This window comes from Pleurodeles waltl, chromosome 7, assembly GCF_031143425.1.
Source record: "Pleurodeles waltl isolate 20211129_DDA chromosome 7, aPleWal1.hap1.20221129, whole genome shotgun sequence".
Lineage (NCBI taxonomy): Eukaryota > Metazoa > Chordata > Amphibia > Caudata > Salamandridae > Pleurodeles > Pleurodeles waltl.
In genome coordinates this window covers 851,151,086-852,304,518 of record NC_090446.1, presented here as the reverse complement: position 1 = coordinate 852,304,518, position 1,153,433 = coordinate 851,151,086, and the positions used below count along the sequence as shown (strand labels likewise).

The 1,153,433-nt window shown below is 44.7% G+C and overlaps 1 protein-coding gene across 5 annotated transcripts; it reads left to right on the top strand.

Moving 5' to 3' along the window:
* Positions 1-262,606: 262,606 nt before the first annotated feature.
* Positions 262,607-934,397, top strand: GABRG2 (gamma-aminobutyric acid type A receptor subunit gamma2). 5 transcript variants are annotated; one of them, XM_069199364.1, is made up of 10 exons: positions 262,607-263,207; positions 533,203-533,351; positions 584,751-584,818; positions 606,073-606,293; positions 767,470-767,552; positions 773,224-773,361; positions 914,760-914,912; positions 917,115-917,320; positions 929,770-929,793; positions 933,682-934,397. In XM_069199364.1, the coding sequence occupies exons 1-10, from the start codon at positions 263,110-263,112 to the stop codon at positions 933,955-933,957; spliced, it is 1,416 nt and encodes a 471-aa protein (XP_069055465.1). In that variant the 5' UTR covers positions 262,607-263,109; the 3' UTR covers positions 933,958-934,397. The 5 variants fall into 5 exon arrangements, with proteins under 5 accessions (XP_069055465.1, XP_069055466.1, XP_069055464.1 ...); XM_069199365.1 differs by lacking the exon at positions 929,770-929,793 and adding an exon at positions 930,471-930,567 and having other exon boundaries at positions 262,679-263,207; positions 933,682-933,715; XM_069199366.1 differs by having other exon boundaries at positions 262,887-263,207; positions 606,117-606,293.
* The last annotated feature ends 219,036 nt before the right edge of the window (positions 934,398-1,153,433 follow it).

Here is a 1,153,433-nt window from a genome sequence, read left to right as displayed (position 1 = left end):
GCTTCCTCGTCTTCACTGTCCACAGGCTCCACAGCTGCCACATCACCTCCATCTGGACCATCCTCCTGCAGAAAAGACACCTGTCGTCACAAAGCCAAGTTGTGATGCATACAGCAGGCCACGATGATCTGGCACACCTTCTTTGGTGAGTAGAATAGGGAACCACCTGTCATATGGAGGCACCGGAACCTGGCCTTCAGGAGGCCGAAGGTCCTCTCTATAATCCTCCTAGTCCGCCCATGAGCCTCATTGTAGCGTTCCTTTGCCCTTGTCTTGGGATTCCTCACTGGGGTCAGTAGCCATGACAGGTTGGGGTAACCAGAGTCACCTGCAAATGACGAGTGACAACTGTTAAACACACACTAACTCTTAGGGGCATCCCCAGACCCAGACACCTAGTCACACTGTATTGGGTCCATGTCCTCACCTAATAGACACAGACGGTGCCCCAGGAGTTGCCCCATCACATAAGGGATGCTGCTATTCCGCAGAATGTAAGCGTAATGCACTGAGCCAGGAAATTTGGCATTTACATGGGAGATGTATTGGTCGGCCAAACACACCGTCAGCACATTCATAGAATGGTAACTCTTCCGGTTTCTGTACACCTGTTCACTCCTGCGTGGGGGGACCAAGGCCACATGTGTCCCATCAATGGCACCTATGACGTTGGGGATATGTGCAGGGCATAGAAGTCACCTTTCACTGTGGGCAAATTCTCCACCTGAGCGAAAACGATGTTGCTGTGCATGTGTTTCAGCAGGGCAGACAACACTCTGGACAACACGTTGGAGAACATAGGCTGGGACATCCCTGATGCTATGGCCACTGTTGTTTGAAAAGACCCACTTGCTAGGAAATGGAGTACTGACAGCACCTGCACTAGAGGGGGGATTCCTGTGAGATGGTGGATAGCTGACATCAGGTCTGGCTCCAACTGGGCACACAGTTCCAGGATTGTGGTACGATCAAGTCTGTAGGTGATAATTACATGTCGCTCCTCCATTGTAGACAGGTCCACCAGCGGTCCGTACACCGGAGGATGCCGCCATCTCCTCACCTGCCCCAGTGGACGTGCTCTATGGAGGAGAACAGCGAGCAGAGAGTCAACCAAAACTGAGGTAGGTAAACACAACTTTATCTGAAAATGTTTGAACATCGACATATGGCTGCATTAGTGTTAAACTAAGGCCTAGATATGTGTGACGCAGTCAAAATTAATGCCATGTGGCCCCCTGAAATGGCGGCTGCCTGACCTGTAATAGGGGACAAGGGGATATGAGGTAACTGCGCTGGCGTTGTACACCATTGCGGTAGACGGTTGAAGACCGCAGCGCAATCCTGCATTGGTTAACATTGGACCCTATGGGTCCCAGGAGCCAATGACGATGTACGCCGGCGTTGACGGTATGCACTGCCGCGGATGTCACCGCAATTTTCTCTCTGTTCAATCACTTGATACCTGATCTTCAACAGGAGAGGACCTACACTGCAAGTGCTGCTGTGACCTCAGTCTGGAAGAGGCAATGGCTTGTGTGTCTGGGAGTTGGAGAAACTAGTGGATGGGGTCCTCCCCCAGTATACGCTACTCTACGGTCCTCCAGACAAACAGGTGAGTACACTGTGAGCATGCTGTATTGTCAATGCCTGTTTGGAGTGGTGTTGATGAAAGATGGGTGTGGGGAGAATATGGCGTGCATGATACGATGGTGAGTGCATGTGCGTCATGGCAAGGGTAGGGATGCGGGCCAATGACTGTGGCGGTGCGGACGGTTATATCTTCTCCATTTCCCCTGTACTATTCCTGTAGGTCAGCGCCCACCAGAAGAAGGATATTTGGCGTGCCATCGCCAAGGAAGCCCAGACCCTGGGGTTCCACCACAGACGGAGCACCCACCACCGTAAAAGATGGGAGGACACTCGCCGCTGGGGCAAGAAAACGGCGTAGGTCCAGCTGTGGATGGCCTCCCAGCGTGGGATGGGTACCCTTCACACCATGACCCTCCGAATGTTCCGGATCCTGGCGGTGGCGTATCCGGAGGTGGATGGGCGCTTGAGGGCATCACAGCAGCCACAAGGGGGTGAGTACACTCTCATTCTGCTGATTCAGCGCCCATTGTAGGTGTCTGGGTGGGGGAGGTGGGCAGTGGGTTCCCCTAGGCCAGGGCGATTTTAGTAGGCTAGGTCCCTTCTTAAGGCAGGCCCTGTGGCACCCCACCCCACCTGTGTTCAGAGCCAACTACACCTAGTCAGGATCCTGTGACTTCCAGGTGTGCAGCAATCGGGCATAGGCCTTGTAACCCATGTCCCTGTGATTAATTAGGGAATTCTAAGTGCACTGCGTAGTGCAGGGGGCTTCGTTGTCTGTAGTATCCGCCAACGGTAGCGGTATTGGATGCACTCAACATGTCTTTCTTCTGTCTTTCCCCCCCTTTTTATGGTCTCCCTATTCTTGTGTGCATTAGCATCATCAGGCGGAGGAGAAGTACCACCGGAGCAGGAGGGAGCTGCATCCCACATGGCCCTGGAGGGTGACATAACGGAGTCAGAAACCACCAGTGGGATGGAGGGCGAGGGGAGCTCCACGGTGGGGACAGGAGCTGAGAGCAGTGACACCAACTCCTCCTTTGATGGGAGCTCCCTCGCGGTGGTGGGCCCCTCTGTGCCCCCCGCAGGTACAGCCGCCACCCCCCCTACCAGCACTGCCCTCCCAGCAGCCCCTCAGCATGTGCCCCGTGGCCGCACACCCAGGAGGGTGGGCATCTCCTTCGCCCCAGGCACCTCAGCCCCTGCCCCAGTCTGCCCTGATGCCCTCCGGAGGAGGCCATTGACCTCCTCAGGTCCCTCACTGTTGGGCAGTCTACCATTTTGAATGCCATCCAGGGTGTAGAGAGGCAGTTGCAACAGACCAATGCATACCTGGAGGGCATTCATTCTGGTCAGACAGCCCAACAGCGAGCTTTTCAGACTCTGGCCTCAGCACTGATGGCATCCATTGTCCCTGTCTCTAGCCTCCCCCCTCCAACTTCTTCCACCCAGACCCAAACCCCTGTACCTCATCCTATCCCAAGCACACCATCAGACCAGCATGCACACACCTCAACACACAAGGGAAGCTCAGGCAAACATAAGCACCACACATCGCACAGGCACTCACGCAAGCATCATACCCATGCAGACATACCAACAGCCACTGCCTCCACTGTGTCGCCCTCCTCCTCATCTCCCTCCTCCCTCCCAGTCTCGTCTCCACTCACACCTGCATGCACTACATCGTCAGCCACTAACTCCATCACCAGCACACCCACCACCACACCCCGCTCACGTGCACTAACCACCCCCACTACCATTCACACATCCCCTGTGTCCTCTCCCAGTGTGTTTGTGAGCCCACCTCCCAAGGTACACAAACGCAGCCACACACCCACCCAACAGCCATCCACCTCACGACAGCCTCCAGCCCATGCACCTTCACCCAAAGTCACCAAACGTACACCTCCGACAACCACTACCTCTTTCTCCACTCCCAAACTCCCTCCATCTACCCGTCCCAGTGTGTCCCAAAAACTTTTCCTGTCCAACCTTGACCTCTTCCCCTCACGTCCCCCACCCCTTCAATCTGCTAGGGCCCGCCTTTCCAGGTCCCAACCCAGCGCCTCAGCCACAACATCTGCGGGAACAGTGGTGCCAGTAGCAACCGGCTTCTGGAGTGCACCAGGCAGCAGGGCAGCCAGTGTGCCAAGGAGCCAGACCACGGACAGTTCCCCACCTCAAAAGCACAAAAAGTTGGCCAGTGCCCAGCAGAAGAGAGGCAAAACATCTTCCACCAAAGCCTCTCCCAGGGATACAGTTGGGAGTGTGAAGACAGCTGCGCCACCATCCAAGGTGGGGAAAGGGCACAGTAAAACAGGCAAGTCTGTGAAAACCTGCACAGCGGACAAGACCACCACAAGCACCGCTGAACAGGACACCGCCGCAACAAGCACAACTGCCAAGGACACCGCCGCCACCAGCACCGCTGAACAGGACACCGCCGCAACAAGCACCGCTGCCAAGGACACTGCGCCACAAGCACCGCTGCCACGGACACTGCTGCCACCAGCACCGCTGAACAGGACACCGCCCCAACAAGCACTGCTGTCAAGGACACCGCCGCCACCAGCAGCGCTGAACAGGACAACGCCGCCACCAGCACCGCTGAACAGGACACCGCCACAACAGCACCACAGGCCAGTGAGCATCAAAGCTTCCGGCGCTACTGAGGCCGACACGAGCAGGATGAAGCACTCTGGGCACAAAGCCCCCTCCAGAACCAGTGAGATTTACATCCACTACCTCTGTCCTTGGCATGATGAAGCACTCTGGGCCCAAAGCCCCCTCCTGAATCAGTGCAGTATCACATCATCTACCTCTGTCCTTGGCAGGATGAAGCACTCTGGGCACAAAGCCCCCTCCAGAACCAGTGGAGATTTACATCCACTACCTTTGTCCTTGGCAGGATAAAGCACTCTGGGCACAAAGCTCCCTCCAGAACCAGTGGAGTATCACATTCACTACCTCTGTCCTTGGCAGGATAAAGCACTCTGGGCACAAAGCCCCCTCCAGAACCAGTGGAGTATCACAGTGGAGATTTACATCCACTACCTCTGTCCTTGGCAGGATGAAGCACTCTGGGCACAAAGCCCCCTCCAGAACCAGTGGAGTATCACATCCACTACCTCTGTCCTTGGCAGGATGAAGCACTCTGGGCACAAGGCCCCCTCCAGAACCAGAGGAGATTTACATCCACTTGAGAGACTGTGGCTTTGTTCTCCCCAGGATGCAGCAGTTGGCAAACCACCCACTGGAGAGACTTGAGAGACTGTAGCTTTGCACTCACCAGGATAAAGCAGTGGGCAAACCACCCACTGGAGAGACTTGATAGACTGTGGCTTTGCACTCCCCAGGATGCAGCAGTGGGCAAACCACCCACTGGAGAGACTTGAGAGACTGTGGCTTTGCACTCCCCAGGATAAAGCAGTGGGCAAACCACCCACTGGAGAGACTTGAGAGACTATGGCTTTGCACTCCCCAGGATAAAGCAGTGGGCATGGAGCCCCTTCATGGATCTGGTGTCATGTACTCATCCGGCTGAGGTGCCCCCCCTTCCCTTCCCCGTGAGGTGCCTGTTGTATTTCTATCTGATGCCCCAGCAGTGTTCTCTCCGTTGTGATCGAGTATTGAGTGTGGGCCTCGTCCATGCATTTTGGGCCCAGTGGTCCACGGACTATGATGGTGGAATGCCCTGGACTTCTATTCTTGGTGTATATATTTGTTTATAGTGTAAACATATATATATGTATATATTTTTGAATACTGTATTTGAATAGATTACAAAGGCTCGACTCATTTCCTTTTGTCCTTGCATTCTTCCAGGAGGGGTTGGGGGTTGTTAATGTAATGTACTTGTGTGTGTGTTGTAGTGGGTGAGGGTGGGGGTGGGAGTGTTGCGTGTGTGTGTCACTCTTTTTTCCCTCCCCCCTCCCATGTGTCGTAGGTGCAGTACTCACTGTGGTCTTCGCCGCCGTCTTTGTTGTTCCTGGTAGAGAAGCAGGAAGATAAAGGCTGGGAGTATCTGGAGCTCGGATTCCATAGCGTCCTGATTCCTCGTGGGGTGTGTAGAGGTGAGCGTTTTCCCTTCCAAGTCCTGTTCCCGCCCTGTTTTTGTTCGTGGTGAATCCGCCCCGGAAAAGGTGGCGGATTGGACTGTTGTAATACAGTGGGCGGAACCTTGTCTTCCGCCTGTCTGTTGGCGGTTACTGCCGCGGTGTTTGCTTGTACCGCCTTGGCAGTCAGAGTGTTAAAGTGTCTGTCTATGTTGGCGGTTTCTGCCACGGTCGTGATTCCAATTTTTTTACCGCTGGCCTGTTGGCGGTTTTACCGCCACTTTAACACTGACCACCAGGGTTGTAATGACCCCCTATATGTCCTACCTTAACCATACACTGCACCCTGCCCTTGGGGCTACCTAGGACCTACCTTAGGGGTGTATTACATGTAAGAAAAGGGAAGGTTTAGGACTGGCAAGTGGGTACACTTGTCAAGTTGAATTTACAGTTCAAACTGCACCCACAGACAGCACAGTGGCAGGTCTGAGACATGATTACAGAGCTACTTATGTGGGTGGCACAACCAGTGCTGCAGGCCCACTAGTAGCATTTGATTTACAGGCCCTGGGCACCTCTAGTGCACTTTACTGGGGACCTACTAGTACATCAAATATGCCAATCATGGATAAGCCAATTACATACACATTTTGTATAGGAGCACTTGCACTTTAGCATTGGTTAGCAATGGTAAAGTGCCCAGAGTATCAAAAACAACAAAAACAGAGTCCAGCAGACATCAACAACCTGGGAAAGAGAGGCAAAAAGTTAAGGGAGACCACGCCAAGAATGAAAAGTCTTACATTTACCTTGGTACCTTCCTGACATAGCACGGTACCTGATGATGATGAGACCCAATATCATTGGTTAATTAAAGCCCTTGCAAATTGCAAAGGCAGCAATTTGTTTACACCACACCACACTTTGCCTTTGTTCTGTGTTTTAATGTGAAAAATAGGTTGTTACTCTTGTTTTAACATAGAGAAAAAAATTGGCAGTTTAGTAGAAGTATGGAAAAGAAATGTTATTGATTTATGCATTTTTTAAAATGTTTACCCTGTACTATTGTGAGAGTATCTTGAAATTACTGCAGTACTTCTGAAAATGTAAAAAAAGATTTTGTATATGACATAATAGAATTAGACGTGATATAGGGTGACCTTTAAAAGAGTCTTTGTTGTTGTTTTAACTAAACATATTTAAGTATGTTTTTCAAGTCAAGTTTTTATGTTTGAAATGAAAAAATTGTTTTTCATAGTTTGTAAAATGGACCCCCAATAGGATGATACTACGCTGCGTTTAAATACTTTCTATTATAATAAAAATGACATTTTGTGATCTCCAAGGAATTTTGAAACAGCTTTGTTGACATGTCTTTAAGTCTTTTCAAACTTAGCAGCATTTAGATTAGACTCCTTCCACGTTTGTTTTACAAAATGGGTGTTTACCAACATAGACATTAAGATGACAAATGTCTCCGTCATCTCAATTTCAGGTAAGTGTTCTATATTATTGCCACTACAGTGAATAACCATAAAATGCAGATGCTCACATTAACTAACAGGTGAATGTAATGGGAGAAACTGATTCCATTTCAAACCTCTTACCAATCAATGTTATTTCAACTCCTTTCAAACCTACATCATTTCTAACATCTGCTTTCTTGGCATGTTGACTGGCCCCAAAAAATTTAACTGTACCCAACAATCCAAACCGTAACCGTCTTGCACATACACTGACGAATAAGAATGCGGGACACAAACGAATATGTAAAGGCCTTCAGTGATTGGCCATTTGGAAAGTAAATAATATCAATAACTTAATTTTGATAGGATTACAATTATTGGCTTACATACAATTGGGGCTACTACTTAATACTGCCAGAAAACTAAATTAGACAAAACAAAATACTTGTCTGCTGCAATAAAGTTTAACAAGAATTAGACAGGCATTTGAAGCACACATTTCTGATCAAATGACAATGAAAACCAATAGTAAACTAGATACAAAATAAAATTAGTAAGTAAGGCATTATGCGATTGGTTATTAACACAATGTGAGCTACAAACACAGCCCAGCTCTTCTACATAGCACCAATAACCACAGAGACTGCTCACTGTTGGAAAGCACTACAGCTATATTTCTTCCTCACATCATTACCAAGAAATTCAATTATATATAATCTCCCCATCTCTGCTCACATCACTTCATTGTATGAGACACCAATTCATTCTAAGACACTGCACTCCACATTACTACACTCCACTCCATGCCATTCCACTGTACTGCATACCACTTCACTCTAGGAGATGCCACTCCACTCTAGGACAGGCCACTCCAGTTAACGACATGCCACTCAAGTCTATGCCTCTCCACTCTACTTTATGACTCACCACTCCATTCTATGCTACTTCACTCTACAATACTTTACCCACTCTATGCCTCTCCAGTCTATGCTACTTTACTCCATTCTACATGATGCCACTCTACTCCACTCGATGACACGCCACTCCACTCCACTTCATGAAATTCCATTCCACTATATGCCAATCCATTTTATGACATGCCACATCCACTCCACGACACACCAATCTAGTTTACCACATGCCACTTCACTCAAAAAATGGTACTCCATTCTACACCACTTCAGTTTGCACACCTCCACTTTAAGGCACTCTACTACATACCACTCTATGACATGCCACTCCACTTTACTGTACAACATGCCACTCCATCCCACACCACTCTACAAAACTCTACTCCACTCTAAGCTCCTCCTCCCTTTGCCACTCTATGACACTCTGACACACCACTGCACTCTATGCCACTCCACTCTATGAGCTTTATAACGACCTTGACAGAGGGGTTTCCTCCATGACAAATGTGACGGATATCTCATCCGCCATATTACGATCTCCATTGAATATAATGGGATCGTAATACGGTGGATGGAATATCCGTAACATTTGTGATGGAGGAAAACCCCTCCTTCAAGATCATAATAAGGTCCTATTACACTACACTCTACAACATGCCACCCTACTCTACAACATGGCACTCTAAAACTCTCAACTTTACACTCAACTCTGCTCTCAACACGCTCTACATTCACCTATTAACTCTACACCCCTCCATTAAGACACTCTGGCCCTCATTATGACATTGGTGGTAAATGCGCTTACCGTCGCTGTGATGGCTGCCAACATTCCGTCGCAGAGGCAAACATCTGTTTGACATATAATGACACACACTAAACAGACAGAATACTGCCACAAACACATATCCGCCAGACCAAAGGTTAGTATTAAAGTGTCAGTACGAACACCTATACCGTTATGCCAACAAAACAACACCCACCACATTATGACCCACAAATCATCACGGTGGACATTCAACGGCAGTAAACCATTGGCGGTACACACCGGCACGGTCAGAATGGCCACCCAACTACAAAACAACACAACTGATACACACACCACACCCACCCACCTACAGCACAATACAACAGACACCAACACTACACACAACCCTTTAAAAAAAACTAAAAATAGCCAAGAGATAGTCACGCAAATCACAGCAACAACTACACACACCACAAACACCCATCCATCCATCACTCACTCAACACCCCACCACATTATTCAACACCCACTGCACAACACACACCACACAACACCCATGTCCCCACAAAGGCACCCCCGTTTCACAGTCAGGGTAGAGCCACAGCTGTTTGGATCACAGGTACAGCAAATCTCCATTGCCACAAAGATGGAGCTATGGCAGAGAATCGTGGACAGAATGAATGCCGTGGGATAGCATCCAAGAACAAGGGACGACATCAGGAAGAGATGGAACAACCTATGGCGGAAGGTACATTCCATTGCATCAAGTCACCAGTTTGCAATCCAGAAGACTGGCGGTGGACCCCTACCTCCTCCCCCACAGCTGACAGCATGGGAGGATCAAGTATTGGCAATACTGCATCCTGAGGGACTCACTAGAGTAGCCGGAGGACTGGACACTGGTGAGTCAATATTTACTACCTATCACCCCCCATACCTGCATGCCATCTCACCCCATCACACTGACTCCCATCTCTCCACTCCATCCCACACAGTGCACCTACACATTTGACTAACCCAAATGCCAAGCCCTGCATGCTATACCAATGCATGACCAGCCCTTCCATCCCTGCATATACACCCACCGCCAATGCATGCACAGCATGGAGAACAAACAATCCCACAATACATCACCATACACAAACAAAGGTGGCAGGGCAACAGCAAAGATATAGGGGAAGCTATGGATGTAGAATATTTCAGAGACAAAAGCATAATACATCACTTACATCCCCACAGGTGCTCCGGCCAATCCCAGCAGCGAGGAGGTGCCACGACTATCCAGGCCCCCAACAGAAGATGTCCCCAGTGATGACAGCAACTCTGTACCTCTGGATCTGGATGAACTACCTGGTCGATCAGGGACCACTGGTCAGTCGGTCACCCCAGCCCACTCCCACTCCACCACAGAGCCTCCCCCATCAGTATCCAACACCACAGCACTCACGCAACTTCCCCACACCACTTTCCCCAGGACACGTCAGTGTGCTCACCTGTACAGGGACACCAGTCCACACCTCACTGCCAAGACAATCAGGGTTCTGAGGTCAGTGGCAGTGGGCACACCGTTCAGGGGACAAAGGCAAAGGGGGGCAGGGACACTCAGAGGACAGCTGTGCACCCGGGGAAGAGCAGGCCCAGGGAACTAACTGCCCAGGAGGCACTCACCAATGTCCTGGGGGCTTACCAACAATCCCAGGACAAGATGGGCCAGATTCTTAACAACATGCAGGAGAACCAGCGTCTGCAGGAAGTACACCATCAGAAGATCACCCCATCTGCTGCAGCTAGTCGACAGGAGGCCCTACCACAGGACCCACAGGTCAGTAGCACCCCTCCCCCTGCAGAAGGTGAACCACCCGGCAAACATTTCCTGTGACCTAGACAGATGCCAAAGACACTTGCCAAGACCAAAACCACTGCCAGGTAATGAGCCCCTCCTGAATGTCCCCCTCGTGTTCCACTGTCTCACCTTGTCCACTTTGGACTGCCATTGCTCCCCTTCCTATGGCCCCTTGGACCATCGACCTGTGCTACAAACAGACTGGACCAATACCCTTTACTTACCTCTACCATCACCCCATTCCATTGCACTATTTCTTCTATAAATGTCACTACAATAAACGCCCTTGAACACAACTTGAGTGATAGTGCTCTATGTGATGAAAATGTGCAATTATGTTAACAGTTACATCTTGTGCAATTGGCCTGAACTTTATTATAGCATACAAATAATGACCTGTTGCTGTCTGTAGTCATCACATCAGTACACAGTTGTAATAACACCAACATCTGCAAATTGAAAAGGCATAGGTGACAGTCAGTTGAGATGCAAAGGAAGTGACTGCCATCCTGCTACAGCAATACTGAAAACATAAATAATTAGAGGAATGGTCAGCTCCACTGTCTTACCTGTGTGTCATTGGAAGTACTGCCTTATTACTGATTTTTTGTTGTCCACATCCCCATCCTCTGCCTCCTCATCCTCACTGTCCTCAGTGTCCACTGCTGCCACAGGGGCATTTCCAATCTCCTCCTCCTGCACATGTCGTCTGAGGAGCAGGTTGTGCAACATGCAGCATACTACAACTATCTGGCAAACCTTCTTATGGGAGTGGCACAGGGTTCCACCTGTCAGATAGAAGCATCTGAACCTGGCCTTCAGGAGGCTGAAGGTACATTCTAGAATCTACCTGGTTCGCCTATGTGCATCATTCTACTGATTCTCAGCCCCTATGCTGGCATTCCTCACAGAGGTCAGGAGCCACGACAGGTTTGAGTATCCAGAGTTACCTGCAAGAATTGAGGGACAAACATTAGCCTTTCACAATGGTATAGGGATGACTCCAGAAGGCATACACTGACATATATTGGGTGGGGACTCAGGCTCACCTGTGCCTCTGTAATTGTGCCATCATATTTGGGATGCTACTATTCCTCAGGACAAAGGTGTTATGCACCAACCCTGGATACTTGGCAGTGATGTGGGAGATGTACTGGTCCACCAGGCACACCATTTACAAATTGAGTGAGTGGAAACTTTTCCCAATCTGAATGCCTGTACATTGTGGTGGGGCGGGTGACAAAAGCAATATGTGTTCCATCAATCACCCCAATGATATTAGGAATATGTCCCATTACATAGAATCCAGCCTTCACAGTGGCCAAATCTTCCACTTGGGGGAAAGCAATTTAGCTGCACATGTGTTTGAGCAAGGCAGACAAAACCCTTACCAGTACTATTGAGAACATTGGCTGTGACTTTCCTTCTGCCAAGCCCACTGTCACTTGGAAAGAACCAGTTGCCAGGAAATGAAGCACAGATAGAACTTGCACAAGAGGGGGGATCCCAGTGGGATGATGGATAGCTGACATCAGATCAGATATGAGATCAGGCTCCAATTGAGTACACAGCTCTGTGATTGTGGCCCTGTCCAGTCTATAGGTCAGTATTATATGCCTGTCCTCCAGTGTAGCCAAGTTCACAAAGGGTCTGTACACGGGGTCTTGCCTCCTCCTCCTATTCCTCCGGAGTGGTAGGTATCTAAGGTGTTGTAAATCAGTAGTGATTAGATTAAGCATTAGCAGAAGACATCTTGTATTTAGCAACTATTGTGAACATTTTGCGGAATCCATTTTGTATTCATGGCAGCCATTTTCTCTGCCCCATGCCTCCATGTGCTCGCCATGTGCTCTGTCCTACCTTTCTGTTAACTACTCTTGAAAATCTGTCTAGTGACAAGTTATATTTAGCATCTACCACTTTCGCACATGCCTAGTAAGATCTGCAGCTGTTAGTAATCAGTAACAGACAGTAATGTGTCAACTAGTCCTTGAAAACTGTTAGCCCCTCCTACCTGTCGACTGTGCATTTCCTAATGACCTTATATGTATATAAGTCTTGCTTCTATAATTGTACCACCTTCTTTTAGCCCCTGCGTGGGTATAAAAGGACCATGCTCTCTTAGTTCAGTGTGCTACTTCAAACATTACCGAGGGGTGCTGTTTGAACTCTAGTACCACCTCATGAGGTTTATTAAACTTTGTCTTTTATTTCTGTTTCTGTGCCAACGTCTTCCTATATGGCCTGAGGACTTTGTGCAGAGAAAGGCGAGCCCCTTGCACTAGTAGGCCTTGCTGAGGCTTACTTCGACAAAGGGACAAAAGAGTTAGAAGGGTGTCACAAACTGAACAATGGAACCACTATCCTAGTGTAACTGAGAATTTATGTAATCAGATAATGTGAATGGCAATTTATAACAATTTACAGCATTGACGCAGTTTTAAATTTCTGATTGTTGTGCACCACCATAAAATGGTGACCGCCTGTCCTGTAAGTATGGACAGGTGTAAGTGATGTAATTCCTCTGGCGCTGGACATCATGGCGGAAGCCAGTCTTGCACCCCTGTGCTATTCCTCATTGGCTAAAATGGGGCTCTGTGGAATACAGTGGCCAATGGGGATCACCGGCGGCGGTGACAGTGTACACCGCTGTGGACGTGACCGCTATCTATAGCCTCACTTGATTCCTGACTTTGCACAGGACAACACCTACACTGCGTGTGCTGCTGTGACCTGTGTCTGGATCCTGCCATGGACCATGTGACAGGGGAAAGGGCCCCTGCCTTCACTTAGGAGGAGTTAGAGCACCTGGTGAATGCGGTCCTACCCATGTATGGACAGCTGTATGGCCCTCTAGACCAACAGGTGAGTACACCATGTGGACGATGCATGCAACAAGTTTACATGGAGATGTGTGCACTGGCAGTGTGTCATTTGGGTGGGGGCTATGTCTGGTGGTAGTGTACATGCAGGGCTCCGGGTGATGTGTTTGCCAATGGAGATGGAAATTTAATTTGTGGGCCATATGTGTGACAGGCTGGATTGTATGGTTAATGGTGTCCTCCTGTCTGTTTTATCTCTGCAGGTCAGTGCCCATCAGCAGGAAGGGATTGTGGCGTGCCATCGCCAAGGAGGTGCTGACCCTGGGCGTCTATTGCAGGCAGAGCACCCACTGCAGGAAAGGTGGGAGGACCTGAGACGCTGGGTCCGGAAAACTGAGGAGGCCCAGCTCGGGATTGCCTCCCAAAGAGGGCAGGGTGCCCATTCGAGCCTGACCCCCTGATGATCCCCATACCGGCAGTGGCCTACCCTGAGCTGGATGGGCGCTTGAGGGAAGGACAGCAGCCACAAGGGGGTGAGTACAGCGAGCGCGACAACCATTTGTGTTGGCTTGCATGGGATCCTGGTGGTGGGTTTCAGTTAATGGGTGCCCCTTAATGCCAGGTCAGACATTGCTATGTGGTCCAGCTCAAGGTAAATGGGTGTATAGCTAAATCTTGTAACCTAGCTATGTGGTATTTAATGTCAGACAGGGCTTAGTGGGTTCCAGGAGTGGTTCAGTTGGCAGTGGTTGGCTCTCATCTTGCTGTGGTACCTAGCCAATGGAATGCCACTGCGATGCTTAGTGCTCAATCCTGATCCCTGTGTGTGATGGTAATATGTATCCCAACTGTGGTGTTGGTGCTGTAATTGTCCCAGTGCTCACTTTCTCCTCCCCCCCTATTTTCTTCTGTCATCCTGTCCATGTGTGCATTAACACCATCTGGCAGAGGATCAGGGGCACTGGCGACTGAGGGAGCTGCATCTCACAGGACCCAGGAGGCAGAATCCACCGATGCCGAGGGGACCAGTGGGACAGAGGGCGAGGGGAGCACCACGGCGGAGACAGGGGGTAAAAACACTAACTCTGATTCCTCCTCCGATGGAAACTCCCTGGTGGTGGTGGACACCTCTGGAACCACCCCAGCTACAGGTACAGCCGCCACCTCCATAGCAGCACTGCCCTCCCAGTAGCCCCCCACTGAGTTGCCCGTGCCCACTCACCCAGGAGAGGGGCATCTCCTTTACCCATGCACCTCAGGCTCTGCTCCAGTAAGCACTGCTGCCCTCAGTGAGGAGGCTCTTGACCTCTTGAGATCCATCTATGTAGGGCAGTCAACATAGTGAATGTCCTCCAATTGCTGTCATCGCAGATTCAGCAATGCAATGCATTCCTGGAGTGCATCTACAATGGGTTGGCGGCCCTACAGAGTTTGTTTCAGGCTCTGGCCTTCTAGCTGCTGGCAGCCAGTGTCCCTGCTCCTAAAGCCCCCCTCCAAGTTCCACTTCCCAGTCCCAGTCTCCTCAACCCCCAACCCATCCCATGCACACATACAGACAAGCATGCACTCAAAACATCACACAAGAGTAGCACAAACAAAGGCAGCACACTTCAGGCCATAAGCACTCACACAAACACCAGACAGTTGCACACACAACAACACCCACTGCCTCCACTGTCTCCCCCTCCTCCTCCTCGTCCCTCACAGTCACACCGAACTCACACCTGCATGCACTGCATCAACAGCCACCACCACCATCACCACATCAGGCAGCACACACACTGCACTTGCAGACACCTCCACAACATCCATGCATGAGTTCCCTTTGTCCTCTCCCACCCTGTTTGCCCCCCTCCTAAGAGACACAAACACACTGCCCATGAACATGCGCCCAAGTTCAGCAGACATACACCTCCGACAACCACTCCCTCAACCTCCACTCCCATCCCTAATCCCACATCCCACCCCAATGTCCCTAAGAAGCTTTTCCTTGCACATCTTGACCTCTTCCCTCCACCCCTCTGTCCTGCCCATAAGAGTAGGGTCCCAATGACCCAGCACAGCACCTCAGCCAAACAGTCTGCCACTGCTCCCATCAAATCATCAGCTGCTGGCACTAAGGGGCACCAGAGTGTGACTGCTGCCACTCCTACTGTGAGCTCACCTCTGCCTCGAAAGGGAGGACTAGGGTGGTGAAAACCAAGGGGCATGAGACAGGGACAGTGGAGGCACCTCCTAGACCTGGAGGCAAGGACACAAGTAACATGTCAAAGGCCAAGTGGACCCGTCACAAGAGGGGACACATGGATCACCCTCCACCGCCAAAGAAAGGGAAGGTTCCCCCTCCACCACCAAAGAAAGGAAAGGTTTCCACTCCACCACCAAAGAAAGGGAAGGTTTCCACTCCACCACCAAAGAAAGTGAAGGTTCCCACGCAAGAGACCACCTCCACCAGCAGAGGTCAAGGAGCCCCCATCTTCAGCAGAGGCAGCCAGGGATGCACTTCCACCAGCAGTGGGCAAGGGCTACACCTCCACCAACAGTAGGCAAGGACCCCTCAGCTGCAGCAGAGGCACAACAGTCTTCACCTCCAGCAGAGGCACTGTAGCCCTCACCTCCAGCAGAGGCACAGCAGCCCTCACCTCTAGCAGAGGCACAGCAGCCCTCACCTGCCGCAGAGGCACGGCAGCCCTCACCTCCAGCAGAGGCACAGCAGCCCTCACCTCCAGCAGAGGGCATGTAGGCCACCCTACAGGGACTGTTATGCAAGGAGCCCCCTTCAGAACCAATGGGCATGTTCCCCACTTCAGAGACTGTGGCCTTACACTCCACACCAGAGACAATTGGGCAAGGAGCCCCCTCCAGAACCAGTGGCCATGTTCCCCACTTCAGAGTCTGTGGCCTTACACTCTCCACCAGAGACAATAGGGCAAGGAGACCCCTCCAGAACCAGTGGGCATGTGCCCCACTTCAGCTGAGGTGCCCCCACCTCCACACCTTCCCCCTGAGGTGCTTGCCCATTTCCAACATGAATTCCGGATTGTGTCTGGAGTCAAGTTGGGCCTTGGTCTGTGTCTTGTGGCCATGTGGCCCTTTTGTACTTTGGACAGGTTGTTGACCCATTCTAGACATTGACACCTGCATTCGCTTTCAAATAGACAGTATGGTGGCTGTTGGCATCAAATTACAGTGTTTGTTAATTCCCAATGTGGTCCTTGTTTTAATTAGACGTGGGTCCTGGGACATTGGTTTTACTCTGCAGCTGGTTCTGTGTATGGTGTGTGTTGTGCGTTTGTGTGTCACTCTCCTTTTCCTCCCTCCCTCCCTTGTGTGCTAGGCAGCTGTACTCACCATCATCGTCTTTGTCGGCATTTGTGTTCCAAGAGGGCCATGGCATAGAAGAGCATCGGAAAGACTTGAAGTTCCGGTTCCATGGGGGCGGCTGCCTCCTCTCTGTCCCTGAAGGTCAGTCTTTCGTCTTCTGTGCAGTGTTTCCACCAGGCTTTTGATGGCATTGGTGCCACCCCGGAAATCCTGGTGGTTTCTAATGTCATAATATGGTGGGCGGTACCTTGGCTTCTGTCTGGCTTTTAATGGCTACCGCCGTGGTCAGTGGTATTAACACCCTGGCGGTTGGTGTCGTACATTGGCTGTCTATGGGAGGTATCACTGCCATGGTCATAATTTGGCGGTATTTACCGCCAGCCTGGTGGCGGTATTTCCACCACTTTAACACTCACTGCCAATGTCATAATGACCACCTCTGTGACATACCACTCTATGACATGCCACGCCACTAAACTCTACAGCATGCCACTCAACTGTATGCAAATCCACTGTACTCTGTGACATGCCATTCCACTCTATGACACTTCACTTCATACCACACTACACCACTCTACTCCACTGTATAGTACTCACTCTAGGCACCCCCACTCTAAAACACTCTACTCCACTCAGTGCCAGAGTACAACACTTTATTCCACTCTATACTCCACTCTATGACACTCTTTGCATCTCACTCTAAGCCACTCAATGTCATTTTACTTCACTCCACTCTACTGCACACTACTCCACTCTACCACACTTTTTGACACTACCACATTTTACACACTCCACTCTGCGAAACTCTACTCCACTCCATGGCAACCTGCAACACTACACTCAGTGGCAATCCACTCTATGACAATCCACTCAGCGATACTCCACTCTACAACATGCCACTCCACTCTATGGCATGTCACTGCACTCTACATCTCTCCACTGTAAGACACTCTGCAACATGCCACTTTATGGTACTCCACTCTTCTCTATGACATGCCACTCTACTCAAGCGGTCCTGACAGAGAGGTCGGTATAGGCGCACAGCGAGCGCCCACCTTTGATGCAAGTCTGACTATAAGGGGACGCTCCCTCTCCAGGATACCAGAGGCAAGTAGCCTTTTTTGTTAGGGTTCTCCCCAGGTATTCCCTTGGCTAAGGTAGGCCCTTCCTTCCCTTCCCACGTTTTTTCCTATTACGAATTAAACTGCAGCGCGCTATTAGCATCCGCAACAGGGATCCAACGCCCTGATGAATGCCCAGAGACCCTCCATAGCTCAATCACAAGGGCAGAAACATGTCGGCTAGATAGGTGACCTTGTGAGTCATTGTTCTCACACTGGTCTCCCATTCCTTTTAAACACACCACACAGAACCTTCTATTAAAACTCACCCTGGTATCTGAGTAGGTGTTTTTATTCCCATAGCATAGCTGGATCCCTATTTTTCCAGAAATCTAACAAAATTTACGCACTCCCTCCTGTTCCTTTAACAGCGAGGTTGAGTCCGCCCAGGTGGTATTGCCCTACCTGGGTGGGGCTAGGTGGTCATATGATGAAGCATGACACTATATAGTGTGTGAGACCACCTAGTCCGTAAAGGAAATCCCCCTCTACAGACCGTGAACCACCCCGCGTTGTATCTCTAGTTGAGATTTAGGACTGGCATGGTGACGCAATTAGCACACTTCCAGTCCATTTATATTTTCAAAAACCCCGTACTCTCTTTTGTGACTTATGCCACTCTACTCTACACCACTCCACTCTATGCCACTCTAAAACACTCTACAGTCCTCCACTATATGACACTTGACTCTACTCCACTCCATGCCACTCTACAACACTGTAATCCACTCTATGACATTCTATTCAACTCACACTATGCCATTCAATGCCATTTTACTCCACTCTACTCTATGACACACTACCCCATTCCACTTGACTGTAGTTCACTACTCCATTCTAAATCACTCCACCCTACATTTGTCACAGTTCTGTCAGTGCCTCCATGATTCCCCGCTGCTTGACCCATATTAGAGACATTCTGGTATTGCCACTGCTTGGTGCATGGTAAAGACATTCTGCTATCACATGGCGCATGATAAAGACATTCTTCTATTGTGGTACAAAATGCACACCAATGTAGTAATATGGTGAGTGATAGAGACACTGTGCTGTTTAATGTGACAGAGACACTTATGCTATTACACAATATGTCATTGGTGAAGTAATAAAGACACTTGCTCCTTAATGCTTAAACATTATGCTGTTAACATAACATCCCCTGTCAAAGTGATTGAAAGGCTTCTGAAGCCCATGATAAAGACACCAAAGGCATACCTTAGGTACAGGAAATGCCATACTATTTTGATTAAAGTCTATCTCAATCTACGATACATGCCTACGAGTGTACTTGCATAACTGTACATTTTTGTTATTTCCCACAGAGTGAAACCATGCATGTCTGGTGGGAATATTACAATACAGCATAATACTGTGAGAACAATCTAGATCTCGGCCACCATCTTGGATGTGGATCTAGCATATAAGTAGTGTCTCCACCCCGTGCCAACCAATTGCTATTTCGGTTCTTCAACAAGGCAGTTGCGATCCCGCAAGCAGCAGAGCTCCTGTGTATTCCAAGACATGCCTAGTCGTAGTGCAGGATCACGGTAAAAGGCGGATGCCTTTTTGTTGTGCACTGTTATTCTACATTTGGCAAACAGTGTGTGACTTTGTTCTAAGTCACAAGAGTGTTTTTGCTTTTGAAAAACTTAAAGACGCTAGTGGGTTACTAAGGATCAGTGCTCATTTGAAAGTACTCTTGAACTGTAAAAATATAGAAGGTATTCCATGTATTGATTTCATTAATATCACTCCTAAGTGTGAATCAAGGTATATTATGACAAGGTCCTGAGTACCACAAATCCGATTTCAAAGTTAAGCAAGGCATTGATCTCTAACCCAAAGGTAAAAAAGAGATTCATTAATATTGTGATTAACATCAAGGTTGATTCATTGCAGTTTTCTCCAGAGATAAGATCAGTGCTACATGTGTTAGGTACTATGTAGAATCAGTAAGACAAAAGCAACCTGTGTCCAGTACAACATCGATACACAGTTACCTGGGCCCTCATCTTGTTCCTGGCCTCCCTTCCCACAGTACCCTTCCTAAACCCTTCCCCTCGTCTGGCCACTCCAAACCACTGTTGCAATACCCAGAATTGGTGCTGCCAGGAGATGGGAATATTGGAGGTATTGCTTCCATGGAACCAACCTTCCTGACAATACCACTCTATGCCAATCCACTCCACAACTCTCTAAGCCACTCCACTCTACCACACTCTACTCCACTGTACATCACTCTACTCTACAACCCTTCACGCCACTCTGCATCACACCATTCTTCAACACACCCCTCTACAACACTCAACTGTACCACACTCCAATTTACTATGCATTCCTCCACCCAGCTCCATGCCACTCCACTTTATTCCGCTCCACTCTGAGTCATGGCACTCTAAGCCACTCTACTCCACTCTTTGCCACGCCACTCTTCAAGACTGTACTCCACTCTATGCCATACTAAAACACCACACTCAATGACACTCCACTTGACAACACTATGCTATATGCCATTCCACTCTATAATACTTCACTCTATAACACTCCACTCCACTCCGTGCCCCTCCACTCTATGACAGTGTACGCGATTGTAAGTACATTTACATCTCTTTAATAGTCTATTATAAACTTACCATCTAGTATGAAACCACCATAAGGCACATGTTTAACTTACCTTACACTTACTTTTTTCCATATAATAGGCATAACAGTCTATTTCTTATACCTGAAAAGCTAAGGGTAATATTGGTGCAAGTTTTTTATCTTTTTAAACATTTCATCAGTTCTGACAAGTCATTTTTCCTTTCTTTTTTTACTTTTTTGAAGTCTTTTTTCAGAAGGTTAACATGACCAAACAAAGTAATAGTCTGAACAGGAGACAGGAGTAGAATACATTTAAAAAAAAACTATTGGTGGAAAAAAATTCTGTTCGACCAGTGGAGTTTGAATGGTTTTGCCCACCACTCATTCCACTTGGACCATGGAATTCCAGCAAAACTCCACCAACCTCCGAATGGGGGAGTCTTTTCTTGCACACAGCTTGCAGACATTAAGTTGTTGAGCAAAAATGTGCATCCCCTAGCACTATATTTCAGGTTCTAGAATGCCTCCCGGCACGATTTCTCATTGCAGGGGGTCACGGCACGTTGCTACCGCTCACGTTGAGAAAGCTGGTGCTCGTGCTGAGAACGCTGCCACTCAAGTGGAAATTCTGTGGTGTACTGCATGGTGCCCTTCGCGCTGATTTTACAGTGCAGAACAAGCTACTGGCACTAGAAATTAGCACAAGCAGCACAACATACTGAAATTCGGCCTCTTGCAGAACTCTGCAGGATCTTGCTGAATTTTTAGGTAACTCCATGAATTCCATGGAGTGAAACTCCCCAAGTTCTGCCCAGGCCTAAGAAACACAGTAAGGCTGTTGGGAGGGCACTGGTGAGCTATGAAAAGCTTCTTCTGGTGTATGGTCTCATGGTATAGGAGAAAGCATATGGCAGAACTGCCATACTACTCTATAATTGTCCTATTCTGCCTCAAACAGATTTATTGGCGCCACGGTATCAGGAGCAGATAATAATGCAAGGTCAGATGCACTGGGTGGTGGTGGCCGTGGGGCTGTAGCAAAAGAAGTAGAAGGTCCTACTGGAGGGACAGATGCACTGGGTGACAATGGAGGTCCTGATGAAACAGAAGAAGTAGAAGGTATGCAATAGCCAATGAAGTGGCTTCTGCTGATGTTACTGCTTCGGCCTCATCTAATTCCTTTTGATGCCTTCTTTTAACACACACCAGCCTGATCAAATGAATTGCCTGCAGGTGTTTTTTTTCTGTGGTACCACATTAGTACTGTTTATTGGTCTCATTGGAAATACCTTGTTGCATATGTTGTCAGTTACCAGTTTGGAATTTACCTTTTCACTCCAGGTGGCAATGAGAAAGATTTGCACACAATTGAATCCTTCATTTTTCCCACTTCACCTCCTATTCCTCCGCTCCACCTCTTCTTCCTCCTCTTCCAGAAAGACATGATCTTCTTGTTGAGCCATTGCAGTTCTACAAACCGTCTAAGATGGCTTCTAAACCCAAGTTTTCCTTCTTGAAAAGAGCGCAATCTTCACCTTTGAAGATCTCAATTGAAATGTGGAAAAGGGGTGTACACTTCCTGTTTTTTAAAATAGACAGCGTTCTAAGCAAATAAAATACTGTTTAACAGAAGAGAAAGTACTGCAGTAGGATCTCAAAACCAGACACAAACAAAACCTATATTTTTAATACTAAAACATATACGATTAAATACATGACTAGACATGGAACCGTAAAATCATAGTATAATTATTTAGTGTAAATAGCATTTAAAACGATTCTGAAGGTACCATGAAAGCACTGAGGTAGCAAAAGAAAAAAAAAATGTAATACCATAATAAAGACCACTATATGGCTAAAAACAGCTTCTTAAAAAATGCAAAGTCAATGGAAAAATAGATTTAGGATTAGTTATAGGTAGGAAAACTTCATGTAATGTTTCTATAGAAAAACAATTTAAACTACATAAACCTTCAAAATTAATAGAAAGAGAGAGATCACATCACTAATGGTATAAATTATGCATGAGGCATAGGTATTAGGTATTATCCATAAAAGAGAAAGAGAATATTGCTGGTTACCCTACAGACCCATCATCAAAAGGCGGTCATTTCTCCATATAGAAAACAGACTCACTCTTGATGCTGGGGTTTGCCCCACTTCGATTATATTTTAATAGAGAGCACTCAGGTACCCCTACTCTCCTTCCCAACAGGCATTTCCCCACCTACAACTGCAGCGTCCATCAACAGGAACAACCCAAACAATGTATACCTTCAACATCTTCTCTCCACCAACAACCATATGAAGCATTGTGGGGAAACGGTTGCGCACATGTATACCAAAAATGAAGCAATGAGACTCTAAGCATTCCTCCAGGCAAACACTTGTAAAAGTTGCAGAAAAAGTACATACTTTAACCATCACATGCACCCACAGTTTGGTGGACAAGCACATGAAAATAAGGTACCTGAAAACAAAGAAGAATTTCTGATGACATGGCCAGGACTCCTACAGCCTCCACCCATTTTACCTGAGACAAAGCATCATTTTTCCAAAGCATATTGAACCTCAAGCAGTCAGTTATCAGAGTATAAACACAAATGCCATTAAGAAAACAAGAGAAAATATACATCCCCAAGCAACCACTGTGTTGAAATACCCATTGCCCCACACTCTCATCCCTTAACCCCACAACCCTTAATCCGAACTCCAGGACATATAGCAACGAAAATATGCAATGGTAAAACTCAAAAGGGGGACATTGGTGGTGTCTGCCCTCCCTTAGACACCAAGGTGGCCATTCTGACTTTGGCAGTCTTTACCGAAGACCGCTGTGTAAAAGGGTGCGAAAAAGCCTATTACGAGTCACCAACACAACACTGCCCAAAAAATACCAAAAAACCAACACTGTTGGCCTGAACGATGGCGTGAAAGAGGCGTCTGCACCACCAGTACCGCCACGCTGATAACATCCCGCCCTCCAAATTACAAATCACAAATCAACACCGCAGTCTTAGCACGGTGGCAATCCATTTGCGATCCGAACTGCCATGGGTAAAAAAAGCACATCCACCAGATCACTGAACCACATTGGACAATACCAATACCCCACCCCTGCTACACATACACACACCACACACACAGGATGACAGCACTACAAAACACCCTCTGCACATACCTAGAACCCTTTGCACCCAGAAAGTTTGACATAGCGAGGAAAGAGCACACTGACAGAAGGCACTGCACCTAAATATCACATGCACCATCACACTGAGCACACATCACACAACACACAAAATCAAGAGAAATACAACACACACATCAGCACTGCACACAAACACCACAAACCACAAACCACATGCACATCCTATCACCCAAACTCATATAAAAAAACAGTACACCCAGCATCCCTGCACAGCACACACCCCACCACCCACAACACAACCACCATGGCACCATCAAAAAAACACACTATTCACAGACGAGGAGCTGAGGGTCTTGGTCGATGAAATTGTCAGAGTGGAGTTTCAACTGTTTGGAGCACAGGAGAGCAGACATCCATAGCCCAGAAAACAGACTTAGGGCAGAGGATCGTTCTCTGATAGACACATAGGGGGTCATTCAGACCCCGGCGGGCGGCGGGAGCCGCCCGCTTGGAGGGAGCCGCCAAATGGCCGCTCCGCGGTCGAAAGACCGCGGAGGCCATTCTGGCTTTCCCGCTGGGCTGGCGGGCGAGCGCCAGAAGGCCGCCCGCCAGCCCAGCGGGAAAACCCTCCCCACGAGGAAGCCGGCTCCGAATGGAGCCGGCGGAGTGGGTATGTGCGATGGGTGCAGTGGCACCCGTCGCGTATTTCACTGTCTGCAACGCAGACACTGAAATACAAGGTGGGGCCCTCTTACGGGGGCTCCTGCAGTGCCCATGCCGTTGGCATGGGCACTGCAGGGTCCCCCAGGGGCCCCACGACACCCCTCACCGCCATCCTGTTCCTGGCGGTCGGAGCCGCCAGGAACAGGATGGCGGTGAGGGGGTCGGAATCCCCCATGGCAGCGCAGCAAGCTGCGCCACCATGGGGGATTCCCAGGGCAGCGGAAAACCGGCGGGAGACCGCCGGTTTTCCTTGTCTGACCGCGGCCAAACCGCCGCGGTCTGAATGCCCTGCGGGGCACCGCCAGCCTGTTGCCGGTGCTCCCGCATCCCCGGCCCCGGCGGTCAAGGACCGCCGGGGTCGGAATGACCCCCATAGTTCAGTGGATAGGTCATGATGATGAGGCGCTCTTCCATGGTTTCAAGATTTACTAGGGGCCAGTAAACTGGTGCATTCCTCCATCATGGTGGTATCTAGACAGGGAGACAAACAACAATCTGGGCACATCTCACAATGTTGTGAACCAAGTATGACATACGACAATCATGAATTATTGGTTATGTAAGTTAGCTGTCATGTTGTGGAAAGACACATTACTCCACACTCCATTCCTACCCATACAATGCCACATAATGCCATACCTGTGACAAGGGACGTGTCCAGGACATGTACACAAAGACTTTTCATGTGTTCCACCATATGGATTGTCAATACAAACATATGTAGTGACAAGTGTGGTGATGCCACCGGACACCCACTACATATGTGATTGTTCACAAAATGCAACTTACATGAATCATTTTGTAATGATATGCAGGTAATGATGCAGTGTGAACCCAGGACAGTCATGTAACATACTAAAATGGCATCCGCCTGTCCTGCATGCATAGGACGGATGGAAGTGACCTAATTCCGACGGCGGCAGAAGCGGTCGTAACCACCGTGCAGCTCCTCATTGGTTAACATTGACGTCTGGACCAATGATAATCACTGCTGGCGTTGACGGTCATGACCACTGCGGTTGTGACTGCCATTTTATATGGACAAGCTCACTTGACTCCTAGCATTCGGGCAAGGAAGACCTCCACTTCGTGTGCTGCTGTGTCCTGAATCTTGGAACCATGATGGCACGCACTGCAGGGGATAGGGCCCCAGCCTTCACAGCCGAGGAGCTGGATAAACTGGTGGAAGGGATCCTACCCCTGAATGGGCAGTTGTGTGGGCTCCAGGGCAACAGGTCAGTACAATGTCCTTTGTCCCACATTTCAGGTGGTGTTTTATGGCAAATGTGTGTGCACATTGACATGTGATGACTGATTTGGAGTTTTGCATGCATATTATGTGTGTGGTGTGTAGTAAATTGGCATGGGCTGCGTATGTTGTATGTCGTCAAAGATTGCACCTGTATTGGTATCATTTACATCATGTCCTCCATTTTTTTATGTTTCCCATGCAGGTCAGCACCCAGCAAAAAAAGGGTTGTAGAGAGCCATAGTCAAGGAAGTGCGGACCCTGGGGGTCCATAGCTGGCAGAGCTTCCACTGCAGGAAGCGGTGGGAGGACCTGAGACGCTAGGCCCAGAAGACCACAGACGCCCAGTTTGGGACAGCCTTCCAATGTGGAAGGAGTGCCCGTCGGACCTTGACCTCCCTAATTTACGTGGTCAGATAAAATGTGGGGAGTGTACAGTCCTGGTTGTAACACAAATCATGTTGTAGTGTGATAAATTAGCTATGTAAAGCCATGTTGAACTGAAGTGGTGGTACTGTAACACACATTCTACTGTACATATGAGTTACTTAAATGTTTAGGCATTTTACTGGCTTCATACTCCATCTCTATGTATACTGTGGCAGTCCAAAGTGATCTTGATGACACTGTATGTGGGTAGTTACATGTATGTTGAGTTAACATTGCAATTGATTTAATTCCAATATCAATTGAGATCTGTACCGAATGCAATCCGCACATACCTGTCATTTAGTTTGTGTGCACAGTTCCTCTGAGGTCAGATTTATTTCATCCTGTTATGAATAACATGTAGTTTGGTATGTTAATGAATTAAATTTAGCCAGTTAGCCCGTTGACAGGGATGTAGGACTTATCAATCAGGTGTCTAGGCTGCAGGAATGAGGTAATCAGTAACAAGTTTGGATATGACTTGTAGCACTCTATTGTTCATGACTGCAAAATGGGCTCCTGTTTTCCTGACAGGGGCAAATGAGTGTATTGTTTGTATGTGAAGTGGAAGTGTGGCTTTTTCATATTTCCTCCCTTTCTTTTTCTCCCACACTCCTTCTCTGTCCATCTCTGTCTATGTGTGCATTAACATCATCTGGGAAAGGAGGAAGGGCACCAGTGACTGGGGATGCAGCAGCCCACAGGACCCAGGAGGCTGGCACCAGCAAAGCCGAGGGGACCAGTGGGATAGAAGGCGAGTAGAGCACCACGGGGGAGATTGGAGCTACCATGACATCTGATTCAGATTCCTCCTCCAATGGCAGCTCCCTGGTGGTGGCAGACCCATCTAGGACCACCCCAGAACCATCCTTGTATTTCAACCCCCTTACCAGCACCACCCTCCCTGTAGCTCCCCCCCCCAGTCGCCCGTTCCTGCTCAACAAGGAGGGTGGGCATCTCTTTGCCGCAGTCACCTCTGCCCCTGCCCCAGTCAGCCCTGCTGCCCACAATGAGGAGACTATTGACCTCCTGAGGTCTCATGAGGTCTATCTCTGAGGGACAGACAACCATCGTAATGCCATCCAGGGACTGGCATCCCAGATGTAGCAGTCCAATGCCTACCTGGAAGGCATTCACAGTCACTTGTCTAGTCAACCAAGATCCGTTCAGGCTCTAGCCTCCTCATTGACGGCAGCCAGTGTCCCTTCACCTGCCAGCCCCCCTCCAGCTACCTGTTCCCAATCCACAGCCCCTCTCCCTTCACCAATCCAGGGCACACCGACAGACCAGCATACTCCCACTACAACAGACAAGGTGCGCAAAGACAAATATAAGCATCACAAATGAACCCACATGCACACAACACACATCTGCATACACAACAGACACTTTCCACACTCCCTCCCTTACAGTCACATCACCACTCACACCTGCCAGCACCGCATCATCATACAGTGGTCCTGCTAGCATTTGTGTTATATTTTCAATCACCGCAACAGCAGACTCACAGACACTCACCCCACATACCACATCCGCACTCACCACGACCACCTTCTCTGCCACCTGCAGCACATCCAACTCACTTGCACACACCACCCTAACATTCACTCACACATCTTCCATTCCCTCTCCCTGCATCTTTACCATCTCCTCCCACAATATACACACCCACCCACTCACCAACCCAACATACACCCACCACACACCAGTACACATTGCACACACCAGCATCCACGTACAGCACACCAGCATGTCACATGAGCACTCCCTTTACCTCCACTCCCATCCATCTTTCATGTGACCACCCCTGTGTATCTAAAAAAGACTTCCTTACCGCCCTTGACCTCTTCCCTACTCCTGTACCACCCTGTGTTGCTCCTAATTGTCATGTCCCCCTGCCCCTCCCAAGCCCTTTCACCCTTTCACCTCCCATTCTTCTAGTGCCTCCTCTGGTGTTTCCCCTGCTCCTCCATCCAGCAAAAAGTCCACCCCTCCCAGAGCCAAAGTCCCCCCTCCCAAGCCCAAACAGAGACATCCCCTTCCAAATCCAAGCCACCCTCACCATCACCACCCACAAACCCCTGAGGTTCATACATGTCAAATTGATGCCCCTATGATGTGGAGGCATGTTTGCTGTCAGGAGTCACGCGGGGGCCATGATAAGTGGGCTATGTGTTGTGCAGTTCTGCATGCTGGACTTGCCATTTGGCACCCTCTTTATATAGTTCATAATGATTGTTATTTGTATATTACATCTGCCCACATTGCTGTGATGAGATGCTTGTTCTGGTTTCCTTATACACAGTGGTGTGACATCTGTGTGCAGTGGTGTGTGAGGTGTGTATATGGTGTGTGTCTGTGTTGTTGCATGTGCTGGGTAGGTGGGTTGTGCAATGTGCATGTTGCTATGTGTCTGCCTGCTTGCTTGTGGGATTGTATGGGGAGTTGTTTGTGTCTGTGTATATGGTGCTTCATCTGTGGATTTCTTCATATGTTGGTTCTATGTGATGTGTCACCTGTGTCATCATTTGGATGGGTTCACTGCTATTGATTGAGTATAATTGCTACATACACTTTTGTGTGTGTGGATGTGTGGTGTTTCACAACATGCCTGTCTATGACTGCGTTGAAGTGTTTGTGGTCTAGTTGTGTTTGTGTGATTGTTGTGTGATGTGTATGGATGTGTATGACTGTGTTGGTGTGTTTGTGTGCATTGTGCTGTGTGTTTGGCACATATCTGCTTGGCTTTGTGTGTGTATTGGGTACGTGTCTTTTACGTATTTTGTGTGTGCGTGTGGGTTTGTATATGTGCGTGCTGGTACTGTACGTTTGTAAGCGTGTGTGTGTGGACTTCACTGTCCATGCCTTGAGTGTGTGTTATGTGTGGGTGTGTATCACTGCCATTTCTTTCACTATGTGCTAGGAGTACTTACGGTTGTTGTCATTGTCGTTGTCGCTGGCCCTAAAGGTGTATGGCGAGATACAATGCTGGGAGGACTTGCAGTTCGTTTGCCATGGTGGCTACGGACGTGGCTGTGTACCTGGAGGTGAGTGTCTTCTTTTTTGTCGTAGTCGCCCTCCCAGTATATCCTGGCGGTATGGTGACTCGTAATATGGTGGGCGGGACACTGGTTCCTGCCAGCCTGAAGTTGGCTACCGCTGCCGGCTGCTGCTCATCAGCGGTGGAGGTACTGGCGGTAAGTTGTCTGTGTTGCGTTGGGTTCACCGCCTTACTCGTTATATGGTGGTCTGCACCGCCACCCTGGCAGCAGTCTCATCGCCACTGCTGTTTTGTTGGTACGGTTACAGCCAAAGTCAGAATGACCACTCAAGTATTTCACAAAGTACTGAACTTACATACTTACATAATTCAAACAATCCAAGAGTTGACAATATAGCAGAAATTTCAGACAAATGAGGAGTAAGGCTTTCTCTTCAGAATCCAAGTCCATTATGACCCAAGAATAAACAGAGACCAGGTGGGTATTTTGAAGACAAATAGGGGAAGTTCCCATTGAGTGCACCATAATCTCATTCACTGTAGAGTTTACCCACTTAAAAATATCAATAAAAAAATAATGTGGTATTTAAAAATGCTGCCCAATTGCTCCACTATGTAAATAAAGTACCTCAGACTGCATTAAGGGAGAGATTTACCAATTTGTCATGCATCGCAGTGCAGCAGCCACAAATGCTGTGCTGTGCAGCAGCCACAAATGCTATGCTGTGTGAGAAGGAGAGTGCAGGAAAGCGCCATATTTTCAGAAATTTGGCACTCTTCTCCCCTCTCCCTAACGCCGGCACAGAAATGTGTGGCCATGCACCACGGACACACCTTTGAACCTTCCAGAACAAAATGCTGAACTTACACTAACTTTAAACATGTTCCCACTTTGTATGTGTGCTATACAGTGCAGCACACATGAAAGTCAGAAAATAAAGGAGAAAAAAAGCATTTCTACTTCAAAGCGCTTATCGAAATGGGCGCTAAATCTTGTCTACTTTTTTATGTAACTAGGGCTTAGCTTCAGAAACCTTTGGTGGTTGCATGGGAATGCCCATGCACCATTCATGGTACGCCCCCTTGGCACTAAGTAATGGAAAGCAGCGCTATCCACTGCTTTGCGCTACATTTGAGTGAATTTTCAGCGCTAAACAAGTTTTGCTCTGGAAAGTAAATTAATTTTAAAAAGATTTAGCGTTTGTTTACTTCACTTTTGTGATGCAAACATGCCGCTAAAGTCTAGTAAATAGACCCCTTAGTGTTGGCTGGTGCCTTTTGATAAAAACAGCTTGATTTAATAAAGCTTTTTATAGTTTTCTCCCATTCCCACACTTGGGGGGGGGCAAATGTACTTAATTTTCACGCAACGCAGTGCAGCAAGCAAAGTTGGTGCTCTGCATTGCTTGAAAGGGACAGGGCAGAAATGCTCCATATTTACAAAGATATGGAGCATTTCTTCTCTTACTCTGGAACACCTCAGCAGCCTAGCACCAATGCGTGCAATGGTGCAATGGTGCAAGGGTACCTGCATTGTTGAGAGAATTGTTTTTGTGCAGGAAAGGATACCTTCCTGCACAAAAACAATCTCTTGAGACATTTTCCTCTATCTATGTGTGCTGCATTTTGCAGCACACAGAAAGAGGAAATAACGAGGAGAAAAAAAAGATTTTTCTCCTCATCACACCATCCTTTAGGAGGCATAGAGATTTCATGCAATCCCAGGTATACAAACCTTTGTAAATCGGGGGTTGTAAATGGGGGATCAAGTGAAATTTATGGGTGGATGCATGAGAATGCCCAAAGTCCACCCATGGAACTACTCCCTGAATGAAATGTAAAGCAATGCAGCGCAAGACGATGCATTGCGTTACATTTTCTTTACAATGCCAGGCAAGGAGGTTCAAATAGCCCTATGAGTGTGGCATTTATGCCATTTGTAGCTGTTTAATGGTTTACCTATGTGGTTTGAGGTTTTGTTTTCCTATTTTGACAGAGAGTAAAGTCACATTTGTACAAGTGTATTCCTTTCAAGCTACCGTTAATGGTTTTGCACCAGCCTTTAGTTTATCGTACCAGTCACAGCACACAAATGTCAAGTGGAGACATTTAAATCAGGGTTGAACTGCTTGCTTTTGAGACTGGCTCATCTGCAACATTGTACAGGAAACCATGTCACCTTACTTTATGTCAATTAATTAAACGTAGGTAGTTCTGAAAACTGATGAAAGAAAAGGCCAATTAACCGGACCTTAACATGAAATGTGCATCAGTACAGTGTTCACCCATAATTGGTATGGAAGATTAATGCTAAATGTGTAAGTATATTGTATCAAAAATATGGAGGACGATAATATTGACAATTTAAGCATAAAGGTAAGCAAAGTTGTGCTATACTAAACTTCATACAAAGGTACCTTGATGAAATGTATGAATTCAAAGTATGTGCATGTGTAATTAAAAGTAGTAACTATACAATTACAAATATATTCTTTCCTCTGTAATAATTTGTTGACATTTTTGCCACAATTATTAACATAAGACTTTTACTCAACAGTCACCATTTATTGTCAGTTTTAAAGACTCACTTTGTAACAGAAGAATCTTTTTAATCAATCCATTCACATAATGAATTACACTTCAAGTGTAAGTGGTAGAGAGGCAACTTGAAGTCTCTCTCAATAAACATTTTTCAGTTATGACCCATAAATCTTGTAGTCACAGTCTCCTGGTTCACTCTTCTTTGCAGTTCCTAAGTCAAAATAAGTAAAGGCTTATGTTTCTTTCTGCCTATCATCTATGTTTTCTATATTATTAGGGCTATGGGTTCAAATTTGTAATCCCTCTATTAAATAGATATCTTTGTTGATCACCCAAATTCACATACGTCCTGTCTTTATAAATTAATTTAGGCGGTCATTATGAACATGGCGGGAAAGACCGCCAACCGCCGTATCGGCGGTGAACAGAATCCCACCGGTGTCGGAAACCTGCCATACAATGATTGAAAAACCCAACCCCGCCAAAAAATCCCAGACCACCTCTGCCCGCCAGGACCCTGTCTGCGGGAATCCTGGCCCACCCCACCCCGCCACCACCAAGCACACCTACATCCCGCCCTCCAAATAATGATGCACAAATCACCTCGGCGGAAAGTGGAGGGAGGCCGACCATTGGCGGCTGCGACCGCCACAGGCCGCAAGTGGACTCAACAGCAACAAGTGCACACATTGGCTAGGCCTATCACCCACACACCTGGCACACATCCAGAACCCCATAAAACACCCCCAGGCACACCCCACAATCCCTTGCAATGAAACCAGGACCAGAAGACGGCGAGTACCAGAGCCAGACAGCGAACGCCAGCATACAGGACGCGCATATGGACCCACACAGGAGCACCCATACCCCGTCCCCAGTCCCGATGCCATCCACAACCCTCACCATGTCCCCCCCTAAAAATCCACGCTTCACCGAAAGGGAGCAAAGGACCATGGTGGACGAGATCCTGAAGGTGGAGCCACAAATATTCGGGTCTGAGGTGCAGCACACACCCATTGTGCGGAAATTGTAGCTGTGGCAGACCATTGTCAACAGGGTGAATGCAGTGGGACACCATCCAGGCACCAGGGACGACATCTGCAAGAGATGGAACGACCTGCAGGGGAAGGTCCGTGGCATGGCATCCAGGCACCACATCGCAGTGCAGAAGACTGGGGGAGGACCGCCACCAACACCACCGACTACACCGACTGGGAGGAGAAGGTACTCGCCATCCGGCACCCAGAGGGACTCACTGGACTCACTGGAGGAATGGACTTGGGCAAGTCATCTACAATTACCCCATGTACAACAAATCTGCAACGCATGCACCACCCCACCCCACCGACACCCACCTCGACCCTCACCCCACCCAGCCATTACCCACCACATCCACCACCCTGCATTACCCATGACTCACTACCAGGCCCATATCACTCCCGCTGTGCACAGCCACCCACCCCAGCACGTACCCACAATGGAATAATAAACCCCACCACAATGTAACCCCACCACTGCCACTAAATGCAATGTCCACCTCACAAAGGCACCCTGGAAGGCCACTGAAAGTCACACCAGCACATAATTGAACAGTTCTATTCACCTCAAACCCTCAGGCATATGTAACAGACATGTCTATGTCCCCCAACAGGCACCACCACCCATGCAACCCTAATGGAGGGGACAAGGAGTGGCACAGTACTCCAGGGACACAGAGGCACATCATAAGTCCTTGGCGAAGGACCCCTGGACACTGATGAGCAGACAGGCCCCTCACACAGCCCTGGATGCTCACCATGCAGCAGCTCCACCTAGGAAACCACTGTCACCCCTAACAACCAGTCAAGACCAGCAGGCCAGGGGAGGCATACCCACACCAGTGTACCCAGGGCACAGACAGGTGGAACACAGCTACAGAGGCCACAGTCTCCCACTCCCAACATGCAGGAAGGCGAGGGCCCCAGTACAGGTGGCACGTCAAGACCTGCGCAGGGGACACAGGCACAGGGGGCTAGGGCAAGTTCAAGTGCCCCAGTGGGTCAGGGGGTAGGGCACCGGATGGTTGCAGCAGCCCAGAACATCATTGCAGAGGTATTTGGAGCCTACCAAGATACCCAAGACAGGTTGGCACAGATTGTTTCCACCCTGGAGCAAAGTCAGAGGATGCAGCAGCAACAACACCAACAGGCCATGGAGCAGTGGAAAGAGCACAATGCAACAATGGCCACCATTGCTGGAGCACTGCTGTAGTTGGTCAACAAACAGTCAGACACCCACACAGGGCAAGAGGCCCCCACAACAGCCCTTGACAACCAGCAACAGATGACCCAAGCAGCAGAAACAGCACAGGAAATACCCTCCCAGGAATCACAAGGGCCAACCATGCCACCCCAAGAAGCTCCACAGCAGGCGCCCAAACGTTGTCTCAGGCCAAGATATAGCACCAGAAACCCAGCTAAGAACAAGCCCCACTCCAACAATTGACACTGCTACTACTGCAAAGCACCCATCCCACCCATTCACCAACAACACTTAGCTGAGGGCAAATTGAAGTACTATGCTACAAATAGGACCCACCTATGACATCCAACAGGGCTGCCCCCAAGTCGGTTTTGAGGACACCCAACCCTTACGACTTCCATCACTGTATATAGCACAATTCACTATATTCGACCAATAAAACACATTTCTCACCTGTATCACTGTCCCCTGTCTTCAATGTTGAACAAAGTGGAGTATGGATGCAACTGGCAGAGAACAACTTTATTGTCAATTTGTGCTTGGTGGTGGCAATGTGTGTTTCAAGTTAGGCAAGGAGGGAATGCATATATTGTCTGTCAGTACCATGAAGAAGAGGTCCACGTCTCACCTATCATGACCAATCCCCCCTATCTGACATGGCACACTGACAGTATCAGTCACTAACCACAATTACAGGCTTAAGTCCCAGACAGTTATTGGAAGTAGAGTTGTATCAGTTGGTTCCTGGAATTGACATTTTACCCTTCCTCATCCTCACCATCACTCTCCTCACCTCTCTGAGGTTGCTGGTCAGGACCTATAGCACCCTCCACCTCCAAAAGGGAGATAGCATGTCTCACAGCCACGTTGTGCAGCATACAGCAGGCCACCACTATTCTACACACCTTATCAGGCCCATAGGCCAGGGAACCCCCAGAGATGTGTAGACACCGGAATCTAGCCTTCAGGAGACATATGGTACGCTCTGTCACCCTCCTAGTACGTCCATGGGCCTCATTGTATTTCCTCTCTGCTTTCGTCCTGGGATTCCTCACTGGTGTCAGGAGCCAACGCAAGTTTGGATAGCCAGAATCACCTAGAAAAAGGGTCAATACAGAGTCGTCATTGTAATGTCCCTTAGTCAGACAGGCAGGTTTTCTGCAATGTGTCAGTTAGTGACAGGCAAACTTACCTATGATCCACCCTCTGTCCTCTTGTAGTTGTTCCATCTTCTATGGCACACTACTATTCCTCAAAACAAATGAATCATGGACTGTACCCGGAAACATGGCATTCACATGGGAAATGTACTGGTCTGCAGTACATACCAATTGGATGTTCATGGAGTGAAAGTTCTTCCTGTTTCTGTACACCTGTTCACTCACTCTTGGGGGGATGATAGCTATGTGGGGGCCATTGATGGCACCTATGACATGGGGAATGTTTGCAAAGGCATAGAAGTCAGACTTGATGGCAGGGAGGTCAGCACTTTGGGGGAATCGCACATAGGATTGCAGATGTTGTACAAATGCATTCAGAAGTCTTGCCAGTACCTGGCTGAACATTGGCTGTGAGAAACCAGCAACCATGCCACTGTCACTTGAAATTAGCCTGTGGCCAGGAAATGGAGTGCAGAGAGCACCTGCACCTTAGTTGCAATGGCATGCTGATTACGATTTCCGTGAGTCAGTGCAGGATCCAGTAATGCACATAGGTCCTGAATAGTTACACGTGTGTCTGTAATTGATAATGATCTGATGCTCCACCATGGTCCCCATATCCACAAGAGGTCTGTACATCGATGGTGCCCTTCCTTGCCACAAGGGTCAGTACCTATGAGGGTTTACAAAAAGGAGTGATGTGCACACATACATTGGCATATTTGCTAAATACATGCAGTGCATTGTTCATAGTAGTGTCTGTACAATAACTGCAACCTGACAGATGTACATGTACATCACTAGGAGGGAACAGAGTAAATCATGTGTGCTACAATATGCAATGGATAGAGGCCTAGGTGCTTCATGTGGCTAGTAGGCCCTGCATTGTGAGTAGTATGAATTTCAAGATGCGTAAGGGATGGCAAAATGTCTGCCCACTGTAGTTCTGCCCCTTCGTTGTGGAAGTGACCTAATACCGCTGCAGGTTGACGTCACAGCGTATGGCTGTGTTGACCGATGTTCGCACCCTTATTGGCTAACATGGATGCCAATGGGGAATCCTGGTGTATCATGATCGCCGCCGGCGGTAACGGTGCATACCGCCGCAGAACGAATGCGCGTTCATCATCGTTTGATCACTTGACTCCCTGATCTCGTGCGGACAGGTACTCCACTCTGTGTACTGCTGTCGCCTGCCTCTGGCTATGGATGTTCCACGTGGTGCAGGGAAAAGGGCCCCGGCCTTCACCCAGGAAGAACTGGAGAAGCTAGTGGAAGGGGTCCTGCCCCTGTACGACAGACTCTACGGACGGCCAGAGGTACAGGTAAGTCCGGGTTTGGGGGGGCACTGTGTGAGTAATGGATGGAGTGGATTGCGTGTATGTGTGCTCCTGTGAGCCAGGATGGGCCATGGTGCATGGAATGCTGCGTGGCACTGTTCTGCATGTCTGAGAGTACTGTCAGTCCTATGTTTGACAATCTGCCAGCTGTTCCCATCGTGCAAGTGTCTGACCTCTGTGTTCCATTTCTGTGTCACCCTACTAGGTCATCGCCCACCAGAAGAGGGCACATTGGCATGCCATCGCCAAGGAGGTACGGACCCAGGGAGTCTACAACCGGCAGAGCACCCACTGTCGAAAGAGGTGGGAGGACCTGGGGCGCTGGGCAAGAAAGATCACTGAGGCCGAGCTGGGTAAGTCCTCCCAACGTGGAAGGGGTGCCCGTCGGGCACTGACCCCCCTCATGCATCGGATTCTGGCGGTGGCGTACCCAGATCTGGATGTGTGCTTGAAGGCTGCACAGCAGTCACAAGGGGGTGAGTACTCACATACCATACTTCAGTCTGGGAGGATGAGTGTGTGTGCGATAGGGCTCATGCTGCTTAGAGCAGGGAATTTGACTGGTATCCATCTACTGTATGTTCCCCAAAGGGTGTAGGGGTGTCCCTGTCAGGTTTCACCTACCACAGCTCCAATACTATTTAAGGGGATGGGCGTAGGTCAGTATTCTGCTCAGTAGTCAGGGGCATGGCCATGGGCATAGTACACGGTGCTGCCTGTTGGGTGTGTCTGCTGGGTGGGTGTATGTCTGGCCATTGTGCATCAGCATTCAGCTATTTACAAGTGTCTCTCCTGTTTTGTCTCCCCATCCCTGTTCTCTTGTGTTGGTTACAGCATCAACATCAGGCGAGGGAACTGAGGCCTCGGCAAATGGGGAGGCAGCGGCCCACGGATCCTCTGAGGCAGAGACAACAGACGCCCAGGGGACCAGTGGGTGGGAGGGCGAGGGGACTTCCACGGGGGAAGCTCCTACCACAGGAGGTAGTGACTCTGGGACCTCCCCCGACTGGGGTCCTCCGGCGGTGGCAGACCCTAGTGGACACTCCACTACCGTGAGATCTTCCGCCACCCCCATACCATCACCGCCCTCCCTTCTGCTCCCCACCGAGTTGCCCGTGCCTGCCCACCCAGAAAGGTGGGTGTCTCCTTCACCCCATGCACCTCCTCCCCTGCCCCAGTCAGCCCTGCTGCCCTCACAGAGGAGGCTATTGATCTCCTGAGAACCATCTCTGTAGGGTAGACAACCATTGTCAATGCCATCCAGGGTCTGGCATCAGAGGTGCAGCAGCCCAAAGCCTATCTGGGTGGCATTCACTGTGCCGTGTCTGCCCTACAGAGATCTTTTAAGGCTCTGGCCTCCTCTTGGATGGCAGCCAGTTTCCCTGGCCATTCTGTCCCCCCTCCAACCTCCTCTACCCCTTCCAGCACCCCACTCCCTTCAACCGTCCAAAGCACACATCAGACCCACTTACAGGCACATCAACACACAAGAAGCACACTTCAAAACACAAGCACCACACCTCCCACCACAAGCATTCACACAGCCAACAGACACCTGCACACACAACAATGTCCACTTCCCCCAGTGTGCCAACCTCTTCTGCCTCCCTGTCTGTCCCCTCTACATCCACACCCTCATGCGCTGCACCTTCACTCACTATTATTGCTCCTCTTCCTGCACTCACCACGATAGCAGACAGCCATACACCACACTCGCTGTCTGTCTTCTCCCACTGTGTCCACCCCACCTCCCAAAACACACAAACGCACCAAGACACCCACCCATCAGACATCCACCACACCACAGCATACTGAGCAGTCACCTGCACCCACTACACGCACACCTACACCCAATACATCAACTCCCTCTGCCTCCACTCCCACGCCCTCATCCACGCCCACCCCAATTGCTCCCAAGAAACTTTTCCTCTCCCGTGCAGACCTGTTCCAACCCATTGGCCCACCCCGTCTTGTCCCCAAACGTGCCCACCTCCTTGCCCTTTCCGCTCCTTCCATATCACAGCCCACCCCGGTCTAGCCTTCCCATTCCTGTGCCCCTTCCCTGGTGAAGAAGAAGGCCCGCTCAGACCCTTGGCCATCCAGCTCTATCCGAGCCACACAGCCCCCACCCCTTCAAAGGAGAAGCCCAACCCCCTCCAACCTCCTCACGCAAGTCAAAGTCCCACCCCCATTGAAAATCCCCACCTCCCACTGCCCCCCTTCCGTGAGGTGCCTGGATCCCCATATGGTGCCCCGTTCTGTGGAGTACCCAGTACTTGTGGGAGTCAGGTGTGGCCAGTTGTGGCCAAAGACAATGTGAATTTTTTGGACTGGCCATTGGCCCTGTTGGCACTGTTTAGCTCAGTGCGCTACTAATTAAAGTTTCTGTGTGGCCTGTGTTTGGGCTGCACACAGTTCCACCCTGGTGTTTGTTTTAATTCTTTATGGGTGTGGGGCTATTGTATGTACTATGGTCAAGTTGCAGTGGCCTTCGCTCGGGTACGTACCTCTTGGTGTGGGGTGTATGACTTGTGTTGCTGGGAAGGGTTGGGGGGGCGTTGCAGAGTGCGTGGAGTGGGCGGGCATGTAACTGTGCCCTTTCCTCCCTTGTGTCGTAGATTGTGGTACTTACCGTCGTCGTCTTCGTCGGCGGTCTTGGTCATATAGGTATATGGCAAGGAGCAAGGCTGGCATGATCAGCAGCTCTCTGTCCATGGCTGCCGCTATACGTTAAGTGGAACTCCAGTGAGTCTTTCTGTAGGGTTAAGCTCACGAGAATGAAATGGAATGTTATGAGGGATAATATTCTAGGAGGGGGGCTTTGGAATGGAGCAGTGAGAAGAGAGGAAGCTGTGGCCTGGAAGGAAGCTCGGAGTTAAGTATGTTGTTCATGTCGATTTATTGGAAATAAAGGATCCACTGCTTACTATCACCTGCGTGATTGCTACGTGAATTGGCGACGAGGAAAACTCTGCGCAGGGAGCAGAGAGATATATCATATAACTCCCAATCCCTGGTTAAAAGAAGCTGGATACCGGAACAAAAATAAGGAAACTACAATCCATGTAAGTGATTGAACCTACGTGTTTTCTTTGTGTCAACTCGACAGTGTAAACTCGACAAATGATATCAGTGTGAAAATCTGAAATTAAGTGCAAAAAACAAGACTTTGAATTTAAAAAGAAGCAATACGCGTGCTGTTGCTTAGCAAGCGCCTTTTGTTCCGGAGTGTGTGCCGTGCTGACAGCAGTCAATGTGCCTTCTTACTCCAACGCTGTGCGAGAACAAACACGGAACGAATCGATAGATCGAAGGACTTAGAGGTGTGGCAGGGAGATCCTGACTTTTGGTTTCCCGAAGCCTACGGTCGCTGTATACTGGATTCAGACGGACGACTTGGAGGCGTGGCAGGGAGGTTCTGACTTCCTGATTGCCGGAGATTACGTATGGCTGCAGGCTTTAGGCTTCTCTAAGCACTGGAAGAGAAGAAGGACTGTGTTACATGGATAGAAAAAGAAAAAGGACTGCTGCATCTGCAAAAGAAGTAGATTCTAATTAGGATAACTGATAAGATACATTATTAGAATTATTATTTTAAATTGTTATTTTAGATTGTTACTTTATTTTCTTAATTTAGATTGTTATTTTTGTAATTTTGGTAGTTTGTTATTTTGCATTTTCCTTGCAGGATGGCTGAGCAGAACATGTCCTCACCACCATGCTTTCTACCTGTACCAGGTGAACCAACAATAATGTGGAAGAGATGGAAGAATATTTTTACAACTTATTTGTTAGTCATAGCTGGTGATAGCTGCAGTCCAATTAGGAAACAAGCAATATTACTACATCATCTGGGAGTGGAAGGGAGAAGAATATACGATAACTTACCCGAAATATCTTTGAGTACAGGAGAGGGACAGCCCTTGAATGTTTATGAGATGTCTCTGCAAATGTTGGAAAAACATTTTGCTCCCAAATTGAGTATAGTATTTGAACGTCATAAGTTATTTTCCCGTGTTCAAGGTCAGGATGAGGATATAATGTCATATCTGGCTGCTTTGAGAGGTTTGGCTGTCACATGTGATTTTGGTGACTTATGTGACTCCTTAATACGAGATCAAATAGTATGTTGAACAAGCAACAGAAAAGCGAAGGAGAAATTATTATTGGTGGATCCAATGTTGGAAGCATGCATACAAATAGCCAGGAGCATGGAACATACTGCTACGTGGATGAAAGAAATTGAGGTAACTAAAACTTACACGAAAGAGTCCGGTAACAAAACCACTGTAGAGGTAAAGGAAGTTAAATCCAAAAGGCAGGAATGGGTGCCAGAGAATGCTGGGGCAACGGCTGGAGAGAGGAGAAATACGAGTATTTTGTGCTTCAGATGTGGATGTCTAGGGCACATAGCTTCTAGTCCAATCTGTGCAGCACGAACTTTGATATGTAGATTGTGCGGTAGAAGAGGTCATGTAGCTAAAGTATGCAGATCAAAAGGAAAAGTAATAAGTAGTAGTATTAAATCTGTGGATGACATGAAGGATGAACATCATGAAATTGTGTTGTCCATTGATGAAGTTGTGGAGTCTGATCAACTGGTTGCGGAATCTATGAGTAAGGGAAATTGGAAAAGAGAAAGTTCAAGTAAGTTGGAGAAACCACACTGCAGCGTGACTATAGATTTTATGATTATAAAGGTATTAGTGGACTCTGGAAGCTTGTTTACACTTATATCGAGAGAAACGTTTGAAAGGACCTTGGGAAAGAAATTTGAAGACTTGATGAAGACTAATGTGAAGGCAGTCGGATATGGGGGAAGAGAATAGAAATATTGGGAATGCAGTGGATGGACGTTTCATTTAAAGGTAATGGAGTTCATGGAAAAGTGTATTTCACTGATGAACGATCGAACCTCCTAGGATGGCGGCATCAAAAGGACCTGAACATAATATTTGACCCTAATGCAACTGAACCAGTTATGGTTGTGGAGCGGATGGCTAATGTGGAAAATTTAAAATCTGATGAGCAATGGTGTGAAGAGTTGATGGGCAAATTCTCAAAGGTCTATACTGTCAAATTAGGTAAATCAAAAGGATTCACGCACCGTATAATTTTGAAAAGTAATGCAGTGCCAGTGGTACACAAGTTGAGGCCTGTGCCGTTTTTAATGAGAGAACCATTGCAACGAGAACTGGACAAGTTGCTTGAACAAAAGATAATTGAGCCCATGGAATCATCTGAATGGTTGGCACCGATAGTTGTGGCACCTTAGGAAGGGAATAAGATCCGCTTGTCCATTGACCGGAGAGATCTTAATTGGAGTATTTGGGTGGATAGACAACCTTTACCGAACATTACAGAAATGTTAAGTGTGATGGGTGGTGGTAAAGTATTTAGGGGGTCATTACGACCCTGGTGGCCGGCGGTATGTTGGCGGTAACACAGCCAACAGGCTGGCGGTGTTCTGCCAGCAATTATGACCGTGGCTGAATTGCCACGGCCATACCGCCGGCCCCTCCATTATACCGCCAGGATTCCGCCTGGCGGTCATAATCCCCAGGGCAGCGGTGCAAGCACCGCTGCCCTGGGGATTATGAGTCCCCGACCGCCGGCCTGTTCGTGGCGGTACACACCGCCATTTAAAGGCTGGCGGTAAGGGGACTTGGGGTGCCCCTGGGGGCCCCTGCACTGCCCATGCACTTGGCATGGGCAGTGCAGGGGCCCCCAGGCATAGCCACGTCGCGCATTTCACTACCTGAATTTCGGGCAGTGAAATGCGCGATGGGTGCTACTGCACCCGCTGCACATCAGCATTGCCGCCGGCTCTATTACGAGCCGGCTGCAATGTTGATGTGACATTTCCGCTGGGCCAGCGGACTGTAACACTGTTACCATCTGCTGGCCCAGCGGAAATGTCATAATAGGGAGACATGAATACCGCCGGCAATGGCGGTATTCTGTCTCCCTCGGCCTCGGCGGTCTTTTGAAAAGACCACCGAGGTCGTACTGACCCCCTTAGTGTTTTGGACATGTCTGTGGCATATCATCAGGTCAATTTGCATCTGGAATCTCGACCCCTAACTTCCTTTGTGACGCCACTGGAAGCATATCGATATTGCAGGATGCATTTCGGTCTGGCGTCAGCGTCAGCCTTATTCCAGAGGATAATGCAGAACATTTCTAAGGATCTGAACAATGCCCTGTGTTTCCAGGATGACATAATAATTGTAGGCAACTCTTTTGAGGAGCATGACGAGTTATTACAGAGAGTGTTGAGAAAGATTGAAAACCATGGGTTGACTGTGTAGAGAGAAAAATGCCAGTTAAGAATGAGTTGTGTAAGCTATCTGGGGCATGAAATATCCGCAGAAGGTATCAAACCAAAGAAAAGTATTATAAAGGCGATTAGTGAAGCTCTGAGACCGGGCAACAAAGATCAATTAAGGTCATTCCTAGGATTAGCAGAGTATTGCTCGAAGTTTGTATACTGTAAAATTTTGCTGATCTTGTGGAGCCTATGAGAGTGTTGTTAAAAAAAGGAGCGGTATTTGAATGGAAAACAGAGAGTGAGTGGGCATTTGAACAAATTAAGAAATCAGTTGCCGGTGCCCCAACGTTAGGACATTTTGATGTTACTAAAAAAAACAGTTGTAATGACCAATGCCAGCAGTGTGGGTTTGGGTGCAGTACTGATCCAGGTGGTGGATGGGGAGGAAAGAATCATTGGATTTCCATCACGCCGGTTGCAAGGACCTGAACGATCTTATTCTGCTATAGAGAAGGAGGCATTGGCTTGTTGTTGGGGCATAAACCACTTTAGGTGTTATTTGTGGGGCTTACCTTTTATTCTTCGCACAGACCATAAGCCTCTATTGCACATTTTTAAAAGTGGACGAGGACTGGAAGGGAGTGTGACACCTCGCATCTCTAGATGGTTAATAACCGTAATTGATTTCAATTTTCTGGTAGAATTTGTGAGGGGAAGGAAGAATGTAATTGCCGATTGTTTGTCTCGGATGCCTATTGAGGGAAGTGTTGATGAAATGTGTAATATGGAATTAGTGGCATTTTCTATAGATGGAGAACTGGCACTTGGAGAAGATGAGTGGGAAGAGGCTGTGAGAAATGGTGTAGAATATGATGAATTGAAGAGATTCATCATGGGACAAAGTTCTGATGTGGGGCAGAGTAGTTTGAAACAATATTGGGTGGTGAGAAATGAATTGAGTGTGCAAGGTGAGAGAGTATTGAGAAGGGACAGAATTGTGCCTCCCACAAAGTTGGATAGGATGACTGGTAAAGATTGTTCATGAGGGACATTTGGGAAGGAGCTTGACTAAGAGGAGGTTGCGGCAATTTTACTGGTTGCCTGGAATGGATAGGGATGTGGAAAAGATGGTAGAGGAATGTCAAGCTTGTAAGAATAGTGACAAGACGAAAGTGGTTAGGGAACTGCCTTTAAGTTGTATGCAGTTTCCTAAGGCACCATGGGAAAAATTTGCTTTTGATTTGTTGGGGCCTGTGGACAAATTGGGAAGAAGTAATCGTTTTCTCATGGTCTTGGTAGACTATTATAGTAAGTGGTTTGTAATTAAGACTGTTGAACAGATTACTACCAACAAGGTTATAGAATTTCTTAGAGAAACATTTTTGGAGGAATGTATTCCAAAGGTTTTAGTTACGGATAATGGTGTGCAATTAGTCTCTGCAGCCATGACAGAGTTTTTTAATGAGTTAAGGGTGAAACATGAGAGGGTGGCACTGTTCCAGCCACAGGCGAATGGGTTGGTGGAAAGGGTAAACAGGATTGTAATGGAGAACATACAACTGTCATTGGCAAATGGATTGAATTGGAAGGAGGAATTGAGCAAAATGCTATGGGCGCACAGAGTGACACCCCATTTGGTGACAGGAGTGTCACCCTTCATTGCCCTTAAAGAGAGAGAACCGGGAACTAAAGAATCTCCTTGGTGGTTGAACGAGAAGAAACTGGTAGGGGTTGATCAAAAAAACTTGAAGGCGAGGGCTATGTATTTCCAGAGGAAGAATAAAGTGAGTTATGACAAGAGGAAGAGTGTGAAGTGTGCCAATGTGAAGAGTGGAGATTTGGTTGCGGTGAAGAAAGTTGGGATTATAAAGAAAGGTGAGAGTAAGTTTTTACGAGCCACAGAGGGTAGTAACAGTGAAAAATTCTGTAGTTAGGTTAGAGGATGGTAGAGAATGGAGTGTAGGAAATCTATGTATGCATGAAACATGAGTAAAGGTTTTACTAGGTGAATGAAGGAGTTATGGGACGTTATGTGTGCATAGTTATCTGTTTGTGTAACCGGGTTAAGGGATATAATATGTATATAGTTCATTGTAGTTGTTATGTGATTAGTAATGTGAATGACCTTATTGTAAACTCCTGTGTGAATGAAACTTTTGTGATTTTATAAGGGGGAAGATGTGTAGGGTTAGGCTCATGAGAATGAAATGGAATGTTATGAGGGATAATATTCAAGGAGGGGGGCTTTGAAATGGAGCATTGAGGAGAGAGGAAGCTGTGGCCTGGAAGGAAGCTGGGAGTTAAGTATGTTGTTCATGTCGATTATTTGGAAATAAAGGATCCACTGCTTTCATCACCTGCGTGATTGCTACACTTTCCTTCTATTTGTTTCATTACCGCCTGGCTTTGTGTGGCGGGTGTTCCCGCCCCGGAACTGGCGGCAGAATGCTGGTTCATAATTTGATGGGCGGGTTGGGCATTTCCGACGGCCTGTGGGTGGACTCTGCCGTCGTCAACGGGACTCCTTTCCTGGCGGTAGGTGGTACGCGGGATGCGTGTATTTCATTTGGATCATTATTTGGTGGTCCAACCCGCTCCTCTGTTGGCGGTTTCTAACGCCACCTCTGCCGGAGCAGAACAGACCGCCATGTTCATAATGAGGGCCTGAGTCTGTAAATAAAAGCAGACAGGTACAGTGTGTACAGCGTCTCCGCCCTATTTTTCCTCAACTGTCACTCCTCGCTATGACCTCTTTCTCCTGCATTCCAACTCACACACACACCACTCAAACTCTAAATACTACAGTAAGATGTATAATAACTAAACAGTAAGGGCCGTATTTATACTTTTTGGCGCACAACTGCGCCAACGCAGTTGTGCGTCAAAATATTTAACGCCGGCTAAAGCCATTCCAAAGCGCCATGCGGGCGCCTTATTTATGGAATGACGTTAGCCGGCGGAGCTGCCTGGTGTGCGCCAAAAAAAATGACTTACACCAGGCAGCGCCGGCGTAGAGGAAAATGGAGCTTGGGCGCCAAAAAATGGGGCAAGTCAGGCTGAGGCAAAATTTTCGCCTCAACCCGATTAGCGCCATTTTTTTGGACTCCCAACCCCCATTGACATGACTCCTGTCTTAGCAAAGACAGGAGTCATGCCCCCTTGCCCAATGGCCATGCCCAGGGGACTTATGTCTCCTGGGCATGGTCATTGGGCATAGTGGCATGTAGGGGGGCACAAATCAGGCCCCCCTATGCCACAAAAAAAACAAAAAAAAATACTTACCTGAACTTACCTTAAGTTCCCTGGGATGGGTCCCTCCATCCTTGGGCGTCCTCCTGGGGTGGGCAAGGGTGGCAGGGGGTGTCCCTGGGGGCATGGGAGGGCACCTCTGGGCTCCTTCCGAGCCCACAGGTCCCTTAACGCCTGCCCTGACCAGGCATTATAAAATGACGCTAAAGCGGCTGGACGTCATTTTTTTTGACCCGCCCACTCCCGGGCGTCATTTTTGCCCGGGAGTGTAAATATGGCGCACATGCCTCGGAGTAATTTTTTAGACGGGAACGCCTACCTTGCATATCATTAACGCAAGGAAGGTGTCCACGCTAAAAAATGACGCAAACTCCAAGATCTTTGGCGCTAGACGGGTCTAACGCCAAAGTATAAATATGGAGTTAGTTTTGCGATGGATTTGCGTAAAAAAAAACGATGCAAATCCGGCGCAAATGGAGTATAAATATGCCCCTAAGTGTTCTACACAACACATCCCCTTTCCTTATTATTATTATTTTTTTAAACAATAAATACGGTTACAATCATATAAAACGTAGAAATTCCATTTTACATATTGTAAAGGAAATTTTCCGATATATAATCTTTGAACCATTCAGGAGGTTTTTTTCTTCTTCTGGATTCTTTTACTTCATTCATATCCTTAGATTCTGTTTCATTTATGTCCTTAGAAAAGTCACATTCTTTAAAATCCATGTTATTAGCTTCTACAGTATCTCTCATCCCCTCACAAACTGTTTGAGAATGACTTTGTGCATTAACCATATCCACTTTGTTGGATGTAGTATTATCCAGAATACCATCCATTACAAATTCCTTGTTAAGCATATGATTGCTCGCAAAATAAGGAGCAAGATACTTAGCAATTCTTTTTCAATTCCACACCCTTCCATCACTCCACTTTACTGTATTATTCATTATCTCAACAACCTCCAAAGGTTCATAAAAATCTGCTTTCTTCATTGGGTTCCTTGCCAGGTTTACTTACTCTCACTCACTGTCCAACAGTAATATCACATTTCCTGGTAGCATGCTTATTATCATACCAATTATTTCCTTTATGTTGCACATATTCAAGTTTCTCTTTTACAGAACTCTCTGACCATTCTACAATGCTGGATTTGAACAACCAATCTGGTGTGTATTTCTTTCTAGGATTTCTACTTCTCATTGAAACAAAAGAAGAATACCCAGCTGCCTAACAGGTTGTAACTCTATATGCCCACACAATTTTTTCTAATTGCATTTTCCCAATTCTCTTGGTTACAAACTGCCCACTGTATAGTATTCTTTATGACATGGTTAAAGCGTTCAACCATGCCATTGCTGTTTGGATTATACAAAGAAGTAGTTCTATGTGTAACTCCTAACCTTTCAAAATATTCTTTTGCTTTTTGGGACATAAATTGTACTTCATTGTCACTTAACAAGCATGCGGGTATATCTTCCCACTGAAACATCTGGTCTAAGAATAACACAATCTCATTGGTGTCCACCTTCTCTTAAGAATGGGCCATCTTGAGAATATATCCATTAGCACTAAAATATACTTATTTTCTCTCCCAACTGGTCCCATGATATCAATTGCTACTTTTTCCCATGGTGCTTCAGGTAACCTATACACAGCCAGGGGTGCCTTTAAAGATGCCAGTGTTTTGTCAGCTGTTTTGCATATCTCACAATCACAAACATAATTCTCAATTCCCATGTTCATGCCCAGCCACCAAAATAATGCTTTAACAGCTTGCTTAGTTCTGACTATTCCAAAATGTGACTCATGGCACAATTCCACTACAGAGTTTCTCATTTCTTTAGGAGGAATTACTCTGTCGCCTCCCCGCTCAAAATCTTCATGCACACTCAATTCATTTCTGACCTCCCAAAAAGGTCTGGCTACATTTCCCACTTTCACCTTTTTTTCCAGTCTTTATCAAAATTATTTTTTACTGCAGTTATTTGCTTATCCTTAGAATACTCTAATTTCCAGGAATCCTTTGTAATACAATTTTTTCATTGATCATGTAAATATGCCACTTTTTCTGAATTCCTCAATTCGTTCTCACACTTTTCCAATTGTTGTGGCATTATCAACAGAAAATCCGCAATCACATTATTTTTCCTGGAATATACTCTACACTCTGGTTATCTTGAAGTTTAACTGTTAATCCAGCTACTCTGTCTGAAGAATGTATTGTTCCTTCTGCTGTTAACACTTTCAGTAAAGGTTTGTGATCACACCTCAAAGTAAAGTTTTTCCCCAACACAAATGCTTTAAAGTGATTTGTCGCCCAAACACAACTTTCTTTTTCTATTACAGAATATTTTTTACAGAATATTTTTCTTCCACAGGTGATAGGGACTATGAAGCATATGCAACAGCATTGCTTTTTCCATCACTGTACTTGTGTTAGAACTGCTCCCAAACCCTTATTGCTGGCATCTGTTGTAATAATGTTGTGTGTCTCAGGGTCAAACCTTTTCAAAGAAGTTACCTTATTAATACATTCTTTAACATCCCAAAAATTCATTTCACATTCACCTGACCATTCAAATTTGATTTTACTTTTGAGTAATTGTCTTATATTGTATGTTCTGGTTGCAAAATTTTGAATATATTTGGAACAAAACTCTGCTAAAACAATAAATGACAACTTCATCCTTACACGCTGGTGCAGGTGCCATCTTAATAGCATCAGTGTCATCAATAAGTGTTTTCTTAGGTACGATCCCATCACTGTTGATTAAGTGACCCAAATATGTAACCAAGCTCTTTGAAAACATGCATTTAGTGCGTTTTATAGTCAACCCATGTGTATCCAAAATTCTTAACACTTCCTCTAAAGTTTTATCATGATGTTGTCTATTATCTCTGAAAATAAGTATGTCATCTTGCAAGAATGTTGTGCCATTGACTTTCCCAAATAACTGATGCATAAGTCACTGAAAAACTGCAGCTACTGATGCAAAACCAAAAGACATCCTTCTGAATTGATAGCAGCCATGTGGTGTCATAAATGCAGGGTACTTCTTACTGTCATTTGACAAAGGTATCCAATGATTTGCATGTCATTCACATGGCGTAAATCAATGCACAATCTAATTTTTTCATTACTCTTATGCACAACTCCCAAGGGAGAAACCTATCCGGAGGCCTCTATCTGCTCAATGATCCCTGTAGCTATCAGTCTTTCCAATTCTGCTGTGACGTCATTTTTCAACAAAATATGTACACTTCTAGCTTTATGGAGTGTTGAAATAGCCCCTACTTTGAGTCTAATTTTGTTTTCAAAACCTTTCAACTTTCCAATTCCATTTTTGAATACATTAAGATATTACTGAAATATCTCATCACCTAACTTTACGCCTTCATCCATAACTAATACTTGTTCCTTACTACGACACCCTACATTATCAATTTTCTCATCTCCATATCCTTCACTATCAACATCAGGAATAAACAATTTGGATCCCACTTTACTCACAAAACATGTGTTCCATACATCCTCATTGATAATGGTGTATGGTGATCCAGATTCGGAAACATTTTAATTCTAACACCTCCAACTTTCAGCCAACATTCAGGCTTGTTCTGCACAACCAAACACTTATCATTAACATTTAATACCATTTTCATCCTTAAATCTGAAGAAAAGTCTGAGCAACTATTCTCTCTCCTACTTCTGCCTTTATCAGTGCCATTACCCTCATTGTCTCTCACACACTTAATAGACTTCAACCTATTCCTACATACCTTTGCACAGTGTCCCACCACTGCACAATGCTACAGTGTGCATTCTTGGCAGGACAAGATTTCGCAAACGCCATGTGTTCACTACTTTCACATCTATAGCACTTGTTAGATTTATCATATGTTTCCTTTCTCCTAATTTCCAGCATACTTACATTTTTTGTTAGCTTGCATTTTTGGCATAGTCTCCTTTGGTTCTCTTCAATCAGTTCTTAATGCACGCACAATTGCAAGCACATGATTCAAACAAGCAACTCCATTCATTCATAGTCTCTCTTGTATTGCTTGATTAAAAGCTTGAATCACTACTTGATCCCGTATCAGATCCTCTAACAAAACACCAAATGCACAATCTGAACCCAGTTCTCGTAGTTCACTGACATACTCATCAATTGACTCCACCTTCTGTTGTTTCCTTTGAAAAAAATTGAACCTGGTTTTGCCCATGCACACTTTCTAAATGTATTAATGCCATAGTAAAGGCATTATTATCACCTCCTTCTAGATTTGTTCTTTCTATGTGATTAAATATTTTTAGCCCATGAGGGCCTAATGAGTGCAAAAGAAGGCAAGTTTTATGTTCCAGTGTCATTTTTCCATCTTAATCCACAGTTTCTATGTAATTCAAAAAGTACTCCTTCCACTCGTTCTACTTCATGAGTGGTTTCTGATCCTGCAGCCCAGAAAGCTTGTGGAGGGCATAAAGCAAAAGTTTGTTGACTCATGTTGATATGTATTCAATATTTCCAAACTAGGGCCCTCATTACGAGTTTTGCTGTCATTGGACCTCTGAGGTGGAGATGGCGGTTGCACCACCGTGGGCCCGGAGCATAGACCCGCCATATTATGAGTACTGTGTAGGCACCTGCAGAACACAGTCAAGTTACCGTCTGGGCCGCCATTGTGGATGGACTGCTGTTGCCGGCGGAAGGCCTCTTCAGGCCGGCGGTCAGACAGTTTCCACCCACTGTATTAGGAGCTTGCACACCACCAGGACTTCCGCGGTGGTGCAACTGCTGTGAAAACCATGGCTGGAATGAACAACATAAAAGGAAGCACCCACCTTCTGGAACACAGGCACGTCCATAGGCACCATGGCACGCGAATTGCAAGTATTTCCATTGCTCCTGCTGGCCATTGCCAGGACCACCGACACTGACATAGACACCAGCTGTAAGTACCCTAGCCTAGTACACACTGGAGGGAAGGACATTAGTACACACACACACATGCACAAACGCACAGTCATCATACATACATGTGCAAGGGAAGCCAGGCCAAGCAATGTAGCACCGACACCAACGGTGCTGTTGTCGAAAAATATGAATGGAAATAACAAATATGTTATGACAATAACTGTATACAAAATGCCACAAGGGCCAGTGCATCTGTGTTCAAATGTCCCGGGCACACTGGGCATGTGAGGACTGCCCAACTTGACTACTGACTGCAATGTGCAGACCTCAACAGGGCAGGGGCATCAATGGGGCATGCAGGTACCTCAGGGATGGAGGGGTTGGGGGTGAACAGGGTTGTATGGGGGGTCCTTGCTCTTCTTATTAGGCTTCCCCTTACTGTCCTACATTTGGGGGGACGCCTAAGCCTTGTCCCTCTTTCCTGCCTTCTTAGGTGGCAAGGCAGTGGAGGCCACCACAACAAGGGACCCAGATGGAGTGCTATAAGGGCTGGGCGTGTAAGGGGCAGGTGTGCCTGTTGTGGCAGTAGTGCAGACTGCTGACTGCAGGGCATGGCCAAGCCCAGAGGAGGACAGGGAGGTGGAAGGCAGGGCACTGGGAGGGCTATCAGTGCGTTTGGGGGGAACAAGGACTGGACCAGGAGATGGGAACAGGGAAAACTCATGCAGGAATCTTTTCTTAGGTGCAACATGTCGGTCATGGGTAAGGCTTTTGGGAGTGGAGGGAGAGGGGATGGTTGACAGGTTTGTACGTGGATGTGGTTTGGGTGCTGGTACATGGGTGTATGATATGTGTGTACTGGGTGTGTGTTGGGTGGATGAGTGTGGGTGTAAAGGTGTATTGGGAGGAGGTGTGGAGGAGACACAGGGAGATGGCATGGTGGATGTGTAAGTGAATATTGGGGTGGTGTGTGCATGTAGGGTAGATGTGCTGCATGTTGTTGTGTTGACTGTTGTGGTGCATGCAGATGTGGTGTATGGGGTGGCTTGTATAGGGGTCTGCTGTTGTGGTGACGGTGGCAGTGACGGCACATGTGCCAGGACTTGGGACTGATGATGTGGTGTTGTTGTGCTGCGGGCCTCTGCGGCCCATGCTGGGGAACCTGTCCGTGCCACGGCTGGAGCCGCGGTCTGTTTTCCCAGCCGCAGGGCTTGCCGCAGCCCCTTTTTCCGACTGCTGCTCGTGTCGTTACCCGCAGTGAGGTCTGGGCCCAGGATTGGGCATTGGGCCTGGCCGTGTTCAGAGCATGGCACAGACCTTGGCATATCGTGTGTGAGCCCCCCCACCCTTCACTTACCTGGTGCCTTGTTCTTGGGCTATTTTCTTCTCCTTTCTTCTTCCTTCTTCTTCCTTTTTCTTTCTTTTCCTTTTCTTCTTTTTTCTAGTGGGGCCATGTTCTCTTTCTCCCAGCATGCCATCCTTCTTTTCTTTTTCACTGCATGCATCTGGTTCCCTTTCTGGCATCCTCTTGTATTTTGTTCTATAGTCTTTTCCCAATCTAAAATCGCGTTCTTGCTTTTTCCTGCATGCCACTTCCTGCTCAGGGGTATTTTAGGGGTTAGATCCTTGTTCTCCTTGCACCACAACACTTCCTCTGGTGGTGATAATGCTCCGGCAGTTTTTTTCCGATTCCATTCTTTAGTCCTGCTTGTTCCAGTTTTCTTCCAGATTATTTTTCTTAACTTTGGAAGTCTGATATTTTTTCACCTCTTTTCTTCTGTACCATGGAGTTCCTGTCATTGAGGTTTTTTCCCTATGGGGTTTTCCCTCTGGGACTCTTTCTGGAGTGCACGGACTGTTTTTGATGAACCATTTGTCAGCAGCACCGTGGCTACCACAAAGGGCCGCCCTTACTTTGGCCAGAGCAAGACCTACAAGAATCGAGGACGCCATCCAGTTCCAGCTGACAAAGGCTGTAAGCGAAGGTTAGATTTTGACAGGTGTCTGTAAGTGTGAGTGCCGATGTGACTGTGAGGGGGACTAGAGGGGAGTCAGGGTAAGTAGTGGATGTTGTTGTGTGTACGTCTGAATGGTGGGTGTGTGCATGGCGGTGGTGGTGTTTGTCGTACATGTGAATGTCCTTGCACTCTGGGTCTGTTGGAGAGGATGCATGACGGCATGAAAGTGTGCTTTGGATGGGAAATGGGAGAGAGATGTGGGAGTGGGAACAGGTAGTTGGAGGGAGGATGGAAGAAAAAGGAACACTGGCTGCTGAAAATGAGGAGGCGAGAGCCTGAAACGATCTCTGAAGGGCAGAAAGGGCACCGCAGGCACACATTGGACTGTTGCATCTGGGATGCCAGTCCCTGGATGGCATTCACAATGGTTGTCTGCCCAACAGAGATGGACCTCAGGATGTCAATAGCCTCCTCATTGAGGGCAGCAGGGCTGGCTGGAGCAGGGGCAGAGGTACCTAGGGCAAAGGAGATGCCCACCCTCTTGGATGAGCGGGCACGGGCAACTGGGTGGGGAGCTACAGGGAGGTCGGTGCTGGTAAGGGGGATGGGGGATGGCGGACAAGAATAGTGCAGGCATAGGGCCTGATTGTTCCACCACCACCAGGGAGTCACATTCGGAGGAAGAACCAGTTGATGGTGTAGATGTTCCTGTCTCCCCCGTGGTGCTCCACTCGCCCTCCTTTCCACTGGTCCCCTCAGCTCCACTAGTCTCAGCCTCCTAGGTCCTGTGGCATGCAGGATCCTTACTCGCCAATGCCCCTTCTCCTTCGCCAGGCGATGCTGTTGCATACAAAGGCAGAGGAGAAGAGGGAGGGAGGGCGAGACAGTGAGAGACAGGGTGGTAGAAAGAGAAACAGGGAGCAAGTGGTCAACACCAGCACAACAGCCACACACAAGTCACTACAACATACTCTAGTGCCATGTCATTATATACCATGCCTTCACGCACACATGCCACTGCAATGACAGCCCATGCGTGCCACCTCAGTCATGCACATGAGTTTCACTCATGCTGACACACAATGTATCCAGTATAGGATGAAAGCCATACCCTCAACATATGCCTGCCCCAACCCTTTGGCTCATGGCTCTATAAGATCACTAGACCCAAATTTAATACTCTATGGGCGTTTGGAGGCATACTTGCACAGCCACATAACCCAAGCACATATAGCTGTATGATGAGAAACTTCAGACTTTGCAGACTACACATACACCACATGCCAGCAAACAGCAGATAGGGATATGGCCCCAGCAACACTGATTGGATAGTTGGAAGTACAATGTGTGTGAACTCCAGAAGTAGGTACCCTATCCACATCTTAGACCATGCTCATGTACTACACAGTTGCCCTGTCATCCATGCCATTTAGCAGTAAAGTCAACCTCAACTCACATCCTGCATGGCATATGAACATTTGTATGTAGCACATACGGCCTCTATGTGTCCCAAGCCTAGTCTCACAGTAGCTACCTAGCAAACATTTCACAGCCTTCACACACTGCATAGACTGCACCTATCACTCACCACATAACCTAAGTACAAATGTGAACTCACCCCCTTGTGGCTGCTGTGCTGCCCTCAAGTGCCCATCCACCTCAGGGTATGCATTGCCAAAATGCGGGACATAAGGGGGGGTCAGGTTCTGATGGGCACCCCTCCCTCGTTAGGAGGATGGCCCCAGCTGGGCCTCACCAGTCTTCCTCGCCCAGCGTCTCAGTTCCTCCCACCAATTCCTGCAGTGGGTACTCTGCCGGGCATGGACCCCAGGGTCCGTACTTCCTTGCCGATGGCACGTCAGATCCCCTTCTTCTGATGGGCGCCCACCTGCACGGATTACATGGAGAAAAGGAGACAGCCATGTAGCGTGGCATCTTAGGGACTGCATTGGACACAACACATCCCCTGAACAGACGCACATTTCAACCTTCTAGTTGTCCTCACAGCCCTCAGCCAGGTCCTTCCACAAGTCACTCATCCTCGTCCCAAGGCCCCAATTCACATTCGTACCACTCACAGACAGTACAATCATAGTGCCCCATACAACTTGGCATACAGGGGTAGGACACCCGCCCAAGCTTCTCCTGTGAGAAGGCTGGGGCCCTATCCCCTGCAGTACGTGGCATCTTGGCTACCAGTGGCAGAACATAGCAGCACACGCAGAGGAGGTCTTATCAGCACGACTGCCAGGAGTCAAGTGAACATGAGCACATTAAATGGTGGTCACAGCCGTCGCTCACATCACCATCACCACCCCCGGTGATCGCCATTGGCTCATGTTTCCCATAGGCAACCATGTTAACCATTGAGGAGTTGTACGGCGGTAGCGACCGCCTACCACCATGATGTCATACACCGGTGGGATTCGATCACATTCATCTGTCCTGCGATTAATGAGTTGCGTCATGGATGTCATTTTAATGATACAAGTGCAAGGGGTGATGAGTGTGGTCATGGTGAGTGGGATCATCAGAGGACTTAGCCCACCTGTTGGGAGTCAAAGTCCAGTATGATGGCCAGGGGCCTGCTGGTGGGAGGTGGACTGACTTAGGATGGAGGTAAGTTCCATCAGCACCCCTGCTATGGAGGCCATGGTGGCATTGTGGGTCTGCCAGGTGGCATTGTGGGTCTGCCACTGCTGCATGGCATCCTGACGGTTCTCCCTGTGTAGCCTCTGGGTCTCCTGCAGGGCAGTGAGGATCAGGGCCATGATGTCCTGGGTTTGGTGGTATGCACCCAGGACGTGGGTGAGGGCCTCCTGGCCAGTCTGATGTTGTTGCTGCCCCCTCCTTTGGACCAAAGATCTCCTCCCACTAACCCTGGCCCCCTGTGCCTGTGCCCCTGGCACAGTGTGCCCACTCCCAGTAGCACCAAGGCCTTCATTGTCTGTTGTGGGGGCCCTTGACTCAGGCCCCTGTACTGTGGGGCACACCTCTAATTGAGTGGTCCCTGAAGCACAGGTATGGGGAAGACGGGCTAGCTGTGGTGTTGTAGCCACACAGGAGGGTGAGTCCGGGGTGTCTAGGTTGTGGCTCCTGTGGGTGGACTGGCCAGTCACCCCAGATGGCCCAGGCAATTCATCATCCTCCAGAAATCCACTGGGGCCTTCATCCTGGGGAGGGCTGTCTGACCCTGGCATCCCCTTCCGGATGGCAGTAGCAGGGTTAGCTGTGGATGGAAAGGGTGAGAGTTAGTACGTGGAAATGTCGTTGTAGTGTCATGGTGTGCCACTTGCAGTAGGTAGAATCGTTATCCATGGATGGCAATGACATTTCCAGCAATGGTGACACTGCATGGTGAATGGCCTTTGGGCCATGCTTGTCATATCAATTGTAGTTGTGGGTTTGCTGTTTGACATTGCTGCAATTGGCATAGTTAGTGAGGTGATGATGGCTAGCAGTCTGGGTGGGCTGTGGGATGAATGTCCATGCAGGTGCACCATTGTGAGGTGTGATTCTGACTCGGATCCATCATGCCTACCACTGGAATGTGGGAGTGGTAGTTGAGGAGATAGTGAAGGTTTAGCATGCACTGTGTGGGGTGAGTGTGTGGATGGTGGGAGAGGGGTGGTGTGGAATGCTGAGTTGGAAGTGGGGGGTGCATTCTTGTGATTTGTGATATGATGGGGAGTGGTAGGTGCTTGGAAGGCATGCAGAACTGGAGTGGTTAGTGCTCAGGAGTGGTGTATGTTCCTTACAAGTATCAATCCCTCCAACGATTCCAGTCAGGCCCTCAGGATGCATAATGTCCAAGACCTTCTCCTCCTAGGTTGTCAAGTCAAGGGGAGGAGGTGGGGGTCAACCGCCAGTCTTGTTGAGGGAGATGTTCTGCCTGGATGCAATGGGACGTACCTTCTCCCTAAGGTCGTTCCACTTCTTTTGGATATCCTCCCTTGTGTGTCGGTAGCTGTCGACTGCGTTCACCCTGTCGAAGATCCTCTGCCATAGCTCAGCTTTCCTGCCCATTGTTGTTTGCTGGACTTGTGCTCCCATCAGTTGTGGCTCAACTCTGACGATCTCGTCCACCATGACCCGCAACTCATTGTCGGTGAAGCGTGGGTGCTTGTGGCATGACATGTTGTGGGGGTGCGTGCACCGTGTGTATTCAGTGGTCAATGTACAGTGGTTCATAGGTCATGTATCTCTGGGTCGTGGTTGGTTTGAGGGAGTAAGATGGGGTGTGGTTTATGGTGCAGTGAACAGGTGTGTGTAGTGTGTGTATGTGTTTCAGGTGTGGGATAGTCAAACTGTCCAATCTGGTGTTGCCTTCTATTGGCGTTGATTTTCTAGCCCACCATTGGTTTCAATATAAATATTCCCAAACTTCCAAAATGGCCATCACAACCAAAAAATATTTTTTGGGAAGAAAATTAGCCTTGTATTCCAAACGCGATCCGCAGCACAGGACGTCCACTGTACATTGAAACTGGTACTCGGAATCACACATGCAGATGCTCCCACTCACAACTGAATGTGCATCTAGCTAAGCTGTAGAGCTCGCTCTCGTCACAGCAACTTTGTTTGATTACTCCAACTGTCACTACATTAAGCGGTAAGTACACCAGACTTTCATCCAGCGCTGATCCAATGTCAATTGTCAATAAAAATCGCTTCAGCCCCCTCCACCTTTTTTTTTTTACTTGTGGTAACGTTCCTGGAATAGGATATGCCACATGCCAGTCTGCATTTATTTCAATGCCACATGCCAGTCTGCATTTATTTCAATGTCCTCCACTCATTGCCAATTTTGTTAAGTCACGAAATTCACACGGGTCCGGTGTTTATACATTTATTTTGTCTGTAAATAAAAGCAGACAGGTACAGTAGGTACAACGTCTTCGCCCTACTACTCCTCAACTGTCACTCCTCACTATGACCTCTTTCTCCTGTATTCCAACTCACTCACACACCTCTCACATACCCTAATTACCCTCATTACTTGTGTAAAGTTTTACACATTGTCTGTGTCCATGGGTAGTAGGGCACTCTGATCACCTGCACCATATTCTGTTCCACAAATACTCTACATTACTGTACACTCCCCTAGGAGTGCGTCTAATTTCACCCTTACTACCCCTACATGCCCTAATACGTATAAAAACTAAACATTAAGGCCCTCATTTTAACCTTGGCGGTCGTTTTGAAAGACCACTGAGGTACCGCCTTGTTGAAGACCACCAGTGCAGGTGGTTTTCCGCACAGCGTATTATGACTGCTGGCAACCCTCCGTGCTTTTTTGGACGGAGAGCTGCCAGCAGCCATACTGGCGGTCGACGCGGAAGTGGAGGCTACTCCACCGCCATGTCATCAGAACACCGCCCACCGAATCACATCCCATGATTTGGTGTGGCGGTGTTCTGGTGACGGGGAGCTGGCGGCGGAGCAGCCCCCATAGATCCTGTTCCCTCCCGGAGGATCACCGGACCAGGTAAGATGATCGTCCATTAGGGGAGGGGGTCAGGGGGTGAGGGGGTGTTGTGTGCTGTGTGCGTGCATGGGGGTGTGCGTGTGTAGAGGGGGTGTGTGATTATGTGTATGCATGCAGGGGGTGTGTTGTGTGTTTTGAAAATGTGTGCGTGTCTGTCTGTTTGTATCTCTGTGAGTATATGTGCGTGTATGTCTGTGAGTATGTATGCATGTATGTCTGTTTGTCTGTTGGAATGTCTGTTTGTATGGGTATGTGTAGTTGTAGTGTATGTGTGTGTGCAGGGGTGTGTGTGTTGATGTTGGGGGGTGGGGGAGGGGGGTCCTGCCACCTTTGGGGAGTGGCGTGGGGGAAGGACTCAGGGGTGGTGGAGGGGGGTGGCGGAGACCCCTATCAGTGCCAGGGAAGGAATTCACTGGCACTGATAGTGCCTGCCGCCATGGATTTCGTGGCGGTACAGAACCCCACCAAATCCATGGCAGTATGCGAGGTCGTGATACCGCCGGCGGTGTAGTGACATCCGCTGGTCTGAAGACCGAAGTCTCCAGCCCAGCGGCCGTTACCACCCTGGCGGTCGGAGTGGAGAAGTGGTGGTTTAGCATAGCAGTCACCGCCATGCTTGTAATGCCATTTTTTTCCGCCGGCCTTTTGGCGGTATTACTGCCATTTCTCCAACTACCACCAGGATTGTAATGAATGCCTAAGTGTTCTACTTGACAGTAAAGGCTTATGTTTCTTTCTGCCTATCATGTATGTATTCTATATTATTTGTGCTATGGGTTAAAATTTGTATTCCTTCTATTAAATAGATATCTCAGTTGATCACCCAGATATTTATACTTAGTAAAGGAAATATATCTTTCATCTCAAATCACATACTCAGTGGAAAGAAAATACAATGCCGATTTCCACTCCCCCACCCCTGTGGTTTCACACTGTGTCAATTTTTTTGGTTTATTATGCTTATTTGTAATTAACATATCAGGAGCTATTATAAACACCCAATATAAGGAATGTACTAATCCCACAAAGCTATGGGACATGGAATAATATATCCAAAATGAAAACAAGCAATTAATCCACCTCTAAAAGAAGAGAACATTCTTTGTTTTTTCTTGTTCACTGGAAGCATATGAAAAAGGGTAAGAAAAAGAAAATGAAGAGAAAGGAAGATAATACCTTACATAAAATGTTATAGAAGAGAGAATATAAAAATATTTTTTTTGTTTGAAGAATCATGGGAATCCATTAAAATCATAAAATGAAGAGTTGTAATGCTAGTTAGTACAATAAAATAGAGTAAAAAGGTTACTAGAAGGTTTGTGCACTTAGTGAGGAATATTTTGATGATCAGAACTCCTAGACCATTAGGTAACATACTTCATCACCAAGATATGCTCCTCGCCAGGCCAGCACTACAATGCAGGATGGGCCCTTTAAGAGGGCTCTTTGCCAGAGATCTTCTAGAAGTAATTGCTGGTGATGGATGGGTGAGTGGGGAACTGGAAAAAGTGTGATAAACTTTACTATAGGTGTCAGACAGACAATCTTCACAATAACCAGACACCAATGTCAAAATTAAAAACAGGAAAAAGGGAAAACAACAGATTATAATGATCTGGTTCCCTAAAAAGTGAAAGCATATATGCCTATCAATTTGACTGTAGGTGTATAAATGGGAAAGACTGTGTGTGGGTATTACCTATACTACAGAGCCAGTGGTCAACATGTTCCTCATCTGTCTAGTCACCAAGGATCTACTGGCAATTCATCAGGACCTACCATACAATATCTAGTCGTCACTAAGAGAGTAAGAGTGCTCCTTATCAACTGGAAAGATTAAACCTATCAATCTCCTAATAGTATGTCACTCCTTAGAATATGGGGACCTGCATTAAAAAGAAAGAAGAAAACAGTAAATAATAATATGCACAAAGTCATGGATGTTTTCTCCACCGTTCAGACAAGTGCATCATGTGATGGCGAACACTACAAGCATTACTCATGCCCTTGGTTGGGTGCGTGGTTTGTACACAAACATGCATAGCAACACTATTGAAGACACTCCATAGAGCCACTTCTTACCCTCTTAGATTCAGGCACAGGTTCCTTTGGTATATCATGGTTGCAAGCTGCTCCTCTAACTACGTAATCTACAAGAGTCAAAATAGTAACTTAGGGGGAGCGAAACACTATGCCCTTCAGGTTAATCATGGTTCATTCACTGACTAGCAACACCTCTCCAACGCATTCAGTTGTGTAATGAGACGTGGAAGGTGTGTGAGTAAAATGCATAACATCGAAGTAACCAATCTTTGTGTCGAATAGTAACTGTTAACAGGATGAGTTATATACATCTGGTCGGTCATGTATTATCAGGTAATTTAAGGGGATATTATACACACATTATACTGAAGGTAATGGAAGCAGGGAGCTGCCCATAAACTCTAGGGGGAAGATAGGGACCCCAGTGTGACAGCTCTAGCCAGCATGAAACTTCTGCTGGGATAATAGAACTCCAATATAGTCTATTAGGTTAAAACATTTTGCACCAACTAATCTACTAGAAACAACATCACTGAGCACATGCTTATTCCAACATCTTATCAAAGGATATGACTTAAGACAGTGGTTCCCAACCTTTTGACTCCTGAGGACCCCCAATAAATCACTACTGGAAGCCATGGACCCCAGAAGCCATTGGTACAATTTAAATTTAAACATTAAAACGGTAATCCCTAAAAAAAGTACATACCAAACAAATACTCAAATTACTAAAGATATTAATTATTTTATATTGAAAAAATATGTAAAAAAATAAACATTTTAATGGGAAGGTTGGCACTGCATCTCAGCGACTAACATTTCAATGTTTAGTTTTATTTAGGAAAGCTCAAGTTAGATTCTACATTTCCCAAGAGATTTCTGTTTTTATATTTTAGGTACATAAGATCTGAGAAAGCTTTTTCACATAAATATTTAGTGGGAAAACAAGTATAACCATATGGGCCTCTCATATCTCCATAGCCTTTATGTTAATTATAATTCATTTGTTTTAGAGCACCTCTCATACCAGTGTAGGATGTCAGAACACTTCACAGTAGAATTCACATGTCATCCACAGTGAGACGCATTTTCTAAGAGTGCTTGGTCTAGAGATGCACAAACTGAGGACATAACACAGTGGTTAGCATTGACTTTGATAACATTAATTTATTTCTACGCAAGCAAACCTTTTTTAGCAGCATATGGAAAATTTAAAACTTTGAAAAAAACATAACATTCTAAGTTGTGGCATGTAGTTTGCATGCAGCTCTTTGATGGCAGTTCATAGCTCACTATGCTAGATTATGATTGTAACTTAGAAACTGCACAGTAACAAAAGAATCTCTGTGACAAAAGCAGTAACCCATTGTGCTATGCACATAAAATACTGTTCTTTGCATGATACACGTTTTTTGCAGCAGGCATATTAACATCTGTACTACCTTAGATGAGTCAAAACTGCCACTAGACAAAACTCTCATCTATCTCCAGCAGGTACATTAATCACCAGAGTTATCTTGACTCTATAATTTTTGTCCAAAAGCTGTTGGATATACAAGGAACTTTGCAGGGCTTTTAAAACTGCTGCATAAAGGAAGTGCTAGAAATGGTGTCTTTGGATGGCAGTCAGGTTACCCCCGTCCAAGCAAGGACCCTCACTCTAGTCAGGGCAAAGGAGAAACACACATGGTTAACCCCTCACTAACCCCCTTGGTAACTTGGCACAAGCAGAAAGGCTTAACTCAGAGACAATGTGCAAAGTACTTGTACCAACACACACAGTAATGCAGTGAAATACCACAAAATGGACACCACACAGATTTAGAAAAATAGCCAATATTTATCTAAACAAAACATGACCAAAATGACAAAAATCCACTATACATAAACACAGTTATGATTTTTTAAAGATTAAACACAAAAATAGCACTTAGAAACACAAATGCTTCAATGAGGTGACATCTCAGCGTTGTAACGGAGTCTTTCCCAACAATCCAACTCCAATGGCACCAGTCATGGAGTCACACAAACCCCCAGGTACAGTATCTTGTGAAAATATGAAACAAGTTGGTGCATGGAGTCGGGGATCGCGGCATTGCTGGATCCGAGACTGCTTTGGTTCTGGTGCTGCAAAGCGAAGGAGCAGAAGCATCACGAAGGGGCGTCGGGCCCATGCTGCGAATCGGTGGAGGTGAGGCAGCATCGGTGCCTAATCTTCAATACGCGCACTTTAGGCATAGTCGATGTCTGGTTTTCATGACATTGTGCAGCCACTTCCAAGGAGTCGCAGACGTCAGCGAGTGTGCAGCAGCGACCGACTTGTGGGGTCATCTCACTCAAGCGAAGACCAAAGTTTCGGTTGCAGGTGGCATTACGGGATTAGTCAGCGGCATCTGTCCGGAATCGTCCGAAGTCCGTTTTTCTTGGTTTTTTGTAGTTTTTCCACCAGCTTCTCCTTTTAAGGGCCAAGGGACTGGATTAGGCATCACCTGGCAGGGCAGGAGTATTAGCAGAGAGTCCGGGTACTGGCAGAGGAAGTCTTTGATGGCCCTGAGACTTCAGAACAGGGGGAAAACTCTGTCCAAGTCCTTGGAGATTCTTCTCAAGGAGGAATATACCACAAAGTCCGGTCTTTGTCCCCTTTCAGAGGCAGAAGTAGCAATTGCAGGATAGGCCAACAAAGCACAGTCACAGGCAGGGGCAGCACTTCTCCTCGCCTCTTCTCCTTGGCAGAGGTTCCTCCTGGTTCCAGAAGCAAATCTTGAAGAAATATAAAGGCTGGGGTTTTGAGTCCACTACATATACCCCTTTCTGCCTTTGAAATTGCCCAGCTTCAAAGAAAAGTCTCTGTTGTTTACGGGGTCCTGCTTAGCCCAGACCAGGCCCCAGGCACACAGCAGGGGGTTGGAGACTCCATTGTGTGAGGGCAGGCACAGCCCATTCCACTGTAAGTGACCACTCTTCCCTCCACCCTAGCCCAGATGACTCTTCAGGATATGCAGGCTACACCCCAGTTTCCTTTGTGTCACTGTCTAGCGGAGATTCAAAAACAGCCGAACAGTCAGTCTTGCCCAGACAGGAATTCCACAAACAGACAGAGTCACAGAATGGTTTAAGCAAAAAAATGCTTACTTTCTAAAACTGGCATTTTCAAACTAACAATTTAAAAACCACCTTCACTAAAAGATGTATTTTTAGTTTGTGAGTTCAAAGACCCAAAACTCCATATCTCTATCTGCTCTCAAAGGGAAACTTCATTTAAGGATATTTAAAGGGAGCCCCTATGTAAAGATAGCCCTTACAACAGTGAAAATTGAATTTTCAGTCTTTCACTGTTAGGACACGTAAAACACATTAGTACATGTCTCTCCTTTAACATACACTGCACCATGCCCATTGAGCTACCTAGGGCCTACCTTAGGGGTGCCTTACATGTATACAAAGGGAAGGTTTGGGCCTGGCAAGTGGGTACACATGTCAGGTCAAATTGGTAGTTTAAAACTGCATGCACAGCCACTGCAGTGGCAGGTCTGAACCCTGTTAACAGGGATACTCATGTGGGTGGCACAATCAGAGCTGCAGGCCCACTAGCAGCTTTGATTTACAGGCACCAGGCACCTCTAGTGCACTTTACTAGGGACTTACTAGTAAATCAAATATGCCCATCATGGAAAAGCCACTTAGACATACAATTTAACATAGGGAGCACTTGCACTTTAGCACTGGTCAGCAGTGGAAAAATGCCCAGAGAAAAAAAGAGCAAAAACAGAGTCCAGCACACAACAACAACTTGGGAAGCAGAGGCAAAAAGTTAGGGGTGACCATGCCAAGGAAGCCAGGTCTAACAGGAAGTAATGAATGTAAAAACCTGCATGTGTGTCTGTCAGAGGCCCCAGCTGGAGAAGTGCCTTCCTCCTGGCCCAGGCCTGTGGCCCTCCAGAGAATGTGTCACAGACCCCTGGGGGGCTGCGGACCACAGGGTGGGAACCTCTGCCTTAAGGTAAATATATAAACATTTAAAAGATCAGTTTTGAGGAATGATATGTATATGAGATAGAAGAATCATGCTGTGTATCTGGGAATTGCAGAGAACACAAACAGATACTCGTCTGGCCTTCCTTATGAGTACCGTAAATTAAATGTAGTGTGACCTCATGATCATGATGTCCAAAGAATAACTGCCCATAAAAGCATTGTAATGGGTGGAAGAGCTACTTAAATTGTGGTCCCCCACATTATGACAGCTCCAACAATGCAGCACACAAGTTAGAATACTGAAACACAAGTATCCAAAATAATAAAGAATAAACAATGGAGTGCTCCCTCTAGGATGTCAATCAGATATTAATCCCTCCCCCAGTGCATCCACTGAGCTAGAATACTAAAACCGAACTGCAAAATAATGGAGAATAAACAATGGATTCCCATTCCTCTAGAGAATCATTCGAATATGAGCATGCACAATGAAAACTGCAAGAGGTATTCACTTTACTTGTGGGCACAGTGGTTGTGCTTGTGGGGGTCCCCGGACTCCCACCCTTATTGGTCATGAGGAACCCTAGATTTCAGAACAGTGCAATTTGGTGCAAAAATGTTGGCATCTCCTCAGCTGCAGAGGTGTAACAAAAAAAACATCATATGAACCCTCTCCGAAGCAATTGGAATACTTAACATAAGTGACAATATGCTGGTATTCTCAAAGAGCCTCAAAGAGCACCATGTAAGGCTCAGTGCTGCTTTTTTACAACTGTCGGACCGGGGCCTGACCCTTCATTGAAGGAAGTGGTCATTCTACCTGAACTCTATTGAGTTCTTCAGATATATATTTTACTGTGGGGGCCTGAAAGTGGACACCAAAAAGGCACACGCTATCAGGAGTGCACAGTACCTCAGAACCTGGCAGATGTGAGGAGTTTCCTGGGGATGGAAATGTATTGTGGAAGGTTCATCCACAATCTGACCACAGTATCTGAATTGCTCCAAGCATTAACCAAGGCAAACACTCCATGGGAGTCGGGCCCTGAGGCCAAGAGAGCATTCTGAGTCATCAAAGAAGACTCATCAAAGAAGCCCTCCTTAGGGAAGCCACCATGGCATATTTTGACCTGCAGCGAAAAAATTGAGTTGGTAGTCAATGCCAGCCCAGTAGGACTAGGAACAGTGCTTTTGCAAGAAAAGGATGGGCAGAGTGTTGGTTCCAGTTGTGTATGTCAGACAAGTTCTGTCAGACACTAAGACCTGATTTGCTCAAATTGAGCAGGAAGCCTTCTTGGCCATCAGACAGGCATGCCGCTACTTTCATCTGTATCTATGCAGACAGCCTTTCTGGATGGTTACAGATTACAAGCCATTCATACCACTTTTTACTGGGCCTGCCCAGCTAGCACCTTGAGAATCTAGAGGTGGGTTGTGTAGATGCAACCATCCTCTTTTGAGGTCCTCTATTGAATGGAGGTCAATAACCCTGCTGATTACCCATCAAGGCACTGCCTCTGCATCAAGAGGATCATCCAGTGCACAGAGGAGGATGATGGAGCTGAGAACTTTGTACAAATGATTGTGCACGAATTGTGCTCAAAAACACTCACCCTCCAGGAGATCCAAGAGGCAACAGAGAGAGTTAAAAGTATTGCCAGGTGAAGGAGGGTCTTGTTTAGCGGCAGTGGGAAAGATTCCTCAATGGATCCAAATTGCTCACACAAGTCGAGCAAACTGAAAGGCAAAAATTATAGAGGGTGTGAAGTGAGCTAAGTGAGAGCAGAGAGGATCTGCTGCTACAAGGACCACTGATAGCTATGCCCCATAGTCTCTTGGTAAGAGTAATCAATCTAGCCCAGTAATACTCAAAGTAAAGCCCTTGGGCTGCATGCAGCCCTCCTGACCTTTAAATGTGGTCCCCTAGTAAACAGCAACACTGGGCTGCTGGTTCTTTGAGGGAGCACTAATATTCGAAAAGATTTTAACTGAAAGGGAAAGCCGTTATTTCCAACTAAACTAACTTATTAACTAGAGTCAGAAAAAAGAAGTAAAGGTGTCCTGCACCACTTAAATTTAGAACACATTCTTTTTTAAAGAATCTTGCAAAATTCTGAACAATGTGAAAGTCTCTCCAAAAACCAAAATAGAGCATTTGTTTAACATGCAGAAAGTTTCACCTTGGTGACAGTTTGCAAACATGAATTTAGAGACATTTATGCTTTCCCCAACCCTGGCAACAATGCAACTAGTGAATTACGAGACAAGTCACTTGTTATGTTCACTGTCTGAGTGGCCTGATTTGCTTTTATCCATGGACAAACACCTGGCACCTTGTTGGCATCTATGCAGTCCTCGATCACATGACGTGCCAAACTTCTTGGCCCCCTGAAAATGTTTGAAAGTACCCATGATCTAGCCCATCGGGGACACTAGGGCATGGTGAAAACAAAGGACAGGCTACACAGTAATGTGTGGTTTCCAGGCATGGACGCCCAAGTGGAAGAGAGATTGCAGAGTTGCCATTCATGCACCATCACCAGCAGATACCCTCCTCCAGCTACTGTGCTTACCAAAGAACCCAGCTTAAAGCCCTGGTTCAAAATAAGTATGGATTTTGGCAGTGTCCCTGATAGGTGGCTAACTGTCATCCTCATGGACTCTCATACTAAATTCCTCATTGTGAAGATAGTGTAGTCAACAGCCTTTTCAAAGGTAAAAACTTGTCTTGGAGAAAACAGTTACACTGATAGGCCTCCCAGAATGTATAAAGTCGGGCAATTGTCCGTCATTCAAGCACAAAAGTTCCAAGACTACCTACACTCTCTGGCTATGCACCACCAAAGATAAAACCCTCACTGGCAAGCTGATGAGACACTAAAAAGGTTTAGAAAGACCCTAAATCAAGCCCTTAGTATTGGTATAAATCAAGGAGAGAATGCAGAGTGCTGCCTACATAGATTTCAGATGGCCTATCGCATACACTACCAGCAACTGTACCCCGGCAGATCTGATGTTCTAAAGAGCTACAAGAGACAGCATTCTTGTGGGTTCAGAATGGCCACTGACAGTTCTAGACATGCAGGTGAGTCAGGAGAAAAGGAGGTTCACCAACTATAAGGCCTGCCAGGGATGTGGGTTGAAAGCCCAGTCTCACCAAGTGGGAGACAAGGTCATTATGCGAGACAGAAACCAGGGATGGAAGTACCGGACTCCTTATGAACCGAAAGTCTGGCAAGTGGTTAAGGTCCTTGGCACCAGGGTCACTGTTCAGCTGGGGGACCACACAGAGGTGCAAAACATGTCTTTGTTCAAGAGAGGTTACAATTCCGTCAATGGAGAAGATGACACAGGCCAAGATGATAACCCCATGTCTGCATCACCCAGAGAAGATGGTCCCTCCAGACATCCTGGCACCCCAAGATGAGCTTCTAGTGACTTGGCGCTCACCTAAAGAGAGGAAGAACCATCTATACCCCGGGACTTGGGATCTTGAGATGCAAACAGCATTGAAGGCAGGAGTGAAGGCGGAGTCAGAAGTCAGAGGTATGACCTCCACCCAAACACTGCCCCCAGCCAGAGATTGAGGGACCACTTTGATAATGAAGTACATTGAAATAAGTACAACAGTTAAATAAATGTTGGGAGGGATGTAGAGTGCCATCTGACCTCTACCATACAATGTTGCAGTTTCTCACTCCAAGAGCCAGGTGCAGCAAGAGGAAATAAATGAAGGGCCTTATTGTTACTCGCTGCCAAGGTCGAATGATAATTTAAGTGTGTTGCATTGTGTATATCTGTTATGCTGCAGGCCCCGCTCGAGGAAGGGATAAGGGCGGGACGATGCAGCGTGTGGCAGTGAGGGTGTGGGGGGACCCAAAAAAAAGAATAAAAATAAAACTTACATTTTTCCTGCGCTGTGTCGCTCCTAGCCTGCCCTGCGGCCAATCCTGACGCTGCTCAGAGCAGTGTCAGAATTGGTTGGGAGCAACCAACCAGGGCTAGCCCCAGACAGACTGGGAGCCTGTGTATGCTCTCTCCAGCCAAGTAGTTGTGTTGCTTGGCTGGGGAGAGCCTACTGCACATGTGTGTTTGGCCGTCCAAGACGGCCGGCCAAACATACATGCACAGTGAGGGGGAGTACTGTGCTCTCCCCTTCTGTCAACGTCACGCCTGTGGTTCTACCCACTTTTATAGTAAAAACATAGTAAACTGAGTTTATATGTTTTTACTATAGATGTTTTGCAGCTCCTGTTGCTGGCGGGGGCGACGATCCTCTGCCCTAGTGTATGAGCCACCCCTGTTATGCTAGGGTCCCAATTGCAAAGCCTCATGTCCCCTAGGCACCAAACTTGACAACCAGAAGCAAACAATGAAGATGCACTCTGATTACAACTAGATAGTAGAATATCTCACATGGGCATTTGTTAAAAGAAAGAACATGGTTAAGAAGAGAATAACTGAATCTCTTCAGTGGTTTTCTGTGAGTAACTTAGCACATCAGCAATTTGAAGAATGTTTTGCTAATAGCTCAGAATAACTCATAGCATTAAAAAACTTCTCAAGCCATCTCTGACAGACAAGCATGCATCTGTAGAAACAGAGGGAGGTTTGAAAGCTGACATATGATAGACGAGGAAAGCACAGTCATGCTGAACGCACCAGAATTCTGACCTTCACTCATATGCAGAAAATATTGACATAGACATGGATGGACGATCTGCACTGCTTTGAACTAAGTCATGTAAATATTTGTATCAAGGAAAGCGACAGGGCCAGAGGATGGCATGAGTGTGAGTGCTTCCCCCACAGGCATATTTGGAGACTTCAGCCAGGGATAACTTGTAGCGGGGAAGCAGTAAGAGAATATAAATCACTGAATATGTATTGCTTGGAGATTTCATTTATTACTGGTCTTATTTGTGAAGACTGGGCAATGCTGAATGAATATCTTTTTTGAGTTATTGTCCTTCCTGTCTGACATTACTGCCTGACCAAAAGCTATGCTGATTGACAGAATAAAAGTTTTAAAAGGGTGGCATTTTCTTGAACAACTGTAGATGTGGAGGTGTGTTATAATAATAATGTTTCCATAGGAGTGTATTGAGCCTTTATATATGGGACTGCTCATAGTGCTAAAGCCGTAGAGGCATCAAAGTGTAATGTCATATTTATTAGTTAAATAATTGAGCATACACGCTAGTTGCAACTTCACTCTTTTACAGAACATATATAGGTAAATATTGATAAGGCAAGCAAAGAATACTTTTGAATTAATGTAAATAATGTAAATAATAGTAAATAGAAATGGTCTGGAAAATAAATAACATTATAAATAACATTACACAGGAATGCCTTCCTGGGGTAGAGTAACACACAAGGCAGCGACTTGAGCTTACTTGCATTGCTCCAGGTTTACCAATAATAACTCTCCTTCTAGATTTTGCGTCACCCTGTGTCCCCTTACTTGGCACAAGGCCAACCCAAAACCTTTGATAAGTCTGGTCCTACATTTAGGACATTACATCTTTTCATATGGCTAAGAAGATATACCAAAAAAGGAGATTGATATAGGTCTAACAACTTTAGGAAGGCTTACATATCAGCTAGAGTGCATTTAAGGCCTATCTCCTCATCCAGGTTGATAATTGTACAAATAGGAGGATTTATGCAACAAAAAAAATAACTTTTCACTTGTAAAGGAATGAATTTACACTTTGAATCTACACCAGAACTGTATGATTTTATGATAAAACTACTTACTGTAACAGAGAGGACACCAACAAAATTTCATGAACACCCACGAATTCACAGATTTGTTGGTATACACAAAACATTTTCAGGAAGATTGCCACTCTTAAAACACTCAGTGGCTGTTTTTGTAGTACATACAGCAGTGCAAAAGTAATACTATGTACTTACTAAGAAACTGAATTCATAAATCTACAGGTAGAAATCTCCACCTCTCCTATATTTTCAATGGAGAAATCTCTGCATATGTAATCTTACTACTTAGTACTAGATATGTAGGTGTCTGGCACAATAGGGAAAATGGGAAGCATCTACTACTAAATGGGAGTGGTTTAGTGGGAATAAGGAAGGGTTTGGGAAGAGGTAAGGAGTGGTTTACTGAGGTGTATGATAACACAAACAACAAGCCATAAAAGCGGAAGACCATTGCTGCACTTCTAATATTAGTCCTGTACTAAAGATGACAAAACAGCAGTAAATGTAGTCCAGGCATCATTGGAGTATGTCTAGCACAATACAACACAGGAGGTCAGCCAACTGACCCTTGGTGTAATCTCTGGGGAGCCTTAGTTTAAGACAAACCGGTCCAGACTTCCATCTTCAGGCAGCTGAGCAGCTATTCTTCTGAAGCAATCACAGGTCTGGAGTATTCTAATGAGGGGGTCTGAATGTGTTATGTTATGTTATGTTATGTTATGTTATGTTATGTTATGTTATGTTATGTTATGGAATAATAGTGGAGCACTCAACATATATGTATAAAAAACTCCAAAACAGTACCTAATAGGACCATTTGGGGAAACACATTTCCAAGCACAGTAGTAAATAATGAAAGATATACACAGACAAATAAGAATCATATGGGTATCCAAATTCTATTCAATCAAACAATAATGACTTTAATATTGGTTAATTTCTATGTACAAAAAGAAAATCAAACACGTTATATATGGAGTCCAGGATTCAAATCACAGGTCTGGAGTATTCTATTGAGAGGGTCTGAATGTGTTATGTTATGTTAGGTTATGTTATGTTATGTTATAGAATAATAGTGGAGCACTAAACATATATGTATAAAAAACTCCAAAACAGTACCTAATAGGACCACTTGGGGAAACACATTTCCAAGCACAGTAGTAAATAAGGAAAGGTATACACAGACAAATAAGAATCATATGGGTATCCAAATTCTATTCAATCAAACAATAATGACATTAATATTTGTTCATTTCTATGTGCAAAAAGAAAATCAAACACGTTATATATAGAGTCCAGGATTCATATATTAATATGGGAAACAAAACTGCTTTTCGCTCAATCCAAGAACATAAAAAAAGAATAATGTCCATTCATATATACAGAGTACTTTTAGCTCAATCCAAGAGCAAGATAAGAGGTTAATGTCCATTCATGTAAAGTACCATTCAATAGTGAAACTCAAACAGTCTACTCTCTGTAAAGTATCAGCCAATTGATACGACTATATCCAAATCATCCAATCTCTACACATCTGTCAATGGATGGTAATATACTTCAGCACATGTAAGAACTTATAGCCGCCGACACGTGTTTTGTCCCAAAATGGGACTTTATCAAGGCTGGCAATATAGCAACAAAGAATCTTGATTATCATATATAATTTTTCATATTAATCTCATACATCTGACACTTCCAAAAGTGCATATCAAATGATAAGTATCAAAAATACCACTGTAATCCAAAATACCAAGTAAACGGTAAGAAGAGCATGAAGCCCAACATTATGAAACCATGTCACTGTGAGAGAGAAAAGTTAGATATAGAACAAAATGTTCACCGAAAGCATAAGTGACTACAGTACAACTGCATTATACATAGCACATGCTTTATTTAGTGAGTATTGAGAATGATAGATAGATAATTCTCACAAAAGTAACATACCAAAGGAGGATGCTAGTTGTACCTTAAATTTTATGCTAACTCTACTCCAAGGTTCAATTTCTTAAAATAGCATTCTACAAAGTGACACTTAAGGGTTAAAGTGATTCTCATAACCAAATACATAGTTGTTCAAATGTATTAATTAATACTCTAATATTAAGTATCCTCATCATCACTTAGGGGGTCATTCTAACCCTGGCGGTAAAAACCGCCAGGGCTAATGACCGCGGTAGCACCGCCAACAGGCTGGCGGTGCACCGCTGGGCATTCTGACCGCGGCGGTTCAGCCGCGGCCAGAAACGGAAAGTCGGCGGTGTACCGCCGACTTTCCGCTGCCCTGCAGAATCCTCCATGGCGGAGGAGCGCGCTCCGCCGCCATGGGGATTCTGACACCCCCTACCGCCATCCTGTTCCTGGCGGGTCTCCCGCCAGGAACAGGATGGCGGTAGGGGGTGCCGCGGGGCCCCTGGGGGCCCCTGCAGTGCCCATGCCAATGGCATGGTCACTGCAGGGGCCCCCGTAAGAGGGCCCCAAAAAGAATTTCAGTGTCTGCCTAGCAGACACTGAAATTCGCGACGGGTGCTACTGCACCCGTCGCACTCCAGCAACTCCGCCGGCTCCATTCGGAGCCGGCTTCATCGTTGCTGGGGCTTTCCCGCTGTGCTGGCGGGCGGCCTTTTGGCGGTCGCCCGCCAGCACAGCGGGAAAGCCAGAATGGACGCCGCGGTCTTGTGACCGCAGTGCGGTCATTTGGCGGTAACCGCATGGCGGGCGGCGACCGCCTCCCGCCGCGGTTAGAATCACCGCCTTAGTCTCCCTTACGTGTATTTTAAATAATAAAAATATATTGTAATAATTGATCCAATTATCTTCAAAAGCATGCATTTGTTACATAAGAGTATAGGGAGTATTTTTTATACATCTACAAAGATAAGAAGTTTGGGTCAAAATGCAAAATAAGAATAAAAAAATGTAAAGATAGCTCATTCGCAATCCAAAAGAAATGTAAAGTACGTTCTAGTCATATGTATTGTAAATTGCTCACAAGCATGGACACAGCGTTTGTTTATGAATATGAGTATGTGTATGTGACAGATAATACCATAAACTAAGTTTGTCTAAGCCATTTTACCTTTGAGTTTCAAATTGTCGAGAACTACTGTTAGCAGATCTCTCATTTGTATATGAAAGCCGATCCAGTTCTGCAAACAGAGTTTCTCGTATGTATGAAAAAACCCTATCGTATTGGGATCCCGAAACACCCAGATGTAATCATCCAAACATGTAAAATGAGAGTTAGAACGGTATGTTACAAAGCTCATTACACAAATATCAATCAATACCAATTGATAATCAATTATGTGAACCTATTGGACATATTAGATATGTTTTACCTCACACAATCATAGTTTCAGATATACATAACACAGGGAATTCACATTATTAAGTCAATTAACCGTCATTTAATAAATAAGGTGTCAATTATCCTCTTGTCATAAGTGTTATCTAGAAACACTGTGGGTTTGTTCGACCTGGTATCCAAACAGAATGTAACATTCATAAAAAGTGGGACATGTCATCATCTATGTTGATGTCTGTTTGAATAGACTGCAATCTAATGATCCATCTAGCCCCGTTTCTCCTAAGATCTCTGTCACCTCCTCTAGGATGTGTTGGAGTGTGGCTAATACCCATGTATTTGAATGCCGGGATTTCCAATGCACCATGCTTTTGACTCACATGGCGTAACAGGGGTGAAGTAGGATCATTATTTTGTAACAACCGCATATGTTCCTGTATCCTTTCCTTAAGTGGCCTGATGGTACTCCCCACATATATCTCGACACATTCGCATACTAGTAGGTAAACAACATATTTAGTATTACAATTTATGAAAGACTTTATTTTATCATTATTGCTTCCATTGAAACTGAATTCCGTTGTTTTACTTAATGCTATATTACACATATTGCAGTGTCCACATTTGTAAAATCCACAGATCTTATTTGGAAGCCAGGTTTCAATCTTATACTTTATCGCAGGTAGATAACTCTAACATACCAACTCTCTGATTGTTTTTCCCCTCTTATGAACCATTTTAGGTTTAGAGGACAAGATCTTAGATAAAGTTTGGTCTGTATGCAAAACCTTCCAATGTTTTCAAAGAATTTTGTATATGTCATAGCTATTTTGGCTATATGCTGTAAAGAAGGATATCGATTTGTGTAATGAGTGACATCTCGATCTACTTTTTGTTCTCATTAATGAGGTCCTCGATATTGTATTGATCTTTTTTCTGAACATCAGTAATAAACTACTCGGATAACCCCTTTGGAGAAATTTATTTTCCAAGATATTGAGCTCAGTCTCCACTGATTCTGGTTGACTACAGGTTATTTTTATTCTAATAATTTCGCCAAATGGGATGGCTGATATTTGGGACTTGGGATGACTACCAGATGCATGCAATAGAGCGTTGCATGGAGTTGGTTTCCGATATATTTTACTTTGAACATTATTATCAATAGTATAGATCTCTAGATCCAAAAAATGAATGTGGTCTTTGTTATATTCATGTGCCACCTTTATATAAAAATCATTTGTGTTAATATAATCAACAAATTTCAACAACAAAGATGTTGTTCCAGTCCAAATAAGTAATATATCGTCTATGTAGCGTCCCTAAAAAAAGATGTGTTCAGTCAGATTGGGTGGACCCCTTTGCCAAATATGTATTTTCTCAAATAGGCCCAAGTATAAGTTGGCAAATGATGGTGAAAACCGAGAACCCATAGATTCTCCTTGAGCTTGGCGAAACCATTCACCTTCATGGACAAAAACATTATTGTCCAATGTAAATTCAATCATCTGTATCAACATCTCAGTGTGCTATTACAAAATGGCTGCCACGAAATTCAGGGCAGTCTTGGATCTGATAGCCACACTTGTTAATTAACAGATCATGTATCTGATATTTCCTCATGTTTTCATCTGCACTGACATGCAACTATGTGGGGAATAATTACAAACCTTTCTGGGTTGCCGCGTTATAAGTATTGAATATTTGTTGGAGCAGGAACTGTGAATTTTAGCCATTACAAAATGGCCGCTGCGTTTATCAATGGGCACTGTAGGTTCTGTTATATACACCTGACAATAAACTGATCGCCCACTGGTCAATGTCCCCTTAAATGTGCTTGCTTTTAACGATCGGGTTTTTTCGTACACACGAGAAACTTTGTTTGCAGAACTGGATCGACTTTCATATACAAATGGGAGACCTGCTAACAGTAGTTCTCGACAGTTTGAAACTCAAAGGTAAAATGGCTTAGACAAACTTAGTTTATGCTATTATCTGTCACATACATACACATACTCATATTCATAAACAAACGCTGTGTCTATGCTTGTGAGCAATTTATCTATACATATGACTAGAACGTACTTTACATTTCTTTTGGATTGTGTATTAGCTGTCTTTAAATTTTTTGATTCTTATTTTGCATTTTGACCCAAACTTCTTTTCTTTGTAGATATATAAAAAAAAATACAAAGGGTTCCCTATACTCTTATGTATCAAATGCATGCTTTTGTAGATAATTGGATCAATATTATTTAAAATACATGTAAGGGAGACTAAGTAATGATGAGGAGAATTAATATTAGAGTATTAATTAATACGTTTTAACAACTATGTATTTGGTTATGAGAATCACTTTAACTCTTAAGTGTCACTTTACAGAATGCTATTTTAAGAAATTGGACTTTGGAGTAGAGTTAGCATAAAATTGAAGGTACAACTAACATCCTCCTTTAGGATGTTACTTTTGTGAGAATTATCTATCTATCATTCTCAAAACTCACTAAATAAAGCATGTGCTATGTATAATGCAGTTGCACTCTAGTCACTTATGCTTCCGGTGAACATATGGGTGTTGTTTAATATCTAACGGTTCTCTTACACAGTGATATAGTTTAATTTTAGCAGATGAAGTTGGGGAAATCTCCCCTGACAAGGATGCAGTGATTTTTGCAGTTGCAGATGTTGAAAGGGCTATAGACCTAACCACAAAAAACAAAGCCCCGGGCCCAGAGGGTGTACCTGGGGACGTTTTTAAAAGTTTTCCAAAATTTTGGTCTAAGGTATTATGCAAGGTTTTTAATAATCTTGCATTTGATAAAATTCCGTCTTCCTGGAAGAAATCTATAATTATACCAGTGTTTAAAAAGGGTAATAGGCAAGACCCATCTTGTTACAGGCCGATTTCATTGATTGATTCCTCAGTGAAAATTTTAGGTCGAGTTATCTTAAATAAATTGAACGATTGGTTAACAGAGAAAGGGGTCCTAGCAGATGTGCAGTATGGTTTTAGACCTAAAAGGAGTACTATAGATCAAGGCTTGAATTTGTATTTATTAATAGAGAAATACACGAAGGCAAAGGAGGGTTCCATGTATCTGGGGTTCATGGACCTCTCGTCAGCCTTTGATCTTGTAAATTGATCTAAATTATGGAAAATCTTACTTGACATGGGACTGGACAAGGCTCTTGTTAACCTCTTAGTAGATTTACATACTGACCTAACAGCTTCTGTTAGAGTTACTACTGCAGGGCGATGCACCAGCCACTTTAACTCAGAAAGGGGAGTCAGGCAGGGGTGCATTCTGGCTCCCCTTCTTTTTACTATTTATATAAATGCCTTGGAATCTACACTAGAAGATGCTACCCAGGACACCCCACGGATAGGAGAACTCGGTATTCCGGTTCTGCTATACGCGGACGATGCTGTCCTGCTTTCTCGTACTGGTGTTGGTCTTCAACGATTATTGGACGCCTTTGAGGTTTTTATGACTTCCTTGGATTTAAAGATCAACGTTAAAAAGTCCCAGATTATGATCATGGGTAAGGGTAATAAAAATAAACTCCCCAAAACTTTTACTTGTGGGAGGCAAGAATTGTGTAGAGTAGCAATATTTCCATACTTAGGGATCACTTTCGATGAGAAAGGCTCCTGGGGCCCCCAGATAAAAAATAGAAATGTTGCCCTTGCAAAGTCGTCCTCTGCTCTTCGGGGTTTTATGAACAAACTCGGGGCGAGGCCAATTGTTAGTTTGCTAAAAATTTATGAAGCAAAATGCCTTGCAATAGCAACGTATGGAAGTGCGATATGGGGCTATTGCTCTATGGAAAGTATACAGATCACGGAAAATAAATTTCTAAGATCGGTTCTCTCTCTCCCACAGTCTACTTCCACACACATTGTCCATACTGAATTGGGTGTGGGCTACATTTCAGACTTGATCAAACTGGCCCCTGTTCTAGCCTGGCTAAAGATCTGGCTGAATCAAGAAATTCCGCTCAACCACTCCATATTAAAAGATTGCCTGCAGCTGGATAAAATAAATAAAATAGCGTGGCTAGTTTATATCAAAAATTGTTTTGTTAGATTAGGGAGAGCGGATCTTTTTTATTCCCCGGAATCAATAACTGTTAAAGATATTGGACTAATTAAAAGCATGATGAAAGATCTGTTATGTCTAGAAAGGGAACAAGTTGAATATGAGAAACCATCGGTGCGGGCCAGTATCATTCTGAGTACTTATGTGGGCCCTGAATTATATTTGTCTATTGTAAATCAACCCTTTCACCGGTTTCTACTCACACGCTTTCGGTTTAACCTGATCCATCTACCTCTTGGCCATTTTCAAACCTGGTCTCCTCCGGAAAAAGGAACGCCGTGTAATTGTGATAATTTTTCGATCCAGAATACAATGCATTTTCTGTTATTCTGTGACCATTACGCGGCCTTAAGAAAGAAATATTTGTTCCCAATTTTAAAGGAGGAGGGGTTTATACAGGTCAAACCTGCCCTCTTGTTCTTACAGTTATTACAGACCCCTAGGATTATGTTCCATGTTGCTAGTTTTTTTGTGGGAGCTGTTAGGGTTAAGAAAAAGAAGTTCGCCATCAATCCGATTATTTTTGTAATGAATTGAGTGATTAATTAACTTTTTATAGGAAATGTAATTTCTGCGAATCTGGGAGAATATTAATGTTTTACGTTAAATGATGTTTTTAGGATGTTTTACTTTACTGACCCCCCTTTTTTTAACATTGTAGATAATATAAATTGTTGATTGCCTGTAATATTTTGAACTTTTTTTTCTTTTTTCTGCCTTTTTATGATATTTATTTATCGAAATAAAGTACTTTGACTGACTGACTGATATGGTTTAATAATTTTGGGATTCATGCTCTTCTTACTGTTTGCTTGGTATTTTGGATTATAGTGGTATTTTTGATACTTATCATTTGATACACACTTTTGGAAGTGTCAGATATGTATGAGATTAATATGAAAAATTATATATGATAATCAAGATTCTTTGTTGCTTTATTGCCAGCCTTGATAAAGTCCCATTTTGGGACGAAACACGTGTCGGCAGCTATAAGTTCTTACATGTGCTTAAGTATATTACCATCAATGGACAGATGTATAGAGATTGGATGATTTGGATATACATCATATGATCTGGAGTCATAACAATTGGCTGATACTTTACAGAGAGTGGACTGTTTGAGTTTCACTATTGAATGGAAATTTACATGAATGGTCATTAACCACTTATTTTGCTCTTGGATTGAGCTAAAAGTACTCTGGATATATGAATGGACATTAATCTTTTATTATGTTCTTGGATTGAGCGAAACACACTTTTGTTTCCCATATTAATATATGAATCCTGGACTCTATATATAACGTGTTTTATTTTCTTTTTGTACATAGAAATTAACCAATATTAAAGTCATTATTGTTTGATTGAATAGAATTTGGATACCCATATGATTCTTATTTGTCTGTGTATACTTTTCCTTATTTACTACTGTGCTTGGAAATGTGTTTCCCCAAATGGTCCTATTAGGTACTGTTTTGGATTTTTTTATACATATATGTTTAGTGCTCCACTGTAATTCTATGCTTATCTTATCTGGTTTTTACAGCTTACACATGGTGGCAACAGATGTGTTATAGTGTTATTGAGCACCTTTAATGATGACATTCTAGCCCTCATTACAACATTGGCGGTAAAAGCCGCTTACCGCCGTGCAGAAGACCGCCAACACACCGCCGCAGCCGCGGAAATCCGCCACAGCTATTATGACCCACATCTCGAGATCCGCCAAAATTCAGACACCCACACAAGTCCGCCACACCAAAGGTCAGTGATAAACTGGCAAAAACAAAACCTCCACCATCACGCCAACAGAAATACGCCCACACTATCACGACACACGAATCCACGCGGTGGTCTTTCAACCGCGGTCTCCATTGGCGGTGCACACCGCCGCGCTCAAAATACACACACTTTTACAAAACACAGCCACATTGGACAATTCAAAATACACACACCTGATAGACATAAACACACCACTCCCACACACCCATTACAATATAAAACACCCACCCACATCACCCACAAACCCCTACGACCACAATTACCGAGAGAAGACCAGAGAGAGACACCACAAACAACTACCAAGCATCCACAGGCACACAATACCATCACCCACATAACTTCCACGCACCTCACACAACACACCACTAAATATCACCCCACTTAACACTACACACACCACCCCACACATCACCCACACCACTCCATGGCACGGCAAAGACACACCAGGTTCTCTGAGGAGGAGCGCAGGATCATGGTGGAGGAAATCGTCCGGGTAGAGCCACAGCTATTGGGATCACAGGTGCAGCACACCTCCCTAGCTAGGAAGATGGAGCTATGACGCAGAATAGTGGACAGGGTTAACGCAGTGGGACAGCACCCAAGAAATGGGGATGACATCAGGAAGAGGTGTAACGACCTACGGGGGAAGGTGCGTTCCGTGGTCTCAAGACACCACCTTGCGGGTCAGCGGACTGGTGGCGGACCCCCACCTCCTCCCTCACAACTAACAACATGGAGGGAGCAGGTCTTGGCAATTCTGCATCCTGAGGGCCTCGCAGGAGTAGATGGAGGCATGGACTCTGGTAAGTCAAATCTTAACTATGACATCCCCCACCCTACCTGCATGCCATCACATACCCCCACCCTCACCCCCATCACTCCAACTCCTCACAAATGTCCCAACATCACAAACCACACATCCTAACACCAAGCCCTGCTTGCAACAACAAAGCATGGACACCCATCACCAAAGCATGGCCACTGCACATACCCATACACCCCCCTAAACCACCATCACACAAGGTCCCACACAGGAATGCAAGCACTGGGTACACGGTCACCCACCTATTGCACACCATGGAACACACATATGTAATCAAATTCATTTTATAACCCTGCAGGACCCCTACCCAACGTCACTGGACAGGAGGGTCCACACATGTCTACACCACCAACAGAAGAGGCCCACAGTGATGACAGCAGCTCTGTCCAACTGGATCTAGATGACCAGCCCGGCCCATTGGAGACCTCGGGACAGTCAGTTCCCCTGACACAGTCACAGGCCACTACAGAGCTTCCCCCCTCTGGAAACACCAGCACAGCACCCACCCAGCGGGCCCATACCTCTGTCCCCAGGACACGTCAATCAGCAGTGTGTCCACCACTATAGGGAACCCAGGCTAACCCACCACCCCAACAACAACATGGACCTGGGGGCAGTGGTAGTGGGCACACCATCCAGGGGACGGAGTCCCAGGAACACAGGGGAAATGGGAGGGCTGCTGTGCGACAGGGGGAGGACAGGCCTAGGGAACCCACTCTCCACGAGGCCCTCTCTAACATCATGGGAGCCTGCCACCACTCCCAGGAGACGCTGGCAACGGTTCTGCCCAAGTTTCAGGAAACCCAGCGCCTGCTGGAGGAACAGTATTTGGGCTTCAGGGAGTAACTCAGATCCATCAATTCCACCCTGGGCACCATCGTAGGGGTGATGAAGGAAGTACTCAACACCAGGAGGGACACTGTGGCACAACAAGGGGCCCCTGAAACTAGCCTGGACGATGAACTGCCCACCACCTCCGCCGGTGCTAGTGGACAGGAGGCACCGCCCCAGGACCACCTCACCAGCATCCCACCCCCTGCAGATGGAGAACCTCCCCGCAAACGGTCCCTGTGATCCAGGACAAAGACAGAGAACGATGCCAAGACCCCCACCAAGAAATGAGACCACGCTGAATGTCATATTTCTGTCCCACTTTGTCACTCTGTCCATCCTCAAACTGCCCCAGCTCCACTTCCTATGCCCATTTGGGCAATGCACCTGTGAGACTAATAGACTGGACTCTGCCATGGACATTCCTCCACCATCACACCTCACCATTTTACAACCCCCTCCAATATTGAGCACTTAAATAAACACCCTTGAAGCACAAAACAATCTGGAGTCAGTCTGTGATTTCGAAATAGTGTATTAGCAATTACAGTGGCAAAATGCTATATCAAATGTAATGTCAACATACCTATGTCACACAGCTCTAGTCCATGAGGAAACAAAGCAGATGTCACACTGTGGGACCCACATCTGTGAAATCGTAAGGGAAAGTGACAACTCAGTGACCATACACTGGGTGAAAACGACAGACAGTAGAGAGGTAGTAGTGTTAAAGTACATGTAGTAGGCAGGTTTGTATTCTTACCTGTGTCTCACTGGAAATATTGCAGGATCACTGAGTTCCTGTTTTCGATGTCCTCTTCTTCTGCTTCCTCATCTTCACTGTCCACAGGCTCCACAGCTGCAACAACACCACCATCTGGACCATCCTCCTGCAGAAAAGGCACCTGTTGTCGCAAAGCTAAGTTGTGAAGCATACAGTAGGCCACGATGATCTGGCACACCTTCTTTGGTGAGTAGAATAGGGATCCACCAGTCATATGGAGGCACCTGAACCTGGCCTTCAGAAGGCCGAAGGTCCGCTCTATTATCCGCCGAGTTCGCCCATGGTCCTCATTGTAGCGTTCCTCTGCCCTTGTCCTGGGATTCCTCACTGGGGTCAGTAGCCATGACAGGTTGGGGTAACCAGAGTCACCCACCAAATGGCGAGGGACACACACTAACCTGTAGTGATATCCCCAGACCCAGACAACCGTTCCCACTGACTTTCTTCCAGGTGCTCACCTAATAGCCACACACGGTGCCTCTGGAGTTGCCGCATCACATAAGGGATGCTGCTATTCCGCAGTATGTAAGCGTCATGCACTGAGCCAGGGAATTTGGCATTAACATGGGAGATGTACCGGTCTGCCAAACACACCATCTGCACATTCATGGAATGATAACTCTTCTGGTTTCTGTACATCTGTTCACTTCTGCGGGGGTACCAAAGCAACATGTGTCCCATCAATGGCACCTATGATGTTGGGGATATGTCCCAGGGCATAGAAGTCTCCTTTCACTGTAGGCAAATCCTCCACCTGAGGGAAAACGATGTAGCTCTGCATGTGTTTCAGCAGGGCAGACAACACTCTGGACAACACGTTGGAAAACATAGGCTGGGACATCCCTGATGCTATGGCCATTGTTGTTTGAAATGACCCACTTGCAAGGAAATGGAGTACTGACAGCACCTGCACTTGAGGGGGATTCCTGTGGGATGGCGGATAGCTGATCACATGTCTTTCCTCCACTGTCGACAGGTCCACCAGCGGTCTGTACACCAGAGGATGCCGCCATCTCCTCACATGTCCCAGCGGACGGTGCCTATGAAGGACAACATTGAGCACAGAGTCAACCAACTCAGAGGTATGTAACCACAGCTTACACAGAACACGAATCATAATCCAAAATTTGGCCTGCATGAGTGTTGAGGCAAGGCCTAGGTATGTGTGACGCAGTGAAAAATTAAGCCATGTGGGCCCCTGAAATGGCGGCTGCCTGACCTGTAAAGTGGGACAATGGGATGTGAGGTAACTGCGCTGGTGTTGTACACCGTCGCGGTAGGCGGTCGAAGACCGCTGCACAATTCTGCATTGGTTAACATTGGACCCTATGGGTCCCAGGAGACAATGACGATGTACTCCGGCGGTGACGGTACGCACCGCTGCGGATGTGACCGCCATTTTCTATCTGTTCAATCACTCGATACCTGATCTTCGACAGGAGAGGACCTACACTGCAAGTGCTGCTGTGACCTCGGTCTGGAAGAGACAATGGCTCGTGCGTCTGGGGAAAGGGCCCCTGCCTTCACATCGGAGGAGTTGGAGAAACTCGTGGATGGGGTCCTCCCCCAGTACACTCTACTCTACGGTCCTCCAGACAAACAGGTAAGTACACTGGGAGCATGCTGTATGGGATATGCCTGTGTGGAGTGGGGTGGATGAAAGATGGGGGGGAGATTGAGGCGTGCATTAAACGACGGTGAGTGCATGTTCATCATGGCAAGGGTAGGGATGGGGGCCAATGAATGTGACGGTGCATTTGGTAATAACTTTTCTTTTCCCCCTGTACAATTCATGTAGATCAGCGACCACCAGAAAAAAGATATTTGGCGTGCCATCACCAAGGACGTCCGGACCCTGAGGGTCTACCACAGACGAGCAACCCCTGCCGTAAGAGATGGGAGGGCATTCGCCACTGGAGCAAGAAGACGGCGGCGGCCCAGCTGGGGATGGCCTCTCAACGTGGGAGGGGTGTCCGTCGCACCATGACCCCCCTGATGTTCAGGATCCTGGGGGTGGTGTACCCGGAGTTGGATGGGCACTTGAGGGCATCACAGCAGCCACAAGGGGGTGAGTACACTCTCATTCTGCTGATTTTACGCGCAGTGGAGGTGTCTGGGTGGGGGAGGTGGGCTGTGGGTTTCCCTAGGCCAGGGCGAGTGTGCTAATTAGGTCCCCTTGTTCTGTCAGACCCTGTGCACCCCACCCCACCTGTGTACAGTGCCAAGTACACCTAGTTAGGCTCCTGTGTCATCCATGTGTGCAGATGTAGTCCATAGCCTTGTAGGCCATGTCCCAGGGATTGAACAGTGGAGCCCAAGTCCGCGGCATAGTTCAGGGGGCTTCTGTGTCTGTCGTGTCCGGCAACGGTAGCGGTAATGCATGCACTCAACATGTCTTTCTTCTGTCCCCCCCTTTTTGTGGTCTCCTTGTTCTTGTGTGCATTAGCATCATCAGGCAGAGGAGCAGTGGCACCGGAGCAGGAGGGAGCTGAATCCCACATGGCCCTGGAGGGCGACACTACGGACTCAGAGTTCACCAGTGGGACGGAGGGCGAGGGGAGCTCCACGGCGGGGACAGAAGCTGACACCAGTGACATGGACTTGTTCTCTGATGGGAGCTCCCTTGTGGTGGTGGCAACATCTGTGCCCCCTGCATCTACAGGTACAGCCGCCATCCCCCTAACCAGCACCGCCCTCCCAGCAACCCCTCAGCCTTTGCCCCGTGCCCGCTCACCCAGGAGGGTGGGCATCACCTTTGCCCCAGGCACCTCAGCCCCTGCCCCAGTCACCCCTACTGCCCTTAGTGAGGAGGCCATTGACCTCCTCATGTCCCTCACTTTTGGGCAGTCTACCATTTTGAATGCCGTCCAGGGTGTAGAAAGGCAGTTGCAACAAACAAATGCACTCCTGGAGGGCATTCATTGTGGTCAGGCGGCCCTTCAGCGAGCTTTTCAGACTCTGGCCTCAGCACTGATGGCAGCCATTGTCCCTGTCTCTAGCCTCCCACTTCCAACTTCCACCACCCAGACCCAATCCCCTGTACCTCAGCCTATCCCAAGCACACCTTCAGACCAGCATGCACACACGTCAACACACAAGGGAAGCTCTGGCAAACATAAGCACCACACATCCCACAGGCACTCACGCAAGCATCACACACATGCAGACACACCAACATCCACTGCCTCCACTGTGTCCCCCTCCTCCTCGTCTCCCTCCTCCCTCCCAGTCTCGTCTACACTCACACCTGCATGCACTACATCTACAGCCACTACTTCCATCACCAGCACACCCACCACCACACCCCGCTCACGTGCAGTCACCACCCCCACTGCCATTCACACGTCCCCTGTGTCCTCTCCCAGTGTGTCCATGACACCACCTCCCAAGATACACAGACACAGGCACACACCCACCCAACAGCCATCCACCTCACAACAGCCTCCAGCGCATGCACCTTCACCCAAAGTCACCAAACGAACACCTCCTACAACCACAACCTAGTCCTTCACTCCCAAACCCCCTCCAGCTACCCTACCCAGTGTTCCCCAAAAACTTTTCCTGTCCAACCTTGACCTCTTTCCCTCACCTCCCCCCCCCCATCCGTCTCCTAGGGCCGACTCTCCAGGTCCAACCTAGCACCTCAGCCACAACATCTCCGGGACCAGTGGTGCCTGTAGTCACCGGAATCTGGAGTGCACCGGCCACCAGGGCAGCCAGTGTGGCATGGAGCCACAGCACGGTCAGTCCCCCACCTGTCAAGCAAAAGTTGGCCAGTGCCCAGCGGGAGAGGGGGAAGACTCCAGCCACCAAAGCCGCTCCCAGGGGTACAGGTGGGAGTGTCGAGTCAGCTGCAACACCTTCCAAGGTGGGGAAGCGCCACAAGAAAGTCAACAAGTCTGGGAAGAGCAGCACAGCGGAGAAGACCGCCATCATCCCCGCTGCCCAGGAGGCGACCGCCATCATCCCTGCTGCCCAGGATGCGACCGCCATCATCCCTGCTGCCCAGGAGGCCACAGCCACCAGCCCTGCTGCCCAGGAGGCCAACGGCAGCACCAGCCCATCTGCCCAGGAGGCGACTGCCATCATCCCCGCTGCCCAGGAGGCCACCGCCACCAGCCCTGCTGCCCAGGAGGCCACCGCCAGCACCAGCCCAGCTGCCCAGGAGGTGAATGCCATCATCCCTGCTGCCCAGGAGGCCACCGCCACCAGCCCTGCTGGCCAGGAGGCCAACACCACCAGCCCAGCTGCCCAGGAGGCCTCCGCCAGCACCAGCCCAGCTGGGCCAGATAGGACCGCCAGCACCAGCCCCGCTGGGCCATGAAGGACTGCCAGCACCAGCCCCACTGGGCCAGACAGGACCGCCATCAGCTGAGTCACTGCAAAGGACCCCGCCGCCACAAGCACAGCTGAACAGGGCACTGCCGCCAGAAGCACCGCTGAACAGGGCACCGCCGCCACAAGCACCGCTGAACAGGGCACTGCCCCCACAAGCACCGCTGAACAGGGCACCGCTGCAACAAGCACTGCTGGCCCATAAGCGCCAAGATCCCTGACGCTACTGAGTCCGTCACGAGGAGGATGAAGCACTCTGGGCACAAAGCCCCCCTCCAGAACCAGTGGAGTATCACATCCACTACCTCTGTCCTTGGCAGGATGAAGCACTCTGGGCAAAAAAAAACGCCAGAACCAGTGGAGAAAGGCATCCACTTGAGAGACTGTGGCTTTGCACTCCCCAGGATGGAACAGTGGGCAACCCACCCACTGTAGAGACTTGAGAGGCTGTGGCTTTGCACTCCCCAGGATTGAACAGTGGGCAACCCACCCAGTGTAGAGACTTGTGATATGGTGGCTTTGCACTCCCCAGGATGGAACAGTGGGCAAACCACCCACTGTAGAGACTTGAGAGACTGTGGCTTTGCACTCCCCAGGATTGAACAGTGGGCAACCACCCACTGTAGAGACTTGAGAGACTGTGGCTTTGCACTCCCCAGGATGGAACAGTGGGCATGTGGCCCCCTCGTGGATTTGGCGTTGTGCACTCAATCGGCTGAGGTGCCCCCCCCTTTCCCCTCCCCCTGAGGTGCCTGTTTTATTGCTATCTGATGCCCCTGCAGTGTTCTCTCCGTCATGTTCGGGGATTGAGTGTGGGCCTCGCCCATACCGTGTGGGCCCAGTGTTCCACGGACTTCAATGGAGCATTACCTGGACTACTATTCTTGGTGTATATTTTGTTTATAGTGTATATATATATATTTTTGCGTACTGGATTTTAATATATTACAATGGTTACACTCATTTTCTTTGGTCTTTGCATTCTTCCGGGGGGTTTGCGTGGTGTAACTGTAATGTATCATGCTGTATTAGTGTGTGTGTTGTCGTGGGTGAGGGTGGGGGTGTTGCGTGTTGCGTGTGTGTGTCCCTGTTTTTTCCCTCCCCCCTCCCCTGTGTCGTAGGTGCAGTACTCACCGTGGTCTTCGCCGCCGGCGTTCGTGCTCCTTGTAGAGGAGCAAGAAGAAAAGGACTGGGAGTATCTGGAGCTCGGGTTCCATGGCGTCCTGATTCCTTGTGGGGTGTGTAGAGGTGAGCGTTTTCCTTTCAAAGTACTGTTTCCACAGTATTTTTGTTCTCAGTGAATCTGCCCCGGAAAAGGTGGCGGATTGGTAGGTTGTGATACTGTGGGCAGTACATTGTCCTCCGCCTGTCTGTTGGAGGTGACTGCCAAGCTGTTTGTTTGTACCGGTCGTGATTCCATTTTTATTTCCGCCAGCCTGTTTTTTCGGTTTTACCGCCGCTTTAACACCCACTGCCAGGGTTGTAATGACCACCTCTGTCATTGGATAGGCGGCGATTTTAGAGTCATTGTTGCCTTGCTGTTCTCAAATTATGTTATGTTATGTTATGTTATGTTATGTTATGTTATACGGAACTTCTAGAGCATGCATACACCAAAAGGTCTCTTGGCGCTTAGATAGTAGAGGTGCAATTAGCAATAAAAGTTAGCCATAAGCTTGTCTAAACAGCCAAGTTTTAATTTTTTTCCTGAAACCTATATAGTTGGCTGTTGATCTAATAATAGAGGGAAGAGTTCTCCAAATGTGGGGTGCGATCAGTGAGAACCTTGACATACCCATCCTCTTCCTTTTGCTTCTTGGAACAGTTAATAGGTTCAAGTAGACTGATCTAAGATGATGATTGGGTGTATAGCGCTGAATTAATAAATTCTGGACTTTTATTATGAAGAGATTTAAAAAGGATATAGCCTGTTTTAAAAATAGTCCTATGGGATACAGGGAGTCAATGTAGCTTTTCTATCAAGGGCTTAGTGTGGCAAGGTCTAGGCTGATGAAAAACCAGCTGGGCTGCCTGATTTTGTATTATTTCCAGCCTGTGGTTTAGGCCTGTTGGGAGTCCCAGATTGAGAGCAATAGCATAATCTATCCATGGCATCACTATGGTAATGATAATTTGGACAAAGCCTCAAAGTTAAAGTATCTCCTGATTTTCCTAATTCTCCAAATTTGGAGAAAGCAAGAGGAAGTCACTGCTGTTATCTGGGGTTTCATGGAGAGATCCTCATCAGTGAGTGTCCCAAAGCTTTTCACCACTTTCTTGGGTGCAGGGAGAGACCCCATCTAAGAAGACCACAAGGAAGTTTATCCTTGCTAACAACAATCTCTGTTTTGTGGGAGTTTGACTTCAACTGATACACTGTTCATCCAGTCCTAAATATATAGCATGGTGTTTTGGAAAAATTCTTTTGATTCTGTGCTATTCTGAATTGTGAAAATCAGCCGCATATCATCAGTGTAGTTTTATATTTTCACCTTCCGCTGCTGGAAGGAGTGCATCGGTGGACAAATATAAATGTTGAAAAGATGAGGGGATAGGGTGGATCCCTGAGGCACTCCACAATTTAATTGGAGCTTAGATGAACAGAAGGGGAAAAGACAGACCGATGGAAAATGTTTTTAAGAAAGGCTCCCATTCAATCAAGGGCAGTACCCCGCTGGTCTGAGGTCCTGACACAGCCGATCAGAATAGCATGATCGACCATGCCAAAGGACGCGGATAGATCCAATCTGACCAGTGCCTCTGTGATGCTGCTATCAGCTTCTTTCCTCATGTCATCCTTTATATAAAGAATGGCCATTTCTTTTGACTTAGCTGGACAAAGGCCAGCCTGACTGGGGTCAAGGAAGTTAGACTCCTCCAAAAAGGAGCATAGATGCTGAACAACATGAGTCTCTAATTATTTTGCCAAATAGGGACTTAGTGACATCCGCCCATAATTTTTCCGAATAGCAGTGTCCTCCATGTTTTTAGAAGGGGAAGTTCAAAAGCCTCCTTGAAGGAGTAAGGGACTTTACCCTGCCTAAGGGATTGATTGAGAAGAGAGATGACTATATTGTGAAAGCAAGAAAATATAGTTTTTTTAACCCATGGGTGACAGATATCAAGCAGAGAACCCAATTTAACTTTGACCATCAGATCAATAAGATGGAGCCAGATGTAGCAAAAAACCAAATAGCGAGTTGCAATTTGCGAGTCCTTCGGACTCGCAAATTGCAACTCGCTATTTGGTATGCAGAACGGTGTCTCAGACAGCGTCTGCGAGTCGGTATGGGGTCGCAAAGACCCACCTCATTAATATTAATGAGGTGGGTCGCAAATTGCAGCCCCATAGTGACTATGGGCACTCGCAAACATGGAGGCCTGCTGTAGTCAGCAGACCTCCATGTTCGTGACTGCTTATAAATAAAGCAGTTTTTTTTTTTTAAGTGTAGCCTGTTTTCCTTAAAGGAAAACGAGCTGCACTTAAAAAAAAATCCGAAACCTTTAGTTTCGGTATTTTTTTATTGCAGGAAGTGGTCCCTTGGACCACTACCTGCCCTGAAAAAATAATTTGTGGTCCATCCACAAAGGGGAAGGAGTCCCATGGGGACCCCTTCCAATTTGCGAGTGGGTTGCCATCCACTTCAAGTGGATGGTAACTGCGACACCATTTGCGACCGCATATGCGGTCGCAAAAGGTATTGCAAACCACTGCGAATCGCAAATAGGAAGGGAACACCCCTTCCTATTTGCGATTCAGAAATGCATTTTGCGAGTCGGTCCCGACTCGCAAAATGCATTTCTGCAATGGAAACTCACATTTGCGACTCGCAAACTGCATTTTTTGCCGTTTGCGAGTCGCAAAGAGTTTCCTACATCTGGCCCATGATCTTTACTAATGTCAGGGAAAGCCAAGAGTGTTATTGAGTTTCTGTCTTCTAGTGAAGCTGCAGTGGTCACTGATCAGGGCGAATACTGTCTTTATTACCTTTATTTTATTATTAAAAAATTAGGTCAAGGCAATACATACATTTCCAGTGGGAACCACAGGTAAGAGTACTCTGGCTAGATTGGCTAGTTTTCTAACAGTCTCAAATGTGACCTTAGTTTTGTTTTCTGCATTTAGAATTTTATTTGAAAAAAAGTTCGATTTTGCCTTTAAAATTAAGTTTAAATGCGTTTTTAAACATTGGACAATTTGTGTTCTTATTGCCGAAGTTGATGTTTTGCAGACTTTAACTCATCCGAGAACCAACTAGGTGCCTTTTGGTGTTGAATTTGCTTTGTTTTCTGAAGAGGGACATGGATGTCCCTGGCTACTGTTAGCCAGTCAGATATTGCCTATTGGAGATTGTGAAGGTTCTCAGTAGGAGTGGATAGAAAGTGCGCCAGTGTATCACAAAGTAAATTGAGGTTTTCACAGTTCCAGTTTCTAAGGCGGATACCTGGACATGTAGGGGGTTTCAGGGAGAAAGAGTCTTTTAAAATAAACTTAATGAGGTGATGGCCTGACCATATACAAGGGAAAACAGTAAAGTTGGATGTTTTAAAACTGGAAGACCAAACCTGGTGTAAAGTATGGCCTTTAATTAAAGTACGGCCTTTAATTTGTGTGTGTTCAAATATGTTAGTCAAAGTAAAGACTCATTAATGTGTCAGTTGAATCTATAGACATTTGTCTGCCAATGTCCTCAATCGCCCAGTTATTTAAATCTCCAAGAAAAAGTGATTTTTTGCATGATTAATGACCAGAGAGGCTAATAAATCTGTCAATCTTTGGGGGAATTGCTGCATATGACCTGGGATTCTCTACATGAGGAGAAATAACAAGGTGGAGGAATATAATTTAATCAAAATGTTATTCCCAATAGGGATTGGTATCAGAGTAAGTTTGTCGAACATGAGGTGTTTTTTGACAACTGCAGCAACTCCTATGCCTTTTTTACCCTGCGGCCTGTTAGTTAAGAGTAGGCAAAAATTTTATGGGAAGGCTGGTTGGATATCTGGCACAGATTTGTCTGTTAACCAGGTTTCTGTCATTAGGAAGATGTCTGGAGATTCTGAAATGAGTAACTTAAATATCTCAAGTTGATGCTTGACCAGCGAATGTGTGTTAAGGTAAATAATTTTAAGATGCTCACTGTTCTGATTAATGGGGGCAGAGGTGGATTTATTAATAGGTGCTGAGGTAAATCTGTTAGCAACAGAAGTGTTGACAATAAAAATCTGATTTGGCAATGAAATCACCAGTAAGTTCTAATTAATTATACCTATTTTTCTGTGTTTCGACAGTAAATGTGGATGAGGTTGATAGCTTCCTAAAAACTAATTTTTAAGATCATAAGATGAGTTGACCAGTTTACAGGCATAGTGGCTGGCCGCTGGTCCTGGTTGGCCACGGACAGGCACAGATGAGCTTACCTCTAGTGCACCTTCGGCTCATCAGCGGCATTCCAACTGCACGCATCCTCTGAGCATCCGCACGGCAGCTGGTGTTATGTAAAGCAGAAGCTCTAACTGACTCTGCCCACCTGGTTTGTAAAAGGTCCACCCTAAACAATGAGGGGCACAGTCAGCACATCCTGACCAGCAAAACGAGCAGGAGCATAAGGGCAATTTAAAAAGCAATTTTATGTACTTTAAAGTGCAAATAATTTTTTTTTCAAAAGGCGCCACATGTATACCTCATGCAAGATTTTGTGTGGGTGGTAAATCCCTTACCTACTACCAAACTGGGTCTGGTTATTTCTTCCACCCTCTGTTGGGTTTGGCTCAAAACTGTCTTGGATGAAAAAGGCAAGGGCAGGCTGGGGGTCAGGTTTGTGTGCGCTGCAAGCAAGGTCCTTTGAAGAGTATTCAGGGCAAGGCACAACTCCTTTCTAGCAGTTCTATCAGGAGGACACACTGCCTGTATACCAAGGCCCCCTTTCTCCCTTTTCTGGAAGGAATACACAGCACATGACAGAAAAACATTTAGTCATGTGACCCTGGACATTGGCAAAAAGGCACATTTGGTTGAGGCAGAAAAATGCCAAATTCGTGAAAGTGGCAGTTTCGGAATAGTAACTTGAATCCAATTTTATCATTAAAAATAATTTTACCAAACTGAAGCTATCTCTTATTAAGTGCAATAAAGTAACCCACTATCAGTCTGTGAAAGAGATGGTCGTGTTAGACTGGAAAATTACCTTAGGGGTTTTTCACTGACAGAACATGTAAACCTAAACACACAAGTCCTACATCTTAAATAGGGGCACCCTGTGCTATGAACCTGTATGGGTACCTTAAGAGTGACATATAAGTATTAAAAAGGAAGGCATAGGCCTGGCAAAATGTTTAGTTTGGCAGCTTGAAATGGACTACAGGCTGCAGTAGCAGGCCTGAGACATGTTTTACAAGGCCACTTTAGTGGGCCAAACAAGGAGTGCTGCAACCCACTAATAGCATTTAATTTATAAGCCCAGGGCACCATACCGTACCATAACATACTGTACCGTACTGACCATACCATACCATACCATACCATACTATACCATACCATACCATACCATACATACCATACCATACCACATACTAGCAATTTACAATTAAATTAAGTTTCAAGTTTCAAGTTTCACATCAATTATGTGTTAGCCAGTTTTACCAGATTTTCAAGGCAAAGCACCAGCACTTTACCACTCATTTGCATGAGTAAATGGCACAGAGTCGTAAAAGCCAATGAAAACAGATTCATCAAAGAAAGGCAAAAATCTGCGGTGCCCCTGTAGAAAAGGCCAAGTACAACATGACCTCCTCGTAAAGTCAAAACTAGTGTAGACTAATAAATACCTTGATGGGCTTCCCTACTCGGGTGATAGGATGTGGGCAATGGGCCTCTTCTGCAGTGGCATTTGTCAGTTCTACGCCCCTCTGAGCCTAGTTGTATCCCTTTGTGTACACCCTCCTGAGTCAGTGGGCTGACTCCTGGGGAACTCTTTCCTGATCTGCAGACCCCATGTGTGAGAATTCTAACCTTAGTATGCTTGCAGATGCATCCCATTAGGCAGAGAGTGCCACCTTGGTCCACAAGGTGAAGTGACCCATTCTGCCCTTTGGTTCAGAATTCTGTCCCCCACAATTCAGGTAACACTCTGCCCAAACTGACAGTAACTAACAGAGGCCACTGACGGCTGTCAGTGTCAAGTGACCACCACCAGGTCACCCACAGACAAGGCATGCCTCAAATACAACAGGGGGCTGGTGAAGAGTTCCCTACTTGCTCCTGAGGTTTTTTAAATCTGGATTTCGAGGTGGGAACCACCAACCCCACCCGCCCCATCAAGTGTGACACACACTGCCTCATACAAGGGTCCACTTGGGGCAGTTCTCCTGTCTTCTGTTTCTGGGACAGCACAAGCAGCACCTCCAGGTCAGAAATCGCCTTCCCAGGGAAAGTTTTGATGTGATTTTCTGGCACTGACCCTCTGACTGTGGATTAACTCTACTACTTGCTTTCCATCTTGGCCTCCATACTGCCTGCTTGGGAACAATCCTCACAGAAATGTAAGCTTTTGGGGTGCCCTGTGGGACTGCCCCACCCAGCTCTTCGATGACTGGCAGTAAGTGATTTCCCAGGATGCATTCAATAGGCTTCTGGGGACTGCCTATGAACCTCTTCTGGGAAACTTCTCAACCTCATCCCTGGGACACATGGGCCAAACAGCAAAAGAAACCCTGCCTATGGGTCTGGGTTATGCTACATACCTGTCCTGCCAGGCACTGATCTGGAGATACCAACCTTTCCATATCATGCTCTGAAGGGGGCTTCCAATATTTAGAATGGGCCGCTATGTACTCTGCAGGAGTAGCACCAAAATGTCGGTTGCAGAGTACATCAATAGCATTATGAAAAAATGACGCTATTTCCCCCTACCCTGCGCCATGGAGCACCGTATTTTAAATATGGCAGACACGTGGTGAAGGTAGGGGTGCGCTAATGGGCACAAGGAAACTGGTGCTGCACTCTGTGAAGCACCACTTTCCATAACTCTTCCACCAAGAATTTTAACTGCCATCTTGGAGAAATGGTCTGAACCTAATTCAGAAGGCCTCCAGTCATCTGACCGGTAGGCCTGTGCCTTACCAAACAGAAAAATCTTGAATCTGAGACAGTTCAGAGTCATCAACGTTGCAGTTTTCCTCATGCACGCAATATACACGTTTTCAACATTTTCTGGATTGTGCACAAAAGAGATAATTAATTGGTTGTTATCTGCATATGATGTTATTTTAAAGCCACATGGGGAAGAGGTGTAACATAAATGTTTAAAAGAGCAAGGCTAAAAGAAGAGCCTTGGGGGACCTGCTTGTCCAGGAGCATGGTTTAGATTTAAAAGTGTTGAGTGAGACCATCTGGGGCCTATTTCCCAGAAAGTTTTTAAGCTGTACTAGGGCCTTCCCTTTGATGCCTTTCTTACAGAGTCTATGAACCAACATGGAATGAGAGGCTGTGTCAAACACGGCTAATAGGTTGATTAAGACCAGCACAGCTGGCATCTAGTGGTAGTCTTATGGTATCGACGACAACCACCAATGCAGTTTCCATGTGAAAAGCTGTCAAGCACGACTGCGTGGGGTCCAGTTTATGAACACAATCTACTGGACTTCACGCAGTGGGACTTTAGATGTTTTCACACCACATGAGAGGCGTTGGGATTTGAACAGGCACAGCACAACACTGAGCTATCAGACAGCTTACCTTTACATAAACTCATAAAGACTTTAATTAACAGGAGTGAAGGAATGTGGATAAGTCAGTGATACCCTGTTTTATAAAGAAAAGGTACTTAATTGAAAACTTTGATCATGATTTTCCTTAAGGTAACACTATCCTGTACTCCATGGTATCTTTATCCTCGTTTTCCTAATAAGATGCCTGCTGCCTCAGATAGTGGACAAAAAAGTTGAGAGCACTTTAAGAAAGGCTTATGCAGCAACCAATTTTTGTTTTTGATGAAGGATTTTTAAGTGCTTAATGACTGTCTTCAGGAGGATACGGACAATGGGTTAATTTTGATTTTGTCTGACAGGGTTTTACTCCATCAATCACATTTGGCAGCTGGGGACTCCATCAGTAGCAACACAAAAGGATGATGGATGGAGTGCTGACAATGCAAACACTCACCCCCAGTTACAGATCTGGGTTTAATCCTTCGTTCTTTTGCCCACCATGCCTCCCCAGTTTGGACCCAGCCATATGCAAATCAGTCTTGACCCTGTTCCTCATGGGAACAGTCCAGTCCGAACTGCCAGGCCAGGTCCTCCCTGGACCGGAAACAAGCATCCTGGGACCGGTTTCAGGGTATCACCCTTCTTCAGCCAGGCTAGCTTGACTACTTTACTCTGTATCCCTGATGGAGTCACACTCTGTCAAATTTTGAGATGTCTGCTAGCCAGGTGGACATCTCTAGCTGTCACAGGGGTTCTTGCCAATTCATTTTAAGTTGAAGGAACTTGCCGTCAGAAAGACAGAGCCACACAGCAAACTTACAACTTTTTATTCTCCACAACAAAAACAAAGATGGAATTTCATCTTTGAAAGTAAAAAAAAAGCAATGCTTCACTGGCCATAGGAGCTTTCTTGCATGGAAAGTTTTCACTGCCCTTAGTGTTCATGGAAATTTAAAACTGGCCATGTGTTCGCCCACTCTAAATTCCATCACGTTCTTTCCTGTAATTCTGAGGAAAGAACATGATGCAAAGTATTTCATGCATACCACTGATAATGACACTTTTGCAGAACGGCAGTAGATAATGGAATTAAAGCAATGCCACTAAAGAAGCAATGATAAAATGAATAAAATTGAATACAGAAATACAGAGCATGAATACCGGATAATAGGGCACAGGCCACAAGCCTAAGCTAAACTATCACTGAGCACAAGCGACTAACTAAAATGGACTCACGAAAGGTCATTGCGTTCAATTCAGCCAGCACCCTCCAGTTCCCCAATACAGATATACTCAATTACATCTGGATTCACAAAGAAGAAAATCAGTGCTGCAGGGCACAGAGAATTTAATTATCAAAGAAGCAATTGTTCAAGTTACAAGAAACTAGAGAGGACAGGTCTTCTATTCAAGACTTTTTTTGCCACAAAATGGTATGGTTTATTTGGTCTAATTATGGACCTCAATGCCCTGAACACGTTTCTCAGAGTAGAGACTTTCAGGATGTAGACTCTTCAAACAGCCTTGGATTTGAAAGAAAACTATTTTAATTTACCAATACATATCGGAAGTCAAAAATACTTGAGATTTGCTGTTGGTGAGGAAAACCATTGGCTCCAGTCACTCCTCTTTGGACTTGTGACATCTCTGTGGGTGTTGCCAAAGGTCTTGGCACCAGTAGTAGTGGCATTAGAAGTAATAGGAGTGTCTGTTTTTGGATATATTGATGATAGTCTCTAGTGTTCTTCCTCCCTCTCAAAGGCATGGCAAGATATGAGGACTGTGTGCACTCTGCTGGTAGTCAGTCAAGAGAAGTCCGAACTATCACCAACCCAACAATTGACCTTCATAGGGGCCATTTTTAACACTCAAGTGGGCTGAGTATTTCTCCCACAGAAGAGAATTTTCACTCCACAGACAAATATGTCCAGACTTTTGACTTGTTAAACTGCTCCTGCAAGAATGTAGCTGAAAGTCCAGGGGGTCATGGTTACAACAGCAGATGTTTTTTGTGCTTGCTTTCACCCGAACCCTCTTCTAAATAACCAGCTTCAATTCTGGGATCAGATGTCTCAGAACTTTGAGGATCTGGTCCCAATTATGCCCCAGATTGTTATAGTCCTCCAGTGATGGCTAGTAGATCACAACTTGAAGAAGGGCATTAAATTCAATCTCCCTACTCGTGTAGCATTGATGACTAATGTGCGTCTTTAGGGTTGGGAGGCAGTTCTCCACCATCAGGTTAAAGGGATTAGCAGAGAGGGCAGTCCTCCAATTATGTTGTGTGGGAAGCAATTCAATCTTTCCACTGCAAGTTGGAGGGTGTGACTCTAGTAGTAAGTACAGACAACATAGTAAGCAGATGTTATCTTAACAGGAAAGAGAGTATGAGGAATTGGAAACTAAATGAATTGGCAAAAAACATATTTGCTTGGGCCCAATTTTATTTCCTTGCAGTAAAATTGATTTACATTCAGGAGGCTCTTGTCAGTGTTGTACCGCGTATCTCTAACATACTTCAGTCACACCAAACCTTGACCTGTTGCATCCCCTTGCAATACATGATATCAGTCTTCTGTTTGGAGGTTCTGTGACATCAGGTTATGTGGTGAATGCCCTAATAATCCTTTGGCTCATGAGAATTCAGTACGCATTCCTGCAATAACCTGCAAGAAGGTTGCTTCTGAAGATTCAGAAGGACAGGCAAACTAATTTTGGGGGGGGTCATTTTGGGCTGAGAAGGCCGTGGTTCTCTAAATTATCGCAGATGTAAAACCTTGAACAACAGCCTTTTGCATCAAGCATTCCAAGTGTATGGGTAAGTCCTCAGATCCTAGAAACATAGGGCCAGATGTATCATAATATTTTGCACTCGCAAACTGCGAAATCGGCCGTTTGCGAGTGCAAAATCGTGGTCTGCAATGCATCAAAGGCATTCGCAGACCACAAAATGAAAATCGCAAAAATTGCGATTTTCTGCGTTGCAACCTGGATTTTGCGAATCGCAATTTGCGATTCGCAAAATCCAGGTCGCCAGGCAATTCTGCAAAAAATCGCAAATTGCGATTTTTCGCAGAATGGTATTTTGCACATGCAAAATACCATTGTCTGCAACCAGGTGGTAACCTGGTGCAAAATAAAAAAATGCAGTAAAACTGCATTTTTAAATTTAATCTGTAAAGCACACATGCCCTTTTGACATGTGTGTACTTTACATGGAAAAAAATAAAAATTGGGGTGCAGGAGAGGGGGCCTTAGGCCCCCAGCACCCTGGCCTTTTGCATTTCCCAAATTGCGATTTCTGTTTCAGAAATCGCAATTTAGGAAATGCAAAAAATTCACAGCTATGGGCCAACAGGCCCATAGCTGCGAATGGGGCCAGTATCGCAATTTGCGATTCGGTAATTGCATTTGCAATTTTTAAGAAATCGCAATTACTGAATCGCAAATGTGATACATGGCCCTTTGCGAGTCGGTAATTGCGATTTCTTAAAAATCGCAATTACCGAATCGCAATCGGCCAGATTCATACATCTGGCCCATAGATCCTTCCAGGATTCTCTATTTTTTGAGGAGTGGGTATTTGAAAGGTTTGCCTTCAACTACACAGTCAGCTCAGTGGGTAGCAACTAGGGCATTCTGAAGATCTGCAGAAGAAATATCGGCTGTTGTGCCTCTGACTGGTAGATTGCAAAAAGCTTTAGACTTAGAATTCTAATAGTTCCCAACTCTATAGCAACCTCAGATTTGTCTGACACATTGAACAGGCTTTAAAACCTTCCTTTGAGCCCTTGGAATCTACTTAGCTTTTGTGGTTGTCTTCAAAAGTGTCCTTTCATGCCCATTACATTGGCTAGAAGTCTGAGGCCCACATTACGAGTTTGGTGGTTTACGGGCAAGACCGCCACCAAAATCCCACCGCCATCTGACAGTGTCTGCCGTATTACAAGTCACAAACACCAAGCGAATGAAACACAGCCAGAAATCCAACACCGCCAGTGCCACTGACGGCGAAAGAGTGAATGACCGTCCACCGGGCCCACCATGCCGACACCATTCCATCTGCCATTTTATGAGTTACAAGTCAGCATAGCAGAACATGCACAGCGGCAAACAGTTTGGCGGCGCGCACCACAGCGGACCACGGTGCACCAGGGCCAGGAAATCACCACCAATAGAAGGAAACACCAGATTGGATAGCCTGAATACCCCACACCTGAAACACATACACTACACACACCTGTTCACTGCACTATAATACACACATCCTCACACCCCTACAAACCCTTGTGAATATCACCAGAAGCTAGAGATACCCGACCCACGAACCACAAACCACTGTACATTGAGGATTAATTTCACACGTTGCATGCACCCCCACAACAATCAACTGCACGCACTGAACCTCACACACATAGCACGCCCCCCCACAACATGTCACACCCCATGCACCCACACTTCACCGACAATGAGTTGCAGGTCATGGTGGACGAGATAGTCAGAGGAGAGCCACAACTATTGAGAGCATAAGTCAAGAGAATAACGATGGCAGGAAAACAGAGCTACGACAGAGGATCGTCGACAGGGTGAATGCAGTCGGCAGCTACCCATGACAAGGGAGGATATCATGAAGAGGTAGAATGACCTCAGGGGGAAGGTCCGTTCCATAACGTCAAGGCACAACATCGCCCTCAACAAGACCGGCGGTGGACCCTCACTCCTCCCCTTGACTTGACATCCTTGGAGGAGAAGGCCTTGGACATCACACATCCGGAGGCCCTGACCGGAATCATTGGAGGGCTTGACTCTTGTAAGGAACCAACACCACCCTGGAGCAATAACCACTCCAGTCCTGCATGCCACCCAAGCACCCATCACTCCCCTTCCCATCACAAGCTACAAGAATGCACCCCCCACTATCACCCCACCTTCCTACTCTTCACACCACCCTTCTTCCACCATCCACACACCCACCCCTCACAATGCACGCTAAACCTTCAATACCTCCCCAACTACCACTCCCAGAATCTATCACTACGCACGCAGGATCCGAGTCACACTCACACCTCATAATGGAGCACCTGCATGGACAACCATCCCACAGCCCACCCCGACTGCTAGCCACACCACCTCACTATTGATGGCAATTACAGCAATGTCAAACAGCAAGCCTACGATCACACATGAAATGACAAGCATGGCCCAAAGCCCCTACACCATGCAGTGTCTGCATTGCTGCAAAGGTCACTGCCATCCCTGGGTAACAAATCCACCCACTGCAAGCAGAACACCATGACACACAATGACATATCCATTTACTAACTCTCACCCTTTCAATTCACAGCTCACCCTGCTGCTGCCACCCAGCAGAGAATGCCAAAGTCATACAGCCCTCCCCAGAATGACGGGCCCAGTGGATGTCTGGAGGATGACAAATTGCTTAGGCCATCTGGGACAACTGGCCAGTCCACCCTCAGCAGCCCCAACCTGGACATCCCGGAGTCACCCTCCTGTGTGGCTACAGTACCTCAGTTAGCCCCTCCTACCGAAACCTGTGCGTCAGGGACCACTCAATTAGAGGTGTGCCCCACAGTACAGGGGCCTGAGTCAAGGGCACCCACCTCAGACAATGAAGGCCCTGGTGCTACTGGGAATGGGCACACTGTGACAGGGGCACAGGCACAGGGGGCCAGGGCTAGAGGGAGTGAAACTGTGGTACAAGGGAGGGGGCAGCAACAATAGAAGACTGGCCAGGAGCCCCTCACCCAAGTACTGGTTGCATTCCATCAAACCCAGGACACCACAACCCAGATCCTCGCTACCCTCCTGGAGACCCAGAGGCTATAGAGGGAGAACCAACAGGAGGCCATGCAGCAGTGGCAGACCCACAATGCCACCATGGCCTCTATAGCAGGGGTGCTGGAGGACCTAACCACCATCCTGCGTCAGTCCACCTTCCACCAGCAGGCCCCTACCATCAGCCTGAGAACATCTGGGCCCTCCACGTCAGCCACAGCCAGTGGAATGGAGGCACAGCCACAGGACAAGCAGGACACCAGCACCCCTTCCCTTGTAGCTGAGGACCCCCCGCGCAAGCAAGGACGTCCAACCAGACAACCAGCCTTCACTGATGCCAATACCAAGGCCACTGCCAGGAAGTGAGCCACTTTGGGAAATAGCCCCTGGTGCATCCCAGCAACACCCTGTTGACCATATTCTAATGGCCATCATCCCAGATTTAAACTCCCCAAAGGTGGGCTAACTACTCTGATGTTCCCACTCGCCATAACCCCACTAATCAGCTCTTGAACTTGTAAAATTATAATAAACATGTTTGAGCACAGTGCCACCTACGTCTTTATTTACCATGAGTACAAAATGTACAGCGAAGACATGTTTAACAGCCAGACCATTGTCCTACCAATGTATGTGATAGTACCAGAAGGAGGAGCAATCATTGATAAGTTCAGTAATACAGTTAACAGCACCACAACCAAAGTAATGTGTACACCCAATGCCCACATTGAACACACAGCCCTGGTAGCAGCCGTGCACATGGCAGAGATTGCAACTGGTTATATAGCATGGCTGTTACACATACCTGCATGTCAGTGAAAGTATTGTTGTATCAGCTCTGCTCTTGCATCAGCTGCATCCTCATCATCCTCCTCCTCATCACTCCCATGTCCTCATCATCAGCCATGCATCAATGATCTGGCACACTTTTGTTGGTTTGTACAGTAGATCCCCTCCAGTGAGGTGCAGTCCCCGGAATCTGGCTTTCAGCACTCCAAAAGTGCGTTCAATTACCCGTCAGGTCCTACCCTGGGCCTCATTGAAACATTTTTTTATGCTCCTGTAGTCGGATGCCTGAGAAGTGTCAGTAGCCATGGCTGGTTGGAATATCCAGAGTCACCTGTGTGCACAGAGGTAATAGGGATATTGGAAACTGTAGGTAAAACTGGAAGGTGGTGTAGAGTGTGCAGAATATATAGGCACTCATATGACACGTTACATACCAATGAGCCAGGCATGATCCCTTTGCAGTGGTGCCCTCAGATGTGGGATGCTGCTGTTCAACAGAATGTAGGCATCATGCACTGAACCTGGGAACCGGGCTGTCACTTGTGTGATGTCGAGGTCTGCGAGACATACCACCTGAATATTATTTGAGTAGTAGTTCTTACGGGTTCATAAAGACCTGTTCACTCCTCCTGGGTGGCACCAGGGCAATGTGGGTCCCATCAATAGCCCGATCACATAGGGCACATGTGCAATAGCGTAGAAGGCTGCTTTCACAGTGGGCAAATTGTTACGTTGTGGGAACCTGATATAGCTGCCCATATGTTTGACTATGGCACATAGGACGTTCTTCAAGACGTGGCTGAACATGGGCTGGGACATTCCGGCAGCCCAGCCCACTGTAATTTGGAAGGACCCTGAGGCAAGGAAGTGGAGGACTGCCAGCACCTGTACTGTGGGTGTGATGGCATTGGGATGACGAATAGAAGGCTGCAGATCCGGCTCCAACAACCTCACAAGCTCCATGATGGTCTGACGGTTCAGCCGATAACACTGAATGACGTGCCGCTCCTCAAGGGTGGAAAGATGGACCAGGTGCCTGTAGATGGGTGCATTTCTCACCATCATTCTTCCACCGTAACTGGGAATAGGAGGGAGTAGCAATCATTATGTGCATTGAGGACTGTGTTGACGCAGTGCAGCTGTGCACAGGTCACTGTAAAACATCCATGCCCCACACCATGAACGCCCTTGATACACATTGTAGCTGTAAAATGGCACCCACCTGTCCTGCATGCACAAGACAGATGGAAGTGAGCGAATCCCGCTGGCGTAAGACATCATGGTGGTAGGTGGGCACAACCGTCGTGCAACTCCTCATTGGTTAACATGGTTGCCTATGGGAGACATGAGCCAATGGTGATTACCACCGGTGCTGACGGTGCTGTGTGCGGCAGCCGTGACCGCCATTTCATGTGCTCATGTTCACTTGACTCCTGTCACTTGAGCGAAGAAGACCTCCACTACGTGTGCTGCTGTGTTCTGCCACTGGTACCCAAGATGCTGCATGCTGCAGAGGTTAGGGCCCTAGCCTTCTATCAGGAAAAACTCGAGAAGCTAGTGGAGGGTGTTCTACCTCTGTATGCCCAGTTGCATGGGGCACCAGGGCAGCAGGTGAGTCCACTATGATTGTACCGTCTGTGAATGGATATGGATGTGGACGGGGGCCATGGGATGAGGATGAGTGACTTGTAGAAGGACCTGGCTGAGGGCTATGAGCCCAAATGAAATGTTGATATGTGCGCATGTCCATGAGATGTGTTGTGTCCAATGCAGTCCTTTAGATGCCATGCTACAGGACTGTCTCCTATTCTCCGTGTTATCCCTGCAAGTGGACATCCTTCAGAAGAAAGGGATTTGGCGTGCCATGGCAAAGCAAGTGCGGACCCTGGGGGTCCATGCCCGGCTGAGCACCCACTGCAGGAAGCGGTGGGAGGACCTGAGATGCTGGGCGAGGTAGACTGGTGAGGCCCAGCTGGGGATGTCCTCCCAACGGGGGATGGGTGCATGTCAGACCCTGACCCCCCCCATGTCCCGCATTGAGGTGGATGGGCGCTTGAGGGCAGCACAGCAGCCACAAAGGGGTGAGTCCACATTAGTACTCAGGTCATGTGGTGTGTGATAGATGCAGCCTGTGCAGGGTGTCAAGGCAGTCAAATGTGTGCTAGATGGCTACTGTCGAACTAGGCTTGGGACACATTGAAGCCGGATGTGCTAAATCCATGTGTGAATGTGCCATGCAGGATGTGAGTTGAGGTAAACTTAACTGCTAAGGAGTATCGATGACATGGCAACTGTGTAGTAGATAAGCAGGATATTTGATGTGGACAGGGATCCTGCTTCTGGAGTTCACACACATTGTACTCTCAACTATTGAAACAGTGTTGCTGGGGCCATATTCCTGTCTGCTGGCATGTGGCGTATGTGTAGTTTGCGTAGTCTGAGGTTTCACATCACGCAGCTAGATGTGCATGAGTTATGTGGCTGTGCAAATATACCTCCAAACGCCAGTAGAGTATTTACTTTGGGTCTTGTGAACGTGAAGAGCCATGACCAAATGGGCTGGTTCCGCCATGTAGTGAGGGTAATATGGCTTTCATCCTGTACAGGATTAGATGTGTGTCAGCATGAGTGAAATTCATGTGCATGACAGAAGTGGCACACATGGGCTGCTGTTGGAGTGGCATGTGTGAGTGAAGGCATGGCAGGTCATGACATGGCATTGGAGTATGTTGTAGTGAGTTGTGTGGGGCTGTTGTGCTGGCATTGACCATTTGCTCCATGTCTCTCATTCTCCCACCCTGTCTCCCACTCTACCACCCTTCCTCCCTGGCCTCCTCTGTCTTTATGTGCATCAGCATCATCTGGCAGAGGAGAAGGGGCACTGGAGAGTGGGGAAGCTGCATCCCATGGGATCCAGGAGGCTGATACCAGCAGAGCCGAGGGGACTAGTGGGACAGAGGGCGAGGAGAGCACCACAGCGGAGACAGGAACATCTACACCATCATCCGATTCTTCCTCCAATGGCGACTCCCTGGTGGTGGCGGAACCTTCAGGCCCTATGCCTGCATCATGTCCGCCACCTCCCTTACCATCACCGCCCTCCCTGTAGCTCCCCACCCAGTTGCCTGGGCCCGCTCACCCAGGAGGATGGGCATCTCCTTCGCCGCAGGCACCTCGGCCCCTGCCCCAGTCAATCCTGATGCCCTCAATGTGGGGGCTATTGACCTCCTGAGGTCCATCTCTGTTGGGCAGACGACCATCGTGAATGCCATCCAGGGACTGGCATCCCAGATGCAACAGTCCAATGCATTCCTGGAAGGCATTCACGGTGCCCTGTCTGCCCTTCTTGGATCGTTTCAGGCTCTGGCCTCCTCATTGATGGCAGCCAGTGTTCCTTCTTCTTCCGTCCCCCCCCCAACTACCTGTTCCCACTCCCACATCCCTCTCCCATTTCCCATCCAAGGCACTTTCATTGCAGCAGGCATCCCCTCCAACAGAACCAGAGTGCAAGAACCATCACATGCACCACAAATGCCACCACCGCCATGCACACAGACACAATTCAGACACACACACAACAACAGCCACTCCCTACACTGACTCCCCCACCTCCTCCCCCCTCAAAGTCACCTCACCACTCACACATGCATACACCTCATCATCAGTCCCAGGTCCAGACACATGTTCTGTCACTGCCACCATCACCACAACAACAGACCCCCATGCATGTCCCCCATACACCACATCCGCACACACTACAACAGTCACAGCAACCACATGCAGCACATACACCCTATCTGCATACACCACCCCAACATTCACTCACACTTCCCCCTGCCATCTCCCTGTGTCTCCTACCCTCCTCCTCCCAGTACACCTATATGCCCACACTCAACCACACACTACACACCCAGCACACACATTTCATACACCCAGGCACCAGCACCCAAACCACATCTACATACCCACCTGTCAACCATCCCCTATCTCTCCACTCCTAAACGCCTTACCCATGACCTACCCGCTGCCCTTATAAAAAGATTTCTACATGAGTTTTCCCTGTTCCTGTCCCTTGGTCCAGCCCCTGACCCTCCCAAATGCACTGCTACCCTTGCCAGACCCATGCCTTCCACCTCTCTGTCCTCCTCTGGGCTGAGCCATCCCCTGCAGACAGCAGTCTACAGTGCTCTGTCTGGCTCCCCTGCTGTCGTGGCCTCCACTGTCGTCCCAGCCAAGAAAACAGGTAAGCGGTGCAATGCTAAGGTGTCCCCCAGTAAGCAGGACAGGAAGGAGGCGAAGCCTAGAGACAAGAGGAGTGACCCCCATTCAAAGCCTGGTCACCCCCCCAATCCCTGAGGTTCCTGCATGCCACATTGATGCCCTTGCCAGGTGGAAGTCTGCAGTCAGGAGTCAAATTGGGCAGTCCTTATATGCCCAGTGTGCCTGGGACATTTGGACAGTAATGCACTGACCCTTGTGGCATTTTTATTTACGCTTTTGGTATTACAAATAATATTTATCTGAAACTGCACTGTAGGTGTCGATGCTACATAGGTTGTCCTGGTTTTCCTTGCGCATGTATGTGTGGTGACTTTGCGTTTGTGCGTGTGTGTGTGTATTAATGTCCTTTCCTCCAGTGTGTGCTAGGCTGGGGTACTTACGGCTGGTGTCTGTGTCTGCGTTGCTGGTCCTGGATGTCAATGGCCAGCAGAAGCAATGGGAAGACTTGCAATTTGTGCGCCATGGTGCCTACAGATGTGCGTGTGTTCCAGGTGAGTGCTTCCTTAAATGTTGTTCATTCCGGCCAGGTTTTTCATGGCCGGTTCGACTGCACCGGAAGTTCTGACGGTGTGCAACCTTGTAATACGCTGGGTGGAAACTGTCTCACCGCCGGCCTGAAGAGACCTTCCACCGGCAACAGCGGTCTGTCAACACTGGCGGTCTGGACGGAAAGTTGACTATGTTCTGCAGGTGCCTTCCCAGTACTCTAAATATGGCGGTCTATACCGCAAGTCCCTCGGCGGTGCAACTGTCATCTCCACTGCGGCGGTCCACTGACCGCCAAACTCGTAATGAGGGCATGAGTGAGTCACTTTCTATAGTGGTATCATACCTGTAGATGAGATTTTAACATTTAGTGTAGTATTTATACCAGACCCTATGTCTGAGCCCAAGGTTAACTTCAAATTTCACCTCTCGCAGAAGATAGTTCTCTCATTTTTGGAACCAGACTCTCTAACTCACAATCTGCTCCCTACAGATCTTAATAGATCCAGCTTGATTTATTTAGACACATTTAGAAAATCAAATGCATTGTTAGAGATTTGTGGAGCAGTTACCTGGACATACATCCCACCTCTTACTTGGAAATAATGTGCATTGGCAATATTCAGTCTTGTGAAACCTAACGTTTCATGCTTTAAGAGTACACATAAGACTCAAGCTCAAATTCCATGACCAAAGCCATCAGAGCTGAGATGTCTGCGTCGTAACTCTCTTTCTCCTTGGAAATCCAAGACGTCCTCTTCACCAGAAGGCTTCTGTATCATTCTAAAGAGTCAAACCTTATGATTTACAATGTAAATGCACAGAATGACATCTGAGTTCTGTTGTACACTTACTGAAACATAATGTATGTGCAAATCAAACCACTAATTATAATGCATGAACTATTTAATGTACTACCAAGATAGTACATGGTAGACCTATAAATAATAAATCAAAAGCATGCATTTATAATGGAAAAATATATTAATGAATAATCACAAATATGCAATGGGAAACACACAAAAGGGAAAAATGCAAAGCATATGACATAGGAAAAGGAAGAGATTAGCACGAAATATTAATGCAGATCTATGGGAAGGTGTTTCTCCACAGTTGGAAAAGGAAATACATGTTTTTTTTTAACATACTTCACATGCACAGAAAGAATTCCCAAAGATTTTTCAAGATCAGCGGCCAATTCTACAGTTTCGTAGACTTTTTTCCATCTGTCAGGCCGGCAGAGGGCATTATGTTCATCACCCTGATGGACTAGTGTCCACCATATTTAGAGATCACCTTGGGCTCAATGTTGATTTCTGTACCTGGATAAGAAATGCCATCATAGTAGCTTGAGTCAAGGTGCAAAAAGTTAGTAGATGGATGTGGTCTGTTTAAATGGTTGCCCATCAATCTTTAACAAGCTTTTTGTTTTTCAAAAACAAATTTCCCAAAACTATTAAACCCCACATCCAGGGAGTTTTTCCCTGGGTGTGGAGTTCATAATTTATTTATTTCTGTCACTCACCATCTGGTTTTTACCTAGCAGTGATGGATAGAAAAAAGCACTGCCCACTGTAGCATCCACCCCAGCCTGGGTACCCAACAATTAATACACCACAAACTGAGCTATGTATTACACGTCTTTATTCATTTGCATGTAACCGCAAACTCAACATTCTAAAACTGCATTCACTTCACCATGTCCTAACACTCATGTCATCTCTCTACGGTGTCTTTCAGGAGCCAAAAAGGTTCTGTCATTCACACTCACACATTACATCCACTATTATCAGGGTAGGTTGTGCAGTACCCTTCCTTTAAAGGTACCTAAGCCAACAGGCATTGGAGGTAGTTTGCTGTAAATTTAGTCAGGGCTTTGTTGATGGAAAGCTAACGGTCCTACCGAACCTAAATATTAAGGGAAGCCCATCATTTTGGCAGTCAAGGCACTCCATTGCGTTTCAAATGGAATACTCTGGCCCGTATTTATACTTTTTGACGCTAAACTGCGCTAACGCAGTTTAGCGTCAAAAATCTTTGCGCCGGCTAACGCCATTCTGAAGCGCCATGCGGGCGCCGTATTTATTGAATGGCGTTAGCCGGCGCAAGCAGACCGGCGCTGCCTGGTGTGCGTGGAAAAAAACCACGTACACCAGGCAGCGCCGGCGTAGGGAAAAATGGCGTTAGGGCGTCTTAAAAATGGTGCAAGTCAGGTTGACGCTAAAAAATCGCCTCCACCCGATTTGCGCCATTTTTAACGACGCCCAGACGCCATTTACATGACTCCTGTCTTAGTAAAGACAGGAGTCATGCCCCCTTGCCCAATGGCCATGCCCAGGGGACTTCTGTCCCCTGGGCATGGTCATTGGGCATTGAGGCATGTAGGGGGGCACAAATCAGGCCCCCCTAAGCCACAAAAAAAATATAAAAATAAAAATATTTATACTTACCTGAACTTACCTGAATGTCCCTGGGGTGGGTCCCTCCATCCTTGGGTGTCCTCCTGGGGTGGGCAAGGGTGGCAGGGGGGGTCCCTGGGGGCATGGGAGGGCAGCTGTGGGCTCATTTTGAGCCCACAGGTCCCTTAACGCCTGCCCTGACCCAGGCGTTAAAAAGCGGTGCAAATGCGTTTTTTTTTGACCCGCCCACTCCCGGGCGTGATTTTTGCCCGGGAGTATAAATACGACGCATTTGCGTCGCAGTCATTTTTTTGGACGGGAACGCCTACCTTGCATCTCATTAACGCAAGGAAGGCGTTCACGCAAAAAAATGACGCTCTTTACTCCTACTTTGGTGCTAGACGCGTCTAACGCCAAAGTATAAATATGGTGTTAATTTTGCGCCGAATTTGCGTCGAAAAAAACGACGCAAATTTGGCGCAAACGGAATATAAATATGCCCCTCTGTCTGCCAAACTATAAATGACCCCCTATCCATGGAAAGCTGTAACTTACACAAATCGCCAAAAGCAACCTTGGAAAGGCTTGTGAATTTAAATCTGTTGTAAGTCTACACCCATGAGAGGTCAGAACCCAGAATATGCAGTATTAAAACTCCTTTCAAGGATGGGGAGCAGGTAGTTTTTCCATTTCGCCACAAAGCTAAGCATGTGTTTCGCGCTTAGCTGCTCAATCTAAGGTTGCATGAGAACACAATGTCACAGTTTGGATAGATGGATGTTGCACTAATGCATGGGCGATCAACAGATATGATTGGTCACTCCATTTGGCTATTGGCCATGCCTATCAGCACCCCATCTCTCTTTCGCCCTTATTCTCTATGTATTGTCTCTCCAAAAAGAGCAAACTCGATAATGAACTATTAAAAATTGAACAGCTATAGACAAACGTGAAGGATTCGTCGTTGTACCGCCTGGAGTATCTCACAGGTATCGAATTCCCTAAATGAATTCCAAAAGGCTTCCTAATGCATTGAAATCTCTCTGCTGCTCCTTGGTACACTGTTCCTACACCGACTCAGGAAACTGGTATGTAAACGTGGTATTATGATAGTAGTCAGGGGGCTTCAGTCTGTTACAGGTCATACCAGTTTTACTAAACAATTACAACCATAACCAAATTACAGGAGAATTGTACATCTTTGGAGTCAATAGTACGTTCAGTACATACATCCTCAATTCAACATTTGCTCGCTTTTTTCCTGTATTGCCATCAATTCCAATGAACCCCTTCAAACACATTTCCACCCCATAAGTCATTATCGTGCTCACATCTCACACATGCGTGCCTGAAACGAATCTATTCATTACCATTAAACTGCGTATTTACTTGTAATCCAATCCTTTTGACATAAAGTATGCAGCCTAATGACAACATCTCATTATTAATGTGGCAGTCACATTTCCAGAGCTATTAGTTGACAGGTCCGACTGTGCACTGCCACAACTAGAATTAAACGAAAAGAAATCCCAGTGTGGTTACAATTGAATACTGTGCTTAACACGACCGTCTTCTCTGTGGGTAAATCTCATGCAAGGTGGAACTGCTGTAGCGAAGCTAGCATGATATTTTCTGTTATGTAATAAACACTCAGACCCATATTTGTACTTTCTTAGCGCCGCATTTGTGCAGCTTTCGGACGCAAAAGCGGCGCAAACTTACAAAAATACAATTGTTTTTTTTGTAAGTTTGCGCCGCTTTTGCGTAAAAAAATTATGCAAATGAGGCGCTAATATGGGCCTCATTTTGGCTGAGCTGTCACTTTAAATTGCAGCCTCCAAAATGTGCATTGTATTTATTACATTTAAAAAAAGAAATGTGTAAATCCAAGAAATGATAATTGTTATTTAATTATTTAATTTATTTTAAATATATAATTCATGATATACTTATTTCCTTTACGTATATTTTAGTTGTGAGCTGTTAGGTTTGTAAGGGCCTGGGGTAGAAAGATAATCAAGAAATAATTAATTATCATTCTATTATTAATTTTAAAATCATTATTTTATTGTTTTAATAATTATGTCACCTATGGAATACTGATCCATTTCACTTATATTTTAGTTATGGGATGCTAGATTTGTAGGGTTCCAGGGTGGGAAGTTAATTAAGGAATAATGAATTCAAATAATTGTTAAATAATTATTTAATTGATTTTAAATATTTACATTTTGGACTGTTTATTTTTTAGTTATATTTTAGATATGGGCTGATAGGTTAAGAGGCCTATTGTGGGAAAATAATCTCTTCACAGTTGAATAGAAATTATGTCTGTATTGATAATAAAATATTATATTGAATGGTAATTGTGTAAACTGAATAATTGTTTCTACTTTTTTTATTACACATATGTATTTTTTCATGCCAATTCATAGTTTTTATATAGAATTTGATATGTTTTCTACATTCAAGGGGTTACTCATATGTAATCTGTTTGAAGAGAAATACTTTCCTTACTCTTGCTTATACTGCAGTAGGAATAGTAAATTAACCTTTTCGCAGTTCAATGCTTTCCCTACTGTTGCGCTGGTTAGAGAGGGAATGGTAAAATTAACTCCTCTGAAATCCAAAGCTTTTCCCACTGTTGTACTGTTTGTGTAAGTGTGTACGTGGCTGTGTGGGTCTGTGAGTGGGTGTGTGAGCATGTAAGCAAGTGTGTGAGTAGCTGTGTGGGTCTGTGAATGGGTGTATGTGTTTTTTAATTGAGGTCTGGATCTGTGGATCCACCACAGAACACACAGGATTCATCTGAGCACCACAATGGATCCATGGATCCTTGTGTGCTAAAAAACAAAAATTGGTATAGGCTCAATATTGCACATAACAGAAGCTTGCTTCACCTAACGAGGTTGTATGTGTGATGACATTAAAGATGCTTTATATTATTCTGAGGCTATTGGGACTTACTTTCATACTGATGTCATTTGATGTTGTCACAGAATATATCTTGAGTGTTGTAAGTGATGTGAGGTCATAAACAGTGTATGGAGGGATCACAGGCTAATTTTGCATACTATAACTGGTGAATTTCTGTGTTCTTTTTATTTCAAAGCTTTCTGTTGACACTGAACTTTTCACCTAACTATAATGTCACTTTAATCTTTGTTTTTTTTTCAATTAATTTCTAAGGTTTTTTTATATGTAAATTAAGATATGATTACTATTCCTAGCTATAATGTAACTTTAACCATTTTTACAGTGAGTATCTACAATTTGTTTGACATAAAGTAATATTTTATAAGCATACATAAAGCCAACCACCGCTGTGCAAGGCCGTTCGCAGTGTGCCGCGGAGGTTGTTTGAAAGACATGGCCTTCAGTCAGGCCCTGTGGCAAGCCCATTGCAGTCAAGCAGCCCATACTACACATGTAGGTTTGTCACGGGACCTGACCCCCATCCCATGGGGCCGAATTATGTTATTAAGTTAAGGCCTTCTCCAGGACAGCCAGGGAAGCCAGGGACCCTATTCCCTGTGGCACAAGTTGGGTATCCTGGTGCCCAAGTTGCAGGCTGTGGGGCAAGCTCCAGGGCTCCCCCAGCCCCAGCAGGCTGCCTGCATCATTAAGAAGCCAGCAGTGCTCCTGTCCAGACGGAGAGCTTCTTTTTGAATGCTACTTCTGGTGGGAGCGATATATGTTTCTCTGCCTGCAGGAGTGTGGGTAGTGGACATTTTTTTTGCCCCCGCCCAGTGGGATCATGTTTAAATCTCCCTCAGGGTGGGAGCAGACTTGCCTTACCTGCCCACAATCCTGCAAGCAAGGAAGGCATGTTTGAATCTAGCTATCTAACTAGAGATTTAAAAACGCTCCACCAGGCAGTAACAAACACATTTCTCTGCCTACATCAGTGCAGGCAGCAAAATTACTCTGTTCCAGGGGTGGGCTCCCAGGGGCAGAGTAATAGAGCCAGACTTGAGGGATGGAGTCCCATGGTCCTCTTAAAGCTGGTTGAGGGAGCCACACCACTCTCTCTTGTTCTCTATGGTCTATTGTATTACCACCACGACTCCTGCCTGCCCTACATGGTCAGTTTGCTGCCTTTGCTCTCCTTCCATGCCCATGCCCCTGCTCCCTCTCTCCTGCTCTCCATTGTCCCTGGTGCTGCCACTGTTCTTCCCACCTACCCCTATGTTGTCTGTTCATCTGAAACTGCCACTCTAACCTGCCCTGTGTGGACAGCTTGCTGCCCTTGTCCCTTCTCATCAGCTCTCCATTGTTCGAGTCCATGCCTTTAGTCCCACCTTCCTGCCATGCATAGTTCATTGTGTTGCCCCTGCCCCTCCCTTCTGCCTTCAATGGTCCACTGTACTGCACTGCCACATTCCCCTCCACTTGCCCTGCTTGGTGCATTGTGCTGCACACTGCACATCCTGTATGCCATGCATAGTTACCTTTTTGCCCCTGTCTTTGCCAGTGACCCTGCTCCCCTCACCCCTGCCCTCTGTTGTCTGAGTCTGTGCCCCTAGACCCCTCCTGCATTCCATGGTGTTTTGCCATGGGACCTGGCTCTGTTGCTTCCTGCTCTCCCTGGGATGTTGTGCTACCACAGCCCCTCTGACCTGCCCTGCGTGGTCATCTTACTGTACTTGCCTCCCTCCTCCACCCTCCAGCAACCTGCATGCCCTTGTACCCTACCTCCTGCTCACTCCTACCTGCCACTGCTTTCCTTTCTTCCCTATGTAGTCTATTGTGCTGCCCCTACCCTTGCTGCCTTCCCTGTGGGGTCAATGAATGCCCCTACTCTCCATTGTTCAAGTCCATGCCTATAGTCCATCCTTGCTGGACTCCATGGTCCTTTGTGCTATTATTTCCCTCCTCCCTGCCATCCATTTTTTTAAGGCTGCCACACCCTCTCTCGCCTACCTTACATGGCTGACTTGCTGCCCCTGCCCCACCTCCATCCTGCCCTCCATGGTCCATCATACTGCCACTTCCCCTGCCTTCCGCTCTATGTGCCTATTGTGCTGCCACTGGCCCTCCAGCCTCCCCAGCACGATCAGTTTTCTGCCTCTGCCTCTACTCCTTCCACTCCACCGTATGTTGTTTGAGTCCTTGATTCTGCTCCCTCCCCACCTATAGTGTTCTAAGGAAGAACTAGAGCACTAACGTTCTGTACTTATAGAAACGTGTGGCCCTCCAGACCTGATCTTGATGGAATCAAAACCAAAAACTTAAAGCATTTTCTGTAGAAATGAAGTAAATAGAGAGTTATTTTTCTCACAGAAATTATGGTTAGTGATATAGCAAGCTAAAATGAGAACGCATTTTATATGTCCTCAATTAGCTACACAGGGTTTTCTAACTAGCTGCTATTTTTATAGTTTTTATCCTGTTGCACATATTAAATAAGTTTACACACTACAACTAGGCTATATTTGGGCTGCATGCAGACATATTTCAGCTATACTTTGGCTCTTTTTCCTTGAGTGTCTATCTTGGCGGGCAATTTTGTTATCAAGCGCCCTCATTTTTCATTTCCTGCAGTACCTGATGTAGAAAATGAGTTCAGACGTTCCACATTTTTGTCATACATACAGAATGTTGGCACTTTAATGGCTCATTAGAACACTTTGGTAAAACTGCAGTTGATCACCAGGTAGTGAACTGACAGACTGCTGCTGGTGTTGAAAGTACACGTTTCAGTCTGCATCTCAGAATATTTTGCTAAAACGGATGAGGAAGATATTTGAGAATTCATTGAAAATGCATCCTCATTTAGCTTTCTACAGCACTAACCATAATCTCTATGACAAAAAGTGCCCCTTAATTTATGTTAATGTCTGACAGAAATGTTTTACATTTTACAGCTTTTATTCAATCAAAATGCCTTCAGGTGTGCTGCAGTTTTGAATAAATATAAGTGTTAGACTTCAAGTTACTTATTAAAACTCTATGGGAGTCTACAGGAGAAATTAACTAACAACATTGTTGCTTGATTAGGCTATTTCCAGCACAAATGAGCATTTTGCCTAGTCAAAAGTCTTCCTCAGGGCAGAAGAGATAGACCAAATCAGCTTGTCTTAAGTTCACAGCAATGCAGACAACAATCAATCTCCATGGAAGAGCTCATTAACTAAAACTGCTTAGGATGTGACATATGAGCAAAAATATGATTGGGCAGTTGATCAACCTTTTTCTATCGCCTTCAACTTAGACTTTTTTGTATCTGAAGGTTGTCGGATGTGACTCACTTGCCGAACACAGCACAAATGGTCTACTCAGAGACCTAGAACCCAGATTGTAACTACATCTTTGTTCGATCAACTGCTAACGCATTGGCTTCGCTGTTCTTGTATTCTGTGAAGAAATAAACAAGAAAGACAAGAAAAATGAACAAACAACTGACAATTTTTGTCGTTTGTATTTGTACATCCGCATCGTGTAATGCTTCTTACATTTTTTGGGTCATGTTGCCTCTCTCGATCTGAGAAACATTCCTGCCCCCGCCCTGATGACAATGCTGCATTCTTATTTTAGATGGAGTAACACCACAGACTATTACAACAAATAAAAAGAAGGTTTTTTGCTGTGTATATCTGGAAAGCATGTATTTGAAAGCTACATGTGATAATGAACAAAAAGAAAACTTGGTAAAATAAAGTATTTGCCTAGGGTCACACAGGAAAGCCAGGATTGATCTCATTTTTTCCAACTTCATTCTGCACAATTCCTCCAGTACAGGGTATCTCTGTCTGATATTTAAAGTCAGCGCTTTGCCCTTAGTATGAGATGAGAGTGCGGGTGACAGGCAGACATTTTATTTTTAGCAATATTACATAGTGCAAACATAAGAGTGCTTCACAACAGATTACATTACATGTTTTTGTCTGGTACAGGGAGATTTTCCATGAGTCACACAATGCTGAGCCAAGGCCTTGGTTCAAAACTGGGTCCTTATGGAATATGGAGGACAATTGTAGCCACTGGGCCAGATTATCTCCCATGAAAGCTTGGCTTCTTTTTGGGCCTAAGGTTTCAAGAGCACCTTGAGAGAGACCAAGTTTCATTAATTAGTGGCATGTATTTTAGCATCCGGTGACAAATCAACCTACATTAAATAGGCCTAACAAAGAAAATAACATGAGTTGTAAAATGTGCACGTTTAAAAAATGGTGAACCATGTTGCCACCATTGGTACTGGGCACCACGTTTTAATGTTCAAATGAAATAAAAGTACTAAAAATGACCTAACTTTAAGAACGTTTTATTAAAAAATAGATTAGTAATTGAAGTTTCAAAATGAATATGAATTAATTGTACTTATATTTGAATAAATGGGTTTTATCATGGCAAATTACATGTGTGCAGAAAAATAAATTCACATTTAAATTAGCTTTAACATGTTTTGAATAATGTCTGCAATAAATAATTTGATTTGCATATATGAATTGTAAGCTGTGCAATAGATGTATTAATGTATTAATGTGTATTAAGGCTTTTAACTTGACTAGGCCTGAAAGGATCAGTTTTACAGCATAATTTGGAAAATCACTTGTTTAATCTGTCCCCTCTGACCTGAATTCTTTCCCTAGGCTATTAATGTGAATGTTGAATGTCCTATTGTACTGTAGGCAAGAGACATGTTTTAGAAGCAACATTGTTACACTATTTGTTCTAGCTGACAAACGGGACAGGACATCTGTAGTTCCCATGTAAAAGGTATTGGTTTAGTTTATTGTATGCTGAGAAAGGATCTCAAGTAGCAAGTTATTAGAAAATGCAGTAATTCGGTGGAATTACATGAAGTTGGGAAGATGACTAAGCACTTTAGCTAAGAATATTCTTAAAAGTATCAGAATTTAGTGGTGCCATCTGCAGTGATTGTGTGTAGAATCTGACGTATGAAATTAGACCACCTGGAGGACCAATGAATGGACTGTGCATATTTTTAATTAGTGAAGACCTTTGGAATTGAAATCAGTTTGTCCTGAAAAAGTCTTAGAGTAAGCTGGTTAAATCTGCTGTCCTATTCTCTGAGTCTCCTGATGAGTTTCATAGTCTTAACTGCCTTATTCTGTTATGTGGTTCAGAACTAATAAGGCCAACTAATTGTGAACTGCTGATTGTCCAATGTGCAGCTCGTGTTCTGCACTGTCCTGATGCTGCTGTCAACTGATGCCAGAAGATGGTGACCGTCCTGTCTTGATGAGCTACTATTGTCTGCTGTCCCATGAGGAGTTGTATTGCTAAATGTGGTTTCTTGCTTGCTTTAGTTAGTTACTCACACCAGCATACTTTTTTTAGCAAGTTGCCCTAGTTAGATGTTTTCCAAATTATTTTGTCTTTCTTTTATTTTAGCTCTTGCCTGCAGGTGTCAGCACATTCCCACACATGCAAGTCTCAATTTGTGTTAGTTGTAGGAATGGCCCAGCTCTGAAATCTGAAATTGAATGTTAAAATTGTATTTTTATGATTTATTGATGTCGTCATCATCTGCTTTTAATTCTAATAATACTGTGCATATCATATTGTTGCTAATCTATATTATTCTTTTGGAGTGTCTAACAGTATTGATGTTTAGTAGGATGGATCTTTTCAGACGTTTCAGACAGCCTATGGTTTTTATGTATGTTTATAACTTAGTCTTGTGCACCATAGATGTGACATTGATTTTGGGATAGAAATAAAGCTTTGAAACTTTATCTGGTTTTGAGTTTGATTTAGTGGTAAATTGCTGATGCTATTCAATATTGTTTATGGTATAATGTCATTGATTTGTTATTGAATGATTCTGGTTACTGCATTCTTTGTCAAGTCAAAAGATTCAGTTGACCTCAGAAGGTAGATTGGTGATGGTGTTTTACCCGAGCTCTGGTGGTTATTGGGCTCGGAACTTAAGCCTGGGTTCCTGGTCTAACAGTTTTGATAGTAGTGCTATGGTTTTGTCTGGTGAGGAGGAGAGTCAGAATTTGCCCACATTGTGAGTTGTTTTTGGTGTAGTGTAAAGGTTGATGAAATTCCAGCGTTGTGTTACAAGTGTATGGTATGTGTTTTCAGTGTGGTTTGCGCTTGCAATGCTTTGGCTAACTCGAGGTGAAGTGTGATGTGTGAAATGAAGTACAGTGTTTGTGTACTCCAAGGTAACTGAGTAGGGAATTTTCATACTCAAAAAAGAGAGCGGTGAGTTGGCATACTCCAAGTGTATGTTGCGCTTTGTGCTCAAAAATTGCCCAAGTGGATGTTGATGTAACGGGTCCTCTGAGGCCTAAGACTCCCGAGTATTGTAGAAGTGTATGGAGACACTTGGTTAATTTATGGTCTGCGGGTGAGGTGTTGGTCGATTGTGCACTGTCGACAATACCAGCAGTACTTCCCTTGAGTGTGTGTGTTGTTAGTTGGTATGACGTGAATCCTGAGTGCACATGGATGATCCGTACCAATTGGAGTGAGGTTTGTGGGTCAAATCTTACTTGCATTTGTGAGAAAACCATAGCTGAAGGAGTAGCTGTTTGTGCAAAATGCCACAGTCTCAATTTCTGTACAGCTTCTGAAGTGTTTGAGTCCTACCTGTAGTGAACCGACAGATTTTGGTTTTTGTGCTCTCAATAATTGCATTTAGGTTTTGAATGAGAGGTGTATGAGACGGCTCTGAAGTGAGTCGCAGCTGCTGAACAAAGTGAGTGTGACATCATTTTGCCTGCACTGGGATAGGTCAGTTGGTGTGAAAGGCTGCACACGGATTGGTGGACAAGACTGAGATGCTATAGGTTGGGAACAGCTTGTGAATAGGATTGTTGGATTGTAAATTACTTCCTGGTTTCGTAGTATTTGCGTTTGTGAATTAGAATTGTGTAAAAATTTGGTTTTTCAAAGCTTTAAGGAGTGCATTGAGAGGAAAAGTTTTTATTCCACTTAGGGAAGGTGTGCCGACTCCACCGGAAGGTACACAGCATTCAAGGTAATGGAAGAGAGAGGAGCTTCAGCATGTCTTTGGGTAAATTAATGGTGCAAAGTAACCAAGAAAGAAGGCACCTTAGCTTTTCTTAGTCAAACATTTAATTTAAGAATTTTGGAGAATCTGAGGAGAGTGATGTGTGAATCAAAGCCCCTTCCAAGACCTGCAAAATTTGAAACACTTGCTGTTTGGAAATTAGTAGCAAGACAAAAAGAGGCTCAGAAATTTGAAAGGAAAATTAGGAAAGCAGAAAAGACACCAGTGGAAGCTAGGTGGGATGCAGAGCAGAGAATGTGGAGTGCAGATACATTACATGCAGTGAAGCTATTTCCAGCAATTACACAGGAAGGTGATTGAAGTGTTAAGCCCAAAGCCAAAAAGAAATCTGAGCAAGATATAGAAATTGGGTGAAAATAAAAGGGTAGGATATGTCGAGTGTGATATAGAGGATAAATTTATAACTCAGTTGTTGCAGAATCATCCCCCACTGTATGATGGAGTTAGATCAGTAAATCAGAACATAATCCTGAATGTTGCGACAGCTCCAGTTGCACAAATCCAGGTTAAGACGTGCCTACTGCAAATGTTGCACAGGTGCCAGCGATTTATCCACCTGTTCCAAATGTTATCACAGTTCAGAATGTTTCAGCTAAAGTTATGCCACAGCAAATTCAGAATGTAGGAATGACTCAGTTTGAATCCACACCTAATGTACAGACACCTGCACAAGTCGTACCAGAGACAGACAATGCCTATGTATTCCCTAGTAATGACACCACAGAATATTACCTTAAATCAGTCAAATCAGACTTTTGGTACAGTATCAATGGCCAAAGTAGAGGATTAATGTTCCCCCAAATTCAGTTGAATTTGTCAGATGCAGAAGCATTATCAATTCCCGTAACCATAGGGCCAGTAGTTCAGTTGTATGCCCAGGGTAACAACGAGAGTAGTCTCCATATTCTAAATCCAGTATCAGCAATGAATTCACCTTTTAGAACTAATACAGAAATGGAGAGACTGAGCACTACTGTGCCAGCTGCGACCCCTATGAATTCCTATGGTTTGAGACAGACGTAATGGCTTTCGTCCACTAATTGATGTGACATGTCCCCCATGCTCCATGAGATCATCTGCGATGACTCAAGGACAGGTTCTGAGAGCACCATGCAATGTACCACAGTTTGTGCCCCAAACAAATGATAATAACATTAGTTTACAAGGATTGACAGCCCAATAATTGACTGAATGGTTAGATAATTTGAGTGGAGCATCAGTTTCAGGAAACATGCCAGAGAAGATGTTGAACATGTCTAGACTAAAATTGGAACTAAATAAAATGATTGCGGGAACATTTGAATTGAATCAATTAGATGCTTACAATGAAAATGAATTGTGCTTAATGTGCAAGGACGTTACTCTTAGAACAGAACATGTTTATGAGAAATTAACTAATTTGGCTGAGAAATATGAAACCAAGATGAATAAGGCCAAACAGTTGAGGAAGAGCTACAGAATAGAATTTGATGTGAGAGACATTGCAAATATGAGATCACCTGGAATGAAAATTCACATTAAGGATTTGATTCAGAGCATTCAAACATGCAGTGCATTAGACAAATGGGAAGGCAGATGGGCAAAGAAAAGAGGTAAAAAAAAAAATCAGACTGCATCTTCAAGTGATGTACAGCAGGTTTAGGGAGCTGTAAAATGATGCCATGAGACACGTTCCTGGAGGAATTTGTGTTCATGTTCCTTGTAGCAGAAGTGACATACTGTCATTTACAAATAAATACCCAAAGTTGAGGGAAAAACTAGTGGAATGGTACCAGCAAACAGAGAGGTTTGTCAAACTCGAGAAGTGTTTGTGGGATGATCTGAATACTTTATTTGAGATTGTGGTTACAGCAGATTGTGGGTTGAGTGTGAGCAGAGTATTGATTGGCCAATGTGTGAACCGCTAGCGATGCAGTAACAGGTGCGCCATCTGAAGAGCTGATGAAAAACTATTACAAGCTGATTGCATTTTTGAAAATCTAGAGTTTCCCCTAAATATATTAATAGGCAAAGGATTGGCAGGACATCTCAGGTCCTGAAGTAGTCTGTTCATGTTTATTATGAGAGACTGATGAAAACATTCAGACAATACAGTGGCACAGAAATTATTGAGCCAAGAGAAATGATTAATTTTGTGTTTAGATTTGTTCAAGCACTGAAGTGTGAAATTAGTAATATGATAAAGATTATTTTGATTGTTTGGCAAGTAAAACCTATTGATGAATTGATGCAGTACGCAAAATATTGTAGTGATGAGATTGACTTGAAGCAGAAAAGGTTGAAGGAAAAGGCAATGGTGATGCACATCAAGTCTGCTCAAGCAGCAGGTTTGCAGGGCCCGCAAGGAGTGATGAGTGAACACATCAGGGAACACAGCTGCAAATAGGGTGACTCAGTAGAGAGGTAGAGGTTGTGGAATTCAAGTAGATCCAAATGCGAAAGTGACTGATGTTCAGAACATGAAGAAAATGCTTCCTTGTCATGCATGTGGCAACATCGGACATTGGAAACTGGAGTGTCCCTTTCATAATGTAAATAATTTGGTGCAAGGTGGTGGTGTTGTGCAGGTGGTTGACAACAGTCAATTTCAAAATCAGAGAGTTCAAAGGACCCAAAATCAAAACATGAATGTCCCTACTGGATCAGTCCAAATGCAAAATCCACCGCAACAAGTTCAATTTCCCCAACAGTACATCCATGTCCCACATAAAATGCAGATTTCATATGCTCCGTTGGTGGAACATGAACCAGAGAAAAAAATAAAATGTAAATCAGTTAATCACACAATACCCATTGGTTGGTTTCAGTAATGATGTCCTGAGTGAAGAATGCATGAGTGAGAGTTCAGAAGAGGAAGAATGTGTGCTGGCTGCCTCATAGGAGGTAGATCAGCATGGTCCTTATGTGAATGCAAGTGTTATGGGTCATGCTATTTCATTCTTGGTTGACACTGGAGCAACTCTCTCCACTGTCAGATCTGTAAAAGTACCTAATATGCCCCTTTCAGGAAGGACAGTTCAGGTTGTAGGAATAGCAAACCAGCACTTGGTAAACCCCATTACAGTTAAAATAGGTGTATTTGAAGATTAACACCAATTTGTGGTTTGTGCAATTCAAGTCCTCTGAGTCTGTTAGGAAGAGACTTAGGCCCAGATTTAAGAGGGCCTAGTGCCATCTAACAACACATTAGCGTCATTCTTTTACACTAACGTGGCGTCAGATGGCCAAAAATGCTGCAACGTACAGTATTTACAAAGTGGCACAATGCATGCTTTGCACCACTTTGTAATACCTTGCGCCACATTATACCTACACCAGGTATATTGTATGCAAGGGGGGCATTCCCCCGTTGGGGGGGCAAAAACAATTGCAAGATTTCTTTGTGTCATTTTTCCCAGCATTTTAAACACCTGCTCAGAGCAGGCATTAAAAGGGGGCAGACTGTTGTTTTCAATGGGCCCCTATGAACTGTTCAGGGTTAGCACCAACATTTTGGAGCTAACCCTGAACAGTACATCAATAGTGTAAAAAATTCTGACGCTATTGCCCCACTCTGTGCCATGGTGCATCATATTTTAAATACGGCACACACATGGTGGCGGTAAGGGGGCCCTAAGGGGTGCAAGGAAAGTGGTGCTGCATTGGGTGCAGTGCCACGTTTCTTAAATCTGCCCCTTATTGTGCAAAGTAAAATGTTCCAGCACTTGTACAAATGAAGGGATAGCAATTCAAACAAATAGCGATTGTGAAACTTCCAGTCAAAGTGATGAGAATTATCCTCTCATTACATTTTGTGAGGTCAGTTTTTCCCTGCTCCTCAATATAGCCCTGTTATCAAAAAATCCTAGGGGAGAGGTATGATCCCCATACTTTCTGGGAAATCTTCTTATTTGTTAAAAGGTGTTTGTACTGTTACCTGTGCCTTTTTACTGTTGGTTCCCTGTGTTTCAGCCAGTTTGGCCTTTTTAAACTGCTGTTTTTTACCCATGACTGTTTTGTGGTAGAAGACTGGATAAAACCAAGCCACCACACTTTTTTTTTTTTTTTTTAAAAGGGCTACATATACTTCGGTGGCTAACCAGAATGTGTTTAGGAGACTGTTTAACCTGTTTCTGTGATATCCCCCTGCAGTAGGCCCTTTGGTTTGTGGAGGGACCCCCAAGACAGCCACCTCCATTTTGTAAGGCCGGCTTTTCCCTGTGGCCTAATACAACCCAGTGATCAGGAAATACTAGGAGACTGGTAAGAACCCTAGACTTTCTGGAAAATCTTTTTATTTATTGAAAAGTGTTTGTACTGTTACCCTTGCCTGTTTACTGTAGGCTCCCTGTGTTTCAGCCAGCTTGGCCTTTTTAAACTGTTGCTTTTTACCCATGAATGTTTGCAATTTCCCTCCTAGTTCGTGGCAAGAGTCTGCATAAAACTAACTGCCAACCCCGACCCTTAAAAAAAAAAAAAAAAAAAAATACTTCATACATCTCAGTGGCTAACCAGAGTGTGTTTTGGAGACTGTTTAACATGTTTCTGTGATTTAAATTGTGTTTAGAAAGTGTCTGTAGCACTTGTTTTTGCCTTGAAATAGCTTAATATCTGACTGTGCAACAAGCAGTATTTCAATGCTTTTCAATTTCTCCTTTTCCTGGAAAGTAGATACTGCTATCTTGGAAGTGTGGATTTTGCCTGTCTGTATCCAAGGAGACTCTGAATAGAGCAGCAGCTCCCTCCTCCCTTCCACATGGGCTTGGACTTCAGTTAACTTGGCCCTTATATAAGTTTGTATTGGTTGTTGCATATGTTGTTGTGATTGGTTGCTAGGATTAGTATTTCTATTGGCTTAACAATTAGGGTCTGGGTTCTGATTGGAACTAGGTTTGAGATTCATATTGGTTCATGGTTTTAGGGTTGGTGTTGTGATTGGTTGTCAAGACTAGGGGTGTGATTGATTAATAGGACTAGGTGTCCCATTGGTTGTAGGATTAAGGGTTGGAAATCTGATTGGTTAGGGTTAGGGTTAGGATTAGGTTTCTATTGGCCAGTAGGGCTTTCTAAGCCTAGGGCTCAGAGCGTCTCAGCTTGGGCATCATGCTAAGGCTGTAGAGGACAAGGGCAGTTGCCTGTTTGGGCTAGTTCGGGACTGGTCGGGCCTAGGGCCAGAAAGGCTTCCCAATTTTCCATTTACCAGAAAAGACCTTATTCCCTACATATCCTCCAACATCCAAACACAATATCAACAAAGACATCCAACTTATGCACCACAAACTGACCTCATACATATTGCAATGTCTCATCAATCAGCACAAAAACCCACATACCACACCTATACATATATCCACCACAACTACAACAATAAGACACCTTCATTGTCACACCAAACACAGCTCTGTCCATTCCCACTGACACATCCTGCCGTCGCCCACACAACACAAAACCAAACTATACATCACTTTTAGCCATCCAGATAGTTACTCCCTGTTCATACAAACCAAGAGCACTATCCTCTATTTGCTCCTGCCAGCCACCTTTTATTATGACAATACCTAAACCCAGCCTTCCAACACACCATCCACAAACACCCTTCCCCTCTCTTCACCAACCATGCAATCCATACACTACACTCCACCACACATATTATATCTTCTAGTGAACAAAACTAGCTCAAACACCACTAACCGTCTTCCATCCCCTTTTGCACACCTCATACACTCGTCTCCAAAACACATCAACATCCCTGTAATATCCTAATACCACTCACCAGCACTCACATACAAATCCTTCACAGAATACCACTACATCAATATCCCCCTCACTATTTCATAAAAACAAAACAGACCACACACATCAGCACATCAAAATAACACAAGCGTTCATAATTTCCGTCACATCCACTCCCGCCCTTATAACTACAGAAATAATATAAATCCTGCCCAATCTTTACTTCTAAAATCTCACTCTTCATAAACATCTACCGAAAGCACCCCAACAAAGTAAAATTCATTCACCTGCCTCTCATCCATTGCACAATTTAGAGCTTTAGTTTCTGATCCACATGCTCCTCCACCACCCCTAACCCATACTCCTTCCACACTAAACAGATGCAAACAAAATAAACAACACGCCACTCTTAACAACTTCACATCCCCTTGTGTATTTCACAATAAGGCTACTCTACAAACAAAACTACACTCATCATGTCACTCTCAGCCACCAAGTCCACCACCAACACACACAGACCCAACAAAATGCCTCCTAAGCTTGCTGGAAGAGGAACACTATATGGAAAAACAGGACTATTGTGACCTTTATACAGTTATCACAACTAACAACACACCTGCTACAAGCTCAAAATATACTGCTCACCCTTCTTCAAAACAGAACAACACTGCCACAAACACACATTTTCTAAACTACCTGGTCATAAATCCTCAATCATGCTAAAAAAACAAGCACCACATCTACGACCTGCTTACGGACACACAACCTGACTTATTATTCATAACAAATCATGGTTCCTCTAGGCTACCATCACACAAAACTGTATAGGCAAGAGAGGAGGTGGGCTAGCTATTAAATTCAAACACACACTAAATCTCTGTAAAACAGACAATATTTCCATAAAAGGTTGCGAGGCCCCCCTCAGCAGATACAACCCTACACAAACTTTCTTCTGAGACTTTCTCCTCCCTTACAGACCTCCACCTAACAATTCAATGTTCCCAGAAACTTTCCTAGACACAGTCTCAAACCTTATAACATTGTACTCAAAACTATGCATTCTTGGGGATCCAAACAATTGGTTTGGCAAACCCAATTTGCCCCATCCAGAAACTATCACCTTTGGCCTAGTCACATTGAACCTACATTAGATTGTACACAATCCTACACACATCGCTGGACACATCCTAGAAGTCATTTTTGCAAGGCCTGAACTAGTTACCATTCAAAGCATCATGCCAATTACATGGTCAGACCACCAACTGGTAACTTTCTGACATAAAATTCCACAAATCAACACACCCATAGCACCTTACATACATGCATCTATCGACCATGGAGCACACTCAGTTTTGAAGAGTTAGAAACACAACTAACAGCCAACACAGATCTAGACACAACAAATTCAGTTCCAAAACTTTGTGAGTGGCTACAGGAAGCTTTTGATATCCTAATACCACTCAGAAAAACTAAACAAGACAAAAGAAAACCAAAACCTTGGAGAAACACAGAACTTAAATAGATAAAGCAACAAATCAGAAGGTTAACAAAGGACCTGGCTCAACACAAACAACATTTAACACAAACGTCAGCTACAGAAACTTAACCGAATATACAAATCATCAAACAAAAAAGTTTAAAAAGGCACTTCTCAGACAGAATTCTAAATGCTAAATCTGCAAATAAAGAATTTTCTAAAAATACATATGTCTATTATTAAAGAAAACAAATCTAGACCCGTGGGACCCCTACAACTACAGACATATTACAAATGGATCTTTTCTGGGCATATTGATAGGAAGAGAAGCATTTGCCCCAATGTCAAAATTCATCGAAGACAACTCCATACTTTCTGACTACCAAACTGGATTCCGCCCGGGAAGAAGCACTGAATCAACACTCGTAGCAATCTGGGATGATCTTAAAAACACAGTCGACTGCAATGGGGTTGCTGTGCCACTTCCCCTGGACCTCTCAGCTGCCTTTGATACTGTTGACCATGACACCTGAATTCAAAGACTTCACAAGGCCGGCATAGAAGGGACTGCTCTTGACTGGATTACATCCTGCCTACAAAACAGAACTAATATTATCTATTCTCCCCCCTTCTCATCCAAACACTATCTCACAAAAGCAGGGATCCCCCTAGAATCAATCATCTAACCTATGCTTTTCAACATCTACATGATGTCATTACCGGAACTGATTAACGATTTTCAACTCACATGCTACAACTATGCAGATGACACACAAATACTATTTAAATTGGAATGCCCCAAAGATATTGAAAACTCACAAATATTCAGTTGCCTCATAGCCGTTGATCAGTGGATGACATGGAGCCAACTCAAACTGAATGCTTCCAAAACAGAAACACCCACATGTGGCAACTGGAAAAAGTATTACCTACTGTGTGCCTGGCCTGTCAATCTCAGACCACCTCCTCAAGTATCCAAGGAAGTTAAAAACCTTGGAATTACCATGGACTGCAAGTTAACAATGAATGTCTAAGTGGACAAATTAACATGATCAAGCTTCATCGCCTTGAAAACTCTGTGATGCATCTTCCCCCACCTCGGATTTCCACACAAGATGTGGGCTATTATCTCTCTTGTGCTAACCAAACAGGATTCCGCCAATGGCCTCTACCATGGATCATCTCTATCTATTATGAAAAAACTACAACGTATTCAGAACTCAGCTGCCAGACTATTATTACATGTAAAGCCACAAGCCCACATCTCCCCTGACTTGAGAGCGCTACACTGGTTACCCCTTGCCAGAAGATCCACCTTCCAGCTGCTTTGCAGCACCCGCAAAGCTATACATGGAACAGGACAGCTTTTCATCAGAAACAAAATAACCAAATACATTCAACAAAGAAACCTACATTCAAGATTGGCACACTGCCTTAAAACAACACAATACAAGAAAAAGGCAATAGGTGGTACATCCTTCTCTGTTCAAGCAACCAAACTATGGAATTCATTACCTCCAAATATAAGATCCACATTTAACTATGTTGTCTTCAGAAGACCACTCAAGAGTTGGCTTTTTCCTTCATAACCATCATATTAAAACAGCAATAGACTGCACATGCCTGTGTTGATAAATATTTATAATCTGATTATGTGTATATTCTAGATATGTATAGTTATTAAAAGAGATATGTGTAGTTACAATTTCATTTTACTAAATTATACACATTCTCTTTGAGCCTGTTTAACAAATGTATATTTACTTATGGCTAAATATATATATATATATATATATATATATATATATATATATATATATATATATATATATATATATATATAATATTAGTGTATGTGTGTGTGTGTGCATGTGTGCTTTATATATATATATATATACGTATATATATATATATATATATATATATATATATGTGTGTGTGTGTGTGTGTATACATATATATGTGTCAATAACGAAAATATTCACCGCACTCAAGGAGGTTTGAAAAATCCCAACTTTATTATTATTGCAGCAACCACCAACGCTTTTCGACTTCTCACAAGTCTTGTTCACGGTTATGTGTATATGCTAGATACGTATAGTTCTTTAAGAGATATGTATAGTTACAATTTCATTATAAATATATATATTAGTGTATGTGTTTGTGCATGTGTGTGTATATAAATGTGTGTATATACATATATATGTGTATATTATTCTATGCTTAACATGTTCATAGGTCATTGCATAGCTCCCAGATAGGTTGTTATATTATATACTTAGGAATCCCTGAGCAACTGTTATCTTAACTGTTTAACAGCAAGCATTTCGCTACTGAAAAATTGAGTAAAGATAAATGAATGTTAGAAAAGTACACTTATTAATTAACATCAACTATTACAAATCTTGAAAGTCTGTGTTTATATAAAACTAATTTACTTCTCATATTATTATACTCATTATTATATTCCGTGCACATATATTCCCTTAGAATGCATTTCCATATCTACGTATTTATTACTCTAGCCCCATTGTACTAGAGTAAAAATAAATACAATTAAATCTATAAATAAAAGTCAAAATATAAATAATTAAATTTAAAAAATATATGTAAATAAAATAAAAAATACAAAAATATATACTCTCTCGTAAGCTTTACTATGTTTCCCCATCAGCCTATATCTCTATTAATCTATCGTACATCCCCACTCTGACTCATCCCAAACCCATTCTACTACTAACATCTCCAAATAAAAACCCTGACAAAGCTCTTACCTCCTCTATCGCATCTAGCTCACCCCAAACCTGTTTACTAATATGATCTCCCAAACAACCCTACTAAATTCTGCCTCATTTATCTCACCTTTGACTGATCTAAAACCCTTCCTGCTACAATAATCTCCCTAACCCCTTTCCACAGACTCTTCCTCCACCTCTCCCTTACTCATCCCAAGCCTCATCCTATTACTATAAACTCCCAATTAACACTTCTGGATTCGTCTCTCCTCTATCCCTCCATTACTCTAGTCAATCCAACCAACAAACTCAAATATACTCTGCTCAAATTGACTCATACTAATACTAATACTGTACTCATATTTCCCTATACTAATCCACCACTAATTCCTCTTGGGTTCTAGAGTAGTGTGCTACTCACTGAAAAGCGCTTTGATGGCTCCTCAGGGGTAGTAAGCGCTATCTATAAATACAATTACAATTACAATTGTTTCCTGTCATGACATTTAAAGACTTACCTGATGAATGATAGGAGACAGCAATGCTAAGAGTTTGGTATCTCTGTGAGAAAAGATATTGGACTTATTTGAGGTGTTGAACTAGTCCGAGTAACTGTTAAACCAAACACAGTTTCCCCAGAACACAACTGTATCACATGACCCCAGAAGAGATTGAAGGTGTTACCCCAGTAATTGCAGATTGTCAAGCAGGGAGTGTTAAAAGAAGTGATGGACAGCCCATGTAATTCACCAATTATGGATTACAAAAGCGAAGTGGGAAATATCGCATAGTACAGGATTTGAGAAAAGTGAATGAAATTGTAGTATCCTGTTGTACCGTAGTGTCAAACCCAGCAGTGGTTTTATTTCAGATTCCATGTGAAGCAGAATGGTTTTCAGTTATCGATTTGTCACAAGCTTTTTTCTAAGTGCCATTGCTCGAGGGTAGTCAGTTCCTCTTTTACTTCCGATTCAGCAACGGTGTGTATTTATGGTGTCATACTCCACAGGGGTTTTCGGAATCAAAGTCCATTTTTAATCAGATCCTGAAGAAACATTCAGAATCTTCGAACATGCCATCAGTCTGCTTTAGTGCAGTACATTGATGACCTGATGGTTGCATCCAACACAAACGAAACTTGCAGACAAGATACCATAGTGTTGTTGAATCATTTGGGAGAGAACGGACACAAGGTTTCCCCTGCTACGTTACAGTATTGTCAGACATAAGTGAGGTATTTGGGTCACCAAATTGAGAAAGGTGTGAGGAAAGTGTCCAGAGAGAGAGTTGCAACAATCATCCAAATGGATCCCTGTTAGACAGTGGGTTATTGGTAAGGGCAGGCAAGTACCTACACTTAGCAATAGGTCAATGACCTCCACTTAGGTCCAGTTAAGTCTCAATAAATTAAAGTGACAATACTTAACTTAAGAGACATGTGTAAAGCATTTAAAAATCACAAAACAGTAAAGAAGTAAAACAAAAAATACAATAAAAAAACAACTTCAATTTATAAAAATAGACTATACTTGTTTCTTTACAATGACAGCAAAACTATTAAAATTGGATGAGGGGAACCAGAGATTAGAATTTTTAAATAATAAATGTTTTCTAGTGCATAGAAACTAAAAGCGCTCAAAGGGTTATAAAAGGTCACACTGAACAGGGACAAAGTCTAGAGTTCAGGCCACCCACAATTTAATACTGTCATACTTACTTTCCGAAAGTGTTTCTTGATACAGAAAAGTGGTCCACAGCACCAGCCAAGGGTTCAGAGGCTCTGATTTGGGGTCTGGGAGTACAACTATACAATGCACCTCTTCAATTTATGGAGCTGTTTACAACAGTTGCTCCAAATGTCTCCAAAACTTCTGGATCTTTTTCTAGAGGTCCTGTTTGGGTCATTGAAGTGTCCACAACTTGATTCAAGGTTACAGAAGCTCTGAGGTGCTCCTTGGGAGTTGGGACTACAATTCCCAGAATGCACCTGGTCAGAATCCTCAAACGGCCACTGGACCCTGGCCAGCTGGGCTCTTATTGCAGGACTTGATGCAGGGAACTCCAGGCAGCTCCTTTGTACCTCTAGCAAACAGGGAGTCCCTTTTTGAAGCAGTATGAGACAGGCAAACTCCTTCTGGTGTTGATGCCCAAGTGTGCAGCTGGTGCAGTCCTTCAGAGTGCAGTGTCCAGGGGCAGGTCAGAGGTCCAGCAGGGCAGTCCTTCTTCTTCTTTGTTTTGTTCCTTGTAGGTATCTGAGGTGTGGGTTCACCGCTTCCATATTTATCCTTGATCCTGGGTGGAAAGCAGGGAGGTCCTGGGTAACCAATCACAGGCAGGCTCCTTCCCCGTTTGATGACCACTTCCTGGGAAAGTGTGGCAAAAATCAGTCCCAGGGAGCAACATTCTTCAAAAATCAAACATGGCTGAAACTGATTTTTGGAGATTAGATCCGGCTGAGTCCACCCACTGGTGTGGCTAAAAATACTAAACACACCCATCTCCTGCTCTCTCCTAAACTAATCAAGAGGGCACCTAATTGTCTGGCTCTGTAGGACATTGGGGATGCCCTGAGGTGCTCCAAATGTCCTTCCTGCCTTTGAAGTCCAGTTTGGCTTCTCTCCCCCATCCTGTTTCACCATCTTCTGAGGCAGATCTCCTGCCCCAGGCACATCCTTTGTGTTCAGCCCATGCTGCCTGAGGCTGGCCAATCAAAGAAGGACACTACGGAGCTGAAGTTGACAACTGTCAGGGAGAGTTTTAAAACTATTTACCTGAACTAGTTATATTAAATCCAATAATGGCAAGTTGTGGGATTTATTATAACAATTAGTTTGATACCAAACTCAAGATATCTGGCTCATATGGGGAATTTGGTAATTAAAATGAAGTCTCCCCATTTTAGCCTCCAGAGGCCATTCACTACAGTGAGGGAAAACAAATTTGGCTATTTTACCTCACCAGGGCTTTTAAAACAATTGTATAAGGTCCCTGCTTATAGTTACATGGCACACATCGATAGGGGCACTTAGGGGTGACTAATATGTAAAAATGAGGTAGTTAAAGGCTTTGGAAGTACCTTTAATTCCAAAGTTGAATTTGCATATAACCTTAATTTAAAATCATCCAGCAAGGCAGGTCTGCCTTTAAAATGACACTGGGCACCTGAGCAGTGCACCTATGGGTTCACTACCTATGTTGCGGTCCATAAACCTACATGCCCTAACATATAGTGGGGACTTATATGTAGGTTGATACTGCTAATTATAATTAGCCTAATTGGCATATCCACTTTACACAGAGCGCTGGCCCTGGGACCGTTAAGCAGTACCCAGGGCATAGCCAAGAGTCACTAACCACCAGTATCTGTCCAAAAGGTTTGGGGGTGACCAGGGCAAAAGGGAGTATTTTCCTACAATCCCGCAGTTTTACAGAGAGATGTCAGAATGTTGTTAGGCATGGTGAACTATTGCCACCAATGAAGCCCGAATGTTTCAGTAATTTCCAAACCGTTTCATAAATTGACACACAAGGAAATCACAGATACTCCTACAATGTAGATTACATGAAAGCCTTCACTAAGTTGAGAGAGAGTTTCTGTAGAGCTCAAGCTTTGGAAATGCCTGGTTATATAAAAGGTTTTGCATTGTTTAATCATGAATGTGATGGTTGTGTTCTTTCTGTTTTGATGCAGTCGCATGAAGGAACAAACAGGCCAGTGGCATATTTTTCCACCACATTGGATCTGGTCGCTGCTGCTTTGCCTGGTTGTTTGAAAGCCATTGCCAGTGCTGGTGTGAGCATCAGTCAATACAAAGGCATTGTGATAGGACATGCTTTAACTGTTTATGTCCCACACTCATTAGAAGTTCTTCTGACCAGATTAAAGACATAGGGGGTTATTCTAACTTTGGAGGAGTGTTAATCCGTCCCAAAAGTGACGGTAAAGTGACGGATATACCACCAGCCGTATTACGAGTTCCATAGGATATAATGGACTCGTAATACGGCTGGTGGTAGATCCGTCACTTTTCCGTCACTTTTGGGACGGATTAACACCTCCTCCAAAGTTAGAATAACCCCCATAATATTTGACCAATGTTCATCCTACCCATTATGAGCTATGGATGCCTGGATCTGTAAATGTAACAGTCAAGAGGTGTACAATCTTAAACCCTACCACCTTAATGCCCATAAATATTAATGACTCAATTGATGTCAATTAAATGGAACATGACTGCCTCAATGTTACTGAACTGTGCACCAAACCCAGAGCTGATATTCAGGATACTCCTTTAGAGGAGAATGACCAAGATGTCTTGTTGATAGCTTCTGTTTAAGAGACAGTGAAGGTACTCTAAGAGAAGTTTATGTAGTTTTCACCCTCTCTGGAGTGATTGAAGTATCAAGGATTCAAGGAGTTGTTTCTGCCCAAGTAGCCAAATTAGTTGCTCTTAAAAGAGCATGCTACATATCAGAGAACTCAAAGTGACAATATTCATAGATAGTCAATAGGGATTTGGTGTTGTCTATGATTTCAGACAGTTATGGCACCAGAGAGGTTTCATGACCTCGTCTGGATAGCACATTCGAAATGGTGAATAAATTCAAAGCCTGTTAAATGCCTTACAGTTACCTGTGAAGATTGCTGCTGTGAGTGGCGCACCAGAGGTCAAATTACTATGTAACATTGGGCAATGCTAGGCTGACCAAATTGCCAGATATTGTACATGCCACTGCATCACCTTCTATGAAGAGTGTAGTAATGAATGTGACACCAGTGAGACAAATCAAAATTTCTTGATGTTAGTGAAGGTACCTGGGATGAGATTAGGAGATCGTAGGAAGAAACAGAGGAAGAATACAGGAAGAACACAGAGGGAGGATAAAAGCAGGTTGTGCTCAAAGTGAAGGAGATGATGTATGGATTTCAAATGAAGGGAGAGTTCTGTTGCCAGATTGTTTGCTGAACTCAATGGCTAGGTATTATCATGGCCAGGTTCATCTCTGCGGCGATGCAATGATTTGCACTTTCAAAAAGAGATGGTACAGCCCCAGATTTAGATTGGTTGCAGAAGCGGTTTGTCACAGTTGTGTTACAATCCAACAAATAAACGTAGGGAAATGCACAGTGGTTAATTTAAGCCACATAGGCAGATCGGGAGGTCCATTTAACAGAATACAACTTGATTTCATTGAATTGCCTGCCTGTAATGGACTGAAGAATAGTATGTGTGTTCTCCAGATGGGTGGAGGCTTATCCAACATGTAGGAATGACTGTCTCCCATTAGCTAAGCTGCTGCTCAGAGAATCTATTCTAAGGTATGGATTCCCGACTTCTTTGGAATCAGATCGAGGAACTCATTTTAGTAAGGAGATCATAAAGTCATTGTGTGCAGCACTGAACATTGAGTAAAAATTGCACTGCAGTTATAGACCTGAGGTATCTGCATTGGTGGAGCAAATGAATGGAACACCGAAAGCTCGATTGGCAAAGGATTGTGCCTCTACAGCACTGAAATGGCCTGATGCATTACCAGTTCTCCTGATGAGCACCTCTGACAGGAAGACAGGTCTCCCCATAAAATTCTGATGAGTCGTGCAATGAGACTACAAGCAGAACCCACAAATGTACTTTTGAACTTAACTGGTGACTTAGCGCTGGATTATTGCAAAGGTCTGGCTGATGTGGTTTGCTTTTTGTCTCATCAGGTTGAAGCAGCAGCAGTTCAAATGGCCCAGGAACAGTGTCACAACTTGAAAGCTGGTGATTAGGTCATGGTAAAGAAGCATGTGAGGAAGCCTTGGTTGGAGCCAAGGTGGAAAGAACAGTTTCAAGTTATCTTGATGACAACAATAGCACATATACAAAGAGCAAAAAGCCATTCATGATCGTTTATCCGCAGGGAGGTGTCGCCATCTGCGCATAACCAATCGTTCAGTAATGATGATTTGCTACTTCTATGTGTGCAGCACACATAGGAGTTCCAAATCACCACTGTAGATTGATTCCTGTGCATAAACAATCATTCCCTTCATCGCAGACACCCTTGCACTATGGTCCAAGGACCCCTGAGTTGGCACTGGCAGCTAAATTTAGCACCAGTGCTAGGAGAAACACAGGGGTGCACCGTACTTATTTAAATACACAAAAGACGCAACCCTGTGTGGCAGAACTGACACAGCGCAGCACTGCCAATTATGGCAGTGCTGCTCCAGTTCCATGTAAATATGGTCCTTTGTGTCTTACATCTCACTGTACTCCTTGCCAGCACCCCGGAGTTCCTGCTGTCCTCCTGGATATTTCATATCCTGCTTCATGTAGTCTGTACTACTTCTGTTGGTAGGTAAAGTATTGGTCATTGTTGGTGATGATGAATGCCTTCATTTCAGCCATGGAAGAATAGGAGTTGTTACACCCAGTCACTTGGCCACCGCTGCCACATGGCACCAAGCAGAGAAAACAGCTTTGGAATCACCCTTGCCAACTTAGCATGTACAATGGCTATGTTCTGTTGAAGCCTAGGAGATGCTGCATGACTGATGCTGCAGTAAAGAGGACCTTAGAGATGAGTAGACAAACACCATGCTCAGCGTTCTTGACATCAGCCAACTTTGCCAGGATCTCCACTGTCCCATTGGTGATCTTGTGGCCGCTTCACCTTCCTTTTCCAATATCTGACGTCTTTTTTATGTTGTCTTTAGGATCCCTTCACTGTGGCCCCTACTTCATCTCCTCATGTGCCTTGGGTCCTCCATCATTGTGGTGTCCATGGCAACATGAGAAGAGCAGCGGCAAAGGTTGAAAAGCCATGAGAGAAGCACGTTGGTCAGGAGGTGTCACCCCGACTTGAGGTGCCGCTGCCACTCTACAGTCACAGGAGCCAGAAGGTCCTGTCCATCTCCGAGGCTATTAACAACTGGCCAGTGTCTTTCTCCTCACTAACACCCCAGAACTCATTATGTTCTCTTCAGTGATCCTGCTCCTTACACCACCTTGGAAACATGCTTTTTATTTCTCTGCGCCATCCACTAAGCCCCACTGCATGCACTCACCAACCCTTATGGCAATACACATATGGTGCCTGTAGACCTGACATTGCAGTTTTACCTGCACTGTCTTGCCTTGCATGCATGCACTTTGAGGGGCTGCATGCTTCAGCCCCATTCAGCTAGAAAAAGTGACCCTCCACATGAGAGGGAGGCAGAGTTTGTGTAAGAGGGGCCATCTCTGGTGAATTAGGGTGAAGCTTGGAGTAAGTGCTGCTACCTTTTTTATCACATCAACAAAATTGAAGCAGTCTACATATGTGCCACAGATGGCCTGGGCAGAGACACTTCTGCATACCATTCTGGGTGTGTGAGGTAAGAGCTGTGTGTAGCTCATGTGCAAACGGCTGGGCGATAGTGGGGTGCAGGCAGTAGGGAAATACATTTAAGAAAAAGTGAGCCAGAGTTTATTGGTGCTGGTGTCCGGCCTTGGCCAATAAGAACAAAATATTCTCTATTTTGCTGTCTTTAACAGCACATATTTAAAATATGAAGCAAAAACATCAGATAAAAAATAAAATGAAAGTTATACTAGCTGGGTAAAAATGCATTGTTCTGGTAAGGAAGCTCAGTTCGCTAAGGCGATTCCTTAGGAGGTCTTTTGTGTGTAAATGCAGGATCACTGATTCTGATTCCTGGTTGGTGCACTGGGGAACAATGATGTGTATGTGAAGTGCTATGATGTCATAGCTTGTGACAGAAAACACTATTAATATGTAAGGCATTAGATTAAAAACATAATGCACCCAATATAAGATATGCTGTCACAATTTAAAGAACTCATTATACACCATATAAAGAGACTGCAGCAAAATTTGCAAAGTGATTCAGTGTTTAATGCTTACAGTCGTTAAGATCTTTTTAATGTTCTGTTTTTGGATCTACACTGCTGAAAGAGCTTCAGAGTTACCGCCGTTTCACCTCATTAAGGTGGATTTTAGTTAGATCTTGTAGAGTTTATTCATCAGTGATAGATTCCGATTTGTGTTGACATAAATGAGAAGGTGAGGCAGAAGTCAGATCTTCAAAATGAGTAGTTACTAATAGACTTGGACCACGATTACAGAAGTGCAGAGGTAGCTAGTGAACCTTCACCCACTATATTCATATTGAATAGAAATTAGAATTACGCTTAAAATGTTTACTGAAAGTTATGTTTCATTTATTTAAGAGGTGCAAACTTTGGGCTGCATTTTGGTTGATAGCGCTCTCAATCAGGCTCAGTTGGGGTTTATTTTTTAACAGCCTCTGGCTTGGGACAGGTCTCAAAATCTCGCAAAACTGACTGATCCGCTGGTGCCTCTGTCAGATTTCATTCTCACCTGGGTGAGGATTATAGTGTAAATTTACAGAACCACACTTACTAAAATTAGTATGGTACCAACAACAAATGAATTATATTGTGAATCACCCTCTATATGTGCTCCTCTGACTGAGACTCAAAACAGTCTTTCATTACAATCAATTGCAATGGGGCCATGCCCCAGAGTTCTGAAATGGCTGTTGTGACGTAATGACATGTTTTCCATGTTGTGGCCAGCGAAACATGGGGGGTGCCTTTGGGACCCCCCCTCTCAAAATGCCCTTTGGTGTCAAGATGTGTGTGATATCCCAAAGTGACTGTCACCACAGTGTAATTATAATTAGATCACACTTTCCATCAAAAGAGTGATATTTGCTTTCCTTATAACTGTTGCATCGATTGCTAAATCTTCATGAAACTTTCCCAAAAAAGTTTATTCACCTTAGCTCCTTCCTGGAAAGTTTTGGGGTGAATTTTCAAGAGGGGCCAAGAAAAATGGGGGGGAAACAAAACATTTTTCCATGCAATTTCCATAGGGACTTTCAGTCCACGTTATACAGGACAAATAGCTGAATTACACCAAACTTTGCAGAAAGATGGATAAATATCTCTCTCTCTCTCATATATATATATATATATATATATATATATATATATATATATATATATATATATGTATTTCACTAAGAAGTCACTCCATTAACGACAAAAGCCCGGTTTCCCCAGCCTATCACCACATGTATGATGCCAGCACCTCCAATCCAGGTTCCAATTTTCTTTCATTTCATCTCATAAAGTATAAAAGTGCTGAGTGCAAAAATCCAGAACACAAACGGCAACGCGTTTCGGCCTGACCCTTCGACTGGCCATACATATAAATATATATATATATATATATATATATATATATATATATATATATATATATTGCAAAGGAAATGCCACTCTTCACAGTCATTTGAAAAGACCGCACTCCACAGATTCAGTTGAAAATCAGAGTTTAATGGCGATGTATTTCGATCAAAAGATCTTCCTCATGGCCAATACTGCCCATAGTGCTCCCACCCATTTAAAGAAACATAATGCACCCTCACATGAACATAGAAAAAATACTATACTTGTCTGAAACGAATTGTGTGTTCTCCATTGATATCCTGGAAAAAACTATATACATCATAATTCCAACACATAAAAGTTAATTAATTAAATTCAACTTTCATTAACCTTAATTTTGAAAATGTAAATCATTTATGCCTTGTTCAACCAAAAATCATAAGAAAGACAAAACATAATATTGTAGCTCAATTGTCAATGCATTGTTTCTATTTTATATCTAGACTATTTTTATCTTATATTCAAGAAAAATTGTATAATGAAAAATAAAACCTTTTACTCGTACCCTCTTTTTGAATTTTCATTGGACAAGTGGCCATAGTATTTTTCATGGAGAAAATCAAACCAATTATGAAGGTGTTAACACATCTATTTTTGAAATTATTTATAGAATATTTATGATCTCATGAAATATTCTTGTCCTAAATCTAGGAAAACCAAAACAAAAATGTATTTTTGAAAAGAGAACATTAATTAATTACTTGAATTTTAGGACTCAACCTACATGTACAAAAAGCTCTTCATCCACATTAAACCCATTCAGAGTCTTACTATTGAGGCGGACGATGTATTCTGATTCCATAATACATAGCCTCTTCTCCCTGTCACCAACTCTGGCAGTGAGCAATATCCTATCACTGCCAAAAAATGAGAGCATGACAGGATTTTGAGAATGTTTTTCTTTCCAATGCCTCACTACAGAGTAATTCTGATCAAAATGTTTTTTATTGCCCTCAGTTGTTCCAGAACCTGCTTTTTTACAGGAAAAATGGTGCTTCCCACATATATTAAACCACATGGGCAACTAAGAACATAAACATAAAAATCACTGTTACATGTGATGAATTTATCAATTATCTTACTCTGTCCATTTGGTAATACAAAAGTTTTCACATTTTTGCTACTTCTACATGCGTTACAATTTCCACATTTGTGGAACCTTTTCTGTTCTGATAACCAACCTCCCTGTTCGATTTTCATGCTTAAATTACTGTGCACCAGCATGTCTCTTAAAGACTTAGATTTACGATAAGTGATCAATGGATATTGCAAGATCTTTTTCCCAATAACAGGATCAGACGTGACCAGATACCAGTATTTCGTGAGCATTCTCTTAATCTTATCCGACTCCGAGTTATAGGTAGTGATTAATCTAACTGTCTGTTCATCCTCTTTGGTGTGAACTCTCTGGGTGAAAAGTTTTAGCCTACTACGAGTTTTAACCTGCTCTTTTGCAGCCTTTAATACATGCCCTGGATATCCTCTAGCCTTGAACCTGTCTAACATAGTTTCCTCTTCTTTCAAAAATGCCTCCACAGTGCTGCAGTTACTTTTGGCTCTAAGGAGTTCCTCATAAGGGATACTCCATTTAGGATTGATGGGATGATGAGTGTTAGCATGTAATAAGGTATTACCTGCTGTCTCCTTTCGAAAAAGAGAAGTACATACTTTATCACCTTTTATCTCAACATGTTTATCCAAAAAGTAAATCTCTGTACTATGTATCTGATTTGTAAATGCCAGATTTAACTCATTATGTGAAAATGTTCCAGAAATTCTTTCAACAGACTCTTTGGACCATCCCATATTGCAAACAGATCATTGATATACCTCGTCCAAAGTAGTATATGTTTAGTCCACCTGATGTTCTCTTCTGTCCACCCATGTTGCTCCTCTCACCACCCCATAAAGATACCTGCAAAACTTGGAGCAAAGCAACTGCCCATAGCAGTCCCGGTGACCTCTCTGTGCCACTGTTCATTTAATAGGGAAAAAAATAAAAAATGTTCTCCAAACAAAACTTTAGCATATCCAAAAGCATCACTGTATGGTCATATAAAAAAATGGCCTTGTCCCGAAAGAAAAACCGGGAGGCCCCAATCCGTAATGTATGGTCAATACATGTATTTAGTGAGACCACGTCTATGGTCACCATCAGGTATGTGGGCTGCCAGGTATATCCTCAATTTTTGCAATGAAATCAGGACTGTCTTGACAGTAAGAAGATAAATCCAGAACATAAGGTAACAGATAAAAGTCTAAGGCCCGTATTTATACTTTTCGACGCTAAACTGCGCTAACGCAGTTTAGCGTCAAAAAGTTTTGCGCCGGCTAACGCCATTCTGAAGCGCCATGCGGGCGCCGTATTTATTGAATGGCGTTAGCCGGCGCTAGCAGACCGGCGCTGCCTGGTGTGCGTGGAAAAAAACCACGTACACCAGGCAGCGCCGGCGTAGGGAAAAATGGCGTTAGGGCGTCTTAAAAATGGTGCAAGTCAGGTTGACGCAAAAAAATCGCCTCCACCCGATTTGCGCCATTTTTAACGACGCCCAGACGCCATTTACATGACTCCTGTCTTAGTAAAGACAGGAGTCATGCCCCCTTGCCCAATGGCCATGCCCAGGGGACTTCTGTCCCCTGGGCATGGTCATTGGGCATTGTGGCATGTAGGGGGGCACAAATCAGGCCCCCCTAAGCCAAAAAAATATATATATATATTTTTTTTTATACTTACCTGAACTTACCTGAATGTCCCTGGGATGGGTCCCTCCATCCTTGGGTGTCCTCCTGGGGTGGGCAAGGGTGGCAGGGGGGGTCCCTGGGGGCATGGGAGGGCAGCTGTGGGCTCATTTTGAGCCCACAGGGCCCTTAACGCCTGCCCTGACCCAGGCGTTAAAAAGAGGCGCAAATGCGGGGTTTTTTGCCCCGCCCACTCCCGGGCGTGAGTTTTGCCCGGGAGTATAAATACGACGCATTTGCGTCGCAGTCATTTTTTTAGACGGGAACGCCTACCTTGCATCTCATTAACGCAAGGAAGGCGTTCACGCAAAAAAATGACGCTCTTTCCTCATAGTTTGGCGCTAGACGCGTCTAACGCCAAAGTATAAATATGGCGTTAGTTTTGCGCCGAATTTGCGTCGAAAAAAACGATGCAAATTTGGCGCAAACGGAGTATAAATATGCCCCTAAATACATAGAAGTAGATTCTAAGAGACTCCCATTTGCTAAAATAATAGGTCTGCCTGGAGGATCAACCTTATTCTTATAAATATTAGGAAGCATATATATATATATACATATATATATATATATATATATATATATATATATATATATATATATATATATATACGTATATATATATATATATATACATATATATATATATATAGATAGATAGATAGATATACAGGGATGTTATAGTTAGGTTCTGAACTCACTCGTACAAAACCACAAAACCATAGTTAGAGTTCTTTCAAGTAACCATTACTCGCACCCTAAGGTAGCCATAACTTGTACCCTTGCCATGCACAGTTTTCTTATTAAAAATGTTACTGCAAACGTTGTAGTGATATCAAAGACGTCATACAAGAGCTCATCAATGACATAATATGTGGAGTAATTAGCCGTGCATGGAAAAGGCGCAATTTATAGTTACCATAGGGCACGAGGTATAGTTGCTTGAAAGAGCTCTAACTATAGCTGCTGAATTTCTATGGTTTTGTGTAAATGAGTAAATTCAGAACCTAACTATAACATCCCTGTAATCTTTGTTTTTTTTCAGTGAATTTCTTTTTTTTTTTAACGTCGAGTAATCTTAATCACTATGGGGCTCATTCTGAGCCCGGCGGGCGGCGGGAGCCGCCCGCCTGGAGGGAGCCGCCAAATGACCGCACCGCGGTCAAAAGACCGCGGCGGCCATTCAGACATTTCCTCTGGGCCGGCGGGCGCTCTCCAAAAGAGCGCCCGCCGGCCCAGAGGAAATGCCCCTGCAACGAGGACGCCGGCTCAGAATTGAGCCGGCGTAGTTGCAGGGGTGCGACGGGTGCAGTTTGCACCCGTCGCGTATTTCAGTGTCTGCATTGCAGACACTGAAATACACAGTGGGGCCCTCTTACGGGGGCCCCTGCAGTGCCCATGCCATTGGCATGGGCACTGCAGGGGCCCCCAGGGGCCCCGCGGCACCCCCTTCCGCCATCCTGTTCCTGGCGGGAGACCCGCCAGGAACAGGATGGCGGTAGGGGGTGTCAGAATCCCCATGGCGGCGGAGCGCGCTCCGCCGCCATGGAGGATTCCCCCGAGCAGCAGGAAGTCGGCGGGAGACCGTCGACTTTCAGCTTCTGACCACGGCTGAACCGCCGCGGTCAGAATGCTCGTGGGAGCACCGCCAGCCTGTTGGCGGTGCTCCCGTGGTCGGTGGCCCTGGCGGCCACCGGCCGCCAGGGTCAGAATGACCCCCTATATGTTATTCCAACCCCCAACGTGCATGGCCTTCCACCGTGAACGGCAGGCGTTGGTCGCAAGGCCTGGCTTTGCAGCCAGGGCTTGCAGCTAAGTCCTGGTAATCACCAAACCCTGCATCATGCATGGTTTTTTGCCAGGCACAGTGCAGGTTGCCACACAGGGCCTGTCTCTGTCAGTGAATGTGAGAGTGGGGGGCGTGAGTGTCTGAGTGGATCTGAAAGTAGGTGTGTGAGTCTATGAGTGGGTCTGAGTGGGTGCATGAGTGTTTGAGTGGCTATGTGAGTGGGTGACTGGGCCTCAGAGTGCATGTATGACTGAATGAATTAGTGTATGAATGAGGCTGTGATTTTATTTATTTTTTTCCCAATAATCGCAAATATTTTGCAAATAATTTGTGGAAATTTGTGAAATTATATTAAATTACATGATGATATTAAACCTATATTTTTCCCCTAAAACACACCTATATCACACCCCTGGGGTCAGAGCACCTTCACCTTGGCCCCTTATGCCACTTTCAATTTGAATTTCCCCCCTGTTTCCCCCACCCGGGGTCCTGTGTCCGGTGAAATAAAATGTTAGTCTCAAATTTCTAGTCAGGTTGCGGTCAGTCAATTGCAACGCTTCTTTTCTCATGCGTATTCGCAAAAATTCACTAATTTCTCGAAATATTTGCAGCCAGATATGTACAAATTTATTTGCCCTTAAATATCTCCTACACTACTGAATGGATTTACAACCAAATAACAAAAAGCACAATCTGCGGATCAGCAGCTCGTTTTTTGCCAAATTTGGAGTAATTCCATCCAGTGGTTTGGGCTGTAGATGTGTTGACAGGTCCTACAGGAATTAACATGAAAAACTTAGCATTTTTCATACCCCCTTTTTCTCTACCCGTGCTTGATGAATCACCCTGGATCTTTCCATGCACAACATGAATCACCGGGTCACTTTTTTGGGAAAATTTCGTGAAGATGTGCCAAATGGTGCCAAAGATATAGGCAAGTCAAAAAACTTTTTCTATGGAAATATGCTCATAACTATAACTATCTACTGGCGACCTGCAGTAGGTAATATATATATGTGTGTGTGTGTGTGTGTGTGTGTGTGTATATACATTTTTTTTGCCTAATGGCAGTCGCCCCCGTAGGTAGTTATAGTTAGGACCTAAGGGCTTATTTATAATGCCCTAGCTCCACCTTGTGTCACATTAACATCACATGCATTGCTCCACTCTGTTATCTTTTGTGATACATTATGCCTGCACCAGGCATAATGTATGCAAAGGGGGCATTCCCCTATTAGGGGAGCCGGAAACATGGCGTAAGGAAATCTGTGAGATTTCCTTGTGCCTTTTTTAACATTTTACAGCACTTTTAACGCCTGCTCAAGAGCATGCGTTAAAAAGGGGCTTCCATTCTCTAGAATGGGGTCCTATATACTCTGCAGGAATAGCGCCTATATTTTGTCTCTACTCCTGCAGAGTACATCAATAGCGTCATGAAAAATTAAGCTATTGCCCTATCCTGCGCCATGGTGCGCTGTACTTGAAATACATGGTGGCGGTAGGGGCTTGCTCAGGGGTGCAGGGAAAGTGGTGCTGCATTTGGTGCAGTGCCACTTTCCATAAATCTGCCCCTTATTTTCCATTGGAAAAGTGTTTTTTGCCAATAACTTTGATGAATACTCACAAAATTTTCAAAACTAGGGCACAACTCACTTCAGCTGCTGTCCTGAACGTTTTGGGGTGATTCGTCAAGCAGGGAATGAGAAAAAGGAGGGGTGTCCCAAAATGTGTTTTCTCTATGCAATTTCCCATAGATATTTTAGACACAACTACAGCTCTATCTGCTGGATGTAATAACACCCAATTTGGCAGAAAGTTAGCTATTGGCCCAGAAAGTGTACTTTTGAGAATTGGTGTAAATCAGTTCAGTAGTTTTTGTAATATTAAATTAAAAAACAAATTTGTATATCTAAGGACGTAGATTCTCCATGGATCAGACAGTCCCCTTGCGGAAATCTGATTGGCTGCCAACACTTCCAACAGGAAGTGTTTTCAGCCATTTTGGAACTTGGCCTCAGTGAAGTACCAAAAAAAACAAAAATAAAGAAAAGGGGCAGGGTAGGAATACCCTGACCCTCTAGCCCGGGTGCTGGGTATTGTGTTATGAGCATTTATAAGCATGGTAAGCATGGTAACTTAGAATGTGATGTAAGACTTCAGAATGTTATGAAGTCATAGAATGTAGTGAGCTCAGGTGAGAATGTAAGTGGGCCATTGCTGGAAAAGACAGTTGTGGGGAGGAGTGTGTTTTCAGCTCTAATTTTGCCTGGAGTTTAAGTCTCAAGGGAAAAAACCTACAAAACAGAATATCCTGTCTTGTGTCATTTGAACATAATAGGTTGGCGACGACTGGCTCAAACCTGTTACCAGACCCAGGAAGATGGCGGGTCATTAACACTGCAGTAAGAGCGTTTTTTATGCTTATTAGCATGCCTTACAACTTTAGGACTAAGGAAAGTTCTACTCAATTTTCAATCTTGTTTCCAGTGTGTTTTATGCACCAAAAAACTACCAGCAATAGCTGTACAGAACTTACGATGGCCATGTGTCAGGAATAAGGCCATGTGCGGTCCAGGTCCGCGGCTGTGCAGTGCTTTATGCACACCACTTGTCATCCCCTCTTGTTCCAAAGGTGGCCACCAGCATCATCTGCCCTGAGGCAAAGCTCATAGAGTTTCAGGTTCAGGACATTGGTGGACAAGATGCACTTATCAGTGCTATTTCATGAAGGGACTACAATTCCAATTTTTTTAGAGGCAGCAGCCATCTTGGGGTGTGGCAGGCCTATAAAGCCCAGCCACACCCAAGCACGTCGCTCACTATTATGAAGACTTCGATGCAGTCAGACCTCGTGGGGGGATCTCTGAAGAAGAGCAGAGTTCCTGCATGGCAGAGTGACATCCAATCGAAGTATCCTTGTTTCCTTGGTGAATTAAAAAATGAGTAGGTCGTACTTGTAGGGGTAAGGCCTTGATGAATCCAATTTTGGAGGAAGTCATTACTTCCCAGAAGTATAGCACCCCTTAGCACAATGAGCAAAGAGTTTTCAGTTTCCAGAGTACAGCTGCCTTGGCGCGACGATCAAAGGCGTTTCAGAGCACAGATGTAAAGCGCTCTTTGCACGACAATTTAAGTGCTTCAGTTCACAGATGTAAAGCGCTCTAGGCACACCAATTCAAGTGCTTCAGTCCACACGTGTCTAGTGCTCTTGGCATGGCAATTCAAGCGCTTCAGTCCACAGATGTAAAGCGCTCTTGGCACGGCAATTCAAGCTCTTCAGTCCACAGATGTAAAGTGCTCTTGGTACGGCGAATCAAGCGCTTCAGTCCACAGGTGTAAAGCGCTCTTGGAACGGCAATTCAAGCGCTTCATTCCACAGATATAAAGCACTCTTGGCACGGCAATTCAAGCGCTTCAGTCCACAGGTGTAAAGCGCTCTTGGAACGGCAATTCAAGCACTTCAGTCCACAGATGAAAAGCGCTCTTGGTACGGCAATCAAAGCACTTCAATCCAAAGGAGTAAAAGCCTCTTGGCACAACAATCAAAGTGATTCAGGCCACATGAGTAAAGCTCCCCCTTAGCATAACGAGCGTAGCACTTCAGGCAAGACAAGTAAAAGCACTTCCTGGTATTATAAGTAAAGCGCTTCAAGTTCAATGAGTAAAAACTTTTCGGCCTTTATGGCTGTGAATGTGAAAGTATTTTTGGAGATAAGCAAATCATAGTTTTCTTTGTTTTTTGGAAAGCATAATATGTGAAAAGCATATTTAATTCTTTGAGATTTTCTAGGTCATGATCAAAGTTTTATGTTATGAATGCATAGATGTTACAGGATTGATATTCTGAGTATGATCATAGTCCAAAGCTCTTGCCATCTCTTGGTTCTGAGGTCGTAGTTTATTCTTGTTCCATGATGATCATAGTCCAAAGCTCTTGCCATCTCTTGGTTCTGAGGTCGTAGTTTATTCTTGTTCCATGATTCAAAAAAGGGCTTTGCCCTCATTTCAAAAGGGGTCTCCATCTGATATCGGAGACGCATTTAGTCAAGAGTCTATTGATGAGTTATATTTCTATGAATGAGTAAGTGCATATTTGTTCTAACCTTTTCTTTTCAGATCTCTCTCTCTGCTGTTCCCTAACCTATTTCCCTCCCCCCCGACTGGCTTCATCATAACTCTGTGCTAAAATAGATTTCTGAGTTGGTGACGCCAGAAGGTTGGCCTTTTGTTCAACAATGTGCAGATCCAGAGGAAAGGACACTGTGACACCATGTGGTGCTGGGTGCACAATCGGTTGATACTTTGTGGGCTTGTAATTGAAGGACCGTAGAGTTGCTTGGTGCGCAAGTCATTCTTTGTGAACTGCTTCAGTGAGAACCACACTGTTTCCCTGGATACCAATGTCCTCAGGGCTGCTCCCCAACCATCACCTTGTAAGCTGAGAAATGTATTTACTGCTGCGCCGTTTCCAAAGATACATGCATACTCTGGGCAGAATGACTTCTGGACACACACGCTGGCTAGAGGAAGCCTCGTATATCAGACATGGCAAGTCATCCACATACAATATGCCTCATTACCAGTTTGGCAGTGCTAGGACCGCCATGTTGGTGGTCGCACCATGTCTTTATTCAGAATAGAATACAGCTAACGCACCGCTGACACCACCAGTGAGCTCTAGCGAGGTCTAGCTCCGCCCGATAGATTATGAGGTTGTACACCGCCAAGGTTTCCACCGCGGTTGCACTACCATGGAAACCCAGGTGGAAACCAACTGCATAAAAGGAGACACTCGCCTTCAGGAAGCCATACTCATCTGGAGCCGCCATGGAACCATAACTACACGTCTTCCCGCTGCTTGCCTAGCGATGACAGAATCTGCAACAGCGACAATGACAGCAACCATAAGTACACAAACTTAGCTGTTATTGTATATCGACAATTTTCATACACACACACATACACAACATACATTCTGGAAGAGGATGTGAGGGTGACACTCCCACATAACTGAATACCAACACGCACAAACACAGACAGACGCACACACACACACACACAACCATCACAAACACACACAGGTACGCACAGAAACACCGCACAGGCCAACACTCACACAGTACCACACAGTACCACAGCATGACACAAAAACAACACATCCTCACCAACTACACTCACTTGGCAGGGACACACAGGGGACACTACCCAGGGACACATCACACAGACTTCACAACATCACACCAACACACAAAACACACATAGAAATACACAATCAAACTACTTACCAGTAGGCCTGCAAAAACCAGTGTGTCCAACATCTCATGCACATACCACTCATTCACTCAATGCACACAAAGCCACACAACACACCAAGAAGCACATCAGCACACCAATAACACACAATACCAACACAACTAATCCCTTCAACACATAAATGTCCATGACACAACACGTACCCGACCATATTCGGACAAAAACACTGGACAGAAGTACACATACTGCACAAACAAAACATGTAGCCCAAGCAGAGCACACACACACATACGTACACACACACCTAGTGTCAGCCAGGAATAACTCCATACTAGGGAAAGAAATGCATGACAAACTTGTAACCAGGAAACCAACCACTGGTTGGTTCAAGTAATTATTTAAAAAGAAATTATATATCAATAACAAAGGCCATATGTCAGTCCACAATGCAGACATGCTGCATGCACATAGAGCAAATATGTGCCCCAAACTTGACTCCTGACTGTCATATAACCTCCACAGGAAGAGGCATCAATGGGGCAGGCAGGCACCTCAGGGGTTATCTGGGGGGGCTGTGGGAGTGTTTTAGTTTTGGATGGGGGCCTTTGGAATCAGACTTGGGAGGGGGGTTTGGGCCTAGACATAGGTTTAGGGGAGGGCTGGCTTTTAGGTGGAAGGGTAGACATCTTGGCAGGGGGAGAGGCATGGGAACTAGAAGGGGGCAGGGGAGAGCTTGGAGATGGGAGGACCTAACTTGGGGAGGGAACTAGCACATTTGGGGGCACCAGGGGGTGGAAGAGGAATAGGGAAAAGGGCAACTCCTAAAGGGAAAGCTTTCTTAGACACACGGGGATGGTCATAGCAAAAGGGTTTGGGTGTGGAGGGAGAGGGAGTGGTTGTAAGAGGTTTTGGTGTGGCTGTCTTAGGTGCATGTTTGTGCAAGGTATGCTTGTAAGTGTCTGTTGGGTGGGTAAGTGTGGGCGTTTATGTATCTTGGGAGGATGGGGTGGAGGTGCTGGTAGATGCTGTGGTGGATGGGTGACTGTTTGTTGGGGTGGTGAGTGCAGGTATGGTGATGTTCCGCCTGTAGGCGTGTCTGTGGTCGTGGTGTCTGCAGATGTGGTGACTGAGCTGGATGTCTGAGGGTCTGCTGTTGTGCTGTCTGTGGGTAAGATAGGTGTAATGGCTGCATCTGTGAATGTTTGTGTGGTGTCTGCAGGTGTGTCAGGTGTTGAGCCTGGATACTGGGGGCGGTGGGAGTGTCAGGGCAGGTTGTGACTGTTGATGGTGTGCAGGTGTATGTTGCTTGTGTATGTGGAGGTGGATACATGCTTGTCTGTCTGTGTGCTTTGGCTAGGTTAGGGGTGAGGGGTCTGTGATTGGGAAGGTATAGAAGGGACGGAAGACAAAGGGTGACTGTCTGCCATCAGTGTGGAGGCCATAGCCTGAAAAGATCTCTGTAGGCCAGCCAGTGCACCGTGATTGCCCTCCAGGAATGCATTGCTCTGTTGTATCTGAGTTGCCAGTCCCTGGATGGCATTCATAATAGTCGACTGACCCACAGTGATCGACCTCAGGAGGTCAATAGCCTCCTCACCGAGGGCAGCAGGGTTGACAGGGGCAGAGGTGCCTGAGGCAAAATAGATACCCACCCTCTTGGGTGAGTGGGCACGGCCAACTGGGTGGGGAGCTGCAGGGAGGGCGGTGGTAGTAACGGGGTGGCGGACAGAGATGGTGCTGGGGTGATCCCAGATGGGTCCGCCACCACCAGGGAGTGTCCACTGGAGGAGAATTCTGATGATTAAGATGTGGATCCTGTGTCCCCCGTGGCACTCTCCTTGCCCTCCAGGCCACTGGGTCCCTCTGTGTCCGTGGTCTCAGCACTCTGGGTCTCGTGGCCAGCAGCTTCCCCCACTCAGCTGTGCCCCGTCTCTTTCACCTGCTGATGCACAGAAAGGGAGAGACAGAGAGAGGGTAATCACATTCTTAGCATACACATACATTACAACATGCACAACAGTAACAACACATCTATGTCAAATAAAGCCCCAGTTAGAAACCATTCAGAGCCTACATCATGTCACAACAAGATACTTTCAACATTCCCATATTACAACCATCTGACCACTACATCACCAACCTATCCATTCAGCTGTAACTCAAAAGCATCATGCACAAGATGGATTGGCTACATCTAAAATCTGTCCCCATAATGATCATCACTGTCCATCATCAAATAAGTATAAGGAAATGAAGTTGACTGACAACACAATATCATGCCTCCCCCTACGCCACAACTGCCCAGTCCATCACCAGTAGTCATGTTCCATGAAAGTAAACTCACTACTCTCTATGGCACAGCATGGTGCTTTCCCATCACATGATTAACTTCTCATTCTGTACACAACTTACACAATGGCAAACACCTCAGATGAAGACACTATGCTACCCATACAGTATGCAACACAAAATGACATTGCATCATTGAAACATCTATCTAAATACTAGGAAAAGATTAATTAGGAGTAACTGGAACCACTCATCTAATTCATTGTCACATAGACAACAGTTCTATGTACTGCAATGGGGGCCTACTTAGCTCATTTGATAGATTCACAGACATCCACAGGGAGCATAGTAACACCAACTATACAAAGGACACCAAACAATGTGCATGAAGGGCTCATAGCATTCCACCTTAGATGCTGAATAGAATCCTCTACATGACAACATCTGAACACCTACATCACTAACAACTGTCCAGACATGTGATTCCTACTACCTTACTCCAGAACTAACACTTACACACCTGATTACTTATGTACCCATGAATGACACATACACCTAGAGTCAAGAAAATTGAACGACAATATATCCCACAACATCAACATGTGTATGTGAAATGGAACACCTACAACACCATAAAGTCAGGCAGAAATTAGCAAAGCTGTCCAAACAACTTCAGATTTGCTAAGGTAAGTTAGGCAAAAACGAGATATCAACATCAAATTATGCACAAAGTATCAATTGACACATGATATAGGCAGCAAATAGCATATGCTGTATTCATATAGATACGGTATTGCCATATGTAGCATGCACAATATACTAGGGGTGGGCGAACAATTCTGCTCTGCCAGCGGAGTATGTGGAGTATTTCCCAATCTGCACTCTGCTTGAAGTGCGGAGTTGAGAAAAACTCAGGGAAGTGACGCAGAGCTGAGTTTTTTGCTCTCGCTTGCGCTCACCAACTTAACGTTGATGGGTGCGAGGGAGAGAAATCGCTAAGTTAGTGAGCAAGATTTCTGAACACCAGCAGTAGGCCGCGACCACTTGCGATAAGAAAGCTGACACTTGAGTTGAGGAAGCTACGGTTTAAGTAGAAAATCTACTTGAGCGCAAAAAGAAGTTAGCACCCTCTAGCACTCCGGGTGATGCAGTTTGCACTGATTTTACAGCACAGGAGAAACTCCCACGCTAAATATCACTGCAAAGAGCGTATATTACCCAAACTCTGCCACTCACAGAACTCCCTGTGCACGGCTGAGTTTTTTTCAGCACTTCACGGAGTTCCCCATAGCAGAGCTCCACAAACTCACACCAGGCCTACAATATGCATGGGCTAAAGGATCAACAGCCTAGCCACTTACCTTCTCAACACCAAATATAGTAGGACAAAGGGTATTTGTACACATGTCAATGTAATGCCATGAAATGTCAATGGATTAATGTCACCATGAATATCACATTGTAGGATGTCCCCCTTGATCAAACCTCAGATTTCCCAATGTATGAATCTAACATGACAGTGGGGACACCTCCTCAAAAATCATAGAAAGTGTAGTAAGTTGCCCACACCAAAAGCCAGATTGGGAAGACAGCCACACATGAAGTGTTCAACTATTTCAGGACACAGAATTACTTAGCCCTGTTACTCATCTGTCAGACCCAATGTTGGAAAAGGAGTAGATCCAGTGGAATAGGAGTGGCAGAGACCAAAAAGCTATACAACGTTCTATTTAGGTAAATTAACTTGGGAACAATAGGTGGGAAGGATGACATAGCAGTTAACATATAGGTTTGGCTGAGTTGAGTCACACATATGACACAGTCACATGTGCATCTCCACATGCAGTCATACTACTTGGTAGACAAAGGTGATTAATATGTTCCCTCCCATGCACAATACAATGGCCACATCTGTGTTTGCATGTTGGCAACTGTAGTATCATGTCTTCCTAGTAGTCACCATACCAGTTGCACTTACCACAACATCACAGCTGCAATACCTAGACATCATACACTAAAATTTCAGAGGCAAGTACATGGGTTGTGTCAGTACTTACCCCCTTGTGACTGCTGTGCTGCCCTTAAATGCCCATCCACCTCAGAGTAGGGCACTGCCAAAATGCGGGCCATTAGGGGGATCAAGGTCCAATGGGCACCCCTCCCTCGTTGGTAGGACATCCCCAGCTGGGCACCTGGGGTCTTCTCAGCCAAGCATCGAAGTTCTTCCCACCGCTTCCTACAATGGGTGCTCTGCCGGCTGTAGACCCCCAGGGTCCGCTTTGCTTGGTGATGGCACACCAAAGTCCCTTCTTCTGATGGGCATTGACTTGCATGGATAACACAGACAAAAGGAAAAAGTCATGTCCACATGCACCATACCAATAGTAGTGGACAGTACACCTTAATGACAACAAGTGGGTAAACATTCCCATCCTCTCAATTCACACTCATTTACAAACTATCATCTTGCTGCATCAACACCTTCACTAATTTACATTTCAGGTACACCATCATAGACCACACCTGTCACACATTGGTATTGCATTGGACTCACCTGTTCCTCTGGTACACCATATAGCTGTTCATACAGGGGTAGGACCTCCTTCACGAGCTTATCCAGCTCTTCAAGGGTTAAGGTAGGGGCCCTAACACTGGCAGGACGTGGCAAGATAGTTCCCAGAGGCAGTACACAGCAGCTCAGGTAGTAAAGGTCTTGCTGGTAGCACTGTCAGGAGTCAAGTGAGCAATACTGCAGAAGATGGTGGTCATGTCTGCCACATACAAAACCGTCACTGCCGGTGGACATCACCATTGGCCTAAATCCGCCAAAGGCAGCAATGTCTTCCAATGGCAATTCCCACCATAGTTGTGACCGCCTACCGCTATGATGACTTCCGCTGGCGGACTTAGGTCACTACCATATGTCCAGTACAGTAGGTCAAGCAGCTGCCATTTTAAGCACATTTCATGTATGGAAAAGTTTCATAATCTGCGTCACTAACTATACACTATATTGTGCAGTACAACTGTAAGTACTACCTTCATGTTTAGTTATCAATTTGTGCATCCGTGCAGTAAATGATGTGTTACTGGAGGGCATGTGCTGATAGCAATGTACACCTACTCTGATGTTCCTATGTGCTCTGAAAATGTAGATAATGTGCAACAATATGTGTAAGCCAAATCAAATCGTCTGGATTCCAACCATGTAGAGTAACAGATGAATCTGTATGTATGAATTCAATAGTTATTTTGGGGAATGTGCACCCAGGAGGGTGTCATCGGGTTCATGCCCATGTGCTGTACTGTAGATATCAGAGTTTGTAAATGACCTCGACAGCAGATATGTGTGAGTTGTTTATCTGACTTTACAAGATGTCTGCATGCTGCATATCACATACAGTGTTGACATTTTTTCACATAGTTATCCTGCCATGAGGAGAAGTTGACAAAAACCAGTGTACCATCCAATAGTAGACCTGCACACCATGGAAGAGAGAAATTGTATCCTGACATATCAGATTAATCTTCACACTCTCATGGATATTTGTGATCAATTTGAGCCAGATCTGATGCCTGCCATTCGCAATCCCTATAGCATACCTCCCATCATGCACGTTTTGTCAGCGCTACACTTCCTGGCCACTAGGTCCTTTCAGAATACAGTGGCCCTAACTGCAGGAATGTCTGAGCCCATGTTTAGTCTGGTTTTGAGGAATGTATTTTGTGCATTGTTGAAACACCCAGACAGCTACATCAGGTTTCCCAATGTGCAGATTTGGCCTATGTGAAGGCAGAGTTTTTATGCTATAAGACACATTCCCCATGTGGTTGGAGCCATAGATGCACCCATGTTGGTCCCCCCAATGCTAATGAACAGGTATATAGAAACAGAAACAATTACAACTCCATTAACGTTCGGGTGGTGTGTCTGGCAGACCAGTACATTTTACAAGTCAAGATCAGTCCATGATTTCTTCATCATGCGGAACAGCAATGTCCCACTGCTGATGACACAACTCCACACAGAAAGGGCCTGGGTGGTTGGTAAGTTGCAACTTAAATGTGTGTTTGCAACGTATGTCTCCTGCCATCACAATGTTGCATGTCCCACAAATATGTGTGTGTTTTTCTGCCAATTCTAGCTATTGAAACCGTCGTTGGTTGTTGACGCCAGTAGGGTACCCAACCACGCCAGGGGAAGTGTGCTACAATGAGGCCCACAGGAGGACAAGGCGTGCCACTGAGCAGACTTTTGGGCTCCTGAAGGATTTTTAGGTGCTTGTACAGATCAGGAGGAGCCCTCCTCTATTCACCCAACAAGGTATGTCAAATAATAGTTGCCTGCTGCATGCTCCACAATCTTGTCCTGAGATGACAGACACCATTTATACCAGATGAGGGGAGCCTGCAGAACCTGTGGGTGGAAATACAGATTTGGCAAGTAATGAAGAGTCAGAAGAAGACAGATCAGGAGACTGTAAGGCAGATCTCATCAATCAGTACTTCAACTGACTAAAAGGTATCTGAAGTGGATGTAATGTTCTGGTTCCAATGTGCAACTTGAAGTAGATGGGTAGCATGTCACTCCTTCCTTGCATCATCAGTGGAGTAGTAGATAGCTCCATTATCTATGAGTGAGTAATGCAGGCAAAGTAAAAATATGTTTTGTGTACAGAACAAAGTGGTCTCCAATACCATATATTGTTATAGCAGATGCAAAGTTACAATTGTGGACATGACTTTTCTGATTTGAGGAGTGTATTCTGCTATGTCCCATCTGTCTTCTCAAATAAACACAGATTTGCCTAGATCCTGTTTGGCTTGTCAACCTTCGCATACGACTGACAGTGTCAGAAGCAGATGGGAATTGCAGATAGACATGAGAAGTGGACATGGCTGATAGCAGGTACTATCAGTCTTGATTATGTGGAGTGTGACTAACATTGTTAGACTGTCAAGACACTGGGGTGGAAAAGTGTTTTTCCGTCAGGGTCACCTGTAAGGTACAGGAGGTTGTCAAATGCTGTCATTTGTATCTGGATATGTGTCTATCTCATGTGTAAATGTAGGACTATTGCCTCTCCCATCACAGTGGTAACAGTTGTATATACAGTAGTCTACCTTGAATGTAGCTGTCAGTGTGTTCCTACTTTGCAGACCAAAGTGCATATCACTGAGGACTGACATAGGTGAATAACGAGCCTCCAGGTATGTGACCAATGTAAATGAAGGTTTCCAGGAATGGGTAAATCAGTACTGATCTCTGTCTGTACCAACAAATATGTAAGTTTGGAAGCTATGGTATGGGTATGTGATAAGGCTTTACTGGGTAATACAAAGAACCAATCTGTGTGCCTCCTGCCTTGTTTGTAGAGTTACATGACCCTAACTTTTACATTGTGTAGTTTAGCATTGCGTTACACCTTAGCAGACATCCCATACTAATCTCAGTCATGCTCTTTGTGCTGTTAGCATGTCTATCACTGATTGTGTGTAGTTGTAATGTATTACTTATTTGGAATCTGTCCTGTTACAATCCTATTGTAAGGATTCTTGTGCTGATGGAGTCCACGTATGAGGTCCATAACAATGTGTGTACAATACAGAGTGGCATGATCAGACCAGAGTTGGTATGCATAACTCTTGTACATGGATGATAAATGAGACATACACAGGACCTGTGTTAAAGTGTGATTTACTGTGGAAATACTAAAAACATATGTGACTATGAACGTAAGATACACCGAAAAATATAGTGATAGGTTTAGTCATGGTGGATGACATCATCAGGGTAGCTGCTATAACAATTGAGAACACAAGGCTAGTGTCCTTGCACAATAGGAAAATGGAGATTGATTACAGAACAGTCAACAGGGTGAGAGTGTATCTGTGGCACACAAGGGGAACAGTTGAGAAGAGGTTTACTTCCTGGCAGTGGGCTTGGTCTTGGCATCTGGTCTTTCTGGATGACTGGGTGGACATCTGCATTAGCATCGGGTTCTTCAGCTATTGAGGGTGGATTGTCTAGGGCATGTCCTTACCCTGGCAGGGCCTTCATTCCACTAGCAGCTGCAGATGTGGAAGGGCCTGATGTTTCATTGCTAGTGGAAGGGGGCAGATGTTGGGTTAAAAACCTATTCAGTGTGTTATTCATGTCTCTCAGCACCCCCGCAACGGAACATGTTAGAAATTGGGTTTTTGGTTGGCAGTCAGGGTACCCCCTGTCCAAGCAAGGACCCTCACTCTAGTCGGGGTAAAGGAGAATCACCCACGGTTAATCCCCGCTCATCCCCTCGGTAGCTTGGCACAACCATGCAGGCTTAACTTTAGAAGCAATGTGTAAAGTGTTTGTACCAACACACACAGTAACTCAGTGAAAACACTACAAAATCACACAACACAGGTTTACAAAAATAGGTAATATTTATCTAAACAAAACAAGACCAAAAGACAAAAATCCAACATACACAGTCAAGTTATGAATATTCAAAAGAATAAGAGTCATAGGCCCTCATTACAACCCTGGCGGACGGTGGTAAAGCAGCGGTAATACCGCCAACAGGCTGACGGAAAAAAAATGGAATCATGACCATGGCGGAAACCGCCAACATAGACAGCCACTTTAACACTCCGACCGCCACAGCGGTAGAAAAAAACACTGCGGCGGTAACTGCCAACAGACAGGCGGAGGACAAAGTACCGCCACTGTATTACAACAGGCCTATCCACCACCTTTTCCGGGACGGAACCAACGCTATCAAAAGCATGGCGGAAAAAGTACACAGAAGGGAAACCACTCACCTCTCGACACCCAACGAGGAACCAGGACGCAATGGAGCCCGAGTTACATGTACTGCCCATGCTGGTCTTCCTCCTGCTGTATCAGGAGCAGGACAGATGCCGTCGATGACCACGGTGAGTACTGCACCTACAACACAGGGAAAGGCGGAGGGAAAAGAGAGTGACACACACATGCAACACGCAATACCCCCACCCTCACCCACAACACCATACACACAAATACATGCAGCAACATTAAATATACACCCCCCCACCCCTTGGAAGAACGCAAGGACAAAATCAAATGATTGTAACAATTGTAATCGTGAAAAATCAGATAGTGAAAGTTCAAAAATCAGTATATACAAATATGTACACCAACTACACAAGTCCGGATAGTGTACCAACCATTGTCCGTGGACCACTGGGCCCAAAATGCATGGGCGAAGCCCACACAAGATACCTGACTCGAAACGGAGAGAACACTGCAGGGGCATCAGATCAAAATTAAACAGGCACCTCAGGGGGAAGGGGATGGAGGGGCACATCATCCGGATGAACGCACAACGCCACTGCTCCTCGAGGGGGCTCCATGCCCATTGCTGTATCCTGGGGAGTGCAAAGCCACAGTCTCTCAAGTCTTTCCAGTGGGTGGTTTGCCCACTGCTTTATCCTGGGGACTGCAAAGCCACAGTCTCTCAAGTCTTTCCAGTGGGTGGTTTGCCCACTGCTTTATCCTGGGGAGTGCATAGCCACAGTCTCTCAAGTCTCTCCAGTGGGTGGTTTGTCCACTGCTTTATCCTGGGGAGTGCAAAGCCACAGTCTCTCAAGTGGATAACAGTCTCCACTGGTTCTGGAGGGGGGTTGGTGCCCAGAGTGCTTCATCCTGCCAAGGACTGAGGTAGTGGATGTCATTCTCCACTGGTTCTGGAGGGGACTTTGTGCCCAGAGTGCTTCATCCTGCCAAAGACTGAGGTAGTGGATGTCATTCTCCACTGGTTCTGGAGGGGGCCTTGTGCCCAGAGTGCTCCACATGCAGTGCGGCCGGTCTCATTCCCTCACCTGGGTGTGTGTGCCACGAGATTGCCTAGGAACAGGTAGCATGATATGCCATGGAGGCAGACATACCCCACCCTGCTGCGGCTTCGCCTTCCACCTGAAGGTGCAAACAGTGATGAAAGTCATGCCTCATGGAAGCTGGGCAGGGTCCAGGAAGTCTCCTCCAGCCTCAGACGGCTGCCCACTGGGGATGGTAGCCATGTCATCTGTGGTGCCACTGTCTGAGCACGTCGCGGGGCTGGTGGAGGTGCTTGCGGCGGTGTCTGTGGGGGCGGTGCTGGCGGTGGTGCATGTGTCAGCACCTGTTGAGGGATACAGTAGGACGTCTTCTGCAGCCTCGGACTGCTGCCCACTGCGGAAGATGCTGGGGACTGTTGCTGAGGCTGCAGACGTGCAGGTGCCGGTGCAGGTGGCTGTGCAGGTGGCGGGGCAGGTTGCAGTGTTTGCCGCCGTACAGGTTGGTGTAGTCATTGACACTAGTCCCTCAGTCGGTGCCACCATGCCCTGACCTGCTCTTCTGCTTTTGTCCCTTCCCCACCTTTGATGGTGCCGCAGGTGTCTTGCCACTGCCCCCTTTTGTTTTGGCGGAGCACTGGGTGGCTGGTAGGTGCGGCTTCTCCCTCCGGGATGTGGGCACCTTCTTCACCTTGGCAGGTGACAGAATGTCCTTGGCCTCGCAAGGTGGCACACTGGCAGCCCTGATGAGTGGCGCACTCGATGACTCCGCAGTTGCTGGCACCACTTTGCCTGGGGATTTGGTGGCTGAGGTGCTGGGCTGGGACCTGGAAAGCCTGGCCCTAGGGGAAGGACAGGGGGGAGGTGTAGGGAAGAGGTCAATGTTAGCCAGGAAAAGTTTCTTAGACACACTGGGATGGGAAGATGGAGGGGGTTTGGGAGTGGAGGAAGAGGTAGTGGTTGTAGGAGGTGTACGTTTGCTGAATTTGGGTGTAGGTGCATGGGCCGGAGGCTGTTGTGAGGTGGATGGCTGTTGGGTAGGTGTGTGCCTGCGTTTGTCTACTTTGGGAGGAGGGCTCACAGACACACTGGGAGGGGACTCTGGGGATGTGTGCATGGCAGTGGGGGTGGTGATTGCACGTGAGCGGTGTGTGGTGATGGGGTTGCTGGTGATGGAGGTAGTGGCTGAGGATGTAGTGCATGCAGGTGTGAGTGGAGACAAGACAGGGAGGAAGGAGGAGGACGTGGAGGAGGAGGACACAGTGGAGGCAGTGGATGTTGCAGTGTCTGCGTGGGGATGGTGCTTGTGTGAGTACTTGTGGGATGTGTGGTGCTTATGTTTGCCATGTCCACTCTTGTGTGTTGATGAGTGTGCATGCTGGTCTTATGGTGTGCTTGGGATAGGCTATGGTACAGGGGATTGGGTCTGGGTGGAGGAAGTTGGAGGGGAGAGGCTGGGCACAGGGACAATGGCTGCCATCAGTGCTGAGGCCAAAGCCTGAAATGCTCTCTGTTGGGCCGCCTGCCCAAAATGAATGCCCTCCAGATATGCATTTGTTTGTTGCAAATGCCTCTCAACACCCTGAATGGCATTAAAAATTGTAGATTTCCCAACAGCGAGGGATCTCAGGAGGTCAATAGCCTCCTCACTGAGGGCAGCAGGGCTACTGGGGCAGGGCCTGAGGTGGCTGGGGCGAAGGAGATGCCCACCCTCTTGGGTGAGCGGGCACGGGACACACGCTGAGGGGCTACTGGGAGGGTGGTGCTGGTAAGGGGGGTGGCGCCTGTACCTGTTGATGCTGTGGGCACAGAGGTACCTGCCACCCCAAGGGAGCTCCCATCAGAGGAGGAGTTGCTGTCACTGTAGTATGCTCCTGTCCCCGTCGTGGAGCTCCCCTCGCCCTCTGTCCCACTGGTGGCTTCAGACTCCATTGCTTCACCCTCCAGGGCCAAGTTGGTTGCAGTTCCCTCCTGCTCTGGTGCCACTGCTCCTCCGCCAGTTGATGCTATTGCACGCAAGAACAGGGAGATAAAACAAAAAGGGGGGGAAAGACAGAAGAAAAACATGTTCAGTGCATGCAGCACCACTACCGTTGGTGGACACAAAACACAGGGAGCAGCCCTATGCACTAAGCCTTGCACTAACAATTCCTAGAAAATTCACATGCCCATGGGGGACGACACCTAAGCCCAATTGCTGCACACCTGGAAGTCACAGGAGCCTGACTAGGTTTAGATGGCTATTACCAGTAGGGGGTTGGGGTGCCACAGAGCCTGCCTAACAAGGCACCTAGCCTACCAAGTTCGCCCTGGCCTAGTGGAACCCATAGCCCACTTTGATCACCCAGACACCTCGTAAAGCGCACAGAGTCAGCTGAACTAGAGTGTACTCACCCCCTTGTGGCTGATGTGATGCCCTCAAATGCCCATTCAACTCCGGATAGGCCGCCACCAGGATCCGGTACATCAGGGGGGTCATGGTGTGACGGGCACCCCTTCCACGTTGGGAGGCCATCCCCAGCTGGGCCTCCGCCGTCTTCTTGCTCCAGCGGCGCAGGTCCTCTCATCTTTTACGGCAGTGGGTGCTCCGTCTATGGTAGACCCCCAGGGTCTGGACGTCCGTGGCGATGGCACGCCAAATACCCTTCTTCTGGTGGGCGCTAACCTAGAGGAAAAGTGAAGTAAAAATGGATGTTTCTAGCCCGTACATTTCATCTCACACAATCCTGACATGCTGGCCTGTCGCCCTCCCCACCCTCTTCCATCCACGACACTCCATACACTCAGATGCCATCCACCATGCTCACAGTGTACTCACCTGTTTGTCTGGAGGACTGTACAGTTCCGTGTACTGGGGAGGACCCCATCCACCAGTTTCTCCAACTCTTCCGAAGTGAAGGCAGGGGCCCTTTCCCCAGACACTGTAGCCAGCGTCGCTTCCAGACACAGGTCACAGCAGCACTTGCAGTGTAGGTCCTCTCCTGTTGAAGGTCAGGTATCAAGTGAGTGAACAGTAAGAAAATGACAGCCACGTCCACGGCGGTGCGTACCGTCACCGCCGGTGTACATCGTCATTGGCTTCTGGGACCCTAGGGCCCAATGTTGACCAATGCTGAATTGTGCAGTGGTCTTCGACTGCCCACCGCGACGGTGTACAATGCCAGGGCAGTTACCTCATTTCCTCTTGTCCCACCTTACAGGTCAGGCACCAGCCATTTCAGGGGGCCAGATGGGATGAAAAAAAACTGTGTCACACCTATCTAGGCCTGGAATACAGACAGATACCGGCACATTGCGATTTTCCAAAGTTTTAGCAAATACCACATTGTGATACCTAAGTGTTGGATGACCCTCTGCTCGCTGTTCTCCGCCATAGGGCACGTCTGCTGGGGCAGGGGATGAGATGGCGGCATCCTCCGGTGTACAGACCCCTGGTGGACCTGTCGATAATGGAAGAGAGACACATCATTATCACATACAGATTAGATCGTGCAACAATCGTGGAACTGTGTGCCCAGTTGGAGTCAGAACTGATTTCAGCTATCTGCATCCCACAGGATCCCCCCGCATCCCCCCTCTAGTGCAGGTTCTGTCTGTACTCCATTTCCTGGTAGGTGAGGCCAAGGTCCCAACACAGTTGACATAGGTGTCTGGGTATGGGGTTGTCCCTAAGGGTTAGTGTCTGTCTAACAGTTGTCCCTCAACATTTGCAGGTGACTCTGGTTACCCCAACCTGTCATGGCTACTGACCCCAGTGAGGAATCCCAGGACAAGGGCAGAGGAACGCAACAATGAGGCACATGGGTGAACTAGGAGGATTATAGAACACATCTTCGGCCTCCTGAAGGCCAGATTCTGGTGCCTCCATCTTACAGGTGGCTCCCTATACTACTCACTGAAGAAGGTGTGCCAGATAATCGTGGCATGCTGCACAACCTGGCTTTGCGACGGCAGGTGCCTTTTCTGCAGAAGGATGGGCCAGATGGTGGTCTTGTGGCAGCTGTGGAGCCTGTGGACAGTGAAGAAGAGGAGGCAGAAGGAAAAGATGTTGACAACCGAAACATCATCATGCAATACTTCCAGTGAGACACAGGTCAGAAAATGTAACTGCTTCCCACATCTCATACGATTGTTGGAGCTAGCATAAGTCTGCCATTTTCACTCAGTGTATGGACCCTGACTTGTTACTTTGCCTTTCCATTTCACAGATCTGGGTCCCACTTTGTGTCCTCTGCTATGTTTACTGCTGGCCTACGGCTGTGTTACATTGGTATGTGAACAAGTACATTGACATTGCTATATTCCAGAGGTTTTGCAATTACACATTGGTTAAAGCACAGACAAACTCCAGATTGTTTTGCGATTCAAGTGTGTTTATTACTGTGCAAATAAGTGGAGGGGGTGTGAAATGGGCTGGGGTGATGGTGGAGGAATGTCCATGGCAGAGTCCAGTCTATTTGTTTCACAGGTGCATTGTCCAATGGGGCATAGGAAGTGGAGCAATAGCAGTTTAAGGTGGACAGGGTGACAAAGTGGGACAGAAGGGTGACATTCAGGGGGGTCTTATTTCCTGGTGGGGGTCTTGGCAATGTTCTCTGTCTTGTTCTTGGATCTCAGGGACTGTTTGCGGGGTGGTTCTCCTTCTGTAGGGGGTGGGGTGCTGGTGGCCTGTTGTTCCTGTGGCGGTGCTTCCTGTCCACTAGCGCCAGCGGATGTGGAGGGCTGTTCATCGTCCAGGCTAGTGTCAGGGGCCGGTTGGTGTGCCACTGTGTCCCTCCTAGTGTTGAGAAGGTCTGCCAGCACCCCTGCAATGGTGACCAGGGTGGTGTTGATGCACTTCAAGTCCTCCCTGATCCCCAGGTAGTGTTCCTCCTGCAGCCGCTGGGTCTCCTGAATCTTGGCCAGTACCGTGCCCATGGTCTCCTGGGAATGGTGGTAAGCTCCCATGATGTTGGAGAGTGCCTAGTGGAGAGTGGGCTCCCTGGGCCTGTCCTCCCCCTGTCGCACAGCAGTCCTCCCAGCTTCCCTGTTATCCTGTGCCTCTGTCCCCTGAACCGTGTGCCCACTGCCACTGCCCCAGGTCCCTGATCGTCCTGTGTTAGTGGGGTTGCCTGGGTTCCCTGTAGTGGTGGACACACTGCTGATTGACGTGTCCTGGGGACAGAGAGATGGGCCCGCTGGGTGGGTGCTGTGGTGGTGTTTCCTGAGGGGGGAGGTTCAATGGTGGTTTTTGACTGTGTCAGGGGAACCGACTGTCCTGAGGTCCCTGATGGGCCGGGCTGGTCATCTTGATCCAGGTGTGCAGAGCTGCTGTCATCACGGTGGGCCTCTTCTGTGGGGGGACTGGATATGTCTGGCACCTCCTGAGCAGTGACATTGGGTATGGGTCCTGTTGGGGTGTAAATGCATAGTTATTGTATCTGTGTGTGCCATCTTGTGCAATGGGTAAGTTACCCTCTACTCCTGTGCTTGCATTATTGCCATGGCCCTTGTGTGATTGGTGATTTTGGGGCATGAGTGAGTCTCTCTACTGGACATGATTTGGTGATGGGTGTCCATGCATTGGTGTTACATGCAGGGCTTGATTTTGGGATGTGTGGGTTGTTTTAGTGGGGTATCTGTGGGTTGTTGGGGTGATGGGTGTGAGGTTGAGGGTGGGAGTATGTGATGGCCTGCAGGTAGGTTGGGGGGGATAAAGTAGTAAAGATTTGCCTTATAAGAGTCCAGTCCTCAAGCTACTCCTGCGAGGACCTCAGGATGCATTATTGCCAAGATTTGCTCCTCCCATGTTGTTAGTTGTGGGGTAGGAGGGGGGTCCACCGCCAGTCCTCTGTACAGCAATCTGGTGTGTGGATACCACGGAACGTACCTTCCCCCGTAGGTCGTTCCACCTCTTCCTGATGTCATCCCATGTTCTTGGATGCTGTCCCACTCCGTTGACCCTGTCGACAGTTCTCCGCCATAGCTATATCTTCATTGCAATGGAAGTCGGCTGTACCTGTGATCCGAATAGCTGTGGCTCAACCCGGATGATTTCCTCCACCATGACCCTGAGCTCCTCCTCAGAAAACCTGGGGAGTCTTTGAGGTGCCATGATGTGGTGTGGGTGAATTGTGAGGTGCTGTCTGTTGTGATGTGTGAGGGGATGTGTTATTGTGTGTTGTTTGAGGTGTGTGGATGTTGTTTAAGTGATGGTGTTGTGTGTCTGTGGATGGTGGTGTTGTGTTAGGTAGTCTCTCTCTCTGGCCTTCTTTCAGAATTTTGGTTGTAAGTGTTTTTGGGTGATGTGGGTGTGTGCTTTATATTGGATTGGGTGTGTGGGTGTGGTGTGTGTATGTGTGTCAGGTGTGTGTATTTTGAATTGTCCAATGTGGTTGTGTTTTGTAAATGTGTGTGTATTTTGAGCGCGGCGGTGTGTACCACCAATGGATTACCGCGGTTGAAAGACCACTGCGTTGATTCGTGGGTCATGATACTGTGGGCGTATTCCTGTTGGCGTGACGTGTAGGTTTTGGGATCACCAGTTTATCACTGACCTTTGGTGTGGCGGACTTGTGTGGGTGTCTGTATTGTGGCGGATTCCGAGCTGTGAGTCGTAATGCCTGTAGCAGAATTCCGCTGCTGCAATGGTATGTTGGCGGTCTTATGCACGGTGGAAAGCGGGATTTACTGCCAGGGTTGTAATGAGGGCCTGAATCTTTAGAAAACAGTGAGAATGCTGTTATTTCACAAAAGTACCTGGGTAGCTTTAAAATAAAGCCATACGGGCAAGTGTGCGTCGAAAAAGGCCAGCGATGTGTCGATTTCTCACTCACAAGCAAAACCGTGCATCGTTCCTCCTCTGGTCGGGTCGGTGTGCGTTGTTTCTTCTTTCCCACAGGAGAGCGATGCATCGATCCGGGCAGACCCCAAGGCCCAGGCAGGCTTTGCATTCATTTTCCATGCCCAGCGATGTTGTGTTGAAAATCCGGTCACACGGTATCACAAAACCACGCTGCGTGGGGTTTGCATCATTATCAGCCTCCATTACCGGGTGTCGCGCATCATCTCTCCGGCTGCATTGTGTCGATCTTCCAGCTGCGATGCAGGTGGAGTATTGATTTCAACCACAAAGCAGGCGGCGCGTTGTTCTTCAGCCGTGTCACAGAAGGTGCATCGAACATTTCCCTGCATGGTGTTTGTGCATGGATTTTCAGTTCTTGTCTGCCAACTTGACCTTCCAAGGGCCCAGAAACTAGATAGGGCACCACTTAGCAGGGCAGGAGTCTCAGTAAAGAGTCCAGGTGCTGGCAGAGGAAGTCTTTGATTGCCCTGACATTTCAACAACAGGAGGCAAGCTCAATTCAAGCCTTTGGAGATTCTTCTCAAGCAGGAATGTTATGTTATGTTATGCAATTTGTAAAGCGCATGGCTACCCTGAGGCTTCCCAGCGCTAGCGGGCCAGGTCAAAGATCAAAACTAACATAAATAACAGTCAGTTCTAAAACAGCCCAGTTTTAAGTTCCTTACGGAAGCTGTATTCCTGGCTTATGAGCTGGAATCTATTAGGAAGGGAATTCCACAGCTTGGCGAACAGATAGGCCATCGTGGCACCACCCCATCTAACTTTTTAAAATCTAGGTAGGGAGTCCAAAGCTGAGGAGGAATGGATAACAAAGTCCACTCTTTGTCCTCTTTCACAGGCAGAAGCAGCAACTGCAGGATAGCCCAACAAAGCACAGTCACGGGCAGGGGCAGCACTTCCCCTCAGCTCTTCAACTTTTCTCCTTGGCAGAGATTCCTCTTGATTCCAGAAGTGATCTAATTTTCAGGGGTTTTGGGTGCTCTTCTTATACCCCTTTCTGCTTTTGAAGTAGGCCTACTTCAAAGAGAAGTCTCTGTTGTTTTCAAGATCTTGCCTTGCCCAGGCCAGGCCCCAGACACACACCAGGGGGTTGGAGACTGCATTGTGTCAGGGCAGACACAGCCCTTTCAGGTGTAAGTGACCACTCCTACCCTCCCTCCCAGAACAGATGGCTCATCAGGATATGCAGGCTACACCCCAGCTCCATTTGTGTCACTGTCTAAAGAGAGGTGCAAACATCCCAACTGTCAAACTGACCCAGACAGGGAATCCTCACACAGGCAGAGTCAAAGAATGGTTTAAGCAAGAAAATGCCTACTTTCTAAAAGTGGCATTTCAAAACACAACCTAAAAACCAACTTCGCTAAAAGATGTATTTTTAAATTGTGAGCTCAGAGACCCTAAACTCCATATTTCTATCTGCTCCCAAAGGGAATCTGCACTTGAATAATATTTAAAGACAGCCCCCATGTTAACCTATGAGAGAGATAGGCCTTGCAACAGTGAAAAACGAATTTGGCAGTATTTCACTGTTAGGACATGTAAAACACAGACGTGCATGTCCCACCTTTAACTTATACTGCACCCTGCCCATAGGGATACCTAGGGCCTACCTTAGGGTGTCTTTCATGTATAGAAAGGAAGGTTTAGGCCTGGCAAGTGGGTACACTTGCCAAGAAGCATTGGCAGTTTAAAACTGTACACACAGACACTGCAGTGGCAGGTCTGAGCCATGTTTACAGGACTACTTATGTGGGTGGCACAACCAGTGCTGCAGGCACACTAGTAGCATTTGATTTACAGACCATGGGCACCTCTAGTGCACATCACTAGAGACTTACTAGCAAATAAAATATGCCCATCATGGAAAGCCAATCAATAATACAATTTACACGGAGAGCATATGCACTTTAGCACTGGTTTGTAGTAGTAAAGTGCCTAGACTCCTAAAGCCAAGAAAAAAGGGTCAGAAAAATTAGGAGGAAGGAGGCAAAAAGATTGGGGATGTCTCTGCAAAAAGGGACAAGTCCAACAGTACCCAAGTAGGAATTCTGTGCCTGCCACTGCTGCATGACTTCCTTGTGGGTGTCCCTTTGCAGCTTTGGATTTCCCCCAACATGGTGATAACTTTGCCTATCATGCTTGGGAACTTTGGTAGGCTTCGAAGACTTGGGAGATGGTTTCTTGGTCAGTAGTGTCCCTTTGAGGCTCCATCCTCTGGACTACAGCATACCTCCCACACACCCTGCCCCACATGCCTGTGCTCCTGGCACAGTGTGCCCACTCCCAGTAGTGGCAGGTCCATGATTGTCATGCAGTGGTGAGGTGAGACTTAGGCACATGTACTGTGGGGCACACAATGGATGTAACAGTCCTTGGAACACAGGTTGGGGGGGCAATGGTTGCCTGTGATGTAGATGCAGCAGGCCTGGGAGGAGTTGATGTGGGCAGTTTAAGGCTGACAGTTGTTGACTGACCAGGTATCCAAGATGGGCCAGGTTCTTTGTCAGTCTCCAGAAATCCAGGTGTGTTGTCCTCACTGGGGCCTTCCTCCAGAAGGGTAGTGACAGTCTCTGGTATCCTCTCCATGGTGAGAATGGCAAGGTTACCTGTGGAGGGAGTGAAACACAGAGTTCAGGTTAAAATGGGTGTATTGTAGCAGTTGTTTGAGATGCATACAGTGCCTTAACATGATCCCCAGCAATGACATTGACAACTGCTGCACTATGTAACTTGGTACAACATGAAACTCTGTAACTTCAATACCATACACCATGTTTTATGCTGGTAAACTATGTTGGTAGTGATTTTACTACTGATGGCATCTGATATTGTCTGAAAATTGTCGTGACTGTTCACCTCTGTTACCTAGGGAACTGTCTGGCATGATAGCTTGCACAAATAAGAGTTGTACAATGCACATTGGTGTCCTTCTAGGATCACAGAATATGAGTTTACAATGGACATTGACCTGTATCTGGATGTACTGCATATGCATCCACTCAGCCATTTGACTTTCCAAACCAGGTGACCATATTTCTATCTTGGGATATTTGATCTTTGGCCATCACATATGGGCACTCAGCTATAGCTGTGTTTTGCTTGTGATGTTAGTGTGAGTGAGCCATTGTATTGCTGTCATTGCCATGTACTGTTCCACATTAGTACAATCCGGATGGGTTAGATTGGATGTTGGTTTAGTATTCATGACAAGTGATATTTGATGCAGTTTACTGGTGTTGCAAATGTTGGGATATTAGATTCTGGGAGTTGTAGTCCTATAATTAGCCAATACTTCATGAGCCATTTCCAAGGGCTGTGGGGCTAGATGAGTTTAGTGGACATGTGTCATGCCGGGGAAGTGTATTAGGTGATTAGGAGAGAGTTGTAGTGAGTGACGTGCAAATTGTGGTGGGTACAGGTGGCGAGGAAGCATGCAGGCCAAGACAATTGTGTGACATGAATGTTGTTGGTACTTACCTGACTCCACTTCCCCAGGTATTCCTGTCAGGCCCTCAGGATGCAGGATGTTCAAGACCTTCTCCTCCCAGGATGTGAACAGAGGGGGAAGAGGTAGGGGCCCACCCCCAGTCTTCAGCACGGCTAGCTGGTGCCTGGGTGCCATGGATCGTACCTTCCCCCGAAGGTCATTCCACCTCTTCCTGAGGTCCTTCCTTGTGTGTAGGTAACAGCCTACAGAATTGACCCTGTCGACTATCCTTTGCCACAACTCCATTTTACCGGCAATAGATGTTTGTTGGACTTGTGCTCTGAACAGGTGTGGCTCTACCCTTACAATTTCACCCACCATGATCCTCAGTTGAGACTACCCTGGTTCGCACCGCCAATGGTTTTCAGCTATGGAAGAACCGCTGTCATGATTTGTGAACTGAAATCTGATGGGAGGATTTTTGTCAGGCTAGCAGTGCTGGTGTTGGGAACGCCTCTTTTCTGTCCTCCATTGTCCTGGCGGTTTCATAAATTTGGCTTTGTTTTGGCGGACTTCATAGTGTGACTCATAGTACGGTGGTCAGATTGCTGCCAACATGGCGCTCTTTAGGTGGCCGCCACTGTGGCGGTCTTGCCACAAGACCACAAAACTCGTAATGAGGCCCAATGTGTGCATGCTGGTAACAGTACTGGGAATGGCCATCTTGGTTTGGGCTCATTTTCAGCACTCAAGCACATCACTGCAGTGATGTGCACACCATGTTACAGAGCCTATATTCAGTAGAACATCGACATGTGGTATCTCAGGAGTTTATTGATGGTGACACGCACACCTATTGTTTGAAATCAAGCATATGCATATTACCTCAGGGAGATGGTTGACAGGGACACACACACCTACTATTCACAGATGACTAGTTCCCTTATTGTGTCCTCTGTTTTTTTTGGTGAAATCATGCCCTAAGGTAACTAGAACTCAGGCCCCCACAATGCACAGTTTTTTAATCAAAAGTTTTACTGCAATTATTACATGAATGTTATCAAAGATGTCATGAGTGCCGTAATTTGTGGGGTAATTAGCAGTGCATGGCGAGGGCGTGAGTTTAGTTACCTTAGGGCACGAGTTATAGGGCCAGATGTAGCAAAGGTTTTTACCCATTCTGTGTCTATGGGAAAAAAGTGTTTGTACATATGGCCCAGGGGACCGTAACCACCACAGATCACTCAACAATATGTATGCAGGCAGGTATGCTGGGCCTGCTCATGCTCATGCCCTGGGGAGGTGGGACCTGCTAAAAATAATATGTATGGGCCTGCCCATGACCTGGGGACCGCCACCTACCCAGTGCAAAAGATCTTGAAGGAATGCAGAAGGACCCGCCCCACCCTCCTGCAGCCCCAGTGAATGCCACCTCTCTGGGGCAGTTCAAACCATGTATGGGGGTCCTTGCACCCCCCCTGCACCCAGGGGTCTGCCACCTCCCCAGGGCTGAAATAAAATAATGAAGGGAGTCTGTCTCAGATCACCAGCCCCAGGGACCACCACCTCCCTGGGGGAAAATTACATGGTGGAGGGGGCTGTTTGCTTTTGCTAGGTGGGTGTTGACAGGTCGTACCAAGCAAAAGCAAACATAACTACGCTTTCTGCAGGCGGAAGCTGTCAAGCAGCTCCTGTTTGCAGAGTTTTCATCTGTTTCCCTACATGCTAATATGTGTGAATGTAAGCAGATGAAAAGATTGCTCCAGCAAGCAGGGAGCTCCTATTTAAAGCAGCTCCCTGTTTGAGGGAACAATGCAAGCTCCTGCAAGACGTGGAGAGCCAGCTAGGACTGCGGGGTCCTTGAGGCTCCCCATGTGGTCCTGAGAAAGAGAGAGAGAGTGATTTCAATGTTATAGTTATGTATTGATACTGCAGGGGAAAGAGTCACCTGTGGCTTATTAATTAAGGTCTCAGACCCCTACAACAATGGTTCACTGTTCAAGTCTACACGTGTCAGTGATCATCTCCCTCCTTTAATTCCTTTTCAACTAGAAATATTTTGGGTGCATATTGAAAGGTGCTCTCACTCTTTTTACTTGGCAAATACATTTTATTTTTCAATTTGTCCGGAAATAGTTCATTCAAGTATATCATTCATCAAAGCCTAAAAAACCTCTTGCTCCCTCTCTCTCTCTTGCTTTCTCTTTTTCTTGTTCTTTCTCCCTATTAATTTCATTCAATCTATTTCTTGAATTCTCTCTCTGTCTCTCATTCTCTACCTTTCTCTCTCTCTCTCTCTCTCTCTCTCTCTCTCTCTCTATCATCCCATAATGGGAAGTCATAGGGGGGTTGGGTGCAGGCCCAGGCTGTGGCACAGGGTACAAGGTTGGGTGGTTATCCGGGCCTGGCCACGGATCATGAATGCAGGCCAGGCCCTGGGGAAAACCCTCCGTGTGCATGGCCAAAGGCCATCTGTTTCTTGAATTCTCTCTTTGTCTCTCATTCTCTCTCTCTCTCTCTCTTGCTCTCTCTTTTCCATTCCATAATGGGAAGTTATAGGAGTTTGGCTGCAGGTAACGGCTGTGGCACACAGTACAGATCAGGGTGTTTATAGGAGCCTGGCAACGGGGCATGAATACAGGCCAGGCCATGCGGAAAAACCTCGGCACGCACGACCAAAGCAATGCGTGGCCCAGGGTTGGGTGGTTATAGGGGCTTGGTCACATTGTTTGGCCATGGAAAGTCACTGAAAAAGACAAAGGCTACAGGGAAGTTATAGTTAGGCTCTGAATTTACTCACACTAAACCATAAAATGTCAGCAGTTATGGCTAGAGTTACTTCAAGTAACTTTACCTCGTGCGCTAAGGTAACTATAACTCGCGCCCTAACCATGCACTCCTAATTAGCCCAGTATTACAGCACTCATGAAAAATTATATAACGTCATTAAAATATAAACTAAGCATTAGCAGTCAAAATATTGAAGAAAAACTCTGCATGGTGTGGGTTATAGTTTCCTTAGGGCACTATTTGTAGTTACTTCAAATAACTCTAACTGTAACTGCTGAAGTTTTTATGTGAGTAAATTCAGAACTTAGCTATAACGTCCCTGTAACCGTTTTTTTTTTTTTTTTAAGTGAATATATTTATATAATATATAAATATATGTATATATATATATATATATAAATATATATATATATATATATATATATATATAAATATATATATATATATATATATATATATTTTTTTTTTTTTTTTTTTTTTTTTGGGAAGTGCTCCTCTACGCCTCCACACGGTCAAAAGAAAAAGGCAGCGTAGCAAATCAGTTCCTACAAACTGTTTATTTCAGTTCCTCCAAAAGTGTAAATAGTGTAAACCCGGCACTGCATTTCAGCAGGAGCCTTCCACTGGCCATAGACTAACTGGGGTGCAGTGTCTTTCAAAGGGACACTTTCCAATCCCCACCAACTCCATTAAAAAACTAGACTGCTAACGGCTTTTTCCAAAAATACTCCCTCACCCTCCACCATCATGTTAAGGTACTTAAGCAAGGGAGTGACTCATATGCAAGTCACTTCGTATTATGTTTCTATGGCTTCATGGTAAAGTACACAACTTGTGAACATAAGCCTCTTCCATCAATCATATAGACCCTTGATCAGTCATATATGACAATAAGTTTATCCTGCTGTCCATTCACTGCATCAGAATTTTTACTTACTGACAGGCTCATCTGTAGTGACCAAACATAGCCTCTCTTCATAATACCATGATACAATTCATTAATCAGGCTTTCAGGATCTTGGTCATACCACAGTATCTTATACAGTCCCCACTCAATCATACACATAACATGATCATATATTTTTACTGTTAGTAGAAGTTTAAGATGAGTGTCATAATGTTGATATTACACCTACTACATTCACCTGGGTAATGTGCTATATGCATAGTCTTACCACATTTTATTCCCTGTAGGAAAAAGAATATTGCAATTGTTTTTGTCCATCTCAATAAAGTGCTAAAAACTATGCCATATACAAATATAATATTGCACTGTCATATCCCTAATACATAATATTGCAAAATGCCCATCTGTTTTTTTACTGCAAATAGAACGTTAACACAATTGTTGGAAAATTGATGTTATTCCTGGTACAAATCACTAATCAGGCTCTCTACATCTGGGTCATATCACAGTATCTTATACAGTGCCCACTCGATCATACACATAATATGCCCTTATGTTTTCATTGTGATTAGAACTTTAAGACAATTGCCGTAATGTTGATATTACACCTATTACATTTACCTGGGTAAAGTGCTATATGCATAGTCTTCTGCTGTTTAAATCACTGTAAGGTACATGATATTGCAACTGTTTTTATCTCAATAAAGTGCTAAATGAAGTGCCACATGTGTATATAATATTGCAATGGTCTGTCTTTTATACATAATATTGCAACTGTTATTATCATCTTAGTCAGGTGTTGAATAAAGTATCACATGCATGCATAAAATTGTACTGTTAAATTGTTTTTTATAAAGGGCTGTGTGCCAGAAACACATCCTTTGTACAATGAACCCCTAAGGACCCCAAGAATAACATGAATTCTACTTCTGCCCGAGAGCCAGATATCATAGAAATGGATTAAGTTGTCCATTCCTCTGATATAACCATGGTTACTTTTCATGCAATGGTGCCATAGGAACACCACTCTCAGCAGAGAGTCGCAGTAAAATGAAGTAAACAAATCCATTTGTTGGAAAGTGGATTAATGGTAAGGGCAGGTAAGTACCTACACTTAGCAATAGGCCACTAACCCCCATTAAGGTCCAGTTAGGTCTCAATAAATTAAACCCAGCTCAACCCTTGGTAGCTTGGCAGTGAGGGGGTAATTTAGGAGACAAGTGTGCAAAGCATTTAAAAATTGCAAACCAGTAAATAAGTGAAACAGTAAATGCAATAAAAATCCAATACCAATTTATGAAAAATAGAATATATTTTTATCTTTAATATGACACCAAAATGATTAAAATCGGTTAAGAGGAAATGGAGATATGAATTTTTAAAGAATTAATGTGTTTCCATCGCACAGAAGCAACTAGCTCTGAAAGGGTTAAAAAAAAGGTCACACTGGAAAGGGACAAAGTCAAGAGTTGAGGCACCCATGAGGTAACACTGTCACACTTACTTTCAGAAGTGTTTTTTTTTTTGATTCAGGAAAGTGGTTCACAGCAGCAGCCACGGGTTTAGAGGCTCTGGTTTGCATTTTGGGATCTGCGACTACAACTCCCACAATGCACCTCTTCAACCTATGGAGTTCCTCCAAACACCTCCAAACGTCTGGATCTTCCTCCAGAGGTCTTTTTTGGGTACTTGAAGTGTCCATATCTAGATCCAAGGTTTCAGAAGCTCTGAGTTGCTCCTTGGGAGTTGGGACTACAATTCCCAGAATGCACCTGGTCAGAATCCTCAAATGGCCAGGGGACTCTGGGCAGCTCCTTTGCACCTGTAGCAAACAGGGAGTCCCTTCTTGAAGCAGTAAAAGACATGCAAAGCCCTTTAAGTGATGAAGCCCAAGTGTGTAGCAGGTGCAGTCTTTCAGAGTGTAGTGTCCAGATGCAGGTCAGGGGTCCAGCAGGGCAGTCCTTCTTCTTCTTTGTCTTGTTCCTTGTAGGGAACTGAGGTTTGGATGCAGCTCTGCCATATTTATCCTTGGTCCTGGGTGGAATGTAGGGGGGTCCTGGGTATGCAATCACAGGCAGACTCATTCCCCCTTTGAAGACCACTTCCTGGGAAGTGTGGCAAAAATCATTCCCAGGGAGCAACATTATTCAAAAATCCAACATGGCTGAAAGTGATTTTGGAGGTTAGATCTGGCTGAGCCCACCCACTGGTGTGGCTAAAAATCCTAAACCCACCCCTCTCCTGCCCTCTTATCAAGAGGGCACCTAATTGTCTGGGATTGCAGGATGTGAGAGAGGTGCTGAGATGCTCCAAATGTCCTTCCCTGCCTTTGAAGACCAGTTTGGCCACTCTGCCCCCATCCTTCTTCACCATCTGCTGAGGCAGATCTCCTCCCCCAGACACATCCTTTGTGTTCAGCCCAGGCCACTTCACACCTGATCAGAGGCTGGCCAATCAGAGATGGGCACTACAGAGCTGACGTTGGCAACTTTCAGGTAGAGTTTTAAAACTTGTTAAATGAACTAGTTATATTAAATCCAACAATTGTAATTTGTTGATTTATTGTAACAATTAATTTGATACAAAACTCAAGGTATCTGGCACCTAAGGGGACTTTGGGCCAGATGTATGAAGCTCCCGGTTTGCATTTCTTAACTAGCGAATTTTAAGAAATCGCTATTTAACAAATGCAAAATGGGATGTAAAAAATTGCAGTAATAGAGATTTCTTAAAATTCGCAATCGCAATTTGTGAGTTGCAAATACCGAATCACAAAAAATAGCGAATCAGTATTTGCAAATCGCAAATTGTGAAAACGGCAGCCTGGAACAGCCTGATGACATCACAACCAGGAAGTGAGTCAGTCCATGCTGTTTCCAAAAGCCCCACCCACAGGAGCAGGCAGAGAGACCCAGCCAAGCACCAGGGAGGCAGTCTTGAGAGCCAGCCAGGACCAAACACAATAATGGCTACTGATGGGAATGTGAAGGAGAAAGGAGATAGGAAGCGCAAACTCGAATTCAGTGAGCAGGAATTGGAGTTGCTCACGAGGAGGTGGTCAGGAACCACAACAAACTATTTGGAAAACACTCACTACAGGTACTTGAAAGTGAAAAGGGAAAACTGTGGTCAGACATCCAGACCAAAATATGTGCAGTGGGTGTTGCGCAGTGCTCCGTCGAGGAGATACCCAAGCGATGGTACGACTTGCGTTCACATGCCAAAGAGAGGGTAGCAAGCAGGCTAAAGGAGGCAAGGAGCACCAGAGGAGGACCATCCACCCAGATACCGTCTACACCAATGGAAGACATGGTGGAGTCCACACTGCTTCCTGAAGCTGTCAGTGGTGTCACTGACATTGATACCTCAGGCACAGCTAGCACCAGCAAAGGTAAGGGCAGTAATGATGTGTTTCCCCATATGTGCACGTACAAATGGCCCTTAGAAAACAGCTATGGCACTATGCAGTGTGATAAGTAGTCCATGCCACATCTTACATACAACACAGCAATGCATTATGGGAGTGGTAGTCCACACCCCTAAAGTGCAACAACCACATAAATAGCAAGATAGTCTAAAACCAAACACATACACGACACAAAAGACTCTCAGAGATACTATGCCAGGGTAAATTGAATCTTATTATGCAACTGTGTTATTATATGTCCAAGAATGACATGCTGCACATTGTTGTTGCAGATGTCCCTGACACAGCAGAAGGTGAAAATGTGGGGTATAGTGAAAGTCAGCCACAGTCCGACTCAAACACCAGTGAGTCCTTCATACAGCACCAACTAGACGCAGGGCAAGAGTGCTACCCCTCCGTGAGTATAATCTGGACTCTGATGAAATGCTGGAGCGTCAGTCCACTCCCTTCAGAAGGTGTCCCGAATAAGGCAGACAGTGCACAGAGGAAGGTGATGGCTCATCACTGTTTGGTGGCCTTGAGGCTTCCATGCTGAAAGTGCAGTGCCTGCAATGGAAACACATGAGGTCAATGCACAGGCAGTTGGTATCAATTGATCATAACATGGGAGCAATGCACAGGCAGTTTGAGTCTCACAATAACAACATGGGATCAATGCACAAGCAGTTGGAGTCTCTCAATGAAAACATGGGATCAATGCACAAGCAGTTGGAGTCTCTCAATGAAAACATGTGCAAGCTGCATGAGGGATAGCAAACAGCAGCTGAACATGCAAAGGAGATGACAAATGCCATTAGGGAACTCTGCACTGTGATGCAGCAGGAGCATGTCAGCCACCGTAGGCGCCATCACCAATTGATGGGCAGGTTGGATGGGTTCTGCAGATCTGTCAACCGGCTCACTACCACAACTGCTTTGCTATCACGACATGCTGTGGGCATGCAAGTGGAGATGGCACATTGCAGTCGGGACGCTGCACAAGGATTGGTGCCAATCCCCAATGTTTGCAGACAACACAGAGTGCTACAAACAGCGAACTGGGTGGTGGGGATAGTGAGGAGCTCTCTAGCCTCAGCAGTCTCACAGCCCCTTTGATGGATCCTAGGTGTTGCAGTACCAGACACAGTACTGTCTTTGAACCCGCAACAAGAGGTGCCACAGAGACCACTGAGCACTCAAGTGGAGTGCGTGGACGTAAGAAGTAATGTTGAGAGGTACAGGGGACTTGCATATCATGTAGCAATGCAGAGATACTGTGATGCTAATAGTGTGACACTGTAACGCGCACCTGTTTGTATATAGTGCTTACCTATGTCCTAGTCACACATATATTACCTGAAGTCAAGGCAATAAAGATGCTACCTACAGAAATACATAAATGTTGGCATGGTGTTGTCATTACTTACATCAAAAATAGTTGCGCGTGATCGCAGCACGTCTTTGTCTGCCCTCTGCTGCACTGCTTCTGTCTGCAGGCTGAAGGGGAGGCAAGGTATCATCATCCTCATCTGAATCAGGCTCTGTGGGTTCTACTGGCCCTCATTGTTGCGATGTTGTGCAACATAGCACATATAGCCACGATTTTGCAGGTGTTTTCGGGGCTGCATGGCAGTGCACCACCACTCTTGTGCAGGCATCTGAAACAGCTCTTCAGCAGGCCGAAGGTCCTCTCTTCAACGCTGCGTGTCATCCTGTGTGCTGCATTATACCTCCTTTCGCTTGGCGTGGCAGGGTTCATATAGGATATAAGTATGAACTACTGCACTGCATATGCACTGTCTCCTAGAATGACAGGAGAGTAAAATGAGTATTTGTTATCTGTGACATCACATATACATAAAGGCGACATTGTCAACTATTACATTACCAAGTAGGTATCCATCGCCAAACTCCCCAGCAAGTAGTCTTGTGTGTATTCCACTGTGCCTGAACATGTAGTGTTACCTGGGTATCTGGCCACAAGATCCGTAATAACTTTGGAGGCATTGCTTATGACTTGTATGTTCATGGAATGTGTACTCTTTCTGTTCCAATAAACATACTCTGTGGCCGATGGTGGACAGATAGCTACATGTGTCCCATCGATGCAGCCAATGGCGTGGGAAATGGGCAGTCTGGTAAAAGTTGTATTTGGTTTGTAGCAACCCAACTGATCCTCTCCCTCACCAAGGACCCCCTCACCACCAATTCCAACCTCCACGAAGGAATGAAGGCCATCGCCGAATCAATGAGGAACAGCAAACTGAAGTTGAAATCAGATAAGATGGAGGTCCTCATCCTTGGCACCAACCCCTCAGCCTGGGATCACTCCTGGTGGTCGAACTCTCTGGGAGCAGCCCCGACACCCACGACCACGCACGCAACCTGGGCGTCATCCTCCACTCAACACTCTCCATGACCAAGCAAGTCAGCGCCGTCTCCTCATCCTTCTTCAACACCCTCCGCATGCTCCGCAAGATCTACAGATGGATCCCCACAGATACAAGAAGAACAGTCACCCAAGCCCTTGTCAGCAGCAAACTTGACTATGGAAATGCCCTCTACACAGGAGCCCCGGCCAAACTTCTCAAATGACTGCAACGTATACAAAACGCCTCCGCACGCCTGATCCTCGATGCCCCCTGCTACAGCCACATCACTCCCCATCTGAGAGACCTACACTGGCTCCCTGTCAACAAAAAGATAACCTTCAAGCTCCTCACCCATGCACACAAGACGCTCCACAACACCGGTCCAGCCTACCTCAACAGACGACTCACCTTCTACACCCCGTCCTGCCAACTCCGCTCAGTCGACCTCGCTCTCACCACCGTCCCCTGCATCCGAAGAGTGACTACCGGAGGCAGATCCTTCTCCCACCTCGCTGCCAAGACCTGGAACACCCTTCCTTTCCCCCTACAACAGACCGAAGACCTGCTGACTTTCAGGAAGCGCCTCAAAACCTGGCTATTTGAGCAGTAGCAGAACCCCCCTTCCACTAAGCGCCTTGAGACACTTACGGGTGGGTAGTGCGCTCTACAAATACTCTGATTGATTGATTGAGAGCAATTCCTGTGGGGTGTTGGGGAATCTTATGTGCTGATGGATTTTGCTAAGCATGGCATTGACGAATGCATTGAAGAAGCGTGAAAGCGTGAAAGCGCACTCTGTGAGATACCTCCAGCTGCTGCTATGATCCCTTGATAGCTCCCGGAGGCTAAGAGGTGCAGGGGGCATAATACCTGTACATGGGTGGGTATGCTATTGGTCCTGTGTGTGTTTCACTACAGTAGGAGTTGTAGATCAGCTATCAGGTCAAGTATCATGGCGGAGTTTAACCTTTACTTAACATATATCTCCTCCTCTGTCTGGTCAAAAGGGTAATGTGTACTCTGAAAATGTGCTCCTGTCTCCTCCTCTCCCTCTCGTCAAGCCTGCCAGGATACTCATCCTCCTCGCCATGACGTAGAATGCAGTCATTGTGGAAAACAGGCATTTTGGGCCTCTTTATATAGGTTGCACCTGTTTACCACCTGATTTCAATTTGTGGTAAATTGCACCTGCAAATAGGCATTCTGCGAATATTTGCAACTTGCGATTTGTTGATGCATTGTATTGCGATACGGAATTTGCAATTCACATTCTGAGATTCACAAATTCACGTCGCTATTTGCGAATCGCAGAATGCAAATCTAAAATGAATGTCGCTATTTGCGAATCACAGAATGCGAACAGCAAATTCACGTCACAGATGCAAGGAATTGCAATTTTTGTGATTCCTTAAATTTTACCTGCGAATGCCTTTCATACATTGTGAAAGGCAATTTTGCATTCGCAAATGGTGGAATTTACCGATTCGCACCGTTTACGAATGCAAAATCCTTTGATACATCTGGCCCTTTGTTAGTTAAAATAAAGTCTCCCCATTTTAGTCACTAGAGTGAGGGAAAAATAAATTTGGCTATTTTACCACACCAGGGCTTATGAAACAATTTGTATAAGGTCCCTGCTTATAGTTACATGGCACCCAAACCTAGCGGCACATAGGGCACACCTTAGGGGGGACTTATATGTAGAAATAAGGTCGTTTAAGACTACGGAAGTACTTTTGATTCCAAAGTCGAATTTGCATATATCTTGAGCTTAAAACCTGCCAGCACGGCAGAACTGCCTCTACAATTGCAACGGACACCTCACATGCCCCACCATATACTAGGGACTTATGGGTAGCTTGACATAGCCAATTATAATTCGTCTAATTTGTATACTCTTTTAACACAGAGCACAGGCCCTGGGACTGGTTAGCAGTATGCAGGGCACCATCAGGGTCAGGAAAACACCAGCAAAAAGTGAAAAATAGGGGCATAAAGTTAGGGGGCCACTGCATTTAGCTCTGTTTTCTCACACCATTAATTACTATAAAGTACATAGTACAGTCACTCTGTGAATCACTATATGTGTGAGTGTACAGGATACATATTCGTTCCTTGATACAGAAAGATAAACACTACGGAACTGGAATGGGTTTTCTATGTAAAGGTGCACATAATGGGATGTCTCTGATGTGCAAAGAACAAGAGTGAACATACAGAGCATAATTTTGTTACACATGATAATACATTTCTAAAATTGATGTATATCTAGAAGTACTTTCTGAAGAGAGTGTTATCCAGCACTCTATTCCTCCGTACATTTCTAACCAATGTCCATACCTATGTTTCTGGCTAAAAGCCATTTAACTTAATTTTCACCAAGATGAACCTAAAAGGCTATCTGTATGAATATGCAATCTGTGTATTCAATCCTAAAGGGACTGGCGTTTTAAAGAGCACAATATCAATTATCTCTGAAAGTGCAAAGTGCAAAAATAAACAAAGGCAACATGATTCCTTTCCCAGATGATTGTGCAACATAAAACCTGATCTGTATCTTAAGGTGCTAAAACGAAGGTCTTTTCCCATGCCGACTTCTCCCTAACATGTCTTGTCGAAGTTTCTACACATTTCTTTAAAAAAACATCCTACTGAATTTTCTCAATGGGGACCCTACTTACTATTAATTTCAGACACCTGACAAGATGTACATCTTATCCTAAGCATTGGAATTTCACCTACATGTTTGTCCATAAACTGGTAAATACTAGAAAGGAAATGACACCCAACCCAATGTCCAGACCATGATAACAGCTATAGATGGACATGTGAGTCAGCATCTGTATTCATTCCCCATGGCATCTATGTACACATTAGGATAATCCACTTTGATTCCAATCTTCTGAGGGTCACTTCTTGATTACTCCCTCTTGGTCCCTTCATAACATGTTTTATACCATAATACCAAAACTCTGACTTGATGCCATTGTGATTTTTCCAAATATGTTTGGACATTGACTATGTGAAGTCCTTGTTTGAAACAGCATGAAGATGTTGCAGGATGCGTAGTTTCAAACTGTTGACAGTACTCTCCACATACCTGCTCCCACACCCAAACTCAAGCACATTAACTATGTGTTGTTTCACAATTTATGTATTCCTTGATCTCCATTGCCTTTCCCTGGCAAAGTTCAAAAGTTGGTTTATTCAGGCCAAACTAGCAATCTTTGCATTTCAGGCATCGCCAAACTCCCTTCTGTTTTTCGTTGTCAGCTAGTTTGAACTATCAATCATACTGTTCATCATAATGCTCTTGGTCAAACAATCACCCAATGAGGCTGTGTTCTTATACATTGTCTTCGAATAGTCAGGCAATGTTTTCCTTAAGGTGTTGTTTATTCTAAGCAGTTTCGATTCTCGTTTAAAACTTCTTTAATTCCATACCTTGAAGCATTAAAATCCATAATGTACCTGATTTCATTCCATTCTTCCTTGATTCTCAAAGTTGCCTTTTTTGGCATCAACAAATCCTCTCTTTTTCTTTTCTTGGTTTTTATTAATGCATTATTCAATACTGATTTTGGTAGCCTCTGTGAGTAAATCAGTTATGCATGTCCTTGGCTTGTAGTTCAAATTCACTATCCTCAGAGCAGTTACACCTTGCTTTGAGGGAGTCTCCATAGAGTACACTCCACTTGCATATCCGAAGATGCCCACTGTTTGTATGTAATATGCTGTTGGGGCTTGTCGGCTTTCTGTGACTCCTAGGGCAAATTTTCCCATACTGTATATAAATTTGTTTATCCAGATAATTTATTTCAGTTGTATTAATTTCATGGGTAATCTTTTATTTCTGTGGATTATCATTCATTGTTTTAATAACATTCTCAAAATCACTCTTATTTCTTTCCAACATTAAAAGCAAATCATGTATGGACCACACCCATGAACTCTCTTGCGTCAAGATTTTTTAATTTTGTTAATTTCACATTGTGTCTTCCTCCCGCCACCCCTTTGTTAGGTTTGCGTATGTTGGGGCGAAGAATGTGGCCATTGCAGTTCTTTCTTTTGTACATATTAGCTGCTGTCAAAATGGAATATGTTGTGAGTCAAGCAGAAATGCAACATTTCCATTAGCATCTCATTATGGTCCATCAAACTAATGGATCTTGATCTCAGGAAGTACCCAAATGCATTCAGTCCATCTGTGTGTTCTATCGTTCCCATGAGGTAATTCTCTTTCTATGAAATGCCACTAATAATGTCCAAAAAATCCATAGAGTCGGAGATATGACAGAAGGTTTGGTACATAGGGATACAGAAAGATACTCAGAAACCTAGAAGTGTTTTCTAAAAGTGCACCTTTCAGCATATATATATATATATATATATATATATATATATATATATATATATATATATTTATATACCAACACACTCTTAGGATTCCAAGAGAACCAGGACACCGCCGTATAAAAATTCTCTAATTTATTTGACAAGAAAGCAAAACAACTCCAACGCGTTTCAACATTACGCCTTGTTCACGGATAGAGCACCCATTTCCTTTCTCATTTAAATAAACTCATAAATTAATATAGAAAGAGGACTGATAAAGAAAGTTAATTAGAGACTTCAAGGATTATCAGTCAGGTCGTATTTTAACCTTTCATCGTAAATATGACCACATCTACAAAGATGAGGTGTCTGAAGTGAACTTGAAGAATGTGGATTTGACAACTTCCTCCACAGAGGAACATGTGGAGAGTGACATCTCGGATGGCAATTTGTCGGATGTATTGGATACCGGATACGGTACTAACCAAAGGTTTGGTGCTTGAAAAAGGAATTGAGAGATCCAATTTTTTTAAACAATTTCGACTTTTAAATCAGGGTCGGACAGATCAATACAAGGACTCTCAATCCCAGAGGGGCAGGGGTGGTGGACCCAGAGGAAGAAGAAGAGGAACAGACAGGCAATGATTAGGAGATGGAGAAGGAAACACAAGACTAGTAGGAGTGGTGACTTGTGCTCGAAAGTAAACACCATGAATGTTATTAATCTATCCAGTAGAATGTTATTAGATGTAGAGAAGAGTATCCTGGCCTTAGGCTTATCATTCTGTCCTACAGGCTGTTTTCATTATGTGCAAACCAGGATAGATACATTTAAATTTGTTCACATATTGAAATTTAAAAAATGGTACAAAAGTAAATATAAGACTAATAGACAGGTGGAAGTAGAAGCATGCAAATATAGTAATCTCTGCATTTCGGATATTGAAACTCTACACACACTTACAGATTTGCATGATGGGACAACTGCACATGAAGACCCGATACTGAATTTGGAAGGGTGTGGTATTGCTTTGGATGACGCATGTCACAGTAAATTTAAACCTAAGTCCACTTTTTTAACCAATGATTCATTACGATGCTATTGATGTTTTTGAACGTGAGGTTATCAAACATTTGAAAAAGATGAGATACGAGGGGAAAGACAGTACAAAGAATCTAACAGGAACCCAATGGAAAGCTCTTCAGGATCTGAAAAAAGATTGTACTATTGTTATTCGACAGTCAGACAAGGGGGGCAATGTAGTGGTGCAGGATGTTAGCAAATATGTGGCTGAAGGATTAAGGCAATTGAGTTCAAGTGAATGTTATAAACAGGTCCATTAAGAGGATGTTAAATCAATGAATGACAAGTACTATGGTATGTTGATTGACTGGAGGGAAAAGGACCTACTAGAATGTGAGGAATTTTTGTTTCTCAAATGTGACTATCCTAGGATTTCGATACTATACCTTCTACCCAAGATCCATAAAGATAGCAGCAATCCGCCAGGCAGGCCTATACTATCTGCCATGGGCTCCCTTCTAGACAACACGTCCAAGTACATTGATTATTTTCTACGTCCATTTGTAGAGACACTACCATCTTATTTGAAGGACACTACACACTTTTTCAAAATCATTGAGGGAATCCAGTGGGAGAATGATTACCTCCTCTTAACACTGGACGTTATGAGTCGGTATACCTCTATAAATCACGATCTAGGGATCAATGCTAGGAAACACTTCCTAAGGGCTAGGTCCTTATCACTACTCTTTCATTCAGAGATGTGTGTGACATGATGAATTTTTGCCTTAGAAATAATCTATTTATCTTTGACAACAAGCTGTACAGACAGCTACAGGGTACAGCTATGGGTACCTGTTTCGCCCCAAGCTATGCAAATTTGTCCATGGGCTGGTGGGAGGAACAGGTATCAGAGTCCATGATTGAATTTGACAGACATGTGATTTTGTGGTGCTGTTTCATTGACGACATCTTTGTAATCTGGAAAGGGAATGAGATGTCAGCAATGCAGTTTATACAGAAATTAAATATGAATGAGTACAATTTGAGATTCACAGAGCACATACATTCTAGTCATGTGGAATTTCTGGATGTAGAGGTTACAGCAAGTAAGGAGGGCCTAATCCCAAAGCTACATAGAAAAGTGACAACGGGTAACAGCCTATTGGATGCTCGTAGTGCACATCCTATGAGTTTGATTCGAAGCATCCCCTATGGTGAGCTATTGAGAGCTCGGAGAAATTGTGACAATGAGATTGATTTTCAACAAGAATGTGATAGGATGTGTGAGAGATTCAAGGAGAGGGGCAATGGAGTAAGGATTATTGAACAAGCTAGAAGGAAAGCGGAGAAGTTGAGTAGGGATGACTTATTATATTGTGTTGACAAGGATGAGAGAAATAAAGATGACAAAGTCAGATTTGTGACAACTTTCAGCAATCAAGCATATAAAGTACGGAATATTCTAAGCAGGAGTTGGCATATTTTGCAGACTGACGCAGTGCTCAGTCAATGTATCTATGATAGACCTCAGATAACATTCAAGAAAAGTAAATCATTAAGGGATGATTTGGGTCATAATGATACATCACGTGAGGGAGTGATCAGGGACAATCGAGGCAGCGGCTTTTCGTGCTGTATGAAGTGTAAAACATGCAGAACTAGTAGGAGCTGCAAAAAGCTGAAGATACCGGGGAGAGATCAGGACTTTGTCATTAAAGGTAGTTACGACTGTGGGACAACATATTGTGTTTATTGTCTAATATGTATATGCGAGAAACTATATGTAGGGAGCACAATCCACAGTGCAAAAAAACGAGTGTTAGAACACAGACGTGCAATCAAGAACAATGACAAAAGCTATCCAGTAGTGAGACACTTTGCCAAAGAACATGATGGTAATGAGAATGTCCTAAGGTTTGTAGTGATTGACCAGGTTGTAAACCATAAACGGGGTGGTATCAGAGAAAAAACATTGAGAACTATGGAGTCATGTTATATTGTAAATTTTGAGACACTAGACCCGATAGGGCTGAACTCCAGTGTGGAGTTGAGTACACATTTGGGATAAAAATGTAGAAGTATACGAATAATTATGAGTTTCTCTTCACAAGCAGAGGTGTAATTTTGGTTGAATTGTACTTTTTATGTATATTTTCTTTTTCAGTTTTTTGTTTATTTGTGATGAGGACTGGATCAGGGTTTACAAAGATACGAAAGGTCGTAAATACCTTGAGAAAACTTTAGGAGGCAGAGCAGCAAAGCTAAGCAATTTAGCCCACTTGGGCGATACAATGTTTTCTTAACACTTCTTATTACTATGTGATTATAATGGATTATATTGCAGATGATGAATTAGAGATCAATAGAATTATTGTTTACACATGATATTTTGGGGAAAAGAAGTGAGAAGGAAAGATAGCTACACAACAATGCTGCATTTATTACTTGTATTGTTTACATTGAATGGATGTTAAAAGATGGCTGCCAATGGTACGATTTCTCCTGTATCAGTCCTCTTTCTATATTAATTGATGAGTTTATTTAAATGAGAAAGGAAATGGGTACTCTTTCCGTGAACAAGGCGTAATGCCGAAACGCGTTGGAGTTGTTTTGCTTTGTTGTCAAAAAAATTAGAGAATTTTTGTACGGAGGCGTCCTGGTTCTCTTGGAATCCTAACAGTGTGTTGGTTTATATTGGGCAACTCGGAGCCCGACCAGGACCGCTGTGTTGTAGTGGCCGCACTCCGAGGTAAAACTTGTGGAGTATAAATATATATTTATATATATATATATATATATATATATATATATATATATATACATACCACTGGCGTTTGACAGAAGAAATTTTCAAAACTAGTATGCCACTCACTTCAGGTGCCGTCTTTAAAGTTTTGATTTGATTCATCAAACTGGGGCTGAGAAAAAGGGGTGGGTCCCTAAACGCATTTTCCAGATCACGACCCGAACCGCCGGACGGAATAACACCAAATTTGGCAGAAAGAGCCCTTTTTGTTATATGATGCAAATCTGTTCAGTAGTTTTCCAGTTGTTAGAAATGGGGTTGGCAGTCAGGTTACCCCCTGTCCAAGTAAATACCCTCACTCTAGTCAGACTAAAAGAGAATCACCCTCAGCTAACCCCTGCTTACCCCCTTAGTTGCTTGGCACGAGCAGTAGGCTTAACCTCAGAGTGCTAGGTGTAAAGTATTTGTAGCAACACCAAAATAGAGAATATTTATCTAAACAAAACAAGAACAAAATGACAAAAATCCACAACACACAAGTCAAGTTATCAATTAAAAAGCAAAAAGAGGCTTCATGTAGTTTTAAACGCACACTAACATTGTTAGCGTGAAAATATACCTTGGGTGTGTCAAAAATAACCCGGCTCAGGGAAGTGTGCGTCAAAAAGGGCTTGTGATGCATCGATTTCACTCACAAGTGAGACCTTGTGTCGTTTCTCCTTTCGTCGGGTCGGGGTGCGTTGTTTCTTCCCTCTGCAGGAAAGCGATGCGTCGATCTGTTCATCACTCTTGGGTCCAGGCAAGCCTTGCGTTGTTTTTACATGCCCAGCGGTGATTGTGTCGGAAATCCAGCCGCACGATGATCCGAAAACCACGCAGTGTGGGTTGCGATCTCACCAGCCACCGTCTCCGATGCTGTGCATCGTTTCTCCAGCCCCGGGCATCGATCTTTGTGTTGCGCTGCAGACGAATGTCGATTTTCAGCCACAAAGCTGGCGGCGCATCGATTTTCCAGTCGCAGATCGGAGTCACGTTGATCTTTTCCCCGCACACCTTTCTGTGCGTGGATTTCTTCCTCTTAGGCTGCTAGCTTCTTCTTTCAGGGTCCCAGGAACTGGATGGGCACCACTTGGCAGAGTAGGAGTCTCTCCAGAGACTCCAGGTGCTGACAGGGGGAAGTCTTTGCTGTCCCTGAGACTTCAAACAACAGGAGGCAAGCTTTGAATCAAGCCCTTGGAGATCTTCACAAGATGGAAGGCACACAAAGTCCTCTTGCTCTGACAGAATCAGCAACTGCAGGATAGCTCCACAAAGCACAGTCACACTCAGGGCAGCTCTTCTTAATCAGCTCTTCAGCTCTTCTCCAGGCAGAGGTTCCTCTTGGTTTCCAGAAGTGTTCTAAAGTCTGTGGTTTTGGGTGCCCTTCTTATACCCATTTTCTCCTTTGAAGGAGGCCTACTTCAAAGTAAACTCTCTCTTGATTGTGAAATCCTGCTTTGCCCAGGCCATGCCCCAGACACTCACCAGGGGGTTGGAGACCGCAATGTGTGAGGGCAGGCACAGCCCTTTCAGGTATGAGTGATCACTCCTCCCCTCCCCCCAGCACAGATGGCTCATCAGGAAATGCAGACTACACCCCAGCTCCCTTTGTGTCACTGTCTAGTGAGAGGTGTAACCAGCACAACTGTCAAACTGACCCAGACAGGGAATCCACAAACAGGCAGAGTCACAGAAATGGTATAAGCAAGAAATTGCTCACTTTTTAAAAGTGGCATTTTCAAACACACAATCTTAAAATCAACTTTACTAAAAGATGTATTTTTAAATTGTGAGCTCAGAGACCCCAAACTCCACATGTCTATCCGCTCCCAAAGGGAATCTACACGTTAATCAGATTTAAAGTTAGCCCCCATGTTAACCTATAAGAGGGACAGGCCTTGCAACAGTTAAAAAAACAAATTTAGCAATATTTCACTGTCAGGAAATATAAGACACATTACTATATGTCCTACCTTAACCATACACTGCACCCTGCCCTTGGGGCTATCTAGGGCTTACCTTAGAGGTGCCTTGCATGTAAGAAAAGGGAAGGTTTAGGCCTGGCAAGTGGGTACACTTGCCAAGTCGAATTTACAGTTAAAACTGCACACACAGACACTGCAATGGCAGGTCTGAGACATGATAACAGAGCTACTTATGTGGGTGGCACAACCAGTGCTGCAGGCCCACTAGTAGCATTTGATTTACAGGCCCTGGGCACCTCTAGTGCACTGTACTAGGGACTTACTTATAAATCAAATATGCCAATTATGTACAAGCCAATGACATACACATTTTGTAAAGGATCACTTGCACTTTAGCACTAGTTAGCAGTGGTAAAGTGCCCAGAGTAACAAAAACAGCAAAATCAGAGTCCAGCACACATCAACAACCTGGGAAACAGAGGCAAAAAGTTAAGGGAGACCGGCCCAAGGATGAAAAATCTAACACCAGTTAGTAAAGGAAAAGGAATTGTGTATATCTAGGAATGCAGATCCACACACCAAAGCATGGCCTTGTTTGGCTGGCCGCAACCTGAGAGAAAAGTTACAGTCACCATTTTATTTAGCAGTTTTGAATGGAGTTAAAAACTAAAACTGTAAAAGTGACGTAAGGCGTCAGGTTTGAGGTATCTGCATGGCCGTGCCATGCATAGTGAATCAACAAACTTATTGATGAGAAACTGTGAATGGCTGGGCTAAGTTATAGCTACCTTAGCACACAAGTTACTTGAAATAACTGTAACAGCTTAATTTCTATGGTTTTGTGTGTGTAAATTCTAAACCTAACTATAAAGTCCCTGTGACCTTTGTTTTTTAATGACTATATACATATATATATATATATATACATAGATATATTTTCTCACCAAAAATAATTCATCGCACTCCGGGAAGTTCCTTTTCCAGCTTTTAATTGTTTCATGAACAGTGCTTCCACCACCTAACACGTTTCGATATAATATTTTGTGGTGAAACTAGTATGGCAATGAATATAGAGGGAGTGAATCAAAAAGAGAAGACTTCTACTTTGAAACAAACCTCTTGGCAACTGGAGAAATAACTTAAAAAAGAGATTACAAAGAGTTGGGAAATTATAACATTGGAAAAATCTATTGAAATAGGATGGATACCAACAGGATTGAGAATTTTTACTCTACCAAACCAAGCAGATACCAAACTTGCAATGTTACAAGAATGGGGAGAAAATAGTATGCAATGTTCCAAAAACATGATTTTAATCATCATAAAATATGCCAAATTAAGTTTTGAAGAAATTTTAAAACAGATCATGGAAATGGAAGAACAAATAAAAAAATTGGGAGAAGTAGAAGAAGGAAAGAAATTAAGACAACAAATTGAAATTAGCCTTGAGAAATATAAGAGAGAGGTAGAAGAAAGAAAGCAGAGGAAGTTTGTAAGGGATGAACAAGATTACTCAAATGGTACATTTCTGACATTTGCAAGACGATTTGACAATCTAAAAAAACAGTATGCTTCAGGAAAACTGTCAACAATTACGGCATCTTTTGAATCAGCAAGTTAGTCAGATGTGGAAACCTCCAAAAAAGATCAACCGAGTACATTGAATATGGAAAAATCTTCTTTTTTAGAGGATTTGCAACTACTATATATCAACCAATGGACCCCAAGATACAGAGACCGGAGAAAAAACTCTATCAGAAAACAAGACATAGAAAGGGGAGAAGAGGAAACAGGAGGAAAAATATACCAGTTAAGAGAGCGTCAAAAGAAGTAGTCACCACAACAGAAGAGCAACATTTGATAGTGAATTTATCTAATTATAAATTGACAGCAGGTGAAAATAAACTACTCAACAAGGGGTTATCCTTTTGTCCTGAAAAACAGTTTGACTACACTGAACTACGGATTGATATTTAAAAGTTTGTCGGAAAACTTAAATTAAAAGTTTTTTGCTAACAAAGAGAAGACGCGTGGTCATGAAGGGTATAATGAAATTAAAGAAACAAATTTGAATATTGACCAAATACAGGATTTAAAAACTTGTTATGATCTCATACACAATCTAGATGAACAGGTATTTTCAGAAAAAGAAATTTTAGAAATATTGGACATAAATACGAATCAACATCAATACACTTCTTTAAAAGCACAATCAAAATGTTGTCCAATTGTGAATCCTGGAAATAAAATTGACATCTTTCATGAGCTTGTGGTTAAAGATTTGGCTAAATTGAAGAAAATAAAACATCAGGAGGATAGAAAAGAAAACCTGACATTGGGTGAAAGACAAGCACTAGACAATTTGGAGATGAACAAGACAATAGTGATCAAATCCGCGGATAAGGGAGGAAACATAGTAATTATGAATGCAGAAGATTACAAATGTGAAGCATACAGACAATTGAATGATAAGAACAATTATCGTAGACTGAAGGAGAATCCCATGGATGGTTTGATCAAACAACTTGAGTGCATTTTGAAACAATGACATGATGAAAAATTGATTAATGAGAATGAATATCAATTTCTAAACAACAAATTTCCGGTTATACCTACAATTTATTTCCTACCAAAGATACACAAAACCCTACACAATCCACCTGGTAGACCAATTATTTCAAGTTGTGGGCCTTATATGAGAGCATGTCTTCTTACATTGATTACTATCTGGCACCTTTGGTTCCAACTTTGAGTTCATACATTAAGGATACGGGTGACTTTCTCAGAATACTTACAGATATCAATTGGCAGGAGGAATACCTATTGGTAACAGTGGATGTGGTCTCTCTGTACACCTCTATCAGACACGAGGTTGGTCTCAAGGCTGTTGAATATTTTTGAGGCAACGGAATATTCAAGAACTACAACATTCTAAGATGTTGGTAACTATGATTGAAATGTGTCTAACTAACAATATCTTTATGTTTAATCATGAGATTTTCCTTCAAAAACAAGGGACGGCAATGGAAGTGTCCTCTCCAAGCTACGCAAACCTAATGATGGGCTGGTGGGAAAGAGGGGTGGCCTGGAGAGAGGAAAATAACCAATACATGGAAAAGGTACCATTGTGGTTGAGATTCATTGATGATTTGTTCATCATTTGGAGGGGAACAGACAAGGAATTTCAAGAATTCTTTGAAATACTAAACAATAATGAACTGGGTCTCAAATTTACATACAAAACCAATAAAAAGGAAATATAATTTTTGGACATCAAAGTTTATGTACAAAATCAAACATTACAGACAACCATGTACTGGAAACCAACATCTACAAACAGCCTTTTACATGGTACTAGTTTTCATCCCCAAAGTTTAATGAAGAGCTTATCTTATGGCGAGTTTTTGAGAGTTAGACGCAATTGCTCAGAGAACAGCACAATGATTTGAGGAGGTTGAAAATCGCTTCCTAAAAAGAGGCTATGTGAGAGAACAGGGCTGATTGCAGAGGCCCCCTAACTGTTTGCCCCCATTTTCCACTTTTTGCTGGTCTTTTCCTGACTCTGATGGTGCCCTGGGTACTGCTAACCAGTCTCAGGGCCTGTGCTCTGTGTAAAATCAGTATGCAAATTATGCTAATTATAATTGGCTAAGTCAACCTACCTATAAGTCCCTAGTATATGGTAGGGCATTGAGGTTTAGGGACCCCAGCATAGGTAGTGCCCCCATAGGTGCACTGCTGAGGTGCCCAGTGTCATTTTAAGGGTAGGCCTGCCTTGCTGGCTGCTTTTAAATTAAAGTTATATGCAAATTCGACTTTGGAATTTAAAGTAGTTCCAAAGTCTTAAACTACCTTATTTTTACATATAAGTCACCGCTAAGGTGTGCCCTATGTGCCCCTAGGGGTAGGCTCCATGTAACTATGAGCAGGGACTTTATAAAAATAGTTTTATATGCCCTGGTGAGGTAAAACGCCAAATTTGTTTTTCCCTCATTATTGTGAATGGCCTCCATAGGCTAGAATGGGTAGACTTTATTTTAATTTTAAAAGTCCCCTTAAGTAACAAATACCAGAAGTGTGGTATCAAATTAATTGTTATAATAAATCCCACAACTTCCAGTTGTTGGATTTAATATAACTTGTTCAGGTAAAGAGTTTTACACTTTACCTGAAAAGTTGCCAACTTCAGCCCTGCAGTGTTTTTGAGGTGTGAAGTGGCCTGGCTCCACACAAAGAGATGTGCGTGGGGGAGGAGATCTCCCCTCAGCAGATGGTGAAGCAGGAGAGGGGGAGGGCTGCCAAACTGGTCTTCAAAGGCAGAGAAGGACATTTGGAGCAACCCAGCAACACCCTCACATTCTGCAAACCCAGACAATTAGGTGCCCCCTTGATTAGATTAGGAGAGGGAAGGAGAGGGGTGTGTTTAGGATTTTTAGCCACACCAGTGGGTGGGCTCAGCCAGATGTAACCTCCAAAAATAACTTTCAGCCATGATGGATTTTTGAGGAATGTTTCTCCCTGGGATTGATTTTTGCCACACTTCCCAGGAAGTGGTCATCACAGGGGGAAGGACCCTGCCTCTGATTGGAGAACTAGGACCCCCCTGTTTTTCACCCAGGAGCAAGGATACAACTGGCAGACCTACACCCACACCTCAGATCCCTATCAGATTCCAACAAGGAAGAACTACAGGAGAAGAAGGACTGCCCTGCTGGACCCCTGACCTGCACTTGGACACTGCACTCTGGAGGACTGCACCAGATGCACACTTGGGCTTTACCACTAAAAGGACGTTACCTGTCTTCTACTGCTTCAAGAAGGGACTCCATGTTTGCTACAGGTACAAAGGAGCTGCCCAGAGTCCCCTGCATCAAGTCCTGCAAGCAGAGCCCAGCTGACCTGCGTCCAGTGGCCATTTGAGGATTCTGACCAGGTGCATTCTGGGAATTGTAGTCCCAACTCCCAAGAAGCAACCCAGAGCTTCTGGAACCTTGGATCAAGTTGTTGACACTTCAAGGACACAAAAAGGACCTCTGGAAGAAGATCCAGAAGTTTGTGGACGTTTGGAGCAACTCCATAAGTTGAAGAGGTGCATTGTGGGAGTTGTAGTCCCAGACCCCAAGAGGCAAGCCAGAGCCTCTGAACCCTGCTGGTGCTGTGGACCACTTTCCTGAATCAAACACTTCTGAAAGTAAGTGTGACAGTGTTACCTCATGGGTGGCCTGAACTTTGGACTTTGTTCCTTTCCAGTGTGACCTTTTTAACCCTTTGAACTCTAGTTGTTTCTATGCGCTAGAAAGCATTAATTCTTTAACAAATTCATATCTCCGGTTCCCCTTATCCGATTTTATTCGTTTTGGTGTCATTTTAAAGATAAAAATATAATCTATTTTTATAAATTGATTTTAGATTGTTAAACTGTTTCCTGTATTTTATTTAATTACTGTTTTGTGATATTTGAATGCTTTACGCTTTGTCTCCTAAGTTAAGCCTTGTCGCTCGTTGCCAAGCTACCAAGGGTTGAGCTGGGTTTAATTTACTGAGACCTAACTGGACCTAAGTGGAGGTTAGTGGCCTATTGCTAAGTGTAGGTACTTACCTGCCCTTACCAATGACCCATTTTCCAACAGACTATAATTATAAGGACATCCGCACAGGTATGGCAAAGTCATGGAATACATGTAGAGAACACACCTTATCAGAAAAGATGCCAAAGAATCCACAGAATAATGAGGATTAACAGATACGAATGATAATGTCATACAATAAAAAACACAATGATATTGCAAGGATTTTGCAAAGACATTGGAATCTAATATACAATGATTCTGACATTGGACATCGAGTGGGAAAAGGACCAAAGATCACGTATAAGAGAGCACCCACCATTAAGGACTGATTGGTGAAAAGTAATTTAGCTGAACAGACACAACAAACTTGGTTAAAGAAGGATGTGATATGGTTTTACAAATGATTAAAATGTAAAGCTTGTCAAATTGCTGAGAACAGAAAAACAGTTAAAGATACAATGGGCCAAACTTTTACGATTGATCAAAAAATAACCTGTGAAATGACCCATGTGGTATATGTACTAAAATGTGGTTGTGGTCTTAAGTATGTAGGCAGTAGAACCTGCAAATTAAAGAAACGCATATTGGAACATATCAGGGCAGTGAATAATGGTGACTTGAGTTATGCAATAGTAAAACATCAAAAACATTGCCAGGAAAAATATTGGAAACAGATTAGGTATTTTGGAATGGCACATGTCCCTGTAAATGAGAGAGGGGATAATAGAACATTAAAATGACGTCGGTTGGAATCAAAATACATTATTAAACTCAAGACTAAAATTCCATTTGGGTTGAATACAAAAAAATAACTTTTTGTACATTTATAGACAATAATTGGAATCATTGTCAAGAAACAAAAAGAGACAGTCTTATGATTGAGTATTGATCAATAATGTAAATAATGTAATCAGATACGATATAAACCAATTAGGAACCTCATGCTTAGTAGTATAGTAATGATTGATTTTAATTTCACAAGTTCACTTAGTTCATTTATTATTTGGAAACAACAACGTCATCCGTCCACATATTTCTATAGTAATTGTGTTGAAAACTGGATATCATGTAACTGACAATGGTGACTATGTAGGCTAATTGTAAAGGTAGTGAGAGATACATGAGATGGTAAGAAAAAGACATGGTTTGTCCACAGACTGTTAGAAAAATGTTTAATTGATGATATGTTATCGCTCTTTTGAGATCACTTTAAAAACTAGAATTAATTAATTTGTTCATAGATTAAATATATAATTTAAAGAACATCCATATCTTGTACCTAAATGTTAAATTGTTAGTACATAGCACATAATTAGGAAGACTGTATGAATATTGCAAATGACATAATGATAACAAAAAATGAATATAGTGTGTAAAGAATGGTTTGAAAAATAAAAAAAAGCCAAAACAAATTTTAAGGATAACCATTTACAAACTACATGGTCCGGAATTCATTGGTATAGATATTTGATAGGAACTATACAAATGAGGTGGAGGGAGGCGTTTGTTACCTGTGATCAAGACCTGGTGAGGTCGAAACGCATTAGGTGGTGGAAGCACTGTTCACAAAACAATTAAAAGTTGGAAAATTAACTTCCCGGAGTGCGATGGTTTATTTTTGGTGAGAAATTATTAGGAGTTGTGGTCGCCAACTCTGTCATCAGCACCGGCAGCAAGAGCGCGTGTCTATGTGTGGCCTTTTGGTGATTTATGTATCGATATATATATACACACACACACACACACACACACACACAGGTTTGTCTGCTTGCAGCATAAGCAGCAATGGTGCCGAACCTTCGGCGTGTCCTCCACACCTCAAATTTCAGAAGCTTCCTTCACTCCCATCATGAAAGGATCAGCACTCAAATGGTGGTGTTAAATTAATATATTTTGGACAGCTGAGAGGAAAACATCAATTTGTTTCAGCCTGAACAGTCTTGGTCATGATGTGTGACACCATACGGTTGCATTATTAATTACCACATGAGTTCCATTCTAAAAAATGTTTTGAAAAAATAGTAACCACTTTTTCAACAATTTGAAATCATCAAAATACAAAGCAATACAGGCAAATTTTCAATTCCGAGTGAATGTACAGAGAATTCATTTACATGTTCATGTGAAAACCATATAATTACTTTGTGCCTGAACATAGTTAAAGACTGAGTCCCTAGTCTTCAATGAAAAGGGAAAGAAAAACATATAGGGGGCAGAGTAGACAGAGCAAGTATACTCTGCCCCCCTAGGCATGGGAATTCCTCCTCCCCCAGAGCCAAAATTATCATTTGTTTTATCACCACAGAGGGTCCACTAATGATACATGGATCTATGGCTCATTTTCATGTGGTGTGGCAAAGCTGCGATGCAAGGTCCTGCCTCATTGACGAGGATCTTGTCAATGAGGGCTTTCGATTTTAAGTCAGGTGTTAAGAATACATTGCGCAGACGCGGTGATGTGTCGGTTCTGGTGAGCTTCAAAGCTGTGATTCTGAGTTTGTGATTGTCGTAGAGGCCTGCATTGATGAGGGATGCGACAGCCTGCACCAAGGATGCGTTGTCCATTGGCAGTTCCACAGAGCCTGTGGAGGCGATGCAGGTTTTTGCAATAGTTCCATCCATGCAGCAGTGGCAATGCTTTGGTTCTGCTCAGGTTTGTGCCATGCAACAGAGGAGTTACTTCAGTTTTGCTATATGCACAGAGACTGGCTTAGCACTTTAAGTTCACTTCCAATGGTCCAGGACTGGGTAGGCTCACAGATGGCAGATTCCAGATGTACATGCAGGGTTGTTGGAATAGTGTGATGCACCTGAGACTTCAAATCAGGAGGCCATCCAACTAGACCCTGGAGTCAGTCTGGGGTTCTGGGTTCAAGAGATGCAGGTTCAGTCCCTCCCTCCCAGGCACGAGGGAAGCAGGCAGCAGTTCAGCAGAGAAGGACAACAGTCCTTCAGAACAGCAATCCAGCAGAGGGGCAGTCCTTTCAGCAGCACAGCAGTTTCCACAAGTCCAGAAGCGTATTGGAGAGGTGGTCTCTAAGGTCCAATATTTATACCCAGTTCTGCCTCTGAGGTGGGGCAAAAGCTTCTTGAGGGTTCCCTTTGAAGTACACAGGTTCCCTGCCTCCCATTCCCTTGCTCCAGACTAACTACGGGGGGTAGGCAGCCCTTTGTGTGGAGGCAGGACGCTGCCTATTCAAGTGTAAGTAAGGCTGTGTCCAGCTCCTTGCTGCCATCCTGCCAGTGATGGCCAATCCAAATACCCCTAAGCTTTCTATTGTGTGTGGCTGTCTGGGAGGAATGCATCATTTGGAAATTACAGCTTATTAAAGTGAGGTAATTTGAATTTTATTCCATGGTAGAGGTAGGCCTTGCAGTAGTGAAAAGCAAATTTAACAGTTTTTCACTACCAGAACATGTAAAACATAAAAGTGTGTGTCTTACCTTTTAAATACACTGTATCCTGTCTTCAGGGCTATCCAGGGCCTTCCCAATGGGTGACATACATTTATTGAAAAGGAAGGTTGAGCCTGGCAAAATAGGTGTGCTGCCAGGTCGAAATGGCAGTTTGAAACTGCACACGCAGGCTGCACTGGCAGGCCTGAGCCATATTTAAAGGGTTACTTAAATGGGTGGAACTATTATTGTTGCAGGGCCCCTAGTAGTATTTAATTTACAGGCCCTGATACATGTAGCACCACTTCACTAGGGATCTACAAGTAAATTAAAAAGGCCAATTGGATGTAAGCTAATTCTATCATGCTTAAAGGAGAGAGCACAAGCATTGGTTAGCAGTGGTAATGTGCACAGAGTCCTAAGGCCAAGAAAAACTAATTCAGCAAAAAATAGGACTAAAGGCAAAAGGTTTGGGATCACCCTTTAGAAAGTGCCAAGTCTAAACACCTTTCACAGTGATTGTACTGCATTTATGCTTTTTCAACCCAAGCATTTGGGAACTGTTGTTGCAAATGAAAATGTTTCGAAAGTATAGAGAACATAAATAAAGTGCAGTAGTAAAAAGAGCTGTGCTTGAGAGATAATTATCGAAGTGCAGTGCATAACACAAAATTACTAAGCTCAATGTTTTATGTGTTTCATTGTCAATTTCCCAAAACTTTGTTTTGTGGGTTTGAACAGACCTTGTAGATGATGTTAAATGCATGCTGGAGTATGTTTTTTTTTTTTTCACCAAACTGTGCTCATACGTCCAATTCCATACTCTTGTTGCCGTCAAATTGCCATTAATCCTTTACATCCTCATAATATTTTAGTTCATTGTTTTTTTTTTCATTCTAGTGTCTCTCTGTGAACAACATTTTTTTGATGGAAAGTCCCTAAGGTCTGACTCCATTCCGGTCAGGTCCCCAACACCACCTTGGACCAAACTCCTCTCAAATTCTGTCAACCCGCTGTCATATCTGTTAGAAACAATAATAAAATTAATATTGTCCACTATTATCATTCGTAGAACTGAGAGAGTGTCAAGTCATTTCAATAATGAGCCAGATGTAACCCTTGATGAAACACGCAGCAAGGAACAAGTGTTTCCTTAACAATATGTCAGGGTCATCAAGAAACATGCTTAAATAATTTCTCAAAGAGGTGTTGTTCAAAATGACATCACTGCATCTCCCATCTTCTTAAAGCTATATCAAGGACTCCACTGTATTCTATGCACCACATTCCTGAAATGTTGTCAGAGGTTGCCAACCCTGATATTGTTTTGCATTTAAGGAGCAGCACTCGATCCAATAAGTAGAGAGGTAATTTGCCCCAGATTATCCTGTACTATACCATCCAAAGAAGATCTTGGTTTTTGCCGGCACTCAGAGATGATGATGCATCTTGCCTAACACTGATAAGAGCGAGTACCCGAAAGAGGCTGGTACCACACACATGTTTGCATTTCACAGTGAATGCTTTCTCCATGGCTTTTCCTACAGCGACAGCCTGAACTGTCAAGAAGGTATGCAGAGTGCTGCTGTCCTTTAAGAAACTCTAGACTGCAAGTTACTCTACTATATGTGTAATTAGGGTAGCGCATAGAAGTAGTTTTAAGGGTGTTAGGCTTTTAACCATGTTAGAAATGTTCATTTTATTATTGTGTGCAATCTACTGTCTTGAAGTTTTTATGATATTCTGTGTATCAATTTAGATGTACTTAGAAACAGGTTTGCCCTATTGTAATAAACCCTTTTTGTTAAAAGTGTCTTCTCCTTAGTGCTGTGTGTGTGATACTGTGAGGAGGAATATCGGGTTACTGTGAACACGGTGCCCCTGATTCCTTTTCAGGGATTGTTAGTAACCCTAAAGCACAGACTTCAAATCAGCTATGCATTGAGTGAGGTTCTGTGGGTCTGTAATAACCTGTCTTTCATATTCAGCTGTGGTGCACTAAGCTAAGTTTACCTGTGTCACCAGTAAGTGGGTAAGGAAACCTTCTGGAAATATGCCAGGGTCCTAGTACACAAAATTCTCTTCCTTAAATGATGTGTTTAATATGCATCCCCTCTAGTGGGCTTTACACCATCAAGATTTAGAACCTGATAAACAATTAACTGCATGATTAGGTTATTTGCCGTTTACCCAGTGGACCAGATAATTGTTTCCACTTTTGTGTATTATACCATTTGATTAATTTTGTTTGTATTCTGTTATTAACCTCTGCCACATTATTTATCTTAAATTCTATTGCCAATAGAGTTGTTGCACTCCTCTGGATATCCCTTTCTTTTCAAATTTCCATGAGTGAGTCTCATATTCTACTGTAAGTGATGTAAGTAAAGTAGAGCAGGTAGGTTTAACATAAATACACTTCATTTTAGGAATTAAGGGGGTCATTCCGACTTTGGCGGGCGGCAGAGGCCGCCCGCCAAAGTAACCCATCGGAAGACCGCTCCGCGGTCAAAAGACCGCGAGGGCCATTCCGACTTTCCCGCTGGGCCGGCGGGTGACCGCCAAAAGGGCGCCCGCCGGCCCAGCGGGAAAGACCCTGCAACAAGGAAGCCGGCTCCGAATGGAGCCGGCGGAGTTGCAGGGGTGCGACGGGTGCAGTGGCACCCGTCGCGATTTTCACTGTCTGCAAAGCAGACAGTGAAAATCTTTATGGGGCCCCCAGGGGCCCCACGACACCCGTTCCCGCCATCCTGTTTGGGTGGCGGGAAGGGGGTCGGAATCCCCATGGCAGCGCTGCAAGCAGCGCCGCCATGGAGGATTCCCTGGCCAGGGGAAAACCGTCGGGAAACCGCCGGTTCCCCTTTTCTGACCGCGGCTTTACCGCCGCGGTCAGAATGGCCCTGGAAGCACCGCCAGCCTGTTGGCGGTGCTTCCGTGGTCCATGACCGCCAGGGTCGGAATGACCCCCTAAGTGTATAGGATAATGGGAAACAACGAGGGAAAGTCCTATTGTCAGCCCTCTCTAACTGATGCTGGGCTGCTGTCCGGTACACTGGAATCCTGCTCTGGAACATTTCCTTTAGGAACCCTAGGAGCATGGCACCAGAACACAACACAACTCCCCCTTTACGACTGAACAAAATATATTTTATAATGCAACAGAATAATACATTTAATGTTTTTAAAATTTGAATAAAAAGGCTTCTGTATTCAAACGCAATACCATTATACAAGATATTGCCATATTCAAAAATAAATATGTATACTATGGAAAAAGCTAGCTACACTAAAAAACAGGACTAATACATTTCATAGTTCTTTAATTCAGTGGCCATGAACTTAACTCAATGTGGTCTGTTTTGAACCGTGGGCTCAGCTGATATTTTGCTTGTACTTGGCAAAGAAAAGCCATCCACACCTTTTGGTGCATTTCTATATTCACCCTTCTGAAGCTGTCTCTTTCTACTGGAATCCTAATAACAAACGCTCCTTTCAGTAATCTCAAGAGCATGGAACCATGAGATAACAACTTTTTATCATGTTCATTCTTTTTTACATAACAAGTGGCAAAATGATTTCCAATGCACCATAAGACTGACAGATTTTTGCATTTGTTCCCCCATATTATTATACATGTTTTTTCATTGGTCATGTTGCTTCATTGCTGTTCATTGCTGTTTGCATTTAATTATACTTTGTTATCATGTCATTTACAGTTGGTCATTGTAATTCGATCATCATGTTACAAGTGCAAATATAGTTCTTCGTCCTGATTCCAACCATTTGAGAAAAGGGTGCAAAGTGATATAATGTATCATGATTCCTTTTGATACAATTTCTTTTTTGTGTCACCGTCTCTATCACATGCCCCATTACATACAAATTGTATTCTTCCCAATCACATTTTTGATATTTCTCTGTGTTTGTGGCTACAGTGTAGCTACTGTCATTGTTGGTTATTGCTCTAATATGTTCAAGAAATAGGTTTTTTTTTACTTAGCAGAAAGTACTTCCAATATTTTTCAGTTTGCATGGACATTGTAAGGCACACATAACAAATCTGCTTTTGCGTGTGCTATGCTGATTGAGGAGTTGCTGTTGTCACATGACTGTTAAGAAGTCTTGTTTGTTTGGGAGAATTTTATAGGTTTTACACTGTGGGTTTTTCCAAATCCCTGCCAGTGTATATTTCTGAATACCTGGAGGGGTTATCCAGTTTTTATCAGTGATTGTTGTGAAATGGCTGTGTGTATTAGGCTGACTTTCAAATGTTTCACCCTTCTGAATATGACACAAGGATGGTTTCCTATTTTCACAGATTCTGTTGAGTCCATCAGTAATATATTCTAGTGCCTTTGCATTATCCATTTCTCCTTAGTTGCTTCCACAGAGAAATGTGTAATCATTCTGATTTTGCCTGTTTCCAATTGTCTGTTTTTAACAAGCAGTATTTGCATTCTAACTATTTTGCTTTTTTGAGACCAGATTGCATGATTTTTCATGTGTAGTTCCTCGTTTCAAATCTTAGACTCATTGCAGTACTGTGTTTTTTAAATACCTCTTTCTGCGAACAATTCTTTCTAATATGCAAGAATTTCCCACAGTGGATAGTCCACTTTAAATTGGTTGGGTAGAAATTAACTGCATGTAGAAGTGAGTTAGTCGCTGCTGGTTTTTGCTGTAATTTTGGATATCATATATTCTTGTGTTTCAGTTTCAAGGAATGTCGCCCTAGATTCACTGGTTTCATATGTATAAAAAGAAACTTACGGAATTGTTGTGTGATTCTGTGATATCCTTTAAACTTTCCTGTTGTGTCATCTAAGATGATGAAGTGATCATCAATGAGGCATAGCCACAGCATTGTCTGGTTCAGATACTTATCTTTTTTCAGTGTCTATACAGTTTGTTGTTCCCACCAACCCATTGTGCGATTTGCATAACTTGGTGAGAAGAAAAATCTCATGTCAGCCCAAATGTCAGTTTTAAAAATCCTTTACTGAAAAGGCAAATGCTGTTGTTAATGTACATTTCAATCCTTCCCATAAGCATCCGATTGTCTTGTACAGATACTCCTTTTCTTGTGGAAATGTTCTCAGGTCTTCGAACAAATATGGCGATGTATACAATTGTATTATTGACACCACATCCAAGAAAGAAGACACTCAAACAGATGGACTCACCAAAGTACAAAAACTACAATGTTTTGGCTTACATCTTCCCCAGTTCTACTCTGTAGATATAGTGAGGACAGAGTTTATAAAGAAAAAACATTCATTGTTCTCCTAATAACTGTGATGCCATTTGATGAATCTTAAGAAAACTTTCCCAAAAATATATCCATTCACCTCAGCCCCTTCCTGGAAACTTTTGGGCCAATCCAAAAAGTTATTTCAATTAAAAGATGGGGCCGGGCAAAACATTGGCTTCCAAGGTTAATTCCCACTGAAAATTTTGGCTAGTGATACTGAAAACAATTGGGGAATTAAACATAATTTGGAAGTAAGTTAGAACTACTGGTGTAAGTTTGTTCAACAATTTTAGCAAAAATTGCATTTTAATGCCTTACAGCCACCCACAGTGTAATAATGAAGAACTAGAGCACTAGCATTCTTTATTTGAGAAAAGGTGTGGCACCCCTGAAGCCATCTTTATGGAATCAATGCTATAAAACCTAATGCATTTACTTTCGATATGAACAAAACGAGGGGGCTCTTTTTGTCATAGAAATTATGGTAATGTTCTAGAATTAACTATTTATGATTTACTATTGTTGGAAAGTGAATTGTTGGTAAGGGCAGGTAAATACTTACACTTAGCAATAGGCCACTAACCTCCACTGAGGTCCAGTTAGGTCTCAATAAATTAAACTCAGCTCAACCCTTGGTAGCTTGGCAATGAGCGACAAGGCCTAACTTAGGAGACAAGTGTGTAAAGCATTAAAAATTCAGAAAACAGTAAACAAGTAAAACACGAAACACAATAAAAATGTAACACCAATTTATAAAAATACATTATATTTTCATCTTTAAAATGACACCAAAACGAATAAAATTGGATAAGATACAAACTTTTAAAAAATTATTGTTTTTGAGTGCACAACAGCAACTAGCGCTCAAAGGGTTAAAAAAGATCACACTGGAAATGGACAAAGTCCAGAATTCAGGCCACCCAGGAGGTAACACTGTCACACTTACTTTCAGATGTGTTTCTTGATTCAGGAAAGTGGTCCACAGCAGCAGCCAAGAGTTCAGAGGCTCTGGTTTGCCTCTTGGGGTCTGGGACTACAACTCCCACAATGCACCTCTTCAACTTGTGAAGTCGCTCCAAACATCTCCAAACTTCTGGATCTTCTTCCGGAGGTCCTCTTTGGATCCTTGAAGTGTCCACAACTTGATCCAAGGTTCCAGAAGCTCTGAGTTACTCCTAGGGATTTGGGACTACAAGTCCCAGAATGCACCTGGTCAGAACTCTCAAATGGCCACTGGACGCTGGTCAGCTGGGCTATGCTTGCAGGACTCTTGAAGGGGACTCTGGGCAGCTCCTTTGTACCTGTAGCAAACAGGGAGTCCTGTCTTGAAGCAGTAGAAGACAGGCAAAGTCATTTGTGTGGGGAAGCTCAAGTGTGCAGCTGGTGCAGTCCTTCGGAGTGCAATGCCCAGGTGCAGATCACAGGTCCATCAGGGCCGTCTTTCTTCTTCTGATGTTCTACCTTGTAGGGATATGAGGAGTGGGTGTAACTCTGCCATATTTATCCTTGCTCCTGGGTGGAAAGCATGGGGGTAATGAGTATCCAATCACAGGCAGGCTCATTCCCCCTTTGATGACCTCTTCCTGGGAAGTGTGGAAAAAATCAATCCCAGGGAGCAACATTATTCAAAAATCCAACATGGCTGAAAGTGATTTTTGGAGGTTAGATCTGGCTCAGCCCACCCACTGGTGTGGCTAAAAATCCTAAACACACACCTCTCCTGCCCTCTCCTAATCTAATCAAGAGGGCACCTAATTGTCTGGGGTTGCAGGATATGAGAGAGGTGGTGAACTGCTCTAAATGTCCTTCCCTGCCTTTGAAGACCAGTTTGGCTGCTCTCCCCCTTTCCTGCTTCACCATCTGCTGAGGCAGATCTCCTCCCCCAGACACATCCTTTGTGTTCAGCCCAGGCCACTTCCCACCTCATCAAGGCAGCCTGGCCAAGCTCCCAGAGGCTGGCCAATCGGAGAAGGCCACTACAGAGCTGAAGTTGGCAACTTCCAGGTAGAGTTTTGAAACTCTTTACCTGAACTACTTATATTAGATCCAACAGTTGTAAGTTGTGGTATTTATTATGACAATTAATTTGATACCAAGCTCACTCTATCTGGCACTTAAGGGGACTTTGTTAATTAAAATAAAGTCTCCCCATTTTAGCCATTGGAGACCATTCACTACAGTGAGTAAAAAATGAATTTGGCTGTTTTACCTCACCAGGGCTTATAAAACTATTTTCAGAAGGTCACCCTTTATAGTTACATGGCACCCAACCCTAAGGGCACATAGGGCATGCCTTAGGGGTGAAGTATATTTAATAATAAAGTAGTTTAAGACTTTGGAAGTACCTTTAACTCCAAAGTCAAATTTGCATATAACTTTAATGTAAAAGCAGCAAGCAAGACAGGCCTGCCTTTAAAACGACCCTGGGCACCTCAGCAGTGCTCCTATGGTGCACTACCTATGCTGGGGTCCCTACATGCCCTATGATATACTAGGAACTTCTAGGTAGGTTGACATAGCCAATTATAATTAGCCTAATTGGCATACTCATTTTACACAGAGCACAGACCCTGTGACTGGTCAACAGTACCCAGGGCACCATCAGAGTAAAGAAAACACCATCAAAAAGTAAAGAATGGGGGCAAAAGTAGGTGGCCTCTGAAACCAGTCCTGTTTCCTCACAACTATTCACACTCAAACATGAGCAACAGTAGGGAAAGTGTGGAACTTTGCGGCTCAGACTTATTTTTCCCACTGCAACCTGAGAAACGGTAGGGAAAGTGTTGGATTTGGGAATGGTCACACTTACTATTCCCACTCCAATCTAAGCATCAGTAGTGAAGAATTGGAATTTGGGAGTGAGGTTTGATTTATTTTTCCCACTATAACCTGAGCAACAGTAGGGGAAAGTTCTGGACTTTTGAGGGTCAGATTTATAATTCCCATTACAACCTACGAAACAGTAGCAAAATGAGTAAAGAAATATATAATAATTATAAAATACATTGAAATGCATTTCAAAAACAGCATTAACATTCATATAAAAAATAAAAAAACATTCAAAAACCTAACATGTTAATAGAACATATTTCTAGAAGTAACCAAACAATCCCCTAAATTAATATATCAGTCTATTAAAAAGTATTAATTTAAATTAATTTCCCATAAAAAACTCTTTGCAAAACTACAATAAAACACTTCCCAACTACTATCCCCCAACAACCCACACAAATGTGAAATGATAAAAAATATAAAAAAATAAGAAATTATGAATTAAAAAAAATAATCAATCTTTTTACAAAATAATACATTAAAAGGAAATAAATTAGTGGAATTGATTAAATAGTGTACACAAATAATGCCATATGTTTTCTTTAAAATAAAAAATAATTTGTGATTAAAATGTTAAATGATTATTTAATTAAAGAATATATATAACTGATAACATAATTAAGGCAATAAAAATGACAGTAAAATTTCAGTAATATAAATATATGTATTTTCGCATTTCGATAATTATAATTGACCAACATTTTGTAAGTAAAAATATAAATACATCAAAATGTTAAAAATAAACACTTATATATCTTTCCACTCCACTCCCTTCCTAACTGAACAACTGCCAATATTTAAAACAAAAGAAAATGAATGTTAAATCAAACACTTTATGAATAGTACCAGAATAAAACTACTGCAAAATTACAAACATCTGAAATTAACATATTAACGACTTAAACACACAAAATAATAATACAATATAATATCAATAATTATATTAAAAATGCTATTAAACATTTAACCGACATTCTTACCTGCAATTTTCCATACAACTGTTATCTTGTAACCACAATGTTTTTGGATGTCATTTCTGTCTCAAGATATCATTGAGACCATATTAATGGTAAGTACCTCATATACACCAATTGAGTGAAACCAAGTTTACCAACTATTTTAAGGTCAGAGCACATGCACTCTGGAATTGATTAGCAATGTCTCAGGGTACAGGTTTTTTTCTAAGTGTATAAGTGGTTTATTGGGAAGAAAAAGGGAAATAGAAAAAAAAACAGTTCGCAAAATATGGTGATTACTACATCTGGCAATAAAGGTGTAGAAAAAAGTGAAAATTCTGTGCTGCCCATGCAGATAAAGTGAACTTGGTTCAACACCATCTTACCATATAGATTTTGAGTGTGCATTCCACTTTTCAAAACGCATAAAAATACAAGTAGGTTTTTAGGAGAAGCTTGACTATAGGTCTGTAAATCCTGCATCACTATGAAAGGTGTGGCAGATGGAGAAATCATATTCAATTTCCACAAGCTTCATACATTTTCAAACAGGAGTAACCATCTTTTGGGTGACTGAATGTACAATGCATGGATTTGCACATATGTGGAACCACCATTCACCCAGCAGCATCCTCCTGCCATCATGCAGATCCTCAAGGGCAAAGATGATTCTGTCACTTCATATTCAAAGCTACAGCATCTTACAAGCACGTTTATGCCCAAGCATGTCTCATGAATAAGTTACAAGCATATCTGATGAGCAGAAAAAACTTTAGCTTACAATTAACAACATATTTTCAGTGAAGTTTTGTGTACCTTGGGACTTGGGTCTTGATTGAATTCTTGCCGGGTGGACCACTTCTCCTCTGAGAAGATGTAGTAAATTACTCTAAGTCCTGATGGCACTGCTCACCAAACTTAGAAATGTCCACTGGCCCAGCATATCTCATGAATAAGTTACAAGCACATGTTATGAGCAGAAGAAACTTTAGCTTACAATTAATAAAATGTTTTCAGTGATTTTTTTGTTTCCTTGAGACTTAAAGCCCGATTGAATTCCTGCTGGGTGGCCAGTTTCTCCTCTAGGAAGATGTCCACAAGGACAAACTAGCCAGTAAAGGTAATTGAAAATTGCTCAAGGTCCTCATCACTAAAGGAGAAACCTCCCATGATGAAGGGGGCATCGTTGTTTTTACATTCAAAAAGAAAATCCTGCTTTGGGATTTTAATTTTGAAAATCAAAAAAATAAAATTGTATGTTTGCCGTATGGCTCTGTCATGTTGACAGAGATGTCTGTCATTTTCACAATGCATTGATATTGCTGAGTCAGTGGACATTTCTAACTTTGGTGGTGATACTGTCAGGCATTAGAGTAATTTACTCCATCTTCCCAGATTGTAAATAAAAATAATGTCAATAAAGCATTAAGCACAACCCGCAACCACATGGTCACTGTAGAATGGGACCTAGACTCAATTTGAGGCAGACCGCGATGGAGCATGAGTCAGTTTCAGGAGCTATCTGCAACCCAGTTGGAAGTTTTAGTTTGGGACTTAGGGCCTAATTTAAATATTGCCAGGTGGCCCATTTTTACTCTGAACTTTATTAAGTTCCTGTGTAATATTAGGTGAAAAGGAAGTATTCCCTAAATCATATTTGAAATGTTGGGTTAATAGTTATTTCAGAGAGGCTGATCAATCTGAGGTACTTTGATGGTGGATATGGCTAGGAGTCCTCAGTTTGGTAGGCTGGGTTATGCTCAAGGAAGATATTTTAGATTGAAAAAATCTCTTAAATGTCAATTTATGATTACCTTAGAAAACCTTGTGAGATTCACAAAATATGAAGCTTGTAATATTCTTTGAAAGGGGAACCTTAGTGGATCCAAAATGATCTGTTTAAAAGTTGTGTAATCTATTTTTGTCATTTTTTATTAGGTACTTCTTTGTCCTATAATACTGAAGAGGCCCACAATCAATAAGGGCCGAAATGCGCCGACCTTTCAATTTAGGAAGGAGTTATGATAAATTTTGACTTTATGCCTACCAGGATGGTTTATGAGTTACATCTCTTTTCAAATACAAATAACAGCAACCGTTATGTTGAGATGTAGATATGATACAACCATCTCCTATGTGGATTATTATGTACAATATCGTTAATAACCACATTCTGAAAAAGTATAAGGATTATTGAAGTACATTCTTTGTTGATATGAGTGAATGTGTGTATATATATTGTTTTTTGTCACATATGTTGTGAATTAATGTGAAATGTTTATTTAGGTTTTGCTCATCGTCTGATCTATAATTTATGCAAAGGATTAAATAAATGTGTTGCGTTTCAGTGATTGATTTATGGTTTCACTGGTGGACTAATGATTGTATATTATGCCCCTCTTTTGTACCATTTTTCTTTTATTATGGCTTTATTTACCCAGGTCTAGTAGGGTTATTAGGGTAAACCCCCTTTTTTCTTATATTAGCGGGCCTGTGCAGCAGGAATAAACTGCCACTGCAGCTGCAACCCTCCATGGAAAGCAGATGATTGACTATTGTTGCTTGTAAGATGATTACTGTGACCTGTACTGAGCCGCCACTCTCTACCCCCAGATTTAAATGTTCACTCCTTTCTGCACTGATCCCACTACCACAAGGATGACCTGGCCATATGATTATGGTTGCTTTTAGCATCGCTAGCCTTTGTGGCAAGAGCACACATATGTATCTGAACCTTATACCCCCTCACATATGTCACTCTCACCATCTCTTAGCTGGTAACTGTTTTACGTCTGCCAGTATTCTTGCTTGAAGCCTGCCAATGAAATTGCCAGTCATCTGAATTTAATATACCGTAGGTCAGGTAAGTTAGACATGTCAGTCAGAATGCACAAGGGTGCTGCTTGGAGACGCTCACTTACAGATATTGTGGTTCATACATCTGAACAGTCAATAACCAGTGAGACTGGAGCTTTGCTACAAAACATGCATATGGTCACACCTTGGTCAGTTGAATCACCAACAGTTCAAATGAGGCAACAGTCCCATCTAGTGAAATTTGGTGGGCATCCAATACCAGTTATCTTCCACCTTGAAAATGTTGTTTTACACCTTGAAGAAATGTATTACATGAGACCAGAAAAGTAGACCAGTCTTCCTCTGTAGAGACTGTGTCCCCAGAATGGTTTCCTGTGATGTAGCAGAAATGTTAGTACTGCCCCTAAAGTCACATTTAACATCTGTATGTGACAATCTATACATTTTGTTTATTAAAATACTAGTAGTTTAGTTGTAAAGTGATAAACCGAAATGCCATATCCATGTGCCTTCACTGTAGAATAGCTGTAGAATAGCCTACTGAACAGCCTTTAAAGTTTATGTTTAAAGAATTCAATTGCTCTTACGTTATGTCATGATGTAAATTAGTAGTCTGCACTAAAACAATACCAGTTTTCATGAGAGAAGTTTTTAAAATGTAACATGCAAAATGTAGGAAATGTAGTTCTGTACTACAGTTACATGAATGAGTTAACAGAGTCATTTTATTTTTATTTTATTGTGACATGAACATTGACAAAGTTGATGAATATTGAATTTATAGTCAAACATGTTAAATGTGTATTAGATGCATAAATAAATGTGCTGTTTTAATTTACTGTGCGTAGCCTAAGTGAGGCCTGCAAGGCCCTGTTTCGTGACTGTGCAGAAAATGTTCACTCATTCTTGCTAACATGAACTTTCTTTTCAGATATCGTTCTCGGGAGAATGCTATCTTTGAAATAGATATCCTATTGTTTATGCATAATGGGCTTGGGAAATCAACCTTAAGTGTAGTACATTTAGGAACTGTGAAATAAATATGTTTACTTGTTTTTCAAAATGCATGAATGAGTTAAGATGGAAGCTGTTTCTCTTGAAGAACCTGGGAACTTTTACTGATGTTGCATACTCTGTCATGTGACAGCTTGTCATTGGACATTTTCACCTCTGGAGTCATATGGAGTGATGGATGAATAAATCATCTTCCACTATGAACTTTAATACAGAGTTCCCCTTGATGGATTTGCAGCACTCTCCATGTTTTTCCCTTGAGCAGAGACCTTTCCGTTCTTCACTGCTAGCTGAACCCTTCGGACTCTGAGAGGTATCGCCATCCCCATCCTTCCCCCTTTGAAATGCCTTGCTGAGATTTGGAGATTTTTTCCCAGAGAAAAAGTCTATTGATTGAGTGTCTGAAATGCTTAAGCCTTCCATTTTTTTTTTTACTTTTTGTCAACCATAGTTACCTTTTTCCCTAGATTTCCTTCTTCCAAATTCTTTTTGTCTTTTTCGTGCTTTTTACCCTTTTGCCCACATGTATTTTTCCCAACACATGTTAGTACGGACATGCAGATTTGTTGGGTTTCTCCTTGCCCAGGTTGTTAGAACTGCAGAATTAGCATTGCTTACTGATTATCAGGGCTAGACAGTATTTGTTTACTCCCTTTTCTCATTGCTTTTGTGTGTAGCGGTTCTGAAATGTCTAGTTTTTCTAATGTTAATTTGTTTGAACTTCGTTAGGAGGTTTGGACAACCTATCATGATTCTGTAACTTTATTTACTTTGAGATTTAAGTTATTCTGAGCCTTAATCTGCGATCAACACCCTTGAACTTTATTTCAGCTTGGAGGTATTTACATATTGCCTCTGAGATAAGCCTGACTGCTTGTGCCAAACTACCAAGGGGGTGAGCAGGAGTTTTCTTAGATATGTCACTCCCTTACCCTGACTAGAGTGAGGGTTCCTGCTCTGACTGGGTGTAAACTGACTGCCAGCTAGAGACCCCATTTCTAACATAGATCAATGGGAAATAATGAAAGTCTATTAGATATGAAAAGAGATTTCGAAAAATGTGAAAGTGTTTTTTGGCTCGCACACATGGATACTTGGATTTAGCTTGGTATTCAGGTTTTAACCAAAATTTTAATCTTAGCATTTTTTTGGTCCTCCAAATGCAAACGTAGAGAATATCTCAAGGGTGTATCCAGCATTGCAGCTTGAAGGCAGAGGCTGAGTAACAGGCATGTAGAAAAGAGATGCTTAATAGAAAAGGCTCCAATTAGATGTACGGCATATTCATAGCACATACAAAATGCAAGTTCATCTGATTTGCAAGGTGACTTTCCTGGGTCACTTCTCTTGAAGTAGATTTTATGGAGTTTGGATATTTTCAGCAGTTAATGGCCACAGACTGAAGTTGAGCAACAGGATTTTGCCAGCATCTGTTACGCATGGCAGACAGACGCTGCTCCAATGCTGTGTAGTCACAGAAAGCCATCCTTTAGAGTGGAGCACGGAGCCAACAGAATTCTGTAAGGTACAGTTCACTTTTGCTTGAAGCTTCATAACTGTGGGTTTTAGTGCAACTAGAATCCTACCAGAAAATATGCAGTAGCCAAAACAAACCAGTCAGATAGCAAATGGCAGAGAACATTAATATGTCCTTGTGAATCCACATCGTTTGTCACAAGAGGAATGTATAACTCAAAGTTTAATCACCACCTGTCCTTAATTAAGAAGAAGCCTAGCAAGATCTCAGAAGATTGCAGCATCTTGAAAAATATTGGCCTCAGTCAAACAGACAGCTATAGATCCAAAGACCAGGGCTGGCAGGGATGTATCATTCATCACAGTGATATGAAGAGTTCTCACATGAAAACAATTCTGCCTGCAGTTATGATATCCTGACCTTACAGATAAAGATCCTGTTAGAAGCGAGGGAGCAATAGTTATAGACCAGTCATGATCTGGCAATAAACGTATGGGCCTTGTAGAGGCACATGCACCGCTAAGATGATATGTTGGCTCTTGCACACACAACCAATCAAATCCTGTGCATGCGATTCTCTACATGATAAAGCCTATGTGATATCAGGTATCAACAAGCGCTTCTTGAACTGTAGTTGTGATGATGAACACAACCCTTTAAAGCCGGGGTGGCAGCACACATTGCAGCACCCTACATAAGATGACACACCACCACAGAAGGAACCCATCAGACTTGTGTCATGACCACACAAACTTGCCAAGTCAAATCAAAGAAGTGCATGAGAAAAGCAAAGAGATATCCTCAGTGGAGACAGCAAAGCCCAAACTGGAAGAAGGTTTGCAGAGTAATCTTGCGCTTATTTCAAAGGAAGAATCAAGAAGAGAAGATCCAAGATGGCCGCTGTGAGTCCTAAAGGTTAGTTACAGTTCTAGTCTTGCAATCGGTTGGTTGCTAGGTTACGAGCTCTCCAGCTGGAAGCCTTGCACTTCAACTGAGGTCTGACAGGAATCAGCTGTGTGGAGAGAGAGCGCGCTTCAGAAGAGAAACTCCTGTGAGGTAAAATTACATTTGAAGATTATATTACAGAAAACAGATAAATATTGTCAAGGTTTATTCGAAGAGTTTGATAGTAGACCGTTTGCGTGGAAGTCGGCAAGGCTACAGAGTTAATGTATGAATTAACCTTATGTTTACAAGGTTCTTGTTTAAGATATTAAAGTCAAAGAAAAAACGAACTTTAAAATAGCAAGCATCTACAAATGTCAAGGTTATAAACAAAGGCCAAGTTTAAAGGAGAAACGAACTGTTAACAAATAAGCACTTACAAATTCAATGGAAATAAACCAAAATAGAGTTTAAAAGAGAAACGAACTTAAATAAACAAGCATTTACAACTACAAGTTATCGACAGATGTCGAAGTAAGGAAGGAGAAACTAACTGTAATAAACAGGCATTTACAAATACAAGTTATCAACAAATGTCGAAGTAAGAAAGGAGAAACAAACTTTAATAAACAAGCATTTACAAATACAAGTATTGACAGAAGTCACAATAAGACAGGAGAAATTAAATAACATCAGCTGATTTGAAGAACGCATTATCACCAACTATATATATATATACATAGCAACATAAAACCAATCTCTAACAAAGGTTGAGAAGTTCTTCCAGAATCAGTAATAAGCATTTTTTTAAGAAGAGCTATCATTTATAGAGAGAAGCAAGGCTACAGAGAACTCAGGGTGAGTGAAGAAATAATAGAATTAAAGAGAATTAAATGTTGAGAGTAGAAAGTGAAAAACTGATGTTGTATGTCCCTAGTAATTGCGACTGTGACTCTTGCAGGTGCTGTATCCAATCTTAGATGTGAAGAGGCAGACTGAGTACTGGCGTTCATCATCTCTGTGGCAGTCTCTCTACCATCCCATTCCCCTTTCCCCCTCCGGGGTACTCAGCAAGAAGGATTAATATTCGTTGTGAGTAGCTCGGGTCGGGACTGAGGAGTTATCTTCTGCTTCTGAGGAAATCGGATTGAAGTATCCTGACAGATTGAAGTGCCAACACCCTAATTTTAGGGAAAAAACAGATTTCCTCCTAAGCAGAATGGCAGAAGGAATTGATATAAAAGCATTAGCCACCATTTTGGAAGGGTTACAGAAACAATTAAATAACACCATAGAAGAAACAGTCCAAATAAAACAGCGAATAAATGAGTTAGGGAACACCGCCAAATCAAATGAATCTGTGTTTTCACAAATCCCTAGCCCTTCACAGTCTGCAGGTATATCCACTCAAGTAATTCATGCGGTTTCCCCTATTATTCCTTTGGCTCAACCCGAGCGCTTTGGTGGGGATCCAAATAAGGCGCAGATTTTTCTGACCCAATGCTCATTGCATTTTTTACGTAGACCAGTCATTTTTTCCGAAGACCAGTCCAAAGTGGCATTTATATTGTCTTATCTGACAGGAGATGCGGCCGCATGGTCCATGCCAATAATTTCCAGAAATGATCCTGTTTTATATAATTTCCCAAATTTCAAGGAAGAGTTCTTAAGAATATTTGATCGGCGAACTGCAGCTCAAGCCACTGACAATGAACTACTGGAAATCAGGCAAGGTAATAAAGATCTAGTAGCCTATCTGGCTCATTTCAATAAACTCATTGTAGAGACTGCCTGGCCGGAGTCAAAAAGAGACGCCATATTTTATCGTGGACTGAGAGATGAATTGAAAGATGCCTTAGCACAAGTTCCAAATAGACCCACCGAAATTTCGGAGTTAATTGATCTTGTGTTACAGATTGACCACCGGTTAACTGAACGAAGAGCAGAAAAGAGAAGAGAGTATCGACCTTTTCCCCTGAGAATTGATTGTGTAAGAAATGATCATACGAGAGCCGGAGAAGGGATAACAATAGAAGAACCAATGGAAATTGGTTCCATCCGAGATCCTTTATCTAAGGAAGAAAAAGAGAAAAGAAGAGTGAATCAACTATGTTTATATTGCGGTGCATCTGGGCATTTTGTTCAAAACTGTCCCAAGAAACCCAAAGCTCTTCAGTCGGGAAAAGGCCAGCTTCATCAGTAGAGGGAGTTGCCCTGATGAAAGCAGAACCCAAGACAACTCCTTTAGATCAACGAGTGGCGAATACCTTACAAACCGCAGCGCCACATTTGGTACAAACAGTATCAGTTAAAACCCTTGAGAAGGAAATTCAAGGGATCTCAGTTATGATAGACTCTGGAGCTACGGGCAACTTCTGTGATATCAAATACGCTCGTAAAATGGGTATTCGATTTATCAAGAAATCTACTTTGGAAGTAGTAAGAGCTGTGGATGGAACCAATCTTTCTTCAGTACCCATTTCCCATGAGGCCGAACCAATTCAGATGCAAGGTTTTGGTGGACATCAGGAGCAGATAATCTTTAATTTGATAGATGCTCCACAATTTCAACTCATTTTGGGTCTGCCCTGGCTTACAGAACATAATCCACAAATTGATTGGAGCAAAAGAACGATCAAGATGAATTCCTCTTACTGCAAAGAGAATTGCTTTAATGATGGAGTGGAAGTGTCCACCAAGTCCCAAGCGGCCTGTTTATCATCACACTCTTCAATGATCTGTGCACTAAAGACAGCAGAAATCCCAAAAGAATATGAGGATTTAGTCGCCTTTTTTGATGAAAAGGAGGCTGAGAAATTGCCACCACATCGACCCTACGACTGCAAAATTGAACTGGAGCCAGGTGCGATATTGCCATGTAGCAGAATATACGCATTGACCGAAGCAGAGAATCTACATTTAAAGGAGTATTTGGATCAATATCTTGCTAATGGTTTTATTCGTCCTTCTGAATCTCCAGTGTCATCCCCACTATTTTTCATACCAAAGAAGGATGGGAGTCTTCGAACTTGCATTGATTATCGAGCCCTCAATCAGGTTACCATCAAGAATCGATACCCACTGCCTTTAGTGTCAGTTTTATTAGATCAAGTAAAGAATGCTAGAATCTACACCAAATTGGACCTGCGAGGAGCATATCATTTGATTCGAATGGCTTCAGGGGATGAATGGAAAACCGCTTTTCGGACTCAATACGGATTATTTGAATATCAAGTGATGCCTTATGGGTTATGCAATGCTCCCGCTGCCTTCCAGCATTTCGTTAATGATATATTACGAGAATTCCTCGACCGGATTGCCGTGGTTTATATAGATGACATTTTAATCTTTTCCGACAATCTATAGGAGCACATTTCCCATGTTCGATCCATCCTCACAAGGTTGCAAGAAAACCATCTCTATGTAAAATTGGAGAAGTGTGCATTTCATGTGGAACGAGTTGAGTTCTTAGGATTCATTTTGTCACCAGAAGGAGTTAGTATGGATCCTGCCAAAATAAAGACAGTGCAACACTGGCCTTCTCCTTGCAATGTCAAGGAGATCCAGAGTTTCTTGGGGTTCGCTAATTTTTATCGAAGATTCATATCCAATTTTTCTCAAACAGTTACACCCATTACTCGATTGTTGAAGAAAGGAGTGAAGTTTGAGTGGACAAAAGAAGCTGAAAATGCTTTTAATTTTTTGAAGAATTCCTTCTTCTCAGCTCCAATCTTGCTCCACCCCAATCCAGATGAGCCATATTATGTGGAGGCAGATGCTTCAGATGTTGCCATAGGAGGTATCCTTTCCCAGCGTCATAAAGATACAGGTCAATTACATCCAGTGGCCTATTTCTCTCGAAAATTAACACCACCATAGATAAATTATTCAATTGCGGCTAAGGAGCTATTGGCAGTCAAAGAAACTTTTCGTGAGTGGAGGCATTACATTTTGGGAGCTAAGCATAAAGTGACCGTTTACACGGACCACCGAAATTTACAGTTTTTAAAATCAGCTCGAACTCTAACAGCTAGACAACTGCGTTGGTCCCTATATTTTGCAGACTTTGATTTTGTTATCACTTTCAGACCAGGAAAAGTAAATGGGAAGGCAGATGCTCTATCTCGAATTGATACCGGTGCAGTTAAAGAGCCTCCAGAAAAATAATTGATTATTCCACAAGAGAAGTTCATATCTGCCATATTGTATGAAAATTTAACCAAAGAAATTCAAGAAAACTTAACATTCGAAGGAATGCTGAAGTGGTCCAAAGAAGGCCAAGGAAGAGAAATCAAAAAAGGTTTGCCATACTTTAAAGGTGCACTGTATGTTCCGACTGTGGAGCTGCAAGAAAAAATTCTTCAGGCTTATCATGACGATCAATTGGCTGGACACAAAGGAATTCAAAAGACTCAAAATCTAATACAACGAGAATTTTGGTGGCCAAAAATGAAAACTCACATAATACAATATGTGTCAACTTGGAACAAATGTCAAAGAGGGAAATCAAATAGAACAGCTTGACAAGGTCTGTTAAGACCTTTGCCCACTGCACCCCATGCCTGGCATACTGTTACTATGGATCTTATAGTGGACCTCCCTAGTAGCCAAGGTTTTAACACTATCCTAGTTTTTGTAGACACTTTCACTAAAATGGCGCATTTCATTCCTTTTAAAGAAATCCCTCGAGCCCCACAGGTAGCACAGTTGTTTACACAACACATAGTACGCGCCCATGGTATCCCAAAAATTCTAGTTTCAGACAGGGGGTCCCAATTTGTTTCTCGCTTTTGGAAGGCCTTTAGTAAAAGATTAGGAATTGATTCTCGTTACTCTACCAGTTACCATCCTGAAACCGATGGGCAAACAGAGAGAGTGAATCAAGAGTTAGAACAGTATTTAAGACTCAATTTATTCGATAAAGAGAAGGAATGGCCCGAGTTGATGTGGGCAGCTGAATTTGCTTACAATAATGCTGTTCATTCCACCACTGGGTTCACCCCCTTTTATCTGAACCATGGTAGACATCCTAATTTAATGTTAGGTAAAGAAGATGATTCAGTGCCTGCAGTAGAAGAGATGGTGAGGGATTTGCAGACCACGTTAGTTAGGGCTTGAAAAAACATCATTCAAGCAAAAGACTCATATAAGACTCAGGCTGATAGAAAAAGAAGAGAGAGCACCATTTATTCGAAAGGAGACAAAGTTTGGTTATCCACTCGTCATTTACGTCTCAAAGGAAATCGCAAATTTCAGCCACGATTTATAGGCCCATTCAAAGTTGACAAGATGATCAATCCAGTGGCAGTTAAATTGCAGTTGCCAGCTCATCTAAAGATTCATCCTGTTTTCCATGTCTCTTTGTTAAAGAACAGTCCTCCAAATTTACGTCAAAACTCCCCTCCAATTCCTATCCAGATTAGCTCTGCAGAAGAGTATGAGGTCAATCAAATCTTAGATTCCAAAATCCGTAATGGCCAGCTTTATTATCTAATTGATTGGAAAGGTTATGGTCCAGAGGAACGATCCTGGGAGCCGCACGAATATGTACATGCTTCAAGATTATTGAGAAACTTTCATAGAACCTACCCAAGCAAACCTAAATTGGAGAACTGTTCCTTGAGGGGGAGTACTGTCATGACCACACAAACTTGCCAAGTCAAATCAAAGAAGTACATGAGAAAAGCAAAGAGATATCTTCAGTGGAGACAGCAAAGCCCAAACTGGAAGAAGGTTTGCAGAGTAATCTTGCGCTTATTTCAAAGGAAGAATCAAGAAGAGAAGATCCAAGAAGGCCGCTGTGAGTCCTGAAGGTTAGTTACAGTTCTAGTCTTGCAATCGGTTGGTTGCTAGGTTACGAGCTCTCCAGCTGGAAGCCTTGCACTTCAACTGAGGTCTGACAGGAATCAGCTGTGTGGAGAGAGAGCGCGCTTCAGAACAGAAACTCCTGTGAGGTAAAATTACATTTGAAGATTATATTACAGAAAACAGATAAATATTGTCAAGGTTTATTCGAAGAGTTTGATAGTAGACCATTCCCGTGGAAGTCGGCAAGGCTACAGAGTTAATGTATGAATTAACCTTATGTTTACAAGGTTCTTGTTTAAGATATTAAAGTTAAAGAAAAAACGAACTTTAAAAGAGCAAGCATCTACAAATGTCAAGGTTATAAACAAAGGCCAAGTTTAAAGGAGAAACGAACTGTTAACAAATAAGCATTTACAAATTCAATGGTAATAAACCAAAATAGAGTTTAAAAGAGAAACAAACTTAAATAAACAAGCATTTACAACTACAAGTTATCGACAGATGTCGAAGTAAGGAAGGAGAAACTAACTGTAATGAACAAGCATTTACAAATACAAGTTATCAACAAATGTCGAAGTAAGAAAGGAGAAACGAACTTTAATAAACAAGCATTTACAAATACAAGTATTGACAGAAGTCACAATAAGACAGGAGAAATTAAATAACATCAGCTGATTTGAAGAACGCATTATCACCAACTATATATATATATATAGCAACATAAAACCAATCTCTAACAAAGGTTGAGAAGTTCTTCCAGAATCAGTAATAAGCATTTTTTTAAGAAGAGCTATCATTTATAGAGAGAAGCAAGGCTACAGAGAACTCAGGGTGAGTGAAGAAATAATAGAATTAAATGGAATTAAGTGTTGAGAGTAGAAAGTGAAAAACTGATGTTGTATGTCCCTAGTAATTGCGACTGTGACTCTTGCAGGTGCTGTATCCAATCTTAGATGTGAAGAGGCAGACTGAGTACTGGCGTTCATCATCTCTGTGGCAGTCTCTCTACCATCCCATTCCACTTTCCCCCTCCGGGGTACTCAGCACGAAGGATTAATATTCGTTGTGAGTAGCTCGGGTCGGGACTGAGGAGTTATCTTCTGCTTCTGAGGAAATCGAATTGAAGTATCCTGACAACTTGCTCATACTTAGTCACACTGACAGGGCAGAGAGGAGGAGAAACAATTCACATGAAGTACAGTCAAGCAGGTTGACAAGCACTCTAGTAGTAGGAAGGGATACCTTTAATCACCATATTAAAAGTGACAGTTATCCCGCCACGGAAGTGACGCCATATCCGGTGGCTGGGACTTCCGGTGTCCCTGAGAGCCCTCCCCAGAAGTGCCATGTGTGTAGGGTGTGTCACGTGGTCTGTGACCTCATGGTGTTGTAGAGTAGCGCCCACCCTTTTTGAACTGTGGCATATAAGGAGGGGTTAGAGCCGTCTGCCAAACCTTGAACCATTGCTGAAACAGCTTGTCAAGGCGCCATGAAGAGATACAATCCGATTGCCAGAAAAGCTGCCTCCTCAGGGGCCCTGAACACTATTGGTAGATATTACCAGACCCTAACACCTCTTACGATGGATGAGAATGCACAACAGGCTGTCCCTGACGACGGGGCTACCGATGTTACCGGTTTTCAAGAGAAACTTTGCCAGTGGCTTGAAAAGCTCAACCTCAAGGATGTGCCGAACCTGATATCCCCTATTAAGGGGGGCAGCAGCGACAGCGATGCCTCGAAAGATGAATTAAGTGTTGCAGCTAAATTCATCGACATTGAAGATGTTGAAGAGTGTGTAGCACCGCCGAATTTGCCCGTCTATGCAGACATGGGATTCCAGGAGGACCCCGGGTCAGAGGCCGTTGTTGTACAGCCGTCAGTTGTAAGCTCCGACGATGTTCCTATCCCGATGGACCTCTGCGACTCGCAAGATTTCAGAGGAGCCTCTGAGTGTGGCGAGGATGTTGTGGTTAGTAAAACTCTTTAGACTTTTTTTTTTTTCATGTATACTATGGTGTCATACTTTTAACTAATAATTTGTCTTGTCCTTTCTGTTTGCACCATAGAAAACATCTGCAGAAAGAGAGCCTCTAGAAGGGTCCGCGCCAAAGGTTAACGACGTAAATTTTTACTGCTTATGCTGTTCCAGACAGTCTGAAAGTATTACAAGCCAGAACAAAGAGCCTCGTAAGAAATGTGTTTGCACCTACACTAGCCACGATTTTAAAAAGGAAACTCCGGGCGTGCCCTATGACGCCATATGGCCTGTTAAAGGTTTTGCAGCGGCCGTTGTGAACACGTGTGTTATACGGGACTATTATGACCTGTGTTACGGGCATAAAATTAATGAACCTCAGCAGGCGGCTCACGAGTGTCTATACGAGTGGTACACTGCAAGAACAATTCGTCACATTTGTAGTCGGCTAGACCCTCACCGGGTCTATAATTTGCTAAGGGTGGTGTACGGGCTGTCAGCTGTGAAGAAAGGTGTCCACGCTGATATGATTAAGGTCATGGCTGCAGCTGTCAATGAGATCCACTACGCTGCTGAGCCCTGCTCAAAACTCGACCGTATGCAGGGGCTGTGTCCCCACTTTGACAAAAGTATGATAGAAATGGTTATAGAAAGACGAATGAGTGACATTTATTATGAAAACAGAAGAATGAAGTCTTTAGCACCATGAAAGTTGTTTAAAAAAAAAAAAGCAGACCATAAATGTGTTACTTAACGCTCCATACTTACTCACTTCTAGGCGGTGAATCCGAGTATCGTGGTGCAAGATGTCTATGAGTTACACCCGGGATACATCTGTATCGGAAGATTGATATTTCTGCTGGTTAAAGAAAGAATAGCTGAAATACACCCTTTGACTCTGCGGTATCTGAACATTTCGGAACCTTCGGCCTTGTTGCAGTGCAGCAGTCATGTGTGTATCGCCAAGTGGTGTATCAACGTCCGGCTAACCGCATCTGTTAAATGTCAGAACTCGGACAAAGATCACGCTCGAGAGTTAAGACTTTCACCACTGACTGGGATACACGTGGCTTTGGAGCACTTGACTGAAGATTATCTCACAAATAAAGGTTCTGTATTGTCCTACCTAGAACTGTATGAACTGTTGAATTCTGTCAGTATCCTGAGCGTTCAGAGTTATAGGCGTGGGGAGCGGGAAGTCATGTCTAGAGCTATTGAGAGTATAGATATAAAAATATCAAAGTTCGTGACGCTTAGGGTTTGTAAAAGGACCTGCTCTGCGTAACAGGTGTAACGGGTGTTGTACTATGTATACGTTTGTAAAAAAGGCCCTGGTGGGCCACCGTTTTGACAGTTATAAGCTATGTACCACAAAATGTCAAATACACGCTGGTTGTGTAGTCCCGCCACACTTTTATGTTTTTTTTTTATTTAATTTTTTATTTTTTATGTTTAATAAAATGTCCTTACACAAAACAAGCGTCTTTAATTTCGTGGTGATGGGGGGTGACAGCATGACGGGTGCCATTTTAAGGAAGCTTTATTATGATTCACAGGGGGTAGGAAGCTTCAGAGGCTCCGAAGCTCTATTTAGAAGGGCTCGAGCTGAAAATGAATCTGTAAACCGTGCCGTTGTGAAGACGTGGTTAGCTGGGGAAGAGTCTTATTCGCTCCATAAACCGGCCAGGAGAAGCTTTAAGAGGAGGGCCACAGTTGTTAGCGCTCAGCTCGATTATCAGTGGCAAGCTGACATAATCAGTCTTCAAGATCTAGCAAAACATAACAATGGCTCCATGTATATATTAACCGTCATAGACGTCTTGTCCAAGTATGCCTGTGCAGAGTCGTTAAACGATAAAAGTGGTACCAATATCACAGCCGCTTTTAAAGACATCTTCGCGAGAGGCCGCGTACCTCAGAAACTACAAACAGACTCCGGAAAGGAATTTTTAAACAAACCTTTCCAAAAAATATTAAACCAGCACGCTGTTCAACATTTTGTAACGCACACAGAGGTAAAGGCTGCAGTTGTAGAGCATTTTAACCGAACTTTAAAGTCAAAGATGTGGCGATATTTCACCGCCAACAACACCTACAGATACGTGGATGTTCTACAGGCTTTTATAGATGTTTATAACGCCACCTACCACAGGACAATCAAAATGGCCCCCATTGAGGTAACGCAGGATAATTCGTTAATGGTGTGGAGAACTGTGTACGGTAGTCGTCTTACGTCGAAGGTCAAGAAACCGTCTTTAAAAGAAGGGGATGATGTCAGGGTTTCAAAGTTGAAAGGTGTCTTCACCAAAGGCTACCAACAGACATTCAGCGATGAGATATTCATAGTGGAAAGTGTTGAGCTTAAAGAGGGGGTATATTTTTATAGGTTAAAGGATTACGATGGTGAAAAGGTAGCAGGTGTCTTTTACAGCGAAGAGTTACAGAAGGTTCCCTACGATCCGAACAGGGTGTACAGGGTTGAAAAGGTTCTGAAAAGGAAAGGGAGCGGTGCCAGGAGACAGGCGCTGGTCAAATGGCAGGGGTGGCCCGAGAAATTTAACAGTTGGGTTCTGGCCAGCACGCTGCGCGGTGTGTGAGATCAAGCTGTAAGCGCCGGGATGGAGAACTCGCCTTTTTATATCACGCTACTGCCCAACGCTTCGAAGGACATGTTCCCAGACAATCAGATTTCTAGTTATACGGTGAAACTGGCAAAGGCTGTGGATTTGAAAGGTCCCTGGGAGGTGGCGCTAACAGAGATACAGTACCCTAGAACTTGGAATACATTTACAAAGTCCGAGGCTAAATTTCATATAAAGCGCACTCAAGATGCCCTGACCTTTCCCCAGACTTTCCCACAAGGCTATTACCCAACCGTTGCGTCGGTGGTCGAGGCCATCAACAAATCTATAAGCATCGTTGAAGAGTATGCGAATATATATCTGATGTCGGATTACGTTAGAAGAAAAGTCTTTCTTAGAGCCCCTGAGTTTGATACCAGTTTACATGTACTGGTAAATTACAGTGGATTTTAGGGACCGTACAGCACGTGCAAAGACAGGTGGATCCAGATCCTACATGCCCCGATATTAACGGTGGATTTTATACACTCTACATGTATAGCGATATCGTAGAACCTCAGAGGGTCGGGGACAGTTATTCACCTTTGTTGAGATGGGTCCCTGTGCAGGGCGAAAATAACACAATGGTTAATATGCAACATCACAAACTCGACTATGTGGCAATTTCTAAAAAACATTTTGACACTATAACCATCATGGTGTACAACGACCAGTCAGAACGGTGGCCTTTAAATACGGGAAAGTTATTGTTAAGCTTCATTTAAGACCCCGTCGTGACGGTGACTATTAGGCTGCTGCAATGGTCATCATGAAAACCTACGGGGATCCCTCTATGTACAGGGACTATTATAGAGTTCAGGCTGGGTATAGAGGTCGCCCGCCCTACTTTCAAGGGGCTCCTGTTATGTACGGGTCGGGACTGGGGGGTTTCTTCAGGAGCCTGTTTAGGCGAGCCATGCCCTTTTTGAGAAGAGGGTTCGAAATTGCAAAACCTCATGTTAAAGCGGCTGCTACGAACATCGCCCAGGATGTTGTGGGTAGAGTAACGTCTGCGGTCGCCGAGCGTATGAACAGAAATCCCCAAGGAGGCGCTGGGATGAAGTACAATGGGCATGCTGGTCTTAAAAGGAAGCGAAGGGCTTCGAGGCGTCGGGGGCCACCAAGGCCCTATAAGAAGCGTAGGACTAATTCAAACGGCCCACACAAAAGAAGAGATGGAAGAGATCTTCCAAGAAGAAGAAGAGAACCCGTTCTAGTGCGAATATTTTTTAAAGCATCGGTCATGGCCTTCGTACACTGTGCATCGGGTGAATGCGCCAAATCTGAGTTAGATCTGTTTTCTCTCAAACCCACACAGACCAGCTTTGAAAACAGTTTTTTCATGGAAGTGTCGCCTATGGCCGCTCTGACACCGCTTGCACCGATAGAGTTTTATGTGTCGGGGTCCACGGATATGTACCCGGATCTCAACAACACTCTTCTGCACCTCGTCTGTAAAATAACCAAAGCGAATGGTGCCAACATCGAGGCTGATGCTAGAGTGGCCACGATCGCCTACCCCATCACAACAATGTTTAATCAAGTGGACATTAACCTAGGCGATCGACTCGTCACGCAGAGTGATAACATGTATGCCTACAGGGCCAACATAGAGAGTATTCTAAATTATAGTCGGGACTCGCTGGACACACAGCTTTCAGCGGGGCTCTTCTACAGAGATACCGAAGCGCATTTGGAGAACACGGCTTTGGACGGGGACAACGAGGGTTTTAAAAAAAGAGCCAGCTTCGTCGCCGGCAGTAGGCAGTTTGACCTCCTGGGGCGTGTACATTCAGACCTTTTCTTCCAAGACAAACTGCTAGTCAATGGTATAGATCTTAAGATCAAACTCAATCGTAACAAGGACGCTTTCAGTCTCATCAGTGGTGATGCGGAGCAGTATAAACTGGTTATATTGTCCGCGAGCCTGTTTGTAAAGAGAGTGAAAGTGTCCCCGAGCGTCAGACTGGCCCATGCAGAAGCTTTACAATTATCGAACGCCAAGTATGCCATTGAAAGAGTTGCTCTGAAGATATTCAGCATCCCCGCCGGGACCCGATTAACGCAGCAGCAGAATCTAATTCTGAGACAATTACCGAAACTCATCATCATAGGGTTTGTGGACAATACAGCTTTTAGCGGCCTCTACAACTCAAACCCTTTCAACTTTAAGCACTACGATATGAACTATGCCGCTTTGGTTCACGAGGGCACCGTGATACCCGCAAAACCCTTCACGCCGAATTTTGGAACATCAAATTTTGTCAGGGAATATCTCGGTCTGGTCTCGATAATGGGGAAAAAGCTGCGGGACTCGGGAGTAGTTGTTTCAAGAGAGGGGTATGCGGCCGGCTACACGCTGTTTGCGTTCGACCTGACGCCTGACATGGAAGACGGTGACCACTACAACCTGGTCAAAAACAGAAATCTAAAAGCGGAAATACGCTTTACACAGGCGCTGGCGGCCAATGTGAACATGGTTGTGTTCTCGGTATTCAACAGCGTTATCCAGGTCAACCACGCCCGTCAGCTTATGTTTGACTACCATTAAAAGAGTGTAAAATAATTTTAAATAAATAAATAAAAAATGGACACTGCAGAGATACGAGACTTCTTAAGTAGACATAAATATGCTAAGAAATACTTTCTAGGTGTATTCCCTAGCGATGGACTACCTGAAAAGATAGGCCCAGAAAGACCCCGCACCCTCGTCTTTAACACCGATCCCCATTACAAGGCAGGTAAACATAGGGCGGCTCTGTTTCTGGATGTGGACACGGTTATAGTGTTTGATAGTTTAGCCGAGTTCCCTGAGCATAGCATTTATACAAAGCCGATATTCAAATATGTAAAAAAAAGCATCACCCACGGTTGAGTATAACAAACTATGGGCCTGATTCTAACTTTGGAGGACGGTGTTAAACCGTCCCAAAAGTGGCGGATATACCACCTACCGTATTACGAGTTCCATAGGATATAATGGACTCGTAATACGGTAGGTGGTATATCCGCCACTTTTGGGACGGTTTAACACCGTCCTCCAAAGTTAGAATCAGGCCCTATGTGTGCAGGATCCTTTGGCCATCAGATGTGGGGAACATTGTATATACTTTATTAGTAAAATGTCTGAAGGTATGACGTTTAGATTTTGTTTTTATCTGTACTCAGCTGATCTAGTAAACAACGACGGTGTTGTTATGAAATATGTGAATGAAAACTCCAGGACAATGTCGAACGCTGTTAAAACAGAATATGGTCTTTGTCAAAAGTGTAAGGTATTGTAAATCCGAGTTTTGAACTTATGAGTGTCTAAAATAAAAAAATAAAAACATCTTAAACATGATTTCAGCCTCTGCATTTTTTTTTTATTCACACAGCGCACATTTTCAAACCATTAAAAAAAAAAAATTAAAAAAAAGATGTTAGACTACTGTTGAAAATTTAAAAGTGTTTATTACAAACCTGTTTCAGCACAAACATTTACAAGGGTAAACATATAAAATGAAGCAAAATTTTTCGAACCGCAAAACTTTTAACAAAAACTGTACATGGGTGCAAATTTAGAGAGGTAGCCAGGTGTTCATTTTGAATAGTCTCTTTTTAGGCCCCAGAGGAAGAGCAACGCTGCTCCTAGCTGGTGTTAGTTGTGGAAACAAAGGCGATGTGGATATAGCGGGGCTCCTTGTAAAAACAGCGGGGTCGGATCTTTTAAACTTTCAAGCTTACGGCGATTCTCTGCATTACCGATAATCGTTGAGGGAATGTTGAGTCCAGCAGCTGCACTTAGGAATTGCTCCCAACCTCTAGGAGCGTCTTGAGTCGATAGGGTATTACCGTGTGTGAGACCCCTGACCAGATCATACATGTGGGAACCGGCAACCGGCTGACCCTTGTAAACGAATTCACCCCGGTCGTTCCACGTGGTCAAATCTTTAGTAGCAGTCATTTTACTGAGCAACATTTGAGCAGCCCCTCTATATTTCCGACTTATATTTTTCAAAAGGTCTAAGACAAAGGCATCCATTGCGGTGTGGGTCCTAGGTTTTGAGGCGCCATAGAGGGTACTGTCTGCTGTTCAGCATCTGGGGTATACAGAGTCAGTTTGTTTTTTTCAGAGGTTAGTTGCTTGTAGTACTGTAGAAGGTTTTGAAGGGCTCCCGAGTAAAGCCCCGCTTTGTCGTGTGGTTTTAAATCAGTTCGATTCAAAATAGCTTTGATTTCAGCGTCGAGACGCTGCATCTCGTTTTTGCGTATGTCCCAGACATCAGTGGTAGAAGGGCCCATATGTTCCAGCTGTTGCCGGGGTACGAGGTACATTTTGTGGTCATGCTCCATCAGTGTCTCAACAGTAGCTCTGTGATTAGGGGTATAGCTATCCCTAGCAGCAACCCTATAAAACCACCAGACTGTTTGACCAGTTTTCTTTTAGAAAGGATCGACGACCTCTTATTGCTGAGCTTCTTGATAATGTGGCGCTTCTTCTTCAGAACGCGGAAGTGGCTCATTGATATCGGGACATTACCTTTTAGGGTGTTTAGGGCTATTTCTGAAATGGCTGCCACTAAATCGTCTGAGGCAGCGCAAAGAATGGCCTTTCTTTTCGAGGGGTTGGCGGTGATCAGCATTTTTAGGAGGCCTAAATTACACCGCAGCCTCGCAGACATAGTGGGGACCTTATATTACAAGGTTTAGAGTGTAAATGTTATAAAAGTCTTTTTACGTGTTCTTATTATAGGTTTTGGGCCCTTTTTTAGGCGTGTAGGCGACTGGGAAGTCAGGTGGTAGTATACCTGTGCGCAGTCTGTAGTCTTAAAGAGTGTTGGGTTTTAAATCCACCAGTAAGTAGCCGTGGGGTTTTGCTGTAGCATCGTTAAAGGTCTCCATGAAAAATGGCGTGTTTCCGGGGTACATTTGTTTAGCTATAATTGAGATCTGAAGCTTGTCTCGGTTTTTTTTAAATAAGACCAGGTATGAGGCATTGAGAGTTATGGACCAGCTGCTCTTACCCTTGTAAAACAAGTTCTGAACTATACAGTATAGCATATGCTCAGATTACGGTGGTGTGAATATTGCGTAAAAGCCCGCTCAATCTCGGGGTGGTCCCCGCCTTCACGCATGAGATCGTCCACCACGACCGTGTTTACAAGTTGTTTAGGTAACAAGTCATCATCGTTGAGATTACCGGGGATGCCGTCTATAAACCGGATGTGTGGGAACTTTAGGGTGAGCTCCGTGTAAAGATCCTGCCAGCAGGAATAAAGCCACACGATGTTGTTAGGGGTCTGGGATAAAACACCAGGAGCGTTTTCTAGCAGTTTCTTTATAAAAAAACTTTGACCGCTATTGGAGGGACCAGCTAAAACGCAGGAGAATGGGTGTTGTAGTCTGGTGTCCATATCTGGGTGGAGTTCGAGCCTCTAATGTCTTTTAATAACCGTAAGGCAGTGTTTTGTAGTCCGCTGTGAGGACCCATTTGTCAAACACTACTCTTAAGGTTTTATACAACGGTTGGGTTGTAATTTCCCACTTTTTATTGGACCTGACTATGCTCGGGTGGTTTACGACTATGGTTTTGTTATTTTTGTGATCGCTCGAGGCGGAGTACTCGTGCATCAGACCCTTCAGACTGTCAAAGTTTATTTTAATCGTATTGTTGACGTTTAAAGTGATACCTTTGAATTTCATGCAAACCTTGTTGTTTGAGGTCTTATAACTGTACGTCTTAGGGCCTGATGAGGTAAATTCTTGTGTATACTCTCCCTTTTCAAGCCCGCTGGTCAAATCCCCTAGATAATCACCCAGCGGAGGATCTTCATCACCCTCTTTACTCACAAAGATAACAGAGTCAGTGTTGTGGTACAAACAACGATCCTGAAGCTTGTCCAGCAACCTGTAAAGCTCTAGCCGGGCCTGAGCGGTTGTGAAGCAGGCTATAAAGATGTTTATATTGTTAAGCCGTTGTGGGGTACTCTTTGGCGTATTTCCAACATAGAACGGCCGTCTCGTCGTCAATAAATTCACAACTGGAAATGTCATAAACCGGTGTGAATATATACTTAAAAAGCTCATCTGTGACAATGGATGTGTTTGGCAAATTGGTACTCTGTGCGAATTTTCCCCACAAGGAATTGAGAGAGAGCTTAGCTAGCTGACGGCGGGCGGGGTTAACCTTAATGAACGCAGGTCTCAGTTTAATACCCTCGCGAGCTTTGTAATCAGCGATATACTTTTTCTTTGAGGGCTCATCGACACACCAGTCTGGATACCCTGAGGCCTCCTGTTTGCCTCTGAGAAACAAGTTGATGTACTCAGAAAAGAGCTGGGTGGTTGTGTTTGGAAAGTGCCAAATTTCCAGGATTTTACCTAGACGATACCCTTTCTCCAGGATTTTACCTAGACGATTCCCTTTCTCGAGCCATTTCTGTTATCTTTGTGAGTAAAGAGGGTGATGAAGACCCTCCGCTGGGTGATTATCTAGGGGATTTGACCAGCGAGCTCGAAAAGGGGGAGTATATACAAGAATTTACCTCATCAGGCCCTAAGACGTACAGTTATAAGACCTCAAACAACAAGGTTTGCATGAAAGTCAAAGGTATCACTTTAAACGTCAACAATACGATTAAAATAAACTTTGACAGTCTGAAGGGTCTGGTGCACGAGTACTCCACCTCGAGCGATCACAAAAATAACAAAACCATAGTCGTAAACCACCCGAGCATAGTCAGGTCCAAGAAAAAGTGGGAAATTACAACCCAACCGTTGTACAAAACCTTAAGATTAGTGTTTGACAAACGGGTCCTCACAGCGGACTGCAAAACACTGCCTTACGGTTATTAAAAGACATTAGAGGCTCGAACTCCACCCAGATATGGACCAGACTACAACACCCATTCTCCTGCGTTTTGGCTGGTCCCTCCAATAGTGGTAAAAGTTTTTTTATAAAGAAACTGCTAGAAAACGCTCCCGGTGTTTTATCTCAGACCCCTAACATCATCGTGTGGCTTTATTCCTGCTGGCAGGATCTTTACACGGAGCTCACCCTAAAGTTCCCACACATCCGGTTTATAGAAGGCATCCCCGGTAATCTCAACGACGATGACTTGTTACCTAAACAACTTGTAAACATGGTCGTGGTGGACGATCTCATGCGTGAAGGCGGGGACCACCCCCAGATTGAGTGGGCTTTTACGCAATATTCACACCACCGTAATCTGAGCATATGCTATATAGTTCAGAACTTGTTTTACAAGGGTAAGAGCAGCCGGTCCACAACTCTCAACGCCTCATACCTGGTCTTATTTAAAAACCCCTGAGACAAGCTTCAGATCTCAATTATAGCTAAACAAATGTACCCCGGAAACACGCCGTTTTTCATGGAGGCCTTTAACGATGCTACAGCAAAACCCCACGGCTACTTACTGGTGGATTTAAAACCCAACACTATTGAAGACTACAGACTGTGCACAGGTATACTACCACCTGACTTCCCAGTCGCCTACATGCCTAAAAAAGGGCCCAAAACCTATAAAAAGAACACGTAAAAAGACTTTTATAACATTTACACTCTAAACCTTGTAATATAAGGTCCCCACTATGTCTGCGGCGTAATTTAGGCCTCCTAAAAATGCTGATCACCGCCAACCCCTCGAAAAGAAAGGCCATCCTTTGCGCTGCCTCGGACGATTTAGTGGCAGCCATTTCAGAAATAGCCCTAAACACCCAAAAGGTAATGTCCCGATATCAACGAGCCAGTTCCGCGTTCTGAAGAAGAAGCACCACATTATCAAGAAGCTCAGCAATAAGAACTCGTCGCTCCTTTCTAAAAGAAAACTGGTCAAACAGTCTGGCGGTTTTATAGGGTCACTGATAGGTATAGCTATACCCCTAATCACAGGGCTACTGTCGAGACACTGATGGAGCACGCCCACAAAATGTACCTCGTACCCCGGCAACAGCTGGAACATCTGGGCCCTTCTAGCACTGATGTCTGGGACATACACAAAAACGAGACGCAGCGTCTTGACGCTGAAATCAAAGCTATTTTGAACCGAACTGATTTAAAACCACACAACAAAGCGGGGCTTTACTCAGGAGCCCTTCAAAACTTTCCACAGTACTACAAGCAACTAACCTCTGAAAAAAACAAACTGACTCTGTATGCCCCAGATGCTGAACAGCAGTCAGTACCCTCTATGGCGCCTCAAGACCTAGGACCCACACCCGCAACGGATGCCTTTGTCTTAGACCTTTTGAAAAATATAAGTCAGAAATATAGAGGGGATGCTCAAATGTTGCTCAGTAAAATGACTGCTACTAAAGATTTGAACACGTGGAACGACCGGGGTGAATTTGTTTACAAGGGTCAGCCGGTTGCTGGTTCCCACATGTATGATCTGGTCAGGGGTCTCACACACGGTAAAACCCTATCGACACAAGACGCTCCTTGAGGTTGGGAGCAGTTCCTAAGTGCAGCTGCGGAACTCAACATTCCCTCAACGATTATCAGTAATGCAGAGAATCGCCATAAGCTTGAAAGTTTAAAAGATCCGACCCCCGCTGTTTTTACAAGGAGCCCGCTATATCGACATCGCCTTTCTTTCCACAACTAACACCAGCTAGGAGCAGCGTTGCTCTTCCTCTGGGGCCTAAAAAGAGACTATTCAAAATGAACACCTGGCTACCGCTCTAAATTTGTACCCATGTACAGTTTTTGTTAAAAGTTTTGCAGTTCGAAAGAATTTTGCTTCATTTTATATGTTTACCCTTGTAAATGTTTGTGGTGAAATAGGTTTGTAATAAACACTTTTAAATTTTCAACAGTAGTCTAACATCTTTTTTAAAAAAAAACATTTTTAAATGGTTTGAAAATGTGCGCCGTATGAAAAAAAAAAAAGGCTGAGGCTGAAATCATGTTTAAGATGTTTTTTTTATTTTATTTTAGACACTCATAAGTACAAAACGCCGATTTACAATACCTTACACTTTTGATAAAGACCATCTTCTGTTTTAACAGCATTCGACATTGTCCTGGAGCTTTCATTCACATATTTCATAACAACACCGTCGTTGTTTACTAGATCAGCTGAGTACAGATTAAAAAAAAATCTAAACGTCATACCTTCAGACATTTTACTAATAAAGTATATACAATGTTCCCCACATGTGATGGCCGAAGGATCCTGCACACATATTTTGTTATACTCAACCGTGGGTGATGCTTTTTTTACATATTTGAATATCGGCTTTGTATGAATGCTATGCTAAGGGAACTCTGCTAAACTATCAAACACTATAACCGTGTTCACATCCAGAAACAGAGCCGCCCAATGTGTACCTGCCTTGTAATGGGGATCGGTGTTAAAGACGAGGGTGCGGGGTCTTTCTGGGCCTATCTTTTCAGGTAGTCCATCGCTAGGGAATACACCTAGAAAGTATTTCTTAGCATATTTATGTCTACTTAAGAAGTCTCGTATCTCTGCAGTGTCCATTTAAAAAAAATGATTTTACACTCTTTTAATGGTAGTCAAACATAAGCTGACGGGCGTGGTTGACCTGGATAACGCTGTCGATTACCGAGAACACAACCATGTTCACATTGGCCGCCAGCGCCTGTGTAAAGCATATTTCTGCTTTTAGATTTCCGTTTTTGACCAGGTTGTAGTGGTCACCGTCTTCCATGTCAGGCGTCAGGTCAAACGCAAACAGCGTGTAGCCGGCCGCATACCCCTCTCTTGAAACAACTACTCCCAAGTCCCGCAGCTGTTTCCTGTTATCGAGACCAGACCGAGATATTCCCTGACAAAATTTGATGTTCCAAAATTCGGCGTGAAGGGTTTTGCGGGTATCACGGTGCCCTCGTGAACCAAAGCGGCATAGTTGATATCGTAGTGCTTAAAGGTGAAAGGGTTTGAGTTGTAGAGGCCACTAAAAGCTGTATTGTCCACAAACCCTATGATGATGAGTTTCGGTAATTGTCCCAGAAATAGATTCTGCTGCTGCGTTAATCGGGTCCCGGCGGGGATGCTGAATATCTTCAGAGCAACTCTTTCAATGGCATACTTGGTGTTCGATAATTGTAAAGTTTCTGCATGGGCCAGTCTGACACTCGGGGACACTTTCACTCTCTTTACAAACAGGCTCGCGGACAATATAACCAGTTTATACTGCTCCGCATCACCGCTGATGAGACAGAAAGCGTCCTTGTTACGATTGAGTTTGATCTTAAGATCTATACCATTGACTAGCAGTTTTTGGAAGAAAAGGTCTGAATGTACGCGCCCCAGGAGGTCAAACTGCCTACTGCCGGCGACGAAGCTGGCTCTGTTTTTTAAACCCTCGCTGTCCCTGTCCAAAGCCGTGCTCTCCAAATGCACATTGGTATCTCTGTAGAAGAGCCCCGCTGAAAGCTGTGTGTCCAGCGCGTCCCGACTATAATTTAGAATACTCTCTATGTACCAGGACAGGCCACGCAACTTGGCACATGTCCTGCCTTTCTACATACATGGCACCCTGCCCATAGGGCTAGCTAGGGCATACCTTAGGGATGACTTACATGTAGTAAAAGGGGAGTTCTGGGCCTGGCAAGTAAGTTTAGATGCCAGGGCCCTGTGGCAGAAAACTGCGCACACAGGCCCTGCGCTAGCAGGCCTGAGACAGGTTTGAAATTCTACTTCAGTGGGTGGCGCAAGCAGCGCTGCAGGCCCACTAGTAGTATTTAATTTACAGGCCCTGGGTATAGAGATACCACTGTACAAGGGACTTATAGGTAAATTAAATATGCCAATTAGGTATAAGCCAATCATACCAACTTTAGATGGGAGAGCACCTGCACTTTAGCACTGGTCAGCAGTGATAAAGTGCTCAGAGTCCTAGAGCCAACAGTGAGAGGTCAGAAAAACCAGGAGGAAGGAGGCAAAAAGACTGGGGATGACCCTGCGTAAGGCAAAAAGTTCCACAGCGCTTTATATGAAATTTAGCCTAGGACTTTGTAAATGTATTCCAAGTTCTAGGGTACTGTATCTCCGTTAGCGCCACCTCCCAGGGACCTTTCAAATCCACCGGCTTTGCCAGTTTCACCGTATAACTAGAAGTCTGATTGTCTGGGAACATGTCCTTCGAAGCGTTGGACGGTAGCGTGATATAAAAAGGGGAGTTCTCCATCACGGCGCTTACAGCTTGACCTCACACACCGCGCAGCGTGCTGGCCAGAACCCAACTGTTAAATTTCTCGGGTCACCCCTGCCATTTGACCAGCGCCTGTCTCCTGGCACCGCTCCCTTTCCTTTTCAGAACCTTTTCAACCCTGTACACCCTGTTCGGATCGTAGGGAACCTTCTGTAACTCTTCGCTGTAAAAGACACCTGCTACCTTTTCACCATCGTAGTCCTTTAACCTGTAAAAATATACTCCCTCTTTAAGCTCAACACTTTCCACTATGAATATCTCATCGATGAATGTCTGTTGGTAGCCTTTGGTGAAGACACCTTTCAACTTTGAAACCCTGACATGATCCCCTTCTTTTAAAGACGGTTTCTTGACCTTCGACGTAAGACAACTACCGTACACAGTTCTCCACACCATTAACGAATTGTCCTGCGTTACCTCAATGGAGGCCATTTTGATTGTCCTGTGGTAGGTGGCGTTATAAACATCTATAAAAGCCTGTAGAACATCCACGTATCTGTAGGTGTTGTTGGCAGTGAAATATCGCCACATCTTTGACTTTAAAGTTCAGTTAAAACGCTCTACAACCGCAGCCTTTATCTCTGTGTGCATTACAAAATGTTGAACAGCGTGCTGGTTTAATAATTTTTGGAAAGGTTTGTTTAAAAATTCCTTTCCGGCGTCTGTTTGTAGTTTCTGAGGTACGCGGCCTCTCGCGAAGATGTCTTTAAAAGCGGCTGTGACGCTGGTACCACTTTTATCGTTTAACGACTCTGCACAGGCATACTTGGACAAGACGTCTATGACGGTTAATATATACATGGAGCCATTGTTAGGTTTTGCTAGATCTTGAAGACTTATTATGTCAGCTTGCCACTGATAATCGAGCTGAGCGCTAACAACTGTGGCCCTCCTCTTAAAGCGTCTCCTGGCCGGTTTGTGGAGCGAATAAGCCTCTTCCCCAGCTAACCACGTCTTCACACCGGCACGGTTTACAGATTCATTTTCAGCTCGAGCCCTTCTAAATAGAGCTTCGGAGCCTCCGAAGCTTCCAACCCCCTGTGTATCGTAATAAAGGTTCCTTAAAACGGCACCCGTCATGCTGTCACCCCCCATCACCACGAAATGAAAGACGCTTGTTTTGTGTAAGGACATTTTAATAAACATAAAAAATAAAAAATAAAATAAAAATAAAAACATAAAAGTGTGGCGGGACTACACAACCAGCGTGTATTTGACATTTTGTGGTACATAGCTTATAACTGTCAAAACGGTGGCCCACCAGGGCCTTTTTTACAAACGTATACATAGTACAACACCCGTTACACCTGTTACGCAGAGCAGGTCCTTTTACAAACCCTAAGCGTCACGAACTCTGATATTTTTATAGCTATACTCTCAATAGCTCTAGACATAACTTCCCGCTCCCCACGCCTATAACTCTGAACGCTCAGGATACTGACAGAATTCAACATTTCATACAGTTCTAGGTAGGACAATACAGAACCTTTATTTGTGAGATAATCTTCAGTCATGTGCTCCAAAGCCACGTGTATCCCAGTCAGTGGTGAAAGTCTTAACTCTCGAGCGTGATCTTTGTCCGAGTTCCGACATTTAACAGATGCGGTTAGCCGGACGTTGATACACCACTTGGCGATACACACATGACTGCTGCACTGCAACAAGGCCGAAGGTTCCGAAATGTTCAGATACCGCAGAGTCAAAGGGTGTATTTCAGCTATTCTTTCTTTAACCAGCACAAATATCAATCTCCCGATACAGATGTATCCCGGGTGTAACTCATAGACATCTTGCACCATGATACTCGGATTCACTGCCTAGAAGTGAGTAAGTATGGAGTGTTAAGTAACACATTTATGGTCTGCTTTTTTTTTTTTTTTTAAACAACTTTCGTGGTGCTAAAGACTTCATTCTTCTGTTTTTATAATAAATGTCACACATTCGTCTTTCTATCACCATTTCTATCATACTTTTGTCAAAGTGGGGACACAGCCCCTGCATGCGGTCGAGTTTTGAGCAGGGCTCAGCAGCGTAGCTGATCTCATTGACAGCCGCAGCCATGACCTTAATCATATCATCGTGGACACCTTTCTTCACAGCTGACAGCCCGTACACCACCCTTAACAAATTATAGACCCGGTGAGGGTCTAGCCGACTACAAATGTGACAAATTGTTCTTGCAGTGTACGACTCGTATAGACACTCGTGAGCCGCCTGCTGAGGTTCATTAATTTTATGCCCGTAACACAGGTCATAATAGTCCCGTATACCACACGTGTTCACAACGGCCGCTGCAAAACCTTTAACAGGCCATATGGCGTCATAGGGCACGCCCGGAGTTTACTTTTCAAAATCGTGGCTAGTGTAAGTGCAAACACATTTCTTACGAGCCTCTTTGTTCTGGCTTGTAATACTTTCAGACTGTCTGGAACAGCATAAGCAGTAAAAATTTACGTCGTTAACCTTAGGCGCGGACCCTTATAGAGGCTCTCTTTCTTCAGATGTTTTCTATGGTGCAAACAGAAAGGACAAGACAAATTATTAGTTAAAAGTATGACACCATAGTATACATGAAAAAAAAATAGTCTATAGAGTTTTACTAACCACAACATTCTCGCCACACTCAGAGGCTCCTCTGAAATCTTGCGAGTCGCAGAGGTCCATCGGGCTAGAAACATCGTCGGAGCTTACAACTGACGGCTGTACAACAACGGCCTCTGACCCGGGGTCCTCCTGGAATCCCATGTCTTCATAGACGGGCGAATTCGGCGGTGCTACACACTCTTCAATATCTTCAATGTCCATGAATTTAGCTGCAACACTTAATTCATCTTTCGAGGCATTGCTGTCGCTGCTGTCCCCCTTAATAGGATATATCAGGTTCGGCACATCCTTGAGGTTGAGCTTTTCAAGCCGCTGGCAAAGTTCCTCTTGAAAACCGGTAACATCGGTAGCCCCGTCGTCAGGGACAGCCTGTTGTGCATTCTCATCCATCGTAAGAGGTGTTAGGGTCCGGTAATATCTATCAATAGTGTTCAGGGCCCCTGAGAAGGCGGCTTTTCTGGCGATCGGATTGTATCTCTTCATGGCGCCTTGACAAGCTGTTTCAGCAATGGTTCAAGTTTTGGCAGACGCCTCTAACCCCTCCTCATATGCCACAGTTCAAAAAGGGTGGGCGCTACTCTACAACACCATGAGGTCACAGACCACGTGACACACCCTACACACATGGCAATTCCGGGGGAGGGCTCTCAGGGACACCGAAAGTCCCAGCCACCGGATATGGCGTCACTTCCGGGGCGGGATAACTGTCACTTTTAATATGGTGATTAAAGGTATCCCTTCCTACTACTCACTCTCAGCCCCTAGACATAGGGGAGGTTTGCATTAAAAGAGACAAACCCAAATCTATAAAAGAACACAACAGGCTAGTGAATTTGATCTTATGTTATGTTGTGTTATGTTATGTTATGTTATGTCATGTTATGTTATGCTATGCTGTGCTATGTTATGTTATGGTATGTTATTTTATATTATGGTACTGTTTTTTTATAGTACTCAAACTCCTATGAGGGCATCGATGTGCTTTATAGGAGGTGTGTAAAAACAGCCTTCGGTGCATACTTGAAAAGCCAGGTCTTCTGCTTTTTGTGAAAATCAACAAAAGAGGTGGAGGCCTTTATGTCTTGTGAAGGTCGCTACAGAATTTAGGAGCCAGGTACGAGAAGGCACAACACCCTGCTCTGCTTTTGTGTATACTGGGATGTGTGCTACTGAGACACCAGCAGAGCGGAGTTGTCTGGAAGGCTGATGAAGTGAATTAAAATGTTCAGGTATGAGAAGTCAATACCCCTTGCTCTGCTTTTGTGTATGTGGGAGTGAGTGCTAGTGAGACACCAACAGAGCTGAGTTGTTTGGAACATTGATGAAGTGAATTAAAATGTTCAGGTTGGCAGGGCCAGTGTAGTGGAGAGTTTTCTATGTAGGAGTGGGTGAGAAGCTTCAAAATGTGTGCCCTTTTGTACCAGGAGTCAATAGGCTCGATGTGTGAGTGGGGAGTGGGTTTAATGTCTGTGGGCGACCAAGTGGAGTCCCATGACCAGGCGTTCTTCCCAAAGCCTGTCACCCAGTACACAATTTACCACTGATATCTTCACAACTTTGTCAGTTGGGATACAATACTGCAGATGAAAGTGTTTGATTACCTAAAATAATTTCAACATAATACCTTGTCAGTGACGATTCTATTCGTTTATTGATGTCGAGGGAATGCCCGCATTTTTTGCAGGCAAATCTATCTCTATTTGGATGGGCATTCAAAAGCTGCATGTTTCACTGATGAGTCCACAAAGTTCACTTTACCTTCGCCTTGTTATGTGTGGCGCCTAACCATCTCTTCTCATTCAAGTAAAAAAAAAACTGTTGCCAGGACAAGAAATGGTTTTCATACACCTCACGGAAAGAAGGTCTCCAGCTCATCAAGTAGTTTTCTTTTTTTCACAAGTTACAGGTTATAGGGCAGTCATAGAATGAGTGTAGGTTTAGGAAATATTTTCCTAACCAGGAACGTCTTTGTCAACACCTCAGCTTCAATGCAATTGTCACCAAGTTTCAAAAGACAGCAATTAAACATTTAAACAATTAAACAATTCCACAGGCACTGAATTACATGACATCATACAGTTCGAATGCAGGATTACTGACATAGACAATATATATTATGCTGAGGAACAATATAGAAGGACAAAGATGTTACAATAAATGTGTGTGTGTTGTACTATCTATGGTTGAATACTGCTAGGTGCTGGGAATTGTATTCTCTATTTGGCCATCCAACCATAAGGACTTAACACCAGCATTCATTTCAACGGGTGTCCATACATTGTTCCTTCCTCAAAAATATTTTAGATTAAAAAATGACCTTGAAAGTCTATGTGTTGCATACATGTTAGAAAATGAGGACGTTGCTCACTGTATGTTAAGAAACAGCACAACAGCAAAGATGCAACCATGCCGGCTCTTTCCAGATGATGGCATGAGCAAGTATTACATTTATACGTTCTCTCCTTCCACTTCAGACCTCGCTCCTTCCTCTGGTGAACACCACCACCGTTTGCTTTTCTTAGAAAAACGTGCTGAAATTCAATTTTTTCTGCAAGTTTATTAGAGCTGAAAAGCCCGCATTCTGTCTGTTTAAAATCGTTATTGCCAGCTAGAACAGGTTGTCACCCTGACTAATTACAGCATTGATTGCAGAAATATGCTATTTATAGGTTGTGCAAGGGTGCCAAAAACAATGTTTTTAGATTTCTCACAGTGCCACTATTTTGGATTGGATTTTTTGGGATTGAGAAGCTGTTAATCAGTGTTTACGCTATAAATCAATACTTATGTGTTTTAAGTCCTGGCAAGCCAGGGTAATTGTAAGGCTATATGTGTTTTACCCATAAGTGTTTGGCAAGTTTCGTATCCATCTACTTTGCCAATAGCCTCAGCATGTTTGTGAAATGGATGTTTATGTCCTGCAGCAGTGCATGACCATAAACACACATGCTGGATAGTGAAAAGAAACTGGTTAGTAGATGCACCAAGACTCTGGATTGCCTTTGCTGTTACCTCAAAATGTATACCAGATGTGATTGCCATTGGCATGGTCATATTAGAAGAACCATACTATTTGGTTATGGAGGAAGTTTCCAGCTCGGTGACGCGGTGTTACAACTTTGTTTTTTTCATTTCCTGCTGCTGTTCTGTCAAGCTTATGCACCTTACCAGAAGGTGAATGCTGGGCCATTTAATGCAATTGTATTCAAAATACCATCCCAGCGTCTAAGGCAACGTTCTCTGTGATGCGTCACTGAACTGCGAGGTCTTTGGTTGGATGATTGACCCGTAATTTGTTCCACAGCATGCTTAGCTATGCCAGGCTGGAGGCATTGGTGAGACACCTTGGGCCTGATTCACAAATACAAACTTAGGCCAAAAGTCTGAGTTTAGACCCAAAGTCTAACTTTACACGTACTATGAGTGAAGTTAGTCTTGAGGTCTAAACTTAAACTTTTGGTGTAAACTTAGACTTTTTGTCTAAGTTTACCTTTGTGAATCGGACCCCTGGAGTTTAATGTGGGATTGTAATGAAGTAATCAAATCAAATAATTTCTTAAGGGCACTACTAACCCGGTAGGGTCTCAAGGCTCTGGGGGGGGGAGGATGCCAGTTACTGCTCAAAAAGCCATGTTTGAAGGTGCTTTCTGAAGGTTAGGAGGTCCTGGGTCTTGCGTAGGTTGGTGGGGAGGGATTTCCAGGTCTTGGCGGCAAGTTGGGAGAAGGATCTGCCGCTGGAGGTGGTGCGTTGGATGTGTGGGTCTGTAGTGAGGTCGGCGGGGCAGAGCTGTCGATTTGGTATGTGGAAATTTACTCGTTCGTTGAGGTAGGCCGGTCCAGTGTCATCAACGGCTTTCTGAGCGTGGATGAGAACTTTGAAAATGATCCTTTTGTTGATGGGCAGTCAGTGTAGGGATCTGAGGTGGGTGGATATGTGTTCATGGCGAGGGAGGTTGAGGATGAGACGTGTGGCTGTGTTCTGGATTCGCTGGAGTTTTCTTTGAAGCTTGGCTGTGGTCCCTGCATAGAGGGCTGTGCTGTAGTCCAGTCTGCTGCTAATGAGGGTGTGGGTGACTGTTCTTCTTGTTTCTAAAGGAATCCATTTGAAAGTCTTGTGTAGCATGCGAAGGGTGTTGAAGCAGGAGGATGATATGGCGTTGATTTGCTGGGTTATTGAGAGAGATGAGTCTAGAATGATGCCAAGGTTGCGTGCGTGGGTGGTGGGTGTTGGGGGTGGTCCGAGGGTGGTGGGCCACCAGGAGTTGTTCCATGCTGTCTTGTTGGGGCCGAAGATGATGATCTCAGTTATGTTTGAGTTTAATTTGGCTTGCGATGTCGAGGAGTCCGGCATGTAGGTTAATCTTGGTGGTGGCTGGGTTCCTGGTGAGGGAGATGATGAGCTGGGTGTCATCTGCGTATGAGATGATGGTGATGCTGTGGGGGCGGAGGATGTTGGCTAGAGGAGCCATGTAGATGTTGAAGAGGGTGGGGCTGAGGGAGAATCCATGGGGGATCCCACAAATTATCTTGGTAGCTGTAAACCGGAAAGGAGGGAGGCAAATTCTTTGGGTTCTTTCAGCGAGGAAGGAGGTGAGCCAGTCCAGGGCCTTGTGGCGAATTCTGGCGTCAAAAAGGCGTGCACGGAGGGTTTGGTGGCATACAGTGTTGAAAGCTGCAGAGAGGTCTAGGAGGATGAGGGCGACGGTCTCGCCCTTGTCCACTCTGGTCCTGATGTCGTCTGTGCAGGCCATGAGGGCAGTCTCAGTGCTGTGGTTCTTGCGGAATCCAGACTGGGAGGCATTGAGTATGTTGTTTTCTTCTAAGAAGCGAGACAGTTGAGCGTTTGCTATCTTCTCAGCGGCCTTTGCGGGGAAGGGGAGAAGAGAAATGGGACGGTAGTTTGTGAGGTCTTCCGGGTCTGCTTTGGGTTTTTGGAGAAAAGCATTGACTTTGGCATGCTTCCGAACGTCTGGGAAGGTTGCAGTGTCGAAGGAACTGCTGATGATGGCACGGAGCTGGGGAGCGATGATTTGGCTGGCCTTGTTTAAAATGTGTTGGGGGCAAGGGTCTGTTGGGGAGCCTGAGTGGATGGAGTTCATGGTTTTGCCGATTTCTTCGTCATTGGTGGGGGTCGAGGTGTTTAGTTGGTTGGTGTGGGAGGGTGTTGTGGTGTTGGTTGTGTCGGTGATGGTGATGGTGGGTGCTGATGCTGTGAAGCTGTTGTGTATGCCTGCGATTTTGAGGTGAAAGTAGTTGGAAAGGGATTTGCAGAGGTCTTGGGAGTGTGGAGGGTCGATGATGCTGGATTTGGATTTGGATTTGGTGAGTTCTTTGGCAATGGCAAAGAGTTCCTTGCTGTTGTGTGTGTTGTTGTCTATGCGTTCTTTGTGGAAGTCCTGATGAATTGGTGGTGTTTGCGCATGGCTGTTTTGAGGGCGGAGGAGTTGCTCATTGAGGGTTCTTGGCGCCAGGCTTTCTCAATTTTTCGGCATTCTCGTTTGGAAGCCTGGAGTTCTGTGGAGAACCAGGGGGCGGTCTTGATGGTGCGGGTGTTGTTGTTTGTTTTCAAAGGGGCAAGGGAGTCTGTGCAGGTTGCTAGCCATTGTGTGAGGTTGTGGGCAGCGGTGTTGGGGTCGTTGGTGATGGGAGGTGGAACTTGTGTGAGGTTGCCGATCAGGTGTTCTTTGGAGATCTTGCTCCACTTGCGATAGGGTGTAGTGTGTTGTTGGTGGTGGGTGGGGGGTTTCATGAAGGAGAAGTGGACGCAGTGGTGGTCAGTCCAGTGGAGTTCGGTGGTGTGAGTGAAGGTGTTATGGCTGCTGGAGGTTAAGATGGCACCTAGCGTGTGTCCCGCTGAGTGAGTGGGTGAGAGGATGTGGGAGCTGATGGTATCTGCGATGGAGTCACAGAATGGGGGCGGGGTCCTGGTGGTCTGTAGATGAGGGTTCCTCTAATGGTGGTGTTGGTGTTGATGTGTATTTGAAAGTATAGGTGTTCTGCATTGTCTAGGGTATCGTTGGTGTTGGTGGAAATTTTGATGGTGTATTTGTGTATTATGCAATACCTCCTCCTGGTTTGTTTATGCGGTCTCTACGGGTGATTTTGTAACCTTCTGGGATGGCTATGGCGATGTTGGCGTCTGATGAGGGGTTCATCCATGTTTCAGTGAGGAAGGCGATGTCAGGAGAGTTTGTTGTGAGCAGATCCCAAAGCACGATGGTGTGCTTGTGGACGGAGAGGGTGTTAAGGAGGATGCAGTTAAGGTGATTGCGGGGTTTGGTGTTATTGCGGTGCTTGTTGGTGTTGCTGGTATTAGTGTGAGTGCAGGAAAAATGGCATGAGTGGCATGTGAATGGTCCATGTGTGTGTTTGGGGTTGGCCTGGGCGCAGGCGGGGTGCTGGCCTGGGTTGAGGGCATGGAGTTCTGTGGAGGAGTAGTGGTGCTTCGGGGGGTCGGAGAAACGTTGACCAGGGGGACGGGCGCTGGGTGTGGTCCAGGTAGCGGCCTCCGTTAAGAAGAGGAGGTGGGAGGGAGGAGCAGCTGGGAGGTGGGAGGGAAGAGTCCAATGGGGGTGCGAGTGGGGCGGGGCCGCAGGATACGCAGCGGCAGGGGTGGGAGAACTAGATAGAGCGGATATGAAAACGGGCAAAAACACAGTGGGTAAAACGAAGCGGCACAGAAAAGGGGCACAGGTAAAGTCAAAAACAGTGCATGAAATGAAATACAAATTACAAAAAACGAAATACAAAGTATAAAACACACTACCACTAGGAACCAGGGATGAGGTGCAGGCGGGTGCCTGCGGATGGTGAAGGGCCTCAAACTTCCTTTCAGTGGCAAACGGCGGGGTCAGGGGCACGGGGGCAGGCTGGTGGAGCCAAAGTGTACTTCTGGCCTAAAGCAGGTCAGGGGTGTCACACTGGGCTCTGCGTAGCGGCTGCCATTAAGAAGGGGAGGTGGTAGGGAGTAGCAGCTGGGAGGGGAGAGTCCAATCGGGGTCCGAGGGGGGCGGGGCTGAAGGGGTTCGCAGCGGCAGGGTCAGGAGAACCGGCACGAGCCGGATATGAAAACAGGCAGAATCACAGTGGGTAAAATGAAGCGGAGCAGAAAAAGGGCACTGGCAAAGTCAAAAACAGTGCATGAAACGAAATATAAATTATAAAAAACGAAATACAAAGTATAAAGCACACTAGATACACCTACCACTAGGCACCAGGGATGAGGTGCAGGCGGGTGCCTGCGGGTGTTGGAGGGCCTCGAACTTCCTTTCAGTGGCAAACGGCAGGGTCAGGGGCACGGGGGCAGGCTGGTGGAGCCAAAGTGTACTCCTGGCCTAAAGCAGGTCAGGGTAGATTATTGATTGGGGTGGTGACAGTCCACCTCAAGTAAAAATGTCTTGAATGTTGTTAGGTCTAATAAAGCTTTCAGTAATTAAATGCTGCGTTCAACCAATAGTGGCTACGGCACAGAGCAGACGGGCATAATTCAAGTAAACCTGTAAGGCCTTTCAAAGAATCAAGACAGTTAAAACATGAAAAGCACAACACAACAAATTCCCATTTCAATTTACATAATTTGAGACTAACGTTATGGAAAAATAACACCAAAAAAACAGAAGTTCAATAAGGGGAACAAAATATATGAATTTTGCATATTTAAATAACAATTGCACCAAAGCACACTAAACTTCAACTCTTATCATCTGGTTTCACTTGAACAGTACCTAAGTGCACTTTAAGGAATACTGTGATGGAGGATGCATTGCATACAGAAACCAGGTTTGACCTAGTCTGATGTTTTGCATTGCGACTTAGTTTCTGAAAGGCAAGTCAACAATCTCTGTGGGCAAGGCAGCAAGCTGTAGCCGAGAAGGGCTCCACGAGGCAGGATAGCCACAAGACGAAGTCTTAGTAAAGCCATTGACTTTTGGCATGAAACCTCAAAATGGGAGGAATTCAAAATTTGCACCCAAGAAAGGTCCCTCAACAATCAGGTGCATTTAGCTCTTTTGCCCAGTGAAAGTTTCTATATTCATACTTAGTCATTTTTTTGGAACTCAGATTCCTCCTGTGGGCAAGTACCTTATTGACAGTAAGCTCACTTACCACAGGGAGGTCTTAAAGGAGGTGGAATGCTGGACCAGCTCAGGTTCCATAAGAAGCATTCTGGGGGTATCACCACAAGGGTGGGCAGGGGCCCCATCAGAAGGAGGAGTGGGAGACAAACATAACAATCAGGAGTTCTCTAAAGGCCTCAAACTAGCTTTAAGAGACAGGGCTCCTGATCCTTGCCTGAATAGAAGTAGAAGTAGAAGTAGAAGTAGAAGTAGAAGTAGAAGTAGAAATGCAATGAGAGGCAACAGGTTAGGCACTACCAGGGGCATGGCAAGTGTCCTCAGTGGCCCAGACCACCACTGTTGGGCAGACACCAGGGTTAGTTAGTGTAAGGCTTGGAGAGAAGATTTGTCCAGATAGTGTGGGGGATAGTGTAGAGGTTTCCCTAGTGTCCCTGGGTAACAGAGAAATGGTGCCGAGAACACAAGTGCCCAGTAACACTAGAAAATACAGGCAGTGTCAGTGGGTCACTATCAAGGGACAGAGGGTAGAGGCTCTGAGAGATACTACAGCTAGCATGACAATTGTCAGATGTTATCTGGTGACTTCAGAGCAGGTAGTCCTTAATGCATTCCACCAAGTTGTTGAAGCTGACAACCATGAAAGTCACTACCCAGTGGCTCAGGTTCCCTTTGAAGGGAGTTTTCAAGTTTCTTAAGGGTAGCTGTGATTCCATCTGTGCCTGTGGATTGTCTGGTTAGCAATGACCTGGAGCAAACTATCTGGAAGGAGGTGGAGCTCAGATGGCACTTGTAGATGTAAGTGTTGTCTGAGTGGGTGTGCCTAACAACACAGTTCATGGCCACCCGAAGGGGTAGTCAGATAGACCTGGAGCCTGGAAGGTCAAGGGGCATGGAAAACCTACTTCTAAAACTACCACAATCTGGGAGGAAGCTGAGCCTGAGGCCACCAACTTAGAACTCACATGGGAGGACATTGCCGTCCTGGGAAACCTGCCTGATTTGGTCAACTGGCAGAAGGAAGGAAGTCCCACCAGGCAGGATTTCTGCAAGGCACATATGGAATGCTCCACTTTGAGGGGCTACTATGGTAGTACAAGGCCCAGGAAGCTGGTGACACCTCTGAATGAGGTAAGGGCCTCCCTGGGCCTCGCAACATACTATAGAAGGTTTGTTAAGTGATATAGCTCCATTGTTACCACCTTAACAGAGCTAACTTCAAAGAAGCAGCCCAGAAAGTTGTCCTGGACAGAGGCCTGCCTCAAAGCCTTTGATACCCTCAAAGGGGCCATGCATAGAGCACCAATACTCAAGGCTTCTGACTTCTCTAAGGAGCTCATAGTGTGGACAATCAATTCAGAGCATGGCATAGGGGCTTTCTTATCACAGTTAAAGGTGACGTGCCAAGACCAGCCAGTAGTCTTCAATAGCAGGAGGTGACTTCCACAGGGACAAAGGTAGAATACAATTGAAAGAGAGGCCTTTGCTGTGGTATGGGTACTGAAGAAGCTGAAACCATACCTGTTTGGGAATCACTTTTTGAGAATCACTTCTGGTTTCAGACAGTCCGCAGGCCCCTCAGATGGCTCATGGAAATGAGGGGTGAAAATCCCAAACAGCTGAGTGGTCTATCTATCTACAAGGAATTAACTTTATTGTGGAACACCATCCTGGGTCAGACCACTCCAGTGCTGATGGTCTATCCAGGTTCTTCTGCATTAATGATGTGATGTCCCAAAGGGGTGGGTAGTTCTCCTCACTTTCACCTGGGAGGAAACATGTTATACCTGGCAGCCTTATCTTCCCCCAAACTTTCTGCCTTCCTTCTTCATTTTTGAAGCTCTAATGTTTGCTGGCCTCTGGGCTCTGCACACTTTACCACTGCTAACCAGCACTGGAGTCCTTGTGTTCTCTCCTCCAAATGTGGTGGAATTGGCTAATACCCAATTGGCATATTTATTTACTTGCAAGTCCCTAAATCCCTAGTAAAGTGGCACTATATCTGCCCAGAGCTTTTAAATGATATGCTACTAGTGGGACTGTAACACTAATTGTGAATCCACTTAAGTAGCACTTTGCACATGTCTTAGGCCTGCCATTGCAGCCTGTGTGTGCAGTTCTAAACTGCCATTTCTCTCTGGCAAAATAAACCTTTTGCCAGGCCCGCACTTTCCTTCTTAAAATAAATGAGTCCCCCTAGGGTAGGACCTAAACAACTCTCAGGCAGGGTACAATATATTACACAATTGGGACATGTGGTTTTACGTTTTACATGTCCTGGTAGTGAAAAACCATTATATTCATTTCACTACTGCAAGGGATACATCTCCCATAGACTGACATTGGACTTGCTTTGTTACATGTGCCTGCCCTGGGTCACATGACTGTGTGCAGCTGACAGTTGTGCTTTGTGTATTGCTCCTATGCAGTTACACACAATGGAAAGCTTAGGTCTACCTGGGTGGGCCATCACAGGCAGGGTGGGAGGGAGGATCTAGACCCAGCCCTACTTACACCTAAATAGGCTATGTCCTGCCTCCACACAACTGATTTCATGCCCTTTTTAGTTAGTCTTGTGCCAGGACAGGGAAAGCAGGATGCCTGGGAACTTCAAAGGGAAACCTCTAGAAGTTTCTCCCCCACTTCAAAGGCCCAACTGTATATAAATACTGGACCACAGACACCAACAGTTCAGTACACTTCTGGACCTGTGGATACTCTTCCAAGAAGAATGAGTGGTGAAAGGACTACCACTCCGTTTGATTGCTGTGCTGTTTGCTGCCTTCTTGCCTGGGTGAGAAGGACTGGACCTGCATCTCCTGAACCCAGAACCCGAGAGTGACTCTAAGCAGTAGTTGGCTGGCCTTGTGATATGAAGCCTCATGGACACAGCATGCATTCAACAATCTTGCAGCTGCACCTGGATTCTGCCATCTTTGAGCCTACCCTGCCAGCGGTACCACCCCAGTCCTGGACCCTAGGAAGTTGGCATAAGGTGCTCTGTCAGCTTCCGTGGATCCATCAGAACCAATCCATTGCAGCTGCTGCGTGGATCAGAATCATACAAAGACCCACATCGCAGCCCATCACGCATCAGACCCTACTTGTTGCGATATATCCATGGGGCAGGCACTTACACCTTTCTTCGACGGCAGCCTTGATGACTACACTGGACTCCACATCGCAGCAATGCAACTCCTTGAACCAATGCATCACCTGCGCAGCACATCCCTGACGCTGGACTTCGCATTGCAAGTCCTCATGAATGGGGTCCTCAACAACACCACATGACCACACACTGCTGCCTTGCTGCATCTTGGAACCAACACATCAATTTTGCTGCACCACGCATCTTGGATGCAGATCCTTGCAACCCTATGCAAAACAGGATCTCCAAAGATATCCACAGTTGGTGCTTTCTTTGCTAAAACCAGTAAAGTTCAATATCTCCAGTTTTACTGATTGTATTTTTGTTGTTTTGGGTTTCTTTTATTCATTGAAAGTTACTCTACTGGTGTGGGGTCCTTTTTGAGGTGTGTTTTCACTGTGATACTGTTTGAAGTGTTTCACAAATACTTTACACATTACTTTTGGGTTAAGCATGACTGTTTTGTGATAAGCTACAGAGGGTTGAGCATAGGTTAAGTTAGGGTATGCTTGCGACTTTATCCTGAGAAGAATTGTGGTTGCTGCTTGAGAAGGGTTTCACCCCTGTCAACCAGTGTCTCAATTTTTTACACCCATGATATTGCCAGTTCACTATCCCACAGAAAATAAAATTGGTGTTCATTTTTAGCATTTCAATGTATGGGTCATCTGAAAATAATCTTCTTGAGCTGTAACCATCAGCTCTTATTTCAACTGGTCCTTTACCATATCATTCTCCCACCCTTATTGATAAAATCAGTGGGAAACAATGTGCTTCTAACCTACCTTTTGTCTGACACATCTGATATATTTGAAGAGCCTTTCCTATTATATGGTAAGAATAAAACGGTTAAGTAATGCATTGTTCATAAATGGACTTCTGTTTTCTTTGATCTAGTGTATAATCTGACCAATTGGTTCTTCACAGCTTTCTTCTGTACCAACTAGAGAACTACCTATGTGTAGAACTTGCTACACTCTGATGGAGTAAATCACGTACTTCAAACTCTAAATCAGGCCCTAATTCATTGAGCAAAGATGCTAAAATTAGAGGACTTACCTGAGCGCAAGATTTAAATTTCCCCAGCTTGGAGCTTCTCCCACCAAAACCAGTGGCTTAAACAGTGCCTCATTTATCTGAGTTTGTGAAAACTTCCTCAGAGACAGCCTGCTGCCGTACCACACAAAAGGCTTCCGACATCGAGAAAAAAGAATAAATAAAACCTCTGACCAGGACAAACCTCATAGGTGTTTTCAAACATAGCTCCTTCACGGTGGGTCTCAAATCACACCTAGACCCCGCTCTACCACATCCATTGACTAGCCTCTTTGCCCTTTTTGGTGCTATTTATACTTATAATTTTTAAAATTCATATATCTATTTCTCCATATCATGTTTTTGTGTAATTTTGCTCAGTGCACTCTACTCTATTTTTCTAACTTATTTGGTTTGAGATTTTTACTTTTGGGTTTTTTAATTTCATTACTGTTTTGGTACTGCATACATACTTTATACTTTGCCCTAAGTTAGACTTATCTGCTCTGTGTCATAGCTACAAGGGGGCTGAACTCAAGTTAATTTAGTGACTTTGAGAGTCCACCCTATCAAGAGCTGTGATTATTCCTTGAGGTGGGCAGTCTCCTGCCCCAAATAATAACCCAGTTTCTTACAGAATACCTTTAACAAAAGCTAGAAGGGTTCTTCAACCTGCCATCCTATCACTAATATTTTAATATTCTCCTTTTAATCCTAGATACTGTACTGGATACAGTACGGTTTGAATGATAATGCTCTTGTCTAAGTTCATCTCCTGGAGTACTGTAAGAATTGGCAAGATTCCTAATTTATTATCACCTTATCATTCAGTTCAGTTATTCAGTTTAGATATTCAGTTGAGGTAAAGACTTTTCAGCCCAGGCCTCTCATCTATGGAATAGTCTGCCATTATCCCTTCACTGTTTTACCAATTAACTAGGGTTTCATAAAGCTTTAAAAACTTGGCTTTACACTCTATAGGTTTTCCCTGAGCAAGTTTTCTTAGCACTTCAAGTCAGTAGCACCAGGATGTCATTTGGGTAACGGTTGTGCTCTATAAAATGTTTTCTTTTTATATAGTTTAATATAGATGATGATAATACTACCTCTACTACTACTACTACTACTACTACTACTAATAATAATAATAATAATAATAATATTAATAATAATAATAATAATAATAATAACAATAATATTAAGCATAATGATAATAATGATGATGATAATAATATCTGTATTCTGTGCTTCAAATAGTTTGCTTTAAAACAGAGAGTATTCAGGGAAATTGAATTGCCAAGCTAGTGAATTACAATTTTATTCATCAATTTGTTTGCAGTTTTATATAATGCAAACTAGATCCAGCAGGTGGCAGAGCGCTTTACTACATAGAAATAAGCAATAGAATGTAATCAGAGTATAACAGCAACTAGACAAAAATATATAGGGTCTCCTAAGTAAAGTACCTAAGGAACAAGCAACATTGGTCTTAGGTTAGAAGTTACTCTCTGTTTCACTGGATCTAGACAGAGAGAAAGAATGACATAGACATTCAGAGTGAGTGATATAATCTAAATAAAGATAGGTGGAGTAAACAGCAAAGAAATGTATTATGTGTGAGGTACAAGCAAAGAACTGGGATGATCAAAGAATGGCAATGTATGATGAGAAGAAGACAGATAAAGATGTGAGACCAAGATTGGGGGAAATGGGAAAAAAGTGATGATCTGTTTGAAAAGATGAGATGTAAAATAGTGTGAGAGAGTGAGAAAAAGTGACAGAGGCAAAATGCAATGGTTTAAAACAACTTCAGTAAGAGATACATAGAAAGTGGCAGAGTGACCATGGAAAAACAACATGTACTTTTAGGTTGTACTTTATCTAACAGTCTGTTCCTGAGATTTAACTAGTTTTTTACCTAGTTCAGCATTTACCTTTTATTTAATATTGAACCCATATTTCAAACAATGGCAAACAACTATGCATTGCAGATCTATGTAACACTCTTGCCATACAAAGTCATTAGGTGGGTTATTAATTGTGTGACCTACACAAGCAATAAGTCCATTGTTCTTCTTACTAGGAACCAAGCTCCTCATTGTAGCTCTTGACTATTGCAGGGTAGCGAAGCAGAGCAGTCCAAGGCCTACTGAGTGGAGATGGTGTGGGCTAGTAATCACCATTCCCATACACACTATAATAATGCTCAATAAATAATTGTCCAGTCAGTGCTTTTTCTTTAGAAATAGGAAGATAAGAACATTTACTAGACACACACTGTTAGAAATGGGGTTTTTGGTTGGCTAGGGTATGCACCTAAGCCAGGCAGAAGCCACCCACTCTAGTCACGAGACTTACACATCCAAGATAATCCCTGCTCACCCCCTTGGTAGCTTGGCATGGGCAGTCAGGCCTAACCCGGAGGCAATGTGTAAAGCATTTGCACAACACACACAACACACATGATGTATTATGCACACCACAAAGTAAACTCAGCACTGAGCTATGTAAAAATAAACTGTATTGCACAAAACATCATTAGACCAAACATTACATGTCAGTAATACCCTGCTACCTTAGCAGTTGTCAGAACGTTACACAGGTTAATAATATTCTGCAACAATAAGCAGTAGTCACATTAGGAAAGGTAAGTACTCAGGATTCTACAACATAAGCAGTAGTCAGGAATCACAGTAAAAGAAATGTACTTGTCTTGGAATTATAATAAACGACTATACTAAGAGCATCACAAAAGCATATGGCAAGTAATAAAAACATATCATCCTATCATGCCCATACAAGGAACAGTAGAACATATATGTAGCACACCATCAAGTAAGCAGGTTAACATATCCCCCCAATGTCCATCTAAGAATCATAGGAACGAATATGCCCACAAATGTACCTGAATTATGGTGAAAGGCACTCCTTGTGCCCTAAAAGATCGATATGTGGGACCCCGGTGCTCCTATGCGCAAAACGGGGGCTGTTTATATCCAGGAGAGGGGGGTGGCATGCACCCCCTCTGGGTTGCAGGTCAGGGCCCCTCCTGCGACCCACGATTTCTTAGGTTCCCCCAATGGACCACTTTGGGCCCTTCCACGGGGGGAACAAAATGAACGAAAACCCCTCACCATAGGGCATGAAAGGTCATCCTTTCTGCAGGCCCCAGTGGCACGAGGGACGGCACGTCTCTGACATGCTCTGATCTCTAGAGAACCCGGGTCGTGGTGGTGAGTTTTCCCCAGCAATGTGTTTGCCAAGGTGCAAAGTACAATTACGACCCTGGGCCACAGAGATGATTCCCAGCTTCAGCAACACGCTATTTCAAGCATGAGTGACACTCTAATAAGCCCCGGGTTGTGGCAGTGAATTCCCTGCACGGACATGCGCTTTGAGCACTGGGAGGCACAGCAAAGCGCTCTCTGGGCACTGAATATGACGAAAAGCAGCAGGGGTCAGGGGCCACGGCACCCTGCCCCTGGAGACAGAAGAGGAGAGGGAAGCACAGGGCTAGCAGGCCCAACAACAGCTCAGTACAAGGGATGCAGATGGTGGCAGTTCCTCCTAGTGACCAGACAGGTCACAGTTCAGCACAGCAGCAGCAATCCACAGTGGGTCCTGGTGAGTCCATTCAGCAGCGTCCTGTGTCCAGTTCCAAGTAAGTCTCTTCAAGTCCTCATGTCTCAATTGTGGGGAAAAATCCCCTGTACTTATACTCAGTTTACAGTGTGTTTCACAAAGAGAGGGGAGAGGAGGTTCCAACCAGTTACAGCTGGTGCTGGGAGTGCACCCTCTCACCTCCAGCACAGGCTCCAAACATCAGTTGGGGTAAACGACCCTATTATGTGAGGTCAGGGCACAGCCTTTACAAATGCAAGTGTGCCCCGCCTCTCTATTCTCTCAACCCAGGAAGACTATTCAGTATGTAGATGCACCTCTTTGACACCTCCACCCTCCCTGTGTACAGGCTGTCTGAAGAGTATGCACAGAGACCAACTGTCACTCTGCCCAGACGTGGATTGGAGTCAAGCTGCAAAACACCAGAGTTATAAGCACAGAGAAATGCTCACTTTCTAGAAGTGGCATTTATGTAATGATAATAAAAAATCCACCTACACCAGTAAGCAGCATTTCTCACTACCATTACATCCATACCATACATGCCTACGCTACCCCTCATAAATTAGACAATACCCCTTACACCTAAAGCAGGGCATTTCCAATGCAATCCTATGAGAAGGCAGCACTCACAGCAGTGAGAAACCAAATAGGCTGTTTGTCACTACCAGGACAGGCCACATTACTAAGCACATGTCCTGCCTTCTACATACATGTTACCCTGCCCATAGGGCTAGCTAGGGCCTACCTTAGGGGTGACTTACATGAAATAAAAGGGGAGTTCTGGGCCTGGCAAGTAAATTTAGATGCCAGGTCCCTGTAGCACAAAACTGCGCACACAGACCGTGCGCTAGCAGTCCTGAGACAGGTTTGAAAGGCTACTTCAGTGGGTGGCACAAGCAGAGCTGCAGGCCCACTAGTAGCATTTAATTTACAGGCCCTGGGCATACAGATACCACTTTACAAGGGACTTATAGGTAAATTAAATATGCCAAGTAAGTAGCATCCATTCATACCAAGTTACAAGGGAGAGCTCATGCACTTTAGCACTGATTAGCAGTGGTAAAGTGCTCAGAGTCATAACGTCAGCCAACAAGGTCCAGAAAAATAAGGAGGAAAAAGGCAAAACGTTTGGGGAATGACCCTGTAAAAGGGCCAGGTCCAACACACACAGTACTAAATAGGATGCAGTAATTTATAACTATGTAGCAAATGGAAAATACCCTAGATGACATTGCATAATCACCTTTGACCTCTTCAAGAGGTCATACAAATATAAAATGTAAGTACATTTGCTTGGTCAGAGGTTAAAGATCAGCAAAACACAAGTTGAAATCATGATTTTATACTTAAATGCAATCATTAAAAATAATAATCACATGTAAATGCATTTATTACAGTTAATAAAGCATATTCACTGTGCTCAATAATACTTGTCAACATTATTATTCAATAAAACATTTAAAATTAGCAAAACATTGTCTGTGTACTTTTTGGGAACTTTTAAGACATGAAAGTGCAATAATATAAACAGCTGCTAGAGGGCATCATATTATGATTGAACAGTCCTGCAACCATAGACTTAGCCCCTATAGGGTGCTTCCAGGCCAATACCATCTTTTAAACATACTCAGGCCACAATAATTGCAACAAAATAATCAACCCCCAGAGGGCTCAGCTCTTCTAGCTACAGAGCCAAAGATCCAGCCTGGTGAGCGTTTTGAAACGTTCGGAAAATTCAATAGTGTGGTCCTGGTTTAGAGTACCCTCCAAACAAAGCACGAGTAACTTTAAAAGTCTTTTTGGGGGGGTAGCTGCTTAGCTTCTGCAGCAGCCCTCAACACCATGCTCCCATGATGTTGTGGTGACCCTGTAGTTCTGGGGCAACCACGAGTAAAGCAAATGAGGTAAACAGAAAGGCCTGACAGTGTATTATGGGGTACCCCTCCGGAAGCAGTGTCTATTATAACAGCAGCTCTCCCACTGTGCTGGGAAACTAGCAAAGCTTGCATTTTTTACAGTTTAATTTTTATCCTGGGGGTACCCGGTCCCACCTAAGTACCCCTGCATACTTCCTCACTGGCCAATTGAGAGGCCCACTGGTCTTGGAGTCAACTGGACAGAGACCTTAGTCAATTCTAGCCATCAGGGAGTTCTGCCTTCAAGTTCTCCAAGACAGCCCCAGTGTCCATCAACAAAGTGCAGAGAAACCACTAAGCAAGAGAGTCTCCCTTTTTGAAAGAGCTTTTAAAGGGGAGTGGAAGGCCAGAAGCAATGTATCACTGGCAAATCCTAAGGTGCCACATTAACTCTCTACCTCTGTCTTAATTCCTGCACAGCATTCTGGGATAGTTCAAAAAAGCACCTTCTAGGTGTCCATAGACACATCTCTTCTGGGGGACTCAGCTCCGCCCTTCACTGACATCACTGCCAGGGCCTTTCTTACTAGATTTTCAAAGGGGAACTCCCTCATGTGTTGACTCTAGAGGTCAGGGCTCCCTCCTTTGTTCAGTGGGCATGGCAGGCCCATCCCTGGTACAGTGTAACAGCTCATTGACTCATCCATATCATTCAGACCCACCCTTTTCCTCCTCAGAAGCAGGGTGAAGCATTGTTGATTCTGCTATTTGTGTGGGGCCGCCTTTGTTGCTTCTGCTGAAGAGATATATAATTAAGCTGGCACAGCAGGGTGACAAAAGGTCTGGACTCTGATCTTGAGCTGAGGCACATACATATGACAAGTCTGGATGACCCATAAATTGCACAAATATTATTGTGGGACATGCAGACTTGATTTTCCAACCCAGGTAACACTCCAAATCAATATGTCACTGGTCTCTGTAGGTCAAAGGCAAGCAAAACTGCTTTCTAAGGTACTTTTCTCCCTATGTGTATAATAAAATGTTACTAAAGACAAAACAGCAAATCACACTGACTTTACACTATTAGCATACACTAACATTATAAGGCCTATCCCCGGTCGATATGTAATCCTGCTGAGTGCCATCTGTCCCAGGCTACCTACGCACAGTTACAGGGCTGCATACAATAGTAGTCTTCCATGTGCAGCCCCCACACATGTGCACACGCATGTGTAGACATCTTCATTTGCAGCCAGCCAAAGGGCCCTTATACTTGCTGTGTCGCAGTGGCCTTACCTTAAAAGGTACACACTGGCAGTAAACATCCGCAGTCCATTTGCTATCCGATTATCATGGGTGAGATACATGTAGGGCGAAGAATAGCAATAGAATAAAGACAGTCATTCTTAACTTGAGGGCAATGTGTGAATTCTTTATGCAACACACAAACAGTAGTAAATTAAAAACACAATACAAGAAATATCCCAAAGCAACTTCACAAAATAGAGTAAATGTTGATAAATAAAATGATACCAAAATAATAATGATCCAATCATTTGAACTGGATATATATTCAGTTTTAAAGGTTTTAGTGAAAATAGAGCCTAAAAGCACAAACACCACTTGCAGTCATCTGGTCACTCTAGACCAGGTGAAATTCACAAGTTCAGCCTATCACGATGGAGTGCAGGATGGATAGAGGGAGTAGGTGAGTCCCACTGAATGCTTACCTTTTCAAGTCCACCGCAAATAATTCCATTCACTTTGGAGAAGGCTGCGGGTAGGAGTCTTTCAGCATGAAGAGCAGGACAGGTGTCATGGATGATCACTGCTGAAGCGTGAAAGTCTGGTCGTCGTTGGAGCTTCATATTAGCAGTGCTTGTGGGCGGTCTTATCTGTAGTGGGTATGTGCACGTCTCACCTTGTATATCATCATGGACGGTGGCTGTCGACATGAGGGGCAGTTGTCACTGAAGCTTCACATTGGAGATCGTCGCATGCAGCAGAGTCAGAGCACAAACAGGCCTGTCTCAGTCCAAACAGTCCAAACTTCAGGATTTTCGCTCTTTTCTTTAGAGGTGCTTCCGCTGATGGCAGCCAAGGGTCCAGGATCTGGAGACACCTCCAGGGGATCAAGACTCCAGCAGAAACCAGCAGCAGGATTTAGAAGCGTCTTAGCAGGGTCAGCTGCAGCTGGTCAGCTGGGCAGATAGAAGGAGACCTCTGAAGCTTGTTATGTCCCTTTAGCTCATACAGGATGTCAGTCAACTGACCCTTGGAGTTACTCTCTATAGCCTGGGAGAAAGGCAAGCTGGTTCAGTCTTCTTCCATCATACAGCAAGTCAGTCCTTCAAGCAGCATGGCAGTCCTCTGGCAGCAGGGTAGTCCTTCTTCCACAGGTCTAGGAGTTTTCTGGTGAGTGGCTCTGGTGGTCCAACATTTAGGCCCATATTTATACTTTTTGACGCAAAACTGCGCCAACGCAGTTTTGCGTCAAAACAATTAGCGCCGGCTAACGCCATTCTGAAGCGCCATGCGGGCGCCGTATTTATTGAATGACGTTAGCCGGCGTTAGCCGCCGGCGCCGTCTGGTGTGCGTTAAAAAAAACAACGTACACCAGGCAGCGCCGGCGTAGGGGGATATGGGGCTTGGGCGTCAAGAAATGGGGCAAGTCAGGTTGAGGCAATTTTTTCGCCTCAACCCGATTTGCACCATTTTTTTTCACTCCCAACCCCCATAGAAATGACTCCTGTCTTAGCAAAGACAGGAGTCATGCCCCCTTGCCCAATGGCCATGCCCAGGGGACTTCTGTCCCCTGGGCATGGTCATTGGGCATAGTGGCATGTAGGGGGGCACAAATCAGGCCCCCCTATGCCACAACAAAAAAAAAAAAATAATAACTTACCTGAACTTACCTTAATGTCCCTGGGATGGGTCCCTCCAGCCTTGGGTTTCCTCCTGGGGTGGGCATGGGTGACAGGGGGTGTCCCTGGGGGCATGGGAGGGCACCTCTGGGCTCCTTCAGAGCCCACAGGTCCCTTAACGCCTGTCTTTTGCAGGCGCTAAAAAACGGCACAAAAGCGGCCGTACGTCATTTTTTTTTACCCGCCCACTCCCGGGTGTGATTTTTGCCCGGGAGTATAAATCCGACGCACATGCCTCGGAGTCGATTTTTTAGACGGGAACGCCTACCTTGCATATAATTAACGCAAAGTAGGTGTCCACGCTAAAAAATTACGCTAACTCCATGGACTTTGGCGCTAGACGCGTCTAACGCCAAAGTATAAATATGGAGTTAGTTTTGCGTCGAAATTGCGTCAAAAAAAACAACGCAATTCCGGCGCAAACAGAGTATAAATATGCCCCTTAATCCTTGTGTCTGCCTTTGTGTGGAGGAACTCCCTGTTCTCACACCATGACTGGTTCTGGAAAGTTCTTCTCCTTCTCTGGGCCAAGGCTCCAAACTATCCAGAGTGACATAAAGCAGGACATTCCTGGTGTCAGGGTGCTTTGTGTGTGCAGGAGTTAAAACACAATGAATTATAAGTGGGGCTGGGCACGGCCTCTCTCCCGTCATCCTGCCAGAATGGTCCATACTGTTCACACCTAAGCCCCTTTTGTCTTATTGTCTGGAAGGAATACACAAACCCCAACAGCAAAGCCATTCAGAGTCAAATGTCCAGGACACTTGACGAAGGCACAAATCGTTGGGACAAGAAAATGACAACTTTCTGAATATGGGATTTTCAGAATTGTGACTTAAAAATCATCTTCACAATTAAAGAGGATTTAAAGTTACAATTCATTTGAATGTAAACAGTATATTTCTACCAGCTGCCAATTTAAAGTTATCACTTATTAGGTGCACTAAAGTAACCTAGTGGGATAGGTAGACCTTACAACAGTGAAAAGCAATGTTACGATTTTTTCACTGCCAGGACATATAAAACCTAAGTACAGATGTCCTAACTTTCATATACAACAAACTCTGCCCTCTGGATGGTTAGGACCTACCCTAGGGGGCACTTATAAATGTTAGATAGCAAGGTTTAGGCCTTGCAGAAGGTTATTTGTCCTGGTCAAATTGGCAGGTTTAAACAACACTAAATGCTACATTTGTAAAGGACTAATTTAATGGGTGGCACAATGAATGCTGCTGCCCACCAGTAGAATTTAATTTACAGGACCTGGGTATATTTTCTACCATCTACTAGGCACTTATGAGAAAATTAAGTATACTATTTAGGTGTAAGCTAATTGTACTATGTTTGAAGGAGAGAGTGCAGGCACTTTAGCAATAGTTAGCAGTTGTAAAGTACAGAGTCCTAAAGCCAACAAAAACAAATTAAGCAAAACAGGAGGGGTGAAGGCAAAATGTTTAGGGGAATACCATACAAAGAATGTCAGGTCTAACAGCCTCAATGTATGTTTTTTGTGCAGGAAAGTACACCTACCTGCATAGAAACTACACTGAATTTAACCCAGACACCCTTGCAGTATGGTCAAGACAGCCTGCATTGGCACTACCGAGCCACAAGTGTGGCAGCACAAGGAGAGAGGAGGACTACACCATTTCTTTTGGAAGTTCTGCTCTCTATAGTTAACACAATGCATTAGAGAAACTTCACTTGCTCTGCTGTGCTTCGTGAACTCTGAAAAATGCCCCTACGTTCTTTGCAGGAAAGCTGTTTGTACCCCCCATTCAAGTGGCACTCTTCAGCTACAAATTATTTTGGTCACTTTTGAACCATTCCATCTGTTCACATGAATTTTATTTGCTGACAAAATTATTTTAATATTAAGGTGCAAAAGCTTACATATAAATGAGATTTATATTAAATGCAAAGATTGTAAGAAGTAATCGTACATTAGTGTTACAGATCTGCAAATGAATAAATGTGTTGATTTTAGTTAGCCTAACTGCATACCGAAGAATTGCATGGACCATAAAACATCAATATTATAACCTCTCAAGGTTCAATATCTGAAAACATATTGTACTCCTCTGAGAAAATGGGCTGTTAGCTTATTCCCATGAGTTTGCTGATATTCTATTGGAGGATCAAAAAGAAAGAAAATAAGGTTGTAACATAGAATATGTTTGTTTATATTATTTATATGTGTTCCTATAGCAGCCAGTAAGAGGATGAGAGATTCCAGATCCCTTCCCTGACTCTCTGACTGGATACTCGCCTTTGAGTTTCTGATGCCTTTTCCACATGAGAGACTCTTAAAAGCCTGACTTACTCACGTTTTACAGAAACGTTGCCTGATATTATTAAGCTGAGAATACTTTCCAGCTTATGATGTTTCATGCTTGAGCAAAGATCGCTCTCTTTCATCAGAACTCTTTATTGGGTTTTTGAGCTGACAGCTTTTTCCTCTCATTATTCCAGCACAATAAGATTAAAAAATGTCTTTTATGAAGCACGATTGTTGTTTTGTTGCTATATTGACTGTGATTCCAACTAAAATGTGTTCTATTTTATAATCAAATTTTGATTGATGGACTCAATTAAGTTTTAATGCTGAAATCTAAAGATTAACACTGAATGAATAAAAAATAAAAGACTAAAGGATTTGAAAATAAACTCTTTTAACTCACACTAAATTATCTTTATTGACTGAATTGAAAGTCTTTATTGAATTATTTTCATGTGAATGATTGCTCCTCATTTCTATTTGTTTACAAACACAGGTCCATACCAGTGGCAGCAGTTATTTCATGATTATACTTAAAGATTGAGATGAAGAAAACCCCGCCCCCTCACGTCGTTCTTCATTATGGAATGTAAACTCAATGGACATCTTGTCATAGGTTTCCAGTGTGATTTGAAGCACTAAGACTTAGTGGTTTTTCATTGGCTGCAATGTCAGCATGCATAGTTTTCATTAGGTGGAAAACTGTAAGATGTCTGTTTCCTCTGGAACAAAATAAATAAATATTAATTTCTACGTTATTGAGAATTCCACCTTAATAGCCTGCTCAACGCCATGCCTGAACTGTGGTGATAATATTGCAGGTTGATTGCTATAATCTTCCTTATCGCAAAAAGGTGAAGTAAATGTATAGTTGTTTAGGCTGAATGCACTCCCCACCCTTCGACGCACATACAACATACACATGCAACATACACACATGCACAACAAAACATATAGGAGAAGGCGATACACACTATTGTCTTGGTAGCAACATCGCTCAACGAGTTAAGGTGGGTAAACAGGAGCCTCCAACCATGAAGTTGCAATGGTAGGGACCTTATAATTTCCTCTTCCTAATGAATATGTAAAGCATATTCCTTACACTGGGGTATGGTTATCATTAGTACACAGTTTAACATCCCCACACGCACCTACTATGCCAGTAAATGTGTATAATACATAATAATTCATTTCACCATTTTTCGTTCAAAACTCAGATTCGGTGCTTTGAAGCAACGCCTCAATCACTTTCCATCTATCATAAAATAGCAACGGGAATAGCATACGGTATACAGAAATGAAATCTGAAGCGGTTAACACGTTTACAATAGCACTCTCTGGAATGTGTAACAAGGTTTGTTTGCTTCCCTTAAAGCTGTGCATTGTTTATTTCCATATGCTGGGCATTTTGCCATCTACGCATTAGGGGAACACTTTCTAATGGCTTCATAAATACTTCATATCGAAGCTGAAAATTATGTACATCATATAAGTGGCTCCTTGCAGTAACATACTGGAAGTACCGAGAGACCTCAATTGGCTACCACTGTATCAATAGACATGTATAATTAATGCATACTTATACAAATCCACCCTTTACAATTTAGAATATAGAGTGCCACGTGTCTCTTATATGCAGATCTATGTTATAGTTCTTTTTATAAGTAATGTAACATGAACAGAGCCGAAGGGTGGTATTTTATGTGTGATTCAAATGTCCCTATCTATCCTGCGAACCAGTGGTACAATTAATACCCATGCTGCACTGCCAATCTGTAATCATACTTACAATCTTAATGCCTAACATTAGCACTACAAGAGTTTTTGTTTCTACCTGTGCAAATCAGCTTTCTCCTCCCCCTCTTCGTCTCACTGCTTTTGAGGTGGTCCTCGCTGATGCATCTTTGCATCACAGAGTGTCTTCCTTCTCAGTCTCTGTAACCATGACAACGCATCTTCTGCAGGCAGAGAACTCACTGAGGCTTGCAAGTGGTACAGCACCAAAAGAGTATCGCACAGAAGGCGCGTTGGAGTCTGGGAGCAGTGTAGCCCAGAGTACCCCTCCCACTCCTAACAAGTAGGGGACGACTGACTGGTTCCTTGGGAACATCCATCCTTCCTTTCCTTACTCTCCTATATGCAAAGAAGTTTAACAATGCCTTGTTTCAGCTTCTCCATCAGGCTAGAACTGGCTGATTTCGAAGACCATCGTTGCTGCAGCAAGCATATATATCTAAACGGGATGGTTTGTTACTCTTTACAGGTTGACAGGAGGGATATAGCAGATAAAATCACTCCTTGACATTCCTTTTATGGTATTTTCGTCTCGATTCACACTGTACTTTCCTTCATCACAATGACATAGTTGCATTCCTTACATGTAGCATAGATGGGGGCATACATGCATGTAGAGCAATACAAAGTAAACATAAGCAAATGTGTGTGCACGTGTGTACTCGAAGTTCCAAAGAATGTGGCTAGATAGAGAGATAGATAGAGAGATAGATAGATCTCGGTGGGTGGATGGTTGGATGGATGGATGAGAAAAATTGACTACAGTAGTATTTATTCAAGGTCACAAACCAATAATGTATGTCATCACCTACACTCTTACTAAAAATGCAGTTTATGAGCAATGCTAAGTATGGTTTAATTGAAGAACAAAAGCAAGCGAGCAGTATCTTGCGTGAGATTTGAACTTCAGACATCCTTTCCAGTATGTGGAAACCATAGCCAAGTTTTAATCTTGGTATATTTTCAATCCCATGGATATAAGAAATAGGCTAATTATGTGGTTTTCCTTTGGCTCATTATTTACCCCCAATTTCATTTAGGGATAGGGTTTTGTGCAATGTCATGTCACTCTACTTTAAGAGACTTTACTTGATCTGGCATTTTATACAACCCTAGGCATAGTTCCTGCTTTGTTATGTCCCCTTGTCATGAATTATCTGGGGTTTGGTGCTTTGTGTGACCAAAACTACTTAACCATACGCTAGCATCAAATTGCAGCAAAACAATACTTTTGCTCAAGAAAATTGAAAATACTCGTTTGTTCTGCTTTGTAACACATAGCACATCTTAGTGGTGCATGATGCTCACACTAAAACTTAATATTTTCGGCCATATTTTGATTACTTAACCAGAACCCTAAGATGTCGTTATTGAAATAAACTGAATATTGTCCATTGTGCTTTTGTTTCCATTACATGCACAAAACCTCTTATGTTTAAGCTTACAAATAGTTCAAATCCAAAAGTCACAGGAATTTCAATATTTCTCTGAACTATGGGGCATTTTCAGGCCTGCACTGGAAACCAAACGCAACCCTGGTGAAAATATTCAGCCCAGCTGTACACTTCAGGAGGCCATGGCTAATTTGGGACATGGTGGATTTCATGCTTAAGTGTCATGGATGTTTAGGCATCATGGAAGAACGCCCACCTCTGTGTATTTTCTGTTTTTGAGTATATATGTATAATGTCTTCAAATACATGTCTGTGTGTAAATATTTATATTAATATAGATAGATAGATAGATAGATAGATAGATAGATAGATAGATAGATAGATAGATAGATAGATAGATAGATAGATAGATTTCATGGTTGGCTTATTGAATGGATGTCCTTCCAGTTCTGAAAGCCACCTCCTAAGTTACATCTCTCTGGCAGAATGAGAGAGTGGCAGAATAGCGAGTCCAGCCCTGAAAATATTTAACTGTTTGTCTGTGGATGTGCGAGTAAATACATATCTGTAGGTGCATATTTAAATAGATTTAGACAGGTCTTTCAAAACACATCCGTGTATATACTTATAGACATATATATGCATATATAGATACACCTCTATACATACATTTTAATGTGTATACTGCACCTAAATATGTACACATCCACACACATTAATGTACATCCACATACATATTTGCATTAATTAAATATGCTATTTTTTCCAACAATCAAACTGACGACGAGATTCCTCAGTAAAACGAAAGCTCCCTAAACAAGCTATTTTCAAGGCAGTCACCTATTTTTCAAAAGCCAGCCTCTCGTCACTAATCATGCTGCCAGTCCCCTTTTGGAGCTGGGCCAGTGCTACACCAATATGCAGCCTGATCTATGTTTTAATCAAAGGGTGAGCTGACACACCACTCATGTCTTAATCTGAGCCTCAGCAACGTGCATCCCCTCCACTTTGACCTCGCAGTTAATCTGCATTCATGCAGAAGCTCCTGTTTCTCTCCCTGGCAGATTTTTCCTGCGTGTGTTTTCCTCGTGTCTGCATTTTATTCCTCCCCTTTATTCCTCCCTCCTCTTGCTCGTGGATGCTCCTCGAGTGGTCCGGTAGCGGTGCCTCGTCTGAGCTGAGTCTGAGCATCTCGACGTTTGATCTAGAGAGAGGGGCGCCTGCGAGGAACGGATGCCTGCCCCTTGAATATTAATCCAGGCACCATGCAGCAGCATCACAGCCGCTGTACCTAGTGAGGGAGGGAGGGGGACTGCTTCACCGGCAACAAAGGAGGAAGAGGAAGGGGTGTGTGTGGGGCCGAAAGAAAGATGAGGAGTCCTCCAAAACGGAGCACTCTTTTGACGGATCTGGCGTTTTTCAGCACGATGATCCTGCGGGCTCTGCTGCTCCTCTCCCTCGTCCATTGGTAAGAGCATCTCTGCATCCTAATGTCGCTTTCGTGGGGGGAAGGGCGGAGGGGGTCTGCAGCCTTGCAGAAGGGGAAAAGGGGTGATGAGCAGCTGTGTTGACATGCAGGGGTTTAAATCTGGGTAGTGGCGATCTGTTATGTGGCAAATTGCTTCCATGTATATAGCAGGGCAGTGGGGAAACGATGCACTGTGTACAATTGACTGACCCTGGCAGATGTGCTGCTGTGTTGGCTGTACAGATATGTGGTCCATGACTGCCGATAGCGCCGGATACGGGGAGGAAGAGGTCACATCAGCAATGATAAGGCTTCATTTTGTGATGTGGTTCGCCCTGTACCACTCCGTTATGGTAATATTGTGACTGCACTCCTCCATCCCAAAACCCTCTCTCTGTAGGTACTCCTGTAGGATATCCAGCGCACTGGTATTATTGCAATCTTAAGCATTGATATGAGGAAAACTCGGGATTTCAGCACCAAGAAAAGCGATTTCATTTCAGTCAAAGCTGTGAACAATACTGTCGCTAAATGGAATTTGTTTAAGTATGACCACTGAGAGCACGGCCCGTATGCAGTGTCAATTAAATCGTGTACGTGTGTATATGTTTGCAACTGTGTGTCTGGGTCGTGTATAGTCCCTGTATGTATTCATATATGAGGGGAGGGGGATTTGTGGACATACGCCTTACTCGTCTCATTGCAAATTTCGGTCTACACATACAAACAGTGTTTACAGGAACAGTAAACAAGCACATTCATAATGTTCAAAGATGGAAGGTGTCTTACTGTGTCTATAGCCTGTGTGCACGATGTGGTGTGTATATGTGAAGGGATATGAATACTTTCACTGCAGTGATAATATTTATGCTGAAACATTCATTTTGGCACAGTATGTGAGACGTGCTGTAAACAGAGTTTTATGTATGGACGTGCCGCAATACCAACTTTGGAGTTAGGCCACTTTTTTGCGTAGGCCAAATGTGTCCCAAATGTACACTACCTCTGTGGTCACTAATGCATCTAGCTAAAAAGCTCGATTTCCTTCTGCATTCTTTATGTTTTTGGCCAGCCAATAAAATAGATCAGTTGTTGACTCACCCAGCCTCTACCACACTGTCATGGTCTGTCCTAGTGAAGGAAAGGCCAACGCTCAGGTTTCACAATACTGTCTCACAAGCTCTTTACAACCGTTTCTGGAATTCCTTGAGTGGGAACACGTGCTTATACAGGCAGCGACTTTAGCCAGAATTCCAGTACTCCCCCAGGCCCAACCCATCATAATGTTATATTTAGAGACAGCCTCTGGAAATATCTGTGTTAGACATGCAGAGAGGGGATAGGGCACTTAAGAATGGCGAATTTGTCACAATGTCTTTCTCCCCCCACCCCAATGATAAAAATGTTGATCAGTGGACCTGCGGGGTCTAATGAGAATGACGCCATTCACGTATCAGCACCCTGAACAATGTGTACCTTATAAGGCACCATCTTGTCAATAAAGGAGTAGCACACGTGATGGATTGGATATGTTTCCAAATTCATATTGGCTTTGCGAGATGGCACCCACAGATGTTTCAGTTGCCTTTCTGTATTCGTGAAAATGCAATGCATCTATATGGTCATTTTTGCACCTTACTTATGTGGTTCAGTAAAATTATCAACCCACAGCTTCTCTGAAAATCACGTTCGCCTGATTTCACTTTGAAAACGCAGATCTTTTACTCAACAATTTTGAATACACCCTGGAACAAGACCCAGCCATGTGCGATGAAAGAGCCATTCAAGATGGCAGCCCCCGTCTACTTCAGTTTGTAGTGCTGGAAGCTGCCGGGTCAATAAGTATCTTTTGTTTAAAAAAACCTGAAAGGAATTTGCATTTGAAATGCAGTAAACACTGCCAGCGCTGATTCAGGATGAAGTGCCCACTGAGTGTTAATCACCCTGACACACGGACTTCTCTGTAAACAGCACTGTAATGTGTGTGACAGCATCCTTGTTTTTTTTTTTTTTTTTTTTTCCCGGAGTCCGGAACCTACAACAAATAGCTCGAGTTCTCTGTGTTTGTAAAGGCAAAAAGGATGTACACTAATTTTCGTTTATCTGAGCTTATGTTTTTTTAAGAGTAAATCACTCAGTTCTAAGCAGCAGAGAAGTCAATGCAGAAAACTTTCTGGCAAGTTCAGATGTTTCCAGTGAAACAATGAGATATGTTGTGTGTCTAATCAGGTCGAAATGTTTGGTTACAGTGACCCTCTCCAGAGTCTATAAAGAGACAAGGTCAGCGCTATACTGAAATCCTGAAATTAACAAATAAAACCACAAACAAATACACGCTAAAATAAATACATTAATGAAAATGTTTCTTCGTGGTGAACGGCTGCTCATGAAAATGTAAGACAATTAACTATTGAAGGACTAAATTTAAACTGTATTTTTGATTTATTTAGGTTCATCTGTATATAGGTGCTAAACGTTGAACTCAGACACAGAGCGAATCGGGGTGGTGTTAAGAACCCTTACGAACTTTAACAGGTCTATTTCCTGTGTGGTAACAAGAACATCTGTTCCATAACGTAACAGTTGTACTTAGGCTAGTGGATTGCCTGCGTGTTTTGGAAGGCAGACCTCAGATGTCTGTTTGTCTGGCAGGATTGAAAGATCTTCACCGTGTGTCACGCCGTGGTGCCATAAGTGCAGAAATCAGTGCAAGATAGGCATTTTATCCAAATGTGAAATGGGTGTTTGACATTTAGGAGCGGTGTTCTCAGTACAATGTAGAAAATACTAAAAAGCAGTTCTCAAAGCAAGATGTTTAGTTTAACCAAAACCAGTGGTCAGTGTAGGTTGCACAACATGCTGAAATACAGTAAGACATTTTGTTTAGTCAGGCGGAGGGACAGGGTCATGGTACGCATCTCACAGTTTGGGGTGTGTGAGCTTTTGGAGTAGTTTGGTGGTGAGGTTTGCGTTAAGGGACTAGCGCGCACGTCTTAGCGTGTGGGGTGCTTCTGGGAAGGCCTCAGATGCTGATGGGAGGTTGGGCAATAGGGAAATTAATCAGTTGCCAGACTAGGCCCAAACAAGGTTAAGCAGGAGTTTTTTTTAACAGGAAATGTAAATTAATCTAGGTCTGACACAAGAGCTTGCTGGTTTGGTAAGAACAGCTATCTTTCATTTTACTATGTTTATAGTATTTTGGATATCTAAAAATTCAGTGACTGACCGTTCTCAGAGAGTACTGTTAAACCAGTTCTAGTCAGATGTTTTCTCCCTACCTTGTGCTGTGCCACAAGGTTCCTCTCTGAGCTTGACACTTTTTAACTTGTATGTGTCTTCTTTTGCAGCCTCTGTCTAGGCTTTTGGGCTGAACATATTTTCATATGAAGACAATACCTAAATCATTGTGTCGATCCTTAGGAATTTAAGTGACATTGCATACAACTACTTTCAATGTATGTCAGCAGTGGCTGCTTGGATGGAATATAATTTCGTTAAGCTCAACGGGGAGAAAATTGAGGTGTTACTTTTTGGCATGCAAACCTCAATCTGGAACAATAGCTGGTGGTCAGATTCCCTAGATGCTCCCCCAATGCCCAGTGAGAAGGCAAAACCTTTGGGGTTATTTTGGATACTGAGCTATCCTTGAGAAGCCAGGCCAATCGCATGGTGGCAACATGCTTCTGGATCATTAGGAAGCTTAAGAAAATCTTACAATTTCTCTCTAAAGCAGCACAGGAACAGGTTGTGGTAGCCTTAGTCATGTCCAGATTAGACTACTGTAACTCTCTGTAGCTGGAGTTCACCTCTGGTACTTTAGCAAAATTGCACATAGTACAGAATGGCCTGCCCAGAGCAGTGCTGGATATTCCTAAGTGCCAGTATGCCACTGCGGGGTTGGGCGAGTTGCACTGGCTTCCTGTCAGAAAACACATCATGTTTAAGGCCTTTTTCTTTGTGCATAAGGCACGCTACCATCGTAGTCCTACTGGAATTAAGGATATGTTTCATAATTATATTCCAGGCAGAAATCTCAGCTCAGGCCATCACAATTTGGGCTCTATACTTAGAGTTCATAAGAAGAGATGGGGAGACAAAGCCTTCTCAGTTGTACCGGGCAGACGTTTGAATGCATGCCCCAGGTCCCTGACTGCAATTGCTGAAAACTTTTCTTTTAGAAAGGCACTCAAGACTTGGCTTTACACCCTAAAGGTTTTCCTGATCTAGTTTTGGTATGGTTTGGTATGGTTTGCGACCATCTGACACCGACGGTCAACCTTAAACTGTAGCAGCCAGAATTTTCAATGCACTCCCCAAGTCCCTGACTGCGATTGCCGAACACTTTTCTTTTAGAAATGCACTTAAGACTTGGCTTTACATCCAGTAGATTTTCCTGATCTAGTTTTGGTATGGTTTGGTATGGTTTGGGACCGTCTGTCACCGGCGGTTGGTCTTAACTATAGTGCCTTGATGCCCTTGGGTAATTGTGGCACTTTACAACTTTTAAATCAAATTAAATCAAATCAGTTTGACTTAAATGAACCATCAGAAGAATTTAATAGTTCCCTTATAACCGCACTGTTGAATCTGTATGTTAAAGTGGCTGAACAAGTACAATGTCCACGTTGCTGTCATTCCATTGCTTTTACATAGTGCTCCGACAAAATTAATGGTTTATAAGGGAGATGGTTAGTCTGGAAAAAGCTGTCATTTCCCCCACACTAAGTATGTTTCTACTTAACTAAACTGCTGCACTTTCAATTAATTTCAAATTATGAACTGACTTTCAGATTGGTGGTCTAGTAGAACAATCCACCACAAAGGGCACTGGGTGGAAATACTTGGAGGGTCAAACCTAATTTTGGGAAGCAATAAGCATATATCAGATTTTGGTATTTTTAGTGTGGGGCAGAAATGTGAAATCTGCAAAAAAAAATGGTGTCTGTCTCATTTGTCCAGCTTGTAGTTTCCCCACCTTGTTTAGAGGTAGGACAAACGTTGCATATCTGATGATGTAGTCAGATCCCTTCTCTAGCACTGGGCCATGGCTCACAGGACATTGGAAGGCCCATCTTAACTATCGCGAATACTCAGGCACCCAAAATTGTTTCTACTGTTCCGGTGAAGAAAGACAATCAATGCCCCACCATATGCTGGCAGAAATTAGTAGTTGTCTTTGCACATTATGAAAAATAGCAGCTGATATTGGAGTGTGGGGCATGCTGCAAAGATTGTTTTCACCGAAAATGTTTGTTTCATGTAGGAGGTAGCCCTTTTGTGAAAACACTTTTGTGATGGTGGGTTTTACATAAATGTGAAGGTGTGTGGTGTATGATGGAGTCTGTGCCTCTGAAAATCCAGTGGGTTGATGGCTGCTGGACTGACACACTGTAAATACGTCCTTGTTGTGCTTTGGGTGAATAGGCCTGCATTTTATAGATGTGATCTTCCAAGTAAATGGTGCCTTTGCCCAAGAAATGTTTTGGTTTTTCAGTGTGTATCGTAACCCGTTTCTGTATAGAGTGTGAATATATTGAGCAGCCTGACCGCAATATATATACGCTCTGGACTTTTACCAAAATGGTCTTTAGCCACGTTATGTTTCAGCAAATACAACTCTTTGATGTTCTCTTTCTGTATCTCAATCCATCTCCTATTGCCAATAACTTGTATTTTCGTTGCAATGGTTACCACTCTTGCCTTCAAATGTAAATTATAGTTATGTTGAAATAGGGTGAACGCATTTTATTCTGGGTACCGCCTATACACAATTGAAAGCCCTATTTTTCCTGGTGTTTATGAAACACACAAACCTTTTAAAAAAAGAAAAAAATATCCTGCGCAATGGGGTAGGTGTTCTTTGCAGTATAGGATGTGGGAATATTATTGTGGGGAAAGGTATATTGTAATACTTTTTAGGGGATAGGAAAGCATTGTACGGAAAACTATAGAAGATATTTTCCAAGGCCTCGGACCTCCTTTATACTTAAGTGAGTGGCTGGCCGTCAGCCAAAGTGTCATAGGTGATTCCCTCCACCCTTCTGTCTGGACTAACATCTCCCATATTAAGAGATCTCAATGGCCCTGCAGAGTTCTCTGTACCTTCTGAGTAGTTGTAATCACGGCAACTCCGCTGGAGGCAGATTTGATTCTTTGGTGACCGTCCATCATGTATCAGGTGGCCCCTCATCAAATGTTTTTGTTTTTCAAAAACAAACTTACGAAGTGGGAGTTTGTTTTTGAAAAGAAAAAAAATGACCATAGCACCCTTGGGATTTCTCCAAGTATGAGGGGTCATATTTCTCTTTTTCAGTTTGGGACTGCCAAGATACATCAGACCGTCTGCTTTGACAGGACAAGCAAAAAAATGCATCTATTTCATCTGTCCCAACTTAGGTAGGCCACCAGGATAGGGATCTCGACAGCAGAGCCAGCTTGGTCAATACTGTTGGAAACAAGATGATCTAGCTGATTCACTTAGAGCCAGGGACTGTCATTTTGATAGACTTGGTACCTGTCACGTTGTGGTGGGTTATCTGTCTGCCAAACTCTAAACCGGGTCCTCTATTTTTGAGAAGATGTTTAGATCTCAAAGACACTTCATATCACAGAGCTATTTCTATACTGACTTAGGAGCTTAGCTCAATTGCTATTGTGGAAATCAGGTTATAGCATAGGTAGAAATCATACAATTTTTGGTGTGCTATGTAATTTCTATGCCATTTGGATACTCAAAAATTTACTTTTATTGCATATGTTGTGTACACACATGGACAAGTTCACAATTAACAATTCAACAAGCTGTGTCTTGAACATCTGAATCACTCAGCAAGAGTCAGATCTAGCTGGAAAAATACTAACTGTAAGAGGTTTCTGCAAGCCATTTCCTAGGTCACCATTTGATGGCCAAGCTCCAATATTCAAGATAGATCACTGATATTTTACTACAGAATCAGGGACATTCTGGTTAGTACACATCAGTAGAAAAAAAGGCAGCTTTCAAGGTCCAATTGACCTTTGAGGTAAAGTGCACTTGGGCAGTGTAGTTTTCCATAGGTGTCAGTAAAACTTGCAGTGACACTTTCGGTAACAACCAGTGTACAAATAAGAATTGCTCTGCACAACTATTTCAAAATGAAATTTTGCACCAGTTCTTTGTTGCACATTTTGGTTCAAAACTGACATACGAGTGCCTGGCACCGGTGCAAAATTCCATAGCACCGATGCAAAGTTGTGCAACACTAATACAATGTACATAATGTGACCCTGATTTGTTTTATTTATGCAGTTTTTGTTTCAATCGGTGTCTTCTTGGTGAAGCGCACCAGGGACAAGGAAAACGTAGTGTAGAAAGGTATCCCTCCATAGTCCACAAAAATACAAATGTACACTGTACTTTGGAATGTCACCTTTTAGCAAGGTACAGCAGATGCCTCCAAGTGACCAACCCCACTTTTTGTGAGCAAATCACTCAGGAATTGGTACAAATCCATTTAAACTGAACATAAATAAAGACTATACTTGAGAATACATATGATACTTGATTACAGTTATAATAATAACACAGTACTGAAGGCTGGTTAACTGTTTCCACAACTGGTTGACAAGCCGTGGGCTAATGACTTCCTGTTTTCAGGCACTTTAATCAGAGACGGTCTGTTTTTTCGGCTCTCTAACCCTTCACCAAGTCAAAAATAAAGACAAACCCTCTGATCCTTCCAGAAAACCACAAGAGGGACCTGCTGATAGTGACAACTATGGCTCACACTTGGTTGCAGAAAGAAGGAAAAGCCCTGAAAAGTACCCCCCTCCCCCCACCACACAGTGTTGAACCTGAACTCAAGGCTTTCATTTTGCTTGATGCCTGAAATGCAACAATCACTATGAATTAATAGTTTGCCACCATAGTGGCAATGTCAGCATGTCACACTAAAGGCTGCTATGACGAGCCTGTGCAGCGTGAGCTGAACCCCCATACATACTAATAAGTTCATTGTATGATTACTTAAAATCTTTACAATACCATCAAAATACCAACACAATTTTTATGATAAGAACTGATTAAAATGTTGCAGTAGTTCACTCTAGATGTGAGACCTAAGGTCGCCAAGATGGGATAGCCTGTCCATTTTCAAAGTGCCACGTGCCACAAGTCAAAGAAAAAAACAAAGTACTTTCTACGAAGATTAAAACATGGAGGACTGGAGTCCAGAAAACCTAGAGTACCTCGTGGCATAAACCAAAAGTCAATGCAGGTACGGGATGCGGTGTTTAAGAGACAGTACAAGATTTGTACTTGTACGTTCAAGGAGTAGCAAAAAAGCCATGAAGATGCAACAATAGCCAACATGAAATATTGGGTCTCCAAGCAAAAACGCAGCATAAAAACAATGCATCACTGGAGGTTTAAAACACATCAGAATGAGCCGTTCAGATGAAGTTAGAAAACAGGCATGATTTTCAAATGCAAGTGCAAAAACCCACCTGCATGCAATAATTGCAAGCATGCCGTGTGGGGTCTCCATGCAAAAGAAGCAGCATGAAAAACAATGGACCACTGGTGGCTTGAAACACGTTGGACGTGAACCGTTTAAGTGAACTTAATAAAAAGGCATGATTTTCAAAGCGTAAGCCCACAAGGCCGCCTGGATGCAATAATTGCAAGTAGTAAGGGGTCTCCAGGCAAAAGAAGCAGCAAGAAAAACAATGGAACAATGGTGGTTTGAAACATCACAAAAGTGAACTCTTCAAGTGAAGTTAATAAACAAGCATGATCTTCAAAGTGTAAGGTGCTAAGTTGTCAAGCCATGGCCAGTGACTCAAGAGAGTAAGGTCTACAGAGAGAAACAGACAGCATTACACACAAAGATGCAAGAAATCTAAAGTGACATGTAGAAACAAGAGTGTTTGCAGATAAGCATATCTTACAGCATACAAGATCCCAAATTGTCAAACCGTATACAGTAGCTCAAAACAATGGACCCTTGCACAATATGCTGTACCAAAAAACCAACATAGTTTGTAGACAGGCATGCTTTTCAAAGTGCAAAGCGCAAAATTGTCCAGTTGTATCAAACCTATGTTCTAGCAACTCCCTACTTAAGTTCAAGTAATGTCCTTGACGTAAACCTTTCCAATCTGTGTTAGTTCCATTGGGATCTCAGATGAAAAGATGTGTGTCACTGCCTCTTTTGCTGTTTTTAACTAGTGATACAGGAAAATTGACCTTAGGTAAACTCTCATCTGAAGACGCAATGGTAGGCAGCAACATATTTTGGGCCATATTTATACTCCGTTTGCGCCGAAATTGCGTCGTTTTTTTTGACGCAATTTCGACGCAAAACTAACGCCAACTAACGCCATATTTATACTATGGCGTTAGAGGCGAATAGCGCCAAAGTTCCCGGAATGTGCGTCATTTTTTAGCGTGAACCCCTTCCTTGCGTTAATGATATGCAAGGGAGGCGTTCCCGTCTAAAAAATGACTCCCAGGCCTTTACGTGGTATTTATACTCCCGGGCAAAAGAGACGCCCGGGAGTTGGCGTGGCTAAAAACGGCGCATTTGCGCCGCTTTTTAACGCCTGGGTCAGGCATGGCGTTAAGGGACAAGTGGGCTCAAAATGAGCCCAGAGTGCCCTCCCCTGCCCCCAGGGACCCCCCCTGCCACCCTTGCCCACCCCAGGAGGACACCCAAGGCTGGAGGGACCCACCCCAGGGACATTCAGGTAAGTTCAGGTAAGTATTTTTTTTTTTTTTTTTAATAATATTTTGTGGCATAGGGGGGCCTGATTTGTGCCCCCCTACATGCCACTATGCCCAATGACCATGCCCAGGGGACAGAAGTCCCCTGGGCATGGCCATTGGGCAAGGGGGCATGACTCCTATCTTTACAATGATAGGAGTCATGTTGATGGGGGATGGGCGTCGTTAAAAAATGGCGCAAGTCGGGTTAAGACGATTTTTTCGACGTAACCTGACTTGCCCCATTTTAAGACGCCCATGCGCCATTTTCCCCCTACGCCGGCGCTGTCTGGTCTACGTGGTTTTTTCCCACGCAAACCAGGCAGCGCCGGTCTGATTGCGCCGTCTAACGCCATTCCATAAATACGGCGCCCGCATGGCGCTTCAGAATGGCGTTAGACGGCGCAAAACTTTTTGACGCTAAACTGCGTTAGCGCAGTTTAGCGTCAAAAAGTATAAATATGGGCCTTTGTGCGCAACGACTTCTGAGAAATATGAGACCAGCCTGCACTGCCTTTGAACTGGTGAATGATTTTTCCAGTGGGTCCTGTATTCCCATACAGGCAGCGTCAGGAGCCTGGTCAGCAGAATATTCCTTAGAGCTTGTCTTCCCATGGCTGCTCTCAGATATTCCTGGCAAGTAGTAGCTTCATGTGATTTATCGAGCCCATTTGTTCCTGAGATGTTTTTAGTTTTGTTGATATCCTGTTCCCTTGATTTGAGTTTACTCCGTTCTTTTAAGGTTCTTTTTAAATGCTGTGGAATTACGACTAGGTCAGTTAGGCACTCTTTGGTCAAATTCAGTGTGTCTATCGCGCTGCCAAGATGCCTTGACCAGTTGCTCTTTTTTTCCTGGAATATCACACGTAAGGCATATTTCATGGAATCAGAGTGCACTCTGACCACTTAATGTAAATATTTAATTAGATTCTTTTTACACTCAGTATCCATTTTGACTAATCCAAACTTTAATCGAATCAGAGCGCACCTGGCTGATTTTGGGAAGACCACATTTTCCTGAATGCATTTGTATCGCAGAGCTCTAGTGTCTCTGTGAGCATGCTAGGAAATGCCCGATCTCTGTAGCTTATGGTGGGTAGCAATTTGGCCCGTGTTACTATTGGGATCCCCTCGGCTGTAGAACTCTGTAGATCATAATAGAGTTGTCTTTTTCTTCTAGGGCCTTTACGTGCAAAATGGATTTTCCAGTGTGTGACTCCCGGACACTGAGATAATTGTATGTGCACATCATGCTTATGCTTCAGGGGCCCAATTGCCATTTCAGCTGATGCTTCTTAGTTCTTTGGCCCCAATTTTCTTTTTTTGTTTTGTTTTGCACCATATTTAAGCAGGAGGTTGTTAGTGTTATACTAATGAAGTACGCCCAGGGCCCTCTTCATGCCAATTCGAGTCTGGTCCAATACCACCAACTTATCCACATACTGAATGATATGTAATTTGGCGTGACCTAGTTTCAGTGAGAAATTATTTCATTTTCAAATTTTTGCACCTAAGTCAGATGTGTATAGATTGAAAAAGTTGGTTGCAATGATGCATCCCTGCTTAAGACCTTTATTTATGTATATTTTTACAGTAGCGTGGGTTTGAGTTATCTTGATTCGGACCCAGGAGTCTGTCTACAGAGCTGCAATAGCAGCCAGGAGTTGCCTCTATATTCCTCAATCTGAGAATTTGGCCCAAAGTATGTTCCTGTCAATTCCATCAAATGCAGCTCTGTAATCAATAAAAAAAGGCACAGAGCAGGGTCGTAGATTTTTCAGTGGCCTTGGCCCAAAGGTAGAAGGGAGCTATCACATTGTCTGTTGTTGAGGCATTCGGTCTGAACCCCAACTGATAGCATGTGATGATGCTATTGTCATGAATCCATTTCTCCAGCTCATGGAAAAACACATTTGCAAAGGTTTTTCCATCTACATCTTATAGAGCTTTTAGCCTGTAATTTTCAGGTGAGTTGTTGACCCCTGTTTTATGAAGTAGGTGCAGAATGGAGCCTTTCCTTGATTTCAGAATGGCAGAAAGCAGAAACACCAAGATGGAGAAAGATCCTGCCTCTTAGGGCTGCATGTAGCTTTGTTATTGATGCTCTACACGGCATGGCTTATGCCGTAGAGCTGGCGGAGTGAAAGTTGATTTCCAACTTAAGTATTGGACTTTAGACACCTGGCCCCATTTAACTCTTTTTTAATAATGGTCCAACATTGGAGGGTAGCAATAGGCCAATCGGCTTATGGCTCCGGTTGCTAGACTTGGCATCCTTGGCGTGGTCTCCCCTAACTTTTTACCTCTGTTTCCCAGGTTGTTGATGTGTGCTGGACTTTGTTTTTACTGTTTGTGTTACTCTGGGCACTTTACCACTGCTATCCAGTGTTAAAGTGCAAGTGCTCCTATGAAAAATGTATGTGTAATAGGCTTTCTATGATTGGCATATTTGATTTACTAGTAGGTCCCTAGAACAGTGCAATAGAGGTGCCCAGGCCTGTATATCAAATGCTACTAGTGGGCCTGCTGCACTAGTTGTGCCACCCACATAAGTAGCCCTGTAAACATGCCTCAGACCTGCCACTGCAGTGTCTGTTTGTGCAGTTTTAAACTGTCAATTCAACTTCACAAGTGTACCCACTTGTCAGGCCTAAACCTTCCTTTTTATACATGTATGGCACGCCTTAATAAGGCCCTAGGTAGCCCCATGGGCAGAGTGCAGTGTATGTAAAAGGTGGGACATGTACTTATGTGTTTTACATGTCCTAACTGTGAAATACTGTCAAATTCGGTTTTCAATGTTGCAAGGCCTGTCTCTCTTATAGGTTAACATGGGAGCTGCCTTTAAATATTATTTAATCACAGATTCCCTTTGGGAGCAGATGGAAATGTGGAGTTTGGTGTCTCCGAACTCACAATTTAAAAATACATATTTTAGTGAGGTTGGTGTTTGAAAATGCCACTTTTAGAAAGTAGGCATTTTCTTGCTTAAAACATTCTGTGACTCTGCCTGTTTGTGGAGTCCCTAACTGGGTCAGTTTGACAGTTGGGCTGTTTGCAACTCACTCTAGACAGTGGCACAAAGGGAGCTAGGGTGTAGCCTCCATATCCTGATGAGCCATACGGTGGTACATACAGATTTACCACCATAATAGTAATTTTTCAATCCATTACCAGGTTCAAGAGCCTGGACCTTCAATCAATCAATCAATCATATTTATACAGCGCGCTACTCACCCGTGAGGGTCTCAAGGCGCTAGGGTGGGTGTCACTGCTGCTCGAAGAGCCAGGTCTTGAGCTGCCTCCGGAAGGTGAGGTGGTCCTGGGTGGTCCTGAGGTGGGCGGGGAGGGAATTCCACGTCTTGGCTGCCAGGTAGGAGAAGGATTTTCCACCTGCAGTGGTTCGGCGGATGTGAGGGACGGCGGCAAGAGCGAGGCTGGTGGATCGAAGTTGACGGGTGGGCGTGTAGAAGGTGAGGCGACGGTTGAGGTATTCGGGGCCCTTGTTGTGGAGGGCTTTGTGTGCGTGGGTGAGGAGCCTGAAGGTGATCCTTTTGTTGACGGGTAGCCAGTGCAGGTGTCTCCGGTGGGCGGAGATGTGGCTGTGGCGGGGTACGTCGAGGATGAGGCGTGCAGAGGCGTTTTGTATTCGCTGAAGACGTTTCTGAAGTTTTACGGTGATTCCTGCATATAGGGTGTTTCCGTAGTCCAGGTGGCTTGTGACGAGGGCGTGGGTCACAGTTTTTCTGTTGTCTGCGGGGATCCAGCAGAAGATCTTTCGGAGCATGCGGAGTGTGAGGAAGCAAGAGGACGAGACGGCGTTGACTTGCTTGGTCATGGTGAGAAGGGGGTCCAGGGTGAATCCGAGGTTGCGTGCGTGGTCTGAGGGGGTAGGTGCGGTGCCCAGGGCCGTGGGCAACCAGGAGTCATCCCAGGCGGACGGGGAGTTTCTGAGGATGAGGACTTCCGTCTTGTCTGAGTTCAGCTTCAGGCGGCTGAGTTTCATCCATTCTGCGACGTCTTTCATTCCATCCTGCAGGTTGGTTTTGGCGGTGGCTGGGTCTTTGGTGAGGGAGAGTATCAGCTGGGTGTCGTCGGCGTAGGAGATGATGTTGATGTTGTGTTTGCGTTCGATGTCGGCGAGGGGGCTCATGTAGACATTGAAGAGAGCAGGGCTGAGCGAGGAGCCTTGAGGGACGCCGCAGATGATCTCGGTGGGATCCGAGCGGAAAGGCGGGAGGTAGACTCCTTGGGAGCAGTCAGAGAGAAAAGAGGCGATCCAGTCCAGGGCCTGTCCTTGGATACCGATGGAGCGGAGCCGGGTTATTAGGGTGCGGTGGCAGGCGGTGTCGAAGGCAGCCGAGAGGTCGAGGACGATGAGGGCGGCTGTTTCTCCGTTGTCCAGCAGGGTTCGGATGTCGTTGGTGATTGCGATGAGGGCGCTTTCCGTGCTGTGGTTGGACCGAAATCCGGATTGGGAGGGGTCGAGCAGGTTGTTGTCTTCGAGGAAGTTAGTCAGTTGTTTGTTGACGGCCTTCTCGATGACCTTGGCCGGGAAGGGGAGGAGCGAGATGGGGCGGAAGTTCTTCAGGTCGCTGGGGTCTGCCGTGGGTTTCTTCAGGAGACCTTGCAGGTAGAGTTCCTCAGCTCCTTCACTTTTCCCTGCAGGTCCAGTTTCACATAGGTGCAGAGACCACCCATAGGTCTCCCAAACAGACTTTTTTTCGGGGCTACTGTGTGAGTTATGTGGTTCCAATGGTATGGAGGTAGGTGCAGTGGTCCACGTTTTTTTGCAGGCATAGTATGCTACCTGATTGCAGGTATTCCAGAGTACTTTTGTTGCCAAGCAAGGAGTTTAACCCTTGCACATTCAAGCTTATTATTTTAATAGTAGTTCTAAGTGCATTTCCGATGTTCCCACTACTTCTAGAAGTTTGGCAGCCCCTTGGTTGTGAGAGCAGCCAGCAGCCAGACCTAATCGGACTGTTCAATGTAGAAGATTTTAGCATGTACTGTTGGTGCGCCAGTGGTAAAGCTGCCCCCTGTGTCACTTAGTGGAGGAACTGTGACTTTTTTCTTCCCCTAATTGTGGTATAGGTTGCTTCATTACTCTCAATATACTACTTGCAACCTTGCATTGCACTGGGATAATTTGCCTCTTTGCCAAAGTATGGGGGTATTGTTCCATCACTAGTTCATTAATGAGTATTCCCTACTCCTTGACTTGCTTACTTTTTGCAATTAGCTTTTTTGGCATCTACAGTATCGGTCAACTCTGTTAGTGTGGATTCTCTATGACTAATCCAAGAATAGTTTTAACTTTTTATTGATTTGAGGTGTGCTGATGTAAGGTAAGAGAGTGGAGGTATTTTATTCAGGAGTTGTAAGATGTAGGCCCTGTTTTGAGAAACCCAGGGCCCCCTTGACTTAAATTGCAGAGCAAAGATCAGTGCTGCTGGTGTTGATGCCTGTGGATGTTCCTCTTTATATTTGTCAACATTAAGGTGTGGGAAAAGAATGTAGTCATCTTTTATTCTATTAACATTGGACCACAAGTGGTGTAGACTGGTTTCCCGTTACATCTCTGCCGTCCTTGTTGGATTGCTTTGTTGCATGTCGATTTGATGTTCTGCTACCTTCCTAACTGTTTGTCAGTCATTTGCCTGGTATTTCTTGTACTGCTCATTGGGGGCTTCCTTATAGGGGGCTCTAGATCCCTGATGCAGCTCCACCATCCAAGTTGTATTGCCCCATTGTTTATCAGTTTGATTTTCCAGTTCCGAAAGCCTAGTCATTTTCTATTGTGCCTTATTCGCCTAGGGTTTCCCCTGTTGTTCATTGAGTGTTTCAATATGGGAAAGGCTTGGCTGCGCCAGAACACAGCCTCTGTTGTTAGAGTCCACAGTCTGTGAGCAAGTACTTGGCTGAACATTAGGCCCCCTGTAGTATATGGTCTGGGTGCAGTTCTCCTTTTTTTGTTGTGCCTCTGGGGGTGGGGGTCAGTCCAGTCCTTATTGGTGGGAGGTGTCTTTCTGTAGCGTGTACATTTTTTTTATCGTGAAGAAGCTGTTTGGATGGTTTGTTTGTCACTGACTTTGGATGGAAGATCGGGTAGACCTTCAGTCCCTCCGACCTGCTGTTGTTGCCCTGCCCCCTGAGCCGCCATTAGATTCCTGATCAAGACAAAATGGAAAACACCTGAACACATTGAGTCTATAGTATGAAGGTGATGCCCCATGAAATCAAGGTCACAGACAACATTCATCTTTGTTATTATCTCAGTCAAAAACAAATATACTTTAACAGCATTCATTGACATCAATAGAACAGTTAATCATTTTACAAACAGAAATGCCTGATGTGGACTAGCCATTTAGGCACTGAAATAGATGCGCACAGTAATATTGTAAGCACCACTTTTGCAGGCCATGATGAATGTGTCCATTCATTCTGAGGTGGCCAATGCTTTAGATATATTCTATACAAATTAAAAAGGAGCTGGTGTCTGCCTTCTATAATGTTACCATCTTATCTCAAGGCCTACGGGGGTTGGATAAATGGGTAAATTAGTGAGTTCTTGGCGCTTGATCCTCTTGGTCTATCTATAGTGTGTAGCCCCATTGAAGCAGCTTGGTTTTCTATCAGCCTTAGGGAAAGTCGAAAGGTAGATAATTACTACTAATAATTCCAGGATATTGACATTTGGGTTTAGGAAGCCATTAAGCAAACTATTTGTGATCAACAGTCTGTCCCTAGAGAGTAAGCTGATTAGGATCATCTGGGGACGTGTTTCACAGCCTCAGGCCCTGGCCTGGAAAATGTCATCACCAGAAAAAGAGTAAAAAACAATTGACCCATGTCTTTGTCGACATTGCCTACTGTGATATCAAATGTGTAGTTTGGAGAGAAGGCAGGTTAAAGTCTGACACATTAATTTACTATGTAAACACCTTCATAATCACTACATGTGGCTCAGAAGCATGGGAACTCCAGCACTGACTGAGGCATTATAGTAGTTAAAACTATGGGCCAGATCTATGAAGAAAGCCGTCTGCAAATCGCAAATAGCGCTTTTTAAGAAATCGCTATTTCCAAGTCACAATATGCTATGTAACATATTTGCGATTCGGAATTAGCGATTGCTTAAAAATCGCTATTTGTGTTTTGCGAGGCCCAAATACAGAATCGGAATTTGCGAGAACTCAATTTGCGATTCAGTAATTGAAAATCGCAAATTGTGAGAACGCACACCTGGCAGAGCCTGATGACATCACAAGCAGGAAGTGAGTCATCCCAGGCAGTTTGCAGGTGCCACACCCAAAGGAGCACTGAGAGAGACACGGCCCAGCCACAGTGAGCAAGTCTGTGAACAAGGCAGGACTGCACATCACCATGGACACCTCTGCACAGGGAAAGGAGAAGGGAGAGAGGAAAAGGAAACTCAAGTTTAGTGAGCAGGAACTGGAGGTGCTCACTGAGGAGATGGTGAGGAGCCATGACCGTCTGTTTGGAAAGAGCTCACTCCAGGTCCCTGAGAGTGAAAAGCGCAGACTCTGGGCAGGCATTCAAACAAAAATCTGCGCTGTGGGAGTTGTGCAGCGCTCTGTGGAGGAGATCAAGAAGAGGTGGTACGACCTGCGTTCCCATGCCAAGGAGAGGGTGGCAAGAAGACTTCAGGAGGCAAGGAGCACAGGAGGCGGACCATCCAACGAGACACCCTCCACCCCGATGGAAGACCTGTTGGAGTCGACACTCCTCCCAGAAGCTGTCAGTGGGGTCACTGACATCGATACATCCGACACACCAAGCATCAGTAAAGGTAAGTGCAATATTGAAATGTAACCCTATATGTGTGTGTACAAATGCTCCGTAGAAATTAGCAAGTAGTGCAAAGCATTGTGATAAGTAGTCCATTCCACATCTTAGAAGCGGCACAACAATGCCTTATGGGAGTGGTAGTCCACAACCCAGAGCTGAAAGTACCACATAGAATGTAATTAAGTAGAGCGACACCCAGAAGAACACAACACCCACAACATAGTGATATGGTGTAACAGTACATTTATTACCATTGTGTAACCTTTGGTGATACATACATAACTGACATGCTGCACATTGTCGTTGCAGGGGGCCCAGGCCCAGCAGCATCTGCAGGTGCCGCTGTGGGGGGATACTGAAACTCACCCTGCACCTGACTCAAACACAAGTGAGTCACAGAATACAGCGCCTATCAGACGCAGGGCTAGGGCTGTACCGCTACCCGAATTGAGCCAGGACTCTGACGACATGCAAGATGACGGCGACACACCTTCCCCAGATGGCAGATGCACTGTTATGCAGGAGTCCCAGCCCCAGCGTAGTACAACACCCCGCAGGAGGCCTTCGTATGCAGGCGCACAGCATATGGAAGCAGGAGAGGAGCCATCAGTCTTCGGTGGCCTGGAATCTGCTATGTTGAAACAGCAGTGCCTGCAAAACAGGAAAATATCAGCTTTACAAAGGCAGATGCAGGCACACAATGCCAACATGGGGGGGGCTGCATCGGCAGTTGGAGTGCCTAAATTCCAACCTCACTAAACTGCATGAGGGACAGATCCAAGCTTCTGAGAACACCAGGGAGCTGACAATTGCAGTGAGGGAACTGTGCACAGAGCTGCGGCACGACAGAATCAGCCACCGCAAGCAGGAGAGGTGTTTTATGGACATGTTTGGTGGTTTCTGTTGCTCGGTCAATCGCCTCGCTACTTCAACAGCCCTCATATCGTGGTGTGCTGTGGCCGCACAGGTGGAGGCAGCGCACAGCAGTAGGGATGTGGCACAGGGACTGGTGCAGATCACTACTGTGCTGGACAATATGCTGGGTAACCGCTCCGCTACACCCAGTGAACTGGGACTAGGGGACATCTAGCCTCAGCAGCTTAGCAGTGCCCACCACTGATGCTAGGCATCGCAGTGCCAGGCACAGCACTGCCACTGAGGCCGACAACAGAGGTGCCAGTAAGGCCACTGTGCACTCCAGTAGCTTGAGTGGCCATAGAAAGTGACAGCAATGGCCACAGGGGACTGTTTTCTTATTGTGTGATACAGTAAACTGTGATTCAATAGTGAGATACTGTTATCTGCTTTTTTAAGACACAAATTATTTCATTTTTTCTGCTAGTGAAACATACGTTACCTGATGTTAAGGTAATAAATATTCTAACTACCAGTACACATGTCAGTGAAGTTGTGTTGTCATTACTTACATCTGAAATGGTTGTGCATGATGTCAGCACGCCTTTGCCTGCCCTCTGCTGCACTGGTCCTGTCTGCTGACTGTAGTGGGGGTATGGGATCATCATCCTCATCAGAGTCTGAATCAGATATTTCCACAGGTATGCCCCTGGTGGTAGCTATATTGTGCAAGATCGCACATGTTGCCACTATTCTACATGTTGTCTCTGGGCTGTACTGTAGTGCACCTCCACTTTTGTGGATGCACCTGAAGCGACTCTTCAGCAGGCCAAAGGTGCGCTCCACCACATTGCGGGTTGCCCTGTGTGCTGCATTGTATCTCCGTTCTGCTGGTGTTGTAGGATTGAGGTAGGGCGTCATCATCTAGGTGCGCACTACGTAGGCACTGTCTCCTGGAAGTCACAACGGCATCAATGCACCAGTGTACAGAGGGACAATACCTAGTAGATATCCTTCACCAAACTCCTCAGCTAGCAGTCTTATGTGAATGTCGCTGTGAAGAAAGACGTATGAATCATGTGTGCTCCCTGGGTACCTTTCCACGAGATCAGTTATGATGTTGGTGGAATTGCATATCACCTGTATATTCTTTGAATGTTGGTATTTACGGTTGCGGTACACATACTATGTGGCCGATGGTGGACAGATTGCAACATCTGTCCCATCTATGGCACCTAAGACATGGGGGAACTGTGCTATCTGGTTGAAATCTATTTTTGTCTGCTGTATTTCCTGTGGGGTGTGGGGGAATCTGATGTACTGGTGTATCTTACTCAGCATGGCGTTGATAAATGCATTGAAAAATCTAGAGAGGGCACTCTGTGATACTCCTCCAGCTGCTGCTCTGACCCCTTGATAGCTCCCTGAGGCGAGTAGGTGCAGGGAGCATAATACCTGCACATGGGTGGGTATGCTGTGAGTCCTATGTGTTGTGGGCTGTAGTAAGGGCTGCAGCTCAGCTATCAGGTCAAGTATCATGGCTGAGTTCAACCTGTACTTCTCATATATTTCCTCCTCAGTCTGGTTAAAAAGGGTAATGCGCACTCTGAAAATGCGCTCCTGTCTCCTCCTCCGTCTCCTCAAACCTGCCAGGATCCTCATTCTCCTCGCTATGACATAGAGTACAGCCATTGTGGAAAATAATCTGAGGCATTCTGGGCCTCTTTATGTAGGTTGCACCTGGTTACCACCTGGTTTCACTTAGTGGTATTTTGCATGTGCAAAAGGCCATTCTGTGAAAAATTTCAATTTGCGATTTTTTGATGCATCGCATTGTAACTTGGTTTTGCCAGTCGCATTTTGTGTCTCGCAATTTCCTACTTGAAATACCGAATTGCTAATTGCGATTCGGTATTTCATGTCGCAATTTGCTAGACGCAAAATGCGACACGCAAAACCAGGTAACAATGCAAAAAATCGCTATTTTTGCGATTTCTTATTTTTGGTCTGCGAATGCCTTTCATGCATCGCAGACCACGTTTTTGCATTCGCAAATGGCAAAATTTAGCGATTCACACCGTTTGTGGATGCAATTTTGTTTGATACATCTGGCCCTAGGTCTTTAAGTCGATACTGGTAGTTTCAAAGTACATCCCAAAAGAGATTGGTGCTACTGGCATTTCAAAGCGAACATCCATAAAATCCATGCTTCCACTGTAAAACTGGAGTGAAATTAATCATATCTGCAGTCAAGAGCAATGCAGCTCATCTAACTTCAAACCAAATTTAAAAGCGATGAAGACACAGTCTCCATATTGTAGTAAATTATTTTAACTTGATATTCCCTCAGAAGGTGTGTTCCTTTGTGCATCTAAGAAAGCTGAAGGTTTTCTCCAATGGCAACTGAGCCATCAGTGATTTCCTCTGTTCCACACTAGGAAACAAGTTATGTAGTCTTTTTGAGCTTAGGCCCACAAACCAGCTGTGTAGCTATTAGTGGTGCAGCAGGTGCATTGCACCAGGGCCCAGAGGTCAAGGGGGCCCATCCTGCTCTGCACAGGCTGCAATTATTTTAGAAACAGTCTGAGTCCTGGAACTCAGTTCACTTTTGGAAAGTGTGGGGTGAATATGTCACAGATATTACGGTGATGAACAGAGCTCCTAGCAGGGTACAGGGAAGACCTGCAATGACTCTTTCAGAATGATATAGGCTGTATTCATTAATACCGCATTGGGACATACTTCTGCTCCCACAAACTAAGGCCCATATTTATACATTTTAGCGCCGCATTTGCATCACTTTTTGATGCAAAAGCGGCACAAACTTGCAAAATATAATTGTATTTTGTAAGTTTGAGCCGCTTTTGTGTCAAAAAGTAACGCAAATGTGGTGCAAAAAAGTATACATATGGGCCTAAGACTGCAGTAGCATCATCCAATTAATGAGCATCTCAGATTAACCAAGATAGCAGTAGAAACGTAGCAGGAACTGAGACAAAGAAAAAAAGTGGCTGAAAAGCTCAGAAATAACAATGTGGGCTCAAGTTTACAAACATTGTTGCACCTGAAAATGTTTATTTTCGATGTATTTTCCAGCGATGCAAAGTTTCCCTAAAGTAATGCAACCCAATGCAATTATGTAACCCAACCAGCAGTAGGAGGGACATTTTCTGTGCTTGCTCTGGGACCATAGAAACTTGCCTATGCCACTAATACCGACTTTCGCATGGACATCAATTACCCCAAAGGTCTTCAGTTCAGGCCAATTGTTGAGGGCACTCCAGTGGCACAACACATGCCGCTATAGCCCACATGGTGCGGGGGGCCGAGCTACAGGAAGCCCCTTCAGAACAGTACCCTGGCCTGAGAACATCTAACTCAGTCTGGAAGGGGGGGCCTCCATGTACTTTGCAGGCCCCCCCTGACGTTTTGTTACTCCACTGGGGTGCTCATGTCAACAAGTAATATTTCAATCGATTTGCCATCATGTATAGCACACTTCCACCAGAACTACAGATGCTTTTGGGGCCCCTTTACAACAACATAGCACAACTTAATTTCGAACTTTTAGGTAGAATTGCCTCCAGCACATTAAAATGTCTGCTCCCTTAATGTACCAAGCTATGTAGTCAGACATACATTCCGTAGTCCAGCACTGCATGCTTCATGATAATAGGGCATGCACCCAACAGGGTATGCACCTCATAGATTGCAATGAGAGGGAAGTCAGGCTTCCAGGAGTCATTGCTGTATGTTTTTTATCCAAATATGTTGGAAATGTCCCTTTCTTCAAGGTATCCCTAAGCTTTTTGCATTCCTCCTATTTTCTGATCCTCTTTTTGTTGGCTTTAGGACTCTGGGCACTTTTCCAGTGACAATCAGTATTAAATTGCATGTGTTCACTCCCCTAAAACATGGATTGATTGACTTACACCTTTTTGGCATATTTAATTTACCTGTACGTCCCTTACAAAGTGGTATACCATATACACAGGGCCTGTAAATTGAATGCTACTAGTCGGCATGCAGCACTGATTGCACAACCCACAGAAGTAGCCTTTCTCAGGCCTGTCACTGCAGGGCCTGCATGCACAGTTTTCTACCACATTGACTTGGCATTTCAAACTACTGCCAAGGCCTAAACTCCCCTTTTACTACATCTAAGTCACCCCTAAGGTAGGCCCCTGGTATCCATATTGTTGCGCTGCTGCTAGCCGCTCCCTGACTCTGTTCTGTCAAGACATTGTGGTGCTAGCACAAGAGATCGCCATTGTGATTGCTGATTTTGTTATGCTGGACAGCGGTGCTTGCCCACCGCTGTCTGCCAACCACCCTCCAAGTGTTCTCCCAGATGCCAGCACTTGGTAAGCATTTGTTGTTGCCCCTGGGCCCTGCAATCATAGCGCATATTGAGCGCTTTATATGTTCCCCCTTCAGGTGTGCTCCTCTAGGGCACAGTGAGTGTTTTTTTTTCTCCCAGTGCATGGCTGGCCCACTGTTTTCAGCAATAAAAGATTCGGCACTCCTTGTTGTGGGTGAGTGAATGCTTCCCGGGGATTCTACAGTTGTCCTCTTCCAAAACTTTGTTTCCCAGGGTGTGCAGAGCGAGTCCTGAGCTGCATTCCTGCTGGGGCATTGCCCAGACAACATGGGTTTCTCAGGCTGTGCGTGCCAAGCTCTAAGCTGCATTCCAATGAGACATGTGGCCGAGACCACAAAGGTTTCTCCAGTATCAACACCCACTTCCAGTGAGAGAGCCTTGATGACATGGGCTCCCTCTGCAACAAAAAGGTACCGTGCATCCCAAGACCCAGAGGGAGGGTCCTCGGCCAGTCATGTACATTATAGCGGGCGGCTGAAGTAACTCTCCCCAATGGCAGCCCCAACCAGGGATCCAGGCCGCTTGTCTGACGCACCACCTGTGACAGGGAAGCTGCACTGCATCCCCGCAGTAGGGGCTAATTTCAGCCACGCACAGCCGAGGGAGATCGGAGGAGGCCTCTCTTGCTCGTGCTGAGCATTGTTCATTGTAGGACAAACCAGAACTCACCAAGAGCTTCCCCAGGTACTGTGTCCAGCCCAGGCTTTCCACAGCTGCACCGCATGGTCACGGCCAGTGAAGACTCCATAAGTTGGACACAGGGCACAAGCTAGGCCTCCCTACCTTCAGTGGGGGTGTTTATGCCAATTGGGGTGTGTCTTGGGGATACGAGGACCACTGTAGTCTCGTATCAGGGGGGCCCTGCTTTGCTGCAGTCAGGATTACGAGATTTCAGGAACCACCATAACTTGTGTAGTATGCACACAGGTGCTCCTGTGGCCTACGTGTTTATGATATTACTGTGGTGATTTATGTAACTTGTTTCTTTTATAACCGGATGCATTTCAGGACCCAAGTATTTACTATTCCTATGATGCATTTTTGGTCTTGCATTTTCAGAATACTGAGTTCTACTACAGTAAATACATTACATACACAATGTCTATGATTTATGCTATTTTGGTGTATGATATATATATATAATATAGAAAAATATATTTGATATATTCCTATGTGGAGTCTTCTTTACTGTGTATTTATTGTGTCACAGTTGTGAATGTGTTGCGCAAATGCTTTACACATTGCATTTGGGAATAAGCCTGACTACTCACCCCCTGCTGGTTTGGTACCCTTGGAGGGCACTGGTGGGGGAAGGCAGAGTCCTTCCAGCAAATTCAGGGGCCAGCAGGCACTAGAGCAACAAGCAGGAGAGCAGTCCTTCCAGCAAAGCAGTCCAGATGAGTCCTTTGGGCAACATGGCAGTCCCTCTGGCAGAGTCCACTTGTAGGTCCAGAAGTGTCTGATTTGATAGGGTCACAGACCCAGTTATGTACCCAAATGTGCCATTGAAGCGCAGGGAACTTCAAAGAGTTTTTTTTAAATGCACAAGTTCCCCTTTTAACCCAGTTCTGTCTGCCAGAAAATCTGTGGGGTGTGATCAGTCCTTTGTGTTAGGTTAGGCCACTAGCCTTTGAAGTGTAAGTGAGAGCCCCCCCAACCTTCCTGCCCAGGAAGTCCCATCAGTAGTATGCACATTAGTGCAGATGCAGCTGAGTGTCCTGGCAGTAAGTGCAAAGAAATGCCTACTTTCTAAAAGTGGCATTTCAAAAATAGCAATGTTACATCCAACTTCACCAGTAAGCAGCATTTCTCACTAATATTCCAACCATACCAAACATGACAAGGTTACTCTTCTCAGTTCAGAAATTAACACTTAAAAGTATTTACACCAATTTCCAATGCTGGCTTATGAGAGGAGCAGGCTTCACAATAGTGAAAAATTACTTTTGGGAGTTTTCCACTACCAGGACTTCTCAAGCGTATGAGCATATGTCCTGCTTTTCATTTATAGCACCCTGCCCTATGGGTTACCTATGGTCTACCTTAGGGGTGACATATATGTACAAAAGGTGTATTTAAGGCTTGGCAAGTAGTTTTAAATGCCAAGTCGATGTGACAGTGAAACAGCATATACAGGCCTTTCAATGGCAGACCTGGGACATGGTTAAGGGGCTACGTATGTGGGTGGCACAATCAGTGCTGCAAGCCCACTAGTAGCATTTAATTTACAGGCCCTGGGCACATCTAGTGCACTATACTAAGGACTTATAGGTACATTAAATATGCCAATTGGGTATGAGCCAATGTTACCATGTTTAGTGGAGAGGGCACAAGCACTTTAGCTCCAGTTAGCAGTAGTTAAGTGCACAAAGTCCTAAAACCAGTAAAATGAGATCAGAAAAATGGAGGTAGGCAGGGGAAGACCACCCTAAGGCTGTCAGGTCTAACTGGGGTGCCGTGGGCTGCTCAGTCCCCTGATCTTTAGTTCCACTGTCCATGCTTGCACTAATGATAGCCTCTGTTTTTATTTGTCACTGTCGCTCTGACAGCCATGGCAGGACGGGGCCAGGCCACAGGGAGGAGAAGTGGTGGACACTCTAAAGTGTGCTTGTCGATTTGGCCGGCTGTCTTAGGACAGCGAAACGGACATGTGCACTTACATTTCTCCAACCCAGCTGTGTGGTGCCTGAGCGAGCGTCAGTCCAGCCCACTCAGACTAATCCAGGTGCTGCCCTCATGCTTGGTATAGCATGAGAGCAGTGTCTGGATTGGGATCCTGTGCTTTTGTGCCCAAGTGACTGCTGGGAGGACGAAGAGCACCAAGGTGGCCGGCGCCGGGACCAGTGCAGCAGGTACGTTTTTAATTTATTTCAAATTATTTTGGTCCCCGAGCTCCCCCTCCCTTCCACTTTTGATTACTGGCAGCTGCCACTGATTCAAAATCTCACTAACATCATAGTTTTTATTTTCTGTTATCTTTTCTTACGAAACTAATTAGAAGAGTCAATAAAATACAAGTTTCACTTGGACTCAGTTTTGGCAAAGTGCATTTGTACCTCTGTGCAAGGTTTCGAAACGCTTCCTGCATAAAATCAGAAAGGCCAGTCACTGAATTAGTTGGCGGCCCACCCATTCTCCACATGAGCTGAGCTGCGTATACTGGCACGACTTTCGGTTACGCTGAGTCACACCATAATCCCTGGAGAAAAGAAATGTACAAGGCAAGATAAAACACACCTAGTGCCCGATAATGAGTGTACTAGTAAATTGCGATCCCTATACAGTGAAATACCGGAACATGCGAAGTGTTGTGCAGTAGACGCCATTATTCACATATTTTATCTCATTTTCGCAGGCTAAACTAGGAATAGGTGATAATTATCACACCCCAATTAATTCACACACCTCAACATCGGTTTTTAACTGATGAGATATATATCCCATCTGACACGTGGCATTCCTAACCAGGCACCTTAGTTCCTGTTCTGCTGCTGTGAAGCCCTCCGACGTTTTTTTTTTTTGGTAAAAGAACAAGGCCTGAGTCATGGGTTCACACGACTTCATTGATTGGTTTTAATGGACGTTCAAGACTCTTGAGCACAATAAACTGAACACATTAGTGCTGAATTCATCTTAATGGCCATTCATTTCTTTCATTCTGCAGTCACAAAGTTACTCTTAATTCTGCATCGTTTTGCATATAGTTGTAGGTATCTATTTCCATACATTATATCATAAATAATAAAGGTGTTAATGCAAATGTGTCAGTTATGCCTAACTTCATTCTTGACATTTTTAATGTAGAACATTATTTCTCAATTACAATTCATTTTAAATGATGGATATAATCTCATGTGGCAGGGTTTTATTTTATGTTCATTGTACAACTGTGACAACCAAATCACACCTGCATCACTATAATGTTCCATACACACTAGGGACACAATCCTTTGAGAGGTAATAATAATGGGGCTGCCCGTTCATGGTAACACTCTGGACACCTTTGCAAAGTATGGTAATCACTAACCCTGCCTTCTCCCAGCTCTCCTACTAACTCATTGCATTATTCTGATAGGCTCTGTGCTGCTCCAGCTCTACATCCGCTTCTCTGTCGATCGCCATCCCACATGACTCTGTCCCTGGGCTCTCCCACTCCTCGACTCTTTATCGGGAGAGGTCATGTGAACTAATATTTCCTCTTTCAGCGTCTTCTGTCATTTGCTTATTGACAAACCCGAGATTAGTTTTCTTTCCGATCCCTGACAGATTCACTGCATGCTAGATTATCTGACTGCCTCTGTCGTCCGGGAAAACGTGGCCAACTAGTAACTGGAGCTAAACTAATTTTCTATCACCGTCATCCAAGATGGCCCACAACAATCTATACTGTCAACCGTGTTTTCATCAACATGCTGCTCAGCTCCATATCGTTCCAGATTGTTTCATATGATGGGGTGCAGTTTTTCATTTACGCTGACGGCATCCATCTGATCCTCAGGCTTTCCCAGACTGCGGGCCATTTCCCTTCAATTTAACTCTGCAAACACATTGTGCTGGATCACCAGAGGTGCCCTATCCAGTAAAGCCCTGATATATGGCCAATCATGATGGGCCTTCTTCCGCAACCCACCCGTTCAAGCTGCTTATTTCCTATCTTTATAATGGATACTGTCTCAATAAATAGTTTTTTTTCTCCAAATAAAAAACATCAAATAGAAATTGCAATTTTCCAGCCCAGCCTACATGTCCTAGTAGTCAATGCACTCAATCAGTCTAGACAGGATTATGGTAATTTTGTCTACTCGAGGTCTCCAATGTAACATCTAAATAGGCTTCAAGTAATGCAAAATGTTACAGAATCTTTACATACCAGACTGCAACTTACATACCAGACCGCAACATCCCTGCATAACAGACTGCAACGTCGAGACCTCGTCAGCCCAATTGTAAAATCCGGTACAAAACGGGAAACTTTTTAAAGCATTGATCATTACCCACGAAGCAGTACTAAATTCAATCCCATCTTTCACGGCAGCAGAATTCAGCTACAAATCACACAGTGCAGAGTATGTTCTATCTCCTTTGGTATTTTGGATGTCCCTAAAACTAGAACATAACTTTCAGCAACAGCCTGGCTACAGCAATACGCCCCTTTTACCTTAACACTCCGAGCCTAGTCTACTGGGTTTTCCTAAGGGTTTGAAAACATGACTCTTTAACCAGTACTATTGTTTTGTTGGCCCTTCTGTCTGCCGAAAACCTGTGTTTTTATGCCTTTGTTTTTATACCTTATTCTTTTTTGCTCTTTTCTGTGTTAAAGTGTCAAAGGGTCAGTTGGTTAATTTTATCATCCGCTCCGAAAAATCTTACTCTTGTGCACACTCTGTAAATACATTTAAATTAACATAAGGAGCAATTTCAAATGTTAATTTCTGAACAGAACCAGAGAATACGCTTCTTTTTTCTCTCCAGTCTTATAATTTCTATCACTATCCTCTCATGCCATTAATTCTTCCTCCTCCTCACATCTTCGCAATTAATTTTACCAGAGAAATGGTTCGCTAGACATTCATTAGTTGAACCATCACTTGAGTGTGCTACCACCAATAGCACATGAAGAGATCCATCCCCCCATCTTGTCGATCAAGGAACCTTAGGGATTCCTCGCTGGCCTACCATGCATACATGCTAGGCTGGGTGCAAATTCTAAAGCATTCGAGTCCTGGGTATGGGAAATGGAGAATAGCACCATGCCTGTGCTGGCAGGCCCACCACTATCCTACCACACTGTCAGGCCATGCCGGAATTGGGAGGTGAATGCTGCCACCCTGTCCTGACTAGCAGGGTTTTCCATTCATCAGGTTGGCATTATCCCTCCTCCAATTAGCAGCTCAGTCGTGGGTGGCAGTGTAATGGCTGAGAGAGGCAGGTTACGACCTCTGGCCAGGTCTAAGTAGATATCTGCCTCAATGCCAAACTGGTCGTCCCAGACATGGGGCATTTCCCTGGCAGGCTGGAAGGGCGAGGGGTGCTTTTTTTATTGGGGGGTGGCTGTTTTATAGCAGTGCAACCATTTCAAATCACTGCGGAGTTCTTTGTATATCCAACAGTTTTCAGGCAACAATAAAAAAATGCCAAGATAATTCTGGTGATTAGTGTACCTGCTGGAGAGAACGTCTTGTCTATTGGCAGTTTTGACTCCTCTAAGGTAGTGCACTCCTCTAAGGTAGTGCAGAGGGTTAATACGCCTGATGCAAAGAACGTACTATGCAGATCAATGAACAGTATTTTATGTTCAATACTCAGTGAGTGTTAGACTTTCTTCCCTGGCGTGGTCTCCTTTAACTTTTTGCCTCTGTTCCCCAGGTTGTTGATGTGTGCTGGACTCTGATTTTACTGTTTTTGTTACTCTGGGCACTTTACCACTGCTAACCATTGCTAAAGTGCAAGTGCTCCTTTACAAAATGTGTATGTAATTGGTTTATCCATGATTGGCATATTTGGTTTACTAGTAAGTCCCTAGTAAAGTGCACTATAGGTGCCGTGGCCTGTAAATCAAATACTACTAGTGGGCCTGCAGCACTGGTTGTGCCACCCACATAAGTAGCTCTGTAATCATGTCTCAGACCTACCACTGCAGTGTCTGTGTGTGCAGTTTTAACTGTAAATTCGACTTGGCAAGTGTACCCACTTTCCAGGCCTAAACCTTCCCTTTTCTGACATGTCAGACACCCATAAGGCAGGCCCTAGGTAGCCTCAGGGGCAGGGTGCAGTGTATGGTTAAGGTAGGACATATAGTAATGTGTTTTATATGTCCTGACAGTGAAATATTGCTAAATTCGTTTTTCACTGTTGCAAGGCCTGTCCCTCTCATAGGTTAACATGGGGGCTACCTTTAAATCTGATTAAAGTGTAGATTCCCTTTGGGAGTGGATGGACATGTGGAGTTTGGGGTCTCTGAGCTTACAATTTAAAAATACATCTTTTAGTAAAGTTGATTTTAAGATTGTGTGTTTGCAAATGCCACTTTTAGAAAGTGGGCATTTTCTTGCTTATACCATTCCTGTGACTCTGCCTGTTTGTGGATTTCCTGTCTGGGTCAGTTTGACAGTTGGGCTGGTTGCACCTCACACTAGACAGTGACACAAAGGGAGCTGGGGTGTAGCCTGCATATCCTGATGAGCCACCTGTGCTAGGAGGGAGGGGAGGAGTGGGCACTCACACCTGAAAGGGCTGTGCCTGCCCTCACACAATGCAGTCTCCAACCCCCTGGTGAGTGTCTGGGGCCTAGCCTGGGCAAGTCAGGATTTCAAATTTGAAAGAGAATTTACTTTGAAGTAGGCCTACTTCAAAGGAGAAAAAGAAAAAAGGGAGCACACTGCCTCACACTCAAGCAAAAAGTTAGCCCCAATGCATCATGGTAAATGCAGTCACTTCGTTTTGTGCTGAAAAAGTAATCAAAAGTCTTTCACCTAAGTAGGTGCAGCAAGTGCTGTGTATCTCTGGACACGTGTTTCTAGGTTTAGCCCGTCATCAGCAGAGAGCAGCCAAGTCTGTGGGGTTGCTTGAAATGCCGCCAAAAGTCTTCTCGGGTTTATGTACCACTCACTGGCGCACAGGTGCCTCTCCAGAGCTCGTCAGCTCGTTAGCTCAAGGGAGCAGTCATTGGACAAAAAGAAAAAAGGGAGCACACTGCCTCACACTCAAGCAAAAAGTTAGCCCCAATGCATCATGGTAAATGCAGTCACTTCGTTTTGTGCTGAAAAAGTAATCAAAAGTCTTTCACCTAAGTAGGTGCAGCAAGTGCTGTGTATCTCTGGACACGTGTTTCTAGGTTTAGCCCGTCATCAGCAGAGAGCAGCCAAGTCTGTGGGGTTGCTTGAAATGCCGCCAAAAGTCTTCTCGGGTTTATGTACCACTCACTGGCGCACAGGTGCCTCTCCAGAGCTCGTCAGCTCGTTAGCTCAAGGGAGCAGTCATTGGACAAAAAGAAAAAAGGGAGCACACTGCCTCACACTCAAGCAAAAAGTTAGCCCCAATGCATCATGGTAAATGCAGTCACTTCGTTTTGTGCTGAAAAAGTAATCAAAAGTCTTTCACCTAAGTAGGTGCAGCAAGTGCTGTGTATCTCTGGACACGTGTTTCTAGGTTTAGCCCGTCATCAGCAGAGAACAGCCAAGTCTGTGGGGTTGCTTGAAATGCCGCCAAAAGTCTTCTCGGGTTTATGTACCACTCACTGGCGCACAGGTGCCTCTCCAGAGCTCGTCAGCTCGTTAGCTCAAGGGAGCAGTCATTGGACAAAAAGAAAAAAGGGAGCACACTGCCTCACACTCAAGCAAAAAGTTAGCCCCAATGCATCATGGTAAATGCAGTCACTTCGTTATGTGCTGAAAAAGTAATCAAAAGTCTTTCACCTAAGTAGGTGCAGCAAGTGCTGTGTATCTCTGGACACGTGTTTCTAGGTTTAGCCCGTCATCAGCAGAGAGCAGCCAAGTCTGTGGGGTTGCTTGAAATGCCGCCAAAAGTCTTCTCGGGTTTATGTACCACTCACTGGCGCACAGGTGCCTCTCCAGAGCTCGTCAGCTCGTTAGCTCAAGGGAGCAGTCATTGGACAAAAAGAAAAAAGGGAGCACACTGCCTCACACTCAAGCAAAAAGTTAGCCCCAATGCATCATGGTAAATGCAGTCACTTCGTTTTGTGCTGAAAAAGTAATCAAAAGTCTTTCACCTAAGTAGGTGCAGCAAGTGCTGTGTATCTCTGGACACGTGTTTCTAGGTTTAGCCCGTCATCAGCAGAGAGCAGCCAAGTCTGTGGGGTTGCTTGAAATGCCGCCAAAAGTCTTCTCGGGTTTATGTACCACTCACTGGCGCACAGGTGCCTCTCCAGAGCTCGTCAGCTCGTTAGCTCAAGGGAGCAGTCATTGGACAAAAAGAAAAAAGGGAGCACACTGCCTCACACTCAAGCAAAAAGTTAGCCCCAATGCATCATGGTAAATGCAGTCACTTCGTTTTGTGCTGAAAAAGTAATCAAAAGTCTTTCACCTAAGTAGGTGCAGCAAGTGCTGTGTATCTCTGGACACGTGTTTCTAGGTTTAGCCCGTCATCAGCAGAGAGCAGCCAAGTCTGTGGGGTTGCTTGAAATGCCGCCAAAAGTCTTCTCGGGTTTATGTACCACTCACTGGCGCACAGGTGCCTCTCCAGAGCTCGTCAGCTCGTTAGCTCAAGGGAGCAGTCATTGGACAAAAAGAAAAAAGGGAGCACACTGCCTCACACTCAAGCAAAAAGTTAGCCCCAATGCATCATGGTAAATGCAGTCACTTCGTTTTGTGCTGAAAAAGTAATCAAAAGTCTTTCACCTAAGTAGGTGCAGCAAGTGCTGTGTATCTCTGGACACGTGTTTCTAGGTTTAGCCCGTCATCAGCAGAGAGCAGCCAAGTCTGTGGGGTTGCTTGAAATGCCGCCAAAAGTCTTCTCGGGTTTATGTACCACTCACTGGCGCACAGGTGCCTCTCCAGAGCTCGTCAGCTCGTTAGCTCAAGGGAGCAGTCATTGGACAAAAAGAAAAAAGGGAGCACACTGCCTCACACTCAAGCAAAAAGTTAGCCCCAATGCATCATGGTAAATGCAGTCACTTCGTTTTGTGCTGAAAAAGTAATCAAAAGTCTTTCACCTAAGTAGGTGCAGCAAGTGCTGTGTATCTCTGGACACGTGTTTCTAGGTTTAGCCCGTCATCAGCAGAGAGCAGCCAAGTCTGTGGGGTTGCTTGAAATGCCGCCAAAAGTCTTCTCGGGTTTATGTACCACTCACTGGCGCACAGGTGCCTCTCCAGAGCTCGTCAGCTCGTTAGCTCAAGGGAGCAGTCATTGGACAAAAAGAAAAAAGGGAGCACACTGCCTCACACTCAAGCAAAAAGTTAGCCCCAATGCATCATGGTAAATGCAGTCACTTCGTTTTGTGCTGAAAAAGTAATCAAAAGTCTTTCACCTAAGTAGGTGCAGCAAGTGCTGTGTATCTCTGGACACGTGTTTCTAGGTTTAGCCCGTCATCAGCAGAGAGCAGCCAAGTCTGTGGGGTTGCTTGAAATGCCGCCAAAAGTCTTCTCGGGTTTATGTACCACTCACTGGCGCACAGGTGCCTCTCCAGAGCTCGTCAGCTCGTTAGCTCAAGGGAGCAGTCATTGGACAAAAAGAAAAAAGGGAGCACACTGCCTCACACTCAAGCAAAACGTTACAGCACTTGCTGCACCCATTTATGGTGAAAGACTCTTTGAAATATTATTCAAATTCATTCTAATGACTGCATTTATCATGATGCTTTGGGGCAATTCAAGCTGAAATGTAAGACAGGGTGCTCCCTTTTTGGATTGTGTATTTAACGGCTCCCGTGAGCCTTTGAGCTGACGAGCTCTGGTGAAGCACCTGTACGTCTACTGAGTGGTACAAAAACCTGAGAATACGTTTAGGCGGCATTTCAAGCAACCCCGTCTGCCACACTTTGCTCTCCGCTGACGACGGCCGAAAGCCAGAAACACGTGTCCGGAGATACGGTATTCGCCGCACCAACTTATGGTGAAAAACTTTCTACAACGTTACAGCACTTGCTGCACCCATTTATGGTGAAAGACTCTTTGAAATATTATTCAAATTCATTCTAATGACTGCATTTATCATGATGCTTTGGGGCAATTCAAGCTGAAATGTAAGACAGGGTGCTCCCTTTTTGGATTGTGTATTTAACGGCTCCCGTGAGCCTTTGAGCTGACGAGCTCTGGTGAAGCACCTGTACGTCTACTGAGTGGTACAAAAACCTGAGAATACGTTTAGGCGGCATTTCAAGCAACCCCGTCTGCCACACTTTGCTCTCCGCTGACGACGGCCGAAAGCCAGAAACACGTGTCCGGAGATACGGTATTCGCCGCACCAACTTATGGTGAAAAACTTTCTACAACGTTACAGCACTTGCTGCACCCATTTATGGTGAAAGACTCTTTGAAATATTATTCAAATTCATTCTAATGACTGCATTTATCATGATCCTTTGGGGCAATTCAAGCTGAAATGTAAGACAGGGTGCTCCCTTTTTGGATTGTGTATTTAACGGCTCCCGTGAGCCTTTGAGCTGACGAGCTCTGGTGAAGCACCTGTACGTCTACTGAGTGGTACAAAAACCTGAGAATACGTTTAGGCGGCATTTCAAGCAACCCCGTCTGCCACACTTTGCTCTCCGCTGACGACGGCCGAAAGCCAGAAACACGTGTCCGGAGATACGGTATTCGCCGCACCAACTTATGGTGAAAAACTTTCTACAACGTTACAGCACTTGCTGCACCCATTTATGGTGAAATACTCTTTGAAATATTATTCAAATTCATTCTAATGACTGCATTTATCATGATGCTTTGGGGCAATTCAAGCTGAAATGTAAGACAGGGTGCTCCCTTTTTGGATTGTGTATTTAACGGCTCCCGTGAGCCTTTGAGCTGACGAGCTCTGGTGAAGCACCTGTACGTCTACTGAGTGGTACAAAAACATGAGAATACGTTTAGGCGGCATTTCAAGCAACCCCGTCTGCCACACTTTGCTCTCCGCTGACGACGGCCGAAAGCCAGAAACACGTGTCCGGAGATACGGTATTCGCCGCACCAACTTATGGTGAAAAACTTTCTACAACGTTACAGCACTTGCTGCACCCATTTATGGTGAAAGACTCTTTGAAATATTATTCAAATTCATTCTAATGACTGCATTTATCATGATGCTTTGGGGCAATTCAAGCTGAAATGTAAGACAGGGTGCTCCCTTTTTGGATTGTGTATTTAACGGCTCCCGTGAGCCTTTGAGCTGACGAGCTCTGGTGAAGCACCTGTACGTCTACTGAGTGGTACAAAAACCTGAGAATACGTTTAGGCGGCATTTCAAGCAACCCCGTCTGCCACACTTTGCTCTCCGCTGACGACGGCCGAAAGCCAGAAACACGTGTCCGGAGATACGGTATTCGCCGCACCAACTTATGGTGAAAAACTTTCTACAACGTTACAGCACTTGCTGCACCCATTTATGGTGAAAGACTCTTTGAAATATTATTCAAATTCATTCTAATGACTGCATTTATCATGATGCTTTGGGGCAATTCAAGCTGAAATGTAAGACAGGGTGCTCCCTTTTTGGATTGTGTATTTAACGGCTCCCGTGAGCCTTTGAGCTGACGAGCTCTGGTGAAGCACCTGTACGTCTACTGAGTGGTACAAAAACCTGAGAATACGTTTAGGCGGCATTTCAAGCAACCCCGTCTGCCACACTTTGCTCTCCGCTGACGACGGCCGAAAGCCAGAAACACGTGTCCGGAGATACGGTATTCGCCGCACCAACTTATGGTGAAAAACTTTCTACAACGTTACAGCACTTGCTGCACCCATTTATGGTGAAAGACTCTTTGAAATATTATTCAAATTCATTCTAATGACTGCATTTATCATGATGCTTTGGGGCAATTCAAGCTGAAATGTAAGACAGGGTGCTCCCTTTTTGGATTGTGTATTTAACGGCTCCCGTGAGCCTTTGAGCTGACGAGCTCTGGTGAAGCACCTGTACGTCTACTGAGTGGTACAAAAACCTGAGAATACGTTTAGGCGGCATTTCAAGCAACCCCGTCTGCCACACTTTGCTCTCCGCTGACGACGGCCGAAAGCCAGAAACACGTGTCCGGAGATACGGTATTCGCCGCACCAACTTATGGTGAAAAACTTTCTACAACGTTACAGCACTTGCTGCACCCATTTATGGTGAAAGACTCTTTGAAATATTATTCAAATTCATTCTAATGACTGCATTTATCATGATGCTTTGGGGCAATTCAAGCTGAAATGTAAGACAGGGTGCTCCCTTTTTGGATTGTGTATTTAACGGCTCCCGTGAGCCTTTGAGCTGACGAGCTCTGGTGAAGCACCTGTACGTCTACTGAGTGGTACAAAAACCTGAGAATACGTTTAGGCGGCATTTCAAGCAACCCCGTCTGCCACACTTTGCTCTCCGCTGACGACGGCCGAAAGCCAGAAACACGTGTCCGGAGATACGGTATTCGCCGCACCAACTTATGGTGAAAAACTTTCTACAACGTTACAGCACTTGCTGCACCCATTTATGGTGAAAGACTCTTTGAAATATTATTCAAATTCATTCTAATGACTGCATTTATCATGATGCTTTGGGGCAATTCAAGCTGAAATGTAAGACAGGGTGCTCCCTTTTTGGATTGTGTATTTAACGGCTCCCGTGAGCCTTTGAGCTGACGAGCTCTGGTGAAGCACCTGTACGTCTACTGAGTGGTACAAAAACCTGAGAATACGTTTAGGCGGCATTTCAAGCAACCCCGTCTGCCACACTTTGCTCTCCGCTGACGACGGCCGAAAGCCAGAAACACGTGTCCGGAGATACGGTATTCGCCGCACCAACTTATGGTGAAAAACTTTCTACAACGTTACAGCACTTGCTGCACCCATTTATGGTGAAAGACTCTTTGAAATATTATTCAAATTCATTCTAATGACTGCATTTATCATGATGCTTTGGGGCAATTCAAGCTGAAATGTAAGACAGGGTGCTCCCTTTTTGGATTGTCTACTTCAAAGGAGAAATGGGGTATAAGAAGGGCACCCAAAACCACAGATTTTAGAATCCCTTCTGGAAACAAGAGGAACCTCTGCTGGAGAAGAGCCTAAGAGCTGAGGAAGAAGAGCTGCCCAGCCTGTGGCTGTGCTTTGTGGAGCTATCCTTCAGTTGCTGCTTCTGCCAGAGTAAGAGGGCAAAGACTGGACTTTGTGTGCCTTCCATCTTGAGTAGAAATCTCCAAGGGCTTGATTTAGAGCTTGCTTCCTGTTGTTTGAAGTCTCAGGGACAGCAAAGACTTTTCTCTGCCAGCACCTGGATCCTCTGGAGAGACTCCTACTCTGCCCTGTGGTGCCCATCCAGTTCCTTGGACCCTGAAAGGAGAAGCTGGCAGCCTAAAGACAAGGAAATCCACACACAGAGCGCAGTGCGGGGAAAAGATGGATATGACTCCGATCTTCGGCTGAAGAAATGACGCGCGGCCGGCTCCGCAGCTGAGAAACGATGCTCGCAGGAAACGAGACCGAAGAATCGACGCACGGAGCAGGAGAAATGTCGCGCAGCATCGCTGACGGAGGCTGGGAGATCACAACCTGCGCTGCAGGGTTTTTGGATTATCGGGTGGCTGGATGTCTGACTCAAGTACCGCTGTGCATGGGAAAACAACGCAATGCCTTCCCGGACCCAAGAGTGCTGACCGGATCGACGCATCGCTCTCCTGCGGAGAGAAGAAACGAAGCGCCCGACCTGGTGAAAGGAGAAACGACGCACGGCCCCGCTCGTGAGTGGAATCAACGCATCGCAAGCCCTTTTTGACGTGCACTCACCTGTGCAGAGTTATTTTTGACGCGCCCAATGTACTTTTTCACGCTGACAGCGTTAGTGTGTGTTTAAAACTACTTAAAGACTCTTTTTGCATTTTTATTGATAACTTGACTTGTGTATTGTGGAATTTTGTCATTTTGGTCTTGTTTTGTTTAGATAAATATTTCCTATTTTTCTAAACTGGTGTTCTGTTATTTTGTAGTGTTTTCATTAAGTTACTATGTGTGTTGGTACAAATACTTTACACCTAGCACTCTGAAGTTAAGCCTACTGCTCTGCCAAGCTACCAAGTGGGTAAGCAGGGTTTAGCTGAGGGTGATTCTCTTTTACCCTGACTAGAGAGAGGGTCCTTGATTGAACAGGGGGTAACCTGACTGTTTACCAAAGACCCCATTTCTAACTGTGAGATACTGCTTTTGCCACAGAGATCCTCCTGTTAATGTTAAGGTCATAACTTACAGTCATAATCTAGCACAGATAGCTATAAACTGCCATCAAAGAGCTGCATGAAAACTGCATGGTACAGGTTAGAAAGCTATGTTTTTTCCCCAGTGATTGATTATTCTAATTTTGTTTCTGTAGAAATAAACTATTGGTAAAGTGAACCCTAACCACTTTGCTAGTTTCTGAATGCTGTTGATGCTTCCCTAGACCAAGCAAATGCTTTCCAGTATGGATGACAGGTGAATCCTACACCTTATAGTCCCCTTTGTCTTATGCAACATTTTCTATATGCTGATTTATAAACAAATGATCATTGTCTTTGTATGTGTGTGTGATGTAAAGTGCTCCAATGACCTACGCTGGTAATAAAGGAGCTATAAAACAAATGAAGTACATGTCAGAGAGGGACAATGGAGAGATGAAAGGTACTGTCAGAGGGCTATGGTGAGGGAAACATTGAAGAGCCCCAATGAAGATTGCTGTTTCGTGGTTCACTGTAAGCTCATCATTTACTATACTTTAAAAACTGATACAATTGGATATATAATAGAAAATGTGAGTAGAATGCAACGTTTTTGTCATTTTTTCACAATTGTTTTTGGGGGGGTTAGAGGTGAAACCTCTTAAGCCCCATTTTAGTGGTTAGGCTCACTGCCTAGTCACCATATGGGGGATGGTCTGACAAAATTTGCCATGGCTGCTTTGAGGTGCCAGTCTGGCCCTGGTCTGCCTACGTAAAAGAATGTTCTTATTTTATTCACTCTATGTAACTTATTGTTTGTGAATAGCCCAAATGTTGGGTACGGCTCAGACCTTCATGATCCGCTTTTGCTAAGCCTGAAGTAAAGCTTGATGTACAATACAGTCTTACAACTTTCTCTTATTACATTAGGAACAAAGTAAACTGCCCTAACGTTGTTCAATCACTAATTAGAAATACATGATATTAAGATACTTAATAAATATGTATCTGGAAAATGTCCCAAAGTTCACCAATATATCATAGTGAAACAGCTTTCAAAGAACCCATTGCTGTTATTTAAGATCATTTCATTAAGATTTTGATGGCTTCCTTATGATATAATACATAAATAATAAATAAAAAAGGAACATATGCTTGCGATCTTTTTAACAAAAGGACAGCCTGAGTAGAATATTTTCCATGTTGGGGTATGAGCATGTGAGTTTCATAATCAGTGATACATGGAAGCTGCCATTTTCTCATAATGGATATTCATAAAAATTGAACACTCCTAAAACTATTAAATCAGAGTTAGGGAAATTGATCAGAAATGTAGAAATATTACAGACAAGAAAGAGAGACAGAAAGAAAGAAAGAGATAGAGGGAGAGAAAGTATGTGTGGGAGCAAGAGATAATGTAGGGGAAAAGTAGAGAGACTAGGCTGAAGGAAATCCACAGTGGTGTATGGAGGCAGCCAATAGTGAGTTTGGATGAAATATTGACAATCCTTGTTAGTCCCCAAAATGTATAAATACAAAAAAGTAGCCATTTAGGTTTATAATGAGGTACAACAATATGTCCATTGCAACATTTTAGTTTGTAGAAAGATAGTGCAATATGCAATACTTGAGAAGGGGATAGTTTTAAAGGTGCCCAGAGAAGAGGTGCAAACGCATTAAGGGCCAGATGTATCAAAGTGTTTTGCGATTCCAAAAGGCCCAAAGAGCCCTTTATGATTGCAAAACTGCATGTTGGTATGTAACAAATCCAATTTGCGATTTGGTAACTTATCACTGAATCGTAAATTGGAATTTCGACTACATACTGATCCGGTATTAGGAAGGGGCGTGTCAAGGGTGTCCGTTCCTAATACCGAATCGCAGAGCTATCTATGATTGGTATGTGACCGGGAATGCAGTCGCAAAACAACTGCAGTTACCACCAATTTCAAATTAGTGGTACCCTATGAATGTTGATAGCTACATTGAAGTCAATGGAGTAGCTCAGGGTTAAAGATGGCAGGAGTCGGTCTGCTCCAAAATGCCAATGTTTCGTGTTCGTGCTTCCCCCTTTTCATCTAGAACATTCTAACTTCTGTAGGTGGAATGCTCTATCAGCCGTGTAACCATTCTGCCTTATGCTATACCAGTTGTTGAAAGCTCTGTTACTTTTTATAGCTCAGATTCAGGGACGCTGGCTATAATGCAATAAGAATATCTATGTAGTATGTTATGGAAATGTCCATGTGCCCTAAACATCAATCCAAAGAAAAATATCCACTGGCAAAAGTCATCTAAGAAAATATACACCACCAAAGAATCCTAAAACAAGTACATGTACTCAGTTTCTTAGTAAAAGCACACCACCACTACCTCGCAAAGCTTGTATATGCACTAACGTCTTGTGGATTTTTGTGATTTTTTGCAGTTATGCTTACTGCAAACTTAGTCCAAGGGTATTACAGCATACTATATAAACATAAAATTACATTACACAAGGTCAGATCATCTTTTAGGCACGGGGAGAATAAGGGCAAAATTTTGAGTTTAGTGGATGCGGTTACTTCAACACAAATATGACGTACAGTATATCCCGTCTGCCGTGTTACAATTCCATTATATCCTATGGGAATGGTAATACGGTGCACTGGATATCCGTCACTTTTGTGACAGAGTAAGACATCTGCCAAACTCCAAATCAAGCCCTAAGTTATTTGCCTTGGATTACAGGATGTTGATCCAATGCCAGATCTCGAACTTTGCTCTCCAGTCCAAAGTTGGCAACTCTGGTCATCACAGAATCTGTCCTAGCCCTGAAATATTTTCAGTTTTCTTTTATTCACTAAAATAAATTCATTTTTGATTTGTGCCACCTACAATCCTCCTATCTGCAAAACATTGGAAAAAATAAACCTTCAACTCTTTTGACAAAGTTGGGAGTTGAAGGTCAGCAACGTATGCTAATTTTATTTAACCCAGTAATCAAATTATAAAATTCTTTTTTCCTACCTAAACTAGAGTAGATGACACTTAAGTTATTAATTTCAGAAGTGTCTTAGTGTTAAGTTTGAAAAGTAGTTGTACTTTAAAAGTGTTACATTTTTAGAAAGGGTAACCTATTTACATAGAAATTGTGTTGGTCAAAGCTAATACTGAAAATGCATTCGTAGGAGAATGCTATAGAGAACGGTCAACACAATGAAAAAGCATTTCAGGTTGCTACAACGAAAATGGAAGATCGTTCAAAATGATGGGCATATTTATACTCCATTGGCACCAAATTTGCGTAACTTTTTAATGCAAATTCGATGCAAAACTAACTCCATATTTATATTTTTACATTAGACCTGTCTAACATCAAAATATTGGAGTTTGCACCATTTTTTAGATGCATGAACCTACCTTGCATCAATGAGATGCAAGTTAGGCCTTCCCATCTAAAAAATGGTGCTAACCCTATAGCCCCATATTTATCCCCCTGTGCTAAAATGATGCACGGGTGGGAGGAGGAGAAGCTTGATTTGCACCATTATTTAATGCCTGGGTCAGACCAGGCATTAGGTGATCCGCGGGCCCACGTCCATGGGTAAACACCATGGAATGGGTCCATAGGTGACCTCCTCAAGCCCCAGGGACACACCCACCCACACCAGAAGGACAACAGAGGATAGGGGACCCTATCCCATGTAAGTAGGGTAAGTATAGGTAAGTAATTATTTTTTTTAATTTTTTATTAAAGTGCCATCAGGGGCCCAACTTAGGGACCCCTGCATGGCACAGGGTGCAATGGCCATTCCCAGGGGACACTGGTCCCCTGTGCTGGCAATTGGGGTGGTGGGCATGACTCCTGTGTTTTCTAAGACAGGAGTCATGTGGTATCAATGGTTTTGCATTAGAAAATGAAGATAGGCTCGTTAGAGGCATTTGTTTTTGCCTCTAACGTTTGGTGCAAAACCCCTTCTCCCATATCTCCAACCCCACCTGGCTTACCTAATTTTTTTTTTTTACGCTAGCCCACCCTTTGCACCGGCTTGCGCCATTCCTTAAGTATGGTGCCTGGCTGGTGTTCAGGAATGACGCAAGCCAGTGCTAAACATTTTGGTGCAAAACTGAGTTAGTGCAGCTTTTGCATCAAAAAGTATAAATATGCCCCTTTGTTCATAAACGTTTGATTAAAGGAGCTAGCTGAGCTGAAGATGGTGAATAAGGTTCTGGTTAGAGGTACTGGTCATCTTCAGACTAAAAATTAGGTTCAGGGATGTCTTTGGGTTAAGGTAAGGATAACACTGCCAATGTCGAGTATAGAGTCAGGCCCAGACTGACACTACCAGGCACTGTGTGTTTTTCCAGTGGTCTGGCAGCATTTTAGTGCTGGTGTGGGCTGTTTTCTTTACTGGGAACCCTGGTTAGCCTTACTTCCTGCCTGCAGAGCTTTGGTTCCTTAAAATCTTAAAATTAATTAAAAATTATAGGAAATTAAATTATCGTTTAAGGAAGGCAACTGCCCATCACAAGGAATAATCACAGCTTTTGTGGGGAGAACCTTTAAAGTCACTAAATTAACCTGAGCCCAACCTCCTTGACCTAGGGCAATGTGTAAAGTACTCATGCACTACCACAACAGTAATAAAGTCAATACACCAAACAATAAAAATCCCAAATCAAATTAGAAAAATAGATTACAATTTAATTAACAGAACAACACTGGGATGACAAAAATTCCAATAAGAGAAACTGAAAGTATGAATTTCTAATTTTGTTTTTTGCAAAAATAGTCTATGAAAGTGGTAGACTGGGACCTAGGCTTTATTTGAGGCTGACCACAAAGGCAGAAAAATATTGTCAACATTTCCAAACCTTCTCTTGGTGCCGAAAGTACCACAGGACCTTGGAGGAGGGTACTGTACACAAAGTACGGTATGTCAAGTTGCAAGTAGTTAGATTGGTACTTTAGAAAACAGATTTTTGAAGCTTGTTGTGTACCTAGAACAACCCAGGAAGTCACCTAGCTGACCTTTGGAGTCTACAACCTTGCCCTGGGTGCAAGAGGAAGTACGTCCAATCCTTCAGGGCTCCTCTCTGGTCACAGACAGAAGGTCCAGTGCACTCCTCTCCTTTCAAAGACCCAGAAAGTGTTCTGTTAAGGTGCTTTGCTGCTCTGGCACGAGCTAGTGGGTGGGACTCCTGGGCTCTCCCTAACTAATGTGATAAAAGTTCCGGGGCCAAACCTGCCCACTTTTTCCATAGATCCTATTTGTCTTATTGTAAACTGGCCAAATATGCCATGTGCAAGCATATTTTCAGGATAGCAAAAGAATTCAGCCACACTAAATTTGGACTCTGAGGGTATGTAGGGAAGTGCACTATGGTAATCAGTAATGTCCTCTCACATCTAACACTAAAATCAATTTTGAACGGACACTGTACCCACAACAAACTCAGAGGCAGAGGTCTAGTAGGACAAAAGCAAGGTCCTTCAGTAGACAGATATGAGACACACAAAAATTGTTCTGCCATCCTGTTTTCTCCCTTCCAGCTACGCCATAGTATTATATGGGGCTCAAGAGACTTCCCAGGCAGAATTTGACACTGTGGTATCAACAGAACACCCACAGAACCCATCCTGTATATTCTATTGAGCTCAGAGGAGTCACCTCTGCCCACACAAGTCAACCCATTGTGTGCTCTTGGGAAGACATTTTCACCTCTTTCACACCTCATCCCGGCTGAGCACAATATGGAAGTTGCTGGAGAGTTAATGCAAATTATTCTCCAGGAACGTCAGGCAAGAAAAGGTAACTTTTTAAACAGTGATTTTTCATAATTTGTATTACAAATTCAGCTCCACCATTAATAGTTATTTAATAATTTTCCTAGCTGGTATCATTCTTGAGATACAGTATTAGTATTTTAATAAGTACTATGGAGTTCTACATAAGACAGCACGGTCTGCCATAGTGAAAGTAGCTTTTAGGGCTTAGTCAATGTAATATTACCTTTCTACCTGTCCTATTTGTAAATACTACGTACCCTACCAATTTGGCTACAAGGGGTAGGTTAGAAATTGGGTCTCTAGCTGGCAGAGGTTTGCACCCTGTCCGAGTAGGGACTACAATCCTAGTCAGGAAAAGTCAGTTACACTCCCTAAATGAACCTGTTCTCACCCTCTGTCAGCTTGGCACATAGCAGTCAGGCTTATCTCAACAGGGAGTGTGAAAATATTTGCGCAACACTTAATTACAATAAAGACACCACAAAAATACCCTACACCAGTTTAGAAAAATAGAGAATGTACATGCATAAAAATACCAAAACATTAAAATCCAATAAGTAGAAGTTGAGATATGAATTTTTAAAGATTAAGGGCCTCATTATGACCCTCGCAGCCAGTTGTAAGCTGGCTGTAACACGGCCAACAGACTGGCGGTGTTCCACCAGCTATTATGACCGTGGCGCAATAGCCATGGCCATACCACTGGCCCCTCCACTATACCACAAGGCTTTTGCCTGGTGGTCATAATCCCCGACCGCCAGCCTGGCTACGGCGGTAAACACCGCCATGGAAAGGCTGGCAGTAAGGGGGACTTGGGGTGCCCCTGGGGGCCCCTGCACTGCCCATGCACTTGGTATGGGCAGTGCAGGGACCCCAGGCATAGCCTCGTCGCGCATTTCACTGCACCAATTTCAGGCAGTGCAATGTGCGACGGGTGCTACTGCACCCGCTGCACATCAGCATTGCCACTGGCTCTATTACGAGCCGGCAGCAATGTTGATGTGACTTTTCCGCTGTGCCAGCGGAAAAGTCATAATAGGGAGCCAGAAATACCGCCTGCACTGGCAGTATTCTGGCTCCTGCAGCCTCGGCGGTCTTTTCAAGGTTGTAATGAGGGCCATAGTGTTGAAAAAGCTCAACTTGGGACACAGCCTAAATATACTTGCCAATGTGACACATAAAATGCACATAATACTTGACCACCAAGGTACATAAATAATAGGTCCAACTGGGAAAGTCAGTTTCACCACAGTACACACACATATAAAAACATTTTTATAGTAATTTACCCAGTTCTGCAGGAGAATATTTGATTGCCATGTTGAGTAACAGAATTTTCCAAAAGTGGCATTTTCCAAATTGTAATCAAAAACATGACTTTACTATTAAGTAGGGTTTTTCATTACATTTCCAAAGACACCAAACATGAAATAGCTACCTGCTCCCAATTGGAAATTACAGCTGATTAAATGTAATAAGGAATCTCCAATGTCATACTACGGGAGCTGCAGGCCTCCAGTAGTACAGAATAAATTTAGGGTTTTTTCACTACTAAGACATGTAAAACTAAAAGGTACATGTCCATCTTTTTAATCATAAGGCATCGAGGCCTGCCTAGGACCTACATTATGGGTGACTTACATGTAATAAAAGCGGGGCTTAGGATCTGGAATGAGGATGTTAGTCCTAAGTCATCATGAAAGTTTAAAACTTCATTCAGGCTACAGTGGCAGGCCTGAAACATGTTTTAGATTACTACGTAAGTGGGTGGCACAATATTTGCTGCAGGCCCACTGGTAGCATTTAATTTACAGGCCCTGTGTTTATGGTATACCACTCTAAACAGTACATATAAGTAATTTAAATATGGAGTATAAGCAATGTAACCATGTTTTTATAGGGTGAGTGCAAGCACTTTGGCACTGGTTAGCAGTGTTAAAGTGCACAGAGTCCTAAATCCAACAAATATATGCTCAGCAGCATGATGGAAGAGAGGCAAAAAGTTTGGGGAAGACTACCTCAAGGCTGACAGGTCTGACACGGTCCAGTAGGTTTTTCCCCATGCACATCTGCAGCACCTAAATCTATGCATGATTATAATTCTAAATTTTGTATGGAGAACTATAAAGTTCTATAGCTTTATAGATGTGTACAACAAGTATTCACTTGGTGTGTGTTGGATGGAATCATAGTTATACATGCTGAAGTTTACAAATTTACATACGTCCATGGCGAATAGCCAATTGATGGAAACATAACAGACACTTTTCATGAAAAATTTAGAAAAATCTCCTCCAGTAGAAGCATGCCTACCAACTGGTGCAGATTTACTACTCTAGGGAATTTACAAAAATTCTCTGTGCTATACCTGAAATCTGCACAGGATGTGGGTTTCCCTCCATTTTCCTGAGAATTTCATGTGACATCACCAATAGGTTCCCATTCCCATATGTCAAAATTTACATGGTGTAGATTTAAGAACCGGGGAAATTGAGCATCTGTGGAAATCCACATTTTTCACTCCAGGAGAAACATTTCCTCATCAGAAGCCTTTACCGTAAACTCCCAGGAAATCTGGGATGATCCATTCCTCTTCTGATCTTGGAGGGGGTTTTACACATTAATGCTTTATGTAGTTTCTAACTAATTCTTCACAGAATTTGGAAAAGGTCAGATTTCATTTGTTTAATGCCCTCAAACACACATGTCTGTGTGCCTTCACAAACATACCTAGCTAACTATGCTGTGTATTACCCATTTACCCAACCCCAAGCATGGGATTTACTTCCGAAACTTTCCCTGCACTCATGGCAGAGAGTTCCACAGACATAAACTCCATTAACATCTGCAGAGATTCATTCTGTGAACCCCCACCAAGCATAAATAATGGAATAAAAGTTAGTTGCAGACATAATTCATAAAGAAAATATCTTGGAGTTGTTTGTAAAGTTTTAGTAGCCAATGAGTTAATATGGACAGTTATGCCAAGTGAATTAGTCTATAAAAAAGTTGTTATGACCAGTTGCAGTGTTGATCATGTTGAAACAGATTGTCTTTTGTTATAGTTTGATTTAAAAGGGTGGGATATAAAATATGGAACATGAGGTACAATCTATGAATGAGAAGAGCCCGGATTTCACATATTATAGGGCTAGGTGTTTATGTATGGGATGATGATACCCTCAATCATAATCAAAAATATCATACTCTTATGTGAGTATGCACTGTCATGGATATGTTCAAACAATGTTGTGCTCCTTAAGGCATTTCAGAGAATGTGGAGTGATACCATCTTCTGGCAAAAGTCTTTAATGTAGATGATATGTGATTTGGCTGTGTTGGATTTGTGATTGGACAGATTTTAGTCTGGGTGTAATTGGGCATCAGCACCTACAAATGCCTGAAGCTGAACATTAGTGGTAAAATCAGTCTCATGGAGAAATGATTCTGATGTTAACTTTGATTTCCAGTGTGAGGCAATCTGTGTGTCTGAAATCTAGCTCTTGGAATTAAAACATGACTGGGGAACACATGGAAGGTATAGGCCTCTGCAGACCCATTAGTTAGCCACCAAAAGCTCAGATCCACAGAAGAAACAAAAATAATTCTTCTTTAAAGCTCTCGATAGGCTCATCCTCATAAAAAGTATGAGGAAGACCTTTTTTCCTACATTCCTGTGCCAAAGTGGTGAAGCCTGTTTTTCTTATTTCAGTAGCACTAGTCAAAAATAGACTGAGGGGTTTCATAATCTTCGATGATCTGTCAAAAATGCCTATGCAAGTGATATAAGATTGGTGTGAGTTCTTTTAACAGAAGAACAGCGGGGTAGCACATGAGGTTGTACATAGCCAATGAGTGTCGTGCCTCCATCACTTGTTCTGGCAGAGAAGTTGTTCATTTATTAAATGCTAGACATGTCAGAGTCCAAATGTATCCCAAATCAACACATTCCTTTTCCTAGGATTCAGGAGTGTGTCACAACCATCACAATGCCCTATTAATCAGCTAACTAATTCTTAGGTCCTTTCATCAGATCATGAGATTAATGGATTTTATTTCTTACTCACATCTCTATAACTTATGTCTGATCATTTATCAAATGTTGGACAAGTAGTTTATAGAGGTATCCCAAATTAAAATATAAATATGTTATTTAGGTGGGTTCCCCAAGTATCATAATGCATCACCTACTTCTGTCTCAGTCCTTGGCATCAGATCATGCGAATAATGGATTTAGAATTTTTTTAAATAATGTTTTATTGTATTATAAGCACTGCAGTACATTACAAAAATCAAGGGGGATCAAAGTCCCGACATTTATAAACAATTGTATATCAAAGAATAGGAAAGAACGGACGCAATAATAGGATAGTGACCTTTGTACTACGATAACATGATATATTGTTTAAGTCAGGCATGCAATGGGAGAAGGGGGTTAAAAGAAATATAGATAGGGGTGAGAGAGAGGGAGTAAGCAAATAGGCGGGCAGACAAGGTTTCATGTCGACGGTCACTCAGGATGTAAACAAAAAAGGATAAGGGAAGGAGACAAATGGACAAGCTAATCGTGCAGCAGGGGTTTGAGGGCAAAAGCGCCTGGCTTCCCAGGGGCACAAAATAGGTTTATTGCTGTGCTGATGACTGGAATCGGAACAGGTCGCAACACGTATGTATTAGAATGCTCTAGAGTTGTGGATTGTCAGGGTAACTGCATGGTGGAAATAAGAGGATGTGGGTCTCCTGTCTCCGCTTGGCTAGTTCAGGCTGATGCAATGTATTCTACTCATGGCACGTGTTGAGGGATTTTACGAAAAAGGTCAACTGAGGATGATGGAAGGGATCAGTCAATATATAGCCTCTGGTGAGGTTAAGAAAGAGAAGGAAACGAGGGAATCAGAGTAGAGAAGAAAAGAGAGGGATAAGAATAATAAGGGAAAGAGAGAGAAAGAATACTAGATGGAGGAGGAGGAGGGGGATAGAAAGGAGATGGGGAGGGGAGGGAGGAGGGAGGTGGGGAAGAGTGGGAGGGGGTGGGTGTAATTTCTGGGTGGTTCGCTATCTATCTACTGTGAGTAAGTGGGTCCACACCTGAGTAAATACTTGGGCTCGGTCTTGTATGTTGTAGATAATTCTCTCATGCGTGGCCGTGCGGGTCATGGCTACGATCCATTCCTCCGGGGCTGGTGGGGCCTCTGACCCCCAATGTCGGAGTATGCATATTTTTGCAGTGGCTAGTGCAGTGTGCAGCAACCTTTTGTGTGGTCTAGAGAGGTCTGGCAGGGAGGTTGTATCATGCAAGAGTGTGAGGGAAGGGGGGAGTGGTGACTGGACCAGCATAGATTCGGCTAGAGTGGAGCTCACAACGTCCCAGAGTGGTCGAACTGTGGGACAGTCGGTCAAAATGTATTTTAGATCAAAGGATGTCTCTGGGCATCTCCAGCACTTCACGTGTGGAAGGCGTACTGTCCTGTGTAGTTTCGCTGGGGACCAGTGCCAGTCGTGTAAGACCTTAAAGAGACAGAACTTTAAGTGTGCCTCCCGTGTACCTCTGTCCAAGGCTTCCAGAACGTCTTCCCAGTCGGCTGGGTCTAGGACTACCTGCTGTCAGGTTTGCCATTGCAAACGTAGCCTATCCGCCAAGGGCTGGGAATAGAGTTGTCGGGTGATTAAGTCATAGAGGCCTGCCATTACTCCCTTATGTTGCCCCCATTGTTGCAAATAAGCCACTATGGGGGAGGACTGGGACCCCCGTCGGACAGCGTCACCTCCCAAGGAGATACAGTGTTTAAGTTGTAGATATCTCCATTCCTGGCTTGGCTGGAGACCAAACTCTTCCTGCAGCCTGGGGAAGGGTTTGAGCAAGTTGTTTTCTAGGACCTGTGAGAGGGTAAGGATGCCGGCCCTCCACCATTGTAGCCAGTTGAGTACCTCACCGCTGTTGCGCCATAAGGGTGCCTGGGCCTGAATGAGGGGATGGCCCCCAAGTAATCTGTGGACCCTTCGCCAGGCTGCCCTGGATGCTTTCAGAATAGGATTCACCAAGGTGATAGATGGAAGATCGTCACGGTAAGGTCCCCCAAGGCCCTCATTCGCAGACAACAACTGTCTTTCCACTATGGTCCATAGGGAGGGGTCTGGCGCTTTTGACAGTGTTTAGGACAGTTGGGACAGTTGCAAAGCTAGGGAGTAATGCTCCACCGACGGTAGCCCCATTCCCCTGTGTGAACGGCGGGCTAGGAGCTTAGCAGGTGATAGTCGCGGTCCCATTTGGTCCCATACGAATGATCTAATGAGTGCATCTATGCCTTGTTGTGTGGAGAGGGGTACCTGCAAGGGGAGGAGTCCCAGGATGTAAGTGAAGTGGGGTACTGTAACCATCCTGACCGCCTGCACTCGGCGCCACATTGAAAGGCCCAGTTGGGTCCATTTTGCAAAGTCGAGTTTCGTCCGCGCAATGAGGGGTTCGCTATTTTCCACCACCATGTGTGCCAAGCCTGTGTTGACTAGTACTCCCAAATATTTGAGTCATTTTGGCGTCCAGCGGAATGGATAACCTAGAAGTGCTGCCTCTGTGGTTACACGCGAAAGGGGGAGTGCCTCACTCTTATCCCAGTTAATGCGGTAGCCAGTGAGGGTTGTGAATTCCTCGATGACCTCTAGCAAGGCTGGTATGGATCGTTCTAGGTCTGTGAGGGTTAGTAGGACGTCATCGGCGTACAGATAGATTTTGGAAATACCTTCAGCTAACGGTAGGCCGGATATAAGGGGGGAGGATCGGATAGCCATGGCCAAGGGCTCCATCGCTAGTAGAAACAGGAGGGGTGAGAGGGGACAGCCCTGTCGTGTGCCTCTACGAATAGGAAAAGGGTCCGAGAGGAAGCCTCCACAGTTGACTGTGGCAGCAGGCTGGTCACAAAGCAGCCGTACCATAGAGATAAATTTGTCTCCCAGACCGAATCTCTCCATTGCCGCGAACAGGTAGGGCCATTCTATGCGGTCAAATGCCTTTTCAGCGCCTAGAGACAGGGCTAACGCTGTCTCCGGTGAGTCCCTTGCAGTCCATAGGGTATGACATAGGGTGCGCAGATGGTTCCTAGAGGTGCGGCTTGGTACAAATCCCACCTGCGTGTGGTGAATTAAGGACGGTATTCCTTTACGCAGTCTGTTTGCCAAAACGCTTGCTAAAATTTTGATGTCTCCGTTTAGGGGGGAGATGGGTCGGTAGCTGCCACATAGTAGAGGGTCTCTCCCGGGTTTTGGTATAATGGCTATCGTAGCGTTATTGGATATGGCTCCCAGCATCTGGGTTTCACAGGCTTCATTCAGGACCTGGTTCAGGATATCAATTGCCTCTTTCCCTACCCACTTATAGAATTCCGCCAGGTATCCGTCCTCACCCGGTGACTTGTGATAAGGGGGGTCGGAGATGACTCTATCTAATTCCTACCTGCTTATTTCCCCTTCCAAGAGACTGCGTCCCTCCTCTGATAAGGAGGGGAGAGCAAGGCCCTCTAGGAAGGTGGCAGTCTGTGTCGGGCTAGCTGTTGTTTCCGGTGTGTAAAGGCATCTGTAAAACAGCGCAAATTCATTTGCAATAGCTTGCGGGTGTGTCAATATTTCCCCAGAGGAGGATCGGATAGCCGGGATAGCCAAAGCGGCTGTTCTTTGATGAAGTTGGGCTGCCAGCAGTCGTCCGGCCTTCTCGCCTTGTTCGTAATGTCTCCCTTGTAGCCTCTGTAGCGCATACTCAGCCTGGGTGGTATATCGCTCGTTGAGAGCCATTTGGGCACGTTCTAGTTTTCGTCGCCCTGGAAGGGAGGGATGCGCTGTATATTATCTAGTAAGTCGACAAATGTCGAGTTCCAGTGCCGCCTTTTGCTCTTTCCTCTCATTATTCGCCAGTGCGGCATCTCGCATGAGCTGACCTCGCATCGAAGGCCTTAGCTGCGGCCCACATGATTTGACTTGAGTTTACAGTGCCTAGGTTGTCCTTGGCGAAAGTGGTTGTGTGGTCCTGCAATTGTAGCTTAACCTGGGGGGATCAGTAGCAATGGATAGGTAGTCTCCAGGGTTTGCGACCCGGGGATATTAGACCCAACTGGATAGCTACAAGAACGGGAGCATGGTCCGAAAGGCCTCCCTCCACTTTGCTATCGTCAACAGTATGGGCTACTAGATTATGAGATAGCAGAAAGTAGTCAAGCCGGGATTGGGTACCATGTACCGGTGAGAGAAAAGTAAATTCTCTCTCTGCCAGATGAGTCAGCCTCCAGTGGTCTACCAGGCCATTGTCCGAAAGTATATCAGTCTGTAGGGCCCTATCTGTGCTGTTACATGTGTCCAGGGGTCCCGTTCTGTCCAGTATCCCATCTCTAGCTATGTTCCAATCACCTCCTATTACATAGTTTGATGCCCCTAGCTTGGTCAGGAGTCGATTGAGCTGGAGAAAGAAAAGGCGTTTGGGACCCGTTGGTGCGTAGACGGAGCCCACACATAGGGGGTGATTCTAACATTGGCGGGCGGCCAAGTTCCCCCAACAGAATACCGCTACGCGGTCAGAAGACCGCCGCGGTTATTCTGTGTTTCCCGCTGGGCTGGCGGGCGACCGCCAGAAGGCCGCCCGCCAGCCCAGCGGGAAACCCCTTCCCACGAGGAAGCCGGCTCCGAATGGAGCCGGCGGAGTGGGAAGGGTGCGACGGGTGCAGTAGCACCCGTCGCGATTTTCAGTGTCTGCATGGCAGACACTGAAAATCTTTTAGGGGCCCTCTTACTGGGGCCCCTGCAGTGCCCATGCCATTGGCATGGGCACTGCAGGGGCCTCCAGGGGCCCCACGACACCCCTCACCGCCATCCTGCTCCTGGCGGTCGGAACCGCCAGGAACAGGATGGTGGTGAGGGGGTCGGAATCCCCATGGTGGCGCAGCGGGTCTCCCGCCGGTTTTCCATTTCTGACTGCGGCCATACCGCCGCGGTCAGAATGACCTTGGGAGCACCACCAGCCTGTTGGCGGTGCTCCCGCGGTCCCCGGCCCTGGCGGTCCATGACCGCCAGGGTCAGAATGACCGCCATAGTGTAGAGTCTCCAATCTTCAGTTTGACGAATACATAGCAGCCTTCAGGGTCGGTTCATGATTTGGTGATCGTGAAAGGGAGGGTTTTGCACAATAAGATCGCCACCCCACATTTTTTGGGGTGTTCTCCGTATTGGATAGAGGTGCGTTACAGCTAAAGAAGATGGTACCAACCCAGTCCCATTGTAGTTTATCCGATTCAGGTCTGTCCAGGTGTGTCTCCTGCAATAGGGCAATGTCAGCCTGTTTGGAGTTAAGATAGGATAAGACTTTTTTCCATTTAATGTAATGAGTGAGGCCGTTTACATTCCAAGAAACTATTCGTAGGGGTACTTTGGTGCTTTATTCGTGTTGGGCATCCCCCCTTTTTTTGTCGACCCACCCGGGTGTATGAGCGTGCGGGGTGGGGTAGTGGAATAAGGGTAGGGGTCGGGGGTGGAGGTAAGTGGGGGCAGGGGTAGGGGTCCTTAGACAAAAAGAGAGGGTAGAGAGGACAAGAAGAAGCAGGGGGAGGAAAGCAATAGACGTGCAGGATAGTAGGAAGAGAAAAAAGAAAGAGGCGTATCAGTGGAAAAGGGGAAACTATTGGAGATCTAAGAAGATAAAGGAAGAGATCAGGACTGGGGTCCCGATATCCGCAAACTTTAACCGGCAGGTCTAAAACCTAGGCCAAGTGAGCATTGACGCTCGGCCAGCGGGCCCCGCCCCAAGAGAGGCGGCGCATGTGGGGCGCCCAGGTCCCCCCTTTGCAGGTATCATCGCCCACCTACGGATCTGGATCGTGCCCGGCAGGGGCAGGTGGTCCAGGAAAAGGAAAGAGAAGGAAAGGAGAGGAGAAGGGGAGAAGGGGAGGGGGGTGGACTGTGTATAGGGCGCACACTACTCCTTTAGCAACCCAGAACCGGGGGTGGGGTAATGCTGTGTCATTTAAAGGAAAAAGGGCTAGTGTGTCGTAGGTTTTTCTCTTTTCCTTTTTCCTATCCCGTACTCCCCCTCCCCCACCCCTAAGTGTGATGATGTTCCTTTGCGCTAGGTAGGTATGTCCGTGGTCTGTTCTATGTTCTCCTCCCCCCCAACACCCACGGTAGGCCTTCCAAAGCACTCACTTGAAGACCAGGGTATTGAGACCCCTTTCAAAACCTAGTGCCCCATCTCTAACCAGGATAAACTAGCCATAAGTGGGAGTAGTATACTGATAAAATGTTAAAAATGATCATAAGACTAGTACTCCAAAGAGGATAAGTGAGATGGGGTAGAATTACCTTTTCTGAGTGAGACTGGAGGAGGAGGAGGGTGGGAGGGGGGGAAGAGAGGCTTCTGGGCCTCCGAGGGAGGAGAGGGCGGGGAGGGGCATCCAGGGGCTAATAGGAATAAGCAATGGCAAAAGTAGTAATCAAGAACAATCAAAACAGTCAAAAGCATTCGAGGTCTGTTAAAGGCACTAGCACTCAGCGTTAGAGTGTCTTAGGGATGCACATATAACCGGTACTCATCTCTCCATCTGGCCATCTCCGCTGTAGGGCCTCTGTGGCGCTTCCACGATAGCCCATGATTCACGATTCACAATGGCGGAGACCCATAGGGGAGGATTGAGTCAGTTTTGCCTCAGGCGGGGGTCCCTGTGGGTTTTAAAGGGGAGCAGGACTTATCTCTATCGGACAGCTGCGTGTACATCGCCACCGCCTGTAGTACTTGCCCCCTGTCATCATAGTTTTTTGTTAGTCTCTCCAGGTCTCTCCCCCTGATTGGAGAATCTGTAGCTGTTCTTCTGTCAGGGTCTAGTACAGCTTCTGGCTGGCCAGCTCCCAGGGCTTGGCCCTGTACGTCCTGGGAAGGGGGGAGGACTGTGGCGTTGTTTCCATGGTTTGTGACGTGTCCTGCAGTACCTCTAAAAACATTGTTAGGTCCTCTGGGTCATAGAAGGTCCGTGACTCTCCGTTCTTGATGATCCACATCCTGGCTGGTTCGAATAAGCCGAATTTCACGTCTAGGTGACGGAGGCGGGGCGAAGGGAGAGAAAAGCTCTCCTTCGTTCTGCTGTCTCTCTGGAGAAGTCGGCAGAAAGCCGTATTTCCAGGGTACCTAACCGGAGTGGGCCTTGTGTTCAGGCTGTCTGTAGCAATTGGCGAGCCTGTCCATGGCGCAGCATGCATGCTATGATTGGGCGAGGGTAGCCCTTCCCATCCTGTCTCTTGGGGCCGAGTCTATGCGCTCGTTGGAATTCTAGAGGTGGGTCAAATGTTATGTCGGTTAGTTTGGGGAGCATATCTTGCAGGTAGGAGGGGATGTCCGAGCCCTCCGTCCCCTCCAGAACTCCGAGAAGGCGGATGTTGTTTTTACGGCTTCTGTGCTCTAGATCGGTTAGCCTGCTACGGAGGTGCAGGAGTTCCTGGTCTCTGTTGGCCAAAGAAGTAGCTTGGGTTTCCACTGTCGTCACTCGTTGGTCCAGCCTGGAGATTTGCGACTGGAAACCTGCTATTTCTAGGCGCATAGATCTTGTCTCTGCCGTCAGTGCCACCATGGCATTGTCCATTCCTTCCAGTTTGCGGCCCACCGCTGATATCTCCTGCAGTATTCAATCCATTGACGTGCCTTGTGTGTCCTCTGTCACGTTGGTGTGCGGGGAGTCAGGGGGTCCACTGCGGGGGAGTGTTTCTGTTGGCGCAGGGCTTCAGAGAAAAGCAGTTGCTTGCTGGTTTACCCTGTGCTTTGCCCGTCGTCTTGCCCCTAGGCATTGCAGATTTCCCAGTGCTAGTAGGGATCTGGAGGGTACTTGTCTTAGCACTAGCTTGGAGCGCAGAAAATGATGCCATGTGAGGGGGGAGGGAGGTTGAGGAGAGAGGAAGCCGTGGTTAAGCAGCAGGTTCGAATAAGCAGTCGCTGGTCCCTGTAGATGACCTCAGAGAGTCGACATCCAGTTGCTCGGACAGAATATTAGTCTGGGTACGAGTTCGAGTGTAGACAGTGCCTCGTCATTCCGGGGGGGTGGAGAGAGGCATCTTGCCGTCTTCCGCACCCTGCGTTGGCTTGGGGGGGTCGCAGTGAAGAAGAAGGAGTAGGAGTGAGGATGAGGTGCGCCTCTTAGGTTGGTCCTCCTGGCTGCCTGGAGGTACTTTCACTTTGGATGTTCCTGGCTTACCCCCCTCCCCCTTCCTCACCGTCCATCTCCCTTCCTCCTTTGCTGTGCTGTACTTGTACTTGTGTAGTCTCTTGTTTTGTCATTCTTGTTGTGTATTGTTTCCCCTCTCCTCCTGCGTGTTGTTTTCCTTGGACTGTTTTGTGCGCTATTCGTGGTTAGTTGGGTCTTAGTTTTTTGTTTTTATTTATTATTGTCCTTTTGTCCTTTTATTTTGCTTGTCTTATGCTACTCTGTGTTGCTCCCCCCCCCTTGTTGTTTAGTTCTCTCCTCGCTTTTTTTTTTCCTTCTGTATCCCTTTATTTGCTCCCCAGTTAGTATCGTGCTGTCCTTCCCGTTGGTGGGCTATGGGTGTCCCCATTGCCCCATCTCTTTGTCCCTTTTCCTTTGTTTCTTCCTTTTTCCTTCTCCCCCCTACCCCGCTCTATAACCTGATCTCCTGGTTGCTTCCTGTTTTAATTTGTTTTCCTTCGTCTGGTTGAGTTTCGTTTTTTTTGTTTTCTGTTTTTTGTTTCCCCCCTCCCACGTAAGTCTCTGCCATGGCCAAGCCCTTCGATCTCCAGCCAGGTTAAGGGGGGGGAGGGTGTCATAGGGGGAGCCCGGTGACGCCCACCGCCCTCGGGGTCCAAGAGGGAAGGAGGTGCGGCTCCCCTTTGTTCGAGTCACTGATCTGTGCCCCATTCTTCTCTGCTCTCCCCAAGCCTGCAGGGGTAGGCGGGCGGGGCGTGGCCCTCCGGTGTCTTTTCCGATGGTCGTGGTAGCGAGGGTAAAGGGAGAGGGTGCACCTCTTACTGCGAGTTTCCAGGAGGCGCGTCCCTCCGTCGCAGGCCGGTCCACCACTCGAGGCCGCGGCTCGTGCTCCTGCCGCAGGCCTCAAGTCCGTACTCCGCTCTCCCCACGGTGTAGCATGGGAGAGCGCTTCTGCTTCGTCCCGGGCATCGGCCCCCCACCGCCTTTGGTCCTTCACGAATGCTCTGGTGCTGCACAGGAGGGCTCCGATGCGCCCCCGACGACGCCACCCTCGTCCCGCGGCCCGTCGGCTCACGGAGCTCGGCTCCTAGGCGACCATCCTGAATCTTGGCCAGACCACGCCCCCGCGGATAATGGATTTTATTTCTTAGTCTCCTTTTATGAGATAGATGCTGTAGTGTCCTCCGCAACCTGGATACCCCCAGTGAATAGGCCACACACAGAGCTATGTATTACATACCTTCACATGCCTTCATTCTTCTGTGTCTAACCGCAAGATCAACATTCTAAACCTTCTTGGTTCTTTGATGACTCATCGGGATAGTGTTTTCTGAAAATAGGAATGAGTAATCAAAGTGACTAAGATCTGCTTCGGTGATGTAGGAGCAACATCCATCTGGGATTCTCCATTTGGTCTCTCTGAGCCAGTGCCTACATTGACATTAGTGTCAGACAAGCATTGAGCCACATGTTTGAAGTGCAAATAATCTCACGTAATAGACTTTTCCTGTACATTGGACAGTCCCCATGTGCCCTTTGCTGATTAAAACATGAAAGAAGAATCAAAAGGAGCATCAGATTTATGTCTTTGTGGCTGATGAACTAGCACTCGATCTCCTTGCCTGAAGATAATGTTCTTTGCATGTCGCTGTTTGTCAGCATAGTCCTTCATTTTATGTTTATGACTCAAGTCTATGGTACATGTCTCTGTATCAGCTCTAGATCTGGTGTTGATCTACTGAGGTAACATGGCTGTCATGGTCCTCCGGAACATCTGCATAGCAGGGCTTTCACCTGTGGTCAAGAGAGGAGTTGAACTGTAAGTTCTTAAAGTAGAATTCACAAGGTTGAGCTTCTCTAATGCAGCATGCTGAATAGTTTTCTTTAACTTACTCATGAAATGTTCAACCAGACTGCTAGCCCGTGGCCAAAAAGGTATGCTCTTCTGAGGCTTCACATTAGGAAGTTTAAGGAAGTCTCTGATTTCTCTGTTATTAAAAGGTGGGCCATTGTCAGTTTTCAGAATCGTTGGAATGCCCCATGTCGCAAAGATGCCATTTAATTTCTCAATGACTCTGTCCTGAGAGAGAGACTAGAGATTTCCAATTAATCGGAAGCAAGAGTATTTGTCCACAATCACCATCAGGTGATGTCCATTGTCAGTTGTACTGAGAAAGTCAACAGCAATCCTTTCCCAGGCATGCGTTTACACTTGACACATTCAAGGGATGCTGAATAGTTTCCAATGACAGGAGTTACATAGATGACAGGTCTTCAACTCTTTTTCAACCCATTTATCGAGATGAGGAAACCAGACTCTTTTAGTGGAAATGGTTCCATGATGTCCTTCATGGATCACTTTAATCACCTGTTGTTGCAGACTCTCCAGAATGACAATCCTTTAACCCATCAAGATAATTCCTTCTTGTGTTTCAGGCAGTTCATCTTTGACATTTTTGTATTTCTGTTATTAGCTGTTAGTGGTGAGAGGTCCAGCATGTCAATTCCATGACTGATGTGTAATAGGGTCTTTTAATTTTAACATGTCACTCTTGACTCATGGCGGTGACAATTTGTTCCAATGAAATGGCAGCTGGTGTGTTTGACTTCATAATGAAGTTTATGTAGGCTTCAGCATTCTTAGATAGGGTACCTTGACATTGTATAGGTGACCTTCAGAAGTAGTCGACAGGGTTTTGATATTTCCCTCGATGATGTACAATTGTGTAGTTGTACTGTTGCAATTGTAAACCCCAACGTTCAATGTGTGGAGGCATCTTGGCTTTTGGATTGCCATAGATAGATAGTCAGCAATGCTTGATTAACTGTCACAAGGGTGAAAGGTTTTCCGTACAGGAACACTTGGAAATGTTCACAACCCCACACCACTTCTAAACTTTCTTTTTCAGGTTGTGAATAAGCACGTTCAGTTTGGGCCAAGCTTTTACTTGCATAAGCCACAATATGCCTTCAAGCATTTGGCTGTCCACTGTGTTGCAGGATAGCGCCTAAGCCAACTGGGCAATAAATTCCTTGTGTAGCTTTCTACCAAAATATGCCATTCAGTAGTGTTTTCAATGGGTTGTTTAATTCTATTAAAACTTTGCTCATATTCATGTGACCAGTGGAATCAAACATTCTTTTTCGTTAACTCTCTCAATGGAGCACTCATAGTCTGAATGTTTTATATATATCTGGAACAGTAAGTGGCCAGGCATAGGAAAGAATGTAACATGGAAACATCCTTTTGGGGATTGGCAGTTGACAACGCTTGTACCTTAGCTGAATCTGGTGTCATACCCCCATTAGCGGAAATATGGCCAAAGAATTTTAGCTTTGTCTTATTGAGTTCGCACTTTCAGCATGTAGCATGAAACCTGCATCAACAAGCAAATGACACACTTGCCTTAAAGCTTTGTTGTGTTTCTTCTGTGCAGCTCCGAAAACAAATCTGTCATTGCTATAGGTGAAAGCATTTACAACAGGTTGTTTGTTATGTCTAATGCCATCTTGAAAAATCTATGAAGCTGATGATACATCGAAACTTAGGGGGTCATTACGAACCTGGCGGTCGGCATTAATATGGCGGTAAGTACTGCCAACAGGCTGGCGGTACGTTCCGCCATATTATGACATTGGCTGAAGCCAACCCGCCAATGTATCACTCCGACCACCACGGAGGTTACGGCCGCCGGGCTGGAGATATCCATCTCCAGCCCAGCTGCCGTCAATGTTCCGCCTGCAGGATTATGACCCCGCCTACTGCCACGGTTTCCATGCCGTCCGTAACACCACAAAAGCCATTATGGTAGGCCATATCAGTGACATGGAATTTCTTCCCGGTCACTGATAGGGGTCCCCCCCTTCCTCTCCAGATACCATTCCCCACCCCCTTTACCTCCCCAAAGCCCTCCACCACCCCTCATACATTCACGCACCCCTGCAGATGCATACACATGCATACACACACCCTTTCCCACATGCTTCCACGCATGCATACATCCATTCATACACACATCCGCACACACTTTCAAACATACACACAGATACGCATTCACATCACACAACATAAACGCACTCAGAACTCCATACATGTCACACTCATCCAACACACCACACACACCTGCATCTACGCACACACAAACATTCACACACCCCCACACATACACATCACCCCTTCCCGCCTCCCCTGTCGGAGATCCGACTTACCTGTGTTCAGGGGGTCCTCCGGCAGGAGACGGGAAAGGGCGCTGCTGCCACCAGCAGAGCCCGCCAGCAGAACACCACCAGGCCGTATTATTGGTCATAATAAGGCTGGAGGTGGTCTACTGGCGTGGCGCTGCTGGTGGCAGCAGCACCACCTTACTGTCATCCGCCGCCATGGCCACAGTCGGATTTATGCCCTTCTTGTGGTGGAAATCTGGCTGTAGTCATAATACGGCGGACGACTGGTAGCTGCGGCGACGGTCTTTTGGCAGCCGTCGCTGTGGCAGTAGGCGTTTTTTACTGCCAATGTCAAAATGAGGGCTTTGGTCTTTTGTATTGAAACAGACCAGTATGTGTAGAAAAGTTTGTAATGTACCTGCAACTCTCCTTGAGTTGTAACTGACGATATCCTTCATTTAAATCAAGGCAAGAGAAAACTTGAGGGCCTGGATGTAATTCTCTTTCAATTGCCTTGTTTCCTTCATGCATACCCACGCAGATGCATACAGCTTCTTCACTGTCCTTTTTGGGCACTACCACTATGGGAGAAACCCATGGCGTTGGACCAGTAGAATGCTCAATTAAATCATGCTTAAGGAATGATTAAAGTTCCTTTTCAACAGCTTCTTGCAAATTAAATGCAATTCAACCTGTCTTTGAGCAACAGGATGACCATCTTCATTGATATGCAATTGTAGTTTCAAAGTCTTATGTTTTCCTAACCCATGAAATAATGAAGGGGATTGACTTTCATGATGAACATTCATATTGTAATTCACTGATTTGCGCCCGATAACATCAGCTGTGCTGAAGCTGAGTATACAGGCATTTGATGCAATGCCTTGAAGTACGTGAATGGGGACTTGGACTTTTGTTTTCTTGTGATACATAGTTGCTACAAATTAACCTTTACTTTTCAAAGGTGTCAATGCAGTCCATGTGTATACTTTTGTTTTCGATGGCACCAGTGGGGTAATGGAGATAACTCATCATATTTCTTCTCAGGCATAATATTTATCGACGCACCACTGTTGATGATGAAAGGTATTGCATGGCTATTCAGTTTCAGTGTAATCATTGGACAATGTTTGAATGACTTTGGTGCTTTCTCATGTCAACTGTTTTTTACTGGAATTTTTCTTCACATGCGGTCAGTCCAGCATGTGCACATTTCCCTGAGGTAACATTGGCACTGCACAGTCATCTTCACTTTCAGTCGATGCTGATACTGACCAACTCTTGGAAGATGATTTAGATGAGGATCAACTTTGTTTGGTGTCGATTTATCTCCACTGATGTTGTTGCTTGGTCTTGTGGACATGTGTTGAACGTTGCCTCTGGAACGTTTGATCAGCCATTTTGTCTTCTCGCCTTGACGCACTTACTTTTTCCTTCACCTGGCAAACTGTTAAAAATGGTTCTCTTTACCACATAATTTGCATATCTGTCCAATGCAGGACATTTACCTTCGTGTGCAAATGACAATCCACATTTTTCCATGGAGACATCACCTTGTGTCCTTCATCTTTGTGTTTCTGCTTACTTCATGTTCATGACTTACTTACTTTGGGCACCTCTGGCCTCCATGTCAGCAGCTTGATGATCAGCAACTGGCAGCCATGAGATCTCGCTCCAGTCTAAGGGCCTAATTAGGGGTCCGACCACCGCAATCCTGGCGATCTGACTGCCAGATTACAGTCCAGGCAGTCGGACCACTAGGAGACAGCCACCTCTGCCAGGATGAGGGATCCTAATTGGTTGCCAGATTCAAAGTCATGGTCAGCCACAGTAGTGCTGAGTTCGGCACTGCCATGCTGACCATGACTTTGCTTTCTGCCAGCCTTTTCATGGCTGGGTCCCTGCCATGAAAAGACTGGCAGAAATGCAGTGTTGGGGGCCCCTAGTGGCCCCTGCACTTCCCACTACCATGGCAGGGGGCCCCCCTTCAGCACCCTCCGAATGCACACTGTCTGCTAGGGCGGACAGTGTGCCTTCGGAGGGTGCTGTGTGTGACAGCATTGGCCTGGGCTCCCTAAGGGAGCCCAGGCCAATGCAGCCACACTGTTTCCATCGGGCTGACTGGCAGAAACGTTGTAATACAATGGTTTCCAACAGTCAGCTCAGTGGAAACATCGTAACTTGACGGGTGAGGCCGACCTCTTGATGGCTGTCTCTCTACCGCCATACTGGAGTTGTGAAGGTTCAAACGCCCAACTCGTAATTGGGCCCTAGGAATTTCTCTCAGCATTTGTTTTCTGATTGAGTCTGACAGGCATACATCAATAACTCTGAGACATATTGCTTCTTCGTGATTACATTTCTTGAATCTGCAGTGTCTTTAAAGCAAATCCAGACTCTCAACAAATTCATCTATTCACCAACCCTTCGTCATGACTGCCTGACTGAAAATGTACCTCTCATAATCTACATGTGGTACTAGATTGAACATGAGAGTCAAGGTTTCTTTAATTTGACAATACGTAACTTCATCAACTTGCTGCATTTTCTTTATGACTTCTTTTACACAATCACCAACAAGATTCTTGAGGTATTTGATAATCTATTTGTTATCAGCCTATTCCAGGGCATCTATGATATAATGGGAAGGTCTCTGTGAATACCGCCAGCAGTTAGAAAAATGGGTTCTGCTTTACCTTGGCATGTCAGCAAGCATTCTCTCTTTGCACAACACATGGAAACTACATTTAATATCAAGATTTCACTGTGCACCAGAGGTTGTCTGAAGGCTATCATAAGATTTAGGAACCTGTTTTTGTGAATTATATTGTAATTTTCACTTCAAGTTAATGTTTAAGTTTTTCATTTTAATCTTAATGCTTAATCAGTGCTGATGCTTATGGGCCCCAAGAATTACTTTTCATCATCAAACATTAAGCCAGGTCAAGAGACAGAAAGTCATTATATAGAGAAGGAGAAAGAATAGAGAGATAGGAAAACAGAGACAAAAGAAGAAAGCATGGATGAGAAAGAGCATGCAAAACTGAGCTAAGTAGACAGAAAGTGTAGGGAAACGGAGAAAGTTACAAAAAATAGAATCAAAACTAGGCAACCTTGACAAACAGCACTGAAACAGGCTTCTAACTTTGGGTCTAAGCACTAGTTTATTATTTTTGTTTTCAAGTGAATCACTGAATAAATCTGTCTCTTTTTAGAACATTTCTAAGGCTGGTAAAAGTAATTGGTTTTGCTAAGGAGGGAGGTATGTCTACCATGCATTCCTAACAAACAAATCCGCTTGCTAACTTTGAACCTGCTTTGCACTTAATTTGTTTCCTGTAGAAGATACAAACAAGAAGAAGGCTTTTCCAGTATTGATTCCCCCCTTTTAACGTTTACCTTCAGCTACTGTCAGCAGTTTTTGAATGTTAGACCCCCCCCACTGAGAATTTTTGAAATTTATTTCTAATGGTATAGTATATTTAGAGTATTTATTGCGTGTTCACATTTATCAATATGTAATCATGTTGATCAGTGTGGACGAGATGGCTTTCTCTACATAACAAGTCTAGTTCAGAGTGGTTCTTATTGTACCTCTTACTCAACTGTATAGATTTTTATCAATTCAATTAAACTTAACACAGCTTTATTCCTTCGAAAACCATAACATTTTTTAAAACTTTCTAAACCATGAATATAAGGAAAATGTATTAAAAATAAAAATACTACAGCATTTACAAAGTTATTCTATTCCATTTCTTAAATGAGTACACAGATACCGATTTACAGCAAGGCATACTAAGGGACAATTGAGCATCTGTAAATAAAGAAAATCTGGCCTACATTGGACAAATATTGCATGCTTATAAATAGAGACCAAATACCACCATGTAGCAGCCAAATAAAATCTACAAAAAAGAGAAACGTTGTCACAAATATAAAACATTGAAGTCTCTGAAACCACCCAACCCTTAGGAAATGACAGAAAATGATGGGCAATCCCCATCCTAAAAAGGAGTAACAAATAACGATCCAAGGTTGCATGGACATTAAAAAGATATGATTTGATGGAAAGATTTTGACATAACACAAGGTTAATCAGAACTTTACAATATTTCTAACAATTGTATTTTTTGTATTCTAAACTGAAGAAAATGTTCTTTGCCCAAATTTTGTCCTTTAATTGTTATAGTTTTATGATGTAGTAAGATATCAAGCCTACCAAATTTGAGATATGATAATTAGTCCTCAGTGAAATTTTAATTACGCCAAGATAATTTGCTTAAAAACGTTTGTTATATAAAAATCCAGAAATTGTGGCCTAATAGTGTAACTATGTGCCATTAAGAGTAAACATTTACAGCAAACATGCCGGAGAGGACAAGCTGTCCACAGTGATTTTGTGTTTTACACTATTTGTTGGAAAGAAATGACCCAAGGGTGCATTTTGCATTAAAATGTAGTGCTAAATGATTGATTTGCATTTTGCATAATTACGTGTGATTTCAAGTAATATTGCCAGAATTTTGCATAATTACAGGAAAGCAAATTAAGCAAATTTTGGACACCACTTAGAAAGATACTATATAACTCAACAAATTCGAGTTGTAGCTGTAATCCAATGATAAGCAGTCACTTATGACCTGACTGGTTTCTGCTGGCAGGAGTATTACACCATGTGGAAATCCATAGTAACAGTGGAGAAAGGTGAATTCTATACTCTAGATGGGAAATGCCAAGCACTTCATGGCATGAAAAATGTGGACATCATGGCAGCAAAGACAAAATACGATGAAGAAATCTTTTTCAACCTGGATGAGAAAAGGCAAACCCCAAACTCCAGCATCATACACACATTCTTTATTGATTTTCAGTGTACAGGACCTCCTGCATCAACAGGAAATGTGACCTTTGCACTATATATTGTTATGACTCAGAAGAGAATATTTGGCCATATTTTACCAATTTAAACTGGAGGTCGGTGTGGGCTAAATGAAGTGAAACTACATGCTATCTTATATTGTAAAATACTTAGGCCCATATTTATACTTTTTGACGCTAAACTGCGCTAACGCAGTTTAGCGTCAAAAAGTTTTGCGCCGGCTAACGCCATTCTGAAGCGCCATGCGGGCGCCGTATTTATGGAATGGCGTTAGCCGGCGCAAGCAGACCGGCGCTGCCTGGTGTGCGCGAGAAAAACCACGTACACCAGGCAGCGCCGGCGTAGGGGGAAAATGGCGCATGGGCGTCTTAAAATGGGGCAAGTCAGGTTACGTCGAAAAAATCGTCGTAACCCGACTTGCGCCATTTATTTTCGACGCCCATCCCCCATCAACATGACTCCTATCATTGTAAAGATAGGAGTCATGCCCCCTTGCCCAATGGCCATGCCCAGGGGACTTCTGTCCCCTGGGCATGGCCATTGGGCATAGTGGCATGTAGGGGGGCACAAATCAGGCCCCCCTATGGCAAAAAAAATTATTAAAAAAAAATAAAAAAATACTTACCTGAATGTCCCTGGGGTGGGTCCCTCCAGCCTTGGGTGTCCTCCTGGGGTGGGCAAGGGTGGCAGGGGGGGTCCCTGGGGGCAGGGGAGGGCACTCTGGGCTCATTTTGAGCCCACTTGTCCCTTAACGCCATGCCTGACCCAGGCGTTAAAAAGCGGCGCAAATGCGCCGTTTTTAGCCACGCCCACTCCCGGGCGTCTCTTTTGCCCGGGAGTATAAATACCACGTAAAGGCCTGGGAGTCATTTTTTAGACGGGAACGCCTCCCTTGCATATCATTAACGCAAGGAAGGGGTTCACGCTAAAAAATGACGCACATTCCGGGAACTTTGGCGCTATTCGCCTCTAACGCCATAGTATAAATATGGCGTTAGTTGGCGTTAGTTTAGCGTCGAATTTGCGTCGAAAAAAACGACGCAAATTCGGCGCAAACGGAGTATAAATACGGCCCTTAACGACTAGACCAGTTTTTAGGGGTACTACCACCTTAATTGATGTCACTCGCAGAAATAAAGAAGAGCAGAAGTGCAACCACTCAAACATGATTAGATAATTGTTTATTTGTATTTCTCAAGCGGCTCCTATCACCTATTCTGGCTGTTCATCAATTATCCATAAGCAGCAGCAAGAAGGCAACTACTAAAATAGCAGACGCTTCCTTAAAAGACAAATGTATCCATTTAAAATGGGAAATGAGGGATTATATCAAAGAACTAATGAAGGTTGCCGCAGCTATCATATAAAACTCAGTTTCTCAATGTGCAAACATGAATAGCTGCTCAAGAATTCGGACGTACTTCTGTTGCGCACTGAATCAAAGTCTTCACATTTTTATTTACCACATATGGTCCAAAACACATTGTAAAGCTCAATTGGCATATATTACATGTGCTTCGTAATTAGGCATCCCGGATAAGAATATTTCCTTTTAATTTTATATGTACGACCTCAAGATATGGTGAAAAATAAATTCGTAATTTGTTTGTCGAGACTTGATAATTCAGAAACCCTAAACTTGTATTTTATTGTAATATTGACAAAGAACACTGCTTGAATTATTGCTAATGAACATAGAAAGAGTAACAAGTGTGTTATTAGCAATAAGAGGGTAAAAATAGGTGTATACTGCACATTGCACTTGAAAATGTATAATCCTGCAAAATAATAAGCACACATTTTTCTAATTCGGTGAGTCGTGATAATGGGCTTCTAATTCCATAAGGGCCACTCCTAGCTTTCTGTTTTCAAAATATTAAATGCAATAATTTTGTTAGAAATGGGGTCTTTGGTTGACAGTCAGGTTACCCCCTGTTCAAGCAAAGACCCTCACTCTAGTCAGGGTAAAAGAGAATCACCCTCAGCTAACCCCTGCTTACCCCCTTGGTAGCTTGGCAGAGCAGTAGGCTTAACTTCAGAGTGCTAGGTGCAAAGCATTTGTACCAACACACACAGTAACTTAATGAAAACACTACAAAATGACACAACACCAGTTTAGAAAAATAGGAAATATTTATCTAAACAAAACAAGACCAAAACAACAAAAATCTACCATACACAAGTCAAGTTATCAATTAAAAATCAAAAAGAGTCTTTGAGTAGTTTTAAAAACACACTAGCGCTACTAGAGTGAAAATGTACCTGGTGTGCGTCAAAAATAACCCTGCACGGGCGGGTGTGCGTCAAAAATAACTCCGCACGGCAGTACTTGAGTCAAAAATCCAGCCGCACGATGATTTGAAAATCCCGCAGCGCAGGTTGCGATCTCCCAGCCTCCGTCAGCGATGCTGCGCGTCATTTCTCCTGCTCCGTGCATCGATTTTTTGGTCGCGTTTCCTGCGAGCGTCGTTTCTCAGCTGCGGAGCCGGCGGCGCGTCGTTTTTTCAGCCGCAGATCGGATTTGCGTCAATCTTTTCCCCGCACGGCGCTCTGTGCGTGGATTTTCTTGTCTTTAGGCTGCCAGCTTCTCCTTTCAGGGTCCCAGGAACTGGATGGGCACCACAGGGCAGAGTAGGAGTCTCTCCAGAGAGTCCAGGTGCTGGCAGAGAGAAGTCTTTGCTGTCCCTGAGACTTCAAACAACAGGAGGCAAGCTTTAGATCAAGCCCTTGGAGATTTCTTCTCAAGATGGAAGGCACACAAAGTCCAGTCTTTGCCCTCTTACTCTGGCAGAAGCAGCAACTGCAGGATAGCTCCACAAAGCACAGTCACAGGCAGGGCAGCTCTTCTTCCTCAGCTATTCAGCTCTTCTCCAGGCAGAGGTTCCTCTTGGTTCCAGAAGTGTTTCTAAAGTCTGTAGATTTGGGTGCCGTTCTTATACCCATTTTAGTCTTTGAAGTCACCTTTCTTCAAAGGGGACTCACACCTACTTGTGAAATCCTGCCTTGCCCAGGCAAGGCCTCAGACACACACCAGGGGGTTGGAGCCGGCATTGTTAGAGGCAGGCACAGTCCTTTCAGATGAGAGTGACCACTCCACCCCTCCCTCCTAGCAGAGATGGCTAATCAGGAAATGCAGGTTACACCCCAGCTCCCTTTGTGTCACTGTCTGGTGTGAGGTGAAAAACAACCAACTGTCAAACTGACCCAGACAGGGAATCCACAAACAAGGCAGAGTCACAGAATGGTTTAAGCAAGAAAATGCTCACTTTCTAAAAGTGGCATTTTCAAACGCACAATCTTAAAATCAACTTACTAAAAGATGTATTTTTAAATTGTGAGTTCAGGGACCCCAAACTCCACATGTCCATCTACTCTCTAGGGGAATCTACACTTTAATCATATTTAAAGGTAGCCCCCATATTATCCTATGAGAGAGACAGGCTTTGCAACGGTGAAAAACGAAATTGGCAGTATTTCACTGTCAGGACATATAAACCACATTACTATATGTCCTACCTTATCCATACACTGCACCCTGCCCTTGGGGCTACCTAGGGCCTACCTTAGGGGTGCCTTACATGTAAGAAAAGGGAAGGTTTAGGCCTGGCAAGTGGGTACACTTGCCAAGTCGAATTTACAGTGTAAAAATACACACACAGACACTGCAGTGGCAGGTCTGAGACATGATTACAGAGCTACTTATGTGGGTGGCACAACCAGTGCTGCAGGCCCACTAGTAGCATTTGATTTACAGGCCCTGGGCACCTCTAGTGCACTTTACTAGGGACTTAACAGTAAAACAAATATGCCAATCATGGAGAACCAATTACGTACACATTTTAAACAGGAGCACTTGCACTTTAGCACTGGTTAGCAGTGGTAAAGTGCCCAGAGTAACAAAAACAATAAAATCAGAGTCCAGCACACATCAACAACCTGGGGAACAGAGGCAAAAAGTTAAGGGAGACCACGCCAAGGATGAAAAGTCTAACACGTGTCCCCCCCAGCTAAAAGTGGGGAGCAACTACCCAACCTCATGGGAGTTCTCATCACTAAGGCGGAAGAACCTGGACAGACCATCAGCATTGGCGTGCTCTGTACCAGGACGATGTTCCACCGTGAAGTCCATCCCCTGTAGGGAAATGGACCACCTCAACAGTTTTGGATTCTCACCCCTCATCTGTATTAACCATCTGAGGGGCCTGTGGTCGGTCTGAACTCGGAAGTGAGTCCCAAACAAGTAGGGTCTTAGCTTCTTCAGTGCCCAGACCACAGCAAACGCTTCGCGTTCTATGGCACTCCACCTACGTTCCCTGGGTAGTAACCTCCTGCTAATGAAGGCTACGGGTTGATCTAGGCCCTCTTCATTAAGCTGTGAGAGTACTGCTCCAATACCATGCTCTGAGGCGTCTGTTTGCACAACAAACTCCTTGGAGTAGTCAGGTGCCTGCAGCACAGGTGCTGTGCACATGGCAGCCTTCAGGGCATCAAAAGCGTTCTGGCAAGCCTCTGTCCAGATCACTTTCTTGGGTTGCTTCTTAGAAGTCAACTCAGTTAAGGGGGTAACAATGGTACCATATCCCTTAACAAATCTCCGGTAATATCCTGTGAGACCTAAAAAGGCTCTCACTTCAGTCTGGGTCTTGGGAGGCTCCCAAGCCAGAATCGTATCAATCTTAGGCTGTAGGGGTGCCACCTGGCCACTTCCCACCTGGTGTCCTAAGTACACCACAGAACCCTGCCCTATTTGGCACTTGCTCGCCTTAATAGTGAGGCCTGCCTTCTGCAGGGCCTCTAACACTCTCCAGAGGTGTTGCAGGTGTTACTCCCATGTGGAACTAAACACAGCAATGTCATCCAGGTAGGCGGCACTGAACTCATCCAGTCCTGCCAACACCTGGTTGACCAACCTCTGAAAGGTGGCAGGGGCGTTCTTCATCCCAAAGGGCATCACATTGAAGTGGAAGTGCCCATCTGGGGTAGAGAATGCTGACCTCTCCTTTGCCCCCTCAGTTAAGGCAATCTGCCAGTACCCAGATGTTAAATCAAACGTACTGAGGTACTTGGCAGCTCCTAACCGATCAATGAGCTCATCAGCTCGGGGGATGGGGTGTGCGTCAGTCTTGCTGACCGCATTGAGACCCCGGTAGTCCACACAGAACCTAAGTTCTGGAGTGGCACCAGGAGCAGCAGCCTTTGGGACCAAGACCACTGGGCTGGCCCAAGGACTGCTGGAGTGCTCAATAACCCCTAGGGTTAACATTTTGGAGACTTCCTCCTTAATGCAAGCCCTGACCCTGTCAGTCACCCTGTAAACCTTATGTTTAACAGGTGTACTGTCCCCAGTGTCCACATCATGTGTGCACAGGTGTGTGACTCCTGGGATCAGGGAAAACAGCGAGGCGAACTGTCCCAGCACGTGGTGACAGTCCCTCTGCTGTTCCTCAGTCAGGGAGGGGGAGAGGATCACTCCCTCCACAGACCAATCTTTCTCTCCTGCAGACAGGAGGTCAGGAAGAGGCTCACTCTCTTCCTCCACCCCGTCATCTGTCGCTAGGAGCATGGATAGCTCAGTTCGCTCAAAGTGGGGTTTGAGGCGGTTGACATGTAGGACCCTCCAAGGGGTCCTGGGGGATTGCAAGTCTACCAGATAGGTGACCTCGCTCTTTCTTTCCACCACCTCAAAAGGCCCAGTCCACTTATCTTGGAGAGCCCTAGGCTCCACTGGTGCCATGACCCACACTTTTTGTCCAGGCTGAAACTCAACCAGAGTGGCATTCTGGTCGTACCACCGTTTCATATCCTCCTGGCTTGCTTCCAGGTTCTCCTGAGCGAGACTCCTGAAGCGGGCAGTCTGGTTTCTTAGTGCCAGCATGTAGCTAAATACATCCTGGGGTGGTTTACTAGGAGCTTTCTCCAAAGCCTCCTTCACCAGACTGAGCGGTCCCCTCACAGGGTGGCCATAGATGAGCTCAAAGGGGCTAAAGCCAAGTCCCTTTTGAGGCACCTCCCTGTAAGCGAACAGAAGGCATGGCAAGAGGACGTCCCACTTACGCCTCAAGGGCTCTGACAGGCCCTGAATCATGCCTTTCAAGGTGCGGTTGAATCTCTCAACCAGACCATTACTTTGGGGGTGGTGAACTTGTAGGTTACCCCACACACCTTCCACAGAGACTTCATATAAGTGGATATGAAGTTTGTACCTCTATCAGATACCACCTCCTTGGGGAACCCCATGCGGGTAAAAACCCCCATCAAGGCACGTCCCACCACGGGGGCAGTGACCGTCCTTAGAGGAATGGCTTCTGGGTACCGCGTGGTATGGTCCACCAAGACCAGGATGAACCTGTTGCCCATGGCTGTCTTGGGATCCAGAGGCCCCACAATGTCAATTCCTACCCTTTCAGAGGGAGTACTGACTACAGGTAAAGGTTGGAGGGGAGCTTTGCATTTCCCCCCACTCTTGCCACTTGCCTGACAAGTCTGACAAGACCTACAATAAGCAGCTGACTGCTTGTGCATCAAGGGCCAGTAAAAGTGGGAGACAAGCCTCTTATAGGTCTTGTCCTGCCCTAGATGTCCTGCCAAAGGCACATCATGAGCCAAACCCAGTAGGAAGGCCCTGAAGCACTGGGGTACCACCAGCATACGAGCTGACCCAGGCTCAGGAACCTTAGGCTCACTGTACAGGAGGCCATCCTCCCAATAAATCAGGTGAGTACCTGGCGCCTCGCCAGCCGCCTGGGCTGCAGCCTGCTGCCGCAGCCCCTCAAGAGTAGGGCACTCCTTCTGCGCTGTGCAGAATGCTTCCCTGGTGGGTCCCCCTTCCTGCTGCCACTGCGACAGCTCAGGGACCTCCCCCAGTTCAGCCACCTGCTCCCCTGTAGGTTCCGGGGTGTCACCCCCAGGCTCCGCCTCCTCCCAGACCGTGGGAACCTCGGGGGCCGGTTTCACGCGCCCCCTGCCCTCCCTCTTCTTGGCGGTCCCCTGGTCCACTGTTTCAGGCTCCAGGGGCTCTTGACTACCCTGATTGGCTGCCATAGACCGGGTGGATACACATACCCACCCAGGCAGACCCAACATCTCCAAGTGAGACCTGTGTTCCACCTCCTTCCAAGGGGAATCCTCCAGGTCGTTACCTAGCAAACAATCAACAGGCATGGTAGGACTCACAGCTACTTTCCAGGAACCTGAGACCCCCCTCCCATTCAAAGGGAACGTGCGCCACTCTGCAGAGGAGCTCAGAGTTGTCTACCGCAACTACTTGGTGAAGTACCCGGGGATCAATCTGCTCTTCAGACACCAGGTGACTCCTCACTGTAGTCACACTGGCTCCTGTGTCTCTCAGAGCCTCCACCCTCTGTCCATTGATGGTCACCCATTGCCTGTACTTCTTAGTGTTATCAGGCACTAGGTTTCTCTGGACCATCTCACTGTCCCCTAGTGAGACAAGGGTCATTTCTGCTGGTTCCCACCCACCTGAAACCAACTCCTCCCCAAGCGCTACACTGGCCAAACCCTGGGACGGTGCACCAGTGGGTGCCAGTGTACTTTTGGGGCATTTGGGGTCCCCCCTCACATGACCCACCTGGTCACATGCATAGCACTTACGTGGGGGACCACCTGCCACTGGCTTCCCTTTGGACAACCATGGCTTCTTTTCACTGGGGGGTTGGGAATCCTTACCCTGGGAATCAGTTTGGGGCCCTTTAGAGAACTCCCCCTGTTTGCCCTTACCCCCCCTTTCTTCTGAGAGGGACCCTGCCCACCCTTGCCGTGGTCTCCCCCATACCTCTTTTGGACCCTGGTGCTCTCCCAGCGGTCCGCTTCCTGCGCAAGCTTCCTGGGGTCAGTCAGCTTGCTGTCAATGAGGTGCTGGCGCAGCTCTGGAAAACATAAACTGTACAAGTGCTCCCAAGCAATTAAATTGTAAAGCCCCTCATACGTGTTTACCTTACTGCCCTTCACCCAACCATCCAGTGACCTGCAAAAAGAATCAACACATTCCAACCATGTTTGGGATTCCTTTCTCTTGTAGGATCTAAACTTCTCCTTGTACTGCTCAGGGGTAAGACCATACCTGGTGAGTAAGGCCTCCTTCATGACAGGGTAGGTGAGACTCTGAGCATCCCCTAAGGCTGTCAGTGTGTCCCTCCCCTCTGCCTCAAAATGCTTCCACAGGGCTGCCCCCCAATGAGCTTCAGGGACCAGGTTCATGTGGAGAGCTGACTCATAACCCTTGAACCACAAGTAGATATCATCCTCCCTCTTATAATCCCTCACAAGGTCTTTTGGGATGTGTACCCTTCTCTCAGGCTGCACTGTAGGATTGCTGCCACCATCTCTACTGGACTGGCTTCTATGATCCATCTCTTTCAAGCTAAGCTCATGAGCCATTGCTAACTTCCTCTCCTCAAGGGATAGCCTCCTCTGCTCCAATTGGTACTCCCTTTCTGCCTGTCTGTCCTGTAACTCTTCAGGTGTCAGACCCTTGGAGGATACACTGCTACTTGCACTAGAGACTCTTTCCCTGGGAATAACAGGCCCCCCACTATACCATTATGTACTGATTGCTCTCCCTCCTCATCCTCATCCTCCTCCTCATCCTCAGTGTGCCCTCCAGTGCTTCTGGTTGTCACCCAGGCCCTCAGAGCCTTTTTCAGCTCATCCTTCTTGGAAGAGCTCTTAATGGGACAACCAAAATTTTTACAAAACTGCTTTAGCTGAGCCTTGTTATAACTATCCAATTGCTTCAGGTCAAAAACAGCTTCAACTGGTGCATCTCCAAGTAGAGACATGATAAAAGGTTAAAAGAGTGCAAAGTTCCAAATGCAGAAAAGCAAGTTCTCAAATGAAGTTCCAGAAAAGTCAATTACCAGATCAGCGAAAAAGGAAACTGAATGCAGAGCAAAAACAGTCCAAATAGAGAAAAACAAAAATCACAAGACTAGTAGTATGTGGTCACGTAGTGGTCTGTACTCAAAACAGTAGTGTACACTTAATCACTGTATGTCAAGTACAAATACAAGTCCAAATCCCAACGGCTGATCACCAATGTTAGAAATGGGGTCTTTGGTTGACAGTCAGGTTACCCCCTGTTCAAGCAAAGACCCTCACTCTGGTCAGGGTAAAAGAGAATCACCCTCAGCTAACCCCTGCTTACCCCCTTGGTAGCTTGGCAGAGCAGTAGGCTTAACTTCAGAGTGCTAGGTGTAAAGCATTTGTACCAACACACACAGTAACTTAATGAAAACACTACAAAATGACACAACACCAGTTTAGAAAAATAGGAAATATTTATCTAAACAAAACAAGACCAAAACAACAAAAATCCACCATACACAAGTCAAGTTATCAATTAAAAATCAAAAAGAGTCTTTGAGTAGTTTTAAAAACACACTAGCGCTACTAGAGTGAAAATGTACCTGGTGTGTGTCAAAAATAACCCCGCACGGGCGGGTGTGCATCAAAAATAACTCTGCACGGCGGTACTTGAGTAAAAAATCCAGCCGCACGATGATTTGAAAATCCCGCAGCGCAGGTTGCGATCTCCCAGCCTTCGTCAGCGATGCTGCGCGTCGTTTCTCCTGCTCCGTGCGTCGATTTTTCGGTCGCGTTTCCTGCGAGCGTCGTTTCTCAGCTGCGGAGCCGGTGGCGCGTCGTTTTTTCAGCCGCAGATCGGATTTGCGTCAATCTTTTCCCCGCACGGCGCTCTGTGCGTGGATTTTCTTGTCTTTAGGCTGCCAGCTTCTCCTTTCAGGGTCCCAGGAACGGGATGGGCACCACAGGGCAGAGTAGGAGTCTCTCCAGAGACTCCAGGTGCTGGCAGAGAGAAGTCTTTGCTGTCCCTGAGACTTCAAACAACAGGAGGCAAGCTCTAGATCAAGCCCTTGGAGATTTCTTCTCAAGATGGAAGGCACACAAAGTCCAGTCTTTGCCCTCTTACTCTGGCAGAAGCAGCAACTGCAGGATAGCTCCACAAAGCACAGTCACAGGCAGGGCAGCTCTTCTTCCTCAGCTATTCAGCTCTTCTCCAGGCAGAGGTTCCTCTTGGTTCCAGAAGTGTTTCTAAAGTCTGTAGATTTGGGTGCCCTTCTTATCCCCATTTTAGTCTTAGAAGTCACCTTTCTTCAAAGGGGACTCACACCTACTTGTGAAATCCTGCCTTGCCCAGGCAAGGCCTCAGACACACACCAGGGGGTTGGAGCCGGCATTGTTAGAGGCAGGCACAGTCCTTTCAGATGAGAGTGACCACTCCACCCCTCCCTCCTAGCAGAGATGGCTAATCAGGAAATGCAGGTTACACCCCAGCTCCGTTTGTGTCACTGTCTGGTGTGAGGTGAAAAACAACCAACTGTCAAACTGACCCAGACAGGGAATCCACAAACAAGGCAGAGTCACAGAATGGTTTAAGCAAGAAAATGCTCACTTTCTAAAAGTGGCATTTTCAAACGCACAATCTTAAAATCAACTTTACTAAAAGATGTATTTTTAAATTGTGAGTTCAGGGACCCCAAACTCCACATGTCCATCTACTCTCTAGGGGAATCTACACTTTAATCATATTTAAAGGTAGCCCCCATATTATCCTATGAGAGAGACAGGCTTTGCAACGGTGAAAAACAAAATTGGCAGTATTTCACTGTCAGGACATATAAACCACACTAGTAGCATTTGATTTACAGGCCCTGGGCACCTCTAGTGCACTTTACTAGGGACTTAACAGTAAAACAAATATGCCAATCATGGAGAACCAATTACGTACACATTTTAAACAGGAGCACTTGCACTTTAGCACTGGTTAGCAGTGGTAAAGTGCCCAGAGTAACAAAAACAATAAAATCAGAGTCCAGCACACATCAACAACCTGGGGAACAGAGGCAAAAAGTTAAGGGAGACCCCGCCAAGGATGAAAAGTCTAACAAATTTATTATAAGTTGTTTGTTACTACAATCTGAAAGGGAACCAGGTTTTTGACCTTCCCATGCATTTTAACTAATTATCTGATACCTTCTGGAAACCATGTGTTAACATTTTAGTTTTCTTGGCTAGAATAATTCCACTATTTCTCGATTTTAAAATGAATGTTTGTGAACTGAGAACACAAACCATTACCAGTGCATTCATATACAGTTTTTTTATCCACCAGTAAATATTGCTTTTACTCTTTTCCAGCATAATTCTCTCACTGAGAATTTCTGTGCCGGCATATGAGCTGCAAAACGAATGACACACTTATGGGCATATTTATACTCTGTTTGCGCCGGAATTGCGTCGTTTTTTTTACGCAAATCTAACTCCATATTTATACTTTGGCGTTAGACCTGTCTAGCGCCAAAGATCTTGGAGTTTGCGTCATTTTTTAGCGTGGACACCTACCTTGCGTTAATGATATGCAAGGTAGGCGTTCCTGTCTAAAAAATGACTCCAAGGCATGTGCGCCTTATTTAAACTCCTGTGCAAAAATGACGCACAGGAGTGGTCGGGTCAAAAAAAATGACGTCCAGCCGCTTTTGCGTCATTTTTTAACGCCTGGTCAGGGCAGGTGTTAAGGGACCTGTGGGCTCGGAAGGAGCCCAGAGGTGCCCTCCCATGCCCCCAGGGACACCCCCTGCCACCCTTGCCCACCCTAGGAGGACGCCCAAGGATGGAGGGACCCATCCCAGGGAACTTAAGGTAAGTTCAGGTAAGTATTTTTTTTGTGGCATAGGGGGGCCTGATTTGTGCCCCCCTACATGCCACTATGCCCAATGACCATGCCCAGGGGACATAAGTACTCTGGGCATGGCCATTGGGCAAGGGGGCATGACTCCTGTCTGTGCTAAGACAGGAGTCATTTCAATGGGGGTTGGGAGTCAAAAAAAATTTCTCAAATCGGATTGAGGCCAATATTTTGCCTCAGACCTGACTTGCCCCATTTTTTGACGCCCAAGCTCCATTTTCCCCTACGCCGGCGCTGCCTGGTGTGGGTCATTTGTTTTTAAGCACACTAGTCAGCTGCGCTGGCTAACGTCATTCCATAAATAAGGGCCCGCATGGCGCTTTGGAATGGCGTTAGCCGGCGTTAAAACTTTTGACGCACAACTGCGTATGGAGTTAGTTTTGCGGCGGATTTGCGTAAAAAAAAACAACGCAAATCCAGCACAAACAGAGTATAAATATGCCCCTCAATGTATGTGACTAACAATTGAGAAATACCCCTATTGTTAAAATTTAGGGTTGGTTCCACATGTTGTATGCTGTGTTTTGCACGTGGGCCATTACGGGACTTTGGCAGAGATGAAATCTGCTTGTTACAAAGTTTCTTCCCAACCTGTGTGCGTTTTATGATATTTAGCACACTGTCTACATTTTTTAGAATTCGCTATTACCTCGTTTCAAAACCCACAATTTTAAAAGCGTAGTGTTTGTTGCCCTCAGATTTTATCAATTGCTACCAAACATTGGTGTATGCTTTAGAGCGAGCAGTTTTCTCAGGGCATCGGTATCATATCATAAAAGTCTCAATTTTTAAACTGTACATTTTAAAAATTATTTTACTGATTGTTATCTATGATTTTATATTGTCATAGAATTCACAGGACCTAATGGGGACACAGAAATGCTGATGAAAATGCATATATTTCTACCCCTTTTTCTTTCCTTCTATTCCTCCACCCACTTTTATAACTTGACTAATATAATGATGATGGTGTTATCTATGCAAAGTGGCTGAGAGTTGCTAACTTTGTAACCTGTAGGAATTGACCCTCTGTACTGATCTCTTTAAATACAAATAAAGAAACGTTCAAAGAAAAAAACAATGTGCTATTTTTCAAAGAACTAAACACAAATACTTTGTTTAATATTTAATTTAAAATGTACCCAACCTCAGGGTCAGATCTATTAAGAAAGCAGATCACTTTCTGACAACTGGGTGATTTGTGGACAAAACCTTGAAACTACCCATTGAGACATGTTAAACACTGTCCACTTTGTAGTAATGACAAAGCGTGTTGTGATCTGTCCAAATGTGCAGTACACTGTTTCTCATAGGTACTCTGAACTCACGTGTGTCTGTAAAAATGCTTCCAAAACCTTTTAGAACCACAATCCATTTTTTTAGAAATGCACACTTTTGTGACCTACTTAGTTTCAACGGACATGAGGCAGGCAGTGTTTTAATGAAACTAAAGCACTGTGTGGTAGCACACTGTCAATTACAGACAGCACATTTTCCATTGAAAAGACCACTAAAGTTGAACAGACATACTGTTTTACTGATAAAACTATATTCCATTCAATTGATAATGTGTGGCAATTGAGCTTCAGTGATTATTTATTATTTGTGCATCACCAAGTAAAGTGCCTTGGTTTGTTTTGTTCCTATTAAATTCTTGGCTTCCATCACACATTAAAATTACAAAAAAAAGTGCTTCATTTTTGCATTCCTAAGTGATGAGTGTGTAAAGTTCATACAGGTATTTACATTTTGTTGTCTGTTACAAAAACATGCAGCTTTTCCTTTCACACTCCCTGTACCCCAGTAAGACTGTCACATAATTCACTTACTTTTCCTTCTCTGACTGCAAAGTGGGAGGAGTTTGTAACCACTAATCCTTGTACTATAAAAATAATTCGAAATTTGTTATAAGACATAGCCTGCCATTGACCTCTGTCTGTTAAAAGCAGCAAATTTGACAAGATAAATACAGAATTTAAAAGCATTTTTATTTCTTGCTTGTACTTTCGTGACCCACAAAAAATCAGCTTGCAACCAACCCACAGTTTGGGAAACCCTGATCTATGGAGTATATTTTCCCACAGCGCATCATGCCCATCAACTTGTACCATACACAGGCACCCAAGTAAACACTTAAACTCCAGGATTAGACTTTCTCTTACTGTGGTAAAATCAATGCTCACATTCTATCCAAACCAGTGCCAATCAGAATCTCTGTCGGAGCTGGCTCATAATATATAATATTGCCTGCTGTTATACTGAACTTAAAGACTTACAATTGAATGTTCTGATAGCAACTCATATGTTCTCTTACCTTCCTTGTGTTGTTCAATAAATGTGGTATTTCGCATAATATCTGAAAAAGTATGAAATATTTTCATAGGCTCTGGTGTGGGGGTGAAGAAAACTGAGATGTGAATTGGAAGAGTACTTTGCTGCCCTACTAATGTATAAATCACATGTCCTTGGTACTTGTCATAATCTTACTTTTGTTTCAAAATATCAGGAACATACTCAATTTAAAAGAAGTTAAAAGCACATTAGTTTACAAAGACAACCAGCTGACACCATTTCTAAAGCTTTTGAATTTCGGAAGCATGATAGGATACATGTCACTGGAGCTGAAATAGTTCTCCATGCAGTAAGAGGCAAAGGTTCACAATTCAACGGTGTAATGATAAAACCTGCTGATATCCAGCTGGGTTTGCAGAACAGTTTCCCATGGGTACTCTGAATGCGTGTTTGATGCCTTGAGCAGCAGCTGTCGGTTTATTTTTTCTTATAAACAACTTTTATTGATTTTAGACATAAATACAACAGCGCAATGAGTTCAGTAATGCCAAACAACAGTGTTCCACATTGCTTTTCTACACCTGGATGTACAAAAAAATCTAGGAAAATCACTAGTTTTGGTGGTCATGCCCAAGGCCCAATTGACAGTCCCAAAGTAATGGCCCCATTTGCCCCATATCTTATCAAATTTGTGGGGGCATCCCCTGGTAATATAGATTGACTCCCCCTGCTTGGCGCACTAGTCCATGCCGGTCCTCCACTTGGTCAATGTTGAGGGTTATTGGTGGTTCCATTTGCAACCTTTGTTGACTACCATGGAAGATATGCCCAAGAGTGTATGATCCCATGCGCCCCCCACCTCATGTAGGAGGCCCAATAGGACAATTTTAGAAGTTAATTTAATTGACCAGTGAAGTACTCAAGAGACAGATCAGGCAATCAGCTAGCAGGCCACAGATGAGCACTGCCATACAGTATGGAAGAAATCAGCATTTGGTAGAGAATAGCAGAGGCAGCAAGGTTCAGGGAGTAGTCCAGTATGCTGAAGCCTCTGGGACTTAAAGTATGTCAAATGCAGGTAGTGTAGTTGTATCATGCGCAGGCATGTAGGGATGGTAATTTCACGAGGTGCCATACATTCTTCCTAACATTCAATGTAGTCTGGCTTGCCCACCCACTGCTCCCACATGTGTTGCAGCATTTTGACCACATCTGGGGAGTTGCAGATCAGTGAGTGATAAGTCTGAAAGATGCCCCCACGGCCCAGACATCCCATCATTAGTTTTGCCTACACTGGACTGAATTTGGGCAAGCCTATGAGCTCTGCACGGTGCATTGCGAGTGCATGTCTTAGTTGCAGGTATTTGTGGAACTGAGTTTGTGGAAGCTGGAATAGTGCCTCAAGGTCTTGGCATGAGTACATATGGGACCTGGCCCGGATATCTCCCAATCTGGTGACCCTGATCAACTCCAAACATTCTAGTTGAATGGCATGGCAGGGCCAGCGACCTCTCCAGAGGGGAGTCTGTTGGGTTGGGCATTTATCCTATCCCGTGAATCTGTTTAGCCATCCGTTAAATAAAGTCTTAGTGACCTCCACAATACTGGAGGTGATGGGTCAGCGATATAGTATGTGCATGATGTTGTTGTGGCCCAGATGGGCCAGCTCTAGTTGATATGCTGGGTCGCTCCAGCCCCCAGACAGCGAGTCATTAATAATAGTGAGATAGGATGCCCAATAGTATAGCCTAATATCTACCGCCTCTAAACCACATCATAGACTGACCTACACCATTTGGTGAAGGCAATGTAGGGAGGTGGACCCCTCCAGATAAAGGAGCCAAGCAACGCTGTGATCCAAGTAAACCGGAAGTGAGGAATGAGGAGTAGGGCATTTTTCAGCACATAAAATAATCTTTGGAGTATCATAATTTTAATGAGTGTGATTTGTCCCAAAGGATTTAAGGCAACTTGTTTCAGCTGTGTAGGCTGTTTCTAGTGGTGAATACCAGAGGGGTAAGTTAGAAGCTGCATGTAAGTTCTGGTAACCTGGTGATGCGGATGCCCAAGTATTTAAAGCAGAGATAATGGACCGGGATGTTCAGTTACCAAGACTAGAAGTAACTTGTTGGGGATCTTATGGAGGCCTCCTCAAGCACCCTCAGAGTGTGAAGGCTTCTGGTACTGGACATGTAAAGGTCGGCAAAGAAGAGGAGAATGTCGTCCACCTATAATGCGATCTTGTCCTTGAGCATCCCACCCAAGCTCCATCCCCACACCTTTGCATCACACCTGATGATCCTAGCAAGGCGTTCAATGGCCAGAGCAAAGAGTAATGGGGAGAGTAGGCATCCATGCCTGGTGCATGGAAAAGTGTGTGATAGTACCCCATTGATAAAGATGTAGGCCGCTGGAGCATTAGAGGAGTTTGACCTGCTTCTGAAAAACAGGACAAAAGGCCATTCATTGGAGGAATAGGTTCAAACAGGCCCAGTAGGAAGATTTGAAAGCTTTTTCAAAATTCTACAAGAAGTAACACTGTGGAGCCAGGTATTTAGTGGACATGGGCCAGTGCCATGTGCACACAACTAATTGAGTGCCAAGTGCAACGATTAGACATTAAGTCACATTGATTTGGGTGTATCAAGGAGCCCAGGATATGGTGGAGTCTGTTTGCTATTTCTTTGGTGAAGAATTTATTATCTGAGTGTATCAAAGAGATGGTACGATATGTTGCACAGCATTCAGGGGCACGGCCTGGTGCAGGAAGGACCATTATGGTGCCCAGATCAAGGCCAGGGGGAAAGGAACCAAGCTGTACTGCTTCAGTGTAGACTTTGAGTGAGTAGGGATCAAGGGTGTCTCGGAATTTGCCGTAATATTTGATAGGGAATTCATCTGGGCTAGTTGCTTTCCTGGGGGTCAGTGCATGTAGAGTCGCTCGTATCTCTTTGTCTGTCAACAGAGACTAGTTCTTCTTGTTGGGACTGGGTAAGGTGGCAGGGTGGGATGTCTGCAAGCAGGGGATGAATTATCTCTGTAGCAGGTCATGGTTGGTGGGCATAAATCTAGTCATGAAAATCAGAAAATGCAGCTGCTTTTGTGGTTGACGTATATAGGGGGCTCCCGATGAGTCAGTGATGGAGGGGATTAGTTTGGAGCTGTGGTCTCTGGTGGCAAGCCAGTAGAGAAATGTACTGCTTTTGTTGCTGTATGCATATACATGCTGGCTAGATTCCCACTAACACTGGTAAGCTTCATGGAAAGCAAGTTGTAGGTATAGTCTGTCAAGCTCTAGTTGCCGGCGCAGGAATTCATATGTGGCTATGGTGGTTTTAGTCTCTTGAAGCAGCAAGCAAGATTCAAGCTCTGCCAGGTGACACGTCTAATTTGATCAGCGTGTTTGAGGTATGTTTTGGCCACTACCTGATAACAGATAGTGTTGTGTAGCCATTTTATTTATAGCTCCATGCACTTTATTTTAACACACTAGGCCGCTGTGCACTTTAACCTAGATATATTTTATTCAGCTTTGCTTTATTATTATTACAATAACCATTTTTACGGTCTTGTTTATTTTTACCTATCTAACTGTTTTTGCCTAGGCCAGCACTCTGTTCTTAAACAAGACATTCTTGATCACTCTGTGCTTCATTCAAGGCTGCAGTTCGATACATTGCCGGTGAACGTGGTAGAAGTTTAGTCTCCAGTATTCATAGAAAATACACATCCTTAAGTAGGGACATTTTCTCAGAACATCAGCTGTGTTATTATATAAACACTTCCTTGTCCCTTACACGATAAAGCGAGATTCCAGCCAGGGAACCACAACTATATGCTGATTGCTGAATGCTTCACTACAGATGCTAACGCAGACCACAGGCCTTTGCTCAGGTATGGGGGTTGATGTCTTCCCAGGGGAACCTGAAAGGCAGAACTAGAGCTTAACATGCTGTGCTCAAATTATAACCTAGATAGGAAATAGTCCATCGATTATAGTGACAATATGATAGCAATTATTTTATGCTTCACTCGTCTTGTCACAATTCTAATACTGTCATGTGTCGTCCTTTTGCGGCTCACGCTTTGCTATCTAAGATGCAGTTGTTTTTATTAAACTCATCATTGAAACATATACTGCTTCTGTTGTCATTTGTATATGAGACTAAGTTGTAAATGAGAGAACTGGATGCGACCTGAGTGACCACCACTTCCCTGAGAAGCCTAGTATGTCATGCGCTCGGCTGCCCAATCATCACTATCCTGTGGCAGGGATGAGGCACTGCTAGTTAGCCGGAGCAAAAACCCAGATTAGAGCGTCAGGTGTCACCCGCAGTGGGTTAGACTCAGTCTCCCACACCGCAGGCGATTATGCTGCTCAAAATCCAGTAGTCTCATTAGAATAATGAGAGCCTACATGACAATAGAAAGTCTGTAAAGCGATCATCAATGAGAAACCAGGCACTGATGCACCAGAGTTGGCATTTGTGGGTCCCTAAGCGAAGTACGAGTAGTCTGAAATTCTATGTGAAATGATGTTTGCTTCAGTCTTGTGAATCATGTTGGTGGCTGAGAGGGGTAAATAGTCAATGAGAGGGAGGGTTTGGGGAGCAGCAGATGTGTGTATGTGTAAGATTGTTGAGTCGGGTGCCACACCTGCTAGGCCTCACACAATCTCAGGGAGTCCCTCCAAGTGGCAAACACTCTGGACGGCTCTTGCCGGTGTCTTGTGGGAGGTTGTCAAACACATCCTGTTTGAGATAACAATGCTTAGGTGTCACTGGTTAAAGTCACACCTAAGCATTTTCATCTCAAACAGGAGATTGGCAATTGGTTGTATCAGCTCGTCATGGGACTATTTGAGCCAGTGTGGGGGTACTTAGATGCTAAAAACATTGTAAGGATTGCCCTCCACTGTCCCCACAACCCCAATATAATGGCCTTGAGAGTCATGCATAGTCCATACAACCACTAGAGGGAACTGTTTATGGCAAAATATGGTCACTCCCCTAGAGCCTTTGCTAAAACGTGAATGGGAAACTTTGTCATAGTCGAATCTGCGCAGTTAGAGCCCAATAGGTAGGTCTCCTGTAATAGGGTGATGACTGGTGAGTGTTGCTAATTAAAACGGAGGACTGCCATTTGTTTGAAGCGATCTAGAAGACAGCTGACATTCTAAGAAAGGAAAGGGAAGTTGACCATGGGAAACACTATGGGAGAGAATGTAGTGTAATGTAACAAATAGACACACATAGAAATACAAATAGAAACATGAAACAACCCATTCCCATCAAAAACAGCCTTCCTCCCCACACTTCCACCCCAAAAGCATCTGTCAGCCCAAAGTCCCCAACAAAACAAACAGTACATTTCAGGGTGTTCGAGGTGAACCTCCTAATATGCAACAGTATCTGGTCACAGCTACTGGGCGCTTTGGCCACAGGACCAGCGGTCAGGCTCAGGACCACTTTAGTAGTCTTCAATGACCATTACTTTGTTGGTGCTTGGGTGTCCTCCCTGTCACCAAGAGTCTCTGCATGAAGGGCAGCTGGGTCCTCAAGGTTTGACAAGGTGAAGTGGTGTTGCTCCCTTACAGTTTGAGAGATCCTGCAGTCACAGGAGCATTTGCTCTCTCCATCACCTCGTTTGGACTTGAGCCGCCTTTGCAGCTGAGAAGGGGCAGAGGTGGCAACAGTTGGCACCAAGTCCCCCCCAATCGACCACAGCAGGAGGATCATGACACCTGAGTTCTTGCTTCTCAGCTGCCCACTCTCAGGTCTCCTCAGGTGTGTCAGAGAAATACTTGTGGGATTGGTGGATCAATTTTTCTGCCAAGAGCAACAAAAATTGCAGAGCTAGTTCTCTCAGTTTTAGTTTAACCATGTCAAAGGATTTAGGTTGCTTCTCGACGGCTATTGAATCATCTAATGGGGGCCAATGGAGAGGTAAGCCGCCCTTAGTGGCGTGCAAGAGTTAGGATATCATCTCTGTCTCAGTAATTCAAAATTATTGCTATGGCGTGGAGGTGCAATCAGTGGAGTTTTCTGCGAGAGGGCTCGAAGCTCTCCCTTCACAAACCATTACAAACCACTACAAGAGGCTTTCCTGTAAGATTCCAAGGTTTAATCCAGTTCTCATTGAACATTTTGGGCTTGGGGATTCAGCCTCCTCTAGAAACCCACAAAGCAAAGGTTGTTGCGCCTGGAGTGGTTCTCTGTATCTTCGGCCCTTTGTGTGTATTTGTCTATCTATCTATCTATCTATCTATCTATCTATCTATCTATCTATCTATCTATCTATCTATCAATATTACCTAGTGGCCGTCACCACTAGTTACCTAGTGGCCATCACCACTAAGTGTTATTGTTAAGACCTTTATTTCCATGGACGATGCGTTTTTTGTTTTGGTGATAACTTTGGTGCTGTTTGATGAATCTTCACAAAATTTTCACATTTCTTATTTTGGTCAGTTCAACTTCTGTCTGTACAGTTTCAGGGTGATGCGTCAAGTGGGGGTTGAGAAAAAGGGGGGTCCCAAAACACTTTTCCCCATCCTACCTCAATAGGAATTTTCACATTTTTGAACACGACTACAGCCCGAACCACTGAATGGATTTACACCAAATTTGCAGAAAGCTAGCTCTTGGTCCAGAAAGCGTGCTTTTTGTGATTTGGTCTAAATACATCCAGTAGTTTGTGAAATATTAGAGTTAAATAAAATATAGATATATAGGCATGCAGATCCTTCCCCAATCCAGACTTGCGGATCCGGGTCCAGGTCTGCTGACCCGGGGGAAAATCAAAGCCCTGATTGGATAGCCACAACCTGACAGAAAAGTTGCTGCCATCATTTTGTTTGTCTCATTGGCTCAAGGGCAGGAAAGGAGAATGCAAAAACACTTCAGGGGTCAGTATACGGGCATCCTAACCCCATAGGACACATAGAGAGGTTTCTTAGGGACCCCTCATGGGCAACAAATTGCCCAATTATTATTTTTTTCTTCCTATCCATGGATCTATGGATCCATGGATCTGTGGCCCTTGGATCCACTGGTGGATCCGTGGACCCAGAGTAAAATTTTAAACAAAAACACGCAGTGCATCAAACCTCTTGCTGCACATTGTCAACTGCTGTGCACAGCTTGAGTTTGGGTGCATGCATGAGGGTTGGCCAAACGCCCGTCATGCACGGCCCAAGGCTGTGCATGGCCCTGGCTACATTTACGTCTGATCATGCTAAAAAACCATAGAAATTCAGTGAAAAAAACCGAAGGTTACAGGGACATAGAAATTCAGCAGTTATAGTTATAGTAAAGTCAAGTAACTATAACTCGTTCCCTAAGGTAGCTAAAACATGCAGATTAGCCATGCACAACTTATTACTCTACTTAGTACATCATTGATGACACCTTCTATGGCATCATTAAGATTATTACTGCAACATTTGCAATAAAATTATAGATGAGAAAACTGTGCATGGTGGGGGCACAAGTTATCGTTACCTTAGGGAATGAGCCACACTGCTTTCTCACACCCAGTCACACACCACATCCTCTTACACACCCACACAACCACTCACACATCCACTCACATACCCATACAGCCACTCACACACCCAATCACAGACCCTCAAAACCACACAAAAGACACACATCTTCCACATACCCACTCACACACCCATTTCCATATCCACACAACCACTCACACAACCACTCACACACCCAAACAGTCACTCACACACCCCCTTATAGACCCAGAAAACCACGGACACACCCACACAGCCACTCAGACACCTACTCATACACCCACACAGGTACTCAACCCACTCATAGACTCACACAACCACTCACACATCTAGGTTGCAAGGACATTATGGTCAAGAAATAGCAGCAAAAAACATAGACATTTACAGGAACAAACAAAGGTTACAGGGTTGTTGTAGTTAGGAAATAAAATTTTAAAAACCTTAGAAATTCACTGAAAAAAACAAAGAATACAAGGACGTTATAGTTAGGGTCAGATTTCACCCCTATAAAAAACATCGAAATTCAGCAGTTAAAGTTAGAGTTATATCAAGTAACTATAACTTGTGCCCTAAGGTAACTGGAACTAAAGCCCTCGCCATGCACTGATAATTACCCACTTATTACATCAGTCATGACAGTTTCTATGACATCCTTGATAATATCACTGCAACATTTACTGTAAAATTATTGATGAGAAAACTCTGCATGACAAGAGCGTGACCACCACCTACCAGGGCTACAATAAGAATGAAGGGAGTCCAATGTGGACCCCTGGCCCTGGGGACCACCACATCATGGGGGAAATGCAATGTTGGAGGGGGGACTCCCTTGTGGTCCCACACATAGCCCTGGGACTGCCACACCTCAGGGCCAGCTCCTGCTATGTCCTGGGGTTACCACCCCCAGAACATAGCTGTTTGCTTTCTGAAAGTGGGAGCTGTCAAACAGTATGTTATGGGGGGGCTTAGGCAGGATGACCAAAGGTGCCCAGTGTCCCCCATTGAATTCTGTAACGGAAATATACCCAGGTAAGATGACCAGGCCTGTATGGTGCCAAGCTGTGGGGTTTAAGTAACTTGAATATCTGTGCAGTTAAGGAAAATAATTTCCTAAGATACATTACAGGAATGGGGAAGGGCACCTCGCTGGTGCTTTTAATGTTAGATCTTGTGTTGCATCCAATTACAGACCTTGCAGTCTTAAAATCCCTAATGTGCTGGATTTGCCTTTGGAGAACGGAGAAACTGGAGCCTTACAGGGAGGGATTAAGGGATATAATGAGGTGAACAAATTTCCTGGAGAAGTTTAGATGGTTGTTGAAGCTGAGATGAAAATGGGTAGAGTTCCGCTTCCCCCAGTTCTGGGATAATCCTGAAGTGATTCCATCTAAAACTGTTCCTTTAGTCAAGCAGAAAATTTGGGAGAAGGCTAGCTTTCCAAACAGGCACAAAAAGCTGTCTGACAAGTGAATTGCTACTTTTAAAGCAGAAACCACTAGCAGAGCCTTTCATGGAGTGGATTAGACCAGCCAGTGACTGATCCCTGTTTCTACAGTTTAGCTATGGTACCTTACCTGTGGCTGCTTTTACTGCCTAGTGGCCCCTCTTGGGGCATAGCAATAGCAAGTGTAAACTGTGTTTGGTGGCCAAAGAAACAGATAACCATCTTCTCTTTTCCTGCCCTAGTTACATAGCCCCAAGGAGAAAATTGATTGTGCCCCTATGTCAAAACCTATCACTCCTTGATCGTGTCAATGCTTATAGGCTTAGTCAGAGTGAGCCATTGTTGGTGACTGTAACAGCTATCTCAAAATTCATCTTTGCTGCCTGGTCCACTCATGCAGAAAACTCAAAGCTCTTGGTTGAGTTGGCTTAGAACCATTGATTACCATAGTTTTATCTCTATGAGGTCACCAGCATTGATATGGTCAGAGTGTTCTCCCTTATTTATCGTGTTTGAAATTTGATCTTTTGAACATTAATTGTTGATCTCTATGAATGATTAAGACATTTTGGAGTATAGATATATTCTAATGAGGTCATTAGCAACTGTTCTTGACTATTTCTGTTCTTAAATGAATTTTGGAAATTGAGGGATGATCTTAGTGGATGACTTTTATCTTTTCTTTTTGGTTTATAAATGTATACATATATTTTTAATTTTGTTTTCAACTATTTTTATTGATTTTATTTTTACTGTATGACATGGAGATTTTATATTTTGATATGTCAAACTGAATTTTAATTTCAATCACTTCTGGCCTAAAGGTTAATGTCTTGTGCTGTCACTCAGTAGGCTTAAGGTTAAAATTTTAGGCCCTCATTATGACTTTGGCAGTCTTTAAAAAGACCGCCGAAGCCGCTGCAGCCAGCATACTGCGAGTGCTGACAGTATGCTGCCTGCCCAATTAGGAGTTTTCCGCTGGGCCAGTTGGTGAAAACAGCATTTCCCCCCGCTGCCCCAGCAGAGAACTCACCACAACATTGACGCTGGCACGATAACAAGCCAGCTGCAATGTTGTGATGCATCGGGTGCGACAGCACCCATCGCGCATTTCACTGCCCTTAATTCCGGCAGTGAAATGCACAATGGGGCTGTCCATGGGAGCCCCTACACTGCCCATGCCAAAGTGCATGGGCACTGCAGTGGCCCCCATTGGGCCCCCAATGCTCCATTTCCACCAGCCTTTGCATGGCAGTGAGACAGCCATGCAAAGGCTGGTAGAAAGGGGACTCGTAATCCCAAGGTGCCCTGGCGGATTGTGACCATCGAGACCACCAGGCTGTTGACAGGCGGCATCCTAGCAGTACAGTTGGTCGAACCATAGCCCATCTGCCACAGTCATAAAAGGGTGGTCCGACCACCATTGCAAGTGTGGCAGTCTTCAGTCTGCCACACTAATAATGAGGGCCCTAGTATTGTTAGGCAGTGTGTTTGTTTATTTAATAGTGTTTTGACTGTGAAACCTTCCTAATTATGAATATTCATGTTCCTTTCCAATCACATGTGTGGGTTGCCTGTCATAGGTATGTCTTGAAGCATCGCACTAAGTAGTCACCTATAGGTTAAGGTCACAAACACTTACACTGAAAGTGGAGGGTTCTACTACAGGTAGGTCTTTGCTCATTTTCCTTCTTAAATTTCTTTTAAACTCCAAACCTTTAAGGTTCATACTGGAACGTGATCTCACTTGTTTTAAATGACAAATTCACTTTTCTTTTTAATTGCCCTAAAATATCTCATTCTGTGTATATCATTCATCAAAGTCCAAAAACCTTCTCTTCCTCTGTCTCTCACAGGTTTCCCCGTCAATCTCATTCTCTTATTTTCTCTCCCTCTCTCTCAATCTCTCACTTTCTGTCTGTCTCTTTCTCTTTCATTCCATAATGGGATGAAAGAGAAAGAAAGAGAGAGAGAGAGAGAGAGAGAGAGAGAGAGAGAGAGAGAGAGAGAGAGAGGGAGAAAGAGTGATTCTCATTGCAATGGGTTCTCCATACAATGTCTTCAAAGTGTCATATCAACAAGATGTTTGGTCCAAATGAGTTATGTTTTAATACACAATACAACAGAGTCATACCTGGCCTACTTTTAAAGCTACTGGACTATCACTCAGTAGGTTGAAGGTTCAAATCCTGGTATCTCGTGTTAGTGTGTCTGCTTATTTAGTCGTTTTTAATATTAGACATTTCTAGTGATGGAACAATTATGTATTTTTCCCATAAAAATCTTTGGTTTAAATGTCACAGTTATGTAGAGGGCCACCTGTGGCCTAGTGGTTTTGGTGTCAGACATTCACACTGAAGATTAAGGGATCAACTTTGTGTGTGCCATTTCTCATCTCTGTTATTTAAGGTGCATACCGAAAGGTGATTTCACTCTTCTTACTTGACAATTAAATGTTTCTTCTCAAGTTGTCCTAATCTACATAATTACAACTACATCATTTATTGAAGTTTAGAAAAACTCTTTGGGTGGTTACAGGGAATTGGACGCAAGGCCTGGCCACAGTCCAGGCCTTGTGGCTGATCCCTGCCATGCACTGAAGAAGGCTGTGGGTGGCGTGGGATTGGGTGGTTATAGGGTTGGCTACGAGGCCTGGCCGCAGGCTATTTCAAGTAACTATAACTCATGCCCTAAGGTAACTATAACTCGAGTCCTCGCCATGCACTGCTAATTATCCTACAAATTACAGCACTCATGACATCTTTGATAACCTCCTTGATAATGTCACTACCGTCTGCAGTAAAATTATTGATCAAATAATTGTACATGGTGGGACCATGAGTTATAGTTAACTTAGGGCTCAAGTTATTGTTACTTGAAATACCTCTAACTAGAAAAGCTGAATTTGTATGGTTGTGTGAGTAAATTCAGAACATAACTATAATGTCCCTGTAAACTTTGTTTTTTTTAAGTGAATATATGTGCATATATAACCTCCTTGCAGTCACCAGTAGGTAGTTATTGTAAGGACCTACTTTCTAAACGAAGATAACCGTTTTTTGTTTTGACAATAACTTTAGTGCTATTTGACAACTCTTCACGAAATTTTCAAAACTAGTTTGCCAGTCTCTTCAGTTGCTGTCTTGAAAGTTTTTGGGTGTTTCATCAAGCGGGAGATGGAAAAAAGGGGATCCCAAAATGCTTTTCCCTTGCAATTACCATAGTGATTTTTAGACACAACTGCAGTCCGAACCGCTGGACGGAATTACACCAAATTTGCAGAAAGGTAGCTTTTGGCACAGAAGGAAAGCATGCTTTTTATTATTTGGTTAAATCTGTTCATTAGTTTTTGAGATATTAAAGGAAAAAAAAATTGTCTATCTCTGGGAAGCCTAAGCACAGAGGGTTGCAAAAAGGAGACGGTAGAAAGGGTTATAACAGAATTTACTTCCAAAATAAATCATTTGTTCAGTGTACCATACTAACTTTAGGAATTGTGATATATTCTAAGGTGATTTTACCCTGTGGAAAAGCCTTCTGCTGGGATGTTTGAGAGAAAACTGTTTTCTCATTATTTTCCCATAGAGGTTATGGAAGGTGCTCTAGAAGCTCAGATGAGAGCATATTTTCTGTAAATTCACACTATCTTCCCCAGCCATATGAGAATGAAGCCTGGAATTTTCCGCAAAACATATAATTCCAACAGGAGCAGCCTGTATGTTGATTCCCTTCTGTTCTTCTGCGCCCTGTCAGTGTTCTAAAGAACACTAGACCACTATCAGTCTTACTTATGACAAACATGTGACACACATGAAACAGTATTGATTGAATCAGTCTGGTAAAACTTAAAACACTTAATTTAGAAAGGAACAAAATGAGAGGGGTAATTTTGTCATCAAAATTATGGTTAGTGCTGTAGATAGAAGAATTAGGACACTTGTTGGGTGACTCCTCAAATGTCTTCCTCATCTATTTCATTAAACCATTCAGACCGGGTAACTCCCTGGTGGTCTGCAGCTTTGCTACAGTGTTCTAATGAACAACTAGAGTGCTAACATTCTGAATTTATGGCAAAAGTGTGTCACATCTGAAATCATCTTGATAGAATCGAAGTGAAAATTGAAAGCATTTTCTGTTGAGGATACTGCAGTAAATGAGGAAATTAGGGAGCTTCATAACAAATAAGTCTCCAAAAAGGGCCACCAAAGAAAAAAAGCCCATATGTAGCACAAATATCACCCAAATGTAGTCCATGTATAGCTCAATGACAGAAGTGTGCAAAACTCTTAAATCTTTTGGTGTTTTTTTTTTTTTGCAGTTTTATATAGCGCAGACTTGACCCACAGGTATTCGAGTGCTTTACATGAGCATGAGTTACATTACACAAGGACACATTCTTTTTACAGGATGTCAAACTGACAAAGAAACTCAAAGCTGGTTCCTCAGTTGCAAAGTCTGCAACTCTGGCCGCAATGCCACATCTTCTCCTCTAAGTGTAACATATAATCAAGTGATCAAATGGATAAAAAATATGAGGATAGCAAAAAATTTAAAAGTGCTTTGTCGCTATTAGAGAACTCAGACAATATGGCTACTTTTTAGATCACTAACCAAAATTTATTTGGGAATAAGACCCTTTCATTTTTATAATTGCTAAAGGAAATGCTTTCGGTATTACAGTTTTGATTACATCAAGATGGTGTCATGCATGCAACACTTTTGTAATAACGATAGAATGCTAGCAGTCTAGTTGTTCATTAGAATACTGTGGGGCCGCAGAGGTCAGGGGCTCATATTTGGAAAAATTAGGGCAGGAAGGAGGGTGCAGAGGCTGTTACAGGGATGTTATAGTTAGAAAAAAGAATTTAAAAAAACTTAATTCACTAAAAAAATCAAAGGTTACAGGAACGTTATAAACTCCAAGGCACTTGTGTAAGAAGTTAAAGATCCGATCCGTAGTCACATAAATAATCAGTCTGGTTATATTTATTGTAACATATCTTCAAATTCCATCCCTTCCAGCCAACACATGTTTTGTCATGTGACAAATTTTCGCTTTGACTTCATCAAGGCTGTATTTAACAAAAATTGGTTCTTATATAATCTCCATTGTTATTCAAATAAATTCAGATACATAATGTTAACTGTATTCCTCAGTGATCAAGTCATCAGATGTCTAAAGTGGTACTATACCCATAACTTGTATTAAAGTGCTTTATTTTAGGAGCTTATCCATATAGATCAATTGTAGTGAAGTATCAATGATTAAAGCAAGTGGCAGGGGGTGCATAGTAGGAATACGCACATCCTCGCTGAGTTATGAAGTAAAAATAAAAATAAACATGGGGTTCAATATCCCCAGCCCCACGTGCTATTTCCACACAAGTGACAACACCCATTCCATTATCCCAAAGTGCTTCACGGTTAGTTATATCCCTGTGATCATAGTCATATCATGCCAGTAAACAAACTTGCCTCTATCGTGAGTATAGCGGTCCTCATTTATCAAAATATAATATGGTTCCTCGTATTGTCAACTCGCAACCGCAGCTCCAAAATGTAATATTCAAGTGTTCACTTCAACTCATTTTCTCCTTAATCTATCCAATAGTTAATAGATGCTAAGGTGCCACAAAACGTCATAATATCATCAGAAACAATATATTATAAACTAATGGCGAGCGAAGGCAAAGGCAACAACCCATCATCTATCTACTTGTATAAATTTCTCAGCTACTATTATTCGTAGCTGTTTGGCACAGGAATACGTAAGCGTTTGAATCTCTGTCATAATGAAACACTCGTCGACCAACACATCTAGTATGCTTTTGCTTCACCATGGTAAGAAAAAAGAATATTTTTCATAATATTTACCTCAATAGTAGCATAGTGGCCGCAGTAATTCAAAGCATCATCAATAGCGTGTCCTCATAATATCTGAACTGACGGTCGTGAGGGCTTTTTATAGCTCTTTTTCTGAGTAACAACATCGGCTAATTAAATATAATTACAATGGATGGAAACTCGATTATTATATCAACACGCTATTATAGATCGTTCGGGATATCATTGCTACGACGTTATAACCAAGATTGTGATGATTGGTACTTTCCCTCACTAGGGTGATGCGAGTACAGTTCAGCTATTTGAATCGGACTGTCAAAATGGCGACCACGAAAGCGATTTACAGTCCTCTTTCTAGGTTCATGCATTAGCTATTTAAAGTCAATTACAATGGGCGGTGAGTTTTTTACTGTTTTGGCACTTCTAAATGTTTTACACATTTCTCTAAGACAAGTCTGTCTGTTCTGTACCATAGTTATCAGGGGCTGGGCTCATGTTTCAGGTACTGTAACCTTTGACTGGACCTCCCAGATTAGGGACTTTATTACTTGTGGTGGATTTACATCCACCCCAAATAATAGTTCACATACTTACACTATTAATTGTAGATAAAGTTTTCAATGGACAATTTTCCTCTATTATTGAAACTTTGCAGGGAAGCAATGTCTTGCTTGTGTTTGTAATAGAGATCTTCTACAAATAAATTTGATTTTGCTAAGCAAGTATTTTATTGTATAGGCCTGTGAAGCAGCACATTAGTTTCCTGCTAGATTAAAAGAATAACTGCTGTGCTGACAGCTTTACAACTCTGCAGTGACCTTTTGCAGTCAAATGCTAATGCCAATTTTCATGTAGAGATTCCTCAGCAAAAGTATGGAAAAGTCCACTATGTCAGACACTGAATAGTGGAAGAGCCTAACACATGCTTCCAAAACGAGGGACAATTACAGGCACACATGTTTGTTTGGAGTCAAGGCACCAGAATCTAGATCCTCCATTAAACATTGGATATGAGTGATTCCATCACCGATGGCAGAAATCTAATTTTTTAGAAATATGGTTATGTATTACAGATATGATATTACACCACACATATCAGCAATCCACTGATGATACATGAACTACACCAGAGTTACAAATGCCGTGCCCTTTTATTCAAAAGGGCCACAGATGAAAAGAGGAAGCGATTCAACCCTCCCTGGTCTTGATGTGATATAATGCAACAATTAAAATTATTGATGTTTATCCTATGAGATAAAATATTTACCAATGCCACTAACACCTAAAATGAAACTGTGAGATTCCCACTTGCCTCTGTTTAAGCCCGTTTTGTTTCATTGTCAATGTTTCCTTTGAGATGTAAAATGTTATTGTGGTTATCAATGTAGTTTGCTGTGCATCTTCAACACATTTTGTGTGCTGCACATTTGATGGTTCTTTTTCATAGAAAATACTTTGGATCAGGTTCGATGATTTGAATAATGGACAAATTGATCAAATAACGAAGGAAAAAGGAAACGATCCAATAGAAAACATGGCAGTAAACCACTGCATTATATTAAATGTGAAAAATAAACAGAGAGAAAATGTTGCTAATTTGCTCCCGGATTTGACAGCCAGCCAAACACCCTTTTGTATGACCTACATACGCTTGGGTTAAGATACAAACTGTAATGTTCCCACCATTTAACGATTGTACCATGTTAAAAAACGTAAACAACAAAATCGTGCCCAGAAAGGCAATGGTAAAGGTTGGTTTGAGATTCATTGTGTTTTGTAGAAACGGGACAAAGTCAGAAGGCAAGACCGACGAATGAGTGTATTTGTCTGGCCTAACGTTATTGATTCTCCCCATTCTGGATTTAATTTGGAAACTTCAATGACCATCTTGGAGCTGTATCTGAACAGAACTTGCTGAAGCTCAGGCATGTGTTAGACAAATCAATGTTCAAATATTGATTTTGGGTACAAAACCTACAAGTGGGATAAAGTGTTAAAGAAGGACGACCTTTCAAAGTACTCAACTAGCAAGAAGACATTGATTCCCATTGTTCTGAGATTCCATGATCAGACGTTTAGGGGCAGATTTATGACTCTTAGCCCCCCCCTACCGCCACCATGTGAGAGCCATATTTAAAAATACGTCACACCATGGCAGGGGGCAATAGTGTCATTTTTAATTTTAATGACGCTATTGATGTACTCTGCAGAAGTAGAGCCAAAATGTTGGTGCTACTCCTGCAGAGTACATAGGGGCCCATTCTAAAGAATGGAAGCCCCCTTTTAATGCCTGCTCTTGAGAAGGCATCAAAAGTGCTGGAAAAAATGGCGCAAAGAAATCTTATAGATTTCCTTGTGCCATTTTTCCAGCTCCCCTAACGAAGGAACGTCCCCTTTGCATACATTATGCCTTGCGCAGGCATAATGTAGCGCAAAGGGTTACAGAGTGGTGCAACGCATCAATTGCACTGACCTGTAAATACGATGCGTAGATTTTTACCTCCTTGGGCCACATTAACATTAAAAAAAAATATGTTAATGTGGCGCAAGGTGGTGCTAGGGCAATATAAATATGCCCCTAAAGTTGTTCTGTTCCAGACAACCTACCAGGCTAAAGTTTCAGGTCACGTGATTTTTGATGATTACTCCAGTATGTTGAACATTTATTTTGAAAGGTACAAATGCTTCAGTTGAGAGAAGATATGTTCGATGATTGGAGTCTGACATAGACTAAAATGTGGGTCACCTACCAAATGGAAGAAAAGGGTGTTTTTGGTTTGAAAATTGAAAATGGTAAAGGCAATATTTATGAACTACTAATTTGTAGAGTTTACACTAGTGACCCCACACTCCGATTTGTTTACTGGTTCTCACACTAGAACCAGATCAAGAAAAGGTTTCCCTGCACAATTGTTTACTTCGGTCTTTCTCTGAGGAAACTAGTCTATGACATAGCATGTTTAGACTTCATATGTTAGGAATTAAGTACCAGCAGTTCACATCAGTCAAGGTCTTACATACAATGAAATAGTTTACTCATTATTTCAGTGCTCACAAACAATTCTGAGTGCTTCAGAATTAACAGCACCCTCATAATTCATTTGAGATTTGCTAAGTAAACATCTTCTAGAACCCAAGTCCTCAACCAACACAACAGATAGACCACAGCAGACTCAGTCATCACTTGTCATGAAAGCCAAATCATTAAACTAGTTTCTACAGTTCTGGATCATGACCCTGAAACAGGAATGTAAACCAGAGGCAAGAGCAGCCACTGCAGTGTTCCACTCAGGATAGGTAGAAATCCTTCACCACCACTGTTAGAACTGTGGTCTCTAGTTGGCAATGGTTTTCACACTGTCCAAGTAGGGATGCCCACTCTAGTCAGGGTAAGGGAGTCACACAGCTAAGATAACCCTTGCTCACCCCCTTGGTGGCTTGGCATTAGCAGTCTGGCTTATCGCAGTGGCACTGTGTAAGTATTTGTACACACATAGTAAAACAATGAAAACATTGCAAACTGGCTCCACACCAGTTTAAAAAACAAATATTTATCTGAAACAAAGAAGACCACAATTACAAAAATCCAACATACACAAGTGAAGATCTCACTTTTAAAATATTAAGCAAGTTTAGTCCTTAGAAATCAATTGATACATTTGTTTTAGGGCAACATATCTTAGAAGTGTTGAGAATAGACGCAGAGGAGTTGAGGAGCAGGAAAAGCAAGCGATACGCAAGTTCCTTACTGCCAGGGGAGTTGATGCATAGGTTCCTTGCGGACGGAAGGAGGTGAGGCGTCGGTTCCTGACTGTCAGGGGAAATGATGCATTGGTTTCTCGACATGCAGGCTCAGTTCCTTACTGGAGTGCAGTGTCGGTAAAGAAAGTGTCGCACAGGGATGATTTGTAAAAAATCCGGATGTGCTGTGTTGGTCTTCAGCAGTGAGGCAGGCGTTGCGTTGATTCTGCAGTGGCAGTGCAGGGGCTGCATCAATTCTGCAGTGGCAGAGCAGGCGGTGGGTCAGATCCTTCCAGCGATGCATCAATTTACAGCAGTGCTGGGAGTCGATGCATTGACTTTCTCTTTAGGATCACCAGGATTCACTTCCAAGGGCCCAGTGACTGGATTTGGCACCACATGGCAAATCAGTGCTCTCAGCAGGAGTGACCAGGTACTGGCAGGTGAAGTCTTTGATGGTCCTGACACTACTTAACAGGGGGCAAGCTCAACTCAAACCCTTGGGGAACCTTGGAAGCAGAATGTAGAAAGCAAACACCAGTCCTTTCACTCCCAGGACAGAAGCAGCAAGCAGCAGGCCAGCACAGCAAAACATTAGGGAGTGGCAGTCCCTCCAACAGCATCTAGCTCTTCTTCCTGACAGAATGTCCACCTCTGCTCCCTTTGTGTGATAGTCTCGAGTCAATGCACAACCAGGCCAACCGCCATCCTGACCCAGACCTGTATTCAGAGGACAGACAGAGGCACAGAATGGTTGAGCAAGAAAATGCCCACTTTCTAAAAGTGGGATTTTCAAACTTACAATTCAAAGACCGACTTCAGCAAAAGATGTATGTTTAGATTGTGAGTTTGGAGACCCCAAATTCCAGATCTCTATCTGCTAATAATGGGAAATTACACTTAAAATATATTTCAAGGCAGTTACTGTGTAACCCTATGGGAGAGATGGGTCTTGCAATAGTGAAAAATAAAATTAGCATTATTTTATTATCATGACGCGTAAAACTCACCAGTACATGTCCTACTTTTCAAATAAACCGCACCCTGCCCGTGGGGCTGCCTTGGGCCTACCTCAGGGTGACTTATAGGTAATAAAAGGGAAGGTTTGGTCCTGGCAAATGAGTACACCTGCCAGTTCAATTTGGCAGTTTAAACTACACCCACAGACTCTGCACTGGCTTCTATTTATTTCTGGTGGTGACTCAGTTATCGATTTTTGTAAGATACAGAGCAGGAGATTTTATAGCAACATACCACTGGTATGGGCTTTCATCCTCGTGCTACACAAGTTCATCTAATGCACCATACTAATAATCCTGAAAGGGTGTATGGCTCCATTCCTGGGAGAGTGACATTTGCTAAAGAGAAATTCTAGATTGTGGATTCTCGAAAAAGTAACACAATTCTCACTCCTAATTACTACCCAATCCCTTCATTCCCCTTGCAGGAAAACTAAATATTTCTCCAAGAAGATATTTTTTATATTCCTGTGAAACAAAGACACAGGCTCTCCCAGGGATTGAAAAGAAACTTTAAAATGAGCGACTATCCGGTTCTTGTCAATACCAATTGAATCCCAGGCAGTTCTTGCTATTTCTACATGGAACTCTTTGAACTCTGGGGATTGCAGTTTTACTGGCTTAAACTACTCAGATTTCCCTCCAGCCCTATATAATACAATTATCCCTGATAATATGGTTGAGAAAAATATGAAAACGTTCAACTAACATACTTCTATAACCAAAATGGTTGTTCCATATCGAACACCTTAGTTGTGCATTTCAACGAGAGCTTTGCGAGTTGTTACGCTTCATCTTAATCTTTGCCATCCATATATAGCTATGAATATTAAAATATTAATTTAGTTTGGACTATATATCAGAAATAATAATAGATTGACCTCATGTAATGATTATTTAAAACTGTCATAAAGTAAGAAAACTTCACATTTTAATTATGAAATTCCAGAGACTTATAGGTTCTTCAGGATTCTTTTACTTTAAGAAAAACACCATGAGTGAAAGCAATGTCTTTTCTTCATGATATTTAACCTTTGGAGTATAGACAGGAATACTACATAATGTAACCTAAGTGAAATTCAATCAATCCCCACAGGTTTACACATGGATTTCAGAAAGCTGCTCAACCCTATTGTTGATCATTTGTTCTAGTGACAAATCAATTGTCTCTTTTTTTTATCAGCTGTGTCCCAAATATTTGTACTCCATAATAGAGGGGTGAACTTTGCAACGGAAAATATTTATTTTGTCTGGCTGCATTCAGAGAATGCTAAGTAAACGGTTCTTCCTATATCAGATATACAAACATCAGTCTAAAACATACTTTCAGACAGAGGCATTGCTTGGTCAGTAAGAATAGGGGTGGGTATGAGCTTCAGATTTTCCAACAAATACAGCAAGCAGGTCACATGAGAGGAGATAAATCAGCTGTGGTATTGGGAGGGGTAATAGGTGAGAGAAAACACAATAGTTTGTAGAATAACCAACTTTGTTAAAGACTTTCAAAAGAAGAGAGAGTGTGAGTGTGATTTTGTTTGTGTTTATGTAACATTTCCTGGTGAACTCCGACAGACAATTCACCATACCTGACTGAAAGCACCTTCACCCATTTTTTTTGCCAGAAAATACTTTTTATTAGGGTGGGTGTAACCACCCCCCAAAACTACGTTCCTGCTCTCAGAGGCCAACACCATAATCGGGAGTAACATTTTAACTTTATGACTTCTCACAAAGGTTTTAGGAGGACTCACAGAAAGCTGATTTAGAAGTACTTCAGAAAAGATACCACTGCCTCAGTTTTGCCAGGAATGCTCCTTCAATTCACTTGTTTTATTTCATTTTCTTTCTACAGAGAACACATTTTCATTGTGGAAGACCCCTTTCATCTACACCACCATCAATTCACATCATGGAGACATATGTACTCCTCAATGTGACCGAAGTATATCTATGATTCCACCCTTAGTAGGAATATATGTTTCAAATGTTTTTGGGTGTTTTGCAAAACATCTCTATCAAATGAATACATTGTAAATTAAATTGAATTATCACAGAATTGTGATACCCAGATTCCACCATGGGGATGAAGAACGACTGTGTTATGTAGAATTTGTAAAGCACAATAAACATGCCTTTTTCCATTTAGCGTGATGTGGTACACCATAGATCTTGACTTATGACCATACCCTATACTTTTCTAAATGCTGTAGAACTGATAAATGTTTTCTTCCTTATTTGGCTAAGGTCCATGGATTCCTTGACAATCTCTAGAACTGCAACAATGCGTGATTCTTAGTTCTACATAACTGTACCTTATCAGTAATATGCCACTATTTAAGAATGTCCACCTCACCAGTCGTCTCCTAGAATCAAGGGCTAACACCTTCAATACTGAATACCAGCCAAACTTTTGATAATTCTGCAAAAATATTAAATAAAAACTCAGGAGAGAGCACTCTGAAACACAAATCTCCAATCAGTACTGCTGCATTATCGGAGCCCTTTAAAATCTGGGTCTGGCAATTCTGCTGGCATAAGCTGTCCAGATTTGTCTATAACTCAAAAGATGTATTAGACTCTTTCATCCATTTCTGTCAGGGAAATAACTAAAAAAGATGTTCACATCACTACTAATAGGTTTCTAAGAACTGGTTGTCTTCTTCTTCTCTTAAAACACGTCTCATTGATCAAACTGTTTTCTAATGAGCTGAATATCACTTGCGGTTCTTAAATCCCCTGCTGTCAGAAGCATTTTGACATTCCTTCCACACCCTCTATAGTCATGATTTTGACCTCCAGATTTAAAAATGCCAAAAATGCTATTCAATCCAGGGAAGAGAGCATAGAAGAGTTTTTCCAATATTTACTGACTCCACTACAGTCTCTTACAAACCTATCATCTAAACCAGATCCATCATCTTCTTTCAACTCCTCTCAGTAAAGCCATCGCCAGATTATCTGTTCCTTTCTCAAGCTCTGCATTGATGGCCTATTCTCTCAATTATAGGTTGCATAAACCTGAAGGTAATATAACCCCACAAGGGTCCACATATCTCTCATTATCACAGTCCCCGACTGAGTCTACTCTAACCCCTCTACCACACCCATTAGTGTGTTGCTCACATATCCAGATCTGGACATCTGGACATCTCAGTGATCAATGGCAATCATTTTCCTCTCCATTTCTCCTTTTCCATTACCACCACCTTTGCAGGGCTCCTTTCATTACCTTCCCCTCCTAATACTTTTGCCCACTTCTCTGGAGGTCTACTGTTGTGTCCCAGCCATTCACCCTTTTCATCTGTCTACAGTCCACCACTGCTCAACATCTCTGATCCTGCCCCTCATGCTTCCATCCTTCCTACTCCACCCACTTCTAAGATATCTTGGCTTGCTCTTCAACGTTTTGAACAACCTACCATCTATCCACATTTCCACACACAGAATAGCAAAAACTGCAAAGACTTACTTGATCTTACTAACAGAGTTTTGGGAGTCCAAATATAGATGGGATCAGCCACTTTTTCAATATGGAGGGGCCAAACCCTCACATATCTTGGGCGCCATCATCCCTGTCTTAAATAGAGGGCTGATAGTATCAAATTGTGTCCCTGCCGGAAAGTGAATTAAAATACTTAAGTGATTTAGTATTACTCTGAGCCTAATAATTAAGATTTCCAAGATTTATTTCGCTTTCCTCATCAGTTAGCACTTCAATTTCCACTCTATCCATGTTGATGAAATATATATTGTGTGTGAGCATGACATTGTGACCTACTAGAACACTGACAACCATGTTGAACAAAGACAGTGCAACGTGAGTCAAAACATATGACTCTAAATAGATGTCGAATAAACCACGTGGTTAAATAACAGAAACATAAAAGTTATTGTGAATCCCACCAGTAACATTACTCAAGCCTCCTGTAAGTGCTTCAATCACAGCTTCAAATTAGCAGTAATACACAGCTTTGAGATTAAATCCTTAATCACCTAAAACAACCTTAACCTTATATTTTTGAGTTGAAACCTAGTTGGTGTGCCTTCTCAACTTGTTTTATATATGCTTTTCCAACCTACTCTGTAGTTTATCTCTGTACACTACACAAAATAGGTAATGGCATAGCAGTAATTAAAACTGCCAGATTTCAAAGGAGAAACAATTATTTTTCTTCCAATGGCTTTCAATCGAGTTTTTAAAAATGACATAGCTCCTATCATTTTATGTGCAATCTGACAACCACATGGCTATTGATTCAATTCCTCACAGATTCCTCAATACACTTGAGTATCACATTCTCCTGTGTGACTTCAGCCAGCACTAGAAAGTTTAAAAAGAAACAGCATCACTTTTATTTTCCATTTTACTCCATAAAAGTTTCATTAATTTATGTTCAACTGGAAATCACACATTATAGGATTGACTCCCTCGGTCTGCTCGTAACCAAAAATAGAAGCCCTAGCTCCGATAAACCTGAATGACTAATTTGTAATCTCTTTCCATTTCCTCTCTTCAAAAGTGGGCAACCAAAAAGTCCCAAACAATGGAAGAAGCATTTGAGAAACATTAAGGCATCTTTACTAGCTTTGGGTGTGGCACACACATTGCAATCTATAACTCTGGAGAAATTGGCTTGTGCTCCTAGAGCACAGCACGCTGACATATATCTAATTTGGGATTAGTTCGTGCTCTCGTTATCTCGAAGAACCTGTGCTGATTATGTGCATAATCTACCTCACTTTCTATTTTTGTAAATATATCTATGTATGTTATTGAATTTACTTTTTTCCAATTTAGGCTTCACTATATTCTCTGGAAAAGTGTTTTGTTGCCAACTTCCTTTGGATGTTTCATTATATGTCTGATGATGTCATTGTACTGTGCATGGGAAAGGGATGAAAAATAGTCACTCAAGTCTACCAGGGCTAGGGCTACACATGCATTGAAAAAACAGTTTGGCAATGGCTTTTCCATCTCTGTCCCTGATGTAAGCCTATTTGCAAAAACAAAATAGTAGCTCTTCCCCTGTGTGACCACTGTTTGCCTCTTAAAGATAGCTTTCCCTTTGAAGCTCACCTTTTGAGCTCACACCCGGTTTGGCCTTCCTGCCAAGAGGAGGTCACACATCTTGCTTTGGCATACCCTTTGTGTTCCTTCCTTAGTGTCATTCACACCTCTTTCCATCAAGGACAGCAGCATGTGTACAACTGTAAACAGTCACTGGGCAACAAAATACTAACTATCTAAAGTTGCAATTTGTGTAAAAGTTACATTAAATTCGATTTGAAAACAAGTCAGGTTTAATATAACAATTCTTTTGATGCCTTGAAGTATAACATTTAGTAGTCCCAGTCAGACTTAACACTGCTCAGTTGCGAGAGTGTAACTCCGTGCTCGCCAACTGGACTACTAGCCTTTCAAGAGTAAAAACAATTCTGCAGGGTTTTTCCTGTCGGGACATGCAGAGTCAGAAAGCACATGCCCAAATGTTTTTATAATAGTCCCTGCCTTTAAGGCTCAGTACCCGATGGTGATTTATTAATATTAAAATGGAATGTCTAGGTTTTGCTTTTCTTTTAAATGACAAAGGCAAGTTATCAGTGTAAATCTGCTCTACCAGTCTATAGTGCAGAATGAGAAAAATACTTTACTTTGCCATGCTTGTGGTGGCACATTCAGTGCTGAAGGAAATGAGGGACACATCATACAGGACCGGGTGACCCTGGCACCATAAATTAGGGACTTGTAAGTATTTTAACTTTTGGCAATTCAGTATGAGCCAATTATTCATAAACGTTTAAGGGTCAGACCACAGTCACAGAGGTCTGGTCTGCAGGGCTCAGTGAACTACAGATTTTTTACATCAGTTCCTAAAAGTCAAAAGTGGAAGCAAAGCAAAAAGTGGAGGTGAACCTGCTAAAAGCTACTTCCCAGTAACCATTCAATCGCAGAAGGCTCAACAAATCTTAATTTCATCGTGGACAAAAATCTGAGCCTTCAGCACACACCAGTGCAATACCAAAGAGGCAAAAGGTACAAAAGACTCCATGGGATAAATACAAGACTTCAGGCTGGTAATCCAGTTGCTCGCACTTGTGAGATTGGACTATGGACATTCCTCAATTGTGCACATTCCAAAATTGCATCTAGATCATACCAATTCCGCCCATAAGCGGCTGCCATTGTTGTCTCAATATGTCACATATCATTCCTTATGTACTTTCAGGAATGGCAAAAAAAGAGGCTGTTTTGGAAACCTCAAAATACTTTGGACAGGAGCTGACCATCTTTGGCAAAAAAAGGCATCTTCAGAATTAGGGCGTCATTCGCCTTACAACACTTGATTGATTTGAGGAAGGAAAGACTGCAAAACAGTTCTACTGAAGAAGTGTTCCTTGGATATAGAACTCCATACCTCTGAAAATGTGGACAATTCTATCCTGTGAGGGTAATGAAGCATTCAGTGGTCCCTCGACCGCTGCCTGCCTTGTTTGTGCAATGCCTGCAACTATTATGCTCACTAGAACGCTATCTAACATGGACCACTTCCATTTTGTGAAACCAATTTCCTGCTTCAACAGGTATCTGTCAGTAACTCAGTGTCGGCTGCTGGCTGCAATTCCACTTACTTTGCATTCTATTGCAGTTGCCCTCACAAATGCATGTATCTGTAATCCTAAAGTGACCATAGGCAAACAAATACTCTTGTGAGTCAGGCCAATTATAATTACAAGCCAATGGAGAAGTTAACAATCCTAAAATTAAAATATTTACTGTGTGACAGAGAAATCACTGTACGTAAATAAATAAGTTATCTATAAACCCACTAGTGCAAGATTTTCTGATGCCATAATCTCACAAATTCATCACCAATCAATGATAAAGTTGCTGGCAGGAAGTTATTGATGAGAGAATGGTACAAATCACTAGAGATCAAAGTGCTAAGACAGTCTACAGCTTCGTACCACTAGTTGCATATTCCTACTCATAGTTTCCTAACTATTCCCTCCCTGTGCCACAGTCTTGCTGTTCTCTATTAAACAACGTCTCGCATTATTAATCAGAGATTTAAAGACTTTGGACATGAATACAGAATAGCAAGGCAGATGAAGACTTATGAGATGCACCCTGGCAAGATTATTTCTGCCGATTTTTTAGACATTAATATGATTGGTCTTAGTGTGTACTGTAATTTTCACTGCCACTTACGTTTGCCTATTGCAAGTGTGTTTTGTTCCATGATACTGAACACAACCCGCTCCTCTTCCACGGAGAGACTCTTTTTGGAAACAGAACACCACTGGGGACAGGATGCACATTACCTATTCATTTAGCTTTTTACTATTTTAATTGTTGCTAGTGTGTGCAGGTGCCAGTGAAGGGCATTCCTAAATGTTGTGTGAAGCAGAGAATAGACAAATGTGTTTTGTTAACACTTTGGATTTACCATCACCTCCACGACAGTGATATCTGGGCCTGCTGATTGAGGTAATCACCATTGTGTAACATGGGTCTGCTTTCAAGTCAAAAGTTCTAAAGTTACATTTACTTTTCCACAGATTGTACTAAAAAACATTTACCAGCAAATATTTGTCAAAGGACATCAAACCATTATTGATTATTGAAGGAGGAGGCGAGGGGAAATAATACATATTTCTCTTAGGAAAAGTTGAAGCATCTCTTTAAAGGTTGTCTCAAAGTATGGCCTTTATCTTATTTTTGGTACAAACATCTGCAGTGACCAGGCGTCCTTACTCAAAGAATGGTGTTTGGACACTTCATTAAAAAGTAGGGACTCTGTGAGCAACTGACATCTACACAAACATCTGAATTTCTAAATTGGGAACTTGAAGCATACTCACACGTGCACAAATCTATCACTTTTCTGCACGATTGTCTTACAACAAAATGTTGGCATCCGTTGTTGACTCGAGGTATAACTGATTCATACATGTATCCATTCTCTTTCGAGAGTTTCTGGGTGCAGGGTTCCCTTAGAATCTCCAGTTGTGTGTGTCACTGTTGGAGGTACGATTGTTAACTGCACCGTGATCTTTAAGGCCATTCTCCGAGATTCTCAGATTTGCATTGCACTACGTATGAGTCACCGAAATGTAAGCAGTTCCCCTTTGTTTGAGTAGATCATGTATTACTTTAGAAACCCGCTTACTTATTCTCTTATTCACAAGCCTAATGTTTATCATTATGCTGAAACTATGATTACAATAATGCGTTTTTCTGCCATTAGGGGTGACATGTCATGAGGTTGACGCTTTCATTCCAGGAATTTTATCAGTGCGATTCCCTCTTTGCACAGGAGGAGCACACATTTATTTAAAAACAGTTGTTATTTAAGGCGTCTGTACAGTTGTGTTTACTTCTCAGACAAAAATAGAGTATGCATTCCTTGTTAAATGACAGTCATTTGAAAGCGAACGTTAAAAGTACCAACATTTACTTTAGTCAAAGTTTAAGAAACTTAGGTATAAATTGTCTAGTCTTTGTTTTGTGTATATAATGTTTTTTTTGTTTTTTTTGTGCCGGGGGTGTCACTGACTGGTGGTCTGACAGAAATAACAAGCGTTGGTAAAGCCAAGTGTCCTGGCATTAGCTGCCAGCCTTTTGACATTGTCAACGTATGTTTTTTTAGTCATTTTATTGTAACTCTCTTGTTGAGGGAGCTGTCCAGATATTGTTTATGTAAAGCACGAATTTCTGCCATGGTTCCTGGCATTGAAAGGATCAACTTTGCATTCAAATGTGCTCCTTGTGAAAGAACAAAATGCCATCATTCACAGTAATAAAGGAAGAGGGCTGGCTGAAATGCCTGATAAGTTAGTATATAATATATGATTGTATTAAAACCAAAAGCACTTGGGTTACACCACATCATAAAAGGGTATTTTTAGTGTTTGTTTTACAAATGTTGTGAGGTATTCAAACAAACCAAAAGGGAGTGGGTGCAATATCTCAATGGTCTGTGATGCAAGACATGGGCAGATTGGCATTGTAATTGATTGAGCTGACAAAGTATTATTTCGGGAATTGAACACTTCTTCTTCACTGCAGAGTTTGCTTTATTTATTGGTTTAACAATAGTGGAAAAGAACTCCAGCCTTTTGTGCTGCTTTCAGAGATTGCAATCTCTCTGACTCAGGTGTACCTGCCAGACTTAGAGATACCACATAGTGTGAGCCGCAGCTGCGTTGGTGGATTTAATTGGGAGGCACTGCTGTTTGTAGTTTGAAGACAAATATATTTGGAGGCCCGCATAGCAGCAGTGTAGAATGGATACCTTGTTTAAAATGCTGGTGTTCTGGTTGGTGTCGAAGGGTATTTTAGGTTTACACGCAGCAAAGCGAGAAAAAATGTGCATTAGCTGTTGGGCATGGCTTGCTTGAACACAGCATGCAAAGAGTTACAATTACATGATTAGAGAAGATGAGCCTTTTCTCTGTTTGCTCAAGCCCCCATAAAGCAGCCACAGTTTGTCAAAACATTTCTTTTTTCTCATCCTTACTGAAGTCAGGTTGGTGCTTGGTGCACTGGAGTGCATGTTGTTTTCTAGTCTTCAAGTTTATTTGTTAATTGTGTGTTGTAAAGATAAGTACTACCTGGCGTAGGATTGTGACCTTACATCATGATAGTGAAAACATGTTATGGTTCAATAAGTTAACAATCGAGTCTACTGCTCTTGCTATGAAATGGGCACCGACCAGCATCCACCTCTCTGCCCATGAGGGCCACTCAAAATCCCATAAAGAGTATCACTGTCTCTCCCACTGATGTACAGTGAGTAAATGCATGCATGTATGTAGTTTTGTTTTAAGAGTAAATGTAGCACGCATCAAGGATATGCTACATGAGTAATGCCAGAACATTAAGCGAGAATAGGGGTTAGTGGCTCTTTGGATAATTCTAGAAATATATACAAAGTTTCCAGACAATGTCTAACTGGAAATCAAGGAAACTCACAGGATTGAGTTTATACCGTGAGACCTGAATCAAAAATGATCCACCCCTAAAGTGCACTAGAATGAACAACTATTGAAAGAGTACTAATGTTTGGCGCGCATGTTGGGATGGGCAAACTCTCAGGGCAATTGTTACTTGTCTTCCCTACTTTTTAATCCTTAGTGGGTGTATGTTGCTCACGCCCAACCCTTCTTCCCCAGGAATTGGAGGTACCATCTTCTTCATTATCTCCCCCCTTTTCTTTTAATAAGAAAAATATAATTTTGTTGTGGTAAAATATTTGCATTGATAAACAGATTCTGGACTAAAGATTTCACATCGGGCCATGTGGTGTTGAGATGTATTTGTGTTATAATCATCACTTTTGCAGACAGGTAACATAGAGGTTCATTAACACTGTATTTATAGATCTCTGTTATGTCAACTTGGCATTTAGCACGTTGGAAATTTCACCCGTCGAAGAGTTGGCTGGCATCTTAGGGAAGAATAGGTCACGGCCCTGATGTGAGCTCTGGCACAGCTCCGATAGCAGCATTCAGAAAGAGACTTCGACAGTAGTAGACTGATTTTACTCAAGAATACCCGTGTAGATCGGCCCGAGCAGAAAGGCAGACCCAAAATAAAATATATGAGTTGTGTATAACGAATCAGTTGAAGAACAATACTATAAAGGAAAAAAGGAATTTCATGATCCAACGCAAGTTTAATTAATAGCTCAAATAAAACGAGAAAAATCAGACCAGGCAAAGAGTTAAAAGTAAGATGAAATTCGATGCATTCAAATTATGTTTGTTAAAAGCTATTGAAAAATGGGAAAAGTAACCAAAAAGCAGCCTGGTATAGCATGCAGGGCATGGGGTCTGAGAAGTACCTAGGAACATTGTCAACTGAAGGGATGTGTTTGAGCCCGGTAAAGATGTCTAGTGTTGCACTTAGAAATATTTTTTTAGCAAAAATTGGTGAATTGGACCAGACTACAATGCTCCAGCACTGTCACGTTAGCAAACTGAGAGTATTTGGAAAACACATTAAGTGGAAAATATCTCTTTTGGAAAATGGCCCTCTCTGAAGGATGACCCTAAACATTTTGCCTTTTAACCTCCACTTTTTGCTGAACCGTGTTGCTGGCATTATGACTAAGCACATTACCACTGTTGATCAGTGCTAAAGTGCATGTGCTGCTCCCCTTCACATGGTAACATTAGTGTATACACAAGTGGCATATTTCATATACTTGTAATTCCATTGTAAATTTGTATACCATATGCCCAGGGCCTCCAAATTAAATGCTACTAGTGGGCCTGCAGCACTCATTGTGCCACCCACTTAAGTAACCCTTTAAATATGTCTCAAGATCCTGCGTGTGCAGTTTGACTGCCACTTCATATTGGCATTTAAAACTCCTTGCGAGGCATTGAAAATCGATTTTATTACATCTGTCACCTCTAAGGTAGGCTCAAGGTAGACCATAAGGCATTGTGATATGTTACTACAAAGTAGGTCATGTACTTTAAAGTTTTACATGTCCTGGTAGTGAAAAACTCCCAAAGTCGTTTTTCACTACTGTGAGGCCTACCTCTCTCATTGGTTAACATTGAGAACTCCTCTCATAGGTTAACATTGGGAACTCCTTATAACACTTTTAAGCTGTAATTCCTGATTGAGAAGGAGTAGCTATGTCATGTTTATATCATTGGAATGGTAATGATAAATCCTCTTTCTGCTCTAGTTGGATTTAACATTACTAATTTACAAATACCACTTTTAGATGGTGGGCATTTCTTTGATGTTACAGCTCTGTGTGCCTGCAGTCTGTGTCCAATACACATCTGGGTGGGGTGACAGCTACACTTTGTGCATTCCCTTTAGACATCCACATACACAGGAATAATAGGTGTGACTGAGCACTCATCTGCATTCTGATGGCTCTTCCAGGGCATGAAGGGCGGGATATACTGACACATACACTTAAATAGGCAGTGCCTGTCTCCATGCAAAGGGCTTATCACCCCTACTGGTAGTCTGGAGCCAGGGTTAGGAAGAAAGGACCACTGTGCACTTCAAAGACCCTTCTTTGAAGTTATCCTGACTTCAAAGGCACAACTGGGTATAAGTGCTGGGTCTCCGACCACACCAAATCAGACATGTCTGGACCTACAACTGGACTCTGTCAGAAGAACTACTGTGCTGCATCAGGGACTCTCAGTCTGCTGGACTTTTGACCTGAAAGGACTGCTTCTCTGATGTGCTGCCCTGCTGCTCTCTGACCTTGCTGGGGGAGTGCTGGACTGTGGTTTGCAATCCAAATTGATCTCTAAGGGCTTGTTAGCTTTCCTCCTGTTGCCAGAGACTCAGGGATACCAAAGTCTTTGCTCCTTCTCCTGTGCCTGGTAAACTGGAGGTGGACTCAGATACTTGCACCAGTGAAATCATTACGTCTCCTGCTTGTTGGAAGCAGCAACCTATGTATTGACCCTGTTGCTGGAGTAAACTTCATGCATAGCACTTGGGGCCCTAGCCACATTTCTGGAACTTCCGCATCAACCAGTGCATCCTCTGCCTGTTGAAAGTAGCACTCAGCACAGCGGCATTGATGCAGCACTGAAACCACCATATCACCACCATCACTGGAGGATTATAAACCCATGTCTCCAACTATGTGGAAAAACCCAATGCATCAACTTCGGAATCAATGCATCACAGCTTCAACGCTCTTCTTCAGAAACCAATGCATCACCTATAACGTGTTGGGAACATCAACGTATCTCTCGACTGTGGGAGTGACATTGATACATCTGCCGACACAGTGACCCCACATCTTGTGTTTGCGACCAGGATTAAGGTACTATGCTCTCCGGACCTGGGTGACTCCTGTACCAAAACCGCTCTCCATAGTGGTCAGCTTGAGCCGTTGACTTTACCCTGGTCCAGAATGACCTCAGGTAACCCACTGAAGTGCTTTTTGCTTCTAAGTGCCACTTTTACACTTATTCTTCTAAAATTCATAACTCGACTCCTACTCGTTGGATTTTTGCTGTTTTGGTCTTGATTTATTTATTACATTATTGTCTATTTTTTAACCTGTGATGGAGTCTTTTTTGTGGTGTTTTCATTGTGTTACTGTGTGCGTGTGTTGTACAGACACTTTACATAGTGCTTCTTTAAAAAGGCCTGGCTGCTCTGTGGCAAGCTACAAGAGGGTGAGCATAGGTTATCTTTTAGTGTGTATCTCACTTACCCTACATAGAGTGGTGGTCCTTCTTGGACGGGATGCATACCCATGCCATTTTTAAACCCCATTTCTAACAGTCCCCAAACATGAAAAGGATTCAAAGGGAAGCCAGACATTCAGCACTATTGGTCCCATTTGATCTAGTTGGTGAATGGAACAGTTAAACATTTTCACTTTACCACTTAAACGTTTTCATTTTATCACTTTTTTGGAAATTAAAAATGTTGAGCTGGACAAAGCTGATGCCTCTGACAATGACATGACTGTTGATTTGGGTCATGGGAAACCCAGAGAACAGCTTTTATTAGATGAGAAAAGCTCTGAGGATTATAAGGCAGTGCAGTGCAGGACAAACATATTTTCAAGGGATGCTCCTGTTTCACTCTGATAAGCTAGAACATGAAAATGTGAAACTTGCATCTATAAATAAGCCACATATCTTGAAAGAGCAAATGTTTTTGATAAAAGTTCTTAATGAAGAGGTTCTCAAGTTTTCTCCATCTGGATTCCCCTCTGGTATACCAGTGCTTTCATAATCCATCACAAGAGTCTCTCTTTAGCTGATGCTATTCTTCTACAGTTTCCTACAGAAGCATGTCAGTTGGCTGTTGTTAGAAATGGGGTTTTTGGTTGGCAGTCAGGTTACCTCCTGTCCAAGCAAAAGCCCTCACTCTAGTCAGGGTAAGTCACACACTATCCAAGATTATCCTGTGCCCACCCTCTGGTAGCTTGGCACGAGCAGTCAGGCTTAACTTAGAAGGCAATGTGTAAAGTATTTGTGCAATAAATCATACAATACCACCATATAGCACCACAAAACTACACCACACAGTGTTTAGAAAAATATATAATATTTATCAGGATAATTGTAGGTCAAAAAGAATAAAGTTGCAATGGAAAATTGTAGAAATATCACAGGGAAGTGATATAAAGTGTCTTAAGTCTTTAGAATGCAATACAGTGTCTTTCAAGCACAAAGTACCTGGTTTCTGGTGGAAAATCTCCTCAGAGGGCCACAGGAGAAGAGATGCGTGGAAAAAGGGGTGTGTGCGTCGATTTCTCCTCAGCACACACAGACTTGCGTCGGTCTTTTCCACGCGGGGAAGTCGGGCGTCGTTTTCCGGCGCGCAGACAGTCTCTTTTTGTGGATCGCGGGGATTACCAGATGTCCCGGGTCTGTGCGTGGATTCTCCTGCTTGTTTTCCGGCTGCGCGTCGTTCTGCGGGGCTGCGCGTCGAAGTTTCGATCTCACGGTAGGCGTTGCGTCGATTTCTCCTTGGAAGTCGGGCGGCGTTGTCCTTGCGAGGCCGTGCGTCGAAAGTTTGGTCTCACGGCAGGCGTCGCGTCGATTTCTCCTTGGAAGTCGGGCGGCGTTGTCCTTGCGAGGCCGTGCGTCAAAGTTTCGCACTCACGGTGGGCGTCGCGTCGATTTCTCCTGGAAAGTCGAGCGGCTTTGTCCTTGCGAGGTTGTGCGTCGAAGTCTCGATCGTCCCGAGGGCGTCGCGTCGATCAGCGTCGGTGTGCGGCGTTTTTCTCGCCGCGAAACAAGCTGTGCGTCGAAATTTTCGGCGCACGGAGCGTCCAAGGGAAAGGAAGAAGTCTTTTTGGTCCTGAGACTTCCAGGAACAGGAGGCAAGCTCTATCCAAGCCCTTGGAGAGCACTTTCACAGCCAGACAAGAGTTCAGCAAGGCAGCAGGGCAACAACAAGACAGCAGTCCTTTGTAGAAAGCAGACAGGTGAGTCCTTTGAGCAGCCAGGCAGTTCTTCTTGGCAGGATGTAGTTTCTGGTTCCGGTTTCTTCTCCAGCAAGTGTCTGATGAGGTAGGGCAGAGGCCCTGTTTTATACCCAAATGTGCCTTTGAAGTGGGGGAGACTTCAAAGAGAGGCTAAGAAGTGCACCAGGTCCCCTTTCAGTTCAATCCTGTCTGCCAGGGTCCCAGTAGGGGGTGTGGCAGTCCTTTGTGTGAGGGCAGGCCCTCCACCCTCCCAGCCCAGGAAGACCCATTCAAAATGCAGATGTATGCAAGTGAGGCTGAGTACCCTGTGTTTGGGGTGTGTCTGAGTGAATGCACAAGGAGCTGTCAACTAAACCTAGCCAGACGTGGATTGTAAGGCACAGAAGGATTTAAGTGCAAAGAAATGCTCACTTTCTAAAAGTGGCATTTCTAGAATAGTAATATTAAATCCGACTTCACCAGTCAGTAGGATTTTGTATTACCATTCTGGCCATACTAAATATGACCTCCCTGCTCCTTTCAGATCAGCAGCTGCCACTTCAACAGTGTATGAGGGCAGCCCCAATGTTAGCCTATGAAGGGAGCAGGTCTCCCAGTAGTGCAAAAACGAATTTAGGAGTTTTACACTACCAGGACATATAACTACACAGGTACATGTCCTGCCTTTTACCTACACAGCACCCTGCTCTAGGGGATACCCAGGGCACACATTAAGGGTGACTTATATGCAGAAAAAGGGGAGTTCTAGGCTTGGCAAGTACTTTTAAATGCCAAGTCGAGGTGGCAGTGAAACTGCACACCCAGGCCTAGCAATGGTAGGCCTGAGACAAGGAAAAGGGGCTACTTAAGTGGGTGGCACAATCCGTGCTGCAGGTCCACTAGTAGCATTTAATCTATATGCCCTAGGCACCTGGAGTGCACATGACTGGGGACTTATAAGTAGATTAAATAGTTCAATCAGGTATGATCCCAAGTTACCATGTTTACAGAGAGAGAGCATATACACTTTATCACTGGTTAGCAGTGGTAAAGTGCGCAGAGTCTAAAAACCAGCAAAACAGTATCCAAAACGAGGAGGGAGGCAGGCAAAAAGTTAGGGGTGACTACCCTAAGGCTGTCAGGTCTAACAGCTGTGAGGTAGTAAACTCGGTAGACCTTCCCCAAACTCATCAAGGCTTTTCAGAGACAAACATTTCTAGCAGACAGCCAGCTGCCCCTAGCAACATTAATGAATAGGTAGGAGGGACAGCTGTGCCAGTTGTTATAGTAATGTTGTGGAGTGAATATGTTCTGCGACAGTTAGGAATAAGTCTACGTTTGTTTATGGCCATCAGACATGCATTCACCTTGAGCCATGAGTCAGTTTTTCAAATAGGTGCAGTAATCTGTACTTTGGTTCTCTCTTCACCTTAGTCATTTCATCTTTCTTCTCAGAAGGTAGTTAAACATCCAAACAGAAACATCCACTTTAATCATGTTCTTTTTTCCTTGGCTCTGTCTTGGCTCGAGGGGAACAATAACAATGCCCTGTTCCAAGAACATAATGCCATCCAGCCTATGTTGCAGCTGAGCTACTTTCAAAAGAACACAGGGCTTTGGCTTCAATGTGACAGCCCATTCATGAAACTAGATGCACTCTCAGTAAGTTAATTTCCAGTCAGATGCCTTGCTATTTTCAAAATTCAGCTCCACGGTTGCCCAGATCAGGGTTCATTTTTGTGAAAAAAGTAGCATATGATCAATTTTTACTGAGAAGCAAGAGGCCAGGCATTCCAAGTGATGGCAAGTTGTTCTTCAGAATACGGGAGGTCAATCAACGGATCATAAGTGCTACATCTGCTTTAACACAATCGACTTTAACAACCCAAACAATTAAATACATTTTGGTGGGAAGAACACTATTCACCAGAATGGACCTGACACATTCAATCAACATGAACACTAGTTATCAAAGGATTTTGTTTATTTTTTTAAAATTATTGTTATCAAGTCTAAGTGAAGCAGCATTATTAATCTGGCCAGCTAGTGTGTCCTAAAAGCTTTACAAATTTCAAAATATGTTTTTGGCCCAGGCTGAAATGTGTATAATCTGTCATATCAAGGATATAACTGGCAAAAGTGAAAGCTTTTTCATTTTCGATCAGTTTGTATCACTATTTATCAGTATTATTCAAATTCTATGTTTCATCATTAGTGATAAAGATAAGGGACATCACCAAACAGCCCATCTATATCACCAGTGGAGTCAGAGTGGGAGAAATAGAGCTGTAACCTGGAAATGGGTTAATTAGTGTCTTCTAGCCGCCTTCTTTGTTAAATCGTTTGACTGCATTATTTTAGAGCAAATTTACATACTCCCTTCACAATGTTTTATATATATATATTTTTTTGTTTTTAAACTTTCTGGCATCGTTATCAGGAAAAACAATATTTTTTGTAGAAAAACTGATTCATTTGGCGTGGTTGTTTTTTCCAGTCTATATTTTTGGTCCATATCTAAAAATAGTAGTTTGTTGTGTTTACTTCTTTGTTAATGTTATTCACGCTACATCCAGCATTGTTCCATCACGCTGTAATACTGTCACAGTATTTTATTATACGTTTTTATGCAGAATGTTAAAATATATCGGTTCTGTGGTGATCCTCACTATAGGGTATCGGCAGTGCATGCTGTTCTACAATACGTGAAATTTCAAATAAAATTTAGCCATTCACACAAATGAACAATGAGTTGTGTTCACCATTCCACTTATATATCTTGTGGCATCTCTTTTTTAGTGAGAAACAAGACATACATTGAGTGTTAGAAAATATTTTAAAAATGGATTCTCACTGAGACTGTGTTCTTTACATGTGCAGTTTCCGTTTCTTCATTTGATCTAGAGGCAATATATAATCTATGTATAATACTCCCCTACCTTCTATTCTGGATTAAAGAAATTAACTACAATTATGGCTCAAGAAAATCCTTGCCCTGCGAAAGTTTCCAACAGTAGATATTACAGACAAGGACTAACATAATGGAGGGAGGGCTTTTCTGCATCAAATATATATAGTTGTATTAAGCAGTCCATTTAAATCTTATTATCTGCACATCTGTATTATGCAGAACGGGAAGCAAGTAGAGGTGGCAGACTGGTATCAGGCTACAGCTTTAAAGGGAGGTGCTTAAAATTGGTGACAGAAAGGCAAACAATCAGAAGAAGTACTTCAACATGGTTCTAAAAAAGAAGGGATGATAGATACCTGCAGTTTTCGCCTCATTGAGGTGATGTACAGACTAGTTGCAAATAATGGTAAAGACCAGGTGAAGTCTACTCTACTGCTGTGAGTAAGAAAAGGAGCAATATGGCTGCTGAGAGTCTTTTATCTATGTATAAGATGATATGGTCAAAATCACAGGTTTGAAACGGTTTGAAGTGCTGATAATGGAAAACAATTAGTTCAAAAAGGCTTCACAACTATTTTGAGTGAGTCTGGACGCAATAAACGCTGGAATACATTGCCAAAGTAATAGAAAGGGCTTTTACCGGGAATGACCTACTTGGAAACCATTCTGCTACCCTCATGACCTATTTTGCCCGTTTCAAAAACACTATAAAGCGTTTTAAACAATTGGCAAGTATAATGTGGTAGAAGACACTGAAATACATTTGTAAATGATTTTCTCATTAGTTTTACTCGAAGTTAATTTATCTTTTTACATTTCTTGTACAAGAGATCCATACTGATGTGAAGCTAATACATAAAACAAGATGCAATTAAACCGAAGCCTTAATTTAAACAAATTAAAAATGTGCATGTACTTCAGAACTTAACATAATGAAATTAGTGGCTCTTAGGCACAAAAAGCACATAGTAAGTTAGAATTAAGGGTTATTACTACCTCATGAAATTAGCATAATAATAGTTGTAGTTTTAAAAGCAGTATTTCGTATTTAAACATAATAGCTTATTGTAATGCTAAAATGTGTGATAATAACCAACGATTTACACCGATTTAGGCTTGTAGATAACTTGTTATCTCTCACTTCATCCTCTTGTAATTTCTAAAGCCTTTATAATTCCTGTGCAATTGTGTATGTCAGTGAAGAAAAGAAACATTGAATGTACAAAACCACTACCTTTTTCCCTGATGTTTCCCAACATCAAGGTCCTTTGGGGCAGGGTTACAGTTTTCTAGTAAACCTAGCAAAACAATAGAAAACGTGCAATTCCACCGACAATGCTGACGCTTTTCCACTGACAATAGGCAGACTATCTATCGCAGAACCAAATAGCAACTAAACAAAGTGAGCTACTGCTGAACTAATGCTGGTAATCAATGTCTCATGTATTCAGATATCCACACCTCTGGCACTTCAACAACATCATACCTAAGGAGAAGAGCCAGGGGGCACACTGTGGCAGAGTTATGGTGGTCCAAAGTAAAATCTTTTGTTTAAAGTATAGTTTAGTTTTGCGGTCAATCCTTGTAGTTGTTTATTGAAAGAGTGCACTATATAAGAAAACCTCGCTGACCTCAAGCAGAGTATGGGGATTTCCCCACACTAAATGAAAGAAATGCCAAATACCTACAATTCTTGTCTCTGGCTTGATATGGGTCCTCAATATACCCTTAGTTCCAACTTAGTTACCTATCCCTTCAACATGACTGGAAGCACAGGTGAGTGGCACTCCCTAAGTGTTTTAAAGCCCACATTTTTATCATAGGTAACATGTACTGCAATGACATCAATGGGGGAAAAGGTATTTTATGTGAGATTGGTGGTGATAAGTGACTCACGGGTGTATTTAATAAAACTATTCTGGCCCTTCATCTGCTACTATTCTCTCCATAACATTCTGTCTTTTATTATTGCCTAGGTGATAAGTCGTAATGCTTAGCCCAACTCCCTTGTTTTGTCACCCCCAGTAAAGTTTATACTCCAGCAGATTCCATGAGGCTAGCAGATTTAGGATTAGAAATTAAATCCCAGGCTTTACAATTCACTGGTGACGATAGATCTATCACCTAGAGCTCATTGTCAAACAACCTAAAAAGGAATTAAGCAAACTACCATCACACCGTCGACTCACTAATTAAACAGAGAATTGTGGTACTAGAAGGCCAACATGAACAGAGTAAAGGATACCCTTCTTGGCACGTCCTTCAATTGTATATGGATAATCTTTGATTAGGAGTGCAAGTCAATCAAAGTAAGGATCAGGAAGCGTTGAGTAAATGGGTTCACCACTAAAAATATATTTTGGAGTCTCTGTGCATTACAGAGGAACATGGCTGGATGTTGCCCCAACAACACTCTTTACAGAATGAAAATTCCTATGACATGTCATAACGTGTAACACATTATAGTGAAATGGAGTGAAACAGAGGAATCCCTGAAAGTAGTACAGGAGGTCTAGGAAGTTACTACATGGTAGTATGATGCGTGTTACAAAAGATCTCTAACAAAATATAATAAATAGTAGTGCAGTATGAACGTGCATTATGTTCTGACATTATTATGCCATTCAAGAAAAAATGAGGGCTGCTTTTCTTTATAGCAGTCAGTGAAGTTTAAAATAGGAGTTTCCGAGGCCCACTTTTTGGGAGCTACTATTGCTCCCTTAATGGACAAGACTGAATCTGAGTAACTACTGGACTGAATGAAGACCACTTCTCCCTTCATCATGGTACATTTTGCGGCCTTCTTTAGTTTAACCAATCCACTTGAAATTCGAGGCACTAAAATATGTCTGATTTGGAAAAAAGGATTCCATGGTGAAATCTAGGGAGTCAGTTCAGAAAATGTTGCTTTTCGCTTAATTTCGATCTATATTTCATATAAATCCAAAATTATCAATCAACACTATGCCGGCTTCACACTCATCACACGATTTAATTGGTGTGACATGTTGCAGGATCAATCATTGCAGTTCTTTATCGGGAGTTAATTTTACGAACTGTGATGTTACAAGTGAAGTTCTGGCTACATTTTCTGAATAGTTTATCTTAATGCTTATCAAAGATATTGTAGCAGAAACCACTGCATTGCTTTCAAGCTACTGGTTAGCTGATAGGAGGTATTTATGAGCTTAATTCAAATAAAATTCCACAAATATTGTAAATGAGGTAATAGGAAAGTCATGCTAAATCAGGTAAATAAGTTACTTCAGTTTACTAACTCATGCAGTGCAAGCACTCCCACTGCCTATAATACACGCATGTATTACTGTTACAAATGGGGTATTTGGTTGGCAGTCAGGTGACTCCCTGTCCCAGCAAGAACCCTCACTCTAGTCAGGGTAAAGGAGAATCACCCTCAGATAACCCCCACTCACCCCCTTGGTAGCTTGGCACAAGAAAGCAGGCTTAACTTCAGGGTCTAGGTCTAAAGTATTTGTACCAACACACACAGTAACTCAGTAAAAATGCTACAAAATGACACAACACAGGTTTAGAAAAATTAGTAATCTTTATCAAAACAAAACAAGACCAAAATGACAAAAATCCACCATACACAAGTCAAGGTATGAATTAAAAAGCAAGAAAGAGTCTTAAATCCTTAGAAAACAGGGCTAACGCTGTTAGTGTGAAAAAGGTACCTGGGTTGCATCAAAATAACACCGCAAGGGCGAGTGTTCGTCAGAAGAGGCCAGCGATGCGTCGATTTCACACTCGCAAGTGAGACCGTGCATCGTTCCTCCTCCGGTCGGGTCGGCGTGCGTCGTTTTTTCTCTCCGCAGGAGAGCGATGCATCAATCCAGACAAGCACCTCGGATCCGGGCAGGCTTTGCATCGTTTTTCCACGCCCAGCGAGGTTTGCATCGAAAATCCTGCCGCACGGTATCAGAAAAACCGTGCTATGTGGGTTGCAACGTTATCAGCCTCCTTTCAACGGGTATTGTGCATCGTTTCTCCAGACGCATGCATCGATCTTCCAGACGCGATGCAGGTGGAGCATTGATTTCAGCCGCAAGGCCGGCGGCACATCGCTTCTCAGCCACGTCTCGGAAGGTGTATTGAAAATTTCCCCGCACGGCGGTCTGTGCATGGATTTTCAGTCTTGGTCTGCCAGCCTCTCCTTTCAAGGGCCCAGGAACTGGATAGGGCACCACTGGGCAGGGCAGGAGTCTCAGAAGAGAGTCCAGGTGCTGGCAGGGGAAGTCTTTGATGGCCCTGAGACTTCAACAACAGGAGGCAAGCTCAGGACAAGCCCTTGGAAATTTCTTCACAAACAGGAATGCACAACCAAGTCCAGTATTTGTCGCCATGCACAGGCAGAAGCAGGAACTGAAGGATATCTCCACAAAGCACAGTCACAGGCAGGGCAGCACTTCTCCTCAGCTCTTCAGTTCATCTCCAGGCAGAGGTTTCTGCTGATTGCCAGAAGTGATATCATTTTCAGGGGCTTGATTGCCCATCTTATAGCCAGTTCTGCCTTTGAAGTAGGCCTACTTCAAAGGAAAGTCTCTCTTGTTTGTGTAATCCTGCTTTGCCCATGCCAGGCCCCAGACTCACACCAGGGGGTTGGAGACTGCATTGTGTTGAGGGCAGGCCCAGCCCTTTCAGGTGTAAGTGACCACGCCTCCCCTCCCTCCTAGCACAGATGGCTCATCAGGATATGCAGGCTACACCCCAGCTCCCTTTGTGTCACTGTCTAGAGAGAGGTGCAAACAGCCCAACTGTCAAACTAATCCAGACAGGGAATCCACAAACAGTCAGAGTGACAGAATGGTTTAAGCAAGAAAATGCCTACTTTCTAAAAGTGGTATTTTCAAACACACAACCTCAAAACCAACTTTACTAAAAGATGTATTTTTAAATTGTGAGTTCAGAGACCCCAAACTCCAAATGGCCATCTGCTCCCAAAGGGAATCTACACTTTAACCATATTTAAATGTAGCCCCCATATTAAATTATGAGAGAGATAGGCCTTGCAACAGTTAAAAAGATTTTGGCAGTATTTCACTGTCAGGACATATAAAACACATTAGTATATGTTCTACCTTAAACATCCACTGCATGCTGCCCATGGGGGCACCCCTAAGGGTCTACCTTAGGGGTGTCTTACATGTAATAAAAGGGAAGGTTTAGACCTGGCAAGTGGGTACACTTGCCAATTCGAATTGGCAGTTTAAAACTGCACACACAGACACTGCAGTGGCAGGTCTGAGCCATGTTTACAGGGCTACTAATGTGGGTGTCACAGCCAGTGCTGCAGGCCCACTAGTAGCATTTCATTTACAGGCCCTGGGCACCTCTAGTGCACTGAACTAGGGACTTACCAGTAAATCAAATATGCCAAGCATGGAAATCCAATTACACATACATTTTTCATAGGAGCAGTGGCACTTTAGCACTGGATAGCAGTGGTAAAGTGGCCAGAGTAACAGCACACATCAACAACCTGGGAAACAGAGGCATAGAGTTAGAGGAGACCACGCCAAGGATGCCAAGTCCAACAATTACTTATAAGTTCCAACAATATCTACTAAAATCATTAGTATTTAGGTTAGGCAAGTGTGTACTAAAGTTATATGAAGGCTCTTTTTAAAGCCCTTATTGGTAGCACAGCAAACTAGAAACCACAGAAGTGAAGTGTGTGCATAGAAATGAAAGTTTAAATTTAGAATAAAATAGTTAGGCCATTTGAAGATGCTCTGATGATGCACAAATAAAACAAGCACTGGAAAAGCCAGCAGGTCTCGGCAATCTGAGAGCTGTTGGCTTTGTCAATGGGTTTTAGCCGTATTGAATAGAAGCACGGCTCCTGTTCAGCATGGCTGAAAGCCATAGAAAAAACACTATGATGCAGCCAGCAATGTCTGTGCCATAGAGTTTTTTTGACTGCCCAAAGTGGGGGTGGGGGTTAAGCAGCTCAAGGGAGAGCAATTTAAACCACACAACATGATATGGGGTGGAGGGTAGATTGGGAGAAGGTAGACAAGCAAAATCATGGTGGGGGGGGGGCAAGTCAAGCAACACAACAAGGGAGGGGGTGGAGGGAAGATGGGATCTTAGAGCCCGTGCGCCAGCCGAGCCCTGAACATGTTTCATATGTAAATATACAACAAACATCACATAAGAAATGAGAAGTTCTTCAAAATGAAAAAAAAAATATTTGTTTACCATATGGGACAGTGATTTACATAACAAGATACGTGAATAACTTACAGGAACTTAAAATGTATCACACATGAAACATTGCAGTGACTTAAATTAAATACTCATAAAATAGGGAGGGTCACAGGAAGTTCACATTCTATGCACATTAATACTACCATTGCTAGAACCCCTTGTAATTTATATGGTTTTTGGAATTTTAAAAAAAAGGAGGCATCTCTTTTCGAAGTATGCCACTGTAGTACTGTAAACACTAGGTCACACAGCTCACCAGCACAAAGGAAGACAAAAAGGCAGAGCTTCTCTGTGACCAATAGCCGGTGCTTCCTTCCTGCTGTTTGCAGTCACCAGCCCAGTTCTCAATTAAAACAAACCTCGTCACTGAGCTATGCCCTTCTTCTACAACACTTGTGTTGCAACCTGTAGCAGGCAGTTTGTGTACGACATCCACACCTATGTACCAGCAACTCGCTCATCTAAACTCAGACAAGAGAGCGGAGCAGGTCTGCAAGTAGATAAGCTATGCCATTAATAAGGCTATATCACTCTACTGAAAAGTACTTATTAAAAGTGACAGTTTTGTCCAACTGGTGTTCTGAACTCACACTTTTGAAAGCCCATTCATTTGCAATAATGAAGAAAAAAGGTTTTGGTGAAGTAAAGTCTTTTGGCCAAGAGCACACATTTCAATTGAGGAAGTCACAATTTATCCAGTGTTTCTGGTTTCACTTTGTACAACTTAGCCACGAAAAATAAATCTATTTGTCTTTTCTTACTTTGAGACTATTTTACCTGTTAGATCATTTTTCTGTACTTTTTAACTACAGCAAACTCGACCAAAAGCCAAGTGCTTTACATGAGCAATGGTTACATTCAAAACATCACAAGCATTGTTTATAGGCATGAAGAGGCACGGAGAGATTACATATTGTGGCCCGAATCACAGGATGGTAATCTGGTACAGAGAGGGTTGTGGGGGGGGTTGGTATACATAGACACAAATAGGTCATACAAGAGGCAACAGGTGATATTCTAAGGGGAGAACAATACATTTCAAGTCCCTCGAGAAACCCCCTCGTCCATCTGTTTTCATTCACAAGTGAGGTAGAGGCCAGCTTTGGGGTGGAAATCCAGCAGTATAGAGCAAATAAACGTACAAAATCGCAAGATATTTAGGAGCTTCTGCTAACTACTGTACAGAAAGAAGCCAGCATGAGACCAGCACTCCCCCGACTATTCTCCCTGCCTGAGAGGGGTTGCTTGCTAAACACACCAAAGATGCCTCAAGAAAAAGAAATAAAACACAAATCATAAAACACTACAGCACCAAACAGCTCCTGGGAACAGGGTTGCAGGAGAACATTGCTCTTCCACTGGAAACTGCTTCTAGTTTCACACACGAATGAGGGTTGGTGGAGGGTGGGAGGTCTGATGGGTTGAAAGGTGGATGGTGAGAGACATTATAAAACAGGGAGTGGGCCGGTGGGAATGGAGAAGAAATGGACTGCAACAGAGGAGAAAACACAAGCCCTCAGGTGGAGCGTTGGAACATAAAAGAAACAGACTGGGGCAGAAGGGAAAACACAAGCACTCCTGCGGAGTCCTGGAACACGAAAGAAAATCAGCTCTATAAATGGGAGCAGCGGATCAATATCAGTTCTTGGTCCATGCTGCAGGGCAGGGCCAGCAGAAGGAAAGGACGTGATGTAGACATACCTTCCCAAACCTGAATGAAGGAAATGGGAGCGATGCTGCAGCAAACCAAAGAAAAGCTCTACGCAGTCTGTAACCCACAGTGTGGAAACAATATCTCGAAGAGAGAGCAGATGCGCTGTCTAGCTGAGTCCTCATAAAAAAGTATTTAAAGACCTCATATTCTGGATAGAGTACACCAAATACACAAGGATGGTGATCAAATAATTAAGATAAGTCACGTTTTCAAGTCAAGACTCTCTACTTTGCTTTGTTTTTCTCTTGGCGCATATATAGTGGGTAACAGCTATGATGCTAATGTATTCGACCTGGCCATGTTGCTAGTGGGCTGCAGGTTAGGGAGTTGCTTTTAAAGCTGGATGGATTGACCGTACTCAACTTATGCTTCAATGGCCCCATCACCGTCGCAACCTCCTGCATTGTGTTTAAACATTTTTGCAGGAGCTGATTTTGGTTTCTAGATAGGCCCTGAGTGACATACTCGTAGACAGGGCAGAGTAAAGCAATGTCAGACTGATTTAAAGGGAGATAGTTTTGAAGGTAATTACTCTGATTTCTTATGCAATTCAATATATCTCCCCCAACTATAACTTCTGTCATTTGTAGGACAATGGATTAATGATTTAAGGTTATCCTTTCCAGACCATTTAACAAGGCCAGAAATGCAGAGCCAGTAGGATTGGTGACCCTGTGCTACTTGTAGTCATATACCCTTTAGTGTATTTACAATGTGAAATAAAAATGGCTAATTACATTTTTACATCACCATAGCTTGGAAATATTAAAATAATTTACAATAACTATGTTTATGTTGCATGAAGTATTATGTGGCTGATGTGGCCCTGTCTGTATTTGAACCTGTTTAGATGAAAATAACAGCAGCAACCACTGAGGCATCTTGCTAAGTTACTGATTAAAGTCGAACTGGTGAGAAGTTGCAAAGCTTATTAACAGAAGCGCTATCACTGCTGATCAAAGACAAATGCATAATTTTCAGCATCTAAAGAAAAATAAATTAACTTTAACACCAAAAGAAGCACAGAAGGACCCTACCCTTTATCAAATCTGCTTCTGAAGGATTCGTGTGCTTTTTGAAGGTTTAAGAATATGCACTACATTTCGTTTAATTATTTAGCTGAAACGAAAATACGATTTTTAAAGAGGTCACTCAGTAAATGATGTCAAAGTACGTCGCGCAAGCCAGCATAGTCAAACAAAACAATTTTCTAGAATTCTTATTGCTGGCGATTGTCAATGATGCAGGGTAGGGTAAAGGTAATACACATCTTACTGAATGGCACCTACAAGAAAACCGGAAAAGGAAGACGCTAATGTGTTTCTGTTGTATATCTGCTAGGGATTACAGTTTTGTGACCTTGTTTTGTAGGAAAACCGGCGAAGACTGGTGAAATTGGAAAATATTAGAATAAGTATGATAAGGTGATGAGATTTTGCATAAAGTAAACTTTTTGATATTTTGAATATCTTTGCTAAACCATTACATGAAGCTTACAATCTGCAAAAGTCAAGATTAGTATGATGAGTTCCTGTCTACTGCTACCTCTGATAAACTGATGACTGACACCCGTGTTTACGGTTTTATGACTGTTAATTTGTGAGGGTGTGACAATTGGTGACGAGTGCCAGTGATGAGAAGTACCACAGTTCTGGAGAGGTTTCTCCCTCTGAACCCACTGCCACCATTATACATTTAAAGGATATATCGATGTCAACCAGCTTCAAAGCACTACTGTTTCAGTCTAATTTTATCAAATTTACCCTTCCAAGCTGCTATCAGGAGACTGGATGGAACAACGGTAGTGGAAATCTGTGCAAGGGAGAAGAGCAAGACCAAGCAGCATATTTAAGAAAAGTGGCACTGCACACATTTCAGCGCCATTTTTTTGGCCCCCCTAATGGGGGAACTCCCCTTTGCATACATTTTGGCTGGCACAGGCATAATGTAGTGCAAAGAGTTACAAAGTGGTGCAATGCATGCATTGAGCCACTTTGTAAATATGGTGCTGGGATTTTGGCCTCATTGGGCCACAATAGCTTAATAAAATGACGCTAATGTGTCTCAAGGGGCGCTAGGGGGATCTTAAAAATGACCCCAAGTCTTATCTCATTCTTCACAGAAGTGCAGAACACTTGAAGCAGTAATCTGCATCAAGTAGGAGCACATGGCAGAAGAGCATTTCTTTGATCACTGGTTCACTTTACCAGTAGCAGTAGGCTATGCACACTGTCCAAAGTGGCACAGTGTGAGGACCACTAAGCTTGCTCACACGTGCAACCAACAGGACAAAAAAGCGTGAAGAAAAAGCATTGTTCATCACCACTGCTTGCTGACACGACTAGTAAATCATTGTGCATATGTGCTGGAGAAAAAGAGACTGACCTCTACCACATTCTGTATTCTGCTCATGAACATATTGAACACCAAAGAAAGACTTCAGTTAAGAGACAACTAGAGACAAATTAACAGTAATAAACATCTTGTGAGAGGGACATCACTGCTATCTAACGGCCATGTACTTAATTAAAAGCTACTCATGAAGAAGGAATATGACTACTAAAATTGTTATCATTTTCATTATCCAGAAAAAAAGATGCCTCACAAAGGAAACAAGATATGGCGTAATGGCCCACAACCAGAGCTACCTCCATCAGAATAGGAGGAGCGGATTGAAATGTTGTAAAATTATTTGGTTCCTCTAGATGGCCTAATGCTAACAGGAAATAAGCCCTCTGATTAAGCCTTTTTGAGTACCTTCCTGTAGCAGAAGAGTAGTAGGGTTACTGAAGAGATAATATTTGCAAAGAGGCTAAAATGAGATTAGAGACAAGATTCTTCAAATAAGTCAACATTGCAATGACATACCACCAATTTTCACCCAAGCCCAAAGACTGTCCAAGCGTTTGTGGCACATTTAAGAGAATTGGCAATCAGATGCCAGTTTGGTGGAATGACTGATGAACTAATAAAGGATCAGTGAGCTGTACAGCAGGCAAGAAAGTATGTAGAGGTAAGACTATAGGTGTCAAAGAAACCAGGGTTAAAGGATGCTATAAACATTGCTGTTAGAAATGGGGTCTTTGGTTGGCAGTCAGGTTACCCCCCTGTCCAAGCAAGGACCCTCACTCTAGTCAGGGTAAGTCACACACAATCCAGATTATCCTGTGCCCACCCTCTGGTAGCTTGGCACTAAGCAGTCAGGCTTAACATAGAAGGCAATGTGTAACATATTTGTGCAATAAATCATGCAACAACACAGTATAACACCAGAAAAATACACCACACAGTGTTTAGAAAAATATATAATATTTATCTGGTTAAATGAAGGTCAAAATGATCAAGATTTGATATTTTAGACCTGACAGCCTTAGGGTGGTCACCCCTAACTTTTTGCCTGCCTCCCTCCACTTTTTGGACACTGTTTTTGCTGGTTTTTAGACTCTGCGCACTTTTCCACTGCTAACCAGGGCTAAAGTGCATATGCTCTCTCCCTTTAAACATGGTAACCTTGGATCACACCAAATTGGACTATTTGATTTACTTATAAGTCCCTAGTAGAGTGCACTATATGTGCCGCTTCTAAGCCTCTCTTTGAAGTCTCCCCCACTTCAAAGGCACATTTGGGTATAAAACAGGGCCTCTGCCCTACCACCTCAGACACTTCCTGGAGAAGAAACCTGAACCAGAACCTGCACCCTGACAAGAAGAACTGCCTGGCTGCCTAAAGGACTCACCTGACTGCTTTCTACAGAGGACTGCTGCCTTGCAGTTGCCCTGCTGTCTCGCTGCTCTCTTGCTTTGCTGCAGAAGTGCTCTCCAAGGGCTTGGATAGAGCTTGCCTCCTGTTCCCTGAAGTCTCAGGACCAAAAAGACTTCTCTCTTGCAACTGGACTCCTTGTGAGGCGAAAAATTCGACGCACAGCTTGTGCCGCGGTGAACAAATTCACCGCTCGCTGAACTAGAACGACGCCGCTCGACTTTGCGAGGAAAAGATCGACGCAGCACCTGTGGTGCGACCGGAACTTTGACGCATGGCTCACCTGGGAGAACGCCGCCCGACTTCCAGAGGGGAAATCGACGCAGCGCCTGCCGTGAGGGAGAAATTTCCCAGCATCGCCCACCGGAACGACGCACAGCTGGTCAACAAGCCCAGAATTCCACGCACAGACCCCGGGGCGTCTGAAAACCCCGCGACCCGAAGAGGAGACCCGTCCGTGCGCCGGAAATCGACGGAACATCTTCCTCGCATGGAAAATAACGACGCAAGTCCGTGTGTGAAGGGGCGAAACCGACGCACACACCATTTTCCACGCATCTCCTCCTCTGCGGCCCTTTCCGGAGATTTTTCACTCAAATCAGGTACTTTGTGCTTGAAAGAGACTTTTTTTGCTTTTAAAAGACTTAAGACACTTTATATCACTTTCCAGTGATACCTTTACATTTTCTTATTGCATCTTTTATCGTTTTGACCTACAAATATCCAGATAAATATTATAGATTTTTCTAAACACGGTGTGGTGTATTTCTGTGGTGCTATATTGTGTTGTTGTATGATTTATTGCACAAATACTTTACACATTGCCTTCTAAGTTAAGTCTGATTGCTCAGTGCCAAGCTACCAGAGGGTGGGCACAGGATAATTTGGATTGTGTGTGACTTACCCTGACTAGAGTGAGGGTCCTTGCTTGGACAGGGGGTAACCTGACTGCCAACCAAAGACCCCATTTCTAACAAGTACATGTTGAAATATCACTTTAGAGAATGATAAAAAGAGTCTTTAGTCTTTTAAAAAGCAACAAGTGTCTCTTGCAAGTGCAAAGTACCTGATTTGCATCAAAATTATCTGCAAGGGGCCGCAGAGGAGGAGGTGCATGGAAAACAGGGAGGTGTGCGTCAGTTTCTCTATGCTCACACAGACGATGCATCGATATTTTTCCATGCAGTCAGGGCCTTGCGTTGATTTCCGTAGTGAAGACTTGGATCCTCTTTGGGTTGCGGGGTAGTTGGATGCTCCAGGGATGATGCGAAGAAATCCTGGGCATGCAGGAAGAAGTCTCAGGAGCTGCATCGATCTGGTGGGCGATTCAGGGAAATTTCTGTCGCACAGCAGGTGCTGCATTGATTCTTCTCGCAGGAAGTTGGGCAGCGTTGTTCCGTCATGTCTATGCATCGATCCAGTGGACCGTGTGTCACAGTTCTGGTCGCAACACTGGCGCTGCATCGATCTCCTCTCGGGGAGCCGGGCTGTGTTGTTCTGGTTCGGCCTGCAGTGATTTTCCCACCACAATGCAGGGTGTGCGTTGGTTGTGGCAGACTGTGCATCGAATTTTCACCGCACAAGGAGTTATTTGCAGGATGAAGTCTTTTTGGCCCTGAGACTTCAAAAACAGGAGGCAAGCTCTCTCCATGCCCTTGGAGAGCACTTCTCAGCAGTGCCAGAGGGCAGCAAGGCAGCAGGGCAACAGCAGAGCAGCAGTCCTTTGCAGAAAAGCAGTCAGGTGAGTCCTTTGGGCAGCCAGGCAGTTCCTCTTGGCAGGCTGCTGGTTCTGGTTTAGAGTTTCTTTATCAGTGGTATCTGGTCCAGAAGTGTCTAAGTTGGTAGTGTCAGAGGCCCTGTTTAAATACCCAAATGTGCCTTTGAAGTGGGGGAGACTTCATAGAGTGGCTTAGAAGTGCACCAGGTCCCCTTTCAGTTTCATTCTGTCTGCCAGGATCCCAGTAGCAGGTTTGGCAGTCTATTTTGTGAGGGCAGGCCACTGTCCTTTCACATGTAAGTGTCAGGCCCTCCAACCTCCCAACCCAGGAAGACCCATTTAGTATGCAGATGTGTGCAGGTGTGACTGAGCATCCTGTGTTTGGAGTTGTCTGAGTGAAATGCACAAGGGAGCTGTCAACTAACCTAGCCAGACGTGGTTTTAGGACACAGAAGGATTTAAGTGCAGAGAAATGCTCACTTTCTAAAAGTGGCATTTCTAAAATAGTAATATTAAATCCAACTTCACCAGTCAGCAGGATTTTGTTATACCATTCTGGCCATACTAAATATGACCTTGTTACTACTGTCAGATCAGAATCTACCACTCAAACAGTATATGAGGGTAGTCCTAATGTTAGCCTATGAAAAGAACAGGCCTCACAGCAGTGTAAAACGAACTTAGGAGTTCTACACTACCAGGACTATAATTTACACAGGTATATGTCCTGCCTTTTATCTACATAGCACGCTGCCCTATGGGTTACTCAGAGCCTGCCTTAGGGGTTCCTTATATGAAGAAAAAGGGGATTTTAAGGCTTGGCAAGTACTTTTAAATGCCAAGTCGAATTGGCAATGAAACTGCACACAGGCCTTGCAATGGCAGGCCTGAGGCATAGTTAAGGGGCTACTTATGTGGGTGGCACAGTCAGTTCTGCAGGCCCACTAGTAGCATGTAATCTACAGGCCCTGGGCAAATGTAATGCACTTTACGGGGGACTTACAAGTAAATTAAATAAGTTAATTGGGTATGAACTAATGTCACCATGTTTTAATGAAGAGAGCATATGCACTTTAGCACTGGTTAGCAGTGGTAAAGTGCAAAGAGTCCTAAAACTAGCACAAACAGTGTCCAAAAAGTGGAGGGAGGCAGGCCAACAGTTAGGGGTGACCACTCTAAGGCTGTCAGTTCTAACAATTGCCAAGATTGTTAAAGAGACAGTTGTAGAGGTTGCGGCAGAGGCACCAAGTGAAGTGAACATTGTAAACAAGAAATCAGGTGTAATAGTGAAGGGAAAAACACCAATGTTGGGGAAGGAAGATGTTGTGGTGTTCGGACAAAATATTGAGGAAAAAATATCATATGGATGAAATATTGTGTCAAAAATATCATGGTCAAAAATATTGTGAAGGTAAGTTTCTGTGGGAAAGCAAACTTTTATTACACTTAACTCCACATCCATGTACCATGACAATAAATATATATGTATATCCTATTTTCACTTACCTTTTCAATACTTTTGTCCTCCATATTTTTCACATGTAATATTCTATCCACACAATATCTTTGCAATCAATATTCTATCAAACATTCAGATGTTGTAGCAGGCACAGAAGCAGCTACCACCATGATGACTTGTAGAATTGCTTGATACAATTTCATAAACAAAAATTACAGGTTGTGTGGTGAGAAAGGATAGTATGCCAGGATATGTAAACAGAGAGGGAACAGTAGTGTAGTCATGATAAGTGACGACTATGAGGAAGGAAAGTGGGTGTTCAGTCCAGGGAACAGTGAGGAATTGCAAGGGAGGAAATTCAGACCTAAGGCAACATTTGTGGTAAGTAGCAAAAAAGCTGCTAAGATAGTGGATTTAGGACAAATGTACACCATCATACCAGAGGACATGTTAATGAGAGAGGAAGGATCATGTTGGAACCAAAAAAATCACAAGTCCAGTGGCTATCAAGAAAGTGCAATAGATTGGATACATGTGGAAGGGTAGAGCATTCAGAGTGAGAAGCATTAGAGGCAAACTCTATGAGATGAAGACAGGAGCATTGATGATAGAGTTGGTGGATCAATAAGTCTTTCATACTATTATCAACCCAGAGCCAAGGATCAGGTTATGGAGGTAGATGAAATTGTAAATGATGCCAAGGCAGTGTTTATGAGTTGGAAGGTGTATTGACTGAGGATGGGAGAACAATAACCAAGGAGGAGCTGTTAGCTCTGGATGAGGAGGAAATGCAGACGGGTGAGATTTAATCAAGAAGAAAGTAAAAGAGAGAGATGTGTGAATGTGTATACATGCTGAGGCACCCATTGTCCTAGAGTAAGTTGCCTACAATAAGAACTCGTATGTTAGTGTATTATATCACTTTACACATACCTAACCAAACACCTATTTAAATAATGGAAATACAAAAATATACAAAATAAGCATGTGAAGTGATCCTAGAATCTTATATTTTAAATATCTATTTTAGTGTCCATTTTCACATTCAAAAAACTCCTTTCGTACCAAAGTTAAACTAAATTAAAGTCCAAATTCCATCAGTCCATCTCCTTATAAGTAAACTGGAAACATCAAGGTTGTTCCATCTGTTGCCACAGTCCATTGAATTTTAACTTCAGTTGTTCCCATTAATCCTTAACGTTGTTTAAAGTTCAAGTAGAAATCCAAAATAAATCAACAGGTCCAAATTCTTTTTAACGACCTCACAGCCAACACATGTTTCGTCATTTGACTTCCTCAGGGCTGGAATTTAGTCGCATCTCTTATTTTGAAATTCTGGAAACCAAGACCCTTAAAAGAAAACACAAACTTTCAATGTAATATTTATGAGTAAATTAACCAATATATAGGGCCTTATTACAACTTTGGAGGAGGTGTTAATCCGTCCCAAAAGTGACGGAAAAGTGACGGATATACCACCAGTCATATTACGAGTCCATTATATCCTATGGAACTCGTAATGCGGCTGGTGGTATATCCGTCACTTTACCGTCACTTTTGGGACGGATTAACACCTCCTCCAAAGTTGTAATAAGACCCATAGTGTTTTGGTGTCACCATGAGAGTCCATATCCAAAAAGAATTACGTGAGTAAATTTGTAATAAGTGACACAGATAACTCTGAGAGTATTCCATTCATAATTTAACATGCACACAATCTGTGTCAATCCTAATACATGCACTAAAAATCACCTCGTTGTGACTTAGAGAGAGAAGACAATGTGCGTGCACTCGAAATGTCTTTATATAAGAAAAAGAAAAAAAATGAACCTAGTCCAAAGACAGAGAATTAAAGTTAACCCTTATATGAGATTACACCTCATTTGTTGTCTCAACACGAATAAGTAGGCAGATCAGTGCACCCTAGGTACTTGACATGACCCCGGAAATAAAAGCCCTGTCTGAGATTACCTCAAAGTATTCCAATACACTGTTTAGATGGAGTAACTAATAAGTAACTCTTCCGCTGTCACCATTAGTCTATGACTGTTATCTCCAATCTGCTCATTTATTCATCACCAGAGACTGTTTTGTAACCAAAAAACTATTTATGAATTATCTAGAAATGTATCCATGCTATCACAATCCTAATTATGTGCTATATCAACGAATAGTGTTTGTAACCACACAAACTCAATTAATACCAACAATAGGCTTTGCAAGCGCGATCATAACTCATACGATGCCGCCCCCGAAATGATAACACTCTCCCCCTCCTAACAACCAAATGATTACAAACATATTTCTTTGTTAACTGTAACCTATATGCCCCCTAAGTGTGTGACACACTGAAATATATTAGGGGGCTTATAGGTTACAGTTAACAAAGAAATATGTTTGTAATGATTTGGTTGTTAGGAGGGGGAGAGTGTTATCATTTATATTTACAATAAGGAGGTACTTTATTTTATGTCCTATCGGTATTATAAGAGTATAGTGAATAGGTAATGTAATGGTTGTAGTCCGTTGTCTAGTTCTAGTGAAATGTTAGGAGATTGGTCCTTCTTTTATTTCGATGGAGGCAGAGTCTTCAAAAGTGGAGGAAGGCAACGCCGATCACAGCGGTTATATGGGCATTTGGCAACGGCAAGAGGAAGGACACTGGTGTATGACCGACGTTTCATTTTTGTAGTGAGTTTGAGGTAAGCGGTAAATAATGTTGAAAGTGATACTTGAATCGGACAGCTCAGAGCATATGTCCGAGTTAAAGTGGTAATACGAGGCAGACTAGAAAATTAGGAAAACGCAGGATACGGCGGCTATTTGTGTCTTGCCAATAACTTAAGAGGTACGCTATCGAGGTGCAATCGGCACTTCAAGTTTTTATTGGAGAATGAGACGAGTGTTAAAATTATTCGGGGACTGCATCGTGTGAGTTATGATCGCGCTTGCAAACCCTATTGTTGGTATTAATTGAGTTTGCGTGGTTACAAACACTATTTGTTGATATAGCTCATAATTAGGATTGTGATAGCATGGATAAATTGCTAGATAATTCATAAATAGTTTTTTGGTTACAGAACAGTCTCTGGTGATGAATAAATGAGCAGATTGGATATAACAGTCATAAACTAATGGTGACAGCGGAAGAGTTACTTATTAGTTACTCCATCTAAACAGTGTATTGGAATACTTTGAGGTAATCTCAGACCGGGCTTTTATTTCCAGGGTCATGTCAAGTACCTAGGGTGCACTGATCTGCCTACTTATTCATGTTGAGACAACAAATGAGGTGTAATCTCATATAAGGGTTAACTTTAATTCTCTGTCTTTGGACTAGGTGCAATTTTTTTCTTTTTCTTATATAAAGCCATTTCGAGTGCATGCATATTGTCTTCTCTCTCTAAGTCACAATGAGGTGATTTTTAGTGCATGTATTAGGATTGACACGGATTGGGTGCATGTTAAATTAAGAATGGAATACTCTCAGTTATCTGAGTCACTTATTACAAATTTACTCACGTAATTCTTTTTGGATATGGACTCTCATGGTGACACCAAAACACTATATATTCGTTAATGTACTCATAAATATTACATCGAAAGTTTGTGTTTTCTTTTAATGGCTCTTGGTTTCCAGAATTTCAAAATAAGAGATGCGACTAAATTCCAGCCCTGAGGAAGTCAAATGACGAAACACGTGTTGGCTGTGAGGTCGTTATAAAGAATTTGGACCTGTTGATTTATTTTGGATTTCTACTTGAACTTGAAACAACGTTAAGGATTAATGGGAACAACTGAAGTTAAAATTAAATGGACTGTGGCAACAGATGGAACAACCTTGATGTTTCCAGTTTACTTATAAGGAGATGGACTGATGGAATTTGGACTTTAATTTAGTTTAACTTTGGTCTGAAAGGAGTTTTTGTAATGTGAAAATGGACACTAAAATAGATATTTAAAATATAAGATTCTAGGATCACTTCACATGCTTATTTTGTATATTTTTGTATTTCCATTATTTAAATAGGTGTTTGGTTATGTATGTGTAAAGTGATATAATACACTTACATACGAGTGGTTCTTATTGTAGGCAACTTACTCTAGGACAACGGGTGCCTCAGCGTGTATAGAGGTAGGCTGACTGGTTTCCAGTCAACGTTTGGGGTTAGGGTGTGTTCCCCTTAGTAGTGCACCGTTGCATATAATCTAGATAGTTCTAAATTACGCGGAGAAATTTCCTTGGTGCACCATATCTCCTCTTCAAATACACCTATCTAGTGTATGAAAGATGTGTGAATGTGGTTGGGGGCTAGATCCTTCTTCAAGGTGATGACTGAAATGACGATGAAGGAGAGAGAATGTTAATGCATGGAGAGAGATTTGTGCCCCCAGAGGGATCGCAAAGAAAGGTTATTTGAGCTCATGCATGAATGACTCTTGGAACAAATTATGACAGTGCAGCAGATTAGGCAAATTATTTTTCTTGGACTTGTTGACCAAGGATGCATGCCTACATTGTACAATATGCGAGAGAGTGTAAACTATATATTAAGGGGGGGAATATATTGAAACTTATTGCTGGAAAGATCCAACATATAGAAGATCCAAGAGCACTTTGGGCAAAGCTGTGCTTAGTTTTCATAGGTCCTGTGATGGGTTTGCAAGAGAAAAAATATTTGCTTTGTTAATGCTAGACATGCCTTCCATGATGTTGGAGATAGGATTTGCCAGGCAAATAACCATGACAAGTACTGTCATGATTTTTTGGTGAGGTCTTCCTGGGCCCACGTTGGTGCTCCATTTTAGTTCAGTGTTATATTTTACATTTACATTTACATGTTATAGCTGACATTGCTTTTCATAGTGACATTTTACACATTTAAGCTTGCACAATATTTTTCCAATAATACATTATGGCCCTCATTGTGACAGTGGTGGTAAAAACCACCTACCGCCGTGGCGACGACTGCCAAAAGACCGTGGCTGCGGCTACCAGCGGTCAGCCGTATTATGACCACCGCAGTGGGGGGGTCTCTGGAGAGAGGTTTGGGAGTGGGTAAGACCTCTATCAGTGACAGGGAAGGGATTCCCTGTTACTGATAGTGCCTACCGCTATGGTTTTCGTGGCGGTAAGGGAAGGGATTCGCTGTCACTGATAGTGCCTACCGCCATGGTTTTCGTGGCGGTAAGGAAGCCACGAAAACCATGGTGGTAGGCGAGGTCATAATCCCGCAGGTGGTACAGTGACGGCCGCCGGGCTGAAGGTTAATATCTCCAGCCTGGCAGCGGTTACTGCCGTGGCGGTCGGTGTGGTACGTTGGCGGTTTGGCTTCAGCATTTCCCAACATGTAATTTGGACACTGTTCGAGGCTAGGAAAAAAGTCCAAGATATCCTAGTGCTTGCGTTTTCCGTTTGGAGACAGCTTCTAACAAGTAGATATATCATTGCATCAGATCTGTTCCTCTAATGCAGTGTGGCTTTGATTTTATAAAGAATGCACTGACTCAGGGGGTCAGCGGAGCACTCCAGCTGCAACTCTCTTGGGACGCATTGTTTGTTCAACATGCAGCTCTGCTGGCGCTGATCTTCCAGTTGCAGAGAAGGATTGCCATCTACACTACAGGCTGGTTTCCTTGTTCAGTTTTGCAGACATGGGGGCTAAGTCTGTCCTCTTAGATCGGGCAAAGGGTCCATTCTCTATGCTGTCAGTATAGAGTTAGTGATAGATAGGAATATCTAGAAATCATTTGCAATGGCTGAAATGGTAATTCTTCTCACCAAAATGGTAACACTGCTTTGATTCATCTGCCTAATTATTGCAGTTCATTCTCTCTATGCAAGACTACAATTGTTTCAATAAATTTATTGAAAACTTATCCTGTATCTCTCTTGTGTTTTGCTTAGGCATGCATGAGTAAAACAACAAAAAGATAAGATCTGTTTCCATGTTTCCATGACTCCCGAGGGAATCATTGTGTCATGTACAGATTTCCATATTCACCTTCCATCCCAGTAAGGTTATGGATTTGGATGAGGCACTGCGAGCTAGCCAGGAATTGGGCATACAGCTTTTGATGGTGTGGATGGACTTAGTCCCCGCATTCTAAAGTTATGTCTTCCAAATAAGCAATACTATTGGTTTAGAGGAACCATACAACAATTGTAAGGAAAGCATGTGGAAGTGTGAGTATGTCAAGGTGTTTTGTGACAGACAGACAATAGTATGCAACTTACATCGGACAAGATTAAGAATTCTTTTAAACAAGCTTGGGATAAAACATTGTAGAACTGCCATGTATTACCCACAAGCTAACGGCAGGGGTGGAGAGGGCAAAGCACTTAGTAATATGGGTTGTGTAGAAAAGTAGTATCAATATAGAAAAGGAGGTGATGGAAATGGTGTGGGCCTACCACACGTGTCAATGATTGTAAGAAATGGCCTCCTTTTGTCATGAAAGGTAGAGAGGGGTGTACAAAATTGTTGCCATTAGCATGTTATTTAAAGGAACTGATGGAGAGCAGTCTATCAAAGATGGGACATTTGTGAGGATTCTGTAGTGGATGAAGTTGGATATGGGGGGTTAAACAGTGTAATGCTAAGGACTGATAATGAGCTTAGGGAAGCCCTAAGTTTGGGTAGGGAAGAGTAAATACAGGACAGTGGTGGGTATAGCAGTAGCATATTGAGGGCATGGGACATGGCCAACTGGGCCAAGATGGCGGACTCAACCTAGAGAAGCTCCGCACTGCCACCCAGTTATCTGGCATTCATCCTGGACACAACATCTAATTTATAGTCATCAAATACACTGTTGTGAACTCGGGGTCGCCCTGTAGCCACTGATGACTCTACTGAACAGTTTGGAGCGAGCAATCAGAATCCTGCCAAGATCTGACTGATGCACCTTGTCATGCTGGGATGGCCCTGTGGGACACCCTGGAACAACAAGTGAAGCTTAATCGCAGCTGTGCCCACTGTGGGAGCTGCTCACTGCCTGGAGTGGGGAGGTGGTGAGTAGGTGGAGTGAGGAGGCCCACAGCCTGTGCGGTCTCGCCTGCTACCATGCGGCACACTATTTGCCCCAAGCCACCTCCCCTGCATCATTCGCAGCCACTGGGGGACACTGCACCAGCAGCCCTCTTTGATGCACTGCTATGGGACGTGCCACTTGGGGCCATACTGCACTGCTCATACTGCGACATTCCATAACACGTCCAAGCACATGCAAGAGTGCCCTAATTGACTTGCCTGGGACCAATCCCTATGCACTCCTAATCTGCTCACTTGTGTCCATGGAGAGGGACTTCCACGAGGTCATTAATTGTTCTGAATTCCCACTGCCCTCTGAGACATACTGACTGGTCATGGGCCACCTCCGCTCTGGAATCCAACCTGCGATGTCAACACAATCATTGACTATGGAACGACCATCAAGAGATCCGGCCACAAGGGGCCCACCGGTATCTGAGGTGTCATTGAGAGCTAAACTTGATGTGTTGCAGGCAGTGGAAGAGATTGGAGCAACCCTCGAAAAGACACGTTCATTACTTGAAGGTAGAATTGATAAGGTCACAGCAGACTTCACTTTACTGCACACAGATCATTGCAAATTGGCAGACAGAGTATGTGATGCCGAACACATGTTAGCTGAGCTCCGACTGACAGCATTGCACCTACAGCACTTGCTAGATGGTGTTCATATACTGTAAAGCAGAGTGGAGGATGCTGAGGGGAGATCCGAATGGAATAACATACGTGTTGTGACACTACCGGGAGGCACCGAGTGGCTTACACAGTGGCTTACACTGAGAACTGGATTCGCACCTTACTTCCAGAAGCGAACTCTCTCCCCTTTTTACCATGGAGGGAGCTCATCATGTGCTGGCCTGACACCCACCGCCTGGGGCCAATCCCAGGTGTTTCCTATTTTGTCTCCTCAACTATAGGGACCGTGACTCCATTTTGCGTGCAGCATGTAAACTGCAAAACATAAGAGTAGACAATGATTCTATCATGATCTTTCCTGATTACACCATGGCGGTGCAGTGCAAGAGAAGCTCCTTTCTTTCTGTAAAATGGTGCCTCTGAGAATTAAATATATGCCACTAACTTCTTCTCCCTGCCCAAGTCTGTCTGCCAGTAGGGGGATCCACAAATCCTTTCAACTCTCCTGAAGAATTGTGGGACTGGCTGCAGTCCACAGGCCTTGTGACAACACACTCCCCACCCTGTGCAATGAAGTGCCATGGTGATGCTGTTGGGGTTGTTGTCACGTGCTGACAAAAGTAGTGCCCCCTGAGGCAACCTATCTCTGCCCCAAACCTGAAACGTGATACTAGAACAACATCAGGTGCATCAGATGGCATCCACGATATGTGACTGTTAACAGAGTCCAGACCCTGACGCAACCTCTGTGAATTCCTTCAGTGATGAAGGCTCCTCCTCCACTTGGCCCTCCAGTGTTGATTCAATGGACACACACGCGGTCACTCCTCAGACCGCAGACAACCTTATATAAATTAATATTATTTGATACACCAACAGGTCAACCTGCCTTGCTATTACTTCCTTTACTCTCCCACTACATCACTTATATACGCGGTAACCTCTGTTGCATTACAAGTGACAACAAAATGGCCCTCATAGGATGTACTTCCTGGGCATAAAGTATGAACAGACACTGCACTGGGACACATGCCTGCTCAGTATTCATTTCATAATGATGTTACCTGTTTGGACTTTCCTCTTTTTCCCAGTTTTGACTAGTTGCCCGGAGGTCCCCGAACCTACTAATCACCCTCACCTACCAGCGTTATTATGCAAAAGGAGGAACCATCCCCCTTGTGGCGTTGTCACATATGGGGTTTCAGAGTACTTCCCTCATGACCCACACTAATTTCATCACATGGAATGTGAGAGGCATGCACATGCTCTCTTGCAGTTATGCAGTATACTCCTACCTGAAGCGCACATCCACACACACAGTGCTCCTGCATGAGACTCACCTGACATTGGTTGAGGCCCACACGCTCCAGCGATGGTGGTGGGGACAGGTGATCGCTGCAGACTACTCCTCATTTGCAAGGTGGATGCTGATCTGGGTGAAACCATGGGTCCACTTCATGGCAGATGACATTGTAGTAGATCCGAATGGCCGGTTTCTGCTACTGCATGGATGCTTGGTTGGACAGCTCCTCATCTTAGGGACGATAAATGCCTCTAATACTGCCAAGACCTTGTTCCTACACACACTATCTGACCTTGACACAGCTCTGGATCGCTCCTTTCCCCCCCTCCCCTTCACTCACACTGTTCACATCTAATGCACAGGCCCTCACTGACTGGCTTCTACACTGGCAGCTTGCCAGCATATGGTCAGTTTGCAACCTGAACACAAATGTATACTCTTTCTGTTCATCACCAAACAACCTAGATGTTAGACTTGACCGCTTTATTGGTTCCGCCAATCTGCTTCCCACATTCAGCACATGAATAATATCAGCCATACGCACTCGGACCACAACCCATTATACTTACAGCTGACAAGGGGACACATCCCTGGGTACATCTATGGTGAACTATATCAAGCTCAATAATAACACCTCCACTGACAAATTAATTGAATGGGATGCCTTTAAGGTGACCATCAAAGGACACTACCTAGGTCTGATTTGAAGCACTCGTAAACATTTCAATTGCGACATCATGCTCATTGAGAACAAAATTCTGCACCTTGAAAAACACTCTGCAACTCACCAAGCATACACCCAACACTTAGCCAAGACACGTGGTGACAGAATTTTCTGCTGGAGAGGCTCTGGTGCCTGTACTATGCTGCACATTGATCACATACTCACACAACATCTGATTGAACAGGGTGACTTCTGGCATGGACCAGCCTAGACAACCCATTCTCTCATTAAACACATCTACAGGACAGGACAGGACACCCCCTTCACACTCAACTCTAAATACATGCAGAACTCACAAGGCACTACACCTCACTCTACACATCGGATGTGGACAACCACCTGACTCGACTGGGGGCTCTCTTCTCCGTACTCCACCTACCCACCATCACACCTGAATAGCGCAAGGAACTGGACAAACTTAAAATGCTAACAGACATTTACAGGGTTATTAGGGCCCTAGCAACCGGTAGGTCCCCAGGCTAAGATGGCTTGCCGGCTGAATATTATAAAGCATCTGCTCCTACGCCGGTTCCCCGCCTACTTACTCTTTAGGAAACATATCTCACAATACAAATCCCTCCTCAATCATTATGAGAGGTCCTACTTATTTCCTTGCCTAAACCTGACAGGGATCCCACAGCACTAGGCTCCTACCAACCTCTGGCAGTACTCAACATAGATTACAAAATTTTAGCCAAGGTGCTGTCAGACTGCCTAGTGTACTTGGTACTGCAGCTGGTTCACAAGGCCCAAAATGGGTTGGCCCTAGCTTAAAGCGCCTCCCTGAACCTAAGGTGATTCTTCCGGGTCTCAAAATACTCCACACATCATTGGCCTCGGATCCCAAATGTCATTCTGGAGTACACTCCCGTTGTCAGTCAGGCGTCGGGTAGCTTTGCTCAAAATGGTGGTCTCGCCCCGGCTGCTCTATTTCTTCCCTAACCTCCCCTGTATATTGCAGCCCCTTACTTCAGATCCATTGAAGGAGCCATGCAAGAGTTCATATGGAACAACTCTGTGCAGGGTAGCATTGGAAAAATGTACCTGCCTACAGATCACGGCAGACTAGCGGTGCCTAACAAGGAGCAATATGATCTTGCCTCTCAACTTCCGTGGGTGGCCAGCTGGGTGGTGAGGGAGCAGCTCTCTGATACTGCTACGTTGACCCCGACCATAACTCACTCAGCAGTGCTCTGATTCTTTCACCATTGCATGCATGGGAAGCCACCAAAATCATTACTGCTTGAGGTAGCATATACGTTTAGATTTTTGGTCTAAACATGAACCAAAAGTCTAAACTTGGACCAAATTCTAATTTTATTTGTAGTAAAGTTAGACTTTTGGTCTACGTGTAGGCTTTTGGTCTAAACTGAGGGGTATATTTAAGAAAAGTGGTGCTGCACACAGTGCAGCGCCATGTTTCTTGCACCCCTTAGCGCCCCCTGATGCCACCATGTGTGTGCTGCATTTAAAATACAGTGCACCAAGGCAGCTGTTAGGGGACTAGCATCAGAATGTTTTACGCTAGTCCGGAGCTTTGCAAGATTAGCATAACAAATGTTTATGCTAATCCTGCATTGTAATCAATGGTGTGCCTCCTTTTAACGCCTGCTCTAAACAGGCATTAAAAGTGCTGAACAAAATGACGCAAAGAAATCTGTTAGATTTCTTTGCACTGTTTTTTCGACCCCCCAAAAACGGGAGAACCCCCCCTTTGCACACATTATGGCTGGAAAGCATGATATAGGGCAAAGGCTTACAAAGTGTTGCAATGCATGCATTGTGCCACTTTGTAAATGTGGCACAGGGATTTTGGCCTTGTTGGGCCACATTAGAGTAAAAAAAATGACGCTAATGTAGCGCAAGGAGGCCCTAAGGGCTCTTAAATATACCCCTTAGACTTTTGGTCTAAACTTGGACCAAACGTCTAACCCACCTACGAGTAAAGTTAGACTTTTGGTCTAAGTTTAGACTTTTGGTCTAAGCTTTGACTTTTGGTATAAGTTTACCTTGGTGAATCAGGCCCACAGTTGGTCCTTTACATGATCCAATGCCGCATATACGCTGGCATTGCCCTTGTTAGTCACACTGAGAGGCAACGTTAACACCTCATTTGCGGAGATCGCCGCTTGGAGTGCTGCCAGTCTGCAAACACTGGGGGAATTCTACCAAGATAGTGACCTATGATATTCTGGCACAGAATGAGAGCCTGCCTCTGGGCCTGTTCCTGGTCCATACCTCACTTATTTGCAGCACTGGGCAGTAGGTGGGGGGACATGATGAGGGAACCTTCCATGAACCTCACAGTGCATGTTATGGGAATGGGTTGACAACTCATGAAATAGTTCACAGCCTCCCTCTGCCAATACACAGCAGTAACTCTCAGACCCCTGAGCCAATGCTGGGAGGGGAACCTGGCCCATCCCTGCAAGGACAAAGAGTGGGCCTCCATACAGGAGAGTCTGAAACACATCCCTCGGAATGCCCACTTCCACCTCTTTTAATACTACATAACTTAACAAGCCTATCTTATGCCAGTGAAAATTAAAAGATACTATAAACAAACAGATGCACACTGCCCCAAATGTGATTTATTAGAAACTGATCTCCAACACATGCTACGGGAATGTCCTCATCTCCACACTTATTGGTGACATGTAACTACCAAACTGACCACCTACACAGACTGCACAAACCTACACACATTGGAAGCCTGCATCTTAGGTCTTAGTCGTAGGAACAAAAGCCAAAGGGCCACATCTCGATTTATTGATCTGGGCTTGAAAGTGGCTAAATGCTTAATCACCAGGCAATTGCTGCTAGCGTGGGCACAAGCTGAAAGTGTTGCACTGCACAAAGAAGACACTCTGGGGCTGTGTAAGATACCTATAGTTGTCAAGTGGGACACCATATTACATGTCCTCCAATTAGACCAGTACTCAGACTCGGAGCACACTGATGTGGAGGCGGGAACGGGTGAGATAGACACTGTAACTTATTTGATTGCTCGATACTGCATGTCTGAGATAGCGGCGTTGTGCTAGCCCCCATCAATAGCAAAAAATCAGCTGTGGTCAATAATAGGCAATATATACCTTGATATCTACTGGGGACTGAAGGGGAGTGGAGGGGAGCAGGGGAAACCCAAGTTGGGCTGCTTTGTATTCCTATTCTTTTCTTCCTTCATCAATTTAATGTATTATAGTGTCAACAACCTACTGATGGTCCCTCTCCCATGTTCTCACCGCATTTTATCAACTCCACAGGTAGAGACACATGGGGACTTAGTGACATTTTCGCTAGACCCCTGACTGTGAACTTATGCTAACAAATGTACTTCTCTCTGCAGTGAACGTTGACTTCTCATGTTGTCTTCTTGTGTATCACATGTAACAATATTATTGAACAGTAGTTGATGTCACAAATCCTGAGCTGTAACCTCTCTTAATATTAAATGTTTCCTCAACAAAATCAATAAAACAGATTGTTAGAAATGGGGTCTCTGGTTGGCCGTCAACTTGCACTCTGTCTAAGCAGGCACCCTCACTCTAGTCAGAATAATGGAGATACACACCTAGGATAACCCCTGTCCAACCCCTTGGGAGCCTGGCACAAGCAGTCAGGCTTATCTCAAAGACAATGTGTAAAGTATTTGTACAACCACACACAGTAACACAGTGAAAACACCACCAAAGGATTCAACACCAGTTTAGAGCAATGGCCCATACTTATCTAATTAAAACAAGACCAACACAACAAAATTCCAACATACACAAGCAAAGGTATGCATTTTCAAAGAGTAAGCTTGAATATAGCACTTAGAAACAAATGCTTCAATCTGGTGTTATCACTGCATCATGACGGAGTCATTCCCAACAATCTGACACCAATGGCACCGCTTACAGAGTCACACGGACCCCCAGGGATAGTACCTTTTAAAGATGAGGAACTAAGCAGGTGTACGGAGTCAGGGAAGCTAGGCATCGCTGGATCCAGTGCAGCATCAGTTTCAGTGCTGCAGAGCAGTTTAACAGAGGCATCGGTGCGAAGTGTCGGGTCCTTGCTGTGGAGCAGTGGAGATGAGGTAGGGTCAGTGTGAAGCATCGGTTCCTTATGCTCCAGTGGGGTCGATATCCGGCAGGTCAAGACATGGTGGGGCGACCTTGCGGGGTCGCGGTCATGCCACAGGGCTGCAGGCACTGCAGCAGATTCAGCGTCACAGACGTCAGTGACATGGCACTCGGGACTCACAAAGTCACAGGATATCAGTGGGTTGCAGTGGCATCAGGCCTGCAATATCAGTCAGGGTTGTCGGACTCCAGTGGGGACCGCAGCTTTGTTTGTAGGTTTTGTTACGTGGTCAGACAGTGGCATCAGTCCAGGTGTTGTCCGGCATCGGTGAATTTGTTTTTCTTGGGTTTTCAACCAGCTTTCACTCCCAAGGGCCCTAAAACTGGAATAGGCACCACCTGGTGAGTTATGGTCCACAGTAAGTGAACCCAGAGGCTGGTAGGTGAAGTCTTTGCTGTCCCTGCTACTTCTTAACGGGAGGCAAGCTCAGTCCAAGCACTTGCCGAAACTTCACAAGTAGGATTCACAGCAATGTCAGGTCCTTGTCCTCTCGAAGGCAGAAGCAGCAACTGCAGGCCAAATCCAGCAAAGCACACACAGGAAAGGAGCAGTACTCCTCCTCCAGCTCTTCAGCTCTTCTCCTTGGCAGAGATTCCTCTTGATCCAGAAGTGTTCTAAAGGTCTGGGATTTTGGGTCCACTACTTGTACTCATTTCTGGCTTTGGAAAAGGCAAACTTCAAAAGCAAGTCTCTTGTTTACAAGATCCTGTCTTTACCAGGCTTGGCCTCAGACACATACCAGGGAGTTACTGCATTGTATGGGGACAGGCACAGCCCTTTCAGGTGCAGGTGTCAACTCCTCCCTCCCCACTCTAGTCGAGGAGACTCATCCGAATATGCAGGGCACTACTCAGTTCCCTTTGTGTCACTTTCTAGAGGGAATTCACAAACAGCCCAACTGTTATTCTAACCCAGACTTGGATTCCACAAGAAGACAGAGACACAGAATGGTTAAGCAAGAAAATGCCCACTTTCTAAAACTGCCATTTTCAAACTGACAGTCTACAAACCAACTTTACCCAAAAATGTATTTTGAAATTGTGAGTTCAGGACCCCAATCTCAAGACCTCTATCTGCTCCCAATGGGATTTAAAGGCAGTCTCTGTGTTAACCTATGGGAGAGATAGACTTTCCAATAGTGAAAACTGAATTTGGCAGCATTTCACTATCAGGACATGTAAAACACACTAGTACATGTCCTAGCTTTTAAATACACTGCACCCTGCCCATGAGGCTCCCTAGGGCCTACCTTAGGGGTGTTTTACCTGTACAAAAAGGGAAGGTTTGGGTCTGGCAAGTGGGTACACGTTCCAGCTCGAATGGGCAGTTTAAAACTGCACACACAGACACCACTTTGGCAGGTCTCAGCCATGTTTACAGGGCTACTCATGTGGGTGGCACAATTAGTGCTGCAGGCCCACTAGTAGCATTTGATTTACAGGCCCTTGGCACCTCTAGTGCACTCTATTAGGGACTTACTAGTAAATCAGATATGCCAATCATGTACAAGCCAATTACCAAAACAATCTACAAAGAGAGCACTTTCACCTTAGCACTGGTCAGCAGTGGTAAAGTGTCCAGAGTACCAAAACCAGCAAAAACGAAGTCCAGCACACAGTCAAAAATAGAGGAAGTAGAGGCAAAAGGACAGGGGAAACCACTCCAAGGATGCCAGGTCTACCGTGGATTTAAACAAAAACAGAAACTGAGAGGTCATGACATTGGTGAGAGGCTTATGGGTCATGTGAGGTCTGTCCGAAATAGGTTGAGAAGGACACCGATCAGGCTTGGCAACAAGGTGTGGCAACTGGACTGCATGATGTAATCATGTGATGCCATACCACATCGCATGTCCTACTCTGTTGTAATATTTACTGGTATGGACATCATTGTTGACAAGTTTAACTCATTGTGTTCAAAAGGTATGTTGTCTTCATTAGTACTGCAAAGGGATAGAGTTATGCTGTAAAGTGTCTCTGGCTTTATGGAATGTGGATGCCTCAGGGTGTTCCATCACAGGACACAAGAGCTGTGGTGAGTGTTGTGACAGATAAGAGCGTTTTTATTGCTAGACCCAAATAATCTGATGACTGCCTGCTGTATTTATCAGTTGAACTGAGTCCCTATATTTCTGCTTTCATCAATTTCACATTACATCTGCAGTTTGGAGCCCCTTCGAAAAAATATGCTTCACTATTGGCGTAATCAATTGAAGCACGTTTCATTACATTTTCTTTTCAATTCATAAATATGTATACTGTATTTTAGCATCGTATGCACTTTCCAATTATAATTTGTTTGTGCCTAATTATATATTATCACCTGCAAGCATCAGCATTCCCCAATTAAGTGTCAGTTCCGTGGAACTGCTTACTGTAAACTACAAGCTACACATTTCACCAACAGTTGCAGGTCACTTGAAACCAGTTATGCAGTCCCTGTCAGCAGTCTATGCCTCCTGTAGTTTGCATTTACCAACTTGATGTGTTTCTCATTAGGAGAAAATGAACAAGTACATTATAAGTTTCTCCTCTTTTCCTGCCCTTTTTAGTCATAGCCTACCAGACAGTGCAGCTGTCGTGCTTGTTAAAGACATATTTTGGACATTCAGAAAGCTGCCCTACAAATGCATTCTGCCTGTTGCTTGCCATTGGCAAAACAAATCATTACACTATTATTTAATTAGTAAAACTGCATGTCTGTGCAAATGTAATGGTCATTTTAAATGAAAATGTATTGCCTATAATGGCAGTGTGCTACTGCACCATGAATACTCCACCCAACACTACTCCACTCTACTCTGCACCACTCCATGCCGCCGCTTCTCTGCACAACTCCAATCTATGCCACTGCACTCTAGAACACTTCATGCTACACCTCTCTAGACTACCCTGTACCACTCAAATCTATGCCAGCACAACTCTTTTCCACTTTATTCTACACCCCTGCACTCTTTGTCATTGGACTCTACACCACTCCAGTCTAGACCACACCAGTCAGCTTTGCACAACTCCACTCTATGCCAATGCATTGTATGCCTATCTGCATTCTACACCACTTCACTCAATACCAATACATGCCAATACACTTGACGCCAATGCACTTTACTCTGCATCACTCAACTCTGTGCTCCTGTACTGTACGCCAATCAACTACATGCCTATCTAATCTTCTCTGTACCACTGAACTCTATGACACTGCACTCTACATCACTTTACTATATGACATTACCCTCCATGTCACTCTATGTAACTGCACTCTACCCTACACCACTCCACTTTACACCACTTCACTCTACTCTGAAACATTTTACTGTAAGCCACTGCAATCTACGTCATTCTACTCTTAACCACTGCTCTTTACTCCCATGCACTCTACACAACTGCACTTTATGTCACTGCACTTTATGCCACTGCACTCTACTCTGCATCACTGTACTCTATACCACTGTTCTCTACACCACTCCACTCCACTCTACACCACCACACTCTGGCACTCTACTCTGTAACACGATATCTCTGCCACTGAACTGTCTGCCACTCTACTCTGCACTACTCCACTCTATACTAATCCACTGTACACCATGTTACGCTATGCTACTGAACTCTATGGCGCTATACTCTACTGTGCACCTCTCTATTCTTCTCTACTCTCACCACTTGCCACTGCACTTTATGCCACTTGACTCTACTCCCTACTCTATGCCACTGCACTCACTCAAATTCACTCTGAGCTATTGAGCTCTGCATCACTCAACTCTAAGCAACTCACTCTGCACCACTCTATGCCACACTACTCAGTGCCCCTGCACTGTATGCCACTGCACTCTGCTCTACTGTGCGCCACTAAATTCTGCACAAATCCACTTTATGCCACTCGACACTGCACAGCCCGCCTGCCTCCCCAGCCCAATCTTGGCCTTGATACCCCATTCCTCGAGGCCCGGCCATGTGACCTGGGTGCTCCTCAGGGCAACCAGTGACAATGTTGAGGACTGCGGTGGAGCCTGGAGGATCCCACAGTCCCAGCCAGCTCCCATCTCCTGTGGGAGCTTGCATTGCTGTCACAGAGAGGGAGTTGCTAAAGGACCTCACTCTCGGTGAGAACAATGTTTCCTCTGTTTCCCTGCCTGCCTCTCCATGGGCAGGGAAACAGAAAAAACTTCCACTTGCAGCAAGTGGGAGTAATTTGACAGCTCTCACTTGCTGTGAGTGGAGTGCTTGCTTTAACTTGACAGCAGCTGTCAAAGCTGCCACCAAGTCTGAGCAAACAGCTATGTCTCAGGGATGAGTACCCTGGGACATAGCAGGAGCCGGCCCTGAGGGTGACGGTCCCCAGGGTCATCTGTGGCTCCTTTAGGGGGGCTGCATGGCCCCCCTTCAACGTTGGATGTGCCCCGTGGAGGTGATTGCCCCCAGGCCTCCGTGTGTTTATGTATGTGGGATGATGTCCTTATTGATACACATAGATACACTTGCACACATAAATATTTGTGATTATATGTGTATAGACACAGACACCTTTCATGCAAGTAGAGATAAATGTTGCCCAAAAAGACGTTCTATGGTGCAACTTTACTAATAAACACACATTCACACATTATGGCAATGCAAAGATCAAATCCCAGCTTTTTACCATTGTATATCAAACAACATAAGAAAGAAAAGTATTATTTCACAGATTGCATCATACAATTACTTTACATATGGTGACAGCCCCACTAATAGTCAAGAAGCCTCTTATCATAATTCCCAAGTTTAACACATTGTGTCTCATTTACGAGGCACTAGCGGCACACTGTACCGAAGAGTCATTTTTTTAAGCTCTGGTGGTGCAGTGTTCCATCCTATATTTACAAGGCCACGCAAATCCACCTTGCGTGGCTTTTCATGGTGTTGTAAATATGGATCCCTTTCACGCATAGCACTGTGTAAGAGGTGCGTTCCCTAAGCACTGCTTGGGGTGTACCCACACAACCCCCATGGAACCCAAAGGAATCTGACGCATTCCCAAATTTACAATTCTGTAAATGCGTCAGATTCCTACCCCACCATGGGGGTGGTGTAAGAATGACATAACGGTGAGAAATAGCTTTATTTCTCCACGTTTGTTCTCTTTCAATGTCTGCTGTATTCTGCAGCACACATAGAAAGAGAAATACAACTATTGTGATTCTTATTGTGCAGCACCAAAACAAACCATGGTGCAAGGATGCATTCTTTGGCGCTAGGAAGCAATTTGTGCACCAGCGCAGGGGGAAAGGACAGAAATGCACCATATCTTGTAGATATGGTGCATTTCTGCCCTTTTCTGGCTGTGCCACCCTGTGCCATGGGCCTTGTAAATGAGGCCCATTGTGTCCTGGTATTGGTTAAATATCTTTAGAAAAAATTGCATGAAAAAAGCCATGCTGCACATAATGTAATGTGCTACTTCAGACTATTGTTGAGGGAGGGGTTGCACATCATTACACACATTCCTGAGTCACGGTCCTCCCCACCCACAACATTGCTAATAAAAATCACGTTACACTAAATTATCACGGTACATGTATGTGCATATAAGTATAGTAAATCTATACTTTCCATTAAAAGCGTAGCTATAATATATGATTGTCAATGTTCTGGCAATGATATCCTTGTGTATTTTGCACCACTATTTCACCACACAATACCTGTTTGGCTAGTTTCTGCACATCCTGTCAACATATTTCCCTTAAAATACACAATACTAATATAACATATTTGTAAACAGCGTTTAACCCCTTAGCTCCTGGGCAACCCCCATGCTGAGCCCTTTTTTGGCTATTTGGGGTAGTTTGCGCTTAGGCCTTCATAACTTTTTGTCCACATAAGCTATTGCCACCAAATTTGCATCCTTTTTTTCCAACATCGTAGGGATTCTAGAGGTACCCAGAGTTTGTGGGTTCCCCTGGAGGAGACCAAGAAATTAGCCAAAATACAGCGAACAATTAGTTTTTTTCTGAAAAATGGGGGAAAAGGGCTTCAAAAGAAAGCATGTGTTTTTCCATGAAAATGGCATCAACAAAGGGTTTGTGGTGCTAAAATCACCATCTTCCCAGCTTTCAGGAACAGGCACACTTGAATCAGAATACCACATTTTCAACACAATTTCGGCATTTTACCGGGACATACCCCATTGTTACTATTTGTTAGTGCTTTCCGCCTCCTTCCAGTTAGTGACAGAAGTGGGTGTGAAACCAATGCTGGATCCCAGACAGCTAAACATTTCTGAAAAGTAGACAAAATTCTGAATTCATCAAGGGGTCATTTGTGTAGATCCTTCAAGGTTTTCCTACAGAAAGTAACAGCTAAAATAAAAATATTTTGAAATTGAGCTGAAAAAAACAGCCATTTTTCTCCATGTTTTACTCTGTAACTTTTTCCTCTAATGTTAAATTTTCAAAAGCAATATACCATTACGTCTGCTCGACTCTTCTGGTTGTGGGAATATATAGGGCTTGTAGGTTCATCAAGAACACTAGGTACCCAGAACCAATAAATGAGTTTCACCTTGATATAGGTCTTCATTGTATACCGGGTATACAACAATTCATTTGGTGAAATATAAAGACTGAAGAATAGGTATCAAGTAACCTTTGCATTTCCAAAATGGGCAGAAAACAAGGTGTTGAGAAGCAGTGGTTATTTGCACATCTCTGAATTCTGGTGTCCCCATACTTGCACGTGAATTACAGGGCATTTATCAAATAGATGTCAGAGTCACCAGATCCTCGGGGTCTGCGCACATTCCCAACACGTCCACCACTGAACAGCTCCAAGACTGATAGATAAATCACAGAGGCTAAGAGAGCTCAAGAGGGGAAGAGGGGATTAGGAAGGGAAACAGCTGGGAAGGAGACCTGTAGTAAGAAAAAGGTTAGAACACACAATATGAAAATGATATCTCGTGAAATCAATACTAGACTATGATTCTAAGCATAGTCATTCTGAAAACATGAACAATCTAAGAATTAAGTTTAAAATGACTAAGTTTCAAGATGGCCGAATACCTGTAAGGGAATCAAGATGGATTAAATGAAAACTTTCTTATTCAAGTACTTTCCTTTACATGAGAATCAGAAAAACATTCTGACTAAATTTTAAACCAGTCATAGAAATCCTTTTTTGAGAATGCATACTAGGACCATACAATATTGCATCTAGAAACTTTGATCTTCTGTGTACTCTTAAAATGTTTCAACACAAATTGCGCATATTGTAGATATATATATATATATATATATATATATATATATATATATATATAAATATATATATATATAGTAAACACCATAAAAGGATTGTGCACCATGAATAACACAATATGGATTCAGGAAAAACAAATCACATAACTTGTCAACTCGAATATTACATGATAAATATCTTAGAATAGTGGTATACAATAAACAACATGAATTAAACTCGTCTTGCCGATTCGAGTGTCACCATGTAAAAAGCCAAGAAATGGTAATACGCAATGAATATCAAAGTCAAATCATCATTAAACGAATTGCGCGTCTTGCCGATTCGTAAACCACGATGTAAATGCCAAGAAATAACAGCTCACAATGAATAACAAGATCAACGTACAATGAAATGAATCGCGCGTCTTTTGCCGATTCTTAAGCCACCATGTAAATGTCAAGAAATGGTAGCGCGCAATGAACAACAAAGTTAAAACACCATAACACGAATCGCACGTCTTGCCGATTCTTAAGCCACCATGCAACTGTCAAGAAATGGTAGCGTGCAATGATTAACAAGATCAAATTATCATGAAACGAATCGCGCATCTTGCCGATTTGCAAGTCACCCTGCAAATGTCACAAACACTAAAGCGCATATTTCACACGCGCAAAGTACTCTGTCAAATCATAAAAGAATTAGGCCCAAGAACATGGGAGTTCTCGATAACGGCGTCGGGAGGCCAGCCCAACCACCGTCTTACCGCCCAGAACAAGGATCTCCAAATGAAGAATGAAAGAAGGAAGTAGCTGCTGCTCTGCACCAGGACCTCTGAATAGTGAGCACTTGGAGCTGGGCTGGCTCCTTTTTATAGAGTCTTGGCCCAGCCCACAACCACACCCAGGCATTTTGCAGGGAAAGTCTCTAGAAGGCCCTGGAAAGGGACCACACCCTAACACACTATGAAAGCATGCAGCAATACATTGCAAATGAACAGCATTTGTAAGCACATTAAAAATAAGTCTTCAGGATTGAACTCTGCAATGCAAAAGGTTAAACAACAACATATCAGCACAATGCATAAATTAAGTTGTTTTGAGAGTGCTGGGTTTTTGCATTCTAGTCGCCAATAGAGTGCGCACTGCCCTGGTGTTGACAATAGACATGTTTTTTACACACAGTCTTACATTTGGAAGGAAAAAATATAGAGAAAGACAAGGGGCAATAACACCTGTTGTGCTATTCTGTGTTACCCTAAGTCTCCCGATAAAAATGGTATCTCACTTGTGTTGGTAGGTCTACTGCCCGCTACAAGAAACGCAACATGGACACATCACATTTTCACATTGAAATCTGACTTGTTTTTTGGAAAGTGCCTCTAGCTCAGCCGGCACCTAGGGAAACCTACCAAACCTGCAAATGTTTGAAAACTAGACACCTACGGGAATCCAGAATGGGCTTACTTGTGGGGCTCTCACCAGGTTCTGTTCCCCAGAATCATTTGCAAACCTCAAAATCTGGCAAATAAAACACTTTTTCCTCACATTTCGGTGATGAAACGTTCTGGAATTTGAGAGGAGCCACAAATCTCCTAATAAAAATGGTACATCACTTGTGTAGGTAGGCATAGTGCCTTTGTCAGGAATAGATCAGACAACGGTCAATGTTGGTCCTTACATGAGGGCAACTGTTGACCCTGGGGTGATCCATTCCTGATGCAGGCATTAGGTACAGGCACTCAAGTGGGGTAGCGTTTTTATCAGGACTGGTGGGAAAACACTAGGTGGTAGGAATTTTGTGGATCCCAACATATTCCTGTAGTTTGTGTGGCAGAAATGCAAGAAAAATGAGTTTTTATTCAACATTTCAGCTTTGCAGGGTATTCTGGGTAAGAAAACTTTGGGGAATCCAAACAAGTCACACCTCTGTGGACTCCCCCGGATGTCTTGTTTCCAGAAATGTCTGGGTTTGGTAGGTTTTCCTATGGGGCTGCTGAGCCCAAGACCAAAAACTCAGGTGCTGCTTTTCAAAACCAGGTTGTTTTGTGATAGATAATTTTGATGTCTCCACAATACGATTTGGGCACTGGAATTTGGGGCTGAACGAAATTGGGGAGCTCCTAAGAGAGCACTCTCTCTGTGCTTGCTGCCGCATGCACCTGCTCTCTGGGTTGCGCTAACTCGCTATTGTCCCGCTGCACAGACTGTGCTTGAGAAGGGGCAGCAGGACTGTCCTCATCACCTCCCTCATAATCACTGGAAGAGGAGTTATCGAATGGGACTCCCCCAACTGAAAAATCACTCCCAGAGCCTGCGCCATTGCCCTATCCCTCAGATGCTGTCTCAGTCTCTGATCCTACATCAGACTTGTCACATAACAATCATCACAGTCTTTAGCGAGAGAGAGAGAGAGAGAGAGAGAGAGAGAGATCACTTTTATATGTGGGTGTGGTTTTCCTGGGGGCCGATTGCAGCCTCCAGGGAAACCACACATGTTGACTAAAGTGATTGCTCTATATTTATATATATATATATATATATATATATATATATATGTACTTCTATAGAGATATCTATATATATACATACCTATATATATAAATATATCTATTTCTATAGGGATAGACATATCTATATAGATCTATATACTTTTTTAACAGCTGTATGGTTTCCTTGGGGGCTATAGTGCCCCCCCAGGGAAACCATACAGCTATTTCTAAAGGGATAGACATATCTACATAGATATATCTATATATAGATCTATATATATATATAGATATATATATATATAGATATATATAAATATATATATATATTTATATATATATATATCCATATATATATATATATATATATCTATATATATATATATACTTTTTTAACAGCTGTATGGTTTCCTTGGGGGCTATAGTGGCCCCTCGAGGGAAACCATACAGCTGTTAAAAAATGATTTTCCCCACAGAGAGTCGCCCTGCTCATGGACCACCCTTGTCAATTATATTTTATTTTGTTTTTTACACCCCTGGGGGGGGGGCGATCGTGCCCCCCAGGGGTAAACCTACCTTTAGGAAAAAAAAAGGGGGCCTGTTTGGCGAGGGGGCCGACCCCCCCAAGTGAAATCCCTGGTGTCTAGTGGAGATTTCCTGGCCCTCGATCGCAGCTGCATTGACATTAACATTGAGGGCCAGGAAACCCGTTCAGGAAGGCCTCGTTTGAAAGGGAAGAGTCTCCCCTTTCAAACGAGGTCTTCCCAAATGTCGAGGTAGGCCCGTTTGGGCTTTTTTCCCCACCAGAGCAGGAAATGGCCTTGTGGCCGCTTCCTGCTCTGCTGGGGAAAACAGATAGTGATAGCAGCATCACAAAGGGGCAGGTGGTGGGGGAGACACGGATGATCTTCCGTGTCTCCTGGGGTTTTTTGATAAAAAATATCCTCAGATGCAACGCATCAGAAGATTTTTTTAACCCCCTCCCTGGTGTCGGCCACTGGTTATGACCCACACCTGGGAGGTAGTGTGGGTGTTGGCCAGTAGCCGACACCGCACTGTAGAGGTTAAGAAGATATGCTTCGCATATGTAGAAATTTAAGAGGCATATTTACATGCCCTAGTGCCGCCAGAGCTTCACTTTTTGTGAAGCTTTGGTGGTGCTGTGATGTGCACTACGCCAAATTTACAAGACATCGCTAAGGCACTTTTTGTGGCTTGACACTGCATTGTAGGCCCTCCAATGCAGTTTTCTGTGGCAGAGGGGCGTGCAATGAGTGTTGCTCTGGGCATCCCACCGCAACACCATTGTTTTTGATGCATTCTGCAGCACACATAGAAAGAGCAAAACACCATGACTGATTGTTTATGTGGAGGAAGGTGTTCCTTCCTGCACATGAACAATCATTCAATAATGACGGTTTGCTACTTCTAAGTGTGCTGCATTCTGCAACACACATTGAAGTAACAAACCACTATTGCTGTTTGTTAATGTGCAGTAAGAGACATCTTCCTGCCCATAAACAATAATTTCCTTCAACACAGAAACCCTTGCACTGTGGTGCAAGGATGCCTGCATTGGTGCTGGCAGCCCAAATTTAGCACCAGTAATAGGGAAAACACAGTGGTGTGCCGTATTTGTGTGAATCGGTGCATCCCTGCGTTTAAGAAGTGATTATGTGCGGCGCTGCCAATTTTGATGGAGTACCACGCTGTGGAACCTCTGTGGAAATATGCCCTTATATTACAAATAAAAAACATAGTGAAAAATAATTGACCTGGGGGAAGTTAGGTTTCCTTTAATAGAAACAGTAATTTTCCTGTCAGCCAAATTTATATTGGATTTCAAAGACAGGACAATAATGCTTTCTAAATTAGAAGATCCCTTTTCCCATGACAATTTAAAGTGAGGAATATTTCAAAGAAGGGTATTTTTCACATACCCGCAACAGATTATTTTCAAATTGTCATGAGAATATGCTATTAAAAACTAATCTCCTAGTGACTTACCTTTCAGCTATTTCTGAGACGTGTTGTCTTTCTTTGCTCAGGGGCATAAGCAACTGCATGAGTTCTCTACTTAACAGAAGACCACAGGGAGGGAAGGGAAGAACCATTTGCTTTTAAATTTATGTTAGCCGAAAAAAGCTAAACCATATAAATTAGTCTTGGTGGCAAATATGTTCCATTCATAGAGACTTCAATTAATAATGGCCATAAGAATATCAAAGCATACAAAGCATTTAATATTAGTGCTCCTATATACAAACGATAGGCACGAGTCAATCACCCTACCAAAGCAGGCTAAAAGAGTGTCTAAGGGTCTATATTTTCTATTTTTCATATAGCAAATGAAAGTAAGCTTTCAACCTATAGGAAACGTTATTGGCCAGTAGCTTTTGCAATTGTTAGATATCTATTAAATAAAAAATGTGCTATTTAAATTAAGCACTAGGCCTGCCAAGGTATCACAGAGCCAGACAAACGATAGGTTGAGAATAAAGCATCTTGTTTTCAGTATGTCATTATGTGTTGGAATATTTGACCTTTATCTTACCCAATGAGACCTCTTTTAAAATCACCAAGAGTAACATCATTCATCTTTATGTTATGCTATAGCGCAAACTCACCCGGGAGGGTATCCTGACCTGGCACTGAATGTAGAGCACAAAACAGGTATCAGCTGTAGCAGTTTACTTTTATGGTTATGTGGTGCTTTTGAGGCTGGTGATATGTTAATAGCCCGTGGATTGGCTGATTTGTAAATGTCAGCAGAACTCAGCGATCTCTTGTAGTAAAGAGTCCTCCATTTGTTCTCAGCACTTCCGCATTTCCAAGACTCTAATGCAAAACCTTCTTCAAAAAGCACAGTGTTATAGTGTAACCATGACTTTATTGTACCATCTATAGTACAGCATTCCATGTTATTTCAATCTGCAGTTAGTCACTTTTACACATAACAGATACAACAGAATAGAGGGAAGAACAAATGGCAAGAGAGATTGAAAGAAGGGTGCTAAGGCAAGTCTACCAATGGGGTGTGGCACAGAGAAGACCATACCCAGGCGCCCTTAAATCGAGTGCTTCAGTTTATGAAGGAGATTTAGGTATCCATTGACTAGCTGTTCGAGTGAGATGTGTTGCCACATGAATCAGTGCTTTAGTGGACTCTAACCTTGGTTTGGAGAGACTGGCATGGATTACTGGTAATTCAGTTTAGAGCCCACGACTGGACCACTAGCTTCAGGTCTTTCATGGAAATGAAAGGTTTAGTCTTTCTTTTGATTGTTAGTTGATCTCTTTTTATAAATATTTATTCTGATCTTTCATATGGAGACTACAATCAAAAGGAATCCTGAAGATTTTGACTTGTTAATCAATGTTAGATTATGTTTTAGTGGTATGAATGGGGTAAGCCTCTTTTGTGCCTGTGAATTATTTCGAGAAGGCAATTTTAGCAGGAAGATGGTTTTAGATGTGTCTAGCCTGAGTTTGTGCTGTGACATTTAAGACTGTCTTTGTTTTGACTATTTTGCAAGACCTCACGCACCTTCAAAAGGTTTTCCCAAAAGTAGAGCTGTGTGTCAAGGATGTGTTGATGGTAGGGAATACCATTTTAAGGTCGACCACAGCAACGCGCAAGCACTGCTATTCCAATGTGTTGGTAAGTATCTGGGCTTTTAACCACATCCTCCATACGCCCATCACTATAACACGTTCATGATCTTGCCCTTCAAAAATCCTTTATTTTCATTGGTAAATGCTTTACGTTTGTCCCTCCTTGGGGCGGTTTAGTTACTGCCTTGGATATCGATCCTGTTACATGGCTAATTGCACTTTTGCTGATACCTTTGACTGCAAGCAAACTTCTTTTCCCTTTTGTGTGTTGCTTCACGCTGATGTCATGGCACTTTGAATCGGCTCAGTTAAGTGAAACTGTATTACTTTTCATTTTCAATTAATGTGGCAAGAAAAGTCCGGTTAGGAGTTTACAATGCTAACAGCTCTAACTCGAGCAAATGCGAGACCCATTGCAGTGCAAATGCTTGTTATTTATTGCAAGAAGAGTTTAAATAGCTGAGTGCAAAGATGGAATCATTTTTCCTTTAATCAGAGCATTTTAATTTAAGTGTTCATCAGAAATGAGGGGTTTGATATTTTCTATTACTTTACTTGGAGAAAATTCTGGTAAAGGTGATTTGTTAGAGGGACATCGCTCCAACCCCTCATTTACTTTTTGTGGGGTATTTATCAATGCCTTGTTCGCCTTCGCATTCTTTTGTGATACTGATTAGAAGAGAAAAGTGTGTTTTATGATTTTTTTTTGCCAGCTGCAGTCGTGCTTATGTGAACCCGGGAAGAAGTTGTTAATTGAATCTGCAAAAAATACAGTCCCTAGGGTTAGTAATTTATTAGATGTTATAACTCGCGCTTATTCCGAGGTTTTGGTGAATAACATGCTAACATGCACTGGGCTTGGTGCTTGGGGCTTACTGCACCAACATTTGCGTGGCATAGTAAATCTTGTATTCTTTTCCATCAGTTAAATTACAGCAGTTTTGAGCAGCTGAAATTGAATTAAGGTTTCAGAATTTATTATACCTGGGTGTAATACTGAGTGTGATAAACTCCACACATCTCCGAATTCTGACACTTGCGCAAATACAGGGTGCACAGGGCTCCGAAAGCTCTTGCCCATTCATAAGCTGCGCCTGTGGAGGACTCACGCTTCACTCACTAACATGGTAAACCCTCTCTTAGTTTGATGATGTTTTTCCCAGTGCCGAATTCCTAATATGTCATGTTAGGAACAGCTTGGTGTGGCTAGGCTGGCTTGTGAATCTCCAGTCCTGCAGTACTTCTGTGATGTATGAGGTATGCAGTTCTCGAACTGGTCAGGCCTTTCTTCCCTAGGTCATGTCTAACATTAGGTGACCACAGTAAACATAGTTGTACAGAAACAATTTTCAGTACCCTGATGGTGTTGGTGCATTCACTGTCCTGAGTGGTTGGTTTGGCAGATTGCAAGGGAGAGCCAGGATGTCAGTGGAATCACATAGGGCCAGATGTAGCAAACGGTTTGCTATGCAGAAATGCATTTTGCGAGTCGGGACCGACTCGCAAAATGCATTTCAGAGTCGCAAATAGGAAGGGGTGTTCCCTTCCTATTTGCGAGTCGGAGTGGTATGCAACTCCATTTGCGACGCGTACGCAGTCGCAAATGGAGTCGCAGTTACCATCCACTTGAAGTGGATGGTAACCCACTCGCAAACGGGAAGGGGTCCCCATGTGACCGCTTCTCCTTTGTGACTGGACCCCAAATTATTTTTTCAGGGCAGGCAGTGGTCCAGGGGACCACTACCTGCCCTGAAAAAATTCAGAAACAAAAGGTTTCGTTTTTTTTTTTAAGTGCAGCTCGTTTTCCTTTAAGGAAAACGGGCTACACCTGAAAAAAAAAAGAAAATGCTTTATTTAAAAGCAGTCACGGACATGGAGGTCTGCTGACTACAGCAGGCCTCCATATCCGTGAGTATCCATAGTCGCTATGGGGCCGCAATTTGCGACCCACCTCATTAATATTAATGAGGTGGGTCTTTGCGACCCCATAGCGACTCGCAGACGGTGTCTGAGACACCGTTCTGCATTGCAAATTGCGAGTTGCAATTTTCGAGTCGCTCGGACTCGCAAATTGGAAGTCGCAATTTGCAAAGTTGCTACATCTGGCCCATAATTCTTTAATCGAGCACATTCCAAAAACTAAGTTTTACTTTGTTCTTTTTCCTATAATCAGGGCCACTTGAATTACGCAATTGTGCAGCCGCGGCGATTTTTGCATAAGTATAGATTTATTTATTTATTTTCAATTTATGTTTATTAGCATTTTTCTACCTTTTGGTGTATACAGTCAGTTTCAATTAATGCATATATTGATATCAATACACTCAGGTATGCCCAATTGCTTTTCATCCCAGTGTCAGGCTCAGGTGTGTTATTAGTGAGTGCACATGCAAACCCTGCATTTATGTTTTGTATGACCTCGTCCCTGTGTGCTGCGTAGGCATTGTCTACGTAGGGTTGTGTGATATTCATTATAACATCTTATCGCGTTGTCACACCAACTTAATACTGCTTAACTATAACAACTGTCAACATGTGGTGTGTCGCGGAAGGGGCAGATATAGACCACTACTTTGCTGGGGGGTGAGTGCCATGGGCCCAGCGCAGGGGAGAACCACCACCCTCAGATATCTCTTCAGCTGCTTCGGCATCAGTATGGGGGTGTCCTGGGATTGGGGTGGGGCAATCCTGTACCCCTATCCACCTAAGGGGTCCGCATCCTCTGTTACTCTCCATTTCTGCCTGCCCCCTTTCCTTATCCTTATCCTTGACTGCTCCGAAGGGGGTACCTTCAAATGTATCCCCCAGTACTATGGCTCAGTGTGTTCCACCTGTTCCGGTTCCTCTCCTTCCTCTCGGTCTGTGTTGGGCCCTGACCCTCTTGTCTGTGTCCCCGCTTCCCATTCCCTGCTTTCCCATTTGATCAGTGCTTCCTCCCATGAGCGTGCGAGGGGCGTCAAACGCACCCCCCGGGCCTCCTCACTTCTCACCTCCTGTAATTCAGCCTTCGCCCATTTTGTCAGGTCCCGTCTCCAGTCCTCCACGAGTGGAGGCCTCGACAACTTCCATCCCAGCGCGATTTGCCTTCTGAACAAGACTAAAGCCAGACTGAGGAATCGGTTGCCCATCTTTCCGAGTGAGGTACCCGTGTACAGGCCCAGAAGACACATAGAGGGGGTCAGCCCCAAAGCGGTGCCCAAAAGGCCCTCCAGGTCAGTCAGGGCTGCCCGCCAGCCCCGCAGGAGCCCAGGGCATTGCCACATCATATGGTCCAGGTCTGCGTCTACTTCTCCGCATCTAGGGCATCCCCTGGGCTCACCCTCGTATATTAAGTTCAGTCTATGCGGGGTGAGATATGTTCTATGTATGTAGTTGTACTGTATGTATCATAGTCTAGTGTTCCATGAAACCACCCGTCGGTATGCCAGGACCCTCCTCCACTCTGCCTCCGATAGATCTTTACCTAATGTCTTTTCCCATCTCTCCCTCAATGTCTGCAATGGGTCTAGCGCGTCCTCACCTTGTGCTTTATACAACCCGGATACCTGGTGCCGATCAGTTCCAGATGTCAACAGGAAGTGTAAGACCCGTTGTGTGGGAGGTTCTACGTTAATTGTGTCCCAGTGTGTCTTTAGGTGGTGTAACAGGTGATGATGTAGTAGGAATTGCCAGGTTGGTATTCCTTTCTGGTCGGTCATTTCTGTGGAAGTTCTTAATATCCCATTATTGAAGAGGTCCCCTATATTCTCTACTCCAGCTTTGGTCCAGACTCCTAGCCCGGGGCCCAGAAGGACTCCCTCCTTGGTGCCCTGGGTCATCACACGCAGAGGTAGTGCAGCAGAGTAAGGGTGACCGCCCCCAATGCGTCTCAGGCTTCGTTTCCAGCACGACAGGGCTACCTTCGTCATGATGCTCTCTTCCTGTGACTCCAATCGTCTGCCAATCATTTGTGCTATAATCCGCTCTGTTGCACTTCCCCGAGTGCACCTGTCCACTCGGCCCTCCCCCAAACACCATCTGGCAATCCACTGTAACTGGCACGCCAGATAGTAGAACTCAAAGTCCGGAACTCCTAGACCCCCTGCACTAGTCAGTCTATACGTGATCGTGAGTGCCGTATGTCTGCGTCTGCCATCCCAAATAAAGTCTCTGAGGAGGCTGTTCAGTTCCCTGAACCACGACAGCAGGAGTAATACTAGTAGATTAGTGAAGTAGTAAAGGAGACGTGGTAACATGACCATCTTCGACAATGCCACTCTGGCCATTATGGACAATTTAAGAGATCTCCAGAATCAGACAGAGGCGCAGAGCAATCCGAGTGCCCTTCCCACATTTCCTTCCCTTAGGTCCCTGAGGTCATGGAATACCTGTATGCCCAGGTATTTGAAGGTATGTGGTGCCCATACCATGTCTTCCGGACAGGACCTGGGACGTGAACCTCCCGCCACCAATAGAAATACAAAGGTCTTACTCCTGTTAAGGCGCAGGCCGGATAATCTACCAAAGCGGTCCAGGCTGTCAAGTGCCCACGGCAGTCCCGAATCACCGTCTCTTAAGTAGATCAGGATATCGTCAGCATAAAGGGAAACAATATGTTCGTCCTGTCCCCACTCGATTCCTCTTCCGTTGCCTTCCATTCTTAGCCACGCTGCCAGTGGTTCAATCGCCAGCGCAAATAACAATGGGGATAGTGGACACCCCTGTCTGGTACACCTATGTGTAGGGTAGGTTTCCGATATCATCCTGCCCATCCTAACTCTAGCCAGTGGGGCTTCATATAATAGGTCTACCCATCTCACCCAATCCTCCCTCAGTCCCATCTAGCGCATGATAGTCCTCAGATAGTCCCATCCGACCGAGTGGAAGGCCTTCTCGAAATCAATGGCCAGGAGCATCCCCTCAGGGGGTCTCTCTCCACGCGGCATATGCAGGATGGCAAATAGGCGTCTAAGGTTTAGTGAGGTATTGCGTGCGGGTACAAACCCGTTCTGATCCTCATGGATCAGACTAGAGATGTGTCATAGCGGTCGATTGGCCATAAATTTGCTGAGGATTTTGAAGTCATTATTCAGGATTGATAGTGGGCGAAAGTCAGTCACTGACGCGTTGCCCGAGTCCGTCTTGGGGAGAGGGATCACCAGCGCCTCCCTCATCGTGTCCGATAATTGGCCTCTCTGAAATGCCTCTGTGTACATTTCCACTAGCTGGGGCGCCAGCAGGGTCGAGTACTTCTTATAGAAGTCCATTGGGAGTCCGTCCGTGCCCGGGGTCTTCCCTGTTGCTAATTGTGCAAGGTCACCGGTCCACCCAAATCCTCTCCCCCGCACTGATCCAGCTGTTTAGAGGTAATGGGTGCAGACAGGGATCTAGTGCTTCTTTCTCGGGCGCCTCTGGGCTCCTGTGGAGAAAGGAGTAATATTCTCTGAAGGCATCATTTATGGTCTCCAGCTGACTTCTATGTTCCCCCTTCATGTCTCTGACCCCCACAATGGGTATCTCCCCTCCTCTTGGTCTCACCAGCCAGGCTAACATCCTGCCCGATCTGCCCTCCTCCGCCTGCACTGAGGCCCAATGTCTCTGTATGCTGTGGCATCTCAACTGCGCCTCAACCTGTGAGTAGCTCTTCTTTGCCTCCATGTTTCTTTCTCGCCCATGTCGCCTCTCTGCCTTCCCCTGTTTCACCCTCATGTATAACCTTCTCTAATTCATTCAATTCCCGTTCCAATGTGCGTCTGATTCCGATTGTTTGCCCCAAACAGAAACCCCTAGTCGCTACCTTAAGAGCCTCCCACTCCAGGTGCCGTGCAGATGACGTGACCTTGTTAATGGTGATCTGATTCGCCAGGTGAGAGCGTAGCATCTCTCTGTACGATTGGTCTTCAAGCGCTGTCGGTGACAGTCTCCATATTGGGATTGGGGGTCTGTCACTGATCGCTTTCCATGTAAGCATGAGGGGGCTGTGATCAGAGAGGGTGCGCCTCAGGTACTCCAAGTGCGTCACCTCCTGAGCAATTGCCGTGGAGCATACTATCCTATCTATCCTTGTGTGGACTCGGTGGAGGCAGGAGTAATAGGAGTAGTCCCTTTCTCTAGGGTGCTGACTACGCCATACATCTATCAGCTCCCAAGCCTTCACCCACTCTCTCAGACTCTTAGCTATTTTATGCGCCTGGGCACCCACTAGTGGCGGAGTGGATCGGTCCAGGTCAATGTCCATTATGCTGTTAAAGTCTCCCCCAATCAATACCTCCTCCCCTTGGCGGCATATAATGTGGCTCGATAGACATTGCATGAAGGGCATCTGGTCCTGGTTAGGGGCATATACACTGGTTAACGCTATCGGGACTCCATGTAGCGTCCCCCTTACTGTCACAAACCTGCCCTCCCGGTCAACGTCTGTCGAGGTGGCCTCAAATGATAACCCCACTCTAATCCACACCAGGGCCCCCCTGGCAAATGCCGAGTAATTGGTGGCGAAAATCTGCCCCCTCCACCTGCGCCTTAATTTGTCAATCTCGGTCGCCACAAGGTGAGTTTCTTATATTCCATGTTAATATGCTGTAGTCTGTCATGGTGACATGTCTGTAGTAGGCCCTGCGCCCCCGTCCCGTCGGGCTCAACGGCCAACCCCCCATCCGTGTGTCCAATATATCTGTGGCCCCCCGCGCGACACCACCATTAAAAACATAAACCTGTAACTCCCAACTCCCATTCCCCAGGGCACCTCTCCAACTGTAGGTGGCCCCTGTAAGATGGCAACAGTGCGACTTAGTCAACGAGTTCGATATAGGTCTCACCATCCGTATCTGAGTCGACGAGACGCCTTTGGGGGGTTGGAGCTCCATGCCCGCTAGGGCCTGCAGTTCGTACTGTACTCCTAACCTCAGGACCAGTTTATGGGCTCATTTATCCTAGTTCATCTACCGTTTGAGGGGTCACTCTCGGAGCAGACGCGGAACAACCCGAGTCCCCCACTGAGGACACAGAGGCCCGGTCCAATTCTCCTCCGCTGCTTTCCTGCGATGATATTTCCTTGCTGATGGAGGCAGCACCCTCCAAGGCTGCCCTCTTAGCGAGTTCTTTCAGCACCCTGGTCGGTTCACCCCATGTGTGGCGCCTGTTCCGTGGTCTCTTCTGTCCTCTACCGGGCTCCGTCCGGCCTGGCCACCGTCTCCTCAGTGCCCCTCTCCCAATCCTTGTGACTCCAACCATTCCCATGCTTCATCGGGTTTCAGGAAAAACATGGTTTTGTCGTTGACAATTATCCTGAATTTAGCTGGGAAGAGTAGCGAATACTGGATCCCCTCCTCCCTCAGCACTCTCTTCACCGCCAACAAGAAGGCCCGTTTGTTTTGCACATACAACGTGAAGTCCGGGAACAATGTCACCTCCCCGTTCGCTACATTGAAGGGTCCAGCCTCTCTGGCACACTGGAGAAGGACATCTCTGTCTCTGTAGTGCAGTAGCTTAGCCACCACCACCCGGGGTGGTATTCCCGTCTCTAGGGGTCTCTAGGGCACCATGTCCTTTCCTTCTGTGCCTTCCGGAAGACCCACCACCCGTATGTTGTTCCTGCGGTTTCTCCCCTCCGCGTCTTCTGCCCGCCTCTCTAGGCGCAGGACCCGGTCGGTCAGGTCAGTTATCGTGGCTTCCAGAGTCTCCTGTTTAGGAGCAATTTCCAAAAGTGTGTTTTCGGTCTCTCAGACTCTTTCAGTTAACTTTTGGTGGTCCGCTCTCAGGAGGCCCACCTCTACCGCCACCTGGTTGATGTCATATTGCAGAGTTGTTTTGTTGTCTTCGATGGCACCTAGTATTTTATCAAGGGTGGCTTGCACTGTTGGGTGGTGTGGATCTTCACTGTGTTCACCACCGCGCTCGGCTAGGGCTCTGCGACTCGCCATGTTACCTCTGTTCCGGGCTCTGGATGGCTTCTGAAGGTCCCTGCTATGTGGCTGAAGAACCCATTCAGGGCAGGTTCTCTCTGCTGTATGCTTCGGACCTTGATGTTCCCAGCACGTTCCACCAGGGCTTGCCGCAGTTGCTGCTACCGTTCTTTTGACCAGGGGGCTCTCGCTTCTCCACTGCCTGATAACCCGGAGCACTATCTATTTGCTCCACGTGACGCTGCAAACCGCCTTATGGGGACCAGCCTCCAGTCCCCGGTTCACTCTGTATGCCCAGCGCTGCCATATGTCCTTGTGGCGTAGTCAGGCCCCCAGAGCAGCCATCCGGTCCCAGTCTGGTCTTATCCGCCTCTCCCCGGCCTCCATCTCTGCCATTGACCGTCCACCTCAGGCCACCTTCTGAGTGTTGCTCCAGCACCCCCATTCACTCGCAGGGCGGTGGGGTGCCGACAGCCGGTCCGCCCGCCCCAGGGGGGTGACCCTCGTTGTCCCAGTGGGCCCCTTCCGTCCCTGCTGTCCTCTTGTGGGCACCCGGCTTCCCCTCCACAAGGTTTAGATCCCTCACGATCTGGTGCAGGATCCGCTCTGGTGCCGCTCACCTGCCCGGCATTTCCGGAACCGGGGCGCCGGCAGCCCCCTCCACAGCTCCAGGGGTCAGTTGAGCCACCCCAGCAACACCGAAGCGAGGGACGGGTCCGGACACGTCCCCCAGTAAGGCACAGCTCCCTGCAGCGGCCTCGGGGACCCACCACGATCAGCAGCCTCCACCTGTCTTCCTCGTCGGGCTCTACCCGAGGCTGAAGCCCCAGGGGCCAGTTGAGCCACCCCGGCAACTCCGAAGTGAGGGTCGGGTCCGGGGACGTCCCCCAGAATGGCACAGCTCACCGCAGCAGCCTCGGGGACCCGCCGTGATCCGCGGCCTCCGCCTGTCTTCCTCGTTGGCGCTCCGGTCCACACGAGGCCGTGGCTCCGGCCTCAAGCACAGCCCGCTCCAAGGCCGCTCCTCAATCACCGCGCCAACTGGGTCGCTGGGGACAGCTCCAGGCTCTGCCGCTCCCCGCCGAGACAGGCACCCCCGCAGTGAGCGGATGAACCCGCTAGGTCCCCGTAAGGGCTGTTTCAGCAGGATAGGTTTGCAGGCCCTGTCGGAGCTACGTGTTTACGCGTCCGACATCTTGCCTAGCTTGGTCACACCCCCCTTTGCATAAATATAGATGTGCCACGTTTCCAACATAATCCACCAGCTGTTGCATAATCTGCAGAATTTAACAAAAAAAATGTGTTTACGGATCAAATGGTTCAGAAGTTACTAAAAACATGACAAAAAGAGCTTCCGCGCAGTGGAAGACCCTTTGCAAAGCTGGAGTGGTCACATTTCTGTTGCTTATTGCTATAGTTTGATGTTGAACTGGCACAAATGAGAGTTCAACCAGTCCCCATAGAGTGTTACCAAGTTTAAGAATGATTAAATTATGAAGTAATACTATTATAAAATGCACTGCGTTGTGCCGCATAATTTGCCTTTTCGTGCTGCATACGTTACTCAACCCTGCTGCATAATTTGGCCTTCTTAAAGCAAATGCATGTTAGAATTCAGGGTGTATATAAACCGAGAATTGTGTATGAACAATGATATTTATTGTTAGCTTGTATTCACTCAATTGGATGCATTTAACATTTCAAAACACAATGGTATTCATTTTTTTCCTTATTAAAGTGCATTTTTCATGTACTTTGGGTAAAATATATTGATTTTCAGAAACATTTCTGAAGTGTCTAGGGAAGCTCCAGTCCTCTTCCTTGCCACATCAATGCACTCGTGAGCATATAACTTTTGGGGAGGGTGCAGGAAGTGCCTTGGGGGTTTTCATTGTTTTCATTAGTTCTAGGAAACCATGTCTGTGCCACTTACCTAAATTCAGGCAAGGCAAGCAAAAATAGCAAAATGTAACCACACTGATGTTTTCTCCGTGTTTTAGAAAATGAGAGGTTTGCCCCAAAACCATGGAAAAAGTCACAGCTATCTTTTAGTTAGAAAGCTGGAAGCGAAGCAAACGATTCAGAAGGAGCAAAATCTAGAGCTAATGAGGACTGACTTTACCTAGGCTCTCCAGACAGTTGAGCTACCTTGACCCGATACTAACATTGGCACCTGAACCGTGGCACAAGCTGAGATAGAAGTGGGTCCTCTCTGCACTCCGGCCTCTCACCCACAGTGCTTGTTCTCCCCATCTTCTCCCTTTTCCCTCATTCACATTTTGCTCTACCTTCGAGCAGTGTGAGGGAGCATGTCAGAAGGCATCTTGCTTCCAAGCCTGACCGCGATGCAGTTCGACACAAGTGAGCTGCTACTGGATGCGTGGTGGGCAGCAGAAACAGCGGTCAGAAGATCTAGAAAGCAAACAAAGGCTCTATCGGTGGGCAAGGCAGAAGATGGAGGTGGGAGCCATGCCACACCATGTCTTCTGTTTCCAGCCCCTGCTCGATTCTTCTAGATGACCATGTGCGCGTGTCCTCTGCTGGCATCAGACCCACATTGCATTGCTTGGTTCTGATAGCGCGTCCAGTCTTTATAATTTACTTGTACTTGGACACGCTGGAGCTCGGTCAACCTTTTGACCGAGTTGGGTTCTCCTTATCCAAGAATAGTCGGATCACTCAAATTAATAATCAATAACCTATACTCAATTAATAGATCAAACAACAAATTAGTTAAACAGAAAATCAGTAATTAGACACACCATGATCTTTCAGTCATGAATAACCACACCAGTTTATTAAAAGTTAATGAATTTATTTCCCTATATCAACAAAGCTAGCACAATATAAGTAAGTCTCAAAATCAAATGGTATACATATACAAACATTACTAGCTGTCCATAGCGATGGAAGAAACGCAATCTACGCAAGATTTGGATTATAATGCACTCGGTTATAGCAATGCAAATCACTAATGTAAGTAACTGAATTTGACTAACTGCATACATCGGACAGCATAACAAGATTTCAATTTAGCATGGTGCATCAAATGAATACCTCAACTAACCTCTAATTAGCATTGGCATGTGGGACTTCATGCAAAACTAATTTCGTCAACATGAATTTAGAAAACTTCTAGCTTGGGCCCTATCAAAATAAGCAGTTGGTACCTAAGAAGGAAAACACAGTGCATGATACAATTATCCTTTTATAATTACCAATTACAATCAGCATTCAAGGAAAAGTCTTTGTCCTTCAGGTACCGGTTCGATCAGCATGGGGCAGATTTCAAAGGGACAAAGTTTAAAGCAAGTTTCCTCGCGGCAGCAAGGAGAATGGGGCAAAAGTTATCGTATGGGCAAAACGGGGTAAAGTTAAAGTTAAAGTCTCTAGGGTGAGAATTCTTAAAGTCTCTCTCTATGACAGAGAAAAGGCATCAAAGTATCATTTAAAATGGCGTTTGAATCTGGCTTCAAAATGGCATCAAAGAAAATGGCTGACTTCTCTTTGTACAGTGGGTTTAAGTAAGAAACGTTCCAAATTCTTCAGGGTCTTCCTTTGGAGGGTTCATAGGGTGGCTTCCTTTTGACCAATGAATAGTGTCTTTCTCTTAGTACTCATTTATGCATAAGGTGTCCTTGGAGCCTTGGAACACAAGTTGCCACAAAGTTTGCCAATTATTTCTATATCAGAGTCTTTATTGTCTGCACCTGCAGAAACTGACCTTGCTTCAAAGAAGACGAAACTAGCCTAGCACGAAACCTTGAGATAAGTGTAGTGTCATTTCTACTGGAAAAATACAACCTTAAAGTAAAATACATTTTTGATAATACAAGTAAAAACCACGCAGTTAAATTTGAGACCAGGAAAACTAGGCCAAAGCCTCTGCTAAATTTAAGCTAAGCATAAAACAGTTTCAACAAGAAAATCATAGAATACATTTGCAATTATGACAGATTACTACATTTATCGATTCTTCATGATTAATTAGCTCGTTTATAACAATGGCGAACTACCTTGTGGGCATATTTTCCCACGTACATTATTTTTCTTTACTAAAATCACACTACCTTACCCGATTTTGTTACATGATATATGAATATTTGTTAGTCTTTCTTTTTTCTGCGTCATCAATCCCTCCTCTGATGACTAATTATGTCATCACATCAAATCTCCCATCACAAATTTTATTTCATTAAAATTCTGTTTTAGTAATTTGGCACTTCAGTCAATTCCCTTATCCTTTTTGTTCCCTTTGATTTTTCCCTGTATATTTCTACCATTTTATTTTGTTCTTTCTCTTCTCTTCTTCTCTTTCTTCTTGATTTCAATATTTTAATACCTTTCCATATTCCCCAAATACCTAATAAGCAAATTAATATTATTAATATTCCTTTTACTATTTTCAGTAATATTCAGTTCCAAATGTTGCTGAGCCAATTTCCCACGGAAGCAAATCCTTTTCCAACCTTTTCCCATACTCCTGGTTCTTTCCATTCTTTCAAATCTGCACTCTCGTTAGTTAAATTTGTAAGCATTTTCCTAATTTGCCCACTATTGTCCGGAATATAAGAACAACAGTGACGTGCACTAAGCATTTTACAAACGCCTCCATTCTTTGCTAAAAGAATGTCTAAAGCAAGCTGGTTTTGAAGAGTCATAGCTCTTTCTGCAGCAAGTTCAGCATCAATCAGGATTATGGCTCCTGAGAATTTTGTCAGCATGTTATCCACAATAGTAGACAACTTTCGTATATTGATTGAATTCAATATGACTCCTACTGAAGGAATCATTGCTCCAAATCTATCTACTACCACACCAGAAGCTGTCTCCCTTTTCTGAATGCGATGTAACTCAGACAGCTTTGGAAACTTCTTTAAGTCATCCAGTTGATAAATCTTTGGAAATACTATTCCCAAATAACATATCCCATACCATCCTTTAGGAAGACGATAATAAGCGTTAAGTCCACAAATATAATATACCCCTGGAATAGCTGGGTCTTGTCCATTTAGCATGAACGTCCATTTAGCCTGAAACGAAAACGTATGTTTACATTCACTCGTTCCCACAAAGATTGTGTCATAATATGATTTAGGTCTATATAAGCAAAGTTTCCCTATATGTGATGCATCTAAAGCTAATTTCCCTTGTGTTTTTATTGCGGCAAAGGCATAGTTATCTACAGACGTTCTTTTGTGTAATTTTCTTTCTAGTTTTTCCTTTACCATTTTCCTTCTATCTTCAGTGTGATCTAAAAAACTTTTTTCTACGGGTGAGAGTAAGCATGTAAGGTTGTCTCTATGAGCGTGGACTACAGGAAAAGGTAATAGTGGTTCAAAGAAACCTCTAACTAATTTTATATAATAATCTCTCGCTACTTTACTCAGGTACTCAATTATGGGGACTTATGAAAATACGACATCATAATTAGAATAGAAGTATTGAATATATTCCAGGCCGTAAAATTTGGTTAGTAACAAGCTGCATGTTATTCCATACGTAAGGGGCATGCTATGATATGTCACCCCTTCTATTACTGAGGTAGGTATTTATGTGCATACATAACAATCTTTCGCATCCATTGTCTCAACATACTCATTCAGCAAGTGATAGAAGACGTTGGAAGAGAGTTCTTTCTTGTTGTGTAAATGTATCTCGTCTTGTTCGAGTTTCTGCAAAGGAGTTAATTCAGTAGTAGTTTTTAAAATAGAAGCATCATTCGCGTCTCTTTCATTCTCTCCATGCATTCCAAGAACTATTGCTATAATTATTAGTACACATGCAGTTATTAGGCCTATAAACATGTATTTACAACATTTCATTTTGTGTCCTTTTGTAGCACTACCTGGCATGATCTATATAGAATCAGAAAGTTGAAGACACCTTATCAAATCAGATTCGCAGATATATATATATAGCTGAACGAGTTCAATGTTCACACGGTTTTCTTTAGCAGCTTAGTCTCTTATCGGATTAGCAGCTTTTGTCTCAAAATTGGTTTCAAAGTCAACCAAGTTATCAATGTCTTATCCGGTTCAAAAGTCAATCAGGTTGTCAATGTCTTATTCGGTAATGTTCACGGAATTTCACTTTTCAAGTACCAAAGTGTTGTTCTGCTTCTTCATTTTCAAGACTGAGAGATAGAAATTCATCTGACCAATCGTTAGTGGCTGTGTATGCCCACTCTGGACCAGAATATCTTCTGCTCGGTATTCTTTTCCTTTTCAATTTTGCATCTCCTTTTGATTCTCTTTCGCTCATGTCTTGTTCTTTGGCTATGTCCTTTTCTTAATTCGGTATTGTTATTACGATAGACACTTCTTTTCTTTTCTCCTTCAACTTTGGCCTTTCATTTTCTTTTAATATTTCTTTAGTCTTTAATTTCACTGGTGATATGCTTTGTCTCCGTTTCGTGCTATTTTCACCTGATGGACCTGCAACCGGTTCTGGAAGAATTTGAACAATTTCGCTCTGCTCTGTCTTGTCTCCTTCCGCTAGGAGGTCAATCAGGTTTTCTCCTTCTTTCTCTGTATCGTTTGTTTCTGGGAAAGCCATCCTCTTATTAGGCTCTCCTGCTTCTTCACCTGAGATAGGATCTTTGTCACCTCCAGGATCTTTGTCACTTCCTGAGGCTTCTTCTCTTTTGTCCTCAAAAGGATCGACTGCGTCTTCTTCAGAGAATATTTCTTCTGTCTCGGTTTCTTCTCGTTCACTTTCATGCTCTCTTCGTTCTGTCTCAGTGTGTGGTACTTTCCTGTCAGTTGTTGGTAATTTCAGTGCTTCAATTTACTTTTCTGTGGGGCACGTCACCCTTTTCGTGTAACTGGCGTGAATCTAGTTGGGAACTCCCGCACACTTCACAGTGGTGGTAGTTGTCAGAATCACTTGAAAAGGTCCTTTCCAACGGGGTTCCAGATACGACTTCCTCACGTGCTTCTTTATCACGACCCAGTCACCTGCTTTCAGGGTGTGTCCTGGACCTTGGATTGGTGGCAATGTGGTTGCCTCCACCTGGTGAGAAAAAGAGCGGACCACATCAGCCAGACTTTTGCAGTAGTCCAATACCATATTGTCTGTAATATTTACAAGAGCATTTGCAGGAACTGCTGGAAGTCTCATGGCTCTGCCCATGAGGATCTCATGCGGTGATAGTCCAGTTTTTCTATCAGGTGTGTTTCTCATTGACATTAACACCAAGGGCAATGCGTCAGGCCATTTCAAATTTGTGGATGCGCATATTTTCACCATCCTTGATTTCAGCGTGCCATTCATTTGCTCCACTAGTCCTGATGCTTCAGGGCGGTAGCTACAATGCAATTTTTGTTCAATGTTCAGTGCTGCACACAGTAATTTGATTACTTTGTTATTGAAGTGACTTCCCCTATCTGATTCTAAAGAGATCGGGAATCCGAAACGTGGTATTAGTTCTCTCAAGAGTAATTTTGCAACTGTAAGACTGTCATTTCTGCGTGTAGGGTATGCTTCGATCCAGTGGCTAAAAATGCACACAATCCCCAACACATATTTCAAGCCTGCATGCATAGGCATCTCAATGAAATCCATTCGCATCCTGCTGAATGGCCCACCTGCTCTTCCAATGTGGCTCAAATTTATTACTGTTCCCTTCCCTGCGTTCATTTGTTGGCAATTGACGCAATGATGGCAAACTGCTTCAGCAACTTGGCGGAATTTTGGATTAAACCAATCAATTTTGAATCATCTAATCATGGCATCCCTTCCAAGGTGGGCTTGTCCATGATACAACCTGACTAATTGCGTCAAAAGACTGTCTGGTAAAACCAATCTTCCTTCACTTGAAACCCATAAATCATCTGGTTTCTTTACGCATTGCAATTTACTCCATGAGAGTTTCTCATCCTTGCCAACATTATTTTGCAGGAACTTTAATTCTTCTATTGTGTCTATGACTTTTAGAGCAAAGGCTTCACTTGGTTCAAGTTCTGGCTCATTTATCAGGTTCCATTCGTCTCTGAGCAATATACAGTTCAATGCGCAAAACCTTGCGACTTGATCTGCATATCCATTTCCCAAAGAAACAAAGTCTTGTGATTTCGAGTGTGCACTGCATTTTACCACTGCTACTTCTCCTGGTAACTGGATGGCATGTAACAATTCTCTTATTCTTTCACCATTTTTCACTGGTGATCCTGAAGAGGTCATAAAGCCTCTTTGTGACCGCAATTGTCCAAAATCATGCACTATTCCAAATCCGTACTGACTGTCAGTGTAAATGGTGAATTTCATTAATGCGGAAAGTTGGCAAGCTCTAGTAAGGGCTACTAGTTCCGCTACCTGTGCAGAATAAACTCCCTGAAGCCAAGATGCTTCCAGAACACCATTTATCGTACATACAGCATATCCTGCTTTCAATATTCCTAATGCATCTCTTAAACATGAACCATCAACAAAAATAATTTGATCATTTTCTTCCAATCGAGTGTCTTTGATATCAGGTCTTGGTTCAGTACAAAATTCAGTCACCTGAAGACAGTCGTGCTCGATGTCTTCTGCGTTCTCAATTTCGACATTTTCACTGGGAAACAAAGTTGCTGGATTCAACGTAGTGCACCTTTTCAGCTGCACATTAGGTGATCTCAAAATTATTGTCTCCTACCTTGTAAGCCTAGCACCGGTCATGTGCTGTGTTCGGGAACGTGTCAAAAGTATTTCGACGGAGTGAGGGACCATAACTGTTAAAGGATGTTCCATCACTATTCCTTCACTCTGATTTAGGCTTATACTAACTGCTGCTGCAGCACGCAAGCATCCTGGTAAGGCTGCTGTGACTGGATCCAAAGTAGCTGAAAAATATGCTACTGGTCTGTTTACGCCACCATGGGCTTGAGTCAAGACAGACAAGGAACATGCATCACGTTCATGACAAAACAATGTGAAAGGCTTTGTGTAATCAGGCATACCGAAAGCTGGAGCTCTGCACATGCATTCCTTTAATTCAATAAAAGCATCCATTTCATCTCTTTTCAACATTATTTCATCCGGCGCATCTTTCTGGGTCAGTTTCAGTAAAGGTTTGGCTAGAGTTGAGAAATTGGGAATCCATTGGGGACAGTAGCTCACCATTCCCAAAAACGTTCTCACCTCTTTTCTCGTTCTGGGTGGACTCATTTGAAGTACACTTGTTATTCTCTCTTTCATTATTCTTCTCGACCCTTTCTCTATTTGGTGACCCAAATATTTCACTTTCTTCTGGCAGAATTGTAATTTTGAAGGAGACACTTTGTGTCCATTCCTTCCCAAATGGTTCAATAGGGCAATAGTGTCAACCGTACAGTAATTTTCTGTTTTGGATGCAATCAACAAATCGTCAATATACTGTACTAAGGTTGATTCAAATGGCAATTCCAATGATTCCAAATCTTTCTTTAGAATCTGATTGAAAATTTATGGTGACTCCGAAAACCCTTGAGGAATTCGACACCAACTGTAGACTCTGTCCAAAAATTTGAAGCAAAAGAGAAATTGGCTGTTCTCATGAAGAGGCACAGAAAAGAATGCTTGTGACAAGTCGATGACTGACAACCACTCAGCATCACAGGGAATTTGAAACATTATCACAGCTGGATTTGGTACTACGGGGCAACATCTGACTATTATGTCATTTATTTTTCTCAAATCTTGAACAATTCGGACCTTCCCACTCGGTTTTATTAGTCCCATGATCGGTGAATTACATGGACTACTTAGTACTTCTTTCAGTACTCCCTGTTTCACAAATTCATCAATGAGTTGGGCGACTTTCATGAGAGTGTCTTGTGACATATGATATTGTGGAGTCTGGGGAAAATTCACATTGGGTTTTACAGTCACTTTCACTGGTTCTGCTCCTTTAACCAATCCTACTTCTTTCCCTGTCATATCCCACACTTCTTTTTCAACTGTTTCCTGTAACTCAGCAGGAATATCTGCTTCAGTGAGCATTGGATAAAGAGTAATCAGGGGATAGTCTTCATCGACAGCCTCCACTTCGTCTCCTCCTAAACTGTCCTCTTCTTCCTCATCACTGTTTGTCTGTATTTTAATTCCATTATTTGAGCACATAATCGAGCATCCCAATTTGCACAATAAATCTCTCCCTAATAGGGATATCGGACTTGAGACACACACCACAAATTTATGTGGGTTTGTCAGATACCTATTTGCTACTCCCACTATTTGAACTGTTCTCCCTGAAACAAATTGGTACTTGGTAATTTGGTACTTCGATACTTCTGACTGTAGAGCATGTAGCTCCTGTGTCAACCAAGAATGAAACACTGTGACCCATAACTCTTCCTTCCACATATGGTCCCTTTTGATCAACTTCAAAAGATGCTGCAAGCATACAATTTCCCTCCTCATCTGAACTTTCACTCTCCCATACATCGTTTATTCCATTCTCACTGTGTAACGGGAATTGGTGTACTGTGTCATTTTGATTCATTCCTTGACCTGGAACCTGTTGAGGAAGCATTACTTGTTGCTGATTCATTGGTGCTAAGGGTATTTGCATTTGCTGATTAGGTACCATAGGAAACTGATGTTGTTTTGGCTGTGCTTGTGCCATTTGTACACAGGGCATTTGCACCTGCTGTGGTTGTATGGGTTGTAGACCCTGCATCTGATTCACATTATTTTGGAAATTTGGATTTGGACCTCTCAATTTCGGTCCTCTCATATTCTGGAATGTATTGACATCATTGTTTTCCTGACCTACACCCTCCTACACCATCATTGGGCACTCTAGTTTCCAATGCCCGACGATTCCGCACTTGTGACATGGCATCACCTTCTTCATTGCCTGTATACCATTTGGAATCACAACAGTATTTAAATCAGGACCATTATTCACAAAACCTCCTCGGCCTCTGCCTCTCATCTGTTGCTGAAACATAACATTTCCCTGCTATTGCTGCTATGGCAACTGTTGTTGGAAACCTTGCAAACCTTGCAAACCTGTCTGAGCTGCTCTAATCTATATCACCATCACTTTTTCTTTCAACCTTTTCTGTTTTGTCTCAATCTCATCACTGCAGTATTTTGCATAGTTCAACACTTCATCGATCGATTTTGACTGCCAACAAATCAAATGCATTTTAATCATCTGACTGATTTCGGGTCTCAATCCTTCCACAAATCTGAACACAAAATGGAGCATGTCCTTTGCCTCAATCGTTTCCGTGCCACTGTAATTTTTAAACGCTTTCAACAATCTCTCATAGTACGCATGTATCAACTCCTTAGCCTCTTGTGCTGTTCTGTCAATTCTCTGCCAATCCACATTTTTCGACGCAACCTTTGTTTTCAAATGCTCAATCACCTTATGGTATAGACTCATTACCGTAGGCGATGGTGCACCTGTGTCCCTATCTCTTTCTGGTTCACTTGTTGGCCAACCTACAGCCCTTTTACAGTCTTCCCACAAATCTGCCGGAACTACAATTTCAAATAAAGTATTCAGGTCTTCCCAAAGACATTTTGCGAGTTTCACAAATCTATCCGTTTGTTGATACCACTCGATCAGTTTCTCTCTTAACTTAGGGTAATCATCCGTAAAGGATTGAATATTGCACCTGTGCCATGGTACACGGACAAGTTTTCCCCCTGCTGTTTCTCTCATCGGTAACATGGTTATCAAATCATCATTCTGTTGTGCTTTGTCATTCTGGTCTGGGGTACTTTCTTTCTTCTTGTCCTTTTTCTTAGCCCACCTGCTCTCCCATTTGTCTAAACATCTCCAAACCTGTGCGCTTTGCAGTATCTCTTTAAGGTGTGTTTTCATTCCTGCAGACCTCATGTGTTCAAAATCTTTTGTTTCAAAGTCTAACCTATAACTTCTGCTCAGGTGTTTGGTTTTACCTATGTCTACTTTGTTTCTGTCTGCAATTTCTTGTAACCTCTTATGTATGCTGCTTACTTCTCTTGTAATTCTAGGGCAAATGTATCTCAGCTCTTCTTCTGTGTATGATTCTAGCCTGTTCAGACCCATCGTTCCCTCCACTACTTCATCCGCTTCCATGCCCAATCTTATTTTATTCAAATATTCTTCTCCTTTCCCGCTGGGTGTACTTTCTGGGGAGTTCAGGCTGTTCAACCATTGTGTTAGCTGTTGCGCGTTCAGTCCCATTAATGTGGCACTTACGTCTACGGCTACTGATGGTTTCTGTAACATTTCTGTTTTTGAAGTTAGCGGTACTATTAGTGGTGGACTTGACCTTACCACAGTTGATAGAGCACAATTTAGATCTGTTTGGCAGTGTCCCTACCGGAGTCGTTTCTTGAGTATTTTCTATGTATCTCCTTCCTGTCTCATTTTTTGCCATTACCCCTTGGTCGCATACACTCGGCTTTGCCTGTATATACAATGGTACTGGGGGACCTACAGTGATAGGCAAAGATATTGGGTCCGGATTCTGTCCGTTCCCCAAGTTCTGTGGCATGTTAATTCCCACATTATGGTTCATCATTGCTGGCATGTCTAACTGTTTTTCTGCTGTTTGAATGTATTTTGGCGCTTCTTGCATCTGTTTTTGAGGCATCAAGATTTGTGTTGATTCGGCTTGAATCAATGTCGGTCATTGGTAGTTCTGTCCTCCCTGCACCATTAAGTTAGAAGTCATTTCCAACTTATGCTCATCATAACAGCGCCTTTGAACCTGTGGCTGATAATCATTGACAGGTTTCAGTTTAGGCACGTCAGGATATATTCTCTGAACTTGTGGTATTTCTGGTGTAAAAAGCATATCGGGACTACTTTGCCTCTGAAATACACTCAAATTCGGGGCTACAGTGTCCTGTATTGGTTCTGGAGGGGCAGTACTAGTGCTTGGGCCATTCTCATTTTCCACATATGGTGGTGGATGGTCATTTAGCAATTGCAGAATTAACTCCTCATCGTCTGATTCGTCTGACCTTTTCGAGTTCCTATTGTTTTCTCTATCTCTGGACTGACTCCTGTTTGTTTTTTGGGTAGCTTTCTTTCCTTCCATCTCTGCTTCGTCAGTAATTGCTGGAAACAATTTAATTCCCTGCAACACATCTGATCTCCAAACCTTTTGAGTACTATCCCATCTAGCATCCGCTAGTGTCTTCTCTACTTTTCTCACTCTTGTCTCAAATTTCTTTTGTAGTTGCCTTCTTGCCACTTGTTCCCAAATTGCTAATGCTTCAAACTGTGCTGGTCTTGGAGGTACTTTCATGTCATATAGCGCAAATCTTAAATTCTCCAAGATTCTTAGGTTAAATGTTCCATGGATGGGAAACGCTACACTTCCATGCTTTTCTGTTAATTTGCACCATTGTTTTAACCAAAGACATGGTGCGACACCCTTTTCCTCAATCACGATGTAAGCTGGTGTACCCTCAGGCGGTGTTTCTTCTCCTACATTTGCTTTAATATATACATCTCCCCTCCAGGCACTCTTAAGTGCTTTGAAAAATGTCATCTTTCCCTCTTTTATTTTCTTAAAATGTAATCAATAAGTGACTTTAATTCCCGGAATACTCTCCGCTTGCCTTTCCCCAGCTATTGCGCTTCACGGACTGCGTCCAATCCGTGCGCGACCCTTCTCACCAACCAACCTATCCCAGCGCGGCTCCTAGTGACGTCACACTCACACACTGCGGCTGACAAAGTCTCGCAGCTTGTCCTCCTTCATTCGGCTTCACCCAAAACTAATTTCAGCAATATCGCGAGCACTAACCAAAAAGAAGAAAACAAATCTGTTGGTTTACTACAGGAAGGGTAATACAATCGCTTCAGAAACCTTAGGGATTTTTCCCTAGCCTCTGCAGTTATTCCATCTTTCTCGGTTTCCCACTTTCGCAAGCAAATTTTGACCCGCAAACTTTACTCTCAACTGATCAATGAACTATTCTAGCGCGCCTTAGAATTCGTCAAATCGACATTTTTCTTTCATTCCTCAATATTCATCCTGACTCGTTGACCACGCCCGATCAACCTATTAAACCGAACAGATTACAACATCAATCAAGTGTCTCATACACTTTTCAACATACTCCGGAGTCTCTTGACCTCGCAGGGCCCGTCTCAACATCAACAACCACGTGGACAATTTTTTTCTGCACAAAGCGCTACACACATATGAAGTTCGACGACTTCCCTACTCTCACACTTTGGAGTATCACTCCTCTAAAATTTTGATTGGAGTTCGTAACCCCCCTAAAATCCTCACAAACTTCACAATTCATCTGCGGCATAAGCTGTGCAAGCGCAAAGCCCTAACTTCTCTCATACTGTCACTAGAAACGCCGAAAACATTCTCACACCTCCATTTCCTCCATTCGCAAGCTCCGAGATTCCGGGAAAGTCATTGGGGATTTAGGGCATCATCATCTCTCCAACTTGTTTTATCAAAGAAAATTCTAACTCAAATCCGTCTATTGTTCGGATGGGGTCCCAAAGGGCGAAACCATCAATCTCTGCCTCCATCTACTGATAGCGCGTCCAGTCTTTATAATTTACTTGTACTTGGACACGCTGGAGGTCGGTCAACCTTTTGACCAAGTTGGGTTCTCCTCATCCAAGAATAGTCGGATCACTCAAATTAATAATCAATAACCAATACTCAATTAATAGATCAAACAACAAATTAGTTAAACAGAAAATCAGTAATTAGACATACCATGACCTTTCAGTCATGAATAATCACACCAGTTTATTAAAAGTTAATGAATTTATTTCCCTATAGTAACAAAGCTAGCACAATATAAGTAAGCCTCAAAATCAAATGGTATACATATACACACATTACTAGCTGTCCATAGCGACGGAAGAAACGCAATCTACGCAAGATTTGTATTATAATGCACTCGGTTATAGCAATGCAAATCACTAATGTAAGTAACTGAATTTGACTAATTGCATACATCGGTCAGCATAACAAGATTTCAATTTAGCATGGTGTATCAAATGAATACCTCAACTAACCTCTAATTAGCATTGGCATCTGGGACTTCATGCAAAACGAATTTAGTCAACATGAATTTAGAAAACTTCTAGCTTGGGCCCTATCAAAATAAGCAGTTGGTACCTAAGAAGGAAAACACAGTGCATAATACAATTATCCTTTTATAATTACCAATTCCAATCAGCATTCAAGGAAAAGTCTTTGTCTTTCAGGTACCGGTTCGATCAGCATGGGGCAGATTTCAAAGGGACAAAGTTTAAAGCAAGTTTCCTTGCAGCAGCAAGGAGAATGAGGCAAAAGTTATCGTATGGGCAAAACGGGGTAACGTTAAAGTTAAAGTCTCTAGGGTGAGAATTCTTAAAGTCTCTCTCTATGACAGAGAAAAGGCATCAAAGTATAATTTAAAATGGCGTCTTGAATCTGCCTTCAAAATGGCATCAAGATAAGTGTATTAGTCATTTCTACTGGAAAAATACAACCTTAAAGTAAAATACGTTTTTGTTAATTCAAGTGAAAACCATGCAGTTAAATTTGAGACCAGGCATACTAGGCCAAAGCCTCTGCTAAATTTAAGCTAAGCATAAAACAGTTTCAACAAGAAAATCATAGAATACATTTGCAATTATGACGGATTACTACATTTATCGATTCTTCATGATTAATTACCTCGTTTATAACAATGGCGAACTACCTCGTGGGCACATTTTACCACGTACATTATTTTTCTTTACTAAAATCACACTACCTTACCCGATTTTGTTACATGATATATGAATATTTGTTAGTCTTTCTTTTTTCTGCGTCATCATAAAATAAAAATAGTTAGATATCGAAATTCCTAATGGGCTTTTGTAACCATCATATCTAGCATTCTTTAAAAAAAAAAGGGGTTATCTTAAATGTGACTTCATCAGGCACGCCATTGGGTACATTTCTCAGAACTTCTTTTATTGGAATATACTGTGCTATGTTAGGTTAGGTTGTTTTATCTAGTATTCTGAGATATGATGTTGTGTTACTTTTAGCTTTATCTTGTATTCTTTTATGAAATGTGATATTCCCTTTTACGATTCACTAATTTATGCAATGCTCGGTATAGCACAAGTTACACTCAAGCAATTCCTGTATTAGGATTAATTTATTATTTGTAATGATGTTAGCATTCTCCGGTGCTATTATCAGCTTCAAAATCCCCTATCTACAGAACATGATGCATTAAAACACATGCAGTGGAGTTACGTGTGTGAAGCTGAATAAGATTTGTGTGCATCAGTTCTTTTGCTTTTTTGAATAACTGATTACAAGACTGAATCCCCACTCCAAAACACCCATAAAAAATATAAGAACCTTTTCTTATACTATTATTACTGTAACCTGCAGGGAAGCCACTGGAATTCACTGATGTTTCTTCCTAGTGCAACCCGGGAATTTAGTTTTGATGCTCTCCAGTGTCAGGTCTGGCACTGATTTGTGTCTAACAAACAAATAATATGGCACCCTGGATAATCCATAGGTTGCCAACGATTCCCATTCTGCTGATTAAAATCGTATCTGAATACCATTAGAGAATCACAATGGATGAGAAGTTCTCCAAAAATCCCTAGTGGTAGGGATTTAGGGCCTCACCTAGCGGCACACTGCACCACCAGAGCATCATTTTTCTAGATGCTCCGGTGGTTCAGTGTGCTGGCCCATATTTGCAAGGCCACGTAAAGCCACGTTGCATGTTTCTTCATGGCCTTGTTAATATGGACACATTTCACCCATAACACTGCATGAAAGGGGCGTTCCATGGGTGTTACTGTGGGTGTTCCCACATCAACACCCACGGAATCTGACAAAATCTGACGCAGTCCCAGATTTACAAATCTGAGAATGCGTCAGATTCCCATGCGACGTCATGGGTGGAGTTAAAGTGTCACAACGGGTAGAAATTACATTTCTCTGCGTTTTTTCCTCTTTCTATGTGCATTCTGCAGCACAGATGGAAAGAGGAAAATGCCAATAATTATTGTTTATGTGCAGGAAGGTGTCCCTTCCTGCACATAAAAAACCATCCCTGCAACTCAGGCACCCTTGCACCACGGTGCAAGGGTGCCTGCTTTGGTGCTAGGCAGCAATTTATGCACCAGCACAGGGGATATGGACAGGAATGTGCCATAGCTCCTAGACACAGCTCATTCAGGCCCTTTTCTTTCGACACAGGGCAAGGCAACAAAAGGTTTGCTACTCTGCCCTGCACCAAAACATAGTAAATGAGGACATTAGTTTCAATGGGTGTGATGGGACTGCAATATATAGCTACTGGGCAACTGAGATATATCATTTGTGCAGCATCCATCAGCTGTGTGATTATAAGAGAGACTGTTGGAAAATGGCCCTCTCTGAAGGGTCACCCCAAACTTTTTGTCTTCCTCCTCCTCTTTTTCTGACCTCATTTTTGTTGGCTTTAGGACTGTGGACACTTAAGTGCATGTGCTCTCTCCTTAAAAATATGGTAACTTTGGCTCATACCAAATTGCAATTTTTAATGTACTAGTAAGTCCCCAGTAAAGCGCACTGCATGTGCCCAGGGCCTGTCAATTAAATGCACCTATTGGGCCGGCAACATTGATTGTGCCATCCCCATAAGCAGCACCTTAGCAATGTCTCAGGCTGCCATTGCAAGGCCTGTGTGTAGTTTCACTGCCACTTCGACTTGGCATTTAGAACTACTTGCCAAGCCTTAAACTCCCCTTTTTCTAAATATAAGTCACCCTGAAGGTAGACACTAGGTAACTCATAGGGCTGGGTGCTATGTAAGTAAAAAGCTCCTCTCATTGGCATTAGAACTGCCCTTATATACTTTTAAGTGGTCGATTCAGGTCTGAAAGAAGTAGCCCTGTCATGTTTAGTATGGCCAGAATGGTAATAGAAAATCTTGCTTACTGGTGAAGTTGGATGTAATATAATTTTAGGAATGCCACTTTTAGAAAGTGGGCATTTCTCTACATTTATACATTTACTGCCTTCTGTGTCCTACAGCCTTTCTCCAATTAACATCTGGTCTGTGCTGCTTGACAGCTCCCCTTGTGCATTCCACCCAGACAGCCATAAACATAGGACACTCAGTCACATCTGCATTCATATGCATACCGAATGGGCCTCCCTGGGTAGGAAGGGTAGAGGGGCTCTCACTTACACTTCAATGGCCAGTGGTCTGTCCCCAAACAAAGGACTGATAACCCCCACAGGGATCCTGGCAGACAAGGGTGGGTTGAAAGGAGACCCTTTGCACTTCAAAACCTCTCTTTAGGTTTCCCCCACTTCAAAGGCATTTTTGGGTATATAAACACTAGGGGGGTTATTACAACTTTGGAGGAGGTGTTAATCCGTCCCAAATGTGACGGATATACCACCAGCCGTATTATGAGTTCCATAGGATATAATGGACTCGTAATACGGCTGGTGGTATATCCGTCACTTTACCGTCACTTTTGGGATGGATTAACACCTCCTCCAAAGTTGTAATAACCCCCTAGGTCTCTGACCCCTACAAATCAGACACTTCTGGATCTACCACTGGAGTCTGCCAGTGGGACTGCCTGGCTGTCCAAAGGACTAATCTGGACTACTTTGCTGGAAGAACTGCTGCCCTGCTTGTTGCTCTGCTGCCTTCTGGACCCTGACTCTGTGGGAAGGACTCTTCCTCCCTCCACATGTGCTCTCAAAGGGCTCGGATTGAGCCTGCTTCCTGTTCCAAAGTCTCAGGGTCAACAAAGACTTCATCTACTTGCTCCTAGCTAGTTCACCGACTTTAGCAACTCTGGAACTGGTGTCGCTGTCCGACACCACACTCCTGCCTGCCTCTTTAGTCCTCGCTGAATGGAACAACTACGGTGTGCAACACAAGATGGACATCGCCGCAACACCTCTGAAGTCGCATGGTGTGATCGTGACACTGCAAAGTCGATACATCATGTCTTGACCGGCTGGATTAATCGACAAGGAACAAGGACCCTATGCCTCGCCACCAATGTCGCATCAGCTCCCCTTCAACCGGACGGAACCAGCACCTCCCCTGCCTCGCAATAAGGAATTGATGCCTCACCTCCCTGGTAGCCACAAGGAACCGCTGCCACACTGGCTGCAGAGATGCCTTGTCTCCCAGATTCCCTGCAACCTCTTTGTTTTGTACCTGGGGGTTCATGCAACACTGGAACTGGTGCCGTAATCCCTCATAAGCGGCGTCAGACTGTTGGGAACAACTCCATCCACAACGTTGTGATATCCCCAGTTGGAGGTATTGCATTTCTAAGCTCTTTACTGGGATTTCATCTTTAAAAATTTGCATCTTTGCTTGTGCACATTGGATCCTTGACATTTGTTCTTATTTTATTCAGATATATATCTATTTTCCAACATGGTGTGGAGTACTTTTTGTGGCGTTTTCACTGTGTTACTGTTTGAGTTATTGCACAAATACTTTACACATTGCCTTTTAAGTTAAGCCTAGCTCTGTGCCAAGCTACTGGAGGGTGAGCACAGGATAATTTGGATTGTGTTATGACTTACCCTCACTAGGACTGTGGTCCCTACTTTAACAGGGTGCATACCCCTGCCAACTAGAAACCCAATTTCTAAGAGAGACCAACTCCTCCACCCCATAAGACATATGGCCCAAAATGGTACACAACAATCTCCCTGCACAGGGCAGTAATTAACTTCATGGCCCAGATTCTCAAAGATTTAGCATCAGGTTAGCATTACTTTTGTAATGCTAAATTGATGCTAAACTTTTCTGGGATTCATAAACCAACACCAATTTGCATTAACATCGGTTTGTGTGGCAAAGTAATGCAAAGTAGCGCAAAACGCTGCTTTGCATTACTTTGTTTCAAGTGGGCGTTACATGGGTGGTACATGGGCGGTACATGGGCATGTCCGTGCTACCACCCATGCTTTCTGGTGCTAAACCCTGTTATAAAACATCAGTGGAAAGGGTTTAGCACCAAAAATTAATGCAGCTGAAAAGCATCCGTTGAACAGAGAAATGTTTTATTTCTCTGTGCTTTTCTGACTTTGCATGTGTGCAATCTCTGTACAGCACACATACAAAGTAAGAAAAGCACTTCCACTTGTCTAGGTATAGTATTTTGTACAGGAAGGATACCATTCCTGTACAAAACCTACGCTACACTCACGCACACACCCTAGCACTTTGGCGCTAAGGTGTGTGCGTGGCGCATGCCAGTTTAAATCAGCACCGGCACTAGGGAGAGAGGAGGAAAGTGCATTTCTGTGTGAATATGGCCCATTTCCTTGTCATGCAGCGCAGCATTATTGACTGCTTCACTGCATTGGGGGACAGCTTTGAGAATCTGGGCCTATGTATTTCTGACTCAGTGAGAGATTGCCGGCATGGCGAGCCAGCAGATGCAAGGTTTTCTACTCCAGTTGTCTGCTTTTCAGGTGCTATGTGTACATAGCACATCACTGGTGTTTTCTCTCTTTATTCTTAAAGGTGCAACAGAACTAGAACACGTGAAAGTCCATAATAATTAAGGAGCCTGGTGGCGAGCATCCTAAATCGTAATTTTGGTACTGTCCGCATGATAAAACAGAGATTTCAGAATCCTCAAAATCTATGTGATTGTCTTCATTCATTTAAAACTTATAGCTGTTTTGGGGCTCAATAGTCTAGAACCTGTGCACCCCATACATAATACAAAGGAATTCGAACTTCACCTAAAAATCGCGTCTAATCTGTATTCATTGTGCTTTATGTGCAGTGCACGCTCACATCATGTTCATATAGGAGATCGAGTTGGAAGGTTCCAAGAAACATAGCGCTGTCCCTTCTTAAACTTACAGTACCAGTAAGAGTCAAAGAAACCGCGTCTGTCATTTCAGAGAGGTCTGCCTCACAACAAAGAGGCCTGTTTATTTTGCTGCAGTGGTCTTTATCCCCTTCTCTACCGCCTTTTTCATCCGGTCCCTGAATTACCCGTGTGGTTAATCTTGCCTCTTCTGTTCCATCAAGTTGATGAGCTGTGCAAATGGGGACGTGGCATATAAACTCTCCAGAAAGCTTACAGAGGAGGATGCAGTTTGCTCGCAGACCACAGGGACTCTGCCTGGGATGATCTCACTATCTCTCCCACGACAGCCAAGACATGAATTGTCAATAAAAGCAAATTCATGTAATGTAATCATTGAGTACAGTATCACAGATGGCTGCTTCTTGACAATACCCATTAATGGCTTGTTCTATAGGGGCGTCACAGGACAGAACAATTTCCTAAGATCTCTGTGATAGTGACGACAGGCCACTGGGCTGTTAAGGCATGCCTGACCCAGTGGCGTAACATTAGACCCCGCAGCCCCGGCGGTGCGGGAGGCCCCCGAGCTTCAGAGGTCCCCCTTCAGCATAGCTGGCACTCTGTATGGGCGGCAGGTCCCTGGTCTGAGACCTCCTGACTGGGCCTGCGTGCCCCCATCATGTACTTGCAGGGGGTGGGGCTGAAATTTCGTTACGTCGACACTCTCCTAATCTCTTGCTAAGTAGCCATTTGTCGCGCTGATAAAAACTAAACTGGAAAGAACAGTGCCAAATAGAGCATGGCATTGAGTGGTGATCTGACCACGCGTGTGTAAATATTGCGTTACCATCAGAGCCCCATCTTTTCTCAATATATTGTGGTTAAAGCCTGAACGCAGAATAAGAATAGATGGCAAGTGACGAACGTTCTTTGCACGGCACCACTCCCCTTGAGCAGAACACCATCACACACAGAAAGTTAGCCAGTAGCTGAAGTGGTCTGGCCAAATGCCCCATGGTATATTCCACAGTGGGCCTAGAAGTATAAGTAAGCATATAAAATTGCTTATCATGTTTACTTGTTAGATGCAGTAGAAAAGAAGATTCCAAGGACAAAATAATTCTCCTCCAGAGTCTAAGGCCATATTATTTTGTTTATGTAGGAAAGGTCAACCTTTTTTCCACCCCCTGACAACCTAGAGAGATAAGGGATTGCAAAATGTAATCCTTCTAACTTTGGCAGTTCAGTGTTGGTCTGCTTTAACTGTCTGTAATATAATTTTCTCTCCCGTATGTGCAAGGCGCTATTTCTGGGTGGGATGTGTGAGAAACTGGGGCTGATTGCAGAGGCCCCCTAACTTTTTGCCCCCATTTTCCACTTTATGCTGGTGTTTTCCTGACTCTGATGGTGCCCTGGGTACTGCTAACCAGTCCCAGGGCCTGTGCTCTGTGTAAAATGGATATGCAAATTAGGCTAATTATAATTGGCTAAGTTAACCTACCTATAAGTCCCTAGTAGATGGTAGGGCATGTAGGTTTAGGGACCACAGCATAGGTGGTGCACACCTAGGTGCATTGCTGAGGTGCCCAGTGTCATTTTAAAAGCAAGCCTGCCTTGCTGGCTGCTTTTAAATTAAAGTTATATGCAAATTCGACTTTGGAATTAAAGGTACTTCCAAAGTCTTAAACTACCTTATTTTTACATATAAGTCACCCCTAAGGTGTGCCCTATGTGCCCCTAGGGCTGGGTGCCATGTAACTATAAGCAGGGACTTTATAAAAATAGATTTATAAGCCCTGGTGAGGTAAAAACAGCCAAATTCGTTTTTCCCTCATTGAAGTAAATGGCCTTCATAGGCTAGAATGGGCAGACTTTATTTAAAATTTTAAAGTCTCCTTAAATGTTACATACCAAGAATTTGGTATCAAATTGATTGTTATAATAAATCCCACAACTTCCAGTTGTTGGATTTAATATAACTAGTGCAGGTAAAAAGTTTAGACTTTACCTAAAAAGTTGCCAATTTCAGCTCTGCATTGTTTTTGCTGCTGTGCTCTGATTGGCCAGCCTGCAGCAGCTTCTGCCAGGCCACTTTAATGAGGTGTGAAGTGGCCTGGCTTCACACAAAGGAATGTGCTTGGGGGAGAGAATCTCCCCTCAGCAGATGGTGAGGCAGGAAGGGGGAGGGCTGCCAAACTGGTCTTCAAAGGCAGAGAAGGACATTTGCAGCACCCAGCAACACCCCCACATCCTGCAAACCCAGACAGCTAGGTGCCCCCTTGATTAGATTAGGAGAGGGCAGGAGAGGGGTGTGTTTATGATTTTTAGCCACACCAGTGGGTGGGCTCAGCCAGATCTCTCCTCTAAAAATCAGATTCATCCATTTTGAATTTTTAGAGACTGTTGCCTTCTGGGATGGATTTTTGCCACACTTCCCAGGAAGTGGTCATCACAGGGGGACAACCCTGTCCCTGATTGGAGGACCAGGGCCCCCCTGCTTTTCACCCAGGGGCAAGGATAAAACTGGCAGACCTGCACCCACGCCTCAGATCCCCACCAAATTTCAAGAAGAAAGAACTACAAGGAGAAGAAGGACTGCCCTGCTGGACCCCTGGCCTGCACCTGGACCCTGCACTCAGAAAGACTGCACCAGCTGCACACTTGGGCTTCACCACAAGAAGGACTTTGCCTGGCTTCCACTGGTTCAAGGAGGGACTCCCTGTTTGCTACAGGTGAAAAATTGCTAACCAGAGTCCCCTGCACCAACTCCTGAAAAAGTGACCAGCTGACCACTGTCCAGTGGCCAAAAAGGAGTTTGCGCCAGGTGCACTCTGGGAGTTGAAGTCCGCACTTCCCAAGGACCATCACAGAACTTCTGGACCCTTGGGGTGAGCTGTGGACCCCAAAAGAACCTTAAAAGAACATCTGGGTGAAGCCCCAGAAGTTTGGAAAAGATTGGAGAAATTTGGGAAAAAAGCTCCATAAAGTGACCGACCCGACGCGGAAATTCTAGCCGGCTTGCCTCAACCGCGACCCGGCCTGACTTCGTGGTTCGTCCCGGTAAAGAAAAACATCCGAAAAAAAGACTAAGTCCGAACGTAAAAAGTTGACCGGGACCTTCCAGCCATCGTATCCGAGAAGGGCTCCACGGACGTCGGATCAAGATCCAGGTTTACCCCGGTCGAAGGATTTTCATCTCGAAAAAACGACTAAGTCCGAAGGTAAAAATCACCACCGAGGAAACCGACTTCGCGTATCCGGACAAGGGCTCCAGGAGGTCGGATCCAACTGGCAGGTTCGTCCCGGGGAAGAAAAACATCGAAAAAGAGACTAAGTCAGAAGGTAACTTTTTAACCGAGGCCTCCCGCGACTTGTAGCCGAGCAGGGCTCCATCGCGGTCGGCCTGAAAGTTTGACTTTGCCCCGGTCCTGGTGCAACCAGATGACCCGATTGGCGCTTTTCGTTTCTGAGCGCTAGAAAATAATAATACTTTAAAAATTCATATCTCCGGTTCCCCTGAACCGATTTTAATCGTTTTTGTGTCATTTTAAAGATAAAAATATAAGCTATTTTTATAAATTGGTTTTGGATTTTTAAACTGTTTCCTGTGTTTTATTTAATTACTGTTTTGTGATATTTGAATGCTTTACACTTTGTCTCCTAAGTTAAGCCTTGACGCTCGATGCTAAGCTACCAAGGGTAGAGCTGGGATTAATTTACTGAGACCTAACTGTACTTTTGTGGAGGTTTGTGGCTTGTTGCTAGGTGTAGGTACCTACCTGCCCTACCAATAACCCATTTTCCAACAGATGGGTATTTGGAAAGCTTCCTCCCAATATAGGACCTTAGATCACCTCTTCTGAAATTGTGTAGAAATTAGGCCTGGGCAGAACTCTCAGAGTGAAATTCCTTTGAGTTACATAAAAACTCTGCAAGATTCCCTGGTGTTCTGTGAATGAGCAGAATGTGGGCATGTTGCGCTGCTTGCACTGAATTTTAGTGCCAGGAGCTTGTTCTGCACTGTAAAATCAGCACCAATGGCACCATGTGGTGTACCAAAGGGTGCTGCTTCTTTTTGACGCTCAATTCGATTTTGAGCGGCAGCTTCATCAAAGCGAACAGCTGTGACCTGCCACAACTGCCTATATTGAGAAATCTTGCCAGGAGGTGTTCTAGTGCCCAAAAATCACTCTAGGGGACGCAAATGATATCCATGCTCACCAACTGACCATTTGCGGTCCAAGCTCAAGAAATAATTTTGCCACATTGCCTTTGGAGGACTTTCACCAGAACTCCACACTCCAAGCAGAGTGCGGAGCGGGCAAAACTCCATGAGCTACGCAGGCGGAACATAATTTTTGCCCAGCCCCTCTAGTAGAAAAGTCTTTTAAATTCCCCACATCTTGTCTTTAATGCAGTCTACAGAAAATTAGACTTGCAAATTGGTAGATGAATTCTAGATGGTTGACCTGCTCCCAGAACTGATCTTTTAATGCTTCCTAATCGATATTTGGAGCTATGGTAAAAACTGAGAAAGGTCAAAATTGCATAGGGTTAACCACCTTCAAGATGGCTGTAAGAAATTGGTTTATTAGTTGACTGGGGTGTGAGCACCAGGAAACAGCAACCACAATTCTTCTCAGGGTACAGTCACAAGCAAACCTGAGCTCAACCCTCGCATAGCTTGGCTCAGGCTTAACTCACAGGCAATTTTGTGCAACACCTCAAACAGTAACACAGTGAAATCAAACCAAACAAGGATCACACAACAGTTTCACAAAAACAAGTAATCTTAAATAAATAAAACAAACCAAATTGGCAACAATCCAATCAGTAGAACCAGAGACATCCAACTTTAACATTTTAGCAAAGATAGCACCAAAAAGCACAAAGTGCCAACAGTGGATATCTGGCCATGGTGGACTGGGAGCAATTCACAAGTTCAGTCCAACTGTAATGGACAGCAGGGCAGCTGCAGGGACCCAGTTGTACCGGCTGAACAAAATAATTTAAAACCTGGATTGCAGAGCATTATGAGGGCCTGCATCAAAGATGCATTGTGCAGCTAGAGCAATGCGTCGGTTCTAAGGTGCAGTGAGGCTGCTTATGTACGGTCCTGCGCCATCATCGAGGATCCCATCGATGAGGACTTGTAATGCGAAGTCCGGCATGAAGGATGTGTCATGCAGTCAAGGCAATGCATCAGTTCCGAGGAGCAGCGATGCTGCGATACAGAGTCTGGCTTTGTCATTGAGGCTGCTGAGGCCCTGTGTTGAGGATCCATCACACAGCAGAGGTTCAGATGAAGCTACAGAGGTGATGTAGGTTCCAAGCACCACAGGAATGGCAATACATTGTTTCTCCTTGCGGGTGTGCTGCACAGCAGAGGAGATGTATTGATTCTGCTGGATGCACACAGGAAACTAAAAAATCTTAAGCCCACTTCCAAGGGTCAGGACTGGAGTGGTACTACTTTAACAGGGTAAGCTCATAAAGGACAGAGTCCATGTGCAAGTGCAAGGTTTTTGGAAGTCTGTTGTGTCCCTGTGCCTTCAGATCTGGAGGTCAGCCAACTAGTCCTTCGAGTTAATTTGGGTTCAAGAATTGCAGGTCCAATCTATCTCACCCATGCAAGAGGGCTGCCAACAGCAGGTCAGAACAGCAGGGGAGCAGTCCTTCAGAGCAGCAGTCCAGCAGAGTGGCAGTCCTTTCAGCATACTGGCAATCCTTCTAGACGGTTCTAAAGGTTTTCCTTTGAAGTACCTAGGAATCCTGTCTTTCCTGTCCTGGCTCCAGACTAACGACAGGAGGTATGCAGCCCTTTTTGTGGAGGCAGGACATAGCCTATTCAAGTTCTCAAGAGCCTGTGCTCAGCTCCACCTTCCTGCCACTGATGACCCATTCAGGCACAACTAAACTCTCTATTGTACGCAGCTGTCTAGGAGGAATACACAAAGCCCAACTGTCAGTTACACTGAGTCATGTGACCCGGGGACAGGCTACAGGCCTCAACAGACGAAGGTAAGAAAATGACCACTTTCTAAAAGTGGCATTTTCAAAATTGCAATTTAAAATTGGACTTGACCATAAGTTCGTACTTTTCATTACAATTCCAAAGGCACCAAACATGAACAGGTTTCTTGCTGGAAATTACAGTTTATTAAACATAATAAGATACCTCCAACATTCTCTCATGGGAGGGGTAAGCTTTTCAGTAGTGAAAAACAAAGTTAGGAGATTTTCACTACTAGGACATGTAAAACTTAAAAGTACATATCATATCCAGTGTTTACTTACACTTCACGCTGCCCTCTGGGCTTCCCAGGGCCCACCCTAGGGGTGCCATATGTATTAAAAAGGAAAGTTTAGGTCTGGCAAAATGTTTATTTTGTCAGGTTGAAATGACCGTTAAGAAACTGCACACACAGGCTGCAATGACAGGCCTGAGAGATGTTTGAAGGACAATAAGTGCTACAGGCCCACTTGTGGCATTTAATTTACAGGCCCAGGGTACAGGTGGTACCGCTTTACTTGGGAAGTAAATTAAATATGGCAATTGGGGATAGGACATTGTTACCATGTTTGAAGGAGTGAGCACATTCACCTTAGCACTGGTTAGCTGTGGTAAAGTGCCAGAGTCCTAAGGCCAGCAAAATGAGATTAGCAAATATGGAGAAGAAAGCCAAAAGGTTGAGGGGAACACTACCCCAAGGCTGACAAGTTTGACAATGGCACAGCTCTGTGGTGGATTAGATAACTGGGTAATACCCAGGACTGCCACTCCCAGAGTCAACAGTAGGAAAAGTGAAAATGAATGAGGCATGCACTCATGCATATGCACAGCTACACTTCAAAAAGATAGAGAGCTCAGTGCTACAGAGACTTCATAGTGTGCATAGGCTAATGGCCTGTGTTAGTCTTGCCTAATACCTGATAAGAGTATTCATGTATGTATGTGATCTGAAATGTAGTCACATATGGTTAGCAGAGTTAATCCAGGCATGTGTTCATATGTTGAACTGATTACTCACTCAACACTCTCTCAAGTGGATCAGCCATTCTTTTGTTAAAAACTTCATATAATGAATACAATCATACATAAGTGCTAATTCAATACATCCTACTTGGATTGGCCATCTGAATGCCCCATACTCTGAAAGATTTACTGGACTTAAGAGATAAAGACATAGAAGATCTGCTTATGTGGAAGGACATTAGACTATCATGACATCTTGCTCCCCCCTACTTGTATTCAACTTCAATACAATTTTACAGACAGTAACCATTATAATATCATGGTTTTCAGGATCTTTAACAATTTCTAACAAGTTCACATATTTGAAAATGAACAGCAGGCTTATGAGGCATTCTAGTTTCCAACTTTATAGGTCCCAACATAACCAAGATGTTGTTTTTCTCAGTCTCTTGTTGTAGAGCACAGAGTATGAGCCTACTCATGTTTTAACAGTAGCCTTCTAATGCTGGGCATTTGAGAAACATATAGATCATCACCATTCAATGTACAGAGATGATAGCTGGGCCAATGGTCATGTCTAAATTTAGGAGATAGTTGTTCATTTTGGTGATGAAGGTAATGCCCCCCCACCATGATTATGGATGGAATACTTTAACCTAGGACATTGGTGCCACAATTGCCCAGGTACTTGTGTGTAACAATGAAAATCCTTCTTTAGAGCCAAATATCATCACAATACGGCTGTGCCCAAATCATCAATCACAACCCTGTATTTGATTCTTCTGTTTTCACTGGTACCTTGCTTCTAATACCCAAACTTTGCAGACATGGCAATTCCTGAAATCAGACTTCCACCATTGCCTTATACGCTTTTCAGTTTCACCTGTGTTTCCGACCTCCAGTGACTTTCCCTGGTCTGTAGGATTCTGTTATCCTTGATAATAACACTAACATTTTATATATGGTTAGCAGGGCCAGACTTGGCATATGGGGAACAGGGAGTACTCCAGTAGGCAGAGGACCAGGGGAATGCTTGTAAGGATTGATGGACAGAAAGATCATCAACAAGCCACTTGCCCCTTTCCCAAATCCTCCGTGAGACGGTGGGTCCCATTTGCTGCACTTACTCAGCACACCAAAGGGCAATCGTGAATACATCTTTCAGGACTACATTTAGCTCCCAGAGCTAGGAGAGAGAGAGAGAGAGAAAGAGAACAGGAAAGAGACAGAGAGGCAATGAGAGCAGAACAAAAGAGTGAGGAAGTAAAAGAGACCAACAGCTAAAGACTAAGGCCAAGCTAGATAACACAGTAGGAAAATATGTAAACTACCAAAAAACACATATCACATCTGGAAGAAGGTTCAATATGTTGTAAAAGTCAAAGTACTTATGTGACCGAATGTGAACGAATGCTTGAATTCGTAAAAATGTTTCAAGTAATTGGTTTTAAGACTATCAACACAACAAAAGCCTTGGATAAAACCAAACTTGTATTAATTTTAAAGTTTGAAATTAAGAGGGTCATTATGACCCTGGCAGTCGGTGATAAAGCGGCGTTAATACCACCAACAGGCTGGCGGCAAAACAAATGGCATTATGACCACGGCGGTAACTTCCAACACAGACAGCCACTTTAACACATCAACCGCCAGGGTGGTAATGGCCGCTGGGCTGGACACTTCGGTGTCCAGCCAGGCAGCCGTTACAATCCCACCCTCAGGATTATTACCCCACCTACCACCATAGTTTTCGTGGCAAGCGTACCGCCACAAAAACCATGGCGGTAGGTACTATCAGTGCCAGGGAATTCCTTCCTTGGCATTGATAGGGGTCTCCCCCGCCCGAGAGTCCTTCCCCTCCTTCCCCCTCACCCTTCCGACCTCCCCCCAACATACACACACCTACACACACAGACATACACATGCATACACACACGCATACCTACATTCACCCACGAATGCACCCATACATTCCCACACACCGCGACACACTCTAACATACTTTGGCACACACAACGCATTCACTACACACAACATACACGTACACTTACATTCAGTCATTCTCGCACTCATTCAATGCGACTCACACCCGCATGCACACATACCAAAAGATACACACACCTACACACAACACCCCCACACACGCACACAACACCCCACCCCCTCTCCTGTCAGAGAACCCGACTTACCTGCTTGCAGGGGGTCCTCCGGCTGGAGACGGGACGCAGCACTGCTGTCAGCAGCAGCGTCTGCCAGAAAAACACCGCCAGGCCATATCATTGCTCATGATACGGTAGGAGGTGTTTTGCTGGCGTGGCGGTGCTGCTAACAGCCGCTCCACTGTACTGCCGTCCGCCGCCATGACTGTCAGCGGTATTCAGCCAGCCTTCTGGCAGGATTCTGTCGCCGGTTATACTACGCATGGCCGGCTGGTAGCCACGGCATGTTTGCGGGCGTCGCCGTGGCGATGGGCGACAGTTACCGCCGAAGTTGTAATGAGGGCCTAAGTGTCCTAACCCAACTACTTCAGTAGAAGGAGTTAAGTGCGCTTTGACGATCAAGCTGACTTGACTGATTGGTTCCAATTGCAAGCTTTCTTTCAATTAATATGAGTACATGTAACAAATTGTTCACATTTCCAGTTATTTGAAAGATTGTTTCCTTTCTAGAGCTTATATCAAGTACTATGTGTTTCCCCAATCCCAATTAATAAACAAAGAAAAGTCTTTCATAAACCTTAGTTCAACAATATAAGCATTAGGTTTCCATGCAAAGCTCAGAAATTATTAATCAGGTAGCAAAGAAAGGAATCAAACTTAGCCCAAATATTTATATTATTTTGTTAAAGAGCACTCTGTTGAAGTGAAAAGAATGTACAACAATTACCTGCTCATCTACGTTAAATAGTATATTATCACTTAGAGAACACAAAGGTGTGTTTCACTATCAAAAACTGCTTGCATAAGGCAAAACAAAGTGTTGAAAGCAAGAAGAACAGATGGTGGACGGAATGCTAGACAATGCCAACATTCACCCTGATAGACTTTTTTGCTTATGCAGGGTCATCCCCATTTTTTTTGCCTCCTGCCTCCCATTTTTTCTGACCTGTTGCTATTGGCTTTTGAACTCTGAGCACTTTACCACTGCTAACCATTGCTAAAGTGCATATGCTCTCTGTGTAAAATTGTATGTAATTGGTTTATCCATGATTGACATATTTGATTTACTACTAAGTCCCTAGTAATGTGCACTAGAGGTGCCAGGGCCTGTAAATCAAATGCTACTAGTGGGCCTGCAGCACTGGTTGTGCTACCCACATAAGTAGTTCTGTAATCATGTCTCTGACCTGCCACTGCAGTGTCTGTGTGAGCAGTTTTAACTGTACATTCGACTTGGCAAGTGTACCCACTTGCCAGACCTAAACCTTCCCTTTTCCTACATGTGAGACTCCCCTAAGGTAGGCCCTAGGTAGCCCCAAGGGCAGGTTGCAAAGTATGGTTAGGATAGGACATATAGTAATGTTTTTAATATGTCCTGACAGTGAAATATTGCTAAATTTGTTTTTAACTGTTGCAAGGCCTGTCCCTCTCATAGGTTAACATTAGGGCTACCTTAAAATCTGATTAAAGTGTAGATTCCCTTTGGGAGCGGATGGGAATGTGGAGTTTGGGGTCTCTGAGCTCACAATTTAAAAATACATCTTTTAGTAAAGTTGATTTCGAGATTGTGTGTTTGAAAATTCCACTTTTAGAAAGTGAGCGTTTCCTTGCTTATACCATTTCTGTGACTCTGCCTGTTTGTGGATTTCCTGTCTGGGTCAGTTTGACAGCTGGGCTGGATGCACCTTCCATTAGACAGTGACACAAAGGGAGCTGGGGTGTAGTCTGCATTTCCTGATGAGCCATCTGTGCTAGGAGGGAAGGGAAGAGTGGTCACTTACACCTGAAAGGGCTGTGCCTGTCCTCACACAATGCAGTCTCCGACCCCCTGGTGAGTGTCTGGAGCCTGGTCTGGGCAAGGCAGGATTTCACATTCAAAAGAGACTTTACTTTGAAGTAGGCCTACTTCAAAGGAGAAATTGGGTATACGAAGGGCACCCAAAAGCACAGACACTTCTGGAAACAAGAGGAACCTCTGCCTGGAGAAGAGCTGAAGAGCTGAGGAAGAAGAGCTGCCCTGCTTGTGACTGTGCTTTGTGGAGCTATCCTGCAGTTGCTGCTTCTGCCAGAGTAAGAAGGCAAAGACTGGACTTTGTGTGCCTTCCATCTTGTGAAGAAATCTCCAAGGGCATGATTTAGAGCTTGCCTCCTGTTATTTGAAGTCTCAGGGCCAGCAAAGTCTTCTCTCTGCCAGCACCTGGAGTCTCTGGAGAGACTCCTTCTCTGACAAGTGGTGCCCTATCCAGGCCCTGGGCCCTTGAAAGGAAAGCTGGTGGAAATCCAAGGAAATCGACTTTGGACGACTTCGGACCGACACCACTGCTGAATCCGGTGACTCCGCCTGCAACCGACTCCGTGATCTTCGCTGGAACGCGACGACCTTCGCAGGCCCGATGCCGCTGCAGCCCCGCTGAAGTTTGCGACTCCGTCGAAGTCGCCGGACCACGTCGTGACCGAAGCCGCTCGAAGTGCGAGCATTCAACGTTTCGCACAAACGCCGCGAACCCCGACTTCGCACATTGACTTGTTTTCACTCTTCACCAAAGGTACTGTAATTGGAGGTCTACGCGACTCCGTGTCTGGCACCGCTGGTGTTGACTTGTTGGGAAAAACTCCGTCACAACGCTGTGTTAACTTCATCAAATAATTTTGTGTTTCTAAGCGCTAGTTTTGAGTTTATCTTAAAAAATTCATAACTTGACTTGTGTATGTCGGATTTTTGTTGTTTTGGTATTGTTTTGTTTAGATAAATGCATTTTGTAGTGTTTTCATTAAGTTACTGTGTGTGTTGGTACAAATACTTTACACCTAGCACTCTGAAGTTAAGCCTACGGCTCTGCCAAGCTACCAAGGGGGTAAGCAGGGGTTAGCTGAGGGTGATTCTCTTTTACCCTGACTAGAGTGAGGGTCCTTGCTTGAACAGGGGGTAACCTGACTGTCAACCAAAGACCCCATTTCTAACACACCCCCAGTCACAGATCTGGGTTTAATCCATTGTTTTTGTACTCAACACATCACCCCAGTTTGAACACAGCCATATGCAAATCAGTCTTGACTCTGCTCCCCATGGGAACAGTCCAGCCCGAACTGCCAGGCCTGGTCCTCTCTGGACTGGAAACAAGTATCCTGGGACCGGCTTCAGGGTATCACACCCTATCAGCCAGGCTTGCTTGAATCCAGTGGCACAGTGAGCACGGGACCCATGTCTGAGCAAAAAGAATAGATGGACGAAATGCTGAACAATGCAAACATTCACCACCAGTCAAAGATCTGGGTTTAATCCATTGTTTTTTTGCTCACCACACCACCCCACTTTGGACATAGCCATATGCAAATCAGTCTTGACTTTCCTCCCCATGGGAACAGTCCAGTTGAGACTGCCAGGCCAGGCCAGGCCATTCCTGGACTGGAAACAAGCATCCTGGTACCAGCTTCAGGGTATCAACCCTATCAGCCAGGCTAGTTTAAATCCAGTGGCCCAGTGAGCATGGGACCCACGTCTGAGCAAAACCCTTCCCACTTAGGGCGATAAAAGAAAAAGAAAAGATGAATGGACGAAATGCTGAACAATGCAAACATTCGCCACAAGTCTCAGATCTGGGTTTAACCCATTGTTATTTTGCTCACCACGCCACCCCAGTTTGGACCCAGCCATATGCAAATCAGTCTTGACCTTGCTCCCTAGGGGAACAGTCTGGAGTGGGTGGGGAGTCTGTGCTGTGTGGCCGGCGGGAGTAGAGGAGCACAGAGTGGTACGGCACCAGGACCAGAAGTGGCAGCGGCAGGTAAGTGTTTTTTTTTTATTATTGTTTCCTCCTGTGCTGCCCCAAACCTTTCTGTTACCACAGGGCCTTCGAAATACAGCCCCTGCCGGCCCTTAGTCCGTCAGACTACCTGAGCAAATATGCAACAGCTCCAGTGCCTCAGGCAAGTAGACAGGGGCAATCGGTCCTTGACCAGGCAGACCTGACCAAAAAGAATCCGATGCAGCAACACAGGCTGTTCAGGTCTAACTGCACGAAGTCCCATGTAAAGTATTTGTTAGTCTATTTTTACTCCCCAGGACAGAATAACAAACAGTGATCCGTAAGGGAAGAAAGGATTTTGCAAACAGACCCTCAAAACTGTACCCTTTCAGCTGCTCTCTCCCAAACTGACCCAAGACTATTCCTTGGCTATGTCCCTGAAAGGATTGGATCATGGATTTTGCAATTAAGTCTCTTTTCTCTCACATACATGTATGTGTGCATTTGCACATACACATAAATACACCAACACTTATAATTTAGCAACAGATAAACTAACCTAGTTAGCATTTGGTAACTAACCACAATTGTGAAGAGATAATTAAAGATTCAGGGCAGTTCAGATGGAAAACTGCACTATGCGTTCCTCGTAGAATCCTACACAAGAACATTGCTTGCTGTGAGGTGGATTAATAAACAAGTTACCTACCCCTCAAACTGCTTACTTTTTCATCCTCACTAGTGTGGTCTTCTTCAGTGCTGCATCCCAGGAGCATTGACTCTTCAAATTGAGAAACAGAACATCCTAGAAAATCGAAATTAGTGTTTTGCAAAGTGAATCTTGCGTAGAAGAGCGTAAGTGGCCTACACTGTTGAATTGCAAAGTATTGGAAGAATGTTTTTGATAAGCAGTCCCAGAAGTCAGTGCTCCCAAATGGGTTTGTCTTCGTGCAATGTGGGTTTTTAACATGGCTTCAGGCAGCCTTAACTCTGCGGATATACCTCCAGTTAGCAAAAACATACACAATACACACTGCAAGCAAAGAATAAGATGCAGAAAGATATATTGGTTTAGCCCTTTTCAATGATTTGCTTGAAGGGATGAGCCCAGAAGACACATCGGCTTGCTGGCTTGCATGTCACATTTAAAGACAAGTCCATGACATATATCTGAAGTTTTCATTTCAAAATAGCAATTTGCATTGGTGCTGATGGCAAGAAGTGAAAGTCCATGGCCTTATACTCCCAAACACACACACATGCTCTGCTTTTTTTTTCTACATTTTGACTATTGAGACAGCAAGATGCCGGTAGAAGTACAATAAAGCCAATGAGAAAAAAGAAAGCTACAGTTACTCTATACATCTATGATAGGCAAGATGCATCATGCCTCTTCTCAAACTCAATATGGTGTTAGGTAATTGCCGTAGTCTCGTTGCCAGAATCTACAGCTGAGAGTGGCTCCTGCAGAATCTATGGAGGTAAAATTGATGGGAAGCCGTAGACAATATGTTCCATCAGCCACACCACCCTGCTCCTGCTTCCAATGCTATGATGTTGTGCCAGGTACCGCAGGGCACTGGGGCAGGCAGATAGAGCCACTAACAGCAGCCTTCCAACTTCTCAAGGGCCCGAGAATGCCGGCAAAATTATACCTGAACGAAGCAATGAGACGACAGGTTCTGCAGCTCTTTTTCGCCGGCACCATGCCCTTCGAGCAATGCCACTGCAGCCAATAAGAGCGGAAGCTTAACATCTCAATTAACATTTAAATACCCGCCTTTTTTCATTTGCTGTCACTGTAATATTTGTATTTTTCTTTTTACTTGCTTAGATGTAACGGCCACTCTAGTGCACAATTCCATGCCTGGTTCCAGGTTTGCCACCGCAAAAGATTATTCAGGCTCTGTAAATATTAATTACTTTCTATGTCTGCTGAACTTTTGAGCGGAATCATTTCAAGACTCGTGTAATCCTTTTCTGTTTAGATCTTAGGGTATTAGGACATTTGATGACTTATGTACTAATCCTTTGTGTGGGCACTCACCTGGCACAAACCAGCGTGAATGATACAAAGAATTGTGTCGATTTACTTTCTACTGAAAAGGCCCGTCAATTCAGTGCCAGATTTTCAGCGCTAGATCAGTGCCTGCGCGAGCCTAAGTAAATCTCCATCTTAGTCTGGACAACTGTTCCCAACGAAAAAAGCTGGAAATGTCTAGCTGAAGGAATTGATGAGTAGCAACAGTATCAATTTAACAATAACTTGTAGAACCCACCCTGGAACTTTAAACTTTAAACTTTAAAGTTATGTGGCAAACCCGAAACTGGCCAGTACGTTCTATTAGAATCAGAGCCATCACAAATGAAGCCCTGATAGAGAACTAGAGTTGCAGATTATTTACAAGGCACAACTATTATAGCTAAACCAGAACAGGGTGGCATCTTCAGTGGAGTAAGAGTTGGATGCATAACTTGTTATGGTTATAGACAAAGAGTAACCAAGATTCCATCAGAAACCAATACAGAGCGTCGATGGAGTAAAGAGTACAGAAGTAGGTACAGAGTGCAGTGGTGGCTGCTTGCAACAAAAAGGTTTGGGGCAGCACAGGAGGAAACATGATAAAAAAAACACTTACCTGCCTCTGCCACTTCTGGTCCTGCTGCCGTACCCCTCTGTGCACCTCTGCTCCCGCTGGCCTCACAGCACAGACTCCCAGACTCCCCACCCACTCCAGATGCAGCTCTCATGCTATTGCCCAGCACGAGAGCAGTGATGGGATTGGCCTGAGCAGGCTAGTTTGACGTTCACTGAGGGAGGAAGAGCCTTTGCCTTTTCTCCATCTGGCTGTACACTGAAAAATGTAAATGTGCATGTCGGTTTGATGTTCCTAAGACGGCCAGCCAAACCAACATGGGCACTTACAGTGCCCGCCACTCCTCCTCCCTGCTATGATACAGCCCCCTACACTTGCATGGCTCAATCAGTAAATGAAAAATAAAATGAAAATAAAATTGTTTTATTATCATTTTATTTATCATTTGCTGGTGCTGAGCAGTGGGGCAATGCACCACTGCCATTACGGAGGGACCGGTGGTGATAGAGTGTTTAGAACAATAAATTTAGACACCATGGAGAGTAAGGAACAGGGCTGAACGGGGCATTCTGTCACTCTGGCATTTGACTGGTAGATTGCAAATTAAGAGGCTGCTTTCAAGGCTGAATGTATAAGAACAACAGAGTCCAACCAGGTTGGCAATGCAAAATAGAAAACTATCATAAAATGTAATCGATACAGAAACTTAATTTAGAGAAAAGACGTATGGTATGTTTTTAAGCAAAGTTATGAATGAGGCAATAATCAAGGAAAACAATGCACAAGTGCTGAAAAGTGAAAGTGGCCACGGATGCTAGTGAGAAGAACCTGCCTTTAATGCAATAGCTGCGCTGTAAAGACACTGAAGGCATAGGGATCAATAATCTGATGGGCCATATTCCAGAAAAGACATGAGACCCTTCCTTACTTTGTTAGATGTTGTAATGATGGTGCAATATTACCCCAAGTGTGTGATACTGTTACCTAGGGTGAAGGGACCTCATGACCACCGAGAATATATTATCCTCTTTTAAATGCTGAAGCTCAGACTCATCACATAAACAAAGTCTCTGGTGTTACATTTGGTCACTTACAGTAATGTTAAGAGAGCAGCTATCGAATATTAAATTGAAAGATTTAGCAAAATTAGATAGTGTGTCCAACAGTATGGATTCTATGTGGTGGAGCATATTAGTCAACCTCCATTCCCTTGTGCTATTTCGAAATTTATTCGGAAACTGTTGGCCTCATTCACAAGGTAATGACGCAGCGTGGCACTGCAAGCTAGCATGCTCCGCTGCGTGGTGTCATTTTAAAAGTGAAGGGAGGTATCGTATTTACAGAAATATGATGCATTCCTGTACTTTCCTAAGCTCTGGCACACAAACTACTGCCTAGAGCCAATGCTGGTGAAATGCAGCACACATAGAAAAAGTCAAAAAGGGGAGAAATAATGTTTTTTCTCCCTGTTGCTCCACTTTAATGACACCCCTAAAGTGGCGTCGGAATCTGGCGCAATTCCAGCCTTGTAAGTCTGGGAATGCATCAGATTTCATCTGGTTCAATGGGTGTTGCATGGGAACACCCACAGCACCACTCATGGAATGCCCCTTTCTCACAGGATTGAGCATTAAAAGGGGCCACATTTACAAGGCCATAAAAACACATGCAAGGTGGCTTTGCGTGGCCTTGTAAATATGGGTCGGCCCACTGTTCCACTGGAGTGTCACTTTTATGATGGTCTGGTGGCACAAGCCTCACAATCATATCTATTAGACCATGAAAAGCTACCTTGCATGGTTTTGCATGGCCTCATAATTATGGAGTCAGGCAAGGCAGCGCAAAGCGTTGCCTTGCCTTAATCTATGTCAAGGAGGTGTTCCATGGGCATTGTAGTGGGTTTTTCCATGCAATATCCATGGCTTTTGACACATTCCCAGATTTACTAGAATCTGTAAACCTGGGATTGTGTTAGAACTGTGCACCTCCCCAGGGGAGGCGTAATGAGGACAAATAACTTTATTTCTCCTCGTTTTTATCTCTTTCTATGCGTGCTGCATTATGCAGCACGCATAGAAAGAGGAAAACAAGTCCATTGATTGTTTTTGTGCAGGAAGTTGTCCCTTCCTGCAAAAAAAGAATTGTGCCAACAACAAAGACACCCTTACACCACGGTGCATTTGTGTTCTGGCTCAGGCCGAAAGGACAGGAATGCGCCGCATGTCATTAATACAGTGCATCCCTGCCCTTTGTCTTTGATGCTGGGCAGAGCAGCAAGAAGCCTGGTGGCGCTGCCCTGCACCCAAAAGTAGTAAATGAGGCCCTATAATCTCCTAAAGTTACCACAGGAAAGTAAAAAAGTGCAGGCATGCTTTGTTTATGTGATGTGACTCAGCATGCTTGGTCTGTTCATTAATATCTACTAATATCAATTGATATCTGAATCAGTGTTAAACAGATATTGCTGCACATATCAAGAAGAGCCCAATAATTGAATACGTACTTTTAATATCAACAGAGCACATCCTGAATATGGAAGATGTTTTTCTATGAAGCAACATGGCTAAATGTGGTTAAGACATCCTTTCTCCCTTCATTGCAGTTTAATAGGGTTTCCAGCATTTTACTTTAGTCTCCAAGGCAGCACAGAATGTCTGCAGCATTGCAGGTCAATTTCCCGCGCAGCTGTGTTCTGACATGGGCTTCACTTTCATTTAAGTCTCAACTCCTGGCTCACTTTATGTCGCTGAACTTTCATCTTATCCAGTCGATCTGCAGCTATATGAAGCTGAGTGCTTCATGAAAACCTAAGAAAGAACCGTCCTTCAATTGAAGGCTTTAACTTTGGGCGTGACACCAGATACAGTTCGGGTAAGAGCTGCCGAAAGGTCCTGTCACAAAATGGCAGTGCATTTATTTTTTTGAAAAATTTAGTTTCGGGTGTTAAGGCATTTTAAAGCAGTTCAAAATACAAATTGACCTCATACAAGCAGTTAATGCCTGACGTGTTCTCGTCATGTAGATCCCCATTTTGAAGGTAGCAAGTTGTGTGGGCATCCGGCATCCTTTTCCGTTCTGTATGATTAAGAGGTAGGGAGAGATGTGTGCAGATGCCACGCAAGTGTTTTCCTTACCCACTCTATGGGTGCACACGCACATGTGTTTACACGTGTCACGTGCAACACTATCAGAGGTCCTTACCCCAGCATTTGACAAAACACTAAGGGGCATATTTATACTCTGTTTGTGCCGGAATTGCGTCGTTTTTTTTTACGCAATTCCGACGCAAAACTAACTCCATATTTATACTTTGTCGTTAGACGCGTCTAGCGCCAAAGTCCATGGAGTTTGCGTCATTTTTTTGCGTGGACACCTACTTTGCGTTAATGATATGCAAGGTAGGCGTTCCCGTCTAAAAAATTGACTCCGAGGCATGTGCGCCGTATTTACACTCCCGGGCAAAATTCACGCCCGGGAGTGGGCGGGTCAAAAAAAATGACGTACGGCCGCTTTTGCGCCGTTTTTTAGCGCCTGGTCAGGGCAGGCGTTAAGGGACCTGTGGGCTCGGAAGGAGCCCAGAGGTGCCCTCCCATGCCCCCAGGGACCCCCCCTGTCACCCATGCCCACCCCAGGAGGACGCCTAAGGATGGAGGGACCCATCCCTGGGACATTAAGGTAAGTTCAGGTAAGTGGTTTTTTTTTTTTTTTTTTGTGGCATAGGGGGGCCTGATTTGTGCCCCCCTACATGCCACTATGCCCAATGACCATGCCCAGGGGACAGAAGTCCCCTGGGCATGGCCATTGGGCAAGGGGGCATGACTCCTGTCTTTGCTAAGACAGGAGTCATTTCTATGGGGGTTGGGAGTCGGAAAAAATGGCGCAAATCGGGTTGAGGCGAAAAATTTGCCTCAGCCTGACTTGCCCCATTTTTTGGCGCCCAAGCTCCATATCCCCCTACGCCGGCACTGCCTGGTGTACGTCGTTTTTTTTCACGCACACCAGGCAGTGCCGGCGGCTAACGCCGGCTAACGTCATTGAATAAATACGGCGCCCGCATGGCGCTTCAGAATGGCGTTAGCCGGCGCTAATTTTTTTGACGCAAAACTGCGTTAGCGCAGTTTTGTGTCAAAAAGTATAAATATGGCCCTAAAAGGTGGGCACTGGAGGTTGGTTGCAGGTCAACACTAATTTGCAGGAGCATTACAGTTAGTAGGACTCCATCTGGGAGACTCACTCCACAGCAGGTGTGAAAACATAGGGGTCAAAACGTGAAAACATTGATTTTTTCACTTTCAGAATCATCCAAATAACTACACATTCCTGTCAGTAATATGACTGTGGAAGAGAAAATGAGGCCTATCAAACAGATGTTATCATATTTTTGACGAACCTACAGGCATAACTATCCATCATTTGAACTGTTGGCAGCAATACCCGTGAACAATGTATCAATAAACAAATGGATTCACATAAGCATAATACATCCATTAAATGGACAAATCAGATAGGAACAATATTTCACACATTATAAACTAACTTTAAAACTAACAGCGGCAAACGTACAGAATTAAAAGGCAGATGACATTGCTAAAAAGGGATTTACCAAGTTGTTTTAAAAATATAGCTTGAAGGATATGCAACTTGACATGAAATAGGTGGAAAAACAATATTATTTACATAATTACTCACAAGATATATCCTATTTCTTGTATGTCTCTTTTTAATAGCATTACTTTGCTTACTTGTATCCTTAATGATGGTTAAAGGTAGGTTTGTAATACATGGCAAAACTACAACCCATAATCACATTCACCATTACAAAATAGAAGTAAGCACACCTGAACTGCCAAAACCCCCAAACCCATAAAATAAATAATATATCCCTCCTTCTTAGTCCTCCATAATGATGTCAATACAAAATAACATAAGTACATTGTATTACGTCAACAACATTGCACAGGGGCATACGCCTTTCCCAATATTCCTTCTTCCACATTAGTGATGAACAATTAACTTTAAAGCACGCTAAGCCTATGGTTACTATATACTGAAAACCGCTGGGGTTTAGTTAATTTCCCAGATTTAGAGCATGCTCTGTTAAGGATAATGTCAAGGCAAGGTGGTTAGAACATGGCAATACATCTGCATTGTGGAGGAACGCAGCAAAAGCTATATTATAACTGCACATAAATACCTGGATCAGGATGAAACATAAAAAAATTACTCAAATTATATTATTAACTAATATGAGGCTGAAGCAAGGTGTGTTCTTTCATCCCTATTGTTCGAGCTCTTCTGCTGGTCTTAAGCAGGTGTTAAATTTGGTAAGGTCTTTTCCACTGAAAAAATGTCCATGTGATGTTCAAATCTTACAATATGCAGATGATACACGATTATTGGCCCAGAATAAATTGGACATACGTGAGAATCTGGAACACATTGAATGATTATAATATTAGCAAATATCACATTAAAGAGTAATTGTTTTGAAATTTTAGTTTTTGGCCGAGGCCAGTAATAACTTTGCTCTTGGTATGTTGGATCTGTCCAGTTGATAGTAGTGCCTGCATACAATACTTTGGAAGTCTGGCTTTGTGATAATAGGTGTAGTCCCTTTTGATATTTGCATTTGGAAGATTTAATTCAAATCTTCGTAGTACCACAGCAGATGAAATTCGAAGCTGATAGGGCCAAATTGCACCTGGTTTGAGGTACGGGTAAAAGCTTCTTATGACTTTGCAGCTGTGGTGTGGGACAATGTGAGACTTTCTTCATCTACAAGCTCATGCACAGCCAGGCTATGACCTGATACAGAAGATCCTGGAGGTTCTGCTTTTGGGTCAGATGCTACTTATCATTATTTATGAAGAGCATTTTTTAAGGTAATCTATTCTGATTCTAGAATTAACTTAGTAACCCTATAGTAGCTTGAATATTGGGTAAGATTACTATAGAAAACTTTGTATTACCTGGATTTAAATGTCAAGAATACAACAGTGGGTGAATAACAATGGATTGGAATGCATCCCCAAGCAATCGTCAGAGGGCAATATTAATTTAGGCATTCCTTCCATCATTCCGTTTTTTTTTTGTTGCAGTGACCCCATAAGTACAGTGGGTATTCCCAGGCGTGCTCAAAATGCCATAGGACTTGTGCTATGCTCAATGACACATACCGAAAATGCCGAAACTAGTCTAGGATTCCATCCAGATTAGACCTGGCCTGACAGATCGACTTCGACTGTACATATTGGAGCAGCATCAATTTTGATTTGCATAGGGCAGGTTCCGATGTCAGTTCAAAACAGAAATCGTAAAACATATTTTATTGCGTATGAATTGTTACTCACTCTGAGAATGCTTTGTCTTGCATCTTGCCAACATGGGATTCGCAGTTAGAAGTATTGTGAATCTGTGCATTAACAGCAACAGTCGCTACTAAGTAAAATGGAAGAATACTAAAAGTAATGGGAAAAATTTGTGGTGTGTCAGCAGTAGATTTACAAAATATTTTAAACTGAGGCTATATACCATGAGGCAGCATATTTTGATGAAAAAAATGATTAATAGTTAATGCTAATTATGTTTATGTATTCTTTTCTTCATTTTTTTGCCTAAGTGTTGTAGGTTCCATCCATCCATTCATCCATCCATCCATAGAAATGGCCAAGGTGTTTCTTACAGGATAGTGCTTTCTCTGTGCGTCTGAGGCTGCAGAGAACCAAAGAATTGGTGTTAGATTTACACTGGCAAATACTGAAATGAGCCACCGGGTTTGTCACGGCAGTTTATCCTTTATTATCTTTGATTTGTGCCAATGAAATAGAATGTAAAAATTTACCCGAGGAGCATCAATCACATGCTTCTACTTTTATGTGGCTGGGCTGTTAATGATGTGACTGTCCCTGATTGTTCAGCTGTTCATTCTAAGAGTTTCAGTTTTCCATTCCTCAATCATGTTATTTTCTATTTGCTGCTATGGAGACTTTAACAAGTAATTGTATATGATACTTTCCTCGTATTGGCATTGAATTCCATTGCAGGAAGCATTACAAAACATACAAGTTTGTGTTAGTTTATATCATGAGGTTACAATAATTGATTGCCCACAAGAGAACAGAAAGTGCTTCTCTTGTGGTCAAACTAATTATCTCTAGATGATGACTGCCTACAAGTTAAAACTGACTTTTTCCCTTGGCGGTGTGTGTTCAGCAGTAGCAAAGTCATATAAGAATCACCTACCTCAGGGGGAAATCTGTTATCAGGCTTACCTAATTGAATCTTTGCAGTTGGTTAACACCATATTTGTAGCTTTCAGCTTAAGACTCAAAGAGAAAATAGTTTCGTTCTACACCTTTTTAGTGATTACAATGCCCAACTTTATTAAAGCCCATACATCGAAGCCAAGGTGAGATTGTGCAAAGCAGCTCTTGTTGCAATAGTATTTTTACTAATAGTTTGAACTGATATAGAGTAATGTGGTTGGTTGTAACACTGAAAGTGGGACGACAATGTAATATAGTTTACTCAGTGCATGATAGCCCCTTGATATAAAATGTTCTACTCTAGTGTTTCCCAAACTGTGAGTCATGACCCACTGGTGGGTCGAAGTTGACACAAAAGTGAGAGCAAAAAATAAAGATGCCCTTAAATTCTGCACTTGTAACATTTGCCAATTCAAAGACAGGGGTCAAATGTTAGAGTGCTTTATTCTTTTAACATGTTAAGGCGAAGTTTCCTGTGCCGCAAAGTGGCACCCTCTCCCGAATGTGTTTGATCTCGGAAGCGCTAAACAGGGTCGTGCCTGGGCCTGTTTAGCACTTCCCATATCAGAGGCATTTAGGAGAAGGCCATAGGGAGTAAAGCTGCCTTTTCAGGCCTCTTATGCACCGGCCTGTCCTGTGTGCACTGTGCACTGGACAGGCCGGTGCACAAGAGGCCTGAAATGGCAGCTTTCTTTGACTGCCTATGGCCTTGGCCTGAATTGAGGCGAGGGCTGTAGGCAGTTTAAATTGCTATTTCAGGCCTCTTGTGCACCGACCTTTCCAAAAGTGTTAGTTAGAACCCATAAAGTGTTCTAATTAGAAAGAGAGATCATAAGCATAATGCTTCAGCATCAAATATCAGATCAGTAATTTAATCATCAATCCAAGCTGAACTTCCCATAAAGAGAGGTGCAAGAAAGTCAGTAGAGTCTTAGCATAAGCAGTGTGCTCTGTGCATGAAAGAAGCGAGTGAGGGAATGAGGAACTTGTGGTAAACTACTCATGAAACACACACTATTATAGACAGTATCATTTAAGGCTTTTAGAACATATTGCTTCTTATTTCTTCAGTCAGCCAATCATCTTTCAATGCTCTTATGGGACCAGAATTGCTCCTCTTCTTCTCACCCGGAATACAATGAACTTAAGCAGTAATGTTGAATGAAACAACTACAATGTTATTTTCCTTACTTGTTCACATACTTCATTGCCTTTAGAAATGCTGCATCTTCATGTGTGAACTTCATTATCTCGCTAAATGACAAACCTATTCATTAGTTAATAGTGATCTTTGTGTAAGTTGAAACATTTACAGAGTTAAAAGAAAACATTTTGTGCAACTATTATTCTTTCTGAAAAATATGCCTTTGAGAAGGTTATCAGAAAATGCTTGTTTCAGGTATTCATGCATAGTACAAGTAAATATCTTTGTCTACTATAATTTTTTCAATTAAATGCATTTATTTTCATTAAAGCCCACACATTAGTTCTGCACAAGAATGCAATATGTTTCTGGACATTTTTAAGTGCTCCTACAGTAATTTACCAAAGTTGTAATACGGTGCCTGGAATGGTAAACGGCTTTTGTCATGTAATAGCTCAGCATGAATGGCACTAACTTATCCTATGCTTAAAGACTTTGCTGTATACATGTCACAATACTTTGTCCCTTACTAGCTTGGTATGGATAGCACTGTGCTCATCATATGCTTAAAACCTTTGTAGGGAAACAGGTATTTGAGGTGAGCAAATGTTGAGAGTCACTGGTGTTGTAGGGTGCTTTACATAGCAGAACTACCCAGACTTCTCTTCTTCTTTTCATAATAATTCTTGCATCACTCTAAGCCTGAAAGGGAATTGTTTTGATTTATACTGGGTGCTGCATTGTGTCTGGACAAAGCTAAAGCTCTTTGAAGAGCTGTAATGACAGCAGAACCCGTGTCAGGTGTTATTTTTCTTCATTAAAAGTTGGCTTAGATAGCATTTTATCAACCCAAACCTGTAATGTAGTGCCTAGAGTCGAAAAAGTATTTTGTCATTTTACAGCTCAGCACGAATGGCACTTGATCACTCTATGCTTAAAGACGTGTGGCAAAAGACTTAGGGCCAGATGTAGGTAGGTTTCATATTGTGACTTGCAATTTGCGAGTCATAGCGACTCGCAAATTGCAACTCGCACTATGAAATGCAGAAAGGTGTCCCAGACACCTTCTGCGATTCGCTATGGGGTCGCAAAGACCCACCTCATGAATATTAACGAGGTGGGTTGCAGTTTGCGACCTCATAGCGAGTCTAGGCACTCACAGGGATGGTGGTCTGCTGGAGACAGCAGACCACCATGCTGTGACTGCTTTTAAATAAAGCAGTTTTTTTCTTTTCTTTTTGCAGCCCGTTTTCCTTAAAGGAAAACAAGCTGCAAAAAGAAAAAATACCGAAACCATTTAGTTTCGGTTTTTTCAGAGTAGTGCTCTGAAAAATATTTTTTGTGGCATTCACAAAGGGAAAGGGGTCCCATGGGGACCCCTTCCTTTTTGCGAATGAGTTACCATCCACTTCAAGTGGATGGTAACTGCGAGTTGCTTTGCGACCGCGAAGCAACTCATCATCGCGATGCGGTCGCAAATAGGTAGGGAACACCTCTTCCTATTTGCGAGTCGGAATCACATTTTGCGACTTGGTTCAGACTCGCAAAATGTGACTCTGCATCGCGATGGCCGTTTTGCATGTCGCAAACTGCATTTTTTGCAGTTTGCGACATGCAAAACGGTTGCTACATCTGGCCCTAAATCTTTTTCTAGCTCGGTGTGTATGCTACAGTGCTAATCCTATACTTAAAAACTTTGCTAGTAAAACAGACATTTGAGGTGAGCACACACAAACACACATATATATATTTTCACTGCAAAAAACTAAGAGTTACAGGGATGTTATAGTTAGGAAATAAAATTAATCAAACATAGGAAATTCACTAAAAAACAGGTTACAGGGACGTTCTACTTCGATTTTGAATTTACAGACTCAAAACCATAGAAATTCAGCAGTTAAAGTTATCTCAAGTAACTGTAACTCGTGCCCTAAGGAACTATAACTCGGGCCCCTTCCATGCACAGTTTTCTAAACAATAATTTTATTATAAAATGTTGCAGTGATATTATCAATGATGTCATAGAAGATGTCACGACTGATGTAATATGTGGGTAATCAGCAGTGCATGGCGAGGACTTGTGGTCCCCCACCCTGCGACTATTTTGATCCTGGACCCAACCCCTGTGTCTCATTTACTTATAGGTAGGTGCCCAGTGCCCACCAAGCTCAATTTTGGAGGTTGTGGGGCGGAGCCCCAGGGATCCTTTGGCCTCAGCCAGCTCCCCGCATGGTGCAGGAGACAGCATTGCTCCCTCCCGGTACAGAGCAGGCAGGGAAACAGAACACAAGTCTGCTCCCAGCTGGGGAAAGCATTTTTAAATCTTCTACCAGCTGAAAGCACACATTGTTTGCTTCCATCAGGAGATTTAAAAATCCTTCCACTTGAGGGGAGGAAACATGTGTGGGCAGCAATACTACTTGAGCCATGGGGTGGGCTCTGTGCTACACGGTAAGTGAGACAGCCGAGGAGATTTAAAAATCCTCCCACCTGAGGGGAGGAAACATGTGTGGGCAGGGATACTACTCGAGCCATGGGGTGGGCTCTGGCCTACACAGTAAGTGAGACACTGGTGCCAGTAAAGGCTGAGGGCGGGGGGGAAATGCAGCCACTACCCTCCATTTTTAAGGATTCCACCATCAGGATAAGATCCCCGGGACATTTGCAGCCACGTGGAGGGGGCTGTGTGATCCCCTCACCTTTATTATACATTTTGGCACTCAGGGAGCCCATAACAGCTCAGGGAGCGGATGCCCATGCCCCTAGTCCCCTTAATTAAAGAATGCAGTCCAAAGGATTGGGTTCCATGGGACCTCGCGAGGCTCTAGCAAGGGTCGGCAAACCTCCTATGCTTCATTAAAGAATGCTGCCTGAGGCACCATTGGGCTTTGCCTTTTTTGCAGTGATCCAGCAGGAATTCTTCAGGATGGCTGCAAAATTTGCTGATTTTTTTCCATGGTGGGGCCTTCTTTATTCCTCCCACAGGGCATAAGTGGACAGGGTATCCTTACCATGCCCCTTATGTTGTGTTTTTTGCTTTAATTCAGAACCAAGGTCTAAGGGCCACATACAGCAAACTCCGAGATTGCGACTCGGAAATTGGGAGTCTGTCCGACTCGCAATTTCTGAGTCGCAATCTCGAATGCAGAACGGTGTCTCAGACACCGTCTCCGACTCGCTATGGGGTTGCAAAGACCGTATTTTGTGACCCCTTAGCGAGTCCCTGCACTCACAGGTATGGTGGCCTGCTGAAGTCAGCAGACCTCCATGTCTGTGACTGCTTTTTAAATAAAGCAGTTTTTATTTTCATTTTGCAGCCCGTTTTCCTTAAAGGAAAACGAGTTGCAAAATGAAAAAACTTCCGAAACCATTTGGTTTAGTTTTGTCAGAGTAGGCAGTGGCCCATAGGACCGCTGCCTGCTCTGAACAAATATTTTTGTCGACATTCACAAAGGGGAAGGAGTCCCATGGGGACCCCTTCCCTTTTGCGAATGAGTTACCACGTTACCAAGTTGGTTTGCAACCGCATTCGCGGTCACAAAGCAATTCTGAATTGCGATGCGAGTCGCAAATAGGAAGGGAACACCCCTTCCTATTTGCGAGTCGCATTCACAAATTGCGTTAGGTCGTTTACATGGCGCAAACTGCAATTTTCGCAGTTTGCACCATGCAAACGGCTTGCTACATCTGGCCCTAAGTCCCTGAGTCCTGTAATGGTGGCCGGCAAAATTTTTCTCATGTTGCAGACAGCTAACCATAGTGCCTGCTGCAACAGGAGTCTGACTGTTTTGGGAGCAAGATAGCCCAAGGGGAATAAAGCTCCCCGGACCAATCAGATTGCTCTAATTTTAAATTGGTGTTCCTCAAGTCCTTTAATAGCCTCTCGCAGACCCAACCATCCAGGTATACACATGTTTTTAAACCCTAAAACAATTACTGAATGGATTTACATCAGATTTCAGAAAAAAAGAGTATGCAGCCCATCGTCTAGCTTCCTGCTGAATTTGGTGTAATGTTGGTGAGATGTTTGGAAATACAAGGCCTGAAATAATGAAAATGCCAAAGAATTCTCTGTAAGTTGCTGACTTTGTTATATTCCATAATGACCAGTTGCGAGAGCGCTTTTGTTCAGGACAACTCTCTCTTGTAAAAATTTAACGGCCTGTCCAGCTGTGATAACGCATCCCTTCCTAGATATTTACTTAGTCTGGGACTCGTTTTAGGCCGATGAATCTTTTGACCCTGATTGAAGACACCTTAGGACGAGACAACTAATCCTGTATAAATCACTAGGTCAATAGCATTCTCAATATCCAACATATCAAAATAAACCAATTGAGATAAATACATTAATGAAGTTTTAATCACACCATGACCTTTCAACCATGAATAACCACACCAATTTAAGTAAGATTTACGTTATTTTATTCCCTATTGGTTACACTCTACCAGCAAGTTTATTAGTCTCAATACCAGAAAACACATCAACAATGTCATAACATGGCAACTCAAATAAGATTTAATCAAAGCAAAAATCATAAACATTAGAACCAAGCACGACGTCAACATGGTTTAACTTTAGCCGAGTATCATTAGCGCATTATTCAACAAAGCATAGATTCAGTCATTTGTTTATTTGCGTCTAGTCAGTGAACCCCTTAACTAACCTTGAATTGTCATTAGCATCATGCAAACAATTTGGCAACACAAATTTAGAAAACATCTAACTATGGTCACTATCAAAAGTAAGCAGTTGGTACCTAGAAAGGAAAGGCAAACAGACAATCACAATTTCATTATCATATAGTTACCCTCCGTAATGGGTCAGCATACAGAGTCAGTCTTCATCCTCAGGACATCAGTTGATTCACCATCCGCCAGGAAACACAGCAAAGTTCAGCAAGTCAGATAATAAGGGGCACTTCCCTCATAAGGAGGAAAAGTATGAAACAGGCAAGGCAAGAGTAAGGATGGTTTGAAGAGTCAAACAGCAAAGTCTTTAGGCAGAGTGACAAAGTAGGTAGGTAACAGCAAGAATGGCACGTATTGGCAAAGGCAAAAAGGTGGCTCGGAATGGCTGATTTCTCCTTGTGACACAGGATTAATCAATCTTGTTGTACAGTCTCCTAATTTCCAATTGGGCAAATTTTGGTGCATCATTATCTCTAACCAAAAATCGGCTCCTCACCTCATTAGGATTGTCACTTTAGAACAGTTCTCACGTAGTTTATTGGCTCCTGTAATTGACGTCTCCAATGGGTAGAATGTCAGGTACAAACTTTTATTCTCGTGGGCTCAGTCAGTAGTTCCATTGTCTTTACCAGTTCAGGCGACCTTGTACCGGTTGCAAGTTTACACTGTTACATTCAGCAAGAATGTCTCCTTGAGCAAGTCGAGTCTCATGAGAATGAATTTACTATGGTTACACACATCTTCTAGCTTCTGGAAAAGTACGGCTACATGTCCTTCAGCAAGTCAGCACATTGCACGTTAGAAAAACACATTTAATATGAGACCGGCAGCTAGGCCCCAACTCATGCTAACTAAGGCCTAGTAGTTAATTTCTGCAAATCTTAACACATAACTCTTACCATTAAAACAAATCATACATCAATAATTCATTATTAGTTTAATTTCGTTTAGCTTCGTACACATTGGTAGCCACTCCCAGTGGGCACATTTCGCACACGCGTTTAATAAAAACACAGCAATACATTTTCTATGCGGCATCATTATACATTAATTAGCCACATTTCATTGTTAATTTTGATTATATTAACTACACTCCAACAGCCGTGAAGGCAGCACCACTGCATAAAGGAGCAGTTTTATGTGTGACTTTATGGATGGTCACTTTCAGAGCAGCAGGTTGGAACACTGACAGTAAAAACGATTTTCTTATTTTGAATTTGCACACTGGGGTAATGAACTGTGTTTTTATTTTTTTGTTTGCCTTCAGCAACTCACTTGGGATATACATTTTAAAATGTGCAGGACTACCTTTACCAGGACGCACTTTGCAGCTCGCCTTTGTTCAGGACAACTCTCTCATATATATATATATATATATATATATATATATATCTTCATTTCAATCGGTCTTGAGCAGTGACGCACTCTGGCTGCTGGTGCAGGCGAAGGGTTAAGACCACAACCCTTTGAATTTAAGAACAACAAAGAAAGAAACACTGCACTCCTGGAAGCTTAATCATCCAACTTAATTTATTTCATGCAGATAGAATTCCATCCAACCCCAAGACGGGTTTCAACATACTGTATTTTTGAAGTGGTTTCGTCTGCTGTTTGCCCACCATTTTCACATCACACGCTTTTATACTGGATTCTGGGAATGGTAGTTAATCACTTATTCACACCTGAACCTGGTTGTGCCTTACTTTTAGCATTTCAGCACGATTCTTTTGCTCTTATATTCAGTAGTAAATGAAATTTATTATTTCTTAATGTTCATTTTTATAGCACTTCGTGCATTTCAATATGTCATTCACATCGTTCCACAGACTCAGAAGTCATTTAAATCATTGCCAGTCCGTTTTTCATCCATAACGTGATTTTATCTGCCATTCATGCTCAGTTCTTTAAGCAATTGTTAGTTATGGCAACCGGACCCAAATGCCACTGAATCCTCCTTCAATGGCAGGGCCGCATCAGCACCAAAAGGTAATAAAGGTTAGAGGGATGTTGTAGTTAGTCTCCCATTCCAAACATAGAAAACCATATAAATTCACCTGGATTCACTTGTTATAGTTAGAGTTATTTCACGTATCTGTAACTCACATCCTAAGGTAACTATAACTCGCACTCCTGCCGTGCACAGATTTTTATGAATAATTTATGAATAATTTTACAGCAAATGTTAGAGTGATATTATCAATACTGTTATAAAAGATGTCATAAGTGATGTAATATCCGTGAATGACGAAGGTATGGGTTATGGTTACCTTAGGGGATGAGTTATAGTAACCTGAAATAACTCCAACTATACCAGGTGAATTAATATGGTTTTGAACATTTAAAATGTGAGCCTAACTGTAACGTCCCTGTAACCTTTGTTTTTCTATTTCTTTTTTAACATAAAGTAATTTTAATTACTATATGTCAATCCAACCATCGCCAGGACCAGCAGCCAATCCCCGATAACCATGCAACCCAGCGCCGTTCACAGCCTTTGGATTGGGAGGAGCCAAGCAGAAGCAAACAGCTACCTCTCGAGGGTGGGCAACTCAAGAGGTAGCAGGAGCTGGCTCTGGGATGTGGTGGCCACCAGGGCCATAAATGGCTCCAGGAGGGGGCTGGTGCACCAGACATAGGGGGCTGTGCAGCCTCCCAGATACATTTACATAGATTGCCCTGGGGAGGTGGCGGTCCTAAGTGCACAGGGGGCACAGTGCCCCTGCACACACAGTACCGAGATTGGATTGTTCCCTGAAGGTGGCAGTCCCAGGGGCACGGATTAGCCATGCGGCCACCCCACATACACATTAAAGACATCGGATTGTGCTGGGTGGTGGCAGTCCCTTGTGCACGGGCGTGGCCCCCCGCATTCACATTACAGGGATTGGATTGGAAGCTGAAGCCGAGTCCCAAAATGGCTGCCAACACTTCTTATTTGAAGTTTTGACAGCCAATCGGATTTCCGTAGGTGTTCTCCCTGGATCCGCAGCCCTAAATATTCAGTTTTCTTTTCTCTTTACTATCTCAGCAACTACTGAACAGATTTAGATCAAATAACAAAAAGGTAAACTGCGGGCCAAAAGCTACCTTTTCACCAAATTTGGTGGTGGTTTAGGATGCAGGTGTGTCTAAAGAGTCTATGGTAACTAACATTGGAAATGCACTTTTTGTGACCCCCTTTTTCTCGGCTCCCTACTTGACAGATCATCCCGAAACTCTCCATGCACAACAAAACTCTTTGACACACTGCTTTTGTGAAGAGTTTTCACTAAAAATTTAGTGAAGTTTCATCAAACAGTGCTAAAGATATAGGCAGGTCCAAAAAAATTAAATGGAAACTAGGTCCTAACTATAACTACCTACCGGCGACTGCCATTAGGTAACATGTGTGTCTGTGTGTGTGTATAGATTTTAAATATAATTACTTTGCATTGTAAAGACTGGTGTGGTAAATGCATATTTGTGGTAAAGGCTTGTGTGGTAAAGCCTGTGCCTTGTAAATGTATTGGGTGGTAAAGGATTCATAGTAAGGCATGTGTGGTAAAGGCATGTGTTTTATCATCATACAACCATAGTAAATGCATACCTACCTACATATATTAGCTTTGTACATAATTTGGTCAACAATATTTTAGCTATGATATTCTTAGAAAATATAATTTAAAACTTGATATTCCAGATTCATACCCCAACAAAGGATCTTCAAGTAGACTGTTTACAATTTATATTTTGAATATGGTTAGCAGCCTCCCAGATTCAAAGGAGTGCTAACTTATGGAATGAGCTTCAACCAGGTTGAACAAAAGATAGCAGTTAGGCAACAGGCTAAACAACTGAGACAACAAGTTTAAAGTTCCGGGAAGAGGAGATAAGAGGACAAAGGTGGTTACGGGAGAAGCCAGGATAATAACTGGCAAGGGTCAGGCACTTGGCTGAGATGTAGATGTTAAAGGAAAGGGATTTTCATAGAAGTGGTCAGAAAGTTCCTGGAGACGAGGGGAATAATATTTTGACTTTATTTTGTTTCGCACTTTCTGACACAAATTCGAAAACGTCCTTTAGATTCACACTCCTGTTGGAATAGTTTGTTTTGACCTTACGTACTGTTTGTGTGCTGTTTGTCCGTAGAACCTATGTTTATATCAATATCACTATCTATGTCTTTAGGGCACTAGCATTACTTGCTTTCAGAGTGTGGTTGAAAGTTTTGAGTGTTATATTCATGGAATTAAACAGTTGCTTAACTAAGGCTTTACTGTTGAGAACATTATTTACTGACCGGAAAGCAATACTTCTCCAATGTGTTAGCTAGAATAGAGGAGGTAAGGACAGGTGGTGTAATGTCTGTGCTCCTTTTACCACTGAGAACGTTTGCAGGGTGGATCTTTGCCATCCATTTCAATGTTAAATGTATTTAATCAATAGGAAACATTGTTACAGAGTTGGCTGTCAGAGTGGCATATGAAACGGAACTACCTAGAGGCTAGCTGAGCGACCCCAAGCGGGATCCCCTGACAAGGCCACCTTGCAGAGTCAAGTGGTTTTGGCGTAGCTGCTTCAGGCTGTGTTAATTAATTTTTGGATCGTCAGCATAGGCATCCGTGACCGAGCAACTGCTCAGATTTTGAAACAGCAGTTTATGTGGCAGTCCATGCACAGAGCTCAGTCATCTTGCTATGCAGATCAGTGGAGGAAGCTTGAATCCGAACATAGCGGATCACTGATTATGTCAGAGTATTGGCAGTCACAGAGTTGTGCAATAGAACTTTGTTGTGCCGTCACGTCCGTACATTAATCAGAACGTAAGGTAAAACTGAGGGCCAGATTTACAAGGCCTAAGTGCCACACTAGCATAATTTCATTTACGCTAATGTGGTGTTAAGGAGGCCATTCTCCTTTACCAAATTTACAAAGTGGCGCAAGGCATGCAATGTGCCATTTTATAGCCCCTTGCGTTGCATTATGCCTGCGCCAGACATAATGTATGCAAGGGGGACATTCCCACACAGGGAGACGCAAAAAAATTGCACATTTACAACATTTCACTGCACAGTTTTTAGAGTCATTTTTAACGTCTGCCTAAGGCAGGTGTTAAAATGACACACCCATTACTTTCAATGGGCCTCCCTTTACTTTGCAGGATTAGTGCCACAATTTGTGGCACTCATCCTGCAAAGTACCACAATAGTGTCAAAAATCTTCATTGCTATTGTCCTAACATGCGCCACGGTTCGCCGTATAGCAAATACGGAGCACACATGGTGTCGATAGGAGGATAAGGGGGGTACAAGAAAAGTGACGCATCAAAGCTGATGCGCCACTTTCTTGTAAATACAGCCCTATGGGCCAGATGTAGCAAAGGGTTTTTCCCATTCTGTGTCAATGGGAAAATGTGTTCGTATATATGGCCCTATGTTACTTATTGATTGTAATGCCTGTTACTTGTTATGACATTCAGTGTGACATATAAAAAAAAATGTCATGACTGTCACTTTTGTAATTGTTTTTCATTTTATTTATTTATTTCATGATTTTTAAAGCACACAATTATCCTTCGGACCTCCTGATGCTTGGTATTTATCAGCTAACTGGTTGTGCTTGTTTAGTAAAGAGTCAGGTTTTAAGCATTCTGTGGAATGCAAGGTGATGAGATTGGTTACAACGGTGAACTAGTGGAGAATTCCAATTTTTGGCAACTAAATAGCAGATGATTTGGATGCTTTGTTATCCCATTCTGATTTTAAGAAGAGGTAGGCGCTTGACAACTAAAGAAAGACAACTTCCAGTAGTGATATATGGCTTGAAGAAATTTTGAAACAGATGTAAATCATTGTCCATTAACAACTTTATGACTGGAAGCCATTGGAGGTTGGCCAACTAACACCAGATGTAAGCCTTCCATGAGGGGCACAGAAGACATCTGCACCCTATATTTTAATACCGACCTAGAAAACATCTCTATCTGTATAATATAGGAAGTGCTGGCCTGATTGGTGTCACAGTGCACCTACAACAAGCTTTGCAGGGACAGACTAGGACAGTGCATCTATTACAGTGAATACTCTGTTACCTGTGCAGGGTTGTCTGAACTGGATAGATCACATTAATAAAAGGTAGACTAGCTTTTTGAAGTCGTCAGTCTGCCTTTCATTGTACAGGTGGCAGACTTGCATTGAGACTTAAAAGTAGTGGAGACAGTCCCCCGCGGGCGGGTGCAGTGAGTCCACCTTTAGGGCAATGTCTGAAGGTCCCAGGGATGCCCTCTCCTTCTTTCAAGGGTTGACCTTGAGGTACAATGACTGACCACCACACCCAGAGTGGACCCTGATGAAATATTTGCCTTCCTGCTGGCATCTGTGTTACAGTGGGGTGAACAGAAAATGGGTTCACTCATTTGCATGGGACTGCACTCTGATGGAAATGACTGAATTCCCCCTTTCAGTATTTCCGGGGCACCTTTAGCACCAGCATGATCTATTATATAGGAGGGGATGCGCAGGTGTCTGGAGCCTCCAGGAAATTAACAAAGTACCTAAGCAGCACAAAAACTGAGTGCAGAAGCCTGTTGTGCTCATGTGGCCCATTCCAAAATTTGGCCCCAAGAAGAAGATTTTTTTATAATCGGCAGCTGATTAAGACGGGTAAATAGATAATGTAAGACATCAGAAAATGTAATAGTAGATTCAGAAACTGTTCACCAACTAGATAACAGTAAACTAGCAATTAGATGAATGGAACAGAGGTTGTTGGAAATTGGGCTATTAGTTGTGTGGCCCTCACAAACAATAGCTCTGCAATTGTCCATACTGGGAACCAACCACCCCTATTGTAGTGAGGTTGAGCAGTCTAAGGCCTACTAAGGGGAGGTGCTGTGGGCTAGTAGTCACCAATCACAGACACATAGTAATAACACTCAATAACTGATTGTCCAGTCTTTTTCTTTAGAAAAAGGAGAAGTACATTTAGTACACACAAACATATCAAGTGAGTTTAAACATTTTATTCTGTATTAAACACCTTACTTTTGCATTAATCATTGCCAATATTGAGATAATGATGAAACAATAAAACATATGCAATCATTATGATAACACAGTAAACATTGATGTGGAATAAACCTTGGGGTTGTGTATTCTTTCATATATTTGACATCAAAATGTAATTATAAAAACCACCCCTAGAGGGCATCACACCAAAATAGCATTGCCTTGCAACCATACAGTCAGCCCTTAGAAGGCATAGCAGCATCAACATTGCATTTGTGCATTTTCAGGATGTTCCCGAATGTTATCATACACATAGCCCCTAGAGCACATAACACTACCGGCTGAAGAGCAAAAGTGATAGCCATGGGAGTGCTTGAAAATATGCAAGAAATCCAGGGGAGGTGATATTTGAGCCCCCCCATCTTAGAGTGCCAACCCTCCTGCACAGCATGCTGGGGCAATCCAAAATAACGTAATTCAGAAGCCACTGGTCACATTATCTCCTGGGATCTCAGCTCTGCCCTTCACTGACATCACTGCTAGGGACTTACACACAAGAATTTTAAAGGGTGTCCCTCAGTAGGTTGGCTCCAGTTGTCTGGGCACTCTCCTTTGATTTGTGGGCTTTGGAAGGCCCATCTCTGGTACAGTGTGACAGCTGGATGATTGATACAGTTCATTCTGCCCCACTCCTTTCCTCCTCACAAGCTGGGAGATGTCCTGCTTATTTCTCCCTTTGTGTGCGGGCAGCAATTGCTCCTGTTGCTGGAGAAAATGTAATTATTGGACACAGCAAGATAACACAAGGCCTGGACCCTGATCTTGAGCTGAGCCAGGGAAATAGGGAAACGGGATGACCCATAAGATATATAGTTATCATTTTGGAGGTTACATGTTTGGTTTTCTTGCACAGCTTATACTCCAGCTCATGACATCACGTGTCTCTGTTGCCTAAGGGAAAGTGAAACTACACTATAAGGCAGTTCCTTCCCTATGTGTATAATGGGGTGCCACTATCAATAAAACAGTAAAGCACACTGACTTTCCCTTTTACTTTACACTACCCTCATAAGGTCTGTACCAGGTGAATACCTAATCCTGCAGAGTCCCCATTGCAGTAGGCTACCTGTGCACTGTTACTAGGCCGTGCACAACAGTAGTCTCGTCCACACAAATGTGTGCCTACGTGTTCATGTGTAACAGCCAAGTGCCCCTTATCCTTGCTGCGTCATAGTGGCCTTATCTTAAAAAGTGGACACTGGTGGTAAGCATGTGCAGTCAAGTTTGCCATGTCATTACCTTGGGTGAGACACCGGTAGTAAGACTCACTCACAGTAAAAAGTCCAAAAAAACTGGTGATCAGAAAAGCAAAAAATCCAGTCTTACTTCAGGTAATGTTGCTGATCTGGAGCCGGTGGAGTTGCAGGGGTGCGACGGGTGCAGTGGCATCCGTCGCGATTTTCACTGTCTGCAAAGCAGACAGTGAAAATCTTTGTGGGGCCCTGTTAGGGGGCCCCTGCACTGCCCATGCCAGTGGCATGGGCAGTGCAGGGGCCCCCAGGGGCCCCACGGCACCCGTTCCCGCCATCCTGGTTCTGGCGTGGACACCGCCAGAAACAGGCTGGCGGGAAGGGGGTCGGAATCCCCATGGCGGTGCTGCAAGCAGCGCCGCCATGGCGGATTCCCTGGGCCAGGGGAAAACCGGCAGGAAACCGCCGGTTCCCCTTTTCTTACTGCAGCTTTACCGCCGCGGTCAGAATAGCCCAGGAAGCACCGCCAGCCTGTTGCCGGTGCTTCCGCCACCCTTCGCCATGGCGGTCATGGACCGCCAGGGTCAGAATGACCCCCAAAATATTTTATTTATATCCGCATATGCTTTGAAGAAAAATCTAAAGTGTATTATGAAGGTTAATTGTAGAGCCACACAAAGAATTAACAGTAACTAAAAAATTAACACTACTGTACGCCACAAGAGAGCTGACTAAAGGATGACAGGAATGGAGAAAGGAAGATTACCTAGGAGTAGCCAGTTCATAAAGAAATAAAGGCCTAGAAGACTCAATGTGGCTACTCAGGCTTGGTTAATAATAGTCTGGAACTAGTTTAGGACTGAGACAAATGCAACCTCTGTACCATGTGATGAATGAAAGCCTGTCTAAAAGACATCTAAGGTATTTTTATGTTTGATATGAGCAGATAGCAGGGTGTTATCTACAGTCCCCACAAGTTAAGCAGCATAATGGCACAGAAATACTGGTCAGACGTTATTTAGAATAACTGCTTTGGCTGAGAGGAGTTTTGGAAGGCAGAATACATATAATGAACATTAATGAGAGTAAGATTTCAAAGGCATCTTATGCGCTAGAGTATTCAAGATGATGTCTGGCTGGACAACCAGACCTGGGGCCTCATTTAGAGATTGATGGATGGGATAATCCATCACAAATGTGGTAGTTGTCCTGTCCACCAAATCAGAAGTGCCTTATAGCCTATAGCACGTTTAAAACAGCTAATGGAATATCTGTCACAATGTGACAGTATCCTCTCTGTCAAACTCCAAATAAGGAAACTAATCTCAGGGAGAGGAATCCTTTTATATTCATTAAAAGTGAGGCCTTTTTTTAAAGTGAGTTTTTTAAAGTTCTGCTACCCTGATGGACTACTGTCCACCAAATTTAGAGATCATCCTTGGTTCATCAGTGATAGTTAAACAGTTACAGAAACTGCTATGATGACAGTGTCTGTCAAGGTACAAAATGTTTGGTGGATGGTCACTGCTGGTTTTCGAAGTTGTCCAATAAACATTTATAAACCTTTTGCTTTATGAAGTTAAACTCCCAAAGTTTGCAATAGGTGAAAATATCCCACTCAGCCTTCTGGTCCTCCCAGAGCCCTTGCAACAATGTTACCTGTCTCATTTTCCATGGCACTTTGGGGGTCATTCCTACCCTGGCGGTCTATGACCGCCAGGGTAGGTGACGGAGGAAGCACCGCCAACAGGCTGGCGGTGCTTCCGGGGGCATTCTGACCGCAGCGGTAAAGCCGCAGTCAGAAAAGGGAAGCCGGCGGTTTCCCGCCGGCTTCCCGCTGCCCCAGGGAATCCTCCACGGCGGCGCTGCATGGGGATTCCGACCCCCTTCCAGCCAGCCTGCCTGGCTGGCGGGAACGGGTGTTGTGGGGCCCCTGGGGGCCCCTGCAGTGCCCATGCCACTGGCATGGGCACTGCAGGGGCCCCCTAACAGGGCCCCACATAGATTTTCAGTGTCTGCGTGGCAGACACTGAAAATCGCGACGGGTGCAACTGCACCCATCGCACCCCTTCCACTACGCCGGCTCCATTCGGAGCCGGCATCCTCGTGGAAGGGGGTTTCCCGCTGGGTGGGCGGGCGGCCTTCTGGCGGTCGCCCGCCAGCCCAGCGGCAAACTCAGAATGACCGCCGCGGTCTTTTGACCGCGGTACGGTCTTCTGGCGGTTCCCGCTTAATGAGCCCCTTTGTTTAAATTGAAATGAAAGATGTAATTACCCTAATAGTTCATGTCTGTTTGTTTACTCTACGTTGCTTCATTGGAGTGCAGATCCACATGTTGTGTTCACAAACAGTACCTCACGCCTCACTGACAGTGAAAGTATTGTGTTTCAGTTTTACATTGCTATCCAAACGCACCTGCAAAATGATTGCACCGAGCGTCTGAACTAGTTGAGTGCTTGATTCCATGATGTATACTATATTATTTTCTCTTAGTCAAAGAACGGAGTTTCTTTTTAGGTCACCTCCAGGTAATCTTAAATGCGCTTCCAACACTTTGTGCATCTCATGCAGTTTTTATACTCCTTCCCATTACTTCTAGAGACTGGAAACCAAGGGGCAAATTTGAGAAAAGTGGCACTGCATCGAATGCAGTGCCACCTTTCTTACAACCCCTATTGTCCCCCCTAACACCACTATGTGTGCATCTTATTAAGATACGGTGCACCATGGCAGGAGTTAGGGAACTAATGTAAAAATGTTTTCACTAGTTTGGCGCTTAGCAGAATTAGTGTCAAAAATGTTGATGCTAATCCTGCAAAGCACATTGAGGCCATAATAAATAACGGAGTGCCTCCTTTTAATGGCTGATTGTGCAGGCGTTACAAAAGCCACACAAAAAAATGATGCAAAGAAATCCTTTAGATTTCTTTGTGCCATTTTTTTCAGCCCCACCACCTTGTCCTTTATCTTTTGCTTCAGTTCTTTCCACATCTTCAGTGCCATATGTCTTTGCCCACACAAGCTCCTAGTCAACCTTTTGTGAAAATACTTTGAAATCGTGATTTGTACTCCTTCCTAGTTGGCTTTGGCACATGCAAAATGTGTCCATGATTGTCTTTTTTTACCTTGATTTTTCTTGCCTTTGATACATATGTACTTTCATTTCTTGTACTTAGCCCTTTCAAATACCCCCAGTATCTTACCCTTCCAGACCCTTCTTTTCTGTTCCTTTTTTTGCTCTTCACAAGTAATGACTTGGTTCCCCTACCCTTCTTATTTCATGAAATCGATTTTTAATGAAAGCTTTCAACATGTCAATCTGTTTTTGATGTACTTCTGAGCTGCTTTCATTCTTTGCGGTCCTAAGTGCTCCCTTTACTGCTCTTCCTCCTCCTAAAATACCATTCTCTTACATTTCCACCCTCTCCTAGCTGCTCCTTTCTTCTGACATTCACCCACCACTCCTAAGAGTTCTTCTGCTACTGCACTGTCATCAGTGACTCATGCTTTTAATCATCCTTAACCTCCACTTTCTTCAAGTTTAGTATGAAGACAGTTTCAACAATGAGTTCACCCTTCAGCTCCATCCCAAAGGTTAGGCAGTTTTTCATGTGTTTAATATTTCAAGGCTATACATGTGCACTGCTTTAGAAACCTTGCTTTCTCACTAAATGCATTTGCTTTCAAATGCACTATTTGTCCAAATACTTTCAATTTTTTCTTGGGAGGGGGACCCACCCTGGACTCCATGTTTATCCATTAGGCTTGCTCGCTTCACGTGCTACATAAAATTCATACCCAATTTTTACACACTGCCACTTTCAAATGTCACCAGCCACCACTGGTTGAAACTCATTTATCTTAAACAGATTACAACCTTTGACAAAGCCGATGGGACTGAGAAGTTTTAGGTGTATTTCAGTTGTTGTGTTATATTTTTGGATGCAATAACATCTTAGAAAGAAACCAAAATACAGGTTGGGTGGCACACTAAGGGAATCACAGGAATGTACTTTACATGTCCATTTTAGAGAGCCTTCACTTTTTTCATCCTACTTAAAGACTTGTTTGCACATATTTCCGTGGACTGATTGCAGCCAGCTGCTGTGGGTGCTTCCCGATGCCTGGTTAGGACATTTTCTTCCAAAGTTGATGCTGCATGCAGTGCAAGACACTTATTATATGTATTATAGTAAAGCACAAACTTTAAATGGCCTAAAGTTGTCACCTGTACAATTTGCGGATTATAAAAGCTGTTGAGCTTATTATGTCAGTAAGATATGAGGCAGTTTATAATGTGTTTAATATTTCAAAGCTATAAGTTTGCACTGCTTTACAAACCTTGCTTTCTCACTGAATCCATTTGCTTTCAAATGTGTCATTTGTCCATTTTTTTCCCAATTTTTTCTTGGGAGGAGGACCTAACTTGGATCCCATGTTTGTCCATTAGGCTTGCTCACACGCGCTACATAAAAGTCATACCCAACTTTTATACCCTACTACTTTTAAATGTCACCAGCCACCACTGTAGTAGGTAGACACAATATTAGCAATGGAGGAAAAACTCTTATTTATTGTCACAGAATGATTGAAAATAACAATCTATTCTTTATTGCCAGTGGTGTCTGTTTGGTAATCCTTAAACAACTCTCATGCTCAAGGCCTTCTTGTTCAACTGGCTTTTAATGCAATGGGGAGTTGGAACAAACAGAAACCGCAGAGTGTGTTTTGTGTTACATTCCATTTATTATTCATGGTGTTATTAGGATTTCTGAGAGAAGGACATGTTCCCAATTAAGTGAGGTCGTGTCGGGCAGCGAATGGGTGCTGCTGGGAAGCACGTTTTCTCTAAATAATGGGAATGTCAGTGTGCGCTGTTTATTTACGATGGTGGTGGACTCTACAGGCCTGCCTTTCCATGAAAACTATTTCAGAACACTTTCTGAACTTTCAGCAGAACTGTTGTATTGCAGTCATTCTTCTTTGTAGAGGTACCAAGCATTTACCAATGCCGCTTTTCTAATTTTTCGCTGATGATCCTGGTCTTTCTTTACGATTTGCCATTGAATAAGGTGCCACTTACAATTACTACAACAGGCAAGCAGCAGGGTGACCAATGAATTATTCTGAGTTTCGTTCCTTTTCGACACAACCATCCTTTTGCTACTGGTTATCGGTGCTAAAACGACCTTGTAGAGACACAATTACAGCATTGCTTATTTCAATTTATGGTAATGTAAACATGTACTGTGAGCTGTTTACTACATATGTTTACTGTTATAGCAGACTTACTATTGCCCTATTAATGAGGACCAGGATTGGTTATAGTCCGTTGGAGATTAATTATTTAAACTTCTTTGGGTAGTTTCTCGTGTGTGCTAGCTTGTTGAAAGGTTCTGTTTGGCATCGTAATACGTATTTGTGATGTTATATCTTGTACCAAATGTTTTGTGGTGAATAAGTGAGGTTTTGCATACATAAAAAATGCTATTTATGTTTTGACAATGTAGATAATTGGGAACATCATATTTTGCTGCAACAAAACAGCATGAGCCAACACAAAATAATTTAGAGAATGGTAGCACACAACTACACGTATATAATACGATCCTTAGTAATTAGTATTATAATGAACACAGACAACATATTGTATCATCTTTGGCCTCCAAGCCTGATAGGTCTGTGCATGCCATGGCCTCCATCCCCGACTGGAAAACCGCCAGACAACTTCTTCATGTAACTGGAATCAGTTTTTGCAAAAGTGCTACCACCAGTGTAACAGAAGCATTTTTGGATGCATTCAAATACTCACTGGCCACCATGCTGTGAAGGGCGTGCACAAAAAATCTCCCAAATAGTGGGGTTCTTTATGCGAAACAAAGAATCAAGAGCCCTGCTGCAGAGGGTTTTTCCCTGCACATGGGGCCAATATTTGTATTTACGGTGCACTTTCATCATGACTACCATGAGCAGGAAAAAAGATCTTAAGAGACCCACTCTTCCCTAAAATGGTTGGACCTTCTAATACTTTGAAGCTGTCAGCCCTGTTGCAGATGGAGCACCAGTAGATAATTCCCATGACAAAGACACCTAACCCCATTGTTTCCCCCAATTCTATATGAGGCAGGGAAACTGAAGTGTTGTGGCAGGAGAACCACCAATTTACATTGATTCTTCTGTCCTGTCAAATTATGCATGTCCTGCTAACTGAGGTCCTGGTCTCAGGTCAGAGAGTCCTTCATGTCTTGAAGATCTGTGATCAAAGTGCCCACCCACATATCCGTTTGTATGTTATACAAGTCTGTTATCTAGCTTGGACTCCTAGTGGAATAGGTAATTTCTATTACTGTTGAACACAAAACACAATCAAATACATTTTTCCCACATAGAAGACTTTATTAATATTTTACATGGCTGCATAATGACATAAAGGAGGAAAAATATTGAAATACAAAAAATATTGCAAACATATTGAAGATTAAAATAATATCTTCCCATACTTTGAATGTAAATTTTGACCTAAAAAATAGAGAGAACCAAATATTGTCAGAAAAATAAGTAACTGTTGAATTTTTATTATTAAAGAATATATTAATTTTACATTTAACAATAAATATTTAAACAAATATAAAAATAAGTTATATAACTTACTGAAATAAAGTAAAAACATATACCTTAAAGTAATAAGATAAATGATAAACATAGATTAATAGGCATATGAAATAAATATTATTAACAACATCAAAAATAGGAATTCTAATTATTAGTAATCAAAACTATATAGCAACATTAAAATAATCACACTATGTAATATTAATATATTTTAATTACAAATACTAGTTATTCAAAAAAAGTTAATACTCAAACAAAAATGTAATTAAAATAATGTTTAAAATGAAATCACAAAAAATAAATCTTAAAAAAATAAAATCAAAAACATCACATAGAAAATTGGACTAGTATGGGTCAACTTTATGTCTCCCATTCTAGCATAAGCAGCAGTAGGAAAGGTGATAGACTTTGGAGCGGTCAGATTTACTATTCACTCTCCAAGCTTAACAAAAGTGAAATTGGTGGTCCTTGGAGGGTTTGGATTCATTAATCCATCTCCAATGTGAACAACAGTAGAGAATGATATGAACTTTGGAGGGATCAAATATAAAATTCCAACTCCAAGAAAAGTGTTGGACTTTGGAAAGGTCAGATTTGCACTTCCCACTCCAACCTGAGCAATAGTAGGGAAAATATTAGATTTTGGAGAGGTGAGTTTTCTTATTTTTGGAGGGATCAAATGTGCTAGTCCCACTCCAATGTAAGCAACAGTAAGGAAGGTGTTAGACTTCGGAAAGGTCTGATTTACTATTGCCATTCCTACATGGACAACAGTAGGGAAAGTGATGGACTTTGGAAGGGGTCGGATTTACTATTCCTTTTCCAACCTGAGCAACAGTAGAGACAGTGTTAAACTTTGGAGTCAAATTTACTATTCCACTACAGCAGTAGGGGTAATGTTGAAGAGTGAAAGCAATTGTTACCCTAAATTGAAAAAATACTTAGACATATTAGCTTAAATATTATAACAAATTATAATTACAAAATGTATAAAAATATTTACATTTATAAAACTAATTACAAATTAAAATTAATAGAAATAAGAAAAGAAAAACAAAACAACAAACATATACCAATTAAAAGATTGCAAAACATATATTTAAACTGCTTGCCAAACTACTACTACAAACAAATCCACAAAAACAAATTAATGTAACATTTGAAAATGATTAATAATGCACATTAATTTAAACAAATAATACTAAAAAATATATAAAATGCAATCTATTATATGCTAATTATTTTATTCAGTTAACTAATTTACATATTCAAAATTGTAATACTATTAACAATTACAGCATATAATTTCCCTTAAAATTGTATTTTATAAAATATGCAATGTACATCATTTACCTAATTACTAGCTTGCCACTCTTCGGCCCTATAAACTCAACAACCTGCCAATCAATACATTTAAAAAATCAATAAACCAAATATATATCAATAAATCAAAAAGTCTTTACTGAAATAACAAACACATGTGATATTAAAATGATAATAACTTAAAAAATAAAACCAATACAGCACAACTAAATAATTAACAAGTTATATTATGCATAAGTATGTTAAAAAGCAATTAAACACACATAAAAGCTTTATCATTTCCTTCTACATTCTATTGCATGATATTTTTGACATTGCAGTATTTTTTATGTTTTATGTGAGTCAAATGATCATTTTGAAAGTGTACTTTATTGGAGCCAATTTTAGACATTGATGAGAAATATCAACAGCCAAGTCCGACAGTGGGATTATAAAAAAAAGATAGAAATCACCTATACGATAACTTATGCTTCCTAGCTACAACATAATGAATATGTACTTCAAGTTAAAAATAAAAATGGCTCTGAGTCATATCTGATAACTCTAAGTTTTTTCCTGAATGTACATTGTTATGCTAATCATACAGAGGGTAATACATTCAGGAAGACATTAGGAACATCATTAGAAATTCAAATGCCTAAACTAGTCATTATGTTTTCTGCTTTTTTAATGGTAACTCATTGATTCATTCTCGACGGTTCAACTGAAGCACCTGTAGACATACCCATAAGTTGACATTAGGAACTTTCTTCTACGGTTCATAAAGTTATTAAACTCACATACACAACTTCCTGGACCAATATGTCTCTTCAAAAATAAATACCATTTTTTTTGTCTCATTAGAAAGAACAATCATTTCCATATTCCTTAAAGACTCTATAGCTAATAAAATAAAAACTGTGATGGGGCAGAGCCATGTTAAACAAACTCCCTTCTAAATCAGTTAGGTGATTGTATATTTCAACTTCACATAAAAACTACATTCTTCAATATATTTTGTTTTAGAAGTTCTTATTCACAGTTTTTGTTGGAAAATTGGTTCATATACAAATATATATATATATATATATATATATATATATATATATACATATATATATATATATATATGTATATATATATATATATATATATATATACACACAAATATACATAGACATATTTATATATATATATATATGTGTGTGTGTGTATGTACATACATATTATTATGTATTATATATATGTATATATCTAAATGTATGTATATAGTTTTTTTGGGGCGTATATATATATATATATATATATATATATATATATATATATACTTGAAAAAAATAATGGTTGCAGGGATGTCATAGTTAGGTTCTGAATCTACTCGTACAAAACCATGGATATTCAGCAGTTATAGTTAGAGTTCTTTCAAGTAACTATAACTTGCACCCTAAGGTAACTATTACTCACACCCTTTCCATGCACAGTTTTCTTATGAATAATTTTATTGCAAATATTGTAGTGATAGTATCAAAGGTGCCATATAGGTTCTCATTGATGGTATAATATGTGGAGTAATTAGCTGTGCATGGCAAAGGCGAGAGTTATAGATTGTCCCACAATGATCGAAGACTGAGTTTCTTCTCAGCCCTCATGATCACGCCCTCGATCTGTCAGAGGTGGGGCACATACTACTGAATACCCTGCAAATCACATACATTATCTGAGCTGGAAATTAAATGGAAACTGACACATTAATACATCTTACAGATACCACTTCACAATACAGTGAAACATACACCTACATCATTACATATTGCACTGTACAACATAGAACACAAGATCTCTCTCTCTTTTCATGCTGAAAATGCAAAAATAATCACTTTCATTTCTAAGGCCAAAGAAATGAATACAAATACTCTTGCTGCTAGCACAGCAGTATGTTACAAAATCTGCACACACAATTAAGCTCACATGGTGTTAGAAGAAAGCACATTATACTTAGATCTTGTTCTTCTTCACTATCAAGCTGATTACAACCTTGCTCCATGTACTTGCACTGGTCAATCTTTCATCACACAGAAACAGCTCTACATGCATAATGTTTACAGTTTGAGATGGCCTGCAAGGAGTACATCTGCAAAGGAAATCCAGAATGTAAAATCATCACTGTTACAAAACAGATTTGACCAGCAACTCTCTAGTACTCAGATCCATGTATTCTGTTGTGCAACTAGCACACGTCTCTTGACGTATGAGATTATTCTTCCTTCATACTTGCCAAATGTCAATGCATTTTGCTTCCACCATTTCTAGCTCAACCATAGTACAGAAACATCACTCAACACTCATCGCCACCACAACAGAAGATATCTGCATAATTCTTGACAGTGGGGACACAAGAGCCCTCATTCTCCTGGTCCTCTCTGCACCAGTTAACACATTCGCATGCCCCATGCTCACCAGGCACCTGCATGAGAATGGCATCTAAGGATGAACTCTCCACTGGGTATGCTGCTTCTTAATGTATAGAACACAAGGTGCCATACTGCTGCATTACTCCTCTGAAGTCTGCAAGCGCATCTGTGGAGTGCCTCTAAATTCATCACTCAGACCCATACTCTTCAATTAATATCTGATCCCTACAGCCAACATGAATGTTGTACATTGCCAGCAAGAGTACTTCACAATTGGACTCCAATTGTTGGCTGGCCACACTCAGACCCACAAACAGCATCTATAGCAGGAACCTTGGGATCATGGTCATCCACAAACTTGATATGACTGCACGAGTCAACACCCTTCCAGCATCCTACTTCCACTGCCTGAAGATGCTGGGGAATATCTTTAAATGGCTCCCAAGCAACAACATAAGAACCATTACTAATGCCCTAGCCACCAGCAAGTTGGTCTATGCCAGGATCATTAAGCAAGTCACCAGAATACTACAATTCATCTGGAAGTAATCAGCCAGACTCATCCTTAACTTTCCATACATGACTCAATTTGTATCAGACCTCAGGGAGTTTCACTGCCTCCCCATTCCCAAACACACTCATTTCAGACCTCTCACACACATTCAAGGCCCTACACAACTTAGGTTCCAACTGCATCTCACTTCACTATAAATCCAGACACCTCCGCTCCTCAGGACTCCTACTCTTACAAATCTCATGTATACCCTTAACCAGAGCAGGAGGATGAGTGTTCTCTCACGTTGCTCCTAAAGTGTGGACCAACAGCCCGTTCCACACCACAGAGCATCCTCTTCTCTTCTGGAATTCTACAGGAGTATGAAGACCTGGCTTTTCATTTAACCAACCTACCATAGGCACACATACACATGCTCATCCCAAGGATACCTTTGCGGGTGATAATGCATTTTATAAATACACATAACATAACAAACACCACAATGAGTCTTTGACAGGCTGTCAAATGGTCTGTTTCAATTGCAGGATCACCTGGGGGAAACCATATCAAGGCCTGGGAAGACACTCTCAGATTGTTATACAGTGAGTAATGCATTAACATTGGAATATTGTTTAATACTGAAGCGTATAAAATGCAGCTGGAAAGCAGATCAAAGCAGATGAGTTCCACAGAGAACCTGTTAGGCAATTGCATTTACACATGTTATCTAATAGATTAGCTATGATTTCTGGTCTGTCTTTCCAGTTATTAGGGTTTGAACACATCCTAGAAGACTCTCTCCTCATGACACATTCTAAGCAAGAAGTGTCCAGATTAATAACATAATATTATGCCATGGATACAAAAACAGATATCACTCACCTTACACAGAATTGTGGATAGGACAGGGCATCTCTGGTTTACAGACCTCTTCCCAGACTGCAAGGAAACAAAAAGTTATTTCCTTCAGAAGGCAGGAGTCAATGTATTTTGGAAGTAAGGGCCAGATGTAGCAAAGGGTTTTACCCATTCTATGTCTATGGGAAAATGTGTTCGTACATATGGCCCTAAGTTCTTAGAAGTGAAATTAAGTTTTACTGCAGTAAACGTTGTTTTATAGAAAAATGCCAATAAAACAAAGCAGTAAGTAACCTCTGCAGTTTGCCTTTCTGTTTTTATGCATCCACTGTATCCAACCACACCGCCCTCAAAACTGCCATCTGCAAACATCACCAGCTGATCTGCACCACCAAAAGAACCAACTACAAAAGCAGAATAGACACCAACGCCCACAACAACAAAGAGCTCTTTAGCATCGTAGAAGAACTCTCCAACCCCAGGACCTGCTCCCACAAACCCTCGCCATCACAGGAACTCTGCAACTCCCTCCCCACCCACTTCCGTCGAAAGATCGAAGACATCCACAACAGCTTCACACCCCAGTCCCTTCAGCCAACCACAGACAACCAAAAACCTGACACATCAAACAACATCAACCCTCTATGCTCCTGGACCCACATCAACAATGAAGACACCATCAACACCATGGCCCCCATTCACTCCGGCTCCCCCTCAGACCCCTGCCCGCACCAAATCTTCAACAAAGCCAGCAACATCATCGCACCCCACCTCTGCACAACCATCAACAGCTCCTTTGAGACAGCCACCTTCCCCGAGAGATGGAAACACGCCGACGTCAATGCCCTGTTGAATAAACCCAAAGCAGATCCAGAAAACCCCATTAACTACGACTAATCTCCCTCCTCCCCTTCCCAGCGAAGGTCATCGAAAAAAATCGCGAATAGCCAACTTTCCCGCTACCTGGAAGACAGCAAAGCGATAGAAGCCTCCCAATCCGTATTCCGCAAAAACCACACCACGGAGACCGCACTTATTGCTGCCACAGATGACATCAGGACCATCCTCGACAAAGGCGAAACCGCAGCTCTCATCCATTTGGACCTTTCAGAAGCTTTCGGCACCGTCTGTCACCACACCCTCCGAACACGCCTCCACAACACCGGGATCCATGGCAAGGCACTCGACTGGATCTACTCTTTCCTCTCCGGCAGAACCCAGAGAGTCCGCCTTCTGCCCCACCTGTCCGAATCCTCCGAAACCGTCTGTGGCATCCCTCAAGGATCCTCCCTCAGCCCAACACTTTTCAACATCTACATGGCTCCCCTCGCCAACATTGCACGATCCCACAACATCAACATAGTATCCTACGCAGATGACACCCAGCTGATCATTTCCCTCACGAAAGACCCCACAACAGCAAGAAACAACCTACACAAGGGACTCCACGCTATTGCCGACTGGATGGAAACAAGCCACCTCAAGCTAAACACAGATAACACAGAGGTTCTCATCCTCGGCAGCAACCTCTCCGGCTGGAACGACTCCTGGTGGCCTACTTCCCTCGGAGCCGCCCCCACAGCCCAAGTACGGAACCTGGGCATCATCCTCGACTCAGCACTCAGCATGAATCAGCAGGTCAACGCAGTCTCCTCTTTCTGCTACAACACCCTCCGCATGCACAGCAAGATTTTCAAGTATATTCTCGTCGAAACCATGAAAACAGTCACCCACGCCCTAGTCAGCAGCCGACTGGACTTCTATGCAGGAACCACGGGAAAACTACAAAAGAAAATGCAACGCATCCAAAACGCCTCCGCCCGACTCATACTTGACGTCCCTCGCCGCAACCACATCTCAGCCCATCTCAGAGAACTACAGTGGCTACCCGTATCGAAGATGATCACCTTCAAACTACTCACCCACGCACACAAAGTCTTCCACAACACAGGTCCGGCCTATCTCAACGACAGACTCACCTTCCACACCGCCGCCCGCCAGCTCCGCTCCCGCCAGCCTTGCCCTCGCCTCCGTCCCCCGTAATCACCACTCCACCACAGGAGGCAGATCCTTCTCTTACCTAACCGCCAAGACCTGGAACTCCTTACCGCTCCTACTATGACAGACCCAAGACCTCCTGACCTTCAGAAAACGCCTCAAGACATGGCTCTTCGACCACTACCTCCCCTCCCCCACCAGCACCTTGAGACCCTAAAGGGTGAGTAGCGCGCTTTATAAATTGTCTGATTGATTGATTGTCTGTATCCTCTGCTTTTTTTGGTGGTAACTGCAGAGTGAGGTGAATAGAGATCAATACATTGCAATACCTGTTTTATATTTATGATTTGCATCTCATGGAAAAGAACATATCAATGATCCCTAGCCAAAGCTCACTACAAAAGAAAATGTCCTCAAGACACTTTAGCTCACCGAAAGTGTCTTTGAAAATGACACTTTCGGTATTCAAACCAACATAAACACTCTCAGACTTTCAAGCACAGTGTGAAGTGTCTTATTGTTTCCCATAAAGGAATAAAGACTCTGAAAGCCGGTAGACAAGCAGGCAAAGGAATCGCTGTTGTTGAAACGAGGGATATTGCTTAACCTACTGTCTACATCACACCTCGGAGAGAGGTAGGGAAATACTGCAGAAGATGAAAACCTGTGCTAGCAACTAAAATTTTTATGAATCCAGGCCTATCCCCTAAAGCTATTTGGTCCTGCATTAAGGAGCACAAAATTTGAATAGATGGAGCCTGAGAGACATCAGACACCGTGAATTGATTTCATTGATGTGTTGCACCAAAACAAATAAATATACACAAAGAATAAATTAACACAGCCATCTGAATCTAACCCTTTGGTTTCAGTGAAAAACATGGGAACATTTAAAGCTATCCAATACACATTACAATTCAGGCACATCACTATGTTCAAGGTACCTTAAGAAGGGGTCATATTACAATAAATTAATGTGTATCTCAATATCACGTCATGTGTATTATCATCAACCTCAAACATACCCATTTCTATCTCATTACACTAGCACCACTGATCAAGACTTGCTCTGCAATAAAACTCTGCAGTGCAGGCCTTCACACAGCCTGGTCAGCACAAGGTTGAACAAGCTGGGTTTGACCAAATTGTGATAGGAAACTGTGAACCAACTTTTTGCCACCTGTCTTTGATTTGTGTAGCCACCTATGTACTCATAGGTCATGTAGCAAAATCTCCATGGGGGGGATGCAGAATAACGTGCCTAATATATAAATACCTATTAAGACTTTCTGTGATTGGCTACAAACATATGGTTCTTTGTCTGCCAGAAATAATATGCTACCATCCCTGTGACTGATTTCGCAAAACTGAATCTTTTCTTTTACAGCAGCTGGTGTTCTTTAACAGAGCCAATACTGCTTTAAAACAATCTCACTTGTGGAAACACATGCCTGCTCTCCTCAAGACTGGCTTCCACAATTCCTAAAGGGTCAAACTGCCCATTTGCAAATGGCTTATGACCTCCTTTGAGAAATCAGTAACTTTTGATCATTTCCATCCTCAATTTTAGCAATAAATCACTGCCACAGCTCATTGTGATTCATAATTAGGAGGGAACACCCATTGTGTCCCCTTCTTAATTGCAATTCAGCATGAGTCAGTAAATGCATTTTGCAGTTTGTAAGATCTTTCCTGAATCATAAAATGGGTTTCGGAGATAGCAAAAGGGCATTTTGTGTTGCAAACCCTGTGTTCTTGTGAATCACACAGTTTTCAGTCTCAAAATGGCTTTGTACATCAGCCCTGTAGTGTAATATCTATTGTAATTTTGTTTAGAAAATGTCTCAGGCTAGCAAGTTGTGTTTGTGTCATTGGTTAGCAGACTGTTCTACAGAAATTCTACGCATGGTTTGTGGGCCAATTTCCTAGATAGGTTGTATTCCGTAATTCAACTAAATTGTCTCCTTATAAACATATGATGCTCTTGCCTGCTTCCTAGCAATAGTAATACAATTAGTAGCCTAGAAAGCCCTGTATGGAGGTGACATCTGAATGTTTTACAGTAATTGGGCTCTAGTTAGGTATCCTTTAATATGGTCTATTTGCAGCTTAACAACTTCGTCCACAATAAGACTGTTTAAGCACAATAGAAAGAAATATGGGATGGTTTGTATTTGAAGGGATACAGAGAGAAAAAAAAACCTAGTTGTGAATTACAGTAGCATACAGAATCCATGTAGCGTATTAAAGGGTTTATGATGACACTCAATGCAGCATTGTGAGACGTTTAGCTTATATTATATTGTAATTTTATATGATATTGTTACATGATTATTTTGTTTTTTTTCCCTTAAATTTAAATCTGACATATTTCATCATTGAACTATGGGATATAATTAATCATTATACAAAACAGACCTTAAATTCGTTGGATACGGTGTGTTGCATTCTTTAAAGGGAAATTGAAATCTTTTAAGGGACACTGGGCATCAGGGCAAGTGCCAGTAACTAAAAATAGAAAGTGGAATCTGTGTGGGTATTCACATTAATTTTTAAAAAACTCCCTCCCTGCCAATTGTGGTGAGCTCACTGCGGTTTGTATTATGACCTATAGAGTGGAGGTGGTTTATGCCAACTATTTTTGGTTAAAGTCTCAAATCTAGAGGCTGTAGGAAAGAATACTTGTTATTCTGGTAAAAAATAAATATAACACTTGTGTATGTGACATATTGAGGAATATTGTGGTAATTTGCTGTATCATGTATTGTTGTAAGTTTCTGCTTCAATATTCACTCTAAGCCCTGATTATGACTTTGGCGGTTGGACTGAACTGACCGCCATAGCCATGGGGACAAGGCTGCTGTCATACCAGTCGTATATCAATGTTTCCAACTGGCTGACCGGCATGAACATCATATTACGATGTTTCCACTGGTCAGACCTGTGGGAACAGTGCCACGGCATGGGTCTCGGCTCCCTTTATCCGAGGCCAATGCTGTGGCACACCAGCACCCTCAGAATGCACACTGTCTGTAGTGCAGACAGTGAGCATTCCAAGAGCATGCCATAGGCCCCCAGCACTGGCCTTATGCTAGCCTTTTCATGGCAGGGACACTGCCATGAAAAAGCTGAAAGAAAGAGGAGGCCTGATCAGCATGGCAGAGATAACTTCAGAGCCGCCGTGGCTGACAACAACTCCAACCGCTGCCACCGCATCAGGAATCAAGCTCCTGGTGGTTGCAGTGGTCTCCCAGCCTTCCCACCGCCAGATTCATAATCTGTCAGTCGGACCGCCAGGAGTGCGGTGGTCTGTCCGCCACCACGAGTCTGGCAGTCTTAAGATGGCCAGACTCATAATGAGGCCCCAAGTGAATTCATCTACAGTTTAAAGCCCCTGTTCATTTTGATGATTGAGTTGTTCAAGAGAAATTTTTAAATCTGGTCAAAATGTGTACAAAAATCAATAATTTTAAGGATAAGTTACTAAAACAGGTAACATTTTGTAAATGTCTTCTAGCCTTTGAGAATCAAATGGAAGACTGGTGATGGCTAAGGGTAGAACAGACAGTCACTGGTGTTATGTCAACAAAGGTGGTCAAATGGTACATAAACTTTCACGTCCACTAGCCCTTGCGTTTTCTGAATTCATGTTCACAATAAACTTAGAAATGTATTTCTGAGTAATTGCTTGCTAATTTACAGTGTACAGTGTACTGGTTGCTAAGAGTTACTTTAAGAAAGGCAGTTTTAAGTTGTATCACAGTTAGCAGGTATAGGAGGTTCAATTGTGCTCCATGAAAATTTGTCTTGTGCTCTGAGAGAGGTCAAATTGTATTAATACATTAGAGGCATAGAAGTTAGCATACGGTGACAAATTAACCTACAGTTAAAGGTGTAACATGAAAAATACCATGAATTGTAAAATGTGCATGTTTGAATTATGGTGAGCCATGTGGCAACCATTCGTACTGTGCACTACATTTTAACATGAGAGTCTTGCATTCACATTAAATAAAAGTACTAAAATTAGTTAACATTGTAGAATGATTTATTAAAATGTAGATTAAGATTGAAATACTAACTTAATATGAATTGATTGTCCTTATATTTAGTTAATGAGTTTTATTAATACAAGTTACATGTGTGCAGAAAAATAAATGCGCGTGTAAATTAGTTCTAACATGTTATAAATGATGTTTGCAATGAACAATTTGCTTTGCATATATGAATTGTAAGGTGTGCAATAGGTTTATTAATGTACTAATGTATTAATATATATTTCGGCTTCTTAGCTTGACTAGGCCTAAAGAGATTAATTTTGCAGCAATAATGGAAAATCACTTGTTTATTCTGTCCCTTCTGAACTTAATTCTTTCCTTAGGCTGCTAACATGATGGTGAATGTCCTATTGTATTGACGGAAAGAAACTTGTTTTAGAATACAAATGCAACATTATTTGTTCTAGCTGCTGAACAGGACAGGAAATGTGTAGTTCTCATGTGAAACATATTTGTTTAGTTTATTGTGTGCTGTGAGAAAGGATCTCAAGTAACAAATAATTAGATAATGTAATATTTTGTTAGAAACCTGTAAATTCATCCGATAATGCATTTTGCTGAGAAGATCCATAAAAAAAGTAGCAGAATTGGTGGTGGCATCTGCAGTGATTGGATGCTGAAACTGAAGCCTAGTGTGTGCCCACCTGAAGGGCCAGTCAAAATGATTGTGCTTATTTTAATTAGAAGGAAACTTGGAGTTTGGGAGCCAGTTCTTTAGTTAGTGTTATTAGAGTCAGTCTTAAGCTTGACTTCTCCTCCTGCCTCAAAGCTGTCCAGAACTCTGTTTGAGTCTGCTGTCACCCCCTTTTCTCTATGTCCCTAGATGAGTTTCCTCATCTTAGTTTAACTACCCTATTCTGTTATGTGGTTCAGTACTTATAAGCCCAACTAATTCTGATCTGCGGATTCTTTCCAGTGTGCAGCCTGTATTATGCACTATCCTGATGCTGCTGTCAACTGATGCCAGAAGAAGGTGACCATTCTGTCTGACAAACTACTCCTGACTGTTGTCCCATGAGGAGAAGTATAACTAAATGTGCTTTCTTGTTTTCCTTTAGTTAGTTGCTTTCCCCAACATAAGTTTTATAGTAAGGTGTTCTAAATAGATGTTTTCCAAATTATTTTGTCTTTCTTTTATTTTTACTTTTGCCCACACATGCAAGTCCAAATTTCTGTTAGCAATAGAAATGTCCCAGAACTGAAACATGAAATATGGAAATGAACGTTAAACTGTATACTGATGTCACCATCATTTTCTTTGAATTCTAACAATAATATGCATTTAGTGTTATTGCTTATCTATATTATTCGTTTGGAGTGTCCTACAGTACAGATGGTTAGTAAGTTAAATATGTTCATGTGTTTCGGTCACCCTGTATTTTTATAATTTAATTTTGCACAACATATATGTGGCATTGATTTTGGGATTGTAATAAAGCTTTGAAACTTTATTCAGTTTGGAGTTTGATTTATTGTTAAATTGTTCATGTTGTATAGAATTGTTTTATGTTATAATGTCATTGATTTGTGATTGAATGATCCTGACTATTACACTCTTCGGCAAGTTCAAAGATCTAGTCAACCCTAGAGGTGAGATTGTTGATAGTGTCTCACCTGCGCACCAGTGGTTTGTTGACCTGGAATCGGGGAGAAAATTGTTCCCGGACCATTACACGTTATCAGCTCCATAGAACCTGCCACTCAGTAACATTGTCTCAACCTTTAACTATCAGATCGCCAAAATATGTTTGACCCTTATGTGCTGGAAGAATGCAATTCTGAGTAGGCTCTGTGTCTAATTGGATCCCCTGGGCCTCTCTCAGAAGTGCTGTACTGTATGCGTTTATTTACAAATATAATACTATGATGCACCATGCACCAGACGAGCAATTTCAGCACAGTTTTCATGTTCTTTTCTTTATTTCATTTAAAGTGAAGACATCTGGCTGCTGAGGACCAACATATTTGTTGCCTGTTACTTTATTTCTTGTACATTTCTGTTAAGTTATTTGCAGTAGACCAAGGATACTATGAGTATCTGGTCAATTTCTGCTAGTGGCTAGTTTGAAGAAGAGCCTTTTAGAGCCTTAGTGGTTGGAAGTTAATTCATTCAAAATGTGTTAGCTTTGGAAGGGAATACAGGCCTTAAATGAATAGCAATCCAATTTTCATTATGTTTCTGCAGGCTGAGGAGGCTCCTCTTTGGAGCCCAAACGACCAGTACAGTAACATGCTTTATCTTTTCTTAGGCTGGAGGTACAAGCACTTTGTTTTAAATTTATGTTTCTGCTGTGCCTGCTGTCATTAGTCAACCTGTAGAAAATAATAAAGTGATTGATAGCTCCACATATTCCTAAATAAATAGTGAACCTTAATATTTGTTAAAAAAGTTTTGCCCCTCTCAACCAAATATTAAATATCTGTGGATTTTAAACAGTCATCTTTCTGTCAGTATCGTAAATGCAAATAATGGAAGCAATACTTAAATCACTATGGCCTAACTTGAAGGAGAGAAGTCTGAATTAATGAATAAATAACTGAGGTTGAGTAGAAATTCTGAGAGGCCTGTGTCAAATTAAAGAGAAGCAAGAACATGAGCATGGAGAAAAACAATTAGGCCCTGTTTTAAGAGGGCCTAGCCCCACTTTAGCGCCACCTTAACGTAATTTTTTACGCTAAGGTGGCCTTTTCCCTGCACCATATTCACAAAGAGGCACAGTGCATGCATTGTGCAACTTAGTAATCCTCGGCTGTACATTATGCCTGCGCCAGGCATAATGTATGCAAAAGGGGCTTTCCCCCATTAGGGGGACTGAGAAAATGGGGCAAAGAAATACTAGAGATTTTTTTCGGCACTTTTAACACCCGCTCTTGGCCCCTATGTACTGTACAAGGTTAGTGCCTTAATTTTGGCGCTAAACCTGAACAGTACATTAACAGCATCAGAAATTCTGGTGCTATTGCCCCCTACCCTGCGTCATGGTGTGTTGTATTTTAAATACGGCACACACTTGATATGGTGCACACATGGTGGCTGTAGGGGGCGCAAGGGGCCGCAACAAAAGTGGTGTTACATGTAATGTAGCTCTACTTTTCCTGCATCTGCTCCTACGTTTTCATGGGTTCAATGATCAAAGCTATAGCTATCAGATCTAAATTTCAGGCAAAAAAACGAAATAATCACGTGTAATATGATTGCACATAAACTAAACATATGACAATGCCACGTTGTGTATCGTCATAAGCTCTGCAATGCACTACATGAATTCTGTAGACTACTGTTATTCTCCACTATGTTTTTCTTTTTTGTTTTTCTAGTCCTTTTTTAACTGAACGAGAACAAGTGACCCATTGATAACGGTTGTCAATATCCTCGAGCATAGTGGTTTACCAGTACGAATAATTATTTGCTGATTAGGGGGTAGTATTACCTGATTAATACCAAATTTATTTTTTCCTTGAATAGATTTGAATTTGCTCCTAGAGAAAACCTCTGGTTTAAGTCTATGCTGAAGGACAATTTAAATGTATACTTGAGTGTGTTCATGTTTTTGTGTGTCTGTGTGTGTCTGGATGGGGCGTTTGTTTTAGTTATAGCGATCATCATGTGCACGGGCAAGGATTTCTTTTCTTCATTGCCATTTAATTTTTTCCTAAGTTGTCCAGTTTCGAAGATAAAGACGATTTTGCTTCACTTATATACCCATGGGTAGTCAGGCGTTTTATAAAAATCAATTTCGTACCATTTCCCTCATCTAAATAATAATTGCTTAATGGTTAAGGAGGACGTTTAAACTTACAGAGACATTCATTTTGACCGGCTCCCTTGGCAATGGAAAAATGTGATTCTTGAATGATCTCATTTTCGAAATAGCTCCAATCCGCTCTCATAATGTACTTCTAATGAAAATAGGCACTGAGGAGGAAAACCAGAATCTACATGAAGAATTTGTGATGGGACACCATATCTCTGGACAAGAGCCGGTGTGCTCCTCTTAATGTCTGCAGAAGACCAACAGGCATTCCAGGCATGCCAGCTAGAAGTCTTCTTGAAGCTAAGTCATTTTCAGGAGTGACCTTAAAGGAAAAGAAAGGACCACCTGCAGGTCGTGCAGGTCCTCTAGACCTGATGAGAGCAAGGATACACCTGTAAGAAATCGGATCTACCCTAGATTTTTCCCACACTTTTGTCCTTTTTTTATTTTTGGATTTCATCCATATGCTGTGGTCTGAGGGATGTTGATTAGGCTTCCAACACTCTTGGTAATGTGTGAAATGGTCTCCTCTCCAGTCTCAATGTGGGTTCTATTGGATTGGCATTGGTCTGTTACAGTGTACGAAAACATACTTAGACAAGCAGGAAGCAAATAATAAGACCTGGTAGATTCCAAGTTAACTCTAGCAGATTAAGAAATCAAATACCTGTTGCGTATATATGACTTTTGATTCCAGCTCCTGGTTGGAATGTATTTATGAATCCAATCTTTATGTCAAATTAGTCAAGTGAGATTTCGCTACAATTTCCTAATGTTCGTTCAGTTGATGGGAACCTGTTAGATCGCAAGTGTGAAAACAGATGAACATAAAGTATCGAGAAAATGTTGCATGTGAATCGGAGTGTCATCTTGAGCCAGTGCTATCCAGAAAAGCTGCATCGAAATCAACCTCCAGCTTGAGTCTCAACAGCTTGTTTAGCCATCTAAAAAAAGAGGTCTAAGCATTCATTGTCATCTATGTTTGACAACATCACACATACAAGACGAGGGGAAAACAAGTTACACACATTTCTACAAAGACGAGTCTCTGATCTACTGCTTAGTGCAAACAGAACTGTTCTTGTGCATGGTCCTTTTTACAAGACATGGATACATTACAGCTGGACCAACCTCTTTATAGAACTTGTCATATGTAGTTCTTAATCATAAGTGTCAGAATGAGCAGGATTTAGAGGTTGACAGTAATGGGCCATCCTCCAAACATGTGCAGATGCCACCTCTGCCCTCATCAAATATCCCCACTTCATTTAGAGGTAAGGGGATGACGATGGTTTTCCCAACAGCAGAGTTACCTCCGGCTCTGTTATCAGGAAAACTCTCACTGCTGATAGATGGCCGGTGGGTGTGGCATAAGAAATATCTCCTTATTGGGGTTTTTCTGACACCATGTCTGCCAACATTTTACTGGCTGTATTTGAAAAAGAAAATGCCTGCCCTACACATCGAGAAAACATCCAGTGCTACAGATACATAGTTTTTTTCATTTTTCAATGAAATTTCCATGCTTGGGAATTTGTCATCGGATAACAGAAAAGGGTCCTTGCAGGTTCGCCATGCCACAACAATTTAGCAAATTAAGTGTATTTTTTATTTTATTTTGCCAGAATAATCCCAATATAAAGGCAATGGAAAGCAGTTGCTCAAAATGCCAGGATTAGGCAAGTGGATGAAGTAGTTCTTTCCAGTTTTGGAGTCACTCATTTTTCTGATCATCTTTAAGAGTGATGCTCTGTTCTCCATAAGAGTGATGCTCTGTTCTCAGTTGCTCCCTTTATCCTTTTCTAAGCTGTACAAAAGATCTTCTCAGAGAATGAGAGAATGCAAAGACTTTGAGCCTGATTTAGATATTGGCGGAGGGAATGCTCCGTCCCAAGCGTGATGGGTTTCCCATACGCCGTATTACAATCTCCATGGGATTTAACCGGATCGCAATAAGGCAGTCAGGATATACATCACATTTGTGATGCAATATTCATCTCCGCCAAGATATAAATCAGGCCCTTTATGCGAGCGGAGACAGCCAGATGAATGATGTACTACTTTGTCTACTTGTGAATCACATTCTCATCAACTGTGAAAAAATTAACATGTTTCCCTGGAAATCCTTACTTTCCCTGTTCTAATCCTGTCTTTTTGTGCAATTTGGGAGTGGATTTATGGATAGGTTTGTTTTTGCTTACCAAGAAAGGATCAGACACATTTCCAGACAGTTCCACTGAGAGCTGATGTTTCTGACAAATTGGATGCATGCGTGCAACCTCATTTAGACAATATTCAGTCTTTACTGCTTCTCTTCCACTGGCTTTACAAAGGTCCCACCTAGCATACACTCATGCTTCAAAATCTTAAAATCAATATTGATGACAAACTTCCGCTCATACTGCACATAACCGATATAGCCAAACCCATATTCTATCCTCTCAGCACTCTTTCCAAAGTCCAGTCCATGTTGACTCTCCTAAACCACATTTCCTTACTTCACACTCATGTTCTCTTCCATGTTAAGTACTGCATATGAATCTTTATTGTTTTCCATGCTACAACCTTTGATAAATTGTAAAAGATGCTGAATTATGTTGCTTGTGTAAACTTTCATTATAGGATCCACATTAGCCCTTTACTGAAATTGCTCTATTGGTCTCATATAAATAAAGGGTTTGCATGCCACACCTGGTGTTTAGTAGAAAAATACATCTATTGTCATGTACCTAACTATCTATCAAAGATACTACTCCTACTACATTGAGCCAGACACCTATGGTTAGCTACCCGTTAGACATATGGGGTGAAACAAATATTTTAAAGCGTGGACATTTCTTCTCAAGGCTCATCTCTCTCTATTGAACTTTCTCGCAAATATTCTAAACCTCGTAAGGTAAAATTTTGAAAGTAGAAGAAATACATTTCACTTTCCTTATGGAATAATCATGGTCTGACTGATTCCACACCTGGTTTCAATCTTCCCTTCCTAATCAGTCAATCCTCTTCCTATAGAGCACTGAAATACTCGAAAAACTGTCATGTTTGCACAAAAACAAAAATAAGTTACCCTATTCCAAAAAGGAGGAGCAGCACAAAAAGAAATACTGACTGGGTAACAGATTGACTCATGTGGACTGTTCAACATTTTAAAGTGGTGAAGCATCCTCTTTCTAGCCCCACTTCGATGTCTAGGGTCATCATTCTAATTAATCTGACAGTATTTTTGCAGTTAAACTCGCAGTAGCACTGCGATTATTACTTAAATACTCTTTAGTGTTAGTTTTATATTTGCTTATTGTTAGAAATGGGATTCTAGTTGGCAGTCAGTTTGCACACAGTCCAAGTAGGAACCCTCACTCTAATCAGGATAGAGGAGTCACACTCCTAAGATAACCCTTGCTCACCCCCCGGCAGCTTGGCACTAGCAATGAGGCTTCTCTCACAAGCAATGTGTTAAGTATTTGTACTCACACACAGTAACACAGTGCAAACACTACAAATGGACACCACACCAGTTTAGAAAAATAGGCAATATTTATCTAAGTAAAACAAGACCAAAAAAATAAAAATCCAACATCCACAAGCAAAGGTATGAATTTGAAAAGATTAAGGGGGTTATTACAACTTTGGAGGAGGTGTTAATCCGTCCCAAAAGTGACGGTAAAGTGACGGATATACCACCAGCCTTATTACGAGTTCCATAGGATATAATGGACTCGTAATATGGCTGGTGGTATATCCGTCACTTTACCGTCACTTTTGGGACGGATTAACACCTCCTCCAAAGTTGTAATAACCCCCTAAATCCCAATAAAGAGTTTAGGAACACAATAGCTCTAACTGGTGCTATCACAGCGTTATGACAGAGTCATTCCCAACAGTCCAACGCCATTCGCGAGGGAGTACGGCACCGGTCACGGAGTCACACGGACCTCAGGTACAGTACCTTAGAAATTAGGCAGAATCAAATACATGGCACGGAGTCAGGGAGGTGAGATGTCGCTGGAGCGAGTGAGGTGTTGGTTCTGTACTGATGTGCAGGGGAGGTGAGGTGTTGGTTCCTCACGCAGGCAGCGAAGGTGAGTTTGCGGTAAGGCATCAGTTCCTTACAGTCTGGCAGGGTCGATGAGTCTAGCAGGTCAAGACACAATGAGGAAACTTTGCAGTGTCACACCACGGGGCCACAGGGAATGCGGCAGAATCGTGTGTCATGGAAGTCAGTGACAAGGCACTCAGGACTCACAATGTTGCGGGATTTCAAAACTGCTGTGATGATTGCGGGCCTGCGGTGCCGTGTTGGTCGTATGTCCTGACAGTGAAATATTGCTAAATTTGTTTTGCACTGTTGCAAGGCCTGTCCCTCTCATAGGTTAACATGAGGGCTACCTTCAAATCTGATTAAAGTGTAGATTCCCTTTGGGAGCAGATGGACATGTGGAGTTTGGGGTCTCTGAGCTCACAATTCAAAAATACATCTTTTAGTAAAGTTGATTTTAAGATTGTGTGTTTGCAAATGCCACTTTTTGAAAGTGAGCATTTTCTTGCTTATACCATTTCTGTGACTCTGCCTGTTTGTGGATTCCCTGTCTGGGTCTGTTTGACAGTTGGGCTGGTTGCACCTCACACTAGACAGTGACACAAAAGGAGCTGGGGTGTAGCCTGCATATCCTGATGAGCCATCTGTGCTAGGAGGGGGGAGGAGTGTTCACTCACACCTGAAAGGGCTGTGCCTGCCCTCACACAATGCAGTCTCCAGCCCCCTGGTGAGTGTCTGGGGCCTGGCCTGGGCAAGGCAGGATTTCACATTCAAAAGAGACTTTACTTTGAAGTAGGCCTACTTCAAAGGAGAAATTGGGTATAAGAAGGTCACCCAAAACCACAGACTTGAGAAACACTTCTGGAAATAAGATGAACCTCTGCCGGGAGAAGAGCTGAGGAAGAAGAGCTGCCCTACTGGTGACCGTGCTTTGTGGAGCTATCCTGCAGTTGCTGCTTCTGCAAGAGTAAGAGGGCAAAGACTGGACTTTGTGTGCCTTCCATCTTGAGAAGAACTCTCAAAGGGCTTGATTTAGAGCTTGCCTCCTGTTGTTTGAAGTCTTAGGGACAGCAAATACTTCTATCTGCCAGCACCTGGAGTCTCTGAAGAGACTCCTACTCTGCCCTGTGGTGCCCTTCCACTTCCTGGGACCCTGAAAGGAGAAGCTGGCAGCCTAAAAGGAGGAAATCCACGCACAGAGCGCCGTGCGGGGAAAAGATCGACGTGACTCCGATCTGCGGCTGAAAAAATGACGCGCGACAGCTCTGCGGCTGAAAATCAATGCTCGCTGGAAACGCGACCAAAGAATCGACGCACTGAGCAGGAGAAACGACACATAGATTCACTGATGGAGACTCGGAGATCGAAACCTGCGCTGCGTGGTTTTTGAATCATCGTGCGGCCGGATTTCTGACGCAAGTACCGCTGAGCCTGTAAAAACAACGCAAGGCCTGCCTGGACCCGAGAGTGCTGACCGGATCGACACATCGCTCTCCTGCGGAGAGAAGGAACAATGCTCCCTGACCCGACGAAAGGAGAAATGACGCAATGTCCCGCTCGTGAGTGGAATCGACACATCGCAAGACCTTTTTTGACGCACACTCACCCATGCTGGGTTATTTTTGACGCACCGAAGGTACATTTTCACGCGAACAGTGTTAGTGTGTGTTTGAAACTACTTAAAGACTCTTTTTGATTTTGAATTGATAACTTGACTTCTGTATTTTGGATTTTTTTCATTTTGGTCTTGTTTTGTTTAGATAAATATTTTCTATTTTTCGAAACTGGTGTTGTGTCATTTTGTAGTGTTTTCATTAGGTTACTGTGTGTGTGTTGGTACAAATACTTTACACCTAGCACTCTGAAGTTAAGCCTACTGCCCCGTGCCAAGCTACCAAGGGGGTAAGCAGGGGTTAGCTGAGGGTGATTCTCTTTTACCCTGACTAGAGTGATGGTCCTTGCTTGAACAGGGGTTAACCTGACTGTCAATCAAAGACCCCATTTCTAACACAGCCCAACTGTCATCCTGACCCAGACATATTCCATAGCCAGGCAGAGGCACAGCACGGTTTAAACAAGAAAATGTTCACTTTCTAAAAGTGGCATTTTCAAAGATACAATTTAAAAACCACCTTCATTAAAAGATGTATTTTTAAATTGTGAGTTCAAATACCCCAAACTCATATCTCTATCTGCTCCCAATAGTAAATTACACTTAAAAGCTATTTCAAAGCAATCACAATTTTAACCTATGGGAGAGACAAGCCTTGTAATAGTTAAAAACGAATTTGGCAGTATTTCAGGACATGTAAAACACACCAGTATATGTCCTACCTTTACAATACAATAAACCATGCCCCTGGGGCTACCTTGGGCCTGCCTTACATGTACTAAATAGGATTGTTTGAGCCTGATAAATGGGTGCACTTGCCAGGTTGGCATGGCTGTTAAAAACTGCACACACAGACACTGCAATGGCAGGTCTCAGACATCTTCACAGGGCTATTCATGTGGGTGGCACATTCAGTTCTGCAGACCCACTAGTATCATTTAGTTTACCGGCCCTGGGTACACATAGTGCACTTTACTAGGTACATACTGGTAAATCAAATATGCCAATCATGGATAAACCAATCACCAATACAATTTAGTCCGAGAGCATGGCACTTTAGCACTGGTTAGCAGTGGTAAAGTACCCAGAGTCCTAAAGCTAACAGAAACAGGTCAGAAAAAATAGGAGGGAGGAGGCAAAAGGTTTGGGGATTACCCTGCGAAAAGGGCCAGGTCGAACACGTATGATTAGATGGCTTCTGGAGTATTTAGGCTTCCCCTTCTTTTTGATAGACTGACCTACCCTTCTCTACTGAAGTCAAGGGGCTATTTTTCAAGTTTTTTGCTACCATTTGTGATTTAAGTAGCAAAGAAAATAATGGTTCACTGCAGATTTAGTTTAATAAAAAAATCATCAATTAGTTGAAGTGTGATTCATTCAAAAAGGGACATAAATCCTCACATAATACTGTATGACAAACCACAAACCTAGCTTCCATTTAAAAACATACATTCAGTTATTGACTAAAGTATTTTTTTAAATAGCATATCACCTGTGAGTAATGTTATGAACATTGGTTGAGAGGAAGCCTACTGAATGTGCTCCAGGATGTTTTTTTTTTACTTCCCGAAACGTACAGCGCTCTTTTGTTTAACTCCTTTGTTCCTTTGGTACTAATACATAAATTAGATAAGGCACAGACAAACAGCAAAAATATGATCAGTGGTCTTAAATTTCTAATGAGATATATTCTACATTGTTGAAATGAAGTTGATGCGTGCATGTACAACGATAAAAGAAAGAAATACCATATGCGCATGTAATTGGGCAACCAACTTGTACCATACAGATGGACACAGTGAGAGTTAAGTGTAGGTTCTGATACTAGAGAAGTACATTGAATATGGTCTCCTCCATGGCATCTTTCTCTGTAACCTCATTACTACGCATTATCGATTGTAAGGTGGAAAATCTGACTGAAACCTGTCGACCAGGCACTCCTCGAGAAAACAAGAAAGCGTCAGCCACAAGTACAATGTTCACTGCCCTTATGTCCACTACAAATCACTGCCCTCAGAGGGAAACGACTGTCTAGGTAATTGAATCCCTGATGGCGGTTCATTCAATTGAGTAGTGAGATAGAAATCCGAATCCTTTTCCAGGAGTTGTACGCAGCTAATTAATTGCATTTAACGATCACAAACAGGCTGGATAATTCTAGCCTCCCACGGGACCGAGGGAGCTGTTGTGACTACAGACGTAAGTAGTGATATTTCGGTACTAGTGATGCATCACGTGAGGTAAAAAAACACATCCTTCTCTGAAATAGAACCGCTCTGACTCAGACTAGAAAGCAATTGCAACAAATAATTGGGCCAGGGTATAAATAGGAGTTACATTAGCTAAATTGATATCCAAGTGAGCACCCACTTGTGAATTCGTCCGATCTGTGAACAAGGAATAAACTACAGGTGTAAAACTGTATACAGTGATTCACGTGAAAACGTTAGGATTTAAATTATGAAGGGTAAAAATGACTGGTAAAACGTACTCGAAGTTCATCAAAATGATTTTCGGTCAGACACTTTACTTAAATATTTTTTTCACTTGAATATTTGTAAGAGTGACAACAGTTTACTGGTTTGACACACACAAGGAAGCTACGTGTTCGCGGTCCTTTAAATGCTGGGAAACTGCACCACCATGCATTTATGACTTTCAACTATGAATATTTTTGGCTCTGCACCTTTTAGATTCATATTAGCTCTTTGTGGACCCAGGAATTGAAAGGCGAGCACTTAGGAGGCCAATCCCCTTTAAAAGGCGCTATTATCTATGACTCGCGTGCTGCTGAGTATAACATTCCTTCCACCTTCTGTAGCCCTGATATTGAAAGTACAGTTGCTGCACAGCATTCATAAACTGGTTCCCTAAATTAGTAGACCTGAGTAGACCCGAGATGCACCCATGTCTGCCTAGTCATGAAAATCCTTTAGATCAGGTCGCTTAGAAAGATGGGTGGTGCCTGCAGCATACTGGCAGAGGTGCAGGCATGACTATAGGCCTCCTTCGGTGTGCTGCTGGTGCTGCAGAGTCCTGAATGGATCGGAAAGGAAGAGTTCAAACATGGATGGTTGAGAGGGCAACTGCAACCCAGCCTGTTTTGCACACGAGGAAGTCAGGTATATATCTTTGCCATGATGTGTTCACCATTCTCTGAGCAAGCTCCTTAAATCTCTGAGTACATTTCTACCTGTGATCTAAAACAAGTGTTCTCACCTGCTTATTTTTTTACAGTAGTTGGCTATTTGACGGAAAGTTTTGTTAAAATGTGCAAATTGGTCGATGCATCATGTCAGAAAAAGCCCAGGTAGAAATGCATTTCGAACTTTCTGCTCAGAAATCAGGGTAACCATAGCATTTAACAAAAGATTCGCATGCTTAATCATACTTTCCATCCTTTATTCGTCTTTTGTCCTTTAGAACTCGTCATAATTCCATGCCAATCGCCCTGCGGGCAATCATTACTATAGCGTTGGCTCCCACCTCACCGAGCCCAGACAACACTTAGGTGATACTAATAACGCGTCCAGCCCTTATAAATTACCTGTACCTGGACACGTTGGAGGTCGGTGAATCTTTTAACCGAGTCGGGCTCTCCTCATCCTCAATAGTCGAGTCACTCAGATCAATAATCAATAACTGTTGTAATCGGTAATCAATACCCAATTAATAGATCAATATAACACATCAGAAATCAATAACAGTTGGTATTTCGGCGCACCATGACCTTTCAGTCATGAATAACCACACCAGTTTATTAGAAGTTAGTGAATTTATTTCCCTACATTAACAAAGCTAGCACGATGTATATATGTCTCAAAACCAATTGATATATGTATATGAACATTACTAGCTGTCCATAACGGCGGAAGAAACGCAATCTACGTAAAATCTGGATAATGATACACTCTGTTATAGCAATGCAAATCACCAATGTGACTGTATTTGACTAATTGCATACATTCGGTCAGCATAACAAGATTTCAATTCTTCATGATACATTGAACGAATACCTCGACTAACCTCTAATTAGCATTGGCATGTGGGACTTCATGCAAAACGAATTTAGTCAACACAAATTTGGAAAACTTCTAGCTAGGACCCTATCAAAATAGCAGTTGGTACCTAAAAGGAAAAACACAATGCACAATACATTTATCCTTTCATATTTACCAAATACAATCAGCATTCAAGAAAAGTCTTCGTCCTTCAGGTACCGGTTGATCAGCATGGGGCAAATTTCAAAGGGGCAAAGTTAAGGGCAAGTTTCCTTGCAGCGGCAAGGAGAATGGGGCAAAGTTACTGCATTGGCAAGACGGGGGCAAATCAAAGTTAAAGTCTCTAGGGTGAGAATTCTTAAAGTCTCTTTCTCTCAGATAGAGAAAAGGGCATCAGGGTGTCGTCCAAAATGGAGTCTGGCATCAGGCTTCAAACTGGCATCGAGGAAAATGGCTGACTTCTCTTTGTCCGGTGGGTTTAAGTAAGAAACATTCCAAATTCTGTAGGGTCTTCCATTGGAGGGTTCATAGGTTGGCTTCAAATTGTCCAATCAAAAATTGTCTTTTACTAGCGCTCATTTATGCATACTCTGTCCTTGGAGCCTTGGAACACAAATTGTATTATGGTTTGCCAATTATTTTACTATCTGTACCTTCATTGTCCGCACCTGCAGAGACTGACCTTGTATCAAAGGGGATGTAACCGGCCTAGCACAAAACCTTGGAGATAAGTGTACCAGCCAGTTTCTACTGGAAAAATACAACTTCAAGCAAGAATATATGTTTCATTAGTTCAAGGAAAAAAATTACGCAGTTAGAATTTGAAACCAAACAATTAGGCCAAAGCCTGTACTAAATTTAAGCTAAGCAAAACAGTTTTCAAACAAGAAATCATGGCATACATTTGCGATTTTGACGGATTACTACAATTTTAATACTTCGTGATTAATAAAGCTTGTTTATAATGATGGCGAACTACCCTGAGGGCACAATTTCCCTCGTACATTATTTCTTTTACTAAAATCACACTACATTACACGTATTGATTACACAATTTATATGAATATATGTCGGACCTTCTTTTTTTCTGCGTCATCAATCCCTCCTCTGATGACTAATTATGTCATCACATCAAATCTACTCACAAATTTTATTCCATTAAAATTCTGTATAGTAATTTGGCACTTCAGTCAATTCCCTTTTTCTTTTAGTCCCTTTTGACTTCTCCCTATATATTTCCACCATTTTGTTCTCTATTTTCTCTTCTCTTTTTCTTTTGTTCCTTGCTTTTAACATTTTGAAAGCTTTCCATGTTCCCCAAGAGCCTAATAAACAAATTAATATTATCAATATTCCCTTTACTATTTTTAGTAACAATCCGTTCCAAACGTTGCTGAGCCAATTTCCCACGGAAGCAAATCCCTTTCCAACTTTCTCCCAAACTCCGGGTTCTTTCAATTCCTTTAAATCTACACTCTCTTTAGTTAAATTTGTAAGCATCGTTCTAATTTTTCCACTGTTGTCTGGTATATATGTACAACAGTGACGCGTGCCAAGCATTTTGCAAACGCCGCCATCCTTTGCTAAAAAAATGTCTAAGGCAAGCCGATTTTGACGAGTCATAGCTCTTTCTGCAGCAAGTTCAGCATCCATCAGGATTATAGCTCCTGAAAACTTTGTCAGCATGTTATCCACAATAGTAGACAACTTTCGTATTTTGATTGAATTCAATATGACTCCTACCGAAGGAATCAATGCTCCAAATATATCTCCTACCACACCAGAAGCTGTCTCCCTTTTCTGAACACGATGTGATTCAGACAGCCTTGGAAATTTCTTTAAGTCGTCTAGTTGGTAAACCTTTGGGAACACTATTCCCAAATAACACCTTCCATACCATCCTTTAGGAAGACGATAATAGGCGTTGAGTCCACAAATATAATATACTCCAGGAATAACTGGGTCTTGTCCATTCAGCATGAACGTCCACTTAGACTGAAATGCATATGTATGTTTACATTCACTCGTTCCCACAAAAACTGTGTCATAATATGATGGAAATCTATGTATACAAAATCTTCCTACATGCAATGTATCTAAAGCTATTTTCCCTTGTGTCTTTATTGCAGCAAAAGCATAATTATCTACAGACGTCCTTTCGTGTAATTCCCTCTCTAATTTCTCCTTCATTTCATTCTTCCTATCATCAGTGTGGTCTAAAAATTCTATTTCTACTGGTGAAAGCAAGCATGTAAGGTTCTCTCTATGTGCGTGAGCTGTGTGAAAAGGTGACATCGGTTCGAAGAATTCCCTCATTAATTTGGCATAATAATCTCGAGCTATCTTACTTAAATGCCCTATTATGGGGACATATGCAAAGGTAACATCGTAATTAGTATAGAAATAATGAATGTCTTTTTGAGCATAAAATCTGGAAGCTACTATACTACATGTAATTCCATACGTAAGAGGCATGCTGTGATACGTTACCCCCTCCACTACTGAGGTAGGTATTTGTGTACACACATAACAATCTTTCGCATCCATGGTCTCAACATACTCACTCAGTAAGCGATAGAAAACGTTAGATGAAAGTTCCTTCTTATCATGCAAGTGTCTCTCGTCTTGCTCGAGTCTCTTCAGAGCTGTTAGTTCAGTAACGATAATAGGTTTAGAAGTAAAAGCATCATTCGTCTCACTCTCACTATTACCATGCATTCCAAGAACTATTGCTACGATTATTAGTACGCATGCGGTTATTAAGCCTATACACATGTATTTACAATACTTCATTTTACGCCCCTGTGTAGTGAAGCTAGTCATGATCTGTATAGAATCAGAAAGTTGAAGACACTTTATCAAAGCGTGTTTGCAGGTATTTTCAAAGCTGAACGAGTTCAATGTTCACACAGTTTTCTTTAGCAGCTTAGTCTCTTATCGGTTAGCAGCGTTGTCTCAAAATCGGTTTCAAAGTCAATCAAGTTAGCAATGTCTTAGCCGGTTGAAAAGTCAATCAAGTGATCAATGGTTTCAATCAACAGAGTCCATAAAGTTTTTATTTCCAAAATGAAGTTCTGCCTCTTCGTTCTCAAGACTGAGGGATACGAATTCGTCTGACCAATCGTTATTGGCTACGTACGCCCACTCCGGACCGGAATACCTCCTGCTTGGTATCCTTTTTCTTTTCAATTTTGCATCTCTCTTTGATTCTTTCTCACTGGTACTTTCCTCTTTGGCCAAGTCCTTTTTTTCACTTGGTGTTGGTACTACAACAGACACTTCCTTTCTTTTCTCTTTCACTCTTGGCCCTTCACTGTCGTTCAACGTTTCTCTAGTTCTTAATTTTACTGGCGATATACTTGGTCTTCTTTTTGCACTGTGTCCATTTGATGGACCTGCAATCTCTTCTGAAGGAATTTGAGCAGTTTTGTTCTGTTCTGCCTTGTCCCCTCCTTCTGGGGAGTCAATCAGGTTTTCCTTTTCTTTTTCTGTATCGTCTGCTTCTGGGAAAGGCATCCTCTGATCAGGCTCTCCTGCTTCTTCACCTGTTTCGAGCCCTTTGTCACCGTTACTTTCTTCAGGCTCTTTGTCACTTTCAGCTGCTTCAGGCTCTTTGTTACCTTCAGCTGCTTCGTCGCTGTCTGAGGCTCCTCCTTGGTCTTCCCCAAGTGAATCAGTTGCTTCGTCCTCAGAGAATATTTCTCCCTCCTCTATTTCTGCCTGTTCGCTTCTAGTTCTGTTTCGCTCTGCCTCAGCGCTTGGTACTTTGTTATCAGGTACTGGTAACTTCAGCGCTTCAACTTCCTCATCTGTGGGACACAACACCCTCTTTGTGTGACTGGCGTGAATCCAGTTGGGAACTCCTGCACACTTCACAGCGGTGGTAGTCGTCAAAATCACTTGGAAAGGTCCTTTCCAATGGGGTTCCAAACACGACTTCCTCACATGCTTCTTTATCACGACCCAGTCACCTGCTTTCAGGGCGTGTCCTGGACCTTGGATCGGTGGCAAGGTGGTTGCCTCCACCTGGTGAGAGAAAGATCGAACCACATCAGCTAGACCTTTGCAGTAGTCTAACACCATATCATCTGTAATATTCAAAAGCGCATTTGCAGGAACTGCTGGAAGTCTCATAGCTCTGCCCATGAGAATCTCATGTGGGGACAGTCCAGTCTTTCTGTCAGGGGTGTTTCTCATTGACATTAGTACCAAAGGCAATGCGTCAGGCCATTTCAAGTTTGTTGATGCGCATATTTTCGCCATTCTTGATTTCAATGTGCCATTCATTTGCTCCACTAAACCTGATGCTTCAGGGCGGTAGCTACAATGCAGCTTTTGCTCAATGTTCAGTGCTGCACAAAGCAATTTTATTACTTCATTATTGAAGTGACTTCCCCTATCTGATTCTAAAGAGATCGGGAATCCGAAACGTGGTATTAACTCTCTCAAGAGTAGTTTTGCAACTGTGAGACTGTCATTTCTGCGTGTAGGGTATGCTTCAATCCAGTGACTAAAAATGCACACAACCACCAACACATACTTCAAGCCTCCATGCACAGGCATCTCAATGAAGTCCATTTGCATCCTGCTGAATGGACCCCCTGCTCTTCCAATGTGGCTCAAATTTACAACGGTTCCCTTCCCTGCGTTCATCTGTTGGCAAATGACGCAACGGTGGCAAACTGCTTCAGCAACTTGACGGAATTTGGGGTTAAACCAATCAGTTTTAAACAACCTAATCATGGCATCCCTCCCAAGATGAGCTTGTCCATGGTAAAATCTGGCTATCTGTGTCAAAAGGCTATTTGGAAGAACGAATTTCCCTTCACTTGAAACCCACAATTCATCTAGTCTCTTTACACATTGTGATTTGGTCCACAAAAGTTTCTCATCCTCACTGACATCATTCTGTAAGCATTTCAATTCGTCCATCGTATCTATCACCTTTAGAGCAAATATTTTGCTTGGTTCAAGTTCTGGTTCACTTATCAAATTCCATTCATCCCTAAGCAATATACAGTTCAATGCGCAGAACCTTGCGACTTGATCCGCATATCCATTTCCCAGAGAAACATAATCTTGTCCCTTCGATTGTGCACTGCATTTTACCACTGCTACTTCTCCTGGTAGTTGGATGGCATGTAACAATTTTTTATTCTTTCGCCATTTTTCACTGGCGATCCCGAAGAGGTCATGAAGCCTCTCTGTGACCACAATTGTCCGAAATCATGCACTATTCCAAACCCGTACTGGCTGTCAGTGTAAATGGTAACTTTCATCAATGCAGAGAGTTGGCAAGCTCTAGTAAGGGCTACCAATTCTGCTACTTGTGCAGAGTAAACTCCTTGAAGCCAAGATGCTTCCAAAACACCTGTCACCGTGCATACAGCGTACCCTGCTTTCAATACACCCAGTGCATCTCTTAAACATGAACCATCAACAAAAATAATTTGATCATTTTCTTCCAATCGGGTATCTTTGATATCAGGTCTTGGTTTGGTGCAAAATTCAGTCACCTGAAGACAGTCGTGCTCGATGTCTTCAGCGTTCTCAATTTCAGCATTTTCACTGGGAAACAAGGTTGCTGGATTCAACGTAGTGCACCTTTTCAGCTTCACATTAGGTGATCCCAGAATTATTGTTTCGTACCTTGTGAGTCTAGCACCAGTCATGTGCTGTGTTCGGGAACGTGTCAAAAGTATCTCGACTGAGTGAGGGACCATGACTGTTAAAGGGTGTCCCATCACTATTCCTTCACTCTGAGTGAGGCTGATACCAACTGCGGCTACGGCGCGCAAGCACCCTGGCAGTGCTGCTGCGACCGGATCCAAAGTAGCTGAAAAATATGCTACTGGTCTGTTTACGCCACCATGGGCTTGGGTCAAGACAGACAAGGAACATGCATCACGTTCATGACAAAACAATGTGAAAGGCTTTGTGTAGTCAGGCATACCTAAAGCTGGAGCCCTGCACATGCATTCTTTCAATTCAATAAAAGCATCCATCTCTTCTCCTTTCGGTTCAATTTCATCCAATGCATCCTTCTGGGTCAGTTTCAGTAAAGGTTTTGCTAGGGTTGAGAAGTTGGGAATCCATTGGCGACAGTAACTCACCATTCCCAAAAACTTCCTCACCTCCCTCCTCGTCTTTGCGAGACTCATTTGTAGTACACTTGTTATTCTTTCCTTCATTATTCTCCGTGACCCTTTTTCTATTTGGTGACCCAAATATTTCACTTTCTTCTGACAGAACTGTAATTTTGAAGGAGACACCTTGTGTCCATTCCTTCCCAAATGGTTCAATAGGGCAATGTTGTCGGTTGTGCAGTCACTTTCTGTCTTGGATGCAATCAGTAAGTCATCAATGTACTGTACTAGGGTTGACTCGAATGGCAATTCTAACGCTTCCAAGTCTTTCTTTAGAATCTGATTGAAAATTGACGGTGACTCCGAAAACCCTTGAGGAATTTGACACCAACTGTAAACTCTGTCTAAGAATTTGAAACAAAAGAGAAATTGGCTGTCCTCATGAAGAGGCACCGAAAAGAATGCTTGTGACAAGTCGATGACTGAGAACCACTCGGCATCGCAAGGGACTTGAAACATTATCACAGCTGGATTTGGTACTACAGGGCAGCGTTTAATTATTATGTCATTTATTTTCCTCAAGTCCTGCACAATTCGTACCTTTCCACTTGGATTTATTAGTCCCATAATTGGTGAATTACATGGACTGCTTAACACTTCTTTCAGTACTCCCTGCTTTACAAACTCATCAATGAGTTGAGCGACTTTCATGAGGGTGTCTTGTGCCATATGGTACTGTGGGGTCTGGGGAAAGGTTACATTGGGTTTTACAGTCACTTTCACTGGTTCCACTCCTTTCACCAATCCCACCTCTTTTCCTGTCATATCCCACACTTTTTTTCCGACTGTTTCCTGTAACTCAGCTGGAATATCTGCTTCAGTGATCATCGGAAAAAGGGTAATCAGAGGATACTCTTCATCGACAGTCTCCATCTCATCCCCTTCTACACTGTCCTCTTCTTTCCCATCACTGCTCGTCTGAATTCTAATTCCATCGTTCGAACACATAATCGAACATCCCAATTTGCACAATAGGTCTCTCCCTAACAGTGATATCGGGCTTGAGTCACATACCACAAAATTATGTGACCCTTGATAGTTACCAATTCTGACTTGCACTGGATCTGTGATTGGGTTCGTCAGGTACCTGTTTGCTACTCCCACTACTTGAACTGTTCTCCCTGAAAGTGGCAGATTTGGCACTAACAGTTGAACGTGTAGCTCCTGTGTCAACCAAGAATGAAACGCGATGACCCATAACTCTTCCCTCCACATACGGACCCTTTTGATCAACTTCCAAAGATGCTGCAAGCACACAATTTCCCTCCTCATCTGAACTTCCACTCTCCCATACATCGTTTATTCCATTCTCGCTGTGTAGTGGGAATTGGTGTACTGTGTCATTTTGACTCATTCCCTGACCCGTGACCTGTTGAGGAAGCATTGTTTGCTGCTGATTCATTGGTGCTAAGGGTATTTGCATTTGCTGATTAGGTACCATAGGAAACTGCTGTTGCATTGGCTGCAATTGTGTCATTTGCACACGAGGCATTTGCACCTGTTGCGGTTGCATGGGTTGTAGACCCTGCATCTGGTTTATATTGTTTTGAAAATTTGGGTTCGGACCCCTCAGTTTCGGTCCTCTCATAGTCTGAAATGCATTGACATCATTGTTTTGCTGACCTACACCTTCCTGCACCATCATTGGGCACTCCCGTTTCCAATGCCCGACGATTCCGCACGTGTGACATGGCATCACCTTCTTCATTGCCTGTATACCATTTGGAATCATAACGGTATTCAAATCAGGACCATTATTCACAAACCCTCCTCGGCCTCTGCCTCTCATCTGCAGCTGAAACATAGCATTTCCCTGTTGCTGCGGCATCTGTTGTTGAAAACCTTGCAAACCTTGTAAACCTGTCTGAGCTGCTCTGAGCTGCATCACCATCACCTTCTCCTTCAATCTTTTCTGCTTTGTCTCAATCTCATCACTGCAGTATTTTGCATAATTCAACACTTCATCAATCGACTTTGACTGCCAACAAATCAAATGCGATTTAATCATCTGGCTAATTTCGGGTCTCAGCCCTTCCACAAACCTGAACACAAAATGGAGCATGTCTTTTGGCTCAATCGTTTCCGTGCCACTATAATTTTTAAACGCTTTCAACAACCTCTCATAATACGCGTGTATAGATTCTTTAACCTCTTGAGCGGTCCTGTCAATCCTTTGTCAATCCACATTTTTCGACGCAACCTTGGTTTTCAAGTGCTCGATCACCTTATGGTATAAACTCATTACCATAGGTGATGGCGCACCTGTGTCCCTATCTCTCTCTGGTTCACTCGTCGGCCAACCTACAGCCCTTTTACAATCTTCCCACAAATCTGCCGGAACCACAATTTCAAACAAGGTATTCAGGTCTTCCCAGAGACACTTCGCGAGTTTCACAAATCTATCCGTTTGTTGATACCACTCAATCGGCTTCTCTCTTAATTTGGGAAAGTCATCCGTAAAGGATTGAATATCGCACCTGTGCCATGGTACATGCACAAGTTTTCCCCCTGCTGTCTCTCTCATTGGTAGCATGGTTATCAGATCGTCATTCTGTTGTTTTTTCTCACTTCGTTCTGAAGTATTTTCCTTCTTTTTATCCTTTTTCTTGACCCACCTGCTTTCCCACTTGTCTAAACATCTCCAAACCTGTGCACTCTGCAGTATCTCTTTAAGGTGTGTTTTCATCTCTGCGGATCTCATGTGTTCAAAATCTTTTGTCTCAAAGTCTAACCTGTAACTTCTGCTCAGGTGTTTGGTCTTACCTATATCGATCTCGTTTCTGTCTGCAATTTCTTGTAACTTCTTATGTATGTTGCTCACTTCTCTTGTAATCCTAGGGCACATGTATCTTAGTTCTTCCTCTGTGTATGATTCTAATCTGTTCAAACCCATTGTTCCCTCTACCAGTTCATCTGCCTCCATACCCAACCTTATCTTATTCAGGTATTCTTCTCCCTTCCCACTAGATGTACTCTGTGGGGAATTCAGGCTGTTGAACCATTGTGTTAACTGTTGCGCGTTCAGTCCCATCAGTGTAGCAGTAACATCAACTGCCATTGACGGTTTCTGTAATGTTTCAGTCTGTGAGGTTAACGGTACTAATAGTGGTGGATGTGATCTTACCATGGTTGACGGAGCACAAATTGGAATTGGACTAAATTCCGACAAGGACCCAGATCCATTTGGCAGTGCCACTATCGGAGTTGTCTCTGGAGTGGTTTCTATGCATCTCCTCCCTGTCCCATTCTGCATCATTAACCCTTGGTCGCTGGTGCTTGAATTTGCCTGTATGTACAGTGGTACTGGTGGACCTACAGTGATAGGTAGAGATATTGCATCTGGATTCTGTCTGTTCCCCGAATTCTGTGGCATGTTAATCCCCACATTGTGGTTCATCATTGCTGGCATACCTAACTGGCTTTCTACTACTCGCGCTTCTTGCGTTTGCTTTTGGGGCATCGAGAACTGTGTTGATTCAGCTTGAATCAATGTCGGTCTCTGATAGTTTTGTCCTCCCTGCGCCATTGAATCGGAAGTCATTCCCACGTTATGCTCATCACAACAGTGCCTTTGAACCTGTGGCTGATAGTTATCAGCAGGTTTCAATGTTGGCACGTCTGGGTACATTCTCTGAATCCGTGGTATTCGTGGTGAGAAAGGCATGTCAGAGCTGCTCGGCCTCTGAGATCTTCTCAAATTTGGTGTTACATTACCCTGTATTGGTTCTGGAGGGGCAGTACTAATGCTTGAGCCTTTTTCGCTTTCCACATATGGCGGTGGGCGATCATTCAGCAATTGTATAATGAACTCCTCATCATCTGACTCGTCTCCCCTTTTCGAGTTTCTATTGCTCTCTCCCTCTCTGGACTGACTCCTGTTTGTCTTACAGGTGGCTTTCCTTCCTTCCGTCTCCGCTTCCTCGGCAATCGCTGGAAACAATTTAATTCCCTGCAATACGTCTGATCTCCAAACCTTTTGTGTGCTGTCCCATCTAGCATCCGCTAGTGTCTTTTCTACTTTTCTTATTCTTGTCTCAAATTTCTTTTGTTGTTGGTTTCTAGCTATTAGCTCCCAAATTGCTAATGCCTCAAACTGTGCTGGCCTTGGAGGTACTTTCATGTCGTATAGCGCAAATCTCAGATTTTCTAAAACCCTTAGGTTAAACGACCCATGGATAGGGAACGCTACACTTCCATGTTTTTCTGTTAATTTGCACCATTGCTTTAGCCATAGACATGGCGCTACACCCTTTTCTTCAATGACGATGTAAGCTGGTGTACCCTCAGGCAGTGTTTCTTCTCCTACATTTGCTTTAATATAAACATCTCCCCTCATGGCACTCTTAAATGCTTTGAAAAATTTCATCTTTCCGTCTTTTGTTTTTCTAAAAATATGTAATCAATAAGTGACTTTAATTCCCGGAATACTCTTCGCTTGCCTTTCCCCTTCCAATTGCGCTTCACGGACTGCGTCCAATCCGTGCGCGACCCTTCTCACCAACCGACCTATCCCAGCGCGGCTCCTAATGACGTCACACTCACACACTGCGGCTGACAAAGTCCCGCGGCTTGTCCTCTTTTCATTCGGCTTCACTCATAAACTAATTTCTGCACTATAACGCGAGCATTTAACCAAAAGAATAAAACAGATCTGTCGGTTTACTACAGGAAAGGTACTACAATCGCTTCAGAAACCTTAGGGATTTTTCACTAGCCTCTGCAGTTATTCCATCTTTCTCGGTTTCCCACTTTCGCAAGCAAAATTTGACCCGCAAACTTTACTGTCAACTGATCAATGAACTATTCTAGTGCACTTTAGAATTCGTCAAATCTCAAAGTCCAAGTTTTCTTTCACTCTGCAACATTCATACCGACTTGTTGACCACGCCCGATCAACCTATTAAACCGACCAGATCACAACATCAAACAAGTGTCACATACACTTTTCAACATACTCCGGAGTCTCTTGACCTCGCAGGGCCCGTCTCAACATCAACAACCACGTGGACAATTTTTCTGCTCAAAGCGCTACACACACGTGAAGTTCGACGACTTCCCTACTCTCACACCTTTGGAGGAACACTCCACTAATATCTTTTAACTCCTTAAATCCTCACAAACTTCTCAATTAATCTGCGGCGATAAGCTGTGCAAGCGCGAAACCCTAACTTCACCCATACCGTCACTAGAAATGTTGAGACCATTCTCATACCTCCATGTTCCTCATTCGCAAGCTCCGAGATCCCGGGAAAGTCATTGGGGACTTAGGGCATCATCATCTCTCCAACTTGTTTTATCAAAGAAAATTCTAACCTGACTCTGTCTATTGTTCGGATGGGGTCCCAAAGGGCGAAACCATCCTCTGCTACCATCTACTGATAACGCGTCCAGCCCTTATAAATTACCTGTACCTGGACACGTTGGAGGTCGGTGAATCTTTTAACCGAGTCAGGCTCTCCTCATCCTCAATAGTCGAGTCACTCAGATCAATAATCAATAACTGTTGTAATCGGTAATCAATACTCAATTAATAGATCAATATAACACATCAGAAATCAATAACAGTTGGTATTTCGGAGCACCATGACCTTTCAGTCATGAATAACCACACCAGTTTATTAGAAGTTAGTGAATTTATTTCCCTATATTAACAAAGCTAGCACGATGTACTGTATATATGTCTCAAAACCAATTGATATATGTATATGAACATTACTAGCTGTCCATAACGGCGGAAGAAACGCAATCTACGTAAAATCTGGATAATGATACACTCTTTTATAGCAATGCAAATCACCAATGTGACTAACTGTATTTGACTAATTGCATACATTCGGTCAGCATAACAAGATTTCAATTCTTCATGATACATTGAACGAATACCTCGACTAACCTCTAATTAGCATTGGCATGTGGGACTTCATGCAAAACGAATTTAGTCAACACAAATTTGGAAAACGTCTAGCTAGGACCCTATCAAAATAGCAGTTGGTACCTAAAAGGAAAAACACAATGCATAATACATTTATCCTTTCATATTTACCAAATACAATCAGCATTCAAGAAAAGTCTTCGTCCTTCAGGTACCGGTTGATCAGCATGGGGCAAATTTCAAAGGGGCAAAGTTAAGGGCAAGTTTCCTTGCAGCGGCAAGGAGAATGGGGCAAAGTTACTGCATGGGCAAGACGGGGGCAAATCAAAGTTAAAGTCTCTAGGGTGAGAATTCTTAAAGTCTCTTTCTCTCAGATAGAGAAAAGGGCATCAGGGTGTCGTCCAAAATGGAGTCTGGCATCAGGCTTCAAACTGGCATCGAGGAAAATGGCTGACTTCTCTTTGTCCGGTGGGTTTAAGTAAGAAACATTCCAAATTCTGTAGGGTCTTCCATTGGAGGGTTCATAGGTTGGCTTCAAATTGTCCAATCAAAAATTGTCTTTTACTAGCGCCCATTTATGCATACACTGTCCTTGGAGCCTTGGAACACAAATTGTATTATGGTTTGCCAATTATTTTACTATCTGTACCTTCATTGTCCGCACCTGCAGAGACTGACCTTGTATCAAAGGGGATGTAACCGGCCTAGCACGAAACCTTGGAGATAAGTGTACCAGCCAGTTTCTACTGGAAAAATACAACTTCAAGCAAGAATATATGTTTCATTAGTTCAAGGAAAAAAATCACGCAGTTAGAATTTGAAACCAAGCAACTAGGCCAAAGCCTGTACTAAATTTAAGCTAAGCAAAACAGTTTTCAAACAAGAAATCATGGCATATATTTGCGATTTTGACGGATTACTACAATTTTAATACTTCGTGATTAATAAAGCTCGTTTATAATGATGGCGAACTACCCTGAGGGCACAATTTCCCTCGTACATTATTTCTTTTACTAAAATCACACTACATTACACGTATTGATTACACAATTTATATGAATATATGTCGGACCTTCTTTTTTTCTGCGTCATCAATACAAAGAGGCTACTAATCCCAGCAACCTCGTGTCTGCTCGTAATTAAAGTGGTGGCTAAATTTAATTGTATTATTAGGTAGTGTCTTGAAGAATCTCATCTGCTGGGCTTAGGACAGCAAGCACAGCAACATTTTCAACATGTCACCTCTTTCTGCATTGCAAGGATTATGGAGGATCGGTGTTAGCACTGAAAGTCATATTTTAATTCCATTAGGTCACAATTGAATTGAAATTGCAAAGATGCGGCCACTGTTTGAGTCTAATATTATGAATAGAAGACATTGGCTACTGCGCATGTGGTTCCTTTCATTTAGGCTGAGTGTATCATCTTACTATTTACGCCCAATGAGAAAGGACGTCATTTTTTTGCCGGATAAATCATTTTTTGCCATAGTATTGGTTCACTTGTGACGTAATTTTTATTGCTGAAAAAAAAAAATGACAAACACAGATGTAAAAAGATGGTCGCACTTTCCTTCACGATTGCCTCGGGAAATAATGATTGCCTTCAATTTTGAATTAAATTAAGGAAGACGGTTTTTCCATCTGATGATTAGACAAGTACATAAAAAGATTCCGTGTTGCACAGGTTTCAGCATACTTCCCAAATGATCCTGCTAGCTCATATTCATGTGTCCATAATTATGTTTATGGTCAATACCAACACAAATTATTTTAAGCTAGTGTCCTAACTGATATAAAAAGTTATAAAAACCTCACAGATCCAAAATGTATCATTTATCAGAATAACTATGTCAACTCATTGAGTATAAAATATCTACATGAGAAACCTCATTCTCATTAAGAGATTGGATGTACTTAGGAATAGAGCAATCCGTTGTTTAATCATTGTGCTAAACACCTTGCTTTGCTGCAAACTGAATGATCTGTTATTAGCATATATATGATATGTAAACGCAGAGCTGCCCTGGTGCTTCTGTTTTACAGGTTGGAGTGAAGATGAGAAAGAATTGTAGGTTTGTGTTACGATTTAATCTGTGCTGTATACTGATCATGTGATAATAGGGCAGGTTATGGGAGCATCTTTTGGGCGGTATGTGATTGTGATGGTCTGTCAGAGGATGTGTAAGGGATTTCTGTGAAGTGCAAAGATCCTTGGTAGCCAAACAGGTTTATTCGTTGGTTACATAAAGGATGTTCAGAGGAAAATGTGGGGCTTTTTGGTCACATATGAGATTTATTAGTGGTATATAACTGTTCCCTTGATGGGCTATGTGAGGGTCAGCTTGGACCAATGTGGGCCTTTTTGCTGTAATGGGTGGCTGCGCTCTGGGCTATGGGAAGGTAAAATGGTACTATGTACTTTTTTATGAGATTTATTTGACTGATTTTGAGAATTCAAGAGATTCTGTTTTAGGTTTTTGAGGGTCTCTTGAGTTCATGTACAGGCTTCTTGGGTAGTATCTGTGCACCTCTTGTGAGTGTGGTATGAGATATGCAAGTGTCTGTTGGACACTGATTAAGTATGTGTTGAGTTTGCGTTGTGTTTTTGTAGGTCTGCATGGTTGAGGTGCTAAATTGTGGATTTGGTGGGACTAAAACGTAACATAGCTCAGGTTCTAGAGCAGTGGTCATAACCTGCTGTCTGGGCACCCCAGAGGGTCCATGACACCTAGTCAAGTAGTCTGTGACATGCTTAGAGAATTAAATAATATTAACAGGTTAATAAGTTGTATATAAATAAAGAAGTAAAATTCAATATTTTAAAATGGCCTCTAAATGTGAAGGAATTTTAATTAATCGGTTTATAATGAAATTGCCATCCTCAGATTGATTTAGATGTTTTATATTTTCTGAATTAAATAAAATGTTTAATAATTTATGTATTTGCTTGATGAATGGTTGTTTATGTATGTTTTTGTATTGTTTTGCGGTTCAGATCATTAAAATTGCTTAGGCCAGGCTCTTCAGATTCCAGTATTGGCCCAATGGGGCTCCTCAATTCCAATATTGATTCACTGGGTGTCCCCAGATTCCAGAATTAATTAAGGTGGGGTCCACAAAAGTTCAAAGGTTAAGAACCATTGTACTAGAGCAGTGCATGACTAACTGTTAAACACTAGTAATCTGTTTGTTATTCGGAGAATCAGTCATTTATCCTGTGTTTAAGATCTATTGCTGTTGGGGCAAATATGAAGAGCTTCTATTGTACCCTGGAGTACTTTATCTCACTAATTGTTTCACCTTTCTCCTTTACAGTTCGAGCCAAAAGACAGAGGAAGACTATGAAGATGTCACTCTAAACAAAACGTGGGTGCTGACATCGAAAGTGCATGACAGTGACGTAACTCATATTTTAAATGGCCTCCTCGAGGGGTATGACAACAAACTGCGCCCTGACATTGGAGGTGTGGTATTTCTTCTTTGAGATTCACTGTGTGCAAAAATGTCTAGAATCCATGCAAAGTAAAGGGCAGCAAATATAGGAAATACGACAGTGACAAAAAGAAAAAGAATCAGTCATTTCATAAGTGGTCTCAGGATCTCCATTGTCGCTCGTGACATTTGTATTGTTATATATGACTTCAATTGGGAGAGGATGTGGCATTATGGCCAAAGCTGCTACTTTGGTATTGGGGAACCAGATTTGAGTCTGTGTCGGCTCAGCCGTCAGGGCAAATCACTTAGGGGCATATTTATACTCCGTTTGCGCCGAATTTGCGTCGTTTTTTTCGACGCAAATTCGACGCAAAACTAACTCCATATTTATACTTTGGCGTTAGACGCGTCTAGCGCCAAAGTTCATGGAGTTAGCGTCATATTTTTGCGTGAACACCTTCCTTGCGTTAATGATATGCAAGGTAGGTGTTCCCATCTTAAAAAATGACTGCGATGCATATGCGTCGTATTTATACTCCTGGGCAAAAATGACGCCCGGGAGTGGGCGGGTCTAAAAAACCCGCATTTGCGCCGGATTTTAGCGCCTGGGTCAGGGCAGGCGTTAAGGGACCTGTGGGCTCAGAATGAGCCTAGAGGTGCCCTCCCCTGCCCCCAGGGACACTCCCTGCATCCTTGCCCACCCCAGGAGGACACCCAAGGATGGAGGGACCCACCCCAGAGACATTAAGGTAAGTCCAGGTAAGTATTTTTAAAAAAAAAAAATTGTGGCATAGGGGGGCCTGATTTGTGCCCCCCTACATGCCACTATGCCCAATGACCGTGCCCAGGGGACAGAAGTCCCCTGGGCATGGCCATTGGGCAAGGGGGCATGACTCCTGTCTTTGCTAAGACAGGAGTCATTTCAATGGGGGATGGGCGTCGTTAAAAAATGGCGCAAATCGGGTTGTGGCGATTTTTTTGCCTCAGCCTGACTTGCACCATTTCTGGACGCCCATAAGCCATTTTCCCCCTACGCCGGCGCTGCCTGGTGTACGTCGTTTTTTTTAACGCACACCAGACAGCACCGGCGGCTAACGCCATTGAATAAATACGGCGCCTGCATGGTGCTTCAGAATGGCGTTAGCCGGCGCTAATTTTTTTGACGCAAAACTGGGTTGGCGCAGTTTTGCGTCAAAAAGTATAAATATGGGCCTTAATATCCCCTACCACATAACAAATTAACGTGACCTTGTGTAACACAACTAGTGCTGACGTAAGGTGCTCCAATGCCTTCGGGTCGAGTTTGTGCTATATAAAATTGAAAAAAAAGAAGAAAAAAAAGAAACTCAAGGGAGAGAGAGAAGGAAGGGCTGCGCCGTGGTGTCACCATATCCCCATCTCCCTTGTCAGCTCTGATCTGTGACTGATAAGGGATTTCAGGCTATTCTGACAAGCAGCTCTCATCAAACCACTGTCAGTGCAGCTCTGGCTCTCTCCTTCACATTTTCATTTTGTGGTGGGGGCAGGTTAATGCAGAATGGCATTTGGGGACTAGGTAACACTAAGGGTGTTAGGGTAGGGTGGAAGGACGCCCGGTATGATTTTGTAGTTGGTTGGAAGGAAAACTCATGAGGATGGAGGAGAGGGTTACAGGAAGCCAGAATGTTTTCCATATTTTGGTGGTAGAAGGAAATGGGATTTACCAGATGGTGAAGGAGGTGGGTGTCAGGACACCAAGGGCCTCATTTACGAGGTTCTGGTGCAGAGCATCACCACAAGGATTCTTGCTGCACTGCACTGCCTCAAAAGAAAAGGGCAGGAATGTACTGTATATATAAGATATGGCACATTCTAGTGGCGTAACAAAGGCTCCCACAACCCCCATGATGCAGGGGGGGCCCTGATCCTCAGGGATCCTCCTCAGCACAGTACACAGTGCACTTGTGGCAGGCCCCTGACTGGTCCAGGGCGGAGGGAGCCACCTACAGGTACTTTGCAGGGGGCCCCCCTTAAGATTTGTTATACCACTGGCACATTCCAGTGCTTTTCCCCTGAGCTGGCCCACAATGAGCTGCCATGAGCCAATGCAGGCACCCTTTCACCATGGTACAAGGCTGTCTCCATTGCAGGGATGATTGTTTTTGCGCAGGAAGGAACACCTTCCTGCACAAATCAATCACAAGAGGTGTTTTACTCTTTTTATGTGTGCTGCACACACAGAAAAAGGAAAAACTAGGATAAATAAAGGTATTTCTCCTTGTTGCACCTCACTTACGCCTCCCCTAAGGAGGCCATAGGCTTTTGACCCATTCCCAGTTTACGAAATCTCGTAAATCTGAAAATGTGTTAAACGCCTTGGGAGTTACGTGGGGACACCTACCATAACGCCCAAGGCATGCCTTCCTATCGCAGGGTGAGACAACACAGTGACTTGCGCTGTGCTGCCTCAGTCCATATCTACAAGGCAATGAAAAGCCATACATGGTGGCTTTATGTGGCCCTGTAGATGTGGCCCTGCAGTAGGCGCCACAGGACCATCACTAAAAGTGACATTCCAGCGACACACAGGGGCTTGTAAATAAGCCCCCAATTTTAATAATGTAGCACTAAGGTTCAGGAGCAGAGTGAAGTGTTGAGCTTAGTTCTCACCTGGCTCCTCAATGTCTGCACTGCAATAGAAGAGGATTTTAGGGATCATGCATAAAATAAAGCTATATGTGGAGTTTTCCACTTCAACTTTCAAAATGACATAATAGACAGTTTGAGATTCGTTCTCATTCTTTATGTCTTCTCACTATGAACCCCTTGGGGGAAACCAACCACATTATTGACAACTACATATCTATTATTGTATAATGTTTACAAATAAAAACAGGCACAAACAACACCGTTAACCTGTGTATTTATCCACTACATTTCTCTGCCCTTCACCTTTCTTCCTATAATTCCCCTTTTATCCAAAATTGATTAGTTTTCAACTATTTATATTGTGCTTATCTTAAAGTGTCAAGAATCCTCCATGAAGAGTTACCAGTGTCTGCATGGGTTAGAGTAGGTCTATATCTTTGTTATGTATGCTGGTCTTTCATTTCCATTTTCCTTATAAGACGTGTCACTCTTTTGGACTAACTTTCAGAAACCTCAGAGGTCTGGGGCAGAGCCATTGTCTGAACTACTGTAACATATAAAAGAGTGTCAGGGCCCCAGAGGTTCAAATTCTCTTTAATTGCAATGTATTACAGAGGCATTTTCCTTTGTGTAGATATGTCAGACGTGGTGTAGAAAATTGCCTATTTTACCTTTCCATATAATCTGCATGCACTTGATTTTCCTGTCAAAAGTATTTGAGAAATTAATTTCCACTGTTGTAATGCCTAGGGAACATCCCCTAAAATAGAATGTACAGCATGACCACTTGCAATGCCATGTCAAAGACATTATGTATTTTATGTGACCCTAGAACGTTTCATGCCATCCGAGCTACTTAATAGGATTTCCTCTTCAACACCCCCCCAAAAACAGTAGCATAACGAAACTTGATGAGGCCCCCTACAAAATACCTGGAGGGTGGCCCCCACCCTACGGACTGGGTTAGGAGCTGTCAGGCCAGGGACCCACAGCCCATGGACAGTGCAGGTGGGAGCTCACTGGAACTCTGGAGCTGAGGGCCACCCTGCACACCGCACCGCTGTGGCTGCGCGGGCTATCGTTACCCCAGTGCCCAACAGCATTGATCTGAGCGCATGGTATTACATTTTGTGGTCTGATAGAGTAATGCGAATGATGCAGACATTTATGTTGTGTTGATCACCCTCATAGTAAGAGCTTTCCATTGTTGTCACTGAAAAAAGTGGACCAATTTTCCATCTCAAGCCCCCAGAAATGCCTGTTTTCAGACACTAACATCAGACTGACATGTTTAAGTATGCCCAAGACTAGATAAGATGACATTACTGTGTTTTGTAGTTGTTTTTATGTTAAATGGAAATAGCTTTCACATAGCTTCACTCTGTTACTGATTGTAGCAATGTCCAATGTTTACGTTAGGCTGATGCCAGCATGAAAATAGCATTGGGACACCAGCTGCAATTCCACAGGTCAAGACCTGTGCTACTTATACGACAAACATTTAAATGACCTCTAATCTTGCTGCTATCGATACTTGTTATTGACTTCATGTTCACAATTATGATAGCATTCCCAAACCCTCATCACACTTAACAGTCAAATTACTGTAGCAGCACAGTCATACCAGCAAGGCTAGGTCAGTGGAGAAACAAACCTCACCAGCATGTGTGCCAGGTGTATGCACTCCAGCATAGTGCTGCCCTCTGTGAGGGTCTAACAGCTGCCAAAGATTCAAGGTCACTACAGAAAAAAACATTTCTCTTTCTGTATATCACCAAAACAAGAGACATAGCCTGTACCTAATACTCTGTGACCCAATGCTATATGTAGTGCGTCCCCCCTTGCCCAGTCTTCTCAGACCCTTTAGCTCATGCATCTCCATCTCCAGTGTTTTCGCCATCCCCATTACTGAGCATCTTCAGTGTTTCTATCCACTTCCACGTGGCCTTCCTGTGTGAAAAAAACTTGTCTGTGCACCAGAGGGGACCTTCACTTTTGTTTAAAACAAGTGCAAATATATGAGCACTTTTTCAGCAAGTTGCTTTTTCACACCTGTGAATGATAAGTACTGTTGGTGTATTGCTGGCCATAATTAGGTAAAACGAGAACTGAGGTGTACTCATATTTATTAGGCTGATGGGCGTGTGGCGCCTGAAGAGCATGATTGCAGTCTCTATAGTGTCATTATGCACCCAATTTGTAAGCCTGGCCCCATACTCGTCCTCTGCTTCCAAGTGTCCTCCCTCAGCCCGACACCCTTCAAAGATTACATGTGCTCACTCGCTGACATCAACCAATCCCAAGGACTCAACATTATATCCTACATAGGTGACACCCAATTTTTCCTCTCCATCCCACACAACACTCCCTCACTCCGCTCAACTGAAGTTCACCAACTGCATATCTGAAGTCGCCAACTGGAAGAGGATCAACTAACTGAAACTCACCACTGACAAGACAGACATGGCCCCTTTTGGAAAATACACCACCCTCTGGTCATCAGCCTGTTAGCCCTTAGAACTTGGGCCAACCCCCCTTCTGTCAAAGTCAGAAAGAAACCTAGGGTTTGTGATAGACAAGCAAATCTCGATTTCTAACCATGTCAACATGATCATTTCCAGTAGGTTATACACCTTCAAACTCCTAAAGAATGTTTTCAAATGGCCCCCACTAAACACCCACAAATGTATCATTCAGCCACTGATCATCAGCTGAATATACTATGGAAACATCCTCTAACTTGGAATCATCACACAACTCATCAAAAGACTCTAGGTTGAAGTAGGGGAGACATCAAGGAGAGGCCTTTGAAGCGCTCAAGGTCCCTGCTCTTCCTTCCTTGTCTCCAGGGGCACTACTGGGAGGTATGCAGCCTGAGGTCTCAGGACCCAGTCTATTCAGGTGTAAATGCAAGCTCCTCTCTCCCATCCCACCCTAGATGACCCATTCAGATGTTAATGGCCCATGAGGCTGTGGATGGCCCATCAGGCTACAGAGAAGGCACAAGAGCCCTCCTGTCACCCACCCAGTCATGTATTCAGAGACAGGCATGGACACAGAATGGCTAAAATAAGAAAATGCCATCCTTCTAAAAGTGGCATTTTCAGATTTACAAGTAAAATCCAACTTTACCATCAATTGTGATCTTAAATTTTGAGTCCATAGACATCAAACTCGAAATGTTTATCTCATCCCAATTGGAAATTACACTTAGAATATGTAACAAGGCAATCCCAAAGTTGAGCCATGGAAGAGATAGGCCTTTCAGTAGAGAAAACACATTTACGAGTTTTTCACTACCTGGACATGTAAAACATAATAGCATATGTCCAACTTTTTAAGCACACTGCATCTTACCCTCGGGGCTGTCCAAGGCCTACTTTACCAGTGACTTATATGTATTAAAAAGAAAGATTTGGACCTGGCTAGTGGGTTAACTTACCAGGTTGGCAGGGCAGTTTAAAACTGCACACACAGGCTGTGCAATGGCAGGCCTGAGCCATGTTTGAACGGCTAGTAAAGTGGGTGGCACAATCAGTGCTGCAGTAGCATTTAATTTACAGGCCCCAGGCATATGTAGTGCACTTTACGAAGGATTTATGAGTAAATTAAATGTGCCAGTTGTGAATAGGCCAATGTTACCATGTTTTAGGGACAGAGCACATCCACTTTAGTAATGGTCAGCAGTGGTAAGGTGCTGAGAATCCTGAAGCCAGCAAAAACGAAGTCAACAAAACAGGAGATCAGAAGGCAAACAAAATCAGGGGAAACTACTCCAGGGATTCGAGGTCGAACACCCCCATTCTAGATTTTCAAATGAAACTGAAAACCTGTCTCTTCCATTAAGCCTCAGTCACAGAATCAACCCACCCACCCCCTTTAAAGGTGCAAAAATACCCACTGGAGGTTATATGAGAGCTATACAAATATTTGCAACATAACATAACAAACATAAGATAGCATAATATAACATGTTGCAGTCATGTATTGTAGCTTGATGTGGGTGGGGTGACTAGGAGCAAGAGTTGAGGGCCCTTTGATCATGCTCTGCCAAGAAGTAGTCAGATTTACAAATGGAAGTAAACATGTTGACAACCAGCTACTCAAGAAGAACTCCATGCTTTGTTGCTCACCCCTGTTGGCATGGTAATTGAACAAATTCTGTTGGATCATGAGTGACCTTTAGCATACTTAGCCTTATATTCCATGATTCAATCTCATTTCGATAGGTCCTCCATTTGAGGGTGTAGGGTACAGAATTCAAGACTTGTTCTGAAGAAAGAGGCTATGGATGCTGTTCGCAAAGGGAAATATACTAATAAGTACATTTTAGTTCACTCTTTGGCTTTGCAGTTTAAGTACTACTTTAGGCTATTCACCATTTACAAGTGTAAATTTTTTGCACAGTGTTGTCTCACAAGTCTCAACCCCTTGAAACATTTTCACACATAGGCCAAGACCTCCACCATCAGTATGGAAATATCCCATTGGATAAATATCGCCATGAATAAATATGATATATTTATTTGAAATGTAGGAATACATTAAAAAGCTAAGGCATTGTTAGCTTAAATGTGAATTAAATTAATTATTGTAAAGTAATTATTGAGCACAGAAACAGTAATAAAGTAAAAACACAACTCAATAAAACACCGCCGCCAATTAAGAAAACAGAGTAAATATTAATGAATTATTTGAAACCAAAACAACAAAAATCAAATCCGTAGAACCAGAGTTATGGATTTTTAAATTTTAAGGTAAAAATAGTGCCTTAGAGATCAAAGCTCCAACTGCAGACATCTAGTTGCTCAAGACCAGGTCAATGTTGAAAAATATGCCTGACCACGATGTAGTGAGGTACAAAATGTTGATTGGGCCTGGTTGGCTTTTACCTTCGTACTTGAAAGAATTTTTAAATAAAGGTGTTCTGATAAGGTAAATTTTAACAGGGCAAGACTGCAGGTGGTGTATGAGAAGGGAGCATCAACATCGGTGAGCTGCTGGACAAAGATGCAGTGAAGGTTTCTGTGTTAGGATGTAGGGCCTGATTTAGAACTCAGTGACATTCATGAAATCATCATCATTATAACTTTATTTCGGCAATGTATGCCATAAAAAGTTGCACAACAATATAAATAGCCTACATAAATAAAACAAGACAATTAGCACTATGCAATTCTATAGGACTTTCAAATGATCAATCATTGAGGTAATGCCAATCTGGTTCAAACAACAAATTTTAAAAAAAATAGAGTAACAATAACAAACAGGCTGCACTCTTATAACTTATAAATAATGAACAAGCAAAGTTCAAAGTGCCAATCCAAAGTGCATCACGCCACCCCATAGACCAGATGTAAAATGCAATATTCTTGTTTAAAAGTACCATTAGCAAGGCACATAGGTAATCTATGCAGCACCATATAGACAATAGCACAATCTGATATCCAAATATACTTAGTTTAATTTTATAAAAGTAAAATTGTATGAATAACATTGATCTGATGTCATGAAATGAGTCCCGACATAAAATTGCACAGGTGAGTTTACATGAAGATAGCATCAAGGAACAACAACATTGAGTCAACTTCAATCTTGCAGTGCTAAATACACCCATAAGAAACTTGAATATAAAAAAACAGACTTTTCTGTTGCTAAAAGTTGTAAATATAAAAAGCAGCCCTATCCTGATAATAATCCTAGGTTAAAAAAGAGGTTTTATGTACTTGTGCCGAAGAAAAGTGTAAAGAGGGCATATCAACAAAAAATGCAGAGCATCACATATTGAAATCGAGTCACAGGTGCATGAAGGTGGATGAGGGAACTTATGCCATGTACCCTTGGAAAAGACGAACTAGTGAAACAAACCTAACCTGAAATAGGTAAGTACACAACGCTGATGGATAGGCATTTCAAGAACGAGATATGGCTCTATTTCAGGAACAGTTTATACCATGGCAAATTGACAGAATGATGACTTTGCTAGGGCGAAGGCTTCCCTCTCCACTGCCATTGTAAGGGGAAAGGTCTCTCTTAATCATGCAACATCCTGTTTGATGACACTCTGGGGATTTAAAACTAACTTTGGTCTTCCAAGATCGCTGATGTTCTCCTAGACTTAAACCAACCACAGAATGTTAGACATATTGTCTAACTGCATACAGTCTTGGATAACTAGCCTATTAAGGCTCAGTTCTCTCTTCAGCCAAACAGCACACCACAACAGTAGGGGTAGCAACTGGATATACTCCACAATATGGCTCATTCATAACACTTCATGTAAAATTTCAGTGGGGGTACTTTGTCAAGCTCCCAGGAGACCGCAAAAAAATGTATTCTCTGCTGCCCCCAGGGACCTATTTTCACGTAACCCCAGATCTCAGGGCCAAAAGTTGAAATAGGTATACATTTGGCTTTATAAATCCCCAACATGGCTCTCAGGGGCTTGTGACCCAAACAAGACTAAAAGTCAGACACGCCAGCACAAGCCCTTTTAAGGTTGGCAGTATTCTTGTTTATCAGGGATTGCCAGTTGAGTCTGGAAACTATCAGAATACTAAGTAAGTACAATTTTCTAGGTTACTTAAAATCTGTTCTTGGACCGAGAAGATTGTACTTTTGTAATTTTCGGCCCCGGTACCATCACAAGTACTTTTTAAAATTAATAAGTCCAGGCTGGCCATAAAGCCAACACAAATATCGAAGAGCTATTGCAGACATCATGCAGTGCAGTAAATTAAAACGGCATTGTCTGCATTTAAGAGAGCTGGGAGCGGCCTTCCCCTGGCTGTTGGTACATCGATCCCTGGTTTCAAAAGTGCATTCTCCAAATGGCTAACATACATTATAGAGAGAAAGGGGGCAGGCAAAATACATCCCTGACGGACCCTCTTTCCAAGAGAAAAGTTCCTAGTTTATTTTCCGTTGCTCCCCTTATAAATGGAGACCATCAACCCACAATGAAGATCCCTCAAGAAATTAACCAAAGACTGACGACCACCATGGAGGCCACCTCTGCCCAGAGCTTCTCTCTGTTAACCTTATTGAAGGCAGAGCTGAGGTCCATGAAGGTGAGATGCGGAGAGCCATTTTTAAACCCGATATCTTTATTAACAATAACATGGAGATTAAGATTCTGCTCCACTTTGTCCTGACCAGAGCAGAACCCATATCGAATATCAGACAGAATGTTCCATTCCTCCACCCAATGAGTTAGCCTATTCAATATGACCCTACCTATGATCTTGACGTCAACTTCAATTAGTGAGATGGGCCTATATCAGGAAGGGTAATTTCTATTCCCTTTTTTTAACACAGGTATGATGACAGAATGATGCCATGAAACAGGAATGGAGCAACTAATAACAGTACTGGAGTAAAGAGTGAAAAGTGGGTTCCAAAGGTAGATTAAGGACTTAAACAGGTCCCCAGGGATGCCATTTGCCCCAGGAACCTTCCTGAAAGGGAGGGTTATAATCACTTCTCTGATGTTGTCCCTTGATAACATTATTTTAGCACCCAGGGCCGGACGGGAGGAAAAATAAGTAGGGGCCATATGTACGAACACATTTTCCCATTGACACAGAGTGGGAAAAACCCTTTGCTACATCTGGCCCTAGATTTTTCCCTATGATAGACAGCTCAAAAATGGAACTCCCAAGCCCGAGCGGAACTAAAGTAACCTGATTCGCCACTTTAAATGCCTTAAAAAAAGGGTGGTTGATAACTTTCCAAAATGATGCACTAGTTTTCCGACTACTCACCTAGAGCAGGTCCTCCCACAACTCTTTTCTTTTAACTCCAACTTCTTGTGTAATACCACAGCACTGTACATAGCTCTACACTCTCTTACCTCCCCCCTATCCTGGAGTTGTTTTTTTAATACAGATAAGAGTGCATTTTGGGCCGGGATGCAACTATTATCAAACCATCGACAAGGAATCAACCAAACCCATCCAGCAATACCATGGAGATGCTAGGGGGCACAGGGCGATTCAAGAAAAGTAGCGCATCATATTTGATGTGCCACTTTCTTGTAAATATGCCCCTAAGTCTCTATTTTGGAAGTCAAAAGCTTCACTGGAATGAGGCTATAAACTGTAGCTAATAAGAATTCCACAAGGCTGGATACCCTTTTGGCAAAGGAACGCTGAACAGGATTTTCTGTAGCGAAGAAGGAAGTAACAAGCTGCTGCAAAGTTGGACCGACTGATGATGCACCTTGCACGAATATACTAGCAGGATGATCCCGGTCTTCTCTCAGAGAAGTTTTTAGCCAAAATCCGAAGTCCCCCATTTTGGATTTCAGCTGTCTAGGCACCTTTAGCACCATCATCAATGGTCCAAGATTGGAGAGGCACAACTGTAGGTGAGGGAGATGAACTCACTAAGGCTGGGCCTAGGAGTGAGTGCAAGATGGTTGGAGCCTTTTCTGTTCCTGAAGCTCTGATCAGGAGGCTACCAAATTAGCCCTTAGAATCATTCTGATAGTTATGCGTTAAAGTGTTGAAACAGGGTTCAAGCAGCAGGGCAGGTCTTTGAGGGTTCAGGGCAGGCTCTAGGCAGCAAAGCAGATCTTCCAGATGCAGTCTTGTGGCGTGCACAGCTGGCCACAGCAGCAGGTAGTCCTCTGAGAGTTCTTGCACAGGTCCAGAAAGTGAACTGAAGAGTGGGTCTAAGACTCTTATTTTTATACCTAGTCCCTACTTTGAAGTAGGAGAACTTTCTAGAGGATTTCCTTTGAAGTGCTTGAAGTTTCCCGACTCTTCTGCCCTGGCTCCAAACTGGCTGTTAAACAATGCAGGGGATAGGTTATTTGTGTCAAAGCACATCACATCCTGCCAGTTGATGGGGTGGCATAAGTATTAAAAAGGAAGGTTTAGCACTGGCAAAAAGTTTATTTTGCCAGATTCAAATAAGACTTCACTACAGGCTGCAGTTGGAGGCCTGAGACATATTTTCCAATGCCTATTTTAGTAGGTTGCACAATGAGTGCTGCAGACCGACTAGTAGCATTTAAATTACAGGCCCTGATACATGTAGTACCACCTACGTTTATTTTGACAGGTGGAATTAAGACTGCACTGCAGGCTGCAGTGGCAGGCCTGAGATGTTTTAAAATGCTTTTTTAGTGGGTTGCACAATGAATGCTGCAGTTGTATTTGTAGCATTTAATTTACATGTCCCAATATATGTAGTACCATCTAATCCCTCTATAGGCTGTTTGGGAGGAATAAACAAAGTCCATCTGCCAACTACACCCAGTCATGTGACCCCCTTATGTTAGCATTTATTAAATGTAATAAGGTAATCTAGTGCTATTCAGTGGGAGAGATTCACCTTACCACAAAAAGAGTTTAGGAGTTTTTCACTGCTACAGCATGTGAAACTAAAGTACACGTCTTAATATCTAAATGCAGTGGGCCCTGCCCTATAAGCCTACAGGGTCTACATTAAAGGTGACATAAGTATTAAAAAGGAATGTTTAGGCCTGGCAAAATGTTTATTTTGACAGGTCAAAATAAGGTTGCACTAACTGTTGCAGTGGCAGACTTGAGACATCTTTTAAAATGCTATATTAGTGGTGGCACAATGACTGCTGCATCCCCCCTAGTAACAGTTAATTTACAGGCCCTTATCCATGTGGTACCATCTCCTATGGACATCCAAGAAACTTAAATGTCCCAATTAGGTCTAGGCCAATTTTACAACGCTTGAAGGACAAAGCACAAACATTTTAGCACTGGTTAGCAATGGTAACATGCACAGAGCGTGAAGGAAAACATTTGGGGAATACTACACCAAGGATATCAGGTATACTGGCAACATGTTCATGCATACGTTTTCTGCCAAAAACAAAATAAATTAAATAAATTAAATAAACTAGTTTGTTTACCAGCAACACACATTTAACCAAACAACACAAAACAGCGATGGTGGTCCTTAAGGGATTGTGGAATGCTTCATAAGCATACCATACTGGTTCTATAATTCTGCCCGAATGAGAAAATGACAATGATATTGGGATTAGTCACTACAACACATTCCCTTTCAAGTATAGTCATTGACTCTGAGCTTTCCACCAGCTCATCTGTCAGAGTTGTTGCACTAGTTACCAATGAAACAACAGATTTCTTAAAGACCCTCTGCCTGACCAATGAAGATGTTCTTCTCTTTTTGGGACACTCAGATTTGGCCTTCCAAAATCTTTCTCAATTTTCCAACCAAAGTCCAAATGCTTAGCAGGACGTTCCAATAATTTTGAAAGCTTCCCTAACCATAGATCTCATCCACATCACAAAATGAAGCTCTGAAGAGTTATATGTTCAACTCAGTCTCTGGATCCTTGCGTGCTCATCGCTTTTTAACTTTTTCCTTCGCTGGCCATGTGCCACACCATATTGTATAATTTCAACACTTTGAAACAACTATCAGTTGTTTAGCACTGAATAGAAGAGCACAAACAAACTCAGAAATAAATTAACACTTTTCTCTATGTTATGGCCATTGGTGAATCATGTTTTCATTTTTATCTCTTACGGTGGTCTGCTGGTGTAACATGGTTGTTGCTGCTCTCTAAGACATCAAAGTCGCAGGACTTTCCCTTGTGGTTGAGAGATATGTTGAATGATAAGCTTGTAGAGTAAAACTCAATACTATTTTCAAATTGAGCTTCTCAGGAGTTACATGCTGCCCTTCTTTCTTTAGTGTACTCTTAAAATGCTGAACAAGTACATTGTGGCCTGTGGCCATAAGGGTGTGAACGTTTGATGTTTTATGTTCAGATGCTCCAGAAATTCTTTAAATTCTTCACTTTGAAGGGAGGACCATTGTCAGACTTTGCAATGGCTGGTATACCACATGTTACAAAGATGCCATCTAAGGTTTTTAATTACTCATTCATGAGTCATAGATGAGAGATCTTCAACCAAAAGAAACCTTGAGTACTCATCAACAATCACCATTAAATTATCAAGTGGGCCAAAGAAAAATATGGCTATTCTCTCCCAGGCATGTTTAGGGAGGTCAGGCATGTCCAGAGTATGTTGAGTAACTTTGGCTGACAGACAATTGCATATGTGACAGACCGTTTCAATACTTTTGTCTAAGTATGGAAACCAAATTCAGTCTTGGAGACCTCTCTTTGTGGCAAAAAACCCCGAATCCTCTGTGAGCCCCTTCAAACAATTTTAGTCGCAGACTTTCTGCAATAAGGATCCTCAATCTCTGCACTATAACCCCTTCCTGTGTTATTCACAATTCATCTGTGATATTTTTGTATTTTTGATATTCATCATCATTACTGAGATGTTGAATATGTTTGTTCCATGACTGATGTGTAAATATGTCTTTTAACTTCAGCTGGTTACTATCATGACTCTAGGCAGTGAAATCTAGGCTAACGATACAGTATCAGGTGTACTTGACTTGATAATGAAATTGATGAAGGCCTCATCTATCTTGAATGGAGTACCTTGACCTTGTATAGGCACTCTTAAAAAGTAGTCAGCAGGATTCTGATCCTTTCCTGGATGATGTACAATTGTATGATGGTACTCTTGCAATCTCAGTCCCCATCGTTCAATTCAAGGAGGCATCTTGGCTTTTGGATTGCTAAAGATGGTCAGAAAAGCTTGATGATCAGTCACCAGCATAAATGGCTTTCCATACAGGAACACATGAAAATGTTCACAAGCCCATACTACAGCCAAACTTTCTTTCTCAAGCTGTGAGTAAGCATGTTCTGTTTGAGGTAAACTTCCACTAGCATAGGCTTCAATATACCACCTAGCATTTGGGTGTCCACTGTGCTGGGCAAGTATAGCGTCTAACTTAAATGGGTTAGCATTGACCACAAGCTCTGTATAAAGCTTTGGATATAAAGGGTGCCATTTCCTTAGCATTTTCAATTACATATTTGTTTCTCTTAAAGCTTTTCTCGCATTCTTTTTACCATTGAAACAAAATGCTTATCGTCATCAACTCTCGTAATGGAGCACGAACAGTGGCAAAGTCTTCTATGGATCTTGCACAGTAACCTGCCATTACAAGAGATGAAAGTTCCATTGAAACATCTTATGGGGGTTCAGCATCTGTCAAAGCCTGTACTTTTGCAGGATCAGGCGTTATGCCCCCATCGGAAAAGATATGGTCAAAGAATTTAAATTTTGTATTACTGAACTCGCAATTGTCGGTATTCAAAGTCAAACCAACATCAATTAGTAATTGCCATACTTATGTGGCAGCTCTATTGTGCTCCTTCTGCATAGTTTCACAAACTAATATGTTATTGCTATAATTGAATGCATTCATAAATGGCTGTATGATGCGCCTAATGATGTAATGGAAAAGACCCGGCAGCTGATGACACACCAAAACTAAGGGCCTGATTTAGAATTTGGCAGATGGGTGTAGGAAAGCACCATCTTGCCTGGCATGTTACCCCCATATTTCACTGTATATATGTTGTTTTGTTTGTATGTGTCACTGGGACCCTGCCAGCCAGGGCCCCAGTGCTCATAAGTGTGCCCTGTATGTGTTACCTGTGTTATGACTAACTGTCTCACTGAGGCTCTGCTAATCAAAACCTCAGTGGTTATGCTCTCTCATTTCTTTCCAAATTGTCACTAACAGGCTATTGACCAATTTTACCAATTTACATTGGCATACTGGAACACCCTTATAATTCCCTAGTATATGGTACTGAGGTACCCAGGGTATTGGGGTTCCAGGAGATCCCTATGGGGTGCAGCATTTCTTTTGCCACCCATAGGGAGCTCTGCCAATTCTTACACAGGCCTGCCACTGCAGCCTGAGTGAAATAACGTACACGTTATTTCACAGCCATTTACCACTGCACTTAAGTAACTTATAAGTCACCTATATGTCTAACCTTTACCTGGTAAAGGTTGGGTGCTAAGTTACTTAGTGTGTGGGCACCCTGGCACTAGCCAAGGTGCTCCCACATTGTTCAGGGCAAATTCCCCGGACTTTGTGAGTGCGGGGACACCATTACACGCGTGCACTACACATAGGTCACTACCTATGTGTAGCTTCACAATGGTAACTCCGAACATGGCCATGTAACATGTCTAAGATCATGGAATTGCCCCCCCCAATGTCATCCTGGTATTGGGGAGACAATCCCATGATTCCCCGGGTCTTTAGCACAGACCCGGGTACTGCCAAACTGCCTTTTCAGGGGTTTCACTGCAGCTGCTGCTGATGCCAACCCCTCAGACAGGTTTCTGACCTCCTGGGGTCCAGCCAGGCTTGGCCCAGGAAGGCAGAACAAAGGACTTCCTCAGAGAGAGGGTGTTACACCCTCTCCCTTTGGAAAAAGGTGTTAAGGCAGGGGAGGAATAGCCTCCCCCAGTCTCTGGAAATGCTTTCATGGGCACATATGGTGCCCATTTCTGCATAAGCCAGTCTACACCGGTTCAGGGATCCCCTAGCCCTGCTCTGGGGTGAAACTGGACAAAGGAAAGGTGAGTGACCACTCCCCTAACCTGCACCTCCCCTGGGAGGTGCCAGAGCTCCTCCAGTGTGCTCCAGACCTCTGCCATCTTGGAAACAGAGGTGCTGCTGGCACACTGGACTGCTCTGAATGGCCAGGGCCAGCAGGTGACGTCAGAGACTCCTTCTGATAGGCTCCTCCAGGTGTTGCTAGCCTATCCTCTCTCCTAGGTAGCCAAACCTCCTTTTCTGGCTATTTAGGGTCTCTGCTTTGGGGAATTCTTTAGATAACGAATGCGAGAGCTCATAAGAGTTCCTCTGCATCTCTCTCTTCACCTTCTGCCAAGGAATCGACTGCTGACCGCGCTGGAAGCCTGCAAAACTGCAACAAAGTAGCAAAGACGACTACTGCGACCTTGTAACGCTGATCCTGCCGCCTTCTCAACTGTTTTCCTGGTGGTGCATGCTGTGGGGGTAGTCTGCCTCCTCTCTGCACTAGAAGCTCCGAAGAAATCTCCTGTGGGTCGACGGAATCTTCCCCCTGCAACCGCAGGCACCAAAGAACTGCTTCACCGGTCCTCTGGGTCTCCTCTCAGCACAACGAGCGAGGTCCCTTGAACTCAGCAACTCTGTCGAAGTGACTCCCACAGTCCAGTGACTCTTCAGTCCAAGTTTGGTGGAGGTAAGTCCTTGCCTCCCCACGCTAGACTGCATTGCTGGGAACCGCGTGTTTTGCAGCTGCTCCGACTCCTGTGCACTCTTCCAGGATTTCCTTTGTGCACAGCCAAGCCTGGGTCCCCGGCACTCTAACCTGCAGTGCACGACCTCCTGAGTTGTCCTCCGGCGTCGTGGGACCTTACTTTGTGACTTCGGGTGAGCTCCGGTTCACTCCACTTTGTAGTGCCTGTTCCGGCACTTCTGTGGGTGCTGCTTGCTTCTGAGTGGGCTCCTTGTCTTGCTGAGCGCTCCCTCTGTCTCCTCACACAATTGGCGACATCCTGGTACCTCCTGGGCCACAGCAGCATCCAAAAACCCTAACCGCAACCCTTGCAGCTAGCAAGGCTTGATTGTGGTATTTCTGCACGAAAACACCTCTACAAGCTTCTTCACGACGTGAGACATCCATCCTCCTAAGGGGAAGTTTCTAGCCCTCTTCGTTCTTGCAGAATCCTTGGCTTCTACCATCCGGTGGCAGCTTCTTTCCACCCACAGCTGGCATTTCCTGGGCATCTGCCCACTCCCGACTTGATCGTGACTTTTGGACTTGGTCCCCTTGTTCCACAGGTACTCTCGTCTGGAAATCCATTGTTGTTGCATTGCTGGTGTTGGTCTTTCTTGCAGAATTCCCCTATCACGACTTCTGTGCTCTCTGGGGAACTTAGGTGCATTTTGCACCCACTTTTCAGGGTCTTGGGGTGGGCTATTTTTCTAACCCTCACTGTTTTCTTACAGTCCCAGCGACCCTCTACGAGCTCACATAGGTTTGGGGTCCATTCGTGGTTCGCATTCCACTTCTAGAGTATATGGTTTGTGTTGCCCCTATCCCTATGTGCTCCCATTGCATTCTATTGTGACTATACATTGTTTGCACTGTTTTCTATTGCTATTACTGCATATTTTGGTATTGTGTACATATATCTTGTGTATATTTGCTATCCTCATACTGAGGGTACTCACTGAGATACTTTGGCATATTGTCATAAAAATAAAGTACCTTTATTTTTAGTATATCGGTGTATTGTGTTTTCTTATGGTATTGTGCATATGACACTAGTGGTACTGTAGGAGCTTCACTCGTCTCCTAGTTCAGCCTAAGCTGCTCTGCTAAGCTACCATTTTCTATCAGCCTAAGATGCTAGACACCCCTCTACACTAATAAGGGATTCCTGGACCTGGTGCAAGGTGTAAGTACCCCTTGGTACCCACTATAAGCCAGGCCAGCCTCCTACATTGGTTGTGCAGCGGTGGGATAAGTACTTGCAACTACTTACCACTTTGTCATATTGTACTTTTCATAAGAGAAAAATATACAAAACAAGTTCAGTGTATGTACACCTAACCAAAACGTTTTGCTTTTCTTCTCTTACTCTACTTGCTAAGTGCTGAAAAGTACCTCTAAACTTTCAAAAAGTTCTTAAAAAGTTAAAAAAGTTTTTTTTCTGTTCTTTAAAAAGTTCTGAAACTTTTTCTATCTTTTTCTATCCCTTAAACCTTTTCTATAATGTCTGGTACAGGTCAAACTGTTGATCTGACTGAACTTGCTTATGATCACCTTAGCTGGAAAGGAGCAAGGAGTCTCTGCATTGAAAGAGGTTTAGGGGTAGGGAAGAATCCCTCTAGAGAACTGTTAGTTAATATGCTCATTGAACAGGATAAGACCTTAGTTGGCACATCTGTAGAGAAATTAGCTGATGGTTCACACTCTGATTCTGGGAATCCCCAAGTAAAAGTGTTAGAAGGGAACCTTCCCAGCCTGCCCCCTAGCAAGCCACCTAGCATGGCTGGTACTAATGTGAGTTCTCATCACAGTAGGAGTGGTACTTCTGTAGGCCAGAGTGTAAGAGTGCCATCTGTTACAGACAGGTCTCCCTCTGTTCATTCACACCATTCTTCTGTGTCAAGGCATGCCCAACCCACCCTCCCTGAAGACAGAATGTTAGAAAGGGAACTCAATAGATTGAGAGTGGAAGAGTCCAGGCTGAAGCTTAAAAAGAAACAGCTGGATCTAGACAGGGAAGCATTTGACTTAGAAAAAGAAAGACAGAGGTTGAGGTTTGGACCCCATGGTGGCAGCAGCAGTATTCCCAATCGTCATCCTGTAAAAGAGCATGATTCTAGGAATCTGCACAAGATAGTTCCCCCTTACAAAGAGGGGGATGACATTAACAAGTGGTTTGCTGCACTTGAGAGGGCCTGTGTTCTACAGGAGGTCCCTCAAAGGCAATGGGCTGCTATCCTATGGCTATCTTTCAGTGGAAAGGGTAGGGATAGGCTCCTTACTGTAAAGGAAAGTGATGCCAATAATTTTACAGTTCTTAAGAATGCACTCCTAGATGGTTATGGCTTACCCACTGAACAGTACAGGATGAAGTTCAGAGAAACCAAAAAGGAGTCTTCACAAGACTGGGTAGACTTTGTTGACCATTCAGTAAAGGCCTTGGAGGGGTGGTTACATGGCAGTAAAGTTTCTGACTATGAAAGCCTGTATAACTTAATCCTGAGAGAGCATATACTTAATAATTGTGTGTCTGATTTGTTGCACCAGTACCTGGTAGACTCTGATCTGACCTCTCCCCAAGAATTGGGAAAGAAGGCAGACAAATGGGTCAGAACAAGGGTGAACAGAAATGTTCATACAGGGGGTGACAAGGATGGCAAGAAGAAGGATGGTAAGTCTTCTGACAAGGGTGGGGACAAATCTAAAAATGAGTCTTCATCAGGCCCACAAAAACACTCTGGTGGGGGTGGTGGGCCCAAATCCTCTTCAAATCAAAACAAAGAAAAGAAACCATGGTGCTATTTATGTAAAATAAAAGGCCATTGGACAACAGATCCCAGTTGTCCAAAGAAAAGCAGCAAGCCTCCCACTACTACAACCCCTGCTGCTACACCTAGTGCCCCTAGTAATAGCAGTGGTGGTGGGAACAAACCTACTAATAGCCAATCTAAGGGAGTAGCTGGGCTCACTTTTGGTAATTTAGTAGGGGTTGGTCTTGTTAGGGAGACCACAGAGGCTGTGCTAGTCTCTGAAGGTGCCATTGATTTGGCCACCTTGGTTGCTTGTCCCCTTAATATGAATAAGTACAAGCAACTACCCCTAATAAATGGTGTTGAGGTTCAGGCCTACAGGGACACAGGTGCCAGTGTTACCATGGTAATAGACAAACTGGTCCACCCTGAACAACACCTACTTGGTCACCAGTACCAAGTGACTGATGCTCATAACAACACACTTAGCCACCCCATGGCTGTTGTAAATCTCAACTGGGGGGGGGTTACTGGTCCAAAGAAAGTTGTGGTTGCCTCAGATTTACCTGTAGACTGTCTACTAGGGAACGATTTAGAGACATCAGCTTGGTCAGATGTGGAGTTGGAGGCTTGTGCAGCAATGCTGGGCATTCTTGGTCATATTTTTGCTTTGACAAGGGCTCAGGCCAAAAAGCAAAAAGGACAGGGTGACTTGGATCCTGGAAGAATGGACCAAGTGCTCCCTAAAGCTAGGGTTAGTTAAGGTAAAACACTACCTACTATCCCTCCCTCTACAGTGGATTCAACTTCTGAGGAAGAAGAATTTCCACCCTGTGCAGAACCTACACCAGAGGAGCTGGAAGCAGACACTGCTGAGCTTTTGGGTGAAGGGGAGCCTGCCAGGGAGGAGCTGAGTGTGGCACAGCATACCTGTCCCACACTAGAGGGTCTAAGACAGCAAGCTGTCAAACAAGCACATGGGGATGTCAGTGACTCTCACAGAGTTTACTGGGAGGACAACCTCTTGTATACTGAAGCAAGGGATCCAAAACCTGGAGCTGCCAGGAGATTGGTGATTCCTCAGCAATACAGAAAATACCTCCTAACTCTAGCCCACGACATTCCCATAGCTGGACATTTGGGGCAAATGAAAACTTGGGACAGGCTTGTCCCCTTGTTTCATTGGCCTAGAATGTCAGAGGACACAAAGGAATTTTGTAAGTCCTGTGAAACCTGTCAAGCCAGTGGCAAAACAGGTGGCACCCCAAAGGCACCCCTTATTCCACTGCCTGTGGTTGGGGTCCCCTTTGAAAGGGTAGGGGTTGACATAGTTGGCCCCCTTGACCCTCCTACTGCTTCAGGCAATAGGTTTATTTTGGTGGTAGTGGACCATGCCACCAGATATCCTAAAGCAATTCCTCTAAGGACCACTACAGCTCCTGCAGTGGCAAAGGCCCTCCTGGGAATCTTTTCCAGGGTGGGCTTCCCAAAAGAGGTGGTATCAGACAGGGGAAGCAATTTCATGTCTGCTTACTTAAAGGACATGTGGAAGGAATGTGGTGTTACATACAAGTTTACCACACCGTATCATCCACAAACAAATGGACTGGTTGAGAGGTTTAATAAAACTCTCAAAGGAATGATAATGGGACACCCTGAAAAACTCCGCAGGAGATGGGATGTCCTGTTACCTTGACTCCCTTTTGCTTACAGGGAGGTACCCCAAAAAGGAGTGGGCTTCATCCCCTTTGAACTCCTATTTGGACACCCTGTGAGAGGTCCTCCAACACTTGTTAAGGAGGGTTGGAAACAACCTTTAAAAGCTCCTAAGCAAGACATAGAGGACTATGTACTTGGCCTAAGATCTAGGGTGGCTGAGTACATGAAAAAGGCCAGTAAAAACCTTCAGGCCAGCCAAGAGTTCCAAAAGCAATGGCATGACCAGAAGGCTGTTCTGATTCAGTACCAACCAGGGCAGAAAGTGTGGGTCTTGGAGCCTGTGGCCCCAAGAGCACTCCAAGAAAAATGGAGTGGACCCCACATTATTGTTGAGAAAAAGGGAGAAGTCACCTACTTGGTTGACTTAGGCACTGCCAGGAGTCCCCTTAGGGTGCTCCATGTCAATCGCCTGAAACCCTACTATGGCAGGGCTGATCTCACCCTGCTCATGGCAACAGATGAAGGACAGGAAGAAGAGAGTGACCCTCTCCCTGATCTCTTCTCTTCCACAGAACAAGATGCTCTAGTGGAAGGTTTAGTTTTGGCAGATTGTCTTACTGCTGAGCAGAAAGACCACTGCATAAATCTCCTGGGTCTGTTTTCTGAACTCTTTACTACTGTGCCAGGCACCACTTCTTGGTGTGAGCACACTATAGATACTTGGGACAGCTTGCCTGTCAAAAGTAAGATCTATAGGCAGCCTGACCATGTCAGAGACTGCATAAAACAAGAGGTGCAGAAAATGCTTGAACTGGGAGTGGTTGAGCACTCTGAAAGTCCATGGGCCTCTCCTGTGGTACTTGTACCAAAACCTCATTCCAAAGATGGAAAGAAGGAAATGCGGTTTTGTGTAGACTATAGAGGGCTCAACCAGATAACTAAAACTGATGCTCACCCTATACCCAGGGCAGATGAGCTCATAGATACACTGGCATCTGCCAAGTATCTAAGCACCTTTGATTTGACTGCAGGGTATTGGCAGATCAAGTTATCAGAGGATGCAAAAGCAAAAACTGCATTTTCAACCATTAGAGGGCACTACCAATTCACAGTAATGCCTTTTGAGTTGAAAAATGCACCTGCCACTTTTCAAAGGTTGGTGAATACAGTCCTGCAAGGGTTGGAGGCTTTTAGTGCAGCATATCTAGTTGATATAGCTGTCTTTAGCTCCAGCTGGGATGATCACCTGGTCCACCTATGGAAAGTTTTGGAGGCCCTGCAAAAGGCAGACCTCACTATCAAGGCTTCAAAGTGCCAGATAGGGCAGGGCAAAGTGGTTTATCTGGGACACCTGGTAGGTGGAGAACAGATTGCACCACTTCAGGGGAAAATCCAAACTATTATAGATTGGGTTCCCCCTACAACTCAGACCCAGGTGAGAGCCTTTTTAGGCCTCACTGGGTATTACAGGAGGTTCATAAAGAACTATGGCTCCATTGCAGCCCCTCTTAATGACCTCACATCTAAGAAAATGCCTAAAAAGGTTTTGTGGACAGCTAGCTGTCAGAAAGCTTTTGAGGAGCTGAAGCAGGCCATGTGCTCTGCACCTGTCCTGAAAAGCCCCTGTTACTCCAAAAAATTCATTGTCCAAACTGATGCATCTGAATTAGGGGTAGGGGCAGTCTTATCACAACTTAATTCTGAGGGCCAGGATCAACCTGTTGCTTTTATCAGCAGGAGGTTGACCCCTAGAGAAAAGCATTGGTCTGCCATAGAGAGGGAGGCCTTTGCTGTGGTCTGGGCACTGAAGAAGTTGAGGCCATACCTGTTTGGCACTCACTTCATTGTTCAGACAGACCACAAACCTCTACTTTGGCTAAAACAAATGAAAGGTGAAAACCCTAAATTGTTGAGGTGGTCCATATCTCTACAGGGAATGGACTATACAGTGGAACATAGACCTGGGAGTACCCACTCCAATGCAGATGGACTCTCCAGATATTTCCACTTAGACAATGAAGACTCATCAGGTCATGGCTAGTCTAATTGTCCTTCGTTTGGGGGGGGGGTTGTGTAGGAAAGTACCATCTTGCCTGGCATGTTACCCCCATATTTCACTGTATTTATGTTGTTTTGGTTGTATGTGTCACTGGGACCCTGCCAGCCAGGGCCCCAGTGCTCATAAGTGTGCCCTGTATGTGTTACCTGTGTTATGACTAACTGTCTCACTGAGGCTCTGCTAATCAGAACCTCAGTGGTTATGTTCTCTCATTTCTTTCCAAATTGTCACTAACAGGCTAGTGACCAATTTTACCAATTTACATTGGCATACTGGAACACCCTTATAATTCCCTAGTGTATGGTACTGAGGTACCCAGGGTATTGGGGTTCCAGGAGATCCCTATGGGGTGCAGCATTTCTTTTGCCACCCATAGGGAGCTCTGACAATTCTTACACAGGCCTGCCACTGCAGCCTGAGTGAAATAACGTCCACGTTATTTCACAGCCATTTACCACTGCACTTAAGTAACTTATAAGTCACCTATATGTCTAACCTTCACCTGGTGATGTTTGGGTGCAAAGTTACTTAGTGTGTGGGCACCCTGGCACTAGCCAAGGTGCTCCCACATTGTTCAGGGCAAATTCCCCGGACTTTGTGAGTGCGGGGACACCATTACACGCGTGCACTACACATAGGTCACTACCTATGTGTAGCTTCACAATGGTAACTCCGAACATGGCCATGTAACATGTCTAAGATCATGGAATTGCCCCCCCAATGCCATCCTGGTATTGGGGAGACAATCCCATGATTCCCCGGGTCTTTAGCACAGACCCGGGTACTGCCAAACTGCCTTTTCAGGGGTTTCACTGCACCTGCTGCTGCTGCCAACCCCTCAGACAGGGTTCTGCCCTCCTGGGGTCCAGCCAGGCTTGGCCCAGGAAGGCAGAACAAAGGACTTCCTCAGAGAGAGGGTGTTACACCCTCTCCCTTTGGAAAAAGGTGTTAAGGCAGCGGAGGAGTAGCCTCCCCCAGCCTCTGGAAATGCTTTCATGGGCACAGATGGTGCCCATTTCTGCATAAGCCAGTCTACACCAGTTCAGGGATCCCCCAGCCCTGCTCTGGGGAGAAACTGGACAAAGGAAAGGGGAGTGACCACTCCCCTGATCTGCACCTCCCCTGGGAGGTGCCCAGAGCTCCTCCAGTGTGCTCCAGACCTCTGCCATCTTGGAAACAGAGGTGCTGCTGGCACACTGGACTGCTCTGAGTGGCCAGGGCCAGCAGGTGACGTCAGAGACTCCTTCTGATAGGCTCCTCCAGGTGTTGCTAGCCTATCCTCTCTCCTAGGTAGCCAAACCTCCTTTTCTGGCTATTTAGGGTCTCTGCTTTGGGGAATTCTTTAGATAACGAATGCAAGAGCTCATCAGAGTTCCTCTGCATCTCTCTCTTCACCTTCTACCAAGGAATCGACTGCTGACCGCGCTGGAAGCCTGCAAAACTGCAACAAAGTAGCAAAGACGACTACTGCGACCTTGTAACGCTGATCCTGCCGCCTTCTCGACTGTTTTCCTGGTGGTGCATGCTGTGGGGGTAGTCTGCCTCCTCTCTGCACTAGAAGCTCAGAAGAAATCTCCCGTGGGTCGACGGAATCTTCCCCCTGCAACCCCAGGCACCAAAGAACTGCTTCACCGGTCCTCTGGGTCTCCTCTCAGCACGACGAGCGAGGTCCCTTGAACTCAGCAACTCTGTCCAAGTGACTCCCACAGTCCAGTGACTCTTCAGTCCAAGTTTGGTGGAGGTAAGTCCTTGCCTCCCCACGCTAGACTGCATTGCTGGGAACCGCGTGTTTTGCAGCTGCTCCGGCTCCTGTGCACTCTTCCAGTATTTCCTTTGTGCACAGCCAAGCCTGGGTCCCGGGCACTCTAACCTGCAGTGCACGACCTCCTGAGTTGTCCTCCAGCATCGTGGGACCTTACTTTGTGACTTCGGGTGAGCTCCGGTTCACTCCACTTCGTAGTGCCTGTTTCCTGCACTTCTGGGGGTGCTGCTTGCTTATGAGTGGGCTCCTTGTCTTGCTGGGCGCCCCCTCTGTCTCCTCACACAATTGGCGACATCCTGGTCCCTCCTGGGCCACAGCAGCATCCAAAAACCCTAACCGCAACCCTTGCAAGTAGCAAGGCTTGTTTGTGGTCTTTCTGCACGAAAACACCTCTGCAAGCTTCTTCACGACGTGTGACATCCATCCTCCTAAGTGTGCTTCTTTGCACCCACAGCTGGCATTTCCTGGGCATCTGCCCACTCCCGACTTGATCGTGACTTTTGGACTTGGTCTCCTTGTTCCACAGGTACTCTCGCCTGGAAATCCATCGTTGTTGCATTGCTGGTGTTGGTCTTTCTTGCAGAATTCCCCTATCACGACTTCTGTGCTCTCTGGGGAACTTAGGTGCACTTTGCACCCACTTTTCAGGGTCTTGGGGTGGGCTATTTTTCTAACCCTCACTGTTTTCTTACAGTCCCAGCGATCCTCTACGAGCTCACATAGGTTTGGGGTCCATTCGTGGTTCGCATTCCACTTCTAGAGTATATGGTTTGTGTTGCCCCTATCCCTATGTGCTCCCATTGCATTCTATTGTGACTATACATTGTTTGCACTTTTTTCTATTGCTATTACTGCATATTTTGGTATTGTGTACATATATCTTGTGTATATTTGCTATCCTCATACTGAGGGTACTCACTGGGATACTTTGGCACATTGTCATAAAAATAAAGGGCCATATTTATACTTTTCGACGCACAACTGCGCCAACGCAGTTGTGCGTCAAAAAATCTAACGCCGGCTAACGCCATTCTGAAGCGCCATGCGGGCGCCGTATTTATTCAATGATGTTAGCCGGCGTTAGCAGGCAGCGCTGCCTTGTGTGCGTCAAAAAAAATGACGTACACCAGGCAGCGCCGGCGTAGGGGAATATGGAGCTTGGGCGCCAAAAAATGGAGCAAGTCAGGCTGAGGCAAAATTATCGCCTTAACCCGATTTGCGCCATTTTTTTCGACTCCCAACCCCCATTGAAATGACTCCTGTCTTAGCAAAGACAGGAGTCATGCCCCCTTGCCCAATGGCCATGCCCAGGGGACTTCTGTCCCCTGGGCATGGTCATTGGGCATAGTGGCATGTAGGGGGGCACAAATCAGGTCCCCCTATGCCACAAAAATAAAAATAAAATGACTTACCTGAACTTACCTTATGTTCCCTGGGATGGGTCCCTCCATCCTTAGGCGTCCTCCTGGGGTGGGCAAGGGTGACAGGGGGGGTCCCTGGGGCATGGGAGGGCACCTCTGGGCTCCTTCCGAGCCCACAGGTCCCTTAACGCCTGCCCTGACCAGATGCTAAAAAACGACGCAAAAGCGGCTGGACGTCATTTTTTTTTACCCGCCCACTCCCGGGCGTGATATTTGCCCGGGAGTGTAAATACGGCGCACATGCCTCGGAGTCAATTTTTTAGACGGGAACGCCTACCTTGCATATCATTAACGCAAAGTAGGTGTCCACGCTAAAAAGTGATGCAAACTCCATGGACTTTGGCGCTAGACGCGTCTAACGCCAGAGTATAAATATGGAGTTAGTTTTGCTTCGAATTTGCGTAAAAAAAAACCGACGCAAATCCGGCGCAAACGGAGTATAAATATGCCCTAAAGTACCTTTATTTTTAGTATATCTGTGTATTGTGTTTTCTTATGATATTGTGCATATGACACTAGTGGTACTGTAGGAGCTTCAGTCGTCTCCTAGTTCAGCCTAAGCTGCTCTGCTAAGCTACCATTTTCTATCAGCCTAAGCTGCTAGATACCCCTCTACACTAATAAGGGATACCTGGACCTGGTGCAAGATGTAAGTACCCCTTGGTACCCACTATAAGCCAGGCCAGCCTCCTACAATGGGTTACTCCATCACACCAGTGAGGGCTATCTCAGCTACTGAAATCTAAATTCCATAGGTGATAATGGGATTTAGATTTGGGCAGCCGGGATATCTGGATACCGAGAAGATAGTGAAGGCCCAACTGTCTCACTTCCTTGAGGAAAACCACACACTCAACGACTCCCAGTCTGGATTCTGCAAGAACCACAGCACTGAAACCGCCCTCATAGCCTACACAGACGACATCAGAACCAGAGTGGACAAGGGTGAGACCGTCGCTCTCATCCTTTTGGACCTCTCCGCAACATTCAACACTGTATGCCACCAAACCCTCCGCGCACGCCATTTTGACGCAGGAATCTGAGACAAGGCCCTAGACTGGCTCACCTCCTTCCTCGCCGAAAGAACCCAAAGAGTTTGCCTCCTTCCCTTCTGGTCTCCAGCCACCAAGATCATCTGCGGGGTCCCCCAAGGATCCTCCCTCAGTCCCACCCTCTTCAACATATACATGGCCCCCCTCGCCAACATCCTCTGCCCCCACAGAATCACCATCATCTCTTACACAGACAACACCCAGCTCATCATCTTCCTCACCAGGAACCCTTCCACGGCCAAGACAAACCTGCACGCCGGACTCTTCGACATCGCCAAATGGATGACAGCAAGCCATCTCAAACTTAACTCCAACAAAACAGAAATCATCATCTTCGGCCTCAACAAGACAGTATGGGACGACTTCTGGTGGCCCACCGCCCTCGGACCACCCCCAAAGCCCACCACCCACGCACGCAACCTTAGCATTGCTCTAGACTCATATCTCTCCATGACCCAGCAAATCAACACCATATCATCCTCTTGCTTCAACACCCTTCACATGCGACAGAAGAATTTCAAATGGATTCCCTTAGAAACAATAAAAACTGTCACCCATGCCCTCATCAGTAGCAGACTGGACTACAGCAACGCCCTCTACGCTGGTACCACAGCCAAGCTTCAGAAAAAACTCCAGCAAATCCAGAACGCAGCCGCATGTCTCATTCTCAAACTCCCCCACCACGAACACGTCTCCACTCACCTCAGATCCCTACACTGGCTGGCCATCAGCAAAAGGATCATTTTCAAAGTCATTATCCACATTCACAAATCCCTCCACTACACTGGACCAGCCTACTTTAACAAACGAGTAAACTTCCACACACCTACTCAACTTCTTTGCTCTGCTGACCTCGCCCTCGCCACAGTCCCCCGCATCCAACGCACCACCTCCGGTGGCAAATCCTTCTCCCACTCACCTCCAAGACCTGGAACTCCCTCCCCACCAACCGAGGCAAGACCCAGGACCTCCTAACTTTCAGAAAGCACCTCAAGACATGGCTTTTTGAGCAGTAAACGGGAACCCACTCCTCCCCCAACCCCCCCCTCAGCATCTTGAGACCCTAACGGGTGAGTAGTGCGCTTAATACATTTTTTGATTGATTGATATCTGTCACCATTGTGAATGAGTATTCCGTCCACCAAGTTCTATATCTGGCGCTAAGTCTCTTATATGTAAACAAAACCAACATGTGTAGAAAAGGTTGTTATATATTGCAACTTCCTTTATGTTCCAACTGATGATAATCTTTATTCAAGTCAAGTTGTGAGAAGACCTTAATTGCGTTATCATGTCAGCAATGTACTGGCCTTGACGCTGTTCTTGTTCATTTGCTTTGTTTGCCTGGCGCATGTCAACGCATATGCACACAGCTCCTTCACAATCCTTTTTGGCCACTACTACTATGGGAGAAACCCATGGTGTTAGGCCAGTGGAACATTCAATAATATCCTGCTTAAGTAACGATTTAAGTTCTCTTTCAACAGCTTCTTGTAACTGAAAAGCAACTTGTCTATGTCTCTGAGCAATAGGATGGACATCCTCATTAATATGCAGCTTTACTTTCACAGTCTTTAGCTTTCCTAAACCATGAAACAATGAAGGAATTGACTTACTATTTTGTTATAAGCATTCATGTTGCAATTCACAGAAATCAGTCCCATGTCAGCAGCCGTGCTGAAACTGAGCAAGCAGGCACTTTCTTGTGTACCTTGAAACACATGGATCAATGCTTGTACCTTTGTTTTCTTATGTTTCACTGTTGCTACAAATGAACCTTTACTCTCCATGGATATCAATGCAGTCCAATCAATATCAATCAATAAATCAATCAGTTTTTGTAGAGAGCAGCTACTCACACGTGAGGGTCTCAAGGCATTGGGGGGAAAAGGGCCTCATCCAAAGAGCCATGTCTTGAGGTTCTTCCTGAAGATGGTGAGTGATGGGCTTTGTCTGAGGTGCAGGGGGATGTTGTTCCAACTCTTTGCCAGTAATGTAGATGAAGGTGGTTTTGCGGATGCGAGGAATGGTGGCCAGGGCCATCTGGGCAGAGCAAAGGGATCTGGTGGGGGTGTGGAAGGAGACGCTGTGGTTCAGGTAGGCTATTTCTACATTGTGTATGGCCCTGTATTTGTGGGTGAGTAGCTTGAAGGTGATTGGTTTCTCAACCGTGAGCCAGTGGAGGGTCCTCAGGTGTTGGCAGATGTGTTCTCGGTGTGGGAGGTCCAGAGTGAGTCTGTTGGTGGCATTCTGGATGAGTTGTAGCTTTTTGATGTTTCTAGTCGAGGTACCGGTGTAGAGGGCATTGCTGTAATCGAGCTTGCTTGTGACTAAGCTGTGGATGACTGTCCTGTGACATTCTGCTGGGATCCATCTGAAGGTGTTCCAAAGTTTGCAGAGAGTGTGCCAGCAGGAGGAGATGATTGAGTTTACCTGGCGGGTCACAGATATGGAGGAGTCGACGATGATGCCTAGGTTGCGGGCGTGCTCAGTCGGTGCAGGGGGGCTCTGAGGGATGTGGGCCACCAGGAGTTATCCCAAGCTGAGGTGGCGTTTCCGAAGATAATGAGCTCAGTCTTGAAGGAGTTGAGCTTGAGGCAGCTTTCTCTCATCAAGGTAGTGACGGCTTCCATTCCTGAGTGGGAGTTTCTTTTGGCCGTGTCCGGGTCTTCAGTGAGGGAAATGATGAGTTGTTTGTCATCGGCATATGACACGATGTTCATACCATGGCTTCTGACGATGGCTGCAAGCAGGGCCATGGATACGTTGAACAGTGTGGGACTCAATGACGATCCTTGGGAGACTCTGCAGTTGACTCCTGTGGGTCTGGATGTGGAGGGCGGGAGTCTGACTGTCTGCGTCCTCCTGGAGAGGAAGGAGTGGATCCATTCCAGGGCTCTTTCGCGGATTCCTATTTTGTAGAGTCTGGTGCATAGAGTGCTGTGGGAGACCGTGTCAGAGGTTGCTGAGAGGTCGAGGAGTGTGAGCGCTGTGGCCGCGGTCTAGATGTAATCGGATGTCTTTGGTGGCTGTGGAAGCCGGACTGGGAGCTGTCTAGGGAGTTGTTGGCCTCAATGAAATTCCGTAGTTGTGTTGATTGCTTTCTCCAGTACTTTGGTGTGGTAGGGTAGAAATGAGATGGGCAGGAAATTCTTTAGTTCTGATGGGTCGGCCAAAGGTTTCTTTAGGAGAGGGCGTATTTCGAAGGGGTTACAAGCCTCAATGAAGGTGCTAGTGTTGAACGAGCACTTGATTGTGTTCCAGAGCTCGGGGCAATGGATGCGCTGGCTCTGATGTATATGTGGTGTGTGCAGGGGTCTGTGGGGGCTCCGGAGTGGGTGATGTTCCCAATGCTGACTGTTTCCTCTGTGATGAGTGTGGACCAGATGTGGATGGTCTGGGTGGGTTCTATGGGATGGGTCGGTCACAGGTTCTGGTGTCAGGATTTTCTGGGAGAAAGCTCTTGTGGATGTCCCTGATCTTACAGTGGAAAAAGGTGGCGAGTTTGTCACCGAGGTCTGGTGACAGGGGATGCTGGTGTCTCTGTAGGGGGGGGGGGCTGTGAACTCATTGATGACTGAAAAGAGTTCCTTAGAGTTGTGTGTGGAGGAGTTAATGCGCTCCCGGAGTGCCTCCTTCCTTGCGTTCTTGATTTTTTGGCAGTGGGCAGCGGTTGCGGCTCTGAAGGTGGTGAGGTCTTCGCTGGTTTGGCTGTTCCTCCATTTTTTAATCTGCAGGTACATTTTGATTCTTGGAGTTCAGTGGTGAACCAGCTGGCTTTCTTAGGTACAAATTTGGCCAATGTCAGTCGGAGTAGCGCATTCGGTGATCCATGCGTTGAGATTGAGCTCTGCTGTTTCGTTGTTATAGGAGGGAGGGATTTGGTGAGAGATGAGGTGAGTTGCTTGTTGGTGATGCGGTGGTAGTGCAGACTGAGGTGGATGAGGTCTCAATGGTGATCCAGTTGCTTGAGGTGAAGATGGGGTCCAGTGTGTGTCCTGCGATGTGTGTGGGTGTGAAGACTAGTTGTCTGAGGCCGAGAGTGGTCCAAGTATACACTTTGGGAGAGAGTTTATTGTACTTCTTTTCAGGCATTATATTTATCAATGCTCTAATGTTGATAATGAAATGTATGGAACACCCATTTACTTTCAATGTTATCTTTGGATTATGTTTGTATGATTTTGTTGCTTTGGGATGTCAACTTTTCTTTACTGACTTTTTTCTTCATACGCAACGAGTCCAACGTGCTCCTTTTTCGAGGTCCACATAGACATGGCAAAGTCACTTTCTTTATGCTCACTTGCTATTGAGACAGAAGAGCTATTTGACAATGATTTAGATGATGGTTGATTGTGTTTAGTATATATTTCCCTCAACTGATGTCGCCACTTGTACCTGTGGGCGTGCATCAAACATTGCTTATGGAACATCCTGGCAACCATTTTGTCTTCATGCTGTGACTCTCTTACTTTTTCCTTCACTTTACACATCATCAGAAAATGGTTTTCTTTACCACAGCCTTTGAGTTATCTGGCCAATGGTGGAACATTTTCCTTGGTGTGGAAATAAGAATCCACACCTAAAACGCAACTTTTTTTTACGTGTAGATGTAACTTTGTGTCCTTCAGTCTTTTATTTCAAATTACCTTTCGCACTCATGACTGGTTCTGGGCACATCAGGCTTCCATCTCAACAGCTTGTTCCTCAGCATGTTCCTCAGCTCTAGCAGCCATCAACACTCTCTCCAAACTACAAGTTTCTCTCAGAGTTCCTTGTGTGAATGAATCGGACAGACATCCATCAATAACTCGAAGCTGCATGGCTTCTTCATCAATTAATTCATTGCACTTCCAGTGTCAATGAGTGTGTCAAGTCTTTCCACAAAGTGATTGATTGTTTCACAAACTCTTTGATGTTCTCCACTGAAAACTTATCGTTCATAATCAATGTTTGGCACTGGATTAAACTTGAGAGTCGACACATTCTTAATCTGAGGGTATGTGACTTATTCATCAGTTCTTGGCATTTTCTTTATGATTCCTTCACACCATCAACCGGCAAGGTTTTTGAAGTATTCAATAGGTTTTCTGTTATCAATCTCTTCAAGTGCATCAATGAAATCTTCAAATGTTTCTATCCAGGTAGTCCATCTATTGCCAATATTTTGCTTTTTGTCAGTATTGAAAGGTGGTGCTAGTTTCAGGAAGGTGGCAGTGTTGTGACTATTCATGTGAGTGGCTGACATTGAGGGTGGACCTCTATCAGATGCCGTTGGCTGTACCTGGGAATCTGCATCATCATAGAGGCCTGGCTATGGTTAAGCCTCGCCTGGCAGCTTTGATGGTGTGCCACTCCCAGTATCGAAAGCTCAGGAGAAACACAACCCCCAATCCTCTTTCTCCCAGCCCGGAGATGAGGATGTACTGCTCCACTTGTCAAGACTCAGGTAAGAGTAACAGCATTATGTTTCCTTTTCACTTGTTTTGTGGCTATTTTTCAAATTAATATTAATGAATTATTATTATCTTCAATGGTGCTTTGTTAACCTAGTTGAATCTGTTTTCAGCGTTAACTCTCCGTACAATCTATAACTTTATTTTGTATGGCAGTGTGGTACCCTTTTGTATGATCTTGGTCATAGCTTCTTGACCCACGATGCATAGACTTCTTAGTGAAGCTTTCTTTCCATCCACATACTTCACACCAGCTAGAGTTCTGCTTTGACTCCACATGCATCAACCATCGACTCAACACTTCAACTAAGTCACACCAGCAGTTGGCATGGACCACAGCAATCTTTCCAGGAGAGCACTTTCATCTTCAGGTTACTTACCTCCTATCTCGTCACCAGTAGAAGTGTCTTCCCCAGACTGGTACCCACCTGTGACTAGGCCACACACAGAGCTGTAAATCACAAGTCTTTATTCCACTGCATGTACCTGTGAACTCCAACATTCTAAACCAAGCTTTTATTGCATTCCATTCCAGTGATTCTGAGTCTCCTAGGACACTACATGGCTCTGATCCTTGAATGCTTGCCTGATGTGGTTTACAACAGGTGTGGCTCCTTTGCAATTGCTAAGGAGCATCGGCCCCTGGCCAAGAGCCAGGAGCTGTAAAATAAAACAATAGTTAATTATCGCTTTATTTTAAAGCTGCTGGCTCAGGCAGCAGCAAATGCAGGCCGAGGCAGAGCTGGGCCACGTGAAAGTCCAAGCAGCTCAGACCAGTCCTGATGCTGCAATCATGCTAGGTTTAGCACAAAAGCAGTGCCAGGATTGCTGGAGAGCCTGTGCTGGTGTCCCAGTAAGTACTGGGACACCAGAAGAGAATAGGAGTGGGAAGTGGCCGGTGTCATCCGTGAAGGTAAGTTTTTTTTTTTTTTTTTTTTTTTATTTCCTCCCCAATCTCCTGCATCCCTCCCTGACCATCCCCCCAGCACCGGCCCCTCCCTTTGAGATTTGTGGTGGCTGCCCCAGGGTTACAATTGATCCTAAGTTATCATCATTGAAAGTGGTGGTCTCACTTCATTAGTAGACACGATTTGTCATGCTGCTATCCCGTTTTCGCAGATTAATGAGCTTCATAAGAGTGTTACTATTTTATTGCTTTTTTTAACTTAGGGGTTGGTATGGGTAATTATGTGCAAACTAACACCTTTGATCGTTTCCTGTAACTTCACCCTTTTATACAGTGTGAGCCTCTTTTCTGGCTATTTAGGGTCCCTGCTTTTGGGATTTCCTTAGATAACGAATGCAAGAGCTCATCAGAGTTCCTCTGCATCTCTCTCTTCACCTTCTGCCAAGGAATCGACTGCTGACCGCGCTGGAAGCCTGCAAAACTGCAACAAAGTAGCAAAGACGACTACTGCAACTCTGTAACGCTGATTCTGCCGCCTTCTCGACTGTTTTCCTGGTGGTGCATGCTGTGGGGGTAGTCTGCCTCCTCTCTGCACTAGAAGCTCCAAAGAAATCTCCCGTGGGTTGACGGAATCTTCCCCCTGCTACCGCAGGCACCAAAGAACTGCATCACAGGTCCCCTGGGTCTCCTCTCAGCATGACGAGCGAGGTCCCTTGAATCCAGCAACTCTGTCGAAGTGACTCCCACAGTCCAGTGACTCTTCAGTCCAAGTTTGGTGGAGGTAAGTCCTTGCCTCCCCACTGCCAGACTGCATTGCTGGGAACCGCGTCTTTTCAAGCTACTCCGGCCTCTGTGCACTTCCGGCGGAAATCCTTTGTGCACATCCAAGCCTGGGTCCACAGCACTCTAACCTGTATTGCACGACCTCCTGAGTTGTCCTCCGGCGTCGTGGGACTCCTTTGTGCAACTTCGGGTGAGCACCGTTTCACTCCTCTTTGTAGTGCCTGTTCCAGCACTTCTGCGGGTGCTGCCTGCTTCTGAGAGGGCTCCTTGTCTTGCTGGGCGCCCCCTCTGTCCCTTGACGCAATTGGCGACATCCTGGTCTTTCCTGGGCCACAGCAGCATCCAAAAACCCTAACTGCATGACTTGCAGCTAGCAAGGCTTGTTTGTGGTCTTTCTTCAGGAAAACACTTCTGCACAACTCTACACGGCGTGGGACACCCATCCTCCAAAGGGAAAGTTTCTAGCCCCTGTCGTTCCTGCAGAATCCTCAGCTTCTACTGTCCAGTAGCAGCTTCTTTGCACCTACAGCTGGCATTTCCTGGGCATCAGCCCACTCTCGACTTGGTCGTGACTTTTGGACTTGGTGCCCTTGTTCCACAGGTACCCTCGTCTGGAAATCCATCATTGTTGCATTGCTGGTTTTGGTCTTTCCTGCAGAATTCCCCTATCACGACTTCTGTGCTCTTTGGGGAACTTTAGTGCACTTTGCACTCACTTTTCAGGGTCTTGGGGTGGGCTATTTTTCTAACCCTCACTGTTTTCTTACAGTCCCAGCGACCCTCTACAAGGTCACATAGGTTTGGGGTCCATTCGTGGTTCGCATTCCACTTTTGGAGTATATGGTTTGTGTTGCCCCTATCCCTATGTGTCCCAATTGCATCCTATTGTAACTATACATTGTTTGCACTGTTTTCTAATACTATACTGCATATTTTTGGTATTGTGTACATATATCTTGTGTATATTTGCTATCCTCATACTGAGGGTACTCACTGAGATACTTTTGGCATATTGTCATAAAAATAAAGTACCTTTATTTTTAGTATATCTGTGTATTGTGTTTTCTTATGATATTGTGCATATGACACTAGTGGTACTGTAGGAGCTTCACTCGTCTCCTAGTTCAGCCTAAGCTGCTCTGCTAAGCTACCATTATCTATCAGCCTAAGCTGCTAGACACCCTATACACTAATAAGGGATACCTGGGCCTGGTGCAAGGTGTAAGTACCCCTTGGTACTCACTACAAGCCAGTCCAGCCTCCTACATTGGTTGTGCAGCGGTGGGATAAGTACTTTGTAACTACTTACCACTTTTGTCATTGTACTTTTCATAAGAGAAAAATATACAAAACAAGTTCAGTGTATGTACACCTAACCAAAAAGTTTTGCATTTCTTTTCTCACTTCTTTTTTAAAGTGCTGAAAAGTACCTCTAAACTTTCTAAAAAGTTCTTAAAAAGTTTAAAAAGCTTTTTTCTGTCTTTCCAAAAGTTCTGAAAAACTTTTTTCTCACTTTTTCTATTCCTTAAACACTTTCTAAAATGTCTGGCACAGGCCAAACTGTTGATCTGTCCAAACTTGCTTATGATCACCTTAGCTGGGAAGGAGCAAGGAGTCTCTGCATAGAAAGAGGTTTAAGTGTAAGGAAGAATCCCTCTAGAGAACTGTTGGTTAACATGCTTGTTGAACAGGACAAGGCCAAAGGTGCCACTTCTGTTGAGAAATTAGCTGATGGTTCCCAATCTGACCCTGGGGCACCCCTAGCAAAAGATTTAGAGAAGAAACTTCCTAGCCTGACCATTATCAGACAACCTAGCATAGCTGGTACTGATGTAGAGTCACACCATACTGATAGTGTTGTCTCACATCACAGTAAGAGTATTATTTCTCATCATAGTAGAAGTGATGTTTCTGTTAGCCAAGCTGTTAAGGTGCCATCTGTTAGGGACAGGTCTCCTTCTGTTCATTCTCACCATACTTCTGTTTCAAGGAATGTCCCACCCACCCACCCTGATGACAGAGTGTTAGAAAGGGAGCTCAATAGATTGAGAGTGGAACAAACCAGACTGAAGCTCAAGAAGCAACGGCTGGATTTGGATAGACAGTCCTTAGAAGTGGAAAGAGAAAGACAGAAATTGGGGTTAGAAACCCATGGTGGCAGCAGCAGTATTCCCCATAGTCATCCTGCAAAAGAGCATGATTCTAGGAATCTGCACAAGATAGTTTCCCCTTATAAGGAGGGGGATGACATTAACGAGTGGTTTGCTGCACTTGAGAGGGCCTGTGTTGTACAGGATGTCCCTCAAAGGCAGTGGGCTGCTATCCTATGGCTATCATTTAGTGGAAAGGGTAGGGATAGGTTCCTTACTGTGAAAGAAAGTGATGCCAATAATTTTGCAGTTCTTAGGAATGCACTCCTAGATGGTTATGGCTTAACCACTGAACAGTACAGGATGAAGTTCAGAGAAACCAAAAAGGAGTCTTCACAAGACTGGGTAGACTTTGTTGACCATTCAGTGAAGGCCTTGGAGGGGTTGTTACATGGCAGTAAAGTTACTGACTATGAAAGCCTATATAACATAATCCTGAGAGAGCATATACTTAATAATTGTGTGTCTAATTTGTTGCACCAGTATCTAGTGGACTCAGATCTGACCACTCCCCAAGAATTGGGAAAGAAGGCAGACAAATGGGTCAGAAGAAGAGTGAACAGAAAAGTTCATACAGGTGGTGATAAGGATGGCAAGAAGAAAGATGGTGAAAACTCTCAATTTAAGCATGGGGATAAGGGTAAAACCAAAGATCCCTCTTCAAATCTTAAACACTCTTCAGAGGGTGGGGATAAAACATATTCTTCCTCTTCTTTTCAACCTGCACACATTAAAAAGCCTTGGTGCTTTGTGTGTAAAAACAGAGGCCATAGGCCAGGGGATAAGTCCTGTCCAGGTAAACCCCCTGAGCCTTCCACCACTAATACATCAAGCTCTAGTGCCCCTAGCAGTAGTGCTACTAGTGGTGGGACTGCTGCCAACAGTCAAGTTAAGGGTGTAGTTGGGTTCACTTATGGGTCCATAATAGAAACTGGGGTAGTTAGTCCCAAGACAGTTTCTGTCAAACCTAGTGGCATTGGCCTTGCCACACTGGCTGCTTGTCCCCTTACAATTGATAAGTACAGGCAGACAGTTTCAATAAATGGTGTTGAGGCCTTGGCCTACAGGGACACAGGTGCCAGTATCACTTTGGTGACTGAAAACCTAGTGCATCCTGAACAACACATCATTGGACAACAGTATAAGATTATTGATGTCCATAACTCCACTAAGTTTCTTCCCTTAGCTATAATTCAGTTTAGTTGGGGTGGAGTTACTGGTCCTAAGCAGGTGGTAGTATCACCTAGCTTACCTGTAGACTGTCTCTTAGGTAATGACCTAGAGGCCTCAGGTTGGGCTGATGTAGAGTTTTATGCCCATGCAGCCATGCTGGGCATCCCAGAGGAATCGTTCCCTCTCATTTCTACTGAAATGAAAAAGCAAAGGCGAGAAGGCCTGAAAACTCAGGATCCCTCTCCAACAACAAGTAAAAAGGGTATCACAGTATCCCCTAACCACCCTGCCAATCAGGATATCATTCCTGTGGTGGGAGAAACCTCTCCTGGGGTGGCACCTGTTCCAAGGGAATCATCAGCTGGCAAACCTGTACTCCCTGAGGTAGAAGTACCTCTCTGTGGGATAACTAACATTGGTGAGGAAAAGAGCACCATTTTGGTTAACCTGGAGCATCCCTCCAACCCTCCCAGAGAAACTTTAGTGCAGAAACCCTGCGCTGCCTCACAAAACTTAGGACAGCACCCCTGCCCTAGTGTGGAGCTCATAGGACAGCATCCCTGCCCTGCTCCAACTCAAGAGAAACAGCATCCCTGTTCTCTCTTCCAGCCATATGGACAACGTTTTTGCCCAGCTATGGCTTTATTGAGACAGCATCCCTGTCTGGAATTTCAATCACTACAAATAGGTTCAGTGGACAATTCCCACTGCTCTAAACTAAAACTTACTGATAGAAACTCTGAAAATACATCTTCACATTGTTGCTTAGCTAAAAAACTTCAAACAGGGTGGTTTACATCCCCACAGGGAAGTAACCATATAGTGGATGATAAAGGGAGTAACCAGTCTATTGCAGAGCTACTCTCTACTTATCACCACTTAGACAATAAAGTCTCAACTGGCCAAGGTTAGCCTTATTGTCTTTCGTTTGGGGGGGGGGGGTTAAGTGAGAAAGTAGCCTCTTTCTAGCCTTGTTACCCCCACTTTTGGCCTGTTTGTGAGTGTATGTCAGGGTGGTTTCACTGTCTCACTGGGATCCTGCTAGCCAGGGCCCAGTGCTCATAGTGAAAACCCTATGTTTTCAGTATGTTTGTTATGTGTCACTGGGACCCTGCTAGCCAGGACCCCAGTGCTCATAAGTTTGTGACCTATATGTATGTGTTCACTGTGTGGTGCCTAACTGTCTCACGGAGGCTCTTCTAACCAGAACCTCAGTGGTTATGCTCTCTCATTTCTTTCCAAATTGTCACTAACAGGCTAGTGACCAATTTCACCAATTTGCATTGGCATACTGGAACACCCTTATAATTCCCTAGTATATGGTACTGAGGTACCCAGGGTATTAGGGTTCCAGGAGATCCCTATGGGCTGCAGCATTTCTTTTGCCACCCATAGGGAGCTCTGACAATTCTTACACAGGCCTGCCACTGCAGGGTGAGTGAAATAACATCCATGTTATTTCACAGCCATTTACCACTGCACTTAAGTAACTTATAAGTCACCTATATGTCTAACCTTTACCTGGTAAAGGTTGGGTGCTAAGTTACTTAGTGTGTGGACACCCTGGCACTAGCCAAGGTGCCCCCACATGGTTCAGGGCAAATTCCCCGGACTTTGTGAGTGTGGGGACACCATTACACGTGTGCACTACACATAGGTCACTACCTATGTGTAGCTTCACAATGGTAACTCCGAATATGGCCATGTAACATGTCTATGATCATGGAATTGCCCCCTCTATGCCATCCTGGCATTGTTGGCACAATCCCATGATCCCACGGGTCTCCAGCACAGACCCGGGTACTGCCAAACTGCCTTTTCAGGGGTTTCACTGCAGCTGCTGCCAACCCCTCAGACAGGTTCTGCCCTCCTGGGGTCCAGCCAGGCTTGGCCCAGGAAGGCAGAACAAAGGACTTCCTCAGAGAGAGGGTGCTACACCCTCTCCCTTTGGAAAAAGGTGTTAAGGCAGGGGAGGAGTAGCCTCCCCCAGCCTCTGGAAATGCTTTCATGGGCACAGATGGTGCCCATTTCTGCATAAACCAGTCTACACCGGTTCAGGGACCCCCTCAGCCCTTCTCTGGTGCGAAACTGGACAAAGGAAAGGGGATTGACCACTCCCCTGACCTGCACCTCCCCTGGGAGGTGCCCAGAGCTCCTCCAGTGTGCTCCAGACCTCTGCCATCTTGGAAACAGAGGTGCTGCTGGCACACTGGACTGCTCTGAGTGGCCAGGGCCAGCAGGTGATGTCAGAGACTCCTTCTGATAGGCTCCTTCAGGTGTTGCTAGCCTATCTTCTCTCCTAAGTAGCCAAACCCTCTTTTCTGGCTATTTAGGGTCTCTGCTTTGGGGATTTCCTTAGATAACGAATGCAAGAGCTCATCAGAGTTCCTCTGCATCTCTCTGTTCACCTTCTGCCAAGGAATCGACTGCTGACCGTGCTGGAAGCATGCAAAACTGCAACAAAGTAGCGAAGACGACTACTGCAACTCTGTAACGCTGATCCTGCCGCCTTCTCGACTGTTTTCCTGGTGGTGCATGCTGCGGGGGTAGTCTGCCTCCTCTCTGCACTAGAAGCTCAGAAGAAATCTCCCGTGGGTCGAAGGAATCTTCCCCCTGCTACCGCAGGCACCAAAGAACTGCATCACCGGTCCCCTGAGTCTCCTCTCAGCACGACGAGCGAGGTCCCTTGAATCCAGCAACTATGTCCACGGTGACTCCCACACTACAGTGACTCTTCAGTCCAAGTTTGGTGGAGGTAAGTCCTTGCCTCCCCAAGCCAGACTGCATTGCTGGGAACTGCGTCTTTTACAGCTACTCCGGCCTCTGTGCACTTCCGGCGGAAATCCTTTGTGCACATCCAAGCCTGGGTCCACAGCACTCTAACCTGCATAGCACGACCTCCTGAGTTGTCCTCCGGCGGCGTGGGACTCCTTTGTGCAACTTCGGGTGAGCACCGTTTCACTCCTCTTTGTAGTGCCTTTTCCGGCACTTCTGTGGGTTCTGTCTGCTTCTGAGAGGGCTCCTTGTCCTGCTGGCCACCCCCTCTGTCCCCTGACGTAATTGGCGACATCCTGGTCCCTCCTGAGCCACAGCTGCATCCAAAAACCCTAACTGCACGACTTGCAGCTAGCAAGGCTTGTTTGTGGTATTTCTTCAGGAAAATACTTCTGCACGACTCTCCACGGTGTGGGACATCCATCCTCCAAAGGGGAAGTTTCTAGCCCTTGACATTCCTGCAGAATCCTCAGCTTCTACTGTCCAGTAGCAGCTTCTTTGCACCCACAGCTGGCATTTCCTGGGCATCTGCCCACTCTCGACTTGGTCGTGACTTTTGGACTTGGTCCCCTTGTTCCACAGGTACCCTCATCTGGAAATCCATCGTTGTTGCATTGCTGGTTTTGGTCTTTCCTGCAGAATTCCCCTATTACGACTTCTGTGCTCTTTGCACTCACTTTTCAGGGTCTTGGGGTGGGCTATTTTTCTAACCTTCACTGTTTTCTTACAGCCCCAGCGACCCTCTACAAGGTCACATAGGTTTGGGGTCCATTTGTGGTTCGCATTCCACTTTTGGAGTATATGGTTTGTGTTGCCCCTATCCCTATGTGTCCCCGTTGCATCCTATTGTAACTATACATTGTTTGCACTGTTTTCTAATACTATACTGCATATTTTTGGTATTGTGTACATATATCTTGTGTATATTTGCTATCCTCATACTGAGGGTACTCACTGAGATACTTTTGGCATATTGTCATAAAAATAAAGTACCTTTATTTTTAGTATATCTGTGTATTGTGTTTTCTTATGATATTGTGCATATGACACTAGTGGTACTGTAGGAGCTTCACTCGTCTCCTAGTTCAGCTTAAGCTGCTCTGCTAAGCTACCATTATCTATCAGCCTCAGCTGCTAGACACCCTATACACTAATAAGGGATACCTGGGTCTGGGTCAAGGTGTAAGTACCCCTTGGTACTCACTACAAGCCAGTCCAGCCTCCTACAGAGGGCGAGCTGCTCTCTCAGTTAGCATGTTAACCCCTGAGTAATTTTTTTAGAATTTGTCGAAACCCTGTGTTTAATTGGTGGAATAGGTGAAATTGTATAATCCTGTTTGTGAAATTGTATGAAAAATATATGGAAATATGCTTTTGTAGACATCTCGGTGAGACAACTGCTGTAAAAATCAGTCTCCTGCAGATACCTTGCAAGATGTTTTAACAAGAAGTGTGTGCTCGAGAATTAAAAAGGCACACAAAATTGCATAATTATACATTTCAAGCAGTTTCAGAAAAATCCTTTTCTCTCCTTCTCTGGGCAAAAGGCAGCCGTTATGATTGCATGTTGTTTATGGCCTGTAACTTGGCATTAAGAGCTATCTATGTTTCCACCAAAGATAGTATGAGGTGTCTGTAGGGTCTATGAGGCTGTAGACAGGTAACACTCAGATTGGTATTGAAGTAGCCCCATGTACTCTTTTTGGGGGGATCCATGGCCCATTCAAGATTAATTGGCAGCATATCAACCATTCCAGAAGTAGGAATCACAATAGCTGCAGTGCAAAAGGTCTATAAGAAGAAAAAGGCAATTTTACTACAAATATTTTGCAAAGCACCACCCCCTAAAAACTCTTCTGATAAATCTGATTGGACGCCAGCAGCCGCTGATAATCTAACTCCTGTCAGCAATTTCCCATATGACCTTGCTTATGCATGCAGGTAACAAAAGTAAATTTGATATAGAAGGAATCTCGGGTCTTGAAAAAGTTTATTTATGTGGATTAGGGGGACTTAAAAATAGTGCAGGAATCAAGGGACAGTTTCTTCCAATAAGCAGAGACATAGCAAATATGATGCAGTAGCAAAAAAGAAACACTTAGGAACAGAGGAACATATCATTGTTTGGGTCGCAAACAGTCCAATTCAAATAATCAGGCTGTTTGCGACTGGAAAAAAGCATTATGTAATGTACAAAAGCCCTATTTGCCTTATTTGAGACCCACTGGGAACTGCTGAAACTGTAAAGCCCAATTTCGTACATGAGTGCTTGCGATTACCAAATAGCGAACTACAAAAATTCACTATTTAGTCATCGCAAAGCTGAGCTTTCGTACATCTGGCTCTACGTATCTCATTCAGAAGTTGTCGGACACATATTCAGTCACAAATGTGGTGGATATTCCATCTGCCATAATACCAGTGCCATTGACCAAAATGGAGCTGCATCACTCTATGATGGAGTAACCTCACCACCAAACTTTTAGAGAGAGATTAGGAGCGCAAAGCCTTTTAGGAAACAAGGAAGAAGTAAAGTTCAACAAAAGACCCACACATCAAGCACTCTCCAAAGACAATGACTCCTATGTTCCCTGGGCCTTAATGGAGGTGCCAGGAATCAGTTGGATTCTTCACGTGAGTGGAACTGGTCTTTGTCTGCCTATGGACCGGTATAGTAAAAGTAATTCTCTACTAGACATGCGCCTCTACCAAAAACTGTTTCCCTAAGGTAGTAGGCCCTCTGTTCTTGTCTTCTGTGCATTAGTGGCTTTCTCTGCTTCCAGGAGTCTTCTGAACTTTAACAGAGGAGACTGACTAGTTTAAGCGAGCACATAGTTCAGCAGTGTTAGGGTTGGGGAGGGTTAGGGCTTGAACAGAGGTAAATATTCCTAACATGCTCCCTATAATATTATACTCTTAGTATGCTGATAAGCTCATTTCAGAGACAGCTCATTTCATGTTATGCGTGGTAATCTATACAGTCCCCTGCAACTGCAGCTTGATTGACTAAAAATCTTTAAATGTGCTCCTTCTGGCTACTGTAATTACAAAGAGACATTGTGGACACATTTTATGATAGCATACATTTAATTTTCTTTGGGGACTGGAAACTCAGCGATCATGTGATGTATGAGTTACTACATGTATTGGGCTTATTGGATTCAATAGGAAATTAGTTTGTTTATAGGTTTTAACCAGTGATATAATAAATGCCCCCGCAGCCCCTGCTGTGCTGGGAGGGGCCCTGAGATCCAGGGAGCCCCCTCATCACAACACCTGGGCCCGATAAGTCTGGAGGAGGGCCCCTCCATGTACTTACTTTGCAGGGGTGGGGACTCAAGCTTCATTACTCCACTGGTTTCAACAGCTACTGTCTTGAACACAGAAATGAATTACAGAACGGATATCAGAACTGAATAGAACAGCAATTAACCAATGGAAAATAAAGAGAGAGAGAGTCCCTTAATTTATTTTAGAATCAATGTGTCAGTTAAGATTGGGTTCAGCAATTGTGTTTATGTACTCTGTATTGCATGATTTATGAATGGGCATTTAATGCAATTTCATCACCCAAAGCAAATTGCCATGCTTCTATATATTTAGACACATTGAAGCCGGTTTCCTTTGTTATTTATGGGTGTGTAAAGGCAGAGTGGTGAAAGTAAAGTCCTCTGCCATTCTGTCTGCCTTATTTTCCAGCCACAAAACCCTAAATCAGGCCCTATGATGATAAAGTATTACTCCTCACTGCCTTAAACGTGGAGCTGTATCAATATCTTTCATCTAGAAGATAACGTTTAGTTTCAAGATTCTTTAAAGACAAAGAATACAACAATTACAATTCTAAGGTATTTCACTGGGGTTCAACTCATTAATGCTCCAGTAAATTGTTCCAACCATCAGCAGCAATCAAATTACAACACTTTTAGTTACTAAGGAAAATATGTGCCCTCCATAAATTATTGAACAGGCTCACCCTCTGGGTTTATGTCAGTTTTGCTACTGACCAATAAGATGTGCTGGAACCATTTACATTCTGTCCTTAAAATTTTAACTGACACACTGTAGTCTTCCTATCTGCTTCATGGTTCCAATGGTATGTTGCCTCAATCAAAGGAAAGATGATGCTTTTAGAGGTGGATTGACCTTTTTTTAAAGCGTCATGCTGCGTGGTGCAGTGCTGTGTAGTTTAATTTATTCCTAGTGGTCAGTTGTTGAAAGTACACAAATACTGGCAATATGGAAGGGGGTAGGGGATTACTCTACACTCTAATGTTTTCCAGATGGACAAGATGAACATTAGCAAAGGCAATATATCTGTTCTCTATCTCCTTTCAACCTTTCCAGGATCAACACACCTTTGTCATCTCTAGCATCTCTAGCATCCACTATTGAGAACATTGAAAAGAGGTCCTTACTACAGATTCAGCATCCATCACCCAGAATCCAGGGAGACAATTTTGGTTGCATGATGAGATTGAAGCATGAAGCCATCAAACAATGTTTGCATAATTTGAAGTCAGGGTCTTCAAAATCTATGTGCCAATTGGGCCTGGTAAGCTCATGTACACATTTCTATTTAGAGGGACAGAATGGTGCATTTAAGAGCTATGCCTCATACCTGTGTTCTATATCTTTTTGAACAAAACACTGCCATCCACAGTTTGGCGAAGATGGCATAAAGTTTGCAGTTATTTTTAACATGGACAATATTTTGGTAGTATTCTAGATCAACTGCTTTGGTGGTTCAAGATTTATGGTTTTCTCCATCTCACATAACTGATCTAGGTCTTATATCAATGCAGACTGTCTTTACTCTGGACAAACCCAGCATGAATATAGACTACAGTTTCAAGAAATGTTTGGACCAACAACATTTTACACATCCATTCGGAGATGTTTGCATGCGTAAGAATGAGATTAATTCCTTGCATGGCAGTCCTCATGGGAATTCTCTTAACACCTAGCTCCTGGTAAAGTACCTTGCAGCTCATATCTTTATCCAAGACTGCATTTAGTGCCTGTCTGGTGTTTTAACTCAATCACCATGACTTTAAGAACCATGATCCCAGGTAGTCAGGTACAAATTCCTCAATGCATATTGACGCATTATCCCCATCTATACTTTCCCTCTCAGTCTTTTTCTTTCTTTCTTTCTCTCTTTCTTTCTTTCTTTCTTCCCTTGGAGCCTGTTTGTCTACTTACAATTGGAACAGTTGAGAAAAAAAGTGCAATGCAGTGCAGGATGTTTGATTTTGGGCAACAGTACTGTAAAGTAGCTGCTGGAAAAGAGACAAAAAATAGACTCATTTGTTTCTAGAAGTGGTTCTTTACTTTTGCTATTATAAGAAAATGGAAAAGAACTTCTTACATTACTAATTGCAACAAGTCTTATCATTACCCATTCCTTTTTGGTCTTGCTAAAGACAACTTTACCTGTCAGTAAGACTTCATGTTACTGATCCTTCAAAAGTACAGAGTTCAGGTTTTGGGGCATCCCCCTTAGATTTAAGGCTCTGCAAAGTTTTAATGGATTGCCATTGGTTTGATGGGCTTTCAGTTAAGCCCAAATCATTCTGTGGAATTTTACATTGCCCCATTGTTTGGTGATGAGGCAACAAGGATTAGTCCTCCACATTTCTGCTGCCTGTTGTTTTATCGCCCTTTTTTCCTCCACATCCCACTCCCTGTGTCCTACACTCTCATGTTCACTTCAGTCCATATTTTCCACTTACTCTTGACCTTTCCACTTTTCCTCTTTTTCATTTGCCCCCTACAGTCCTCCTTCTTTATGTTTCCTTTCTCTGTCATCACCTTCCCTACCTGCCTTTCTTTTACCCTGTCCTGGATCTTCATGCTCTCTGTGTGAGTACAAGTGCTAAGGCTTTTAGGATGAATTCTTTCATTACAATAATGAATGCAGTTAGGGCCTTGATAATGACAATTATCATGACAGCCCATTTTTACCATTGTTAGACCTGACAGGCCTTATTATGGTGTTCCCAAATAGTATTTGCCTTCTCCCATCTGTTTTTTTTATTAGTTTTTGTTGATTTTAGGACTCTGTGCACTTTAGCACAGACAACCTGTGCTAAAGTGCTTATGTTTACTTTTTCAAACATGGTAAAATTAGCATTCACCTGATTGGCACATTTAATTTACTTATATGTCCCTACAAAGGTGTTAGTGCATGTAGGGTGGTCCTGTAAATGGAATGATACTAGTGGGCCTTCAGCATGTATTGTTCCACTTACTTAAGTGGCCCTTTAAAGCATATACCAGACCTGTTATAGCAGCCTGGGTGCAGTTTTGAACAGTCAATTTGACCTGCTAAAATAGACCTTTTGCAGGCCTAAGCCTTCCTTTTTAACACATGTAAGTCACTCCTAAGAGAGGCACTAAACATACCATAGGGAAGTGTGCATTAGATTTAAAAGGTAGGAAATGTATTTTTTAAGTTTTAAATGACCTGGTAGTGATGTACTCACAAATTCAAATCTCACTGCTATGAGGCCTACCTTTCCCATAGGGTAACATTAGGTCACCTTACCCCATTTATATGTGCTAGCTTTTGATTGGGAACCCATAGAAATTTCATGTTAGGTTTCAAAAGAATAGCAATTTAAACCCCTCTTTGATGGTAAAGTCGGATTTTAATTTGCATTTCTGAACATTACACTGTTAGATAGTTGATATTTTCTTGTCCTAATCATTTGGTGCCTGCAGCCTCTGCTCTGGGCCATATGATTGAAACTAGTTTGAAGTTGGCCTTTGTCTACTTCTCCCAGACTGTGAGACAAAAGGAAACTAGGCATTGGCAGGTTCAGCCATCCTGCCAGGTTGGGAACAGTGGAGCTGTTACCTGCATCATTTACATATCAAAGGGCTCCCTCCAGTGTACTTACAAGGAACTTGTTACCAACCTTTTCTCACCATAGACTACTTGGAGCTTGGACAGGTGAAGGAAGGAAATTTCCAGAATCAGATGTGGGGTAGCCTAGAAGTTTCTCCACTTCAAAGACTGGCACCAGGTATAAATATTAGACCCTCAGACCAACTCTTGTGTACACTCAAACCCCCAGAAGGACTGCCTTGTATTTCTGAGGCCTGCCCTGCTGCTTCAGACCTACTTTGTATCTCGGAGGACTGCCTCACTTCTTTCAAAGAACTGCTCTGCTGCTTGAAGCATGCCTTGCATCTCGATCCCAGGACTACCAGAGTAACCACAAGAGCTAGCTGACTGGCCTCCTGTGTGAGCTACCGGGACATTACAAGCACCACATTCTTTGAACTTTGCACCTGGCCTCTGCCTGGGATGAGTTTCTCCTCCAGCCAAAACATAAAACTTGATACTAAGGGAAATTTTCAACAAATATGTGCCCTGAGAAATGACAGAAGAATGTGACCTATCTGCTCATCGATCCACCCAAGGTGCATCACCAGTCGGCCTGACTTCATAGTAGCTCCTGCTGCACTGCTCTCCACAGAAAATTCTGTTTAGCAGGACCTCTGAGCAATGGTATCTGACATTGTGGCACCCTCATTGGCTACAGCCTGCAGCTTTGTTCCCCTGGAGATTTTCAAATTCCCAAAAAGTGACAAAGTCTGAACGCAGATATCTTTACCTCTGCTCTCTCCAGTGGCACTACAATGGCAACACCTTTTCCTCAGACACTGTTGGCTGCCTTGTCCTTGTGAACTTTCCCTTCTCAAGACCTCTTCCTTGAAATTTCTTTTAAGTATGAAGGTAAACTGAGACTGGGCCAAACCCACCCCCTCGTGTAGCAGAACCGTGCTCCTTTGCAGTTGGCCTTAACTTTTGACTTTGCTCGGCCTCGCACAACCTGATACCAGTGGTTGGTGCTGTGATCTTTTAGGTGCTATTTATTGCTTAAAATGTTTAAAAAATTAACAACTCCCTGACTGGTGATTGGATTTCATTTGTTTTGATGTCATTTTATTTATTAAAATGTTTTCTATTTTTCTTCATTGTTATGGTATTTTTCTTGTGTTGTGTTTTCACTTTATTAATGATTGTGTGCTGCATAAATACTTTACACAACGCCTCTAAGTTAAGCCTCAAGGCTTTTGAGCTAATTTACTGGAGAGTAACGCACAGGTTAATTTCTTGACTTTTGTTGTTCACCCTGACATGGGTTTGTGGTTGTTGCTTGAGAAGGGTCTTCACCCCCCTCAATCAAAAACCCAATTTCCTACATGCATATTTATTTAGGACATATAAAACAGGAAACATGAATAGGCTTTTCAAAGTGAGTATGCATGTTTATGTTGAAACCTTGCTCTCGCTTGGACCAGGCCTGGTTAAAATGAAACCATTTTCAACTTTGTTGCCATTACGTCTTTGCAATTGTATTAGAAGACATCCATGGCTTCTGCTCTAATCAACATCGTCTAGTACCCAGAAATTGAAGGAGCATCTCAAGTAGAGACGGATAGCATGGACCCTGAGTACAGCAAGAACATATGTACGACTCCAGGATCTCTAGTAACACCCTCTGCTACTTCAACCTAATGTAGAAAGGATTTGTGTCTGACTCTAGAGACCTCTACTAATGACCTAAGGTAAAGCAGCCTCACTGCATCAAGAATATATATAATTCTGGGGCCGCTAACAGGCGTGGCCCGTCCTTTAGGGCGGAGGGGCCACCCCCCCACCTTTTGCCCCTCATGAAGAATGTCTGTCAGGCTGAACAAAAGTCAGCCTGACAGACACTCTTCATTTTCAGCTCAGACAGTCAGGAGTGAGACATGCATGATTTGCGCAGACTCCTGGCTGCCTGAGCTGAACTTTGCTGGGCTGAGGAGGTCACAGCTCCTATGGGCGTGACCTCCTCAGCTCAGCAAAGGTGCCTTGAGGCCCTCCCCTGGGTGACGAGGAAAGCGTCACCCATTGACGCTCACCCTGGAAGCGCCCAGGGTGAGTGTCAATCAGTGACATTTCATCACAGAGTGGGGTAGGGTCAGCAGTCACACTGACCCCATCCCACTCTGTGACAAGGCTGGGACTGCTGCCTTCGCTGTCAGCCAATGAGGGAAGGCAGCAGTCCCAACCCTCCTGGGACCTCGAGGCTGAAGGTAAGTGTGTGTGTGATGTTTTAAAGTGAATGTTTGGTGCGTGCGTGCATGTTTGAATGTTATGAGTGGTAATGGATGTGCGTGCGGCATGTGTAAAAGAATGAGTGTGTGTGTGCGATGTTTTAAAATGAATGTTTGGTGCCTGCGTGCATGTTTTAATGGTATGAGTGTTGTTAATGGACGTGCGTGTGTGTCTGTGTGTGAAAGAATGAGTGTGTGTGTGTGTGCTTCCCGCCCGTCCCCCTCCCTCCTAAAGCTGCTGGCCGCCACTGACCGCTAGTAAGAGCCTAAGGTACTGCATTTACTTCATAAAATATATATTTATGACACAGTGACTTCTGGAGTGACCTAAGATAATGCAGCCTGACTACAACAAAGATATTTGTCTGACTCTTAGGACTTCTCTAATTGCCTACAGTTAGAGAGGGATTTCTCTCTGAGTGGCGAGATCTCTGGAAACATCACAGTGACCTCCATTAGGAAAGTGTCCTTTTCAGCTTTCCAAAGCTCCAATAGAATGCAAATGCCACTTTTCGCAATGGGCTTTTTAGCATGTTCTTTTTATTTAAATCATGTGTCCTTGGTAAGTGTGGGGTAGTTAGTCGGACTGAGCGTGAAGTATGAACAAGCATCTACAATGGTATAAGGTCTGACCTACTTTTTCATTTAAAGCCCCATTGGTTTTAGCAACGATTGTTTACAGTTTAGACCTCTTGCCTTCGTCAAAACGTTAGGTAACTGTGTCCAGTTTCCTCAACGACTTGCAGTCTGTTCTTGGAAGTGTCCTGCACATTCAAGTCTTGAAAGGTGAAGAGAAGTTCTGTAGGAAACATTGGCATGCTTTTGTTGATGCTGTAGTCTGCATTCTAAGAAATGAAAACAAGCCTTGAAGAATTCTATGACAACGGTCCCAGGAAATTATAAATCTATACTATCTCTTTTGTTTCAGCGACTATTTTTTTCTGTTTGTTTTGTGCTTGTTCTTTTTTGCTTTTTTCCACCGCAGTGGTGTATGTCAATACTGCGCCAAGTGCGTGTGCATAATGATTAAGTGAATAAATGAACGTCTGCTTTTATATAGCGCACTGTTCTGACTCAACTATTGCTGGGTGTTGTTCATCCAACGCTGGGAACTGAGTGCACGAGTTTAAGCACTCAACCATTGGGTAAACGTGGCCTTTTCATTCTCCGTGTCCCCCAAGCTGTGATTTTTCAGTCTGTCTAGAGCAAATGGATCATACAATTGCCCTATTGTTAAGAGTTATGACTCCTTTATGTACCTAAATCTAAAGACTGATATAATATGGTTTTAAATGTTTTTGTGTAACGCGACTTGTTTATCAGTGTAAATGCAAGCATATTGTGATGTAGGAAATAATGGAGAAGAAGCAATGCAGGAAATAAAGTGACAGATTTACAGTGTTCATGCAGGGCTACCGGTAATAGTCACATTGATCTTTAGAGTGCGCCTACCATGCCGGTTCCTGCAGAGGCAGGGTTTTTATATAGACAGTTTCTGTTGTCCTTATGTTCATGTCGATTGTAAGTTTGCTCACGCCAACAGCATTCTTGTTTTTGTTGCAGTGAAACCAACGGTAATACACACCGATATGTATGTAAATAGCATCGGTCCGGTGAATGCCATTAATATGGTGGGTATACATATCTTATGACGTATATGTATGTTATTGAATATATTGCTCCTGTGCTGTCTGGGCGGATATATGAATGAAGGAATTTAAGCAGCACTCTCTGCCGCCGCGTGCCATTTGTGAAAAGATAAATCCAAATGAATACTTGGCTAAGCATATATAGAATTTAAACATATAATTAAGAAATCGTAAGGAAAAAAAACAGTAAGGAAAACCTAATTAGTAAAAAGATCGATTTGTAAAATGGGTGATCAAGTGAACTCGTTAAAGTGAATTAAAAAGTGCATAAAACATTTTTAACTCGCCGGATGAGTAATGTGTAACCATATCATGGAGAAAGTGCCCAAATGCTCATATTAGGATTGTAGGACGCCCTTTTGTGCAGCTTAAGCCTCATTCAGACCACGGCTCAAGGATCTCTGTGCTTCTTTCGAAGAGGCTGTTTTGGCTTTACAGACCCGTGATCAATGTGCTGTGAACAATATATAACCATGAGCTTCTGTCCCACACTCTATTTTTCTGTGTGAGTGAGACACCCTGGAATTCAGGCCATGTGATTTGATTATGTCAATTGTACATGAAATGGGAAAGGGGTCTTAGGTGTTTCCATGAGCGATAAGACGTCCCCCCAAGAATTGCTAATAATGTGCCCCATTTTTATTACCACATTTTATGGAATCTTACATTTAGCTTGAGTGGTTAAAGAATGAAAGCTCATATTTGACTTCTTGAAGCGATGGGCAGGCCTTTTAAAGCTGTCAATAAGAGTATGATTTTTGTATATATATGTTGATTTATGTTCACCGCCATAAATTGTAACAATGGTTTAATAGTTTTGAATTTCCAAAATTATTATTGACTCGAGGCCAACCAGTTAAAAACCTCAGTTTCAACAAGTAACGCAAAATGATGACTCCCCCTCAGCAGAATATGAAGAGGGTCCCAGCATCTCCCATGTCTACCAGGTGTTCATTGACCTTAGGCTGAGTGGGGCCCCCCTGAAAGGTTGGAGGACCAAGGAAAGGTTTGGAGCCCCTACACAACAAGGGCTGCAGGGGCCTGCGCAATATCCCTAGTTTCAACCAAAACCCAGGGTGGTGAGAATGAGCTGTTTATACATTGCAATCTGTAATTCCACATTCCCTTCCTCTCCCCTATTGAAATAGTTTCAAGGTTTGCAAAAGTCCTTGTAGCAGCCCGTATTCTAATTTGTGCACTCAGCTGAGATCTGAACATTGTTTGCGCGGCTAATTTAGCAATTTTGCAACCATTGTCAGATTTTAGTTTGGAAAAGAATGTTAACATCTGGTGCAAGAGCAGCAAAACATGGCAAATGATCGTAATCCAAATGGCGTTTGTGCAAAATTATCATATTTCAGATGCTGCTGGGTGTTATTGCTGAAATCAGCATTCTAGGATTTAGCAGAGGTTTGTAGTCTTTGAAGCACCTTTTATGAAGGTGACAAAGTTAGAAAGTTCCATGTAGCTTTTCCGTTAATCATTGCCTGCTGTTTGTTGAGGTGTGAATGAAAGAAATACATGAAATATAAATCCCGAGACATTACTATGTATTGGCAAATAACTACTTTTTAAAACTCGGTGTCTGACCTGCAATGTTCAATAAAGTAGTGCAATCTATAGTATTCACTACTCTAGCAAGCATTTCCATCAGTTTCTAAAGCGTGCCAATTCTTAAGGTTCTTCAGTTAGTCTAAAGCAGGACAAAGGTAGCCAGTTTAGCATAAGGAATATTGGGGGTTATTCTAACTTTGGAGGAGTGTTAATACGTCCCAAAAGTGACGGTAAAGTGACGGATATACCACCAGCCGTATTACGAGTTCCATAGGATATAATGGACTCGTAATACGGCTGGTGGTAAATCCGTCACTTTTCCGTCACTTTTGGGACGGATTAACACCTCCTCCAAAGTTAGAATAACCCCCATTGTCTTTTTTTTATTTCATTCGGCACTGATCCGCAGAAGATTGAAACAATATGGTCCTTCTTTGCAAGATAACTGGGTCGGAAAAACGAATAGATACTGTATTTCTAATCACATAGAAACATGTGAAACAGCCTTTAAGTGGCCCAATGAAGCTTTTAAACGTCGATTTATTATACATCCAGACCCTGATATTTCTACATTTGCAATACTTTGCCTGTCTTCACCTTTTGACCCTTTTTGTGGTTATACAGCCCTGACACCTTTCCCATGCATGACGTGCTGCTCCAGTCCAAGCCTTTTCTTTGAAGTCTATGCCTTCTTGTCTTGTATATTCTATTTGAAAACAGAAATACAATCCCAAGAATTCAAAGAAAAAACATGGTCTGAAGTTGCACATAATGAATGAACCTGGTAAACTTGGCAGCCGTGGGTATAATATTACGGCATACATACACTCCATCTAAATAAATCACGCTCAAGCTCACTTATGAGTTTGGTTGGTACTTACATTATGTCCAAGGGAAAGCCGCTTTGTTTCAATCAGAATCCCAGTTTGGTTAGGCAAAGCCTTAGGCATTAAGTCAAAGAAACATATTTCAGTTTTACTGTATGATGAGTAAATATTGTTTTTCTTGCCAGACATGAAGGGGTGGATTTATCATACTTTCACTCAGTGCAATTCACCAGACCATCTTGCTGCGCTGAATGAATGGATAAGGGCAGGAATGTGCTGTATTTACCAGGGGAGGCTCCTCTGTTAGAGTGGAGGAGCGTGGCCCCACCCTGCCAGCAGCAGAAGCTGCAAAACCTTTAACAAACCAAACAATAATAAGCCCTGTTAAAAGGGCGGGCCATGGGGGTGATGAACAGTGAGGGAGTGCACTGTGCACTACCACCAGAGCACATGTATGTTTGGCTGGTGTTTCGGGCTGGCCAAAAACACATGCACAGTAGGCTCTCTTCATCCCAGCAGTGTTTTGGGAACCTGTGCCTGCAGCCTGCAACAGAGGAGAGGAGCGAGGTAAGATTTATTTTATTTATTTTATTTTTTAAATTACATTTTAAACTCCCCTCTCACTCCCCTCCCCCCCCACACATGCTGCACCCACCACACTCCTTATAATTAAAGCGAGCCATCTCTGGTATTTACCATTATACATCACAGTCCTGTTCTTTCTTAGTACTTGCACACTTTTGGCTGCCTAGCACCAACCCAGGCACCCTTGCATCATGCGTGGTAGTCAGGACTGTTTTTGTGCAAGAATGGACACCTTCTTTTATGCAGGGAGGGATACCTTCCTGCACAAAAACAATCCTCAGAGGCATTTTTCTCTTTCTACCTGTGCTGCATAGTGCAGCACAGGTAGAAAGAGGAAAAATAAATATATTTCTCCTTGTTACGCCTCACTTCTGGAGGTGTAGCATTTTGACATATTCCCAGGTCTACCACTATTGGTAAATCTGTGAATGTGCCAAAATCCATGGGTGGATGCATGAGAACACCTATGGTACACCTACATGCCATATAGTTATGCAAGGTAGCGATTTGCGCTGTCTTTCATTACTCTAGATTTATCAAGCCATACATGGCCACACAAGGTTGTGTTGAGTGGCTTGATAAATGTCACTTAGAGTTTGCATTGTCATGCTCCCTTGCATGGTGCGAGGGCAAAGCAAAACCTTAATAAATCTGGCCCAAAATGTATAGCTTAGTTGCTTGGCAAATGCAGGACCTTGATATTATTTGTTTATTTAAGTTGTTTAGAGCACAACGTAGGCCAAGTATACACCAAAGTGTTTTACAATATGAACAAAGTTATAAGTTAAAAATAAGTTACATATATAAGTTCAAGGTAATCATGTACAGGGACAACGGAGTGGATAGCAGACAAATGAGTAATAAGTTGAAGCAGGACGTGAAGGGAACCTTTTGGGGAAAATAGCATGGTGCGACCAGAGAAACAGACCAAAAGTAATGCCTTTTAGAGCACAGCAGTAGGTGTTCATAATGTGATGAGGTGTTGCTTGAAAAAATGAGTCTTCAATTACTTCTGGAAGTGGAGAAAGTATGTGATCTGTCCGATTTGAACAGGGTTGGAATTCTATAATGTAGGGGCAAAGAAGTAGTTTTGCTGTCTCAACATTTCCTTTATGCATATCCTCACTTCCTATCTGGTGGTACTACTGCTGTACGTTGTGCATGTCTTGCCAAAGGTATTGATCCTAGCTGCAATGTACAGTGGTGTGTTGGTACTGATGGTCGTGAAGATGGTTTAAGTCCTTTAAGTAACGCATGCAGGTAGTACGATCTGGAGGAGTTCCCTGAACGTAGAAGTCATTTTTTCACTCTTGTAACTGACTGTAATGTGTCTGCCAGCTGTATGTAGAATGCTCTTCAGAATTACAAGAGTGACTGGGATACCCACTAGTAATGCTTTGCTACCGTCAATATAGATTAGAACCAGTGCATGTACAGTTGTTATGAAGTCATTTCTTGGAAAGAAAGCCTTCTTGTATGTAGGGAGGTCCTTGTATACATGCTGGGTGTTGAAGTTGAAGTTTGTGTCCAAGTGAAAGCCCAGTAGTTAGAGTGGATTGAAACCATCCAGATTCATCTTCTAGGGCCACTGTTTTACTGCTTGTTTTTCCATTGTTTTCAAAGAACATAAAATGTTGTTTAGTTGGGGTAAACACGAGGAAGGGATTTTACATGTCAAAATAGTGGAGATGCAGCCCTTCAATGCCTTCTCCTGGATGGCTTTAGTCTTTCGTACCTCATTCAAGATTTGTCAAAGCAGGTTGAAAAATCACCCTATGTTCTGTTGTTGCCTGTGTTTGAATGTTCTGTTTCCATATCTTGTGCTACTGCATGGGTATGTCTTAGTTTTTGACTAATGGAAGGTCCACCATATACTTTATCACAAACATGTCCTCAATGAAGACCTGTTTATTTCAGTATCAGGCTTCAGATCTGATTCCCCTCTAAATTTATTTCGGAATATGAAGGCTCAGGTGTCATTGCATAATGTGTTTGTTACTTTATTTTTCATTGGATTGAATTTGCTATGGTTAGCTATGCCTATTCCTACTTTTTTATCTGTGTTGAGAGTCTGGATCTGCATTGGCTGGACAGATGCAATTACTAAGCCTATTTCACCTCTTCTGCAACATGTGTGCTTGAGCTTTCCTCTAGTTTTTTGTGTACCCTCGATGCTCTGAGCTATCGGAAAGGATTAGTCTCTAACAATGGTTGTATCTTCCATTCCACCTTAAATTAATCATACAGGGCTTGAATGGGAAGAGAAGGTTGCTACTACCACTGGAGGTAGGGTATTCTAGGAACTGGGAAGGAAAGCGCATCAAAGAAATACTGATTTGCAAAAGTGTCAGAGTAACGTGATATACTCCTTATGCTGCCATTGCCTCTGCAATCTATACTGTTAAAGATTCCTTTGTATTGAGGCAGCGAAAATCCATTTATTCCTTCTGGTTGTTCTTCAAAAATTCCTTTGCCTCCACAATCAGGAGACTTTTACTGCCAGCAGACTTTCCTTTTTGCTTACCAGTATCACCGCATACTGTTGTTCTGAAATGTTGTTTTCTGTGCTCTCTTCAGCCATTCTCACATCTCTGGATCACTTTTCAAACAGTTCCATTACCCAAGGAAAGGTTGAGATTCTAATATGAGCAGTGTGCTCATGGGTGTCCTCGTGTTTGCATCCACTGCTTGTACTGCTGCTAGACATATGATACTTCTGTTATTGGTTTTACTTTCTGTCGTTACTTGTTTTGCCTACTTTGATTTCTATTTTGTCCTAACTGTGTTGAATGACTGCAATGGGCACACCAGGCTTGAGCCTACTTGTCCTCGAACTTGTGGATTTGTGAATTCTCCTAGTTTAATTTTTACCTGGGCGTGTCCTGAGGGCTCTCCACTTCCCTCACCAAAGGTATAATAAGCATTTGCCCAGGTTTTCAAAGCCCCTGAAAAACATTGTTAATTCTGCCTCCTGTCATTGCCCACAAAAGGCTAACAATTGTGTTAGTGATCCTTTCTAATTTTCCCAGCCCCTTTTTCATACTACACTCAATTAGAACCTGTGCTCTAACCTAATTTATTTTGCTTATTCATGGGGCATCCTGCAGTTGTCACATGAATTGTGATGAGGCGACACTACCCCCTCTTCTTACTTGTCTGCTTTTGTGTCTCCCTCCGGTACCCACAGCTGCCACTATATTCATACTGAGTTAAAAGCTCTTTCCTTTGTCCCTGTGCTAATTTTGCCTGCCGAGAACTCGGCATGTACCAGCACTATTCTTTCACAGACACAATAAGCCTTTGCCTCATTTCCTTTGACCTCAACGCCAAGGTCGTACTTCTGCTTTGCTGCACCACCAGGCTCCACTTCTATCGCTGATGCCAGCGCCTCATGATGGATGTGGCCCGCCTTTCCTCTTGCATTTCCTGCATGTAGCTCCTTTCCACAGACCTACTCAACCTCACAGAATGTATGCTTATTCATCTCATGCCTCGTCCTACCAACCTAGTTCATATGTGGAAAAACAATATTAAAAAAATGCTAGTTGTGGGTAGTGAAAAACAGAAGAACCTTAGGACTGGCGTATGCAGCCACAAATGTAATGGTTTAACTAGCAGGAAAGCTCAGGCTGCTTTCCTAACTGGTCGACTATTCCATTGTCTGCCTGCATATATAAATATCTTTTTTTTTTTTTTAATGGAACTGCTAAATATTCAGAGGACAAAACAAACATCGTATTACTGATAAGTTTTGGCTTATGGAATATATGGGATGGTCCAAAAAGGCTATTTATTTTTACCCCTAAGGCATTTAATTTTTTACCTTTTGTTGTATAGATAGTTTTACTGTGTCCAAAGTAGATGGAATTCAAGAAGGGGACGAATATTTTCCCTGCTTCACGGGTGAACATGGATCTCTGATCACTGCACATTGGCATTTGTAGCTGGTGCGGGTACCCACATGTGCTTGGGTTTTTAATTACAGAGAGGGAGGATCTGCGGAGCCTTCACTCAGGACACCCACTTTCTAGGAAGATTTAAAGATCATAGAATGAATTTCAGCCAGGGATTTGCTGAAGTAATGAATTCCATTTTTTTATAGTAATGTCTGACATTACAATCGAATCACACAGCTTCCCTTGGAATATATCGAACTCCACAATGCCTTTTTGCTGCGGAATGATTTAAGAGGATTAATGGTGCTTGTTGAGGCTGATCTGGATAGATAGAGAGACTTATTTGTTGTAATGCATTTTATTGATTTTTTATATTGTTTTATAAAAAAGCATTTGACATAATACAAACACTGAATAATTTTGTCAGAAATTAAGCCAGTCGATTAAAGGTATGTGCAAAAATGTTGAGGTCATGGAGTAAAGGACGCCAGGTTGACGGAGCACTTTATGTTCACCACCCTGCCTTTATTTCATCCGCCATATTTACAGTTCATGGCTGGCCCTCTGATAAACTCAGTGGGTTTGTTTGAAATGCCTTCATGGAGCTTCATACAAACCCATTTAAAGTTTGGTGTGCATCCATCACTGGTGATGGACACTTGTACCAAACTATATTAAGGTTTTGTTTTTCAAAGAAAAACTCCCAAAACAAGAGTTTGTAGATGTAAAGCACAAAAATAATTGCTGCAACTCTTTGAGAGTGTGGAGATATGTTTATTTTTTTATTTTTACCAGCCCTCACCACCCAGATATTCCTGGTGGTGACAGATGGTAAGCAAACAGACATCCTGCTGCCAACCCTAAATATGGCAGATAGCCATATGGCTTACCTCTGATGGCCTATACTTCCTTGGACCACAGAAGGAAGATTTACACTGACAGAGTAAATTTTACCCTGACAGCATAAACTCCACCGTCTGCTAAACTCCAAAGAGAGTGTCAGTCTAAGAACTTGGCAGACAAGTTACGCTTTTGGCACTGTGATGGTGTACCCTATCTGATGAATTCTAAATCAGGCCCTCCATCTTCCAAATTCAGAGTTCACCGCTGACCCCAAGGTGATTTCTATAGGTTTCTATGAACTGCAGTCACAAGGGTTCATATCAAGCCATTTAAACATGTGTTGGGCATCCCTCATTGGAGATGGACAACTATATCACTTTAAGAAAAATAAAAAAACGTTTTCTTTTTACAAACACACTCCCGAAGCAGGAGTTTGTTTTTGGAAAAGAAAAAAAAAACTAATGGCCCCAAAACAATGGTAATTTTGTTTCCCCATGGTGTAGGGGTAATTGTTTATTTTTACTGTCCCTCCCTGCCAGGATATTTTTTGGCCATGTAAAACAGGAAAAATGTCCATCCATCCAGTCTAAATAGAGCATACCTTTATCAGCCTGTATTTCTTCTGGCTGTTGGAGGATCATTTTGGTGACAGAGTAAATTTTACTTTGTCAATGTGAACCTGGCGATCCGCTGGACTCTAAGTAGGGCGGACAGACTGAGAGATTGGCAGACAGGCTACTCCATTGCCATTGCAACAAAGTACCCTGTCCACAAAAATCAAAATCAAGCCCCTAACGTTGAAGAGGTGGGAAGTAAAGTAAATCATATCTGATCAGATGCATTTTTGTGCATTTTTTTTTTATTCCAACAAGATGAGCAAGCTATAGATAGTACTGAAAATATAGTTGAGGCCACCATATTATAAGCAAAGAATCAAGAGGTATTGTAGGAAGAATAAAAATACTATAGGTGATGGAGAAAAAGGCCAGAAGACGGTAAATATAATAGATGAAATGAGCTATGAATGTGAGTTAAAGAAAATGTAAGTGAACAGAAATTGTAAACCAATGAATATAATATGAATAGGAGCTGTCATGTAAAGGTCATTTAAGATATAATCATAAAGTAAGTAGTTTAGGCAAAATAGAACAGGAGATGGAAAAAGCAGGTTGTCCAAAAAGAGAAATAGAGCTTGTTGAATAGTTTTATATATTGTACAATGCTGCGGAGGAGGTACTCAAAGTCTTAGTGAATATGGAAAAGTAAATTAGAACTAGGACAAGAGAGGATAGTGGGGCTATATAAAAAATGGGTCTATTTCAGAAGGGCTAAAACGAATAATGCCAGCAGGCGTAAGTATGTGGTAGAAGAAAACATATGCACAAAACAAATGAGAACAACAAATATACAACAAATATACAACTTTTGCATGACAAAGTTGAAAAATAAATAACCAAACATGATGGAATAACAAGTAAAGTACATAAGCACACTCAAGAGAAATTCGTATGCTGTTTTATAAAATTATAATGTAGGAAATTAAATACATCATTTCTATGAACCTTATACAATAAAGTCAGCTCAGAGATAACAGTGTAGCCAGCTCATTACTTAACCTGAAGTATCTGAATACAAATTAGAGCATATACTTAAAGGGTAAATGAAGCTTAATTAAAAGTAGCCAAGACAAATATGAGTTCGATTATTGTATAGGTGATGAATATCCTAGCAGTATACATAGTAATTTCAATATAATGTGATGGACAAACCCCAGATTGTAGTAAAAACCACTGACTCTCAGACTGTGGAGACAGAACAAACAGAAAATATGAGAGTGAATGATTCTTGGTACAATTTACAAAGATAAAGCAGCAAAAATTGGATTATGATTACATGCAAGGGAATGAGTGAAGATTTGTAATTTCACAGAAGAAATTACCATAGCCCTATATATAATGAGGAAAAAAACTGAAATAGGTGAGAAGTTTGTAATAGTAATAGTTGCCGTTATTTATAGTTACTTTCACTTGCACTGTGCCATCAAATGTAGCACCTTATCATTGTCTGGAATTGTCATTTGAAGATTATCAGCAATTGATTTAAAACAAACTGAATAACATTTTTCCTGAGGAAGACCATGCCAAATTACTCTTTGAGGGTCGATACATTGACTAATATGTCTTAACCCGAAAAATATTTATGGAAGGGCTAATGTGCAACAAAAATTATGATTTGAATGAATTGGTGTTCCTCTGTGTCTGATTTCTTGTCCTGTTGGTTGAGAATGATTTAATTTATGCACACTTTACATATCTTTTTGTAAACTTTTTTGCCACTTAATTTCACTTGCACTGTGCCTTCACATGTAACACCTCATCATTGTCTGGAATTGTCATTTGAAGTTTATGAGCAATTGATTCATTAAATCTGAATAGCTATTTATTTGTCATTTGTTAAAAGCAGATGTTTTGTATTCTGTTTCCCTGCCTGTGCATCACATTTTGTTCAAATGATTGCGTTTGGAACACTTATTGTATATTAATGGCCTTTATACCATAAGTTCCATTGGAATATAGGGTTTTCCCCGTTCAATGTCTGATTGTATATGATAAATAAGGGCAGATTTAACAAGTCTTTGCACCATGCAAAGTCACTAAAAATTATGCAAACTGGAGCAAAGTCTTGATAAATTATCTACTTTCCAGTGCAAACCATTTTGTGCTAAAAAGTTACACAAACAGTGCTTTGCATTTATTTGTGATAGGACGTTCCTCAAAAGGTAGATGCTGCCACCCATGTTTTTTTTTAATCCAAAGCCTGATCTACTAACAATGATAGATACGGCTTTGCATAAAAAATAATGCCTCCTCGAGACAAACACTAACAAGGAGAAATGGTGCTGTTTTAACTTTCCCACATTGTTCAGCACTCATCCAATGTGGGAAACATTTGAAAGTATGTCTAATCTTAGTATGAAACCTATGCTAGACATCACACACATACTTTTGGACTAGAATGCAAAGGTGTGTTCGTGGCCCTAAGGAGGATCAAAGAGTTCAGGGCAGGTGAATACCGTAGCATATATGGCCCTACTCAGCTCTCTCCTCCTAATGCCCTACAGACAGCAAATTTGGTTTCGGCAAACTGTTGAGCTTAAAAAAATAAACCTCTCCAATATTTTTCAGTTTCAGCTTCACAAACAGGGAAAAAAAGCAGAGGTTGGGAAATTTGCCAGAGTATGCCCAGATGTGGGTCCCTTGCTTACTTTGCCACTGGATTCAAGCTAGCCTGGCTGATGAGGGCGGATACCCCGAAACAAATCCCAGGATGCTTGTTTCCAGTCCAGGGAGGACCTGGCCTTGCAGTTCAGACTGGACTGTTCCCGTTGGGGAGCAGGGTCTAGAGTGATTTGCATATGGCTGGGTCCAAATGGGAGGGGCATGGTGAGCCAAAGAACAATGAATTTAACCCAGATCCGTGACTGTGGGTGAGTGTTTGAAAAGTTTCAGCACTCCGTCCATCATCCTTTTGTGTTGCTAAAGTCACCCTAGGTGGCCAGGGTATGCCCAGAGGTGGGTCCCTTGCTCACTGTGCCACTGGATTCAAGCTAGCCTGGCTGATAAGCGGGGATACCCCAAAACCGGTCCCAGGATGCTTGTTTCCGGTCCAAGGAGGATCTGGCCTGCAAGTTCGGGCTGGATTGTTCCTAAGGGGAGCAGGATCTAAACTGATTTGCACTTGTCTGGGTTAAAACGGGGGTGGCATGGTGAGCAAAATAATGATGCTCAGGTCTGTGACTGAGGGTGAGTGTTTGAAAAGTTTCAGCACTCCATCCATCAATTTGTGACTAGAGTTTGCTCTGTCTTGGGTCGGTGCCCATTGCTAGTAGCAGAGAAGGTGGTGGTTTTGAGTTGGAGACGTGTGGCTGAGCACTTCAAGGGGACTGGGGTGTCAAACATGGGCACTAACTTCTCTGCCTTGCTGGTGGGAAAGGAGTCAGTTCTATGCGCTCTGCCTACTAGTGTTCCTGTGGGTTGCATGGTGGCAATAGGACAATGGGTAAAACTAGACAAAATGTTTGAGGCCCATCTGCGAACATGGAAGAGGTGACACAGATGGAGGGGTACCCCCAGGACCTGATCCAGTGTTCCTGATGCCTACACTGCACCTCACGCTGGATACAATACTGACTGCTTTTGTGGACTCCGAAACAACACTGCAGCATCAGATTGGAGTGGTGGCAACAGAACTGGGCCTCCTCATTGTGGAACATCACAAACTGGCTGATAAGGTTAAAACCAATGACGAGATTGTAGAGGAGCTATATCCGGCGCAACAAACTTTGCAAAAACAGATAAATGACCTAACCGAGCTGTTGCGGGTCTTGGAGTACAGGGCAAAGGATGCAGAAGGGTGCAATTGGCGCAACAATGTCTGGATTATGGGGCTTCCCGAGGGGGTGGAGGGCATTAACATCTTCACCAATTAGAGCCCTAGATCAGTGGTTCCCAACCTTTTGATTCCTGTGGACCCCCACTTTAACAATAATGGAACCCAGGGACCCCCACTGAATCGTCATGGGAATCCGGGGACCCCCGTCTGAGTCATTACTGGAAGTTGGGGACCTAATTTGTCAATATTTGTTAATATTTTTTAATTTTCTAGGCTCTCGCGGACTCCCTGAGAAGGCTTTGCGGACCCCCAGGGATCCCCGGACCACAGGTTGGGAACCACTGCCCTAGAAGAAGGCCAGCATGGCCCCTACCCAACTTTCTCCCTTTTTTGCACTTTAAAGGGCATACTGGATTCTAGCCAAACCATGTAGGCCGCCACAGCCGGTGGTGGTCAAGTTGCTCCATTATAGGGACTGCTCCACTTAGCTTCAGATGGCACATGTGGAGGGACCCTTTCATGTTGAGAATACGGCAGTGACCATGTTCCATCAATTCACTGCTGCAGTGCAGGCTAAGAGGGACTCCTTTACAGAAGTTAATAGGGGACTCCACAAAGGAGGACTGCAGTATTCCCTTTTGTTCCTGGCGAAGCTGGGGGTGATTCTTGATGGTGTGCTGCACATCTTCCGATGCATGGGAGTAGTTTGTGAGGTACCAGGAAGAGGACATGGGCGACAGGACAGAGAAGGATGTGCCCAGGCCATGCTGACGCGTGCAAAGATGGTGTTGAGATCCCACAAGTGCTGCATGCATCAAGAAAATGGCAAGGGAACAAGCAATGAGGACAAGGTAGCAGTCTTGCAGGCTTCAACTGGGTTCACTGTGGAGGGCCCTGTGGACTTACATGACGGTGCCTGATCTGATGGCCAATCAGTGGGTTCAGCTTCTGATGCTACATCCACTAGCAAACTGAGCCTGTCCTATGTGACACAGCTACAGCAGAAAGCTGAACTTCAAAGTACTGACCTTAATACATGAGTTGGTTTATTTGGGTTGGTGTGTGGTGGGCTGTGCTTTGCATTGTTGGAACTCCTCGGGAGGTGCACAGTGATGGCCTGTGGGAGGTAGGCCACATTCCATGACCACTGGTGTAGGATGATCATGAATTGGTCTGGCTGGATGGGGTGTGACTTTCACCGTTTTTCATGGATGAACCATGTATAGTCGATGTCCTCTATTCCTCTATGTGCTGACTGGATTCCATTGTTGTTGAGTTGATTGTGGGCAGATGACTGGGATGGGTTGTGGCCAGGGTGAGGTGCTTCCATGACCTGACTGTGTGGTTTGTTCACCCTCATGCCATTATCCATTTATGCATGGATAGTGGTAGTTTGGTAGATTAAGGGCCTGATTTGTAGTTTGGTGGAGGAGGTTACTCTGTCACAAACCTGACAGGTATCCCACCCACCTTATTACAATCCTGTAATAGCATGTGGAGATTGTAATATGGGGGACGGGATATCCGTCACTTTGATGGAGTAACGTGTCTGCCATACGACAGATCAGGCCCCACACGTTCAACATGTCTAAGTTTGGGTGGCTCGCTGTTTCTGGGCTACTCTGGATCAGAGAATGGGAGTCTGTGTTTTTTTTTTTTTGCTGTGTCCTAGGCTTGGGCATTCTTTCAGGTTGAGGTGCACTACTTGGGGGTCATGGGAGGCCTTCCATGTTGTGGGTGGGGATCAGTGAAATGATGACAATACATGAAGGGTTTAGATTGCTAATATGGAATATCAGGGGCATGAGATCTGCTACCTAGCACCACAAAGTCCTTATGTTTTTAAAGCACAGGACTGTTCACATTGACCCTCATCAGGAAACACACCTCACCAAGGTGGAGGTGCAACAACTTCAGAAACATTGGAAAGGACAAGTGTGTTCCACAGAATACTCAGCTTTTGCTGGGGAGCTTTGGGAGTACCATTTGGGGAACTTCTGTATAAGGAGGAGTGAAATGTGTTGGTATATGCCCCAAATCAGGGCAAACTGGCTTTTCTTTCAATTTTTTCCGCATGACTGAGTATGAAGACAGATGGAGACATTCTGCTTAGAGGAGACTTTAACTGGGCGGCTGATGCTGACTGACTCTGTCTTTGAAGGAGCCTCTGTGCATAGGGTGGTGAAGGGACACCAGGATTCTCTGCGAAGTTGAAAGCTAGAAGATGCCTGGAGGGCACAGCACAGATTGAAGAGGGAATACTATTATATGCCACCCTGTATGCACTGCATGTCCACCTGGATACATTTTTTTGCTTGAGGAGTCCATGTCAATTTGTTAAGCACATTAAATACCTTGGTCGCATTATCTCTGAGCATAACCCACTGTTGATGTGCCTCCATCTAGGGGAGGAATGCCCTGTGGTCCCTATGTTGCGCCTCTGCACCAGTGTGCTGGAAGACACCACCTATCGGTACGACCTTCTTGAAGCAATTTTATATTATTTTCAGTACAACCAGGGTACAACATCAGACTATCTTGTAGAATGGGAGGCGTTCAAGGTGGTGGTATAGGAACACTGCATGGTAGCATCAGTGGGGATCAAGAGAGACTCAGAGAGAGACCTGACCAAGCTAGATGGTGACATCCGTTGCCTAGACAACCGACTGAGTCTGGAAGATGAGACAGAGGTGAGAGTGACTGATGCCAGGGAGCAATACGGTGCCCTTCTTGAGAAGCTCTGGTGTCATAATTATAGGAGATATATTGCCCGTGTACATGAGGGTAGGGAAGGGAGCCTATTGGAGTGGCTGACACAAACAGAATGTAGGGGATATCTGATCACTCTTTGCTCAAGGAGTCTATGTCAGTTTGTTAAGCACATTGAATACCTTTCTCACATTGTCTCTGAGCATAACTCACTGTTGATGTGCCTCCATCTAGTGGAGGAATGCCCTATGGTTCCTATTTTGTGCCTCTGCACCAGTGTGCTGGAAGACACCACTTACCGGGACGGCCTCTATGAGGCAATTTCATGTTATTTTGAATACAACCAGGGAACGGCATCAGCCTGTCTTGTAGAATGGGAGGCATTCAAGGTGGTGGTACAGGAACACTGCATGGTAGCATCAGTGGGGATCAAGAGAGACTTTTAGAGAGACCTGACCAAGCTAGATGGTGACTGCATAGTAGCATCAGTGGGGATCAAGAGTGACTTGTAGAGAGACCTGACCAAGCTAGATGGTGACATCTTTCGCCTAGACAACCGACTCGGCCTGGAAGATGAGGCTGAGGTGAGAGTGACAGATGCAAGGGAGCAATACATTGTCCTCATGTAGAAGCTCTGGTGTCATAATTATAGGGGAAATATTGTCCGTGCACCTGAGAGTGAGGGCAGGGCAGGGCAGGGAACATATTGGAGAGGCTGACACAAATGGAATGTAGGGGAATGTAGGGCAGGGAGCCTATTGGAGTGGCTGATCACTCAATTACAAGTGTTGGGCGGGAGACTGGTTTATTCACAGACAAATATTAATGCCACTTTCAAGGACTATTATACTATTTTCTATGACAGGCAAGCTGAGGATGCCAATGGGGCTGTGGAGTCCTTTCTGGACCATTTGCGATCACTTAAAGTTGATGTGAAGGCCGCAGAGGCACTGGGGGACCCTATCAAGCCAGTTGAAATTAAAAGTGCTGTACGTGATATGGTGAGACGGAAGTCCCCTGGGTCGGACAGCCAGCGGGTGGAATTTTACTCATCTTTTACTGAGCTGCTGGTGCTGAGGCAGGCGCTTTCTATGCCTCAGCCCTGAAATAAAGGATACTCCCTGCCTCCACTAGGGATGTAATAGTTGTCCAACTCCAAAAGACCCTGGCACGGAGGACACCTGTTACAGAGTACAGACATCTGTCCAAGCTGAGCAACGACTTTAAACGTCTGAGCAAAATTCTGCCAATGGAGCTACTCCCACACAATCAAGCATTGCTACACCCTGACCAGTGTGGATTTATCCTACAATGGAACACCACCCTGAATCTGTACCACCTGTACACGGTCCTGTATTCTCCATCGATGCAGGGAAAGGGACATGGGGGGATAGTGTTGATCGACCTGGAAAAGCATTTGGCACAGTTAGTTGGTCGTTCTTGGAGAGGTTCATGCTTGCAACAGGACTGGGTGTTTCCTGGGTCCGATGAGTCAACCTGCTGTATACCAGCCTTACTGCTATAGTGCGGATGGGGCATAGAGTCTCCAGTTTGTACGAAATTTATTAGGGGAACAAGGCAGGGATGCCCATTGTCTCTGCTCCTGTTTGTACTTGCCATTGAGCCGCTTGCAGTGCTTTACAGGAAGGGAGGTGGGGTAGAGGCGTGGTGCAGGATGGGACTTAACAACTCATTTCTTTATATGTGGATGACCTATTACTGTATGTGTCCAATATGAATACGTATGTTCCATAATGGTGCAGTTGCTTCTAGACTTTGGTATGGTTTTGGGGCTATGGGTGAACCTATCCAAGCCCTGCATTTTCCCTCTGTGTCTGGGGCTGGATAGACCTCGCACCCTTGTACCTGGATTTCGAAGGGCCCCTCACATCTTCCGCTACCTGGCGACATAAATTTACCATGGATTGGAGGAGGTGAGGGAGGCTAACTTTGGTCCTGCCTGGGCTTTTTGCCAGGTAGCATGGCCTTGTAGGGGATGCTGCAGCTCTCTATTTTAGTGCAGGTAGATCTCACCAAGATGGTCATGTTACCCCGGATGCTTTCTTTCTTTATCAACCTTCCAGCGTGGATCCCTGCCCTGTGGTTCACACAGCTGGACTTACTTCTTCAGGAGCTTTTAACGGATAGGGTGGCCACCGGATAGCTCTGGACACCTTCAAGAGGCCTATCCTGGAAGGGGATCTAGGGGTGCTTAGCCTATTTCTTGGCAGCCCAACTGCAATGGATCACCTGGTGGCTGAATAGGATGAACCTGGGGGAGATGGGGCAACTGGAACCATGCCTAATCAAGGGGCATTGCTGGTGGGGCTTCTGCAGTAGGTACCTCGGGCCAAGGGGGATGGCCTACTACTTTCTACAGCCCTCAGGTGTTGGTGACGGTGTGTTTGCCAAACGTAACATTGTCCATTATATGTTCTAGCCCTCCCATTTGTGGGATTGCCCCGGGGTGATCCCCCAACCTTTTTCACAGCCATACAGCTGGTGACCTGGATGGAGGTGGGAATGATTGCTGTGGGTGACTGCTCAGAGGCTTCAATGTTCATACTCCTGGCCTCCCTGATGGACTCCCATAACCTACACAGAAGACAGTTCCTTCAGTATGAGGCTCTTGTTAGGACATTTATAGCTCTTTGGGACGCAGACCGAGATAAACTGGAGTCCCATGGCATTCTCCTATTGTTATTGTCCTTGGGTGCCGGGAAAAGCCTAGTGAAGTGACTTTACTTGGCTCCTAATGGATGATTAGGAAACACCTTTTGGCATTGCAAATTAGACCGAGAATGGACTAAAAAGTTAGCTTACTGGCAGAAGGTTACACGCAATGCACGCCTTAAGTACATTCAACAAAAATTTCTTAATCAAACGTACCTGACAGCCAAGAAACTCACAACAATATATGCAGGGAGCCAAGCATTGCTCTTGTTGTGCATTAGAGGAAGCAGATTTCTGCCACATGACTTGGTCTTGTGGGTACTTCCAGTTAAGCTTTGGCATTGTGGTACAAAAGTTAAATAGAATGCTTCACTGCAATATGCCTTAAACCCTGGAAATCTGTCTGCTGGGGTCCTTTCTTAGGTGAAATTGAAGAGAGTGGGGAACCGTTTTGTTGATTTGGCTCTAACATTAGAGAAGAGGCAGATTGCCATAACATGGAAGTCGGCTGGGGGTCCTGTGGTGTCTAGATTGGAGGCTGATGTTAGGGAATGGGCTAAGGCAGAATAAGTAGTACTCTGGAAAGAGGAAGCCTGGTGAAGGGGGAGGAGGTGACCTGTAGCAACTGTTTGGGCAAAGGTGCTAGATGCCTTTGAGTATCTGGAACTCAGTATAGGGTCCTCCCCTGGTGACTATGGGTTTGAGGGGTGGTGCACACTTCAGTTTAGTGCTCAACATGCTGTTGTGGTAGTTGTCTTGGCTTCCATGATACAATAAGGGTCCCTGTGAAGGGCAGAAGAATAAGCTATAGGGTAGCAGGAGCTTGACATGGTTCATCTCTGATGGCTCTTTCCTGGTATTGCCCACTTGATAGTGAGGGGTTGGCTATTTGACCTGGCCTCCCGGGCATGAGCCTGCTGAAATGGATCCATGATAATGTGCCTAGTCCCAATTGTTTAAATTGTACTCTTATTGTTAATGTTTGAGGTCTATTCTGTACCTCATCAGCCATGTACAAAGGACACAAATGTATTGATTTCACACCAGGGAAGACCTACTTCCTTGTCCTACTGCACAGGTACTGAGTAAGGTAGGGTAAAATATTGTGCTTTGTAGGTTAATGGGATCATGTACTCCCTGTTGACATGGTAGAAAAAGCTTTCAGATGTGTTACTGCATTATATGTATATTTGACCTTATTTAAAATCTAATACACATATTTAAAGAAAATGGGAAGCGCTATACTACAACAAACAATTTATAACATCGGATACCTTCACAAGAACCATGTCATGTACATCCTTAAATATATTTCTTTACTATAGACTGAGATGTGCCCTAGGTACGATTACCCCCTACTTCCAGATTGAGCCTGTTGACTTAAAGACCTTAAGTATTGTCTCCATTTTGACCAAGTCGAGATTCCATTTTTCTCTGATTTTTGCAATGCCATTGATACAACTCCTGATGCGACATCAGTCTGGAACAAGTGCCTTGTTCTCTATGTTTCAACGTTAAACAAGAACAATAGCCAAAACAGTGTAATCTAAATTGTTGTAGTTTTCCCTTAGTTGTTTATAAGAATGCATCTAAGACTAACATCTTGAGGCTCATTGGATATTCCAGACATTCTAAGGTGATGTTGGAAATTCCCTCTTAGATTAGATATTTGTAAAACAGCATCAAAGAATGTTACTTGTACAATGGTGTCAACTGTGAATGGATGAATGGCATGCTGAAGCAGAAAACTCTTCAAGATTCTTATTAGCAGCAGGTTTTTATTGAGTTGCACATGTGCTTGTAGTGTTTTACATAGGTGAGAGGGTCATAACCTGACTGATAATATCTTTCTAGTTCAACTATCTCAACTCAGAGGGAGTAAATGGGCAATCAGATTTAATTTCACGTCTGTGTGTGTAAGGCAGACTTCTCTAAGGAGTAGCTCTCCATCCACCTGTAAGTAGCTCCCCTCTGATCGGTCCATTAAATTAATTAGAACCTTTTGCTTGGTTGAATTAACATATATATATATATATATATATATATATATATATATATATATATATATATATATATATATATATACATACATATATATATATATATACATATACATATATATATATATATATATATACATATACATATACATTTACATATATATATATATATATATACATACATATATATATATATATATATATACACATATATATATATATATACATATACATATATATATATATATATATATATATATATATATATATATATATATATACCATCATTGAGAGTATATATTTGAGATAAATATGTCTTCATTTCCATAACTTATAATCTATCTGTAGAAGCATGACTGAATTTCCCAAATATATCTAAATCTGATATTTGACTGATACATCATATGGCACTGGGGGGACTTTTTATAGATATTATTACATTGGTGCCATAGGCATTGGTGCTGTGTATCTGATGTATCACCCATGTACAGGCATTCCATATTGGCAAATACTTTTCAACCACACCTGATGCACTGAGGTGATCACTGGTAGCAATTTTCCACATGGTGGTCAGTAATGTAATCTTGTCTGGTGTGGTCACTATTACTTTACTAATAATCCCAGTAACTCTCAATGAGTTATATTGAACATATGTAGCTCTTATTACAAGAAAAGTTGGAGACCCCTGGCGAAAGGCTATCTCTGAGATGCAAATATATCTTGCCAGAAGCCAGTGACTTGGTCCAGTGATTTTAATCATGTGGTCGAAAGTCAACTTCAAGCAATGTGCATTGCATCAGCATTTTGTACTTTTTGTTGAGTATGGAGATCATTGTGAAGAACAAAGGTCAGCCCTGAAAGAAGTGATAGTATTGTGGTTACTACTAGTGTCATAAAAAGCTCTGAATATAGTGATATTATTATTTTCATTGGCCAAGTAAATCAAAACAAGGTCTATGAAAGTGTTAGTCCTAGAAATATAAATGCACAAGTACATAAGAATTAATAGAGGCTAGCAACAATGAATAAATGTTTTCAAAATTTTGTAAAAAGGGTGACATTCTAAAAGAAATCTCACCACAAGAAAACCTGCACCATTTGGGTATGTCTCGCTATTGTTTATGACTTATATATGGTTCTTAATTTGAGTCGGTGGTTGCCTGGGGGGGGGGGCACTGGTAATTATTTTGGGGCCGATGAAGTCAACTGGTACTCATTTTTCCTTATCAGACATTCCCAAGAGCAACAGAAGGGAAAACACGCAAACAGGAAAGTAAAAAGGGAGAGAAGAGGGAAACACCACCAACAAGGGAGAAATCAGGAGCCTGCAAGAGTTGGAATAAAGGGGCAGGGGTGTCTGGTTGTGGATTAAAGAGGCATGGGATGAATTCTGGACTGCGCAGCCTTGGTATTCCAATCAGGGACATTTCATTGCACCTGCCGCTGTCTCTTGAGCAGTGCTTTGGGGACCGGCACTCATTATTTTACAAATTAAGCACTTCTATATGTATGAACCAATGAATATTAACAAAATATATTCTTCAATTTGTATTTAAAAGGTGTTTGTCTCTGAAAAGATGAACAATCATTCATAAATAGTGTTATGTCTTGGCATCAACTTACACTTTCCAAGTGTCTATCAAATTGCTGGTCACTGACGTTGAGTAATGAAATCACAAAAAATATAGAAAACTGAAAATAAAGAAAGTACACTGATAACATTTTATTTTTTAATGTTTCTGTGTTTAACAATACAGGAATATACAATTGATATATTTTTTGCCCAAACCTGGTATGATAGACGTCTGAAGTTTAACAGTACCATGAAAGTCTTAAGGCTCAACAGCAACATGGTTGGAAAGATTTGGATACCAGACACATTCTTCCGAAATTCAAAGAAGGCTGATGCTCATTGGATAACAACACCCAATCGGATGCTGAGGATCTGGAATGATGGCAGAGTACTGTATACTCTAAGGTAGGATGCTTATAATAACCTTAGTTTTACTTGGTGGCTAACATTTTGGAAATGATACATTAATAAGAATAGGCCAGTGGTTCCCAACTTCTGGTCTGCGGACCCCCAGGGGTCTGCAACACATTCCCAGGGAGTCCACAGGGCTGGGGTGGGAGGAAGGCACTTCTCTAGTTGGGGCCTCTGACAAACCTGCACATGTAGTTTTAAAAGCACTGCAACCTTCCTTGTACATTTAGCAGCTTTGGGGTAAAAATAAAAGTGGAAGGATAACTCTGGTGATTGATGTACTTGCTGGAGAGAGATGGGAGTTTTGTCTAGTGGCAGTTTCTAATCAGTTAGAGTAGATGGTTAATATGCCTACTGCAAAGAATGTGTATCATAAAAAACAGTATTTTATGGTCGTAACACAGTGAGCTACTGTTTTTGTCACAGAGATACTTTTGTTACTGTGCAGTTCACAGGTTACAATTATAATTTAGCACAGTGAGCTATGAACTGCCATTAAAGAGCTGCATGCAAACTGCATGGCACAAATTAGAATGTTGTTTTTTTCCCAGTCTTTAATTTTTCTTATACTGCTAAAAGGTTTTACTTGCATAGAAATACATTCTTCTTATTAAGGTCAATGCTAACCACTGTGTTGTGTTCTGAATCCTGAGTTTGTGCTTCTCCAGACCAAGCACTCTTAGAAAATGCCTATCAGTGTGGGTGACATATGAATCCTACAACTTGTAGTCCCCTGTAAAGTGCTCCAGCACCCTATAGTGGCATAAGAGGTGTTGTAACACAAATGAAATGCATGTGAGAGAGAGGCTTGGGAGAGATGAGAGGCCGTTATGGTTTTACGTCCTTTTCCCACCACCAAAAAGCTTTCACCGATCCTATGTACCTAAAAAATAAAAACAGAAATCTCTTGGGAAATGTAGAATCTGACATGAGGATTCAACTTTCCCTAATAAAACCAAACATTGAAAACTCAGTTGCAAAGATGCAGCACCAACCTTCCCATTAAAATGTTTAGATTTTTCTTGCACATTTTCAATATAAAATAATTCTATCTTTAGTAATTTGAGTATTTGTTTTGTGTGTACTTGTTTGTGTATTTTTTGTAAATTACTGTTTTAATGTTTGAAATTTAAAGTATACAAATTGCTTGTGGGTGGCCTGCTTCCGGTAATGATTCAGTGGGGGTCGACAGGAGTCAAAAGCACTGCAAAGCAGGAGTCTTTTATAGACTTTTCAAAATAACAACTTAGAAAAAAAACATTACTAATCATAATGAAAATATTGTAATTTCAACTTGAAGATTAATTGCCTGTTGCATTTAATTATTAAAAATAATTTCAGACACTATGGTAGCATTGTATATCAGTGGACTGCACATTTTTGCAGAATGATTGTTGCAGTAAGAATTTCCTAAAGGTATTGAAAATAATATATATTCAGATGGATATGTACACACTCATGGAGGGGGCTGTACCCAACTCATTTTCTTCATGGTGGGAGTCTAAAAATGTATTTATTTGTTTGAATAATTGCAAAGTGATGGACATGTTGATTTCTACTGCAGCAAAGTGCTGAAAGAAAGGAAAGGAGTCGTGAAATACAAAGAAAGGGGAAATAGGACAGGAGGTTGTTAGGTTCTGCTCTCAAATTGGGTTTTATGGCATCCCTGAGTTCGGTTCGATGGACGCAGAGACATCTGACTCCATGTTTTCGACAACAAACTTCTGTTACTGGATACATTGCTGAAACATTGATTGCAGGGTCCGGCATGCTAGTGTGGACTTAAACGTGCTCTAGTCTTTTTTTCCAGTAGATTTTGATCATGGTGAAAAGGATTTTGAAATGAATCCAGGTTTTCACAGGTAGTCAATGGAAGCCTTAAAGGCCTTTTTTGAAGGGTTATGTTCCATAAGGTTAAAGTAGAAGTTAGCAATTCTGCAATCTCTCAATTAACTTTTTTGGGAACTTTTTGAAGACCACATTATATTCATCTAGTAATCTCATTGCTAAGGCTCTTGTAATTTCCACTCAATGGTGTGCATTAAAGGAAGGATCTTCTTGAGCAAGATTACTGTATTAACATGTGAAGTGAATGAGGATGAGATTCCATATATTTTGAGATGTGGAAGTTCTTGTTTCGAGGCTTCTGGATTATTCTAGAGTATTTGTCACAGTAACATCCTTATCAAACAAGATCTCTGTTTTAGTTCTTTTGAAAAAGGATTTTTTCGCCCATATTTATACTCTTTTTGCATTTAATTAGTGTCATTTTTTAATACGCTAATTCGATGTAAACCTAACTCCATATTTATACTTTGGCGCTAGACCTGTAATTTGTTTACCGTGAAACCTACCTTGTGTCAATGAGATGAAAGGTAAGTGTTCCCGGGCAAAAAGTGACTCAAAGGCCTTAGTGCCTTATTTATCCTCTCGTGCACAAATCGCACACGGGAGGCGGAGGGCCTTAAATAATGGCGCTAAGCCTGCTTAGCACCATTATTTAACGCCTTGGTTAGGGCAGGCGTTAGGGGACCTGTGGGCTCTTTTCCATGGTTAGAGACCATGAAAACAGCCCACAGGTGCCCTTCCCTGTCCCCAGGGACACCCCCACCCACCCACACCTGGAGGACACCTAAGGATGGGGGGACCCCTCCCAGGTAAGTCAAGGTAAGTGTTTTTAATTTCTTTTCGAGTGCCATAGAGGGGACCTAACTTGGGCCCCCAATACATGGCACTGTGCCCAATGGCCAGGCCCAGGGGACAAAAGTCCCCTGGGCCTGGCCATTCGGCTGGGGGGCATGACTCCTGTCTTTATTAAGACAGGAGTCATGTCCATGGGGGCTGTGTGTCAAAATAACAACGCTAGTCAGGTTAGAGTCATTTTTTGACTCTAACCTCACTAGTGCCATTCTTTCCTGCACAACCTCCAGTTTTCTCTACGCTTCCCCTACCCGGTTAACATAAAAAATGTTGACGCTAACTGGACCTTAGCACCGGCTAGCGTCATAGCTTAAATATGACGCCCGGCTGGTGTCCAGGAATAGTGCTAGCAGGCACTATACCTTTTTAGGCAAACCTGCGCTAACGCAGGTTTGCGTCAAAAAGTATAAATATGGGCCTTTGTTTCTTCCAATGGATCACATGATCTTGACATTCTCTGACTCTGAATTATTGTCCATTAAATGTGTATTTGGATACCATCAGCTCACAGCTAGAAGTGTATCTAATTATGCTCTAGCAACTGTGCCAGTCGAAGAATGTAAACAAAAGATGTAGATGAAGGCCCCAGAGGAATATTGCAAGGAATAGGAATAAGGATAATAACCTGTTGGACTATGTATCACAGTTGGAAATTGGCTTACTGGTTGAGTGGGGTGAAACTCTACTCGAGCTACAACCACAATTCTTGTCAGGGTGAAACACAAGAAAACCCCAAAGTAACCTGTGCTTCACCCTCTGGTAGATTGGCACAAAAGCAGCCAGGCTTAACTTAGAGGCAATGTGTAAAGTGTTTATGTAGCACTTCAAATAGTCATAAAGTGAAAAACACAGCACAAGAAAAATCTCACACATATTTGGAAAAATAAAGATAAATGTTATGAATTACTTGAGACCAAAGAAATAAAAATCCAAACAGTTAATCCAGAGATATGCAATTTCAAAGTTTTTAGTAAAAATAGTGCCTAGAACCACTAAGCCCAAATGTGGTTGTCTGGTTGCACTGGATCAGGACAAAGTCACATGTTCAGGCCAATTATAATGGCCTGCAGACCGGGTACAGGGACAAAGTTAGGCCCACTGAACAAAGTCTATTAAATCCTGGTTTGTGGAGAAGTGGGATATCTTGTGTAAAATATGCACTGCATCTAGTCTGGCGATAGGACCACAGTTGGGCTGGCAGAGAACCTTCAGGCCCATTTCCAAGAGTCCAGAACTCGGGTGGCACCACTTTGTGGGGTAGAACTCACATCAAACAGAGTCTAATTGCTGGGTTCAAGGTGGTTAGAGACTTTTCTGTCCACAAGGTTCCTATCAAGAGGCCAGCCAACTAGTCCCTGGAATTACTCTGATGTTCATTGGTACAAGATGGAGGCCTAATCCTTTTCACTCAGGCAGCTGGACAGCAACGTAGCAGTCGTTCTTGAACAGAGCAACACAGCAGTCCTTGTGAATCTTCCACATGTCCAGAGGTGTCCTAAAGTGTTGAGACTGAGGGTCCAATATTTATATCTGGTGCCCATTTTGAAGTAAAAGAAGGTTCTTGAAGCTTCCACCCAAGGGTATTTGGACTTTTCTGCCTCCCTTCCTTGTGCCCAGCTTGTATGCAGACACAAAAGACTAGTGTCAAACCCTTTGTGGGTGTGATCAGGTAGAGTTGGTGTGATATGCAAGTGTTGTGGGTGACAGCTCCACCTTCCTATCAAGTCAGAGATGGCCCATCCTGCCAACAACTATTTATCTTTGTCCTGCTGCCTTGGAGCATTAGACAAAGGCCATCTACCAAATACATCTAGTCTTGTTTCCCAGGATACAGGCATCAAATGGCTAGCCCAAGATAATGCAAACATTATAAAAGTGGCATTTTCAGAATTGTGACTTAAAACCCATCCTTACCCTTAAATAGAGTAATAAATAACAACTTTTAAGACACCTAACTCAACATTCTGCTACCAATAGAAAGTTAAAACTTATTAAATGTAATAAAGTTAACCTGATACTATTATATGGGAGAGGAAGGCCCTGCAATAGTGAACAACAAATGTAAGAGTTTTTCACTACCATGACAAGTAATACTTGAAAGTAAACGTCCAACTTTATAAATACAGGCCATCCTGCCCTATGGTCGATTAAGGACCTACTCTAGGGGTGACATATATTAAAAGGGAAGATTTAGGCTAGACAAATGATTTATTTGCCTGGTCAAAATGGCAGTTTAAAACTGCACATACAGGCTGCAATGGTAGGCCTGAAACATGTTTGAAAAATTTAATTGGTTAGCAAAATAAATGTTGCAGGCCCACTAGTAGCATTTAATTTACAGGCCCTGGATACATAAAATACCATTTTACTAGGCACTTAAAAGTAAGTTAAATGTGCCAATTGGGTGTAAGCCAATTCTACCATGTGTAAAGGAGAGAGCACAAGTCCTTTTACATTGGCGAGCAGTGATAAAGTGTACAGAGTCCTAAAAGCCAACAAAAAAAGGGTTCAGAAAACATCTGCAGATGACCCTCCAGAAAGTGCCAAGTCCAACAATAGATATTGTGAAGGTGCTGTAAGGCCTTAACCATACTTCTGGGCACTTGAATAGCACTCAACTTGTTGACTTGTCGAAAAGTAGATGTGAAATAGTATCTACGCTCACCAAGTGATCATTTCCAATGCAGAAACCAGTTTTGCTTGTATTTTGCAACAGAAACCAAGTGCAAGTGATCAAAAAATACACTTAAAAAACTCTAGTTTTTTTTTTTTAAAGGGTTGCTTTAAAAGTAATCAAAATTACTGTAGTGGCAACTGTGAACAGTGCGGTTATTTAAAAGGAATTACTATCATTTGACACATTTTAATAGTTTGAATTATTCATCAAAACGTATTACTAAACATTAAATGGGAGGTGGCGGAAATAATGTTCTAATGAGTCATCTATAAAACGTAAATCCAATAGTAACTAAAATAAAGTCGGAGTTAGTAAAGACAAAACAGTTTTTAAATGTTCGGACAGTGAATTAAAACAAAATAAAACCATCTCAAAATCACCAATTTGGACTTGTTAATTAATAAGAATATAATATATTTTAAGTTTACACAGATTCTAAATTAAAGGTGTATGAAATGAAACCTGTCTAAATATAATCTCTCGTACACGATCGTTACAAGGTGAATGAATTCACGTTGAAGTATCCTGTGTAGCGAAATATACACCTTCTGTGCACAATTTCCTTCCAAAAAAGTGAAATGCTAATACTTTTTTCTGTTCTGATAGAAGGCACTGTAAATGCCATACCGTGGGAATGGAAAGCTGGACCTGTCCATCCCCTTCCAACATGGAGGAAACAGTACAACCCAGAAGTGGTAACTGATTTTACACAAGAGCGGCGTTAACAAGGATATAACGTATGAAAGTATAGAGAGTGAAGTTTAAATGTGATGCTTTTGAACACGGAAAACATTTCAATGACTTTCAAACATGGCTGTTTTAAAGTTAAGCAAGAGGTCATGCTTGCTATCATGTTTCTTTTCTTTTTACCGTTTCATCTTCGTTTATGGATTTCATTTGTTATTACTGGTTATTTTTCAGAGACCAAAACTAGGGCGATGGACAACGTTTTTTCAAATGACTAGTCAAAAAAGGTGGTTTACACAGGGTGGGTACGGCCGGAGTGAAAAATGAGGCAAAGTTAACTCAACCAGTAGAAGAGTGAGGATTTTACGTGGTCCAGGAAAGTACAACTTTTCAATGTGGAGCCCTCTCCACACAGCCAAAAGGTCATATGCTTGATGCATAAAGCACTTGGCCAAGGCTTTGGCCTTGCACTATCTCAACCACCCAGAGTCCCCAAACATGAAATGTCAGGACGAAAGGAGTTTTCAGTGTATGTGAACGATAAGTTACAGGGCTAGATATGGGAATGTCTTTCCGGTAAAATATAAGAAGCATTTCTCTTAACATTGAGCTATTACCCATGCTGAATGCAGGTCTTAGATACACCAAACATGGCTTGCTGTCTTTGGCTGACATCACTTTTCTGCAGCCAACTGTCTCGGTCTATTGCACAGAGAGGGTGTTAGAACTGAACATCAAAAAGACAAACCTTAACTCTTTTAACACACACAAATCTGTGAAGAGCTCTATCTGGGCACATAACGAACTGTGCAAAAAAAAAAGGGAGCACACTGCCTCACACTCCAGCAAAAAGTTGGCCCCAATGCATCTTGATAAATGCAGTCAGATTCATTTCACATTAACAAAAGTAATCCAAGTCTTTCACCTTAGTAGGTGCAGCAAGTGCTGTGTATCTCTGGACACGTGTTTCTGGGTTTCGCCCGTCATCAGCAGAGAGCAGCATATTTTGTGGGGTTGCTTGAAATGCCACCAAACGTCTTCTCAGGTTTATGTACCACTCTGGTGTGCAGGTGCCTCACCAAGGCTCGTCAGCCCGTTTGCTCAAGGGAGCCGTCATTCGACACAGTGCAAAAAAAAAGGGAGCACACTGCCTCACACTCCAGCAAAAAGTTGGCCCCAATGCATCTTGATAAATGCAGTCAGATTCATTTCACATTAACAAAAGTAATCCAAGTCTTTCACCTTAGTAGGTGCAGCAAGTGCTGTGTATCTCTGGACACGTGTTTCTGGGTTTCGCACGTCATCAGCAGAGAGCAGCATATTTTGTGGGGTTGCTTGAAATGCCACCAAACGTCTTCTCAGGTTTATGTACCACTCTGGTGTGCAGGTGCCTCACCAAGGCTCGTCAGCCCGTTTGCTCAAGGGAGCCGTCATTCGACACAGTGCAAAAAAAAAGGGAGCACACTGCCTCACACTCCAGCAAAAAGTTGGCCCCAATGCATCTTGATAAATGCAGTCAGATTCATTTCACATTAACAAAAGTAATCCAAGTCTTTCACCTTAGTAGGTGCAGCAAGTGCTGTGTATCTCTGGACACGTGTTTCTGGGTTTCGCCCGTCATCAGCAGAGAGCAGCATATTTTGTGGGGTTGCTTGAAATGCCACCAAACGTCTTCTCAGGTTTATGTACCACTCTGGTGTGCAGGTGCCTCACCAAGGCTCGTCAGCCCGTTTGCTCAAGGGAGCCGTCATTCGACACAGTGCAAAAAAAAAGGGAGCACACTGCCTCACACTCCAGCAAAAAGTTGGCCCCAATGCATCTTGATAAATGCAGTCAGATTCATTTCACATTAACAAAAGTAATCCAAGTCTTTCACCTTAGTAGGTGCAGCAAGTGCTGTGTATCTCTGGACACGTGTTTCTGGGTTTCGCCCGTCATCAGCACAGAGCAGCATATTTTGTGGGGTTGCTTGAAATGCCACCAAACGTCTTCTCAGGTTTATGTACCACTCTGGTGTGCAGGTGCCTCACCAAGGCTCGTCAGCCCGTTTGCTCAAGGGAGCCGTCATTCGACACAGTGCAAAAAAAAAGGGAGCACACTGCCTCACACTCCAGCAAAAAGTTGGCCCCAATGCATCTTGATAAATGCAGTCAGATTCATTTCACATTAACAAAAGTAATCCAAGTCTTTCACCTTAGTAGGTGCAGCAAGTGCTGTGTATCTCTGGACACGTGTTTCTGGGTTTCGCCCGTCATCAGCAGAGAGCAGCATATTTTGTGGGGTTGCTTGAAATGCCACCAAACGTCTTCTCAGGTTTATGTACCACTCTGGTGTGCAGGTGCCTCACCAAGGCTCGTCAGCCCGTTTGCTCAAGGGAGCCGTCATTCGACACAGTGCAAAAAAAAAGGGAGCACACTGCCTCACACTCCAGCAAAAAGTTGGCCCCAATGCATCTTGATAAATGCAGTCAGATTCATTTCACATTAACAAAAGTAATCCAAGTCTTTCACCTTAGTAGGTGCAGCAAGTGCTGTGTATCTCTGGACACGTGTTTCTGGGTTTCGCCCGTCATCAGCAGAGAGCAGCATATTTTGTGGGGTTGCTTGAAATGCCACCAAACGTCTTCTCAGGTTTATGTACCACTCTGGTGTGCAGGTGCCTCACCAAGGCTCGTCAGCCCGTTTGCTCAAGGGAGCCGTGATTCGACACAGTGCAAAAAAAAAGGGAGCACACTGCCTCACACTCCAGCAAAAAGTTGGCCCCAATGCATCTTGATAAATGCAGTCAGATTCATTTCACATTAACAAAAGTAATCCAAGTCTTTCACCTTAGTAGGTGCAGCAAGTGCTGTGTATCTCTGGACACGTGTTTCTGGGTTTCGCCCGTCATCAGCAGAGAGCAGCATATTTTGTGGGGTTGCTTGAAATGCCACCAAACGTCTTCTCAGGTTTATGTACCACTCTGGTGTGCAGGTGCCTCACCAAGGCTCGTCAGCCCGTTTGCTCAAGGGAGCCGTCATTCGACACAGTGCAAAAAAAAAGGGAGCACACTGCCTCACACTCCAGCAAAAAGTTGGCCCCAATGCATCTTGATAAATGCAGTCAGATTCATTTCACATTAACAAAAGTAATCCAAGTCTTTCACCTTAGTAGGTGCAGCAAGTGCTGTGTATCTCTGGACACGTGTTTCTGGGTTTCGCCCGTCATCAGCAGAGAGCAGCATATTTTGTGGGGTTGCTTGAAATGCCACCAAACGTCTTCTCAGGTTTATGTACCACTCTGGTGTGCAGGTGCCTCACCAAGGCTCGTCAGCCCGTTTGCTCAAGGGAGCCGTCATTCGACACAGTGCAAAAAAAAAGGGAGCACACTGCCTCACACTCCAGCAAAAAGTTGGCCCCAATGCATCTTGATAAATGCAGTCAGATTCATTTCACATTAACAAAAGTAATCCAAGTCTTTCACCTTAGTAGGTGCAGCAAGTGCTGTGTATCTCTGGACACGTGTTTCTGGGTTTCGCCCGTCATCAGCAGAGAGCAGCATATTTTGTGGGGTTGCTTGAAATGCCACCAAACGTCTTCTCAGGTTTATGTACCACTCTGGTGTGCAGGTGCCTCACCAAGGCTCGTCAGCCCGTTTGCTCAAGGGAGCCGTCATTCGACACAGTGCAAAAAAAAAGGGAGCACACTGCCTCACACTCCAGCAAAAAGTTGGCCCCAATGCATCTTGATAAATGCAGTCAGATTCATTTCACATTAACAAAAGTAATCCAAGTCTTTCACCTTAGTAGGTGCAGCAAGTGCTGTGTATCTCTGGACACGTGTTTCTGGGTTTCGCCCGTCATCAGCAGAGAGCAGCATATTTTGTGGGGTTGCTTGAAATGCCACCAAACGTCTTCTCAGGTTTATGTACCACTCTGGTGTGCAGGTGCCTCACCAAGGCTCGTCAGCCCGTTTGCTCAAGGGAGCCGTCATTCGACACAGTGCAAAAAAAAAGGGAGCACACTGCCTCACACTCCAGCAAAAAGTTGGCCCCAATGCATCTTGATAAATGCAGTCAGATTCATTTCACATTAACAAAAGTAATCCAAGTCTTTCACCTTAGTAGGTGCAGCAAGTGCTGTGTATCTCTGGACACGTGTTTCTGGGTTTCGCCCGTCATCAGCAGAGAGCAGCATATTTTGTGGGGTTGCTTGAAATGCCACCAAACGTCTTCTCAGGTTTATGTACCACTCTGGTGTGCAGGTGCCTCACCAAGGCTCGTCAGCCCGTTTGCTCAAGGGAGCCGTCATTCGACACAGTGCAAAAAAAAAGGGAGCACACTGCCTCACACTCCAGCAAAAAGTTGGCCCCAATGCATCTTGATAAATGCAGTCAGATTCATTTCACATTAACAAAAGTAATCCAAGTCTTTCACCTTAGGAGGTGCAGCAAGTGCTGTGTATCTCTGGACACGTGTTTCTGGGTTTCGCCCGTCATCAGCAGAGAGCAGCATATTTTGTGGGGTTGCTTGAAATGCCACCAAACGTCTTCTCAGGTTTATGTACCACTCTGGTGTGCAGGTGCCTCACCAAGGCTCGTCAGCCCGTTTGCTCAAGGGAGCCGTCATTCGACACTTGGCTGCTCTCTGCTGATGACGGGCTAAACCTAGAAACACGTGTCCAGAGATTCACAGCACTTGCTGCACCTACTTAGGTGAAAGACTTTTGATTACTTTTTCAGCACAAAACGAAGTGACTGCATTTACCATGATGCATTGGGGCTAACTTTTTGCTTGAGTGTGAGGCAGTGTGCTCCCTTTTTTCTTTTTGTCCAATGACTGCTCCCTTGAGCTAACGAGCTGACGAGCTCTGGAGAGGCACCTGTGCGCCAGTGAGTGGTACATAAACCCGAGAAGACTTTTGGCGGCATTTCAAGCAACCCCACAGACTTGGCTGCTCTCTGCTGATGACGGGCTAAACCTAGAAACACGTGTCCAGAGATACACAGCACTTGCTGCACCTACTTAGGTGAAAGACTTTTGATTACTTTTTCAGCACAAAACGAAGTGACTGCATTTACCATGATGCATTGGGGCTAACTTTTTGCTTGAGTGTGAGGCAGTGTGCTCCCTTTTTTCTTTTTGTCCAATGACTGCTCCCTTGAGCTAACGAGCTGACGAGCTCTGGAGAGGCACCTGTGCGCCAGTGAGTGGTACATAAACCCGAGAAGACTTTTGGCGGCATTTCAAGCAACCCCACAGACTTGGCTGCTCTCTGCTGATGACGGGCTAAACCTAGAAACACGTGTCCAGAGATACACAGCACTTGCTGCACCTACTTAGGTGAAAGACTTTTGATTACTTTTTCAGCACAAAACGAAGTGACTGCATTTACCATGATGCATTGGGGCTAACTTTTTGCTTGAGTGTGAGGCAGTGTGCTCCCTTTTTTCTTTTTGTCACATAACGAACTGCTTGAGCAAGTTCAAGAACCTGACTATTTAGCAGTGCGATTGACCAATAAGTTATCATGATCCACACAGATGGATAAGAGCACACTAAAGTTACAGCAGCAACCTAGGGCTGTTTTGCAGTTGGTAAAGAATACTAAGTCCTGGCCTTTCTATAGCAGTAGAACTATACAATGTTAAGGCTAAGCGCTGTGGGGCCATGCAAAGGTCAAGAGACTTACAGTGGCAAAAAATACATTTGTCAGGTCCTTGTTAAATCTCCCACAAAGTGTCCCTCTTTACCGCAGTTACTTGATGTGGGTGTGTACCAGATTGTATCAGTGAACAAATTTAGACCGTTACAGTATTGGCATAGATTGTGGTTCAATGATGAGTTAGCCCTCCCCAGGCTTCTTCTTATGGAAATTATGCTCTCAAAAGGTTTCTTGAGAGTGTCCTGGCTAGTGTATGTCAAGAAAATGTTATATAGGCTTCATCTAGTTGTTCTCTAGGAATCTTCAGCTATTGTTGCTCTTATCTCTAAATCTGTGATAAAACAAAGACTTAAGGTTCTCTTGTGGGCTGAAGAATTATGCAAATGCAAGTCGGACAGCTTGTCAGATAGATTTTTACATTGCAAAGTTGTTCCGTTATTTGAACCATTTCGAAAGCATGTTTCCTTTAGCTAAACAGTTATATATTAGGTTCAGATATGGAATTTTGCCAATTACCAGTTTTCACATTTGTTGGGGAGAGAATTACTGTCAACAAAGGGAAGAGGACCAGGGTAAATTTATAGATCAGCAGGTGTTCACTCCCAAATCACTCAACTAGCAAACACAAAGAAACACCTGAGTCTGGAGAAAGGTAGCAGAAGAAAGACATAGCTGGTAATGAGTATCCCTTCTTTAGGATGAATTCTCTCACCCACCAAGGTGACATGCTTCATCAATGTGATTTGCCTCGCATTGTGACAACTAATCATGGTGCGGGCTACAACTCCCTCACTCAGAAGGAGAAGCTCTCTGGAATTTTTGAGAGAGTAAATGGAAACCCTATGGTGAACTAAAATGGTGGTGAGGGGTGCAGTGCGTGTGATACGTGAAAAAGTGATTAAAACTGACTCCAGGACAGGCGTGCAACTATCTTCATACCCTTGCCTGTGTCAGGGTTAGAAAAGCAACAAAAAAAAAAGAGGGGCACTGAAGTGGTCCTTTAACTCTGCTTCTGTGTGTGATTCAATGTAGGTCAACATGTTTCTACCAACCAGATCCTCAATAGAGGTGTATCGGCATTTGTCAGCACCTCAAAATATTGCTTTCGCTCATCAAGCGTGCTCAGAAAGGAACAATACAAAACCAATCAGTGGTCCACAGTGAATTTGAATGACAGATCCACTCCAGGTTGACCCGCAATTGTCGGGTTTTACATCTCCACTTGAAGAACCCTGGTGAGGGGCTCAGGCTGCACTCTGTCCTTGTTGAGAGGACCCTGCATTGTGGAAGTCGCAGGGTCCTCAGAACACGGACAGGTATTTCATTGTGTTTGGAAGAGAATTACTGTATCAGTACTCTGTGTCCATCAATTGGGAAACTGAAACCTTGCATCATTTTCTCTTTTTTGCAATGGCTATATAATTCCCTTTTAGAAATTGGACAGTATGAATATGCACTGAGTATCCTGAGATTTGACACAAATGAAATGATGTTTATTCCTGCTGCCAAATTTTATCTTCTGCAATGATTATACAAAAGAAAATGATAGAGTCCAAGGCTGATCATTCCTGATATCTAGTTTAGGATTATAATTTTGTTATGCATTTTTGCACATTATAGTTTATGACTTTGCAGCACTTTGTAATTATGTGTGTGCAATATTATTGCTGATTCTATGATGTTTACATAATAGCTGTTATCCTTTTAATGTGATATTAACATTGGGAGGAATCTTTTATTAAGAGTATTAGCAAAATGTCACTCTGGTTTTTGTTTGTTGATTTTACACAATGTATTGGCAACTCTATGAGTTATCCTGTTGCTGTGTGTTGTTTGTCTGATTCCCCCTTTTTATTCTAATACTAGAGTTTACTCTTTCAGTGATTAGATTCTGATGACTCTATGTTATTTTGAAGGATCTTTGAAGTAGAAATAAACTATAGCCTTAGAACCCACCGTAGCGGCCTCTACCCGCCATTAAAGGCCCACTCCCACGTTAAAGGCCTGAGCTGAAGGAGAGGGCCTTTAACAAGGGAGAGGGCCTTTAATGGCCGGTAGAGCCTGCTACGGCGGGTTCTAAGGCCATTCGAACATTCTGCCACTCGGGGGCAGAATGTTCTATTAAATAAAACAAATTCCTCACGAAGCCCGAGGGGATTAAAATCTCCTTGGGCTCCGTGAGGCTTTGTTTACAGCTGTTGCTGTGAACAAAGAGAACATTGGAATGTTGGGTCCGGGCTTTTTCCGGCCAGTAAGAGCCCGGAGCACTCCACTGTTTTCAATGGAGCTGCCAACATTCCAATGTTCTAATATTAATTGGTATCTGTGTATTATAAACAACATTGTAACCAACATTTTAACATAAACTTAAGGTGGGCTTTGAGTCTGACCCTTGGTTATGATTGGATAGCTTTCATGTCCAGTCCTATTCTCCTGATTTGATGGCTTTCCTACCTATTCTGTTTAACTTGCCCCTAGATCATTTTTGTCTCTTCGTTATCTACTGTAGACTTTATGAAACAATTGTTCCTTCAGCACACTTCTATGGAATTTGCTTTTATTCACTCAGTGGGAGAGCACCTTCATTCCTTTTTTCTCTGGTATGTTCACCTTTCCCCCTTCTCTGTCCCTGTAGCTTACTTCCTGCCACTGCTCAACCTCCCTCCTGCACCAGCTATCCCACATTTCTTCTGCTTCCTTCACTTCTAATTTCTCCACTCCCACACTCGGCACATTGGAATATTGACACAACAATGAGGGCTGCCTACCACTACTTGCTACAGCCCACCACCCATTGCAGCTGGTATGGCTTTGTCAATGCCTTCACAACAGTGACTGGAGCACTGGCAAAGCTAACAGCATCAGTGGACCATCTTGGAACTGCTTTCTGCTTGTATACTTTATGATTGTTATTCTTTTGCAAAATCATCATCAGATTGCGTACAGACATGAAATCTAGACATAACATGCTGTCATGAGCCACCTTGGAACAATATAACAATGTTAAAATACACTAAAATTATACCATTCCAAAATGCCCACTTTACACTATTAACGTTCTAATATTTGCACAATATTTATACAAGCATTGGCACTGGCATTCTGCAGCAAGTATATTTTTGGTTCTATCATCTCATATTAATATATAGCCATCATGTCAAAAGATATAGGCAAGAAATGTTTCGCTTAATTCATATACATTGATATTACCACGATGTATTAGGCACAGCATCATTTGCTGAGATAGAGGACATTTATCATATGAACGTGAGTCAGGTACTGCCAAGAGTGAACCTTGGATCTCCAACTTATGTGATGTTTTAGCATCACAGACAATAAAATACATCATATATCATTATTCAGCCATCGCATAAATCGGTACTGAGAGAATATGCTCAGGAACTTACTCAATGACATGGCAAGATATTATGTAGTTCTCTGACATGCACAATTGTTGAAACCACATACCCAGGCACTGCCATCATATGTTCGTCTACTGGCAATCATGTATCCATATAGTCCAATCATGTGTCCAGGTACTGGCATAAAATGCATGATGCATCATTTTTAATACACATATGACAAATCACAGCTGTACTTACTAAATAAGTTGTCATATTATGCTAGGTACGGAATTATATAATCAGATACAATTTTCAAAGTGCTACCTCCACGTGGTCAGGTTCTGCATCAAATTTCAGGCAGTGCCATCATATGTCCAGCAATTCCATCATGTGTTTAGTTATTGCCCAGGAACATGTTATGCCCATGTTCTACAATTATATGACCACATGCATCATTATATGCAAAAATAGTGCATCATGCGCTAGGTAACTTCTTTTGTTGGTGTGTAAAGTGGAGTACACCATCTCAAAACCAACATACACTGACACAGCCGTCCCTCCTCTGCTCTGTTCTCCTTCAATAACTAATATCACTCAGGCTGACTCACTACTGTGTGAATGTATGTGAATGACTGTCTGTAAATGTGTAAAATGTATACATAGAGGGGTACATGTATGTGATCATTTCATTCACTCACTCATCCCATGAAACAAGCTCATCACACCCACCTTATTCATTGAACATTTAATTTGCAAATGTACAATACAATCACTCTCTCATCTACTCGCATCACTTATTTGCCTACTGACACCATTCATTCCTCATTCCCTCATTAGTTAGCGTATTTGAGTTTGTCTGTGCAACTGAATCTGAGTATTAGTATGTGAGGGTTAATGTGTGTTATTTTACTGTGTGTTTGTTTTTATGAGAGAGAGAGAAAGAGAGAGAGAAGGAGAGAGTGTGTATTGTGAGTCGACTCCCAAGTTGCAATAGGATCACAATGCACTTCCAGAAATGTAGGGCTATGAAGTTGTGTGTTGTGAATCAGAGTATGAGCACCTGCATGTGTGTATGTGCTTAAGTGGTTTGGAAGAGGTGAATGGATTATTGGTTTGCAACATGGGAATCACTGTCTCATTCTGAGCTATCACCAATGGATTATGTATTTGGAAGTCTTTAATTGATTTTGCGAACTGAATTCACCTCTAGTCATACAAGTGTTTGAGTCATCAAAGTGTGTGTGAGTAGTTGTCTGCAAGTGCATGTGTGTTTAGATGTATGTGTATTTTTTATGTGTGTGTCGATGGACTGACTCCAGGTCGTAAATGTGACTGCATCCACAAGCACTCATATGCTCTTTAAAGTCAAACTGCAATACTAACAGCAGGCCTCCTCCGTTAGGGCGGAGGAGCGCCTCTCCCCCCACCAGCAGCAGAAGCTGCAAACCTTTTACAACATGTTTATTTTCCTTCCGTTGTGAAATGGGCGGGGCCTTGTGGGGTGACCTGGACAACGGCCGTGCATTGTGCACTCCTCTCAGTGCGCATGTATGATTGGCTGGCTGCCTCTCCAGGACAGGTTCACAGTCTGTCTGGGAGCACCCTGGCTGGTTGCTCCCAGGCAATCCTACTGCTGCTCTCTGCAGTGTCAGGATTGGCCACTGGGCAGGTTGAGAGCCTGTGCCTCCCTGCAACGATGGGAGAAAGAGGAGTGGCGCGGCGGCAGATCAGGTAAGTTTTTATTTAGTTTTTTATTAATTGATCACCCCAGACCCCACTCCCCCACACGCCGCACCCGCCCCACCCCTAGTAAGTGCGGCAAGCCAAGACTGAATACTAATAGGTGAAGGTAGGAAGGCTAATGCTGTGGTCTCGCTCTAGAACTGTTGGGTCTCCTGACAGCTCGAGAATAGCACTAAAGCCAACTGTTCCAAATCTCCTACTAAGAGCTTTCAACATTATTTGCTCTCAAGTCAGAGAGTAGATAAATTGAAGGATTACTGAGTTTATGGAGGGCTGAATTATTGGATGAATGAGGCTTGCATGAATTGTTGAATGAGTGAGTGATAGTGTGCATTGGATGAAAGAAAGTGAAGATATAGAAGTGAGGACATATACAGCTGGATGTGTGGGTGACAAACGTGGATACACAACTAAATGAACAAGTGCATTGATGGATGATGGAGATGGTAAATGATTGTGTGGATCAATGTATAAATGGGTAAAAAAAAATCTGCTTTATCAGTTGAATAAGGATCTCTCAAGAAATGGTGCAGTCTAACTGAATGAAGGCCAGCGCTTGTCATCAGCACATTTTTTGCACAATAGAAGTTAATATTTTATTGAGATGTGACGTATGCTTTTCTAATTAACTATATTATGCAACATACTAAAACAAGTGCCCACAAATGCTGAAAGTGACAAATGAACAGAGTAGTTTGTGTAGTGCTTTTATCACTGAAAAATTACTTTAAAGAGCTAAGAGTGAGGAGGAAAGAAAAATAGGAGAAAAGGATAGGAAGAAGGAAACATGAAAGATGGTAACAAGAATATGAGGAATGCGCTTGAGGCTATACCAGAGTTCTTTTTTGGTAGCCTTTGAGAGGTTAAGCAAAGGTTGCTGGGATCTATGTAATGGTACATTTGAGTTGGTGTGTAAAGTGGAGTGCACCATCTCAAAACCAACATACACTGACACAACCCTCCCTCCTCCGCTCCAATACTTAACCATCGTTTGCATGGATACTGTATTCCCTTTTTGATAATGTGTTATTAAAAATCACTGGTACTCTTAACTGCATCAATAACTTGTTGGACACATCATCACAACAGCTTGATGGACATATTTTAATTTCCTTTTCCTGCATACAATTTCACATGGAATAAAATACCCATGTTCTTGCAGGCATTGTCACTCAGACCTCATATTACTAACACATTGCTGATATTTTACATTCATAGACTTGCAGCTTCAGACAATGAATATCTATGTGCACCAACCCAGGTGCAAACATTGTACAGAATACAACTCATGTATGCATATAGGCAACTATCCTGTCAAGAATCGCTCTACTTGGAGTGAAACATATGCACTTCATTCTCGCACACCTTGGGGCATATTTATTAAAGACTTCTCTTGACCTTGAGCCACACAATGGGGTGCAAGAGTGATGCAGCTCCTAGTTAGACTTATCAAGCCACACAAGGGCACAAATCACTGCATTGAGTTATACTTCCCTGGGAAGCCCTTCCATGAGAGGAGGGTGGGTGTTCCCACGCATCCACCCATGGATTTTGATGCATTACCAGATTTACCAGTACTGGTAGACCTAGAAATGTGCCAAAATCCTATGCCTGCCCAGATGAGACGTAACAAGGGGAAAATTTGTATTTCTCCTTGTTACTTTCCCTTTCTGCAGCACACATACAAAGAGGAAAATGCTGCTCAGGATTTGTTGTATGCAAGAAGGTGTCCCTTCCGGCACAAAAACAATCCTGCTTACAATGCAGACACTGCTGCATCATGGTGCAAGGGTGCCTGCGTTGGCACTAGGCAGCACATTGTGTGCCAGTGCATGGAAAAGACATGAATGCACCATACAATGTTCAGTACGGTGCATTCGTGCCCTTTCCCTATCATGCAGTGCACTGCAGCAAGGTGACTTGCTGCGCTGTGCTGCATGACTTTTTAATAAATATGTGTGTATATCTCTAAACACCCATCCTTGTATACTAGGTATGGAAACATATTCCAACACAGGCATGTACATCTATTGCAAGAATTGCTAGCTTTAACAAGAACACATTAATATAATCACTCTGGGCCCTATTATGTATAAATTGCATTATCCATATTTGCACCTGTCACACCTTTCAAAGGCAAGCCAGGACCAAAGAGGGACAGTGTACCATATTAAAAAGAATGGGATGCCCACAGGGCAGCTGCAAACTTGCATTGCCCTGTGGGCAGCGCATTCAAGTGAAATATAGAGCTGCTGCTTTTAAGCTGCTCCATGTTTCTCAGTGCAGGTGGCATGTCATCTACACCCTGAAGAGGGGAGAGAGGTTATTTTGCAGGTGGGTGCAGTGAGTGAGTGTTCCAGTAGGCTTGGGATTGTCTTGGGGTCATCAGACCACCCTTCTTCCCTATAGAGAGCTACCTTTAGGATGTCCACCTTTTTGTGGCGCACTTTCGTGTGCCTCCTAAAGGACTTGTTTGCCTCTCCTACAGCATCCATATTATGGGTCGGGTGCAGAGCTAAACGTATCTCCTCATTTGAATGGGGCAACACCCCTATGCAATTAAGGGAAGGCCCTCTTATGATAGCACTGATGCAACATGTGCACCAGTGCTATCAGTAGTAGTTAAAGGGGGCGCAGAAGCATCTACAGCCACTTCTCTTATTACTATTTTCCCTGGGGGTGGGGGGGGCACAAATCAGGTGCACGCCTACTCTGCCCCCAGGGAATAATGTATGATACGGCCCCAGGTGCATTCTCTTTATTAGAAATTTACTCCTGTAACAGTAGGAAAATTACAATGATCAGTCAAAAAACTTAAATGTTTTAGAGAGGAGCACAGTTACAACCTGTTCCCCTAGGAGAAGGCATTCACTCCTTGAAAATGTGTACTGCAACTGAGACTTCAGAGAATAGGAAAGGGCAAGTTCTCCTAGCCAATGCACTCACAACCAACGGGCTTGTAGGAAGAGCATTGGGAAAGGATAGAGATGTTTATTTATTTTTTGTCTCAAACCAACTTTTCAGTGCAAGTGTCATCGGCAGGAGCCAGCTGAGTAAGCAGTGATAGGTGCAGCTGATTGAACGTACAGCCAGGATGTATGGCAAGGAAGGGGGTTGGACTAACAGATGGCTGTCACATAAGGAATAAGAGTTGCCAGGGTGAAATTAAAGCTCCCAAGTGAGAAGAATCTCTGGTTGCTAGTTCAAGACCCAGCTCCCCGAAGACCTGATCTGAAGTGCACTAGTAGGGGCAGGAGAGGAACTCTTTTTCCTGACTAAGTTCTCAGCAGTTCAAGTACACAATAGAAGGATACAATTTAATGCTGTGAGTCTGAAATTGTCTCTGAATGGGGTAAATACAGATATATGGAGGCAAAACATGAAATCAGGAGCATGAAATGACATAGATAACAAATCCTTCCAATCCAGTCATGACCAAAAGGCTGATCCAAATACTGCTCTGAGTAAACGTTTTGTATTGCAAAGTTGGCTGTAGTCGAGACCTAAAGAGCAGACCATTTGAATACTGGAAACAGCTACAACAAATTGAATACAAGTTTTAAAAAATGAAAAGCATCTTCAACTCAATCTTCAAGATGTTTTCATGAACACTAATTATTTTAATACCTGTCATGCTGGGCTCTGTAATGACCATCAACTTTGTTTTATTTCTTTTAATGATCTTATTTATGAAACGTGGAAAAAACGGCAAACTCAGCTAATGAGAGCATATGTAAATTACCATTACCAGTTTGTTGAAGGATCATTCCTCATTTTAGTGCTGAACAGAGAGAAAATTCTGAATTGGTATTTCAATATCAAAAAGAGAATGATAAGATCTCAGCTGTAAATTTGTTATCCCTTCATGGATAGTGCTCGGATTACATATCGGTAATCTTCATTATCCTGAATATTCCTTCCTTGTCCTATTCCTAATGAATGGAATGAAGTGCCCTACTCACTCCTCACATCATGTCTAGAAAGCTACTCTCCCCCAGAACTACCTGTGCATCACCAAGCACTACAACACCAGCTGTTGAAAGAACAGGGAAGGAGGGAGGGACATACGTAATGGGACCAGAAAGAAAGAATCGGAGTAATGCTGATAACCGGTAAGTAATTTGAGCATTACCTCCTCATCGTCCTTCCTCGTCCCATTCCAAAAGAATGAAGGAATGCCCAAACAAGACCACTTTCAGCAGCCATATGAAAGAACCAGCAGGAACACAATCCGTGTAGTGCAAAGTTTAATGAGGCACAAAAAAACAGAAACCCTGGAACACAACAGACCACAAGCCAGTAACATGAAAAGTCCATACACAAGATGATCCCTCAGGAGAAGGAAGCAGCGGCACCCAGGAGATCAGAACCAAAGGACTATTCGGAACCCTGAGCCATGTTGAACCTGTTTTGGATAATGAATGTGGAAGGGGAGGACCAGGTGGCAGTCTTACAGAAAAAAGCACTTCAAAGTCAGGAATTTAAAAGACAGTGACTCCAGGGGCTCATACAGTGGGGACTTCAAATGGGAAAGCAGAACAGAAAGGGTCCCAGGGGGTAAAAGGGTTTCGAATGGGAGGACAAAGAAGGCAGAAACCTCTGAACAACTTAGAGGCCATGATAAATCATCCCATGGAACCCAAAAAGTTTTAATAGAGAACCACTGAAGTTTCAGAGTAGCCACTGAGAGGCCCTTATCAAAACCCTTCTGAAGAAGCTTAAAAACTGGAGAGGAATGGGGCAGGAGACAAAGACAGGGCCCAGCACCAAGCATGAAAGGAACCTCAATGATGTGCATAAGCCTTGTTGGTGGATCCCCGTTGAGAAGACTGGAGGGAACGAGAAACCTAAAAAAAAAGACCCTGCTTCATGAGGCCCTCGCTCTCAACCTCCAGACCATGAGACGCAAACGTGACAGAACCCGCAGAGGAAGGAGAGGGACGGACAGAGGAAGACACCACTCCGACTCCATCGCTAGGAGAAGGAGAAGAGGGAATGAAGACCTCCGAGGCCAAAAAGGAAGGACCACAACCACTTCCTGGAGCAGGTAAGACAGGAACTGCTGGATCAGAAAAGTTCGGGGAAAGGCACAAAGAAGTCCCCGAGGCCAAGGAGTGGTCAGGGCATCGGACCCAGTGCACCCTGAGTGAAGAACCGGGTGAAAAAGAGGGGAAGCTTGGCATTCAAGGTGATAGCAAAGAGATCCACTGTTGGAACACCCCATTGACTGCAAATCTGGGAAAACACCAAAGACGTCAGAACAAACAACAGGGAGGATAGGAACACCCGACTCAGAAGATCTGCCTGACAATTCAGCACATCCTGAATGTGAATGGCCTGCAACCAGAGGAGATGGAACTCTGCCCAGGGCACGATGAGGTGGACAAGGATATTGAGGGAGGAGGACCCAGTGTTGAACTGGAGATTTATGTACCAAATGCACAGTACGTCCCCCCCCCCAGGAAACAAGGCACCACCACTGCCCTGGAGGTGCCCACGCAGCCTACAAGAAGGCACTCGGGCCAAATGTAACCGGGAGCGCCGAAACACGCCAGTCCAACCAGCAAAGTAGCTGTTTGTAAAAAAAAACAAAAAACAGCAACTTGCAGTGCCAAAGCAGCCACAATAAATACACAACAAGCAGTGCCCACGCAGCCGCTCATTCTGACAAAGTTGCTGAAGAAGAACCCCAAATGGGGCCCAGGAAGCCCTTCACAGTACCCGAAGGAAGACGTCGAGGGCACAAAAAACAGAACAGGTAGTTCTGGGGGAGAGGCGGGGCTATATGCTGCTTGTCCTTCTTCCCTTTCATAGAAAAGGAAGAAGTAGCTTTCTAGACATGATGTGAGGAGTGAAAAGGGCACTTCACTCCATTCGTTCAGAATCAGACGAGGAAGGACGATGAGGAGTTAATAAATAAATTTTGCTCATTAACTGCTGGTGATCCAGCAGATTAATGAGGAAACTGATCTGCATAATTAATAATTTTCAAGTATGTAGGCCCTCTCACATACATTTCCCTATGAAATTAAAGTAAATTAAATGGTAATCTGAACTTAAATTGTCGCAAATATGCAGCTCACCTGCCCTGTCAAAAGACATTAATAAAGCATTCACGTTATCGACTCGAAACAGACGAATGTGAGTGGCACACAAATCTAACACTGTACGAGCTCTTTTTCACACAACGTTCCATTAGCATAAAGTCTCAGTTGCATTTGCCACGTGAACATACTGTGCTGACCCTGTTTCTTTAAATAATGAAGGATTTAACAGATTATCCGATATTAAAATGTGTCACGAAAGCTCTGACGCGTGTACCCTCTCCACTGAATACCAACATCCATGACCACGCGAGTAACTTCTAGAGTCTCCATGGCAACCCATCTTCTAGCAGTGTCTGTTTTAGAATTATGACAGCTCCTGGCCCCGTTGAAAGGGCTAGTATCTCTGCCTCGCTCTTCTGTGGACGACAGGTCAGAGACCTTATTGTGGACTTCCAGCTCCTTTGTAGAAGGCCCTGATGGCTAGATAATGAGTATTTCATGCCACTCTTCCTCAAAATGCAATTTTCCTTCCTACAGTAACTGCTTGACTTCTATCTGGAAAGACAATGAAAGTGCTGATGAAGGTTGGGGCAACGATGCGTGTTCAAAACGCTGTGCAGTTGTTAACGTGATGTTTTCCGTAAACCACCTGAGAAAAGCAAGAAATATGTTGTGAAAATATGCCAGCATTATTTAATTTCTAAAAACAAAATGCATGGTTTCACATATGTACTGCAGGCAATTGGCCATACTGCACTGTTCAAGAAATGACACACTCTGATGTTCAAAACACTGTCCTGTTCCGAGGTAAACAGGCACGCATGGGCCTATCATCAAGCTGCTTTATAACCCGAAACGTGCAAAAAAAGTTAACAATTTACAAAATGACCCGTTTGTGTAGCTTATTTGATAGTTTAGTTGAGATCGTCCCGTTAATCGATAAGGCAGCCATTTGACGTTGCCTACCCCCTGGCTTCCAGTTCCCTGCTTCCCAAGAATGAAAACAAGCATTTGCAATGCAAAGGGTCTCGCGTTTCCTGGAGTTTAGCATTGTAAACTCCTAACCAGACTTTTCTCACCACACAAACTGAAAATGAAAAGTAAAACAGTTTCACATAGATAATTGGACTTTTTTTGCCACATAAACTGAAAATGAAAAGTAAAACAGTTTCACATAAGCGAGCCGACAGCCGGCATGAGAGCAAAGCACAGACACACAAAATAAAACAGCAGTTCGCTCACAGTGAAACATATCGGCAAAAGTGCAAATATCCATGTAACCAGCAAAAGTGCAAAAATACATGTAACAGGGGAGATGTCATGCAAAAGGCTTGACCACTGCCCAGCGAGATCGTGCTGCCTACGAATTAAAAAGAAAATGTAGTCCAGAAACAATACCAAAAACATAGAGCCTCGAATGTTTTCAGTACTTGGCCGGTGACCTCGAGGCGGGTTAAAACCGGAAAAGGCATGACGTATGCATGCCTTTCACTAATTAAATGAAGTGAATTTTAAAAGGCAAGCCCACAAACCAACCGAACCGATGGGTGTGCGGTGGGCATGGTTAAAAGCCCACAGAGAGATTACAACAGGGAAAGAGCGCTTTGCCTTAAAAATGGTCTTGGAAGAAATTGTGGTGAAAAAAAATTGCCAATAGACAGCTGATCACCGTCGATATTTGATCTAATTCCTGTAGCTCTGGTGATGATAAAGATGCAGGTGAGAAAGCCGTAGCTAGACATGCAGTCACAATGTTCCTGCTGTACATCCTCGAGGTTACTTCTTGATGTAAATATTTTCTGGAACAAAGTTTCTTTAATCAGTGGAGGCTCATAGACAGAAACGTAAATCTGGCCCACAAACACCCCCTTCTGATTGAGTTCCATCCTTACAGATTCAGGTTTGTTCATAATCAAAAATAACAATACTTTTGCATCTAATCATGATTATGGGTGAGTATAATTGATGTAATCTGCTGTAGCCTAGTTTTGTGAAATTACAGAAATTGAACAAGATTATGCAGAATTATGTATAGAACATAACAGTGCATGTATCGCTATTTTCTTAGCGCAAACTGCACCGTTGCATTTAAAGCAGACCCCATAATATATTCGGCACTAAGAAACTAGCTCTAAGTGGAACAGTAGGAGCCAGCAGCCTGTTGTGCGCTGCTCCTGCGCTCTTGGCAGCGGTGAAACAAAACCCCCTGCAGCCTTGCAGTGCACCGCCTTCCCCCCAAAAGTCCGGGGGAGGGAGGGCGTTCCTCGCCACAGCACCTGGATCCCCTCCATGTTCTTTGCAGGGGGTCCACTCCAATTCCGTTGCGTCACTGGTTCTTGGTGAGACATTTTTGCCTGAAATTACGCTAAATTATCTGAACGGGTTAACCGCCCAAGAATTTCGGACTAAATTTGCGCTAGTACTTACCACTTTTCACTTTTAACATGTCTCTGTGTCCTACAAGAGAGTCGTTGACACCGATTTCCTGCTTTCCCAGCTCATATTCCCGTCTCCCCTCGTGTGCTCGCTTAGGCCTAATGTACCCTACACAATTTATCCTGCAATGGCCCTTGCCAGTACTCATTTTCGCGCAAGCACAGAGTGGCAGTTATGATTCTCAACAAGCAGTACTCTAACTAAGGAAGCCTTAAACGATGTAAATGAATATACTTTATAAAAAATTTCAACAAAAGTGGATTTTTCTTCATAATCAGGACAGCAAGCGGAACCCTAGGATCTTTCCAGCCATAAGCAGGTTGGATATCATGCCCATGAAGGTTTATTTTACCTTCAGCTCGACTTCAAGGTTTTGCAAGGGAAGTTGTCTTTTTTTTCTCCAAAAGCACATAATGGCCTGCTTTTAGCGCATTATGTAATCTCTGCTGAGACCCATTACCATGGGTGGGAGCAGCGTTAGCGCTGCTCGAGGCCCTTCCGCAGTGTTCCCAAAGTACTGCTGAGAGCCACAGATTGAAATTTGAAACATGTGCTCTCCTCCGAACCACAGAAAAGGGAAAGTTCCTGGGCGCTCAGCACGACTCTTCTCATTAACCTCTTACTGACGCTGCCCGCCTCCTACCATCTATCTTGAAAGAAGTAACAAGACAATGAAAACAAATCCAACACGTAACAAAAATGTAAAAATCGTGCTGTTGGCTGCCTTTTGTGCAGCATCCCGCCCTCGTCACCAGTATATAAACAAGAAAAAAAAAGTTCACACAAAGTGCAATTATGAATATTTATTTTAGTGAATTGTTTAAATTATATTTCTGTTCTTCGGGTCAAGTGCAGTTATAAACTTGCCAAAGAGTTGTTCTCTCGTTAAGGGAACGAGGGTGCATCGCTGCGCTCAATGTATTGTGTCCGGAAATAGCGCGATTATTGCTGGCAAGTTACCTGAGTGGTAAAGTGCTGCTTGAGGTAGAACAGCACTGGTGATAGACTCATGAATCCGATCTTCAGGCAGTCCTGAAGAACGTAACCGCAAAAGTGCAATTAACGAAGCGCTCGACTTCTGCCAAAAGCGAGATCGCACACCAAAAACAGAGAAAAAGTAGTCCACAACCCCAGCGAGCCTCGCATGTTTTCCGTACTTGGTCGGTGCGCTCGAGGGGGGCTAACCACAGAAAAGGCATGCCGTATGTGTGCCTTCCACTAATCAGAAGAAGCGGATTCTAACAGGCAAGCCAACTTGCCAATGAAAGACAATGACATGACTTCGACGGGGCTCTGAGCCCTTTTCTAATGCCTAAAGCGTCTCGCCAGCGATACGCATGCGTGAGCGCATGCCACGCAGGCTCAACCCTAAAAATGTAATGGGTCAGTCCAGCACGTCAAGGAAGAAAGGGTGCCACTACACTTGCCTTAAGTACAATTTCCGAAAAACTAATCACCCACATTACCCTTCAGAAAACAACCCAAAACTCTTGTTCTCGTAACCTCCCGCCATCTTACAAGAAACCCAGGGTTATATTAACAGAGCATACAGCTGGGAGTGTGGTGATTTAAGACCTTATTGTGAGTTTGGTGGGCAGTATTCAACATTAAAACTTTAATGGATGGGATAGTCCATCGAAGTGATGGCTATCCCGTCTGCCATATTACAAGTGAAATAATGCTATAATGCACTTGTAATATGGCACACTGAACCTAAACTCGGCATCCAAATGGTGGTTTCCATGTGCATGTGTCTACTGCATTACAAGTATAAGTGCATTTGTGGATGTCCTGTGGATGTCCTGTTCACCGTATTATTACGAGTGTAATAGGGCTTATTTCACTTTTAATTGGCGGACTGGATATCCATCATATTTTGATAGAATACTATGGATGACATACCTGGTATGGGTGGAATGTTGGTGGGCTGGAATATAGAATGGAAATGTGGAGGAAGGTTTTGTGGGTGTCGATTGGTGCAGGACAGTTGCTCTGATGGTCGCCTTCGGAGATGACTGCACTGCTCCTCCCTCAACTACATCTTTTAAATAAGAGCTATTGGATATTCACTTACCAGCGTGGACTTTCCAACAAATAACCCATCTACCAAACTTTAAATAAAGCCCTGGCTGCTTTATAAATACACATACTAGACATTGACAAAATAATGTTGTAAAATAAATATTGCTGGGTTGTGACCTATCAGGAAATTTTTTTTGCATCAGAAAATAATATTAGCACAAAGTGAGAGAGAACTTCTTTACCATGTGAGGAACAGACAAGTGGTAGTTAATATTCTGCAGTCAATATTTTTGTAGCTTAGTATTTGTGACCTTGATATTCTGATGTGCAATCTATTAATGCACACTGAATATCTGTGTAGAGACACACATACTTGGCAGTAGAAAATCCTGCATATTTGTGAGTTTGAATTTAATATCACTATTTTAGAAATGCTACTTTTAGAAAGTTAGCATTTCTCTGCACTTAAAACCATCTGTGCCTTACAGCCTGTCTCCAATCAACGTCTGGTCTGGGCTGGTTGACAGCTCCCTTATGCATTTCACCCAGACAACCACAAACACAGGACATCCAGTCACATCTGCATTCATCTGCATACTGAGTGGGTCTTCCTGGGCTGGAAGAGGGAAGGGCCTGACACTTGCATTTCTAAGGCCAGTGGCCTGGTCTCACAAAAAGGACTCATAAGCCCCCACCGGGACCCAGACAGGACTGCAGTTTTGCATGAAAAAGTTTACCACCAGCTAGTGCCAGGCGTCTTATTTATGGAATGGTGCAATGTGGCACAATTGGTGGGCTAACGTCATGGAAAATGACGTTAGCCTGGTGGGGGTGGCGGTATGGGAGAAGGGCGTTTTGCACCAAAAAATGACGTTAGACGTCTGACAGACATCTGACTGGAACTATGCAGCTCGACTTCCAAACTGGAATGTCGACGCACCGCTTACCTTGCAAAGGAAGAATTTGATCCATTGCCTGCTGGATCAACGCAACGCCTGTGCCTTCTTCCAATGCATCAATGATTTTCACTCATTGTCCCTGGGCGTCAAAATATCCCCACAATGCAGTGAAGAACCAAAACTTTGCGCCGAATAATGATGCAAACCTTTTGCAGCGTGAAAAGAACTGACACATCATCTGTGCCTCGTCAGAAAATGTGATGCAACACCTTATTTTGAATGTATAATGGAAACGCATGTGCCAACTTTGCATGCCTGGACAAAGCAGTTGGAACAATGACTGCCTTGTTTCCACGAATACCTTTACCACACGTGCCTTTACAATGATTTTTCCTTCTAAAGGCATGCCTAGTAAATGTGTGGTTTTCGCATGCCATCCCCCCACCCGCCCTAAAAATACAACTTCTCCAAACCCCCACCTGCCTTAAAAAAACAAACTACCCAGAACCACCACCCACAAAATAAAACTGGTCCGACCCTCCCACCTGCCCCAAATTAAAACTACCCGACACCCCAACACGTTCCTAAAATCTACACCAGTACCCTGACCCCCCCTGAGTCCTAAAACCTCCCCCAACCCTCCACCCTCCCTAAACCCAACTGAACCCACCCCCAAAAATAAAACTACCCCGCCCCTAAAAACAAAATTACCCTGATTCCCCACCCCAAAAACTAATGACCCCACCGCAAAACCCAAACTACCCTGACCCCACCAACCCCACCCTCAAACAATAACTACCCCAATCCCCCACCCTCAAAAACCAAACTACCCTGATCCCCCACCCCCGAAAAACAAGCTAAACCAATCTCCCTACCCCCAAAATACAAACTAACCTGATCCCCCAACCCCACCCCCAAAAGCAAAAGTACCTGACCCCCTCTTCCCAAAACAAAACTATCCTGACCCGCACACCCACTCCTAAAAACAGAACCACCCGATCCCCCACCCCCAAAAACCAAACTACCCCAAACCCCAAACCCCACCCTCAAAAAACAAACAACCCTGATACCCCCATCCACCCTGAGCCCTAAAACCTACCCCAACCACCCACCCACCTAAAAACAACTGACCCTCCCCCAAAAATAAAACTACCCCACCCCTAAAAACAAAATTATCCTGACCCCCACCCCCAAAAACCAAACTACCCTGACCCTCCCAAAAACCAAACTACCCCTCACCCCCAAAACCACTAACTACCATGACCCCACCCCCAAAAACGAAACTACCCCAATGCACCCACCCAAAAAACAAACGACCCTGAACCGCCACCCCCAAAAACCAATAACCCCCATACCCTGATCCCTAACCCAAAAACCAATGACCCCTCACCCCTCACCCCCAAAACCCAAACTATCCTGATCCCCCACCTCACCCCCAAAAACCAAACTACCTCGACCCCCACCCCCAAAAAAAAACTACCCCAACCTCCAAAAAACAAACTATCCCGATCCCCTACCCCATCCCCAAAACAAAACTACCCCGACCCCCTCCCCACCCCTAAAAACAGAACTATCCCGATCCCCCACCCCAATAACTAAACTACCCCAACCCGCCACACCAAAAAACAAAGTACCCTGATCCACCCACCTCCAAAAACCAAACTACCCAGATCCTCCCAGCCCCACACCCAAAAAACAAACTACCCGACCCCCCACCCAAAAAACAAACTACCCTGATCCCTCTACCCCCAAAAACAAACTAACCCGATCCCCTTCCCCCACCCCAAAAGCAAAACCACCGACCCCCTCTCTCCAAAACAAAACTATCCCGACCCCCCACCCCCACTCCTACAAACAGAACTACCCCGATCCCCCTCCCCAAAAACCAAACTGCCCCAACCCCCACCCTCAAAAAACAAACTACCCTGATACCCCATCCACCATGAGTCCTATAACATACCCTAACCACCCACCCACCCTAAAAACACCTGACCCACCCTCAAAAATAAAACTACCGCACCCCTAAAAACACAATTACCCTGACCCCCACCCCCAAAAACCAAACTACCCTGACCCTCCCAAAAACCAAACTACCCCTCACCCCCGAAAACACTAACTACCCCGACCCCCACCCCCTAAAATGAAACTACCCCAATCCACCCATCCCCAAAAACCAAACTACCCCGAACCCGCACCTCAAAGACCAATAATCCCCACAACCAAACTACCCCGATCCCCAACCCAAAAACCAATGACTCCTCACCCCCAAAACCCAAACTATCCCTATCCCCCAACCCACCCCCAAAAAACAAACTACCCCTACCCCCAAAAAACAAACTACCCCTACCCCAAAAAACAAACTAACCCGATCCCCCACCTGACGCCTAAAACAAAACTACCTGACCCCCCACCCACCCCTAAAAACAGAACTACCCCGATCCCCCACCCCAAAAACCAAACTACCCCAAAAAACAAACTACCCTGATCCTCCCACCTCCAAAAACCAAACTACCCCGATCCTCCCACCCCCACGCCCAAAAACCAAACTACCCCGACCCCCCACCCCCAAAAAACAAACTACCCCAATCCGCCTACCCCCAAAAAACAAACTAACCCGATCCCCCACCTCTCACCCCAAATTCAAAAGTACCCCGACCTCCCCACCCCAAAGCAAAACTATCCCGACCCCCCCACCCCACCCCTGAATACAGAACTACCCCGATCCCCCACCCCACCCCCAAAAATCAAACTACCCCCACCCCCAAAAAACAAACTACCCCTGTCCCCCACCCTCAAAAAACAAACTACCCCTATCCCCCACCCCCAAAAACCAAACTACCCGACCCATCCCCCAAAAACCAAACTACCCTGACCCCCACCACCAAAAACCAAACTACCCCGAACTCCCACCCCCAAGAACCAACAACCCCCATAACGAATCTACCCCAAAACCCCCAAAAACCAATGACCCCACCCCCAAAAACCAAACTACCCAGATCCCCAGCCCGAAAAACCAAACAACTCAGACACCTACCCCCAAAAAACAAACTACACCGATCACCCTGCCCCCAAAAAACAAACTAACCCGATCCTCCACCTCGAAAACAAAAGAACCCTGACCTACCCTCCCCCAAAACAAAACTTCTCAGTCCCCCACCCTTCAAAACAGAACTGCCCTGATCTCCCACCCCTAAAAACCAGAACTACCCCGATTCTCGCACCACGCCCCTAAAAAACAAACTACCCTGCCTTAAACCATCCCCCACCTCTAAAAACTACCCCCAACCCAGCCCCATGAACCTGACCGCGTCCTCTCCCGATGGGGACTCCCTTTTTCTCTGCCGTTGTTGAGCACTTGCATGGTTAAGGCAGAGAAGAAGGGAGTCGTTAATTCAAGCGGTATGTCATGGTTCCGGAGTCATTGTTCTGGCTGTTCTCCCCTTATTTTTACATGCATCACCTTCCCTGCGGTCTCTGTGCATTATTATTTTTGACACATCCCAGGTAATGTGTGTAACAAAGTCAACTATTTATTTCTAAGGTTTAAGACTCCTTTAAACCTTTTAACCCTGGTATTTCAACTTGTGCTCGTTGGATCTTTGTTGTTTTGACCTTATTTTATTCAAATAAATGTTATCCATTTTTCTAAACCTGTGTGGTGCAGTTCTGTGGTGTTTTCACTGTGTTACTGTATGATTTATTGCACAAATACTTTGCACATTCTAAATTAAGCCTTACTGCTCAGTGCCACGCTACCAGAGGGTGGGCACAGGATAGTTTGGATTGTGCTGTGACTTACCATGACTAGGATTGTGGTCTCTATTTGGACAAGTGTGTATACCTTTGCCAACCAGAGACCCTATTTCTTACATTGGTGATCAGCGGAGAGGCTAGGACTTGTGTTTGTGCAGTGCCATACAATAGCTGTGTGTACACTACCCACCTACAGTCAAAGATCATTTTTTATATGCTCCTTTTTTCTTCAAATTTCTCTGCTTGACATTTTCTAATCTAATCCTATACATCATGTCCCTGGCTGGGTCCACAAGTGGAGCTGGGGAGATTGACCTGGCAAAGCTGGAGAAATACACAGTTAACCAGCTGAAGGGCTTTTGCAAGGGGATGGGGGTACACACCAGTGGAGCCTCCAAGAAGAAGGAGTACCAAAAGCCACTGAGAACCTGGCCAGAAACCCACTCATAAGACCATGATGAGTTGGGGGAGAAAGTGGATGGCTCTCCCGAGGTGCTGCTAATAGCAGTGGGGGATGACACCCCTGGATCTGTGCCCCCTGCTAAACGAAGGAACAGTGTCTCAAGTAATAGCCTGACCGCAGTGGAATGGAGGGAGGAGAAAGAATTCCAGATGCAGTTGGCAAGGTTAAAAATAGAGGCGGCAAAGAGGAGGGCAGAGAGAGAGGCTGAGAGAGAAGCCAAACAACCTGGGCTGAAAAGAAGCGCCTTGGCTGAAAAGAAGCTCATCTTGGCTCATGAACTGAGTCTGAAAGAGCTGGAGCTCAAGTCTAGGCAGTCTGAGTCCAGCAGTGATGTGGCAGCATGAATATAGAACCTGCTGGAGACAAGAAGGTTTGTATACCCAAGAATTTGGTGGCAAGTTATGTGGTGGGAGATGACATTGATATGTGGTTTGCTGCTTATGAAGTTGCACTGAGGGCACATGGTGTTCCTGCAGAGCACTGAGGGGCGGGCTTGTAGAAACATGTGCCAATAGTTGGGAGGGACACACGTCTGACATTAGAGGTTGGGGACCAGAATAAGTACACTCCCATGAAAACCATTTTGATTGCCAAATTTGGACTGACCCTTGAAAAGTATCTCCAAAGATTCAGGGACAGTAGCAAGCTCCCCATCGAACCTAGGTAAACTTTATTGATTTTTCCATTAAGGCACTGAATAGCTGGGTGCGGGGCAGTAAAGTCAGTGATTATGTTGAGTTGTACATTTCAATCCTGAAAGAGCATATGCTCAGTATTTGCTTTACAGAGTTGTGCCAGCACCTAGTACGCTGACTGATCCTAGGAGGCTTGCAGAGGAGGCAGACCTCTGAGCTAGCATTAGAGTGTCCAAAAAGGCATCTGGGGGGGACACCCACAAAGGTGGTCATGGTCCTCCACAGAAGAAAGGGAGGAGAAAAACTTAAAAGTAAGGAGTTCTCAAAAGGCCCCCAAAATAATTCTCAAGGGAATAGTGGTAACCAGTCCCAGTCTGATTCTAAAAAAAGGGGTTCTTTGTGTATATAAACTGGGTCCCTGACCCTACCAATTCAGACACTTCCTGGGACAGATACTCTGAAATAGATCCTGCAACCTGCCAAGAGGAGCTGCCTGGCTGCCCAAAGGACTCACCTGGACTTTATTGTGGCTAATTTCTTAGTCCCCACCAGGGGAATCCACAAACCCTGGGTACCTTAAGAAACCACAGGATGTTGAAAATAAGGAAGTACCTTTGGCGTGGATAGCTTATGTGCACAGAAAGCTATAAGGGCCTAAGAGCAAACTACCCTAAACAGTCAAAAAAAGGCTTAGCGCATGAAGGTCAAAGGTTTAGCAATGAAGGGGTTTACTGTTTGTTAACAATCCGAGTACAGCAGTATTGGATCTGAGAGTTTTTTGTTTTGTGAGTGGCTTGTTAAGGCTCGGTCACGTAATGGGATGTTACTTGCCTTGCACCATGCCACCACGAGAGTCTCCACATACCATTAGTCTGTGGCAATGTGAGAAAGCTCTAAATTTGCAGAGAGAAACAAACTGAACTGTAGTGTCAGTCTCATGAGTGTGCCTCTCTATTCTCTCAAGTACGGCCTTGGGCAATGTAAATGTGTACCTACTCCATAGCTGCATGAAATAGAAAATAAATTAAAGTAGGGAAATGACTACAGATGCACCTGGATTAGAGTGCTCAATTGTCAGTGAGAGTGTCTGTATCCTTAACCATTATGCCATGGGTGTGTTTTTTGTTTGAGAAGTTATTGCATGGAGAAATCATTGCAATGACTCTCTCTCTCTTCCTCTCTTCCTCTCTTCCTCTCTACCACTCTCTCACTCTCTCTTCCATCCCATTATGGGATTTAAGAGAGAGAGAGTGACAGGACTGCGGGGTAACCCTCAAGGCCTCTGTAGTCCTAGCTGCCCCCCCCACGTCCTGTAGGAGCCAGCATTGCTCCCTCAAGCAGGGAGCTGCTTTTAATGGCAGCTTCCTGCTTGTGGGAGCAATGTTTTCATCTGTCTTCCTTGCATACATATTTGTGTGCAAGGAAGACAGATGAAAACTCCACTTTCTGCCAGGGGGAAGGTAGCAAACAGCACATTTGGATTTCTTGTTTTCAGACTGTTTTACTTGCTGTCTTGTGTAAAAACGTCCCTTGATGTCCACTTCAAATGATTTTACTGGGACAGAAATTACCAGTTGTGGCTTGCATGAAAGAAAAGGGGGTGGGGCGGCGCATGCAGTGGGGTGAGGTGGAGGGCTTTGGGCCTTTTTAAACATTACTTTCTTGCCATTCTGATGCACCTCTGGCTACTGGAAGTTGCAGGCACAGGCTCCCAGCCTGCCCTGAGGCCAATCCTAACACTGCTTTCATGCATGATAGCAGCATTAGGATTGGACGGAGTGCCATGGCTGGGCCCTCTGAGGCAGAGTGGAAGTCTCTGCTTGCTGTTTCCAACCTGGCAACACAGTGCCAGGTTGAAGAGAGCCTAGTGCGCATGTGTGTTTGGCCGGCTCGAGACAGCCAGCCAAATATACATGCAACAAAATGGTAGTTTATTATGATTTTGTTGCAAAAGTTTTGGAGCTTCTGCTGCTTGTGGGGGGTTGGTGGCGGGGGCAACACTCCTCTGCCATATCGGAGGATCCACCCCTGGAAATTACACTAAATGTCAACTTTACTGCCCAGAATGAAGCAACTCTTTCCACTCTGAAATATATTTTTTAAATAAAATTTTATTGCTATGCATGTTTATTTCAGAACTCGATCTATTGACTTAGGACTATGGCAAATGTCCAACACATAAAAAAAAATGGTAAATGCAAACATAGACTATTTACATTGAAACTAAGGAGAAAATAAAACAAAGGAAAAGTAAAACTTTTAATCAAATGTAATTAATGCTAGACGGCAAATTTCCATTATGCCAACATAATTCGTATAATTTGCGAAGTTTCACTTTATGCTTGTTAGGTCAAGTTCCCAAAATTACACCTTTATCTTTTTTTACGCGAAACAACGTGAATAACCAGAACGCAAGCGACTGTCTTTAGTCGTACTTATTTTTCGAAACTTTTTAAGCGTAAATTGCATCCTAGCATCGATACTTGACACGAGAGTGCGTTTTACCCTAAAATATAGTTTTAACTGCCATATTTGAATTGTGCGTTATTATGCATGATTTTGCATAATTTTCCCGAAATGCCGCTAAATTACATGAGTGAAAGTAATGCAAATTTCGCACACCCTTTACCTCCGAGACCCCACTGCGTTCACAGCCATGCCACCATTGTCACTATTGTGACCTAACGATTAGGATGGCCCAATGCATAAAATCATGCAGGTTTGGTTAGCATCATGTCAGTACAGGCGCGAGACACTTGTAAACGTGTATTTATACTTCCTAAGTGATGAATCGAAATCTTCTTGTGTTTCTGTGCTCCCTAGAGCAATGACACCACTTGAGCAAAGAATCACCGTTTAATTATTCAAAAGTACTTCACATTTGAGAACGTAAATACAAAAGCCACATTTCTGTCGCATAGGAACACTTTGGCAGAGAGCCCAAAACCACCTAGTGTGCCAGAAAAAGGAAAACGTTGTGTTAAAACTGTGAAACTGCCAAATATTTAACAAGGACAGTATTTGATTGGTTTCTTTAGTTTGCTGTTCCAACAAATCAGATACTACACTTTTCTTTATTTCTTGTACTTTGTGGTAGACCCGGTACCTTAACCATTTTAGATTATTAAGTCATGTTTGAATTGGTGAATTTTCAAAAAAGTAATTCTGCACCTACACATATAAGTAAATTTGTAAGTTGTGATTTGTTACTTTTGTGTGAGTAGAGCCCTTTGAATAAATTCCTATCTAACACTAACACTAAATAAAGGGTATTTCTGAAAATATACGTGGCAAAAAATAGGTGAAGCTCTTCCCCTTGAAGCCATGTGTATGGGAAAGTTCAACTTATGTGGGGGTATATGCATATATTTTTCTGTCTGCAAATATGATACAACCATCCAGGTAAAGTTAATCCCTACGTTCTGTTGGGATTGCTGGTTTCTCATAGCAAACAATTTCCTCACTAAGGGCTGATGTACTAAGGTTTTGCAAATCACAATCCAGTCGCAAACTTTGATGGCAAAATTATTGTGATGCAATCTACAAAGACCCAGACTTTATGGTGCTGACAAAATAGCATAGCTGACAAAAATACTAAATTTTGTATTTTATCAAAATTTCTAAATTGCCAAATACAAATGTACAAATAATAGCATTTAGACAAAATATTGGAGAAAAAGTATCACATGGACAAAATATAATGTCAAAAACAATCTGGAAACAATTATTGTGAAGGTAAGTTTCTATAGGTAAGCAAAGTTTCACTATATATAACTCCACATATACGTACCTTGACAATACATAAATCTTCAAGGTATGCAGATGTGGAGTTATGAATAGTAGTTCTTTACTTACCTATTTGCACTTATCTTCCTAATATTTTGGTCCTCAATATTTTTGACACAATACTATCTCCCATATTTATACTTTTTGAAGCAAACCAGCGCCAGCGCTGGTTTGCGTCAAAACGTTTACCGCCGGCTAACGCCATTCCTACTTGCCTTGCGGGCGCCTTATTTAATGAATGACGTTAGCCAGCGCTGCGGACTGGTCAGAGTAAAAAAAAAAAGACTCAAACCAGGCAGCGCCGGCATAGGGGAAAATGGGGGTTGTGAGTCAAAAAATGGTGCAAATCAGGTTTGAGGCAAAAATCGTGCCTCAGACCGGACTTGCGCCATTTTTTGACACACAACCTCCATTGAAATGACTCCTGTCTTAGCAAAAACAGGAGTCATGACCCTTGCCCAGTGGCCATGCCCAGGGGACTTGTGTCTCCTGGGCATGGTCATTGGGCACAGTGGCATGTAGGGGGGCCCAAATTAGGCCCCCTCCTATGCCACTTTAAAAAAACAAAAATACTTATCTGAACTTACCTGTACTTACCTGGGATGAGTCCCCTCATCCATGGGTGTCCTCCTGGGGTGGGCGAGGGTGGCAGGGGGTGTCCCTGGGGGCAGGGAAGTTCACCTCTGGACTCCTTCCATGGTCAGAGACCATGGAAGTGTGGCCACAGGTTCCTTAAAGCCTGCCCTCACCCAGGCGTTAAAAAACGGCACACATCAGGCTATGTGCCATTTTTTAAGGCCCGCCCCCTCCTGTGCGTCAAAATGACGCAGGAGTATAAATAAGGCGCACAGGCCTTAAAGTAATTTTTTGGGTGGGAACGCCTGCCTTGCATGTCATTAACGCAAGGCAGTTTCCCGCATCCAAAAAATGACGCACACAGAGGAATTTTGACGTCCGCGGGCTCGGGTGTCAAAGTTTGAATATGTTGCATGGTTTGCGCCGAATGTGCGTCAAAATTTTTGACGCACATTTGGCGCAAACAGAGTATAAATATGCCCCTCTGTCCACACAATATTTCTATGCTGCCTGATATCTTGAGGTGATCACTCATGGTAATCCTGCATGTGGTGGCCACTAATATAATCTGATATAATGTGGCCTGAATTTCACCAGTTATAATTTTAGTAGCTCAGTATTATTTTCAATGAACATAAATAGCTCTTATTAAAGCAAATATGGGAGACCCCTGATGTAAAATAATAGCTTCTGTGTAATGCTGCACCACTTAGCAGGCAAAAAAGCCCCCCCATCAGTGCCAATGGGTGACAATCTGGATGATGATGATATTCCTCCACCCCCAAACACAGGGCAGGATGCAGTTAGGGCCACTGAACAGCGGTCATGCCGTACAGACATCACAAGCAACTATTTTTGAGATAAGATTTTTAATGCACAACAATGAGAGTAATATTTGTATTTTATTGGTTCTTTCACAAATGTAGATTTCTGTTGTGAAGAAAAGAGTAATCAGTTGTTGCAGATACACAAAAATACAACAAATGAGAGTACAAAAATGACAATAGAAAACCAATAATGAATTCTACATAAAATATTCCTCTTCGCCTGCAGTGGCACTTTGACAACTGTTCTAGACCCTTCACCGGTAGAATTTTACCTCCTTCAATACTTTTCAGACACACATTTGAGACTATAAGCCTGCTCCTCTTCAGGAGCAGTACCTTATTTCACTGTTGATATGGTTGATGTGGGGAGTGTTTGCAGCTTCTCCAAAATATGTAGCAAGGATAGCAACTAATGTAGCCAGTCAGTTATCTCAACTGCTACAGACATCCATTTGACTCAGTAAATAGCACTATGTCTTTGGCGACTTCCTTCTTATTTAAAGGTACTACAAAACACAAAGGCCCTCATTATGACTTTGGTGGTCTTTTTCCAAGACTGCCAAAGATGCCACTAGACCACCAGTGCTGGTGGCCTGCAGTGCAGAGGCGGTTTCACTGCCGGCGCCACCAAAAGGACTCCGCCAGCCGTATTATGACCTGTAATATGGCCTAGCACTGTCCTGATGGCGGGGCGCTGCCGGCAGTGGGAGCGCCAGGTCCTGTCCCCTCGGGAAGGAGCATCTAGTCAGATGAGGTAAATGTCCTCCACAAGGGGAGGGGGGGGATGTGTGAATTCATGTGTGTGAGCGTGTGTATGCATGTCATGAATAGGGGAGGTGGGGGGTGTTTTGTGTGTGCATGTGTTTCTGTGTGTAAATATGGTGATGGCGATGCCTGTGTGCGTGAATGTGAATCCTGGGTCAGGGTGCGTATGTGCATGCATGTAGACAGGGGTGGGGTTGGGTGTGTATGTATTTAAGGAAAGGAGGGGGTGGAGGACGTGCATGTGTGCATGTATGTGTGTATGGATTTGGGGGGTGTTGCGTGTGTGCGCGTGTGAGTGTAAGGGTGTTGTGAGTGTGTGCATGTGAGTGTAAGGGTGTTGTGAGTGTGAGTGAGTGAGTTTCATGGTGTACATGTCTGTAGGTGCGTGTTGGTATGTGCATGTATGTGCGGGTGGGGGTTAGTACGGGGATCAGGAGGTGGGGGTAAAGGGGGTTCGGGTGGGGGTGGTAATGTAAAAGAAGGGGGGTGAGGGGCTCTTGGGTAGATGGGAGGGTCATCTACTGGTGACAGGAATGCAAATTCCTGTCGCCGGTAGCCTTTCCGCTAGGGACTTGTAGTGGTGCTACCGGCATGAAATCCCTGGCGGAAAGGGGACTCGTAATATTGGCAGCATCTTTGGTCAGAAATGCTTATCTCCGGCCCGGTGGTCTGACCGCCCTGGCGGTAAGAACGGGAAAGTGGAGGTTTGGCACAGGCACACCACCACACTCGTAATATGGCGGTCTTCACCGCCTGCCTGTCAGCGGTGGGACAGCAACCGCAAGTCAGTAGACCACCAGACTCATATGAGAGCCAAAGTCTTGGTATCAGTAAAGTCCAACACATTATGGATCAATTCCTTTATTAGTTTTGAAGAAGAAACACTATACCCGGCTACAACCAAAGACCGGTGGGGAAATGATGGAAGAATATCAACCACTATAAAAATAAAACACTAACCCCCTTTGCCCTTACACTCTCCCCTCACTCTTGGGCCAAAAACAAAGATTTATGAATTACAGTGAAACAGTGGCAGAACCTTGTTTACCTACATAGTACCATTTTAAATTTTAGAGATATTCTTCAGTATTCCCAGGACAGGTCTACCTGTACCACTTTCCTATGACCAAAGAAGCTGATTTATGCAGCAATGTGCAGAAACCTCAGGTATTTGGGGCATGTCAGCTCTTTAAATTCATCAGTGAGAAAGATAATGAAAGGGGATAAAGACATTGTCAATTTCTCCATTCCAAGAAGATCCCAAATTCCATACAGCAAACCCTTGGGTACCTGAATTGTGTCAGTTCCCCTGAAGAAGGTAATTATTTGGTTAGCAACACACAGGGACACTGCTATGTGTCTAGCTTTAAGTTAATTTATGGGAATGGTTGCCTACTGGGAATTCTTAGCAGGACATATACAGGGACATTATCCAAATATCATGTAAGTTTGTGGGAAGTTTCAGAAAAGCTCGAGCAGAGTGTTTGTGTTCTAATACCCCATTAAACAGCCCTCTGTTTCCTCTGGAGACCATTTATGTAGACAGGCCTGGATGAAGTTCAAATATGTAGCTACTTTTATCATAGATCCCAGCCAACAGCACTTCTATCTGTGCGCCGTGATCACTGGAAAATCTCCTACCACTCTTTGTTTTGAAGAAGTTTTGGCATTTTTTCCCCCATGTTTTTCTGAGCAGCTGTTTTCTCTTTCAAGGATGATTCAGTCAACAACCTATATTCCTCCAAAAGTAATTGTCTGTCATTGCTTTTCAAGATGCAGCTAAGAGTCTGCTGACTTAGGCTTTCATTGTTTTTTGGTAATTCAGTCTTGTGGTATGTGGTACAATTGCTACAATTCCGGAAGTCTGAACTTCTTCTTCAATAGTTTGAATGGATTCAGTCCATTTGGCACGAATAATTTGCCCACTCTTTACAAACCTTTTTCTTGTCATCTTAAAAATCATCTGTGAGGGCTGGAGTGAAATCTTTGTTAGACATAATAGGAGCAAGACACTGTGAAATATTGGTGAGGTTACTGTTCTATGCTAACCTATCCCATTCAGCCAGGGTGAATTTAGTTATTAGGGAGGAGTATGGCCCCTGTTAGAAAAGGGTCTTTGGTACTAAATATGACCTGGCTACTCCTTTCAGATCACTAGTTACCACTCAAACAGTATATGAGGGTAGCCCTAATGTTAGCCTATGCAAGAGCAGGCCTCACAGCAATGTAAAACGAATTTAGGAGTTTTACACTACCAGGACATTAGAACACACATGTTCTTGTCCTGCCTTTTACCTACATAGCACCCTGCCCTATGGGCTACCTGGGCCCTACCTTAGAGGTGACTTATGTGTAGAAAAAGGGGAGTTTAAGGCTTGGCAAGTACTTTTAAATGCCAAGTCAAGTGGCAGTGAAACTGCACAAACAGGCACTGCAGAGGCAGGACTGAGACATGGTTAGGAGGCTACTTATGTGGGTGGCACAATCAGTGCTGCAGCCCACTAGTAGCATTTAATTTACAAGCCCTGGGCACATGTAGTGCACCTGAATAGTGACTTACAAGTAAATTAAACAAGCCAATTGGGTATGAACCAATGTCACCATGTTTTAAGGAGAGAGCATATGCACTTTAGCACTGTTTAGCAGTGGTAAAGTGTGCAGAGTCGTAAAGTCAGCAAAAATGAGGTCAGAAAAGAGGAGGAAGATAAAAGGTTTGGGGGTGACCCTGCAGAAAGGCCATTTCCAAAAGCCCCCAAACCCTATATCTTTGTATTGCCAACGAAAATCCCAGATGTGTATTCCTGCCAGTATCTGGTCTATGAAGCACAAGTGTCTCTCTGGAACCCAGCGTTGTTATTGACTTAAAGATCAATATGCATGTTTAAAAAAGTTTCTAGAAGTTAAATTTGCAAATTGTGAGCATTCCTGCCTTTTGATCTAAGTTGTAGTGCAATAGTAGCAATGCTCCTCACTCTTGATACAGACTTGCTGGGTCAATTCAATTAATTTCTCTGTGGCAGTTGCTGATGGTTCACACGAAGAACCTCTATCAGTACCTGCAGCCTCACTCTGTCATTTTGCTAACTTTTTCTTAGTTCAGGAGCGAAAGTTACACTGTTGCTTGCAAATTGTAGCAGTGGCAGAATGAATGACACCAGCAACCTTGAATATCAATTCACCAAAAGGCCAGAGGTAGCGGAAGTGACATCACAGGACCTTTGACCTTCACTTTCACTGACACACACACACACGCACTCACACGTTTACACAGAAACACATCCACACACATACTATCTCTCTTTCATGTAAACACATAGGGGCATATTTATAATCCGTTTGCGCCGAATTTGCGTCGTTTTTTTCGATGCAAATTCAACGCAAAACTAACTCCATATTTATACTTTGGCGTTAGACGCGTCTAGCGCCAAAGTTCATGGAGTTAGCGTCATTTTTTTCCGTGAACACCTTCCTTGCGTTAATGATATGCAAGGTAGGCGTTCCCGTCTTAAAAAATGACTCCGATGCTATTGCGTCGGATTTATACTCCCGGGCAAAAATGACGCCCGGGAGTGGGCAGGACTAAAAAACCTGCATTTGCGCCGGATTTTAGCGCCTGGGTCAGGGCAGGTGTTAAGGGACCTGTGGGCTCAGAATGAGCCAAGAGGTGCCCTCCCAAGCCCCCAGGGACACCCCCTGCCACCCTTGCCCACCCCAGGAGGACACTCAAGGCTGGAGGGACCCATCCCAGGGAAGAAAAGGTAAGTTGTGGTAAGTTTAAAAAAAAAAAAAATTTGTGGCATAGGGGGGCCTGATTTGTGCCCCCCTACATGCCACTATGCCCAATGACCATGCCCAGGGGACAGAAGTCCCCTGGGCATGGCCATTGGGCAAGGGGGCATGACTCCTGTCTTTGCTAAGACAGGAGTCATGTTAATGGCGTCTGGGCGCCCAAAAAAAATGGCGCAAATCGGGTTAAGACGATTTTTTTGCCTCAGCCTGACTTGCCCCATTTTGGGATGCCCAAACGCCATTTTTCCCTACGCCGGCGCTGCCTGGTGTACGTGTTTTTTTTTCACGCACACCAGGCGGCGCCGGTCGACTAACGCCGGATAACGTCATTCAATAAATACGGCGCCCGCATGGCGCTTCAGAATGGCGTTAGCCGGCGCTAATTTTTGGGGCGCAAAACTGCGTTAGCGTAGTTTTGCGTCAAAAAGTATAAATATGGCCCTCAATCTCACCGAAGCCCGCATACAATATATATTTTAAACCATTTTTTTGCTTACCTCGGCTGCTAAGGAAGGTGATATCCAGCTAATTGTAGTGCATTTTTTTATTACACTAATAAAATTAAACATTGTTCTCTGTTAGTGTAATAAAAAATAGACATCGGACAGGGTTCTATTCTCTTTGTTTTCTTTATTTTTTCAAATTCACTAATAGTGATTAATGTTTCATTATTCACTATTAGTGTAATAACAATTGAGAGAAAACAGAGTGGAAGCCTAACTGACAGAGGAGCAGCCACTGTATTCCTGTTACTGATTGTGACACCTCTGAGGTCAAGGGTTGCGAAGACACTGCTGGGGTCGCAAGGGGCAAGCCAGGGGTCATAGCAGGGACCCCTAATTGACATCCATGCCAACAACATTTTTTTTATGTATATTCAGCCAAATATTTATGTTTACTGGCCTCAGGAATAATCCAAGAATTTTTCCCAAATAAATCAGAATTATGTGAAACACACTCTTCAACAAAAATGTAAACTTCCTTTCTGAATACTGTGTGTTTGCTTTCTAGCCTGCAAGGAACAGCAGATCACCATATCTGTGCTCGTATTTCCAAAGTGGGATTCATTTTTAAAGCATTCCATATTCCTTAACTCCCTGGGTGCCCTGGACTAGCTGGTCTCGCTCTCGGCCACGGCTGCCGTGTGCCAAGGACGAGACCATCTCATGCATCTGGAACATGCAGGGAGCACTAGCGCTCCCCCCATGAGCCTCCCACCCCCCAGGGCAGGGATGGAAGGTGAATCGCTTCTCCTTCCACCTTCGACCCCCTAGTGAGGTCTGATGACATCAGAGTGCAAATTGCACGCTGACCTCATCAGAGCTCACCTCCAATCGCGCTGGAAGCATCCGGAAAAGAAATGCAAAAGCATTTCTATTCCGATCGGGAGATGGGGTGGGAGATGCATCAAAGGAAAGGAAAGACTTTTCCTTTCCTTTGATGTCTTTCTCAGCATTTCTGCTGCCTGATCGCAACAGAGAATAGCATAACAAGTGTTATTGCCCCTTGTCTTTTCCTACATTTCTTCCTTCCAAATGTTAAACAGTGTGTAAAAAAGACGTCTATTTGAGAAATGCCCTGAAATTCACATGCTAGTATGGGAACCCTGGAATTCAGAGATGTGCAAAGAACCACTGCTTCTCAACACCTTATCTTGTACCCATTTTAGAAATACAAAAGTTTCCTTGATACCTATTTTTCACTCTTTATATTTCACCAAATGAATTGCTGTATACCAGGTATACAAGGAAAACCCATTGCAAGGTGCAGCTCCTTTATTGGCTCTTGGAACCTAGGGTTCTTGATGAACCTACAAACCCAATAAATCCCTGCAACCAGAAGTGTCCAGCAGACGTAACCGTATATTTCTTTTGAAAATCTGTTATATCAGGAATAGGTTACAGAATAAAATGTGTGAAAAATTGCTTTTTTCACGTCAATTTCAATATGTTTTTAATTCAGCTGTTATTTTCTGTAGGAAAATCTTGTAGGATCTACACAAATGACCCCTTGGTAAAATCAGCATTTTGTCTACTTTACAGAAACGTGTAGCTTTAAACGATGCAGCATTAGTTTGACACCTATTTCTGTCACTAACTGGAAGGAGGCTAAAAGCACAAAAAATAGCAAAATTGTGTTGAAAAATGTGGTTTTCTGATTCAAGTCTGCCTGTCCCTGAAAGTTGGGAAGATGGTGAGTTTAGCACCTCAAATGCTTTGTTTTCAGTGTAAAAAACACAAGCCTTCTTCTGCAACCCTTTTTTCCATTTAAAAATAAAATAAAAAATGTTGTATTTTGACTAATTTCTTGGTCTCCGCCAGGGGAACCCACAAACTCTGGGTACCTCTAGAATCCCTAAAATGTTGGAAAAAAGGACGTACATTTGGCGTAGGTAGCTTATGTGGACTGTTAAACTTTTCATCCTTGGCGTGGTCTCCCTTAACTTTTTGCCTCTGTTCCCCAGGTTGTTGATGTCTGCTGGACTCTGATTTTGCTGTTTTTGTTACTCTGGGGACTTTACCACTGCTAATCAGTGCTAAAGTGCAAGTGCTCCTTTACAAAATGTGTATGTAATTGGCTTATCCATGACTGGCATATTTGAGTAAGTACCTAGTACAGTGCACTAGAGGTGCCCAGGTCCTGTAAATCAAACGCTACTAGTGGGCCTGCAGCACTGGTTGTGCCACCTACATAAGTAGCTCTGTAATCATGTCTCAGACCCACCACTACAGTGTCTGTGTGTGCAGTTTTAACTGTAAATTTGACTTGGCAAGTGTACCCACTTGTCAGGCCTAAACCTTCCCTTTTCTTACATGTAAGACACCCCTAAGGTAGGCCCAAGGTAGCCCCAAGGGCAGGGTGCAGTGTATGGTTAAGGTAGGACATATAGTAATGTGTTTTATATGTCCTGACAGTGAAATATTGCTAAATTCGTTTTTTCACTGTTGCAAGGCCTGTCCCTCTCATAGGTTAACATGGGGCTGCCTTTAAATCTGATTAAAGTGTAGATTCCCTTTGGGGGTAGGTGGACATGTGGAGTTTGGGGTCTCTGAGCTCACAATTTCAAAATACATCTTTTAGTAATGTTGATTTTAAGATTGTGTGTTTGAAAATGCCACTTTTAGAAAGTGAGCATCTTCTTGCTAATACTATTTTTGTGACTCTGCCTGTTTGTGTATTCCCTGTCAGGGTCAGTTTGACAATTGGGCTGGTTGCACCTTACACTAGACAGTGACACAACGGGAGCTGGGGTGTAGCCTGCACATCCTGATGAGCCATCTGTGCTAGGAGGGAGGGAGGAGTGGTCACACACACCTGAAAGGGCTGTTCCTGCCCTCACACAATGCAGTCTCCGACCCCCTGGTGAGTGTCTGGGGCCTGGCCTGGGAAAGGCAGGATTTCACATTCAAAAGAGACTTTACTTTGAAGTAGGCCTACTTCAAAGGAGAAATTGGGTATAAGAAGGGCACCCAAACCACAGACTTTAGAAACACTTCTGGAAACAAGAGGAATCTCTGCCTGGAGAAGAGCTGATAGCTGAGGAAGAAGAGCTGCCCTGCCTGTGACTGTGCTTTGTGGAGCTATCCTGCAGTTGCTGCTTCTTCCAGAGTAAGAGGGCAAAGACTGGACTTTGTGTGCCTTCAGTCTTGAGAAGAAATCTCCAAGGGCTTCATTTAGAGCTTGCCTCCTGTTGTTTGAAATCTCAGGGACAGCAAAGACTTCTCTCTGCCAGCACCTGGAGTCTCTGGAGAGACCCTTACTCTGTCCTGTGGTGCCCATCCAGTTCCTGGAAGGAAGAAGCTGGCAGCCTAAGAGGAAGAAATCCAAGCACAGGATGCTGTGCGGGAAAAAGATCAACGCTCGCCTACAACGCGACCGAAGAAATGACGCACAGAGCTGGAGAAAGGCCGCACAGCATCGCAGACGGAGGCTGGGATATCGCTAACCGCGCCGCGTGGTTTTCGGATCATCGTGCGTCTGAATTTCTGACTCAAACCATCGCTGGGCGTGTAAAAACAACTCAAGGCCTGCCCGGACCCGTGTGCGGACAAAATCAACGCATTGCTCTCCTGCGGAGAGAAGAACCAACGCACGCCAACTCGACAAAGCGGGGAAATTATGCAAGGTCTCGCTCGTGAGTGATATCGACGCATCGCAAGCCCTTTTTGAAGCACACCCGCCCGTGGCATTTTTTTTTTACGCACAACAGGTACATTTTCACGCTAGCAGTGCTAGCATTGTGTTTGAAACTACATGAAGGCTCTTTTTAGTTTTTAAGTGATAACTTGACTGTATTGTGTTTTTTTGTTGTTTTGGTCTTGTTTTGTTAAGATAAATATTTCCTATTTTTCTAAACCTGTGTCGTGTCATTTTGTAGTGATTTCAATAAGTTACTGTGTGTGGTGGTACAAATACTTTACACCTAGCTCTCTGAAGTTAAGCCTACTGCTCTGCCAAGCTACCAAGGGGGCAAGCAGGGGTTAGCTGAGGGTGATTCTCTTTTACCCTGACTAGAGTGAGGGCCCTTTCGTGAACAGGGGGTAACCTGATTGTCAACCAAATACTCAATTTCTTACATGGACAAAAAGTTATGAGGGCCTAAGCACGAACTGCCCCAAATAGCCAAAAAAAGGCCTGGCACCTGAGGGGGAAAAGGCCTGGCAGCAAAGAAGTTAGGTATTTATTGGAGAAGCAGACAGTGGTCCCCTGCACTCCCCTGAAGGTCACCTGAAACCATTAATAAATTAACATTTTCCTGTTTGTGAATATTACACCCTTCTTTGAGATGTTGGTAACTGATCTATCCACTGTGACTACAATTGTGGTTGCAAGCCATTGATACATGTCCTACCAAATTGCTATTTAGAGAAACTTAAATTCTTGCAGGCTCCCTCCTAATAGCAGTTTGTAATGAGTTGCTAAATCAATTTTTGCCAGTCCAAAAAACTTTCCATCTCTCGAAATTTGTTAATACATAGTTAAAAGCCACTTTGCCATGATAAAACCTGAGATTTTCCGAATCATAGTGTCTGTATTCACAAAAAGGCTGGCCCTGGACATTTTGCACATCTACTCGAAACGTATTAGGAGCATTTAAAAAACGTAGCTTCACAAACTAGGAAGCAGTAATGAAACTCACATTTTGTCGATGTAAAATTGAATGTACACATTCATAATTGTCATGTCTGTTCTTTATTAAAAAGGAAGCTGCATCTCTTAACAATGCCAGTTTTTTTTCTTTTTCTGTGACTATCTTCCTCTTGTCCTGTGCAATATTTAACTTTTTTGACTGTACACTACTGCTTTTCAATGATCAATGATTCCCTTTTCTGGCCTGCTCTTCGAAGCTGTCATTGCAAACTAATGTTGTTTCTTACGTGAAATTGTTAAGTCAAAGTGAAAAAAAGGCTTTTTCTCATATTTGCTCACCCTAGTGGTAGTGCCTTGAAAATAACTCATTAACATTGCTGCTTCTAACATATTCATTTAACCCCTTCGCTGCCAGACCTTTTCCCCCTCCTGTGCCAGGCCTTTTTTTGCCTATTTGGGGCAGTTCGCGCTTAGGCCCTCATAACTTTTTGTCCACATAAGCTAACCAAGCCAAATTTGCGTCCTTTTTTTCCAACATCCTAGGGATTCTAGAGGTACCCAGACTTTGTGGGTTCCCTTGAAGGAGGCCAAGAAATTGGCCAAAATACAGTGAAAATTTCGTTTTTTTTTAAAAAAATGGAAAAAGTGGCTGCAGAAGAAGGCTTGTGGATTTCCCCCTGAAAATGGCATCAACAAAGGGTTTGTAGTGCTACACTCAGCAGCTTCCTAGCTTTCAGGAACAGGCAGACTTGAATCAGAAAACCCAATTTTTCAACACAATTTTGGCATTTTACTGGGGCATACCCCATTTTTGCAATTTTTTGTGCTTTCAGCCTCCTTCCAGTCAGTGACAGGAATGGGCATGAAACCAATGCTGGATCCCAGAAACCTAACCATTTCTGAAAAGTAGACAAAATTCTGAATTCAGCAAGGGGTCATTTGTGTAGATCCTACAAGGGTTTCCTACAGAAAATAACAGCTGAAAAAGAAAAATATTGAAATTGAGGTGAAAAAAACATCAATTATTCTCTACGTTTTACTCTGTAACTTTTCCCTGCAATGTCAGATTATGGAAATCAATATACCGTTACGTCTGCTGGACTCTTCTGGTTGCGGGGATATATAGGGCTTGTAGGTTCATCAAGAACCCGAGGAACCCAGAGCCAATAAATGAGCTGCACCCTGCAGTGCGTTTTCATTCTATACCGGGTATACAGCAATTCATTTGCTGAAATATAAAGAGTAAAAAATTGCTATCAAGAAAACCTTTGCATTTCCAAAAAGGGCACAAGATAAGGTGCTGAGGAGCATTGGTTATTTGCACATCTCTGAATTCCGGGGTGACCATACAAGCATGTGAATTATAGGGAATTTCTCAAATAGATGTCTTTTTTACACACTCTCCTATATTTGGAAGGAAAACATGTAGAGAAAGACAAGGGGCAATAGCACTTGTTTTGCAAATCTATGTTCCCCCAAGTCTCCCGATAAAAATGATACCTCACTTGTGTGGGTAGGCCTAGCGCCGGTGACAGGAAACACCCCAAAGCGCAACGTGGACACATCCTAAATTTTGGAAAAAAACGGAGGTGTTTTTTGCGAAGTGCCTACCTGTAGATTTTGGCCTCTAGCTCAGCCGGCACCTAGGGAAACCTACCAAACCTGTGCATTTCTGAAAACTAGAGACCTAGGGGAATCCAAGGAGGGGTGACTTGCGGGGCTCGGACCAGGTTCTTTTATCCAGAATCCTTTGCAAACCTCAAAATTTGGCTAAAAAAACACATGTTCCTCACATTTCTGTGGCAGAAAGTTCTGGAATCTGAGAGGAGCTACAAATTTCCTTCCACCCAGCGTTCCCCCAAGCCTCCCGATAAAAATGATACCTCACTTGCGTGGGTAGGCCTAGCGCCGGCGACAGGAAACACCCCAAAGCGCAACGTGGACACATCCTAAATTTTGGAAAAAAACAGAGGTGTTTTTTGCGAAGTGCCTACCTGTAGATTTTGGCCTCTAGCTCAGCCGACACCTAGGGAAACCTACCAAACCTGTGCATTTCTGAAAACTAGAGACCTAGGGGAATCCAAGGAGGGGTGACTTGCGGGGCTCGGACCAGGTTCTGTTACCCAGAATCCTTTGCAAACCTCAAAATTTGGCTAAACAAACACATGTTCCTCACATTTCTGTGGCAGAAAGTTCTGGAATCTGAGAGGAGCTACAAATTTCCTTCCACCCAGCGTTCCCCCAAGTCTCCCGATAAAAATGATACCTCACTTGCGTGGGTAGGCCTAGCGCCGGCGACAGGAAACACCCCAAAGCGCAACGTGGACAGATCCTAAATTTTGGAAAAAAACAGAGGTGTTTTTTGCGAAGTGCCTACCTGTAGATTTTGGCCTCTAGCTCAGCCGGCACCTAGGGAAACCTACCAAACCTGTGCATTTCTGAAAACTAGAGACCTAGGGGAATCCAAGAAGGGGTGACTTGCGGGGCTCGGTCCAGGTTCTGTTACCCAGAATCCTTTGCAAACCTCAAAATGTGGCTAAAAAAACACATGTTCCTCACATTTTTGTGGCAGAAAGTTCTGGAATCTGAGAGGAGCTACAAATTTCCTTCCAACCAGCGTTCCCCCAAGTCTCCCGATAAAAATGATACCTCACTTGCGTGGGTAGGCCTAGCGCTGGCGACAGGAAACACCCCAAAGCGCAACGTGGACACATCCTAAATTTTGGAAAAAAACGGAGGTGTTTTTTGCGAAGTGCCTACCTGTAGATTTTGGCCTCTAGCTCAGCCGGCACCTAGGGAAACCTACCAAACCTGTGCATTTCTGAAAACTAGAGACCTAGGGGAATCCAAGGAGGGGTGACTTGCGGGGCTCGGACCAGGTTCTGATACCCAGAATCCTTTGCAAACCTCAAAATTTGGCTAAAAAAACACATGTCCCTCACATTTCTGTGGCAGAAAGTTCTGGAATCTGAGAGGAGCTACAAATTTCCTTCCACCCAGCGTTCCCCCAAGTATCCCGATAAAAATGATACCTCACTTGCGTGGGTAGGCCTAGCGCCGGCGACAGGAAATACCCCAAAGCGCAACGTGGACACATCCTAAATTTTGGAAAAAAACAGAGGTGTTTTTTGCGAAGTGCCTACCTGTAGATTTTGGCCTCTAGCTCAGCCGGCACCTAGGGAAACCTACCAAACCTGTGCATTTCTGAAAACTAGAGACCTAGGGGAATCCAAGGAGGGGTGACTTGCGGGGCTCGGACCAGGTTCTGTTACCCAGAATCCTTTGCAAACCTCAAAATTTGGCTAAAAAAACACATGTTCCTCACATTTTTGTGGCAGAAAGTTCTGGAATCTGAGAGGAGCTACAAATTTCCTTCCACCCAGCGTTCCCCCATGTCTCCCGATAAAAATGATACCTCACTTGCGTGGGTAGGCCTAGCGCCGGCGACAGGAAACACCCCAAAGCGCAACGTGGACACATCCTAAATTTTGGAAAAAAACAGAGGTGTTTTTTGCGAAGTGCCTACCTGTAGATTGTGGCCTCTAGCTCAGCCGGCACCTAGGGAAATCTACCAAACCTGTGCATTTCTGAAAACTAGAGACCTAGGAAAATCCAAGGAGGGGTGACTTGCGGGGCTCGGACCAGGTTCTGTTACCGAGAATCCTTTGCAAACCTCAAAATTTGGCTAAAAAAACACATGTTCCTCACATTTCTGTGGCAGAAAGTTCTGGAATCTGAGAGGAGCTACAAATTTCCTTCCACCCAGCGTTCCCCCAAGTCTCCCGATAAAAATGATACCTCACTTGCGTGGGTAGGCCTAGCGCCGGGGACAGGAAACACCCCAAAGCGCAACGTGGACACATCCTAAATTTTGGAAAAAAACAGAGGTGTTTTTTGCGAAGTGCCTACCTGTAGATTTTGGCCTCTAGCTCAGCCGGCACCTAGGGAAACCTACAAATCTGTGCATTTCTGAAAACTAGAGACCTAGGGGAATCCAAGGAGGGGTGACTTGCGGTGCTCGGACCAGGTTCTGTTACCCAGAATCCTTTGCAAACCTCAAAATTTGGCTAAAAAAACACATGTTCCTCACATTTCTGTGGCAGAAAGTTCTGGAATCTGAGAGGAGCTACAAATTTCCTTCCACCCAGCGTTCCCCCAAGTCTCCCGATAAAAATGATACCTCACTTGCGTGGGTAGGCCTAGCGCCGGCGACAGGAAACACCCCAAAGCGCAACGTGGACACATCCTACATTTTTGAAAAAAACAGAGGTATTTTTTGCGAAGTGCCTACCTGTAGATTTTGGCCTGTAGCTCAGCCGGCACCTAGGGAAACCTACCAAACCTGTGCATTTCTGAAAACTAGAGACCTAGAGGAATCCAAGGAGGGGTGACTTGCGGGGCTCGGACCAGGTTCTGTTACCCAGAATCCTTTGCAAACCTCAAAATTTGGCTAAAAAAACACATGTTCCTCACATTTCTGTGGCAGAAAGTTCTGGAATCTGAGAGGAGCTACACATTTCCTTCCACCCAGCGTTCCCCCAAGTCTCCCGATAAAAATGATACCTCACTTGCGTGGGTAGGCCTAGCGCCGGTGACAGGAAACACCCCAAAGCGCAACGTGGACACATCCTAAATTTTTGAAAAAAACAGAGGTGTTTTTTGCGAAGTGCCTACCTGTAGATTTTGGCCTGTAGCTCAGCCGGCACCTAGGGAAACCTACCAAACCTGTGCATTTCTGAAAGCTAGAGACTTAGGGGAATCCAAGGAGGGGTGACTTGCGGGGCTCGGACCAGGTTCTGTTACCCAGAATCCTTTGCAAACCTCAAAATTTGGCTAAAAAAACACATGTCCCTCACATTTCTGTGGCAGAAAGTTCTGGAATCTGAGAGGAGCTACAAATTTCCTTCCACCCAGCGTTCCCCCAAGTCTCCCGATAAAAATGATACCTCACTTGCGTGGGTAGGCCTAGCGCCGGCGACAGGAAACACCCCAAAGCGCAACGTGGACACATCCTAAATTTTGGAAAAAAACAGAGGTGTTTTTTGCGAAGTGCCTACCTGTAGATTTGGCCTCTAGCTCAGCCGGCACCTAGGGAAACCTACCAAACCTGTGCATTTCTGAAAACTAGAGACCTAGGGGAATCCAAGGAGGGGTGACTTGCGGGGCTCGGACCAGGTTCTGTTACCCAGAATCCTTTGCAAACCTCAACATTTGGCTAAAAAAACCCATGTTCCTCACATTTTTGTGGCAGAAAGTTCTGGAATCTGAGAGGAGCTACAAATTTCCTTCCAACCAGCGTTCCCCCAAGTCTCCCGATAAAAATGATACCTCACTTGCGTGGGTAGGCCTAGCGCTGGCGACAGGAAACACCCCAAAGCGCAACGTGGACACATCCTAAATTTTGGAAAAAAACTGAGGTGTTTTTTGCGAAGTGCCTACCTGTAGATTTTGGCCTCTAGCTCAGCCGGCACCTAGGGAAACCTACCAAACCTGTGCATTTCTGAAAACTAGAGACCTAGGGGAATCCAAGGAGGGGTGACTTGCGGGGCTCGGACCAGGTTCTGTTACCCAGAATCCTTTGCAAACCTCAAAATTTGGATAAAAAAACACATGTCCCTCACATTTCTGTGGCAGAAAGTTCTGGAATCTGAGAGGAGCTACAAATTTCTTTCCACCCAGCGTTCCCCCAAGTATCCCGATAAAAATGATACCTCACTTGCGTGGGTAGGCCTAGCGCCGGCGACAGGAAACACCCCAAAGCGCAACGTGGACACATCCTAAATTTTGGGAAAAAACAGAGGTGTTTTTTGCGAAGTGCCTACCTGTAGATTTTGGCCTCTAGCTCAGCCGGCACCTAGGAAAACCTACCAAACCTGTGCATTTCTGAAAACTAGAGAGCTAGGGGAATCCAAGGAGGGGTGACTTGCGGGGCTCGGACCAGGTTCTGTTACCCAGAATCCTTTGCAAACCTCGAAATTTGGCTAAAAAAACACATGTCCCTCACATTTCTGTGGCAGAAAGTTCTGGAATCTGAGAGGAGCTACAAATTTCCTTCCACCCAGCGTTCCCCCAAGTCTCCCGATAAAAATGATACCTCACTTGCGTGGGTAGGCCTAGCGCCGGCGACAGGAAACACCCCAAAGCGCAACGTGGACACATCCTAAATTTTTGAAAAAACAGAGGTATTTTTTGCGAAGTGCCTACCTGTACATTTTGGCCTGTAGCTCAGCCGGCACCTTAGGGAAACCTACCAAACCTGTGCATTTCTGAAAACTAGAGACCTAGAGGAATCCAAGGAGGGGTGACTTGCGGGGCTCGGACCAGGTTCTGTTACCCAGAATCCTTTGCAAACCTCAAAATTTGGCTAAAAAAACACATGTTCCTCACATTTCTGTGGCAGAAAGTTCTGGAATCTGAGAGGAGCTACACATTTCCTTCCACCCAGCGTTCACCCAAGTCTCCCGATAAAAATGATACCTCACTTGCGTGGGTAGGCCTAGCGCCGGTGACAGGAAACACCCCAAAGCGCAACGTGGACACATCCTAAATTTTTGAAAAAAACAGAGGTGTTTTTTGCGAAGTGCCTACCTGTAGATTTTGGCCTGTAGCTCAGCCGGCACCTAGGGAAACCTACCAAACCTGTGCATTTCTGAAAGCTAGAGAACTAGGGGAATCCAAGGAGGGGTGACTTGCGGGGCTCGGACCAGGTTCTGTTACCCAGAATCCTTTGCAAACCTCAAAATTTGGCTAAAAAAACACATGTCCCTCACATTTCTGTGGCAGAAAGTTCTGGAATCTGAGAGGAGCTACAAATTTCCTTCCACCCAGCGTTCCCCCAAGTCTCCCGATAAAAATGATACCTCACTTGCGTGGGTAGGCCTAGCGCCGGCGACAGGAAACACCCCAAAGCGCAACGTGGACACATCCTAAATTTTGGAAAAAAGCAGAGGTGTTTTTTGCGAAGTGCCTACCTGTAGATTTGGCCTCTAGCTCAGCCGGCACCTAGGGAAACCTACCAAACCTGTGCATTTCTGAAAACTAGAGACCTAGGGGAATCCAAGGAGGGGTGACTTGCGGGGCTCGGACCAGGTTCTGTTACCCAGAATCCTTTGCAAACCTCAAAATTTGGCTAAAAAAACCCATGTTCCTCACATTTTTGTGGCAGAAAGTTCTGGAATCTGAGAGGAGCTACAAATTTCCTTCCAACCAGCGTTCCCCCAAGTCTCCCGATAAAAATGATACCTCACTTGCGTGGGTAGGCCTAGCGCTGGCGACAGGAAACACCCCAAAGCGCAACGTGGACACATCCTAAATTTTGGAAAAAAACTGAGGTGTTTTTTGCGAAGTGCCTACCTGTAGATTTTGGCCTCTAGCTCAGCCGGCACCTAGGGAAACCTACCAAACCTGTGCATTTCTGAAAACTAGAGACCTAGGGGAATCCAAGGAGGGGTGACTTGCGGGGCTTGGACCAGGTTCTGTTACCCAGAATCCTTTGCAAACCTCAAAATTTGGATAAAAAAACACATGTCCCTCACATTTCTGTGGCAGAAAGTTCTGGAATCTGAGAGGAGCTACAAATTTCTTTCCACCCAGCGTTCCCCCAAGTATCCCGATAAAAATGATACCTCACTTGCGTGGGTAGGCCTAGCGCCGGCGACAGGAAACACCCCAAAGCGCAACGTGGACACATCCTAAATTTTGGGAAAAAAAAGAGGTGTTTTTTGCGAAGTGCCTACCTGTAGATTTTGGCCTCTAGCTCAGCCGGCACCTAGGGAAACCTAACAAACCTGTGCATTTCTGAAAACTAGAGACCGAGGGGAATCCAAGGAGGGGTGACTTGTGGGGCTCGGACCAGGTTCTGTTACCCAGAATCCTTTGCAAACCTCAAAATTTGGCTAAAAAAACACATGTTCCTCACATTTCTGTGGCAGAAAGTTCTGGAATCTGAGAGGAGCTACATATCTCCTTCCACCCAGCGTTCCCCCAAGTCTCCCGATAAAAATGATACCTCACTTGCGTGGGTAGGCCTAGCACCGGCGACAGGAAACACCCCAAAGAGCAACGTGGACACATCCTAAATTTTGGAAAAAAACGGAGGTGTTTTTTGCGAAGTGCCTACCTGTAGATTTTGGCCTCTAGCTCAGCCGGCACCTAGGAAAACCTACCAAACCTGTGCATTTCTGAAAACTAGAGACCTAGGGGAATCCAAGGAGGGGTGACTTGCGGGGCTCGGACCAGGTTCTGTTACCCAGAATCCTTTGCAAACCTCGAAATTTGGCTAAAAAAACACATGTCCCTCACATTTCTGTGGCAGAAAGTTCTGGAATCTGAGAGGAGCTACCAATTTCCTTCCACCCAGCGTTCCCCCAAGTCTCCCGATAAAAATGATACCTCACTTGCGTGGGTAGGCCTAGCGCCGGCGACAGGAAACACCCCAAAGCGCAACGTGGACACATCCTAAATTTTTGAAAAAAACAGAGGTATTTTTTGCGAAGTGCCTACCTGTAGATTTTGGCCTGTAGCTCAGCCGGCACCTAGGGAAACCTACCAAACCTGTGCATTTCTGAAAACTAGAGACCTAGAGGAATCCAAGGAGGGGTGACTTACGGGGCTCGGACCAGGTTCTGTTACCCAGAATCCTTTGCAAACCTCAAAATTTGGCTAAAAAAACACATGTTCCTCACATTTCTGTGGCAGAAAGTTCTGGAATCTGAGAGGAGCTACAAATTTCCTTCCACCCAGCGTTCCCCCAAGTCTCCCGATAAAAATGATACCTCACTTGCGTGGGTAGGCCTAGCGCCGGTGACAGGAAACACCCCAAAGCGCAACGTGGACACATCCTAAATTTTTGAAAAAAACAGAGGTGTTTTTTGCGAAGTGCCTACCTGTAGATTTTGGCCTGTAGCTCAGCCGGCACCTAGGGAAACCTACCAAACCTGTGCATTTCTGAAAGCTAGAGACCTAGGGGAATCCAAGGAGGGGTGACTTGCGGGGCTCGGACCAGGTTCTGTTACCCAGAATCCTTTGCAAACCTCAAAATTTGGCTAAAAAAACACATGTCCCTCACATTTCTGTGGCAGAAAGTTCTGGAATCTGAGAGGAGCTACAAATTTCCTTCCACCCAGCGTTCCCCCAAGTCTCCCGATAAAAATGATACCTCACTTGCGTGGGTAGGCCTAGCACCGGCGACAGGAAACACCCCAAAGCGCAACGTGGACACATCCTAAATTTTGGAAAAAAACAGAGGTGTTTTTTGCGAAGTGCCTACCTGTAGATTTGGCCTCTAGCTCAGCCGGCACCTAGGGAAACCTACCAAACCTGTGCATTTCTGAAAACTAGAGACCTAGGGGAATCCAAGGAGGGGTGACTTGCGGGGCTCGGACCAGGTTCTGTTACCCAGAATCCTTTGCAAACCTCAAAATTTGGCTAAAAAAACCCATGTTCCTCACATTTTTGTGGCAGAAAGTTCTGGAATCTGAGAGGAGCTACAAATTTCCTTCCACCCAGCGTTCCCCCAAGTCTCCCGATAAAAATGATACCTCACTTGCGTGGGTAGGCCTAGCGCTGGCGACAGGAAACACCCCAAAGCGCAACGTGGACACATCCTAAATTTTGGAAAAAAACTGAGGTGTTTTTTGCGAAGTGCCTACCTGTAGATTTTGGCCTCTAGCTCAGCCGGCACCTAGGGAAACCTACCAAACCTGTGCATTTCTGAAAACTAGAGACCTAGGGGAATCCAAGGAGGGGTGACTTGCGGGGCTGGGACCAGGTTCTGTTACCCAGAATCCTTTGCAAACCTCAAAATTTGGCTAAAAAAACACATGTCCCTCACATTTCTGTGGCAGAAAGTTCTGGAATCTGAGAGGAGCTACAAATTTCCTTCCACCCAGCGTTCCCCCAAGTATCCCGATAAAAATGGTACCTCACTTGCGTGGGTAGGCCTAGCGCCGGCGACAGGAAACACCCCAAAGCGCAACGTGGACACATCCTAAATTTTGGAAAAAAACAGAGGTGTTTTTTGCGAAGTGCCTACCTGTAGATTTTGGCCTCTAGCTCAGCCGGCACCTAGGGAAACCTACCAAACCTGTGCATTTCTGAAAACTAGAGACCTAGGGGAATCCAAGGAGGGGTGACTTGCGGGGCTCGGACCAGGTTCTGTTACCCAGAATCCTTTGCAAACCTCAAAATTTGGCTAAAAAAACACATGTTCCTCACATTTTTGTGGCAGAAAGTTCTGGAATCTGAGAGGAGCTACAAATTTCCTTCCACCCAGCGTTCCCCCAAGTCTCCCGATAAAAATGATACCTCACTTGCGTGGGTAGGCCTAGCGCCGGCGACAGGAAACACCCCAAAGCGCAACGTGGACACATCCTAAATTTTGGAAAAAAACAGAGGTGTTTTTTGCGAAGTGCCTACCTGTAGATTTTGGCCTCTAGCTCAGCCGGCACCTAGGGAAACCTACCAAACCTGTGCATTTCTAAAAACTAGAGACCTAGGGGAATCCAAGGAGGGGTGACTTGCGGGGCTCGGACCAGGTTCTGTTCCCCAGAATCCTTTGCAAACCTCAAAATTTGGCTAAAAAAACACATGTTCCTCACATTTCTGTGGCAGAAAGTTCTGGAATCTGAGAGGAGCTACAAATTTCCTTCCACCCAGCGTTCCCCCAAGTCTCCCGATAAAAATGATACCTCACTTGCGTGGGTAGGCCTAGCGCCGGCGACAGGAAACATCCCAAAGCGCAACGTGGACACATCCTAAATTTTGGAAAAAAACAGAGGTGTTTTTTGCGAAGTGCCTACCTGTAGATTTTGGCCTCTAGCTCAGCCGGCACCTAGGGAAACCTACCAAACCTGTGCATTTCTGAAAACTAGAGACCTAGGGGAATCCAAGGAGGGGTGACTTGCGGGGCTCGGACCAGGTTCTGTTACCCAGAATCCTTTGCAAACCTCAAAATTTGGCTAAAAAAACACATGTTCCTCACATTTTTGTGGCAGAAAGTTCTGGAATCTGAGAGGAGCTACAAATTTCCTTCCACCCAGCGTTCCCCCAAGTATCCCGATAAAAATGATATCTCACTTGCGTGGGTAGGCCTAGCGCCGGCGACAGGAAACACCCCAAAGCGCAACGTGGACACATCCTAAATTTTGGGAAAAAACAGAGGTGTTTTTTGCGAAGTGCCTACCTGTAGATTTTGGCCTCTAGCTCAGCCGGCACCTAGGGAAACCTACCAAACCTGTGCATTTCTGAAAACTAGAGACCAAGGGGAATCCAAGGAGGGGTGACTTGCGGGGCTCGGACCAGGTTCTGTTACCCAGAATCCTTTGCAAACCTCAAAATTTGGCTAAAAAAACACATGTTCCTCACATTTCTGTGGTAGAAAGTTCTGGAATCTGAGAGGAGCTACAAATCTCCTTCCACCCAGCGTTCCCCCAAGTCTCCCGATAAAAATGATACCTCACTTGCGTGGGTAGGCCTAGCACCGGCGACAGGAAACACCCCAAAGCGCAACGTGGACACATCCTAAATTTTGGAAAAAAACAGAGGTGTTTTTTGCGAAGTGCCTACCTGTCGATTTTGGCCTCTAGCTCAGCCGGCACCTAGGGAAACCTACCAAACCTGTGCATTTCTGAAAACTAGAGACCTAGGGGAATCCAAGGAGGGGTGACTTGCGGGGCTCGGACCAGGTTCTGTTACCCAGAATCCTTTGCAAACCTCAAAATTTGGCTAAAAAAACACATGTCCCTCACATTTCTGTGGCAGAAAGTTCTGGAATCTGAGAGGAGCTACAAATTTCCTTCCACCCAGCGTTCCCCCAAGTCTCCCGATAAAAATGATACCTCACTTGCGTGGGTAGGCCTAGCGCCGGCGACAGGAAACACCCCAAAGCGCAACGTGGACACATCCTAAATTTTGGAAAAAAACAGAGGTGTTTTTTGCGAAGTGCCTACCTGTAGATTTTGGCCTGTAGCTCAGCCGGCACCTAGGGAAACCTACCAAACCTGTGCATTTCTGAAAACTAGAGACCTAGGGGAATCCAAAGAGGGGTGACTTGCGGGGCTCGGACCAGGTTCTGTTACCCAGAATCCTTTGCAAACCTCAAAATTTGGCTAAAAAAACACATGTCCCTCACATTTCTGTGGCAGAAAGTTCTGGAATCTGAGAGGAGCTACAAATTTCCTTCCACCCAGCGTTCCCCCAAGTCTCCCGATAAAAATGATACCTCACTTGCGTGGGTAGGCCTAGCGCCGGCGACAGGAAACACCCCAAAGCGCAACGTGGACACATCCTAAATTTTGGAAAAAAACAGAGGTGTTTTTTGCGAAGTGCCTACCTGTAGATTTTGGCCTCTAGCTCAGCCGGCACCTAGGGAAACCTACCAAACCTGTGCATTTCTGAAAACTAGAGACCTAGGGGAATCCAAGGAGGGGTGACTTGCGAGGCTCGGACCAGGTTCTGTTACCCAGAATCCTTTGCAAACCTCAAAATTTGGCTAAAAAAACACATGTCCCTCACATTTCTGTGGCAGAAAGTTCTGGAATCTGAGAGGAGCTACAAATCTCCTTCCACCCAGCGTTCCCCCAAGTCTCCCGATAAAAATGATACCTCACTTGCGTGGGTAGGCCTAGCGCCTGCGACAGGAAACACCCCAAAGCGCAACGTGGAAACATCCAAAATTTTGGGAGAAAACAGTGCCTACCTGTGGATTTTGGCCTGTAGCTCACCCGGCACCTAGGGAAACCTACCAAACCTGTGCATTTCTGAAAACTAGAGACCTAGGGGAATCCAAGGAGGGGTGACTTGCGGGGCTCGGACCAGGTTCTGTTACCCAGAATCCTTTGCAAACCTCAAAATTTGGCTAAAAAAACACATGTCCCTCACATTTCTGTGGCAGAAAGTTCTGGAATCTGAGAGGAGCTACAAATCTCCTTCCACCCAGCGTTCCCCCAAGTCTCCCGATAAAAATGATACCTCACTTGCGTGGGTAGGCCTAGCGCCTGCGACAGGAAACACCCTAAAGCGCAACGTGGACACATCCAAAATTTTGGGAGAAAACAGTGCCTACCTGTGGGTTTTGGCCTGTAGCTCACCCGGCACCTAGGGAAACCTTCCAAACCTGTGCATTCTGAAACCTAGAGACCTAGGGGAATCCAGGGAGGGGTGACCTGCGGGGCTCGGACCAGGTTCTGTTACCCAGAATCCTTTGCTAACCTCAAAATTTGGCTAAAAAAACACATGTTCCTCACATTTTTGTGGCAGAAAGTTCTGGAATCTGAGAGGAGCTACAAATTTCCTTCCACCCAGCGTTCCCCCAAGTCTCCTGATAAAAATGATACCTCACTTGCGTGGGTAGGCCTAGCGCCGGCGACAGGAAACACCCCAAAGCGCAACGTGGACACATCCTAAATTTTTGAAAAAAACAGAGGTGTTTTTTGCGAAGTGCCTACCTGTAGATTTTGCCCTCTAGCTCAGCCGGCACCTAGGGAAACCTACCAAACCTGTGCATTTCTGAAAACTAGAGACCTAGGGGAATCCAAGGAGGGGTGACTTGCGGGGCTCGGACCAGGTTCTGTTACCCAGAATCCTTTGCAAACCTCAAAATTTGGCTAAAAAAACACATGTCCCTCACATTTCTGTGGCAGAAAGTTCTGGAATCTGAGAAGAGCTACAAATTTCCTTCCACCCAGCGTTCCCCCAAGTCTCCCGATAAAAATGATACCTCACTTGCGTGGGTAGGCCTAGCGCCTGCGACAGGAAACACCCTAAAGCGCAACGTGGACACATCCAAAATTTTGGGAGAAAACAGTGCCTACCTGTGGGTTTTGGCCTGTAGCTCACCGGGCACCTAGGGAAACCTTCCAAACCTGTGCATTCTGAAAACTAGAGACCTAGGGGAATCCAGGGAGGGGTGACCTGCGGGGCTCGGACCAGGTTCTGTTACCCAGAATCCTTTGCAAACCTCAAAATTTGGCTAAAAAAACACATGTTCCTCACATTTTTGTGGCAGAAAGTTCTGGAATCTGAGAGGAGCTACAAATTTCCTTCCACCCAGCGTTCCCCCAAGTCTCCCGATAAAAATGATACCTCACTTGCGTGGGTAGGCCTAGCGCCGGCGACAGGAAACACCCCAAAGCGCAACGTGGACACATCCTACATTTTTGAAAAAAACAGAGGTGTTTTTTGCGAAGTGCCTACCTGTAGATTTTGCCCTCTAGCTCAGCCGGCACCTAGGGAAACCTACCAAACCTGTGCATTTCTGAAAACTAGAGACCTAGGGGAATCCAAGGAGGGGTGACTTGCGGGGCTCGGACCAGGTTCTGTTACCCAGAATCCTTTGCAAACCTCAAAATTTGGCTAAAAAAACACATGTCCCTCACATTTCTGTGGCAGAAAGTTCTGGAATCTGAGAGGAGCTACAAATTTCCTTCCACCCAGCGTTCCCCCAAGTCTCCCGATAAAAATGATACCTCACTTGCGTGGGTAGGCCTAGCGCCGGCGACAGGAAACACCCCAAAGCGCAACGTGGACACATCCTAAATTTTGGAAAAAAACAGAGGTGTTTTTTGCGAAGTGCCTACCTGTAGATTTTGGCCTGTAGCTCTGCCGGCACCTACGGAAACCTACCAAACCTGTGCATTTCTGAAAACTAGAGACCTAGGGGAATCCAAGGAGGGGTGACTTGCGGGGCTCGGACCAGGTTCTGTTACCCAGAATCCTTTGCAAACCTCAAAATTTGGCTAAAAAAACACATGTCCCTCACATTTCTGTGGCAGAAAGTTCTGGAATCTGAGAGGAGCTACAAATCTCCTTCCACCCAGCGTTCCCCCAAGTCTCCCGATAAAAATGATACCTCACTTGCGTGGGTAGGCCTAGCGCCTGCGACAGGAAACACCCCAAAGCGCAACGTGGACACATCCAAAATTTTGGGAGAAAACAGTGCCTACCTGTGGATTTTGGCCTGTAGCTCACCCGGCACCTAGGGAAACCTACCAAACCTGTGCATTTCTGAAAACTAGAGACCTAGGGGAATCCAAGGAGGGGTGACTTGCGGGGCTCGGACCAGGTTCTGTTACCCAGAATCCTTTGCAAACCTCAAAATTTGGCTAAAAAAACACATGTCCCTCACATTTCTGTGGCAGAAAGTTCTGGAATCTGAGAGGAGCTACAAATCTCCTTCCACCCAGCGTTCCCCCAAGTCTCCCGATAAAAATGATACCTCACTTGCGTGGGTAGGCCTAGCGCCTGCGACAGGAAACACCCTAAAGCGCAACGTGGACACATCCAAAATTTTGGGAGAGAACAGTGCCTACCTGTGGGTTTTGGCCTGTAGCTCACCCGGCACCTAGGGAAACCTTCCAAACCTGTGCATTCTGAAAACTAGCGACCTAGGGGAATCCAGGGAGGGGTGACCTGCGGGGCTCGGACCAGGTTCTGTTACCCAGAATCCTTTGCAAACCTCAAAATTTGGCTAAAAAAACACATGTTCCTCTCATTTTTGTGGCAGAAAGTTCTGGAATCTGAGAGGAGCTACAAATTTCCTTCCACCCACAGCGTTCCCCCAAGTCTCCTGATAAAAATGATACCTCACTTGCGTGGGTAGGCCTAGCGCCGGCGACAGGAAACACCCCAAAGCGCAACGTGGACACATCCTAAATTTTTGAAAAAAACAGAGGTGTTTTTTGCGAAGTGCCTACCTGTAGATTTTGCCCTCTAGCTCAGCCGGCACCTAGGGAAACCTACCAAACCTGTGCATTTCTGAAAACTAGAGACCTAGGGGAATCCAAGGAGGGGTGACTTGCGGGGCTCGGACCAGGTTCTGTTACCCAGAATCCTTTGCAAACCTCAAAATTTGGCTAAAAAAACACATGTCCCTCACATTTCTGTGGCAGAAAGTTCTGGAATCTGAGAGGAGGTACAAATTTCCTTCCACCCAGCGTTCCCCCAAGTCTCCCGATAAAAATGATACCTCACTTGCGTGGGTAGGCCTAGCACCGGCGACAGGAAACACCCCAAAGCGCAACGTGGACACATCCTAAATTTTGGAAAAAACAGAGGTGTTTTTTGCGAAGTGCCTACCTGTAGATTTTGGCCTGTAGCTCAGCCGGCACCTAGGGAAACCTACCAAACCTGTGCATTTCTGAAAACTAGAGACCTAGGGGAATCCAAGGAGGGGTGACTTGCGGGGCTCGGACCAGGTTCTGTTACCCAGAATCCTTTGCAAACATCAAAATTTGGCTAAAAAAACACATGTTCCTCAGATTTCTGTGGCAGAAAGTTCTGGAATCTGAGAGGAGCTACAAATCTCCTTCCACCCAGCGTTCCCCCAAGTCTCCCGATAAAAATGATACCTCACTTGCGTGGGTAGGCCTAGCGCCGGCGACAGGAAACACCCCAAAGCGCAACGTGGACACATCCTAAATTTTTGAAAAAAACAGAGGTGTTTTTTGCGAAGTGCCTACCTGTAGATTTTGGCCTGTAGCTCAGCCGGCACCTAGGGAAACCTACCAAACTTGTGCATTTCTGAAATCTAGAGACCTAGGGGAATCCAAGGAGGGGTGACTTGCGGGGCTCGGACCAGGTTCTGTTACCCAGAATCCTTTGCAAACCTCAAAATTTGGCTAAAAAAACACATGTCCCTCACATTTCTGTGGCAGAAAGTTCTGGAATCTGAGAGGAGCTACAAATCTCCTTCCACCCAGCGTTCCCCCAAGTCTCCCGATAAAAATGATACCTCACTTGCGTGGGTAGGCCTAGCGCCTGCGACAGGAAACACCCCAAAGCGCAACATGGACACATCCAAAATTTTGGGAGAAAACAGTGCCTACCTGTGGATTTTGGCCTCTAGCTCACCCGGCACCTAGGGTAACCTACCAAACCTGTGCATTTCTGAAAACTAGAGACCTAGGGGAATCCAAGGAGGGGTGACTTGCGGGGCTCGGACCAGGTTCTGTTACCCAGAATCCTTTGCAAACCTCAAAATTTGGCTAAAAAAACACATGTCCCTCACATTTCTGTGGCAGAAAGTTCTGGAATCTGAGAGGAGCTACAAATCTCCTTCCACCCAGCGTTCCCCCAAGTCTCCCGATAAAAATGATACCTCACTTGCGCGGGTAGGCCTAGCGCCGGCGACAGGAAACACCCCAAAGCGCAACGTGGACACATCCTAAATTTTGGAAAAAAACAGAGGTGTTTTTAGCGAAGTGCCTACCTGTAGATTTTGGCCTGTAGCTCAGCCGGCACCTAGGGAAACCTACCAAACCTGTGCATTTCTGAAAACTAGAGACCTAGGGGAATCCAAAGAGGGGTGACTTGCGGGGCTCGGACCAGGTTCTGTTACCCAGAATCCTTTGCAAACCTCAAAATTTGGCTAAAAAAACACATGTCCCTCACATTTCTGTGGCAGAAAGTTCTGGAATCTGAGAGGAGCTACAAATCTCCTTCCACCCAGCGTTCCCCCAAGTCTCCCGATAAAAATGATACCTCACTTGCGTGGGTAGGCCTAGCGCCTGCGACAGGAAACACCCCAAAGCGCAACGTGGACACATCCAAAATTTTGGGAGAAAACAGTGCCTACCTGTGGGTTTTGGCCTGTAGCTCACCCGGCACCTAGGGAAACCTACCAAACCTGTGCATTTCTGAAAACTAGAGACCTAGGGGAATCCAAGGAGGGGTGACCTGCGGGGCTCCGACCAGGTTCTGTAACCCAGAATCCTTTGCAAACCTCAAAATTTGGCTAAAAAAACACATGTCCCTCACATTTCTGTGGCAGAAAGTTCTGGAATCTGAGAGGAGCTACATATCTCCTTCCACCCAGCATTCCCCCAAGTCTCCCGATAAAAATGATACCTCACTTGCGTGGGTAGGCCTAGCGCCTGCGACAGGAAACACCCCAAAGCGCAACGTGGACACATCCAAAATTTTGGGAGAAAACAGTGCCTACCTGTGGGTTTTGGCCTGTAGCTCACCCGGCACCTAGGGAAACCTTCCAAACCTGTGCATTCTGAAAACTAGAGACCTAGGGGAATCCAAGGAGGGGTGACCTGCGGGGCTCGGACCAGGTTCTGTTACCCAGAATCCTTTGCAAACCTCAAACTTTGGCTAAAAAAACACATGTTCCTCACATTTTTGTGGCAGAAAGTTCTGGAATCTGAGAGGAGCTACAAATTTCCTTCCACCCAGCGTTCCCCCAAGTCTCCCGATAAAAATGATACCTCACTTGCGTGGGTAGGCCTAGCGCCGGCGACAGGAAACACCCCAAAGCGCAACGTGGACACATCCTACATTTTTGAAAAAAACAGAGGTGTTTTTTGCGAAGTGCCTACCTGTAGATTTTGCCCTCTAGCTCAGCCGGCACCTAGGGAAACCTACCAAACCTGTGCATTTCTGAAAACTAGAGACCTAGGGGAATCCAAGGAGGGGTGACTTGCGGGGCTCGGACCAGGTTCTGTTACCCAGAATCCTTTGCAAACCTCAAAATTTGGCTAAAAAAACACATGTCCCTCACATTTCTGTGGCAGAAAGTTCTGGAATCTGAGAGGAGGTACAAATTTCCTTCCACCCAGCGTTCCCCCAAGTCTCCCGATAAAAATGATACCTCACTTGCGTGGGTAGGCCTAGCGCCGGCGACAGGAAACACCCCAAAGCGCAACGTGGACACATCCTAAATTTTGGAAAAAAACAGAGGTGTTTTTTGCGAAGTGCCTACCTGTAGATTTTGGCCTGTAGCTCAGCCGGCACCTAGGGAAACCTACCAAACCTGTGCATTTCTGAAAACTAGAGACCTAGGGGAATCCAAGGAGGGGTGACTTGAGGGGCTCGGACCAGGTTCTGTTACCCAGAATCCTTTGCAAGCCTCAAAATTTGGCTAAAAAAACACATGTTCCTCACATTTCTGTGGCAGAAAGTTCTGGAATCTGAGAGGAGGTACACATTTCCTTCCACCCAGCGTTCCCCCAAGTCTCCTGATAAAAATGATACCTCACTTGCGTAGGTAGGCCTAGCGCCGGCGACAGGAAACACCCCAAAGCGCAACGTGGACACATCCTAAATTTTGGAAAAAAACAGAGGTGTTTTTTGCGAAGTGCCTACCTGTAGATTTTGGCCTGTAGCTCAGCCGGCACCTAGGGAAACCTACGAAACCTGTGCATTTCTGAAAACTAGAGACCTAGGGGAATCCAAGGAGGGGTGACTTGCGGGGCTCGGACCAGGTTCTGTTACCCAGAATCCTTTGCAAACATCAAAATTTGGCTAAAAAAACACATGTTCCTCAGATTTCTGTGGCAGAAAGTTCTGGAATCTGAGAGGAGCTACAAATCTCCTTCCACCCAGCGTTCCCCCAAGTCTCCCGATAAAAATGATACCTCACTTGCGTGGGTAGGCCTAGCGCCGGCGACAGGAAACACCCCAAAGCGCAACGTGGACACATCCTAAATTTTGGAAAAAAACAGAGGTGTTTTTTGCGAAGTGCCTACCTGTAGATTTTGGCCTGTAGCTCAGCCGGCACCTAGGGAAACCTACCAAACCTGTGCATTTCTGAAATCTAGAGACCTAGGGGAATCCAAGGAGGGGTGACTTGCGGGGCTCGGACCAGGTTCTGTTACCCAGAATCCTTTGCAAACCTCAAAATTTGGCTAAAAAAACACATGTCCCTCACATTTCTGTGGCAGAAAGTTCTGGAATCTGAGAGGAGCTACAAATCTCCTTCCACCCAGCGTTCCCCCAAGTCTCCCGATAAAAATGATACCTCACTTGCGTGGGTAGGCCTAGCGCCTGCGACAGGAAACACCCCAAAGCGCAACATGGACACATCCAAAATTTTGGGAGAAAACAGTGCCTACCTGTGGATTTTGGCCTCTAGCTCACCCGGCACCTAGGGAAACCTACCAAACCTGTGCATTTCTGAACACTAGAGACCTAGGGGAATCCAAGGAGGGGTGACTTGCGGGGCTCGGACCAGGTTCTGTTACCCAGAATCCTTTGCAAACCTCAAAATTTGGCTAAAAAAACACATGTCCCTCACATTTCTGTGGCAGAAAGTTCTGGAATCTGAGAGGAGCTACAAATCTCCTTCCACCCAGCGTTCCCCCAAGTCTCCCGATAAAAATGATACCTCACTTGCGTGGGTAGGCCTAGCGCCTGCGACAGGAAACACCCCAAAGCGCAACATGGACACATCCAAAATTTTGGGAGAAAACAGTGCCTACCTGTGGATTTTGGCCTCTAGCTCACCCGGCACCTAGGGAAACCTACCAAACCTGTGCATTCTGAAAACTAGAGACCTAGGGGAATCCAAGGAGGGGTGACCTGCGGGGCTCGGACCAGGTTCTGTTACCCAGAATCCTTTGCAAACCTCAAAATTTGGCTAAAAAAACACATGTTCCTCACATTTCTGTGGCAGAAAGTTCTGGAATCTGAGAGGAGCTACAAATCTCCTTCCACCCAGCGTTCCCCCAAGTCTCCCGATAAAAATGATACCTCACTTGCGTGGGTAGGCCTAGCGCCTGCGACAGGAAACACCCCAAAGCGCAACATGGACACATCCAAAATTTTGGGAGGAAACAGTGCCTACCTGTGGATTTTGGCCTCTAGCTCACCCGGCACCTAGGGAAACCCACCAAACCTGTGCATTTCTGAAAACTAGAGACCTAGGGGAATCCAAGGAGGGGTGACTTGCGGGGCTCGGACCAGGTTCTGTTACCCAGAATCCTTTGCAAACCTCAAAATTTGGCTAAAAAAACACATGTCCCTCACATTTCTGTGGCAGAAAGTTCTGGAATCTGAGAGGAGCTACAAATCTCCTTCCACCCAGCGTTCCCCCAAGTCTCCCGATAAAAATTATACCTCACTTGCGTGGGTAGGCCTAGCGCCTGCGACAGGAAACACCCCAAAGCGCAACGTGGACACATCCAAAATTTTGGGAGAAAACAGTGCCTACCTGTGGGTTTTGGCCTGTAGCTCACCTGCACCTAGGGAAACCTTCCAAACCTGTGCATTCTGAAAACTAGAGACCTAGGGGAATCCAAGGAGGGGTGACCTGCGGGGCTCGGACCAGGTTCTGTTACCCAGAATCCTTTGCAAACCTCAAAATTTGGCTAAAAAAACACATGTTCCTCTCATTTTTGTGGCAGAAAGTTCTGGAATCTGAGAGGAGCTACAAATTTCCTTCCACCCAGCGTTCCCCCAAGTCTCCCGATAAAAATGATACCTCACTTGCGTGGGTAGGCCTAGCGCCGGCGACAGGAAACACCCCAAAGCGCAACGTGGACACATCCTAAATTTTTGAAAAAAACAGAGGTGTTTTTTGCGAAGTGCCTACCTGTAGATTTTGGCCTGTAGCTCAGCCGGCACCTAGGGAAACCTACCAAACCTGTGCATTTCTGAAAACTAGAGACCTAGGGGAATCCAAGGAGGGGTGACTTGCGGGGCTCGGACCAGGTTCTGTTACCCAGAATCCTTTGCAAACCTCAAAATTTGGCTAAAAAAACACATGTCCCTCACATTTCTGTGGCAGAAAGTTCTGGAATCTGAGAGGAGGTACAAATTTCCTTCCACCCAGCGTTCCCCCAAGTCTCCCGATAAAAATGATACCTCACTTGCGTGGGTAGGCCTAGCACCGGCGACAGGAAACACCCCAAAGCGCAACATGGACACATCCTAAATTTTGGAAAAAAACAGAGGTGTTTTTTGCGAAGTGCCTACCTGTAGATTTTGGCCTCTAGCTCAGCCGGCACCTAGGGAAACCTACCAAACCTGGGCATTTCTGAAAACTAGAGACCTAGGGGAATCCAAGGAGGGGTGACTTGCGGGGCTCGGACCACGTTCTGTTACCCAGAATCCTTTGCAAACCTCAAAATTTGGCTAAAAAAACACATGTCCCTCACATTTCTGTGGCAGAAAGTTCTGGAATCTGAGAGGAGCTACAAATTTCCTTCCACCCAGCGTTCCCCCAAGTATCCCGATAAAAATGATACCTCACTTGCGTGGGTAGGCCTAGCGCCGGCGACAGGAAACACCCCAAAGCGCAACGTGGACACATCCTAAATTTTGGGAAAAAACAGAGGTGTTTTTTGCGAAGTGCCTACCTGTAGATTTTGGCCTCTAGCTCAGCCGGCACCTAGGGAAACCTACCAAACCTGTGCATTTCTGAAAACTAGAGACCAAGGGGAATCCAAGGAGGGGTGACTTGCGGGGCTTGGACCAGGTTCTGTTACCCAGAATCCTTTGCAAACCTCAAAATTTGGCTAAAAAAACACATGTTCCTCACATTTCTGTGGTAGAAAGTTCTGGAATCTGAGAGGAGCTACAAATCTCCTTCCACCCAGCGTTCCCCCAAGTCTCCCGATAAAAATGATACCTCACTTGCGTGGGTAGGCCTAGCACCGGCGACAGGAAACACCCCAAAGCGCAACGTGGACACATCCTAAATTTTGGAAAAAAACAGAGGTGTTTTTTGCGAAGTGCCTACCTGTCGATTTTGGCCTCTAGCTCAGCCGGCACCTAGGGAAACCTACCAAACCTGTGCTTTTCTGAAAACTAGAGACCTAGGGGAATCCAAGGAGGGGTGACTTGCGGGGCTCGGACCAGGTTCTGTTACCCAGAATCCTTTGCAAACCTCAAAATTTGGCTAAAAAAACACGTCCCTCACATTTCTGTGGCAGAAAGTTCTGGAATCTGAGAGGAGCTACAAATTTCCTTCCACCCAGCGTTCCCCCAAGTCTCCCGATAAAAATGATACCTCACTTGCGTGGGTAGGCCTAGCGCCGGCGACAGGAAACACCCCAAAGCGCAACGTGGACACATCCTAAATTTTTGAAAAAAACAGAGGTTGTTTTTGCGAAGTGCCTACCTGTAGATTTTGGCCTGTAGCTCAGCCGGCACCTAGGGAAACCTACCAAACCTGTGCATTTCTGAAAACTAGAGACCTAGGGGAATCCAAAGAGGGGTGACTTGCGGGGCTCGGACCAGGTTCTGTTACCCAGAATCCTTTGCAAACCTCAAAATTTGGCTAAAAAAACACATGTCCCTCACATTTCTGTGGCAGAAAGTTCTGGAATCTGAGAGGAGCTACAAATTTCCTTCCACCCAGCGTTCCCCCAAGTCTCCCGATAAAAATGATACCTCACTTGCTTGGGTAGGCCTAGCGCCGGCGACAGGAAACACCCCAAAGCGCAACGTGGACACATCCTAAATTTTGGAAAAAAACAGAGGTGTTTTTTGCGAAGTGCCTACCTGTAGATTTTGGCCTGTAGCTCAGCCGGCACCTAGGGAAACCTACCAAACCTGTGCATTTCTGAAAACTAGAGACCTAGGGGAATCCAAGGAGGGGTGACTTGCGGGGCTCGGACCAGTTTCTGTTACCCAGAATCCTTTGCAAACCTCAAAATTTGGCTAAAAAAACACATGTCCCTCACATTTCGGTGGCAGAAAGTTCTGGAATCTGAGAGGAGCTACAAATCTCCTTCCACCCAGCGTTCCCCCAAGTATCCCGATAAAAATGATACCTCACTTGCGTGGGTAGGCCTAGCGCCGGCGACAGGAAACACCCCAAAGCGCAACATGGACACATCCAAAATTTTGGGAGGAAACAGTGCCTACCTGTGGATTTTGGCCTCTAGCTCACCCGGCACCTAGGGAAACCTACCAAACCTGTGCATTCTGAAAACTAGAGACCTAGGGGAATCCAAGGAGGGGTGACCTGCGGGGCTCGGACCAGGTTCTGTTACCCAGAATCCTTTGCAAACCTCAAAATTTGGCTAAAAAAACACATGTTCCTCACATTTCTGTGGCAGAAAGTTCTGGAATCTGAGAGGAGTTACAAATCTCCTTCCACCCAGCGTTCCCCCAAGTCTCCCGATAAAAATGATACCTCACTTGCGTGGGTAGGCCTAGCGCCTGCGACAGGAAACACCCCAAAGCGCAACATGGACACATCCAAAATTTGGGGAGGAAACAGTGCCTACCTGTGGATTTTGGCCTCTAGCTCACCCGGCACCTAGGGAAACCCACCAAACCTGTGCATTTCTGAAAACTAGAGACCTAGGGGAATCCAAGGAGGGGTGACTTGCGGGGCTCGGACCAGGTTCTGTTACCCAGAATCCTTTGCAAACCTCAAAATGTGGCTAAAAAAACACATGTCCCTCACATTTCTGTGGCAGAAAGTTCTGGAATCTGAGAGGAGCTACAAATCTCCTTCCACCCAGCGTTCCCCCAAGTCTCCCGATAAAAATTATACCTCACTTGCGTGGGTAGGCCTAGCGCCTGCGACAGGAAACACCCCAAAGCGCAACGTGGACACATCCAAAATTTTGGGAGAAAACAGTGCCTACCTGTGGGTTTTGGCCTGTAGCTCACCTGCACCTAGGGAAACCTTCCAAACCTGTGCATTCTGAAAACTAGAGACCTAGGGGAATCCAAGGAGGGGTGACCTGCGGGGCTCGGACCAGGTTCTGTTACCCAGAATCCTTTGCAAACCTCAAAATTTGGCTAAAAAAACACATGTTCCTCACATTTTTGTGGCAGAAAGTTCTGGAATCTGAGAGGAGCTACAAATTCCCTTCCACCCAGCGTTCCCCCAAGTCTCCCGATAAAAATGATACCTCACTTGCGTGGGTAGGCCTAGCGCCGGCGACAGGAAACACCCCAAAGCGCAACGTGGACACATCCTAAATTTTTGAAAAAAACAGAGGTGTTTTTTGCGAAGTGCCTACCTGTAGATTTTGGCCTGTAGCTCAGCCGGCACCTAGGGAAACCTACCAAACCTGTGCATTTCTGAAAACTAGAGACCTAGGGGAATCCAAGGAGGGGTGACTTGCGGGGCTCGGACCAGGTTCTGTTACCCAGAATCCTTTGCAAACCTCAAAATTTGGCTAAAAAAACACATGTCCCTCACATTTCTGTGGCAGAAAGTTCTGGAATCTGAGAGGAGCTACAAATTTCCTTCCACCCAGCGTTCCCCCAAGTATCCCGATAAAAATGATACCTCACTTGCGTGGGTAGGCCTAGCGCCGGCGACAGGAAACACCCCAAAGCGCAACGTGGACACATCCTAAATTTTGGGAAAAAACAGAGGTGTTTTTTGCGAAGTGCCTACCTGTAGATTTTGGCCTCTAGCTCAGCCGGCACCTAGGGAAACCTACCAAACCTGTGCATTTCTGAAAACTAGAGACCAAGGGGAATCCAAGGAGGGGTGACTTGCGGGGCTCGGACCAGGTTCTGTTACCCAGAATCCTTTGCAAACCTCAAAATTTGGCTAAAAAAACACATGTTCCTCACATTTCTGTGGTAGAAAGTTCTGGAATCTGAGAGGAGCTACAAATCTCCTTCCACCCAGCGTTCCCCCAAGTCTCCCGATAAAAATGATACCTCACTTGCGTGGGTAGGCCTAGCACCGGCGACAGGAAACACCCCAAAGCGCAACGTGGACACATCCTAAATTTTGGAAAAAAACAGAGGTGTTTTTTGCGAAGTGCCTACCTGTCGATTTTGGCCTCTAGCTCAGCCGGCACCTAGGGAAACCTACCAAACCTGTGCTTTTCTGAAAACTAGAGACCTAGGGGAATCCAAGGAGGGGTGACTTGCGGGGCTCGGACCAGGTTCTGTTACCCAGAATCCTTTGCAAATCTCAAAATTTGGCTAAAAAAACACGTCCCTCACATTTCTGTGGCAGAAAGTTCTGGAATCTGAGAGGAGCTACAAATTTCCTTCCACCCAGCGTTCCCCCAAGTCTCCCGATAAAAATGATACCTCACTTGCGTGGGTAGGCCTAGCGCCGGCGACAGGAAACACCCCAAAGCGCAACGTGGACACATCCTAAATTTTTGAAAAAAACAGAGGTTGTTTTTGCGAAGTGCCTACCTGTAGATTTTGGCCTGTAGCTCAGCCGGCACCTAGGGAAACCTACCAAACCTGTGCATTTCTGAAAACTAGAGACCTAGGGGAATCCAAAGAGGGGTGACTTGCGGGGCTCGGACCAGGTTCTGTTACCCAGAATCCTTTGCAAACCTCAAAATTTGGCTAAAAAAACACATGTCCCTCACATTTCTGTGGCAGAAAGTTCTGGAATCTGAGAGGAGCTACAAATTTCCTTCCACCCAGCGTTCCCCCAAGTCTCCCGATAAAAATGATACCTCACTTGCGTGGGTAGGCCTAGCGCCGGCGACAGGAAACACCCCAAAGCGCAACGTGGACACATCCTAAATTTTGGAAAAAAACAGAGGTGTTTTTTGCGAAGTGCCTACCTGTAGATTTTGGCCTGTAGCTCAGCCGGCACCTAGGGAAACCTACCAAACCTGTGCATTTCTGAAAACTAGAGACCTAGGGGAATCCAAGGAGGGGTGACTTGCGGGGCTCGGACCAGTTTCTGTTACCCAGAATCCTTTGCAAACCTCACAATTTGGCTAAAAAAACACATGTCCCTCACATTTCGGTGGCAGAAAGTTCTGGAATCTGAGAGGAGCTACAAATCTCCTTCCACCCAGCGTTCCCCCAAGTCTCCCGATAAAAATGATACCTCACTTGCGTGGGTAGGCCTAGCGCCTGCGACAGGAAACACCCCAAAGCGCAACGTGGACACATCCAAAATTTTGGGAGAAAACAGTGCCTACCTGTGGGTTTTGGCCTGTAGCTCACCCAGCACCTAGGGAAACCTACCAAACCTGTGCATTTCTGAAAACTAGAGACCTAGGGGAATCCAAGGAGGGGTGACCTGCGGGGCTCCGACCAGGTTCTGTAACCCAGAATCCTTTGCAAACCTCAAAATTTGGCTCAAAAAACACATGTCCCTCACATTTCTGTGGCAGAAAGTTCTGGAATCTGAGAGGAGCTACAAATCTCCTTCCACCCAGCATTCCCCCAAGTCTCCCGATAAAAATGATACCTCACTTGCGTGGGTAGGCCTAGCGCCTGCGACAGGAAACACCCCAAAGCGCAACGTGGACACATCCAAAATTTTGGGAGAAAACACTGCCTACCTGTGGGTTTTGGCCTGTAGCTCACCCGGCACCTAGGGAAACCTTCCAAACCTGTGCATTCTGAAAACTAGAGACCTAGGGGAATCCAAGGAGGGGTGACCTGCGGGGCTCGGACCAGGTTCTGTTACCCAGAATCCTTTGCAAACCTCAAAATTTGGCTAAAAAAACACATGTTCCTCACATTTTTGTGGCAGAAAGTTCTGGAATCTGAGAGGAGCTACAAATTTCCTTCCACCCAGCGTTCCCCCAAGTCTCCCGATAAAAATGATACCTCACTTGCATGGGTAGGCCTAGCGCCGGCGACAGGAAACATCCCAAAGCGCAACGTGGACACATCCTAAATTTTTGAGAAAAACAGAGGTGTTTTTTGCGAAGTGCCTACCTGTAGATTTTGCCCTCTAGCTCAGCCGGCACCTAGGGAAACCTACCAAACCTGTGCATTTCTGAAAACTAGAGACCTAGGGGAATCCAAGGAGGGGTGACTTGCGGGGCTCGGACCAGGTTCTGTTACCCAGAATCCTTTACAAACCTCAAAATTTGGCTAAAAAAACACATGTCCCTCACATTTCTGTGGCAGAAAGTTCTGGAATCTGAGAGGAGGTACAAATTTCCTTCCACCCAGCGTTCCCCCAAGTCTCCCGATAAAAATGATACCTCACTTGCGTGGGTAGGCCTAGCACCGGCGACAGGAAACACCCCAAAGCGCAACGTGGACACATCCTAAATTTTGGAAAAAAACAGAGGTGTTTTTTGCGAAGTGCCTACCTGTAGATTTTGGCCTCTAGCTCAGCCGGCACCTAGGGAAACCTACCAAACCTGTGCATTTCTGAAAACTAGAGACCTAGGGGAATCCAAGGAGGGGTGACTTGCGGGGCTCGGACCAGTTTCTGTTACCCAGAATCCTTTGCAAACCTCAAAATTTGGCTAAAAAAACACATGTCCCTCACATTTCGGTGGCAGAAAGTTCTGGAATCTGAGAGGAGCTACAAATCTCCTTCCACCCAGCGTTCCCCCAAGTCTCCCGATAAAAATGATACCTCACTTGCGTGGGTAGGCCTAGCGCCTGCGACAGGAAACACCCCAAAGCGCAACGTGGACACATCCAAAATTTTGGGAGAAAACAGTGCCTACCTGTGGGTTTTGGTCTGTAGCTCACCCAGCACCTAGGGAAACCTACCAAACCTGTGCATTTCTGAAAACTAGAGACGTAGGGGAATCCAAGGAGGGGTGACCTGCGGGGCTCCGACCAGGTTCTGTAACCCAGAATCCTTTGCAAACCTCAAAATTTGGCTAAAAAAACACATGTCCCTCACATTTCTGTGGCAGAAAGTTCTGGAATCTGAGAGGAGCTACAAATCTCCTTCCACCCAGCATTCCCCCAAGTCTCCCGATAAAAATGATACCTCACTTGCGTGGGTAGGCCTAGCGCCTGCGACAGGAAACACCCCAAAGCGCAACGTGGACACATCAAAAATTTTGGGAGAAAACAGTGCCTACCTGTGGGTTTTGGCCTGTAGCTCACCCGGCACCTAGGGAAACCTTCCAAACCTGTGCATTCTGAAAACTAGAGACCTAGGGGAATCCAAGGAGGGGTGACCTGCGTGGCTCGGACCAGGTTCTGTTACCAAGAATCCTTTGCAAACCTCAAAATTTGGCTAAAAAAACACATGTTCCTCACATTTTTGTGGCAGAAAGTTCTGGAATCTGAGAGGAGCTACAAATTTCCTTCCACCCAGCGTTCCCCCAAGTCTCCCGATAAAAATGATACCTCACTTGCGTGGGTAGGCCTAGCGCCGGCGACAGGAAACATCCCAAAGCGCAACCTGGACACATCCTAAATTTTTGAGAAAAACAGAGGTGTTTTTTGCGAAGTGCCTACCTGTAGATTTTGCCCTCTAGCTCAGCCGGCACCTAGGGAAACCTACCAAACCTGTGCATTTCTGAAAACTAGAGACCTAGGGGAATCCAAGGAGGGGTGACTTGCGGGGCTCGGACCAGGTTCTGTTACGCAGAATCCTTTACAAACCTCAAAATTTGGCTAAAAAAACACATGTCCCTCACATTTCTGTGGCAGAAAGTTCTGGAATCTGAGAGGAGGTACAAATTTCCTTCCAACCAGCGTTCCCCCAAGTCTCCCGATAAAAATGATACCTCACTTGCGTGGGTAGGCCTAGCGCCGGCGACAGGAAACACCGCAAAGCGCAACGTGGACACATCCTAAATTTTGGAAAAAAACAGAGGTGTTTTTTGCGAAGTGCCTACCTGTAGATTTTGGCCTGTAGCTCAGCCGGCACCTAGGGAAACCTACCAAACCTGTGCATTTCTGAAAACTAGAGACCTAGGGGAATCCAAGGAGGGGTGACTTGCGGGGCTCGGACCAGGTTCTGTTACCCAGAATCCTTTGCAAACATCAAAATTTGGCTAAAAAAACACATGTTCCTCACATTTCTGTGGCAGAAAGTTCTGGAATCTGAGAGGAGCTACAAATCTCCTTCCACCCAGCGTTCCCCCAAGTCTCCTGATAAAAATGATACCTCACTTGCGTGGGTAGGCCTAGCGCCGGCGACAGGAAACACCCCAAAGCGCAACGTGGACACATCCTAAATTTTTGAAAAAAACAGAGGTGTTTTTTGCGAAGTGCCTACCTGTAGATTTTGGCCTGTAGCTCAGCCGGCACCTAGGGAAACCTACCAAACCTGTGCATTTCTGAAATCTAGAGACCTAGGGGAATCCAAGGAGGGGTGACTTGCGGGGCTCGGACCAGGTTCTGTTACCCAGAATCCTTTGCAAACCTCAAAATTTGGCTAAAAAAACACATGTCCCTCACATTTCTGTGGCAGAAAGTTCTGGAATCTGAGAGGAGCTACAAATCTCCTTCCACCCAGCGTTCCCCCAAGTCTCCCGATAAAAATGATACCTCACTTGCGTGGGTAGGCCTAGCGCCTGCGACAGGAAACACCCCAAAGCGCAACATGGACACATCCAAAATTTTGGGAGAAAACAGTGCCTACCTGTGGATTTTGGCCTCTAGCTCACCCGGCACCTAGGGAAACCTACCAAACCTGTGCATTTCTGAAAACTAGAGACCTAGGGGAATCCAAGGAGGGGTGACTTGCGGGGCTCGGACCAGGTTCTGTTACCCAGAATCCTTTGCAAACGTCAAAATTTGGCTAAAAAAACACATGTCCCTCACATTTCTGTGGCAGAAAGTTCTGGAATCTGAGAGGAGCTACAAATTTCCTTCCACCCAGCGTTCCCCCAAGTCTCCCGATAAAAATGATACCTCACTTGCGTGGGTAGGCCTAGCGCCGGTGACAGGAAACACCCCAAAGCGCAACGTGGACACATCCTAAATTTTTGAAAAAAACAGAGGTGTTTTTTGCGAAGTGCCTACCTGTAGATTTTGCCCTCTAGCTCAGCCGGCACCTAGGGAAACCTACCAAACCTGTGCATTTCTGAAAACTAGAGACCTAGGGGAATCCAAGGAGGGGTGACTTGCGGGGCTCGGACCAGGTTCTGTTACCCAGAATCCTTTGCAAACCTCAAAATTTGGCTAAAAAAACACATGTCCCTCACATTTCTGTGGCAGAAAGTTCTGGAATCTGAGAGGAGGTACAAATTTCCTTCCACCCAGCGTTCCCCCAAGTCTCCCGATAAAAATGATACCTCACTTGCGTGGGTAGGCCTAGCACCGGCGACAGGAAACACCCCAAAGCGCAACATGGACACATCCTAAATTTTGGAAAAAAACAGAGGTGTTTTTTGCGAAGTGCCTACCTGTAGATTTTGGCCTCTAGCTCAGCCGGCACCTAGGGAAACCTACCAAACCTGGGCATATCTGAAAACTAGAGACCTAGGGGAATCCAAGGAGGGGTGACTTGCGGGGCTCGGACCACGTTCTGTTACCCAGAATCCTTTGCAAACCTCAAAATTTGGCTAAAAAAACACATGTCCCTCACATTTCTGTGGCAGAAAGTTCTGGAATCTGAGAGGAGCTACAAATTTCCTTCCACCCAGCGTTCCCCCAAGTATCCCGATAAAAATGATACCTCACTTGCGTGGGTAGGCCTAGCGCCGGCGACAGGAAACACCCCAAAGCGCAACGTGGACACATCCTAAATTTTGGGAAAAAACAGAGGTGTTTTTTGCGAAGTGCCTACCTGTAGATTTTGGCCTCTAGCTCAGCCGGCACCTAGGGAAACCTACCAAACCTGTGCATTTCTGAAAACTAGAGACCAAGGGGAATCCAAGGAGGGGTGACTTGCGGGGCTCGGACCAGGTTCTGTTACCCAGAATCCTTTGCAAACCTCAAAATTTGGCTAAAAAAACACATGTTCCTCACATTTCTGTGGTAGAAAGTTCTGGAATCTGAGAGGAGCTACAAATCTCCTTCCACCCAGCGTTCCCCCAAGTCTCCCGATAAAAATGATACCTCACTTGCGTGGGTAGGCCTAGCACCGGCGACAGGAAACACCCCAAAGCGCAACGTGGACACATCCTAAATTTTGGAAAAAAACAGAGGTGTTTTTTGCGAAGTGCCTACCTGTCGATTTTGGCCTCTAGCTCAGCCGGCACCTAGGGAAACCTACCAAACCTGTGCTTTTCTGAAAACTAGAGACCTAGGGGAATCCAAGGAGGGGTGACTTGCGGGGCTCGGACCAGGTTCTGTTACCCAGAATCCTTTGCAAACCTCAAAATTTGGCTAAAAAAACACGTCCCTCACATTTCTGTGGCAGAAAGTTCTGGAATCTGAGAGGAGCTACAAATTTCCTTCCACCCAGCGTTCCCCCAAGTCTCCCGATAAAAATGATACCTCACTTGCGTGGGTAGTCCTAGCGCCGGCGACAGGAAACACCCCAAAGCGCAACGTGGACACATCCTAAATTTTTGAAAAAAACAGAGGTGTTTTTTGCGAAGTGCCTACCTGTAGATTTTGGCCTGTAGCTCAGCCGGCACCTAGGGAAACCTACCAAACCTGTGCATTTCTGAAAACTAGAGACCTAGGGGAATCCAAGGAGGGGTGACTTGCGGGGCTCAGACCAGTTTCTGTTACCCAGAATCCGTTGCAAACCTCAAAATTTGGCTAAAAAAACACATGTCCCTCACATTTCGGTGGCAGAAAGTTCTGGAATCTGAGAGGAGCTACAAATCTCCTTCCACCCAGCGTTCCCCCAAGTCTCCCGATAAAAATGATACCTCACTTGCGTGGGTAGGCCTAGCGCCTGCGACAGGAAACACCCCAAAGCGCAACGTGGACACATCCAAAATTTTGGGAGAAAACAGTGCCTACCTGTGGGTTTTGGCCTGTAGCTCACCCAGCACCTAGGGAAACCTACCAAACCTGTGCATTTCTGAAAACTAGAGACCTAGGGGAATCCAAGGAGGGGTGACCTGCGGGGCTCCGACCAGGTTCTGTAACCCAGAATCCTTTGCAAACCTCAAAATTTGGCTAAAAAAACACATGTCCCTCACATTTCTGTGGCAGAAAGTTCTGGAATCTGAGAGGAGCTACAAATCTCCTTCCACCCAGCATTACCCCAAGTCTCCCGATAAAAATGATACCTCACTTGCGTGGGTAGGCCTAGCGCCTGCGACAGGAAACACCCCAAAGCGCAACGTGGACACATCCAAAATTTTGGGAGAAAACAGTGCCTACCTGTGGGTTTTGGCCTGTAACTCACCCGGCACCTAGGGAAACCTTCCAAACCTGTGCATTCTGAAAACTAGAGACCTAGGGGAATCCAAGGAGGGGTGACCTGCGGGGCTCGGACCAGGTTCTGTTACCCAGAATCCTTTGCAAATCTCAAAATTTGGCTAAAAAAACACATGTTCCTCACATTTTTGTGGCAGAAAGTTCTGGAATCTGAGAGGAGCTACAAATTTCCTTCCACCCAGCGTTCCCCCAAGTCTCCCGATAAAAATGATACCTCACTTGCATGGGTAGGCCTAGCGCCGGCGACAGGAAACATCCCAAAGCGCAACGTGGACACATCCTAAATTTTTGAGAAAAACAGAGGTGTTTTTTGCGAAGTGCCTACCTGTAGATTTTGCCCTCTAGCTCAGCCGGCACCTAGGGAAACCTACCAAACCTGTGCATTTCTGAAAACTAGAGACCTAGGGGAATCCAAGGAGGGGTGACTTGCGGGGCTCGGACCAGGTTCTGTTACCCAGAATCCTTTACAAACCTCAAAATTTGGCTAAAAAAACACATGTCCCTCACATTTCTGTGGCAGAAAGTTCTGGAATCTGAGAGGAGGTACAAATTTCCTTCCACCCAGCGTTCCCCCAAGTCTCCCGATAAAAATGATACCTCACTTGCGTGGGTAGGCCTAGCACCGGCGACAGGAAACACCCCAAAGCGCAACGTGGACACATCCTAAATTTTGGAAAAAAACAGAGGTGTTTTTTGCGAAGTGCCTACCTGTAGATTTTGGCCTCTAGCTCAGCCGGCACCTAGGGAAACCTACCAAACCTGTGCATTTCTGAAAACTAGAGACCTAGGGGAATCCAAGGAGGGGTGACTTGCGGGGCTCGGACCAGTTTCTGTTACCCAGAATCCTTTGCAAACCTCAAAATTTGGCTAAAAAAACACATGTCCCTCACATTTCGGTGGCAGAAAGTTCTGGAATCTGAGAGGAGCTACAAATCTCCTTCCACCCAGCGTTCCCCCAAGTCTCCCGATAAAAATGATACCTCACTTGCGTGGGTAGGCCTAGCGCCTGCGACAGGAAACACCCCAAAGCGCAACGTGGACACATCCAAAATTTTGGGAGAAAACAGTGCCTACCTGTGGGTTTTGGCCTGTAGCTCACCCAGCACCTAGGGAAACCTACCAAACCTGTGCATTTCTGAAAACTAGAGACCTAGGGGAATCCAAGGAGGGGTGACCTGCGGGGCTCCGACCAGGTTCTGTAACCCTGAATCCTTTGCAAACCTCAAAATTTGGCTAAAAAAACACATGTCCCTCACATTTCTGTGGCAGAAAGTTCTGGAATCTGAGAGGAGCTACAAATCTCCTTCCACCCAGCATTCCCCCAAGTCTCCCGATAAAAATGATACCTCACTTGCGTGGGTAGGCCTAGCGCCTGCGACAGGAAACACCCCAAAGCGCAACGTGGACACATCCAAAATTTTGGGAGAAAACAGTGCCTACCTGTGGGTTTTGGCCTGTAGCTCACCCGGCACCTAGGGAAACCTTCCAAACCTGTGCATTCTGAAAACTAGAGACCTAGGGGAATCCAAGGAGGGGTGACCTGCGTGGCTCGGACCAGGTTCTGTTACCCAGAATCCTTTGCAAACCTCAAAATTTGGCTAAAAAAACACATGTTCCTCACATTTTTGTGGCAGAAAGTTCTGGAATCTGAGAGGAGCTACAAATTTCCTTCCACCCAGCGTTCCCCCAAGTCTCCCGATAAAAATGATACCTCACTTGCGTGGGTAGGCCTAGCGCCGGCGACAGGAAACATCCCAAAGCGCAACGTGGACACATCCTAAATTTTTGAGAAAAACAGAGGTGTTTTTTGCGAAGTGCCTACCTGTAGATTTTGCCCTCTAGCTCAGCCGGCACCTAGGGAAACCTACCAAACCTGTGCATTTCTGAAAACTAGAGACCTAGGGGAATCCAAGGAGGGGTGACTTGCGGGGCTCGGACCAGGTTCTGTTACCCAGAATCCTTTACAAACCTCAAAATTTGGCTAAAAAAACACATGTCCCTCACATTTCTGTGGCAGAAAGTTCTGGAATCTGAGAGGAGGTACAAATTTCCTTCCAACCAGCGTTCCCCCAAGTCTCCCGATAAAAATGATACCTCACTTGCGTGGGTAGGCCTAGCGCCGGCGACAGGAAACACCCCAAAGCGCAACGTGGACACATCCTAAATTTTTGAAAAAAACAGAGGTGTTATTTGCGAAGTGCCTACCTGTAGATTTTAGCCTGTAGCTCAGCCGGCACCTAGGGAAACCTACCAAACCTGTGCATTTCTGAAATCTAGAGACCTAGGGGAATCCAAGGAGGGGTGACTTGCGGGGCTCGGACCAGGTTCTGTTACCCAGAATCCTTTGCAAACCTCAAAATTTGGCTAAAAAAACACATGTCCCTCACATTTCTGTGGCAGAAAGTTCTGGAATCTGAGAGGAGCTACAAATCTCCTTCCACCCAGCGTTCCCCCAAGTCTCCCGATAAAAATGATACCTCACTTGCGTGGGTAGGCCTAGCGCCTGCGACAGGAAACACCCCAAAGCGCAACATGGACACATCCAAAATTTTGGGAGAAAACAGTGCCTACCTGTGGATTTTGGCCTCTAGCTCACCCGGCACCTAGGGAAACCTACCAAACCTGTGCATTTCTGAAAACTAGAGACCTAGGGGAATCCAAGGAGGGGTGACTTGCGGGGCTCGGACCAGGTTCTGTTACCCAGAATCCTTTGCAAACCTCAAAATTTGGCTAAAAAAACACATGTCCCTCACATTTCTGTGGCAGAAAGTTCTGGAATCTGAGAGGAGCTACAAATTTCCTTCCACCCAGCGTTCCCCCAAGTCTCCCGATAAAAATGATACCTCACTTGCGTGGGTAGGCCTAGCGCCGGCGACAGGAAACACCCCAAAGCGCAACGTGGACACATCCTAAATTTTGGAAAAAAACAGAGGTGTTTTTTGCGAAGTGCCTACCTGTAGATTTTGGCCTGTAGCTCAGCCGGCACCTAGGGAAACCTACCAAACCTGTGCAATACTGAAAACTAGAGACCTAGGGGAATCCAAGGAGGGGTGACTTGCGGGGCTCGGACCAGGTTCTGTTACCCAGAATCCTTTGCAAACCTCAAAATTTGGCTAAAAAAACACATGTCCCTCATATTTCTGTGGCAGAAAGTTCTGGAATCTGAGAGGAGCTACAAATCTCCTTTCACCCAGCGTTCCCCCAAGTCTCCCGATAAAAATGATACCTCACTTGCGTGGGTAGGCCTAGCGCCTGCGACAGGAAACACCCCAAAGCGCAACGTGGACACATCCAAAATTTTGGGAGAAAACAGTGCCTACCTGTGGGTTTTGGCCTGTAGCTCACCCAGCACCTAGGGAAACCTACCAAACCTGTGCATTTCTGAAAACTAGAGACCTAGGGGAATCCAAGGAGGGGTAACTTGTGGTGCTCGGACCAGGTTCTGTTACCCAGAATCCTTTGCAAACCTCAAAATTTGGCTAAAAAAACACATGTCCCTCACATTTCTGTGGCAGAAAGTTCTGGAATCTGAGAGGAGCTACAAATCTCCTTCCACCCAGCGTTCCCCCAAGTCTCCCGATAAAAATGATACCTCACTTGCGTGGGTAGGCCTAGCGCCTGCAACAGGAAACACCCCAAAGCGCAACGTGGACACATCCAAAATTTTGGGAGAAAACAGTGCCTACCTGTGGGTTTTGGCCTGTAGCTCACCCGGCACCTAGGGAAACCTACCAAACCTGTGCATTTCTGAAAACTAGAGACCTAGGGGAATCCAAGGAGGGGTGACCTGCGGGGCTCCGACCAGGTTCTGTTACCCAGAATCCTTTGCAAACCTCAAAATTTGGCTAAAAAAACACATGTTCCTCACATTTTTGTGGCAGAAAGTTCTGGAATCTGAGAGGAGCTACAAATTTCCTTCCACCCAGCGTTCCCCCAAGTCTCCCGATAAAAATGATACCTCACTTGCGTGGGTAGGCCTAGCGCCGGCGACAGGAAACACCCCAAAGCGCAACGTGGACACATCCTAAATTTTGGAAAAAAACAGAGGTGTTTTTTGCGAAGTACCTACCTGTAGATTTTGGCCTGTAGCTCAGCCGGCACCTAGGGAAACCTACCAAACCTGTGCATTTCTGAAAACTAGAGACCTAGGGGAATCCAAGGATGGGTGACTTGCGGGGCTCGGACCAGGTTCTGTTACCCAGAATCCTTTGCAAACCTCAAAATTTGGCTAAAAAAACACATGTTCCTCATATTTCTGTGGCAGAAAGTTCTGGAATCTGAGAGGAGCTACAAATTTCCTTCCACCCACCGTTCCCCCAAGTCTCCCGATAAAAATGATACCTCACTTGCGTGGGTAGGCCTAGCGCCGGCGACAGGAAACACCCCAAAGCGCAACATGGACACATCCAAAATTTTGGGGGAAAACAGTGCCTACCTGTGGATTTTGGCCTGTAGCTCACCCGGCACCTAGGGAAACCTACCAAACCTGTGCATTTCTGAAAACTTGAGACCTAGGGGAATCCAAGGAGGGGTGACTTGCGGGGCTCGGACCAGGTTCTGTTACCCAGAATCCTTTGCAAACCTCAAAATTTGGCTAAAAAAACACATGTTCCTCACATTTTTGTGGCAGAAAGTTCTGGAATCTGAGAGGAGCTACAAATTTCCTTCCACCCAGCGTTCCCCCAAGTCTCCCGATAAAAATGATACCTCACTTGCGTGGGTAGGCCTAGCGCTGGCGACAGGAAACACCCCAAAGCGCAACGTGGACACATCCTAAATTTTGGAAAAAAACAGAGGTGTTTTTTGCGAAGTGTCTACCTGTAGATTTTGGCCTGTAGCTCAGCCGGCACCTAGGGAAACCTACCAAACCTGTGCATTTCTGAAAACTAGAGACCTAGGGGAATCCAAGGAGTGGTGACCTGCGGGGCTCCGACCAGGTTCTGTTACCCAGAATCCTTTGCAAACCTCAAAATTTGGCTAAAAAAACACATGTTCCTCACATTTTTGTGGCAGAAAGTTCTGGAATCTGAGAGGAGCTACAAATTTCCTTCCACCCAGCGTTCCCCCAAGTCTCCCGATAAAAATGATACCTCACTTGCGTGGGTAGGCCTAGCGCCGGCGACAGGAAACACCCCAAAGCGCAACGTGGACACATCCTAAATTTTGGAAAAAAACAGAGGTGTTTTTTGCGAAGTGCCTACCTGTAGATTTTGGCCTGTAGCTCAGCCGGCACCTAGGGAAACCTACCAAACCTGTGCATTTCTGAAAACTAGAGACCTAGGGGAATCCAGGGAGGGTTGACTTGCGGGGCTCGGACCAGGTTCTGTTACCCAGAATCCTTTGCAAACCTCAAAATTTGGCTAAAAAAACACATGTCCCTCACATTTCTGTGGCAGAAAGTTCTGGAATCTGAGAGGACCTACAAATTTCCTTCCATCCAGCGTTCCCCCAAGTCTCCCGATAAAAATGATACCTCACTTGCGTGGGTAGGCCTAGCGCCGGCGACAGGAAACACCCCAAAGCGCAACGTGGACACATCCTAAATTTTGGAAAAAAACAGAGGTGTTTTTTGCGAAGTGCCTACCTGTAGATTTTGGCCTGTAGCTCAGCCGGCACCTAGGGAAACCTACCAAACCTGTGCATTTCTGAAAACTAGAGTCCTAGGGGAATCTAAGGAGGGGTGACTTGCGGGGCTCGGACCAGGTTCTGTTACCCAGAATCCTTTGCAAACCTCAAAATTTGGCTAAAAAAACACATGTTCCTCACATTTCTGTGGCAGAAAGTTCTGGAATCTGAGAGGAGCTACAAATCTCCTTCCACCCAGCGTTCCCCCAAGTCTCCCGATAAAAATGATACCTCACATGCATGGGTAGGCCTAGCGCCGGCGACAGGAAACACCCCAAAGCGCAACATGGACACATCCTAAATTTTTGAAAAAAACAGAGGTGTTTTTTGCGAAGTGCCTACCTGTAGATTTTGGCCTGTAGCTCAGCCGGCACCTAGGGAAACCTACCAAACCTGTGCATTTCTGAAATCTAGAGACCTAGGGGAATCCAAGGAGGGGTGACTTGCGGGGCTCGGACCAGGTTCTGTTACCCAGAATCCTTTGCAAACCTCAAAATTTGGCTAAAAAAACACATGTCCCTCACATTTCTGTGGCAGAAAGTTCTGGAATCTGAGAGGAGCTACAAATTTCCTTCCACCCACCGTTCCCCCAAGTCTCCCGATAAAAATGATACCTCACTTGCGTGGGTAGGCCTAGCGCCGGCGACAGGAAACACCCCAAAGCGCAACATGGACACATCCAAAATTTTGGGGGAAAACAGTGCCTACCTGTGGATTTTGGCCTGTAGCTCACCCGGCACCTAGGGAAACCTACCAAACCTGTGCATTTCTGAAAACTAGAGACCTAGGGGAATCCAAGGAGGGGTGACTTGCGGGGCTCGGACCAGGTTCTGTTACCCAGAATCCTTTGCAAACCTCAAAATTTGGCTAAAAAAACACATGTTCCTCACATTTCTGTGGCAGAAAGTTCTGGAATCTGAGAGGAGCTACAAATTTCCTTCCACCCACCGTTCCCCCAAGTCTCCCGATAAAAATGATACCTCACTTGCGTGGGTAGGCCTAGCGCCGGCGACAGGAAACACCCCAAAGCGCAACATGGACACATCCAAAATTTTGGGGGAAAACAGTGCCTACCTGTGGATTTTGGCCTGTAGCTCACCCGGCACCTAGGGAAACCTACCAAACCTGTGCATTTCTGAAAACTTGAGACCTAGGGGAATCCAAGGAGGGGTGACTTGCGGGGCTCGGACCAGGTTCTGTTACCCAGAATCCTTTGCAAACCTCAAAATTTGGCTAAAAAAACACATGTTCCTCACATTTTTGTGGCAGAAAGTTCTGGAATCTGAGAGGAGCTACAAATTTCCTTCCACCCAGCGTTCCCCCAAGTCTCCCGATAAAAATGATACCTCACTTGCGTGGGTAGGCCTAGCGCTGGCGACAGGAAACACCCCAAAGCGCAACGTGGACACATCCTAAATTTTGGAAAAAAACAGAGGTGTTTTTTGCGAAGTGTCTACCTGTAGATTTTGGCCTGTAGCTCAGCCGGCACCTAGGGAAACCTACCAAACCTGTGCATTTCTGAAAACTAGAGACCTAGGGGAATCCAAGGAGTGGTGACCTGCGGGGCTCCGACCAGGTTCTGTTACCCAGAATCCTTTGCAAACCTCAAAATTTGGCTAAAAAAACACATGTTCCTCACATTTTTGTGGCAGAAAGTTCTGGAATCTGAGAGGAGCTACAAATTTCCTTCCACCCAGCGTTCCCCCAAGTCTCCCGATAAAAATGATACCTCACTTGCGTGGGTAGGCCTAGCGCCGGCGACAGGAAACACCCCAAAGCGCAACGTGGACACATCCTAAATTTTGGAAAAAAACAGAGGTGTTTTTTGCGAAGTGCCTACCTGTAGATTTTGGCCTGTAGCTCAGCCGGCACCTAGGGAAACCTACCAAACCTGTGCATTTCTGAAAACTAGAGACCTAGGGGAATCCAGGGAGGGTTGACTTGCGGGGCTCGGACCAGGTTCTGTTACCCAGAATCCTTTGCAAACCTCAAAATTTGGCTAAAAAAACACATGTCCCTCACATTTCTGTGGCAGAAAGTTCTGGAATCTGAGAGGACCTACAAATTTCCTTCCATCCAGCGTTCCCCCAAGTCTCCCGATAAAAATGATACCTCACTTGCGTGGGTAGGCCTAGCGCCGGCGACAGGAAACACCCCAAAGCGCAACGTGGACACATCCTAAATTTTGGAAAAAAACAGAGGTGTTTTTTGCGAAGTGCCTACCTGTAGATTTTGGCCTGTAGCTCAGCCGGCACCTAGGGAAACCTACCAAACCTGTGCATTTCTGAAAACTAGAGTCCTAGGGGAATCTAAGGAGGGGTGACTTGCGGGGCTCGGACCAGGTTCTGTTACCCAGAATCCTTTGCAAACCTCAAAATTTGGCTAAAAAAACACATGTTCCTCACATTTCTGTGGCAGAAAGTTCTGGAATCTGAGAGGAGCTACAAATCTCCTTCCACCCAGCGTTCCCCCAAGTCTCCCGATAAAAATGATACCTCACATGCATGGGTAGGCCTAGCGCCGGCGACAGGAAACACCCCAAAGCGCAACATGGACACATCCTAAATTTTTGAAAAAAACAGAGGTGTTTTTTGCGAAGTGCCTACCTGTAGATTTTGGCCTGTAGCTCAGCCGGCACCTAGGGAAACCTACCAAACCTGTGCATTTCTGAAATCTAGAGACCTAGGGGAATCCAAGGAGGGGTGACTTGCGGGGCTCGGACCAGGTTCTGTTACCCAGAATCCTTTGCAAACCTCAAAATTTGGCTAAAAAAACACATGTCCCTCACATTTCTGTGGCAGAAAGTTCTGGAATCTGAGAGGAGCTACAAATTTCCTTCCACCCACCGTTCCCCCAAGTCTCCCGATAAAAATGATACCTCACTTGCGTGGGTAGGCCTAGCGCCGGCGACAGGAAACACCCCAAAGCGCAACATGGACACATCCAAAATTTTGGGGGAAAACAGTGCCTACCTGTGGATTTTGGCCTGTAGCTCACCCGGCACCTAGGGAAACCTACCAAACCTGTGCATTTCTGAAAACTAGAGACCTAGGGGAATCCAAGGAGGGGTGACTTGCGGGGCTCGGACCAGGTTCTGTTACCCAGAATCCTTTGCAAACCTCAAAATTTGGCTAAAAAAACACATGTTCCTCACATTTTTGTGGCAGAAAGTTCTGGAATCTGAGAGGAGCTACAAATTTCCTTCCACCCACCGTTCCCCCAAGTCTCCCGATAAAAATGATACCTCACTTGCGTGGGTAGGCCTAGCGCCGGCGACAGGAAACACCCCAAAGTGCAACATGGACACATCCAAAATTTTGGGAGAAAACAGTGCCTACCTGTGGATTTTGGCCTGTAGCTCACCCGGCACCTAGGGAAACCTACCAAACCTGTGCATTTCTGAAAACTAGAGACCTAGGGGAATCCAAGGAGGGGTGACTTGCGGGGCTCGGACCAGGTTCTGTTACCCAGAATCTTTTGCAAACCTCAAAATTTGGCTAAAAAAACACACGTTCCTCACATTTTTGTGGCAGAAAGTTCTGGAATCTGAGAGGAGCTACAAATTTCCTTCCACCCACCGTTCCCCCAAGTCTCCCGATAAAAATGATACCTCACTTGCGTGGGTAGGGCTAGCGCCGGCCACAGGAAACACCCCAAAGCGCAACGTGGACACATCCTAAATTTTGGAAAAAAACAGAGGTGTTTTTTGCGAAGTGCCTACCTGTAGATTTTGGCCTCTAGCTCAGCCGGTACCTAGGGAAACCTACGAAACCTGTACATTTCTGAAAACTAGAGACCTAGGGGAATCCAAGGAGGGGTGACTTGCGGTGCTCGGACCAGGTTCTGTTACCCAGAATCCTTTGCAAACCTCAAAATTTGGCTAAAAAAACACATGTTCCTCACATTTCTGTGGCAGAAAGTTCTGGAATCTGAGAGGAGCTACAAATTTCCTTCCACCCAGCGTTCCCCCAAGTCTCCCGACAAAAATGATACCTCACTTGCGTGGGTAGGCCTAGCGCGGGCGACAGGAAACACCCCAAAGCGCAACGTGGACACATCCAAAATTTTGGGAGAAAACAGTGCCTACCTGTGGATTTTGGCCTCTAGCTCACCCGGCACCTAGGGAAACCTACCAAACCTGTGCATTTCTGAAAACTAGAGACCTAGGGGAATCCAAGGAGGGGTGACTTGCGGGGCTCGGACCAGGTTCTGTTACCCAGAATCCTTTGCAAACCTCAAAATTTGGCTAAAAAAACACATGTCCCTCACATTTCTGTGGCAGAAAGTTCTGGAATCTGAGAGGAGCTACAAAACTCCTTCCACCCAGCGTTCCCCCAAGTCTCACGATAAAAATTATACCTCACTTGCGTGGGTAGGCCTAGCGCCTGCGACAGGAAACACCCCAAAGAGCAACGTGGACACATCCAAAATTTTGGGAGAAAACAGTGCCTACCTGTGGATTTTGGCCTGTAGCTCACCCGGCACCTAGGGAAACCTACCAAACCTGTGCATTTCTGAAAACTAGAGACCTAGGGGAATCCAAGGAGGGGTGACTTGCGGGGCTCGGACCAGGTTCTGTTACCCAGAATCTTTTGCAAACCTCAAAATTTGGCTAAAATAACACATGTTCCTCACATTTTTGTGGCAGAAAGTTCTGGAATCTGAGAGGAGCTACAAATTTCCTTCCACCCACCGTTCCCCCAAGTCTCCCGATAAAAATGATACCTCACTTGCGTGGGTAGGCCTAGCGCCGGCGACAGGAAACACCCCAAAGCGCAACGTGGACACATCCTAAATTTTTGAAAAAAACAGAGGTGTTTTTTGTGAAGTGCCTACCTGTAGATTTTGCCCTCTAGCTCAGCCGGCACCTAGGGAAACCTACCAAACCTGTGCATTTCTGAAAACTAGAGACCTAGGGGAATCCAGGGAGGGTTGACTTGCGGGGCTCGGACCAGGTTCTGTTACCCAGAATCCTTTGCAAACCTCAAAATTTGGCTAAATAAACACATGTCCCTCACATTTCTGTGGCAGAAAGTTCTGGAATCTGAGAGGACATACAAATTTCCTTCCATCCAGCGTTCCCCCAAGTCTCCCGATAAAAATGATACCTCACTTGCGTGGGTAGGCCTAGCGCCTGCGACAGGAAACACCCCAAAGCGCAACGTGGACACCTCCTAAATTTTGGAAAAAAACAGAGGTGTTTTTTGCGAAGTGCCTACCTGTAGATTTTGGCCTGTAGCTCAGCCGGCACCTAGGGAAACTTACCAAACCTGTACATTTCTGAAAACTAGAGACCTAGGGGAATCTAAGGAGGGGTGACTTGCGGGGCTCGGACCAGGTTCTGTTACCCAGAATCCTTTGCAAACCTCAAAATTTGGCTAAAAAAACACATGTTCCTCATATTTCTGTGGCAGAAAGTTCTGGAATCTGAGAGGAGCTACAAATCTCCTTCCACCCAGCGTTCCCCCAAGTCTCCCGATAAAAATGATACCTCACTTGCATGGGTAGGCCTAGCGCCGGCGACAGGAAACACCCCAAAGCGCAACATGGACACATCCTAAATTTTTGAAAAAAACAGAGGTGTTTTTTGCGAAGTGCCTACCTGTAGATTTTGGCCTGTAGCTCAGCCGGCACCTAGGGAAACCTACCAAACCTGTGCATTTCTGAAATCTAGAGACCTAGGGGAATCCAAGGAGGGGTGACTTGCGGGGCTCGGACCAGGTTCTGTTACCCAGAATCCTTTGCAAACCTCAAAATTTGGCTAAAAAAACACATGTCCCTCACATTTCTGTGGCAGAAAGTTCTGGAATCTGAGAGGAGCTACAAATTTCCTTCCACCCACCGTTCCCCCAAGTCTCCCGATAAAAATGATACCTCACTTGCGTGGGTAGGCCTAGCGCCGGCGACAGGAAACACCCCAAAGCGCAACATGGACACATCCAAAATTTTGGGGGAAAACAGTGCCTACCTGTGGATTTTGGCCTGTAGCTCACCCGGCACCTAGGGAAACCTACCAAACCTGTGCATTTCTGAAAACTAGAGACCTAGGGGAATCCAAGGAGGGGTGACTTGCGGGGCTCGGACCAGGTTCTGTTACCCAGAATCCTTTGCAAACCTCAAAATTTGGCTAAAAAAACACATGTTCCTCACATTTTTGTGGCAGAAAGTTCTGGAATCTGAGAGGAGCTACAAATTTCCTTCCACCCACCGTTCCCCCAAGTCTCCCGATAAAAATGATACCTCACTTGCGTGGGTAGGCCTAGCGCCGGCGACAGGAAACACCCCAAAGTGCAACATGGACACATCCAAAATTTTGGGAGAAAACAGTGCCTACCTGTGGATTTTGGCCTCTAGCTCACCCGGCACCTAGGGAAACCTACCAAACCTGTGCATTTCTGAAAACTAGAGACCTAGGGGAATCCAAGGAGGGGTGACTTGCGGGGCTCGGACCAGGTTCTGTTACCCAGAATCCTTTGCAAACCTCAAAATTTGGCTAAAAAAACAAATGTCCCTCACATTTCTGTGGCAGAAAGTTCTGGAATCTGAGAGGAGCTACAAATCTCCTTCCACCCAGCGTTCCCCCAAGTCTCACGATAAAAATTATACCTCACTTGCGTGGGTAGGCCTAGCGCCTGCGACAGGAAACACCCCAAAGCGCAACGTGGACACATCCAAAATTTTGGGAGAAAACAGTGCCTACCTGTGGATTTTGGCCTGTAGCTCACCCGGCACCTAGGGAAACCTACCAAACCTGTGCATTACTGAAAACTAGAGACCTAGGGGAATCCAAGGAGGGGTGACTTGCGGGGCTCGGACCAGGTTCTGTTACCCAGAATCTTTTGCAAACCTCAAAATTTGGCTAAAAAAACACATGTTCCTCACATTTTTGTGGCAGAAAGTTCTGGAATCTGAGAGGAGCTACAAATTTCCTTCCACCCACCGTTCCCCCAAGTCTCCCGATAAAAATGATACCTCACTTGCGTGGGTAGGCCTAGCGCCGGCGACAGGAAACACCCCAAAGCGCAACGTGGACACATCCTAAATTTTGGAAAAAAACAGAGGTGTTTTTTGCGAAGTGCCTACCTGTAGATTTTGGCCTCTAGCTCAGCCGGTACCTAGAGAAACCTACCAAACCTGTACATTTCTGAAAACTAGAGACCTAGGGGAATCCAAGGAGGGGTGACTTGCGGTGCTCGGACCAGGTTCTGTTACCCAGAATCCTTTGCAAACCTCAAAATTTGGCTAAAAAAACACATGTTCCTCAAATTTCTGTGGCAGAAAGTTCTGGAATCTGAGAGGAGCTACAAATTTCCTTCCACCCAGCGTTCCCCCAAGTCTCCCGATAAAAATGATACCTCACTTGCGTGGGTAGGCCTAGCGCGGGTGACAGGAAACACCCCAAAGCGCAACGTGGACACATCCAAAATTTTGGGAGAAAACAGTGCCTACCTGTGGATTTTGGCCTGTAGCTCACCCAGCACCTAGGGAAACCTACCAAACCTGTGCATTTCTGATAACTAGAGACCTAGGGGAATCCAAGGAGGGGTGACTTGCGGGGCTCGGACCAGGTTCTGTTACCCAGAATCCTTTGCAAACCTCAAAATTTGGATAAAAAAACACATGTTCCTCACATTTTTGTGGCAGAAAGTTCTGGAATCTGAGAGGAGCTACAAATTTCCTTCCACCCAGCGTTCCCCCAAGTCTCCCGATAAAAATGATACCTCACTTGCGTGGGTAGGCCTAGCGCCGGCGACAGGAAACACCCCAAAGCGCAACGTGGACACATCCTAAATTTTGGATAAAAACAGAGGTGTTTTTTGCGAAGTGCCTACCTGTAGATTTTGGCCTCTAGCTCAGCCGGTATCTAGGGAAACCTACCAAACCTGTGCATTTCTGAAAACTAGAGACCTAGGGGAATCCAAGGAGGGGTGACTTGCGGTGCTCGGACCAGGTTCTGTTACCCAGAATCCTTTGCAAACCTCAAAATTTGGCTAAAAAAACACATGTTCCTCACATTTCTGTGGCAGAAAGTTCTGGAATCTGAGAGGAGCTACAAATTTCCTTCCACCCAGCGTTCCCCCAAGTCTCCCGATAAAAATGATACCTCACTTGCGTGGGTAGGCCTAGCGCCGGTGAGAGGAAACACCCAAAAGCGCAACGTGGATACATCCTAAATTTTGGAAAAAAACAGAGGTGTTTTTTGCGAAGTGCCTACCTGTAGATTTTGGCCTCTAGCTCAGCCGGCACCTAGGGAAACCTACCAAACCTGTGCATTTCTGAAATGTAGAGACCTAGGGGAATCCAAGGAGGGGTGACTTGCGGGGCTCGGACCAGGTTCTGTTACCCAGAATCCTTTGCAAACCTCAAAATTTGGCGGAAAAAACACATGTCCCTCACATTTCTGTGGCAGAAAGTTCTGGAATCTGAGAGGAGCTACAAATCTCCTTCCACCCAGCGTTCCCCCAAGTCTCCCGATTAAAATGATACCTCACTTGCGTGGGTAGGCCTAGCGCCTGCGACAGGAAACACCCCAAAGCGCAACGTGGACACATCCAAAATTTTGGGAGAAAACAGTGCCTACCTGTGGATTTTGGCCTGTAGCTCACCCGGCACCTAGGGAAACCTACCAAACCTGTGCATTTCTGATAACTAGAGACCTAGGGGAATCCAAGGAGGGGTGACTTGCGGGGCTCGGACCAGGTTCTGTTACCCAGAATCCTTTGCAAACCTCAAAATTTGGATAAAAAAACACATGTTCCTCACATTTTTGTGGCAGAAAGTTCTGGAATCTGAGAGGAGCTACAAATTTCCTTCCACCCAGCGTTCCCCCAAGTCTCCCGATAAAAATGATACCTCACTTGCGTGGGTAGGCCTAGCGCCGGCGACAGGAAACACCCCAAAGCGCAACGTGGACACATCCTAAATTTTGGAAAAAAACAGAGGTGTTTTTTGCGAAGTGCCTACCTGTAGATTTTGGCATCTAGCTCAGCCGGTACCTAGGGAAACCTACCAAACCTGTGCATTTCTGATAACTAGAGACCTAGGGGAATCCAAGGAGGGGTGACTTGCGGGGCTCGGACCAGGTTCTGTTACCCAGAATCCTTTGCAAACCTCAAAATTTGGCTAAAAAAACACATGTTCCTCACATTTCTGTGGCAGAAAGTTCTGGAATCTGAGAGGAGCTACAAATTTCCTTCCACCCAGCGTTCCCCCAAGTCTCCCGATAAAAATGATACCTCACTTGCGTGAGTAGGCCTAGCGCCGGTGAGAGGAAACACCCAAAAGCGCAACGTGGACACATCCTAAATTTTGGGAAAAAACAGAGGTGTTTTTTGCGAAGTGCGTACCTGTAGATTTTGGCCTCTAGCTCAGCCGGCACCTAGGGAAACCTACCAAACCTGTGCATTTCTGAAAACTAGATACCTAGGGGAATCCAAGGAGGGGTGACTTGCGGGGCTCGGACCAGGTTCTGTTACCCAGAATCCTTTGCAAACCTCAAAATTTGGCTAAAAAAACACATGTCCCTCACATTTCTGTGGCAGAAAGTTCTGGAATCTGAGAGGAGCTACAAATTTCCTTCCACCCAGCGTTCCCCCAAGTCTCCCGATAAAAATGATACCTCACTTGCGTGGGTAGGCCTAGCGCCGGCGACAGGAAACACCCCAAAGCGCAACGTGGACACATCCTAAATTTTGGGAAAAAACAGAGGTGTTTTTTGCGAAGTGCCTACCTGTAGATTTTGGCCTCTAGCTCAGCCAGCACCTAGGGAAACCTACCAAACCTGTGCATTTCTGAAAACTAGAGACCTAGGGGAATCCAAGGAGGGGTGACTTGCGGTGCTCGGACCAGGTTCTGTTACCCAGAATCCTTTGCAAACCTCAAAATTTGGCTAAAAAAACACATGTTCCTCACATTTCTGTGGCAGAAAGTTCTGGAATCTGAGAGGAGCTACAAATTTCCTTCCACCCAGCGTTCCCCCAAGTCTCCCGATAAAAATGATACCTCACTTGCGTGGGTAGGCCTAGCGCCGGTGAGAGGAAACACCCAAAAGCGCAACGTGGACACATCCTAAATTTTGGAAAAAAACAGAGGTGTTTTTTGCGAAGTGCCTACCTGTAGATTTTGGCCTCTAGCTCAGCCGGCACCTAGGGAAACCTACCAAACCTGTGCATTTCTGAAAACTAGAGACCTAGGGGAATCCAAGGATGGGTGACTTGCAGGGCTCGGACCAGGTTCTGTTACCCAGAATCCTTTGCAAACCTCAAAATTTGGCTAAAAAAACACATGTTCCTCACATTTTTGTGGCAGAAAGTTCTGGAATCTGAGAGGAGCTACAAATTTCCTTCCACCCAGCGTTCCCCCAAGTCTCCCGATAAAAATGATACCTCACTTGCGTGGGTAGGCCTAGCGCCGGCGACAGGAAACACCCCAAAGCGCAACGTGGACACATCCAAAATTTTGGGAGAAAACAGTGCCTACCTGTGGATTTTGGCCTGTAGCTCACCCGGCACCTAGGGAAACCTACCAAACCTGTGCATTTCTGATAACTAGAGACCTAGGGGAATCCAAGGAGGGGTGACTTGCGGGGCTCGGACCAGGTTCTGTTACCCAGAATCCTTTGCAAACCTCAAAATTTGGATAAAAAAACACATGTTCCTCACATTTTTGTGGCAGAAAGTTCTGGAATCTGAGAGGAGCTACAAATTTCCTTCCACCCAGCGTTCCCCCAAGTCTCCCGATAAAAATGATACCTCACTTGCGTGGGTAGGCCTAGCGCCGGCGACAGGAAACACCCCAAAGCGCAACGTGGACACATCCTAAATTTTGGAAAAAAACAGAGGTGTTTTTTGCGAAGTGCCTACCTGTAGATTTTGGCATCTAGCTCAGCCGGTACCTAGGGAAACCTACCAAACCTGTGCATTTCTTAAAACTAGAGACCTAGGGGAATCCAAGGAGGGGTGACTTGCGGTGCTCGGACCAGGTTCTGTTACCCAGAATCCTTTGCAAACCTCAAAATTTGGCTAAAAAAACACATGTTCCTCACATTTCTGTGGCAGAAAGTTCTGGAATCTGAGAGGAGCTACAAATTTCCTTCCACCCAGCGTTCCCCCAAGTCTCCCGATAAAAATGATACCTCACTTGCGTGAGTAGGCCTAGCGCCGGTGAGAGGAAACACCCAAAAGCGCAACGTGGACACATCCTAAATTTTGGAAAAAAACAGAGGTGTTTTTTGCGAAGTGCCTACCTGTAGATTTTGGCCTCTAGCTCAGCCGGCACCTAGGGAAACCTACCAAACCTGTGCATTTCTGAAAACTAGATACCTAGGGGAATCCAAGGAGGGGTGACTTGCGGGGCTCGGACCAGGTTCTGTTACCCAGAATCCTTTGCAAACCTCAAAATTTGGCTAAAAAAACACATGTCCCTCACATTTCTGTGGCAGAAAGTTCTGGAATCTGAGAGGAGCTACAAATTTCCTTCCACCCAGCGTTCCCCCAAGTCTCCCGATAAAAATGATACCTCACTTGTGTGGGTAGGCCTAGCGCCGGCGACAGGAAACACCCCAAAGCGCAACGTGGACACATCCTAAATTTTGGAAAAAAACAGAGGTGTTTTTTGCGAAGTGCCTTCCTGTAGATTTTGGCCTGTAGCTCAGCCGGCACCTAGGGAAACCTACCAAACCTGTGCATTTCTGAAAACTAGAGACCTAGGGGAATCCAAGGAGGGGTGACTTGCGGGGCTCGGACCAGGTTCTGTTACCCAGAATCCTTTGCAAACCTCAAAATTTGGCTACAAAAACACATGTTCCTCACATTTCTGTGGCAGAAAGTTCTGGAATCTGAGAGGAGCTACAAATCTCCTTCCACTCAGCGTTCCCCCAAGTCTCCCGATAAAAATGATACCTCACTTGCGTGGGTAGGCCTAGCGCCGGCGACAGGAAACACCACAAAGCGCAACGTGGACACATCCTAAATTTTTGAAAAAAACGGAGGTGTTTTTTGCGAAGTGCCTACCTGTAGATTTTGGCCTGTAGCTCAGCCGGCACCTAGGGAAACCTACCAAACCTGTGCCTTTCTGAAATCTAGAGCCCTAGGGGAATCCAAGGAGGGGTGACTTGCGGGGCTCGGACCAGGTTCTGTTACCCAGAATCCTTTGCAAACCTCAAAATTTGGCTAAAAAAACACATGTCCCTCACATTTCTGTGGCAGAAAGTTCTGGAATCTGAGAGGAGCTACAAATCTCCTTCCACCCAGCGTTCCCCCAAGTCTCCCGATAAAAATGATACCTCACTTGCGTGGGTAGGCCTAGCGCCTGCGACAGGAAACACCCCAAAGCGCAACATGGACACATCCAAAATTTTGGGAGAAAACCGTGCCTACCTGTGGATTTTGGCCTCTAGCTCACTCGGCACCTAGGGAAACCTACCAAACCTGTGCATTTCTGAAAACTAGAGACCTAGGGGAATCCAAGGAGGGGTGACTTGCAGGGCTCGGACCAGGTTCTGTTACCCAGAATCCTTTGCAAACCTCAAAATTTGGCTAAAAAAACACATGTCCCTCACATTTCTGTGGCAGAAAGTTCTGGAATCTGAGAGGAGCTACAAATCTCTTTCCACCCAGCGTTCCCCCAAGTCTCCCGATAAAAATGATACCTCACTTGCGTAGGTAGGCCTAGCGCCTGCGACAGGAAACACCCCAAAGCGCAACGTGGACACATCCAAAATTTTGGGAGAAAACAGTGCCTACCTGTGGATTTTGGCCTGTAGCTCACCCGGCACCTAGGGAAACCTACGAAACCTGTGCATTTCTGAAAACTAGAGACCTAGGGGAATCCAAGGAGGGGTGACTTGCGGGGCTCGGACCAGGTTCTGTTACCCAGAATCCTTTGCAAACCTCAAAATTTGGCTAAAAAAACACATGTTCCTCACATTTCTGTGGCAGAAAGTTCTGGAATCTGAGAGGAGCTACAAATCTCCTTCCACCCAGCGTTCCCTCATGTCTCCCGATAAAAATGATACCTCTCTTGCATGGGTAGGCCTAGCACCGGCGACAGGAAACACCCCAAAGCGCAACGTGGACACATCCTAAATTTTGGAAAAAAACAGAGGTGTTTTTTGCGAAGTGCCTACCTGTAGATTTTGGCCTCTAGCTCAGCCGGCACCTAGGGAAACCTACCAAACCTGTGCATTGCTGAAAACTAGAGACCTAGGGGAATCCAAGGAGGGGTGACTTGCGGGGCTCGGACCAGGTTCTGTTACCCAGAATCCTTTGCAAACCTCAAAATTTGGCTAAAAAAACACATGTTCCTCACATTTTTGTGGCAGAAAGTTCTGGAATCTGAGAGGAGCTACAAATTTCCTTCCACCCAGCGTTCCCCCAAGTCTCCCGATAAAAATGATACCTCACTTGTGTGGGTAGGCCTAGCGCCGGCGACAGGAAACACCCCAAAGCGCAACGTGGACACATCCTAAATTTTGGAAAAAAACAGAGGTGTTTTTTGCGAAGTGCCTACCTGTAGATTTTGGCCTGTAGCTCAGCCGGCACCTAGGGAAACCTACCAAACCTGTGCATTTCTGAAAACTAGACCCTTAGGGGAATCCAAAGAGGGGTGACTTGCGGGGCTCGGACCAGGTTCTGTTACCCAGAATCCTTTGCAAACCTCAAAATTTGGCTACAAAAACACATGTTCCTCACATTTCTGTGGCAGAAAGTTCTGGAATCTGAGAGGAGCTACAAATCTCCTTCCACTCAGCGTTCCCCCAAGTCTCCCGATAAAAATGATACCTCACTTGCGTGGGTAGGCCTAGCGCCGGCGACAGGAAACACCCCAAAGCGCAACGTGGACACATCCTAAATTTTTGAAAAAAACGGAGGTGTTTTTTGCGAAGTGCCTACCTGTAGATTTTGGCCTGTAGCTCAGCCGGCACCTAGGGAAACCTACCAAACCTGTGCCTTTCTGAAATCTAGAGCCCTAGGGGAATCCAAGGAGGGGTGACTTGCGGGGCTCGGACCAGGTTCTGTTACCCAGAATCCTTTGCAAACCTCAAAATTTGGCTAAAAAAACACATGTCCCTCACATTTCTGTGGCAGAAAGTTCTGGAATCTGAGAGGAGCTACAAATCTCCTTCCACCCAGCGTTCCCCCAAGTCTCCCGATAAAAATGATACCTCACTTGCGTGGGTAGGCCTAGCGCCTGCGACAGGAAACACCCCAAAGCGCAACATGGACACATCCAAAATTTTGGGAGAAAACCGTGCCTACCTGTGGATTTTGGCCTCTAGCTCACCCGGCACCTAGGGAAACCTACCAAACCTGTGCATTTCTGAAAACTAGAGACCTAGGGGAATCCAAGGAGGGGTGACTTGCAGGGCTCGGACCAGGTTCTGTTACCCAGAATCCTTTGCAAACCTCAAAATTTGGCTAAAAAAACATATGTCCCTCACATTTCTGTGGCAGAAAGTTCTGGAATCTGAGAGGAGCTACAAATCTATTTCCACCCAGCGTTCCCCCAAGTCTCCCGATAAAAATGATACCTCACTTGCGTGGGTAGGCCTAGCGCCTGCGACAGGAAACACCCCAAAGCGCAACGTGGACACATCCAAAATTTTGGGAGAAAACAGTGCCTACCTGTGGATTTTGGCCTGTAGCTCACCCGGCACCTAGGGAAACCTACCAAACCTGTGCATTTCTGAAAACTAGAGACCTAGGGGAATCCAAGGAGGGGTGACTTGCGGGGCTCGGACCAGGTTCTGTTACCCAGAATCCTTTGCAAACCTCAAAATTTGGCTAAAAAAACACATGTTCCTCACATTTTTGTGGCAGAAAGATCTGGAATCTGAGAGGAGCTACAAATTTCCTTCCACCCACCGTTCCCCCAAGTCTCCCGATAAAAATGATACCTCACTTGCGTGGGTAGGCCTAGCGCCGGCGACAGGAAACACCCCAAAGCGCAACGTGGACACATCCTAAATTTTGGAAAAAAACAGAGGTGTTTTTTGCTAAGTGCCTACCTGTAGATTTTGGCCTCTAGCTCAGCCGGTACCTAGGGAAACCTACCAAACCTGTGCATTTCTGAAAACTAGAGACCTAGGGGAATCCAAGGAGGGGTAACTTGTGGTGCTCGGACCAGGTTCTGTTACCCAGAATCCTTTGCAAACCTCAAAATTTGTCTAAAAAAACACATGTTCCTCACATTTCTGTGGCAGAAAGTTCTGGAATCTGAGAGGAGCTACAAATCTCCTTCCACCCAGCGTTCCCCCAAGTCTCCCGATAAAAATGATACCTCACTTGCGTGGGTAGGCCTAGCGCCTGCGACAGGAAACACCCCAAAGCGCAACATGGACACATCCAAAATTTTGGGAGAAAACCGTGCCTACCTGTGGATTTTGGCCTCTAGCTCACCCGGCACCTAGGGAAACCTACCAAACCTGTGCATTTCTGAAAACTAGAGACCTAGTGGAATCCAAGGAGGGGTGACTTGCAGGGCTCGGACCAGGTTCTGTTACCCAGAATCCTTTGCAAACCTCAAAATTTGGCTAAAAAAACATATGTCCCTCACATTTCTGTGGCAGAAAGTTCTGGAATCTGAGAGGAGCTACAAATCTCTTTCCACCCAGCGTTCCCCCAAGTCTCCCGATAAAAATGATACCTCACTTGCGTGGGTAGGCCTAGCGCCTGCGACAGGAAACACCCCAAAGCGCAACGTGGACACATCCAAAATTTTGGGAGAAAACAGTGCCTACCTGTGGATTTTGGCCTGTAGCTCACCCGGCACCTAGGGAAACCTACCAAACCTGTGCATTTCTGAAAACTAGAGACCTAGGGGAATCCAAGGAGGGGTGACTTGCGGGGCTCGGACCAGGTTCTGTTACCCAGAATCCTTTGCAAACCTCAAAATTTGGCTAAAAAAACACATGTTCCTCACATTTTTGTGGCAGAAAGATCTGGAATCTGAGAGGAGCTACAAATTTCCTTCCACCCACCGTTCCCCCAAGTCTCCCGATAAAAATGATACCTCACTTGCGTGGGTAGGCCTAGCGCCGGCGACAGGAAACACCCCAAAGCGCAACGTGGACACATCCTAAATTTTGGAAAAAAACAGAGGTGTTTTTTGCGAAGTGCCTACCTGTAGATTTTGGCCTCTAGCTCAGCCGGTACCTAGGGAAACCTACCAAACCTGTGCATTTCTGAAAACTAGAGACCTAGGGGAATCCAAGGAGGGGTAACTTGTGGTGCTCGGACCAGGTTCTGTTACCCAGAATCCTTTGCAAACCTCAAAATTTGTCTAAAAAAACACATGTTCCTCACATTTCTGTGGCAGAAAGTTCTGGAATCTGAGAGGAGCTACAAATTTCCTTCCACCCAGCGTTCCCCCAAGTCTCCCGATAAAAATGATACCTCACTTGTGTGGGTAGGCCTAGCGCCGGCGAGAGGAAACACCCCAAAGCGCAACGTGGACACATCCTAAATTTTGGAAAAAAACAGAGTTGTTTTTTGCGAAGTGCCTACCTGTAGATTTTGGCCTCTAGCTCAGCCGGCACCTAGGGAAACCTACCGAACCTGTGCATTTCTGAAAACTAGAGACCTAGGGGAATCCAAGGAGGGGTGACTTGCGGGGCTCGGACCAGGTTCTGTTACCCAGAATCCTTTGCAAACCTCAAAATTTGGCTAAAAAAACACATGTCCCTCACATTTCTGTGGCAGAAAGTTCTGGAATCTGAGAGGAGCTACAAATTTCCTTCCACCCAGCGTTCCCCCAAGTATCCCAATAAAAATGATACCTCACTTGCGTGGGTAGGCCTAGCGCCGGCGACAGGAAACACCCCAAAGCGCAACGTGGACACATCCTAAATTTTGGAAAAAAACAGAGGTGTTTTTTGCGAAGTGCAAACCTGTAGATTTTGGCCTGTAGCTCAGCCGGCACCTAGGGAAACCTACCAAACCTGTGCATTTCTGAAATCTAGAGACCTAGGGGAATCCAAGGAGGGGTGACTTGCGGGGCTCGGACCAGGTTCTGTTACCCAGAATCCTTTGCAAACCTCAAAATTTGGCTAAAAAAACACATGTCCCTCACATTTCTGTGGCAGAAAGTTCTGGAATCTGAGAGGAGCTACAAATCTCCTTCCATCCAGCGTTCCCCCAAGTCTCCCGATAAAAATGATACCTCACTTGCGTGGGTAGGCCTGCGACAGGAAACACCCCAAACCGCAACGTGGACACATCCAAAATTTTGGGAGAAAACAGTGCCTACCTGTGGATTTTGGCCTGTAGCTCACCCGGCACCTAGGGAAACCTACTAAACCTGTGCATTTCTGAAAACTAGAGACCTAGGGAAATCCAAGGAGGGGTGACTTGCGGGGCTCGGACCAGGTTCTGTTACCCAGAATCCTTTGCAAACATCAAAATTTGGCTAAAATAACACATGTTCCTCACATTTTTGTGGCAGAAAGTTCTGGAATCTGAGAGGAGCTACAAATTTCCTTCCACCCAGCGTTCCCCCAAGTCTCCCGATAAAAATGATACCTCACTTGCGTGGGTAGGCCTAGCGCCGGCGACAGGAAACACCCCAAAGCGCAACGTGGACACATCCTAAATTTTGGAAAAAAACAGAGGTGTTTTTTGCGAAGTGCCTACCTGTAGATTTTGGCCTCTAGCTCAGCCGGTACCTAGGGAAACCTACCAAACCTGTGCATTTCTGAAAACTAGAGACCTAGGGGAATCCAAGGAGGGGTGACTTGCGGTGCTCGGACCAGGTTCTGTTACCCAGAATCCTTTGCAAACCTCAAAATTTGGCTAAAAAAACACATGTTCCTCACATTTCTGTGGCAGAAAGTTCTGGAATCTGAGAGGAGCTACAAATTTCCTTCCACCCAGCGGTTCCCCAAGTCTCCCGATAAAAATGATACCTCACTTGCGTGGGTAGGCCTAGCGCCGGCGAGAGGAAACACCCCAAAGCGCAACGTGGACACATCCTAAATTTTGGAAAAAAACAGAGGTGTTTTTTGCGAAGTGCCTACCTGTAGATTTTGGCCTCTAGCTCAGCCGGCACCTAGGGAAACCTACCAAACCTGTGCATTTCTGAAAACTAGAGACCTAGGGGAATCCAAGGAGGGGTGACTTGCAGGGCTCGGACCAGGTTCTGTTACCCAGAATCCTTTGCAAACCTTAAAATTTGGCTAAAAAAACACATGTCCCTCACATTTCTGTGGCAGAAAGTTCTGGAATCTGAGAGGAGCTACAAATTTCCTTCCACCCAGCGTTCCCCCAAGTATCCCAATAAAAATGATACCTCACTTGCGTAGGTAGGCCTAGCGCCGGCGACAGGAAACACCCCAAAGCGCAACGTGGACACATCCTAAATTTTGGAAAAAAACAGAGGTGTATTTTGCGAAGTGCCTATCTGTAGATTTTGGCCTGTAGCTCAGCCGGAACCTAGGGAAACCTACCAAACCTGTGCATTTCAGAAAACTAGAGACCTAGGGGAATCCAAGGAGGGGTGACTTGCGGGGCTCGGACCAGGTTCTGTTACCCAGAATCCTTTGCAAACCTCAAAATGTGGCTAAAAAAACACATGTCCCTCACATTTCTGTGGCAGAAAGTTCTGGAATCTGAGAGGAGCTACAAATCTCCTTCCACCCAGCGTTCCCCCAAGTCTCCCGATAAAAATGATACCTCACTTGCGTGGGTAGGCCTAGCGCCTGCGACAGGAAACACCCCAAAGCGCAACATGTACACATCCAAAATTTGGGAGAAAACAGTGCCTACCTGTGGATTTTGGCATGTAGCTCACCCGGCACCTAGGGAAACCTACCAAACCTGTGCATTTCTGAAACCTAGAGACCTAGGGGAATCCAAGGAGGGGTGACTTGCGGGGCTCGGACCAGGTTCTGTTACCCAGAATCCTTTGCAAACCTCAAAATTTGGCTGAAAAAACACATGTCCCTCACATTTCTGTGGCAGAAAGTTCTGGAATCTGAGAGGAGCTACAAATCTCCTTCCATCCAGCGTTCCCCCAAGTCTCCCGATAAAAATGATACCTCACTTGCGTGGGTAGGCCTGCGACAGGAAACACCCCAAACCGCAACGTGGACACATCCAAAATTTTGGGAGAAAACAGTGCCTACCTGTGGATTTTGGCCTGTAGCTCACCCGGCACCTAGGGAAACCTACTAAACCTGTGCATTTCTGAAAACTAGAGACCTAGGGGAATCCAAGGAGGGGTGACTTGCTGGGCTCGGACCAGGTTCTGTTACCCAGAATCCTTTGCAAACCTCAACATTTGGCTAAAAAAACACATGTTCCTCACATTTTTGTGGCAGAAAGTTCTGGAATCTGAGAGGAGCTACAAATCTCCTTCCACCCAGCGTTCCCCCAAGTCTCCCGATAAAAATGATACCTCACTTGCGTGGGTAGGCCTAGCGCCGGCGACAGGAAACACCCCAAAGCGCAACGTGGACACATCCTAAATTTTGGGAAAAAACAGAGGTGTTTTTTGCGAAGTGCCTACCTGTAGATTTTGGCCTCTAGCTCAGCCAGCACCTAGGGAAACCTACCAAACCTGTGCATTTCTGAAAACTAGAGACCTAGGGGAATCCAAGGATGGGTGACTTGCAGGGCTCGGACCAGGTTCTGTTACCCAGAATCCTTTGCAAACTTCAAAATTTGGCTAAAAAAACACATGTTCCTCACATTGCTGTGGCAGAAAGTTCTGGAATCTGAGAGGAGCTACAAATCTCCTTCCACCCAGCGTTCCCCCAAGTCTCCCGATAAAAATGATACCTCACTTGCGTGGGTAGGCCTAGCGCCAGCGACAGGAAACACCCCAAAGCGCAACGTGGACACATCCTAAATTTTGGAAAAAAACAGAGGTGTTTTTTGCGAAGTGCCTACCTGTAGATTTTGGCCTGTAGCTCAGCCGGCACCTAGGGAAACCTACCAAACCTGTGCATTTCTGAAAACTAGAGACCTAGGGGAATCCAAGGAGGGGTGACTTGCGGGGCTCGGACCAGGTTCTGTTACCCAGAATCCTTTGCAAACCTCAAAATTTGGCTAAAAAAACACATGTCCCGCACATTTCTGTGGCAGAAAGTTCTGGAATGTGAGAGGAGCTACAAATCTCCTTCCACCCAGCGTTCCCCCAAGTCTCCCGATAAAAATGATACCTCACTTGCGTGGGTAGGCCTAGCGCCTGCAACAGGAAACACCCCAAAGCGCAACGTGGACACATCCTAAATTTTGGAAAAAAACAGAGGTGTTTTTTGCGAAGTGCCTACCTGTAGATTTTGGCCTGTAGCTCAGCCGGCACCTAGGGAAACCTACCAAACCTGTGCATTTCTGAAAACTAGACCCTTAGGGGAATCCAAAGAGGGGTGACTTGCGGGGCTCGGACCAGGTTCTGTTACCCAGAATCCTTTGCAAACCTCAAAATTTGGCTACAAAAACACATGTTCCTCACATTTCTGTGGCAGAAAGTTCTGGAATCTGAGAGGAGCTACAAATCTCCTTCCACTCAGCGTTCCCCCAAGTCTCCCGATAAAAATGATACCTCACTTGCGTGGGTAGGCCTAGCGCCGGCGACAGGAAACACCCCAAAGCGCAACGTGGACACATCCTAAATTTTTGAAAAAAACGGAGGTGTTTTTTGCGAAGTGCCTACCTGTAGATTTTGGCCTGTAGCTCAGCCGGCACCTAGGGAAACCTACCAAACCTGTGCCTTTCTGAAATCTAGAGCCCTAGGGGAATCCAAGGAGGGGTGACTTGCGGGGCTCGGACCAGGTTCTGTTACCCAGAATCCTTTGCAAACCTCAAAATTTGGCTAAAAAAACACATGTCCCTCACATTTCTGTGGCAGAAAGTTCTGGAATCTGAGAGGAGCTACAAATCTCCTTCCACCCAGCGTTCCCCCAAGTCTCCCGATAAAAATGATACCTCACTTGCGTGGGTAGGCCTAGCGCCTGCGACAGGAAACACCCCAAAGCGCAACATGGACACATCCAAAATTTTGGGAGAAAACCGTGCCTACCTGTGGATTTTGGCCTCTAGCTCACCCGGCACCTAGGGAAACCTACCAAACCTGTGCATTTCTGAAAACTAGAGACCTAGGGGAATCCAAGGAGGGGTGACTTGCAGGGCTCGGACCAGGTTCTGTTACCCAGAATCCTTTGCAAACCTCAAAATTTGGCTAAAAAAACATATGTCCCTCACATTTCTGTGGCAGAAAGTTCTGGAATCTGAGAGGAGCTACAAATCTCTTTCCACCCAGCGTTCCCCCAAGTCTCCCGATAAAAATGATACCTCACTTGCGTGGGTAGGCCTAGCGCCTGCGACAGGAAACACCCCAAAGCGCAACGTGGACACATCCAAAATTTTGGGAGAAAACAGTGCCTACCTGTGGATTTTGGCCTGTAGCTCACCCGGCACCTAGGGAAACCTACCAAACCTGTGCATTTCTGAAAACTAGAGACCTAGGGGAATCCAAGGAGGGGTGACTTGCGGGGCTCGGACCAGGTTCTGTTACCCAGAATCCTTTGCAAACCTCAAAATTTGGCTAAAAAAACACATGTTCCTCACATTTTTGTGGCAGAAAGTTCTGGAATCTGAGAGGAGCTACAAATTTCCTTCCACCCACCGTTCCCCCAAGTCTCCCGATAAAAATGATACCTCACTTGCGTGGGTAGGCCTAGCGCCGGCGACAGGAAACACCCCAAAGCGCAACGTGGACACATCCTAAATTTTGGAAAAAAACAGAGGTGTTTTTTGCGAAGTGCCTACCTGTAGATTTTGGCCTCTAGCTCAGCCGGTACCTAGGGAAACCTACCAAACCTGTGCATTTCTGAAAACTAGAGACCTAGGGGAATCCAAGGAGGGGTAACTTGTGGTGCTCGGACCAGGTTCTGTTACCCAGAATCCTTTGCAAACCTCAAAATTTGGCTAAAAAAACACATGTTCCTCACATTTCTGTGGCAGAAAGTTCTGGAATCTGAGAGGAGCTACAAATTTCCTTCCACCCAGCGTTCCCCCAAGTCTCCCGATAAAAATGATACCTCACTTGTGTGGGTAGGCCTAGCGCCGGCGAGAGGAAACACCCCAAAGCGCAACGTGGACACATCCTAAATTTTGGAAAAAAACAGAGTTGTTTTTTGCGAAGTGCCTACCTGTAGATTTTGGCCTCTAGCTCAGCCGGCACCTAGGGAAACCTACCGAACCTGTGCATTTCTGAAAACTAGAGACCTAGGGGAATCCAAGGAGGGGTGACTTGCGGGGCTCGGACCAGGTTCTGTTACCCAGAATCCTTTGCAAACCTCAAAATTTGGCTAAAAAAACACATGTCCCTCACATTTCTGTGGCAGAAAGTTCTGGAATCTGAGAGGAGCTACAAATTTCCTTTCACCCAGCGTTCCCCCAAGTATCCCAATAAAAATGATACCTCACTTGCGTGGGTAGGCCTAGCGCCGGCGACAGGAAACACCCCAAAGCGCAACGTGGACACATCCTAAATTTTGGAAAAAAACAGAGGTGTTTTTTGCGAAGTGCCTACCTGTAGATTTTGGCCTGTAGCTCAGCCGGCACCTAGGGAAACCTACCAAACCTGTGCATTTCTGAAATCTAGAGACCTAGGGGAATCCAAGGAGGGGTGACTTGCGGGGCTCGGACCAGGTTCTGTTACCCAGAATCCTTTGCAAACCTCAAAATTTGGCTAAAAAAACACATGTCCCTCATATTTCTGTGGCAGAAAGTTCTGGAATCTGAGAGGAGCTACAAATCTCCTTCCACCCAGCGTTCCCCCAAGTCTCCCGATAAAAATGATACCTCACTTGCGTGGGTAGGCCTAGCGCCTGCGACAGGAAACACCCCAAAGCGCAACATGTACACATCCAAAATTTGGGAGAAAACAGTGCCTACCTGTGGATTTTGGCCTGTAGCTCACCCGGCACCTAGGGAAACCTACCAAACCTGTGCATTTCTGAAAACTAGAGACCTAGGGGAATCCAAGGAGGGGTGACTTGCGGGGCTCGGACCAGGTTCTGTTACCCAGAATCCTTTGCAAACCTCAAAATTTGGCTGAAAAAACACATGTCCCTCACATTTCTGTGGCAGAAAGTTCTGGAATCTGAGAGGAGCTACAAATCTCCTTCCATCCAGCGTTCCCCCAAGTCTCCCGATAAAAATGATACCTCACTTGCGTGGGTAGGCCTGCGACAGGAAACACCCCAAACCGCAACGTGGACACATCCAAAATTTTGGGAGAAAACAGTGCCTACCTGTGGATTTTGGCCTGTAGCTCACCCGGCACCTAGGGAAACCTACTAAACCTGTGCATTTCTGAAAACTAAAGACCTAGGGAAATCCAAGGAGGGGTGACTTGCGGGGCTCGGACCAGGTTCTGTTACCCAGAATCCTTTGCAAACCTCAAAATTTGGCTGAAAAAACACATGTCCCTCACATTTCTGTGGCAGAAAGTTCTGGAATCTGAGAGGAGCTACAAATCTCCTTCCATCCAGCGTTCCCCCAAGTCTCCCGATAAAAATGATACCTCACTTGCGTGGGTAGGCCTGCGACAGGAAACACCCCAAACCGCAACGTGGACACATCCAAAATTTTGGGAGAAAACAGTGCCTACCTGTGGATTTTGGCCTGTAGCTCACCCGGCACCTAGGGAAACCTACTAAACCTGTGCATTTCTGAAAACTAGAGACCTAGGGAAATCCAAGGAGGGGTGACTTGCGGGGCTCGGACCAGGTTCTGTTACCCAGAATCCTTTGCAAACATCAAAATTTGGCTAAAATAACACATGTTCCTCACATTTTTGTGGCAGAAAGTTCTGGAATCTGAGAGGAGCTACAAATTTCCTTCCACCCAGCGTTCCCCCAAGTCTCCCGATAAAAATGATACCTCACTTGCGTGGGTAGGCCTAGCGCCGGCGACAGGAAACACCCCAAAGCGCAACGTGGACACATCCTAAATTTTGGAAAAAAACAGAGGTGTTTTTTGCGAAGTGCCTACCTGTAGATTTTGGCCTCTAGCTCAGCCGGTACCTAGGGAAACCTACCAAACCTGTGCATTTCTGAAAACTAGAGACCTAGGGGAATCCAAGGAGGGGTGACTTGCGGTGCTCGGACCAGGTTCTGTTACCCAGAATCCTTTGCAAACCTCAAAATTTGGCTAAAAAAACACATGTTCCTCACATTTCTGTGGCAGAAAGTTCTGGAATCTGAGAGGAGCTACAAATTTCCTTCCACCCAGCGGTTCCCCAAGTCTCCCGATAAAAATGATACCTCACTTGCGTGGGTAGGCCTAGCGCCGGCGAGAGGAAACACCCCAAAGCGCAACGTGGACACATCCTAAATTTTGGAAAAAAACAGAGGTGTTTTTTGCGAAGTGCCTACCTGTAGATTTTGGCCTCTAGCTCAGCCGGCACCTAGGGAAACCTACCAAACCTGTGCATTTCTGAAAACTAGAGACCTAGGGGAATCCAAGGAGGGGTGACTTGCAGGGCTCGGACCAGGTTCTGTTACCCAGAATCCTTTGCAAACCTTAAAATTTGGCTAAAAAAACACATGTCCCTCACATTTCTGTGGCAGAAAGTTCTGGAATCTGAGAGGAGCTACAAATTTCCTTCCACCCAGCGTTCCCCCAAGTATCCCAATAAAAATGATACCTCACTTGCGTAGGTAGGCCTAGCGCCGGCGACAGGAAACACCCCAAAGCGCAACGTGGACACATCCTAAATTTTGGGAAAAAACAGAGGTGTTTTTTGCGAAGTGCCTACCTGTAGATTTTGGCCTCTAGCTCAGCCAGCACCTAGGGAAACCTACCAAACCTGTGCATTTCTGAAAACTAGAGACCTAGGGGAATCCAAGGATGGGTGACTTGCAGGGCTCGGACCAGGTTCTGTTACCCAGAATCCTTTGCAAACCTCAAAATTTGGCTAAAAAAACACATGTTCCTCACATTTCTGTGGCAGAAAGTTCTGGAATCTGAGAGGAGCTACAAATCTCCTTCCACCCAGCGTTCCCCCAAGTCTCCCGATAAAAATGATACCTCACTTGCGTGGGTAGGCCTAGCGCCAGCGACAGGAAACACCCCAAAGCGCAACGTGGACACATCCTAAATTTTGGAAAAAAACAGAGGTGTATTTTGCGAAGTGCCTATCTGTAGATTTTGGCCTGTAGCTCAGCCGGAACCTAGGGAAACCTACCAAACCTGTGCATTTCAGAAAACTAGAGACCTAGGGGAATCCAAGGAGGGGTGACTTGCGGGGCTCGGACCAGGTTCTGTTACCCAGAATCCTTTGCAAACCTCAAAATGTGGCTAAAAAAACACATGTCCCTCACATTTCTGTGGCAGAAAGTTCTGGAATCTGAGAGGAGCTACAAATCTCCTTCCACCCAGCGTTCCCCCAAGTCTCCCGATAAAAATGATACCTCACTTGCGTGGGTAGGCCTAGCGCCTGCGACAGGAAACACCCCAAAGCGCAACATGTACACATCCAAAATTTGGGAGAAAACAGTGCCTACCTGTGGATTTTGGCATGTAGCTCACCCGGCACCTAGGGAAACCTACCAAACCTGTGCATTTCTGAAACCTAGAGACCTAGGGGAATCCAAGGAGGGGTGACTTGCGGGGCTCGGACCAGGTTCTGTTACCCAGAATCCTTTGCAAACCTCAAAATTTGGCTGAAAAAACACATGTCCCTCACATTTCTGTGGCAGAAAGTTCTGGAATCTGAGAGGAGCTACAAATCTCCTTCCATCCAGCGTTCCCCCAAGTCTCCCGATAAAAATGATACCTCACTTGCGTGGGTAGGCCTGCGACAGGAAACACCCCAAACCGCAACGTGGACACATCCAAAATTTTGGGAGAAAACAGTGCCTACCTGTGGATTTTGGCCTGTAGCTCACCCGGCACCTAGGGAAACCTACTAAACCTGTGCATTTCTGAAAACTAGAGACCTAGGGGAATCCAAGGAGGGGTGACTTGCTGGGCTCGGACCAGGTTCTGTTACCCAGAATCCTTTGCAAACCTCAACATTTGGCTAAAAAAACACATGTTCCTCACATTTTTGTGGCAGAAAGTTCTGGAATCTGAGAGGAGCTACAAATCTCCTTCCACCCAGCGTTCCCCCAAGTCTCCCGATAAAAATGATACCTCACTTGCGTGGGTAGGCCTAGCGCCGGCGACAGGAAACACCCCAAAGCGCAACGTGGACACATCCTAAATTTTGGGAAAAAACAGAGGTGTTTTTTGCGAAGTGCCTACCTGTAGATTTTGGCCTCTAGCTCAGCCAGCACCTAGGGAAACCTACCAAACCTGTGCATTTCTGAAAACTAGAGACCTAGGGGAATCCAAGGATGGGTGACTTGCAGGGCTCGGACCAGGTTCTGTTACCCAGAATCCTTTGCAAACTTCAAAATTTGGCTAAAAAAACACATGTTCCTCACATTGCTGTGGCAGAAAGTTCTGGAATCTGAGAGGAGCTACAAATCTCCTTCCACCCAGCGTTCCCCCAAGTCTCCCGATAAAAATGATACCTCACTTGCGTGGGTAGGCCTAGCGCCAGCGACAGGAAACACCCCAAAGCGCAACGTGGACACATCCTAAATTTTGGAAAAAAACAGAGGTGTTTTTTGCGAAGTGCCTACCTGTAGATTTTGGCCTGTAGCTCAGCCGGCACCTAGGGAAACCTACCAAACCTGTGCATTTCTGAAAACTAGAGACCTAGGGGAATCCAAGGAGGGGTGACTTGCGGGGCTCGGACCAGGTTCTGTTACCCAGAATCCTTTGCAAACCTCAAAATTTGGCTAAAAAAACACATGTCCCGCACATTTCTGTGGCAGAAAGTTCTGGAATGTGAGAGGAGCTACAAATCTCCTTCCACCCAGCGTTCCCCCAAGTCTCCCGATAAAAATGATACCTCACTTGCGTGGGTAGGCCTAGCGCCTGCAACAGGAAACACCCCAAAGCGCAACGTGGACACATCCTAAATTTTGGAAAAAAACAGAGGTGTTTTTTGCGAAGTGCCTACCTGTAGATTTTGGCCTGTAGCTCAGCCGGCACCTAGGGAAACCTACCAAACCTGTGCATTTCTGAAAACTAGACCCTTAGGGGAATCCAAAGAGGGGTGACTTGCGGGGCTCGGACCAGGTTCTGTTACCCAGAATCCTTTGCAAACCTCAAAATTTGGCTACAAAAACACATGTTCCTCACATTTCTGTGGCAGAAAGTTCTGGAATCTGAGAGGAGCTACAAATCTCCTTCCACCCAGCGTTCCCCCAAGTCTCCCGATAAAAATGATACCTCACTTGCGTGGGTAGGCCTAGCGCCTGCGACAGGAAACACCCCAAAGCGCAACATGGACACATCCAAAATTTTGGGAGAAAACCGTGCCTACCTGTGGATTTTGGCCTCTAGCTCACCCGGCACCTAGGGAAACCTACCAAACCTGTGCATTTCTGAAAACTAGAGACCTAGGGGAATCCAAGGAGGGGTGACTTGCAGGGCTCGGACCAGGTTCTGTTACCCAGAATCCTTTGCAAACCTCAAAATTTGGCTAAAAAAACATATGTCCCTCACATTTCTGTGGCAGAAAGTTCTGGAATCTGAGAGGAGCTACAAATCTCTTTCCACCCAGCGTTCCCCCAAGTCTCCCGATAAAAATGATACCTCACTTGCGTGGGTAGGCCTAGCGCCTGCGACAGGAAACACCCCAAAGCGCAACGTGGACACATCCAAAATTTTGGGAGAAAACAGTGCCTACCTGTGGATTTTGGCCTGTAGCTCACCCGGCACCTAGGGAAACCTACCAAACCTGTGCATTTCTGAAAACTAGAGACCTAGGGGAATCCAAGGAGGGGTGACTTGCGGGGCTCGGACCAGGTTCTGTTACCCAGAATCCTTTGCAAACCTCAAAATTTGGCTAAAAAAACACATGTTCCTCACATTTCTGTGGCAGAAAGTTCTGGAATCTGAGAGGAGCTACAAATTTCCTTCCACCCAGCGTTCCCCCAAGTCTCCCGATAAAAATGATACCTCACTTGTGTGGGTAGGCCTAGCGCCGGCGAGAGGAAACACCCCAAAGCGCAACGTGGACACATCCTAAATTTTGGAAAAAAACAGAGTTGTTTTTTGCGAAGTGCCTACCTGTAGATTTTGGCCTCTAGCTCAGCCGGCACCTAGGGAAACCTACCGAACCTGTGCATTTCAGAAAACTAGAGACCTAGGGGAATCCAAGGAGGGGTGACTTGCGGGGCTCGGACCAGGTTCTGTTACCCAGAATCCTTTGCAAACCTCAAAATGTGGCTAAAAAAACACATGTCCCTCACATTTCTGTGGCAGAAAGTTCTGGAATCTGAGAGGAGCTACAAATCTCCTTCCACCCAGCGTTCCCCCAAGTCTCCCGATAAAAATGATACCTCACTTGCGTGGGTAGGCCTAGCGCCTGCGACAGGAAACACCCCAAAGCGCAACATGTACACATCCAAAATTTGGGAGAAAACAGTGCCTACCTGTGGATTTTGGCATGTAGCTCACCCGGCACCTAGGGAAACCTACCAAACCTGTGCATTTCTGAAACCTAGAGACCTAGGGGAATCCAAGGAGGGGTGACTTGCGGGGCTCGGACCAGGTTCTGTTACCCAGAATCCTTTGCAAACCTCAAAATTTGGCTGAAAAAACACATGTCCCTCACATTTCTGTGGCAGAAAGTTCTGGAATCTGAGAGGAGCTACAAATCTCCTTCCATCCAGCGTTCCCCCAAGTCTCCCGATAAAAATGATACCTCACTTGCGTGGGTAGGCCTGCGACAGGAAACACCCCAAACCGCAACGTGGACACATCCAAAATTTTGGGAGAAAACAGTGCCTACCTGTGGATTTTGGCCTGTAGCTCACCCGGCACCTAGGGAAACCTACTAAACCTGTGCATTTCTGAAAACTAGAGACCTAGGGGAATCCAAGGAGGGGTGACTTGCTGGGCTCGGACCAGGTTCTGTTACCCAGAATCCTTTGCAAACCTCAACATTTGGCTAAAAAAACACATGTTCCTCACATTTTTGTGGCAGAAAGTTCTGGAATCTGAGAGGAGCTACAAATCTCCTTCCACCCAGCGTTCCCCCAAGTCTCCCGATAAAAATGATACCTCACTTGCGTGGGTAGGCCTAGCGCCGGCGACAGGAAACACCCCAAAGCGCAACGTGGACACATCCTAAATTTTGGGAAAAAACAGAGGTGTTTTTTGCGAAGTGCCTACCTGTAGATTTTGGCCTCTAGCTCAGCCAGCACCTAGGGAAACCTACCAAACCTGTGCATTTCTGAAAACTAGAGACCTAGGGGAATCCAAGGATGGGTGACTTGCAGGGCTCGGACCAGGTTCTGTTACCCAGAATCCTTTGCAAACTTCAAAATTTGGCTAAAAAAACACATGTTCCTCACATTGCTGTGGCAGAAAGTTCTGGAATCTGAGAGGAGCTACAAATCTCCTTCCACCCAGCGTTCCCCCAAGTCTCCCGATAAAAATGATACCTCACTTGCGTGGGTAGGCCTAGCGCCAGCGACAGGAAACACCCCAAAGCGCAACGTGGACACATCCTAAATTTTGGAAAAAAACAGAGGTGTTTTTTGCGAAGTGCCTACCTGTAGATTTTGGCCTGTAGCTCAGCCGGCACCTAGGGAAACCTACCAAACCTGTGCATTTCTGAAAACTAGAGACCTAGGGGAATCCAAGGAGGGGTGACTTGCGGGGCTCGGACCAGGTTCTGTTACCCAGAATCCTTTGCAAACCTCAAAATTTGGCTAAAAAAACACATGTCCCGCACATTTCTGTGGCAGAAAGTTCTGGAATGTGAGAGGAGCTACAAATCTCCTTCCACCCAGCGTTCCCCCAAGTCTCCCGATAAAAATGATACCTCACTTGCGTGGGTAGGCCTAGCGCCTGCAACAGGAAACACCCCAAAGCGCAACGTGGACACATCCTAAATTTTGGAAAAAAACAGAGGTGTTTTTTGCGAAGTGCCTACCTGTAGATTTTGGCCTGTAGCTCAGCCGGCACCTAGGGAAACCTACCAAACCTGTGCATTTCTGAAAACTAGACCCTTAGGGGAATCCAAAGAGGGGTGACTTGCGGGGCTCGGACCAGGTTCTGTTACCCAGAATCCTTTGCAAACCTCAAAATTTGGCTACAAAAACACATGTTCCTCACATTTCTGTGGCAGAAAGTTCTGGAATCTGAGAGGAGCTACAAATCTCCTTCCACTCAGCGTTCCCCCAAGTCTCCCGATAAAAATGATACCTCACTTGCGTGGGTAGGCCTAGCGCCGGCGACAGGAAACACCCCAAAGCGCAACGTGGACACATCCTAAATTTTTGAAAAAAACGGAGGTGTTTTTTGCGAAGTGCCTACCTGTAGATTTTGGCCTGTAGCTCAGCCGGCACCTAGGGAAACCTACCAAACCTGTGCCTTTCTGAAATCTAGAGCCCTAGGGGAATCCAAGGAGGGGTGACTTGCGGGGCTCGGACCAGGTTCTGTTACCCAGAATCCTTTGCAAACCTCAAAATTTGGCTAAAAAAACACATGTCCCTCACATTTCTGTGGCAGAAAGTTCTGGAATCTGAGAGGAGCTACAAATCTCCTTCCACCCAGCGTTCCCCCAAGTCTCCCGATAAAAATGATACCTCACTTGCGTGGGTAGGCCTAGCGCCTGCGACAGGAAACACCCCAAAGCGCAACATGGACACATCCAAAATTTTGGGAGAAAACCGTGCCTACCTGTGGATTTTGGCCTCTAGCTCACCCGGCACCTAGGGAAACCTACCAAACCTGTGCATTTCTGAAAACTAGAGACCTAGGGGAATCCAAGGAGGGGTGACTTGCAGGGCTCGGACCAGGTTCTGTTACCCAGAATCCTTTGCAAACCTCAAAATTTGGCTAAAAAAACATATGTCCCTCACATTTCTGTGGCAGAAAGTTCTGGAATCTGAGAGGAGCTACAAATCTCTTTCCACCCAGCGTTCCCCCAAGTCTCCCGATAAAAATGATACCTCACTTGCGTGGGTAGGCCTAGCGCCTGCGACAGGAAACACCCCAAAGCGCAACGTGGACACATCCAAAATTTTGGGAGAAAACAGTGCCTACCTGTGGATTTTGGCCTGTAGCTCACCCGGCACCTAGGGAAACCTACCAAACCTGTGCATTTCTGAAAACTAGAGACCTAGGGGAATCCAAGGAGGGGTGACTTGCGGGGCTCGGACCAGGTTCTGTTACCCAGAATCCTTTGCAAACCTCAAAATTTGGCTAAAAAAACACATGTTCCTCACATTTCTGTGGCAGAAAGTTCTGGAATCTGAGAGGAGCTACAAATTTCCTTCCACCCAGCGTTCCCCCAAGTCTCCCGATAAAAATGATACCTCACTTGTGTGGGTAGGCCTAGCGCCGGCGAGAGGAAACACCCCAAAGCGCAACGTGGACACATCCTAAATTTTGGAAAAAAACAGAGTTGTTTTTTGCGAAGTGCCTACCTGTAGATTTTGGCCTCTAGCTCAGCCGGCACCTAGGGAAACCTACCGAACCTGTGCATTTCTGAAAACTAGAGACCTAGGGGAATCCAAGGAGGGGTGACTTGCGGGGCTCGGACCAGGTTCTGTTACCCAGAATCCTTTGCAAACCTCAAAATTTGGCTAAAAAAACACATGTCCCTCACATTTCTGTGGCAGAAAGTTCTGGAATCTGAGAGGAGCTACAAATTTCCTTTCACCCAGCGTTCCCCCAAGTATCCCAATAAAAATGATACCTCACTTGCGTGGGTAGGCCTAGCGCCGGCGACAGGAAACACCCCAAAGCGCAACGTGGACACATCCTAAATTTTGGAAAAAAACAGAGGTGTTTTTTGCGAAGTGCCTACCTGTAGATTTTGGCCTGTAGCTCAGCCGGCACCTAGGGAAACCTACCAAACCTGTGCATTTCTGAAATCTAGAGACCTAGGGGAATCCAAGGAGGGGTGACTTGCGGGGCTCGGACCAGGTTCTGTTACCCAGAATCCTTTGCAAACCTCAAAATTTGGCTAAAAAAACACATGTCCCTCATATTTCTGTGGCAGAAAGTTCTGGAATCTGAGAGGAGCTACAAATCTCCTTCCACCCAGCGTTCCCCCAAGTCTCCCGATAAAAATGATACCTCACTTGCGTGGGTAGGCCTAGCGCCTGCGACAGGAAACACCCCAAAGCGCAACATGTACACATCCAAAATTTGGGAGAAAACAGTGCCTACCTGTGGATTTTGGCCTGTAGCTCACCCGGCACCTAGGGAAACCTACCAAACCTGTGCATTTCTGAAAACTAGAGACCTAGGTAAATCCAAGGAGGGGTGACTTGCGGGGCTCGGACCAGGTTCTGTTACCCAGAATCCTTTGCAAACCTCAAAATTTGGCTGAAAAAACACATGTCCCTCACATTTCTGTGGCAGAAAGTTCTGGAATCTGAGAGGAGCTACAAATCTCCTTCCATCCAGCGTTCCCCCAAGTCTCCCGATAAAAATGATACCTCACTTGCGTGGGTAGGCCTGCGACAGGAAACACCCCAAACCGCAACGTGGACACATCCAAAATTTTGGGAGAAAACAGTGCCTACCTGTGGATTTTGGCCTGTAGCTCACCCGGCACCTAGGGAAACCTACTAAACCTGTGCATTTCTGAAAACTAGAGACCTAGGGAAATCCAAGGAGGGGTGACTTGCGGGGCTCGGACCAGGTTCTGTTACCCAGAATCCTTTGCAAACATCAAAATTTGGCTAAAATAACACATGTTCCTCACATTTTTGTGGCAGAAAGTTCTGGAATCTGAGAGGAGCTACAAATTTCCTTCCACCCAGCGTTCCCCCAAGTCTCCCGATAAAAATGATACCTCACTTGCGTGGGTAGGCCTAGCGCCGGCGACAGGAAACACCCCAAAGCGCAACGTGGACACATCCTAAATTTTGGAAAAAAACAGAGGTGTTTTTTGCGAAGTGCCTACCTGTAGATTTTGGCCTCTAGCTCAGCCGGTACCTAGGGAAACCTACCAAACCTGTGCATTTCTGAAAACTAGAGACCTAGGGGAATCCAAGGAGGGGTGACTTGCGGTGCTCGGACCAGGTTCTGTTACCCAGAATCCTTTGCAAACCTCAAAATTTGGCTAAAAAAACACATGTTCCTCACATTTCTGTGGCAGAAAGTTCTGGAATCTGAGAGGAGCTACAAATTTCCTTCCATCCAGCGGTTCCCCAAGTCTCCCGATAAAAATGATACCTCACTTGCGTGGGTAGGCCTAGCGCCGGCGAGAGGAAACACCCCAAAGCGCAACGTGGACACATCCTAAATTTTGGAAAAAAACAGAGGTGTTTTTTGCGAAGTGCCTACCTGTAGATTTTGGCCTCTAGCTCAGCCGGCACCTAGGGAAACCTACCAAACCTGTGCATTTCTGAAAACTAGAGACCTAGGGGAATCCAAGGAGGGGTGACTTGCAGGGCTCGGACCAGGTTCTGTTACCCAGAATCCTTTGCAAACCTTAAAATTTGGCTAAAAAAACACATGTCCCTCACATTTCTGTGGCAGAAAGTTCTGGAATCTGAGAGGAGCTACAAATTTCCTTCCACCCAGCGTTCCCCCAAGTATCCCAATAAAAATGATACCTCACTTGCGTAGGTAGGCCTAGCGCCGGCGACAGGAAACACCCCAAAGCGCAACGTGGACACATCCTAAATTTTGGGAAAAAACAGAGGTGTTTTTTGCGAAGTGCCTATCTGTAGATTTTGGCCTCTAGCTCAGCCAACACCTAGGGAAACCTACCAAACCTGTGCATTTCTGAAAACTAGAGACCTAGGGGAATCCAAGGATGGGTGACTTGCAGGGCTCGGACCAGGTTCTGTTACCCAGAATCCTTTGGAAACCTCAAAATTTGGCTAAAAAAACACATGTTCCTCACATTTCTGTGGCAGAAAGTTCTGGAATCTGAGAGGAGCTACAAATCTCCTTCCACCCAGCGTTCCCCCAAGTCTCCCGATAAAAATGATACCTCACTTGCGTGGGTAGGCCTAGCGCCAGCGACAGGAAACACCCCAAAGCGCAACGTGGACACATCCTAAATTTTGGAAAAAAACAGAGGTGTATTTTGCGAAGTGCCTATCTGTAGATTTTGGCCTGTAGCTCAGCCGGAACCTAGGGAAACCTACCAAACCTGTGCATTTCAGAAAACTAGAGACCTAGGGGAATCCAAGGAGGGGTGACTTGCGGGGCTCGGACCAGGTTCTGTTACCCAGAATCCTTTGCAAACCTCAAAATGTGGCTAAAAAAACACATGTCCCTCACATTTCTGTGGCAGAAAGTTCTGGAATCTGAGAGGAGCTACAAATCTCCTTCCACCCAGCGTTCCCCCAAGTCTCCCGATAAAAATGATACCTCACTTGCGTGGGTAGGCCTAGCGCCTGCGACAGGAAACACCCCAAAGCGCAACATGTACACATCCAAAATTTGGGAGAAAACAGTGCCTACCTGTGGATTTTGGCATGTAGCTCACCCGGCACCTAGGGAAACCTACCAAACCTGTGCATTTCTGAAACCTAGAGACCTAGGGGAATCCAAGGAGGGGTGACTTGCGGGGCTCGGACCAGGTTCTGTTACCCAGAATCCTTTGCAAACCTCAAAATTTGGCTGAAAAAACACATGTCCCTCACATTTCTGTGGCAGAAAGTTCTGGAATCTGAGAGGAGCTACAAATCTCCTTCCATCCAGCGTTCCCCCAAGTCTCCCGATAAAAATGATACCTCACTTGCGTGGGTAGGCCTGCGACAGGAAACACCCCAAACCGCAACGTGGACACATCCAAAATTTTGGGAGAAAACAGTGCCTACCTGTGGATTTTGGCCTGTAGCTCACCCGGCACCTAGGGAAACCTACTAAACCTGTGCATTTCTGAAAACTAGAGACCTAGGGGAATCCAAGGAGGGGTGACTTGCTGGGCTCGGACCAGGTTCTGTTACCCAGAATCCTTTGCAAACCTCAACATTTGGCTAAAAAAACACATGTTCCTCACATTTTTGTGGCAGAAAGTTCTGGAATCTGAGAGGAGCAACAAATCTCCTTCCACCCAGCGTTCCCCCAAGTCTCCCGATAAAAATGATACCTCACTTGCGTGGGTAGGCCTAGCGCCGGCGACAGGAAACACCCCAAAGCGCAACGTGGACACATCCTAAATTTTGGGAAAAAACAGAGGTGTTTTTTGCGAAGTGCCTACCTGTAGATTTTGGCCTCTAGCTCAGCCAGCACCTAGGGAAACCTACCAAACCTGTGCATTTCTGAAAACTAGAGACCTAGGGGAATCCAAGGATGGGTGACTTGCAGGGCTCGGACCAGGTTCTGTTACCCAGAATCCTTTGCAAACTTCAAAATTTGGCTAAAAAAACACATGTTCCTCACATTGCTGTGGCAGAAAGTTCTGGAATCTGAGAGGAGCTACAAATCTCCTTCCACCCAGCGTTCCCCCAAGTCTCCCGATAAAAATGATACCTCACTTGCGTGGGTAGGCCTAGCGCCAGCGACAGGAAACACCCCAAAGCGCAACGTGGACACATCCTAAATTTTGGAAAAAAACAGAGGTGTTTTTTGCGAAGTGCCTACCTGTAGATTTTGGCCTGTAGCTCAGCCGGCACCTAGGGAAACCTACCAAACCTGTGCATTTCTGAAAACTAGAGACCTAGGGGAATCCAAGGAGGGGTGACTTGCAGGGCTCGGACCAGGTTCTGTTACCCAGAATCCTTTGCAAACCTCAAAATTTGGCTAAAAAAACACATGTCCCTCACATTTCTGTGGCAGAAAGTTCTGGAATGTGAGAGGAGCTACAAATCTCCTTCCACCCAGCGTTCCCCCAAGTCTCCCGATAAAAATGATACCTCACTTGCATGGGTAGGCCTAGCGCCTGCAACAGGAAACACCCCAAAGCGCAACGTGGACACATCCTAAATTTTGGAAAAAAACAGAGGTGTTTTTTGCGAAGTGCCTACCTGTAGATTTTGGCCTGTAGCTCAGCCGGCACCTAGGGAAACCTACCAAACCTGTGCATTTCTGAAAACTAGACCCTTAGGGGAATCCAAAGAGGGGTGACTTGCGGGGCTCGGACCAGGTTCTGTTACCCAGAATCCTTTGCAAACCTCAAAATTTGGCTACAAAAACACATGTTCCTCACATTTCTGTGGCAGAAAGTTCTGGAATCTGAGAGGAGCTACAAATCTCCTTCCACTCAGCGTTCCCCCAAGTCTCCCGATCAAAATGATACCTCACTTGCGTGGGTAGGCCTAGCGCCGGCGACAGGAAACACCCCAAAGCGCAACGTGGACACATCCTAAATTTTTGAAAAAAACGGAGGTGTTTTTTGCGAAGTGCCTACCTGTAGATTTTGGCCTGTAGCTCAGCCGGCACCTAGGGAAACCTACCAAACCTGTGCCTTTCTGAAATCTAGAGCCCTAGGGGAATCCAAGGAGGGGTGACTTGCGGGGCTCGGACCAGGTTCTGTTACCCAGAATCCTTTGCAAACCTCAAAATTTGGCTAAAAAAACACATGTCCCTCACATTTCTGTGGCAGAAAGTTCTGGAATCTGAGAGGAGCTACAAATCTCCTTCCACCCAGCGTTCCCCCAAGTCTCCCGATAAAAATGATACCTCACTTGCGTGGGTAGGCCTAGCGCCTGCGACAGGAAACACCCCAAAGCGCAACATGGACACATCCAAAATTTTGGGAGAAAACCGTGCCTACCTGTGGATTTTGGCCTCTAGCTCACCCGGCACCTAGGGAAACCTACCAAACCTGTGCATTTCTGAAAACTAGAGACCTAGGGGAATCCAAGGAGGGGTGACTTGCAGGGCTCGGACCAGGTTCTGTTACCCAGAATCCTTTGCAAACCTCAAAATTTGGCTAAAAAAACATATGTCCCTCACATTTCTGTGGCAGAAAGTTCTGGAATCTGAGAGGAGCTACAAATCTCTTTCCACCCAGCGTTCCCCCAAGTCTCCCGATAAAAATGATACCTCACTTGCGTTGGTAGGCCTAGCGCCTGCGACAGGAAACACCCCAAAGCGCAACGTGGACACATCCAAAATTTTGGGAGAAAACAGTGCCTACCTGTGGATTTTGGCCTGTAGCTCACCCGGCACCTAGGGAAACCTACCAAACCTGTGGATTTCTGAAAACTAGAGACCTAGGGGAATCCAAGGAGGGGTGACTTGCGGGGCTCGGACCAGGTTCTGTTACCCAGAATCCTTTGCAAACCTCAAAATTTGGCTAAAAAAACACATGTTCCTCACATTTTTGTGGCAGAAAGTTCTGGAATCTGAGAGGAGCTACAAATTTCCTTCCACCCACCGTTCCCCCAAGTCTCCCGATAAAAATGATACCTCACTTGCGTGGGTAGGCCTAGCGCCGGCGACAGGAAACACCCCAAAGCGCAACGTGGACACATCCTAAATTTTGGAAAAAAACAGAGGTGTTTTTTGCGAAGTGCCTACCTGTAGATTTTGGCCTCTAGCTCAGCCGGTACCTAGGGAAACCTACCAAACCTGTGCATTTCTGAAAACTAGAGACCTAGGGGAATCCAAGGAGGGGTAACTTGTGGTGCTCGGACCAGGTTCTGTTACCCAGAATCTTTTGCAAACCTCAAAATTTGGCTAAAAAAAAACATGTTCCTCACATTTCTGTGGCAGAAAGTTCTGGAATCTGAGAGGAGCTACAAATTTCCTTCCACCCAGCGTTCCCCCAAGTCTCCCGATAAAAATGATACCTCACTTGTGTGGGTAGGCCTAGCGCCGGCGAGAGGAAACACCCCAAAGCGCAACGTGGACACATCCTAAATTTTGGAAAAAAACAGAGTTGTTTTTTGCGAAGTGCCTACCTGTAGATTTTGGCCTCTAGCTCAGCCGGCACCTAGGGAAACCTACCGAACCTGTGCATTTCTGAAAACTAGAGACCTAGGGGAATCCAAGGAGGGGTGACTTGCGGGGCTCGGACCAGGTTCTGTTACCCAGAATCCTTTGCAAACCTCAAAATTTGGCTAAAAAAACACATGTCCCTCACATTTCTGTGGCAGAAAGTTCTGGAATCTGAGAGGAGCTACAAATTTCCTTCCACCCAGCGTTCCCCCAAGTATCCCAATAAAAATGATACCTGACTTGCGTGGGTAGGCCTAGCGCCGGCGACAGGAAACACCCCAAAGCGCAACGTGGACACATCCTAAATTTTGGAAAAAAACAGAGGTGTTTTTTGCGAAGTGCCTACCTGTAGATTTTGGCCTGTAGCTCAGCCGGCACCTAGGGAAACCTACCAAACCTGTGCATTTCTGAAATCTAGAGACCTAGGGGAATCCAAGGAGGGGTGACTTGCGGGGCTCGGACCAGGTTCTGTTACCCAGAATCCTTTGCAAACCTCAAAATTTGGCTAAAAAAACACATGTCCCTCACATTTCTGTGGCAGAAAGTTCTGGAATCTGAGAGGAGCTACAAATCTCCTTCCACCCAGCGTTCCCCCAAGTCTCCCGATAAAAATGATACCTCACTTGCGTGGGTAGGCCTAGCGCCTGCGACAGGAAACACCCCAAAGCGCAACATGTACACATCCAAAATTTGGGAGAAAACAGTGCCTACCTGTGGATTTTGGCCTGTAGCTCACCCGGCACCTAGGGAAACCTACCAAACCTGTGCATTTCTGAAAACTAGAGACCTAGGGGAATCCAAGGAGGGGTGACTTGCGGGGCTCGGACCAGGTTCTGTTACCCAGAATCCTTTGCAAACCTCAAAATTTGGCTGAAAAAACACATGTCCCTCACATTTCTGTGGCAGAAAGTTCTGGAATCTGAGAGGAGCTACAAATCTCCTTCCATCCAGCGTTCCCCCAAGTCTCCCGATAAAAATGATACCTCACTTGCGTGGGTAGGCCTGCGACAGGAAACACCCCAAACCGCAACGTGGACACATCCAAAATTTTGGGAGAAAACAGTGCCTACCTGTGGATTTTGGCCTGTAGCTCACCCGGCACCTAGGGAAACCTACTAAACCTGTGCATTTCTGAAAACTAGAGACCTAGGGAAATCCAAGGAGGGGTGACTTGCGGGGCTCGGACCAGGTTCTGTTACCCAGAATCCTTTGCAAACCTCAAAATTTGGCTAAAATAACACATGTTCCTCACATTTTTGTGGCAGAAAGTTCTGGAATCTGAGAGGAGCTACAAATTTCCTTCCACCCAGCGTTCCCCCAAGCCTCCCGATAAAAATGATACCTCACTTGCGTGGGTAGGCCTAGCGCCGGCGACAGGAAACACCCCAAAGCGCAACGTGGACACATCCTAAATTTTGGAAAAAAACAGAGGTGTTTTTTGCGAAGTGCCTACCTGTAGATTTTGGCCTCTAGCTCAGCCGGTACCTAGGGAAACCTACCAAACCTGTGCATTTCTGAAAACTAGAGACCTAGGGGAATCCAAGGAGGGGTGACTTGCGGTGCTCGGACCAGGTTCTGTTACCCAGAATCCTTTGCAAACCTCAAAATTTGGCTAAAAAAACACATGTTCCTCACATTTCTGTGGCAGAAAGTTCTGGAATCTGAGAGGAGCTACAAATTTCCTTCCACCCAGCGGTTCCCCAAGTCTCCCGATAAAAATGATACCTCACTTGCGTGGGTAGGCCTAGCGCCGGCGAGAGGAAACACCCCAAAGCGCAACGTGGACACATCCTAAATTTTGGAAAAAAACAGAGGTGTTTTTTGCGAAGTGCCTACCTGTAGATTTTGGCCTCTAGCTCAGCCGGCACCTAGGGAAACCTACCAAACCTGTGCATTTCTGAAAACTAGAGACCTAGGGGAATCCAAGGAGGGGTGACTTGCAGGGCTCGGACCAGGTTCTGTTACCCAGAATCCTTTGCAAACCTTAAAATTTGGCTAAAAAAACACATGTCCCTCACATTTCTGTGGCAGAAAATTCTGGAATCTGAGAGGAGCTACAAATTTCCTTCCACCCAGCGTTCCCCCAAGTATCCCAATAAAAATGATACCTCACTTGCGTGGGTAGGCCTAGCGCCGGCGACAGGAAACACCCCAAAGCGCAACGTGGACACATCCTAAATTTTGGGAAAAAACAGAGGTGTTTTTTGCGAAGTGCCTACCTGTAGATTTTGGCCTCTAGCTCAGCCAGCACCTAGGGAAACCTACCAAACCTGTGCATTTCTGAAAACTAGAGACCTAGGGGAATCCAAGGATGGGTGACTTGCAGGGCTCGGACCAGGTTCTGTTACCCAGAATCCTTTGCAAACCTCAAAATTTGGCTAAAAAAACACATGTTCCTCACATTTCTGTGGCAGAAAGTTCTGGAATCTGAGAGGAGCTACAAATCTCCTTCCACCCAGCGTTCCCCCAAGTCTCCCGATAAAAATGATACCTCACTTGCGTGGGTAGGCCTAGCGCCAGCGACAGGAAACACCCCAAAGCGCAACGTGGACACATCCTAAATTTTGGAAAAAAACAGAGGTGTTTTTTGCGAAGTGCCTATCTGTAGATTTTGGCCTGTAGCTCAGCCGGAACCTAGGGAAACCTACCAAACCTGTGCATTTCTGAAAACTAGAGACCTAGGGGAATCCAAGGAGGGGTGACTTGCGGGGCTCGGACCAGGTTCTGTTACCCAGAATCCTTTGCAAACCTCAAAATGTGGCTAAAAAAACACATGTTCCTCACATTTCTGTGGCAGAAAGTTCTGGAATCTAAGAGGAGCTACAAATTTCCTTCCACCCAGCGTTCCCCCAAGTCTCCCGATAAAAATGATACCTCACTTGCGTGGGTAGGCCTAGCGCCGGCGACAGGAAACACCCCAAAGCGCAACGTGGACACATCCTAAATTTTGGAAAAAAACAGAGGTGTTTTTTGCGAAGTGCCTACCTGTAGATTTTGGCCTCTAGCTCAGCCGGTACCTAGGGAAACCTACCAAACCTGTGCATTTCTGAAAACTAGAGACCTAGGGGAATCCAAGGAGGGGTGACTTGCGGTGCTCGGACCAGGTTCTGTTACCCAGAATCCTTTGCAAACCTCAAAATTTGGCTAAAAAAACACATGTTCCTCACATTTCTGTGGCAGAAAGTTCTGGAATCTGAGAGGAGCTACAAATTTCCTTCCACCCAGCGGTTCCCCAAGTCTCCCGATAAAAATGATACCTCACTTGCGTGGGTAGGCCTAGCGCCGGCGAGAGGAAACACCCCAAAGCGCAACGTGGACACATCCTAAATTTTGGAAAAAAACAGAGGTGTTTTTTGCGAAGTGCCTACCTGTAGATTTTGGCCTCTAGCTCAGCCGGCACCTAGGGAAACCTACCAAACCTGTGCATTTCTGAAAACTAGAGACCTAGGGGAATCCAAGGAGGGGTGACTTGCAGGGCTCGGACCAGGTTCTGTTACCCAGAATCCTTTGCAAACCTTAAAATTTGGATAAAAAAACACATGTCCCTCACATTTCTGTGGCAGAAAGTTCTGGAATCTGAGAGGAGCTACAAATTTCCTTCCACCCAGCGTTCCCCCAAGTATCCCAATAAAAATGATACCTCACTTCCGTGGGTAGGCCTAGCGCCGGCGACAGGAAACACCCCAAAGCGCAACGTGGACACATCCTAAATTTTGGGAAAAAACAGGTGTTTTTTGCGAAGTGCCTACCTGTAGATTTTGGCCTCTAGCTCAGCCAGCACCTAGGGAAACCTACCAAACCTGTGCATTTCTGAAAACTAGAGACCTAGGGGAATCCAAGGATGGGTGACTTGCAGGGCTCGGACCAGGTTCTGTTACCCAGAATCCTTTGCAAACCTCAAAATTTGGCTAAAAAAACACATGTTCCTCACATTTCTGTGGCAGAAAGTTCTGGAATCTGAGAGGAGCTACAAATCTCCTTCCACCCAGCGTTCCCCCAAGTCTCCCGATAAAAATGATACCTCACTTGCGTGGGTAGGCCTAGCGCCAGCGACAGGAAACACCCCAAAGCGCAACGTGGACACATCCTAAATTTTGGAAAAAAACAGAGGTGTTTTTTGCGAAGTGCCTATCTGTAGATTTTGGCCTGTAGCTCAGCCGGAACCTAGGGAAACCTACCAAACCTGTGCATTTCTGAAAACTAGAGACCTAGGGGAATCCAAGGAGGGGTGACTTGCGGGGCTCGGACCAGGTTCTGTTACCCAGAATCCTTTGCAAACCTCAAAATGTGGCTAAAAAAACACATGTTCCTCACATTTCTGTGGCAGAAAGTTCTGGAATCTAAGAGGAGCTACAAATTTCCTTCCACCCAGCGTTCCCCCAAGTCTCCCGATAAAAATGATACCTCACTTGCGTGGGTAGGCCTAGCGCCGGCGACAGGAAACACCCCAAAGCGCAACGTGGACACATCCTAAATTTTGGAAAAAAACAGAGGTGTTTTTTGCGAAGTGCCTATCTGTAGATTTTGGCCTGTAGCTCAGCCGGAACCTAGGGAAACCTACCAAACCTGTGCATTTCTGAAAACTAGAGACGTGGGGAATCCAATGAGGGGTGACTTGCGGGGCTCGGACCAGGTTCTGTTACCCAGAATCCTTTGCAAACCTCAAAATGTGGCTAAAAAAACACATGTTCCTCACATTTCTGTGGCAGAAAGTTCTGGAATCTGAGAGGAGCTACAAATCTCCTTCCACCCAGCGTTCCCCCAAGTCTTCGGATAAAAATGATACCTCACTTGCGTGGGTAGGCCTAGCGCCTGCGACAGGAAACACCCCAAAGCGCAACGTGGACACATCCAAAATTTTGGGAGAAAACAGTGCCTACCTGTGGATTTTGGCCTGTAGTTCACCCGGAACCTAGGGAAACCTACCAAACCTGTGCATTTCTGAAAACTAGAGAACTAGGGGAATCCAAGGATGGGTGACTTGCAGGGCTCGGACCAGGTTCTGTTACCCAGAATCCTTTGCAAACCTCAAAATTTGGCTAAAAAAACACATGTTCCTCACATTTCTATGGCAGAAAGTTCTGGAATCTGAGAGGAGCTACAAATCTCCTTCCACCCAGCGTTCCCCCAAGTCTCCCGATAAAAATGATACCTCTCTTGCATGGGTAGGCCTAGCACCGGCGACAGGAAACACCAAAAAGCGCAACGTGGACACATCCTAAATTTTGGAAAAAAACGGAGGTGTTTTTTCCGAAGTGCCTACCTGTAGATTTTGGCCTCTAGCTCAGCCGGCACCTAGGGAAACCTACCAAACCTGTGCATTTCTGAAAACTAGAGACCTAGGGGAATCAAAGGAGGGGTGACTTGCGGGGCTCGGACCAGGTTCTGTTACCCAGAATCCTTTGCAAACCTCAAAATTTGGCTAAAAAAACACATGTCCCTCATATTTCTGTGGCAGAAAGTTCTGGAATCTAAGAGGAGCTACAAATTTTCTTCCACCCAGCGTTCCCCCAAGTCTCCCGATAAAAATGATACCTCACTTGCGTGGGTAGGCCTATCGCCAGCGACAGGAAACACCCCAAAGCGCAACGTGGACACATCCTAAATTTTGGAAAAAAACAGAGGTGTTTTTTGCGAAGTGCCTATCTGTAGATTTTGGCCTGTAGCTCAGCCGGAACCTAGGGAAACCTACCAAACCTGTGCATTTCTGAAAACTAGAGACCTAGGGGAATCCAAGGAGGGGTGACTTGCGGGGCTCGGACCAGGTTCTGTGACCCAGAATCCTTTGCAAACCTCAAAATGTGGCTAAAAAACCACATGTTCCTCACATTTCTGTGGCAGAAAGTTCAGGAATCTAAGAGGAGCTACAAATTTCCTTCCACCCAGCGTTCCCCCAAGTCTCCCGATAAAAATGATACCTCACTTGCGTGGGTAGGCCTAGCGCCGGCGACAGGAAACACCCCAAAGCGCAACGTGGACACATCCTAAATTTTGGAAAAAAACAGAGGTGTTTTTTGCGAAGTGCCTATCTGTAGATTTTGGCCTGTAGCTCAGCCGGAACCTAGGGAAACCTACCAAACCTGTGCATTTCTGAAAACTAGAGACCTAGGGGAATCCAAGGAGGGGTGACTTGCGGGGCTCGGACCAGGTTCTGTTACCCAGAATCCTTTGCAAACCTCAAAATGTGGCTAAAAAAACACATGTTCCTCACATTTCTGTGGCAGAAAGTTCTGGAATCTGAGAGGAGCTACAAATCTCCTTCCACCCAGCGTTCCCCCAAGTCTTCGGATAAAAATGATACCTCACTTGCATGGGTAGGCCTAGCGCCTGCGACAGGAAACACCCCAAAGCGCAACGTGGACACATCCAAAATTTTGGGAGAAAACAGTGCCTACCTGTGGATTTTGGCCTGTAGCTCACCCGGCACCTAGGGAAACCTACCAAACCTGTGCATTTCTGAAAACTAGAGACCTAGGGGAATCCAAGGAGGGGTGACTTGCAGGGCTCGGACCAGGTTCTGTTACCCAGAATCCTTTGCAAACCTCAAAATTTGGCTAAAAAAACACATGTTCCTCACATTTCTGTGGCAGAAAGTTCTGGAATCTGAGAGGAGCTACAAATCTCCTTCCACCCAGCGTTCCCCTAAGTCTCCCGATAAAAATGATACCTCACTTGCGTGGGTAGGCCTAGCGCCTGCGACAGGAAACACCCCAAAGCGCAACGTGGACACATCCAAAATTTTGGGAGAAAACAGTGCCTACCTGTGGATTTTGGCCTGTAGCTCACCCGGCACCTAGGGAAACCTACCAAACCTGTGCATTTCTGAAAACTAGAGACCTAGGGGAATCCAAGGAGGGGTGACTTGCGGGGCTCGGACCAGGTTCTGTTACCCAGAATCCTTTGCAAACCTCAAAATTTGGCTAAAAAAACACATGTCCCTCACATTTCTGTGGCAGAAAGTTCTGGAATCTGAGAGGAGCTACAAAATCTCCTTCCACCCAGCGTTCCCCCAAGTCTCCCGATCAAAATGATACCTCACTTGTGTGGGTAGGCCTAGCGCCTGCGACAGGAAACACCCCAAAGCGCAACGTGGACACATCCAAAATTTTGGGAGAAAACAGTGCCTACCTGTGGATTTTGGCCTGTAGCTCACCCGGCACCTAGGGAAACCTACCAAACCTGTGCATTTCTGAAAACTAGAGACCTAGGGGAATCCAAGATGGGGTGACTTGCGGGGCTCGGACCAGGTTCTGTTACCCAGAATCCTTTTCAAACCTCAAAATGTGGCTAAAAAAACACATGTTCCTCATATTTCTGTGGCAGAAAGTTCTGGAATCTGAGAGGAGCCACAAATTTCCTTCCACACAGCGTTCCCCCAAGTCTCCCGATAAAAATGATACCTCACTTGCGTGGGTAGGCCTAGCGCCTGCGACAGGAAACACCCCAAAGCGCAACGTGGACACATCCAAAATTTTGGGAGAAAACAGGGCCTACCTGTGGATTTTGGCCTGTAGCTCACCCGGCACCTAGGGAAACCTACCAAACCTGTGCATTTCTGAAAACTAGAGACCTAGGGGAATCCAAGATGGGGTGACTTGCGGGGCTCGGACCAGGTTCTGTTACCCAGAATCCTTTTCAAACCTCAAAATGTAGCTAAAAAAACACATGTTCCTCACATTTCTGTGGCAAAAAGTTCTGGAATCTGAGAGGAGCCACAAATTTCCTTCCACCCAGCGTTCCCCCAAGTCTCCCGATGAAAATGATACCTCACTTGTGTGGGTGGGCCAGGTGCCTGCAACAGAATAAGGCCCCAAACCTGAAGGGATAGTTGGGGGAGCCACGCAAGCCACACCTCCCTGGACTCCTTGGGGTGCCTATTTTTAAAAAGTTTCTGGGTTTTGTAGGTTTCCCTACATGACAGCCGCACCCTGGACCAAAAACATAGGTGGGCCCTCCCCCCCCAAACACAGGCATTTTTGGAATATATCACTTTGATGTGTGCACATACGTCTGTGATGTGCCAAACACTAAAATTGTGAAAAGAAACACACTTAGGTTATGTGAAGAAGACCCCTCACCCACCAACCAAGTTGGTGGCATGCTTCATCATCGGGGTCCAACCCGAGGCACCTAGCGTGTCACAGGTGTGCTGCGACGCCTGATTACAGCGGAGCAGGTTTTGTCTTTTTTTACAACACATACTGGTTGGATTTGGCACGAGGGTGAGTGATGGTTCAGTGGATCAAATTTTATTAACAAGAGATTTCACAAAACTGAAATGCACTGCTAATAACTGAAAGGCAAAAAAGTGAACCAATGACTCACAGCTCGTGAGCTGTAAAGCTGCGACAAGGCACCAACCGCTTTACAGGCCATTCACACACCTTTCATACATGACACGCATAAGACCATTCACACCGCCAGCCACGGGCCCAGCACATTACAACACTCACATCGACAGACCGCGCCACTCAAGGGCCCATCACTTACATACGCCCACATGCCTGATACAAGAATCACACCAGCTGATGGGAGTGTGGACTGCCGCACCCACGCACACCGCCAGCCAAGCGCCACCCCACGCACACTGCCAGCCAAGCGCCACCCCACGCACACCGCCAGCCAAGCGCCACCCCACGCACACCGCCAGCCAAGCACCACCCCACGCACACCGCCAGCCAAGCGCCACCCCACGCACACCGCAATCACTTTTTTTTATTTATAAACAAAGAAACTACTAATTATAAAATAAGCACAAAACTACAAACACAAAAGCTCTAACTAAATACACAACAGATGCCAACCGTGAAACATATGAAAATATAAAACAGACAGCTTACGCTCAAGGTATTTCCCAGAATTTTTTTGGGGTATGGTAACTTCTGTAACAGCTGGGAACACACAGCCCAGGCTTTGAAGGGCATTCGGGGCAGTACATCCGGCTCTCCCTCCGGATTAATCTCCGGGCACATACTCTACATTTCTTTGTGGGCATGTCTTTTTTGGGAGTGGGAGGAATGTGATCTGGAAAGTGCCGATCTTTCAATCTAGCCACATCCTCCACCACTTCTACTCTAGGAACTCTTGCCAGTTCCACCACAATAAGGCTTTCTATCACCGACTCCTGAAATTGAACAAATGTCATCCTTGACTCGGGTGAACAATCCTTGTATACAATAAAGGCATTAAAAGTTGCCAAATGAAATAAATGTAGGGCCAACTTTTTATACCACACATATGACTTACGAAGAGCAGTGTAAGGTTCTAACCTCTGATCTACTCTATCAACACCACCCATGTGCCTATTGTAGTTCAAAATGCACGCAGGTTTGCGCACTTCCGCAACCTGACCCCAAACAGCCACAGGGGAAGTACTCTCATCATGGATGGTCGATAGCATGTACACATCCCTCCTGTCTGAAAATTTCAGAGCTAGCAGCTCATTATTCCGCAAGGCACTGCACTGTCCCCTCTCAAGTTTTTTACAGACAAGCTCCCTTGGATAGCCTTTCCGGTTAGAACGGATTGTGCCACAAGCAACAGTGTCCACCCTAAACAACTCCTTGAACAACTGCACTCCAGTGTAGAAATTATCTACGTACAAATGGTGACCTTTGTTAAACAGCCGTCTAGCAAGTTCCCACACAATTTTTTCGCTAACTCCAAAAGTGGCCGGACAACCAGGAGGGTCAATACTGGAATCCCTACCAGTGTAGACCCGGAAATTATACACATATCCTGTACTGCTTTCTGACAGCAGATACAATTTAATCCCATACCGTGCCCTCTTACTAGGAATGTACTGCTTAAAAACTAAACGCCCCTTGAAAAGGACCAAAGACTCGTCCACACTTATCTCTTTGCCTGGGACATAGACCTCTGAAAACCGATCCACAAAATGATCAAGGACAGGCCTAATCTTAAAAAGGCGGTCACAATCAGGGTGATCTCGTGGCAAGGCTAAAGCATTGTCTACAAAATGCAGCATACGAAGAAGAAGCAAATACCGATTACGTGTCATAGTTGCAGGAAATATAGCAGTTGCCATCAAGGGACTAGTAGACCAATAAGAAGCCAGTGACGGCTTCCTGATCAACCCCATCAAAAAAGACAAACCTAAAAACCTTTTCATCTCTTCCAGATATGTGGGAACCCAATGAGTAGCTCTAGACTGAGGCTTAAGTCTGGCAGCGTTGTCCCGCAAATATTGCTCTGCATACACATTTGTCTGCTCCACAATCTCTTCCAAAAATACATCGTCCATAAACAAGTGAAAGAAATGGACAGGCAGAAAGTTTTCCGTATTAACTCTACACCCTGGGAGACCAGTAAATGCAGGTAACTGTGGCTGCTCCATGTTTGGGGCAATCCAGGTGTCAGGTCTTCCAATGGGAAACCCTGCAGCCCCAGGCTGCTGCACTCTTGGCACATCAATGTCCTCCTCTAACACAGGCCCTTCATCTGCACTGAGAATAGCTTCCTCATCAGAAGAATACTCTCGGACAGAAAACTCACTTCCAGAATCTCCTGCTTCCTCCTCTGCCTCAGATGCAGAGTCAGTGTCGTAATCATGGTCTGAAGACGACTCAAAGAGCATGCGAACAACCTGCTGAGCGGTCACTTTGCGGCTAGCCATGATCCTAACAACAAATGGATTGGCAACAACAACTAGCACTAAAATAAGTAATAAACAAAGTGTAGCTTTATCACAAAGAGTTATGTACTACAAAAAACTATACCACACAGTTGCCTGAAATAGCTACTCACCAAGCAACTACTCGGCACAGACAACAATCACCAATGATATCCCACTAAAAAGAAAAAAGAAAAAAGCAATTTAGACATATGACAACACAAACACCACTGTGCTCAAATCTAAGGACAATGTCAAACATACAATACTGCATTTAGTACACCACCTAAAAACATGTCAACAATACTCCTTTGGAGTAAATTGCGTTCACTTACCTAAAACATGCAACTATGCAAACCACAGGACAACTACTGCCAAAACCGCAAAGATCCACAGCAAAGGAAGCAAAAGCGTTGAACTAGAAGAAAAAGAAGAAATAAATTGTTATAATCACAAATACAAATACTTTGCCAGTTGACAAACACCCCACCACCAAGAACTTAGAAGTTGTCCCTGGTACCTAAGTGGATCCTGCCCCCCTCGGGGTAGATGGGCATAAAAGAATTGGCCAATCTGACCCCAAGGGGGGCAGAAATGGGCAACACCTCTGTGCCCCCTTTCAGGGGGCGACCCTTCCCCAAGGGGGCACCCCCAGCACAACACAAAATAAAAAAATCCCTGCCGTATTGGTGGTCTCTGCCCTCCTTGGGGGCAGATGGCCCTACAAAATTACGGACAGAGATGGGCAATACAAATTTTCCCCACCTTAGGGGGGGCGACCGTTGCCCAAGGGGTGCCCCCAAACAAACACCAAACACAATCCCTGGCACCTAGTGTGCTTCCACCCCCCCTCCCCCGGGGCCAGATCGTCCAAAAAATGGCTGGTCTGCCATCGGGGGGGGGGCCGAAACAAAAACAAAATCCCTGGTGTCTAGTGGTTTTCGCCCCCCCCCCCCCGGGGGCAGATCAGCCCAAAAATCGGCTGATCTGCCCCCAGGGGGGGCAAAATACAAATAAAAATTGCCCCCGGGGGAGGGTCGCCCCCCAAAAACACACATAAACAAAGATGTCCCTGGTGTCTAGTGGTTTTCACCCCCCCTGGGGGCAGATCCGCCGAAAAATCAGCGGATCTGCCCCCAGGGGGGGGCGAAATACAAATAAAAATTGCCCCCGGGGGGGCGACCCTTGCCCAAGGGGTCGCCCCCAAAAACACACATAAACAAAGATATCCCTGGTGTCTAGTGGTTTTCGCCCCCCCCTGGGGGCAGATCCGCTGAAAAAACAGCGGATCTGCCCCCAGGGGGGGGGCGAAATACAAATAAAAATTGCCCCCGGGGGGGGCGACCCTTGCCCAAGGGGTCGCCCCCAAAAACAAACATAAAAAAAGATATCCCTGGTGTCTAGTGGTTTTCGCCCCCCCCCCTGGGGGCAGATCTGCCGAAAAATTGGCAGATCTGCCCCCGGGGGGGGGGGGGCGAAATACAAATAAAAATTGTCCCTGGGGGGGGCGACCCTTGCTCAAGGGGTCGCCCCCAAAAACACACAAAGAAAGATATCCCTGGTGTCTAGTGGTTTTCGCCCCCCCTGGGGGCAGATCCGCCGAAAAAACGGTGGATCTGCCCCCAGGGGGGGGGGGGCGAAATACAAATAAAAATTGCCCCCGGGGGGGGCCACCCTTGCCCAAGGGGTCGCCCCCAAAAACAAACATAAAAAAAGATATCCCTGGTGTCTAGTGGTTTTCGCCCCCCCCCTGGGGGCAGATCCACCGAAAAATCGGCGGATCTGCCCCCAGGGGGGGGCGAAATACAAATAAAAATTGCCCCCGGGGGGGGGGCGACCCTTGCCCAAGGGGTCGCCCCCAAATTTAGGCAAAAAGAAAATCCCTGGTGGCTAGTGGAGATTCCTGCTCCACGATCGCGGGCCCTGCCCGCGATCGTGGAGCAGGAATCTTGAGAAAACAGACACAGGGGGAAAGGAAAAACCCTTTCCTTTCCCACCGTGTCTCTTTTCTCAACCCCCCCGCCCCCCAAAAACGGAGAGGACTCACGTTTGAGCTCCTGCTCCGAAGACGCGCTGGAAGCAAATGGCTTCCAGCGCGCCGGCAACACTAGATGACGTCAGCGCGCTGTGCGCGCGCTGACGTCATCGGATTGCCGTGGGGGGGGCGGGGTGGAAGGGGAAGGTATTCCCCGTCCATCCCCGCCTGGGGGGGTAAGGGGGTTCACGGGGGGGCGCGCTAGCGCACCCCCAAGTTCCCCTGTGCCTAGGACGAGATGATCTCGTCCAAGGCACAGGGGAACTGTAGCCTTGGACGAGATCATCTCGTCCAAGGCACAGAACCGGTTAAGAAACAGATAAAATAATTTCACAAATACTGTTAATGAACCATACATGATAGAAACATTATATTCCTTCACTTTATGAAAATAAAAAAATGGGAAACAGTGACATTAAAATACCAAACTTAGTAGGACAGTCTTGATTTAATAGGTGCAAACATTCTTCTGAAAGCAGCAGTCATAACGCACATGTCTTGGCAGTGATCTGACATTAACACGTACTTGTCTCATTAAAAATTGAGGACAAGATCATTGGAACAGTAAAACGAAGCAGCTGTGACTTTCTCACAGAGAACACTGAGGTCACAATAGACCGACGCCTCTTATTCAGCCACTGTCATTTTTTGAATTTTTTTGGTCTTTAACCCAGGGACCACTGAGTAAATTCAAGATCTGCACTACAACTGATGCTCGATTGAAGATATTAACATTTATGTGCCATCCTTTTTTAAACTTGATTTTTTCCTGTTTATTGTGTATTACATCTACTGGCTTTAAGGATAACCAGCGAATTTTTCTCAACTAAATCAAATTAGTCAACCAAATATTTCAAGTTCCTTTCTGAGAATGTCTCAGGTCAGTATTTATATTCTGTTTGCGCCAGATTTGAGTAATTTGTTTTTACACAAATCCAGTGCAAACTTAACTCCATATTTATATTTGATGCTAGACCCGTCTAGGGTAAAAAATATGGAGTTAACGTCATTTTAAGGATGCGTGAAACTGCCTTGCATCAATGAGATGCAAGGTAGGCGTTCCCGTCCAAAATATGACTCAAACACCATAGTGCCATATTTATCCAACAGGGCAAAAATGATGCACAGGTGGGATGCGGACCCGAAAAATGACACTAAACTCGATTTGCGTCAAAATTTTATTCCTGGGTCAGGGCAGGCGTTAAAATGAGACAAACACACCACTACTTAAGGAAAACACACAAAAGCGACATTACAGACTAACAGGACAACATGGAGGTGCTACTGATGCGGCTTGCAATACAACACCGAGCACAGGGCCAATGACAGCAGCTACCACCACCCTAATGCGGCCCACAAAGGCAACGCAGAAGGCAGCAGAGGGTCTTCAGGAACTGTACAATCTTCCACGTCCTCAGGGAACAGGACATCATCCGGAGGTATCGACTCAACTGGCAAGCCATACAGCAGCTGCTGAGCAATATTGAGCCACAACTAACAGCTAACCTGCAGACACCAAACAGCATACCACAGGTGACAAAGCTGGTAGCTGTCCTGCATATGTTGGCAAGTGGCTCCTTCCAGACTACGGGTGCCCTGGTTGCTGGGGTATCACAGTCCTCATCCTCGGCCTTCCTGCCCAAGGTGTTAGATGCCATAATCTCACTCACACCCTGCCACATCAGCTTCCCCAACACCCAGCAGAAGCAGCAGGAGATAAAACAGGGCTTCTACCAAATCCATGGCTTCCTGTACGTGCTCGGTACAAATATGCAGGCCAAAGTTGACCGCCAGGGATTGTCCACTAACATCTTGGCCAAGTATCCTGGGAGTGTCGATGATTCATTCATATTCCACCACAGCAGGATCAATCAGCACTTCCAGGATGGACAATATGGCAATGGCCTTCTTGTCGGTAAGTCAAGGAACCTAGCAATATTCATACAGCACAACAACCCTGTATGACGCACAAAACATACACCACTACATTGACACGTGGGCAGGATGACACTGAGGTGTGACACTTATAGTTATGTTGTACACCCTGACACAATGGGATACACACCTCTGGACAAATGACGGCTGCCACAAACATTAGCTGCCACTCTAGAGCAACAAGGGACCAATGTCAAAGCCCACAGTAACAATGACATTGCCTGCATTGGAAGTACAACAAGGAAGATGAACCATTTACAATTACATTAGGCCACATAGTCAATCCGACACCCTCCCAAGCAGTATGTATCGTGGAATGGGTGTGCAATGTGTGTTGCAGCAGATCTAACACCATCAGACACATAGCATGATGATGCTGACTCACATGTAGGTGACACGGAAATACTGAGGCAGTCCCAACATGATACATCACTCCTGGGGTGCAGTTGCCAGGTTGCTATAAGGAAGTGGACTGTGATATTAACACATATTGATGTGGCATGAATGCAAACTGCACCCTGCTGCACACACTGAAAGAGCCAATTGTCCATCAAAATAGCATATGTACAGGGAGATGGTCCTTCCTGCACAGATACATCCACCTCCACAAGGCAGTTAGCCAGGTTCCCTGGAGCAAGTTCGGTAGTGTAGGTGAACAGTTGCACATGAGCTACTGGCAGAGGGAACAACATAGGTTTACCTAGAACCAAGTCACACATGGGACAATCGTGCATTGTCAATACTAAAAACCTCAGTGCTGTCAACTTATGAAGATGTGTTATGCATTGTCACCTAGCCAAATCAAAGGGCTCACTGTTGCATTTCATCTGCAATGACATATGTCTAAATGGATGGGATGTCCAGGCCATGTAGTGCAGCCATGTTACCACCACATCTGAATCTATTGTGTGTGTGGAAGTATCATGTCCCTTCCAGTGAAATCACACTAAAACATGTTGGACACTACACAACGCATGGTACATACATACTGACCAACAGTTTGGAAAAAAGAAAATCATAAATCCCAGGTCAATGAGCCAAACACAAGTTGTCAAGTCAAACAACCAACTGCAGAAAAAACCTCACAGAAGCCCAGGATCTTACACAATACCACAAACACATATGAGTCACACACGACACGACATATCAACTGCCATGCTACATGACATTCCTGTTGCAAGCACTAACAAAATATTTACTCCTATTATCTTTTTCAGCGGATCAGGGTTACGGGATCCAGCCATGGATCATGACTCCATTCCCCAACCCAAGCACAGCAGCAGAGCATGCCTATAATGAGGCACATCGGAGGACACGCACCATTGTGGAAAGAACCTTTGGCATCCTGAAGTCCAGATTCAGGTGTGCGGACATCACAGGAGGCAGCCTTCTGTATGTCACACACATTGTGTGTAAAATTATACTTACCTGTGCTATCCTGCACAACATTTGTGTGAGGACGAACAACCCTTTATATGAGCCAGAGCAAGAACAGCCTGAGGAGGAGGATGGTGGCAGAGAAAATGAGAGGGAACAGCAGAACACAGCTGCAGGAATGTGACGCAGGCAGAAAATATTACAAAACATTTTCACTCAATAGTCACTCTACTCACCTTTTTAAGATATGTAAATAAACACCTTACTTGATCACACAATCCTGCCCTGGTTTCTTCATTCTCCATCACATGTTCTTTAGGAATGTGAATATTACCTCAGGGAGCATGTTACAAAGTCAACTCTGACTACTTCTGATGCAACATCACATGTGATGTGTATGATTGTACAGCAAACATCACACACATACCAAAAATACTCATCTCTTTAATTTCACATATGAAGGACAAAATCAATGGGCCACAGATTTTTGATTCACATCCACGTTGGCAACATGGTCTACTGTAGCACATGACACACAACTATGACATCTCCAATCATAAGGTAAATAGGTGCCCTATACATGAAGCAGTGGAAGTGAACTAAGACTGGAAACAGAAATGTATGAACAGACCCCTGACATAAGTAAGTGTGACATTTGCAATCTCTGCAAGATGCTTGTGTGACAAGGGGGGCATCATTTGTGAAAATGGACAGGATGAGTGACCCAGGTATGACAAGCAATGTTCACAACACATGCCCTGCGCAGTCCATCCCTGGAAATAAGTCCTGCCACTGCCATGTGTTACGTCTCTGTCCTCCCATATCTAGGGGGTGCTGTAAACACACTATCTGTACCCTGGGAATCATCATTAACACTCACCCAGAGTCCCTTTCTGACTCTTGTTTGCTTCCCTTTTCCATATGGCATGCTATAGAAGAACTACATTAGCTTGCATGGACTCCATGTCCCTAATCCACTGCCTGGTAGTCGGTAAGACCTGTAATCTTCTGTCCATTGCTTCCTATGGGAAAAGTCTGGTTGTCCCTTTATACTGGATTCTCTCCTCCAGGACCTGTGAGAGACTGAAGCTGCACACCTGTGACCTTTCTTGTGCAGCCCAGCCATGTGACTGTGTCCTGCCCTTGCTGCTGCCTGGAACTGCTTATAAGCTGCCATTCCCGGAAGCTCCTTGTCGTGCATTGGAGTACCTTTGTGTTCCAGACCCCTTGTTGGATTGTGTTACAGTCCTGATTCAGCCTGAACCTGCTCTCCATTTACCCAGTCCTGTTCCTGCTTGTTCCAGTCAGAGTCTGCTCCCTTGTTCATGTTTGTTTCTGCTAGAGCCTGCTTTCTGTTTCCCAGACCCGTTGCAGCCTTTGCGTCAGTCTGAGCCTGTTCCCTGTTCCTGGCTTTGCCTCCTAGTTGGTTCCTTCGCTTTCTGTTTCCTCTTGGTTATTGTGTCTGGTAAGGTGTCCTATCAGTCCTCACCTGTGTAGAAGTGTTTTCCTTTGTACTTGGGTTGGCATCTGGTTTCCAGGAGGCAAATCCAGCCCCCATCCTTTGTCTAGTGTTGCATGTAGTATTTAGTGCCTAAAAGTGGCAGTGTGCTATGGCTGTATTCCAGGAATTGCCACCGTGTCTCCAGCCGGACCAACAAGGGCTAGTCTTGTCTATGTAAGTACAATCCATGTTTGTGCCCTAAGGGTCCAGACACAGAATCACTTCTGCTGCCTCCTTTCTATGGGGCTTGCGTGGTGACTATCTGTAAGATGAATCTGCACAGAGGCACTGATGTTCCCTGTTGCTATGGAAATTTCTGAGCCCTACCTTGTGTACAACCTTAGTGATAACACCAGCGTGTTTGTCCTTTAATGACCCATTCCATATTTGTTCACACTGAGGTTGCTCTGCTTTCACCTTTCTGTTTTCTCTGCCTTACCATAGCTGGCCTTTCCCCTTGTATGCCTTTAGCTGCTCTTCTGCTTTGGCACACTACCTCCATGCGAGATACTCTGTGAACTCAAAGTGTGCCCATAAGAGAGTCCTGACTAGACCCGCCTGAAACCGTGACACCATGGAGCCCAATCCTGACATAGGGTGCACATACCCACACACTTGAACTGGACACTTCTGTGGAATGCACATCTGAAAACATGTGAACACATGCAGCCAGGGCAGCAGGTCCTCCACAGCAACACAAGTAATTGCAATGAGTCAAAGTGATGTGTACCAAACATTTTATGGGTGGAATTCAGGCACACCGTCTCAAACACAGAACGTACAAAACATGTACACATGTCAGACATTTGTGTAGTCCACACACAAGTTACCATGAAGTCGTAACCAACAATTAATGACATATAGGGGTAACATATCCTACATAGCACTCATCAGCCATCCTCAGTGATACCTGAGTTTTGTTTGTCGTGTGAAATGTAATGTCCCCAAAGTCAAACAACTACACACATCACATGAGTCAACACATGTTAGAAACACATATCATGACTGTTGTAGATCACTGATTGCCATCAAATGTAAATACCCATTTGGAACACATTCATACATTTGCATGAAGTCCAATGTTTGCATGCCGTTCCTTCAGAAACACACACATTGTTGTTAAAATCATTCACACCCAAAACACACAGTTGCATGCTCTACCACATGTGGCCAATCACTATACCACACACTGCAGACCATACCATCCTATCTTCATGTTGATGCAGGGTGCATGCATGTGAAATATTAGAAAATCATGCAATCACAGATAGAGTCAAAAAGTTGGATGCAAATGAGTTGAAAAATCATGCAAACGCAAACTAACCATACATGGGCCCTAAGTGTGAATTCCACCTGGGCACCACACGCATGCAGATATCCATTGGAATTTAAATCTACATGTAATGCATTGTATTTTGCTGCACATGTATGCTATGCATCGAAAATATTCACGCAAACATCATATGCGTAAAAAAAATAAACGCATGATGGAAAACAGGCCCCAAAAGGGACAGGAAGTTATGTAATAGGAAATCCTGCTTATAGGCATGGTACAGTGGGTGTACTTTCACTTTCACTTTACAGTCTGTGCTATTTCTTGACTGTGTGGCTGTGTCTCGGTGTTGCTGGTGACTCGATTGCGTTTATTGTATCTTGTGGTGTCTCTCTTGTGTCTTTTGTGAATTCTGTTTGTTTATTGTACCCGTGTATGTGATTTTGTGTAGTTTAGGGTCTTTCTGATTGTATTTGAACTGTCGGGTGTCTGTCTTGGGGTTAGATTAGTTGAGTTAGTTGGGGTTCTTAGGTTTGGGCTGTAAGTTTCCTTTATTTTCCTTTTTATTTACACATTCTCAGTTTGGATTTGTTGTTCAGGGACATGTCGGGAAGGGCGAGGCTAACCTGCATGGGGGGAGGAGGAGCTTGGGAGCTTTGTCTGGCTGGTGTGCCACTCCCTTCCTTTCATGTTGGAGATGGGTGGGCGGGTGATAGACGGGTATCACACGAAGGCGAGCCACCTGCGGTGGGGCAAGGTGCCCTACCACCTCAAGAGAGTCTACCATAAAAGCAGGAATGAGCACCAGCTAAAGCATCGCTGGACAGACCTGGTGGCCAGAGAGCAGGATCTGCTGGAGCACCTGGGTGTTGGTGAGTATCACATTGACAAATGTGTACAGTAGAATTCTCCTGAGTGACAGTAGCAGATGTCTTGATGTGCTGTATGCAATGTTTGTTGCCATGTTAAATGCAAGCAGAACAAAGTATTAGTGTCCCAGAACTGCGATGGAGTCCACATGTCTATACATGTTAACAATGCAGGCCTGAGGTTTGTTGAGTCATGTACGACTATCACTTAGGTCCACATGTACAAAGCTATTTTAACTGTCACAAACGGCCTAGTTTTCAGAATTTGTGTGTTACATCAAGAAAAATGTTTATTCCAATGCACATACCCAATTTTGCCATTCTGCAATCACATTGCTGAGTCACAAAACAGGGTTTGCAAGTGGCATTTAGGAAGGGGCATTCCCTTCCTATTTGTGAGTCGCAGTCCGCTGATTGTTTGGTGACCACTAATGCCATCACAAAACAATTACAGTTACCGCCAGTTTCAAGTTGGTGCTAACCCATTCGCAAAAGGGAAGTGGTCCCCATGGGATCCCTTCCCTTTTGTGAGTGCATGCCAAAAAAGTGTTTCAGAGCAGGCAGTGGTCCCACGGACCACTGTCTGCTTAAAAAGAAAAGTAAAATTTATAATATTTGTTTTTGACATGCTTTCTGTTTACCTTTAATGAAATAAGGCTGCATTTAAAAAAAAAAAAACATCTTTATTTGAAAGCAGTCACAGACATGGTGGTCTGCTGAGCCCAGCAGGCCACCAACCCTGTGAGTGCTGCCATTCCCAAGGGGTTTGCAAAATGAAACCTACCTCATTAATAGTCAGAAGGTAGGTCATTTGCTACCCCATTTGTGATTTGCAAGCAGTCTCATTGACAGTGTTGTACAACAGATTATCCTACTCGCAAATTGCGAGTTGCTAAGTCTCGCAATGTGCAACTCACAAAACCTGATCTTAGTACATGTGGCCCTTAGTCACACATTTTAGGTGCAATGGCAACACCTGCATCCATGCATTCTGCCAATGATGATCAGGTAAGACACTGTCAGCATACCACATTTCACTGTATAAGGACAGCAAAGTGGGAAATCCATGTTTAGCGCTACATTGTCATCATTACACACACATGATCCCTGCCATTTTGTTGGCAAAGGGGGCATACACCGCTTAAGAGACACTGCCAATGGGGCATTTGCTACCTAAAACAACTGTGCCACATCTGTCATGGACCACTGAATGCATGATGATTGCAGACTGAAAATTGAGCCATATGTCCATCTCACAGTAACTCAGTGTTCCTTGATGCACAAGGCACAATACCTGAAATACTTGTATTGCAGTGCACCAGGGGAAGTGCCATTGAAATTGTCACCAAAATACAAATCATGCCATGGATTACCATCTGAAATGGATTAGCCACAAATGGTTGAAGTAGGGTTTAGCACCACATGATTGTTAGGCCCAGTGCATGTGTGCAGATGTCTGGCTATCTTTCACTGGAATGTCAGTGTCAATGTGTGTTTGCAGTGGTATGTTTGTTGTACTGTCTACATGCAGCTTCCAGCTCACTCATGTAAAATGTTACACAATGTGATATGTTGTCCACACGTTTGTACAGTGATCTGACATTGAGCATATATTTCCCTTTCATGTCTTACAGGTGGACCTGCCCCGTATACCATTGGGGAAGCGGCTCGATTTCAGGACCCAGACGTATCCAGTAAGTGTGATAATGTCTGTCCCGTGTAGTGATTGCAGCTGTTGTGTGAGTGACTCTTGTATGTTGCACTCATTGCAAGTTCTGATATCTTACTCGGCTGGGTGTTGACATAGTGTTCTTCTGCAAGGGTTACACATTCACAGGCAGAGAGTCATATCTTGGGAGTCTTATGCTGCGCAGTAGGCAGCAGAATGTGAACAGGTGATTACTAGCCACATTTAGGCCCACATGTGACTTGGAAGTGCGCCAGTGTCAGTATATTGGCACAGGGTCATACCCTCATTCTCACGACACAGTGATGCATCAGTTTTTCACACAAAATTGTGCATCCCTGTATTGTTATGTACATTTAGGACTGTATGGGTAACTGTCCCCCAGCATCTAGCCCCATTAGTTGTACTCCATTTACGTGATACTTATGTGGTTTGTAATAGGCGTGCATGCAGGTCAAGGCCAGACGTGTGCTGGCATCAATATGGGTGTTTTGGGAATTGTGTTGGCAGATCAGGTGTTGATGGTTGTCCACAATGACCTATGGATACCTTATTCCTAGGTGGAAGCCCTCCTCACATGTTTCCACTCACTAAATTCATGTACAAATGGACATGCCTTCGTGGTTGTCCTCGACAGTTGCGATGATGTATTGCATGCCCATCACCCCTGAGGCACGGGGTTAGGGGAACAACATATATGTAGGTAGATGTGATGGTCACAGTGTAGATGACAGTCATCTCATTCAAGCATGCATGTGCACCAAACAACACTGACCCCTTAAGATTAGCAACTGCATACCATCCTGCCAATTACATCTACAAGTCACTGGTCTTGTGTGCTTTGAAGTTGACTCAGATGATAAAGATTAATCGCCCTGGCCCATGTGAAGTAGTTGCTGCCTTTGCATTGTGACACATTGCACTACATCAATGCACAGATCACTTTATTTGGTCCAACTCTTGTTGTGCTTTGCCGTGGTGTAAAACACATGATGGGTAGGCAGCGTTGCCATTACATTCATCAGGGACATTGTATTATCTGGAGTGTGAGTTGGACCGCATGTGCAAATCAAAGCAGAGTGTTAGATTATCATATGTACATGCATCACACAATGATGACAGTGATGGTTGCCTTTCTCATTTTTACAGCTTCCAACATGAATGTTGCGGAAATCAGGGCTTTCCAAAAGCGGGCAGTGTGATACTGACACATCTTGGATGTTGAGTCTGGGTACCGAAAGATGGCACAACTCTATCAAAGAGAGTGAGCCACAGGGGAATAGTGGGCTTTCAGCCAAGGCGGACCGGCATTGGCCACACCACAACTACACAGAGTACCACAGCCGCCACCTTCACATCTGCCCCACCTGCTGCACATCAACCTCTGTACCACAGACCACCACACCTTCTGAACGATCAACCTCTGCACCACAGACCACCACACCTGCTGCAATGGACATGTCCGCAATAGGGGAGGTCCAGAGGGACATGAAGAAGGTCCTAAAATAGCTGGGCAGCATTCAGAAGGATGTGAACTAAAGCACAAGGGGATTGAAGGCAATTGGGGAGGGCCAACCTGTGAACTCTTGCCTCCCTTTGCCCATAATTCAGTCCCCTCCCTCCTCATTCCTCATCCTGTTTTGTAGTGGGTTTGAGGGGTTTAGTGATAGGTTAGAGTAGGGCAGTTGTTTAGATAGGAAAAGTCGGTTTGGGGGTGTTTTTTCATAATATTACATGTTAGTTTGTGAGTGGGTGGGTGGGGGTTAATGTTGGGGCTTTTGTGTATTAAAAAATTAAATAAATTAAATTACTGTTTTTTTAAAAAGAATATTTGTTTAGTATTAGGTAGTATATGTTGTCCTGCATGTGTCTCGTCTTAAAAGGGAGTGGGGGGCAAATGTTTAGAGTGTGTTGTTAAATGTAGTAAGTAAGCTTAGCATAGGGTAGTTAGGGCCAGTTGTGGGTAATGTATAGTTGGGATAGATTAGGTTAGTATAGGTGTGTTAAGGTCTGTTCCATAGATAGATAATACAACTGTAGGTACTCTCTTACTGCATGTGTCATATGCTTGGGGCTCAGGGTCTTTACATGAGTGTACAGTGCCAATTGTCTGTTGGCCTGTGAATTCCATCCTGCAGCCACATCCCTCTCTTGACATGTTAATTCCCACTTCCAACTGAGTTGTCACATTTTCAGCTACAACAAATCTAAATCTCAATGCATCTGCCATCGATTGTACCCACCACTCAACGTGACTATGGTTCACATGTATTGAACAGGTAGGTATGCTTTTTAAGCTGTAATTGTTTTGATCCTGTGTCGTGATGTTGGGCACTATGCAGCCAGAAGTTCATGTCAACACTGCTAAACTGAGTAGTACCAATTCCAGATGAGGTCAAGTATACAAATTCAATGCCAATGTGTTTTACTTGTACTCCCAGCTGACGTTATTGGCCGAGCACTCTCACACAGCCATTCCTGCTGTATGTTATGGGTGAGACATGTATGTTTTAAAGAAAATGTCACATACACAGTGACTTGCTTGTAGGGGATGTGGCCAGCATTGATGTTCATCTTGTAGATACCTTTGTGTGTAGATATCTGCCCACATTATTTCTGCACTCTGGTATTGACACTCTGTGACCATAGACATGTTACACGCATTGCAAATCTCCAGCAAAGTAGATGTGTCACATTACACAGAGACAAAGTGGTTGTGTAGGTGCTGTTTATTTTAAAGTGCTGTAGTGCAATATTTGCATAGTCCAGGTCTGTGACCCCATCACTGTAAAGCATTCTATTGTGACACGACACAAGTGCAAGGTTGAGGGACATGTCATTTGACATGCTGAGATGAAGTGGTGTTCAGTGCAGAGGAACATTGATTGCCAATTGAGTAGTGAGAGACAATTGCAGTCCATAGTGGTAAGGTTAACAGTGTGTTGGTGAAGAGTGCATGTCACCAACTGTAGCAACACTGGCATGTTGTCAAGCACAGGACAAAGGGAAATCAGTGCCCATGTGGCATGGGCTGGTGCTACCGGGTACTCCTACGGGTGAAGATGATCTGTTCCACGTCTTCATCCTCTGATGTGTGTGTCGTCTCCTCTTCCCTTGATGGTGGTGGGTTTGAGGGGGCCACACACACTTCAGTGGTTGGAGAAGTGGACACCAAATTCCCGGCAGCTGCCATCTGTGGAACTACATATGGCATCACTACAGCAAGGAGGAGCTGCTGATTATTGAGTATGGCAGCAACATCCCTGTGGTAGGCACCCATGTCTGCCCTGAGGGAGGCCAGTTTCCGGTACATGGAGTCCTGCTTGTTGTCATGCATGCAGCAGCAAGACTAGGAGGGCAGGTGTTGTGGCAACTCTATCACAGCAGTGGTTAGGTCCCTCACACACTGTTGGACTCCATGCAGTAGGGATTGTGTGACTTGTTTGGCTGCAGTCTGTTCTGTGGACATCATCATGCACATGCGCATCCCCTCAAGGCTGGCTGCAATAGTTTGCATCTCCACCCGCACCTCGTTGGCCATCTCCCGCTGTACTCCCACTACTGTACTCTCAAAGGTAGTCCCTGTGTCATTAGAGTCCTCAGCTGTGTTTGAGCTGACAGGTCCTACTATTGGGGTGGTGGGTGGGTCCTCTGAGATGGCTGCTACATGAATGCTCCTCCTTGCAACGGGAGGTGGTGTCTGGAGGGTTCCCAGGACATCATGGAGGGTTTCCTGGCTGATTGTTGTCAGTTGGTCATCCAGGTCATTAGGGTAGTCCAGGACAGGCAGATCCACAGGAGAGCCATTGTCCTCCATTGTCCTCTGCAAAGAGATATTGTACAATTAGTGTGTCTGTGTTGTGCCAGTTGTAATCTGATGTCACTGACTTCCCATTGGTTTTACATTGTCATCTTGGTTCCCATGCATTGTTCCTGTCATTAATGTTTGTAGTCTCTCAGCCCTGTGCCCCACCTGCATGTCACATGTAGTGTGGGCAGTTTGGGGCAATTGTCTGCGTCACATCTTCTAGGTGTGGGTTCTGTCCAAATTTTGGCATGCCACCTCCCTGTCCTCATCAACCCTCCCTCTGCTTCCATTTGCATGGTGAGGCCTTGCAATGATTGTTGGTGTGCTGATGCCACAGCACCGCACATAACAATATGGCTCTGTCTCAGTCTATCATTTTTCACATACACCTATGCGGTGCTGAGACCTAGCACCACACCATGCATTGCATTTCCATGAGACAATGCACGTGTTACCATTGGTAATTTCTCAAGTTGATGTTTGCGTATGTGTGCTACATTGCATTGCACTGATGGACCTGGCAGAGTTCCGTTTCCCCTTGTGACTGTGCGGGTGTGTTTGCCTTCCTACACACATATGTCCTCCCCCTCCATGCAGCTGTCTTAGCACTATGATACCTGAGATGTTGCATGGTGGCATTGCAGCTATTGCGAGACAGGCACAGGGGTAAACCCAGGGATGGGCAGCATGGGTATGAGATTATTTCTGTGTTCATCATTATGTATGTGACAGTGCCTGATGGTTATTGAGTCTATGGACATCGCCAGCTGACAGGAGTTGCACTTGGATAGGGATTGATGGGACTTGATCACGTAGTCATACTGAATCCTCATTTTGAGTGTGTTTGTTCCATGGGCACCTAACTGGCATTTCCTAATTGACCAGTGCACACAGCACAGGTATTGTGGCAAATGTTGTCAATGGGGAATGCCGCTTGAGCCAATGGCCTGAGACTGGGCATTGTCCTATAATTTACATTCTGACAATACCAGCAGTCCTGTGACACCATTTTGGCATTTTGGTCCCCCATGCAATTTACCCTGCATATGTGTTGTTTCCTGGTAGTCTGCGCTGTCCTGTCCTTCGATACCAGTGATGATTTCCTACAGGATGGCGGCTGCAACCATCTCCTCCATCTCGTCCAAGTCCTCTTGCGGTGCTGAACTCCCACCTCCGGTCTGCAGTGCTGCCTTCCTGTTCCTTGCCATTTTTTCCTTTGTCCTCCACTTGCAGTCATGCCAGCATTTCTTGCACTCAGTGACAGTTCTCCTGACCTCTGCCACACTGTTAATCTTGTCCACAATCTGTTGCCAAATTGCCTCTCTCCTTCCAATTGGCAATTTAGAGGTTATGAAGAGTTGATGCTGGTGCTCCGTCACCTCTGTCACCAGTATTTCATGCTCCTCTGCACTGAAGCTACACTTCCTCTTCTTCTTGTCTCTCCCCGGGGTGTTGTATGTGTCCTCCTGGCTGTTTCCTGGTTCTCTGGGGTCTCCCTGGGGGTCTCTCCTGGCTTCTGGGATCCATTTTGGGGCTCCTTTGCACTGTTTGCTCTGTTTGCGTAGCTTTTTGATGCTATTGCGGGGAAAATGCTGCATATTCATTTTGCGACATGTTACCTGTCGTAAACCGGATTAGAGTCATTTTTCCTGCGTTAATGTAATTTTGCCTTTTGACAAGGCGCAATGGTTAGCGTCAGGAAAAATGACTCTGACTTCTTCTTAGCTCCACCCAGCGTCAAAGCATAAATATGATGCACGGAGCGTTTAGAAATGGCGCTAGACAGCGCTAAACCTTTTGACGCAAAACTGCATTAGCACAGTTTTGCGTCAAAATGTATAAATCTGGCCCTAAGTTCTGTGATTCTGTGACAGATAATTACAAATCAACGACAATATGACCTGCCTATCTCCATTATATGGTACAGAAAATACAAAACAACAGCATTACTAAGATAAGTTGATGCAGTCTACCCCTCACGAAGTCCAGTAACGGCTAATGCATAGTCAGGCATACGCCAAGGGATCCTGGCAGATTTTCTCTGCTAATACTCTAATTCAAATAGTCTCAGGTGGGAGAGATTCAGAGCACATCATTATACATGGCTGCTTCTCACGACTCTGGATATACCAGTGATGCTTGAAGGAGGCTGTATATGTGATCATTGTCATCCATTTTTTAAATTTCTGCTATTTATTTATGTGTCTGTGTGTTTAGTGCATTCTGAAAAGGCACTTAGTTGATCATTGAAGCAAATAAACACATATATAAATAAACCTTCTGGGTAGATTAAATGAAAGCAGTATCAAATTAGCTTCTTATATATAATTAAGAGAGCAGAATCTAACAAAGAAATGTATTTATGTTCTGAATATTTATAAGCTTGCAGACTGCAGCACTGGCTATGAAAGCACAAATAAACAGGTAATTGTTTGTATTTTCTAAATGGAGGATGTAGACAGCAATGTGTTCATATTTCCTGAATCTGTAGTGGTCCTCGATCAGGCAGAGGTGGAGTTTTAGGGCAGAAGCAAAGTTCTTAAAATTATCACATACTGCAGGAGGAGTGACAATATATTGGGCATAGTGGGTATGACTGGGCATGTTGATACCAATATCAATGTCTCGAGCCTATCATTTATTATCATTAATCTGAAAAACATATTCTTATTCAAAATGATTTGCAGAGATGTTTTCTTTTAGTCATAAATGAAATAAAATAACAAATGAATTGAAAGAGGAGGGAAGCAGAAAAACATAATTATATATCTGAACATGATAAAATAGATTCCCAAACTGTCCAAAAATCATTCTATGCAGCCATAAGTCTTAAAGTAGAGCTGTGCATCATCAGAATATTGCTGAATCTGGATGTTGCTTTAGCTGACTAGAGCACCAAAAAGCTCCATATCGAGGTTAAACACGAAAGAAAGCAGTATGCACCCCGGGGCACTCCAAGTGTGAAAAGGATGTTTTGGGACCTGGAGGTGCCCATGTGAACAAACTGGTATCAGTTGGAAAGGTAGGAGAAGAACAGTAAAGGACGTTGCTGGTGAATTCTATATGAGACTCCAGAGTGCGGATGCACATGAGGATGGGATGGTCGACTGTGTCGAAGGTAGATGAGATCTACCAATATCCAGCAATATCAAGATACATGACATCTGTGATCAGTAGGGAATCATCTACATTGTGTAAGGTAGCAGTCTCAAAGCTGCATTGTGACTTTTAGTCATTCAGAAGATGCTACCATTAATGTGATCTTAGGATTGAGCTTAGACTACTTTTCAATTAGCTTGCTTTAGAATGGTAGGTGAATGATGGTCCAGAGGTTGGCAAGGTCATAGGGGTCTAGTGTAGGTTTCCTTTGGAAATACCCGGTCTTCCCTATTGTAAGAGCTCTAGGGAAGAAGCCTTAAGTTAATGGGACATTAACATGGGTGTATAGGGGTGGGAAAGCATCCCCATAGAGAGTTTTGATGAAGGATGAGGGTAAGGCATCATCTTAACATAAGAAGTGGCTTTGAGGGACTTGAGTAAGTTGGCGAAATCTGCAAGAGATACGTTTCTAAGGATCATCATTGGAGAATTCCACAGGAAAGGGTGGTGGTAAGAAATGAAGCAGGCCTTCTGTTGTCAATGAGCAGTCGGATATTCTGTATTTTCTCACTAAGGAACAGATTGATTGAATTGGACTTTTCCGTATATAGAGAAACAGGAAGGTGGATGGGTCTGACGCAGTGCTTGTTTGCCTTGAAAATTGTTCTGCTTCTGTTGATGGTGTTGGTATAGTACTGTCCTTTGGCTGATCTGATGAGATGTCTGTGTGTAGTCTGGAGTGACTTTAGTGACATCAGTTGAGTATCATGAGCTCATCAGAAATTCTGTTTCTCATTCATTTTCTTTTCTGTTTACTGATGGATTATTTATTGTCAGCTTGTCAGCAAGCTCTTAATAGTACAGGGTGCTGAAGGCTTTAGGTTGCAAAAAAATAGTTGGTTAGATGGCTGTTGATGTCAGACATTGAATTTATAGGGTTAGAGATGTGTTTAACATTAGCATTAGGTCACCTATGGAGAAGTCTTTGAAAGATTTGAAAGTTTGGTCTTCTCTTTTGGGTTGACTTTGGTTTATTGGTAAGGCGCTGAGCAGAAAGAAAGGGATAACAAAGTGGCCGATATAGACTGGGTATATGGGTGGTTTGCATTGGATTGTTGGTGATGTTGAGAAGACACGGTTGAGGATGTAGCCTTTGGGGTGTTGTGGTTGTGTGATACCACATTGAGCGAGTTGATGAGGTTGAAAGGTATTTTCTTTTTTGAGCTTGTTTTGTCTATGAGGTTAAAATACATAAGAGGGTGTTGTGTGCAAGGCTTCCATGCATGTATTAATCACTTGATTTACTTCATTAACCCCTCAGGTGCCTGGGACGAGGTGGTTATGTCCGCTGCCGTGGCGCTCAGGAGCCAGGGACTTAACGATCTCGTCCACACATAGGCCCTCGGGGAAGCGCTAGCGCTCCTCCTCGAGGGCCTGGCACCCCCCTCCATGGGCATGGGTGGAAGAGGAATTGCTTCCCCTTCCACCCCCGCCCCCAACCACCTCCAGTGACGTCTGATGACATCAGGGCACAATCACGAGCTGACTTCATAAGAGGCTGCCCCCACCGTGCTGGAGGCTCAGCTTCCAGCACAGATTGGAAGAGAAATGCAAAAGCATTTCTCTTCCGATCACAGACTGGGAACTGGAGAGGCATCAAAGGATCGGGCTGCAGAAATGCCCATTAGAGATTTTTAGTTTTATTATAAATAATGAAGGGGAGCGTCCCCTTTGGCAACGGTCGCTCCCCTGGGGGGAATTCTTTAAGGCCTTTTCTGCGCCTCCTTGGGGCAGATTGTCCTATTGTTATTAGGCCGATTGGCCCCCACGGGGGGCAGAAACCTCTAGACGCCAGGAATCATTTGTTTTTGTTTGTTTCATGTATTTACACGTGGGGAGTGAGCCCTTCGGCAAGGGTAGCTCCTCTGGTGGGGCACATTTTCTTTAGGTCATTTCTGCCCCCCTTGGGGGCAGTTTGGTCCATTTTTATTAAGCCAATCTGCCCCAAAGAGGGCAGAAACCACTAGAAACCAGGGTTTTTATTTAGGTCAATTTCACACAAGGGGAGCGACCCCTTATGCAAGGGTTGCTCCCCTGGGGGGGGGGGGATATATTTTAGGCCATTTCTGACCCCCTTGGGGGCAGAAACCACTAGGCACCAGGGATTTTTTCTTTTTTTTCTTTTTTTTTTACAGATGGGTAATGACCCCTTAGGCAAAGGTCGCTCCCCTGGGGGGCAATTTTATTTTAGGCCATTTCTGCTCTCCTTGGGGGCAGATCGGCCTAGTTTCATGAGGCCAATCTGCCCCAAGGGGGTCAAAAACCACTAGACACCAGGGATTATTTTTTTGCGCCAATTTCATGCAAGGGTAGCGACCCCTTAGACAAGAGATGCCCCCTGGGGGGCAACATTATTTTAAAGCATTTCTGCCCCCCTTGGGGGCAGACTGGTCTCAGAAAAATAGGCTGATCTGCCTCCAAGGGGAGCAGAAAGCCCACCAGAGAAGAGACCAGGGAAGATTTAAAAAAAAAAAAAAAAAGAGGCTGGGGGTATGGCCATAACCCCACCCCAAATAAATGGGGCCAAAGTTGTTCTGTCCACCGGTGGGCAGATGGGGCAATTAATCCTTATCCACTCCCCAGGGGGGGCAGAAAACCTACAAGATGCCAGGGAATCCCAAAAAATAAAAAATAGTGGGGTGGTGGCTGCCAACCAGTATGGGCATGGTTATGCCCCCACCCCAACTGAAGGGGGTAACAGTCTTTCAGCTCTTCCCCCCACACACTAAAACTTCTTATCCCAATGCAAGCAAGAGGACATTTGATTATTTTGGGTTTTGGTTTTACATTTGGGCCATGAGAGCTTGTCTAACTCTCACAATTGTCCCACTTGGAATGGTGAGGGCTGAACATTTTGGACTTTAGGACGCTGCCATGTAGAAAAATCTACGAGACCTAGACACATCTGAAAACTAAACATATGGGTGAGTCCAGGGTGGTGTGCGTCACATGCACCCCGCACCACTTTCTTACCCACAATGCCCTGCAAACTTCAAATCTTGCTGGAAATCACACATTTTCCCCACATTTTGGTGATGGAATCTTCCGAAATCTTCAGGAATCCACAAAATTCCTACCACCCAGTATTATCGCATCTATACTGATAAAAATTCCAGCCCACTTGTCAGCCTAAAAACAGTTTTTTTCAAACTGCCCTTTTGGACCTGCTTTGGTTCCCTCTCATTTTCAACAAGTTTTTGGCTCTTCCCTGTCACAGGCACTTGGCCCACCTACACAAGTGAGGTATCAGTTTTACCGGGAGACTGAGGGGAACGTTAGTTGGTAAGAAAATTTGTGCCATTGTGGTCACCCCACACAAAATTGTGGGAAAAATTTGATTTTTCAGCTAAATTTGAGGTTTGCTGAGGATTCTGGGTAAGATAACTCTGGGGGTTTCATGCAAGTCACACCTCCCTGGACTCCTGCGGTGTCTAGTTCTCAGAAATGTTTGGGTTTGGTAGGTTTCCTCAGATGGCTGCTGAGTCCAAGACCGAAAACGCAGGTGCCCCCCTCGCAGAAACAGGTAGTTTTGTATTTGATAATTTTGATGTGCCCACATAGTTTTTAGGGGGATTTCTTGTCACGGGCACTAGGCTGGGAGACCTGGGGGAACGCTGGGTAGATGGAAGTTTGTGGTTGCCTTCAGCTTCCAGAACTTTGCAGCACCGAAATGTGAGGAAGAAGTGTTTTTTGCCACATTTTGAGGTTTGCTAAGGATTCTGGGTAACAGAACCTGGTGAGAGCACCACAAGTTACTCCATCCTGGGTTTCCCTCAGTGTCTAGTTTTCAGAAATATCCAGGTTTGCTAGGTTTTCCTAGGTGCCTGCTGAGCTAGAGGCCAAAATCCACAGCTAGGCACTTTGCGAAAAAACAGGTCTGTTTTCTTTGGGAAAATTTGATGTGTCCATGTTGTGTTTTGGGGCATTTCCTGTAGCGGGCACTAGGCCTACCAACACAAGTGAGGTACCATTTTTATCGGAGGCTTGGGGGAATGCTAGGTGGAAGGAAATTTGTAGCTCCTCTCAGATTCCAGAACTTTCTGTCACCGAAATGTGAGGAAAAAGTGTTTTTTTTGCCAACTTTTGCGGTTTGCAAAGGATTCTGGGTAACAGAAGCTTGGTGAGAGCCCAACAAGTCACCCCATCCTGGATTTCCCTAGGTGTCTAGTTTTCAAAAATGCACAGGGTTTGGTAGGTTTCCCTAGGTGCAACTGAGCTAGAGATAAAAATCCACAGCTAGGCTCTTTCCAAAAAATAGGTCAGATTTCAATGTAAAAATGTGATGTGTCCATATTGTGTTTTATGATGCAGGCACTAGGCCTACCCACGCAAGTGAGGTACCATTTTTATTGGGAGACTTGGGGGAATACAGAATAGAAGAACAAGTGTTATTGCCCCTTGTCTTTCTCTACATTTTGTCCTTCCAAATGGAAGACAGTGTGTAAAGAAGACTTCTATTTGAGAAATGTCCTGTAATTCACATGCTAGTATGGGGACCCCGGAATTCAGAGAAGTGCAAATAACCACTGCTTATCAACACCTTATCTTGTGCCCATTTTGGAAATACAAAGGTTTCCTTGATAACTATTTTTCACTCTTATATTTATATTTCACCAAGTGAATTGCTGCACACCCGGTGTACAATGAAAACCCATTGTAAAGTGCCGCTCTTTTATTGGCTCTGGGTACCTAGAGTTTTTGATGAACCTACAAACCTTATATATCTCCGCAACCAGAAGAGACCAGCAGACGGGATGGTATATTGCTTATGAAAATCTGATATCGCAGGAAAAAGTTACAGAGTAAAACATGAAGAGAAATTGCTGTTTTTTCACCTCAATTTCAATTTTTTTATTTATTTCAGCTGTAATTTTCTGTAGGAAAACCTTAAAAGATCTACACGAATGACCCCTTGCTATATTCAAAATTGTGTCTTCTTTTTAGAAATGTTTAGCTGTCTTGGATCCAGCGTTGGTTTCAAACCCATTTCTGTCACTAACTGGAAGGAGGCTAAAAACACAAAAAATATTAAAAACAGTGTATGTGTCAATAAAATGCCAATTATTTGTTGAAAAAGGTGGTTTTCTGATTCAAATCTGCCTCTTCCTGAAAGCAAGGAAAATGGTGATTTAAGCACCATAACCCCTTTGTTGATGCCATTTTCAGGGAAAAAACCTCAAGCCTTCTTCTGCATCCCTTTTTCCCCATTTTGCTGTATAAACAAAATTTTAGATGTATTTTTGCTAATTTCTTCGTCTCCTTCAGAGGAACCCACAAACTTTGGGTACCTCTAGAATCCCTAGGAGGTTGGCAAAAAAGCATGCAAATTTGGAATGGGTAGCTTTTGTGGACAAAAAGGTATGAGAGCCTAAGTGCAAACTGCCCCACATAGCCAAAAAAAGACTTGGCACCTGAGGGGGAAAAGGCTTGGCATCGAAGGGGTTACATTATAAGATTCTGTCAAAATATACACAATGTTATGCATACCATACTGTGCTTCTGGTAAATACTTTCCCACAGATCCTTTTATACTGGACAGGCATTTAAGTAATGTAATATGGGGTGAAAAGAGATTGTCATTGCAGGAATGCTTTCTTCCACGAGTCATCATATCTTACCACACACACTTAGTACCAACACCGCTCTAAATTTGGGACTAAATACAGACTTAATATCAGAAGAGGCTGACTTTGAACACTCTGGCATTCTACTACCAACAAACAACACAGTATGGATTTATGTTGGTGATCCTGATACTACTAAACGTGATCCCTTCACTAATAAGACTTAGGGGGTCATTCTGACAACGACCGCGGAAGCACCGCCAACAGGCTGGCGGTGCTTCTGGGGCCATTCTGACCGCAGCGGTAAAGCCGCGGTCAGAAAAGGGAAACTGGCGGTTTCCCGACGGTTTTCCGCCGGTTTCCCGCTGCCCCAGGGAATCCTCCATGGCGGCGCTGCAAGCAGCGCCGTCATGGGGATTCCGACCCCCTTCCCGCCATCCTGTTTCTGGCAGTTTTCACCGCCAGAAACAGGATGGCGGGAACGGGTGTCGTGGGGCCCCTGGGGGCCCCTGCAGTGCCCATGCCACTGGCATGGGCACTGCAGGGGCCCCCTAACAGGGCCCCATTAAGATTTTCAGTGTCTGCTTGGCAGACACTGAAAATCGCGAAAGGTGCAACTGCACCCGTCGCACACCAGCAACTCCGCCGGCTCCATTCGGAGCCGGCTTCCTCGTTGCTGGGGCTTTCCCGCTGGGCGGGCGGCCTTTTGGCGGTCGCCCGCCAGCCCAGCGGGAAAGTCAGAATGACCGCCGCGGTCTTTTAACTGCGGTACGGTCTTCTGGCGGTTCCCGCCAGGCGGGCGGCTTCCGCCGCCCGCGGGGGTCAGAATGACCCCCTTAGCCTCATACTGAGGTGGCTCATCTAATCGTAGCTGCTATTTAAATGAAACTGCTCTATCCATATTGACCAGTGTTTTTGCTAGCAAACATTAATACGCTCTTGAAAACAGACTGAAGATTTCCACTTTCCAGTCCTCTATTTTCTCATTGGTGGAGAAATTCCCTCTTCGTTTCCTACAGCTATCCTGTTTAACTGTCTGGGGTTGAAATGGGAATCAGGCTTCACAAGCTGCAGATTTCAGAAGGATATGTTGGCAAACTGAAAACTATGTTTTTTCAAACTTGATGAAAGCATTGCACCCCAGTTGAAGCTGATCACATGTTCATGTTCTGTAAATCTTGGAAAGTGGCTGTCTAAACCAATACTGTTGAGTGTTACTGATATCTCTGTAATATAACAACATGATTCTGTTTATTGCACAGGCTGTATGTTTCGTTCATGTCATTCAAAGGGAAGTATTTATATATCTATAGTAATAGTGATTTGTAAAATATTAGAATGTTGAAATATTAAGAGGTCAATTGAAAATAATGGAATGGCATCCGGCTATAAAAAATTAAATAGGTCTGCTCCAGCAATCAACAACTCCAGTCTTTCTCTCTCTCCTCTGCCTTTCCTTTGGATATGAGGAGTTGAGCACAAGAGTTAGAAAGGCAGGGCTCGTTGCTCAGGGAAAAGACTGTAGAATTTCCGCAAAACCTCCTATGGCTCACAGTCTCCCTGGTACTCGAACGCAGTGATAGGCAAAGCCGTCGAAGGAGGGAGACAGTAGCCTCTGCAGCACCAATGTCTGCCTTGTAAAATAAAGCTACTTGGCAGCAGAACTGACAATGAGGCAGTGCGACTGGTGGGCACTGACTTGGAGAAGGGGGGCGTTGACCTTGTGGGGAGGGGGCTTGTAATTAGGGATAACTTACAATTTAAAAAAACCTGATACAGAGTTCCTTGTGCAGTCAGCTTTCAGACAGTAATACAAATGTCAAGATAACTCTTATGATTAATGTTCCTGCTAGAAAAGAGAGAGAGAGATCAGAGTTTTGTCTAGTGGCAGTTTTGACTCACAGTAATATAGCGCAGAGGGTTAATATACCTGCTGCAAAGAACGAGTACTATGGAAACCACAGATCTGTATTTTATGTGCATAGTTTAGTAGATTACTTCTTTTGTCACTGAGATTCATTTGTTACCACAGTTCATAAGTTAAAACCCTACTATAGAACAGTGACTGTCTCTAACTGTTATCAAAAAGATGCATACAAACTTCATAAAATAGGTTAGAACTTTATGTTTTTCCTTAGTCTTTCATTATCTATTCCTGATATTTCTAAAAAGGGTTTATTTGGATAGATATGTATTCCTATTAGTAAAGCCAGCCTTTATCAGTGTTTTAAAACAAATGAAATGTATGTGATAGAGGAGCTATGAGGAGATGAGGAGCACGTTTGCAATGTGGTAGTGAGGGAATCCAAGAAGGAGGTCATGGGAGGAAGGGCACCAAAAATGATTGTCACACTGGATGCCACCAGTGCTAAAGCCGGCCATGTTTGATAGTGCCAAGCGAGAGGTATATGACGCAGAGCCTTTCCTCTCCCTTCTCTGACAGCTCCTGCTGTCTCTTCATGTCAGTAACTATATGACAACTGATACTAACTAGCTCAGGGATGCAGTTGTTTCACATGAATATACAGCTTGAGCTGAAATGAAGCGGGGGAACCTGCCAATAATCACAGTTTTCTAACCTCCTATTTCTCGTGTAAGGTTTTTACTTCTAATTAGGGCATTTCTCCTAGATGTGGCAAAATGTACTAGTAGCTGCAGCAGGCAACACCACCCAATACATTCTTTCTTCCAATGCATTGGCCCTCACTATGGAATAGGGCTGATAAAGCTGGATTTAGCCATTCATTTGCTGGTCAAGCCAGCTGCAGATTCTCTAATGCCATATGAATTTTCTGTGCACACTAATCTTACAAAGGTGATTCTCACATATTTTCCTTATTGACCCAGAATCCGAATATGCAGAGACGTAGGCAGCTACCTGTGAGTCTCTGTGTATGTTTATGACTCAAATGATCAGCAGAGGGATGCATAGCCTACTAGCAATACCAGTTTTAGAGAATTGTTTCTTGTTGAAGGGGCACCGAGCGGTTTTAATAGTTATGTTAAGTAGTCGAGGGGCACAATTTATTAAGAAGGGTAGTACTGCTGATTTCAGTAGTAACTGTGTTACTTTGAGGGTTATCTATTAGTACTACTGATTTCAGTAGTAACTGCATTACTTTGAAGGTTATCTGTTTAATAATGCTATTATGCCTCTGTGAACCAGCCATTTCTTCACGGAAGTGACCTTTCTTGTTTCTCTCTCTAGGTTGACAATAGATGCTGAATGTCAGTTGAAGTTGAACAACTTCCCGATGGACAAGCACTCCTGCCCTTTATCCTTTTCCAGCTGTGAGTAATGCGGTCAGGAGATTTTGACAACAAATACATTAGTCAACCTTACACTCTTGCAGTGTTACTGCTTCGTTCCATCGTCGAGTACAATGCTTTATAATGCAAACACATCACCTTGGCTTTCAAGCAAAGAAGGGCGAGGATGCACCAACACTCTTTCCCACCACCCACACGTGTTTCTCTCCCAGTCATTGCTAAATATGCCTAATTGACAATCTTTGTTATGATATGTTGTGCACAACTATATGGTCATCAACGTTTGAACAAATTGAAGTCCTGTAGTCAACGCACAAGCTTTGGGACGTTACTGTATTCACACAAATGAAGAACTGACATACAAATCCATGGATTCTCCTGGGAATTTTAGTCAACATTAAAAAAGTCTTACATGTTTCCTGAGAACATCGGATGACACCTGCGATTACAATCTGATTGTTTTCTTATTGATATTGAGATGACACAGTAAATGAGGAACTGTGACGAATCACTGAATCTTTCGCACTTGGGCCCATATTTATACTTTTTGATGCAAACCTGTGTTAGCGCAGGTTTGCACCAAAAAGAATAGCACCGGCTAGGGCCATTCCATGACGCCGGCCGGGCGCCATATTTATGGAATGAAGCTAGCTGGCGCTAAGGCCCTGTTAGTGTCCTTGGAAAGGACACTAACAGGGCTGGGGAGGTGTAGGGGGAGCCGGGCTTATGCGCCAATTTATGGCGCTACACTGTTTAGATGCAAAAAAATTGCCTGTAAGCAGTGTAGCGCCATTTTCTGGTGCACAAGCCCCATGGACATGGCTCCTGTTTTAGTGAAGACAGGAGCCATGCCCACCACCTCAATGGCCATGCCCAGGGGATGAATGTCCCCTATACATGGACATTGGGGACAGCGCCGTGCAGGGGGCCCCAAATCAGGTCCCCCGAGTGGTGATTGGGAAAAACAAAAAATACTCACCTGGACTTACCTGGGATGGGTTCCCCATCCTTAGGTGTCCTCCTGGTATGGGTGGGGGTGTACTTGGGGCCAGGGAAGAGCACCTGTGGGCAATTACCCTGGTCTCTGATCATGGAAATCTGTCTACAGGTCCCCTTACGCATGCCCAGACCCAGGCGTCGAATAATGGTACTAAGCAAGCTTAGCGCCATTATTTAAGGCCCCCATTTCTTGGGGCTGGATTTTAGCATGGGGGATAAATATGGGCCAAAGGCCATAACGTCCTTTTCTGGACGGAACCGCCTGCCATGCATCTCATTGATGCAAGGTAGGGTTTCCCCTCCAGAAAACGACGTAAACTCCATAACTTTGGCACTAGACGTGTCTAGCGCCAAAGTATAAATAAGGAGTTAGGTTTGTGCTGAATTAGCGTAAAAAAATTACACTAATTTAGCGCAAACTGAGTATAAATATGGGCCTTGGTTCCCGTCCTCCTGCACCCTAATGCTGCATGACAAAATGCTTTTTTCTGAAAATGCATATCCTAGTGTTGAATGCAACGCATTGTCACTGGCACTGCTGAGGCTGAAACCCTCTGTGTTGGAAGGTGGGTCATTAGTTGTGTGGTCTGCACAAGTAATGAGTCTGCACATGACCGCCACTGGGAACCAAACACCCCATTGTAGCGCTTGACTCTCATAGAGTAGCGTTGCAGAGCAGTCCAAGGCTTACTCAAGGGAGGTGGTGTGGGCTAGTAATCCCCATTCACGAGCACACAAGCATGACTCTCAATAAATGATTGTCCAGTCTGTGCTTTTTCTTTTGATAAAGTAAAAGTACATTTATTATTCACACACACTACTCAATACTATGCAACAATCTACAAATATACACAAAGTAATGGAATCACTCTGGGAAAACATTGTGTAATCTCTCATGTCTCCTCAAGGCAGAATATAATCCAACAACCCACATGGCAAAACAATCCCCTGTGACCCCTTGCGACAAGTGAACATTTTACAGTAAGGTCAAATGAATACAACTACATTTACAATTAAATACTTCCATCTCGCAAAGAGATGGCTGTCAGTGTCATTATTCAAATTAGCATTATCAGAGAACATATAGGACCATATTCAAGCAATTTAACCATTAGAATTACGTTTAGATTACTTTTGGATTACTCCTAATTGATCATAGGATAACAGTTCAATACATTGGGTAACACCAGCCTATACCTCTAGTAGGCACCATCCCACAAACTGGAACAAAAGCACAAATAAAGGAGGGCTCCAACCACAGGTTGGACCCTTGGGGGGGTTATCCTTCTTTTGTCCCAACCTACGTAGGGTGGGGACACAAAACGACGTTGGGGGAAGGCTGCGCTGCTCCTGCAGCTCCCCCTGTCCCTGGGCATGAATTTGGTGGTGGCCCCATCTTCCTGGGACCACCACAAGCCTGTTTAGGGGACCATCCCAGCTCCGGCCCAGCAAAGTATGCTGGGACGGCTGCATATTAAATTAGTGCCTCTCCCGCTGTGCCGGGGAGAGCTTTGTTGCTGCCCAAGCCGATGCTGGTCTGTGGGGGGTGCCGGTCCCACCTGGGCACCCCCTCACCAGGTAAAGTATTCCTCATTGGAGGGTGGCGCAGGGAGCCCACCCCTGGCCGCCCCCGCCGGCTCCCCCCACGGCCAGCACCTCCGTGTGCTGCAGAGGAAGCCGGCCTTCCATGTGCTGTCTGCCCGCTCCAGCGGGCAGATGCTGGGAGGTTCGCAGCCGGACAGGCCGCTTGGGGGAGTGCAATGGCACTCCTCCCTTCCTCCCGGCAGCTTTACAGCCCCGGGATGGGGTCCGGGGCCCCTCCTCGTCTCTACGGGGAGCGCAACGGCGCTCCCCGATGCCACTTTCTTCTTGGGGCCCCGGGATGGGGTCCGGGGCACCTCCTGGGAATCTTCACGGGGGCGTGACGGTGCCCCCCAAGGTCAGTCAGGAGGTTCTTCCTTCCAGTTATCCATTACGCCCGTCTGCAGTCCCAGTGTCCAGCAGTGAAGCACAGCCAAGAGAGAGAGCTCTCCCCTGTGCAAGACCTTTTAAGTAGGGGCGGAAGTGTCCAGCAACTCTGCACCTTCGGCCTATCCAGATGTGCCACATCACTTCCTTGCCCGTGTCCCCTCCTTCTTGCACAGTCTTCTGGGATAGCTCAAAATGGCATCCTCCAGGAGTTAGTTGCCACATGTGCTCTGAAAGTCTCAGCCCCTCCTCACTGACATTCCTCGCAGGGCCTCTCCAGCCTGCTCCTGGCACGGAATGACAGCTGGCTGATTGATGCAAGGCCTTGCTCAAGCAACTGGACAGAGCAGTAATTGGCCCTAATCCTGAGCTGAGTGAGAGAAAGATGACATCCATGGATGACCCATAAGTTGTACAACTATCCTCTTGTAACCTACTGCATCCTTCTTTTCTTACAGGTTACAGTGTACTTTGGTGTGACTCTGGTCTCGGTGGACCCCAGAGAACTGGAGTTGCACCCTAGGCCCTCCTTTCCCATTGGCATTTAATGGAGTATCCCCACAATGCAAATACCTTAAGCACTCTGACACTGGCATTTAACTGAGTGTCCCTACAGTGAAACAACAGTAAGCACACTGACTCTCCCTCACATGTGTACACCCCTCTCATGAGACCTACTCCAGGTCACCACCCACTCTGCATAGTTCCTCCTGCACCAGGCTTACCTAAGCGCAGTTCTTGGGCTGCGCACACCAGGAATCCTCGCCCCGCAGCCCTCACATGGGTGCAGGTCCATGTGCACACATGATCACATGTAACCCGCCCGGGGCATCCTGCCCTTGCTGCGTCCAGCTGCCTTTCCTTAGCACGACGGCACCGGCAGTAAACATGCGCAGTCCATTTTACCATGTGTTTATTGTGCGTGAGTCCCCTCATAGGAGGCTTCCTCACAGTAAAAAGTCAAAAATCAGGTGATCAAAAAGCGAAAAATCAGGGCAGACCTGATGGTCAGAACCGTCCAACAAACCGTATATTACTTCTGTCATCAAGGCCTTCTCACAGTACAAGATCTCGGCCAGGCCATGCTGGAAAATAAACAGAAGCCATTTCTGTTCCTTTTCCCTGGCATTTAGACAACAAGTTTAGAATTTCGTTGAACATTCCATTTTTTGATATAGGAAACATTTATCTGTTTTAACGGGTAGCCCTTCTCTTGGAATTTCGGAGATCTGTCCATAGATCATTGCACCTAGCAATCCGATAAGTGTAAACATACACCTAGGTCCTCATCAGCAACCCGATACGTGTAAGCATACTCCATTCGTGGTGGGAAGGAGTGGTGACATTGCATTAGTATGGGGATTTCCTCATGGGAGTGGCTGGGAAACGTCATGTTAGAGACTCAGGCTATTTATTGGGCGTTTGCCTGTTTAAATGTATCTCAGTGAGCCCCTGTCTGGTTCTTAGGCTACGGTGACACGTGGAGTGTTCACCAAATCCGTGTCCAAGCAAACTCGGTGAATTGTGATGATAGTTTTAATATTACTTTCTATGGGCCAAATTAAATAAAATTGGCACTGCTGCTGATCAGTTATGTACAGATATTGACACCAAAAATCCACTGCAATAGCAACCTATCCACTGACAATATTTGCCAAATTGCTTTTGATCTGACTCTGACCAATGCAAAACATGTTTTTGACATTGTTGGTGTAGATGTTAATTTTTTACTGTCAAGTGAGTGCAGGTTGTGATGAAACTTTCTCCACACGGGGTAATTTTTCACAGTCTGATCCTACGTTGGGCAATCAATAAAAAGATAAGAAACAGAAAGTAGCCTATATGTAAGAAAAGTCTCTTGCTCTGAAGAAAGCTCAGCAAATTGGCCAAAGAGAGAAACATTTTAACATCCAAATAGTTACAGATGACCAAGTATATATTTTATGCAATTGCAACATGAGTGATAAAGGTAATTTGTTTGGGGCTTGCCACAAACTGAAGATACTTCAACTGTCATCTGATGCACACCTCTTTTCCACACACATCTGTTATACTTAAGGGTGTTTTATTTTTAATTCTACTAGCAGAAAATGTGGATACTACCACGATCTTCCCACAGATGTTTGATATTGCAGTGAGCATTGCCTTCCCATATTCAACACTCGGGTAGGTAAAGGGAGCAGGGATTGGCAGAACACAGGATCATCGTTCTAACTTACATGTGTGACCCTTATAACAAAAGCCCTGTATCAGTAAGAATTTGGTGACAGTGGATTAGAAATGAAACATGTAACCGCGACTGAAACTAACTATCGTTTTAAAAAAAAATAACTCTAGTATTCATGATGCTCTGTGAAAACACAACTATGAGATGGACACACCTAGAAAATAGCACATAAATCATAGTTCATAAAAACTGGAAACTCTGTTTTCTCTAAACAACTAGCTGAAGGGATTTGAGTGTTTTCTGTGATCTATCACTATTAGTATTAGGCTTATTTGCCATGCTTCCCATTTTTCCTAATACATTTTGATTAGGAGGGAATTCATTTTTGTACCATGGCTTCAAAGTCACTATTGATTTTTATATGTTGAAGCTTATCAAGTTCTATGTAATTCTGCCGTTGAGGTTGAGGCACGCTTTAGTGTTTTTTTTTAACGTTAACTGTTCAAAGCAGGCACTCAAAACGGAAGGTGATACTAATTCTGCATGTTTGTATTCAAGACGGCTACCCTATGGAAGAGATCATTTACAGATGGAAGCGTGTCTCAGTGGAGGTCGGAGACACCAAATCCTGGAGACTGTATCAGTTTTCATTTGAGGGACTGAGAAATACTTCCAACACTGTGAAGACTACTTCAGGTAGGAATTGAAGTTGTCTCCCAATGTATTGTAAATGTGTTCATACCAGCATAGAAAATGCACCTGCAGCCAAATTAACTCTGGTATGCCAAGGTCTTCAAGCACACTGATGGCACGCCTTGTAATTGTACCCAGTTAATTGGCGAGCCATTATCTTTTAAAGATGCTCTGGTATTTATTCTTCTATTAATTACCAATGTCCAACATATACTCCCTTTTTCTCGAGTTATTTTTTATTAGTCTCCATGAACAGGGCCCGGCGATCGGGTGAGTAGGAAAAAACACTTTGCTGACATATACATGTGTGTAACATGTAGGTCACAGGTTTTATCCTTAAAGGGTTGAATCAGGCTTTCATGCTTTTCAGGTTAACTCATTGGTAACTATTACATTTGATTAGAGCAGCATATGTTATGTATAATATGTTATGAGTAAGTTGCATACTGATAAAGGAGTAACATTACCATTCTACTTGCAAGTGACAACAGGAAGTCTGGCAATGGATAAATAGACCCGTATATGTAATATAATCTGCCATGGCACAGAACAATGATTTTGAATTGTGTTTTTTTTTTAATTGTTTAGTTGAGTGCTAAATCCTACTGAAGGAATCGGAGTGTTTGTGGTACGTTAATTGAATGAAAACAACAAGCGTTATGGCCTGATTTAGACTTGACAGATATTCCGTCCACTGTATTACTAGTCCAATATATTCTATGGCATGTACAATACGAGAGAAGGGGATATCAATCATGTTTGTGATGGAGTAACCTATCCACCACACTCTAAATCAGGCACTTTGGGAGCAGAGTTTCTTTGAGGAGAATGGATACGTACTGTAAGACTTTAAGGTAATCAATTAATCTATTGTAAACCCATAAGTATCAATTCTAGAAATTCTACTGCCAAGTAGAGTTTTAGTAGTGAACTTTTTTCTTTCCATAGCAATTCACTCCAAAAAACACTTTTTCTCCTTCCCTTAAGAACTCTAGTGGGAAAATAGTTAGCTTATTTTGCACATTGAGGGCAAAGCTTTGATGTTTCTGTACATTTTACATTGGTCAAGCATCTATTCACATGCATATATGAAAAATTACTTTTTGGTTTGTTTCTGTAAAGCCAAATCAAAACAGAGCAGGCAATCATGGCATGACGGCTTGCATGATATTATGTTTTGACCAAAATTGCACCTCAACAGCTTCTTCGGAGGGCTAATTGAACTTTTACATAGACTCTGTGCCATAGAAAGATGCTCATTTGATAATTATAGAAATATCTTTTCTGGCCCCACTCCTGACACATACCTTGTGCCATCTGGATTCCTAAGCAATGCATGTATATGTTATGTATGCAGTATTTCTGTAGTGCAAACCTAGCCAAAAGGCAGCAGAATGTTGTACATGTTCAAAGGCAAACCTAAAATGGACTAGGAATAGGCGAGGAAGCTGAGATGTGAATGGTTAATGCATTGTGGTGTAGTCTTCTTTAAAGAGGCAAGTCTTTATCTCTTCTAAATTCGAGCAGAGTTGGGGCAGTCCTTACATATATGGTGATTTGACATCAACATCTTTGGCTCGATGGCAGGCCTGGCTTCCAGGCCACTCTTTGGAGAAAAAGTTGGCAAAACTTTTCTAATACACCGCTTTTGCGGTTTGGACAGTAGGAGTACACTCTAACACCAGCCAAGAGTTGAAAAACTAGTAGGCTCCACTTGGGATTAGGACTCACTCCGTTAGAGGCCAGTTGCAGTGTCCAGGGCAAGCCTGACTGGAACCTAATGGCTTGCCAGATGGAGGAAAATACAGCTAGAAGCTTGCTGCGCACCTGTAGCTCAGACGGTTAGGCATGTTCTTACTTTATTCATGTTTCAGAGAGCTAGCAGTCCTTCTTCAGATCCTCAGAGGACCAGGAGGAGTGCTTTTCTGAGAGGGCACTGGGCATGCCACTTTTATGCTCAGTGCCAAGCTGTGGAAGGGGGAAACACCTAGGGGTAAAAGTTACCTGGGGTGACCCTACCCACTTTTTCAGCATGTTTGGTGTGTTTTACTGCACACTATTCCTCAGTGCCCTTCTAAAACTAAATTCAGCTTGACAGAACTTGTTTTCCCCTGGTCAGAGATCTCTGTTCCCTAGGTACCCTTTGAAGTGCAGGAAAGGGTTTGCCCCCCCAACTCCTGCGGACATCTTACTCAAGGCAGAACACCTCTCGATATCAAAACCTTTTGTCCAGTGAGTGGGACCAATCCACATCCACCCACAGGGGAGCTGTTCACCAGTCAAGTGACACTGAGCACTGGCTGAAAGGCACATTTGGCTTAGGCAGGAAAATGACAAATTTCTAAGAGTGTAATTTTCAAAAAAGACAAATCTGACTTTACCATTAAGTTGGATTTTAAATTACTATTATAATAAGCATTTAATAATTTTTCTAGCTTCCCACAAACCAAAATCAAGTACTATAAGTTTTTTTATAATAACCTAGTTTGTCCCTATGAGAGAGCTAGGCTTTCTACAGTAAAATAACAACTTGGTGGCTTTTTCACTTCCAGGACATGTAAAATATTAAGTGTGCATGTCCTACATTTGAAATACCATGCATACTGTCCTATTGGTATTTAGGGCCTTACTAAGGGGTGACTTCTAAATATTAAAAGGAGGGTTTAGACCTGGCAAAAGATTAATTTTGCTAGGTCAAAATGGCAGTTTAAAACTGCCCACCCGGGCTTGAACGGCAGACCAGTAAATACATTTTACAGTGCTACTTTAGTGGCTGGTTAATGAGTGCTGCAATCTACTGGTAAGTTTACAGGCCCTGGGCATATGTTTTACCATATAATAGGGGCTCATCAGTAAATTAAATTTGCTAATTATGTATATAGCAATTCTGTCATGTTTAAAAGGGAGAGCAAAAGCACTTTATTAATAGTTAGCAGCAGCAAAGTGTGAAGAGTCTTATTTCAATCAAAAGTAGTTTGAGCTACAGAAGATAAAACTCTGGGGGAAGGCCACTCGAAAGATGGTATTTTTCAACTAGCTCCATCAGGGCCGGGGTGATTTGATCATGTTTTTAAGGCCATAGATGAGATGTGCTGCAGTATTTAGGGGTGCCTCAAAATAGTGCCAGTGTGAACTCTGGGATACCATAGAGAAGGCCATTGCCACCATCCAGATGCAAGAGTACAAGGTGCTTGAACAGCAGTTCTGAAGTTGCTGTCTGGAAGAAATGGTTAGACTTTCTTTAGAAGAGAGAGTTGGTACCAGGCCATCTTTGTTTTTTCTGGAAATGTGTTCCTTAAGAGACAGGTTGGTGTCTAGGGTGAATCCAAGTGATGTAGTATTCATTGAGAGTTGGGGTTCAAAATCATCAAGGTTCATGTTATTGAGCCAAGTTTGTACTACATGTTGCCCTTGGCAAATGATAGAAAGTCTGTTTTGGTTGCATTGAGCTTCATATTAACGATGGATATCCATGTCTACATGATGTGTAAGCAGTGTTTGAGGCATTGGATGCCTGAAGGAGAGAACATTTTGAAGTAGAGTTGTATCATCGGCATATTGGTGAATATGTGCTTTTTTATTCTCATTCCGACCTCAGTTCCTTATTGTGTGGTTCCTTCAACAGAAAATAATTACTTTTCCATTTTGCTGACAGTGCCTGTAGATCAATACTGCTATCTCTGAGTAGAGCCCCAAGTGGCTCCTAGTAGATACTGAAATGACAGTAAACAGAATGGAATCCTGAGGGACTCCACATGCAATATGTATTTTTTTGCTCATGTGAACAAATTTGTGTCAGTTAGAAAGGTAGGAGGTGAACCAATGAAGGACATTGCCAGTGAATCCTATTCGTGACTCGGGTGTGTATGAGGTCAGGATCGTCAACTGTGTCCAAAGCAGTTGAGAGGTCCAGTAATATCAAAAGGTCAAATCCATGGTCAAGAGACCATCATCTATGATGTGTTAGGTGGTCTCCATGCTGTAGTGTGATCTAAGCCAGACTGGAAGTCATTCAGGAAATGGTTTCGATGATGTGAAGTTGGAGTTGAAAATAGACTGCTTCCTCAATGATCTTGCAAGCAAATGAAAGGCATGTGAGTGATGATCCGGTAGTTGGCATGGTCATCAGAGACTAGTGTAGGTTTCCTTAGGAGTGGGAGGATCTCATCAGTCTTAAGAGCATCTGGGAAGATGCCTTGAGAGAGGGAGGTACTGACAATGGTAACTAGGGGTAAGAAAGCATCTCCAGTTAGAGCTTTGTTGAAGGACAATGTAAGTCTTCGTCTTCTTAACAAGTGGCTTTCAGGGACTTGAGTATGTCAGTCAGATCAGGGAGGATTAGGGTTCTGAAGGTTGACCATTGTGGGAAAAGTAGGTCTGACAGATGAAGCAGGCTTGATATCATTGATGTGCTGTTGGATCGTCTGCATTTTTTCACTGAAGCAGAGGGATAGCAGTTTTCCGTGGAGTGAGGAGTGAGTGGGTTTGACATAGGGCTGATTCAATGTTTAATTGCATGCCAGTGTACTGCTTCTGTTGGTTGATTCATTGATAATGCTGGTGCGCTGTGCATTTTAATCAATAAGACCATCCTTCAGCATCAGTAGAGTCACACTCAAACCTTTGCTGTCACCGCTCCTATTTTTTGCTGAATTTGTTTTTGTTGGTCTTAGGACTCTGTGCACTTCATCACTGCTAACCAGAGCTAAGGTGCTTGAGCTTACTCCCTGAAACATATTAAAAGTCAGCTTACACCTGATAGGCATATTTGGTTTACTTAGAAGCCCCTACTTAAGTGGTAAACTATATACTCATGGCCTGTAAATTAATTGCTACTAGTGAGCTTGCAGCACTTATTTTGCCATCCACTTAAGCAGCCCCTTCAAACATGTCCCTTTTCTGCCATTAAATTCTGAAGGCCAATTCGACTTGGCAAATTATACCCTTTGCCAAGCCTTAAACGTCCCTTTTTTTTCCTATAAGTCACACCTACGGTAGGTACAAGGTTGCCCAAAGCCATGGTGCATAGTATAGGGGTGAGTGTAACTCATGGAATTTCACTCCGCAGACATCTGTGGAGTTCCATGAAAACTCTGTGAGATTCTGCAGAGTTCTGTCAAAGGGAAGAAATATGCACATCGCGTTGCTCACTCTGTGATTTAGATCTCGTATTACACTCCATGCAGAAACATCAGCACAAACTACACCACATAGTGCAGAAGAGTACATATTGTTTGAGTTGATTTTGTTGTCTCTAGAGTAGAAAATCTACATGAGAAACAGCCCTCTGACCCTGAGAACTTGCAACCGCCTGCATTAGAAAATCTCACTGGAAGCCCCCTAGCGACTGGGAATCATGCTAGGGAACACCAAAACTCACTCATGGTTGCCAGCTGGCGTTCTTTGAGCCTCATGGGAGAACCAAAATCCACCACCAGTGATTGGCAGAATTTGGCCAGAATTCTGCATTACAAGATTAACAAGGTGTCCCCAAATCCCGCCAATGAAATTTTCCACCAGGCCTACCATTGTATTTGAAAGGTTGAACATGTACTTTTAATTTGTTTATGGCCTGGTAGTGAAAAACTCCTAAATTCATTTTTCACTACAATGAGGCTACCATTGTGTTGTATTATCACATTTAGGAAGTGCAAACTGCAAACATTTGATTAAGAATAGGTAAACTTTCATGTTTGATGTCTAAGAATTTGTAAATTAAAATAATTTTTAATGGTAAAGTTACAATGCTTAGAAAGTTGCCATTTACTTGCCCTAGCTATGTTGTGCTTGCAGCCTGTTCCTGGGTCACATGACTGGTTGTAATTTGCAGTTAGACTTTGCTTATTCGTCCCAGACAGCCACAAAATAGAGGGATTAGGTGTTTCTGGAAAGACCATCACTGGCAGGATGGGAGGTAGAGCTGGACACAGTCCCAAATGCAAGTCATTAGGCTGTGCCCTGCTTTCACATGATATAATTCACACTATGTCATTATTCATACAGACAGTCTGGAGCCAGGGCAGGGGAAGCAGGAACCTACAATCACTTCAAGGGATTTTTTGTAAATGTCTCCTACTTCAAAGAAGGTACCAGCTATAAAAAATGGGAATCTCAAACCTACTCTTCAGTTCATTTTCTGGACATATGGAAGGACTCTCTCAGAGGATTGCCTGCTGCTGGGGTCTGCTGTGCAGTTCAGAATCATGCTTTACCTGAAGTCTGCCTTGAACTCTTGGAGGCCTGCCCTGCTGCTTGAGTCCTGTTCCAATTCTTGTACCTAGGACTACCAGAGTGTCTCCAAGGACTAGTTGACTGTCCTCCCGTTCAAGCATCAGTGACATAAAAGGCTTCTATCCTCTTGAACCAGCACCTAGACCCAGCCCGAGTTAGTCCCAACACTCCACAGTCCTGGACCGTTGGAAGTGTGCTAAAGGTGGCCAGACAGCCAAAATTCAAAATTTGGGACTTGGAAACTTTTTGTTTAAAGCTCTGAGAACTGAGAGGTGACAGGAATCAATCTCATTGTCTTCTCCCAGGGTGTGGGAAGCATTTTAATGATTTTAAAGTTCCATACCACCAGGTTTTACCTGGTGGCAAAAACAGTAATAAACAACTACATGTCCACCCATCCAAATTGGGCAGGCAGATGTAGCAATTTCTCCTAAGGCTCTTACTCCCTAGGGCTGTCCAAGACATTTAGCCATGGTGGAGACAAAGTAGTCTCCGCCGTGGCCAATCCAAAGGTCGCCCACATTTAAATCAAGAGGGCTGACCTTCATGTTAACTGTATGTATACTCCATCACAGATGCAACAGAGTATACATACCATCAATATTTAAATTGTGCCGGAGTCTTTTTTAACTTTAACTCTTCTAGCAAGGCAGCCTGAACATTGTAGCCCTTTACATCCTCACAGAGTATTGGCACCAAACTTTTCGAGCAGTACAAGCATGAAAAAATGTCTCACCCATCTCTTCTCCTTGTCAGGGTCAGTTGCCTCGTTTTTCTGGTTCTTGAATTTTATTTTTAGACCTAGTCACCTTTCTGGAGTTTGAAATACTCAAGTTCCCTGTTATCCGTTTTGTTCCCAGCAATCATCAGTCTATTGCTTGTGAAAAGTTTTTTTTCATCATCCAAATTTAGATGGAAATTGAAAACCTGTTTTAACCCAACCCGATTTGTTGTAACGCACATTATGGTCAGGCAATATGCTTATGAGCTTACTGTATTCACCAGTTGTACCACTCATCTCTACCAATTTTCCACAAAACAAGAATGAAACTCAAGTTTACTCTGGACTTTTATTGTTATACACTAGTGAATTTCAGCATAAAATGATGCTAGGGCGAAATTGCATAGTTTATTTTCATGTATTCACAAATTATTCATGGGTGGTTGTGTGAATATTAAGCCATGAAATAAACCTGATCAATACATTTTGTTTACAACCTGTGTGTTCATGCTTTGAAAGTTGCTGGTGCAACTCATGCGGCCTACCACCAACCGGCCCCGCTAATCAAAAATCTCACAAAATTATAAAACTGAGAAAAACAAAATCTATGAGAAGTGTGTGAAACTCAATATTCGTGAGCTGCATGCTATTGTACTCTTAAATGCAAAGGAATCCTCATGATCCCTTGTTGAAAATACTGTGCGCGACATGGATACTTCATAGATGTTTATACATATCAAGCATCATGCCAGCCTACATTGTATGTTTTATCAGTTTTTCAAAATGAACATCACTTATTGTGCAGTTCGAAGGCTTTGATTTGAAACAGCAAGTACATTGATGGTCAACAAGTCTATAAAAATATAAAAAGACAGGTTTGTACTCAAGTCTGATTAACACTACCCTCATGTTTTAAGATGTTGGCAGAAACAAAAGGAGGCTTTGCTATCCTTTATTCCGGGGCTCATTAAATCATTAAAGTGCACCCATTTCCTTTGAGGCGCACTTACTCTCAATAGCGCAGTTGTCGGGTGAGCAAAGCATCAGTGCCAGCCCAACCCCTTTTCCAATACGTACTCTCATCTGTGTTTCTCAAACAGTGGCAATTATTGACCTCCTTGTTATTTACCTATGTTCTTCCGTATTAGGAAATTACACTAAGGCCTTTACATTTGCTTATTAGCTGATTCATGTTTTAACTCTCTTTTATTCTGAAAACCGGTGCCAAACTGATGCCATGTAAAGGTGTGTGGCCGCGAGAGTGGAAGAGACGGTGAGAGAAAGAGAAACAGAGAGAGAGCGATAGAGAGCGAGCTTTGATCTTACTGCCTTGGTTACATTAACAAGATAGGCTGCCAGAAAATCACTTTTGAAATTCAGGTCAAGAATCCCTTGGAGCAATAGCAAATATCCTTCCACCCCACTAGACTCACGTGTGCTTCAGGAACAGGTTTTTTTTAGCTTAACCTTTTCTATGGCAGCGCTTTTCTTTTGAGACCCTGTATACCTCATGTGGCATCGTTTTTGCTAATGAGGAAAGTGTTGCTCACAATGAAGACTTCAACAGTGAAATCACACTTTATTGGAACAATTTGCTCCGTTTCTATTTTACTTATGAGGTGATGTTATCGTTATTCCCAAATGATTTATTTCAGGTGATGCACATACAGTTTTCCAAAAAGAAACCATGAGTGAGCTGCTCTGTCCTCTATTGATCTACAATAAAGGTTTGGATATATGGAAGGCGCTAATCGATATGGTGATAGCTCAATCAATGATTACTCACATTCCAGCTACAGCCACGTAGGCATCTATATGTAATGAGTTTGCCGTGCTAAACCCTTCTCCCACTGCATGTGCTTTGTCACATTGTGTTATTGGTAATTGTATAGCATACACTTACCGTTAGCATGACAATATGGCTACTTTTGCCCAAATATACTCTACCAAAGGAGGTAAAATTGCCAGACCCGAATCTAGCTGCTATGCTGGTCTCCTAATAATATAACATGATGCCACAAAAAAAAAAACCTATGGGCTACACCAGACAGCAGCTCACCTCTGCTAGTGACTCAAGGTGCGGTCCTCTCCAAAGTGCCCAGTAGGTGTCAGTTTTAAGAAAGTATGGCCTAGATTTACAATGATTTTGCATAGGGGGTTGCATCACTTTTGTGGCACAGCACCGAGGAAAGTCTTTTTGGCATTTAGTAAGCTACGCAAACCTGCTTTGCGTAGCTTAGTTAATACAAAGTACCGCAACGCATAGTGCTACCTTGCTCTACTTTGTGCCGGGTAGGCATTACATGTGGGTAGAATGGGAGCTCCCATGCTTCCACCCATGCATTTTGTTGCAAACTCCCATTTAAATAGACTTGGAAACCTGGGTTTGCCCAAAATGGTGCACCTTCCCGACAGAGGCATAACAAGGAGAACTTTCTTTATTGCTCCTAATTACTTCCTATTTCTAAAGTTGCTGCATGGGTAGAGAGAGGCATATGCCTCTAACCATTGTTTATTTGTGAAGCAGGGTTTCCCCTTCCTGTCCAAAACAACCCTGCCCGTAATGCCGACACCCTTGCACTGTGGTGAAAGGGTGCCTGCGTTTGCACGAGGAAGCACACAGTGTGCCAGTGAAAGGAGAGAGAAGAAATTCTCCATACCATTGTAAACATAAATCATGTCTGTTCTCTCCCTTTCACACAACGCAGTGCAGTAAGTTCCCTATAGTAAATGTGCCCCTGTGTTCATAACAAGCTGCAGTACTCATTTCATTTTCGCAAACAGTTAAGAAGAGTATTGTGCAGTTTGTCTGCTCCTAAATTCCTATGTACTTACAGAACCAAAGTAACATTTAGAAATGTTGGGTTCGGGTTAACACCTTACACCTCATGAGCTGTGTTGAGGAGTAACCAAACAACCATGGGTTGCTCATTTGTTGAAAAGTCCAATATAAATAACATTTTAGAACTACTTTTCCTAGGTTCCAAAACGTATAAAGCTCTTTAGTAACCTCTGACACAATTGAGCTTTCCATTGTTGCATCTAAGCTGTCGAAGGGGGATGAGGTTTTCAGAAGGGGAGTACGAAATTTACCTCATTTGCTTTTACCGTAATTAGATACACTTTTGGCACAATTACAAAAAAATAGCCATGATTACATGAAATCCATCGCGCATTTTGCATTAAAATATAGTGTAAAAAACAAAATCTCTGCGAAAAACAGCAGATTACTTTCTGTTATTCTTGTGCGTTCTCCGTAAATATTTGTCACAGATTGCACATAATTATAAGACATGGCATAATAGCACAATTTCAGAAATTAGGCATAATATGCATTACATAAAATTCCCAAAATTACACAAATTATCCTGCATGACTAAAATATCGCCCAGGCCTAATTTTAAGGGAAACAACACATGTTTTCACCTTACCTCCACAAGTACTACCCACGCTTAACTCAAAATAATGCTGTATCCCGCTCGGGAAGAGTAAACCTGTGGGGTCTTAAGGATCCTATCATTTACAATTACCATTTAATTGGCACCTAAATTCCCTCAATATTCTCAAGGGACTGCTAAGGGCGAGTATTCAATCACATGACAAGGATACACAAGACAGGCTCAAATGTAGAAAAGGAACAAAAATCCCACAGTATTAATGAATTTCAGATGATTGAGACTACACCATACAAAGGTACTTGCTATTTTTGTTTAAATGAAATGCAAGTGAATCCTGCAAACTACTCCTTTTTGGGTCGTGCATGGGAGCGCCCAGGCACTGCTTTTCCAACGTGTTGGTATGTATCTAAGCTTTTAACCACGCCCACCGCACGCCCATCACTATCACTGGTTCCTGGGTTTGCCCTTAAAAAATTCTGTATTTTCATTGGTAAATGCTTTATGCTTCTCCCTCCTCGGTGCGGTTTGGTTACCGCCTTGGACATCCCCCCTGTTACATGGCTAATTGCACTTTTGCTGACAACTTTGACTGCAAGCGAACTTCTTTTCCCTTTTGTGTGCTGCTTCACGCTGATGCCGTGGCGCTTTGAATCAGCTAGTTATGTGAAACTGTATTACTTTTCATTTTCAATTTATGTGGCAAGAAAAGTCCAGTTAGGGGTTTACAATGCAAATAACTCTAACATGAGCACATGCAAGGCCCATTGCATTGCAAATACTTGTTTCATGATACAGTACCATTTTCTCCTTTGCACGTCATGCTAAACTCCAAAGTAACAGAACTGTTTGTCCCAAAAAGTTATTCAGACACTGATATTCAAGAATATACAATGGATTGATAGGAAAAAAACGTGATAAATCAGCAACTTCGTCTTTCAAGCATCTGCTTCAGGGCTGGACAGTTGTTGTAACTGTCACCAACCACTTTAAAAGAAGGAATCCAATGAGACCCTATTAGCCGGGGCAATAGCAAGTCCGGCCTCAATAAGCTTCCTTGTCTCTTTGGGTAGACATGAATGAACAATTATGATCTAGCTCAGAGAACTGGTTTTGGGTGGGGTTCAGGTACTCTATAACATAGATACAGCTAGCTTGTGAATGTCTAGCCAGACTAGCAAATACATACAACTTCAATATTAAACAGAAAGTATTACGACATTGACAGTACAGATGGGAATTAAAATGGTAGAAGGTATACACAATACAGTTCACAATAAAAATGTAATGCAATTCAACACATGAGACAGTAAGGTCCCAGACTAGACACCATATTGAGTTCTCGATCATTAAATATTTACAAAGGAAAACACAATACATCAGCGATACAGTAACAGAAATTGTTAGGAAAGGTAAGTTGTTCCAGCCAAAATGGAATTATGGTGTACCATTTTCCATCCAAAACCCTAGTGTTTTCAAATGTCTAAAGCAATACAGAAACAAAATAGATGCAATGACAAATGATGAAGGCAGTATACCTGGCAAGCTGCAAAGGAAGGAGACAGTGCCTCAGAGTTCAAACTGTGCTTTTACCATCAACAACAGAGTAATCCTACCTCCTGAGATTAGGGTTAACTAGGTGGGTGACCTAAAATAAGAAAATTGTATTACGTGGTGGCACTGGAGACCACAGACAATAACCCCTCAATCAGGGTGGACAAGCCTTAGTGATGATGGGGTCGGATCGTCTTAAAAAGTACAATGCACAAGGCAAGAAAGTCTCAGCTCAATACCTGTACACATGTCTCAATTTTTCTAGTAAATAAACTACCCATGTGCTGCACTAGGGTAACATGAGCAGGGTGAAAAGATGAAGGAAACAACATAAGACTGTAGTATTCTCACCAGTCAGTCTCACCCCTTTGTTGACCTGCAGTTTCTAGCAGTAGGTTTCTTTAGTAAACCCCACAATCTCTGGTGATGAGAGAGCCTCAAGACACTGTCTGCCAATGTGAACTCATTGGGCTGGCTGGCGGCTTTTCCACTTGCAAGGTCAGACGCAGGACAGGTCATAAGATGTTAGGTATTTTTCTTTAGGTATGTTTCTAGCTATGTGATAAAAGGCAGCATTGAACTCTATGTTCTAGAAGGACTAATTACAGCACTGTCCACATACGTCTATGGACAATCAGAGTTATCCTGATTCACAGGGTCCAGACCATCAACTAGGCATAGTTTCGCTCCTCAAAGAAGAGTTTGTGAAATTTTTGTCCCAAGAATGGAATGCCTAAATGTGAATAACCAGGCACATCTTGAAAACAGCTTTTCTGGTGTGAAAACCTGTATTCCCACCAGGCAGTCTTAGAAACAAAGAACAAGCAGAAGATGATGAAGTGGGGTATGCAGTTGTCCTCAATCAGCAGCATTCACCCCCTGCTTCACTAACATTTGTGAAACATTTGCCATGGACAAATGTCCTGATGCTCACTATAAATATTGTAACATGTTATGGTTATAATATTGATGAAGATCCTAAACATAAAATATGTTAATCACGAAGCCCCCCCATTTGTCACAGTTGTTGAAAAGAGCCTACTTGGAGTCCACTGAGAAGGTGGACAAATGTTTATTCTTTAGCAGCACAGCATAACCATCTTCTCCAAGGGCCAGATGTATCAAAGTTTTGCATTTCTTAAACAATTAATTTTAAGAAATCGCTAATTGATAAATGCAAAATGGGATGTAAGAAAATATCGAATTCCTAATAGCTATTTCTTAAAATTTGCAATCGCTATTAGTGAATGGGACTCCATTCATCCCTATGGGTCTGGAGGCCCATAGGTGCGAATGGTTTTGCATTTCCTAATTTGCGAATTCCTTTTAGAAATTCACAAATTGGGTAATGCAAATTCAAGGGTGATGGGGGCTAAGTACCCTTTTGATGCACCCTCCCCCCAAAAAATAGGGCACATATAAAGTGCAAATATGCCCTAGAGGCATGTGTGCGCTACGTGGCACTTTTAAAAATGCATTTTAAATGCATTTTTAAAATTGGTTACCACCAGATTTGATTCAGTGGTAATTGCATTTCCTATGTGCCCAGTTTGCATTTAGGAAGTACATGATACATGTGCATAGGAAATGGCAAATAGGATTTCCAAATTTGCAATTCCCTTTTTAGGAGTTTCATTTTTTGGGAATCGCTAAAAAACATGATTCCCTAAAATTGCACTGCAATGCCTGTCATACATCGTGAAAGGCGATTTTGCATTCGCAAATGGTGGAGTCTTGCGATTCACACCCTTTGCGAATGCAAAATATCTTGATACATCTGGCCCCAAATGGCAACTGGTGTCTAACTGATCTGCATTCTGCAATACACAGAACAAAAGTGTCAAGGAAGGTGGAATGCAAACCAAATCATTAAACAGCACAACAATGAATCTCGATGTAACATATCTTTCTCCATAAAAACTATGGGCCTGATTACAACTTTGGAGGAGGGTGTTAATCCGTCCCAAATGTGACGGATATCCTGCCCACCGTATTACGAGTTCCTTAGGATATAATGGACTTGTAATACGGCGGGTGGTATTTCCATCACATATGGGACAGATTAACACCCTCCTCCAAAGTTGTAATCAGGCCCTATAACTGAAAAGATAAAATATATCCAGGAACAATGAATACTAAAAAATGAACTAAATAATACATATTAAAAACTTTAACATAACTTGTGAATGGAACTGAAATCACTTGTCAAAATTGGCATATTTGACTGGAGGACATCTAAGCCTATAAATATCCTTGACCATCAAGGCTACTGCCACATTGACGATTTTGTTTTCCACATTGGATCCAAATAATCTTTCACAATTTTCCCCTTGGCCAACCATGTTGTTGAACAACTCTTCAGTCTGATGAAGATTAGTGTTCAGTTTCACCAGAAATCCCCTATTGTGTTCATTCACATCATTTCAGTCTTCATCACAAACATGAACTTCTCCATTACACTTGGCAACTCTTTTCAAGTTCCACACCTTCCAATCTAGGATAATCACACAATTTGGAAACACTTTAATCACTTTCATAGCCTTCCCAAACGTGGAAACCCTTTTTTTTTAATTATCCCAGGCTTCAAAATTCTCACCCAGTCTCTTTTGTGCTTCTACCTTCCAACACGATCATACCACCGCTTAGTATTACTTTGTTTCCTTTCCATCCTTCCTGCAACCTCCTTCAAATCGCACTTCTTTTCTAACCTTACACACTTCTTCTTGAACCACAGGGCACAGACCAGATGTAGGATTCCTGCCCTTAAGAAATAATCACAGTCTTTCTCTCATCACATTTTTTCTATCACCTTCACATTTATGTGCCTCAGCAACATATCCCTTCAAAACCCAATTAAACCTCTCTACTTGACCATTTTCATCAGGTTTATACAATGCAGTAGTTTCATGCTTAATATTGCAGTGCTCGAGAAATGATTTCATCTCTCTTGATTTAAGTTAAATCCAGTTGTCAGTTACTATCACTGCAGGATAACCTTCTCTTCCACAAATATCTTTGAAGAATTCAATGAGACCATTAGTCATAGTCTGAGACACAAATTTTACTTCTGGCCACTTTGAATGATTGTCTATTACAACCAAAGCAAATCGCATGTCCATCCGAAAGAAAATTAACCAGTCCTTTTACAACAAAATCTACCCTTCCAATGGGAACTTAGGCCAGAATGCCAGTTTCAATGGCACAGGACTGACCTTCAACATTTTTCACTACTGGCACATGCCTCACATTGCCTTACTGTCCTGTATACCATCATGTCTATCTTAGGCCACCAAAAGTATGTCCGAACAAGACATTTCATCACAGCCATCCCGGAATGTTCTTTTTGAGATAGTCTAAAAAAATACACCTTGCCTGTCACTTGGGGGGATACCCTTTCCTTCCTTGAACAAAAGTTCACCTTCAACTTCCAACTCACCAGCCACCTTAAAAAATGGCATCATATTAGAACTGAATGCCACTTTCTTAGGCCAGCCCCCTAACACACACTTCTTGGCTGTCTGCCACAACTCATGCATAATCTCACACTCCCTCCAGTATCCTTCAGAAATCTCCTCAAAGTCCTTTGACGCAATGTCCTTAAAGGTGGCAATAATTTCCATTGCTTTGCTGATATGGCAAACATGATAAATAGACAGCATGGACATAGCTTTTCCCTGGACCTAATTCTGCTTTGAAAACATACTCTTGCAATCTTGATGTAAGTCTAGTACTACGTGCTGTTGAATTCCACCCTTCACCAGGAGTCAAAATAATTACAAGAGGTTTGTGGGCCATCTCAAAGGTAAACTTGATTCCCACACATAATTTCTAAAATGTTCTATTGCCCATACACACAGAGTTGGACCTGGCCCTTCTTACAGGATCATCCCCAATCTTTTTGCCTCCTTCCTCCGATTTTTTCTGACCAGTTTTTGTTGGCTTTAGGACTATGGGCACTTTACCACTGCTAATCAGTGCTAAAGTGCATATGTTGTCTGTGTAAATTGCATTGGTGATTGGTTTATCCATGATTGGAATATCTGAGTTACTACTAAGGCCCCAGTAAACTGCACTAGAGGTGTCTAGGGCCTGTAAATCAAATGCTACTAGTGGACCTGCAGCACTGGTTGTGCCATCCAACTGGGCAGCCATGTAAACATGTCTCAGACCTGCCATTGCAGTGTCTGTGTGTGCAGTTTTTACCTGCCAATTCCACCTGGCAAGTGTACCCACTAACGAGGCCCAAGCCTTTCCTTTTTATACATGTAAGGCATCCCTAAGATAGGCCCTAGGTAGTCCCATGGACAGAATGCAGTGTATGTTAAAGGTAGGACATACACTGATGTGTTTTACATGTCCTCACAGTGAATTACTGCCAAATTAGCTTTTTCACTGTGCAAGGCCTATATCTTTCATAGGTTAATATGGGGGCTACCTTTAAAGATTATTAAAGTGTAGATTCCCTTTGAGAGCAGATAGACATGTGGAGTTTGGGGTCTCCGAACTCACAATTTAAAAATACACCTTTTAGTGAAGTTGGTTTTCAGATTGTTACTTTGAGAAAGTGGGCATTTTCCTGCTTTAACCATTCTGTTAATCTGCCGGTTTGTGGATTCCCTGTCTGGGTCAGTTTCACAGTTGGGCTGTTTGTGAATCCCCTTTAGACAGTGAGACAAGGGGAACTGTGGTGTAGCCTGCATATCCTGATGAGCTCTCTGTGCTAGAGTGGAGGGAGGAGTGGTCTCTTACACTTGAATGGACTGTGCCTGCCCTCTCACAATGCAGTCTCCAACCCCCTAGTGTTTGTCTGGGGCCTGGCCTGGGCAAGGCAGGATCTTGCAAACAAGAGAGACATTCCTTTGAAGTTTGCCTACTTCAAAGGCAGAAAGGCGTATAAGTAGTGGACCCAAAACCTCAGACTTTAGATTTCTTCAAGATCACTTCTGGATTCAAGAGGAACCTCTGCCAAGGAAAAGAGCTGAAGAGCTGAGGAGAAGTGCTGCCTCTGCCTGTGACTGTGCTTTGTTGGGCTATCCTTTAGTTGCTGCTTATGCCTGTGAAAGGGGACAAAGAACTGTGTGGTAAAATCCTACTTGGGAAGAATCTCCAAGTGCTTGAACTGAGCTGCCTCCTGTTTTGATGTCTCAGGGCCATCAAAGACTTCCTCTGCCAGCACCTGGACTCTCTGCTGAGAATCCTGCCCTGCCAAGTGGTGCCCTATCCAGTCCCTGGGCTCTTGAAAGGTGAAGTTGGCAGAACAAAGGCTGTAAATCCACACACAGAACGCCGTGTGGGGAAATTTTTGACACACCATCTGCAACGCGGCTCATAAATGATGCGCCGCCAGCTTCACAGCTAAAATTGATACTCCATCTGCATCGCGGCTAGGAGATCAATGCATCACGGAGGAGAAACAACATGCAACACCTGCTTGCGGCTGCTGATAATGACCTAAATCCCACGCAGGGCAGTTTTCTAACACTGTGTGACTGGATTTTTCACGCATCATCCCTGGGCATTAAAGTCAACCTGACTCTGCGCAGATCTGAGGTGCCCCATCCAGAAATCAACATATTGCTCTCTTGCGAGGGAGAAAAACTATGTATCACCGACCGGACCGGAGAAGAAATTACACATGGCCTCCCTTATGAGAAAGGAATCGACGCATCGCTGCCTTTTCTAATTTACGCTCATCCGTGCAGCTTTATTTTTTACGCTAACCAGGTACTTTGTGCAAAATCATCATTTTCATTGTTTTCTATGGAGTAAGACTCTTACTCTTTTGAAAATTCATATTTTGACTTGTGTATGTTGGATTTTTGCCATTTTGGTCTTGTTTGATTTAGATAAATATTACCTATTCTTCTAAACTGGTATGCTGTCCATTTTCTGGTGTTTTTACTATATTTGTATTTGTGTGTTCATACAAATACTTTACACATTGCTTCTGAGTTAAGCCTACCTGCTCTTGCCAAGCTACAGAGGGGATGAGTGGGGATTAACAAGGTTTCTCCTTTGACCTGACAAGAGTGGAAGGTCCTTGCTTGTACTGGGGGTAACCTGACTGCCAACCAAAGACCCCATTTCTAACACACACCTACAGATCTCTCCTGAATACTGCATACCATCTCTCAGTTTAATTCACAGTGCGGGAAGCAAAAGCCACATTCCATTCTTCTTTTTTTCAGCATCTCTGAGAACACTCCACCTATTCCATACAAACTTGCATCCAATGTGATTACACACTCCTTATTCACGCAGAAGGGTTTTAAAATGGGAGATTTCACAATGATTGATACTCTTGAAATCCTGCTTTGCTTTGGAGACCAAAGAAATTTACAAACTTGTGTCTCAACAATTCCCTCAAAGACTCCTTTTTTGTAGCAAAATCCTTAAAGAACCTACTGTAATAGTCGCACATTCTGGCAAACAACAAAAGTTATTCCTTGTTGGTTGATGCTGGTGCCATTACAATAGCATCTACAATAGATTTCTTGGGCACCACTCCATCACCCGACAAGGCATGGCATAGGTACAGATTTTTTTTAAACATTTTACATTTTGATCCCTTCAATTTCAAACCATGATTTTCCAGCCTGCTGCAGACATCAAAGATGTGTTGAAGATGTTTCTTTTCGTTTTTTTGAGAATACAAGAATGTCATCTTTAAAGCATTTTACATAACCATCAACATCTCTGACAATGTGAAGCATTGCCCTTTGGAAAACAGAAGCCACGGAGGCTAGTCCAAAGGGCATTCTGGTGAATTGGTATAACCCTTGTGGTGTAATAAATGCTGTCAATAGTTTGGAAACATCAGTCAGTTTAGTATGATGGTACGTCAACCTCGGATCTAATGCAGAGAAGATGTTTGAACCTTCTAGCATATTTACCACTTTGTTGATATTGGGCAGTGGGTGACAATCAACTAGAATATTAGAGTTTATTGCTCTTAAATCCACACTCAATATCAACTTTTGGTCTGCTGAGTGTACCAAAGTTATAGGAGATACACCCACTCAGATAACTTAACCTCTTCTATTATACCATCTTTAATCATCTCATTCAACATTTCTCCTAACTCTTCCCTGACGTTTATCAGTACCACCCTTAGATTTTGCTTTATATGAACTACATTCTGATCATGTGTGAAAATTCTCTTCACTTACTCAATTTTTCACTGAAACCTTTAGGGAATTGTTCCATCACTATCTTTTCCATGCTTCCTTCATCAATAAATAGCACTTAAACCTCACTTCCACCAAAACCCTCTGCAAGTAGTAACACAGGCTTCTGGGATGTAGTATTATCTTCAATTTCCATTGATCCCTCCAGCATAGAACGTTCACACCTCTCACAGCCACATGCAGTTTAATATGGCACACCACATACTCGGATTGTCTCTTTACAACTTGGTCTCATTCACAACCCCTTGCTCCAGTTTTGTTTCATTTACATCTTTTGTACATGACACTTTACCCTCCATCTGCATAGAATATTTTTTAGTACACTTACAAACCTGTCCAAAGTGTCCCACACTACTGCATTTCTTTAATTCCTTGTTTAAGGCAGGGCACCAGGCAAATGAAACATTATGGTCCTCATTACAACCTCGGCGGTCTTCTCAGAAGACCGCCGAGGCAGCAGGCGCCAGAATACTGCCGGTATTTCTGGCTCCCTATTTCGACTTTTCCGCTGGGCCAACGGACGGTAACAGTGTTACCGTCCGCTTGCCCAGCGGAAAAGTCACATCAACATTGCTGCCAGCTCATAATAGAGCCGGCGGAAATGCTGATGTGCAGCAGGTGTAGTAGCACCTGTCGCGCATTTCACTGCCCAAAATTCGGGCAGTGAAATGTGCGATGGGGCTGTGCCTGGGGGCCCTTGCACTGCCCATGCCAAGTGCATGAGCAGTGCGGGGGCACGAGGGGCACCCCAATTCCCACTTACCACCAGCCTTTCCATGGCGGTGTTTACCGCCGTAGCCAGGCTGGCGGTCGGGGTTTCATCAAATGGTTCACCATTTTAAATCTGTTTAAGGCAATATTGGTGGTGTATTTGAACCTATATTCCATTCTCATTAACATTTCCTCATATACACTAATGTCTACTTAAACATCGGATTGTACCACTTAGGGTAATGTTCTGAACACAACTTGACCCTCTGAACCCATACAATGCAACTCCCTTCCTCTAACTGTCAATAGCTTTCATATATGTGAAAAACTCCTCCTTCCACCTTGTCCAAGGTATGGGAGGTTCTCCTTTGCACTGCAAAAACTAGGCCGGTGGGTCAAATTGCATTATTATTATTAAATATATATGACAAACATCAATTTAAATGAAATTACATTAAAATCAAGGAGCTCAGGGGTTTAAAATCAAAATAAATAAATGAATATACTTGCTTATATCTATTTCCTGGAAGGCTAAAAAAGTGAATAAAAAAACAGACAAGTAGTTTTAAAAATATTTGCATCCACCAATAACATGACAGTTCCCTCCATATAGTGATGAAGATTTATCCAATCCAAGGTTTTTTGACAAAATTGCATTTTCAAATAGTTTTACCGTACCCTCCAAGGACTGATGAAAGCGTATCCACTCCAAAACTTTGTATGGTTGTATGACTCATCTTCCAATAGAAAAGAAGAGACATTGGCCAATAAAATCAGTATTATTTCCAGACCAATAGGAGAAGTGGAAACATGAACCAATAAAAAGCGCCATAGCATGTAGAACTAGTAATCCCTTCAGCTGCCGCAAACAATGAGTGCCTTAAGACTACCACGACACAGGCATGTATTCAAGAAGGATCGCATTGAGGCCTCATAGTCCATGGCCATGACGGCGCAAGACACAGTCTGCAAGAATGTGAGGTAAGAAGCGCTGAACTGCTCACACTGTTTACATTGAGGGATGCGTGAGGCCACTCCAAATTTGGGAGAGGTGCATAGGGCAACAACAGCTAAGAAGCGTTCCTGCATGCAGAAAATCACATTCAGGAAAGCGCGAGGCCACTTCAGTTAAATGCTTGGAAGGTCTTCATATAGGAATTTAAAGAAGGCTGACATGCCATAGACACAGCATTGACAGTTCAGTGAGGCTGCCGCTCTGAATATTTGAGAAAGCTTGAACGCACTGGGCAACAACAGTTTAAAAATGCTCAGAACACAAATAGGGCAAATACACTCACAGCTGTGGTAAGGTTCAGGGCGTCATGTCCAGGGGCTTAATAGTACTAGATAGTGGTAGGCCAAAAAAATATCGACCACAATTCCATGAGGATCTCAGATACAATACTACTCCTGTGCTACTCCTGTGCTGCAGCTGTATGGCAGAATGCCTCCCTAACTCATTGCCATTATTGAAAACAGTCCACTTGGAGTCCACTTAGTAGTAGGAAAAATGTTTATTCTTTAGCAGCATTGCATAGCCATCCTCTCCAGAAGACAGGTGATTCCTAACTGTTCAGCACTCTGCATTTCACAGAATAGGAGTGTTCTAGGAATGTAGAATGCAAACCAAATCATTACACAACAGGTCAAGAAGTAATACAGTGAATCACAAAGTAACACAAAGCTACTGAAACTTAAACTTAATTTACATTTGGACTTGTCAAGCAGCTTCCCTGGTTCTACTGCACTCCAAAAATGTGCTGCAACCTACCAGACCTTGACCAGTGAGGGTAAAAGGGGCAGCCTTTTTGAGATTAGAGGGTGTCAAGACCCATGGAGGTTCTCCTCTCTCACGCCTCCCAAAAGGCTTGTTTTTGGGAAGTACCAGTTTGCCCTTTGCTCTTGTGATGAGGGACCCCACACAGTTAGCCGAAAATCTAAAAAGTTGAGGAACCTTCTAGGACAAAGGAAAATGGCATGGATGGTTTCAGTATAATGTTGTGACAAACATATTTCTCTACAGCTTCTTTGTCAGAGATAGCTCTGAATTAGAGGTCCATTGGCAGTCAGTGTCCTCTTCGCAATGATTAACTTATATTGTGACGTTGCAGTCATTGCTTAATATCATACAGTTTGGATACTTCCCTGTTCCTCATTTGACAGGAGTTTTCAGTTGCAACTTGGCTTTTTACCTTATTCTTAGAGCGCTGGACTTGGTCATTTCTGCTGGGTCATCCCCAAACTTTATGTCTTCACCTTCCTGTTTTCTGAACCCATTTTCCATGGCTTACCAGTGCCAAAGTGTGTGTGCTTTCTCCCTTTAACATGATGAAATTGGCTAACACCAATTGGCACATTTACTTTCCTTGTAAGTCTCTATTAAAGTGGTATTACATGTAATCAGGGCCTGTAAATTAAATGCTAGCACCGATCATGCCAATCTCCTTAGTAGCCCTTTAAACATATCTCAGGCCTGCCATTGAAGCCTATGTGTGCAGTTCTAAACTGCTATCGGACCTGACAAAATAAAACCTTTGCCTGGCCCAATACTTCCTTTCTAATACAGGTTAGTCACCCTTAACTTAGGCCCTCAACAACCCATATGGCAGGGTGCAGTGCATTTAAAAAGTTGGACATGTACGTTTAGCTTTTACATGTCCTGGTAGCGACAATCTCTTAGATTTATAATACTGCAAGGCCTACATCTTCCACAGGATATCACTGAGTTGCCTTATTACTTACATTTAATAAGTGCTAACTTTTAATTGGGAGCAAGTCGTAATGTTGAGTGTGGTGTCTAAAGAATGGAATTTTGAAACCCCTTTTAATGGTAAAGATGGACTTTAAATCAGAATTCTGAAAATGCCACTTTTACAAATTTGGCATTTTCTTGTCCCAACAATTTGCTCCTGGGTTACATGACTAGGTGTAGCTGGCAGTTGGTCTTTGTGTATTGCTGCAGACAGTGAGACAAACGGGGAATAGGTGTTGGCAAGATGGGCCATCTCTGACTTGATGAGGGGCAGGAGCTGTCACCTACAATACGTGCACATCAGAAAGGTTCTTTTAGAGCATGCTGACAAAGAGAGTGACAATAGTCTTTTGTTTGCCCCTAGACATGCTGGGTCCAAGGCAGGGAGGCAAGAAATTCCAAACACCTATGAGGTTGAAACCCTTCAGAACCTTTTCCTACTCAAAACCTCCAGAACCTTCTCCTACTTCAAAGCTGGCACCAATTATAAATATTGGTCCCTGACTGAAGCTACTCTGCTGCCCTGCTATGTTTCTGTACTGTTAGCTTTCGCCCTGCTCCTTGAGTGAAAATGACTGGATACACACCTTGATACTAGGACCACCAGAGTGACTCCAAGGGCTAGTTGACTAGCCTCCTGATCAGAGCCTCAAGGACAGAAAAGGCTCCAGCCACCTTGATCCCAGCACCTGGACTCTGTCTGCTATGAGTCTCTCCTTCCTCCTCCCCCCAAGTGGTGCCGCCCCAGTCTCAGACCCTTGGAAGTCGGCCTGAAGGTGCTTTGCCAGTCCAGTTGTGATCTTTTGAGCAAAACTGATGCAATACAATGCATCTGATCTTGGCTCCATCAAAGTCACTGCTGCATGATGCATCTTCAACGCAGGACCTTGCATTTCTGCCTGTAGCCCTTCAGAATTGCCATTGAGTGATGCATCCCTATCAACTAAGATTTAAGGTATTTAGTTCAGTGGACCTTACGTAGTCCCCGTAACTGGCCTGAGCTCCATTGTGGTCAACCTGAACTTGTGACTTTGTCCCTGTCCAGTGTGACCTGATAACCACAGTGGGTGCTTTTTGCTTTTAGGATCTATTTCCACTTCAATTTTGTAAAATTATATGTATCTCTAGTTCTACTGATGTATTAAAGTTTACTCTATTTTTCTAAATTGGTGTTGTATTTTTCTTGTGTTGTGTGGTCACATTATTACTGAATGAAGCTCTGCATATATACTTTAAACATTGCCTCTAAGTTAAGCCTGACTGCTTTGTGCCAAGCTACCCGAGGGTTAAGCACAGGTTACCTTGGGGTATTCTTGTGTTTCACCCTGACAAGAATTGTGGTTGCTGCTGGAGCAGGGTTTCACCCTCCTCAACCAGAACCCAATTTCCTACACATAGGATACTCATTGTTCCCTCTTACTACATTACACTACTAGTATTTGAGGGTGAATTATTTGAAGTTGGGCCACAACTCTGGAACTTTTCTGGTTCCATTCAAGTTATTTTTCCCTAGTAGGTAAAATATAACTCTCCTCCCTTTTATTCTATTCACAAATGAAAGCAAACCACTTTACATCACCTTCCTGTCACTCCTTTACATGTTTTGTTTTGTTAATAAGGCATCATAAAATTAATAGTACTACATGGAATTTTTACAAGAAATCTGAAGAAATTGATGACTGTTACATAACCTAATAGAACATATTTTCTGCATGAGCCATTCAAATGATGCTGAAAATCCCTCAGACAGCTGAACATACTTCAGAGCAAATAGTTGCACAGAAAGTACCACACATGTGAATCCTCACATAAACACCACTGCAGCCTTATTAATTGCAGCGTCTTACGTCATAGAGGTCAGATATTCAGTGATGTGTTTCAGTAGTTGTTCATATAATTATCTACAATGTGTTACAAAGTGCTCTGTGCAGATATGTAGCCTTCCTAAGTGTTTGGTTATATGTGGGCATGTGCAGTAGGATGGGATTCTTCTGTATACAGCTACATATCTATTATGCCTGCCAATATGCCATAGCCCTGATATCAGTAATTGCACTTAAATTCCTTGGCGAAGAACCTGCACAAAACCATTCTACAGCACACAGAAACAATCCTGTCTGCAACACAGGCATCCTTGTACCATGGTACAGTGGTGCCTGCATCAGCACTAAGCAGCCCATTGTGAACCAGCGCTGGGGGAGAGAACAAAAATGCACCATATATTGTAGATACAGTGCATTTCTGCTCTTTCCCTGCGGCTCAGGGCTTTTAATTAAGCCCCTTAGAGATCACATCAGGCAGCTGTGGATCTCTATGTTGGTCAGTGGTCATCCACCAGGGGAGTGGAGTCCAAGGCCTCTGATTATTTGAGGGCTAGTGGGCCATCTCCAATGTCTAAATGACTTTGATGATTTTCACAAAATGCAGTTTTTAGGTTTGTCTCTCATGATTAGATTAAACATGTTCCGAATTCTTGGTCCTTGAACTTAAAAGACCTGCTACTGTCTTTTGCTGCACTTACATCCATGAATGGACTGCATTAAAGATTGTTTGTTGAAAGGACTCTCGTATCATAACAAGACTGCTGGATTTGGGGCAGCAGTGCCTTTGCTTGTAGGCAACTGAGTCAGTCCTACACCAGTTGGCAGCTCTCAGCTCAAATCCAACAGTCTTGTTGTGGTACAAGAGTCCTTCTGACAGAGAACCCCACATTGGGTGCCATGTCACAAGGACTCTTTGATCACAATGACACTGCTGGATTTGGGGCGGCAGCACCTCTGCTTGTAGGCAACTGAGTCATTCCCACACCATTTGGCAGCTGTCGGCCCAACCCTCCCGGCTCTCCAGCGGCACCTCACTCAAACCCAAATGGCACAGGTGATTTGTGGCACATGGAACTCTGAAAAACCCCTCAGGGAAATTGTGGTAAACAAGTGTTACCCTTTTCTCCCCAAATATAAGTCTCTTACACACACATATGCAGGAAAAGAGATGCTGGGTAGTTTTCAATGCATAATTTGAAAAGGCTACAATCTACGATAAAATGCATGACCTGCAATGATTAGGCTAATAATAAATAACAAAATCAGGATTGTGAAAATCAGAGATGTAAATATGAAAAACCCCAACATATTGCAATGACATGGATATACAATTCCTACCTAAATGCCTAGCCGCTAGCTTCTAGCCCCTTAGTGAGAGCATGGCGATGTAAGCCAAATCTGTCCTTGCAGTGTCCATGAGAAGCACACCTCGCCCCTGTTAACTTGGTACAAGGTCAGGCCTCCAGTCTCCAGATCTGGCTCTCCAGAGACACAAAGGCTGAGGTTGGCAGCAAACCAGCATGCAGCATTGATGGGAAATCCTGGCTGGAACACCCTCTGATACCCTTTGTCGTACAAGATGTTTTTATAGGGGACATATGTTGTTGCACAGGCACCTGACACTGGTACGGGCCTTCGCACTGGACTGTTTATGCAGACTTGTGGTGACAAAATATTATCCTGTGTGCCTTGCATTCTGTTCTTGTGAACCCCGGGTAAACAAACATGATGCAAAGTATGTCATTCATAAAACTGATAGTGACTCCCTTCCAGAATAGCAACTGATTATGAAAATAAAGACATTGTCACAACAATAAGCTGAACTAAATGAAAATAAAAATGAATAAATTAATACAGAGCATAATATCTGGGTAAAAGGGCACAGGCCACTAGCCTAAGCTAAGCCGCAACTGTGCTCAGGCAGGGAACTACAAATGGACTCACAACAGGTTGATCTGACCTCGCTGATACAACAGATCACTGAGGCATGTTTTAGAGCTCAGAGAACGGGTTACTACATCACAAACGTGACAGATATCCGTTCCTCCATATTTCAAGTGCATGGTATATAATATAGCGGACAGAATATCCGGCCCATTTGTGATTAAATAACCCATCCACCGATTTTTAAATCAGGTCCTTAGTCACCACTAGCAAATTGGGAAATTCAGTAACTCCCATCTTTTTAACAAATAAGGAATATATGGAACAGTAGAAATGACATAGTGCATCTTTATCAATTGAATGCTATTCCCTTCAATGGGTGGACTTCAGTATGCACAAAGCAAGGCATTAACAGAGAGGGCATTGCCTAAATGTGAAAAACAATTGAGTGTCATTGTTAGTGGAGATACAATGGTTGCCATTTACCAAACATTGAATAATCATTATATATAAGAAAAATATCTCCTAATCCTGAATATACACTTTTAGAGTTGAGCTGGCAAGCGCTCTAGCCTACTGTAATTACTTTGTGGGCTTTTAACCAAGCCCATGTCACGTCCATCAGTTTTGTTGGTTCCTGGGCTTGCCTTTTAAAATTCTCTTGATTTCATTTGTGAAAGGCATGCATACGTCGTGGTGTTCTCAAGCTCACTGGCCAACTACTGAAAACATAAGAGGCTTCTTGTTTTCCACATGGTTTCTGGACTACTTCTTCTTTCCTACACAGCGCAATCTCGCTGGGTTTTACACAGCGATTGCGCTCATTTAACATTTTTTGTATAATATTAATTATATGAGAGAACAGTGAAATCAGTTAACAACAGGTGTACAATTTAATAGTGGTAAACAAAATGTTCATTCAATCAAAAAGGCCCATGTTGTGGTAAAAATCCCCGGTCAGCAAAATTGATTTCTACGTGTACTTTGCACACCAAAGTGCCATTACTCATGTGCGCTCTATTTCTTAAACTTAGAATGCACCTTTCATTCTCAAAGGTGTGCTCATATCCAAGAAGGGTCGAGAAGAATGGGATTTCATTATGCATTGGGGTGGGAGCATCATTCTCTTGTACCGAGAGATGTTAGGTTCCTGGCTATGTTATGGGGACAATTTGGTTCAAGGCCAGAATTTGTGGAGGGTGCCCACAAGTTAGAAATACTTTTTCTGTGTCAAGGGGACTGGGCTCCTTGCAAACCAATCGTGGACCTCAGCTAGGGGTATTTAAAGAACAAAAAAACGTGACCACAGGCAGAGCCGAACAAGTCGAACAGGCCTGTAAGGCAATCAGGCAGCGCCGGACATGCTGGTTTGACAGATCTGTGCATGGGTGGGTTTGTACGTCAAGCGTGCAAGCACTCTGATATGTTGTAATCTACCTGTGGGCTTTCAAGCACGCCCATCGCACGCCCATCACTGTCATTCATTCATGGGCTTGCCTTTCAAAAATACTTTGTTATCATTGGCAAATGCTTTACTTTTGTCCCTACTTGGGGCAGTTTTGTTACCGCATTGGCCATCAACCCACTTACATGGGTAATTGCACGTTTGCCATATGTTTGACTGCGAGCGAACTTCTTTTATCTTTTGTGTCTCTCCTTCCCTCATGCTCATGGAGGAGTGGCGCCTGCTTGTGTCAACTGTTTTACTTTTCATTTTCAATTTAAGTGGCAAGAAAGTTCCAGTTAGGACTTTACTACGCCAATAGCTCTAACTCGAGCAAACGCGCGAGTCCCAATACAGTGCAAATGCTTCTTGTACTTGGTAATATGTAATTTTCAGAAAAAGTGGGTATCGATCAGCTGTGTTGTTTGGTCTTGCTGCTGACACATTTGTCAGATATCAAAATTGGCAATGTCATTCTGAAATTGAAAAACTAATTTATCAGATTTTTTACAACTAAAAAATGTATATTGATTTTTACCATAACTCTTTTTTCAAGTAGTGTTATCTTTTCAAATCTAAAATTAAGAAACATGCAGTGAGTGTGAAACCTAATTACAGAGAAATCTAACACATACTTGCTGCTAGACAAGGTGTTTTGATGTAATATGAAAAGCGCTTGTTTTCGCAGTATATCTCTGTGGGAAATGTCGCGCTAGTGAGAGTACCAAGGTGCGCTGCAGAAGGAAATAGAGCAGCTCCCTCGTGTGTCAATTCTTACGAAAGAAATTTTGAGTTCATCGCTGGAACCAAGTGCATTCGTGGGGGGCTGGTGCGGGTCCCTAGTGACATTCAATTGATTTCAAATGCAGCTGGAACAGACCACCTCAGATAGAGTGTTCAGTGCACACTGGGCGCAACAACGCTGTCCTTCAAATGCGCACTTGTCTGCAGCCTTTGCAGTTTGAATAGAGAATAGTGCACAAAGCAAATCTTAGTAAACCCGGACAAAACATCTGCCACTTGCAGATTCTGAAGTGAAGTTTCGATTACCTTAAAATGTACGTTTCCATTTCCACCTTACTGCCACACTTATATGGCCAATCACCGCACTTAGGGGCATATTTATACTCTGTTTGTGCCGGATTTGCGTCGTTTTTTTTTACGCAAATCCGACGCAAAGCTAACTCCATATTTATACTTTGGCGTTAGACCCGTCTAGCGCCAAAGATCTTGGAGTTTGCGTCATTTTTTAGCGTGGACACCTACCTTGTGTTAATGATATGCAAGGTAGGCGTTCCCTTCTAAAAAAAGACTCTAAGGCATGTGCGCCTTATTTAAACTCCCATGCAAAAATGACGCACGGGAGTGGGCGGGCCTTAAAAAATGACATCCAGCCGCTTTTGCGTCATTTTTTAACACCTGGTCAGGGCAGGCGTTAAGGGACCTGTGGGCTCAGAAGGAGCCCAGAGGTGCCCTCCCATGCCCCAGGGACACCCCCTGCCACCCTTGCCCACCCCAGGAGGACGCCCAAGGATGGAGGGACCCATCCCAGGGAACTTAAGGTAAGTTCAGGTAAGTATTTTTTTCGTTATTGTTTTGTGGCATAGGGGGGCCTGATTTGTGCCCCCCTACACGCCACTATGCCCAATGACCATGCCCAGGGGACAGAAGTCCCCTGGGCATGGCCATTGGGCAAGGGGGCATGACTCCTGTCTGTGCTAAGACAGGAGTCATTTCAATGGGGGTTGGGCGTAAAAAAAATGGCGCAAATCGGGTTGAGGCCAAAATTTTGCCTCAGACCTGACTTGCCCCATTTTTTGACGCCCAAGCTCCATTTTCCCCTACGCCGGCGCTGCCTGGTGTGAGTCATTTTTTTTTACGCACACCAGTCAGCTGCGCCGGCTAACGTCATTCAATAAATAAGGTGCCCGCATGGCGCTTTGGAATGGCGTTAGCCGGCGTTAAAATTTTTGACGCACAACTGCGTTGGCGCAGTTGTGCATCAAAAAGTATAAATATGGCCCTTAATATCCAACAGCTGCATTCTCACAGTTCTCTATAGAATATCTGTTTTCCCAAATCGCCTCATAAGCAGATCACCTCCATTTTGGCATATTAATACTCCTGGGCAAGTAACAATGTGCTGACAGAGCAGTAGGATCCTTCTGGCGAGGCACACAAGCACATATATTTTGCTGATCGATGTTGCAACACATCCTTGGATGGGAAAAAGGGCGCCCTATGAAGCTGGACTGCTAGTCTCTGCCTTGAGAGTCTGGTCCTGAGATCGTTATGTCCCTCTCTGCTAGTCCCCCTGACACGGTGAAAGTTGCCTCACTTGAAGAAGTTTGGTGCTGCTTTAAGGCATAGACTGCCTTAGTTACCAGTGACATTTCTCCTTTGTCACTGGTAGGCAACCTGACGTGTGGTAATTCTCATTTGTGATCTCACAAACGTCTATGTGCCATACTGGCTCCTTGACCAACTGGCTTACAAATATGAATCTGAATGTTGTCGAGACATACTATGGATAAGCCAATTGTTACAGTGACATTTTGATCAGTTCATTGCTTATAATTCTTTGGCTTTCTTTTGAATCTCATTTGCTTACTTATTCAAAGTCTTTCCTTTTCTATTACTTATCATCTGCTTGTGACTAACATTTTTACCATCCTCCCTTGTCACAGGAAAACTTTTTTCCTCACTTTGGTTATATTCAGAGAACTACCTTTTCTTTTGATTTCAACAATCCATGTGAGTATGTGTTTTCTTGCACTCTGTCCTTCCCGTGTGTTGCCTCCACCTTCACCTCACACTCTCCATGTTGCTCTCCCACCTCAGCTCATCTGTTGTTTCCACACACACTCCCGTCCAAGTGTATTTTGTTTAGCACCACTTCCGGGGCCACCATTTGCTCCCCGCCTTAGCTTACTCACCGCTGTTCTTTGGCGCAGTTCAATTGCTCGCCCCACCCCTGATGCATATGTGTGCATGCTTATTGACTCATACGCATCTGTACATCATCTCACTGGGTTTTGAAAAATTGTTTGCTGGTGCTGTTCAGCATCAGTAATAATATTTTTTCTTTTTGTCCATGTTGAACAGCATCTGGAAAAAAATCACTGCCAAAGCCAAAAGGCGACAATATTGCTTGCTAAAATATGATGATTGCCCTGTAGCCCTATTCCCTGGAGTCTGCATAACATGCCCTTGGCAACAGATATTGAACTCGTCTAACTTTCCTTACAACAGAGTCCTAAACCTTGCTTCTAATTTCTAGAAACGTTTTAGCCAACAATGCAAATGCTATATTTACATGTGACACAACGTAACTCCTTTCACAGGTGTCCTTGTCTATGTAGCCATTAAGATCATCCCTTCATTGCTGAATGGGGTTCTTAGCGGCACGACTTTCTGAATCAGATTTTTGGGCAATTGCGAATTCCTTGACATTGAGAACTTTGGTTTAATATACTTGTACTGTCGTGTGAATTCACGGATTACCCTTCGGACGTCAGAAAGCACTGAGATCTTGTTTTACAGGGGTAGATCAAATGAGAGACAAATACGAACTTTCAGGTATTTAGGAACGATACTTTACAAATCTAATAAATGTGTCACAAATCGGCATTACATCACTCTAGGTTAAGTTGAAAACCTAGCAGAAAGCACCAACTCCCTCACTCGCAATGGGTAGAATTCAAATTGTCTAGAACGAGTTTTTAAAGCTAGATGGGTCCTATTCCCAAAGGTATTTGTGCAATTAGGTGCTATTTTGATGTAAAAAATTCAATGTGAAAAAAGAAAATTCCATATTTCGGTTCACAGATTCAGAGTTTTTAGGGACTTTACATTCTAAATGTAATTTACAATATTGAGAAACCCACTTAGCCATATTCTTCACAATCGCAAATTTAAGGTTATGGAGCGGGAAAGGAAGTGCTTTAGGGTAGCTCTGCAAAATGATGTAAACACTCAAAAACCTTTAAGTCTTTGAGCATTTCTATTTTTTTACCAGTAGATTACGAACCATTAGAATAATACAAATATATTCCTTTGAAAGACAGGAGTATGTGTCCTTCCATGACCGTAAAAGGAAGTAAACATCTCTATATACCATGAGGATGGAGGGGCTGGTGTTTCCCCACAGGAAATATATTTTTGAAAATATGTTAACAAAGACGTTATGTAGTTATACGTTTACATGTGTGGATTTTCTAAGTAATTGAAAATCTGCATGAGTAAACTGGCAATTTGGTTCACTCCTGGAGATTTTTATCTGTCAAAGACTTCCAGAAGGGCTCCTGGGATTTCTGAAATTCCTATATCCAATAAAAATAACAATCGATTTCAAACATACAACAATAGCTACACAAATGGATTTCTAATTTTTCAAGCCCTTAATTTGAAAACCTATTCTCATGCATTCCAACTTCTTATGTATAAAGACAATAGCCAGAAGACGACAAAGGGCTATTTGTATGTCAAAGTAATCTATATCATAAATAAAGTGTCCTTTTGGAAAACCTCTACTTGAAAGTCAAATTCCATCACTATTCTGTGCAAAAAATGCGAGTTCCCTTGTAAAAAGCTTTCTTTTTAGGTCTTCAAATGTCATTCAGCCTAGGGCGAGAGCTTGTATTCAGGGCCAGACTGGCCGTAGTGGGCATCGGGATTTTTCCCGGGAGGCTGGAAGAGTGGGGACCGCTTTTGCAGCAGTGGAGACCGATTTTGTTACTGGGGGTCGGTTTTGAAGCATTGCTGCAGTATTGCCCCAAGAAACAAAAGCAGCAGTTCTTCACTCTTGCACCCCCTGACCCCTCTTTCACCTCCTGCCCGACCCCCTGGGGGCTGGTCCCACAAGGTTGCCAGGGCTTCTTTGCGTTCCCATTCTGGCCCTGCTTATATTGCTGTTTCAGTCCTGTATTGTTATCACTGAAACAACACTGAGGGCTTGATTATGACTTGGTGGAGGGGATTACTCCGTCCCAAACATAACGGATATCCCACCCACCGTATTACAAGTTCCATTGCATCCTATGCAACTTGTAACATGGCGGACAAGATATCTGTCACATTTGGGACAAAGTAATCCCCTTTGCCAAGGTGGTAATCAGGCCCTGAATGTTTCAAACCAGACAGGAGGAGGCATCGCCATCGGCCACAAGAACACCATCCGCATCACGACCAACTCCGACGACACCCTCACAGGTGCCGAACATCTTCACTTCCAGATACACACCGACCCCAAGACCACACTCAGAGGCACCCTCATCTACAGACCCCCAGGACCCCTCACACAATTCAGCGAAGACATCGCAGACTTCATCAGCCCACACGCCCTCCCCTCCGCTGACTTCATCCTCCTAGGGGACCTCAACTTCCACCTGGAGAACAACAACGACAACAACACCACCACCCTGCTGGACAACCTCGCCAACCTCGGACTCAAGCAACTGTTGAACACCCCCACCCACTACGCCGGACACACGCTTGACCCAGTCTTCTCCTCCAGCAAGTACATCTCCTACAGCCACTCCACCGGACTCCACTGGACAGACCACAGCTGCGTCCACTTCAGCTTCAGAAAAAACACGACTCACCACCACCCACAACAGGCTCCCCGCAGGAGCTGGAACAAGATCACCACCGACCAGCTGTCCACTTCACTGAGCCAGAACCCTCCCGCCAGCTCAGCGGACCCCAACCAAGCAGCCAACAACCTCACACAGTGGATCACCAACTGCGCTGACAACCTTGCACCTCTGAAAACCCATCCCATCAGGCCCAACAGCAAGAAAGCCTCCTGGTTCCACAACGACCTCAAGAACTCCAAGAAGAACTGCCGCACCCTCGAGAAAGCCTGGCGTAAAAACCCGACTACAGACAACATGACCGCCCTCAAGCACGCCTCCCGCAAACACCACCAGCTGATCCACACCACCAAGAAGACAGCATTCAAAGAACGACTAGACAACAACGCACACAACAGCAAGGAACTCTTCAGCATCGTCAAAGAGCTCTCCAACCCCAGCGCCGGAAACAACAACATCACTCCCTCACAAGACCTCTGCGACTCACTCGCCTCGTTCTTTCACCGCAAGATCGCCGACATACACAACAGCTTCGGCGCACAGACCACGCACCCAACCACCAAACCGACGCCCCCCAACACCACCCTCCGCACCTGGACACCGGTCAGCACCGAAGACACCATCCATACGATGAACACCATCCATTCCGGATCACCAACCGACCCATGCCCCCACCACGTCTTCAACAAGGCCAACTCCGTTATTGCACCCCATCTCCGGGACATCATCAACTGCTCCTTCAACACCGCCACCTTCCCGGAGAGCTGGAAGCATGCCGAACTCAGCGCCCTCCTGAAGAAACCATCAGCAGACCCCACCGACCTCAAGAACTACCACCCCATCTCGCTCCTCCCGTTTCCGGCCAAAGTCATCGAGAAAACCGTCAACAGACAGCTAGCCGCCTTCCTCGAGACGAATGGATCCCTCGACCACTCGCAGTCCGGCTTCCGAGCCAACCACAGCACCAAGACCGCCCTCATCGCAGCCACTGACGACATCCGAGCCTTGCTCGTCAACGGGGAAATAGCGGCCCTCATCCTCTGGGACCTCTCCGCAGTGTTCGACACTGTCTGCCACTGCACCCTAGTGCAGCGCCTCAGCAACATCGGAATCCAAGAGAAGGCACTAGAGTGGATCATCTCGTTCCTCGCCGGAAGAACCCAGAGAGTCCGCCTCCCCACGTTCAGATCCGAGGCCACCGAAGTCATCTGCGGCGTACCACAAGGATCATCACTCAGCCCCACCCTCTTCAACGTCTACATGAGCCCCCTCGCAGCCATCGCACGCCAACACAACCTCAACATCATCTCCTACGCCGACGACACCCAGCTGATCCTCTCCCTCACCAACGACCCAGCCACCGCCAGAACCAACCTGCACGAAGGGATGAAAGACGTAGCCGAGTGGATGATGAACAGCCGCCTGAAACTGAACTCAGACAAGACGGAAGTCCTCATCCTTGGATCATCACCCTCTGCCTGGGACGACTCCTGGTGGCCCCCTGCCCTGGGCAGCGCACCCAAACCAACGGACCACGCACGCAACCTGGGCTTCATCCTGGACTCCTCCCTCTCGATGACCAGACAAGTCAACGCCGTCTCATCATCATGCTTCAACATCCTACGCATGCTCCGAAAGATCTTCCGATGGATCCCCACAGAAACCAGGAAGACAGTCACCCAGGCACTCGTCACCAGCCGACTGGACTACGGTAACACCCTCTACACCGGAACCACGGCCAAACTACAGAAAAGACTCCAACGCATCCAGAACGCCTCCGCACGCCTCATCCTTCACATCCCCCGACACAGCCACATCTCCGGACACCTGAGAGACCTGCACTGGCTCCCCGTCAGCAAGAGAATCACGTTCCGTCTCCTCACCCACGCACACAAGGCCCTCCACGACCTGGGCCCCAGGTACCTCAACAACCGCCTGACCTTCTACACTCCCACCCGCCAGCTATGATCGACCAGCCACGCCCTCGCCGCCGTGCCACGCATTAGAAAAGCCACCATGGGAGGAAGATCCTTCTCCTACCTGGCAGCCAAGACTTGGAACTCCCTCCCCATCCACCTCCATCTGATCCAAGACCACCTCTCCTTCAGGAAGCAACTCAAGACCTGGCTGTTCGAGCAGTAGCGGTTCCCCCTCCCCCAGCGCCTTGAGACCCTCCGGGTGAGTAGCGCGCTTTACAAATTTCTTGATTGATTGATTGATTGAAAGGCTAAAGTCCAGGTTAACAAATAAAGCAAAATCACAAAAATGAAGAATAAACCAAACATTAAAAGAAAGAGACGACTCCATCTATTACCAAGCATATGTAGCACAACGGCTCAAGTCATAGGCCCTCATTATGCCATTAGCAGTAAAAACCACCTACCGCTGTGGCGACGGCCACCAAAAGACCATCTCCGCGGCTAACATCCGTCCGCCATAGCATGACCACAGCCGGATTTCCACCACAAGAAGGGCAGAAAACCGGCTGTGGCCATGCTGGCAGACGGTGTTAAGGTGGTGCTGCTACTACCAGCAGCGCCATGCTAGTAGACCGCCACCAGCCATATTATGAAAAATAATACGGCCTGGCGGTGTTCTGCTGGTGGGCGCTACTGGTGGTAACAGCGGCCCGTCCCCTGCTGGAAGACCCCCTGGATTCAGGTAAGTCTGGTTTCCAACAAGGGAGAGGGGTGTTGTGTGTGTGTGGGGGTGTGTGTGCATGAATGTGTGAGTGTGTGAGTGCATGCGCATGAGTGTGTAGTGTTGCTTGTGTGTGTGTGTGCATGTGTGAGAACGTGTGTATGAATGCAAATGTGAATGCATGTCTGCGTGTAAGTTTGGATGTGTTTACGGATGTGTGCATGAATGAATGGATGCATGCATGTATGAATGCATGTATGCATGTGTGAGTGTGTGCGTGAATGAGTGATGTGTGCCTGCGAGTGTGCGTGCATGGGGGGAGGATTGGAAGAGGGGGAGATTGCATGGGGGTAGAATGGGGAGTGTGGTGGGGGCCTCCTACCAGTCACAGGGAAGTAATTCCCTGTCACTGGTAGGGCCTACCGCTATGGTTTTCGTGGCATTATGAATGCCTGAACATGAAGAGTGTCTTTCAAGCTGACCTTTGTTCAGCCTGACAAACACTCCTCATGAGGGGCAAAAGGTGGGGCGATGTGGTCCCTCCGCCCTAAAGGACGGGCCGCGCCTGGTGAGAGGATGGTCAGGGGATCAAAGGTAAAGCGAGTGGGCATTGTAAATGGCAAGGGCAAGAGGGGGACAATGAGGTCCTCAGTGGAGCGGGAGGGCTTTAAAAAGTAAATTAAACTCCTGAGCAGCTCGGGTTGGGGACAGGAATCAATGTAGGAGCTTTGGAGACTGGGAGCATTTGATGGGGGGAAGCAGCACAAGGAAAATACAACAATTAAATTTAAAGATTGTTTATTTTTGGTATGTATACCGATACAACATCACCAAAACATATATAACAATAAATATAGATAAAAGACACATTAAAAAGATCAAATGGAAGATAAAGTAACTCAAACTCAATTCCAAACAAGAACTAAGGGCTTGTAACATGAACACATCAAACTATTAAGCCAGTCAACACGGAGCTGCTGTATTTGTATATCTCATTTGATAAATTCCACTAAATAATTGACAAATTGTTTGATCTTTGTTTCTGTATCAGTGGGGCCAGATCTGAGCTTGCAGTTGTCGCACGTGTAAAGTAGGGTGAAATCCAAATCAAGTCAGTGTAATTGATGTAATTTGGGAATTTCATATTATTCTTGTTTTGCGGCGTCTGGTGCCCTTTGAAAGTGGTGATGCAAGTGAAATGCCCCCCCACTTTCCAAAACAAATAAAAATAAAACACCCTCCCACCCCAAAACCCCAAAGCATACCACCCTTTTCTCCAAAAGCCCAAACGATAGCATAAGGGACAGATTTGCAAGGCCCTAGCGCCACTTAGCGCCACACTAGCATCATGTTTTTACTCTAATGTGGCGTTAAGGAGGCCATTCTCCTTCACCATTTTTACAAAGTGGCGCAATTTTGCATTGTGTCACTGTGCATCCCCTTGTGCCACATTATGCCTGAGTCAGGCATAAGGTATGCAAGGGGAGCATTCCCCTGAAAGGAGGTCCGTAAAAATGGCACAGTGAAATTTACATTTTTAGCATATTTTTCAACACCTGCTCAGAGCAGGCATTAGAATGACGTGTTCAATACTTTCAATTGGCCTCCCTTTGCAGGATGAGCACCACAATTTATGGTGCTAATCCTGCAAAGTACCACAAGAGCATCATAAATTTCAACACTATTGCCCTAACATGCACCATTGTGCGCCATATTATAAATACGGTGAACACATGGTGTCATTAGGGTGGGAAGTTGGTGCAAGAAATGAGGCGCATCGTAGCTGATGTGCCACTTTCTTGTAAATCTGGCCATAAATACAAACCAACACTACACTTACATGCATTACACACATACATAAATTGCATACATGCATGCATTACACACACATGCACTATACATTTAAAATAAAAAACGTCACTTACCCACGGGCTGTGCATCCTCCTCGGTGCTCTTCTCCTTCATTGATGCTGGAAGAGCTGTCCTAAACAATCCAGATGCTTGGATGGAGTGTCCAGTCTGGACGCTCCTTCAGGCGCTAGAGGCCTGTGCTAGGTCTACACCCAACTGTCATAAGACAGTGAGTCGAGAGCTTTAAAGTGTGCTTGTAACTTTGGCCGGTACAAAACAGGAAGCCAAAGTGACATGTGCACTTTGGAGCATCTTGTCAGCCCTGCTCCTGTCCTCTGCTAGCAACCCGCAGCAGAGGACATGGCCAGCATGCCTCTGGGCTGGTGCGCACTGTGTAAGTAAAAGTAAAATAGCAATGAAAGCTTTACATTGCCATTTTATTTTTGCATGTGTGGCTCACAGCGGGCCGGGGTCGTTCCCCCACCCTCGAGAAGAAAATGCTGCTGCTCTTGTTATGCATAATGTCCCAAAATAACGCCATTATGCTACATCATGTAATTTTGTCAAAGCAAAAATAGTGGCATACAAGTTAAGAAACTAATGTAAACAATCACAACTTGAGTGATTGTTTGTAGCTCTTATGTTTTTCACTCTGTTTTTTTTTTTGTTGAGAAACACATCCTTACATCCAAAATTATTGTGGTACACATGCCGTTCTAAAATATCGCTCTAAATGACCAGTTTGTATTCTGTCTAATTACATGTATTTTCTCCCAATTTTCCCCAAATTTTACATAATTATGGAAAAACAAATTACGTGAATTTTGCAAAACCTTCATGTAAAGGAGGCCAAAAGTAAAATAGTCATCCTAAATTTCATATGCATAATGCTAGCCATCAGTGGTTAAACTGATTCTAAACACAATTCTAATCGGTTCGGATTTAAAGGATTAAAAAGCAGTAATGAGTCCACTTTGAAGGGTCTTCCTCTGACTAGATTATACTAAATCCTGATATGATTTTTTTGATCATAGGCAGAGGTGTCAAATTAGATGAATCAGGTTGATGCTGTAGGGTAAGAACTGAAGATTTGAAAGTGTGACAAATATAAATCAGCCACAGAACATTGTGTGCTCCCCTATTTTCCGTGATCATTTGCAGTGAAGTTTTATATTGTTCTAATGTAGAGTTCCGCCATTTGGAATAGTAGTAGAATAGCGTTTCAGATTAGCTTTGTGATCAATAATCTTAGTACTCAGTTCATTACTAAGGTACTGAAGTACTGGTGGATAAACTTAGTAATGATATGTAGAAACAATTTTCATTTTCCCAAGATATAATATTCCCTATTATTCAGAGCACCACAGTGCCACAAGTTGGGTTTGTGCCCTATTTACCTTTACAAATGGAGAAACAAAGCATGGATCAACTTTCCTGGCAAATCCCGTAGAAAATCTTTACCTATGCTGCAATATAAAAGTCATTTTCTCCAAGGGTTTCATGCAAAGGCAGTTTGCAGCCACCAGCAAACAGTAGCAGCTAGTATTTAGCAAAAGTGGTGGGGCAGCACAAGGGACAATAGCAATAAAAAAAATTAAAAGCCTTGACCTGCCACTTGCCGCCTTGCTGCTTCGGTGCGCTTCTGCTATTAGTGCACAGACTCCCAGACTCCCCTACGCTAATCCAGATGCTTCCCTCACGCTGGTAATACTATTAGCTGGCATGACAAAAGTGCAGGTATTGGTCTGATCAGGCTGGTTTTACGCTCCTAGGGGGCTTTGGAGCTGTGCCTGCTGTTTTCTACCAAGCAACGCAGCTCGGGTTGGAGAAAACTTAGGACCATATTTATACTTTTTGACGTAAAACTGCACTGACACAGTTTTGCGTCAAAAATGTTTATGCCGGCTAACACCATTTGCTTGCGCCACTCTGGCATCAAATTTATACATTGACGCTTGGCGGCACAAACCACTGGTAAGAAGTCATTTGTTTTTAATTAAACCAATGCACCACTTCGTAAAGAAAAACAACGTTAAAGGGGCGAAAATGACTTTAATCCGGTTTAAGACATCACAAACCGGATATGCACCATTTTTCGCCGCAATAGCTTCAAAAAGCGGCGCAAACACAGCAAAATGTGCAAAGGAGCCCTAAAATAGATCCCAGAAGCCATGACAGACCCCAGGAAGATGATAACTGACCAGGAACCAGCCAGGAGGACCAACACAAGACCCAGGAGAGGGAGACGAAGAAAAGGAAGTGTTGGTTCAGTGCAGAGGAGCATGAAATACTGGGGAAAGAGGTGACGGAACACCAGCACCAACTATTTGTCACCTCTAAATTGCCAATTGGTAGGAGAGAGGCAATTTGGCAACAAATTGTCGATAAGATCAACAGTGTGGCAGAAGTACGGAGAACAGTCACCTAGTGCAAGAAACACTGGCATGATTGCAAGCGCAGGACCAAGGAAAAAATTGCAAGGAACAGGAAGGCAGCCCTGCAGACTGGAGGTGGAAGTCCAGCACAGCAGGAGGCCCTGGACCACATGGAGGAGATGGCGGCAGCCGTCATCCCAGAGGAGATCATCACAGGGATTCAAGGACAGGACAGCGCAGACTACCAGGATACAACACAGATGCAGGATAAGTTTCATGGGGAACAAAAATGCCTATCTGTTAATTGCAAGCGGGGGGCATACTTCCTACAAAATGCATGTCAGCCATGATAATCAGGTAGTGGAAAGGGCAAAGGGGCATGGCACAGGGGCATGGGCTGTGCAGGGCAAACCTGGGGCACATCACTAAAGCAACAACCTTTGCATGGCGGTACTCTGCCATGCCAAGGATGTTGGAAAAGCAAAGCCAGTCCAGGAGGGTAGGGTACAATGTAAAACAGGCCTGCTGTCACACGACAGCTGGTATTGTCGCTTCATGAACTAGGGCTCAATTTCCAGTCACAGGCCACATCTGCTAGTGGTATTTACCAATGACAACAATTGCCACTACCACCTCTGCTGTGTTTGCAGGTTAAGTAGCTAATGGCAGTTACGTGAACATGGATCAAACACACCCAAAATAGAGAGTTCAGAATAACAACGTTGTCAATCCCCTGTAATTAATACAAATTAGCAAATCCTGTCAAATGCTAATGTCTATAGGCGCTACAAACATCAGGTATTGTATGAAACATTATGAGGTACACAGCACTAATGTCACACCCATGCTGCACATGTCAGGGTCTACCATGTGACTGTGTCACAATAGCTGCAATGCCATCATGCAACATCTCAAGTGTCATAGTGCTAAGACAACAGCATTGAGGGGGAGGACATATGTTTCCAGCTAGTGAAACACACCCGCACAGTCATAAGAGGAAATGGAATACTGCTAGGACCATCAGTGCAATCCAATGTAGCACACATTCCCCAACATCAGCAATACACACTACCAATGCTGATCCCTGTATTGTGCCATGCCAATGCTATACATAGTATATGCTAGGTCTCAGCAACACATAGGTGGATGTGAAATATCAGAGACTGGGTCAGTTCCAGATTGTTAAATGTGGTGCAAGTGCCATTTTACGGTCACACCATGATAATGGAAGTAGACAGAGGGTTGAGTAGGACAAGAAGGTGGCAACATACAATTTGGGCAGAACCTACACATAGAGGATGTGAGGCAGACATTTCCCCAAAATGCCCACACTACATGTGACATGCAGGTGGGGCATAGGGCTGGGAGACTGCCAATCTTAATGACAGGAACAATGAGCAGGAACCAAGATCACAATGTGCAACTAATAGGAAGTCAGGCATGTCACATTACAAATGCCACAACACAGACACACTAATTGTACAATATCTCATTGCAGAGGACGATGGCTCTCCTGTGGATATGCCTGTCCTGGAATTCCCTGATGACATGGATGACAAGCTGACAAACATTAGCCAGCAGACCCTCTGAGATGTCCTTGGAACCCTCCAGACCCCACCTTCAGTCACAAGGAGGAGCACAGAAGTAGCAGCCATTAAAGAGGACCCACCCACCACCCCAATTGTACGACCTGCCAGCTCCAAACCAGATGAGGACTCTGTGGACACTGGCACCAGCTTTGAGAGGACTGTAGTTGGAGTACAGCGGGAGCTGGCCAAGGAGGTGTGGGTAGGGATGCAAAATATGGCAGCCAGCCTTGAGGGGGTGCGTTTGTTCATGATGTCATCTGCAGAACAGGCATCAGCCATGCAAGTGCAAACATCTATACTGCAAGGACTTCAACTAAGTGTAAAGCAAATCAGCACTGCGATAAGGGAGTTGCCACAACACCTCGCACACCAAACCTTTCACTGCGTGCACGAATGCAATCATGACCCCCTCAGGGCCGACCTGGCTGCCTACCACAGTGATGTAGCTGCTATACTTTAGAACCAGCAGTTCCTCCTTGCTGCAGTTCTGCCCTTAATAGCCCCACAGTTGCCAGCTACTGGGATTTCTGACTCCACGTCTTCAAACACTGAAGTGTGTGTTGCCCCTTCAAACCCACCACCACCAAGGGTAGAGGAGACAACACACACATCAAAAGAAGAAGACGTGGAACAGATCACCTTCACCCGTAAGAGTGCCCAGTAGCAGAAGTCCATGCCAAATGGGCAATTATATCCTAGGTCCTGTGCTTGTTAACATGCCAGTCTTGCAACAGCTGCTTACATGCACTGTTCTCCAGCCCACTGTTTACCTTGACACTGTGATCTGTGATTGTCTCTCACTACCTCATTGGCAATTAATGTTCCTCTGCACTGTATGATACTTCACCCCAGCATGTCCAATGACACGTCCCATTGCACCTGTGTAGTATCACAATCAAATGCGTCACACTAATGAACTCACAATCCTGGACTATGTTAATATTGCACTACAGCACTTTAAAATAAATAGCACTTACACAACCACTTTGTCTCTGTGTAATGTGACACAGCAACTGTGTAGGAGATTAGTGATGTATGTCACATGTCAAGGGCCATAGAATGTCAATACAACAGTGTTGAAAGAATGAGGGCTGATAACTTTGCACTGAGGTCTGGAGTGTATCATCATCTGCGCTTCCTGAGGGTTATTTCTGTAGTAAATAGAAAACTAACAGTATAATGATGTGTTGGACTGAAAAAGTCAGCTTCAAGGGATGTTTAAGCAGAAAATCAATGTGTTCAAAATTCCCTTCTAGACAATCTTTATGTATGTGACATCTGACTATAAACTTTCATCACACACACTCACCATAAAGCAGGAATGGATGTGTACAAGTGTATGAACAAATATGTGACCAGAGAATAAAATGTAAGAAATGATAGGTGTGAGTTATGTATACAATACTACATAAGATTATACCATCACTCACCTTATCAGGGTTCACATGAACATCAGGCTGCAGGCAGACGTACCAGAGTGCCCAAGATTCCAAATCAGGTCTCAAATGATGACAGATTGAAAACACACATCCAATCTTAACAACACATTGGGAACCATAGTAACCTTAAGTGGTGGGTGCAATGGATGGCAGATGCATAGAGAAGTCGCTTTGGTGTAGCTGCCAATGTGACAGCTCAATTGGAATTGGGAATGACCATGTCAATAATGGGATTTGGATGCAGGATGGAACACAAATGCAAATACTAAATTGACTCTGTTCACCCATGCCAAGGCCCTGATCTCCAAAGAGTACCTAAATATTTATTTAACAGTAAAAAGGGATACTAAAACTAGGGGAAACACCTTAACTAACCTACCCTATCCTAACTACACATTACCCACAACTGGCCCTATCTACCCTAAGCTAAACTTACTTATCAAATTTAACTAAACACTCTAAACATCAACCCCCAACCCCCTTATATGACGGGACACATGTAGGGCAACATATGCTAACCTAAACACATACTATCTTATCCTAAACAAATATATATATATTTATATATATTTTGTATTTTTCTTTTTTACATTTGTTTTGTATTTTTTATTTTTTTACACACAAAAACACCAGCATTATCCCCCACCCACCCACCCATACAAAACACATATACAAATATAATCTCTCCACCCCCAACCCACTTATACTAACTAAACTAACAGCCTATTCTAACCTAACACTAAGCCCCCTAAACCCACTAAATATAAGAACCAGGAAAGAGGAGGGAGGGGAGGGAATCATTGTCACAAGTTTGCCCTGCGCAGGATCTTCTTTATCCCACGCAGTCTCCTGCTATTGCGGGACACCTCCTGCTGCAGCCTGTCCATCCTGCGCAACATCCACTGCATGTCACGTTGCCTGTTCATAAATTCCACATTGTCAATGACTGCAGCAGGGGTGGTCTGTGTGCCACTGGTGGATGGTTGTGCTGGTCCTGGTGCCCGTGCCATTCTTGGAGAGGGAGGTGCAGGAGCTGCTGTTAGTGGGCCAAGAGCGGATGATGTAGAGGGACCTGCAACAGTGGCTGTCATCCTTGGTGCCACTTGGGTCGGAGTGGTGGTGCTGGTGGTGGTGGTTGTTGTGGGCACGGATGGTCCCTCTTGGGCAAATGCCCTCCGGACCCCATGGCGATAACGCCGTGCCATGTGGCAGAACCCAGAATCCACATCTAGAATGTGGCGGTAACGCATCGCCCTCCTCTGGAATTCTCGGATCTGATTGGCATCCATGTTGGCAGCTGTAAAAAAAAAAAGAGAAAGGCAAACATTAGTTACATCATTGTGTGATACATCTATTGATGATATTCAAACACTTCCTCAAAATTAGCTTAAACAGCCCAAATCACAGCACAGATCATAGGTTGTCCCTGAGGAATTACATGCCAACACAGCCTACATATCTCCTACTTGCAGCACAGCAAGGCTCAAAAAGGTGTGTACCTACTTAAATGATCTATGCATCATTGTTCTGCCATTAGTCACATAACAAATGCTGCAAGTAGTCCACATGTGACAGGCCAACTAATGACTATCTTCTGGATGACAATCATGGGCCACAAGATCTGTGATTTGTAAATGGAATTGCCAGGACGGTATGCAGTTGCTAATCATGAGGGGGTATGCTAGGTTGGAACAAATGACTGTTGGAAATACAGGTCTGTCTTCTACACTACGATCCTCACACCTAGCTACACATACTTCATAAACCTAACCCTGTGCCTCAGGGGGTGATGCACATGCAAAACATACTTTCAAACATCAAGGACAGCTAGGAAGCTGTGGACAGCTGTCCATGGGTTTAGTCAGTCCACCACAGGTAAGGAGGGCTTCCAACTAGGATAGACACAAACATTTGACAATCACATCCACATTTATGTTCCTAATTGCAGACAATTGTCTACATCATTTGATATCACTAATACCTTTTCAAAAACAAGCACATAGATGCAAGCACCCATCTGGGCTTGAGCTGCATGCACACCTATGACATTCTACTCAAGTGCCACATAAACGTAGCACAACATGTGGAGCTAAATGCTGCTAGGAAGTCAAACATACAGTCCAACGTGTTCATTAGTTAACAGGGAGGCTCAAGTCAGTGGGTAATACTTTGGCATCACTGTTCTTTGTGAATCAGGGTATGACTTACTGCCTAAATCATGAAAATGGCCACCTCCAAAATGTTCATTGGCATAAATGTAGCAAAAAATATCACACTGTTGACCTGCCCATGCCTACAGCACAGCACTAGATTCCCAAAATATGACTCTACGCCACTGATTGTCCAACTCAAATATGGAAAAACAAGTCGAACTCCAGTCAAGTCACATATCAGATCATGTGCCAGCACATCAAACCTTGCTATGTGTCCGACACACAGAAATCAATCACACAACAGCTGCAAACACAACACAGAACTAACATATCAACACTTACTGGATATGTCTGGGTCCGCAAATCTAGCCACGTCTCCAATTGTGTAGGGTGCTGGCCCACCTGTAAAACATGGAAGGGTGACATGTGCTCAATGTTCGCACACTGTACAACACTTAGAACAAAAACTCACTATGTATGACACCCCAACAGACATACTACTGCAAACATGTATTGACCCTGTCACTCCAGTGAGTGATACACACACATATGCAAACATGCAGTGGCCCTAACAATCGTGTTGTGACAAACATGTTTATTTAATTGGGTGCAGATTAATTTATAGAGGGTACTCCATTTCTTCATTTGTTGTTATGAGAGACATGCAAAGCCACATTCCTGGTGCACTGCAATACCAGTCACTCGGGTATTGTGGCTTGTGCATCAAGGGACAATCAGTTACTGTGTGATGCTCATGTGGGTTGAATTTAGCTCATGAATTATTGTGCTTTCTATGGTCCATTATATGTGTGCCTGTGTTGTCTGTAGGTTACATATGACACATTGCCAGTGTACCCAGAGCCGTATATGCCCTCTATGACACCATGGTGGCAGGGATCCTGTGTGTTACTTGATGACAATCTTACATTAGACATGGATTGGCCATTTATCTAAATCAGAACAACAAAGAAATATATGCTGAGAGTGTCTATTTTGATCATCCGTGACAGAATGCATGGGCACAGGTGTAGTCATTGCACCTGAAATGTGTTACTCATTGTCCTGTGTACCTATATCAAGTATTGTAAATCACAGTTAGTCACATTCATCATCTTACATTTGCCAAGTTGGGTGATCTGTGAGTTTACAATGAACTGACACTGTCCTCTAAATGAAACATGGTTTAGCAAATGTCCTACTGTGGCAATCTTGATCAGGTAGGTCTCAATTTGTATATACCTTAGGAATGGCAGCAGTCACAAGAATGCTTGTCTGCTGATCTTAACATAAGCCCATATCTGTGATAGCCTTCATACTGAGAAGTAACTATTGCACATATGCTGCACTAGATCAGCAGGGGTGTACCAAACGTAAACTAGCAAACTATTTTGTCACTTTATATGTATGATGGAAGTGGTCAGGGGTCCCTTGCACAACATCATGCAAGTAATAATTTGTGACCATGCATTCACCAAGGTCAGGTATCCCATGAAGACCCATTAACCTATGAGAATTGCATGGCTATAAAGTGACACAGATGGCAAATGCATCAGCTCTGTTCCAGCAATTGTGCCCAGGCAAATTAAAACACACTGGAACAATGAACAGAGGGTCAGATATTTTATTTTTCTTCAATGTGTAGCATTTGCTTCATGTTTTACGCTACAGCTATGGAAATTAGCACCAAACATTTAGATATTATCCCATGTGCATTACCTTGGCATCCATTTGTAATTTAAATGCTGCACAAACCAAGTGAAAGTATCAGCCTAAGATATTACCAGAGGTATGACCATGAATACAGTTCAGACATGTATTCCAAATAACTGGGGACTACATTCATTCCTTGCTTTAGCATGTGAAATACATCTCATTCCTGGTACACTCACAGACCATGAATAAATCATAAGTTTGAGCCGCATTACCATCATCTATTGACGTCAAAGCAGTACTAATTGACAAGATCAAGTTGTGTTTTGTAAGTTTGTGCAGCTTTTGCATCAACAAATGACGGTAATGTGCAGCAAATATTGTATAAATCAGGGCCACTGTGTATTTAACTTGCAGGCAGCATGTCAACAGATCTGCTACTGTCACTACAGAGCATTTAAATGTGCACATTAGTCTGAATTGTACTCACCAACAAGGCCACCAATCACCACACCCAGGTGGTCCAGCAGGTCTTGCTCTCTGGCAACAAGGTCAGCCCAGCGATGCTTGATTTGGTGGTTGTTGCGCTCTGTGTTCTCTTCAGATGGTACAGCACCTTGGACCACCTGAGCCTTCTCACCTCTGTGTAATACCCCTGTATCACCCTTCCACCAGCCTCTAACATCAGGGGGAGGAACTGGCACACCAGCCAAATGAAATCCCCCAGCTCCTCCTCACCCATTCTCCCCAGACGTGGCCTTCCCAACATGACAAAAATAATAGGGATAGGAAAGTGTAAAGAGAAAATACAGAGAAAGGAGGGAGGAAAATGAAACTCAAATAACCCAGAAACAACCCAACAATACCTCAACTAACAATACCCACTACACACTCCCAACAGTACAAAGATAAAATCAGAAACAAAAAATGACAAATACACACTTACACTGATTCACTGAAACAATTACAAAAACAACAGTTTACAATTGGAATGGCACACAGGAGACAAAAAGCACAATTTGGACAGACAAAACTCTCAGCACAGCCACACAGTCTAGAAGAATCACAGACAGCAAAGTGAAAGTGTAAGTATACCCACTGCACCATTTCTGTAAATAGGATATCCTATTACATCACTTCCTGTCTCAAATGCGGTGCGTTTATATTCTGATGCATGAAAATTTTATGACGCTTACGGGCTTTGCGTTAAAATATTTCGACGTAAATGCTTAAAAAGTCTCCCCACATTCAAAGATCAATATATTTCTAATGGATAACCAATTTCATGGGGTGCAGTGTTGGAATTACTGCTAGGGAGCAATGGATGTATAATGGCTGTGATCGTCATTTTTCAATGCATATGCGGCAAAATTTGATGCATATGCATCTTTTTTGACGTGTTTGAGTCAAAATATCTGTCTTTAACGGTGTTTGTGTCATTTTTCTCATTTTTTACATACATGAAAGCTGTAACTATACAGAGACTGGCTGTTAGGGCCTGCTGTGTGTGTTCCAGTACTGGGCACATGTGGCAGACCACACTACTGCAGACCTTTGTACTCATGTTGTTGTGCCGAATTAGCACTCTTAACTGACACAACAGCAACCCAAACATTTGGAATACAAATTGGTATTCCCTAGTTTGAGCAGGTGGTGCGTCAATAGAGGATAGCAAGGCTACACAACTAAATACATTCACTCATGGCCTGTGTGTATATGTCTGTGAATTGGCTATTTCAATTGTTGTTGTGCCTCTGTGTGAACGTCACAAGACCTGTTTTGAATAATGTGCTTGTATGCATGTGTTGTAAATGTGGATAACCATCAGATGCCATTCATTGTGGTACATCAGTAAGGATATGTGTTTGTCATACCCGTAGCGTCTAATGCTGTGTGAACTTTCCTGACTTTGGGGGCAAAACATCTCCCATGACAAACTATGCACAGGATAGATAGAGGACGGTTGATAATGGCAATGTTACAAGAGTAAGCCATCACACGTACTGGAATGTTGGATACCACTTCCTGGTCACTTGTTTGTACACTGCCCATGAGTTAGGCATGTGAACATGCTAGGTAGGTACAGTGTTTGTGACACGGAGTCCCAAAACCAATCCAAAAATGTTACGTTACACCACAGTTTGAGTCATATAAATGACTTATGTTTCTCCTGTGGCAGTAGAGGACCAGCAGACCATGCTTCATGTGTTCACATATTTCCAGTGGTTTGTTGCACAAAGGTGTCCAGTTCAAGTGTGTGGCTATGTGTACCCTGTGTCAGTATTGGCCTCCTTGTTGTCACAGTTACGTGCAGGTCTAGACATGAGTCTGTGGAGCCATTCCCTGCATTAACAGAGTATCCTTCAAAGCAGAATTGACCTAAGGCCAAAGATAAATTGACGACACACTTGGGGATAGTCCAGCTATGGCACTGCAGAACTTTTATAAAGCTGACAACAGGGCAACCTTGGTGTCCTCAAAAACTTTATAGATCAGCAATATGAAACAGGCAGATTTCATCAGAACATTTGTACACAGTGTGGCCTCTAAAATTCCCACTGCAACAGGGAACATCAGCACTTCTGTGCATATTAATTTCACAGCTATTCACCACGCAAGCACCATCCATAGGTTGCGGCCCATGTGTATCTGTGTGTGGACCGTGAGGGCAAAAACATGTTTTGTCCTTTCATACACATTAGCAAACGTTGTTTGTTGTGCTGGAGGCACCATACCAAATCCATGCATGCAGCCATAGTACACTGTCACTGTTTGTCACTCATGAATGCATGAAACCCAGACAAGGGATGGGGGCTGGATTAGGCAATTTGAATACATGTCCCAGACCATAATACGATAAGTAAACTGATTACACTTTTCTATCTATTTGAGGATTCATTGTAGACCTATCAGACACAATACCCCATGAGGAAAGAGAGGGCATGGAAAGCAACTCTAAGACAAATGTAGCCACAGGGAACCTCTATGGGTAACGGAAAGACAGGAACTAGTCAGGCTAACAGGATGCATGCTCTGTCAGAACAAACAAGAACAAGGCAAATACACAGTGAGCAGACTCTAACTGGGAAAAGCTGGAACAACACTGTGGGAACAAAAAACTGTGGCCTGTATTTATACTTTTTGACGCTAAACTGCGCTAACGCAGTTTAGCGTCAAAAAGTTTAGCGCCGGCTAACGCCATTCTGAAGCGCCATGCGGGCGCCGTATTTATTGAATGGCGTTAGCCGGCGCTAGCAGACCGGCGCTGCCTGGTGTGCATGGAAAAAAAATACGTACACCAGGCAGCGCCGGCGTTGGGGAAAATGGCGTTAGGGCGTCTTAAAAATGGTGCAAGTCAGTTTGACGCTAAAAAATCGCCTCCACCCGATTTGCGCCATTTTTAACGACGCCCAGACGCCATTTACATGACTCCTGTCTTAGTAAAGACAGGAGTCATGCCCCCTTGCCCAATGGCCATGCCCAGGGGACTTATGTCCCCTGGGCATGGTCATTGGGCATTGAGGCATGTAGGGGGGCACAAATCAGGCCCCCTATGCCAAAAAAAAAATATAAAAAAAATAAAAAATTATACTTACCTGAACTTACCTGAATGTCCCTGGGATGGGTCCCTCCATCCTTGGGTGTCCTCCTGGGGTGGGCAAGGGTGGCAGGGGGGGTCCCTGGGGGCATGGGAGGGCAGCTGTGGGCTCATTTTGAGCCCACAGGTCCCTTAACGCCTGCCCTGACCCAGGCGTTAAAAAGAGGCGCAAATGCGGGTTTTTTTGCCCCGCCTACTCCCGGGCGTGATTTTTGCCCGGGAGTATAAATACGACGCATTTGTGTCGCAGTCATTTTTTGGGACGGGAACGCCTACCTTGCATCTCATTAATGCAAGGAAGGCGTTCACGCAAAAAAATGACGCTCTTTCCTCATACTTTGGCGCTAGACGCGTCTAACGCCAAAGTATAAATATGGCGTTAGTTTGGCGCCAAATTTGCGTCGAAAAAAACGACGCTAATTCGGCGCAAACGGAGTATAAATATGCCCCTGTATTTGTGCTGTGGGCTGCAATGTTAAACAGTACCCCAAGGGTTGGGTTACACAAGTGCTTTATACGGCAATGCACAACAAGGATATTCCGAAAATGGCAGCTTCTAAGCAGTTCCAGGCAGCAGCAATGGTGGCAGGTTCAAATGGCTGGTCTGCATGGAAGTGCCCACAGGTGTGTGCAGCTTCAGTCTCTCACACATCCTGTACTTGAGAAACAAGTTCAAAGGGCCAACTGGACCTTTCACATGGGAAGCAATGGACAGCTGATTACAAATCCTACCGACTACCAGGCAGTGCATTATCGGACCTGAAGTCCATGCATACTGATAAACTATGACTATGGCATGCCATACTGAAGAGGGAAGCACACAGTACTCAGAATGGGAGTCTGGGTGTGTGTAGATGAAGGTTATCGGGGTACAGAGAGTCCATTTACAGGGCCCCCTAGAGAAGGGTGGTCAGGGACTGAAAACATGGCAGTGGCAGTACTTATTACCTGGGATGGACTGCGGAGAGCATGTCTTGTGAGCAATGCTTGTCATACCTGGGGCACTCGTGCTATCCATTTTCAGAGTAGTTGGACTCCTTGTCACACATGCTCCTTGCAAAGATAGCTGATGTCACACTTACTGCTGTCAAGGGTCTGGTTAGACATTCCTGTTACCAATGCAATAGCACATCCACTGCCTCATGAATGAAACACTTTTTTACCTTATGAATGATGGTGTCTTAGTGTGTGTCATGTGCTGCAATGAACCATGTTGGCAACATGAATGTGTGTCATAGCTGTGGTCCTCTGATTTTTCCCTTCACATGTGAAATAGACAGGACATATGTCATTTCCACTGTGTGTGATGTTGGGTGTACATTCATACCCATCAAATGTGATGTTGCTTTTTCAGTATACTAATCTGTATTTCTGCTATGCTCCACGAGGCTCAACTCCGAGTATGATTCCTAGGGATCAGGTGATGCATAAAAAATTACCCAGAGCATGATTGAGTGATGAAGTGAGGTGTTTAATGACATATGGTAAGAAAGTGGTGATGGTGACTATAGTTCGAAGAAGTTTTGTACAATGTGTTGTCTCTGATGCAATCCAACAGCAGTGTTTGGATGGTCCCCCTCATGTTGACAAACAGCATCCTCCTCTTGCTCCTCTTCAGGCATTTGTGGGTCTGGTTTATAGAGGGGAATGTTCCTCCTTACACAAATGTTGTTCAGGATGGCACAGGTCAAAATGATCTTGCAGACCATTTCAGGTGAATATTAGAGGCTGCCTCCGGTGATGTCGAGGCACCTGAATCTTGACTTCAGGATGCCAAAGGTCCTCTCTACTATGGTGCGTGTCCTCCAATGTGCCTCATTATCGGCACGCTCTGCTGCTGTGCTTGGGTTGGCAAATGGGGTCATGATCCATGGCTGGATCCTATAACCCTGATCAGCTGAAGGAGAAAATGAGTGTAAATATTGGGATGTTGCTTGCACCTTGATTATCACTTTCCATGGCAGTTGTTATTTTGTGTTGTCTGTGACTCATCTGTGTTTGTGTTATTGTGTGGGATCCTAGGCTTCTAGGATGTTCTTTCAGTATTGGGTTGTTTATTTATCTAAACTGGTGTTATGCTGATTGACCTGATATCAGCGGTATATTTGTTAAATTGCAGTTCATTGTGTATCTCCCATGCATTATGTCATGTGAAAGAAGTGTCCCTGTGCCTTCACTGGAGGTGACATGATACTTCCATAGACAGAATTGATTCCACTGTGGTGGTAACACCGTAGCACTATATGGCCTGAACATCCCATCCAATTCAACATATGTAATTACATGTGAAAAACACAGCGAGGCCCTTGGATTTGGCTAGGTGAGAATGTACAACATAAGTTTGCAGCACTGAAGTGTTCACAATTGACAATGCACAAATATCCCATGTGTGACAAGTTCTATGCAAACCTTTTTTTGTGACCTCACCAAGTTGTCTCTTGTGCAAACGTGTACCTACACTACTGAACCTGGTCCAGGTAAGCTAGCTACTTGGTTGTGGGGTTGAAGGTTTAAGTGTCAGACGGTCCATCGCCTGTACATTTGTTGTGTATTTGTGTAATTGTCTCAATCCGTATGTGTAGCAATGTGCACTTTGCAATATTGTCACATCAATATGTGTTCTTTGCACAGTCCAATTCCTTATTGATAGCGGGCAATGTCACCCCAGGAGTGATGTGAGGTACTGGTACTGCCTCAATGTTTCCATGCCACCTTCATTAGAGTCAGCTAATCAGGCTATGTGTCTCATGTGTTTGAGCTGCAGAGAAACACATGACACACCCCTTACACAGTACGTATTGCTTGGAAGGGTGTGTGATTGAGTGTTATTGATGTGATATTGTAAGATTCATCTTCCAAGTTGTACTGCCAGTTAAAGGCATGTCATTGTCACTGTATGGTTTTAAGTTGGTCCCTTGTAGCTCTGGCATGGCATCTGTTGTTATTTGCATCTGTCATTTGTCCATAGGTGTGTATCCAATTGGGTCAGGATTTCAAACATGACTAGCAGTGTCACAACCTCAGTGTCTTCCTGGCCACGTGTCCATGTAGTCGTGTATGTGTTGTATGTCCTACAGGGTTGCTGTGCAGTGTGTGTATAACCAGTTTTCTGTACTTACCAACAAGTAGGCCATTCCCATATCGTCCATCAACCAAGATGCTTGGTTGCAGCAGGTGGCACAATCCGTACATGTGTGCAGTCAATGGCACCAAGCACGTGCGGGAAGCCATTCATTTGCATAAAAGCCCTGTTTGGTCTCCTGCTGCTTCTGCTGTGTGATTGGGAAGCTGATATGGTGGGGTGTGAGGGAGATGATGGCATCCAATACCTTGGGTAGGAAGGCAGAGAATGAGGGCTGTGAGATCCCGGCAACCAGGGCACCAGTGGTTTTAAAAGAGCGATTTGCCAACATGTGAAGGACAGCTAGCAGCTTGGTTTCTGGTGGAATGATGTGGGGTGTCTGCAAGCTGGGTGCCAACTGTGGTTCAATGTGGCGCAGCAGCTGCTGTATGGCTTGCCAGTTTAGTCTGTACCTCTGGATGATGTCATGTTCCCTGAGGCCCTGAAGGGTTGTCCTGGTCCGAAATATCCTCTCCTGCCTTCTGCATTGCCTTTGGGGTCCCTGCTGGTGTGGTGGAAGCTGCTGCTGTTGGTCTTGTGCTCTGCGTCTTCGTGCATGCTGGATGAATAGAACCTCCATGTCTTCCTTTTGGAACTCTGATATTGCTTCTGTGTGTTTTCCTTAAGTACTGGTGTGTTTGTTCCATTTTAATGCCTGCTGACTCAGGTGTTAATTTTTGACACAAGTCCGGCTGTGCATCATTTTCTGACTCCGCCTACCAGCCGTGCAGCATTTTTGCGTGGTTGGATAAATATGGCGCACAGGTGTTTAAGTCATTTTTTGGACGGGAACGCCTACCTTGTATGTCATTAACGCAAGGCGGTTTCACGCATCTAGAAAATGACGCACACAGAGATATTTTGACATTAGCGGGGTCTAGCGTAAAAATATAAATATGGTTTTAGTTTTGCGCCGAATTTGCCTAAAAAAATTATGCAAATCTGGCCCAAGCAGTGTATAAATATGCCCCTTAGTGTGCATGTTGGTTTGGCCGTCATAAGACTGGTGGCCAAACCAACATGCGCACTTGCAGCAATGCCCACCACTCCTCCTTTAGTCCTGTTGTCATCATGGTTCCACCCCTGACACCCATCTTGTGAAGAAAAATAAGATGATAATAAAATAGTTGTATTATTGTTTTACTTATCATGTTTGCATCTGCTAGAAGGGGGGCAACGCTCCTCCTCCATAACAGAGGAGCAGCCGCTGCTAAATAATTTAAATCAGGAACATCTTCCAAACATATTTCTTTTAAGTAAAGAGCACATCTGAATGATCTTGAAGTATTGAACAAGATAAACCTTGTCTGACTGCATGATGAGACGACCCCAAAACTCAGAAAATGTATTCAGAAGATTTAGAAATCCATCAAAGATTTAGAAATTTGAAAGATGACATCTGGAAAAGGCAAGGTATATACTTTTTCTACTACAAGAAAGGGGGCATCATGTGTACAGTCAATAAGTGCATCAAACTCCTTTTATATAAAGAATAAATAAAGTTGGTATCAATATGCACATCTGTTGCTTAACCATATGAACTGGGATTGGTTCAGGTAATTCACTATTTGGGTACGACTTTACTCTGGCAAAATATTTAGGGGCATATTTATACTCCGTTTGCGCCGAATTTGCGTCGTTTTTTTCGACGCAAATTCGACGCAAAACTAACTCCATATTTATACTTTGGCGTTAGACGCGTCTAGCGCCAAAGTTCATGGAGTTAGCGTCATTTTTTGGCGTGAACACCTTCCTTGCGTTAATGATATGCAAGGTAGGCGTTCCCGTCTTAAAAAATGACTCCGATGCATATGCGTGGGATTTATACTCCCGGGCAAAAATCACGCCCGGGAGTGGGCGGGTCTAAAAAACCCGCATTAGCGCCGGATTTTAACGCCTGTGTCAGGGCAGGCGTTAAGGGACCTGTGGGCTCAGAATGAGCCCAGAGGTGCCCCCCCATGCCGCCAGGGACACCCCCTGTCACCCATGCCCACCCCAGGAGGACACCCAAGGCAGGAGGGACCCATCCCAGGGACATTAAGGTAAGTTCAGGTAAGTATTTTTATTTAATTTCTTTTGTGGCATAGGGGGGCCTGATTTGTGCCCCCCTACATGCAACTATGCCCAATGACCATGCCCAGGGGACAGAAGTCCCCTGGGCATGGCCATTGGGCAAGGGGGCATGACTCCTGTCTTTGTTAAGACAGGAGTCATTTCAATGGGGGTTGGGAGTGAAAAAGAAATGGCGCAAATCGGGTTGAGGCGATTTTTTTGCCTCAGTCTGACTTGCACCATTTGTGGACGCCCATACGCCATTTTCCCCCTACGCCGGCGCTGCCTGGTGTACGTGTTTTTTTTAACGCACACCAGACAGCGCCGGCGGCTAACGCCGGCTGACGTCATTCAATAAATACGGCGCCCGCATGGTGCTTCAGAATGGCGTTAGCCGGCGCTAATTTTTTTGACGCAAAACTGCGTTGGCGCAGTTTTGCGTCAAAAAGTATAAATATGGGCCTTAATGTGCAAACGAGTGCATAGATTTAATAAGATTTCTGGAGGCCCACACTTTCCACAATTTAGCTAGGGTTACCATGTTGAAAGTAGATTTTAAATCAACGAAAATGAAAGGCTTTCTTTTTAACAAAAGATACTACCATAACAATAGGTTAAATCAAAAGACCTCGTCACTGGTACTGATCAGGGCAGGCTTAAGCGCTGGTGCAGGCCAGTGCAATAATCATTTTTGGTGCCCTCCCACGACCTCCTCCTCGGATTCCCCCACTATTACTGGTCAAAAGAGCCCTTATCTCTCCATATCCTCACTATCACATACATTGTATTTGTTTTAAAGCACTGGAAAATGCTGGCTTTACTAATAACAATGTATATGTACCCAAAAAAACTGTTTTACCAACATTAGGGCTAGATAATGAAAGACTGGGCACAAAAAAAATGCCCTAAGCACAGACCCACCACCCCTGCCCAATCCCAGAGGCCAGCCCCCAGTGCGGCCACACCCGTTGCACTGCCTTAAAGCGAGCCTGGTACTGATACTTTTGATACAAACAGCTTGAAATGCAGAGAGCGGTTTTGTCTCCTCTGTCGATTCAAGTATTTTGAACAATAACATTTTGAGTTGCTACCCAGAGCAACCACCAAGGTGTAGATTATTGCAAGTTTTCCTCACATCAATGGTTGTGTGTTTGATGTAATGCCTAAGTGGCCACCCAGATGTAGGTCCATTTCTTACTTTGCCATACGATCCATGCTATGACCCATTGACGATCCAAGCTATGACTCATTGACGAGGCCTAATAAGGCTGAAACTGGTCTGAGGTTCTTGTGTTCCCTTCTGAATGAGACCTCCCCTGGCAATTCAGGATGAACTGTTACCATGAGGCTCAGGGTCAGTACTGATTCGTATAAGGCAGACCTCTGTCTAAAGTGGCACAGTGGGTGAAAAACAATGAGTAGAAATACTACCCTGACCAATTGTCAATGGCTAAGACTATTTGTAAGCCTTCCTCTTATCACCATTTGTGTGTTTCTTGAAAAGATATAGGCATCACTGATTCTAAAATATGTCAGTTATTTCCGTCAAGGTATCAGCCATGCAGCACGAGATATTTTGCCAGTGGCTGTTCCAACATCCAGTTGCTTTGGGGGCTGTGCTATAGGTGAAAACATTTTTTTCAAATATCAATTTTTTTTCTTTAAAGGGCAACAGTAGATCGAACCTCTTTGAGGCATTATAGCAAACAGTTCTAATAACTTATGTCAGCAAATCCTTTCTCTGATGGATGCCAGCAAATTTTAGATACATACAATCATAGGAATCAGCAAAATGGGAGTCCCCACCAAAAGTGATATCAGATCCAATCAGGTTTAACAGTGTCTAATGCTGCAATACCAATGAAAGGCATTGTTAGCAAGCGGGGTCCGATTCCTGACCAGATGCTTACTAAATGATATGGAATTACTTACAAAAATGCAATTTTCATGGTCCAACTATATTCTATCCTGCTTGGTACAACCATCAATAGTTCCATCCAGGGGAGGAGGATAGGGAAGGGGGTAAGAGCTCTATCTATATTCTGCCCAGTTGCCTCAAGCTTTAATGTTTTCAGGGGCCTGGTTGGTAGCGGATGGTCTCTTGGATTCCTTAGTGTAATTATAAGTAAACAATGGAAAAACGTCATCCATATCGCTCTTATTAGAGTATTCACTGTTATTAGGGTCAGTACATATATTGTTCTGCCTGACGCTCGATTTCCTTGTCAATGGCTCATTTAGCATGTCTTTGTCTGAGCTGAAGGAAGCTAAATTTAAGAACAGTGACTTTTTTCAAATGTTTTACTACAAGTTCTAAAAAACACGGACACAGTTGATAAATTGGGGCCATGTTAATAAAGGATCTCTCACTATTGGCCCCACAGCATGTACTAGATATGACTTCTTTCAAGGCTAATCATTCAAAATGATTGCTACATGGCACACTTGTATTATTATAGGAATCACAGGTATCTGATTTATTAGCTGAGGCAAAATCAGGTAGATTAGGATGACTGTATACTAGTAGGGGTTGTTGTGGGTGCAGAAGGTACAGTAGATTGATTTTAAAACTAAGGGCCTTATTGAGAGCTTAGCAGATGGGGTACTCCGTAAACATGTAGTGGATATGTAGTCCACTCAATTACAATTGCCATTCGCTACAATGCACTTGTGCACGAATATCCAGTCCACTCTATCACAAGTGCCATATGCTAAAATGCACCTTTAGTACAGCAGAAGGGGTATCCCCACGTTTGGAATGGAGTATTGCATCTGCTAAACTCTAAATAAAGAAAATGCTTGTCTGTGTGGTGGATTATATTTTAGGGTTGACATTAGGACTAGCATCATTATTGTTTTCAATCCTAGGATTTGAATTCAGTAGCTTACCTTGTTTCTGCTGTGGGATTGCTGAGCAGACAACACAAGGGTTTTCACAGGGGCTAAAATGTACTCAATCAGTGTGGTTATGTTATGTATATGTTTGCCTGAACAAATAATAGACATTTTTGTGATGTTGCCCACACAATTATTCTGGCGTCCTTCCCTCTTACCCTTACTAGCAAAGGGGACCTGCAGTGCCCTCAACCCGACCAAGGAAAGAAGAAAAATAAAGGATAAGACCAAGCCTGCCTATGATGAGAAATACAGAGCATAAAATAGCATGGTTTAAAAACAGTATTTTCGCAGAGGGCACTTTAAGGGGATGTAGGAAAACAGTCCAAACTCAACTTTGCATGCTGTTATACTGCTTTAAGGGCACAAGTCTTACTGACTCAAGGGCCAACTCAAGTCCAAGGCCCTCTCCCATTACAGTAGAGAGTGTGCTTGATAGTAGCCCAAACAATGAGCACCAATAGTAAGAGAGATGCTAAAATTAAACAAGCCTTTGCAATGGAATGGGTCTCATATTTGCACGACTTAGAGCTATTAATGTTGTAAACTCCTCACCGGACCTTTCTTGTCACATAAATTGAAAATGAAAAGTACAACAGTTTCACATAAGTGTGGCAATTCCAAGCACCATGCCATAAGCATGAGTGTGAAGGAGAAACACAAAAGGAAAAAGAAGTTTGCTCACAGTCAAACATATTGGCGAAAGTGCAATTAGCCATGTAACAGGGTCGATGTCCAAGACAGTAACCAAACCGCTGAAAGGAGGGACAAATGCAAAGTATTTTCCAATGATAACAAAGGATTTTTGAAGGGCAAGCCCATGCACGAGTGATATCAAGGGACGTGGGGTGGGCGTGGTTAAAAGCCCAAATAGATAACAACACGTCTATGCTCAACCAAAAAAGGACTTGCTTTAAGTGCCAAGATTTAAAAGTACCAAGTCTGTGCAGGTGCCAAGAGCAGTGACCTGGCCTCTTACAAGTTCTGACAGGCAAGGCTGGGCTCACCCATGGCCTGAGCTTTGCCCAGATCCAGATAGATGTCTGGATGCAGCTGCTGGTGGCCACGCATAGATATCGTCAAAGGAGGCTCTGGTCTTTTGATCCCTCAATTAAATAATTGTCCTAGTTGGGTACTTGTGATAAGGTGCCACTTTTGGTGTGAGCTACCACATTTTTTGGACTGACGCTGCTGGGTTTTTTACTCTGTACAGAGGGAATCAGCTATAAAGCCCCAGTGAATGTGCCCAGATCCCTAAATGTGGTAACAATGGCTAACTCCTAATTGGCATATGTTGCAGAACTACACCCATGGCATGGAAGTTAAATGTCATCTGTGGGATGAGGCAGTTATTGTGCCTGCCACTAATGTGACAGAGAAAACATGGTTTCATGTCTACCAATGTAGCTTGACTACTACTGTTTAAAGCTGCAGTCTGATCTGTCAAAATAATCATTATTGCAAGGGAAAAAAAAACCTTTAAAATATTCATGTCACCCCATGTAGGCTTTGTAACCCACAAGGTAAGGTGCATGGTATTTTAAAGTGGGAAACGTAGGAGTGTCCTACAGTGGCGAGCCCTCAAAAGGTAAGGCTCACTGTGGAAGTCTCTGACTATCCTACGTGAAAACTAGTATACAGATTAAAATATTTAAGGCCTGATTTAGATGTTGGGGGATGAGTTACTCAATCGCAACGGTGAGGAATATCCCATCCCCCAAATTCTAAATCCCATTATATCCTATAGGATTTAGATTTTGGCGGACAGGATGGTGTTGTGATGGATACACTTGTCTGATATCTAAATCAGGCCCTACGTCTGCCTTGGGGAGTTTGGGACCAGAAAGAAAAATGATTTAACCACTATTTTTTATATTTGGTAAAAATCAAATCTAATGGCAATGTTGTAATTTAATATGTATTTTAAAAATCTGATTTTTAAAAAGTTACCTTTACTGAGCCTGAAGCTCCTGAAGGCTAGTGTGCATTAGCTATCCCTCAACTGCTCAGCAAGTACTTGACCTTAATGAGTTGTGATATCTGCTCCCAGAACAAAGACAATTGTCTGGGCATGGGGGAGTTTTTCTTCCCCTGACAGAAAAACCAGTTAAGGTCCCCTGCACTTCATTAACGTGTAATGAGGCATTCCTTTTCATAAGTAAACATAAGGCTAGATAATGGGATGGCCAACTTTTGCTCCTTCAGTCAGGCTGGTGCCAAACCAGTGTGAAGAGAGGTGCCACCAGCACTGGTTTTGAGTCACCATAAAGGAGGGGACTGCTCACTTTCCTGGCTACACCTCCGAGTGGGAATGCAGGCTCTGCACAAGGAAGAAAGGGTTTCTCCATGTTTTGGAGTAAGGTACCCTATGGGATTTTGTGCAGCAGGGCAAAGGGCTTCTGCAAACGCTGAAAGAGATGCCCCTAAACACATTTATCCCATTGGTTAGGGAGCAGCCAGGAGCCACCCCCATCCACTAGCTAGTGCCATCTATAAATTTGGAACCCCAAGACCTCCTTCTCAGAACACTTTCTGGACCTGTGGGAGAAATGAAGAAGGTCTGTACCTACTGTTTGTTACCTTTGAGGATACCTGAAGTGGTGGACCTGCTCATGTGTGAACCCAGGTTCAATAAGTGAACACCAAGGGACAGTTGGCTGACCTCATGTGTGGCTACTGGGACAACACAACAAGTTGCAGGGAGCCTTTTCTTTGAAGAATGCAGCTGACCAACAGCAAGTGGACCTTGACACTGATGGTCACCTCTCCTAGAGTGAGTCTTGACCCCAAAGTGCTGTTCCTGAGGTCCTGGAACATTTAACTGTGTCTAACTGGACGACTCCTAACAACTAAGAAAAGTTGGAACTTGACAAATTATTGTACTTGCAGATCTCCAAAGGGCTGCGGCCAACCTCCCAAGCCAATCTGCCCAAGGCACAACTTGATGAAAAGGTATCTGGCCACATGGAAGTCATTGTCTGATTCAGGCTGCATCCTTGTCTCAGTGGTTGATTCTGAGCTCTGAAAAAAGGCCAAACTGTAACACAGAAATCTTGATTCAACGAGGGCACCCAAGTATCTGACTGACCTGAGGACATCACTGGGCACAAAATTCCCGGCGCAGAGCTTTTTCCACCAAAACCGATGCCTTCAGCGGGACCTGATTCAATGGCTATCTGTCTTCAAAAGGACGTCCTTGGATACAGCCTGCAACCTCATCCCATTAGAGGACTTTGACTGCCATTTCAGAGACACAGAGCCTTATGTGAAAGCTATTTTGCCATCCCAAAGGCTCCCGTTTGCAAAAGAGGAGTCTTTGCAACCATTGGGTATGAACAGAACTAGTGAATCAGTAACACTTTACCGAATCACATTTGAAAGGGGCATATTTAGGGTTCACTTTCCAATTTAAGATTCATCTATTGATGCTTTCTGAATGCAGTTGTGATCTCAAACCATTGATAGGTTACTGACAATTCACATGAGGTGGTAACTCATTCAGAATCGGGAAGGTGTACCCTGGGAATCCCTTTCCCTTTATGAATGTTTACAATAACATTTTGCCAGTGGTAGGAATAGGCAGTGGTTCATTGGATCACTGCTTACCAATAAACAATGTTTGTGAAACTTTTTGTTTATTTTTAAATACATCTCATTTTTCTTTGAGGAAAATGTGCTATGCTAAACAAATTTAAAAGTAATCATAGATGTAGTGGTCAGCTGACCTTATTAGGCCACCATCCCTGAGATGGAAGCAAATTATGGTCAGTCCCATTTTGTTTAATACCTCATCAATATTCATAAGGTAGATATAATTGCGACCAATTACATTTTTTTTTTTGTTAACAGATCTTTTAGAACTTAGGTTAGTTTGCAAAACACCACTAGAATTCAGTGAAAGTCAGTGTGCAAATTGCAACCACTTTACCCACTGCATTCATTGTACATAAGTCCCAAGGAATGAACCTGATTAGTGTATCCAATGCATGCTGCTTCACTGTTGGCCTGATATTGCAGCAAACATAGGTTATCATTGATGTTTGGGGGCATTTTTACTATTGTTGGACACAGCACAGGGCAGCAAGCAAAGTTGTTGCGCTGTATTGTCTGAAACAGAGAAAGCACAAATGTGCCATATCTGCTAATATATGGCACACTTCTGCTCCCTTCTACCACTGGTACACTGTATGCTGCCTAGTGCTGCCATGCTGAAAGGGTGCCTTTGTTACTGCCAGGATTGTTTTTTTGAAGGAAGGGAAATTCCTCTTTCCATGTGTGCTGCAGAATGCAGCGTGTGTTGAAAGAAGAAATAACGAGGAGATATAAACACATTTCTCCTCATTACTCCATGGTCAGGGTGGCATACCATTTTGATGCAATCCCAGATTTTGTGCTTGGGATTACCAGTAGTACACCTACAACTATGAAGTGTTATTTAACACAGTGAAAACCACTGCCTTGCATTACATTTCTGTACAAAGTCACACAAGGAGGCACAAATCACCCCTTGCATAGCTTTGCAAACCTTACTGAAGTGTTTGTGTTGTCTTTGTGTCACTTTGCGTGACACAAGTACAGTAGAAAGGCTAAGTAAATATGGTCCATAATGCTTTTTAGTGCTATTTTTCCTTAAATCTTCTAAAATTCATCTCTCCAGTTCCCTTTTTTGAATTTTCGTTATTTTGTTGTCATTTTGTTTGTTAAATTCACTCAACATTTCTAAATTGGAGTTGGATTGTTACTTTGTTGCATTTGTGACTTTTTTCATACCTCTGAAGGCTTTACACATTTTGTAAGTGAAGCCTGCATGCTCTGTGCCATAGCTACCACGATCTAAGCTCAGATTTAAAATGCTAAAACATTTTTCTGCACCTAATATATTAGTGATTTTATTACTTGGGGTGGACTTCCATCCATCCCAATTAATAATTCACTTTCTTACCTTTTTGAAAAGTGCTGGGATTCAGAGCTTGTGTTTAGCAGCACCACTCAGTTACTTTTGAATCCAATTTTTGCACCTTAAGTCGAAGGGAACATGAAGATGAATCTGGCTTCCCTGGCTATTCTTAATGTGGTAGAAATGAGGACCAAAGGAAGGAAGCTGATGATGGGCCAGAATGCCATAATTGTGGACTACAAGAAATGCTTCAGCGCCTGGGTGGTGGCCCACCATGCACAGATCATCTCTGGGGATGAAGAGGTTGGGGAGACGTAAGAAGAAGAGGTGGAAGGGATAACGTGTCCCGAAATGGATTTTCTGGTGCACCTCCAGGGCTGAGAATGATACATACTCTAACAGCCTACGACCTTCTAAACTGTCCATCCACCAGAGTAAGTACTGCGACAAGCAGTCATCAAGTGAGCTTCAGGCCAAAATGGTTGCCATACCCCTACAGAAGAAGAAACTAGCACTCAAATAAAGGCCTTGGAGGAGAAGAAAGGACAGATTATGACGGGAGGAAGGGTGTACACCCCTCACTTGCAAAGAGTAGTGTTCCTAGCTTTTTTTAATTAAATTACTTTTATTAGTTGATTAGGCAATAAACATACATTAGGTAAATATTTGCATTTGTTATCCACACCATAAGCAACTGAAACAATTCACTGCATGTTTCTTAATCAATTCCCCTACAACTTGTCTAATTAAAACCCATAGTCATCACTATTGTCTTCCCCCTCACAACATCCTCCCCCACAAGTTCTTCCAAAATAGATACAATTTACATAGTGCCTCAATGTATGTCATATTTGTTCCTTCCCGGTCACAGGTGGCTCAGTTTCTAGGTGCCCTTAACAATGAAGAGCCATCCTCCCAACCTTCAGGCATTACTCATTCCCATGCTGCTGTGATGGTGAACCTTCCTACTGTGTATTCATGTATTCAAGCAGCGCCCGAGTCATTTCTGCCCAGGCTGTCAGAGCATTCGGTGCTTTCTAGTCTTTCCTAGCCCTCCTCATATGAACTTCTTCAGCTCTCTCCCACTCTACCAAGTCAGATTCCCAAGCTTCCCTATTTGGGGTACGGAGACACAGCCAGTAGGTAGCCATACATCTTTTTGCTACAGTTAGGCCTCAAAGAGTGTATTGCCTGCTGAGTTTTTTTTAGGATTCTTTGGGAGGATGTCTAGCAGGCATTGTCTAATCATTTGCAGGATCTCCCAACCTGTAGCCCTTCTGAGTTAAACCGGGATCTCTGTCCAATAGGCCTTCATCAAGAGGCAGTGCTAAACCATGTGAATAAAATCTGCTATCCCCACCTGGCATTTCGCTCACTCTGATCGAAAGCGTGGTATATGGGTGTAGGCATTTGGGAGATAGGTAGGTCATATGTATGAAGTTATATTTATATCTGTTTAAACTGGGAGCAAACTGCTACCACCTTCACTCCTGCATGTATCTTGAGCAAATCCCGTGGAGATGTAGGGTTCACGCTTTGGTGTTTCCATATACGTTCTATGGACAGTGGTTGTTTGCTGGAGCACATTGCTCGGTTTATATTAGTTATAAGTCTACATCCTCCCTACATTGCTATCATTGTGACTAGTGTTCTGGGCCCTCTGGAATATGGGCCATAATTGTCTAGCTGTTGTTTCCACCTTTGCATACTGTAGAAATTGACATGTTCCCAGATTATATGACTCATGTGCCTCTTGCAAGGTAATTAATCTACCCTCTGGGCAAAGATTGGATAGCATTATGCAACCTTCCTCCTGCCACCTGCCCATCATCATTGTGTGGGCAATTGTCGTTAAGAGGGATAATATCCAAATATCCATGTCAGGGCCATAAGGCACCCTCTTAAATACCTGCCTGACAGCTCTTTCCCATATTTTGCCCATAAGTTGAATTACATGTAGGAATGGTCGAGGATCCCAGCTTCTTGTATCAACAATTCCCCCACTTGACATCCCTCATGGGAACCCTCCAGCAATGTCTTCTCCCAATTTGGCTCACTATTCAACCAATGCACAGCATGCTGCAGTGTGTGGCCATGTAGTACAATGCTAGGTTTGGGACCTCTAAGCCTCCCTTTTCCTATTCACGTCACAGGGTGGATAAGCTTACACTGCATCTCTTACCTTACCATAGTAGTTCCACTTTAAATCTGTCTAGGTCCCTGAAGACTTTTGTAGGGAGTTCATAGAAAGCTCTCTGCATCACATACAGACGGCGCTGTAACACGACCATTTTTAGAAGCATGGGTTCCCCATTAGTGATAAATAGAGAGTATTGCAGAATTGTTGAGAGGGTTTTAGTCCCAGTATCACACTCCCCATGTTAAGGTTGTTCAGATCATAGACTTGCTTCTCATGATGGGCAATGTGGATGCCTAGGTACCTGACTCCATCCATTTTCCAGGGCAGGCCACCCACCGGCATAGTCTCCAGCATTCGACCCCTCGGGCAGCCTAATGGTAACAGTACTGACTTCAACACATTCACCCAGAGTCCAGAGAACTCCCGAAATTCCTGCAATATGTTCAGAAGGATCGGGACCAATATATTGGGTCGTCTTAGGTATACCATGGCGCCACCAGCATATAATGAAACTATATGTTCAGTAACGCCTACTGTTATTCCCCATCCTCTTAGGGTCTGTCGAAGTCTACATGCCAGCGGCTCTATTTCAATGGCAAAAATTAATAGAGATAAAGGACATCCATGTCTGGTCCTGCGCTGTAGACAATCTCATCCGACACATAGAACCCCATTTGGATTCTTGCCCGTGGATGTGCATAAAGCAACCTGATGTATTGTGCTTAGGTTTGTGGCAAAGGATGACATTGAGAAATTGTTTACCTCCTATGAAAGAGCAATACGATTGCACCATATTGACTAGTGGCACTGAGGAGCCTTATTCTTGGAACTGGTACTTACATTGGGGAGGTATGCACTCCTGATTATAGAAGAGGAGGTAGGTGAGTCATACACACACATGAAAGATGGAGACATTTGATCTCATGCCTGAGGACTAATAGAAGCATGTTGTGACACACACAAAGAAGCACAGCAGTCCTGGATTGATTTTGTATATGTCTCACTGAAAGCAGCAATTTGCTAGAAGAAGGGGAATACAATTTATAGTTAGGATGGGCTATGTATTGTCTTCATAAGGGAGAACATTTTGAGTAATTGTCACTCAGACTTACACCTGGATCTAGTGGATTTGAAGCTGTCTGAACCCAGGCTGCTTGTTAAGACAGCTAATGTGTGAGTCACACTAGGGTGTCTAAAAAATTCAGGAGTGTGATCCAAAAAAAGGGAGTTCAGCCCCTCTGTAGGGAAAACAGGGGATCAACAAGCACAACAAGAAGACTTTTTACAAGTGTCCTAAAAGTCTATCCAAGGGTGGTAGTTCCCAACATTACTTGAAGCTAGGTAGGGTGGGTACAAGTGGAAGACACCCTTTGATGCCTCTAAGGCTAGTGTATGTCTGGAATGCCACAAGTCTGGGAACAAGAAGGGAGACTTTATCTGTTCTGGGAAGGGCCCACAGGTGTGCAGTCCCAAGAGAGTGCTAGTGTAGGAATGGAGGTGTATGTTAGCCCAGAGGAATTAGTCTGCATGGGGTGGGGTGAATGTTGAAGGCATGACTTCCTTACCTTCCAGCATGGTGAAGTACAGGCAAAGTGAGGGAAACAGGATAGGCTGGTGATACCAGTGCAGATCATCCCAGATGTTCTCTTTAGGGTATTTAAAACTGACAACGAGGTGAGATTCCACCCAATGAAAATGATCACATTTGAATGGGGAATGTTTACTGGCCCTAAGAAGGTAGCTGTCATGCTTTCCATACCACAGGAGTGTCTGTCGGGAAATGACATAGAAACCTCTGCTTGGGCAGAGGTGGAAAGGAGGATCTATGCAGAATTGCTGGGTCTGTCTGAGTGAGTGTGAATGTCCATAAGGGCCCAACAACTCACCAGCCAAGTCAAGGGAGCCAGGAGTCTGTAACAATGGCACTGTATCCCCCAGTGAAAGTGCAATGGGTGTAGGGGTGGGAAACCTGCCTTAGAAGCTCCCATGGACCAGAAACAATCTGAACCGCAAAGGGCCAGTCTGAAGACTAAAGGATGTAACCTGAGAGAACTGCAAGAACTCTCTAAGTTACATGGGGCTAGAAGACTACCCAGGCTGGAATTCTGCCGGGTGCAAAAAGAGTGCCCAGCTCTTAGGCCTTTGGTGCTAGGATGAGGTGTAAGAGCAGGAACAGAACAGTGGAACTCTCAGGATCTATTGGGAAGAGGGTGTCTTGTACAGCAAAACTAGGGATTCAAAATATAGGGAACTCTTCCTCGCTTGTGCAGACCGAGTGGTCCCACCCAGAGTTTTGGTCAGTGAAATGAGGAGTGCTCTGCTTGGTCGACACTCAACACCAGTTCTGGGGTGGCTCCCCTTCTACTGTGTTTGGTGCCAGAATAACTGAAGGATCAAAAGTTGGCTTTACCAAGATCCCACCTTACATGTACTTATGAAAGAGAAGACCACTTTACAAGTTAATGAAGTTCCTCAGTCAAACCTAACTGATCTTTCCTCCGGGGGAAGAAGGCCACCTCCCACCTCTACACTCAGGCCACTGTCCCTGCTCTGGGAGCAGTTTTCACACCTCCCTAAGTCCAAGTACTGGTTGAGCAGCTGCTAGAGAGCAAATGCAAATTAGCCTTCAGTAGCTTCAGACTGGAAACAAGTAACTCATGTCACTTTTCCTAAAGTTACTTTTAATATATATTAAAAATCTGACTTTACAATTAGATTGTTTTTTAATACATTTTTTAAATGATGAAGCCACTACTTTTAATACTTTTTAAAAGTAGTGGCTGAATCATTTTTATATCTGGTCCCAAACTCAAGATAGCAGAATTAACAGTTTAATCTGTAATCCAATATCCCCATAGGACAGCCAGAACCTTTCACAGGGAAAATTGTGTTTGAGGCCTTATCATTGTGGGGTCAAAGTGACATTAAGGGCCATATGTACGGACACTTTTTCCCATAGACACAGAATGGGTAAAACCCTTTGCTAAATCTGGCCCTAAATTCCTACATGTCCACTTTTAAATACTGTACACCCTACCTTGAGAGCTCAAAGGCATATATAAGATTTACTTATAAATGTTTGTAAGGGATGGAGGGCCCACTCTAAATAGAATGGGTCTACCCGCATACATTGACTGAAGGTCAGGTGAAGGTGGTGGGTGGGCCACTGGCCAGACCTGGTGCTTTGTTTACCTTTAAATGAGGTGGGTGAACAATGTATTTAGGGGTATGTGAGACCTGCTGATTGGTGACAAGGCTCTCTCTCCCAGAAACATTAAAGTTGTCCCTGAGTCTTGAACACATAGCAGACCAAATCCCATTCACATTCATAGCAGAGCACTATACTTATTAAATATTGCACCAATAATACTCTTGACCCAAAAGATCTCCATGCTGTTTTGATTTAGTGTCAAGCACCTGTGTGTGTGTGTGGTAGGGCTGGAAGACCCAGTGAGGCAGTCTGTAGAGCATTGAGTTGTGGGTGTAAAGTCCAAACTGAAATGCCAAATTTATGAAATCTTAGTGCATGGCTTTGAGGTACAGGGTGTTACGGTCTAGAGAGATGAGAATCAAATTCATCTCAATCTCATTTTAAACTCCTTGAGTTGATTGCTATCTTCAGGTAATGTAAAACATGAATTCCTTGTTACTTTGGTTCTTCATTTCTTCTGACTGTATCTGCACATGTGGTGCTAGTCTCAGAAAAAAATCAACATATTTTAAGTGCTTACTGAAACTTCCCCTTCTTTTATGCATTATGTGGGGTGTGACAGTTATAGCTGCTAGTTATTTAGACCTATGAACAAATTCATAACATATACTCCTAAGGCATACTCTCCGTACAATAAACTTTACTTCAAAAGCCTGTCTGTGACATCTTTGTTCAATATTAGGGCAGCTAAATGTGTTTCTCAGGAATTGTTTAGTTCTGCAATTGAGTTAATGAGTCTGCACTAGATTACGTGTCCCCCCTACATTGAGTTGTCAATGCCACACAGGCCTACTTGCACATCTAGGATGTGGAAGGTAGCTATAACTGATTAGGATTGAGTGAGCCCTTCAACTTATTTTGTGTTTGTGGATAAAATAATATAAAATATTAAACACAGTGCACAAAAGAGAAATCAAAAGTCACATTTCACTTAATTACAACAAAAATGCCCACAGGGCTGTCTATTGGTTATTTAATGGAGAGGTGTTGACATTTTCTGTGCTAGAAACTCCCATTTTAGAATGATGATGCATCTGGTTTCATTGCCACCAATCCCATTAACATTTCCCTCTAAACAAAGATGTTTTGTGATTTGTTCAGTATTGCACAGCATGACATTGTGGAACAGGACCTTTAACTTCAAACTACATGTCTGATTAAAGTTTGACAGATAGGTACTCCGCTTTAGGATATAATGCATTAGTAACAGGGCGGATGGGATATGCATCATGTTTGTGATGGAGTGCCCATCTGCCAAACTGTAAATCAGGCCCCCTGCGTGACAGGGAAAGGACAGGAATGTGCCATGTTTAAAATAATACAGTGCATACCTGCCTTTACTCTGCACTGGTATTCATCTGGCTGCCTAGCGGCAATGCAGGCACCCTTGCACCAGATAGTAATGAGGATTGTTTTTGTGTAGGAAGAGGCACCTTACTGCACAAAAACAATCCCCACAGATATTTTCCTCTTTCTATGTGTGCTGCAGAATGCAAAATATATGGAAAGAGGAAAAAACAAGGAGAAATACGTTTTGGGGCATATTTATAAGCATGTCATGCAGTGCAGCATAACAAGTCACCTTGTTTCACTGTACTACATGGCAGGGAAAGAACAGGAATTCACTGTATTTAAAAGAATAGATCACATTCCGACCTTTTCCCAGTGCTAGTGCCATTTTCGCACCATAGCACCAACAAAGGCACCCTTGCACCATCGTGTAAGGGTGCCAACGCTGTAAGGTGGATTGTTTTGTGCAGGAAGGGGCACCTTCCTGCACACAAAAAAATCCCCTGAGGCATTTTCCTATTTCTATGTGTGCTGCAGAAAGCATAGACGAAAGAACGATGAGAAATAAACATATTTCTCCTCGTTAAGTCTCACCTTAGAAAGTGTAGCAGTTTGTGCGAATTCCCAGGTCTAATACTTTTGGCAAATCTGAGAATGCATCAACATCCTTCGGTGTTGTGTGGGAACACCCACACAACATCCATGGAACTTCTCCCTGGGGTAGATCAATGCAGCACAGTGGTTTTCCCTGTGTAGTGTTACTCTGGATTTATCATCCACTCAAGGCCATGCAAGGTAGCCTTGCAAGGCTTCATAAATTGCATTTTAGAGTTACATTGTGCATGCACCACGTTGATGCTGCAAGAACGACACGACTCCTTTATAAATATGGCCCTTAATTTTTAAAGCGTGACCAACAACGAATAAGCATTTCACCTCATTTTTCCTCATATACTTGCATTTTTCCCCACAAGTAATGTCTACCTTTCAAGCCTATTCACATGCAGCAGACAGGAGCTATACTTAAGCTGATTTTTGATCAATTTCCACCCTTCAGGCATTCCACAGAATGATGGGAGGTTTCGGCTTTGAAGGAAAAAGTCACATAATCTTTACACCTTCCAATTCCCAAACCTCCTCAGCTGCAGGCCTGAGGCATGTGAGAATGAAGGGCATTCAATAGCATGACTGACAAGGTGGAGGAGGTGTAGGTTTATAGAAAGAAACAATGCTTTGAAAAAGTCAAGACAAGGTCTCCAAGGGGCTCTAAATCTTATTTAAGCAAGCGCAGCAGTTGGTTCCCATTTTCTTTCTCATTTTAGTAAACAAAGCAAGTTATCAGGCTAATGCCTGCCTTGAAGGTCACTTCTCTGATGTGCAAACTTAATGTGAGGTCTGCAGCAAGCTGACAATCCTGGTAATTTAAAAATCCTCTAAACTAAGTAACGTGCTTCACATACAAAGTACTTAAAACTAATATGTGGGCATTTATCAGCTGCAGTGCTGGTGTGTGAATACATTCAGATTCAATAACACTGATCCTATTTTCCCGATGTATCTGAATTTCATAAGGTAGGTGTATGTTACTGAAAACTTACACGCATGAAGAAACCTGGCCATTTACATGTAGACCTTGGAAATGCTACCTTTCCCAAGTCCATTAAAGTACACCCTTCCTACCTCTATAGATTCTCAGTCCCAAGAAAAAGCTCTGGCTTTCCAGCTGTGTCTTCTACAGTAGCTCTAACAACCTAGCCCAGCCTGCTCACCTAACCGGATCTGCCTACCCCAAACCCCAGTCTGATAAAACCATGAATCCTTTTAAAATCTCTGCATAACTAATGCCATTGTGTCTGTCTCATTTTCCCAATTCAAGAAATACCAACTTTCTAAAAGTGGCATTTTGAGAGTTGTGATTTCAAATTCAACTTTATCATTAAAGAGGATTTAAAATTACAATTCATTTGAGTGTAAACATAATTTTCCTATTTGGTCCCAAACTTAAGTTATCACTCATTAAGTGTAATGAGGTAACCCACTGTTTTCCTATGGGAGAAATATGCCTTGCAAAAGTGAAAAATGACTTTACTAATTTTTCAATACCAGGACATGTAAAACTTAAACCTACATGGCCCATCAAACACCCTGCCCTAGGAGCATATAGTATGCAAAAAATTGATCATAAAAGTGCAGATGGAATGCTTGAATCAATCTCAGCCACTGTTAATTACTCAGGCTGCATCCCAATCATTCCTTAGTATTCACACCATGTCACCTCAGTCAGTTTGGACTATATGCAAATCAGTGTTGACCCTGGTCCAACCACAACAGTGCACCCCAAACTCCCAAGCTTGGTCCTTCCTCAACAGGACCACAAACAACCCAGGACTGGGTTTGCCTTGGTAATGGGCTCCTCAGTCTGGCCTACCTTTATTCCAGTGGGAAGTGTTCACTGGACCCACATCTGGGAATATCTGTCCACTTTAGCAACACACTAAGGTATACAAAAAAGTAATGGATGGAACGCTTGAACTAATCTCAGCCACTAATAATTACTTGTGGCCGTATCCCAAATCATCATTATTTTGCACAACTTGTCAACTCATATTGGATCCAGCTATATGCAAAATCAGCCTTGACCCTGCTCAAGTGGGAACAGTCCAGCCCGATATGCCAAGCCAGGTCCTACCTAAACCGGAACACAAGCAAACCGAGACTGATTTTGCCCTAGTTATGGACTCATCAGCTGGGTACCGCTTGGTTCCACTGACAAAGTGGCATAGTGGGTGAAAAACAATGGATTGGGATGCAGCTCCAAGTGACTGCTAGTGGCTGAGATTAATTTAAGCATTCCATCTACCAACTTGCTGCTCAAGGATCTGTTAGCGCCTACCTTAAAGGTGACTTATAAGCATTACCAAGCATTTACAATACAATAGGCCTTCCATTTGCTTGAGTTACAGCTATTAGCATTGTAAATGCATAACTGGACTTTTTTTGCCACATAAATTGGTCACCCTGCCGCATAATTTGGTCGTCTCTGCCACACAATTATGCCTCTATCTGCAGCAAAAAATGAAAATATTGCCATTATTTATTAAACATTTTTATATTATATTATTAGTTTGGGGTCCCCAATGAATTATGGGCATAACTTTTTGGAAAAGGAATGCCCCAGAAAGCATTATGGGGTGAGTTTCCGAGTGCAGTAAATATTGTAGTATCTTCATTGCAATGCTCAGAATAGCCCCTAGAGAACACCATAATACAAATAACATTTGTAGGAAATATGGTCATATAACCACATAGTCAGCCCCTAAAGGATATAAATAAATGAAAACAGAATGCAGTGTAACCATACAGTATATGTACCCCCCAGAGGACATAGGGAGTCATTGTGATCCTGGCGGTCCTGCTCCGCCACGCTGGTGGTGGCGGCCAGACCGCCAACAGCGTGGCAGTGCAAGGCCGTCAAATTAGGACAATGGAAGTGAACTGCCAGCCAGTTCACCACCTGTACCGCCTGGGGGGTAGGACCGCCTGGCTGAAAGTTGACCACCTTCGACCACAGTATTTTGTGCATCCTTACCACCAGGGATTCTGTGGCGGTAGCCCCACCATGGAATCCTTGGCGGTAACGATACTGGCGACAGGAGTGCTCATTCCTGTCGCCAGTGCAGGACTCCCCAACCCCCCCTCCATGTAGGACCCTCTCCTCACCCTCCACCCCATCTGAAGCCCCCACCCCCATTCCAAATTTCCCACCCCGATCCCCATTCCAAATCCCCCCACGCCCGATCCCCATTCCAAACCCCTCACCCCATACATCCACGCAGGCACACATCACACATACAAACATAAATGCACACATACATGCACACTCATTCACACACACATGCAAACACGGCCTCGACACCCTCCCACCCCCCGCAAACACGCATTCACACAAGCACACATAGCCTTGCATACACATGTACACAAACACACACATCCACCCCACCCCCCTCCATTCACACAAACACACACACCCATTCACGCACACAACACTCACCAACCCCCTCCCCTTCCCCTGTCGGTCGATCACCTTACCTGGTGGTCACGATGGTTGTCAGGAAGGGAACAAGGTCCATGGTGCTTGCCAAAACAACACTGCCACGCCTACTACTAAGTCGTAATAGGTGTGGCAGTGTTTTATTGATGTTGTGGTGTCAACGGAGCAACCTCCACTGCACCGCTAACCACCAGTATGACTGCTGGCGGCTCTCCACCCAGTTTATGGCAGAGAGCCATCAGCAGTCATAATATGGTGGTCTTGTGTAGACTGCCAAAGTCATAATGAGGGTCATAATGCCTTACACATTTTCAGGCCTACTGCAGTACTGTTATAATCAAGGACCTTAAAACACAAACTAGTCCCAAATGTAAAACAAACGTTCCAGCCATGAGAGAGCTTAAAAAGACATTGAATGGTTGGAGAGGTTACTATTTTGAAGTCCCCCCAACCTAGTGTGAGGGCCCAGAGATGACCTAAAGCACGTCATGCTGAACAGTTTGGTGGTGGTCACATTGAGTTATGGGAAAAAATGTTTTGAAAAAGAACTGCTCCGCAAAGAGACATGGGGCAAGTTTCCAGAGTGCAGCTCTTCTGCCGTGCCAGTAGAGCAGCTTTGAGGATTTCTGTGTTTTTTTTCTGAATTAAATTCTCCAGTTTACATATTTTTCGCCTGCTAAACTTGTTAAGCGGTACTCACGTAAAGCGCTCCACAGATAGAGGTTGTGCTACATAAAACTTCACATAGTCATGTAAAGCGCTCCTCCGATCGAGTTTGTGCTATATGAAACTTCATGTCCTTATGTAAGAAGCACTCCGCCGATCGAGTTTGAGCCATAGCAACCTTTCTAAAAAATATTATTAAATAAATTACAAAGAACCCCTCTGCAGTTTGCAGCCTTTGTGCACAGACAACCCAAAGAAACAGTGGCATGCCCAAAAAAAGGAAAAGGAAGAAACTGGTTAGCAGTGGTAAAGTGCACAGATTCCTAAAGCCATCAAAAATAATCTAAGCCAAACAGGACGGGTGTAGGGCAACTCTGCCGAGAGGGCCTGGCCAACAGAATTTTTTTTCCCACTAAAAATATTCAGAACAAATCCTAGTCTTTTATTCTGACCTAATGTGGATTCTAAAGATTCTCAGGATTTGTGGTTTCCTTCTGAGAGAACCAAGGTATTTGCCAGTATTTTCAAAAAACAAAGTGGAGATGTGCTGTGCAATGAAGTGCGTATTTTGCCTCCTAAATATGGTATAAACAACAGCTTTGCTGTGTAAGAATACCCATCTCGAAGCTCCTAGAAACAGCAACAGTTTTTAAAATGCCTTTTGTTCAGCACAGTGTTGGAATGTTCTAAGTGATGGTCAATGTTTCATATTTTTGTAATTTCTATCTACCCGAAATTTGGGGTGAGTGAGATGTGAAACCCACGTGTGGAACGAGAAAGCAAGACAATTTTGAAGAGTTGATTAGATTCTGATTTTCCAAACAACTAAATTTGAAAAATAGTGAATGAAAGAAGGAAAAAACTAGAAATAGGGTACAATGTTTTCATCAACATACCTGTTGCACTGTTAGAGTTGCTTTGCTATACACCCAGAGTTGTCAACCGAACCACAGATCAGAATGATTTTTCATTGTGCTTAGACCATGCATAAATTCTTATGGTAAAATATAATGAAGAAAAATGGGTATAAGGGAAAACTATCAATCTTTTAAATGTTTAGGTTTCTGCATCATTTGGGTGACTCTGAATTCAGAATTACCCCTAATATCAAGTGAATTTGAGGGTGATTTACAAAATGTGTTTTTGTTCACACTGATGGAAGCCATAACTGTAGAGAAATAAAATAGATTCCAAATGACCTATAATTTTTCTTTTCCACACTTTTCCTGACAAAAATGTTCATAAACTTGTGTGTGTAAACCTAACCCCCAAGATAGGGAAGATCTCAGAACCCAGTACAGGACCATCTAAATTGTTACTTTGAATTCCAATTATTCTGGTCATGTGGGTAGCTAAGGTAATTAGGGCCATATTAATGTCCAAGTCATGCAGCACAGAGTAGCAAGTCACCTTGGTGGACGTCAATGTGTGACAGGGAAAGGGCAGGAATTATCAAATTTAAAAGAATATGGTGCATTTCTGCCCTTGTCCCTGCACTGAATTTCCCAGAATTAGCTGGAAACATCACACTTTGGATAAAATTGCAGATTTCCTCTGGGGAAAAGGTTTGAAATATGTGGGGATGAATAAAAGCCCCAGCGTTCAGCATTCCAACACTTCTCCCGATAAAATTGGTACCCCACTTGTGTGAGTTGGCCTATCATCTAGGACAGGAAAGGCCCAAAATGCAACGTGGAAACAAAAATTTTTCATTGAATTCCAATCATGATGGGTATGTAGCGATGCGTTGTATTTGGGTATGAGTTCGGCCAGAACTGAGGTAAAGCTACCGTCCATTTCTGAAAGTTAGACACCTTGGTATGTAATGTAGCTTTCTGGATCGACTATTTTGTCTTCCACAGAATACTTTGCAAACATCAGACATTAACTCAAATCGCAGGATTTCCTCACATAACTATGAGGGAATGTTCCTTAGTCTGTAGGCATGGGCAAAAGCCATACCATTCAATGTTCCACTTTTAATCCTGACAAAAACTGTACCACGTTGGACTGTGTGGGCCTATTGTTCATGATAGGAGCAGCTTTAAGTACATCATGATGGTTTTGTAGACACTCAAAAAAAACTACCAACTCCAAACATTTCTGAAAACTGGAGAATGCAGAGTACAGTCAGTTGTTTCATTCACACTAATTGTTCCTACTCAGAATGCCCTGCAAACACCAAACTTGGTTAACTTAACAGATTTTCTTGTTATGTGAGGGAAAGTGCTGGAATATGAAGAAATTCACCCCAACATCCATCGTTCCAAAACTTCTCCAAATAAAAATAGTACCACATCTATGTGTGTAAGTCAATTGTCCAGGAAAGTGAAGGCCAAAAAATGCAACAGGCAGATGCAAACATTTTTGCTTTGAATATCAGTCATTCTGTGGAGGTCAGCCAGCAACCAGAGGGACATACCAACCCCGGGCATTTCTATAAACTAGATGGTTGATGGCGTCCAAGACATGGATCCTACCATGTTTTTACTCAGAATGCCCTGTAGCTACAAAACTTTGGGTAAAATCACAAAACTTCCTCTCACTTCTGTAAGGGGACGTTGCAGAATCTGAAGAATCAACAAAAGCCCTACAACCCAGCAACGTCACACTTAAATAATGGTGCCCACGTGTGCTGGTGCCTATTGCACATGACAGGAAAGGCTCCAGATCACACTATGGAAACACCTACTTTTTTTTTGCATTAAATTATAGTCATTCTCGGGAGGTGGGTAGATGTAGTATTTGGACCCAGGGTCAGCTGGCACCCAGGAAAACCTACTAATCACAGACATCTTTCAAATTAGAAACCAGGGTGGTGTAGCTTGCTGGAAACATGCTATGTGTTTCTGCCCAGAATGCCAAGCAAACATAACTTTTTGGGTGAAAACACAGAGGGGGTGATTCTAAGTCTGGCGGGCGGCGGAGGCCGCCCGCCAGACTTCCCCCCTCCAGAATACCGCACCGCAGTCGGAAGACCTCTGCGGCTATTCTGTGTTTTACACTGGGCTGGCGGGCGACCGCCAAAAGGCCGCCCGCCAGCCCAGTGTAAAACTACCTTTCCACGAGGATGCCGGCACAGAATTGAGCCGGCGGAGTGGGAAGGTGCGACGGGTGCAGTTGCACCCGTCGCGAATTTCAGTGTCTGCAAAGCAGACACTGAAATTGTTTTTGGGGCCCTCTTACGGGGGCCCCTGCAGTGCCCATGCCATTGGCATGGGCACTGCAGGGGCCCCCAGGGGCCCCGGGACACCCCATACCGCCATCCTGTTCCTGGCGGGAGAACCGCCAGGAACAGGATGGCGATATGGGGTGTCAGAATCCTCCATGGCGGCGCAGCTTGCTGCGCCGCCATGGAGGATTCATTTGGGCAGCGGAAAACCAGCGGGAGACCGCCGGTTTTCCACTTCTGACCGCGGCCGAACCGCCGCGGTCAGAATGCCCAGCAGGGCACCGCCAGCCTGTTGGCGGTGCCCCCGTCATTTTAGCCCTGGCGGTCTTGGACCGCCAGGGTTAGAATGACCCCCAGAATGTTTGCACATTTTGTGAGGGAAAGTTCCAGAATATATGAGGAATGACAAAAGTCCACTAAACAAGATTCCAACACTTTGTTCGAAATAGTACATTGTTTGTGTAGGTTGGGCTATCACCCATTAAATACTCAGGAAATACACTACACAAACCTAAATAAATCTACTTTAAACTTACATTTCTTTATGATGTGTTGGTAGCTGTGGAATTATTCCTGGCACTGCCGGCACTCCGGCAAACATACCATGCCTAAGCTTTTCCTAACACTTTAGATTAAGGGAAAACCATGCTGGTGCCATGCACTACACCAGTTCATTTTGGACACCAATCCCTGGTATTTAGTGTGCGTTCTACTCCTCCCACCCCAAGCAAGAGGACTAGATATGAACCTTCCAATCTGCTTCCAAAATTAAATAGAGAGACTATCTGGCACCCAGGAATGAGGCTACAGTCCAATGTCAAGAGGTGGTCTTGTCCCCCCCCGAATACTTTTTTTTTAACATATTTTTCGACAGTCTAGTGGGCTTTCTGGCTCCTGTGAGTGTGTCTTACCTTATCTGTAAAGTTATGTTAATTAGTAAGGGTGCGCATCCTTAGGCCGATGGACCTTTTGACTCATTTAAGATGATCACATCATTAACTCTGTACATCACATGAATGTCACCAAATAAACAATTCAGTTCATAGAGTCAGTAGCTGTGTGCTCCATGACCCATTTGGTCATGAATAATCATACCTTTTAGTATCAGTTAGAATATCGATTTCTCTACATTAACAATGCTAAGATCATGTAAATTAGTCTGAAAACCACATGATAAAGATACAGAAACTGTGTCTTTATTCCACACCCCCGTCCGCCAGCTCCGCTCCGCCAGCCTCGCCCTCGCCTCCGTCCCCCGCATTCACTGCACCACCACCGGAGGAAGATCCTTCTCTCACATCGCCGTCAAGACCTGGAACTCCCTACCTCTCCAACTAAGCCAGACCCAAGACCTCCTGACCTTCAGAAAACGCCTCAAGACATGACTATTCGAACAGTAGCAACCACCCCCCCACCGCCTTGTGACCCTAACGGGTGAGTAGCGCGCTTTATAAATTGACAGATTGATTGATTGAAACAACACTGGTTGACCAAAACGTCTAAAGAATCTCAACTTTATCAAAGCATTTATAACAAGACTCTCAATAGCAACAGTACAAATCAATGGCAAGAGTAATTGCGCAATGGAAATAACATACATTTGATCAGCAATTGAATGTCTTCAGTTTGTTGTCCAAAATGGATGAATAGAGAAAACTCCTCACTAACTCCAGACTAGCATTAGCATGCTGGGCTGCACGCAAACTACATTAATTTGGAAAATATACAACTATGGCTTTATCAAAAGGCAGCAGTTGGTACCTAGAAAACAAAAGACAAATCAGCAAAACATTCTTCAGCATAATACCTGTCCTTAAGGATCAGCAAGCAGCATTATCTTCATCAGGGGGCCATCAGCATCAGGTCAAAGAGGAAAAGGGAATGGGCGACGGTTTAGAATCAGGGCTCTGTGTTCTCCGAACCATCAAGTTAATATCCAAGGCAGGCAGCAAACACAACAGGCTCTAAGCATCGAGAGCTAAAGTAAGCATAAGAAATAAACTCAAAAATAGCAAATTACCAGAATGTCAGTAGACAAGCAGGCAAGTGTCAAAGTAACAGAGTGTCAGAGTGACTGGATGGCATAGGGTGACAATGGAGAAATGGCGAATGAATGATCCAGAACTCCAAGAACAGTGCGGTTAAGTTAAAGTTGTCCCACATTGTCATTGGTCAGAAGCATCTTGTGAGAAACGGTTGTCCAATAATAAGTTTAATACAAATCAGAGACATACTAGACGGTCTTTCACAATTCGATGATTGGTTCTTCTCCGTTTGCGTATATCAGTCGACACAATAAGAATCAATTTCTAGATCCTTCTGTCCTCTATCAGTAGCCCCATTGTTAGTTCATGAGAGGGTTGCTTTCCCATATGCTTTGTGTCAACAGTTACAATGATGTAGAAACATTCCGGTTTACGCACATTTCCTCATAAGAAATACATTTTGTTAATACGGGTTTTGGACAAGTTTAAGACTCAAACAAAGGATTTGTTATATAGCGGACATGAGATCATTTTACTAACGTTGCATTTTTCGGTATTTGGCAGACATTCAGTTTTAGCTAGGGCCTCGCTAACTTGAGGCCTTTTAGTTAGCACAAGTAAAATTCCTAATATTTAGTTGTAAGTATGACAGATTACTGCAATTTAAAATATATATAAACTCTTAATACATGTTAATACACTATTAATGAATAACTTCAAATAGATGGTGGCCAATTAATTAGGCACATTTCGAGTCACACGTTATTTTCTATGTTAATACATTTTCTATGTTAAATCAAATACATGAATACATTAAATAAATATGAAAGTTAATTTCAGCGCTCACAATCCCTCCTCTGATGACTAAATATGTCATCACACTTATATTTCAAATAAATTTATTTATTTTGTTATACAATTTTCTTTCAAAATGTTGTCTCTTGCATGTTTTTATTTATTCCTTTTCCCTTTAAATGTTCCCTAAACAATTTTTCTATTCAGATTTCCTCCCTCCTCTTATTCTTTTTCAATCTTTTTGTTTTAATCACATTGTACAATTTACGTATTCCCCATACTCCAATTAAACAAATTATAATAATCAAAATCCCTTGTATTATCTTCATTAAGATTCCTTTTCCCAGGCTGCCAAGCCAATTTCCCACAGAAGCAATTCCTTTGCCAACATTTTCCCAGACGGTAGGTTCAGTTAGTTCTTTCAAATCAGCTTTATCTTTGGTTAGATTAGATTGTTAATAAGGCCTCCAATTGCTCTGCTGTTATCTGGTATATATGAACAGCAATGTTGCGGACTAAGCAATTTACAAACTCCGCCCTCCTTTGCTAAAACGATGTCTAATGCAAGGCGGTTCTGAAGAGTCATAGCTCTTACCATAGACATCTCTGTATCCATTAGGACATTGGCTCCTGAATAATCTGTCAGCATTTTATCCAGAATAATGGACAACTTCTGAATTTTAATAGAATTCGGAACAACTCCCACTGAGGGAATTATTGCTCCAAATATGTCTCTGAAAATTCTAGAAATTGATTCTGGCTTTTGTCTTTTATGCTGTAATTCAGTCATTTTAGGTAATTTGCTCAAGTCTTCAAGTTGGTACATTTTCGGGAAAACTATCCCTAAGTGACATGTGCCATACATCCTTTAGGAAGACGGTAATATGCATTTGTCCCACAGATGTCATAAACTCCAGGCACTGCCGGATCTGGATCAATCAACAGAAACGTCCATTTATAATGAAACAAAAACACATGTCTGCATTCACTCATTCCCACAAATATCTTATCAACTCTAGATTGTGGCCTACTTACACAAAGCTTTCCTATGTGTTGCACATCTAAAGCTAATTTCCCTTGCTTAGTTATATCACTAAATGCAGAGTCATTTCCAGGTTTTCGTGGAACTAATCCCTTATCTATTTTTGCCTTTAATGTCCTTCTTCTATCTTCTGTGTGATCTAAAAAGCTCTTTTCTACTGGTGTAAGCAAACATGTTAAGTTACTTCTATATGCGTAAACTGTTCCAAATGTTAATGTGGGCTCAAAGAAATCTCTCACTATTACTATGTTATTATCCTTAGCTATTTTATTAAGATCTCTAATTATAGGAACAAATGAAAACACCACATCGAAGTTAGAGTAGAAATATTGAATGTACTCTTGGTTATAAAATCTTGTTGGTAAAAGACTACAACTTATGCCATATGTTAGAGGCAGACTATGATAGGTTACTCCTTCCTCGACAGAGGTTGGAATGTGTGTACAAAAATAACACTCTATCGCATCCATTGTCTTAACATACTCACGCAATATGCAATAGAAAACATTAAATGAAATTTCTCCCTGTGTGTTATCTATGTGCAGATATTTCTCATCTCACCTAAACTTTTCTATTTCTGAGAGTGTAGTAGTTGTCTCTACAGCTGTGGTATGGTTGGTCTTATTCTTGTCAAGAACAGTTACACTTGCAATCAATACCAGGCACACTATCACACAAACAATCGCCAAACCAATATCCATGTATATACAGCATCTATTTCTATTGCCCTGCTGGCTATTATTACCCATGATCTGTAAAGAATCAGAAAGTAACAATAAAATTGTATAGCTATGCAGCAAAATCAAAAACAATCTTCATTTTTCTTCAGCAATTTGTTTACAGCTTTCAGTCTTATTTTCAGGATCCTTTTGTCAAAATCGGTAAGGTTTTCAAAAATCTGTTTAGCAGCTTGTCAAAAATCAGGTACCAGCTTGTCAGATCAGGTTTTCAAAGTCTTTTCTAGTTAAATTTCAACAGTCTCTTTTCTTTGCACTTTCTCAGTTTACAGTTACATCAAACTGGCCCCTCAAGCAGACATAAATCATTTGAAAAAAAATGATAGACACTAAAGAAATATTCAATGCTATACAATTAATCTGTTCCGGGAAAGCCCTCGGACCTGAATGCTTTCCCATCATTTTCCATTAAAAAATCATGCATGCTATAATCTATCCACTAAAAAACACCCTTGATCATTTTGTCCTGCAAGGTAAAGTCTTTGGGACTGCAGCCGAAGCCATGATAATGGTTATCCCCTAAGAAAGCAAAAAACACTCTCATCCCAAAAATGTTAGGCTGATTTCGCTCCTGAACATGGAAGCCAAAATTCTTGCTAAAATACTAGCCAACAGATTAGAACCATGCATTTTCCAACCTCATTCACAACTCCTAAACTGGCTTTCTTAAAGGATGACTGCAAGAGACAAAATTAGAACTTTTTGCCACATAATAGAAAAAGCCCAACATTTTAGCTTACCTGCAGCGGCCATTGCGCTCGACTGAGAAAAAGATTCTGACTATGTTTTGTGGCCCTTCCTCAATGCCATACTTGAAGCACACAATATCGGAACGACATTCATCAACATGACAATGACTCTGGATGCTAATTCCAAAGCAAATATAAGAGTGAATGGCACACTATTCCCCTCCTTTGAACTACATCAACTAACACACCAGGCATGTCCACTTTCTCCTTTGCTGTTCCTTCTTTGCATAGACCCTTTACTCCAAATGATCAAATCATCACTTGGTATTGCAGGCTTCCAATTCAGAACTAAACTTTTCAAAACAGCTGCCTATTTTGACCACATCCTCATCTTTTCTAACAAAATCAGGAAAGCTGTTCCAGGAACAGCCAATATCATACCCAAGACATAACCAAAACAGTGAAATCTAATGAATCCCAAACCATTTAAATAATACAGGACCTACTCGATTCCAGGTCTCCCAAACATATTTCATGGTGGGGTAGTCTCCAAACACTCAAAGTGATGATCACCCCAATTGAGAACTTCATTTCTCCCATGCTCCTTATAACTTTTTCAAAATGCTAGCTAGAAAAACAACAAAATTCCTTTGGAGAAGCAAGAGAACGAGACTCATACTCAAAACACTTGGATTAGGCTTTGAATTAGGAGTCTGCAACCTACCGATTTGGGACCTATATCAGTCAATCTTCTTAATAACACAGTGGGCATAATGGTTACTTCCTTACACAGGCAGCCACTCACGATGAATAGAAATAGAATGCTCACTTCTCTCCCCTTATAAGACTACATCTATTATAACAATGCTGAAATACTGAAACCACCAGGCCCATTAACTTACTAGATAAAAAGTTAACAAACTCAATTCATAACTCCATGTGAGCATCACTCTGACATAACCCCAAAAACAAACATGAATATATTGACCACCTCAGTACTCCATGGGCATAAAGGAACATATCGATGGTTAAGGATTGATACGACACAAAAGGCTACTCACGCTCGTTTGCTGAACTCCAAAGATTATATAATCTTGCAAAACTCGACATCTATAGTGTTGGACTTTTTTCCTTATGCAGGGTCATCCCCAATCTTTTTGCCTCCTGCCTCCTATTTTTTCTCACCGTTTTTTGTTGGTTTTTTAACTCTGAGCACTTTACCACAGCTAACCAGTGCTAAAGTGCATATGCTCTCTGTGTAAATTGTATTGTTGATTGGCTTATACATGATTGGCATATTTGATTTACTAGTCAGTCCCTAGTAACGTGCACTAAAGGTGCCCAGGGAATGTAAATTAAATGCTACTAGTGGGCCTGCACACTGGTTGTGCCTCCCACATTATTAGCCCTGTAATCATGTTTCAGACCTGCCACTGCAGTGTCTGTGTGTGCAGTTTTAAACTGCCAATTCGACGTGGCAAGTATAACCACTTGCCAGGCCTAAACCTTCTCTTTTACTTCCATGTAAGACACCCCTAAGGTAGGCCCAAGGTAGCCCCATGGGCAGGGTGCAGTGTATGTTCAAGGTAGGACATATACTGATGTGTTCTATATGTCCTAACAGTGAAATACTGCCAAATTCTGTTTTCACTGCTGCAATGCCTATCCCTCTCATAGGTTAACATGGGGCGGCCTTTACATATGATTAAAGTGTAGATTTCCTTTGGGAACAGATACACATGTGGAGTTTAGGGTCTCTGAGCTCACAATTTAAAAATACATCTTTTAGTAAAGTTGATTTTAAGATTGTGTGTTTGAAAATGACACTTTTAGAAAGTGAGCATTTCCTTGCCTAAACCATTCTGTGACTCTGCCTGTTTGTGGATTCCCTGCCTGTGTCAGTTTGACAGTTGGGCTGTTTGCATCTCTCTCTAGACATTGACACAAAGGGAGCTGGGGTGTAGCCTGCATATCCTGATGAGCCATCTGTGCTAGGAGGGAGGGGAGAAGTGGTCACTCACACCTGAAAGGGCTGTGCCTGCCCTCACACAATGCAGTCTCCAACCCCCTGATGTGTGTCTGGGGCCTGGCCTAGGCAAGGCAAGATTTCACAAACAAGAGAGACTTTCCTTTGAAGTAAGCCTACTTCAAAGGCCGAAATGGGTATAAGAAGGGCACCCAAAACCACACACTTTAAATCACTTCTGGAAATCAAGAGGAACCTCTGCCTGGAGAAGAGCTGAAGAGCTTAGGAAAAGTGCTGCCCCGCCTGTGACTGTGCTTTGTGGAGCTATCCTGCAGTTGCTGCTTCTGCCTGTGCAACGGGACAAAGATTGGACTTTGTTGTGCATTCCTGCTTGTGAAGAAATCTCCAAGGGCTTGTCCTGAGCTTGCCGCCTGTTGCTGAAATCTCAGGGCTATCAAAGACTTCCCCTGCCAGCACCTGGGCTCTCTGCTGAGACTCCTGCCCTGCCAAAGGGTACCCTATCCAGTTCCTGGGGCCTTGACAGGTGAAGATGGCAGACCAAGATTGAAAATCCACGCACCGACGACCGTGCCGGGAAATTTCAGATGCAGCTGAGGAAACGACGCGCCGCCGGCTTCGAAGCAGAAATCAACGTCCCATTTACAGCGCGGCTTGAAGATCAACGCACGCGTCTGGAGAAAGGACGTGCCACATCGCTAAAGGAGGCTGGTAACATCACAACCCCCACAGCGCGTTTTTGCTGATACCGTGCTGCAGGATTTTTGATGCAAACCTTGCTGGGCGTGGAGAAATGACGCAACGCCTGCCCAGACCCGAGTGCTTGCCCAGATGGACGCATCGCCCGCCTGCGGAGAGGAAAAACAGCGCACGCCGACCCGACCGGAGAAAGAGAAACAACGTACGGTCTCGCTTGCAGGTGAGAAATCAACCCATCACTACACTTTTTTGACACACACTCGCCTTCTGCGTGTTATTTTGTCGCTACCCAGGTTCTTTTAAACGCTAATAGTGTTTTTACTGTTTACAAGAGGATTTAAGACTCTTTTACTTTTAAAATTATTAACTTGACTTGTGTATGTTGGATTTTTTTTATTTTGGTCTTGTTTTGTTTAGATAAATATTTCCTATTTTTCTAAACCTGTGTTGTGTCATTTTGTAGTTTTTTCACTGAGTTATTGTGTGTGTTGGTACAAATACTTTACACCTACACTCTGAAGTTGAGCCTGCCTGCTTGTGCCAAGCTACCAAGGAGTGTGAGCGGGGGGGTTAGCGGAGCATGATTCTCCTTTACCCTGACTAGAGTGAGGGTCCTTGCTTGGACAGGGGGTAACCTGACTGCCAACAAAAGACCCAATTTCTAACATATGTGGTGGTGCCCCGGAAACAGTTGAACATTTTATGTTTTTTTTTTGCCCTACATATTTTATTTCACAGTCAAAATGGATTCGAAAAACCTGTTGGGAATGGGGCTGAAAAATTGCAGTATAGCAATAAGGGTTTTAAAAAGCCATAGATCAAATTAATTAATTTTAGCAGTCAGCAAGTTTTTAGTGGCAGCATGGCATATACGTGATCACCATTTTAATCAAGGACCCATGAAGCGTGCCCAGGCAGGATTTTAGATGAATACTTTGACATCACATGTATGTATTTATTTATGTGTTTTTCTATAAAATTATTTAATTATTGTACAGATTATAAAATGAGATGAAATTTTTCCTTTAATGTATGTGATGCTTTGATGGTTAATTGACCGAATAAAGCTTGATTTGATTTGAAACATATGTTTTTCTAAAACTTAAAGTATAGATATCCAAATTCAAACATGACGTTACCCCAACCATTATCTCATAACTAACAACATTGTTGCAATAAGTACACTTGGCATCAAACATGTATAAAACCCTGATAAGATCTGACCCCTCTGTGAACTTTACACACAAATTGAAATGATCCAAACACCTAGAACCTACAAAAGTTAAATATATCACAGACACGAACTGATCTAAAATAGGCAAGATGGCATTAGATAAATAGACTGCACCATCCCTCTTGTAATTGAAATTATTCATCAAGAATCTTCTTCACTGGACACCTGCCAGACTAATTGTAACTTAGAGACAGTGATACATGTTGGAACTGTAATACGATGACTGGATCACAGGAACGCATCTTTTCCTGCCAGCCGCCTGAAGATATACTGGACTTTGATCCAAGATCAGCTAAACGAGCTCTTTAACACTCCAATCTTCTTGAACCTCCCAACGGTTGCCCTAGGCCCCTGGGCCTCCCTAACACCATTAAACCTCAGGCTCCAGGAAATGGCTGTGTTAGACCTTTTACTAACAGTGGCAATGAAGATCTTTTCAACAGAAAGGAAATCGTTCCCCAACATTTCACACACGCACGGTGGGCATATATTTCTAACTAAAGAGGTGCACATAACCTACGAAGTGACTCCCTTAATAATCTCAAGATCTCGAAGGAAGTCTGGCAAACCCTAGACCGATATATGCACCACAACAACACTGGTCCTTCCACTTAACTACACTTAATTGCTACATATCTGGTAGCAATATACCCCACATCACCAAATCTCTCTGGGGTCAACCCTCCAGCCCCCTTCCCCGAACCTCCCCTAGTTCTAATTACCCTTTGCTGTTGCACGATCATGATACACTTCCTACAAATTAATGACACGCCCTTACAATGTTCATAAATTTAATTGTTTTTTTAAAAGAACCATATGACTATTGATCTACGACCAATCATGGATTCTATCACCAACCTACTCTGCGCCAGTCGAAAATTCATTGTATACACTACTTCCGATGTCCCATGACACCACGACGCCACTCTGTAGTACCACAAAATGCTCCATGCTATCCATGGTCCTTCGTCATTGTAGCTAAAGCAAATGTATATCATGGTGTTTATCATGAACGTCTCTTTTTTATGTTATGAGTTGTATGAGTTGGTGTACCTACAAACTCAAATAAAACTTGATGGAACAAAACAAAAATTCCAAACACCACCAAAGAGACATTGACAACGGCAGATATTGTGGTATATAAAGACATTCTACCATAACAACAGAGTTCTCCTAGAAAAAAAATGAATAATCACAAATAAAAATACATCGAATGAAGACCCAGACGGACAGATTGGGGCCTGCCACCAGAAACCAGTAGACCTGTTGCACATTCGGCAGAATGCGAGTCTCGTAGAATTAAAGTAAATCTTGAAAGCAATCTTGGCTAAACATCGGAATTTCAATAAAGGACTGTTAGTTCTGCATTCGTCGCCCTTACTCATTTTTATGAACCAGATTGGCCCCTAACCCAAATAACCTCCAATTAACCCATTACCCTTCTAGGTCCTTCTGTTCTGGAAATCTGTTTCACCACAGAACGGATACCTACACCCCCGGATGCTCAATCCAAGCGTTTTACTACACTTAAACTATTAGGTCACAGATGGGCATGAAAAAATACGTAAATGCTGGAAAACTGCGATTTTTGGTGAGAGGACAAAATAATTGTGTGCAGGGAGCCAATGCAGTGTGTAGATACCAATAGGCAATGCTTCCATTCGATTGCAGATGACTGTAGTAGTTTTGTTCTATCACAGATTACGGTGTGTTTTCTCTTCTTTGTATGTTTTTGCTCTTTATGGTGTTACTGTCGGTATTATTTCACCCTAGTAACAATGTTCCCTCATTTTCATAATAAACACCAACCCAACTTGGCTAAAAGACGTCTGTGATTTCCAAATAACTTTGAGAGCTATCTGACTAGGGGCTGGCCTTGCAGCCATTAAGGCGAAAACGGGTATTTCTCGGGGAGGAAACATGTACCACACATCACGATTGCTTTGTGCATTGGTTCTGTTGTGAAATCCCTAAATCACTGCGTGTATAAGGGGTGGGTGGTGGTGTGCACAAAATCATGGGTAATAGAATTCATACCGCAAAAATAAGGAGGAAATACCCTACCTTCTCACGCTTGAGATTTCGGTATCCTGGCTCATATTAAGACGAGATTTGTAATGGCTGCGTAAACATGGCATCACGCTGGATTGGGATCGCTCTTTCACCTCACTATAATAACTCTGTCATGGACTCTCTTTAAGTAGTTTTCCACTTGAGAAGATACCGGCGCCCTCGTTGTTTCTCTTCACTGCCGGCTAAGCGCCAGCATTTGAAACTGCCAGCCTCTCCTTGAGCTGAAAGAGAGCCGCAGTAAATCATTCGATTTATTCGCCTTGGAGTCCCAGAGAAACACTTTGCTGTCTCTCACCCCTCCTAAATATTGAACCGTAAAAAGTGAGCGAGGGAAAGGACGGGGAACACTTTTGGGTTTGTGGTAAACGATCTCGTACCGTTTTGCAGTTTGCAGAACTCTCTGTTCATGCAGGGGCGTAGCTTGGTCAGTATGATTGGGGTTAGCCTCAGATTTCCCGACAATGACGCTGGCACATGATGTTGAAATACATTATAGACAAGCAAGGCGCCCAGAGGGGCTTAACAGGCAATTGAAAGAGAGAAGATTGGTGGGTATACTAAGTGAGAGAAAGCGCATTATTTTGTGAAATAACCAACATTTCTGATGTCTTTTCAAACAGAGAGAAGGCGAGAGTGTGTCCCCGTTTTTGTCTGTGTTCCTGGTAAAATCACACAGACACCTCGCCATACATTACTGAAAGCACCCGCACCTCTCTATTTACCACAAAATACATTTATTAGGGGAGTGTAACACCTCACTCCCCTCTGAAGCTACGCTCCTGCGTCTACAAGGAAGGCCGCAAGGCATGAGTCTTCGCAGGCATGCATATGCTGTACCTGTTTATAATGCCATTAGCGCTGCTCTGAACTGTCTAACAACAGGAAGTGAAAGGACAGTATGATGTCCAGACTCAAAGTTCAGGCAATGTCTGTGAGGCACACACATACACCCTCATGGGATCCTAGGCCGAAAGACACCTTAGGTGGCTGATTACGGATTGCTCAGTGGGTGCTGCATCACCAATCAATCAAGTGGATTTATATAGTGACAAAAAGGATAACCAGGCGCTCAAGGGTCATGATGTTTCAGGAGACTCAGTCAAACACCCAGGTCTCGAGTTCTCTCAGTAATTCTAGTAGAGAGGTGGAGGTCTGCAGCTGTAGAGGAAAGTTACTCCAGAATTTTGCCGCAAGGTATGAGAAGCAGCATTTTCGGCTGTTGCTTTGGTGGATATGGCATGGTGCAGGCGACTGAGAGTGAGGCAGGGCGAAATGTAGGCTGTTCCTTGGTTGTTTTGTGCTTTGTAGACATGGATCCTCAGCTTGAATAAGTATCTCTTCTGTATTGAAAGCCAGTGGAGTTTTCTGAGGTGGGGCTGATGTGGGTCTGTCTTGGGAAGTCAAGGATGGGTCTGGCGGCAGAGTTGTGTATGGTTTGGAGCATTGGCATAATATTAGCTCCTGTAGGGTCCCCTCAACACAGTACACTGTGCAAGGGTGGTGGACTCCTGGCCTGAAAGCTCCAGAATGGCTCAGGCAGGCCCCCGCCATGTACTTTGCAGGGGGAGCCCTTCAAGTTTTGTTACATCACAGGTCTGGAGTCTCTGCTGAAGATGTGTGGTCATCCTAGCATAGGGTGCTCTGCCATAGTCTAATCAGTTGGTGATTAGGGCCTGAGTGATGGTACGTCTGGTGTTCAGGGGGAGCTATCTGAAGACTTTTCATAACATGCGAAGTGTGCGAAAGCAGGCAGAGGCAATTGCGTTGATCTGGGACTTCATAGTCGGTTTCCCGTCCAGGATTATGGCAATGTTTTTGGTGTGGTCGGTCAGTTGGGGTGATGGTCCTAGTTCCGAGGGCCACCAGGAGTCATTCCAAGGGGTGATGTTGTTGCCGATGATCAGCACTTCCATTTTGTCCGTGTTGAGCTTCAGGCAGTTGTCCTTCATCCAGCTGGTGATGCTCATCATGCACCTGTGGAAGTTGGTTCTTGTGTTGGTCGCAACTTCTGAGAGTGAGAGAATAAGCTGGTTGTCGTCGAAGTAGGATATGATGTTTACTATATGGGATCTGATGCTGTTGGCCAAGAAGGTCATGTAGGTGTTGAAGAGGGTGGGGGTGAGGGAGGATCCTTGAGGGACACCACCAATGATGTTCTTGGGTGCAGAGGTGAATTGGGTAGGTCGACCTTCTGCATTCTTCTGGTGAGGAAGAAGTCAATCCACTTGAGGACGTTTCCTTGGATACCCATCTGATGCAGTTTTCTAATCAGGTTGTGAAGAGATATGGTTCGAAGGCTGCTGAGAGGTGGAAGAAGATCGGAGCTGGTTGAGGAGGGCTCTGATGTCATCAGTGCCTGTGATCAAGGCAGCCTTGGGGCTCTGGTTGGCACAGAATCCAAATTTGGAGGTGCCTAAGAGGAGGTTCTGCTTCAAACATTTCATAAGTCGTCAGTTGATGGCTTTTTCCAGGACTTTGGTGGGGAAAGGGAGATGGGGTGATAGTTTCTGGAGAAGGGGTTTGACTTCTGATTGTTTCCAGTTTTCAGGAAAGATGTCTGTTGGAAGTGAGGAGTTGAAGGGGGGTGAGCACACTGCTGATACTGTCACTTCTTAATTTCAAAATGAGGTGAGCAGGTCCTGTGAGATAAGTCAGTGGTCCTGTGTTGATTTTGGTGAGTAAGGGAAGGTAAAGGGAGTCTAAGGGATTTGGGCTGGGGTTCAAAGTTCTTAAGGATGGTGGTGATTTTGTCATATGTTGACATGGGTAAATGGAATGCTTTTCATGCCTTTTATCCCTCTCAAAATTGTGAAAGAATGACCTTTTATTTGGCCTTTCATAAATGGGTGTGGAAAATCCAATATAGACTTTTGTGTAGGCTTTCGAAAAGGCACACATAACGGCCCTCTGGAATTACAAAATTAATTCTTTATAAATTTGTGTGTTAATTAACCACAATCATCTTCCACAGTAAGTCCCATTTGAGTGTGTTGTGATACTGTTTCAATTTTCTCTTTTGTTGTTTGCATTTAGTACCTGTAATAAATTCCAACTAGATATGCATTAGAACCACAACTAATCTATATATATTTTATAGCAGTGCAGGCATCATCATGAAAACCTCACATTGGTACGTCAAGATACAACCGTACTAGGTTGTTCCTCAAAATTAGCAGGCCTAATCACATTTGAAACAGAGCTATATTAGACCAAAATCGAGTGATATTTGCAGGCTTACGGAAAAATAAGTTTTGATCTTCTTCCTATTCAAACCAGTATGGCTAGAGTCTTTCTCCGGACCCATTGGAAAGCCACCATCGCACCTATCAGAACATATCTGCAGTAGTTCCCAGATTAACCGGAGTGTTCATTGAATAGTCAAACAACACAAAGAGTAATCATTGGAAATATTTGATAATATAATCTTCCACCTCAGCCTACTAACCAGCCTCCTCTCTTCTATATCAGATCTTCCTTTAATGACTTCAGCCTTTTTAATTTCCTTAGATGTTACATCCTTACATATCAGTGTCTCATCTACCAGGAGCTGACACCCAAAAAGCTCCACAAATAGTCGAGTCTATCAGCATTTCAAAACTCTGCTTTACCAACACAACAACAAAGAAGCTAAAAAATCTTGGAGGGTTTAATTTGTAAATGAATGTACAGCCATGTTGTTGCTTTGGGATCTCTGGAAAAATATTGAATCACCTACATTCTTCCCAAAACATTCTGGTCACCTTATGTCAAGTTCAAATAAGTCTCATCACATCTCCTATTCCATAAAATAGAAATACAGGCTGCTGATAAGCAATTGCAAGATTATGTTCCTATCCACAACACAAATCCAGGCAATTGTTAGGTTTAGCAAAACCTTCTGTCCTGCTAGCAGACAAGGTGCCTAAGAGGTACACTGTTGAAACTGTTGGTAAACAGTCACTTGAAAACGATTCATTTTTGGGAAGAAGCCTCCATTATCAATACTTTCCATAACAACTTATACATTTACATTTTAAACTTGTTCCAGAAATAAGAGTTTCCTCCTTTTTCTTTTGTGACCTGTACAAGTTTTTAAAATAGCCTGCTGCTAGCCGAGGTCATTTGCAAAAGAACAAAAATAAATCAAATACCAGCAAAAGAAACAACACCCTGTTGCCCCCAAATTGGTCCATCAGTAGGCTTCACTTTTGCTCTAATAGAACCATCTATAGTAGACTGGCATCAAGCCCTGGATGGTTAGGATTCTAAAAGGTGACATAGTTACCTGGAGGATAAATCTAGTAGGCTAAAAGGCAGGATGACTGAAAACTGCCTTGAGCTGTCTCTAAGCTTCAAGACCTTCTATCAGGAGATGCACAGAGATATATCAATTTCCACAAGATTATGATCTAGCTCTTTGGTAGCTTGATCACCATGAAGACCACCTTTCGGATATCTCTAATGGGCATGAGATGACAACATTTCTGCAATACACTTAAGAGCTGAAAATTTAAACATCCAAAATTTGTTTTAGTAAAAAGGCAAGCACATGGGTGTTTGCTTTTGGAAAATGTTAAATTGATGTCACTGAAATAATTGGAGTTCTCTTCCAACCTATGGGGGCCATTGATATATCCCACTGCTTCGGAGTGCCTTTCTGTCCATGCCTCATCCAGGCATGGCAAAGCCAGCTGTTATGATGTCAGAGATCCACCTATTTAGGTCAAGGACTGCAAAAACTATTAGCATCCCGATTGCCATGACGAGTACACATTGAAGGTGATTCTAATAGTGAATGAGCTGTAGCTTTCCCATCAGAAACAAATGCTTCCCCCACCTCTGAATGAGGCAAGCAACCAAGAGCTGGGTGGGTGGTACATCCACCAGTTTTCGTGGATGCCCCATTACTACCCGCCTCTAAATGTAGTCTTTATTTCCTCTCCCTTTGAACTCTCTTTCAACTATAATGGCATCAGAGGGGCTGTCCTATTTTAGTGTGCCTCTCTGATATAGGGCCTGATTTAGAGGTCAGTTGATGGGTTACTCTGTCACAAACATAACAGATATCCAATCTGTATTATTGCAAGTTCATTATATCTTATAGTACTAGTAATAGAGCAGACAAGATATCCACCAGGATTGTGATGGAGTACTAGTCCACCAAACTCTAAATCAGGTCCATAATTTGTGACAGGTGTTTTCATGGCAAGGAAACCGCAATGCACACCATGCCTGTCTCAGGCATTGCAAATTCCTAAATGTCCATCATCCGCTGGTAGGTAAAAAATACAAAAAATGTGAATTAGAAACAATGCTTTTTCTGCTTTCCTAATACAAATCCCAATAGTTTGGGTTTGTTTGCGTGGTAAATCATGTCACTATGGCAGTGTTGGCTGGCTTTAAATTATTTCTTTCTTGAAGGTGCTCCTGCCTTAATGGCAAAAGTCTTTTTGGTAAAGATTTGTTCCCGAAAAAGAGAACTCTACATAGCTTTGGCCGGCCTCAACTGGACCAGGACAAAAGGTTTTCTACAGCCCCAACTGCTTGGTAGGTGGGCCAACTAATAATTTACACAACTTCTAGGGCCTGCTTTTTTACTTGGTGGTAACTGAAAATCACCCAATTTTCTACTGGCTTCATTTTTTTCCATTTTAGAGATGACACTGTGGATGAAATTCTGCTGGTAATTCTACTCCCACAGTGTTTCCTCCAAAATTGGAGGTGTTTTAGTCCCCCCTTAACTCTTAATCACATCCTTACACTTTATTAATCAGAAGTAATAGACATCTGCTAAATGTAAAATATCCAGCAATGTGGAAGTTTACAATCTAATAAAAATGAAATGCCCACATAGGATTTTTTTCAGTGACCGATGCACAGAAAGCAGAAAATGTAAAATCTAACGATGTTGCACATTTCTCAGATCTATACCATTGCTTCCCCTCAGTTCACAAGCCACTGTTTTTGCCTGCCACACAATTCCAGCAAAGCATTTCTTCAGTAGTAGTAAAACCATGTATATTTTAAAACCTCTACCTAGTGGCTTTAATCACCTATTTCCAATTAGGCACACTCTATGTGGGATAACCAGGCAACTGGTAAAAATACTCCTTCTCAACTAGAACAAGGGCACAGCAACCAGGTCTCTCTTCATTAGGTTATGCTCCATTATATCATTAGCACCTTTCAAGGACCAGGCAATTCCAGGCTTGAGAGGTTGGCTATAAAGACGCAAGTACTACCACCCACCAGACTCAACTGAGCCTTGTCATCAGTTTAGCATGCCTCCACTCCACTCCATTCCACTCCTCTCCACTCTACTCCACACCACTCCACTCCACTCCACTCCACTCCACTCTCTTCTCTTCTCTTCTCTTCTCTTCTCTTCTCTTCTCTTCTCTTCTCTTCTCTTCTCTTCTCTTCTCTTCTCTTCTCTTCTCTTCTCTTCTCTTCTCTTCTCTTCTCTTCTCTTCTCTTCTCTCCCTCACCCTAACCTCTGATCCCAGCCTCTCCTCTCTTCTCCTCTGGTATTGCCACCCTGGAATTTGAAAGAAATGTCTCACTGTCTTGCAGATCAAAAGGTATGAGTCATCGTGCCCCTGCCATGCAACGTTTTTTCTTAATTAATTTGACTGCTAATGCTTCATTTATAGTTCGAATAATGTTGTAGAAGTTGTAATGAGTGTTGTAATATCTGTGGTACAATATCAGTGAATAGCAAGGGCACAAGTTATAGTTATCTTAGGCTGCAAAACCTATCTATAACATTCCTGTAACCTTTTTTTTCAATGAATTTCTATGGTTTTTTTTAACGTACAGTAATTTAAATTAATATACATTATTCCAACCATTTCTGTGGGGGTTTGCCGCAGGACTTGGCGGGCCAACCCCCATATCCACCCGAACCTTGCACTGCACATGGGTGTGAGAGGGTGTCTCTGGGTGTTAGAATGGGTGTGAGAGTGTCTGTCTGGATGTGAGAGTGGGATTGTGAGGGTCTGAGTGGGTCTGTAAGTGAGTTCATAAGTGTCTGAGTGGGTCTGTAAGTGGGTGTGTGAGGGTCTGGGTGGGTCTGTAAGTGCGTGCATCAGTGTCTGAGTGGGTCTGAGTGGGCCTGTGAGTAGATGTGTGACATCTGAGTGGATCAGTGAGTGGGTGTGTGTGAGTGTCTGAGCGGGTCCATGAGTGGGTGCTCAAGTGTTTCTGTGGGTCTGAAAGTGTGTGTCTGTCTCTCTGACTGGGTCTGCGAAGAGGTCCATGAGTGTCTGAGTTCTTCAATGAGTGAGTGATTTAGTGTATGAATGAGTCTGTGAATGTTTTTTTTTAAATGTTCACCGATATTCGCAAATTCATCATAACGTTACACAGGAGGCCACGCTGAATATCGCGATGTATCTGTGAATATCACATGGCGTGAAAAAAAAATTAAGGTCATAACTTGACCCTCAAGGACCACAATATCAGAGCGCTGGGGTCAGGGTACCTCCACCCTTACTTCTAATTCCACTTTTCATTTTGATTTTCAGCCCCGGAGACGGTGTCACGTTATCTAAAATAGAAGCCACAACTCTCTGGTCAGGTTGTGGCCAGCCAATCACAGCATTCCTGTTGGCACACTCATTCATGAATTCACTGCAATTGCCGTGAAAACGTTGGGATGGATCTGCAGCACTAGATACACACTTTTATTTCCCCTTTAATTTCTCGAAAACTACTGAACAGATTCACACTAAATATGCAAAAGGATAATCTGCATACTGAAACCTAACTTGTTGCCAAATTTGGTGTAATTTTGTTCAGCGGTTTGGGCTGTATTCATGTTCAAATTTCCTATGGGTATTAACATGGGAAACAAACATTTGTTTGACCTCCTCTTTTTCTCAGCCCCAGCTTGACAGATCATCCCCAAACTTACCATTCACAAGAATCACCAGCACACTTTTTTTTGGACAATTTTGTGAAGACTCGTCAAATGGTGCCAAAGGTTACAGGGACCTTATTTCAAGTAACTATAACTTGCGCTCTATGGTAACTATTACTCCCACCCTCACCATGCACTGCTAACAACCCCACAAATTACAGCACTCATGACATCTGTGATAATATCAGTGATAATGTCACTGTAACATCTGCAGTGAAATTATTGATGTGATAACTGTGCATCGTGTGGGGCGTGAGTTGCAGTTACCTTAGAACTCAAGTTATAGTTACTTGAAATAACTCTATAACAGTTGAATTTCTATGGTTTTGTACCTTTAAAATGCGAGCCTACTTACAACGACCCTGTAACCTTTGTTTTTTTAAGTGAATTTCTATGTTTTTTTTTTTCAATTCTATTTCCTAACTATAACGTACCTGTTACTCTTTTTTTTCAGTGAATATACTAATTTCTCATAGTCGCAATTTTGAGCTATATCTATGAACTCATTTTCCCATTGGCACAAAATGGGTATAACCCTTTGATGCATCTGCCCCTTTATTCTCTATTCTGAATGCGAAGCCAAAAATATCAACAATAAAACCTACCTTATAATTGGGAATATTATTAACATGATTCTTATATGTGTACGCGTAACTCCTAGAAATGGGTAGCTACTAAAATATCACTTAGCAACAAGTTATGGAAGTGAAAAATACAGCATATTACAATATAAGACATTGTTGTGGGGAAGGTATACACTATGAAGTCTTTAACCCAACTGAACATATGACTAGTTGGGAGTTTCCTTCTAGATAGTCAATTTACAGTGCACTGTTTATTATTATGTCGCACATCACGGTGACTGTTTAGTAGCATGCTAAGAGAAAGGCCCATCCCATGTTAGAAGAAGCAGTCTTGGAACAGAAGGACACGCCACTTTAAACAATCGAATCTAATCTAAACCTGTACAACAGCTTCTGCAAGCCCTTTTAGATAAAAACTTAGGTTATAGAATAAGTTCATCTTGGGGTAGACCATGGGCACAAGAATTTCTTACACTTATGAAGGGGAGAGTCAAACAAGTGAAGTCACTTACCAGGACATACCTAGCACAAGTAAGGATTGAGGACGCTAAACAAGAGGCAACATGACTATGTAATTGAAGGAAATAAAAGGACAAATTACTAACAACCTCCCAACTCACAGTCCTTCCCTTCTATAGAGACACTTTTAAGATACTGAAGCAAACGAGGTAACTCCGGAAGCAGAGTTTCATTGCATGGTCATCCTCAGCATCGTACCTCTGATTAAAGGTCGAGAAAAAGACATTGCACCCACAAATGCAAGCTGTGAGGGTTCTAAACAGCTGAACTCTTACAGCGACACTGCAGTAAGCCATACTTTAAAACATAATTGTGCTGTAGAAGTAGAGAAACAAAATGTAAGCGTTAAACTATTGCTTTGTAACTACAGAATCGTTTTTCTCTGTAAATCTTTAACATTGTCACTTCCCAACCAGATGTATCTTGAAAAATAAGATCGCTTTTCAATGTAAAACAGCACATGATTTAAGAAAAAAGCTGCATCAGACGCGCTGCCCAGCAAGAAGAAACTGGGAAATCAATACCAAAAGGTCTTGCATGCTAGTCATAATGGACTGTTGACAAGAGAGCTGCTGGAAGGTATTGTGGCCTCAGATCGCTAAAGTCACGAATCATTTCGGGCTCTCTGCGGCAGATATGGCTTCCAGATGTGAACCGGTAGAGTTGAAAGGCTCTTTGATGGAAAGTAAAAAATTCCCACCACTGTGGATGCAGGAAAACCGCAGGTCATCGTATGATAACAACATAGTTCAGCTCTTATGTCCAACCACCTGTCCTCCTTGATCATATCTAGAGGATAATGTTAGCTCGGAGATGCTGCTGGGTTGGCAAGTTCACTAACGTGATGTCGCTAGAGTGGAATAAATGTCCGGCGTGCTGTGGTCACCTGGACACCATCGGCAGAAACCAGAGTAAGACTTAACATTTGAGCCATCCTAAAAATTAAACATATTTAGCACGAGAAAGCTTATGAAAAGCTTAGAGATAGAGCTACACAAGGAACTCAGGAATGTAGGAGAAGATGAGTTGTTGGATGGTTTGCACAGCTTCTGTGCTGCAACCGGCACGAGCCTTCATCATTACTGGGCATATCAATCATGCAGAGTGCAAGGCTTGACAAAAAGACTGCCTCCTCAATATTCGAAGCTCATTATTCTGAATTACAAATTCACTGTTATTGAATAAAAGCCTATCACAAGAATCCAGAACGCACAGGCTGTTCTGATTGCACTAACGTGGTCAGAATCCTTAAGTGTCCTATGGCCTTTTCCTCTTCGGTAATATCTTTCATTCACAGTGTGGAGATCAACTAATCATATTTTATTACAATATCTACAATTTAGAACTAAGAATATTTGAACTTCATTCTGCTGACACAGGAATGCCTGTTATTCACTTGGGATATACAGACAATCTCCCAACCTTTCATTTGTCCCTGCTTGGCCAAAGGGGTTATATCAAACATTTATTTCTAAGGGATCGATTTTAACCACTCCGTTATGGGTCACACTTTTATATTTATTTTTATTTTAAACACAGTATATTCTTTTAAATATATTAAAATCAATGTCACGGTCGTCAAGCTTTACGCTTGAGGCAGGAGAGGATAACGTTCGTGTGTCTTTTTGACAGTAACAATTTGAATTGCACCGAAAGTATCAATAAGCGTATCCTGCAGTCAATGCACAAACAGTAAAGGAAAAGTACTAAATACTGAAACCATCCTACTCTAACAAGTGGAATGAGCCACTCCTGAGTTACAACTCTGCATCTATGTTTACAAACAAGGCAATGACCTAGACTGGAAGTTGTTCAAAAGAAAATATAAAGTGAGGGCCATATTTAGGGCGAAGTGACGCAGCGCTGCAAAACCTCCTTGCATCATAGGAAAAGGGCAGGAATGTGCAGTATTTAAAGAATATGGCGCCTTCTTACTTTTGTCCTTGCGCTGGTGCCATTTTGACTGCCTAGCACAAATGCAGGCACCCTTGCAGCATGGGGCAAGGGTACCTACGTTGGAAGCAGGATTGATTTCGGGCAGAAAGGGGCACCTTCCTGCTCAAAGACAATCCCCTGAGGCATTTTCTTCTTTCTATGTGTGCTGCAGAATGGAGCACGCATAGAAAAAGAAATGAATTAGGAGAAATAGACATATTTCTCCTCGTTATGCCTCACCTTGGAAAGCGTAGCATTTTGGCACATTCCTAGGTCTACCACTTCTTGTAAATATGGAAATGCTTGGATGTTGCATTGGAACACCCAAGAACACCCATGGAATGCCTCCCTGGTGCAGTGTAATGCAATACAATGATTAGTGCTGCATTGCTTTACTTCACACTTATGAAGCCACTCAGGACCACACAAGGTGGCCTTAAGTGGCTTCATAAATCATATTTTGGGCTTGCTTCATGCTTGCGCCATGTTCCGTGGTACAAGAGCAGTGTAAGTATGACTCTGAATGATAAATGACAATAACAGGTGCCTGGGTGACCTAATCTGAACTATGATTCACTGGCCATTGATACATCTTCAAGGGGACTTCAAGGGGACTTCAAGGGGTCTTGTGTTCATTTTTCCTAAGTACTCGTTCAGCCCATTGGTGAACAATTGGGTATTTGAGTAAGCTCCTACTCTCTTCTCTGTGTGAAGCTGAACTTCCAGCATCTGCCCAAGGATGATATATAACCCTCCTCCATTGAGTGGATGGGGGTTTTAAGGTCATTTCATCAGAAGCCATGAGTTGCACAAGATCAGCAAGTTTGCACTTTATTACATCTTTATTTGACCTTTTAAGCAGTCCAAAATGCATCATTCAAAGCTGGTCAACTCCGTTGTACCAGTAGCTTCATTTAGTGTACTTGTGACCTCAGACCAGAAAAGAAATAACCCAGGGCAATCCCACATCATATTCTTGAACAAAGCATTCACACTGTGGCATCTGGTGCATACTTCTGGGAAATTAGGATAGATCACAGTTGAAGTACAGATGCCTAAATGTGCTCTACGTAGGATAAAGAATAGTAAATGTTTAAACCAGGTATTCCGGAACACATTCTGAGATAAATTAAGAATGTTCTCCCATTCTTTATCATTGATTCTCTGTCTATCTCCAGTTCCCACTTAACTCCCAAAAATTCTACGTATAGCACCGAAGGTTCCAAGGAAGTATTTATAAAGTCAGCTGGTCAGCTTATGCCTTTCGCTATACGGTATATTGCAAATGTTACAGGGCAAGAGAAGGTGGTTCATGTTGTTTGATTTCCTCGGTGAGCTAGCAGGGCTTTTACAGAACTGCCATCGTGACTGGCCTGTGCCTTCATAAGCAGTAAAAAAGTATCTAAAATTCCTTTTCTGATTAGGTTGCGTAATTCCGAGATCCCAGCATCCTACCAATGATTAAAATAATGCACAAAATGTAAAGTTTCTGGGATTGGGAACCCTTTCAATGTGATTGCGATAGAGTACGGGTTTACTACCCAAGAAAGGCCCAGGGCACCCTACAACTAAAGAAGGCTTTTGCCCCAGACAAAAACTAACATGTAGGAGTGTCTCTGGCCATTGGGGAGTAGATATCCTGTTTCTAACAGGCAAGCCATTGTAACTGAGCTGCAAGTGAATAACCTTCAAAGTATGGGGCTTCCAGACATGCAAACATCAGTGGGGAGCTCAAGTTTTCTTATTGCTGCAATACTTCTGCTAGTTGCCCAAATTAATTTACCTAAACAAACATTCATATCTTAGGACCATTTCCATGGGATTTTCACGGGGGTATTAGCTGCCCCTATATTGTTAGTGGAACAAAAAACAATCTGCATGATATATCCTGGTGCCTTAGTACGTGAATATGCATTGTCCCAGCTCAGTTTTCCATCCATTTGATTGGTAATACTAGCTGATTCCAGTGGACTTAAAGAAAATGTGCAGGACTTTCCTAGTTAACTCTGAGATCTGATATATTATGAAAGTCTGAAAGGACCTCAACTAGTTGATTAGGGTCAGCCCTAGCTTCCTTGAGGTAAACCGGATATAATTATCTTTTCAAGAAATAGCGTGGCTAACACACCTATCTTAAAGTATCAGACCATCCCACATCTTGGATTACATGGAGCAGCTGTGCAGTATTCCTCTATTGACTCCAAAGAATTCAGATATTACTTGCCCTGTGCAGACCCTATCAGAGTGGCTGGAGTTGAGCAAACTAACCCATTGGGCCATCTGTTTTCCTAACCAAACCTTTTCATGAATTTATGGTGCCAAAGGTTTTTCAAAGTCTAGAAAAGACACAACGAATCAGGTTAAATCTTGCGGGCTTCTTCTATGATCCCAAAAGTCTTGTAATGTTGAAGGAGGTGTTACTTCTCATAACTAAGCCACTGAAATGAATTTTTCAGTCCAGATGAGGAGTATTTGGTTCACTAATGTATTTGTGACTAATTTATATTAAGTATTTAAGACCAAAATTGGATGATATGATGTAATGGGTAATGCATTGCAAAGTGAGGATATAATTAGCCCTGAACAGAATTTGATTCACCCTGGATTAATTGGAGTAATTTTGATAGCTCCACCCTACTCTTTAATGCTCAATTACGAATAATAAAGCAATTTTGATGAATCACATATTTAAGGGTAATTTTGGTGGAAAAATCATACCACAAGAGCACATTTAGAAAGCTCAAGCAGCTGCTCATTCTGCTGTTTATGTTCTGTTGCCTTTAGCATTATTTCTTAGTGCAAAATGCATCCTCACATTGACTTGGACACGAGGGGGCTAAGAAAATAGTGTTAAATGCAGGATCACTCTTCTCGCATGATTTCTTGCAATCTCGCTGAATTTTTGGGAAATTCCAAGTAACAATGCTACACCGAATCACACAGGTTACGCCCACTAATAGCTATAATGACTTCATAAGTTGAAGGGGGCAAGCAATTTTCCTATATTGATAATAATGTAAATATTGTTTCTTTAATGCTATCATGAAAGACCGCAAATTCCAGTCTGAGAGGTTGAAGCATCCATGTGGGGACCAAAGAAATAACATAATGGCTTAGCCACCTTCTGAATTTCGCTGCACCTGAAGTACCTCCAACATAATAACAACTGTCTCAAAACCTGGTTTACAGCACCGCACAATCAGCTTTACACGTCTCCTTTTTTAATCTTCACAAACCCCTATTCAAACCAAACCTGGTGTCCCATAAGTAATCCACTTCTTCTTAAGTAAACTTCTCTTTGTTAATTCTGGTTCACAAAATTGATTATTTATTTGCTGTACTACTCAGCCGTGCCTAAGAAGGATAGAGCTATTTTTAAAAAAAATGTTTTTTATTTTTTTATTTTGTTCTTTTGAGTATTCGATTTGCTGAACATGTAAAGGCTGAATGAAACCTAAGTGCAATATTACAATTATTCCCCAAAAAAGAAAAGAATATTGTCAAGGTGTTGCTGTGCTATTCCAGTGCTAAAACAAAAGATGATGGACAGAATATAGAGCAAATCACACATTCACCCCCAGTCACTGTTCTGGGTGTCTTCCATCAGTTTTTTTGCTTGCCATGCTATTCCAGTTTGGACCCAGCCATATGCAAATCAATCTTGACCCTGTTCTCCATGGGAACAGTCCAGCCCAAATTGCCAGGATAGGTCTTCCCTGGACCAGAAACAAGCATACTGGGACCGGTTTCAGGGTATTGCCCTTCATCAGCCAGGCTATCTTGAGAATGGTGGCATAGTAAGCACTAGACCCACGTCTGGGCATACTCTTCCCACTTTAGGCGACAAATGCAAAAACAACAGCTGATGGATGGAATGCACAGCAAATCACACATTCACCCCTAGTCACAGATCTGGGTTTAATCCATCAGTTTTTTTTTGCTTGCCATGCCATTCAATTTTGGACCCAGCCATATGCAGATCTGTGACTGGGGGTGAATGTTTGATTGGCTCTGCATTCTGTCCATCATTTGTGTTTATATGCTCTCCCAGAGCAGCAAAAACTAGGTTGGCTGAGAAAATAGGAACTTCAACAGGATGTTTCAACTATAATGATGAAAGAGTCTGCCTTTCAATGCCTGGGATCCAGTTTCCTGCAGGAACCGACCAACTTCTGCTTGCGTATCACTACAGTAGAAAGCGAAGTGCTGAAAACACAAAGGAATTGAGGAGCTGTGAATGAGTGAATGAATGAATGATAGCTTTCACAATGTTTTAGGATGGCCACCCAGCCTTGTGTAACATGCCCATATTGTCCGACTGCAATGATGTGAATGCTCCAAAATGATCAGCACCCATGTAAAAGTCCACTTACTCATAGAATGGGCTCGTCTCTCTCCTAATCGCTATTTCTTCCTTATTACTAATTAATTATTTTGTAAGTGTTGTGGTGGAGAGAGCATTAGGCACTTTGCAGGTACACTATAACATGAGTGCATAAATACTGCATTTCTGAAATAATAAATTAGCAATAAGGAAGAAATAGCGATTGGGAAAGAAATTAGTTCATTCTACCAATACGTGATATTGTTCTACGTGTGGCCCTGAATAAGTGATAGGTGCTCACGATGTTGGCCAAGCTTTTACTTGAAAATGTGAATCGAATACTTTAGCGTGCCCTTCATTTTTGCATTAATTATTGAGACGTATATCTAGCAAGGCAAAGTGCAAATACAAAGCCGGATTAACACACCAGTCCAGATTCTGCTGTTGCTGGACTGAGAGGAATGTGGTGTCTTCCTACCAAGTGACTTCTAAATCCAGACCTTTGGCAGTTGCAGTTCATTTCCTCAGTTGGTTCTCCAGACGGTTACAGAAACTGGTACATGTGGCCTTCTAGAGTGGAGGCTGGTTAATTCTTCCCATCCAGAGTATGGGCAGGTGACAGTTGGGGACATTGGATAATTGTTTGCAAAAGCCTGTAGGTCTGACAGCATAACCTGACAAATCTCCTGGAGACATTCAACTTCTTTTTTCCTGTGAGTTTTGTATGCTTTATTTGCCTAGGATATATTTTATGGTAACAGGATGGATGGAGTCTTTTTAGAAATTCCTGGTGACAGTGTCCCAAAAAGGACGTCAATTTGAGGCAAGTGAGACAGTGTCCCAAAAAGGACATCAATTTGAGGCAAGTGAATCCCATAGTCTCTTCATACGTCTACTAGTTAAATGTGACTTAATTGATCATTGAATATTCGTTTACCTGTGTATGTATTTGGTATTTGTATAGCGGTATTCCAATCCCGAAGGCATCAGAGTGCTATACGGGTGATGTCATCATAAGAGAACTATTCTGGAGGCCATTATGTGAATAACCTTTTCCTCCACCTCCCAGTCAATGATTGATAACCATAGTCTTGAAGGAAAAGAGGGTGGCAGTATTGGCTGCACTGCATGCTCATTAAGCTCCTGGTCATCTCCTGCTGTTACATAAGAGCAAATAGCGATCATATTGTTAACAAGGCAGATACCCATCCAGAAGGAATTGACTTGTCCCCACATCATTTAGTCACAACACTTAGCTGTCAGCATATGGCACAGGTATCTGGACATAAGCATCCTTGCAAATTCTTGAACCTGCTTTAGAGATTATCCAATGCAGTCAAAATGTGGAGACTCATTTGCTTTCTTGCTTGAATGTGTTTCAATGGGTTCGTCAAGGGATGCCTTTAGTTAATTAAACAACTAATCACAGTGTGTTCTTTATATTAGAGATATCTAGAGAAGATAATAAGCCCCAAAGACGCAGGAAAAAAAAAAGACAAAAACACTGTCTAGTGTTATGGCATAAACTACCTCCAGCACTGGTAGAAAGCGGGAAGATAAGTAAAAGCAATGCCTGAAAGAGATGACGCAAGTTGGAACCCCCAGAGTCGTCTCTTAGTGAGGACTCCATGTCCTCCGGCATTATCTATCCCTAAATATTCAATTGCGAATGGATGATTGCAGCACAGAGCACATAAGAAGGCTGTGGCTTTGAGCAACATGTATACACAAGAGTACAGAAACGACTTAGGTCTGCATTCGAAATGATGTACCCCTAAAATGTACCGGCGTTTTATTGAGATGGAGTCGCTCTAATTTAAACGTGACCGGGAGGAAAATGTAGAATGTTTAAAAGAAAAGATACCTTTAAGCAAGTTTTTGTTGTTTTATCTGTGTGAAGATTGTAAGGTACAAAAGAGAGAGAGAGAGAGAGAGAGAGAGCGAGAGAGAGAGAGAGAGAGAGAGAGCGTAATACTACAGGTGTGGTCGTTTTTAATGTTTCATAATAAAAATATCATACATCATCATATATCTAAACAGTGGAAACATATGAAACGCTGTGATTGCTGGACCCAGATATGTAAAGCCTGTTTACAATAGATTATGGGTTCCAGAACTTAGAAGTAATACATTAACTTGACATTTTTGTTGCTGTTCTCCTATAAGGACCTCTCTTTGTATTCAATTGGTGATTTGTGATGCTTATTAAAAATCACGGTAAGGTAAATGCTTTCTTTTAGTGATATGCTTCTCAGTGGTTTTGTTCGGTGACAAGGCACTGATGTCACCATTTGTGGAAAATGGTTGCCTACTCCCTTTTGAATCCTTGTTAATTTTATTGTCGCACGACTGACTGCAATGAGGGAGAGGAACGTATCATTGATTGGTCATATGTCAGTTGTCGTGATATATTGATATGCCACCTTACACCTTCAAATGAAGATCAACCACATAAAGGTCAGAATTCTCAGGGAGGCTCTTCATGTAGAAGGAGGGCCGGATTGGCATCATATGTGTGTTGCCGCCCCTTCAATCCTGGTCTTACTTGAATATGAAAGGTATGGCTGCATACTGTGGCGTAGCGTGGGTTGTCAGCACCCGGGGCAAGGCAAGTAATTTGCACCCCCTAACCCGGGGCAAGGCAAGTAATTTGCGCCCCTAACCCGTGTATTTTAGCACTCGAGTCTCTTCCAAGATGTTGCGCCCGGAGCGGCCGGCCCCCCCTGCACCCCCCACGCTACGCCACTGGCTGCATAACAGCTTCCTTAGGACTCATTGGCTTCGAGCTCCCTTTGACGTGTGGTTGAGTTGTGTGTGGAGAGTTGATTGCTTACTGTACTCCTCACTTTGGTCTGGAGAGTGCAGTTTCCAGGACACACTTTGAAGGGCCTGTCCAGCGAAATGTGAAGGTTGTCAAAGCTACTTTAGCAAAGCAGTGGAATCGTGTACCCTATTACTACTGTCCACAAAAGACTACAACAAAGAAAAATCTCCTAGTTGATAAAACGTTCAGTTCATACACTAAACCAGTAGACAGCTTTACAAAGCATAATGGTTGATACAAGGTAAGCATTTTTATTCATAACCTGCAACCAACACAGCGACACAATTAAGGACAATCATCAAGTAATTTAGTTGTTGCTTTTCGACAATTATCATAAAATCACTCAGAAACATTACCCAAATCCTCATATATTCAAGAAATACTGTCACAATCTCTGTTTTGTGAATGTCACTGTGAAAGTGCGCAGTCTCATGGCGTTTTAGTGCTAGCAGAGAAATCAAGAAGCAACAAAAACATCAATTCTGATTGGGAGGTTGTTAGAAATGTGGCTTTTCTGCATTTAAACCCCAATTTTTTAGCTTTTTCTGGACTCTGGTTTTTCTGTTATTAGGACAGAATGGCAGGGTCTCATTGCACAGATTCCAAATGCCAGCAAGAATATACTCCAAAAAAAGGTGAAATTTGAGGTGACCAAGCAGAAAGGGTGAATTTCCTAAACAGGCTCCCTCCAGCTGATAGCTAAAAAGATTAATCAATACCTTTATGGATTTTCCGGCTCAGTCAATAGAATAAGGATGATTTGCTGCTTCCGCAATGTACTGCATAAAACCTACCAGTACCCTTCCATCAAAATCTGCAGTAGGCACTCACCCTGTCAATGGGGAGCCTTACTCATCATCTGCAGACCCCAGCTGTGAGACGACTAACCTGGACTATAGATGCATCTTGTAAAGAAATGCCTTTTTTTTGCATGTTCACCCCACACATTTGTAGACTGATACTGCTAGTTTTTCGACGCAGAGTGCCTGCTAACCAAACATCAGCGCCAGTGTTTTCACCCTTCGCAAATTGTATGTCAAATTGGCTATCCCCAATTGGCAAGCACTGACTTATTTATACATCCCTAGTATATGATACTGAGGGTACCAAGGGCATGTAAGAGATTGTCCACCCAGGGCTGCACTGATTGTGCCACCCTGTGTGTGACAAAGTACAAAATGGCTCACAGCCAGCCACTGCAGACTGGAAGAGCAGTGGTCACACTGCTAGTCTGACTTTGCCATTCAAACCAATGGCGAAGCCAGCACTTAAGGAAGGCCCTATAGCAAGGAGCTGTATGTTATTAATTAGGGCATATATTTTTATATATGTCTTGGCAGCGACACCTCCAAATTGTTGTTTTGCTGTGGACAATGCAGTAGTACCATTGGAACTGGGTTACTGGCTGGCACCCCAGCCTGGCTAACCTCTGAATGGAACTTCCTAATTGGGTACTGTAAGGCATCAAATTAATTGTGGCATTAAACCGAACCCAATGCTGAAGTCAAACTTAATATCACTATTAATGTAATGCAATTTTGAGAAAGTTTCCACTCTGTGACCCAGCTGGTCTAGTAGATTCCCATGGGCACTGGCCAACAGACAGCTTTTTGCCCATCGAGGGAGTAGTGCGAACAATTCCCACACTTAGTAAAAATAGCAGCCTGCTGCAGGGTGAGGTGTTGCCTCCCCTTTGGAGGAAGCCACTCGATAAAGTGACTCCAGTGGCACTAAGGGCTTGTAAATATGCACCAAAGTGTCTTAACCAAATTTCTAGGCTGACCTCTTGGACCTCAAGTCCATCTTGCCCTGGATGTTCTTGATGTGCAGCATGGTCTTCTGCTCATCCAAGGGTGCCTTTTCTTCCTCTACTTCAAGAACATCTGCTGCCTTTTTCTTCTCAGCAGCCAAGGCAGCACTTGACTTCTTCTCTTCAGCAATAAGCCCTGTTTCAAAAATAAATAGATCTGCCCCTTTTTCATCTAGGTCAAGAGTGACCAATTTCCATGTCACGTGCCTCTCAGCCTTTCTGTCCAGCAGCTCCAGGTTCAAAGCATCTAGTTCTGTTGATAATATATTGCAAGATGACTCACTGCTGCCAGTGTGATCACCACAGCTGAACCTGTCCCTGGAGAAAATCCTTCTCTTGCACTACTGCCTCCTCAACTTCATCTTCAGTGGTGATCTGTGCTTTGCGGGCCAGGGGATATTTGTGTATTTCCCCTTCTTTGCATTATGGTGCACATCCAGCTTCCGTGCTTTGAAGTGAGGGAAGACAGATCCACCTCCATTTTCCCAAAGGAAATAAAAATCAAGGAACAAAAATGTGAAAAAAAATTAAAAGAAATGATAATATGACAATCAAAAATACATTTTGACAAATAAAATTTAAAAATGTATTTTGGCCTATAAATCTGGAATTGTTTTTAATTCTAAATGTAAGGAGTAGCTGCTGGACAAAGTTCTGTCCTTGCAGTGAAAACCAATGTCAGAAAATGGCTTAATAATTTGGGAGGAGTGATCCTACCAATTTAATACACACAATCTGTTTATTTCAAAATACAGTTCCGAGAGAATCCCCTGCAAAGTGTGTGTTAAAGCAGTAAAGGACAGAAGACAATAGAATTCTCAAACCAAGTATGAAAATGTTAATAAAATCTAATGAGCAAAATACACCAATATTATTACCTTTTAAGGCACAAAATGCCTATAAAAGAAAAGCGTTATTAAAAAACACAACAGTTTTCATTAGAATGGGACCTAGATGCAATTTCAGGCCACCTTCAATGGCGCAGAGGTCAGACACACCAAGTGGGCCAAAGATGGTCATAGCGTTTACCTTTGGATCTAGTCTCTGAAATGGAAGTCAAAATCGTCCAGTTGTGTAATGCTGGAAGCTGTAGCAGGGAAGGGCACCTACAAGGCTGGATATCTTTACCATTATGTCCCATTGAACCTGTTTTCGGTGCTTCAAACAGCTCTGAGCAGGGCAAGCCTGATTTGCCTGCCCACCTAGGGTACAACCTTCCTGAGCAAGCGGTGTCCCCTTCTTCTTGTGATGGGAAAAATTACTAAGCCCCACCTTTCTCCAACTGCTAAGTACATTCTTTCTGGTCAGTCCTTCAGCCCCTTCATCCTCTAGACAGGCTCATAGGCAAAAGGTCTTGGTCCAGCCAAGTCATCTGCAGGATACCGTCTCCTGTGGTAATCTGGGCCCTCTTGGTGTAAGTAATCCTTCAGCCTTTTGTGTCCCTGAGGGGACAACAGCTGATCAGCCACTTGACCCTTTGACAGCAGTTTTAGGCCCTGGATGCCAAAGGAATCTTTGAGTGAATCTTCTTCCTCTTGTAGAAGTTAGGATTCTTCTTTCTTTCAGTAGGACCTTCTTCAGTGCAGTTATACCAGGTCTGGGTTTGTAGTGGTTGATGCACCTGATTAATCCTATGCACTAGCCAGTAATTGGATAATCCTGCCACCCAATCATAAATATTTTCTCACAGTTGCCCCAACTCACTTTGCAGCACATCATCTTTGTCTTACTGTGTAATTATCAGGACTCCTGTGTCAAAAAGGCAGAACCCTTCTCTCACTAGACAGGCCTGCCATCATCAATCAATCAATCAATCAATCAAAGAAATTTATAGAGTGCGCTACTCACCCGTGAGGGTCTCAAGGCGTTGGGGGGGTAACTGGTGGGGGGGCAGTGAGGGTCACTGGTCGAACAGCCAAGTCTTGAGGTTCTTTCTGAAGACCAGTAGGTCTTTGGTTTTGCGGAGGTCAGTGGGGAGAGAGTTCCAGGTTTTGGGGGCGAGGTAGGGGAAAGACCTGCCTCCTGTGGTGGTGTGCTGGATGCGGGGGACTGTGGCTAGGGCGAGGTTGGCTGATCGGAGGTTGCGTGTGGGAGTGTGGAAGTTTACTCTTTCACTGAGGTAGGTTGGGCCGGTGTTGTGGAGGGATTTGTGTGCGTGGATGAGGATCTTAAATGTGATTCTCTTGTCTATGGGGAGCCAGTGTAGGGATTTGAGGTGTGGTGAGATTTGTTCGTGGCAGGGGAGGCCAAGGACGAGGCGCGCAGCTGTGTTCTGGATTCTTTGGAGTTTGCGTTTGAGTTTGAGTGTGGTGCCGGCGTAGAGGGTGTTGCCGTAGTCCAGTCTGCTGCTGATGAGTGCGTGGGTGACTGTCTTTCTGGTTTCTGGGGGGGATCCATTTAAAGGATTTTTTTAGGGTGCGGAGTGTGTGGAAGCAGGAGGAGGTTAGAGCATTGATTTGCTGTGTCATGGAGAGGGAGGGGTCGAGGATGATGCCGAGTTTGCGTGCGTGGGTTGTGGGGGTGGGTGCGGGGCCTGGGGCGGTGGGCCACCAGGAGTCGTCCCATGTGGTTTTGTTGGGGCCGAAGATGATGACTTCGGTTTTGTTTGAGTTGAGCTTGAGGTGGTTAGTGGTCATCCAGTTGGCGGTGTCTAGGAGAGCAGCGTGTAGGTTGGTTTTGGCGGTGGTGGGGTTGCGGGTGAGGGAGAGGATGAGTTGGGTGTCATCTGCATATGAGAGGATGGTGATTCCGTGTGCTCGGAGAATGTTGGCTAGGGGGATCATGTAGATGTTGAAGAGTGTGGGGCTGAGGGAGGACCCTTGGGGGACTCCGCAGGTGATCTTGGTAGTGTTGGAGTGGAAGGGCGGAAGGCGGACTCTCTGGGTTCGGTCGGTGAGGAAGGAGGTGAGCCAGTCTAAGGCTTTGTGGCGGATTCCTATGTTGTGGAGGTGTGTGCGGAGTGTGTGGTGGCAGACGGTGTCAAAAGCTGTGGAGGGGTCTAGAAGGATGAGTGCGACGGTCTCGCCTTTGTCGACTTTGGTCCTGATGTCGTCAGTGCATGCGATGAGGGTGGTTTCTGTGCTGTGGTTCTTGGGGAACCCAGATAGTGAGGGGTCAAGGGTGTTGTTTGCTTCGAGGAAGTGGGATAGGCGAGTGTTGACTAATTTCTCTGCAACCTTGGCGGGGAAAGGGAGGAGGGAGATGGGGCGGTAGTTGGAGAGGATCTCGGGTCGGCTTGTTTCTTTTTTAGGAGAGCGGTAATTTCCGCGTGCTTCCAGGGGTCTGGGTAGGTGGCGGAGTCGAAAGAGGAGTTGATTATGTTGTAGAGTATGGGGGCGATGGTAGGGCTAGCTTTGTTGTAGATGCGGTGTGGACAGGGGTCAGAGGGGGAACCGGAGTGGATGGAGTTCATGGTTTTTTCGGTTACTTCGTGTGTGGTAGGGGTCCATGTGGATAGTGTGGTGGGGGGTCTTGAGTGGGGGTTGAGTTGGGTGAGAGAGGGGTATTTGTGGTGGGTGTGTGTGATATGAAGCTGTTGTGGATGTCCAGGATTTTGAGGAGGAAGTGGTTGGAAAGGGTGTCACATAGGGGCTGTGTGTGTGTGGAGTCTATGTTGCTGGCTTTGGGTTTGGCAAGTTCATTGATGATGGTGAAGAGTTCTTTGCTGTTTTGGGAGTTGTTGTCAAGGCGTGTCTTGTAGTGATCTCTTTTGGCGGTGCATATGAGTTGGTGATGGGTGCAAACGTTGGTTTTGAGGGTGGAGAAGTTGGTTGAGGACGGTTCTAGTCTCCATATTTTCTCAGCTTGGCGGCATTTGTGCTTGGAGTCTTGGAATTCAGGGGTGAACCATGGGGCGTTCTTGATGTTGCGGGTGGTGATGTTTTTTCTGAGGGGTGCTAGTGTGTCTGCGCAGGTGGTGATCCATTTGGAGAGGTTGTGTGCTCCTGCGTTGGGGTCGTTGGTGTGGGGGGGGTTATGGGCCAGTTGGGAGTTTAGTCGTTCTGTGGGGATCTTGTCCCACATGCGGTAGGGTGTGGTGTGTTGATGGTCATCTTCCCTGACATATTAGATGAACTCCCCTCCTGTCCTAAAATGGTCACAACTCACTATCGTCCCCACTGTGACTGACGTCCTGACGTCTGGCCATATAGGAGGCTCTTGGGAAGGAACAAAACCCCCTCCCAGAATCTACAAGTCAATAGAGGTAGTGCTAAGACTGGCCTTTGTTCTATTAGCTGATACTTTCTACTTCTAGATACCCACTATATGCTAAACTGTCAACCATTAACACCTTCCTGGGCTCAGAGTCAGACAGTTGTCTTCTAAGCCATGGTTGTTAACTGGCTTAGCCTAAGATGTGAACTCCAGCCCTGGATGTGTGTTTAAAGGAAGAACTGATGTCAGCCAATTCAGGCTCAGAGAAAGTACATTTTTAGAAAGTGACTATTCACCTCAAGTCATCAAAATCTGATTTTACCATTCAATCATAATATGAACATTTCTGATTTCCACATGAGAATGTCAGCAGATGTTTTCAAAATATCCATTGCTCCAAACAACCATAGGCCAGATAAACAAGTTGTTTTTCTGATCGCAAACCTGGCAGTTGTAAAATCACAGGTTTTCTGATCGCAAAACGTTTTTCACAATATACAAAAGTTTTCTTACTGGTTGAAAACGTGCTTCCAAATCATAAAAGGGCTTTTGTCTCTCTTTCAGAATCAGAAATAGAAGGTGGTATGAAATTATGACTGGAATTATAGTCACAAACAATTGTTCATTTATTTCCCCCTGATTTGAGGTGGTAACTAGTATGCAAAGAAGAAGCTGTCCACAGGTGACACTTTCGCATTTTGAAATCATGTCAGGAGGCCAGTGGGCTACTGCCTACTCACCTGCTGTCTTCTCAAATATGAAGCTTTTTTTAAAGCCGCACATATTCTTTTAATGGACAGGACAGTTTTAAAAATATGTTTTTTGGAAAACAAATACAGAGATCAACTTCTGCTGTTCCTTACTGATTTCTATCCATGCCTTCATGGCCAAACACGAGGGAGGGTGGATCACAAAATGTGACCTGCCTAGTTAATATTAACTAAGCAAATCGTTTTGTTACCCCCTGAAAACATACCATTTTAGATGCAACATAGTAGCACATAGGTTGCCTTGCAAATTGCATTCCCATTCTCAAAGCAGTCAGCATGGAAATTGCATCTCTGGTTTGCAAATTGGAATAGTACATCTGGCACCTTGTCCTTATAACACTAATGAAGAGTTTAAAAAATGAATGTCATTGGGGTATTTGTCATTCACCTCATTATGCACAATTGTCTTTGAAATCATTGTTTAGATGTCAGGCAATTTTCTCAACATAATATCTGTAAGATAATTCTATAATATCATAATTGTAGTAGCAGGCTTTTGGTTGTGAATATATATGCTCCCGATCCTTATGTTTCCTTTGTTATTAACTTGGAAATCATCAGCTCAATTTACAAGCCATTGGCTATTCATTACAAAGCCTCTCAAAAAGTGACACTTGTCCAATGTCTCAGTATATGGACTGTCAATGTTGAAAGGACAAGCCAGATGAAAGCACATCAATTACAGCAAAATCAATACACAAACACAGCTTTCTAATTTTCAATACAAGAAAGCTGAATGGTGATACATACACAGAGCTTTCTTTAGGGTCACCTTGGAATATATTTACATTTTGAAAATATGTCTAAAATGAGATTTTGGGCTATGTATCGATTAAGAGCATCAACACTTGATATTCCCCATGGTTGAAATGTGCACACTAAAATACTGGGAAAGCATGCATGGCATATAGAAATAGCAAATTAAAACTGTTATAAGGAAAAAGTGTAGATTGTGTGTGTTGGACTCTGCCATTTCTGCAGGGTCATTTCCAAATGTTTTGCCTTCATCCTCTTGTTTTCTGAACCTGCTTTTTTGGGCTTCATGAGGCTGCACACCTTATCAGTGCTAACCAGTGCTCAGGTGCTTGTGCTCTCTACCTTGATATATTGTAAGATTGACTTACACCCATTTGGCACATTATATTCACTTATAAAGCCCTAGAAAAGCGATACTACATGTTCTCAGGGCCTGCAAATTAAATGCTTCTTGTGGGTCTGCAGTACTCATTGTGCCACCCACTTAAGTAGCCTTTTAAAACATGTCTCAGGCCTGCAATTACAGCGTGTGTGCTGTTTTAAACTGTCATTTCGACCTTTCTCCAGACCCAAACCTTCCTTTTTAATACATATATGTTAGTTACCCCTAAGGTAGGGCCTAAACAGCTCATTGAGCATGGTGCAGTATATTTAAAAAGTTGGGTATATACTGTTAACTTTTGCATGTCTTGGTAGTGAAACAATCTTAAATTCTTGTTTTCACTACTGCAAGATCTTTCCTTCCCATAGGATAACATTGAGTTACATTATTGCACTGAATAAGGTATAACTTTCATTTGGGAGCAGGTAGGAATAATTAATGGATCCTCAGACCCAACTCTTCAGTACACATGTGAACCTATGAATGACTTAAAAGAAGGACTGCTGTGCTGCTCTTATGCAAGCAGGACTGCTACTCTGCTGCCCTATTACTCTGCTGCCTTGCTGCCCTGCTGTGCTGCCTGAGCCAAAAAGACTGTACTTGCACCTTGAAACTTAGATGACCAGAGTGACTCCAATGGCAAATGATTAGAGCCTCAGTGACTGAAAAGGCACCAACCACTCTGGTCCTTTCACCTGGATTCTGGCTATAGTGAGTCCTGCCTTCCAAGTAGTGTCACCCAAGTCCTAGACCCTTGGAAGTGGGTGTGAAGATGTTCTACCAGCCCACCTCTGGTCATAGCAGAACCAACGCAGCATGGTGCATTGCGTTACAGTTCCACTTCGGAACTGCCACTGCATGACACATCCCCAATGCAGGACCCTGCAGCTCTTTGGAACAACGATGCATCCTCAATGCAGAACCTCACATTTCAGCCCCGCTGCTCCTCGTAACCAGCACTGCGCAATATGTCCTCAACAAAGCACCTTGCATCACAGCAGCAGTTCATCGGAACCGCCGCTGCCCAAATCATCCTTTACAAGGGACCGTGCAATGCTCAGCAACCAGTATTTAAGTTATTTTGTTCAGCAGGCCTAACTTGGTCCCTGTATCCTGCCACACTCCACCGTGGTCGGCCTGAGCTTGTGACTTTGTCCCTGTCCGGTGCAACCTGATACCCACAGTTGGAGCTTTGAGTTTTTCAGCACTATTTCTACTTAAATCTTTAAGGGCCAGATGTATCAAAGCTTTTTGCATTTGCAAATGGTGCGAATGCCCGTTTGCAAATGCAAAAAGCCATTTCAGAATCAAAGGCATTGTGAAAGCAATTTTAAGGAATCCCTAAAATAGCGATTCCTTAAAATTGCAACCCTGTTTAGAGAGTCGCAAATTGCGACTCTCTAAATAAGAAATCGCAAATAAGGATTCCTTATTTGCGATTTCTAAAGCACATGTAAGAAGCAATTCCTTAATGCGAATTGGGCATTAAGGAATCGCTATTTACCACCAAGTTGAACTTGGTGGTAACCATGTGCAAATTTTAAAAATGCATTTTTAAAATTTACATGTAAAGCACACATGCCCTTTTGGAATGTGTGCACATTACATGTTGTAAAAAAATATTTTGGGGTGCAGCAGAGGGGACCTAAGCCCCCCAGCACCCTGGACTTTGCATTTCCCAAAATTGCGAATTCCAGTTAGGAATTCGCAATTTGGGACATACAAAATATTCTCAAATATGGGCGATTTTAAGAAATCGCTATTACCAAATCGCAAATGTGAAAAATTGCATTTTGTGAATCAGAAATAGCGATTTCTTAAAAATCGCTATTTCCGATTCGCAAAAGGCCTTCTTCATACATCTGGCCCTAAATCTTTACAATTGCACATCTCTGGCTCTAATAATTGGATTTTCATCATCTTGATGTCAAATAATTTATTACATTTTACTCTATTTTATTAAAGAGTTTTTCTTGTTTTGTGCTTTCTCTTTTTTTGAATGTTTTTGTGCTGCATAAATACTTTACATATTGATTGTAAGTTAAGCCTGACTGCTTTTGTGCCAAGTTATCAGAGGGTTAGGCACAGGTTAATTTGGTATTGCTTGTGTTTCATCCTGACAAGGATTGTGGTTGCTGCTGAAAATGTGTTTCACCTCCTCAACCAGTAACCTAGTTTCCAACAGTGTAGCCAGGAGATAATTCTGTTAATAATTCCAACACATTCTTCTCCTTTCTTCTGCCCTTTTACTTTTCACTTTTCACCTCCTAATTCTCTTGCCAAGCTTGTATAGTGTTGAAATTAACATCTTCAGCTATTGTAACCCAAGTTGTTCCATCCCCTAACTTCCCTAATAAAAAGATTTAAAAAATGCGCTTGACAACCTATTATTGCCAATGGAGTGCCCTGCACTTTGAGTTAGTAACTAAGAGCTTCAGGGTCTGTGAAACACATGCACCGTGAACATTATGTGCTCAAAGGTGAGGTAATTACAATATTTCAATAATCTGCCAACAATTAACAAATGCAGCAAATGGCCCAGATGCAGAAATTACCGTTTCGTCTTATTTCAATAGAATGTATGTTGTGTAAGGTCTAATTGAACATGTCATCACACAATGTGATGTTGGACTAAAAAATACTGTTATCGCTCTTATTCACCTTGATCCCCTATTCACACAAACTTGCTGATTACCTTAATTTATGAGTGCTGTTCCGTACTTCTTTTATTTCTCATAACTAATCAGTCTTGTTACTTCAACATGTAGTCGACTTATTTCCCCCTACCACAAAGTATTTCTGCTGCCTCCATACAACCATGTTTATCCACATCTTTCAGCAGCCACCTTCATTGATCATACCACCTTGGAAAGATGAACTCTCAAATGCTCTCTTCTCCCTTTGTCTAAACTCATGTTTACTCCTCCGGCCACTGTTAAGCAGTCCATCTGTCAAGCCCGCCCTAATAACCATGTTGGACACATCAGAGTCCCTTCATATTTAATATTAAGCCCTTTCATATTGTTCTCTCCGCTGTTGCCAATGTTTCTGCCCACATGACTCTTGCTCAGTCAACTGCTCCAATTATTTACTTCCAGTCCACACTCCAACAGTGCATTACATCTGATACGTTCTTCTGCACTTTCGTTGTCAGTTGTCCCACTCCCTTACTACCACTTTTTTCAGTTGTAGTGCTCGCTCTTCCTTGGTTTAGCCAGTAGTCCATCTTCCTCACAAAGGCCAAACTGGATGTGCTCCGTTCTACTTCTTCCTTAAAGCAGTAGCACCTGCCTGATTAATAGTCCCAAGGTCCTCCTTATGCCCTGGCCAACAGGCCCTCCCAATCCCACCCGTAAACACTTATGAGAACTTTAGAAGTTGTTCTTGATCAGCAGCCTTATTTTGCTCCTCCCCCTTCAGGGCCCGCAGTCTTGCTCTCCACTCCTTCCCGCTTCAGCAAATGACGTGAACTAAACTATTTCTTTGCATCCTTTCTCCTCTTTTATTATCTATCCTCCTTCGTCATCCCTGTTTCACTCACTAGTGGCACAGCTACTGACTGCATGAATCATCAGCCCTGCCTTCATGTTTGAGTCAGTACTATTTAATAACAGATTTACAAATTTTAAAAATCATAAACTTGAAAAATGTAAACATTCACAGCACACATCTTAAACTAGATTACGTCTATATTAAATGCCATTTTGTTAAAAAAATTTAACAATTGACAAAGAAATAACCCAAAAAGGTGCAAATACACAAAGCCCACTTAGAAGTTTCTTCCTAAACACGTTGGCTTTCAGAAAACTTCTCTGTAAATGAGTATGTCTTCTGTAATTTACAAGAAGATAAGTTCCACATACACAGATCAAGAATCAATGTAACAGTCCTGCCTGCTGCAACATAACAACTCAGGTACATATTTACAAAATAATGACACAGCCCAGTGCCGCAAGTCATCTTGCAGTGGCGAGCTACACCATTCCGAAAGTGCAGAAATGCATCATATTTATAGCAATACGACACATCCCTGTACTTTCCTCAGCGCTGGTGTACATTTGTCAGCCTAGAGCCAACACAGTCACCCTTGCACCATGATGCAAAGGTGCCTGTGTTGCAGGGATGATTGCTATTGTGCATAAAGGGACACCTTCCTGCATGTAAACAATTGTTAATAGTGTTTTTCTCCTTCTAAACGTGATGCAGAATGCAGCCCACAAAGAAAGAGGAAAAGACAAGGAAAAATAAATATATTTTTCCTTGTTGCGACACTTTTATGACACCCCTGGGGTGGCATAGGAATATGATGCAGTCCCAACCGTGTAAATCTGTGAATCTGTCAGATTCCATGGGTATTGCTTGGGAACACCCACAGCAACACCCATGGAATGCCCCTTTCACACAGAAATGCTTGAAAGGGGGCCATAGTTACAAGCCTATGAAAAGCTACTCAAGGTGGCTTTGTGTGGCCATGTAAATATGGGCCAACACACTGTGCCACCGTAGCGTCAAATAAAGTGACGCTCCAGTACTCTTCTAAATAGGCCCCTTAGTTGCTTTGTAAGAACTCCTTTACACTCAAGGAAAATATACCCAGTCACTGCCACTATCCATAAACAATGTTGGAGCTCAGGAATTGTGGAACTTGTAGTTCACACGAAAGAGGCCATTGCACAATACGTTCTCCTGGAGTGTATAGTCTTCTGTCAGGTGGAAGTAATACTTTGCATACACTACCCACCTTTCCTTGACTACCACAACCTCCATGCATACAAGCTTTGACTACCATGCCCTCACACTCTATGGAACAGGCATAACAATTCCTGCTCCTTGAGCCACCTCCTAATATCCCCAAATAAATTTTTCCATCAAGCATTGCTCACATACTGGACAAAAAGTTATGGAAAAACTTAGTGTCAAATACACACTCATATTGGTAAGATGGGGATTTACAGGGGTCTTGCAAACCAACGCACTAGAGCTAAAATGAGTACAAACAACATTTGATCCCCTTTTTGCCTTAGTGCCCGTCGGGATTCAAACACAATTGTGTTGACTTCTGTGTTTATATAGGAGAGTATCATCAGGGGCTACCTCATAGTTGTAGTTCAAATAAACCATGGTGCTTAGTATAATCATGCCTGCAAGCTGGGCGGGAAAGCTGTGTGCATGATTGTCCCAATTTTTACCCTTAATCTGAATATAGGATGCAAACACAATTCAATCAACCCTGAAAAGTGCAATTTGTGCTTGGACATTTTTGCACTAATACCAGTCAATTCTCAAAGATTATGATTTTTTATTTGTATAGTAAATACAGCAGAAGATAATGAAGGAAAACAATAACAGAACCTAACTATCCTTCTTGAGTATTAATAATTGGGCCATTTCAACTTGTTTTTATATGAAGCAATCAGCAATACCAAGATTTTCATGTATACATCCCATTGTGTTGTTAAAGAAGTGTTCCTTCTTTAGGCAAAAAGAGGCCTTAACCGCTTTAGTGTGGGCGTCGACCACTGGCCAAAGCCCACACTACCTCCCTGTTGCGGGTCACAACCAGTGGCCAACACCAGGGAGGGGGTTAAAAATTTCTCGGGTGCTTTTAATGTAAAAATACCCTGGGAGACACGGAAGATCTTCCGTGTCTCCCCCGCACACCTACCCACCCCTTTGTGACTTCAGTGTGCTGCAAGGCACACCGATGTCACTGTTTGTTTTCTCCATTGGAGTAGGAAGAGGCCTTTCTAGTAAGGAAAACAGCCCCAAAAGGCCTTCCTGACATTTGGGAAGGCCTTGTTTGAAAGGAGAGACTCTCCCCTTTCAAAGGAGGCCTTCCTGAACCGGTTTCCTGGCCCTCGATCGCAGCACAGCTGCATTTGAGGGCCAGAAAACCCCCAATAGACACCAGGGATTTCACTTGGGGAGGTCGGCCCCCTCGGCAAATGGGACGCCCCCCCCGGGTGCATATTTTGTTTTTTTTTAAAAGGTAGGTTTACCCCTGGGGGAGTGCGATCGCACCTGATCTCGTCCCCCAGGGATTGAAAAAAAAAAAAGCCAATAAAAAAAAAAAGACATTGTCAGAGGGTCTCCCGTGAGTAGGGCGCCCCACTGTGGGGGCAATCATTTTTTAAAATTCTTGTATGGTTTCTCTGGGGAGCAGCTATAAAAAATATATACATATATCTATATGTATATCTATATATATAGAGATAGCGATCGCTTTTGTCAATGCACATGTGGTTTCTCTGGGGGCTGCAATCGTCCCCCAGGAATACCACTACTACATATAAAAGTTGTATATATATATATATATATGTATATATATATATATATACACATACATATATATATACTCACCACCAGTTGTCTTGCAGTTTGAGCTTGTGTCTTCAAAGCAATGCACATACTTCAACTGACGTGCTTTAACTAGTGGCAGTTTTGATGCCATAAAGTAGTGCAGAAGGTTTATATGCCTACTGCAGAGATCAAATCTGTATTTTATGTAAATAGCTGAGTACATTAGTGAAGTATGCCGTTACCTGCGCTATAATACAAATGAAATGTATGTGCGGAGACTATGGACAGATGTAGGGCACTCTTGCTGGGTGGTAGTGAGGGAATCCGAGGAGGAGCTCATGGGAGTGGGAGCACCAATAATGATTGTTGGACTGGTTGTTAGAGGTGCTAAAGACTGTGACGATTGGTATGTGACCGGGTGAAGTAATAGTGTGTCTTTTTTTGAGTGTCTTGAAAGAGCGTGCTGATTGAGGGAAGAAGCGAAGGTTAGGTGACCTCTACTGTTGCACGTATCGCACACACACACACACACCAGCAATTTTGTGACTGTCTACGTAGGCTAATGTTTTAGAGCAACAGTTTAGCCAGTAGCAGAGATGGCATCTGGTTGGATAACTGCTGCTCAAGCCCTCACTCGGGTTCTAGAGGACATCTCTGATGTAGGATCAGAGACTGAGACAGCAGATACTGAGACTGATACTGAGGCGCAGACTCTGGGAGTGATTTTTCAGTCATCGAAGTCCCATTTGATAACTCCTCTTCTATTGACTATGAGGGAGGTGATGAGAACAGTCCTGCTGTCCCTTTGCAAGCACAGTCTGTGCAGCAGGACAATAGCAGGTTAGCCCAACCCAGAGAGCAGGTGCATGCAGCGGCAAGCACAGAGAGAGTGCTCTCTTGGGAGGTCCCTAATTTAGTTCAGCCCCAAATTCCACCGCCCAAATCGTATTGTGGAGACATCAAAATTAACTATCAAAAAACTACCTGGTTTTGTAAGGCAGGCACCTTCGTTTTTGGTCCTGGACTCGGAGGCCTTATAGGGAAACTTACCAAGCCCTGACATTTCTGGAAACTAGACATCCAAGGGAGTCCACAGAGGTGTGACTTGTGTGGATTCCCCAAAGTTTTCTTACCCAGAATACCCTGCAAAGGTGAAATGTTGAATAAATACTCAATTTTTTCTTGCATTTCTGTCACACAAACTAAAGAAATATGCTGGGATCCACAAAATTCCTACCACCCAGTGTTTCCCCACCTGTCCTTTTAAAAAAAGCTACCCCACTTGTGTGCCTGAACATAGTGAATGCGTCAGGAATGGATCACCCCAGGGTCAACAGTTGCCCTCAAGTAAGGACCAACATTGATCGTTGTTTGATCTATTCCTGTTGTGGGCACTAGGCCTATTAACACAAGTGAGGTACCATTTTTATTGGGAGTCTTGGGAGAATGCTGGGTGGAAGGAAATTTGTGGCACCTTTCAGATTCCACAACTTTTTATCACCGAAATGTACCAAAAAAGTGTTTTATTTGCCAAATATTGAGGTTTGCAAACGATTCTGGGTAACAGAACCTGGTGAGAGCGCCACAAGTTACCCCATCCTAGCTTCCTCTAGATGTCTAGTTTTAAAAAATGCATTGGTTTGGTAGGTTTCGCGAGGTACCGGCTGAGATAGAGACCGAAACCCACAGCTAGGCACTTTTCAGAAAACACGTTAGTTTTCAATGTAAAAATTTGATGTGTCCATGGTGCGTTTTGGGGCGTTTCCTGTCGCGGGCACTAGGCCTACCCACACAAGTGAGGTACCATTTTTATCAGGAGACTTGGGGGAATGCTGGGTGGAAGAACGTTTGTGGCTCCTCTCAGATTTCAGAACTTTCTTTCACAGAAATGTGAGGAAAAAGTGTTTTTTTGCCAAATTTAGAGGTTTGCAAAGGATTCTGGGTAACAGAACCTGGTGAGAGCCCCACAAGTCACCCCATCCTGGATTCCGCCACATATCTAGTTTTCAAACATACACAGATTTGGCAGGTTTCCCTAGGTGCCAGCTGCGCTAGAGACCAAAGACCACAGCTAGGCACTTTGGAAAAGACAGGTTCATTTTCTTCTGGAAAATGTGATGTGTCCATGTTGTGTTTTGGAGCATTTCCTGTTGCGGGCACTAGGCCTACCCATACAAGTGAGGTACCATTTTTATCAGAAGACTTGGGAGAATTCTGTGTGGGAAGGAAGTTTGCAGCTCCTCTCAGATTCCAGAACTTTGCAGCACCGAAATCTGAGGGAAAAGTGTTTTTTTGCCAAATTTTAAGCTTTGCAAAGGGTTCTGTGTAACAGAACCTGGTGAGAGCCCCACAAGTCACCCTCTTCTGTATTCTCCTAGGTGTCTAGTTTCCAAAAATATATAGGCTTGGTAGGTTTCCCTCTGTGCCGGTTGAGCTAAAAGCCAAAATCCACGACTAGGAACTTTGCAAAAAAACACGTCCGTTTTCTTCAGAAAAATGTGATGTGTCCACGTTATGTTTTGGGGCATATCCTGTCGTGGGCACTAGGCTTACCCACACAAGTGAGGTACCACCTTTATCGGGAGACTTGGGGGAATGCTGGGTGGAAAGACGTTTGCAGCTACTCTCAGATTCCAGAACTTTGCAGCACCAAAATATGACGGAAAAGTGTTTTTTTGCCAAATTTTGAGGTTTGCCAAGGATTCTGGGTAACAGAACCTGGTGAGAGCCCCACAAGTCACCCCATCCTGGATTCTGCCAGGTGTCTAGTTTTCAAACATACACAGATTTGGTAGGTTTCCCTAGGTGCCGGCTGAGCTAAAGGGCAAAATCCACAGCTAGGCACTTTCCAAAAAACACGTCAGATTTCAATGTAAAAATGTGATGTGTCCATGTTGCGTTTCCTGCTGTGGGCATTAGTCCTACTCACGAAAGTGAGGTACCATTTTTATCGTAAAACTTGGGGGAGCACAGAATAGCAGAACAAGTGTTATTACCCCTTGTCTTTCTCTACATTTTTTTCCTTCCAAATGTAAGACAGTGTGTAAAAAAGACATCTATTTGAGAAATGCCCTGTAATTAACATGCCGGTATGGGCACCCCAGAATTCAGAGATGTGGAAATAACCACTACCTCTCAACACCTTATCTTGTGCCCATTTTGGAAATACAAAGGTTTCCTTGATATCTATTTTTCACTCTTTATATTTCACCAAATAAGTTTCTGTACACTCGGTATACAATGAAAACCCATTGCAAGGTGCAGCTCCTTTATTGGCTCAGGGTATCTAGGGTTCTTGATGAACCCATAAGCCCTATGTATTCCCGCAACCAGAAGAGTCCAGCAGACATAACGGTATATTACGTTTGAAAATATGACATTGCAGGAAAAAGTTAGAGTAAAACGTGAAGGAAATGGTTGTTTTTGTCACCTCAATTTCAATATTTTTTTATTTCAGCTGTTATTTTCTGTAGGAAAACCTCGTAGGAGCTACACAAATGACCCCGTAGTGAATTCAGAATTGTGTCTACTTTTCGGAAATGTTTAACCGTCCTGGATCCAGCATTGGTTTCACACCCATTTCTGTCACTAACTGGAAGGAGTCTAAAAGCACAGAAAAATAGTAAAAATAGGGTCCCAGTAAAATGCCCAAATTGTGTTGAAAAATGTATTTTTTTTTTATTTAAGTCTGCCTGTTCCTGGAAGCTGGGAATATGGTGATATTAGCACTGCAAATCCTTTGTTGATGCCATTTTCAGGGGAAAAAACACATTCTTTCTTCTGCAGCCCTTTTTCCCATTTTTCTGAAAAAAAAAGAAAAATGTTAGCTGTATTTTGGCTAATTTCTTGGTCTCCTCCAGGGGGACCCACAAACTCTGGGTACCTTTAGAAACCTTAGGATGTTGGACAAAAAGTACGCAGATTTGGCGTGGATAGCTAAAAGTGGACAAAAAATTATGAAGGCCTAAGCGCGGACTACCACAAATAGCCAAAAAAGGGCTGAGCACTTGGGGAAGGCCCAGCAGATAAGGGGTTAATATATTCGTAGGTTTACACTAATCAGTTCACAAGCAACATTTTCATCGATTATTGGGCCTAAATCATTAATCATCTTTTTGCAGTAGAAATTAGGCCGCAGGACTGCTTTGTCATGTATGTCCAAGTGCCTGTTTTTTTTAAAACCTTTATTTTCATTTTTCCCAAATGCAAAATGATTCTGTGACGGAGTTTCCTTTAATAGACATGCTTAAGCAAAATCTATAAATCATCATTTGCTGTAGAGTAGATATAGTCATGCTTATTAAAATTTACGGAGCATCTCCATATTTACACTATCATGTTACTGCTGATAGTCTTTCCTCTCGATGCACAAAAGCACAAATCTGGCGGTCTAGCCGGAGTATGAGTTATAGTAGTATAATTCTATGCAAATTCATTGCAGTATATTAGATCAATTATCCAGTCCCTTTGTAGGGAAGATATAGTGCTCATCCAATGACTCACTACGACTTTGTCCAGTAGCAGGGCCGCTACTGGACAACTTCGGATCGTATACCTGCTGTATATCCCACAGGGACACGGGTCGTGCATCACCCATATGAATTTCAGACATTTCCTGAATTGATAAAGGACTTCTCACCAAAACCATGCTAACTGTATGAATTACGCATTCTCATCAGTGCATTTTTTGAAGCTAATGGGCACCTTATTCGTATATTTGAATATTTGTTCATTTGAAATGTATAGGCTTGTGACTGCAACGAAAAGGGATACTGCGCTCAGCAGAACTTCGAGCATTTGTCTTTTGTATGCTGCCCTAGATCTGTTTCTTTTTCAAATTTACGTTTCGCAGTGAGTGACCTGATCACATTGAACTTGATGATTGCAGAATAAATACATTCACTGTTTTCTTCATCTCGTCACCCGAATCAATTTAGAAATAATTCATTTTCCCCCAGTGACAACGGGAAAAAAGGCCAAGTGTCCTTGGATACACTGGGTAGTCAGTGGCATAAAAGTATTGTAAATGGATACTTCCTCGCGCTTTACAATCGTGTATTAACATGAAAGTGTCCTTGGGAAGGGTTAACTACTCGTGAGACTTTAGAGACTGTAGTGTAGAAGTATTTCCCTTTTCCATTAAAGGTTTTTAAAGTAGGATTATCTCTTAATTAATGGGGTGTATGGAAGTTGTAATCTAGATAGAGGTGACAGATCCTACCCAACACCAACATACAGAGTTGACTGTGTTTGTCATATTCCTACTCTTCCTTAAAAAGGATACTCAACAATGTCCCGTCACGATTCTACAGCTTAGCCATAGCTTTGCCATAACTACACAGGCCATTTCAGGCATATCCATTCTAAAAAAATATATCAAGATACTTTAATGAGTCTGGTTGCCTGTGTAAAGAATACATATTTTTTTGTGGCGCCCATGAGTGGGAACATCCCGTGCTTATCGAACTGATCTGCAGACCCTTATTAATTCTCCTAAAGATAGGTGCAACATTTTTATCCCGTTTTGAAAATATAGTAGGATTGTGTGCACATAAAGCAACAATAACAGTGAACGTCCTCTGATGTATGTACCTCTCTGAGAATGAAAGTCCCTTAGGATACATACTAGGGGTTCTATGGAAATGGCATAAATCAGAGGCAAAAGGGCACACTGCTGCCGGATACTACATCTGATTTTCAAGAGATTTGAAAATAGATTATTCACCTTCACACATTATATGACCATAGTGATGAATATTTTCACCTAATCGTTTCAAATAAAGCACTTCCATCAGGAAGGACCATTCTAGTGAATCTAATGCTATTTCGGCATATAATGCTATAGGCATAATCAGTGTAATGAAGTACTGCCATCAGTGTTCGAAAATCCCTGGGGGGTGAATCCTGATTGGTGGGAGAGTACCAGATAAGCCATTAGTTGCATCAGTCAGTTTGTCAAAGTTGGACTTTTGGCCATACGCATGGTCATCCCTAGTCTTTTTGCCTCCTTCCTCCTGGTTTTTCTGACCTTTCGCTGTTGGCTCTAGGACTCTGAGCACTTTATCACTGCTGACCAGTGCTAAAGTGCAGGTGCTCTCCCATCTAAAGTTGGTATGATTGGCTTATACCTAGTTGGCATATTTAATTTACCTATAAGTCCCTTGTACAGTGGTATCTCTATACCCAGGACCTGTAAATTAAATACTACTAGTGGGCCTGCAGCGCTGCTTGTGCCACCCACTGAAGTAGACTTTCAAACCTGTCTCAGGCCTGCTAGCGCAGGGCCTGTGTGCGCAGTTTTCTGCCACAGGGACCTGGCATCTAAATTTACTTGCCAGGCCCAGAACTCCCCTTTTACTACATGTAAGTCACCCCTAAAGTACGCCCTAGCTAGCCCTATGGGCAGGGTGCCATGTATGTAGAAAGGCAGGACATGTGCCAGTCAATATCTTAGCTAAAAGTTTATTGCTGAAATGACAGTGGACACGAAGGGAACAGTGTTGAGGATATTTGCATAGTTTAAATAGAATGTCATCATTTCTTCATGAACTGTGAGGGGTTTGCGCCTTTTCTTGAGAGCTTCATAATACACATTTAGGAGGTGTGAGGTCAATAGGTCTGAGTATTCCTTATTAAACTCTACAGGGAACTTGTTGCTCCCTGGTGACCTTACCACTGCAATGCTTTGGATTACAGAGGAGATCTCCTGAACAGGCAATTTGCTTGGTTAAAGTAGTATTGTTCCTACCACTTCACAAATTGTGGGGCCCAGTCACCCTTTAATGAGAGCTTCCTTGTACAAACTTAGGAAGTGCAGGACAAGCAGTTTTAAATTTTCTTAGTAAAGCTCCACAGGTAGTTGGTCAGTCCCTGGGGTATTACTGCTTGCCTTTCTATGAATTGCAGAGGAGGTCTCCTCTACAGACAAGAAACCAATAATCTGTTCTCCTACTCTGTCCTCCACTCATGCAAGGGATATATTATCCAGATACTCATTGGTCTGGTGATTGCAGAAAATATTACGGGATGAGTATAATTGAGGTGTAATGTGAAAAGGCATCAAGCAGCTCTGCAGCATAATATGCGATTTTCCCTTGGGGTTGATAATGTGTGCAATGTGTTTGTTGCTAATATGTCCATGTAAAACCAACACCAATATTCTGCCTGGTCTGGCACATTAAACAAAACTCCTAGTCAAGGGTATGTTTTTCTATATACAATACTTCTTGTTCTGCCGTCTTCCAGAATTCAATAATTATACCTTGGATTTCATTCAGCACTGCTTAGTCTTGTTTACTATCGAGCTCTGCTCAAGATGTGATAATGTATTTTCTAAATATTGTAGGGCCTGATTTATATGTTGACTGAGAGAGAACATTGTCACAATGGCAACAGAGTTCCCTCCCTGCCAACTTAAGGGTCCGCCGACCTGATTTAAGTTTGGGCGTATCATAGTTTAACAACTGCAGAGACTATTCTTGCTTTGCAATGGTCAAACTCCGAGGACAGCCCAACAATGTAAGGGCTGTGTCTACTCACTTAATTTATATGGCTAGACATACAGCCTTTTTCAATGCTTTTCACCGATAGGTTAAAAACTGGTGGCAAGGGACACGGAAAAGTTTTCATTTTTAAGTATTGTACAATATGAGTATTGATTCATTATAAGTAGTGGATCAAGCAGTATTGTATTTGGAATCTCCAGTGCTTATATTTTGTGAAATAGTTAGAGTCCACACTGTCAGCACTACCATGGAATTATATGATAGTGTTCTAGGCAACACCCTCATCACAAGACTCCACGTAATTGAAATACAAGGATCAGTTCTCAAGTAAATCTGTTCCTTCCTCACGGCTAGGACCAAAAAGGGTTATGCTGCCACCCTTCACATCAGAGACCAAGAAACTGATATAGGGTGTTCTACAGGGGCCATCTGGGGGCCCCACTCTTTTCAACTTATATGAGACACTGATTGCTAACATCATCCAATCACAAGACATCACCATCATCTCCTACGCCAATGACACCCAACTCATCATCTCACTGATGGACAAGCCAAACACTACCAAAACCAACTTCACCAACGACATGACCATGGTAGCAGAATGGATGCAAAACAACTGCCTGAAGCTCAACTCCAACAAGATTTAAAAATATTTAAAACATTAACGGTTGGGGGTTGGGGAGGTTTGGGTATTTTTCATTTTAGGGTGGGGGTTCATTTTTTATTTTTTTTTAGGAGCGGTACATGGTGGTTTAGGTATTTTTTTTATTTAGGGCTTAAGGCAGGGGCAGGGTAGTTTATTTTGTAAGGGGTGGGGAAAGCTTTAATGTATGGTGGGAGGAGGGAGGAGAGGAGAGGAGGAAGGATCAGGAGAGGACATGGTGAGGTAAGTGCAGTTGGGGCAGGGTTGGAGGTAGTTTTTAGCTGTAGGGTGGATTTAGGGTTTAGGGTGGGTGCGGGTGTCTTGGGTAGTTTGGTTTTTAGGGGCGGGGTAGATTTTTTAGGGCTCAGGGCTGGTGGGGGGTTGTGATAGTTTAGATTTTAGGGGCGGGTAGAGGGGTTGGGATAGTTCTTTTTAGGGCGTAGGGTGGGTGGGGGTCAGGGTAGTTTACTTATCAGGGGAAACTTATTAGGGCTCAAGGTGGGTGGGGGTGTCAGGGTAGTTTAGTTTTTAGGAGCAGGGGAGGGGGTTCAGGCTACTTTTTTTAGGGCTCAGGGCAAGTGGGAGGTCAGGGTAGTTAAATGTTTATGAGTAGGCTGGGGGGATCGGAATCATTTTTTTTAGAGCTCACAGCAGGTGGGGTGTCGGGGTTGTTTAGTTTTATAGTTTTATAGGGCAAGGGTTGAGGGCCAGGTTACTTTATTTTTTAGGGGTGGGCGGGTTGGGATAGCCTTTTGTTAGGGCTCAGGGTGGGTGGGGGGGTCGTGGTAGTTTAGCTATTGGGCGTGGGTTAGTTTTGGGCCTCAGGGCGTGTAGGGGTGCCTATATGACAGGACCACGTATGCCATTTTGCATGCCGTTTCCACATATGCCTTTACTAGGCATGCTTTTACAACAAAATTTGTTGTAAAGGCATGCATGGTAAACACATGCATGGAAACAACGCCGTTTCTGTCATACAATCAACTCCTACACAGACTCCAGAACACTGACTCATACTCAACATTCTACACATCACCCTCATCAAATCACACCTCAGGAAGCTTTACTGGAGCCCCATTCACAAGCGCAGCTAATTCAAACTTCTAACACGCACATACAAGGCACTACACAACTGCATACTTTTTCACCAACCCACCAGAGCTGCATACACTTTCACCAATCATCCAGACACCTATGCTCTGCCTCCCTGTCACTCACACCCATGCCCTGCATCTGCAAAAGCAAAGCTGAAGGTCGCTAATTCTCCTGCATTGCACTCAAGACATGGAACAACTTCCCTCAACACACAAAAGCCTCCTCCTCATTTATTAAATTCTGCAGGAAGCTGAAGACCTGACTCTTCATATAAGCACCTTAGGACCACACACCTACACACCTTGCCCAAGCACCTGGGTACCATCTTGGGTGATTAGTGCAATAAGCAAATCAAGCCTAATATAAAATAACACTGTGACCTCTTGAACCCTTGACATCCTATTTCTGTACAATAACCAAAAATCAGTCATAAAACAAGAGTTGGGCATGATTGAATAGTATGTACATTGAGTTCTGTGAGATGAAGGTATTGACAAACGTCGATTAGGTCAAACATTTGCATTACCTACCTTAAAGGCAGGGATGAATGTGACTAATCTGACCAGGAGGGTAGATCTGTCCAGTTTAGGATATAGGGTGATTTTGTAACCATCACCCCATACTATTTGCTGTATTTATTTAGAATAGTGTCAATAAATTCAGGTGAATCCATGTTGGGACCATAGATGTTTAAGAATGAGAATCATTCCTTGTGGGTCAATCAACCTGTCATGTATGGTGAAATTCGAGAATTTGCAAATTAAGGTGACCACGCCTCAAGAATATGAGGAATATGAAGAAAATTATCTGTGTGTTCCACAGGATGATGCAAATTGGTACATTGTCCTGGTCTGGAGGTGAGTTTCTTGCACCATGGTAATATCTGTGTTATGGCAGTCTAAAAGCCTGAACTGAAAGCCTGCTGCCTTCCCAAGTCTCTGATGTCCATTTCAGTACAGCTTATTGCAGTCCAGGGGTAAGGAAGAAGTGGATGTGTGTCCTATGTTGAATCTGCAACTTGAGACTTTCTTTCATAGTAGTATTTCTTCTTCAATGAATGATATTCTAGCTTGTTGGATAATGTTGTAATGTCTGGAAAAAAGGATTTTGTGGCACTTTAGTATTCCATAGCAGACTTGGCTCAGCTAAGCTGGAGAACCATATCATGATCAGTATAGTTTGACAGCTGTGCAATGAAGTGACAAGAATGTTGGGCAGGTTTAGGTCAGGGGCCGAGAGAACTGTGAGACAGCCCTATAATATATACTTGTAAGAATGCCTCTTGCCCAAAAACTTGTGTCAGTAGAGTTAAAACGATTTGTTCCATTTTAGAATGGGTACAGCCTTACTGTGTGGCATGTTTGTCTGTTCTTTCTTTCACTGATCTAACCTGAGGAATAGAGTATTAATTTTGCCATCAATTTCAGGAAGACTGTTTCTCATCTCTCTGAGGAGGGCAATCGCCTCACTGTCACCAGTAGGCCTACCCTCCAACATGTTAAGGCTGGATTGTCTCTTATTGAACTGTAGCTATCTCTGTCTAGTTTCAGTCTTCCCAATTTTAGCAATGTCTCCTCTCTCTGTTAATAATGAACAGATTATTGGACCTTAGTTTTGTGTATCTGTTAAGGGGCCCTTGAACAGGCAGTTGGCATAACAATGATTTAGTCATCACAATCACATTGATCATTAATCAATCACAAGATGGTATGTGGCTGTCATAACTCCATACCCCTAGAACTGGCACAAGTCACCCAGGCCTGGGCTTCTGCCTGACACTCAAACTTACTAAAGAATATGTAACATTGACAGAGAAGATGGAGAGGTATTGCTGTTCCCTTTCTCAGTGAGTCAATCAATCAATCAAATCATTTGTAAAGCGCACTACTCACCCGTGAGGGTCTCAAGGCGCTGGTGGGGGGAAGCTGCTACTGATCGAACAGCCAGGCCTTGAGGTGTCTCCTGAAGGTAAGAAGGTCCTATGCCTGACGTAGGTGGGTGGTAGGAGTGTTCCGCATCTTAGCGGCAAGGTCAGAGAATGATCTGCTGCCGACGGTCATTCTGTGGATGCGTGGGACGGTGGCGAGGGAAAGGTCAGCGGAGTTGTCCGGTCGGGGTGTAGAAGGAGAGCCGTCTGTTGAGGTATTCTGGTCCGGTGTTGTGTAGTGCATTGTGAGCATGGGTGAGGAGTTTGAACGTGATTCCCTTGTTGACAGGGAGCCAGTGCAGGTCTCTCAGGTGGGCTGTGATGTGACTGTGGCAGGGGATGTCCAGGATGAGGCGTGCAGGGCGTTCTGTATGAGTTGCAGTATTTTCAGGAGCTTGGCCATGGTTCCTGCGTAGAGGGTGTTGCTGTAGCCCAGTTTGCTGCTTATGACCGTCTTTCTGGTTTCAGTGGGGATCCATTTGTAGATCTTCCGAAGCATGCAGAGGGTGTTGAAGCAGGAGGAAGAGACGGAGTTGACTTGCTGTGTCATTGATAGCGATGAGTCCAGGATGAATCCCAGGTTGCGTGCGTGGTCGGTGGGTGTCAGTGCAGTTCCCAGTGTGGCAGGCCACCAGGAGTCGTCCCTTGCAGAGGGCGTGGAGCTGAAGATGAAGACCTCAGTTTTATCATAATTCAGTTTCAGGCAGCTGTTCTTCATCCATTCAGCGGTGGCCTTCATTTCTTCGTGGAGGTTGGCTTTGGTGGTGGTGAGGTCCTTGGTGAGGGAGAGGATCAGCTGGCTGTAGTTGACGTATGAGACGATGTTGAGGTTGTCAGATCGGGCGATGTTTGCAAGTGGCCCCATGTAGACGTTAAAGAGGGTCAGGCTGAGGGACGATCCCTGGGGAACTCTGCAGATGATTTTGGTGGCTTCAGAGCAGAATGGAGGGAGGCGGACTCTCTGAGGCCCATATTTATACTTTTTTAGCACCGCATTTGCGCCACTTTTTAATGCAAAATTTTGTAAGTTTGCACTGCTTTTGCGTAAAAAAATGACGTAAATGCAGCGCTAAAAAAGTATAAATATGGGCCTGAGTTCTGCCGGTGAGAAAGGAGGTGATCTAGTCCTGGATCTGTTGCAGATCCCTGCATAATTGAGGCATTTGTGTAGGGTGTAGTGGCAGACGGTGTCGAATGCGGATGAGGCTGCGGTTTTGCCATTGTCAAGTCTGATCCTGATATTGTTGGTTTGCAGCGATGAGGGCGGTTTTGGTGCTGTGGTTGCTGCGGAATCCGGATTGGGTCGGGTCCAGAGTGTTGTTCTCCTTAACAAAATGGGTCAGTTGATTGTTGACAATTTTCTCGATTACTTTATGCCGGGAAGGGGAGAAGGGATATGGTCCAGAAGTGAGTGTATACCATAATTCCCTCCTTTAGATCAGAGGGTGGGGGCAGGTAAAATACAGGTATTGGGGCCTCTACCTCTACCAACTGAAGGACTACAGGACCCTAGTGTGAATCTAATCAGCCCACTCTTGCTTATAGTCCCACCTTACATTTTCCACATGCCACCAGTCTATCCAAGAGCAGGATGTATTCAGGCATATTTTCAATGCACAAAGCCCAGGTACACCAACAAAAATTCCTTCATGACATTTCTCAGATGACTCTCCACTTCCCTCCAGTACCCTGTGGCTTGAATGGCAGCATTCACTGCTTTCTGTGGAACAGCACTCAGACTGGGTCTTTTTGTAAAAAAAACACATTTGATTGGCAAATGCTCCTTAGGTGGGATTCAGGCTCTCTCTACTCACCCACCCTAATCATTTTCCAGTGGGAAAGCACAGGCCTAGAAAAGGATAGCAATCAATACTAGGTCTAATGCCCTAATCCGCATTAACGTTATGTAATCTGTGCATTAACACTATATTTTTAAATTATGGTCACACATGTTTACAATGTGAGAGCCAATGTACACAAAGCAACAAGTGATTTGCCAATGAATGGAAAAAGTAACTTTAATCGGACATTTGTAGGACAGCTCAATCAACAATTGAAAGCAGCATAATCACTTTATATTCTCCTTGTTCTGTGCTTGACTTGTAAAAGGCGATCTTAAAATACACTTGGGCCTGTAGACCCCATGTATAGAATTCAGCTGATAATTTGAAGAATACATTCCATTAACAGTCATCCTAAAGATGTATAGCTTTTATCTCAGCAGATATAAACTTTGGAACACACTTTTAATGCCAAGCTCCCTGCCAACACCAGGTCAGGGTTGTATTGAAACAAAATAGGGAACTGATTTTAATTGACTGTTTGTGTGCTGTATTTTTAGAAAATCAGTCCATCGAGAACATTTACAGGTATCTCTGCTATCGTCAAACTGAATACCATAGTGGTAATTATTTATATCAGGAACAATTCAAATGGATGTGTACCTGCTGTACCAATCGATGAACAGCCAATAAAATATCATTTAGGCATCCTCTTTGCTCTACTCACTGAGATTCTACTTTACTGTGCTCACTGTATGTGCTTTGACCCCTAAAACATTTAGAAATTGTCCAATCCCTGGTGGTATATTTAGCTCTCCCATAAGACTATAGTATACTGTGGAGAAATAAAGCCCATGACATTGATAGCTAAAAATCACCTGTGGACTGCAGCACCTATTGTGCCATCCACTAATCTGACAAGATAAACATGGCTTAAGGCATACCGATTTAGTCTGACTGCAGCAGTTTAAACCTGCAGAGCAATCTGTCAAAATAACAGGGATAACCCCCACTTTTAAATATGAATAAGTCACCTAATGTAGGCCTTGTAGCCCACAAGGTAGGGTGTGTGGTATTTAAAAGTGGGACATGTAGAAATGTTATGTTACCATGTCCCTACAGTAACAAGCCCCAAAAATCTATTTTTACTGCAAAGACCCCTGCTGTCCTATGAAAAATGATTAAAGATTAAAATATTGATTCTTCTATCTTGGGGTTGGGACCAGCTGGAAAAATGATTCAATCACTATTTTAATACTTACTAAAGACTCAATATAAAGGTAAGGTTAGACTTTTATTAAATATATTAGAAAAAGTAACTCTTAGAATGTTACATTTATTCTGCCTAAAGCTCTTGAAGCTTATTTGCTTTAGCTCTCCAGCAGCTGCCCCACCAGTGCTTAACCTTAATGAAGTGTGAAAACTGCCTTCAGAGCAGAGCCAATGACCTGTGTGGGAGGAGATGTTTTGATCCTCCTTACAGAGAGAAGATTTAGGGTGGGCCCAGGAACTTAACCTTCAAAAGGATAGTCTTTCCACAAGTAAATATATGGTGAGCCCTGGAAAAATAAATCTTTATTCACCCAGCCAGCAGGCTCCAAGCCCAGTGGGAGAGGATCTATCCCCTGTAAGGAAATCCCTCCTTTTGCATGTTCACTTCCACATTTCCTGAACCAATGCTGCTGTTTTTTCTACTCTGAAAGTGCACTGAGGCCTGCTAACCGGACTACAGTGCCACTGTTCTAACCTCTAACAAAGTGTATGTCAAATTTGCTATACGCAGTTGGTCAGTACTGGCTTATAAGTCCCTAGTAAATGGTATTTAGGGTACCAAGGTCATGTAAGGCAGAGTGTCAACCAAGGGCTGCAGAACTGTTTGTGACAAAGTACAAAATGGCTGCCTGCTTGCCACTGTAGTCTGGAAGGGCAATGTTAACACTTTTAGTTTGACTTTGCCTTTGAAATCAATGGCAATGCCGCCACTTCCCTTAGCAATATATATAAAAGTCCCCCAAGTCAAGCCTATATAGCCCTGTGGCAGGGATCTGTAGGACAAGTAATGCTATGTATATCTTAGCAGCAACACCTCTAAATTGTTGTTTTGCTGTGAACAAGTTAGCAGCCCCATTGACTAGTACAGGGTTACTGGCTGACATCCCAGTCTGGCTAACTTCTGAAGGTGACTACCCAACTGGATACTGTAAGGTATCAAAATAATGGGGGCATGGTACCTAATCAGAACCCCAGGTTGAATTTAATGTCAGTATTAACATGACATACCTTTTAGAAAGTTCCCACTTTGTGACCCAGCTTGTTCACTGGCCTCCCATGGGCACTAGCCAACAGACAACTTTCTGCCTACCTGGGGAGTAGCATGAATGACTCCCAGGCTTAGGAACAAAAAGGGTGAGGTGTTACCTCCCCTTAACAGGAGGTCACTTAGGGTTTTGGATCCTCACAAAGAGAGGCAGCATTGACTGCTGGACTGCACCTACTGTATTCTTGGTTAGCAAACGTGGAACTGTGCCTGTGGTTCCTACAGTAGGGAAAAGTCATGCATCAGCCCCAAACCAAAGCAGTGGCTCAGAGGATCAGTTGGCTGATCCCTTGCAACCAGCTCCACGGACAAAAGAGCTGAAGAAGCCCAAACTGGTAAGTTGGTAGCCACTTCAGAAGATTCACAGCTAACAGCTGCTGGGCATCCTCAATGGCCAGAATTTGCACCCGTGTCTGCTGGACCTGGGAGTGTCATCAGAGTCTATTTTGGATTGGTCACACAAAAGGTTTTTTCTGCATGCGCTGTGTCCGGAGACAGTAGCCCAGCAGAAGCTGCCCTTCTACTGTCTTGAAGAGGGCTTCTTTGAACCCCTATCTCTGTGGCCAAAAGCACCCCACATCACCTGTGGACTGAGAAATCACCACAAAGGCACCCCAACTGCACAGCGACATTCTTGAACATCTTTTCATTATGCATCCCCAGCATCAGGGTTACTCCATTATACTCTATGGTGGTCATGCTGTCAAGTTTGGAACAGGACTGGAAAATAGTGGGGTGGCCAGGTAACTGTCCAAGTCTACCCCATTAGCAGACCTTCATCCTGTCAGATTTGGTTGCCAGAACCGGGCCAGAGTATCCAGACTAACTTTTACAAACTTTTGAAAAGTTTCTAAACTTTATGTTGACCAATGCTAATTTGTGGTTGAATTTAAAAGTAATAATATCTTTAACAATCCATATCCCTGGAACCTTCTGTAGATTTTGCTCATCAAGGTCTCTAAAAATTCACAAAAATATAATCTATTTTGACCTGGTTCTTTTGTGTTATGTGACTTTCTTATTCCGTTGTTTGGTACCTTTAAATGCTTTACACTAAGTTCCTTCCTTGAGCCTTTCTTCTCAAAAGCCATAGTTACCCAGGGTTAAGCTTAAGGTTGTCCAAACAAGCCTGACTTGAAACAAGACAGTTTTTGGGAGAATATTCCATGATAAAGCCCCAAAGCCAAATCATATAATACACCCAACTCTGCACACTGCAGAACAACTTTTGAGCAATCACGGACAAGGTGTTCTACTCATTTCCCTGGCCCCTCCTTTGAGTAGGCATACAGGTTCTGCATGAGAGAGAATGGGCTCTATCTATTTGGATTTTGAGAGAATGCACTGTGGGATCACTTACACTGGGGCAAACAATAAATGCCAGAAAGACCAGTTAAGGTGGACCTTTTAACTCATTAACTTGTAATGAGGCATGCCCTTTGACAAGTAAATGTGAGGTAAAGCCTTGGGAAAGCTAATATTCGATCCTTCAGTCAGGCTGACCCCAAACCCAGTGGAAGGAGAAGTGCCACCAGGACCAGTTTTGCATCACTATAAAGGAGGGGACTGCTAATTTCCCTGGCTACATCTCAGAGCAGACACACAGGCTCTACACAATGAGGAAAGGGTTTTTCCATGTTTAGGAGTAAGGTACACTACCTTTTTATTGCAGCAGGGCAAATAGGAACTTCTGCAAAAGTGGATAGGTTTGCTCCTAGGAACTTTTTCCCATTAGTTAGGGAAGAGCCAGGAGTCTACCCTAACACAAATGTGACACACGAGGCCCCCTTTTCATAATCCTTTCTGGACCCGTGAAAGTACAGATGAAGGATTGCACCTGCTGTTTGAGACCTGTAAGGAGACCTGAAGGGCAGGGCCTGTTCTCACTAGTACCCAAGGCGAAGACATGAAATCAAAGGGTCAGTTAGCTGACCTCCTGTATGGATACTGGAACACAACAGGCTGCCAAAGGCCTTTTTTCTGAAGTGCCCACCTGACCAGTTGCAACTGGACCCGGACCAGACCCTGCTGCTGCCATGTGTTGGAGTCGGCCTTGCCCACAAAATGCCGTTCTTTGGGTAATGGTACCCTTAGCTGTGTCTAAATATACTTCTATAATTTGTAAAGCTGTGGGACTTGCAGAATTCTGACTTCTAGTCACTGGAAGACAAGGACCAACCACTCTATCCAAACCTGCTAACACGTAACTTCACTCGGCTGAAGACAGAAAGTGTTCCAACATGAAGCAAATCCATTTTACCGGGCCCTTCAAGAGAAAGTATCCGGCCTTACAGGGCCCATTATTGCACACACCCTGCAGGCTTGTCCCACTAGAGAATTTTGCTCTCTACAAAAAATGTACTAAGTCAGAACGAAGAAAACTTTGCCGGACAAAGATGCCAAAAGTGTCTGGCCGATGTGAAGACTTCTCTGAGTATGAAATTTGATTTTTCCTGCTTTGAACATTTCCTTCCAAAACCAATGGCTTCAGAGGGACCTCATCCAATAGCTATCTGACTAAGAGAGGACTTTCTCAGATACAGACTGTAAACTGTCATGCTGGAGGATTTTGACTTCCATTTCAGAGACTTAGAGCCCAATTTAAAGTTTAGTGGAGAGGATACTCTGTTGCAACAGTCACGCAGTACTCTCTCCACGAAACTAAAGACTGCGCTCATTAAGATTCGGGCTGACCTTCAGTATGTCGATGGTTCAGACTACTCCAACTCCACCAATAGCTTACACCTCCAACAGCCCAACAGAGTAATGGCCATCAGAGACTTTGGCATTCATCATCCTGCCCTACTGTGAGTGGCCACACAAATTGCAAGTTTTTGATGTCTGTCACCTCCTGGAAAATGCCTAGTAATAAGGGACACTTAAAACAAAACAAAAAAAAAAGATCCCCCCTGGTCATGGGAGACAACTGCTTTGGCATTTTATTTTTGATGGTGCTGTCCATCAACGTTTAATGCTGAGCTGGCTAACATCTCTGGATTTGGTGGGCACAGTACCTAATCTTTCTGCCAAACTATAAATCAGGCACTAAGGGCCAGATGTAGGAAAAACCTGAATTGTGACTGGCAAATTGTGAGTCAGAGAGACTCGCAATTTGTGAGTCGCAATTCAGGATGCAGGATGTTGTCCCTGACACCATCTGCGACTCGCAAGGGGGTCGCAAAGGCCCACCTCATTAATATTAATGAGGTGGGTTGCAATTTGTGACCCCCTTGCGACTCGCAGCACTCACAGGGATGGTGGCCTGCTGGAGACAGCAGAACACCATGTCTGTGACTGCTTTTAAATAAAGCACTTTTTTTTGTAATGCAGCCCGTTTCCCTTAAAGGAAAACGAGATGCATTAAAAAATGAAAAAAATGAAATGTTTTTGTTTCATTTTTTCAGAGCAGGCAGTGGTCCAAAGGACTACTGCCTGCTCTGAAAAAATGTTTTCCATGCCATTCACAAAGGGGAAGGAGACTCATGGGGACCCCTTCCCTTTTGCGAATGGGTTACCACCAGTGTGACACTGGTGGTAACTGCGATTGCTTTGCGACCGCATTCACGGTCACAAAGCAATGCAGCATTGTGCTGCGACTCGCAATTAGGAAGGGGAAAACCCCTTCCTAATTGCGACTTGCAGTCCCAATTTGCGAGTCGGTAACCAGGTTACCGACTCGCAAAACGGGAATTGGGCATCGCAATGTGGGTTTTGCACATCACAAACATCGAAATTCGCTGTTTGCGATGTGCAAAACCTTTCGTACATCTGGCCCTAAGTCTCAAGTTAAAATCTCTAACCTGCTTGGTGTAACCAGCCAGCACTCCATTGCAGTCAGTCTGAAACCCCACCTTCCTCACGATCAACTGAGACCATGCACTTTCATCAGAGTTTACTTTCTCTTGTCTACTTTTGCTTAAACTCTCCTATATTATTTCCTAAATTGGAATGGGTTTCTAAATGTTTCGATACTTCTAAATGCTACACACATGTATTTAAGTTAAGCCTGTCTGTGTTGTGCCATAGCTACGAAGGTTTGAGATCAATATCAATTACTAAAACGTTTGACTGGAACTAACAGGCTAGTCACGTAAGGTTAGTTAGAATGCTTTGCTGGAAGTAAATAACTTTCCAGAAGGTTTAAGTTTAGAGTAAGAGAGTCTCTATAATAGGATTTTTTCATGTACAGTTTTATACAATACTTTAGTACAAATGTACATTATGAATGGAATTAGAAGTGAATGGTCACCCCTTGTGAATATGTTTCACTCAAAGACGGTACATTTGCTCCAAATAATTTGAAATTAAGAAATAAATAGACAAATAATGACAATGAATGTCTACATGCAAAACTACAGTGCACAATTCGTGAACTAACCATTTGCAGGTACAACTATAGATCCAATTAATCTAAGCATCATTTAATACCATCATTTATTAAGATACCCTGCAGTGATACAGGACTGTCATTTGATCAAAAGAAACAGTTACTGCTTTGTGAGAATGTCTTAACATGTTGTCATTACTTTATGAAATGCGTTACTTTCCAGGGGACTACGTGGTGATGGCAGTCTTGTTTGACTTGAGCAGGAGGATGGGATACTTCACAATTCAGACCTACATTCCCTGCACCCTCATTGTCGTTCTCTCTTGGGTCTCTTTTTGGATTAACAAGGACTCTGTTCCAGCCAGAACGTCGCTTGGTAAGATGCTTTTCTCAATACAATTTGCCATTGTTTCATTGTCTTAGGGCCCCGTTCTTATTTGGAGCAGTACCCCTGGAAATAATTCTGTTCTGTCTGATTACAAGTTGTAGTGGGTGCAGAAATGTATCTGGTGAAACCAAATGTGTTTCCTCAAAGGGGAAATGTGCCCAGACATTGCACCAGAATCCGGAAAACATGCAGAATTGGACAAAACAAATCCAGGTCCTGTGTGTTTTCCACGATGTCCCATGTATCATAACCTGACTGGGTCCAGTTTCTCCTGTGAAACATCAGACATCGAGCAATGAGGCCTTTCCCCTTTTTTGTCTGTGTACATGAACGCGATCCCAACTAGAATCCCTCAAGGCAAAATTGTTTCTCTACGATCCTCTACTTAATCGTTTCTGGTAAGCAAGGCCAGCTTTAGCTCTAATGCGCCCACTGCGACAAGGGTTTTTGCTCCCCCCATAACCTCCTTCTCAGATTCCTTCACTTTCACCCAGCAAACTTGCCCCTCATCTCCCTATAGCCCCTCTCTCACATACATTTCGTATGTTTAAAAGCGCTAGTAAAGGCCGATAAACACATTAATCTGTTGCCCAAATTGCCAAAACATTCTTTCATTACCATAGGAGATGCTATAGAACTAGAGTGCAAACTTAGTTATGACCCGAGGAACGCCATGCAAGTGGCAAAGATGTGGCAAGACAGACTGTCTCGTAAGTTAATAAAGAAAACAGGAAGGATTTGCAGTTCAGTATGTTTCTGGCTGACTCATATTTCTGGACAGACAGAATATGCCCTACTAAATATGCCTCACTCGCCACATTACATCTTCATACGAATTCAAGCCCACTTCCAATAAAAAACTGTTAATGCCACTTGGAGATATTCTGGGGTATATTTACAAAGTTTTAGTGCCGAGTTTGCATCACAAAAGTGACACAAATCGAAGCAAAATTGTTTTTTTATGGGCGAGCGCAAAGCGCTCCGTCCAGTCTGTAATCTCTCTTTGGGCTTGAAACCACGCCCATATCACATCAGTCACTTACATTGGTTTGTGGGCTTGCCTTATAAAATCCGCTTGCTTTCATTTGTGAAAGGCTTGCATACGTCATGCCCTTTCCGGTGTTTAGCCCACCTACACAGCACTGGTAAAGTACCAAAAACATACGAGGCTAGATGTTTTCAGCCTGGGGTCCGCACTACTTTCTTTTGTTTCTTTATTACGCTAACAGCTCTAATTCGAGCAAATGCGAGACTTGTTGCATTGAAAATGCTTGTTACTAATTTGCTTTCCAGTGGAAAACTAGAAATTCACCTGCAAGAAGCACAACACAGTGCATAGCTCTGCTTTGCGTTACTTAGCATCAAAGGGGCACATCATGAATGGTGCATGGGCGTTCCCATGCAACCACCCACCCAATGTTTCTAACGCTAAACCTTATTTACTTTAAAAAGTAGACAAGGTTTAGTGTCATAAAATAACACCCACTTCAACCAGGCTAAAACGTGTAGAAATGCATTCTTTTCTCCTTTCTTTTCTGACTGCCTGTGTGCTGAACTGTATAGCTCACATGCAAGGTGGGAAAAGTGTCAAGAGTATTTTAAGTATAGTATTTTGTACAAAACCTATGCTAGACTCTCACATACACCCTTGCACTATTGCGATGTGAGTGCAAGGTGTGCGAGTGAGCGGTAGCAGATTTTTGCAGTAGGGAGAGGGGAGGAGAGTGCCATATTTCTGTAAATATGGCAGGCTCCTGCTCTCTCCTTCTTACACAGCGCAGCGCAGATTTTTTGGCTGCAGCACTGCATGGGAATTTGGTAAATCTGGGCCATGATCTCATAAGATAGTTGCAATATTTGCATCAGTGATAAAATGACAGGAATACAGTTTCTTTTTCAGAAATAGCTCTATCTGCATGTCGGCTCAGGAGCTTAAGTAATAGTAGAATATATGGATTGGCACCCTGTGATGTGAGTTTGCATTGAGAAACATAAATGGCAAGAGGCAAATCTGTGACAGTTTTCACATGTCACACATTTATGCTTTCTCTTGCTTCCTCTCTCTCTCTACTTGTCTCTTTCTTCCTTTCTCTCTCTCTCTCTTAAACGTTCTCTCTCTTTCTCTCTTTTATTCTATCGGCCCCAGGCAACACTTTATAAACCTACTTACTCATTGTCTCTTCTCTTCAGGTATCACTACAGTCCTGACCATGACCACCTTGAGCACAATTGCCCGCAAATCTCTCCCTAAAGTCTCCTATGTGACTGCAATGGATCTCTTCGTCTCAGTGTGCTTCATTTTTGTTTTTGCTGCCCTAGTGGAGTATGGGACATTGCATTATTTTGTCAACTATAGACGGCCATCTAAGGAAAAAGACAAAAAGAAGAAAAATCCGGTAGGTACCATCCATCAACCAAAGATACAATACACATGCCCTTAAATGTATGCTTGGGCTTAGTATGGCCATTAGTAAGCAGGCTTTCGATGGAGCTTAAATAAAGACTCCACTTTCCCTTTTTCAATATGACCACATGTACTTTAGTTCATAGGGACTTTTTGTTACTGCACAACCTTTACCCATTAGCTCAGATCACCCTGTAGAATACTGTTTTCTGCAGCTTCTCTGTAGTAGCCTTTTATATTGAAATTGGCCCATGAGTGTAAGACGGAGTTTGCTGACATGATTTACAGAATAAGAATATTCTTTAAATTCCTCTGTCCATGAGTGGTTCTACTATACAGTGTCAGTCAGATTGTTGTTTGAGGTCTCACTGGCTCTTTCTATGCAATAAGGGAATTCATCAAGTGTCCAAGATAGAAAGCTACTGCAATGAGAGGCAGTCATAATTTTGGTGTAAACCGATTTACTGGTTTAAGAATAATCAATTTAGTGGAGAATATTAGGGTTCATCGTTTCATTTTAACGAGCATCTTTCCTTTCTTTGCACCTCAGATAAATTCTGCAGCATTTATGAATCGCTTTTTCTGATAACAGTGGGAAAAGGAAAATAGCCATCTTCATTGTCTTTCTAGATTTAATTGCAAACCTCAATTGCCCAGAGGCCTATGATTGTCAGGGAAATAGTAACATTACAACATAATTCGCTCTGAGATGAACAAATGTAATTACATAGTTCTTTTGGTTATGGCTTTGCAGCATAAAAATAAAAATGTAATATATGAAAATTGTTTTTCTATCTAGGTCTTTTTTATATGTTCTTTTCTTTTTATTGTTGTTTTTTTTTATTATGCAACAAAATGTGCTTTTGTTAATCTCTATATAATTTTTTCCATTTTCAGTCATACCATGTGATTGTATTCATATTAAGTATGGATAAATAGATATCCACCTCGTAATCCCTCGACTTTTGCTATTTATTGCCTGATTCCCCTGTTCACTGTTTGCTTTCTGATTTATTTAATGCATCTCCTTCACTTCCCACTGACCTTGTCCATGATTGCACGCTTTGACTTGCACACCAGCCACACTACGTTTCCTATTGGTAACATCTTTTTGAGCACACTCCAGTTTTCCTGTAGTCTTGTACATCCATGGATCCTCCACAATGTGTAACTCTATAATAGCTCCCCTAATACTAAAATAGCTCAGTGTATCAGTGTACCAGTATCTGTAACACATGCCGTCTCCTTCACTCAAACAATACAATGCCACCTCTTTTACTCTGTCGTCCACCACTTTTATGTCTATTACCTTTACTAACATTGTCCGTCCTTCTAGTTAGCCCTTCCCCGTTCACCATAAACAGTCTCCCTTCTATGTTGTCCATCAGCCTTAACCTGCAGTCTTGAACGTTCTAATCTCTCCATTTGTGATATTGTTATCAATCATCAGAGTGACAATGTACCATATATTTGGACATTTTGAGCATGACTGTATTGATGAAGTTTAACCTACATTTAAACGTCACACAACAACTTAATTGCACACAACATTCTTTAACAGTTTCTATTGCAATTTAAAAGAACGTGTGCTGCAAGAGTAGCAATATATTGAGAGCTTGAATGTTAATTTCTGATGTTTATGAGTTTTCTAAAGGCACCAAACAATGACAAACTCCATATATTCTATCTAAAGGTATGTTGCATACCTTGTAGTTGCTTTAGGGTACGCAGTTAGGATCAAATAGACATTCTGTGCCGGCACCTGAACCAAGGAAGTACCAGAAACTTTTTTTTCATGGGCAGTATGCATATACCATCAAAGTCACTCACTTTCTCTAATCAGGTTGTATAAAATGACTAGGAAGTGCAAAGACATGACTAGTGCTCAATTTGAGCCGGTGGTGGCCACCAGGATTTATTTTTGAGGGCCGACACTGAGGGACATATTTATAGGCCCCTAGCGCCACCTTGCGCCACATTAACATAATTTATTTTGCCGTTAATGTGGCCCAACAAGGCCAAAATACCTGTGCCGTATTTACAGAGTGGTTCAATGCATGCATGCATTGTGCCACCCTGCAACCCTTTGAGCTACATCATGCCTGTGCCAGGTATAATGTCTGCAAAGGGGGCATTCCACGGTTAGGGGAGCCAGAAAAAAGGCGCAAGGAAATCTACGAGATTTCCTTGCGCCATTTTTTACGGCACTTTTAACACCAGCTCAAGAGCAAGGCATTAAAAGGGGGCTTCCATGCTTTAGAATGGGCCCCTATGTCCTCTGCAGGAGTAGCTCCAATATTTTGGTGCTAGTCCTGCAGAGTACATCAATAGCGTCATAAAAGATGACACTATTGACCCCTACCCTGCGCCATAGTGTGCCGTATTTGAAATATGGCACACATGGTGGCGGTAGGGGGGTGCTAAGGGGCACAGCGAAAGTGGCACGGCACTCTGTGCAACGCCACTTTCCATAAATCTGGCCCTTAATTTTCTCCCTCAGGCAATTCCCACCAGTAAAAGACATGTATGGGAAACGGAGGAAAGAAAGAGGGAAAAGCGTCACAAAGAGAGAAAGCAGAAAGCTGCCAGAGTGAGCTGAAGGAGCTAAGAGTGACTGTAAATGGATTAAAGAGGCCCGAGAAGGTTTTAGGATTACGCTGCCTCAGTATTCTGTTTTGGCACATTTAGATGCAGCAGCTGCTTGTTTCAGAGGAGAGCTTTGGGCACCAGCGCATTTTTATTTACAAATTAATCACTGGACGCTACTTGAGAAAAGATCGACTGCCTTCCTCATATCTTAAGCGTTTCGGAAGTTGGAAGCCATTCTTGCACCAATTTGTCCTTGCAACAATATGTCAACTGACTTTCTTGCAGTACTAAACACTTTTGCATTCACATACCCTATGGTTTGCAATTCGACGGGTTTATGGATGCCAAAGTGTTAGGTGGAATGAACTAAACACATTTTGAGAGCGAGAAAAGCCTTTCTGACTGGAAAAATGAGCTTTTGCGATCCAATCTGAATCGCAGTAAGGATGAGCCTGAAAAGAGAGTCCCTTCTAATTTGAGAGTCACTATGGTAAGTGTCAACGGTTTGCGGCCACAACGGTGGTGGTAACTGATTCACAAATCATGTGAATTAAGTGGATCACTTCCTATTCACTGATGGTATGCCCAAAAAAAACATATTTTAAAGCAGTAATGGTTTCTTTTAGGAAAATCATTATCTTTAAAAAACAAAAACATCCTGTTATGGATGCAAACACAAACATTGTGGTCTGCTATTCCTGACAAGCCACCACCTTTATGTTTGTAGTCAATCACAGGTGGTCGCAAATAACATCCTGCCTAATTATTATTCATTATGCAGTTCATTCTTAAACCTTTTACAAATTGTCTCTTCGGGGCACATTTACGTACCATTTTTCCTGTTGCAAACGACCCGATTTGCAGAATCGGGCAGTTTGCGACAGGAAAATTTTTTTTTGGGGTATGTACAGAGCCTATTTTGCGATTCAGTAATCTATTTACCCAATCGCAAAATAGGTTCGAGAGTCGCAATTAGGAAGGGGCATTCCTCTCCTAATTGCGAGTCGAAGTACGATGTAGGATTGTTTTTTGACCGTGAATGCAGTCACAAAACAATCGCAGTTAGCACCAGTTTTAAACTCGTTCTTCATGGGACCCCATTCCCCTTTGTGAATGGCAGCAATTTTGTTTTTTCAAATTTTCAGAAAAAGTGAAAAAAAAAAAAATCATTTTTTTTTTTAAATGCATCTCGTTTTCCCTTTAAGGAAAACGGGCTGCATTTAAACAAAAATAAAACTGCTTTATTTAAAAGCAGTCACAGACATGGTGGTTTGCTGTCTCCAGCAGGCCACCATCCCTGTGAGGGCGGCCATTCCCAATGGGGTCGCAAATTATGACCTACCTCATGAATATTCATGAGGTAGGTCATTTGCGACCCCATTGGGAATTGCAAACAGTGTAAAGTACACTGTTGTACATCCGGTTTTGCGACACGCAGTTTGCGAGTCGCAAAACCGGATCTTTGTACATGTGGCCCTTTATACTTTGAGCCCAAGGTTCTCTTCCCATGTGTGTCACTGTTCAACGTGAGAATATAGAAAGATTTACCTGGGACTGCCCACCTAATGGCGGGTCATAGAGGACACTTCTAAATCAAATTTCAATAATGAAAGAATAAAGATGCCGATAATTATGCAAATAATTAATTGTCTGTAAAAGAAAAATGAGGAAATTGTAAAGGCAAGGAAATAATTTACCAGAATTAGTTCAGCGAACCTAACCTAACCTGATCTAAATTTAAGACTAGAATATTGTGAAATCTCTTTAAGACAATACAGTGGCGGAGTGGCAGCTTATATAGACATTCTGCTCTAACATTTGACTGCTTTTCTTTATGTTTTCCCTGATCGTGTTCTACCCTCAGTAAATGCAATGTTCTAATATCATTCCACAACTACTGCCTCAGGCTGTGCTAGTTGGTAAATGCCCTCTTTCTAGCAGTAGGCCTTCGCTGCTGTTCAGGGCTACAACTCAGGTAGGGTTCACTACACTTGGCTATACCTCTGTAATAAAGTAGAGCAGCTATATAACTTTATTACAAGTGACAAGTGATGTTGCAAGTAGAATGTAAATAGACAATTGGATCCTTGTTTTATACCTATGTTGCTTGGTTCCATGTATTATAAAGTTTTTACCTCAAACAGATCAATCCACATTCTGAAGTCCATTCTAAAGTGGAACAATTTATTTGGAATATGGTTTAAAGTAGCGTGCTGCAAAGGAACGTACTGTGGGAAGAATGCTGTTTGCCCACTTAATTCTATCATAAACACTTGTCATCTAAGACCTGGCCATGTACAATATCATGCTGCTTCAATACAAACTGATCACCTGCCTTCAAATAACAAATCTATTTTTTTTTTAATGAATTTATGTATTTATTGTTATATAAAAGAAACATACAACAGAAGCCAACAAAAGACAAGTCCACTGAAGAGGAAAACAGAGGTAGTAGAGCATTGGTTCCAAGTCGAGTCCGGGGGCCCGAGCCATGGTCCAGAAGCACCCGCAGGGATTCCAGCCAGTGAGCAACATCAGAGTGTTCCAGTACTGGTAGAAGAGCCCCATCCACGGCAATGTAGACATGCAAAACATAAATCCAGGAACTTATATCATGAGACTAAGCATTCATAGGGCTAGGAACTAGCACAGAACCAACAGGGTCAGAGAGAGAAGAAGTGAGGGCAGACAGAGAAGGGACGCAGAAGCACGCAACATCCAATCAGTTTCGTATTGTGGTCACAGCACAGGGGAAGAGCGATGGCAATCAGGACCACTCTGCGCGTGGGCACACATATGGTGCATACACATCTGCACTATAGAGACTCCAGAAAGGAGCACAGTGGAGCCCATATACCCTGAGGCCGTGACCCTCAGGAACCAACTCACAGAAAATCATCAATTGCTCTTGGCAATAGGAGGCGTCGCGCAACCAATCAGATCCACGAGGGGCCTGACCCTGACCCCAGCACTTTGCAACCCTGCGCTTAGCCAGCAGAAGAAGCAGGCTCACCAATCTCCTATGTGTCTGCCGCACCTCATCCACACATCCAACCACCGCCAATCTGGGGGAAAGGGACAGCTACAAACCAGTCATCTCCTCAATCATATATATGACCTCCATCCAAAAAGCATGGACTTTGGTGCACTCCCACGCGAGATGAAGAAATCCAGCATCAGGGGCGCGACACCGTTCACAGCACGCATCTGCGCATAGACCCATAAAACATAGGCCTCATGGTGTATAGTATAGGCGATGCAGAGATTTGAAATGAATCAGACGCAACCTATAATTGGGGGACACAACTCTCATGTGCGCGCAGCATCTACGCCACACCTCCTCAGATATATTCTCTCCAAGATCCGCCTCCCAATGAGCCTTAGCCGACCCCTCGACGCCACTTTGCTGATCCTGCATACAGTTATACAATTTAGTAATGAGCTTACGCAGCGACTGAGCGTGACACAGTGCCTCCAAAGCCTGACACACCAATGGAGTATCTGAAGGGCCAGATAAATGAGCACGCAGCATGGCGAGACAGGCAAAACAAACAACCGCTGCAGCGTCGTAGTGCCACCGTTCCCGAGCGCATCCCCGGGGGAGGTCAGTCAACCATCCACAAACCAGTCACCCAATACGGTTAGATTCGAATCGTGAAGGAAGTCGCGCAACTTCACATCTCGGAACATCTCAACATCTGCAACGGAGAGAACCGGCATCGAGGGGGCAAAAGGTGTGCTCACTCCAGAGCAATGCATCAAAGCAATCCAAGCGCACGCGGTACACATCACAGTGTCAACTCCGCGCGTCCTAGGCCGGGAAGGATTTCCGAGGATACGAGGCAAACCATCCTGCCACACCGCATCAGTCTCAGGAGCAAGATGCGGTAAGTAGCTAATCTGGTGCGATCTATAGTACCCAAAGTGAGCCTGAGCCCAGTAGTAGTAAAGCTCCAGATCAGGGGCGGCGAGGCCACCCAGCTCAAATGGTAACGTCAACTTCTCCCAGGCAATTCTAGGCTGACGGCCGGCCCAAACCAAACATATCAAGGCAGAGCGAAGTCGCCACAGGAAACTCACCGGAAGAAAAAGAGGAAGGTTTACAAACAAATAAAAGAATTTTGGCAATACCACCATTTTTGTAATAGCAATACGCTCAATAAGTGAGAGCGGCAGAGAGCGCCACGCCTCGACTTTGTCCTCCAACCACATTATAGCCTTACCATAATTGGCCAACCAGAGAGCCTCCACATCGCAGCTCAGCCAAACCCCCAGATAACGCACTGGGCCACTCGACCATCCAACTGGGTACCGGGAAGGGAAGTCCGCCACACCCGCCGCCAAAGGCATCACCACTGATTTAGACCAATTAATCGCAATCCCAGAGAAGGTGCCAAAGCGCACTATTTCATCCAACAAAACATCAAGATTCTTACGTGGCTCGTGAACCTACAGCGCAATATCATCAGCATACATGGATATTAATATAGGCCGCTGCCAGAACGGCAGTCCGTTATCATTATGGTGTTGTCTCAGCCGCGCCGCAAGGGGTTCTATGGCGGCAGCAAAAAGCAACGGGGACAAAGGGCATCCCTGGCAAGTTCCCTGAGCAACCGTAAAAGTGTATGAAAGATTCCCATTGAGGCGCAGCCTAGCTGTGGGGGCCGAGTACAGCAAGCCGATCAACTTCACAAACCACGCGCTCAGCCCAACCCTGGCAAGAAATGCAAACATGTACTCCCGAGCCAATAAGTCAAAGGCCTTTGAAACATCCAGAAACACTGCCGCCCCATCCTCCTCAGCCCCGATAGAACCGGCCACCGCAAAGAACGTGCGCAAATCATGAGGCACGGACCGGCCAGGCACAAACCCAGATTGATCCGGCAGCACCAACTTCAGGAGCAGCGGCTGTAACCGCGCCGCAATAATCTTGGCCAAGATTTTGTTGTTGATATTAATCATAGAGAGGGCGATACGAGTCACAGCAATTGGGTCCTTGCCAGGTTTAAGTATTGTAACAATCAAGGCCTCACACAGGGAGGCGGGAAGTATCCCGGTCTCCATAGCCTCTGCATATACCTCTAAGAGATGAGGAGCAAGCATTTCAGAATACTCCTTGTAAAACTCAGGAGTCGAGCCATCCAGCCCAGGGGACCAGTCTCCAGGCAGACTACAGATCTCAGCAGTAACCTCCTCTACCGAAAAGGGGGCATCAAAATAAGAACGGTGTGCATCGTCAAACCAGAGCAGAGCAATCTCTGAAAAGTAAGCCTGAGCCACAGCAGCGTCCAACCCGGAAGGCTCCGCATACAGATTCGCAGAGAAGGTAGACAAAACCTGCATAACACCCTTTGTCCCAGCCACGCGCTCGCCCTCCGCACTATCTATTTCAGTGACATAGTTGCTGGCCCATGGCCTCCGCAGCATATTTGCCAACATGCGTCCGGCCCTCTCCCCCTCACCATATCGCCTCGCCCTGGCAAACTTCCCTAGAAAGCAGATCTCCCGGAGCGAGGCCTCCTCATACAAAGACACAGCGCACGGCAGAGCCGCAAGCACTGCACCCGACCAGTCCAGCACCAAGTGTCGCACCAAATCCGCTATCTTCCCCTCCAGATCGGCCAATTCCCAGCAAAGCGTCCTCAGTACACCATGTTGCTTCGAGAGGCACATTCCGCAAATTACCACCTTAAAGGCCTCCCATAGAGTACCTGCGGAGCTCACAGACCCACTATTCTCAGCAAAGAACTGACTATGGCCTCGCAAACCTCCTCCCAGAACACCTGGTCCCGAAGCGCCCCCTGCAGCAGCCGCCACATGAATGTGCGCTCCAACCCACAGGGCACCGCCAGCACAAATTTCGCCGTTGAGTGATCAGATAAGGTGCGAGCCAGATGTTCCACTGACTGCGTCCAGAGCTCCACGTCCCTCGTACCCAGCCAATGATCAATGCGGGACCAGCTGCTATGGGCATAATTGACACACGTGCCCTCCCTTGCGGTTCCATGTTTTGCCCTCCACAGATCTACCAAAGCACCCTCATCCATCACAGACGTCAAAGCCTCTGCCGCAACAACATGCTGCACCCTGGCCAAGCTTTCACAGTCCGCAATCGGGTCCAAAATCACATTAAAGTCCCCACCCCACCCCAAATCACAGAACCGCTGCCCAGTGACTCCACCAACCGCCACACCTCGCAAAAGAACTCAGGGTCATCCATGTTGGGACCGTAGATGGACAGTAGCCGACAGGCTCTATCCATCAGCATCCCACTTAACAAGACATATCTGCCATTAGGATCAGCTACAACTTTCTGCGTGCGCCACTGCAACCCCTTACTCTGCATGATCGCCACGCCACGTGCATAGCATGAGAACACCGAACAGTGATATTCACCGATCCAGCCAGCCTTCAGCCTGACCTGCGCAGAAGCCACTAAATGAGTATCTTGTAGAATGCAAATATCGATTTCATGACGTTTGACATAAGCAGACATGAGGCGCACCTTTCGTCTATCATTCAAGCCACGCACGTTCCAAGTAAGACAACGAACCGTTGTCACATTTTGCGACTCCATCGCAACTTCCCAACAAAATTAGAGCGCTGCCACAATGACCCAACATGCCCGCCCGCAGTTAACCAGCAATGAAAGAGAGAGAGAGAAGGAAACCAGAAAAGAGAAAAACCGAACATTAACAGACCCAACCCCCACTCGGCACCCAGACAACGCAGAGGGCCCCGCAGGCAGCTCCCCCCTTTCTGACCACTCGGGGAGAAAGCCAGCCAGCAGCACCTCAGCAACACGGCCAGTCCCGGGGCCAATCCGGTGCTCCCAGACCCCAGCCCACACCGCAATCATCCAGCCACAGGTAAACCAGTTCAGGGAAACTTATCCAGCCAGCCCCCCCCCGGCTCACCGGGCCAGAGCCGAAGCACCCAGTGGTCCGAGCTGACCGTCGATCAGGCCTCGGGAGAAAGGCTCCAGCACCCCCTCCAACTCACCGTAGCGCCGCTCGAACAGCGCCGCCCCGCAGGGCCCGCCAACCAAGCCATCGAGGCCGGGAAGCGGCGCGACCACCAGCGCCGCAGGCCTCACCAGATGGCGAGGCTCGTCCTCTGAGAGCCAGCAGAAAACACAGAGCTAGCGGCCCCCACGGGGACTGCCGCCAAGCCAGTAAGCAGCACACAGGTCACCGGGGGGCCTCCGAGCCAGTTTGGGGTACAAACGGCTGCTCCAATAGGATAAAGTGATGGCCATCTTGCCGAAGGCCAGGCCACGCCCTTGAAATAGCAAATGTAGTTAAGTACTCTGTCATATCAGGAGACAATAACAGTAATCATGTATTGAATGCATCACTAGTATGCATTACTAATATGTAAGCAAGATCCTGCAAAATTCTAAAGATCATATTTTTAAAATAAATCTGCCTGGGGCGAAGCAGATATTAATATTCTTTTCATTTCTCTTGCCACTACCACAACCGTATATCAGAATAACGTCATTCTTTTTACTTTTTTGTTTCAGTAGCAGAAATACAAGTTCAGTAGCACTAATACATACCCCCTTGCAAGGACCATGGGGAAAGCAGGAGATACTAGACCCAACCATGGGGTTGATGCCTTCAACTCCTGATGTCCTGGAAACCTTGTTTACTATGGGTCCTTTGCAACTGGACCAACTAATTCTACAGCACTTGACTCTCAGTTGTAGCCCAGGTTGAGCAGCCAAAGGCTTTTCAGGGGGTGGCAGATGTAGAGGTAGCAGGAGGGAACACAGGCTCACAACTCAAGAAAATGTACAGTAGCAACAATTGTCCATGCTGTAGAAAATTGGGTTACTGGTTGGAGGTGAAGAGTGAAGCCCTACTCAAGCAACAACCACAATTCCTGTCTGGGTGAAGTCACACACATACCCTAAATTAACCTGTTCCTAACCATCTGGTAGCTTGGCAAATAGCAATCAGGCTTAACTTAGAGACATTGCGTAAAGTATTTATGCCACACTTCAAGTAGTAACGTGAAAAAATAACAAAAGAAAAATCCCACACCAATTTGGAAAAATAGAGTAAAATGTAATAAATAATTTGAAACTGAAACAAAAAAAATGCAATCAGTAGAACTGGAAATATGCAGTTTTAATGATTTCAGGTAAGTATAGTACCTAAATATGCAAAGCTCCTTTCACAGGTATCTAATCATGCAAGACTAGGTGAAAATCACAAGTTGATGCTGAATGTGATGAAGCATGGGCCAGATACCTGAACCAGGTAGGTTCCTCTGAAAGAGGTGCCTTCAAATGTCTAGTACAAGGAGTTCTGTTCTTTGGGAAGTGGGCCATGAGGACCAAGGAGAGCATCGCAAATGGTCATCAGTGTAGCTGGAAGAGCAGGCCAGGTGTCACGGACAGTCATTGATGTAACACCAAGATCTTCTTGGCAGGGGTTCACTTCCATCATAATTAAACAGACATTTCTATCCAACATATATGTTTGGGAAAAGAATAGAAAGAAATGAATTGTTATCTATATATTTGATTGAATTACTCTACATTCCACGCCTTGAACACATGGCTGGCTTAATTGAAAAAGTATGTCTGTAAATACGCATCCAACTATAGGTATTGTACCATCCCTAAATGTTTCTCTTCAAAGTTCAATATTGTGTGCCAGGGATAACCAGATATAATACCAATAACTTGTTGAATGCCGTACAAGAGATCATTAATTTAAAATACAGAAAGCATCTGCTTCTCTGCGATGAACCCTTGTGGATAATGGCAGAAGAAAACTTCAGCTACCTTATTCAGTGTATTTGACAAGGTTTTGGAAAAAATATTTTGAATCATTGTTCAGTTAAAACATTGTTCTGTGTTAGGGTCTTTATCTGTTTTAAATGTTATAATATTGTTAGTCATATATTTACTATATGAAAGTTATGTCAGCTGGCTATTTTCTGTAACAGTCCAAAGTTTTTATCTGGGTACACTCCAAAATGATTTGAGGTTGTAGAACTGGTCAGCACTGTTACATTGCATTAAGAAAAATCCTAACCCACATCACTTACATTTATTCAAGGCATACAAATGTACTTCAAATGAAATTCTACTCATGCTCCTCTGTTTGCAAACAAAAATCCCAATAGGGTAAACATCTCACTAGAAGATAAATATGTGGGTGAAATTCCCATAAAAATGGCATCAAAGCCAGAATATTCAGATTTTTTTTTCTACTCACAATTTCATTTCTTTCAAACCGCTAGGTCTAAAATTAATGATATTGAGGCATTGAAACCATTCGGAAGAATTTCAGGAGATTAGGCATAATTCCCTCTTGCACATTGCCTTTAAGCCCTTCAAAGTGATTGAGTAATTTACAAGAGTCATACTTAAATATAACCTAGTGCATTAATATGATACATAACAATATATAATAATATGTCAGCAGTTATCAAAATGGATAAGTTCAGGAGGTGATGCATTTCTTTCACAGTCCCTACTACTATTTCATTGGGTAATGGTACTTAGCCTCTATGAGAGAATCTATCCACACTGACCGGCAATTAAAAAAAGACTTGCAAGTACACATTGCTAATTTACTGCACACTATGCATTCTTGCATTCATACAACCATGGCAAATTGCACTAATCACCCTTTCTCCTAATCTTCCAAGTGACATTGTAAGTTTTGCATTTATAGAACATTCATCTCTCTGTTTATGTTCATGTTTAATTACTGGATTTTTGCATAACTCATTAAATGTATCTTCGCTTATCTCTTTTTTTCCTGTCTCTTTTTTCTCTTGTGTTAAACATAAAAAACCCTCCTACTCTTTTTTCTGTGCTCAAAATCACAGCTCCTTCGGATGTTTGCCTTCAAGGTATACACTTTTTGGAATGGACGCACACTGCATGTGACTGCTGAGTTGAACAATTACAGACCTAATGAGATTGAACTTGATTGGGCATGGAAATCTTCTTCCACTCAAATGAAGAGCGTGGTGTTAAAAATGGAATTCAGCAGAGTTGCAAAGAATATTTGAGAAGTTGGCCCATCAGTCCACTTTCAATACTAGCCAACTCCTTTTGAACTGGCTTACAGTTCACATCCATCACATGAATAAAGAGAGTGTAATGTTGATTGTGTTTACTCTGCACTCTCCTGTTCACACGCTCTCTTACCTTCACATGAACAATTGAGCATCAACTTATTTAACTGCACAAAGAACATGCATTACACCCTTTCATACCTCATTCATTACTTAAAAACTATAGGCCACTTGAAACAAAACCTGAACTTAAGCTCTTCTAGTAATGTTTGATAATTATTACATTCAAAAGGTCAGAGCTTTGAAAGGGTCTATAATGCACTTTTCTTTTAGAGTTGGGTCCACATCTATGGTGCAGTATGAGTCCAGATGACCAGAGTGATATGTGTTCAGTTAGAAAATCTCATGAGCAATAAACAATGAGAAACAATACAGAAAAATTGAAAAGATAAATTCTCCTGTGCCTTTACACTTTCTTATTTTTGAGGATCTATAATGTGTTTTATTAGGTCCCTAAAGGTTATTCTTGCAAGCAGTTCCTGGTTTATTATTTGGAGACACACATTCAGAGTGTATGAATCAGTCAGCTACATGTGGCATTGATAGGTGAGGTTTATTTATTGCTTAGCACACATCATTTCCCAGCTTGCACAAATATTTAAGCCAAAAAGAACACTTTTTTCCTAACAAATTCTCTCTCATTGTTTTTCTGCAAATGTTTTGTTTAAGTAGCTCCCAAACAGAGGACTATGGGTGTTGTGAGGCATTTGTACAGGACATATTTTTTTTATATTTGATCGGATTGTGGTTTTGTTTAATTTACTATTCTACTAATTCATAAGACATAGCCATTCTAATGGTCCACCAGTCATTCATTAGAAATTAAACATGCTACTACGAGGGCAGCTGCTTCCTGTCCAAGGTGTCTGATGTGCAAAACAGCAGGTTGGAATGTGGCCTTGAGTAAATACCAGTGGCTAATATTATTTCAATCATTGCCCGAACATTGCACCCATCCCTTTTTCCCACTCCCACATTCTTTATGTTTGGTACACTGAGCACCTTTTAATAGACCTGTTTGTCATTGCTTAGACCTTAAGGTCTACAGTATGGCTGGTGAAGATTTAGTCGGTGGGAATGTCTTTTTCAAGTTTGAAGTAAGGCAATGTACAACATAGTTTAGTAATCAGAAAGGTTATGCTACCCAAAGGACATTAATTCTGCAATGTTTTCATACATATCATATTTTCAGCAAAAGAGATGCAAATTTGAGACTTAAACGTTGAAACATATGTGGACACACTCTAAACCAAGAAATCCTCAATCCAACTGGATGTTAATAACTATAACCACAACTATAATTAAAAGCAATCTCTAAAAATAACCTATTTATTATATGCTAAGAGGTCATTATTTTAATTTTAATTGGGTTGTGATAACCCTACTGTTACATGGAACTGATGTAGGATGGGCATTCTGATTGAGTCAAATAGGCGCTCATCTTAATAGGTAAAGGACGCAAAATAGCCAACATCCATCACTGACTGAAGAAAAGAAATCGATACACATTAGTCCTTCATTTCGGATACAGTTACTCAAAAAAGAGTAACAACAACAAGCTTGCTGTTATAAGTACCTGGATATGATAGTGTGAATTTTCCTAAACGTTTTATAATTTGCATAATAATACAAATGCATTTCATATAATTCCGAATAGGATCTGAATGTTTTTTAGAACTAAAAATTAAGTATGGGATGACTGAAAACAAGCATCCGACATGGACAGCAGATCTGGCAGATATGAAGAAAGAAAAAACAGTTAATCCGATGCATTTAAAGAAAACAATAAACATGTGTTTTTTTTATAAGTATTCATCAGATATATCAGGGAGTTAGATAATTTCTCTATCCATCTATTTGTGCTACACCACTTCAAGTACCTCAGTATTATCCTTGCATGGATCTGCTAATAGTGCATTGGGTATTAGGCATTACCATTGTGCATGGAGTAGAAGAAAACATAAATTTATTATAGGTTTACAGTTTATTTTTGTACCTCGCAGGCATCATTCCTGAAGTACATAAATCCCCTCTTAGATTAGGATGCACAAACTGAATCCAGCATTTAAAGGGCAAATCACCACAGTGTGACATTATATTATTAGGTTTTTTAAAGTTTGTTTGTGCCACACAGTCATGTGAAATTTACAGTAAGCAAACTCAACATCATAAATCCCTTCTTCTAAAATATCCATTTCATAGAAGCATCTCAGTATTATGATGCATAGCACATACATTTGAAAATAGAAACCGAGATGACTGATTTACCAGAGAGGATACTGTGCGAAGAATCCAGAAGAACTAATAAAAAAAGAAAGAACTCATAAAACTCTGTGTATTCACTAAATGTTCATATTTATAACAATGAACAAAAATGTACTAGAGATGGAACCCAACCTAAAAGGTCACAAAAACATTTGTGCATGTGATTTACAGCTATTTTGGAAATTAAATGTATGCTTATCTGAGATGCTAGTTTTTATTGTGCTAGTTACCCTTCAAAGAAATTTAATGTACTAAAGTAGCTAGAAGATTGTATTGACAGATCTGTCTAGTGTTCATTGTTAACTAAAAAATCTTCTTGGATTTGAAAAAAGCTCTTGGAAAAGGGCTTCTCCAGATTTAAAAAGATGCATGATATTTTTGGAAGACAGAAAACAGTAATGAGCTTTGTTAAAATTGAAACCGGTAAATTCTGGGTGGCTTGAAGTAAAGTAAACCATGGAATAAGTATTGGACGTTCCTTCCCCAAATAACTGAAAATATGACCAGGGAAATTGTGCGATTGATATTCTACCCAAAGGCAAAACATTTGTCTTAAATATTTTGGTGGCTATAATTCTTGCAACAGGGCCAGATGAATCAGAAGCTATCTTAGGCCCCCATCCTTGCAATCTTAATGAGAGCTTGTTACAAAATAGGTATTCAGGTTTCAATGTGGCATGTGCTTCTTTTGTTCTATCAATTTCTTTATAAAACAACATACTGTTCAAAACACTTATAACACTTCCTAAGATCTAAGAGGGTTAGTATAGGACATATTATTTGATAGAAATAATAGAAAGTAGTTACATTGAAGACTAGGTCAGATGTCCTACCAGCCCAGACAGGCTAAATTTGCTATAGATCTATTGCATTTTTTGTTTGTCTTATTTCACCATCAGCTATGAAAACTGCTTTACGATTTAGATGGTCACCGCAAATTGTGGGAGGAAACCTGCTATTTTATTAAATTTAAACAAACTGATAGCATGCAATCCAGCATCAAAGCTTTAGCAGATGATGGTAACCCACAACCTGCATGTTTTAAGGAAAACACTTACCTGTCAGAACATAGAGGTTTCCTCCTTCCCCTTTTCCTGCTCCTCTGATCCATTAGTTCAATGTTGCTATGATGGTACAACACACTCACATTTTGAAAGTAGAGCCATGAACACATAATACTACCCTATCTGCCTTATCAAGGCATTCAATAATTAAAATGGCTTTGCAGAAAATCCACAGTACTGTAGAGGTTGCCCACACACTGGTTGATTGAAAAGGGGCATCACACATATTAGGGCCTTTAAGGAGTTATACATTCTCACACTGTTCCGCTGAAAAACATTAACACCGTTTTCTTTTACTCCCCCCTTCAACCCCTTTTATCCCCCATAATAGGCACCAACTATTGATATCCGGCCCAGGTCTGCAACAATTCAAATGAACAACGCAACACATCTGCAAGAAAGGGATGAGGAATACGGTTATGAATGCCTGGATGGCAAGGATTGTGCCAGCTTTTTCTGTTGCTTTGAGGACTGTCGATCGGGCGCATGGAGGCATGGAAGGATACATATTCGAGTCGCCAAAATTGACTCCTACTCTCGGATCTTCTTCCCAACTGCCTTCTGTTTGTTCAACTTGGTATACTGGGTATCTTATCTTTACCTTTAAAAATGGAGGAAAGGAGGAAGGAAAGAGGGACACGAGCCTTGCAGAACATACTGAATCCATTAAAGAGATGTCCTTTCCGAATCTATTTATACCGTCCCCTTTGGCACAATTACTCCTGCTGCCTCGCCCCTTATAGTATCATCCATAGGTAATCATGTCATGTGTCAAAGTAAAGCACCATATGGTTAATGTGGTTGATGAGTTAACATTTGACATTTTTCTTTTAAAGTAACACCATCAAGTTGGATTAGGAAGTTAACCATATCTCTGCTAGTATGAAGTCAAATGCACAGAGGAAGGAGAAAAAAACTGTTCTGATTTCTATCACAGGATTCTGTCACTAATGCCACGCTGCAAGAGATGGCTGGCCGAACTGCTGGCTAATACACCGCATGGTTTGTTGTAAGCGTCATGAATAAAAAAAATATGCTTGAACTCTGTCCTGTTCGGAGGGCTCAACTTCCTGCTGGCGAACTGAGACCAATTTATTTTTTCGAGTTGCCGACACTTGAGGCTTCCCACACAGCCCCGAAGAGAGCACCTGTAAAATGTTGTACATATTTTAATACCTTGTAGTGCATAAAGTCTGAAGTTAGTGCATGCATCTTTTCTTGGGCCACAATAAACGGAGCAAAGGTACAGTATGAACAACCATTGTCCTCTGTTTTGTATCTAGTCTTGGAAAACTGTAAATGAAACCTTCAAAACACGTTTTCTCTTTTACTTTTTTGCAACATTCATTCCTCCCCCCTCATGCATGTACATTCAGGGACATCACTGTTAAGGTTGACCTAAGATACACCTTCGGGGTTTAAATATCATGTATATAAAAATGCACAAGTCAATTGCTTTGCACCAATGTATTCTGAGAGAGGCTAAATTCTGAACCACTTATAATCAGTTGAATGTGACCTGACTACGGGCCCATCATCATTTACATTTGGGTCGATGTGGTGTTTGACTAAACTTGAGTCATTACCGACATGGCTGTCATTTTGTAATAGTTCCGGAGTCGGACATGTGAGGGAACGGGCAAGATGAGGCGAGCAGACCACATGAACTGCGTTTTATGAACTGATATTTTGCCACCGTCCGTCCTATCAACCAAATATTGTGAGCTGAAACCACTTCCTAACCAATAATCGTTCTTTGTCCAGACAGGTTGTATAAAAAAATGTGACCAACAGTAGATCATTTGTTTTATGTTATTCAGGGCCTTGTTCTGGAACATAGGAAGAGGGCAATACAACCAAAGGAGATTATAACGGAGCTGAATATATTTATTTGTTTATTTGCCTGTAGAGTTATTACAAGTTCAACTGAAAAATCAGTTAGATGAAGTGTCCCATTGAGGAGGAATCTTCGTTTGGACACAGTTCATTTAATCACTGCCCAGTAGCTTTGTATGCGCTGCCTCTCACCCTATCACGGCATGGTTACAAGACCAATAAAACACACCACATCATTCCTATTAATGGATTCTATGGATTTTGTTTTCATCTTGTTTCCTCTAAATATTATTGTAGAGGTTTTTATTTCTTTTTCTTTGCTTCACCAATGTTTAGAACTTGTTGGTAGGATACTGGTGACACGCTTTTTTCAGTGTGAAAAAAGAACTTTACCTGAGCCTCACATAACCTTGCTCTCTGAGGAACACTGGGGGCTTATTTAAGAACCCTTAGAACCATCGGAGCGTCACTTTCAGCGACGCTCCGTTGGCGCTGTTGTGCCATTTTCCATATTTACAAGACGGCGTTAAGCCACTTTGAGTACCTTAACGCTGCCTTGTAAATATGGCCTCCAACACAGTTTTCTGCAGCAGAAAGGCATGCAATGGGTGTTGCTGTGGGCGTTCCACAACAACACCCATTTTATTTTGCTGAAGCCCCAGATTTACAAGGATTTGTAAACTTGAGGCAGCACCAAAGGGCAACAAGAGTGGCCTTAGCATGGCGCTATGAGGAGAAATACTTTTATTTCTTTTCGTTTTTGCTTTTCCTATGTGTGCTGCCTTCTATAGAACACATAGGATTCGCAAAACAACATTACTGATTGTTTATGTGCAATAACGCTTTGCTACTTCCTATGTGTGCTGCATTGTGCAGCACAAATAGGATAAGCAAAATGCCAAAAATTATTGTTTTTGTGCAGGAAGGGACACATTTCTGCACATAAAAAATAATTCTCTGCAATGCAGGCACCCTTGAACTATGGTGAAAGGGTGCCTCGGTTGGCGCTGGGCAACTTATTGTAGCATCAGCGCAAGGGCAAACACAGGGGTGCGCCGTATTGCATTTCTCCAGTGACGCAGCATGGCTCTGCCAGTTTTGGCACAGTGCTACGCCACCTTTTAATGAATTAGGCCCATGGTCTGACAACAAACTTTTGAAGTTCTGCAAAAACGAAATTGTGATTCATATATACACATATATATATACCTATCATGTTTAATGTAGGAGTTACAAGGATTTTCTCATATGAGTAGACGGTCCTGCCCATTTCAGTGTCCTTGGCAATGTCTTTTTAGGATTACGGAGCATATTTACAAGCCCTGTGGATCAGTGCAGCACAGCAAGTGACCTTGTAGATATGGGCCTGAACTATGTGCTGCTGGTGTGACACAGAAAATGATGCACCGGCGGTGCATGGGGCTTGTAAATAAGCTCCTCCATTCTCAGGGTGTTTTTAAGCTATCAGACTCGAGGGTCATTGACCTTTCCAAGGCCCTGCCATATGGTTAGCGTGTGCTTCTCTACACAGGGCCTATAATAAAGGGCAGTGTGCCTTAAAGCAATAACTGAGGCAGCCTTCTGCTCTATCGAAGCCTGGTTTGCCTCTTAAGAAAGGTTCGCTCACCAGATGCCATTTGAACCAGTGGGAACAAAAGCTGGCTCAGAACAAAATGATTTATGGAGAGGAATGTTAAATGTGCGGCATTCAAGATGAGTATGTCCTGCTATCCTCCATACTGAAGTGAATCTGGCTTATATTCATCTGTGTTCTGCTGTAGTAAACTTTTCACCTGCTCATACACTACCATATTGTACTTCTAATTATTGTGTGTCACAGAAAGGGGTTGATGAAGAATTCCCCACCGTTGGTGGAGTTCACTGAGTTTTCCTCACTCAGCATTAAGCTAGTGAGCACGAGCGTGAGAATTCACTAAGTTGGAGAGTGCAAGCGAAATTTCTGAATGTTAACAGTTGCGGTAGGCAACAACTGCTCGCGATGAGAAAGCTGCTGCTCGTGTTGAGGAAGCTCCACTCAAATAGAAAATCTACTGAAGCTGCAAAAAGAAGTTAGCGCCCTCTGGCACTCTGCGTGACGCCATTCACACTGATTTTACAGCACAGGAGAAACTCCATCAAGCGGGGACCGAGAAGAATGGAGGGTCCTAAAAGACTTTTCCCCATTCTACATCAACTGATTGTTTTCAAAATTCTGAACACAACTACAGCCTGAACCACTTAATGGAATTACACCAAATGTAACAGAAAACTAGCTCTTAGTCCAGTAAGTTTGCTTTTTGTGATTTGGTGTAAATCCCTTCAGTAGTTTTGGAGATATTAGAGTTTAAGAAATATAGGTAGCTTCTGACACAGATCTTCTGCAGATCCAATTGTCCCCATGCTGATATCTGATTAGCTGCCAGAACTTCAACCAGGAAGGGTTGGCAGCCATCTTGAGACTGGGCTTCAGCTGAGTCCCACAAAAAAAGTGAAAAAAAGAAAAGCCTTTTTTTTTAAATGTTGCAAAATTCTGCGGATCTGGATCAACAGATTTTCTGACATTTGTTTTTTAAAAAGGACAGTCTTCCACCCTGTTTTTTAATTTTTTTTATTTGCCTCCAGATAAGCCAGGTCTTGGGGCATTGTGGGCTATAAAAAAGGAGGGAAACACAGGGCCACTCTCCTAGGGCTTCTATTAGCCCGGGGACCATCACTTCTCTGGGACAATTGCAGAGAAAAATGCAGGGGCAACATGCCCCCCGCAGCCTTGGTGACCACCACCTCCCTGGGGTAATTGTATAATTTTATGCAGGGGTGTGGGCCCCCTGTAGCCCAAGGACTGACACCTCCTCAAGGCTAATTAGATTATGAATATTGGGGGGGGGGGTACATGTCCCCCGACATCCTTGGGGACCACCAACTCCCCAGGGCAAACATACAATTGTGAGGGGGGGAGTCCCATGGTCCCCACGCAGCCTCAGGAACTGCCACCTCCCAGAGGCTACAGAACAGGGTCACTTCTGACCTAATGGTAAAGGGCTTAGACTGTCAGTAGGCTGAAGGTTCAAATCACTGTATCTCATGGCAGTGTGTCTGTATTTGCAGTGTTTTCACTAATAAACATTCCCAGTGATGTCACATTGAAGTGTTTTTTTAATTTCAAAGCTTTGGGTTAAATGGCACAGCTAAGTCTGGACACCACATGCTAAGGAGTCACTTTTGGCCTAGTGGTTAAGGTCTCAGACCGTACACCTAAGATTGAGGGCTCAAGTGTATGTGTGTCTCTGGTCATTTCCCTGGGCTCCCGTGGCTGAAATCAACCAGGGTGGGGGGGGTCACGTGCCCCCCTCACCCCTCCCAAAACAATTTGAAGGCCAGGCCTCAGGGGATGGGGTCTCAGGAGACAAATTCGGCCAAGGAGGGGGGCACATGGACCTGTAGCCAACTCCCACTGTGCATTGCTAAAGGCCGTACGTGGCAGTGGTTGAATTAACATATAGTATTGAGAATTACTTTATATTAAAAAAACATAGACATTAGATTAAAAAAACAAAGGTTACAGGGACATTATAGTTAGGAAATAGAATACATAGAAATTCACTTAGAAAACAAAGGTTACAAGGACTTTAAAGGCTCTGAATTTACTTGTACAAAACCTTTGAAATTCAGTATTTGTAATTAGTGTTATTTCAAGTAACTATAACTTGTGCCCTAACGTATCTATAGCTGAACGTAACTATAGCCTAACTATAACTCGCGCCCTTGCCATGACCTGCTAATTACCCCACATATTAAAGCATTTCTGACATCTTTTATAACATCATTATTAATACCACTAACATTTGTTTTAACATGATTAATAAAAAACTGTGCATGGTGGGGGTGCGAGTTCTAGTTAGCTCAGGGCACAAGTTATAGTTACTTCAATAGTTCTATCCGTAACTGGAGAATTTCAAAATTTTTGTATGAGTAAACTCAGAACCTAAGCATAATGCCCTGTACTATAGTGCCCTGTAACCTCTGTTTTTTCAGTGAATATATATATATATATATAAACATATATATATATATATATATATATATATAAAATATATCTATATATATATGCACGCACACAGACACACACACACCCATATATACATATATATATAAAATATACTGTATCTATCTATATATATATGCACGCACACACGCATATATACATATATTCATTGAAACAATCAAAAATTATAGTGACACTATAGTGAGGTGAAAAGCTTAACTGTAACATTTTAAAAGTAACTATACCTCCCAACCCCACCATGCACATTGTTGTCATCATTGATGTGAACTCAGTTGTTATCAGTAATGTTATCAATAATGTCACAAAACATATTATGAGTGCTGTAATATGTGAGATCATAAGCAATGCATGGTGAGGATGTGAGTTATAGTTACTTGAAATAATTATACCTGTTGAATTTCAGTTGTTTTTTTAGGTTATCACCTTAAAAATAAAAAATAGTACCAGATCTAACTATAACATCACTATAACTTTAGTTTTTTTCAGTGAATTTCTAGTGTTTTTAACGTAAAGGAATATTTTATTACGATACGTAAGGCCAACCATCTGCTGTCCATATCACAGTCATGCATGTATACAGATAACACAATTCCAAATCAGCTGTCATATCTAAGGAGAATGTACGAAAACAAAAATCCAGTGTTAGAATTTCTCAATTGCACACCACACATTTATGATTACCCTTAATGAATACATACAACAAACATAATAGTCTACTGGGACTTCATGTTAAGATAACCTGTCATCAAAAAGGCAAGAACATAATACAGATATCTAATTTTCCCTCATATGAGAATATTTCAAACATATTAACTCATACACCCAAAAAATCTGTCAAAATCCGGACCTACATGCTTCACCTCCCAATAAATGGATTAATCTTTGACTACTTGTAGAAAACCTTTGCATTGTTTCATGATTTCTAATAGTTCATCATGAATTTTGTGCCACATAGGAATCAGGGAGACACAGTGCGGAGAGTTCTTTCAGCTTATAATTGTCCAAAAGACAGTAATTGTAATTGCATTTATATAAAGCTTACTACAAATGGTGAGGCCTCAAAGAATTTCACGCCAGGTGGCATGCTGCTCCAGAACCCAAGGTTTGTGCAAACCCAGGGTTAGTGGATTTCCAGTGTTATTGGTTTCCATTAGTAAATGGGTTTAGTCTGGTGCACTTAAAGCAAACAATTTCATTCAGTCATTCTAGTTTTTTTGTATGGACTAACTTAATGGTGGTAATTTGCAATCATTAGTAGAGGGCTGTGAGCTCATGCACATAATAGGTGGGATTAATGGATAAATTAGAGAAGATTATGTAATGCTAGGTTTCATAGGTATGGCTTTCAGGGGGAGGAATAGAGATTGTGATCTTGTAAATCAGGTGTGGAAATTTTGCAGAAATACAATAATATAGAATAGGCATGTATAGGATGAAGGGGAAGGGAGGGGCACTTGAAAGCAAGAAAAAAAGAGAGGTGACAAAAGTTTAAATTAAAGGTAAATTTTTAATGTTGGATTAGGGAATGTAGAAAATATTTATGAGACAACATGCAGTCTGTGGATGCAAAAATGAACCATTAATTGCTTGTTAAGATTATGCTACATTAAGAATTATTGATAGGTACAAGAATCAGGTAAGTCATCTTGCTAGTAGCTGCTATGCTACTGCTAGACAACCCACACAGCCAGGTCAGTTGATCAGCTCAAGGGCTGAAAGTGAAAATGAATGGCTGTACCCACATGTTAGGAAATATCAAGGGGCATATTTATACTTGTTTTGCTCCAAATTTGCACCATTTTTTTAATGCAAATTTGGTGCAAAACTAACTCCATATTTATACTTTCGCACTAGACCCATCTAGCGCCACTTTTATGCAGTTAAAGTCATTTTTTGGACGTGGAAACCTACTTTGCATTAATGAGATGCAAGGTAGGCAGGCAAAAAATGACTCTATGGCCTTAGCACCATATTTATCCCCGTGCTAAAATCAGGCACGGGGAGGAGGGGTCAAAAAGCAGTGCAAAGCTTGCTTTGCACCATTATTTCACGCCTGGGTCAGGGCAGGCGTTAGGGGACCTGTGGGCCTATTTCCATGGTGGAACACCATGGAATAAGGCCACAGATTCCCACCCCAGGGACACCGCCACCCACACCAGAGGGACAGCGGAGGATTGGGGACCCCATTCCAGGTAAGTATAGGTAAGTACTGATAACAGTGCCATTGGGGGCCCTGAAACAGGCCCCCCTACATGGCACTAGGTGCAATTGCCATGCCCAGGTGACCCTGGTCACCTGTGCTGGCCACTGGGGTGGTGAGCATGACTCCTGTCTTTCTAAGACAGGAGTCATTTGGTATGGATGGTTTTGCATCAGAAAATTATGCTAGGCTGGTTAGAGTCATTTTAGTTTACTCTAACCTGCCTAGCTAAATGTTTTTGGTGCAAAACCCCTTTCTCCTATACCCCTAGCCCCACCCGGCTAACGTAATTTTTTTATTACGCTAGTCTACCCTTTGCACTGGCTTGCAACATTCCATAAATATGGTGCCTAGCTGGTGCTCGGATATGGTGCAAGCCGGTGCTAAACTTTTTGGTGAAAAACTGCGTTAGTGCAGTTTTGCACAAAAAGTATAAATATGCCCCCAAGCGCTTTAGGCTGCACTCAGAAGAAGCAGTAAGATCATAGCAGTGTGATGTATACATGGGAAATGATGTACACATTGAAAGGAGATTCTACAAATGCTGGAGTTGAGCCTCAGGTGTCGGATCACACTATTAATTACATAGCAGTGCGGGATCTATTTGAATGCCTCTGGCACCATATGGAAGGTGATGACATCCTGCCAGATAATGGAAGTGTATTACCTGCGTTCTAGTTCCTGTAGAGCAGAAGATGTAGCTATATATCAGGGATCTCCAACTGATAGCTCTGGAGCAGCTCAGAAGTAACTCACAGAAGTGCTGCAGGTTAAGCCATATTGAAGAAGACAGGGGTACACTTCTCTGTATCCCTGGAGTGATCACCATTCAAACCAATTTTGGGGCCACACATGCTTACACACACACACACACACACACACACACACACATATGTACTGTGACAGCCTGTGGTACGTGTCTCCTTTCTCAGTTTAGCAAAGTAACATGGAGATAGGTAGCTTTGCAAGCCTCACACACAGGGCTTGATTACGAGTTTGCCAGTTGGAAAACCCAACTGCAGACTGGTAGTGAGGAGACCGCCGTCGGGGTTGCGGTCCCTTCACTGGCCCTATTACAACTTTTCCACTGGGCTGATGGCCAGGAACCAAGGTTCCCGCCTGTCAGCCCAGTGGGAAAGGTGTGGCAACATTGTTGCCCGCTCATAATACAGCTGGCGGCAATGTTGCCATACGCAAGGTGCAACAGCACCCTTGAAATGTGAACTTTCTGCACAACAGTCAGTGTGCATTTCAAGGGAGCTAGGCAGGGGGACCCCTGCACTGCCCATGCCATGGGTGTAGGCAGTTGTTCAGGGGCCCCAGTGTGGTCCCCTGCACTAGTTTTCCACCAGCCTTTTCATGGTGATTTAACCACTATGAAAAGGCGGGCAGAGAACAAAGTTGTAATCAGCAAGGTGGCGCTGAGTTGAGCGCCCCCTAGCTGATTATGACCAGGACTGCCATCAGTACCTCTGGATCTTAGATCCTGGCAGGGATGGCGGTAGGTTGGCAGGTCTGCCCAGCATCCTCGTAATGTGGCAGTTGACCCGCCACAGCCGCGGCGGTCCGACCAGCATCGCGAGGGTGGCGGTCTTCAGACCACCAGTCTCGTAATAAGGCCCTCAGTCACAAAGTATGTGTGAAAACTGGACCAGAAAAGAGATCTCAGCAAAAACCAGGATTTAGCCATTAGAGTGTGGATATACAAGATACAGACTGGAAGAATGTGATGACTGAACATTAGTAGCCTTGTAGCCAATGAAATCAGAAGCTGGTTTGAGAGGTGAGGCAGGTAACAGTCTTGTTTATTTCAGACAGAGGGAATGGTGTGTGCATCTATGTATGTGTATTTGTTTAAATATTTTGGTGCATTATATATATATAACATATAGGCATATGTGCACTGTGTATTTATTGTGCATTCGTCTGGCATTGTGCCCTTCTTTAAAATACATGTCTCCACTTTTAAGTCATTCTTGGTGCCAGGGAACACCAAATATATCTGCCCATCTCCCAATATAAATTGTTTATCTCTGTCACAAATATGACTATTCTTGACATGTTGTTGGCAATTGTATCATAATGGTAAATCTTGACATATGTTGAGCATCCTTTTACTAATCATGACATAACAGCATCTGTACTTACCATTTTGTGAGTGTTTTTTGCGTAATTGTGGGCATCTATCACACAAAATTGTTCATCCTTGGAATGATAATGCCAATGACTGACAACTGTGGCTCTGGTATGCTATGAGGGTAACTTTGGTATTATCTAGACATCTTCAGCATTATGGTAGGCATCCCTGGCACTATAAATACCTGGATAAGTGGGGCAGAATCAGGCAAGGAGATGTATTCGTATTAGTACTAAGGAAATCACAAGCTATAATTTGAAGCTAATGCATAAAAACTGATTTTTGGGCTAAAATTGAGGCTTTTAGCATGCTTTGACCCAAAATGGAAAGTGTGTTTTTCATAGAAAAACGTGTATTTTGTGAAACTGATATGCTGATGTTCAAAAACAAAAGGACTGAAAATCCAAAATAGGTAAATCTGGTATTTAAATGATAGCACTCACTAATGTCACATAGAGACACAAAATTCAAACAGCGGATTTTATAGCATTTATTGTTTTGAAGAATTAATTGTAAATAAATGAATCATATATAGCAATGTAATGATACAGTTTGGAAACGTATTGTACAAATCTACTGTACACACAATGGAAACATTGTCCAAATCTACTGAGCAAAACATATATTAGAAAATGAAACTGGCCCTTCTTATGGAAAATGCTGTACAAATGTGTCTGCAACTGAAATCTCCGAAACAAAATTTTACTAGGAACTACAACTCTCAGAATAGATAGCACAGTTTTTTAATCATGAAACATGATTAAATGATTTCTAGAACTTAAAAATAAATACATCAAATAAGTATTGTGCAAAATGTAAAACTATTTCTTAGCATTATAAAAAAATGCTCATGGCTTATTGGGATTATTTTAGTTATCAGAGGTCGATTTTTCACAGGTGCTTCTCATTTGTACAAATCTGTTCACCATTTTAACTACTCTGCAAGTAGTGCATTGCCTATTGTTACGCCACTTTGTAGTTTCATTCATTTTTCTGCCGCAGGTATGGTTTGGTACTGAAATGCGTTACAGAGTAACTATGAGGATGGCAAACTGCATGCATTAACAATAAAGTTAAAGAAGTATTTCCCCCCTAATTGTAGGTGTTTCCTTTTCCTCTGAGACTGGGAAAGTCACTGTTTGAATTACTAATGATATAGGCCATGGTCCACTCAAAACTATTGGAGGCCAGCCGTATCGGGACTCATTTTGCGATAAGTATATCTCATGTTACACAGTTACTGATTATCTATCTATCTATCTATCTATCTATCTATCTATCTATCTATCTATCTATCTATCTATCTATCTATCTGTCTAGCTCTATGTCTATCTATCTATCACTGGGTAGGTATGGTAAGGTCAGCTGTTCCATAGGAAAAGCATTGTTTGTGTTCTTAATAACTTTGGAACCATAAAATGTTCAAAAAGGTGGTATTTTCTGAACACCTTGCGCAAGGAAATTTTTGGAGTGAACCATTGAGCAAGAGAAAAAAGGTGTCCCAAACACAAAATCTCCATACAGTTTCCATCGACTTCAATAGACAAGGATGAAACAAAAACTACTGAACAGAACCACACCATATTTGGCAAGAAGCTAGATCTTGATATGCAGACTGTGCTTTTTGTGATTTGGTGTAAATCTGCTCAGTAGTCTTAGAGGTATTATGATTAAAAATAATATAGATATCTGGACGGTTAGGTAGTAGAACTCTTGCAAGAGGCCTCAAACCCAATTTTCAAAAATAGAGCATTTTGATGGGTCCAGGGAGTATTTTCTTCCCTTGGGCGAAGGAGCAGGCACTCTGATTGGATGCAGCGACATAAGAAAAATTTAGCTGGCAGCCAATACAGGACTCATAGACTTAGACCCCTGTCCTGATCATCTTTACAAAAATATAGGGAGAAGGGATAACCTAAGCCCCTAGTCCCTATTGGGGGGGACCCAGAGGGACCCCACTTAGTGTCAAAAACAAAAAAAGTCAGCAAATTTCCAATGATCCTGCATGACTCTGCAGAATTGTAAAAAAACATTGCGGCTGGGGACATTTTTTTATTAATAGAAGTGTGGCATCCACACCTAGCTTTTAAAGGCCCCTGGGACCAAAATTAATGAATATGGGGAGGGTAATGCGTGGCCCACTCTTTGAGCCATCACCGGTCCCGAGCAGCCCACTCCCGGGGCCAAGATTATTGTATATAGTGAGAGGGGCATGTTGCCCACTCCCATACCTTTTCAGACCCTGGGGGACCGACCCCCAGGGCCAAAATTACTGAATATTAGGAGGGAGATTGCATGGCCGCCACTTCCTGAGTCATCAAAGGCCCCGGGGAACCCACCCCAGGACTGAAATTTCTCAAAATGGGGAGGGGGCTGCGAGCCCCGCCCCCAAAACTCTTAAGGCCCAAGGAACCCAGGAGCTATGACCCCGGGAACTAGAAACCTGTGTTTGCTCTGCTTGGGAAGAGTATTTTTGAATCTCCCACCAAGCGGGTGTAAATACAAAATCTGCTCCCAGTGGGTGGGAGTGTTAAAAATGCTCCCACCGGCTGGTTGCAGAATTTGACTTGTTTCCCTGCCTGCATCAACGTGGGCAGCAAAACTGATCACAATATTGTTCCCGCCCAGAAGAAGCAGCCATGGTAGCTGCTCCCTGTGAGTAAAAGCAATGCTGGCTCACACTGCATGTGGAGGCCTTGGAGGTCACCACAGCCCCCCAAAAATGTATGGTAGGTGCCCTTGTTGGGCACCAGGGCACCCACCTTTATTGATACAGGCCTACGGGGTGGGATCATCAGGGCCGGAAAAGGTTCCCAACTGGGTTGCCCTTCCCTTTAATTTTAGTAGTGGTCCTGGGGGATGGTGTCGTCAGGGCCTAACAAGGCTTGGGTAGAAAAGCAGAGCTGAGCAATGTGGCAATGTGCAACATCGACCCTATACCATACACTCCATGGGTAACTGAGTTCATGTTGACTATGAACCACTGATGAAAGGGTAATCTATCCTGTACATGTTTTTCAGTCCTTATGCAACTGTGCAGGGAAAACCAAGTTCCTCCAAATATTGAAGCCTTGTTACCTAACAAATGACCTACTATGGGCAGCCTTTACTTGTATCTAACCCCTGACAGTCATTGAACCTATATTGAGTAATAGAAAAGTGTGTACTGTTTACACTGTTTACTCTGTAGAGAGAGTTTACTCTGTATCACACTGTTTGCAGCCAGTGATCCTCTCATGAGAAATACACCACAGAGTATTCAAAAGTGTCTACTAAGAACATTGTACACTTAACACAAAACGTTTCCAATGAGTGACTATTTATATAAAATAATCAAGGTCTGAAGGTGATAAAGATCATACTACCTGCAGTCTTCATATTGTGATGAAAACTTTACAGATAGCATATCTTCTGAAAAAACACACCCACATATACATTAGTTAGTGCCTGGCACACACAGTCTTCTATGTTAAGTAGAAATTGACATGCTGGGGCGATTCTGTCCAATAACTCAAGACTGCTTACAATAGTTAGTATGTAGTTTATAAAATATTTGCCCTGCTGAAAACTTTCTGCAGTACCCAAAAACTTGTGTGGAACAGAATGAACACATGTCATCAACTGTCACCTGCACACAGAGTTACTCTTCAATACAAAGATTTATAAGATATTCAATACATCTACAGGCATTGTGTAAACACTTACAACAACTAGCTGGGCACAAGCTGTAAACATATAGGTAGAAAAGTAATATGGTAGTTACCCACCACTATGTAAACTATAAAACTAACTAGCGTACTCAATGGATGGTGTCATAATCATGTAATTTGAGATGTCATCAGTGATGTCCTAAATGATGTCATAGGACATGTCATGAGTGATGTAATTTGTTTATGTCCTAAGGAGTGCATGGCAGGTGCACAAGTTATAGCAGGTGAATTTCTGTGTTTATTTTTTATTTGAAACATTATTGTTGTCACTGACATATTTACTTAATGATAACATTACTGTAACCTTTGTTTGTTTTAGTAGATAGATAGATAGATAGATAGATAGATAGATAGATAGATAGATAGATAGATAGATAGATAGATAGATAGATAGATAGATAGATAGAGAGATAGATATTCAGGAACCCTCTGAAATTGGTTTCTAATCATGATTTGTTTCATTAGTTAAACAATTATTGTTGTCACTGACATATTTACTTAATGATAACATTACTGTAACCTTTGTTTGTTTTAGTAGATAGATAGATAGATAGATAGATAGATAGATAGATAGATAGATAGATAGATAGATAGATAGATAGATAGATAGATAGATAGATAGATAGATAGATATTCAGGAACCCTCTGAAATTGGTTTCTAATCATGATTTTTTTCATTAGTTAAACAATTGTGATTCTGGGCAAATGACTTCTTGTCCATGTTCCAGTAATGCTAAACATGTCATGTTAAATAGCGTCCTAATAACATTATCACCTCCCCCATCACATTCTTCTGTATAACAGCACAATGTGACACCATCCTATCATATCTGAAAACAACTTTCTTGAGATGCTCCTGCTGCAATCAAAATGTCCTCTGTAAAGCCCTCTACTGCTCGTTAGACCTAAATCTGTCCTACATGAAATAGCTATATACACCTAGATAATGGTAAAAAGTAGGTAAGAAGACAAGCATAACAATAACCAGTCTTGTACTTCATGTATGTATCTGGTTTCAAACAAGTGTGTTTTGTCTTCTAATAGTTGTTTTTAACAAATGCAAACAGAAACATTGTTTGCTTTTGGGATCTGTAAATTATTTTCTTTTCAATAGTTATTTCTATTTAGCCTTGTTCCTAAAGCTGCTAATTATGTTTTTCTAAATATGCTTGGACTTTTGGATGGGCAAGGTTAGTCCAAGAACCCCTTTTAGCCTTGATGCTTTTCACAGTTGAAAAGGTGTATTTATTTCATTTATCTATTTATTTATATATTTAGATATTTGTCTATTAAAATGTTTAAAACATTTTGGTATGGGAATAGAGGGTAGTAAAGGGCACCATGGCACATTTCTGCCTTCATATCACTATAGAGGTATTTCTTTATTTGTTTAGTACATGATTAATGCACTCTATTTCTTGTTCTTGTTTGTATATCTGATGTCTAAAATGCATATCACTGTTACTGATATAGGCTAAGAATGGCAAGACTGCCTTTTGATGTGCTTTTTCAGAACACGTTTATTCTACTCAGGCATTTTGCTTCTAGAGGCATAGACAGTCATTTGATGAGTTCCAGTGTATGAACTTGTACTTTCCATGTAGTATGATGAGCAATTTGAAGTATGGTAAGTGAACTCCTTATGTTGGTAAGAATACAATAGTTCATAAAATTAAAATAAACTTTTCTTGAGTTTAGTTATCCACCATTTGTAATTATCATTAGGGGCGAGTAGGGAGCTCCACTCTGCTGGCAGAGCTAGCAGAGTTTTTGGAACTCTGCGCCCCACTTGGAGCGTGGAGTAAGTCCAAAAACTCCGCTAGTCCCACCAGGGGAGTGGAGCTCACCCGGTGCTTGCTGCAACCCAATATGGGCTGCATAGCGCAAGAGCGGACAGTCTGCATTCGCACTGTGCAGCCCATAACTGGGCTGCAGCGTGCACTGGAACACAGAGGGAGGCAGCCGCTTCAGGGAGAGACTCATTGCAGGCAGATGATGAGGAGAGGAGGATCCCCGAGAAGACCCAGGAAAGTCCTCATCTCTTTTATCGTTGTTTGTGCACAGTGATGCACAAACAAGAACTGAAACTGCTAATTTCTTTTGCTGCCTATTGCTCTGACCCTGCTTAGCAGGTCCGAGATTGGGCGCATTCAGGACTCGGAGGGTCACGGAACTCCACCTTCGCAACATTCCATGTAGTTTTTTTCAGCTCTGTGAAATTCTGCTGCCGAGTTGGACTCCATGAACTCCACCCAGACCTAATTCATTATGCCACTTTCCTTTGCTTTGAAATGTTATTCACTTGAAATAAAATGTTGATAATCCATTACATTGGTTTTTCCTCTGAAGGCTGAACAAATTTGATCAAAACATATTTTTTAGTACATATCACTCTTTCCAATATTCGGCAATACACATTTTACTTATTTATTACCACTCCTTTGCAGTATTCTATCCTAGGTTACCTACGGACTCCTACAACATTTGTAAGGCCTTGAAGGAGAAAGGGCGCAACTGAGAGGATTGCCAGGATTTGCAGGGATGCAGCTTAGTCAGCAATATTGGGGATGTGGGATGAATCTAAGATTGTCCAACAAGAAATTAGGTGTACCCAACTAAAATAGACAGGGTAGGCAGGGGCCACTGAATGGTGTTATTACCAGGGTTAAGAGCATTAGTTTTTAGTGCACGGCCTCAGTGAGAGAGTCTGGACTATGCTACCCACTCCAGTCCAGTGCTTCCTCACAATAATGTAGGGCAGACAGCTCCAGGACAGCAGGTTATCATAAGCTTTCACCTAACAGCAGAACAGGCTTATGTTGGGCATTTCGATCAAGTCTTTTAGTAGTTCAGGACCTGCAGCAGGACACACTTGGAAGAAGAGAGGAATCAGGGAGAGCAAGCTAGGAGAAAGCTGCTAGATAGTAGAACATGTTGCAGGATACCAGCAAAGTGTTTTAAGGCACCTAACTCTCCAAGAAAGGAAAGTTTGAAACTACCTAGACCATAAAACCCTTACACACTGTGGTGATCTACACATCAAGAAAACAATGATTCCTCTTTCTCCAACCATTTCAATAGAAAATGTAGAAATGGTACTAGAAATTTAAATATATGAAGATGGTAGCAATGGATTCATGTGCTGAAGGACATTGCTATTTCTTTCATTCTTCTGGGGTGTACGATTGTCCATTACTCAGCTTCAGATTGGTAATAGATTTACGGCTATCTTTAGTAATTATGTGGCTTTGATATCACTCTAAGTTCTTTTGGATATGGTGGGTTTAATCAATGTTTTCCACAAGGGATATTTAATTGATGATAGGATATATATTGTCAGTATAGTTTGAAAGATGTACTACTGAGGGAGGAAACACTTAAACAACTGTATGTGTTTGAGCAGGATTGTGTATATGAGAATGGCAGGTATGGTATCTAATGGTTACTGTTGTTGCAGAATGATGTGTATGTGTGGCTTAAGCTGACTTCACCACTGACATAATAAATATTGAACTATCTGGATGGCATGAAGCTGATTAATGATCCTTTGTTCACCCACTGACATGTAACAGGGGCCCACAATGTTATGACTTGGGTTTTCAGGTAGACAAAAGAATAAGGACTCGAGTGGTGGCAAAGGTTATACAAGGATATCTATAACAAAACCATTGATCCTCTAAACAATTGTTTTTAAATTACACATATGAGATCTATCTTTGCATTAATACTCCAGTGGAGGTACAGTAACAATCTAAGCTATTGTAAGAGGAATGAAAATCTGATAATTGGTCTGTCCAGTATTTTCATGCCAAATCACATAAAGCAAATCATGAAAATTATCATAATCAGAACAGACAGAATTGCAATGGTAAAGAAAAAGAATACACAATTCTACACAAACTGCTTTATAAATAAAACAATAACCAGACTCTTGCATGACCTCAGAATACACAAACATGTCTCATGTTTTTCTCTGAAAATGGTGGCAACCCATCCTGCAAATCTTTAAAGAACACGTATACACCAACTGGTTGCTCACAATCATAGCTAGAGCCCACAGACTGATGCTTCCAATGACACCAACAGATAGATTCACAACAGGAGGTGTGATTAATGCTTCTGAAATAAGAGAAAACAAGCTTCCCTCCCTGGTACAGCAGAACATCAGCAGTGCAAGCATCACTCACAAGAACAGACACAGCCAGGCATTAGCAGCGCAAACTTGCCTCTCCAAAGCAGAACAAATATGTCAAGTGCATCATTTAGCAAGTTTCTCATCTTCAAAGAAGTACATCACAGCATACATCACACAACAGATAAAACTGTGCATCGGCAATGCAGGTTTCCATTTCTCATGACACTGGTACAGCATCGGCACCAATGTTAGAATCTCCATTTGTCAATGGAAAAGTATGTAAGTACACGGGGTGCCTTTATTTGGGACTTATGGATCTCAGTGCTGCATTTGATAATGCCAATAGGAGTAAACTCTGGGAGATGTTGATAACTTCAGGAGCGGACGCTAAAATAATGTACTTAATTGGCAGATGCATACTAATGTTAGAGCAAAGGTCAGATATGGTCATAATGGAGAATGTACCCTGATCTAAAGTTTGAAAAGGTGGTTAAGCAGGGATGTATCTTGGCCACCTTACTTTTTAGCTTTTATATTAATGGCCTGGAGAGTTCCATATCGAAGGTTGATGCAGATCCTCCTAAGATAGGGGCATGTCAGCAGCCTGTGCTATTATATGCTGATGACTGTGTCTTTATGGCATGAGCTGGCAGGGGACTCCAGAAATTGATATATAACTTTGCCAATTTTATGTGTAACCTGGATCTCTTCACCAATAAGGGGAAATTGTATGTAATGGTTTGGGGATGACCAAAAAGCAGAATTCCATCTTTCTATATTGGGGAGACCCATCTGAGTACTGTTTTGACTTTCTCTTATTTAGGGGTACCCTTTGATAATTCCAGCAGATGGGATCATTTAAAAAATCTAAAGGTAATGCAGTATGGATAGGCAATTGTATTGCAGCGAAGTATGCTTCCAGAATTGGATCTTTACCACTTGATGCCAATCCCAATAGTTACTTATAGTGCAGAAGTATGGAGGTATACAGACATGCGTTCAATTCAGGTTTGTGAGAACAATACACTAAAGTAAGGTGTATTCCTACTACCATTGTCCATGAAGAACTGGGCCTTCCCTTTGTATAGGATATAATTAAACTGGCCACTGTTGTACTATGGCTGTCAGTTTGTGAAAGAACGGAAGAAGCTTTGACTCAATCTTTGATTCAAGACTGTTTGACCCTCGATGGATTTACAACTGTAAATGGCTTATGAATATCAGAAAATGACTTGGTTATATTGACAGATCCTATTATTTTTCCAACCCCCAGAATGTGAACAAATCAGTTTTCCTGATGGTCAAGAATGAGTTGAAAAAATGGATAAGGGACGAAAGAAGTGTTAAAGATCAAGATAAGGAGATGGCGGCTGACTATTCATTTATTTGTACAACTCCTAGAATGGACCCATATTTTTTAAGAGTACTTCAACATCAAAGAGATTATTTGGTGAGGTTTCGATTGGGTTTGGCTCACCTTTTGGTGGCTTGCGCTTCAAATGTATTTATTTCTAATGACCTTGGTGGTCCTGCCCCGCCACACCTGCAGTCACGGTCAGACCGCTGACAGTGTGGTGTGCAGAACGACCAATTATGACAGTGCTAGTGAAGAGGCTGCATCGCAGCCAGTTCACCACCTGTACCGTCAGCAGGGTGGGACTGCGTGGCAGCAGGTTGACCACCTTCGACCTGGTGGTCCACCTAACAGCACCTGCGGTGTTTTGAGTATCCACACATCCAGGGATTCCATGGTGGCAGGCCCGCCACAAAATCTCTGGCAGTAAGGATACTGGCGACAGAAATACTCATTCCTGTAACCACAACAGGGCTCCTCAACCCCCATCCATATAGGATCCCCCCCACCTCCTGACCCCATCAGAAGCCCCCCACCCTCCCAAGCAGCGAATCCCCCCACCCGGTCCCCGTTCTGAAACCTCCCACCCCGATCCCCGTTCTGACCCCCCATCCACCTCCATCCACACACGCACACACCATACTTACATACACGCACACATCCACATTCACTCATTCACACACACACGCACACACGGCCATGACACCCCCACCCCCGCATACACGCACACATACTCCCCCACCTCCCGCATACATGCATTCACACAGACACTTGCACACACACTCACAGAAACACACACAACACCCCCACACCCTCTCCATTCACACACACATGCACCCCAATTCACACACACAACACTCAACACCCCCCCCTTCCCTGTTGGATGATCACCTTACCTGGTGGTCACAGTGGTCATCTTCGAGGGAACGGGGTCCATGACGCTTGCTCCGCCACCAGCTCCCCGTCAACACAACACCGCCACACTGTTTATAATGTAGTAACATGGCGGGCAGTGTTGTGGTGATGGATCAAGGTCCACTAGACCGCCGACTGCAAGTATGGCTGCTGGCGGCTTCCCCCCCAAATAGTGGCAGAGAGCAGCCAGCAGCCATAATATGGCAGTCTGAAGAGCGCCAACACTTGCAGTCATATGGCGGCGGTGACTTTGGGGGTCTACAGAATAGACCGCCGAAGTAATAATGAGGGCCTATGTAACTTAAGGTAATCATGTATCTATTGCAATCTTGAAAAGTCCACTTTCACATGTTTAAGACAGAGAGGCCTACACCTTTCATTATTCCTTGTTTTGCACAATGAGTGTTTGTCCATTGCAGGTGGCGTGTTTTCCCAGATGCCTTCTGCTAGCTAGTAAATAGCTTATTGTTATGTACTAGGTGACTGATAGTGTGATTCTCATTGAAAGAAGAAGGCACCAGGGTGAGAGAGTGACTTGTGGGACGTGCTGACTGTATCCGAAAGTCTGTCTAGTGTAAAAATTCAAGGAAGTAGCCATGCATGGACCATTGTGTTTCTCTGAGAAAAAGAATGAGTTACCTGCTGCCAGAGTCTAGAGTAGTAGGATTGGCTTCTGGGTGTGGGAACAAGCTGTAATGTTGCAAATCAGTGCCTTGTTGAAGAAGAATAGTGTGTGTTCCTCAAACTAGAGAGGAGATGGAGATGCTTGCTGAGTTCTAATGGAGATGATTCTGCTCATTTTAGATGATCTCCAAAGCACAAGTGAATGGATTTTATGCCCATGCATTTGTATTCTCTGATCAGAGACCTTTACGTGGTTTTCTGAAGCTTTCCTGATCAATATCTGCTTAGTATTGATTAGCGGTTTCCTTTATGGAAGACACTTTTTGTATAATTTGTTTGTTTATGTAGTTCTTGTTTATTTGTTTCCTTATTCTGAAATATGGACATTTGAACCATTTAAACTTGTATTAATGCTGCTTAAAACTATGTACTTACTGAATTAATAATGCATGATTTAAACTATTATGTTTCTTATTTTAAATGTATTTAAGTATCCTTATTGTTTTTCTGAGGAATCCCATTGCTCTCCACTGTTTATGGAAATGTACATAAATAATTGCTCTGAACAATCTCAGTGGGAAAAGGTCCATAGACCACTGGCAGGGTTTGTATATTTGTATGATGTTTGTATAATTATTTTACTCAATGTTTGAGATTTAAGAATCCCTGCTTCCTCACCATGACTCTGTACACAGTGACCAAGGAGTGCATGTACATGAAGGCAGGACACATTTATGCCCCACTGACTGATTCTATAAGAAATTCACACTACCTTCCAACTCATCTCCAGAGCTCTCACTCGTGCCCTGTTATGAACAGTCACCCACATTCGAAATCTACCCAGATGCCTGGAGGTCACTCTCTTCACATAAAAGAGTCATATGTTGCACGAAAGAAAATTTCAAAAACATGACATATGGAAAAAACAAATAATCTTTGGGATTACAAAATGAAGTTAAAATGAAATGTAAATGGGGACTACATCACTGTTATGGATTACCTAAAGGCTTTGCACAGTCATTGTTGGGAAGTCAGTCATTCTTTTCATCTGAAAGGACATAACTTTAGGATCCAATAGAGACCGATTTCAAAGATAGTTTTTAATTCTTGCCACATCCAAGATCTGGCAAGACCGAACAACTTAATGTCCTGCAGATCCATGCTCTTGGCAATGCATGCCCATCGCACCCACACACATCCTCCTCAATCACTCTGCCATCCCAGGCACATTCTTAAAGATTGGAGAGGCAATAATGCCTGAGCAAGATGCCTGGCTTCTGGATGCCACCACTTTCCAACTTCTTGCACCAAGAATAAATCACAAAGCAGTGTCTTTTAAAGTAAAATGGGCAAGAGAAAGAGATATCCCTTTAGAGGCTGTATTGCACAATGTAAAACAACCTGAAAAATCTGTGATCAATCCTGGCTTCCCCAATTTGGAAAAATTCTTTGTTCATAGTCAAATATTTTATTTCACTGAAACTATTTTTCTTCTTTATCAAATAGAAGAATTTCTTCTAATGTGTGAGGAAGTGCACTGTACAAAAACCCTCTTTTGTTTCAAATAACAGACCGTAAAAAGAACCTAGGCCACATAGGTTACACACAACAACTCATGTTTTGGCATTATTATTTATAATAAATTGCCGCCAATACAGTGATATGAATTTGAATTACTAAGTTGAAATGATTCTCTTTGTTAAAGAAATACACTTTTTTTTTTTCATTTTGAAGTGTTTGTAAAATTTTTAAATGATGTCTGCTGCACACCAGCACCACCACCACGGACCCCAACCATAGACCACTGGACCCTTCTCCACCCTGAAGCCACCCGGAAGCTCATGTGTATCATCCACTCTGGGGCACACTCTGACCCATGCCCCCACCCTGTCTTCAAACGAGACGGCGCCACCATCACACTCAAACTATGCCGTACCATCAACCGCTCCATTTAAAATGCCACCTTCCTGGACAAATGGAAAGATGCAGCTATAAGCCTACTTCTGAAGAAGCCTTCAGCAGACACAAAGGAGCTGAAGAACTACAGACCAATCTCACTGTTCCCTTTTCCAGTCAAGGTAATTGAAAAAGCAATCAACAAACAACTTACCGAGTTCATCGAGACAAACCACATCCTAGATCCCTCCCAATCCGGACTCAGGAGCAACCACAGCACCAAAACCGCACTCCTAGCAGCCACGGATGATGAAACAGCCGGCCTCAACCTCCTTGACCTCTTTGCCAATTTCAATACCGTCTCCCACACCACCTTGTGCACCACAATACATGCCGCCGGCATCCATGGCAAACTCTAGAGTGGATCCACTCCTTTCACATCCGCAGAACCCAGAAAGTCGAATGCTCATCTTTCACCTCGAAACTGATGGAAAACAGCTGCTGAGTACCCCAGGGCTCCTCTCTGAGTCCCTCCCTCTTCAATGCCTAAATGACCCGCTTGCCAAGATCGTCAGATACCACAGGCTCAATATTGTTTCATACAACAAAAACACACAGCTAATTCTCTCCTTTACAGACGAACCATCGACAGCCAAAAACGACTTTCACAATGGAATGAAGGCATTCTCTGACTGGATTAAAGACAGCTGCTTCAAGCACAACTTGGATAAGGTAGAGATCCTCATCCTGGGCGCCGACCCCACTGCCTTTGGCGACTCCTGGTGGCCCACCACTCCACCCAATCATGCATGAAATGTAAGCATCATTCTCAACGCCTCACTCTCTATGGCCTGCCAAGTCAACGCCATCTCATCTTCGTGCTTCCACACACTCTGCCTGCTACAAGAGATTTTCAAGTGGTCCGCCATTGATGCGAGAAGAACAGTCACCTATGCACTTATCAGAAGTAAACTCGACTACGGCAATGCACTCTCTGCCGGCATCAGCATGAAACTTCAGACAGGACTCCAGAGACTATAAAACACCATGGCCAGACTCAGCCTGGACATTCCTGACACATCTCCGCCTACCTGAGAGACCTTCACTAGCTCCCTGTCAACAAACGCATCACTTTCAAACTCCTGACACATGCTTATAAGGCCCTTAACAACATCAGACATGCCTACCTCAACCGCCACCTCTACTTCTATGCACCCCCCAGGAAATTCTGCTCTGCTCAACTGGCCCTTGCCACCATCCCTAGGGGCTGGAAGAACACATCTGGAGGAAGATCCTTCTCCTACCTCACTGCGCAGACCCGTAACACGCTGCCACTTCACCTCAGGCAGTCACTCTAGCTGACTCAGGTCAGGAAGGACCGCAAAACCTGGCTCTTCGACTGACCCATGACCCTTTATATTGATATAAATTATTTGATTGATTAATTTACATGCTAAAAGTTTTCATTATCAGCTCGTGCACAGGCTCTTAAAAAATTTCTGCTCTCACTGATCTTTGTTGCTTCACACAACTCTTACCAGTCTGTAGGAACAGTGACTTAATGTGACTGTTTCTGCAGATAGTGGTCTCAACTGCACTGCCAGGCTAACACTGGACCAAGAAATAATTAGGAGGTATCCTACTCATACAGGCCCCAAAGCTATGTCCTTGAGTACTCGTCAACATTGCATAACTTTTCTGCATTCTTTTCTTGAGGACCTAACTATTCAGTACTCTCCAAATCATACATAAAGAGTTTAATTGTAGTTTATGTATACTTGCTTTAATTAAATGACCCTATTGTTAATGCCTAGGTAGTTTCACTCATGTTGTATTGTGGCCTTTCAACCACTGATATGAATTTGGTCAATGATGTGAAGATGGAAATATATCGGTTGCTGATATGTAAGATGTTACTCTAAAATATTACCTTTTTCGGTTCACATAAAATATGAACAGCTTGAAATTCTGCTAAAAAACTAAAGGTAGGGAGTCAATCTTCTGATTCAACAATGAGCGCTTCCATTTCCTGTTTTATGGAAACCAGTATCACAGATTTTGTACAAATCTCACCCTTCTACTGTTTTTCAATTTAGACAACAATGAACATGATGCTATGTTCTGTCCAACACATACAGAGGCATATTTAAGTAAAGTGACGCTGCACCTAGTGCCACTTTCCTTGTGCCCCTTTGTGTCCCTCTACTGCCACCATGTGTGCACCTTTTCTAAGATACGGCACACCATGGTGCAGGGTAGGGGGCAATAACGTCATTTTTATTGACGCTCTTGATGTACTCTGCAGGAGTAGTGCCAAAATATTGGCGCTACTCCTGCAGAGTACATAGGGCCCATTATAAATAATGGAAGCCCCCTTTTAACGCCTACGCTGACTAGGTGTGAAAAGTGCTGTAAAAAATGATGCAAGGAAATCTGCTAGATTTCCTTGGGCCATTTTTTCAGCCCCACTAACGGGGGAGTGCCCCCGTGCATAACTTATGCCTGGTGCAGGCATAATGAAGCTCAAAGGGTTACAGAGTTTATAAATATGGCACAAGAATTTTGGCCTACTTGGGCCACATTAGCGTTAAAAAAATGACGCTAATGTGGCGCAAGGTGGCTGTAGGGGCTTATAAATATGCCCCATATTTTGCATGAAGTTATAGGTGCACTAAAATAAGGCTCTTTGTAAGAGCTTTTGTGAGCAGGGTCCTGATACCTTCAACAAAAGTGCACCTGCTAAACACATAACAAATTGCTCTGTAAAATGATTTGATGACTCACTAACTGATGCACAATAGAGAAACTCACTGGACTGTTATTGGAGGAAAGTGGGTGCTTCTAGACACAATCTCCCATATTTCATTCACTTAAACTCCTGCAGGTCAGCGAGGCCCATCAAAAAGCTTCAACAAAGACATAAAAGTATCAAATTTACAGCAAGGTTATTTTAACTTAGGGTCTGAATGCATATGAAACCGCTTACACTGAATTTATGTGACATTATCATGTAGTGGGAAGAGCATTCATTTGGAAGAGATATTGTCAATTTGGTGAGATTATGTCTCACTAACCTACGTCTTGTGTCCTTCTGTCATATACAACCATTCTTATGTTCAATTCGGCATGTTCTTTGTCAAGAAGATAGAAGATATTTAGAAATAAATTAACTTCTACAATTAAGGAACAGATATGCATTATGGCTTTGGATCGATTCAGAATATATAAACCAAAAGTAAATAAGAATATATATTTTAAGATTGGAAAAAAATCGGAATAGGGAGAAGGGAACAGATAACAAAAATACCTTTTACTGCGTTGAACAGCTCTGCCTTAAGTGCCATGATTATGCTCTTGGCTGCTAAAAAACTAAATAAAATCTGTGTTCCTCTTTTTTAAGGGTCTAATTCTATTTTATGTTAAGTTATTTAATTCTTGCCAAGCATCAGTGTAAAAATAGCCATAATGATCAAAGTGTGCTCACACAGAAGATTGACATTTGAGGACCCATTTGAAACTTTATATTCAATGAGTCCAAGCAAGTTTGATGTGCAAGTAATTACACTTCAATTTATCATTTAGTGCTCTCCCCATGCTGGAGGAGGCATTTGTAGCATCATTGTACATGCTGGTATATTCAGAAGTAGTGTTGTTCCTTCTTTGAAGAGGTATGCCCTGTTGAGTAGTGAGAGGGGACCGGGAACTATCCAAAAGACCTCTGGGCTTACTGCGCAAGATCAGCCACATGGTGCAATTTGATGGTGTCAATTGAAACAAATCTGTTTGCTTTGGAACCTGGAAGCGGTGGCATTGTGACAGTTCTAGTACCTTGGATCCACAGGATTGGAATCAGTGCTCTGTAAGATGGGCTGAATTCCTTCTTTACAGCAATTTTCCCAAGAACCAGATCCCCAACTTTAGGAATTTAGCTAGTAAAAGTTGTTGGCAAATGCCTTATTCCTAAAGTGGCAGCACTGGTGGATGAATTACAGTCACAAAATTGTTGAAGCTCTTGTAAGACAGTGATGTCAACAAGTGTGTCTACTGCCGTCATACCAAGGCCATCTAGATCTGGGACATACATAGGTATCCCAAAGAAGACCTCCTAGAAAAGGCGTCCCCCCAAAGACCTTCTTGGAAGATTATTCAGTGTTCTCTAGACCCCCCTGTAGGTGGTGAAGCCAACTGCAGCCTGAACTTATACTCTAGCTGTTAAGGACTGCTTTAGGTCACAATTCTTCCTCTCCATAACAGAATTACCCTTGGGATAATATGGAAAAGAGTAATAGAGTTGAATACCCACCGTCCTCATGGTTTGTCTTAATGTCCTAGAGGCAAAAGCAGGGCCCTGGTCCGAGTAGAATGCTGCAACCCCATATGCACTGAAAAAGACCAGCAAGTCTTTTATAACAGTTCAAGCGTCAGGTGACTGCTGTGGCTATACCCACAAAAATCTAGAACAAGACTCAACAGTGACTAAGATGTATTTGTATGTACCATCAGGTTGTAAGGGACCACAATGGTCCAGGTATACACATTGTAGTGGCCTATTGGACACTAAGGGGGTGATTCTGACCCCGGCGGTCTTAGACCGCCGGGGCCAGGGTCGGCGGTAGCACCGCCGACAGGCCGGCGGTGCCCCGCAGGGCATTCTGACCGCGGCGGTAAAGCCGCGGTCAGACCGGCAACACTGGCGGTCTCCCGCCAGTGTACCGCTGCCCTGTTGAATCCTCCAAGGCGGCGCAGCTAGCTGCGCCGCCGAGGGGATTCCGACCCCCCCTACCGCCATCCAGTTCCCGGCGGTCCGCCCGCCGGGAACCGGATGGCGGTAGGGGGGGTCGCGGGGCCCCTGGGGGCCCCTGCAGTGCCCATGCCACTGGCATGGGCACTGCAGGGGCCCCCGTAAGAGGGCCCCTACAAGTATTTCACTGTCTGCTTGGCAGACAGTGAAATACGCGACGGGTGCAAATGCACCCGTCGCACCTTCCCACTCCGCCGGCTCGATTACGAGCCGGCATCCTCGTGGGAAGGTCGTTTTCCCCTGGGCTGGCGGGCGGCCTTTTGGCGGCCGCCCGCCAGCCCAGGGGAAAACTTGAAATACCCGCCGCGGTCTTTTGACCGCGGCGCGGTATTTTGGGGGCGGAATTCTGGCGGGCGGCCTCCGCCGCCCGCCAGAATCAGAATCACCCCCTAAGAGTGATGTCTGCGATGAGCGTCTGATGTTTGAGCCCTTTATTTGCTGGCAAATGTCACAGCAAAAGACATATTGGTTGGACTGTTTGTATAGCCCCAGCCACCAGAAGTGTTTCTGTAAGAGTGATATTGTGGCTGCGACATCAGCATGAGCAGATGCAACACCCTCATGCGCTGCATTGATGAGATCTAATCTCTAGTCTTGGTTGGGGATCACTCGATCTCCCACCCCAGGAACTGTCACAAAGGCGACATTATGTGCACTGATATGGCAGGAATATTTTGTAGGGTATGCTTTTGGAAGAGACTTGCTTTCATCCGAAGTTTTCACGTCAGCCTGTAATTAATTATTCAATCTTGTGTGAGATCAAGTCACTGCAGCAGCAGAAGCCGTAGCTGCTGTGGATTTGCCCGCTTCATCAGCTAAAGTGTTTCCTACAACGTGTACTCCTACACATTGATGGCGCAGTGTATGTACTACATGAGCATCTGGTAGCTTATCCCTAAGATCAGCCACACTCCCCCAAAGAGTTCTGTGTTTTATGGTGTTCCTCTTTGAGTCTAGCAACCCATTCAACTGCCAATGATTGAGATAATCATTGTGGGAGAGAACACAATAGTACAAATCACACAAAATCAAAGGTAGCTGTTGTGGATCTGTACGTTCCAGTGCCAAAATAAGAGGTCTAACCTCGGCTAACTGTTCTGTGCAGTCCCCTAAGGTCTGAGTGTAGGTATGTTGAGGGTGGAATACACCATCCTTCATCACTCCACTCTAGGCTGTGCATGTGGCTGAGTATTGATGTTTTGTACCTACAGCTGGTTGTGCTGAACCATCACTGTAAATGATAGTTTGATATCTGTCAAGTTGCAAGATGTTAAAAGGTGCAGGGTACTCCTGTTCGTCCTGAGAAATTCTTGTGTTTGAAGTTTTGGGTCAAAGATATAGTCAACATCAGTCAGGGAGGTTTCCCATTGAATCCAACATGGATGCAATGCTTTAGCGTTAAGAATGGTTGCTTTGGTGACAGCATCTAAGGCTGGCACCAGGGAAACAACAATAATGTGCTTCCCTTGGGCAAGTGGTCTTTCTTTAATGACAGACATCTGTACAGCAGTCACAATTTTTTCTGTGGGTGCAAAACGTTGTTCTGTGTTATAATATAAATGTCACTTATCTGTTACGGCCACCGTGTTGCCCTTATTAAAGGTGACATAGGTGAACCCAATGGCACCAGCAATTATTCTGATGACCAATTTTGTTTTGTTCTCATATGTGAGTAAGTGTTTAGCTTCTAGCATGTCTTGCCGCAATCCTCCAAAAATGCGCATGTGTTCAACTGTCAAGTGTCTGCTTGAGAAATCTGGGTAATTTAGATCATACAGTGGTTTGATGCGTTGTGCATAGTCTGGAATGCAAGTTCTGCCAAAGTTAAAGAAACCATGTAAAGACTGCAATTTCTTGATTGTGTTTGGTGGTTGAAGTTGAGCACATTTTTCTAAAAAGTGCTGGGCCAGGCTCTTGCCCTCATCTGATATCTTGTATCCCAGGAACAATACACTGAGAAAGGCTATTTTAGTTTTCCTAAAATTGAATTTGTAGCCAACGGCTGCAAACCATAAAACTATATGATCGGCCCTGGCAAAATGAATGTTGAGGTCATCATTTGTGACATAGATGTCATCCACACAAAGACAACGCCTCTGGATGAATATTATGTAATGTTGATGTTATACATTCTGAGAACAACCCTGGGCTGTTCTTATAGCCCTGGGACAAACAACAAAATTGTTTTTTGTGAGTCAAATGAGAATGCACTCAGGTCTCGACTTTCAGGTGCTACTTTTTGGCAGGAAAAAACCTTGAAAATATCAAAGGTTGTTTTGTATTTTGTAAGCACTTTGTTGTTAATAAGTGTGGTGCTGTGTGCATTATGTATTGTATAGTGTTGTTCAAGTGTTTGTAATCTAAGACTATTCTATATGATGGTCTGGTTTTGAAACGGGGAATAACAGGTTATTCATTACGGAGACACAGGGCTCTATTACTCCCTGGTACTTAAGCTGAGTGAGGATGTCTCTCATCAAAGCTTTAGCCTTGTTGTTAACAGAATATTGGGGCTGAGGCTGGGGTGTAGACCTAATAGGTATTATATGTTAGGGGAAATCCTTATCCCACCCTCCATGGTTGTGGTGTAGCGCAAGTGCCTGTGCCAAAACTTAATTAACAGTGTAGGCTTCTTTTAACACTTCCGGAAAAAGATCTGAAAAAGAAGGCAAAATGACATCTTCCCCATGTGGGAGCTTAAAGATGTGTTTGGGTAGCCAGTCTCTTTCTGCCAATAGGATATCACAATTAATTTCTTCCCTAAAAAGTATTTTAATAGTGCGCTCTATGACTCCCTCAATCTGGATATTTAAATCATAAGGCCTGTCAGGTGGGAGAATGTTCTTGTCCGCAGTCTAAACTGCAAGAAAGTTGTTAGTTTCTCTGCATCCAGATGATCTATCGTGACTTCAGCCGTGCTGTCCAGCAGGGTCACTGCCCACATCTTGTTCCTCAGCAATGTTCCCATGTTTGCTGGCATGTTTAATTGAAATTGGTGCCTGCTTTTCCTTTTTAAATTGTGGTTTTTGTTATGTGGATTTGTCTTCTTTCTTGTCTGAAGACCACTGTAAGTCTTTCTTCTGATTCACATAGTCAGGACGTTCATCTGACCTGCCCACTCTCTCACTCAGTCTATCCAGTTTGTCCTGAAAGGAACCAGAGTGATGTGAATCAGTTTATCTTTCAGGAGTTTTTAAACTTTCTCTTTTTCTAAGATTATGGGGGTCATTATGAACATGGCGGTAAACACTGTCACCCAGAATACCGCCATTGGCAGTGAACAAAAACCCGCCATACAAAGATGCCAAAAACAGAAAACGCCTAAATTTCTGTTACCACCAGCCACCACCAGGGTCTTGTCGGCGAAAAAGCTGCACATCCCACCCCGCCACCGACGAGCACACAAATCCCCTGCCCTGCAAATAATTATGCACAAATCACTGCGGCGGTCAGTGGATGCCAAACAACCAATGGCGGCACAGGCAGCCACGGCCAGCAATGGGACCCAACAGCAAGAAATGCACACATTTGCAAGTTTGAAACCCACACACCTGACATACATCCACAACACTATAAAACAAGCACAGACACACCCCACAGACGCTGAATGCAACAGCACACAACTCATACACCCAACCACACAACAGCACCCTCACCAATATCCATACAACACACCACCCACAACACACACCATGGCACCCCCTAAGCACCCACGCTTCACAGAAAGGAAGCTGAGAACAATGGTGGATGAGATACTCAACGTCGAGACACAAATATTCAGGGCACAGGTCCAGCTCACACCCATCGCCAGGAAGATGGAGTTATGGCAGACAATAGTCAACAAGGTCAACACAATGGGAAACCATCCACGAACAAGTGACGACATCCGCAAGAGATGGAACGACCTGCATGGGAAGGTGAGGTCCATGGCATCAAGGCTTAACATTGTGGTCCAGAAGACTGGGGGAGGACCCCCACCAACACCCCCGACTACACTGACTGGGAGGAAAAGGTGCTGGCCATCCTACATCCTGTGGGCCTCACTGGAGGAACTGACTCGGGTAATTAATCTACAATTAACCCACATCCACCACACCTGTAATGCACGTACCTCCACACCCCTCCAACTACCACCAATACCACTAGCCCTCCCAGGCCACAATCACTACATACAGTCACCCTGCATGCCCACATCCGTCCCCCTGTGCACAGCCACCTACCCCTGCAAGGAATCACAATGGCACTATACCACCCACAATGCACCTCCACATTCCTTGCTAAATGCAATGGCAACCCCACAATAGGTCCCTGCCTGGCTCAACAGTGGAAAACCTGCACAAAACCTGCCCTGCCCTGTGCACCCCATCTGATTCTGTAAATGTAACATACATGCCCATTCCCCCCACAGGCACCACCAGCCATGCCACCCTGACAGAAACGACAAGGAGTGCCAGCGCCCCACATGGAGACAGAGGCAACACTCAGGACACCTATGATGGTAGTATGGATGGTGAGGAATACCCTGGCCCATCACACAGCCCTGGACTGTCACCATCCAGCAGCCCCACCCAGGACACCACTAACACACCTACCACCCAGCCACCAACATCAGCTCTGGCCAAACGACCCCACACCAGTGTATCCAGGCCACAGACTGGGGGAACACAAGGACAGAGGCCACAGTCACCACCTACCAACAGGCAGGATGGCGATGGCCCCAGTACAAGTGGTACCGCCAGACCTGTGCAGAGGACACAGGGGGCTAGGCCCAGTGGGAGGGCATCAGTGGACCAGGGGGGGAGGCCAAAGGATGGATGATGCAGCCCAGGAGGTGATCACTGAGGTCCTGGGAGCATAGCACCATACCCAGGACAGGATGGGCCTGATCGTGGCCACCCTGGAGCAGAATCAAAGGCTGTAGATAGCACACCACCAAGAGGCCATGATGCAGTGAAAACAGCTCAATGCCACCATGGCCGCTATTTCAGGGGTGCTGTTGCACCAGTTCCCAACCCAGCCTGAGACCCCCAGAAACCAGGAAGCCCCTACCACAGAACACAATACAGACCAGCCATCAACATCAGCAGCAGCAACTGGACTGGTGCAACTACCTAAGGACACACAGGAGACCAGCACCCCTACCCGTACAGTCCAACAACAGGCACTCAAACTGTCTCTCAGGCCCAGATATGGTACTGGTACACCTGCCAAGACCAAGGCACCGTCAAAGAAGTGACTCTGAAATGAACTGTCTCTCAATTGTGCCACTGAACCACAATCCTCACCGGCCAATAGCAACTCAACAATCTGCAAGGTACAGATGGACACATTACCACAGCCACCAAACGCTGAGACCATGTAGCCAATATGGATATCCACCATCAGCCCACTGCGATCACTGTAAAGAGCACCATGCCATCCCTGACACCTATTGAAACACATGTACACCAATGTCAATGTCCCCTGCCATGATGTTGAATCAAATTGAAGTGTGAATGCATTTGCCATTTAAATCCAATATTCAGACCTGTATTGCAGGAATGGCACCCCAATCACAACATGGTGTGGAGTAAACAGAAATGTTCAACTAGTTGTTCATCATGTCACATGGCACTTGAATACCTTGTTACAATGTAAATGTGTACAGACCCAACACCCCCATAGAGAATAAGTCAGACCGACAGTATGCAGTACAGACAACAACATCAGCAAACAGTACCTCATAGTCACTGGAAGTATAGTTGGATCAGTTGGTTCCTGGAGTGTACATCTTCCCCCTCTTCATCATCACCATCACTCTCATCCCCTCTCAGAGGAAGCTGGTCTGGATGTAAAGCACCCTGCTCCTCCAAGAGGGGGATAGATTTCCTCACAGCCACGTTGTGCAGCATGCAGCAGGCCACCACTATTCTACACACCTTCCCAGGGCCATAGCACAGGGAACCCTCAGAGATATGGAGACAATGGAATCTAGCTTTCAGGAGACCTGTGGTCCGCTCAATCACCCTCCTAGTATGTCCATGGGTCTCATTGTAATTCCTCTCAGCGTCTGTTCTAGAATTCCTCACTGGTGTTAGGAGCCAATGCATGTTGGGGTAGCCAGAATCACCTGCAAAAGTGGGAAAAACATGACTGTAACTAATTACCCTCAGTTGCAGACAGCCTGGCTGTCAGCAATGTACAGTAAAATTGTAAGCCACACTCAGCTGTGATCCATTCTCTGTCCCCTTGAAGTTGTTCCATCGTGTGTGGCACACTGCTGTTCCTCAGGACAAATGAATCATGGACTGATCCAGGGAACATGGCATTCACATGTTAAATGTACTGGTCTGCAGTACGCACCAACTGAATGTTCATAGACTGAAAGTTCTTCCTGTTTGTGAACACCTGCTCACTTACTCTTGGGGGGATGAGAGCTATGTGTGTGCCATTGATGGCACCCATCACAAGGGGAATGTTGGCAAAGGCATACATGTCTGACTTGATGGCAAGTAGTTCAGCACTTTGGGGAAAGTTCACATATGATTGCAGGTGTAGTACAAATGCATCCAGGAATTTGGACAGGATGAGGCAAAACATTGGCTGTGAAAACCCTGCACCCATGTCCACAGTCACCTGAAATGAGCCCATGGCTAGGAAATGGAGTACAGAGAGCACTTGCACTTCAGTAGGGATGGCATGCTGATTCCGATTAGCCAGTCTCAGTGCTGGATCTACTAATGCACAAAGTTCATAAATAGTAGCACGTGTGAGTCTATAATTGATAATGAAGTGATGTTCCACCATGGTCTCCAAATCAACAAGGGGTCTGTACACAGATTGGGCCCTCCCTCGCCACACGGGTCTGTACCTAGGAGGAGTGGAGAACACATGTGATGTACACAAATCCATTTGCACAACATGTTGTGTATATAACACTCCTGTCAGACAAGTAGGTGACACATAAGCATTGTAGGATGTGAAACCGTAGTGACATGTCCTAACTGATACATCTGGACTGTTGTGGTGAGTAAATTGTCTTTTGGCCATGCATTTGAGGGCTGGGGTCCACAGGGCCAGCATGGGGCCAATGATCAAATAATAACTGCGTAGTAGTTTGCAAAATGTCAGCTCCCTGTCATCCAGATATGTAGCAGTGGAAGTGACCTCATACCGCTAGCGGTTGTCGTAATGGTGTAAGGCGGTGTTTACCGCCGTGCACCCATTCATTGGTTAACATGGTTGTCAATGGGGAATATGGGACTATCATGATTGCCGCTGGCGTGACGGTGCACACTGCCATGGAGTGCACGCTATTTCGTCACCCGAGATTCACTTGACTCCCGGATTCCGTGCATGAAAGTACTCCACTGAGTGTGCTGCTGTGTCCAGACTCTGGTCCTGTAAATGGCACGAGTCACAGGGGAAAGAGCCCGGCCTTCACCACGGAGCTGGACAAGCTGGTAGACGGGGTCCTACGCCTGTGTGCCAAGCTATATGGTCGACCAGAGGTGGAGGTGAGTAGGGGGATTGGGGTGTATGAATGTGTGTGATGGTGGTGGATGCCTGTAAACATGTGTACACAATTTGTAACTGCACAGCTGTTTAATGCATGACAATCTGCATGAGTGAGGTACTGTCATGCTGTTTTAAGTGTCTGTCACATAGGGGCCAGTGGTATCACATGTGTTTATTCTGACCTCAGTGTTTCTTTCCTGTGTGTCTACTACAGGTCAGCGCCCATCAGAAGAGGGGACTCTGGCACGCCATTGCCAGGGAGGTATGGACCCTGGAGGTCTACAACCAGTGGAGCACCCACTGCAGGAAGCGGTGGGAGGAACTGCGGCGCTGGGCAAGAAAGACCTGCGAGGCCCAGCTGGGGAAGTCCTCCCAACTAGGAAGGTGTGCCTGTGCGGCCCTGACCCCCCAATGCACCGCATTCTGGCAGTGGCATATCCAGACTTGGATGGGCGCTTGAAGGCTGCACAGCAGACACAAGGGGGTGAGTACCAACACCATTATATGCCTCCTTGATGGATGTATGAGGGTGCTGTTATACGTATGCTGTCTAGTGGCAGGGACTCTGACTGATGTTGTTTAGCATAATGGCCCCCATGGGCAGTTAGATCATAAGGAGCAGGTCTGCAGTTCTTCCGGTCCTTCTGTAATGTTGGAGATGGCTGTATACCAGGGTTGTGGGCGCTAGTCAGGGGCATAGCCATGAGTACAGCTGTAGGTGCTGCATGTTGGTATATTTGCTGGGTGGGAGTATGTGTGAACCAGATATGTACATCCATTCAGCTATTTACAGATTTCTCTCCTGTTTTGTCTTCCCACCCCTGTACTCTTGTGTAGTCTCTGTACATCAGCATCATCTGGCGAGGGAGCAGTGGCACAGGCGAGTGGGGATGCAGCGGCCCACGGTTCCAAGGAGGCAGAGTCGAGCGATGCCAAGGGGACCAGTGGGTTGGAGGTGAGTACCACGGGGGAGGCAACTACCACTGGAGGTAGTGATTCTGATACCTCCTCTGATGGGAGCTCCCTGGTGGTGGCGGACCCTAGTGGGCTCACCCATTCTTTGTCATCTTCCGCTACCCCATACCATCACCGCCCACCCAGTTGCCCGTGCCCGCTTACCCAGAAGGGTGGGCGTCTCCTTCGCCCCAGGCACCTCATCCCCTGCCACAGTCAGCCCTGCTGCCCTCACAGAGGAGGCTATTGACCTCCTGAGGACCAGCCCCGTAGGGCATACAACCATTGTGAATGCCATCTAGAGGCTAACATTCCAAATGCAGCAGACCAATGCATACTAGGAAGGCATTCACGGTGCGGTGTCTGGCCTACAGAGATCTTTTCAGGCTCTGGCCTCCTCTTTGATGGCAGCCAGTGTCCCTGGTCTTTCCGTCCCCCTTCCAACCACCTTTACCTCTTCCAGCACCTCACTACCTTCACCCATCCCAAGCACACATTCAGACAGCCATGCCCACACCTCAACACACAAGAAGCACACAGAGAAACACAAGCACCACACTTCCCACCACAGGCATACACACAGCCAACATACAAAGGCACACACAGTAACATCCACTTCCCCCACTGTGTCCACCTCTTCCTCCTCCCTGTCTGTCACCTCTACATGCACAGTCACAGGCACTGCACCTTCATTCACTGTTTCTGGCCCCATTTGTGAAGTCACCACAACGTCAGACATCCAGTCATGCACCCCAGACACCACACCTGTACTCACCACAACGACTCTGAGTACAACTTGCAGCACACTCACAAAACTTGCAGACACCCAGACAACATCCATTTACACTGGCAGCCTGTCTTGTCCCACTGTGTCCACCCCCTCCTCCCATTACACTCAGACATTCCCAGATACCCACTCAACACACATCCACCACACCTCAGCATACTTTACAGTCACCTGCATCCACGTCACGCACACCTACACCTGTAACGACCACTCCCTCTACCTCCACTCCCACACCTTCCTCCAGGTCCACCCCGACTGCCCCTAAGAAACTTTTCCTATCCCGTGTAGACCTTTTTGAGCCCACTGGCCCACCCCGTCTCGTCCCTAAAGGTGCACACCTCCTTGCCCTGTCTACTCCTCCCACGTCCAAGTCTGCCCCTGTCCGCCCTTCCCATTCCTGTGCACCTTCCCCTGTGAGCAAGAGGCCCCGTGCTGGCCCAGGTACATGTGCCGCCCCAGTCCAAGCCCGCTCCCCCACCTTTCAAGGCTAAGCCCAAACCCCCACTACCTCCCAAATGTAAGCTCAAGCTCCACCTCCCAGATGTAAGACCCCACCTCTACCACCCTTTGCCCCTGTTCCCTGAGGTGTCTGGCTGCCCCATTGATGCCCCTTTATGGTGGAGTACCATGTGCACAAGTGGATCATCTGTTGCTCCTGAGTTTTATTAAAGTTTGTGTGGCTAGTGTTGGTGTTGGCACACTCTGGATCCGTGGTTCCTCATTTCATTGGGGAGGGGAGGTTGTGCACATGTGGGTACTTTGGGCAGGTTGTCTTGGGCAAGTACCTCTTGCTCAGATGTGTATGGTTTGTGATAATGAGGAGTTGTGGGTGCTTTGCGGGGTGGGTGGAGTTGATGGGTACGTAACTGTGCCCTTTTTTCCCTTGTTTAGTAGGTTGCAGTACTTACCATTGTCGTCTTTATTGGCGGTCTTGGTCAGCGAGGTATATGGCAAGGGGCAGTACTGACATGATTTGCAACTCTCTCTCCATGTCTGCTTTGGCGTGTTGTGTAAGCCTCCGGTGAGTGTTTCCTTTTATTTGGTTTGTTTCCGCCAGGCTTTGCGTGGCGGTCGTTCCCGCCCCGGAACTGACGGCGGTCTAGTGCTTCATTATTTGTTGGGTGGGTAGGGCCTTTCTGTCGGACTGTGGGCGGCCTCTTCCATTGTTGTTGACACTCCTCTGCTGCCGGTGGGTGTTTTTCAGGCTGCCTGTTTTTCATCTGCTTCATTATTTGGCGACCCAGACCGCCTGACTATTGGCGATAGTTACTGCCACTGCCGGCGGTGCGTCTTTCCCTCCGTGTTCAAAATGAGGGCCCATATCTCCTTTCGGAGCTCTCCGGATGTGGAGAGTCTGCTCTCTGACTTTGTCTGCCTTTATTTTGTTTTTGTTCATCTCAGCATTTTCTAGAACCCTCTTGTGCTTGTTTAGTACCATCCTGAGGTGTGGTACTAGTATAGGTGTCGGAAATAATTTTCCATAGTTGATGCTCCTGTTCCAACTGTGGAATCTCCCAGAGCCACTGGCATATAGTCAACGCTACTGCTTCCCCTTTAATGTTACTGAGTATTATTGAGGAGACTGTATCAAAGTTACACATCAGTTTCATCCCCAAATCCAGGGCTGGGACAGAACCATGTTCATTTTGAGTTTAACACTTCCGGTAAATTGACAAGTGTCGGGGTACCATGTGTGGCAGTGTGTATTGAAGCAAAGACAGTACCCCATGTGGCGCAGTCCTCCACTGAGGGGACCATTCCGAATGACAAGCATATTATGAAAATTCTATGATTTTTTTAGCTCCTGTATGGGGAAACAATGATTCAAGCTGGTTCGTTTTTTGTACTATCCAGAACGGAATCTTCTCACGTTTCGTGGGCACTTTGCCCATGATAGAATGTATTGTTTGTAAGTTAATCCCAGTAACAGCCAATGGGCTACCAGCTGGTGTAGCCAATGCTGGGGTGGTATTCAAGGTCCACGTAGCTACTTGCACCAATCATCTGTAAAGTTGTGCTAGATCATTATAAAGTATGTGTACACCAGCTATTTGTATTGGCTGTATGCCAGGATGTGGTGAGTATGTGTCAAACATGGGCCACGTTGGTCCATCATTGCTTAAGGGAACTAATCTCACAGGTTGCATTATGTGTGGTAGGGCGCCATTGAACCAATTTTGATGTTCTTGTGGGAAAGGGGTATTTCTAGGTACTTAAATGCTATGGCATTAGTCATGTTGAATAATGGGAACAGAGAAGGAACACCAAATGGGGAGAATGTCCTTTTACGGGTTCAAGCTTTAACAACCTGCAGCCTAGTTAGGTGCTCCCTATTCAGCTGAGAAGGAATTTCCCCAAGACCACAGACGTGTCTGTATAATGGTACTTAGGGTACCTGCTATGTATGAGACAGAGATACTCAGGATATCCGTAAATTAGTTCCAAAACATCATCTTTGGAGGTGCCATGTCATAGTTGAACTTTCCCTCCTAGGCAAGACTGCTAGTTTAAGGGAGACAGCACTTTTGTCTGTACGCAACTAAGCCACTCCAACCACAAGTCGCAACTGTCAGCCCAACCCTCCCAACCCTCCCAGCTTACAATCAGTGCCCAAGCAAAACTCAGAAAGAGGAAGCAAAGGTGATTTCTGGCAGCCTTACGCATGGCCTCAGATAAGACCTCGCAGGGAAGTTGTGGTGGAACAGAAGTTACCCCTTTCTCTCATTAGCAATAAGTCTCAGTTACACAACGGCAGTGAAGGAGATGCAGGAACGTTTTCAAAAGGTTTATTGAAAAGACTGCAATCTATGATAGAATGCTCATAAGTTTGTGACCTATATGTATGTGTTCCCTGTGTGATGCCTAACTGTCTCACTGAGGCTCTGCTAACCAGAACCTCAGTAGTTATGCTCTCTCTTTACAAATTGTCATTAACAGGCTAGTGACCAATTTCACCAATTCACATTGGCATACTGGAACACCCTTATAATTCCCTAGTATATGGTACTGAGGTACCCAGGGTATTGGGGTTCCAGGAGATCCCTATGGGCTGCAGCATTTCTTTTGCCACCCATAGGGAGCTCTGACAATTCTTACACAGGCCTGCCACTGCAGCCTGAGTGAAATAACGTTCACGTTATTTCACAGCCATTTACCACTGCACTTAAGTAACTTATAAGTCACCTATATGTCTAACCTTTACCTGGTAAAGGTTGGGTGCTAAGTTACTTAGTGTGTGGGCACCCTGGCACTAGCCAAGGTGCCCCCACATCGTTCAGGGCCAATTCCCCGGACTTTGTGAGTGCGGGGACACCATTACACGCGTGCACTATACATAGGTCACTACCTATGTATAGCGTCACAATGGTAACTCCGAACATGGCCATGTAACATGTCTAAGATCATGGAATTCTCACCCCAATGCCATCCTGGCATTGGGGAGACAATTCCATGATCCCCCGAGTCTCTAGCACAGACCCGGGTACTGCCAAACTGCCTTTCCCGGGGTTTCACTGCAGCTGCTGCTGCTGCCAACCTCTCAGACAGGTTTCTGCCCTCCTGGGGTCCAGCCATTCTTGGCCCAGGAAGGCAGAACAAAGGACTTCCTCAGTGAGATGGTGTTACACCATCTCCCTTTGGAAAAAGGTGTCAGGGCTGGGAGGAGTAGCCTCCCCCAGCCTCTGGAAATGCTTTGATGGGCACAGATGGTGCCCATCTCTGCATAAGCCAGTCTACACCGGTTCAGGGATCCCCCAGCCCTGCTCTGGCACGAAACTGGACAAAGGAAAGGGGAGTGACCACTCCCCTGACCTGCACCTCCCAGGGGAGGTGCCCAGAGCTCCTCCAGTGTGCTCCAGACCTCTGCCATCTTGGAAACAGAGGTGCTGCTGGCACACTGGACTGCTCTGAGTGGCCAGTGCCAGGAGGTGACGTCGGAGACTCCTTCTGATAGGCTCTTACCTGTGTTGCTAGGCCATCCTCCTTCCTAGGTAGCCAAACCTCCTTTTCTGGCTATTTAGGGTCTCTGCTTTGGGGAATTCTTTAGATAACGAATGCAAGAGCTCATCAGAGTTCCTCTGCATCTCTCTCTTCACCTTCTGCCAAGGAATCGACCGCTGACTGCTCAGGACGCCTGCAAAACCGCAACAAAGTAGCAAAGACGACTACTGCAACCTTGTATCGCTGATCCTGCCGCCTTCTCGACTGTTTTCCTGGTGGTGCATGCTGTAGGGGTAGTCTGCCTCCTCTCTGCACTAGAAGCTCTGAAGAAATCTCCCGTGGGATGAAGGAATCCTCCCCCTGCAACCACAGTCACCAAAAGAACTGCATCACCGGTCCTCTGGGTCCCCTCTCAGCACAACGAGCGTGGTCCCTGGAACTCAGCAACTCTGTCCAAGTGACCCCCACAGTCCAGTGACTCTTCAGTCCAAGTTTGGTGGAGGTAAGTCCTTGCCTCCCCACGCTAGACTGCATTGCTAGGTACCGCTTGATTTGCAGCTGCTCCGGCTCCTGTGCACTCTTCCAGGATTTCCTTTGTGCACAGCCAAGCCTGGGTCCCCGACACTCTAACCTGCAGTGCACAACCTCCTGAGTTGTCCTCCGGTGTCGTGGGACTCCCTTTTGTGTCTTTGGGTTAGTTTCAGTTCACTCCTCTTTGTAGTGCCTGTTCCGGCACTTCTGCGGGTGATGCCTGCTTCTGTGAGGGCTCCCTGACCTGCTGGGCGCCCCCTCTGTCTCCTCATCCAAGTGGCGACATCCTGGTCCCTCCTGGGCCACAGCAGCATCCAGAAACCCTAACTGCAACCCTTGCAGCTAGCAAGGCTTGTTTGCAGTCTTTCTGCGTGGGAATACCTCTGCAAGCTTCTTCACAACGTGGGACATCCATCCTCCAAAGGGGAAGTTTCTAGTCCGCTTCGTTCTTGCAGAATCCACAGCTTCTACCATCCGGTGGCAGCTTCTTTGCAACCTCAGCTGGCATTTCCTGGGCATCTGCCCAATCTCGACTTTGTCGCGACTCTTCTCGTCCGGAAATCCACTTTGGTTGCATTGCTGGTGTTAGTCTTTCCTGCAGAATTCCCCTATCACGACTTCTGTGCTCTCTGGGGAATATAGGTGCACTTTACACCTACTTTTTAGGGTCTTGGGGTGGGCTATTTTTCTAACCCTCACTGTTTTCTTACAGTCCCAGCGACCCTCTACAAGCTCACATAGGTTTGGGGTCCATTCGTGGTTTGCATTCCACTTTTGGAGTATATGGTTTATGTTGCCCCTATACCTATATGCTCCTATTGCAATCTATTGTGACTGTACATTGCTTGCATTACTTCCTTTTGCTATTACTGCATATTTTTGGTATTGTGTACATATATCTTGTGCATATTTCCTATCCTCATACTGAGGGCACTCACTTAGATACTTTTGGCATATTGTCATGAAAATAAAGTACCTTTATTTTTAGTATATCTGTGTATTGTGTTTTCTTATGATATTGTGCATATGACGCCAGTGGTATAGTAGGAGCTTTGCATGTCTCCTAGTTCAGCCTAAGCTGCTCTGCTATAGCTACCTTCTACCAGCCTAAGCTTCTAGAAACACCTCTTCTACACTAATAAGGGATAACTGGACCTGGTACAGAGTGTAAGTACCACTTGGTACCCACTACAAGCCAGGCTAGCCTCCTATATTGGTTGTGCAGCGGTGGGATAAGTACTTGCAACTACTTACCACTTTGTCATTTTGTACTTTTCATAAGAGAATAATATACAAAACAAGTTCAGTGTATGTACACCTAACCAAAACGTTTTGCTTTTCTTCTCTTACTTTATTGCTAAGTGCTGAAAAGTACTTCTAAAACTTTTAAAAAGTTTCTAAAAAGTTGAAAAAGTTTTTTTTCTGTTTCCTTAAAAAGTCCTGAAACTTTTTCTTTCTTTTATCTGTCCCTAAACCTTTTTCTATCATGTCTGGTACAGGTCCTACTCTTGATCTGGCCAGCACTGCTTATGATAACCTTAGCTGGAAAGGTGTAAGGAGTCTCTGCATTGATAGAGGTTTAGGGGTAGGGAAGAATCCCACTAGAGAATTGTTGATTAACATGCTCATTGAAAATGATAAGGCCTTAGCTGGTACATCAGTTGAGAAGTTAGCAGATGGTTCACACTCTGATTCTGGGGTAGCCCCAGTAAGAATCTTAGATGGTATCCTTCCCAACTTGCCCCTTAGCAGACCACCTAGCATAACTGGTACTAATGTGAGCTCTCATCACAGTAGGGATGTCATTCCTGCAGGTCAAGTTGTTAGAGTGCCAACTGTTAGGGACAATTCTCCCTCTGTTCATTTACACCATTCTTCTGTGTCAAAGCATGACCAACCCACCCACCCTGATGACAGAATGTTAGAAAGGGAGCTCAATAGATTGAGAGTGGAAGAGTCCAGGCTGAAGCTTAAACAGCAACAGCTGGCTCTAGATAGGGAATCTTTAGACTTAGAGAAAGAAAGACAGAGGTTGGGGTTAGGACCCCATGGTGGCAGCAGCAATATTCCAGATAGTAATCCTGTGAAAGAGCATGATTCTAGGAATCTGCATAAGATAGTTTCCCCTTACAAGGAGGGGGATGACATTAACAAGTGGTTTGCTGCACTTGAGAGGGCCTGTGTTGTACAGGGGGTCCCTCAAAGGCAGTGGGATGCTATCCTATGGCTATCTTTCAGTGGAAAGGGTAGGGATAGGCTCCTTACTGTGAAGGAAAGTGATGCAAATAAGTTTACAGTTTTAAAGAATGCACTCTTGGATGGATTTGGCTTAACCAGTGAACAATACAGGATTAAGTTCAGAGAAACCAGAAAAGAGTCATCACAAGACTGGGTAGACTTTGTTGACCATTCAGTGAAGGCCTTGGAGGGCTGGTTACATGGCAGTAAAGTTTCTGACTATGAAAGTCTGTACAATCTGATCCTGAGAGAGCATATTCTGAATAACTGTGTGTCTGATTTGTTACACCAATATCTAGTGGACTCAGATCTGACCTCTCCCCAAGAATTGGGAAAGAAGGCAGACAAATAGGTCATAACAAGAGTGAACAGAAAAGTTCATACAGGGGGTGACAAGGATGGCAAGAAGAAAGATGGTGAGAAATCTCAGGATAAGCATGGGGATAAGGGTAAAACCAAAGATCCTTCTTCAAATCCTAAACACTCTTCAGGGGGTGGGGATAAAACAAATTCTTCCTCTTCTTCAAAACCTACACACATTAAAAAGCCTTGTGTGTAAAAATAAAGGCCACAGGCCCGGGGATAAGTCCTGTCCAGGTAAACCTCCTGAGCCTACCACCCCTAATACATCAAGCTCTAGTGCCCCTAGCAGTAGTGGTACTAGTGGTGGGACTGCAGGCAACAGTCAAGCTAAAGGTATAGTTGGGTTCACTTATGGGTCCATAATAGAAACTGGGGTAGTCAGTCCCAAGACAGTTTCTGTCACACCTAGTGGCATTGGCCTTGCCACACTGGCTGCTTGTCCCCTTACAATGGATAAGTACAGGCAGACAGTTTCAATAAATGGTGTCGAAGCCCAGGCCTACAGGGACACAGGTGCCAGTATCACTTTGGTGACTGAAAACCTAGTGGCTCCTGAACAACACATCATTGGACAACAGTACAAGATTATTGATGTCCATAACTCCACTAAGTTTCTTCCCTTAGCCATAGTTTAGCTTAGTTGGGGTGGAGTTACTGGCCCTAAGCAGGTGGTAGTGTCACCTCGCTTACCTGTAGACTGTCTCTTAGGAAATGACCTAGAGGCCTCAGGTTGGGCTGATGTAGAGTTTTATACCCATGCAGCCATGCTGGGTATCCCTGAGGAATTGTTCCCTCTCATTTCTACTGAAATGAAAAAGCAAAGGAGAGAAGAAGGCCTGAAAACTCAGGATCCCTCTCCAACAACAGGTAAAAAGGGTATCACAGTATCCCCTAACCACCCTGCCATTCAGGATACCATTCCTGTGGTGGGAGAAACCTCTCCTGGGGTGGCACCTGTCCCAAGGGAATCATCAGCTGGCATAGCTGTACTCCCTGAGGTGGAAGTACCTCTCTGTGGGATAACTAATATTGGTGAGAAAAAGAGCACCATTTTAGTTAACATGGAGCATCCCTCCAACCCTCCCAGAGAAACTTTAGTGCAGAAACCCTGCACTGCCTCACAACACTTAGGACAGCAACCCTGCCCTAGTGTGGAGCTCATAGGACAGCATCCCTGCCCTGCTCCAATTCAAGAGAAATATCATCCCTGTTCTCTCCTCCAGCCATATGGACAAAGTTTTTGCCCAACTATGGCTTTACTAAGACAGCATCCCTGTCTGGCATTCTCATCACTAGAAATAGGTCCAGTGGACAATTCCCACTGTTCTAAACTAAAACTTACTGATAGAAACTCTGAAAATATATCTTCACATTGTTGCTTAGCTAAAAAACTTCAAACAGGGTGGTTTACATCCCCACAGGGAAGTAACCATATAGTGGATGATAAAGGGAGTAACCAGTCTATGGCAGAGCTACTCTCTACTTATCACCACTTAGACAATAAAGTCTCAACTAGCCAAGGTTAGCCTTATTGTCCTTCGTTTGGGGGGGGGGGGTTGTGTGAGAAAGTAGCCTCTTTCTAGCCTTGTTACCCCCACTTTTGGCCTGTTTGTGAATGTATGTCAGGGTGTTTTCACTGTCTCACTGGGATCCTGCTAGCCAGGGCCCAGTGCTCATAGTGAAAACCCTATGTTTCAGTATGTTTGTTATGTGTCACTGGGACCCTGCTGGCCAGGACCCCAGTGCTCATAAGTTTGTGACCAATATGTATGTGTTCCCTGTGTGATGCCTAACTGTCTCACTGAGGCTCTGCTAACCAGAACCTCAGTAGTTATGCTCTCTCTTTACAAATTGTCACTAACAGGCTAGTGACCAATTTCACCAATTCACATTGGCATACTGGAACACCCTTATAATTCCCTAGTATATGGTACTGAGGTACCCAGGGTATTGGGGTTCCAGGAGATCCCTCTGGGCTGCAGCATTTCTTTTGCCATCCATAGGGAGCTCTGACAATTCTTACACAGGCCTGCCACTGCAGCCTGAGTGAAATAACGTCCATGTTATTTCACAGCCATTTACCACTGCACTTAAGTAACTTATAAGTCACCTATATGTCTAACCTTTACCTGGTAAAGGTTGGGTGCTAAGTTACTTAGTGTGTGGGCACCCTGGCACTAGCCAAGGTGCCCCCACATCGTTCAGGGCCAATTCCCCGGACTTTGTGAGTGCGGGGACACCATTACACGCGTGCACTATACATAGGTCACTACCTATGTATAGCGTCACAATGGTAACTCCGAACATGGCCATGTAACATGTCTAAGATCATGGAATTCTCACCCCAATGCCATCCTGGCATTGGGGAGACAATTCCATGATCCCCTGAGTCTCTAGCACAGACCCGGGTACTGCCAAACTGCCTTTCCCGGGGTTTCACTGCAGCTGCTGCTGCTGCCAACCCCTCAGACAGGTTTCTGCCCTCCTGGGGTCCAGCCAGGCTTGGCCCAGGAAGGCAGAAAAAAGGACTTCCTCAGAGAGAGGGTGTTACACCCTCTCCCTTTGGAAAAAGGTGTCAGGGCTGGGGAGGAGTAGCCTCCCCCAGCCTCTGGAAATGCTTTGATGGACACAGATGGTGCCCATCTCTGCAGAAGCCAGTCTACACCGGTTCAGGGATCCCCCAGCCCTGCTCTGGCGCGAAACTGGACAAAGGAAAGGGGAGTGACCACTCCCCTGACCTGCACCTCCCAGGGGAGGTGCCCAAAGCTCCTCCAGTGTGCTCCAGACCTCTGCCATCTATGGAAACAGAGGTGGTGCTGGCACACTGGACTGCTCTGAGTGGCCAGTGCCAACAGGTGACGTCAGAGACTCCTTCTGATAGGCTCTTACCTGTGTTGCTAGCCTATCCTCCTTTCTAGGTAGCCAAACCTCCTTTTCTGGCTATTTAGGGTCTCTGCTTTGGGGAATTCTTTAGATAACGAATGCAAGAGCTCATCAGAGTTCCTCTGCATCTCTCTCTTCACCTTCTGCCAAGGAATCGACCGCTGACTGCTCAGGACGCCTGCAAAACCGCAACAAAGTAGCAAAGACGACTACTGCAACCTTGTATCACTGATCCTGCCGCCTTCTCAACTGTTTTCCTGGTGGTGCATGCTGTGGGGGTAGTCTGCCTCCTCTCTGCACTAGAAGCTTCGAAGAAATCTCCCGTGGGACAACGGAATCCTCCCCCTGCAACCGCAGGCACCAAAAGAACTGCATCACCGGTCCTCTGGGTCTCCTCTCAGCACAACGAGCGTGGTCCCTGGAACTCAGCAACTCTGTCCAAGTGATTCCCACAGTCCAGTGACTCTTCAGTCCAAGTTTGGTGGAGGTAAGTCCTTGCCTCCCCACGCTAGACTGCATTGCTGGGGATCGCGTGATTTGCAGCTGCTCTGGCTCCTGTGCACTCTTCCAGGATTTCCTTTGTGCACAGCCAAGCCTGGGTCCCAACACTCTAACCTGCAGTGCACAACCTCCTGAGTTGTCCTCCGGCGTCGTGGGTCTCCCTTTTGTGTCTTCGGGTGAGCTCCGGTTCACTCCTCTTTGTAGTGCATGTTTCGGTACTTCTGCGGGTGCTGCCTGCTTCTGTGAGGGCTCCCTGACCTGCTGGGTGCCCCCTCTGTCTCCTCATCCAAGTGGCGACATCCTGGTTATTCCTGAGCCACAGCAGCATCCAAAAACCCTAACCGCAACCCTTGCAGCTAGCAAGGCTTGTTTGCGGTCTTTCTGTGTAGGAATACCTTTGCAAGCTTCTTCACGATGTGGGACATTCAAGTTTCTAGCACTCTTCGTTCTTGCAGAATCCACAGCTTCTACCATCCGGTGGCAGCTTCTTTGCACCCTCAGCTGGCATTTTCTGGGCATCTGCCCAATCTCGACTTTGTCGCAACTCTTGGATTTGGTCCCCTTGTTCCACAGGTACTCTCGTCTGGAAATCCACTTTGGTTGCATTGCTGGTGTTGGTCTTTCCTGCAGAATTCCCCTATCACGATTTCTGTGCTCTCTGGGGAATATAGGTGCACTTTACACCTACTTTTCAGGGTCTTGGGTTGGGCTATTTTTCTAACGCTCACTGTTTTCTTACAGTCCCAGCGACCCTCTACAAGCTCACATAGGTTTGGGGTCCATTCGTGGTTCGCATCCCACTTTTGGAGTATATGGTTTGTGTTGCCCCTATACCTATGTGCTCCTTTTGCAATCTATTGTGACTGTACATTGCTTGCATTACTTCCTTTTGCTATTACTGCATATTTTTGGTATTGTGTACATATATCTTGTGTATATTTCCTATCCTCATACTGAGGGTACTCACTGAGATACTTTTGGCATATTGTCATAAAAATAAAGTACCTTTATTTTTAGTATATATGTGTATTGTGTTTTCTTATGATATTGTGCATATGACACCAGTGGTATAGTAGGAGCTTTGCATGTCTCCTAGTTCAGCCTAAGCTGCTCTGCTATAGCTACCTTCTACCAGCCTAAGCTGCTAGAAACACCTCTTCTACACTAATAAGGGATAACTGGACCTGGTACAGAGTGTAAGTACCCCTTGGTACCCACTACAAGCCAGGCCAGCCTCCTACATAGAGTTGTGAATATAAACCCCCCCACCATCTTACAATAAACATGAGATGTACAATTACTAGTATACAAAGCCTAATCTCTACCCTAATGAGAGCTAGGTATGATAAACCTAATCTCCCAGTACCATGTCAATGAAAAGCGCACCCAACCCTTGTTACCTTAGAATGTGGTCTCTAGGTCAGACTCCATGGTGACACAGAGGCTGAGTTCTTTAGCAAGGTGACGTGCAGTGTAGATGGCATCTTGAAGGATTCCTTTAATGTCCTTGTCCGTGTGAGATGTATTTATACAGATCACATATAACCCCTGATGCAGGTATGTTCTCAAACAACAAGGAGGCAGACTTGTGGCATCAATTATATAAACAATCCACAACAAGTGTATGTTATGTTCCTATCACACATAAGTGAGAAAGGGACATGATGATTATACCTATGTACATCACTAATCTTGACACTGATAATGACGCCTTCTCAGAGTGTCACTGATAATGCAAATAAAAACATCTTTATAAAATATAAACAATGGCAGCCATCTTAGAGGAGATTATAAAATAAATGGAATAAAACGGAACAAGCTAAGTAGGTTGAAAGTCACTAGGTAACGTGGGCACAGGCCTGCAAGCCGAAAGGCTAAGCTAAACTCCTGCATACCAATAAGAACTAAAATGGATACACCACACTAAGGCATCAGAGGATCAACGATGTGGTCTTCCAACCACATCTCACATTCTGTTCAGGTTTTCTTAACTAATGGTGTTTAACTCCAGCCGTTTTTCTCCACTTACAACAGAGAGCTGATTATTTCTTTGTGAAGGTATATTTTCAAAGAGAAAATGTACTTTGTTCAATGCCCATTCATTAACATTTAGAAATGAGTGGTCTCCATACTACTTAGTGTTTGGTGCCACATGATATTGCTTCTAATATTGTGATAAAGAACAGAATGTAAGTGGTTCCCATCCAAACAGTTTAAAGTACTGATGTGAATAAGATTGACTCTTGCTGCCAAGTTAGCAGTGTTAGCTTCTCTGTTCTAAGAGGGATATATCGAGAGGTCATAAATTATAATAGCATACTTCCTAGTAGTTCTCAGAATTCCTAATTGATTATCCAAGTTACGTTGGACTAGCACTGGGTGATCTTTGAGGGCATATAAAATATTAACTTAGCCAAGGTCAGTGTCATGGAACAATTAAAATTTCCTGTAGTATGGTGCATGGACCGGGTGCCTAACAAAGAGATTTTCACTTAAAAATGTTCACCTTCCTCCAAGCAGCTATACTTCTGGGGAGCTCAGACTATAAACTATTAACATGTACCACGAGTCAAGTTAAATCACACAAATCTAGCAAAAACTGACAGGAATTGCAAGAAATGGGTTTACTACTATGGTAAGTCATACACCTATCAAACAATAAAGACATTCTGAATAGGTTACAACAGAGTACAAATTGAACCTCTGCTTAACATCTGGGAGCTACAGCACAAGAGGGAGGCAATTTCCTGAGAAATAAGTGCCAAGTTCAAGAATAACATTAACGTGAAGAATATAAGACAATAAAATTCCCATAGAAATTGGGGAAAAATAAGTAAAAGTTTAAGGATAAAGACATCTAAAATCAGATATTGGGAGATTTAGATTTTTAGAGTTTAAAACCAAAAGGGCCAAGATAGCATAATTCATGAATCAGAGTTAATGTTTTTGGTAGACTGCGACCTACCTGTGATTCAAGTGAACTGCAACAGATAGGAGTTTTGTTAAGCCTAATAGATCAGACCAGCAGAAGATTTTATTTTGGGATTTTGTTACTTTTCTAGCTTTCAAAATCCTTTGTGGGCTCAAGACAGGGTAATGAATGCTGGAGAAGAACCTGTGAAGTTAGATAAACCTTTCATCTTGGTTCCAAAAGCTCTGAGTGGGACAAAATCAGGATTCCTAGCCACAAAGATCACTTTGCTGCTGGGTTAGATTTTGTGCCTTGCCTTAGTCCTAGATCTTCCATTTGCTATTAGGCATTCTGTTGGTTCTAATTTACCTTCAGAAGACCAAGACAGGAAGCTGTATATGATGAAGGATCTATACAGATACACTTCTATAGGGACTGAATAATGCTGTGTTAAATGCTCTGAGTAAGAAAAAAAGGCAATCTTTAGCAGGTAGGTCGAATCTTCCTTGGAGAGATTTGGTGCTCAGAGCAGGCGTTAAAAGGAAACTCCCATTGTTTTCAAAGGGCCTCAGGGTGCTTTGCAGGATTAGTGTCAACATTTTTGTCGTTAATCTTGCAAAGTGTAGAACTAGCTTCACAAATTATGACTATAGTTCCCTAACTATCACCATGGTGTGCCGTATTTTAAATAAGACGCACACATGGTGGCATTAGGGGGGCGCTAGGGGGCGCAAGCAAAGTGACCCTGCCCTCGGTGCAGAGCCACTTTTTATAAATCTGCACCTAGGTCTCTAGTTGGCAGAGGTGTGCACCCTGTCCAAGTAGGGATGACAATCCTAGTCAGGGTAAGTCACAACACAACCTCAATTATCCTGTGTTCACCCTCCAGTAACTTGGCACTGAGCAGGCAGGCTTAACTTAAAAGGCAATGCACAAAGTATATGTGCAATAACCCATACAGTAACACAGTGAAAACAAAAAGTACTCCATGGCATTTTGAGAAAATAGATAATGTTTATCTGAATAAAAAGAGACCAAAATGGTAAAACCTCAACAATCTCAATCGAAGACTCACATATTTGAAGATTAAGGCCCTCATTATGACATTGGCGGTAAATGCCGCTTACCGCCATTGTGACGGCCGCCAACATCCAGCAGCGGTGGTGAATATCCGTTCGCCATATTATGACACACACACCAATCCAACAGAATACAACCACATACACAAATCCGCCAGCCCAAAGGTCAGTGCAAAAGTGGCAGGCACAACACCCATACCGTTACGCCAACAAAGCAACGCCCATTACATTATGACATATGAATCACCACTGCGGACATTTAACGGACAGCAAACCATTGGTGGTACATACCGCCGTGCTCAGAATGGACACCCACATACAAAACAACACTACATTGGCCGTTACGAAAAATACACACCTGATACTCATACACACAGCACACAATCACACCAATAAAAAACACACACCCACATTACCCACAACCCTTTATGAATACAAACATTGCCACCAGACTGTCACAAAGACCACTGCGAGAACTAGACACACACCACTTACACCCATACATCCCTCACACACCCCACATCACACACCCCACCACATTACTCAACACACTCTCACCAATGCACACCACACCCATGTCCCCTACAAAGGCAACCTTGTTTCACTGATGAGGAGTTAAGGGTCATGGTAGAGGAAACTGTCAGGGTAGAGCTACATCTGTTTGCAAGGAAGATGGACCTATGGTGGAGTATCGTGGTGGACAGGGTGAACGCCGTGGGACAGCACCCAAGAACAAGGGACGTCATCAAGAAGAAGTGGAATGACATATGGGGAAAGGTACGTTCCATAGCAGCAAGGCACCAGCTTGCCATACAGAGGACCGGCGGTGGACCCCTACTTCCTCCCCCACACCTCACAGCATGGGAGGAGCAAGTCTTGGCAATACTGCATCCTGAGGGACTCGCTGGAGTAGCCGGAGGACTGGACACTGGTAAGTCAACATTTACCACTTATCACCCCCATACTTGCATGCCATCTCACACCCTCACCCTCACTCCCATCACTCCACCCCATCCACATACTGCACCTACACCTGACTAACCCCAATGCCAAGCCCTGCATGCTATACCAATGCATGGACAGCCCTCCCAGCCCTGCATGGACACCCATCACCAAAGCATGCACAGCATAGGGAAACTTAAAATCCCACAATACATCACCATACACAAGTAAAAGGTGGCAGGGCAACACCAACGATTGAGGGAAAGCCAGGGATGTACAATATGGCACAGACATGAAGCATAATACATCACTTACATCCCCACATGTACCCCAGCCAACCTCAGCAGCGAGGAGGTGCCACGATCATCCAGTCCCCCAACAGAAGATGCCTCTAGTGATGACAGTAACTGTGGAATTCAGGATCTAGATGATCTACCAGGCCCATCAGGGACCACTGGACAGCCAGTCACCCAAGCCCACCCACAAACCACCACAGAGCCTCCCCTTTTAGTATCCAACATCACAACACCCACTGTACCCACACCTCTGTTCCCTGGACACATCAATCAGCAGTGTGCCCACCTGTACAGGGACCCCAGACCACACTTCGCCCCCAAGACAATCAGGGACCTGGGGTCAGTGGCAGTGGGCACACAGTTCAGGGGACAGAGACACAGGCCAACAGGGACACTCGGAGGACTGCTGTGCGCCAGGGGGAGGACAGGACCAGGGAACCGACTCTCCAGGAGGCACTCTCTGAGATCCTGGGAGCCAACCAACATTCCCAGAACACAAGGGGCAAGATCCTTGACAACGTGCAGAAGAACAGGTGGCTGCAGGAGGGGCAGTATCAGGGGACCAGGGAGGACATGCATGCCATTAAAACCACCCTGATCTCCATAGCAGGAGTGCGGGGAGACATGGCCAACATCATGAAGGAGGCAACAGCACACACCTGGCTCCTACCACTAGCCAGTACATATATCATCCCTCCACTTCCGCTGCAGCTAGTGGGCAGGAGGCCCAGCAACAGGACACACAGGCCATCAGCATCCCTCCCCCTGCAGAAGGTGAACCACTGAGTAAACATTCCCTGCAGCCCAGACAGAAGCAAGAGACACTTGCCAAGACCCCGCCAGGAAATGAGACTCTCCTGATTGTCCCCCTTGGGTCCCACTCAGTCACCTTGTCCACTTTGAACTGCCGTTGCTCTCTTTCGAATGGCCCCTTGGACACTGCACCTGTGCTACAAACTGACTGGAACAATACCCTGGACTTCCCTCCATCATCACCCCATTCCATTGCACTTTCCTCTCAATTTATTAGCACTACAATAAACACCCTTGAAAACAATTTGACTACTAATATTTTATGTTTTGAAAATGTGTATTTATGGAAACAGTCACATCCATTGCAAATGAGTGTACACTGTGAGAGCATAGAAATAATGACCTGTAGCTGTCTGTAGTCAGCACATCAGTACATAGTTGTTATATCACCAACATCTGTAAGATGATAAACCATAGGTGACCGTAAGTTAATGCCATCATGCTACAGCCACACAGAATACACCAATAGTCACAGAAATGTGCAGTTGATCTGTCTCACCTGTGTGTCATTGGAAGTACTGACGGATAACTGATCTTCTTTTGCCCTCATCCTCATCCTCAGCCTCTTCATCCTCACTGTCCTCAGGGTCTTCTGTTGCCACAGGGGCATCTATAGTCTCCTCTTCCTGCAGAAAAGGTACATGTCATCAGAGGGCTATGTTGTGCAACATGCAGCATGCCACTACTATCTGGTAGACCTTCTCGGGCGAGTAGCAAAGAGATCCACCTGTCAGATGGAGGCACCTGAAACTGGCCTTCAGAAGGACGAAGGTCCTCTTGATGATCTGTTTCGTTCACCCACGTTCCTCAGCCCCTGTCCTGGCATTCCTCACAAGGGTTATCAGCCATGATAGGTTTAGGTAGCCAGAGTCACCTGCAAGTATTGAGGGAGCACATTTAGCCTTACACAATCCTATGGTGTTAACACCAGAAGGCTTACACTAACATGCAGTGAGTGGGGACCAAGGCTCAACTATTAGCCACACCCTGTGCCTTTTTAGTTGGGCCATCACATTTGGGATGCTGCTATTCCTCAGAACAAAGGCATCATGCACCAACCCTGGATACTTAGCTTTGACGTGGGAAATGTACTGGTCCGCCAGGCACACCATCTGCACATTCAGTGAGTGGAAACGCTTACGATTCCTGAACACCTGACCACTCTGTCAGAGGGGGACAAACGCAACATGTGTGCCGTAAATCGCCCCAATAATATTGGGGAGATGTCTATTGCATAGAATCCGGCCTTCACAGTGGCCAATTCTTCCACTTGGGGGAAAGAAATGTAGCTGCACATGTGTTTTACCAGGGCGGACAACACTCTTGCCAGCAAGATTGAGAACATTGGCTGTGACAGTCCTGCTGCCAAGCCCACTGTCACTTAGAAGGAACCAGTTGCCAAGAAATGGACTACTGATAGCACTTGCACAAGAGGGGGGATCCCAGTTAGATGACAGATCGATGAGATCAGGTCTGGCTCCAAGTGAGCACACAGATCTGTGATTGTGGCCCTGTCCAGTCTATAGGTGAGGATAATGTGCCTGTTCTCCAGTGTAGCTAAGTCCACCAGGGGTTTGCACACGGGGGTATGTCTCCACCCCCTATTCATACGCAGCACTAGGTATGTAAGGGACGCAAGAGTGAGTAGGCTGTCACAACTGGGACAATGGAACCACAACTGCAGTCTACATGGTGCACTTCTGTAATGGGACAGTGTTAATGGCGAGGTATGTGCCAATCTAATCTGTGATGCAGTTGTTGTCGACATTACTGTTTCCCCCTCTCGAAATGACGACTGCCTGCCCTGTATGTAGGGACAGGTGGAAGTGAAGTAATTCCACCGACATTGGGCATTGTGGCAGAAGGCGGTCTTGCACCGCCATGCAGTTCATCATTGGATAATATGGGGCTCTATGGAGTATAGTGGCCAATGGGGATCTGCGCCAGTGGTAACGGTGTACACCACTGCCGGCGTGACTGCAATTTTCTATCTGATTCCTCACTTGTTTCCTGACCTTTAACAGGAGAACACCTACACTGTGTGTGCTGCTGTGACTTGTGTCTGGAACCTACCATGGCCCGTGTGACCGGGGAAAGGGCCCCTGCCTTCACTTTGAAGAAGTTGGAGCGACTGGCGGATGGGGTCCTATGCCAGTACAAACTGCTGTATGGGCCTCCAGACCAACAGGTGAGTACACATTGGACACAATGCATGTGGGAAGGATGCATGGAGATGTGTGTGCAAGCATCATGTAAGAGGAGTAGGGAGAATGTCTTGTGACGGTGTACATGGTGTGCACTGGGCAATGTGTCTGCCAATGGTGATGGAAACAGGTATGGTGGGTCGTTTGAGTGACAGGCTGGACTGTTTGTTTAATGTTATTCTCCTGTCTGTATGCCTCTGCAGGTCAGCGCCCATCAAAAGAAAGGAATATGGCGTGCCATCGCCAAGGACATGCGGATCCTGGGGGTCTATGGCAGACGGAGCACCCACTGTCAGAAACAGTGGAAAAACTTGAGACGCTGGGCACGGAAGACTGTGGAGGCCCAGCTGGGGATGGCCTCCCAACGAGGAAGGGGTGCCCGTCAGACCCTGAACCCCCTGATGGTCCGCATACTGGTGGTGGCCTACACGGAGCTGACTGGGCGCTTGAGGGAATCACAGCTGCCACAAGGGGGTGAGTACAGAGGGTATCATTACATATTTTGGCAAGTGGGGTGGTATCTGGGTGGTGGATGTGTTTTAGTGGATGCCCCTAAGGCAAGGCCAGACATTTCAATGTGTGTCATCTCAAGGGTAATGGGTGCATGGGAAATACAGATAACCTAGCTTGTCAGCAGTCCATTTTATTCTGAGCATCGTGGGTCCCAGGAGTGCTGCAGTTGGCGGTGTGTGGCCCTTATCTTGCCTTAGTAACTACCCATATCACTGGTAATGCAATGCATAGTGCTTAAGCCTGTTCCCTATGTGTGATGGTGCTGTGTATGCCAACTGTGGTGTTGGTGCAGTCATTGACCCAGTGTATCCTTTGCCTCTCTCTCCCCCTTTCTTTTTTTTTCATCCCATCTTTGTGTGCATTAGCATCATCTGGCGAAGGAGCAGGGGCACTGGCGACAGAGGGAGCTGCATCCCACAGGACCCAGGAGGCAGAGTCCACCGACACCGAGGGACCCAGTGGGACGGAGGGCAAGGGGAGCACCACGGCAGAGACTGGAGGTGACAACACAGACTCAGATACCTCCTTCGATGGAAGCTCCCTGGTGGTGGCAGACACCTCTGTGACCACCCCAGGTGCAGGTACAGCTGCCACCCCCGTACCAGGACCGCCCTTCCAGAAGCCCCTCAGCAAGTTGCACGTGCCCTCCACCCAGGAGGGTAGGCATCTCCTCCTCAGGCACATCAGGCCCTTCCCCAGTGAGCCCTGCTGCCCTGAGTGAGGGGGCTATTGACCTCCTGAGATCCATCTCTGTAGGGCAATCAATCATTGTGAATGCCATCCAGGGGCCGGCATCCCTGATGCAGCAATGCAATGCATTCCTGGAAGGCATTCATGATGGATTGGCGGCCCAACAGAGATCGATTCAGGCTTTGGCCTCCTCTCTGATGGCAGCCATTGTTCCTGTTTCTACCGTTCCCCCTCCAACTACTACTGGAGTCCCATTATCCCAGTCCCATTATCCTCAACCCCAACCCACCCCAGGCACTCATACAGATGAGCATGCATACAATACAACACCCAAGAGTGTCACAGGCAAACACAAGCACCACACTTCATCACACAAGCACTCACTGAAACACCATACAGTTGCAGACATGAAAACATCCACTGCCTCTACTGTCTCCCCCTCTTCCTCCTCCTCCACCTCCCTCCCAGTCATGTCCACACTCAAACCTACATGCACTACATCAACATCCACCACCAGCATCACCACACCAAGCAGCACACACATCTCACTAGCAGACAGCGCCACAACAGCCATGCACGCGTCCCCTCTGTCCTCTCCTACCCTGTTTGCCCCCCCTCTCCTAAAGGACACAAATGCAACCACTCACACACCCCACATCCATCCACCTCACATCAGCATATACCCCATGCACCTGCACCCAAACACAGCAGACATACACCTCCTACAACCACTCCCTCTACCTCCCCTCCCATCACTCCTCCCTCCTCCTGCCCCACCGTCCCTACAAAGCTTTTCCTTGACCAACTTGACCTCTTCTGTCCCCCCGTTCTGCACGTATGAGCAGGGTAGCAAAGACCCAGCCCAGCACCTTAGTCAAACAGTCCACAGGGACAGTGGAGGCACCACCTATTTATGGTGGTAAGGATACCACACCTCCATGCAAGAAGGGGAAGGAGCCTGCACCTCCAGGCAAGAAGAGGAAGGAGGCTGCACCTCCAGGCAAGAAGGGGAAGGATCCTGCACCTCCAGGCAAGAAGGGAAAGGAGACTGCACCTCCAGGCAAGAATGGGAAGGAGACTGCACCTCCATCCAAGAAGGGGAAGGAGCCTGCACCTCCATCCAAGAAGGAGAAGAAGCCATCCACCCCTGCTAGGAAGGGCTAGTAATCCCTGCCCCCATGTAATGGAGGAGACGAAAACCACCTCCACTGCCACCAGTGGTCACAGGGCCCCCACCCACCAGGTGAGGAAGTGCAGCCATCACCACCTGCAGAGGTTGCCCAGGAGGCACCTCCATCTGCCAGCACACCACAGCCATCACCACCTGCAGAGGCTGCACAGTAGGCACCTCCACCTGTCAGCACACTGCAGCATCACCAACTGCAGAGGCCGCCCAGGAGGCACCTCCATCCACCACCACACTGCAGCCATCACCAACTGCAGAGGTTGCCCAGGAGGCACATCCACCCACCACCACACTGCCACCATCAGCAACTTCAGAGGCTGCCCAGGAGGCACCTCCATCCACCACCACACCGCAGCCATCACTACCAGCGGATGCCATGTAGGCCACCCCCCAGGGGCTGTGTACGAGGGGCCCCCTCCAGAACCAGTGGGCAACTCACCCACTCCAAAGACTGTGGCCTTGAACACCCCAGAACTGAGCAGTTGGCAAGTTGCCCCATCCAGAACCAGTGGCAAGTCACCCACTCCAGAGACTGTGGCCTTGCACTCCCCCAGACTGAGCAATGGGCATGTTGCCCCATCCAGAACAAGTGGGCAAGTCACTCACCTGAGAGTCTCTGGCCTTGCACTCCACAGGGCAGAGCAATGGGCATATTGCCTCATCCAGAACCAGTGGGAAAGTCACCCACCTGAGAGTCTGTGGCCTTGAACTCCCCAGGACAGAGCAATGGGAATGTTACCCCATCCAGAACCAGTGAGAAAGTCACCCACTCTACAGACTGTGGCCTTGCACTCCCTAGGACAGAGTAATGGCCAAGTTGCCCCATCCAGAACCAGTGGGCAAGTCACCTACTCCAGAGACTGTGGCCTTGCACTCCCCAGGACAGAGCAATGGGCATGTTGCCACATCTAAAACCAGTGGGAAAGTCACCCACTCCAGAGACTGTGGACTTGCACTCCCCAGGACAGAGCAATGGGCAGGTTGCCCTATCCAGAACCAGTGGGCAAGTCACCTACTCCAGAGACTGTGGCCTTGCACTCCCCACGACAGAGCAATGGGCATATTACCCTATCCAGAACCAGTAAGCAAGTCACCCCCCTGAGAAACTGTGGCTTTGCACTCCCCAGGACAGGGCAATGGGGATGTTGCTCCGTCCAGAACTAGTGGGTTTGTTTCCGAATCCAGCTGAGGTGCCCTGCCTCCCCCTCCACCTGAGGTTCCTGCTCACTTGCAAACTGATGCCCCTGCAGAGTTCTATCCGGATCAAGTCAGGATTTGAGTTGGGCCTTAGACTGTGCGCTGTGGCCATGTGGGCCCTTTGAACATTGGACTGGACAATGTCCCTTTGTGTACATGTGTATTTATCAGAATCATTGACAATTCTATGTTTATTAGCTGTTGATATGAATACATTCACTTTGGTGCATTCATGTTGCCCTTGCATTATTCTGCGGTGTATAGGGTTCAAATTGTTTTTCGTGTGTAGCTGGTTGTGTGTATGGTGTGTGTGTGTCGGGTGTGTGTCGTGCATGTGTGTGTCACTCTTGTTTTCCTCCGTCCCTCCCATGTGTGCTAGGCGGCTGTACTTACCATTGTCACCTTCGTCGACATTGGTGTTCCAGGTGGAGCATTATGTAGAAGATCATCGGGAAAACTTGCAGTTCGGGTTCCATGGTGGCGTTGTTCTTCCCTGTGTCTCTGATGGTGAGTCAATTATCTTCAGTGATGTGTTTCCATCAGGCTTTTGATTGCGTTGGTACAGCCCTGGAAAATGTGGTGGTTTGCAGTGTCATAATATGGTGGGGGGTACTTTGTCTCCCGCCTGGCTGTTGGCGGCTACCGCCGTGGTGAGTGTTGTTTCCGCCTTGGCGGTTGGTGTGGTACATTGGCTGTCTATGGGATTTGGCACTGCCATGGTCATAATTTGGCAGTAGTTCCCACCAGCCTGTTGGCGGTATTACCGCCACTTTATCACTCACCGCCAGGGTTGTAATGAGGGCCTCAATGTAGTACAGGACTTAGAAACACAGTAGCTTCAGCTGGGGCTACCATGACATCTTGACGGAGTTGCTTCCGCCAGTTTGATGCTACTCGTGTGGGCATTCATAACGGTTATGGAGTTGCACAGACCCCAATTGCAGTACTCTAGAAATGATGAGGAAACAAACAGGCGGCACAGAGTCAGGAAGGTGAGGTGTTGCTGGATCCTGTGGTGCGTCGGTTCCTTATTGCTAGGCAGGGGAGGTGAGGCATTGGTTACTTACGTTGCAGGATTTGATGCAGCATCGGTTGCGAGGCGTTGGTTCCTTAAGACACAGCGAGGTTGATGGATCCAGAAGGTCAATGCATTAGGCACCGTCTTTGCGGGATCGCAATCACACCACAGGGCCACAAGTGCTGTGGCAGAATTGGAGTTGAGTGACACAGATGTCAGTGACACGGCGCCCTGGAGTCATGCTCTGGCAGGACTTTGAAGGTGCTACTGTGGCGTTGGGCCTGTGATGGAGGTCACAGTCTGCAAGGAATATGGCTCCGGTGCAGGCAGTGCAACTTCACAGTGCAGCACTGGTCCTAAAGTAATTCTGGGCATTGGTACACTGGTTTCTTCTTCTTTTACCAGGGACAAGGAATTGGGTTTAGTACCCCTTGGCAAGTCAGGTTTAACAGCAAAAGAACCCAGGTGCTTGCAGATGAAATCTTCAGTGCCCTCTGAGACTTCTCCACAGGAGGCAAGCTCAGTCCTAGCCCTTGGAGATCACTTGTGGGGAAGGCAAAATCCTTCCAGCAGAGTCAGGGAGCAGCAGGGCAACAAGCAGAAGAGCAGCCCTTCCAGAAAAGCAGTCCAGTTGAGTCCTTTGGGCAGCACTGCCGTCCTTCTGACAGAGTCCAGTTACAAATCCAGAAGTGTCTGATTTGAGGGGTTCACACAACCAGTATATATACCCAAATGTGCCTTTGAAGTGTGGGAAACTTCAAAGAGTGGCTTTGAAGTTCAGCAGTTCCCCTTTCAATCCAGTCATGTCTGCCAGGAGATCTATGGGGGGTTATCAGTATTTGTGTGGGGTCATGCACTGGCCTTTGAATTGTAAGTGAGAGCCCTTCCGTCCTTCCTGCCCAAGAAGACCCATCAGTATGCAGATAAATGTAAATGCAGCCCATTGTCCTGTGTTTATGGCTGTCTGGGTGGAATCCCCAAGGGCAGTTGTCAACCAGCGCAGACTAGACGTGGATTGGAGACAGGCTGTAAAGCACGGATAGCACTAAGTGCTGAGAAATGCCAACTTTCTAAAAGTGTCATTTCTAAAATAGTAATGTTAAAATCTGACTTCACCAGTAAGCAGAATTTCTCACTACCATTCTAACCATACCGAATATAGCAATGCCACTTCTTTCAGACCCAAAATCACCACTTAAAACTATAGAAGGGAATTTCCAATGCTGACCTACGAAAGGAGCAGGCATCACAATAGCGAAAAGCAACTTTGGGAGTTTTTCACTACCAGTACATAAAAAACATACATGTCCTGCCTTTTACTTCCATAGCACCCTGCTCTACAGTCTACCTAGGGCTTACCTTAGGGGTGTCCTATATGTAATAAAAGGGGAGTTTAACACTTGGCAAGTAGTTTTAAAGGCCAAGTCAAAGCGACAGTTAAACTGCACTCACAGGCCTTGCAATGGCAGGCCTGAGACATGGTTAAGGGGCTACTTATAAGGGTGGCACAATCAGTGCTGAATACTCACTAGTAGCATTTAATTTACAGGCCCTGGGGACATACAGTGCACACAAGTAGTGACAACTAGGTAAATTAAATATGCCAGTTGAGTAGGAGCCAATGCTACCATGTTTAACTGAGACAGCACAAGCATGTTAGCACTGGTTAGCAGTGGTAAAGTGTTAAGAGTACTAAAACCAGCAAAACAAGATCAGAAAAATGGAGGGAGCAGGCAAAAAATTGAGGGAATATCATCATAAGTCTGTCAGGTCTAACAGCTGGGAAAATAATTCTGTCCCTGGAACACCAGTGCCTGCCTGTTTGCCAAGACAGGGGTGTCCTTTGTGGAAGAAGAGAGTGTTTGGAGGGAGTAAGGTTCTGTGTGGGCTCTTGGTCAGTGGATCTTTGCAGTAAAGTTTGAGGAGATGGCTTCTTCACTGATCGGTTGATCATTCTTGTGCAGGTTCAAGTCGGTGCCCCCTTATGCCAGGGGGGGAGCACTATGAAGTTAGCTGTGGTTAATATGAACTGGTTCCTGCCCATGTTTAAAGTGAAGTTGCCAACCTGGTATTCCAGACAGGGCCTCCATGCAGATTACTGCTGTGTCGATCGGGCTGTAGCCTGTGTGCTGAGCAAAGTCTGCAACCCAATATGCCAGAAGGGGTGCGTGAAGGCTGATGCATTGCTGATAAGGCTGTGGCCTGTTTGCTTTGTGAAGTCTGTGACCCCGTATGCCAGACGGAGCTGCAGTGAAGAGCAAATTACTGCCATGGAGATTGTGCCATAGCCCATGTGCAAAGTGAGGTCAGTGACTCCAGAGGGTACCACTGGAAAGAACAAGGATGGTTGCCTGGATCAAGCTGTTTTCAAGCCAAAAGGCCACCATGGTAAACTGTGCAGGCCTGAGCCCCAAACTGTGGATCAGAACCAGGGCCACCAACCCCCCCACCTATGAGAAAGATCAGAGGAACTTAGAGGAATATTTACAATCCCCTAGCGCCACCTTGCACCAAATTAACATCATTATTTTACATGTTAATATGGCCCAATGAGGCCGAAATCCTTGTGCCATATTTACAGAGTGGCAAATGCATATTTACAGAGTGGCACAATGCATGCATTGGGCCACTCTGTAACCCTTTGCACTACATCATGCCTGCGCCAGGCATAATGTATGCAAAAGGGGCGTTCCCCCATCACGGGCTGAAAAAATGGCGCAAGGAAATCTATGAGATTGGCAAAGAGCAGGCGTTAAAAGGGGGCTTCCATTCTTTAGAATGGGCCACTATGTACTCTGCAGGAGTAGCGCCAACAGTTTGGCACTAGTCCTGCAGAGTACATCAATAGTGTCACATCAAATTATGCTTTTGCCACCCTACCCTGTGCCATGGTGCGCCATGTTCTAAATATGGTGCACACATGGTGGCAGTAGGGGGGGCTAAGGGGCACAGGGAAAGTGGCGCTGCACTCGGTGCAGCACCACTGTCCATCAATCTGCCCCTTAATGTCTCATTGGAGGAAGTGCTTTGGAAGCCCAGCTGCTGCTACTCCAGAGCTGCTTGTGGTACAAACCCACAGCAGCCGCTGCAGCCCTCCGTGATACCTGTGAGTGAAATGCTCCTGGAAACTCCCATTGTACAACACCTTCAAGAGCAGGTAACACTGATCTTAGGCCCGGAAGGCACTGGGGGAGCAGGTTCAGCCATATAGTGCTTTAGGCACTGGAGCACTTTTGACTATTAAAATAGTCAGAGTGGGACTCCTGAGATTCAGAATACTAGTACGGTGTAACCTGAATGTCACCTATACTGAATGGGAATGAACCTTGCAGCTAGTGAGAGGAAAGTGGGAGACAGGTATCTGCCTATCAAACACTAGAGCTCTAACCTCAGGGGACTGTATGTATTGTTCATGTATGCTATATTTCACTGTGTTAACATATAAACACTCCTCCACAGTCTGCCGCCAAATGGCCAGCTAGATATTCGTCAGAGCAGGAAACCTTTTTTCCTTGTGTGTCCGATGCCAGCCACTTGGATAACAGCTCCAGTTGCTGGGTGTCTAAAGAGATAAGGAGTCACTCACTTTTCTTTCTCCAGCAGAGAGGCAATACCATCTTCTTCTTACAGGTGTTTCTTTAGATCCAAGAAGGTTGTGAGAAAGTGACGGTGTGTAACCCTTCTCATCCCGTCCATTAGGCAGTGTCTGGAGAACTCCCTAATCCCAATGCAGCCAACATTTAAATGCAACCTCCTTTTGCACCACTTTCTCTCTAACCCTTCTCAGAGTCACTGACTGAAGATGGCCCTAACCATCTCCTTCTTGTAGGATCCCGGTATCCCCTTTCATACCCATCCCTATTGAGATGAGGGAGCACCCTTTCTCCTTCTACTGGAACCTCTTTTAAACCTGCTGTGGCAAAGCAAATATCTGAAAGGGCTGTGGGACTGAATAGGTTTTTGTGCATAGATCCCCTGTTGGGATTACCACTTGAAATAGAATGCTCTTGCGGCCGCCTTTCTTGTAATTTGTTCCAATTCCCACCCAGATGACCCATCTCGTCTATGTAAACAGTGTATACACTACTTCACCCTCCTGCTCTTAAAACAGTCTGCATTGTTTTTCATGGGGGTAGCAGTTTATGCCAAATGGAATGACAATTAGAATCACTGGATGGAAGACAGACCAGTAAACTGGTTTCAATTTCAGCCATTTCTTAAGCAACAGAAAATGCACTTTTTAAAAGTTACTTTTCCACCATACTTATCAAACCTCGACTCTCACCATTGGATGTGATTGTGAAAAAAGTGGATAAGAATGTTTAATAAAGATCTGACATTTTACAGAGAAAAGACATCAAAATAGACTTTTATTGTTATCTAGGCCTCTTCAGGAGAAACCGATTCCAGAAATGTTTCATGGTGAGGACTAACTTTTCATTAATATGTTGCTTGTATTACTTTTCCAAATTAAGAAATCAGCCCTGGAAGCTTACAAGGCACACTCAAGGGTAATTTACCTATAAAAGTAGGTTGTCTACTTGGCAAAGTAATAGTCCATGTTTCACTGCAGTGGTGTCAAACTAGGGGACAACCAGGACAAAGTAGTGATTGTTGAAGCCACACAGTTTAGTAAAATATGTGGGTAGTGTAGTTTCTTCGCAAGCCCCAGATTACCTCCATACTGTGTATCCAGAATGTAAAAGTGCCTGATTTCTCTGAATCAAGAATCACACCAGAGTACCATAATTTATAAAAACTAGCAACTACATACAAATACACATTTTTGGGTAATGTTTTGTGAAAAGAGAAGTATTCATTGCACCTGAGATTGATTTTCATTTATAGATGTATGTATCTCAATGGCAAGACAAATGGTAAAACGTTTTGTGCCATTGAGTCAACTTTAAAAAAAAGATCCAAGTAGATAATACTAATTTGTTTGATGTTAAGTTCTTCTGGGAGAAATAGTGAGATGTGATTCCCTATGGATTATTGGCCATATTACATCAAGCAGCATTTGCCAGTGGTTCCTAAGGTCCTGATTTATACTTTTTGGTGCAAAACCGCACTAACACAGTTTTGCACCAAAACGTTTAGCACCAGCTTGCATAATTTCTGTGCACTAGCCGGGCACCATATTTATGGAATGGTGCAAGCCATTGCAAAGGGTAGGGTAGTGTAAAAAAAAATGACGTTAGTCAGGTGGGGCTGGCGGTATGAAAGAAGGGGGTTGTGCACCAAAAAATGATGTTAGGCAAGTTAGAGTAAAACAAAAAAAAGACTCCAACCTGCCTAGAGTCATTTTCTGATGCAAAACCATTCATATCACATGACTCTTGTCTTAGAAAAGACAGGAGACATGCTCACCACCCCAATGGCCAGCACAGCGGACCAGGGTCCCATGGGCATGGTCATTGCACCCAGTGCCATGTAGGGTGGCCCATTTCAGAGCCCCCAATAGCACGTTAAAAAAAAAAAAATACTTACCTGTACTTACCTATACCCCATCCTCCGCAGTCCCTCTGGTGTGTGTGGAGGTGTCCCTGAAGCCTGATGAGGGTACCTGTGGGCTTATTCCATGGTGTTCTACCATGGAAATATGCCAACAGGTCCCCTAACGCCTGTCCTGATCCAGGCGTTAAAAAATGGCACAAAGCAAGCTTTGCACCATTTTTTGACCGCTCCTCCCTCTCGTGCATGATTTTAGCATGGGGAACAATATGGCACTAAGGCCATAGAGTCATTTTCTGCACGGGAACGCCTACTTTGCATCTCATTGACCCAAAATAGGTTTCCACGTCCAAAAAGTGATTTTAACTCCATACCTTTGGTGCTAGGCGGGTCTAGCGCCAAAGTATAAATATGGAGTTAGTTTTGCACTGAATTTGCGTTAAAAAAATGACGCTAATTTGGCACAAAGCAAGTATAAATCAGCCCCTAAGTTACTTTGATTGGTGCCTATTTTCAGTGGAAAGAACATAGGCCCTCATTACAACCCTGACGGTAAATCCCGCTTACCGCTGTGCAGAAGCCTGCCCACATACCGCTGCGGCCGCGGAATTCTGCCACAGGTATTACGACCCACAGCTCAGAATCTGCCACAATACAGACACCCACACAAGTCCGCCACACCAAAGGCCAGTGATAAACTGGCGATAACAAAACCGACACCGTCACGCCAACAAGAATACGCCCACACTAACACGACCCATGAATGAATGCCACGGTCTTTGAACCACGGTAAACCATTGGCGGTACACACCAAAGCGCTCAAAATGCACACACATTTACAAAACACAACCACATTGGACAATTCAAAATACACACACCTAATACACATACACACACCACTCCCACACACCCAATCTAATATAAAACACACACCTACATTACCCACAAACCCTTACTACCAGAAATTTTAAAGCAGGCCAGAGAGAGACACTACCAAAAACAACACCAACATCCACAGACACACAACACCATCACTGACACAACATCCATGCACCTCAAACAACACACACAAACACATCCCCTCACACATCACAACAGACACCACCTCACACATCACCCACACCACATCATGGCACCTCAAAGACACCCCAGGTTCTCTGAGGAGGAGCTCAAGATCATGGTGGGGGAAATCATCCAGGTAGAGCCACAGCTATTCGGATCACAGGTGCAGCAGACATCCATTGCAAGGAAGATGGAGCTATGGCGAAGAATTGTCAAGAGGGTAAACACAGTGGGACAGCATCCAAAAACACGGGATGACATAAGGAAGAGGTGGAACGACCTACAGAGGAAGGTGCGTTCCGTGGTATCCAGACTCCGGATTGCTGTACAGAGGACTGGCGGTGGACCCCGACTTCCTCCCTCACAACAAACAACATGGGAGGAGTAAGTGTTGGCGATCATGCATCCTCAGGGCCTCGCAGGAGTAGCAGGAGGACTGGACTCTGGTAAGGCAAATCTTTACTACCTTATCCCCCCCACCCCACCTGCATGCCATCACATACTCCCACCCTTACCCTCACACCCATCACCCCAACAACCCATAGATACCCCACAAACACAACCCACACATCCCAAAACCAAGCCCTGCAAGTAACATCAATACATGGACACCCATCACCCAAGCATGTCCAGTACAGAGACTCACTCATACCCCAAAATCAGCAATCACACAAGGACCAAGCCAATAATGCAAGCACTGGAGTAGAGGGTCACTCACCCATTGCACACAATGGCACACACAGATACAATAACTATGCATTTACACCCCAACAGGACCCCTACCCAACGTCACTGGACAGGAGGTGCCAGACATATCCAGTTCCCCCACAGTAGAGGGCCACAGTGATGACAGCAGCTCTGCACGTCTGGATCAAGATGACCAGCTGGTCCATCTGGGACCTCGGGACAGTCGGTTCCCCTGCCACTGTCACAAGCCACCACAGAGCGTCGACCCTCAGGAAACACCAGCACAGCACACACCCAGTGGGCCCATCCCTCTGTCCCCAGGACACGTCAATCAGCAGTGTGTCCACCACAACAGGGAACCCAGGCAAACCCACTAACACAGGACGATCAGGGACCTGGGGGCAGTGGCAGTGGGCACACGGTTCAGGGGACAGAGGCACAGGATAACAGGGAAACTGGGAGGACTGCTGTGCGACAGGGGGGGCCAGGCCCAGGGAACCGACACTCCACGAGGCACTCTCCAACATCATGGGAGCTTACCATCATTCCCAGGAGATCATGGCAACGGTACTGGCCAAGTTTCAGGAGACCCAGCGGCTGCAGGAGGAACACTACCTTGGGATCAGGGAGGACTTGAAGTCCATTAACACCACCCTGGTCACCATTGCAGGGGTGCTGGCAGACCTAATCAACACCAGGGGGGACACAGTGGTACAACAAGGGGCCCCTGACACTAGCCTGGACGATGAACAGCCCTCCACCTCCGCTGGTGCTAGTGGACAGGAGGCACCGCCACAGGAACAACAGGACACCAGCACCCCACCCCCTGCAGATGGAGAACTACCCCGCAAATGGTCCCTGAGATCCAGGAACAAGACAGAGAACATTGCCAAGACCCCCACCAGGAAATGAGACCCCCTGAATGTCACCCTTCTGTTCCACTATGTCACCCTGTCCATCCTTAAACTGCCATTGCTCCACTTCCTATGCCCCTTTGGACAATACATCTGTGAAACAAATAGACTGGACTCTGCCATGGACATTCCTCCACCATCACCCCAGCCCATTTTACAACCCCCTCCACGTATTTGCACAGGAATAAACACACTTCAATCACAAAACATTCTGGAGTCAGTCTGTGCTTTCACACATGTGTAATTGCAATAACTATGGAATATAGCAATGTCAATTTACTTGTTCACATACCAATGGAACACAGCTGTAGGCCAGGAGTAAACAGAGTAGAGGGCACAAAGTGGGACCCAGATCTGTGAAATGGAAAGTCAAAGTGACAAGTCAGGGTCCACACACTGAGTGAAAATGATAGACTTATGCTAGCTCAAACAACAGTATGAGATGTGGGAAGCAGTTACATCTTCTTACCTGTGTCTCACTGGAAGTATTGCATGATGATGTTGTTTCGGTTAACGATATCCTATTCTTCTGCCTCCTCTTCTTCACTGTCCACAGGCTCCACAGCTGCCACAAGACCACCATCTGGCCCATCCTCCTGCAGAAAAGGCACCTGCCGTCTCAAAGCCAGGTTGTGCAGCATACAGCAGGCCACGATTATCTGGCACACCTTCTTCGGTGAGTAGTATAGGGAGACACCTGTCAGATGGAGGCACCGGAATCTGGCCTTCAGGAGGCCGAAGGTGCGTTCGATCACCCTCCTAGTTCACCCATGTGCCTCATTGTAGCGTTCCTCTGCCCTTGTCCTGGGATTCCTCACTGGGGTCAGTAGCCATGACAGGTTGGGGTAACCAGAGTCACCTGCAAATGTCGATGGATATCTGTTAGACACACACTAGCCCTTAGGGACAGCCCCATACCAAGACACCTATGTCAACTGTATTGGGACCTTGCCCTCACCTATTAGCCACACACGGTGCCTCTGGAGTTGCCCCATCACAGAAGGGATGCTGCTATTTCTCAAAATATAAGCATCATGCACAGAGACAGGATACTTGGCATTGACATGTGAGATGTACTGGCCTGCCAAGCACACCATCTGCACATTCATGGAATGGTAGCTCTTTCGGTTTCTATACACCTGTTTATTCCTGCAGAGGGGTACAAATGCCACATGTGTCCCATCAATGGCACCAATGATGTTGGGGATATGTCCCAGGGCATAGAAGTCACCTTTCACTGTGGGCAAATCCTCCACCTGAGGGAAAACGATGTAGCCGCGCATGTGTTTCAACAGGGCAGACAACACTCTGGACAAAATGTTAAAGAACATTGGCTGGGACATCCCTGATGCCATGCCCACTGTTGTTTGAAAAGACCCACTTGCCAGGAAATGTAGTACAAACAGGACCTGCACTAGAGGGGGGATTCCTGTGGGATGGCGGATAGGTGAAATCAGGTCTGGCTCCAACTGGGCACACAGTTCCTGGATTGTTGCACTATCAAGCCTGTATGTGACTAGGATGTGTCTCTCTTCCATTGTCGACATGTCCACCAGGTGATGCCGCCATCTCATCACCTGCCCGAGCAGACGTGCCCTATGGAGGAGAACAGTGAGCAGAGAGTCATTCCAAAACTGAGGTATCTCAATTTGTTATTTGCAGAAACGTTATTAATCCGCAATGTGCCGGTATCTGTCTATATTCCTGGCCCAGATAGGTGTGACGCAGTTAACATTCATCCCATGTGTCCTCCTGGAATGGTGGCTGCCTGACCTGTAAGGTGGGACAAGGGGATATGAGGTAACTGCGCTGGCATTGTACACCGTCGTGGTGGGCGGTCGAAGACCGCAGCGCAATTCTGCATTGGTTAATATTGGGCCCTATGGGTCCCAGGAGCCAATGACGATGTACGCCGGCAGTGACGGTATGCACCACCGCGGACGAGACCGCCATTTTCTGTTTGTTCCCTCACTTGATACCTGACTTTCAACAGGAGAGGACTCACACTGCAAGTGCTGCTGTGACCTGTGTCTGGAAGCGACGAGGGCTACAGTGCGCATTACGAGGTGTTTGGTTGGGGGAGGTGGTCAGTGGGTCTCCTTAGGCCAGGGCAAACTTGGTAGGCAAGGTCCCTTGTGAGGCAGGCTATGTGGCACCCCAACCTCACAAGTGATAAGAGCCAACTACACCTAGTCAGGCTCCTGTGACTTCCAGGTGTGCAGCAATTGGTCTTAGGCCTCGTAGCCCATGGTCAGCTAAAATTTCTAGGAACTGTCAGTGCATGGCGTAGTGCAGAGGGCTGCTCCCAAGTGTGTTGTGTCCACCAACGGTAGTGGTGCTGCATGCACTGAACATGTCTTTCTTCCGTCTCCCACCCCTTTTTGTGGTCTCCCTGTTCTTGTGTGCAATAGCATCATCAGGCGGAGGAGCATTGGCACCGGAGCAGGAGGGAGCTGCAACCCACTTGGCCCAGGAGGGTGAAGCAACAGAGTCTGAAGCCACCAGTGGGACAGAGGGCGAGGGAAGCTCCACGGCGGGGACAGGAGCAGACAGCAGTGACAGTGACTCCTCCTCTGATGGGAGCTCCCTTGCGATGGTGGGCACCTCTGTGCCCACCGCATCAACAGGTACAGCCACCACTCCCCCTACCAGCACTGCCCTCCCAGCAGCCCCTCAGCGTGCGTCCCGTGCCCGCTCACCTAGGAGGGTGGGTATCTCCTTCGCCCCAGGAACCTCCGGCCCTGCCCCAGTCAGCCCTGCTGCCGTCAGTGAGGAGGCTATTGACCTCCTGAGATCCCTCACTGTTGGGCAATCTACCATTGTGAATGCCATCCAGGGTGTAGAGAGGCATTTGCAACAAACAAATGCGTACCTGGAGGGCATTCATTCTGGGCAGGCAGCCTAACAGAGAGCATTTCAGGCTCTGGCCTCAGCACTGATGGCAGCCATTGTCCCTGTGTCCAGCCTCCCCCCTCCAACTTCCTCCACACAGACCCAATCCCCTGTACCTCAGCCTATCCCAAGCACACCATCAGACCAGCATGCACACACATCAACACACAAGAGGGAACACGGCAATCATAAGCACCACACATCCCACAGGCACTCATACAAGCACCATCCCCATGCAGACACAGTAACATCCACTGCCACCACTGTGTCCCCCTCCTCCAGATCCTCCTCCTCCTTCCCTGTCTAGTCTCCACTCACACCTGCATGCACTAGATCCTCAGCCACCACCTCCATCACCTGCACGCCCATCTCCATACACCGCTCACGTGCACTCACCACCCCCACTACCATTCACACATCTCCAGTGTCCTCTCCCAGTGTGTCAGTGAGCCCTCCTCCCAAAGTACACAAACGCAGGCACACACCCAACCAACAGCCATCGACCTCACAACAGCCTCCGGCCCATGGACATTCACCCAAATTCAGCAGACGTACACCTCCTACAACCACTACCTCTACCTCCACTCCCAAACCCCCTCCATCTTCCCGTCCCTGTGTGTCTAAAAAACTCCTCCTGGCTAACATTGACCTCTTCCCTCCAAACCCTCCCCCGTCCTTCACCTAGGGCCAGGCTTTCCAGGTCCCAGCCCAGCACCTCAGCCACCACATCCCCAGGCACAGTGGTGCCAGCAACTGTGGGGTCATCGACTGCGCCACCCATCAGGGCTGCCAGTGTGCCATGTAGCGAGGGCAAGGACATTCCACCAGCGGCCAAGGTGAAAAAGGTGCCCACATCCCAGTGGGAGAAGCCGAAACTACCAGCCACAAAGGGTTCAGCAAAAACAAAAAGGGATAGTGCAAGACAACTGCGGCACCATCAAGGGTGGGGAAGGGCCAAAAGTAGAAGAGCAGGTCAGGAGCGGGCATGGTGGCACCAACTGAGGGTCCAGTGTCACACCTTCTGTCCATGACCATGCCAACCCGTATGGCGGTGAACACCGCTAGCTGCTCCGCTACCACAACCACCACCTGCACCACCACCTGTACCACCCCTGGCACGTCTACAGCCTCAGCGACAGTCCCCAGCCTCCTCCCCAGTGGGCAGCCATCCGAGGCTGCAGGAGACGTCCTGCTTTGTCTCTCAGCAGGTGCTGACCCATGCACTGCCGCCAAAGACACCGCCGCAAGCACCACCACCACAGACACCGCCGCAAGCACCGCCACCACAGACACCACGGCAAGCACCGACACCGGCCCGCGGCGTTCCTCGGACACTGGCACCACAGCTGACATCGCTACCATCCCCAGTGGTCAGTCATCTGAGGCTGGAGGTGAGTTCCTGGACCCTGTGCAGCTTCCATGAGGCATGACTTCCATCACTGTTTGCACCTGCAGGTGGAATGCGAAGCCGCAGCAGTGTGGGGTATGTCGCTGCCTCCATGACGTATCATGCTACCTGAACCTCGCCAATCTCGTGGCACGCACACCCAGGTGAGGGAATTGTACTGGCCACACTGCACGTGGAGCACTCTGGGCACCATGCCCCCTCCAGAAGCAGTGGAGTATCACATCCACTACCTTAGTCCTTGGCAGGATGAAGCACTCTGGGCACCAGGCCCCCTCAAGAACCAGTGAAGTATCACATCCACTACCTCAGTCCTTGGCAGGATGAAGCACTCTGGGCACCAGGCCCCCTCCAGGACCAGTGGAGTATCACATCCACTACCTCAGTCCTTGGCAGGATGAAGCACTCTGGGCACCAGGCACCCTCCAGAACCAGTGGAGACTGTTATCCACTTGAGAGACTGTGGCTTTGGACTCCCCAGGATAGAGCAGTGGGCAAACCACCCACTGGAGAGACTTGAGAGACTGTGGCTTTGCACTCCCCAGGATGATGCAGTGGGCAAACCACCCACTGGAGAGACTTGAGAGACTGTAGCTTTGCACTCCCCAGGATAATGCAGTGGGCAAACCACCCACTGGAGAGACTTGAGAGACTGTGGCTTTGCACTCCCCAGGATACAGCAATGGGCATGGAGCCCCCTCGTACAGCAGTGGCGTTGTGCATTCATCAGGCTTGCTGTTGCTGTTTGCAGTATTACTGCCGCTTTAACACCGACCGCCAGGGTTGTAATGAGGGCCATAGTGTAAATGACAGAGAAAACTGAACCAGCCTCTTCCCATGGATGTCAATTCACCAAAATGCCAGGAGTAACGAGTGACATCCCATGCCCCTTTACCTTCACTTTCACTCACACATACATACTTAAACATACACACAAACTCAAACGTACATGCTCTCTTTCTCACATAAACACACTCTTACCAGCAAGCACGCACACAACATACATTTAAAAGCATTTTTTACTTACCTTAGCTGCCATTGACAGGCATATTCCAGTTACCTGTACTACATTTTGATTGCACTAATAGTGAAAAATGTATTATTATTCACTATTAGTGTAATGAAAATTTGACAGAAAACAAAGAAAGTGGAATCCCAATCCACAGCTGCCCCTGTGTGTTCCTGGCACTGAATTTGCCACCTCTGAAGTCAGGGGTCGAAAAGGCAGTGCCACAGGCCACAAAGGGCTAACCAGGGGTTGCAGCTGCGTCCTCTGGCGACCCCTTAATTACATCAATGCCTTTTCCTTTGCAAAAGTACATTGGTTTATATTGACACACACCATTGTGATTCATTCTTCTTTTCCAGTGTCTATACAGCACCTGTGTCCTGCCATGCATCATTTTCATCCCAAAACCAAAATCCAGAGAATGTTTCAGTACTGCCCACCTTTCATTGAACATTCTCATAGACTAATTTTAGAATGAAAATGTGATCAAGTTGCGAAATTACAAGTGAGGCACATCTTCAGGTTCTGGTATATTCCCACGGGACTCGTGAATACTGAAGCAAAGTCAAATGATTTACCATTTTTTAAATCGCTTTTAAATCGCTTCTTGAGTGAAAATGAAGTCCTCCCTAGGGCAGGATAATGCTCAGCAGTCACTTTCCATCCATTCTCTTGTAGCTTAGGTCAGGCTACGGAAGGGTAAGTTTATATCTCCTTTCACTCATTCTCCTGAAAAAAGCTTGCTACCAGAAGTCCCATCTATATTCAGCAAGGTGCCCAACTCCTGCGAAATTGGGTCGAGTTTTTAAAATTTGCAGACAAAAAGTCAAATTATATATGTTTGTGGTGTTTAAACTCCATCACAACAGTGACAGAGTATGCAAACCACCAACATGACGGTTTCCCCAATTTATTCAAGTGCAGGCAGAGCTTACATTTGACTACAGTTGTGACTACTCTGTCACTACCATGGTCAACCCTCTCTGATGTCCTAACTGAGTAAGGGCTATTGGAGAAATGGCTACAAGTTTGCTTACACAATCAGGATGGGTGGACATGTAGTTATTTTTTACTGTCTGTGAAATAATGACTCCACCTCCCATGGCAAGGGAAAGCACTACCTTGTTATAAAAAAGCAAACTGTTTGGTGCAGAGCTCCACCATGCTGACAGAGCTCTGCACCAAAGAGCAAAGCACATTGACAGGAACCACCGTGACTGCAGTTCCTGCCAATGCGTCAAAAAGCTGCACCAGCCTGGTGATCATTTATAAATTCAGTGGGCGGTCCCTCCACCAGGGAGATGGAGCAATACACTGCGCCCCACTGTTGGAACAAAGGGACATCAATCAACATATAAATTTGGTCCAAAGTTTTAAATGCTTCTAGAGCAAGGGTGATCTATGTTTGTTTCATTACTTTTAGGGGTACACCAAGTATTTCAAACCCATGCTTACTCTGCACATGCAGAATGTACCAATGAGGAACTAAGGGGCAGATTTAGGAAAAGTGGCACTGAGCTGAGTGCAGTGCCACTTTTCTTGCACCCCTTAGCGCTCTCCTACTGCCACCATGTGTACGCTGTATTTAAAATATGGTGCACCATGGCACACGGTGGGGGCAATAGCGTCATTTTTATTTTATGCTGTTCATTTACACATCAGGAGTAGTGCCAAAATTGTGGTGCTACTCCTGCAGAGCACATTTGGGCCCATTATAAATAATGGTTTGAGCAGGTATTAAAAGTGCCGAAAAAATGGTGCAAGGAAATATCGTAGATTACCTTTCATCATTTTTTCAGCTCCCCTAATGGGGAAATGCCCCCCTTGCATACATTATGCCTTGCGCTGGCATAATTTGGAGCAAGGGTTTACATATGGCAGAATTGTAAATATGGTACAGGGAAAATGCCACTTAAGCATTGCCTTTGCTCAAAATGGTGGTGCTTAGGTGGCGCTAGAGGCTCTTAAATCTGCCCTTAAATATACAAAGTTGTAGCACACACCTATGTACACAGCTTGCATTTTTGTTTTCTTGACTGCACATTTAGTGAGTTTTTCTAGTTGGTGTCTGTTTTCTACCAGAAACAAAGACAGTCTATCCTGGCAGAGAAAGTAATTCTAAGAGGCCTGTTCATCTTGCAGCTGCCACTTCCTTTCAACCTCAAGGACGTCCATCGACTGTGGAACAGTTGTCCTGAAGTATGCTATTGGGAGAGATTTCCAGACCTCGTTCCATCGGAAAGGCACGTCCATGTGAAATTTATGGCTGGATCGATAGCATTTATGGCAGGATTGCAGCCTCCAACGCGTTGCTTGTTGCTTACAGTAGAAAAGGGGAAATAAACTGAAGCCAGGAGTGACCTTCTGTGCTTCACCCTGCGAAAGGCTCAAATCCCTATTGATTGTCATCCAGAACTAGACTAAAAACTGATTATGAGTTTGTTCAGCAGTTTCAGAAGCACAATGCGGCAAAAAACAAGTTTTGGATTAAGAGCACATACAAATAGGAACGGTGCTACTTAGAAGCAACCTTTTTTCCGATTTTATGCTACAAAATGATTTTTAGTATTTGTGTTGTGTCAAACCCCATTATCACGGCATTGTAGCATATTCTCTATCTGGGCTTCCATTCTTGCAGCATAGAGGAGTGGATCAATTCGACTGAAGGAACTGTTTTTTCATAGACGCTGTGTGATCTGATTGTGTGTGGTCAGCAGAGAGTTTGAACAGTGTTAAGTTTTGAATTAGCAGCATGTCTGATCTATTGCAGTCTGATGGGGTGCTTTATAAGGATGAATAGGCGTGTTGCAAGACTTGATTTATTTCAAAATTGCAAGGATTAATTGTCCTTTGCTTGGTGTTAGAAATTGGGGGGCATGTTTACAAGCCCCATGGCACAGAGCAGTGCTGCAAGTGACCTTGATGCATTGCCCTTTGCTACAGGGAAAGGGCAGAAATGTGCAGTATCTACAAGATATGGTGCATTTCTGCCCTCTCCCCCTGCTCTGGTGCATAATGGCCTGCTTAGCGCCGACGCAGGCACACTTGCACCATGGTGCAAGGATGCCTGCATTTTAGACTGGATTGCTTCTGTGCTGGAAGGGACACCCTCCAGCACAACAAGAATCCATGCAGGCTCTTTCCTCTTTCCATGTGTGCTGCAGAAGTAGCAAACATAGAAAGAAGAAAAACAAGGAGAAATAAAGATATTTCTCCTTATTGTGCCTCACCTGGGGAGGCGTATGATACTGATGCATGTCCAGGTTTACAATGCTTTGTATATTTGAGAATGCACAAAAGCCCATGGATGTTGTGTGGGAAAATCCACAGCAACACCCATGGAATGCCTCACTGACACAGTGTAAGTCAACACAGCGATTTGCACTGCGTTGCCTTACATCATATTTACTAGTTGGCAATAGTATGCACGCTGTCCAAGTAGGCTCCACAATCCTAGTCAGGGTAAATCAGTTAAGCTTCCTAAATTAACATGTGCTCATCCTCTGGTAGCGTGGCACAGGGCAATAAGGCTTAACCTAGGAGGCAATTTATTAAGTATTTGTGCAGCACTTGAATTGCAGCAAGACAGTGAAGACACCACAAAAAGACTCCACACCAGTTTAGACGGATAGGGATTATTTAGCTGATTAAATGCAGACCCAAACAACAAAATTCCAATCACATTTGCATAAGTTATCACATTTCAAGCATAGCATTGAACTCACAGTGCTTAGAAAGATGCGGGCGCTCCCTTTCAGGGAGCTATAGAAAGTTCTCTTTAGCAGAGTGCAAAAAAGTTACCCTTAATGAAAGTTCTGTTGCGGTCTCTTGACCAGAATGGTCTGCAGGGGATCACAATTTCGCTGGCCCCTCAAGATTATAAGCCAATGCGGGGCATGAGCAAACAACAGGTGGCACAGAGCTGAGGTGCGGTATCTCGTTGTGTACGCACACACAGTGTGCAGATTCACAACAGCTGGGCCAGACACAGTGCAGCGGTGCAGAATGTTGGGGTGCGCTGGACACACCAGACCTTGGAGAATGGTGAAGCGCTGCACACGCTGGTTATGGTGAAAGAAGAAGTGCTCCCAGTGCTGGCTTGGCAACGAAGAAGCACTCCACCTGCACAGACTTTGGTGAATGAAGAAGTGCTCAACATGTGCTGATTTGGTGAACAAAGAAGCTGCTAGACATGCGCGGACATTGGTGGACAAAGAGCTCTCAGCACATGTTGACTTTGGTGAACAAAGAAGCACTCAACACACACTGACTTTGGTGAATGATGAAGTGTCCAGCACACACTGGTCAGAGGGAGTGTGTTATGCACTTAGAGCAGTCAGGTACATGGTTCCTCATTGAGACGCACTTCTACTGGACTCAGGGGTGACAGAGTCCCATGGTAGTGGTGCTCTGTTGAAATATTTGATGGCCCTGTGATTTTCTAAAGAGGGCAAGCCATCAAGCCCTTGTAGTTACTTGAAATGCCCTTTGAGGTTGTGGAGCAGGAGTAGTTCGTCTCACTGCAAGAGGCATCAGGCAGCAGGTGAAAACAGCAGAGCAAGTTGCAAAGTGGCAATCACTCTTAACAGCGAAGCAATAAGCAGGAAGTAGGCCAAATCAGCAGAGCAAAGTGGAAGTCCCTCCTGGCAGTATATTAACTCTTTTCTGCAGAGTCATCTCAGGATCCAAAAGTGAACTGATATGTTGTGGTTTGGGGCCCAGTACCTATACCAAAATGTGCCTTTGAAGTGGGGGAGATTTCAAAAGGGGACTTTGAAGATCACAAGGTTCTTCCCTTCTTCCCTGGATGCAGACGGTCTAAATTGGGGTATGCACCCCTTTGTGTGAGAAGAGGCACAGAACTATTCAGGTTTTAGTGTCGGCTCCTCCATTCCATCTAGCCCTGGAAGACCCATCAGGCAGGTGGTGGCTTATCAGGATACAAATGTCACACCCAAGCTCCCTTTGTGTGTGACTGTCTAGAGGGGATGCACAAAGCCTAACTGTCATCTACCCCAGACATGTATTCCAATACAGGCTGAGGCACAGCATGGTTAAAGTAAGGACATGCTAACTTAATAAAAAGTGGCATTTTCTGATCTACAATTTAGAATCCAATTTCACCATGAGTTGTGATTTTAAATTGTGAGTCCAGAGGCACCAAAGCCCATATTTCTCCTTCTTCCCAATTGGAAATTACACTTCAAAAATGCTCTAAGGAATTCTTAATGTTAACCTATAGGAGAGATAGACCTTGTAGCAATACAAAATGAGTTTAAGAGTTTTTAACTTCCTGGACATGTTAAACTAGAAAGTACTTGTCCAACTTTTTAAATGCACTGCACCCCACCCATGGGGCGAACCAGGACCAACCTTAGGGGTGCCTTATATATAATAAAAAGGAAGGTTTTGGCCTGTCAAGTGTGTACACTTGCCAGATTATAGTGGCAGTTTAGAACTGCACCTACAGAATCTGGAGTGGATGGACTGAGACAGCTTTGAAAGGCTACTGCAGTGGATGGCACAATCAATGCTGTAGGCCAATTATTAGCATTCAATTTCCAGGCCCTGGGCACACATAGAGCACTATACTAGTGTTAAAAATTGGGTCTCTGGTTGGCAGTCAGTTTGAACTCTTTCCAGGCAGGGACCCTCACTCTAGTCAGGGCAATGGAGATACACACTTAGATAACCCCAGCTCACCCCCTTAGTAGCTGGGCACAAGCAGCCAGCTTATCTCAAAGGCAACGTGTGAAGTATTTGTACCAACACACACAATAATATAGTGGAAACACTACAAAATGGACACCACGCCAGTTTTGGAAAATAGGCAATAATTATCTAAATCAAACAAGACAAAAAACAACAAAAATCCATTATACATAAGTAAAGTTATGAATTTTTTAAATAACAGAACCTTACCCCATAGAAAACAATGGAAACGTTGCTGTTACACAAAGTACCTGGTTTGCGTCAAAAATAAAGCTGCACAGGCGAGTGTGCTTTGAAAAAGTCAGCGAAGCATCTTCTCACTCGCAACTGAGCCTGTGTGCCATTTTCTGGAAGGGGTACCTTGGGTCTGCGCAGGGTTATGTTTATTTTTGATGCCCAGCGATGATGCATGAGAAATCAGGCCACACAGTGATAAAAAGCCATGCTGCATGGGGTTTGCATAGTTTTCAGCAGCTGCAAGCAGGTGTTGCATCGTTTCTCCAGCCGTGATGCAGCTGATGTGTCGATTTTAGCCCCAAGACTGGTGGCGCATCATTTTTACAGCCACATTGCAGATGGTGCACATCCCATTTTTAACATACACAGCACCCTACCCATGGGGCTACCTTAGGGGTGCCTCACATGTATAAAAAGGAAAGGTTTTGGCCTGTCAAGTGGGCACACTTGCCAAGTCGAATTGGCAGTCTAATACTGCACACACAGACACTGAAGTGGCAGGTCTGAGCCATGTTTACAGGGCTACTCGTGGGTGGCACAACCAGTGGTGCAGGCCCCCTTGTAGCATTTAATTTACAGGCCCGGGGCACCTCTACTGCACTTTACTAGGGCTTATTAGTAAATCAAATATTCCAATCATGGAAAAGCCAATTACACATACAATTTACAAAGAGAGCAATAGCACTTTAGCATTGGTCAGCACTGGTAAAGTGCCCAGAGTACCAAAAACAGAGTCCAGCACACAGGTAAAACATTGGAAGCGGAGGCAAAAAAGAAAGGGGAGAGCACGCCAAGGATCCCAGTTGAAAGTGGGAAGAAGTACTCTACCTCATGGGAGTCCTCATCGCTGAGGAAGAAGAATCTGGATAGACCATCAGCATTGTGTGCTCTGTTCCAAAGTGGTGTTCCACCGTAAAGTCCATTCCCTGTAGGGAGATAGACCACTTTAACAATTTTGAGTTCTCACCCCTCATCTGCATTAACCATCTGAGGGGCCTGTGGTCTGTCTGAACCCGGAAGTGAGACCCAAACAAGTAGGGACAGAGCTTCTTCTGCACCCAGACCACAGCCGAAACCTCATGCTCAATTGCACTCCACCTATGTTCCTAGGGAAGTAACCTCCTACTAATGAAGGCTGCAGGTTTGTCTATGACCTCTCCATTTTGCTGTGCCAACACTGCTCCCAGATCATGCTCTGGAGCATCAGTCTGCACAATAAATTCTTTAGAGAAGTCAGGTGCCTTCAGCACTGGTGCCGTGCACATGGCTGACTTCAGGGCATCAAACGCTGTCTGGCAAGCCTCCATCCAGATCACCGTTTGGTTTGCTTCTTGGAGGGCAACAATGGTGCTATACTCCTTAACAAACCTCCTTTTGTAACCTGTGATAACTACAAAGGCTCTTACCTCAGTCTGGGTCATCTTGGGAGGCTCCCACGCCATAATGGTGTCAATCTTTGGCTGTAGGGATGCCATATGGCCACTTCCCACCTGCTGTCCAAAGTACACCACAGAACCCTGCCCTGTTTAGCATTTCCGAGCCTTACTAGTGAGGCCTGCCTTCTGCAAAGTGTGAGAGTCTCTCACACTTTGCAGAGGTGCTGCAAGTGTTTCTCCCAAGTGGAGCTGAACACAGCAATGTCATCCAGTTAGGCTGCAGTGCAATCCTTCAATCCAGCCATCACCTGGTTAACCAGCCCCTGAAAGGTGGTAGGGGCATTTTTCATCCCAAAGAGCATCACCCTAAACTGGTAGTGCCCATCTGGGGTAGAAAATGCAGACCTCTCTTTAGTCCCCTCTGTCAGAGCAATCTGCCAATATCCAAACATTAAATAAAAAGTGCTGAGATTTTTGCCAACCCCTAACCGATCCGTGAGATCATCAGCTCGGGGGATTAGGTGTGCATTGGTCCTCGTGACCGCATTGAATCCCCGTAATCCACACAGAACCTGAGTTCTAGAGTGGCACCAGTAGCAGCAGCCGTTGGGACCAATACCACAGGACTGGCCCATGGGCTACTGGAAAACTCAGTAACCCCAAAAGCTAACATTTTGGATACCTCTTCCTTAATGCTGGCTCTAACCTTGTCAGTCACCGTGAAACTTTTATGTTTCACAGGTGGACTGTGCCCAGTGTCCTCATCATGTGTAGATAGAGGAGTGACCCCAAGGAAAAGAGGGAGGCAAATTGTTCCCAACACTTTGCAACAGTCCCTCTGTTGTTCTAGAGTCAGTGACGAGGAGAGGTTCACACCCTCCATTGAACCATCTTTCTCTTTATCAGACAGGAGGACAGGAAGAGGCTCACTCTCTTCCTACCCCCTATCATCTGTTGCCAAGAGCATAGTCACCTCAATCCTCTCAAAATGAGGCTTGAGGCAGTTCACATGTATTACCCTTAAGGGTTGCTAGGAGTCCACAAGTTCACCAGATAGGTGACATGACTCTTGCGCTCCACCACCTCAAAACCCCCAGTGCACTTATCTTGGGGAGCACAAGGCTCCACTGGGGCTATCACCCATACTTTTTGTCCAGGATGAAACTCAACCAGAGTGGCATTCTGGTTGTACCACTTTTTCATATTTTCCTGGCTTGCTTCTAGGTTCTCTTAAGTGAGCTTTCTGAAGCGGGCAGGCTGGTTTCTAAAAACCAGCATGTGACTGAATACATCCTGGGGTGGCTTACTGGAGGCCTTTTCCAAGCATTCCCTAACCAGACTCAAAGGCCCCCTTACAAGTTGGCCATACAACATCTCAAAAAGAACCTTTTGAGGCACCTCCCTTCAGGCAAACAGAAAGCATTGCAAGAGGACATCTCACTTACGCGTTAAGGGCTCTGACAGGTCCATAATCATGCCCTTCAAGGTGTCGTTGAATCTCTCAACCAGACCATTTTTTTAGGGATGGCAAGGAGTGGTAAACTTGTAGGTTACCCCACACTTCTTCCACAGAGACTTCATATATGTGAATATGAAGTTGGCACCCCTATCAAATACTACCCATTTGGGAACCCCATGGGGGTGAAAAAAAACACATCATATCACGTCCCATCACAGGGGCAGTGATTGATCTCAAAGGAATGGTGTCTGGGTACCTGTTGGTATGGGCCACCAAGACCAAGATGAACCTGATGCCTATGGCTGTCTTGGGATCCAGAGGCCCCACAATGTCAATACCAACCCTTTCAAAAGAGGTGCTGACAACAGAAAAAGGTTGGAGGGGAGCCTTACATTTCTCCCACTCTTGCCACTTGCCTGATAAGTTTGACAAGACCTCCAGTGTGCATCAGAGTGCCTGCGCTTTTGGGGTTAGCAAAAGTGGATGACAAGCCTTTCAAAGGTCTTGTCCTCCTCCAAATGTCCAGCTAAAGGCACATCATGAGTCAAAACCAATAGGAAGACTCTGAACACTGGGGTACCACCAGCACATGGGCTGCCCTAGGCTCAGCAACCTTAGGCTCGCTATGTAGGAAGCCATCCTGTCAATAAATCAAGTGTGAACCAGACTCCTTGGCAGACAACTGGTGTGCAGACTGGTGCCACAAACTCCCCAGAGAAGGGCATACTATCTGTGTCTTAGAGAATGCTTCCCTGGTGGGTCCCCCTTCCTGATGCCTCTGAAGTCAGCTCACGGACCCCCCCCCAGTTCAGCCACCTGTTCGCCCATAGGCTCTGGGGTATTGTCCGCAGGTTCAGCCTCCTCCCGGACCATGGGAACTTCTGGGGCGGGTTTCACACTCCCCCCCTGCCCTTCCTCCTTCTGGCAGGCACCTGGGACACTCTTTTAGGCTCCAGGTCCTCCTGATCAACCTAACGGGCTGCCATTGACAGGGAGGACACACACACCCACCCAGGCAGACCAAACATCTCCAAATGAGACCTGTGGTCCACCTACTTCAGAGGGGAATCCTCCAGGTCATTGTCAAGCAGACAATCTACAGGCATGGTTGGATTCACAGCTACCTCAAGGATCCTGAGACACCCCCTCCACTCAAAGGGAACCTGCACCACTTTGCACAGGTGGTCAGAGTTGTCTACCACAACTACTTGGTGAAGTGCATGGAGAACTACCTGTTCCTCAGACACCAGGTGACTCCTCACAGTAGTCACACTGGCTCCTGTTTCTCTTAGCCTTCAGCCTCTGTCCATTGATGGTCATCCATTGCCTTTTCCGTCTAGTGTTCTCAGGCACAAGGGGCTTCTGGACCATCTCACTGTCCCCTAGTGAGACAAGGGCCATCTGAGCTGGCTCCCACCCACCTGGAACCAACTACTCCCCAGGAGCTATACTGGCCAAACCCTGTGGCTGAGCACAAGTGCCTGTGTCCTCTTGGGACATTTTGGGATACCCTCTCATGTGGCCCATCTGATCACATACATAGTACTTGCAGGGACCCCTCTCTGCATGTTTCCCTGTAGATACTCATTTTTTTTTAAGCTAGGGACTGGGAATCTTTACCCTGGGAGCTAGGTTGGGGCCCTTTAGAGAACTCCCTCTGTTTACCCTTACCCCCCCCCCCACTTCTTCTGATGGAGACCCTGGCCATATTTGGCAGAGTCTCCCCCATACCTCTTCTGGACCCTAGTGCTTTCCCAGCTTTCCGCTTCGTGAGCAAGCTTTCTGGTATCAGTCACCTTTCTGTCAATTAGGTGCTGATGCAGCTCTGGAAAACAAACACTGTACAAGTGCTCAGAAACAATTAAGTTGTAAAGCTCCTCATAATTGTTAGCTTACTGCCCTTCACCCAACCATCCAGTGACCTGCAAAAACAGTCCACACACTCTAACCAGGTTTGGGTTTCCTTCTTTTTGTAGGACCTAAACTTGTCCTTGTACTGCACAGGGGTGAGACCATATCTTGTGAGTAGGGCATCCTTCATGATAGAGTAGGTGAGTCCCTGAGGATCCCCTAAGGATGTCAGAGTGTTCCTCCCCTCTACTTCAAAGTGCTTTCACTGATAAACCCCCTCACTGTGCTTCAGGGACCATGTACATGTGAAGAGCAGACTCATACCCCTTAAACCACAGACAGATGTCACCTTCCCTCTTGTAATCCTTCACCAGATCTTTGGGAATGTGTATCCTCCTCTCAGGCTGCACTGAGGTACCACTGCCACCATCTCTACTAGACTGGCTCCACTAATCCAGCTCCTTTAAACTGAGCTCATGAGCCAGGAACATCTTTTTCTATTCAATGGCCAGCCTCCTCTCTTCCATCTCCAACTCCATCTTAAGCTTCTCGAGCTCAAACCGGTGCACCTTGTCTGCCTGTCTGTCCTGCTAGTCCTCAGGAGTCAGACCCTTAGATGATACACTGCTACTGCCCTGGAGACTCTTCCCTCAGGCAGAACAGGTATATCCACTACATTATGAAAACTCTGCACCTCCTTGCCCTCATCCTCCTCCTCTGTGTTCCCCCCAGCCTCCTTGGCTGCCACCAGGATCCTCCATGCATTTTGCAGCTCCTCCTTCCTGGTGGAGCTTTTGATTGGGCAGCCAAGTTCCTTACAAATCAGCTTCATTTGAGCCGCTGTATACTCCTCCAGTTTCTCCAACTCAAAAACAGCCTTTGTAGCCACAGCTAGTGTATTCCCAAATTGAGACATGTTGGTGAGTACTCAAAAAATGCAAAGTTCCAAAAGTAGTTCAGAGAGTTCCCAAGAGAAGTTCCAAAAAATTTAAAAAAATGGAAGGAGAGAAAGTCCAAAAATAGAAAAAACAAAAACAAGTAGTTTATGGTCACCTAACGGTATGCAGTGGAAAGAGTAATGTATAATTACTTACTGTATGTGAAATACAAATACAAGTTCTATCCTCACCGCTGATTACCAATGTTAGAAATGAGGTCTCTGGTTGGCAGTCAGAATACACTCTGTCCAAGCCGGGACCCTCACTCTAGTCAAGGCAAGGGAGATTCTCACTTAAGATAACCCCTGGTTAGCCCTTCGGTAGCTTGGCACAAGCAGTCAGGCTTACCTCAAAGGCAATATGCAGAGTATTTGTACCAACACACAGAGTAATAACACCACAAAATGGACACCACACCAGTTTAGAAAAATAGGTAATATTAATATAAATCAAACAAGTCAAAAACGACAAAGATCCAACATACCTAAGTCAAGATATGAATTTTTAAAATAAAAAGAGTCTTACTTCATAGAAAACAATGGAAACGTTGTTGTTACACAAAGTACCTGGTTTGTGTCAAAATGAAAGCCGCAAGGGCAAGCGTGCGTCTGAAAAGTCAGCAATGCAGAGATTCTTACTCACAAGTGAGGCCGTGCGCTGTTTCTTCTCTGTTCAGGTAGGCAATGCGTAGTTTTTCTCTCCTGCAAGAGAGCAATGCTTTGATTTCCAGACGGGACACCTCGGATGTGTGCAGGTTGACAATGATTTTGATGCCCTACAACAATGCATGCAAAATCTGGCCGTACTGTTATGGCAAACCGCGCTGCGAGGGGTTGCATCATTTTTAACGGTGTGTTGCAGGTGCTGCATCTGAATTTTCCCAGAACGGCATCCTATGAGTGGATTTCAGCCTTTTTCTACCAGCTTTGCCTTTCCAGGGTCCAGGGACTGGATAGGGCACCACATGGCAGGGTAGGAGTCTCAGCAGAGAGTCCAGGTGCTGGCAGAGGAAGCCTTTGATGACCTTGGCACTTCAAAAGATTAGGCAAGCTCAGTCCAAGCCTTTGGAGATTCTTCACAAGCAGGAATATACCACAAAGTCCAGTCATTATCCTCTTTCAGGCAGAAGCAGCAACTGCAGGCCAACCCAGCAAAGCACAGTCAAAGGCAAAGGGGTAGTACTCCTCCTCCAGCTCTTCTCCTTGGCAGAGGTTCCCATTTGTTCCAGAAATAATCTGAAAGTCTGGGGTTTTGGGTCCACTACTTATAGGCTTTTCTGGTGAAACAGCCCCCCCATCCTCCTAACTCTTTGATACTGTCAGGATCATTCTCTGATCTGCAGCGAGACCCGGACGTGTGAGCAATGACCCGGAAATGGCATTGTGAGCTGCCGCCGAGCCGCTGAGCTGCTGAGCACCCGCAAGCATAGAAATGCAGAGCACCGCCGGCACCGGCGCCCACACCCGTGACTGTGTCCTGCCGACTGTGACCTGCCGGGGGGTGCCGTGGACAGGGCAGGCACCACCGGAACGCCGCCGGCTATCCTGCCCGCACCCGTGTCTGTGCCCTGCTGGTGGTGTTGGTGGTGCTGGTGGGGCCGTGGACTGCCGGACAGTGTGCAGAGAGGAGAGGAGGTAAGGCAGGAGTGCTACGGGGTGCTGAGTGGGTGCCTGAGGTGGCACGAGGCGCTAGGAAGGGAGGAGGTGGTGAGGGGGAGAGGACGACACTGCGGAGTGTGGCGCAGTGTGATGTGCAGGTGCAGGAGAAGTCCCTGGGTTGGTGACGGGCACCAGAGACAGGGCCAGGCTGGTTGATTGGGTCAGGCCAGACACTGTGGACACTGCGGACACGGGAGGTGTTGAGGCTTGTGGTTGCAGGGCGAATGGGACCGCTGGTTGGAGGTCCCACTCTCCTGCATCTACTTCCTGGCTGTACCATCCTGCCGCCACCGGCATCTGCACCTCTCCTCTGCCCCTCTTCCCCCCGGTTCCTCCAACCCGGCTTCCCTCTCTCTTGGCTGCACCCCCTCCCCCTCATCTACTCCATCACCCCTCCTGTCACGCCCTGCGGTTGGGGCCCTCCCCTCGCACCTTATCTGGGATCCTGCCTCATCACTGACAGTGCCCCCATGCCCTAGAGCCCTCGGCTCCTGAGCACCTGACCTCTCTGATCCTTCAGAGTCCCCCCCACCCCGGCCAGGCCCCTTGCGGAGCTGACAAGCAGGAAGGGTTAGGCAGAGGGAGGAGGGCTGGTCGGGCCCCTCTGTGTGCAGGTGCCAGGCAAGTGCGGTGACTGTTCCCAGTCACTGCAAAGAGTATGCCCCAGCATCTGCGGAAGCAGCCCTCCTAAGGTGGGTGCAGCTTGCGAACGGCCAGTGAACCCCACTTGCCAGTCAGCAACATCAGCAGCACCAGCGTCGAGATCTCCATATCCTTCAACCTCCTTCTGACTCTACCTCAGCGGAGCCCAGTGCTCTCACGAGTGACAGCATAACAGCCGACCGTCAACTCCCCCACGCCACCAATCCCACTTCCACTACCACAATCACCCCACTAGAAGTAAACTACAGGCATTATAGGGGCAAAAAAGGGAAAGAAGTGCTGGAAAGAAATCACATGACCATGAAGTCAGGTACAACAAGGAAGACACCCCCCAACAAAATCGCTATGAGAAAAAGGAAGAGGAGACCTCAAGCTCAGAACTTCCATCATGAGGCACAGAATGCCTCACTCCTTACTGAGATTGAGTCAGACCCACTCTAAGGAGGTCCAGAAGAGCAACCTATCTCCAGACCTCATGCTAGGCACAGTCTGGAACCAAGATACAGTCTGTAACAATCCCAAAAACGCTGCACCACCTAGTCCCAACCGAAAATCTACACCATGTCCTCATTTTTAACAAACAGTAGACCAGTCCTCGTCTCCAATAGCAATGACACACAGGGGCTACAGTCACAACTAATTCTGTCGATCTTCACATATATAGCAGAAAGCCTCCCATCAAGAAACAACTCCTCCACAACCGGGGCTTCCTCAAGCCCAATCTCTGCTCAACCTCCCCGCAGCTAGCACACCTCTGGGGCAATCTGACAAATTCGCCAGGGCTGAGGTGCACGAGGAGCCCAGACGGACTCCAGTGAAGTCATGGTGGACTTCCCCCCAACAAAGTGCGGCCCACCAAATCCACCTGCCGCTCCGTGGGCTGAAAGCGGCACAGCCCGATTTTGTTAACGAGATGGGTCAGCTGCCCACAGATGCTATGGCTTTACCTCTGATGGCCCCCGATGATGGCTGCCTGGAAGCGCATCAAAGGAGGGACCTTTGGCCCCCTCCCCTTCATCTCCTTCAGTAAATATGATAACAGAGGGCCTCCATACAGGAGCGGACGCAGAAACCTTATCCTACCCAAACACACAGAAGTGGAAAGATATGTTTGTTGCATATTCTCAAGACTAAAAAAAAGACTATCGAGGGTCCCTGGTTTGATAAGTAGCCCATCCAGGGAATAATACTTGAATACAAGAAAAAGCAATGAGCTACAATCAATTTTCACTTATATCTAGCATAGAAAAAAGCTGTAACGAAATTTAAAAAAAGAATATTTATTACAAATGTATGTCAAACAACGGCATAAATCAATATTCAAATATACAATTATATAAAGATAAACATGGAAAGACAAAAAAATATTTCCATAAATATTTACACCTATACATGAATTAATAAACGGAGACAACCTAACACATCAGACAAAACAATTAAGATAATCAGACCATGACACTACATAAACATACACATAAATTATCTTACAGTACAGTGAAATACAAATTAAGAATATACAATTTATTTTTCTGAAGCTGAAAACATATTCACATGAATGTTATATTGTTATTCAATTCCTAATTATGTCTCCATCTTCCTTGATAAGAGAAAAATTTCTATTTTAACCCGATAAATTCAGGGTCCATACAAAAACCAAACAATAGTAGGAACAAAGCCTACGCGCATTTTGCCGGAGACCACCAAATTTGAAAAGCCGCCTTCCTCAGGGCCGTTCCTTTTCCATACTTAATACTAATAACTTCAAGTTTTTGAATGCTGTTATTGGTGATTATACACACAAGGGAGATGGTGGTGTTTTTAATTATTTGTCTAATTCACTTCTATTTGAAGTTTTCTTACCTTCTTCTTTTATTTATTCACATCTTACTTAATTTATTTTTGCTTTGGCGTTTTCTGTTTTCACTTCATAATTTATTGGTTGTCGATTTTGAGGTTATTAGTCACGGGTGGGCAGTGGAATCTTAAGAGCCTGGTTTTAAAATGTATTACTTTGTTTTACTTTGTATTTATCAGGATTTATTCAATGGGAAAGATGAGAACTTATCACCAGGGAACTCCAAACTGCATCTTCTGGAAGCCACGGTCAATCTACACAAGTAACTTCCCCTAACCCCTCCCTCGCCCAGCTAACGGCTCCTCCTCCACAGGCCCTGGGAGGAACTATTACATTCCCTGGCCCCACATATCACGCACAAGTGGGAAACTCTACAACCAGCAGGTCGAACAATTGCTGCAATCAGGGAGGAGACTGTCCCCCAGGGAGCCTTCTGCATCCACTGCAGAAATTCAAGACTCCACCAGATTCTGCAACCACCAACTCACTAATTTTTCATCCTCATTATAAATCCAAATGATCTGGTGATATCCTGAACAGGGGGAATATTCTATGGCTACTCTCACGTATTCCCTGCACAAGCAGCCTCAACTCAACTGATCTTCTAGCAGTTGAATTTCTTCACCCAACTGACACCACTGCTCCCGAATACACTAAAGCCACATGGAAGACAAGCCTGATTGACCAAACAATCCTAGGAGAAAGCACAACCTTTGAACACTGGGGTATCAGTATTACCACGTTCTGTGAAGTTAGCTACCCAACTTCTCTGCTATCACTGGATCCCACCTTAGAATCAGGCCCCCAGTGTTGGGAAACACGCTCCGAACTCAGGAGCGCTTGTAGCTGCTCTCCGGCATTCTCAAGCTCCTCCATGACTGTTAGGGGAGAATCTCGGACCCAAAAATATATCACCTCAGTCAACCTCTTCCCAAACGATGATTTAAGGTGTTTTTCAAAAACAATCAACAACTGCAACAGGCAAGGGTGAAAAACCTCCGACAATAAGATGGCCTCTACATTTACAAAGGAGACCCTCCATATATGCTCGTGGAACGTTAATGGCCTCCTCTCCAAAGGTCAGGACTCCGACTTCATCCAATACATCAGCACCTTTGACATCAAATTAATGCAGGAAACCTGGCTGGAGGAACCATTCCACTTTCTGGGATATATGTGTTCCATTACCCCAGCAACCAGGAAAGAGAAGTATGGGCATTCGCAAAGTGGCCTGGCCACCTCATCTCCCTAGCACTATCGGCTATAGTCACCCCTTTGCATTCCACCTGCTCCTCCATCAATACTTTGTCAATTGCCGCCTCGACGAGTGCGTCCAAAGCAGAGATATTTCTCAGAAACACCTACCTTCACCCCAAACTCAAACTCAGTGATGCCAATAATTTAGTGCCTCTACTCCAGAACTACATAAGCAGCGGCGTCATAGCTGACGAGGCCAACATCATCGTCTCAGGCAACTTCAATCTGCACCTACTAGGATCCTCAACAGATCAAACCACAACTGCCCTTTCCAGCGCTTGGGACCTCCCCACACAAGGGGCCAACAAACATGGTCGTCCGACAACAAAGATCAGCAGGACTCTGCTCAATGGCTTAGAACTGTTACAGCTAAGAGCCCTGAACGGCAGATTTACTGAGGACTTGTCTCCAGCAGTATTATACCTTTCAACAACAGCATCCACCACAATTGATTACACGTTCGTTTCTCTTCCACTATTCAAGCAAGTAGCCTCTTTTCAGCTAGGCAACAGGTGCGAGAGCGATCACTGCCCACAGGAACTATCCATCAAGAAGCTAAAATGGGCAATCCGTAGGAGCTGCAAAGAAGACTTGTGGGCCAGGCTACATTCGGACGCAAGTAGTAATAACAGTGCACGCTTCTGGCACACAATATGCAACCTCACTCGCCCATACCATGGTGCCATTACATCGCATTTACCAGAAGCCACCAGGGCCAAATATCTTGGACTTCATTTCAACGGACCAATATCAGTTAGCATGGGCACACAAAGCATGACCTCACGAGGAAGTCTTCCTCTACCCAGGCCCTCACTAAAGACTACGCACACATTACTCACCGATTTGGTCACTATACACAATCAGTTAGCCAAGGACTGGAGAGAAGGTGCCCCGGGAACAAAAGGCCTCCCGCCCGTAGGCTTCAAGCACAATAGACCCTTCTGGGTAAAGATTCTCGAACCCCTCTACCCCTGGAAATAGGTTTGACAGGAACTATACCACAGTCCTGGAAGGGGTCCATAATCTACCCCATCTTTAAATCAGGGGACAGATGGCTCCCCGATAGCTATCATCTGATTGCCTTAATTGACAACAACACAAAGTAATTTGCAGGCCAATTATTGGATCATCTGCTGTCATGGTCTACTGAAAAGAGAATAATGCCTACCATTCAAACAGGATTCAGCAAACATACCGGCACCATCACGAACCTCATGGACATTGCCCTCTTAACCGACAAAGCTAAAACACTAAAACGTCAGCTCCACCTTTGCTTTGTTGACCTCAAGGCTGCATTTGACCATGTGGACAGGACCCTGTTATGGAAGAAGCTTGAAACCTGGGGGCTCCCACAACCAATTCTACGCCTAATAATAGCTCTTCACACAGGCACAAAGGACCAGATAAAATTGGGCACAGGCACTCATCTCTTAAGGTGGATCCCTGCTACCAAAGGCCTAAAACAGAGCTGCGTTCTGGCCCCCACACTGTTTAATCTATATCTAGCAGACTTAGCGGGTGCACTCACCCTCACAAACTCGCACCCTCCAAAAATTGGGGACCTTGAGCTACCATGTCTCATGTACGCCGACGATCTCGTACTACTCAGCCACACAGAAATAGGCCTTCAGAGACTACTCAACGCCACTCACCACTACACAGCTACGAATACCTTGACAGCAAACTTTGGCAAAACACGCATACTGTCAATTAGATAAAAGACACCCTTGAGAGCCTGGTTTTGGGGTGAGACACAACTTGTCCAATCAGACAAGTATGAATATCTTGGAGTCACTGTTGACAAATCGGGAAACTTTGTGCATCAAAGGAGAAGCCTAATGGGAAAAAGTCTAGCCATAGCGTTCTCTCTAAAAAGACAAAAAATCCTACTGAACGGGCCCTCATACACCCCCCTCTTAAAAGTGCTAAAAGCCAAGCTCCTCCCCACAATAACATACCGGAGTGAAGTACAAAGAGGCAGGGACTCTGATATCTTAAACCATGCAGTGAGCAAAGCTTACCGGACGATCTCCAACATCCCCATATTCACCTCCCCTGCCCAACTGACACTGTAGTTTGTTCTGCTGAACCAATCCCTGGCTCGACACGTCGCCTATATAAACTTTTAGAGCAAAGCCCGCAGTGCCTCCCCGGGCATTCTCAACTACCATATGTGGCAAGAGCTTGAACGCAAGAACACCTCCCCGTTCAGAATCCATTTAGATGATTCACTTAAGAAGACCGGGCTCACTGACTTGTGGAGGACCCCAATCCCGCACAATGCCTTTAAGAAAGCTGCTGGGAAATCACTTAGGCTCCAGTCACTACTGGAGCACAAAGCAGCCTTCTCACGGAGGTCTCATGCCTGGATGACCTTGCACACCTACACCTCTCTGACACCACAGCCATAACTAGGCCAGGGCTTCTCAAGATGAACAAAGGATGAATTGTTAAAGTACTGACTTGGTCTCCTACCACTCGCTTTAAATGCGCCCCTCTGGTTGAGGGACGTAACCAACTCTATCCGCTACCTGTGCGGTGAGGACACGGAAGATCTCCTCCATGTCCTCTGTTCATGCAATCATCTTGCACTAAAACGAAAAACCCTACTGAAGAGCAAATTTAATGAAAAAGGAATACGGACACAGAGACAAGCAGTAATGGCGTGTTTTGCACCTGGTGACCTACAGTTGAACTGTGCTTTGGTGAAGTTTCTATTGCAGGTGTCACAAAAGCAGAATTTAAATAATCAGCACTGCCCCCCTTGTGAACCACAGGAGGTTAGCTCACAGCCCAATGCCTGACAATGGACTATAATGGCATCAAGCAATGCTCTACTCACACTGGAGCAAGCAAAATCTTAAGTAGTAATACTCAACTATCTTTTAAAATGAGCTCTTGTGGAGCGCAAATCGAAATGACTGGAAAATGTATAAATTATTTGATGGATACTTAGTAATATTAGAAATGTTCTTTTTTTCTTCCATTTCATATAGTATGTATCTATTTTTTTGTTAGGGTTTTAAGTAACTAAACAATAAATCTTCTTTGTCTCACTACTTATATTCCTTTCTGCCTTTGAAGTAGGCAAACTTCAAAGAAAAGTCTCTGTTGTTCACAAGATCCTGCCTTTCCCAGACCTGGCCCCAGACACACATCAGGGGCTTGGAGACTTCCTTGTGTGAGGGCAGGCACAGCCCTTTCAGATGGAAGTGACCACTACTCCTTTCACTCTAGCTCAGATGGCCCATCAGGATATGAAGGCTAGACCCTAGCTCCCTTCGTGTCACTGCCTAGTGGAGGATCTGAAACAGCCCAATTGTCAGTCTGACCCAGACAGGGAATGCACAAGCAAGCAGAGTCACAGAATCGTTTAAGCAAGAAAATGCCCACTTTCTAAAAGTGGCATTTTCAAACAGACAATTTAAAAAACAACTTTACCATAATATGTATTTTTAAATTGTGAGTTCAGAGGCCCCAAACTCCACATCTCTATCTGCTCCCAAGGGGAAACTACACTTAAAAGTTATTTAAAGGCAGCCCCCATGTTATCCTATGGGAGAGATAGGCCTTGCAACCGTGGAAAAATGAATTTGGCGGTATTTCACTGTTAGGAAACACATCAGTACATGTCGCACATTTCACATACACTGCACCCTGACCCTGTGGCTACCTGGGGCCTACCTTATGGGTGCCTTACATGTATAAAAAGGGAAGGGTTGGGCCTATCAAGTGGGTTCGCCAGTTCGAATTGGCAGAGGAAAACTACGCACACAGACAATGCAGTGGCAGGTCTAGCCCATGATTACAGGGCTATTCATGTGGGTGGCACAATGAGTGCTGCAGACCCTTAGTATCATTTGATTTACAGGCCCTGGGCTCCTCTAGTGCACTTTACTAGGGACTTACTAGTAAATCAAATATCCCAATAATGGATAAACCAATCACACAAGCATTTTACACAGGGAACACTTGCACTTTAGCACTGGTCAGCAGTGTAAAGTGCTCAGAGTACCAAAACCACCACAAACGAAATCCAGCACACAGTCAAAACACAGGAAGCAGAGGCAAAAAAAGACAGGGGAGACTACATCAACAATGCCAGATCTAACAGTCTCCCTTAATGGAATTGTACACTTATTCCAAAGTATGCAATATATCATTGGACTCTACTTTCTAAAAATGAGGAAAGCATCACCAGTACACCTCTAAAAGGAGCCCTCTTTTATAGGAAAACACACTGTAAAAATCACACTGTCCGCATGGTGAGAAAAATGTTACATAGGTACAGCAAATCACATAAAGAATATAATGCAACAATAGCTCACACCATCCTAACACCATCCCCTTAATGAATAATAGTTAGTTCCCTTTGCCCTAAAGTGATTAGATGTGCAATTAGGGCAAATCTAGTTTCACTAATGCAATGATACACTGAAAAGGGCCACTGAGTTTGAGAAGGAAGAACTGGAGAACCAGCAACATTTAAGAGGAAATCTTTCTCTACAATTTACAAGGAACAACATTTCCATCTATAGAGAGCAAGACCTGTTACAAAACATATTACATTTAATAATATTTCACTGCACATTTTGCTACATTTTTGAGTAAGTGGGGAAAGAAAACATGGTCAAATTTAAAATGCCGGATGAAGTCTAGGCCTATTTTTGCGAGCTAAGAGAAACATAGTTTTGTGGAAGAAGTTGAGTTTTGTTGCAAATCGTTCATATCAGTTAATATTTAAAATATGCTTAAACACTGGTGCAGTGCAATTTTACATTGACATTTGCAGCAACGACCATTACAAAATAACAGTTGTTTAGGGCAAGAAGACCACAAATTGCAGTTCACTTTTTGTAGCAGTCAGTGTGCATACATTAACATACAATTCTACACAGTAAATTTGAAAGGTTGAGATCAGATCACAGGAAAAAATATTTCAAATTGCAGTTTTAGAAATATAGATGCGAACAGTGAATAATAGGAATGTTCATCACCAAGGGGTTCAGAGAGTCATCAAATAGACAAGAGTGTAACTTGAATTATTGTCTTTGATGTCACTCAAAATCCCAACGTGAAAAGTCTCTCCATTATTCACATTTTACTCATCTTTAATTTGATGTGATGCTTACCCCCCACTTTCAACTGGGATGCAAGGGCAACTGAGTAGCATGACCTTGATTCACTGTCAAAAATGTAACAAATTACAGTCTGCCTTTTTTTGCCCTCTCCTCCCTAATCTACACTCTGTGGGGCATATTTGTACTTGTGTTGCACCAAATTTGTGTCTTTTTTTACGCAAATTCGGTGCAAAACGAACTCCATATTTATACTTTTTTGCTAGACCCGTCTAGCGCCAAATTTATAGAGTTAAAGTCATTTTTTGGACGTGGAAACCTACCTTGCGTTAATGAGATGCAAGGTAGGCGTTCCTGTGTAAAAAATTACTCTATGGCCTCAGCGCCGTATTTATCCCCAGTGCTAAAATCACACACGGGGAGGAGGGGCCAAATAATGCTTGCTTTGTGCCATTATTTACCGCTTGGGTCAAGGCAGGTGTTAGGGGACCTGTGGGCCTATTTCCATGTTGGAACACCATGGAATAAGCTCACAGGTGCCGTTCCCAGGCCCCAGGGACACCCTCACCCACACCAGAGGGACACTGGAGGATGGGGGACCCCATCCCATGTATGTATAGGTATGTACAGGGAAGTATTTTATTTTTAAAAGTGCCATTGGGGGCCCTGAAATGGGTCCCCCTACATGGCACTGGGTGCAATTGCCATGCCCAAGGAACACTGGTCCCCTGTGCTGGCCATTGGGGTGGTGGGTATGACCCCTGTCTTTTCTTAGACAGGAGTCATGGTATGTGTGCTTTTGCGGCAGAAAATGACGCTAGGCTGGTTAGAGACATTTTTTTTGCTCTAACCTACCTAATGTCATTTTTTGGTACAAAACCCCCTTCTCCCATACCGCCACCCCCACCCGGCTAATGATTATTATTTTTTTAACGCTAGCCCACCCTTTGAACCGGCTTGCACCATTCCATAAATATGGTGCCTGGCTGGTGCTCAGGAATGGTGCAAGCCGGTGCAAAACTTTTTGGTGCAAAATTGCGTTAGTGCAGTTTTGCACCAAAAAGTATAAATATGCCACTGTGTTCTCCATCAAGCAGAGAGCCAGCACTGCACTGTCAAGGAGCCAGTTCAGACTGCCTGGAATTCTTTTAAGACGTAGTAACAATAGAAAACAACTTTTTGTTTCCCATCGATGCTAGGTCGTAGCAGTGAATAAACAGATTTAAATTCTGGTATTCAAGATAGTGTCTGCCAATGACAACCATGCATACTAAATGGCTGTGTACTCAAGGAGGGTAATCAAGAAATAGTTGAACAACACATTATTAAGTCAGTGATTAAATATTGTTCAATTTTGGCCAACTTCCTTCAAGATCAAATGTCTTTAGGCCATGTCAAGCTAGATGTAAGTAACTCATGCACTGCTTATATTTTTTATTGTTAGAACTTGGGTTTCTAGTTGGCAGCGGTATGTATGCTATCCAAATAAGGTCTCACTGTAAGTTACTTACACACCATAAATGAACCTGTGCTCAACCTCTGGTAGCTTAGCACAGTGTAGGAAAGTATATCTAAGGAGGCAATGTGTAAAGTATTCGTGCAACACTTAAAAAATTACAAAAGTGAAAACAGCACAGAAAAATAATCCATGCCAAGTTTGAAAAATAGGTCTTAATGTATTGATCAAAACACAACCTAAACAACAAAAGCCAATAATTAGAAGTCCAGACATGAATTATTTTGAAACTATAGTGCTTAGAAGCAGAAAATATCAACCGGGGCTCTCTGGTCTCGCTAGACTGGGCCCAAGTCAAATTTCTGGCTGACTGTGATGAGCCCAGGCTGGCTACAAGACCCACGCAGGGCCCATTGCGCAAATGTACGTTGGTCCTTGACATGCGTCTGTTCTGATTGTCAAAACAATGTTGATGCATTGGTTCTTGGTCCGCACTAAAGAAATCAGTGAAACAATGCATCAGCATCAATCCAGAGGATGAAGGTGATGTGTTGATTTTGGTCACACAGAGGGGACAGGCACTGCCTATTCAGTTCTAAATGTTAGCCCTCCCCTCCGTTCCTGCCCAGGCAGAGCCATCCAAATGCAAATGAGAGCCCAGGCACACCTAGACTTCCTGTGTTTGTGGCTGTTTAGAGGAAATGCACAAAGTGTAGCTGTCACCCTCCCCACACATATATTAGAGACAAGCTGTAGGCACACAGAGCTGTAAGAGCAGGGACATTTCCACTTTTTAAAAGTGATATTTCTAAAATAGTTAAACCCAACTTTACCAGTCAAGAGGATGTACTGTTTCCATTTCAATGACATGAAACGTGACACAGCTACTCTTTCTTAATCAGGAATTACAGCTTGAAAGTGTAATAAGGAATTCACAATGGTGTTCAATGAGAGGGGTAGGCCTTACAGTAATGAAAAACAAAGTTGGGAGTTTCTCACTAGCAGGACATGCAAAACCTAAAAGTACATGTCCTACCTTTTACTTACAGAGCATCCTGCCCTATGGGCTACCTAGAGCCTACCTTAGAGGTGACTTATGTGCAAGAAAAGGGGATTTAGGGCTACATGCCAAGTATAAGTGGCAGTAAAACTGCACACACACACTCTGCAATGGAAGCCCCAAACCATGGTTAGGGGAGATACTGGAGCAGCTGTTATAATGAGTGCTGCAGGCCTAGTAGTAGCATTCAACCTACAGCCCGAAAGGCACAAGTAGTGTACTTTACTAGGGACTTATAAGTAAATTAAATCTGCTAACTGGGCTTAGGATAATTATACCATGATTTAGGGGAAAGAGCACAAGCCATTTAGCACTGGCTAGCAGTGGTAAAGTGCATAGAGTCCTAAAACTAGGGAAAAGGAGTTCAGGAAGTAGAGGGAGGAAGGCGAAAAGTTGAGGGGAAGACCACCCTAAGGCTGTCAGGTCTAACACTTATAATGTCTGGTACATGTAGTCCCTTTGCTTGTAAGGGGAAAGCCGAAACTGAATATCATACTACAAGAAAATAAACAGGGCTAAGTAGAGTTTGTGTGTAATGTGTACAGGCTTTACATGATAGGATTAATGTCACTAGGCACTGGTTAATTTCTTCCAACTTCTTAATGGGAAATAGAAATCTAGATTTAAGAAGACAAAATTGTCAAAAAGTATCGTCGGGTCCACCCTTGGGTCACAGAGTTTATCATAAGGTGATGGGCAACATTGTTTCAACAACCTGTGGGAAAGGTTGAATTTATGCAGTGGAGTTACCACTTTTGATACCTTCATAGGCAGAAATGTGTTATCAATAGTTACAGTGTAATTAAATACATGTCATTGGCCAAGGATAATTTATACCATATCTGCATTTCAAACACACAATCCAGGCTCCAAATTCAGACTCCGAATGCTTTAGACTTTAGAATGCATAGTTATATTTCTAGGACATGGCACGGAATCCCTTAAGTTGCTGTTCTTATAGCAACATGGTGTTAGCAAAGGCAGGTAGAAGAAGGTCAGTAAAAATAGTTTTGCATGCTGGGCATCTCTTATATTCTCTAATTCTGCCAGGGTTTAAAAAATGTCTGTGTACTCATTCAGATACGTTGAAACAGACGTAGTAAGGAAGACTTAGTGGTTCCTAATTTATCATTATGAAAAAGCATTATACGTTTATTGACAAACAGCTGGTGAGTACGGATCGGAGGCGAGCGAAGACATTCAACGTCAGGAAATGTTGCCAACTTAAAAAATCACCCAGTTCCTGGAATTCCCTTATTTTGCTGACATGGAGGACAACTGAGCAGGAAATGCTCCTAAGAATAAATTAATGCTCCAAGATGTATCGATGGTGGGTCGCCCGGGAGCTGGTTATTGTTATTTTGCTCATCATCTGGTTAGATGTACTTTCCTGTCTGCAGACCATTTCAACTCACTTTGTGGCCAGGGCGTCAAGAAGGACTTTCTTGACGGCGCAGGGAGGCTGTCTTGTCAGTAGCAGTGCCAGCGATAATGGAGATGGGTATTTGACTTTGCATTAGGCATTTGGGCATGCCAGCTGGTGGGGTAAGGCACGACATCAGAATGAACTCTTGCCGTACCAGCAGGAGGCTGACGTTGCCATTTCTATCAAAACTCAGTAAAGATCACATGATTCCTGAAGTTTTGAAAAAACAGAGCTGTGTGTAATTTCGCACACCCCTACTATTGGTTAAGGTATGTCCTTTCCTAAAATTCGACTAAATTAACTCTGAGTTTTTTTTTTACTAAAACATGAAATGGCTCTATTAAAAGTGTCCTAGTCACATACATTTTTGAATTTTTGGATATTGGTATCGCTAACTCAGGATTCACACCCTGACAAACTGAAAGACCAAATAGGAGATATGCTATGGGTCACATGCCTAGCCAAGATGATTTAGCATTCACAGCTGATGAAGTGATTTCACACAACAGAGTCACTTAATTGAAAATAATTTAATTAGCTGGAAATCTGGTTACTGATGTTTATCAGTTTGTAAGAGAAATATTTCATAACTGCAATATAACCTGCTCCACAGATTATATTATTCCAAGCGCGAAGGGGCAGGTTTTCACGTCCACCAGAAGTTCTAGCTATTTCAGGTTTTTCTATTTCAGCCTCATTTACTGATGTTCATCGTTCATTCCTAGACAACCAGTTCAATAACGGCTTTGGTTAGTTATCAGCCTTACAGGACTGCGTGTACAAGCTGAATTGTTACAGTGGTTTTCTGGTTTAGGGGAGAGCTTCATCATACCTCTTATAGGACCCAATTCATAAATATTTCTCTGTGAGCAGCTGCGACTTATGCCATACTTCTTACTTTGAATATGTAAGTGACATCTAGTCATGACGAGAAGCTCTGTGAATCAGACATATAGGTGGTCATTACAACCCTGGCGGACGGTGTTAAAGGTGCAGTAATACCGCAAACAGGCCGGCGGACAAAAAAAGGGAATTATGACCGTGGCAGAAACCGCCAACAAAGACAGCCACATTAACACTCCGCCTGCCACGGCGGTACAGACAAGCAGCGCAGCGGTCACCGCCAACAGACAGGCGGAAGACAATGTGCCGCCCACAGTATCAGAACCCGCCAATCCGCCACCATTTCCGGGGCGGATTCACCGTGGATAAAAATACGGCAGGAACAGCTTTTGCAATGGGAAAACGCTCACCTTAACACACTCCACGAGGAAGGAGGACACCATGGAGCCCGAACTACAAATACTCCCTGTGGTTGTCTTTCTGCTCCTCTACGATCACCATCTACGTAGGCGCCGAAGACAACGGTGAGTACTGCACCTACGACATAGGGGAGGGGGAGGCAAAAGTCAGGGACACACACACACGCAACACCCTCACCCCCACCCCGACCCTCACCCACTACAACACACACACCAGTGCATTTCCAAACAGCACAGTAACAACCCACAACCCCCGCCGGAAGAATGCAAAGCCAAAACGAAATCAGTACAACCATTGTAATGTATCAAAATAGAGTATGTTCATATATACATAAATATATACACATTCCAAATATATACATCAAGATTAGTAGTGCAGGCATGCACAATTCAATGTCCGTGGACCACTGGGACCAAAATGCATGGGCGAGGCCCACACTAGATACCTGTCCACAAACGGAGAGAACACTGCAGGGGCAACAGATAGAAATTCAACAGGCACCTCAGGGGGAAGGGAAAGGGGGGCACCTCAGCCGGATTACAGCACCACACCAGATCCACGACGGGGCTCCATGCCCATTGATGTATCCTGGGGAGTGCAAAGCCACAGTCTCTCAAGTCTCTACAGTGGGTGGGTTGCCCACTGTACCATCCTGGGGAGTGCAAAGCCACAGTCTCTCAAGTCTAACAAGTGGGTGGTTTGCCTACTGCTGTATCCTGGGGAGTGCAAAGCCACAGTCTCTCAAGTCTCTACAGTGGGTGGGTTGCCCACTGTACCATCCTGGGGAGTGCAAAGCCACAGTCTCTCAAGTCTAACAAGTGGGTGGTTTGCCCACTGCTGTATCCTGGGGAGTGCAAAGCCACAGTCTCTCAAGTCTCTACAGTGGGTAGGTTGCCCACTGTACCATCCTGGGGAGTGCAAAGCCACAGTCTCTCAAGTCGATAACAGTCTCCACTGGTTCTGGAGGGGGACTGGTGCCCAGACTGCATCAGGCTCCCCGTGACGGTTCCTGTTCCGTCACTGTCCCAGCTGCACATGGGTTAACGATGCTTGATTTGGCGGTCTTCTCCCTGTTCAGCGGTGCTTTGCCATAGCTGTCTGTGCCCTGTTCAGCGGTGCTTTGCCCTGTTCAGCGGTGCTTTGCCATGGCGGTCTCTGACCAGTTCAGCAGTGCTTTGCCATGGCGGTCTCTGACCTGTTCAGCAGTGCTTTTCCCTGTTCAGCGGTGCTTTGCCATGGCGGTCTGTGCCCTGTTCAGTGGTGCTTTGCCCTGTTCAGCGGTGCTTAGCCATGGTGGTGTCTGACCTGTTCAGCAGTGCTTTGCCCTGTTCAGCGGTCTTCACCATGGTGGTCTTTTCCCTGTTCAGCGGTGCTTTGCCATGGCTGTCTCTGACCTGTTCAGCGGTGCTTTGCCCTGTTCAGCGGTCTTCAACATGGCGGTCTTTTCCCTGTTCAGCGGTGCTTTGCCATCGCGGTCTCTGACCTGTTCAGCGGTGCTTTGCCCTGTTCAGCGGTGCTTTGCCATGGCGGTCTTTTCCCTGTTCAGCGGTGCTTTGCCATGGCGGTCTCTGAACCTGTTCAGCGGTGCTTGCCCTTGCTGTCTGACCTGTGCATTGGTGTGTGGCATGACGGTCCCTCATTGCCCAGTGGGGCTGTGGCTGCCAGGGCCCTCCTGGGCACTGACTCTGGCGGTGGTCTCCGGACCAGTGACGATTGTGCTGCCCTCCTGGGCACTGACTCTAGCGGTTGTCTTCGGACCAGTGACGATTGTGCTGCCCTCCTGTGCACTGACTCTGGCGGTGGTCTCCGGACCAGTGATGATACTGCTGCCCTCCTGGGCACTGACTCTGGCGGTGGTCTCCTGACCAGTGACGATTGTGCTGCCCTCCTGGGCACTGACTCTGGCGGTGGTCTCCTGACCAGTGACGATACTGCTGCCCTCCTGGGCACTGACTCTGGCAGTGGTCTCCGGACCAGTGATGATACTGCTGCCCTCCTGGGCACTGACTCTGGCGGTGGTCTCCTGACCAGTGACGATTGTGCTGCCCTCCTGGGCACTGACTCTGGCGGTGGTCTCCGGACCAGTGACTGTAGTGCTGGCGGTGGCGTTCCGGCCGCCAGGGAGGATGGCGCCCTTCTCCGCTGTGCTGCTCTTCCCAGACTGTGCAGACTTCTTCTGGCCCTTCACCACCTTTGGAGGAGTCACAGCTGACACGGCACTTCCCCTGGGACCCTTGTGAGCAGTTTTGCCGCCAGGAGTCCTTACCCTGTCCCGCCGGCCACTTTCCAACTTAAGGCGCTTTACAGGGGGTGGACTGGCAGTGCTTTGGCTCCGTGTTACACTGGCTGCCCTGGTGGCCGGTGTACTCCACACACCTTTAACACGCACCACTGGTACTGGACTTTTTTTGGCTGAGGTGCTACTATGGGACCTATCAATTGGAGGGATGGGGGTGGGGGCAAAGAGGTCAACGTTGCTGAGGAAGAGTTGCTGACGAAGACTGGGATGGGTAGCTGGAGGGGGTCTGGGAGTGGAGGGAGTGGAGGAAGAGGAGGTGGTTGTAGGAGGTGTAACTTTAAGTGATTTGGGTGCAGGTGCAGGTACTGGAGGCTGCCGTGAGGTGGATGGATGTTGGGTGTGTGGGTGCCCACGTTTGTGTACTTTGGGAGGGGGCGTCACAGACACACTGGGAGTGGACACAGGGGACGTGTAAATGGTAGTGGGGGTGGTGAGTGCAGGTGAGCGGGGTGTGGTGCTGGGTGTTCTGGTGCGAGTCCTAGTGCCTGTAGATGTGGTGCATGCAGGTGAGAGTGTAGACGACACTGGGAGGGAGGATGGAAACGACGAGGAGGGGGATACAGTGGAGGCAGTGGATGTTGTTGTGTCTGTATGTGGATGATGCTTGTTTGAATGCCTATGGGTTGTGTGGTGCTTATGTTTGCCTGAGCCACTTTTGTGTGTTGAGGTGTATGCATGTTTGTCTGATGGTGAGCTTGGGATAGGCTGGGGTACAGGGGATTGGGTCTGGGTGGAGGAAGTTGGAGGGGGAGGCTAGACACAGGGACAATGGCTGCCATCAGTGCTGAGGCCAGAGATTGCAGGGTTCGATGAAGGGCAGCCTGACCAGAATGAATGACCTCCAGGAATGCATTACCGTGTTGCAATTCCCTTTCTACACCCTGGATGGCATTCACAATGGTAGACTGCCCAACAGTGAGTGACCTGAGGAGGTCAATGGCCTCCTCACTGAGGGCAGCAGGGGTGACTGGGGCAGGGGCTGAGGTGCCTGGGGCGAAGGTGATGCCCACCCTCCTGGGTGAGAGGGCACGGGGCGAAAGCTGAGGGGCTGCTGGGAGGGCGGTGCTGGTAGGGGAGGTGGCGGCTGTACCTGTAGAAGTGGGGGACACAGATGGTGCTGCCACCACAAGGGAGCTCAAATCAGAGGATGATTCCATGTCGCTGTTTGGTGATCCGGTGACCGACGTGAAGCTCTCCTCGCCCTCCGTCCCACTGGTGTATTCAGAGTCTGTGGTGTGGCCCTCCATGGCCATGTGGGATGCAGCTCCCTCGTGCTCCAGTGCCACTGTACCTCCGCCTGATGATGCTGATGCACAAAAGAACAGGGAGAGCAGAAAAAATGGGAGGACGACAGAAGAAAGACAGGTTGAGTGCATGGCTTACCGCTACCGTTGGCGGACAATACAGACACAGCAGCCCCCTGCACTATGCCGTGCACTTCGCCTCTACAGATGCAATTTCTGGGATCTGGCCTACATGGCTATGGTGGACATCTGCACACATAGATGCCACAGGGGCATGTATACCTGTACTTGGCACTCTACTGAGGTGGGGTGGAGTGGCACATGGCCAGCATTATGGAGGGGCCTAGCATATGGAACTCGCCCTGGCCTAGGGAAACCCACAGCCCTCCTCCCCCACCCAGACCCCTCCACTGCGCGCAAAGTCTGCAGAATGAGAGTGTACTCACCCCCTTGTGTCTGCTGTGATGCCCTCAAGAGCCCATCCAACTCAGGGTAGTCCACCGCCAGGATCAGGGAACATCAGGGGGGTCATGGGGTGACGGGCACCCCTCCCACGTTGGGAGGCCATCCCCAGCTGAGCCTCTGCCGTCTTCTTGCTCCATCGGCGAATGTCCTCCCATCTTTTCCAGCAGTGTGTGGCCCGTCTCTGGTGGACCCCCAGGGTCCGGACGTCCTTGGCGATGGCACGCCAAATGTCCTTCTTCTGGTGGGCGCTGACCTACATGACATGTACAGGGGAAGAAGAGAAGTCATTACCAACTGCACCGTCGATGTGAGTGGACCCCATCGCTACCCTTGCCATGTGGCATATGCATTCACAGACCTTCATGTTCCATGAACTCTGCACGCTTCCAACTAACATCCGGCCCTCTCCACCCAGGCATAGCCCATACAACGTGCTCCCTGTGTACTTACCTGTTGGTCTGGAGGACCGTAGAGTAGCGTGTACTGGGGGAGGACCCCGTCCACGAGCTTCTCCAACTCCTGAGCAGTGAAGGCAGGGGCCCTTTCCCCAGACGCAGCAGCCATTGTCTCTTTCAGACCGAGGTCACAGCAACACTTGCAGTGTAGGTCCTCTCCTGTCGAAGATCAGGTATCGAGTGATTCAACAGATAGAAAATGGCAGTCACGTCCGCGGCGGTGGCATCCGCGGCGGTGCGTGTCATCACCGCTGGCACACTTCATCATTGGCTCCTGGGACCCATAGGGTCCAATGTTAACCAATGCAGCATTGCGCTGCGGTCTACGACCGCCTACCGCGACGGTGTACAATGCCAGTGCAGATACCTCACATCCCATTGTCCCAGTTTAGAGGTCAGGAAGCCGCCATTTCAGGGGCCCACATGGCTTCATTTACTACTGCGTCACACATACCTAGGCCTACACTCAACACACATACAGGAAGAGTTTTTTGTTTGGTGTCGTGTTCTGTGTATCTGTGGGTACATACCTGGGAATTTGTTGACTCTGTGGTTGCTGTTGTTGTTCCTAGGCACCGTCAGCTGGGACATTTGAGAAGATGGCGGAATCCTCCGGTGTACCGAACGCTGGTGGACCTGTTGACAATGGAGGAGTGACATTTAATCATCACCTACAGGTTTGACCGTGCCACTATCCAGGAACTGTGTACCCAGTTGGAGTCAGACCTGATGTCACCAATCCGCCATCCCACAGGAATCCCCCCTGACGTGCAGGTGCTGTCAGTGCTCCATTTCCTTGCAAGTGGGTCTTTTCAGACAACAGTGTCCATGGCATCAGGGATGTCCCAGCCTATGTTTTCCAACGTGTTGTCTGCCCTGCTGAAACACGTAAGGAGCTACATCGTTTTCCCTCAGGTGGAGGCTTTGGCTACAGTGAAAGGTGACTTCTATGCCCTTGGACATATCCCCAACATCATAGGTGCTATTGATGGCACCCATGTAGCTCTGGTCCCCCTGGCAGGAGTGAACAGGTGTACAGGAACCGGAAGAGTTATCATTCTATGAATGTACAGATGGTATGTTTGGCAGACCAGTACATTTCCCAGGTAAATGCTATGTTCCCAGGCTCTGTGCATGACGCCTACATCCTGCGGAATAGCAGTATCCCGTATGTGATGGGTCAACTCCAGAGGCACCGTGTGTGGCTATTAGGGGACTCTGGTTACCCTAACCTGTCATGGCTATTGACCCCAGTGAGGAATCCCAGGACCAGGGCAGAGGAATGCTACAATGAGGCCCATGGGCGGACTAGGAGGGTGAATGAACGCACCTTCGGCCTCCTGAAGGCCAGGTTCAGGTGCCTCAATATGACAGGTGGTTCCCTATTCTACTCACCAAAGAAGGTGTGCCAGATCATCATCGCCTGCTCGATGCTTCACAATCTTGCTGTGCGACACCAGGTGCCTTTTCTGCAGGAGGATGGTCCAGATGGCATAGTTTTGGCAGCTGTGGAGCCTGTGGAGCCTTTGGACAGTGATGAGGATGAAGCTGAGGAAGAAGACATAGACAACAGGGAGTCAGTCATACAGTAATATTTCCAGTGACACATAGGTGAGAACATTTTTTTTTACTATTACATTCACCTTCAAACTTCTACCTCTATCCTGTCTGTCATTTAGTATCAGTATTTGGTAACTGAGTTGTACCTTCCCATTACGGTTTCTCAGGTGTGGTTACCAACATGTGTCATCTGCTTGCATCCTTCATGGACTTGTGATGTGACATAGGTATGTTGGCATTACAATTGAAAATGCATTTTGACATTGTCATTGATAATACAAATTTACCAAATCACAGACTGACTCCAGATTGTTTTGTGCTTCAAGGGTGTTTATTGAAGTGCTCAAAAATGGAGGGGGGATGTAAAATGGTGATGGGGGATGGTGGAGGAATGTCCATGGCAGAGTCCAGTCTATTGGTCACACAGGTGCACTGCCCATATGAACATAGGAAGTAGAGCTGGGGCAGTTTAAGTATGGACAGGGTAACAAAGTGGGACAGTGGGAGGACAATCAGGGTGCTCTCATTTCCTGGTGGGGGTCTTGCCATTTTGCTCTGTCCTGTTCCTGGATCTCAGGGACCCCTTGCGGGGTGGTTGTCCGTCTGCAGGGGGTGGGGTGCTGGTGTGGTGGTCCTGTGGCGGGGCGTCCTGTCCACTACCGCCGGCGGAGGTGGTGGGCAGTTCATCGTCCATGCTAGTGTCAGGGGCCCCTTGGAGTGCCACAGTGTCCCTCATGGTCTTTTGTATGTCCTTCAGCACCCCTACGATGGTGCCCAGGGCAGAGCTGATGGTTCTGAGCTCCTCCCTGAACCCCAAATACTGCTCCTCCTGCAGGCGCTGGGTCTCCTGAAACTTGGCCAGGACCGTAGCCATTGTCTCCTGGGAGTGGTGGTATGCTCCCATGATGGAGGAGAGGGCCTCGTGGAGAGTGTGTTCCCTTGGCCTGTCCGCCCCCTGTTGCACAGCAGCCCTCCCAGTTCCCCTGTGTTCCTGTGCCTCGGTCCCCTGGACCGCGTGCCCACTACCACTGCCCCTAGGTCCTTGTTGCTGTTGGGGTGGTGGGTTATCCTGGGTTCCCTGTAGTGGTGGACACACCACTGATTGACGTGTCCTGGGTACGGAGGTATGGGCCCGCTGGGTGGGTGCTGTGCTGGTGTTACCAGAGGGTGGAAGGTCAGTGTTGGGCTGTGCCTGTGCAAGGGGAACCGACTGTCCCGACGCCCACAATGGTCCGGGCTGGTCATCAGGATCCAGTTGGCCAGAGCTGCTGTCGTCCCTGTGGGCCTCTTCTGTGGGTGGAGTGGAGATGTCTGGACCCTCCTGTGTGGTGACGTTCCGTAGTGGTCCTGCAGGGATATAAGAGCATGATTATTGCATGTGTGTGTGTAATGGTGTGCAATGGGTGGGTGTGCGTGAACCCCAGTGCAAGCATTCCTGTGTGTGGGTTTGTGTGATGATGGTTAGGGGGTTGTTATGGGTATGTGCAGTGTGCATGCTTTGGTGAGGGGTGACCACGCTTAGTTGTGTCATGCAGGGCTTGGTGTTGGGATGGGTGGTTTGTGTTATTATTACATTAGTGAGGATTTGGAGTGATAGAGGAGGGGGTGAGGGTGGGGGTGTGTGATAGCATGCAGGTAGGGTGGGGGATATGATAGTTAAGATTTGACTTACCAGTGTCCATTCCTCCACCGACTCCTCCGAGGCCCTCTGGATGCATGATGCTCAAGACTTGCTCGTCCCATGTTTTTAGTTGTGGGGGAGGAGGTGGGGGTCCGCCACCAGTCCGCTGTACCGCGATGTTGTGCCTGGAGACCACGGAACGCACCTTCCCCCGTAGGTCATTCCACCTCTTCCTGATGTCCTCCCGATTTCTTGGATGTTGTCCCACAGCGTTGACCCTGTCCACGATTCTGCGCCATAGCTCCATCTTCCTGGCTATGGAGGTGTGCTGCACCTGTGAGCCAAATAGCTGTGGCTCTACCCGTAGGATTTCCTCCACCATGACCCTGAGCTCCTCCTCGGAAAACCTGGGGTGTCTTTGGCGTGACATGGGGTGGTGTGGGTAATGTGTGGGGTGGTGTATGTGTTGATGTGTGTAGTGATGTGTAGTGCTGTGTGGTGTTTTGTGCATGGTATGTTGTATGGGTGATGGTGTTGTGTGGCTCTGTGTGGTGGGGTTCTCAATTGCTGTGCTCTCTGTCTCTCGGCTTCCTCAAAATTTCTGGTCGTAGGGGCTTGTGGGTGATGTGGGTGTGTGTTTTATATTGTTTTGGGTGTGTGGGAGTGGTGTTTGTATGTGTATCAGGTGTGTGTATTTTGAATTGTCCAATGTGGCCATGTTTTGGAGATGTGTGTGTATTTTGAGCGCGGCGGTGTGTACCGCCAATGGAATACTGCCGCGTGGATTCGTGGGTCGTGATAACATGGGCGTGTTTCTGTTGGCGTGACGGTGGAGGTTTTGTTTTCGCCAGTTTAACACTGACCTTTGGTGTGGCGGACTTGTGCGGGTGTCTGAATTTCGGCGGATTCCGAGATGTGTGTCATAATAGCTGTGGCGGAATTCCGCGGCCACAGTGGTGTATTGGCGGTCTTCTCCACGGCGGTAAGCGGCTTTTACTGCCAATGTTGTAATGACCCCAATAATGCCTATGCTTATGATTCAGGTCATCTAATTTAATAGTAATTCATGGCCTACGTAATTTATACAGTTTAATGGAATCTTCCTATACTATGTCATTAGTTTTTGGGAATTGTATATCGGACTGAGGAACACGTCCAAAGTTTTGTTGTGATCCTTGACTGAAATTCCGAGCAGTAGAAGTGGAGGATCCGTAAGTATAAACCAGTGCTGACCTCAGTGTACCCCATGGCCAAATTCACAGAAATTTACCTGCGGCCTGTGTGTGTGCAAACTGCATTTATGTAGCTGAAGATTAACCCAATGCCAAAAGTGCTGAAAAAACGAAACATACAGAAAAATACTTTGTAGACATAACAATCCCCTAATCCGTGTGGCAATCAATGGATTAAATAGAGAACACAAAAAGTCTAAAAGGGACAATAAGGATTCACATAACCATTTACTTAAGATTCGAATGGGAAACGCTGAAAAGCAATGACAATAAAGTATTATACCAAAAGTGTATGGTAATGGGCACCACGGTACTACAGGTTTTCGATAACGCTTTATAGAAAATATACTGCTGTGTTGGCAAGTATATGTATGGAACAATCGGCCTACACGTTTATAGAGCAAAACTCCAAATAAAGTCAGTAAGATGTCAGCTGTTATGTGAAAATTAAACTATACAGGCTGTCCTTGCATCTCTTTGTGCCTCATTAGTATTTATGAGATAATTATGCGAAAAGCTATTATCAGAAGCCCCAAAAATGAGATTTTTTTTTTTTTCCTCTGCTTCAGTGATAATGGACCAATACAGATGTCTTTTATTATGACCAGTAATGTAGCATAACAGTTATAAAAACAGTCATTCATTCTATTCTCTTTCACATTATGACAGTGTTTCTTTTTTGAATATTTCAAAATGAGTCCACTTTCAGCATCATAGTATGTATGAATAATCACACTGCAGAAATTATGCCATTGCTTGTTTTCTAAGACAATGTTTTCTACATGTGAAACTAACAGTAACATCAACGCATGTGGTTCTGCAGAGCTTTGAGTGATGGACCGGAATGTAGATCTAGAAATGACTTTGGAGAACAGTGGCGTCAATCAATCAATGAATCAATCAATCAGTCAATTTATAAAGCGTGCTACTCATCTGTCAGGGTTTCAAGGTGCTGTGGGGGGGAGCTACTGGTTGAATAGCCATGTCTTTAAGGCGTTTTCTGAAGGTCAGGAGGTCTTGGGTCTGGCGTCGTTGGAGTGGTAGGGAGTTCCTGGTCTTGGTGGCGAGGTGAGAGAAGGATCTTCCTCCGCTGGTGGTGCAGCGAATGCAGGGGATGGAGGAGAGGGTGAGGCTGGCGGAGCGGAGCTGGTGGACGGGGGTGTGGAAGGTGAGTCTTTCGTTAAGGTATGCCGGACCTGTGTTGTGGATGGCTTTGTGTGCGTGGGTGAGTAGTTTGAAGGTAATCCTCTTCGATAAGGGTAGCCAGTGTAGTTCTCTGAGGTGGGCAGAGATGTGGTTGCGGCGTGGGATGTCAAGGATGAGTGGGGCGGAGGCGTTTTGGATACGTTGCATTTTCTTTTGAAGTTTGCCCGTGGTTCCTGCATAGAGTGTGTTGCCGAAGTCCAGTCGGCTGCTGACTAGGGCATGGGTGACTGTTTTTCTAGTTTCAACGGGAATCCACATGAAGATCTTGCGGAGCATGCGGAGGGTGTTGTAACAGGAAGAGGAGACTGCGTTGACCTGCTGAGTGCTGAGTTGAGGATGATGCCCAGGTTCCATACTTGGTGGTAGGGGTGGGGGCGGGTCCGAGAGAGTTAGGCCACCAGGAGTCGTTCCAGGCAGAGGGGTTGCTGCCGAGGATGAGGACGTCTGTTTTGTCTATGTTTAGCTTGAGGCGGCTTGACTCTATCCAGTTGGCGATGGCGTGAACTCCCTTGTGGAGGTTGTTTCTTGCTGTTGTGGGGTCTTTTGTGATGGAGATGATCAGCTGGGTGTCTTCTGCGTAGGATACTATGTTGATGTCGTGGGATCGTGCGATGTTGGCGAGGGGAGCCATGTAAACGTTGAAAAGTGTTGGGCTGAGGGAGGATCCCTGTGGGACGCCACAGATGGTTTTGGAGGATTCGGACAGATAGGGTGGAAAGTGGACTCTCTAGGTTCTGCCAGAGAAAAAAGAGGAGATCCAGTCAAGGGCCTTGCTGCGGATCCTGGTGTTGTGAAGGCGTGTTCGAAGGGTGTGGTGACAGATGGTGTCAAAAGCTGCGGAAAGGTCCAGGAGGATGAGCGCTGTGGTTTCGCCTTTGTCGAGCATGGTCCTAATGTCATCTGTGGCAGCAATGAGTGCGGTCTCCGTGCTGTGGTTCTTGTGTAATCTGGAATGGGAGGTATTGATCGCTTTTCTGTCTTCCAGGTAGCGGGATAGTTGGCTGTTCATTATTTTTTCAATGACCTTTGCTGGGAAGGGGAGGAGGGAGATGGGCCGGTGGTTTTTGGGGTCATCTGGATCTGCTTTGGGTTTCTTCAACAGGGCGCTGACGTCGGCGTGTTTCCAGCTCTCTGGGAAGGTGGCTGTCTCGAGGAGCTGTTGATGATGGCGCAGAGGTGGGGTGCAATGATGTTGCTGGCTTTGTTGAAGATCCGAGGGGTCCGAGGGGGAGCCAGAGTGGATGGAGGCCATGGTGTTGATGGTGTCTTTATTGTTGACGTGGGTCCAGGAGCATAGAGGGTTGGTGTTGATGGATGTGTTGGGTTCGTTGTTGTCTGAGGTTGGCTGATGGGTCTGGGGTTTGAAGCTGTTGTGGATATCTTCCATCTTACAACGGAAGTGAGTGGTGAGGGAGTTGCAGAGTTCCTGTGGTGGTGAGGGTTCGTGGGAGCAGGTCCTGGGGTTGGAGAGTTCTTTGATGATGCCGAAGAGCTCTTTGTTGTTGTGGGCATTGGTGTCTATTTGGCTTTTGTAGTAGCTTCTTTTGGTAGTGAAGATCAGCTGGTGATGTTTGCGGTCTTGTGGGCAGTGTGGTTGGCTTTGGTGGGTGCAGGGCACCAGGTCTTCTCCATTCTTTGACATTCCTGTTTGAAGGCCTGCAGGTCGGGGGTGAACCAGCTAGCCTTGGGTCTGTGGTGGGTGTCTGAGGGTTGTTTGAGTGGTGCGAGGGTGTTGGCGCAGTCTTCTATCCAATTATGCAGGTAGGTGGTGGCTGTGCTGGGGTCCCGGGTCCTGGGAGGAGGTGCCTGGGTGAGGGTGGAGATCAGCTGTTCTGTTGAGATTCTGTTCCAGTAGTGGCGGGGGGGTTTAGTGGTGAGGTGGTGAGTCACCGGCTTCTGAAAGGAGAAATGGATGCAGCGATGGTCGGTCCAGAGGAGTTCGGTGGTGTGGCTAAAGGAGACGTGGTTGCTGGCTGAGAAGATGGGGTTGAGTGTGTGTCCTGCAGTGTGGGTGGGCGACGTGATGAGTTGCTTGAGGCCGAGGATGGCGAGGTTGTCGTTTAGGTTGGTGGTGTTGATATCGTTCTTGTTTTCTAGGTGGAAGTTCAGGTCGCCGAGGAGGATGTAGTCCATTCAGGTGAGGGCTTGGGAGCTGATGGTGTCGGCGATGTCATCGCAGAACTGCGGTCTGGGGCCTGGGGGTATGTAGAACAGTGTTCCTCTGAGGGTGGTGTTGGTGTTGATGTGGATTTTGAAATGGAGGTGATCGGCGGAGTTGATGGTGTCGTGGGAGCTTGTGGAGACTCTAATGGTGGTAAGACTGCTTAGTAGACCAAATGTTATAGTTTTATTGTTGTCCTAAGGCAGCAACTTGTTGTCTGGAATCGTTGCCGGCAGTTGGGACATACTGTCGGAACTTTCTGATGGCCTTGCTTAGTTTTCTTTTTTTTCAATCGAAGAGCATTGGTAAACCATGGGGACCCTTCTACTCCTTTCCATGTCAAACACCTTAGGTTATAGGCTCTTGGGGTGATCAGCAAATCGTTTGCATGAGGCGCTCTGGGAGGATTTAAGAGCAGTTTGATGTGTTGGCCGAAGTGGTCACTCCTTACTCTGTTGAGGATACCGTAGTGAGTAACCACTGGAAGTAACTCCAAGTCAACAAAAGTATAATCAAGTGGAAGAGGACTTGTTCATAACTCTGGAAAGGCTGCTGCTTGATATTGAGGGAGATGCCCATTGAGTGTGTATATACACCTGGGTTCCAAAGCCATGACGCACTTTTCCCCAAGCTGGTCATGTTTTTGGAATGATGTTATTACAGCGGGGGATTTTGTTGTCCACACTCAACAGTGAAGATTGATTTAATTGATGTTGCTTTCTAATAGATGCATGTTAAAGTCTCCTGATAGGACCAACCTTGCATGGGGAAACGTGCATTGTAAAGATTTAACTAGTTTACAAAAAACTTCAAGTTTCCCCACTTTGGCTTTCTGTTTCAGATGTATATAGACATTGCACAGAAAGAGGCAGGGCTCATGGTCTAAATGTGAAGAAGCAAGGGCTGTATATCTAATACATTGGGCCCATGAGAGGGCCAAGTCAATCTGAGCATGTTGCCATAAAAGATGTGATCCAACGTATGTTGACATTCCACCTGCTGCTCTGCGTGCCTTTGTCGGTTTCTTGGCCACAAGGTGGTATTCGTTAAAGCCTGTGATAGAAATTGGCTACTCGGACCATGTTTCTAGCAGCAGCACAATGTCATGTTTTGACAGATAGTTGATGAAGTCTTCCTCTTCCACCTTACTGCTTGGGCCATTTACATTCCAAGAGCACAGGGTTAATAAGCTGAGGTTATGGTTGCTTGAGATTCACGCTGCCATCTTGTCCCCTCCCGAGGCACGTGGTTCTCCAGCAAAAGACACTTGTCTCATGAAACTGGGTGCACCAGGAACCTTTGTTTGTTGAATTGTAAAATTCAAGGGAGTATAAGGAGGCAGTTCGAGGGGACCGATTGCTTCCCTTAGAATCCTGGTGCTCTGGTTGTTAGTCCTAATTAATAGACTATTTTGGATGAAGAAGGCTAGGATACGGCTCTGATAAATCCCTTTCAGTTCGATGCCTCATCTTAGAAAACTGTCCTTGTTTTGCCATACTGTGCAGCAGTCCTACTATCAGACCAGGTAACCATCATTGTTTCTCTTCCTAGTGATGCTGGATTAGCCTTGAATTGAATACACTCAATGTGATCTGATTGAAGATGTTTGAGATGTCATTGGCCCAGACCAGCTTTAAGATGCCACCCTATTTAAGATGTCATGCCCTGCTCTAGACTTATAGTGGGGAATCATCTCGGTCCTCACTAATTTTGTTTCCAAACTGCCTCTGTACCGTTGATGATCCTCTTGGTGGCTGTATTCAGAATTCCGTACGGGGTACCATAGACAATAAGATGGCTGTTCTGAGCCGTTGTTTACTAACAAGTTACAGGGATGTTCAGAAATGGCTGCCTGGTTTAAATGGCTTGCCAAAACTACGTGGCAGGAGGAATTTGAGTGCTGCTGAACTTGGCTGAGGTTAAAGAGACGATCTTTGGCCAAAGCGGAGGGCTGAGCTTTGTCTTGGACCTGAGTGAAAATCTGTGGAGACTGAAGTGTGTATTGGAATGGTGTTTCCAAACCATTATTCACTAACAGGTCTCGAGTGTATTCAGGAGTGACTATTTCATTTGAGTTGCCTACCAAGGTTTGTTAATTGATTATTAACCTAGATACGATTTTCCTCTTCACTGAAGTCCTTCAATCATGTTTGCACTTAGTGACAAACTAAAGTTACGCATTAGAAATGTAATAGTGTAAGCCAATGCGTTTGTATGTGATTGGGAGATTTTCTGTACTGAAATAACACATTTTCCATTTTATTTTGGAAAAACACGAGAAATCTTAAGAACACATATATAATTGGCTAATAAACAAGCACCTGTTCTGTGTTCGTATAGGACAGACCTTATTCTGATGTTGTAATTACAGTACCTGTTTATAATGGCTGTGATATTAAAGTAGTACAATATTAGATATACATATGTCAATGGGGGATCAGACTATTAAACTTATAATTAGAGTCCAGAACACATACAGTGGCTACTGGGCATACTTGCAACAGTCATGAAATCAGCACTACATTTTGCTAAAATGCTCAAGTATTTTGTGACATCATCCACAACAAGACACTGCTATCACAGGCTATAACATTTTTGCTGCATGGATTCATCTATTTTCTTTAGAACACAGGCAAGCTAGAAAAATACTTAAAGGGGGCCTGCTTTAGAGCCAGGATTTTTTTTGCCATTAAGCGATCTCAGTCGCCAGCCATAAACACTCACATTTAATGTGTGAATGCCAAATACCAGCCTTTAATTTGTGACCAAGTAATAAGTGACAATGTGCAAGCTATGGGAAAGATTCCTGAATGATACGTTGCAGCGTATCCCACCAACCCACCAACCCAACAACAGCAGGGACCTGGGGGCAGTGGTAGTGGGCATACGGTTCAGGGGGCAGACACCCAGCAAAACAGGGGAACTGGGAGGGCTGCTGTGCGACAGGGAAAGGACAGGCCCAGGCAACCCACTCTCCACGAGGCCCTCTCCAACATCATGGAAACCTACCACCATTCCCAGGAGATGATGGCAACGGTACTGGCCAAGTTTCAGGAGACCCAGCGGCTGCAGGAGAAACAGTATTTGGGGTTCAGGGAGGAACTCTAAGCCATCAATTACACCCTGGGCACCATTGTAGGGGTGATGAAGGAACTCGTCAACACCAGGAGGTACACTGTGGCACAACAAGGGGCCCCTGACACTAGCCTGAACGATGAACTGCCCACCACCTCCGCCGGAGCTAGTGGACAGGAGGCACCGCCACAGGACCACAACACCACCACCACACCCCCTGCAGATGGAGAACCACCCCGCAAGCAGTCCCTGAGAGCAAGGACAAAGACAGAGAACAATGCCAAGACCCCCGCCAAGAAATGAGACCACCCTGAATGTCATCCTTTTGTCCCACTTTGTCACCCTGTCCATCCATCAACTGCCCCAGCTCCTATTCCTATGCCTCTTTGGACAATGCACCTGTGAGACTAATAGACTGGACTCTGCCATGGACATTCCTCCACCATCACCCCAGACCATTTTACAATCCCCTCCACTATTTAGCACTTAAATAAACACCCTTAAATCAAAAAACTATCTGGAGTCAGTCTGTGCTTTCGTAAATGTGTATTTGCAATAACTTAGTAAAGATGCAATATCCATTGTATTGTCAACATACCTATGTCACACAGCTCTAGTCCATGAGGAAACAAAGCAGATGTCACACAGTGGGACCCACATCTGTGAAATTGAAAGGGAAAGTGACAACTCAGGCTCCATACACTGGGTGAAAGTGACAGACAGATAAGAGGTAGAACAAGTGTATCAAATGTAGCAGGCAGTGATGTCTTCGTACCTGTGTCTCACTGGAAGTATTGATGAATCACCGTGTTTCTGTTGTCGATATCCTCTTCTTCTGCTTCCTCGTCTTCACTGTCAACAGGTTCCACAGGTTCCATAGCTGCCACAAGACCTCCATCTGGACCATCCTCCTGCAGAAAAGGCACCTGTCGTCGCAAAGCCAAGTTGTGAAGCATACAGCAGGCCACGATGATCTGGCACACCTTCTTTGGTAAGTAGAATAGGGAACCCCCTTTCATATGGAGGCACCTGAACCTGGCCTTCAGGAGGCCGAAGGTCCTCTCTATAACCCCCCTAGTTCGCCCATGGGCCTCATTGTAGCATTACTCTGCCCTTGTCCTGGGATTTCTCATAGGGGTCAGTAGCCATGACAGGTTGGGGTAGCCAGAGTCACCTGCAAATGTCGAGGGACAACAGTTAGACACACACTAACCCATAGGGACAACCCCAGACCCAGACACCTAGTCACACTGTATAGGGTCCATGTCCTCACCTAATAGCCACACACGGTGCCTCTGGAGTTGCCCCATCACATAAGGGATGCTGCTATTCCTGAGAATGTAAGCGTCATGCACTGAGCCAGGATACTTGGCATTGACACGGGAGATGTACTGGCCTGCCAAACACACCATCTGCACATTCATAGAATGGTAACTCTACCTGTATCTGTACACCTGTTCACTCCTGCGGGGGGTGGGGACCAAGGCCACATGTGTCCCATCAGTGGCACTGATGTTGGGGATATGTCCCAGGGCACAGAAGTCACCTTTCACTGTTGGCAAATCCTCCACCTGAGGGAAAACGATGTAGCTGCGCATGTGTTTCAGCAGGGCAGACAACACTCTGGACAACATGTTGTAAAACATAGGCTGGGACATCCCTGATGCTATGGCCACTGTCGTCTGAAAAGACCCACTTGCCAGGAAATGGTGTAATGACAGCACCAGCACCTGCACTAGAGGGGGGATACCTGTGGGATGGCGGATAGCTGACATCAGGTCCAGCTCCAACTGGGCACACATTTCCAGGATTGTGGCACAATCCCGTCTGTAGGTGACAATTACATGTCGCTCTTCCATTGTCAACAGGTCCACCAGCGGTCTGTACACCGGAGGATGCCGCCATTGCCTCACCTGCCCCAGCTGACGTGCTCTATGGAGGAGAACAGCGATCAGAGGGTCAGCCAACACTGAGGTACGAAAACACGACTTTGTTGCACACATTTTTCAATCCGCTATGTCCCTGTCGTAATGGGTATGCAAGGCCTAGATATGTGTGACGCATTTAAAATTAATGCCATGTTGCCCCCTGAAATGGCGGCTGCATGACCTGTAATGTGGGACAAGGGAATATGAGGTAACTGCGCTGGCATTGTACACCGTCGCGGTAGGCGGTCGAAGACTGCGGCGCAATCCTGCATTGGTTAACATTGGACCCTATGGGTCCCAGGAGCCAATGACGATGTACGTCGGCGGCGACGGTACGCACTGCCGCGGACGTGACCGCCATTTTCTCTTTCTTCACTCACTTGATACCTGATCTTCGACAGGAGAGGGCCTACACTGCAAGTGCTGCTGTGACCTCAGTCTGGAAGAGACAATGGCTCATGTGTCTGAGGAAAGGGCCCCTGCCTTCACCACGGAGGAGTTGGAGAAACTAGTGGATGGGGTCCTACCCCAGTACACGCTACTCTACGGTCCTCCAGACAAACAGGTAAGTACACTGTGAGCATGCTGTATGGGCAATGCCTGTGTGGAGTGGTGTGGATGGAAGATGGGGGGGAGAATGAGGCGTGCATGAAACAACGGTGAGTGCATGTGTGTCATGGCAAGGGTAGGAACGCGGGCCAATGACTGTGACGGTCCGGACAGTTATATTTCTCCTTTTCCCATGTACTATTCCTGTAGGTCAGCGCCCACCAGAACAAAGATATTTGGTGTGCCATCACCAAGGAAGTCCGGACCCTGGGGGTCCACCACAGACGGAGCACCCACTGCCGGAAAAGAAGGGAGGACATTCACCACTGGAGCAGGAAGACGGCGGAGGCCCAGCTGGGGATGGCCTCCCAACGCAGGAGGGGTGCCAGTCGCACCATGATCCCCCTGATGTTCCGGATCCTGGTGGTGGCGTATCCGGAGTTGGATGGGCGATTGAGAGCATCATAGCAGCCACAACGGGGTGAGTACACTCTCATTCAGCTGATTCAGCGCGCATTACGAGGTGTCTGGGTGGGGGAGGTGGGCTGTGGATTCCCTTAGGCCAGGGCGAGTTTAGTTGGCAAGGTCCCTTTGTAAAGCAGGCCTTGGGGCACCCCACCCCACCAGTGTTCAGAGGCAATTACACCTAGTCAGGCTCGTGTGAATTCCATGTGTGCATCAATCGGGCATAGGCCTTGTACCCCATGTCCCTGTGATTAATTAGGGAACTCTAAGTGCACGGCGTAGTGCAGAGGTCTTCTGTGTCTGTAGTGTCCGCCAACGGTAGCGGTATTGCATGCACTCAACATGTCTTTCTTCTGTCTTTCCCCCCTTTTTTTGGTCCCCCTGTTCTTGTGTGCAATAGCATCATCAGGCAGAGGGGCAGTGGCACCAGAGCAGAAGGGAGCTGCATCCCACATGGCCCTGGAGGGCGAGACAACGGAGTCTGAAGGCACCAGTGGGACGGAGTGCGAGGGGAGCTCCACGGCGGGGACACGAGCTGAGACCAGCGACACAGACTCCACCTCTGATGGGAGCTCCCTTGCGGTGGTGGACCTCTGTGCCCCTCGCATCTACAGGTGCAACCGCCACCCCCCCTACCAGCACCGCCCTCCCAGCAGCCCTTCAGCGTGTGCCCCGTGGCCGCTCACCCAGGAGGGTGGGCATGTCCTTCGCCCCAGGCACCTCAGCCCCTGCCCCAGTCAGCCCTGCTGCCCTCAGTGAGGAGGCCATTGACCTCCTCAGATCCCTCACTGTTGGGCAGTCTACCATTCTGAATACCATCCAGGGTGTAGAGAGACAAATGCTTACCTGGAGGGCATTCATTCTGGTCAGGCAGCCAGACAGCGAGCTTTTCAGACTCTGGCCTCAGCACTTATGGCAGCCATTGTCCCTGTGTCCAGCCTCCCCCCTCCAAATTCCTCCACCCAGACCCAAACCCCTGTACCTCAGCCTATCCCAAGCACTCCATCAGACCAGCATGCACACACCTCAACACACAAGGGAAGCTCTGGCAAACATAAGCACTACACATCCCACAGGCACTCACACAAGCATCATACCAATGCAGACATATCAACATCCACTGCCTCCACTGTGTCCCCCTCCTCCTCATCTCCCTCCTCCCTCCCTGTCACATCTACACTCACAGCTGCATGCACTACATCTTCAGCCACTACGTCCATCACCAGCACACCCATCACCGCACACCGCTCACGTGCAGTCACCACCCCCACTACCATTCACATATCCCCTGTGTCCTCTCCCAGTGTGTCTGTGAGCCCACCTCCCAAGGTACACAAACGCAGTGACACACCCACCGAACAGTCATCCACCTCACAACAGCCTCCAGCCCATGCACCTTCACCCAAAGTCAGCAAACGTACACCTCCTACAACCACTACCTCTTCCTCCACTCCCAAACCCCCTCCATCTACCCATCCCAGTGTGTCTAAAATACTTTTCCTGTCCAACCTTGACCTCTTCCCCTCACCTCCCCCACCTCTTCAGTCCCCTAGGACTCGCCTTTCCAGGTGCCAACCCAGCACCTCAGCCACCACATCAGCGGGAACAGTGGTGCCAGCAGGAACCGGCGTCTGGAGTGCGCCAAGCAGCAGGGCAGCCAGTGTGCCAAGGAGCCAGACCACGGACAGTCTCCCACCTCAGAAGCAGAAGAAGTTGGCCAGCAACCTGCACTGCAGACAAAACTGCTACCAGAACCACTGCCCAGGACATCGCCTCCACCAGCACCGCTGCCCAGGACACCGCCGCCACCAGCACCGCTGTCCAGGACACCGCCGCCACCAGCTCCGCTGCCCAGGACACCGCCACCACCAGCACACCGCCGCCACCAGCACCGCTGCCCAGGACACCGCCGCCACCAGCACCACTGCCAAGGACACCGATGCCACCAGCACCATTGCCCAGGACACTGCCGCCACCAGCACCGCTGCCAAGGACACCGCCGCCACCAGCACCGTGGCCAAGGACACGGCCACCACCAACACCGCTGTCCAGGACACCTCCGCCACCAGCATGCTCACTGAGCCACCCATCAGCACCACAGGCCTATGAGCGCCTCAAGCACCGACGCTACTGAGGCCGCCACGAGCAGGATGAAGCACTCCGGGCACAAAGCCCCCTCCAGAACCAGTGGAGAAAGGCATCCAGTACGTCTGTCCTTGGCAGGATGAAGCACTCTGGACACAAAGCCCCCTCCAGAACCAGCGGAGACTGTTATCCACTTGAGAGACTGTGGCTTTGCACTCCCCAGGATCAAGCAGTGGGCAAACCACCCACTTGAGAGACTGTGGCTTTGCACTCCCCAGGATCAAGCAGTGGGCAAACCACCCACTTGAGAGACTTGAGGAACTGTGGCTTTGCACTCACCAGGATAAAGCAGTGGGCAACCCACCCACTGGAGAGACTTGAGAGACTGTGGCTTTGCACTCCCAGGATAAAGCAGTGGGCAAACCACCCACTTGAGAGACTTGAGAGACTGTGGCTTTGCACTCCCCAGGATAAAGCAGTGGACAACCAACCCACTGGAGAGACTTAAGAGACTGTGGCTTTGAACTTCCCAGGATACAGCAGTGGGCATGGAGCCCCCTCCTGGATCTGGCGTTGTGCACTCATCCGGCTGAGGTGCCGCCTTCCCTTCCCCTTGAGGTGCCTGTTGTATTTCTATCTGATGCCCCAGCAGTGTTCTCTCCATTTTGATTGGGTATTGAGTGTGGGCCTCGAACATGCATTTTGGGCCCAGTGGTCCACGGACTTTAATGGTGCAATACCTGGACTTGTATTATTGGTGTATATATTTGTTTATAGTGTATATATATTTTTGAGTACTGGATTTTAATAGATTACAATCGGTCAAATCATTTCATTTTGTTTTTGCATTCTTCCAGTGGGTTGGAGGGTGTAACTGTAATGTATCAACATGTATTGTGTAAGGTGTGTTTGTTGTAGTGGGTGAGGGTGGGGGCGGGGGTGTTGCGTGTTGCGTGTGTGTGTCACTCACTTTTCCCTCCCCCTTCACCTGTGTCGTAGGTGCAGTACTCACCGTGGTCCTGCCACCGGTGTTCGTGCTCCAGGTAGAAGAGCAGGAAGATGAAGGCAGGGAGAACATGGAGTTCTGGATCCATGGCGTCCTGGTTCCTCGTGGGTTGTGTAGAGGTGAGCGTTTTCCCTTCCAAGTCCTGTTTACGTCGTGTGTTTGTTTGCAGTGAAACCGCCTCGGAAAAGGTGGTGGACTGGCCTGTTGTAATAATGTGGGCGGTACATTGACTTCCGCCTGTCTGTTGGCAGAGTGTTAAAGTGGCTGTCTTTGTTGGCGGTTTCTGCCATGGTCGTGATTCAATTTTTTTTACCGTCCACCTGTTGGCGGATTTACCGCCGCTTTAACACCGACCTCCAGGGTTGTATTGACCACCTATATGTTGAAACATTGTTCCTACCCCAGAAAACAGAATTGAATAGTTAACATAGTCATAGATCAACAGACTTATCCCTTTCTTACAAACCATCTCTGCCATGTTTTTGTTTCCTCTGAACATAACAAGACAAAATGTACAATATTTATACCACCTTCCCATCTAGCATAAAAACTCAGAGAATGGAGGTCTTTGTGTCATTATCAATATTTCATATATGAGGCTACCTCCATAACTGAGGATGGAGTTCTAAAGTAGTGCCAACCTCACTCTCCTATACCACACACTCCTGGCATACATGGTTTGCCAACGCACTCACAGACACTCAACAACTTTGACACAATTATATAATGAAAACAGATTGTATCAATCCTGATTCTGGATCCTTTCTTTGAACCACCTACTGGACCTTGTTCATTTTAGCCAAGATCATAGGGCCCGATGTACACAGCAATTTTGAGGACGCAAAAGGCCAAACATAACCGTTTGTGACCATAAAATGTCCTTGTACAATATACCATCCCCATTTTGTGGGTTGGTATCCTGTTACCGACTTGCAAAATAGGGGTTGTAATGAGCAAATAAGAAGGGGCGTTCCAAGGTCATCACTTCCTAATTGCGATTCCCAGGCTAATGTATGATTGTTTGGAGACCGTGAATGCAGTCACAAAACAATCACAGTTAACACCAATTTCAAGTTGAAAATGATTTTTAGAGCAGGCTGTAGTCCCATGAACCAATGCCTACTCTGACAAAATAGAAAGAAAACTTTTCATTTTGTTTTTTAAATGCATCTCGTTTTTCTTTAACCCCCTGGGTGCCTGGGGCGTGGTGACCTCGTCCTCTGCTGTTGTAGTTTGACTCCTGCTGTAGGTAAGACTGCTGGTTTAAGGATGACAGTACTTATGTTTGTAGGTGACTATGCCAATCCTACTACAAGTCACAACTGTCACCCCAACCCTCCTGGCTCACAAGCAGAACCTCACCAAAAACCCAAACAGTAAAAGGTGATTTCTGGCAGCCTTTACGCATGGACCCAAGAGTATGACATCTCAGGGAGTGTTGTGGTTAAACGGAATTACAACCTTTCTCACACAAACACCATGTCTCAATCAAACACAGGCATTGAAGAAGATGCAATAAAGTTTCAATAGGTTTTATATAGCAAAACTGCAATCTGTGATAAGTTGCATGGACTGCAATGATTAGGATAATTAACAGTGCAAGGAACAGAATGGTAAAGACAAGAGTCATTAAAACAAAGACCCCCACCATCTTACAATAATATGTAATGACAAAAAGTGTGAAATTTGTCCTAATACCCTAGCATAATGAACCTAACCTCTAACCTAAAAGAGAGCTAGGTGTCTTAAACCTAATCTGCCAATTCCACGTCCATGAGAAGAGCCCCCCAACCCTTGTTACATTTGGAATGAAGCCTCTAGCTCAGACTCCATAGGGACATGAAGATTGGGTCAGTGTCAAGGCGACATGCAGCATCAATAGCAGCGATGGCATCTGGTCGAAATCCCTCTGACTATCTGTTTAAGTGAGGAGTATTTATGCAGCTCTGCCTGGACCCCTGACGTAGGTCTGTTCCCAAACAATAGATAACAAGGCATGCTTGGGACGGTAATATATATAAACATTACCCTCGAAAGTGTGAAGAGGGAAAGTACCTAATGTGAACACCTACATTTTGTTTATCTTTGTCGCTTGATATTGATGCCTTAGTGCGGTGGCACTGATAACGCTAACTAAAACATGGGCCTAACTAAAAACAAGGCAGCCATCTTAAAAGATTTAATTAAATAAATGAGCTAAAAAAGAGCAAGCTAAGTAGGGTAAAAGTCACTAGGTGACGGGGGCATGAGTCTGCAAGCCAAAGGCCAAGCTAACTCCTGTATCCCATTAAAACAAGCTAGGATTCACTACACCCTCCCCATTGCTGTATCAAGTATGATGCCACCTAAGGTGAATGAATCCAAATGCTAAAAGTCCTCTGGACTAAAAGCTAAAAGTATAAAAACTAGATAAAAAATCACATTAAAAAACGTGTTCAAATCAATAGCTAAAAAACATACAAAGAGATATAGGCCCTCATTACAACCCTGGCAGTCAGTGTTAAATCGGCAGCAATACCGTAAAAAGTCTGGCGGAAAAAAAAATTAATCATGACCATGGCGGAAACCGCCACATAGACAGCCACTTTAACACTCTGACCGCCACGGCAGTAGCAACAAACACCGTGGCGGTATCCGCCAACAGACAGGCGGAAGACAATATACCGCCCACCGTATCACAAGAGGCCTATCCGCCACCTTTTCCGGGGCGGAACCAACGCGAACAAAAACATGGCAGAAACAGTATACAGATGGGAAAGCACTCACCTCTCCACACCCAACGAGGAACCAGGATGCCATAGAGCCCGAATTGCAGATACTGTTGATGCTGGTCTTCCTTCTATTCTATCAGGAGCACCAAAGACGGTGGCCACGACCACGGTGAGTACTGCACCTCCTACACAGTGGAGGGGGGAGGGAAAAGAGAGTGACACACACACGCAACACGCAACACCCCCACCCCCACCCTCACCCACAACACCATACACATAAATACATGCAGCAACATTACATATACACCCCCCACACCCTGGAAGAACGCATGGACAAAAGGAAATGATTTGAACAAATGTAATCATGTGAAATCTCATTATCAAAGTTCAAAATCCAGTAAATACAATTATGTACACCAACTACACAAGTCCAGATAGTGCACCAATCATTGCCCGTGGACCACTGGGCCCAAAATGCATGGGCAAAGCCCACACTTGATACCTGATTGGAAATGGAGGGAACACTGCAGGGGCATCAGATTGAAATGACACAGGCACCTCAGGGGGAGAGGGAGGGGGAACCTCAGCCAGATGAACGCACAATGCCACTGCTGCACGAGGGGGCTGCATGCCCACCGCTGCATCCTGGGGAGTGCAAAGCCACAGTCTCTCAAGTCTCTCAAGTGGGTGGTTTGCCCACTGCTTTATCCTGGGGAATGCAAAGCCACAGTCTCTCAAGTTTCTCCAGTGGGTGGTTTGCCCACTGCTTTATCCTGGGGAGTGCAAAGCCACAGTCTCACAAGTATCTCCAGTGGGTGGTTTGCCCACTGTTTTATCCTGGGGAGTGCAAATTCACAGTCTCACAAGTCTCTCCAGTGGGTGGTTTGTCCACTGCTTTATCCTGTGGAGTGCAAAGCCACAATCTCTCAAGTGCATAACAGTCTCCACTGGTTCTGGAGGGGGCCTGGTGCCCAGAGTGCTTCATCCTGCCAAGGACTGAGGTAGTGGATGTGATACTCCAGTGGTTCTAGAGGGGGCCTGGTGCCCATAGTGCTTCATCCTGCCAAGGACTGAGGTAGTGGATGTGATATTCCACTGGTTCTGAAGGGGGCTTTGTGCCCAGAGTGTTTCATCCTGCCAAGGACTGAGGTAGTGGATGTGATACTCCACTGGTTCTGGAGTGGGCCTGGTGCCCAGAGTGGTTCATCCTGCCAAGGACTGAGGTAGTGGATGTGATACTCCACTGGTTATGGAGGGGGCTTTGTGCCCAGAGTGCTTCATCCTGCCAAGGACTGAGGTAGTGGATGTGATACTCCACTGGTTCTGGAGTGGGCCTAGTGCCCAGAGTGCTTCATCCTGCTGAGGACTGAGGTAGTGGATGTGATTCTCCACTGATTCTGGAGGGGGCCTTGTGCCCAGAGTGCTTTAACCTGCCAAGGACTGAGGTAGTGGATGTGATACTCCACTGGTTCTGGAGGGGGCCTGGTGCCCAGAGTGCTTCATCCTGCCAAGGACTGAGGTAGTGGATGTGATACTCCACTGGTTCTGGAGGGGGCCTGGTGCCCAGAGTGCTCCATGTGCAGTGTGGCCGGTACAATTCACTCACCTGGGTGTGTGTGGCATGACATTGGTGAGGTACAGGTAGCATGATACGCCATGGAGGCAGCGACATACCCCACACTGCTGCGGCTTCGCCTTCCACCTGCAGGTGCCAACAGTGATGACAATAATGCTTTGTGGAAGCTGCCCAGGGTCCTGGAACTCTCCTACAGCCTCAGACGACTGACCACTGGGGATGATAGGCATGTCAGCGGTGGTGCCACTGTACGAGGACGTCGTGGGGCAACTGGCGGTGCTTGCGGCGGTGTTTGTGGTGGTGGGGCTTGCGGCAGTGTCTGTGATGGCGGTGCTGGCGGTGGGTTCTGTGGCGGCAGGGCTTGCGGCGGTGTCTGTGGTGGCGGTGCTGGTGGCGGGGCCTGTGGCGGCAGGGCTGGTGGCGGTGCATGGGTCAGCACCTGCTGAGGGAGAAAGCAGGATGTCTCCTGCAGCCTCGCTTGCTGCTCACCGGGGAAGAGGCTGGGGACTGTCACAGCGGCTGTAGACGTACCAGAGGCGGTGAAGGTGGCGGTGCAGGTGGCGGTGCAGATGGCGGTGCAGGTGGCGGTGTTCAGCGCTGTACAGGTTGGCATGGACGTGGACAGAAGCTGTGACACTGGTCCCTCAGTCGGTGCCACTATGCCCTCTCCTGACCTACCCTTCTGTTTTTGGCCCTTCCCCACCTTTGATGGTGGTGCAGTTGTCTTGCCACTATTCCCTTTTGTTTTCGCTGAGCCCTTTGTGGCTGGTGGTTTCGGCTTCTCCCTCCGGGATGTGGGCTCCTTTTTAGGTCGAGCCTAGACAGCGCATGCGCTGTCGCTTAGCGACCTGTTGTTGATAGAGTTGTGGGCTTACATACCACCCATCTTTTTCAATTGGTTGCTTCCATTGTCACTCTTTTATTTCTGCTTCCCATTTGATGATGGCATGCATTAGTCATGCCTTTTCCTGTTTTCACTCCTCCCCGAGCGCAGTGACCAAGTACTCAATAAATACGCTGTTCATTTTTACAGCATGTGTTTTGGACCTACTTCGCTTCTACGCCTGGGGCGCTTAGAGCAGGCGGCATGCGAGGCAAGGGGGTGCCGTGCACAGTACTGCTTCCAAGCAGCCAGCCCTGCTGCCAACATGGCCAAAGGTGCACTTTCAGTCTTTCTCTAAGACGTTTTTTAAAATCAGGCTAGAAGGTTTATTTTCTCCTGGACCCTACGTGCAGGGGATGGGAGCGAGGAGCACTGAAATTAAACAACTTCTGAAGGGGGAGGGTGGAGCGCAGAGCGAGAACAGAAGCTGCCTTTTGGGAATTTGCCTCGCGCTTATTGTTTTTCAAATGTTTGTTTCTTCAGATGTCTATGTTTCCCTGGGATACTTTTTTTTTTACATCTGAAGTAACAACATTTGAGTAACCAAAAGCACAAGTGGATTAGTTACATTGCATCCTCTTCGCTCCCCTCCCCCACACGTAGGCTCCTGGAGAAAAGAAACCTCCAGCCTGATTTTAAAAAAATAGCCTCATTTCATCAGCATGTTGTGTTGTGTAGGAGGAGCGGAGGCCATCAAGCTGCATAAACAGTGCCTTTCCGGGGCAGCTGTTAATATTACGAGAAGCGTCTGGCAAGCCGCGGTGCTGCATTTATCTTTTAAGTTGTAAAGACAGAGGCAACGTCTGCAGAGAGATCTGCTTATCTGGTGAGTCGAAGCTCCTGTGTGTAGAAAACTCCTGCCTCCTCCCACTGGCCTTGTGGTCAGATATGGGTTGCCTTGCACAAAGAAAATTTCAGGTTGCTAGCAAATACATGTCACATTTCCGCAGTGCACATTGTTCGTACAAAGGTTTCACAAATAAACTGTTTGAGTGTACACGAGAACCAGGTCTACGCCTTGTGATTTAATGTTTAGATACCCTCTTGCACCTTTGCTTTGACTGAGATTTTCTTTCCATCTAGCTTTACGTTAGTACTCTGTCACCTACACACGTTCTATAGCCCTTTACTTGCTTAATGTTCCTCTTCCTCCTCTGCCATTTTATTCCCAGAGCCTGTTTGACATGTTTATTCCTTCTATGTAACATGTTTTCATTTAGTTCACCAGGACCCCAAAAGAACTGTGATTTCCCCTATATGAGCTCGTTCAGCCCCGTTACTAGCTCTTAGTCGAGTTCCCTCGGACTTTACCAGCAGCTCCAAATCTTCCTGGTGGTTCCGATTTTCTAACTTTTATTTTTTTGCCATTCATTCCAAATTTAAACTGCTGCATCAGTTCACACCACTTAAACGCTAACAGCGCCAACTCGATCGGAGGTTTGGAGCACTTTATCAGCAATCCTTATTGTACCAGACCCTCTAAAACAGATGCCTGTCCTACTCTCTTTGATAAGTAACACAGCTCTGAAACTTATCTGCTTTGAATTTTGTGAGTGCCATTTTCCTGCGAGGTTTGTGCATGCGTTGTTTTCTGAACAAAAACATATTTTTGTTTAGCAGAGAGATGAGGGATTTCCGCACTCCACAATGTAAGGGATTGGGTCACGCATGTCCACTTTCATCTTCAACAATTAATTTGCATGTGGAAAAGAAATCATTCTATACAGTGTGTGCTGCCGGCCAGCATATTAGTGTTTAATGCACACAGCCTAGAGTTGTTAGCAAAGGCTGCTTCAGGGAAGCTTAGCTTCCTGAGAGTTGTGCATGGTGAAGATTTACTGCACTTCTTCAAAATGTTAGGAGCCCAGAGTTCACATTTCTGGAATTCCTCAATTCCCAGGGAGAGAGGGAAGGGGTGCTGGGGCTCATTATCCCAGCATGGCAGAGACAAGCATCCCCAGACTTCTGGCTTTTGACACAGTGCGATTCTGGGTGTGCACTGCAGTCGTGATTGTGACCACATGTTTACTGGAGTCAGGACGTTTGGTTCAGTGTTGACACTGCAAGTACAAATTAAAAACCTTTGCCGCAGGTTTTATCATTATGCACACAGCAGAATCGAGAAAACACAGAAGTCCAAAACATCTCTGCAAATGTCATAACCCACAAGTGTTAAAAATGAGCCTAGTTGCAAAAAATATTTAGTACACCTCCTAGAAACTTTTAATTCTCTGCAATAGAGTTACACTTGTACCAAATAATAATATTTACAAAAATATAATGACAATGCTAACATTTTTTTCTGGAGATTGAGGAAGAAGGTTAATGGAAGTGCTTTACTTATAAGCAGGGCCACTGGAATTATGTGGCCGAGAGGACCAAATTGTGCGGCAGGATTGACCAACTTAAGTGGCAAGAAAAGTCCAGTTATGCATTTACAAGGCTAATAGCTCTAACTCAAACAAATACGAGACCTATTGCATTGCAAATGCTTGTTCACCTTGGCAGGTGGCGGAATGTCCTTGCCCTCGCTATGTGGCACACTGGCAGCCCTGATGGTTGGCGCACTCCAGGACACCGCAGTTGCTGGCACCACTGTGCCTGGGGATGTGGTGGCTGAGATGCTGTGCTGGGACCTGGAAAGCCTGGCCCTAGTGTAAGGATGGGGGGGAGGTGTAGGGAAGAGGTCAATGTTAGCCAGGAAAAGTTTTTTAGACACCCTGGGACGGGTAGATGAAGGGGGTCTGAGAGTGGAGGAAGAGGTAGTGGTTGTAGGAGGTGTACGTCTGCTGAATTTGGGTGAAGGTGCATGGGCTGGAGGCTGTTGTGAGGTGGATGGCTGTTGGGTGGGTGTGTGCCTGCGTTTGTGTACTTTGGGAGGAGGGCTCACAGACACACTGGTAGGGGGCACTGGGGATGTGTGAATGGTAGTGGGGGTGGTGATTGCACGTGAGCGGTGTGTGGTGATGGGCGTGCTGGTGATGGGGGTAGTGGCTGAGGATGTAGTGCATGCAGGAGTGAGTGGAGACGAGACTGGTAGGGAGGAGGGAGACGTGGAGGAGGGGGACACAGTGGAGGAAGTGGATGTTGGGTTGTGTGCATGAGTATTTTGCTTGTGTGAGTGCCTGTGGGATGTGTAGTGCTTATGTTTGCCTGAGCCACTCTTGAGTGTTGATGAGTGTGCATGCTGGTCTGATGGTGTGCTTGGGATAGGCAGAGGTACAGGGGATTGGGTCTGGGTGGAGGAGGTTGGAGGAGGGAGGCTGGACACAAAGACAATGGCTGCCATCAGTGCTGAGGCCAGAGCCTGAATTGCTCTCTGATAGGCTGCCTGGCCAGAATGAACGCCCTCCAGATATGCATTTGTTTGTTGCAAATGCCTCTCAACACCCTCAATGGCATTCAGAATGGTAGACTGCCCTACAGTGAGGGATCTTAGGAGGTCAATAGCCTCCTCACTGAGGGCAGCAGGGCTGACTGGGGCAGGGCTTGAGGTGCCTGGGGCAAAGGAGATGCCCACCCTCCTGAGTGAGCGGGCATGGGGCAGACGCTGAGGGGCTGCTGGGAGGACAGTGTTGGTAGGGGGGTGGCAGCTGTACCTGTTGATGAGGTGGGCACAGAGGGGCCCGCCACCGCAAGGGAGCTCCCATCAGAGGAGGAGTCACTGTCGCTGGTCTCTGCTCCTGTCCCCACCGTGGAGCTCCCCTCGCCCTCCATCCCACTGGTGGCTTCAGACTCCGTAGCTTCACCCTCCAGGGCCAAGTGGGATGCAGCTCCCTCCTGCTCCGGTGCCAATGCTCCTCCGCCTGATGGTGCTATTGTACACAAGAACAGGGAGACCACAAAAAGGGGGTTAGACAGGAGAAAGACATGTTCAGTGCATGCAACACCACTACCGTTGGTGGACACAACAGTGAGAAGCCCTCTGCACTACGCCATGCACTTATAGTTCCAAGATTTTTCAAATGCCCATGGGGTACGAGGCCTAAGCCCAATTGCTGCACACCTGGAAGTCACAGGAGCCTGACTAGGTGTAGGTGGCTCTTACCACTAGTTGGGTTGGGGTGCACATAGCCTGCCTCACAAGGGACCTTGCCTACCAATATCGCCCTCGCCTAGGGGAACCCACTGCCCACCACCCCCGCCCAGACACCTTGTAATGCACGCAGAGTCAGCTGAATGAGAGAGTACTCACCCCCTTGTGGCTGCTGTGATGCCCTCAAGCGCCCATCCAACTCCGGATAGGCCACCGCCAGGATCCGGAACATCAGGGGGGTCATGGTGCAACGGGCAGCCCTTCCACGTTGGGAGGCCATCCCCAGCTGGGCTTCCGCCGTCTTCTTGCTCCAGCGGCGCAGGTCCTCCCATCTTTTACGGCAGTGGGTGCTCTGTCCGTGGTAGACCCCCAGGGTCCAGACGTCCTTGGTGATGGCACACCAAATAGCCTTGTTCTGGTGGGCGCTGACCTAGAGGAATGGTATAGGGGGAAAGGACATTACTTACCCGGCCGGACCATCATACTCATTGCCCACCAGTTCCCACCCATGCCATAACGCACATACACTCAGCATCCGCACATGTAGGCCTCAGCCCCCCCAAGTATCTTCCATCCACACCACTCAAAACAGGCATTGCCCATGCAGCATGCTCACAGTGTACTCACCTGTTTGTCTGGAGGACCGTACAGTTGCGTGTACTGGGGGAGGACCCCATCCACTAGTTTCTCCAACTCCTCCGAAGTGAAGGCAGGGGCCCTTTCACATGAGCCATTGTCGCTTCCAGACACAGGTCACAGCAGCACGTGCAGTGTAGGTCCTCTCCTGTTGAAGGTCAGGTATCAAGAGAGTGAACAGACAGAAAATGGCGGTCACATTCGCGGCAGTGCGTACCGTCACCACCGGCGTACATCGTCATTGGCTCCTCGGACCCACAGGGCCCAATGTTAACCAATGCTGAATTGCGCCGCGGTCTTCGACTGCCCACCGCGACGGTGTACAACGCCAGCGCAGTTACCTCATATCCCCTTGTCCCACCTTACAAGTCAGGCAGCCGCCATTTCAGGGGGATACATGGCATTAATAATAACTGCGTCACACCTATCTAGGTTCTGGAATACACACAGTTACAGGCAGATTGCGGATTAATAATTTTTCTGTAAATAAAATTTTGTGATACCTCGGTGTTGGCTGGCTCTCTGCTTGCTGTTCTCCTCCATAGGGCATGTCTGCTGGGGCAGGTGATGAGATGGCGGCATCCTCCGGTGTACAGACCCCTGGTGGACCTGTTGATAATGGAAGAGAGACACATCATACTTACATAAAGACTTGATCGTGCAACAATCCAGGAACTGTGTGCCCAGTTGGAGCCAGACCTGATGTCAGCTATCTGCCATCCCACAGGGATCCCCCCTCTAGTGCAGGTCCTGTCAGTACTCCATTTTATGGCAAGTCGTTCCTTTCAAACAACAGTGGCCATTGCATCAGGGATGTCCCAGCCAATGTTCTCTAACGTGTTGTCCAGAGTGTTGTCTGCCCTGCTGAAACACATGCGCAGCTACATCATGTTCCCTTAGGTGGAGGATTTGCCCACAGTGAAAGGTGACTTCTCTGCCCTGGGACATCCCCAACATCATTGGTGCCATGGATGTTATACATGTTGCATTTGTACCCCCCCGCAGGAATGAACAGGTGTACAGAAACCGGAAAAGCTACCATTCGATGAATGTGCAGATGGTGTGTTTGGCAGACCAGTACACCTCCCATGTGAATGCCAAGTATCCTGGCTCTGTGCATGACGCTTACATTTTGAGGAATAGAAGCATCCCTTATGTGATGGGGATACTCCAGAGGCACCGTGTGTGGCTAATAGGTGAGGCCAAGGACCCAATACAGTGTGAATAGGTGTCTGGGTCTGGGGATGTCAGTACGGGTTAGTGTGTGCTTAACTGTTGTCCCTCAATATTTGCAGGTGACTCTGGTTACCCCAACCTGTCATGGCTACTGACCCCAGTGGGGAATCCCAGGACAAGGGCAGAGGAACGCTACAATGAGGCACATAGGTAAACTAGGAGGGTGATCAACCGCACCTTCGGCCTCCTGAAGGCCAGATTCCGGTGCCTCCATATGACAGGTGGTTCCCTATACTACTCACCAAAGAAGGTGTGCCAGATCATCGTGGCCTGCTGTATGCTGCACAACCTGGCTTTGCGACGGCAGGTGCCTTTTCTGCAGGAGGATGTGCCAGATGGTGGTCTTGTGGCAGCTGTGGAGCCTGTGGACAGTGAAGAAGAGGAGGCAAAAGAAGAGGATATCGACAACCAAAACAACATAATCATGCAATACTTTCAGTGAGACACAGGTAAGAAGATGTTACTGCCTCCCACATCTCATACTATTGTCTGAGCTAGCATAAGTCTGTCATTTTCACTCAGTGTATGGACCCTGACTTGTCACTTTGCCTTTCCATTTCACAGATGTGGCTCCCACTTTGTGCTATGTTTCCTCATGGCCTACAGCTGTGATACATTGGTATGTGCAAAAGTAAATTTACATTGCTATATTCCATGGTTATTGCAATTACACATTTGTGAAATCACAGGCTGACTCCAGATTGTTTTGTGATTGAAGTGTGTTTATTTATGTGCTAATAAGTGGAGGGGGTTGTAATATCCGCTGGAGGGATGGTGGAGGAATGTCCATGGCAGAGTCCAGTCTATTTGTTTCACAGGTGCATTGTCCAAAGGAGCATAGGAAGTGGAGCAATGGCAGTTTAAGGATGGACAGGGTGACAAAGTGGGACAGAAGGGTGACATTCAGGGGGCTCTCATTTCTTGGTGGGGGTCTTGGCAATGTTCTCTGTCTTCTTCCTGGATCTCACGGGCCGTTTGCGGGGTGGTTCTCCCTCTGCAGGGGGTGGGGTTCTGGTGACGTGTTCCTGTGGTGGTGCCTCCGGTCCACTAGCACCGGCAGAGGTGGAGGGCTGTTCATCATCCAAGCTAGTGTCAGGGGCCCCTTGTTGTGCCACTGTGTCCCTCCTGGTGTTGACAGGGTCTTGCAGCACCCCTGCAATGGTGACCAGGGTGTTATTAATGGACTCCAAGTCCTCCCTGATCCCAAGGTAGTGTTCCTCCTGCAGTCGCTGGGTCTCCTGAAACTTGGCCAGTACCGTTGCCATCGTCTCCTGGGAAGGATGGTGAGCCCCCATGATGTTGGAAAGGGCCTCGTGGAGAGTGGGTTCCCTGGGCCTGTCCTCCCCCTGTCACACAGCAGTCCTCCCAGCTTCCCTGTTGTCCTGTGCCTCTGTTCCCTGAACTGTGCGCCCACTGCCACTGCCCCCAGGTCCCTGATTGTCCTGTGTTAGTGATGTTGCCTGGGTTCCCTGTAGTGGTGGACATACTGCTGATTGATGTGTCCTGGGGACAGAGGGATGGGCCTGCTGGATGGGTGCTGTGCTGATGTTTTCCTGAGGGGGGAGGCTCTGTGGTGGCTTGTGACTTGTCAGGGGAACCGACTGTCCTGAGGTCCCTAATGGGCCGGGCTGGTAATCTTGATCCAGGCATGCAGAGCTGCTGTTATCAATGTGGGTCTCTTCTGTGGGAGGACTGGATATGTCTGTCACCTCCTGTCCGGTCACGTTGGGTAGGGGTCCTGTAGGGGTGTAAAAGCATAATTATTGCATCTGTGTGTGCCATCGTGTGCAATGGGTGAGTGAACCTCTACTCCAGTGCTTGCATTCTTGGCTTGATCCTTGTGATAGTTGGTTTGGGGTCTGTGTGGGTATCTGTACTGGACATGCTTTGGTGATGGGTGTCCATGCATTGGTGTTACATGCAGGGCTTGTTTTTGGGATGTGTGGGTTGTGTTGGTGGGGTATCTGTGGGTTATTGGGGTGATGGGTGTGAGGGTAAGGGTGGGGTATGTGATGGCATGCAGGTAGGGTGGGGGATAAAGTAGTAAAGATTTGCCTTACCAGAGTCCAGTCCTCCTGCTACTCCTGTGAGGCCCTCAGGATGCAGTATTGCCAAGACCTGCTCCTCCCATGTTGTTAGTTGTGAGGAAGGAGGTGGGGGTCCACCGCCAGTCCTCTGTACTGCAAGCTGGTGTCTGGAGACCACGGAACGCACCTTCCCCCGTAGGTCGTTCCACCTCTTCCTGATGTCATCCCATGTTCTTGGATGCTGTCCCACTGCGTTGACCCTGTCGACAATTTTCTGCCATAGCTCCATCTTCCTTGCAATGGAGGTGTGCTGCACTTGTGATCCGAATAGTTGTGGCTCTACCAGGACGATTTCCTCCACCATGACACTGAGCTCCTCCTCAGAGAACCTGGGGTGTTGTTGAGGTGCCATGATGTGTTGTGGGTGATGTGTGAGGTGGTGTGTGTTGTGATGTGTGAGGGGATGTGTTGGTGTGTGTTGTTTGAGGTGCGTGGATGTTGTATAAGTGATGGTGTTGTGTGTCTGTGGATGCTGCTGTTATTTAAGGTAGTGTAACTCTCTGGCCTGCTTTAAATTTCTGGTAGTAAGGGTTTGTGGGTAATGTGGGTGTGTGTTTTATATTGGATTGGGTGTGTGGGTGTGTTGTGTGTATGTGTATCAGGTGTGTGTATTTCGCATTGTCCAATGTGGTGTATTTTTGTAAGTGTGTGTGTATTTTGAGCATGGCAGTGTGTACTGCCAATGGATTACCATGGTTGAAAGATCGCTGCGTTGATTCGTGGGTCGTGATAGTGTGGGCGTATTCTTGTTGACGTGACGGTGTCGGTTTTGTTATCGCCAGTTTACCACTGACCTTTAGTGTGGCAGACTTGTATTGGTGTCTGTATTGTGGCGGATTCCGAGCTCTAGGTCGTAACACCTGTAGCGGAATTCCGCAGCCACAGCGGTATTTTGGCGGTCTTCTGCACGGCGGTAAGCAGGATTTACCGCCAGGGTTGTAATGAGGGCCATAATGTCAAGCACAGCAAGCAAACGTAAGGGCATTAAATACAAACTTATAATTTGGTCTAATGAGCCAATCATCAAATCTTTTAAACAATAGTCATGATCTTGAAGAGTATGTTCAAAGCCATTGAATGGAAAGGACCTCAGGAAAGAGGCCACATCGTCAGATGTTTGATCGATCACAAGATCGGCAGACAGATCCACTGGGCAGTAGTGCATAGTAGTCTCTTGTGTAGGTCTACCTGCAGTAGTGGTCTCCTCCATAGTGCAAAGAGCCAACTCGTTCAACAAGGAAGGCTCATAGGTGGCCTTATGAATCAGCCTTAGTCTCAAGGGGCACAACCGTGAAAGAACCCTCATCGGGGACATCAGCAGTTCTTGGTCCACAGAAGGCACTGGCGTAACAGCAAGACACACTGTAGGCAAGTGTTCGAAGAGGCACCATACACAGCAAAAGACTGGTTGTACACACCATAGAAGTGGTGGAAATGAAAATGACCAATCACGCTCCATTTCCTCCAGTGGCGTGAACCATGTGTTCACGCCACAGTTGAGCTGGTGGCAGCGGCTCCATTGCTTTGCGTAGCTCGAAAGACACAATCACTGCGAATCAGAAGAAATAGCAGTAGTATTCCGCCAATCAATGCCAAAAGGGAAGCCGCCAAACACACTTGAAAAAAGTGAATGGATGGCCGATGGGGTGACTACAAAGACAATCTGGAACCTGGACATGAATCCAGACCTAACAGCCTTAAAGAAGTGGACAATCCCAGTAGTGCTTGAGGTGTTAAAAATTCTGGATACCAGCTCTCCAAAGTGCTTGGTGAAGTTGGTATTTAATAGGGATTGTATCTGAGTTGATGATCTCACTATCTGGAGAGCGTACGTCTCTCTAGCTGATATCAACGCGACTTGTTTTTGAAACAGTAGAGCCTTTAGTCTGCTCAGTTTGTCATAATTTACAGTAACAGTATCAATGTGAGGCCACATTTCTGATACTTTTATCTCTTGTGTGGGGGTAAATAAAACTAGTCTGCAACACATAACAACATTTATAATCAAAGGGAAACTCCATCTCTTCTTTAATATAGCTATCGCTGAGTCGCTCGTACCTGCCCGGCAAAATGTTTCAGGCATTTCGAAAAATTAGAAGCTGAAATGGGCAGATTAATAATGCTGTGTAGGAGCCATACTGTTGAAGGACTCGCTTCAACTGTGAAAGGCAACTTTTCTAACTTCTCTATATGAAGCATGGTGAAACTTGCTTCCCTTTTAGCCGTTGCTCAAATCTGCTGTTTCCTGGATAAATTATGGGCGGTGAACAATTCACTACCGTTAATGTACTTCCATGGAATTCGGCCATTTTTCAATATCTGTAAAGTCCAACCTAACTGCATGATTAAACACAGCTGACTTTGTCCATGATTTTAAAGGGGCATGTCTGTCTGAATAATATCAATCACAGACAACTCTATGGGGGTCATTACAACATTGGCGGTAAAAGCCGCTCACCCCCGTGCAGAAGACCCCCAAAACACTGCCACGGCCTGTGTTGCTTCACCCTTCAAAATAACAGAACTATGTACTTAAGGATAGTTTAGAGCACAAGGTGAAACAATCACGCTTACACACCTTAGTAGGTAGAATAATTAGGTTTATTTATGGGGCAAGCTCTCATATAGCAAAACTGACCACACTAATATATCATGAAAAATAACAGGTGAATAAACACTCTGTGATATCATGAAGAATAACACGAAAATGGCTGCAAGAATAAGTGCATATTACACACGCACACACACAATATGCTTCAGTGCTCATAAATTGAAAAGCTTCACTGAAAAGAGAGTCTGCATCCCTCCACCGTACACAAAGGCGGGGAACCCAAATCGGCTGGCACAGGGAGCCTCCTTCAGGACAATCAGTCCTCCTGGCGTTGCGTCCAACCCAGAAGAGAGTTCCCAAACCAGTCCATCCAGGCTCCTGACCTTTATAGTATTTACTAACGCCCAGGAGTCTTTTCTAGAAAAAGACCCCCTCCTTTACAGCTTGCCGAAGCTTGTGGAAAAACACAGAACAGTGCCTTACGCACAGAACCGGACTCGACAAAATGGAGTCATGAACCAAAATGGAAGCAGAGGCCAATGGAAGCAGAGGCCAATGGTCCACACCCTGCACCACTGTTTACCTTGCACGTAGTGCATGTAGCAATACACGGCCACGCAATTCCGCCACAGCTATTATGACCCACATCTCGGAATCCGCCGAAATTCAGACACCCACACAAGTCCGCCACACCAAAGGTCAGTGATAAACTGGCGAACACAATTCCTCCACCGTCACGCCAACAGAAACACGCCCATGCTATCACGACTCACAAATCCACGCGGCGGTCTTTCAACCGCGGTATTCCATTGGCGGTACACACCGCCGCGCTCAAAATACATACACATCTCCAAAACACCGCCACATTGGACAATTCCAAATACACATACCTGATACCCATACAAACACCACTCCCACACACCCAACACTATATAAAACACACACCCACATCACCCACAAACCCCTACGACCACAATGCACAGACGAAGGCCAGAGAGACAGAGAGCACAGCAACTGAGAACCCCACCACACAGAGGCACACAACACCATCACCCATACAACATTCCACGTACAAAACACCACACAGCACTACACATCACCACACACATCAACACTTACACCACCCCAGACTTCACCCACACCACCCCATGTCACGACAAAGACACCCACGGTTTTCTGAGGAGGAGCTCAGGGTCATGGTGGAGGAAATCCTACGGATAGAGCCACAACTATTTGGCTCACAGGTGCAGCACACCTCCATAGCCAGGAAGATGGAGCTATGGCACAGAATCGTGGACAGGGTCAACGCTGTGGGACAGCATCCAAGAAATCGGGAGGACATCAGGAAGAGGTGGAATGACCTATGGGGGAAGGTGCGTTCAGTGGTCTCCAGGCACAACATCGTGGTACAGCGGACTGGCGGCGGACCCCCACCTGCTCCCCCACAACTAACAACATGGGAGGAGCAAGTCTTGACCATCATGCATCCAGAGGGCCTCGGAGGAGTCGGTGGAGGAATGGACACTGGTAAGTCAAATCTTAACTATCATATACCCCACCCTACCTGCATGCTATCACACACCCCCACCCTCACCCCCTCCCCATCACTCAAACTCCTCACTAATGTACTAATAACACAAACCACTCATCCCATCACCAAGCCAGGCATGACACAACTTAGCATGCTCACCCCTCACCAAAGTATGCTCACTGCACATACCCATAACAACCCCCTAACCATCATCAGACAAACCCACACACAGGAATGCTTGCACTGGGGTACACCCACCCATTGCACACCATTACACACACACATGCAATAATCATGCTCTTATATCCCTGCAGGACCACTAAGGAACGTCACCACACAGGAGGGTCCAGACATCTCCACTCCACCCACAGAAGAGGCCCACAGTGACAACAGCAGCTCTGGCCAACTGGATCCTGATGACCAGCCCGGACTATCGTGGGCCTCGGGACAGTCGGTTCCCCTTGCATAGGCACAGCCCAACACTGACCTTCCACCCTCTGGTAACACCAGCACAGCACCCACCCGGAGAGCCCATACCTCCGTACCCAGGACACGTCAATCAGCGGTGTGTCCACCACTACAGGGAACCCAGGATAACCCACCACCCCAACAACAACAGGGACCTGGGGGCAGTGGTAGTGGGCACACGGTCCAGGGGACGGAGGCACAGGAACACAGGGGAACTGGGAGGGCTGCTGTGCGACAGGGGGCGGACAGGCCAAGGGAACCCACTCTCCACGAGGCCCTATCCTCAATCATGGGAGCATACCACCACTCCCAGGAAACTATGGCGACTGTCCTGGCCAAGTTTCAGGAGACCCAGCGCCTGCAGGAGGAGCAGTATTTGGGGTTCAGGGAGGAGCTCAGAACCATCAGCTCCACCCTGGGCACCATCGTAGGGGTGCTGAGGGACATACAAAAGACCATGAGGGACACTGTGGCACTCCAAGGGGCCCCTGACACTAGCCTGGACGATGAACTGCCCACCACCTCCGCCGGCGCTAGTGGACAGGAGGCACCACCACAGGACCACAACACCAGCACCCCACCCCCTGCAGACGGACAACCACCATGCAAGCGGTCCCTGAGATCCAGGAACAGGACAGAGCAAGATGGCAAGACCCCCGCCAGGAAATGAGACCACCCTGATTGTCCTCCCACTGTCCCACTTTGTTACCCTGTCCATACTTAAACTGCCCCAGCTCCAATTCCTATGCCCATATGGGCAGTGCACCTGTGTGACCAATTGACTGGACTCTGCCATGGACATTCCTCCACCGTCCCCCATCACCATATTACAACCCCCCTCCATTTTTGAGCACTTAAATAAAAACCCTTGAACCACAAAACAATCTGGAGTCAGTCTGTGATTAGGTAAATTTGTATTATCAATGACAGTGTCAAAATGCGTTCTCAATTGCAAAGCCAACATACCTATGTCACACATCACAAGTCCTTGAAGGATGCAAGCAGCTGACACACGTTGGTAACCACACCTGTGAAACCGTAATGTAAAGGTACAACTCAGTGATCAAATACTGCTATTAAATGACAGACAGGATAGAGGTAGAAGTGTGAAAGTGAATGTAATGGTAAAAAAAAATGTTCTCACCTGTGTGTCACTGGAAATATTGCTGTATGACTGACTCCCTGTTGTGTATGTCTTCTTCCTCAGCTTCCTCCTCATCACTGTCCACAGGCTCCACAGCTGCCACAACATGGCCATCTGGACCATCCTCCTGCAGAAAAGGCACCTGGCGTCGCAAAGCAAGATTGTGAAGCATCGAGCAGGCGATGATGATCTGGCACACCTTCTTCGGTGAGTAGAATAGGGAACCACCTGTCATATGGAGGCACCTGAACCTGGCCTTCAGGAGGCCGAAGGTGCGTTTGATCACCCTCCTAGTCTGCCCATGGGCCTCATTGTAGCGTTCCTCTGCCCTGGTCCTAGGATTCCTTACTGGGGTTAATAGCCAGGACAGGTGGGGTAACCAGAGTCCCCTAATAGCCACACACGGTGCCTCTGGAGTTGACCCATCATATAAGGGATGCTGCTATTCCGCAGGATGTAGGCGTCATGCAGAGAGCCAGGGAACATAGCATTTACCTGGGAGATGTACTGGTCTGCCAAACATACCATCTGTACATTCATGGAATGATAACTCTTCTGGTTCCTGTACACCTGTTCACTCCTGTGGGGGGGGGACCAGAGCTACATGGGTCCCATCAATAGCACCTATGATGTTGGGGATATGTCCAAGGTCACCTTTCACTGTAGCCAAATCCTCCACCTGAGGGAAAACGATGTAGCTCCTCACGTGTTTCAGCAGGGCAGACAACACTCTGGACAACACGTTGGAAAACATAGGCTGGGATATCCCTGATGCCATGGCCACTGTTGTCTGAAAAGACCCACTTGCAAGGAAATGGAGCACTGACAGCACCTGCACGTCAGGGGGGATTCCAGTGGGATGGCGGATTGGTGACATCAGGTCTGGCTCCAACTGGGTACATAGTTCCTGGATAGTGGCACGGTCAAACCTGTAGGTGATGATTAAATGTCGCTCCTCCATTGTCAACAGGTCCACCAGCGGTCGGTACACCGGAGGATTCCGCCATCTTCTCAAATGTCCCAGCTGACGGTGCCTAGGAAGGACATCAGTGACCACAGAGTCAACAAAATCCCAGGTATGTACCCACAGATACACAGAACACGACACCAAAGACTCTTCCTGTATCTGTGTCGAGTGTAGGCCTAGGTATGTGTGACGCAGTAGTAAATGAAGCCATGTGGGACCCTGAAATGGCGGCTGCCTGACCTCTAAACTGGGACAATGGGATGTGAGGTATCTGCGCTGGCGTTGTACACTGTTGCGGTAGGCGGTCGTAGACCGTGGCGCAATGCTGCATTGGTTAACATTGGACACTATGGGTCCCAGGAGCCAATGATAAAGTGCACCGGCGGTGATGATACGCACCGCCACGGACGTCACCGCCTCGGACGTGACCGCCATTTTCTATCTGTTCAATCACTCGATACCTGATCTTCGACAGGAGAGGACCTACACTGCAAGTGCTGCTGTGACCTCGGTCTGGAAGAGACAATGGCTGCTGCGTCTGGGGAAAGGGCCCCTGCCTTCACTGCTCAGGAGTTGGAGAAACTGGTCGATGGGGTCCTCCCCCAGTACACGCTACTCTATGGTCCTCCAGACCAACAGGTAAGTACACAGGGAGCACGTTGTATGGGCTATGCCTGGGTGGAGAGGGCTGGTTGTAAGAGGGAAGGGGGCAGAGTTCAGGGAACATGAAGGACTGTGAATGCATGTGCCACATGGCAAGGGTAGGGATGGGGGCCACTCACATCGACGGTGCAGTTGGTAATGACTTCTCTTCTTCCCCTGTACATGTCATGTAGGTTAGCGCGCACCAAAAGAATGACATTTGGCGTGCCATCGCCAAGGACGTCTGGACCCTGGGGGTCCACCAGAGATGGGGCACCCACTGCCGGAAAATATGGGAGGACATTCGCCGATGGAGCAAGAAGAAGGTGGAGGCCCAGCTGGGGATGGCCTCCCAACGTGGGAGGGGTGCCCGTAGCCCCATAACCCCCTTGATGTTCCGGATCCTGGCGGTGCCCTACCCGGACTTGGATGGGCACTTGAGGGCATCACAGCAGACACAAGGGGGTGAGTACACTCTCATTCTGGGGACTTTGCGTGCAGTGGAGGGGTCTGGATGTGGGAGGAGGGCTGTGGGTTTCCCTTGGCCAGGGCGACTTATGTAGGCTAGGCCCCTCCGTAATGCAGGCCATGTGCCACTCCACCCCACCTCAGTAGAGGGCCAAGTACAGGTATACATGCCCCTGTGGCATCCATGTGTGAAGATTTCCACCATAGCCATGTAGGCCATATCCCAGGAATTGCATCTGTAGAGGCCAAGAGCACGGCGTAGTACAGGGGGCTGCTGTGTCTGTATTGCCAACGGTAGCGGTAAGCCATGCACTCAACCTGTCTTTCTTCTGTCCCCCCCCCCCTTTTCTGCTTTCCCTGTTCTTTTGTGCATCAGCATCATCAGGCAGAGGTACATTGGCACCGGAGCACGAGGGAGCTGCATCCCACATGGCCATGGAGGGCCAGACCACGGACTCAGAATGCACCAGTGGGACGGAGGACGAGGGGAGCTACACGTCGGTCACCGGATCACCATCCAGTGACACGGACTCGTCCGCCGATGGGAGCTCCCTTGTGGTGGCGGCACCATCTGTGCCCCCCACTTCTAAAGGCACAGCCGCCACCTCCCCTACCAGCACCGCCCTCCCAGCAGCCCCTCAGCGTTTGCCCCGTGCCCGCTCACCCAGGAGGGTGGGCATCACCTTCGCCCCAGGCACCTCAGCCCCTGCCCTGTCACCCCTTCTGCCCTCAGTGAGGAGGCCATTGACCTCCTCAGGTCACTTACTGTTGGGCAGTCTACCATTGTGAATGCCATCCATGGTGTAGAAAGGGGGTTGCCACACACTAATGCATTCCTGGAGGGCATTCATTCTGGTCAGGCTGCCCATCATCGAACCCTGCAATCTCTAGCCTCAGCACTGATGGCAGCCATTGTCCCTGTGTCTAGCCTCCCCCCTCCAACTTCCTCCACCCAGACCCAATCCCCTGTACCCCAGCCTATCCCAACCACACCATCAGACAAGCATGCATACACCTCAACACACAAAAGTAGCTCAGGCAAACATAGGCACCACACAACCCACAGGCACTCATGCAAGCATCACCCACATACAGACACAGCAACATCCACTGCCTCCACTGTGTCTCCCTCCTCATCATCTCCCTCCTCCCTCCCAGTGTCGTCTACACTCTCACCTGCATGCACTACATATACAGGCACTAGGACTCGCACCAGAACACCCAGCACCACACCCCGCTCACCTGCACTCACCACCCCCACTACCATTTACACGTCCCCTGTGTCCTCTCCCAGTGTGTCTGTGATGCCCCCTCCCAAAGTACACAAACACGGGCACCCACACACCCCACATCCATCCACCTCACGACAGCCTCCAGTACCTGCACCTGCACCCAAAACACCTAAAGTGACACCTCCTACAACCACCTCCTCTTTCTCCACTCCCAGACCCCCTCCAGCTACCCATCCCAGTGTTCATCAGAAACTCTCCCTCAGCAAAGTTGACCTCTTTGCCCCCACCCCTCCAATTCACAAGTCCTGCAGTAGCGCCTCAGCCAAAAAGACTCCAGTACCAGTGGTGCGTGTTACAGGTGTGTGGAGTGCACCGGCCACCAGGGCAGGCAGTGTGACACGGAGCCAAAGCACTGCCAGTCCACCCCCTGTAAAGCATCTCAAGTTGGAAAGTGGCCGACGGGACAGGGTGAAGACTCCTGGCGGAAAAACTGCTCACAAGGGTCCCAGGTGGATTGCCGAGTCAGCTGTGACTCCTCCAAAGGTGGTGAAGTGCCAGAAGAAGTCTGCACAGTCTGGTAAGGGCAGCACGGCGGAGAAGGGCGCCATCCTCCCCGGCGGCCGGGACGCCACCGCCAGCACCGTCATCACTGGTCAGGAGACCACAACCGGAGTCAGTGCCCAGGAGGGCAGCAGTATCGTCACTGGTCAGGAGACCACCGCCGGAGTCAGTGCACAAGAGGGCAGCAGTATCGTCACTGGTCAGGGGACCACCGCCGGAGTCAGTGCCCAGGAGAGCAGCAGTATCGTCAATGGTCAGGAGACCACGGTCAGAGTCAGTGCCCAGGAGGGCAGCAGTATCGTCACTGGTCAGGGGACCACCGCCGGAGTCAGTGCCCAGGAGGGCAGCAGTATCGTCACTGGTCAGGAGACCACCACCGGAGTCAGTGCCCAGGAGGGCAGCATTATCGTCACTGGTCAGGGGACCACCGCCAGAGTCAGTGCCCAGGAGGGCCTCGGCTGCCACAGCCCCGCTGGGCAATGAGGGACCGTCATGCCACACACCAATGCACAGGTCAGGGACCGCCATGGCAAAGCACTGCTGAACAAGGAAATCACCGCCATGGTGAAGACCGCTGAACAGGGCAAAGCACCGCTGAACAGGGCAAAGCACCACTGAACAGGGCAAAGCACCGCTGAACAGGGCAGAGACCGCCATGGCAAAGCACCACTGAACAAGGAAATCACCGCCATAGTGAAGACCGCTGAACAGGGCAAAGCCCCGCTGAACAGGGCAAAGCACCGCTGAACAGGCCAGAGACCGCCATGGCAAAGCAGCGCTGAACAAGGAAATTACCGCCATGGTGAAGACCGCTGAACAGGGCAAAGACCTGCTGAACAGGGCAAAGCACTGCTGAACAGGGCAGAGACCGCCATGGCAAAGCACCGCTGAATAAGGAAATCACCGCCATGGTGAAGACCGCAGAACAGGGCAAAGCCCCGCTGAACAGGGCAAAGCACCGCTGAACAGGGCAGAGACCGCCATGGCAAAGCACCGCTGAACAAGGAAAACACCGCCACATCAAGCATCGTTATCCCATGTGCAGCTGGGACAGTGACGGAACAGGAACCCTCACGGGGAGCCTAATGCAGTCTGGGCACCATTCCCCCTCCAGAACCAGTGGAGACATGCATCCACTCCATCTGTCCTTAACAGGATGAAGCACTCTGGGCACCAGTCCCCCTCCAGAACCAGTGGAGACTGTTATCCATTGAGCGACTGTGGCTTTGCACTCCCCAGGATGGTACAGTGGGCAACCCACCCACTGTAGAGACTTGAGAGACTGGCTTTGCACTCCCCAGGATGGTACAGTGGGCAACCCACCCACTGTAGAGACTTGAGAGACTGTGGCTTTGCACTCCCCAGGATGGTACAGTGGGCAACCCACCCACTGTAGAGACTTGAGAGACTGTGGCTTTGTACTCCCCAGGATGGTACAGTGGGCAACCCACCCACTGTAGAGACTTGAGAGACTGTGGCTTTGCACTCCCCAGGATGGTACCGTGGGCATACCACCCGCTGTAGAGACTTGAGAGACTGTGACTTTGCACTCCCCAGGATACATCAATGGGCATAGAGCCCCGTCGTGGATCTGTTGTGGTGCTGTAATCCGGCTGAGGTGCCCCCCCTCCCTTCCCCCTGAGGTGCCTGTTGTATTTCTATCTGATGCACCTGCAGTGTTCTCTCCATTTGTGGACAGGTATCTAGTGTGGGCCTCGCCCATGGATTTTTGGCCCAATGGTGCACGGACATTGATATGTGCATACCTGCACTACTTCTCGTAATGTATATAATTTTGAATGTGTATATATATCTGTATATATTTGGTAACTGTATTTTGATACATTACAATTTTTGAACTTATTTCCTTTTGTCTTTGCATTCTTCCGGGGGGGTTGTGGGTTGTTACTGTGATGTTTGTAAATGCATTGGTGTGTGTGTTGTAATGTGCGAGGGTGAGGGTGGGGGTGGGGGTGTTGCGTGTGTGTGTCCCTGACTTTTGCCTCTCCCCTCCCCTATGTCGTAGGTGCAGTACTCACCGTTGTCTTTGCTGCTGCCGCTGCTGGTGTTCGTAGATGAGCAGGAAGACAAGGGCAGGGAGTATTTGTAATCCCTGCTCCATGGTGTCCTCCTTCCTCGTGGAGTGTGTTAAGGTGAGCGTTTTCCCATTGCAAAAGCTGTTTCCGCCGTTTTTTTATCCACGGTGAATCCGCCCCGGAAAAGGTGGCGGATTGGCGGGTTGTGATACTGTGGGCGGTACATTGTCTCCCGCCTGTCTGTTGGCAGTGACCGCCGCGCTGCTTGCCTGTACCGCCGTGGCGGGCAGAGTGTTAAAGTGGCTGTCTATGTTGGCGGTTTCTGCCACAGTCATAATTCCCTTTTATTTTCCGCTGGCCTGTTTGCGGTATTACCGCACCTTTAACACCGTCTGCCAGGGTTGTAATGACCACCTATGTTTGTAAGGCATCCATCCTGTTGGACAGAGTGTTCATGCCATTATCGACAACAGCTAAAGTCTTTTGTAAGTTTTCCTTCTCTATCTGCCTTAAACACACAGCAGTTTCTGTCTGAGAAAGCTTCCAGATCTCATTATTCATAGCATAGATGAATCTCTTAGGGTGTGGCTTTCTAGGACCTAGCAAAAAGTCCTGTAAATCTACATATTCAGAAAAGAGTGTTAAGGTGTTCTTTAACTGCGGCTAACATGTTAAACTGTACCCATTGTTGGCACAATTTACCCACACTGTATGTTGTACCTATACCTGTGCGTTGACCCAAGATGAAGCGAGGGTCTGGCCGGCTAATCTTGAAACCCCCTGAGGAATTCAAAAAACATGCCTGACATCCATTGATGTCTATTGGCCAAATCAACCACCCACCGGGACTGGAAAGTGAAGAGTTATATGTACCGCAAAAAGAACAGATGATGGATGGATGGATTAAACCCAGATCTGTGACTGGGGGTGAATGTTTGATTTGTTCTGCATTCCGTCCATCATCTGTTGTTTTTGCATTTGTTGCCCCAAGTGGGAAGGGTATGCCCAGACGTGGGTCCCGTGCTTGCTACGCCACCAGATTCAAGCTAGCCTGGCTGATGAATGGTGATACCCTGAAGCCGGTCCCAGGATGCTTTTTTCTGGTCCAAGGAATAACTTGCCTGGCACTTCGGGATGGACTTTTCCCATGGGGAACAGGGTCAAGACTGATTTGCATATGGCTGGGTCTTAACTGGAATGGCATGGCAAGCAAAAAAACTGATGGATTAAACCCAGATCTGTGACTGGGAGTGAATGTTTGATTTGTTCTGCATTCCATCCATCATCTGTTGTTTTTGCATGAGTTATAGGTACCAGCCTGAACCTTTGCATCTAGCTCTTTCTCAGTGACATTCAGGAAGAAAAGATCATTTGTACAGGAATCAGGCATGCTTAAAATAAAGCTTCCCTACCCTGTATTTGCCAATTTTGGATTCCCCATACACTCTTTAAAGCAACAGTGTTCCTCCAGTATTAATAACCTTCAACTGCAAGACAGGAAACAAAGGAGTCTGAATAAATCATTTTTTTATCAGTTAGCAAAATCTTCCTAATTTTGGAGGGAGGTGACTTGAAATTATATGACTCAGGATCCTATGTGTCATGCCCAGAAAAATAGGTACATTTATCTTTAGAACGTTTTGGGCTCCCCACTGGTGGCGTTGAACAGTGTTCCCACTGTGTGTAGTTAAGTACTGGTCTGTGTCTAGTGGCACGGTGCAGGTAGTAATGTCCTTAGTTACTGTAGCAAGACATTTCCCCATAATTCATTGTGTGTTTATATACATCACCACTTTCAAACACTGAATAGTCCTTCATTTCAGTTAACATGGAATCAACTGTCTGGACATCCCAATCATCAGATACAACACCAGGTGTAATTACATCTGTCATATAAATTTTGAATACATGTAAGAGTCACCAGATCCTCGGGGTCTGCGCACGTTCCCAACACGTCCACCACTGAACAGCTCCAAGACTCTGATAGATAAATCACAGAGGCTAAGAGAGTTCAAAAGGGGAAGAGGAGATTAGGAAGGGAAACATCTGGGAAGGAGACCTGTAGTAAGAAAAAGGTTAGAACACACACTATGAAAATTATATCTCCTGAAATCAATACTAGACTATGATTCTAAGCATAGTCATTCTGAAAACATGAACAATCTAAGAATTAAGTTTAAAATGACTAAGTTTCAAGATGACCGAGTACCTGTAAGGAAATCAAGATGGATTAAATGAAAAATTTCTTATTCAAGTACTTTCCTTTACAAGAGAATCAGAAAAACATTCTGACTAAATTTTAAACCAGTCATATAAATCCTTTTTTGAGAATGGATACTAGGACCATACAATATTGCATCTAGAAACTCTGATCTTCTGTGTACGCTTAAAGGCCCATATTTATACTTTTTGACGCTAAACTGCGCTAACGCAGTTTAGCGTCAAAAAGTTTTGCGCCGTCTAACGCCATTCTGAAGCGCCATGCGGGCGCCGTATTTATGGAATGGCGTTAGACGGCGCAATCAGACCGGCGCTGCCTGGTTTGCGTGGGAAAAAACCACGTAGACCAGACAGCGCCGGCGTAGGGGGAAAATGGCGCATGGGCGTCTTAAAATGGGGCAAGTCAGGTTACGTCGAAAAAATCGTCTTAACCCGACTTGCGCCATTTTTTAACGACGCCCATCCCCCATCAACATGACTCCTATCATTGTAAAGATAGGAGTCATGCCCCCTTGCCCAATGGCCATGCCCAGGGGACTTCTGTCCCCTGGGCATGGTCATTGGGCATAGTGGCATGTAGGGGGGCACAAATAAGGCCCCCCTATGCCACCAAAAAAAAATATAAAAAATAAAAAATTATACTTACCTGAACTTACCTGAATGTCCCTGGGGTGGGTCCCTCCATCCTTGGGGGTCCTCCTGGGGTGGGCAAGGGTGGCAGGGGGGGTCCCTGGGGGCATGGGAGGGCACCTGTGGGCTCATTTTGAGCCCACAGGCCCCTTAACGCCTGCCCTGAGCAGGCGTTAAAAAGTGGCGCAAATGCGCCGTTTTTAGCCACGCCAACTCCCGGGCGTCTCTTTTGCCCGGGAGTATAAATACCACGTAAAGGCCTGGGAGTCATTTTTTAGACGGGAACGCCTCCCTTGCATATCATTAACGCAAGGAAGGGGTTCACGCTAAAAAATGACGCACATTCCGGGAACTTTGGCGCTATTCGCCTCTAACGCCATAGTATAAATATGGCGTTAGTTGGCGTTAGTTTTGCGTCGAAATTGCGTCAAAAAAAACGACGCAATTTCGGCGCAAACGGAGTATAAATATGGCCCAAAATGTTTCAACACAAATTGTGCATATTGTAGATTTATATATATATATATATATATACATAAATATATATATATATATATATATATATATATATATATATATATATATATATATATATATATATAGTAAACACCATAAAAGGATTGTGCACCATGAATAACACAATATGGATTCAGGAAAAACAAATCACATAACTTGTCAACTCGAATATTACATCATAAATATCTAAGAATAGTGGCATACAATAAACAATATGAATTAAACTCGAGGAGAGAATCGTGCGTCTTGCCGATTCGAGTGTCACCATGTAAAAAGCTAAGAAATGGTAGTATGAAATGAATATCAAAGTCAAATCATCATTAAACGAATCGCGTGTCTTGCCGATTCATAAACCATGATGTAAATGCCAAGAAATAACAGCTCACAATGAATAACAAGATCAAAGTACAATGAAACGAATTGCGCGTCTTTTGCCGATTCTTAAGCCACCATGTAAATGTCAAGAAATGGTAGCGCGCAATGAATAACAAAGTTAAAACACCATAAAACGAATTGCGCGTCTTGACGATTCTTAAGCCACCATGCAACTATCAAGAAATGGTAGCATGCAATGAATAACAAGATTAAATTATCATGAAACGAATCGCGCGTCTTGTCAATTCGCAAGTCACCCCGCAAATGTCACAAATACTCAAGCGCATATTTCACACGTGCAAAGTACTCTGTCAAATCATAAAAGAATTAGGCCCAAGAACATGAGAGTTCAAGATAACGGCGTCAGGAGGCCAGCCCAACCACCGTCTTACCGCCCAGAACAAGGATCTCCAAATGAAGAATGAAAGTCAGATGTCTGGAAGATCAAATAGGCCACCGGGACAGGAGCTCAGGAAGTAGCTGCTGCTCTGCACCGGGACCTCTGAATGTGAGCACTTGGAGCTGGGCTGGCTCCTTTTTATAGAGTCTTGCCCAGCCCACAGCCACACTTAGGCATGTTGCAGGTAAAGTCTCTAGAAGGCCCTGGAAAGGGACCACACCCTAACACACTGTGAAAGCCTGCAGCAATACATTGCAAATGAACAGCGTTTGTAAGCACATTAAAAATAGGTCTTCAGGATTGAACTCTGCAATGCAAAAGGTTAAACAACAACATATCAGCACAATGCATAAATTACGTTGTTTTGAGAGTTCTGGGTTTTTGCATTCTAGTCGCCAATAGAGCACGCACTGCCGTGGTGTTGACAATACATATGAAATTTGAATGACATTGGTAGGCCCATATATATCAAATGGAACGTTGTCCCACACAATCCCATCAGGAATTGGTACAGCTGAAATGGTCACAAGGGACAAGTCTCTTAGGACCTTATTTGAGGAATGATATGGAGTTAAGACAAGTTCAACTGAGGAGTGTTTAGGAAGGCAATGGCCATTTGAGTAAAAAGAAAAAAGTCACAAAACCAATCCATAGGAACAATGCAAAACATGTCAAGCAGAACCATAAATAGTTCCATGGGTGAATTAAATAGTTATAGTTTAAGCCATAGGTACAGCTTATGTGTCTTTGAAACATTTTCAATTACTCGAGTGGATGAGTCTGAAGATAAGTCATCTATGTCAATGAAATAACCAGAGGCAGTCTCTGCAAACGCAGGAGCACCTGCATTACTGGTGGATGGATCCACTTCGCGTGGAGGCTCATAGTAGATGGTGTCATCAGTAAGTGTAGTGTTGGTGTGGAAAACAGTCAAATCTTGGACAGGTGCGGTCATTGAAGTGGTAACTGGAATCAGCAAGAACTCATTTTCCACCCTGCCCGTGGTTGAGGAGGTTTTTGTAGCATAGTGGGACATGCTTATGTAGTAAGAAGTAGAGTTGTTATTTCTGCTTTGAACAGGTATATCCTATTGGGTAGTGAGAGGGGACCGGGAACTACCCAGGGGACCTCTGGGTATACTGTGCAGTATCTGCCAAATGGTGAAGTTTGATGTCGTCAATGGAAATTAATATTTTTCCTTTGGAACCAGGCAGCGGTGGCGGGATCACAGTTCTGGTACCTTGTACTCCCAGGACTGTGACCGGTGCTCTGTAGGATGGACCGAATTCCTTCCTCACAGCGATCTTCTCATGAACCAGATCCCCAACTTTAGGAATCTAGCCAGTGGAATTTGTTGGTAAATCCCTTACTTCTAAGATGGCAGCACTGGCGGATGATTTATCATCACAAAATTGCTGAAGCTCATATAAGACCGTGAGACTTTCATTTATGTCAAAAGGTGTGTCTGCTGACACCAAACCAGAGCCATCAAGATCTGGGACATACATAAGTATCCCTAAGAGAACCTCATAGGGAGTGCGTCCCCCCCAAGGACCGTCTTGACAGATTATTCAGTGCTCTTTGCACCTCATATAGGTGATGAACCCAGCTGCAGCCAGAATCCAATACTCTAGCTGTAAAGGCCTGCTTTAGATCACGGTTCCGCCTCTCCATGACCAAATTTCCCTCGGGATGGTATGGTGAGGAGTAATGGAGTTCAACACCCATCGTCCCCATGGTGTCCCTGAATGTCTTAGAGGCAAATGCAGGGCCCTGGTCCAAATGGAATGCTGCAACCGCATATGTCCCCCACAAAGTTTTGTGTTGTATAGTGTTCCTTTGGAGTCTCTAAACCCGTTCAGCTTCCAATAATTGAGGTAATCATTGTAGGACTGGATGCAGTATTATGAGTCACGGACTATTATAGTCTGCAATCCTGGCTCTGTATGTTCTAGCGCTAGAATAAGGGTTTTAAATTCAGCTAGTTGATCTGTGTGGTCCCATAGGGTCGGCGTGTAGGTATCGTGAGGGTGGAAATCTCCATCCTTCATCACTCCACTAACGGCTGCGGAAGCGACTGAATATTGATGTTGGGTACCTACAGCTGGTTGTGCTGTATCATCAGTGTAAATGACAGTATGGTATCCGTCAATTGGCAATATAGCCAGTGGATCGGGGCACTCCTGTTCGTATTGGAGAAATTCTTGTGTCTGAAGTTTTGGATCAAAGATGTAGTCTACATCGGTGGCAGTCAGGGAGGTTGCCCACTGAATCCAGAGTGGATGTAGTGCTTTAGCGTTAGGATGCTTGCTTTGGTGATGGCCTCTAACGCTGGCACCATGTTAACGACAATAATGCGTTTCCCTTGGGTAAGTGGCCTCTCCTTGATGACGACCATCTGAACTGCGGTTAGAATGTTTTCTGTAGTGCAAAACGTTGTTCTGCATTGGAGTATAAATGTGATCTATATGCTATGGGCACTGTGTCGCCTTCGTTAAAGGTGACAAGTAAATCCAATGGCACCAGCAATTATTCTGATAACCAAATTTGTTTTGTTGTCACGACTGAGCAAGTGTTTGGCTTCTAGCATGTCCTTCTCCAATTCCCTAAGGATGCACGTTTATTCAACTGCCCAATGTGAGCTAGAAAAATTAGGGCGTACTAAGTCATAGAGTGGCTATATATGTTGTGCACAGTCAGGAATGTAAGTTCTGCCAAAGTTAAATAAACCAAGTAAAGACTGCAGTTTCTTGAGACTGTTAGGTGGGTGGAGTTGAGCACATTTCTCCAGAAAATGCAGGGCCAGGCTCGTCCCATCATTTGATAGCTCATATGCCAGGAACAGTACACTGAGAAAGGATATTTTAGTTTTTCTAAAATTTAATTTGTAGCCAAGGGCTGCGAATGCTAAGATGATCCGAATGTTGAGGACGTCATCTGTGAGATAGATGTCATCCACATAGGACAACGCCTCAGAATCAATATCATGTAATATTGATGTTACACGGGCTGAGAACAGCTCTGGGCCATTTTTGTAGCCTTGGGGCAAGGGGCAAACGGCAAAAGCGTTTCTGTGAGCCAAATAAGAATGCACTTAGGTCCCGACTTTCGTGTGCTAAGTTTTGGCAGAAGAACCCATTGAAAATATCCAACGGTGTTTTATACTTTTTGCACTGTACATTGGTAATTAGTGCTGTGCTATGTGAATTTTGTATATCGTGTGTATGTGTATGACTGCTTAAGTGTCTGTAAGCTAAGACTATTATGAAGGAATGGTCTTGTTTTGCAACGGGGAATAATGGGTTATTCATTGCAGAGAAACAGGGCTCTATTACACCCTGGTAGTCGAGCTGAGTGAGGATCTCCCTCACTGGAGATTTTGCTTCGTGTTTAACAGGATATTGTAGCTGAGGTTGGGGTGTAGACCTGATAGGTATAACATAACAAGGAGAATCCTTGTCCCAACCTACATGATTGCAGTATAATGCAGGTGCCTGCACCAAAGCCCAATTGACAGCGTAGGCTTGTTTTACCGCTTCTGGAACAAGATCAGAGAAAGAAGGCAAAATCACATCTTCCCCATGTGGGAGCTTACGGACGTGCTCAGCTGGACAGTCCCTTTTGGCCAGCAGGATATCACAACTAAGTTCATCCCAAAATATCACACCAATGGTGTGATCCACTTCTCCTGCCGGGTCGGAGGATGCGGCCGTCTGCAGTCTCAAATGTAATGAAATCGCTAGTAGCTGTTGCATCCAGATGATCTTTTAGACTCTGGCAACATATTGTGACCTCTGCTGCGCTGTCTAACAGTGTCACTGCCCATGTCTTGTTCTTCAGCAATGTTCTCAAGTGTACTGGAATTTTTTATTGACAGTGCTGCCACCTTTTTCTTTTTAAACTGTGGCTTTTGTTGTGGGGACTTTTCTTCTTTTTTGTCTGAAGATTGTGGTGAGTCTTTCTTCTGTTTAAGGTATTCAGGACACCATTCAGGACGGCCCCCTCTATCGCTACATCTATCCGGTGCATCCTGAAAGGAATGAGAGGGACGTGAATCAGTATATCTCTCAGGAGCTTTTATACTTTCTCTATTTCTGAGAGTCTATCTCCTTTCGGAGTTCTTCGGATGTGGAGAATCTGCTCTCTGATTTAGTCTATCTTTAAATAGTTTTTACTTATCCCAGCACTTCTTAGAAGCCTGCTGTGCTTGTTTAGCACCTTCCTTAGGGGTGGTACTCTGTAATTCAAGCTTCATCGGCTTGCCTCCCAAACTATCCCGTCCTATACTCGTATAGGTGTCAGAAATAATTTTTGGTAGCTCTTTCTCCTGGTCCAAATGGGGAATCTCTCGGAGACACTGGTGCGTAGCCAATGCTACCTCTTCCTCTTTGATATTACTGAGTATTATTGAGGAGACTGCGCCAAAGTTACGCATTAATTTCATCACCAAATCTAGGACTGATGCAGCCCCATGCTCATTCTGTATTTGTTTTAACACTTCTGGTAAATTGGCAAGTGCCGGAGTACCATGTGTGGTAGTATAAATTGCAGTGAAAACTCTACCCTATGTGGTGCAGTCATCCACCGAAGGAACCAACCCAAAGGACAAGCACTTTGTGATAATTCTATGTTTCTCCTGTGGTCCCGTATGGGGAACACAGCTTCCAGCTGATTTGTTTTCTGGGCTATCCAGAATGGGATTTTCTCTCGCTCTGTGGGTACTCTACCCATGATAGTATGTACTGTTTGTGGATTAATCCGAGTAGCCAATTGGTATCCAGCAGGTGCTGGCGGTGCTGGACACGCTGGTGTGGTATTCAAGGTTTGCATTACGAACTGAACAAGTCGTCTGTAAAGTGTTACTAATTCAAGATGTAAATTTTGCAGGGCTGCTGCCTATATATTTTGTATACCTGGGTGAGGTGTGTATGTGGCAAACATAGGCCACGCTGGTCCATCATTACCTAAGGGACTTAATCTCACAGGTTGTATTACATGTGAAGTGGTAGGGTGCCATTAAACCAGTTCTGATGTTCTTGATAAGTAATTGGAATCTCAAGATACTGATATGCTTGGTACCGTTGAGGTACTTTTGCAATTCTGTATGTGTGGAATGTAAATGATCTTTGGTCTTCCTCAGGAAAGGTGACCCAATAATAGAATGTTTCTGTTTGGTACGCTTCACTAGCTTCTACTATGAATGTGACATCTCCGCCCTCATCTGTTAAGCCATGCGCTACTAGTTGTAGTGTTAATGCTTGTCTGGCATTTTCAGGAATGTCTATGGCATTAGCCATCTTGTACAAAGGGTATAAGAGATGGAACACCTAATAGCGAGTAAAGTCCTTTTAAGAGTTCGAGCTCGAACAACCTACAGCCTAATTAGGTACTCCCTGTTCAGCCGAGGAGGTTCTCCCCACACAGATGTCTCTGTATAATGGTATCCATAAATTAGTGCCTAAACACCATCGCTGGTGGCGCCATGTCATAGTTTGACTCTTGCTCTAGGCAAAACTGCTGGTTTAAGGATGACAGTACTTATGTTTGTAGGCGGCTATGCCAAATCTACTACCTGTCGCAATTGTCGTACCCTCCCGGCTCACAAGCAGCACCTCACCAAAAACCCAAACAGTAAAAGGTGATTTGTGGCAGCCGTTACACATGGATCTAAGAGTATGACATCTCAGGGAGTGTTGTGGTTAAACGGAGATTACCCCTTTCTCACATAAACACCATGTCTCAATCAAACACAGGCAATGAAGAAGATGCAGTAAAGTTTCAATATGTTTTATTTTGCAAAACTGCAATCTGCGATATGTTGCATTGGCTGCAATGATTAGGATAATGAACATGTGCAAGGAACAGAATGGTAAAGACAAGAGTCATTAATACAAAGACCCCCACCATCTTGCAATAATATGTAATAACATAAAGTGTGAAACATGCCCTAATCCCCTAGCATAATGAACCTATCCGCTAACCTAAAAGAGAGTTAGGTGTGTTAAACCTAATCTGCCAATGCCATGAGAAGAACCCCCCAACCCTCATTACCTTGGAATGAGGTCTCTAGCTCAGACTCCATAGGGACACGAATACTGGGTCAGCGTCAAGGCGACGTGCAGCATCTATAGCAGCGAAGACATCTGGTTGGAATCCCTCTGACTATCTGTTTAAGTGAGGAGTATTTATGCAGATCTGCCTGGACCCCTGACGTAGGTCTGTTACCAAACAATAGATAACAAGGAATGCTTGGGACGGTAATTTATATAAACAATTCTCTCAAAAGCGTGAAGAGGGAAAGTACCTAATGTGAACACCTAGAGTTTGTTTATCTTTGTCGCTTGAAAATTGACGCCTTAGCGCGGTGGCGCTGATAACCCAGCGGGAGCTGAAGCCACTAGATGCCAGGGAGGGTTTTCTTTATAATGTAATGAATGAAGGGGAGCAACCCCTTGAGCAAGGGTCGCTTCCCTGGGGGGCAATTTATTATTAGGACTTTTCTGCCCCCCCCCCCGGGAGCAGATCGGCCTATTTTATTTGGGCCAATCTGCCCCCAGGTGGGGGGGCAGAACCCACTAGACACCAGGGATAATTTTTTTAAGACATTTTTACATGTGGGGAGTGACCCTTTAGGCAAGCTACCCACCAGGGGGGCCAGAAGCCACTAGACGCCAGGGAGTTTTTTTTATAATGTTATGAATGAAGGGCATCGACCCCTTGAGCAAGGGTCACTCCCCTGGGGGGGGGGGATTTATTATTAGACCTTTTCTGCCCTCCCTTGGGGCTGCTCGGCCTATTTAAATTAGACGAATATGCCCTTGAGGGGGCAGACGCCTCTAGATGCCAGTGATTTTTTTAATGTAATGGATGAAGGGGAGTGACCCCTTGAGCAAGGGTTGCTATCCCGGGGGTCAATTTATTATCAGGCCTTTTCTGCCAACCCTGGGGGCAGATCAGCCTATTTTAATTAGGCCAATCTGTCCCCGGGGAGGCATAACCCACTAGACACAATGGATCATTTTTTTGTGTTTTGCTTACATGTGGGGAGCGACTCTTTAGGAAAGGGCACTCCTCTGGGGGCAAATTATTTTTTGGCCATTTCTGTCCCTTTTGGGGGCAGATCGGCCTATTTTTTTTATGTCGATCTGCCCCCAAAGGGGGCAAAAACCACTATACACCAGGGATTTTTTTTTTTGTCAGTTTCACGCAAGGGGAGGGACCCCTTAGGCAAGGGTCACTCCCCTGGGAGGGTAAATTTGTTTTAGGCCATTTCTGTCCCCCTTGCAGGCAGATGAGCCTCTTTTAATTAGTCTGATCTGCCCCCTAGGGGGTAGAAACCGATAGGCACCAGGGATGTTTTTATTTTTATTTTTTTACAGATGGGTAGTGACCCCTTAGGCAAGGGTAGATGCCCTGGGTGGCAAATTTATTTGAGGCCAATTCTGCCCCCCTTGAGGACAGATAGGCCTATTTCTATTAGGCCCATCTGCCCCTAGGGCGTGGCAGAAACCACTTAGGCACCAGAGATTAGTGTGTGTGTTTTGTTTGGGGGTGCAGCCCCTTGGGCAAGGGTTGCTCCCCATAGGGGTACATTACCATTGGCCATTTCTGTCCCCCTTTGGGGGCAGATCGACCTATTTTTGTAAGGCCCATCTGCCCCCCAAGGGGGCAGAAAGTCCACCAAGGACCAGGGAAGATTTTTTTTAAAAAAAGAGGGTGGAGGTATGGCCATACCCTCACCCCCAAATAAATGGGTACAAAGTTGTTCTGCCCACTAGTGGGCAGATGGGGGGAAAAAAACGATCCACTCCCCGGGGACGCAGAAAGCCTACCAGATGCCAGGGAATAAAAAAATTAAATAAAAAAATAATGGGGTGGTGGCTACCACACTAAAACATCTTATCCCACAGCAAGCAAGAGGACATTTGATTATTTTGGGTTTTGGTTTTACTTTTGGGCCATGAGAGCTTGGCTCAGTCTCAAAACCATCCCACTTGGAATGGTGAGGGCTGAAGTTTTTTAACTTTGGGATGCTACCATGTAGAAAAACCTACGAGACCTAGACACATCTAAAAACGAAACATCTAGGTGAGTCCAGGGTGGTGTGCTTCACATGCAGCTGGCACCACTTTCTTACCCACAATGCCCTGCAAACCTTCAACTTTGCTTGAAATCCCACAATTTTCCCACATTTTTGTGATAGATCCTTCCGGAATCTGCAGGAATCCACAAAATTCCTTCCACACAGCATTGTAGCATCTATACCGATAACAATTCTGCCCCACTTGTCAGCCGAAAAATGTTTTGTTTTCAAACTGCCCTTTTGGACCTGCTTTTGGTCACCCTCATTTTCGACATGTTTTCTGAACTTCCGTGTCACAGGCAATTGGCCCACCTTCACAAGGGAGGTATCATTTTTACCAGGAGACTGGGGGGAACGGAGGGTGGTAGGAAATGTGTCCCAGTGCGGCGATTCCACACAGAAATGTGGGGAACATGTGATTTTCTTAGCTAAATTTGATGTTTGCTGAGGATTCTAGGGAAGAAAATACTGAAGGATCCATGCAAGTCACACCTCCCTGGACTCCCTCAGGTGTCTAGTTTTCAGAAATGTTTGGGTTTGGTAGGTTTCCCTAGATAGCTGCTGAGCCCAGGACCACAAAATGCAGGTACCCTCCCTGCAAAAAAAGGTAGTTTTGTATTTTAAAAATTTGATCTGTTCACGTTGTGTTGTGGGGCATTTCCTGCCACGGGCAATAGGCCTACCCACACAATTGACATACCATTCCTATCAGGAGACCTTGGGCAGTGCTGGGTAGGTGGAAGTTTGTGGTTCCCTCACATTTCAGAACTTTGCAGCTCCGAAATGTGAGGAAAAAGTTTTTTTTTGCCGAATTTTGGGGTTTGCAAAGGATTCTAGGTAACAGGACCTGATGAGAGCCCCACAAATCACCCCATCTTGGATTCCCCTATGTGAATAGTTTTGAAAAATACACAATTTTTGTAGGTTTCTCTAGTTGCGGTCTTAGCTAGAGGCCAAAAACCACAGCCAGACACTTTGCAAAAAACAGGTCTGTTTTCTTTTGGAAAATGTGATGTGGCCACGTTGTGTTTTGGGCCATTTCCTGTCAGGGGCACTAGGCCTACCCACACAAGTGAGGTACCATTTTTATCATGAGTCTTGGGGGAATGCTGGGTGCAAGGAAATTTGTGTCTCCTCTCAGATTCCAGAACTTTCTGTCACAAAAATTTGAGGAAAAAGTGTTCTTTTTCCTAAATTTTGAGGTTTGCAAAGGATTCTGGGTAACAAAACCTGGAGAGAGCCCCACGTGTTACCCCATATTAGATTATCCTAGGTGTCTAGTTTTCAAAAATGCACAGGTTTAGTAGGTTTACTTAGGTGCCAGCTGAGCTAGAGGCCAAAATCCACAGCTAGGCATTTTGAAAAAAACAGGTTTGTTTTCTTTGGGAAAATGTGATGTGTCCATGTTGTGTTTTGGGGCATTTCCTGTAGCAGGCACTAGGCCTACCCACACAAGTGAGGTATCATTTTTATCAGGAGACTTAAGGGAATGCTGGGTGGAAGGAAATGTGTAGCTCCTCTTAGATTCCAGACCTTTCTATCACCGAAATGTGAGGAAAAGTGTTTTGTTTTGTCCAATTTTGAGGTTTGCAAAGGATTCTGGGTAACAGAACCCGGTGAGAGCACCACAAGTCACCCCATCCTGGGTTCCCCTAGGTGTCTAGTTTTAAAAAATGCACAGCTTTGGTAGGTTTTCCTAGGTGTTGGCTTAGCTAGAGACCAAAATTCTCAGGTAGGCACTTTGCGAAAAACAGATTTCAATGTAAAAATGTGATGTGTCCATGTTGCATTTCCTGCCACGGGCGCTAAGCCTACCTATACAAGTGAGGTACCATTTTTTATCAGGAGAATTGGGGAAACACAGAATATAAGATAAAGTGTTATTGCCCCTTTTCTTTCTCTACATTTTTTCCATCCAAAATTAAGACAGTGTGTAAAAAAGATGTCTTTTGAGAAATGCCCTGTAATTCACATGCTAGTATGGTGACTCTGAAATTCAGAGATGTGCAGATAACCACTGCTTCTCAACACCTTATCTTGTGCCTATTTTGGAAATACAAAGGTTTCCTTGGTACCTATTTTTCACTCTTTATATTTCACCAAATAAATTGCTGTATACCTGGTATACAATGAAAACCCATTGCAAGGTGCAGCACATTTATTGGCTCTGGCTACCTAGGGTTCTTGATGAACCTACAAGCCCTATATATCCCCGCAACCAGAAGAGTCCGGAAGACGTAACGGTATATTGCTTTAAAAAATCTGACATTAAAGAAAAAAGTTACAGAGTAAAACATGGAGAAAAATGGCTGTTTTTTACCTCAATTCCATTTTTTTTTTAAATTCAGCAGGTACTTTCTGTAGGAAAACCTTGTAGGATCTACACAAATGACCTCTTGCTGAATTTAGACTTTTGTCTACTTTTCTGTCACTAACTAGGAGGCTAAAAGCACAAAAATTAGTAAAAATGTGGTATGTCCCAGTAAAATGGCAAAATTTGAAAAATGTGGTTTTGTGATTCAAGTCTGCCTGTTCCTGAAAGCTGAGAAGATGGGGATTTTAGCACAGCAAACCCTTTGTTGATACCATTATCAAGGAAAAACCACACGCCTTCTTCTGCAGCATAAAAACATTTTTGCTGAATTTTGGCTAATTTCTTCGTGTCCTCCAGGGGAACCCACAAACTCTGGGAACCTCTAGAATTCCTAGGATGTTGAAAAAAAGGACACAAATTTGGCAAGGGTAGCTTATGTGGACAAAAGGTTATGAGAGCCTAAGCACGAACTGCCACAAATAGCCAAAAATAAGGCCTGGTACCTGATGGGGAAAAGGCCTGGCAGCGAAGGGGTTAAGGAAAATGGGTTGCATTAAAACAAAAACTGCTTTATTTGAAACACATTTGCAGACAAAGTGGTGCTGACCCCCACAGGCCGCCATCCGTGTGAGTGTGGCCATTCCCAAATAGGTCGCAATTTGTGATCCGCCTCCGAAATATTAATGTGGCAGGTCCTTTGCGACCCATTTGGTAATTGCTAACAGTGTCTCAGACACTGCTATACACACAAAAAAAATGCAAATTGCGAGTCACACTCTGTAATGGGTGTACATTGTGCCCACAATCCTCTTGGGGCAAACAGGTCTTGGGTAAATCAGAAGTTGTTGTTGATGGATTCTTGACAGTTGCTTCAATCAACAAATGTAATGAGATAATGTTTGCACACAGAGCAAGGATGATTGTGTGAACCTTACTTAACAAAACAAATGGATATAGTGTTGACTTTGTCGAACATAATGTTAAACTACAAAGAAGTAGTAATTATACCATAGTTATTGAATTATGCCAGTTTTATTGATGATAGTTTTTTGTAAGTCTAAATATTTAGAAGATATGTGCCTAGAAGAATGTGAACAACAAAATCCTTTGTTGCAGTTATGGTTTGGAGTATGAACTTGAACACTCAGAAGGCCTGACTCAAATCTAAATAGAGCCAGTCAAAGGGCATATGCTTTGGAAATGTTACAAAAAAGGATATAGACAGAGGTGTGTGTCTTGATAGAGGTAAACTAGTTAATGTAAAAAAAAAAAAATGTACACTTTATCACACACACACAAATCATTCATATGATGTGTGCAGCTGCCTTAGACCAATGATTTAAAAAAGCAATAATAATATCAATAAGGAAATTACAAAAATGTTTAAATAAAAGTCAATGAAGCAGTCCTTGCTAAACAAACTCGTGGTCAGCGATGACCCACTTAGGAAAGTTAAGTTCACTGAAATTGCAAATTATTTTAAAATATAAATATGTACTCATTCATAAACATCTCCTTGTTAATATTTTAACAAATGTAAACCTTAATAAAACATTACCAGAAAAGGAGGCTCACAAGTTGCTATAAATAAACAAAATTCACATAGCTACCACAACAATGGACTGCAAAGGAACAAAAAGGATTGCATTTTCAATATGTTAGACTTGGCATCCTTGCTGTGGTCTCCCCTAATTGTTTGCCTCTGCTTTCCAGGTTATTGATTTGTGCTGTACTCTGTTTTACTGTTTTTAATACTCTGGGCTCTTTACCACTGTTTACCAGTGCTAAAGTGCAAGTGCTCCAATGTAAAATGTATGTGTAAATTGGCTTATCATTGATTGGCATATTTGATTTACTAGTAAGTCCCTAGTAAAGTGCACTAGAGGTGCCCAGGGCCTGTAACTCAAATGCTAATAGTGGGACTGCAGCACTGGTTGTGCCAGCCACATAAGTAGCACTGTAAACATGGTCCAGACCTGCCACTGCAGTGTTTGTGTGTGTTTTTTTAAACTGCCAATTCGACTTGGCAAGTGTACCCACTTGCCAGGCCTAAACCGGCCCTTTTCATACATGTAAGTCCCCCCTAAGGTAGGCCCTAGGTAGCCCCCTGGGCACGGTTCAGTGTGTGTTAAAGGTGGGACATGTACTGATGTGGCTGCTAAATTCAGTCTTCACTGTTGCAAAGCCTATCTCTCTCATAGGTTGACATGGGGGTGCCTTTAAATAACTTTAAAGTGCAGATTCCCTTTGGGAGCATATAAATGTGGAGTTTAGGGTCCCTGAACTCACAATTAAAAAATACATCTTTTAGTGAAGATGTTTTTTAGATTGTTAGTTTGACAATGCCACTTTTAGAAAGCAGGCATTTTTTGCTTAAACCATTCTGTGACTCTACCTTTTTGTGGATTGCCTGTCTGGATCAGTTTGACAGTTGGGTTGTTTGTGAATCCCCTCTAGACAGTGAGACAAAGGGAGCTGGCGTAGCCTGCATCTCCTGATGAGCCATCTGTGCTAGAGTGAAAGGAGGAGTGGTCACTTACACCTGAATGGGTTGTGCCTGCCCTCTCATAATGCAGTCTCCAACCCCCTGGTGTGTGCCTGAAGCTGTGCCTGGGCAAGGCAGGATCTTGTGGACAACAGAGACTATCCTTTGAAGTAGGCCTACTTCAAAGGCAGAAAGGGGTATAAGTATTGGACCCAAAACCCCTGAAAATTAGTTCACCTCGGAAACCAAGAGAAACCTCTGACAAGGAGAAGAGTTGAAGATCTGAGGAGAAGTGCTGCCCCTGCCTGTGAATGTGCTTTGTTGGGATATCCTAAAATTGTTGCTTCTGCCTGTGAAAAGGGACAAAGACTGGACTTTGTTGTGCATTCCTGATTGTGAAGATCTCCAAGGGTTTAAGTTGAGCTTGCCTCCTGTTTTGAAGTCTCAGGGCCATCAACGACTTCCTCTGCTATCACCTGGACTCTGCTGAGACTCCTGCCCTGCCAAGTGGTGTCCTATCGAGTCCCTGGGATAATTGAAGGTGAAGTTGGCAGACAAGAGCTGAGAATCCACAAACAGACCGCCGTGCAGGAAAATTTACGATGCACCATCTGCAACGCAGCTGGTAAAGGACGCGCCGCCAGCCTCGTGGCTAAAATCAAAGCTCTGCCTGCATCGCTGCTGGTAGATTGACGCACTGCAGCTGGAGAAATTACGTGCAACACCCACTTGCGGCTGCTGATAACGATGCAACCCTACACAGCACAGTTTTCTAACACCGCAATGCATTGTCCCTGGGGGTCAAAGTCAACCTGACTCTGCGTGGATCCGAAGTGCCCCATCCAGGAGTCGATGCATCACAGACCCGACCGGAGAAGAAAACGACGCAAGGCCTCCCTTCAATGAAGGAATCGACACATCACTGCCTTTTCCGATGCACCCTCGTCTGTGTGGTTTTATTTTTGACGCTAACCAGGTACTTTGAGTAACAAAAGCATTCTCACTGTTTTCTATTGATTAAGACTCTTATTGTTTTGGTAAAATTCATATCTTGACTTTTTGTCATTTTGGTCTTGTTTAATTTAGATGCATATGACCTATTTTTCTCAACTGGTGTGGTCTCCATGTTGTAGTGTTTTCACTGTATTACTGTGTGTGTTGGTACAAATGCTTTACACATTGCTTATAAAGTTAAGCCTGCCTGCTTGTGCCAAGCTACCAACGGCGGTTAACTGAGAGTGATTCTCCTTTACCCTGACTAGAGTGGGGGTCTTTGCTTGGACACAGGGTAAACTGACTGCCAACCAAAGACCCCATTTCTAACAGAATACATAGCGAACATAAATTTGCATGGTGATGAACATCTCACTAGTATTTATTTCCTGACTTGTGTTGCAAATCTGTAAAATCTACATCATTCACCGCTTCAGCATGGACCTCATCTTGTGGAGGGGTGGAAGAAAAATGAGAATCCATAGCTGGCAATGTTGGCAATGAAGAATCAGAAAAGTAGGACACTGTTGGACACAAGTGGGAGGGAACATAAGTGAGGGTAGTGAAGGCTTTGTGAAAATCCTTGGCAAGGGTCTGCTGACTCGGTAGGATAATGCTCAAAGTTGTACTGAACCAATCCATCTTGGACTCCACCCCATGATGAAATGTTTGGATTGAGGACTTGATGTTCCCTAGCTCAGTGATGAGATCATGCTGGAATTTATCTGAACCTGATTTTGCTGACTCTTGACATTCTCACTTCAGAGATATCTGAAAGGGAATCAATAATTCTGTGTAGCCAAGAATAGGTGACTCCAAATGCACTGCCATACCCTAGTTAGGGCTGATAGAGCTGGACTCCTTCAAGAGTGCCAACCAAGGTCTCAAACCCCAAAGGGACATAATCCAACATCTGATGTTGAACCACCTAAACTTTACAGTTGAAGCTGACTTCAGGGTCAACCAATTGCTCTACAGCACATAAAATCCTCGCAGGTTGGGCTGAAGTATGGATCAGTTCATCTGAAGACATAGGCCGTGTCAAGTCAGGAGGAGAATTGTTAAAAGTGGAGAGGATTTGATCAAAGGTGAGTTCATCCAAGGAGGGCAGTTAGGAATCAGAGTCATGAAAAACATCAGTGACGGGCCACAACCCAGGAGTTTTGAGGATCATCTGACAAAAATAAATTGCATCTATTAATAATATAATGAACTACGTTAAATGTACGTATTATGCACAGTAACATTAATCAATAAACATACAAAAAACAGCAATAAACATTTATTAAACCACAACTTTATTTTTTGCAAACATTACATAAAAGACACGTTGCAGCAAATTGCTTATTGTAACATATATTATTAACCCACAATTAATGAATAACATTAGAAGTTACATTAAACGCATTTCTTTTCGTTCTGCTACATATTAAAATACTCAAAAGTTTCTAAAAGTTCATTAGTGGTATGAGTCATAATGCGGTGATTGCAGTATCACCTGCAAGTTCAAAACAAAAGAAAAGTATGGCAAATAAGAAATTATGTTATGTTACGCACACAACAACAAATAAACAAAGACAGTGGTAACAACTGCATACAAGAAGAATATGTTGTCACTATTATCATGTTCAAATACGTTGCATTTCCCCGAATATAAAATACATTTTACTTATTGTTGAACGGTTTTAACTAACTTTGAAATACACTGTAAACCACGCTTTTTGAAAATTAAAATAAGCCACTATATGATGTTAAGTTTAATTGATTCACACCTGCAAATTATATCATACCTCTGGTAATTGGACAAGAGGAGACTGAAACGTTGGCGTACATGACTTATCATCAATGGGACATCTTCTCCACCACAAGAATATGCTATCCTGGAATCTTCCTTGCATCAAGAGTGGATCGCACACTTCTGTCTCGGAGAAACTCTATGTGTAACTATCAACAACCAATACTTTGTATAGATGTCTATATTTTGTTTTGTTGTTAAAATACCCTTGAAACCTCTTGTTCAAAAACATACCAAATGATTGTCATTATAATGCTGTTAAGCAGTTTCTTCATTTATTGTCGTTGCATGAATCTGTAATATATCACATATTGGATGAATTCTTCTGACTTCAGTTCAATGTGTTAGAGGCTTCTAAATACATGGATATTTATTTAAAGCCTTTCTTTGTTTTTGAAAATGATCCCCTTCTTGGGTGCTCACGTGGGGCTAGAATGCAGCGTAAATTAATGCAACAGTTCCTGGCTCAGCACTAAGCAATGCATTGCTGCATCATTTTTAGTAAATCTGCCCTCTACCTCTCCCTAACTCTAGAATCCTCTCAACCCTGTTAAAAATCATGCCCCACCCCATGTCTGTACATGGTAAATAAAAGACAAGCAGAATGACTAATAATGCTTTCGATTAAAATACAAAGGGGGTCATTACAACCTCGGCGGTCTTTTAACAAGACCGCCGAGGGACCGCCTTGCGGAAGACCGCCAGTAGTGGCTGTTTGCCGCTCGGCGTATTATGACTGTTGGCTGCTCTCCATCGTTTTTTCTGACGGAGAGCCGCCAACAGCCATACTGGCGGGCGGCAGGGAGGTGGAGGTTGCTCCACCTCCACCGCCACGCCATCAGAACACCGCCCAGCGAATCACGTCCTGTGATTCGGCGCGGCGGTGTTCTGTTGGCGGTGTGGTGTCGGCGGAGCAGCCCCCATTGCTCCCGTCCCCTCCCGGAGGATCGGCGGAACAGGTAAGTCGATCGTCCGTTAGGGGAGGGGGGTGGGGGGGTGTTGTTTGTTGTGTGGGTGCATGGGGGTGTGCGTCTGTGTATGTAGAGGGGGTGTGTGAGTGCGTGTATGCTTGCGGGGGTGTTGCGTGTTTTGGGATTGAGTGTGTGTATGTATGTAGGTATGTCTGTATGGATGTGTGTGTGTATGTTTGCATGTGGGTGTGCGTGTCTGACTGTGTGTGTGGATGTTGGTATGTATGTCGGTGTGTGTGCATGTATGTGTGTTGGTGGTGCCTGCGTGTGTGTTGTGTGTGTGTGAGTTATGTGATGTTGGGGGTCCGGGTGGGGAGGGGGGCCCTGCCACCTTTGGGGGGTAGCAGGGGTGGTAGGGGGTGTAGGGGAGGGAGTCGGGGTGGGGGTGGGGAGTTGGGGGAGACCCCTATCAGTGCCAGGGAAGGAATTCCCTGGCACTGATAGTGCTTACCGCCATGGATTTCATGGCGGTTCCTACTGCTGGAAATCCACGGCGGTAAGCCGGGTCAAAATACCGGCGGCGGTATTGTGACGGCCGTTGGGCTGGAGACCCAGGTCTCTAGCTCAGCGGTCATCTCCGCCCTGGCGGGCGGAACGGAGAAGCGCCAGATGGCCATGGCGGTAACTGCCATGGTCATAATACTCAAAAAAAGACCGCCAGCCTGTTGGCGGTCTTACCGCCGCTTTAACACTGTCCACCAGGGTTGTAATGACCCCCAAAATTTATTTTAGTTTGAATGTCACGTCTAACTGGTCATGGCTACAGGGATGCACTGGGAAATTGTTGAATGAAACGAAAAATCCTAGGGTGGTCATTGCCACTTTCAACCCACATACTAGGGTCGCTACTGCCTGCAGCTTCGACCCCCTGTCTCCTGCTTCTTAATCATGGTATGCTATATCTCTCATTGTGGTTCTAGTATCAGTATGTACAGATCTTCATGGATTAGAGATTCTATAGCTGTTAATCAGCTGTTGTAGGTTACTATCTGATTAGCTTCACCTTGCCAAAGTTAATTGATGTCTGGAATCTTTTTCGGATTTGCCTAGGCAAACTTTCCTGACTTCCTGAGAGAAGGCAAAATCTTTGCCCATTCTCATACTGTCGCTTTACTTATTTGTGTGATTTGCATTGGTTCTTTTTATTTTTACTACACATATATCTATAGATCTACAGATGTTACTATTGTGTTGTTATTTTTACACAAAGTATCATCCCTCAAACCCTGACTAGACATTCTGGGGGTTATTCTAACTTTGGAGGAGGTGTTAATCCGTCCCAAAAGTGACGGAAAAGTGACGGATTTACCACCAGCCGTATTACGAGTCCATTATATCCTATGGAACTCGTAATACGGCTGGTGGTATATCCGTCACTTTACCGTCACTTTTGGGATGGATTAACACTCCTCCAAAGTTAGAATATCCCCCTCTAACTTTCTCACAGCTTTGGTAGCTTTTTGTATACTGTATCTAGTGTCAACCTTTACATTGACTCCTTTGAGCTAGGCCTTGACTACTCAATAAAGGCGTCCCTGGGAGTCGTGAGTATTAGAAAGTTAACTTCCCATTATGGATTAACTACTGAATTTTCTTATTAGGGAACAACTGTAAAGTCACATTTAATATTGCTAGGTTATCCCAGTGACATCAATGATCAGAGGAAATAATAGTCTGACTCTTTGATTTCTAGAGCACCATATGTTTTAGATGCAGCCCATGATATTAGAAAGTACAGATGATGGACAGAATACTGAACAATGCAAACGTTCACCCCCAGTCACAAAGATCTGGGTTTAATCCATTGTTTTTTTCCTCACCACGCCATCCCAGTTTGGACCCAGCCATATGCAAAACAGTCTTGATCCTGTTCCTCATGGGAACAGTCCAGCTCGAACTGCCAAGCCAAGTCCTCCCTGGACCGGAAACAAGCATCCTAGGACCAGTTTCAGGATATCACCCATCATCAGCTAGGCTAGCTTGAATCCAGTGGTGCAGTGAGCACGGGTCCCAACTCTGGGCATACCCTTCCCACTTGGGGCGACAAATGCAAAAAGAACAGATGATGGGCGGAATGCTGAACAATGCAAACATTCACCCCCAGTCACAAAGATCTGCGTTTAATCCATAATTTTTTTGCTCACCGAGCCACACCCATGATATTAGGCCACCAAACAGAGAATAAGTAGAAGAGAAGTGGGTTAGTAAGGATGTTGATCAGTTAATACAGTGGTTCCCAGCCTGTGGTTTGGGGACCCCTGGGGTCTGGAAAGCCTCTACAGGGGGTCCATGACTGCTTAGAAAATTACCTAATATTAACAGATGCACAATTGAAAATGTAAAAAAAAAGTCAAGGTTTTTGAAACTGGAGGTAAAAAATTAAATTAGTATCCGCAGTTTAATTTGTGGGAGACGTTCAGGTGCATCAAACAGAATATATTATGGACAATGTGTGGCTTTGATTTAAGAAAAGCACCAACCTCCCTACTAAAATTAAAAAATATATATTTTATTTGTTTGCAAATTAAATAAAATGTGTTACAATTCGCAAATGTGCTTATTGGAATGCCTGTTTCTGTATTTTGTGTGGTTTTTTCTTTTCAAATCATCAGCAAAGTTTAGACCTGGATCCAGGGCTTCCAGTAATGAGTCAGTGGGGGGTTCCTGTATTCCAATAATGATTCAGTGGGGGTCCCTTGGTTCCAGTAATGATAAAGTGGGGGTCCACAGAAGTAAAACGGTTGGGAACCACTGATTTAATATATTTGTTAAAGTGCTATTCGCTTTTTATTTATTTGGGAGCACTTATCTGACCTGGTACATCTTAACTCAGAAATATCCAGTCTTGTTTCTTTGAAGCTTAAACACTTAGGCCCATATTTATAATTTTTTAGCACCGCATTTGCGTCATTGTTTGACGCAATAGCAGGGCCAACTTTTGCGTCAAAAAGCGGCCAAATGCGGCACTAAAAAAAGTATAAATATGGGCCTTAACGTTCAAAACTCATCCATTTTAAGGGATGACGAACCCACCGGTCCTGACTGGCTAGTTGGTTAGGTCTGTAGCATGTTTACACTAGTTAGGTGAGGTACCTAATGCCTTGTAGCATTATGCTTGTACTTTTAGAGAAGGTATCTTAACCTTTATTCAGAAGCTCTCTATATGTACGGTAAAGTATGAGGTATGTTTGTAAGTAAATCAGTATCAAATCTACCTTTCAGAAAACGATTTGGACTCGTGGGTCACACGGGATGAAGAGGTTAGTACTGCAACGTCTGAAGTCACCGTTCAGAAGGTTAGCGTGCTATCATATTTGAAGCGCTCTTAAGGTGTATCAAAAATAAACATACAGCCCATGCCAAGAGAATCAGACAAAAGTTTAGTTTTAGTAGATTTCCAAACCACTGTACAAAACAGTTTTCGCCATGGTGTGCCTTTGTTAGATTACATAACACCAAATCCACGAAGCTGGCTTAGTCTGCATTCCTGTGGTTTTACACATTCAAAATGAAATACGACTGTACCCATGACTGTACCCATAAATCTCAGTAAAATTAATTGGGTGAGAGACAGTGGAAGAAAGGGTCATGATTTTAAAGAAGCGCGCGGATTTAGTGCACAGTGTAATACTCAACGTTTTTTTTTTTCTGCCATAAATGTATTATTTGAAAAACAAGAATAAGAAAACAAATGACTTTCCTGGATTGCAGATGTCAAACAAAGATAGATTTGGAGTATGCGCGCCTTCTTTAACAGTACTGCGCAGAGAGAGAAAATTACTAATAACACGTCGAATGTATTTTTTTGGCCAGGCGCCTGCTGATTGTTCAGCACAGCATCGAAAACCACCTTTGTGTCTCAGAAAAAAGGAATCTCATCAATGCCAACATGATGTGACATGAAGAGACAGTCTACCTTTTTGAGCTCTTGTCCTACCTCAAACCAGCATAAAAATCCAGACTGCGCATCAGATGTAGATGTGCTTTCAATGTTTTTTTTAATTACTTTGATTAACACACTGAAGTATTAACAATAAACATATCTACTCTCCTTGGAAGCTGGAAGGTTCACGAATGAGGGTTTATTCTGCGAAAACAAATTAGATTTGACCCCTCTCCAAAATAAGAGAAGAGACAACGTTTTAGGTTTTTGACCAGGACACATCCCGGATATGAACGGTCAAAATTAAAATTATTGGAAAGCAGCTGGACCTAGCTTAGCCCTGGAGTAGGCTTCTGCCATTTGTCAATTGGTAAATTAAAGTAATATTTGAAAATTATTGATAGTTTCGATTTTTCTTCTACTTTGGTCATAGCTGTGTTCTTGTTCTGCCTTGTCATACCTGGACGGTTTATCACATAAAATGCAACAGGACCCTTTTTGTGCTCCCAGTGCACACTGGGACCGCGCACCTTATTAGAAAAAATAAATGATCTGCTCTTTCCAGTGCAAGCATGACCATACATTTGCAATAGGGAGAGCTTAGCAGAGAAAATAGTGCCTGCAGTAGTGCGGTTTTGAACTGTCAGTCTGCCTTTCACAGCAGGATGGCTAGCCTGATTCTAACGATGGAGCCAGTAATCTCCATGTAGGGATATGCAGTGTGTGAATGGATCTGCATGCAGTGACTTGCTTCTGAGGTCTCTGGCAACTTTGTGCCCCATCACATGCAATGCCATTTACACCAATCCCACTGTGACGCATAGTTAGTGTTTCTCCCACTAACCTAATAGGACACTTGCATGTGTCCCTAATATGGCAACATGGAGATGGAGACTGGTCGAACAGTTATAGCACAAAACATCTAGAAATACAGGTGTTTTTGAGACAGGGTTGAAGTACGGAAGAACATGACTAGCTGGTAACGGTGATCTGCTATGTGTAAACCTGCGTATTCTTCTGGAGAGTGTACAGGATCAGAATCTTTGAAAATTCATTTACTCAGGCCTTGCTTGGGATATGGGCATACACGTTATAATCGGAGACACTATACAGGAGTGTAGTAATGATCCTCCAGCCGCAATAGTTTCTTACGATGTTTGTTGGTAATTACAGGAAAATACAGCCCCAACATCTCTGACCATCCTTCTCTGCCCGCATCTCATCCAAACAACCGTTCCAACATTCGTAGATACACACATTCTTTCATTCCTAAGCGCGTGGCCGCTCTCGCTAAAAGCGCGAGGACACTCGCACAATACAACACATCTCCCCCCTTATAACAATGAAAACGAAACAATAACAAGCAATTGTATTATACCTTAACCATTTCAACAACAAAAAACAAAGAAGAGAAGAAAAGGGATAAAAATATTACATACTATAATATAACATACTAATTATGCAGACATAACCAAAAATAACCCAGATTTTTTTTTTTTAAATGTTACATTTGATAATCATTCAACATTTTAGATAATCCGGAAAATATCTAAACGTCACTTTGATAATCATTCAATATTTTAGACCTCACTCTCACTCTACCATATTTACTAACATCATTACCAGACTTTGCATTTCTATCTGGTTCCTCGCCCTGAACTCGGCCAGTGGCCACTTGTAAAGTTTTGTTCTCTTGCGGTATCCCCCTTTCACTCAACCCTTGAGTATCTTGTGCACTCTGGTTTTCCATTAGATCGTTTAACCAAAATTTTTTTTTTTTTCCATATTCAAATTTTCCCTCTTTTCCATGTCAATACCACCCTTATAAGGCGCAATTCTGCTAATATGCCAAACCTTTCCATCACTAAGTAGAACTGAATTGCACAAAACCTTTTCTACACGTAATGGTGGATAAAATTTCCCTGCTCCCTTTCTCTTAAACCCAGGTATTTTGACTTTAACCCAGTCACCTACGTGTATTTCTACAGTTTTGCATTTGTGTCTCCTGTCATACACAGCTTTAGCATTTTCCTGTTTTGCACTTATATTTCTTTTAACCACTTCTAAAGACCAATCACTTCTTCTTGATTTTGCCATCCAGCCAACATTATCCTTACCTAAAGGAATCCTACCCCTCATAATTTCAAATGGACTACTACCTGTGATGTTACTAGGCGTTATTCTATAAGACCACATTGTCTTCCATACCTCTCTTTCCCATGATAACTTTGCATTGTTGGCTAATTGTATAGCATTCTTTAACACCCTGTTAAAACGTTCCACTCCACCATTTCCTGAAGGGTGATATACTGAAGTAGTTTTGTGCACAATGCCATTCCTTTTCAAATAGTCCTTAAATTTACCAGACAGGAATTGAGGACCATTATCAGTTAAAATAACCTTTGGCAATCCTTCTCTGATAAACACCTTATCCAAAAATTCCACAATGCCTGAAGTATCCATTTTTGTAGAAATCATTATCTCTGGCCACTTTGAGAAATGATCCATCAACACTAAAATGAATTTTGCTTCACCATCATCGTAAATTGGTCCTGTAACATCTAAACCAATCCTGTCCCATGGCATATCCGGACAAGATAATGGACATAAAGGAGGATTAAAGGTTAACAAATTCTTCTCCGATTCATTACATAAAGCACATACTCTCACTTTCCTCTCAACAGCAACATCTATACCGGGCCACCAGTATAACTGTTTTACTCTGCTCTTCATTTTAGAAATACCTAAATGTCCTTCATGACAAATGTCTAACAATTTGTCTCTAAGACATTCCGGTGGCACCAGTCTACCATTGCGTAATACCCCATTGTCCTCCACAGACAATTCCTGTCTTAATTCCCAAAATATACGTAAACTACCATCCAAAATGTTTTTATTAGGCCAACCTTCTACAATCATTGAAAGTACTCTAGACAAAACACTATCCTCCTTTGTAGCAGATATCCATTCTTCATTTGAAATACCCTGAATTCCTTCTAAAATTTCTGCGACACAATCCTCCATCATCTCATCATCTTCTGCATTGCACAGTGTTTCTAGGCTTTGCACAGGAAAACGGCTTAAAAAATCTGCAGTTACATTCTTTATCCCTGGAACATATCGCACATCATATTTGTAATCTAAAAGTTTTATAGACAATCTTGCTATCCGTGGGGATGCTTTAAACAATCCACTTGTTGTAAGTACCTTACTAAGAGGTTTGTGATCACTACGCAAAATGACTTTCATACCCCAGATAAACTGCCTGAAGTGTTCCAAACCCCAGACGCACGCTAAGGTTTCCCGCTCAATAACTGAATATCTCATTTCAGTTTCTGTTAATGAGTGTGAAGCAAATGCAATCACATTTTCATTTCCACTTGCATCCACTTGCATAAGTACAGCTCCAAGCCCCTTATTGCTTGCATCTGTCGTAACAATAGTCTGTAAGTTATGATCAAAACCTTGTAACGCTGGTGCCTTTATAATATTCTGCTTGATCATATCAAACGCAGCTTGGCACTCATTTGACCATTCAAACGTCACCTTGTTTTTTAACAATTGTCTAATGGGGTACGTCTTACTGGAAAAGTTTTTTACATACTTTGCGTAAAATTCTGCCAAACCTAAAAATGCTCTCACCTCATCTTTGTTGGTAGGAATTGGTGCTTTTTTTATTGCTTCTACCATTTCAGATTTTGGTTCTACCCCTTTCACACTTATTTCATGTCCTAAATATGTAACCTTATTTTTTGCAACATTACACTTAGTCATATCGGCCGTAAGCCCCTTAACCTCAATTATATCTCACACTTTCTCCAAAGTAGAATCATGTTCCTTTCTCGTTTTCCCCATGACCAAAATGTCATCCTGGAAAAACATAACGTCTTGTAATTCTTGAAATAATTTGAACATAAGCCTCTGGAACATGGCCGCAGCAGACGCCAATCCAAATGGTACCCTAGTAAACTGGTAGCAACCAAACGGTGTGACAAATGCAGTAAGTCTCCGGCTTTCTGGATGTAACACAACCTGATGGTAAGGTGAGGTTAGATCAATCGTCGTGAACCAATTCATCCCTTTCGTACGTGCAATCATTTCATTAATTCTTGGTAGCGGAAATTGATCTACCATAATGTTCTTATTTAAATCTCTCAGATCAAGACATAACCTCAACTTACCATTGGCTTTCCTTACTACAACCAAAGGTGAAATCCAATCCGAAGATTCCACTTGTTCAATAACACCTGTCTGCATTAATTTATCCAACTCTTTGTACACTTCATCTCTGATACTCAAAGGTAAGTTCCTAGCCTTGTGTGTAACTGGTAAGGCATCATGTTTCAAAACAATCTTGTGTTGGAAATCTGTGAGTTTACCGACACCTCCAGCAAACACCAAGGGATATTTATTTTTGATAGTATTTGCATCCAAACATTCCTCTTGCACAACAGACACTGGTTCAGAACTAGACGGATTAAGAATAATACCGAGTTTGCCTTGGTCCCACCATCCTAATACCGATGGCCCAGACTTTGACACATACAATTTACATTCAGCCTCTCTGTTTTTAAACATACAACACACAGTTCTATACCCTACTATGTCTATACGTTCTCCAGTAAAACTTCTTGGAGAAATATCCAAAGGTACTAGCTTATTCCCTAACCTCGGTTCTAATTTATCTCTCCACACTGCTAAGTTGATGATAGTGTATGGAGAACCGGAATCAGCAACCACACTAACAATAATTCCCTCTATGGATAAATTACATTTTGGTCTTTTCCTTGACAATGGTTTTTGTTTCTCATCGCATTGATCTCTCACATTAAATACACACATATTTAAATTTTCATCACCAGACGTAGATGAATCTGAATTTGAGTCATTCTCCAACAACTTAATGAATTTATTTTTCTTCTTCCTACATACTCTTTCGAAATGTCCAAGTAAGCCGCATTCTGAACATTTCTGGTTCCGCGCTGGACATTTCTTGTCATTAGCATAGTGACCTATAAAACCACATCTACAACATTTAATCAAGGTCTTGTCACTTTTAGCCTCAGTTTTCTTTAATTGTCCCTTGACCATGTTATCTCTCGACTTGGGAGTTTCCCGCACAAAATTTGATGTTTTCCTTCCACTTTGAATTTTATTAATTTGTTCAATAGCTTCCTTCTCTCCTTCCTTTTCAGAAAGCACTGCTTTAGCACACCTCCCAGTAAGTTCTGCTTTCCTTACAATTTCCACCACTTCAGATAATGGTGCTTCTCCCTTCGCCCATAAACAGTCCTGTATAGAAGAATTGGCTGCGTGCATGACAATTTGATCTCTGATCAATTCATCATGCAGCGTACCGAATCTACAAGTCAAAGATACATTTTTTAAAGCTGAAACATATTCCTCGATGGATTCTTCTTTCAGTTGTTTTCTATGATAGAATTTATATCTGTCAATACCAACACAAACTGTGGGCGTATAATATCTGTCCAAATCTTCCATAGCGTTAGAAAAGACATCACCTTGGCCATCTGGACTGGGTTTTTTCTCAATCCGATTATAAATTTTTAAACCTTGTGGACCCAGGCAATGTGAGAGAATTTTCTTTTTCTTAGAAGGTGTGAATTAATTCTCTTCATCACAAGTAGCCAGGTAATTTAAGAAATATTCTTTCCATTCTTGCCACTTGCTTGTATTGTCACCTAAAAGGGGTTGAAATGGCTGAGGTGGAGGTAGGTTTAATGAACCATTTAAAGCCATGTTAGGAAAATAAAAAATTTGAAGTGCAGAATAATATGGAATTGACTTCTCAATATGGCCACCACATTAGCCAAATAGGACCAAGGTTACCGCTCTAGCAGTGCAGTGGAAAACGCGCCCGTAGCGCTAAACAGTGTACACTAGTAATTAAACAATAGCAGTTGCCATTGTACGTGCTCCCACCAACTCCAACGCTCTGGTAACCAAAATGGCATCGGTGACCATGGAAACAGGATACAAAAAAAAACGGAAGTTTTAACCTCGTAGAGGAAAGAAACAATAAAAAATAATGCTCAGTAGCTTCCTGCAGGCAGCTGGAAATGAAGAAGGTCGCACGTTGAAGGTAAATCCCTTCTCCTGAAATGTGAATCGCAGGTTGAAATACTGCTGCTAAAAGTCGTAAATGACGTTGGGGCTGATTGGAATAGTTTCCCGCTCGTCGCCAAAATTGTAGTAATGATCCTCCAGCCGCAATAGTTTATTACGATGTTTATTGGTAATTACAGGAAAATACAGCCCCAACATCTCTGACCATCCTTCTCTGCCCGCATCTCATCCAAACAACCGTTCCAACATTCGTAGATACACACATTCTTTCAATCCTAAGCGCGTGGCCGCTCTCGCTAAAAGCGCGAGGACACTCGCACAATACAACAAGGAGCATCTTAGGCACAGTAGTGCAGCCATTCGCTCCTTTGGGGTTTTGCTGACGCAGTAGATTGGGAGATTTCGGCATATTATAGGAGCGTAATCAAGACATGAAGGAGCCGCCTATTTTACCATAATGGTGACTTTAGGTTTTAGAAACAATGGCAGCCTTTTCGAATTAGGAATTTTTGTAAAATATCATGTTTGCAGAAGCCACACGTCTGGGAAGTAACTGGAAATACCACATCAAAGGTCAACCTGGACACTTACCAAAGGAAAACAGAATACCAAAAAGGGCTCAAATGGAACTGACATGATGGACATAGACCCAAAACACCCACTCAAAGGACATGAAAAAACGTACCACAGCAGCACAGCTCCCGGTTACGCAATCTTGCAATCTTAACTAGATCCAAGCCTCAAACTAAGGTCCCTCTTGGAAGGTAAAGGAATAGCAGATGCATCGCCTGTTCACCTCTCAGTACTCCAACCACTTTTGAAGGTGAAGGTGTAGTTTCTGGCGGAGAAACCTCTGCGTCTCCCATTTAATGACAACCGTGTTAGCAGGTCAACTGTAAGATAACGACCATTCCTATGGTATCCGAAAAACTCACCCTCTTCAGTGGAGACATTTTGATAAAGATGTTTCCTGCCTGGGCCCACCATTAAATGCATGGGTGTTCCCGGCAGGACTAAAACACAAACAACAATGTCCCTCCCCTGCTTCCCGACCACCAGGGGCATCCATTTTTTGTTATCCAGAAACAACCCCAGGGCTTGGGAAGGCGTCTGTGGCACACGCATGCATAGCAATGAGAAATTCTGTTTCCCCTTGATCTATTTCAACTGCAAAGGATATCCGAACCCCAGCATTGAATTCTATGTCAGGAGACGATGATTATGCCTTACTATCTTTGCTCATTTTAACAGCAGTCACATGAAGATGTCATCAAAAGATTTAAGTTTCCATAACCACAAGGGAAAAATTAAGTCACAATTAAACAGAATCAACAACCAATCAGGCACATTGAGGGTCTCTAAAGGGTGTTGTTCCTCTTCCATCGCCCTCTTTATTCACTTCTCGCAGCCCACGCCAGTCAAGTATGTCATTTTTATGTCTATGCTAATGTGGATGCTGCTGTGTGAGCTTGAGTGGCACCTGCGCTTTGCTTTGTTGTCCGACCGCGGGAACACCTAGGAGCTCCTTTGCTGTCACTCCTCAGTGGTGTTTTTTCACTTCATCTGAGGTATGTGGCGCAGGGGCTCAGCTCGGTCCTTTGAGTGCTGAAGGGCGTGTGCCCCTCATGCTCTCAGATGCTCCTTTCTCCTCTTTGGTCCCCGGAGCAGAGCGTGCATCAATTACAAACAAGTGAAACTGAGCGCCTCCACCCGTGAATGCATTGAGATCAGGACAAAATAGCCTGGAGCCAGAACACTCTATGGGGTAGGACCACATAGGAACTCCGGCTAGTTACAGGCATCACTGACCAATCTGCTAGTTTCTTTACCCTAATGTGCCCATTGGAAATACGAGTGAAGTGTTGCATGGTCTAGGCCCATATCGGACACTGTGAGGCCCTCTGAGGCCAGTAAGCCAATCAGGCCCTTGCAGCCTGTAACTTGCTGCATTGCTTGTGAGGCGCTTTGAGGCCAGTAATTCCAACAGGCCCTCGTGGCCTGTGCCTTTCTGCATTCCTTCCCCCCAGGCAGGGGTGACCATTCATACCTGGCATTCCCCTCCCATGCAGACTCCCTTTTACCTGGTAGGTGGCCATCATCCTAACTATTATCTTGTAACTCCTTAGCCTAGCAAGGGTACCGAATTAGCTAACCTCATGGAAAACTTTGGGGAGCATTATGAGGACGAGGAAGAGTTTGCATACTTTCCCATCACAGAGCAATTCTGTGATGTTGTAGACTTATCCATAATCTGCGCACTCTTGTAGGCAATGGCCCTCTTGGAGAAGAGACTTCTGGACATGACACAGAAGTGCCTACAACCCCTTAGCACAAGGGAAGACCTACCTGGGCCTTCGCTCCCAAAACCTCCAGGCCTAGACCCTGCCCCTCCCGAAAACCCACTCAAGCACCACACCCTGCGGCGGTAGACCTTGATACGTTTGAGAGGCTAAAGAGACCATCTTGGAGGCCAACCCCACTACAACCCCGCAACAACCTTCTTCAGCGGGCACCTCGCATCCGAGGGATCCGGCCCCACATTGCTCCCACCATCTCAGACAGCTCTCAGACTGGGTCAGAGGATGACACTGATCATGATCAGCCTTGGAGACCCTCGTTCCAGCTTCCTACTGGGCCAGAAACTGTTCCCAATGAGCCTGAAGGTTCTCACTCAGAGGTCTGGACGCAGAAGAGCTAGTCTACCCCCACTCTGCTGAGTGGACCCCCAGGTAAAAGGTGGCCAAGTATGTGGCTGGCAGATTCAGCAAGCCCCTGGATCAGGAGGTCTGATATAGTGCACTTTAGTAGAAACCTATAAGTAAATTAAATATGCCAATTCGGTATGAGCCAATGTTACCATATTCTAGGGGTGAGAGCACAGGCACTTAGGAACTGGTTTGCAGTGGTAAAGTGCGCAGAGTATTAAAGCCACCAAAAACAAGATCAGAAAATGAATGGATGCAGGCAAAAAGTTGGGGTGATGACCACCTTAATGCTGTGAGGTCTAACAAAGCTGTACATTTGTCACCATATAATTACCTGGTGTACCTTTTGGTGGAGCCTCTTTGCCCTCCTCGACAATCTCATTAAATCTCTAAAAGCTGTAAAGGATTTTATGATTACAGTAATTCAACACTAAATGACCATATATTGATTCAGTTAATTTCATTGTTTTTGTTCAATTTACAGTTCCACAGGACTCATTACTCACTTCCAGTCCCAACACAATCCTTCTTCATGAGCCTGTCATACCAACCCATCCCAGTGCAGCACTTTGGAGCAAATAATTAAAAAGGGGTTTAATTAACAATTCTAATTAAATTAATGGTTTTATTCTGTAAATATTAGTCTCTGGCCATAATTTTTATGAATTCAAATTATCCATTCGTCAATATTTCAAAACAAGGAAAAATACCAAATTAGTAGAATGACAAAGAAAATAAAGATGATACAGCAAATGTTTTTCATGAAGGAATGTCCTTGTGATGGATCCTCCTCCCCAACCATTTCCTACCTGTAAACCTGGGTTGCAGTCCTTACCTTCCACACTCATTTCCTTGTGGGTGACAGTGTCACGTAGGCTCCCATTATTCTATTGAGACTACTGGATTTGAGCGGCAGAATCGCCTGCAGTGTGGGAGACTGAGTCTAACCCTCTACAGGTGACACCTGTCGGCCTAATCCGTGTTTTTTTGCTCCAGCTAACTAGCAGTGCCTCATCTCCACCTAAGAGCAGGAATGATTGGGCAGCCGAGCGCATGACACAATTGACTCCTCAGGGAAATCGTGGTCACTCAGATCTCATCCATTTCTCTCAGTTATATCAGTCTCACACATACAAGGACAAGCAGAGGCAGTATATGTTTCAATAAGGTTTTTAATGAAGCAACTACATCTTAGATAATAAGGAATGCACTGCAATAACCAGGATGTTAAAGCATGACAGGATTAAAATTGTGACAAGGAGAGTAAAGAATAGAAATAACACTACCATATTGTCACTAGAGTCAATAAACTAATGCGTACCTAGGCTATATTAGAGCACAGCATGTTAAGCTCTAGTTCTGCCCTTCAGGTTCGCCTGGGAAGACATCATCCCCCATACCTGAGCAAAGGCCTGAAGTCTGCATAAGCAGCTGTAGCAACGCGTTCAGCAATCAGCATACAGTCGTGGTCATCTGGCTGGAATCCCCCTCTAATGTGTATGGGACAGGAAAGTGTCTTTATAATAAAACAGCTGATGTTCTGAGAAAATGTCCCTACATAAGAATGTGTATATTTCTATGAATACTAGAGACAAAGTGTTACCTTGTTTACTGGCAACCCATCTCACTGCAGCCTTGAGAGAAGCACAGAGTGAAAGAAATGTCTTGTTTCAGAACACAGTGCTGGCCTAGGCAAAGAACAGCTAGACACAGAGAAATAAAACAAGACCGCAAATGTGGCTATTGTCAAACTAATAAACGAAGCTGAATAAAATATATCTAGGTTAAAGTTCACAGCCACAGGTCTGGTCTTGCTTAAATAACGTGCATGAAGCTATAACTAAAATGGCTACACAGCACCCTCCCCTTGCCGGTTTAAAGGTGGTTCAAAGCCTAATTATATATAAAGCTACCTAAGACATATGTATAAAAATGTCAATAATGACAAGTTAAAAAAGACGCATGAGCATATTTAAAAGGACAATTTAAAAATGTTAACTTGTGGCGTAAAAAGTCAGAATTTCAAGAGCCAGAGTCGTTTTGGAAGTTGCCAATAGAATCCGGGCCAATTGAAGACAGGAAATCTTCCACTTCAGCAGGTAGTAAAGTAGGAAACTCGTCGCCCTATAAGAACCAAGGAGCATTTGTGTTCCATACCCTGAGCTGCAGCCAAGCCAGCAGCATTCCGTGGTGTGCCCAATAAGTTCAGAGCTGCATCCTCCATGAAGGGCAACTCATAAACAGCTTCCCGTAGCAAACGCACCCTCAACGTGCATGTCCGATATTGAACCCTCAGCGAGAACATCAACAGAGCAGCATCCAATGAAAGCAAGTGCTGTGTAGAAAGACAAACTTTCAGTGCATGTTCGAATGAGCACCAGAGGCACCAAAACACGGGCAGCACACAATGCAAAACCGGTCTGAATGACAGAGACCAGTCACACTCCAATTGCTCCAGGAGTACTGCATCATGAGTTCACGACACAGCTGCGCTGGTGGGAGCACTTTCATTCCACCTTGTTGCGGCGGGACAGCCATTGCACAGAAAAAGTAGCAATAGCAAAATGCCACCTATTATAGCCAAAGTTATTGGAAATACCCAGAAAATACTGGAGAATATTGAGTGGATGACTGATGGTATTAAACTGAATATAGAGGAGAAGGTTTGAATGAAACCAGAACCAACAGCCTTAAAGAAATGTGCGATTCCATTAGTATTGGACACATCAAATATTCGTTCCACGAGCTCACCATAGTGTCTCGGAAAGTTGGTCCTTAAAAGGGACTGTATCTGTACCTTGCCACCTGAAGTGCGTAGGTCTCGCATGCAGATGTGAGTACCACATGTTTTTGGAACAATAAAGACTTGAGTCTGCTCAATTTGTCAAAATTCACATTAGAAGTAGCAATATGTGGCCAAATGTCAGTTACCTCTCTTTGTCTTGTGGGAAGAAAAAGTACGTTCCAGCAGCATGTAACAATCTTAGCGACCAAAACAACATAAACTATTCCGGCTTGCATCCCACAACAGTTTTCACTATTGAGGAGAACATAGCTGCCATTTGAAAGCATCTGGAACGCATGTCTAATTAAGGGGACTTGAACTTCCTTCAGATAACAAGCCAAGTTCACTACTGACGTGTTACACGCCTCGTGCAAGGACAGCTGTTTACAAACCATCGAATGGCTGACAGAAGTCTTGCATGCACTAACACTAAGAAAGACCTCTTTCATGCCACTGAGACATTTGTACGAGAAGGGCAGCTCCCACACCTCATGGATGTAACGATCTCCCAGCCTTTCATATCTGCCTACTGGAATGTATTTTAAACAGGACGTAAATTGAAGTGTTAAAATAGGCAGATTAATGACCCCATGTATTAACCACTCAGAAGATGGTATTTCAGCCACAGTAAAGGGCAACTTTTGAAATTGTTTGATGTTTAACATGACATAAGTTTCTTCTTTCCTAGCCATTAGCTGTTGTTGTTGCATCAAATTAAATGTAGAAAATATATCCCTTGCCCTAACGTGTTGCCAGGGAACGCGACCTGCCTTCCATGTTTGAAGTGTCCAACCCAACTGCATAATGGACCTTAGTTGACTTTGTCCATGGTGTAACGAGGACATATCACTTTGTATTATGTCTATTGCAGAAGAGACAATGTTATTTAGGATGTATCTCCGGTTGGACAGGGTATTAATCCCATTATCTACAACAGCTAAAGCCTTCTGTAGGTTTTCCTGGTCTATTTGCCTTAACCGGGAAGCAGATTCTTGTTGGTAAAGCTTCCAAATTTCATTATATACTGCATATAAGAAGCACTTTCTGCGATGTTTTCTGGGGCCTAACAGGAAGTCCTGTAAATCAGTGTTATTTGACAGGAGACTGAGGTGCTCTCTAACAGCACCTAGTGAGGAACTCTTCAACCATTTCTGGCATAGTTTCCCTACACTGTATGTTGTTACTATACAAGCATGTTCGGAAGATACATAGAGAGGGTCCGGGCTACTAGTTCTAAGACACCTGTGGAGTTTATAAAACATTTATGACAACCATTGGTATCTATTGGCCACAATAACCACCTGCCAGGACGTGACAGTGCAGCATTAAACATGCCATTCTGGACCCATTCATCGAGCTGATCTTCTGTTACATTTATATACTTTTACCATTTGTAAAATTTTGCATGGGCAGGAATACTGGGCGCTTTCAATTCTTTAATCTTTGCTAAGCTTAAACAACTTGTCTCTTGTACAGTTTCATTCAAAAAAAAATTTGAACAGGTATCAGGCATGCTCTAAATAAAGCTTCCTTCCCCCTTATTTGCCAATTTCTAGTTCCCAACACACTTTTTAAGTCAATCGACTTTAGCCAATATTTATAGCCTTCTATAGCCAACCGGGAAACAAAGGAATCCGAATAAATGAATTTTGTATCTGGCAATAATATGTGTACATTTTCCATTGATAGCAATTTAAAATAGCATGACTCAGCATTTTAAACATTGTGCCCAGAAAAAAATTTGCAAACGTTTCAGAATACGTTTTAGAACTTGTAGTGGAGTTGGACAATGTTCCCATTGTGTGTAATTAAAATAGTCTTTGGGGAACTTGCTCTACGAATGAAACAGCGCCCATAATAATTTTAGCAAAATCTATCACCACCGTTCCCTTTAGATTGATAAACAACTTCACTTTCAAATACAGTATAATACTGCAATTCAGTTATCATGGAATCAACTGTTTTCACATACCAGTCATCAGAAACAACTCTGGGTATTATTACATTGTTCATTAAAAGTTTAAACACATATGGTATTTGAATGACCTCTGTCGGGCCATATATATCAAATGTAACTTTATCCCTAACAATCCCATCAGGAATTGGTATAGCGGAAATGTTCACAAAAGACAAGTCTCTGCGGACCTTGTGAGAAGAAAAATGGGGTTTTAGGACCCCATCCACCAGTTTAACTGCTGAGCTTTTAGGGAGAAAATGACCATGTATTACTAGAAATAATTTTGCAACAAAGCCAATTCATAGGAGGAAAGCTAATGCAGTTAAAGAAAGCCGCAGATCGCTCCAATGGGAAAATAAAGTAATTTGTTTTAAGCCAGTTTATCAGCTTACGTGTTTTTGACAGTTCAGATATAGAAGAGGCAAATGAGTCCATGAAGATGTCGTTGACGTTGGCGAAGTATCCAGAAGCAGTTAGTGCAAAAGCTGTAGGAGGAGAACTAGTAGGGGTCTCCAGCGGAGGTCCATAGTAAATGACTCCATCCATCTGTGTTGAAGTTGTGTCAAACCGATCAGTACTTTCAGTATTGTTTTTTGTAACATATGTCAGTGGAACTAATGCAAGATCATTTTCTACCCTCCCCAAGCTCGGAGAGGTGTCAGCGTTGCTGCTTCCAACTTGTAGAGGGACTTCTTGACCAGTAGTGAGAGGGATTCGGGAACTACTGGCTGCTCCTCTTGGTCCGCTCTGCAGGATTTCCACATGGTGTAACTTGACATTGTCAATAAATACAAAGCGGTTTTCTTAACCACAAGCCAACAGTGGTAGAATGATAGTTCTGGTACCGTGTATTCCCAAGACTGGGACCAGTGCACAATAAGAAGGACAAAACTCCTTTTTCACAGTAACCTTTTCAAGTACTAGATTCCCAACTTTAGGAATCCAGACAGTGGGTGTTTTTGGTACATCCTTCATTCCTGTGGCAGAAGCGTTGTCATCATGGAACTGTTGGAATTTCTGCAAGACAGTGACACGTTCATTTATGTCAAAGGGTGTTTCTGCCGCCTCCATGCCAGGGCCATTAAGATCTGGAACATACATTTGAGTTCTGAACATGCACTTGTATGAAGTATGACTCCCCCAGGGACCTTCTATGCAGATTGTTATGTCCTCTCGGGACTCCATACAGGTGGTTAAGCCAACTACGACCCATGCCTAAGACTCTGGCTGTTTAGGACTGCTTGAAATCACAGTTTTGTCAGTCCACAACACTATTTCCCTCAGGATGAAAAGGAGACGAGTAATGGAGTTGGACCCCTAATAAAGCCATGGCATTCCTGAATGCCCTTGAGGCAAAAACAGGGCCTTGGTCCAAGTGGAAAGCCGCATCTGCATATGTACCGATAAAGACTTGCAATCTTTAGTAACAGTCTGAGCATCAGCCGAGCGTTGTGGCCACACCTATAGAAATCTGGAGCAGGATTCGACAGTGACTAAAATGTATTTATATGCACTATCTGGTGTTAGCGGACCACAATGGTCCAAGTACACACATTGTAAAGGTTTGTTGAAAATTAGGAGGGGTGTCTGAAGTGGGTGTTTGATGGTGGAACCCTTAATTTGTTGGCAGATGTCACATCAAAAGACATACTGCTTGGCCTGTTTGTATAGACCTTGCCACCAATAACATGCTTGCAACAATGATATTGCAGCTGCACCACCAGCATGAGCAGATGCTACCCCCTCATGCCCTATTTTAACCAACTCTGATCTTATGTCTTTGTTGGGAATCACTCTAACCCCCACACCTGGTATTTGTACTTCGGCGTCTAGGCTGCCTCCCATTCGGTAGGGGTATTTAGCAGGAAACACTTTTGGATAGGGCGTGCCTTCAGCCGTAGCTTTCACGGCAGGCCATATGTCATTGTTTGATTTGGCTCCAGAGCAGGTTACTGCAGCAACAGCAGCTGTAGCTATTGCCGATTTGGTGGCTTCATCAGCCAGTGTATTTTACAGCAATGTATTTTCCAACGCGTTGGTGTCCAAGTGTATGTACAACATGGACATTTGGTAGCATTTCCCTCAGATGCGCTACTTTCCCCACAGGAGTCTGTGTTTAATGGTGTTGCATTTAGAATCTCTGAACCCATTCTGGCGCCAATAATGCAGGTATTCATTGAAGGACTAGACACATTAATACGAATCACAAACAATGAGTGTTAACTGTGCAGGATCCGTATGTTTCAGTGCCGTCACCAGACCCTTTAGCTCTGCTAATTGTGCTGTGCAATCCCATAGGGTTTGTGTGAACGTATGCTGGGAACAAAATTTATTATCCTCCATGCAGCCACTTACGACAGCGCAAGCCGCAGAGTACTGATCTTTTGTGCCTACTGCAGGTTGTGCTGAGCCATCGGTGTACATGACTCTTTGATATTTATCAATAGGCAGTGTATTTGATGGAACTGGGTATTCTAGTTTATATTGCAAAATGTCTTGAGTTTGTAATTTTGGGTAAAAAATTTAGTCCACATCAGTGGCTGTCAAAGAGTTGCCCATTGAATCCAACTTGGATGTAATGCTTTAGCGTTGGGAACGCTGGCTTTGGTAGCAGCCTCAAGGGCTGGGATTGGAGAGACGACAATAATGTGTTTGCTCTGGGATAGTGGTCTTTCTTTAATTACGGCCAACTGAACAGCAGTGAGAATTTTCTCAGTGGGAGCCAAACGTTGTTCTACTGCTGAATACCAATGTGATTTGTATGCAATTGGAACTGTCTTACCCTCATTGAAAGTTACATAGGTGAAACCAATGGCACCAGCAGTTTCTCTGATGACCAGATGTGTTTTGTTGTCCCTTGTGTGTAGATGTTGTGCTGTAAGCATGTCAGTTTGCAAAGCTCTGAGAATGCGTGTGTGTTCGACTGTCCAAAATTTACTTGAAAAGTCAGGACGTATTAAGTCATATAAAGGTTTTATGCATGATGAATAATCAGGAATGTAAGTTCTGCCAAAAGTTAGGAAACCCAATTGAGATTGGAGTTTTTTAATTGTATTTGGAGCTTTTAACTATGTGTATCTTTCAAAAAATTGTGGTTTCCTTCACTTGATAAGATAGAGGTGTTTCTAAATATGCATATGCTCTGTATTGTGTAGGTCCGTTTGCAGGTGTATAGTGATAAAATATATTTGTGTTCCCATCAACTGCTGGAAAGTCGACCCAAGAATAAAAAAGGTTCTGTTCAATAGGCTGGGTGAGCGTCAACAACAAATGTGACTGCCCCGCCCCGTGCCTTTGGGCCATGTGCCAGTAAATGTGCGGTAAAGGGTGGTCGCATATTGACTGCAATTGCTACCTGTTGTGGATTCGCCATAATAAATGGTAAATTTGTTCGGATAAGCACACTAAATGGGGATCATCCTTTTAATGGTTCAAGCTTGAACAATCTACATCGTAACTTAGGTACTCCCTACGTAGCTGAGGAGGAAAATCCTCAATACCATGGACGTCTCCGTATATAGTACTGAGGTGTCTGTGTATGTAGTGAGACAGAGATACTCAGAAGGACCTGAAAATTAGAGCCTGATCAAACATTGGCGGCGCCATGTCACGTTGGCTCTCATTATTCCAATGAGACTACTGGATTTGAGCGGCAGAATCACCTGTGGTGTGGGAGACTGAGTCTAACCCACTATAGGTGACACCTGTCGGACTAATATGTTTTTTGGTGCTCCGGCTAACTAGCAGTGCCTCATCTCCACCCAAGAGCAGGGATGATTGGGCAGCCGAGCGCATGACATAATTGACTCCTCAGGGAAATCGTGGTCACTCAGATCTCACCCGTTTCTCTCAGTTACATCAGTCTCACATATACAAGGACAAGCAGAGTCAGTATCTGTTTCAATAAGGTTTTTAAGGAAGCAACTGCATCTTAGATAATATGGCATGTACTGCAATAACCAGGATGATGAAGCATGACAGCCTTATCTTTACTTACATTTGTAGAGATTTAGGGTGGCGCAATGAAAAACCTACCTCACAGTGTGATAGACATCAGCTGTTTAGAAAGTCCACTTTGCAGATTCCTGACATCCAGCATTTCTGCCTTTATTGTATGCCAATTAACCTGAAAAATGGATAATAATAGTTACAGATCAATTAGCCATGTCTGTCAACATGTATATTTTTATGCAGATGAAAACATACCTTGGTGTTTTACTCTCTTGTGAAGTGTGTAAAAAGCGCACGACTCTTTGATGTTGAGTAATGTGTCATGTTGTTATGAAATTGTGACAGAACTGCTGTTAAATATATAGAAAATTGCATATTGTGATGACTCTTTTGTGGCTCGAGGACTGTGGTCTCTGAGAACAGACAGGTCAGGCAGCATGTTGGGGTGCATGAGATTAATGATGTGCTCACCTCCAGGCATAGAACCTACGATGTGTATCATATTGTGATTCTCCTTCACTTACCTCTTTTCGTCCAGTCACTATTATTGGTGTCCAAATGGTGCACCACTCCAATTGTATTCACCCTCTCAGAGAGCTTCATCCAAATGTCATGTATGTTTGTCACTCTAAAAGTGTGTGAAGGCAGACTAAATTAGTCATTTTAATGGCCATCCACATAGATTAACAAAATGTTTACCTCTTGCTCAGTGAAAGTTCTCTTCTTGTTTCTGGCTACTCACCTTACCATCACATTCTCAAGCCAAACAATGTTGCCTAGCCCAATATTATCCTACATGGAATACATCCCAAAGTTAACACATTACAATATAGATATGGCAAAGTAGGTAATGGAAGCACACAGTCCATACGGAGTGGAGCAGAAACTCAGAAAAGTAAATTTGTATGGGCAACTAGATAGCCGAAGGAGCTAGGACACATTAGCTGAATGGATGTAATAGACAGAAGAGACTCTCATATTTTTACATGTACAATGATGGAGTTTTTGGTCTAATGGTTCAAAATGACTGTGGCTGGGATCAGAATATCAAGCTATGAATCCTGAGTCAATCCTGCATTTGTATTTTAAACATTGGTGCTTTGTGTGTGCCTGCAACCCCTGCTATCATCCCCTTTTTGGTGTGGTTTATGAGTCACACATGCCCTGAAGAAGGTGTATGACCGTGAATCAATCTCACTGAAATGAGCGTCTGCACAACATTGGGGATAGTACTAAACTATGTAACGCAGATTGTGAATAAGAGACAAAATATTATATGTACTTGGGCAATGTAGACAATTGATATTGGCATAATGTTAGAAATCTTGAAAAACCATCCTTGAATTGATCATGTTTAAGAGAAATGATATGGTGGAGTGTGCTAAAGGTAGAAGTGATTCATCCATTAAGTCCATCAAAACAAAGTAATGCTTATGCAAGGGATGTATTTGTGAAAAATCACTGCCGTTATATCTATGCTGATTAACATGCAATGCATAGGTTTTTCTAATCCCTATATTGCTTTTAATTGCAGGAAGATGCTGTTTACAGTTGTGGTTTGACTGGTGGCATGATTGTGTATATCGGTGAATGCAGTATGTTTTCAGCATTTCTAATGTAACACTTGAGGGAGATGGGTGGTTCCATTAGGGGGAGAAATCTTAGAAATGTATAGTGCATAGTATTAAATATTTGTTGCACTGGGTTCTGCCCCTGCAGTAGGCCCAGATATTTTGCTTTTCTGACCACCCATTTTTTTACTTTTTACTGTGAGTAAGTCTCACTACTGGTGTCTCACCCATGGTTATGCACATGGAACACGGACTGAACATGTTTACTGCCAGTGTCTGCATTTTAAGATAAGACTGCTGCAACGCAGCAAGAGTAAGGGGCACTTGGTTGGTTACACATGAGTACCTGTGCACAGACGTCTGCAGGCTGCAATTGGGGGACTACTGCCGTGAGCATCTCAGTAACAGTGCACAGAAAGCCTGATGGAATGGGGACACTGCAGGGTTAGATAGTCACCTGGGCTAGTCCTCATGAGGATAACGTACACTATTAGAGAAACTCAGTGTGCCTTATTTTTTAACTATAAGGACACTCTACTATACACATAAGGAAGGAACTGCCTTAGAATGTTCCCCTTAGCCTATAGAGACCATTGACATCATGAATTGGAGTGTAACCTGTGCAAGAAAAACAAATTTGTAACTTAAAAAGTGATAACTGTACATCTTTTGGGTCGTTCAGAGTTTCCATATTTTCCTGGCTCAGCTCAGAATCAGAGTCCAGGCCTTGTGTCATCCTGCTGTGCCCAGTAATTACACTTTTTTCCATCAGCAGGAACAAAGGCCACCCCCACACAAAAGAAGGAATTAGCACTACTTCTTCTAGCTCCTCAGGAGGAAAGTGGTGGGGCAGAATGATCTGTATCAATACCCAGATGTCACACTGCACGAGGGATGGGCCTGCCCAAGTCCAATGAACAAAGGAGCGTGCTCAAACAACTGCAGCCTACCCATCGGGGGGCTCCCTTTGAAATTCTAGTGTGCAAGTTCCTGGCAGTGATGTCGTGAGGGGTGGAGCCGAGGCCCCAGGAGCTGGTGTGACTAGTGGCTTCTGGATGACGCCATTTTGGATTGCCCCAGCATGCTGTGCAGGAGGATTGGGACTGGGGTGGAGAGGTGATATGCAACCACAGGATTGATTAGGGGTGCCTGTCATCTGGAACCTTCCTTTACCCTTTATTAACTTTTACACATGGGGATAACTATCTTTATTCTGTGGATGTTCTACCTACTGTGCCGCTGGATCCTGGGACTGCCATGGAGAACTGGAAGGAGAATCCCCCTGACCTCCCACTCATGACACAGGACTCTGTCCAGTTGCCCCCTTACCCCTCCTGAAGAAGAGCTGGGGGAAGCCCTGGACTTTTCTGCACCCAACAACAAAGCCACAAAGGAGAACTGGCATAGGGAGCAAGGAGGACCATCTTTTGGAGGACTGCGCCACTTTAGAGGTGAGAAGGGGTGTTGCAACTTCCCGTGGTGGATACAGCTCACCAACAGATGTAAAATGAGCCCAGGATCGTCAAAATTGGCCGTTTGGGCCTGAATTATGGCATTCCAAAATTAGGTGATCTTTGACGTATTTCTTCTCTTGGAGTGCGTGGGGCTCCACTGCCCTTTGATCTAATTCCCCCAGGGTGGGATAGGGCCCGGGGATGGTGCAAGGAAGCTATTTTTACAACATTGGGCAAGGGGCATGCATGGGGGCCTCTTCCTGTGATCCTGTCTCACCTGGGACCCCATCCCCCTGGTGGCTTTATGCTGGAGGAGGCTGGGAGCTGATCCCCAACCCTCAAGTGTGGGGAAGTGCCATTGGCCTTCCATGAGATTCTGAAGAGAGGGCCCAGGACCCCAGCCCTGGGCCTGGGTGTATTCTTTAAGGATGGGGGAGTTCTGCCACATTTCCCCCCTCCTACAGGTGGTCTGCTCTCCCTGCTCCCTCTACCCAAGTCTCGAAGGAGCAGGAGACAGCCACAACAACACGTCTGCCCGCTGGAGTGGCAGACACAAAGAAGATGGCAGGCTCCCATGGTAGCATGCGATTGTGCTGCTCTTGTGGGCAGTAGGTGAGGGCAACCCAGGTGTGCTCCCTGTGCTGTCCTCCAATGACAGCAAGCTCTGGGGTGCCCAGGTGGGACTGAGCACCCCATCAAAGAAGTGGAAAATGTGGCGCAAAGCAGCTAGTTAGCAAAGACAAAAAGTAGAACATTACCGCAGCTCTCCCCGGCGCAGCAGGACAGATGCAACTATAATATTCACCTCTTTACAGAGACTCGCCTCATAGTGCTTTGTGGGGCCTTGTGTTTTACTGACTTTTATGCCCGTATCTCTGCTTGTGGTGGTCCTAGGACAATAGGACCACCACCAAACTGTTCAGCACGAACTGCTCTTACTCATCAGATAATCCTCTAGGTCCTCACCCGAAGTTTAGGGGACCCCAAAATCATCACCTTCCTTGCTTTTTCATGCAATTTCAAGCTCTCTCATGGCTGGAGATTTTGATCTACTGCCGGGAGTGGTTTACCCTCTAATTGCTTTGTTTATGCCAACATTTTAGACGGTCTGAGAAGCCTTAAAATGTATAATGCACTGTTCATTTTCTTACATTCTCTAGGGGCTAATTGTAAGGTTACATTGCAATGTTTTTTCACCATGCTGCTTTATTGTGATACCTTTGAGGGTTTTTTCTGATCATTACAGTTCAATGTCAAGAATATGAAAGGATGCACAAACACAAAATTAATTCCTGATTAATATTTGATTGGGGTTTTAATGATGATTGAATATGTATTATTGCTAAATCAGTCTCATACTTACGACAATGATTCATGCCAAAGTAAAATAGTTATTTCATAATGATTGTTGAAACTACTTGGAAATTACTGCGTAGTACTTAGTAGTGTGTGCATAATAAATGTACTTTGCTTTTTACTGAAGAAAAAGTACTCATTTGACACTCATTTATTGAGTGTTATCACTAAGTGCCAGTGATTGGAGGTTACTAGCCCCCACCACCTACCTTAAGTAGACTGATCCACTTTGCTACCCTGTGGGGGTCAAGTGCTACGATGGAGTGTTCGGTTCCCACTGATAATAATTGGGTAACAAGTATTTGTGCTGGCCACACAACTAATATCCCAATTTTCAAAAATGTTTATGTGAGTATTTTTCACATGAGAATATGAAATGTTTTCAAAGAACAAATAAAAGCAATATGAATAAACTACAAGCCTGTATATTAAGTTTTTGGCTCAACATAACTGTATTATAATGAATTGACTTTGGGACATATGCCATGCATAAAAATGGTGAGGTAGGTGGTTATTGTTTGGTTTGAGAATGTGTTGTTTCTTGTTTTTTTTTCACTTTACCATCAACATTTGTATCTGTATGTGCTGCTGAGCGGAAGAGAGAGAGGCTTTGCATTCCGATGAGTGTGATCGGTTTTAAATGTGAATGTTTCCCAGTTTTCTCCTTTCATAATATTGCTCTACTCATGTTTGTGTGACATAATATTACAATTCCATTATAATGGTGTAATATTATTTACCGTTATATTTTTATGCAGCAAAATCTAGTGGACGCTCCTCCGCTAGGGCGGAGGAGCGTCAACCCCCCACGCCAGCAGCAACCGCTGCAAATCCTTTAAAAAGGAAAGGACATAATATCCTTTCCTTGTTAAATGGTGGGGCATGTGGGGTGACGAGTGTGAGGAGGAGTAATCAGCACTCCCCCTCAAAGCGTATGTGTGTTTGGCCGGCCGTCTCTGGCTGGCCAAACACATAGGCACACTGTTGCTGGACAGGAGAGAGCCTCCACAGGCTCCCATTCTGCCTGGGAGCTCCCTGGTTGGATACTCCCAGCCAATCCTGACCCTGCTTTGAGCAGCGTCAGGATTGGCCGCAGGGCAGGCTGGGAACCTGTACCTGCAGCGACAGAGGAGAGGAGCGGTGCGCGGATCGTAGTGGAGGTAAGTTTATTTTATTTAATGTATTTTATTTATTTTATTTTTGGTGTTTTTAATGTTTAAAGCCGTGACTGCTAAAATCCATGGCTCATTTTCTGCTTGTCACTGTAAAGCTAGAAATACAAAGCACAAGAAAGAAAAGCAAGGTTTTGTTTGTGTTCTTCAAACAGCTGGTTTAATTATGCTCTGTGATGTGACCTGCCTTTCACTTGGCTGCTGACAGTAGCCATTGTGACTTCAGAGCTCAACTGTAATAAGTTCTTACAGTTGAGTTTTGACATCATTTCTTGATCATCAGTGACTGGATCTGCAACAAATCGCCGAATATAAAGAACGTAGAGACGGGTTTTTTTATACAAGGAACAGTAGAGTAAAAGAACTGACCGTGAACAACAGACAATTCGCATAAAAAAATCTAACCAAAAACAGGTAAAAATGTAGAATTCGGTGAGTGGCATACCATTTCTACATGGTATGTCTCATTTTCAAGAGAAAAAAGTTTGGAATAACTTATGTTTAAAGCACTCTGTAAATACCTCACTCCGAGGACATGGTATACATCTGATGCAGTAAATACCTCACTCTTTACTCTCTAACACCTTCTAATTAGGGACTCAGAGAAGTTTTTTCAAAGAGAGTGACACAGGTCAACAGGGTAAGATGAGCTGAAAATACGCTAAAGAGCTTGTTTCAGCTGGAGTTTGCTCAAAACAGCTCTGTATGTGCCTGTTATGGGCAAGCGAAATTTGACTTCTAAGCAGTTTACTTTGAAAGGTATTATGCTTGAAAAGTTTTGATGTATAAATTAGGCCGGTAAAGCTCCATAATACTTTGATCCTATCTATTGGTCAATTCAACACTGGATCGATCAACTTCATTGTGACGTCTTTGACACTTTGTGAATTATGATGCCTTTACTTATCATCCAAACAAACCATTGTGCGTTCAAGCTTGAGTTTGTCTTTTGCCAAGGTCACCTTCTTTTACACTAGTTATATTTCTTTTAAAGACCCTAAAAAGATGGAGCATTTCCATTTTAATATAGACGAATCTACTGCCAGGCGATCTGAATTAGAAAGCTATGATTCAATTACACTGGAATGGTTACAAGAAAGTCACAAAAGGACATTTCATGAAATCTACTGTGCACGCATACAAAATCCTAATGCTACTTCTGCATTTTAATTTCTCACAGTTGGCATATACATGCTATGGTACGAGCTAGGGTTAAAACGTTCTAACACCAATGAAATATCAGTTATAGTTTAGCTAAAAAACTATACCTTCAGACGTATCATGCATTGCATATGACTTTGAATACTACATCAGTAGGAAATGTTAAATTAAAAAAGGTAAGAGAGCGTTTGCGCGATGTGTGCAGGGTCTGACCCTGGTAATAGTTTTTTGTCTACTGGTGTATATCAGTGTTTTTTGGGTGGTTTGATGTTAGCTCATGGCTCATTACAACACAACATGTAACTATAATGTCATTTTAACCTTTTTTTCCATTAAAAAAAAAATACATATATACATATATATGTGTGTGTGTGTGTGTGTGTGTCAAAATTCTGATCAGAGGGCCATGAGGCAAGCAGGAGATACTGAGCCCAATTGTGGCCTTTTGCTTCCGATGTCCTGGAGCTTGACCTGCTATGGACGCTGAATGACTGGGCCAATTACCACTTCAACACTTAACTCTCAGTCAGAAGTATAATAGCTCTGATGCACTATATGGCAAGCAAGTTCCCCCAGTGCCCTCTTGTCTATTAACTAGTCTTATCCACAACAGCCAGACCTGCATGACCATAGTCTCTGAGAATGTTACAGCGGCTGTCTCCGTTGAGCACCTCAAATACAGCTTTGCCAGGTGTCCTCTGTGCAAAGCCAGTAACCTTTCTTGGATCCTCCCCACTGGTGTGGGGGAATGCAACATATATGGTGCAGGATCTCAGTCGGGGTCATGTCAGCATGGGTTGTTATGCTGTCCTCTTCCTCTCAACAATCGTTTCGACCAAACCATGCTCCTTTCCTTTTTCCCAGTAGCCCCAGCTGGTATGCCGGGTCACCTCCTTGACTCCACCTATGAGCTATGGCCCGATCGTCATGGAGGCATGGCATGGTTACACACATGGTCGAACCCTTAGGGGAATTTGTGGGTCATCATGAGGATGGGGGGCATATGTATGAGCAAGGGTAGATCCTACAAGTGTATGATTACCAGATTAACTTGAGGGAGAAGGTCCCTGTAACAAAAATAAAGGGAATATTATCAGAATAATATTTGAATTAGGCAAGGATTTTTTTACAAAAGTGAAGAGTGCCAATGCGTGGTCTGAGAGCCATGCTTCCTCCTTTTTGCCCTTGGACCATCTCTCTACAGAGAGAGCAAGTAGTCTGACTGGCTAGCTGCAATGTGAAAGACAAAATTGTGTTGGTGATTACAGTACTCCAAGGCTTAGTCATAAAAGAAACAATATAAGGGGGCATGGAAGGGATACCTTGCCCATAGACCATGTAGGGGTGCGGGGGGAATCACAGAGGACCCCCTGGGGCCAAACATTTTTAAACTTGTTTTTTTCACAATTCAGTTGTATTCTTGTGAGATATCAGCAAAAAATAAAAATAGCAGCTGTCATTGATTAATAAAAATTATGCCTAGGTGGGCCAGGCCCCAGGTGTTCAAATGTAAATAATTATTTGGTGAGGGGAGTTAGTGGGCCTACCCTCTCCATGCCGACTATGCCTCCGGGGACCTCATCCACCTGAACCTGGCTCCATATTCAAAGGGGAGTGTTAGTCTCGGCATCCTCAACGTGGTTTTCCCCCTTACTTTTTGTCTTCAGATCTCCTGTTTTTGCTGACTTCATTTTTGCTGGCTGTAGGACTCTGCACAGTGTACACTGCTAACCAGCATTAAAGTCGTTGTTCTTTCTCCTTAAAACATGTTAAATTGGCTTATTTAATTGGCATATTTAAAAAACATTGTTTACATGTTTTTACATAGTGTTAAAATAATTGTCATTAATTGATTTAAAATATTTCGTAATTTTATGTTTATGTTACATACTGACTACTTGGGTATCATAGTTGATACCTAAGTACTGATACACTTTCCCCCCATTACCCCTATATCCCTTACATCCTGCACCTAAAACATTTTCCACATATTTTTAAGATGTCCTCACCCATTACCACTGTATTTTTTGCATCCTGCTCCCACAAAGCTTTTTTTACCCTTTTTGAAGTAATTTGCAGAAGGTATTTTTAGATTATTCAATGTTTTTATGATTATATTATATATTTTATAACAGGTATCATAGTTAATACCTGAGTGCTATACGCTTCCAACCAATTACCCCAATATCCTTTACATGTCACTCCTAAAACGTTCTTTACTTATGTTTGAAATATTTTGCATACATCATTTTTAAAATATCTAATTTTCTTACAATTATGTTGCATATTTAATACCTAAGTATCATAGTTAATACCTGAATATTATACACTACACTACAACAACCATTACCATTTTATCCCTTAAATCTCCCTCCTAAAACTTTATATACATAGTAATAATTAGGATTTGTTTCCGCAGGAAATGCCTTTGCTAATACTTTTGATGCAGTCTGACAAATCCACACAGAACTTAACAAAAAGGAGCTACTTTTTGACTAGGTGACCAGTTTGCACATGGAACGTTTCAGGTGATCGATCAAGCTGGGATTAAGAAAAAGGGGATGGGGACCCGAAATGCCTTTTTCCAATTCATTTTTCCATAGGCCCAAACTGCTGAATGGATTTATACCAATTTTGACAGAAAGTTAGATCTTGGTTCAGGAAGAATGTTTTTTGTGTTTTTGATGTGCATCTGTTCCGTAGTTTTTGAGCAGCTGTGTGCGGGCCACTCCGCTTTGCTGGCAGAGCTAATGGAGTTTTTGGAACTCTGGCCTCCACTTAGACGGCCCATAACTGGGCTGCAGAGCGCACCGGAGCCCGGGACCAGAGGTCAGAGGGAGGCAACTGCTGTGGACTTGTTGCCATCGGATGACGAGGAGAGGAGGACCCCCTGGAAGACCCAGATAAGTCCTTGTGTCTATCTTTTGTCATTGTTTGTGCACACTTGTGCACAGACAAGATCTGAAACTTCAGATTTCACTGCCTACAGCCCTGGCCTGAAAGTGATAGCTGCTTTTTCAGGCCTTTGTGCACCAGCCTATCCTGTGTGCACTGTACACTGGGCAGGCTGGTGCACAACAGGCCTGGCAGCTTTCGCTGCCTACAAATCTGGCCTGAATTCAGGGTCATAGGGAGTGAAAGCTGCCGTTTCAGGCCACTTGTGCACCGGCCTGCCCCATGTGCACTGCACACAGGGCAGGCCAATGCACAGATGGCCTGAAACAGCAGCTTTTACTGCGTACGGACATCCTGAATACACCCGATCTTGGAAGGTCAGGCCTGGCTAACCAGGTCTGACCCTGCTTAGCACTTCTGAGATCTGGTGCATTCAGGACTCCGTGGATCATGGAGCTCTGCCTACATGGAATTCCACAAAGTTTTTATTCAACTCCCCTGAATTCTGCAGAGTCGGACTCAGCGAACTCCGCCAAGGCCTATTTTTGAGCAATTAATGCACAAAACATTCTATATCTAAGGATGTGGAGCTGGAGAAAAATGCAAAAAAAAATATAAGGAGGCAGGGTACAGATACATTAAGTCCTCAGGCCTGGTGGTAGGGTCCCCCTGGGACACCACCTTGAACCAAAAAAATTTTTCAAAAACATTTTACCACAAATTTGCACAGATTCTGCAAATCTATTGTCCCCAAAAATCCCCCCAAAACTACCTCTTCCACGCAATAAAATAACTGGAAGGTGCAGCATGTATATAAGAGGGAAAAGGGCACCTGGCCCCTCTCCCCAAGCCTCCACAAGGCCAGGAGTGGCCCCAAAAACCTCATCCCACGGGGGTGGCTCAGTGACAGCTTCCTTGGGTCCCCAACCCCTGGGACACCATCTATTTCCCTGCCCACAGGTGCGAGCAGGGAAAATGTAAAGTTTTACCAACAGACGGGAGCAAAAAGGTGCTCCCGCCCGGTGGGAGAACTTAACATTTTCCCTGCCTGTGATTCCAGGCAGGGAAATGCCTTAAATTGCTCCCACTCCACATGAGCAAAAGAAAACTGCTCCTGCGGGATTGGAACAATGCTAGTTCCTGTTGCACCCACGATGACAATAAGCAGGGAAAACGGCGGGTGGGCAACAGGACACACCATTTTTTAAAAAAAGGACTGGTTGAAGCATGCCCCAGGAGGGCACTGGGGCACGCCACTTTAAGGAAAAACTACAAGAGCAGGCAGCTGTTGGAGCTGCAGGGGCCCTGTGCCGCCTCTCCAGACCCCAACAGGGGAACTAATTGTGCCATGCCCTTGATGGGCAGTGGACACACCACTATAAAATTTTAAAGTGACAATGCCAGTTTCCGCAGGAGCAGGGACCAAGTGGGGCTGAGGGGGCCGTTGGCCTTCCCCCAGGTGCCTTTGTTAAACAAAAAAACAGTGGATGTTCCAGATGGGATAGGGACACTCAGAAATAAAATTTGAAAAAGAACTTGAGTAACAAATGAGCGCCTGATGATTACTGCCCCATCAAAGATTCTATCATGAGGCCTGCTACTACCCGAGGCAGAGGACATACAGGAGACAGAGGCAGAAACAGTCTTGGCCTGAGACTCTAGCCAGTCCTCGCCGAATGGAACAAGTAACTGTGAGTTGATCTCTGGCCCTGAGATACCTTGGTTGTACCATGAGCACTTCTCTCAGCCATTCAGCCATAGTGGGACGCAGCTGGAGTTGCTGAGGAGGCTGCTTGCCATCCAATTGTAACTCACTGTGGGATGAGTAGAAAGTGTTTGGACCCACATTTAGTGGATCTGTCTGCCACTTGAGATGGGAAAGGGCATGCTTTCCAAAATGGTGCAGTCCAACAGATAACTACATCCACCGTGTGCAAGTGGCCAGCACTGGGGAGGAACATTATCAGCTGCCATCGGGGACGCAGTGGAAGCTCTAATGGTGGCAGACCTCCTCGCAGAAATAGGGGTATCCTGCGAGGCCACGCCAGTCAAGATTGATGCAGTGGCCCTTGAAGTAAATTTCCTGTGAGTGGACCTTCGAAAAATGGCGGAGAGAGTTACAGAAGCATAAGGGAAAATCAATGAACTGGTGCAGGAGGTGGTGAACCAAAAGAAAGCAGTTGCTGCGCTTTAGTCCCACATGTCTTGTATGGAGGAGCGGATCGAAGGCTCAGAAAGGCACTCCCACTGGAATAACTTGATATTTAAGATTTGCAGAGTTTCTGGAAAATGCTTAAGGGCAATATACTGAGAGGTTCTTGAATGGCTGGATTCCAAACTCTTTGAAACCTAAAAAACTCTGAAACTCTTTTACAATCGAAAGAGCTCTTGGAGCTTTGGTGCAGGTGCCCTGGCCTGGAGCACCGCCACAGGCCATCATAGCTCACCTCTTTAACTATACAGACTGTGATGCCCTCCTCCCCCATGCCAGGGTACATGGGTCACCTCAGGAAAAAAAGGAAGAAATATCATGGTGTTCCCAGATTACTCCAGCAAAGTGCAGGACCTACCTAAGGTCTACATGCCAACTTTAAAGAGGCTGTGTTTGTTAAACCTTCATTACAGTCTGATGTTGCTGGCTAAACTTTGGGTCCTACATAATGCAATGGCATCCTTCTTTATTGCCCCTGGGAAGGCTAGTGACTAGGGGGGCACTCTTGGTGGTGTAAAAAAACAAACAATACTCATGTAACAGATCTTCTGATAGGGGTCTAGCTGACAGTCAGCACGACTAAGGAGACATTCTGTTGGTTTGAAGGTCTTTGATGGGTGTGGCAAACAGCCAGAATCACGGTCTGTCTAGCACACTGGAGGACTTAAACAATATGCCTGGCAATCTTTTTTGCATAGAAAGAGAGTGTGATGTTCTCTTAGTAGAAGAATGGATCTTGGATAAAAGGAGGGCGGCACATTGGGGCTGTGCCCTAACCCTGTTCCGTCCACCCTAGACTGTGGTGAAATGTATTGTGTGCACAGGGGGCTGGCGTATGGAGCTCCTGAATGCAACTAGGTGCTGTGGTGGTATTCTGATTTAATGGCTACTGTGATGGTTCCGATTTAATGGCTAGTGTGATGCAAATAACCCTGTGCAGCCCTGTCCGACACAGATGCGGGCCAGCCCCTGCCGCTCATGGGCCAGCGGTACTTGAGATGAAGGGCCCAGTTCAGCAGTACTTGAGATGAAGGACCCAGTTCAGCGGTGCTTGAGACGGCAGTGCCCAGCGCAGCGGTGCTTGATATGAAGGGCCCAGCGCAGCGGTACTTGAGATGAAGGGCCCAGTTCAGTGAGACTTGAGATGAAGGGCCCAGTTCAGCGGTGCTTGAGACGGCGGTGCCCAGTGCAGCGGTACTTGAGATGAAGGGCCCAGTTCAGCGGTGCTTGAGACGGCGGTGCCCAGTGCAGCGGTACTTGTGATGAAGGGCCCAGTTCAGCGGTGCTTGACACGGCGGTGCCCAGTGCAGCGGTACTTGTGATGAAGGGCCCAGTTCAGCGGTGCTTGACACGGCGGTGCCCAGTGCAGTGGTACTTGAGATGAAGGGCCCAGTTCAGCAGTGCTTGAGACGGCGGTGCTCAGCGCAGCGGTGCTTGAGACGGCTGTGCCCAGTGCAGCGGTACTTGTGATGAAGGGCCCAGTTCAGCGGTGCTTGAGACGGCGGTGCCCAGTGCAGCGGTACTTGAGATGAAGGGCCCAGTTCAGCGGTGCTTGAGATGAAGGGCCCAGTTCAGCGGATCCGGCCATGGCGGGGAGGTCATTTGCCACCTGTCCTGTGGCTGGCGGGGCCCTCCTGCCCATCTGTCCTGTGGCTGGCGGGGCCCTCCTGAGCCGCAGTGCCGGGCCTGTTGGTGGCCTCCTGCCCACCTGGGATGGGGCTGGCGGGACACTTCTGCCCAGCTGGGCTGATGGCGGTGTTGTCAGGCGTGCTGCCCTTCCCAGCCTTCCCTGATCGCCTGTGGCCCTTCCCCACCTTGGGAGGTGTGCCAGCTGTCTCCACACTTCCTGCCGCAGCCATGGTAGGGGTTTTAGTCCCTGGTGTTTTCACCCTCTTGCGCCAGCCACTGCCTATCTTGGGATATTTCTCCGGGGGTGGGCTGCCCGTGCCTTGGCTTCGTACCGAACTGGCTGCCCTGGAGGGTGGGGCACTCCACAGTCCATGGCAGACTGTGATGACAGGGGCCGGTTTTATCGTGGCTGAGGTGCTGACTGTAGTCCTATGACATGGACGGGGTGGGGGACTTGGTGGAAAGAGGTTGAGTTTGGACAGGAAAAGCTTTTTAGGAGCAGTGGGACGGGTAGGTGTAGTGGGTATGGGAGTGGAGGAAGAGGTTGTGGTTGTAGGAGTTTTAAGTCTGGTGTCTTTGGGTGCAGGTGCTTGGGCTGGAGGCTGTCGTGAGGTGGATGGCTGTTGGGTGGGTGGCTGCCTGCGTTTGTGTATCTTGGAAGAGGGGGTCACAGACACACTGGGAGAGGACACAGGGGACGTGTAAATGGTAGTGGGGTTGGTGAGTGCCCGTGTGCGGGGGTGCTGGTGTGTGTGCTGGTGATGGACGTAGTGGCTGAAGATGTTGTGCATGCAGGTGTGAGTGGAGACGTGACAGGGAGGGAGGAGGGAGACGAGGAGGAGGGGGACACAGTGGAGGCAGTGGGTGTTGGTATGTCTGTACGTGGATGTTGCTTGTGTGAATGCCTGTGTGATGTGTGGTGCTTATGTCTGGCTGAGCTTCCCTTGGGTGTTGAGGTGTGTGCAGGCTGGTCTGATGGTGTGTCTGGGATAGGCAGAGGTACAGGTGATAGGGTATGGGTGGAGGAAGTTGGAGGGGGGAGGCTAGAGACAGGGACAATGGCTGCCATCAGTGCTGAGGCCAGAGTCTGGAACGATCGCTGAAGGGCAACCTGACCAGAATGAATGCCCTCCAGGTATGTATTACTATGGTGCACCTCTCTTTCGACACCCTGGATGGCATTCAAAATGGTAGACTGCCCAACAGTGAGCGTCCTCAGGAGGTCAATGACCTCCTCACTGAGGGCAGCAGGGGTGACTGGGGCAGGGCCTGAAGTGCCTGGGGCGAAGGAGATGCCCACCTTCCTGGGTGAGCGGGCACGGGGCAAACACTGAGGGGCTGCTGGGAGGGCGGTGCTGGTGCGGTGGGTGGCGGCTGTACCTGTTGTTGCGGGGTGCACAGATGTTGCCGCCACCACAAGGGAGCTCCCTTCAGAGGACGAGTCCGTGTCACTGATGTCTGCCTGAGTCCCCGCTGTGGAGCTCCCCTCGACCTCTGTCCCACTGGTGAATTCGGAGTCCGTTGCATGGCCCTCCATGGCCATGTGGGATGCAGCTCCCTCGTGCTCCGATGCCACTGCTCCTTCGCCTGATGATGCTAATGCGCACATGAACAGGAAGACCACAAAGAAGGGGGGGGGGAGAAAATAAAGACATGTTGAGTGCATGCATTGGTGACGCCATTGGCGGACAGGACAGACACAGAAGCCCCCTGCACTACGCCGCGCACTTTGGGTCGACTACTCAATCCGTGGGACATGGCCTACAAGCCTATGGACCACATCTGCACACATAGATGACACAGGGCCATGAATAGCTGTACTTGGCACCCTACAGAGGTGGGGGGTGGGGGCACAGGGCCATGCCTTACGGAGGGGCCTAGCCTACAGAAATCGCCCTGGCCTAGGGATACCCACAGCCCTCCTCCCCCACCCAGACACCTCCACTGCGCGCAAAGTCACCAGGATGAGAGTGTACTCACTCCCTTGTGTCTGCTGTGATGTCCTCACGCGCCCATCCAAATCGGGGTAGGCCACCGCCAGGATCCGTGACATCAGGGGGGTCAAAGTCCGACTGGCACCCCTCCCACGTTGGGAGGCCATCCCCAGCTGAGCCTCCGCCGTCTTCCTCTTGCGGCAGTGGGTGCCCTGTCTGTGGTGGACCCCCAGGGTCCGGACGTCCTTGCCGATGGCACGCCAAATATCGATCTTCTGGTGGGCGCTGACCTATGTGAAATGTACAGGGGGAGAAAAATAGTCATCACCTTCTGCATGCTCAATGTGAGTGGCCCCCCATCCCTACCCTTGCCATGTGGCACATGCTCTCACCGTCGTTTGATGCATGCCTCAATCGCTCCCCTCCCCACCATCTTTCATCCACCCCACTCAACACAGGCATTGCCCACAAAGCATGGTCCCAGTGTACTTACCTGTTGGTCTGGAGGACCATAGAGTAGCGCGTACTGGACCCCATCCACAAGTTTCACCAATTCCTGAGCAGTGAAGGCAGGGGCCCTTTCCTCAGTCGCATGAGCCATTGTCTCTTCCAGACCGAGTTCACAGCAGCACTTGCAGTGTAGGTCCTCTCCTGTCGAAGATCAGGTATCGAGTGATTAAGCAGATATAAAATGGCGGCCACGCCCGCGGCAGTGCGTACCGCGGCGGTGCGTACCGCGACCGTCGGCGCACATCGTCATTGGCTCCTGAGACCCATAGGGTTCAATGTTAACCAATGCTGCTTAGCGCCGCAGTCTTCGACCGCCTACCGCCACGGTGTGCCACGCCAGCGCATTTACCTCACATCCCATTGTCGCACTTCACAGGTCAGGCAGCCGCCATTTCAGGGGCCCACATGGCTTTCTTTCTACTGCGACACACATACCTAGGCCTTGCATCAACACTCATACAAACCATTCAATGGATTGAGAATCGTGTTATGTGCAAGCTGTGGTTACGTACCTGTGGGTTGATTGACTCTGTGCTCGCTGTTGTCCTTCATAGGCACCGTCCGCTGGGACATGCGAGGAGATGGCGGAATCTTCCCGTGTACAGACCGCTGGTGGACCTGTCGACAATGGAGGAAAGACATGTCATACTGACATACAGGCTTGACCGAGCCACTATTCATGATCTGTGTGCCCAGCTGGAGCCAGACCTGATGTCACCAATCCGCCAACCCACAGGGATCCCCCCTCAAGTGCAGGTGCTGTCAGTGCTCCATTTCTTTGCAAGTGGGTCATTTCAAACAACAGTGGCCATATCATCAGGGATGTCCCAGCCTATGTTTTCCAAGGTGTTGTCCAGAGTGTTGTCTGCCCTTCTGAAACACATGCGCAGCTACATCGTTTTCCCTGAGGTGGGGGATTTGCCTACAGTGCAGGGTGATTTCTATGCCCTTGGACATATCCCCAACATCATAGGTGCCATTGATGGGACCCATGTGGCTTTGGTTCCCCCACAGAGGAGTGAACAGGTGTACAGAAACAGGAAGAGTTATCATTCGATGAATGTACAGATGGTGTGTTTGGCAGACCAGTACATCTCCCATGTTAATGCCAAGTTCCCTGGCTCAGTGCATGACGCCTACATCATGCGGAATAGCAGCATCCCTTACGTGATGGGTCAACTCCAGAGGCAACGTATGTGGCTAATTGGTGACTCTGGTTACCCCAACCTGTCATGGCTACTGACCCCAGTGAGGAATCCCAGGACAAGGGCAGAGGAACGCTACAATGAAGCCCATGGGCGAGCTAGGAGGGTGATCGAGTGGACCTTCGGCCTCCTGAAGGCCAGGTTCAGGTGCCTCCATATGACAGGTGGATCCATATTCTACTCACCAAAGAAGGTGTGTCAGATCATCGTGGCCTGCTGTATGCTTCACAACCTGGCTTTGCGACGACAGGTGCCTTTTCTGCAGGAGGATGGTCTAGATGGTGGTGTTGTAGCAGCTGTGGAGCCTGTGGAGAGTGAAGACGAGGAAGCCGAAGAAGACGACATAGACAACAGGAACACAGTAATACAGCAGTATTTTCAATGACACACAGGTAAGAATCCACACCGGCATATTAAATATACTTAAACACTACTACCTCTCTACTGTCTGTCCTTTTCCCCCAGTGTATGGTAACTGAGTTGTGACTTTCCCTTCCGATTTCAGAGATGTGGGCCCCACTGCGTGACATCTGCTTTGTTTCCCCATGGACTACAGCTGTGTGACAGTGGTATGTTGGCATCACAATGTAAATAAGCATTTTGGCACGGTAATGTCTAATACATTTGTACAAAATCACAGCCAGACTCCTGATTGTTTTGTGCAATAACTGTGTTTATTACAGTGCTCTATATTGGTGGGTGGTTGCAAATCGGTGAGGGGTGATGGTGGAGGATTGTCCATGGCAGAGTCCAGACTATTTGTATCACAGGTGCATTGTCCAAATGGCTGTGGAAAATGGACAAGGTGACAATGTGGGACAGTGGGATGACAATCAGGGAGGTATCCTTTCCTGGCGGGGGTCTTGGCATCTTACTCTGTCTTCTTCCTGGATCTCAGGGCCCGCTTGCGGGGTGGTTCTCCTTCTGCAGGGGGTGGGGTGCTGGTGGCCTGTTGGTCCTGTGGCGGGGCCTACTATCCACTAGCGCCGGCAGAGGTGGTAGGCAGTTCTTGGTCCATGCTAGTGTCAGGGGCCCTTTGTGGTGCCACAGTGTCCCGCAATGTGGTGACTACCTGATTCAGAGCCCCTACAATGGTGCCCAGGGCGGAACTGATGGTTCGTAGTTCCTCCCTGAACCCCAAATACTGTTCCTCCTGCAGGAGCTGGATCTCCTGAAACCTGGTCAGGACCGTCGCCATCGTCTCCTGGGAATGATGGTAGGCTCCCATGATGGAGGAGAGGGCCCCGTGGAGAGTGGGTTCCCTGGGCCTGTCCCCCCCGTCGCACAGCAGCCCTCCCACTTACCCTGTTTCCCTGGGCCTCTGTCCCCTGGACCGTGTGCCCACTACCACTGCCCCCAGGTCCCTGTTGTTGTTGGGGTGGTGGGTTAACCTGGGTGCCCTGTAGTGGTGGACACACCGCTGATTGACGTGTCCTGGGGACAGAGGGATGGGCCCTCTGGGTGGGTGCTGTGCTGGTGTTCCCAGAGGGGGGAAGGTCTGCTGTGGCCTGTGGCTGTCTGAGGGGAACCGACTGTCCCGAGGTCCCCGATGGTCCGGGCTGGTCATCTAGATCCAGGTCGACAGAGGTGCTGTCATCACTGTGGGCCTCTTCTGGGGGTGGAGTGGACATTTGTGGACCCTCCTGCGCGGTGACGTGGCGTTCGGGTCCTGCAGGGGTATAAATGGATGGTTATTGCATCTGTGTGTGGCATAGCGTGCAATGGGTGGGTGCCCGTGTACCCCAGTGCTGGCATTCCTGTGTGGGGGCTTTTGTGACGGTGGTTTGGGGGGGATGGGGATGTGCAGTGGGCATGCTTTGGTGATGGGTGTCCATGCTTTGTGGTCGCATGCAGGGCTTGGGGTTGGGATGGGTGGGTTGTGATGGTGAGACATTTGCAAGGAGTAGGTGTAATGGGGGTGAGGGTGAGGGTGGTATGAGTTGGCATGCTGGTGGGGTGGGGGAGATGAAGTAGTGAAGATTAGACTTACCAGAGTCCCTTCCTCCAGATACTCCTGCGAGGCCCTCAGGATGCAGGATCGCCAAGACCTGCTCCTCCCATGTTGTAAATTCTGGGGGAGGAGGTGGGGGTCCGCCGCCAGTCCGCTGCACCGCGATGTTGTGCCTGGATACCATTGAAGAAGTAGAAGCTTTATTCGGTATGAAAAAATTCATCCATTACAACACATAATCACCAAAACAGTATAAAAATACAAATAAAAACCATGTATAATAAAAGCACCCATTGAACGCACCTTCCCCCGTAGGTCGTTCCACCGCTTCCTGATGTTGTTCCTATTTCTTGGGTGCTGTCCCACAGCGTTGACCCTGTCGACTATTCTGCTCCATAGCTCCATCTTCCTGGTAATGGTGGTGTGCTGCACCTGGGTCCCGAAGAGCTGTGGCTCTACCCGTACAATTTCCTCCACCATGACCCTGAGTTCATCCTCAGAAAACCTGGGGTGTCTTTGCGGTGCCATGGGGTGGTGTGGGTGATTTGTGGGGTGGATTGTGTGGTGCTAAGTGTGGTGATGTGTATTGGTGTGTTGTGTGAAGTGCGTGGTAATATTGCTGGGTGAATGTAATATGCACGTCTGGGTGCTCGGTTCTCTATTTCTCTGTGAGTGGTCCCGATTCTCTAGGGGTGGAGGTTTGTGGTTGACGTGGGTGTGTGTTTTATATTTAATTGGGTGTGTGGGAGTGGTGTGTGTATGTGTATCAGATGTGTGTGTTTCGATTTGTCCAATGTGGCTGTGTTTTGTAAGTGTGCGTGTATTTTGAGCGCGGCGGTGTGTACCGCCAATAGAATACCGCGGTTGAAAGACTGCTGCGTGGATTCATGTGTCGTGATAGTGTGGGCGTATTTCTGTTGGTGTGACGGTGGAGGTTTGGTCATCGCCAGTTTCTCGCTGGCCTTTGGTGTGGCGGACTTTTGTGGATGTCTGTATTTTGGCGGTTTGCCTGTTGTGGGTCAGAATGACCGTGGCGGTTTACCGCGGCCGCGGTGATATGTTGGCGGTCTTCTGACAGCAGTAAGCGGCTTTTACTGCCAGGGTTGGAATGACCCCCTTAGTTTATTTGACTTTATGAAATATTTTTAAAGTAATCACTAATAATGAACATTGTGTTATGTGTATTATTAAAGTATACATTTGATTAAAATGCACGTTTGATTGAAATGATTGCTAATTTTCCCACTAGTTTTCTGACCTTCTTTCAATTGGCTTTAGGACTCTGGGCACTTTACCATTGCTAATCAGTGCTTATGTGCATGTGTTCTTCCCCCTAAAACATAGTATAATTGGCTTACACCTGTTTGGCATATTTAATTTACCTGTAAGACCCTTTTAAAGTGGTATATCTTATACCCAGGGCCCGTAAATTAAATGCTAAAGGTGGGCTTGCATTGCTGATTGTGTCACCCACCGGAGGAGCCACCATTTTTGACTACTTACCATGTTGTGCCAACCTGTTGCCAGCTTCATTTTTAGAGGAGCCTGTTTTGGCTATCATTATCCAGCGGGTGTTAGGAACTTCTTAACCAGAGTATGTAGAGTGCTGTCTGAGGCTCTTTGGATTGCCTCTTCCCAACCTAGAGCATTGTGAGCTGTGGTAGTGTGCACTGAGAGCTTTGTTTTGCCCTCAATATACCTAAGCATAGATCCTAGGGGACTGTACTGCACGTCTTGCAGAGCTTAAGCCTCTGATTTTGGCACTGTAACATATGGATCCTGAACAGTCCACATTGTGTGTGATTTGTACTTATGTGTCCCGTCCTACAATCATTACTTACAACATTGGTGCCTGAACGGGTTCAGAGACTCATAAGGGAACACCAAAAAACAAAACACTTGTTGGGGAGGATAGCAGATCTTAAGGACAGACTACCAAGAGGTCATGTAGTTCATAAATTGGGCCACCAATGTGTTGGAGTACATGTGGTAGGAAACACTTTGGCTGACAAAGCTGCCAAGCCCAGTGTAGCTACAGCTTCCTTTGCTGCAATTACTCAATCTCAGACAAGACTGAATAATGAGACATTGGCTGCTGTGAAAGCTATAGGTGATGGCAAGTCTTTACCAAAAGCATACCCTGCTAAATATACCTACCACCTCAGTGTGCAAAATATTGCTTTGCAACAAATCCAGGGGTGGGTGATCGTGAGATCCCCAACCAAGATCACAGATCATATCTCATTAAAGCAACTCATGAGGGTGCTGCTTCTGCCCCTGCTGGTGTGGTGGTTACTATTTCCCTGCTACAAAAATGCTACTGATGGTCAGGTCTATACAAACAGACCAAACTATAGGTCCTTTGCTGTGACATCTGTTAACAAATTAAAGGGTCCACCATCAAACACCCACTGCAGATACCCCTCTTAGTGTCCAACAAACCACTACAATGCGTGTACCTAAACCATTGTGGTCCCTTACAACCTGATGGTACATAAAAATACATCTTAGTCGCTGTTGATTCATGGTCTATATTCCTGTGGGTATGGCCACAGTGATGGATTGACACCCGAACTGTCATTAAAGATGTACAAGTCCATATCTGGACATATGCAGCTGCAGCATTCCACTCGGACTGGGCCCTGCTTTTGCTGCCAGGGCATTCAGAGATACCATGGCAATGATCTGTGTTCAACTCAATTTCTCATCTCCATATCATCTGAGGGAAATTCTGTTGTGAAGCGAAAGAACAGAGACTTAAAGCAATCCTTAACAGCAAGGGTATTAGGTTCTGGTCGTAGCTGGCTTCATCACCTATATGGAGTCTACAGAGCACTAAATATTCTGCCAAAAAGGTCCTTTGGAGGATGCACCCCTTACAAGGTCCTGTTTGGGATACCTATGTATGCTCCAGATCTTGATGGCCCTGGTGCGGTAGCGGCAGAAACACCATTTGATATAAATTAACATGTCACTGCTTTACAGGAAACACCACAATTCTGTGATGAGAATTCCTATGCCTATGCCGCCACCTTGGGAATGAGGGATTTCCCAACAACATCTACTGGCTGGATTCCCAAAGTTGGGGATCTAGTATGAGAAAATGTTGCTGTAAAAAGCGAATTTGGCCCATCCTATAAAAAACAGCTTTGTTTCTATTGACAACATTGCACAGTAGACCACAAGGGTTCCTGCGTAGTTCCCTAGCCTCCCTCACTACCCAACAGCATAGACCTCGTGAAACACTATTTTCTGCAACTTCCAATGCTACAGTTGTCTCCCCGAGCTTATGGAGGGCAGAGATTGAACTTCTGCTACTTCCTGTCACCACATCACTGACAAGAAACATCCAAACTATGGACCACAAATATTCCAATTCAGTGCAGGCAGATGACATTGTTTATTATGAGCCACCACCATGGGGTCCATGGGTACCATGGGGAGATTGACAACTTTTCTTCAAATTCTTCTTCACCTGCAACTGCACCCGATTCAGCAGCACATAAGCTTTATAACTGGCTTAAAAACTGTTATTTGGTTCATTCATGGCACTATCAATGGACATTACTGGCATCGCTTGCCTTCCAGCTTTGGACTGGGTTTGCCATTGTTTTATTTTTATTGATAAATGGTCACTATTTTACTGCATTCTCTGATGTTGTTTTGGTGGATGTGGTTTTGACATCTTACATTCCTTCCCATAAAGTCCAACTTGTCCCTTGTGAACATTTCAGCTGTTCTGATTCCTGATGGGATTGTGTGGGATAAAGTACCATATGATATATTCAGTGATACTGAGGTCATTCACATTCCATGTCTCTTCAAAGTTTCTATGAATTATATAATTACACCTAGGGATCTTATGATGATTGGGATGTTAAAACATTCAGGCCCTCATTATAACTTTGGTGGTAACTGCCGCCTAGCGCCACAGCGACGGCCGCTGACATGCCGCCGCTGTGGCTACCAGCCGTCTATGCGTATTATGACCATCGATGGTATTCCGCCAGAAGGCTAGCGGAATACCGCCGACAGGCATGGTGGCGGACTTCGGTAAGGCGGCGCTGCTGTCAGCAGCACCGCCACGACAGCAAAACACCGCCAACCGCATCATGACCAATGATACATCCTGGTGGTGTTTTGCTGGCAGATGCTGCTGTCAGCAGCGCTGCGGCCCATCTCCAGCCGGTGGACCCCCTGCAAGCAGGTAATGGGTTCTCTGACAGGAGAGGGGGGTGGGGGGTGTTGTGTGGTGGGGTGCTGTGTGTATGTGGGTGTGTGTATGTTTTGTATGTTTTGGTATGTGTGCATGCGGGTGTGAGTCACGTTGAATGAGTGCTTGAATGACTGAATGTGAGTGTATGTTGTGTGTTGTGAATGCGTGTGTGCGACAAAGTATGTTGGCGTGTGTTGCAGTGTTTGGGTATGTATGTGTGCATTTGTGGGTGGATGTGGGTATGCATGTGTGCATGTGTGTACATGGGTGTGCGTGTGTTTGTGTGTACATGTGCGGGGGATGGAGATGGATGGGTAGGGCTGGGAAGGATTGTGGGGAGGCGGAGGGGGACGGGGTAGACCCATATCAGTGCCTACTGCCATGGTTTTTGTGGCAGTAAGATTGACATGAAAACCATGGCCGGGTCAAAATCCCGAGGGTAGAAGTCTCCAGCCCAGCAGCAGTTACCACCCTGGAAGTCGATGTGTTAAAGTGGCTGTCTGTGAAGGCGGTTACCGCCAGGGTCAAAATCCCATTTGTTTTACTGTTGGTGGTGTTAACGCCGCTTTAACACTGACCACCGGGGTCGTAATGAGGGCCTTAATTCCATGCTTTCTGAGCTTGAATATTATTCAATATTTGAAAGTGAAGATGTATACATCAGTACAGCGAATTATAGGGAAATGTTCTGTAACCACCATCACGGACATTACTTTCTGTATGAACTAGTAACCCAATATCAGTTTTTAATTACACACATTGGGAGCAATGCCCAACTCCTCAAGTGTGGATTTCCAAGACATATGTAGAACATTTTGAATACTTTTCTGGGCATGATGCTAAAAAGGCAGAGTCATATTATCTTAATTTACCTCCTTGCAAAGTGGGAAAAATATTGCTGACACAAAAGTAATCTATTTGGATTCCTTTGTTTACAGGCTGGCCATTGGGGGTGTTAGCGTGTCAGACCTTAATAATTATACTTATAAGAGGAGGCAAATAGGTCGATGAACCTTTTGACTCGCAATTAAGATGTTCCCACCAAAACTACATTACTTGCAGATCAATTATCAATAATCAATCAATAAAATAAAAAATCAACGATAATCAATAGCATTATTAATCAATGGAGTCAGTAATTGTCACACCCCAGGACGTTTCAGTCATAAACAACCCCACCTTTTAGTAAAAGTTTGAATATTTTTTTACTATATTAACAATGCTAATGTCACTTAAGATAATCTCTCAAAATCAAACGATACACATACAGAAACAACACTGACTGTCCAAATCTGCGAAAGAAACGCAATCTAATCAAAGTTTCAACTATTACACATTCTAAGGTTACAGTGCAAATTATTTTAAAAAACAATTGCGCAAATGAAATCACATACATTTAAATTCAGCAAAGAAATTCATCAAACGTTATTCCCTATTGACGGACTTTCATTAGTGAGAATCCTCATCTAACATCAGATTAGCATCAGCATGTTGGGCTTCACGCAAAACAATTTAGTAAACACAAATTCGGAAAACATCTAACTATGGCTCTATCAAAACAGTGCGGTTGGTACCTTGAAAGGAAAGGCAAATTGGCGTACCAAACATATGAGTACAATAATACCTTTCCTCAAATGTATCGACAAGCTAAGATAGTCTTTGTCATCAGAACATCAGTTCGGACAGCAAGGCATCAGGATTCGGCATCAAACTTCAGAAACACAAAGGCCCTCATTATGACATTGGTGGTAAGTCCTGCTTACCGCCATGCTGACTGCCGCTAACATACCGCGACTGCGGCGGTATGCCACTACACATATTATGACCCACACATAGTAATCCGTCACTATACAGACACAAACACAAGTCCGCCAGCCCAAAGGTCAGTGATAAAATGGTGGTACCAAAACCCACACGGTTACTCCAATAGAGCCCACAGAATTATGACCCACGAATCACCACGGAGGACATTCAACTGCGGTAAATCACTGGCGGTACATACCGCTGCGCTCAAAATACACACATACATACAAAACAGCACCACATTGGACAATTTAAACTACACACACCTGACACTCATACACACACCACACCCACATCACTGTAAAACACACACCCACATTACCCACAACCCTTAATGACTCAAAGAAATTGACAACTGAGAGAGAGAGACACACCAAGAGCACCCACAGAACCAGAGCCACAGAACACCATCACCCATACACCATCCACGCACCTCACAGCACACACCCTAACACATCACCCCACACACCCTCACACACACCACTCACACTACACCCATATTACCACTAGACACCCCAGGTTCTCAGAGGAGGAGCTAAGGGTGATGGTGGAGGAAATCATCAGGGTAGAGCCACAGCTGTTCACATCACAGGTGCAGCAGACATTCATTGTAAGGAAGATGGTGCTATGGCAGAGAATCGTGGACAGGGTCAACACCATGGGACAGCACCCCAGAACAAGGGATGACATCAGGAAGAGGTGGAGCGACCTATGGGGGAAGGTGTGTTCTGTGGTTGCAAGACACCAGATAGCTGTACAGAGGACTGGCGGTGGACCCCCACCTCTCCCCCACAACTAACAACATGGGAGGAGCAAGTTTTGGCAATACTGCATCCTGAGGGCCTGGCAGGAGTAGCAGGAGGACTGGACTCTGGTAAGTCAAATCTCTATTACTATCACCCCCCCACCTGCATGCCATCACGTAACCCCACCCCTACCCTCACCCCATTACCCCATCGCCTCACATACACCCCGCTATCACAACCCACCCATCCCAGTACCCAGCACTGCAGGCACCACCAATGCATGGGCATCACTCACAGCCCTGTATGGACACCCAACAACACAGCATGCACACTAGACAGAGCCACCTAGCCCCCAAAATAACTATTCACACAAGGGCACTCACAACCATACAGGGCAACACACCCATGCACAAGTTGTCACAAGCAGAAACATTAACACTGCATTTACATCCCCACGAGTCCCACACGCAAAGTCACCGGAGAGAAGGTGCCAGCAACAAGCAGTCCCCCCCAGAAGAGGTCCACAGTGATGACAGCAGCTCTGCTCACCTGGATCTGGATGATCAACCTGGCCCATCAGGGACCTCCAGAATATCGGTTCCCCAGCCAAAGTCCCATCCCACCACAGAGCCTCCCCCCTCAGGAAACACCACCACAGCACCCACCCAGCGGGCCCATACCTCTGTCCCCAGGACACGTCAATCAGCAGTGTGTCCACCACTACAGGGACCCCAGGCCACACCACAAACACAGGACGATCAGGGACCTGAGGCCAGTGGCAGTGGGCACACGGTTCAGAGGCACAGGACAACAGGGAAGCTGGGAGGACTGCTGTGCGACAGGGGGAGGACAGGCCCAGGGAATCAATTCTCCAGAAGACACTCACCAACATCCTGGGAGCATACCACTATTCCCAGGAGACGATGGGTCAGATACTGGCCAAGCTGCAAGAGACCCAGCTGCTGCAGGAGGGACAGTACCTGGGGATCAGGGAGAATCTGAGGACATCCATACCACCCTGGTCACCATGGCAGGGGTGCTGGCAGATGTGGCCAACACTATGAGGGAGGCAGTGGCACACCACCGGACCCCTGACACTAGCCACACTGATGAACAGCCCTCCACCTTCACTGACGCTAGTGGACAGGAGGCCCCACCACAGGAACAACAGGCCACCAACACCCCTCCCCCTGCAGAAGGAGAACCACCCTTCAAGTGGTCCCTGCAATACAGGCAGAAGCCAGAGAACATTGTCAAGACCCCCGGCAGGAAATAAGACTCTCCTGATTGTCACCCTTGTGTCCCACTTTGTCACCCTATCCACCTTGAACTACCATTGCTCCACTTCCTATGCCCCCTTGGACAATGCACCTGTGATTCAAAGAGAATGGACTCTAACTTGAACTCACATCCACCATCACCCAAGCCCACTGCACATCCCCATTAACTTTTCAACAATTAAATAAATACCCTTTGAAAAATACAAGTATGTAGTATGTCAAATGATTTAGGTATGTATTCCTTTAACAATCTGTAGACATTGCAATTAGACTGTACAGTAATGTATACATAGGTATGACCTGTATTGTGCTGCAGTCAATACACCAGGAGCCAGAATAGGGCACAGATATCTGTGAATAGACATGTCAAAGGGTACAGTACGTGGCCTTAGTAGTGGGAACAGCAGCCTGTCAGTGTAAATTTACAACACAAGACTGCAATGGAAGGTGAAGTTACAGTGTCTTACCTGTATGTCACTGGAAGTACTGTCGAATGATAGATGTTCTGTTGTCCACATCCTCATCCTCTGCCTTCTCTTCATCGCTGTCCACAGACGCCAGTGCTGCCACACACCCATCTCCAGCCTCATCCTCCAGCAGAAAAGTCACCGGGCGTCTCAAGGCAAGGTTGTGCAACATGCAACATGCCACGATGATCTGGCACACCTTCTTGGGTGAGTAGTACAGGGATCCACCTGTTAGATGGAGGCACCGAAACCTGGCCTTCAGGAGGCCAAAGCTTCGCTCTATAATTCTTCTTGTTCGCCACTGTGCCTCATTGTAACTTTCCTCTGCCCTTGTCCTGGGATTCCATACTGGGGTCAGTAGCCATGAGAGGTTGGGGTAACTAGCGCCACCTGCAAATATCGAGGGATACCTGTTAGCCAGAAACTCAAACTTAGGGCCAACCCCACACCCATATACCAACATACACTGGGTGGGGACCATGGGCTCGCCTATTAGCCAGACCAGGTGCCTCTGGAGTTGAGCCATCACATATTCCTCAGGATGTACGCATCATGCACAGACCCAGGATACTTTGCATTCACATGGGAAATGTACTGGTCCACCAGGCACACTATCTGAACATTCATTGAGTGAAAGCTCTTTCGATTTCGGAATACCTGTTCTTTTCTCCGGAGGGGGACAAAGGCAAAATGTGTACCATCAATTGCCCCAACAATGTTGGGGATATGTCCCATTGCATAGAAGTCAGCTTTCACTGTGGCCAAATCCTCCACCTGGGGGAACATGATGTAGCTGCGCATGTGTTTCATCAGGGCAGACAACACTCTGGTCAGTACGTTTGAGATCATTGGCTGTGACATTCCTGCTGCCAAGGCCACTGTCACTTGGAAGGAGCCACTTGACAAGAAATGGAGCACAGATTGGACTTGCACAAGAGGGGGGATCCCAATGGGTTGACGGATAGCTGAGATCAGGTCTGGCTCTAATTGGGCACACAGCTCTTGGATTGTGGCCCTATCAAGTCTGTAGGTGAGGATAATGTGCCAGTCCTCCATTGTTGCCAAGTCCACCAGGGGCCTGTACACGGGGGATGTCTCCATCTCCTAATCATCCTCAGTGGTTGTAATCTAGGGGGCAAAATGATGAGCACCTGGTCAGTTTTCAACATTTCCTCAATGTACACTGCATTGCATGTTGTGACAGAAACAGTATATTGATGTTTAGGCCCAAAATGTGCTTATGTCTGTTGTGAAGCACTTAGGTGCCATGGCCTGTCCCCCCCAGGACAGGCATCCTTAAATGGCGGATGCCTGTCCTGTGTGGAGGGACAGGTGTAATTGAGGTAATGTCGCTGACTTTTTGCGCCGTTGTGAGAGGTGGTCGAGTACTGCCGTGCAACTCCTCATTGGGCCCTATGGGTTACAGTAGCCAATGGTGATGCACCACCGTGGACATGACCGCCATTTTCTATCTGTTCACTCACTTGCTACCTGACTTTCAACAGGAGAGGACCTACACTGCAACTGCAAAGCGACCATGGCTCAAGTCACTGGGGAAAGGGCCCCTGCCTTCACCGCTGCAGAGTTGGAGAGACTGGTGGATGAGGTCCTTCCCCAGTACCGATTGCTTTATGGGCCTCCAGACGAACAGGTGAGTAAACTGTGTGCACAATGAATGGGGAATGAATGCATGGAGTGCTGTGTGTGAAAGCCTCATGTAAGGGGGGTTGATTGACGGGTCCTGGGCAGCGTGCTGCATGTATGGTGGGTAATGAATGCGTGTAAGGGGATGGGGGAATAGGGTGGGCCATGAGTGTAACAGGCCGGACGGTATGACTGATATTTATTTTTCTGCAGGTCAGCACCCATCTGAAAAAGGGTATATGGCGTGCCATCGCCAAAGACGAGCGGACCCTGGGGGTCTATGGCAGGCGGAGCACTCACTGTCGCAAATGGAAGGAGGACCTGAGACTCTTGGCAAGGAAGACAGCGGAGGCCCAGCTGGGGATGGCCTCCCAACGAGGAAGGGGTGCCCATCAAACCCTGACCCCCCCCTGATTTTTCACATACTGGCTGTGGCTATCCAGAGCTGGATGGGCGCTGGAGGCTATCACAGCAGCCACAAGGGGGTGAGTTCAGTTCCCAATTTACTACTTGCGCGTGGAGGGGTCGTCTCTGGGTGGGGGATGTGTGCCTGTGGGTGCCCCTAGGCCAGGCTGGACATTGCAGGGTAGGATCCATGTTGGGCAGGGGCTGAGGCACTCCACCCCCAAACATGCTAGTGGGCATCCACTACTGGGCAGGGCTCTGTGGGTCTCATGTATGCTGCAACTGGTGTTAGGTATTACTGTCCATGGCCTGGTGACTAGCATTGTGACTGGAAGTGCATCGCCAATGTCCTGCCATTGATTAAGTTTGTTTGACCAATGACTTTGTGTTTCACTACTGCGCATATTAGTTGCTCAATGTTCACCAGTAGCACATGGTAAGTTTTGTTCAGTTTGGCCGCCTATGGGCTTTGACATTGCATTAGTCATTACATTCTGTATTCTGCCTATTGGCTTTGACATGCTGTATTCAGTCTAGCTGCCTATTGGCTTTGACATGATATTAGACATTGTATTTTGTACTCAGCTCAGCTGCCTATTGGCTTTGACATGATATTAGACATTGCATTTTGTATTCAGCTCAGCTGCCTATTGGCTTTGACATGATATTAGACATTGCATTTTGTACTCAGCTCAGCTGCCTATTGGCTTTGACATGATATTAGACATTGCATTTTGTATTCAGCTCAGCTGCCTATTGGCTTTGATATGACATTAGACATTGCATTTGATATTTAGGTTAACTGCCTATTGCCTTTAACGTGGAGTTAGACATTGCAGTTGAGAATCCAAGCTGTATTTTTCCAAGCTGTGTTTTTGCACAAGATGAACCAAGCTGTTTTCTTCTCACAGTAGGCTAGACCTGATAAGAGAGGGTACATTGGGTGTTTTTCTCTGCTCGAGCCTGGGAAGAGGAGCAGTCTAGGAGATCTGGCCAATCTCCAAAGGCTTGCGTAGTTTTCCCGAGTCTGAGAGGAGGGGGCACACCTTTGTAACGGATGTCACAGGCTTCAGAGAATCAGATTCAAATCTGCCTGACTTCGTGCTGGAACTTGGCGCCAGTTGCCAGCATCCCGTGTGGGTAGATATATCTCTTTCTCGCAGTTGACAAGGAGTCATCAACTTGCAGACCCTAGAAAGATGAAGCTGTAAATAGTTTCTCACACGGTGAAGTATTTGTTTTGCTTTGCATTCAATATCTTATAAATATAACCTGCTGTGT

Excerpts from the sequence above, each read along its gene's own strand:
- GABRG2 (XM_069199364.1), top strand. The coding sequence starts at position 263,110 with ATGAGGAGTCCTCCAAAACGGAGCACTCTTTTGACGGATCTGGCGTTT. Across the intron at positions 773,362-914,759 it reads CACTGTGAAGACTACTTCAG|GGGACTACGTGGTGATGGCA; the intron begins GTAGGAATTGAA and ends GTTACTTTCCAG. Across the intron at positions 917,321-929,769 it reads ACAAAAAGAAGAAAAATCCG|CTCCTTCGGATGTTTGCCTT; the intron begins GTAGGTACCATC and ends TCAAAATCACAG.